We start from the raw sequence: 1,111,047 nt of genomic DNA, 5'->3' as shown, positions 1-1,111,047 counted from the left end.
CTTGTCTTAAAAAAAATCACCTATCACTGTATTTTCCCTATTGCTGCATAGTCTTCATGGCTGCCATTTTTGATGGCTGCCAATGGTTTCTTTGAGTGCATTTCTTGTTCTTTACTTATGCCTTAGGTTTGTTCCATTTTTTTTCCTGTAAGGAAAAATCATTATGCACATCGTTTCCTATAGTTTGGAATAGTCTCTTAAGACAGGTTCTGAAAAGAGAAATTATTGCACCAAAGGTCATGACTCCTGTCATGGGCTGAATTGTGTCCCTCCAAAATTCATATATTGAAGCCCTAGGTCCCAGTGAGATGGTATTGGAGATGGGGCCTTTGGGAGTTAATTAGGGTTAAGTGAGTCCACAAGGGTGGGGCCTTAAACCAATGGAACTGGTGACTTTATAAGAGGAGGTGGAGACACCCAAAAGCTCTCTGTCTCCAGCTGCCATGTGAGTACACAGCAAGAAGATGGCTGTCTGTGAGTCAAGAAAAGAGCCCTCACCAGAAATGGAATATGCTGGCATTTTGCTCTTAAACTTCTAGTTTCCAAAACGGTGAAAAAATAAACTTCTTTGTTTAAGCCACCCAGTCTGCAGTATTCTGTGTGAGTCCAAGCAAACAAATGCAACCCCTTTTATATGCATTACTTCTCAAAAAATGTATCAACCTGCCCTTGCCTATATTAACAGCCATCTGCCTTTTTTTTGACTGTTTATATAAACTTCTTTGTGTTAATCCCTTCTAAATTAAGTTTTCTGTCATCTGTAAATGACAATTCACATGCACTCCCTCATGAAAATAATTTACAAAGCTATATGTCAGATTCTAGCACTAATATCCAATAATTCAAAATCATACATTTTGTATCTTTAAGCCCATCAATAGCAAAGTAGTCCTTCTGATTCTGATATTTCTCTTTTTCTCTCTATTTCTTGGATAATCTTGTTGGTGTTCAAGGAAACACACACATAATAAAAATCATCTCCCTCCAAAAAACTCAAACAAACCCCAAACCCCAAATAAAAAAATCCTAAAGTCATACAAATTCATTCCTAACCCCTATAGGTATTTTAACATAAATATTTTTCTAAAGTATATTTATATGTATCTTAACACACAAAAAGTGTTAGTTAAATCCTTGTTGCTATGAAGTAATTTGTGTTAGTTTAAAAAATGGAGAGGAAAAGTTAAATGAAACATTTTTCTTTCATGTGAGTCAGCAAATACCATGAGTGAAAATTACACAGAAATTAAAAATGAATAGCCAAGGAGAGATTTACCATAGTTGAAAGATTTGACTTCTAAGATAAACCATGACTCTCGCTAGAAAATGGCCTCTCTGAGACTCCAGAAGGATCATGTCAATGGAAGGCCAAATTTTGTTCAGAACATTTATTTTATTATCTTTGATAGAAGCTACTTCAAAGTCAGGCAATAAACATTTATTAATCTCCAAGGTTTCTTAGGACATAAAGAATAAAGTGCTATCCTTATAGAATTTTCAAGTTATTGGTTTTGTCAAAGTGTTGTTTTAAGGTTGAATGATGATTGCAGTTTTCCCTGTGGACTTGCATTTGAGTTCTCACATGAGCTAATACTCTCTGAAAGAGAAAAATTTCTTTGCTTCTCAGGTCTATTTACTTTATATTTCTTCTCTATTTACTTTATATTTCTTGCAGCCAATGTACAGGTCAGGACTTTTTGAGGTATTAGTGAAATTTTCAGATGATCCAAAATTGTCACTGTCTTAGTTTGTTTTATGCTGCTATAACAGAATACCTGAGAATAGATAAGTTAGAAAGAACAGAAATTTATTTAGCTTATAGTTTTAAGGGCTGCAAAGTCCAAGAGCATAGTGCTGGCATCTGGTGAGGGCCTTTGTGCTGTGTCATCTCCTGGTGAAGGTGGAAGGAAAAGAGAGAAGGAGACAAAGCAAGAAAGCATGCTTGTGAGAGAGAGAGAGAGAGAAAGAGAGAGAGAGAGAGAGAGGAGGGGAGGGGAGGGGAGAGAAGAGAAGAGAAGGGAAAGGAAGGGAAGGGAAGGGAAAGGAAAGGAAGGGAAGGGAAGACAACTGAACTCATCCTTTTGTCAGGAACCTGCTCATGTGATAATACACTCCTGTGATATAATGGAATGAATCCACCTATGACAACAGAGCCCTCATGACCTAATCATCTTTTAAAGGTCTCACCTGTCAATGCTATTGCATTGGAGATTAAATTTCCAATATATGAACTTTTCAAACCATAGCAGTTACTTGGGATTAAAATCGACTCTTAAATTCAGTTTCCTTATCATTCAATTTCCTGACTAAACATGTGACCCAGTAGTAGCAAAACTGATGGAGAGGAGGATTTGTTTGAGTCTCCTCCCCCATCAAATAAGGTGATTCCAGAAAGCAGGAGTTAGAGAGTAGGGAGATTGACAGAGGGTTTGACAAATGAGGGTACCCTCATATGTTATCAATATAATACATAAAGCCAATAGGGGATGCTGCTGTAGTTGTTGAGGGTTCAAGCCCAGTGGAGCCCCTGTGAGGAGCATGGGATACCTCCCAGAAAGGTCTGCTTGAAGGACAGGAGGGTGCAGCACTTATTCATCTGTTCCCATTCCCATTGGTTGGGGATATTAATCTCCTCCTCCCTCCCTCCCAACTACGGAGAAGACCCCAGAGCAGGCAAGAGAGAAAGACCCAAGGTGGCCATCTGAGGTACGATGCTGCAAAATGCAAGATGGGTGATATGGTTTGGCTGTATCCCCACCCAAATCTCATCTTGAATTTTAGTTCCCATAATTCCTACATGTCATGGGAAAGACCCAGCCATGGGTGGCAATTGAATCACGGGGGAGAGTCTCTCCCATGCTGTTCTCATGATAGTGAATAAGTCTCATGAGATCTGATGGTTTTATAAATGGGAATTCCTCCTGCAAAAGCTCTCTTGCCTGTCACCATGTAAGAAGTCCCTTTGCTCTTCCTTTGTCTTCTGCCATGATTATGTAGAACTGAGTCAATTAACCTTCTTTCCTTTATAAATTACCTAGTCTTGGGTATGTTTTTATTAGCAAGCTGAGAACAGACTAATATAATGGGTTTGAGCTCACCCAAAACTCTTCATCCTATCTGGAGGCAGTGGGTCAAAGAGATGGGACTTGGAACACCAAAGGCATCTACTTCAGGAAATTTTGCCTCTTTTCCCTTTTTCTATTTGACTTCAGAATCAAATAAGCAAATATCAGGGGAAGAGTAGAAGCAGAGGATTTTAAAAAATCCCAGATTTGAATACTACAACTTCTGGCATCAAGAACTGACTTTTTAAGTCTTTCTGTTTTATTGGCAAACTGCTGAGAAATTGTACCATACTTGCAACTACTCTTTGATTATGATAATTGTAAGGAAACAAACAAATAAATCTGGTGGTATTAATGAACATTCTTCTGTTGTTCTTGATATGCAACTGGTTCTTCTTGTACAGATCTGTAGGAATAGCTAGACTTAAAATTAGTGCATGTGACATGCTTTAAACATATTTGCTTTTTCAGGGAAAATGTGGGATAGCAGCCTGCAAAAATGTAAAATTTAGGTATATTCTCTGGAAAATGCACAACCCTAACCTTCCAAGACATGGACAAATTGTAGTAAGAGCATTGACTATGGTCAGCCATGTTTAAGGATAACGCCAGAATACTCTTGACTTTTTATTCCATCATTAAGATAAAAATAATAACATGTGTCTGAGCGTGACGCTACATAAAATCAAGCTGTGATTTATGCCTTCTTAAAAGCTTAAAGTACTGAACGGATTACTGAGGTTAGAAATGAAATAATGTAGAGTCAACCAGGTGAACGCTTAAATGAATGTTTTAAAAAGCAGGCTGTTAACATCATTACCAAGTAGCAAGGTAGTTAGTATTGTTACGAGATTTCATGTTTCCTTTGGGGAGGGTGGGCTGGGAGATTTTCCCATCATTTTCACATAGTGGTAAGTTTTTTTTTGGAATAAATGGATTTCAAGGACTGCCTAAATTTAGGATGAGATAATAAGAGAGGAGATTGGAGATGAGTAGACTGGGATTCCAAAGATGACTTGAAGATGAAACTGTGGTCAGCAGTGCACTTAGTACATTTTCCAGAGAAGAACAGATACTTTAGCCATTTCCAGAAAAGAATACATACTTTAGGCAATCTAGCAAAAGTTGTTGCTGTTAATAACACTGAATTAATGGATAAAGAGAGATGTAGATGTGTAAAATGAAGAAGCCCAGTGAAGGTTGAAGAAATACATGGAGGTGATGGATTTTGTCCTTCACTATGAGGGGAAAGATGTTGGAGAGATCCAAGGGGAAAGAAGTGAGAGGAAGAGGAAGAGGAGGTCAGGGTATAGCCCAAGAGAAGCCAAGCAGCAGACACATGATCTAGTGAGAAACAGGCTTTAATGAAAAGCAGGGATGAACCAGAATCAAGAACATGGAAAATATTATTAAGGACCTATGCTAGGGCAAGGTCTTTGATAATTCATGGGTGATGGGTTACTGAGAATCTCCTGAGGAATTGAGTGGTTTTGAGTGGCCAGATTCTCCTCAGAGCACTTTTACCATAAATCATCTTCCATTGTGTAACTGAAGTCCCAGTTTCACTTCCCATTCTTTGGTTGTTAAGTCCACTCATTGATGACTTGAGGAGAGTCTGCATGGAAGCAGCTCTCCAGACAAGAATCTCTTCCGTGCTGCCAAGTGCATAGCTAGGGATTTCTCCTAGAAAGTCTGCCGATCTCTGGCACACCTCTCATGGAAGCATTTAAGGTAAGGGACACACAGGGCACAGTAATCCTTGCAAGACTTCTCCTTCCCCAGCCTCTCTACCTGTCTGAGGATATCATTAGGGCTACTTATCCACTGTCTCCTAAAAGACCATGAGAAATAATCTCATCACTCTGTATGTCTCAGTCTCCACCAGAATGTCAAGGCTTTGAGAAGACCCTTTCCCCCCAACCTGACTTGTGCCCTCAGGAGGTTCTTCATATTCCTTAAGAGGACTCAATCTTCCAGCCCTTCCTTACCAAGCAGATACTTCCACTGTGCCCTCTGGAATCAGCACTATCATCAGCAAAAACCCCTGTACTTCCAGTCTTTTCTCAGAAAGTTCTCTTCTCTGAGATCTGCTGTCTCCTGAGGACCCTGCTTTCTCCTGTAGTCTTCTTGAATGGTGGTTATTTCCTCTCCCATTCTGCATGGAGTACAGAGTTGGGAAGTATGGCAGGCTTTCTTTCTGATTTGCATGATCTCTTCTTGATCATTTTCTTCCCCCTTTCCTGAAAAATTCTGATCCTTTGAGGTAACTGCCATTACCATATGAATTAGTCTGGGTTCTCCAGAGAAACAGAACAAATAGGCTATCTATCTATCTATCTATCTATCTATCTATCTATCTATCTATCTATCTATCTATCTTCTAGCAAGTGATTTACTGTAATAAATTAGCTCATGCTATTATGGAGGCTGAGTTCAAGATCTGTGGTCAGCAAGCTGCAGAGAGTTAATGGTATAGTTCCTGCCCATCTTGGAAGGCCTGGGAACCAGGAGAGCCAATAGTGTAAGTTTCAGGCCAAGTCCAAGGGCATGACAACCAGGAGAGCTGATGATATAATTTTTAATCTGAGTTCAAGTTCAAAGGAAGGAGAAGACCAATGTCTCAGTTCACAGACAGTCAGGCAGAGAAAGAGTTCCTTCTTACTCAGCCTTTGGTTCTATTCATACCTTCAATGGATTGGATGAGGCCCACTCACATTAGGAAGGATTATCTACTTGACTCAGTCTACTAATTCAAGTGTTAATCTCATGCAGAAACACCTTCACACAGACACCTGAAATAGTATGCATTATTGTTTGGATAAGTGGAGTATTGGAACAATGGCTAAAATGAGAATAGAGAAGACAAATTTAATCAAATATCTGGTCACCGTGTGGCCCAGTCAAAATGACACATTAAAATTAACCATCACTCCGCACTTGTCACAGGCCTCAGCTCATCTTCTGGTTACTTCTCCTTGCTTACTAAAGGTTATTAACATTCATGTCATTCTTACTAGCTAGGGAACTATAGAGAAAATATTTCTGTGTTCCTGGAGTTAGAATTTTCTGGGCAAATTTTATTAAAATCTGGGACCTGGGCTAAAAGAATATGGCTTGAAAGCTAAAGAATGATTGGATACTGAGAGACTTTCCAGAGAGATTTATCCTCCCAAAGGTATGTGTTTACATTTCAAGGGGGATGAGACCTGGGACCGTGGGCGTATTCCCGGGATCCAAATCTGGAGACACTAGTCTTCTCTTCCTTTTAGAGACATTTATTTATATTCTGAAGTGTAAAATCCCTGGGTATTTTCTAAAGAGAATTTATTTAACTAGGGAGATTATTTCTTTTTCTCAGAGCAGAGGAGGGCTACTGTCTAAGTCAGCCTCAGTAACTACTCAGGTTTATGATGTCATTGCAGACCATGGTATACAGAGGGTGATGTCTGATCTGGCTTTCATTGCACCACCTTAGAGGTAAGAATGAGGCAAGGAGGGAAGAGTATGGTTATTATAAGTAAGAATTATTAATCTGCTTTTGCTCCAGAACTCATGTCTTTTCAACTTAATATGAACAAATACAAACATTAAACACTTCACTTTGTCTTCAAAACTGCTCCTAGCATTTTCCTAGCATTTTTGGTGATTCAACATTCAAGTCAAACCACCACACTTGGGTTCCTCAGTTTCTTCATTTCCTCATTGTTGCATGCATAAGTTTTTCTCTGCTCTATCTCAGCCACATCCTACCCCTTTGGTTATTCCTTAGACATCCACAATTTTAATTATAAGCATTTTCCTCCAAGATATCCCTCATTTCTTTACTTATCTTAGTCATTCTCTTCCAACAACACTTCATCTGTTTTGGGAACGCCAACGAACCTGATTTCTTTTTCACTGGTCATTACCCCTATGTCTGCTCTTTCTTTTATTGCTTTTTATTGACCCCATTTAGAGTTTACAGAGTCCTTAAATATAATCACTACTTTGCAAACATCCTCAGCTCTTTTGCTCCTCTTGACTTTGCTTGGCAAAACTCAGCCTTGGCTAAAACTTCTGGCCATTTCACACCTGCATCCAAGTAACTGAAGGTGACTAGAAACAATTGCTACCAGCATGGACTGGTTCCACTTTGAATTCATAGCACAACCTCCTGTAGCTCCTCAGCACTGCCTGACTAACCTATTACTTTCTCTTGTCAATTTTTTTTCCACACCCAGAAACAACTATTTCATACTTTCTTATCTCCCCTCAAAATGCCAATATCCTTCTGTATCAGTCAGTTTTTGCTGTGGAACAGGCAAGGACACAATCCCAGTGGCATACAGTGGGAAGAATTTGTAATCATTCTCACAGGTTTGTGCATCAGCTGGGGCTCCTTGTTTCATGTGTCTGTCATTATTTTGGTACTGCCTGCTTGCCAAGGGCATATTCTTCTCATGCCAGTGGCAAAAGCCCTCTGTTCACTTCATATTTACTCAAATTTCATTGGCCAAACTAAGTCACAAGGCTAAGTCCCATGTCAATGAGGTGGGAAAGTATATTCTTCAGATGGAGATGGCAGGGAAAGGGAGTGAATATTTGCTGAATAATAATCGCTCCCAATTGATGACCTTGCTTTATTTCATTGAGCAATCACCAGAGAACTACCTTATGTTTTCCCCACCAAATCTGCTAACCCAACAGCATTTGTCTGTCTCATGCATTCTGCCTTTGCTCCTCTGATATACGGCCTGCTGTGTCTAAGCCCAACCCATGCAATTGTGCCTTGGATACCATTGCTTCTGTCTATACAGGTGGCTTCCTTGGGTCATCCCTTTTCCCTTCTCTCATGGAAATATGCTGTATGATCTCCCATACCAAAATATTGTTCTTTGACTTCTCATCTGCTTCTAGTCACGAACTTAATTTGCTGATCTTTACAGCAAAACCTTCAAAAGAGTTACTTGCCCCAAATGAGTTTGCACTCTCTCATCTGCCAGGCTCCCTTCTTTCTATTCCTATGAAGGATTAATTCTCCACATTGCAATTACTTTTGTCAAAGTTGTCAATCACTTCCATCTTGTCAAATCCAAGGCACAATTTCTGGTCCTCATCTTGTGTGATGCACCAGCAACATTTGATGTACTTGATCACTTCCTTCTTGAAATCTCATTTGGTGTCTATAAACCTTGATTCTCCCCATCCCATGTCACTAGCTTCTCTTTTTATGCTTTTTCTTTTTAGGATTGTCCTCTTCTTGTGACCTCTGAATATTGGTTGAGACTAAGAGTCATTCTGGACTCAGTTTTTTGTTCTCTTCTCTTCTTTATCTACAATTCCTCCCTAGGTGGTTTCACTGTCTCATGGCATTAAAAACCATAAATATGATGATAGTTTCATGTTTTTTCTTTATCTTTGACCTCCTCACTAAACTCAATATTTGTCATCCAATTTGCTATTTGGCATCTCATGTGGATATTGAATGGACACCTCGGGATACATAGGAATATCAGATTTCTTCCCAAACTCACTGCCCCTCAAATCAGTATTTGGTGCTGCTAGAAGTCAGGCTACCTGGCTTTGGTTCTCTTCTTTACATATTTCATTCATTGTCTTGTTGGCAATATCCTTAAAATACATCTGGAATTCATCTATTTGTCATCCCTTCTGTGGTAGGCAGAATAATGGCCCCACAAAGATGTTCATGCTCTAATCCTTAGAACCTGTAACTATTACTTTACATGACAAAAGAGACTGTGCAGATGTGATTGTGGTAATAGACCTTGAGATAGGAGATTATCCTAGATTATCTGAGTAAGTCCAGCCTAATTCACATGAACCTCTAAAAGTAGAAGAGAAAGGCTGAAATGTGGGTCAGAGAGATATGACATTAGAAGGACTGAACTGCTGCTGCTGGCTTTGAAGGTGAAGAAAAAGGGATCACAACCAAGGAATGTGGCAGCCTCTAAAAACTGGAAACAGCTCTTATTTTACAGCTTGAAAGAAAACAGAGACCTTGGTCCTATGGCCAAAAAGGAACTAAATTCTCACAACTCAAATGAACAGGAAATAAGTTGTTCCCTAGAGCCTCCCAAAAGGAATGCAACCTCGCCCACACCTTGATTTTAGTCTCATGAGACCATATCAGCCTCTGATCTACAGAACTGTAGGATAATAAATCGTGTCATTTAAGGCATTAAGTGTGTGACAACTTGTCACAGCTGCAATAGACAACTAATATAACCTCAATTACTATCATCCCATCAAAGCCAGCGTATCTCTCCCCTGCAATAGTCAACTGATTGCTTCTACTCCATTAAATAATCAGAGTGATATTTATTTATTTATTTATTGAGACAGAGTCTCGCTCTGGCACCCAGTCTGCAGTGCAGTGGCGCTATCTCGGTTCGCTGCAACCTCCACTTCCCGGGTTCAAGTGATTCTCCTGTCTCAGCCTCCTGAGTAGCTGGGACTACAGGTGCCCACCACCACACCTGCCTAATTTTTGTATTTTTAGTAGAGGTGGGGTTTCACCATGTTGGAAAGGCTGGTCTTGAACTCCTGACCTCAAAGAATCCACCCACCTCAGCCTCCCAAAGTGCTAGGATTACAGGCGTGAGCCACAACACCTGGCCCAGAGTGATATTTTAAAACATAAATCAGATCATGCCCTTCTCCTACTCAGAAGCCTCCAAAAGTTTACCAATACATTTAAATAAAACCTAAGTTTTTGGCCACGACCCATAAATCTCTGCATGTCTGCGTGAATTAACATGATCTTGCATTCTTCTACTCTTTTCTCTTGTTTTACTCTAGCCAAACTGGTCTTCTTGCAAAATTCTCAAACACACCAAGCTCATCCCTGTCTCAAGGCTTTTGTCCTTTTAGTACCTTTTCCCTTGAATTTTCACTTCTTCCCCAGATACTCACCAGGTTTGTTTCCTCATTTTATTCAGGTCTGTACTTCCTTGGTTCCTCCACCAGGGGAACTCTGACAACTATATCTAAAATCACTCCATGTCCCACTCCTGCCACCTCTATTTCTTCACCTGCTGCATTGTTCTTGGTAGCATTTATTTGTATTTGAAATGAGTATCATGGATTCATTTCTTTACTAGTTTATTGTATGCCTTTGTTCCCGAAAGCTAGCTTCATGAGGGTCCCCCAAAACTCTGTTTTGTGCGTTGCTGTATTATGTTTTTCCGGCTAGACAGCTCCTGGTATATAAGAAGGGTTCAATATTGTTTTGTTGAATGAATAGGTAAAGGGCAGAGCGTGGCTAGGGCATCTGAGTCTTTGATTCAATGAATCCATCTCTTCCATGCCTCACATGTATGGCAGAGGGAGTGAAGAGAGACACTCTGAATTTTCTAAATGATTAATTTTTTATCAGACTGATCACCACATCAGTGAGTTCACTGGGTGCAGGTCTCTGTAGAGCTACAGAAGGCAGTGTTGCTGAATGGGTCTGCTGGCACATTGTGTATTTCCTACTACAGCAGAATCAGGGTCCCTGAGATAAGTCAAACGAGGAGCATTTGAAGGCCTGGTCAGCTGCTGCCTCAGGGCTTTGGGGCTCAGGCGTTTAAGAGTTCATGGCATTTTTCTTGCTTCTTTGGTTTTCTGCTGAACCTACATGCTTCTCAAATATAATGATTGCTGGAAGGAGATTCTCCCCTCTTTCCACTCACAAGATGAGCTGGTCCCATGCTGTCACCACCTGGGGCAGAAGTCACGGAACATGATCTTCTGATTAAGTCATGCATCTAGCATCTCTCATTTCTGATGACATCACTAAAATGTTGACAAGGGCAAATGATGCTAACAAATACTTATTCATAGAACAACCCCCTTTGTTTAGGGAGGTGAGTCTGGCAGGTGTGTCCTCAGGCCTGCATGACTATTATGGGAAGACTTTCCCATTTTGCCACTTACGTCTTCCCCCGCATGCTTCAGGACCCAGTTTGCACAGCAGAACTCCACCTTCTTTGTTCACATCATGAGTTTGTAAGTTTGACAAAATAGTGCTTTGTTCTGGTCAAGTGCCTCTGTTGGTGACCTTTTCCAGGATCAAGTAGCATCTTGTAGTGCACATTGATTTTAGGATTTCATATGTAGTGATCTACAACTCGGGGGCCATGCCGAGCTGCATTCAAGTGCCTTGTGATGGGTAACAATAAACCCTTGATATTTATTGGAGATGACTATGTGCCAGACTCTGTGTAAGAACAGCACTATATAGGCACAGTCCCTTCTCTTCTGTTCTCTTTCCACCAGCTTCATTCTGGCTTCTGGTCCCATCACAACACTGAATCAGCTAAGGTCAAGGTTACCCATGACCGTCATCTTGTCAAGATCCAAGAGAATCACATGTGTACTTACCCTAGTCCTTTCAGCATTTGATTCATTTGACCACTTGCTTCTTTTCTCCCCCCATTTTTTCTATTTCAATAGGTTTTGGAGGAACAGGTAGTGTTTGGTTACATGAATAAGTTCTTTTATGGTGATTTCTGAGATTTTGATGCATGCATCACCCAAGCAGTGTACACGGTACCCAATGTGTAGTCTTTTATCCCTTGTCATCCTCCATTGTTTCCCCCGAGTCCTCCAAGTCCAGCGTATCATTCTTATGCACTTGCATCCTCATAGGTTAGCTCCCACATGAGTGAGAACATATGATGTTTGGTTTTCCATTCCTGAGTGACATCGCTTAGAATAATGGTCTCAAATTCCATCCAGGTTGCTGCAAATGCCATTATTTTGTTCACTTTTGTGGTTGAGTAGTATTCCACGGTATGTGTATATATTTCTTTATCCACTTGTTGATCGATGAGCATTTGGGCCTGTTTCACATTTTTGCAATTGCAAATTGTGATGCTATAAACATGTGTGTGCAAGTATCTTTTTTGTATAATGACTTTTTTTCCTCTGGGTAGACACCTAGTAGTGGGATTGCTGAAGCAAATGGTAGATCTACTTTTAGTTCTTTAAGGAATCTTTACACTGTTTTTGACAGTGGTTGTTCTAGTTTACATTCCCACCAACAGTGTAAAAGTGTTCCCTTTTTACGGCATCCATGCCAACATCTATTGTTTTTTGATTTTTTGATTATGGCCATTCTTGCGGGAGTAAGGTGGTATTGCATTGTGGTTTTGGTATTGCATTGTGGTTTTGATTTGCATTTCCCTGACTATTAGTGATGTTCAGCATTTTTTCATATGTTTGTTGACCATTTGTATATCATCTTTTGAGAATTGTCTATTCATGTTCCTAGCCCACTTTTTGATGGGATCTTTTTTTTTTTCTTGCTGATTTGTTTGAGTTCTTTGTAGATTCTGGATATTAGTTGTTGTCAGAGGTATAGATCATGAAGATTTTCTCCCACTCTGTGGGTTGTCTATTAACTCTGCTGATTATTTATTTTGCTGTGCAGAAGCTTGTTAGTTTAACTAAGTCCCATCTATTTATCTTTGTTTTTGTTGCATTTGCTTTTGGGTTCCTGGTCATGGGGTCTTTGCCTAAGCCAACGTCTAGAAGAATTTTTCCAATGTTATCTTCTAGAATCATTATGGTTTTAGGTTTTAGATTTAAGTCTTTGATCCATCTTAAGTTGATTTTTGTATAATATGAGAGATGAAGATCCAGTTTCATGTCTCTGCATGTGGCCTGTGCATGCCTTTTGCCAATTATCCCAGCACCATTTATTGAATAGGGTGTCCTTTCCCCACTTTATGTTTTTGTTTGCTTTGTGGAAGATCAAAGTATTTAGGTTTATTTCTAGGTTCTCTATTCTATTCCGTTGGTCTATATGCCTATTTTTACACCAGTACCATGCTGTTTTTGTGACTATGGCTTTACAGTTTGAAGTCAGGTAATGTGATGCCTCCAGATTTGTTCTTTTTGCTTAGTCTTTCTTTGGTTATGTGGGCTCTTTTTTGGTTCCATATGAATGTTAGGATTCTTTTTTCTAGTTCTCTGAAGAATGATGGTGGTATTTGATGGGAATTGCAAAGAAGTTTTAGATTGCTTTTGGCAGTATGGTCATTTTCACAATATTGATTCTACCTATTTATGAGCACAGGATGTGTTTCCATTTGTTTGTGTCATCTATGATTTATTGCAGCAGTGTTTTGTAGTTTTACTTGTAGAGGTCTTTCACATCCTTAGGTATATTCCTAAGTATTTTATTTTATTTTATTTTTGCAGCTATTGTGAAATGAGTTGAGTTCTTAATTTGATTCTCAGCTTGGTCACTGTTGGTATATAGCAGAGCTACTGATTTGTGTACATTGGTTTTGTATCCTGAAACTTTGCTGAATTTGTTTACCAGTTCTAGGAGTTTCTTGGATGTGTCGTTAGGGTTTTCTAGGTATACGATCATATTATCAGCAAACAGTGACAGTTTGACTACCTGTTTACCAATTTGGATGCCCTTTATTTCTTTCTCTTGTCTGATTGCTCTGGCTGGGACTTCCAGTACTATGTTGAATAGAAGCAGTGAAAGTGGGCATCCTTGTCTTGTTCCAGTTCTCAGGGGGGAATGCTTTCAACTTTTGCTCATTCAGAATTACATTGACTGTGGGTTTGTCATAGATAGCTTTTATTACATTGAAATATGTCCTTTGTATGCCAATTTTGCTGAGGATTTTAATCAAAAAGAGATGTTGGATTTTGTCAGATGCTTTTTCTGGATCTATTGAGATGATCATGTGATTTTTATTTTAAATTCTGTTTGTGTGGTGTATCACATTTATTGACTTGTGTATGTTAAACCGTCCCTGCATCCCTGGTATGAAACCCACTTGATCATGATGGATTATCTTTTTGATATGCTGTTGGATTCTGTTCACTAGTATTTTGTTGAGGATTTTTGTATCTATGTTCATCAGGGACATTGGTCTGTAGTTTTTAAAAATTATGTCCTTCCCTGGTTTTGGGATTAGGGCGATACTGGCTTCATAGAATAATTAAGAAAGATTCCCTCTTTATCTTTTGGAATTCTGTCAATAGGATTGGTACCAATTCTTCTTTGAATGTCTGATAGAGTTCAGCCATGCATTTGTCTGTTCTTGGACTTTTTTCTTGGCAATTAAAAAATTACCATTTCAATCTCACTGCTTGTTATTGGTCACTGCTTGTTATTGGTCTCTGTTAAGAGATTCTATATCTTCCTGGTTTAATCTAGGAAGGTTGTGTATTTCCAGGAATTTATCCATCTCCTCTGGGTTTTCCAGTTTATGTGCATAAAGGTGCTCATAGTACCCTTGAATAATTTTTCTATTTCTATAATCTTTTCTATTTCTATTCTATATCAATTGTAATATCTCCCATTTCATTTCTAATTGAGCTTATTTGGATCTTTTCTTTTCTTGGTTAATCTTGCTAATGGTCTGTCAATTTTATTTATGTTTTCAAAGAACCAGCTTTCTGTTTCATTTATCTTTTGTATTTTTTTTTGTTTGTTTCTGCTAACTTGGTTCTACTCTGATCTTCATTATTTCTTTTCTGCTGCAGGGTTTGGGTTTGGATTTGGATTGTTCTTGTTTCTACAGTTCCATGAGGTGTGACCTTGAATTGTCTATTTGTGCTCTTTCAGACTTTTTGATGTAGGCATTTAATGCTATAAACTTTCCTCTTAGCACTGCTTTTGCTGTATCCCAGAAGTTTTGATAGGTTATGTCACTATTATTGTTCAATTCAAAGAATTTTTAAATTTCCATGGTTATTTCATTGTTAACCCAGTGATCATTCAGGAGCAGGCTATTTAATTTCCTTGTATTTGCATGGTTTTACGGGTTGCTTTTGGAATTAATTTCAAGTTTTATTCCACTGTGGTCTGAGAGAAAACTTGATATAATTTCAATTTTCTTAAATTTATTAAGCCTTGTTTTGTGGCCTATCATATGATCTAGCTTGGAGAATGCTCCATGTGCTGATGAGTAGAATGTTTATTTTGCAGTTGTTGGGTAGAATGTTCTTTAAATATCTGTCAAGTTCATTTGTTCTAGGGTATAGTTTAAGTCCATTGTTTCTTTGTTGACCTTCTGTCTTGATGACCTGTCTGGTGCTATCAGTGGAGTATTGAAGTCTCCCACTCTTATTATGTTGCTGTCTATCTCATTTCTTAGGTTTAGTAGTAATTGTTTTATAAATTTGGAGGCTCCAGTGTTGGGTGCATATAAATTTAGAATTGTGATATTTTTCTGTTGGACTAGTCCTTTTATCATTATATAATGTCCCCGTTTGTCTTTTTTAACTGCTGTTGCTTTAAAGTTTGTTTTGTCTGATACAAGAATAGCTACTTCTGCTTGCTTTTGGTGTCCATTTGCATGGAATATCTTTTTCCACTTCTTTATCTTAAGTTTATATGAATCCTTAAGTTCATATGAATCCTTATGTTCAGGTGAATCTCCTGAAGACAACAGAAACTTGGTTAGTGAATTCTTAACCATTCTGCCTTTCTGTATCTTTTAAATGGAGCATTTAGGCCATTTACATTCAATGTTAGTACTGCAATGTGAGGTACTGTTCTATTCATCATGCTTCATCATGCTATTTGTTGCCTGAATACCTTTTTTTTTTTCTCATTGTATTGTTATAAAGGGAGTAGCAAATTCTCTCAACATTTGTCTGGAGAAGACTGTAGAAGTCTTCTGGAGAAGACTTCTTGGAAACTTTGTTTTTTAAAACTTCCTTTTTCTTTGTCTCTGATGGATTGGATTAATTCAAAAACCTTGTCTTTGAGCTCTGAAGTTCTTTCTTCTTCTTGTTTGATTCTATTGCTGACATTCCAGTGCATTTTGCATTTCTCTAAGTGTGCCCTTGATTTCCAGAAGTTGTCATTGTTTTTTTATTTATGCTATCTATTTCACCAAAGACTTTTCCTTTCACATTTTGTATCATGTTTTTGATTTCTTTAAGTTTGACCACTAGCTTCTTCTGAGCCACCTTCTTTTTTGGCTCCTATGTTGCCTCATTTTCTTGATTTTTCCTGCTACTTCAAATTGCTTTCTTTAGTGCTTGTTTTTACAAGATTGCATGTTGGACGACCATTTCTCTTGTCCTTGTTTTCCTGTTTGTTTACAATGTCTCATTAGGTAATTTTTTTATGGTCCAGTGACTTTACATACCACTTATATGCTAACAGCTTCCAAGTTTATCTTAACCTTGTATATAAAATGCCCCCTTGACATCTCTACTTTGATGTCTACTAGGCTGCTCAAACCAAAATGTCCAAAATAGAACTTTTGATCCTGTATAAAATATGGAGAAAAATCTGGAAGTAGATCTTAATTCTTTTCTTTCCTTCATTGTGACATACAAATCCACAGCAAGTCTTGTCAACTCTACCTTCGTAATATATTTCCTCAACTCATCCACTAGGCTCATCCCCATGGCTCCCAGGCAGGTCCAAGCCACCATCACCTCTTGTCTAGAAAACTACCCTAGATTCTTCATGATCTCCTTGCTTTCACTCTATCTCCAGTATGTGTCATTCTCTTAGCAGCAAGAAGAGTCTTTAAAAATGTAAATCAGATAATATTATTTCCTTATTAAAACTATCCAGTGGCTCCCCATTATACATAAAGAAAAAAAATCCTCCAAGCTTTCTTAACCTGGGTGTGCCTAATTATTCTGACTTCAGTTATCCCCCAACCCCTGCCCACCCCACCAGCACACATATGCACTAGACGACCATGTTGCAGCTTCTCTGGTCTACCTGCCTTCCCCACATTGGTTGACCTTCTTTCCATCTCATGACCTTTGTATTTGCTGATCCTCTGCCTTCAGCACTGTTTCCACACATCTTCACACCATTCAGGTCTCAGATTTATGTCACCTCCTCAGAGAGAGCCTCTCTTCCTTGCCTGATAGGTAAACTGAGGCTCAGAGATGTCTAATAACTTGCATGAGGTTACCATGCTAGTAAGTAGCATATGTGTAATCTGAGCCTGGAGGGTCTGATGCTACATCCTGTGTCTTGACCACCATTTTATCTGTCTTTACTCACCCATAATAGGAGCAAGAGAATACAGCACAGTGCAGCGCTTGTTGAGGGCCACACTTGCAGAATATACAAAGAATGGAGGAAAGAAAAGGAGCAGAAGAAGGAGGAAGTGAGCCCATGAACATTTTTTGGCAGCAGTAGCAGAGCCCAGTAACAGAACAATTGGATGTTGAATAAAATGAAGAGTGAGCCATTAACGCCTCAGTACAGCCAAGGTTAAGATATCAGATCATGATCCAGAGATGAGAAGATCAGGACTGTGAAACGAACATGCTGTCCCAGCTGGATAAGTATTATTTATTTCCCGGGGAAGTAAAATAGGAATAAAAACCCAACTCGTACTTGTGTCCATAATTAGCATCTTATTCCTGATTTAACAACTCACTTGATATCCTCAGTAATTTATCACAGTGTGAGTGTTATTCTCAAGTGAGTCCTTTAGTTCACTATTACTATTAAAATAACTGCAATGGATATTGGTTGAAATAGAAATATCTGAAACTGGTGGATTGGCATTGAGCAGGAGAGAATGATGGAAATAAGAAGAAGAAGACGAGTGGACATCAACGTCCTTTTAGGTCATTTAGGTGTTCCTTTTGGGTACATCTCTACGCCAATCTTCTGGGGAGAAAGAAAGACAAGAGGCACCTATGATGGGGCCAGGGAAGAGGGTAGTAATTACATAAGCACATTGAGACACCGGCATAATCTTTAGTGCATATACTGACTTTCATACTGTCTTCCCAAATTCATGTTCATTCAGAATCTGTGAATGTGACTTTAGTTGGAAATAGGGTCTTTGCAGATGTAATCAAGTTAAGATGAAGTCATTGGGGGAACCCTAAATCCAACATGAATGGTGTCCTTAAAAAAGGAGAAATTTGGATGGAGAGACACATTATGCAGGGTCCATGCTGGGTAAAGACAGACAGAGGTGAAGATTGGAGTAATGCGTATACAAGCCAAGGAGCACCAAAGACTGCAGCCACCACCAGAAGCTGGAAGAGACAAGGAAGGATCCTGCCGTGGAGGCTTTGGAGAGAACATGTTCCTGCTGACACTCATTTCAGACTTCCGGCCTCCAAAACAGCGAGAGAATAAATGCCTATTTTTATAAAGCAGGCAGTTTGTGGTCATTTGTTGAGGCAGCCCTACGATTTAATACAGCAAATCTAAATAATTGGCTATCACAGATGATTACTCTAAGTAAAATTTCCACATAATTGCTTTTTCTTCTGTTGACATAGCTTATTTTTATTTTAAAAACTAGTTTTAAAGAATCTATATGAACAGACAGTACATTCACATGGTTCCCAAATTATAAATTAAGCAGGGAATGACATGAAAAGCCCCCCTCCTTCCCCGGCTCCTGTTTACCCTCTTCACAGACATTTAAAAAATTCATTTCTTGTGTATTCTTCCAGGAGAATCATGTGCATATACAAACAATTCAAGGACATATTCTTCCCTGTTTTTAAAACACAAATTATAGCATATCATACTCTGCTTTGCACCTTGCTTTTTTTCACTCAAGTATATATCCTGGTAAACTTTCCACGTAAGTCTATGCAGAGCATCTTGGTACATTTTTACAGCTGCAAAACTTTCCATTGTATGCTTAGAATGATGATACATCCAGTTGGTCCTCTCATGAAGGCAATTTAGATGGCTTCCAATATTTTGCTATTATATACAAAGCTGCAAGACATCACCTTATATATATAAATGCTTCTTGATTCATGATGGGGCTATGTCCTAATAAACCATCATAAGTCAAAAAATCCTAAGTCAAACCATGGCAAATCAGGGATGGTCCGTGTGTCATTTTATGTATTTGTGATTATGTATGTAGGAAAAAATTCCACAAAAGTGAAATAGAATCCTTAGGGCATATGCATTTGTTGTTTCTAAAAACATATTTATTTTATTGTGGTGAAATATACATAACAAAATTTGCCATTTTAATGATTTTTAAATGTACAGTTCAGTGGTATTAAATACATTGATACTGTTGTGCAACTATCACCAACCAACCTCCATCTCCAGAATGTTTTCATCTTCCCTAATTGAAACGCTGTACCCATTAAACACTAATTTCCCATTCCCCAGCACCTAGCAGCCATAATGCTACTATCCATCTCTATGAATTTGACCACTCTAGGTATCTTACGCAAGTGGAATCATACAATATATTCCTTTTGTGTCTGGCTTATTTCACTTTGTATATGTCTTCAAGGTTCATTCATGTAACATGTGTCAGAATTTCCTTCTTTTTAAAGACTGAACCATAGTCCATTGTTTGTATACACACATTTTGCTTAACCATTCATCCATCGATAGACATTTGAGTCATTTCCACCTTTCGATTATTGCGAATAATGCTGCTGTGAACATTAGTGTACAAACATTTGTTCTAGTCCATGCTTTCACTTCTTTTGGATATATTCCCAGGAGTGGAACTGCTGGATTGTATAGTAATTCTGTGCTTAATTTTTAAAAGAATCACCATATGGTTTCCACAGTGGCTACACCATTTTACATTCTCACCAGCAATGGTGGGAGTGCCAATTTCTCTACATCCTACATCCTTGCCAATACTTTTTAATTTATGGGTTTTTTTTTTTTTTTTGGATAACAGCTATCTTAATGGGTGTGAAGTGGTTTATTATCTTAGTCATCTTGAGCTGTTATAACAAATATATTACAGAAAGACTGACTTAAACAACAAACATTGCTTTGGTTCTGGAGGCTGGAAAGTCCAAGATCAAGTCATAGGGAGTCCCTTCTAACATCATTAAAGTCTTAGCTATTGAGACTTCAGTTCCAAAGAGGCAGTGAACTAAATATTTAGGAGAGCTCAGAATTGAAACTGATGGTCAGAGCTTAAGAAGCCTCCTGCTTCATAGTTATAACATTCAGATTAGTTTCCAATTCATAAAAAAAATAAATAGCCTTAATAATTTTCATTTTCTTCTGACTAGGTTTACAAATGGTTTAACTCAATCTGAACCCTCAGACCTTGGATTTTCAGCAATTCTATAAATACAGGGACCTCCTTCTATTCATTTTAAAGCTTTAATGTCTTCTTTTTTTTCATTTTATAAAATAATAGGCTGGATTCCAAATCTTGATAAGGCCCTGGAATTCTTATTCTATTCCAATGGATTTCCTTTGTTGAGTGTTTTCTTTTTATTAATCTCTCTCTCTCTTTCTCTCTCTCTCTCTTTCCAAAATACACAATTTAAACCCTAAAGAAAGTTAGAACCTTTCTTCTGTTTACTAACACATCCCATGAAGTATTTGGAAAGCATAGGTTTATCTTATAAAGGGGCTTGGTGCTATGGAGGAGGGGCCCTAAACCTTCTAAGCAGGACAATACAGCTCTGGGGCTTTTCCTATCTTCTCCATGGTGTACTATTTTTCTGAAACTATCCTCGATGGTGAAGGAGGGGTATAGAGTTTTTTCAGTGAAGGGTCAGGTCGATCAGGGAAGAGGAGTGCAGGCTGAAAGAAGTGAGGCTGGGACTTTGTGCAGCTCGGGGTTCCTTTTACTCTCCATGGGAGACGTGTGAGGATCCAGGTCTTGAGAGGAGGCTGTCACACTTAGAGTTTCCTCACCACGACCTGTGCTTCTTTCCCACCCTCCGCGCTTACAGCACAGCCTCTTTCAATGTCCTGAATTCACGGCACCCACGCTCCCTCGGAGGTCGCTGAGCTCCCCTACAAGGACTGAGTTGGTCCCTTCGTGGGTTCCCTTCATGAATCTTGATTTCTGAGTGCCTCCAGGCTGGGCTGGACTCGGATGGAGACTCTCACTGCTGCTGAGACCCAAGGGGGAAGGGTCCAGGCGGTTTCACAGTTAAGTGTGAAGCACCTCCAGTTCCATCTCACAAACAGCCTGATGGGCAGCTGCCAGCTTCCTCTCACCTGCAAAGCAGGCACACCTTGCCAGGGTGAGCACTGTTTCTTCCTGGAGGCAACACAGTCAGCCTCACACAATGAAAGAGGTATCACTCCTGCTATACGGCCTTGGCATCAACCCTTGCAAACCACAAGCCCTGCATCGTTCCCTGGAGCTTTTGGCACCTTCCCAGGACGGGCTTCCCTTACAAATGCCTCCTCACTGGCTGCAGATGAGCCTCTCTTTGCCACACAGGGAGGAGGACTCTGCTCTAAGATTATTTTACCTCCAAACCTCCCCCAGCAATTAGAGCAGTGGCAGTGTTTTCCAATTCAGACACTTCAATATATTAGAAGTTATCATAGAGCAAGACCCTTGCCCCACACTCAATCCTGTGCATGACTTTGTCTTTGTTTTCCCATTTTGGTTCCATGTTGATGTTTTGACTCTACTCTGGGTATGGAGAGATTCTCCTCTCCTCCCCGCTTGCATGGGTCAGTGGGGGAGGGGCAATGGGCACGCTGTTGTCTCTGTCATTCTGGGTACCAGTGATTGAATTATTTGAATATTTTGGCATTATATTATTAGTTTTTGAACAGGGAACACATTTGCATGATTTAAAATTGAAACAATATAAAAGGTGTACGACCTCAACGTCCATTCTCCGTGCTCATGCCCTGCTCGGCCCGGGAAGCTGCCCCCATACAGTGCACTGGCCCTGCTTCTTGGGCTTTGTTTAGCCAGTGGGAGATGCGGACAGGGCATGGGGTGGAGCCAGAGGAGGGAACTCAGCAGGTTCCATAACCTCCCCCTTCTGCTCAGTCTCTGCCTCACCATGGTTGGGGTCAGCTACATTCTCGCATGGCGGCAGGTTCTCTGGGGTTATCTCCTGGGTGAATCCCTTCTCATGGGACTCAGGTCACTGTTTCTGCCCCTCAGGCAAGGGGGCGATGGGAGGAGGAAGGGGTGATGGAAACGGCTTTCTGAAGCTGTTAGTCCCTGGCTGTTTAACTTCCTCTATGGTTGTCTTACTCCTGCCGGAAGACATGGTGTGTCATCTCTACACTGACTGGTATTGATTGGGTATATAATCTCTACGTTCAACTCTCCAGCTAAACCATCTGAGCCGCCCAACAGTTTGTAGTCAGGCCCTGAATGACACACTTATCACTCCTTATACTTTATAGGTAACTGCTGTTACTAGTTTTTCCTTATGTAAACATGAAACATTTGCATATATATTGTTTTTTTTTTTTCGGTGACAGGGCCTCACTCTGCTGCCAAGGCTGAGTGCAGTGGCACACTTGTGGCTCACTGCAGCCTTGACCTCTTGGGCTCAAGTGATCCTTCCACTTCAGCCTCCTGAGTAGCCAGGACTACAGGTGCACGACACCATGCCCGGTTAATTTTTGTATTTTTTGTAGAGACAGGGTTTTGCCATGCTGCCTGGGCTTGCATGCGAATTCTTATCTCCCCCTTTCTTACGTGAAATATAGCACCTTCTTCACTGAGCAATACATCCTGAAGGTATGTTCCTAATACTGCACAGAGTGCCTCACCTTTCTTTCCTCTCTCCCTCCTTCCTTCTCTCCCTTCTTTTTGATGTTTGCATAGTGTTCTGTTTTGCAGGTTTTCTATAGTTTGCTCAATAGGTCCTCTGTTGATGGACACTTTCTCCCTTTTTTTTAAACCAACATAGACAACGGCACAATGAGTACCCTTGTATAGATATGTTTCACTTCTGTGCAGGCATACATATAATGTCAATTCCTAGAAGTGGGGAAATGCATTTAAATTTTTTATCAATATTGCCAAGGGCTCATCATTCGCTGCTGACATCTCTCTTGTCCCCCTGAGCTCATCTTCTGAACTGTCAATAGAGTTCCTTCTTAGAGCACTTCAAAGCAATCTGTGGCTTCCTGTTACCCAAGCCGCCTTCCTAGAGAGGTATAGGTGGTGTTTTTCACTCTCTCGTTCCAAATTCTCTCTACAGCCTCAGCAGCTCCTGCCTCGTCTATGCACCACGCCCTCTGGCACAGAGCTGCTGGTGATAACAGAACACCAGGATTGTCAGTTTTCTGTATCTCAGCTCACTGTGGTCACCGAGTCTTCAATATCCCCTTCCCCATCACTCATCCTCATCCTTCACCCCATTCCTCCTATAGCTCTAGATGATGAAACGCAGTATAACATTATGTGTTACGCATATTAAACCATCGTGTAACTCTAGATGACGGTAAACCCCAGCTCACATGTGTTTCCCTGACCCTCGCAGGCCATCTGGCTGCCCCTTAGCTGCCTGTGTTATGAAGCCACAGCAGACCACACTTACTCATCCACACATGAATTGTCCTAAAAAGTCATGAGTCCTTAAGGAAAACAACTGAGGCTTACTCTCATTTTCTAGCAAGGAGCCTGGCACAGAGTGGATGTTCTAGAAATCGTTGTTGTTGTCATTGCTTACTTGCTTGTTTTAAAAATAGTGCTCTCTCCATTTCTTGCCTAACAGTTGTCTAACCCCTTATTTCCAGAAGCCTAGAGACCAAATAGATAAACAAACGATCTAATCAAGTTGAGAAAAATCACAAATTGGAGTGAAAGGCTGAGAAGAAAACCTGGTTCCTGTGTCCTCCGTCTGTGTGGAGGGCACTGTGATGCCCCAGGGGGCTTGCGGGTCTGGGTCTCAGTCTGGCTCCAGTCTTTTCTGAATTAAGGAAGTTTTCTGTTCTCACCAGCTCTCTGTGTGCATGGTCGTGTGTGTGTTTTGTCATCTGGAGCTGTAGGTGGCTTGTCCCCTGCTCAGCTAGTGTGGGCCCACTGAGTGGGAGAGGGAGTGTGTGATGGGGCTGTGGTATCCCCAAATCTCCCTTCTTGGGGGATTCAGTAGCAGGTGATTTGGGGTTTAGAGAGGAAAACAGGTTTAGAGAGTGGTAAGGAAGGAGGGAGTGCGAGAGACGATAACAGTGTAGGGGAGGGAAGAGGAAGGGACAAGGAGAAGGAGAGGGGCCTGTGGCTGATGCGGCCGCCACTCATCTGTGGTGTCATCCACACTTTTTGCATTTAGCAACTCAATTTGAGTGGTGCCACAACACAGGAATATCTAGAACGTGAGGTTCCCTATTAAGGGCCAGGGTAAGGTCCAAGAACATATTTTATTAACTTACCCGAGAGAATATTCCTTTTCGCTGGCTAAGAGACTTGTGCTCTATTCAGGAAGGGAAGTAACAATGTAAATCAGATATATGCTTGGGACTGGGCACCATGGCTCACATCTGTAATCCCAGCCCTTTCGGAGGCCTGGGCGAGTGCATCGCTTGAGGCTAGGAGTTTAAGACCAGCCTGGGCAACATAGTGAAATACTGTTTCATCAGTATCTCAGCTACTTGGGAGGCTGAGGTGATCCTAGGAGGTTGAGGCTTCAGTGAACCATGATCATGCCACTGCACTCCAGCCTGGGCAACAGAGTAGGACTGTGTCTCAAAAAATAAATAAATAAATAAATAAATAAATACAAATAAAAACATGTGCTTGGTGAGCCCAGAATCAAACAAAGTGAACTGCATCGTTTCATCCAATATTCTACCTGGGATTGTCTTTGTTATCTTGAGACTTTGGTGTCTAAGGTAAAAAAGGCTTTGGTGTCTGTGGGTTTGGGCAGCTTCATTGACTGTGTCTTTACTGAATATCTACCATGGATCTGGTCAGTGCTCGGTGCTGGGGACACAGAGGTGGAGCGAGCACAGCCTCAGGGCTGGTGGTGTGGTGTGGAAGGGGAACTGAGATGTGTTGACTCCACTCTGTGGAGGCTTCCTTGGTTCTCCCATGAGGTTGATGTTTCCAGTTCCCGTTGATTGGAGGGAGGGAGAGTGGGGAACAGGCCGGATGTGGTGGCTCATGCCCGTAATCCCAGCATTTTGGGAGGTTGAGGTGGGTGGATCACCTGAGGTCAGGAGTTCGAGACCAGCCTGATCAACATGGTGAAATCCCATCTCTAATAAAAATACAAAAATTAGCCAGGCATGGTGGCACACACCTGTAATCCCAGCCACTTGGGAGACTGAGGCAGGAGAACTGCTTGAGCGCGGGAGGCTTGCAGTGAACCAAGATCCTGCCACTGCATTCCCACCTGAGCAAAAAGAGTGAAACTCTGTCTCAAAGAAAAAAAAAAAACAAAAACAAAAAAAAAAAGAAAAAAGAAAAGAAAAAAAAAAAAAAAAGAGAGAGTGGGTGGGGATCAGAGAGGTCACACAGCTTTCTCAAAGTCACGCAGTCCCCAAAGCCCGGGAAGGTCTGTGAGTCTGACTGACTCTACTCTCTCCCTCTTCGTGAGGACGGCTTTGTGGTCAACCGTTGTGCAGGATAAGGCCTGCGATGGTCTCTAACCCAGGAGACACCCTCAGTCTGGTGCTGGGTCTGTGGAGATGTGAGTGCCTGGGAAAAGGTTGCAGCCCTTGCTTCTCTGAGGATGTAGTGATGGCGACGGAGGAGGAGAAGGAAGAGAGGACATTTGAGGACAGGAGGACAGGGCCAGGGACGGGATCTACGCTGAGGGCACCACTCACATACACAGAGACCCTGATCTGTTTGGAACTCTCGTCCACTCCTTCTGAGGAATCAGCATCTTTGACAATAGTGCATTGGTGTTGTCTTTTGCTTCACCTTTTGCAAAACTTGCTCCTCAACCCCTTGGCCTGCAAGGTTGAAGTCCTGGGGAGTTTTTGGTTCTCATACTACGAACAGTGTTTGTGGGCCCGCAGAGGAGCTGAAAGCTCAACCTACACTGGGGTCTTTCAAATGAATTTTTTTTCCTTTCTGTATTTGACCCAGGTTTTAATTTATTCATGGCAGATGACCTCACAGCATGTTGCCCATCTGGCAGAGCTATCTTGGAGCAATTTTAATCCGAAGAGCTTAAAGCCTTTTGATCTCCCTCGTACTTTCCATTCTCAGAGGCTGAGTAATTCAAGTAAGACATACCAGTTCAATTTTCCTTCCAGGGAAAGAAAGGAAGGGAGGAAAATGACCTTTCTGGGAAAAAGTAGGAGAATATCTCAGAAGGAAGTTTGGGGGAGAAAAAAAATCACAAGGTTACAAATAACTTAACAAGGGCAGTAGAAAATCATTGTCCTCCACCACGAAGCTCTGCCGATGTGATGACTGTAAAGTCACGATGGCAAGAGAACCCTTTCTTTCCCTTTCCTGGGAGCAATTTTATTTGACCTCTAGAAACTTTTTGCACGTGGCAAAAATCCATCTGGACTTAGAAGTGAGCAGCAGAAGCCATTTCTACCCGCACTCGAAAAGCCAAGCTCTAGGGGGACAGGACAGGAGCAAACCGAGAAAGACATTCCTGTGCAGAGTTCCAAAGTCTTCCAAAAATGACCAAGACCAACCAAGAGCCTGCAGACACCTGCCCCCTCTGCTGGGGTCTGATGCCATTCCTTTCAAAGATGTTGATAATTCAGTCCACAGACTGGCCACTGTCTTATGCCAAATCGCTTGCACTCCTTCAATCCAGAGCACTGGCTGGCAGGTGTTGTGTGTGGCTGTCCTAGCACCCAAGTTTTCCAAAATGAGAAGAAGAGTGTGGGCAAAGGTGTATTTTTATCTTCACCCCTTTTCTCAACTTCCAGAAATAATTATTGAGGCCTTTTAAAAACACATTAATTCCCTTGTCTGAATAGAGATTGAAATTTGTTAACTGATAATTAATGTCTCTTTACCTTTTAATTAAAAGTTAACTGCTAGTGGAAAGTGCCAAGGATAGTCTTTGGGCTGTGCCCAGGGGGTTCATGTGCTCCGTGTTTTGCTGGCCTGCTAGAGCTCAGACCTGGAGCCAGCGGAGGGTCTCACGGTGGTGTGTTTATGCATGGGACAGCTTAGGGACTGGTGGAGCTTGAAATAAAAGCCATTTCTTACATGCAAAATTCGAGGTAAGGCTGAAACAGTGAAATATGAATACCACCCCAAAGTCAACCACCCTGCCAATTACCAATCCCTGTCCCCTGCCTCTTGCTTGCTGGAGACCCAGGCTTTGTGTTGTCTTCAGGGGATGACAGCTGAAAATCGCTTTCTCCAGTGTCTTCTATAAGCAGAAGACGGCTTGGCCACCAGCTCTACAGCTCCACTGGGATGATGCCTCCTTTTGTCCTTCCTATTGTCACTTAACCAACTTTCTTTGAACTGTCACAGATGGTACTTAATTAAAATTTCCCCAAAGGATATATTCTTAGCGCTATCTTTTCTACCTTAGTTAATGCCATGTGCTCTATTCTGTCCAAAGTTGAGGTGGGGTGGGAATACAGTGCTCTTGGGTAGAAGTTATTTTTTCATTGTATTTTGCATAGTCTGCATTTAATTTGCATCCCTGTAGGATTCATATTTATTGAACACTTACTATGTGCTAGAGCCCTTGAGTGTTATGTGAGCCATATGAAAGAAGATATTCAACTGTTTGCCCTGCAAATCCAGACATTTCATATGGCTCCATCTAACATCTGATTTCACTTAATCCTTACAATCAGTCTATGGGAGAGGTGCCATCGAATTCATTTTTTGGATGGTGAGGAGCCGTGGTCCAGGAATGTGAAGGTATTTCTAAGGTTGCATGGTTAGGAGGCCGGCAGAGGCCACTGTCTCATGCTAAATTGCTTGCACTCTTTTGTATCTTCCTCTGGATCTCAGGACCCTCACTGTGAATTTCAAAACACTTGGACTAAAACCCACTGCTTTTCAATAGGATGCTGTGCTGTGCTCTGAGGAGGCACATGACACAAAGGTGGGTGGTTTAGTGTCATGAAGACTGGATAGAGGACGCTTTGGCTTATAGTAGGTGAGGTAGGGGTGTGAAGCCCTTGCAGTGTGGGTCAGGCTGACTGATGACAAAGCATTTTGCTCCACATGCCTTTTGCTTCCTGTTTAGAAACATGGGCCCACATGAGCCCCATGTCTCTTCAGACAGTGGAATCCAATCACTCAGCCTTCAATGAGCCCCAGCAGAAGAGGGGGGTACTTTGCTCGGATGGCTGCCTGGTGGGATGACCTGCCCCTTTTGGGAACATGCTGGCCCCGCCTGGCTTAGGACTGGTTCCTGGGCCATGATTCTGGATCAGGTGGGGGTGATCCAGCCGTGGGTGGCACCTGCCCTAGCTGGGCTATGGGAAATCTGTCCAACTGCTCACACGGGCCCTGCCACGTGTAAACTCAGGGGCTGTGGATGGTCATCTTCTACCTACCCTGTGGCCTTGAGGGACTGAGAAGACTGGTTTGCAAAGAGAGAGGGTGGAAGCTCACCATTGATGCCTCCTGGTTTCCCCGGGGCCTCCTCGTGGATCACCTGACTTCCTGTCCTTGGCTTCCATGAACTAGCCCTGTCTCCCTGCAACCCCTCCTCCTCTTTGGCTTAAGCCAGCTGGGAATGTTTGCTGGTTTTTGAAACTGGAATAAGCCTAAGCAAGATAACTCTATTGGGTCTACCCTTGCTCGAGTATAAGAGAAATGTGGAAAGTGAACCACACTTCAGAGCCCCTTTAGAAGATGAAAAGTGAAACTTAATGCAAATGTGAAGATGCTCATCTTAGACTCCACAGGAGATTAACATTTTTAGAGTAGAAAACTTTAGCTTTAGCTTTCATTGTGTAAGATGAATTTTCCATAATTATGAAGGCAAATTATCTGTGAATCTGGAAGCTATCATTATTTAAAACAAGTTCAATTAGAAAATTCCCTGGTTTCCCAACTGTAACGATTTTTTTCTTGCAAACCGTTTTTGAAATTGGCCTTGTCATTTGTCATGAAATGCAAACAATATTTACCTATTTGTTGTGCAGCTAATTTTAATAAAATGGAAATGCATTATCATACTGAACTTCATTTTGAAGTAAGAACCTGGGTGCTTTCTTACTTAATAGTTACACATCAGGTAACTATTACCTACGAATGCTTGTCAATTTTGTGTATTTTTCTTAGGCGAGAAGAGCAGCTGTTTTCCTTGTATGCGGATTATCATAGCTTAAATATTCCTGCTTAATTATCTTCAAGGCTTTATCTTTGGAAAAGTCACTGAACTACTTGGAAATAATGGTTTCAGCATCGACTAAGAAAATTATTCATGAAAAATTTATCTTCTGATGCTGAAAGGAATCATGACAGCATCAGACATTTACTCTACTCTTCTTTTATTTTTATAATTATAAGTATTAGATTCCATCATCTTGAAAAAGTAATACAGTTAATTTATGAGGACAAAAATGGACTGAGTCTGTTGCACAATGAGAACCAGATGAGCAACTCCTCAAACAAGTAGGAAAATTCTTTGAGATTTGAGAATTTCCTGAAATGTTTTTGCTAGAGTTGACTTTCAAGGTGAATCATCCATAGTCAGATAACTCAGAGTGCTTGGCAACCATAGCCCAGCCCCTGCAGAGCCCTGCTGTACCTCGGGTCTCGGTCTCAGCTCTTCATATCCAAGTCCACTTCATTCAGTCAGTCATTTGCTCACACCTCTGGGGGCCAAGGGAAAGGCTTGTTCAGTAGAGTCAGATTTCTTGTGGTCCAAAGCTTCATGTTGGCTGTGTGTGTGTGTGTGTGTGTGTGTGTGCATGCCTGTATGTGTGTGTCTGTGTATGTGTGCCTCTGTGTCTGTGTGTGTGCTTGTATGTGTGCCTCTGTGTGTGTGTGTGTGTGTATGTGTGTGTGTGTGTGAGAGAGAGAGAGAGAGAGAGACAGAGAGAGAGAGAGAGAGAGACAGAGAGAGAGAGAGAGAGAGAGAGGGAGAGACAGAGAGTTGGAAGGCAGGGGAATGGATGGGTTGGGAAATAGTCTGTGCCGGCGGCTCTGTGTGCCCAGACACCCCAATGCACCCATGTCTATGCAAAGACCATCTCTTGAGCACCAGGCCTTTTAACAGCTGCTATGGGAGCCTCACTCTCTCACTTCTGAGTTGTGAGGCTTGGGCAGTGTGCTCCCCACACGTGTCCATGTGCCGATCACTGGAACCTGAGGATGTGGAGCCTTACATGGTGAAAAGGGACTCTGCAGGTGTGATTAAGTTAGGGATTTTGTGATGAGAAGATTTTCTGAATTATCTCAGTGGGCACATTGTAGTTACAAGGGTCCTTAAGATAGAGGAGGGGACGGGAGAGTGAGAGAAGGGGTTGAGACAGCCGAGGCAGATATGGGAGTGACGCGGCGCACAAGCCCAAGAAAGACCAGGGACACGGGTTCTGTCCTGCAACCTCCACAAGGAATGCAGTCCACCTGACGTATTTTAGGCTGCTACCATCTGGAACTAAGGGATACGGGATTTGTGTTGTTTTAAGGCACGAAGTTTGTAGTGAATTGTTACAGTAACAATGGGAAGTCAATACAAACAGTCTGCTAAACCTCAGCTCATTTTGTATTTAAAAATGGGGTTAATGATGCCCAGATCACGATGGGACGAGGTGTCGTAAGGCTTGTGAATGTGCTTTAGAAACTGAAACGACATACTTGGCAGCGGAAACCTTTATCGTGTGATCTTTGATGCCAAGGGGCCATCAGGTGTAGCCCTGGAGCCAAATCATAGGGCGTTGATCACTTGTTTTGTGTTTTTTGTGCCAATGCCATCCCCTTGTTTAGTGGGGCTTACTGTATGTTCAGACAGCCAGCAGCCAAGGACGAGGGCAAACACACACACACACAAAGATGACAGAGGCTCAGACGGGCTGGCCAGGCAGAATCGCACCATGGGGAGCTGAGGCTTCGGAGCAGACTGCCTGGCCCTGCAGCTCAGCCTCTGGCTGCCAGCTTCAGCTCTGGGCAGTGCTTTCCAGTTGCCAGCCTCGGTTTCCTGCATAGGAAGTGCTGAGTGCAGTGGCTGCTCCGTGGGAACTGACAATTGTTATTACCCACTCTGCATACATCCCCTGCTCCAGGGCACGACCTGTCATTCCCACCCTGGTCCAAGGTTTTCAGCACCCGCCTTCTCCCAGTTCTGCTGAGCTTGAGGCTGTGGAGGTGGCTGGGTGGTGGGGGACGGAACAGTGCCACCAGCTTCTCCAGGGAAAATGTTATCCCCCTCATGCACATCGCAGATGTGAAAAAGAAATGCCATCTTCCCAAATAAAATTAAATACAACTCAGAGGCCCCAGGACTGACCCTGGAAGGAGAATTAAGCCTTGTTTCCTTTTCTGGAGGACTCCGTCTTCCCCTGAGGTCTCTGGCTGGAGCCCAGCTGCCCGTGTGGGCCTTTGGGCACACCATTCCCCCTCTGCCATTTGTAGAAAAAAATTCATCCTTTCCTGCAATCTCTGCTGCTTTGGCAGGAAATTCATGTGCAAAAGACAACTAAAATGGCTGGATGGCATCACAAGGAGAATAAATCCAGAAGGAACAGGACCCTAAACATCTGCATCTCAAGAGAGGGCTGGCAGTGGAGGCTCGCAGGGCCTGTCCTGTTTCCCAGGGGGTTTGACCTCATCTATTCTTGCTGCTAGACTGTGATGAAGACTCAGACACTCCAGGATTCGGCAGCCTGGGGCTTAAAAAATAGTGTCATGCTCCTTTGCAATGATCGGTTTTGGTCACTTCATCCCTCTTGGCCTCCGGGCTGGAAATGAAAAGCTGTCCAAGTGACCTCCAGGAATCCCTGGGAGTCTCAGAAGGGTACTCCTGGGCTCATGCATGAGTGAGGACGTGTGTCCGTTCTTTCTTTCCTCTCTGGCTCTGGCTCCCTCTTATCCACAGCTGCTGCCTGCCAGCCATGTGTCACAGGTTCACCACGGCCAGCTCCCACCATGAGACACAGCATCCAAGCTGAGCTCTCTTGGGATGTGCTCAGGGAATCAGACCCTCCAGGTGCTGCCTCTTTCCCTGGGCAGGAAGTGACCCTGCTGTGGTTCTGAGCCACTCCCTGCCAGCCAGCTCCCAAAGCAGCACTACTCTGCCTTCAACCTTGCCATGTCTCCTTCAGATGGGTGCACTACATACTGACTGACGATCATGCCTTGTCTAGGATCTCACCAAGGCAGTTCATGAAAGAGACAGTTCAGCTCATGGAGAAGATGGTGCAGCTCACGGAGAGGATGGTGCCATCATGGAAAGCATGGTGCCATCATGGAAAGCATGGTGCCGTCATGGAGAAGATGGTGCCATCATGGAAGGCATGGTGCAATCATGGAGTTGACAGTGCAGCTGGGCCAAGATTCTTCTTGAATAAACTCTTCTCAGGCACCTCTGAGCCGTCTTCTTAACGAGGCCTCAAGCTTGGCTTGTGAAAACTGCAGACTCTCAGCACAACTGATTTTATTTGCCTCCTACATTAAGAGACTTAAATAAACACTTGCATGGTTTTTCAAGGCTGTGTCCCTGGAGTGACAATGACTCCAGCCCCTAAAATTCCTGCTTGTGAAACCTCATCGCTGCCAGAAGAATCTACCGTTTGTTCCAGCCAACACCTGGTGACAGGCAGCTAGGCCCTGAGCCCCATTTAAGAGCAGTTCCTTTAGAAAGCTTGCAATTGTAAGTCCTTTCTCTGTCCCTTTGAGATGTAAATCTTCTACCACTTGGAACTGTCTTCTTAAGGACCTGCGAGCTGACTCACTGATTGCAAACGTTCAGGGAGATAACCCCACTCCTGTCCCCACGGGAGGGTGAGGTCCTGACTTTGGTGGGCACCTTGCTCTTATTTGCAGCACCGCCTCCTGTCCTAAAGACATGAGACGTTTGTCTCTCCTCTGGATAAGTGCCTATTAACCAACCCAGGTGTCCTGGTCACATGAACCAGCCCAGCCTAGCACCTGGCACTGCCTTTCCCTCAGCACACCCTAGTCTGTAAAAGTCTCCTTCTGGTTGTTTTGGCAAAGTGGAGCTTATTTCATGCTAGACCCCTTCTCTATTGCAATAGTTATTACTGAATAAAGTCTATCCTTACCACTTTAACTAGTGTTGGACTTTGTTTCTCTTCCATAAGCTCATGGAGAAGACAATGCAGTTCCATCCATTTCTGGCTCTTACATTGCTAACAATCAGCTCTGGGGGCCCTGAGAGGGACAGACCCACACCACCGGCTTCATCCAGGTGCTGTCATGGTTCCTGGTTCCTCTTTGGTTCTTCCTCACTGCAAGAAGTATCACTCCACCTGAAACCTCAAAGCAGAGCCCCTTCACATGTGGATATGGTGAACACATCTTAGCCATGGTGGGATCAGGGGCTCAGGAGTTTGAGATGAGACTGGACAACATAGTGAGACCTTATCTCACTATGTTCCTGAAGTCAGGGACTAGGGAGCCAGTCTTTTGTTCTCTCCTTGTTTCTCATGCTTCTGGGTCCAGACTGAGAGAGAGATTCCCTTTTGTCTGTTTTAGGAATATACAGTCTGGGTTTCCTGACTTCCCGGGCAAGTGACCCCAGAGCTATCCTGGCACAATACGATAACCATCCCCCAGAGAGATAGGATGGCTCCAGCCACAGATGGATGACTCATTCCTGGCAGGTGTCCCTGGGCCAGGGCTTAGGCAGCCAGTACCAGTGCTTGTGGATCCCCTCCCCACCGCCATTAACTTATTAGTTCAGCCCAGCTTTCTCCCATAAGAATCCTCCTTGCCTAGTAGGACGATCCAGGATGTCATAAGATGCAGCTCTTCTTCAGACTGAGGCCCCTGATTGCCACACTTCTCTACCTGCCGGTGCAACCTTGTCTCCTGCCTTGCAGGTACCGACCTAGCTGCCTCTTCCTAACTCCTGTCATCTGATGCGTGATTTGCTTACAATCTGAGATCTCCTCTGTAACTTGGCTCTGGGCCTCTTTCCCTCTTCTGCATTCAGTAATTCTTGGGGATTCAGTAATTTTGGGTAATCTCCCCTGACTCTTCCCCTCTATGTCTTTTTTTCTTTTCTTTTCTCTCTTTTTTTTATTTTTTGTCGAGACAGGGTCTTTCTGCGTAACCCAGGCTGAAGTGCAGTGGCATGATCATGGCTCACTGCAGCCTTGACCTCCCAGGCTCAAGAACTCCTCCTGCCTCAGCCTCCTGAGTAGCTGACAGGTGTGCACCACCACACCCGGCTAATTTTTAAAATTTTTAGTAGAGATAAGGTCTCACTATGTTGCCCAGGCTGGTCTCAAACTCCTGAGCTCGAGTGATCCTCCTGCCTTGGCCTCCCAAAGCCCTGGAATTACAGGCATGAGCCACTATGCCCAGCCCCGTTTCTGTGTCTTAACCCCACTCTCCCATCAGTCTCTTCTTGTCCCTGGTTCTCTCAGTGCAAATTTTCCATACAAAGAGTGCACTCACCTTCCACAGCCTCTCCCTCCCTCTCCACTGTAGAACCCTTCCCTTCACCTAAGGTTAAAGTCCCTTCCTGCAGCTATTTATCCATCCCTGGTCCTCTAGACTGGTGTTCTCGAATGTTTCTGCCCCACTCCTATGGTAGTTCTAGTTTTTTATGAAGTTTCAGGCATTTTTTTCTGTGATCCTAGAGATCAGGGATGCCAGGACCTGATATGTCCCTATGGACCATATTAAAGGCATGACTGTTACTGTTAAAGGATATGTGTTTAATGCAGAGTGGACAGTGAGCTCGTCCACACCTGAATGTCATGGGTAGGGATGGTGCTACAGATGACATTCTGGCTTTGGAATATTCAGGCCAAAGTAGGGTCATTGAATTAAATGTTAAAACCCCAAATATCTTTGGGTGAAATTCACAGGAACCTGGTTGCAAAAGCTATTTTTTTTTTAGAAGAGAAATAAAGGTGCTTTTTTGGCCAATTTCTCAATGAAAATGCTTTTGCCTTTTGGGATCTAAATATATGCTGACGTTTATGCATTTTTAAGCTTCGTTCTCCACAGCTGTGCCTTGTTTGAAACAGCTCGTGAGTGTGGCTGGTAACCCTGCCGCCGCCCTGCTGGGAACCTTGTTGCACAGTAGGACTCGTAGGTCCCCACCTCGCTGCAGCTTAATTAGGGAATTATATTTTTCTGAAGACTTTTGGTTCACTGAATTTAATAGACTGAGGAGTTTTTAAATGTTATTATATTGGTAATAAATTCTTCAGTATGATTTAGTATTTGAAATTATTTAAAGGAAGGATTCATATGAACTGGAATGAACTTATCACTTTTTATGCTAATGTTTTACAGTCTTGAAATAACTGAAATGATATGAATGTTTTGCAGGACATCAATTCTGGATATCATTTTTGCTTTCATTTGGAAAGATATTGGCATCGTTTCACAGTATTTTATTGACATAAGCACTAAGCCTACATAGGAGTAACTATTAATAGTTCTTCTTTTGTGACCCATTTAAATGCTGTACAATTTTACCCAGTAGCCACTGGGAGTGTGTTGTGGTGGGTTTACTTTTCATCTACCTCTTTCTCCAGCTTCCACCCCTACCACACACACATAGGCACACATACATACTTCTGTCTTGTTTGATTGCTTGACATAATCCTTAATACAGGAAAATGACCGTTTTTGAGTATGAAAGAGAAATGGTTTCTACCATATTGATATATCCAAGGCCAGGGAAAACCATGACGAAACTTATTTTTTTTCCTAGAGACAGGGTCTCACTCTGTCGCCCAGGCTGGAGTGTAGAGGCACGATCACAGCTCACTGCAGCCTCGAACTCCTAGGTTCAAGCCATCCTCCCACCTCAGCATCCTAAGTAGCTGGGACTACAGGCATGTGTCATCACACCCAGCTAAGTTTTTAACTTTTTATAGAGACCCATCTTGCTATGTTTCCCAGGCTGATCTTGAACTTCTAGACTCAAGTGATCTGCAGTGGCTCACACCCGTAATTCAAACCCTTTCAGCCTCCCGAAGTGTTGTGATCACAAAATGTTAGGATTACAGGTGTGAACCACTGTGCCTGGCCAAACTTTTTAATTTTAGTTTGAATTTAATTGAATTTAATTTTTTGAGATGGGGTCTCACTCTGTTGCCCAGGCTGTAGAGCAGTGTCAAGATCATAGGCTCCTGGGCTCAAAGGATCCTCCTGCCTAAGCCTCCCAAGTAACCGAGTCTACAGACACATGCCACTTTATGAATTTTATCACTGTATAAACAAATTTTCTTGGGGAAAATAGTTGGATTTTCTGAATTCAGGTGATCAGAAATTAATACTGTGTGTCAATGATAGGCTAGATCAAGAAAATGTGTCACATATATGCCATGGAATACTATGCATCCATAAAAAAGGATGAGTTCATGCAGGGACACAGATGAAGCTGGAAACCATCATTCTCAGCAAACTATCACAAGGACAGAAAACCAAACACCACATGTTCTCACTCATAGGTGGGAACTGAACAATGAGAACACTTGGACACAGGGTGGGGAACATCACACACCGGGGCCTGTCATGTGGTGGGAGCCTGGGGGAGGGATAGCATTAGAAGAAATACCTAATGTAAATGACGAGTTGATGGGTGCAGCAAACCAACATGGCACGTGTATACATATGTAACAAACTTGCACGTTGTGCACGTGTACCCCAGAACTTAAAGTATAATAAAAAAAAAAAAGAGAAACAAACAAACAAAACAAAAAACAGGTTGCAGTAAAGAAGCCGACCCAAACATATCAAAACCAAGGAAGGTGGCGATGAGAGTGACCTCTGGTCATCCTTACTGCTACGTTCCCACTAGCGTTATGACGCTTTACAAATGCCATGGAAACGTCAGGAAGTTACCCTATATGGTCTAAAAAGGGGAGGCATGAATAATCCACCCCTTGTTTAGCATATCATCAAGAAATAACCATAAAAATGGGCAACCAGCAGCCCTGGGGGCTGCTCTGTCTATAGAGTAGCCATTCCTTTATTCCTTTACGTTCTTAATAAACTTGCTTTCACTTTGAAAAAAAAAAGAAGTTAATATTGTGGGTAACAACAGCTAAGCCAGCTGTTTCTCTGTTGTTTTTGAGTCTCAGATCACTTGGGATCCTTCTGAGATGCAAGACTCCTTTCATCTCACTGACCTAAGTTGCTTTTCCCTGGAAGCCCTTGTAACCATGGACTGACCCTATAGTATTTATAAATCCTACTCATCTGTCTGTGGCCACTGCTTGGGCATTTCCAGGATCATAGAGCAGAGGCATAGGAGGGAGGGTCTAGTAATTACATCTTCTTTGCGATTAGTTTCTACGAAATAAATGGATTGTGGTTTTAACCTTTTTTTTTTTTTTTTTTTTTTTTTTGCATGCCTAGTAATTTTGGATGCCAGATGTGAATTTCATATTTTGGGGTACTAAATGTTATCATATTCCCTTAAAGGGTGTTGGATTACTTACTTTTCTCGCAGGCAATTAAGTAACCTTTGGACCAGTCTGATTCTGCTGAGACTCTGATCTGAGGCTTTGTCATGATGAGTCAAAGACTACGTTAATTCGGCCGGGCGCGGTGGCTCAAGCCTGTAATCCCAGCACTTTGGGAGGCCGAGACGGGCGGATCACGAGGTCAGGAGATCGAGACCATCCTGGCTAATATGGTGAAACCCTGTCTCTACTAAAAATACAAAAAACTAGCCGGGCGAGGTGGCTGGCGCCTGTAGTCCCAGCTACTCGGGAGGCTGAGGCAGGAGAATGGCGTAAACCCGGGAGGCGGAGCTTGCAGTGAGCTGAGATCCGGCCACTGCACTCCAGCCTGGGCGACAGAGCGAGACTCCGTCTCAAAAAAAAAAAAAAAAAAAAAAAAGACTACGTTAATTCTAATAAAAAGATGAGTGGAGCCTTTACCCCATGTCTGAGTGTTTTGAGGCTGCTTCATATTGGCTGGGGGGAAGGTGAGTGATTCCAATTCCATGGGAGCTCTGGGAATTATTCATGGAGCTTTCCCTTGAGCTTGGGTGGTTTCCTTCACTTTGGCTTCAGGGAATTTTCTCACACAGAGCTGTATTCAAAGGCTCAAGGAAATGCTCTGAAGACCTCTGCAGCTCTCTCTCCGCAGCTCCCTTCTTTTTGCTATGGAATCTTGCAAAATTAGTCTCCCTGGTGTCCCCTGGTGGAGGTGGTGACCTCACTGCCTTTTCCAGATTTACATGGTACACCCACTCTAACATGCCTCTGTCATACCTCTGTTGACATAGAGTGGGCCCTTGTTCCAGGTGATGCTACACAGTGTCCTGTGTCACTGGGTCACACACGGAGCCTCAGGTGGTGCTGCTGCACTTGGACTGATAGAGGCTTGTGGACTGGAAAGGAAACGCACACCAGAATATGTGTCAATTCCAGTCAAGGTGAATTATTGCCTCTTCTGTGGTAGAGGGAGTTTAATGACCTCAATTTGAAACCAAAAGCTGGTCTCCTTGAAAGCTGGTGCCATGTCAGGGGCTCAGACCTTCTGATCCTCCTTCCTGGCTGTGAAAGGAAGGGAGGTATTTTCTAGGTCACTGACCACATACCACGTACCTGGGGCCATGTTGCTCTCCTCTAACAAAGATGCAGCAGATGCAGTTGGGGCTGCCACTCGACTGAGTTTGAAGCACTCCACTGACATCCTCCAGGCTCTGTCTGGTTTCTGTAGAGACCACACTGGTGAAATAAATGAAGGTGGGGTTCGCCACCACCCCAGCTTCCTGTAGGTATATAAGAGTGGCCTTAATCTCTGCCATTTCACTGGGATGTGATATTACCTTTTTTTTTTTTTTTTTTTTTGAGACGGAGTCTGGCTCTGTCACCCAGGCTGGAGTGCAGTGGCACGATCTCGGCTCACTGCAAGCTCCACCTCCCGGGTTCACGCCATTCTCCTGCCTCAGCCTCCGAGTAGCTGGGACTACAGGCGCCTGCCACCACGCCCGGCTAATTTTTTTATATTTTTAGTAGAGATGGGGTTTCACCGGGTTAGCCAGGATGGTCTCAATCTCCTGACCTCGTGATCCACCTGCCTTGGCCTCCCAAAGTGCTGGAATTACAGGTGTAAGCCACCGCGCCCGGCCATACTTTTTATTTATTATTTTGGCTGGAGCAGGGGCAGTTCAGAGCTTCTACTTAGCCTTCCCAACTAAGAACACTCTTGCCACAAGCCATGAGTCTAATATGGATGTTCTGTCAACTGTCCAATGCACCTATTTCCAGTCCATCCACTTTGTACTTGTGCCAGGATCCCATCTATATTCGACCCCTGGATGCCCCTTCTCTAACAGGAAGGCCAACACTTTGGATCCCCCTTTCCACTTGGATTCTACAGTTAAAAATCTTCAAGATGTGTGAGTGTTCTCCTTTCCTGGTGCACTGTTACTCAAGGAAATGGCTATGGGTCCTTTTGAGGAAGAACTAGGAAAGTTATTACTACATACAGTAGCCTTGATGTTGGTAGATTCTTTCTCCTGGGGACTTGGCTTTCTGTCAATTGCTTCTGGACTGAAAATTGGCTCAGATCTAAAAATAGAGCAAGGAATCTTGACTTCTTATTGAGATGTCTGCTCTCAGCTCCTTGATTATCCACCTTTGGTTTCTTGTATAGATTTATAGATCTTTGTATAGGTGTGTTTGTAAAGCTCAGGTTTTCTCAATCTTGGCACCATTAACATTTTGAGCCAGATCATTCTTTGCTATCAGGAGCAGTCCTGAATACTGTAGGTGTATTAGTCCATTCTCATGCTGCTATAAAGAAATACCCGAGACTGTGTATTTTATAAAGAAAAGAGGTTTAATTGACTCACAGTTCTGAATGGTTTGGGAGGCCTCAGGAAACTTACAATCATGGTGGAAGGCACCTTTTCACAGGGCGGCAGGAGAGAGAACGAGTGCCAAGCAAAGAAGGAAAAGCCCCTTATAAAACCATCAGATTTCATGAAAACTCACTCATTCTCACAAGAACAGCATGGGGGTAACTGTCCCCAAGATTCAACTACCTCCCACCAGGTCCTTCCCATTACATGTGGGAATTATGGGAACTACAATTATGGGTGGGGAAACAGGCAAACCATATCATGCTACTCCTGGTCCCTCCCAACTCTTATGTCGTTACATTTGAAAACACAATCATGTCTTTCCATCAGTCCCCCAGAGTCTTAACTCATTCCAGCGTTAACCCAAAAGACTAAGTCCAAAGTCTTATCTGAGACAAGGCAAGTCCCTTCTGCCTAAGAGTCTGTAAAATCAAAAGCAAGTTAGTTACTTCCCAGATACAATGGGGGTACAGGCATTGGATAAATATACCTGTTCCAAATGGGAGAAATTGGCCAAAACAAAGGGGCTACAGGTCCCTTGCAAGTCTGAAATCCAATAGAGCAGTCATTAAACTTTAAAGTTCCAAAATAATTTTATTTGACTCTATGTCTCACATCCAGGTCACAGTGATACAAGAGGTGGACTCCCACAGCCTTGGGCAGCTCTATTGCTGTGGCTTTGCAGGGTACAGAACTTCCTCCCGGCTGCTTTCACAGACTGGGGTTGAGTGTCTACAGCTTTTCCAAGTGCACAGTGCAAGCTGTTGGTGAATCTACTATTCTGGGGTCTGGAGGACGGTGGCTCTCTTCTCATAGCTCCACCAGGCAGTGCCCCAGTGGGGACTCTGCATACAGGCTCTGACCCCACATTTCCCTTCCACACTGCCATAGCAGAGGTTCTCCATGAGGGCTCTGCCCCTGCAGTAAATTTCTGTCTGGACATCCAGGTGTTTCCATACATCTTCTGATATCTAGGCAGAGGTTCCCAAACCCCAATTCTTGTCTTCTGTGTATCTGCATGGCCAACACCAAGTGGAAGATGCCAAGGCTGGGGGCCTGTGCCTTTGAAGCAATGACCTGAGTTCTACCTTGGCCCCTTTTCACCATGGCTGGAGAGACTGGGACACAAGGCACCAAGTCTTGAGGCTGCACACAGCAGAGGGTGGCCCTGGACCCAGCCCACAAAACCATTTTTCCTTCCTAGGCCTCTGGACCTGTGATGGGAGGGGCTGCTGTGAGGGTCTCTGACATGCCCTAGAGACATTTTCCCCATTGTCTTGGCAATTAACATTTGGCTTCTCGTTATTTATGCAAATTTCTGCAGCCAGCTTGAATTTCTCTCCAGAAAATGGGTTTTTCTTTTCTATTACATCATCGGTCTGCAAATTTTCCAAACTTTTACGCTCTGCTGCTTCTTGAATGCTTTGCCACTTAGAATTTTTTTCTGCCAAATACCCTAAATCATCTCTCAAGTTCAAAGTTCCACAGATCTCTAGGGTATGGGTAAAATCCTGCCAGTCTCTTCACTAAAGCATGGCAAGAGTCACCTTAACTCCGGTTCCCAACAAGTTCCTCATCTCCATCTGAGAGCCTCAGCCTGGACTTCATTGTCCATATCACTATCAGCATTTTGGTCAAAGCCATTCAACAAGTCTCTAGGAAGTTCCAAATGTTCCCACATTTTCCTGTCTTCTTCTGAGCCCTCCAAACTGTTTCAACCTCTGCCTGTTACCCAGTTCCTAAGTTGCTCCCACATTTTCAGGTATCCTTATAGCAGCACTCCACTCCTGGTACCAAGTTACTGTATTAGTCCGTTTTTACCCTGCTATGAAGAAATATATCCAAGACTGGATATTTTATAAAGAAAAGAGGCTTAATTGATTCACAGTTCTGCATGACTGGGGAGTCCTCAGGAAACTTACAATCATGGTGAAGGCACCTCTTCACAGGGCAGCAGGAGAGAGAATGAGTGCCAAGCAAACGGGGAAGACCCCTTATAAAACTATCCGATCTTATGAGAACTCACTCACTATCATGAGAACAGCATAGGGGTAACCACTCCCAAGATTCAACTACCTCCCACTGGGTCCCTCCCATGACATATGGGAATTATGAGAACTACAATTTAAGATAAGATTTGGGTGAGGACACAGCCAAACCATATCAGTAGGATATTTAGCAGCATCCCTGGTCTCTACACACTAGATATCATTTACATCCTCCTAGTTCAGATTGTAATAACTGAAAATATTTTCCCCCAGCTGTGACAACAAAAATGTCTCCAGACATTGCCAGTGTCTCCCCAGGGAGGGAAGAGGAAATGCCCTGCTCCTCCTTTGGGAACCACAAGGGTAGACTGAGGGCTTTACTTGTTGGCTGCCCTCTGTCTTGTTGGTATGGGTGCTGTGTTCTATTAACATCTATTACTATAGCTTGGTGTAAGGCCAACCTGCTGCCTGCCCTTTTATGATTATTGCACCCACCGTGCTTTTGATGGGTGTATGTTGCCATCCAGCCTCTATTATTTCTAGATCCTGCCATGCATGTTGTTTTCAGGGAGCCTGGTTCTGTAGTGGTTTCCCTGATACCCAGTCCTGTCCTGCAGAGGATGGACACCACCATGCTACTCAGTACTTTTGGGGTCCCTCTCATTAGCATGTTCCTTATTGCTTTGGTAAAGGCAATGCCTTCATTGCACTTTTTCAGACTTGCAGGGTGTATCCGCTGTGGCATGCCCTCAACTCTAGCCCTTTGGTCCCCACATCCACTTTTTGTCATGGCGGGTCTGGCATTTTGGCCTCAGTCAGTATGAGCACCATCTTCTTCAAGGTTCCAAAAGCCATCCTAGCAGCTTTTAGGTATCATCTCCTGAGGTCTTTCCTAAAGTGTTAAGTCCTGTATCATAAGAGAGTTTTCTTGTATCAATGAGCTTTCTCTTGCCCAACTTCATTTTCTGCTCCTGCTCCTGCTGGTGCCTTCCTGCCTTGATCTGATGCTCAAATCCAGTCTCCTGCACATTATTTGTACATGTTGGCCAAGTCCTGCAGGTCCTTTGGGGAGAGCCCTTTCCTCCACTATAAGGCTTAGCACTCCTCCACACCAGCTTATGGGTGATTCTAGCTTAGTCATGAGTTTGGTGGGCATGAGGGAAGGTGGAAATTCTCTTGGGATAGGTGTGTATTATCCTACCAGACAGAGACTCTGCATCATCTTCAAGCACCAGGGGCACTAGCCTTCGACAGGGAGGAAAAGGCCAGTCTTGCAAGCCCAGAGGCATCAGAGGGATCTGAGAATTTGAGATCTTCAAGCACATCCACCCGTGACTCAGGATCCATTTCTATTTCAATCAGACCTTGGCCCAGCACACCTGCTGACACTGAGGATTTGGATTTGTGTGGGGTTCTGCTAGGCTCATGATAAGCCTTGGGCTTTCTTCAACCTCCTCTGCCTGTAGTCCATAGGAAATAAGAGTCTTCTTTACTTTTATAAAATAAACCAGAGCTTCCAAAACGGACCTGGGTTTCATACTTAGCCTTGAGGTCCTAATGAATAACCCCCAGCCTTGCTTTATTTCTGTCTATAGCCTTGATTTCCGCAGCATCAGCTATCTGATTTCATTGTCTTTATAACTAGTCTTTCCCACATATTTCTTGGCTGGCTGACTCAGTCTCTTCATGGTTCCCACATCGTGCATTCTTTCCACAGGTGTAGCACCCCACTTCCCCAGGGTGAGTGCCCTAACACCTGCACAATACTGCACTTCTGTGGGGCTCTATGCTGCACCTGCACGCTGCACTGAGGGTCCACACTGTCAGCTGGCTGGCAGGTGATCCAGCTCCAAACCCTGTGCCAAGGTCTGCTTTCCTCCCACTGCTCCTGATGTGACTGTCAGGTCAGTCTCCCAGAAGCTGCCTCTAAGGTGATGCTGAGAATGCGAGGTGACACTGAGCCGTGCCTTGTAATGCTGCTGTGTGGCAGTGAATGGGGCAGGATGTGGCAGAGAGAGAATTCAGGCCATGACTGAGGCAGAGCAATGCCTTAGTGGATCCTACAGCAAGCTTTGGAGATGGAATGGAAGATTCTGCAGAGTTGTCCTAAACTGGGACCAGGGGGCCAGGCCTTTTTTTTTTTTTTGGATATGTTCTGCCCCCTGCAAAGGGAGCCTGAGAGCAATCTTTTCAGGGACTCAGAATTGAGAGTTGGGTCCATCACCAACACTCTCAGCAGGTGCGCCAATGAGTACTTCAGTCCCCAGAGGGCAGGGGATTGGGGTGTGGTCCACTGTGGAGTCCAGCACAGAAACCAACCTTAGCTCTCGGCCAGAGGTCCTAGTCAATTCAGGATGCCTTAAAAGAATACCACAGCCGGGAGGGTCAGCAACAGAAAATTACATTCTAAAATTTCTGGAGGCTGGAAATCTGAGGTCAAGGTACCAGGGCTGGCTCCTTCTGAGGTCTCTCCCCTTGGCTTTTTCTCCCTGTGTCTCCACAGGGCCGCCCCCACCCCGTGCATGTCTGTGGCTCAATCTCTTCTTCTTATAAGGACACCAGTCATAATAGATTAGGGTCCAACACTTATATACCTCATTGAACCTTAAACCTCATTAGAGGTCCTATCTCCACATACAGTTGTGTTGGGGGCAGGCCTGCAGCATATGAATTTGGCAACGACATGATCTGGTCCATAGCTCTAGATGAGCAGGTTGGCTCTGCAGAAAGAATCACAGATCTGAAATTTCGGGAACAATCACTGAAAAGTGAATTGGAGGAGTTCACCTGTGTAGAGAGTGGAGACAGGGAAAATAATTAAGGACTCAACCAAGCCCAATTCTGAAAGCTGTCAGGCTGCTGAGTATCGGGAAGTCCTTTCAGCCAGCCCACAGTGCAGCCTTCAGAGCTGCAGTGGCTCTTTGAAGACAAACACCCACTGACCTTTTCATCAAAGAGAGGGGCCACGGAGGTGACACGCAGGCTCTGCAGGCCAGCCAGCCAGTGCTCATCAGCAGGACAGGCTTGGGCATTTAATTGAGCTGAAAGGAACTAGGAGTTATACAATGACCTTTTCAGCCATACATAGGGAATAATTTAAGCCTTAAGAATAGCAGCGGCTTCAGTTATGTTTGTAGCACTTGGAATTAGAAGATGTGATGAGACAGAGATCCATGGGAACATCACAGGTGGATTTTACCTGTCCCTGTCTGTCTCTCGTATTCTTCCTTTCTCTCCTGTTGGCTAGTGCCTCTTGGAAGAGCCACCTCACCTAGTGTCAAGATGGGATGGAAGGTTGCATGCATGAAACACAAATTATTTCAGATTAGAGGGAGACATAGAGGGTAAAGTTGAGAGAGAGAGAGAAAGAGAGAGAGAAAGAAAATATAAGTCATGCATACTAAGTTTTCAATAACTTCAAGAAATAATAAAACATACACACCTACTATATAGAGTGGCTAATTAAGAGTGACCAGTAGTGGGGAGAAGAGATGGGCTATGAAGCAGAGGCAGAATGATGTTTGTGCAATATTAGTTGCTAAAATCCTGGAAGACCATAGCCAAATATTTGTTAATTATTATTTTTTCTTCAAAAAGGCAGTAAAACTCAATTAGCTAGGTTTAAAACAGGTGTGTTTTGTGGGAAGATTTTTTAACATTCTAGAAAACTGGATTAAAATTTGACAGCAGACTTTTAAAATACCCTTTTTTTCTCATTTTCAAAAGAGAAAATTCTTACCTGTTGGCATGGGAAAGAGAATTTAATTTCACAGAACAAAAGAGCTTTCTTTCCTACAGCAACATTCACACTTAGTGACCACTGGGGTATTTATTTATTCAGAAGTGGTTTCAGGTGCCAACTCAGTGCTGGGTATCATGCCAGGCATGGCAATGAAAAAATAAGCAGCGTGGATGAGTTTATGTCCTTTGTAGGGACATGGATGCAGCTGGAAACCATCATTCTTAGCAAACTATCACAAGAACAGAAAACCAAACTCCGCATGTTCTCACTCATAGGTGGGAACTGAACAATGAGATCACTTGGACTCGGGAAGGGGAACATCACACACCGGGGCCTATCATGGGGAGGGGGGAGGGGGGAGGGATTGCATTGGGAGTTATACCTGATGTAAATGACGAGTTGATGGGTGCTGACGAGTTGATGGGTGCAGCACAGCAACATGGCACAAGTATACATATGTAACAAACCTGCACATTATGCACATGTACCCTAGAACTTAAAGTACAATAATAATAAAAAAATAAATAAATAAAAAAAAAAAAAAAATAAAAAAAAAAAAAAAAAAAAAAAAGCAGTGTGGTGTGGCCTGGCCTCTCTCTCTCAAGAGACTGAAAGCCCAGAAGGTGGGAGACAAGGCTTGAGTAAACAAGCACACACATTCATGCATCCTTACAGCAAGTACATCTTTCCAGGAGGGGTTTAAAGAATTAAGCTGTATGTCCATACCTATGGATAGAACCTCCAGGTTCAGGCATAGCCTCCAGGCTCAGGGCCACACCACATCCAGTGGTTGGGAGCAGGCTAGAGTCTGCTGGAAGATTCAAGCTCAGGGCAGCAGGGAAGGAGGTGAGGAGTCAAAGACAGGAGCCCCTGGGTTTGCCCGTCAGGCCAGGGATGCTGAGGCTCCCCATGTAGACACCCAGAGTGTACAGTAGGCATTGGGCTGGGAAGCAGTGAAGGCAGAAGAGGGGAGCCTCGCCATCAAGGCCAGGCTGTGCAGACTCCGTTCCAAGGAAGATGACCACCTTCTTCGTCTGTGCTGGATTAAAACAGCACTATGTCTGCAAAGGTGAGGAAATGAAGCAGAAGTTAGGTTCATTTTCAAAGTCCCCACACCCCCAGAAACTATACACAAATGATGCATTTCGTATGAAAGTCTGATGAAAAGCCCTAGGTCATTAATATATAGTGTCCCTATAAATAATCTCAAAGACAACTTGGGCCAACTCTGCCCCTTCAGGCACGCTTCCAAGAAGATGAAAATAATCTGTCCCTTATATATATATATATATAGCCATAAATTATAGAACCACATGTCTGTATTTTAATTCAGCCAGGCTGAAGTTTTCCCCAAGATCTAACATATGAAGCTGTAGATCTAATTCTTCTGAAGTTCCTTCAAAATTTATTTCCCAGCTCAATATATTTCACATATGTTTTTGCTTAGGTTGGCAGACACAAGGCTTGAATACTTCTATATTATCAGTGGAGAAAATCAGACACGGAGCAATGGAGCAACATCGCCAAGGTCAAGTAGAAAATGATTTCTCACGTCCAGGATCCAAGTTCTAAGCTTCTGGTTCAGAATCCCAATGGTCACCTACCAGTGTTTGGCTAACCTGAGAAAAGCTGAACGATGGGACACGTCGAAGCTGTTGACATACATGTGTAAAAGTAAACCACAGCCAAGCAGGCCTGAAAAGGAGATAGAAAGGGAGAGCGTGTCACTGTGTCAAGCAGCACTTCTCAAACCTGACTGCTCATCGGAACCACAGGAAAAGGCTGAAAGATTGCTCATTGACTGTCCTTGTCCCTGGATATGCTATGAAGAGGTCCAGGTAATCTTTGGTGTTCTTGATCTGACAACTGGTCTTGTTGGGGTAGTACTGTCCCCCCAGGATCAATGGGGCTAGGAGATGTCGTCCCAGGGCCCATCTGTGGGAGAGGATGCAATGTGTGTTCAGGCTGGGATGCCGCTTGACAGCCAACGTGCTGGCACTTGAGACCTGCTGGGTTGCACACTCAGACCTGTCTTGTGTCACTGGTGAGCACCGATTTCCCAGGGCAGCTTGACCCTCCCTTTGTGGCAATACTGAACATTTACTCTGTGTTCTCTATAACAGGACAACTCCACAGCTCATTAACAGGAGATAGTTATTTTGCCAAAGATATTCTGGGGAAATAAATAGGATGAAATTGCTTGCCACAAGGCAAGTCTTGAGAAAATCCCCCTTAAGGTACTTCTATCCTTTCCCTGAAATTTCTCCGCGTGCTTGCGATGGCATCTGTGTTTGTTTCCTTCGTTTCCTGTGGCTACGAGAACCAAGTACCAAGACCGCGTGGCTTAAACAACCGAAATGTATCCCCTGGCAGTTCTGGAGGCTGAAAGTGTGAGGTCAAGGGGCGGCAGGGCTGGTTCCTCGGAGACCTCTCTCCTTGGCTTGTAGATGCCGTCTTCTCCCTGTATCCTCACAGGGTCGTCCCTCTGCGAGTGCCTGTGCCCTAATTTATTCTTCTTATAAGGACACCAGTCCTATTGGATTAGGGCCCACCCTAGTGACCTTGTTTTAACTTAATCACCTCTTTAAAGACCTTATCTCCAAATAAGGTCACATTTTGAGATATTAAGGGTTAGGACTTGAATGTATGAATTCTGGAGGAAGGCAATCAGCTCAGACCATAACCCACCCTCTCGCCAGTAGCCTTTTTGGTCCCTTGGCTGCTTCCAAAGAATTGCTGAGTCTACCCAGCAAAGCCTTGGTCCAGCCCTGCACCTCCAATCCTGCCCCTCACTAACTGCTGTGTCTCCAAGCCCAGGCTGCTGCAGCCCTTGATGTGTCTTTGTGTTGTTAGAAAATGCAGGTCTGCTCCAGAGCCAGCCAGCGGAGCACAGGCTGATTCTCCACGTCCGCTCTGCACAGCCTGGAGGACCACAGCAGGGACCCCGTGGAGGCTGCCACTGGGAGGCCCCTTCTACACCTCCAGGCTGTGGGGGCTCCAGCCCCCAACAGGACAGGAGTGCCCTGGGGAGGGTGCAGTTTTGCCCCTGAGAAATCACAGGTGTCTCCTAGTATAGATAAGCAAGCCCCCTTCTTCCAATCTGTCGATCTGTCATACATCACAGATGACACTATGACTCCAGTTCCTCACCCCTGCCCTCCTTCTCCTCCTTTCCCACTACTAACCACCTGGGCAACCCTGAAGGCATCCCATGTGGGCCTTCCCAAGCATGGCACCGGGGGCGGGGGGGGCAAGAGGAGAAGGGGAGTGAGAGGAGAAGGAGGATGCTGCCTTTATTAGTTTGCAAATGATTTGTGTGGTCAGGATATGTAAATAAATAATTTATATACATATAAAAGTAAAAGAATATAACACACACACATATATATGTAAATAAAACGTTCATTTCTGTTGCTTTGTGAAATATGGGTTATTTTATAATAACTCATGTATCAAACTTCCCACTGGAGCAGGACTTGTCTACAGACAGGGCCCCATGTGAAGTGGCTGGAAGTTAAGGACACTGGTTCCCAGTAGAGTCTCTGTCTTGCTGCCTGGTGTTCCCACGGTGTGGATGAGAGGGTGCTGACCAGCTGGCGCTCCTGGCCAAGGCCTCTGAGGGTAGTCTGTGCTCGCCGGTGCCCATTTGGGGGCGCACGGCCTTCTGCTTGCTGTCCAAGGTGGACCTGAGGATGTGGTCGCATCGGTGACCTGGGCATGTAGCGAGGGTAGTCCAGGTCGGAGGGTGTGGGGATGCTGAGCTGAGGAGAGAGGATTGATGGGCTGGAGTCTGGTGGCCTGCTCTGCACAGGGAAATGAGGGGCGCTGGGGACCGGTCACACGACGCTTCAGTCTTCTCGCCAGACCCACTAAGTCCGGTACCAGGACTGGCAGAGTAACAGATGTGAATGTGCCTTCAGTCTGCACGACGCCTTTTTGGGACAGCTGAGGGCCCACTCTGACGTCTTGAAGACTCTTCAGAGTCTCACTATGTTGGGACTGAACCAAGGATGGAACCTCTTCCCAGAAAGGCTGAACAGGGCTGAGGCAAGGAGACCTTTAACCAGGCCAGGGCCAGTGCCCAGGCTCCTTCCTGGCCCCGCTGTGGTTGTGAGGAGTGCACATCAGTAAGGCTGCTGGAGCCACTCTCCTCCCTTGTAGAAGTCGTGGGGACGGACCCCCACATCCCAGTCCATCTGCTCTTGTCCTTCCAGCTCAGGGTACAAGCAGGGCCACAGATTTGGGATGAGGGTGAGAGAGCAGAGATATTAAAGTCCTTGGGCTGAGTTTTGTGTTATAAAGGGCAAGGGAAACACAACTCCTGGGAAAACCTGGAGGTGTGTGAGCCAGTGTTTGCAGCAGCAGAAAACACGCAGGTGTTTGCAGAACTCCTTTTCCCTTAGAAAAACAATCCTTCCCACTGACCTTTGAAAGGTATTTTTCATGCATGTAAATCTTGCACTCATTGAAAAACGCACAATGGCATCCCTGTGATGATCTTTGAAACTTTAGCTTTTACTTTTTTCTTTTTTTTTTTAAAGAGACAGAGTCTCTCTCTGCTGCCCAGCTGGAGTGCATTACTTTTTAAAGAACTCGAGCAATTCCTTCCATCCCTGGCGGAATTTGGAGCAGTGACCGAACGTGCCGTTCTCTTTTTCACCACTAGGTGGCCCTTGCTGCTCTCAGATGCCGGCCGGGCTTGCAGACAGGTGAACGCATTTCATTGGCTCCAGGGAGGCATGATGCCACCGGGCAGCTCTTTTTAAGAGAAAAGCCAGAACCGGTGGAGCAGCGACCCCTGAGCAGTGTTCTCTGTGCTGAGCTGCGGGACTGAGCTGTTGAGTTAGAGCCAACATGAGTGAGGTGAGTGATGCTTCGACCTGTAGAGGGAAACTTAGGAGTGAGAAGGGACCTCGGTTGAAGGATTAGTGTCAGGAAATGTGAGGGGCTTAGCAGTGCTGAGGAACAAATTAATCCTGCAATTCTTTGCTTGGAGGACTGACAGGATTGATCTCTTGGTTTGAATGGTCAGTACAGAAATTGGTTAAGTTTGCAACTTTTACAATTAACCTGAGGAAGAGAAAGGGATGCCTTGTTTGCTTCTGATTGAATTGTGACTTTGAAAAGTGCTTTGGGTTTTAGAGCTCAGAAGAGAAAGCCAATTGTTTTATTCTCTTATGAAGATGTGTATCTTTGCATGATTCCCGCGGTGGCACCTTCCAGAATGTGAGTGGGCAGGTGGTCTTCTGGTGAACACAAGCCTTGGAAGGGAAGGGACAAGGTGGGGAGAGGGCTGGCCGATGGGTAGCATTTCATGGCCCGGTTGTACGAACTATCTCTGCAGTTAATCAGAGCACCAGGGAAAGAAATGCAAACAGTAGTAGGAGCTGGGAAACATCCGTGTGTATAGATCTGTGGCTCTGAGACCGGAGGCGGCCCTGGCAGAAGGGGAGCTACAATTTTGCAAATCCAAAGTCACTTCTCTAAATATGTTTATACAGAATGTGTTTTGTTGGGGCCAACTGACAGCACGTTTGTTTTTTAAAAATCATCTTCTCCTTTTTTCTCGTCTATGAAGCAGATTAGTGGTGGTACAACACCATTCTCTAATTCAGCTCGATAACCGAGCCAAATGCATTTTCATTTCCTCTTGGTTGGCACTTAAATAATTACTTTTAAAGATCTTTTATCTTCTCTGTCTTTTTCTGACAGATGGATGATTCTTTTCTTGGAAGTCTAGGGTAAAATTAACAACTTCAGAAATAAAATGCCTCCTCCTTGCTTTTATCTCTCTGATGGGTGATTTTTGATGTAAACATGACAAGAAGAAGAGCAAAGCACTATAAAACTTAGAAATGGGGTTTGGGGCAGAGCCAAGGGTTTGAGGCAGGGAGAGACCGACTGTGGGGTGGAAGGTGGGAATTCTCCCACCACCACTACCAACGGTACCTATGACAGCAGCTAACACTTGCCTAACGGGCTGTGTGCCGACAGTGTCAGGCTCTCTCCACACCTGTCACCTTCTTTGAACCTCTCAACAATGCTGTGCAGTGGGCACCATTATTATTCCCAATTGACAGATGAGGACACTGAGGCACAGAGATGGGAACTAAGTGGCTCGAGGTTACCAGCTAATGAACAATAGAGCCAAGACTTGGGCTGATTCAATGCTCGGTGGTTGACCGCCAGGTGAATCTTGATGTCTAAATGTGTATGGAATTTGCTGAACAGCGGGGATGCCAGAGGTTGGAGGGGGAGAGGGGAGGCGAGGAGAAAGAAAGAAAGAAGTTGAGGCTCTGAAATAGAGATGGAATGATGAGGATGAGACCTCCATTTCCCACAGGCTAGGGGGAGGGGCTTTCTGCTGGACTCTACAGATATTTCAGAAGCTCTTATGTCCACATCGGCTCACCTTGCTTACAACAAGAAGGGATGGCTGCATGGAATGGCTTTTCTTCATATACAACTTATTCAATAAGAGTTTCCTATAGAAGAAGGACTTAGAAAGCAGCACAGCACTGAGGGGTGGCCTCTTGAATCAAGTCAGCTATCCTGGGATTCTGGCTCAGTCATGCCATCTCTTGCTGAGGCTCTTGGCCAGCAAAGTGCTCATGAACTCCCCAGGATGCTCAGCTCTGCTGGGCTCACTCAACAGTGCAGGTCTCCAGGGAGAAAGCGTGTGTTCCAGAGCTCACCTGTGATTAGGGTCTCAGCCTGGTTCTTGCTGAACATGTAATCAGGGCAGCTCTGCAGTCACCGCCCTGTTCTGGCACTTATCAGACACATGATAGGTTCTTACAGAGCTCTTGCCTTAGTTCCTTTCATGTGGATAAAAGCACACAAGAGGCGCATCCCACTTTTCTGCCTCCCCTTGCTGCTCACAAAACCCCTCCCAGCTCCCTGCGCCTCATCATCCCTCCTGCCCTCTTCTCCCCCTCACATCACATGAGGCCCCCTCCCTCTGACCACCAGGGTGGCCACCGCTCCTGGCTGATCTCCACGTTCCTGGGCGTGTGCTCCTTGGAGAGCAGGAATTTGTCCTTTGACTAAACCTCAAATCTGCTTAAAATATTTAATAAAGTGGAACAGAAGCTCCTTTCTGGGTAGAGAACTGGATCCCCCTTCACGGCGCCCCTCAAGGGGTTTCTTTGGTTGGATGAATTAAATGTGGCTTCTAGTTTTAATAACTCTCAGGTGGAAATAGCTTTCAGATCATCATTTACTTGTGGGTGTGACTAATTACCAAAGAAAGCCAGAGCAATGGAATTTGCCAGACTTTCCTTGACCTTAGGATTGATTGGGGTCTGGTGGGCAATAGTGCCTGCTGCCGCGCCAGGGCTGAGTGCCTGCTGTAGAGACTCCGGAGCTCATTAGCTGCTTACCCGGGCCAGTGGGTGAGCCTGCTGGGTGGAGAGGACCCCAAAGTGTCATATACTCCCCGGGGTCTGCTCTGCACTTCCAGGCCTCCCCGCCTTTAAGGGAAAGATGGAGCAACAAAGGGAGCCTCGAACTGGCTTTAAACTGGGCAGCTTTGCAACAGGACGTCTTCTTTACTTCCTGTAACAACACTTTTTAGGGAAAATGGCATGCGATAGAAAAGAACAGCTCAAGAAAGTAAAGTACAACGAGGAAAGTAAAGTCCAAATTTAGGGTAATGTGAGAGAGAGGAGGTGGTTAGTGGGGGTGTCTGATTTACATTTCAGTATTAAAATATGTCAGATGTGCCTGCAGCAATCTATGAGATGAATTGGAAGAGAATGTAGCAGGGATCAGAATGCAGGCTGAAGTCTATCAGCTGGATCAGAAATCCTAACCACCACAGCCTCAGTTTACAAGGTGCATGCTTTCTCCCTCATCGTACTCACCCAGGCACAGGAAAAATGATTACCTTTCTTTAGTCACTTAAAAGAGCTTTGAAAAAAGAGTTCCTGCAGTAATGACAGTCAGTCCCGTCTTCTCCTTTAGGTGTCTATTTTTAAGTTGCTTTTCAAAAGAACTCACTTAGGAGAGCCGGGGGCAAGGTTGGAAGGCATAAGGACGAACATCTGGAGCGTTTAAAACGTGACACCCTTGGCCTGTTTAGGGTGCGGGTTGGAGACGTTCCAGGTCACATAATCAAATGACAGCTATTAATTGGACTCGAGACCCCTTTGGGAAAAGCCTCTTTGTAACCCCGAGTTTCACGGTCACGGGCTGGGCTCTTTTCTTTCTTTGGCGTGGACAGGAAAGTGCAACTCAGTGCCAGGCCCGTGGCTCGCTCTTTCGTCCAGACATTGGCCGCAGCGAAAGACGATGCCCATCAAAGGCATGGTTTGAACAACACCAAGGACATTGAAGGGCAAATCTTTAGATACGCATGTCTGTTCTTAGCACCCAAACAGAATCAATGTCAAATTTAATGCATACGTTAAAACATACAATAATCTCTAAAGGAAGAAGAAAGCTGTAAATGGCATTTTTCTTGACAGATTGCAAACGGGAGGCTTACATGCAGTTAACTCGTGAGGTGAGGGCATAGAATAAGCCTGAATTTAAAAAAAAATGTTTTGCCACTGATTTAAAAGTATCATACAACAGTGGTTTGGGGCTTACATAGTTGACTATCATGGTTACCCAGTGGAGATACTAATGTTAAAAAGAAGCAGAGCCTAAGAAGAGAAAGATTACAGCTTTGAGCTTCTTATGATATAAGAGTAAACTCAAACAGATGCTAATGGGTGGGTGATTAGATTTGTAAGGAGCTGTGTGTTTTAGACCAGTTGTTAAGCACAGATTCTGAGGGTGACTGTGTAAAATGTGGGTTTTGCAAATGGTCTGGAAAACCCAGCAACAGAAGGTCAAATGACAATTCAACTTCTTAAGTAATTATAACCCCATTGGAGGGTGCACCAGCAGCAAACACTCTGACAGATCAAGCAAGATCGGTTTTGGTTTTGTTGGACAACACCATGAAAGATACTCTTTCCTCTAATTGGGGATATTAAGTCCACACAGTCACCAGTTACAATTTGGGTTTGAAGTTCAACTTTTCCTAATAGAGAAGGGGTCAAAATTAAGCAGGAACATGTGTTTCACGGGGCTGATGATTGTAAAGAGTTGCCGTAAAACTTGTTTCCCCAATCATGCATTTTATGAAGAAATGCTGTGGGGTTAAAAAGTCTCAGGTTTTCCCTTTTGAATTGTAAGAATGACACAATGCAAGATGTATATTTTTTTTCAAAAAGAAAATAAACGACTCACTATAGATTTTATTAAAGGTGTAGTGAAGTAGTGTGATCAAGATGAAAAGAAAACATGTGGTTTTGTAATGGAAATTTTCTTAAACTGATGCTGAACACATTCTTTGTGTTATTTATTTATTTATTTATTTAGTTAGTTAGTTATTTTTTTGAGACAGAGTCTCGCTCTGTAGCCCAGGCTGGAGTGCAGTGGTGTGATCTCTGCTTACTGCAAACTCCACCTGCCGGGTTCAAGCAATTCTCCTGTCTCAGCCTCCCGAGCAGCTGGGACTACAGGTGCCCACACCATGCCTAGTTAATTTTTATATTTTTAGTAGAGACGGGGTTTCACCATATTGGTCCGACTGGTCTCAAACTCCTGAGCTCAGGTGATCTGCCCACCTCGGCCTCCCAAAGTGCTGGGGTTACAGGTGTGAGCCACCGGGCCCGGCCTGTGTTATTTTAAAAATTTCTATTTTCTACTCTCAGTGCTTCATTAGAGATGTGATCGGGGGAAGGCATTCACAATTTGTCTGTGATCCTTCTGTTCTTAGACCACTGGTCATGTTGAACTATTTGGACACACAGATAATATCAGGACTAAGCCTGGGGCTTTTCATTAATTTAGAATGACTTTCTAGAAAGGTCTTCATACTGGGATAAAAGAAGAATTTTAGGGGATGCATGCATACAGGTTTATGTTATATTGAATGATATTTTTATGAAACAACATTAAAAACCATGCTGTTAAAGTATTATAGGCTGCATAGTATTGATTAGAAGCATCCTAGACTGTGAACTTCCCAACAGGGACAATTTTATGTCATTTACAAGCCTGACTGCTGATTTGGCACTTGGTAAATGTCCAGTTACTGAATGAATAAATAAGTTTTGGGATGTGGATTTATCAGTTGCTGTCATCAATAGGCCAGGCATTCTCTTTTCTAAATATTGAGGCTTGCGGTTGGGATACATTTGGAAAAGATGTATTCCGTCTTTTGTTCTTTACTCCTGGTTTGAAACCCGTGTTTGCTATTTAAATCCTTTAATGTGGGAAATGGGTGCATTGTTATATACACAACACAAGTGCTCTCGTGACAGTAAAAGAAAATGAGAAAAAGTAAGAAGAATCTCAACAGAAGGAACTCGTGGCATTTGGGGAAATGTCAGGGAAAATATGGGAACTGAGCGAGGGACGTACAATTCTAATATCTCATGTTTCTGTGTTGTCTCCGTTGAGACTAACTCACTTCAGATAAGCTCAATGAAATTCAAACAAAAGAGACTAGCCAGAGAGTCAGAGCCTGTGAATCCCTTGGAAAATGGTTTGCTGTATTGAAACAGAAAACCAATTTAACTGTGATTAGAAGAGAACAAGGGAGAGTTCTAAGCAGATGTGCAGTGATATAGGCCCTAGTGCCCAATCACCATCAGCCCAGTTGTAAACTCTGGCATATTGTTGAGGGTAAAATATATCTAGCACGTGGAAAGCAAGTTGCATATTATTGCAAGTAAATAGTTTAATTATCACCTAAAATTAATTCTTAATAGCATACTCATTAGTTAACATAAATAATTGATATTTGAATATTTAAATATTTTAGTAAATTTATATTTGAAACAGGAATATATGCAAATTTATATGCAAAAAGGGATGGATTCAAATTTCTCTTCTTGGGGAGTTCGAAACTGAATTGCACGTCCATATCCTTGGGTGATTAATCTGATAGGATCTCTGCTTTTCAAAATTCAAAAGGGAAAACCTGAGACTTTTTAACCCCACAGCATTTCTTCATAAAATGCATGATTGGGGAAACAAGTTTTACGGCAACTCTTTACAATCATCAGCCCTGGGAAACACATGTTCCTGCTTAATTTTGACCCCTTCTCTATTAGGAAAAGTTGAACTTCAAACCCAAATTGCAACTGGTGACTGTGTGGACTTAATATCCCCAATTAAAGGAAAGAGTATCTTTCATGGTGTTTTCCAATAAAACCAAAACCGATCTTGCTTGATCTGTCAGAGTCTTTGCTGCAGGTGCACCCTGTCATCCCCAGGAATAAACTATTTGCCATTCGTCTTCCCATCTTTCAAATGAGGTGCCATATGAACGATGAATACAGAAACGTTTTCCCATCACCTGGGCGCAGGTGCTTTTTGGGTATAGATATGGGAATGTTCGATAACGGATTGTTTTATGCCACAAACAAAGCAAGCTTGCCACAGTCATCAATGGCTCAAACCTATAAACGCCACATTCATGTTGGGGTCATTCTACATGAACAATTTAGCTTAAGCCACCCATTCCAGGCATGGGTCTGCTTGTATGTTGTTTATGCTTCATGAAGAGCTCTAAATTTATGCTTCAGAATCTCACTGAATTTACTGCTCGTTCCATTTCTAAAAGGGAAACACTTGGCCCATATTTATGACATTGCCGGTAGAAAAATCAATCACCCACTAAATGCCATTGTTTTATATTTTACTCTTAACCTGCCATTTTATAAATAAAAGGAAGACAAATTAGACTCATAAAGCAGGAAGAAGGTAATCATCCACAAATTGAACATTTAAGGGCAAGGAAGCAAAAGCTGTGAACTGTTCCAACCATTCAAATAAGGCAATTTTCCTCACAAAGGAGCTAGAATAGAGAGCAGAGGAGTCCCTCTCTTCAAGGTTTCTGCCCTCTATTTTAGGACAGTCTTGGACTTGGATGAGACTACACCATCTCTAGCCATACACGAGTCAGACCTCTGCCTCGTAGTTCGAAAGACAACTTTTGAATGTTAAATATTATTTATGACGATTTGATAGCAAATTGGGATCCAGATTGGCTTGAGATCACGCTATTCCTGGCATAACAATCCAGGTCTGTGGTATAGTGTCATGACAAAAGACACAGTCATCTGTTCCCATAGCACCACACCTGTGGTTTGGTCAATAATCGAATGAAGTAATGGTTATTCTAATTTTATACGACCTCTGAAAAAAGGACTCCAGAAGTTGACAAGACCCATTAACATGTGTCTTAACCAAATAAGAGTAAAAATATAACAAGGAAACACAAGAGGGAGAAATAATATAATTTCTTCCTTTTCTTCCAAGATCTTAAAATATGTATATATAAACATCTGTCCATCAGGTGCTAGTATTATAATATTTTAATACTAAAATACAAGTTCTAGTATTTTTTTTAAAAAGCTAGTTAAAAGATTACACCTGCTTTAAAATTTATGATTCTTATGTACAGTAGTTTCCCCTTGTCTTCAGACACTCAGTGGATGGCTGAAAGTGTGGGTGGTACCGAATCCTATGCATGCTATGCTTTTTCCGTATGATGATAACTAGAAGTGTTACTAAGTGGCTACGGGCAGGTAGTGTGGACAGTGTGGATACGCTGGACAAATGAATGTTTCATGTCCTCAGACAGCAAGCGGTTTCATAATGCTACTCAGTACAGAGTGCAATTTGCAACTTACGAATTGTTTATTTCTGGGATTTTCCATCCAATATTTTTGGACTGTGGTTAAGAGCAGGTAACTGAAACCTCAGAAAGTGAAACCAAGGAAGGTTGAGGAACTACTGTATGCAATTTCTTTATTAAATAATAGCCACTGTTTCATTAGGAGTTGTTAGAAAAATATCACTTTTTTTTTTCATGAGCTCAGCAAAATGACCAATTGTATTTAGCGTTTTCTTTTTCAAATTGTAAATTTTCTCACTTTTTTTTTTTTGGTATGCAGACAAATCTCTGATGCAATGAATGGGTCAAATTTCAAGCTGAGTGTGGTTGTGTGACAGCATTCTGGGTGCTCGTCTCCTCATCTCTGAAGGGTGACAGCATGCACACAGACACTGGCGCTGCCACAAACCTGCCCATGTTCAAGACGGGCGATGGTGTGGAGCCTTCCTTTACAGATCTTATCTCTGCATCTTCTAGAGAGTTTTAGATAGAAATAGCAAGAAGCAAAACTTCAAATCATTATGCCATAGTGACATCTTCTCCTTAAAACAATGAAGGGTGACTTGACGTAATTTTGTCCTCTTGCCTTCTATGACTTTCCACAACTGTCATTGCTCTAACAACTGTCTGTTTTAACATATCAATGTTCTGAGAACTATCTTCTCAATCTTCCTGAAGATCCATAACAGAACAATGGAATGGTGTCCACAATGATTATGCATATCAATATTCTGAAGTTTTTGATAGTGTACCCTAATAGGAAAAAAATTTGACCATGTATACACAACAAATATTTTTTGATTTTACAATTATGTATACATGCTAATATGCTAATATAGTAAGAGTTAATTGTTAAAGGAAGGGTATGGAAATCTAATTCCAATAGACTTTTTGGTAACTGAACTTCTTTTTGAGTCTAATTTGATGGCTGAGGTTTTTAAGCTTGTATTGATGCCCATGAAGACATCCTAAGAATAGAAGGTTTAGTTAGTGTTTCTATTGTTTCCTTGGTGTTTGTGCTGGTGGTGTTAGTATTATTTTCAGTCTATGATTTTATGCAGAATTTTTCAATTGTGGTAAAATACATATACAATTTACTATTTTAACCACTTTTAAGTGTACAGTTCAGCAGTATTAATTATATTAATTATGTTTACACTGCGAAACATGTCCACAGAACTTTTTCATCTTTCAAAGCCAAGACTCTGCATCCATTCAACAACCACTTTCCACTACCCCGCCCCTATCCCCTGGCAAACCCATTCTATTTCTTACCTCTATCAGTATGACTACTTTAGGTACCTCATATGCATGGAATCATACAGTATTTGTCTTTTTGAGACTGGCTTATTTTACTTAGTGTAATGTCTTCAAGGTTCATCTATGTTGCGGCCTGTGACTGTATAGGAAATTTTAAAAGCCACTTACCTACTGCAGGAAGATTAGTTTACTTAAAGGTAGATTGTATAACCTATAAATCCTCTTAACGGAACACAAGGAACTGCAATGCATCATGTGATGATATGCTGAGAGCAAGTCAACAGGCAGTGTGTCTGGGACAATCTCCAATTGTGGCACTCCTACTCTTTCCTACCCACCAAGTGATGTCAGTATCAATCCAGATATTAGCTATTAATGAAACCTAATTTTTAAATTGATCTTAGATCCTACACAAATATAAATAGAAATCCTAAAGAAATCTTCTTTACCATGAGTGTTTGTGACAGTGAAGCACCTTACAACCCCAGAGGTGCCGTTGACACTGTAGTCTGTGCCAACAGCACCTCTTGGAGTTGTGCTGTGAACAACCTATGCCACTGAAAATGGTGGTTCTGCCCTTCCTTGAGTTGGCATCAGCCTGCTTAAGGACTGTTGACCTTGAGAAAGACTGTCAATTTTTATAGTTCCACTTAGAATTCAGGGAATCAGAGAAGGGCATTGCTGCCATTTCATTCAAAGTGGTCATTTTAAAATAGGGGACTGAGTGTCCAACAATGAATCTTGTGCAAAATCACAGAGCTTCTTGAGAGAAAGCCTAAGTTTCCCTTCCACATTTTCCATCCTATTCCATTTGTCATTTTCTGGATACAACCCAATTTCTTTTAAACCTGTGGGAATTCCACTTAGGGTTTGCACAAGTAATTTATTAAATTAAAATTGTCCTGAATATTTTTATTAGCCTTGAGTAAAAAAAGAATAGCCGCAGAAATCTTGACAAAGCCATTTTTTTCTTCACCAGGTCTTCCACTCTATTTCTAGGGATTCCAGCTTCCACCCCGATATCCCCAGCCTCCCATCCCATCACACACGGAGAAGCTGAGAAATGTTCATAATGCTACCCTGTGGAATGTTTCATTAAGACCCTTATTGGACATGGTGGCTCACTCCTGTAATCCCAGCACTTTGGGAGACCCAGGCAGGAAGACTGATTAAGCCCAGGAGTTAGAGACCAGTCTGGGCAATATGGCAAAACCCCATCTCTACCAAAAATTAAAAAAAAAAAATAGCCGGGTGTGGTTGTACATTCCTGTAGTCCCAGCTACTCAGGAGGCTGAGATGGGAGGATGGTTTGAGCCCAGGGGGTGGAGGTTGCAGGGAGCCATGATCATGGACAACAGAGCCAGATCCTGCCTCAAAACAAAAACAAACACAAAAACAAAACAATCAAAGAAACAAGACCCTTGTTGGCAAAGTTTTCTTTTGTTTTGCCTGGTAGTGTTCTTGACTTCGAGGTTATACCAATCACCTTCAAGCCTTGCTTACTCTCTAGGGTTCTGTTTGAATGAGAAAGAGCATTCTGAACCCTAACATATACCATTTTTAGAAAACGTTTTTCCAGAAAATGGTGACCCTTTTTATGGCCAAAACTGTTGCATATATAATCAGTTATTACAAATTTTGTAGTCACATTTCTTTTTTTCTTCTAGATTGTGATGAGAGAGAGAGAGAGAGAGAGAGAGAATGAGAATGTCTTCTTCTATACCATTTCATCTTCCCAGCGTTGTATCATTGAACTCACATTGATGGAGAATCAATAAGACGTGGTCCTTACCCCTTAAAGAACTTGTAGGGGGAGACAGAATCACATAAAATTAACTCTACTCTGGTGTCCATGCAGAGCTACAGGCCTATCTCTGTATAAAGCAAGTGCCAGGATGCATGGGTTAATTTGCCATTTCTCACGGCTGGGAAGGAGAGGAAAGGAGTTGCCAGTGGTAACCTTTCCAAAGCAGCCAGGGCTTACACAAGTAGGGGCTCAGCACACATTGATTGAAGAATAGCACTATGACAGCACTCTGTGAGTCTTAGAAGTCATACATTTTAGAGCCATGTGAGAATTTAGCAATCTTCAAGCTCATTGTACAGATACATGTCCATTATGATACTGTAGTTAATTCTGAACTCCTGCCTGGTGATTAAAAATTGCTTTAAACATGTTGGACATTTTCTCACCCATGTCAATGAATATTCGGGCTGTATGGACTTGTTACATCTTTCTTTAAAAGTGAAAAGTCTTCTGTGTATTGGAAAGAGATTAATGAGGACAGTCAATTACATTTTTGAAAGTGCACATGTTGGTTGGTTATAAAATGTATATGTTCCTATTGTGAGAACTGTGTACATGGATTTAGGTATGTCTGTAATTTCCCTTTGTGAGAGTATCTATCCGTGCTCGCTCATGGTAGAGTATCATTGCACTCTGTATCTCAGAACTTCTAGCGGCTTATTAACCAATATATTATTGTCTTCTATTTGAAGCTTGTTCAGGGAGTGGGCTCAACCCTATATTTATAACTCTGTTCTCACATATGCTTAAGCCCTGTCAAAATATCTAGATAATACTGTGCCACATCTCAAATATCATTTCTGGAAATGTTCGACACCTCAGAAATGTGGGATATTTTACTTCTTCTTGAATACAATTTTCTTTTCTTTCCTTTCCTTTCCTTTCCTTTCCTTTCCTTTCCTTTCCTTTCCTTTCCTTTCCTTTCCTTTCCTTTCTTTCCTTTCTTTTCTTTTCTTTTCTTTTCTTTTCTTTTCTTTTCTTTTCTTTTCTTTTCTTTTCTTTTCTTTCTTTCTTTTTTTCTTTTTTTTTCTTTTTTTGCGACCGAGTTTCACTTTTTTTGCCCAGGCTGCAGTGCAATGGCATGATCTCAGCTCACTGCAAACTCCACCTCCTGGGTTCAAGTGATTCTCCTGTCTCAGCCTCCCGAGTAGCTGGGATTACAGGTGCCCACCACCACACCCAGTTAACTTTGTAATTTTAGTAGAGATGGGGTTTCACCATGTTGGCCAGGCTGGTCTCAAACTCCTGACCTCAAGTGATCTGCCTGCCTTGGCCTCCCAAAGAGCTGGGATTATAGGCATTAAGCCACCATGCCCGGCCAAGAAAATTTCTTAAAATAGATGTAGCAATTTGTCAAGCACCTCCACCAAATACCTCCTTCAAGTTCATAGTTATTTTTCATCCAGATTCCATCTTTGCCATCTTTAAAAATGATTCATTTCATTTTTCAGGCACTATTCTATGAACTTCCATGTCATCACTTTTTTGCTGAGTTCTTGTTGGGAGCCAGAATTGGCTGAAATTCCTATGAGAGTTCCCCCACAGTTGCATTTTGGATGAGGATTTCGAATTTTCACATGACAAAATATAAATGCCGCCAAATGTAACTCCAGAGGTACAAGCAGTGGTGTTGGAGGCCCCTTCTCTGGCTCCTTAATGTCCTATTAGTATTACAACAAGGAAAAGAGATACGGGCTGAAGAGTCAGGCAGATGCTGGCAGAAGTGAGGCCATTTAAAAACACACCACAGTTCTGTAACGCTCCCTCCTGGCCCCCTCTGCCTTCAGCCTCGTTTGAGGTAACGTAGCTCAGCATTGGGACATCCATAAAAGCCTGTGACAGGGAGTAGGGCAGGACCAGTGACACAATTTGTGGGCCCAATGAAAAATCGATATGATGCCCCTTGTTAAACATTGATTAGAATTTGAAGATGGGAACAGCAACATATCAGACCAAGCCGGGGCCCTTCTGAGAGTGGGCCCTTTGGACCACACGGGTCACTCTCCAGTGAGGCCAGTCCTGGGTCAAAATGAGAAGCATCCCAATTGCTTTTTAATGGAAAAAAAAAAAAAAAAAAAAGAGGCAGAGCTGAAGAAACATAATTCCATTATCTTTGCAATGTCTGAAGCCATACATATATGTATGTGTGTGTTTTTAAAAGCCATATAAATGCTAAACTCTGTGTGCACATGTCCTTGAGTTCTGATTCCAACTGTCTTTACTGAGTGTTGGTTGTTTATCCAGGTGAAAGCATCTGCTGGCCAGTTTTGTCCCAAGTATTTTTCTATCAAGTCTTTGGTCCTCACTTCCTCTTCTTGAGTATGTCCAGAGGGAACAGAATGCAGATGTACTAGGCTTTTTCAATTAAAGAAACAGTTTTGCAAACAGGGCTTTGGAAATAAAGAGATCTACCTTAGTAATTCCAGGATCAATATGTGCAGATAGGAAGTAATTTGGTGGTGTGAGCTTTGGCCATTTGTAAGTGCTTCGTCTCTGGAAAACAATGTTTAAATTGGAATTGGGTTTTATTTTACAGTCAATTAAATCCTTCTGGATTTCAAAGGAATTTGAAACAAAATATGGAACAAATATCTACTATGAAGGAGGCACAGCTGTTAGACTGAGTTGGTTGTTGGTAGTGTGCATTTTTTTTGTGGGGAAAGTAGAATTTTCACTTCTGCAGAGAGCAGCTGATCAAATGGCCCATATAACTTTTACCTGTCTTCTTATCTGAGTCTCCATCATTTCTTGGGCTGTGACAGCTGATTTAGGACAAAACATTCCCTTTTTCCAAAAGTATCCAACCTCAGGCTTCTACTGTTTTCTGAAGCTATTTTTGTTCTAGTTGAATGTTGAGGGGGAAAAAGCCTGGCTGTTTGTTTATTATTACACCAAAAAAGAAAATCTCCATCTTCTGAAGCTTGGGACACTCACTGTTGGAGAAACATGTTTAGCAGCACACAGTGCTGAATGAACTACACATGTGCATTCCATCGCAAGAAGTCATTGCAGGAACAGTGGCAGCAGCCTCCACAGGAAGAGGGTTTGCATGGGGGTCTAGGAAGCCAGTTAAACACCTGAAAAACACGTTGAGACACCTGGAGAGTGAATTATGAAGCAAGAACTGTTTTCACAGTCCCAGAGTCCTGTCCTCACAGATGCATGAAACGTACATCTGTGGTTCTGACATCACAGCAGACACGGCACCCTGAGTGATGCATTATTGAGTTCCCTGACAATGTGAAATGCATTTGTCCCGTCTTTTTCCTAAAATGGCCCACCTATTTTCAAATGCAGAGTCTTGTGCGATGTCATACATTTCCACAATGTTGCTTTAAAATAAGAAAGGGCAGGAAACATGGTTCCAACTCTGCAACCAGATGGACTGAGGCATAACACGTCTGCATTGTTGACAGCAGAAAGGGGGCGTCCAAGTCAGGTTTTCCATCTTCCAAGCCAATCTTTCCCCCTCTAGACCAGAAAGATGAAATGGCAAGTTCTCAGACTACCAAGTCGATCTGCTCAGACTCCAATTCCATTCCCTGACCCCCTCACGTAGCTGTAACAAGCTTGGGCATATTCCTAAGCCTCTCCGTGTCTCAAGTTTTCTCTCCATCCGGTCGGGATAAAGGTAGTAGCCACCTCATAGTAGGCTTGTTTCCATGAAAGTGTTTAGCTGTTGTTACTGTGACTGAAAAAACATAGCTGCTTGCATTTGCAGACAGAGCCTTGTGCCTTGGTGCAAAGAAAGCAAAACATCTTTACCGAACTTGGAGGTGTCATCTATTCGCTCAGCTCTAAATATGGGCTTCTCTTGGATAACAGTGGGTTTGGCCTGTGTCCTTTCTTTCTCACACCTTTTTGTTCACTTGATGAGGATGCTGAGTGCAGCAGTACATTATGCGTGGCTCAACCGTGGCAGAGCCAGTGTGGCCATGATGAGAGATCATTCAGGATGGATGACTGCTAAGGGACTGGCAGGGCAAGAGTCTCCCAGCTATTGCGACATTTCATTCTGTGGTCTTTGGTCATTCTTTGGCTTTTATCTGAGTACACCTGGCATGGCATTTTACCAGCTGTATTGGGGAGGACTGGGGGAATGGAAAGCTGGCATTACTGCTGAAAGCGAAGGAAAGATGTGTCTTTCTCTGTGGCCAGTTTTTGTAATCCAGGAAGACCCCATGTGAGTTTTCTGATTTCATGTCATCTTCCCTAGCCTTTGAAGTACAAAATTGCTAGAAGAACCACATCATCCTCGGAGGGACAGGCAGGCGTCCTTAGTGTTCTTGAAATGATTACATCGTCAGTTTCATTTAGTTCTAGAAGACTGGCCCTGCCTGTTGGTTTTCCCCCTTAATCATCTGTATAAGAAAGACTTGCCCTTAAATGGGTGAGTTACAGGCACAGCTCAGTTTCTGTCGTTACACTAATCTTTCATTGACAGTTTTCCACCCTCTGTTACTCTTGGCATCTGGCTGGTCAGCCATAACTTCTAGGGATGAGGAGAGAAATCGAATCTCTTCTATTCTCCTCTGGCACCTTCTACATAGACTGTGAGAATATAACCTTGTAATAAACATTGGGGTCTCTTTGCCTTTGTCCGAGAGCCCACTGTTGTTGTTGTTTTGTTGTTGTTGTTTCTAATGACAGCAGCTGCTCTGGCTAGCATCTGGCTCATATGCCAGCCGTCTTTATTCTGAGACTAATCTAAGGATTCAACACAAATTCAGGAAGGCAATAAAAGAAGTGGGGTGGATGGAGAAGCATTTCTTTTGGTGCAGTTCAGATGCAGAAGGTGGTAGACCCCCACATTTATGGATTGTCCTAGCACCCTACAGATCCATGGGGCTTCCAAGGGTGACTTGGTGGGGTGGGGTTGGGGGCATGTGAATTTGACTGTAGCTGGAATAAATGGAGGTGCTTATATGTTGATTCCTGTCCCCTTTGATCCAACCTCTGGCTTGGGGAGAGGCTGCTGATTGGGGCAGATGCACACACCTTGTAGCAGGGCCACTGGGTTCTCTTGGTCTTCCGTCCACATTTCTTCTTTGTCATCAGCGCACCCTCCTCCTGTATCTTCCCTTTCTGGAAAAAATATGAGCTGTGATTTGTATGAAACACACAAAATGCATCCGTTGGAATCAGAGATCCAGGAAACTTCAGCTGAAATGAACAACTTAATAACACGGGTAGAGCCTGCATCCTTTCATGAGAAAAATGACACAACTATGAGTATTCTTTGTTTGGAGTCTCTTAACATTCATATGAGGTACATATTTCTGTGTTTCATTTTATTTTAATTCACCGTGAAAAAGAAACTGGTCAGATAAAGAAACCGAGGCTTTGAGGAGCGGAATCATTTATTTGTGGTGATTCAGCCATATTTACTCCTAGTCTTTCAACTGTGAGCTCAATGCACTTTTTTCATTACCTTCACTATATTGCAAGTTGAATACAATGGGAAAAAAAAAGGAGAAACATCTCTTCTTAAGCCTGTTTTACCATTATTTTGCTCTGATTTTTCTTAGAGACCAGACCCATGCAACATGAGCATTTTAATCTCATTTAGTTCTCACACATTAAAGAGGTGGGTATACTGTTATTGTCATTTAATAAAAACAGACACTGAGGCTCAGAGAAGTCAAGTGACCTGAACTGGGCCACACAGCTGCTGGGGGCCAGGGCTGGGATTACCTGGGTAGTAGGATTCCAGCACACTTATTTTTGAGGTTAAGTTTATTAAGGTGTAATTTACATGTGGTAAAATCTACCCCTTTTAGTTGTATGTTTGGTGAGTTTTGACACATACGCAGGTTTTTTTTTTTTTTTTCTTGAGATGGAATTTCTCTCTTGTTACCCAGGCTGGAGTGTAATGGTGCGATCTCGGCTCACTGCAACCTCCGCCTCCCAGATTCAAGTGATTCTCCTGCCTCAGCCTCCCAAATAGCTGGGATTACAGGCGTGCACGATCACACCCAGCTAATTTTGTATTTTCAGTAGAGTCGGGGTTTCACCATGTTGGTCAGGCTGTTCTCAAACTCACCACCTCAAGTGATCCGCCTGCCTCGGTCTCCCAAAGCACTGGGATTACAGGAGTGAGCCACCACACCCAGCTGACACATATGCAGTCTTATAATTAAGATATAGACTATTCTGGCCAGGCATGGTGGCTCCTACCTGTAATCTCAGCACTTTGAAAAGCTGAGGCAGGCAGGTCACCTGAGGTCAGGAGTTCGAGACCAGCCTGGCCAACATGGCAAAACCTTGTCTCTACTAAAAATATGAAAGTTAGCTGGGTGTGGTGGCATGCGCCTGTAATCCCAGCTACTTGGGAGCCTGAGACAGGACAATCGCTTGAACCCAAGGAGGCAGAGGTTGCAGTGAGTGGAGATCGTGCCACTGCACTCCAGGCTGGGTGATAGAGGAGACTCTGTCTCAAAAAAAAAAAAAAAAAAAAAAAGAGAGAGAGAGAGAGATAGACTATTCTATCACCCAAAAAGTTTCTTTGTGTGCTTATGGTCAGTCCTTTCTTTCTACCCTTGGCCCTGGAGCCCACATTCTTCACCAGCACACCTTAAATAAAAATAAGCCCAATTACGACGCAAGGTATTTACACCGTTTTGAGAACAGCATGATCATATCGGCTTTTAAGTCAATTAAATCTCATAGTGCAACAGTTTATAAATGTTACTTTATAATGAATAGCTGAAGTATAGAAAAGTAACAAAATGACACCAGAGTGACCTGTGTTCCTGGTCCTTATAAATCTTGCCAGGATCTCTGACTGCAGGGAGGGCATTCAGTGAATGGGAGTGCTTTTGATTCTGAACAGCAGCCTCAGCCAGAGCCTTTAAATGAGTTTCTGTCCTGCTCCTTCTCAAACTGACACTCGGCAAGCACCACCTGCTCCTGCTCCAGGGGACTATTCAACCACGTAGTCCTGGGGGAGCCAGGGCTGTGGAAGGCGTTGGTTGCTAAGAAGCAATGAGCCTGAGGCCCAGCAGCAAGCCTGAGGCCCAGGAGCGAGCCTGTGGCCCAGTGGAGCTCCCAGCTGCCCTCCCTCTACTCCAACCACAGCTCGTCCCTCTGCCAGGTGCTGCCCTCACAAGGCGGCTGAGAAGGACATCACGTTGGCAGTTGGGGAAACCTCTGGCTTGGGGCTGGAGAAACAGTTCTGGGCATGCGGTTGAGGGAGGACACATCTCTTCTTTCTAAGCCCAGGGACAGTGTCCTACCTCCATGTGGTTTGCGGTTCAGGTGGGAATTCAGCCCATGCCCGTGGAGTCACACTCCCCCTGCAGAGGGCACACACCTAAGCAGCACTGAAGGAGATGCCTTCCCCTGTGCCCTGGGCTTCTCCCAAAGCCAGGCACCCTCCCCCTCCTCTGGGACAGGACGCCAGGACAGGCCTCAGAGCCTGCAGAGCCAGGCCTGTGCCCGGCTTTCTTTCCTGAGCGTCCTTCTATCAGCCCCTGTGGATAAGTCTGTTCTTTCCTATGTTGCTGTCTGAATGTATTAATTAGTCTGAGGGCAGCTTAAACCACAGAAATGTATTCTTTTATAGTTCTGGAGACCAGAAGTTTACAATCATAGTGTCTGCCGGGTTGGTTTCTTCTGAGCACCGTGAGGGAGGGTCTGCTCCAGGCCCCTCTCCTGGGCTTGTAGATGCCGTCTTCTCCCTGTGTGTCCACCCTATCTTCCCTCTGCATGTCTGTGTTCAAACTGTCCCTTTTAATAAGGACACAATCCTATTTGATTAGAGCCCATTCCAATGAACTCTTCTTTACTTGATTGCAAAGATGTTATCTTCCAATAGGATGACACTGTGGGGTACTTGGGGTTTAGGACTTCCTCATGTGAATTGCAGGTGGAGGTCCAAATTCAGCCCACCACACTGCAAAAGTTGTAGTAGCTCTGCCCAACATCAAGGACCATTCAGAACCTTCTATGATATTAATTTTCAGGAAACTGACAGCAACACACAAGTCGTCACCATGAGTCTTTGTTGAGCCAAGTTGAATAGACAAGTGGCTTTTTTGGCAGGTATGAAATACGTAAGATTTGAAAAGTCAGGGGGAATTCCAAATGAACTCAGCAGCGTGGGCTGGACATTTCACTGTGAAATCTGTGAAATTAGAAGAGTCCGCACAGAAGTCATTAAATAATGACTGTGCTTTTTAAGTTGCAATGTATACCTTTATGAAATTATACATATGACATGTGGTTGGTTTTATAAAAGAGAGACTATATATATGTCCACCTATAAGAAGATGGAAAGAAAATATTCTGAAGTATTAACATGGATTCACTCTGATTAGTTGGATTGTAGGTGTCTTTTTGCTTTCTTCCTTGCTCATTTACATTCCAAAAATTTTACAACGGCCATACCGTACTTTTGCAAATAGAAAACAGTATACTTCAACATGAAAATTGGCACAAAGAAGATATTTTTAAAGCAGAAAATGCTAATTTTAAAAATATAACTGTGAAAAAAGTATAAAATTAATTCCAATAAAATAAATCACGGATACCTGAAAATGGTGGTACCTTTATAAATGCTTTGCCTAAACAGCAGTGATGCTAATTAATTCTCTCGCCATAAAGGTCAGGATAAAAAATGATAGGAATACAACATAGTATTTGAGGCAGAATTTCAGCCTTTGGGTCTTCCAGAGGTGAGAATGAAAGAGAGGAGGAATTAGAAAGGTTAATGCATTTGTCATTGAAGATCCCATCACTTTTTTTTAACCAACTTTTTTTTTTTTTTTTTAAAACCTTCATCTGAAGTTTTCTTTTGACATTACTTTCTACACCTTTAGGGATTAAATTAATGCTCAATTTTTGGAATGTTATTAGGAGAATTACAGATGACTTAAAAATATCACCGGCGAGAAATTAAATCTTTTCCGTCTCTATCACAAAATGTAGGCATAAAAGTCTCTTTTGCTCTTTACACAAATTCAGCAACTTTAATTTTGAAGTTGCCTTTAATCATAGGTCTTTAATGTTCCTGAGAATCCATGTACTTAATGATCGAGGTGGTCCCAAGCAGTCATCAGCTACCTGCTTACCTGCCTGGCTGTTGACACCATTTCACTGTGCAATCTCTGTGGCTTTGCTCCTCTGTTCATTTAAAGACTGATCATCTAAGAGCCTGGTTAGCCTTTGTCAAAATAACACTAAATATAATACCATGGTAACAGGCCTTTTTGTTTCTTTATCAACGTGATGATTCAGAGGAAGGGGACAAGAAACCCTTAGAGGGGCTAACTGGGGTCACGGAGGCAGTCCTGCACATGTGTCTCTCCTGTGTGGGATATTAATTGTGCGAGGGATATGCAATATCTGAAACTTCATGGTCCTCATGTGCCATATATACCAAAGATATGCAGATTTGTGTTTTTCCCCTTTTTTATGATCCATCTAGGGAACTGCTTGTCGAGATGCTGCCATTCCAGGGGAGCTAAAAGCCCTGAAACCATTAGAAGTGTTGATATCAGGATGCTACAGCACAAAAAGAAGACAGCACTGTGGAGAAAAATAACTTAAGAGAAGATACATCACCGGGGGATAGACGGTGTTAAGTAGCACCTGCTAACAAGAGCTTTCAAGCCACCATGAGAAGAAGAAGGATTTACTTTCCTTCCTTTGCAGAATCGCAGCAGCTCCGTGGTAGACAGGGGCCAACAAAAGTCAGATGTTGGGAACAGGGGGCAAAATTTTAAAGAGGACTTAGGAACAAATACTTTCTCTCTTTTCATAGAGATAAACAACCCATTTAACATCACTCAACAATGGGTTTTGTGGTAAACGCTGTCATTGATGGACAGGTGGGGAGAGCATGGCTGCTGGGTCCAGGTCCCTTAGATATGGCCAGTAGGATGCATGGATTATCATTTTTCTTTTGCAGGGAGGGGACTGAGACTTCAATGAGCAATTTCTCCAGTGATATGCAGCTGGTGGGGACAATCAGTGGCTAGCACACCTCCCTCAAGACCTGACAGCAGTGTGAGTTAGGGGACTTCCCCACTGCCCGTGATGTCAATCATTCTTGGGTCTCAGCTCTCCTCCCCTCCACACTGAGATGGTTGCTTTATTCTCTGCCTGGCCCTCCAGGCTACGAGCCACCAAAGTGGGAGCATTGGGTCCCTTCTGCTTGGGACCCTCGGGCCTAGCCCAGGGCCTGACTCAGCAAAGGCAAACACGAACAGTCCAGGAGTTTGTCCCCTGCCCTGGCTGAGTTTGGGTACCTGTCTGACTCTATACCTGTGACTTTTTCTGCTGACAGCTTTGCACATTGGTAAATGTACCTAATTTCCGTTTCACTTTAAAAAATAATCTTTACTTCTTAGCCTGGGGAACACCGCAGTCCTTTAACTAGAGAAGTTTTCCTGGGCAGTAGCCGTGAGAGGCTGATAGCAGGACTGGGAGAGCCCGTTTCACTTCCATCCCTGCGTGGCTTGATCACAGAGCTGAGAGGGAACGCCTCTGTGAGCCAGGGTCCTCTGTGGGTCCAGTTGTCCCTTGTCCCCTGTGGACCTGGCTGCATGAAGATTGTCTGTTTCTAGTGTTGCCAAAGCCAGACTCATGTATAAAGCTCTTTCCAATATTTGGTGGCCACATAGGCGAGTCTACTGGGGATATGGGAAAGAAAGGGAGGGGTGTATGGCACCCTAAGAAATTAGGGGATGACCTGGACCCTGACAGCTTCAGAAGCCTCCTTGTTCCCTAACGCTTAGGGGTCTTCAAAAGTGGTGACCCCCAGTCCAACCATATCTCACCAAATTAAATATCAAACCAAGTTCTTAGAGTGAATACAGATTTACCTACTTTGAATGCTAGAGGCATATATTCAGAAAAAAACATTATTAGACTGCAGTTTGGACCCCAAATTTAACCAACTGGAATTTCACATTTCATATTCTTCAACCTCTGGAGTGAAAAATAAGTGTCTTTTAATGGGAACTTGTATTTTATCCTAAAGATGGAACAAAGTGTACTGGGCTGAATTATTTCCCAAATAGGCATGATCTGTCTCGTGTGCTGGGTTACGATGATGATAAAACAGGTTTAGGTGAGTTGGCTTCTTACTGACGTATGAATAGCACACTGATTTTATGGGTATGGACACCAAAGGTTGGAAGCGAGACCCTCCACTGAAGCATTCTAGAAGTCGTATTACAAACACTCTCCAAACCACAACAGGAGTCCTTCCGGCCCAGGCACGGCCCGTGATGGAATGAAAAGATTTCAATGACTATATTAGAATAATTTTCTGAAAGCTTGGAATTATTGGGTTTCTCCAATCTTTTCCTTACTTCAGGGAGACATGGTGACTACAGTTGGGTTGAGACACACTGAAGCCCGAGGCAGAAGGAAATATCAGTAATTCCGATCCTGTCTATTTCAAATTTTAATATTTATTTATTTATTTATTTGAGACAGTCTCGCTCTTGTTGCCCAGGCTGGAGTGCAATGGCACGACCTCGGCTCAGTGCAACCTCTGCCTCCCAGGTTCAAGCGATTCTCCTGTCCCAGCCTCCAGAGTGGCTGGGATTAAAGGTGTTCACCACCCTACCCAGCTCATTTTTTTTTTTTTTAATTTTTATTTTTAGTAAAGATGGGGTTTCACCATGTTGGTCAGACTGGTCTCAAACTCCTGACCCCAGGTGATCCATCCACCTCAGCCTCCCAAAGTGCTGGGATGACAGGTGTGAGCCACCGTGCTCTGCCAAAATTTTAATATTTTGTTCATCATGACTTTTTATTTGAAAAATATTGCATTAACCTATGATTTATTTTGATTACTGAGTTGCTTGGAGGCCTCTTAAATTTTGTGACCAGGGGAAATGCCTTGTTTGCCTTACCCAGTGGTGGTGATTTCAGGAACACTGTGATTTTGTAATATATTTCACAAGGAAGAATAGTAGACTGAGAAGTAATCGAGTTTTTTGTTTTCAAAAGAATTTGTTTGTGGGACTGTTAGTGATGTTCGGGATGCCAGCACATTTTCTATTCAAGCCCTGAACTGAAGACCTAGGTATTAATGATGTTGTGCAGCTCCTAACTGTAGCGTACATATGGTCAGACATATCTTTATGTCCATTCTAAGCGTAAAGTACAGAGAGAAATGGATCCAAGTCCAGTTATTCACCTGGAACTTGGTGTGGTCCATTCAACTAGCAGGGTATTGAATATGAAGGGATTGTTTGTGATTTTGCAACTTAGTGAAGAAAAAAAAAGTCACCCAGTCATGTCTATGTGCTGAGTCAGACACCTCTCATGTGTCACTAGGCCCTCTCTGAGGACCCCCGTGGGTGGCTGACTCAGCGTGGGCTCTGCAGACTTCAGGCAAGGTGCACAGTAACAGCATGTCATCTCCTGCCCACATCAATCACCTCCACCTCCACCCCTTGCCTTGGGGCTTCCTCATCAACCCAGGCAGATGCTAGGTGCAAGACCTTGCAGGGTCCAGATGTGTCGGGAACTGGTGCTCTGTGAAGCACCTTGGATCAATGAGAGACGGCAGCTGGTGGTGTAGGGCCCAGCCCTACGGGGCTTAGTGGGTATTCTCCCCGTGCGCGGAGATGGGAGATTGTAATAAATAAAGGCACAAGACAAAGAGATAAAGAGAAAACAGCTGGGCCCCGGGGACCACTACCATCGAGACGCGGAGACCGATAGTGGCCCCAAATAGCTGCGCTCGCTGATATTTATTGCATACAACACAAGGGGGCAGGGTAAGGAGGGTGAATCTTCTAAGTGATTGACAAGGTGAAGCAAGTCATGTGATTACAGGATAGGGGGCCCTTCCCTTTTAGGTACCGAAGCAGAGAGAGAAGGAAGCAGAGATCAGCATTTTCTTCTCTGCACTTATAAGAAAGATCAAAGACTTTAAGACTTTCACTGTTTCTTCTACTGCTATCTACTACGAACTTCAAAGAGGAACCAGGAGTACCAGAGGAGCATGAAAGTGGACAAGGAGTGTGACCATTGAAGCACAGCACCACAGGGAGGGGTTAAGGCCTCCGGATGACTGGCGGGCAGGCCTGGATAATATCCAACCTTCCACAAGAAGCTGGTGGAGCAGAGTGTTCCCTGACTTCTCCAAGGAAAGGAGACTCCCTTTCACGGTCTGCTAAGTAACGGGTGTCTTCCCAGACACTGGCGTTACCGCTTGACCAAGGAGCCCTCAAGGGGCCCTTATATGGGCGTAAGGACAGAAGGCTCACTTCTTGCCTTCTAGGTCACGTCTCACAATGTCCCTTCAGCACCTGACCCTATGCCCGTCGGTTATTCCTAGGTTATATTAGTAATGCAATAAAGAGTAATATTAAAAGCTAATGATTAATGTTTATAATAATGATTGATAATTGTTCATGATCATCTCTATATCTAATTTGTATTATGACTATTCTTATTCAAACTATTTTCTTTATTACACTGAAACAGTTTGTGCCTTCAGTCTCTTGCCTAGGCACCTGGGTAGTCCTCCACCCACGTGGTAGATCACTTTTTAGTCTTCTCCCTAGAGCTTCTGTCCTCAGACACAGTTCACACAGCTCTCGGGGCCACATTGCAAGATCAGCATTTAGAATTTTGTGTTTTAAAACTTTTTTAAATTTTAATTTTTGTGGGTACATAGTAGGTGTATATATTTATAGGGGACATGAGACATTTTGATATAGGCATGCAATGTGAAATAAAAACATCATGGAGAATGGGGTATCCACTTCCATAAGCATGTACTCTTTGAGTTACAAACAATTCAATTACACTCTTTAAGTTGTTTTAAAATGTATAGTTAAGTTATTGTTGACTATCGTCACCCTGTTGTGCTATCAAATAGTAGGTCTTACTTATTCTAACTATTTTTTTGTATGTATTAACCATCCCCACCTCCCGTATTCGGCCATAAAAAAGAATGAGATCTAGTCATTTGCAACAACATGGATGGAACTGGAGATTGTTATGTTAAGGGAAATAAGCCAGGTACAGAAAGACAAACATTGCGTATTCTTACTTGTCAGGTCTAAAAAGCAAAACAATTGAACTCGTAGACATAGAGAGTAGAAGGATGGTTACTCTCCGCGTCTGGGAGGATCAGCATTTGGTTATACCTCTCAATGGCCAGTCTGATGAAACATCCTCATAGCAGCTGCCTCTCCACTCCCCACCTTCCCATCCTCTCTCTTTCACTTCTGGCACTGCCTTCTCTAATAAAACCGTAGTGCAACTGGCATCTGCCTCATGCTCTGTTTTCTGGGAAACCCAGACTAATATATATTCTTCACTACTTTCCTGCAGACCTTGGTGCAACAGAACTGTCAGGAAAATTTACTTCAAAAAATTGTACCTTTAAACACCTCTCCTGCCTTTTTATGGATACCGGGCACGTATGAGATTATCAGAGGAAACATTTAGAGGCACAAGGATCTTCATATACCCATTTGTTATTTAGGTTCCCTTTAATTGGGGTTTTATTAGATTCTGAAGTGTTCTACTTTTGTTCATGAACGCTGCCAAGAATGGAAACCTCACTTTCTGAGGTTGTGTGAGTTGCTTGGCACGTGTTTAAGAACCCAGAGCATCTCACCTGCCTCCCTGGGTCTTCCTATGACTCCTCCTCAGAGTCCCAGCACACACACCACCTGCCTGGCACAGGGCTGAGGATGCAGGCTGTGATTTTGATTCTTGTGTTGAGCCTTAGATGGGCATGTAGCATGTTCTAATGGTGAAATAAAGACAATATTGAAGGAAGTCATTGTGAGGGAAATGTGTCTTTTGTTTGAAAGAGCCAAGTGGTGTTACTACTTGTGATCGTGAAGGTCAATCCGAGTGGAATACACTGACCCACAGAGGGCCACCTGTCTTTTGTGGAGGTCTCTGGGGATAACAATAGGGACATCGCTCTAACATGTTTAAAGAGGGAGGGCCAGTGTCCCTGATGATGTGGACAGACACAGAGCTGACTTGAGCACCAGGGATGCTGATTTCAGGTGGTTGAAGGAGGAAGGGGCTGTCCTTCTTCTAGACTCTTCCGTGAGCATCCAGGAAGATGCCATGTCTGCATGGGAACAAGGTGTTGCGGAGGGTCCCAAACAGGAGCATTTTATGAAAGAGAAGTCATTAGGGTGGGTGTCGGGCTGGAGATGATCAGGAGAAGAATGAGAACATCTGAGCTGAGTATTGTGATATAGACTGCAAGACTCATGGCGGCGTTCTCCTGGGAGTGGAATTATTAGACAATCTAATGGATTTGGTTTTGCTGTGGTTGAAGTTGATACTGACTTTTTCCTCTACTACCACCCTACTAACCCCTTCCCCAGAAGAAAAGATAAGCGAAATCCCACATGTATCAACCCCTGCTGTTCTTAGCAGTCATAACTGACTCACTCTCTAGATCCCTTGGAAAACATTGAAGAAAACACTGCTGACAAATTCGCAGATATCTGAATGCCACATTCATGAGCTCTCAAATACTCTAGTGCTTAGTTCTCTAGATAATTCCAATAGCATATTTTCTACACCTGCATTAAGTTGGTCATTGTGGCTATGCATATTTGTTTAAGGAGAACTTGTACTGCCTTCTGCATATCCTAACATATTAAGTTACATTGATATCTAAACTGAATGACACATTGGTGGTATTCATGATACCATTGGATCATTTCTGAGATTCCTAAGAAAGAGCTCAGGATTCCAGAATCTCATATCAGGGTTTGCTCTGAAGCCAATTTATTGTGCCCTGTTTCTTGAACACTTGATTTCATTTATTAGTTCAATTATAATAAATGATACTTTTGAACTATGACTACTTCTGTTCAGTGGGCAACATATGTTCTTAGGATGATGAACTTGTAGTTGGAGCTCATTTAGAACAGAGATAAGAGATCACATCTTCTCCTATTTGGGAATGAGAGTGGGGTGGAGAGAAAAGGCAGCCTCTTCCCGAAGATGCTAACTTCTGTCACCTCATGAAAAAGAATCTTTTCCCTAGTGGTTGCTTAGAGAATGACCTACCTCCATCTATCTGTTCATTTGACCATCCACCCATCTACCCATTTATCTACTCATCTATTCATCTATCCATCCATCTATCCATCCATCCATCCATCCATCCATCCATCCATCCATCCATCCATCCATTCATTCATTCATCCACCCACTCATCTATCCATCCACCCATTCATCCATCCATCTGTCCATCCGTCCATCCATCCATCCATCCACCTACCCACCCACCCATCCACCCATTCATCCACCTATCCATTCATCTATCCATCCATTCATTCTTTCAACTACTCATCCATTCATCTATCCATCCACACATCCATCCGCTATTTATTTTAGTAGAGCCTAGCTCTGGGTGCTTATATTATTTAAACATTAATAAAGATCTGATAGCATTTCTGGAATTGAACCCTTGGCTGCTGTTTGACTCTGCTTATTCCTAAAAGCCAAGAGTTCTCAAAACTCCAGCCTGTGGTGTAAATGAAGTCACATTTACCTTCAAACTCAAATCTCACTGCCTCCTAACTCCTCACCTGCTGACAGAGGCCCTCAGGAGAGATGCTGCACACAGTACTGAGAGATGCTTAAGTACAGTGGCTAAAAGGAAGGTTCCAGAGCCAGCTTCTTGGGGGCTGAATTCTGCCTCTGCCTCTTCCCCACTTTGTGGGCTTGAGCAAATTCCTCTCTGTACCTCAGGATATAATTGGTAAAGTGAGGCTGATGAGGACACTAAGGGCATCTACCCCATCAGGGATGCTGTCAGAACTCAATAAGTTGATGATGCTTGAGCACCCTTGAAGCCTGGCCCCAGCAGCATGAACTGTGATTACCCAACACCCAGCCTGGCAAAGACTCTCTCCACTATAAGTTCAGTGAAACTGCGACTGCCTGGCATTGTAAAGACCAGACCCTGGGAATAGGGTAGCTCTTGGAGAATTCCTCCTCTGCCCTAAGACCTCCATTGAAAATGTCAAAAGGTCTCAAAGAATTCTGAAATGAGATACTTTCAATAACAAGTTCTTTTTTGTCAGGATCATTTTTTGATGCGAGACACTGTCTCCTATGACATAAATCACCTTCATTGTGTCTCCATTAAATACAACCTGACATAAAAACCCCATCTTAGAAATCCCGAAAAAATGACTCCTTTTCTCCCCTGTGCACATTTCATTTCGGTTTTCTTTTGGTTTCTAAAAGTGATCTTTTATGGAACAAGTTATTCACGACATTTGAAAAGCATCCATGTTTAAGGCATTTAAAGACAGTGGGGTTGAGCATGCACCTATTTTGCACTTGCCTTCCATTTAATTTGACTTTATTCTACTCTAAAACACTGTTCTTTTATTCCATGAAATTTTCTTTTATTTGAGCCATCTATGAATTATGCAGGGAAAGATACTGGATTTGAATGCCAGAGTTTAATCACCTGAGGCTGCTGTTGCATCTTGGATTTGGTCCAACTCAATAGTAGTCAGATTTCACCCAGTGCAGCAAACGTACGAGCCTTGTGTTTAAAAAGAGGAGGCATCAACATAAGGACAGACAAAAAGAAGCAGGCATTTTCACTTGCAAATCTACTATATTTAAGAAATAGTCTTCCTGATTTAAATCATTTCACATTGACTCAGATGGAGGGTGAACAGTGTTGGTAATAAGTGGGAAGCTTTACTTTGCTTCTTTATGGGATTATTGTCTGCAATAAGCATATGTGAGGATGGTTTACTTTATTAATATAAATCTTGATCATTTATTCTATTTATTTATACTTCTCAGACTCTGAAAGCAAGGTTTTCCCAGATGATCCATTTACCATTAATTAAGGGTTGACAAATGACCTGAGAATTTCTTATGACAATGTTGAATGCCAAAGGGAACTGATTGTTACTTTTCTGATACTGTTTTTAGGCTAAAGACCTGGACCCAAATATGAATTTTGAGGGTACCTTATCCCTTAGTCACCCATCATGGTTTTCTCCTTGTTCACTGCTCTGCTGTTTTTTTCTAGGATCCCATTCAGATAGTGGCGTCACAGTAGCAATTCCTGAGGGCAAGGAAGTCTAGGGTCCAGTCTTTACTCTGTCACTCATTAGCTGCATGATCTAGGGCAAGTCATGCTCCTTCTACCTCCCTCATTTTCTTCCCCTGAAAGTTAGAGACTTGGCCAGGCACAGTGGCTCACGCCTGTAATCCCAGCACTTTTGGAGGCTGAGGCGGGTGGATCATGGGGTCAGGAGTCTAAGACCAGCCCGGCCAACATGGTGAAACCCCATCTCTACTAAAAATACAAAAATTAGCTGGGTGTGGTGGCATGTGCCTGTAATCCTAGCTACTCTGTAGGCTGAGGTAGGAGAATCACTTGAACCTGGGAGGCAGAGGTTTCAGTGAGCTGAGATCCAGCCGCTGCACTCCAGCCTGGGACAGAGTGAGACTCTGTCTCAGAAAAAAAAAAAAAAAAAAAAAAAAAAAAAAAAAAAGTTAGAGACTTTATAAGCTTTTCAGTCCTTTCCAACTCAAAGCATACTTTTTGATAACAACCAAAAAATGAGATTGACTAAATGCTTCTCTCTCCATCAACTAGAATCACGTTAAGCTTTGAGGAAACACTCTTTCTGTTTACATGTGTGGTGCATTTCACACGGCTCCCCAGACTTCACACCCAGAGAATCTTGCCCAAAGAGTTAAGTCTGACCTTAAAAGACTTCATACTTGTAGTTAACCTGGTAAAATGAAAATGCACAAGATAGGCATAAGCAATGGCAGAAAAAATAGTTTTTAAGTAGGAGGAAATATAAGAGTTTCTTAGTTGATTAAAATTTATTTAAAAAGAACACATTGGGCCAGGCGCAGTGGCTCACGCCTGTAATCCCAGCACTTTGGGAGGCTGAGGTGGGTGGATTATGACATCAGGAGATCGAGACCATCCTGGCTAACACAGTGAAACCCTGTCTCTATTAAAAACACAAAAAACTAGCCGGGTGTGGTGGTGGGCGCCTGTAGTCCCAGCTACTCGGGAGGCCGAGGGAGGAGAATGGTGTGAATCCGGGAGGTGGAGGTTGCAGTGAGCTGAGATCTCCCACCACTGCATTCCAGCCTGGGTGACAGAGCGAGACTCCGTTTCATTAAAAAAAAAAAAGACATTGGATATGGTGACTGGAATGAAAATACAGCAGCCTAATGAGCGATATTAACAAAAGTAATAATGCTGATCTTGTAGCTGATACAGAACATTGGCTGTTGCCTTCATATTTTCAGTGAAGTTATGCTTGATCTCCCTCCTGGTTTCTCTTGTTACTGGTGACCTGCATTCCCAGAGCAGTGGATGTGGATGAGAGGGTTGGTCTGTGCAGCTTCAGTACATCCTTGCTTGGTGGATCTATTCCTGGTCTCACTAGCACCGTGCTTTACCCATCTGAGCTAAAGTAACACAGAACTTGGTATAGTGCAAGAGACGTTTGGAACTATAAAAGAGGCAAAAGTAATCCCAAGTATATCTGATAACAATTTCTTTTTTCTTTTCTTTTTTGCCTTTAGCGACAAGGTGCTGGGGCAACCAATGGAAAAGACAAGACATCTGGTGAAAATGGTAAGAGGACATGAATAGTCCAAGTTCTTTCTCTTTTGCCATCTGCAGCCCTGGGTACGCAGCAGGTGTGGATCATGCATCCCATCCCAATCAGCTTACTATATGTGTCTGTGCTTCAGCTGACAGTGGATTTTAGCAATTCACAGTGAGCACTGAGGTCTGGTTTTACGAAGACAACTGAGCTAGCTAAATGCCGTAATAAGTTTCCTTCCCATAGGAGGACTCCCATTTTGGGCAACGTGGTAATTACAATGCAAATATAGTTCTCTGCTTTCTTCATTAGGGTGGGTGAGAATCATCCAAGTTGTTGTGAGGATAAAATGAGATCAAATGAGATAAGTGATTTGAAAACTGTGAAGTACACAACTTCTGAAATTATGTTTTAAAAGTTGCTTCAGCCCTCTGGAGCACACAGAATGCGGTGCTGGTCCACTGGAAGCTGCTGAGTCAGTGAATGTCACTGCAGCGAATCACCAGCAAATAAAAATGATAGCGGTGACAGGAACGTTGCATCCTGCCTCTCCATGGGCCCGTCTCAACCATGGTCCTAAACTGTAGGAATGATCATCACATTTTTATGGATCAGGAAACGGACGCTTGGCATTGGGGTGAGATTTAGCTAGAAATGGAAGGTCCATGGATCCTGAAGGAAATAGAGCCAGTTGGAACCCCAGGTCCCTAACTTTAGCAATTGACATAAGAACAAGCATAATAATAAAAAATACCCAGTGGTATGCACCAAGGGCCACAGCATAGTTCCGGTGAGGTGGACTCTGGGTGTTCTTCCTTTCTGTTAACTCAAGAGGAACTCTCCTTTTACGGAAAATGACTCTTGCTTCCAACTGGGTGAAATCGATGCTGGTGTCCACCAGTCAGATTGTGGATAATGCCAATCTCAAATACCACCTGTTAAAATTCCCTGGGGCCTGACAAGCCCTTTGGAGTCTCTGTGGTGGGTCTGAGCTGAGCAAGACTCAAGTACAAGAATGTTGCTCTGCGTCTGCAGGCTGCCAACGTGCCCACCCATTTAGGGCAGTCCTGTAGGGCAGGGTGAGTGCAGTGTCCCCTGGGTAAAGGGGTCATCATATCAGTAAGTAGAGAGGTGGGGACTCCACAATGTCCTAATTGGAGCGAGAGGGCTGGGAGAAGAAGGAAACAAGGTTTTCCATGAGGCTGATGGCTCTTCCTTTGCTGCCCGGGGCTTTCCCTGTCTCCTGTGTGTGAGTTGGGGTAGGTGTGTGGGGTCCTGGCAAGGAAGGCAGGAAGCAGAGGAGGGAGTAAAGGATGAGGCTTAAAAGGGAGGAGCAATAATACAGTTGCCTATATGAGGAAGGACCCACTGCCTGCCATAGGGGAGCATAGGGCGCTGTGAGCCTCCACTGATTTTCCTAATTCATACATTCATAGCCATCTGTTCATGCAAGTTCCTTTCCACTGACCCTCACAACCTTAGAATTACAGAGTTTTACAGTCAAAAGGCTTCTCAGAGATCCTCTATTGTAGTGATTCTCTTTTTTGAGATGGAGTTTTGCTCTTGTCGCCCAGGCTGGAGTGCAATGGGATGATCTCGGCTCACTGCAGCCTCCGCCTCCTGGGTTCAAGTGATTCTTCTGCCTCAGCCTCCTGAGTAGCTGGAATTACAGGCACCCATCACCACGCCTGGCTAATTTTTGTATTTTTAGTAGAGACAGGGTTTCACCATGTTGGCCAGGCTGGTCTCGAACTCCCGAACTCAGCTGATCCACCCGGCTTGGCCTCCCAAGTGCTGGGATTACAGGTGTGAGCCACCACACCCAGCCAACATTTTTGTTCTCACAACTTCTTTCCATTTTAAAGAATTCTTGAGGACCCCAAAGAACTTTTGTTTATGTTGGTGATATCTATTGATGTTTGTCATACTGGAACCCTACTGACTCCAACATAGATGGCACTGAAGAAAAGACCTGAAGCCAGTGAACGAGACATAGGATTTATTGAGGGGATTTACCTTATACGGCAGTCCAGTGGTGGGGGGCTGGATAAAAGAACCACAACTGCGTGTAACAAGCTTGCAGTTTACACAGTGTTTTCACTTAGCACCCTCCCTCTAGCAACTTCTACTTGGCAATCTACATTCATTCCAAAACAAAGGTCCCCAATTCCCTGTATGGCCTGCATCCCATGGGATGGGCTGGGAATTCAGATGTTCCTCACAGATAGGAATGAATCTCTAGATTGGCCACTCCCAGATTCCTTAGCTCGGAACTCAACTCTAAGCACACATTCTTCTTAGACCATAGGGTCATTCTCAGGATATGCTTAAGTTACGCTATTGATATCAGATGTATCCGCCATACACTGTCTCCTATGTTAGAAATTAAAACGGAGACAGTTTTCAATGGTTTTCTTATTAATTTATTAAAAATAAAATAATAAACCTACTACATGTTAATGTAAGTAACATTAAAAAAAATGAAAAGTCATTGTATTTTCCAAAATGGAAAAGGATATTTAGTAAAAAGTGGCAATTTTACATTTCTGCAACGCTCTTTAAAGTCTGGCTTGACAGAGGACAGCTGGATTTCCATACTGGCTTCTGCGTTCAACCTGTTATATCACATGATGTATAGCCTACGGAAAATTCCTCTGTTCACTTGGGAGAGTACGAGATTTAAAAAAGCAAATAATATCCTTTAAGATCAAACTCTTACCTTTGATAATAATAGTGTCTTTTATAAGACCAAAAATGTTTTTGATCTTTCGGGCTCCCTTCAAGGATGTAGGCACCCCCCAGGGTACCCGGTTCACACTTCGGGAACTACTGCTCAGCGTGTCTCATGTCATGCCTTGAGGAGCCTGAAGACCAGGCACATGGTGACGAAGCCAGGACTAGGTCTTGTGTGTTCGATGTCTCTGCCCCTTGGCTTTACGTTGCTATCCTATTGGTTCTTCAAAGCACGCTGACATGCTCAGTGCTTTGCACCAAAGGGAATTGCCGGCTACTATAGGTGATGCCACCTTCTGCCATTCAAAGACATGGAACTTCTTTTAGCTGAAAACTGGTCCACACCAGTGGAAACTGAGTGAGGTTTTTTATGGAGGTATGAAAATTAATTAAATAGAAATATTCCTGATGCTATGAATAAGGCTTTTCATTAGATAATTCTAGATATTAAATGACAGTCCTTTTGGGGTAGAAAAGGGAATTTGAGATTGTTTTACAATTACCAGATAATGGCAATGTATAAATGTAAATTATTATTAACAAGCTATAGTTTAATTTCAGCTAAAACTGCCTATATATGATATTTGTTCATGATACTTTATTATAATATAAAGTCTGTGCTTTTGCCTCTAAAAAGGAGCAAAGACAAAAACCGAAACAGCCCAAGAAAGATGAGGGTAAAAACTTCTAGAAGTGATCTAAAAAACATTTTCCTAAAGAATTGAAGTTACTTAATTTTTTTTTCTTAAATTCCTGATATGAGAAGATCATCTTGGAATTTCCGTTTTAACCTAGTATTACATTCCATTGAAATTCAAATGGTTTTATTCTGTCATTACAGGTATCTAGGGAGATCTATTATGTTAATGTATATTTCCTATTAATATCAAATGAAGCTGTCTACATGTCTTGAAGGAGCAAGGACCCTTGGGAATTGAAATATGAAGTATTTAAAAAACCATCAAAATGTTATGAGATTTGGATAGTAACACTTAATAATAAAAGGAACATTCTCAATTGTATTAATTGTCCATACAAGTCAGGGTGTTCTTAATCCACATATTGTAAATTTAGTTGAGGTCTCCATTTAACACATAAAGCAATAAAGACTGTGGGAGTAAACTATGGATGCCTTGAAATTATTTGAATCACAAAAGACCCAAGTCAGGTACGTTAAAACTTCAGAAGGTGTTTAGATTATTGGGCTTTCCTGCCATTTCATTACATGGAATATTATCTTGAAAGCACCATTTGCTGGGAACCAAATTTCTCATAAATTCAATATTTATTTTAGTTGTTGTTGTCATCACGGTATTTCTGATGTGAAATATGACCTACTGCATACTCTCCAGAATGTTTCAAAATCCTCCTCATTTTCCCAGGATGTTAGCCTCAGTACACACACTCAAATCCAATGTTTCTACTAGAACTAGATTTTGTGGTATCATCTGCAGTAGGAAGACAGGTTGTTCAGAAATATTAGGGTTACAATTATTTTTAAATGTAGAAAATAAATGTTTCAGGGCTTGGAGGTTCAGAGATTTTTCATTCCTATGTGAGCAAAGTGCCTTCATCATTTGATTAGTTAGGCCACAGATTTCATTTGTTTCTGGAAATAACTTTCTAGTTGAAAGAAACAATAGCTCATAGCTTCCATTATAAATCTTTTTGTCTCATATAAATGGCTAAATTAAATTCAAACATGTTTACACATACAGCCACAACCATCTGAATCTAGATTATTCACCACAAATTAGTAATTTGAACACAACCAAAAGATTTTTGGGGGAAACTCTAATATTGCTGGATTTCTTGATCCATCCCTTGATATTGGTTGTCCAGAGAGACTGCAAGAGTTAATTTTTTTTATTGACATACAAAAGCAGAAAAATACTGGAAAGAGAGTGGCTGCTGGGAGCCTTCCAACCTGAAAAAGAGATTTATGAATAATAAATCTCGTGATGGGGCTTACTTGCAGAGCCTGGAGGCTTACCCAAGCTAAATTGAATTTCTAAAACTGGAATGGATTTCTCTTGACTTAGTGAGCTGTGATGCATTTGTTTCCAAAAGGCTGTATTTCTGCCGGTGGAAGGTGTATGAACACACCTGATTTTAAGAAAAGAATCTCCTCACATCCAGGCTGTAGGTAAATGCTACAGATGAAAGTATTATTTTGAACTACCTTTGGGACTCACTGCAGTTGTGTTTGTTTGAGTGTGAGTAGCCTTGCACAAGCTCAGGCTCCATGCTTGAATACCTGTGCCCCTTTTTTGGGAGAGAGACTGTGGCCTGAGAAGTTTCTAGTAGGTGTGGGGATATTCTAGGAGTCCTTAAGACTTAGTTTGATTTGATATGATTATATGATTGCCAAGAATAAATAAGATGAAATGTTAATGTACTGGGTACTTTCCTTTCCCTATTTTAAATAAATCCCAAACCTTAGAAGTTTAAGTTTATCTCACCTTTGGATTTTGAGGAAACACGCATATGTGTACACACACAGAATCACTTTCTTATTTTACTGCTCTTAAGTAGGTAGAGAGACAGGTCCCAAGAAGGACTTGCATTTATACGCAGACAGATGTACATGCTACCATTAAATGAAGTATAATTTTTCAAATAAAAAATATGATTCAAAAATTTATTTCCAAAGAAATTTCATCAACCCCTACCCCTGGCCCTTTGTGGCTCCATATCTCCCAGTAGACATTCATCCCCCTCCCACTTGTGTCTGTGTTCTTGGTGCAAGATTATCTTTCAAGACCTATGTGCTGACTTAGGCAGATTTTGCTTAGGATATATTTTATCCATCACCTCTCCTGGGTATATTGAAGTGTGTGGAGTGAGGTTTTGTGTGCAAGGCTGGGCATCAGGTTGGAGTAATAAGAAACTGGTGTTGAGTCCAGAAACCAAAGATGATTGAGTGATTACTATCATGCCCAAGAGAAGAGGTCCGTTTTGGCAGAAGATGCTGCCTGGCTGATCTTGCTCCTGGGCACAGCGGGGCTGGGATGGAAGGCAAGAGGAAGAGATCCATTCTAGAAAGACTACAGAGGGAACACGCCCTTCCCCTGCCTGCAGCAGTGACTCAGCTCTGCTCTGATTCAGATGTGGGTTGTGGTCAGATCAGAATTTGAGGATGGATCAGGGAACACAGAAGACAGAGCTTGCGATTCAGAGTTTTGCTGTTCCTGTAGGCCAGTGGGTGCAGGTGTCTGGAATCCAGGGGGAGGTCAAGCTTGAGTCCACACTGAGGGTCTAATATGCCAATTCTGCACAAATCTCAGTAGTCTACATGGAAACTTACCAAGTCAAGATGAGCCTCTTTGAAAAGGAACAGAGACAACTTTGAGTATCCAGCTGCAACGTGTGTCAGAAATATGCTGTTTATAACTTTCACAGACAGCACTGGCTGTGAAAAAAACACCTCCCTAAAGTCATTAATGTCTAAGGTGTGCAACATGTCCCAGGCCAGAAAGCTCTCAATCTGTTTCCTGCTAGGACAGTGAAACCCTCAGCTGCCTAAAGCTCAGAGTCCACCATAGTGACAGATAGTGAGTGCTGCTATGAATACCAGAGGCACATGGGTGGTGGCGCCTTCAAGGTAAAAAATCAAACAGCTCTGGTCTCTTTCTGGGGGTTCTTGGCTCTTTATCTTCTTCCTTTTCCATATTTGAAGAAATCAGAAAAAAAAATCAAAACAATAATGGCTGATGTTCAAGAGATGGGGTCCTTTGTGCTTTTGGCTCCAAACACTCTAAAGAGTCTCTATTCCAGAAGGAAGAAATGGACACACAAAGCTGCTCTGATATTGATCCAGATGGGGAAAGAATGACGTTGGAATGGCTTATTAAGCCAGGCATTTAAAGCCATCGCAGTCTCCAGACAAACCCAGTCAATGGGTGATATTGCTCAACAAGTGAGCTGATTCTGTCTGAAGGTTACCGTAGGGGTTAGTGCTGAGAGGGAATTTATTAACATCCATCCCAGTTAAAAGAGTGACTTTTTGTTTGTTTTGCCCTTCAGAGTGAGCATTATAATAACTTCATTGAGCAAGGAAAACCTTGGATAAGGACGGTGCTTCTGATCAGTCTGGGGTGTGAAAGTGCTTGAAGCATTGTGGACAGAAGCGGAGATTCCTACCCACCCCTAGTTGCAATTCTTTACATCTCTATAGATTTGCATAGTTTTAAAAAATGCTCCCCCATGCTGTCTTCCCTTTGATTTCACCATGGCCTTGCAGGTGGGTTTGGAGAGGATCTCAGGCAAAGTTGCTGGTGAGCTCGGGATTGTCCCAAGGTCACATTAAATAAGAGGAGGAAAGTTTTGGTCATCAGACCCACAGTCCAAACACACCAGGTCGTCTCTATTTATACTTTCTCCTGACTTCCCTCTTGACCAGGGTCTTGTTTGTAAGTGGGGAACTTGGGTGGGCTGTGATCAAAGCCCCTTGGAACAGAATAAGGTTAACGGGCTTACATCTCAGCCAAACCAGAAACTATTGTCTCCATAGTACCATTATCTCATCAGTTTAGTTAACTAGCCTTTGACAAATAGGGGTGGTCTCAGACTAATCATAGAGACAGCCGTGATAATTTTCAAAATTAAAACATCAAAGCAACATGCTCATTTATAGCCTTTTCATATTTCACCTCCCCTCTTCCTCACCCTTTCTCTTTCTCTCTCTTTTCCTTCCCTTCCTTTCCTTTTTTTTCCTTCCTTCCCTCCCTCCTTCCTTCCTCTCCTCCATCTTCCTCTTCCCTCCCCCTTTCCTCCCCTTCCTCCATCTTTTCTTCCTACCTTTCATCCTTTTCTTCCTTCTTTCTTTTCGAGACTGAGCAGTGGACAGCTTTAGATGAGCTGAAATAGAATTTCACTCCACATCATACAGAGAAAGCCTATATACTTTGGTGAAAAAGTGAAGTTATAAATTATTCTAAATGAATTGCTCTTAAAGATCTTCTTCAAGATCTTGGACATGAAGTAGCTTTAGCCTGAACCAGGAACATGTGGATCTTTTTAGCCTTTGGAATCCTGCCCCAAGCAGGAGATATTCCAGGTTTCAAATGTTTCAGGTTCTGCTTGTCAATTACTTTTATGGAAACAGTATTTCTCGTGTGCTTGAAAACATTTTTGCTCTTTTAAGTAGGTGAAACACTCGGAATCTTATTTATAGAATTAATTTACACTGCAGGCAGTTTTTCAGAAGCAAAATCCAACCTAAATTTCAGGCTGGGCCAAATGATAAGATGGCTTAAATTTGTAGGTTTCATATTAGTTAGGTACATCTGGGATTACAAAAGCACAGAAAAATGCTAATATTTCCCCTTGGAAAAGAACTGTCAGTAGACGGAGTGGGCTGAATTGTCCTTAGAGAGTAGATCTCCCTCTCAAGCTAGATCTGTTCTCCCCTCCATATGAGGTAGGGAAGAGTCCACTTCGCAGCCCTGGGCGTGTCTCCAGGATACCCTTAGAGCAACCACAGAACATGCTTCAGACCCCGGGGCAGAAGTCCCCTGGTCACCCAAGAAAGCACTCTAGCAGCCAATCTAGAACGTAGCTCGGGGGAGATGCAGACCCGGAAAAGGAGAAACCAGAATCCCAGGGAGGCCTATCTGGAGGAGCAGACAGACAGGGGCTTTGGCCTGTTGAAAGGCACAGCTAAGCTGTGGCAACTTTGCAGAGACTAGTACGTTGCTAGAATTAAGAAATAAAGGCCCTGTGCGGTGGCTCCCAGCACTTTGGGAGGCCGAGGCAGGTGGATCACCTGAAGTCAGGAGTTTGAGGCCAGCCCGGCCAACATGGTGAAACTCCATCTCTACTAAAAAAACACAAAAATTATCTGGGCGTGGTGGCGGGCACCTGTAATCCCAGGTACTTGGGAGGCTGAGGTATGAGAATCACTTGAACCCAGAAGGCGGAGATTGAGGTGAGCAGAGATGGTGCCCCTGCACTCCAGCCTGGGCAACAGAATGAGACTCTGTCTCAAAAAAAGTGCCTCCTAATCACTTCTACCCGTTGGACTTCCCCAACCAAAACTACAGAGCAATGGTTAGGTGGAGCAGGGGAAGAGTGGAGAGTGAATCTGAGAAGCCAGAAATGCATCGTTCCACTGTATCAAGTGACTTTTTCCAGTTCTTGCCAATGCACTTCCCTCCCTGGCCTTTGGGCCAGGTCACCCTATTCCCTTCTCTGTCCCTACTAAGTAAAAAATCTAGCTTATTATATGATAAGTGATTGCAGCTTCCCAAAGACAAAGCAGGAATGATTTTTGTGTATGAATTCTGGATTGGTTTCAGAAAAAAAAGAATAGCAAGAAAAGTGGTTTATTGAAACCATGCTTTCATGTTAACTGTGTAGTGTAATTGGCTGGCTTAGTATTTCTAAAGGAAAGAAAACTGTCAGATCTCTCTCTCTCTTTTTTTTTTTTTTTTTTTTTTTGAGACGGAGTCTCACGCTGTTGCCCAGGCTGGAGTGCAGTGGCGCGATCTCGGCTCACTGCAAGCTCCGCCTCCTGGGTTCACGCCATTCTCCTGCCTCAGCCTCCTGAGTAGCTAGGACTACAGGCGCCCGCCACCGTGCCCGGCTAATTTTTTGTATTTTTAGTAGAGACGGGGTTTCACTGTGGTCTCGATCTCCTGACCTTGTGATCCGCCCGCCTCGGCCTCCCAAAGTGCTGGGATTACAGGCTTGAGCCACCGCGCCCGGCCTTGATCTCTCTCTTTTTTAAGGATGACATATTTGACATTCCTGGAGCGATGAGGCTGTCCTTGTGAAGATTAATGTGTGTTCTTCACAGTCGGTGTAAGCCCCTCATCCCTCCTCAGGTGTCATTAAGGGGACAAGGAGGTGGCCAAAGAGGAGATACAAGAGGAAGGTGGCTGGAAAGGGGGTGAGGGCGAATACAGAGCCGTGCACACCTCCACCCAGTCTGAAGGGAAGGCCCCGCTGGATAGCAGGCCAACTGGGAAATGGGGAGGGGACTGGGCAGGCACTGTTCTCACCAGTAAGCTGGGGTTTGTCAGAGCAGGAGGGAGGAGGAGAGTAGCTTCCAGCCACACACCCACAGACTATGGGCTTCTAGAAAGCTGCTTTCTCAGGGGCCTAGTGGGCGCCCCAGGCTCTGCTCCCACTCAGTGGAGCCTCTGGATGACTCCCCAGCTGCCTCTGCCCACAGGAAAGGTGGGGAGGAGGGTGGGAGCACTCGCGGCTCCAGGTGATCTCTGGGAGGCTGGAGTAGCTGCTGCTGTGCCTGGGGCTGTAGGTGTTGGTCTGGGTTGGGAGACAGCACTGAGGTCTCAGAGGAGAGGCTGAACTTTGCCTCCGTCCCCATGCAGAGGCATCAAGGAGCCAGTCTGCTTTCATTTAGGTCCCTCTTGGATTTCTTGGCTTCATCAGCTTGAATTAAACTTCAAATTTGTGATTGCAGGATCAGATGCTTAAAAATATGAGAAATGACCATCTCCTTATTTAAATTAAATGTATTTCCTTTTAAATTCTTCTCTCTCCTCCCCTGACACAGGGGAATTGCTCTTTTCTGCACCATGGTGAAGAAATGAGATCAGGGCCCCCTTTAATGTCAAGTACATTCTGGATGTTCAAGAAGGAAGAAGAATAACAAGTGCTGTGAGATCATTGAATTTAAAATGCAGCCATTTATAGACCTCACTATTTCCAGCACTAATTTGAAGGAGCAGATATTACAGTTATTATAATGACGATTTCTTGGGATATTGTGGCGTATTGATCTGTTCTTTTACTATCGCTTTTTCGCTGGGCAGATCCTGTATCTACTCAGGCTGAGCACACTCTTTTCTTACAGACTGTTGTTCCGTGTCGCTGCTCTGTTTTTCTGTCATGTTATTTCCCTCAGTCTCATCGTGAGCAAGAAGCCGAATTATTTGCATATCACTAGGTTTAACTTTAAAATTGTATTTCCTTTGAAGGTTACCCCCTTCTCCTGTTCACTAAGGAGTAGATGCTTTTTATTCACCTGCTGGGATCTCCTTGCGTTTTGGTCATGGTTTTTCTGTTTCAGCTGCCATTTCCTTTGTTCCTCTCGGGATGTGGAATGGTGTAGAACTGTGATCAGTGGAAATACGTATCGATTGGATAGACCCAGATATGGCTGGGGGTGCCGGGAGGAGGAACTGGGAAGTCAGCGACGTGGCCTCCATCACAATGTTTATGAAAACTCGCTTCAGGAATTTATGATTATGTGAAAAGGATGCTTGCTGCGATTTTGTGCTTGGCAAGCAGCTTCTTCGAAATTTCTTCCTCTCTTTCTTTTTTTTTTTGAGATGGAGTTTCGCTCTTGTTGCCCAGGCTGGAGTGCAATGGCGTGACCTTGGCTCACCACAACCTCTGCCTTGCGGGTTCAAGCAATTCTCCCGCCTCAGCCTCCCAAGTAGCTGGGATTACAGGCATGTGCCACCAAGTCTGGCTAACTTTTGTATTTTTAGTAGAGATGGGGTTTCTCCATGTTGGTCAGGCTGCTCTCGAACTCCCGATCTCAGGCAATCCACCCTCCTCGGCCTCCCAAGGCTTCTTCAATATTTCTAAGGTGCATTCTTCTCTCTCTACTATTCTACTATCCCAGACCCTGAAAACAATTGGAAATTGAATCGTGCTCTGGCGTTCATTCAGAAAGCAAAGTCTCCTCAGATGTCAGAGAGATGCTTTCGTGGCCGGCCACTGATGTGAGCGAAGCAATTCTCACTTCAGATTCCGGTTGCTACCAGTTCACCAAATCCAAATGCGATAGACCTGGCCTGTGTCGGAGGGCAGACCTCGCTTCCCACAGCAGTCATCGCGAACGGGGCTAATCACTGTGGGACAATGATCCTCCTCGCTCCCAACCTTTCTTGCACTTCGAGTTTTGCTGTTTCCATGCAAACATAAAGCTTTTGGCAGTTTGGATGGATGTACACTCACCAAAATCCAATTTCCCACCAGTCCATTAAAAAAAAAAAAAAGTGTTTTTATAGTGAGCTTTGAAAATGGGCCAGGCAATGAGAATTGGTCCATGCAGACATTTGCTTGTAGATTATAATGCATTTGCTGGTTGGGGAAAGTGCTTTGAAGGTTCCTCCCAGGTAGCTCTGAGCTCAATAATTGTTTCCCATAGAACTTTCAGAAGAAGATAGAGCAATGTTTAGCATCCAGTTTTGACTGAGGTTTTCCATGGATTAGCTGACACCAGGCTGCCTCCGTGCCAGCAGGAGTTGGGCATTTTTGCTGACTGTTTTTAGGGTCTTCCTCGCCCATTAGCCATTTCCCTGGTAGCAGTGCCCCTCAGCTGCTTGGCCTGAAGTCCTGCCAGGAAACCGCATCTGACTCTTGGTTTGCTCATGAGGGGTGGGGCTTGGGTGAATTCCCAAGTTTGTTCTGTCCCTGCCCTTCTGTGCTTTACTCATTTGTTCCTGGTTCACCTGCAGTGAATCATTTTCTCTCTTTGGGTTGCAGTATTGTATGATGACATTGTTTTTGGGCTCTTGTCAAATTCTGACTCTTTATGATTCTGTGGCTGTCTCTTTCCTAGGACAGTGTAGGACATTTGACTTCTTTTGATTTTATTTTCTGTAAGCCTCAAGGGGATATCGCCTATGAGTCCACAGGAGAAATACGAGAAATACGATGATTTTTCTTGGTGGAGGAAGTGGAGGGGAAAGTAAGGGCAATGGTTGGAATCTGAATGGGATGGTCACCGGCTGTGAACACAGGATAACAAGTCGTTATTTTTGTTGAAATAACTATTTCCACAAAATGGGTGAAAATGGGAAATTATAACCTTTCCTCTAGAAAAACTGCATTCCCAATATCTGACAGTAAAACAGGGAAACAGGGTTTATTTTCCTGGACCTTTCTGTAGTGTGAGTCCAGTTTTGCAAGGAGGCTGGCGCCCCAGTGACTGACCCCGAGGGGAGCACAGCTGTAGACAACAGTGGTCCACTCGACTCAGAAACACAAAAGAACTGGGTGCCTCTCTCTGGGGCAATTGGCATACATGAAATTAAAGTGTGACTGCGATCTTTCAGGCAGAAGGTAGCCAACATTCTTTAGAAACTTTATCGCCTTTTCACCTGTGGGCCTCGTCAGTGTCACCTGGTACCAACCAAACACTACGGGAAACCTCTGCCAGAGGTTGCCGGGATAGGTGCTCCTCAGCCCCGTGGCAATGGAATACTGAGTTATAGCGGTTCCTTGAAAACTCCTCACTTGTCTTTTCTATAAATCTAGCCTATTGTCACCTTAAATGATGGCTATGTGTGGAAGAGCTGAACTGTAATTTTGAAATTATAATCCAGACTTGTTTGTGGAAGAAGGAGATAGGGTTTCAGAAGACAAGATGAGCTACCTGCAGATAAAATGTTCATTTTTATTCTATTCACACATCTCACAGTTGAACTAAACTATCAAACGTTGCCAATTACCTATCTGGGCTAGAAACGGCCTATTAGGTCACCCCGGCCATTCACGGCTGGTGAAATATAACTCCCTGTTGTGTGTTTCCTCAGTTCAGCTTAAAATGACTTTAGCAAAAGGTCAGATGCTACTGCTCCTGGGAGATGCTCTCAGTCTCTAATAGTCTGATGTTAGACATTTTTTTTTTTTTCTAACATTCTATCTAAATTTGTTTCCCCCATCAGTTTCTTGACATCAGCCTCTGTTAATGCTCCCTTGAGCCATGGCAGCCCAAAATGGGTATTTTATCACTGATTAGATTTTTGGTTTAGACAGAAATGCTTCTACTACCTCTGCTGATAATTAGAATGTGTCAAGGGATGATATTTCATTGTTGGTCTTTGGAAGGGTTTGTTTTCTTTTTTAAACGATTTCCAAACTGATTAATTTTTGACCCTGTTGCCTTGATCCCAGAAAATTTCTTTCTGTCTTTGAAATTTCTTGAAAGGAATAAGAATAATCCACTTTATTTTGGGTTTGTAAAAGCTTTTTGGATGGAGATGCTCCGATGGCACCCACAAAGGGCAGGAGCCTCGCTCTCCTGCCAAGGTGCCACATAAAACAGGCCCTGGTTAAACGGTCACATTTCAACAGGCCCCATCTGAATTCTGCCTAGGTGTTCATCTACCTGAACCAGTATACAAAAAGTCTGGCGCTTCAGAACTTTTCACAACCCGGGAAGCACTTCCCAATGCCATTTTTCGGGGTGATTAGGTGTCAGAGCATTATTATTTTAATTAATTACTTAATTTTTTTAGAGACAAGGTCTTGCTCTGTCTCCCAGGCTGGAGTGCAGTAGTGAGATCTTAGCTCACTATAACCTTGAACTCCCAGCTCAAGCAATCCTCCCGCTTCAGCCTCCAGAGTAGCTGGGACTACAGGTGTGGGCCCCCCTCCGGGTAACTTATTTTTTGAAGAGATGAGGTCTCACTATGTTGTCCAGGCTAGTCTCAGACTCCTGGCCTCAAATGATCCTCTCACCTAGGCCTCCCAAAGGAGGACATTATTACTTGTTGCTTAAAACTAACACCAAAACTCTACTCTTAGTTAATCTTTTTGAGTCCAGGTTACTATATGTAGTTCAGCTACTTAGTCTAGAATGCCCCATAACTTTACTTCTGGGGTATTTAATTTTATTGTCTTTTTATAAATATGAGAACCCATCTTTCTGATAAGTAGAAAAAGGTACAAAGATTAAAATGACCCATCTTTAAAAAGCTATTTCCAAGAAATCAGCAAGTGCCTGGCTATGAGCTCTTAAGGATGCCAGATGCACACACACATTGTGGGAGAAAGGCATTTAAATCAGACAGCACCAAGAGAATAAAGAGTATTCTTATTCTTTAAGAGTATTCTTATTCTTTATTTAAATCAAACCGCACCAAAGAGAATAAGGAGTATTTGTAGGGAGAAAAGGCCCAGAGTACCCATTTTTGAAAGCAGCCTTGGTCCCTTTCTGATGTACATGTGATGATTTTTCAACCCGTGCTGCTCTTTGCTTTCCCCACCGTTCATGAAGCTCTCAGGGGCTCTTACCAGCCTTTCTCTTCCTTCTTCACCAAATCCTGGAACACACTCCGTTTGCCTTGGCTTCCACCTTTCCTTCTTAAAGTCAAAATCTTTGGCCAGACGTGGTGGCTCACATCTGTAATCCCAGCACTTTGGGAGGCTAAGCGGGTGGATTACCTGAGGTCAGGAGTTCGAGATCAGCCTGGCCAACATGGTGAAACTCCATCTCTACTAAAAACATACACACACAAAATTAGCTGTGTGTGGTGGCATATGCCTGTAATCTCAGCTACTCAGGAGGCTGAGGCAGGAGAATTGCTTGAATCCAGGAGGCAGAGGTTGCAGTGAGCAGAGACCGTGCCACTCCACTCCAGCCTGGGTGACAGAGCTGTCTAAAAAAAAAAAAAAAAAAAAAAAAAGTAAAATTCTTTGTAGAATTATGGGGCGAGGAGTATTAGAAGAAACTCAGTGGGTTCAAGTGAGGTATTCTTTTGAGACTACTTAAAAATGTCCTGTAATTATGATTGCATTTGACTTTTCTTTCTATTTAAAAACTGGGGAACTGTATGAAATTCTCTATGGTGATGAAATTTTTAGAGTGTAATGCTTTAAATCTGGTATTTGAAATTTTAGAAGCTGGGGCACATGTGAGTCCTAGAAGGTAGTGAGCACCCTTAGGAGAGTCAGCTGATACCTGGTAAAACCAGGGAATATAAAAGAAAAAGGAAAACTCCAATTATTCCAAAGCTGCGAAAGGAAGAAACAAATGGACCCAGTGCAGAATGAAGGGAGTGGCCTGAAACCTGACTAGGGAGGTCACCTTCCCTGTAACAGGATCTGCTCACATCAATTTCCTGTGTTTTCAGGCAACTGAAAAACTACACAGTTTCATCTACTGCAAAGGGAAGGGTGTGGAGGGAGAAGCAAATGTCCCAAAAGGAGAAAAAAAAATAACATGAAGCAGGGAAGCCTCAGAGGGAATGTTGCCAAAAGTTACTGCATATAAAGGAAGTATGTCTGCAAAAAACTGTCTCTGGGGTTTTTAAAGCATTAAATGCTATGAAGAAATGACCACCCATTTCAGAAACTGAATGAATGCACGTAAGCAAAAAACAAAATGTGCAGTTCAGGGAAGGAAATGAACCCATCCAATGCACAGTAAAATATATGTGAACTTCCATTATTAACTTGAAATAAAATGTTTCCTGATGAATTATACACTGATTATCACATATGTGTAGAAGATGAGGTTCATTTAAAAGAAGCTGAAACCCCAAGATAAAAACTGCTTAAACAGTAGAGAAGGTTATTTCTCTCTCATATAGAAGGAGTCTGGAGGTAGATGGTCAAGGGCAGTCTGTGTAGTTTCAAGGAGCATCAAGCATCTGTTACTGTTTGGCCGTATTTGGCATAAGACTTCCAACTTATGGTTGAATATGGCTGCGTGAGCACCAGCCATTGCACCTACCTTTCAGCCAATAGAAAACAGATATGAACAGAGTAGAAAAAATGGGCAAGGGGTGTCTGTCAACTTTATTGTAAGATTTCTTTTTTCCACTTATGTCATATTGATCAAATCCTAGTTGCAGGGCCACATCCGACAGTAAGGAGGCTGGAAACTGTTTTCTGGATAACGACGTGCTCAGCCCCAGATCAGGGGTTTTATAACTAAGAAAAAGGGGATAAACAAAGGCAATGAACAGACTCAGCCACAACCCCTTTCTGCTCCTGGAGTTTATTGGGTACTTACAAGCTGGTTAGCTTGCACAGAGGGGCTATCTGAATTGTCTGATGACTAATTTGTCCTCTATCCCTCCAATCAGCCTGAAGAGATTTTTTTCTTTTTTTCTATTTTTCCTAGTCAGAGTGTGAAGAAGGGCAAACTGTGGCTTTTCTGTGGTTTGCTGTTAGGGCAGCTAGCTGCTGATTCCTGGGAAGGAATTTCAATTCTTCCCATGTGCTCAGAGAGGAAGAAAGCATTTGGTATGTTATTCCCGCTCCCAAAAGAGTTCTCATTTACCCACTTTCCTTCAAGTTATTCTCAAGTAAATATTAAAGTATTTTCTATGTAAATAAACGAAAATCTTGCAATCTGATCTCTAAAAGCACAAGATTGCCGCTTTTCTTTGTATAGTTTTCTCTCCTCCCCTGGCCCCAGTGTCACTTGTTATGGCTATAGGAGGTGGTGGTGCAGACAACAGAACCTACTCTCGTTGGATCTGGAAGAAAGGGCTTTTATTACAGGGCCTTTAATAATTTCTGGCTTGGTAAATTTTCCTCCATCCCTTTGTTTTGAACCTATGTATGTCTTAGTTCAACCATTGTTCAACAATTGTGGAAGACAGTGTGGCGATTCCTCAAAGATCTAGAAGCAGAAATACCATTTGACCCAGCAATTCCATTATTTGGTGTATACCCAAAGGGATATAAATCATTCTGTTATAAAGACACAAGCATGCATACGTTCATTGCCGCACTATTCACAATAGCAGAAACATGGAATCAACCTAAATGCCCATCAAGAATAGACTGGATAAAGAAGATGTGGTACATATGCACCATGGAATACTATGCAGTTCTAAAAAAGGAATGAGATCATGTCCTTTGCAGGTTCATGAATGGAGCTGGAAGCCATTATCCTCAGCAAACTAACACAGGAATGGAAAAGGAAACACCACATGTTCTCACTTATAAGTGGGAGCTGAATGATGAGAACACACGAATGCATGGGGGAGAACAACACACGCTGGGGCTTATTGGGAGGGAAGCATCAAGAAGAATAGCTAATGGATGCTGGGCTTAATACCTAGGTGATGGGTTGATCTGTGAAGCAAATCGCCATGGCACACGTTTACCTATGTAAGAAACCTGTACATCCTGCACATGTACCCCGGAACTTAAAATGAAAGTTAAAGAAAAACAAATTTCTGGGAGGCAGAGAGCTCAGCCTAGATGGTATCCAGCCAGAAACAATTCATATGGAAGATATTTAGCTACACGATAGATCTTTCTAGCAGACGCTCGACTGCTCCTAATGTTGCCTGGCATGTGCCACCAGACAAAGGACCCTGGGATGTCCTCACAGCTGCCCAAGATAAACCCAGTGCCTCCGCCTCAGGGTTTGCCAGAAGTTGGGATCTTCCTGTGGTTGACTGCCCCCTGGTGCTCATTTCTGCCTCTCAGATCCTTCTAGTGCACCTGTCTGGCCAACCCTAACCTGCGCAGCAAACTTCCACCCCTGAGACATCTGGGAATGATTTCCTCCAGGTTCTCAGCCTGGTGGTAGATGGAGAAGCTGGAAGGAGGGTGCATTGGGCAAGCCTGGCTGCCAGCTGCCATCTTGGGCAATGCACCCCTGCATTGGGATGGCCCTCGACTCCTTACAAACTGTGTCCCTGCACATGCTCTCCAGAGAAAAACAAGCCTGGGCAAGGATTTGAACCTCAGGAAGGCAAATCTGACCACAGTCAAGAGTCATGACTTGAATTCAAGCTACCCCTAGTCAAGCTGTTTCTCATCATACCTCACCGATTGTCTCCATTTTTTTCTTGAAAGTGTAGGCATTTGGCTAGTGGTTCTGGGTGGAATTGTGTACTCCCTCCCTATCAAATTCAAGTGTCGAAGCCCTAATCTCCATGACCTCAGAATGTGACCTTATTTGGAGATAGGGTCTTTACAGAGGTAATTCAATTGAAATGAGGTCCTCAGGCTGGGTCCTCATCCAGTCTGGCTGCTGTCCCTATAAGAAGAAGAGATGAGGACACAGACACTCACAAAGGGATACTCCTATGAGGACACAGAGGGACGCCATCTGCAAGCCAGGAGAGAGGTCTTAGGAGGAACCTGGTCTGCCAACATCTTAATCTTGGACTCCAGCCTCCTGGATGTGAGAACATAAATTTCTGTTGCTTAAGTGACCCCGTGTATGGTACTTTGTCATGACAGCCTAAGCAATTCATACAAATAAGAATACATTTTGCTTTTTCAACAGAAAAATTAGTATTTCTTCAGTGATGATTATACCTTCTTTTTTGTGCTCTTCCTCGCTTAATAAATTTGGAGGAAGATCTGATCTCATTAGTTCTCATTCTGTGCAATCGATACTCACGGATCTGTGCTTATTTGATTATCTAGTACCACAGAGGGCATTTTATATAAGCCAGGGTGCTTCTGGATGGAAGCCCGAGAAACAGAATAATGAGAAATAGATGACTGAGAGGAGGCCAGAGTAAACTCTTACTTTTGGCTCCCAAGTTAGGCTTTGCATTAATCAGAACTTGATTTGAACAATCGAACACTGTGGGTTTCAGAATACTTCTATTTTAGGACAAAGGAGAATTGTTCGCTCTTGGAAAAAGCTTTAAGTTCGGTCTTGGAAAAAGCTTTAAGTACCAAAGAAGGCACTAACTTGGCAAATGGAAAGCTAGAAGAAATGAGAGTTGTGTTTTTATTTGATTTGGGGAATACAATAGATGCAGAAAAGTCCCCTTGCCTGGGACTGTTAATGCCTGAACTTGCTTATTAATCTCTGCCTCTTAGCACAGACCTGGAAAATTGCAATTCTCTGCACCAGCAGCCCCCGTTCATAAATACGGAGCCAGCAGGCAGAGCGAGAAGTGGCTCCGGGCTGTGGGGCTGGCTTGTTGGAGTCCCACACGCCCCAAGCCGCAGAGGGACTGCAACTCGGGAAGTCAGGCAGAAGGACACAGTGGCTCTCTGCATGCTTTGTTCTCAGCTTTTTAAAGAGCTTATGGTCTTTTGTTAAATTGACATTTCATAAAGTGTGATGCTGTATGCCAGCATTATTAGGTACTATGGGTATAAACTTATTGTTACAATTTTTTTTCCTCTGGAGGAATTGACCTTTTCTCTCACACTAGACACCTTATTCTCTGAGTATATCTTGATCCAATGTGAGGTGTAAAGGATAAAATTCCAATCCTTACTTGCTTTGTTACCTGTCTCTTTGGCTTTCTCTGCCTCAAGGGCAAGGGTTTGGGGTCCTTAGGAAGGAATCCCCACTCCTTCTCCTTGGCCAAGTGGCCTTGGTGTGGGGGAGGGGATCCCAGCTAAGAGGGCCTCAGCAGCATAGAACTCTGCATCAGTTAGCTTAATTATATCAAGGGCAACACAGCTGACAGATATTAATTCTTCCAAAGTTAATATCATACTTTGAAGGAAGATAGGACATTCTAAGAACCTTGGCATTAAAATACCCCAATTGCAAGGCATACTTAAGTTAAATGACTGTTATTTCTTTACAGCGTGCTAAAATTTAGGTCCTTTATAGTACGCTATGTGCTGCGACTCCTAATGAAGGCAGACTCCTACTCGGGACTATTACATCCAAATTTACTGCTTGGGCACAAATTTCTGATCTACAGGATTAGGCATTAAGAGGTCATTCGTTTCTATCAAATCAATCTTAAAATATGAAGAGTGATAAATATGAAAATTAAAACATTTACCTGTTTGTGTGGTGTGTATGAGTGTGTGTATGGTGTGACGTGTGTGGTCTAATGTGTGTATGTGTGTGGTGTGTGTGGTGTGTGTGTGTGGTGTGTATGTGTGTGTAGTGTGATGTGTGTAATGTGTTTTTGTGTATGTGTGGTATGTGTTTGTGTGTGTAATGTGATGTATTTGTGTGTGTGTGGTATGTTTGTGTGTGTTGTGTGTGTAGTGTGTGTTTGTGTGTGGTGTGTATCAATGTGTGTGGTGAGCGTTGTGTTTGTGTAGAAGTGTGTGTGGTGGTGTGTTTGTGTATGAGTGCGTGCATGTGGAGTGAGGTGTGTGTGTTGGTGTCTGTGGGGTGTGTGTTTGTGTGTGGGGTGTGTTTGATGTGTGATGTGTGTGGTGTGTGTGTGTAGGTATGTGTGCGTGGTGTGTGTGTGTAGGGTGTGTTTGTGTGTGTGATGTGTGTGATGTGTGTATGTGTTTGGTCTATGTGTGGGATGTTTGTGTGTGTGTGGTATAGTGTGTTTTATGTGTGATGTGGCGTGATGTGTGTGGTGTGTGTTTATGTGTGGTGTGTTTGTGTGTGATACGATATGTGTGGTTGGTGTGGTGTGTTTGTGTGTGGTGTGTGTAGTGTGTGTGTGCTATGTGTTTAGTGTGGTGTGAGTGTGTGGGGTATGGTGTGTGTGTGGTGTGTGTGTGTAGTGTGTATTTGATGTGTGATGTAGTGTGATGTGTGTGTGTAGGGTGTGTGTGTGTGATGTGTGTATGTGGTCTGTGTGTGGGATGTTTGTGTGTGTGTGGTGTGTGTGGTATAGTGTGTTTGATGTGTGATGTGGCGTGATGTGTGTGGGTGTGTGTTTATGTGTGGTGTGTTTGTGTGTGATACGATATGTGTGGTTGGTGTGGTGTGTGTGGTGTGTTTGTGTGTGATGTGTGTTTGTGTGCTATGTGTCTGGTGTGGTGTGAGTGTGTGGGGTATGGTGTGTGTGTGGTGTGTGTGTGGGGTATGTATTTGATGTGTGATGTGTGTGGTGTGTGTGTGTAGGTATGTGTGTGTGGTATGTGTGTGTAGGGTGTGTTTGTGTGTGTGATGTGTGTATGTGTTTGGTCTATGTGTGGGATGTTTGTGTGTGTGTGGTGTGTGTGGTATAGTGTGTTTGATGTGTGATGTGGCGTGATGTGTGTGGGTGTGTGTTTATGTGTGGTGTGTTTGTTGTTTGCGTGTGATACGATATGTGTGGTTGGTGTGTGTGTGGTGTGTTTGTGTGTGGTGTGTATGTTGTGTGTTTGTGTGCTATGTGTTTGGTGTGGTGTGAGTGTGTGGGGTATGGTGTGTGTGTGGTGTGTGTATGTGGTGTGTATTTGATGTGTGATGTGGTGTGATGTGTGTGTGTTGTATGTGTGTGGTGTGTGTGTGCAGTGTGTGGTGTGTTTGTGTATGTGGTATGATATGTGTGTTTGATGTGGTGTATGTGTGGTGTGTTTGTGTGTGTGTGGTGTGTGACTGTGTGATGGGTGTGGATGTGTGGGTCTGTGGTGTGTGTGTGTTATGTTGTATGTGTGCGTGTCCGTGTGTTAAAAGTAAAAGCTGCTGTCATGACTTATTGATGGTTCCTCCAATGACCTTACCATGATGACCTGAGAAATGATCTTTCATCATTGTCAACTGGGAAACAAATAGATTTGAGGGTTTCCTTTCCCAAGTTTAGGGGTTAATATATTTTTGAATTGCGCTGTGTTTCAAACTTTTTATCCTTTCTGGGACTGTTGCAGGATCCATGAATAGCTCTGTCATGCCCTAGGTGAATTTTCATGTTCGTTAATTTCCTAGGAATTTATGTTAATTATTTGAAGCCTGCCACTTAGATTGTGAACGCACAGATGAAGACCATTTTTCTGGAAGTGCTATTTCCCACCATCCGTGAGGAGCCCTGGTTGTCGCCCCCATCTTGGTTGGTGTCACTGTGGGGCTGTGCCCCTCCCAGGATGACTCCCTGGCAGAAGCCCCACCTGACAACCTTACCTCACACTCGCCAGCGGCCTGCTTTGCTCTTTGAATCTCTGAAATTCTATTACTGAGTTGTGCATTTACCTTTCCATTTGTTTTCCTGGGGAAGGAGGGGACTAGGTTTGTTCTCTGCTCTCTCCCAGCCCCCAGGACAGGGATGGCTCTCTCAGACCACTCGCCGAAAGCATGAATTTGCTATAGTTCCCCCAGACTGCCTGGTAAGCCAGCAGATTTTGCAAGCTGGTTGACTGTGTTATGTGTTTAGACTTGGACCATCCAAGAGATGCTTTTCCCCCAGAGCTGTATTAACTGGTCCATAAAGAAGTCTATCAACTTGGTCTACATCTAAGGAGATGAAGTAGCATAACACCATAGAATGAAAACAAGATTTGGAACAAGACCCGGATCCCAAGTCAGGCTTGGCCCAGTCTTCACAACGTGATCTTAAGCGAGGCCATTCTAGAATGAGGATGATGAATGTTTCCCTGCAGCTCTCGTAAATGACTACGTAAGTCCAAACTACAGACTACAGAAGCCCAAATTCTCCATGTAAAATAGAGAATCATGATATATAGATTCTTTATAATGTAAAGCTACTTTAAAACCTATGAAGCCCCCCAATTAGGTCAGGTGCTGTTATAGGCTGAATCGTGTCGTCTCCCCACCCAAATTAATATGTGGAAGCTCTAACCTCCAGTACTCCAGGGTGTCACTGCATTTGGAGATGGTTAAAGAGATGGTTAATTGATTAATGTTAAATTAATGTCCTCACATGGTGAGGACACAGCAAAAAACGTGGCCATCTGCAAGCCATGGAGAGAGGCCTCAGAAGACACCACACCTACCAACACCTTCATCTCCAACTTCTGGCCTCCAGAACTGTGGGAAAATAAATTCCTGTTGGTGAAGCCATCTAGTCTCTGGTATTTTGTTATGGCAGCCTGAGCAAACTAATACTCTTCTCGACAAGTATCTGCTGATGGACTATGGGACTGATGTGAGAACCTCTGCTGCAGCACCAAACTCTGTTTTATCAGAATAGATAAATGCAAGTGGAATTCTAGTTTATCAAAGCATTTTTCTGTTCTTTGGATTTTCATGACGATACCAGAGACTTAAAAAAATAGAGACAGGATCTCGTTATGTTGCCCAGGCTGGTATCAAACTCCTGGGCTCAAGTGACCCTCCTACCTTGGCCTCCCAAAGTACTGGAATTACAGGTGTGAGTCACCGTGCCTGGCCCAGAGACTCATAATATTCATTTGGGATTGTCTACAACTGGTAGTGTAATAGTTCCTAACCTTTATATTTATGATTCTCTATTTTACATTTGCCCATCAAATGATCTATAAAAGAAAATCTACTTGAGTATATGAGGGAGGATCTATTTAATGCTCAGGAAGGAGTGGTTTTTATTGCCATTCCATCTTTAAGAAGGGCTACCTGAGCTTTCTCTTATGACATAATAAAACATAATTGCACAGGCCACCTTCTATTCAGTTTCTGTGGGGAAAAGGCAGTATTTCAGGAAAGTAGCATAAGAAATGTCTATACTAGTGCAAAGTTTAAACTTGAATAGGACTGTTTTGCTTCCTAGTGGAGGTTGTGGCAGAACTGAATCAGGGGACGTTCCAAGCCTCAGGGAGCATCATTTCTTCATTATTCAATGACAATTGGCAGAGCTCTGTGTCAGGTCCTGGTGGTTTAATGAGGTTTCTGCTCAGAGGGAAAAGCCTCATTGCTTGGAGCCATTTTGCAGCTACACGCTTTGTTGAGAAAGGGCAATGTGACAGGTAGACAGGTAAAGGACAGGTAGCTACATAATGTAGCAGTTCATGTAACTGCCCAGCCTGATAGATTTTGATTGTCACTTCCTTTGAGGTGAGATCTTGCAGGTGATGGACTGGGCTGAAGTCTGAAGGGCTTGTGAGGAATAATGGCCCTCCAGGCACACAGGACGTTGAATCGTGGGGCCGTTTTTTTTTTTTTTTTTAAGCAAAAACTCTTTATTTTTAAGAAAAAGGTACGATTTCTCATTTTCTATTCTTGGCATACATTTTAACTGTTTCTGATGAAACCCAAACCTCCTGAACCCATTTCGGTGTTATTCAAAATTTAAACTTCTTCTATATTTGGATTAAAATATCTGTTCACAAATGAGCTGTGCAAATGGATCACTTTTTTTTTTTTACTTCAAACTTTCTTTGAATAAATTAAACAGCATAACACCAACATTTCCTCTATAATCAACTGTGATACTAGCTATACATTTTTTAAAATTATTTTTTATTATTATACTTTAAGTTCTAGGGTACATGTGCATAACGTGCAGGTTTGTTACATATGTATACTTGTGCCATGTTGCTGTGTTGCACCCATCAACTCGTCAGCACCCATCAACTCGTCATTTACATCAGGTATAACTCCCAATGCAATCCCTACCCCCTCCCCCCTCCCCATGATAGGCCCCGGTGTGTGATGTTCCCCTTCCCGAGTCCAAGTGATCTCATTGTTCAGTTCCCACCTATGAGTGAGAACATGCGGTGTTTGGTTTTCTGTTCTTGTGATAGTTTGCTAAGAATGATGGTTTCCAGCTGCATCCATGTCCCTACAAAGGACACAAACTCATCCTTTTTTATGGCTACATAGTATTCCATGGTGTATATGTGCCAGATTTTCTTAATCCAGTCTGTCACTGATGGACATTTGGGTTGATTCCAAGTCTTTGCTATTGTGAATAGTGCCGCAATAAACATACGTGTGCATGTGTCTTTATAGCAGCATGATTTATAATCCTTTGGGTATATACCCAGTAATGGGATGGCTGGGTCATATGGTACATCTAGTTCTAGATCCTTGAGGAATCGCCATACTGTTTTCCATAATGGTTGAACTAGTTTACAATCCCACCAACAGTGTAAAAGTGTTCCTATTTCTCCACATCCTCTCCAGCACCTGTTGTTTCCTGACTTTTTAATGATCGCCATTCTAACTGGTGTGAGATGGTATCTCATTGTGGTTTTGATTTGCATTTCTCTAATGGCCAGTCAATCTTCCTAGAGGAAGGCCGAGACGGGTGGATCACAAGGTCAGGAGATCAAGACCATCCTGGCTAACATGGTGAAACCCCATCTCTACTAAAAAATACAAAAAACTAGCCAGGCGAGGTGACGGGCGCCTGTAGTCCCAGCTACTCGGGAGGCTGAGGCAGGAGAATGGCATGAACCCGGGAGGCGGAGCTTGCAGTGAGCTGAGATCTGGCCACTGCACTCCAGCCTGGGCGACAGAGCAAGACTCCGTCTCAAAAAAAAAAAAAAAAAAAACCCTAGAGGAAAACCTAGGTAGTACCATTCAGGACATAGGCAGGGGCCGTTTTTTTGAGCTATAATGATCAGTAAGTCGGGTTTCCCCTCGCCTTCTGGTGGAGTTGGAATTGCTGTTCTCTTACATCAAATCTGCTAATTGGCATGAATATCCTCTTGACTGTTCTGTAATCAGCTTGAGAATTTCAGAATGTCTGGGCAGAGTGGGAAAAGGTCGAATTCCAGGACCTGAGGCAAATACAAGCAATGACAACTGTGAAGCCTTGGACGGCTTACAAGGTATTTTGGTGAAATACTTCTTAAAAGGAAAAGCCGTGGACAAATCAAATGTAGTGGAGTTAAACAAAAGAATGATTCCAGAATTAGGCGTCTCTCTGACCCAGAACAGGTTCTCAGAACTCCAGCCTGCCACGTGGTTAGGCAGCTTTCACGGGCAGAAAGCAGACAGGAGGCACCGAGGCAGTTTAATTGGTTACAGAGCAGCATTTTGCCCTGTTGGAGTAAGTTGCCCACCTGTGATTGACTGAAAATGGGCTGCTGTGATTGATGGAGACCTCACTGTTTGTTGACCAGAGCGCACCTGTACAGTACTCCTGAGTTAGACTTCTAGTTAGTTTTTGTACTAAGGAAGATTGTATTTTTATTTGAGGATCGGACTATGGAGGCATCCTCAGGCCAATTGTAATTTAGTCTAACCTGCTGCTTGCTCAGGCTGAAAAGCCACCATTGAGACTGGGTGTGGCCAAAGTGATGTTCCAGTACAGGTGGCAGAATCCTACGTGCAAATGTCAGGGAGAGGCCACCCAGTCCAGACCCAAGCCTTCAGACATCTGTGTGAAGGAGCAAGTGGAAATATGACGGAAATGATTGTACTGCAATCTGGACATGACAATGGCATTCATTTCGATCGTACCACTCATTTAGATGCCCTGCTCCCACCTGGACACAGAAGCTCTGAAAAGGCCTCTAGGCCACTAGGAGGGCATGGTGCGTGTCCTCGTAGCTAAGGAGAATGTCCTTCTGCATTGTCCAAGCTTTACAGTGACTTGACTTGTGAATTGTGGACTGTATGGGTTGGCAGAGGGAGGTCTCTATTTTGAACACATTCTTTTTTGAGACAGAGTCTTGCTCTGTCCCCCAGCCTGGAGTGCAGTGGTGTGATCTTGGCTCACTGCAAGCTCCGCCTCCCAGGTTCACGCCTTTCTCCTGCCTCAGCCTCCTGAGTAGTTGGGACTACAGGTGCCTGCCACCACGCCTGGCTAATTATTTGTATTTTTAGTAGAGACGGGGTTTCACCGTGTTAGCCAGGGTGGTCTTGATCTCCTGATCTTGTGATCCGCCCGCCTCAGCCTCCCAAAGTGCTGGGATTACAGGTGTGAGCCACCGCACACGGCCAAACAAATTTTAAGGATATTCTTTCTGCCTTGTATTTCTGGGCTGGGGCCATCTTGCAACAAGCCCAGCAAACAGCTGACCACGATGGCCCTGTGGGCATCCATGATGGAAAGTGCTCTCTTCCTCCCTGGATTAGGGCCTGAGTGATCCATGAATCACACCACTGAGCAGACACAGACACCCTGAGGCTGGAGAGCCACCTTACTGCCCACGTCCCCTTCACTGGCCTTTGCAGCTGTGGCCATGCCATGCCCAGTACAGTGTGGCCTGTTCTTTAAGGTACTATCGAGTGTTGATCTGAACATAAACCTAACACTGGGAGCCAGGTAGCACAGGCTTTTGTTTTCTAGATGAGAAAACTGAGCACCAGAGAAGCTAAGAACCTTTTCCAGAGTCACAGAGTAGTCAGAGGCAATTCCCAAATTCAGATTTTACCCGGACTCCACAGCCCTGCTTCTGCCGGGTACCTCACTCCGTGCGGGGAGTATCTAAGTGTGAGGAGAGAGGCAGCCTCTCATCCCCAAGGAGACTGAGGGCTTTGGCTGCTGGGACACGAGGCCTGTGCTTTTTGTTTTTGTTTTTGTTTGAGACAGGTCTCACTCTGTTGCCCAGGCTGGAGTGCCCGGGACTGATGGGGCTGGGGAGGCTCCTCACGGGGCCACCCTGCTCCTGTGGTCTTGTCACTATCACTGGGGTCATTCTTGGGGAACCTTGGCAGGCTCCAAGACCCTGAAGAGTGGTTCTGGGCCTGGCTGTGGTCCCTTCCCTTACTCTCCTCCCCAACCCTCGTGCCTTCTGAATCTGGGGTATTTAGAACTGCACTTTCCTGACTTCCAGAGCCACAGGCCATTTGTATTGAACCCTGTGCCTGTGCCACCGAGTCTAATTGGTTGTCCCTTCTCCACTGCAGTCGGGTGCCCCGTTCTCTTCCTTACACACTCCTGGCTGGCTCAGTGGAAGGAACTCCTGTCACTCCTCTAACAGCATCTGACCCTCCCCCGGGACTGGCCTATCTGAAGTACACACAGAAAGTAGCAATTCCTTAAATGTCAGTGGTTTCTTCATTAAACAATGTAATGTTTTTCAAAAGAGGAATCAGTCTATCATTTGTGGCTGAGATATTAGTTTAAGATATAAGTGCAAAATTGATTTTTGTGACCTGTCCTCACTGTTTCATTATGCATTTCCTTAATATACATACTTTTCGGAGTCTTCATTTGTCATTTGTCAAAAAATAATATTGCCACTTTCTTCCATTATTATAAAAGAGGAAAGATGAATCAGGCCCTTTTAAAACTTCAGATTGCAGCAGCATTTTACATTTGAAAGAGTAACTTCCCCTCCTCCTTGGAATCAGAGTGAATTTTTCCCCTTTGCACTCACTGTACAGTCGATGCAAGGATTCCTCTGGGAGTAGGAGGATTTGGGACTATAAACCATCTTATGAAAAATGACAATTCCTAGTGCTATAGATGCTTCCTAACCAAGGATGTTATTGGTACTAAAGGGTTTATTGCCATCAGCACAAACACTGAAGCCATTTGCATTTTGGGCTTGCTAGACACTTGCCCTCCAGTTCCGGGCTCATGTGATAACATTAATTAACCACTTTTAAAGCAGCTACTTGAGCCACAGGAAACTTTTACTTCCCCCAGTGATCCTACCCCTTATGGTTCTCCAAAGAAAGGGCCCTGGCAATGTAGAAGACAATGTGAATAGCTACCTGGAGTGTGAGAAACAGTTCCACTTGTCTCTCTATCATTTGGGCTGTCGTGGATTAAAAAGGAAGTGCCCCCCTCCCCTGCCTCTGAAATATTCTGAGGCATTGGTGCACTCAACATCTCTGCTTTTATGAGCATTGGCAGCAAGTTTGAAATAGAAGACAACAGTTCTCTGATTTGGGTCATGGCTGCATCAGTCCTACAAGGCTTCCAAAGCCAGAGCTGACATTCCCTCCTGTTAGGTGAGGGTATAATTGAAGGGCTCCTTCATATTATACCAGGTAGAAGCTGCTTAGGTGCTAGGAAAATTGAGAGGAGGCTGCTTACGGATCTGCAGAGGAAATGTTACCCAACCAGATGCATCTGAAATAAGTGCTGATTCTCATCTATCTATTACCTGTCTATCTGTATCTATCTATCATCTACTTATGTTTGTATGTATGTATGTATGTATGTATGTATGTATGTAGGTATCTATCTATCATCTACTTATGTATACATGTATGCATGTATCTAAGTATCCATCCATCCACCTATCTATCCATCTATATATGTTCATCTGTCTGTCTATGTATCTATCTATGTATCTATCTATGTATCTATGTATCTATCTATCTATCTATCTATCTAATCTATCCATCCATGTATGTATGTATGTATGTATGTATGTATCTATCTATCTATCTATCTATCTATCTATCTATCTATCTATCTATCTATCTATCTAATCTATCCATCCATGTATCTATCTATCTGTCTGTCTATCTATCTATCTATCTATCTATCTATCTATCTATCTATCTATCGATCCTATCTATCATTTTCTATATCTATCTATCTTTCTATCATCTTCTATATCTATCATCTACTTATGTATATATGTATGTGTCTAAGTATCTATCCATCCATCCACCTATTGATCCATCTATCTCTGTCTATCCATCTATCTATCTATCTATCTATCTATCTATCTATCTATCTATCTATCTTCTATCTATATCTATTTATCTATCTACTATCTATCTATCTATCTATCTATCTATCTATCTGTCTGTCTGTCTGTCTGTCTGTCTGTCTGTCTGTCTGTCTATTGCAAGCAGGAGAATAGGCAGGCCTTACCTGAAATCCTCAAGGAACCCCAGCTTCCTCCACCCTCTCCGATAGAGCTGGTGCCTGAACATTATTATGCAAAGTCCCTAAACAAGGTAGTGGATGATGAACTCAGGCTGCCTGCAGATAGTCAGGAATAGAGCCCGTGTCCTGCTCCCTGGCTAGGGCTTTTCCTCTGCCTCAGAATGCCCCCAGTTCTCCCATCTCCAAGCTGGTTGTGCTCCTCACAGGGTTGGCCTCCTCTGCTCTAGGTACAAGCCCAGGGTGGCAGCGAGGCTCTTGGTCCAAGTCCCAGGAGAGGTGAGTTCTGTCCCCAGTTCTGGCTCGAGGTAACTCCAAGGCCTCCTTTGTCCTTGGATCTCAATTCTGGCTACACCTGAGAGCCTTTTTAAAAAGTGTAGATGTCTGGCCTCCCCGCAGGGACACGGATTTCTCAACATCAATCTTGCTTTTAGGAGCACCCTTCCCACTGCAGCTGGGCAAAGAGGAAGCCTGGAGTTTGGGGTGGGACCCTCATGCCTGTATTTAAAAAAGAAAGAAAAAGAAAAAGGATGCCTTTGATGAATCTGATGTCTAGTCTTCATTAGACTACAGGCATTTATTATTTTATTTTAGTTTTTTATTTCCATAGGTGTTTGGGGAGCAGGTGGTGTTTGCTTACATGAGTAAGTTTTTCAGTGGTGCTTTGTAAGATTTTGATGCACCCATCACCCAAGCAGCATACACTATACACTCTACGTCCATACCACCCTGAACACGCCGGGTCTGATCAGACTGAAGGCCTTTGAAAGACATTTACCTTCCACGACTGAAGAATTTTATTGATTTATTTGTTTTTCCTTCTTGGCTGCACTGGCCCTGTGCTGTAGTAAGGTACACAGCACAGAGGCCCAAGCCTTTGCTCCCTCCTCCACCCCCTGCTTTATATCCTGTCACCGTGCAAATTGGTGAAATCCCTCCACCTTAGCAAGCCATTTGCCAAGCCTACCTCACAGGAACAAGAATGTAAGCTTTGTGAAAGTTCAGTCGAACTATGAAGATCAAATGGTGTCATCCCATCTTGACGATGATAAAAATGGAAGCCCTGATTGCAATAAGCAAATCTTCCCTGAGAATGACACATAGAATTACACATGGAAACTCAGTGTACGACTTTGCTAACTCAGTAGCTGTGAATATCAGCTACCATTGGGCCAATGTCTTAGCAATATTTAAATGGTACCTATGTAAGATAGCAGGTGAAAGTAACAGCACAGCCAATATTAAAACCATATATCAAGATGGTCATTGAGAACAGAAATCATGTGCAGAAAGTACATGAAGTGTTGAGACTGTGTCCTTGAGTTTTATTGTCCTGCTCAGGTGGTAGATTCTGAGCTCTGTCAAAACAGTCCACTGGATTTTACTTTGCAAATGAGCTCTTGTGCTGGGGTGTAAGTCAAGCCCCTGTGTGTGCCCCAAGGTGGACTCCCTGGCTTCACTTATCTAGTGGGGCTGTCTGCTTTCCTATTTTCAGCTCAGTGACTGCCTTCTGTTTGTGTTTGTCTTGCTACAGATGGACAGAAGAAAGTTCAAGAAGAATTTGACATTGACATGGATGCACCAGAGACAGAACGTGCAGCGGTGGCCATTCAGTCTCAGTTCAGAAAATTCCAGAAGAAGAAGGCTGGGTCTCAGTCCTAGCGGGAGAGCCCCCTCCTATTCCACCTGAAAACACCAAACTCAACCATTATCTGTCAAGAAATTAAACGAACAACACCCTAGAGAGAAGTCATCCACACACAATCCACACACGCACAGCAAACCTCCAATGCATGTACAGAAACCTGTGATATTTAGACCCTTGTAGGAAGGTATAGACAATGGAATTGTGAGTAGCTTAATCTCTATGTTTCTCTCCATTTTCATTCCTCCTGCAACTATTTTCCTTGATGTTGTAATAAAATGAAGTTAAGATGAGTGAATTCAAGTGTCTGCCTTTCTCTCTCTCTTTATTTTACCCGACGTTAGAGGTGACTGTGAGCCACGTGTCTATTTCCTCCTTCTCTTAGGAGTCAGAGACGTAACACGTTGTCTTCTGTTAGGAGCTTTTCTGCTGGGAGTGAGAGATCCATTTTCAGCCATGCCTGCCTCATTCGGAGAGTCCTAAGTGCTGGCTGGCGATGGCAATATATTTTCTTCTTATCATGGGAATAGAGCCCTGCATCCTCGGGTGCCGAAGACTCAGAAGTTTCCCTGGGGAATTATGACTGATCCAGGAGAATAAAACGGGAGAAGGTGATGCGTATGTGTTTGGAGCGTCCCCAGATTTACTCAGCAGACCCATTTCAGATCTCCAAAGGGGACATCCTAGCCTGTGAGAGGCCATTCTGCGGCTTACCTGCAGTACTCTGCACCTGTGTGACTCCAGGGTACTGGCACCTTCTCCAGACTCCCCAACTTCCTCCATGCTGTGATTTGCCACCTGGTAGGGTTATTTATTACAACCTGTAATTTAGAGAAGCTATCAGGCTTCTCTTCCACTCCATTTTCTCCCCCTGCAAACCTTGCAGGTAAACTGTTCTGCAAATCCCAAAGTGGTTTTGTAGGCACTGAGGAGAGGTCCATCACACGGAGAGGACCTCGCCGTCACTGATTCGGGAACCAGTTGGTTGGGTGGGTACCCGCCTTGGGAGGCACTTGTGGTTTTTGTTTGAACTTTTCCACATGATAACGTGATGTGTAAGTCACATCTCATCTTCAACTTCCTGAGATGCTTGAGATGCTCCATGACTGCTCTTGTATACTGTGGGACATTGCATGTCTTTCCTTTGCCAGCTCCTTAACCAAGGGTCAAGGTGGAGCATGAAGAATAATGGGAAAAGGGGCAAGGGATGACGCCATGTGTGTGCATGGGTGTGTGGATGTAAGGGATGGTGAGTGAGGCATGGGTAGGGCACTGACTGCAGGTGGACATGCTGCTGTTCCTGCAGCAGGGCCCCATTTATTGTCGGGAGGGCACAGGTTGAGAAACACTGGCATGCTTGGGTGTCTGTCTCAAAAATCCCTCTGAAAATGTGCATATTTTGTTGTGTAAGGAAATCTCTCCTGCCAGATAATTCCCTGTGGTTGTTAGAGACAGGGAAAACTCATAGACTCTGATCAATTTCCAATCATCAGAGAGCTAAATAGGATACTTTGGCCCTAACAACCAGTGAGGGCTCTGAGGGACTCCTGATGTTGGGGTCCCTACTGAAAAGAGGAACACAGGCTGAGGGGACACTCCAGGAAAAGCTTCCTGAGATACAGGGGTATGAATGCCAAAGAAATCAGATGAGTCTCGATGTAGTCTTCTTTGGCATTCCCTTAAGCTACCAATGTAAAGTAAGCCAGGAACAAAACAAACACTTACAAATTTTGGATCAATTTCACCACACCTTATACTTCAAGCACCCCCATCCTCTGAATATTTCACATAAAGGAAGCAGGGACGCTGTCTATACTGGCTGCACTCTGGCTGGTGCTCACCCCACACTGACCCCTCTGGAAGCTAATCTGGCTTATAATGAGGATGCTTTCTTTACAGGGGACTCTCTATGCAGAACAGAAAATTCCAATGGAGTGGTTCGTCCCTATGTCCCCAAAGGACTGGGAATATTCTTTCAGTAACAATGGCCCACTGGGGGAAGAAGGATGAAAGTGGGGTGAGAGACGTGAAATTTGGAGAGGTCCCTTAAAGACTGTGATGTGCCTCTCTTTTTCCCATCACAGGACAGGGTTATAACTGCTTTCCTCTGAGCCACAGGGATGAATTTAACTGTTCACTTCCCAGGTAGATTCATGAGGGTCTAGAGCTTCAGCTAACAGCATGGGGAATATTCCAAATGCGCCCCCGCTCAGCATAGGAACTGGGTATGTTGAGTCTATGGTCTCATAAAACCAGAAGAAGGACAAGGGATTGTGGCTGCAGGCTAGGGAGCACCTTTTCCTTACCATGGGCTGCAGTATTTATTTAGGGTAAAGGAAGGAAACTCCTGAGGTGCTACGGGCTGCCAGCAATTTGGAGCATCACTAATTCAATGTCCCTTCAGCCATGTGTATTCAACTCCTGCTGTGGGTGTGGACTTGGTGCAGTGGCTGCAAAGCAGGACAGTCCTTGTCAAGGTGCTGTTAGGCTGGTGGGGAAGGGACGAGGATAAGCAGATGCTGGAACAGAAGGAGGGGCACAGCAAGGCAGAGCATGGAGAATCAATCTCTCAAGTCTTCTCCAGGTACAGCCACACTTGGCAGAGAACTGAAGGCTGAGAGGAGTTCCTGGGTAAATAAGGGCGGTGGCTGGTGGAGAAGTGTCTGGGCAAAGTCCTTGAGAAGGAAGTGCCCAGTTTTGCTGTTCCAGAGGCTGAATTTATCAGTGCACGTCAGCCTGGGGGATGTAACTCTGCTCTCTGAACTTGGGGAGGCCAGGAGGCAAGAACCCAAGTATTTGAGACTTGAAACTGGATCCATCTTTGACTTACAGGTCAGTCAAGTGACACAGAGAAGTTACCTACCTCAAGTAGCCAGTTTCTTTAACAGCAAAGTGATGATAAAATCTTTGTGGTAAGGTGGTTGGCAAAGTATTAGGAATTTAGAATGAGGCAAAATGCATTAGTGTCTGGCTCAGTGTAGGTGTCCAATAAAGGTAAGCTATCATTATTGATAAACCCATGTGGTAAAGAGTCAACCATGGCTTCCCTTATCAACACGCAACACACAACACCTCACTCAACTGAAGCCACAAGACTCAGTTTCTCTTGGCTACAGCTAGTTGGATCAGTGGTGGGCACCTGACTCAAGGGGTGGGCTCAGCCTGTCTGAATATTTCTTTAGTGATTCTGAATTAACCATCATGGGAGCTGAGTCAGTTAAGATGAAGGAGATGTTGAGTTGGGACAAGGTTGGTGTTGTGACAGGTAAAAGCTGCAAAAAAGGTTTAAAAATATATATTTTTTTTGTTTTGCAAGGAGCTGCAAAAGCCCATGTGGGACAGGTGCAGAAAGAAGGAGAGGATTTGAGACTCAAGGTACACGAGCCCATGAGAGATGAAGAGGTAGCCCAGGTTGAGTTAGTCATTTGGTGGCAATGAATAGAAGCCCACTCATACTAGCTAAAAAAAGAGAGAATTATTCAGGTTTCATAGACATCCAAGAATAGAACATCCAAGACACCCAAGAAAAGAACAGAACACCATGGGCAGGCAGAATTATATTAGATTTATAAATAAACTGGGGCACAGTAGGGAAGAATTGATGTCTTTATATTATTGTTTTTATAGCATTTTGTGACGTTGGTGGTTTTATAGTTTTCTTCATATAGGTCTTGCACATTTCTTTTTGTTCTAAGTGTTTCATGGGTTTTGTTGCCCTTGTAAGCAGGATCTTTTTCCAAAGCATTCTCTAGTAGGTTTTGCTGTTATCTCAAAGAACTACTGATTTCTGTAGATTTAGCTCTGTAACTATTCATCTTACTGAACTACATTTCTGATCATTTTCCAGTGAATATTTTTGGATTTCCAGGTCCTATCACTTGCAAATAACAATAATTTTGTCTCTTCTTTCCAACAACTTTTAATTCCTTTCCTTTGTTCTGTCTCATCTTCCTTATAATTAATTCTTGTGTGTTGAGGGAGGCTTGGGCACGATTTCAGTCTCAACAGTTATAGTGATAGACCATCTCTTGGGGTTGTCATTTGCACCTATTTTGGGTTGATTAATTTTAACTTCATAGGATCATCTTTTCGCAAGTTTCATGAGTCTCTTATTGTACCTTTGAATGCACACATTTTATAGACTGTGGAGATTAACCTAAATAAATTAGTATAATTATAAGGGGAGATTGAACAGGAAGAGTTTAGGGTTAGAGCTTATTTAGGATTTGTATTTAAGATGAGGATTCACATAAATATCATGTCTAGGAGATTTCACTTGATTACAGCTCCAATCATGGACAATCAAGGTGGAGTCCCTTGGTCACACTTTTAGCTAGGGATGCTATAACAAAATACCACATAAGGGAAGCTTAAACAATAGACACTTATTTTTCACAGTTCTGGAGGCTAGGAAGTCCAAGATGAAGGTGCTGCTGGACTTGGTTCCTGGTGAGGTCTCTCTTCCTGGCTTTTAGACGGCCACCTTGCTCCATCCTCACGTGGTAACATGGTAGAGAGTGAGTGAGCTTGCTCTGATGTTTCTTTCTCTTCTTCTTCTTCTTCTTCTTCTTCTTCTTCTTCTTCTTCTTCTTCTTCTTCTTCTTCTTCTTCTTCTTCTTCTTCTTCTGCTTCTGCTTCTGCTTCTGCTTCTGCTTCTGCTTCTGCTTCTGCTTCTGCTTCTTCTGCTTCTGCTTCTGCTTCTGCTTCTGCTTCTGCTTCTGCTTCTGCTTCTGCTTCTGCTTCTTCTTCTTCTTCTTCTTTTTTTTTCTTTTGAGATGGTATCTTGCTATGTTACCCAGGCTGGAGTGGAGTGGTGGAATCTCGGCTCACTGCAACCTCTGACTCCTGGGTTCAAGTGATTCTCCTGCCTCAGCCTCCCGAGTAGCTGGGATTATAGGTTCGCACCACCACGCCCCACTAATTTTTGTATTATTAGTAGAGATGGGGTTTCATCATGTTAGTCACGCTGGTCTCAAACTTCTGACCTCAGGTGATCCACCCACCTCAGCCTCCCAAAGTGCTGGGATTACAACCAGGAGCCACCACGCCCACCTCTTTCTCTTCTTGTTAGGGTACTAATCCCATCATGGGGCCCAACCCTCTTGATTTCATCTAAGCCTAATAACCTTCCAAAGGTCTCACTTCAATATCATCATCTTGGGAGTTAGGGATTCGCCACGTGAATTTAAAGGGACTTAAACCTTCAGTCCATAACATTCAGCTCACCCTTGGTCTTCATTTTCTGTAATTTGATCAGACTGAACAGAAGATTGGACTTTATTTACTGCCCATCGATTTACTGCACAACGTGGATTTATGCTCACGTTGCCTGCCACTGTTCCCCACCGGCTGCTGCTTCAAGACTGGCTCCATTTTCCCTACAGCTGTGACAATGTACTCTGTTCAGTGCCCCATTGCCCTTTAGGAAGTCTTTTGCTCTTTTGCTAACGGTTGCTTAATTGAATAAGAATTAAGGGTAAGCAGAATGCTGCTATGCTTTATGTGCCCTCCATGGGAGTTAGGAGTCTGCAGAGAGGGGATGATGATGGGTTTGGACTGAGGCATGTGTTGGAGGGCACCTGCTGGAGGGCAAGGCTTGAATAAAATCACCAGAGGATTGTTAAAGTAGAGCCACTGGTTTTGCTCTCTGCCCTGTAGAGCTGATGTGAATATTAAATTTTTGAACCCCCCCCCCAAAAAAAAGCTAACCACTCATTATTTCTATATGCCCGTGCTTCAGGCTTTCTCTGGCACCTGCAGGTGTAAAGAGCTACCATCACATGGACCACGACAGTTCACAAAGGAGAGCGATGTGCTTGTCTGTTAGTGCTTCTGGGGCTTCTACTGTGGGTCTTTCTTAAAGCCCCCAAGCTAAGGAATAATTTTCTAGACTACCTACTGCATGAACTACATTGTTAGATGATTGTCTTGTTCAAAGCCAGGCTGAGTCTTTGATTTAGTGAGATGGATTCCTGCATACAAATGCCTAGACTCAGGCGAAATCCCATGGTATTCGATGAAACTAAGAGGAGTCCATGCCTTCCTGCTGTACTCTCATGTGAACCTTGCTGCCAAAAATATTAGGCTGGCTGCTTTCCTCCCTCTGCAGCAGCCAGGCCCCCAGTACCCAGGCCTTCCAACCAAGCACTGTGGTTTAGGAGTCACACATGGGGCATGTCTGGCCCTAGACAAAATAGCTTGTGGTTGACTCGCTAACTCTTGACAGGTACAGAGGCTTAGACAGTGCTAATCCTGAGAGCTAACGCTGTTCTATATCTGGATAATTTCAGTGACCATCCCTCCAATTTCACCACATAATTTCCTCTTTCTAGTATATTCTGTAGCAGCCAGAGTAATTTTTTAAAAATGCAAACCTGGTCCTATCATCTTTTCCATGCTTCCCTCCCCTCAAACTTCAACATTCTTCAATGTCTTAACTGTGCTCACAGGATAAAGCCGATTTCCTCTGTGTGGCACCCACACTGCCACCTCTCCTCTCGTTCTGGAGGCTTCTGATATTCCTGGGATGTGCTCTCCTGTCCCCCCAACATCAAGATGCTTGAGTCTGCTTCTCAGTCTCAGTCTGCCCCTCTTTCTCTGCATCTCATACTTCCCATCATCTTAGTTCTGAGCTGACCTGTTACTTTCTGGAGAACTAACTGATGGAAAGATAAACCCCCAAGTCCCGGTGCCTGCACCCGGTAGAACTTTATTTCTTGCTTACAGCAGAATCCAAGACTGGTGCTCCAGAGTCATCTGCATTCTCCATGCGGGAGGCTGTGTCAAAAGTTTCTGATGGGTCAGATCCAGAAGTGACTGATTGACATTGATTCCCCTGGCTGGGAGAAAACACCTGGTCTCACCTATGTGTGGGGGAGCGGGGAAATGCAGTCCACCTGTGTACCCAGGAAGTGGAGGAAGCAGGTTTGGGGCATCACTGCAGTTTCTGCCACAGCCCCCTCCCCTCACATCCCATCCATTCCCACACACCTACCCATCCCCCTCACCTAAGGTCCTGCTCCTGATGGCAGTTATTACAACTGCAATTCACAGGCATCACTGGGATTCTCCGATCAATACTTGTCTCCTCCATGCTGCTCCATGAGGTCAGGGACACCCGTTTTACCAGCTGTTCAGGTGCTCCATAAGAACTTGCAGCAAGAATGAACAAATACATCCATGCTCACATTTGGGGCATGCACTCTACAGAAATCATCTTTCCCAGTGTATTTGAGGGCAGAGGTACATAAAGGAATCCTAATGTTTTCATTCAGCAAACAGTCAAGGAAGACCTTGATCTGGTCAGAGTCCAAAGTCAGCTGGTATGCTTCAGCTTTTCCTTTTCCTCTCTAGGAGGGTGTTAGAAAGCCACTGTGCTGTAGATTTTCTTGTCATAGAGTGGAATTCAGGACAGACAGGCACCAAGACACGGTTACATTTCTAGGCCTTTGTTTATTCCCCCAAAAAGCTGAACAAATCCCCAAGCCTATGGTGGTCTTCAGGTCAATCAGGTCTTCAGGTCAAACTGCAGACTCAGGATCCTACTTTATTCCATGTTATTCTTTCTTTCACAGGCTCACTGCAACCTGCAACCTCCACCTCCTGGGTTCAAGCGATTCTCCTGTCTCAGCCTCCCAAGTAATTAGGATTACAGGTCCCCACCACCATGCCCAGCTAATTTTCTATTTTCAGTAGAGATGAGGTTTCACCATATTGGCCAGGCTGGTCTCAAACTCCTAACCTCAGGTGATCCATCCACCTCAGCCTCCCAGAATGCTGGGATTATAGGCGTGAGCCAACGCGCCTGGCCATGTCATTCTTTCTGTATAGAACAAATGCCTGCTGTTAGCCTGCCCTCACTGTGGGCAGTGGGCTGCCCTGGGCTTGTGGTCAGCCAGCCTAGTACTGGGGTTGTCCTGGGAAAGGAGCACAACTTCCTCTGGCCACAACCTACCCTTCTATAAAGTGGACATAACTCTCAGGATGGTAGGGAGAGATTAAAAACAACCTGTGTGGAGTTCTTCCTGTGTGTCGGGTTGTGGCAAGCTACTAAGGGCTTCACACATATTATTTCATTGAGTCTTAACAGTCTTAAAAAGGATGTACTTCATCCCCATTTTACAGATGAGAAAACTAAGGCTCAGAGAGGATGAGGGTCATGCAGCTATTGAGGGATGAGGTTGAATTCTGCATCTGGGTTTGACTTGAGAGCCTGAAGTCTTTGACACCCACTTCATCTAGTAGGAGGCATTGAACACCAATGTATTTTGTAACTTACGGTGCTTCCTATCCATGTGGGGCACCGTTTGGGTTCTGTAATCTCCAGTGCCCCCATGATGCCTCTCTCAATGATTCAGGTCCTTTGGGGATCCTCTGGCCTCTGCATTCCAATAGTGATGACCGTAGACAGAATAAGACCCCTAAAGATGTCCACGTCCAAAACCCAGAACACATGAATATGCCCAAAAGGACTTCATGGATGTGATTAAGTTAAAGATTTTGAGATGGGAAGATTGTACTGGATTGCCTGAGTGGGTTCAATGTAATCACAAGCATATTTCTAAGAAGGAGGCAAGAGAGGATCAGTGTTGGAAAAAGAAGGTGGGAGGAATGTGCTTTGAGGATGGAGGAAGGGGCCATGAGCCAAGGAATGCAGGTGGCCTCTAGAAAGGGAAGGAACAGATTCTCCCTAGGAACCTCCAGAAGGAACACAGCCCTGCCAAAACTTTGATTTTTACCTTATTATAATAGACTCATTTTGGACTTCTAAGCCCCAGAACTATAGCATAGTAAATTTGTGTTGTTTGAAGCTACTAGGTTTGTGGTAATTTGGAAATTATAATGCAATGGTAATTTCTGTGCCATGTCTCTTGTACCTTAACGCTTGTGTGGTCTCACAGCTCACCTGTTATGCATGCACTAATTATTATCACCCCAGCTCACACAGCATCCCTCGAGAGGGTCACCCAGTACATCCCTCTCTGTGAGGACACTGCAGATACAGAAGAGCCAAGGAAATGTTTTCTGGTCTTTAAAACTGTGGTACGGTGGTGAGGCTACTGAGATGGCTGTCAGATCACACTGTCCTCAGCCCTGGTCTCTGGGAATGGGTGGGATCTGCAGCAACATGATTATACCACAGACTCTGTAGGACCCCCTTGGACAGGGAGGTGCTGAGGGCTGAGGCAAGCCAGCAGCACTGTGGTTCATCAGCTGCTGTGGCCTGACAGCCGTGGGTGAGCTTTGGAGGCTGGCCTGTGGCCAGCACCGGCCACAGATTTTCTCCTTGTTCAGGTGTCGCTCAGGCTCTTTTGTGTGATTTGTTTGCAACCAAGCCAGCAGCCTCTGCAACCCCAGGCACGGAGCCAAGCCAATAAATCTGGCTGCCATGCAAATGACTCTGCCACTGCAGAGCTGCAGGCCGAGAGGGAGCCATGAAGACTCTGCGCCATTTGTATTCCTGCCTGAAATATCGTGCCATTCCCCGCATTCCCTGGACCCACTGCTGTCAAGCTCCCAGGGGACGAGCTGCCCATCCACCCAGTGTAAAGGACCAGTGGGGTGGTAAAGCAGGAAGTGGGTGTTTTATGACTTTGATAACCTCCTTGTGGGTGTGTGAAGGTGAGAGAACTCTGTTGGGTGGTGGTTGGAGTTGTTGGTCTCCCCTTTTTGATTGTTTGGGTCTCAATGAACGAAGGCATTCTGCAGCTCCCTTCTGAATGCCTGGCTCCCAATCCAGCTCTCATTTACTCAGTGCCTCTCACCCCCAACTACCGGCTCCCTGATGTGTCTTCATGCTTATAAATCAAAGAGCGTGAGTGCTGCTAACTACCTTAGGGACCTCACCCAGCCCTGTATTTTATAAACAAGTGAAGCGAAGCTCTGATAAATGGAGTGCTTGCCTGCAACCACAGGTGAGGCCCAGGCATAGCATCCTTCAGGGTCAGTGCGTATCCTGATGCAGCTGGACCCTCAGCAAGGCTGCAGCCACCCATCCGCAACTCTCCACCAGAGACAGGAGGCTGTGTTTTGCCCATTCAGGCCCCGAGAGGCCCCTTGCTGGCCAGGTTGCCCAATCACTTGCTTGAATTCCCTGGGAATAGACATGGAAGAAAGAGCAAAAATAAACAAGCAGTGGCGCACTCCATTGCTTTTTCAGTCCGAATTTCAGAAGAGTAGAGGGAAGGGATGTTGCCATCAGGATGGAATCTCAGCACTTTATTTGACATCCCCAGTGACAATGGCTTCAACGACCCGGTCTCATGTGTTTCATCTGTAAGAGCCTCGATGAACAGGAGCTTGCTGGTATCAGGACCAGAACTTCTACCTTGTCTGGCCATCTTTAGTGTACTGCCCTTTCTCTCATAGTTTGAGATGGATCACCACTACACTCATGTCCCGCCGCAGGAAGGGGGGGACAATCTGGTGGACAACTGGGAGGATGGACAGAGAAGAGCACAGTCTCTGCCTCATGGGCCATCTTTTGTGGCCTGAACTAGGTAGTTGGGCATGCATGTGGCTTGAGCTCCCCAGATGGTTGACACTTGTCCAATTCTCCTGGTGCTGTGCGGCCTGGAGATATGTGATTGGTATGGCAGAAGATGGTCTCCATCCATGCACGCATCTTGCCAGCACTCATCCTTCCAGTTAATGCTGATGCATCTCCTAGCCAGCACACAGGGCAGCTGGAAGTGATCGGCATTCCTGCCACTCAGCACCGTTCCTGGCCAATGCCTTGTACTTGCAGGATAAATATCTCAGCTAACTTGCTGTCTATGTGAAATCACTCTGAGGCTGTGCTGTTCTGCCTCCCAGAGTTCCCTTACAGGGGTGAGCCCCAGGTCACACATGCAGTAAACTGCCGGAGGGTGTACTTTGTATAGGCTTTTCTCCCTGTCTCACATACTCACTTCCCTCCTGATACTCCCCAGATAACCTCCCAAACAAACCACTTATATTTAAATGCTTGTCTCAAGGTTTGCATCTAGGAGAACCCAGCCCAAGACAGATGGCAAAGGAGACGTGTGGGCATTTTTAGCTAAAACTCCAGGTTCCAAGAATTCTGGACCATATGCACCATATGTTTTGTTTACATCTTATGTTTCACAACCTCTTTTTTTTTTTTTTTTTTATTAAGAAATCAGCCTCTTAAGATATAAACGGGCAGAAATTAACTTAGTTTTTGTCCATCAGGAGTTGTTTCCTTTCCTTGAAGGAAAAGCTTCCCTACAAGGGAAGGAAGGTGGAGTAGGAGGACCCATCTGCTCTGTGTTGGAATTCATCTAAGTCCTGGAAGTATGAAGATGAGAGAGACGTGGTCTCTACTCTCCCTGGAAGCTTCATTCAAATGGGAGATTTAAGAGACCTGTATATGAGAAGTCAGCTAAGAGCATGAGAGAGACATGCAAGACGTGTCGCAGCGAAGCTCACATTTATGAAAAAGCATAATGGATATGCTTTTTCCATTGGACTCCATGGATAGCTGGGAAGGCAGAAGCTTCTAGAAGAGGACCAGATAGGTGGGAGGAGGAGAAAGGACCCTCAGCCCAAGAGTGAGGGTCTCAGCGTCCATCACAAGATCACGTGGTGCTGCGTCAGCCTCGCCTATTTGATCACAGGCATTTCAGCCATGAGCCCCTCCCTTCTGCTTCCTTGGGAATTGTATACGAACTCCCTCTGCTTTTCTAGGCTGGTGGAACATGCATTTCGGTGGCTTCAGGGATGCTGCTTCCTTTACTGATTTGCGTGTGTGACTTGGTGCTCCACTCTCTGGGATACGCTGACATCTTGAATCTGCTTCTGCATCTCAGGTTAAAACAGGGATGTGTTCTGTGCACATGTTCATCCCCTCCCTTCCCCACGCTATGTTACCCATGGCCTGGCCCCTCTCTGTCTTCCTGATGCTTGCCTATTTGCTCTCTGTTGAAGAACTTTAGGTTCCAAGCATTCTGGACCATATGTACCATGGTTTGTTTCCGTCTTATTTTTCACAACCTTTTTTTTTTTAATTAAGATATCAGCACCTTAAGATAAAAATGGGCAGACATTAACTTAGTTTGTGTCTATCAAGAGTTATTTCCTTTCCTTGAAAGGAAGGAAGGTGGAGTAGGAGGCTGTGATCCAATTGCTTTGTGTGGGGATCCATCTAAGTCCTGAAGGTATGAAGATGAGGGAGATGTGGTCTCCATTTTTTCTGGAAGCTTCATCCCAGTGGGATGCCCCTTACCCTTAGACCATTCTTGGAATGGTCCTTACTCCCCGAGAACAATTCTGTGTTTGGTCGCCTCAGTCACCTTGAAGCTCTCTGTCCTTGGGATAGCTGCTTCCCAGGAGGATCCCTGACGCCTTGTGCCAGTGTTGTTTGGTGGACACAAGCTCTCAGCCACCCTGGCTGCAGAGAGGCGTGACTCTATAGCCTGAAAATAGCAGAGCCCACCTCCCAGCACCTGTCCTAATCTAAGACTGTGAAAAGCTATTCTAGCTAAAATCAATTCAGTTTGGGGTGAAACTGATCCCACTGTAGCCCCTTAGCATATTCCAGGGTCCTGTCTTTCCTCTTTTTCTATAGTTTCTAAGTCCCATGCTATGATTTTCCAGTTTCCTTTATGGGCAGTGTAACAAGCTGAGTTACCGTCTAGATAGATCACATCATCTTCAACTTGCTTTAAACTGGATGCTCATTCTGGATTGAATCAGTCCTGGGGTATTTCTCTTGGCTTCCTCTGGTCTGGAATCACACTCATTCCCAATCTGAGGTCTCCCCAGTGGCTTTCCATAGGGTTCATGGGCTCTAGCATTCTATTTGTAATAAGAAGTCTGACTTAGTCTCTGAGACAACAGTTAGTTCAGTAGGTTGTGGGGATAATGTGGGACTTAACATAACAGGACTGTGGGTCACTCTATCCTGAACCCATATCTACTAGAAAGGTCCAGAACTGGATATGCTGCTGAAGGTGAGGGGCTGGAACTGCTAAGTACAGTTACACAGTCACTGTAATTAGTTCTTCACCACCTTTCCTAATATCCAGGCTTCTTTTCCTCTCTATCTAGATCCCTACTATAGATCCCTTAAGAATAATAGTCGTATTGCTTGGGATAATCAATGCCAGATGCTGTAACAAACAACCCCATCGTTTAGTGATTTAATACACAGGAAGTATCGTTCTCACTCCTGTGAAGCCAGATGAGCTTTGCGCAGCTATGTAGGCAGCTCTCCATCCAGGCAGTGACTCAGGGATGCAGGCTCTGTCCCTTGGATGACTATGTCTTTGGGTCATTTGCTTCTGAGAGAAAGAGCTTGGATGATCACAAAATGTGTCAGTTTCTACGGCTGCCATAACACATTTCCACACTGGATAGCTTACAAAACAAAAATTTATTGTCTTATAGTTCTGGAGGCTGGAAGTCTGAAATCAAGGTGTTGGCAGGGGTGGTTCCTTCTGGAGACAGAGAGAGAATCTGTTCCATGGCTCTGTTAGCTTCTGGTGGCTGCCAGCAGTCCTTGGCATTCCTTGGAGTGTAGACACGGTACTCCAGTCTCTGCCTCCATCCTCACATCGCCCTTTGTGTCTGTGTGAATCTTCTTCTTCTTTTTTTCCTTTTTGCCTCTTGTAAGGACAGAAGTTGTTGGATTTAGGGCCTACCCTAAATCCAGGATGATCTCATCTTTTGATCTTTAACTTACATCTACAAAAATACGTTTTTTTTCAGGTAAGGTCTCCTTCATGAGTTCCATGAGTTAGGGCTTGGGTACATCGTTTAGGGGGATGCTATTCAACCCACTGCACATGTCTGTTTGCTTTATTATCATGCCTAGAAGTGGCACCCATGCCCACTCACATTCCATCGGTCAGCTCGAATCACACAGCACAGCCCTGGTTGCAAGGGAGGGTGGGAAGATTATCCTCCTGTTTGCCCAGATAAGCAGATGGAGGTGGTGAGCACCTAGCTAGTCTCAGACACATGGCCATGTTCAAAGAGCGCTTCCTCTGTGCCTGATGCCATGCTGAGGACTTTGCAAGGATTGTCTCCTTTTAATCCTCACGAGAAGCCTCTGAAGTGGACACTCTTAGTTATCCAATTTTCAGACAAATAAGCAGAGGCACAGAGTCCCTTGACAAATTTCCCAGGTCATTCATATATGGTAGAACCACTGATTCCATCTGAGCAGACTTTTCAGAGCCTGGGCCTTTTGCCCCATAGAATGCTGCTTCTAACTGTACTGACTCCTGGTCTTTTATCCTTGTGGGACAGTTGTCACAGCCCCATGCCTAGTCTCAGATTTCCTTTACTTATCCCTGGAGGCTGAGCTCACTGGAGCTAAGTGCTTAGAGCTAAGTGCTTACTGGGGACTGCCTTTCCTTGCAAAATTTCTTTCTTTCACCCTAGACACTGTCTCAGCTTTCTTGTTCCCACAGTGACTTGTTCAAGGACACATCAAAGACTGAAAACACAGCCAAAGTTTTCACTTTCTGGCCCAGAAACTGGATGACACCAATGGACAGAAGTGACAATGCAGATGTCTCAAGTTGATGGAAGCAAATGTTGACAAGTTCATCTGCCAAAGAAGAGATGGCTAGGTGGAACCTGATGTTTTATTCTTCAAGCACAGCTATCAACTTTGAGTGAGAGGATACAGAAAATTTATTTCTACTTTGGCTGCTTTCAGAACGGCATATCAGCAGCTCCAGCACAATCTACATCAAGCTGCAAAACGTAAGTTGGCAGCCTGTTTGAAGCAGATCCAGGCTACCTTGTCTGAATAGAGCCACACAGCATATTTGCAAGCAAGAAGGCTTAGGTTCTTGGCAGGTGGGGACAAGGGACCAGGGTCACTTTCCCATTCTACGCTACCCCTTCTGTTCTGGAAAATTTTCTGCTGGCTTGCAAAAGATCAAAGAGGGAAAAACAAGCTTATGTAATTTAGTACCTCATTACTGATTATTGATCCAGATCTGTCTTGTACACATAGCAGATAAAAAAGTAAATGCTGTTTTGAAAGAAATAAAGACCAAGAGAATAATGATGCTGGAGGAAGGGCAAAAAGAAGGAAGAAAAGAATCAAAGGAAGGAAGAGAGACTGAAAGGGAGGCGAGAAAAGAAACAAAGTCACTAGGTGGGAAAGAAAATAACTTCCCTGTAGTTTGGTTTTGAAGTAAGAGAAAACATGTTCTACCATACCTTTGACAAGTACATAGTTAGCAGATAACCCTGTCTGTCACAAATTCTGGCAAGCCCACTCTCCGTGTCTGCAGATGCAACAGATTTCATTCCAGGAGTTGGATAGCCATCGGCAGTTTGTGATTGGGGCAGGTGACACCAGAGAGCATGAGTTGGGCTCTAGTTCACTCTGCATCTACCATGCCCAAGGTATTGTACCGATTTCATGGGGACAGAGTGAAGGATGCAGTTAGGCACAGATAATGCTTATAGGTTTTCTTCAGTGAGGCACAATGACAAGACATGGCCATTTGTCTTCAAGAAGTTTGCTTTCTCATGGAACTGACAGACATGTTCCCCAATAAGGTAAAAGTGGTGAGTCCTTTGAGAGACAAACAGAGGAAGAATGGGAAGGGAGAGAGATCAATGTTGACTAGGAGAATGCTTGATAGAGAGATATAGGTCTTGAAGAAAGCATAGAAGTTGAACAGGTGGAGATAGGGAAAAGGACATTTTAGGAAGCGCACACACAGAGGCAAGAAAACACTTCTTTTGAGGAATAGCAACTCTTCCAGGCTGGGAAGTGCATAGGGAGCATGGAGGGGTTCAGTGGAATCCAAGTCTGGAGAGGTAGGTCAAGGCCAGGCTGGATGACAGATGGCCACTGTGGCCGAACTGGCTAACAGCTCACCAGCCTGTCTTCTCTTCATCTTGGGAACAGCCTGTCAACACTGGCCAGGCTTCCTGGCAGTGAAATGTGGCCATGTGCCTGAGTCCTGGCCAGTGAAACCACAGGGCAGAAGCCACATGAGTCACTTTCAAGCTAGGCACGTAGAAAATAAAAGTTCTATATGTGGTCTCCATTCTCTTTCTCCTTGTTTCCATGATGGGGAAAGAGACTGGAGGATCACACATAGCACTTTTATGTTTTCATGCCCATTAGGGTGACTTTGGAACTGGTTTAAGAGGGCTGCTAGTATTTGAATGTTTGTATTCCCCCAGGAATCCTATGTTGAAACCTAATCCTCAGTGTGACAGTGTTAAGAGGTGGGGTCTTGGATGGGGTAGGGGGTCATGAGGAGGAAGCCATTACGAATGGAATTTATGCCCTTATAAATGAGGCCTGAGAGAGCTCCCATGCCTCTTCCACCGCATAAGAACACTGCAAGAGGGCGCCCTCTATGAACCAGGAGACAGACCCTCACTGGATGCAGAATCTGCACCTAGACCTTGGACTTCCCAGCCTCTAGAACTGTGAAAAATAAATTCCTGTATGGAAGCCACCCATTTGATGGCAGTTTTGTTTTAGCAGTCTTAACAGATGGAGACAATAGCAGAGCCCCACAGGATGGAAAGCATCCAGGTCCCTGAATGGTCATGTAGAAGGCCACCCGATGTTCAAGAACACTTTTTTTGGATTTAACTTGAGCAATAAATGAACTACTATTGTGTGCATCCCAGAGATTTGGGGATTTACCTGTTATAGCAGCCAGCACCACTCTAACTCATAGAGTTGCAAATGAAAGTGAGGCACTTATGTTTTATTAACAGGCAGTGAGGAGCCAGGGGGTCTGTATCTTTCATCTATCAGGGAGCACAGCTGAGATGGAACAGTTGCCAACCCACATCCCATGGATAAAATAAAAGGAAAGTCCATAGGTTCCTTATTATGGAACCTCAGACAACAAATTCTCTGTCACCCTTTAGAGTGGATGAACATCGTTGAATGGTGGGTCATGCTCATTATTTCAAAAATTTCTTATTTCACTATAGGTGTTGAGCATCTATTATTTTCAAGTTCCCCTAACTCCAGCACGTTGAAAAATCATTGATACATGGGATAGAGTTCTTGCTTTTTGAAACATTTCAGCCTAACAAGGAAGAAAAGTCAGGATCAAACTAAAGTGCATTACAAGGCAGCTTATAAACTTGCCCCCAAAGAGGAGCAGACTGTATGTGCAGAGGGAAGGTGAGCTCGCATGGTGGTACCACACATGCTACCATGCCAGCTGCCACCAGCAACACCACCACCACCATGGCTGTGACTATGAACAGGTGTCCAGCTCACATGCCATGCCAGATGTCATTCTAAGTGCTCTGATTTTTTTTTTTTTTTTTCATTTAAACCTGACACTGACCCTATGGAGTGGGAACTCTTATCTCCATTTTGAAGATGTATATAATGGCATTGGTTGTATTTTGCATTTAGGGGCTTTAGCCTGTCTATGCTTTTAGAGTTCTTTGCAACCAATTCTTAAAAGCATGATATTCACGTCATGGTTTAGGCTTTGTTTTCTTAATCATGTTAATCATTTAGTTAATCTGGTAGATTAATCAGGGTATGTGAAGAGAAGCATATTCATCTGCCAAAGGCAGAATTTCCAGCAAAGTGTTACAGCATATAAATGTTTAGTGCATGTGTCCCTTGAAAACTTGGGCAGCGGCAGTACTGTCTTGATAACTGTTCTTCATTATTATGACTCTTACTTTATTGATAAAATGATTTAGAATAGAACAAAAGGGACATTTTGTTTGAGAAATGAAATGAAGTGCTTGAAGACCTGACCTGCAGATGAACAGAAAATTGATGAAGATGGTTTTCGAAACACGTTGTTCTGATCTGAATGCTGAATTCCACCCCTACCCTCCTGCTGCCTCCATTAATTCCCTCTGCATGTCTGCAACCACAGCCGTTTATTTACCTTGCTCTACAGCCCCACTATGACTGTGTCTCTGCCCTCTCCATTAATTTCTTCCAACCACTCCCATTTAAACTTCACTTTCATTTTAGCCTCTGCCTCTAACTCAGCCTAATTTTTTTAGCATACACATTCCCCTCCCCTCTTGGCCCATTGCCTCGTTTTTTTTCTTACTTTTGAAAATGTTACATGATTCTGCAAAGCTTATAAGAAAAACACAGTATTCTATGCCCCCAATTTTCTTTTTCTTTTTCTTTTTTTTTTTTTTTTACTATACTTTAAGTTCTAGGGTACATGTGCATAACGTGCAGGTTTGTTACATATGTATACTTGTGCCATGTTGGTGTGCTGCACCCATCAACTCGTCAGCACCCATCAACTCGTCATTTACATCAGGTATAACTCCCAGTGCCATCCCTCCCCCTTCCCCCCTCCCCGTGATAGGCCCCAGTGTGTGACGTTCCCCTTCCCGAGTCCAAGTGATCTCATTGTTCAGTTCCCACCTATGAGTGAGAACATGCGGTGTTTGGTTTTCTGTTCTTGCCATAGTTTGCTGAGAATGATGGTTTCCAGCTGCATCCATGTCCCTACAAAGGACACAAACTCATCCTTTTTTATGGCTGCATGCCATAGTTTGCTGAGAATGATGGTTTCCAGCTGCATTCATGTCCCTACAAAGGACACAAACTCATCCTTTTTTATGGCTGCATAGTATTCCATGGTGTATATGTGCCACATTTTCTTAATCCAGTCTGTCACTGATGGACATTTGGGTTGATTCCAAGTCTTTGCTATTGTGAATAGTGCCACAATAAACATACGTGTTATACCCCCAATTTTCCATTTCCGTGTCCTGTTTCCCCGCCAAAATGCTTTCAACTTTTTCAGCTGCTCCTTTGGGCACTTACTTCCATATTTCTAAAACATGCTTGTGTAGCTCTTTCCTAATTTTTCAGTTTCAGAGATTGCATGATAACTTCCTACGTGAAACATGAGGATTTGCCTCTCCTCCTGGTCTTTCCTTTCTCTTATTTTCTCAACACAATTGCCGTTTTGGTGTTTTCTTTATTATGTCTTTGTTAATGTAATCCACAGCTGAGTCATTTAATATACTGTCATTGCATTTTCTTTCCTGGAGTTAATCATTTTCTAACTTTTCCTTTGCTTAGTTTTCATGTACTTACCACTATTATAATGCTGGACTTTCCACCAAAAATATATTTTTCCTTAATATATTCAAAGGTCTCAAGAGTAACCTGTAGTTTCCTTTTTTCACATGTTTTTTTTTCATAGACTCTTCCTCCATCTTCACGCTCCAATAGGGCTATGGCACGGATTCCATTCTGGGGTGTCTGTTCATTATCCCTCAGGGAGTTGTTCAGTGTTTCTCTGGTCCTAGGTTGTCATATGTTCCTCTTTCATGGTTGTCTTTCTCATGTGGATGGTATATATCTTTAGGATCCTGTTAAGAAAGGGGACCTAGAATGTTTGAATTTCTGCATTTTTAAGATATATTTTTCTTAACCCTTTAATCCAATGATAGTTTGGCTAGGCATAAAATTTTAGGGGGTGAACAAATTTTTTTTTAATACTCTTTTTTATTAGCTTTACTAATACATAATTTACTAGCAATAATGATCAAAAATGTATATTAAAAAGGATACAGTTTTATGATTTTGGTAACTGTATACAACTGTGTAACAACTACTACTATCAAGATACAGAACAGTCCTATCACCCTAAAACAATTCCTCACGCCCCTCTATCTTTGAACCTCAGGCAGCCAGTGCTCTGCTTTGTGTCATTACAGTTTTGCCTTTTCCAGAACTTCATATGAAAGGAATCACACAGTACGTAGACTTTTGTGTTTAACTTCTTATTTAGTATGTTTTGTGATTCATCCATGTTGTCGTGTATGCTAATATTTCATTTCATTTTATGGCTGAGTAGTATTCCCTAGTATGGATATACTGCAACGTCCCTTCAACAACTGGTAGACAATTTATTTGCATCCATTTTGGGATTTTATTAATCATTCTGCAACAAATATTAGCATACAAGTCTTTGTGTGCACATATGTGTTTATTTCATTTCTTTTTCTATGAGTGGTATTGCTAGGTCATATGGTAAGTTTGTACTTAATTATATATACTGGTTTCCAAAGTGGCTGTGCCATTTTGCATTTGTGCCAGCAATGCATGAGATTTTTAGTACTTGCCCATCCTTGTCAATACTTGGCACTGTTTCTTAAGACTCTGAATTGTTCTTCTTTATTGTATAGCTTCCATTATTGCTGAAGAGGAATCCAACACCATTTTCATTTCCAATCCTTTGTGCCCTAGTTTTTGCTCTAAAAGCCTTAAGGTTCTTCTCTTTAGCCCCAGTTTTCTGATAATTTATATGGATTGCATTGAGGTAAGTGTCTTTCATCCATTTGTACTGGATGTTTAAAGGTAACTTTCCAACTGGGGTCTTGTGTCCTTCAGTTCCTGGAAATATTCCTAAATTATTTACTTGGTAATTTATTCCCCTCCATTGTTCTTTGAAGTTACTTTCTAGAATATCTGTTATGTGGATGTTGGCTTCCTGGAATGATCCTTTCATTTTGTTTATTATTCTTTCCCATTTTTCATCTCTCTGTCACTTTGTCTTACTAGCTGGAAGATTTGTTTTTTCAATTTTGCCTTTCAATGCATCTATTTTTCATTTTGACCTGATATTTTTAGTTTCCTATGTCTGTTTTTAGTTGCTTGAATCTAATTTTTTGTAATCACACTTTATTCTGATTTTATTTAAAAAGTATCTACTTATAGCTATTATGATATTAATTATGGTTTTTCCCCAAAAGATATATTACCCTCCTTACATCATCTCTTTTTTTCTATTTTTTATTTCTTAGAGTTTGTCTTTCCCTTCATGTTAGGTAAGTGATTCTCAACTGGTTTGGGAGTAGACAGATATTTCATCTTCAATAGATATTGGTCAATAGCTGGAAATAGTTTGAATTGTCACAACGGGCGTGGGTGCTGCTAGCATCTCGCGGGTGGAGGCCAGGCATGTTGCTGAGCATTTTACAATGCACAGAATAGCCTCCTGTGATGGTTAATACTGAGTGTCAACCTGTTTGGATTGATGGATGCAAAGTATTGATCCTGGGTGTGTCTGTAGGGGTGTTGCCAAAGGAGATTCACATTTGAGTCAGTGGATGGGGAGAGGCAGACCCAACCTCAATCTGGGTGGGCACAATCTAATCAGCTGCCAGTGCAGCTGGAATAAAGCAGGCAGAAGAACGTGGAGGAACTAGACTGGCTGAGTCTTCTGGCCTTCTTCTTTCTCCTGTGCTGGATGCTTCCTGCCCTCGAATATTGGACTCCAAGTTCTTCAGCTTTTGGGCTCTTCGACCTACACCAGTTGTTTGCCGGGGCCTCTCGGGGCTTTGGCCATAGACTGCAGGCTGCACTGTCTGCTTCCCTACTTTTGAGGTTTTGGGACTTGGAGTGGCTTTCTTGCTCCTCAGCTTGCAGAAGGCCCATCATGGGACTTCACCTTGTGATCATGTGAGTCAATGCTCCTTAATAAACTGCCTTTCATATATACATCTATCCTATTAGTTCTGTCCCTCTAGAGAACCCTGACTAATACACCTTGCCATAGCAAAGGATTTTCCAGTCCCAAATCACAGTAGTGCAGAGGTTGAGAAACCCTGTGCTTGTAGATGCTTTTGTGAAATGTCTGCTGATAGTTCACATTTAAACGGCAGTGCGCTCCAAAGTATCTGTGGGTGAGGCTTACTGACTGGTGGCTTCAAGGTAGGGAGGTTTGGCTGGGTCTTTCCATTGCTAAGTTTGGATCATTGTTAGGGCTCAGGAGCAATCCTCGAAGTCCTAGCGTGAAGTGTGTAGCAGGAAGAGTATAAGTCTGGCAGCGCATGCGCTCTGAACTGAAGGGGTTCAGGGGTCTTACCATTTAGTGTGTCCATTTTTATTGATTCTCTTCACCTCAGTGATGCCTCTGCTTCAGTCTCTCTAGAGAATGAACTTCAGTCTCATGCCGGGTGGAGGTGGACAGCTTGGGGGGTAACTGCCTTTACATAGACTTTCAATCAATGCTCCTGTTTTTGGGAACACCTGCTCCCCAGTGTCCCCCTGAGCTCTAACCTCTGTCCATCCTCTCTGCAGGTCATTCCTTCTTTCAGTGTTGGTTTTCCCCAGTAGCTGCCATATACCCTTTAAATTCTCTTTAGATGCTCATCCCACTGCCAGCTGCTCCCTAAAGTCTTAGCAGATGATCTCACCTCCCCTGTTACTGAGCAGACTGAAGCCATTCCAACATAAATCCTAATTTCACTCCTCTTATGGACAGTGTGGCTTAGCCTCATCTCTCTTCTCGCTCCTGTTTATGAAGAAATGTCTGTTCCCTTATAAAGGTACCCTGTTGCCCTCTGTGCTGGATCACTCTCCTCCCAGCTGTCCGGAAAAGCTACTCCACAGTTCTCCTCCTTTTAATGAGCATTCAGTTTCTTCCCCATTGTGGTCCCTGTTGTCCCTGTAAATATATGGTCAGGTCTACTCTGCCTTTAAAAACAAAGTCATTCCATTACTCTGGTATTTCCGAAGACTCCTGTCCTTCTCCTCACAGCCAATTTTCTTTAAAAAAGTTGTCTGCATTTCTGGAAAAAAATTACCCACCTGGCATTTGTGGGCTGGCCTTCCCTTCCTTCCCTCCAAATGTCACTGGTGATAATCCTGGCTGAGGATTGTCTGGAGGACAATCCTAGAGTTCCCTACCCTCTTGTCACTATGTTTCCTCTCTGCTGATTTCTTCTCTCCTCATTGTTGGGTGTTCCTTTCCTGCTGCGCACTAATAAATGGAAGAGTCGCTCGGGGCACCACATTCCCCTCATTCCTTCTCTGAGGGATAATCATAGGCAGACTCATGGTTTCTACGCAGTTGGCTCCCAGATCTCCATCAGCAGGTTCCTGGTTTGACACGCTCAGGTTCCCTATAAGGCATACCTGAGGGAAAGAGCCTTGTGATTTTAGATTGTGTGGGTATATTAATCATATGTGTATTTTTTTGCATTTTATGATGCTTTGCTGTTCTGGGGCCTGGAGAGGCGACTCCTTCCAGGGCTAGCGAATTCCCAACATAGCAAACATTTTCCCTGCAAACACGCCTGTCATGTGCAAAACAATAAAACCAAAGCCCAAATCACCAACCGCCTCTTTTATCAAACTCTGATATACCAAGCCAATATCTTCTCTGCCCTACATTGTCCCCAAGGTCAGGTACTGGACAACTAGAGACCACCTCTCTAGCCCAGAGCCTGCTGAAATTATTCAAACTATCCAGCCCTAAACTTGCTCAAACTTGTCTGCTCTGCTTCACCGTGGAAACCATCATGAGGGCTCTGGGCCAGGATTTCCCCAGCCTCCCGGCTGGTCCCGCATGGCATGGTGAACTCCCTTCTCTTAGAAACTGCGAGGAAATCCTGGCCATAGCTGAAGCAGTGGGGGGAAGAAAAAGGACAGAAGTCAAAATATTGCTGCAATGGCTACATGCATAAGGGCAGAGCGTGGCATGCCCTGTCAACCTGCTGTGGCTTCCTGGTGGGCTCACATTGCCAGGTGTGCAAAATAGCCTCTCACCTCCGAGAAAATATTCGGCGTTTCTGCCCTTCCTCCCCATCACACCTTCATTTTGTTCTGTCTTAATTTGGGAACTTTTTTTTTTTTTTTAACTCCTAAGCTATTCACATACTTCTGCTTGCCAAATTACTCTGAAATTACATTTTGTTGTCCATCTGTAGATGTAGACCAAAGCAATATGGTCTTTCATTGTTTTTAAGTTCAAAATAAAAGCCTAGTGTGTATTCCGTGATGTAGCACACAAAGGAGCAAGCGACCTCTTTGAAGCCCCCACACTCGCTCACATGCTCATTAAGCTGCGATTGGATGGAGTCTCGTGGCTTAGGTGCTGGGTCCTGCCACACATAATAGTCACCTGGGAAGCTCTGCAAAAGCACCATTGTTTGGGCTCCTCCTCTGGACCAATTATAGGGCTCGGGCATCAGCATTTTCAAAAGCTTTTCAAGGGATTCAAATGTGCTGCCAGCGCTGAGAACGAACGTTCCCGTTGGGTTTTGTTCTCTGCTTTTCTGTGCTTTTTTGGCCAAGACTTAAATCTTTCTCCAGAGGTTTTCAGACTTTAGTGCATATTGGAATCACCTGGAGGGATCTGGGAGGCTCACCCTCAGTATTTTTGATTCAGTAGGTCTGGGGTGGGGCCTAAGAATGTGCATTTCTAACAAATACCCAGTTGACGCTGATACTGCTGGTCCAGGGCCACACTTTGAGAACCACTGCCTAACTCTGCCTAAGGGTGTTTTTTCTTCTGGGATCTGTTTCTCTGAGTTAGGGTAATCAGTTAGTCTCCATTTCAGCAGTAAAAGTCCTATGTTCTGGGAAACCCCTCAGCCCCTGGAAAACTGGGATAGTTGATCCCCAAAAAGATATGTCCACATCCTAATCCCCAGAACCTGTCAATACGACCTTGCTTGGGAAAAGGCAGAGACCCCAGACCCTGTCTCTGCATATATAATGAAGTTAGGAATCTCGAGATGAGATTGTCCTGGCTTATCTGGGTAGGCCCTAAATCCAATGGCAGGTGTTCCTGTAAGAACGACACAGAGGAAGATTACGCAGACAGAAGAGAAGGCGACCACGTGACCACAGAGGCAGAGGGTGCGGAGAGACAGTCCCAAGCCAAGGAATATTCCCAGACCCAATCAAGGGTCAGGCTGCTTATTCTCGCAGCCTTGTAATGAGATGTAGATGAACTGGGAAAGAAGAAAGTTTATTTCTGTAACCAGGGACAGGGAGAAGGCCAGGAAAATATCGCCAGGTCAACTCAAAATTACAAAGTTTTCCGGAGCTTATATACCTTCTAAGCTATATGTCTATGTGTAAGTAGACATATAGCTTACACGTAGCATTCATCCAAAGACAAAAGTGATTAACTTCTAATCTATAACTAAAGTCTGAGTCCTAAAGACCTTCCTCTGGAGCCTCAGTAAATTTACTTAATGTTGATGGGTCCAGGTGCCAGGAGTGATTACCCTTATCTTGTCACCTGCTAAATCATGGAGGTTTGGGGAGTTCCTTTAGTCCCCCAATAAAAGTTGTTTGTGAAGGTTTGGAGAGATTCTTCAGACGCACAATAAAACTTGTGTAATCCTAAACAGGTCTTGTTAAGAATTCCTTCATTATCTTGTCATGCTTCAAGGCCCAGGAAAGCCCTGGGCAAAACTCTTGGTGGGTTTTTGTTACATTCAAGTCTTTGTACAAGGGTGCTGGCTCTTTCAGCCTTCTTTTCTTTTTTTTTTTTTTTTTTCTTGAGACAGAGTCTCGCTCTGTTGCCCAGGCTGGAGTGCAGTGACGCGATCTCGGCTCACTGCAATCTCTGCCTCCCAGGTTTAAGCAATTCTCCTGTCCCAACCTCCTGAGTAGCTGGGACTACAGGTGCCCACCACCACGCCCGGCTGATTTTTATATTTTTAGTAGAGATGGGGTTTCACCATATTAGTCAGGCTGGTCTCGAACTCCTGACCTCGTGATCCACCCGCCTTTGTCTCCCAAAGTGCTGGGATTATAGGTGTGAGCCACTATGAGCAACCTCTTTCACCTTTTAATATTTTTTTTTTTTTTTTTTGAGACGGAGTCTCGCTGTGTCGCCCAGGCTGGAGTGCAGTGGCCGGATCTCAGCTCACTGCAAGCTCTGCCTCCCGGGTTTTTATGCCATTCTCCTGCCTCAGCCTCCCGAGTAGCCGGGACTACAGGCGCCCGCCACCTCGCCCGGCTAGTTTTTTGTATTTTTTAGTAGAGACAGGGTTTCACCGTGTTAGCCAGGATGGTCTCGAACTCCTGACCTCATGATCCGCCCGTCTCGGCCTCCCAAAGTGCTGGGATTACAGGCTTGAGCCACCGCGCCCGGCAGCTTTTAGTATTTAACTTAACCACTCAGTCAGTGCTGGAACCATTGTCACGGAGGCCTGTTCAGCTGGTAGTGAAACCTGGCTTGCCACCGGAATGTGGGTGGCCACCAGAGGCTGGAAGAGACGAGAAATCCATTCTCCCCTAGATCGTTTGGAGAGAGCATGGTCTTGCTGATATCTTAACTTTGGATTTCTTCTGCAGAACTGTGAGAGAATACATCTCTGTTATTTTAAGCCACTGGTTTTGTGGTAATCTGTTATAGCAGCTCTAGGTAACTAATACCATCCCTCTAACTCACCACTACTATTCTAGAGGGATATTGGGGGCAGTTTCCACCTCTCCTGCCTATCAAAAGTGAGATGTTCTGAAATTGTGTGGCCTTCACAAAGACTAGCTGATTGACTAATGAGTCTATAAAAACACTTCCCAGAAAGAACAGTCTAGAAACCAATGAAGCACAGCTAATCTGATCTATTATGAGTACGGAAGACTATCTACAGTAGGTCATTAAGCAGCCAATGATGTAAATAAAAACTCTATTAATATTAAATGTGCCACTTTGGTTTGCAGGACGCAGCAGACCGACAATCGTGGGCGGCCTGTCGGAAGTGCTCTGGAGTGACTGTTCTCAGGGTGCAGAGAGAGACCTGGTGGCATTGTTGAGGAAGGACGGCAATGTTAGAGCCCAGTGTGGATGGCCTTTCCGTGTTCTGCGAAGGCGCTGGCAACTCCACAGAGCTGGAAAGGCTGGGCCATGGACAGGGCTCACCCTGTCAACTCCAGTTACCTCCAGGAACCGTGGCCAAAATGCTTGGAAGAGGAAGGGCCAGAAACACATGGAAAGCTCCAGAAGTGTCAGATTGGCCTCCTCAGCCCTGGGCTGGCTCCACTCTGGAAAACCAGGTGTGAGTCTATTTGGGGCCCCAGACTAGGGTGCTCTGTTTTCCCCATTTCTTCTGGCCGTTCAGCTGCTGCCTCTGAGGGGTTTCTGGCTCCTACACCTTTGCTGAAGTTTGAGTCATGATTTTCTCTTGATGCTCGTCTTTCGGACTGTTCACTGACGTCCCACTGTGTGAACGGTCTTCTTCAGGTTGCCCGTACTTAGTGCCCAGCATATGCTGTGATGTATTCTACTTATAAAAAGAAAGCTCATCCGTTGTCTGATAAGAATATATTTCTGCCTACAGAGATTACAAATTATTTTATTTTATTTTTTGAGACAGGGTCTAGCTCTGTTGCCCAGACTGGATTGCAATGATGAGATCTCAGCTCACTGCAAACCTGCAACCTCTGCCTCCTGGGCTCAAGCAATCCTCCCACCTCAGCCTCTGGAGTAGCTAGCACCACAGCTGCATGCTACTACACCAGTCTAATTTTTTTTTTTTTTTTTTAGAAACAGGGTCTCGCTGTATCGCCCAGGCTGGCCTCAAACTCCTGAGCTCAACCGATCTGCCTGCCTTGGCCTCCCAAAGGGCTGGGATTACAGCCATGAGCCACAATGCCTGGCCTAAAAATTGTTTTAGAAGTTTACTCTGCATATAATAAAGCAGTCTTGAACTAGGAGACTTCAAACCAAAAGTGCTAAGTAGCTCAGGTCATAGCATTTACAGTGCAGCTCATGAAGCACAAATGAAGAAGAACACTGATTTTATTGCGATGGGCTATTATAAACTCCCATTCCTTTTAGGCCAAGTAGAGCTGTATAAGCTGTTTTGTCTGTAGCTGATTAGTTCAGAATCATGATGACCAAATAAAATCTTAAGTTTTGTTTACAGTTAAAGCTAGCATTGCAAGGAAATCAGGATGGTTTAAGTGTTAGTTATGTGGCTGTGGGCAGTAGGCCCAAAGGTATAGCCAAATTGTGACCTCTGTTTTCTCTTTTTAAATATTCTCAATCTATGAATTTAAGGTTTACAACATGTTGCTTTGATGTCTGTGTTAATAGTGCAGTCATTACCACAGTTGTGTAAATCAACATATCCATCACCTTACATAGTTCTTTTTTTTTTTTTTGTAGTAAGAGTATCAAAAATGGACACTTTTTAGCAGTCCTCAAGTTGTATTAGATTTCTAGGGTAATTCACCCCAGCTAACTGCATCTTGATATGCTTCCACGTCTCCACATTCCTACCAAGCCCCCACTTCTGGTAATCAACTTTCTACTCTGTTTGTATGTATTTAATTATTATTTCTGTATTGCACGTATAAGTGAAATCAGGTGGTATTTTTTTTTCCCTGTCTGGCTTATTTTACTTAGCATAATGTCCTCTAGGTTCATCCATGTCGCTGCAAATGGCAGACTGTCTTACAAATTATTTAAGGGCAAGAGTCAGCCTATCTGCTTTTTCTCACTTTCAACACACCCAGGCCTCTCGTGTCCCCACACAGTGGGATCTTCACTGGCACAGGCTTATCCCGTCTCCCACCATTTAAAAATTATTCTCCAGTCTAAATATTATTGAAAACTTTCTGGTTCAGCTTTGAATTGAAAGGGGCCCCCAAATGGTAGCCACTGGCTACTAAATGTTCCAAAACACGAGGCGAGAGAATCCACACACCGTGCCTGGGAGAGGGTGCTGTGGTCACAGGAAAAGCTCAGTACCTGGCACCTCTGCAGACACTCAGTGACTTTGCTGAATGAACGCAGCCCGAGGGAATCAGCAGCACCTGGTAATAAAATACATAGAAGCATTTTGCATGACAGAGAGAATCCATTTGGAAACTCAACTTTTGCAGTGATGGTTGTTATCGGACTCAGTTTCGGAGACCAGAAAAGAGAAATTCTAAGTTGTGTTTAATGTCATGTCCAGCCCAGGACATGACCTGACCAAAGGCTTCAAATGTGTTTGAAATCTGGTGTTTCAGTCTAAAAATTCACATAAACATTGCATTCAATTCTCTAGGACTTGCACTTTACTCACCAGGGAATGAAATAGATTTTTCAGGAAGATCCGCATGCTTGCTTTGTGACTTTCTCACTCCTTCACTGCTGGGTACTCTAGAATTCAAGGTTCTCATGCATAGCTCTTCAATGTGACTGGCTCATAGAACAATTGTAGGTAATTTTGTTAAAACAGTAATTTTAAAGAGGGAGTGTGTTCAACATAGTTTATAAAATGTAAAAGATGTAAGATCCAGTACATAGTTCTGGCCATCTCTACAGCTAGCTATGAAGGATGATCTTAGAGAAAATTTAACGTGCTTATTGCTAAAAATAGAAGCAACCTGTCAAGATGCAATGGGCTATTGTAACAGGCTCTGCAACCTCTTCTCAAAAAAGTAGAATTGTTAGTAGGCTAAAATGCGGTGGGATTTTAATACACAGGTTTACCACTGAAGCTTTTAATTTGCGACAGCTAACATAAAAATGATTTGCTGTTGACGCTTTAGAGGATGGTTTCTTTGGGATTTATTTATAATTTTATTGAAAAGTTGCAGTATAGGGAAAAACAGTGACTGTTTCTGAATGTTGTTGAAATTACGCTATGCAAAGACCTTAAACTGGAGAAAGAAGAGGAGCTTAAAGAGAAAATAGAAAACCTCCCATCAATGGGATGATGATTTCGAAAACTAAAAAAATTTTGTATCAGTCACTTTGGTGCAAAATTACAAAGATTCTCTGTTGGTTCCTGATAAATTTCAATTGGATTTGTTTTGGCATTTTATTATTCAGTCCCAAATCCAAAGGGAATTTCATAAAATTAATTTGTTCCCTTCCCCACCATCCCACCAACAAAAGCGCCCAAACGCAATGTTGTATCCAAGGATAGTCAGGCTTCCTGCTGATAAAAGCTGATCATGTTCTTCTAGCTATTGTTCCAGGGAACTATTTCTAGAAGCTTGGGAACGTCTTTAAAACTTAGAGGCTCAAGCCAATGTCGTGTAAATGAAATTAAGCTTATGAAGAATTAGTTTCTTTCTACTTTTTGGCACCCTCAGTAAACACTGCAGCCCAGATTTTTTTTTTTTTTTTTCCACAATGTCTGACCTTGGGAAGTTATGGTATATGACAGAATAAAACAACATAGAAAGAGTATTTTAAAAAATATTATGTGAGCCTGCTAACTCTTGGTTTTAAATGTAGATGTTGGCTTCTAAGCAACTAATTTTAAAAAACTTAAAGATAGGAAACTAAGTTTTATGAAAAGAAGCGGTACTTCTGAGGTTATAAGACTTAAAATTATCTAAGGAGGAAGATATTTCTATGAATGTGTGGCTAAACTTTGAGGGGTATCTGATACACCTTTTGCGAACTGACTCTCAAAGTGACATACAACTGTACATCTGCTGAATACATTAAGCAAATATACAATTTTTTTTTTTTTTTTGAGACGGAGTTTCTCTCTTGTTGCCCAGGTTGGAATACAATGGTGCGATCTCGGCTCACCACAGACTGCCTCCCGGGTTCAAGCGGCTCTCCTTCCTCAGCCTCCCAAGTAGCTGGGATTACAGGCAAGCACCACCATGCCCAGCTAATTTTTGTATTTTTAGTAGAGATGGGGTTTCTCCATGTCGGTCAGGCTGGTCTCAAACTCCCAACCTCAGGTGATCCGCCTGCCTTGGCATCCCAAAGTGCTAGGATTACAGAGGCAAATATACAACATTTTTAACAGGTAAGGCAGGGTAGAAGTTTTCTCTAAGTTGTATCCAAAATATGTTTCTATCAGTGTTGGTGTTTATGAATAAGCCGAGCAGTCACATGAAATGGGAGGTTCTTTCTTGCTTCTTTTTTTGAAACTTGCTGACCTCATGTGTTTTCCACCTCAAATTTCAAGAGTCAGGTGGATTTTTCTTTCTTTCTTTCTTTTTTTTTTGAAGTTCACATTCTGCCAGTTTGTGTATTTTTGGCTGGGACTCAAAAATAAAATAGGCAGGCATTTATTAAATACAGTGACTTTTCAAAAACTGTTATTTCTGTATTTTTATTTTTAACAATTTGAATAGAAATTTTAAAAGAATGTTTCATGTTAGCAAGAAAGCTTACAGAATGAAACTTTTCCTAAAAATTTGAATTTAACAACCCCAGAAAACACTGCATTTTAGCTTAAGTCAGGGACCCAAGGAGAGGAGAGGAAATAGAGGGATGAGATAATGTGTCTGACTTGGGTCCTACCTCAGATGTAGGGAAACACGGTAACAGTTTTTCAACCCTTTTGGCATCAATAATCATCACTTGTATTTCAGTTCAGTTCAGAAACTGTCATTCATGCCCTTTTTCTGGGTCTTATAAGCACTCAGAGCTACTCTGCTTACAAGGAGGGCAAATTCCTCACCTGGGCTGTGACCTTTGGTCTCTTCCACTCCCTCACTCTCACTGCTTTTATTTTCATTTATTAAATTCACCTCTGTGTGTGTCCACATGCTTGTGCAGTTTTTTTTTTTTTCTAGTCTTGATGTTGAGCTTCTAGACGCTGCTAGAGAAAGATACTCAATAATGGTTATTTTGTGTGTTTGTTTGTTTTTGAGGCAGGGTCTTGCTCCGCCCCCCAAGTTGGAGTGCATTGGTACCATTTCAGCTCACTGTAGTCTCTGCCTCCTGGTTGCAGGTGATTCTCCCACCTCAGCCTCCTGAGTAGCTGGGACAACAGATGTGCACCACCATGCTGGGCTAATTTTTGTATTTTTAGTAGAGACAGGGTTTCACCATGTTGGCCAGGCTGGTCTTGAACTCCTGACCTCAAGTGATCTGCCCACCTTGGCCTCCCAAAGTGCTGGGATTACAGGCATGAGCCACTATGCCTGGCCAACAATACTCAATAATGTTTATTCCTCTCACTATGAAATTATTTCAGATAGCCTCAGTTGAGGCCTCCTTCCTATGTGACATTTCTCCTCATTTATCCTAGTTAATTCCCTAGTGAGTTGCTCACAAAGGCTAATCTGTCCCTTTTCTAGTCTCTCCAAGTTTCAAACTTACTTTCTTAAACCTCCTTACTCTCTAAAAATCAACTTGTGTTCTACTTCACTGAGAAGACATGACTATTTAAAATTTCCCTCTCTCTCAGCCTGTTTCACCTCACCAGTATCAGAATTCTCTACATCCCCTGTTCTCTTCTCTTTTAGTAGTATTTCAGAAGATGAAATATCTCTCTTCTTTTTTCATCACTGGAAAATTCTCAGCCATTATCTCTGTGAATATTACTTCTGTCCAATTTTCCCTCTTTCTTCTCCTTTTTGGGACACCAAATATATGTATGTTGGACCTTCTGTGAGTATCCCATATGTTATTTATGCTCTTAACCATTTTTCCCACTATTTTTTTCCCTCTCTGAAATTTGGGTGCTATTAGTTTTTCTTCCAGTTCACTAATACTGTATTCTGCTGTGTCTGATCTGCTGTTAAACCTATCCACTATTATCTAATATTTAGGCATTATTACATTTTCAATTCAGAGGTCCACTTGGTTATTTATAAACTAGCTATTTGGGAAAATTATCCTTCTTTTTATCTACCTTATGATTCTTTTTCTTCATTTAAATAAACATATTAATCAAATTAAAGAACTTGTTTGCTCTCTTTAGCTTATCTGTGATTTTACTTTGATTGAATTTTTTTTCTTCTGATTATTGGTCATGTGGTCTTCCCTCTTTGGATGTCCAATTCTCCTTTTCTTCATAGTCAGTAGAGACTGCAGTTGTTGTTCTCTTCCACCAAAGAGGTTGTTGCTTCCTTTGTTAGGCAGAGAGGGTAAGGACTAATCGGCTTAATACAGAGGTTGAGCTGAGCTGGGTGTTGAGCTGCAGTTTTTGTGAGACTCAGTCTACATCTAGTTCATGGCTCTTCCAGCCTTTTGACCCAAGCCCATTGGGTTTCTATCTCAGTCCTGAAAGACTGCAAAAGATTTAGTTCTGCCCTTCAGAGGTTTTTAGCTTAGCTCTCAAACTTCACACCTGTGTTGGTGTCTGTTTCTGCACAACAAATCACCTGAAGTTTAGAAGCTCAAAACAGCAAATACTCATTTTGTCATGGTTTCTGTGTGTCAAGAATTTGGGAATAGCTTAGGTGGGTGAATTTGGCTGTAGGTGTCTCATGAGGTTTCACTCAAGCTGTTGGCTGCAGATACCACAGAATGAAGACTGGACTGGGACTGGAAGACCTGTTTCCAAGTTTGGTCCTATCGTAGTGGGCTGGGGCCTTTTGTCTTTTTTTGCTGCTGGCCAAAGGCCTCATTTCCTCACCATGAGCTTCTCGGTGATTTCTTATGTGTCTTGATGACCTGGTGATTAATCATGAGTGATTCAAGCATGAGTGATTCGAGAGAGACAGCAAATCATAATGTGTTTATGACTTAGGTTCAGTGGTCACTGTCCATATTTTCTGCCATCAGAAATTCCTATTGATCAGAAGTGAGTCACTAAGTAGAGTCCACTCTCAAGGTGAGGGGAATTAGCTCTACTGAAGGGGAAAGTCTAAGCAAATTTGTGAACATACTTTAAAACCATCAAACCTCTTTATATGTCTTTCAAAATCTGACAGACATCTTCAGGGAAGACCTGCCTTGTGTTTGAGGTAAACCCCCGGTAGGTTTTATTTTTTAAGTACCGAGAAAATGCAGGAGAACTCACTTTATTGTTTAGAGACTGTGGCCTGGCTCCCCCATCTCCCACATAGTTCCAGAGCTCAGCAGATATACTGAGACCTCTCTCATTTCCAGTTGGTCACACCAGCCTTATTTGCTGCTAGAAGCTTTGCCGGTTCTCCGTTCTCCCAACAGGAGCCCTCTGCATGTTCTGATCCTTAGCCCTCACCCAGACATAGAACATGTCCCAGGGGAAAAACGGAGGCCACCATCATTTCAACTCAGAATGGTTTCCCTACATCTGAAATTTTGGTTCATCCATTTCCTATTGTCCCATAGTTCTGCTTTAAAAATACGATTTTATAATTTATTCACCTTTTTGTAGTTGTCATAATAGGGGCATTGCCCTACCGTGACTTGTACATCTTACCCTGAAGCAGAAGTTTCTCTGTCTTCCCTTTTAAGGAAAATGTCTCTATTCTTTGTCTTGTTTCTGAGTCCTCAAAGATCCTGCTCCACAAACCATATTTCTTTCCCTTGAATCTTCCTTTCTTCCTGTTCTTTTCCTTTGGCTTAAAAACATCTTTATGTATTTTCTCTCTTAAGTACTTTTTTCTTTTTTTTTTGAGACAGGGTCTCTTGCTCTGTTGCTTAGGCTGGAGTGAGTAGTGTGATCTCGGCTCACTGTAGCCTCAATCTCCCAGGCTCAGGCAATCCTCCTTCCTCAGCCTCCTGAGTAGCTGAGACTACAGGCATGCACCGCTGTGCCCAGCTAATTTTTGTATTTTTTTTGTAGAGATGGGGATTTACCATGTTGCCCAGGCTGGTCTCGAACTCTTGGATGCAAGCAATCCTCCCACCTCTGCCTCCCAAACTGCTGGGATTACAGGTATGAGTCATCTCACTCAACCTCTAAACACAGTTTTAAAACTCTGACGCCCCTTAACAGCACCCCCTTTCGCCCCCTCCCCTTTTACTCCGGTGTTTGGGCTGTCTTTTCCTCACCATCTCCTACTTATTACACCCCTTGGCACTTTGCTTCTGAGAGTTCTGGGTAAGGTCCTCAAATGTCCTCTACATGACAAAATCCAGAGGCTTCTTCTCAGTGTTTCTCACACCCAAACATCCAGCTGCTTTTACTGTTAAAATTCTCCCCCTCTGGCCTTTTCTTCAGCATTTCCCTTGATGTAACCTTTCTGGGTCTTTTCCATTTTCTCTTCTCTTTCCTCTTCTTACTGGACATTCTCTTCTAATTTCACTAAAACTCATGCCTTACACTTCCATTTCTGTTTGAATGGCTTCCAAATTTTCACTTGTAGTCTCTTACCTTCCTCTCTGGCAACAAACCAGATTTCAAGTGCTTATCAGACACCTGCATATAAGTGGCTCATTATTATGCTAAACACAATATGTTGACCTGAAATTTAAGTTGTATAACCTCCATTGAGCCTTCAAGACTCACATCATATTGCTCTTCCCTCTGGCATCCTCTGGGTCCTCAGGTTGCATGGGGTGGTTTGGAGTTGGGGTGGGGGGAAGCTTTTTCTCTGGGATCCCTGTTTTCCTCCATCAGGACAGTCATCACCGTGCATTGCATTTTTGTTGACTTCTCTCTTGTTTCCTAGAGCAGCAATTCTTAACTAGGGGAGATTTTGCTCTCTGAAGGACATTTGACAATGTATGGAGACATTTTCTGTTGTGACTATTTGGCAGCTTCCACTTGCATCTAATGAAAAGAGGCCAGATACATTGCTGAATATTGAATGATATGTTGCACAAGCCCCACAACAAGGAACGCCTCAGACCCAAGTGTCAGCAGTGCCAAGGTTGAGAAACCAATCTAGACTATGAACCTCTCACAAAATGGTGGCATGGTTTTCTGATCCATGGACTTGGCACATCAGATATACTGAGTAAGTGTCTATTAAATGGAAGACAAGAAACTCATTAAATACATTCTTCCCTTCTTTTCTACATGCTGTGCTATTTTTCCCTTTTTGCTCACTAAAATCTTATCCATTCTTTATGATTCAGCTCCAATGCCAGCACCTCCCTGAGGTCTGTCGTGTTTCCTCTGGAATTCCTGCCTCTGTCCTCTGTGTTCCGCAGCAACTTGGGGGGTAGCATTTATCATCTCTTCTGGAGTAATATGTTTACCTGCCTCCCTGGTCACCTGAGTAACTCATAAGTCCCTTGTAAGCACTGTTGGCTGACTGCTCTTTTTCAAATGCTTCTCTAGGCTGGCATGTGCCTCAGGATTGGAAATATTTATTTCATTGTTAATGAACGGACTCCTGTTACCAAATGGCCCTCAGTCTTCTCTCAATTCAGAGTCCTTTCCATATACCAGGCTCTTTCCCCTAAAATGGTGCACAGCCCAGTGGATCATTTGGGCCTCCTGTTTGGAGTCATTTGCAGTGTGACACAAAATGCCTGAGACCTTCCTGTGGGCTGGTAATGCCCCATAGAACTTGTTAAAAAAAAATCCCAACAAAATGATTTTCCAAACATCCTGTACAACAACAGCATCACTGGAATTAATGTATATCTTTCCATTTGGTGGAAAATTTTTATTTCAAACTATAAATATCTGCATTTTGTGAAAAAAATCAAGCGTTTTGCTAGTCACACTTGGCCTAAAGCGCACACCCAAACCATTATAAGCAAGTATGGCCATTTATTTAACAAATAATATGAGCTGGGCACTAGGCATATAGTGGTAAACAAAAACGTTCTTTCAAAGACAGGCACATTCTTCTCACTGCTGGCAAATTCCTGCTCTTTGAGGGTGAATTTGAGTTTTTGAAATTGTCCAAATCATTCAGTGGAGAACAAACAGTTCAGAGTTGAGAACAGAGTTGAGAATTGTCTGAAATCATTCAGAGTTGAACAAAGGGGGTTAGTCCTAGGCCTTTTCTGCTAGTTAAAGATAGGGTTTAAATAAATAATTAAGCCTGTATTTCTTATGACATTTTTTATAAAGCCTGGATTATTTATAAACAAGCTCAGAAAGCCATTTCAAAATGCCTTTATGTGTTTCAGCATCAGTGAGACATTACTTTCAGAGTCAAACTCATTTTGAGATACAGATTCTGTCATAGTCTCATTATCTCTCATTCATACATTGTTTTGAAACAAGTATGCTTAAATACCTTGTGAAGAAGGCAATGATTCCTACTCTATTAGCAAAGACTAGAATATTCACAAGATGGGGGGGAGGGGAGCTCATTCAACATCCTTCTTGCATGACTTCTTAAAGATTTCTATTGCTCTTAATGATGGGCCTCTTTTCTGCCTCTGGCTAGGAACCTTCCAGGCATTTTAGATGAGATTTTCTGTGCTTCCAACATGAACCCATCATTGGGGAGCTAAATTACATTTAGAAGCTGCATTTTTATTTTAATGATATATTGTTGATTGACTTTACACTCAATTTGATAGAGTAATCATCTTTTTCCCCAGTGGTTCTGACATGCTCAGTGCCCTAGGCCAGGAGCCAGAATCAAGATCCTGTAAGAACAGAGAAGAGAGAGAGAATCAGTTCTTCACTCCACACCCTCCATCCCCACCAGCTGCTTGAACTCATTTTCATTTGGATTCCTAAATTAATGAATTATCTTTTACAAAATAACAATCCCAGTTTATATAAACTGATTCATACGCAATGCACAAAATAGGTGGTGCTTGTTTGTTTTGCCAAAGGAAAGGAATGAACTTCCATGGTTATGGTTTTATTAGACACTGAGTTTCCTTTGACTTTTAAAAATCTGCACTCATACACAAGCACACACATGCACACACACACATGGCACATTGCAATTAAGAGCTCCAGAACATGTCATTCTGCAGTGCTGGGACTGGATTACAAGGGATGTTTACAATTCTACATAACCTCATAATTTACAGCACACATTGTATTTTATATTTTAATTTATTTAATATCCAAAATGATCACTAGAGGTAAAATAACCCACCAGAGGAGAGAATGATGGATCCAGGACTAGATCACGTTTTTAGACCCAGGTCTTCTACGCTCTTTATTACAAGAGGGTTTCTCAAACTCAAGTATTGTAGAAACGCCTTTGAAAGAGAAAAATCCCTCTTATGGATCCTTGAGGGAAACGATGCTGCCATTTTTGGCGGTCAGCTAGTCTCATAACATCAGAAATCCTGAGGTGAACATGAGCATCCAGCCATTCAGAATAAGCTCGGGCTTCAGAGAGTTGAAAAAACACGTGTTATAGAATATGCATGTTATCACAGGATTTGAAGGATCCCGCAAATTTATAGACTCCAGATTTAAAAACACATGACTTATGACAAAGACTATTTTATAACTATTCTGAGTGAAGATGGATGTATTAGTCTGTTTTCAGGCTGCTGATAAAGACATACCCGAGACTGGGCAATTTACGAAATAAAGAAGTAATTGCACTTACAGTTCCACATGGCAAAAATATTTTGTCCATTTCAGCTTGTGGATCAGGGACCACCACACTAAAAAAAGAAAGTTGAATGAAACTGAAGGAAATTTTCAAATTTTCCTCAAACCTGATGACTGGGACAAGATAAGGAATATCACAAGCATCAGTTTCTTCAACTAGGAACAGAAATTCTTGGTAATCTCTGGCTGGCACTGTTCTAGTTGAATGTTTTCTCATCTACTAAGGCCAGGGCTTAATGCATTCGTACCTCTCTATTCATAAGCCCTTTTCTGTGGTTTGATTATAAAGCCAAAACCCATCTATTTTGTCACTTAGATAAATTATTATAATTACGCTTTGAAAAATAAAACTTTTGAAGCCCAGACATAGAATGAGGATCTAGCTGCATCATAATTATAGTTAGTCCTGTGTGTCCCTGAATGAATTTTCCATTTGTCTCAGAAAAAGCTGGTTCTGTGAAATATGGCATATCTTTTAATTGCTGATTAAGACCTACACAAATCCTGGACCCTATTTCTTTGTTCAAAGACATACCATCTTAAATAACTAGTGTAGAGGCGGCTTCCTATAATATTTGTTGAATGAATGAATACTAGGTAAGAATACAGATGCTTATATAAAATGTAAAATGGTTGGGGAGCCTTCGGGGTGCACTTGTTCATGTGGCTTAAACCACTCGGCACTGCTGGCCCAGATATTACTATGTCCATCTGATTCCTGACCTCGGGGGCTGTTTTGTCAGCGGGTGTAGGGTGAATGCAAAACAGCCTCTGCCAACTGAAGCAGGGAGGAATGCACTGGAAGTTTCTAGAACCAAAGAGAAGGCTGGAGACTGTGGTGCAGAGGAAGGGCAGTGTCCAAGGCAGGTGCAGCACAGGGATAAAGCCCAGAACCTGCCAGCCTGGGCCTCGTTGTTGGCACTGTGCCTACCACTGGTTGCTTAATGCCCATGCTGATACATCCTGGGGTCAGAGGCCCTTAGATATCTGCCTCCATGTGGCAGCCACCACACTATCCCAGCATCTCTGGGTCACCCTCCTGAATGTGAAGCCTGGGGCGGAAGCTTCTCATTGGCAGAGTGGCAGTCCCAGGCCCACGCAGTAGCAGTCAGGGTGGCACTGCCGCTATGCCTTCCACTGGAAGTCACACAATGGGGTGACTCCCTCAAAGTGGGAACCATGTTCTGAATCTGAGTGAGCAAAACCCCCGCTGATTTTCACTGCTGTGTGCAACAGAGTCATGAAGAAATGTAGTTTTACTGAAAAGAAAGGAGCATTACACCAAGGCAAGCAAAATCACAGAACTGGCCCAGTTTTCCCATAGAATTGAAGCTTGAGCAACTCGCATTTGTTTCACCTGAGTTACTTTCTCAGGAAACTAACCATGAGGACTCTCAGATCATACCAAGGAACTGAAACTTCCCATATCACCACATTCGGACAATCAGACACACCTGCTACCTCTGGACCAACTCTTCTTCCTTACCCCTCCCTAATTCTCTGCTATACAAACCCCTAATTTTACTTGGGTATAGAGATGGATTTGAGACTTGAGACCCATCTTCTGGCTGCCATCACCTGCAATAAAGCCTTTCTTCCCTAGCAATACTTGTCTCAGTGACTGGCTTTCTGTGTGGTGAGCATCCAGACCTAGGCTGATAAAGAAGATAATTCAAGGAGCATTGAGGAGCTCTAATCTTCTAAGCTGCTTTGAGGGCAAGCACAGTGGTTCATACCTGTAATCCCAACACTTTGGGAGAATGAGGCTGGAAGATCACTTGAGACCAGGAGTTTGAGACGAGCCTGGGCAACATAGCGAGATCCCATCTACATAAAAAAATAAAAATGTTCGCTGGGCATGGTGGTATGCACCTGTAGTAGTAGCTACTTGAGAGGCTGAGGCAGGAGGATTGCTTGAGCCCAGGAATTTGAGGCTGCAGTGAGCTATGAATGTGCCACTGCACTCCAGCCTGGGAGACAGAGGAAGATCTTGTCTCTAAAATAAATAAATAAAAATAAAAAATTTTTAAAATGAAGTGCTTTGAACTCCTTGAGACCAAAGACTAATTTTTATTCTTAATTCTTTCTTTTTTTGTTATTTGCTAATGAACAGCTAGTTATGCTGAGTCGAATGACTCTGCACTAAACCGAACTTCAGCACATGGGGACAATTCCAGTGGTTTAATGAGGAATTATGTGCCTAAAATGCCCAGAGTAGAGCTGAAAGAATCTGGTTTCAAGTCTTGCATCTGCAACGAATTAAGTAAATAAATATCTCCAAGTCTTGTTGTTTTCTTTGTAGAATGGAGAAAGCAATGTCTATTTCCTAGGTTTGCTGTGAAGATTAGAGAGTACATAGGAAAAAAAATGATTGCTGTTATGTGAGGAGGAAACTGAAATAGATTTTCCTGGCCATGATCAAAGGTGGCAGCTTTTTACCAATCATGTCCCAAAGTGATTTAGGGAGAGGGTCCTCCCCAAATAACCATCATCAATTCAATTAGCCATTGAATTTTTGTGTGTGTGTGTGCAGTTTATCCAGGATGACTTCATTTAAAAGACACCCAGCATGCCTGCTTTTAAAAGATAAATCACGGAAACTCTGACCTTTGTGTTCTAAAGCAGCTTTTATCTGGTACAAACAAAATATTTGAAATGCTGAGAAAGCCTTTTAACTGGAGACCTTTGCTGCAGACTGGCACAATCAGGGCTGATGACCTTGTTAATTGATGTTGGACCAAGCTCCTCTGAAAAAAATTAAGCTTAAAGTTAGTTTGTTAAACAAATTTTCATTTAAAGAGTTGGAAGCTGTGGTTTCTTTCTTTCTAACAATGACAGAGGGATTTTCAAATTTTTTTTTTTTTTAGCAAAGCTTTTGCCCCATCTTTTAACATCTCTACCACTCCCAGCATCTCTGAGGCTTTGACATGGAAGTTAATTCTCTGTAGGTCAAGGCCTTTGCCCTGGGAGACAGATTAGCCTTCAGGAAGCACAAAGGCTAACAAAGAGTTCCCAGAGATGCAGAAGGATAACATTGGGTCCTACGTTGTCGGCCAGGGAAAATCCATTTTGCTATTGAGTCTTGATGCTGGAGTCTCCGTGCTGAGTCGTCATGGAAGTCGACAGTAAATGCAAGAGAACACTTGCCCTTTGGTCTTGCCAAGGCGAACAGAAGAATCATTGAGGAGGTGTGAACCTGCAGGTGTTTCATTGGACTCTAAGTAGGCCTCACCTGCACGGAAGCCTTTCATGTTGCAGACGCCCATCCAGTTCCCAACTTTCCTGGACATCACAGCTTCTCAGCAGCCATGTCTATGAGCTTATTTCCAAACATCTCTTTGGATGGGAGGTTTTCTGTTCCTTTCAGTCACCAATATCTATGCAAACATTGGATTTGTTTTTGTTCAGTGTGTCCATTTTTATCCAATAGTGTGTGGGGCTTCTAGAATGTTCCATTTGGTAATGGGTCTGTTACCCACCTCTGATTTCCTGGACTCCTGATTTGTCTTAAATATACCAGGCATACGCGAGTGCAGGTGGCCTGAGGTTTGCCCTGCAATCCCGTGTCCGGAAAAAGGCATGGACTACGGAATGTCTCCTGTTAATGGCCACCACCAGCCTGGAGCCATCCCAGCACATGTATCACTTCTCCCAGGAGAAGGTCAGCTTCTCCTCAGCCCTGCATCTCTCTTCCCTGACGTGGCCCACGGAGGCAGGTAGAGGAACTGCTCTTGGTGCTTGGCCCCCGCTCCCAAAGTTCTCCTGACGCACGAGTCCTTCCCTGCGGTCCTGCTGCTGCTCAAAAGCGTGCCCAGTCAACTTCAGACGGAAGGCACTCAGACTTCAGACTGCAGCCCAGCATATTTTTAGCTCAAGCTCGCTAAGAACCATGAAATGCTGATTTTTAGATTTTTTTTACTTTTTGCCAGAAGCATGTAACTGCCTCTTTAAATTATTTCAGCTAACTTCTGTTGATGGTCTGTGGATAAACAAAAGTGTCCGCTGAACTGAATTTGTGGGGTGATTTCACAGAAAGCAGGCATGCTGTAAGTAGGAAATCTGCATTCTGGAACATCTAATTAGGAAAACCTAACGGCGGCCTCCATAAATGTCTCCCAGGGAGTCTGCATCTGTGCTCAGTACGTCAGTTGCATATTAAAGATTCATAGTTTGTGTGAGTCATTAAAACTATGTAACAATCATCAAGGATGTTTGGCTCTTGGGGAAAATGGAAAGCATAGTTTTGATTTTAAAATAATTTGTTTTATTAAGAGTGTGTGTGTGTGTGTGTGTGTGTGTGTGATACAAAAATGTCCAGTAGGTGACCTTTGTTGATCTTTGTTCCTGCCTCTTCGGAGACCTGACCTCCACCTTGGACTCATCTCCCTTGTAGGCAACTAAATGAAATCTCATGACTATAGGTTCTTGATATTTTGCTCTCTACCAGGTTTAGAAGATTAATAACCAGATTAATAACCAGAAAATTAATAACCAGATTGGGATAAAAAGAAGAGAAAGAACACCAATATGGAACAGAGGGAATGGGCCCAACCAAGGTGGGGAATGGGCCCAAGCAAGGGGGAAAATAGAAGCTAAGACATAGATGAAGGCTCCGGAACAAAACACAAGGAAGAAGGCAAACTTGCCCTTGCCAGTACTGCCATTCAGAATTTTTCTATTAGTTGAAGTCAGTAAAGATGGTTGTCCAACTGGAAGTCATACTGGACTTCTGTGGTTCTGTAATTCTAACTGGGAATCTTCGGTTAGAACCTAGACTTGGCATAGGGAAGGGCCTACAAAGATCCAGCACAACCTGAAATCAAGGTTCCTATTTGTTTGTTTTCCTGTTTACTGACCCCGCTTACCAGAATGGAGGCTCCTTGTGGGCCAGGTACTTGCCTATCACGTTCATTGTTGGATCCCAGGTCCTATTCCCAGTGTTTGACAGATAGCAGGTGCCCAATAAATACGTGACATGTGAAGGAATGAATAGTGAGCATGAGGCTTTATTTATATGTATTTTGTTCAAATTTCAATCTCTGAGTTTTTGACTTTCACTCCCTGGTCCAGTCCTTCCCAGAGCTTATTTATTTATTTATTTATTTATTTATTTTTATTTTTTTGACAGGGCCTCACTTTGTCACCCAGGCCAGAGTTCAGTGATGCAATCTCAGCTCACTGCAGTTTCGACCTCCTGCGTTCGAGCAATCCTTCTGCCTCCACCCCCCAAGTAACTTGGGCTATAGGTATGCACCACCACGCCTGGCTAATATTTGCATTTTTTGTAGAGATGGGGTCTTGCCATGTTGCCCAGGTTGGTCTAGAACTCCTGAGCTCAAGTGATCCCCCGACGTCGGCCTCCTTAGAGCTTTAATTGCCTCCTGTTTACCCCGTTGGTGGGGGAGGGATTCCCTCCCTAGGGTTTGGAATGTGGCTGAACACACAACACCTGACAGTGGACAGATGCGATTGACACAGCAGCCTATTCCTAACATCTACCCACAGCCCAGGGAAGGAGGACACCATGCCATGCAGGCCACTTAAGGACAGAGTGAACAACCGGGGGCCGTGGGAGGCAGGCTTTGTAGTAACAAGAGACTGCAGTGTCTCCCAGGTCCCGTGGGAGGATGCGACTGGCTCGTTTGAGTAATTCCACAGGCTGGCAGGGAATGAAATTCACTACTCAAGGATAAGCAGGATCTGCCTGGTCCCTTGATAAGGAGGGTTGTTTGGCTGGGAGACCTTCTCTGCAGGAGCAGACTGAGGAGGGGAGCTTGTGGTTATGCCATCTGAGGCCCTCCTGATTTTGCCAGATGGAAGGAAATAAATAATACTTAGCTTTAATTTAAACCTTAGACTATACCGAGTAACAAGAACAGGCCACAGAGTCAGTCCTTATGAGGCCAAATCACCTACTAAGCTGTGTGTCTTGAAGTTATGTAGCCTCTCTCTGCCCTTCTCAACCTATTAATGAGGAATGATAATAACATTCACTTCATAAACTGCTGTCCAAAATAAGTTGATGCATAAAAGACACTTGCACCAGCCAGGCACAGTGGCTCACGCCTGTGATCCCGGCACTCTGGGAGGCCGAGGCTGGCAGATCACAAGGTCAGGAGATCGAGACCATCCTGGCCAACATGGTAAAACCCCAATACAAAAATCAGCCGTGTGTGGTGGCATATACCTGTAATCCCAGCGACTCAGGAGGCTGAGACAGGAGAACGTCTTGAACCCGGGAGGTGGAGATTGCAGTGAGCTGAGATTGCACCGCTGAACTCCAGGCTGGTGACAGAGTGAGAATCCGTCTCAAAAAAAAAAAGACACTTGCACCTTGCCTGGAATTAACACAATGTGGGTTGTCATGCTTAATGGAAGGAGCATAGATGTGGAAGTAGACAGACTCACATTTGAGGCTGTCTCTGCCATGAAGTAGATTTCACTTCTCTAAGCCTCAGTTTCTCCATTTGGCGATTTGCAAGTAATAGATGTAAAACACATAGCATGGTCCCTGGCCCCTGATAGCCATTCACTCACATCCACAGGGGTTATTCTATTCATGATACTATAGAAATAGCTTCCACTTACAGAATGCTTACTCTGTGCTGAGTGCTGACCCAGGCACTGGCTCAGGGGGTGTAAGGCCCTGGGAGGGTGGAGGATCCAGGGTGAAGGACGGATTGGGTCACAGTAGGAAGTATGTTGTAGACCGTGGTGAAGAATCTGGAACATGTGGCTGTCACCCTGGGGTCTGGAGTTATGAGATGGGAAAATAGTGTAGAAATTGTTGAGGGGGGGCATTTCAAAGTTCACACGACCGTGAGAGGTCTGGCCACTCCTTCCACTGGGAAACCTGCACATCCTTCTTCCCTTCTGCATGTACTGGCCTTGGCTTGATGAGCGTGGCTGCTGTGGGTGTGTCCCTCAGGCATGCTGGGACAGAGACAGTGTGGAGGGCTGCTGCAATGGAGGGACATGGAGACTCAGGAGGGTGTGAGCTGGGGAGGGTAGGTCAGGGTGTGGGTGGAGTGAACATTCAGGCTGCCCTGCAGAGGATAGACTGCAGCTGAGAAAGACCCGAGAAAGGGAGGGGGGGAGAGAGAGAGAGAGAGAGAGAGACAGAGAGAGACAGAGAGAGACAGAGAAAGCAAGGATGGTGTGCCCATGTCTGGAAGAGACAGCATGAGCAGGGCGGCCAAGGAGAGGATGAGAAGGATTTGTGACCACGGGGCTCTCTTTCCAACCAAGGGCGTCACACCAGTGCAGACACCTTTTCTTCTCAGTCTGGGAGAATTTCACTTCTGGTACCTGTAAAATAGGAGTTGCTCCTGCGAGTAATTTTTTGAAAACAAGGCAGAATAAAGAATACATATTTTTGCACTGAAAGCCTTGAGAGCTGGAAAGCATCTCGAATCTCAGGTCCTGAGGAAAGAGGGTACGGAGGTATAGGTGAGAGGGGTGGGGGCAGGGGCTGCAGCCTGAAAACATGGAGGGCTTGTGAAATGCCTGTTCTGCAGTCTTCAAGGAAATATTCCAATGTATCTCAAATACTCATGCCATATAGCCTCGCTGGGGCCACGGAGCCACATAGAGGTTAGCAACTCTATCCTGCAGTCAGAAAGTCCCGACAGAACATCAGATGCAGGGATGAACTGCAGTAAGCGGAGCTGCAGTCAAGCAAAATGAGGGTCAGAGCAGCTCACTGAGCCTGGGCAAGGTGGAGCGCTAGAGAATTCCCTAGCAAGCAAGGAAAATGCATGGAAATAAATCTCCCTGCAAACAACATTGCTAATTAAAAATGTATCCATGCCATTGATTATGTGGAGTTTTGTTGTTTTATGTTAGTGGCTATAAATGTATTTACATTGGCTTTCAAGCTTACTGCCCTTTGTAAGTTCTTAAATCCTTAATGTCAGATTCTACAGTCAAATTCAATGACCCATGGATTTAATCCTCCAGTGGAGGGAAATCTGTAGTATTTAAGTATTTAAGGGTCGGGATTCTCAGGACTCAGTGATGTACTTGGTGGAGTTAGGGCTAGAGGTGGCTGGGGCAGGAGTCAGGACCGGGCACAGGGAGGCAGCTATATGAGTGGTGGGGGTGGGGGCTTACAGGGCTCCTGTGGGACAGGCAGAGTCAGGTGACTTGGAGCTGGAGGCATGTAGACAGCAGGTCGGGCTCTCCCTGCAAATCCTTTCAGTTCACAGAATCCACCCGGTTCGTGTGTTAGATGTATACCCACATGGGTGCCACCTTTCCCAGTGGCAAGCAACCGAATGGCAATACGCTGATATCACTATCATTTTCTTTCTTTTTCGGGACAGTTGAAGATGTTTCCCAAGAAAAGAGATCTCTGTCTTTTAGAATGAGACTGGGCCATTTTGTGGACCTGGGGAAGTCGCTTACCTTTACTTAGCTTCAATTGCTCATTTCTTATGTGTGGAGAGTCACATCTGCGACGCGAAATAAATGTAAGGAAGTAACACGTACAATCTCCTAGCACGGTGTCTGGGACATACCAGACATTCCACAGTAGTAATGATCATCATCAAGATCACGTGGCTGGTTCTTTTGAAATACTTTGCATTAAACCATCTATAAGGTTCCTTCCGAAAAAATACTACTTGATTTGCATGTGCATTAGAAGAAAGGCCACTGGGGCTGGGGAAGGTGGAGACACGGCCACATTCTAAATGTTAATGGTATGCTCCTTTGAAAAAGAAGTTCCAGGCATGACTTCCTCCTTTGTGTTCATGTATACCTGCATGATTGCTTGAGGGTAAGACTAATGTCCCATACATTTTATTAGTTCATATATTGGCCATCAAGTGTGGGGCAAGTCCTTCTTACAGAGTGGCATTCCTTGTGGTGAACCTGTGTTCCTTCTCTGCTTGCCTCAGCTCCTTTTCTTTCTTCTTTCTCCCGACTTTTTCTTGGCTGGCTTCTCTGAGAACAAAGTAGAAAGATCACATAAGTCAGAGGAAAGATGAAAAGAAATTAGTGGTTACAGTCTTATAGCTCACTTGGGAAATCTGTGCCCTTTCTCTAGGGGTTTCCAAGTTTAATTTTCTTTTATTCAATTTTTTACAGTCTGAACCCGGTGGCAGGCAGTGAATTTCTTTTAAGACTGCTGCGGCGTGGAGCTTCTGTTGGCAGAAATAATTTTTTAGGGCTATAAAAATCTTGGCAGAGTTTGAGAAACATCCTGGTGGTCCCAGCCCATCTCCAAGTGACCACTCCATTAAATCCAGGAAACAAATCCTTCATCGACTGGTATCACAAAGTTGAAATTTATTATACAGTTCAGAAGTGTAACGATTCTGGGAAATCAAGGAGAAATAGAGACGAAATTCCCAGCTTCACAGCATAATTCTCTCAGTAAATGGATGCAATCCTGCCTCTTATTTTGAGCTCAAAAGACAGACTTTGAAGATCTGAAAGTGTCCATTATTGAAGCTACTTAAAAGAAGTTGGCTCCAAAATCATCAAGTACTCTGTTTGTGGAATAAATGGAGTTTTAATGGCCTGTGGTGCCATATGAATATTCATGCTAATAGGTATTTTCCATTTAGGATATTAACTACATAGTAACCAAGAATTAATTCTAATGGCTGGCCGTTGTTATAGGCAACTAATTTATGTTGATTCTTGACTAGAAAAAGCAAATTGCCACATCCATTAAGGAAATTAAAGGAAGCTATCTTTTTTCCTTCACCTGCACCAGCCCACAGGCAGCCTCCACCTACATCTGCTGAGCATCCAAATGTCTTCTAAATGTGTTTACCAGTTTTATTTCAACCAGTAAGTGCCCTGTTTTCCATTTGCTGTTACTCAGTTAACAAGAAAGGAACCCAATATGGAAAATTTAGATTAAGCGTCAAGAACTGAATACTTACAATCCGTTTAACTAGGCCCTTTACATCACAATGAGGTCTTGCAGAAGGCAAAAGAAATCTTCTTGGTCACTATTTTGTGCAGAGTGTCCCTAACCTCAAGTATTGTAGATGTCAAAGCTGATTGGGTGAGGAGGATAGCCTTTCTTTTTGCACTCTTAGATAAGGCAAAAGTAAAGGATTCTCAAGGAAGAAAAGAATGAACTATTTATTTTCCAGTCTTCAACCAAGATCATTAAGAAACTTGTTGTGATCATAAGAAACCAGCCTTCCCTCAAAATCAACATGTTAGATGTCAAGTCTCTGCTTACAGAGCCCAGCTGAAAAGAATAATTTTTCTGAGAGTCATTCATTGAGGGTTCTCTGCTTTTTTCCCCCCTTTCTAACCAAGAGTTACTATCTTCAATAAGACCACTTGGTTTGGTAGACCACCTACTACTACCAAGCTCGAAAATATACTTTAAGTTCTCTAACAGAAAAATAAAAAGAAAAAAGAGAAAAGCAAAATTCTAGGAGTTCAATGGGAAACCAGAATATCTTTGGCATGAAAATATTGGAAATATATTTTATATGCTGTAGCACAGTAACTTTCCTCCAACTCCTTTTCCTACGTAAAATTCAGCTATTATGTAGATCAACCTCTAGATGCCTTGCCTGCAAATGCACAACTTTGGAATCAGTACATGCACATTTCTTTAAAATGCTCTCATATTTTTTATGAGAAGTTCTCTTCATATAGAATAGATCAAGATTAGGACATAATTTGTCATATTTCAATTCTATGTCATAAATTTATCTTCTTTGTCATATTCTTGTGGTGTGCATAACCATTGCTCACTGTTTTACTCTCATGGCCCTGCCTATGGTAGGTGATCAATACATATTTATTAAATGTGTAAGTAAATAAATGAATATGATCTTTATGTAGACCACATGCTGTTGAGCATAAAATATTCAACAGTAATGCCTTGATCTGCTGTTACTGGAGAAGGAGAGCTCAGGAGAAGGACCAATCCTTACCGTGAGCCTCATTGTAATACCTTCACCCAGGGAGGGGCTTAGCTGCCATTTTCTGATCATGCAAAATATGTGTTAACATGATTTTTTACTGCATCTGCACACCCTGCACTCCACCCTGCACATGTAATGATCTTCACCTACCTCATGAGTCATGCATGTCACCCTTCCTAAGACACCACAATGCATTCCCCTGGGGAGTCAGCCAGAGGACCCTTCTTCCTGCGCTTTCTCCCAGTGTATGCCGTGTTTCAGGGAGAAGTCTTAATAAACCTTGTGTAGGAAACTTGCTTGGCCTAGTGACAATTTCTGTTGCATGGGGGCCTAAGAACTTGTGGTCAGTAACACAACCACCATGAAACTTGGTGAGAGGAGCCTTGCAAATCCCATCATCTAAGTGAGTAGAATCCTGGATCACCAGATGCCATCACCACAACTTTCCCTCCCTCCCTCCTTTCCTTTCCTTTCCTTCCTTCCTTCCTTCCTTCCTTCCTTCCTTCCTTCCTTCCTTCCTTTTCCTTCCTTCCTCCCTCCCTCCCTCCCTCCCTCCCTCCCTCCCTCCCTCCCTCCCTCCCTTCCTTCCTTCCTTCCTTCCTTCCTTCCTTCCTTCCTTCCTTCCTTCCTTCCTTCCTTCCTTCCTTCCTTCCTTCCTTCCTTCCCCATTGTCCTCTGAAGCTGAGGCTGAAAGGGAGTAGGAGAAACTAACAGGTATTGGGCCACTGCTCTCTGCCCACCAGTGGTACCCACTAGAATATCTCAAATCTGAGAATGGGATTTTCCAGAATCCCTGTGGTTTCATCTAATTTTGTTATTTTCAATAAATTTAATTTGTTGAACTTACATAACTAAATGTTACTTTTTGTATGCTTATAAAACCTCTCATAAATAAATCCATAAACCCTAAAAATACTCTTATTTCTAAATGTGTACTGTGGTTTTGATTTGGGAAATACAGTTTTACGCAAAGGGATAAATTTAAATTGAACAGCTGGAGAAACAAGCTTGAAAAAAAAATTCAGCCTCCAAATAAGACAGAAGGATTTGATGGTGAAATGTAGTTCAGTGAAATTTAAAATAATTGCCTGTGGGCTTTCGTTGTGGTGGTTTGTGTTCCTAAGACATTACCCAGCTGGAGTTAAAATGTCGGTGGTCCAGCATTGTTTGCAGCTCTCTGGTGTGGGGGCTTCTTCTTCAGTTTGCTGACACCTTCCCATTAGCGTGTGGACTGCATGAGGCCGTCCAAGTTCCCCACTCAGTCTCCCCACATCCCGCGGAAAGTCTTCAGGGTTCATGATCTTGGACAAACATGTGCTGGAGATTTCCAAGTTCACGTCTCTGGCTTTTGATTAGCCTCTGGAAATCCAGCCATATTTCCAAATATCTGCAGGACGCCTCTGTGGAGATTGGAACGATTTAGCCTGGATCCATGGGCATTTAACAAAATCCACCATGGCTACTGGGAGCCCACAGTTCTGAGGAAGTTGTATGCAAAATTGAGTGTGTGTGTGTGTGTGTGTGTGTCCGTGTGGTGTGCATACCTATGGATGTGGGGGTGTGGGGAGGGTGCGTTTGCACAGTGCATTTTTCTGGGAAGAGAGTACACAGATTTTTTTCAGATTTTCAAAGTGGTCTTTGGTGCTTCTCTTCTCCCACAGTAGCTAATGTTCTAGGAATGCTTATCTTGTGCCAGGCATCATACCAAGTGCTTTATTGGTATTGTTTATTTAATCATTTCAGTCATCTTTTGAGGTACGATCTGTTCATATTTGTCATTTTGGAAATGCGAAGCATAGTGACATTGGTAAACTCCAAAGTCATAGCTAATAGACATTGGAGGGAAGGTTCAAATCCTGCCCCTGCCCCAAGGCAAGATCCTGGCTCCTAATTCAAGTTCTCCACCAGCATTGCCTCACTGGGACCTACCTGTCTCCCCTACTTAGTCATGGATTTTGGTGTTTCTTTTTAAAACTCTATCTCCCAGACATTCTCACAGCCTCTCCTCTAGTTCAAACCCCAAATATGATGTTAGTTGGCCTATGGAGGCTCACCCATCTCCAGACTGGATTATTGGTACGCTGGTCTTCCCACCCCTTCCCCTCTCCCTCCACCCCTGCATCACCCAGGGCCCACAGGGTCTCTAAAACATCCGTGGGCTCACAACCTGCAGTCTAGCCTGTCAGCGGGAGGTCATGTTACTCCACGGTCATAGTCTCTCTGACCTTTCCAGACACAGTTCTGAAGGGCTCTTCAGGAGACACCACACATACACACCAAACACACACACACTGCCCAAATACATCAGACACCCCCACACTACACACACACACACGCACTCACATACAACACAAACACACTGAACACACACACACCACCACTCTCCACACTCCACACAAATATTCACACACTCACCAACCACACAAAACACATCACACACACCACACACACACCCACAAAACACACACATCAGACACCCCCACATTACACACACACATACAACACAAATACACACCAGATACTTTCCACACTACACACATGTACACACTCACCACCCACACAAAACACATCACACACACCACACAAACACATGCCATACACTGTGCACACACACATACCACACAACACCAAACACATAGACACCAGACACCCCCACACTACACACACTCACATATAACATAAACACACACCACACACACATACCAGACACTCTCCATACTATACACACAACTCAATATCCACACAAAACACATCACACACACCACACAAACACACACCATACACTGTGCACACACACTCACATACCACACAACACACCACATAGACACCAGACACCCCTCATACTACACACACACTCACATATAACACAAACACACACCAAACACACACAAACCACTCTCCATACTATACACACACACCCACTCAATATCCACACAAAACACATCACATACCACACACACCACACACTGCACACACACACAGACACCAGACACCGCCGTAGTAATCACACACACATCACACGTACACATGTATCACACATACAAAACACACACACCAGACACCCCCCCACACTACACACACACACCCCACACAAAATACACCAAACACACCAGACACACACACCAGACACACACACACCACACACCAAACAAAACACATCACATACACACACACTCACATGTCACACAAATACACATCACATACACATGTACTCATGTCACATAAACACACACCACACACCTACACACACACCAGACACACACACCACACAAAACACATCATACACATGCACTCACATGTCACACAAACACACACCACACACATACACACGTACCAGACACACACACACACCACACAAAACACATCACATACACACACACTCACATGTCACACAAATACACATCACATACACATGTACTCATGTCACATAAACACACACCACACACCTACACACACACCAGACACACACACCACACAAAACACATCATACACATGCACTCACATGTCACACAAACACACACCACACACATACACACGTACCAGACACACACACACACCACACAAAACACATCACATACACATACACTCACATGTCGCACAAACACACACATACACACCAGACACCCTCCGTACTATACACCACACAAAACACACATACACTCACATACACACACCAGACACTCTCCCACATACTATGTACATCACCACACACACAACTCACACAAACATACACACTACACAAAACACACCACACACACTCCCCAGACACTCCCCCCAACACCACACACACTGTGCACACACATACATTCATGCCACACACCATACATACCAAACACCACACACACACAAACACCAGACACCCGCACATATCTCTATGCACACCACACACAAACAGCACACCACACACTACACACACACTTCCACACACCACAGCCCCCCACCTTCCCACACACCCTGCTCCCCTACACCACACCCCACATACTACCTCCCACATCCCACACCACATCCCACCACACACACACCCCTTTGATGTCTCTGAGGCCTAGAACCTCTGCCATGTGAGGACACAGCATTCGCCCCCTCCTGAGGACACAGTGTTCAAGGCACTATCTTGGAAGCAGAGACCAGACTCTGATCAAGTGATGGACCTGCTGGCAACTTGATCACGGACTTCCCACTCTCCAGAACTATAAAAAATACATTTCTTTTCTTTATAAATTACATGACCTGTGGTGTTCTGTGATTGCAGCACAAAACAAAGATAATTGTCTTTCCTGAATGTGTATAACTGTTCCCAGATTTCTCCTTTCTATAAGGACACCACTCATATTGGATTAAAGTTCATGCTAAGCACCTCACTTGAGCTCAATTACCTCTGTCAAGACCCTATCTCACAATAAGGTCACATTTGGCACTGGGAGTTAGGAAGCCAACATACCTTTTCTGGGTAGTGGGGGACGTAATTTTACCCATCACAGCATTTGATCACTCTCTTGGTTTCTGTACTCATCTTAGGGTCAGCAATTAGCCCCCGAAGAGTGCTTCTTTCCACCACCTCTTCCTTCTTCAACATGGACAATTTACGTTTTCATCTGCGCTCTTATTACCCTTGGTCTCCTGTAGTTAAGAATCCTGAATCGGGCCGGACGCAGTGGCTCACGCCTGTAATCCCAGCACTTTGGGAGGCCGAGGCCGGCAGATCACAAGTTCAAGAGATCGAGACCGTTCTGACTAACATGGTGAAACCCCGTCTCTACTCAAAATAAAAAATTATCCAGGCATGGTGATGTGCGCCTATAGTCACAGCTACTGGGGAGGCTGAGGCAGGAGAATTGCTTGAACCCGGGAGGCGGAAGTTGCAGTGAACTGAGATCGCGCCACTGCACTCTAGGCTGGTGACAGAGCAAGACTTTGTCCCCGCCCCCACCTCCCCCCAAAAAAACATCCTGAATCGAATCAATGTCTTTTCACAGATTTTTTTACAGGACAGCTGTATTTTCAGCTTTGAGGTCACTGCAGGGTGGTTTTGTTTTAATTAATTTATATTTTTCTTTCCAGCCAGGCTGCAGCAAGTGCTTGGTTTTCTGGAAGAGGTTTTGGGATGCTCAGATGTACACAGCAGGCCAGAATTTGGCCATGCGAAGGGTCTTAGGGTTAGAGATGAAGCATGACTATTAATAATAACAATTATCACAGGGTGGCTGCTCAGAGTCAGTGTCATCTGCATAATCATCTTTCACCTCAGCATCTGCTCCCTTCAAATACAGGCGTGTGATTTTTAAAGAACCAAATATCCAGAATAGGCCTTTCTTCTCCCCCACTTCTGAGGCACTCAGATCACTTTGTTGTGAGATCTAAGGTGATTCCTTTGCTCTTCACAAGCACTTCATGATAAGGTGGTAATTTAATGCCTTGGGGAATTAGATGTAGTTATAGCTGTAGATGTACTTGGGTTACTGGAATCCAGACAGGCAAAGATGATTTACTGATAGATGCACCACAGCTCAGCAAGGAGAAAAAAATAGGGCCAATATTTCTGACTCTTGGCTTCCAACTTCTAACCATATTCTATCCAGGTTGACCAACTTTGAAGCACCTGCCATTGCAATTTCAGGGTATGTGCTCTGACGCACGTCTTCTGCAAAGGCTTCGAGTCATTTTGTTTGATGTGCTTTTTATTATCGATTGCATCCTGAAGCACTCACTGAGTGCAAAACTCTGACATTTTTGGAAAACTCTTGCCGTTGGCCAAGCAGATGTCAGGGATGCCCTGTGGACAGGATCCAGGTGTGTGATGGGCTTCATGGGTCTAGCTGCCCTTCCTCTTTCCAGATGAGTCCTGTCGCAGCCTCAAGCTGAAGAAGATACAACAAGGGGTGCGGGGAGGGGCTCATGAGGTTACATTTTCACTACGACTTGTGAGCTTCAGCAAAGGAGAAATGGAAATGTCAGTGAGGGTTGCCATCTTTAAAATATGTGCATTCTAAGGAGAAGAATTAAAAACAAACAAACAGAAAAACCTAGCATCTATGCAACTCTGGATTTCTTTGTTCCATATCACACACTGGGTAGCTTAAAATGGTAGAGCTTTATTCTCTCACAGTTCTGGAAGGTAGAAGTCAGAAGTCAAGGTATCAGTTAGAGACATACTTCACATTCACTTATCCACAAACGAGTGGATGCTACATTTTGGTCATTTGGAAGATCTTTATTATAGGAGTGTGTAGACTTTCCATACAGTGCTGTTGTGTGGCTTGAATTTTAGTTGTAGCCCTGCCTCTGGCTTCGTCAGTGATTTATCCTGGTTCCAGGAAATAAGAATAGCCTTTTCCTCATGATTGTCTTTGGTAGTTTTTAAAACATTTGTTTAACTCAACAGATGCACCATGTGCCTGACACTGCTCTACACCAGTGAACAATTTACACAGTAATGGGGGGAGGTAACTATAAAGATGATAAACATAATATCTTAATTGGAGTGAGTATGAAGGTGGTTGTTATCTTTTCCTAAAAGAAACAACAACAACAACAACAAAACAAAAAAAGAAGTCAAGGTATCAAGAGGGAGATGCTCCCTCTGAGACTCTGGAGAGAATCCTTCATTGCCTCCTCCTTGCTTCTGGGGGTGGCCATCAATTCGTGGTGTTTCCTGGTTTGCAGCTGTGTCACTCTCATCTTGGTCTCCATCTTCACATAATGTGCTCCCTGTGTATGTCTATGCTCAACTTTCTCTTTTCTTATAAAGACACCAGTCATCGGATTTAGGACCCACCCCAGTCCAATACCACTGCATCTTAATTTGCTTACATCTGCAAAATCCTATTTTCAAATAAGGTCCCCTTCACAGGTACAGGGGTTAAGGATGCCAGCATATCTTTCTGGGGGACACAGTTCAACCCAGGGCATGCTCCATTATCATCACATGGATGCATTTGTCTGCTTGGCTTGCAGGGGCTCTGTTATAAGAATGCAAAGTCTGATGAAATACTGAAAGTTGTCTGAACTTGGGGTTCTGAGGTTGTGTCTGCAGTCCTCAGATTTTTTTTTTTTTTGATAGGGATAAAGAAGTAAAAATTGGAATGGGTTTTGGTTTCTAGGAATCAGGTGAGTTGCCGAGAGAGAGCTACATGGGGTTGATCCCCAGCCGGTTGCCATCAGAACCCACAAACACCAGGTTCCTCAGTCCAGATCAATCCATACCCACAGCTCTGTTTCACATTAGTGTCACAGAAGATTTTCCTGTGCTTCTTTGTGTGGAATCAACATAGAAATTAAACAGTGCAGCAAATATCACTGACATTTTGTAATAACGTTCCTTGGATTTCACTGGGAATTGGCAAATCTCAGAAAGAAATAATTGAATAACTTGGGTGCTTGACTCGTGTCTATCACTCTTAGGAAGGGAGTGTCTGTGGTCCAGAGTCACAGCCTAAGGAGAGCCCATCTCTCCAAGGACCCTGTCCATGCGGCTTCTTTATGTTCCTGATATTGGAGGAATAAAGGGGATAGGTTGTCATTTTCCCACCATGTTAAGAAGCCATCTGTGTGGTCGTCGGTCTGGCAAAAAGACAGAGAATTTCCATTTCCATTTTTTTTTTTTTTTTTTTTTTGAGACGGAGTCTCGCTTTGTCACCCAGGCTGGGGTGCAGTGGCGATCTCAGCTCACTGCAAGCTCTGCCTCCCGGGTTCACTCCTGTGTCAGCCTCCCAAGTAGCTGGGACTACAGGCGCCCACCCTAACGCCCGACTAATTTTTTGTATTTTTTAGTAGAGACGGGGTTTCACCGTGTTAGCCAGGATGGTCTCGATCTCCTGACCTCGTGATCCGCCCGCTTCGGTCTCCCAAAGTGCTGGGATTACAGGCGTGAGCCACCGCGGCCGTCCCATTTCCATTTTTGATGCACTTGCTTCATGACCCTGGGCAGAGCCATTTGACTATTTTGGTTTTGCTTCTTTATTTGTGAAGATGATGAGAAGGAAGCTCACACCAGGAAGCCCACACCAGGAAGCCCAACTTTCCTGTATTCCAAATCCAGAAATAAATAAACGGGACCTTTAAGGCAGGTTTTTGAGGATTCTTGTGAATGATGCCATGGGTACCCCAAATCAGCCTTCAAACATGCTCGTTAATGTTTTCAGGGTGCCAGGGCATTATTGAGTAAATTGCAACTTTAGACATATAAAACAAAATATGACTGAAAAATAATTCTAAAAATCATGACAATTTTACATAAACTTAAAAAAACTAGGTCATTGGAAATTTCTGAATACTTAAGATCTCCCCCATTCAGGGACTTTCCCTACAGTCAAAGTAACCGAAATGCTTAGGTCCCGAAACCTACTTTGTAGCAAATGGTTTACTTTACTGGATGCTTCTTTATGTAAATATGACTTTTTGAATATATATGTAGTATTTCTTTGTAGGGTAAATGCAGTGCTCACCAAAACAACCACTGTCTGGGAATTTTCTGTCAACTAAAACTGAGGTTGTTGTGAATTAGGGGAAATAGCTTTTGTTGTCACTTTGAACTGCAGCAGGGCAAAAAAGAAAAAAAATAGCATTGCGAATTATGTCTTATGCTCCTATTACAAAGCTAATGATTTCCTACTTACTCTTTCTTATTCCTTGATAAGGTATTGACAAAACTTGAGCCATAGGTTTATGTACAAGCCCGAAACGCTAACTTTTAGAAACGTGAACATACTAATTTCTCACAAATACAAATGAACATTGGCTTCTTGTGAAGTGTCAGTTCACTGGCAGGATGCACAGGAAGTCCTGTAGTTTTATTTTTTCCAGTATTTACCCCTTCCAACTCTGTTAGGATAAACCCTCCCTTCTCCAGGCATCCTCAATGACTTTCTGCTGCAGCCTGTACTTCTTTCTCAGCCCCACTGATTCTTAGCACAGTTTCATCTTGCTACTCAGGATTCAGTGCTGTTCCCCTAAAAACATCTCTCTCGAGATGGGTTCAGATCTCTTGTCTCCTGCCCACAGAGCAAGTACACCTCAGCTGTTTCCTCCTCATGCCCCTCATCCTTGTCCTCCTCCTCCTCCTCCTTCTTCCCTTCCTCCCTATCTCTCTTCTAGGATCCTTTGAGGATAAGGTCAGGAAGTTGGCAAGAAAGTACAAGTGCCCCCCGAGTGACTGGGTGAGATGACAGTCTGCTTTGCTGTGTATTGTGGCCTCGGTGGCTGATGCTGGCCTTTGGTGCTCTTCCTAAGCTGGAAATCCAAGTGTCCGTCATTGGTGGACACCCATATGGTTCTTTGGAGACCATATGGAGATCTTCACCTCCTTAGCTCCCACTATAGGAAGTCATGCCCTCAGCTTCTGGCTTCATGCCTAAAAGATCCCTCTTGACTGGGTATCCACATGCCAGGACAACCTTCGGTATTCACTCAATCCACAGGGAACTCCTGGATTCTTGCAATGTCTCATGAGGAGGTTCAGGCTGCTTCGGGATGCCCAGTCTTGAAGACCTCTCCCTGGTCTTCGCAGAGGAGGAGTGCTGCTTTATCCCACTTTTCCTCTCCTCTGAGGAGAGCCATGGGGAGCAGCAGACAGAGCAGTAGGGTGGGGCCAGTGGTACCTTAGGAGGGAGAGAGGCTTATGGAGGAATTTTCTGATTGGCTACAGGGAGTCATTCTTCCAAGGACCCCATGGTTTCTAACTTCATCATCAGGCTTGAATTGAAACACACCAGCTACCTAAATTTCCTGCTCGGAGAAATCCAATAAGGCTGAAAAAGTTGATCCTTTTCTCCTTTTACAGGTGAGAAAACATCCCAGCCTATGTCGTCCCTACATTTCACATTTCTCCCTGACACACGTGGTCCTTGAGCATCTAGGTCTTTCCTCCATCATCCAAATCAGTCCTCCTTTTAATATGGAGATAACTATGTCCTTGAAGGCTCCTGTGATTACCCTGGCTTTATCTTTCTTCCTGAATGCATAATTCAGCACTAAATTTAATCTGTTTTGTCTTATTGTGTACGTGAAGTCTATTCATCTCACTTCTCTAACCAGATGATACAATTTTAAACGTGGGAATCATATTTTCCAGGACTTACAGTTGCCTCTTTATTGAGTAGAAAATACTGAACATTTGATAGAATGTTCTTCGTTGAGTAGAAAATGCTCTTTATTGAGTAGAAAATGCTGAACATTTGATTGGAAAGGGCAGCTCAAACTAGTAGTGGAAGTTTGAGTTATTCTGGTCTTTCCCTGAGTCCTTCTTTATTGGGAAACTGTGATGTGCTTGAAAAGATACATAATTGATAGATGCTCCCCTTTTCCCTTATTGAATTTTATGTACAAATGTATGACCTTGGGCAGACCCAACCAAGTGGGGGCCCCATTCACAGGTTCTGATGGAGGAGAATGCCGGTTCCAGTTATTCTGAGATCCAGAACCTTAACAGAGGATGGTAGGTGACTTCTCCTGTTCAGCTTCCTTCCCAGTCTCTCTAGAAGGGATCTCTCCACAGTGCCTTACAGAGGCAACCAAGGAAAAGTTTGGGAAGGATCAAAGTCATGCTAGGGAAGATAAATACACAGCTGGCTAGGCAGGAGACTTTGACTATAACATGTGCATAAGAAACCAATATTCCTATGTAATCTAAGAATAGCCCGGTTCTGGTACTGAGTGCAAATCCATTGCCCCCTAAGAGTTGGGGCCACTGAAGAGACCCTGTCTCTGCCGTCTTTTTTCCAGTAGTGTGGTTCCATGGTGTCCTTTTCTTTCTGGCTGGTCGCTGACTGCATTGGATGGACAACCACTTGTGTTCTGGCTGATTTAAAAATGGCAAGCCAGTCTCCAGCAATTATTTCTCAAAGTACTGACTCTGAAATATAGAAAGCTGTTCATGAACCGTACTCCCAGCTTCATTTGTGCTAAAGCAGAAGTCCCTTAGAGTAACTCAGAGGTGCTGTTTTCTTCCAGTGTGAGCTCCGCATAAGTCTCACTGCCACTCCTGACCTCTCCTCCCCAGGAATGGCTCTTGTTTCCTCCTGGTTATTTCAGTGGCTGGGTTGGTTTTAGAATCCACTCTGGTTTTTGAGTGGATGAAACCAGAAACGAGTCAGTGAAACACGGGTTCTGACCTCCACTTGGCTGCCCAGTGGAGGTGTGTGACTTTGGCGGACTCATCTGCAATCTCAGTATCTTCGTGATGACTTCTGCCTCTGATCTTTTTCATCTGTAGAGAGCAGAATATGGGTGTTACATTATCAAAGGTCCTGTGCCTGCAGCAGCTCAATAATGGGGTTGGGGACACGGACTGCTGTTGCTGCCAAAGGGCTTTGTGTCCACTTATGGTGGCTTACATTTGCATAATACACCAAAAATTGTGTTGCTTCAGATGCAGGTATCCAAATATTGATGCCAATGCTGAGGAAGCCTGACATCTGATCATACAGTATTTTTATATCTACCATGAACTGGGTTGTTTTTTATTATTCCTTTTTTTTTTTTTTTTTTTTTTTTTTGAGAAAATGTCATAAGGTTTCAATGAAGGCATTCTGGTTGACATCTATGAACTTATAATGCCCCCTCACTTGAGTTTGAGGAAGGAACAAGGATGTGGGATCCTGGCGAGCCCTCCTTAAATTCGAGAGGCCAGGAGCCCTGCCTCCGGCGAATCTGGTGTGGGGTACAAAGGTATCTTTGTATCTTGAATGCGAAGGACAAAGAGGAGTGGTTAGAAGAAGAAGCAGAAGGCATGCCAGCTTTGTAAGAGATAGTAATCAACCCAAGACCCAAGATAAACAAGAAAAAAAAAAAGTAAAAACATTTTTTAAAATTCTCATTAAACTGAAGGCATTTGGGTCAAGTAAGTAAGTCTAAGTCTTTCACTAATTGCTTATTTGGGCCTAAACCCAAGAGCACCCTTTGGCTGAAAATATCAACTTGAATAATTACTTGAAAACCATGAAACAGTAGCAGTGAAACTTTAATTAAAAATAGCCATTGCTTACCATGTGAGAGGACTTCCTGCTTAATGGGGACACGGTAGAGGATGTTTAAATTGTTTACAGCATAAAATTTGCTTTCATCCTAATAAGAAAACTCAAAAACCTTCAGAAAAATAACTAAAAAAGAAGACATAATGGTCTCACAGGGCTTGGGCCCACGAACAGCCTCTTCTGCAAGGGGCAGCTGGTCACCCCAAGAAGAAATAAACCCTCCTGAAGTGAACAGAGGGGCAGCATTTCCAATGTTTATCAGCCTGAAATTTTTGTTAGTATGAATGTCTTTTCTGTTCACCCTGGGACTCTCCGTTAAGCAGGTGTCTTTTTTCTTTTTTTTTTTTTCTTGTTTGTTAAGCTGTTGATTCTCTTTGAAGCTGAGGAGGGTCCCATGAGTTTTTAACTAGACCTGACCCCAGCTTGTTAATTCCTACAATCCAGACCCTGGGAAATGCTCCCTCATTAAACAACACCCTGCTCTCTCCTAAGGGCCCTACACAGCAGCAGAGTGTATTTTAGGTAAGTTAACCCTTGCTTTGCCATGGATCCCAGAGCACAGCTTCTCATCTGCCGAAGGTGCAGGCTGGGTGCTCAAAGCCTTGCATGGTCAGCCCTGGGAAATGCATGGTGATGGAATCGAAGCCATGGAGCCCCACGCCTGGCTCAGCCACTCATGAGTAGCATGGGGGAAGTTACTACTGCTCTCCAGCTCTGTGGCACTGTTTCAGCATCTGTAAAATGAAGATCGCTGTTCCATAAGGATATTGGGAAGATCACATGAGATAATGCCTGGGAAGGGCTTTCTAGTTTCCTGGCACGTGATAAGGACTCAATCAATGTGCAGTTGCTGTTTTATCACTGTTTTCATTCCAGAAAACTATAATGAGCCCCTACTGTTTACCAGGCACTGGGCTGCACAAGTGGGAGTGCCAAGATTCATAGAAGAACCCATTGGACCCAGAAGCTCCATCTGGTAAGAGAGAAGACAAGTAGGTAGTCATGAGAGTTCAGGGTGACCCTGGCTTTGATGGAGGCTTCCCAGGGTACTCAGGAGCATCTGTCCCAGATATGGGCTCAGGGACATTCTGAAGACTGGGTACACCTGTGACACCTGAAGGGACATTCTGAAGACTGCGTAGGATTTAGGCATGGAAAAGTGTTCCCAATAAAGGGATGCCCTTAAGCAAAAACTCAGAGGCATGTAGAGCCATGATGAGTTCTGGAGTTACTGCTGCAAGGCGCTGGGGAGTTGAGTCTACGTAGTAGGTAGAGCCAGACCAGGGGACTCTGAGTGTCGTGTCCTGAGGCAATGGAAAGTCACCAAAAATGTCAGTGGAGGAGTTATGTGATCAGATTCCCATTTCAGGAGAATGGATTTTCCAGGAATATGAAGGAGAGGATGGAGGGAGAAGGATTGGAGTCCAAGGGACTGGTTGGGAGAACATTGCATTGAGAGAAGGAGCACCTGGCCCCAGCAATGGCTGCAGAGATGGGCAAGAAAACACAGAAACAAGCGGGGGTTGAGGCACAGAGTAGACAACATTGGCAAGCACGGATGGTGGGAGCTGAGGCGTCTGGAGGGGAGAAGGGCATTGAGACATGTTAGAATCTGGCAGGTGGTACAAGGTGAAGCCTGCTCCCATCTGTGATGGGGATTAGGAGCAAGAGCAGCCCCTGAGACAGCAATAAGGAGTTCTGCATGCTTCAGATTCCAGTTTTTGTACTTCATAAGTCCATGACCTTGGGCAAGTGATTATTTGCAAGACTCATATTCCTCACTTATAAAATGGGGCTAGTAACACCTTCCTTGGGGGCTGTGATGTACCTCAAACAAAGGACCGTGTGCACTGAACACAGAGCCTGGAATCTGAGGCGTGGTCAGGGGGCCCAAGTCAAAAGCATGTCACCAGAAGTGTCATCATAATTGTTTGAGGACACAAAGACTGCGAGGGGCCAGTCCATATCAACTGCATGGTGATTTGAGGTTTGATCAATCGCAGTTGTGGTCTCCATAAAAATGGGTCCTTTGCTTTGCACACAGGAAAAGGATTTGAATGAATCCCAAGTGGGTTACTATTTTGTGCAAGCTACAGAAATAGTCAGCATGCAAGTGGTACAGATAAGGCACAGTCCCTTTCCCTTGGGGAGCTGAGAGCTGGTGAGCCGGCTGAGTGTCATCAGAGGGTCTAGGTTTCAGGCTCACATCACTGCCCTCTTTTACTGCCATCGTCTCAGGTGAGTTTCCCACATTCCCTGAGTAGTGTTCTCCACCTGGAAGCGGGGATCATCATGCTTGCTTTCTGGCTATTGGGAGACTTAGAGGAGGCACAGGGCAAGACCCAGCCCCTAGTGGTTTAATTCATTATTAGGGGAAATAAAATGTGATCACAAATGCTTATTATCTAGCACAAAGTGAAAAGTGCCATTAGAGAAGGATCAGGTATTATGGAAGTTCAGAGGAGAAAGGTGTCATATTCAGCTGAGATAATCAAGAGATGGAGCTTCCACTGAACGTGGAAGAAAGGCAGGGATTGTGGTGGCTTCACAGGTTGACTTGGCTATGCTGGAGTTACATTTCCCAGAATTCCGCTCCCCTTGGAGGGTGGGTTGGAGGTGGGTCACAGGGCATGTGCAGGAGGTTTTGAAGGTAAAGGAGAAGCAACAGCTGTGTTCCTTCAGCCCTTGGGGGCCAATTGAGGCCAAGGGCTGGGTTCTGAAACTGCTTGTGCACTTTGTCCTCACCTGTGGCTCACCTGGCTGCTCAGCCTCCAGCTCCTGCTGAATGCCCACTCTGTTCTCCAACTCCTGGGCCGCAGGCAGACTCAGCCTCACAACAAGGAAAGCCAGCTTCTCCTACAGAACCCTCAGTCCTGTCACTGAAGTCGAGGCCTAGAAGTGTGAGAGACTAGGGTATGAGGCCTAAAGCTACAGCCCAATATTATGTGTGTGCCTTCACATCTGGGGAACCCAGGAGGGCCTGGAATGGTCTAATGGCAAGTTCCCCATCCCACGGTGCTTCTGCGGAGAAGGTGTCGTGGCTAAGCCACTCTCCCTAACACCAGGGCCAGGCACAGTGCCTGCTATTGCTGGTAGGGGCTTCTGTTCGCTGCAGGAACCACATCCTCCTGCAGAAGCCAAGGGGCACCCTATTCCCTTGATACCACAGAGCCTGCCTCCCTTAGCCTTTTCTTCTTCACTCAGCTCCTAAGTGCAATCACTGTGTGGCCCTGAATGGTATATGGTGTCCTCCTCTCAACCTGTCAATTTCACCCGTTCAGTGTTGAGGTGTCCTATGTTTGACCAGACTCAAAATCCTGGGCAGGGAATCCCTCCTTCACCTACAAGGTGAAGAGATGATGTTCAGAACACAGCCCCCCGAGGTTCCAGTCTGTTCTCTTGGATTCTGGCTCCTGCCTGTGGGGTTTGCTCATCCTCACTCTCTCCCACTTCAAGTCCCCCCCGCTCTTCCTCACTGCCTCCCCTGTGGACTTTAAATGTCAGAACCAGACACAAAGACGACAGCCTTGCAGAGACCACATAACTAACTTCCATCATTATGTGGCATCAAATTCCTATAATCATATCATAAAGGATCAAATTCCTTATCATAAAGGATTTATTATAGTAATGTGACCCCACACAGGGATGGAAGTTGGTTAAACAGTCAAGGATGGAAGCTGGTTAAACAGTCAAGAATGGAAGCTGGTTAAATAGTCTGTCTCTCTCTCTGTCTCTATCACTCTGATGGTTTTATTGCTTGGATCTAACCTTGATTTTTACAGACTCTAACTGGTCAATCAGACTGAAGGAATAACAGGATCTGAAAAATCTAACAATGGTGAAGAAAAAGGTTGCTTCTGTGACGGCGGGAATTTCTCAATCCACCATCTTGGGTGTGCTAGAAATGTGACTGACTTTCTCTCTGGAGGTCCTTTTCTTGCAAGGAGCAGAAATAGAATTTCCCTAATTCACAGGAAGCACAATGACTATTCAGATTCCTCTCCCACGACCTTCATTTCAGAGGGGACACATTCCTTCCAGGGACTGACATGGCAGCGTCTCAGTCTCAGCAGGGGAGAGATGGGTCTTCCTTGGCCTCAGTAGGCATTGGCCTCCTCTGCAATGAGCATTGTCCCATTGGTGCTTATTGGTTCTACTGGCCAGTCCACCTTACCCGAGAACAGTGTCCTCTCCTCCATTGTCTGCTGCCGTATTTGATTCCTCTCTACTCTATTATGGGTCAGCAGGGGTGGGGGCCCACTGTGAGTCTTCCTCATGTCCTTGGCCTCAGCCTCCTGAGCAGACAATGTTGTCTTGGTGCCCAGGGCAGCCAGAGGCAAAGGGCACCTAGGATTCCTCAACTCTAGGACTGTCAAACAACAACAATCCCCTTGTGGCCAGGCATTGGGTGGGTTCATGGTTCCTTTTGAGAAACCCCATAGGCACTTCATTCTTTTCATTTTCTGTGCTCGCTCTTTCAGCCTGAAGAGAGTATGGTTCCTTAGAAGCAGCAAGTAGTTAAACAATATTTTCTTCTTTTCTTTGGCTTAGAGCTCAACAAAAGACAAAACTCAGATGATGAAGAACTTGACATCTTTCTTCTTTCTTTCCTGCTGACTTGATGACTCTGCTTTGGAGCAGTGGGGGCCTCAGGGTCCCAGCGGAGAAGGCCATAGGCCAGTGGGAGGTGAAAGGGAGCCAAAGGTGGGAGAGGGTTCGAGGGAAGAGGCCATGGATAAAGGGAACACCCTTTACACAGAGGTCAGGGAAAGATGGCTTTAGGGAAAGTCATTTGATTTGATATTTGAGAGATGTTTGGTGACCTTCAAGAGCATATTTTTGGGAGAATGCCAGAAAGAAAATAAGGTTGTAAAGAATGAAAAGGTCAGTAAGGACTGTAAGGATAGGCAATATGGAAAAACTCAGTGTTAGCCACTTACTTTTATGGGATCCTAGTAAATAAAGGGGGAGACAGGTGATGGAAACTTTAGGGCATGTAGGGGACATTTAGGTCCAAGCAGGGTGGAGGGAAAGATATTTTTAGGATGAGGGAGACTTGGGTATCATGGTTGACAGGAGAGAAAGAGCAAGAGGGCAGGAGAGACCAAACACGTAGTGAAAATGCTCAACCTCTTTTGGAATCTTGGCTGTACTTCCACTAGCTTGGTGACCCTGGAAAAGACAATAAGCCTCTCAGAGCCTGACATTCTTAATACATGTAACTTTTAGAGATGGCAAGCCTAAGTCAAAGGCTGGTTTTGTAATGTTATACCATCAGTATAACAACAAACATGCATAGTGTGCCTCTACTTGCATAAATACAGAACACATATATGGTTCTTACTATGTGTCAGGCCTTGTTCTCCATATTTACCGCATATGAACTCACTGAATTGCATGCAGTTAACATCTACTAACTCAATTCTCAAAGTAACCCTAGGAGTCCAATTTTTAAATTATCCTTGTCTTACAAATGAAGCAACTGAGGCACAGAGGGGTTAAATAACTCTCCCAAGAACACAGAGAAGGCAGTTGACAGGAAAATAGGCTTGATAACCTATGCTCTTAGTCACTGTACAACACTGTCTCATGCTGAATGAGTTTTCAGGATAAAAACTGATTGTTGATTGATAGATTGGCTGAGCAGAGAAAGATGAAAGAAATTGGTGGTAAACAACCACAGAGAAGGAACAAAAGTGTGGATCAATAGACCAAGTGAAAGGGTGGACCTGTGAAGAGCAAAGAACAAGCCCAAAAGAAAATACAGAGGTGCCGGGTAACAACAATGCTGTTTGAGCTCCTGGATCCAGCTGTGCCTGAAGCTGATAAAATCTATTTTCAGACCTTTGGCTAAGCCAACAAATTTCCTCTCTTCCTGAAACCAGGATGGGCTGGATGTCCACTCACTTTCATCTGAAAGATGATTCACTAATATGCCCATCTATTTTGAAGTCTGGTAGCAGAGAAGAGAGGTGGCATAGGCTAGCAATTCATGGTGTTACCAGCCTCTGGCTACCTCCTTCTATTAGTTTCCCAGGGCTGCCGTAGCAAGTGACCCCAACTGTGTGGCTTAAATCAGCAGACATTTATTCTCTTATAGTTGTGGAGGCCAGAAGTCTGAAATCAAGGTGTCAGGTCAGCAGAGCCATGCTCCCTCTGAAGGCTGTAGGTGAGAATAATTCCTTGCCTCTTCCTGACTTCCAATGTTGCCATGAATCCTTGGTGTTCCTTGGCTTGCAGATGCATTATCTTCCCTGCGTGGTCTGTCTGGGTTTTCCTTCTTCTTATGAAGACACAAGTTTTATTGAATTAGGGCCCACCCTAGTTGAAAACGACCTCGTCTTTATTTGATTGCAACTGCGAAGAGCCTATTTCCAGGTCACATTAGCAGGTACTGGAGTTAGAGCTTCAACGTGTCTTTTTGGGAGGCTCTCATGTCTATTGTACACGGCTGTGCGTGGCAAAGAATCATTTTGCTGTTTTCCCCTTATTCCCTCTACCTTCCTCCGGCATTCAGGCAGCTGTCTATCTCTCAGCTCTCAAAGGAAGGAATGATAAAGGCCAGATTTTTGATTTTTGAGTTCGGAAGCAGGCTCTTGAGATTCACTCTACAGATTACAGTCTAAAAACTAAAGGATATAGATGGACAAGTGCTGGAGTTTGTTGAGAGACAAAAGGATTTGTGGGTTTCAGCAAGAAAGCTCAGAGGCCTGAGCACGGAAAGCATAAAATAAGCCAGAAAGCTGGGGGCACACAGCGTAAGATGCAAATGCAGTGATATGGTTTGGCTCTGTCCACACCCAAGTCTCATCTTGAATTGTAGCTCCCATAATTCCCATTGACTTCAGCCATGACTGTCAGCCAAGAATTCTCAAAGACCATGAAGGGTGACTTCACTGAGGCAGAGGTAACTGCAAGAGCTGTAGGCAGCCCTTGTGCCAGGTACCCTGTCCTAAACTGAGTGTAAGTTTCCCTCTCCCCTGCTTTCCTGAGAACGTAGATTGTTGAAAAGACAAGGAGAAGAGAAAGGACAGGAGGGAGTGCTACATTTGGAAAAACCTGGACAAGCAGTACTCTGTAGTGATTGCTAGAAAGGATTGCTTCCATGTGGGTGAACTGCATTTTACACTTTCATATGCCACTAGAGACCAGCGGAATTGTTTCCTTTGCTTACTGAAGTTTTACTCAGTGTAATTTGGCTATGGCCAGGCATGGTGGCTCACGCGTGTAATCCCAGCACTTTGGGAGGTCAAGGAGGGTGAATCACTTGAGGTCAGGAGTTCGAGACTAGCTTGGCCAACATGGAGAAACCCCATCTCTACTAAAAATACAAAATTAGCTAGGTGTGGTGGTGTACTCCTATAGTCTCAGCTGCCTGGGAGGCTGAGGCAGGAGATTCACTTGAATCTGGGAGGCAGAGGTTGCAGTGAACCGAGATGGTGCCACTGCACTCTAGCCTGGGTGACAGAAATAGACTCTGTCTCAAATAATGATAATGATAATGATAATAATAATAATAATAATAATAATTTGGCTCTTGCAAAAGAGATAACATTTGAGAAACTCAAACTTGCTTTTATTACTTTTATTAAGTCTAATACATAAGAAATAAATGAGAGCATGTACCAACAGGAACAATGACTATTTAAAACTTTCAACATGTTTCTCTTAGACTGATAACAGAACAGTTTCATTTGAAGCTTAAACTGTACATGCTGTCATTTATACATATTGGTAGAAATACTTTAGAAGGTGGCTTTAATTAGCTGCTCTTCTTCTCTTCCCCCTCATTCTTAAATAGATGTCAATATAATTAACTTTGTTAATGAAACTGGCTGAAATGAGCTGAAGACATGGTATCAGATCGGCAAAGAACTGCACAATTAAGCATTTGAACATGAATAAACACACACATATATGCTGTTGGGCTAGGAATTGATTTCAGGATACATGGGCAGTCGCCCAGTTAAAAGTGCCGTGGGAGTGTGCCTTATGCTGATATGTACAAATATAACAGAATGACCCTTTTCGGCCCAAATGTTGAGACAGTGCTTGGGATGACTGAGTGGGATGTTTGTTGAGACATTCTCCATGGGCAGGTGTTACTAAGCATGCATGGTCTTATGTAAGTAGATTAAAAGAATGACTAATGATCATTATTAATGTTTATGAGAGAACTTGTTATGTGCCAGGGACTATTCTAAGCCCTTTAGATGTCGTAACTCATTTGATGACTCAAACTATCCCTAAATCGAGTGAGTTACTGTTATTTCTCATGCCTTAAAGATAAGAACATGGAGCCATGGTTAGTACCTCGTCCACGGTTAGAAGCTTATCTGTGGTACAACACGGTTCTGAACTCAACCTCTGGCTCCAGATTCCACTTTTTTTTTTTTTTTTTTAGAGACAGAGTCTCGCTCTGTCGCCCAGGCTGGAGTGCAGCGGCATGACCGGGGCTCACTGCAAGCTCCGCCTCCCGGATTCACACCATTCTCCTGCCTCAGCCTCCCAAGTAGCTACGACTACAGGCTCCCGCCACCAAGCCTGGCTAATTTTTTTGTATTTTTTTTAGTAGAGATGGGGTTTCACCGTGTTAGCCAGGATGGTCTCCATCTCCTGACCTTGTGCTCTGCCCGCCTCGGCCTCCCAAAATGCTGGGATTACAGGCGTGAGCCACCGCGCCTGGCCCTCCCACACTCTTAAGTACTGCATTTTAAGTTTCCTTCAGCGTTGGTGCATATGGGGAAGTCAGTGAGAAAGTCTTCAAGATGGTTAAAGAAAAGCAAATAAGCCCTCTTTGGGCTGTTCCGTGAAGTCTCAGGATTAACTGATGAAAAAATCCTGGTGTGGTGTGTGTTCAGGGTCTCAGAGTGGCTTCTATCTGTATGATAGGAAGGCTCCAATGAAGCTCATTCTCCTATATTTATTCTTTTTAGTCCAAAGACAAGCTCCTATTAACTTTGTGTGCAATGCCATTTATTTTTGGCCGTCTTTTGAAATACTGTGCTCAGCTCAAGTGAACAAGTTCTTGCCCCAGGTGTTAGAAACGTTGGCCACATCCTAGCAGGAAGCTGGGAGCGTGAATCAGCCACAAAGAAGGGCATCACAAAGGAACCTTAAAAGGAGGCCAAACTCAAATTTCTGGAAATGTGTTAAAGGTTCCACATGTATTCTGAGATCTATAAATATCTCATCTCCTATCTTTGAAAGGCCTTACTGCTAGTTCAAATGTAAATCCTCATTAGGTTATAAACCCTGAAAGGATTTTGTCATCAAAGATAGTGCTAAAATTAGATGCTTCCCGGCTGAGCCCAGCCTGCTTGCTTGAAGAAGCCAAATTATTTCCCCCTCTGTGAATTCAAAGCCCTGACAAATTCACCTCTCCCTCCAGGCTGTCAATCCAATTGGAAAAGTCCTTTGCTGAGTACCTGGGTATCAGTGTCCTCTCAGGTTATCCTTTGCAGGAGGGCTCACAAGGGAAGATTTGAACCCAGAGCAAGCCTGTTCTGACTGCTGTGGGATGCAGAGGCAGTGGCTACCATGCTGCTTTCCACTTCCTTCCCCTTAGCTCCTGGGCAGCTGCAGAGCAGACTCGGACTGGCTCATGTCTCCTTGAAAGCATAGCAGAGACGTTTGCATTTCAAGAAGATTTGATCTTATACTTTCTCCTTTACTTTTGGCCAAGATTTACTTGCACTATGCATTGAGAAGCTCAGATGGTATTCAGTAAGCATCGCCCTAGATAAATCTTTTTTTTTTTTTTTTTTTTTTTTTTTTTGAGACAGAGTTTCACTCTTATTGCCCAGGCTGGAGTGTAATGGTGCAATCTTGGCTCACTGCAACCTCCACCTTCCGGGTTCAAGCAAGTCTTCTGCCTCAGCTTTCCGAGTAGCTGGGACTACAAGTGCCCGTCACCACGCCCGGCCAATTTTTGTATTTTTAGTAGAGATGCGGTTTTGCCATGTTGGCCAGGCTGGTCTCAAACTCCTGACCTCAAGTGGTTAACGTGCCTTGGCCTCCCAAAATGTTAAGATTACAGGCGTGAGCCACTGCACCTGGCCCCTACAGAAATCTTAACTGGGGAGAATAAGGAAGGAGATATCACATTTACAATATCATCTACTCTCATTCATTCATTCATTCATTCATCTACTTATTTATTTATTGTCAAATATTTATTGAACATCGAATGTATACTAGGCACTAGGATAGGTACAGGGGTAGAATAAAGGATAAGAACTTGCATTAGGTAGAGCTCCCCAGAAATAGAACTCGAGATGTGAATTTACATGCAGTGATTTATTAAAGTGTTATCAAGATAAATCAGGAATAGGGTGGAGGAGGAAAGTCTGGAAAAATTCAGACTTTGTTCTACCTTGATGCCAGGGAGCTGGGTTTTCATGCACCTGCAGTTGTCAGTCAGTCTGAGTGGTATGGTAATGCCATCTATTGCAATACAGATTCAGGAAGAGGGGATCCAGGAGTTGTGGGGTCATATGTAGTTATGCGTGTTGATTAGGTTGAGTTTGAGCTTTACATGGATGGGCAAGTGGAGGTGTCTGGAGGCTATTGAATGTGGACTGGAAGCTCAGAGAAGTCAGGTTGAAGATTTAAATTTAGGAATCATCAGAATATAGATGGTAACTAAAGCTGTGATTGAAGACAAGATGCTAACATTGCCCAGGGTGAGTAATGCACAGGACTGAGGTTGCAACTCTGGGAACATACACCTTTGAAGGTACTTTGGAGAAAGAGGAACTTGCTAATGGCTCACGCCTGTAATCCCAGCACTTTGGGAGGCTGAGGTGGGTGGATCACGAGGTCAAGAGATCAGGACCATCCTGACTAGCATGGTGAAACCCCGTTTCTACTAAAAATACAAAAATTAGCTGGGTGTGTGGGTACGTACCTGTAGTCCCAGCTACTCGGGAGGCTGAGGCAGGAGAATTGCTTGAACCAGGGAGGTGGAGGTTGCAGTGAGCCAAGATTGCGCCATTACACTCCAGCCTGGGTGACAAGAGCGAGACTCCATCAAAAAAAAAAAAAAAAAAAAAAAAAAAAAAAAAGAAAAAAAAAAGAAGAGAGATCTGAGGTGATGCTCTGTTCTACCTCAAGACCCTTCAGAGAGTCCCCACCAGCAACATGGCTCTCACTGAATATTGCCGCTTGATCTTGGACTTCTCAGACTCTATAACTTTGAGAAATAAATTCCTTTTCTTCATAAACCAGTTTCAGGTATTCCGTTATGATCAACAGAAAATGGACTAAGACCGAAGGGGAGACATAGGACAGTATCTCCAGTGAGTGCAGGGAAAGTGGGGGGCTTTTGTACTGATGGGGGAGACTTGAATGTCTTCACACATGGGTATAAGATGAGATCCAGGTATAGAAAGGAGGGTGAGAGTTTTATAAAGTTGGGAGCAGCTGTGATCCAGAGTATGGATGGAGGGAGGGGTTATGGATGGAAGGAGGAGTTATGGATGAGAAGAGGCAGGGTCAGGAAGGAGATGGCTGTGAGGAGTTTGGTGGTGGGGGCAGAACAGGGAAGATACACTATGGCCTTTGATGTCAGGGGTGTCTGTCTGCTGAGAGTGAGGGAAGGAGATGGGCTGGGCACTTGGAAAGGTCCCTAAGGGTTTGCCTGGGTTGGCATCGGATGTGCTGGCTCCCCAGAAGACTCACCTGGCTCAGCAATGGTCACTTGGTTCACCTTTCCAAGGATGAGAAATGTGAGCAGCTACTGCCGGTGTACTATGGCAGGAGCAGGGTCTCGGAAGAGGGAGGGACTGGGGACATGCTCCCTACGGAGAGACCGTCAGACTTTTTACCAATGACGGCAACAACAGAAAACAGTTTTCTGCTGACTCTCATGCAGGGGCCACCAGCACAAATTTAGAAATCTACTCAAGAGGATGTTCAGGTAGAGCTTTGTCTAAAGAGAAGTTTTTATTTAGAAGGACCTGAGGGAAGGCCTATCTTTTCAACAGCAGCACGTGAGATTTTGTGCAACACACATGAAGCCTCCAGCATCTGAAACCTACACATGATCAGGTTGGTCTTTTAAACTTCCTTTTCCCTCTAGGATAAAATGCAAATACAAAAATAATTAGGTGAGTTTAGGAGTTTATTAAAAGCATAAAAGTCTGCCTTATACACTGAGCTCATAGACATGGAGAACATCCCTTTCTACATTCCACAACACATCTCTCCACACTGACTTTCATGTCACATTCTTCGTAAACATTCACCTTTTCACCGGTTTGGGCTGATACCTGTGCAGGGTGCTAGGAGTACAAAAAATAAATGAAAGGCAGGCTCAACTTACCCCCCACCACACACTTTTAAGGAGCTCAAATATTTGCCCAGTGATGTTGGTACTGAGAAAGGTCATCTCCTTGTTGGGCAAACAGGGCCTTAGAGGCCTCCTGGTCCACTCAGGTCTGGTTACTGATGCCCAACCAGATGGCCTTTTGTGAGACCTCCTGACTTGTTACTGAGAAGCTGGTGCTTAGAATAAGCCTCTCAGTGCAGTGTTCTTCCTATTAGGCTATGTTCCTTGCTCATCCCAAATTTTCCTGTGATCCTAGGTCATTGAATAAGCCAATTTCACATGCTGCAGAATGGACATGTGAGGCAGGTAACCAAACACAGCTGAGAATGGACCTTGACCAAGATGGACACTAGAAGCTTTTCCAGTTACTTCCATAGCAACAAGAATGTCCCCTTGCCAGGTGCTCTGTAACTCCATTTGGAAGCATCTTCATTATTCTTGGCTCCATGCAAAGAACTCCCAGTCCTCTTCCTGGAAATGTCAGCACCTTGGTGTTGAGGGTTAACTTTTGCTACAGAAGTGGACAGAATGCCATCTGCTAACTCGAAGATGATGAGAGGCCTGTCAAAGAGAATCAACTGGAGAAGAGAAGTAGAAGTTTCAATGAGACAGGAATGTTCTCTCATCACATGACTTAACAGAGGAATAGACACAGGATTCGGCTGATACTTGATTGAGGTAAAATCAGTTCTAGTGGCTGTATCTTTCTCTGGCTGTTGCTTCACTTGGCATGTGCAGAGTGTATCTCTTAGAACTGTCATTAGTCACCTTCCTGGGCTGTGACAGAACCACCTCTCACCCTGGATAGGGAAGCAGATGTTGAGGGGTTGTTGACGTGCTGCAAGAGTGTAGTAGATTTGTGTTTTACCAAGTGTTAGCAGTAGTTGCAGGGACGACTGTGCTTCCACTCAGGGTGAGAGGCCTGGTTTTCTGTGCCTGGGGGTTGGACCACGATACCACACCATCAGTTTGCCATCTAGGAAGCTGCACCTTTATAAGACACTTACACTTTCAGCTCTAGAAACAGGAAGCATCTTTTTAATAGACTGCTAAAACATTGCTTCACAGAGTAGCAAGGGGACAGTCCCCTCTATTTAGTGAGGTGGTCACCCTTAGGGCAATCTCAGAGAATGAAAGATTGAGGCAAACATTGAATTAATTGCTTGAGAATAAAACCCTTGCAGGTACACACAGCATGACTGGGAATGCCACCTCTGCTTTGGCTGTGATGCCCTCTGATGTCCAGTGGACATGGTGACCCACCTAGGTTGCAGTCTGGTCCAGCACTGCTGTCCTCAAGGACCCTTGGAGCACCCCTTGCCCCTGGTGCCACCACACATATGAATGTACGTGGCAGGTATTTTCTTCTCCATGGAAAGATGATCTCCTAGAGGCAGAGTCCAGCACTCTGGGAGATCCAGTGCTGAAGATGATAAACATTATCTTTTCTTCTTAGAGGGGGGTTGAAGTTTCTGGGACACAAAAGGCTTTCTGGCTTTGTCAAGCTGGTCTTGAGAGATGAAACAGGCGCCCCCCGCCATGTGCTGAAAGTCACTTTTACCAAGTTTTCCGTTTTTCTTTCTTTTTGATGGTGAGAGATTGAGAAGAGAAAGAAAAAAAAATACCACTCCCACCAAATCGCAAAAAGTTTGTGAGTCTAAGCTGTGACTTGTCCCTCTGGGGAGTGGGTGAGGGAGCTGGTGCTGCCCACGTCTGGTTTGTGCTTGTTGAGGATGGTAGAAAGCCTGGGACTTTTACCTTTCTTGTGAGTTACCAGGTTGGCTTGTCTCGGTTTCATAGATGCTGGCAGAAGGCACGAGACTCCTGGGTCAGAGATTGAGGATATCATTGCTCAAAGTATAGCAGTAAGTGTGAGAGCCATATTCTCACCAGCTCCCCATCCCTGCAGGGCCCATGGGGTGATTCAGAGACGTTCAGGTGGACGCTGTGCACGCAGTGGGTTTGTGTCATAGCTGAGGAGCTCTAAGCTTAGAGCTCAAACTTTTTTTTTCCCCCAGACAACAAATACTTGTAAGATGCCTATTGTGTGCCAGGGACGTTTCTAGGAACTGTGGAGACTGTAAACAAAACAAAGAATTCTATTCTTGTGAAGCTGACATTCTTGAGAGTAAAGACAGGTAACAAAGAATAACCATTATGAATAAATAAATTTCAGAGCAAGTTAGATGATAAGGGTATGGACAAGAGCTAAAGCAGATATGGGGGCAGGAATCCTGGGGGAACTGCGGCATTGAATAGGGTGCTCACGGAGGCCCTCGTTGAAAAGATGAACTTAGACCAAAGATGAAGGAACTGAGGGAGGCTGCCCCAGACCTGTCTAGAATCTCTAGACAGGGACCAGTGAGGCTGTGGCTCCTGATTGGCTGTGTCTAATGCCTAAAAAACTCTGGAAGGGGGCTGCTGGTACACCTGCCCAAATTTTGCCTCAGAAGGAGACATTGTTTTTATTATCTAGGTCAGCCAACAAATCTGCCATCTGTCTAGCAAGGACACACTATCTCTATCTTCCAAGGCTATCTGCTACGCAAGCATCCTTGCAAAAACAGTAGAGAACAGAAGCCATCAAAGCCTCTGCTCAAGAGACATGTACAAATGCAGTGACCCATGGGGGATGGTCTCACAACAGGTACACCCACTCCTATGCTTGATGGCACTCAGGTGACCCAAGTTATCATCAGGCCCATCCAGTCTTCAGTCCCTGCTTGCCAAGGGGTGAGGAGTTCAGTGAGGATCCTGTCCACAGCTCCATCTGACCCTGCTGTAGCTCTGGCTCGTCAGTGCCACATATTCTTCAGGCTACTCAGTGACCCTGCCATCACAAGTCTCCTCCTCAAGCTAACAAACATCCCACAGCAAACAGACACGGGTTTTATGCAGGTCTGAAGATTCCTTCCTGGCTTAAACTTTTGTTAGGGATTACAACAGCTTGGTTTCCAAGATCTGCAGAAAATCTTTCCTTCACTGCAGCCACACTCTACTGCCTCTCACGGACCATTTCGGAATAATGGGTGGAGAAGCAACATGGGCCTCGGGTGCCCTGGATATTAAACTGAGGATATTTAGTCTTTCCAGGTGGTCTTCAGAGAGCTGAGATACTCTCTACCACGTTCCTTAGAAATTTAAAAGAGGACGTTTATGGACAAACTGTTAGGTTCCTTTGAACCTTTGGTGAGTAGGTGGCCTCTAACACACTAGTCCTTTGGTCCCGTCTTATTCCAGTTCTAGAAGCCTGTGCGTCATTGCTGGAAATTGATTCATATAGTTCCAGAGCTTCTCTAGAAGGCCTCAGCCATGTCCTTAAAAGTTGCATAAACCTTTTGGCATATGAGTGATTCAGGGATCATGACACCAGACCAGAGGGACTTTACTGAGTGGTGATCTCCTGCTTATTTAAAGAGCAATGTAAGCAACAGTGTATTTTCTGCGTCGTAAGGTAGTATCAAGGGTCTCTGCAGCAAGGGCCCAAAGACGATGGGTGGAATAAAAGCTTATCCAGTGTAGCTGGTGACCAGCTTCATGTCATGGCACTGTTCCATCTTTTGCCATCTCAACTGTTCCCCTTCTTCTCTTCACGGGTAGACACGGTGGACATGGATGCAAGACAGCAGTCATCAGGCAGATGTGAATATGTAGCCAGTGGCTTACTGGCTACATATTAAGAGAAGGCCTTGCTTAGTCCAGGAGAGTGGGCATTTTTCAGGCTGTCAGCCAGATGGATGCTGAGGAGCAAACCCAGTCCACTGACCTAATAGCTATTGCCCATGTACCCTACAGATATTGACCAGAGGATACAGAATTTGAGTTTCACCATTCCAACACAGAATAATCTGTGTGCAGACTTGGGCTAATAGGATGACTTCCACAAAACAAATCAGACAAGTAGAGGTCCAGAGGAAAATCTATTATTATTACTGTCAATAACAGTCATTTTAGTATACACTACCCTTTAATCTGCAGCCCCTGGAAGACAATAATCATAGACCCCTATCTGAACTGGAAGGAGGTGATCTTTTGAGACAATTGTTTGTGTGTTGAACTGGTTTTAATGAGTACTTTTTAAGGCAGGAGTCTTGAAAGCAATCCATTCTAGAGGCAAATATAATGTAGAATTTTTTTTATTTTTGTACAGGTTGAGAGAAAAATGTTAAAAAGGTGAACTTCTATGTTTGGGGGATATAGAAGTTTTAGGTTGATGAAAGATAGACTTTTATTTTTTTTGCCCAGAAAGTAGCATTTCATTTCTTTTGCATAAAAAAAACCAGTCTGAGAATATGCAAACAGTACATGTCAACACGGATTAGATTCTGAAACCATGGATGCACACCTCACATTCATGGAGTCATCTAACACTAGCACCAGCAGGTGGTCCTGGACACATTCTGTGTCACTGAATCTAAGCAGGCAGATGGGCCTGCCTGGAAAATAAATAGAAGGAAGAAAGGATGGGAAAGGAGGGAGGGAGGGAAGGAAAGACATTTCTGAATGCGTTCCCAAGATGGTAATAACTGGCACCAGTCTATGTTGGTGGTCTTAATGGAAGCCTGTAGAGAATCTTCAGCCTGGGAGACTGAGCAGCCACGGACGTTTGATCATGTTTTCTGGTTAATGCCAAATCTCTGACATGAAGACCTGGTTATCTTTCACTTCTATGGAAGTGAGCCTGGAATGGAGTGTTGCAGCCAGGGGAGGATTACATCCTCTTTCAAAAGCAAACCGTGTGAGGGATGCGGGATAGAGAATGCAGTTCCAACTATTTATGAGTAAATTCTCTCTTAGGATGAGCCACATGGGAGATAAACTGGGGGAAGGGAAACTAAAAACTTAGATTTTAGAGGAACATCACTTTCCTCTGGTTACAGAGGATTGAGGCAATGTTTATTAAGATGGTCTATCACAAATTTGGATACCAGGCATAGTGGAGATAGGAAAAGTCATGCAGGGTAGGATGCATGATCGTGCCCAGGCTGGGGCTACATTTCAGACTCTAGAGCAAGGGTTTGGCAAATGTTTCCTGTAATGGGCCAGGTAATAAATATTTTAGGTTTCATAGGCTATACCATCTCTGTTACAACTATTCAGCTCTACCATTGTGCCATGAAAGTAGCCATAGACAATAGCAAATAGTGTATGTGGTCTTGTTTCAATAAAACTTTATTTAAAAAAACAGCAGGAGGCTGGATTTGGCCCATAGGTCACAGTCAGTTGAACCCTGGCCATGGGCAGGCAAGGGACAGAGCCTTGCGAGGGGCTTTGAATACTTGGGCTGGGCTCTGGTTTCGGTGGAGACCAGCCTGCATTTTGTCCTCTCCAGCTTGAGAGCAGGAGCTGCACCTTCTTTGTGCTTCCTGGAGATTCCTGAGGAGTTCAGGGTGTTACTATGGACTCTGGTTTATTAAATTGAGCTCTGGGTTCAGGCCTGGTGTTTCCAAACAGAAGTACCAATGGGAAGGAGGACCAGGCCATTGGTAGAAGACGAGAGAAGCAGACATGGAAATAAAGGCAGACAACCTTTTCTTTTTTATTTCGCTTAGACAAAATGCAAAGAGTGTCTCATTAAATTAAAAAAGAAACAAAAAAGAAAATCAAATTGATTCCCCCCCACCCCTTCACTGACGGCACTCATCCTAATTAACAAAAGAAGACCAAATTGAGAACCCGGTTTCTAATGGGAAAGAAAGGTGTGCAAACGTGACTGAAGTTTTCCCCTGCCCGCAAATCGGTGTTCCTTTTAAAATCACAAATAGGCTAATTTCCCCCCCACCCTGTTTTCTTTCTTGCCTCTTGTGTGATAGAACTTCCAGTCAGAAGGTTTAATTAATCCCCCCATGCACTTTTGTAGAAAATCAGTAAAAATGCAATAGCCTGTGAAGATCATAAAACTGGACTTCTTTCCCAAAAAATCAGACGCCCAGGCGGATGGAGCTCACACTCAGACAGAAGAAAAGCGGGAGAGTCTTTGCACTGTCTGTGGTTTCAGTATTTTCTCTCTCTCTTTTTTTTTTTTAATATATTTTGGCAATTTTCTTTAATTATAAATATTGGAATTCCGTAAAAAAAAGGTAGCTTTGATTGAATTGTTTGAATTGTATTTACAACCGCTGTCCAGTCATGCTGTCTGTTATACCAGGGTGTAAGATTTTGCGTAGGGATTGTTGCCTTTCAAATGGCCCCGGGAGTCGAGCAGTGATTCTTGGGAGCTGCTCATTTTAGCTGCCTGTCCCAGCTCTGCCCCCTCCCGCTGAGGTAATGTGGCCACGGCCCCCGGCTGCCACGACTGTCCTTCTCTCGTGGAGGAGGCGGAGGAGGCGGCTTCCATCGGGATGGGCTCCAGGACCGTGGGGCGCTTCAGGGTCCGGCTTTTCTGAGGTTCCAAGCATGCTTGTCCTAAGCTCAGGTCCCTGCTGGTGCCTGGACCACCTCGGTTTAACAAAAAGTCCATTCTAAGGTATGGAGGCAAATGTATGAGGTCACCTAGAAGGAAAGACAGGGTAGTTAGTTGGTGTCTTCATTTGGTAAACACCGGCAGAATCCCCTGTGTGCATGTGGGTGGCCATGCGGGTTTTAGAGACGAGAATGGCGCTGCACACAGGTGCTTTTCTCAAGATCCTCCATCAGCGCTCACCACAAAGACAGGTGGAATCGTCCTCCTACCTCTTCGCTGGGCACGGGAGGAGCTCATTTTCCGACAGTACTTACTTGTATTAACTTACTTGTACAGAAATGGAGGAATGGAGGTAACAGAATCCTTCAAAACACCATCGTTGAAAGAAAAACATACATCAAAGGCAACAGCATCCACTGGTTACAAACGGTGATAGACCAAATCCCGCATGTGATTGGAAGCGCGGGGAGAGCACAGGGTTGAAGGAGAGACCAGGGATGTCAAGGGAAGAATGATGGACAGCTGGCTCTCGTCTTGGCAATTCTATGAAACCTTGTGACCTTGGCCAGCCACTTCATTATGGGTCTTTATGATGGCTTTGGGTGAAAGTGCCACAGCTTATGGCCTCCTTACCAGGCCCTGCCTACCTGCTAACCTCTGCGTGGCTCTTCTGTTTCAGCCATGCTGTGTATAGAGATGACAGCAGCTTAGACCAGAGTTCTAGCATTTCTACTTCCTGCTCAAGGTCACTCTGGCTTCTGTGGTGCCATGTAAACATAACCTCAGGTCTCCTTCAAGAGCATCTGCTGGCTGGGCATGGTGGCTCATGCCTGTAATCCCAGAACTTTGGGAGGCTGTGGCGGGAGGATGACCTGAGGTCAGGAGTTCAAGACCAGCCAGGCCAATGCGGCGAAACCCTGTCTCTACTAAAAAACACAAAAACTAGCCAGGCATGGTGGTGGGCGCCTGTAGTTCCAGCTACCGGGGAGGCTGAGGCAGGAGAATTGCTTGAACCCAGGATGAGGAGGTTGCAGTGAGCCAAGAGTATGCCACTGCACTCCAGCCTGGGTGACAGAGCAAGACTCAAAAACAAAACAAAACAAAAACAAACCAAACAAAAAAACCCCAAACCAAAACAAAAAAACCAAGAGCATCTGCTGCAGGCAGGGAGGTACCAGTTCTCTGGGATGCTGCAAGCCAGTGACAAGCATGACAGGGCTTTCCTCATGGCCATCCCCGCCCAGTGCGGGATCTCCCTAACAGGCATCCTTTGCTCAGGGATGCCCCATCAGCCTCACTGCAGCCTTCTCAGAGGTGCACTGCAGCCTGAGGTGCCTCCAACCAATCCCTCCTTCCCCTTCTCCTCTCACAGGTGTCAGACCTCTGTTATGGTCCCTGGACTCTCCTTGCCACCTCCTGCTTCCTCTTGCTTCGTTCTTCACAAGAATTTCCCCAATAAATTCCTTGCCTGTCTAATCTGTCTTCATAGGTGCTTCTCAGAAAACCTGAACTGCCACAGCTTCTTTCACCACCAACTACTGAAAGGTCAACTCTGACCTCTCATTGCCAAATTCTCTGGTTTCCTCTTGGTCCTCTTCCTACCTGCATTACTATAGCAATTGATGCTGTTGATATTTTTATTGTTGGCCGCCTCAGCTGCCAGGGCACTGTGGTCTTCCAGATCTCTGCCTACATCTCTGGCCATCCCTTCTCACTTTCCTTGACTGGATCCTTTTCTCTGTCTTTCCTCTAAATGTTACAGAGTATTCCCAGTGGCCTGCTCTCAGCCCTCTCTCGAAAGGCTTGGCTGCTTTCCTCTTCTCTTTATAAATAGCTTTCCCATCTATCTTTTCCATTTTGCTCTTTCTCCTGAGCCCTAAATGTGACTTTCAGGTGCTTCGCTAGGCATTTCCACATGAGTGTCCGTCTGGAATTCTGAATAACACAGTCTACCAATTCAGTTAATGAAGGCCAACTCCATCCCCTCCCAATCCCAAATGCTGCTCTTCTCCCGTGTGCTCCATCTTGTGTAACATTATCACCATCCTTCCATCCTTGAAACCTCAGAGGCGACACTGACACCTTTCTCTCCAGGTTAATTCTACTGGCAAAATATCTCTTGACTCCTTATTTTTTTTTTAAAAAAACAAGAGATAAAGTCTTGCTCTGTTGCCCAGACTGGAGTGCAGTGGTGCATTCATGGCTCACTGCAGCCTCAAACTGCTGGGCTCAAGCAACCCTTCCACCTCAGCCTCCAGAATAGCTAGGGCTACAGGTACACATCGCCATGCCTGGATAATTATTATTATTTTTAAAATATTTTGGAGACACAAGGTCTTTCTTAGTTGCCTAGGCTGGTCTCAAACTCTTGGCCTCAAGCAATGCTCCTGCTTCAACTTCTCAAAGCACTGGGATTACAGACATTAGCCACCTGGCCTTGACTCCTTCTCATTCCCATCTTCAGGGCCCTGTTTCAAGGCTTTAAAACATCCCATCACCCCCTTGCAATGCATGAGCACAATTAGGGCCCAGCCACCAAGTCCACTTTGCCACCAACACTGCCTGGCTTGAGCTGGACTGACGCTGCGTCTGAGTTTCTGCTGTTTTGGTATAGGCAGTGTGCATTCTCCAGCCCAGTGCTTTCCACTTTTATCTTTTTGAGGTATAGGGAGACAAGGGGTATTTGTGCAGCAACACTGGGATGAGCCCAAGGAGTTGCTTCTGGCCACCTTGAGGTCTGAAGGACTCACCGTCTTGGCACACCTATAACTCATGTCATACCAGGTGCAAAACTCTGGCTAGAGAATGGGCTGGTGGTATGTGGTCCTGGAGCGAGGGCCCAGGGAAAAGGATGTGCAGGGAGAGAGAGATGATAATGGTCTGAGCTCAGGAGAAGCTGTGGGATGTGAGAGAGGGAATTAAATTGTGATACAAAGAGGGTCCAAGGAAGGCGGCTTCAGAGTCAATGACAAGTGGGAGTGGTGAGAGAGGGGAAGGGGTTAGGGGCGACTCCTTCCCAGGCTCTAAGCTCAGGAAACTCTGTGGACAGTGAAACCACTAACTGTGAAAGGGTGTATAGGGGAAAGATTGTACTTTGATGACAAAAGATGAAGGGTTTAGTTTCAGACCTGCTGAGTTTGATGCAGCTGGGGACATTCAAGACAAGGTATCTAGTAGGTATTTTTATCGTAGAAACGTAGCACTAGAATGACTCATTGCTCATTTTCTGAATCTAAAGTAACTGAATATTCTCGTTTCTTTTGCTTCAAAATATTCCCTGCTTTCCTTAGGTTACTGTATGTTAACAATAGTTAATTGAGCCTTCCTCATCCAGCCCCTTTGGGCCTGTAGGCCCTGTAGGTGCAGGCTGAGGGGATCTGAGACCACCTGAGCCAAGCGAGGGCTGTCATTAGCCAGCTGCCCTGCTAGCGGGGCAACGGAAGTGATGTGTGTTTAGATAGTGCTTAAAGCCTGAACCTTAGGAAACACTTCAAGTTTACCCACAGAAAAAGGATAACCAGCATAACAGAAGGAAAGGACTATTCAAGAGTATAAGGGAACTGGCCTGTAATCTCAGCACTTTGGGAGGCCGAGGCAATGGATCACCTGAGGTCAGGTGTTCGAGACCAGCCAGGCCAACATGGTGAAACCCTGTCTCTACTAAAAATAGAAAAATCAGCTGGACGTGGTGGTACATGCCTGTAATCCCAGCTACTCAGAAGGCTGAGGCAGGAGAATCGTTTGAACCCGGGCATCAGAGGTTGCTGCACCACTGCACTCTAGCCTGGGCAACAAGGATGAAACTCCATTTCAAAAAAAAAAAAAGAGTATAAGAGAACTAAAAATAAATATGGCCAAGTCAAGCCGTAAAAATGCATTTTATACAATGTAAATGAGCATACAAATTTTCAAAATGTTATTACCCTTCCTGAAAACCTTTTACCCCCAACAATAGGAGTAATGACCTTATTTTTGGGAAATCCACCAAATGATTTCTTTGTCCTTGTATTATTACATTGTTGCACCCCTTGGTATGTATGATTCAAAATTCCATTTAGCTTTTTCAGGATGTCTTTATTCTATTAAGTGATGATGAGTAATTATATGATTTCATTGGGAATGGCAGCATGTAATTCACTAAATGACCCGGCGACACTGGATTGGGCTCGCTGAAATTAAAGGCAATTCTAATTCAATGTTGGCTTCCTACTGTCAATTGGATCCAAGGGAAGCTCAGTAATAAATACCTAGACAATAAATGCGCCATAACATTCTTTTTTTTTTTTTGATGGAGTTTTGCTCTTGTTGCCCAGGCTGGGGTGCAATGGCGCGATCTTGGTTCACTGCAACCTCTACCTCCCACCTCCCGGTTCAAGCGATTCGTCCCCCTCAGCCTCCCAAGTAGCTGGGATTACAGGCATGCACCACCACACCTGGCTAATTTTTGTATTTTTAGTAGAGACGGGGTTTCTCCATGTTGGTCAGGCTGGTCTCATATTCCTGACCTCAGGTGATCCGCCCACCTCAGCCTCCTAAAGTGCTGGGATTACAGGCGCGAGCCACCGCACCTGGTCCATAACATTCTTATAGGAAGAAATTACATAATTTGGCATTCTTGTAAAAAGGGTTTTGGTAACTTGATGCATCTGAACTCTGGCTTATAAAAATATAATGGCATGAGGCCTACCCATTATAGACACTAATGAGGAGGGTTCAGGAATATCTTGCCATCTAGAATAGCTTTGTTCCTGAAAGATGAAATAATTTGATTTTTTAAAACTTTATGAAACTTCATGGCATTGAAAATTACTTATGTTCCTTTATGGTAGCTATTCTTCAGTCTTCTCTAACTAGGTGTTAATTATTTGCAAAAAAAAAAAAGTGATGAAAACATTAACAGAGTTGTCATTAAGAAATAAATTGAATAATTCTTTTGAAATGAGAACATCCTTTTGTATGTGAATCAATACATCTTAATTGACCAATCTTGCAATTTGTAGTTTTATATAATCAATCTCCAGAAGGTGATGTCTTTATTCCTAAGAATCTTATAAACAAATTGTTAATTTTCTTATTTATTTATTTTTAATTATTTTTATTAAATATTATTTTTCTCATGTTGTTCGTATATTTGAGGAAATGCAACAGACATTTACCTCCAGGGTTCTTTAAAAATATAGGTCAAGAATGCCTCATGCTGTTTCTGAGACCCGACTCAATCACGAACACTTGACATATTTGTAATGTGTTGCAACAGATTTGGGGATAAATCTCTATTCTAGTGACTCCCCACTGAATGCACAGGGCTTATTAAACCCCTACAAAGTAATAGCATCGTGGTCCCCGCTGGACTGCAGAACATTCGGGTCTTAGATTGGAAGGAAGAAACGTGTTTGAAATCAAAAGATAGGACTCATAATATCTGCATCCTGCCTGCAGGGGCTCCCACTTCAGATGTAGTGATCAAGAGGGCTCCAGTCACTGAAATGGACAGGTGAGAAGTAAAAATCCTTCATAATGGAAACAGCTCAGTGCTTACATGCAATGCCTACATGTGTTTGTTTACTGCAGGTCTGATAAGTATCTCTGAATATCCATTATCTCTGATTGATCCAGTCTTTCAGGTAAAACTCTATGTAAAGTTGTGCGATTCTCTAATTAGCTCCCTTCAAAAATGTGTATTTTCTGATTAGCACCCACAGCAGCCCTTTCAACTGTGTGCATGCTGCAAATGAGTTCTCTCAATAATTCATGCACTTACAGAGAAGAGAGCACCAGAGTAGTCAGCGGTAAGCTCTGTTATTATAGGCACTTATGTCCATTAAAACCCCAGCCCATGGGCTCATCAACAAAGCCTCTGAGGATGTGGACTCTCTAATAGTCATCCCATGTGCTTCAGATGCCTACACATACCAAGACAACTCACACAGTTATTGATCCAGAAAGAGACACGTGATGTGTGAGACTGTGTTGACCATGGGGACATTGGCACAGCATCCCCCACCCCCAGCACCCTGCCATCCGCCTGTGTCACATGGGAGAAACTAGCCCTTGGCTTTAATTGTGGTGATGAGGAGTAGAGGCCAGGATAACATTGCCTGCATTTATCTGACAGTTCTAGATCTGAGCTCAGTTTCCTCATCCATAAAATGGGAGTAATAGCAGAATCTAGCATAGAAGGCTGTGGTGAAGAGTAAATTAGATAATGCATGTGAACACCTTCCATGGATTAAGAAATCTGTTTCCACAGAGAGCAGGGCCTTCATGGGTGTGTTTGGCACTCCCCAGCTCACTTGCCCCATAGCTTATCAGTCAGGACCCTCTCCAGTTCTCCTATGCAGTGAAAAGTAGCAGGGATCCAGGAGAAGTCTGAGGATCTTTTGTGCTTTGAACTCCAAGGTCACCATATTGGGTCACCATGCCATGGGTACTCACCTCCACTGGGTGCAAATGCCCTCGGCGTCTCTGTGTGTAAATCTATCATTGCCATAAACACTGGCAAAGGCAAATGCCCGGTCTTAGTACTTGTTTCAGTAAAACCAGCTATGACAAAATTCACTTATATTCCTGGTAATGATTTCCAAACTCTATGGCGTCACTTCCTCTGCTTTGCTTCCCTCTACCTGTCTCCACATTTCCCCCTTCTCCTTCTCCCTCCTTCTTTCCCTTCCTTTTTCTTTCTCTCTTTCTCTCATTCTCTCCACTCTTTCCTTTATTTTCCTTCTACTATGGTTTGGCCGTGTCTCCACCCAAATCTCTTCTTGAATTGCAGCTCCCATAATTCCCATGTGTTGCAGGAGGGACCCAGTGGGAAGTAATTGAATCACGGCAGTGGTCTCCCTCCTACTGTTCTCATGGTACTGAATGAGTCTCATAAGGTCTGATGGCTTATAAGGGGTTTTCCCTTTCACTTGGCTCTCATTTCTCTCTTGCTGCCTCTATGTAAGATGTGCCTGTCACCTTCCACCATGATTGTGAGGCTTCCCCAGCCACATGGAACTGTGAGTCCATTAAATCTCTTTTTCTTTATAAATTATCCAGTCTCAGGTAACATGAAAACTAACTTCCTTCCTTCCTTCTTTTCCTTTTTTTGTTTCCCTTGTACTAAACCTTCATCCATGAAATCAAAGGCATAGAAAAGGGGTAAAAGCATGAAGCAGGGGAGGAACAAAGAGATGGCTGAGTGCAAAAAGACAGCAAACAGGGCATAAACATCAAGAAAAGTGTGGTGCGTGTGTGTGTGTGTGTGTGAGAGAGAGAGAGAGACAGAGAGACAGAGAGAGATAGAGAGGAGAGAGATATGGGAGGGAAAATCCAACTGGAAGAGCAGCATACTGAAAGGGGAAGTGGAGGCATGGAGAAGGAAAGGACTAGCACTGGCAGGAGGACCCGGCTCATGGTCTGACAGCAGGAGGGACTGAGCTTGAACTCACTTCCATGCCCTCCTTCTCCGCTGCTCACCTACCTGCCCACACTGCCGGTTCCTTCCCCTTCCCAGTGAGCTAAACCCAGTTAGTGTCTCCTGCCTAACCCCAGCATGAATACAAAGGCTAACAGAGTCCTGCCTGGGCCTTTGGGACAGGGTCCCCCCTGCTGACTTCTTTGGGCTGTAGTGGTGGATTTGCACACCACAAACCCACTGTGCTCTGCCTTGAGGCCAATACCCTTCCTGTCAGACTCTAACTGAGGGTGAGGGATGAAGCAGGTGGAGAAGGCCCAGCACAGAGAAGGGCTCTGGGAAACTGAGGGACTGAGATGCAGGAATATATCAGGGTCAGGGGAGGCTGAGATGAATGAGGTTGGGTGAGTGTGAGGGAGGATGGATGAGAGAGAGGGGGATGAGAGAGAGGGGGAAGAGACAGAGAGAGAGAGAGAGAGAGAGGGATCAGAGAGAGGGAAACACACACACAGAGGGAGGCAGAAAGAAAGAAATGTAGCTACACAGATCCGTAGACAGATAAAAATTAAGGGCAGAGTCACAAATAGAGAAGGGAAAAAGGGAACATGGTAACCAACTGGGACAGTGGTAAGGAGTAGTGGGGGAAGAGGGCACCAGAAAGGTGGGCGCTATGAGAATAAATGTGTATTACCCACAATTAACAGCCCTTGTGGAGCTTTAAAGATGTGTGTACCATACAATGACCACTGGCCCATCCATCACTGGGGCACCCATTTCTCATTCTCTCCTCATCAGCCTCACCAAAACCCAGTGCAGATCACAGGCTGCACCCATCACTGCCTTTCTGGAGGGAGCCCAGGCAGCTGCTTTGACTTCAGCCTTGAGGATGAGACGCTTTACCAATTATTGCAGCATAATGCTTTATTATTTGACATCATGCTTCATTTCTCATCCTTCTGTTGCTGCCCTCTGGGGACCTTCAGTGCCATTAACGTCTCCAAAAGTCCTGATTAAATAAGTCAGCATTGATTTCTCCTTCCTTCCCTAACCACTCTGCATACAGGTATCACAAGCACCACGTTGCCTTTGGTTCTGAAATGTACAGATTTCAGGCCCCACATCTATCATCAGATACACACTCAGAGCTTGTCCCCCTCCACTCTAGTGCACTCATGGTGCACTAGAGCCATGGTTGGCCTCACTGCGTGAAAACTGCTGAACTAAAGCTGCCTCCTTTTAGTTGAAACCCAGGAAAGCAAAACTTCCTGAACTTTCTCAATCTATTCGGACACACGCAAAGTTTGAATGTATTTCAGTTCTTGGAAGAAGGATGGCAAAATCAATACTGAAACAACAAGAATGAAGTGATTCACAAAATCTATAATGGATGTGCATTCCATTAATCCATCATCAAACAATGGCTCTTGCCATCTTGCAGGCACCACACTAGGGGAAAATATCTGAACACTAGATCAGAGGCTCTCCACTGAGGGCGGTTTTGTTCCCAGGGGACATGTGGCAAAGTCTGGAGACATTTTGGTTGTCACAACACAGGGGAGGGTGCCACTATTGGTACCTATTGGTCAGAGGCCAGGGGTGCTGCTCAACATCCTACAATGCTCAGGACGGCCCCTGCCACGAAGAATGATCTGGCTTCAAATACTAACGGTGCTGCTGTTGAGAAACTCTGCTTTAGATGATGAGAATTCATAATGCCAAGTGTTCCTTATTTCACTTTAATTCTACTTATAAAGCATTGAATTCAACCAGGATAAGCAGTTGTACCCCTCAGCCTCAGAATACTAGTCCACAAGGAGTGACGACCTCAGTTCTTCATGGAAGAAAATAAGAGATGGTCCAATGGAACTGTAATCAGAAGGCAAAATCCCCAGGTCTTTCTCCAGTGGCACCCGCTGAGGTGGGAGCTGACTCCAGTGGAAAGAACAGTAGTTACAGACTGCAGGGCTTCGTGTTGAAATACTGTCTCTGCCTCTGTTTCTGCCTCCAGGTAGTTTTGTGACCCTTTTGAGCCTCAGTGCTCTCGCCTTTAGTCAAATGAATGAGGCACACTAGTTTCTAAAGGCATCTTGAAGCCTAAAAGAGCCCTTCTTGTGCTCTGAGCTATCTCACCTCTGAAAACTGGTTATATACATCTGTACCGGGAATGTATGGATAAGGGTGGAACAAATGAAATGCATTTCTGGGGGCCAGATATTCCAAGGCACTTTGCGGTAGCCTTCTTCCTCCTCCTCTGCAACGCTTTGTTAGTTGGAGGCTGTGAACATGCAGATGCTTTCCCAAATTTGTGGGAATGAAGGTGAATCACAGTTTTTGGGGCTTCAATCTCCTCTGGGGACACATAAAAAGGAACTTTCATCAATTTCTAACAAGGTTTGAGGTCTGCCTGGATAGAGCTGGATATTGATGCAAAAGTAAGAAGCAAAGGATGATTTCCTTGAGTTCGAGCAATTTCAATAAAAAACACAGAGACCAGACTTGCAACAACACTACAGTGTCAAAGAGCTGGTTCCCAAAGGGGAGCATAGAGTCCACCCATACCAGAGGCAGAAGAGATCTAACACTTTTTGAGTTTAATATTAATGTTGCAGCATGGTAATGAAAACTAGTAAAATAATCTCTCTTGGTAAATGAATCTTCACTCCCAAATGGCAACCAGGAAAAACCCTAAATAAATAATGTGAGACTGATATCAGAGGCCCATGTACAGGGATTCGATTACAATTCTTGGCTTGTACTCAGGGGGCCCTCATGCATTTTTTAAGAGCTCATCGATATTGTGATCCTTCTGCTTGCTCGTGAACTTTAAAAGCTACACTGAGGTATAAAAGTAGGGCTTTGACTTTGTTGAGGCTCATGATTGTTCTCAAATAAAGTAGTTCTGAATAAAAGTGGGATTGGAAAATCTTCTCTGTCCTTTAGGCAAGCGCAGAACTTAGCAACGGTTTTGGAGCACCCACTGTGGAACGATTCATGAGATCCAAAGATGGATACAGTTCCCACATGAGAGCCACGAGGAAACACACATTGGGGACCACCTGACGCAGAACCCCGGCTGGGAGCTTGCCCTTGTTCTGCCACGAAGCTGACAGAGCTGTCTCTACAACAATGTGCATCTTCAATCATCCCACAGAAGGAGCTGAGTTAGCTGGAAATGAGAGAATTCCAGACAGAGTGAATGTGTATTTGTGGAGTTGTAGGAGGCCAGAAAGTTGAAGGCTGGAGAATAGGGGTCAAGGTTGAAGGCTGGAGACCAGGGGTCAAGGTTGGAGGCTGGAGACCAGGAGTCAAGGTTGAAGGCTGGAGACCAGGGGTCAAGGATGGAGGCTGGAGACCAGGGGTCAAGGTTGGATGCTGGAGACCAGGGGTCAAGGTTGGAGGCTAGAGACCAGGAGTCAAGGCAAGGAAGACATGGCTGACCCCTCAGACGCCATGAGAGCAGCAGGAAGCCATGGAAGGAGGTTAAACAGGAGAAGGTTGACTCTTACTGGAGTTGATGGCTTGTTTCCCCTTTCTGGTTTGGGATACAGGATGCCTTAGGCCTTGGTGCCAGCAGAGTGTACAGGCGGCCACACTGGAAAACGAAGACCACACTGGTCTTTGCTGTCTTCTTCTTACCTTTCTGTATGCCCCTGGGCCTTCATGGGGCTTTAGCTTCTCACGAGGCCTCACTGGGCTGTGTGTGTTTGTGTGTGTGTATGTGTGTGTGCGTGTGTATAGGTGGCGACTGCCCATCTTCTATGAGCTGGGCTCTGTATTACTTTTTGACCTTCTCAAGATTTGCCTGTCTCATGTCTTCAGAACCCATTGCCTGCAGTCTTTGATACACACTATTCTGATAAATGAATGAGACTGTGAGGCGTGTTAATTTAAGATATTAACCCTTTTATGCCTTAGGGTAATACCCAGTGTCTTTTTACTCAGGAGATATTCAATCAGTAGGTGTCCAATACACGAGTGTCGCATATTTGTGTTTTAACTGGGTCTGAGATGCCATGAATGTTCAGTTAGCCTGGGCAGCCTTCTCTCTTGTTGTCTGCAGCGCTGGAATCTGGGAGCTTCCTTCTGGTCACTCAGCAGGGACAACGAGGCCTCTACCCCCACATCACTGTTCTCTCAGGTACACTCCTCCCCCATCACTTTCCACCTCTCGAGGAACTGGCGCAGCCCAGGATTAGAACTGAACCCCAATAAGCTACCCAAGAAAAACAGTGAGGCTTTTAAGGGGCTCAGAAGTCACAGAAAAGGCAATCAGAACACAGGGAATGCATATTCTGGAACAAGAGGACACAGACACCAGCCCAGCACCCGCAGCAAATACAGTGAACCAGCCAGACCACCGGACAAGGTCAGAGGTACAGGGGACGGCCTCTTGAACACAATGGCAGGAGGCTGGGTGCGGAGTGGTGGCTGCAAAAGACCCAATGGACATATGTGCTACGCTTTTATTTCAGGCAATGGGCTTAGAGTTCTAAGCTTGGGAACCCCTCAGAGCAGGTGCTACTGTTACCTTCTGAGTCTGAGGGGGAGCTATTAAGAAGACACTGAAATTCTACAAGAGCCCTTAAGAAGCTAAAATTGCAAATACTCCTCAGAGAGACCTGGTTTTCCAGCAGAAATCAGGATTAGCACATGCCAATATTTAGGTCGACATAGAGTGCGCGTGAACAGCAGTATGTGGAGGCTTTGTTGGATGGCCCCAGGGTTCTTTTAACCTAAAATTCTACGGGAGTGTTTGAAAGGTCATGTATGTTTGGCAGTTCAGAGGGAACTCTTGATCCCTGTTGTGTACACCAAGCTCATTCCTTTCTCCTGGCCTTTATCTTTGCTCAGCTCTCTGGACCACCAGAAGGATCTTTGCAGGGGTCTTTCCATCCCATCATTTACATCTCATTGCCTCAGAGGCCTTTCTGGGCCATTCTTTCCAAAATACTCCTCTCCCACGTTTTATCCCCTTCCTGGATTTGCGTCTCTGCCCAGCACTCACCATGGTCGGGAACGATACTATTTGTTTACTTGATCAGTGTCTGTCTCCCTTCCAGCAACAGAAGTGTCTTCAATGTGGATCTCTGTGGGTCTTGTCTATCACTGCATCCTCAGTTCCCAAAACAGGACCAGTCATTTAGTGTCCACTCAACACATGCATGGCAAAGAAACACAGGGAAGCAGGGAGGCTGAGAGGGAGGGAGCAAGCCTTCCTCTAGAAAACCCAGAGCAGTGCAGTGAGAATGTGTGTGCGTCTGTGTGTATCCATGCATAGGAGCATGTGCTTATGTGCCCACATACATGTGCATGTGTGTGAACATATATGTGTGTCCATGCATATGTGCATATGTGTGCACAAGTACCTACGCATCTGTGCTTGTGTGTGAATGTGTATGTGTGCATGCCTGTGTGTGCCCATGCACACACGTGTAGGCATCAAAGAGATTTTCATTTGAAAGGAGACCTTTACTATAATATTTATGATAAACGTTTCAAAATTGAGTTTTAGTGATGTGCAAAACAGGAGGAAGATGCCGGTGCCGAGGCCTGGCACCCCAGCTGCCTGAGCCAAGTCCTCAGGCAGTGAGGGAGATGTAGGTAAGTGAAGCTGGGAGTGGGGGTTATTTAGCTCTGAAGATTGGATTGCTGGTATCTTGTTTTGATTTAAGAGCCAACAAGAGAGATACACAGACTTCAGAGAGGGAAAACAGCATGGTCAAAATGACAACTGAGAATAAGGTGGCCAGCCTTGGTCAGAATAGTGCTGACCTGTGCAGAGGTAGGCTCTTTCTTCAGGTAAGGGCTCCTCCAGGAGCTCCTGGCCTCAATGCATGCCTTGGGCCCCGCCTCTTACTCTCCACCCTCACACCCTCAGGAGAGAGTGATGCAAGATGAATGGATCCTAAATTTAAAATCCAGTAATTGTTTCGAATTACTGTCATTCAGTGAATTAACAAGTTGGCACCAGGCAGTGGCCCTTTCCCACTAAACAAAACAAAACTCAAATGCATTCCCCAAGGAAGGGGCTGAAACTCATAATGTTGTGTCTGGGGCCCAGAGGGCATGAGCACAGAGATCCCAAGGGGTTGATGCTTTTCCTACCGCTAGTGGGGCAGGCTGTGGTAGGGTGCACGTCTGAAGCTTGAAATTGAATTAAGTAGCTTCATGCAATGGCTTCTCTTGATGGCACAGGATAAACATCATGAATCAAGAAGCAGCAACAGTAATCCAAGAATGTTTGCAACAGGCTCAAAATGCTACCTGAAACCAAGAATGGGTACTGTAATCAAAGAATTGGAAGCCACCTTGACCCAGAGGAAAAAAGATGTTAAACTTTGCGGCTATTTCTCAGAGGAATAGAATTTTGTTTTCTGTTTGTAGAGATGGGAATAGTCATCCCTTATGGAAGAAGACAATAATTTGCTGCATTTTTAGGACTTGTACTTGTACAGGCAAATTCAAAATTCAGGTATCAGGAAAATTATAGCTAGATAATGCTGCCTCCTTTGTGGATAGCTAGCCTCACTTCATGGGAGGGCACCCCTTTATCTGTTGAAGAGATGTCTTTTTTATTTGCTAAGGGCAAGAACAGAAAATAAGTCACTTTGATTAAAGGTGCTGAAAGTTGGAGTAGATTTAAATGTCCTTTTGTATTTGACTATTTCCAGTAATTGAAATATTTTCATTTTCACCAATTGGTTTTGTTGTCACAACCATAATATATTCATTCATACAATAATGTTTATGAAGCACCTACTATGTACCAGACACAGTGCCATATATGTGTATATTATACACACACACACTGGAGATACATATATATATATATATATAGTTTTAAAAATGAATTAATACTATTGGATATTCAATAGTATTAATCCATTTATAAATATTTCTTGCATGATAGCTACTTGCCTATCAGGTATCTGCTAGACCTTGAGAAGGATGAAGATAATTCAGACATGTTTCCTATTTTTCTGAAGCCACAATCTGCTCAAATTCATGTAACTTGATCCCAATTTGCAGAGAATTTAAAAGTTTGGGGATCATAACTATTTGTACCGAAGACAGAAAAAATAAAAAGGGAAAGAGAACAAAAAGGACCATCAAAAAAGAAGCTCTAAGGCTGAGGAGAAATATATCAAGAGATTTGGAAGACTATAAACGGAAACAGATATATGACTGATATCACTTAGCGTGAAGAGGGCACATAGGAAAAGAATGTGATTTAAAAGCACAACTCAAGGAGCTGCTAATTGTATCACAGCCTCCAGTTAGCCGAAAAGTAAATAGGAACCTTGTATTTTGTGCCCAACGTTGAATTTAGTTGAATTATAAAGGAGCAATGGAAAGGCTTCCAAAGGCTGAAGTATTTTCTAAAGCATATCAGATGTTCAATAATAATGCAGTCATCTAGGGTAGATAAAACAAAGTTTGTGGACATTTGAACTTGCATTGATTTAAGAGATTATTCAAACCTGTATTTATAAAATCATGTTACTCTGAAAAGTATATTAAGACAATAGTAACTTAGCTATGATCTTCCATTGCTCTAATGGATCCAGGCAACAATGTCATGAGCAAAGGTCAAATTTTTAAGAGACAATCCAACAATATGAACAGCATGTCATCAAAAAGAAGCTTCAACCCTCTAATTATGTAAAGGCCTGCACAAATAGGACAGTCTTCTAACCTAGAAGCTCAGTCTGTGCCCTAAATCACACACAAAGGGAAAATGATGGCATGCTATCTCAGGTGGAAGCATAAAGTACTTAACTGGGTGGCACACAATTGAGGTGGGTGCCTGCTAGGACTTGAGTGGTCACTGGAGAAAAATAAAAGCAAGAAGGAAGAGGCGGCCAGCAGTACAACTGGAGTCACCATGGGGATTCTAACAACCACAGCCACCAGACAGCGCCAGAAACAACAGCTAATATGGCTGAGCGCCTCCTCTGCTGACCTCTTCACCTGTGTTATGCTACGTGCATCTAACAGAAGCCCAGTACACAGTCACCAATGCCATTCCCATTTTACAGATGCAGGAACTGAAGCTGAGAACGCCTATCCAATATGCCTACAGGCTCATTGGTCTTCTCTCTGGTCCTCCTCACATTCAGGCTGAACGGCTGCAGAAAGCCATGACATTTATCCTGCATTTTTCTCCATTTGCCTTGCAAATAAACGCCAACAATACCAAAAAAAAAAAAAAAAATAGTTGAAATAAAAACACCCACAAATAACAGCTCGTCTTTTCCCCTGAGGAGGTAGACAGAATGAAAATAAATGAAGCCATCATTCTTTATTGGATGCTGGCAAGAATCTTGAGCTGGTATGGAAGATTATTTGCTGGATAAACAATTCTTATTTTATATATTTTTATGCATCTCTAAAGCTCATTTCAGCTAGGCCTTATCCCATAAAACCCAAGGGAACTGCAGTCATTCAAAAGTGAAGATACGTTTTTGAAATGGAATCAGAACAGTGGTGTAGAAAATGGGTAAAATGGGAAATAAAACTGGATTCCATAAGAGTGGCTAGATAAGTCTGTGAAGGAAAGTCTACAGGCAGCTATTTCAGGGTGAAAAAGAAAACGTGGTTCTTCAGATGAGAACTACAATTGGCTGCCATACGTTGGATTCCATCTGAAGATGTGTTTTATTTGCCCTGTACAATGGTTTACAAATATCCAAGCCAACACTAAAAAAGCTGTGAATTTCCACAGAAAACCAAGATTTCTGGCTTCTCTTAAAACACAAGCCCACACTAAGGCCCCCATTTCCACTTGTGATCAGTTGGCAGGGTCCTGCTAGAGTCTTTTCCTTTAGACAGCAGTGAACTCTGAAATGGCCCATGTCCCCATCACTCCTCTGACCCGGTTCTTAGCCTCTGCATTCTATTATCCGCCAGGCCCTGCAGACCCCAGAATATGCAGCTTTCTTTCACAACCCAGATGATTCACAGGTGTTCAAGTTGAAGACCAAACTACTGGCTGACCTAATGTTAGCCAGTTACCATCACCTTGTGTAATTCAGTGAGGCCAAGTCCCAAACACTGGCTACAGTAACACCTCTCCCCTTTCAGAAGCCCTCAGTGTGGCCGTTTTAAAATTCAGCCTTCCCATGTTTAACAGTCTTCCCCTCAAGCAGTCGGGGGCCTCCTTCTCTGCAATCAGGGCTTCCTGGGCTCTGTGACTGCTTGCTTAATAGAATACAAGAGAAATGATAGCTGTGTGTTTCCAGGCCCAACCTAAGGAAACTGGCTATTTCCACAGACTGTGTCTTGGGCCATTTGCTGCTAGAACCCAGCCACCATGCTGTGAGGAAGCTAAAGCACCTTGTGGAGAGGCCGGCACAGGGAGAACACAGCCAGGCCAGTGAGCCACTTTGGAAGTAGATGCCCAGCCCCAGGAGAGCCTCTGCAGCATGGCACCCTCACTAGACCCCACCCACATTTCAGATTCATAAAACAAGTGACTGCTGTAGTTTTAATCCAATGAACTTTGGGATGGTTTGTTATGCAGCCATCAATAAACAGAGCACCCATTTGGTCTGAACACTGAGAAGGGCTTTCATAGCAGATAAGGGAGAACCAGGAAGGTGCACTTCCCTAAGCGACGGCCCCCACGTGGTCTTGCTCACCTGGCCGATGTGCCTTTGGAACTGCCATATTCATTACTCTTCCTCCATCCTGAGGTTTGGGGGGAGATGCAGTGAACCTGCAGATTCCCGATTCGGAAGGGGTGCTGGAGGTCAGACTGTCCGTGTACTCATTTGTCCCTGCCGTCAACTGTTCGGATGACGTGTCTGATATGAAGCACTCTGTGATGGTGAACTTGGCGTGCCTCAGTTGCTCTTCCATCTTGGCGTGTTCATAGGCCCTGGCCAGTTCTTCGTAAGTGGAGGAGGCACTTTCTGTGGAGACCATGCTGCTTCTTGCTCGATCTACACCATGAAAGAGAAAAACAAGACGGACGACTCACCATCAGAAGTCTGAACCAACGGCATGGCCCTTCCTGGCTTGGGACCGTTTTCTTCCAGATCATGGTGGGACCTGGTAGGAGTTCTGGTTCCTTGTCAGAGGCTCCTGAGGCCAGCTTCACAAGCCTCAGCAGATCTGGCTAAGGAAAACTTTGTTGCAACCAAATTGCTGTAGTCAGATGTTCCAGCTTGGGACATTTCCATAAATAAGTAATGCATTCCCTCTAAAAAAGTCCTGCTTTTAGTGAAAACAGCAGGACTGGCAGCACCCCTCTCTCTGCTCCAACCTGCAAATGGATCTGTGCCCTAGAGACTCTTTAACTGGCATGAATGATTTGAGCTGCAGTTCAGCTTCTGGGGCCTCAGCTCAGGAAGGAAGATGTGACGATATTTAGAAATAAAGACGTGACATTGCACGGAAATTGGACACAAGTGCAGAATGGTCCGCAACCCCTGGGATGCATCTTCTGTTGTGATTACCCTCTATGGGGACTAGAAAACCATCAGGACAAAAACCGGTGCCCACGTGCCTTTGAGCTGGGCCACATCATCTTGGTCAGGGAGATGCGTGCATTTCAAATGCACTAAAAAGTTTTAAGGTCACCTCTGCAGAACTCTGAGACTCTTCTAAGAGAAATCACAGCCATAAAAATAAATTCACATGGCGACGATCCACCTCTGGAACACTGTTTTTGAAGTATATCATCAAGAACAAAAGAAAAATGAGTATTAATATTTCCTACAGCTATTAGATTCAGATGTAATTTCTTTTCAAAATTTAAGGGGGAGTGGTGGGCAACCCACTGCTATTCTTAGGCCCTGTCTTCTCTCTGAAGTGAAAACTTGGTGGTTGATGGCATAGACCGAATGACTTACCTTATAAGCTACCCCTGTTTAATTGTCAAACAGATCAGCCTATGTTCCCTATAGAGGGTGCTGCGACCTCATCATGTAACTTCAAGTGCAGTGTCTTAATCCTGGAGAAGGTAGTGGGTCAGACGCCCTCAGAGTGTAATCAGCAATTATCGCAATCACGGGGGTGCAAATTTAAAAATGTCTCTATTTCTCCCAGTGGGGTAGGAACTAAATGGAGAAATAAGCTTGGGTCTAAGATTCAGGACACCTGCAGAAGAGATGCAGTTTGGCTCTGTGTTGCCTTGTGTGGAGTAAAGGCTATGCAGTTGTATCGGTAACTGTTAGATAAACCGCTTAACAATTTGAAAGTGACCTTCAAAAGAACATCAGTAGGAGGGAGGAAGCCCTCTCTCCCCTCCCCAAGGAGACCACGAAGCTCGAGGTGTGGGGGCTGTGCTGGTCTCCAGGGATGGAAGAGGCAGCGTCAGGGCCTACCTGTGTCTTGCGAAGGGCTGACGCTGTAACTGTCGCTCTCTTTGTCTACTGATCCTGTAGCCCTGGGTGTTGGTAGCCTCCAGTCTGTGGTGAGGGTGTGTGCTGAGATGGTGGGGTGGGGTCTGTTGAGGGTCCACTGGCTGGCATAGCGGTTTCTCGCTGTGGGCCCAGCCTTGGCATTCCTCCTGGTGGTGGGATCTGTGAAGAGCCAAGAATTGTGTCTGTCTTTGTCTGCAGAGGAGTGTGGTCAGCTGAGAGCAAGAGCGGAGGTCAGTGCCACCCACTCAGCCCTGCTGACTTGCCCACACCCTCCAGGAAAACTTCCTTGACTTCTCCTGTGCAGAGGATACTTTCCCTTTCCTTTGTGGCTTGAAACCTTCATCTGATACTTACGTGTTTAATCAGCCCTGAAAGGAAAAGAATACCCTACTTGGATTCAGAAGTTACATATTTGAGTCTTGTTCTTGGCCTTTAATAATGTTGTGATGCTTCTAAAAGCTAGAAATGGAATGAGGGGAGACTGACAATAATTACAGGACAAAACAAGAAAATTTCAGATAGTGATGAAGATTATAAAGAAAATACAACCAATTACTGTGCTAGAGAATGACTTGAGAGAGGTACTTCAGTTATGATGTTTGCAACCGTAATTAAATGAATGATGGTACAAAAAAAATAATGTTATGACCTGGGCATCATCATTTAACCTTCCTGGGCATCATCATCTTCTATAACACAAGGAAGTTCAGCCCAATGTGTTCTCACACGACCTCCTTTCTACAACCTTAGGTGTTGTTTTGAGTGAATCATGTTCCCCCAAAAGATATGTTCATGTGCTAACCCCCAGGACCTCAGAATGTGTGATCTGGTTCGGAAACAGGGTCATTACAGATGAAATTAGCTAAGATGAGGTCATACTGGAATGGGGTTGGCCCTTAATCCACTATGACTGGTGTCCTTATAAGAAGAGAACACAGACACAGGAGGGGAGAAGGCCATGGGATGATGGAGGTGGAGACTGGAGTGCTACAGCTGCAAGCAAATACATTTCTGTGCTGTGAAGCCACCCATTTGGTGGTACTACGTTAAAACAGCTCTAGGAAATTAATACAGATGTTGCCTGTATTTTTGTTTCTCATATTGCTACTCATTGTTTTAATGATGACTGTTTTATTCATTAAATTGAAAGCTCCTAGAGCAGAGGGACCATATTATTATGTCCCAACTCTCCTTAAGCTCCTTGTGTATGATAACACATCTCTTTAATGGAATTGTCCTAACTTTAACACAGACACCTTGGGTTATTTAATATGGAGAACAAAGGGTTAAGCTGGTGCCAGATGGGTTTCATTTTCTCTAAATCTGGAACCAAAGGCAGCAAGTCGATGGGGCTGGTGAGCTAAGAAGAAGGATGTTCCACCAGCAGAGACTGTCAGGTATCAGAGTGGGCTACGACATTGCCTTTTCCAGAATTCTGTGGAAAACGAGAGAGGTTCAGTTACCTGGAATGATTTTTTGGGGGCTCCAGCCTGGAGGCATTCTAAGGTCCTAGATGGGTCTTTTCTACCTTTGAATTCTCTGCTTCTCAAAGAGCAGTTTGGTGCAGTCATATTTCAGTATGGTCTGGCCACTTCTAAACCCAGCAGACTGTATTCACTGTTGGGCCCTCACAAAGTTTCAAAGGAGCAAAACTGACAGGGCCAGCCTGTAATGTTATTGCACTGATTTATTTATGTGCTTTCATGAGTCTGGCAGTGTCTCCAGGGCAGGGGCAATGGTATCTCTCTTTGGATCCATCCATAGAACCTACAATAATCCCTGACATACAGAGTTTTCTGAAGGAATTCATAGACCTAGGGTTACTTTATGAAGGCAATGGAAGCTCAGAGAGAAGTGACACAGCTGTTAAGTGATAAAACTATAACCCACACCTTCTGCCTTTTCAGTTCAGATAATGCCTGTTACTTGACCACATATGGCCAAATCCTGAGTGTCTAAGTTTCCTAGTACAGTGTCTACATGACCCTGGCTTGCTTATAATTCCATGTTGGAACCTGAAAGGCTAACACTGGGAAGGTGCAATGACTTTGTTTTTAAATGGAAGATTTCCTCATTGCAAGTTTCTAGTTAATTGGACTTTGAACCTAATCTATCATTCTGTGTTGCTGGAGAGGCACGTTAAGATGGCAGCCAAAGAGATAGATTTTAAGATTTCCTAAATCATCAGAATACTCAATCTTGGTGAATATTCTCTGGGGCATTGATTTTAAGACACATTTCATCCCTTACTTGCACAATTCCATGGAAGACTTCATTAGAAGATATTTTTTGGCCTTGATGAAAATGTAAATGAGTTATGCTGGAGCTCTACACAACCAGGTATGAATGATAATTGGGTTTCTTCACCGAAATGCTAGGAAAGAGGTCCTCAAAAAGACAGAAAAACATTATCATGGGTAAGAGGCTAAATGTCTTCCAGGCACTATCGACTTGATAAGTGGAGCTTAAATAACTGGAGCTTGTTATTTAAATGCTAATGAGTTTTTTCCAGAAAATTACCCAGTCCCTTACATAAGTTTTGAAAATTTTCATTTTTATTCTTCTTTAAGTTTCTTGCAACTACAACTGTTGCAGCTCATTCTGAGCAGGTTTACGTCTGGCATGGAAGTTGGAGGGTGGTTGGGGGGTATAGTTTGCTAGTCCCACTTCAAGGATACAATTATCTCCAATCCCCCAAACCTCGACCCTCGCTGCTTCTCCTTGAGCTCACTCCCCAATGGTGGGGCAAAGATCTTCACTGTCATAGCCCCTTTCCTCATTAAGATCACCCTATTTGGAAAATTCCATGGGAAAGTCGCACATGTCAGCCTTGATTCAAAGCCAGGTCTCTTTTTAAGTTAATTTTGTTCGTAATCTCTTTTTTCTAGATAAGAACAGTTTTACTGGTGGCCTGATAATGTTGAAAATATAGGTCAGGATATTAGTTTCCTTAAATCACAGCCCTCAGTTCTGTTCTGCGGGAGGCAGGCATCCTAGGATCAAAATTGTCTCAGTATGTAGAATACTGAAGTATTTGACACATTTATTTTTTAATAATTGGGTTTTTACAGCCATTGTTTTGTACCTGAACTGAACTCTGCTGTATGATAATGCCTAAGATAGCAGCTAAAATACAATTTTTACTTGGATTCCATGGGTAGCCTTTTTTGTATAACTTACTAGCTCATCTACTAAGCAAATAAACGCTGGGATTTACTGCCCCTTCATGGAAAGTATTTTGTTAGGCTCCCAGCATCCTAACATAAATAAAACTCGGTGATTAAGCATCACGCCTGCCCAGCAGCCCATGAGTTGGAGGGCATGGGATATAAATAGCTCATGGCCTTTCAACCTGGGGTCTGAACCCTAATTAAGCTTCTGCCCATTGAATCAGATTATTTTAATTATCCCGAATTTGGGATGACAGAGGATTTTGTAGATAATAGGGTTACAGAACGTGTCATGTGTACTGGGATCATGCTTTTAATCTGCTTTCGTCCGTGCCATTGGTTTCCATATCTTGTAGTTGTGGAGGTCCAGCTTTACATAACAAATTTATTAATTGTCTCATAGAGAGGATGAAACTGGGAGATCTGAACACTCCCTCATGTAACTAACAAATGTTTATCTAGCACTTATTACATCCTGGACCACTGGATGCACCTCACCCACCCCAGGTATTTCCCTCAGGGCCATTGCTAGTCCCATCCTAGGTGACAGAAGGCATTTTGTTTTGTTTTTTTTTTTCAGAGTCTCAACAGTAAAAATTCGAGTCCATGTTGTAAGCTTTTGTCATTGAATGTGCATATGTGTGAAGTCAATTCTTTAGTCTCTACATATCCTATATGTAGCATCTCTACCTAAAGGCAATGTAGAATGACTGAGAATGAGAGCTTTGGAATTAGGCTGCCTGGGCTGGAAGTTCATATTCACTACTCCCTGGCTGTGTCACTGGCCAAGTGACCTTGTCAGACCTGCCTAATCCCCTAGTCTCTGAGACTGGGTGATGTCATCACCCACCTTAAGAGCTGTCGTGAAGTTTGAATGAGATTAATGTGCCCAAGTGCTCTGGGCACAAGGGGCAGGCTCAGCCGGCCCCGCCTATGATTCCTGTGCAGCAAACATGACTCAACATCTTTTTTTTTTTCCATTCCCATTGTTGCGATCTCAGAACATGATGGCTGATTGGTATTTATCCACTACATGCCTGTGTCAGACACTGTGGCTGGTATGCAGATGAGGACATGAATAGAGTCCTAGTTTTCCAGTGTATTATAATCCACAGGAGAGTCAGAGAAGTAATCAGTGCAGCAGAACAGCCAAGGGACGTGTTTTCACACACTGACAGAGATAAATAGCAAATTGTTATGATTTCTCCCACCCTTATAAGAATCTGTTGCAACCCTCTGGCAAACTAATAAAATGCCTAGAAACGTAACTTCTACAATACAGTCATTCTGGTGTGCAAGCAACATGTTTTAGATGCTCTTCTTAAAAATAAAGAATGCTTGCAATGACAACACGGTCCTAACATATAAAATAGAATCATGATGTCTTTTCTAGCTGAGAAAATAGAGAATACAAATGAATCTCTGCAAATATGCCCAACTGCAGTGAGAAGAACCTGCTCCATGGAATTCACTGAGGTAGAAACACCTGGGCAGAGGTGAGAAGCTCTGGTGCAAGAAGCTAGTGGGGGAACTGTGCTTCAGAAAGTTCATGAGTTTCAGACTCTTGAACCCACTGTGGGGCCAGTCACCCATCATTTCTAATTCTAAATAAAACATAGAGTGTTGTCAGTCCCTCATACTGTGGTTTTTAAGGAACATTTAACAAAAAAATGATCCAGAAGATCTTTTCCTAACACAGAGGGTTCCGCAAGTGCTAAATGAATAAGCTCATTTTGGAGAGTGAGGGGGGAACCAGAGATTGATGCATGCATTTGAGTAGATTTGCTTGATGTTGGTAAACATCATTTAGTGAAATTCATCACAAAGGAAACAAACATTGTTCTATAAGCTGCAGTGTTTCCCTGTGATCATCAGGCTAAGCCCCAAGGACAGCATCTCAGCACTCTCAGAATGAAATACACCTGCCACACGCTGGCTTAGGGTAGGTGCCCTGCAAGATGAGGGCAGCTGTTTCTCTGTCTCACCTTTTCCTTGCCTTTCACTGTGCTCCAGTGCCAACTTCCATGCTCATCATGCGGGGAACCTTGGGAGCTTTTCCCTGCCGCCCCCTCTGCTCCCGCTGTGGCTCTGATCTTGTTTCATGTCTTCTCCTCACTGGAGGTCTTCTCGAATGACTTGGACCCAAGACAGCCCCTCCCACTGCTCCACATGCCCGCTGACTCACCATGGCTTCATTCTCTTTCTGTCTAGGACTTACTGAGACATGAGAAACACTTTAGCTCCATGTCTAACGTCTGCCCCCTGACTAGAATGAAATGAATGTCTTTTTGTGTCTTACTCATGGTGTATCTCCATCACACAGCACTGAGCCATATATGTAAAGTGAAACCTGAATAAATATTTTTGAAAGCTGAATGAATGCATTAACATTCCCAGCCCTGCTTCCAACTGTATAGCCATGAGATATACACACGTCTCTCCCATGTGCATCCTGCCTGCCACTCACTGACCACTGGTTTACAGTATCTGCTGTGACTCAGGTTCATGTCTCTGTTGATATTTTACATGCCAACAAATCAACTTCTCCATTATTCTGGGGCTGACCATGCAGCCGGAAGGTTGCCAGTGCTTTTGTTTTGGGCTGCTTCTTCTCCTGTCTTAACTATTTATGACTAGCTTTATGCATTCTCGGCTGCTAGCTGACCATTGAAAGGAAAGTAGAAATGCACGTTGCTTTTTACCTGGCAGGAAGAACTGATGTGCTGGAGGGGTCCTGCCCTGCTGCGTTACACACAGGAAACATTTCTAACCCTTGCGGCAGTGTTTCTCAATGTGGGGTCCAAACAGCCAGCATTAGAATCACCCAGGGTATCTGTCACCATGCAGATTCTTAGGCCAGAATCTCTTGGTGGAGGCCTGGAATTGATATTTTAAATAGGCACCAGGTGATTCTGATGCATGTAAAGGTGGAGAATGAGACCCAGGGCATCTGCTCTGTTGTCTCTTTTGCCTACTCTTCCGCTACCGTTTCTAACAGAATGCTGAAGCCAAGGCTGCATCGCTCTAAAAATCGAATCCTTTCAATATCTATAACTTTTTCTGATGTAGCAGCAAAAAAGTGGCTCTTAAACCCATTGGAGCAGTGTCTTGAAGTAGCAGCAAGCCACACCAGGCAGTTCACAGTGGAGAAGCCAATGGCTGAAGAGACGTCAAAGTCCTTGAATCTTTTTTTTTTTTTTTTGAGACAGAGTCTTGCTCTGTCACCCAGGCTGGAGTGCAGTGGTGCAATCTCGGCTCAATGCAAGCTCTGCCTTCCGGGTTCATGCCATTCTCCTGCCTCAGCCTTCTGAGTAGTTGGGACTACAGGCACCTGCCACCAGGCCGGCTACTATTTTGTATTTTTAGTAGAGACAGGGTTTTCTCCGTGTTAGCCAGGATGGTCTCGATCTCCTGACCTCGTGATCTGCCCGCCTCAGCCTCCCAAAGTGCTGGGATTACAGGCGTGAGCCACCGCGCCCGGCCTGAATCATTTTTTAAGAGCCAGGCTCTGGCACACACCCCTTTACAAAGCTAATTCCCACTCATATCCCGTTTATGTCTTCAGAATGTACTAATGTGATCAAAGAAAGGGGGGAAGAAGATTAGACAAAAGGAAGAGGTGAAAGACTTCTTTCGAATGTAGAATGTTCTTGAAAACATTTTTTAAATGAATTTCAATGCCTGCTGAAACTGTTTTCTGTATATTACAATGTTATTTTGTAGGCAACGGGTTTACTTCATAAAGCTCACTGCATTTTGCAAATGCTTCTCAAGCTAGGATTTATGAAGAATAGCTTTTAACATTATAATATTTATTTTTCTAATAATAACACACTAAGAATGTAAATTTTTGCAAAGAAATTGATTCGAGATTTGAAAGCTAGACATCAAAGCTTCCAAAATGATAATAATCAGGACATTAATTTCTCAGTCTGTAAAGAGATTTAGGAACGATTCCAATTATGAAGAAATAAGAATATGTAATTAATAAGCTCTACATACATATTAGGGGATTCACCTTCATTGCAGTAATTAATTTCCATATATTATGGATGCAAATATTAATAACAGAATCCAACATAATCTTCACATTAACCAGAACTATAATTTTTCTCAAACAGCATGTTCAGGGGGAAAAGCATAAGCTTTGGGGATAGACAGGTCTGTTGCTGAATCTTGGTTTTACTACTTATGTGTGCAACTTTATGCATTTGCATAATTTATCTGAGGCTACAGTTTTCTCATCTGCAGAATAGAGGCTATGATACCTACTTCATGAGTAGGTATCTTACAGGATTGTTGCAAAGATAACTTGCATGACATCATCTTTCTATCCCAATACTGGCACACGGCAGATACACACTAATGTGGATTACCTTCTTCCTTTTCTGTGTTGCCTAAATTAAAAAAAAAAATACATGTACCTGAAATTTCTAGAACTTTTTATAGTAAACCAATACTAACAGTAATTCAATTGACATGATAATAGCCAAGATCCATCCATAACAGCTCATTATCCCAACTAGAGATGTTGTTATACCCATTTGTTTCTCAGGCACAGGTATGAAAAGCCACACATTTTCATTTGAGAGAGAAAGAGCATTACTATGTTTTCAGCGTTGTTAACACCCACACATTTTAAGTGTTGTTGACCACTCACTCGTTCCCGGCCGAGCATCTGAAACATCCACTAAGGGCCCAGTGGCCTGAGACACCGATTGGTAATGGACCGTGTGAGTGACCGTCAGGGACTTCTGCTTCGCTGCCTCTCCAAAGTCAGCATCCGTCAACAGAACCGTGGAGCGATCATCTACAGAACGGCAGAACACAGACAGAAAGCCAAACACGTTTACCTCCCTTCCAACGACTCCCTGGCCTTTTCTCTCCTGAGGCACTTGTGTTACTGTTAATGACAACCACAAGAATAGCCTCATCTAAAGTGACAAAAATGATTGCAAATTCAAGCACTGAACCAGCATTACTCTAGAGTGCTAGGAATAGAAGCTTCTTCCTAGGGGTTGGTTTTGGGAGCACTGAGCTAAGAAGAACCATGACTATGCAGAGAAGGAGCTCTTCTTTCTCTTTGCGCTTGGTTTTTCATTAAGCTAACATTGATGTGAACTCTGGATTTATGTGTTTGTCAAAAGCTTCTCTGAGACATCATCTGCAGCGCCAGCCCCCTCACCAGTGATGAGGTTGTCAATGAAGATGGATCCCTTTGGCTGCTGGGAAGCTCTGTTTGCAGGACTAGAAAATCGCCACTGCAGTTCTCTCTACTGAGGCTTGCTCTTATTCTGAACTTGGCAAATGTTTGGAGGCGAAATAAAGAGAAGAAAACATGCCAGTCTTCAGAGCTTATTGATTCCTCTATTTTAAAGGACTCAAGGTATGTTCCTTTCCTTCCCACCTCCTGTAAGCTTTAATCACTCTAGAACATCCATTAACTGACTTCTCCTACGTGATTCACTTGTCAGACTTCCCAAGTCCTACTGCCGTGGGCACTTGAAGGTGAGCAAGGCAGGAGCCTGGGTTTGGATGGGTTCTGGGCATCTCAGTCTTTGGAGCAGGAGCCGCTGATTGAGCTGGGTCATTATTTGGTGGTCCAGGGTTCTCATTACTACCTCGTGATATGTTCCATACTTTTTAAAGAGCTTTTTTACTCCAAGGGAGACTTTGGCTAGGATATATAGATTTTTCATAAATTTTCAAAGACTGCAGCCCAGGATGCTGTTGCTGGGAGTTTATCAGTCAGCAGGGACCACGCTGCAGCCTGCCCTGACACTGCAACAGGGATGCGAAAGTCGTAAACAACACAGCTCGACGCCCATGCCCAAAAAAGGCTCTGAACAGAATGAACCTTACAAAATCCAATTACTCAGGCTCTGGCAGGAAAGGAAAGCCTCTCGAAGTTAGAATAAAATTTCTTGGCAGAGAAATAGAGGAAAGGCTGCCAAGATGTCTGTGAGTATCCCAGCGTGTGGTGCGGTGAGGGTGGCACCACAGCAGGAGCCAGGGCTTGGCCTGGAGGTCCGGCCCCGTGGCGGTCACTTGACTCCTCCAAGAGGGTGGCTCTTCCACAGAGACAGTGTCCTACAAGTGGACCCAGCACCAGAGGCTCCATGTCTACATTTGTTTTTCATTAATGATGGAAAGTATCACAGTTTCTAGCATGCAGGCCTTTTTAGATCACACCAGATGATCTGTGGGGCTAGGTTACACACTTTTCATGGAAAATTTTGGGCACCCATCTGATCATGAGGTTAACCATTCATACTAGTTGGAAATTAATGTCACTGTAATATTGGATTCTTGTAGTCAGAGCCTGGAGCATTTTAAAGCACCACAGTTCTACTTCCCAGTAATTAGAAAATGCCATCGACCAATTGTTAGACATCACAAGGAGGTCAAGGGCTCTCGCTGATAGATGATCCTGCATGGACTGGGATGGATCTCTGGCTAAGGGTCATATTTACAAATGGAAATGACTGGCAGAATTTCTCTGGTGTTAAGCCCCCAGTGACCAGCTCCTAGCAGGCCATAGACCACTCATGGCATCTGCCTATCTATTTTCATAGCCATATGTAGGATTATTAACTCTAGTGAGGCGCATTTAACAAATACTGTAACCGTGTTATATAACCATGGTGACCTCCACAAGCTATGTAACCTCTCTACGTCTCAGTTACAAAAGAACCTTTTCCTATGTTGGCTGGAAGGGTTAAATTAAACAATGCATATAAAGAGCTTATAAAATTACATGGTCAAAGGAATTACATTCTGATTTTTGAAATTTTTTCAAAGGAAATTTTTAGTTTTAATGCCCAATCTACTGGGTGAAACAAAAGAGATTCCAGGTCTACCTTTCCCTTTCCCAAAAAAAGATCATCAAAAGCAAAACATAGTAGCTTATCCCTTATCCTGATATAAGCAAGCTAATAAAATCTTGTGTACTTCAGGGCAGGTAGTGCCTCCTCATATACATGGTTTAACTGAAGCGTTTCACTGAAGTTAGCCCATCAAGAGCCACTTTGGACTTGACCAGTCTTGCTTTAAGTGCTGCTATGCCTGGACCAAATGCGACTCCAGCTAGGAGAACCCAGGCCTTAGAATTTAGGAGCCATTAGGTCAAGATGTCGCCAGTGGTGGGCGGGGCAGCAGAAGGGCAAGGGTTGATGGAGGAGGTGTGCTGCTCACGTGGCCTCTTACCACTGCCTTCCTGGCAGGAGGCAGCCGGGCTATGTGCTGAGAGTCAGGCAGTTTATCCAGACCACAAGGAAGGGTTGCCCTGGAACCCATGCCAGCCAACACCTTCCAAAACAAACATAGCCAGGTTTGAAAAGAGGCAGCCTTGGAGCCTGCCTCAGAGGGTTTCCACGGGCACTTGAAAGCTTGGGTAACTTCTGGCTGAGGCTTTCTTGGAAGCAGCCTGTTGGTGTGGAAGCAGGTGGCCTGCTGCTGTGCTAGCTGTCACTGGAGACAGACAGCACGGTGGTGAGTGTGGCCAGGTGGGGAACCTGGTTCTGCGCCTGTCTCTGTGACCTTGGAATGCTACACAGACCTCTCCACATCTTGGTTCCAAAAGCAAGACTTCTTTCATAGGTTGGCTGAAAGGTTAAACTAAGTAATGCACACGAAGTGCTTACAAAAACTGTGTGACATTTACAGAATTCTCAATACATGTTAGCTATTCTTCTCATTATTATTGGAAAGGAAATATAAGGTATTTCACTCCAGAATAAACAGAATAATCGAGGGAGGCAGTGTGGGGTAATGGACTTCAGGTGGAAAGAGGCTGGGAAGAGTGAAGACACCTGGGTTCTGGGTGAACAAGCCAGGAAACCTCCAGGTGGCTGTTCTGAAACCCTAAGACTAGGGCCCTGGTGTTTTTTTCCAAAGTGCTGCTGGGGAAACAGCTGCAGGATGTTTCTGGGGCATGGGTGTGGGGGAAGATGTCCTGTACAAAGACATGTGTTTGTTTAAGTGTTAAGTATAGTTTAAAAGTTTTCTTTAAGGACGGCTTGCGTTATCAGAGTTGATGAGGGGGGCACAGAGTGGATTTTCAACCTGGGGCTTTAGAGTGCAGGCCTTCTGGATTGATGTGTATTTGATTACAGATGTTTATTCCTTGGAGTGGCATCCATAGCCTCCCCTGGAAAGATCCCAAATGGATCAGAGCTGGGGGATTTCTGTCCCAAATGCCTGGAAATGAATGGCATATTGGCATATATGGTGGTAGATATAAGTCAAATTTTCTGCACATTTGCTGGTACTTACCCTTCTTCACAAGAACAATTCTCTGCTTTCTAGCTTTTGTACTCATGTAGCCTTCAAGACACTCTCCTGTCTAATATTTCCCACACCCTGGGGTTTGGATTGAGACGGCATGGCTGTGGCAGCCACTTTCTGTAAAATGGCAAATAGGGCACCTTACCGATGGTCTCCATTGTGTCTCTCTCTTCAATCAAAAGCTGAGCCCTGGGAATGTCGATGTGCATTCGCAGGGTTTGCTGCTGCTTGCTTAAGGTATCTGAAGTCCGGGTATTCTTACTGGGAATAAAATGGGGGAATGCATTAACAAATCCAGTTCAGTGTTAACATTCTACCAACATGGACCTGTATACCAACTTAGTTTATTGTCTAAATATACAATACCTTGTGGGGAGGGGAACAGAAAAAGTACATACTATGAAAATGTTTCCTTCATTCAAATGTTATTTATTAATATTAAATTTCAGCTGGCTGGGGAGTTTCAGAAAATAAAAATTGTCAGTAGAGACTGGCTCTACATCAATAGAATCTTTAGAAAGTTCTCATTTCTTGTGTAAATGCTAAATGAAACAAATGAAAAGCAATTAAAAACCAACAGCATTTTCATTTGTCACATATGAGATATTCCAGTGAGGGTGAGGAATAGAGCACCAGATATTCCAAAGATGGTGAGGGAAAAAGCACGTGCACCAGCTGTTTGTCGGATGGGAGTTTTACTAATGGATTTGTATTTATATCTGGTGTCATTTTATGTTTGTTCTAGAAGCAAATCACAAACCTTGTTAGCTTCCCTGACATTAGTTTTCCTAACTGATAGTACATTTTAGAATAGAAAAAAAGAAAAGCAATTACTATCATAATTTAATCTCAAAATTTGTGTTCCAGAAAATTACTCTTAGAGTGAGCTGTTCTCTAAAAGTAAATGAAAATAAGTAGTAAAACTGCATGGTAGAATTGTATTCAGTTATGGCCTGCAGTTAAAAAAAATCTCCACGTTGCACAAAAATCTAAGAAAGTCAATAAAGACCTTAATTAGCAATCCACATTAGAAGGGCGGTTGTTCAGTCTTTACAGAATAATAAGACTTTACTAGATGTTCAAATAGTATTTGCTAAAGCATCCTGTAAGAAGTAACAGTCCCTTGGATAATCCAATCAATGGCATAATCTATGGCATCCATCAGTCCAGCTCAATTGTTGTTAACACTGGTTTTGACAAAGATTTCCGGAGCCTAGTTAACTCAATAATAGTTTACCTCTGCGTTACTTTCAATGGAGACCGAAATAGGAATACTCACGCTACATTTTAAATGCTTTCCCCTCTAACCAAGCCATTCACCCCAAGTCCCAGGGCTCTGCCTCCACCGATCCTTCCTTGTTAATGAGGACTCATCCATTCTTGAACCAAGTGGTGGACAGAACCTTAATTATCCCAAAGTGAAGTTCACTCAAGTACCCCCTTAGATGTTTGCCTGATGAGATCCATGTATACTCCTCATTTGAGGAAAAGCAAATTATCCCATGAGAAAGACAACTTCTGAAAGGTGCAACATTTCTACTTAGGACTTGATCTTGAACCAGATTTCTTGCTCTGCAGATGAGGAAACTGGGTTATGTACCTACATCATGCTAATTATGCAGAGCCCAAATTCAAACGTTTTGTCCTGATTTTTCACATGGTCTCTGTGCTCTTTCAAATTACTTAACTCACTTCTCATTTATTGATTTTTTTAAAAAGAGAGTAACAAAAAAATTCAAATAATCATATAAAATGAAGAGCATTTTGGTTACTTGGGGGTGTGCACTTACGGCATGCTTAGACAAGCTATATTTCCACAAAAACATATGGGGAACTACTCCTCTGTGAATATCCCAAAGATCTGTTTAGAAACCTCACTAGAGACTTGAGCTTGTCCTTGCACCAAAAATAGAAGTGTGAGCTAGTTCCTTCTGCTCTTCATGAATAGTTATGAGGCAGTCAGCGGCTGCTCTATTAAATAGCGATGAACACCAAGTGCAGGCTATACTTAAACAACAATAAGGGGTCTGCTACCAGACTGCCACAGGAAGCAGGCTAAATAACGGCTGTGAACCGCCACGACTGGCTGGCATCAAGATTTAGAACATGATTCGACCCTGCGAGCCAGGACGACCAAGGCTGGAGGTAAATTCTTCCTCCTCAGAAGACTATAAGAAAATGGCCCAACAAACCTTGAGATTCAGAAGCTAATTGTTTTTTGTTGTTGTTGTGATTGTTGTTTTTTTTTAGAGACAGGGTCTTGCTCTGTCACCCAGGCTGGAGTGCAGTGGTGCAATCACAGTTCACTGCGGTCTTTTTTTTTTTTTTTGAGACGGAGTCGTGCACTGTTGCCCAGGCTGGAATGTAGTGGTGCGATCTCGGCTCACTGCAAGCTCTGCCTCCCAAGTTCACACCATTCTCCTGCCTCAGCCTCCTGAGTAGCTGGGACTACAGGTGCCTGCTACCACGTCTGGCTATTTTTTTTTTTTTTTGTATTTTTAGTAGAGACAGAGTTTCACCCTGTTAGCCAGGATGGTCTCTATCTCCTGACCTCATGATCAGCCCGCCTTGGCCTCCCAAAGTGCTGGGATTACAGGTGTGAGCCACTGCACTCAGTTGGACTCACAGTTCTTTCTCTTTGCACTTGGCTGCTCCCTTTGTTTAGAACACACTTCCCCTGCTACCCCCAAAACCCCCATAGCTGGCTCCCTCCTTGCAAAGCTCAACTCAGATGCCATCTTTCCAATGGAGCCAGGCTGGCCATGTGATGGGGATGTCTCATGAGTCCTCTCCCCATTCTCTGTTTAATTTTGTCTCCTTGGCACTTATTACTCTCTAGCATATACTTAACTGATTTATCTTATCCATTATCTGCCTCCCTCACTGGAAAATATGCTCCACCAGGGTTTTCTTCACCTGCTCTGTTTCCTGTGTCTCCCTAGGACTTAGAACAGTATATGGCCAAAGTAAGTGCTCAATAAATATCTATTAAGTAAATCCTCACACTGATTTATTTTGAGGGCACAATGTGAGCTGAGTGACTTTGTATTGAGGCAATAATATCCTTCTCATTCTAAAAGGGTCATTGGATTCCAACTAAGTTATTCCATTACTTAATATTTGCTGTCATTTTTGACAATCTATTGTTACATTTATATTTATCACTCTGTGTTCTGTGAACCTCAAAAATGATAACAATTGGTCATTAGAATGGCAGCAAACCTTAAAAAAGTGATTTGAACAAACCTCATTTGCAACCTGGAAAAAAGAGTCCAAATGTTTTCACTGTGGAAGCAAAAATTGCATCTTTTTGGCATGGCATAGGATCATGCTAAATATATTAGTTATTATTGAGCTATAATCTTCAACCATCCATTTATTTGCCATCTGGTTGTTTGATTAAAATGAGAAGAAGAGGAGAGCAGAGGGGGTTTCACAGGGCAGAGAATTTCCCGGCTTAGCCAATCAATTATTTGCAGCCACTGCCACTCTTCAAAGTCTTAATAGTCCATCATCCTCCCAAATATGACACAGAACACTCCTTAAATGTACAAATGACTATGGGACTGTTAAGAGCATAGCTCATTATAACACTAGGGTAGAGATTTTTTATGTGCACAAAAATACGAACATCAAAAAAGCTAAACTAATTTGACCATTCCATTTGAACCTTTTTCTACTTACACCCAACTCACTCACTAATACTGATTCCTGGACCTTAAACATTATACATGTTAGCTCTCTACAGTATACAGGTTAGCTCTTTAGAGCAAGCACCTCTTAGAAGGCTGTTTCTTTTTTTAAATCTTGCATAAAAATATAAAAGGACAACCTTTCTATCTGGGTGTGAGGGATGCAGTCTCTCTTCCCTGGGGTGATGTGCATGGGTAAAATAGGTGGGTATCTAGGAGCATGAAGCTCAGCAATGGGTGATGCTGCCATGCCAGGGATCCCTGGGGACCCAGGCTGAGTGGTATGTTCTGCTGTCTCACCTGCCTTCCTGGCCTGGCCCTCAGCTAATCTCCCTGAAATACGCAGATACTTCTTGGTAGAAAATGGTTGAAAAATAAATGTTACATTCACCTAGAACACAGAACATGGAGTGATAAAGCTAGAAACAATGTTGAATATTTTATTTTTATTTTTTAGGTAAGGAAATCAAGACACAAAGTGGTAAAATGACCTGCTAAGATCTGAAAACCAGCTTATGGCCACACGGGGCCTAGAACATAGACTTGTGGTTCATATTCTCACTGTACCAGGCTGCCAGCTCCTTTGACTTCCAGAGACAACAGCAGCACAGACCAGGGGTAGCTGTTCAGTATCCTCTCTGCCAATGGACACGATTTGTCTGGACCCCTTGGGACATGTCCAAAAATGGTTGATCCTAAATTGACCAGTTAGGTAACGAGGTCTTTGTGTGCTTGGCCCATTCACCTGCCAAACTTAGATTGAACGAACCTTTCATGGGTAAAAGCTTTGCTTTTACTTCTAAATTAATCCCATAAAAATCCACCTATTTGAGAAGCTTGAAAATTCTCTTCCTTTTCAATCACTTTGACCATTTGAAGGAAAACCACTGTAACTATCATAAGTGGTTGTGATTACTGGTTTTACTGTTCCTAATTCATCCTGGCAACTGGCAATAGGAAGACCATAATTAATTCCTCCTCTTATCAACAGATGGTCTTGCAACCACAGCACTACCCTGTTTATAGAGGATGCTTGCTAATGTCTTTCTCAGAGGCTAGGGAGAAGGAGTAGGAATACACTCTAGAACATCAGGAGAAGTGAAAAAGCAATCATCCTAACTGAACAAATGTTGAACATGTCAGAAAATATAGCCTGCAGTTTCACAGCCTCTGGACAAAGGCATGATTTACAGTTTGGAAGTAGATAGGGGAGGGGCCAGGGTAGGTTGTGCAGAGCACAGCTGAGGGGAGGAGAAGCTGTCTGGGGGGCTGCAGGAGTCGTGCTCAGTGTACGAACTGGTGAAGCAGACCAGGGGTGGGGGCTGCTGTGGTGAGCAAAAGTCACGCCATTCTAAAGGGGCACTGTGCCTACCTCCAGGCACCATTATGACCTCAGCGGTGTCCAGTATGGCCAGGGCATTTTCAAGAGAAATCAGAAAGCCAATTTTTTTTTTCTTTTTTTTGAGATGGAGTCTTGCTCTGTCGCCCAGGCTGGAGTGCAGTGGCGAGATCTCGGCTCACTGCAAGCTCCGCCTCCTGGGTTCACACCATTCTCCTGCCTCAGCCTCCCCAGCAGCTGGGACTGCAGGCACCCACCACCACGCCCAGCTAATTTTTTGTATTTTTAGTAGAGACGGGGTTTCACCCTGTTAGCCAGGATGGTCCCGATCTCCTGACCTCATGATCCGCCCGCCTCAGCCTCCCAAAGTGCTGGGATTACAGGTGTGAGCCACCGCGCCCGGCCCAGAAAGCCAAATTTTATATGAAATCTCTTCATTTTAAATGTCATCAACTAATTCATATTTTTAAAGTCTATCTTTGACAATTTCTTTTATTAGGTAGATTAGTTATTAAAAGTCAAGTGACTCTGACTTCTTTCTTTTCCATGTTTTATCAGATCTACTCAACACAAGTGCATGTGTGTTTGGATGTATTCCCTGTGACCCATAAATGTCACACAAACAAAGAGCACGGGCTGAAGGCATCGCATGCGATGTCTGTAATCTTCTCCCGGAAGTGTGATGAAGTACCCCTTGTGAAGGAGATACTGTAGAGAGAATTTGCATCTTTGCTTTTCCTCTGGGCTCCAGATTTCTGCTACCAGTTGTCTATTTGACACTTCCTCTGGATGCCTTAAAAATAATCCCAAATTCAACATGACCCAGACAGGTCTTTTCATTCCCATCAACACCTCCTCCCAACCTACCTTCCAAAAAAATCAAAAGTCCATAGCCTGCCTCTATCTTCCTCATCGTGGCAGATGGCACCAACGTTCATCAGATCAGTCACAACAAATGCATTTTAGAGTTATCCTTCCCTGGTGACTCAAGCCTGTAATCCCAGCGCTTTGGGAGGCCAAGGCGGGTGAATCACCGGAGGTCAGGAGTTCGAGACCAGCCTGGCCAACATGGTGAAACCCTGTCTCTATTAAAAATACAAAAATTAGCCAGGCATGATGGTAGGTGCCTGTAATCCCAGCTCTTTGGGAGGCTGAGGCAGGAGAATCACTTGACCCGGGAGCTGGAGGTTGCAGTGAGCCGAGACCACGCCATTGCACTCCAGCCTGGGCAACAAGAGCAAAACTCCAACAACAACAACAACAACAAAAGAGTTATCCTTCATACTATTGTTTTACCTACAACTCACGTTGTTTTAAAATACAGTATGGCCAAACAAAATGTCTGTAGGATGGAATCTGTGTGCCAACGGCATTCTACTACTACCTTCGGTCTTCAAAGATACTAGTGATATGGAACATGTGAAGTTTTTAAATAACAAAAAAGTACTAATTTTATATGTGTAGATGGAGAAGGAAGTCACAGCCAAATGTGTTGGTGATGGGAGTGGGAAGAGATCCTAGATCCACCCTCTTTCTCTCCCACATAAATCATCCTAAAGTGGCAATGTTGAGTTCACCATCAGAGTCCTTGCCATTTTCCCTACTTATTTTCTAGACTCTGATTTTCCTTTTTCACTTTTCATTTAATCATTGCAATATGAAAGGCCTAAAATGCAAATATCAGGCTGAGGTAACACATCAGGCAATTAATCCATACGTGTAAATGCTTCATATCAGAGTGTTCTGTTATTTACAGAGTAAAAAGGTGGGACAGCACAAGAAAACTGAACGTTTGAAGAGGGGGACTGGGTGGAAAATAGAGTTTGGGGACGTGAAAGCAACGTGCTTGTCACAGCTTTGCTGATCACAAGCCTGTGGACGTGTGAAAGGAAAGCTGTGAAGGATGCATTTCTGTCTTCCACAGTTGTGAACATTCTCGTACTTACTCAATAACCACTCTTCATTCATCCCCTCCACGGTTATGAATGAGGCAACTACTGTGCTGACTACTCCTAACATGAGGATGAACTATGAAGGCTATGACTTCCAGGACCAGAATAGACAGTGAATAGACAGTGGTAAGAGGAGCTGATGGGTGCCCTGGTGGAGGGTGTTGATGGAGACCCAGAGCCTTTGAAGAGCATGGGGCACAGCACACTCCTTTTGTGCTTTTCTTTTAACTTGGATGACTCTGTTAGAAAGACGGCTTGACCTCATGAGTAGTAAATTTAGGTGAAGGCAAAACTAAAGCTACTTCCTCTTTATGTGCCTCTGTTCCCCGGCTAATGGAAGCCTTCTATTGGTTGTGTCCAGCCAACAAGACATGTCTACAAATACATCATTTTCATCTACAACTTCAGCGAGGTATTACATAAATATTTTGGAATGTATAGGAAATTGCATTCTTTTCTAAAAAGAAAAGATATTATCCATTTCAGACTGCCATTATTAAAAAAGAAAAGAAATTATCAAGGCAAGTTGGAAATTGTTCTTTCAAACATGGTGTCTGGGGTCTTGTTCTTACCTCATGAGCATTTCAGCTAAACTCTTTGCATCTGGGGAAAGAAAGTTAACATTAGTACATGGTAAATAACTCATTAACATTCACTTAGGCATTTATGACAAATACTCTACAGTCAGATCACAACAGTCATTTTTAAACACAATCATATACCCAGATTACTACTAATGACCTCGAGTTTTATGGAGTCCTTATTTCTTCTAAATGAGACTTTTAAAATATATCTTATTTTAATTACAAAAAGATCAACATAACTATCCTATGATTATAACATTCTCAGACATCTACTAAATGTTTTATTCCAGCCTACAGTAACTTCTAGGAAATCCAATTTTATTTTCGGTAGTCAGAAAATTAACATTTTGAAAGTATATCATTTATGTTGAACAAACCCATGCTTTTTGTTATCAAAATATCAGAAGTAAGTGGCATTATTATAGAGCTCTGAGTTCCTCGGGTTGACCAAAGAATTGTATAAATGAAATATAAATGTTCCTGGAAACTTAGATGTTTATTTCGAATTCAGAAATAAAAAAAACTTCATTTTTTTTTTCTCTGAGGACATTGTTTACCAAGACCTGGTTATCACTCCTGACAGAAGGAATCCTGACTAAAAGTGTAGAAAAAAAAAATCCAATTTTTTTTGGTGGTGCTATTTTGAAATTCCCGTTTCCCTTAAAATATAATTTATTCTTTTTACACATTTGGTCCTGGCAAAAATGAATGTTTCCTTACTTAGAGCACAAAAACCTTCCTTTCTTTTTTATTTCATTGCTCTCTAAAAAGTCTTGATGCTAAGTATACTGTTCAATGAACAGAACTTTCCGGAAATGGACTCAACTGACGGTGTGACCAGCTCTGCAGTGAAAGAATACATATGTGGGAGCATTTCCATCTCATGCCTTTGGGGGCTGGCAAACGTGGTCAGTCTCTGCACAGTGAGCAGCATGCTATTTCTGAAAGACGTGGACAGTCACAGAATGACCACGTAGAGGCTGTCCTCGCCATGAGCCAAGCTTAGTTCGTTAAGTTGGCCAGTCCCAATGGTAACCCCAAGATGGGGCCTGGTTTTGTGCACAGATGGGTTCAGTCTGGGAAATGAAACAGGGCCCATCTACTCCACCCACACAGCAAAGAAAAGAAAGCAAAATAGCATTGGATTTCCCAGTTCATGTCTTTATACTTATCTGCAAAGACACAGCAAATATAATGAATTTCCTCTTTCCCCGAATGACTTAACACTTACAAAGTATATATATATATGTGCTTATATATACTTCATGTGTGTGTGTATACATATATATACACGCATACATACAATGCCGCCAGAAGCTTGGACTTAATTAGCTCCAGGGAACTACCAAGCAGTGGCTGGTACAATACTCTAAAAAGGGGGAAACAAATTCAAGGAGTAAACATCCCACTTCAGTTCACACTTGGAAGAGTTATCAGCCTCAATTGTCTTCAGAATCAACTGCTCTCCTCATTCTGCCCACCACAATAATTCTCCTTTTCCTATTCTCGGTCAGTCATCAAGCTCTCTCCTATGAGCTGGTCATGGCAACATACTAAGGAATTGCAGTGTCCAGCAGGGAGAAAAGAGCTCCCTGCAATGACTGCCATGCCAACAGCAGACCTCTCTTGGCTGCCACGTGCAGGCATCCTCCCCCAGGCTCAGGTCTTTCACAGGTCTAGATGCCCAAAGCCGTTTGGGTCAACCCTTCCCTCAACCTAACACTGACCCTACCTTAAAGGAGCATGGGACGTGGGGAGTTTTGACATGAACGGGCAGTGTGCTCCATGCAGAGAATTCACATGCATTGGAATTATGAGCCCATTTGAGAAGTAATGACTAGGTCAGTTTGACTGGACAGAGAAGTTGCCAGGATGGTGGTCTGGTGCACAGTCTAGACATTAAAGAGCTAAGATGTGACTTTGTATTACTGACCTGAAAGCTTCTACCTGGGCCAAGGGGAGAGAGGAAAAAGAACGGCAGAGGTGGGTGGTGGATGGGTGTGGGTACTGTGAACTAGCGTCCACCGGGCAATCCAGAATGCTCTGAATGGGGAGGTGGTGGCCTGGGACTTATTGAAAGCTTCTTAGTCCTTAGTCCAAGTGAGAGGCTCTGGGCATTGGAAGAGAGAGCAGCGGTTGTGTGGGTAACATTATAATGTGAAGATAGAGGAAATCTGTAAGAATCAGAGTCCTACCAGGTGTACAGTGGGACAAGGAGGAGTTGCAAGGAGTCCAGGAAAAGGGCAAGATTTGGGATATGCAGAGCTAGATGTAGTAACATGAGTGACAGGAATGGTCTAAAACAACATGGAAGCAGCAATTTGGGGAGAGACTCATCTAGTTTCAATATCGGGGGACATTAGGTGAGGCTGTTCAGAGGCAAATTTGGAATCAAGTTTGGAAAGATGCCACGGCTGAGATGAGGGTCTGGGTGTTTTTCATATCCCCATAGCGAGAGTGCAAAAAGAAGATGGCAGAGTCTCATCTGGGTCACACTTTCATTAAGGGTGAGAAGACAGTCTGAGACAAGCCAAGAAAAAATTTAAAGTCCCAGATTCACAGAATCTTAAGAGCAATAAAGACTTTTCAGACTGGCCTCCTAATGAATGTTGGAATCCCTTTCACAATGTCTTACACAAACGGGCACATATTCTCTGTCTACATGAATCTAGAGCTGGGGCCACTGCCACTCCAGCATTGGGGTCAGTGCTCCTGCTGCACACCTAGTGTCCTTCCTCTTCTCCCAGTACTCTCCTGCCTTCCAGGTCTGCAGGTCTCTCCCAGTCAGCATGTCCCCAGGTGAACCTTTGTTTCTTCTCTTCTCAGTCCTAATCTCACTTATTAGTCAGCATCATTACTGCTGGTGTGCCCAACACTGATATCCACACTGCAGGAAGGGTGAAGACTTGGAATCCATCTTACTGCATCACACCTGTGCTTTGAAACCTTCAAAAGGACCTTGTTGCAACAGCCCTCATCAGCACAGAGAACCACCTTCCATGCTGGTCCAAGCTGTCATCCGGCTCTGCTGCCGCTCACTTGTAACCTCCAACCTCTCTCTGAGTTTCCTGCACTTGCCACTTTCTGCAGAGAGCCCAAGGCTTTGCTAGTGCAAAGCCCTCCATTGTCCCCACCACCCCATGCGGATTCAACTTTCTCCATGCACCCTCCCATGCCCAGTAGGCAGGGTTGAAGCTTCAGTTCCCTCTGCTTCCCTGAACCTCTGCCTTATACCTCACACATCTCTTCTCAGCTCATACTGTGCCCACCTGTTTCTGGGTTGTCTTTCTCTTGGCCCCTTTGGGCACAGTCCTGTCCCTGATCCACAGTGAAGCTACACAAAGATTTACTGAAGACACATTTAACTGTGACAGACATCTTCCTTTTCTCGTGCAGAAATTCCTTGATGTAATTTTAACCTGAAGTCATTTGCAACCCGTTCAGATATTTCTATGGAGGTGCATTTCCCTTGCTTGGCCTTAGCTTTCTCTTTTCTGGGTTACATTCTCTAATTCTCTCAGCCACTCCTCATACGGAATGATTTCTAGGTAATTCCCCACTTGGGACTCTCCTCTTTGAAAGGCCTGAGATTTTTTTATTTCTTTATTAAATGAGGTTGAGAAAGATGCTGGTAATTCTTGATCTTCTAGCACACTAGGGAGAGCACAATGCTCATTATATGTGTTGCAAATGAATTTTTTTTACAACTTCTACAGAAGACTTCACAATTATTCCTATTAAACTGTATCTTCTTGGTTCCAGCCTTTCAAAATCTCTTAAAATGTGGATTCGTCCCTCTAATTCATTAGCTTCCCCACCAGGATATATGTGGCCTCCAAGATTGGATCAACCTGCCCATGCTTTCAGCAACATCCTGGTGTTCCCTTATTAATCAGCCCTGTCAAAATACAAATGGAGTTTGTCCTGGCCCCTGGTGGTCCCTTCTATTCCCTGATTGCGCACAAAACATCCTTTCTATAACCTCAACTAACTTATTTCAATCTATAATGTCCAGAATGAATCTACTATTGTTGAAAACGCATACAGGGTATATAGATGCTCTTTGACTTATGATTACCTCCTGATGAACCCATCATCAACTGAAAATATAACTAAGTCAAAAATGCATTTAATATGCCTGACCTACCAAACATCAGGGCTTAGCCTAGCCTATCTTCAACATGCTCAGAACACTTACTCTAGGCTACAGTTGGGCAAAACTAGCTAACACAGAGCTTATTTTATAATCAGGTGTTGAGTATCTCATGTAAAAGTGTTGGATCACATGTCACTAACCCAGACAAAGATCAGAGTTCAAAATATAGTTTCTACTGAATGCGTATCACTTTTGCACTATTGTAAAGTCAAAAACTCCTAAGTTGAACCACAGTAAGTCAGGGACCATCTGCATAATCATTTTCTAACACCTCTAATTTGCATTTGATTGTTCAAAGGTTATCCAGAAAGATCTTGGGGTTATGTCTGGAAAAATTTTGTTCAGAACCCTAAAATGTTGTCCTTCAGAATCATGGGACTGGAACCCCATGACAGCTTCCCCAAGTTTTTAGTGGTGGTGGAGATCTTCCCCTTCAGTGAAACAGCACAGCATTTATTGTGTCTGCATTAGGCTGCTTAAGCTTTGGAACTTGTGTAATAGTTCTTTGTAAACATTGTCTGCAAACAGCGACATCTACACCTCCACATAATGGCTAATACACAGTATGTTTTGAAAAAAATAAATCATTTTAAACTATCAGGGCGCTGATTATTTTCATAAGCATCCTGAGTCCCTCCCCTCCCCTCCCTCCTGCCTGCCTGCCTTCCTTCCTTCCTTCCTCCCTTCTTCCCTCCCGCCTTCCTCCCTTCCTTTCCTTCCTCCCTTCTTCCCTTCCTTTCCTTCCTCCCTTCCTCTCCTTCCTTTCCTTCCTCCCTTCCTCCCTTTCCTTCCTCCCTTCCTCCCTTTCCTTCCTCCCTTCCTCCCTTTCCTTCCTCCCTTCCTCCCTTCCTCCCTTCCTTTCCTTCCTTTCCTTCCTTCCCTTCCTCCCTTCCTTCTTTTTATAATTCCTGGTCCACATTTTCTGATTCAAATAGCATTTCTCCTGGTACACATCAAGCAAAGCAGATGCTGAGCAGCTCTCCTGTCTACCTGCCATCTGTTAGTATGAGAACATTGTTCACAGCCGTGTTCTTCTTGCACAAACACAGCTAAACAGTCCTTGCATTGCCTGTCACATTTTTTCCCACACATTTCAGATCAATCTGAGATTCAGACTTTGCGACATCTTTTCTAAAGCCCCTTGCTACTCCCACACATCCATCCTTGGCTCTGGGCTCCTCCCTTATCTGTTGGACTGGGAAATGATGGAGAAATGATAGCAGGCTAATCCAGTGATATTAAAATGTGGAATGAAGGCATTTCAAAAGACAACATTTGCTAACACTCTGAATGCTGCAAAGAGGGCTAAAAAATGATGGCTGAAAGGATAATGTGGAGATCAGAGAATAACTGGTCATCTGTCTTCAGGAAAGCAGTTACATTTGGGTGGCAAGTGGAAGGGGACTGTGAGAATTTGGGAGGAATTGAGAGGTAGTGTAGCTGACAGAATACTCTCAAGCATTCAGTGGAGAAAAGAATCAGAGAGGCAGTAGGTTGAAGATATGCAAGCTAGAAGGAATATGTATATGTCTCTCTCTCTATATATAATGTATATATATTTAAAATATAATTAGGGGAAGGGTGAAGGGCAGTGAATATTGAGATACAAAATCAATAGACCAAGTATTTTGATGGGCAAACAAAATTATATAGTAGCTATTGATACTGTGTTAATACATCTTCTAATTCCAGGTATAATTGATAAACCTTTAGAGCTTACTTAATGTTGATGAGAAAACCTGTTTCTTACTTGAATATTCAAAATCCTACAGAAGTTTCAAGGCAAGAGGAGTGGGGTAGGGAGAGTGATCTGAACTCCCTTCTAGCTCTGCCTAGACTCATATGTGATTCTGGATAATTCTATAGCTGGCCTTCAGTTTTCATGTCAGAAAATGGGGCATCATGACTGGATGCGGTAGCCCATGCCTGTAATCCCAGCACTTCGGGAGGCTGAGGCAGGCAGATCACCTCAGGTTGGGAGTTCAAGACCAGCCTGACCAACTTGGAGAAACCCCATCTCTACTAAAAATACCAAATTAACTGGGCACGGTGGTGCATGGCCATAATCCCAGCTACTCAGGAGGCTGAGGCAGGAAAATTGCTTGAACCTGGGAGGTGGAGACTGTGGTGAGCCAAGATCATACCACTGCAAGCCAGCCTGGGCAAAAAGAGCAAAACTCTGTCTCAGAGAAAAAAAAAAAAAAAAGAAAAGAAAGAAAATGGGGCATCATAATGGGCAGTTCATACTCAACCGTTTTGCACAGCTATTGAAAGACTAAGGCAAGATGGTGTATAGTGAAGTACTATGGAAAAGAAAGAGGAGCGAAACAATGGGAAACATTAGTAGCCTGTGGATTAGGACGTGGTTAGATCGAGTTTTGGGAAATGGCACCTCTGGTTGGATGTGGAGGCTCCCAGCTTGGCCTTGCCCAGTTCCTGTGTTCTGGTTGTAGACCACAGCTTGCATCCTGGTGACGTGCCTGGCATGAAGCTGCATATCAACGAGGCAGAGCATGCCACTGCATGGCATGGGAGAGTGCTCACCACGACCCCAGGTACTGCGACTGTGCAAAGCTTGAGAGGCTGAATTGCCTCACATTTTGCACACCCCAATTTTTCTTTAAAAAAGAGAAATTTTGTTTTATAGCCACAAGGCTATGTTTTAATGTCCAAAGTTCTAGTTACGTAAACTGGAAGATGCTTAGGTTAATATCTTTACTGGACAGTCACCTGCAGACACCCACAAAAAAACATTTGAGGGTAGCAGATTTTGACCTTATATTACCATCCATCAAAAGCTTTTATTTGTAGCCTCTCCCTCAACAGTCCCTGTCTTTCTGTGGAATTGAAATAGTCTCATAAAGTAGCTATTTTTGCAAGGGCTATAAACCTGCATTATGTTTTTACAAGATCCCAAATAGGACTTCCAATCATCACAATGCTCAGATGAAAGCTGATTTGAAAACTGTGGCAGACATATATTAAAAAAAGAAGGCCATATATACTGGTGATCTGAAAAAACTGCATGCACAGATACAGACAAAATAGAACACCCAGGCAAAGCGGAGCTCCAGGGCCCGGCTGAGACCCACAATCCCCTCCCGACTGCCCACTCCCTGGTCCCCCTCCACGGGCAGCCCTCGACTCCCCCTCACCCCCATGCTCTTTGCTTCCCGCTCTCAGATGCAGAGAGCCTTCTATTCAGTTTGCCATAACAAGTTTGATGTTTTCAAAGAATAATTCATTAAGAAACCAAGACAGAAAGAAAGAGAGAGAGAGAGAAAGAGAGGAAGAGAAAGAGAAAAAAGGAGAGAGAAAGGGAAAGGAAGGAAAGGATGCGAAAGGAAGGGAAGGGAAAGGAAAGGAAGGGAAAGAAAGAAAAAGAAAAAGAAAGACAGAAAGAAAGAAAGAAAGAGAGAGAGAGAAAGAAAGAAAGAAAGAGAAAGAAAGGAAGGAAGGAAGGAAGGAAGAAAGAAAGAAAGAAAGAAAGAGAAAGAAAACACAAAGCACAGAACTAAAGAGTTTCAGGGTACAGGCTTCTAATGCCATCTTAGCCACACTTGGCAATGAAATCTCTAGGGTGCATGTGTGCTACTAATTCATTAACAATGTGGGCTTCCCACATTTAGGGTGGCTTTATGCATTAGTGCTGGGGCATCTACTAAGACTTTGAGTCTGTCTCAAGTCTAAGTGTCACTGGGCTCCTGGATGCACATTCCTGCTTTAGATGAGCAAAGTTCAAGCTACCTTTTGGTTTTCCAAATGAGGGGAGCTTTGGGCTCATTTGCAGAGCAGATAAATGTCCTGTTAGAACTCAGAAAATAACAATGATTCCTCATAACCTACCCCTTAATCTGCCTGCATAGCACCATGAACCCAGATCCTCTTTGGGAACGGTCTTCTAGAATTGATCAGTTTTGTAACAATCCATTTCAAAGCATCTTTAAAATAATAAACACATTTCCATTCAAGAGAAGCAAGACGCTTTGCCACAAAAGCATGGTCAAATGTGACATCCCTCACTGATTTTTATCTTTAGCTTATTTGAAGTCCTGCAGGTTGACCCACGCTAACTGGTGCCGAGTTAGCTTGTGCTTTCTTGCATAAATGCATACCAAAGGAGGAGGCTTTTAGAAAGATTGGAGTTGATTACTTGACATGGGATCACATTTTATAAGGTTGGGGCTGCCTGCATCTCAGGCCCAACCAGTGACTCACTCTATAACCTTGCACTTCAAAGGATCTAGAAGTTGAAGAAAAACCAGGGCACCATTAAAAGCAAAATGCAGCTCCTGAACTCCTGGATAAGGTTATAGATTTTAAAAAAATGTGGGCACTTGCAGGCAATTTAGAGTTTAGGAGGTCGCTATGCTCTAAAATTAGTAAAGTACTCAGGAAGAGAGAATATAGGTTGACTACACTGCTAGAGTCCCATTTTCTTTCTTTCTTTCTAAAATTTTACATAAAATAACATCATATTATATTCATCTAACTAGGTTACTTGTCTATACAGTAAAACATACTCAGCCTATAAACATTTTTGTAGTTTCTAGCAATTGAAAAATGTGATCAATTTCAACCATATAAAATCGATCTCACCTAATCACTCTAATTCACTGGGGATCCCTATAATATTTTTCTATAATTCAAATCTCCTTATTTCCATTTCTGATCCTGATAGATGGTTGCTCAGGCAATGCTGACATGTCACTAGAAATGTTGTCCTTACTTTTGACAATCAAAATACTCTGTCTGTAGAGTCTGTAAATATATTTAAACTTATTCTTCCACAGGCACAAAGTCTGTACCTCATGTGGGTTCGCTTGAAATTGGGTGATTCGACTAATGCAATCTGGATATTTAATACATAGGCACCTATTCCTTTAAACTCGGCAGCTGCAATTTCCCTCCATGAGTGAGTTGAAAATACTTTGAATTAGTAATGAACATTTCAGGGCCCTGCAGGGCTAAGAAACAAAGGTCTTTCTGGGGCAAGGCCTGACTTTTCATCGATTCCCCTTTATGACCCTCACCTCTGGCGCTGTCCTTTTATGGCAGTGCTTTGCACAGGTATGGAGATGAGTCTGCCCCTTGCAAGTCTTGACCCACTGCCACTACAATGTCACCTTTTATAGTTCTCAGAGTCTTAGAAATCTCTTCTCTCTCTAGGACCTAGCTAAACTCTTGTGATCAAATAGAAATGGTCGACAAGCAAATGTTACCAATAGTTTAAAAAAAGGTTCCATCTTGCACCTGGTAGATAATCTACAGTGGTTTGTCAAATTGCATTTATTGCAGTGTGTCTACATTAAAACTTGCCACTCAGAAGTGGTGTGAAATTGTGTACCCAATCCTTGGCATCCTGACTGCCCTCTTGTCAGATTCTTGATTTGAGAGCCTTTGTTAGCCACGTACAAAATGCGGAACTGCAGATACCTCTGTGCCACGGCAAGCTATTTTCTGAACTCCTTTGCTCCTCAACCTCTCTTAGGAATCTTTGCCCCAGCACTTATTTTCTTCCTACTGAAACCTTTGTGTTGGATTTACCTTTTCCCCAGAACAAAGAAAACAAACTGTTTCTGGGGAATGAAAGGCCATGTTCTCTGAGGTGACGGACTGCTGTCTTTACCAAGCCCAACTGCAAAACACTAGTGTCTAGAAGCAGAGAGACCAAGAATTAAAACGCCAGCCCCAGGATGTTTTCTGGAGAGAGCCCTTATACAGCAATAATTAAATCACAAAGAACTACTAAGAATTCAAATACAGGATGCATGGGTCATCATTTCAACCCAAAGGCCTCACTCAGTTAGAGTCCACAGCACGTTTATCTGGAAGCACTCTCAGCGACAGGAAATGCACTGCTGGGGGTGCTCAAGTTCAAAGGTAAATAGGAAAAATAAAATAATAGCTGGGAAGGATGGAGAGCGATAGGAATCAGGGAAAAGAAGACAAGCTGAATTTGGCAGAGGGTGTAGACTGATGAGAAGCATTACCTAGATGCTTAACTCTTGTGATTAAATCGAAATCATTAATAAGAAATATTTACTATTGGTTTTTAGAAATGTCATACAGACAACGTATAGCCTTCTAAATGCAAGTAGTTAGACATAGTTATCCAATGGTAACAAGGACAGACACCCTTGGTATCTCATAACAATTCTTCTAAAGTCCAGGCCACCGTGAACAAGGTTATGAAAACATCCCTTTTGTATTTTAGTGATGAACACTCATGAACTGAACGGAATTCAACACGGTCCATGTTGTATGGAACTTCTCACCATAATGGGCTGTGTTATATACTTGTAGTTCTATTTTACTTAGCACTGAGGTGGCCTCCCTTTCCCTCTCCACCTGGGATTAATCTGTCCTTCTTTTTCACTGATGTAGGCCTTCTTTGAAGCCCTATTTCTGTATTCATGACAGTTTTGTTCTTTTACTGGTAGCTGCTATGGGTCTACCTCCTACCTTAAACCCAGAGTTCAGAAAGCTCTTTCTTTTCATCTTTGCATATTAAGCACCTAGCATTCACTCAAGTAATGTCTGCAAAATTAAAAGATAATTGGTTCGTACAATTGAGAAAACATTTCAAGGAGACTGATGTTTACCTGAATTAATTGGGCTGCAGGAGATTTACATGGACAGATTCTTAATTGTACAGATGAAGTACAATGTACTTCGAAACTGTAAGTTGTTGGCAGAGCAAAAGCAAGTTGATCGTAAAATGTACTAGAATTCCATAAAAAGGGGTGCTTTGGATAAGTGAAGACAGGTGAAAATATTACCACGTTCTCTGCTCTAAGTGGATTATGGTCAAATGAAGTATTTACAGAAGACGTCATTGTTTTCTAAATGTATCAGTAAAGTTTGGGATACGTTTTGAGGAGACAGTGCTTCCAGATTTGTATTTTGAACATAACTTTGAAACATACACAGGACGCTGCATAGAAGTATCCCACATTACACTGATATTAAAATGAAAATACCTTGTAATGCACTTTACTGAAAAAGCGGCTTGGTTAAATACCCTCACCGGTAAAGGGCAAAGGACCTGGGAACACTTCTGCACAGTTTCATATTTGAAATAACTCCTTGTCCTCACATTGCAGAGCAAGGGCAAGTAAGGGCTCTTGGCCAGAAGCTGAGAACAGCCTCATCACACAGAACGACATGGGGCTGGACATTATAATCATGGTGTCTGTTCACAATGGAGCTCATCTGGCCTGGCTTCTCCAGCCTTCATTATTTTTTTGCTTCATTAGAGTGAAACTCTTACACCAGGCTTCAGATCCCATTTCTAATTTGGGATGGCATGTGTCGTCTGCTTCACAATGCTTCACCAGTACCCTAAGCCCTCAATTTCTACTTCCAGTCAGTCAAATAATTCTCATTCCTGGAGCAAATCTGATAGATCTTTTCATAGAAAGCCATAATTGGTGGCTTTGCTGGACCCACTGAAAATTAAAGAGACTAGAGTTAAAAAATTAATTTTCCTTGCCGACCAACAGCTAGGATTTAGGGGACGGGCTGGTTTTCGCCTGATTTCTGACTGAGCTAGGAACATTCTTATTGTTCTTCCCTGAGGCTCTGCAGTGTCGCTGAAGGAACATCAGAGAACCAGGCAGTGGGGGGACCTGGGTCAGAGAAGGAAGAGTCACTCCCTTTTGAGGTTTGTTCTCCAGCTGGCATCTCTCCCGGTGGCTGCAGAGCAGCAGGGGACATGCGGAGGTGGACAGCAGGGTCTAGACCTACCTCGCAGCCTCTTCAGCCTCTGCTCCCGCCTCCTCCTCCGCACAACCAGCAGGAGCACGAACAGCAGCAAGACCCCCACCAGGATACAGGAGATGGTCACCAGCATCTTGAGCCCCTCGTTGGTCGTCAGCCCTTCTTCGCTTTGGACAACTGATTTAATGAGTGGAGGAATTGTACCTGAAAGCAGGGCCACGGTGTTAGATGGCTATTAATGAAGACGGCATGGTGGAGCTTTTAGGGATGATAGGTTATAAAAATCGTGGTGTGATCCTAGGGTGTCGGAGGTGATGAAAAATGAAAAGAACTCTTTTTCTAGGCCCTGGCTCACTTATTTTCGTATTTATTTCCCTCCCTCTGCCTGAATTTCCAACTTATTCTATAGCGCACATTTGAAAAGGACTTCCTTTTGCGACACACTACTGAGCGCAGGCACTTGAAAGCATGAGGCCCAGGCTCAGTGCTGACAAAAGCCACATGCATCTACCCAGAATTAAGTGTTCCCTTGACTGTCACCCACACTACAACTGATAGAGACTACTTGAAAAAACTGCACATCAAAGAATGAACAAAAGGTTGGGCAAATGGACAGAAGCACATGTGCAGGGAGAGGGTCCTAGATACATTCGCATAAAGCTCAAATCCCTTGTGATTAGGTTATTTGTGGGCTTTTGTCACAGGTGTAAGACCAAATCTACTTCAAGAGCTGCCATCTAAGAGTACGAGAGCTACAGACAACTTTTCAAAGGGGACCCATCCAGGTTTCTAAAGGAGCCTACTTTTGATCCGGCATTATTAAATAGTGCTACAAAATCCAGATTATTTCGAGTTACAAGGAAACACTGAAGGAAAATGAACTCTGAGCTATCTTAAGCTGCCTTCTATCTAGATGCTCAGTACAATGGATGCAGAGATCTAAACACAGGCATCCACCTTTTATGGGGTATGTATTTTGCTACCCTCCATTATGTAAGATGCTCCACCCCACTGCACTTTCCATATACAGCAAGGGCCAGAAAGTCAGCACTTCAGGAAAAGAGAATGCAAAAATAATATAATTTCTCTCCCAGCAAAATGGTCTTTATCCCACATTTAGTGAGCAGAGCAGGGATAATGGAATCCTCGTTCCTCTGAGATCTCCGCTAAAGCCAAGAAGACTGTTTTTCCAACTTCAAAGTGTTTTTGTGAAAACCCAAGTCTCCAAATGCTTAGAAATTCAGGGAAGAGGCACTTACAGGATGCCCATAAGGATGGGTCTGCAAAACCAAGACAACACAAGGACAAGCAGAAACATTTGGCTAAGGAAATGGCAGAAGAAAGAGTGAGATCAATAAATGGAGGACTCTGAAACCTGAGTGATATGAATGTAGGCTGTCCATCTTGGTTTTCTCAAGATAAAAAAGTTCTTCAGGCAGATGTGACAATAGAGATATTAAAGCTATCTATTCATAAGTTTGGTCCAAAGAAATCTGTAATCTCTTTCAAGGAAAATATAAATATGCAGTCTTATTTCTTACTGTCATAAAGTCATTTCATATTTCCAAAATGTAAAGGTAGCTTGCAGGATTTTTCAAAATTTGGGATCTTAAAGTGAGAAAATGATATGTTTTCTTAGAAGACAAACATTTAAAATCCGCAGAGCACTTTGTGAATTAGAATCACAGTTTCAAATTCTACATGAGTAGTTTTCTAATTAAATCATGAGCTGTGAGCATATCATCAGTGTGCACATTTAAGCTGGGTGCCCAGGCATCTGCACATATTATAGAGAATCTGGGGACCAGAAAGTGAATATTGTAAGACAATGATCTAAAGCAAAAAAGATACTTACTACTCAAATGTGTGCTGGTTAACAGAGGATTTTGATGAACCGTTAAATGCTAAGTAAAGTGTCTGGTAAGTGTCAAAGTTCTTTACTTTGTAAGATCAAATAATTCAGCCACATTATGGGGAGAGGCCAGCATGGAAGTTCTCCTCTCTCTGTGGGTGATGCTTTGTGATGGGGCCACCTTTGAATGAAGTCACTCGAGTGAGGGCTATGAAATTAGAGAGAGGCAGCCCATGAAAAGCATCAGCCCCTGAAGAGAAAAGTTGTTGTCTGGGAGGGCATAGGCTATTCTGGGGCCATAGGACAGAGCCGCTGCAGAGGCTAGGGACCCCGGCTGGTGTAACCAACACTAGAAGAGCTTTCTACAAGCTCAAGGTCTTCCTATAGCCCTGAGACCCAGGCCAGAAGTGCCAGGAAGACCCTGGGCTCTGGCGGAGGAGGGTGTTGTGGAAAAATGACCTTGGACAGGAGATTTGGGGTAGGTCTGCTCTGTGTGCGAAGCAGGAAGAGCCAGTTCTGCGCCATCCGGACATTATAGGAGAAATTGATCAGATGAAAATCCCAGGCAACTTCACCTCATTAGCTCCTTGTGGTCATTTCTGTGGGTCCTTAGTTTCACAGACACTCTTCTTAGGATGGCATAAACTGTGCTCCAAGGAGCTACTTGCTGGAGCTTTAATAAAGCGGCCTCCCGAATGCACGAAGTAGAGGAAGAATCACTCTTCCAGAGGGCAACCTTTCTCTTCAAGGGCTGATGCTTTTCATGGGTTGCCTCTGTCTAATTTCACAGCCCTTAGTTTTGAGTGACTTCATTGAAAGATGTCTCCTCACAAAGCATCACCCACAGGTAGAGGAGTACTTCCAACTTGGTCTTGGTTTGGCTAACTGTCAATAAAGGGTTTCGGTGTTTCTTGGTTAAGTCGTTCAACACTGTGGTCTAGCCTGACCAACAGAAGATGAACAGAAGGCTCTGAGGAGAGTTGCGCTGGAGTTCCAATTTATCCTGATGCATTGCTGCCATTTTTACCTTGCAATTAGAGCACCTAACTCAATCCTTGCTGTTCCCCTAGTGAGAAATCAGCATCAACGCGCTGCTACCGGGACCTTCTAAAGTTCTCCTACTAAGTTACAGTCAAGGACACACTCCCTTTCAGCTTCGCTGGGCTTAGCATTTGTTCAGTTAGCAATAAATGGCCCTTGATACCAGAAAAAATGAGTGAGATTTTCAACCATTTATTTTTGGTTAACTAATGTCAAGAGACACCTCACCTAGTTTTTGGAAAGTAAATGCAAGTGGCAAGTGTGTGTGAGTTTGTGTGTGTGCACGTGTTCACGGATTTCTATTATCCTATTTCCATCGGTGACCCTGCTCCTGCCCAGAGACTAACATAAGCTCCTTTACCATGGAAAATTGTTTTCGCACATGCAGTTTAAGGGCATAATGAGTGCAAAAAAGAAAGTTGTTATGTGGATTGGGATGAGGTGGGGAAAGGGGTGGGAGACAACAAAAGCAATGTTAGCTCATAGACGTCAACACAAGCACAGAACCACATGGTCAAGAGTCCTTCAGCCCTGAGAGAAATCACTCCTGCCCCATGACTCCCCACTGAGACTCCATCAGTGTCCATCAGTGTGGGCACACAGCTTACGACACTTCCTGATGATGGCAACGGCTTTGGCGACTGCTGTGTTTCAGGAATGCTGGGTTATCTTTGTCTTGGAAACTCTCCCTCACTAAAACTGGCTTCTCCCCGAGGACCCTGTGCTCTGACACCCTTCTTGTTCTATCTCTCCTATGCTCTCACACTTGCAGAATCCAAGCCTCATTTCATTTGAGTCTCTTATTTCTGGACACACAGTGATGGTCATCTGGATATAATGAACTAGGGAGCCCCAGACAGAGTTCACTGAATCCCCAAAGCCTAATGGGCTCCATGGGCACTGGTCACACTATGGCAAAGATGATGTTCGATGGGAAAGGGGCAGGGCCCACGTGCACATTCCCCAAGACACAAACAGGAGGGCCACGAAGCCAGCCAGCTTACTGCCGTCGTAGTTCAGCGTGGCGAAGTTGGCCTGCTTCTCTGCGCAGCCAGCGCTGTTGCACACCCGCATCTGCAGCTCATACCAGGTGGCTTCCTGCAGGTCATACAGGATGTAGGACTTGGAGAGAGAGGTCCTCTGAGCTGTGGTCCAAACCGTGGTCCCAAAGGGCCTGTACTCCAGTGTGAAGGAGGTGATGGGGCAGCCGCCGTCATTCCAGCCAATGAGGTTCAGCCTCACGCGCGTGGTGTTGATGCTGGCAAACAGCTCCTGCTCCTTTGAGAACTGGGGCTCTGCGGGAGAAGGCACATGGAGGTCAGCTCACAGGACACATGGGGAGGCCATCAGCGTCTTCACGCACTTCCCTGAGACTGCTTCCTCCAGCGAGGCCAGGAGCTCAGTTCAAGTCTGGCTCACAGGCACTGGCAACTTGTCCCATTAATAGAGATTTTATGGACCAACAGGCTTTCTCCAACTGTAATGACCTGGGTGTGTGAGGGAAAATTGCACAGGCGGAGGTTATTTGGGGGTATCTTAGAGTTCCCTAAAGAACAATGCGACGTTCACGTATGGGTTTCCTTCTGTGGTTTGCACTGCAGTGGGCTGGGCTGACCTTTTTCCATCCTCATGTGATGAACCTGACTCAAGAGAAGACAGAGTTGGATTTGGGAAGCACCAACAGATTTTCCTCCACAACTAAACACTTGGTCTTGGAGCCCAGGGACCTAATGGATATATTTCTGCATAAATCAATCCCAGATCATTTGACCTCTTACCACTTGTTACTCAAAACTGTGGCACCGGGCACAAATAATACCCTTGCCATCTCATTACTCGCTCTCCTGCCATCTGACCCCACCCCACCTGATAGGACTCCCATGGGAGGGAAGCCTGCAGAGACATCTCCTCACCTTCTCCCTTTGCTCACACAGAGCTGCATCACCCCTCCTTCCTTCTGGAGTTCCTGGGACAAAACCTCTTTCTCTGAATATCATTTCTTTGGGGTTCATCTCCTTGAAAGTCCACATTTTAGATTAAAAAAAAAAAGCAACTCATTTTGAAATGTTAACAATTTACCCATCATTTTCCCTCTGAAAAGCAGGGGCTATGTGGCAATGCGGAAATGATAGGAAGGTGGGGGTATGGGCTGGCTAAGGGAGAATGGGGCCTCAAAACGGCTGACAGGGCAAGTGTCACGCTTCATGGCTGTACAGCCTTGGCACCTCACGTTCACCACGCTCTTGATTTTCAAACGACATTCTTCTCTTTAACTGCAAATGAAACAATAAAAGAGAGGACCAGAACACTCTGGAAGGTCCAGCTGTCCCTCTCATTATGCTGTGGCACTGCTGAAGCCATCTGAGGAATGACAAAGTTCAAACACATAAACATAAAACATGATGGATCTTTTATGACTCCAATCTCCCCTTCTGGCTGGGAAAACGGAGGATATTTAGAAGCGACGAGAAGGCACACCTACCTTTTCCTAAGGTCTTTGCTTCTATGATTTCACTTATACGCCCTGGGCCCACTCCGTTTTGGGCTGTCAGTGTGAACTTATACCAAGTCCCACATTTGAGATTTTCCAAGCGGTAGGAACGTTCGCTGGGGCTGATTGGAAAACTCCCCCACTGCTCACTGTTGTCCTCAGAGTACTGCAGTATGTATCCTGCAGAGAATGAGAAAGATTCACATAGCACTGTTTGCTTTCTACGGGAAGTGGGTTGACGTTTGCATTTTGTGTGTGTAATAGAATGAACGTTCTCAGAACTGAAGAATCTTCAGAAGGAACATTTTCACTCTTTCTGACTCCAGGAAATTTAACCCAGCCTGGGAGAAGCGCCATGATGTATTGATTAGTGAGTCATTTGGGCCACACCAGACATTATCACTGCAAAGTATTGCTGGATAGTGTGGTCAAAATTAAACCACTTTTCTGCTCATTCTTTTCTAAAAGCCATATTGGGCAGCAGGGAATACTAAGTTGCTCAGTATCTGCCCCTCAGATCTTATGTGCCTGAATCCTTGAGTGCAGACGTAGGCTGAAGCTGAGTTATTTTTGCAAGACCTGAATCTCTGGGAAAGGGACATGTTATCAATGGGAGTAGAGATTTCCTCAACTGCCTCACTTCTCATGCACTCCTGGTCTCACAATCCATAGACACTAGGAGAAACAACTCCAAGTCTTGCAGCCATCCCAATATTCTGACAGTAACCTGGCTTCTCTTTAGTTTGAAAAATTCCTCCAACAATTCATTCCTCCACAGGACCACTGCCTCTACTTTTACAACTACTAACGATGACTGTCCACTCTTGAGCACTCACTCCATGCCAAGCCCTGTCCTAAGCCCTTTGCTTACAGGATTTCTGCAAGTCTATGGAACAGTGATGACTCTCCCACACTGAGATCCAGAGCAACTAAGTGGTGAGTCCCACGTGCAGAAAGGAGGACACAGACCCTTCAGTCAGCCTGAAGCCCATGCTCTTCACCCCCATGAATGCTGAAATATTCTTCCTGTTAGCTCCTTCATCCCTGTTATCTACAGCCGTGTTCCTTCTCCACCCTGGCTAGCTGGCCTGGAATATGGCGTCTTTGCAACAACGGGTTGGTACCTTCTATTCCTGTCCTGTGGAGCTCCATTTTAATTTAAAAAAAACCATTTTTTTCCCTGCACACTACAGTGTCTCCTAAACCCAAATGGGCAGGTTTGCTGATTTCCACACTCATCTCTGATGCCTCCTTCCGAGGTCACGGTCAGTGTCTTCCCTACTCCTTTCAGCCTTCCCTCCCCACTGGACTTCTGTAGCCGTAGGGTCCCTGCTCCTTCCTGAGCCTTTGTGTTCCTCATCTGACCTCCGCAAAGCTCCTTCAGTACCTGACAGGTGATATCTGTGCACCTGCTCCCAGCCACATCCCAGCCTGTATTCCAGCTGCCCTACACATTATAGGGATTCCGCTTTCCTCCCACTCTCCACCCTTGAAGTCACCTAAAAAAACTCCCCTAATCCTTGGTGATAGGCCTGTATAGTTCCCTGTCCCCTGCTATCATCCTCAGTGCCATCAGTGTCCATCAGTGTGGGCACACAACTTACGACACCTCCTGATGATGGCAACGGCTTTGGCCACTATGGTGTTTCAGGAATGTTGGGTTATCTTTGTCTTGGAAACTCTCCCTCACTAAAACTGGCTTCATCCTGAGGACCCTGTGCTCTGACACCCCTCTTATTCTACCTCTCCCATACTCTCACACTTGCAGAATCCAAGCCTCATTTCATTTGAGCCCATCCCCAGATGTCCCCCGTTTTTTTCCTATAAGAAGGTTCTCTAGTCAGCCTGGAACCTTTGGTAGGCCGTTTCAACAAGGAGCCTCGTTTCTCCCACTCTTTAGACTTCTGGTCATGCTTATGTTACTGGTAATCTGTGATCCACTTTTCTTCCCAGCTGTCCAGAATCATTTAAGAAAGTCATTAGGCCAAGTGTGGTGGCTCAGGACTGTAATCCCGGCACTTTGGGAGGCCAAGGCACGTGAATCACGAAGTCAGGAGATTGAGACCATCCTGGCTAACATGGTGAAACCCCGTCTCTACTAAAAATAAGAAAAATCAGCTGGATGTGGTGACGCATGCCTGTAGTCCCAGCTAGGTGGGAGGCTGAGGCAGGAGAATCACTTGAACCTAGGAGACAGAGGTTGCAGTGAGCCTAGATCACACCGCTGCACTCCAGCCTGGGCGACAGAGTGAGACTCCATCTCAAACAAAACAAAACAAAACAAAACAGAAGAGAAAGTCATTAAACTGTGATAATTGTGACTCCTACAATTTGTGCTGTGCATCTGCAGCTGGGTCCTTGTAGCTTCTTGGCAATGACTTTTTTCATCTATTAATGACTCCCTGTGCATTCCACAAGGCAGCTGTTACAAACCTATCCCATGATCCTCAAATCCACAGACATCCTCACCACTATTTAAAAAAAAATCACCTCACTTTTTCTTTCCTGAAAAAAAAAATGAAAAGAAAGAAAGATCTTCCCTTCACCCATTGGCATGCTGATAAAAGTCTAACAACTGGTCTTGGAGAGGAGAAAAAAGGCTCTTATTTGTAGCATTTCTGATTTCCATGGTGAGGGAATGTTCTTAGGATGGCTGTGGCTACTGAGTGCAAAGCTGGGAAGGTATAGGGCACTTCACTCTTGGAGCTGGAAGGAGCTGATCCAGCACACCACTGAAGTCACTCTGAATTGCTCCTGACTTCTGGTTTACTTCCCAGCCTTCCTTCTCTCTCAGAAGAAAGGGTGTTCTCTGCCTTAGGAAGTCTAAGCCCCTATTCTCTCTCCCCAGCCCTGGGACCTCTTTTATGGCTCAGGCCCTCTTTCCTGTGTATCTTCTGTCTCTAGCTTAACTCCACCTACACTAGAACGATCATGCTCACTCCTTCCATATAAACCTCATTTAGGCTGCGTGTGGCGGCTCACGCCTGTAAGCCCAGTACTTTGGGAGGCCGAGGTGGGCAGATCACCTGAGGTCAGGAGTTCGAGACCAGCCTGGCCAACGTGGCAAAACCCCATCTCTAGTAAAAATACAAAAAACTAGCTGGGCGCAGTGGTGCGTGTCTGTAATCCCAGCTACTTGGGAGGTTGAGGCAGAAGAATCCCTTGAACCGGAGAAGTGGAGGTTGCAGTGAGCCAAGATAGTGCCATTGCACTCCAGCCTGGGTGACAGAGTGAGACTCCATCTCAAAAAAACAAAACCTTGTTTATATACCTCAACTGTGAACTAATTGCAAAGGCTTTGTGCAAATAGATTGTTTTACATGTACACTTTAGGTCTTCTGTCTTTTATTACTTTCTAAGTCAGGACAGTACGTATGGTTACATAAATGAATGACATTGTGTTGACAAAATAAAAAAGAAACAGTATTTAGAATCTCAAAAAAGAGATGTCTAAATTTCTTTTTTCTTTCTTTCTTGCAACTGTTGATATTTCACTCTGTGAATAAGCATCCTTGGATGAATGATTTGAGTTTCAACAAATGTCCTAAAAATAGATGTATGGTTTCTGTCGTAGGTTATGGAGGGACTGTTTATAGTATTTTTGGGGGAGAATAAACTAACATCATTTGCTGAAGATGTGTCACTTATTGGCATGTGGATCACACAACTAATCAACTCTTGTGTACAATCTCTATCTTATTACCTCTGATGGAGCTGCCCCCGTTGTCTCCAGGGAGCCAAGAAAGGGTGATGGAGGAAGACGTGGTCTTGGAGACTGTAAGCCGAGGCTGATCTGGTGGAACTAGAGAGGAAACAGTTTTTAGAAAACAAGAATTAGTTTTTTTCACATCTTTAATTTTCCTGAACAGTCATTTACCAACTCATTTTTAACAGCCACTTATTAAATAAGTGTTTTAGATTGCCAAAATAAGCAATTCACTTCTGTCAAAATGTCTATTTAGTTGATATTCTGGGCTAAAGAGATAGAACAGAGTGAATCTATTATTTTTTTAAAAAATCAGCCACATTTCTTCTTGGATTCATATCTAACGCATCTCCTCACTAGTTCCTTGACTGTCTGAGTTATTCATCACTAATTGAAATCTTTAAACTTACTAAGTATACATGCCTCATTTTACTATGAATTTCTGCCATGAAATTTAAATGGAAAAGATAAATGGCATCCACTTAGCAGTTCTGTTCTTCTCAGGATGGGAAAGGGGAAGGAGGAAAAGTAGCTAGTGGGAAAAAGAACTGGAAAAATCTTCACTTTCTAAGCTATTCCTCCAAGATGCAACACACACACACACACACACACACACACACACACACACACACACGCACACACACACACACCCCTCTGAAAATCAAAAGCAGGCCTTTGAACTGCAGAACATGAACTGGTCTCTCTTACAAGGCTTGTAGAATACATACTGGTAAATAAGTCTGGACCGGTTCTGAGGACAGAAACACTAAATTCAGAATCAGGTTATCCAAATCATATAGAAAGCCTCATATAAAGCTTCATATAAAATTCCCTTCTCTTTTCCTCCGAGAGAAGCCTGATATATTGGCCTATCTCTTTAGAGTCATAATATAGTGCCTGTCTTCCAAAATGCCCTCGAATTATCCTGACTTCAATTAACTTGAAATTCAAGATCAATTTTGCAATATTTTTAGAAATATAGTCCTTTTCCTTTCCTTCCATCCCACTGAGAACAGTATTGATTTTACTTTTACTTGCTGTAATCTATTAATGCGACAACACCTAAATCCAAAGAGGCACACACTTTGATTTTTCTACTAATAAAATATTGCTGTGCATACAAATCTGAACTCAATCAGTTATTGATCGGGATTTACACAAAATTTTAATATGATAATCTTTTGAAGTTGTGCACATTTTGTGTATGATATCAAGAAAAATACTTAGTATTAAATACATAGCTAAATATTATAGAAATCTAGTTAGAGGTCCAGTCACTGTCATTTTATAAAATACACTGCATATAAAAATTGAGCTAATTAGCATACGAAAAAGACCACAATTCAGACTTGTTTTTTGTTTGTGTTTTCTGGGGATACACTTACACATATGTAAACAGTGTAATTAATGGAAATTAAGAAGGACTTTTTTAGACATGCACGCATAAAGAAAAAAGAGACTAGGCATTCTGTATGCAAAGATGTTTTGTATCTTGGTATTTCTGAGGCTGTGAATGCTTTTTATTTTCTTTGATTTGTTTAATTATATTTTGCAAAATGAACATGTGGTTGTTTTCTGTAATATGAAAACAGAGATTAGCTCTTTATAAGGGCTGATTTTAAAATGTGTTCAATGTTACCCTTTGCATACAAAGTGTACATGTAAAAGATATCATTAAAAAGAGTCCTCAGATGTTGTACCTTGTACTTGTAGGTTTAAAATAATTTCATCAGATCCCCAGTTGTTGTTGGCAATGCAGCTGTAATAGCCAGAGTCTTCTGCTTTCACCGTGCGAATAATGAAGCTTCCGTTGCTAAAGATGCTCCTCCGCCCATCAATCGTTACTAGACTGGGTGTCCCGTTACTGCCTCACAGGAAGAAAAATGCACAGATTAAAGAAATTACAATCCAAATTAGCTGAGGTTGGGGAAAAGCATAAAGACTCTCTGTGAAGCAAACAACACATTTGAAAGCTTCATATTTCTTGCATTATGAAAGAACTAAATATGATTACATAATGAAAACAATCAATAGCTGTGTAGCTGAAGGTTTCCTTTGTAAAAAATGTTATGTTGAAGACGAGATCTGCATCAAGGGCCCAGATTCTGGCTCAAGTCAATGGGCTCCTCATCCATGCCAGAGACAGATGGGTCCTTCTTTACTCCATTCTGTGGGCACTGGAGATCTCCTCATTTTGGCAATTCTGGGAATTTCTTCTGTAGGCAGAAGCGCCAGTTTGAACAAATCATATAGGTGAAACTAAACCTTGGGATCATTTTTAGATTCACTGCAAGTCACAATTATTCATGATTTTGGCATGAAAAATGACATGTGATATCTCAAGAGGGTGATGAGTTTACCCCAGTATAAAAAGAACTGCGTGGCCATCATAACCACTGCTCCGGTGGCAGATTGTACAGTCCTCTGGGGTCATTCGCACAATAGGCAGAATGCCAGCTTGACCTTGGGAGCTACATATTTCATTTGGATGAACCAACTTTAAATGCATGAGAAAAGTGGTCACTAAACCAAGCCATTATTATTTCTACAGTTTGGTCACTACACCAAGCCATTATTTCTATAGTTTATGCCTTCTAAGTGCTTTTGCTTGAAACTAGGCTTTCTCAGAAGAAAATAGAAATATCACATTTCTATGCTCATAAATGAATTTTCAACCCTTTACTTATGTCCTAATTTCTTCTCCTGAATAGAGATAAAGCACTTTAAAAAGTTATATGGACAGACCACATCTCACTCACTCTCTCCCTCTATCTTGGCTCCTATTATTTTAATAATTACTATTGAGTATGGAGAACCAGATTTTAAATGAGCAAAGTCCTAATGTACTCCATTTCTTAAAGTCCTTTCTCAGGGTATTTGAGTTATGGTTAGTTCGCTAACTTTAAAGAAGAAGAGATAGGTGTTAAGTCACACAATAACCTTGGGTACATTCATCTCAGTTACATGGACAATTTATCTGAGAGGGTACAGCAAACGTCCACAATAATTGAGTTGGTTCGACTATTTTCCTTGCAAGCATTCTTTCATGAATTAAAAGGCTCTGAATTAACAGAGGGTTGATACAATAAATCAGACCCTTTCAGTGCTAAAGCCGAGATTTCTTCCCTGCCCTCATCTCAGAAGAATTGGTAGGTTTCCTTGAGTTTTCACTAATATAAACAAACACAAAATTAGAAGACCACTAGACCCAACCTAAGAATGTCAGATGTAATCTCTTAAGAGTTTCACTGAAGGCATACATTGGGTTACTGGTTACCTGTCTTTCATCCATTTGACCGCAGGAGAAGGGTCCCCAACAGCCTTACAAGGCAAGACAATGTCTTTCATCCATGGAGTAGTCACTGTCCCACTGAAGGTCAGGATTCGCGCAGGAGCTGAGGAATCAAACGAAGTGGATGCTTGATTACTCCACAGACGCGTCTACACAGAGGCCAACGTGACCTACTCAATAAGGGCAATACCCAAAAATGGATGTGAAGCCAAGTCACATTACAACTGTCCATGCTACTCCCTGGTAGCTGGGTTATGAGGAATTGTCATTGTAAGAACACACAACTAGCAGAAAATTCCCATTGTAGCATTTTTTTCTTTTATTGACTAAACATGAGGAGTCCAAATTAAATATTTGGGGCTTCATAGGCCAAGCAGCTCCAAGCTGTGTTTTCTATGAGCCCAATTACTTCTCAAAGCACTTTATGAAGCAATTTATCTCAACACAAAAACTGTTCATTAAAATATACTTTAATATCAGAGGAAGTAGACAATACAAAACACAAAGGCCCCAAAGACAGGAAGGAGTAAAACTGGAACAAGTTCTACTTATCAATTTCCCGACTGTGTTATAGCAACTTGATCTCTAGGACACACATTAAGGAGAATGAACATTTCCAGAGCAGCCTGTCTCGAAGAACAACCGTTTGCTTGGGACAGTGATTCAGATGCCTAAACAGGAGCATCTGCCAGGGGCATCTGGTGCTGGCGCGGCCCCAAGGTAGCAGGAAGTCCCAGGAGACAAGGAAAAAAGCTCATGGTGAACTTGCCTTGAAGTCCAGTGTGGCCAGCAATGAGAGGTTCTAGTACTACCTCCATCAGTGAGTCACAAAAGCTGACAGGGACGCCACACGCAAGTCTTCTAGAGGAAAACAATCTGCTCAGTCTGTGTCATACATTGGGACATTACTTTCTGGGGCATAAACAGGAGCCAGGGGCTTCTCCTGTCCTTTGTTTTAGCCAGTATGTTTCAGACACTGTCATGGAGCTGGGGACATAGAGGAAACAGGTGCCCCTATGGGAGCTCACCCTCAATAGATGCACAGACCAAAAACCACAGGTGGCAGGCAGCCTTGATCTGATTCAGAGCCCATAAAAATGGGGCCAATGTGAGACCCCTGCACCATTTCTGGGTTGAGGGTTTGCATTGGCAAAGGAAGGTGAGAGGGCTCTCCCAGGGAAGCTCTAGAATCCCAGGAAGGGCAGAGTACCCGGAGCCAAGTCATTATGCAGCCATCCTAGTATAGAATACCCACATTAGCCACTAGGATCTACCAGATCAAATCAGACATTTATGCTTCCGGGCACTGTGGGCAAGAGTAGAGAGAAAAAGGAAATGCCAGAGGGCTTAGAAGCTAGACCTTGTTTTTTGTTGCAGCAAAACCCATGTTTCAAGCAGTTTCTGCAGACTGAGATGAAGTATTCTAAGGCAGGGCTCATTTCATCAGTCATTGACATTGCTGATTTTGCATCATGATAACAAAATGGTCCTGATTAGGCAGCATCAGATTTCCCGCACTGGTAGCTTTTGGCATTTTCTTTTTCACACTCTTCAGACAGTTCTTTAGAGAGTGGAGAATGTCCTCAACAGTAAAAGGGGGGTGGCTAGAGAAATTCAGCTAGAGTTATGGGCTTTCTGGCTTTTTAACAGTCAGCCACTTTAAGAAATATCTTTTACATCAAATTCCAGAAGCTACACAAGCATTGGGATGTTTGTGTGAGTGCACACAAAGTTGCCTGAATAAAGACTTCACTATATGTGATGCATTATGATGTTTTCTACCCTTTCTTAACCCTAGTTTAGTCTAGTCTAGTTGATTTGACTCTGTTCCATTCTATTCCATTGTTGTTCTTTAACATTCTGGGCATAACCCCTCAAATTAACTCCAGGACTTACAAATGCTTTTCCATTAGCAATTTTAAAACTACAAGCTAGAGCTACTTCATCTTCAAGCCCAACAACCTCCAATGCTATAGCCCAATGCCCATTTTAGACAGTTGAAATTTAAAGGGTCTCTAGCCAGAGATGTCATGACTGGGCAACTCAACACACTAGACCTGGGGCAGCCAAGAGAATCCCCTAGAATCTTTGTTTAAAATGCAGGTTCCCACCATGGCCTTGTGGATTCAGCAGCTCTTTCGTGTGCTTGGGACATCTGCCTTTTGACAAGTATCCCAGGTGATTCTGATGAGAAACTGAATCCCTTTGCAACCTGGTGTCCCCTCTGATTCGGGTCCTGTTTGTTCTTAGCCATGGGGCCAGATTCTCTGTGCCTCGTTCGTGTCCTATGAGGGGACACGAACTTCCTAGGAGGGGCTTCCCCCAGGACCAGTGCCATGGCCCCATTCTGCCACTCCCTCCATAAAAGCAGTGGTCCTCCTCTTCTTCAATCTATATCTGAATTTTGGACCCTGTTACCTGTCGCTAGACTGCTGCTGGTCTGCCTTGACTTCCAAACAAGTACAGAATAACCTGTCTCAGTCTCCTCTGCTGTGGACATCCCCACCCCTCTAGGATGGGCCTTTCAGCCTTAATGGTTTGCCAGTGTCTGGGCTTCTGGGTGGGGGCTGCCCAATTGATTATCTGCTCCATCCTGGGGCACTCCCTAGCTTATCCCCTTTCCAGAAAACTTACCTACAGGACCCTAACCCTGAGTCAACCTCCCTTAAGCATGAAAAGTTGAACCTTTCTGGAAAAAATCCATGCAATAGAGTACTTGGAGATTGACCACCATTTAGGATCACCAACCTCAACTGATCTGTCAGTACTTCCTGCCGGTCTCACTGTTTCTTTAGTAAATGTCCTCCCCGTTCCCTGCAACGATGGCTTCCTACTGTCCCTCCTCTTCTCACACTTCTGGGCTTCCCTCCACCATCCCCAAGTTGCCTAATGTTTCAGGGACACCATCCAGGAATCCTGCATTTCCAGTCACCAAATCTGTAAACCTACTGGCATTTCCTCCTCTAAACCTCAGAGCTGTGGTTATCGGCTCTTTCTTATGTATTGTTGACTTCTCCTTTCTCCCTCTCTACTGGGATCTTCCCATTACCATACAAATATGCTCTCATGGCAGGCCTCATGAAAAAACAATGAACCCAGAGCCTTTCCTCGAATGAGACCCTCCCACACCTCCAAGCTTCTTCTCTTGGTTGTCACTTCTTCTAAGTGATGTGTGTTGAAGGAATGTTCTGCCCAGTCAGCCTGTCCCTCACCTCCTACCCACTTTCTCACCTGACTCAGGCTCATTTCTGCATGCCCCTCCACACTCACTGACACCGCTCACAGAAAGGTCACCATGGTCCTCCACGTGGCCAAACTGAGGGGCATTTTTGCCTGGTTTCACCTGACTTTCCAGCAGCAGCAGCCTCAGCTGACCGCTCCCTCCTTTTGCAAGCATTTGTTTTGAATCTGCAGCCTAACACCCTGCTGTCTCCCCTGCCTCTCTGGCTTTTCCCCTTTTCCTTTAACTGCTCCCACTCCCTTTGAGAGGCCATCCTGTACCTTCATCTCTCTTCCATCTCTCAGCCAATCTCATTCTTATCCCAGGTGTAAGGGATACCCAGATGCTGACCCCCTGAATTTCTGCCTCCTTCCAGATGTCTCTCGAGAGCCAGGACACACCTCAATGCATAGACGCCTCTGAGTGAATGGCTCTTCGTCATGTTGGAACCCCTCCAAATGCCTGTGCCTCCTCTCACTGGCTTCAAAATCCACTTCTTCCATGGTCTTCTTCATCAATAAATCATGCCTCCACTTATGCTAACCCACATGAGAATTTGGGTTTTCATTCTTGCTATCTCCCTCTCCACCCTCTTCCATTTCTGCCACCAAGTCTCCTCTGCTCTGTGTCCACAACACAGCCCAGGCCCCTCGGCTTCTCCTCTCAATCCTCTTTGCTACTCTGCTACTCCAAGCCTCACTGGGTGACCCCTTGGCCTCCTTGCTGGGCATCTGCTTTTCTCACCCTTCCCCCTCTGCAGTCCATTCAGGACAGAGAGATCAGGGTGGTCTTAAAAAGCACATCCACTATTGACTGGGCGCAGTGGCTCACGTTTGTAATCCCAGTGCTTTGGGAGGCCAAGGCAGGCAGATCACGAGGTCAGGAGATCAGAACCATCCTGGCCAATGTGGTGAAACCCCATCTCTACTAAAAAGAAAAAAATGCAACAATTAGCTGGGTGTGATGGTACGTGCCTGTAGTCCCAGTTACTTGGGAGGCTGAGGCAGGAGAATCGCTTGAGCCTGGGAGGCAGAGGTTGCAGTGAGCCGAGATGGCACCACTTCACTCCAGCCTGGTGACAGAGCAAGACTCTGTCTAAAAAAACAAAACAAAACAAAAAAAGCACACCTGCCATTAACTATACGAAAGGCACCATTTAATTAGGATGTCTATAAAAAGGAAAACTAGGTGTGAGGTAAATGGCAACTCTGTATTCTATCATCACAATTTTTCTGTAAGTCTAAAACTGTTCTAAAAAATAAGGTTTATCACACACACAGAGACAGACAGACAGACACACACACACACACACACACACAAAGATCATGTGCCTCCTTTGCTTAAAACCCTACACTGTCTTCTTATCTCTCTTATGGGAAAATCTGAAATCCCTAACACAGTGTTGAAAACCTAGCATGATCAGGCCCCTGCCTTCCTTCCCAGCATCTCTGGGACCACTGTTCCTTCCCCGGCCCCAGCAGGGTCCAGTGTCCTGGACTTCCCCCTGCTAAATCTTTCTCTGAAGGAGCTTCTGACTGCTCACTTCTTCCCTCTTCACATAACTGCCTTTGCTTGTCCTCAGGGACCAAGTGTGTCTTCCATCTGACACTACGGGTGAGGTCCTCTCACGCCATTTCTTTATAGCACTGACTGCAGTTTGTCTTTATGCATATACTTTTGTGATGCTTTGTCTACTAACTGTATTAGTCTGTTCTCATGCTGCTAATAAAGGCATGCCTGAGACTGGGTAATTTATAAAGGAAAGAGGTTTAATGGACTCACAGTGCCACATGACTGGGGAGGCCTCACAATTATGGGAGAAGGCAAATGAGGAGCACAGGGCATATCTTAGGTGGCGGCAGGCAAGAGAGCATGTGCGGGGGATCTCCCCTTTACAAAACCATCAGATCTCATGAGACTTACTGTCATGAGAACAGCACAGGAAAGACCCGCTCCCATGACTCAATTACCTCCCATCGGATCCCTCCCATGACACGTGGAAATTATGGGAGCTACAATCCAAGATGAGATTTGGGTGGGGACACAGCCAAACCATATCACTGACTGGTTCCCCACCAGACTGTAAGATCAAGGGAGTCAGGGAGTGAACACATCTCTTAGATCATCTTAAGAGACTCCTCTGGGCTCTCCAAACCCTGCTTTCCTTTCCCTAGTGGGTCCATCCCTTTATTCTAGACAATAGGATATTAGTAAAAATAACATATATACTTCCATATCTGGCTCATGAAAACCTCTCATCAAACCCTCCATACTCCCTTCTTCCCCCATCAATGTAGCTTTAAATGAGGAGAAATCCAGGGTTGTAAATCATAAGGTGGAAGAGGCCTGGATCCCTGAAACACCATGTGGAACAGGCCACCCAAGAGAGCCCTGACCAAAAATATCTCTGTTGGACTATGTTATTATGTGAAGCTACTGAGATTTAGGGAACATTTGTTTCAGCAGTCAGCCTCCCTTGACCAAATCCTCTGTGTCCCCAGCACAGACCCTGACATGCAACAGGCACTCAAAATGACTTATTAAATGACTAGAGGACATTGAATTTCCCCAGGCAAGACGTGCTTCTATGGGAATTTTCAACTCTTCCCCCACTGAGTAAGTCATACCCCACTGCACTAGCCAGGCCTTTCTGACTGTGTCGAGAGATAGAACTTTGAAAGCACAAAGGAAAGGAAGAAATATTATTGCTAATTCTATGTGTTTTGTTGTAGTTTTTTTTTTTTTTTTGGTAAATCACACAGCTCAGTCCTTATGTCCAACATTTTCCTTGGTAATCATCATTTTCTCAATCTCAGGGAGTGGCTGAATATCATGACCAAAGAGGGTAACACAAAAAATAAGTCCCCCCAGTTTATTTCCCTTACCAACTTACTTATTTTCTATTTGTATTTGAGCTCAAAATGTGACACCCCTCTTTTTTCCCCTCACTGTTTTATTCTGCCTATTTCTTTTTTTTTATTTTTTATTTTTTATTTATTTTTTTAAATTTATTTATTATTAATACTTTAAGTTGTAGGGTACATGTGCATAACGTGCAGGTTTGTTACATATGTATACTTGTGCCATGTTGGTGTGCTGCACCCATCAACTCGTCATTTACATCAGGTATAACTCCCAATGCAATCCCTATCCCCTCCCCCCTCCCCATGATAGGCCCCTGTGTGTGATGTTCCCCTTCCTGAGTCCAAGTGATCTCATTGTTCAGTTCCCACCTGAGTGAGAACATGCAGTGTTTGGTTTTCTGTTCTTGTGATAGTTTGCTAAGAATGATGGTTTCCAGCTGCATCCATGTCCATACAAAGGACACAAACTCATCCTTTTTGATGGCTGCATAGTATTCCATGGTGTATATGTGCCACATTTTCTTAATCCAATCTGTCACTGATGGACATTTGGGTTGATTCCAAGTCTTTGCTATTGTGAATAGTGCTGCAATAAACATACGTGTGCATGTGTCTTTATAGCAGCATAATTTATAATCCTTTGGGTATATACCCAGTAATGGGATGGCTGGGTCATATGGTACATCTAGTTCTAGATCCTTGAGGAATCGCCATACTGTTTTCCATAATGGTTGAACTAGTTTACAATCCCACCAACAGTGTAAAAGTGTTCCTATTTCTCCACATCCTCTCCAGCACCTGTTGTTTCCTGACTTTTTAATGATCGCCATTCTAACTGGTGTGAGATGGTATCTCATTGTGGTTTTGATTTGCATTTCTCTGATGGCCAGTGATGATGAGCATTTTTTCATGTGTCTGTTGGCTGTATGAATGTCTTCTTTTGAGAAATGTCTGTTCATATCCTTTGCCCACTTTTTGATGGGGTTGTTTGTTTTTTTCTTGTCAATTTGTTTGAGTTCTTTGTAGGTTCTGGATATTAGCCCTTTGTCAGATGAGTAGATTGCAAAAATTTTCTCCCATTCTGTAGGTTGCCTGTTCACTCTGATGGTAGTTTCTTTTGCTGTGCAGAAGCTCTTTAGTTTAATGAGATCCCATTTGTCAATTTTGGCTTTTGCTGCCGTTGCTTTTGGTGTTTTAGACATGAAGTCTTTGCCCATGCCTATGTCCTGAATGGTACTACCTAGGTTTTCCTCTAGGATTTTTATGGTATTAGGTCTAACATTTAAGTCTCTAATCCATCTTGAATTAATTTTCGTATAAGGAGTAAGGAAAGGATCCAGTTTTAGCTTTCTACTTATGGCTAGCCAATTTTCCCAGCACCATTTATTAAATAGGGAATCCTTTCCCCATTTCTTGTTTCTCTCAGGTTTGTCAAAGATCAGATGGCTGTAGATGTGTGGTATTATTTCTGAGGACTCTGTTCTGTTCCATTGGTCTATATCTCTGTTTTGGTACCAGTACCATGCTGTTTTGGTTACTGTAGCCTTGTAGTATAGTTTGAAGTCAGGTAGCGTGATGCCTCCAGCTTTGTTCTTTTGACTTAGGATTGTCTTGGAGATGCGGGCTATTTTTTGGTTCCATATGAACTTTAAAGCAGTTTTTTCCAATTCTGTGAAGAAACTCATTGGTAGCTTGATGGGGATGGCATTGAATCTATAAATTACCTTGGGCAGTATGGCCATTTTCACGATATTGATTCTTCCTATCCATGAGCATGGTATGTTCTTCCATTTGTTTGTGTCCTCTTTTATTTCACTGAGCAGTGGTTTGTAGTTCTCCTTGAAGAGGTCCTTTACATCCCTTGTAAGTTGGATTCCTAGGTATTTTATTCTCTTTGAAGCAATTGTGAATGGAAGTTCATTCCTGATTTGGCTCTCTGTTTGTCTGTTACTGATGTATAAGAATGCTTGTGATTTTTGCACATTAATTTTGTATCCTGAGACTTTGCTGAAGTTGCTTATCAGCTTAAGGAGATTTTGGGCTGAGACAATGGGGTTTTCTAAATATACAATCATGTCATCTGCAAACAGGGACAGTTTGACTTCTTCTTTTCCTAACTGAATACCCTTGATTTCTTTCTCTTGCCTAATTGCCCTAGCCAGAACTTCCAGCACTATGTTGAATAGGAGTGGTGAGAGAGGGCATCCCTGTCTTGTGCCAGTTTTCAAAGGGAATTTTTCCAGTTTTTGCCCATTCAGTATGATATTGGCTGTGGGTTTGTCATAAATAGCTCTTATTATTTTGAGGTACGTTCCATCAATACCGAATTTATTGAGCGTTTTTAGCATGAAGGGCTGTTGAATTTTGTCAAAAGCTTTTTCTGCATCTATTGAGATAATCATGTGGTTCTTGTCTTTGGTTCTGTTTATATGCTGGATTATGTTTATTGATTTGCGAATGTTGAACCAGCCTTGCATCCCAGGGATGAAGCCCACTTGATCATGGTGGATAAGCTTTTTGATGTGTTGCTGAATCCGGTTTGCCAGTATTTTATTGAGGATTTTTGCATCGATGTTCATCAGGGATATTGGTCTAAAATTCTCTTTTTCTGTTGTGCCTCTGCCAGGCTTTGGTATCAGGATGATGTTGGCCTCATAAAATGAGTTAGGGAGGATTCCCTCTTTTTCTATTGATTGGAATAGTTTCAGAAGGAATGGTACCAACTCCTCCTTGTACCTCTGGTAGAATTCAGCTGTGAATCCATCTGGTCCTGGACTTTTTTTGGTTGGTAGGCTATTAATTATTGCCTCAATTTCAGAGCCTACTATTGGTCTATTCAGGGATTCAACTTCTTCCTGGTTTAGTCTTGGAAGAGTGTAAGTGTCCAGGAAATTATCCATTTCTTCTAGATTTTCCAGTTTATTTGCGTAGAGGTGTTTATAGTATTCTCTGATGGTAGTTTGTATTTCTGTGGGGTCGGTGGTGATATCCCCTTTATCATTTTTAATTGCGTCGATTTGATTCTTCTCTCTTTTCTTCTTTATTAGTCTTGCTAGTGGTCTGTCAATTTTGTTGATCTTTTCAAAAAACCAACTCCTGGATTCATTGATTTTTTGGAGAGTTTTTTGTGTCTCTATCTCCTTCAGTTCTGCTCTGATCTTAGTTATTTCTTGCCTTCTGCTAGCTTTCGAATGTGTTTGCTCTTGCTTCTCTAGTTCTTTTAATTGCGATGTTAGAGTGTCAATTTTAGATCTTTCCTGCTTTCTCTTGTGGGCATTTAGTGCTATAAATTTCCCTCTACACACTGCTTTAAATGTGTCCCAGAGATTCTGGTATGTTGTATCTTTGTTCTCATTGGTTTCAAAGAACATCTTTATTTCTGCCTTCATTTCATTATGTACCCAGTAGTCATTCAGGAGCAGGTTGTTCAGTTTCCATGTAGTTGAGCGGTTTTGATTGAGTTTCTTAGTCCTGAGTTCTAGTTTGATTGCACTGTGGTCTGAGAGACAGTTTGTTATAATTTCTGTTCTTGTACATTTGCTGAGGAGTGCTTTACTTCCAATTACGTGGTCGATTTTGGAGTAAGTACGATGTGGTGCTGAGAAGAATGTATATTCTGTTGATTTGGGGTGGAGAGTTCTATAGATGTCTATTAGGTCTGCTTGCTGCAGAGATGAGTTCAATTCCTGGATATCCTTGTTAACTTTCTGTCTCGTTGATCTGTCTAATGTTGACAGTGGAGTGTTGAAGTCTCCCATTATTATTGTATGGGAGTCTAAGTCTCTTTGTAAGTCTCTAAGGACTTGCTTTATGAATCTGGGTGCTCCTGTATTGGGTGCATATATATTTAGGATAGTTAGCTCTTCCTGTTGAATTGATCCCTTTACCATTATGTAATGGCCTTCTTTGTCTCTTTTGATCTTTGATGGTTTAAAGTCTGTTTTATCAGAGACTAGTATTGCAACCCCCGCTTTTTTTTGTTCTCCATTTGCTTGGTAAATCTTCCTCCATCCCTTTATTTTGAGCCTATGTATGTCTCTGCGTGTGAGATGGGTCTCCTGAATACAGCAGACTGATGGGTCTTGACTCTTTATCCAGTTTGCCAGTCTGTGTCTTTTAATTGGAGCATTTAGTCCATTTACATTTAAGGTTAAGATTGTTATGTGTGAACTTGAGCCTGCCATTATGATATTAACTGGTTATTTTGCTCGTTAGTTGATGCAGTTTCTTCCTTGCCTCGATGGTCTTTACATTTTGGCATGTTTTTGCAATGGCTGGTACCGGTTGTTCCTTTCCATGTTTAGTGCTTCCTTCAGGGTCTCTTATAAGGCAGGCCTAGCGGTGACAAAATCTCTAAGTATTTGCTTATCTGTAAAGGATTTTATTTCTCCTTCACTTATGAAACTTAGTTTGGCTGGATATGAAATTCTGGGTTGAAAATTCTTTTCTTTAAGAATGTTGAATATTGGCCCCCACTCTCTTCTGGCTTGGAGAGTTTCTGCCGAGAGATCTGCTGTTAGTCTGATGGGCTTCCCTTTGTGGGTAACCTGACCTTTCTCTCTGGCTGCCCTTAAGATTTTTTCCTTCATTTCAACTTTGGTGAATCTGGCAATTATGTGTCTTGGAGTTGCTCTTCTCGAGGAGTATCTTTGTGGCGTTCTCTGTATTTCCTGGATTTGAATGTTGGCCTGCCCTACTAGGTTGGGGAAGTTCTCCTGGATGATATCCTGTAGAGTGTTTTCCAACTTGGTTCCATTTTCCCCCTCACTTTCAGGCACCCCAATCAGACGTAGATTTGGTCTTTTTACATAATCCCATACTTCTTGCAGGCTTTCTTCATTTCTTTTTCTTCTTTTTTCTTTTGGTTTCTCTTCTCGCTTCATTTCATTCATTTGATCCTCAATCGCAGATACTCTTTCTTCCAGTTGATCGAGTCGGTTACTGAAGCTTGTGCATTTGTCACGTATTTCTCGTGTCATGGTTTTCATCTCTTTCATTTCATTTATGACCTTCTCTGCATTAATTACTCTAGCCATTAATTCTTCCACTTTTTTTTCAAGATTTTTAGTTTCTTTGCGCTGGGTACGTAATTCCTCCTTTAGCTCTGAGAAATTTGATGGACTGAAGCCTTCTTCTCTCATCTTGTCAAAGTCATTCTCTGTCCAGCTTTGATCTGTTGCTGGCGATGAGCTGCGCTCCTTTGCCGGGGGAGATGCGCTCTTATTTTTTGAATTTCCAGCTTTTCTGCCCTGCTTTTTCCCCATCTTTGTGGTTTTATCTGCCTCTGGTCTTGATGATGGTGATGTACTGATGGGGTTTTGGTGTAGGTGTCCTTCCTGTTTGATAGTTTTCCTTTTAACAGTCAGGACCCTCAGCTGTAGGTCTGTTGGAGATTGCTTGAGGTCCACTCCAGACCCTGTTTGCCTGGGTATCAGCAGCAGAGGCTGCAGAAGATAGAATATTTCTGAACAGCGAGTGTACCTGTCTGATTCTTGCTTTGGAAGCCTCCTCTCAGGGGTGTACTCCACCCTGTGAGGTGTGGGCTGTCAGACTGCCCCTAGTGGGGGATGTCTCCCAGTTAGGCTACTCAGGGGTCAGGGACCCACTTGAGCAGGGAGTCTGTCCCTTCTCAGATCTCAACCTCCGTGTTGGGGGATCCACTGCTCTCTTCAAAGCTGTCAGACAGAGTCCTTTGCGTCTGCAGAGGTTTCGGCTGTGTTTGTTATTGCCCTGTCCCCAGAAGTGGAGTCTACAGAGACAGGCAGGTTTCCTTGAGCTGCTGTGAGCTCCACCCAGTTCCAGCTTCCCAGCAGCTTTGTTTACCTACTTAAGCCTCAGCAATGGCGGGCGCCCCTCCCCCAGCCTCGCTGCTGCCTTGCCGGTAGATCACAGACTGCTGTGCTAGCAATGAGGGAGGCTCCGTGGGTGTGGGACCCTCCCGGCCAGGTGTGGGATATGATCTCCTGGTGTGCCTGTTTGCTTAAAGCGCAGTATTGGGGTGGGAGTTACCCGATTTTCCAGGTGTTGTGTGTCTCAGTTCCCCTGGCTAGGAAAAGGGATTCCCTTCCCCCTTGCGCTTCCCAGGTGAGGCAATGCCTCGCCCTGCTTCAGCTCTCGCTGGTCGGGCTGCAGCAGCTGACCAGCACCGATCGTCCGGCACTCCCCAGTGAGATGAACCCAGTATCTCAGTTGAAAATGCAGAAATCACCGGTCTTCTGTGTCGCTCGCGCTGGGAGTTGGAGACTGGAGCTGTTCCTATTCGGCCATCTTGCTCCGCCCCCCCAATTCTGCCTATTTCTTAACTATCTCATTGAAAAGCACATTATCAAGAGAATTCTTGGAGGTAAAATTGGAATCTTGGAATGTTTATTGTTCTCTTTCTGGCTCTCAGAGGACATATTAGTGGCAACATATAGTAATAAGTTGCCACTATTCTGTAGCCCCAAATCAGGGGCAACTCCTGCTGGCCCGGAATTGTGTTGTAAGGAAACTGACTTATCGTGAGTGCTAATTTAGGGGGTTCCTGGAAACACTGGATGGTAGTGACTACCAGAAGAGCAAGAATGCCCTGTGCCTGCACGTGCATTTTAAGGACCAGTCTAACAGAAAAATGTGAAGATATTATATTCACTTTCAGGAACTTTTTGTTCTTTGGTGACTCCTACTTCCTGCTGTTACTTCAAGTCTTTGCTTATAGCATTCTATCAACAGATAGTGAACGATTTTCAAATATTTTTTAGCTTGCAAATTCCACAGACTTTAAAATAGACATTTCTCATTAAGAAGTGTGATACCTGATTTTGGTGAAAGTAGAACATCCCTGGGAAAATGCCATGTAATGATTTTCAGCTACTCCAAGGGGTGAATGGGGTCTCCTTTCCTGATTTTCAGATACTTCCATCGTAAGGCCACTCATTCTTAGCTCTGTGTTTACCCCCATGGAATTCCTTTCCCACGGGACAGAAGCTCAGAGCTTGCTAGCCACAACCCTGTTTCTTGAGCTAAAATGTGATATTCTGGTTTATTTAATTTTTAGGGACGTGTAAGTTTTATTTCAGGTAAAATAGAGACTTAAAAACAGTCAAGTTACAACAGGAAATGAGGTCCTTACTGCCACTGCCTACCTTTCGCTAATGGCTCGACTGTGATGATTTCGCTGCTGTTGCCTCTTCCAGCTGAAGTCACAGCCACCACCCAGACGCTGTACTGACGATTCCTACTCAGGTTGGGAATTCTGTAGGAAAACGAGTCGGGAGAGGCCTCAAACTCGCTGATCACCTGTGAAAGGAGACATAAGTGTTCCCACATTCAAAGAAGCATGCGGCAAAAATGGATTTCCCGAGGGAATGGTCATGAACATATTAAATATCATAACAAACAAAACTCAAACTCACTCCCCTCTAAAAGGCTGGCTTTGCAATATAAAATATAACTGGTGAGTTTAACTGAGCCACCATCTACATTTTTCTCTGTAGCAGCTTTGATGGCCACCAATAAATAATTTATCCCTTTACATTACAGGCCACAGCACTTCTATATTTGGCTGAGATGGAGTAAGAAGAACCAGATTTACCCTCCTACCTGAGACAACTGAGGAACACACACCACATATAAAACAATGGTTCTAAAGGCATTGCACATCAGGTAATAAATGATAGTGATCGCTGAACAATGGGAAACAAATGAAGAAAACCCCACAATCGCAGAGTTTTTGCATTTTTTAGGGCAATGTGAATTTTATTTCTGATAAAATAGAGAGTTCTGCCTCCTCAACTCAGGAGCCTGGCAGCCTTTCCAAGCTGAGGAGGCAGAGCTGAGAGCCTGAAGGAAGCTAGAGTTCACAAGGAAGAGCACTGGAAAGAGAGCTACACACAAAGGACAAGCTCTGGAGATTGAAGAGGGTCTGACTTGGGTATTCAGCTGAGCAGATCCATGGATATGTGTGAGGAAACTACCTGAGGCCAGGGAAAGAACCACCTGAAAGAACTGGAGGTCACGGTGCCTGACACTCACACAGGGCTGGGAGTAGTGGCTGTTCCCACCAGTTGGGTTGGAAAACATCAAGATTCATCATGCTTTGGGTATAGTGCATAAGGGTCTTACCACAAAGGGGAAATAATTAGCCCCAGACTGAATACCACTCTAGTCTTTCCTAATTATTCTTAAAAGCAAGACTTAGAGAGAGCAAATTATTCCCAAGTAACTTAACTACACCCAAGAATAAAGGTCAAGAATATTTATAGAATTTATAGAAATTGAAACATCCAGTCCTCCAAAAGGTAAAGTTCACAAAGTTTAACACCTAATAAAATATTTTCACATACAAATAGCCCAAATATCTGTCAACTGATGACTGGATAAACAGAATATGTCATAGTGATACCATGGAGTCTATACTAGTCTGTTTTCACGCTGCTGATAAAGACATACCCGAGACTAGTTGATTTATAAAGAAAAAGAGGTTTAATGGACTCACAGTTCCACGTGGCTGGGGAGGCCTCACAATCACAGCAGAAGGTGAAAGGCATGTCTTACATGGCGACAGGCAAGAAAGAATAAGGCCAAGCAAAAGGGGTTCCCCCTTGTAAAACCATTGTATCTCCTGAGACTTATTCACTACCACGAGAATGGTATAGAGGAAACTGCCCTCATGATTCAGTTATCTCCCACTGGGTCTCTCCCACAACACATGGGAATTATGGGAGCTATAATTAAAGATGAGATTTGGGTAGGGACATGGAGCCAAGCCATATCAGAGTGTTATGAGATAATAGAAAAGAATGAAGTACTGATAAATGCTGTAACTTGGATAAATCTTGAAAACATTACACTAAGTGAAAGTAGCCAATTATAAGAAACCACACATTTATGATTCCCTTTATTTAAAATGTTCAGAATAGGCAGATTGATGGCAACATAAATTAGATTACTGGTTGTCAGGCGCAGGGTAGGGGAAGGGGAAAATTGGGAATGACTGCTAATGGGTGTGGATTTTCTTTTCAGGGTGATGAAAATGTTCTAAAATTAGATAGTGGTAAGGGTTGCATAACTCTGTGAATATACGAAGAGCCATTGAATTGTTGAATTTAAAAGTGATTGACATCTCAATAAAGCTGTCATAAAAATTTCCAGGAAAACATAATTCATAAAGAAGAAATCAATCAATCAATCAAAATTCACCATAATTGGCACAGACATTAGATTTATGCAAACAAGGGCAATAAAGTAGTTATAATTGTATTATAGCTGTATTATAACTGCATATGTTCAAAAATTTAAGTAGATATGATACAAAAAGACCTAAGTTAAACTTGAAATGAAACACAATGCATGAGATAAAAAATACATTGAACTTGATTAGCAGCAGAGTAGATATTGCAGAAAAAATGATTAGGGAACTTAAAGATGTGAAAGGAAAATAAATCTTGGGGCCCCCAAATCACTAAGCTAAAGGGAAAAGTCAAGCTGGGAACTGCTTAGGGCCAACTTGCCTCCCATTCTATTCAGTCATCCCTCTGCTCCCTGAGATAAATGCATATCTGATTGCCTCCTTTGGAAGGCTAATCAGAAACTCAAAAGAATGTAAGCATTTGTCTCTCATCTGCCTAGGACCTAGAAGCCCCCTCCCCACTTTAAGTTGTCCTGCCTTTGCTTCAAGTTGTCCTGCCTTTTCCAATGGAACCAATGTTAAAAAATTGATTGATGTCTCATGTCTTGCTAAAATGTGTAAAACCAAGCTGTGCCCGGACCACCTTGGGCACATATTGTCAGGACCTCCTAAGGCTGTGTGTCATGGGCACACATCCTTACTTTGGCAAAATAGACTTCCTAAATTGACTGAGACCTGTCTCAGATACTTGAGGTTCACAAAGACATATTAATAAATGACACATAGAAAACAGAATAAAAAAGTTAACAGGGCATTAGTGAGCTATGGAAAAATATCAGGATGCTTAACATACATGCAGTGAAATCACTAAATGAAGCGAGAGACGGGACCAAAAAAAGGTTGTAAAAAATTGTGGTTGAAAAATTTCCAAATTTGATGAAAACTGTAGCCCATAGAGCCAAGATACTCAGTGAATTCTAGCCACAAGAATATTAAAAAAAAAAAAAAAAAAAAAAACAAAAACTATACCCAGGAGCATCATAATCACACTACTCAAGAGTTTTAGTTTCAGTGCTAGAGAGAAAATCTTAAAAGTAGCCAGAGAAAGTACATGTTATATAAAGGGGAACAAAGATAAGCATGGCAGCCAATTTCATTTGAAAAACAATCGAGGTAAGAAGACAGTGGAATGATTTCTTTCAAGTACTAAAAGAAAAAAATCAACCTAGAATTCTATATTCAACAAATATATTTCAAAATGAAATTGAATAAAGACTTTTTTCAGATACATAAGAAGCTGAAAGAATTAATCACCAGTAGACCTACATTACAAGAAATGTTAAAGAAAGTCCTTCTAGCGGAAGGAAAATAATACCAGATAGAGACATAAATATACACAAATAAGTAGAAAAAAGAGGTAATTATATAGATAAATATATATGATCTTTCTTATTTAAATATTATTAAAATATGGTTGATAGTTAAAAACAATACCAGTGTAATGTGGATATATAATATAAATAAAAGTAAAATGTTTAACAATAGCACAAAGGTTGGGAGGACAAAATGGAAGTATATGATTATAAGTTTCTTATACTATATGCAAAGTGTGTAATACCACTTGAAAGTACACTACAATGTTAAAAGCATATGCTGTTAATCCTAAGGAAACTACTGAAATTACAAAATATAGCATAAAATAAAGCTAATGAACTAATAAGATAAATAAAATGGAATTACAAAAAGAAATCCAAAGGAGTCAGAAAAAGAGTGACAAGGGCAACAAGTAGCACAACAGCAGCAGAACTCAAATAGTACTACCACGGATTTAAACATAAACATATTAATAATAGTTTTAAGTGCAAATGATCTAAATATATTAAAGGCAAAGATTGTCAGACCTGATAGAAAAGCAATATCCAACTATATGCTGCTTACAAGAAACGTGCTTGAAATATAAAACACAAATAGGTTAAAAATAAAGGAACGGAAGTGATATCCTATGATAACACTAACCGAAAGAAATATGGAGTGGCTATAGTAATAAGAGAAAAAATAGATTTAAGAGCAAAGGATATTACCAGTAAGAAAGAGAGAAATTTCATAATGAGAACAGGGGTCAGTTCATCAAGAGAACATAACAATTCTAAACATTTATTCACCTAATATTCACCAATTATTCAAAGATATGAAGCTCGGTTATTAGATGAAAAAATGTTTAGGATTTATTATTACATGAAACAAAACTAATGGAACTTCAAGGAGACATAGACCTAGATAGGTCAGAATTGTTCCTTAAAAAGCCATATGGAGTAGGTAGAGCTGAATCCATTTTATAGATCAGGAAACTGAGGTTCAGAGAAAGCAAGTGACTCACTGATGTCACAAGGCCAGACAAGTGCAAAACAATGGTTCCAGCTCAGAGCCTCTGGTCCCAAGTCTGGTGCTGTTTCCTCACACTTTATGCTGTCAATTGTAAGTGACCAAAACAAGAAGGGCTTACTTTTACCCTTGCTAGCTTTTCAATAAACCTTACATGCTTCCGCAGGCTGCATAAGTTACAATACCAGCTATGCAGTTAAACAGGGGATTTAAATCTTCACTATATCTCTTAATTGTCATACAATCTCATGCTTCCTCTACAAAACATAATGTCAGATAATTACTTATTGTCAAAATTTTAATTTGCGGGTACACAGTGTCAGATGATTTGGAGAGACTCTTGCATGGATTCCTTAGACACATGCCTATAATCTAGCATGCATGTGCATGTGTATGCACTCATTTACACCTCACCTCCACCCTCCTCCCACTACAACACTCCAGTCATGTCTTAGAGTATTATGGGAAAATTAGTCCCTCTAGGAGTTCAGAGGGAATTTGGCCTGTTTCCTGATAAACCACAGAGGCAATCCTGAGACTGTATGCACTTGCACTGTATGATTCTCCAAGGCTATGTCATTGCCAAATTAATTTTACAAAGCTTAATGATGTGCAAATTATAACCATTGCTCTATTGAACATTAAGCATCAGGAAAGCATTAAGATATATTTATAAAATAAAGATCTTTTTCTATATAGACAACATAGCTTTTAGTTGAAACTCCATACTTTATCCTGTTGACAAAGTAAAATTTGTTCTTGATTACCTCCAAAACACACATTTTAATGTTTGCCTGTAACATAATGCGTGGCTAAAATCAACAATAAAATATGGTTTCTTATGCAACAAGATTTGTTTCATCATTTATATAGAAGACTAATCAAGAATTGAAGTAAAAAAGGTATATTAATAGAAACTTCCTTCATTTCTCTGTAGGTTAGGGTGAAAAAGAATAAAGTCAAGCTGTTAGTGGCTCCTATTGGTTATCTGGGCAAGTTAGTTGCACTGATGTCACCACCCTTTGATGCCACCGTGTATTCCTCTGAGGACTGCCATAATTAGGCACCATTTTCCTGGTCTTAGTAGCAGGGCAAGCAGAAAATTGATAACTGAACAATTTAAGCCATCAGAGTTGATTTATTTTTCTTTGGAATATATGTAACTGGATATTAAAGTTGACTCTTCCTGTTCTCTGGAAGTTTTAGCAATGATCTTAAAGTGTGAGAATGTTCCTAAAGATGCCAGTACCTTCTTTCCTAACAAGAGCTGTGAGGCCACCTGGGCAGGACTTGCTGGTTCTGATGTTTTGCCAATCACCCATTTCCAGGCTCCAAAAGAGGCTGGGGCAGGAACAAGGATTTTCTGTTGAGAGAGGTCTGTGAGCATTCCCTCTTATGAGTGGAAGAGGGCTTCGCGCTCTAGGGAATCTCTCGGAGAACCTGGAGTCTGAAGGACACAGAGCTTGGTAAGTGAGTCACCCCTGAGAAGGCTAATGGCAAGCCACAGTGGCAGAGGTTAGTCCTGCTCACAACAGGAGAGGAGGCTGGGCCAGACTGGCCACGCCTCCCAGAGTGAACTGGGGTAAAGATGCCTACTGGTGGACCCTAGAGGACAGAGCAAGCCTGGATGTCTTGAAAGAGAGATGCCTCTCTCAAGACATGAGATGCCTCCAACAGAGGGATGCAGTGTAAATTATATAGTATTTATTGCAAACAGAATCCTTAGCTATGGATGGTGCGTAACTTAACCATTGTTAACCATTTTAAGAGGAGGTAGGAGAAAAAAGAAAAAAAGAGCAAAATGGGAAGAAAATAACCAGAAGTTCTCTCAGTGTAGTGGAGCCAATCTAGTTGATTAAATCCTTTTTCTTAATACTCAGCCAAAAATGCTTGTTCTGAGAAGAAGGGATGATAAATATCATGTCCTTATTTTATATTTTTTAAAACAAATATATGAAGTTTCTATTTATTTTTTATGCATTTCCCTCCATATTTCCCTCCATATTTTAGTAAGTTAGGATAGCATGGACTATATTTACATTTCATTAATTTTCTTTTTATTGGATACCAGATTTTCCAACACAACAATCCAATAGTGTGTAAACTGACTTGCTACTTTCTACATGCGTATTTTATTATGTAGCACTCTCTTCCAAATACAGAGAATGTTCAATGAGAAGGGATCACTTTGATTTCCAGATTTCTCCTGATATATCAGCTGGGTTACTATTTCAGAGACTCTGAATCTTTTTTTTTTTTTAAAGGAACAACGCAAAGCTTCGCCATCAAGGACGACAGATAAACACTATGGTATAAAGAAGGGCAAACTCACAATGGAGTTTCTTAGGGATTAATGAACCAAATGTGGCAAAAGGAGAAATCTGTGGGGAAGCAACAAAGACACTTTTCTTAATATTTAATTATTTCCTTTTCTTCAGGTAGACTTTGAACTCTCCAATCTCATCTTCTTTAGAGTTAAGACAGACATGCCAGTCATCCTAGATTTTATTATGCCTAAAGTATGAATTAATTTTGAGTGGACTACAATAATTGTGCTAATCATTTGTTTGAAGAGAAGATATCAGAGTTCCTTTGTGGCCTGTGGAAATACAGAAACAGCCAACATTACGCAGGTGCAGCCAGGCATGGACTTGAGGGATCCCATCCCCCATGGCCCTGAACCAGAATGCCAGGGATTCTGTTCCACGGCTTATTTTTAATCCTGCTCTGTCCATGCCCAGCTTGAGGAAGTGGATGGGACATTTGTGGACTGGGCTTGCCAATTATTCTGCATCTGTCATAAATTCCTGTTGGCCAGCTGAGAAAAAAGCCTGTTATTCCTCATCTAAAATGTGTTTAAACACGTAGGCTCTATCCAAGTTGAGAAGCAACCTAACATTTATTATTAATTAATCATGTCTCAATTGAAATGGCCCTAAGTGGCTGCCAAGTTACTGATTTCTTGGTCCACCAGATAACGTGGTGGCATGAGAACACGGCTGTCTCTGGCTCAGCGGTCCCCGGCATCTTTGGCATCAGGGACAGGTTTCAAGGAAGACAGTTTTTTTCACAGATGGATGGACATGGTAGGATGGGATGGTCTCAGGATGAAATTGTTCCACCTCAGATCATCAGGCATTCGTTGGATTCCCATAAGAAGCATGCAGTATAGGTCCTAGTACTAGTCTGTGGCCCGGGGGTTGGGGAATCCTGCTCTATTGATGTCTTGTAACAGGGGCAATCCACAGTGTTCCCAAGGAAAGGTTTGGGTATTTGGTCTGAGGACACACACATAAAATGTAAAATATGCATGTTGCTTATGTAATGAACCATCTCAAATACTGTTCTTACAGTGGGCTGGTCATGGTATTTACCGTGGGAGGTGGTGGGGGGTCCAGGCAGACACCACTGCATTGAAAGTATGGAGGTCTGTGGATGAGGGATGACGGCAAGAGTTAGAGGACCCCATACGCCAGACATAGAAATTTGCTGGACTATAGTTCTCTCCTTTGGGCTGTGGGAAGGAAATCTAGGCAAAAGTTCTTAGCTTCATACCTCGTAATAGGAAGGGCTTGTAAATAATGACTGGGCTTTAATTCATGGTCATGCACTCAGTTCAGTTGCAGTGTGTAGACTATAAGGTAAGTTCCCGCCCCCAAGGAGTAAGAAATGATCACAACAAACAGAAGATTAAAATGAGGTACTGTAGAAGTCTGACCAGTTCCTAGTAAAATTTAGATATACACTCATTTGAATCTTTTTCTAAAACCAACCCTGTCATAGTTGAAGACATGGATGAATATTTAAAAGATGCGTGAAAAATGAATGGAAACTTCATATATTTGTTTTAAAAAATATTTATAGCAAGGTTTTACAAGACTTCTGACATGTTTGCCTCCCCAAAGCCGTATCCAGAGGGGAAAATGCAGTTAATGGGATAACTCTTGTGACACCCAAGCCAGATTGTTCACATTTCAAGCGTTTTGTCTTTGTGTGTTTTTGCTTTAGGTCTGCTGGGTAGAGTCGCGGGTTCCTAAAGAACTAAACGTGCACAGTTTACCCTTCCAGTCAAAAGAGTGTATGGGTTGTGAGAAGGTTAGTTTCCTCTGAGAGCTTCAGGGTCAACCCACGGAAAGACTGGGAACAGTGTTTTCTAGACCTACCTTCATTCCACAATTATTTTTGCCTTGTGGTGTTGATGTGATATTTTTCTTTTTATGTGTAAGATGCTTTTCACCAGTATATAAGATACAATTAGCCACAGTGAGGCGCTTTAAACACTCTTTGGTCATGTCTATAAAACTAGATGTTTGCCCAGGAATTGCCAAATTCATTTCCAAACCCCTCACATTATTTAGCTCATAGCTGCACCTGTCAGACCTTGCAGAGCCTTCTCTAGTCCTCTCAATCAGCGGCTAAGTCTGCCCTTTGTCTTTCATAGTGTTTGCCTTTATTCCACTGTGGGTTATGGTCTTGCATGTGCTTATTGCATCTACCTGGGGGTCAGGCTCCCTGACCCACCTTTCTACTCCCTCTACTGACCCATCCCCCTACTCACTCTGCAGGGAGCCTGGTTCAGAGCATTGCTTAGAGTTGGGACTCAATGACCAGTAACCGGAATAGACTGAAGAAATTCTTGTTGTATTAGGTGAATTTAGTAATGACCTAGAAATGATTTGAGTACAATAGAAAATAATGAGTATAAAATGACTACAGAGCCATAGGCTGTTCATGTCAAATTATTCAGCCTGTCTGATATAAAAGGAATTCTACTTTTAAAAATTTCAATTAGCTTTTTAATGAAAAACTAATTCTATCAAGGAAATGCGATGTTTTAAAAAGCTCTGATAGCTAATTATTAACATGCAATTAAAAAAACTTGAAGGTTGTGATTTCACAGATAGAATGTTCACAGCAGTGAAATAAAAACTCCCCCAAGGCAATAAACAAAGTTGATAGCTCTTTTACTTATAGGGTAAGGCACTTTCAGAATGCTTAACATCTTTCTGTTTAGTGGCAGAGAAATGGCCTGGATTCCATTAAGAATAAGCAGTTCACTGTATTAATTTAAGATTTTTAAAAATCTTATGTATAATATATTTTGATCTAATTTCCATTTTATTTCACAGTTCCCATCTATAAAAGAGGATGTCATGGCAGAAAGATCTTCCTAAAGGCACAGGTTGAGGGGCCAACACGGGTAGAAATGGGATAACAGCCAGGCAATTCTGGTAGTTTCCTCTGCCTTTTATTGAGATTACTATAGATACCATTATATATATGACTATATATATATTTTTATATATAATATATATATTTTATATATGTGACTATATATAAATATATACGACTATATATAAAATATATATTTATATATAATATATATTTTATATATAATACACATATAATATATAATATATTATATTATATAAAATATAATTTTTATATATTTATAATTATAATATATATTTATATTTATAAATATATTTATATATTATATATTATATGTATATTATATATAAAATATATATAATATATAAATATATATTATATATAGTCATATATATTTATATATAAATATATAGTCACTATATATTTATATATGTGACTATATATATATATAACTACATAGACTATTGGCTACTTTTAAAAAGCCTTTCAAATATAAAATATTTTATTTTTTGACCTAAATATAAAAGTTATTGCTATAATGTTTTGCAACTATATTAAAGTTGTTATCCAGAGAAAGCATGAGAAAAACTAGTTTCTTGATGTAATTGTTTAGAATTAGAAGCATCACCCAATTAGCCCAACTGGCATTACAGATACTTATGTTAACAGGCTCTTTCCAACCAATACACTCTTCCTTTGCTACAATTTTGCCTCATACCTTTTTCGTTGTCATACCACCTGCCACGAAAATTATCTGTCTGTCAAAGGTGCATTATTAATTTAACTTGATTGCTGTTACCTATTCAACAATTCTGTACAAAAATACTAGTTTATCATATGGTTTCTCACATACAAGAAAGAAGTTAATGAGAAACACAATTCTTAGTAATAAAAATAATACATGCAGAATTTACAATATTGAAAAAATAGCTGTTTCCACTAGTGTTAATTGAAAAATGATTTAAGACCAATTTATTTCCTTAAATCATACAATATGTCTGTGTCGGGCCAAGTCAAAAAGGTGAGATGTTTTCAGAGCTGGAATCTTCTAAAAGCTCCAAAAGCTGATTGATAAAAAGGGCATTTTAGCAAAACTTTGGAGACAGTAAAAAGATCAGAGGTTAAGAGGGTGAGGGGATGAATACGTGGGGCACAGAGGGCCTTTAGGGAAGTGAAACTTCTGCATGATGCTATAATGGTGGATCCATGTAATCGAACATTTGTCCAAACCTATAGTACGTACAACCCCAAGAGTAAGTCTTATGTAAACTATGAACACTGGCTAATAATGATGTGTCAATGCAGATTCCACCATCGTTACAAACGTACCACTTTGTTGGGGGATGTTGATAGCGGAGAAGGCTGTGCAGTAGGGGCAGGGGTATTTGGAAAATCTCTGTACCTTCTTCTCAATTTTTCTGTGAACCTAAAACTACTTAAACAAAGTCAAGTTTTTTAAAGAGCATTTTAGCCTATGGATAATCAGAAAGCTCTATGCAGCAATAGGGAAGTGCATTCAGGGTGACACATACTAGGCTACCTAGTCTGAATGAATGCTACCTCAAAGTCAAAATGCTTAGTGACAGGCTATCTGACAAATCGGGCAGGCAGTCTTCTGAGACTGACCTTCAAAAGAGATTTCCAGGGCCTCTTTCTGTGTGAAAATGTTAGTGGAATATATGCTTATGTTTTCCTTTGCTCTATAAATTACACGATTGGGCTCAGAATTTTAAAGGCCAAGATTTCTACCTTGAGTATAGGCCATCTGCATTTTACCAGTTATAGCAATTGAATGGCTTTACATAATGCCTAGCAGACCAATGACCACTGAGAACAATATGAGGAGAAAACTGAAATACAGCTTCAACAGAAAGATTGAGTAGTTATTGGCTGGGTCACTGTGTGATATGGGTTGGCTGTGTCCCCACCCAAATCTCATCTTGAATTGTAGTTCCCATAATCCTCATGTGCTGTGGGAGGGACCCAGTGAGAGGTAACTGAATCATAGGGGTAGTTACCCTCATGCTATTCTTGTGATAGTGAATGAGTTCTCATGAGACCTGGCTTTATAAGGGGCATTTCCCCCTTTCATTCTGCACTTCCTCTTGCTGCTGCCATGTGAAGAAGGACATGTTTGCTTCCCCTTCCACCATGATTGTAAGTTTCTTGAGGCCTCCCCAGCCATGCTGAACTGTGAGTCAATTAAACCTCTTTCCTTTGTAAGTCACTCAATCCTGAGTATGTCTTTATTAGCAGTATGAGAACAGACTAATACGCTGTGAATAGGATAACAGGGAAAAAAGACCACTATTAAAGGATAAACTTATAAAAAACAACATAGACTTCCCTTCCACTTTCTTAAAGAATAGACGTCAAACAAGTAGGCAAAAATTGCTGCACTAAACACTAAGAGAAGATTTAGAAACATATTCCATATCTATTGAGATAATCACGTAGTTTTTGTCTTTCCTTCTGTTTATGTGATGAATCATATTGATTGCATATGTTGAACCAACCTTGCATCTTGGGAATAAAGCCTACTTGATCAAGGTGGATAAGTGTATTAGCCCATTTTCATACTGCTATGAAGAAATATCAGAGACTGTGTAATTTATTAAGAAAAAGAAGTTTAATAGACTCACAGTTCCCCATGGCTGGGGAGGCTTTACAATCATGGCAGAAGGCAAAGGAGGAGTAAAGGCATGTCTTACATGGTGGCAGACAAGAGAGCATGTGCAGGGGAACTGCTCTTTATAAAACCATCAGAACTCATGAGACTTATTCACTATCATGAGAACAGCACAGGAAAATCCACCCCCATGATTCAATTACCTTCCACTGGTCTTTCCCATGACACATGGAGAAAATGTGAGCTACAATTCAAGAAGAGATTTGAGTGGGGACACAACCAAACCATATCAATAAGCTTTCTGACGTACTGCTGGATTCAGTTTTTCAGTATTTTGTTGAGGATTTTTGCACTGATGTTCATCAAGGATATTCACCTGAAGTTTTTTTTTTTGTCATCTCTGCCAGATTTGGGTATCAGGATGATGCTGGCCTCATAAAATGAGTTAGGGAGGAGTCCCCCCATCCTCATTTTTTTTTTGAATAGTTTCAATAGGAATGGTATGAGCTCTTCTTTGTACATCTGGTAGAATTCAGCCATGAATCCATCTAGTCCTGGACTTTTATTGTTTGGTAGGGTACTTATTGCTGCCTCAATTTCAGAATTCATTATTGGTCTGTTCAGGGATTCAATTTCTTCCTATTTCAGTCTTGGGAAAGTGTATGTGTCCAGGAATTTATCCATTTCTTCTAGATTTTCTAGTTTATGTGCATAGAGGTGTTCATAATATTCTCTGATGGTTGTTTGTATTTCTGTGAGGCCAGTGGTAATATCCCCCCTATTTATTCTGATTGTACTTGTTTGAATCTTCTCACTTTTCTTCCTTATTAGCCTAGCTATTTTATTAGCCTATCTATTTTATTAATTTTTTTTTCAAAAAACAAGTTCCTGGATTTGTTGATCCTTTAAATGGTTTTTCATGTCTCTATCTCTTTCAGTTCAGCTCTGATTTTAGTTATTTCTTATCTTTTGCTAGCTTTGGGATTTGTTTGTTCTTGGTTCTCTAGTTCTTTTAGTTGTGATGTTAGGTTGTTAACTTGAGACCTTTCTAACTTTTTGACATGGGCATTTAGTGCTATACATTTCTCTCTTAACACCACTTTAGCAGTGTCTCAGAGATTCTGGTATATTGTATCCTTGTTCTTATTAGTTTCAAAGAACTTCTTGATTTCTGTCTTAATGTCATTATTAATCCCCAAAGTCATTCAGGAGCAGGTCATTCAATCTCCATGTAATTTGTAGAGTTTTAAGTGAATTTCTTAATCTTGATTTTGAATTTGTGCTGTGGTCTGAGAGATTGTTCTGACTTCAGTTCTTTGGCATTTGCTGAAGAGTGTTTTACTTCTGATTAATAGGGTAAATTTTACAGTAAGTGCCATGTAGCAATGAGAAGAATGCATATTCTGTTGTTTAGGGGTGGAGAGTTCTGTAGATATCTTTCGGATCCATTTGAGTTCTGTAGATATTTATCAGATCCATCTAATTCAGGACCTGAGCTCAAGTCCTGAATATCTTCATTAATTTCTTGTCTCAATGATCTGTCTAATATTGTCAGTGGGGTGTTAAAGTCTCCCACTGTTACTGGGTGGGAGTCTAAGCCTCTTTGATGGTCTCTAAGAACTTGCTTTATGAATCTGAGTGCTCCTGTGTTGGGTGAATATATATTTAGGACAGCTAAATCTTCTTGAATTGCACCCTTTACCATTACATAAAATATAGGATTATGTACATTTAGGACAGTTAGATCTTTGTCTTTTTTGTTCTTTGTTGGTTGAAAGTCTGTTTTGTCAGAAACTAGGATTGCAACCCCTGCTTTTTTCTGTTTTTGATTTACTTACAGGATTTTCCTCCATCCCCTTATTTTGAACCAATGTGTTTATCTCAATTAGATGCAGAAAAGGCTCTTGATAAAATCCAACATCCATTCGTGTTAAAAACTCTGAATAAACTAGTTATTGAAGGAACATACCTCGAAATAATATGACCCATATATGACAAACCCACAGCCAACATCATACCCAATGAGCAAAAGCTGGAAGTATTTCCCTTGAAAACTGGCACAAGACAAGGATGCCCTCTCTCACCACTCCTACTCAACACAGTATTGGAAGTTCTGGCCAGGGCAATCAGGCAAGAGAAGAAATAAAAGGCATTCAAACAGGAAGAGAGGAAGTCAAACTATCCCTATTTGTAGATGGCATGATTCTATATCTAGAAAACCCCATCATCTCGGTCCAAAAGCTTCTTAAGCTGATAAACAACTTCAGTAAAGTCTCAGGATAGTGCAGAAATCACTAGCATTCCTGTCCTCCAACAACAGTCAAGCTGAGAGCCAAATCAGGAATAAACTCCCATTCACAATTACCACAAAAAGAATGAAATACCTGGGAATGTAGCTAACTAGGACGGTGAGAGATCTCTACAAGGAGAACTACAAACTACTGCTCAAATAAATCAGAGATGACACAAACAAATGGAAAAACATTTCATGCTCATGAATAGGAAAAATCAATATCTTAAAATGGCTATACTACCTAAAGCAATTTATAGATTCAATGCTATTCTCATTAAACTACCATTAACATTCTTCACAAAACTATTTTAAAATTCAATTGAAACCAAAAAGAGCCCAAATATCCAAGGCAATCCTAAGCAAACAGAACAAAGCTAGAGGCACCATGCTACTGGACTTCAAACTATACTACAGGGCTACAGTAACCAAAATGGCATAGTTCTGGTACAAGAACAGACACATAGACCAATGGAACAGAATAAAGAACCCAGAAATAAGACTGCACATCTACAACTATCTAATCTTTCACAAACCTGACAAAAACAAGCAATGGGGAAAGGATTCCCTATTCAATAAACGGTGCTGGGATAACTAGCTAGCCATATGCAGAAGATTGAAACTGGCCCCCTTCCTTACACCATATACAAAAATCAACTCAAGATGGATTTAAAAATGTAAATGTAAAACCTAAAGCTATAAACACCCTGAAAGACAGCCTAGGTAATACTACTATTCAGGACATAGGCATGGGCAAAGATTTCATGATGAAGACACCAAAAGCAATTTGCAACCACAACAAAAATGGACAAATGGGATCAAGTAAATGAAAGAACTTCTGTGCAGCAAAATAAATTATCAACAGAGTAAACAGCTCACAGAATGGGAAAAAAATTTTTGCAAACTATGTATCGGACAAAGGTCTAGTATTCAACCTTTATAAGAAACTTAAACAAATTTACAAGAAAAAAGCAATCCCATAAAACATGGGCAGAGGGCATGAACAGAGACTTTTCAAAAGAGAACATACAGGCAGCCAACAAGCATAGGAAAAGCTCAACATCACTGATCATCAGAGAACCGCAAATCAAAACCACGATGAGATACCATCTCACACCAGTCAAAATGACTATTATTAAAAAGTCAAAAAATAACAGATGCTGGTGAGGTTGTGGAGAAAAAGGGGTGCTTATACACTGTGGATGGGATTATAAATTAGTTCAGCCATTGTGAAAGACAGTGTGGCAACTCTGCTCAAAGACCTAAAGACAGAAATACCATTTGACCTGGCAATGCCATTACTGGGTATATACCTGAAGGAATATAAATCATTATGTTATAAAGACACATGCACACATATATTAATTGCAGCACTATTCACGATAGCAAAGATGTGAAATCAATCTAAATGTCCATCAATGATAGACTAGATAAAGAAAATGTGATAAATATATACCACAGAATACTATGCAATCATGAAAAAGAAAAAGATCATGTCCTTTGCAGAGATGGATGGAGCTGGATGCCATTATTCTTAACAAACTAACACAGAAATAGAAAAACGAATACCACATGTTCTCACTTGTATGTGGTAGCTAAATTATGAGAACATACGGACACATAGAGGGGAATAACACACAACACACACCTTTTGGAGGGTGGAGGGTGAGAGGAGGGGGAGGATCAGGAAAAACAACTAACGGATATTAGGATTAATACCTGGGTGATGAATAATCTGTAAAACAAACTCCTGTGACACAAGTTTACCTCTATAACAAACCTGCACGTTACCCCTGAACGTAAAATAAAAGTTAAAAAGTAAAGAACTGCATTCCATTAGAACCAGCCGTGAAATACAAAGATATTTCCAAGAAAGCTTCAAGAATAGACTTCTCAAGAAATTTTATAAAACCAGAATTGATTTTCATATGTCTGGGATGTTTAGATGTAGCCTTGCCTCAAAGAAACCCTTCTAGGTTTTTTTCCAGCCATATGATTCCATGACAGGATGCTGGGGCTTCAATAATGTTTGGATGATCCAAGAACATACAGAGCCTAGCATCTGCCTGCCATGTAGAAGCACTCCACAAAGGTCTCATGTACATGATTCATTACATGTGTGTAAATGGAACACACTTGTCTATTTTTAGGTTAACTTGTGGTATCTCCATAATTTTCAGATTTTCTATTATTAAAAAAAAAAAAAGAGAGAGATATTCAGCTGGGCGCGGTAGCTCATGCTTGTAATCCCAGCACTTTGGGAGGCCGAGGCGGGCAGATCACGAGGTCAGGAGATTGAGACCATCCTGGCTAACATGGTGAAACTCTGTCTCTACTAAAAATACAAAAAGTTAGCCGGGCATGGCCGTGTGCGCCTATAGTCCCAGCTACTCGGGAGGCTGAGGCAGGAGAATGGCGTGAACCCGGTAGGCAGAGCTTGCAGTGAGCCGAGATCACGCCACTGCCCTCCAGCCTGGGGAACAGAGTGAGATTCTGTCTCAAAAAAAAAAAAAAAAAAAAAAAAAAAAGATTTACCCTTAAGTCATTTAAATAAAATGATGGAAGAATGATTTCTATGTAAGTGATTTAAAAGCACAGGCACTCGATCCAAATCCTTCTGGGATACAAAGCATCCCAAAGTACATAACACAATTTCTTGCCTTATTAAGCTACAGCTTCATTACACAATTTAACCTCTTTTAGAAGACTCACAGTCATAATCTGTAAAATTTAATTCAACACACATTTGAGGAGCATCCACTGTTTCAGCACAGTAACAGGTTTGCCAGCTTATGCTCATGTCTAAGAACAACGCGAGAGATTGTGGTTATGTCAAAGTGAGGTTGAAATCAGTGCTGGGAACGCTGGGGCAGGATGGAGCTGACATCCCAGGGAAGGCAGGTAAGCATCAGGACAAAGAGCTGGGACTCTGAACTCAGCCCCCTGTGGGTTGCAGGTCCCGTCTTCCTTTGCTAACCTGCGTGGCTCTGGCCATATTGTACAGTCTTCCTTTCAGTATCGGTAAATGAAGATAACAATCACAATGCTTCCTGTGTAAGATAGTCACCAGAATTAACTGATGCAAAACAGTATTTTTAAAAATGTGAGTCACAGGAGCAATTTAGTGGAACATGACAACCACTTTAAAAACAAAATGAAATAGAATAGAAAAAAAATCAAATGGAACAGAAAATATCAGAGGGCATCACGTGTAGTAAATGCAAGTTTGTGGTGTGCGTGTACTTTCGTAGTGTGATTATAACTTACATTTTCTATTGCAGGTCACCATAGAACAAGTTCAAAAACCATAGGTATAAAGCTTTTGGCACCCAGTGCCTAACATGTAGCCAGTGCTAAGAAATGGTGAAATAAAAATATAGCATTTAAGTTCAACTTTAAACAATAAACATTTTTACCAAAGAGGATGAGATGGAAAAGGCAAGGAGAATCCAACACACACATACACACCCACAGACACACACACACGTACACAAATGCAGACACATATGAGACATGGTATTACTTAGACACCGGATGGAAGAAGGTTAGTAAAATATGAAACTAGACAGGAGCTGCAGCTGGATTCTGGAACTCTATCTAGGTCATATTGCGAATTTTCAATGTCTTTAGGTAAAAAATGAGAAGTCATCCAAGAAATTTGCACAAAGGAATAACATGCTCAGATTCAGGATTGGAAAAATGAATTGTGACAGGGATGTGGACAGCAGACCGGGAGTTGAGCCTGGCAGTGGGAAGGCTTCTGACTTGGTTTTGGTTCCCTGGGGGAGGACCTGAAGCAAGGCAAGGGCAGTGGGTGTGAAAGGAAAGGAGATTAAGAAGACCTTGCATTGGGAGGCAGAGGCGGGCGCATCACCTGAGGTCAGGAGTTCGAGACCAGCCCGGCCAACATGGTGAAACCCTGTCTCCACTAAAACCACAAAAATTAGCCTGGCGTGGTGGTGGGCGCCTGTAATCCCAGCTACTCAGGAGGTTGAGGCAGGAGAATCGTTTGAACCTGGGAAGCAGAGGTTGCAGTGAGCCAAGATTGTGCCACTACTCCAGCCTGGCAACAGAGTGAAACTCCGTCCCAAACAAACAAACATTGCAGAGGGCTCTTGTGACATGATGTCACTTTGCTCATTTATTTCCTCTGATCATATTACCCCTTCCTGCTTCTGATTCTTCAGGTAAGATTCTTCTCTTCCTGCAAGCCAGGACTAGCTGTGTGTTCCAAGCAACCGTCTCTGGCCCCGTGTTCGAGTGACCCCCCGTCCCCGTCCGCACCCCTGCACCGTGCTGTACACATCACTGCTGTGTCCTCCGTCACATCACACAGAAGGGTGACATTGTCCAGTGTTTCCTGCCTTTCCTAGAACTGCTGGGTATGGGTTTGGAGCATACGTCGTGGTTCCCTTGTGGTTAAGACATGGACCAGAATCTTATGACAGATTCTGGCCCATGATTTGTGCTGGAGCATTTACATGCCTGTGTCAGAGCCTCAGAGATTTCTTTCTCTTTGTCATGAAACCTGCCTGGGTCCTTCCTGGAGTGAAGATAACACGGCACGGACTGCCATACACTCACAATGAGCATGATCGTGAAAGAAAAATAAAACCGTTGGTTGTTGTAAATCACTGAGGATTCAGGCCTGTTTGTGATGCCCCCTAACTCAGCATCTCTTGAGTGATGTGATTCAGAACCTGGCTCAAAGCTTGGTGTAAGAGTAGTGCTCTATGTTTATTTGTGGTATAAATGAATGAATGATTAGGAGAGGAACTATAGGTAGCTCGGAGTTTCTGGTCAGAAAGCAGCAGATTTTGTTAGATCATCAGCTAAACTAGAACACAGGAAGAGAGGGAGAGACAAGTATAAATGTGTTTGTGGGCACACTGATGTGAAGTACCGGGGAGGTCTTCCTGAGTACGCAGATGGTGGTAAGTTGGAAATATAGGACTGATGGTTCTCTAAGATTGTCAGGATTAGAAATAAAAAATGTGAACTCTTTAATTTCAAATGATAGTTAAATTATAAGAGCAGATTCAATGATCCACGGAGATAGTGAAGAACATTAAAAGAGATAAAGGAAGAATATTGGAAAATGCCTACATTTAAGGGTGAGAAGCAGAGGGATGAGAAGCAACAAAGAATAAAAAACAAGATAATGGAAGCTAAGAAAAGGAGGATTTTAAAAGCAAACTGCTGTCTAGTAGTGTCACTATATGCTACAGTGACATGAAATAGGGAGGGTACTGGAAGGGAGGAATGACATTTTAATACAGCCGGGAGGTCCCTGTTTTGTGTGAAAGGGGAAGAATGAACACTGTGATGAGTATCATTGTAGATACACTTGAGCATGTTAGATGCTGCCTTCCGGATTCCACGTTATACCACTTTCCCACTCCTTGAGATTCCTGCACATTTCTGGTCCTCGGAAGTCCCCTTTCGCCCTCAGCCTGACTATGGCTTTATTCAATGCAGTCTGCAGCTGGTTGGGAGGCAAACACACACCTGTTGTCTGGGGTGGGAAGCTGTCTGGACCTGGTGAGCTACTTTGCCTCCCAGAAGACTTGTTTAATTCTAAGTTGTGGTCTACACTGTGGAGAGTTTAATTGCCCAGGTCTTCTGGGTAAGAAGAGTAGTGGTGTATTCTTACTGGTTCACTCAGTAACATTTATTGAGCACGTACTATGTATAGGAACTGAATAATATTATCATCTGAAACTGGAATAACCAATGTGAATCACAGCTCAGAAATATTTTATGCCTTCTGACTTTTAGTTTTCATTAATGAGAAGTCTGTGCTTCCTAATTTTACATTTCTAAGCTCTGTAAATGAGATTAGCATTGTGAAATAGACAATGTCTACATCATAATGCTTATTTAATGTGTATACAGTAAAAGCAGTCTGTATGTAAAATTTTTTCAGACTGCTTTTATGTAGACCGGAGCATCAGGGAGGAAATGAAGCTTGGCTGTTTCCTTCCTGAACCTTAAAAGGGCCGTCTCACGTCTTTGGACTTTCATTGCTTATAATAGATTGTTTGATCATTCAAACCATTATATATTAAAATTAATAGCCAGAATCTGCAAATTATGGGGATAAGGCTCTGAATCAAATGACTTGAGATTTTGCGGTTTGAATCTCTGATTGGGGAGTTTAATATCTCATTGCACTGCTGGACCCCCGAGGGAAGGTTCATGCTCAGTCAGCACCATCTTTAGACAACCTGTTTGCAGATTCCTTCTCAGTTACTCTAACTTGTCATCGGGCCACATGCAATGTTTCAAATTCTAATGGCTTTTTGTAAGCTAAACTGAGACAGCACCGTGAAATAAATGCCTATTAGCAGACATTATATGTCACATATTAGATAAAAAAGCTCTATTTTAACAAGGTCCTTTCCCAAGAAAGGGAGATGATTTGGGATCTTGAGAGAAATTGACATCAGCGAGGAGGTTATCTGAGGGACTCTTATAAAAAGGATCAAATTACAAGGCATATTGTGTCCTGATTTATCCCCCTATGTTCTACATTCAACTATGAAATCATTTCAAATAAAAAAATTCAGATTTGAGTAAGGAAAATATCTAGAGCTCATACTGCCCTCTGGTGGTCATTTGTACACATAGCCAGAAAGGCAAATACCTCAGAACACTTGACAGCATCCAGTTTACTGAAAGTCAAATTGCAGAAACTGACGGAAAAAAACAAAAAACAAAAAACAAAGAAACAAAATAAAACAAAAAACCACTCTTCTTTCCTGTACTTTAAAGTTTCTTGATCATTTCATATTTAAAACAGAATAATAGATACTCTTTGCAAATATTCACCTCTGAAGAGAAATAATTATCTCTGACCTTGACTCTCAACGATATTATTTGATGTAAAAAATAGGCCTCCTGGTCTTAAATGATGGTTAAGATAGATAGATAGGAATGTGGATATGGAGATGGAACTGTTTTTAGTTCACTTCACTTCGATGAGGGTGCTCTGGGGTTCTGGGACCTCCTTGTAACACTTTCTAGGTATCACCGCCTGGAAGAACACAGGCACCTGCTCATCATATTTCTATGTCTCTAGTCTTTTTAATATGGTCAAAAGGCAACACAGAGATACCCTGATAAAAATCTCAGCTGTTATTTCCCACCTTTTTCTGGTTGGTTTGTTCTCATTACTTTTTTTTTTTTTAACGGAGTCTTGCTGTGTTGCCCAGGCTGGAGTGCAGTGGTGTCATTTCGGCTCACTGCCACCTCCGCCTCCCAGGATCAAGAGTTTCTCCTGCCTCAGCCTCCTCCCAAGTACCTGGGATTACAGGCATGTGCCACCACGCCTGGCTAATTTTTGTAGTTTTTGTAGAGATGGAGTTTCATATGTTGGCCAGGCTGGTCTCAAACTCCTGGCCTCAAGTGATCCTCCTGCCTTGGCTTCCCAAAGTGCTGGGATTACAGGCGTGAGCCACCAGGCCTGGCTGGCCCTCATTACTGTCCCTTTTAAGAGTGTACTGTTAAGATCCTGGGCAGGTCAAATCCCATTGTTCTGTGGGCGAAGAGACAGGAGAAATCCCGGGGAAACGCATTTCTACCCCATCTAACAACATCTGTGTGACTTTATTTTCAGGATAGGATGTTTTTTCTTCCTCTTTTTATTGTATGTAATTCTCAGGCTGGGAGGACAGAGCCAGATACAGCCTGTATCATCCACAAAGAGGGGCTTCCTCGGCAAGCATCAGTCACTAAGGACTCATTTCAAATAAGCCAGGTAGGGATTTTTAGTTTACAGATAAATATCTGATTGAGAAGACAAAACGAGAGGAAGCTGCTGGTGTTTCTGTACCCTGCTAGGTGCTTTCTAGCCTGTTAGAGTCAAAACAGCAAACATGAATCCCGTAGCAAAGAGATCAATGAATGAATGAGCGAATACTAATACAGATACAATTCAAGTTCTAGTGGAAAATGAGTACGCTTTATTTCAGCAATAATTTTTGTCTCTCTTTGGTGAATACAGGGACATGTCAGTGTTAAGGAGAAAATCGGAGGCCACCCTGGGCAGGGTGGGGGGTCCTCGAAGAATTGCCACTCTAAGTAGAGGGCACAAAGGCTCAGTTTTTTTTTCTGTGTCTACGGTGCTCTACATCTCTGGGCTTTGATGGTAGGATTCAGCAAGTGAGGATTAACAGCATATTGAAAATGACATAAGAAGCCCATAAAAACACTGTGGAGCCTAACTCAGACCACTTATATTTATGTATTGACTTCAAGGACAGCGTACTGCCATGAATGCATAAGCAGTAGAGCACATACCTTTTTCAGCAGACAGACAGACCTTCATGGGCCAAGCAAGCCCACACACTCTCTCGCTCACACTCACTGTTGGGGTACACCAGGCCTCAAGGGCCCCTGTGGACTCTGAACTTGCACAAACACATCACCTTGATTATTAATCCATAAATTTGTTTGGGATTATTTTTCAGCCTTCACAAGGAAGGAGATTCCATCGCATGCTACCACATGGATGAATCTTGAGGATATCATGTCAAGTGAAACGAGCCGGTCACTAAGTGATAAATGCTGTATCATTCCACATGCATGAGGTCTCTAGAGGAGTCAAATCCAGAGACAGAAAGTAGAATGGTGGGTGCCAGGGTCTGGCTGGAGGGAGGATGGGGAATTCGTGTTTAATGGGGATAGAGTTTTGGTTTTGTAGAGTTCTGGAGATGGATGGTGGTGATGGTTTCACAACAATGTGAAGGTATTTAACATTGATAAACTCGATAATCAAAGTGGTTAAGATGGTAAGTTTTACATTATGTGTATTTTACCAGAAAATAAACAAAACCAGTGTGTATATTCACTCCACAGACGCTTAGTGAATGACTACATGTGTCAAGTTCTATACTGGAAGCTGGAGATGCAAAGATGGAAGAAACACGGCACCTGCCGCAGAAAATGTCATAATGTTTCTATGAAGACATCATCAATTTTGGTGGGTGATTTCAACATTTCTTTTTTTAATTTCCCTTTTTGATATGTTTTGGTGTGGTCTCAGAAGCAGTCTAATTTTATAATAATTATTCAGCAGGAATAATATGAATGATAACAAAAACCACACTTTGAAATAGTAAATAACTTTTAGTTCCTTCACAATGAACCAGGCTGACTGCTGTAACCGTAAGGGTAATAGATCTTCATGAAAATCCCTCATTTCTAGCACAATAGGGTTTTGCCTGCTATTCTTTTCCCAGTGTGAGACGGAGGAGGGAAAGAAGGGAGGGATGGGGTGGGAGGGAAGGAAGGAGGGAGGGAAGGCATGAAGTGCCCGTCATGATGAGTCCAACAGTAAAATCAATAGGTGTTGTCCACTGACTATCAATTAAGGCACAATTAAGGCCTCTGGGCTTTGATTTTGATCAGGTTGCTGGCAGTTTAGTAGGAACTCACCAAATAAACAATAATTCCAGACAATTGTCCCCCTTGTCATGATTCAGGAGCGTATTTTCATATGAGGTGTAAATGAGGACTTTGCTTTGTATGTGGAGACAGCAGGGGCAAAACAAAACCACTGGAAAGACCCAAGTAGGTGGGAAACAAAGGAATGAAACTGTCCAGCACGAGCACCTGCAGCTCGTCCCTGGCAGACGCTTGAAAGGCACTTGGTTATTTGCCAACTTACTGTGGGATAGGGGTGGGAGCAGAATACAGTGTACTTTCGGATGATGCCGTTCAGCTTGAGAGGGGGAAGCCAGGACACAAAGACCATGGAGGCTGAGGCCGCCGCTGCCTTCACGCCCGCGGGAGGACCTGGAACTGGAAGAGCCGTGCGTTTAGTCACAAGGTGGGGCCTCGACTTGGGCTTGCGGGCCCACGCCTCCCAACACGACCCCACTCCATGCTCACTGTTCAGCTCTTTGAGGACGAGCGTTACAGGTTCTGCTGTGTCCCCCCAAATGCAAACGTTGAAGTCCTAACCCCCAGGACCTCAGAATGACACTGTCATTGGAGGTAGGGTCTTTACAGAGGCAATCGAGTTAAAATGAGTTTGTTAGTGTGGCCTCTAATCCAGTACTTCTGGTGTCCTTATAAAAAGGCCAGTTTTGGCACAGAGACAGACATGTATAGAGGGAAGATGATGTGAAGACACAGGGAGAAGACGGCATCTATAAGCCAAGGAGAGAAGCCCAGAACAGATGCTTGTCTCAAAGCTCTCAGAGACAACCAGCCCTGCAGACACCTTGATTCTGGACTTCTGGCCTCCAGAACTCAGAGACAGCAAATACATTCCTAATGTTGGAGTCTGTGGTTCTTTGTAGCTCTAGGACCTAATACAGTCAGTTCTAGTCCCTGTTGTCCTGGGGAGCCTTCCCAGCCCATTTCAGTGCTTGGAGACTTCCTGCCTCTGGATAACTGGACAATTAACTTCTGGATCAGTCTTATTTCTGCTGCAGTTTTTGGCTTTGAATGTACTGGGGATGAACCTTTTGGATCCTGAATTTGAGAAGCATGAGGGTGAACTACCTCAGCCATGGAGACCCCACCCTCCCTCACCCCAGTCATTTTGTAATGGCACCACTTTGGGCTCAGGAGAAATGGAAATATTGTTGATGAATAGGGATTATTGTGTCAAAGATTCACAGTATCCATGTAAGACAAACTCTCCCCTGTAAACCAGCTAAGAAGGCAGAACATGGTGGCAGCAATATTAAGCATGATTTGGGAGTAAGATTGAAGGCATGCCCCACTCCTCTTGTTCTTTTATTTTCCAGGTTGAAGAGGTGAGGGATGGGGTGAGATGACCAAGACACAGAAGATGCCAAAATGTCATAGGTGCCAGTGAGAAAGGCATCAGAGCTCTTGCTTTGTTCCTCATTAACCTCACTGTCCACATGGAGGGCAAGCACATTGATGGAGGCACTGAAATTCAAGCCCATATAAGTCCCTTGCAAGCCCCTGGAGAAGGCTGTGAGTCTTTTACTGCTTTGACGGCAATGCAACTGCTCAGTAAATAGTTGTGGAGTTGAATGTGCATCTCATAATTGTCATCTTGACTCTTCTAAGTCTGCATAACAAAACCAAGAGCTCTGGTGAGAACTAACTTGGGTTGGACATAGTCACCATTTGAAAATATAAAATCTAGTTTTGGCAAGTCTTGCAGACAGTGGAAGGTCTAGAAAAGGTAACACACATAAGTGATAGATCCTGGATTAAGAAATCCCATGAGAACAAACCCCTATCAGGTGAGGGCAATGTCTAAGACATCCACAACCTAGTTCAGAGCTGCCAGGGCTCCTCCTGACAAGGGCAGAGTGAACGTTTCCTGAGGATTTTAATCCTGGTAGACACCTAGCTTAGCCAACACTCTCAGTCCTTTCCATAAAGCCCCTGGTTGGTGTTCACCACAGTGACCACTCTTGCTGGACATCTCCTCTTTAGGAGGCCAAGTAGTTTAGCACCAACCAGTTGAATGGCTGCTGAAGAGGAGTCAATTCTATTTGTTTCCAACCTGTTCGTGACAAATGTACCTGTCACGGGTAATACTGTAAGTTAATTCATTACATAAACCAATGAAATTCAAGTGCAAGAGAAAGCTGTTTCTATGACAGTTAATGGGACTGCTTTGGAAAGGCTTCCTTAGAGGTAAGTTAGAAAGAAATTAAAGAGAGAAAGAAATCAAGGAGGGAAGAACAAAAGGAATGAAGGAGGGAAGGAAGGAAGAAAGGAAGAGGGAAGAAAAAAGAAAGGAAGGAAGGAAGGAGGGAAGGAAGAAGGGAAGACAAAAGGAAGGAAGGATAAAAAAAGAAAAGAAGAAAAGAAGGAAGGAAGGAAGAAAGGAAGGGAGGAAGAAAGGAAGGAAGGAAGAAAGGAAGGAAGGAAGGAAGAAAGGAAGGAAGGAAGGAAGAAAGGAAGGAAGGAAGAAGGCTGATCTATGTTTGGTCAGGACCACTGAGAAGAATGGGACATGTGGATTTGTCTCCATTTGCAAATAGATCGTTGATAAATGGTCACATGCTCTTGAGACACCAGTTGAAAAATGCAGATGCTACACATTAAATACACAATTCATGGAGTAAAAGATGGCACAGAACTCCAATGTTTTCACCCAAAACTTGAAGTGATCCTAAGTCATGTGATTAGAGAATGATTAGGGAGTGAATACATATTTATATGTATTAAGCTAAAATGCAGCATTTCAGGTACTTCTTGGCCACTGTAAAGTTTGGCGATTCCTTGTTTCAACTGAGGATTTCCATGAGCACGCCTGTGTCACAGCCGATCAAGGGGCTTTGACTGCACCATCTAAACTCGCAGTTGACTCCTCCTACATGGATTCATGATCTATCTTGCACAGTCTTTCCTTGTATGGTTACCAGAACTTTGTACAATAAAATAACAACGTAGAAGATGTGAAGAACACGGCATTTTGGAAACGTTTTCTGGATGACTGAGCTAATCTTTTCAGAGCTAGAACTTAACATTTTCGTTCTGGTTTGGACAATATCATAAAGCTTAAAGGTGTGGGCCCTGGAGCCCCACTGCTGGTTTCATGTGGCTCTACCCCTTAGTTCCATGTCCTGAGCAAGTCGATTAACTACTCAAATAATCTTTAGTTCCCTCATTTATAAATCTACAATAATTGTGTTGGCTTATGTTTTTGCTGTTAGAATTACAAGAGATACTTCATGTAAATGATTTATTTATCGTTCTCTGTAGAGTAAGCGCTAAATAAGTTCTAGCTATCATCTCTAATAACCATCCTTATGTCCTTAGATTAAATGTCATTAAATGATAATACCCTTTACTTTGTGACTCATTGGTGAATGACAAACACCAGACACTGAGAGTTGCAGAAGACAGAGATGGCAGATGATGGAGTAAAAAATGGTATATGTCTGTCTGGGACATATTTTCTTGAAACACTCTTAGTGACCACACCCATTTTGGTAATCTGAGTTTTTCTTACGAAGGTCAAAACAAGCTTGGGAAGTTTTCATGAATTCCTGGGCATCGTAGAGAGAAGTTCTGCATACAAGTTTAATTGATTGCAGTAAAGAATGTGGCCTTCAGAGAATTCTCTCTTCTACATTCCTCCAATGCACCTGGACATCCCTTCTGAGCTGTAAATGCTTCTGTGTCTCATGTGTCCAGTTGGCTGAGACGTTTCCACCAGGGGTCACACAGGCACCTTAGGCCAACATAGTCACAACAGGGCTCACCATCTTCTATCCAAACCTGCGCTTCTCTTGCCCCATCTCAGGAAATGGGCTCCCCCCATCTTCTCAGTTGCAAGAACCAGAACCTGGAATTCCCTTCCCATTGTCACTTGACGAGCCCTTTGGAGGTCCACATGGACGTGACAGGTCAGCAGCTGGGCTCTCCCCCTGATTCGCTGGTGCTCCCCAACACTGAGCTCTGTTTCAGTTCCCTGAACGTGGTCTGCTTCTCCCACCCCGGGCCCTTGGGCTGCCATGATCCAGGGCCTTGGGATGCCTCTGTCTGGACTTTTCCCCACCCTCTGCCTTCTCCCTGGCAACTCCTACTCATCTCTCAGGGTCTAGCATGTGTCATTTCCTCCAGGAAGTCTTCCCAGATCACCAGCTTAGGTCAGGTCAGGGCTCCCATGTCTCTGTCAAGACTCTTCTTCATCATTGCACTTGACACAATCCACTCAGGGGTGATCTATCAACATCTGTCTCCCCCACTAGCTTGCAAACCCCACCACGCCCATCCTGTTTCTCTGCATCTTTAGTTCCTGGGCCAGTATCTGGAACATACTAGATCCTCAATACATATTTTTCAAGAGTGGAAAACTGATTTCATTCGTGTCTGTGTGGTAGGCAGGATTCTACGATGGGTCCCAAGATCCCTGCCCTCTAGTGTATGTGCCTTGGTGATTCCTTCCCCTTGAATGGCTGTGGCACCTGTTACTACGATGGACAGAACCCTCCCATGGGCAGGTTGTGCCATGTGGTAAAGGTGAAGGGCTTGTGCAGGTATCATTGAGGTCCTAATCACTTGACTTTCAGTTAATGAAAAGGAAAGTTTCCTGAGTGGGCTGGGTTTAATCAGATGCGCCCCTTTGAAGAGGAGATGGAGGTCAGAGGGAGACAGAAGAGGTCAGAGGGATTGGAAGCCACGTGAGGCTTTCCTATTGGCCTTGAAGGAGGAAGCTGCCATGTGGTAGGGGGTGTGACAGGGAGTAACAGGCAGCCTCTGGAAGCTGGTGACTCCAGCCCCATAGCCAAAAACAACAACAACAAAAAATCCCACCAATAACCTGTGAGCCTGGGAAACCCTGACCTCAGATAAGGGCACAGCCCCAGCTCACACCTTGATTCATCTGTGGGACCCTGAGCAGGGGACTCAGCTCAACCAGACCTGGATGCCTGACACTTGGAAAGGATGAGATAAGACATTTGTGTTGCTTTAAGGTGTTAAGGTTGTAGCAATCTGTTCCACAGCATAGAAAATAAATACAAATGGGTAAGCCCTCCTGTAACATACCTTAATGTAAAATACCAAAATCATTTTTCTGAAACTGCTTTGGTTTCAAGTATGAATATCAGATAGAAGTCTGACTAAACACCCACACAAACACTGCAGTCAGCTTCATTTTTTTTCACCATCATTTTTCTGCTCTTAGTAAACAGCCCACAGGCAGGTGTGTGTGTATGCGCATGTGCACACACAAACATGCATGTACATATGTGGTATACCATGGTAGCCAGATCCTTCTGAGCCCACAACTTTTCAGTGGCTTTTCCTGAGCCATGCCGTGCCGTGCAGATGCTACAATCCTGGAGGGACATGTCACGTTCACAGCTGTCATCTCACCAAGCAATGCACATATGTCCCTTTTCTCTTCCCATGTCCATAAGATTCTGGTATTTTTGGCCTTTCCTCTCACTAGAGCAGGAGTGTTCAAACATTCTTTAAATGTTTGACTGATCCTTTAACCAAACCATCATGTGGAAACCCAGCACATAACACAAGTAGAAGTGGGGTGGCTCTTGAAGCCAGGGTCAGGGAGAGAATGGAGACTCTCACTGGACCTCTTGCTTACCACTGGGGCCCACCCAATAACCCTCGGGCTATGTAAGAACCTAGTTTGAGAACCACTGCAGTGGAGGGAGTGTGGAAAGCCACGTGATAGAACCTCTTCTAGGACATCTTGTGTGTCGTGTTGCTGGTATACCTGCCACTGCACAGGGCACACTACCATAGGCTGTAGAGCCCCGGAATCCTAAGCAGTGTTGATTGGTTGTACTTCCCAGTGTCTACTGCGGGGCAGCACCGCTGGTGGCTATGCAAACACAACATGCAATCTACCCCCTTTCAGGTCCACTGAGGTGTGGTCATATAATCACCCCAGCACACGTCGCAGGCACATACTATCCACACCTTCACAAGTATGTATAGCTCAAGGTATGGGTGGTCGGAGGATTCAGAGGTATCTGGATGTCAGCTTATTTTTTTGCTTCCTCTTAGCTCTACTTTCAGGTCTCCTCCCAATAAGATTTGCTAATTGACGGTGGGGAGGGAGTAGAGATGACATATTACACCTGCTGCTGGCCCTCTCACATGTGCCTTCAGAGTTACGTGCATTAGTGATGTGTTCAGTCAATATTTGAACTTAACTATCTCTATTGATACATATGCAAAGTTTACTCTTGTGTAAAGGGATCAAGGCTGAAACTAGCTTTTGCCTTCAGAGTGAAAACAGCAATTGGAAGATTAATAGATTCATTTTGTTTGTGTTCTCTTTCCTTATGCCTTGGCTTATATTATAGTATTGGCAAATAAAATGGCATTAGGATTTCACAACTGTTTTAGAAGTCAGGATTAGTTGTTCTTGCGCTCAAAAACAGAAAGCCCGATCACCAAGTCATCCTTTGTGTTTCTGCAGCAATAATAGGGGTACAAGTTCTCATTGATAGAGCAGTACTGGAAAGAGAATGTGAACTGTGAACAGTTGTCACAGACCCCAAAAATATCTCCATGCACCTGAGTCTACATTTATGGATAAAAGACAATATCCATGGGCCCTGAGACTCTGACCACAGACATGAGAATATGTCCATGCACCTGAGACTATAGTTATGGATACGAGACTATGTCCATGGCCCCGAGATTATGACCAGAGACATGACAATATGTCCGTGGACCTGTGAATATGTCTACGAGCCCAAGAATCTTTACATAGAGGTAGAGAAACTACTTAAAGCACAGACTTGTTCTCTAAACTAATATTTCTATTGCAAATAATCTGCTGCAAAAGTAAAATTTTGCCTTTATTAGGGTTTTCTCTTTTTAGTATGATCAGTGACCTAATAACACAGTTTAAGCCTCCAGGCTCCCTAGATTAGGAAGACTGGTGCAGGACGTGTGTCTGGCATAGACAACTGAATTGGATGGCCCCTGTTAATGTAGCTGTCTGTCTTTGCTTGCAAGAATATTGATAAACACTGAAACTTCAACCTGAGCCTAAAATAGTGTCTTATTGAGAAAGAACTGAGTAAATGTTGGTAATTATCATTTTACTGGAAATCTATCTGTATTTTTACACAATTTAATTGAACTTGCAAGTGTAATCCAAACTTCAAAATTACAAAGCTTTCTCACTGAGGTATTAATAGGATCTGTGATCAGTTCGACTGGGCATTTGTTCTTTGAATTGGCCTTTGTCCCTTCTTCCAATCAGATAAATAAAATTGCATTTAATTCTGTAAACTGCTGGAATGCCTAATTATATTAGGTATTGAGTCTACAAAAGTGATTGACACAATTCTTCACCATTTCTAAATTATTGAATTTTTCATGTGAACCTGGGAGATAAAGTGATATTATTCTAGTTTTTCTCCTCTTCCACCCAATCTTCACTCCACCTCTTTTTTTTTTTTTTTTTTTTTTTTTTTTTTTTGAGATGGAGCCTCACTCTGTCACCCAGGCTTGAGTGTGGTTGCATGATCTCAGCTCACCGCAGCCTCTGCCTCCTGGGTTCAAATGATTCTCCTGCCTCAGCCTCCGGAGTAGCTGAGATTAGAGGCGCCCACCACCACACCCAGCTAATTTTGCATTTTTAGTAGAGACAGGGTTTCACCATGTTGGCCAGGCTGGTCTTGAACTCCTGGCCTCAAGTGATCCACTACTCCACTTCTTTTTGAAAATACACACTTATCCTAAAGAAATATTGACACTCAGTTCTGCATAGTCCTTGTCCCATACCACCAGCAAAAGTGGGATCCACGGCATCCTCCTTGGGGTAACTGGGGCACCCAAGGCAGGGTTTTCCATAGTCAATCCCAGCTCCACACACTATCAGCACTGGAGACAAAAGCAAGGCATAATTGATTGACAAATTAGACCTTGGGCCTTGGGGTCAAGTTTTGAAAGAGAACTCTATGATTCTTAAAACTAGAATATTAATTTAAAATTGATCTAAAATTGTGAAATTAATAAGGATCTGTGAAGAGCCTTCCCTTCTTATTGGATTTCTGTACATTCTTCTAAAAATGCAGATGCAAAACTTTTTGTGGATGATCAATTTGCTCTTTAAATAATTATTCCAGTGACATTTGCATTATTGCTTAGCAATGTAAAAAAGAGTATTTCACTCCTGCTCTGAAGGAGTGGAGAGCAAATAATCAAATATTGAGTGTCAGGAAGCATCCCACTTTGTGGCAAGCAGGTGTTTTCGGATATCACTTCAGCTCTCATACATTGGTTCTGTGCAGGCTGATTGCTACAGCAGATTATCCATGAGGACAATCCAGTCCAGAGAAGCTTAGGTAAGGTGCCCAAAGTCCCACAGGTAGCAGGTGACAGAGCCAGCATATGCACAGCTCTGTGTCTATTACATTTTTAAAAAATGAAATTATGGCTGTCTTTACTCAGGACTTAGCTTTCTAGATATCTCTATTGATGTGTGACTTCCTAATGGCATTACAGTTGAAACTTAGATTTCCCTAAATAATCCAATTTCTTACAGCAGAACTGGCTGACACCTGCACATTCCCTGGAAGAACTACCTGTGCATTATAGAAAAAAACTAAAGCAAACGAGGATTAGTTTGGGTGTAGACATCATAATGTGAGAAGGGCTACAGAAGCAGCAAAAACACCAGGTGACAGTGGATGCCTGGGGCAGCTCAGGAGAGCCAGGCCTGGCTTGCCAAGGTGAGAGCAGAGAGTGAGGTGGAAGATGGCAGGCTTAGAATAACAGAGAGTCATGGTCAGGGGCAGAAAGGCTGAGGAGAAGAGCGTATCGTGCCCCCTGAGCAGGTGTTCTTTGCTTCCATCAGAACAGATATGGGATGGAATAACAGCATTTTTGATACTCTAGTAGTTGGGGACATGGTATAGACATCAAACCTGCCCGTACATGGGAGGCGACCGGCAATGGCCAACAACTCTCCCGCCCCTATGCTGCCTGGGGAACAGAGTCCCGGCAAGATGACAAAAGTTGCAGAGACAATCCAACACAGCATTTAGGTCTGCTAATGTCTCATCTCAACGTATACATCCGTGCTGGAATATTTTGGGAAGGTTCTATGTGGGCATCAATTTGACATCAGTTGCTCCTTCCTTTACTAAGGTGGAGGCTACTTTTCTCACTACCACAGTAGTATTTATCAGAACTTATCTGTTCCTCAAACAGGCTTGGCTAATGCCCCTCAGAGTTTCCCTTAAAATAGTACAGAATCTTTGTTGTACGGTTTTTGTAGGTTTGGGTAATAGTCACATAACCCAATCCAAATTGTAAGGAACAGCAAGAATTATTGTTGTAGAACAAAATGAGCAGCAATTTAAATTTTTACTAAATCACCATGAATTCTTGCAAGAATTAAAAAAAAATTAACATGAAGTTCTCAAATTAAGGACTTATTCTAAAGTGTTTCAGCTGGCAAAGAATAATAGAACTTCAGCCTGTACATAATTTTCAAGAAGTGGAAGGATGGATTTAATCAGAGCTTACACTAATAACTGAAGAGCCACTAAAATTATTCTAACAAGATACAAAACATGTATGACAAGTATTACAGCTCCAGGATAAAATGAATTTCTGTTTACAATAATACTTGGCCAAAGGAAAAAAAAAAAGAAAGAAGAAAAAATAGAGAGGAAGAAGCAGCAATGGATTAGACACATCAAGCAAAGGCAAGAGAGGAAGCTAATGCTCTAAATTGCACTGGGATATTTTAGGAAGGCAGCAAAGCTTTGCACTGAGAATAGCCTGATGAACTGCAGGGTAAAGGCAAGTGAGCTCCCTCTGACCCAGCCCTTCCAGCAGTTGCCCACCCGTCTCTCACCATCCTCTTTGGTCCGGGTGAAGATCTGCTCACTCCTGACCCCGTCTCCTGCGCGGGTGAAGGCCAGCACCTGGATGCTGTAGTTGGTGTACTTTTCCAGCCCGTCCAGCTCCAGGGAAGGCTGTGTGGTGGTGATGTTTTTAATCTCACCCAGCTCTGGAGGACAAGAACAAGAAAACAAAATCCCACTTCTGAGCCTATTTCTGCTCATTTTCCCGTGCTGTCCCCACTGACTGTCCCTGTGCCATGCCATCACCCGTCCAGCCACCATCTGGACATGGGAATTCCTCAAAGGGACTGTGCACAGTCATCCGTGAGCTCATGGTGTCATGTGGCCCTTTGGAAAAGATCATTCACACCAAACTGCTCCAGAACACAAGGCAGAACGTTGGTCTGAAACATGAAGCAATTCGCTCCAAGTTAAGTGTTATCAACCCAAGGCCAGCACCAGGGCTGCCACTCAGCCTTCAGCAGGTGCTAATGAGCAATGTCTCCTGCACCTCGAGCAGCACACTTAGTACCACACACACACACTGCACACTCGGCGGCACACACACACTGCACACACGGCAGCACACACGCGCACTGCACACTCAGCGGCTCACACGCACTGCATACTCGGCGGCTCACATGCACTGCACACTCGGAGGCACACACGCACTGCACACACGGTGGCTCACACGCACTGCACACTCGGCGGCTCACAGGCACTGCACACTCGGTGGCTCACACGCACTTCACAGTCCGTGGCTCACACGCACTGCACACACAGCGGCTCACACGCACTGCACACTCGGCGGCACACACACACTGCACACATGGCGGCACACACGCGCACTGCACACTCAGCGGCACACACGCACTGCACACTCGGCAGCACACACGCACTGCACACACGGCAGCACATGCACTGCACACGCGGTGGCCCACAACGCACTGCACGCGCAGCGGCACACACGCACTGCACACTCGGCAGCACACACGCACTGCACACACGGCGGCACATGCACTGCACACGCGGTAGCCCACAACGCACTGCACGCGCGGCGGCACACACGCACTGCACACGTGGCAGCACACACGCACTGCACGCTCGGAGGCACACACGCACTGCACACGTGGCAGCACACACGCACTGCACGCTCGGAGGCACACACGCACTGCACACGTGGCGACCCACATGGACTGCACGAGCAGCAGCACACACGCACTGCACACGTGGCGGCTCACACACACTGCACACTCGGAGGCACACACGCACTGCACACTTGGCGGCTCACACACACTGCACATGCGGCACACCCACACTTCACATGTGGCGGCACACACGCACTGCACACTCGGAGGCCCACGTGCACTGCACACGCGGCAGTTCCACTGCTAACTATTCGTTAGGAAGCGTCTGCAAGCTGAGGGGTTTTACCGTTATTTTAAACAAACTCTACTTTAACATACATGTATTTTTAAGTACCTAACTTCATCTCAAATATCTGATTTACCCTCTTTAGCAAGTTTCCAGTCTACAATACAGTATCTTTTACTATAGTCACCACTTCCTACATCAGATCTCCAGAACTTACTCATCTTGTATAACTGAAACTTGGTATCATTTGGGGGTGGGGGAAGAAAAGGGCAACTATCTGAGGGGGTGGACCTGCTGTTAATTAGCTTGATTGTGGCGAGCATTTCACATGGGATACATACGTCAAAACAAGCTGCATGCTTGAAATATACACAATTTTTGTCAATTATACCTTTAAAAAGCTGAAAAGATAACATATTTAAATTAGAAAAAAATACACCTGCGCTAAACTGAGTGGCTCAGCAAACCCCTCTGTTTACCTGGAGTGAACTCTCAGCTTCAAGCCTGAAGGGACATGCGCATGTGTCAGAAATTTGCTGTCAGCTAAAAATGCTTCACTTTCAGGAGTGGGATCAACTAATAACGTTCACAGATGGAACACTATGCACTCTCGTCCCCAGCACATGCTACACGGCCATTTGAGAAAACTTACCAGGGATGTACTTCCTTGGGGTTTGGCTGATGGGTTTTGAAATGAGTCATCTTCAGAGCATGAGAAGGGTCTGAGAACTGTTTCCCTAGGGGAAGGGGCTGTCAGTGACACATTGGTACCCAGAGCAGGTCGGTTACCCCGAGAGACCAGCAGGTCCGGGGAGTACCTTGTGGAACAGGTCTGCTTTGGCTACCTTTAGAGGGCAATGCTAGCTGCCTGTCAATCTCTCTCACTTTCCCTGGCCTCCGTGTAGGGAGTGGACGTGACTTGCGTGCCTGCCTAGGTGCCAGCGCTATGCTATTCTAAGTACAGGTAGTAACTTATGCGACCAGCAGAGTTATTCCATTACTTTTGCAACTCATTCATTTTACAGACAAGGAAGTCGAGGGACAGAGAGGATCAAGGAGCCCAGCACAGTGACTGAGGGCACAGGCTGCAGATGTCAGCTGCTCTCCTCCGTCGCTCTGGGAAAAAGCAGAAAATAGGCTGAAAATAGAGGCACCCACGAGCCGTCGGGTCTGCCAGATTAAACGGGCTTTTGCTTTTTGCCTGCCCGGTTTTTCCTTCCTGTTCGTTGTTTTTCTTTTCTCTTGTGTGTCCAGGATATTTCACAGAAGTTCACAAATGAATAGCCCTGTATTTTGTGATGAGGATGACTGTGGAATGTCTTTTGTTCATTTTAATTTTTTGTCACCAAAACGATCAATGTGGAATGGATACAGCATTAAAGGAGAGTGGCAAATACTGCATGGGATGACTGAGGCCTGTCCCTCACATGCCAGAGAACCCCTGTGCCTTCTAGGAGTTGCAAGAAGAGGGGTAAAGGGGCTCCCTGTGGCTCCCACAGTCCACACCCCAGTGGGAGCCAAAGGCCTGGGACCACCAGAAGCAGTTCTGTAGGCTGGGGCTTTGCTGGGGAGAGAGCAGGGTGAGGATGGTCCAAAGACATGCCTTTGGACTCCTGTCTTCTAGGGAGGCCAGCAGGGTGCCAGCTGTTAGAGGTCACAATTTGGAAATCTCAACAGAGGGCTTATGAAAATGAGGAGAATGTCTGCACATGTGTGGTCACCAGGCAGTCAAAATATCAATACTTCGTTGCCCCAGATGGATTGGAAATTCTCATCCCTGAAGGAAGGGTCTTTCCATATTCAATTATATTCCTTTTCCTGAATGCATTTAATGTAAGTCTTTTGGATTAGGATAAAAAACCCAAATGTAACCAGACATGGTGGCTCATGTCTCTGGTCTCAGCTACATGGGAGGCCAAGGTGGGAGGATTGCTGGAGCCCAGGAACTGGAGGCTGCAGTGAGCTGTGATTGTACCACTGTCCTCCAGCCTGAGTGGCAGAGCCAGACCCTGCCTTTAAACAAACTAATTAAAAACTCAAATGCTAATAGACAAAGTTTAAATATAGAACTCATTGAGATCTTTTCAGATTTAGAAACTTCACTGTCAAAGATCACACACACACATTCCTACAGATATATACACACACAGTCAATAAAAATACAGCTGAGGGGAGGGGCTGGTCAGGGCAGGGTGCTGGGAGCTGGTAATGAGACTTTGATGAATGTTTTTTTTTTTTTTTTCTCAAGAGTGCAGGTGTCCACCTCACAGGGAAAGTAGGATCATTTCACAATATAGGAGAAAGCTGTGACCCTCCGGCCACGCAACAATTGAATCAGATAGAATGAGGAAGAGGAGCCTGGTGAGGAGCCAGAAGGGCAACCTGGCCTCTCTGATCTTCTTAAAGACAGCAAACACTTGGCCGGGCGCGGTGGCTCACGCCTGTAATCCCAGCACTTCAGGCGGCTGAGGCGGGCGGATCACGAGGTCAGGAGAACAAGATCATCCTGGCTAACACGGTGAAACCCCATCTCTAACAAAAATACAAAAAATTAGTCAGGCATGGTGGTGGGTGCTTGTAGTCCCAGCTACTCGGGAGGCTGAGGCAGGAGAATGGGCTGAACCCAGGAGGCGGAGCTTGCAGTGAGCCGAGATCGCGCCACTGCACTCCAGCCTGGGCAACAGAGCGAGACTCCGTCTCAAAAAAAAAAAAAAAAGGAAACACTTAAAACAAAATGATTAAAAATGCTAATAGTTAATATGCTAATTAGAATTAACATTTAGATGTTTACTCATTAGAGGGTTCAAGTCATTTTGATCAACTAATTTATCATGAACCGTGAAGACAAAAGCAGTCAAAACCCCAATTCTAAGATTTTGAAAACCACCTGAGCCAGAGTTGGCCCTATTTGCTAGAACGCCTCATAGACTCTGAAGGAAGGGTATTTTCCTGATGACAGATACTGGGTGACTAGCAGATATGGAAGAAATAAAAAGCAAAGGATGAAAAAAAAGAAAGCCAGATACAAAACTGAGTGTTTAGTTTGCCATTCTTTTTACTTCTTTTTCTTTTTAAACGTGAATTTCTACAGTCGATCTTCCACGCCCCTATAGAGCTGTTTAATACACACACACACACACACACACACACACACACACACACACACGTTAACTGAAGTGCACTGTTCAGTTGAGGCCATGAGGGGAATAAAATTAAAAATATATATAAAATAAATATAGATATCAGATTTTTTCTATTACAAATTTTGTTTTAAACAGTTTTGTGTATTTATTTATATCCTGCCTCATTCTCAGAGGGTTTTAAGGCAGAAAACAAAATAGGTGTGGGAATAGCTTCAGAAGCAACCCCCAGCTGCCTACATACACTAGTTGGCACCTAAATATTGCTTCCTTTCCGAGTTTACCATTTTTGTCATGAAGGAAGATGGATGAGATGGAAGGTAGCAAAAATTCAAAGGAAAACGCTAACTTTTCAAAGGATACAATTGTCCTAGCAATCTCAAATAAACTGTTTCTGTCAGGCCTCAACCATGATTTAACTTTCTGACCATGAAAAATAAAATCAGAAAATCCATCAAAGTATTGTTTATTTAACCTGCCCTATCAAATATACTAACCAGTTTTATCTCATCTGATCACATTAACAACAGAATTCTTTCTTAGACATATTTTGGAAAGTATTCGGGTTATTGCTAATTACAGTGGTAGTAATGATATTTGCCTCTCTCAGCCTGTGTGAATGTGTGGTGTGTGTGTGTGGTGTTTGTGGTATGTGATGTGAATGGTGTGTGTGCGCCTGTGTGTGTGGTGTGTGGGTGTATGGTGTATGTGCGTGGTATATGTTGTGAGTAGCATGAGGTGTGTGATGTGTGGTGTGGTGAGTGGTGTATGTGGGGTGTGTGTGGGGGGTATGTGTGGTGTGGTGTGTATGTGTGGTGTAGTGTGTGGTGTACTGGGGTGTGTGTGGTGTGGTGTGTGTGTGCATGTGTATGTGGAGTGTGTGTGGTGTGTGTGGGGGGTTTGTATGTGTGTGGTGTGGTGTGTCTCATATATGGGGTGTGTATGTGGTGTGGTATGTGTTGTATGTGAGGTGTGTGTGGTGAGTGTGTGGTGTGTGGTGTATGTGGGGTATGTGTATGTGGGGTGTGTGTGGTGTATGTGGGGTATGTGTATGTGGTGTGTGTGCATGTGTATGTGGGGTGTGTGTGGTGTATATGGGGTGTGTGTGTGGTGTGATATGTGGTGTATGTGTGGTGTGTATGTGTGGTATGGTGTGTGGTGTATGTGGAGTGTGTGTATGTGTGGTGTGTGTGGTGTGTACGTGTGGTGTGGTGTGCAGTATATGTGGGCTTTGTGTATGTGTTGTGTCTGTGGTCTGTATGTGTGTCATAGTGTGCCGTGTATGTGGGGTATGTGTATGTGTGGTGTGTATGTGTGATGTGGTATGTGGTGTATGCGTGGTGCGTGTGCATGTGTATGTGGGGTGTGCGGTGTGGTGCATGTGTGATGTGTCTGGGGGTGGTATGTGGTGTATATGGGGTGCGTGTATGTGTGTGGGGTGTGTGTGCTTTGGTGTGTGCTGCATGTGTGGTGTGTATATGTGTGGTGTCGGTGTAGTGTGTGTGGTGTGGTGTGTGGTGTGTATGGGGTGTGTGGGGTTGCTGTGTGGTGCATGTGGGTGTGTGGCATATGTGTCACATGGGTGCAGGTTACGTGCTGTGTGTTGTGATGAGCGTGTGTGTGTGTGTGTGTGTGTGTGTGTGTGTGGAGTGTGATGGTGACGTTTGCTCAAGGTGTGGCTTTACACAGTCACTCCATGCTCAATGTCTGTGGAAATCCAGCCAGCCCCGGAGGCCACAGAATGAGGAGTTTGTGCAAAAGTGTCCAGTAGCCCCATGAACTGACCTGCTTCATAAACGAAATCTCTCGGGTAGCAGGAAGAGTGACCATTCGCAGGCAGGTTCCTGTTTCTGAAGGTTTCTTGCTTATCTTTCGGAAATTACGTGCAGAACGTCTCCACTGTACATTTATCTCATCACTTTGATTTTAATTCCATGAGTGAAAGTGTCTTTAAAAAGCTGCATGCACTCCCAAGCATTTCTTTATTTAAAGAATTATGTTTTTGAATATTCAAGTTTTCACAGCTTTAAAGGTATGAAGCCACATCTTTCATTTTAGAATGGAGATGCCAGCAGGCAATGTTAGCAAATGTGAGTGATCTTAGAAAATATGGGTCATGTGGATGAAGTCGCCACTGAATTCTAGAAATATTTCCAACAAGAACAACAGAAGAGACACCTCAGCATAACACTGCCTTTAGAAGAAAGTTAGGGTATTTAATTTCACCCACTCAATGTAAGGAGTAGAAATTAGAAGGAACATGTGTAATGATGTCGTATGGCATTTTGTCCATAAAATAGATGACTTTGCAAATTTTCATCGCTCTCTACTCTGTGGTGTTTTAAAAGCTTGTCTTTAGGTGGGGGGGTGAAGGTGTTACAGAATCATCTACTTAAATCTGCCCTTCTTGGGTCTGTGGTTCCATATTCATTAGCATCTCCTTCGGTCCCTGGTCTGGAACGTCGACAGGGACAGACACAGCAACCTTGGTGTTTCCCATGAACTCAGTGCTGAGTGGGTGTTTAGCAAATGTGTCTGCTGCAGGACCAAGGGGGGTCATTCTAGATCGCCTCCCATGGCTGGTACTGCTCCAGGTACTACACGTGGCATCAAAGGCACAAGGTCTGGTCTCAGTCCTGAGAAACACATCCAGTTAGGGACAAGCAGAGCTAAGGCTCAAAGGCCTGCGCTCACTGAGCCAGTAATGCTTGCGCTGCTCATGTGTCTTCTTGCCTTATTGTTGCACCCACCGTGGAGGCTCCTGCCCCTTGTGGGGCCCTATGTTTACCTGCATGGGGACAGGGGTCTGCCTGGTAGAACAGATCCAGGAGGTCCTGAGCATGGAAGGGATAGGTCCTTGACTGCATTTGCCCAAAATTGGAGGTGAGCACTCATCAGGGATCACATCCAGTTGCAGGGGTTAAAAGAAGCCCCAGGCTAGGCACAGTGGGTCACACCTGTAATCCCAGCACTTTAGGAGGCCGAAGGGGGCAGGTCATTTGAGGCCAGGAGTTCAAGACCAGCCTGACCAAGCTGGCGAAACCCCATCTCTACTAAAAATACTGAAAATTAGCCAGGCATGGTGCACGCCTGTAATCCCATCTACTTGGGAGGCTGAGGCAGGAGAACTGCTTGAGCCCGGGAGGTGGAGGTTGCAGTGAGCTGAGATCCTGCATCCCAGCCTGGGTGACAGGGGGAGACCCTCTCTCAAAAAAAAGAAAAGAAGCCCCAAACAGGAGGAGAGGTACCGTCCAGGGACAGGGGGCGCAGGAGGGGGCTGCAAATGGAGGGCAGGGGAGGAGGCAGGTGTGGGCCCCCCAGGCTTGGGACACAGACAGTGAGCAGACTTCCAGAGGCCTCTCCTGTTGGGGGCTGCAGCCTCGCTCTGCCCCCAGGATACTCACACAACCCGGCCCAGCCTGGCAGGCACCACTCGCAGCCTGAGGGCAAAGACAATGAGGTGTGCTCCAAGAAACTTGTGGCCCCAATCTTATGGCCACTTGAGAAAGTCACTTTTTCAAAGTCTTGCCCTAAACAAACAGGAAAATTTTGTCCTACAACTTGAAACACACACACACACACACACACACACACACACACACACACACACACACACACACACACACGATAAAGAACAAGGAAAAGAGAGGAGGAGAAGGGGAAGGAAGAGGAGAAAGAGAAACAGGAGACAAAACGAGAGGGCCCTGAACGTCCTGGCCCCTCCTGAGTGCCCCCCTCCGTGTGCCTGGGCACTTTTCCCACACCCAATTACAGCACAACTACAGGAACTTTAATGTTTCCCCGCGGAGTTCTATCTGGGAAACAGGAAGGGGCCAACATTCTAGAATACATATCACATAGAATGATCTAGGTAGAGATGGAGGTTTTGGTGCTGCCTGCAGAGACTTGACGTAGACACTCATAATTAGGAAAATACATCAATGTTGAATTTCCCGAGTGCCACCCCCGCCTAGGCTTCAAATTGGGTTTAGAAGGTGTGTGATGTTTTAAACAGAGAGACCTGTTCAAATGTCGAATGAGAGATGACAGAAAAGGCGAAAGTGTCTATTGATAAAGAGGTACCCGCCGTATCCTGAGCCCCTTGTTAGGAGTTAGGAAGGGTCTGCAAATTCCATCATGCATTCTCTGGAGGCAAACCCAAAGTCCTAGTTTAGTCCTCTTACCTCCGTCCATGAGGTTGGCCCAGTAAATGACTCTGAACCCCTGGAGAATTCCATTCAAGGCTTCCTTGGAAAGTGTGGACCAGGATATTGATATGCTTTCTGGTGATGTTGCTATGGCTTGGACATTTTCAGGGGGGTAACTGGGCACTGAAATCAAATAATGAGAATCTGTAATAACCGTGGGTGGTTTATGAGCAAAGCAATACTGTAAAAGCAACATATTTTAATATTTCAATATGCAAGCAAAAAATGCACTCAACCCCAAAATGAAAGAAAAAATAACAAAGATCACTTCTCTATATAAATCTTATAACTCAGTAAAATATCATGAGTCAATGCATATATTCTAATGGATTCCATAGTCTCTCTTTCCAACTTAGTTTCTTTACTTTTAGGACAGCTTCTTAATTTTTTTTGCCTGAGTAGAAGATCATTGTTTGTCTGATTTATTTTCCCCTTACTCTTGGAAGTTACTTCTTTAAGTTGCATTTACTTTATAGAGTACAGTACCTCTGTATTTAGTAACATCTGGCATATAAATTGGAAGCTTAACCATTGTAAAGTGCTAAAAAGTAGAAATATAATCACAGATTTCCCGTCTCATCCTCATCCCTTTCCCCAGAGGGAAGAGAGACCACAGACGAGGAGACGGGTCAGAAGAATATTGAAAGCATTTTTACTATTGAGCTTTTGTACATCTTAACTGCTGACACTAGGAGGGGCTGCAAAATACTGGCTGAAACAAGCATCGTAATGAAAAATGAGCATTGAAGCAAAAACAAAGGCATATTTAACTACTATTGCAAAGATTTTGAAGATAGACAATTCCAGTGTTCAAGTTGCAAGTCACTGAAGACTCCTCTCCTTGCAAAACTTGTCAGATAGTACAGGTGCAAGTTATATTTGCTTCCTCAAACCTATGATCAAGGGTCGGGCGCCGTGGCTCACGCCTGTAATCCCAGCACTTTGGGAGGCTGAGGCGGGCGGATCATGAGGTCAGGAGATCGAGACCATCCTGGCTAACACGGTGAAACCCTGTCTCTACTAAAAATATTAGCCAGGCGTGGTGGCGGGCGCCAGTAGTCCCAGCTGCTTGGGAGGCTGAGGCAGGAGAATGGCGTGAACCTGGGAGGTGGAGCTATGATCAAATGGCTAACTGCACAAGAGGTAAATGCAGTTCCAGCTTGCTGCCTTGAAAGCTACCACTTATTGCTACAAATAACCCCATATCTTAACTTTCTGCCTAAAACACTATGCCTTTGGATACCAGGGTTCTTTATTTACAAACACTACTGGAAATTTGAGCTTCTGGGTTATTCTGTGTCACCGTGGAAGGGCTAATTAATTCATCTTGGCCGCTAGGGGGCGATCGATCACTGTGCGATCTGAAAATTCCTTTTCTCTGTGCTCAGAATGCTTGAAAATAGAAAGCAATTAAAAAAAAAATTTAAAAAACCTTCTTAACATTTGGGAGAAAGTTTTTAAGCAAATAGCATTTCTGCATTCTCGCGAGACTTCTGCAGTAATAGGGAGAGCCTTGCTTTCACTCCAGAAAAGCCCAATTCTTGTACCCGAAATGAATGAGGAAGAGTCTGAAAAGCGAGGGTCTTGCTGGCTTTGCAACCCAGCCCTAACCGAGGGGTGCGCATCAGCGAGGTGGGCGAGGTCACGAGGCAAGGCTTTCCCACCTGAGACCCCAGGCCCTGCAGGGCACTGCAAAGTCAGTGGGGGGAGGAGGGGGGGCGGCGAGGTTGGGGGAGCCGGGGAGACCCGAGGGAACCTTTGCGGAGGGGAAGTCATCACCAGGGCCCAGCCCAACCTACCATCCTCGAGAGTGGTTGTGATGATTTCCTGAGAAGAAGGCCCCGTGCCGGCCCGGTTACAGGCCTGCACCACCAGGCCGTACTGAGTGAACTTATTCAGGTTGTCCAGGGTGTAAACTTCACTGTCCCCGCTGGTGTCGACACTGATGATGTTGAATTGGAAGTTACCCCCAGTGCTGTACTCTCGGTAACCTATTTGGTAGCCACGGATAATCCCATTTTGCAAATGTTTCTTGGGAGCCTAAACAGGAGAGAAAAGAACACACTAAAGAAGTCTTGAGGTAGGACAAGAGCGACATCAATGCCCACACCCACGTAGGAAAGCAGAAATAAAGTGGAGTCATTGCCATGATGCTGGGGTGGTGGTCCAGTAGCAGCCGCAAAGCCACGTGCAGTGCTTGGTCTGTGCCAGGCACCCTTCCTTTACCTGTGAGTGCATCTGGCCCTCTCAGCCCCTCTGAGCCACTGGACCGTCAATGGACACTGGAGGTCACCTGAGTATACATGGCAGCAGGGGAATCTGAACCCAGGTGTCAGGCCCCAGAGCCTGCGCTCTCATTCTGTCCTTCATGCTGTCCTGGTTGACTTGTCTAATTGGCGAGAAAGTGTCAAAATACAGACCACATTTGTGGCATCTCCAGGTACACTTACGATGGGGTGTGACTGACCCTCAGGCCTGCACCCAGCAAGAACTCTTGGGCTCGCTGCTCTGTGCCAGGCCTTGTTCCAGGCACCAGGGAACAGAATTGAGTTTGGAAATGTAAGAAAACAAAAGACCCCTGTCCTCATGGAGCTTATATTCTAAGGAAATATCCCAGAATCACGGTGTTTCCAGGTTGAAAACTGGCATGGGAAGGTGAGTGCACACCCTACAGAAAGGTAATCTCTTTCATGAAGCCCTGAGTCATTCTGGAATCATTTGGGGGTGATTAAATTGGGGGCAAGAGAGAGGCTGGTGCTAACTCCACCCTGCTGATGCGAAGATGGTCCACCAGGTCAAAGTAGGATTTAGGCCGATGTGTAGGACTTTATTTAGAAACCGGAGCCTTTTCAAGAATGGTATAAGGCCGGGTGCGGTGGCTCATGCCTGTAATCCCACCACTTTGGGAGGCTGAGGCAGGTGGATCACCTGAGGTCAGGAGTTCAAGACCAGCCTGGCCAACATGGTGAAACCCTGTCTCTACTAAAAATACAAAAATTAGCCAGGTATGGTGGTGGGCGTCTGTAGTCCCAGTTACCTGGGAGGCTAAAATGGGAGAATCACTTGAATCTGGGAGGTGGAGGTTGCAGTGAGCTGAGATTGCACCACTGCACTCCAGCCTGGGTGACAGAACAAGACTCATTCTCAAAAAAAAAAAAAAAAGGTATACGAATGCCACCAAGATGAGGCTCTAGGAAATAAAGGTTTTGTAGACTTTCAGGCAGTCAACAGATATGTTTGTTTATGTGTATATATGTATACATACACACATACATGTGTATGTATATATGTATACATGTACACATGTATGCATATACATATACACCCATACATTTAAGTACAAACTACGGATCTAGATCTCTCAGGGCTCTGAAAGCTTTCTCCATCCTGAAAGTGCTTATAATTGACCTGGAGAGAGGAAATAAGCACTTAGGAATCTGTAGAGAACTATGAAGTGTGGACATGCATGGTAGGGAGGTAAAGGCCAGCAGGCATCCAGAAAGTGTTAGTGTGGGTGTTCTGAAGTGGTAGGAAGACTCAGAGCCCAGGTGGGCCTGGTGGGGCATGGCTCAGAGAAGTGGAAGGAGGATGGGGTGAGTGGAGCCTGCAGAGGGTGTGCACCCGCCCAGCGGTGAGTCAGGAGGGAACAGACAGAGTGGAGCAAGACCTTGAAAACCTGCCAAATGTGACCAGGGCAGGGCAGACAGGAAGAAATCAGAAGAAGGTTTTGAGCTGATGAGCAGCATTGATGGGTTCAGCAAACACTTATGGATTGCCTAATAGTAACTTCCCAGGGGATTCCATGCCTCAGACTGTCATTAGTAGTCATTCTGACTTACTCAAGAGCAGTAAAATCATTTTTATTGTTCACAGCAAGTTTCTCCATTTATGATTTTCTTGGACTCCACTTGCTTTTCCCAATAGCCAATCTAATGTAGTATATTCATGGTGCCAGCAGGTGTCAGTGAAACAGTCACGTAAACCATTTATTATTTGTATCTGTTGGCTCAGAGTTAGATCCTGGTAGAAGAGCTCATACCTTTTTTATTATAAACAAATGTCTATGCACCTCTGAATCCACAGATGTGCTGGCTTTTGCATTGATGGGCTATGGCTTTTCACACTGTTTAGAAATAGATATCAAGATTCTGTGTTTTGAAAATTCAACTACTCTACGTGAAAATTGTTCTGCTGCAACCACTGAATTGTATTTATGTAACCTAATTAATCAACCAAATTAATTTCTCTGCCAACATCACCTATAAGTCAAATTTACCAACAAGGAGATTTCCCCTATTTTACACAGTGTTTTAATGTTAGATATAGTGACCCAAATAAAATAATATTATTTTTAAATGAGGTTTACATCCATTAAATATTCTAATTGTTCAACTGGCTCCCAGTGAGGCTTGAAGGCTCCCTAAGACAGCAAGTTGGATTCACAGTATGGGGAATGTGGAGTCAGGTCAAGAAGTGTAGACAGTAGAGTCAAATGCCTGTGAGAAAATGTTTTCATAGAGTAACCAATTTAGCTAAATCCTCCACAAGAATGAAGGGACCTGCTTGCTGACATGTAGTTCCTCCAGTTTGGCGGGATTAATCTGTTTTGCAGGTAGAATGGAGAAATCTTCCCTTTTTTTCCTCCCCATGGGTGAAAACACATTCTAAGAAGCTTAAGTATAATAGACAACACAGGTATTTTTGTTCTGTTCCATTTCAATATTTTGTTAACAAGAAAAAGAAAATTCTTTACATTTTTCTTAGAAGAACTACATTTTAGTCCTGTGAGTTCCAAAATAAAGCTTATTTTTTCTTAGTTGATACTTCTGCAAAATATTGTGCAGAATAATTATCTCATTTTTATAATAAAAGTAAACCACCACCATTTCTATCCAATGCAACTCTATTCACATTTTGAAGCATTTCAGCCTATTCATCTAAAGTAAAGTGTTTTGCCCTACATAGCTGTGTTTGTAGCCTGTGCAACTTGGTGTCTGAATTTTTCTTCTTCATTTAATGTGCTATTATGATTATATTCCCATCTTTAATTCATAGTCTTTAAATATCATATTCCATCATAGTGATGTTTTATTTTATTTAACCATTTTTTTTTTTTTATTGTTGGGGATATTGTTCTTTCCGGGTTTATTTACTACCACAAATGCTATGTTAAACATCTTCACAATATAGTTTCTCTGTTTCTATTTATTGAACTCAAGTCCCACAAGTAGATGACTGTCTTATTTTTTAAGTCCATGCTTCAGTTGGCTGTTAATGAGATAGGGCTTTTTTGGTTACTATTCTTCCAGATGTGTAATATACTATGGTAAGTTAAGGGACTATATCACAAGGAACAAACAAGAGAGCTCTCCTCTATTTTTCTTAATATTCCAATTTTGAAATGAAATATATTGAGTAGAGTTATGAGTTATTTGATGGCAGTAGTGTTTTTACATCCTTTTGTAAAAGGGTGCTAATACGATCTACAGTTTTCATGCAGAATAAATTGTTGCACCTGAAGAAGTGAGATGTGTTTCCTATAAAGAACATATACTTTCAGTTTCATAGCTTGCAGTTTCCCAAACTATACGATTTAAAAACAGACTTAAAAGGTAGTGGGGGAGGATGGGAGCAGCTGCCAGTGGTTGCAAGCTTTCCCTGTGGGGTGATGAAAATGTTTACAATTATGGTTATGGCTGCATATCTCTGTAAACATATGAAATACCACTGAATCATACACTTAAAATAGGAATGCTACAGCATGCTAACTGTATCTCAATAAAGCTGTTTTTTTAAAAAAAGGTAGTGTGCTGACTCATCTCTAGGTTATCTTTCTATTTCAATTACAACACTAACTGGCACCTCCACCATGATGACCACCACCACCAATCAATGCATACCACCTCTGCAGGTCACTGTCACCACTGCCAACATCAGTGTCACTCCCTCAGGTCCCCCACACAGCCAAGCCACCACCATCACTACTACCATCTCTACCACCATCATCACCACCAGCTTCATCTCTGCCAAAAATACTGTGAACACGACCACCACCACCAATAGCATCTCCACCACTGACATCACCAACATTACAACCACCAGTATCAACGTCACCGCCATAGAAATAACCTAAAGGTAGAAGCACCTCTATCACTTCTTCCAACTTTACCACCATATTTATCACAAACTTCACCAACAAACCACACTTCAACCTCTACTACTTCCATTATCATCCTTGATGTTGCCATCACTATTACTAAAAAGATGCTTCACTTCATCACTATCCCAACACCAACATCATTATCACCACAACTATCCATCACTCCATTACTATCCCAATATTAACATCACTACCACCACAACTATCCATCACTCCATCTCTATTCCAACATCAACATTGCTATCACCACAACCATCCATCACTCTATCACTATCCCAACACCAACATCACTATCACCACAACCATCCATCTCCCCATCACTATCTCAACACCAACATCACTGTCACCACAACCATCCATCACTCTATCGCTATCCCAACACCAACATCACTATCACCACAACCATCCGTCACTCTATCACTATCCCAACACCAACATCACTATCACCACAACTATCCATCACTCCATTACCATCCCAATATTAACATCATTACCACCACAACTGTCTATCATTCCATCTCTTCCAACACCAACATTGCTATCACCACAACCATCCATCACTCTATCACTATCCCAACACCAACATCACTATCACCACAACTATCCATCTCCCCATCACTATCTGAACACCAACATCACCGTCACCACAACCATCCATCACTCCATCACTATCCCAACACCAACATCACTACCACCACAACTATCCATCACTTCATCTCTATTCGAACACCAACATTGCTATCACCACAACCATCCATCTCTCCATTACTATCCCAACACCAACATCACTATCACCACAACCATCCATCACTCTATCACAATCCCAATGCCAACATCACTGTCACCACAACCATTCATCAGTCCATCACTATCCCAACACCAATATCACTATCACTACAACCATCCATCACTCTATCACTATCCCAACGCCAACATCACTGTCACCACAACCATCCATCATTCCATCACTATCCCAACACCAACATCACTATCACCACAACCATCCATCACTCTATCACTATTCCAACACCAACATCACTATCACCACAACCATCCATCATTCCATCACTATCCCAACACCAACATGAATGCCACCACAATGACCACTACAACTACTACCACCTCTACCACCTCCACTTCCACTTACCGAACACTGTTTGCTTCCCATTGTAATTTGTGCTTTATGTATATTATTTCATTTTCTTTCCCACAAAAACCCCACAGAGTATAAGTATACTTCTTCACAGATGAAGAAACAAAAGGTCAAATATGTTAAAACAACTATCTCAAGGCAAGTATAGAGTAGGAATTCTCCAAAGTTGTATTTGGTATTAACCACTCATATAGCCTCAGAGAACTTTTCACCCTTTTGCAAAGTTTGCTAGTTTTGTAAAGTTATACTATACATAGCATTTCTAATCAGAGGAAAATTTAATGGATCACATGAAGAGAAAATTATATATTTTTGTGCATAAAAGCAAGCAAAAATTCTTACTCTACCAGGGAAAGTTTAAGTTACTTTATTAATTTGCAGATAGACTAGTCAGATTGAAATTTAGAAATGTATTTAAATTAAAGAAATCCTTGCGGATGTATTTTAAAACACCCTCTGAAAAAAATCCATAAATGTAGGGATTTTGTATATTAAGTATAAGAAATGTTAGGGCCTGTAGTTCAGGTTTTCAAAAATGACACTAGAGGCTCACGCTGAGTTATAGACAAGTCAGCAGGAGTGGAAGGTGTGTTTAGTGGAGACATTTTAATCCATTTGTCTGGCAGTGGGCTTCATATTCCCAAGAAAAATTAGTGCATAAGATCCTTTACTGGAAAATTGTTTTGAATGATGCTTTAGCCATTTTTGCTTGGAGCATGTGTCTACTTGGAACAAAGGGAGATGGTTTTCTGGGGTATAGAGAATACATCCTCATAGGGAAATGATCTTTAGAACACTGTATTAAGGTTGTTAATTAGCACTGTAGAACAATTGACACATGGGTAGAAATAATGATTCACTTTCATGAAACTCAGTGAATGAGGTTAATGGTGGGGTAAGAAGAAAAGGAAAAGAAGAAATCAGGTAGGGATCTGGAAACGTATTTTGAATCTGAGTTGCATAATATTGGAGAACACAAATTTCCTATGAAACCACTTTGACCATGCCTCTTTGATCTCTGTCTCCCGATCTCAGTTAGTACCTGTTGTGAGATCTGATCTCTGCCTCATCTTTCAAGAATAATGCCTCCTGGGTGTTCCTTGCTCACCTGGGTTCCTCTCTGACTGCCTGAAAGAGGGTGGGGATCCCAACTCTCTTACATATTCCCACCTTATAAAAGCTGTTGTCAAAAAATTTTCTTCTTTCAACGAATACCCCCTCTACTCCTTCTCTGCAGGCCAGCTCAGCTTCCAGCTCACCAGGGCTCTTCCCCAGACCACTCCCACCAAGGAGCCCTCTCCCTCCCTGGTCTCCATTGGCATTCACTCATCACTTCCACCTCCTCTGGTGGCCACCATTCTCGATGAAACATGTGGTTTCAAAGAATAGCATTGCAAGCTCTAGAATGCAAGGAACCCTACAGAATGTAATCTCACTTACTATTTCCCCCTGTCTAAATCAGGGCTTCAACACTGGGATGTTCTCAGAAGATGCTCTTGCAGATGGAGAAGAGAATGGTTTTGAACACACATGAGGTGCAAGAAAAGAGATGGGTAAGAATGATCGCAGATACAGGTTTATACTCTAACTGGGTAAAGGACTGATGGCAAAGGTATGAAGTCAGAAGGAATTCCTCGACTGCAGACACATGGTTTAGCTGTTGAAGAGAGACCTGGCTTAGCTGTTGAAGAGAAGCGGAGAACTCAGCAGTCCAATGTGAAAGCCGGGAAGTGTGGATTCCAGCTGAGGGTTGGCTTCCGTGCTGGGACTTAGCCTGCTGGCCTACACAGAAGGATGACAGGTTGAGGCAGGATTTGGAGGGGTTGAGCTTCATTGCCCAGGCCCCACCAGGGATGAAAATAGCTTCTGATGAGCCAATTTATTTGAACACTGTCATTCATTTTTGTCCTTCTTAAAAGAATGATTCCAGAAAGAGAATTTGCTCACTTATTCAGCCAGCCAGTGGGTTACATGTTTTTATGATGATGGACCTGCAGATTGACAGCAAATCTCACTTGGTAACCAGTCATCTTAAGACAAATTAAAGGAGTCCTTTGAAAAGTAAGTATATGAAAACAAAAACAAAAACAAAAAAAACCAAAAAAACAAAAACAAAAACAAAAAAACAACAAAAAAACCCCCAAAAAACCCCTAAGGGCTCCCTTCTACTCCTATTTAAGAACTCAATAAAATGAGGTCCTTTCCACAGGGGAAAATGTTGAAATTTAGAAATGTGCTTAAATTAAAGAAATCCTTGAGGATGTATTTACAAACAACAGACTGCTTTCCAAAGTGAGTGCTTTCTGTTTGCCTCTTCTCAAATCCTGTTGAATGCAGTGCAAATCCAAGAGAAGGTCATGCCTGCTCATTGTTAGGTTTCTCACACAAAGATTGTTTTTCCTGTGTTGAACTTTACTCCCCCATTCATTTGCCTTTGGATCCAGTAATGATCCTGATTTCTTCTCATTTCTTTCATTTATCTGCGGTGGCCTGGCAGGTTTTTTCCTCTCTCTCGCCTTTCCTGGCCTGGCAGGTTTTTTTCTCCTGTAGTCCTCCTAAACAGCCTCCTTTCATCCTCCCAGACGCCCTTTCTCCAGCTTCCAAATCCCTCCCAACCCCCTCTTCCTTTAAGAAACCTTCTCTTTTGATCTCCATGACAACAGTTGCACCGTGTCAATGTATTTGCACGGTGTGCAAGTGACTGTATTTTATACGTCCTTCCTAATCAGTCTGCTGCAAGCCGCCGGTGGCAGATGCTTCATCATTTAAAGGGACAGTAAAACAGTAGACGTGCAAATGCTCACCGTACCTTCCTGGATGTGGCTGATTAGAACAGGCATCTCTTGTGCTGAAGACCACCAGCCATATTCTGTTTCCCACATGCCTCCCGCCCCTTCCCATTGAAAGGAAATGACTTTTGCTGGATGTGCAGAATTCACCTGTTGGCCAGAGTCAGCTAAAAGCCTCACTGCAGAATTTCATGTTTGAAGAACCCTGTCTTTCTCAGGCATATTGAATAATTTAGTTGGGAAATGAATTGAACATTTTCTTTTTAGATTCCTCCAAATCCACTTAAAATGTAATCTGTCCTCGTTTCCCTTATGTGATAAGTTGGGCGGATGGTCTTTTTCATCTTTGTGCATTTTCTGCAGCCCCCCGCCCCCCGCCCTTACCTGCTTTCCAACATAAACAGTAGCTACTCCATAAGCTTGCTCAGTGAATGGGCGCATCACATTGAACAAACTTTAACTAGGCATCTATTCTACACAAGGCATGGCACACCAGGGACACCTATGAGTTAATCAGTGTTCAGAAAACTGCATGATACTTGCAGTGCTGCAGGTTTGCCCAGGGTACTATGGAGGGGCAAATTGGGGTCAGAAGGATTGCCAGAGAAGAGCACACCTCACCTGAGCTGAAGGGCGACTGGACGTTGCCTTGGAGGGTGCAATGCTGTCGGCAAAGCAATTGGCTAACACAGCTGCATCCAGGTGCAAGGACAGAAGACACCAAGGAATGCAGAGAGGCTCAAGTGACTCTGAGGTGAGGTATCCATGGTGATCACAGGGGTGGGGGATGGTACAAGCACAGATGAAGCTAGGGACATTCCTATGGGACAGAACCTATGGAGCCTGTATGTAGTAGCATCGTGGCTACCAGCAACATCCACATCACCTGGAAAACTGTTAGAGCTGCAAGAACTGGGGACCACTCAGACTTCCTGAATCTAGAATAAACCCTGGGGGTGGAGCCTGGTGAGGTGTGTTTTAAAAGGCCCTCCGGGATACTGGTGCTCCCTCAAGTCTGAGAATCACTGTTCTTATCACCGGGAGTCACTCAGTGATTTAGATTTGGCTTTGCTTGAAGAGACTATTTAGTTAAAAAGCAGTCACTGTGTATTCCCCCATTTCTCAGGTTAGCCAATAACCCATTTTCCTGGTTCTTTGCAGAACAAAAGGGAATACATGCACATAAAACTGTTAGACCTTCCTGGTCTTAGGAGCAATTTAAAGATCTACCTTACGCAGCCCTAAAGGGATTCTGCTTTACGATAAGTGTGTGGGTGGTGTGAGAACCAGCTGGCTATCTTGGTCCATGGACAATGGATTTTGAGGGAGTTACGTCAGAGAGAGGAGATTTTTTTACATTACTGCCTCAAATAATTCCTTTCCTTTCCTTTCTTTCCCCTTTCCTTTCCTTTTCTCTCCTTTCTTTCTTCTCCTTTCCTTTCTCCCTCCTCCCTCCCTTTTTTTCTTTTCTTTTCTTTTTTCTTTTCTCTTTTTCACAGGGTCTCACTCTGTCACCCATGCTGGAATGCAGTGGTGGGATCATGGCTCACTGCCGCCTCAACCTCCCCAAGCTCAAATAATCCTTCGACCTCAGCCTCCTGAGTACCTGGGATCACAAGCATTCCACCATACCAGGCGAATTTTTGTATTTTTTTGTAGAGATGGGTTTTTGCCACATTGCCCAGGCTGGTCTCCAACTCCTGAGCTTAAATAATCTGCCCAACTCAGCCTCCCAAAGTGCTGAGACTATAGGTGTGAGCCACTGCTTCTGGCCTTAAATGATATTTTTGTTCATATATCTCTCCTTAGAGTTGTACTGTATTAAAAACACTATCTGTGTCCTAGGTCTCATAATGGGGAGATATACAGGCACGTGACTGGCTCCCCCAAAGTCATTATCTTTTGAGGAGCTAGGAAAGGATGAGGTGTCCATATTTCATGAAGTAGAAAAGGGCCACATAACCTGATAATGAGACAGTGTTTAGAACTAAGGGGCTATGCAATTTCAGTTTGATAAATAAATGATAAATGACAGATTATTTGAAATAGGCGCTGTCTTGAGAGCCAAGAATGTTATTTGCAGGCTGCAGCAGCCATATTCTAGTCAGACTTGGCAGTTGAGGAGGAAAGGGTGGCCAAGGGTGTATGTGGGCTTTGCCTTGAGACATAAATGCTGAATGCTATAAATAGACTGATAATTTTACCATATGGAATTGAGGTTAACTACTGCAAAGCAAAACTCCATTTATTCCATTTCTAAAGAGTAGGACAGCTTCCACTGTATTCATCCAGCCAACAAACACCTGTGAAACAGCTCCTCTTGCTGGGACACTCCTTTTTCGAATTCTGTTGTTCTTCATACCTCATACCACCTGCTAGCCACAGTTAGTATTTCCTACCAGCCACAGAGGCCTATCAGTGCTCTCTGCCAAGGACCAAACAAGGGAATTCGGGCTTTGCTTTCTATGAATCAGCTCTGAGGGGTGGCCTCTGGAAATGCCCCCACCTATCTCCTGTGCCCGACAGTGGGGACTTAGAGGGTGTGCTCTGATGCCAAAGAGGGAGTATGCTAGTCTGTGAGCCTAAGGCTGGGCCCCAACTATTTAGCAGTGGCTGAGTGAACCCAAAGGGCTTTGGCCCACCACGCATGCCTGGAAGGCTCAACCCAGAGTAGACCCTCTGCAGGTAATGGAGGCCCTGTAATGGTAGTGTGGCCAAGGAGGGCAGGGCAGGGGCCCAAGAAAGGCCACAGGGATAAGGGAGGGAGGGTCTCCCTGACCCTAATCTGATAAACAAGCACAAGAGGCAGGATTTCAAAGGCATGGTCACGGGGCCATGGAAAATGCTCAGAAGTAGTTTTGTGGGGTGGGAGAAGACAGCGTCTGATTCTGGAAGTTTTGTAAGACAGCGCCAGTGGAGGGCCAGTCATGATCCAACATGGCTGGTAAGGAGGCCAGTTGGGCAGGGGTGGAGCTGAGTGAGATGAAGACATATCCACATCCACCTCTCACCCCAACAAACCACCGGGTCTGCATGCTCTGGAGGCAACCTGGATGTCTTGATGAGAAAAGAGAGGAAAGGAGGGTGAAGAAGAATCTTCCCTGGGACCAAACAGGCCCTTTCCACTGAGGAGGGCAGGGTTTGGGAAGCTGGAGGCCAGGGCAGGGAGCCAAGCCAGGAGTCGCCCTGACCAGTGCTCTGACAGGTGCACAGGGCAGACTCTGTCTACTTTGTAGGTTTTTAAACTGAAACTGCCTCCATTTCCCTCCCACTCTTCCATGTTTGTTAATAATATAAATTCAAGAATAACTAAGAGAACCCTTACGTGATATACGAGGAGAGGGTAAGTGTGGAGACAAACTGAGTCCTGGAATTCACAGGGATGAGGCTGAGAGCAGGTAGTGGGTGAGAGTGACCCTGGGCTGGAAGAGACATACAGATGGGAATGGCAGGGAATGGCACTGCCAGGAGGCAGGTGGAAGCTGTGACAGTCAAACTGAGACAGAGACAGAGAGAGAGAGAGAGCGAGAGCGAGAGAGAGAGAGAGAGAGAGAGAGAGAGCGCGCGCGCTTGTAAAGGAGTGAGCAGCATCAGTCACATGCATGGTTGTTGCAGCCTTTGTCATTTTTGCTAAGTATCTGTCCAGAAGAACCAGAGAAGATCCAGGTCTCAGAAGGAGCCTGCCTGCTGAAAGGTGAGCTTCAATTTTACAACTGGAAGGAATTCCTGAGTGCTTTACATCCATGCCAAAAGAACCAATGAACTGGAAACTATTTTTGAGTGGGGCACTGCTATAGAGCTACCTGAAAATATGGAAGTGACTTTGGAACTGGGTAATGGGCTGAGGTTAGAAGAGTGTTGAGGGCTCAGAAGAAGACAGGAAGATGAGGGAAAGTGCTAGGATTATAGGTATGAGCCACCACATGTAGCCTCTTATCTATTTTTGGGTAATGAAAGGTTTTAGCCTTGACTAAAGGGAATTTTAGACATCAACATGCAAGAATAGGTATTTGGGGGGAGAGTATTGAAAAAGTTGTCTAGGCTAGGCACAGTGACTCATGCCTGTAATCACAGCACATTAGGAGGCTGAGGCAGGAGGACCACTGCAGGCCAGGAATTTGAGACCAGCCTGGGCAAAATAGTGAGACCTTCTTTATAAAAAAAAAAAAAAAAAAAAAATCAAAAAGTTAACTGGGCATGGTGGTATGTACTTGTAGTCCCAGCTACTCAGGAGGCTGAGGTAGGAGGATCACATGAGCCTGGGAGGTCAAGGCTGCAGTGAGCCGAGATGGTGCCACTACACACCATCCAGCCTTGGTGATAGAGTGAGATGCTGTCTTAAAACAAAAACAAAAACAAAAACAAAAAACAAAAGAAAAGAAAGAGTTGTCCAATAGGCTACTGTATATTCCCTGTTAGGAACGCGCTAGAAGCATTCAGACCAAGGGCCCCTGTGAACACTCTGGCTTATGCTGGGGGGAAACACTCCACAAGTCCAGATGCAACACGTGCCACAGATACCACACAGGCCCACGGGAGCAACACAGGCACTCCCTGAATCACACTCTACTTCAGTGGGAAGTCTTGTTTCCTAAATTCACTGAGGATCTGCCACCTAAATTCTTCTGTTATTTACAGAAAAACAAACCTTGTTTCCAACTTTAAATTGTTACTGGTGGGGAAAACAGGAAGGTAAAATGGTTTTATGTCTTATACATCTATAATTACTCAAAGCACAAAGTACTTTCATTTTTGGTCTCAACTTAAATTTTTCAAAAGAACAGGAAGAGTTTATTATAGGAATTGAAAGAATTTAAAGGAGCTTTCAGAGTTTTTAATACAATGAAGAGTTTGGCTTTAAAAATGTTATGGGCTCTCTTGAAATAGAGTTAGTTACATCTTAATGTATTAACTTAAATGTATTTGAACTAGTGAAATACATTTGAAGGCACACATTGTGTTTTTCTGCCTTGCTTCATGCTACCTTGAAAATAGTCTGGAAATTACCTGTGCTGGGGCAGCTAATTCATGCTCTCCTGGCTGGGTTTCTTCCTATGATGGACCCTAACCAACTTTGTCCAACCGAGTTTTAAACAGTAAAACTAATGTCATGTTTCTTCCTTTGCCTTAGGAAAGGGGTCCATGACATAGCAGATGCCATTTGATGATGTCTATGTAATTCTTGATTGGATATACGTTTTCCTTTGATTTTTCATTCTAACATCTGTGCCCTGTTTACTAACTTATCTATCTCATTTGATTTCTCTGAAAAGATGGGAAATGTCATCAGCGAGATGACTTAAGAACTGCTGTCTGAGGACATTCAGCACATTAAACAGTGTATATCCACCTATGCTCTCCCTGTATGGCATCTGTGCATTCATAATGCTCAATGCCATATTCACTTTAGCTTGATTTTCTGATTTGTTCTCTATGAAAAGCAGAGTTAGTATTATATAAGAACCAATAAAACTGTCTAAGATGGTCTTCTGAATACTTTTATTAAATTACTACCTATTTTTAAAAATTAATTAATTAAAATTTTGAGACAAGTCTCACTCTGTCACCCAGGCTGGAGTGCAGTTGCGCAATCTTGCCTCACTGCAGCCTCTGCCTCCTAGGGTTCAAGGAATTCTCCTGCCTCAGCCTCACAAGTAGCTGGGACTATAGGCATGAGCCATCATGCCTGGCTAATTTTTGTATTTTTAATACAGATAGGGTTTCACCATGTTGGCCAGGCTGGTCTCGAACTCCTGATGTTAAGTGATCTGCCTGCCTTGGCTTCCCAAAATGCTGGGATTACAGGCATGTGCCACTGTGCCCAACCCCATCCATCTATTATTAGGTTATTGAAAATAAACTTCTTTTTTTTTGTTGGGAAAATTTCACAATATTTACATTTATTGGGAGATATCTGCCATCAGAAATGGCAGTGCTGTCCAGAGCCATTGGTGGGATGGGTGGAATCAGAATCTAGCATAGGGATCGAAATTGGGGTTGTTAATCGAGGGATCACCTTACGGATTCCAGAGTGGGCCCACATCCATTATCCTCTATGGCTATCAAGTCAGTGCTGGGAGGGGAAGAGGGAGGAGAATCTATCATTAAAATGCACTGCTACTTTCTTGGTTATGATATAATGAATAAAACACTCAACTTAGAACTAGAGAAAAGGGTTCAAGTTCCAATAATGACAAATTGAGTGACTTGCTTAAGGTCATTTTGGTTAGGTGTAGAGATGGGCGTTGTATCTAATTTTCTGAAATTTAATCCAGTACTTTTTATACTGTATTCTAATTATACATAATTTACTTGTTGGAAATGGATTTAACTTATGCTAAGGCTACTTTATATAAAATGTGATGAAATAATGTCAACTTATATTTTTACATGTACTCTTCAGTTTTCACTGTGAATATTACATGTTTGTACATATATGTTACTGTAAAGCTTCCTAGTGAATATCATGCATAGTGTGCTTATTAGACAATTTAAGTCATTTTCAATATTATTCTGACCATACACAATTTTTGACCTAGTGTCACAACTTCAGGACCTGGTCCTATTGTAAAACGTAATGTTGATGCACTAAGAAAAGACCTAAGGATGAGCATCAATAAATGACCAAAACACCCTTTAGTTGCAACCTTATTTGCATTTCTGATCATATGCTCTTTAAATCAAGACAAAATACAATACTTTCCTTCTAAAATTGTATTGCAACTTTACAGTTTATAACCTAACTGTTATAAAAAAAAAATCAAAGTGCCTACACTTAGATTTTTTTGTGTTCATCCAGACTTAATGTGAAGCTCTCAGAAGAAACCATCTAACAGGATTTCTGGCTTGATGACGACAGAAGGCCTTGGTTGTAAGCCCTAGGCCAAGTTTGATTTGTGTCCTGTCAAGGTCACTCTGCTGGAGAGGCACAGCTTTTTCAGTGGGGTTTTGAATCAAGAATTGCCTCTTAGCCTGACAGTCCCAGACAGCATCTCTTTCCAGCCTACCTGAGCATCAGACCCAGATTCCACCCCTGTGGCCGCCAGTAGCTCTCGCAAATGCAGCCAGCATCTTCCTGGCTGCACTCTGAAGCTAGAAACCAAGGGAACTGCCTGCTTAGGTCAGGAGACCTGCCAGACCCTTTGTGCATGCAGGCTGGCAGCTCTCTCCTGGGACAGAGAACTGGAGTCCTTGAAGAAGGCCCATCACATGGCTAAACTGAAAGGAATAACCCAATACGTAGATGGAAAGATGTAGAATACATTCCAAATGGTATAAATAAACATCATGGTTTCATTAAAGAAACACGCATATTTTATATATACAACAAAAATATGCAAATTTAGTCACCTATGGCTTTCTAGAAAGTCCACAGTTTTTTTTTTTTAAAGCACCACCTTTTGATAGGAACCTTTTATGATAAAAGGAAATAATGGTAAATGGTTTATGCATTAATTTAACAGAATTTATTGCACTCCTGCTGAGGCTACAGTGAACACACAAGACATGTCCTCAAACCTCATGGAACCTAGAGTCTAGTCCACCTAAAAAAGTTGAAGAAGAACAATCTTACTTCATACGGATGACCAGAGATTTTGAATTTTTTTTTCTTGTTATCAAGGAAGGAGGTTAGACTCGTTAATATGAGAAGGGCCAAAAATTATTTAAGTATTTGTAAGAAATGTTGATTTTCAGGAATTTCAATAAGGCTATATTATAAAACCAATGCTAGAGCCAATGGATTAGTTCATAAAAGCAAATACAAACTTTTGCCATTTTTCACAGCCTAAAGATTAAAGTGATAGTTGAAGAATTAAGTAAAGTTTATTTCAAGGCAACCTTTTTGAATTTCAATTGATATAGGAAAAAAGGGTGTCTACTCACTACTAAAGTTACTCTAAGGTTAAGTTTATAATTTGGAAAGAAAAGGATAGCAGGTAAGAATGTAAATTTCATATATCTTCTCTAATTTTTATGGGGTTGGGTATAATTTATAACATGAATTTGGAAGGAATAGTAAAGGTAGTTAATATTTATTGGGCATTACTAGGCATGAACTACAATCTTGGCACCTCATAGTCATCAACTTGTTGACTGTTCAGAAACCCAGGAGGCAGACCCAGGCAGCCTGGGTGGAAGTCTTCAATCTGACAGTCACCAGCCTTCAGAACTTGGGCAAGTTTCTTTGACTTCAGGATCTCCCTCTGCAGAAAACTGCCTGTTCCCAGCTCACAGATAAAATGAGATACTGTGTGCAGAAGTTGAGCATTGTGCCTGGCAGGCAGCAAACCCCCGGAAGGACAGCTGTCCCAGGAACCCCTGGCCAGGAAATACTAGTGCGGGAAGGTACCTTGTTCTTTCCCGGAGATAGAGGGATTTCAGTGCAGAAGGCAAGCGGAGCCCGCAGTTTATTTTATTAAACCATTACTGTCAAGGTCACTGGAAATATGGCAGTTTTGTTTTTAGATGACAGACTGAGCCATTTTCCTGTTGTAAGAGTTCAACTCTGAAATGTAATAGGTTGTAATGATGCCTCAATTAGCTGGAATTATTGGGGAGAGTGGAGACGTGATATTCTGGTTAAAAATATTCTTCGGATTACTGAAATTTAATTAAATCTCTAAATATTCAACTTTAATATTTTACAGAAGTCATAACTCTCTTTCTTAATTCTAAATGAGAATTTTGCTCATTTTAAGTAAAATTTTCACCCAGATGGTACAATACTGAGGGCCAAGAAAGTGGTAAAATTATTCTCAGATTTTTATTGCAAGTTATCACTTTGATCATTATTCTCAGCACAGGAATATTTAAGTAATTGACCATTTCATAGTTTTGGGACAGCCTGTGGTTCTGCAAAGGTTTCTCATTTAATGCAAAAATAAAACAACAACACATATTTTATATCAATAGGAAAAAAGCATCTGTCTTAAATTGTATTCTCTGGATAAATGTTTTGAGATGTATATAATCATTAAATATTCCAAATAATGAAAGTTTTATTTTAGGAGTGACCATGGCAAACACACACATACACACACGCAAGCATGCACACAAGTAGCTGGCAATCACATTGTCCTTAATTTGCATAAAAGGAGGGTAAGTTGATTCTGAGACTGATTACGAGAGAAGGTGACAGACACTGCTAAAAGAGACACTTTAGGAGATAAACTAAAAATTAGAATTTTCTGAAAAACCAAAGAATTCCTTAGTTGTACAATTTTCAGGTACTTTATCAAATATGTTATCAATTATTTATAGCTTTAAATATTCTTTCTGATTTTGAATCAGAAACAAAATCTGCCACAAATTAAATTGTATTTGCTTACACAAATCCTTTTGTTTTTCCAAGAATGTCAAATGAAACTTTATTGTCATTTATTTTAGTTTATTCAGAACCGCTTACATCGTCTCTTGAATTTCTGTCAAGGCCTCGGTTAGCACTTTAATTAACTTAATATTTGTAAAAGTATTTAAGAGCCCTTTCCAAGACTTTATCTTGCATAATATAGACATCAAATACGCTTGTGGTTCTTGAACATCTTTCTATGGGCTTACATTTGGGATGTAAAGATGTCCATTTCCCATGAAACTTATCACAAATTGGACCACTATTGCCCTTTACTTTTCAATGAACTATATTGAAAATTACTATAGTAGAAACTCATATGAAAAGTGGTTGGTCGCCTGGTGTATTGAGTGTGGTTCACATCTTTGGGTGCCTGCCATTGTACAGGCTGGGGCATTTCACTGTATCATGAGTTAGGCCTGAGCTCAGCATGTTTGCTGTCTGGAGATCCTAATAGCTGGGATGCCTTCTCCATGGCAGTCTCAGAAACACATAATGCTTCACAGGCAATTGTGATATGGAACACTTGTCTTCTAGGCCTCTTCCTTCCCAACTCACATATACACTCACCTCTCCTTCACTCAACCCATTCATTCATTCATGGAACACATGTCAGCCACGAGGGATTGGAGCTGAATAAGCCTCTCTTCCTGCCGCCAAGGAGCTCCCAGAACAGTGGAGGGGATGCACGTGAAACAGACTGCAGAAGCCATGGGGTGGGAACCTCCCTAAGCCATCACCAAGAGCGATGGGTAACACAGAGGGTGAAACTCTAATTGCACTTTGGAAATTCCCATTTTCACGGGGTCAGTCATGCACAATCTGAGCCTCAAATGAGCAGGAATGGACAGGAGAGGTGAGCGTGTTAGAAACGTTGGAACACTGACAAGAAAGACGATCATACTTGTGGACTGTTGCGTGGGTAGGAATCCCTGGGAAGGTGGGGCAAGGTAAGGGGCCTGAATCCGGGTGCTCTAGCTGATGTAGGATGGTTGCATTCACTAGGTCCTGAGCAACCTTTGCTGGACATGAAAGATTTCAAAATCAGAAGCTCTTCTTTGGTGAAAGAAATAACTAAGATAAAAGGGGTGCCGGGTGCACTGCCTCACACCTGTAATCCCAGCACTTTGGGAGGCTGAGGTGGGTGGATCACTTGAGGTCAGGAGTTCAAGACCAGCCTGGCCAACATGGTGAAAACCCCTGTTTCTACTAAAAATACAAAAAAATTAGCTGGGTGTGGTGGCACGTGCCTGTAATCCCAGCTACGTGGGAGGCTGAGGCAGGAGAATTGCTTGAACTTGGGAGACACAGGTTGCAGGGAGTGAAGATTGTGCCATCTGCACTCCAGCCTGGGCGACAGAGTGAGACTGTTTCAAAATAAATAATAAATAAATAAAATAAAATAAAAGGGGAAAATTGCTTATTTTGATCAATAGAGGGTGTTGTTACAGAAGCAGTGCTTGTTCAATGATAATTAAATAAATGTAATCTCTATCTCCAGTGTTAGAGAAAGGCCACCAAAGCGCCCCTTACCTTTAAAAGGCTTAGAGTCTAAATGGTTATTTTCCCACCAAAACCCCAGAGCTATTTCCTCATTTACCCTGTATCTATCTATTGAATGCATCTTTTACTTCCAATTCTCCCACCAAAACCCCAGAGCTATTTCCTCCTTTATACCCTGTATCTCTCTACTGAATGCATCTTTTACTTCCAATCAGCATCTGTGACCATGAATGAGCTCCCACCTTAGACTTCCCACGATTGCATATGTCCACTCTGACTGACAGATGTGGGGCTCCCTCTTTGGGGCTAACGCTATTTCTCCTTCCTTCTTTCTCCTTACACAAAACAGATATTCTGGATTTTATGCCATAAATAAAGGCATGTTGTATGTAACATATTGTCCTTTACACATACATTAGATTTCACGTAATAGCATCCAATTCGATTGAATCAGTGTTGTCCTTTAAAAGCTCATTATATAAACAGGCCAATATGAAATGACAAACTGGTAACAGGGCAGCCCCTACCTCATTAGTCAGTTAGATCACCGGCAAGTCCGCCTGCTGACAGGCCATGCCACAAAGGCCCACTACAGAGATAGATTGCACTCCTCCATGAACAATATATTACAGTCGATTCACAATCTAATGAAAGCCAGGCTTCCTTTTAATAGTCCCACAACATGTTCATCCTTTGGCACTAAAAAGAAATTTAACTGCAATGCACTGACTTTTGTGGCTGCTTTCTACAGAGAGAGAAAGGATACAATGCCTTTTAAAGCCTCAGAAGTTTCCATTTTTAGTTATAAGAGCTAGATCCTCTGTGGACAGACACCTCTCTCATGCAGGACCCAAAAGACCCAAAAAGCTTTTGAGGCCATAGTAATACCTGGTCTTTTTCAGGGAAAAACACAAGAGAATGTGTAAAGCTAGTGGGTAAAACTTCACAGTCTTCCATTCAAGACAGAGTGAGTCAGCATTCCATTTGTAGAGTGGCGGGAATGCATGTGGGGTTACGGCTTGCTGAGTGTCTTTATTCTACAATGTGTGTGATGCTCGCAGGTGGTGAATGTGCTCACAAAGACCAATGACACCGCCCCCCACACTCCTCGGCCTGCACTGTCTGTGCAGCTAAACAGTCACATCACACTGCCCACAGGAAACACAACTCATTGACTGCGGTTGAGAAACGCTGACACAAAGGGGCTGCATTAACGCATGTAATACCAAAAGTGGTATCCGCCCCAACGCTGAAAATCCATTTTTGTTACAGAGGCTGGTCATCTTATGAAAGAACCCACACTAGAGGGAACACAAACAAACAATCAAACAAAAAACAGATGCAATGGTTAGAAGAGGTGTGTGATGTGAAGACCACATTGTGGTTGTTGGCTGCCCTCTTCTCCCATTGACACCACAGGAAAAAAAAAAGGGTGAGGAAAGAGATAAGAAAAAAAAAATCACATGCAATGAGAGAAATTCAGAGCTGGGATAGTTAATGCAATCTTACAGAACTCTTGGTTCGATAATAACATTCTGGATGAAATGGAATTTGGCCTAAGACAGTCATCTCCAAGAGCACATTCAGGAGGATGACTAATACCATGGCCCACCAGGTCAGGGCCATGCTACTGACTTGAAGGTCATGGAACAGTGGTGGTTGGTGATGAGCTTGCTCCAGAATCAACACTGCTTCCTTACTTGAGGAAGTTTGCCATGGAAATCATGGCTGTTGAATGAAACAATGTGCTTAGTGATGCAATTGTTTACATTGTGGCTCAAGCTTTCTTTCTCTCCCAGCTACTTACAACAAACACTAAAGTAACCAGCAGCCAGTTGGCCTCTATGGGCCACACATGGGGTAGCACTGCCCTGGGAGTCAGTTGATTCAACAGCTCGCTTCACTGGCAAGAAAATGTAGGGGCTTTCTTGAGAACACATCAAGTTAGTGGCACAGTGAGGACCTGGCCTGTTTCCTGCCACCTCGGTGGACTGTCTGCCACCGCATGCTTTGTTATTTAAAAAAAAGCAATTTGAAAACATTTTTGCTGGGATGAAATGAGAGCAAGCAGTCAGGGACTTCAGTTTCACTATTTCTGTAGAGACCACTGCTTAGGACCTTGATTAAGATTCAAGCAAAAAAAAAAAAAAAAAAAAAGATAAAACCACTTTATTCTCTGTGATACAGAATTTGCTGTGACAGTATTCAAAATGTGCATACAAATACTGCATTTTAGGAAAAGGGCTTTCCAGTTAATTTTGAAAAACTAAGTTTTGTAAAATTTGAGAGTCTTGGTGTCGGAACACTGAACAGGAGTGAAGGGCTCGCCCTGGGGGGAAAGCACCGGGAATACAAGTGTTTGCTGGGTTTACCTTCCACGTGACCCTGATGCTCTGAGATGATATAGGCTCCAGGTGAACTTCCTGAGGTGGACCGTCAGGAGCTGTAAGGACCAAAAACCCACAGGCAGGTTAGAGAAGCGTGCCGGAGCAGATCGAAGCCTACACAGCCAAAGGCGGTCCCCGAAGTCATCCCATCCCCATGTTTGGCACAGAGAAAGAAGTTTTTAGTGGTCGTGGGAAACGTCAGTTTTGTAGAGTTACTGTGTCCAACTCTTGGCCTTTACTTGCTCTTTGGAAACGTGAATCTTGAGGACCTATCACGGTATTCCTTCTCACCATGTCTTAGACAACTTCGTGTATCAATCCCAAGTTTGAACAAGTTAAGGGGTACAACAGAAAGTTGCAAAACAAAATTTCCCTTATAAAATGCTGTCTATGGTGTGTACCGAAGGTCCTTCTCTCCCCGCTGGAAGCTTTGCTTAGTGATGTGGTATTGGGGTTTCTCAGTTGATTAGAACGACTTCGGGCAAAAATAATCAAGATTCTTCTGCCTTTGGGTGTCTTCCATGGCTTTTATTCTTCAATTAAAAACCCTTGTGGCCGGGCGTGGTGGCTCACGCCTGTAATCCCGGCACTTTGGGAGGCCAACACAGGCGGATCACAAGATCAGGAGATTGAGACCAGCCTGACTAACACGGTGAAACCCTGTCTCTACTAAAAATACAAAAAATTAGCCAGGTGTGGTGGTGGGCGCCTGTAGTCCCAGCTACTCGGGAGGCTGAGGCAGGAGAATCGCTTGAACCTGGGAGGCAGAGGTTGCAGTGAGCTAAGATTGCACCACTGCACTCCAGCCGGGGTGACAGCGAGACTCCATCTTAAAACAAACAAACAAACAAACAAACAACAACAACAAAAACCCTTGTGAACCGGGAGCTCTGGCCACAGAGGGCTGAAGCAATGTTGAAGAGGAAAACAAAGTATGCAGTTTAAAGCAACCTATTTCCGCTGAGTGTGCTGTAAGTCAGCGGGCCAATGAGAGACATCCCAATTACATCCCAGTTAGAGCTGATTGACATGTGTTGCAAATGTGCTATATACTAGGTACATGGTGTAGAACTAAGAGATGTAAACATTTTGCCAACCAAGAGTTCAGAATGTAATCAGAGCTATCAGATACACACACTGAAAGAAGGTTGCAATGCAAGGCAGCAGGTAAACAAGTGTCTTCTGAGAAGCAGAAGCAAATGACGACAGAGAGATCAGAGGGAAAGAGTCCTTTAGATTAAAACATGTTTTTGGATTGACATTTTTGAGATCACTGCAGAACTACAGAAAGCCAGTTCTGTGGACATTTGCAAAAGGTTGTATGGCACACGGGAGATAAGAAAGCAGAAGTAGTGAATATGAACTCATTTTGGAGAGTTTGGAAGTAACAGGAAAGTGAAAATACTTGAAAGATAAAGGGTAGATTGGGGAAGGGCATGACCAAGGAAAGCTGGCTTCCTTTTTTATAACAGAAGAGGAAGTTCTGAGTAGTATCATGATGTAGTTGCTAAGCTGATTGCCATTTGAGTTTTTTTTGTCCAAGTTCACATTCTGGTTGTATCACTTGTTAGCTGTGTGCTTTTTTTGAGGGTTACTTAGCTTGTTTGTGATTCCATTTTTCTCTCTATATAATGGACCAATAGAATTTGTATCACAGGGTTGTTATGAAAACAATATGTTCAGTAAATATAAGAAATTATAATCGTAATATAATTATCATTAAGTGTTTTTAAATGGGGGAAGCAAATGGGAGAAATTTAACAACAACAACGAAAGGTAAACTTGAAGAAATAATGAATGTCCTGGCAGAAACTGAAGAGGGCAGAAGATACAGGCTATGGAGTGAGTCCGGCATAGGAACAAACACCTCTGGGATGGGAGGAGGGCAGAGCTATGGAAGGCCTTAGGTAGGCTTACTGGTTGAGGGAAGCCAGGTGAGGGCAGACACAGGTAAACTTACTGGTTGAAAGAAACAGGTTGAAATCTGATTGCTGCTTTTCTCAACTATAGGACAATAAGCCAAGCAGGAAATCAGAATGGGAACATGAAGGAGAGAGTTATGGGCTTTAGGAACAAAACAAAGGCTTGGAAAATGGCTATGGTCCATAGAAAAGGGTGCACCCTGTGTCTTAGGGCACTAAGGCGCTCTATCAAAGTGGCCCTCCCCAGGAGTCAGTGCTCTAAGACGCAGGGATTGCTACTCCAAGAGGATAATGGGACTCCACAGCTCCGTCCGTGCACCGAGGACCAAGAAGGAAGCTGATTCCACAGGTTGGGGCTGGCAGGACTGGGAGAGAATGATGCTATAAGAATGCCAAGAAATGAAGCGGATTCTCCAGAATATATGGTTTGTATGGTTTAGAAATATGAGTTCGAAAGGAAACGGGGATATTGCGGCCTCAATTTTCCAGTTAAGATGTATTCATAATTAAAACAAAGGTGTTAAAAGGCAAGAGCTGGAGAGAGACAAGAGATGGGAGTTCGATCTCTGGGTTGCTTGTTCCCTGCACCCCTCATTCACACACTTGCTGATGCTGTCCCTGGCATCTGTTCCAAATGGCCCCTGTCCTGCTTTCTCCACCATCGCCCTTATGGGCATCCCTATGTCTCACTCTGCTGCCCCACTTCCACCCCACTTCTATGCCTGGTGACAGTTTCTATTTAGTTCCTAAACATTAATTCTGGTCTCTATTGTACTCTTTTAAAAGGGACATAGCCCCAGAGCACAATTCACACTGTTCACCCATCCTAGTAATTTTCTGCTCCCAGATGGCACCTCACTGTCCTCTCCATGCTTTTATTCTGCACACTCCTTATGAACCATGTCCCAGCCATGTTCAAAACACATGGGACCCCTGGGTAGATCCCAACCTTTTCCCTGAAGCTTTCTTCTCCCTCCATCAGGGTTTGCTGCTCATGTCTGTGGGCCTCCTGCTACAGTTTATCCCCGCCTGGGCCTGGGGACCTGTCCCTGTAGTGTGCATATACATTTGCGTGTCTGTCTTTGCATATCTCTGGTCACCCAGCAGATTCTACATGGCACCAGGAACTGAGCCCAGAGTGAGTCCTTACTTTGAACAGGTAAAGCAATTTGTAGATGCTGAAATGCTGAGCATGCATCCCTCTCCTCAGCAGGTCCGGGGACAACTAGCAGTCTGGAGTGCTGCAGCCTCTCAGATCTATTAATTCCAAAAGTGCAAAGGCTCTGCTAGAACTGAAGTTAAAGTCCAGCACAGGAACCGAGGGAGAGGCTGGCTTCCAGCTAATGGTGGTAATTATTGTTAAGGCTCTGTACCCAATTTCTTGCACATGGGGTCAAGCTCTTAGGCAGGAAACTTTGGACATCAAATTCAATACAAACTCATGGAATGGATTTCCCTCACACAGGGATAATTCTGTGCCCAATGAAAAGCACACCGTTTTCCATAAAAATCCTTGAAAAATGATTTTTGAGTCTGACAGCTATACTGAGGCTGCGTTACTTTAATTTAGCAACCCTTAACTGAATTTAACAAGAAGCCAGTTTGTTAGGAACTGGGGGCAATGTCAGGGGCACTGTCTCATCCTGAATCCTCCGGCTCCCTGGGGCGTGGCCTTTGGTTTGGTCCTCTCAGAAAGATGGCAGACAAGAGTTGCAGTCTTGATTTTCCAGTTGAGATATATTCATAATTACACCAAAGGTGCCACCATAGTGTTTACAAGAATGTCCTCAATTCTATCAGAAAGCACACATTCCATAATGTAATCATGAATTGGGAATAACTTGCTTTTCCAATCTGGTCTGGTATTTATGTTTCTTGAGATAGGGTCTCACTCTGTCGCCCAGGCTAGAATGCAGTGGTATGATCTCGGCTCACTGCAACCTCTACAGCCCAGGTTCAAGCGATTCTCCTGCTTCAGTCTCCCAAGTAGCTGGGATTACAGGTGTATGCCACCATACCTGGCTGACTTTTGTATTTTTAGTAGAGATGGGGTTTTGCCATGTTTCCCAGGCTGGTCTCGAACTCCTGGCCTCAAGTGATCCATGCGCCTCAGCCTCCCAAAGTGCTGGGATTACAGGTGTGAGCCACCATGCCAGGCCCAGGTCTGGTATTTTATGAAGGTCCCCGCTGAAGAGGAGAGGGGGTACAGTTCTTGTATCCAGGACAGACTTGATTGTTTTTAAGAATGTAACAGCTTAATTACTTAGCCTACCAATGCTGCCATGATTTGTCAGTAATGTATTTATTGTTCTGCCTGTTCCCTGAAGTGAGAGCATTTGGATCCCTCCTCTTAAAAAAAAGTGATGAAAATAGTCCAGACAAACCAAAAGAATTTAAGTTATACAAACACACATTATGGCTATGCCCAATATCGTTAGGAATGTTTTCTGTTTGCTTGTGTTTTAACAAAGGACACTAAGTTTTCTACTATGTCTCTAAAACATTACTTTAAATATGTTTTAAATTATATAAAATTTGCTTCCTTTAAGAATTTTATTGCTTTCTGTATAACTCCTGAGCTGTAATTTTTTCATAGGTTCTCATCTGATTGCCAATGATGCCTATAAAATTACAATCCAAAGCCAATTGGGTTTCCAATGCAAAATGTATTAAGCATCAATCATTAGGTATATCCATTTATTTAACTAAATTTGAAAAATGTGTTGACATTGGACATTTAAGAGCTTACTTACATGGTTTCAAATGTAATATATAGAGAAAGCAGAATTGGTTTCCCCACCCCCTAGCCCCATCCCGAATATTTAGCTTATTTCCTGGGGATGGAGAAGGCTAGAGGTGAAGGTGATTTTCCAAGGCTGGACACAGTGGCTCACACCTGTAATCCCAGAACTTTGGAAGGCCGGAGTGGGCAGATTACCTGAGGTCAGGAGCTCAAGACCAGCCTGGCCAACATGGTGAAACATGGTCTCTACTAAAAATACAAAAATAAGCTGGGTGCAGTGGTGCATGCCCACAATCCCAGCTACTGGAGAGGCTGAGGCAGGATAACTGCTTGAACCCAGGAGGCAGAGGTTGCAGTGAGCTGAGATTGTGCCATTGCACTTCAGCCTGGGCAACAGAGCAAGACTCCATTCCAAAATAAACTCTGCATTTCTATAAAAGTCAAAACTCTTCAATCTGTAAAGCAGTAATAAGCAAAGACTATCTTTATAATCTCTATTATGCTTGCAAAGGTAAAAGGCAGGGCAATTCATTCTGTGTGGCTGAAACGCAGGGATGACAGGTGCCTCCTGATTGCCAAACGCATGGATCTCTGCTTTGCTTCCCTGTCCTGATCCTTCCTGGCTACGCTGGCTCTGTCCCTGTCCCTCCCCAGCTGGACAGCCTCTGGCTGCCCAGCAGCTCCTGTATCCTTCCCAGATCTGAGACTCAAGCCTCGGTGCTCCATTCTGCTCCAAAATACTCTCCTCCCTGTCTCTATATCTTGGCTTTAACCAGCATCTTGGGGCCTCATCATTGGTTGATATGGGCTCAATCACCCCAGTGGGAACCACTCCCACGTTTTTGCCTCTGGTTTTGAATGGGAGATTTGCCTTCTATGTGCCAGGTCCTAAACTAGGCAAAGACCAGGATACAAAAGTAGAAAAAATATATAAATTTTTGAAAAGTAGTGAGGAGCAGCTGTACAATTCTACAAACACACATTTGTCTTCTACAGGAGTTGGGTGGGTGGGTGAGAGGCATGCTCTGTGTTGGACAAAGGGAACCAAGATGGTGTTTAGTAAAAATCAAAGTATGACAAAGAATAGCTGGTGCCCAGATGGGGAAAGGATGAAGTCATGTAATAACTATTTATTAAATAAATGGCTCATTTATTTAATTTGCTTATTTAATTAGCATATCCTACGTGCTAAACACCATTCCAGGTGCCTGGGATACAGCAGTGAGTGAGCAGAACAGACAACTCCACCTGTCCTGATGGGATGGGATCAAAACAGACTATAAGCAAAATAAGTCAACAACTTATACAGTATACCGGCTGGTGATACAAGCAACTGGTAGAAGGAGAGTGGTAAGGGAGGAAGGGGACCCAGCGGAGTGGGCAGCGGGATGAATTTTAATAGGGTGGCCAGGATCGGATTCTTGGAGAATAATGTTTGAAAGTGTTAAGGGAAGAAAGGAAGAACATTTCAGAACATTCCAGAACTGTTCCAGAACATTTCAGGATAGCAGACAGGGGTATACACAATGTGTATGAGGGATAGCAAGAAGGCCAATAACTTTCTTTAGGTTTAATTTCCAAAGTTTCTTCAAACCCAGGATGGACGAGAAAGACAAAAATCTACAGAAGCAGATCCCTGAGGGCCTGGTTGGGCATGGGGTGTGCTCAGCTCTTCTCGCTGAGTGAACGCCGTGCATTTGACTCTTACTGAAAAACACATTGATGCCACCCTCTGAGCTAATGAGAACAGCTAGCCCTATGTTTGTTTCACATGCTCCTGACTTTTATTCCTTCTGCCCTCATTCCATCCTCTCCCCTCCGCCCCAGCTCAGCGCATAGGAAACTCTTCTTCCAGATCACAGCTGCTGCCCTGGAATGGGAGGAAAGATGAGGCAAAGACTTAACGTAGTGCCAGATTCCTTGGAAACCCAGCGACTCTGCGTCGTGACCCTTCCATAATCCACACCTTCCATTCTCTGATGGTCTGTCAAATTCAGTGGCGTTTCAACGAGCGCCCACTAATTGAAGCTGCACGTTCTATGCATAGATTTATAGTGAAAATAATGAAGGGGGCAGCCACCCCAAACTCGGTCACAAGGCACTAAGTGACTCACGACCTGCAGGGGGCAGCTGCTAATGGAGAAGTTGGTCTGAAGCAAGGGTCAGCTGTGAAGGTCACGTGTCACGTGGCTGATCTGCATCAAAGAGACACACTTCGGGTCCATTAACAGCTGATCTTGTTAACTCCGACTGTGTTACTTACTCTCTTGACTGCTCCTTTGTTGTGGGGGCTGCTGGTGCTGGGGGGGTTGGGGAAACCGTGAAGACTGTGCTGAATGGTGTGGCCTTGGCTTCATGGCTATTCTCTGAGGTCAAGTGTATTAAAGTGGTGTGATAATGCTTCATGCACTTTCACATGCAAATAAACTCAGTAGTTTGGGGTTGGAGCAATGTGATTTCCCAACATTAGGTAGGGACACTATGCCAATGGCAGAAATCCCTTCCTCACTAAGCTTTGCAGTGGATACAGCAGAAATCTAAAACTCAAATTCCCATGGTGGCCAGACTTCATCAGAGATCCATAAACATTTCTATAAAGACTCAGATAGTACAAATTTTGGGCTTTATGGGCCCACGTTATTCTTTTTTTTTTTTTAAGATGTAAAAACTATGCTTAGTTCAAGGTCTGTAAGTGAAATCTAGCTCACCGACTGTAGTGTGCTGACCCTTCAATGAATGGAGGATGGGAACTATGGCTCACTGAGGGTGTATGGTCAGCCTCTGGGGTGGCCACTCCATGCTTAACTCCAGCTCATTGCTGCCAAGCAGGAACTCAAGAGCAACTCAAAATTTAGATTTTCAGCTGAAATTTCCAGATTTAAAAAATTAACACTGAATTAAAAAGTTTTGCACAACACTAAGCTGACTTATATCCACAGGCCTGGTTTGTCATGGGCTGCAGCTTATGGCCTGGAATATGCCCTATTCCATCAGGATTTGGGGAGAGCACCTTGAGCCCCAGATGCAGCTATTTCATGGTTGGTCACTGGAGCTCTGATGGGGGCTGTATTCATCCCCCGTCTTCTTTTGCCTCGGCCTTCCTCTTCTATCTTTCACCTTTCTCTACTTTTCTGCATGAAGTTCTTGCCTTAATCTTTTGGGGCTGCTATAACAAAGTACACTAACCTGCATGACTTACACACAACAGGAGTTTATTTCCTTTTCTTTTTTTTGACAAGGAGTCTCACTCTGTTGTCCAGGCTGAAGTGCAGTGGCACGACCTCAGCTCACTACAACCTCCCCCTCCAGGGTTTAAGCGATTCTCCTGCTTCAGCCTCCCAAGTACCTGGGATTACAGGCATGTGCCACAATGCATGGCTAATTTTTTTTTTTTTTTTTTGCATTTTTAGTAGAGATGTGGTTTGGCCATGTTGGCCAGGCTGGTCTCGAACTCCTGACCTCAAGTGATCCCCCTGCCTCAGCCTCCCAAAGTGCTGGGATTACAGGTGTGAACCACTGCACCTGGCTCAGAAGTTTATTTCTTACAGAAATTTATTTCTAGAGGTTAAGAATTCCAAGATCAAGATGCCAGATTTGGTATCTGGTGAAGGCTTATTCTTCTGGTTCATAGATGGTGCCTTCCTCCTGTGTCCTCCCAGGGCAGAAGGGGTAACTTCTGACCCACTTCTTAATATTATTGCATTAGGAATTAGGTTTCAAGATATTAATTTGAAAGGGAAGGCATGAACATTCAGACCAGGGCACCCTTCAGAATTTCACTGTGGGTTTAATCCAGGATATATTTTCTCAACACACACACACACACACACGTGCACACACACACACGCACACACACATACTCTGCTCATTGCGACACCCATTCTAAAGGCAATACTGTAAATAACGTTTATAAATGTTCATCTCATACGTTCATCTCCCTTATGCCAGACACACACAAGGGACAGAATTGTGGAGGGGGCCACAGCCCCTCCATATCAGGTGGCATATCATCATGGACAGCAGGGTCCATGAAGACATAATGATATACCTCAAAGGCTACTGTCAGCAAAATCCCTCTTCTATGCTGAACTGAGGAGTCCCAACTATACCTGGGAGATGGAAAAAGGCATTGCACCAGGGAGGAAGGCATCTTTGAACTAGGCTTTTCAAGGAAGAGCACAGAAAAGGGGACATGGAACCTGTAGTGCCTTCCACACAGGGGAAGAAGCACAACAATAGAGGTGTGGGAGCATGCAAAGGCAGGTCAGTGCTGGGCATGGGGCTCTGGGGAGTCACTGAGTGTCGTTGCAAAGCAGTAGCACTGGGGGGCCATCCTCGTGTGCCCAAGACTTGGGTACTACATTGCAGTAAAAGTGAGTGGGCAACAGCTTTTGGAGGCACCCACATGAGGAGTAAGGGAGCAGTGGGACAAGGTCATCTCAAGACAGCTACAGCTGCTAAAATGATGTGCCTTTGGGTTTGCCTGCTGGGAAGGGGCAGCAGTGTCTATAGCCCCTGCTGAACACTCTAATGGGATGCCTTTGGCCAGAGCACCCATTCTAGGTAAGTTACACACAGGAAATTGATTTTTTAATTTCAGTCATGCAAACCTATGAACCAAGACAAAGACAAGTTCTCTGCTGTAGCTTTCCATTTCTGGAACCTGCTCTTTCCCTTTCCTTCCCCTTAGCTCCTCTGAATATTAAAGGAGAGGGGCTGTGTGGGGCTGCCACAGCCAGCACCCAGATAGAATACAAAAGGTCAGCCCGGGAGCCAAAGAGGAGGAGTCTGCATCTGTCTGCAGACATGCCAGGCAGCTGCCCTGCAGACCAGCACCCCAGAGGCTGTTCACCTGGCCTTCTGGCAGGGAGAGAGCTGCTGCCATGGCAACTGCCAGCCGCAGCAGAGGTCACAGAGGAAACGAAGAAAAAAGCAACAACAGCAGCATTAATAATGGCAATCAGAAAAGCAGGTGCAAAATACATCACCGGAAAAATGCTGCTATCCTGAGGAGGTGGCTGGGATGGGGCAGGATTAGAAAAGCGCTTGAGAGGGATGGAGAAGATTGAGCAGGAAGTCAGAGATGACATTTTGGGCTGAAGGATGGGGACAGCTTATTTTCCCTAAGTACCCAGCGTAATGAAATTCCAGGGATCTGAGGAAGTTAGTGGGTTGTTTACATACATAATTAAATACAATTCTATTTTTGCAGGAGCAGATTAACACTTATTTCCCACTTATTTCTGAGACATGAAAAGTATTTTTAGAGCTTGAGATTTTTTTCAATGATAAGATACGTCTGTGTAAGGAGCAGAAAGGCATCATAATGTCCATCTTGCAGACGAGAAATCATACAGAGAATCCAAGTCTCAGAAATGGCTCACTCTCAGGCACTTCAGCATAAAGGTCTTCTGTCACTCACTCTTGAAAACAATGTTCAAGAACTGATGTCTTCCAACATTGAGAAATGGGCATTCCTCTGCAGTTCAGGAAGAGTTGTACATTTAAACCTATTCTCTTGAAGACAACATTGATTACAGATACCAGAAGAGTGAAAATGTTGCATTTTATTGATCCAACCATCTGACTTCTTAGGATTTAATCTAAGAAAATGATCTTGGAGATGGCAAAAGACATACCACCAGGATGTTCACTGTAGTGTTTATACTAATGAAAACTTGAAAATAATTGAGCCATTTGGCAATATGAGATTTGTTAAACGTGTGGTGACAGATATCACTACAAATTGTAGAGAAGTATTTAAGAGATACAGAAGCTTGAGTTCTATTTGGGATGCTGTTAATGGAGGTAGCAGACATGAGGTGGTGGGAAGGAAGCCAAGATCAATCTCTACTGAAAGTTGGAACAAACCTCCCTTCTTCTGTTAGCCATCTGGGTATGGCAATCACCTTAATCTTGGTGATGGAAAAATAGGGACCTGAGACTAAGCTGACATCTTCCATACAGTAGGGAGTGGCTGATTGCTCTGATGGTGGGCAGGAAAAGAATAGGCAGGTTTGGGGGCTGGACACTCTTTCCCTCCAATAAATGAGCCAGGCATGCACTCCTTATTTTTCATCCTGGGAGAAACCCAAGCACGGTGGCTTCCTCTCCTCCTGCCAGGAGGCAAGTTGACAATCAGCATTCACGGACCATTGCCTCATTGCTCAGTTCTCTGCACACCTGTTAATTTCATCCCCAGGAAACATGAGTGGCCCACAGTGTGTTAAGAGGTGTGTATACACTGGTGTGTGTCTGTGGGCATGTGCATGTGTGGGTGATGAAATTATTTAGCCAGTTATCACTGCCTGTTTCTGGGTTAGCTCTAGGTGGGAAAATGATGGAAGCCGTTTTGCCTTCTCCACAATGCTTATTTCTATCTTCTGAATTTGTAACACTAAATATAATGTTATTTGCAACAGAAAAAAGAGCAAAAACATTATTTTTAAATATTGATGTTTCTAGTCAATAAAATAATCTGTTCCCCTTCCCACATCTCCTGCACGGTAAGCACGCTTGCAGCTTCCTAGTTAAGCGTTACTGCTTCCTCCCACACCGGACTTCACAGGGTCTCAGGAAAGAAACACACTCACGGTTCTCCTATCAACCTGGATTCCATGTGTCCAAATAAAGGAATTGTAAAACTGCATGATTCTTTGAATCTCACCAGATTGTTAGCCTCATACGTCTTTCTTTTAAGTCTTGGATATGGGAAACTTGAACTAAATCCTATTTGAAGAGCAGTGCCTTCAAAGTAAGATGCAGAGCGCTGTCTGCGTTTTTTACAGGGCACAGAACTACGGAGAGCACGCATCAAAGACCTCCGCCTAGCACGGGCAAAGGTCTGCTTCCGCATTTAAGCATCTGAGCCCTCAAGAGTTAGCTCCCGGGCTCCTCTGGAGCAAGATTCCGCCCGGTCCCACGTACCTGCCTCGTCCGCCGTGATGGTGAGCTCGTTGCTGGGCTCGCTCTTGCCAATCCGGTTCTTGGCGTACATGCGGATGCTGTAGGTGGAGGAAGGGTGGATATCAATGATGGTGGCCGAGTTCAGCTGAGGGGAAACATCTTTGGTTCTCTGAGCAGAATCCCAGGAGTCTTTTGGGTTTTGTTTTTCAAAAAAGAAGAGATAGAGATGTGAGTTTTTTTCCTCTGCCTTTGAAAGTTCACAAGCAGGAATTAAAAAAAAAAAAAAAAAAAAAGACGGAAAGAAAGAAAAATTACACTCAAAGCGATTTCTCAATGCAATGTTCCCAGCTTTCTGGCAGAGTTGGCCATCAGAGGGGATGTGACATCCCACACTCATTATTCACGCTGCGAGGGACATGGGGCAACGAGCCAGCTGAGTTCAGGGAGGGGCGATGGAGGAAGCACAGAGCGGCCGACTGCGGGAGATCTCAGAAGGCAAATTCCAGTGGCAAAGCTCAGGTTAGTGAAATGGACAATGGTCACCGTAAGCACTAATTGTATGGGACAGTACAATGAACTATGGTTTGGATAGTACCCCTGGGTCCCCCCAAAATCCCTGGTTCTAAAAGGCATTTGAAAACCAGCAAAACTTCAAGCCATACCAGATCCTTTCCTCTCCAGTGTGTTAAAAATAAGATAATCCCATACAAACCAGTCTCCATTTCCAGAATAAATCCTGATTACCAAACATATTTTTTGATTCTATTTTTTGAAATCATTTAGTGCCAAATCCTTGGTTGTAGGAATTATTTTTCAACCACAGCTAATTATAACAGCAGCACCTGCTTCATGTGAAATGTTATCACTGAATCTATGACATTTTGTATCTGGTGATTTTCAGGTTTCAAGCAAGGATGGGAATGTCAATACATGGTTCTTATGTCAAAAGAGTGGGCAGTTGTTGATTGTAGGTGGGTGGTTGACAGCTGGTGTTGGCTGGGGGGATGAACAGAGGAGTCCCCAGGACAGGAGACAGAGATGGTACCTACATATTCCCACCCTCCTCAGGGTCTGCCTTGGTGGTGATGACCACACAAGTAAGTCTTCCATGGATAATCTGAATCTGTGTTCCCTGGTGGCCTTTGAACTCCAGGAGGGCAGAGGCCATGCTGGCCATACCCAGTCTTTTATCCCAAGTGCTAGCCCAGTGCCTGGCTCACAGTAGACAAACAGTACATGAATGTTCAATAGATGAACAAATAAACCACAAATACACAGACCTCTGAGTCTTGGGAATGGGGTCATTCATTTTGTCACACTAAGGGTGAGTATGGCAGTTTAGGGGACTTCTCTGTCCAGTTTTAAACATAAATGTGAGATATTTTCTGGAATTGAAGAAAAATATGTGGCTTAAAGACTGCTTTTGAATACTTTTTACTTCTGAGAGAATGGAGCCTAATGGAAGCTGACAATGAATATTGCAGTTGACAAGGAAAAAGCATATTTGGGGTCAAGAAGATTAGAGGTGGAAAAACATGAAATAGAAAGAGTTGGAAAAAAATTGATGAGGAGAAGAATGTGATTCAATAGAAGACAAATGAGGAGAGGAAATTTTACAGCAATGAAATGGCACACACCTATGAGCCTTGTCGCACAGAGTTTGAAAGCCCGGCTTCTGCAGAGATGTTTAGGAGGATGAGGAGGAATGCCAGGTGCCGCAAGATGCAGAGACATTTGCTAAGTAGCCCCGGGAGGAAGTAGGCAGTTGTGGCGGTTGATGCCTTTGCCCAGGCAACATGGAAGTTTCTGGAACTGATGGGGCCAATGAAGATACAGCCATCTTCACTGGAGGTTTTTGTCTGGGAGTTGGCGGGCAGCCTGGAGAGGCATATGAGTATCCATGACTGCAGTCCCTTACACCAATCCAAGGCATATGGTGGACCTGGGTAGGGACAGGACAGTCCCCTCTTGGTGGTCAATGGGCACCTCCACATCCATGCCCTATAGGTTCCTTTAGCTCAGCCCCTACCTCAGTGACACTCCCTTGTTCAACAGTCTCCCAGTGACTTACAAACCCTCTCTGATGCTGCATTTGCTCCCTGTCTGTAGAAACTACCCCTCACTCCCTCCAATGGGCTAGGGGACCCATTTCAAAGCCCATCCTCACCCTTCCTGTCCACGGCCTTCCCAGACTCTCCCCAGTCACACTTGCCCTTTTCAGATCTTGGATGTCCATTCATACATTTCTGTTTGTGATTTACTCCTAAGAACCTCTTTATTTGGTTAATGGTGCATTCTTTTTAGTTATATTTATATCTCAATTTTCGGTTTCATCCCCCCATCAGGGCAATGTGCTGGGCATTTTAAAATATGACTTCTGTGGCCCCCAAATCTGTGAGCACATTGGAAACACCTTGGGGCTTTTTGATAATTCTGCTTTCAGACCTACTAAACCAGAATCTCTGGGGAATGGTGCCCAGAAACCTGTGCTTTTAAAAAGACTCCCTATCTTGGTCATTCTGATGTATAGTTTGGACAGACTGTTTTATATGATTAAAATTGTACAACATCCTGCCAAGGTAAGGTTTTTATTTCCTTAGTAAAAGTCAAGAAACTCAAGCCCTGTTACAAAGCTGGTAAGAAGAAGGGCTGGGATTTGGCCTCATCTGTGTTATCTCCAAGCTCAAGGTCATTTTTCTATAATGTGTGACATCCACATAGTCTCTGAAAACACCTAATAAGACAGGATTTTGGTATTTCCAGGCACCTGCTGAAAATCTCATATGCTTAGAAGACCTTCTGGCAAGTTGACAATGCACAGAAATCATTTGGTCAAATGTAAGAGGAGAAAACTTTGGCCCAGAATTATTGTACCATCTGTGGGTTTGCAGGAAGACTGAGAGGGCTGTATAGGCTCAGAGTTGCAGCCTGGTTTAGGAAGAAGTTGTCAGAATCATTCATTGAAAGAGTGAGCAGGATGCCACGGCTTGGTGTAAGGGACTGCAGTCATGGACACTCATATGGCTCTCCAGGCTGTCCGCCAACTCCCAGACAAAACCTCCGGTGAAGATGGCTGTATCTTCATTGGCCCTGTCAGCTCCAGAAACTTCCATGTTGCCTGGGCAGAGGCATCAACCACCACAACTGCCTACTTCCTCCCAGGGAGACTGGTGGTGTAGGAGGATGGGGCAGTTCAGAGTCCCACTGCAGCCTCTGTGCAGTGAGGAAGGAGTGAGGAGCTGACAGGAGCCAGTGCAACACTGGGTGCTTGCTGGGGAGCTTGTCTTGGGGGTCAGATACCCCAAATCCAATGAATGCAGGAGCAACAAGGACTAATAAAAGAGTGTGGACTTGATATGAAGAAGTGCTGTTATAGGCTAAAGACCAGAACGAGTGAGGGTGACTGAAAGTTCTAGAGGTGAATTACATGAAAGGCTTAACAATGGAGTGGTAGCTGGGAGAAGGAGTGGGCCCTCCATGTTGGTGACTAGGAGGAGGTGTGGGGACACAGCAGAGCCCCTTGTTCTCTGTCTTATTCTTCTCAAGGATAACAGTTTTCAGGGTGAACTAGGGGTGGGAGCCCAAGAGAGGAGAGGGGCTGGGGGCGTGTACGTTCTGTGTCAGAGTCTGTGTTTCCTGTTACCTCCCAGGGTGTGATGGAGCTTGCCATGGTGCTGAAACCTGGCCCGAGACCTGTGAGGCACTATGGACAGGAGGGAGGGACAGGAGAAACTGTGGACAGGAGGGAGGCACCAGAGAAACCGTGGACAGGAGAGGCCAACAGAGAAAGGAGGGAGGTACCAGAGAAACTGTGGACAGCAGGGGCCACCAGAGAAACCGTGGACAGGAGGGGCCACCAGGGAAACTGTGCACAAGAGGGAGGCACCAGAGGAACTGTAGACAGGAGGGGCCACCGAGAAACTGTGGACAGGAGGGAGGCACCAGAGGAGTCGAGGACAGGAGGGGGGTACCAGAGGAACTGTGGACAGGAGGGGCCACCAGAGGAACTGTGGACAGGAGGGAGGCACCAGAGGAGCCGTGGACAGGAGGGGGGCACCAGAGAAACCGTGGACAGGAGGGGCCACCAGAGGAACCGTGGACAGGAGGGGCCACCAGAGAAACCGTGGACAGGAGGGGCAACAAGAGAACCTGTTGAGAGGAGATGGCCACCAGAGGAACAGACTCTGAAGGGCAGGCTGCCTTCCCAGGAAGGGAATAAAGGGAGGCAGCAAACTGCAGATGGATCTGCTGGAGGTCCCTGGACAATATGCTCAAAGGGTTGTTAAAGGTGGCCTTGGGTCCATGTAAAGGAGAAGCAGAAGTCCCTGGGAATCAGAAACTATGGCAACCAAAGCAACCTGTGTACTTGTCAGCTATGGGAGAAGAAGAATATTCTGGGTAAGGAAGGGACAGCTTCACTGTGCCTCTGCCTGGTCAGATGACGCCCTCTGGTGCTGCAACTGGGCATGACCAGAGTTGGCGGGGCCAGGAGATGATGACAGGAGATACAAGAACAAGGACTTGGGATGGTCAGTGTTTCCTGGAAAATAGTAAGCCAAGGAAAGTCATCTGTTGTCAAATCCTGGGAGGAGTGTTATTTGGCCAAAGGGTTAAGAGATGGGAAGAGAGCCGCTGGATCCAGGACGGTCTTTTTTGGTGCAATAAATGTAAGAACTTGTAGCAGTCACAGCTGACCAAAGACAGAACTGTGTTCCCTGGGTTAATGAGTTTCTGTTTCTAGGATTGTTCAAGCATAGAGTTAATGGTAACTTGCAGAAGTTCTTTCTGTTAAGAATGTGAAGTACTTTAATACATTGGTTATATGCTGCTTTCTTCAAAAATTAATGAAAATAAAGGAAAACTTTTGGGGGGATAATTTCACCATTGCCTGAAACAGGGGTTGAGACTCAACAATTCGACTAATGATTATCATGAATCTAGTATACCTGTCAGGCACTACAAGGGGTTCAGGGACATAGCATAAGGTTTGTCAGACACAATTCCAGCCCTCAGAGCTCACTATGGCCCATAGGGGGACAACTGTCCAGTGGGGTACAGATAGTAAATTAATAGTCACAAGTCCACCAAATGTTCCAAGACATGCTATGAATAGTGAAGGGGAATAGGTAGTCAGGGAAGGCTTCCTGGAAGAAGTGACATTTAGGCTGTTATTAATATTTGAAGGATCAGCTTTCTTTGTAATCAGTCTAAAACTACACTCACTTAAACTATGGTTGTAATTTTTATACACCAAAAATTTCTTGAGGAAGCAACTAATACATGAAAAATCTGACTAACACACCTCATACAGCAGTGAGTACAGGTGCTGTCTACTCTCAGCACAGCTCCTTCCTCCCAGGGCTTCCAAACTGAAAGTAATGGGAGTTCTGTAGGGTCCTGGTGGAGACCTTGGTCATGGACTTGGATCCGCTTGTCCCGTGGGCTTTTCCCCAGTGATTCTCCTGGGACCCATGCTGACTCTTAAAATGACTTGCTCCAGGGCTGCATAACATCTAAGCCACACCACTGGCCCTGGCCCTGTCTCTGGTTGAAGTAGAGCATGAAGGATGGAAAAAGTATCCCTCAATCCCTCCTGCACTCAGCTTTATAGACAAGGAGCTTTGCTGCTTTGGTTATATAAACCATGATCAATGTATACATTTAAAGATGCTATTGATAATAATGATTCTTAGATTTCAATTGCATGTAAATTAAATGCAATAAACATTTACAGTACACTTGTTCACTTGACAGACATTGTGCTGGGTGCTGGGGATCCCAGGACACAGAGAACCAGAGTCCCTGCCTTTGGGAAACCCCTGGGGGAGTAGGGAGATAGTGAGGACTCTTAGATGCTGAGCAAGTAGTTTAACACAGAGGGTTTTAGAGGCATTTTACTCGTATTTTCCTGCATGCTGGAGCAATCTACAAGCTACCACCTATTAGATGTTGAGTATGCTCCAGGCAACGAGGAAGGCATTTTCAACGTCTTCCCTTCTTAGAGTTTGCCAATATCCATTGAGTGTCTCCACATGTCAGGTGTGGTTCTGGGTGTTGGAGAAATGAGCTGGGTGAAAATAGACCTACTAGGTGCAGGGAGTCCCCAAGGAGCCTCTAGCGTGGTGGAGGTGAAATGCATTAATCAGTATATTTGTCAGTAATCACAGAGATACATATATGATGTCCCATAATGCCACGTGCTGAGATTGAAAGGGAGACTGAAAGGGAGATGGAGCTGGGCGAGCACCTGGGAACTGGGATCTAAGGAGGGGGTAGTAACTGGGTGGCCCAAGGAAGGGAGGACTCCAGGCAGAGGGCAGCTGGTGGCCTTTGTGGTCTCCTTGCCAGTCCTTTGAGGTGGATGCAGCAGTGCCCACTTCACAGGTGAGATGAGCAAGCGAAGGTGCAGAGCTGGTGCAACACAGGCCCAGCAGCAAATCCCATACAGGCTGGGTCCCAAACCACTGAGCCTAGGCCTGCCACCAGCATCCGGCAATGCCCGATCCTTTATGAGGACAGGGGAGGTCCTGAGCTGCTCCACTAGGAGTGGCCTCCTGTGTGCTCCGGCACCAGCAGCACGGGCAGCCTGCAGCCCCATAGCCAGTGCGCAGCCAGTAAGGTAAAGGGCTGTCCCTGTCCCCACAGTGCTCATTGCATCTGTCTGAGCTCTCATCACTGTCACCAGGTTCCAGGCCAGTTTCTGCTCAAATGTGCCTGCCTCACCTAAGAAGCATTTGCTTCACTTCAAGACCTGTATCTGTGAACTTGCAATCCCACTTCTTTAGAACAAAGGCAAGGTCAGCCTCTCCTCCCTGGGCCCTTGAGAAACCTGTTCATCCTAGTCCCCAAAAGACGCTTGTTTAGCTCAGCACTGTCTTGGGCGAGTTCCCCCCTCCCCCCAGGTCACTGTGCCTCACCCCTGAGCCCAGGGCCCTGGCTCTGCAGCATTTCTTGGCTATGGTGAGACTTGCAGTCCAATCAACCCCTGGAGGGCCCTTCCTCAGACTTTGTGTAAGTAGTATCACCTCACTTCTAGGTCCCTAGTTGCAACTCAGAGGCTGATGGCCTGAGCCATTCCATTTTTTCTTACATGCATTTCCAACCCAGCAAGTCATAGATACTACTTTTCAAAACACTATTTTTTGCTTTGATTCACCATCTTCTCAATCTTCAAATTCTGTTCTCCTGAATTCCTGAAGAGTCACCCCTTGGCTTTCCTTTGCAGTCACCATTTCCTGGCTCTGTTCCTGGCTTGCTGTTGCTGACACATTTCCTCACTCCTGACCTGTGGTTCCTAGCTGCCTTGAGCTTGATTTTTTACTACAGCTTTAGTGCCAAAGATACTGAATGGGTCACAACTGGGTAATCTGAAATAATGTGCCGTGTCCAGGAAGTGAAAAATAAAGCTGCTTTTGTGGCCTATAAGGATTTTATTAACCCTTCCTATGCTGGCGGTGCTCGAATTCCTCATATCTTTTATGAGACACAGTAAAAATTCTGACTGGAGGCCACAGTGGTGGTATTCTACCCTCGCCCCACGCATCATAAAGTTCAAAATGGCCCCGGCATTGTTCCTTGAAGGCAATGAACGGGCACACCTGCAGTGGCCCTGGCAGCAGGGTCGGTTTTATTTATGGGCTCTGGGCTGAGTGGTCCTGGGCGCAGCAGCCAGTGTTGCCGATGGTCCCTGAGCATTTCCAGGAGGTTGCTCCCGAGTGAATTTTCCTTTTTCTGCACCAACCACCACTGCACAGTTTATCCGACCAACACCAAGCACAGCTCGAGTTCAGCACTCTGGGTGCAGGACATGGGCTCAGGCTCTGCAAAAGTCACCCAACTGAGGAAATGGGAAACGAAGGGAGCAGGTGAGATAGAAAAGGTCATGGCAGGGGCCTGGCTCCATCAGCCACTGCCCACATGCCGACAGGCAGCTGCAGTATCAAGGAGTCCAGCAGAAAGCAAGACCGAAGTCTGGGGCTGGCTAAAAACGAAAAAGAAGCAGAGCTGAGCCTCAACACAAAACTCCACTCCCACAGCAGAAAGCTAGGATGCGCTTCCGGCCAGGAGGGAGACTGACGGGGAAATGGTGCCTCTGAGTGACGGTGAGCTGAGTTGTGCGCTTACAGGTAAAACACATTAATAAGGAGTAAAATAAAGGAACTTTCTGAGGTGGAAATGAAGCTGGAGGAAGTAAAGAACTTACCTGATTTATTTTTGCATTCAATATCGTAGCCCGTGATGGGGCTGTTTCCATCAAACCCCATGGTCCACCTGAGCGTAATTGTGCGTGCTTTGACATCTTTGATCTCAATTTCGGGAGGGTCTGGGGGCTCTGCGCCATCAACAGAAAGACTCCGAGTTAGTTCAAACGGAGCTCTGACATGAAATGCCAGTGGAAATGCTGAGCGTGACTCACAAATGATTTGTCTGCATTAGACAAGAACAGACGCTTTTTATTTGGAAACATTTTCTTTTTCCTAATCACATTTTAGGGAAGAGAAATTCCACTTTCCCAAGACTTCCAATTTTCATAGTCCTTAAGAACTGGACCAAGCCTGGAGGATATAAAATGTCACTATTCTAGTTTGGATCTCTAACTCAAAACATATTTTGGCCCCAAATGTTAAACTTCCCTTTTATTCTGGTCATCTAGTACATGGATTCCTAAAATTGAGCTAAGAAATTCCACCGCTGTACTTGTGTGCATGCGGCTTGACTGTGATGGGCTTGTCATGTTGACTGGCTCCTCTAAGGGCTTCGTTCCCTGTTTCAGGGCTTTACTTTGACATAATCACAGGCACTGCAAAATTCTGCTTTAGCACTGACATTATACATATTCAAAATTTCCTGGGAATTAGGAAGTGTTACAGGGCAAATTGAGGCCACACAGATGCCCAAGGCTGAGCATAGAGCTCCCGTCCTGAAACGACTGTGTTTATTCTCTTATGCTATCGTCTTCCTACCTTGCACTGTGAGCTGAATTATTCCACGGTCCTCCCCATAAGAATTAATAGCATGGCAGGAAAAGAAACCAGAATCTTCTCTCACAGTTGGCAAAATCTATGTGTGAAGCAGAAAGAAATTTATCTTTTTCAGCAGGCAAAATGACTTCGGGCCGTAAAGCTCTCTCTCCACTCTTTCAGTTCTCCTGCCATGCCCAGCACACACATATGTACACTGACACTCACACTCACTCACACAACTCCCATTCCTCCAGACACATACGCTAAATCACACACATGTACGTATCCCTCTGAGGACAAATTATTTCAGTGTAATTGTAAGTAGGTGGATGAATAGGATTCATGTACATTATCCATGTCAGTTGTAGCTCATTAAATTGGATGTGTAATTTATATAGAATGTCGTGGTCAGCTTGACATATATCCCACATATACATTTTTTTTTTCATGGTATCCAAAGCAACCATGCCTAAAGAGACAGATTAAATACGGCAGCCAGGGCTGGGGGCCAGCACGACTCACATCAGATTCCTTTTCCAGGAGGATTCCAGGAACGGAATGTCTGAGAGCCAATATAAGCATTTCGAACACAGGGCTTCCCCACCTCCCCACCTTGTGTGTGCTATAGTATCATCCTCTATCCCCACGATAACAGCGCAAGCCAGTTCACTACTCACAGTGCTTTTCTCTAGCTTTTGTGATCCTCTCTTGACAACAGCATTTTTTTTATTGTGGATTTTTCCAAAGAAGCAAGATAGTTTTTATAATATCTTTGTCCCAAAGCCCATCTCATTTTTCTTTTTGCAGGAAGTTAAAACATGCACACAGCATAGGCCGTCATTCCTCAAAGATTAACTGTCATTTAAAAACCTTATTTCTCACTTTTTTTTTATTACAGTTAGGTTCCCTGCTGCGTTCATAATGACACCATTCTTAACACTTAGGCTAAAGCACTATTTTTGAAGGCTACTTCAGTAATCTCGCTGTGTGAAAGGCGAGAGAAAGGGTGCTTCATAAATAAATTCCAAAAGATCATCTGCTACTTATCTGCACCCACTTGTGTGAAAGGAAAGACTTATTCGTCCAATAAAGTTCATTTCATTGAGTTGTATTTGCCATGCTTTTACCTGCAGAGTAGAAATCACCTCTTCTCCCACCTCCTTGGTGGACACAAGATAACGGGCCATCTCAGGGTTAATGATTCGGTCCTCCTTCTCCCAGCGGACTATAATGGGCTTCTCACCATGCGCCGTGCAGCTCATCTCCTTTTTCTGCCCCTGCGTAGCCAGGGTAGTATTTGGATATGATGTTATCATCGCAGGAACTGGAAAACCAAAAGGGACACAACTTGTTCAGCAAAGCAGGGTTCTTGATTTTTCCCTGGCAACACACTCAGGTAAATCATGCTTCAAGAGATATTTCTTTGAAATGAAATTTATTCAAGAAACTGCTGAGTGAGAATCACAGGCAAAATAAAGGAAAGGCAGCAGAAAAATGAAACTCGAGTAAGTGAGCCCTCAGCAGAAATTGTCATGCCGTTTCATATCCACGGCATGTTGCTCTCTTCCAATCCTGTTGAGGGCCATGGCCTATATCCCTTAGCACACCCAGAATGATTGGCATGGTTTGGCTATGTCCCCACCCAAGTCTCATCTTGAATTATATGCCCATAATTCCCATGTTTTATGTGAGGAACCTGGTGGGAGGTAATTGAATCACAGAGGTGGATCTTTCCTATGCTGTTCTCATGATAGTGAGTAAGTCTTACAAGATCTGATGGTTTTAAAAATGGGATTTTCACTGCACAAGCTCTCTCTGTTTGCCTGCTGCCATCCATGTAAGATGTGACTTGCTCCTCCTTGCCTTCCATCATGGTCATGAAGCCTCTCTAGCCACATGGAACTGTAAGTCCATTAAACTTCTTTCTTTTGTAAATAGCCCAGTCTTGGGTATGTCTTCATCAGCAGCATGAAAACGGACTAATACAATGATGTTACTGGTTGCTCTGTCTATTAAAAAAAAAAGTTCACAGGAAGGGTTATCCTCCTTTTTCTGGGATCATCTATGTTTCTAACTATCATTTTCAACAATGGAGATAAAACCTCCACTTTTAGTCAACTTTACGTGAATCCCTTATTGCTGCTAACCAGTGCTCGTAACCACTCTTCACAATGTCCATCTCCCACAGTTTTATAAACCTTGCAAACCTTTATCAGTCACTGGAGACCTGAATTCTGTCCTTCTTCCATAACTTGTATCAGAGAATCTCATCTCCAATTTACTGAGAAAAGGGAACTCTTTATTTGTGAAGCTTCTCAAGTTTTCTTTTCCCACATCAAAATTAGTCTAATATGTAGGCTTCTCTTCTTGGCAACAGATGACACAAGATCCCACCCCAATTCCACAAGCCACCTATAAATTGTAGACTGTATATAACAAACACCTTTTAAAATGCATACTAAGCTTATAAGAAGGTGAGAGAAAAACCAGAGACCAAAAACAAAAGCTGATGGTGAAAAGTCAGAGGTAATATAATGGTGGTGTTTTGACTACCTGAGAGGCATGACATTAAATGTGAGACCTCCAAAGCCAGGCTCCTCAAAGGGTTCTATCTTGACAGAAAGTATATAACCAAAATAATAATAATAATAAATAAAAATCCACAAAAGTAAAGAGAGAATAAAACTACCTCAGCTTGTGTTATATATGTAGAAAAACAATCTCTCCCCTGAGAATTTGCAAAACTGGCCTGACTCTACATAGGTCTGGAGTCAAATTCATGCTAAAGAATTAACATGAAGGTGACTGTAGTTTGATAATGGCCTGAGGAGACTAGCAAAAGCTAACATACTCTACAAGAATACGTTCTCTGTCCAGGCCCACTGAAATGCACCAAGATAAAGCTCTACTGGCCATGAGCTCACAAACTAAAACTAAAGAACACATGAGAAAACTAACACCATGACTGAGAACCAGCTTCCCAGGACTTCAGATGATAGAGTCATCAGATACAGACTGCAAAATAACTATGCACACATGTTTAAAGATATTTTAAAAATATGATAAAGGAATAAGATGTTAACAAAAAGGACTAGAAAGTTTAAAAATTCATCAAAACATAACTATATTTTTACTTGCTTTTAAATCTCATTTCCCCAATTACAGGAAGAAGCTCCCTTCCCCCATTTCTGAGGTCAAGCTCAGACTATGTACTTGATTGCTTGCCTCATAAGCCTTCCAAGGTACTTTACCATAGAAACATACTGGGTGGCTTCTTCTAAGACTGGCACATACTGGGTCATGCCTTGTCCCATAGCTTACCAGAGAGGTTTGAGACATATAATAAAACGTCAAAATACCAGCAGTTCTGTAGCCTGGACACTCACAGAAGAACCTACATTTGGGAGTTTCTCCAGAGTCAGCAGCCATGTGGCAGAGATGCGCCCCACAGCACTGACCGTGTAATAAGATGGGAAGTAGGCAAATTGGTGACTGAGGAAAGAGGCGCCAAGAGTCCTGCATATCAAAGAGAGCTGTTCACAACTGTTGTGAAACTCCTCTTCCGGCATTTCTGAGATGCAGCAAAACTGGCTATACTGTCCCCAGCCTTTGTTTCTGATCCCCCCTTTCCCCTAGCCTATCAAAGAAAAATGTTTATTTTTATTAACAGCTTTATTGTGGTACAATATTCATACCATAAAATTCACCTGTTTTAAGTGTGTGATTCAGTTGTACACTTAATGTTGCATTAGCTTCCTAGAGTGCCTGTAACAAATTACTAGAATCTGTGTGGCTTGTAATAACAGAAATTTCTTCTCTCACAGTTCTGGAGGCTGGAATTCCAAAATCAAGGTAGCAGCAGAGCCATGTTTTCTTTAAAGCCTCTAGGGGAAGCCCTTCCTTGCCTCTTCCAGCTTCTGGTGGCCACACGCATTCCTTGGCTTGTGGCAGCAGAACTTCAGCCTCTGCTTTATCTTTACATGATTTACATCCTTCTTTGAATGTTTCTGTGTCTTCTCATGGACTTCTTATGAGGATACCAGTCACTGGATTTAGAACCTACCCTAATGCAATATGATCTCTTCTTAACGAATTATATTTGCAAAGACTCTATTTCCATATGAGGTCATATTCCAAGGTTCTAAGGGGACATTAATTTTGGGGATACTATTCAATCCATTACAAATATATTTATATTATCTAATACATATGCATACATACCATTATAACCTGAATACAAATATACACAGTTGTATGATCATCACTGAATCAAACCTTAGAGCTTTTACATTACCCCAAAATATTTCTCCTGCCCATTTACAGTCATTTCTCTTTCCCCGCTCAAGTTCTAAGCAATCGCTAATCTACCTTCTCTCCCTGATACGGTTTGGCTGTGTCCCCACCGAACTCTCATCCTGAATTGTAGTTCCCATAATCCCCATGTGTCATGGGAGGGGCCTGGTGGGAGATAATTGAATCATAGGAGTGGTTACCTCCATGCTGTTCTCATGATAGTGATTGAGGTCTCACAAGAGCCTAATGGTTTTATGAGGGGCTTTCCGCCCTTTGCACTTCTCCTTCCTGCCGCCATGTGAAGAAGCACGTTTGCTTCCCCTTTCACCATGATTGTAAGTTTCCTAAGGCTTCCCTAGTCCTGTAGGACTGTGAGTCAGTTAAGCCTCTTTCCTTTATAAATTACCCAGTCTCATGTACGTCTTTAAAAGAACAGACTAACACAGTCCCTGTATTGCCTTTTTTGATCATTTTCTATACACAGAATCATATAGCATGTATTCTTTAATATCTAGTTTTCTGGATTTTTTTCACTAAGCATAGTGTTGTCAAGGTTCATCCATGTCATAGCAAGTATCAGTACTTTGTTCCTTTTTATTGCTAAATAATATTCCAGCTCATGGATATACTGCATTTCTTAAATCCACTCACCCACTGATGCACACTGGGGTTATTTCTACTTTGGGGCTATTATGAGTAATTATACTACAAATATTCCTGTATAAGCTGTTGTGTGAACAAATGTTTTCATGTTTTCCAGGAGAGATTCCTAGAAGTAGAACTACTGGGTTATATGGCAATTTCATGTTCAACATTTTGATAAACAGGCACATTGTTTGACCAAGTGGCAGCACCATTTTGCACTCTCGTGGCAGGAGATTGGAGAGAGAAGAGGGAATGAGAGGAGGTGTTAAGATTCAGCATTTATGGTGAGGGAACATTCCCTTTCAACCATTTGAGTTCAGCAATTTGAGTTTAACCATTTGAATTCAATGAGGGAACTGAAAGAGTAGAGATTGGGTGTACCTACAAAAAGGTAACCTGGCATGTTCCTCAACAGCTGGAGGCTTACTGGCTGTAGAAAGCCCAGGCTCACCATGGATCTGCTGTCACAGAGGAACTAAAGGTGGTGGCGCCTTCTGTTTGGCCTCAAATCCACTAATCAAGATTTTTTTCTCATAAGGGAAAAGGGCTAACTCATGATAATTAGAGATCTCAAAGCCAACAAAAGTAACCTAATGTATTACAGGCCTATGAACAAGAAAATATTTACTCCTCATTCTTTCTCTCACAGCTGGGGAATGTGAATCAGAAACCGTGACACCCACATATAATTTAGCTTTGAAAGGTGACCCCTGTCCACCACCATCATCCCCCATCCCCCAATTCCTGATGAGCGTCCTGATTCCTGCAACACCCTCGTCCTTAGAACAAAATATAGAAACTCTGGTTGCAAAACTGAAAATCAATCCATGTTTAATGCCTCCCAGTCTCCTGGGTATCTCAAGGCTATGGTCAGGATGTCCTATTGTGCAGTGTTTGTAAAAAGGAAATCTGTAAAATGGTAAGATGTAAAAAAAGACAGTTTTCCTGTGAGAACATGGTAAGTCACCATCATCACCTCTGAAATCCAGGGTAGTTTAACACTCACTGACTTTATTCCAATCAGAGTGAGCCAATTCTGAAGTAAGGGTTTCTGTCCTATTCCAGGAGCTCTGTGCAGGGGAGCAATGCATTGCAAAGGCTGGTGTTGACCCAGAACTTTAATTCCCTAGTACTTTAAAACAACCAACTGGAAGAACTGTTCTCCAAAAACTGCAGCACTGTTTTGAGGACTTGTTTGTTTTCTTCTATTTTCCTTTAAAAAAAAAATAATCGCAAGCTTTATTGCATTTGATGAGAGAAATACCTTGGCCAAACCACAGACCTCTGGTTTGTTTATGATTTGCCCATCTTAATCTGCAAATACTCCTCAGTTTTATTTAGATTTCTACTTTGAAAGAGTGCCCTACTAAAATGGGTATTTTTGTTCTGGTTATTAAATTCAGCACTTAGAGAGAAATGCTCTGACTAGACCATGTTCTTCTAACCAGCTCAAGTATTTTCACAGCCCTTTAAAGAAATGGTGGAAAGGATTTTTAAAAAGGAATCATTATCATGGCTTCTTTGCAATGCTAATGTTTGAAGGCATGACCTTTTCACTTGTCACAGTTATGGATGCCTAGAGATGACAACATGTCTGTACAGCAGCCCTTTCTGCAAGGATTTCTGAAGCATAACAAATGGATGGGGTAATTTAACAGGGACTGGTACCAAGGAGAGGCTGTGGGCAAATCCTGCTATCAGGGCCAAGGGAGATCCAGACCCAGGAAGCCTTTGTCCAAAGATTGTGCGCTGTGTGCTTCTCCTGCAAAATTACCCATTGAGGAAGGTGCTGTTTTACATCGTATCAATTGATAAATTTGCTTCATAAACTATAATATTATCTAACAGTACCCTTAATGCTCAACAAATCTGAGTTCTTATGATATAAGGGAGCATCTGTCTGACCTACTTTTTTGCAGCATAAAGATGCTGTGGTGTAGTGGAGCTGCTGTCATTGGCCAGGGAGATCGGATTGTGCACATCTCTGCCCAGCTTGGCAGTGCAGTCATCTCTCTCTCCCATTTAGCTTGAAATTGGTAATGGTGGTAGTATTTATGCCACTGAAATTGGCAAGTGCTAGAAATCAGGGCTTTCTCTATCCTCTCCCCATCAATAGCTAATTGATAAACATTTAGCAGAACGATACTTAGGAGAGTGTTTCACTGTATTAATAATTTTAAAGGGTGTTCCCATCGTACAAGAGATACTGAGAAGATGGAGAGATTAAGCTAAGAGCAATAATTAACTTTATCAATAAAAGTAAACCCCTATTACTTAATTATTAATTAAATAATTAAAATATGAACAGTATGTCACTGTATGTTTTGGCAAGTAATTCAGTGATACATTGATGCATATATTAAAATTTTAACCCAAGGATACAGAGAGAATGAAAAATTATATCAGTAAATCACTGATATTAAAGATTGGTTCCAAATTTTACTCTCAAGTCTTTTAATGACTCTACCAATAATGCAAAATTAATCCTTATACATTTTTATAGTTTTCGTTCCTACCTGGTTCTGCTGAAAAGAAAACAGATTGAAAAGAAAGCAATTGAAAAGAAAACAGGAGAAAGTACCAAACAGCCTGGATAATCCCGAACGAGACAAGATTCCTGTCACAAGCATCTGGCTCAATACTTTCATTTTATGGAGGAGAATGGCTGTCAAAAGCCCAAATACAGGAGTCCATCAGGATCAAATTTGATCGGTCCTATTCGAAAACCATCATTGTCATCATCACCCCCAACATAGGAGATGGCCAACTGTCCAGAGCGTCCAGGACTTCCGGTGTTTTAGCACAAGAAGTCTGTATCCTGGGGAGTTTCTCAGTCCCTCCAGGCATTCAGAGCAGATATGGCAGAGGAGGGTGTGGAGCCAAGAATGAGGCAGCATAAACCTGGCCCAATGCCCAAGATGGGAAACTGAGGCAGGAATTACAGGGTTCCCGGTGGGAGGTCAAAAGAGGGAGATGCTCTGGGACATAAATACATTTTAAAGCTATTTTTTTCAAGCCCTTTTTAAAACATTCCTCCCGAATTTTTATTATGAAAAAATTTCAAACATACAGGAAGCCAATCAGCCATGTATCTACCACCTGGATTCCACAGTTCACATTTTAATGGACAGTGTTGAATCAAAATGTGTTTTCTTTGTTATCAAAATTTACTGAATGCATTTTTGTATTATTCTATTTTAAAACTACCTTAGGTAAACACATACATCAGCGTGGGTCTCAAAGGTCAAGCTGTAAGATGGCAGCCACCTGCCTGGATTCTGCAGCTCGGGGTGGAGACACACTGGGCTCCTGGTGTCCCAGGTAAAGGAACCACCACCCCCTGGCCTGCAGAGGTGATGTGGGGTTAGGTGGCCCTTGGGGTAAAGTGGTGCCCCTCACATATGTCTCACCAAAAGGAAAGGTGAAGAAGGGGCCTGGAAGCAGAGAACCTGACACCGACCTCCTGCCGCTTGGACTGGGCGGGACCCTCGGTTGTGCTGGTTTTGGCTTTCTCACCTGAGTCATAGGAGAGCTGAATGGGATTGGGGCTCTCAACCTGGCCTGTGTCTCGGAATCACCTAGAAGCTTTTAAAATAGGTCAGTGCTCAGGCCCCACTGCAGATTGGCTTGGAGTCACTGGGGGCGGGGCTTATGCATGGATTTACTTAAGTTTCCCAGATGATCCTAAAATACATAGCCTGGATTGAAAGGGGCCTATCATGGGGAGGGGGGAGGGGGGAGGGATTGCACTGGGAGTTATACCTGATGTAAACGACAAGTTGATGGGTGCCGACGAGTTGATGGGTGCAGCACACCAACATGGCACAAGTATACATATGTAACAAACCTGCACGTTATGCATATGTACCCTAGAACTTAAAGTATAATAATAAAAAAATAAATAAATAAAGCAATAACTTCTCTCATGTTCACTTGACATTTTACTTATTCTTAAAAACTATATAAGACAAGGTAAATTACCTAAAAATTTAGTAGCTACATTTAGAACCGTAAATTATGTTCAGGAATAAGAAATTAAAAATCTTCAGAGCTGGAATACAGTTTAAATCTATGTATTTTGAGGATGTGTTATGTCTGGGGGATATGTAAAAACCTGTGAACAATTTACAAGACAGATCACTTGCACAGCAAACTCTTAATGAATGAGAACTTATGAGGATCTAGGAGGCATTGTCATGGAGGCAATTAGTCCTGCTTTAAAAGTGGTTAAGACTCCTAAATGTTTCAATCAATACTACATTTTCAGGCTTACTTAAATAATTATTGTGAATTTTCTATTTCAATAATCACAATTTTTAAATAGGATAGAATAATCCTAAATAGTTCCAAAGAATTGATCAGGGTTAGAGTGCCACAAAAGCTAAGAGAGAGGTGGCAGAAGATAAAATTTTCAAGGGAAGAGTTGTTCCAGTCAGCATATAAAGTACTAGGAAATCAAAAGCTAGAGTTTTAGCTCTTTCCATAAAAAAAAAAAAGAAAGAAAAAGAAACAACTCAGCCAGATGATCCCTAAGGTCTTTTCCCCCTTTAATTGCCATTTCCCCTCCTTTCCTTTTTTCTTTATTTCTTTCTCTCTATCCTTCTGTTCCTCCCTCCCTCCCAATTTTTTCTTCATTCTTCCCTTCCTTCTTCCTTTCCCCTCTCTTTCTTCTTCTGTTTTATTTTACCCTCCCTCATTTTCTGTCTCCTGCTGTTTTTGTTTTCTCTTTCACAGTGCCATAATAACAACAACAGCTAATTTTTACGAATGTTGACTGTGTGCTAAGAACTTTTCCATATACTGCATAAGTATTTAGGCCATATGACAACATGATGGAATAAAAACACTAGCCATGGAAATGACCCAAGACATATAAGTGCTATTTTAAGTCGATTCTAAATTATGCTATAAATAGAATTGAGACATGTAGACAAAACATTTCCAACAGATTCATTGGATTTGCATCTATATTAACAAATGTCTATGCAGTTGGTCAAATAGAAACCAGACACCAAACACCTGCTTTAAATGGGCAAAAATAAAGATTAGAATATAAGATAATTTTGGAATTAATTTCTACTTGACATCTTCTCCCTTTTCTCCTTAATTTCTAAGTAAGGAAACAGAGAACTAGGGGGTTTAAGACTGGAAGTGACTAGACCTATTCCCCTTGCCTCTCTCCTATCCCTACTGCAAAGTTCTATTTTGTTTAGTACGTTTATTAAAAAAAATTAATATTACCATAAAAGTAATACAGTAAAATGATCTTCATTAATCCCTAAAGTGATGAATCTTCCCATCCCCTCTCTTCCCTTCTCTTTCCTCCTTCCTTCCTCCAGGATCTGGAAAACTAAATTGTAGTAGCAGCACAGTTTGTTAATGCATCTGTCCTTCTGTCCTTTCATGTCTCAGATCACTTTCACATCATGAGCTTACAGCAACATACGTGTTCTCAGTAGAGAAGGGATTCTTAATTCCATTTACCTATAATTACACAGGGTGGGGAAATTAAGTAATTAGCCTAACGTCATACAACTAGTAAATGGAAGCTCTAGAAGGAGAATCCAGGTCTTCTGATTCCGAGTGCAAAGCCTTTTTGCCTTACAGTAGTGGAGGAGGCCAAGGCTGGCCCACAGGGTGCAGAGTGTCTGACCACAGAAGTGTCTGGCACCCTGACTGTCTTCAAGCCTGAACACCCTTGGAAGCCCCTCAATCTGGGGCCTGAGTCCATTTACAGGAGAATCCCCACAAAGTCCTTGAAATTTCCATTTTCTCAGCTGCAAGGCAAGACCCAAACATCTCCTGCAAGCCTACTGCATACTCGTAGAATTATGCAGATGAGACTGGCTACGTCATTTGCAGGACCCAGAGCAAAATGAAAAGATGGAGCCCTTTGTTCAAAAAGCAGGAAAAAGGTACCATTAAAGTTCTAAACTAGAAAGCTTTTTCCTTCCTTCTGTGGTCTCCCTCTCTCTTTCTGTCATGATGGCCTTTATTTTTTATTTAATATCCCACTTCCTCTGGCATGGTGATACTGACTGGTCAAGTGCTGACCCTCACTGACTCCCAGGAACAGCCTTGTGACTTGGCATGCACACTCATGTGCCCCCCCACATGCCTGGATTCCCACCATCATCATACCCAGGCCAGGTGGGGGGGACGTGTAGTCAGGCCTCTCTCAGTCGAATAGGTGACCCTCAGTGACCTGGAGACCCACCCTGCCCAGTCATCCTCTGTAAGCTCTATGGTACTGCCACCTAGAAGCAGGGAGGGGTGCCACACCCAGAAATGTTACAGGGGGCTGTCTCTGACCTTCTCCACATACTTACCCAGATCCCCATGGACTAGATGACCATAGCCATTGCTGGGCAGTTGCAGGAAAGGGGAGCCTAGGGCTCCAGAGGGCAGGAGAGTGGACAGCTGAAAATCTCTTCTGGAAAGGCAATGGGAGGTGGGATGACATGGGAGCTGTGGCTCCGCATACCCTGTTCATGCTCCACTGTCACACTGGACTTCACTTGCAAAACACAATTTCAAAGACAAAATTGTTAAGAATTCAAGATGGTGGCTACAGACAATCTTTGGCTTGTGGGACTGGACTGGTCATGTACCCATGATGCTGTCCCTGAATGTCAGGACAGTACTCCACTTCCTAGGCATCCTCTACTGCTTCCAGTAGAGAGAAACAGCCCAGCTACCCTGAGGAGGAGGGGAACAAGAAGAGCTGAGAGGGCAGTCTCTTGGGTAAGACTTATGACTAACCACAATCTGGAATCTGAAGTAGGGAGCCCACTCTTCCCATCATGAAGGCAATGGGTACAGAGGCAAGCCTTAATGAGGGAAGTGGCTAATCCCCTTGCAATCAACATCTTCCCAAGCCACTAAATGCATCACCATTATCTTTCATTAAATCTGTGGTTCCTATTCCTTACATCACCTTGGAGGCATAAAAACACCCACAGTATGCCAAGAATGATGACTTCCAGGTTCATCCTCTGGAAAGGACATGATCTCATTCTTTTTATGGCTGCATAGTATTCCATGGTGTATATGTGCCACATTTTCTTTATCCAGTCTATCATTGATGGGCATTTGGGTTGTTTCCAAGTCTCTGCTATGGTAAATACTGTGGCAGTAAACATAAGTGTGCATGTGTCTTTATAGTAGAATGAGTTATAATCCTTTGGGTATATACCCAGTAATGGAATTGCTGCGTCAAATGGTATTTCTGGTTTCAGATCCTTGAGGAATCACCACACTGTATTCCATAACGGTTGAACTAATTTACACTCCCATCCACAGTGTAAAAGCATTCCTATTTCTCCACAGCCTCACCAGCATCTGTTGTTTCCTGACTTTTTAATAATAGCCATTCTGACTATTCTCACTCATGAGTGGGAGCTGATCAATGAGAATACGTGGACACAGGGAGGGGAACAACACTCACCGGGGCCTGTCGGGGATGGGGGGCAAAGGGCGGGAGAGCATTAGGACAAATACCTAATGCATGCAGGGCTTAAAACCTAGAAGACAGGTTGATGGGTGCAGCAAACCACCATGGCACATGTATACCTATGTAACAAACCAGCACATTCTGCACATGTATCCCAGAACTTAAAGTAAAATTTAAAAAACAAAAAACAAAAAAAACACCCACAGTAGTATCTTCTCAGTCACAGCAAATACTTGCTCTCCTCAGGATTCTCCGTTTGTTTTTCTGTTTGTAAAATATACATAACCAAAAAATTGTCATTTTTGTCACTTTCAGTGGATTAAGTACATTCTTAGTCTGTCTTCAAGCCAGAACACCCTTGGAAGCCCCTCAATCTGGAGCCTGAGTCCATTTACTGGAGACTTCCCATAAAGTCCTTGAAATTTCCATTTTCTCAGCTGCAAGGCACATTGCTGTACAGCCTGCACTACAATTCATCCCCCAAACATTTTCACCCTCCCAAGCTGAAACTTGGCACCTCTTAAAGAATTCCTATTATCCCCTTTTCCCGGCACCCCAGGCCCTGGCAGCCACCATTCTACTTTCCGTGTCTATGAATTTGACTTCTCTGGGGACCTCCTATAAGAAGAATCATGCAGTATTTGTCTTTTTGTATCTGGCTTATTTTACTTAGCATAATGACCTCAAGGTTCAGCCAAGCTGTAGCCTGTGTCTGAATTTCCTTCTTTTTCAAGCCTGAATGATATTTCAAGATATGTGTACACAGCATTTTTTTAATCCAGTCATCTGTCAACGGACACTTGTGTTGCTTTCACCTTTTGGCTGTCATGAACACTGGTGTACAAAACATTATTTTATTTTTTTATTATACTTTAAGTTCTAGGGTACATGTGCACAACGTGTAGGTTTGTTACATATGTATACATGTGCCATGTTGGTGTGCTGCACCCATCAACTTGTCATTTACGTTAGGTTTATCTCCTAATGCTATCCCTCCCCGCCCCCCAAAAATAGGACCTGGTGTGTGATGTTCCCCTTCCTGTGTCCAAGTGATCTCATTGTTCAATTCCCACCTATGAGTGAGAACATGCGGTATTTGGTTTTCTGTTCTTGCGATAGTTTGCTGAGAATGATGGTTTCCAGCTGCATCCATGTCCCTACAAAGGACACGAACTCATCCTTTTTTATGGCTGCATAGTATTCCATGGTGTATATGTGCCACATTTTCTTAATCCAGTCTGTTGCTGATGGACATTTGGGTTGATTCCAAGTCTTTGCTATTGTGAATAGTGCTGCATTCAACAGCCCTTCATGCTAAAAACTCTCAATAAATTCGGTATAGATGGAACGTATCTCAAAATAATAAGAGCTATTTATGACAAACCCACAGCCAATATCATACTGAATGGGCAAAAACTGGAAAAATTCCCTTTGAAAACTGGCACAAGACAGGGATGCCCTCTCTCACCACTCCTATTCAACATAGTGTTGGAAGTTCTGGCTAGGGCAATCAGGCAAGAGAAAGAAATCAAGGGTATTCAGTTAGGAAAAGAAGAAGTCAAATTGTCCCTTTTTGCAGATGACATGATTGTATATTTAGAAAACCCCACTGTCTCAGTCCAAAATCTCCTTAAGCTGATAAGCAACTTCAGCAAAGTCTCAGGATACAAAATCAATGTGCAAAAATCACAAGCATTCTTATACACCAGTAACAGACAAACAGAGAACCAAATCATGAATGAACTCCCATTCACAATAGCTTCAAAGAGAATAAAATACCTAGGAATCCAACTTACAAGGGATGTAAAGGACCTCTTCAAGCAAAACATTATTTTTTAAAGAGTCTGTAGAACTTTGCTAGAGAAAATGGCTTGAGACTTTTTGCGTGTTTTTTTCTGAAGCCATTCAAAGGCCAAGCAGTATTTTCCCTGTTTGTGGTCTCTGCCTCTCAGTTTCATCTCCGTTTCCTCATCTGTAAGAACAATGAGACCTGCTGCCTCCTAAGGCTGTAATGAGGATTAATGAGATTATGTTAGTGGAACCCACCGAGGGTGTTGGAAGAATGGCCCCACAGAAACACCAAGTGTGATTATCCCTGCTGCAGAATCAAAAATTTCTCCCGTCCAAATACTTATTGCTCATAAAGTTTCAGCAAGTGAGGCTGCCTACTAGGCAGCTCTAATCCTTATAAAGAAAATGATTTCTCCAGCCAGGAATTAATAAATTCTTAGCACATACTAAAATATCTCCTCGCCTGGGTTATTATGCTGACATAATGAAGTTACTTAGATTATAACCATTAATCAAATTCATGTTTCCAAGCTGGAGTGGGTCATATTTGATGCTAAGCTTTAACAAGAATGACAACATCTCCACTTGCTGGCAGCTTTTCCAGGCCCTTATGACATGATTAAATGTGTCAGGGGAAAGACCAAGAGCATTTAGGGTTCATATTACATTCACTCTGAAGTTATTTCAAGTCACATTATTGGAAGAAAGTTGATTTATTTTTTAAGATGAGTATGAATATTAACCAAAAGATATCAAAAACAGTATTTTTTTTTCTGTCTGTCTGGTTATGTACATAGGTATTATATTTTGCCCAATAAGAAATCTTCTTTATTTTTTTATTATTATTTTTTTTGATGGAGTTTCACTCTTGTTGCCCAGGCTGGAGTGCAATGGCACAATCTCAGCTCACTGCAACCTCTGCCTCCCCAGTTCAAGTGATTCTCCTGCCTCAGCCTCCCAAGTAACTGGGATTACAGGCACGTGCCACCACGCCCAGCTAATTTTGTATTTTTAGTAGAGATGGGGTTTCTCCATGTTGGACAGGCTGGTCTCAAACTGCCAACCTCAGGTGATCCATCCGCCTCGGCCTCCCAAATTGCTGGGATTACAGGCATGAGCCATCATGCCCGGCAGGAAACTTCTTAATCATTATGTAGAAAAAGGAAAAGAGTAAACAGATTTTAATTTCCTACCATTGATGATAGTAAAAAAAATAAATGGAACAAGGAAGAAAACAGATCATGTCATCCTGAAAATTTGGGTAAGTGCTGTCCAGGATATTAATTGCAGCAAAAATATATTATGAGCCATGGGTTAGCCAGTTTTTAAGGTGACCTGTGGCAATCTCACCTCTTGGAATTCAAACTCTCCACATTTTATCACCCTGAGACCAGATTATAAAAGGACTGTGACTTCTACCTTCTACTTGGGGGCACCAGTTCTCTCTCTTTCTGTCTGATCACTTGCTCCAGCGAAGCCTGCCATGATGTCACCAGGATACCCATGCGGCCCAGGGAGAGGACCATGAGAAGGACAAGTCTTGGGTCAATAGTCTGCCAACTACCCTGTGTGGGAGCTTGGGGGTGGATTCCACCCCCGCCACCCTTCACTCTTATATTCAGATGCATTTCCCAGAAGGCAAGCAGTTTCCATAGGAACAGAACCAGCAGTTTCCACTTGGCTTGGGGACAGACACAGAGTCTTCATGTCTGAAGCCATGTTCTAACTTTTGAGCAGCTGCTTTATGTACAGCTGTTTTTCATGGAGAAACAGAGAAGATAAATCATCATCCCCATTAGCACTCAATGGGGTGGTGAATTCTACCATGTCTTGTCTCCATCACCCACTGCACAGCACACTGCCTGTGGCTCCTAGCAGTTTAGTGTGCTGTGTCTCCTGGAAGCTGGACTGGTTATCTCCTTGAACAAGTCCTTCTGCCTCTCTGTTCCTCAATTTCTGTACCCGTAATTACAGCACCCCCTCCTAGGGTTGCTGTAGAAATTAAAAGCTAAAAGCTCTTTAGGGTGTCCCAGGGATCTCCTCCACCTGAAGATTCTTGTCCAAAGTGGGCCAATGCCCTGGATTTTGATCCTTCCTTCAACTTTATAATCTCCACCATATTTCTAAAGTTTCACCTTTTCCTTGAAGCCACTCTGACCATGTGATCTTCATCTGTGTCAATATTCATTTTCCACTGGGCCCTCTTCATTCGAGCATTAGTGGTATGATTCCATTGGCTTGCATAAAATGCCCATATATATTTTTTTATTTGGTTATCTGGGTTATATCATTTTTTGCATTCCTTTTTCATTTGACTATGCTAGTATCAAGGATTTTTAAATGTCCTTTAAAAAACATCTGGTGTAATAATGAGGATGATAATCACAGCTAATATGCATTAAGCTCTATGCTGAGAAATGTATTAGCTTTTAGTATCTACAGCAATCCTAGGAAGGAGGTGTTGTAATTATGAGTATAAAAATTGAGGCACAGAGAGGCTGAATGACTTGTTCAAGGTCACACAGGTAGAGAGGAGTGGAGTCAGAATTTTAGCCCACGCAGCCTATCTGTTTCCCACCTGTGTGTGGATGCATGAACAACTTGGTATATCCTTGGCTGCTTTTGAACTGTATGTAAAATAGCATCAACCTTTCTGCATTCATTTGTGTCTGGCTTCTTTCCTTCCATCTTATGTTTGCATATCTACCATATATGTATAGTGCCTGTTGTTTCTTTCATTTTATAAAAGAGTTATTATACAGCCCTGAACCAGCATCATCTGGGAACATGCTATAAATGCACATTCTGGGACCACACAATCTGTCTGAATCATCCCCCACCTGGGGACTTCTTTACACCTGTTCTTTGCGACATTCCTCCCCGACCCGTCACCCAGAGCCTTGTTTTCTAGTACCCTGTGTGCATATTGCAGAAGCAGCTCAGGCTTTGGAATCCGCAGAGCTGACTCTGAGGTTTTTTGGCTCTGCCGACTGATAAGCTATAAAATTAGGTGGCTATTTATGTTCTGAATCATCTATCAAATGGGTGCAATGGTGATGCCCGCTTCAATAGAGAGAAGCAACACAATTCAATACACGCAAAGACCTTTGTAGACTATAAAGTGCTTATAAGGTTAGTTTTTTTTCTAGCTAATATTTGTATTCATGACTTGGTTTTCTAATTACATTGTACATTCCTCCATGGCTAAAGAGCTTTTCATATATATGTATAGGCAAGGATTGTAAGAAAAAAAAAGTGTTAAGATGATGGGATCATGCTGATTTAAAAAGGTTAAATATTTAGAGTGGTTTTTATAAAGGTTGAACAATAAATAAAATATGTTTAAAAGTAAATTTCACTCATGTAGATTTTAAATGAGATATTAATGAATTTGATAAATAATATAAGAGCTGTGTCTATCATATCACCTAGAATATTAACAACATAGGTAAAAGATAAAAGGAAAACAGGGGCGTTTTAAGTGCTACCTTTTGTTAACTTGTTTTGAAGAGAATGGGGTGATGGTCTGCTTACTTTCCAAGAATAGGGTTTCCAGCAGTGTTTTCAAAGAGATTTTTGCTACAGATTAACTGTAGGGCCCATATTTTTTTTTTTTTTTTTTTTTTTTTGAGACGGAGTCTCGCTCTGTCGCCCAGGCTGAAGTGCAGTGGCCGGATCTCAGCTCACTGCAAGCTCCGCCTCCCGGGTTCACGCCATTCTCCTGCCTCAGCCTCCCGAGTAGCTGGGACTACAGGCGCCCGCCACCTCGCCCGGCTAGTTTTTTTTTGTATTTTTAGTAGAGACGGGGTTTCACCGTGTTAGCCAGGATGGTCTCGATCTCCTGACCTCGTGATCCACCCGTCTCGGCCTCCCAAAGTGCTGGGATTACAGGCTTGAGCCACCGCGCCCGGCCAGGGCCCATATTTATGTGCATGTGTGCACACACGTACCCACGAATGTGCCTGTGTGAGCACATGTGCAATTGTATGCATGTACATCCATTATTTCCTGTGTGCCTGTGTACACGTTTGTGTGGATGTGGATGTGTGTTTATGTTCATACCTGCCTGGGTGTCTGCTGGAGGGACAGAGGGCAAAGGCCCCTAAAGCCTTTTAATTATCTTAAAACCTTTCTCCCAAATTTTATGTGAAAGCCAAGATGATGCATTTTTTATTACGTTCATTAGAAAATATACAACTATACATTTCTTTCTTATTTAAGACTTTCTCATAAAGGAAAACCTTAAAGTTCTCAGATGGTCTCTATAACCTTGGCCTATTTTATAGGTTTGTGGAGGGGACAACTGACTTAGAGAGGCTATGGAGATACAAAATAACACCAGTGGTTTTGCAGACAGAAAAGCACCTCTTCTGAAAGCACAAGGAATACACCCGGCCTGTGGAAGCCAGAACCGGCGCCTTTACTTTCCTAACTCAAAGTGGGGGCGAGATTCTTCTCATGTAACTGAATTGCAGTATTTTAATGATATTAAGAGATGGAGGTTGTGTCCTAGCTTTCGAGTAAATGCCAACACAAGCAAGTGTGTCTGCACGTGCACACACACACTCACACATGCAACTAAAACCAGTGCTTTTTCCTGCTTTGTGATGTGGGTCTATGAGCCCTGCATCCGGGAGTGAAGTGGGTAAACAGATGCATGGCACATTTGCAGGAATACATTCCATGTAACTGTTGGCAGGCTGCACCCCTTCTGTAGCTTCTGTTTATGTCGGTTGATACATCTTTAAAAAGGGGGGAATGGAAGGAGCAAGGAATTGTTGGCAAATAGCACTGTTAATCAGGAGGTATTTTATGACCCAGAAGCTCTCAGGGGGGTTTTAGAGTTCAGAGGCTCATGAAGCGACATGTGTAACGGTCCCTCCCAGGGGAGACGAACAGACACTAATTGAGGTATTGACGGCTCTAAATGAAGCAGAAACCTGCTAGGAAGATTCAGCTCCAAGGAAGATGAGTGCTGCCAAGCAGTGCATGCTGGGGCCTTCGCAGGTTTCATTCACTGCTCCTTCATGCAAGTAAGTGTACTCTTGGGCCGGGTGCGGCGGTTCATGCCTGTAATCCCAGCACTTTGGGAGGCCAAGGTAGGCAGATCATCTGAGGTCAGGAGTTCGAGACCAGCCTGGCCAACATGTCAAAACCCCGTCTCTACTAAAAATACAAAAATTAGCTGGGCGTGGTGATGGTAGCCTGTAATCCCAGCTACTCGGGAGGCTGAGGCAGGGAAATAGCTTGAACTGGGGGGGTGGAGGTTGCAGTGAGCTGAGATTGCACCATTGCACTCCAGCTTGGGTGACAGAGCAAGACTCTGTCTCGGAAAAAAAAAAAAAAAAAGTGTTCTCTTGAACACAGAAACTTGTGCCTCTCACAGCACAAGGTCCCAGGCTAAAGAGCCACAAAAAATGATCTGTTGAAGTATTAAAAATATCTCCTTGACAATATCCCCAATTCTTTGCCTGGGTGAATATTATATCATGTATTTCCCCCTATGTACATATAAAACAGGCATATACGATATTTAGGCATGTTTCAAAATATTCAAGGATAGTAAATAATGTTTAAAATCATCATCTATAGTTTCTCCTGAAGAAAAATTGTTGTTTTGTTCTCTCCATCCCATTTAGGGAGGATTTATGCAATAGGTATTGGAGGTTTTACCTCGTTTGGCCTTTTATATTTGACATGGAACCATCTCACCCACAGAGGCTTTTTGGCACTGGCGGCAGCACCTGCTTCCTCTCAGAGAGCCTGGGATGCCCAAAGCAGAGGGAATTGTGAAATCTGACACAATGTGTAACCTGTGCTCTAACTGTATCTCTCTGAACTCCACGCAGTTCTAAGGATAGTAATGTCAGTGCATCTAGGTAAAGAGAGCTTTGAACACCGGTGTGAGTCTGTGTGTGCCTGTGTGAATAGCAAATGAGCTGTCACCAGAATACCTTCATCCCAGTAGGTGTGTCCCTAATGACAAGAACAGGATGTGAGGATGAATCCACTGGAAACTGCTGGGGAAAAGCACCTGAGGCCAGGGGTCAGGGAGGCAGCTCGGGGTAGCCGAGCAGAGGCTGTGAGCATCCTCTGGAGGGCATGTTAGCACACAGGGGTAGGCCCAACCTGTGGGGCTGACTCAGTAGGTCTAGGGGGGACTCCAGAGGCTGCACATTCCACATGTTCCTGAGGGACAATGGTACATCTGGGTAGGTGGTGGAGGAGGGCACACATTGAGACCCAGTGAGAGGAATGGGTGCCTCCAGCATCAGCCATATTTCCTGGGCCACTTCCACACAGCTACTCAGATGTGTTTTGTCAAGTAAGTTAAAACTCTGTTTTTATTTTTAAAAAATCCCAATAATGTGGTAGCAAATATCTCTAACCCTTGCTTTTCCCCTGAGATTTGGGGGGGAAAAAAAAAAAAGTTCAAAAGAAGCCTGGGCAACACAGTAAGACACCATCTCTACAAAAAAAAAAAGAAAAAAAAAAAAAAAAAACAAAAAACGCTGGGCATGGTAGCATATGACTGCAGTCCCAGCTGGCAGTGGGACTAAGGTGGGAGGACCCCTCGGGTCCAACAGGTCGAGGCTGCGTGAACTCTGTTCATGCCACCGCATTCCAGCCTGGGCAGCAGAACAAGACTTTGTCTCAAAACAAAAACAAAAACAATTAAAGAAAATTTAGGTGATTTCTTTTCCATTTCAAGAAAAGAAAGACGTTGCATGCATGATACCCCACGATAGAAACTATAAAGATAATGCTTAGCAGATGTGATAACGCATCCTGTTAAAGATTCTGTATGGCAATAAACATGCAAACAAATAAATAAATAATAAACCAAACCAAATTTTAAAAACGTCAAACTGAAAAAAAAATTGTAACTACAGTAAAAAAGTATTATTATGCAATAACATAAATTTATAAATGCTAAAAACAATCCCAGAAAAAGGGAAAAAGGATAGAGAATTCATTAAACAAATGGAAATTTCAATATTAAAATACCAAGATATTCAACTTCTTTCTTTAATTTCTTCTTTAATTTCTGTGGAATTTGCTTGCTATTGCAGAGCAGATGACTGAAAGGGTCCAGGTTGGTAGGAGGTGGGGACTGGGGTGTTGGCACTCCAGTCTTGCAATGGAAATGTCAGGTGGTACAGTCTTTTGGGAAGCCAGTTTGGCCAGGTGTAAAAATACGTTGCATGAGCAGATCTTTTGACTCTGTAATTCCTTTTATTGTATTTTATCCTAGGAAATTAATTAGATAAATGTGCATGGTTTATGTATAAGGATGGTTCATTGCAACCTTATTGATTATAGGGGCCTCTAGGTACAACATAAATGTTCACAGTTACTTAAAAAGTAATTACACATCTATAAGTGGAATATTATTCAGCCCCTAAAACACTGAAAACTGTATGTAAAGTCTCAGAAAGACACCTGTGTTCGTTTGCTAGGCCTGCCATAATAAATTACCACAGATTGGCTGGCCTCAATAATAGGACTTTATTATCTCATAGTCCTGGAGGCTGGAAGTCCAAGACCAAGTTGTTGACAGGGTTGGTTCCTCCTGAGGCCTCTCTCCTTGGCTTGCAGATAACCATCTTCACCCTGGGTCCCCACACGGTTACTCTTCTGTTGTGTGTGGCTGCACGCTAACCTCTTCTTAGAAGGACACCAGTCAGATTAGGTGAGCACTTCCCTTAGGACCTAATTTTACCCTAATCACCTCTTTAAGGCACTATCTTCAAATACAGTCACATCGGGAGTTGGGGCTCCAACATGTGAATTTTAGGGGGAGACACAAGTTAGTTCCTAATAATACCTATGATACATTATAAATGGAATAAAAATGGAATTGATGAAGTAATAGATTCAGTGTATGTTCCCATCAACAAATATTTCTGGTTCAAATTTGAGCAGCACTGGCCAGGCGTGGCGGCTCATACCTGTAATCCCAGCACTTTGGGAGGCTGAGGTGGGTGGATCACCTGAGGTCAGGAGTTCAAGACCAGCCTGGACAACATGGTGAAACCCCATCTCTACTAAAAATACAAAAAAATTAGGTGGGTGTGGTGGCGGATGCTTGTAATCCCAGCTACTTGGGAGGCTGAGGCATGAGAATAGCTGGAACCGAGGAGGCAAACATTGCAGTGAGCTAAGATTGCACCATTGCACTCTAGCCTGGGCAACAAGAGCAAAATTCTGTCTCAAAAAAAAAAAAAAAAAAAAAAAAAAATTGAGTAGCAGTTCCTCCTGAAAAATGTGCATTGAAATGTCTTTCAGCATAGACTGAAGTCTTTCAGAGGCTACATTTCTGGGCTAAACCTGGCTACAGTTCCACTGTCACAGAAAATGGCAGTGAATCTCAAAGGGTCTTCGGTTGAGCATGGAGAATGGCTCACTGAGCTGTTGCTTTCATTGTTTTCCCCAAGGATCTTGGAGTACTGCATGCTCTCACATTCTCCCATGGTCAGGAATTCTTACTCACCAGGAAACAGCTGGGGAAAGAAGTAACATGTCCTCTCCGATTTATGTGTGAAGGAACATTTTGAGCATGACGAGAACATGCAGAAAAATCTCCTGACATAACTGTTCTCTGTAGGGGCCTCCATTTAGCCCTACACAAAATCCCCTTGGGTTGCGAGGCAGAAATATGGAGAGGCAGCTGCAGCTTTCACTGCCCCACTCCTCCCTCCTCTCAACCTCTCATTTAAAAATCTAAAACAGGCCAACCTGATTCTCTAAGGAGATTAAGAAATTTTTGCTGGCAATAGGAAGCATGTAACAAAGGAAAAAGCCCTCAAAACAAACAGCTTCCCAAAGATAAGGTCTGAGCTATTGTGATTTCTTTTCAGAAGCTCTAAGAGCAAGACAGCTGACAGCTAAATGAGGGGGCACTATTTTGAGAACTCACATTCAGGATTAATTGTAGGGGCGAGGTTCTGTGGGCTCCGAGAGGTTGCCTGTAGCCACCAGGACAATGAATGATTTTTCCCTCATTGTCTTCCACCGGGGACTCTCAGAGCTGGTTGCCATGGTTGATGAAGTGAAGTGCACATGCTTCTGCCTTGAGGACAGTGAGTGACAGGAAGTTGTTGAGGAAGCAGTGGGGGAGAATGAGTGAGAAGGTTATGCATGGTGTGTGGCCAACCCTGGACCTGCCCAGTATAATGCCAGGCTTTGAACAGAATGCCAAGAAGAAGACTGGATGAAGTGAGAAACTACTGATTTCATAGACATTGTATGGGGCACCTACATTTCTGTTCTTCCTCTTCTGCTCTCTTTTCCACTCTCACCCTTGCTGATCTGACTTGCTTGGGCTGCCTTGATTATTTCTTACAAAGCCCTGACCACTCTCTCCTGAGCTGCCATCTCCCATCTCTGGAGGTCAGCTGATGTCATTTGGAAGGCACACTGTCCCCTTACAATCAACATGAGACAGATGAAATGTGACACCTTTCCTTCCAAGCTTTCTCCCTGTCCCTATTCCTGTCCCAGGCTCCTCCTTGGATGGATTCCAGGTCCCCAAGGCAATCAGTGGCCTGGTCCTTTCTGGTCAAGGTTCATAGCATCATTTAAATTAGACTTGTCCCCTCTAGGCCTGTGACCATTAGTTTAGTGCAAGCCATAATCAGGATGCCTGTGCTGGGCTGTGAAATGGCATTATAACTCATCACTCATTTGCCTTCCTTTTCGTCCCCACTCCAGTCTATCCTAGGGCTCTGCCAGACTCAGTTTCCTTACATGCGACTTCCAGTACTGTATCCTCTCACTTGCAATTTACAACGTCTTCCTGCTATTTACAGATTAAGCTCAATTTTCACAGCTTAAAAGTTAAGACGTTTTATAATCTTGCTGTAATCTATACTTCCTGTTACCCACTAACTCCTTCTTTACCCAGACAATCTACCCCAGCATTCAAAAATACCTTGTATGTTTCTCTACCTCCCCCATTCCCTATTCTGTGGTCTGAGAACACAGTTTTCCTTTTCCAGGTATGACTGGCTGGCACTGTTTGGCCATTCCAAAAATTACCTCCAGTTCTTCAAGCTGCATTTCATTCCTCCTTCCACGTTACAGTCATGTCCTGTTTCCTCTATGGAGCCCTCCCTGACCTCACCCCTACAAGCGGCTCTCCCTTCTCCAAACTCCCACAACTTTTTAATGTATAGATCACATTTATTGCGTATATATATCTTTTGGCATTTACTTTTACAAAGCTAAAATTTTGCAATACAGACTCCTAGGAAGTTGCAAAAATAGTAAAGTTTTGTGTCCTTTGGCTTCTGGCCATGCTGTGATTTTCCACAGCTGTGGTGCAATATCAGAGCCAGGAAACCTACACAGGAACATTCCCAGTTAACATTATCCACTAGACTAGTTGCCTTCCTCTTTTATTCATTTATTTATTTTTTAAGATGGATTCTCACTCTGTCACCCAGGATGGAGTGCAGTGGTGCGATCTTGGCTCACTGCAACCTCTGTCTCCCGAGTTCAAATGATTCTCCTGCCTCAACCTCCCCAGTATCTGGGATTACAGGCGTGCACCACCACACCTGGCTAATTTTTGTATTTTTAGTAGAGATGGGGTTCCCCCATGTTGGCCAGGCTGATCTCGAACTCCTGACCTCAGGTGGTCCACCCGCCTCGGCCTCCCAAAGTGCTGGGATTACAGGCGTGAGCCACTGCGCCTGGCCACCTTCATTATTTTTAACCCACATTCATCTGTGTGCCTGTGCTTGTGTATATCTGTAGATATATACTTCCGTTTAACTTTATCCCATTATAGGTCCATGTACCCACCACCACCATCAAAGGTGGAACTGTTCCATACCACAGAAGAAATCCTTGTCCCTATCTCTCTGTGTTTGCAACTGGCCCCATCCTACCCATTGTCCCTGTCCACTAGTATCCACTAAGGTATTCTCCACCTCTGCTGTTTTATCATTTTGAGAATGTTTTATAAACATAACCTTTTGAAGTTGGCTTTTTTTTTCAGTAAGCACAATGCCCTTCAGACTCATCTAGGTTACTGCGCGTGTCAATAGTTCATTTCTTTTGATTGCTAAATAGTAGCATTCCAAACTATGGATGGACCATAGATTTTTCAACCATTCACCTGTGAGAAGCATTTACTTATTTATTTATTTTTGTCCAGAATCTAGCTACTATAAATAAAGCTGCTATGGACATTATATACATTTTTATATAAGTGTTTTTGTGAACATAAATTCATATTTCTTTGGGATAAATGCTTAAGAGAACAATTGCTGAACCACATGGTAAGTGCATGTTTAGTTTTATCAGAAACTGCCAAAGAGTTTTCCAGAATGGTTGCACCATATTACATCCCCAATAGCAATGCATGAGAGATCCAGTTTCTCCACATCTTTGCCAGCATGTGGCGTTATAATTTTTGAAAAAATTTGTTTTTCTCATAAGTGTGTAGCCAGGCGTGCATTTTTTGTGAAATAAATTTTTCTATACTGTTCAAAACTTTTACTTATTATTTCATGTTTTTAAACTTCATATTCCATGTTTTGCTTTATTTTGCGTATCAAGGCTTCTAGGGCATATTTTAATAACCCCAGAAGCGTGCACATAAGAAGACCTGGTTAAAGAGTGCACTGTGAGTGAGCCACGGGGTGAAGGACCTGCTGCTGCCTCATGGCCTCCTGCCCAACCCCATCCCCAACCATGCACATATAGGTTTACTGTCAGGACTGTAATGAGGTTTGCATGAATAAACAGCTTTAGAAACAGCTTTCAAGTTTCCACCACAATACCTGTTAGGAAGTCTTGTTTCCACCATAATTGCTAATTGCTTACCTACATGTGTCCATCCGGGTATCTATAATGTAGACGTGAGCAATACATGATTGTAGAAAATTCCAGTTTAAATTACTACATTTTTATTTGGGTTCCATGCAGAAGACATCTTAGGCAGCCACTGCAGATTATTTCTAGAAGTGAAGGGACACCTGGCTTGGAGATGGAGTGGGGAAGCTAGAAGGGAATCTGTTAAGGATGGCAGGGATGGAGGGGCTCCTTCTCCATGAAAATAAGCAGAGTCAAGGAGGAGTCCTTGAGGCAGCCTCTCCCAGACATGCAGGATTATGGGTTTTGACTTGGGGAATATATATACATATATAAAATGAAAGGCAACCCAGCCATATAAAAGAACAATATAATGCCTTTTATAGCAACTTGGATGAAACTGGGGGCCATTATTCTAAGTGAAGTAACACAGGAATTAAAAGCCAGGTACTCATGTTCTCACTTAAAAGAGGGAGCTAAGCTATAATTATGCAAAGGCATTCAGAGTGGTATAACGGACACTGGAGACTCAGAAGTGGGGAGGGAGGTGAGGAATGAAAAACTAGCAGTTGAGTATATGTATACTACTTGGGTGATGGGTGCACTAAAATCCTAGACTTCACCACTACACAATTCATCCATGTAACCAAAAACCACTTGTACCATTAAAACTAATGAAAGAAAAACATTAATTAATTTAAAAACCACACTGGGGAGTCCCTGCATGCTAAGTAGGTAGAACAAATCAATCATAAATGACTGCCATTTTGTTTACATGCTGTACAAAATGGGTGAAACTGCTCCTTTTCTTCTACTTTTTTTAAAAAAAGAAAAAACTTTGATATTTGTGCTCGAGACTACTATGGGAAGGACCCAGTTATAAACATGCATTTCAAGCCAATATTTCTTCTTCAGAGTAAGTGCTAAGCAAGTCAAGATATGCAATGATTTCTTCTGGCCTCCTATAAATGAGCCCTTTTTGTTTTGTTTTAGAGACTGGATCTCTCTGTCAACCACGCTGGTGTGCAATTGCAAGGCCATAGATCACTGCGACCTCAAACTCCTGGACTCAAGCGATCCTCCCGCCTCAGCCTTCTGCCCAAGTAGCTAAGACTACAGTCGTGTGTCAGCATGCCTGCCTAATTTTTTTTTTAAATTTTTTTAGAAACAGAGTTTCAATATGCTGCCCAGGCTGATCTTGAACTTATGGCCTCAAGTGATCCTCCCACCTCGGCCTCCCAAAGCTCCGGGATTTCAGGCATGAACAACTATATCCAGCCAATGATCCATTTTTTCATGAATTTATATTAAACCAGTTGCTTCCTAAAAAAAGCTTTTAAAAACACCTAGAGGCAAAGTCTCTCTATTTCAGAATCTTGGGAGAAGTCATAAGCTTATCTACATAGGTATCTGTAACCAACACCTATTAATGCATCATCAGTTACAAAACCAAAGTGAGAACTGTGAGTATAGAAAAATGTCAAGACTGTTTAGATTTATGTAACCACAGGCATATCACTTGAATAGTTCATCACAGAGCAGATTTTGCACCTGGCAGATGGGACTGCTGTCACAGCAGCACAGGTAACACTCAGCAGTAAGGCCAGGAGGCCCCTCCCACAGCCAACCAGTGCCCCCATAAGAAGGCAGCCACTGCCCTACCTCCCATCTGGAGTTGCTGCCCTGTTAGAACGTGATGGAAAAGACAGGACACCTTGGCAGGGCTAAGTGACCAATGTCTTTTCTTGGCCAAGAATTTGATGTCATTTGCATTATTTTTCAAAGTTGGTTACCCTAAGTGGAAAACAGAGATTGCTATGTCTGAAAAACTGAACACAACTAATGATTCCACTCCCCAGCCAAAAAAGGGACCAGTGGACAGGTTTCCCTTCTCCAACTCTGAAACACAACCTGACTTTCTAAAGAGAACATCTGTTATCCCTTTCTCAAAAATGCCATGACAAAGATTTTCGTCATTTCAAGATTATTTTATATTTGACATCTCAGAAGACTATGTATATTTCTTACTATGGTATTATATTTCTTGATTATGTTTTTGTGATTGCAAATGAATAGAAGCTTAAGGCAGAAGGTTTGAAAAATGCAGAAAAGTATAAAAAAGCAAAGAAAGACATCACTCCTAATTGTAATCCTGAGAGATGCAACCATTTTAACAAGCACATTTTCTTCTATCTAAAAATATACTATTTCTGAGCCTTGTCAAGTTAATACTATATATATGTATACATACACATTTCAAAAATCCTGCTTTTTTAACTTTTAATTTAGGTTTGGGGTGCACGTGAAAGTTTAGTTACATAGGTAAACTTGTGTTATGGGGGTTTGTTGTATAGATTATTTCACCGCTCAGGTATTAGGCCCAGTATCCAATAGTTGTCTTTTCTGCTTCTCTCCCTCCTCCCACTCTCCCCCTTCAAGTAGACCCCATTGCCTCCTCTTTCCTTCTTTGTGTTCATAAGTTCTCATCATTTAGCTCCTACTTACATGTGAGAACACCTGGTATTTGGTTTTCTGTTCCTGCGTTAGTCTGCTAAGGATAATAGCCTCAAGCTCCATGCAGGTTCCTGCAAAAGACATGATCTCATTCTTTTTTATGGCTGCATAGTATTCCATGGTGTATATGTACCACATTTTCTTTCTGCAGTCTGTCATTGATGGGCACTTAGGTCACTTCCCTGTCTTTGCTATCGTGAATAGTGCTGCAATGAACATATGCGTGTGTGTATCTTTACAATACAATAATTTATATTCTATTGGGTATATACTCAGTAATGGGATTGCCAGGTCAAATGGTATTTCTGTCTTTAGGTCTTTGAGGAATCCCCACACTGTCTTCCACAATGGCTGAACTAATTTACACTTCCACCAACAGTGTACAAGCACTCCTTTTTCTCTACAACCTCCCCAGCATCTGTTATTTTTTAACTTTTTAATAATAAAGTTATTAAAGTCATTCTGACTGGTGTGAAATGATATCTCATTGTGGTTTTGATTTGCATTTCTCTAATGATCAGAGATATTGAGCTTTTTTTATATGCTTTTTGGCCACATATGTCTTCTTTTGAGAAGTGTCTGTTCACATCCTTTGCCCACTTTTGAATGGGGTGGTTTTTTCCTTGTAAATTTGCTTAAGTTCCTGATTATTAGACTTTTATCAGATGCATAGTTTTCAAATATTTTCTCCCATTCTGTAGGTTGTTTACTCTGTTGATCATTGCTTTTGCTATGCAGAAGCTCTTAAGTTTAATTAGATTCCACTTGTGAAATTTTGCTTTTGTTGCGATTGCTTTTGGTATGTTTTTCATGAAATCTTTGCCTGTTCCTATGTCCAGGACGATATTGCCTAGGTTGTCTTCCAGGGTTTTTACAGTTTTGGGTTTTACATTTACATCTTTAGTCTTTCTTGATTTTTGTATATGTTGTAAGAAAGGCGTCCAGCTTCAGTATTCTGCATATGGTTAGCCAGTTATCCTAGCACCATTTCTTGAATAGGGAGTCTTTTCCCCACTGCTTGTTTTTGTCAGCTTTATCAAAGGTCAGATAATTGTAGATGTGTAACCTTATTTCTGGGCTCTCTATTGTGTTCTATTGGTCCATGAGCCTGTTTTTGTACCAGTACCATGGTATTTTGGTTACTGTAACCCTGTAGTAGAGTTTGAAGTTGGATAATGTGATGCTTCCAGCTTTTGTTCTTTTTGCTTAAGATTGCTTTGGCTTTCAGTACCTTTTTTTGATTCCATATGAATTTCAAAATTTTTTTTCTAGTTCTTTGAAGAATGTCATTTGTAGTTTGATAGTTATAGCACTGAATCTGTGAACTGATTTTGGCAGTACCATTTTAATGATATTGATCCTTCCTATACATGAGCATGGGAGTTTTTTTTTCTTTCATTTGTTTGTGTCTTCCCTGATTTGTTTGAGTAGTGTTCTTTATCTCTTGTTGTAGAGATGGATCTTTCACCTCCCTGGTTAGCTGGTATTTCAAGAAATGTTATTCTTTTTGTGGCTATGAATGGGATTGCCTTTTTGATTTGGCTCTTGGTATGGCTGTTGTTGGTGTATAGGAATTAGTGATTTTTGTACATTGATTTTGTATCCTGAAACTTTGCTGTTGTTGTTTATCAGCTGAAGAATCTTTTGGGCTAAGACTATGAAGTTCTCTACATATAGAATCATGTCATCTGGAAACAGAGATTGTTTGACGTCCTCTCTTCCTATTTGGATGCCCTTTATTTCCTTCTCTTTCCTGATTGCTCTAGCCAGAACTTCCAAGACTATGTTGAACAGGAGTGGCGAGAGAGGGCATCCTCTTCTTGTGCCGGTTTTTAAGGGGAGTGCTTCCAGCTTTTGCCCATTCAATATGATATTGGCTGTGGGTTTGTCATATATGGCTCTTATTATTTTAAGGTATGTTCCTTCAATACCTAGTTTATTGAGAGTTTTGAAATGGAATGAGTATTGAATTTTATCAAAAGCCTTTTCTGCATCTATTGAGATAATCCTGTGGTTTTTGTCTTCAGTTATGTTTATGTGATAAATCACATTTATTGATTTGTGTATGTTGAATCAACCTTGCATCCTGGGGATAAAGCCTATTTGATGATGGTGGTCAAATCCTGTTTTTTAAAAATTCAGCTATATCATATGACTGCCTCCTATATTAAGAAAACTTATTTAAACCCATAATTTAAAATTACTACATAATATTGAATTAGGCTGATACACCACCATTCCCAGAAGCAGTCACTTAATTAAGCTATTTAGAGAGAAACAATTTTTTATCATTATAAAGTTCTATCTTGACTCTTCTTACATAAATATTTGTCTATAACTTTTATTTCTTTGGTATAGATAATTAAGGGTGAAATTAATGAGTCAAAAGACATTAACTGTTTATGCTTTTGATATATTTTGTCAAATTGCTTTAAAAATTTTTCCTGCCAAATGATATATTAGAATGTAAATATTTGTGCATCTCTGCCAATTTTCCATATTATCATTTTTGTTTCTCCATGTGTTTATTAATAAAACCAATACGCAACAAGATAAATGAATTTTTTTTTGAGTAGCATTCTACTTCATAAATAATGTTTGTAAATTAATACTAATGCCAACAGGTCTAAATCTTACATGTTTAATTTTGTTATATATACACCAAATACCATCTTTGAAAATGTCTGGTGCAGTTCAGACATAAATATTCTATACTTCCATAAAAGATACTAAATAGCTGTGGACAAAAAGAAAACGGGAATCACTGCTATCCAAGGAGTTAATTGCTTAACTTTTTCTAATAAACAGCTGTAAACTGTTTTCAACGTTTTGCCAGGTTAGATTTGATCTTTGGTTTTAACTGTGCTATGGGAGCCTTAGCAATATAAATCTGCCTTTCAACCTGACATCCTGTCTCTCACATCCACTGTGGCCTGGGGTCCTGGAAGCAGGCTTTGGGAAGATGTGAACACCTTGTGCACACTTGAGGGAGAGTCACTGTCTGTGTGTGGTCAGCTACCTCTTTCTCCATGAACCAACCTCAAGTGGCTATTTCCAAACATAGCCAAGTCAAGCATCAGAAGAGCTTCATTTAAAGTGAATATACATGTCTGAGTTAATAAATAAAATGTAGAAGGAAAATGCAGAATGGACTGTACAACAAAATATTCACTGAATTCACTATTTTTTCTCCTCTGAAAACAGTCTGTGTTTGTAAGGATAACCTTAGCCTGGGTTTTGAGGTTAAGACATTTGGTATTCAAGAGATAAATTAGCTTATTCTACTTTTTAATTAAAATGGTTTTCCTCCATGGTACATAAATAGATTATAAAGAAATTTGATGCTATGCAAAATCTGCTATGATAAAGTCTAATATTTCATAATCTTTAATAAAAAGTCTCCACAATTTTGGTGCCGCAGTGATGAGGATATATTAGAATAGCTATATGAGACTCCCCAGGAGAGTTCACAGCTTAACTGTGACTGAAGAAACAGATGCAGGATGCAATTTCTTTCCTTGTATTCCAAAGTGGATAGAGGTATTGTGCACGTGTGAGAAGTGGCAGGAAATGCAGCAGGCTCACCCTAGCACCCAACCAAAAGGTGGTCACTTATCCTTCTGCGTTCATCACTGTGCTCACCGGGCCACAAGGCTGCACAAGCTTACTTTGACAACGTGTTGTCTGAAGTCACTCCATCAATGGAGGTTTTAACCTCATTAATCTCTGAACCATCCTAGGAGGTAGCTTTGTATTATCTCCATTTCACAAATGCGGAAACTGAGGCTGAGATGCTCAGAAACCTGCTACAATTCATATGGCTAGTGAGAAGCAATGTAAGGATTTAAATTCATTTTTGCCTACTATAGTATGTCTGTTAATTACTATGCAAGAGTTGTGGAGTGTCAAAAAGGATGAAAAAGAGTTGAGACCCTCAAAGAGTTGAGTAGGGTGAAACCATGAATAATAGATGGATCTCTCCCAGAACTACACTACCTGCCCCACGCATGCCATCACCACGCTACCCAACCTGCAGAAGGCATTACCAGACACCTGAGTGGATTACTCAGATCCAAGATCTAGATAACCTGAAAAATTATATATATATATTTATATATAATAATGCATACATGTATTACATATGTATAATATATAAATATACAATACACATATAATAGGATTATATGAATAATATAAAATATATAATATATGATATACATAATATAAAATATGTATTATATAATATACATATAAACAATAATAATAAGATTGTTTTATATCAAGTGATCTCAGGTACAGTCCAACAACACCTGGGATCCCTGACAATTTTTCAAAGGATCTGTGAGATCAGAGCTATTATCAGAATAACACTAAAAAATTATTTGCCTTTTTTAGACAACAGTACAAAAGCAATAGTGGGCAAATCTGCTGGGGTCTTAATAGGACTCAAGGCAACGGCACCAAACTGTCCTGATGGCCACTGTGATCTTCACTATGGTGCATCAACACTCGCAACAAAAACAAACGAGGCAGCTTCACTTCAGCGTGTCCTTGACTAAGCAGTGAAAATCGTTTCATTTCATTCCCTCTCAACCGTAGAGGGTGTGTGTTTTCAACATTCTGTGTGACGGAATGGCAGAAACATACAAAGCACCTGTGTGTTGGGTGCTCAAGAAAAGCCCCAGTGTGGCACTGAATGTGAGCTGATCAGCTGTGATTTTCATGGAAGACATTTCTGCTTGAAAGAAAAACTGATAAACTATTTTTGTCTGGGTATTTGACAAACATTTTCTCAAAAGGAATGAAGTGAACCTGTCGCTTCAAGGGAAACAACTGATAGTGTTTGTTGCCAATGGTAAAATTTGAGCTTTTAAAAAAGTCTTAATTAGATTTTAGAAAACTTGGATTCTTCGCCACATGCTTAACATACCTTCCCAATATTTAAAGATATTTTGGATGACATTAATAGTGATATTATAAATGTGATTTTCAGAATTATTGTATAATGGAGTGCATCAACATTTGGAATGTCTATGTTACTAAGTGAATAAATACTTTCCCAAAACCAATGCATCGTGTTATAAAATCATGCATGTGTAAAAGATCCAGAAACACTGATGTATTTTAATGCAATAGAGTAGAAAAAGGCTGTCGATATGGTTTTTGGTTCTGCATGGAAATTAATCTTTAAAAACTACCACTTGCCAAATTTTGGTGGAGTATCAAAGAGCAACAGCCACGACGATCTGAAAACACCGTTAAGCTTCCCCGTCCAACTACATCTCTGTGCGAATTGTATTTTCTTCATATGCTTCAACGAAAACAACACATCACAGTAGATTGAATGCAGAAGCAGCTACAAGCCAGACATTAGAGATTTGCAAAAAATGCAAAACAACGCATCCTCTTCTCACCAATTTCTAAAAATACATTTTATTAAGAAGTGTAGGCCGGGCGCGGTGGCTCAAGCCTGTAATCCCGGCACTTTGGGAGGCCGAGACAGGCGGATCACGAGGTCAGGAGATAGAGACCATCCTGGCTAACATGGTGAAACCTCGTCTCTACTAAAAAATACAAAAAACTAGTCCGGCGAGGTGGCGGGCGCCTGTAGTCCCAGCTACTCCGGAGGCTGAGGCAGGAGAATGGCGTGAACCCGGGAGGCGGAGCTTGCAGTGAGCTGAGATCCGGCCACTGCACACTCCAGCCTGGGCGACAGAGCGAGACTACGTCTCAAAAAAAAAAAAAAAAAAAAAAAAAAAGAAAGAAAAGAAAAGAAAAAGAAAAAGAAAAAGAAAGAAGTGTATTTATGATAATATGTCATAGTTGTCATTTAAAAAGTATCTCAGAGTAATCTCTAGTACAGTAAATATTGATAGATCCAACGTACAGTAGCAAAAGCCCTTTTGGATCTTTAATAATTTTTAGGATTATAAAGCGGTCCTACGGTCAAAAATCTTGAGAATGCTCATCATCACTGGCCATCAGAGAAATGCAAATCAAAACCACAATGAGATACCATCTCACACCAGTTAGAATGGCGATCATTAAAAAGTCAGGAAACAACAGGTGCTGGAGAGGATGTGGAGAAATAGGAACACTTTTACACTGTTGGTGGGATTGTAAACTAGTTCAACCATTATGGAAAACAGTATGGCGATTCCTCAAGGATCTAGAACTAGATGTACCATATGACCCAGCCATCCCATTACTGGGTATATACCCAAAGGATTATAAATTATGCTGCTATAAAGACACATGCACACGTATGTTTATTGCAGCACTATTCACAATAGCAAAGACTTGGAATCAACCCAAATGTCCATCAGTGACAGATTGGATTAAGAAAATGTGGCACATATACACCATGGAATACTATGCAGCCATCAAAAAGGATGAGTTCGTGTCCTTTGTAGGGACATGGATGCAGCTGGAAACCATCATTCTTAGCAAACTATCACAAGAACAGAAAACCAAACACCGCATGTTCTCACTCATAGGTGGGAACTGAACAATGAGATCACTTGGACTCAGGAAGGGGAACATCACACACCGGGGCCTATCATGGGGAGGGGAGTGGGGGGAGGGATTGCATTGGGAGTTATACCTGATGTAAATGACGAGTTGATGGGTGCAGCACACCAACATGGCACAAGTATACATATGTAACAAACCTGCACGTTATGCACATGTACCCTACAACTTAAAGTATAATAATAATAAATAAATTAAAAAAAAAATCTTGAGAAGTGTCCTTCTATATAATTGAGACAATTTTAAAGTTTGAAATCTATATTGATCTGCATTAAAGATCTAAAGTCTAATGGAAGTTTCTTAGAATAAGGGCCAAATCCGCAAATATAATAAACTTTAATCCCTGGAAATGTTCCTTGCTCAATATTCTTTTACCCATGACCATGCTCCCTTCCAGCATCTCTACCAGCCTTTGTTACCTTCTCAGGTGTGTCTGGTGTGGCCTCTTTCCCCTCCTGACAGGAGGAGACTTGCCCGGCAGCCTGCCCTCAGTCCCTGGTCCCAAAGTGGGAGCCAGGAAGAAGGTGCAGAATTGGAGTTACCCCCTGAGACTCACCCTCAGAGCAGCCTTGAGGAGGTCCCCAGGCTGCAGGGCACTGAACCCCAGGTAACACCTGAGCATGGTCATTAGACCTGTGACTCACAGCCCCGCCCATCACTTGATCCTGATAGCTCCCATTCAAGTCATTTCTGAGACACACTGAACTTGCCATCATCACCGCTTTCATTCCAGCTGCTACTGTCCTAAGGGAAATGCCATTTTCAGCTCTTAGACACATTCTTTTCCTGCAGCATGACATATGGGCTTCCTAAACACAGGTAAAAAATAGCTCCAACAGGACAGCTTTTCTCAGAACCAGAAGAGTATTTTTAAACATCTTTAATGAAAATCCAAGTTACCTTTTTTCCTACAGTCATATCATATACACACATTATAATTAGAAACACACATGCTCAGACACATCCATGTATCTATCTAGATTTTTTTTTGTCTTTTAAGCCATCAATAGTGGTTGTTAGCATGATCTAATAAAATGTCAATGCTATATTTCAATGTGAAATTGTTAAAAGTTAAAACATTAATAAAAAGTTGCTCTCATTCACTTATGAAGGTTAGAATGGTTTCTGAGGATGAGAATGACAACACCTATGTGAGCACATTTAAGGGACTCTCTAAAACAGGTGGTGCTCAAAAATGCCCTCTCATATTTCCCACCTGCTCAGATAGGCCCACGTGATGGTTGCCTCCATCAGGAAGGATGGAGAGCTTCTGGAAACCTCTACCCCACCCGACATGCTGGGGGTCCCTGGGGAATGCACTGGCATTTCCTAGATTTCAGAGAAGTGAAGAATGAATGAAATCAGGATGAAGTAAGAATGAATTTCTCAAAATAACTCACAGTGTCATAACAATATGTGTACTAGGGAACTGAGAAAACCTTTGGCTAAGTATAAAAATGGGGATTTTTTTTAACTGAGAAAGTATTTTTGAACTCTTTAAACATCCTGTGATTCAGTCTATTTTTCTCCTCCAAGAAATCAAAGCAGTATAATCCTTCATTAACTAGTTGATTATCACTGACACACCATTGAACACCAACACTATTTCAAACAAGATCTGGTTAAATTGCAAATGAGAATAACTCTGGTGATAAACGGATACCATATTTAATATCTAAATGTCTCTGGTATTTAAACATCTCCGGTAGTTTTCTTCTTAGTCAACTGTTTAAGTGAATGTTGAGAAGAAATGAAAGAAAGAGACTTGCCCCTCTTTGAAAACAATTACAGTTTCCTTGCAGGAATATGCTTATCATTCACATTTCATCAGAAACATACGAAGTCTGGCTGGAGGCAATGACACTGATGGGAAGAGCACTATGATGCGGAAAGATTGCTTGGAAAATGCAGCCTTCTACCATAAAAACTAACATTATCAATAACATTGCAAAAAAAAAAGAATTTAATTCCATAAACTAATATTGATGCACAAATGAGCAAAAAGCAATAATTGGCAATAGATGACATCTTGAATCTGCATTTGAAGATTTTACAATAGTCAAAAATAAACATAAAAATGTGCTTTCATATTTTCTAAAACGAGTATCCGAGACATTGCATCCTCTCAAGTGACAGCTATTAGGACAACCATCTCTCAGGCTACATCTTATGTTTCATATTTATATGCCGGTGAATTTTCATTGTGCCAAGCTGTAGCAAATGAACCTAAAGTCATTCTCTAATGTTTAGACACATCTTTGAAGCAGAGCAATATAGATCCTTTAACCAATCCAAAAGTCAATTTGCCATTTATGCTGTTCATACTTCAGCAATTATTTAAATTTTTAAAAAATTTTATTTTAAGTTCAGGGGTGCAAGTGTAGGTTTATTACATAGGTAAACTTGTGTTATGGGGGTTTGTTGTACAAATTATTTCATTATGCAGGTATTAAGCCTAGTACCCATTAGTTATTTTTCCCGATTCTCTCCTTCCTCCCACCATCTACCCTCCAAAAGGCTCCAGCGTGTGTTGTTACTCTCTCTGTTTCCATGTGTTCTCCTCATTTAGTTCCAACTTGTAAGTGAGAACATGTAGTATCTGTTTTCTGTCCCTCCGTTAGTTTGCTAAGAATAATGGTCTCCAGCTCCATCCATGTCCCTGCAAAGGACATGATCTCATTCTGTTTTACAGCTGCATAGTATTTCATGATATATGTACCCCATTTTTTTTTTAGTAGTTTCTTAGGCTCTAAGAAGAAAAAAAATCATTTAAGGATCAAAGCCTGATGCTGGGGTAAAATGTGTCATGGTTGACTCCGGCCCATTCTGAAGCCACATCCCTGAGAATTCAGCACTAAAGCATTTGGAAGCCTTCGAGCTTTTCCAGAAGACATTCTGCGAGAATCACAGCACAATGACTCAGCCTCCCAGCTCCCACTTCCCTGAAGATAGAGGAAGGCAGGCAGCTTAGGGCATGGTAACCAACGCTTTGGAAAAGGGTCATTTTTGTGGCCTGTCATAAGACTGAGGCTGATAGGAAATGCTACTTTACCAATACTAGACAACATTTGGGGTAAATTGTTTTCTAAATGCCTAGTAGCTATCTCCAGTTCTTCCCATGATATTTCTCAGAATTTGAAATGTGATGATTCTGTCTTAAGATCATATAGGTATTTTGAGGTCTGTAGCTACACAGTGCCACCCCTTTCCCCCACTGCTACACTTACTGGTACACCTGGGATGATACCTCCTCTTCTATTCAGTTTTTCAAAGTAATAAACAACATTTTAGAATACATTTAGATTTATAGAAAACTTGTGATAATAACACAGAAAGTCCCCATATACTTTACATCTCCACATCCAGTCCCTCCATTATTTACATCTTACATTAGTGTGTCAAGTTTGTTACAATTATTGAATGACTATTAATGCATTGTTAACTAAGTGCATACTTTGTTCAGATGTCCCTACCTGCTACCTAATGTCCCTGGTTTGTTTCGAGATCCCATCCAGGATTCCATACTATATTCTACAATCATGTCTTCTTAAGCTCCTCTGTGGCAGTTTCTCAGACTTTCTGTGTTCTTGATGACTGACAGTCTTGAGGAATGCTGGTCAGGTATCATGTAGAATACCTCTCAGTTGGGCCTTGTCTGTTGTTTTTCTCATTTTTAGGCTGAGGTTACGAGAGTTTTGAAGGGACAAACCATGGAGGTAGAGTGCCATTCTCACCACCTCATATCAAGGGTAAGTGCTATCAACAGGGCTTATCACTGTTGCTGTTGACCTTGGCCACCTGGCTAAGGTGGTGCTTGTCAGGTTTCTCCACTGGAAAGTTTCTCTTTCCGTGTTGTCCTTTCCAGAAGGAAGTCGCTCTACAAAGCCCACACATAAAGAGTGAGAGTTATGCTTCATCTTCTTGAGGTGGTATATCTACATAAATCACTTGGAATTCTTTTGTCAGGAAAATTTGGTTATTGTCACCATGTATTTATTCAATCATTTATTTATATCAGTGTGGGCTTATTTTACACTAATCACTGATTTTACACTGATACACTTATCAGTGTGCATTTACTTTAAACTTTGGGTTATAATCCAATACCGCCTTAGTTTTGTTGCGCAAATGATTCCAGATTTAACCACTGCGAACTCCTTCAGTTGGCTCCCACATCCCACTGATGCATCACCATCATTACGTGTTTCTTTTATCCTTTCTTTCTTTCCCCCTCCACCTCTTTCTCTATTTTTCTTTTCTTTTTTTTCTTGGTACTTCTTTATTTTCTGACTCTACAAGAAGTTCCAAGTGTTTGGAAATTCCAAGTTCTTTTATATTCCCTTACCAGTCTTAGAATTAGCATTCTCAAAGGAGTCCTGGTTAATTTTACTGGAAAATCCTGTTAGAAACCAAGATTTGGGGACAGTTGTGTATATTGCTACTGTGGCAATGTTCCTTGCTTCCAGGTCCTCTTAGCTGACAGGAAAAAAAATGTGTGTATACTAACTCATGTATATACACACACCTATGAATATTTCTATATGTATCCATTGTATGTCTATTCAGCTAAGCATGAGTTCATACTGATGTCTCTAAGTCTAATTAGGTACCACACAGCTCATTCTAGCCTCTTCCCTAGCTTGTTTGTAAACTCCCACTTCATGGTGAGAAACCTAACTCCCATGATCTGCCACCCAGGGCCCTAATTGTTTAATTACAGTATAGACATATAGTAGTTTCAGAAATAAGTCCCTGTTAGAAACAACTTTATCAACCAGAGTGCAGTGTTTACGTACAGTTCTTTGTGCCTTTAGTCATACAGCTTCCATTCATCTCCAGAGTTACTTAGGTCAGCACCCAATTAGTAATGTTATTTAACTCATTTGTAATACAGTTAGACTGATTTGCACAGTCTGCATTCCATCCTGGGGTCCCGTGACCTCTTAAATGCTTTTTTTTTTGAAAATTTTAATTACATTTTAATTCACCTACATTAAGATTCATTCTTTTTGCTGGAAGGCTCTGTGGTTTTAAAAAATACATGGCGTTGCATATTCATGGTTGCATTATACACAATATCCTCATCTCTCTAAAAATGTCCTGCATGCTTCACCTGTTCAGTCCTCTCCTTTCCCTAAATCCCTAGCAACCACTGATCTGTTTCCCAACTCTTGTTTTCCCTTTTTCAGAATGTCATAAAAATGGAGTCATAGAGTATCTAACCATCTTAGACTGGCTTCTTTCCCTTAATATGCACTTAATTTTAGTGGTTTGACTCATCATTCTATTTTATAGCTGAATAATATTCTATTGTCGAGAGATGTACCAAACAGAAGTTTGTGTATTTATTCATCGGTTGAAGGACAGCGTGGTTGGTTCCAAATTTTTGGCAATTATGAACAAAGCTGTTACAAACATTGACATGCAGATTTTTATGTGGACGTACATTTTTAAATCAGTTGGGCAAACACCCAGGTGTACAATTGCTGGATCCTAAGACAACACTGTGTTTAGCTTTGTAAGAAACTGTCAAGCTGGCTCTATACTTTGGCATGCCCACCAGCAATGAATGGGAGTTGCTATTAATTAATATCCTTGTCAGCAATTGATACTATCAGATCTTCGAATTAAAACATTCTAATAGATGCATAGTGCTATTGCAAGGTCATTTTAACTTGCATGTTCCTAATGATAAATAATAGCGAGCATCTTTTCTCTATACTTGTTTGTCATCATATATTCATGAGAAATAATGGTACAAAATTGTCTTTAATTGCAATGTTTTTATTTCTCATATTAGAATAATGCTAGACTAATGGAATGAGTTAGGAAGTGTTCTATCTGCTTTTGTTTTCTGTAAGCTTGTGGAGCACTGGTGTTAGTTCTTCTTTAAATGTTTGGTAGAATTACCAGTGAGGCAATCTGAACATTGTGCTTGTTTTTGTTTTTGAAAGATTTAAAATTATTTATTCAATTATTTTAATAGAAATAGGACTATTCAGTTTATCAGTTTCTCTTTGTTTAACTTCTGGAATTGGCCAATTTTATCTGAATAATCAAATCTGCGAGCACCGACCTTTTAAAGTCTATGGGACCAGTCATAGTGACCCCTCTTTCATTTCTTTCTCTAGTTTTCTAAGGTATAGAGTTAGGTTTTTGATCTGAGATCTTTCTTCTTTATGAATATATGGATTTACTGCTATAAATTCTACTCTAAACACTGCTTTTGCTGCAGCCCACACATTTCAATAAGTATTTTTATTTTTACTTAGTGAAAACTATTGTTTAATTTTGCTTGAGAATTCTGCTTTGACCCATGGGATAATTTAAGAGTGTTATATTGTTTAATTTCTAAATATTAGAATATTTTACAGCTATCTTTCTGCTATTGGTTGACAGTTTGATTTTTTTGTGGTCATAAGTTGTGAGGGTTGGGGAGTGTTTCATACTCATGGTTAAATCTCAGTGTTTTTTGGGCCAGTGTTTCAGGGCTGTGTCCTTCCAAGTGTCAGCCTCCCTCCAGGTACACAGATGTCCCCACAACCCCCACCCCGCATCCCTGCTCCATTCTCTGCATTCCCAATCCATTTCTCTGAAGCCTTGACTCCTAACTATGCTTTTTTTTTTTTTTTTTCCTCCCACCCCTTAGATCAGATATGTAGGCTGGAGAGGGCTGGAGAGGGAAGGAATTTATTTCCTTGCAGGTGGGACAAAATTTCAGAATGTGGTTCTGGAAAAGCTTTTGTTTTTTTGTTTTAATTTTCCTTGGAGAGTAGACCTTTGTTATGGAGAAGGTTTGATCATCGCTGTGAGAATCTGATAAGGTTCCTAGAGGGAAAGTCTGTGAAAGTGTGAGGATAACCCCAAGACAGTGGCCCTTAAGAGCTCCTCATTCTCACTCCAGCCCACACTCAGCCACCAGCAATGTACTAAAATTGTCATTTACTTGTTCTTGCTACTTCACTGGCCCAGCAGCTTCTGTTCCAGGTGGGCCGATCTCTGTTGTTGTATCTTGCTGTGTCATCTATCTCCCTAGATTTCCGGGTCAGAGTTTATCTGTGTCAATTCAGTTCTCTGTAAGAAAAGTTGTTGATTTTCAGTTTTTCCAGGCTTTTCTTTTCTTTTTTTCCCCTTTTTCTTTTTTTTTTCTTTCTTTCTTTCTTTTTTTTTTTTTTTTTTTTGACACAGGGTCTTGCTTTGTTGCTCAGGCTGGACTATAGTGGCATGTTCATGGCTCACTGCATCCTCTACCTCCTGCACTCAAGCAATCCTTCTACTTCAGCTTCCCAAGTAGCTGGGGCTATAGGCACACACGACCATGCCCAGCTGACTTTTGTATTTTTTGTAAAGACAAGGTCTTGCCATGTTGTCTAGGCTGGTCTGGAACTCCTGGGCTCAAGTGATCCTCCTGCCTTGGCCTCCCAAAGTGCTAGGATTACAGGTGTGAGCCACCGAGCCTGGACTCCAGCTTTTTCTTATTGTAAAGATGAGAATGATGCCCTACAAGCTCTTCATGTGTCCAGAGCTGAAACTAAAAGTTGATGCCTCCTCTTTTGTGATCAAATATTATATTTGCCAATCTGATATATATTTGAGTAGCACAATGAGAAATTGGTCTGGACACCACCCTTGGCATTTTAGTTGATTAATATTTATCTTACATTCTAGGAATCATCTAAATGTTCCCATATATCTGCTTGAAAAATATCATTTTTTACCCCAAAATGAATATAGTAATTTTTGGGGGACTTTATGAACAGTGCATGTTTACAGAATGGAATTCCACTACTTCGGCATTGGCAGACCTAGAACTGTAACTACAAGGCAGATGATGTCATTCATTACGCACTAGGATTGAATTCTATTTCTAGTTGCAGCCTTGAAGACAGGAGACACACGGGAAAAATTCAAATATGATGAAGCCAAAAATGGACTTGTTGAGTTAAATAAAGAGGCTTAGCCACCTGTTAAGGGGTAGCTGGCTTTTGTGAGTTGCCATAAGAGACAGATAATGAATGCATGAATCTGGGGAGCATGGGGTATGATAGACCCAAGGGAAAAGCTTTGATACAGCCCTTTGATACACCTTAGAACAGACTGGGATTGAATTTTACAAACAAGATGCTAGTCAGTGTCTCTACAAGGGTCTTCTCTGGTTATTAAGAAACCTCAGTTCACTAGGAAAATATCCCTAAAGGTGCCCAGGAAGCTACCGCCCAAGCTGCTTGGTATTTCACGATTTCTCAGTAGATAAGTGTCTTCTAGCTCCAGAAAGAGTTAGAATTCCATACTGAGATGTTTTAGAGAAGAAGCCCAAAGTATTACTATTTTTATGGTAAGACATCTGTGCAGTTTAACTGTAATTTTTATGAGATATAACATACTAGTATTTATCAGATGTGGAATTCTAATTTAAATGTATAATTAAGTAATTGATTTAGACAGGTGATATTAAGCAGGACTTTTACTGAGATTAAACATAGTAATGTGATATTTAAGAAGTCATAATAATACTAAATTATTTATGTTGTTTATTTATTTATAAGTTATTAAGATGCCCAGAAAAGTTTTGTTAGATAATTGGAGTACTTAAAAAGGAAATTAAATATGTGTAATTTATAAATATAGTTTAATGTACAAAGAAGAAAAATGAACTAAGTTTATAAATGGGTCTAAACATTAATCAAAAATCTCTTAACGTGAGATGAGGGAGAGGATCAGAAAAAACACCTGCTGGGTACTATGCTTATTATCTGGGTGATGAAGTAATCTGTACATCAAAACCCCATGACAGTTTACCTATATAACAAACCTGCACATGTACTCCTGAACCTGAAAGTTTTTTAAAAAATCTCTTAGGAGTACTTGTTTAAATTTACTAGATACACACATAGAATAATAAAATTTATAAGTTGAACTGAAAAAAGAGGGTTTTTGCATTTATAACTTTAATAAATGCAAGGTCCAAGTAATATTTTAAATATATTTTTTTCTTCACTCAAAAGCATCTGCAGGCTCCAAAAAGCTCACCTAAACAAATATACTTAAATTTGATGAAGAAAATAAAGGTCACCTAAAATTCAACCAACCAGTCTGAGGCAATTATGGTCAAATTTCTACTGACCATGCTTCAACATGTTTTTATGTATGATACACACACACACACAAACACGTAATTTTGCACAAGTGGAAGCACATTACATATGCAGTTGATGGAATTACAGACCTTTTGCCCCCATGTCCATCTCTTTGTCCTTCTCCTCCACATGGACACACTCCCTCATGCTCATCCCTGCTCTCCAGACAGCCTTTATTAATAACCTGGTGTATGCCCTTTCATGTTTTTCTCTGCAATCATACACACACGTACATGCATACACACATATGCAATTTTTTGGTTATAGTTCATTTGACAGAAGAGTATCTACTACACACAATTCTGCATTTACTTTCGCAAACAGCAATAACTCATAGCAATTCCACATGATCTGGTATCACTCTAATTCACTTTGTTTTCATGGCTCAGTAATAGTTCTTGCATGTTAAGATGGCTCCAGGCTGTACCAACATCTGACAGCCTCAGATGAGGTCTGCACACTCCTCCCTGCCTCGCCTTGGCTGTTGCATGACTCACTTCATTCAGCCAGTCTGTGCAATCTCAGTTCCCAGGCTAACGACGCCTGCAGTCCTTCTTAACCAGAAGGCCCATGCTGGGAATGTACAACAGCTCTTGTCAGAGAGTCAACCTGCAGAGCTGGCTAGCACGGGACATGGCTGTGTTCTCAGAATATTACATCGGTCTTAAAACAGTGATTTGGTTTTTACTTTACTCTTGAGACATGGAGTTACTTTTTGGATAACATGGTGTCTGGGTCAAGGCAAATTCAAGTAATTCTACTAAGACCATCTAAGTTGTGAAGATCTACACAGTGCAGAAGTCAACTCCAGTCTCAGGTACAGAACAGTTCTGCAACTTTGGACAAGTGGCTTCACATCTCTGAGCCACACAAGTTGCTTTGCCTGTAAAATGGAAATCGTGGTCATGTCCACCTCAGAGGCTGATGTAAGGATAAATGAGATTACATAAGCAAGGCAGTTCCCGCCGGGCCTGGCTCTTGTAAGAAAATGATACATGTAAGCTATTATGTGCTTTTCCATTCTTGGTAATGTTGACCCAAGATGTGACTGGTTCTTGAACTTTTGGGAAATAAGGAATATGAAAAATTCTGTGACCATTCTAACTCCTGTCTACTGTAGCCTCATCATTCTGTTTCCTGCTTCTTCTCTCTGTCCTTGGCTATTCTATGATGTTCTTGATCTAGTTCTCTCTTCTCTCACTTTTCTGCAGTCACATGGTCTCTGTCATTCCTTCCTGGTACATTTAAATGCATCCAGTTGCCAGTTCTTTGGGTGGATATATGTTTCTTTTTTTCTTATTCTTTTCTTTTTTTTTCTGATAGAACTTCATATACCCCGAATGATTCCCCTGGGTTGTTTTCCCTACAATATAATGTGAGTAAAATATGTATCCCTGAAGCCCAGGGTAGAAGCAGGTCACAAGAGGCTTGTCTCCATCTAGCTCCAGACCTTCATAAGCATATCAGGACGTTATGACTTAGTTGCTCTATGTCTGCAATGACAGTAGACCTTGTTAATAAAAATCACTATCACTATCAGCTCTTCCTCGTTTGTATGAGACTAGCCTCTTCAGAATGCAATAGTATTAGGAGTATTTTATTTGCCTGTATAATTAAAGAATTTACTACATTACATCCAAGAAACGAAAATTAGCAGAGCAAATGTTTGTATTATTCTACGGCAACAGTGATACATTACAATGGAGTTATCCACCATCAGCCCTACTGAGGCATTGGGATATGGTCAGGGGGCCAGATGGTGACCATAAAATACAAAGACGAGACTCAAAACAGACAGTGGTTTCATATCAGTTAACCGTATGGTCCAGAGGAACCATCTGTACTAGCCTCTAGAAGAAACACATTTTGCCTTATGAAGTAGGAAAACACAGGAGAGGAAGCTGTCGGGTTTTCAAAATATGGAGGCATTTATTTTCTTTCACTGTATATTTAATTTGAAGAATGTTACATAAAGGCCGATAATTAAGACTAAAAGAGCTGCTACTTTAGTCTGTGTAGGACTCTTTCTGAGCTCTTTCATAACCCTGGCCCTCTTCAGCAAGAAGCTCAGCTGAAATCATGGAAAATAGAGTTTAGTTCTCAAGGATCATTTGGAAGAAAGAAAATGGCACTGCACCTATGAGGGCCAAACACTGCCTTCCCTTCAAAATGTATCTTCTCCAGCCCTTAGGATCACCTGATTTGACACTTCTTCAACTGTATTCATCTGCAAGCAAATTTAGCCTCACACCCAAGGACATTGCAACTAGGAAGTTAATGATGATGCATCGCCAGGTTTGCATTCCTTTTCAGAAAAAAAAAATCCAGATCCCTTTACACTGCACCAAAAGCCATCATCATTACTGAGAGAGCTCTGTCACATTAGATGCAATAAACTTATGTTTGTATCATCAATGGGACTAAGAAAAAAACCTCACTATTGCATGGGTAATTTTTCTGTTATTCGAAAGTAAAGTTGTTTTGCTAAAATAAAAGTTTCCAAAGCCCCAGGTGATGAAGTACCATGTGGCTGTATTATCAAGTACCATACCGAGGGTGGAAACACTGTGGTTAACAACAAATGTCCTCTGAACACTTGCTTCCATCTGCACACTTAAATATATAAACAACTTGTTTCTGCCGATGCAGCTGCATATATTAAAGAAGAATTCTAAACCTTGAACTTAGCTGCCCATGTTTCTTGCCTGCACTCTAGAAACTGTTTTCTGTGTGTAGCCAGCAGGTTGCCCTGTTTTGTATGATATGCCATCACTGAGCTCAGGGTGTGGCCCAAAGAGGAAACTTAATCAATATTTGATTAATGAATAAGTCAAAATGTGCTTCTCAAAGTGCCCCTTCTGAAGAGCATCAGAGCTCTGGCTCACTCTCACCATGTTGTAGGGTCATCATAGCCCAGGGCTTCTGGCTCTTCTCTATCTGGTGGGTCTCCGTGGATATGGGCTAGTTTATCCTTCCAAAATTTGTACAGAACTTCCAGTTCTGTAGGGTGTTACTTCCAGGGTACAAATATGTGGGGTATAAGGAGCTAGATCTCAGGTGCTGTAACCAAAAGAAAGAAATATCCAGCCCTCAGACACAGAGCACAGGATAGGTTTTGAGTGACACCAGGGGCCAGGCTGCCCAGACTCACATCCTGGCTCTGCTTCATAGAAGCCTGGGATCAACTGTGCCCTAGGCATTAGTTCTCTCATCTTTAAAATGAGGTTAATAATAGTACCCAAGTCATTGTGGAGGAATAATTATTAAACAAGTTAATATGGATAAACAGCTTGGGACCATGACTGACCTACAGTAAGCAGTCAGTGTCTACCTAATTACATTCAGATAACCAAATCAAAGATGTTCCATCTTACTAATGTCTGACAGGAGGCTGCCATTGTCACCAGGCAAGGAATATGAGGAGAACAGTGTGGGAAGCCATGGGCAGCTTTATTACTTCTGACAATGACTGAACAACTGTTTTCCAACTCTCCCATCAACTCCTAAAAGGTAGGTGTCTAGTGCCCATCACACGTCCCAGGGCTAGCTCCTCAACCATTCCGTGGAGACTGTTCAGTCCAAGTTTGCTGAAAAAACACTGCAACAAAGCTAGGAGGTTGTAGACATTTCCTGTGGCTGCTGGAATAAGTTCTCACAAAGGTAGTGACTTAAAATAATGCACATTTATTCTCTTATAGTTTTGGAGATGAGAAATCTGAACTCAGAGCGTCAGCAGGGCTGTGTTCCTTCTGGAGGCACTAAAGAAGTTGTTTTTTTTTTTTTAAATTATACTTTAAGTTCTGGGGTACATGTGGAGAACGTGCTGGTTTGTTACATAGGTACACACGTGCCATGGTGATTTGCTGCACCCATCAACCCATCATTTACATTAGATATTTCTCCTAATGTTATCCCTCCCCAGCCCCCCACGCCCAACAGGCCCTGGTGTGTGATGTTCCCCTCCCTGTGTCCATGTGTTCTCGTTGTTCAACTCCCACTTATGAGTGAGAACATGCGGTGTTTGGTTTTCTGTTCTTGTGTTATTTGCTGAGAATGATGGTTTCCAGCTTCATCCATGTCCCTGCAAAGGATATGAACTCATCCTTCTTTATAGATGCATAGTATTCCATGGTGTATATGTGCCACATTTCCTTTATCCAGTGTATCATTGATGGGCAGTTGGGTTGGTTCCAAGTCTTTGCTATTTTGAACAGTGCTGCAATAAACACATGCGTGCATGTGTCTTTATAGTAGAATGATTTATAATCCTTTGGGTATATACCCAGTAATGGGATTGCTGGGTCAAATGGTACTTCTGGTTCTAGATCCTTGAGGAATCACCACATGTCTTCCAAGTCTCTTAAGGGCTGCCTAGATTCCTTGGTTCATGGCCTCTTGCCTCTCTGTTATGAAGATCCTGGTGATGACACTGGGCCCGCCTGGCTAATCCAGGGACATCTCTCCATCTCAAGATCCTTCCCTTAATCACATCTGCAAAGGCATTTTGCCATGTAAAGTAATACATTCACAGGTTCCATGGATTGGGCTATAGACATCCTGGGGAGGAGGTGCATATTTTTCTGTCTACCAAAGAGCTTGCAGAAGTTTGGGAGAAAAATTGCATCAGATATGGGGATGTGTGGGAGGAAATGAAGGAAAGATGACCCTCCCTGGGGTAGAATCTTTCTGAGGATTTTTTAAACCATAATACTCCAAAGAATCAGCTGCGTGCCTCCAAGAACAGAAACATAAAACTCCAGCCCCCAAGTCTGATTCTGTGGTCTGGAACGTGGAATTGGAGTCTGCATTCTTAGTTAGCTCTCTCATCCCCAGTGAACATGACCCTTGGACATATTTGGACAAGCACGCTCAGGATGTGGCAGTCCAAATGAAAATGGGCCAGACTTTGGCTCATGAGAATCTCCTCTTTATGCAATAATCCACAGCCAAAGGCTCTGTGCTTTAAAAGCAGGGAGGTGGTAGAGCTGGATAGCTTTTGGGGACATCTTGGCCTAACAGCAAGCAGGAGAGAGGATGGAGGTGTTCACCCCTCAACTCCACCTAGCAGGTGTCTTGGCCTAGCTGTCCCCTCGGAAGGAGGAAGACAGAGACAACCAAGCTCTCTGAGTGGAAAGTTTTCTGTCTTCTCTCACACGTGCCATAGCAGCTGGGGGAAAAGAAAATGACTAATTTGTGTATTGCCTAAATAAGCAACACCATCCAGAAGCTTCTCTTTCCTTTTCCATGCCTAAACTATGTCTAAGTACCAGCTTTACATGGCCTTAAATAACATGCAACTATTCTTTTCGGTGACAGCTCCCAGAGGTGACAGTGCAGTACTCAGGAGGAATTAAAAGACTTTCCGTAATTTTCTAGAATCCTACCACTTTCAGGGGAGAATGACTGTGCCCTTCTCACCTGAATCTGACAGTGATATAAGTCCCCATATAAGGTGATGTTCCTGCTTCCCTTTGCTTGGGAGGCAGTGGCAAAGATGCTCTGAAAAAAAGTAGATTCTAATTTGAGCATCATGTGTATCATTCACCGTCTAACTTAGGATCTTTTAAACTTTCCCTTGGAATGGCTTCAGAGATGGAGAACAGTTATGTGTCCAGAGTGGAATCAGGCCATTATGATGGATTACCATCATTTCTCCCCATCTCTAGAAAGTCTGCTCCAAAGGTCTTTTCTAAAGAGAAGAATGCACAATGTTTCAAGATATCAAAACCTTAAATACCCAGATACTTAAAGATGAATTGGGCCCTAGTAAAGAAAAGGAAAGGAAAATTAATTTTTCCTTTTTTTCAAAGTGAGAAGAAATAACGATAGTACATGCTGGAAATATAATTTTGATATCACAAGTTTCTTAGGAAAAGAAAATAATAATAACCTATAACAACATTGTTTTAGATCACAGAATAGAGAAGTGGGCCTGTTTCATATGTGCTATTTTTGGATAGCTGCCTTCTTAAATTTGAGTTAATCACTTTACTGTGCAAGAAGAAATCAACAAAAAGCAATGGTGAAAGAAGCAGCTCCTTCTAAGTTTTCAAGAGACAAAGGAAGTAATTCTATAAGAGAACAAATAAAATGTAATGCTTTTTCCAGCATAAGGTGAATTAGATCATCTGGGTTAGGAAGTTTTTCTATGCTGGGAAGATATGATGAAGTAATTGAGCATAAGTGCCTAGAATTTTATAGGAAACTTCCGAAGTTACTTGATTTAGAAAGACAGATGAGGCTCAATATGGCTTCTTCCCTCAGAAGTGGCACAGGTTACAGCAGTAGTAACTTAATCCAGCCTCAGAAAGAGTTCCCAAAGCACTCAAAAGTTGTATGAAAAAGACTTAGAAAACAGGACTGGAAATATTTTATACAGTAACCCTGAATGCTTTAGGATGTTACTTTTTAAGGTATTCCATGCTTGTCTAACACCTGTCCATTCCAGGGTGTACATATGCAGGGGCCTCTCCCGGCGAGCATCTCACTTACACTTCCATCGGGTCCTGGCGGGAACACTGGATAGGGAGGCTAGAGCCACTGCACATCGCCTCTACCATAGCTGCTCAGATCTTCATGTGCACAGAAAACACCCAGAGATCTTGTTGGAACACAAATTGCCAGGCTACAACCCAGGGAAATTTGCATTTCTAACAAGATCTGCCCCTTAGCCCCCTGCAATGCAGATGCTATGGGTCTCCAGACCCCGCTTTGGGCAGCACTGACCTACACAACCACAGGAGGGAGCCCTCCTGATTAACACTCAAGCCAGGCAGGTAAACGCTGGCCATGTCTACCTGCTTGTCCTACAGGGACCTCCACCTTTCCTTTCTATTCCCGTTCTACCTTTGTTGAGTAGGCCTTCATCCCCTCTTATCTAGCTACTGCAGTAGCTTCCTCACTGTTTTTTTTGCCTCCTTTCCTATTCTCACTCTACCCATTCTAATACATCTTGCATATAGATAGATAGATGTTCATTACTTTTCTGCAAATACATCTTGGATTATACTTTCTCTGCCTTTAACAGCATTCTGTGTCTTCCACAAGATGACAGTAAATTACATGTGAGCCTTTTCTAACTAAATTACCTTATATTTTCCAGACTCTACGTTTTTGTTCAGGTTGTTCCTAATGTCAGAAATTTCTTCCCCATTCCCCTCCTTTCCTCTGCTTACTGAAACTGCATAGCTTTGACTACATAGCTCCAATGCCCCCTCCTTTGTGCAGTATCCATTGATTGCCCTGTGTGAAAATATTGGATTCCTCCTCTACATTCCAACAACAAATTGCCTGGCAGGCATGTATGCCATTTGTGACAAGTGCCACTGATCCCCTTGTAACAGGTATTTGTAGCTTCCCCACCACATCTAAGCTTCTTGGGTGCAGAGATCCTGATGACTATATCAAGATCTATCATATTTACTCACAGAAAATGACTAACGGTAACGGTGCTGGGAGAACTGGCTAACCATATGCAGAAGATTGAAACTGGACCCCTTCCTTATACCATACACAAAAGTCAACTCCAGGTGGATTGAAGATTTAAATGTAAAACCCAAAACTGTTAAAACCCTGGAGGACAACCTAGGCAATACCATCCTGGACCTAGGAAGAGGCAAGTATTTCATGACAAAGACACTAAAAGCAATCACAACAAAAGCAAAAATAGACAAGTAGGATCTGATTAAACTGAAAAGCTTCTGCACAGCAAAAGAAACTTATCAACAGAGTAAAGAGACAACCTACAGAATGTGAGGAAATATTTGCAAACTATGCATCTGACAAAGGTCTAATATTCAGTATCTATAAGGAATGTAAACAAATTTACAAGGGAAAAACAAAAACCCCATTAAAAAGTGGGCAAAGGACATCAACAGATGCTTTTCAAAAGAAGACAAACATGTAGCCAACAAGTATATGAAAAAAACTCAATATCACCAATCACTAAAGAAATGCAAATCAAAACGACAATGATATACCAACTCATACCAGTCAGAACAGCTATTATTAAAAAGTTAAAAAAAAAAAAAAACAGATGCCAGTGAGGTTGCAGAGAAAAGGGAATATTCATACACTCTTGGTGGGAGTGTAAATGAGTTCAATCATTGTGGAAAGCTGTATGGTGATTCCTCAAAAAGCTAAAAGCAGAACTAACATTCAACCCAGCAATCCCATTACTGGGTATCTATCCAGAGGAATATAAATCATTTTACCATAAAGACACATGCAAACGAATGTTCACTGAAGCACTATTAACAATAGAAAAGATGTGGAATCAACCTAAATGCCCATCAATGACAGACTGAACAAAGGAACTGTGGTATATATACACCATGGAATACTATGCAGCCATAAAAAAGAATGAGATCACTTCTTTTGTAGGAACATCGATGGAGTTGAAGGTCATTATCTTTAGCACACCAATGCAAGAACAGAAAACAACATGCCACATGTTATCATTTATAAGTGGGAGATAAATGATGAGAACTTAAAAACACAAAGAAGGAAACAACAGACACTGGGGTCTACTTGAGTGGGAAGGGTGGGAGGAGGAGAGGAGCAGAAAAGACAACTACTGGGTACTGAGCTTAATCCCTGGGTGATAAAATAATCTGTACAACAAACCCCTGTGGCACGTGTTTACTTATATAACAAACCTTCACATGTATCTCTGAACCTAAAAGTTTTTTTTTTTTTTTTTTTTTTTAAAGAAAGAAAATGACTTTGTTAGATGGACTCCTAAAGGAATGAACGAACAAATGGATGAATGGTCAAAATAATCAAGAAAATAAAGTAACGTTTTAGGCTCTGTGGTGATCACGAGTGCTGTCTGTCACATGTTTCTGGTCATCCACCTTCTGAGCACCTGGGAAACTTGTTCTGCCTGGTCCCTTGTGGTTGGATGGGACCATATGACTGGCTCTAGCCAATGAGCTGTGAGAAGTGCCATGTGTATCTTCCAACCAATGAGCTGTGAACAGAAGTGCCATATGTGTCTTCCAACCAATGAAATGTGAGCAGAAGTACCATGTGGTACCATGTGTGTCTTCCAGCCAATGAGTTGTGAGCAGAAGTACTATATGTAGCTTCCAGCAAATAAGCTGTGAGCATGAGCACCATGTGTAGCCTTCAGTGAATGAGCTGTGAGCAGAAGTGCCAAGTGTGGCTTCCAGGCTGGAAGCCTTGTTACGATGGCACCATCCAGGACACTCCTATTGACATGGTGACACGCAACTTTGAGATGGTGCCTGTTTTATCAGTCTGGGATCCTGGGATAAGCAGATCTCTCTGCCCCCAATCCCATAGCGGGCATATTGTGTGAGTGATAAACAACTCTTTGTTTAAACAGCTAAGAAGCAGGTTGCTGCGTACTGAGCAGAACCCTCTGTCCTCACTGGCATAGGCCTCTTCTGGGTCTCTTTCCCACCACTCATTTCCACCTCATGCACAGCTCTTCCAGTCACAACCAGGTCCTTCTCTCAACAACTTCTGTCCTTGAAGGTGACCCCTTATTACCCATTTTATTCTAGTAACATAAGACTCCCTTGTGTCTGGGGCTTTGCTTCCTGTTTTCTATTTACAGCTAATGATATCTGAGTCTCCCACCTCACAGCCGAGTGATCTGGTCTGTGCTTTGGGACCACCCCTGGGCTTCTGTTACGGTGAATGTTCTCGTGTATTTAGAATGACATTGAAACACGAAAACTCAGGAGAGAAGCCTTCCCGTAAGACTCTTGTTACATTTCGTAATTTAGAATTAAAGCAAATGAACAATCATAAAGAAAAAGGAAAAAAAAAGTGATTTTTTAAAAATAAAATTTCAGTCTTTGTGGGGAGCGGATGGATTCAGCATTTCCTTGATGGGGTTGTTTTGCTTTGGTAAAAAAAGCACAGACTCTCTTCTTGAATGCATTTCTTTTTCAATAGTGAAAGGTAGTGAAAAAAGAAAAGAAATGAGCACTTTTAACTAGAAGATTTTCACGCATATTACCTGTACAGGAGACATAAATCAGTGCAAAATGGAAACGTGAAGCTTCTCGTTCAAAAACTAAGATTTGCAAGATGATGACAGCAGTACATAAATAAAAGCATGGTTTTTTTCTGAGTGTGGGACCCTGTGTGACTGCACAGTTTGCTCCCCAATAAAGCCAGCCCTGTGTGTGACATGGCAGCCTTCTGAAATTCTAGAAGATTTTTTGCTCCTCCACACATTGTTTCAGCACTGTATTCCATGACGTCAGAGAATGCCCAGGTGTGATCGCTGAATTCAGTGAGCATTTCTGGAGAAGAAAAGGATAATGCAAAGAAACAGAGGAACGGAACCCCCTTGCCAGCAGCCACCACTGCTTATCATCACATGAATTTCCCCCCAGTGTCATGCAGACGGTCTACCAGGACAGTGATCCACACAGGCATCAGAGGGAGGCACCTCGGCGGGGCTCCACCTTGCATTTCCCATCTGTGATGTTCATTTCAGTCCTGTCAACCCCGGAAGGCACAGCTAAAAACAAGTGGGAAATAAATGCACCTTGATGCCCAAATGGGTTGTTCCTTCCTCATTTAGACAACATAGGGAAGAGACTGTTCTGTCACAGTGAACTAATATCTTACATCTTTTATCATACTGACTGCAGTCAAATTGTTACTAAAAATTCAAAATTGTGGCCAGGAACAGTGGCTCATGCCTCTAATCCCAACACTTTGGGAGGCCAAGGCGGTGGATCACTTGAGGTTAGCAGTTCGAGACCAGCTTGGCCAACATGGTGAAACCCCGACTCTACTAAAAATATAAAAATTAATGGCGTGGTGGCGGACGTCTATAATTCCAACTATTTGGGAAGCTGAGGCAGGAGAATCGCTTGAATCCAGGAGGAGGAGGTTTCAGTGAGCTGAGATTGCGCCACTGCACTCTAGCCTGGGTGACAGAATGAGACTCCGTCTCCGGGGAAAAAAAAAAAATCATAATTGTGCAGCAGTAGACTATTCTCTGTTTAATCATTCATTTTCTTAAGTCCCTGTGCCTGGTTTGCATTTTGTTTTCTGTGATGCAGATCTAAGAGGTCTGAGATGAATCCTGAAGGAATGAGGAGCACGAGGAAAGCTGCTGAGGTGTTCTGTACTGAAGCTAAGTAGCACCTTCTGCTTCATGGCCCCTCACAGCACTGGTAGGTAGGTAGGTAGGAGCCCTGCTCAGGTTGGGGTGGCAGGGGTGGGAAAAGTGAGCCAGAAAAGCCCAGGAAGTAATCTGATGTGCAGTTTGTAACAGACCTCATTTTCCTCCAGAAGCCAGGGGGTGGGATGGATGAAAGAGGAGTTTTAGAAAGGAAGAAAGCTCAGTGCTGTTATGATTTGCATGCAGAAGTGCTTGAAAATCTGTACTGGCAATTAGCTAATGAGACAGTGCTCGTTTCCGCCGACTGCCAAGGGCTTGACTTCCTAGAGAGCTGAGTGAGGCACTGGGAACCTACAGGAAGAAAATCGAGGGAGGGAGGGAGGGATGCTCCTGCTTCCCCCAGTCACCTTGAACCCCTTGCTTACATGTGGCTACCATGTTGTTCCAATGCTGGCCCAAGTGTCACAGAATAGCTGTGAGAGAAAATAAACAAAGAATCGCTCCAGCAACTTTCAGCACAATTTACTGGCACTTGTGTCTTGCGGCTGCTGCCACCTGTCGGGGTAATGACACATGATGGGTGAGTAAAGTGCAAGTCCTTAAATCAAAGCTGTGCGGATGGTCTGGAGAGGCAGCCAGCAGCCCTCAGAGTGTGCTCATCCCTCCGAGTGGGAGGACCTCATTAGGACAAAAAGGGGCCTGTTAGCCTAACAAGGGCAAGTCCTTGTATCTGCGAACTGTTTCATGTTTTCAGGATTTACCCTAGCTCCTCTCTGACACATGAGAAAAAAGGAAAGCTGAGAGGGTAGCCCAGTCCATCATAGCTTGCTGGGCAATTCGCATGAGGCTCCTGGGGCTGGGATGGCCTCTGAAGATGCCTCCACCTGTACCTCTCCCCGAAGGGAGGCCTATCAAGCAGCAAGTCAGGGGAATTTTGCAAGTGTTTTGATGACCAGAATCTCTGCTTTTCACCCTTTCAGGATTGGTGCTGGTAGGGAGGCTCCTTTGGATGGGTGGAGCTCATAGTCTCCTTTCCCTTCATCCCAGGAATTAACAAATGAGCAAGAGATTGTGTGTGAGCCTCGCTGAGCCGTGGACAGTACACCTCTGGTCTTACGTGGGCTTTTATGCTTTTCATTATACTGAAACTGGACAAATCAATGATGCTTCACAGTTATCTAGCAGGAGTAGGAACAGGGATGGTAGATAAAGAACAGTCTTTGATTTCTGGTAAGATCCAGGTTCCTGTTCCTTAAGAATTAGGAGCTCCACAGCAATGGATCAGAAGGGGTCAAGCTTACCTAGGTTGGCAGGATAAGGAAGTTCCTTCTGTTTTAGTCCTTTAAGGACAGACACTTTTAAACCACCCACCGGATTTTTGTTCTCTGTATCTGCTTTCCTCAGCCATTTTCTCTCTATAAACCTCATCTCCTCTGCTTAGCTCATGGGAACTCATTCTGTGGCATCGAATGGGGTGTTGCCTGAATCTACGCTCTCAAATAAAAGCCAAAGAAGATTTAAAAAAATATCCTCAAGAAGCCTGTTCAGCGAGCCTGAGTGAACACAGGCAAGAATCCCATACTCACTTCCCACATGTCCAGAAAGAAGCAGAAAAGAGGCTCTGGCATGGTGGCTCATGCCTGCAATCCCAGCACTTTGGGAGGCCAAGGTGGGTGAATCACCTGAGGTCAAAAGTTCAAGACCAGCCTGGCCAACATGATGAAACCCTGTCTCTACTAAAATACTACTACTACTAATAATAATAAATACAAAAATTAGCTGGTGTGGTGGTGCATGCCTTTAGTCTCAGCTACTCATGAGGTTGAGGCAGGAGAATTGCTGGAACCCGGGAGGTAGAGGCTGCAGTGAGCTGAGATTGCGCCACTGCACTCCAGCCTGGGTGACAGAGAGAGATTCCATATCAAAGAAAAGAAAAAAGAGGCCCCAGGAGAGCAGTATCTTGGGGTGGGTAGATGTGCACTACTCATAACTAATATGGTGAAAAAGTACCCAACAGCAATGAAGATGAACTCCATACTACCCTAAAGAACAGTGCTAGAAATCAGGCAGAAGCCCACATTGGATAGCCTAGAGACAGCTGAAGTTTAAAGCTCAGCTTTTTAATTTCCTGCTGTGTGAGGAGTCCCCAGGATGCAGGACTTTCAATGTGGAGACTGAGAGAGTCCCAGGGAAACTGGGACAGCTCGTCACCTATATGTGGCCTTGGGTCAATCTTTAACCTTGATGAATGTATTAGTCCATTTTCACACTGCTGATAAAGACACACCTGAGGCTGGGAAGAAAAAGAGGTTGAACTGGATTTATAGCTCCATATGGCTGGTGAGGCCTCAGAATCATGGAGGGGCAGCAAAAGGCACTTCTTACATGAGAAGAGAAAAATGAAGAGAAAGAAAAAGCGGAAACCCCTGATAAACCCATCAGATCTTGTGAGACGAATTCACTATCATGAGAATAGCACGGGAAACACTGACCCCCATGATTTAATTATCTCCAGTTAAGTCCCTCCCACAACACATGGGAATTCTGGGAGATACAATTCAAGTTGAGATTTGGTAGGGGTGCACAGCCAAACCATATCATTCTACCATTGGCCCCTCCAAAACCTCATGTCCTCACATTTCAAAAACAATCATGCCTTCCCAACAATCCCCCAAAGTCTTAATTAATTTCAGCATTAACCCAAAAGTCCACAGTCCAAAGTCTCATCTGAGACAAGGCAAGTCCCTTCTGCCTATGAGCCTGTACAATTAAAACCTAGCTGGTTACTTCCTAGATACAATGGGGGTACAGGCATGGGGGAAATACTCCATTCCAAATGGGAGGAATTAGCCAAAACCAAGGGGCTACAGGCCTCATGAAAGTCCACAATCCAGCAGGAGAGTCAAATCTTAAAGTTCCAAAATGATCTCCTTTGACTCCATGTCTTGCATCTAGGTCACACTGACACAACAGATGCATTCCCATGGTCTTGGGCATTCCACCCCTGTGGCTTTCCCAGGTACAGCCTCCATTCCAGCTGCTTTCATGGACTGGTGTTGAATGTCTGTGGCTTTTCCAGGCACATGATGCAAACTGTCAGTGGATCTACCATTCTGGGGTCTGGAGGACAGTGGTCCTCTTCTCACAGTTCCACTGGGCGGTGCCCCAGTAGGGACTCTGTGTGGGGCTTCTGACCCCATATTTCCCTTTGACACCGCTCTAGCAGAGGTTCTCCATGAGGACATGCCCCTGCAGCAAACTTCTGCCTGGGCATCCAGGCATTTCCATACATCTTCTGAAATCTAGGTGGACATTCCCAAACCTCAATTCTTGACTTCTGTGCACCCACAGGCTTAACACCACGTGGAAGCTGCCAAGGCTTGGGACTTGCACCCTCTGAAGCCATGGCCTGAGCTGTACCTTGGCCCCTTTTAGTCATGGCTGGAGTGGCTGGGATGCAGGGCACCAAGTCCCTAGGCTGCACACAGCATGGGCACCCTTGTCTTGGCCCACAAAACCATTTTTTCCTCCTATGCCTCCAGGTCTGTGATGAGAAGGGCTGCTATGAAGACCTCTGACATGCCCTGGAGACATTTTCCCCATTATCCTGGGAATTAACATTTGGCTCCTCGTTACTTATGCAATTTTCTCCTCAGAAAATGGCATTTTCTTTTCTACCACATAGGCTGCAAATTTTCCAAACTTTTATGCTCTGCTTCCCTTATAAAATGAAATGCCTTTAACAGCACCCAAGTCATCCTTTGAATGCTTTGCTGCTTAGAAATTTCTTCCACCAGATACTCTAAACCATCTTTCTCAAGTTCAAAGTTCCACAAATCTCTAGGACAGGGGCAAAATGCTGCCAGTCTCTTTGCTAAAATATTACAAGTGTCACCTTTGCTCCAGTTCCCAACAACTTCCTCATTTCTATCTGAGACCACCTCAGCCTAGACATTATTGTCCATATCACTATCAGCATTTTGGGTAAAGCCATTCAAGTCTCTAGGAAGTTCCAAACTTTCCCACATTTTTCTGTACTCTTCTGAGCCCTTCAAACTGTTCCAACCTCTGCCTGTTACCCAGTTCCAAAGTCGCTTCCACATTTTTGGGTATTTTTTCAGCAATGCCCCACTCTACTGATACCAATTTACTGTATTAGTCTGTTTCCATACTGCTGATGAAGGCATACCTGAGACTGGGAAGAAAAAGAGGTTGGATTGGACTTATAGTTCTGCATGGCTGAGGAGGCCTTAGAATCATGGCAGGAGGTGAAAGGGACTTCTTAAATGGTGGTGGCAAGAGAAAAATAAGGAGAAAGTAAAAGCAGAAACCCCTGATAAACTCATCAGATCTCGTGAGACTTATTCACCATCACAAGAATAGCACAGGAAAGACCAACCCCCATGATTCAATTATCCCCCACTGGGTCCCTCCCACAGCATGTGGGAATTCTAGGAGATACCGTTCAAGTTTAGATTTGGATGGGGGCACAGCCAAACCCTATCAATGAACATTAGTTTCATCACCTGAAGCAGGGCAGATACAGTTATCCAAATTGCAGTATTGTTGGATATTAGCTGATATGGTTTGGCTCTGTGTCCTCACCCATATCACATCTTTTTTTTTTTTTTTTTTTTTTTTTTGAGACGGAGTCTGGCTCTGTCGCCCGGGCTAGAGTGCAGTGGCCGGATCTCAGCTCACTGCAAGCTCCGCCCCCCGGGTTTACGCCATTCTCCTGCCTCAGCCTCCCGAGTAGCTGGGACTACAGGCGCCCGCCGCCTCGCCCAGCTAGTTTTTTGTATTTTTTAGTAGAGACAGGGTTTCACCGTGTTCGCCAGGATGGTCTCGATCTCCTGACCTAGTGATCCGCCCGTCTCGGCCTCCCAAAGTGCTGGGATTACAGGCTTGAGCCACCGCGCCCGGCCTCCATATCTCATCTTAAATTGTACTCCCATAATTCCCACATGTTGTGGAAGGGACCTGGTGAGAGATAATCTGAATCATAGGGGTGGTTTCCCCCATACTGTTCTTGTAGCAGTGGATAAGTCTCATGAGATCTGATAGTTTTATCAGAGGTTTCTGCTTTTGCATCCTTCTCATTTTCTCTTGCCGCTGCCATGTAAGAAGTGCCTTTCGCCTCCCACCATGATTCTCAGGCTTCCACAGCAACGTGGAACTGTAAGTCCAATTAAACCTCTTTTTTCTTCCCAGTCTCATTTGTGTCTTTATCAGCAGCGTGAAAACAGACCAATACATTAGAGTAGAAATATATTCAAATCATGGGAATTGTGAAGGGTGAACAAACATGAGTATGGAAGCAACATTTCAGCAGGTTTGATAAAGTGGTTAGTGAAGGCAGCTGTCCCTCTGGAATGTGTGATGTGGTAGGTCTCAGGGTCAGAAGTGAGCTCTCTTTGCAACCTGGTATGCTGGGAGTTAAGCTTTAGGAAACACAGAGTTGAGGTGATCATGGCTTCATGGGGGAAAATGCAGGGATTCCTTGCAGCCAGAAGAGAAGAGAACCACCTCCAAGCTCCAAAGGTGGATGAAGGAGGTAGGTGTGTGGCCCCAGCTCCTAACCAGGAAGAGGCCTCAAGGTGTTTTGTCTGAGACCAAGGCCTCCTGGCACTGTTCCAAGTGGAAGGAAGCCCTAAGCTGACACACATCTGAGACCTGAGAGGAGCCATTTTAAAGGAAGCTGAGGTCCCTCTGTTGACTTTTAACCTTCAGAACATGGTCACTTTGTACTGTTTTTGCAGGTTCTACTCACATTGACCTTGACTCCATGACCTTGGAATTTAAACCTGAGACAGTGTTGTATCCTTGCCTGGGTTTGGCAATTGCAGGGTTCAGGCCAGTAGAATTACCTATGAAGGTTTGGGGATTCACAGACTCTGTTGTAAGCTTAATTCGTACGGCATCTGGGGACCCCAACACTCTTCCTGTGGTTTGTGACATCTCTGAAAAACTTCTACATGGTAAGGAATTTTGGTGTTTTTTAAAAAAAGTCAGGAGCCTCGATTAGAAACATGAATAAAGGGAGATGAATGCTACTTCCTTTAAGGATGTGTCAAGGCAGGAAGACATAAAGTAAGAGTATATATATGACACTACGTGGTAAGCTGCAGATAAAAATTTCAACTTAGCTTGATGCATCTTCTGTGGTTCTTTTATAATCATTTTAAAATTTCACACTTAGAGTGAACACTTGTAATAGATGGCCTGCTAATATAGTGCAAAATGTGGCCATTTTACATTTTCTCACAAAGAATTAACCCAGAATTTCTGAATCCCCAGATGGCTTTGCTGTCACCTCCTTTCATCCCCATTGCTAATCTGTGAAAAGGCAGCCTTCACATTAAGACACTTTCCTGAAGTGGCGGCGACAGCTCAGTGAGAGCTGCCGTGCTGCACTGGGTCAGGGCTGACATTCCCAACCTCATTGCTAATGAGAACATTTGAAAGATTCCTGACACGTTCATGTCCATGGAGGTGGCCGGAAGTAATTAAGCACTGCTTCAATAAAGGGCTACCTTGGCACGTTCAAGATTTTAATGGGAAAAGGGTGATGGCTGGGCTGTGTGCACATGTTGCCTGCATCTCCAAGACCCTGTCCTTCTTGGCATCTTTCCCTGCTTATCAGACCAGTTCTGGGCACTGATAAGACCACAGAGCATTTGCTCAATCTCTATCATCTGATATCCTGAAAAGGGGGTGGAGGCCTTTTTGCAGACTTCTGGGCTCCCACAGCCCTTGTTCTGCAGCATGCTGCCTGCCCTCTCTTCTGTCATCAATGAAATATGGTGGAGGGAGCTATGCTGCTGTGGCAGCTTGGAGACTGTAAGGGACCAGAGTCAAATGGGCCATTGAGGGCTGGCTACATAGTTACTGGGCTGGCCATGTGATACAGAGTATAGACCACTAAAAAGCACATAGCAGAAGAACACTGAATGACACAGAAAAAAATCAACCCATATAGATCAGAATAAAGGCTAAGTTATTAAACAGTGTATTCAGATGTTTCTAGTTATAGAAAAATGCTTCAACACATATTAGCATAGAGAAGAAAATAGCCACAAGGAGATTTATCACTATATTAATATTTTTTTTTTTTTTTGCGAAGGAGGGTGTTTCTCACCATTCCTGATGTTTCCTTCCACATGGATCAGTTCTGTTGATGTAACACTTCTCATATTTCCCTAGTCTTCCCTTGTTTTAACTCAGGGTAGAAGGAATGACTTACACTTGATAATGAGTTTGGAAGGGGGAACTAGGCATATACAGCTCTACATTTTCCTGTACTTTTTGTTGGAAGCTGACAGTTCATAAGAAACACTGTGTAGTGGACAGATTCCAAGATAGCCCCCAATGATCCTGTCCCCTGATATTCATGCTCTTGTGGAATCTCCTCTTCTTGAGTGTGGGTAGGTCCTGTGACTTTCTTCTAACCACTTAAATATGGCACAGATAATGGGATATCATTTCCATGATTAGCTCACATGATACTGTAACTTCAATCTTTCAACTCTCTCTGTTGCCTTCTCCACTCGCATGATTTTCCTTTCCTTTTTTGAAAAACAAACAAACAAAAAACACTTGAGAGCAAGCAGCCATGTTGCAGACATCCTCATGGCAAGGTACCAAGGGTGAACTTTACTTGGCCAACAGCCAAAGAGTAACTGAGGCCACAAGTTGACTCCTGACAACAATTACATGAACTTGGAAGCAGATCCCCACTTGAGCCGTCAGATGAGACCTAAGCCATGGCTAACACTTTGATTGCAGTCTTGAGGAAGACATTGAGAAGGCTGTTTGTTTGAGAAGGTTGAAGCCAGCACCTCAGTAAGCTGTGTCTGAACTCCTGGACCCACAAAAATTATAAGAATATAATTGTGTGCCATTTTAAGCTGCTGAGTCTGTGATAATTAGTTACAAAGACATAGATAATAAAGGCAGACCTTTATGCCATAAAGTATGCATGGGTGGCCCTAGTCTTTGGTAGGGCACAGAGGTGGTATTAGGGTCTTGTGATGCCTAGGACTGTCTGGGTAAGCCTATTGGATCCTTAGTTTACATTATGAGGATTATTTGCCTATAGATATAAACAGAATTGTCTCACATGAATTTTATCTGTGACAAATGAGATTTGGTTGTTTTCCTCCTTTGTTTCCCTCATAAATTTTAGATCTTGAGCAGGTAAAAGAGATACTTCTATCACCATCTTTTGAATATTGGGACAAGGAGAGATTTTTCTACCTTTCAATCTATTATTTTATTTTTAAAATATATGGGAACCTGTGTAATTGTTAAAATCAGAAAAAAAATACTAAGAAGGGCCAGCCAGGTGGCCAGGTACATGCAAGTGAGTTTTGATAAGGACTTTTTACTATTGCCCTAGATTTTGTTTCTGTGATTCAAGATTGAGGATTAAAGTATCATATCCTTAAGCTTTTTTCAAGACCATGGGGACCAGATTCCCATTAAAGGCTTAAGTTCTGCTACTCTCAATCATTACTCCAGTCCCCACAACTTCCCAATGTATAAAACAAAACTGCGGGAAGTGGGGAGAAAATTGTCCTGGGTTACTAGAGAGTGCTAAGGCTTGAGTTGTCTGTCCCTCCAGATCCAAGTAAGGGGGGCTAAAAAAGAATCACTCACAGGGGTTGGGAGTGCCTGTAAAAGTGGGAAAATGGAATTTATATTCTTCTGTTTGCTATTTCATTGGGAGGCGACATGTTTATCTGCCTTACACATACCTGAGCAGGAAGACATAAACCAGGAGAGAGATGCCAGGTGAAGTGTTAGCACGGGACAATGATGCATGAGTTTCCATGAACACTACAGAAACTATCTGGGCTTAGGATGGTTGGTCCACAGTGAGGGAATTCTGCAGCAAAAGTCTCTGGAAGGCATTGGGGAGCATAGTGGGAGGGAGGATGTTATTTACCTCTTTATCATTCTCCTAACTCAGGGACTGTATAGCAGGGAACCTGGAAATTCCCTGCCAAATAAATTGCATCTATTTGGTTACGTGATACAATGCAGAATATATCTGGTCTTTGTTCCTGGTTTCTGGATAGAGCTTCCAAACCTCTTGGAGTTTTCAGAGTGATAGGAGTGTCTTCAGTTACTCATAACAGGCCTTTTCTGTTTCTGTAGTACCTGAGTTTATGCTAATGAAGTGACTCATGGTGGGCTCTCAGATGATTACCAAGGAGGGGCTGGCCTTCCAGAAAGATCAAACATATGATGAGAGGAGGGAGACATTCAGCCCCACCCCCTGACCTCTGGGGAAGGAAGAGGGGCTAGAAATAGATCTCAGTCATGTGGCCAATGATTTAATCAATTACGCCTCAGGAATAAAACTTAGATAAAAACTCTGAACAATGCAACTCAGAGAGCTTCCTGGTTGGTGAATATATGAGTATATCCAGAGGGTGACACAACCCAGATCCACAAGGCTGGAAGCTCCTGTGCTCAGGACCCTTCCAGATCTTGCCACATGTACTTGTGCATCTGATTGTTCATTCATGTCCTTTTTGGTACAATGATAATTGTTAAGTGTAGCATTTTCCTGAATGCTGTAAGAGGTTCTAGCAGATTATCAAACCCAAGGAGGGTGTGCCATCTTGAATTTGCAGCTGTCCAGGCAGAAGCGTGGGAAGCCTGGGACCCTGCTCACTGCTGGTGTCTGACGTAAGAGCAGTCTTGCTGGGGATCTTGCCTTTTAACTCATGGGATCTGATACTAACTCCAGGTAATTAGTGCCTGAATCAAATTAAATTGTAGGATACCCAGTTGGTGTCAGACAATATTGAAGGAATGCAGGCTGTTTTTCATACAGAGTGAGTGCTCTGATGATCAGTAAATATTAGAGAAATAGTCACAGCCAAGATAAATGAGAGAGCCTTTGTTTTTCATGATCTCCTCATATCATATCACCCCATTATAATAGAAGCAAGTTACCCGGAATGAAAAGACCAAACACTACAGGCAGGGGAGGGTGGCATGTCACAGTTTAAGTTGAACTAGCTATGATGATATAAGGAAATAAGTAAAAAGCTCAGAACCCTGTGGAAGGTGGTGATGGGAGCAAATTTAAACTGATGCATTATGCTCCCTTATTCCTCTAAGCAAGAACAGGATTTTCTGATGCATACAAAATGGTAGAGTTGGCAATATTGAATGCATTTGATGCTTATAGTCATGAGCTTTTCCAACCATTCAAAACAGAGGTCTCACCTCCAGAAAACTGAAGTACATCATGACTTAACACACAGAATCAAGGTGATTGGTTCATGGGGGTGGATATAAAGCTCAGGCCCCCAGCCCCAGCCACCTTGGAAGGGCAACCCAGCTTCAGAGCTCTCTGCAGGATCAGCCGGGCCCTGCTTGCGTCTGCATCCCAGCCTCTTTCTCCGCCTCTCTGACTTCCTGTACTCCCACAAGGGAGCTGATCCCAAGTGCTTTCCAGCAGGCTTCCAGCACACAGATCCCTGCCAGAAGCCAGCCTAAGACAATCCACCTTTATCCAGCTTTCCACTAAAAAATCAGCCTCCTCAGAGTGGCTTTCCCTTATCTCTCACATGCCGTCTAGTAAGTCCCTTCATGATACTTGGTGCATGTTTTAACTATAGGATTATTCATCTGCTGGCATGATTAATGTCAGATTATAAGCTCTGTGTGGGTGAAGGCCCCCTGGTCTAATCACAATTGCATCACTAAGGCCCAGCACCAGACTTCCAATATATAAATATTGGAATAAACAGGTAAATAAAGGATGTTAAATCCCATTGAGGAGACAATTCCATTTTTTTAGTCTCCTACTCAGTTTTCCCCTATATCCATTCATCCCTTTAACCACTGAGTACCTGCTGTGTATACTACTGTGTGCTGGGTGTTCCATGCCAGATAACGGTGACTCAGACAGCTCCTGCTCCGTTTTTGCTGTGTGATTCATGAAGCTGGGTTCCACTCTGCAACCTCGTGTTATGGTTTGAGATAATGTTACCAATGATCTATTACATGCATGTGGTTCTTTTCCCCAGTCAGTCTGTAAAAGACTTAAAGGCAAGGACATTTGCAGTCCTTGCTCATAGCCGTACAGTAGGCAGAATAACGGTGCTTCAAAGACATCCCCAGCCTAATCTAGGGAACATGAGTATGTTACGTACATAGTGAAAGGTATTCTGCTGATGGAATGAAGGTTGCTGATTAACTGCCCTTAAAATAGGGAGAAGATCCTAAACTCTCCGGGTGGGTTCAGAGACATCGCATGGGACTTTAAATGCAGAATAAGAAAGCAGAAGAGTCAGTCCATGCAATGTGGCAGAAACAGAGGCAAAAGAAACGAAACAGAAGGAGAGTCAGAGATCTGATGTGTCAGAAGGACTCACCCCACACTCAGCTAATTCTGAGATGTAAGTGATTATATGCAAGGAATAAAAAGAGGCTTATAGGAGCTCAGGGCGACCCCCAGCTGACAGCTGGTAGGGAAGCAAGGATGTCTGTCTCAGCCACCGGGAGCAGAATTCTGCCCAGTGAGAAAGAGCCAGGAAGCAAATTCTCTCCCAGGTCCTCTGGTAAGAGGGGCACAGTGCTGTGGACACTCCAAGTTTGGCTTTGTGGTATGGGAAGCAGAGAAACCAGCCAAGCCACTGGATGCTCAACCTGCAAAACTCTGAGATAATAAAAGGGTGTTTTCCTTAAGTCGTTAAGTTTGTGGTAATCGGTAATGGCAACTTCAGAAAACTAATACAGTAGGTATCCAACGTATGTTTTGGACTTGAGTCTTTACAACTCTGTATTCCCAAATTAAAACGCAGCATACACTGAAGCATTGATAGAGTGCATTTGCAGTTTCAACTTTTTGTAAACAGCATGGAAGTTCATGGCATGTTAAAATATGCACACATTAACATGTGTCATTTTGCTGAGGGAGATACTTAGGTTGTGGATGATGCAAGGCATGTGTGTGGGAATATAATCCTGCCTGAACTTTTAGGCAACTAATATCAAAATGTGCATTAGTCAGGGCTTTCCAGAGAAACAGAACCAATAGGAGAGAGAGTGAGAGACAGACAGGCAGACAGAGAGAGAGACAGACAGACACACACAAAGAGACACAGAGATTTATGATAAGGAACTGCTCTATGAAATTGTGTGGGCTGGTAAGTCTAAAATTTGCTGGGCCAGCCTGCAGGCTGTACCCAGAAAAGAACTGATGTTGCAGCTTGGGTCCAAAGGAGGCAGCATCTCCTCTTCTTCCAGGGACTTCAGTCTGTTTTTCTAAGGACTTCAACTGATGAAGCCCACCTGCATTATGAAGGATAATCGACTTAACTCAAAATCTACAGATTTAAATGTTAATCACATTTAAGAAATACCTCCACAGTGACATCTAGGCTGGCTTTTGACCAAGCATCCGAGTACCATGCCTAACAAAATTGACACATAAAATTAACCATCACAAATCCACCCCTTGTCAACTGGGCATCCATGCACGTCTGCTTAAATCATAATCTTCAAATAAAGACAATAACAAGGTCATACGTCCACTTCACGTGATACCACTACCCTGAGCACAACTGAAAGCACACAAACCCTGTCCCTAAAAGAAAAGCAAAGTCTTCAGGCGATGTTCATGCCTCTCCTTAATGTCCCGTAACTTCACTTCTATGATGTAAACTTGACAATACTTAAATCCTGTGATATCAAATCAATATATCATATGTTATATGGTAAGGGGATAAGAAAGGAAAGAAAACAAAGATACAATTGTTCCTTGGTATCTCTGGCGAATTGGTTCCAGGAACCCCTCACACAAGCTACAAAACTGTGAGAGAGCTCAAGACATTTTATATGCAATGGCCTAGTGTTTGCATCTAAACTACACACATCCTCCTGTACACTTTAGGTGCCATGTAGACTACGTATGAAACCTAATAAAATGTAAGTGCTATGCAAATAGCTGTTGTATTGTACTGTTTTATATTTGTGTTTATGTTTATTTTTGTATTGTTATTTTTTTTTCCCTGAATATTTTTGATTTGAGGATGGTTGAATCTATGGCTGCGGAAGCTGCAGATTCAAAGGGCTAATTGTGTTTGCTGAACACACACACACACACACGCACACACACAATGCAAATGCACTCCCTGGCACTGCCTCTCCACATGGCTGTGCTATTCTCTCATAATACATCATCCTCAGCCTTTTACAGCAATTACCTTGGGGGACAGGATTGAATGAGCAGAATGGATTCAGTTAGCATTACTGCAATCCCAATTTTTACAGTTGTGGAAATAATTTTACAGTGGCACACGAGAAAAAGGGGCTTCTCAGAGATCTCAGAAAGTAAAAGAGACAACTCAGGACTTCCAAACATTAATTTTTTTTTTTTTAAATGCTCATGCACTTACCCTTGTTTTTTTCTCCTGCCTTCAATACATGCCCAAGGTAGCACAGAGGTGGCTGCATGGTGTGATGACAATGACAACACTCATGGTATTATGTGCCTATTAATGCAGTTTACGGCTACAGAAAGCCCCTTTCTCCTTATTCTTTTCACAGAGGAATGTACCTTCCCCTTGCTGCATTATCAATAGGGTTTTAAGCAAAAGTGCTCTTTTCTCCTCTTGCACATTTACAATCAATGGCTAAAGACTCAGAATTGTGAAGTGCTTTCTGACTGTTCTTTTCCCATTCTCTAGCAATGGGCCATTCTGTATCAATCTAAATGAGCCACAGAAGACATGGCATTTGACCTGCATCTCTGGGGAGAAAGTATTGTTCCCGGCAGCATTCAGCAGTACAGTATACAAAAAGGAGAAGCGAGGAAAACCTAAAAGCATGTCTTCCAAAAATTCTTCCTGGAGATCTTCTTCTTTGTTTGGCATCAGCTCTCCTGCTCTTTCCCTCTTGCATTTCTTCCTGCTGCAAACACTGGTTGAGAACCTACTACTTGCAAGGCCTAGAAATGTTATTCTCAAAGGACAGGAACACATGAAATAGTTTTCAAGCTGAATGTCCAACTAAGATAACAGTTACAAAATGATGCCGAACCATAAAGTGAAATATGAGCTACTCCTGAAACACAATAAAACGGAGCTATGTGTATTTATCTGTGTAAAAAGTAAAGTAGAGATTCCTCCTTAAACACTTTCCTCCCCATTTAATTAGGAATAAACAGTAACTTCTCTTAGAAGCGAAATTTATTCAAAGACCTGTGCTAACATTCTTAAATATCTGCTAGCCGCAATAAAGAAATCAATGTACTTCATGTTCTTAGCTCCCAGAATTTAGCTTAAATATTTGCCCTGGCATGCTTATACTGGTCCAAGCAAGCATTAAGTCATAGCCTGCTCCTCTTCTTTACTTGAAGGTGTTTTTACCTTTCTCAGCATTCCACAAGTTACTTCCTCCTCCTTTTGTTCTCCTCTGCCTTTGCCTCTTTTAAAAAATTCTAAGTTGCTAGCCAATCAAGACAAACACAGAAGGTGAGGTCCTGTTCCAGTGAATGGAAACTGGACACAGCAGTAGGCTGGACACGTCAGGTTATAAATGACCCTGTCTCCTTTGTTCGGTGTTTCGGTGTACTCTCATGGCAAAACTGCTAGCGAGTGTGCCCTTTCTGCAGAAAGTAAAAATGGCCTTGCTGAGGAAATTAAATGTATGTTCAAGTGTTATTTCTTTACAGCACTGAGGAACAAGCATTTCTAACATCTGGAAGGACAACTGTGATACACTGTCAACTTAAAAAGCAAATGCATACTAACATATACTGTGTGATTTCATTTTTTAAAAAGAGAAAGGGCTTACACATATGAATATGCCCACAGGAAAATGGAAAAATGAAGAGCCCGGCCATCCATCCAGAGTGCAATGCAAAGTTCTCACCACCTCAAAGGATTTGATCTCCTCTTTAAGGAACGATTTTTTTTTACCCCGGCAGCATCATGGAGGGAACACACCAAGCTTCCTCTTGCCACAGGGCCTTTTCTCTGGTTGTGTCATCTCCCTGGAATGCATATGGCTTCCCTCCTTCTCATTAAGAATAAAGACTCCACTCTGAACAAATACAGAAGCTAAGTAATAAGGGGCAAGAAACTAGACAGGGACTTCCCAGTAGGGAGCAGATCCCATAGCACCAACCAGAGATGAGAATCAGGCCACACCCATAAAGAAGCAATGCCTCTGGGCCCAGAATTAAAAGTTATCTCCATTTCCTTAGAGAGAAGGCTACAACTGGAATCAGTTGAATGCTGGTTATTGAATAGTTCTCCTTAGAGCGAATGAGAGTTTTGAGTCAGCCATTCTTTTTTATTTTTTTTTATTTTTTTTATTTTTTTTATTTTTATTTTTATTATTTAAGACCTTTATTAACAGGTGCTTGCAGTTTGTTGACTTTTTTGAAAAAATCAAGTTGTAAACTTTTATTACAAATTAAAAATGAAGTTCTTAAAAATCTCAACTTGACCAGATATGAAACAATTTAAAAACCTTTAAAGGCGTATTGAGAAAAACCAGGCTTTTTTAAAAAACACGTTTGTTATTACCAAAAAGAGACGTCTTTAGGTAAAAATAATAAAAACCCCATGCTGCATAGATAATGCAGATAGTTCTATTTATCTGGTCAACGGGCAAAAAGCAAGCACTTAAGGTCTTCAGCTCCAATCTTTTGTTCATTTCTTATTGCTGGAATTTCATATTTCTTCTTGTTGGATGACTAAACCGGATGATGGTAGAGATGGTAAGCCGGCATTTACTCAGCCCCGCCCTGCTCAGCCTCGGGAGCGGACGAATTCTCAGCTGGTGGATGGGCTGCTTTTGTCTCTTTGCCATCTTGTGGTTTAGGGTTTTCTGGGCGTCTGCGTCGGTAATTGAAGTTGCGGCGGTACCGACGTTGAGGTGGCTGCTGACCTTGGGTCTCATCTCCTTGATTTTCTTTATCTTCTTCATTGCCGTCCTCTCTAGGCTGTCTTTGGCGAGGAGGGCCCCTGCGGAATCGTGGTCTATATCCCCGATACATATTCTGCCTCACTGGTCTACCTTGTTCTCCTGCACCCTGGTTGTCAGCACCCTCCATCACTTCTCCCTGCACAGGAGGGTTGGAATACTGTGGTCGACGCCCATAGGGTCTCCGCATGTAGTAAGGTGGGAACCTTCGCCTGCGGTAGGGCCGGCGTTGTTGGGCCTGGCCTTCGGGAGCACTCTCCGATCCCTCGTTCTTTTCCCCACTCTCACTATTCTGGTAATTTTGCTGGTAATTGCGTGGAGGACCCCTACGACGTGGATAGCGTCTATAATGGTTATGGTCTGCTGCATATTTACTGCCTTGAACTGGACCACCACCAGGACCTGTAACATTTGCTGCCTCCGCACCCTTTTCTCCTTCAACAACATCAAACTCCACAGTCTCTCCATCTCCTACACTGCGAAGGTACTTCCTGGGGTTATTCTTCTTTATGGCAGTCTGGTGTACAAATACATCTTCCTTGGTGTCATTCCTGTTGATGAAACCATATCCGTTCCTTACATTGAACCATTTTACTGTTCCCAAAACCTTCGTTGCGATGACCTTCTTGTCCCCGCCGGCAGGCGCCGCCGATGTGAGGCCGCCCGGGCCACCGCTCCCTGCGCCGCTGCCCGTAGTGCCGGGCTTGGTGTCGGCGGCGCTGAGGGCGGGGGCGGCGGGGGGTGCGGCGGGCGGCTGCTGGGTCTCGGCCTCGCTGCTCATGGTTGCGGTGATGGTGACTGGGGCCGGCTGCGGCAGCTGCGGCTCCTCCCGGGGTGTGATGGTAACTAGGCCGGCGGCGGCGGTGGGGCTGCTCAGGGCTCTCTGGGGTCCGCTCTCCGCTCCCGCTACCGATCGAACTCGAGTCAGCCATTCTTAACTAACAATGCTTATCTTGTGTAGTCCTTCAGGTTTTATTACATAACGTGCTGATGATTAAAGTCACAGTTCCAGTGTTCAGAATGAGCTGAAAATCAGGTGCTCTTTTCTGCTCAAGCATCTTTGGAATGAGAAGGTCCTTACTTGCCTGTGTGTACATGGACTGTACACCTCTGCAATGTGTCTTACAATCAGTAGCCAAATGGACAGACACAAAAAAGTGAACATCAAACTTGAGGTTCTGGAATGAACTGGCTTAAGGGTGTGGAAATTGAAATAAATAGGTGGGAAAATAGTATATTCAAAAGTCTACCACCTCCAGCCCCATCTCTGCCTGCCCGCCTCAGCCACGGCTGAACTGCAAAGAGCAGATGGTGGGTCACTGCCCTGTGGCACGGGCACTTTTCACAACCTGCCACTGCATTACAAATGTGCATCAGTGACTGCTCCGTAGCTGTGGTCTTTGGCTATGTCCTAACATGAGGAGTGAGGATCGTCCCTGCAGAGGGTCACACCTGGGAGTCCTCAAGAGCAAAGTGAGCATCACATCCAGGCACTTGCATTCTACAAAGAATAAATCATCAGAGAAACATCTCCAAGTCTTGCCTGTTCATCAGCTTATTTCCATGTATCCATTCACAAGGCCCATTGCAGGTCAGGTGAGCCAAGAGCTTGTTTCGGCTGAGTTTGCAATAAGACTGGTCTAGTGGCCCTTGAGGAAAGCACTTATGTGTAATTTCTCTTCTTAATTAAGTCTAAACAAAACTATGCATTGTCTTCTGCATCCTTTTCAAGATGAATTATATTAAAAATGATTACATGATAATAATGAAACTAGAGATTGGAAAACAGCCCCCGACATCCAGGAGCTGGCTGGAAACTCCCACTTGGGCTTTGGTGTTCTCTTATTGAAGATAAACAATTTCACAAAACACTAACATCAGACAAAACAGCTCTGTGACCAAGATGGATCAAGACAAAAGAAGACCCCTCCGTTATCATGTCTGAACATAGACAATAGCATGAGCATTGTCCAAAGAAAGCACAGCAATGACCAAACACATCTGTTCTCCTATCCAACCTGACTGACCACTGCTTCTTTACTCATGACAGCGTTAGCCTGGCTTCATTTCTCTCATCTTATGAACAAGATTTATTAAATATCTGCTATGGTTTGAATGTTCGTCCCCTCTGAAACTCACACTGAAACTTAACCACAATTATAACCGTACCAAGGAGGTGAGAAATCTTGCCCACATATTTGGTCAAACATGATTCTATATGTGTCTGTGAGGGTGTTTCTGAACAAGATTAACAGCCAAACTGGTAGGCTGAGTCAAACAGACTGCCTTTTCTAGTGTGCATGGGCCTCATCCAATCCATTTAAGACATGAAAAGAACAAAAAGACTGAGTATGTAGAAACTCTGCCTGCCTGATGGCTGAGCTGGAACCTTGATCTTTTCCTGTCTTTGGACTTGGACTGAAACATCAGCTCTTCTTGGGCCTAGAGCTTCATGGCTTTCAGATTGGAATTACACATTCGCTTTCCTGGGACTTCTTAGCATCCATAATCACGTGAGCCAATTCCTTATAATAACTTATTCTCTCTCTCTCTCTCTCTCTACACGCATACACACACACACACACACACACACACTTATATAAGTATATACATATATACCAATATAAAGATATATAAATATGTATGCTAATAAACAGCACTATTTCTATATATATCTTATTGGCTTTGTTACTCTAGATAACTCTGATAAATAGAAATTTAATGTTATAGATGGAATAGCAGTGCCTCTCCAAAATTCAGATGTTGAAGTCCTAACCAATGTGATGGTATCTGGAGATGGGGAAGTAATTACTTTTGAGAGGTAATTAGAGTTGGATGAAGTCATGAGAGGGTCTAGTCAGATGAGAACAGTATCCTTTTAAGAAAAGGCACCTGAGAGTTAACTTGAGTGTTTTCTATCTCTCTCTCTCTCTCTCTCTCTCTCTCTCTCTCTCTCTCTCTCTCTCTCTCTCTCTCCCCTCTCATTCTCTTTCTCTCTGTCCATGTGTACATAAAGAAGAAGTAAGTGCACAGTGAGATGGCAGCCACCCACAAGCCAAGAAAAGAGACCTCAGAATAAAACTTACCTTGCTAGAATCTTGATCTTGGACTTTTCCGCCTCGATAACTGTGAGAAATAAGTTTCTGTTGTTTAAGCCCACCCCCCAAAAGAGGGTGGGAAGTCTAACCATGGTATTTCAGAGGCAGGATATTTAGGAGATAATTAGATTTAGATGAGGTCAGCTTCCTCACCATGTCATGCTTTATGCAGCAAAAAGACTCCGCAGAGAGTCCCCACCAGCATTAAGGTCTTTAGCAGTTGCAGCCTCTTCACCTTGAACTTGCCCAGCCTCCGAACTGTAAGAAATCAGTCTAGTTTCTTTTTAAAGTACCCAGGCTCAAGTAATCAGTTATAGCAACAGAAAACAAATCAAAACAATACCCAATCGTAGAATTACACCCACTTTCTGGAAGCATCACTCCAGAGTTAGGTGCTACTTACTTGAACCTTCCCCCAAATTACCTGCCCGAGTATATAACACATCCTTCCCAACACCCTCTTATGAAGGCATCTCATTGCTCCCCATGTTGTACGCTTTACCTCATGACAACAATAAACCCAACTTGTTACCCTACAAGTATGTAGCTGATGGGCTTTGGCTGGAGGGCATTGATAGAAACGAGGTACAAGGACAGCAGTTTGGGAATCCCAGCTCAGAGGCTTGGCTGACTGTGCCTAGTACTGTGCTTGGCACACGGTAAGAACTCAGCAAATATTTCTTGACTCAATGAAAAGAATCAGGCAGCTCCTGTTGAAACTAATGTGCATGCACCTTGGAGCTTTCTTGCCATTGGCCATCTCACCATGAGGCTGTTAATTTTGCAAAAACATTCAAACATAATTAAGAGTCCAATAGTATTAAATTAATAAGAACTTGTGCTTAGGTTATACAAATAAAAGAAAAAGGCAAGATATCTTTTTAAAATGCCATACAAAATTCAAAATTCTTCAGTAAAAATTAATAAAATATGTCTAAGTCCAAAATGGAGAAAACTGTGCCTCTTCATTAAGGAACCTAGCAGAAAACTAAAGAAAATGAAGAGAAGTTTCATTTCTGGATATGATGAGTCAATATGGTAAAAAAGTAGGTCCCTCACATCAAATTATTCTATAAATTAAACAAAGTTTTAATTACTTAATGGTTATTTTTGAAATAGACAAAATCATGTTTAGTTTTATCTGGGTGAATAAACATGTGACCAGAGCAAAGAAAATTTCAGTCATATCAAGTATTCCTCAGACGATAGTGGAATAAAACCAGAAATCAATTCCAAAAGGAACCCTCAAAACTATACAAATACATGGAAATTAAGCAATCTACTTCTGAATGATTTTGGGGTTAACCATCAAATCAAGATGGAAATTTAAATTTTTTTTTCAAAATGAATGATAACTGTGACACGAGCTATCAAAATCTCTGGGATACAGCAAAAGTATTGCTAAGAGGAAAGTTTATAGCACTAAATGCCTACATTAAAAGTCTGAAAGATCACAAGTTGACAACCTAACGTCACATTTCAAGGAATGAAAGAAGAACAAACCAAACCCAAAGCTAGCAGAAGAAAAGAAATAACAAAGATCAGAGCAGAACTAAATCAAGTTGAAACAAAAAAATTATAAAAGATCAATGAAACAACAAGGAGGTTATTTGAAGAGACAAACAAAATTGATAGGCCACTAGCTAGATTAACCAAGAAAAGAAGAAAGAAGATTCAGATAAGTTCAATTGGAAATGAAAATTGAGACATCACAACTGACACCACAGAAATGCAAAAGGATCATTTGAGACTACTATGAACACCACTATGTACACAAACTAGAAAATCTATAGGAAATGAATAAGTTCCTGGAAACATACAACCCCGTAGCTTAAATCAGGAAGACATAGAAATCCTGAAGAGACTAATAACAAGCAGTGAGATTGAATCAGCAATTAAAAAATAAATGCCAACAAAACAAAGCCCAGGGCCAGTTGGATTCACAGCCAAATTCTACCAGACATCCGAAAAAGAATTGGTATCAATCCTACTGAAATTATTCCAAAAGATTGAGGAGGGAATCCTGCCTAACTTATTCTACAAAGCCATTATCATCCTGATACCAAAGCCAGGAAAGGATATAACAAAATAAGAAAACTACAGACCAATATTCCTGATGAATATAGACGCAAAAATTCTCTACACAATACTAGCAAACCAAATCCAATAGCAAATCTAATCCAATAGCCCATTAAAAAAATAATTCACCGTAATAAATGAGTTTCATTCTAGGGATGCAGGGATGGTTCCACATATGCAAGTCAAGAAATGTGATTCATCACATAGACATAATTAAAAACAAAACCATATGATCATCTCAATAGAGGCAGAAAAAACATTTGCTAAAATCTAATATCCCTTTATGATAAAAACTCTCAACAAATTAGGCATAGAAGGAACATACCTCAAAATAAGAAAAGCCATGTGTAACAAACCCAGAGCCCACCTCATACTGAATTGAATGGGGGAAGAGTTGAAAGCATTCAACTGAAGCAAGACAACGACGCCCACTTTCACCACTTCTATTCATCATAATACTGGAAGTCCTAGCCAGAGAAATCAGGGAAGAGAAAGAAATCAAGGGCATCCAAATAGGAAAAGAGGAAGTAAAACTACCTCTGTTAGAAAACCCTAAAGACTCCTCCAAAAGACTCATACATCTGATAAATGAATTCAGTAAAGTCCTAGGGTACAACATCAATGTACACAAATCAGAAGCACTGCTATATACTAACAATGACCAAGCTGAGAATCAAATACAGAACACAATCTCAGGTCGGGTGTGGTGGGTCATGCCTGTAATTCCAGCACTTTGGGAGGCCAAGGCAGGCAGATCAACTGAGGTCAGGAGTTTGAGACGAGCTTGGCCAACATGGTGAACCCCCTCTCTACTGAAAAAAATATAAAAATTAGCCAGGTGTAGTGATGGGCATCTATAATCCCAGCTACTTGGGAAGCTGAGGCAGGAGAACCGCCTGAACCAGGAGGCAGAGGTTGCAGTGAGCTGAAATCATGCCACTTCATTCACTCCAGCATGGGTGACAGAGTAAAACTCCATCTCAAAGAAAAAAAAAAAAAAAAAAGAACTCAACCCCTTTAATAATAGCTACAAAGAAAATAAAACAATTTATTTTTAAAACACTTGGTAAATATACTTTACCAAGGAGGTGAAAGATCTCGACAAGAACTACAAAACACTGCTGAAAGTAATTGTAGATGACACAAACAAATGGAAATACATCCCATGTTCATAGATTGAAAGAATCAGTATTGTGGAAATGACCATACTGCTCAGCAATCTGCAGATTCAATGCAATTCCTATCAAAATACTAACATCATTTTTCACAAAATTAAAAAAAATCATAAAATTCATAGGGAACCAAAAAAGAGCTAGAATAGCCAAAGAAATTCTAATCAAAAAGATTTACTCTTAGAATCACATTACCCAACTTCAAATGATACTACAAGGCTATAGTAATTAAAAAAAAAACCACCATTGTAATGATATAAAAGTAGATGCATAGACAAACAGAACAGGATAGAGAACCCAAAAATAAAGCCAAATACTTACAACTGACTGATCTTTGACAACGCATACAAAAACACAACAGATTAGACACATAATATAAGGACAGTATAACTTACTCAATAAATGGTGCTGGGAAAATCGAATAGCCAGATATAGAAGAATGAAACCGGATTCCTATCTCTCACCAGATACAAAAATTAACTCAAGGTGGATTAAAGACTTAAATCTAAAACCTGAAACTATAAAAATTCTAGAAGAATACCTAGGAAAAACTCTTTTGGACATTGGCCTGGGAAAAGAATTATGTCTAGGACCCCAAAAGCAAATACAACAAAAACAAAAGTAAATACATGGGACCTAATTTAAAAGCTTCTGCACAGCAAAATAAATAATCGTCAAAGTAAACAGACAACCTACAGAATGGAAGTAAATATTTGAAAATTACGCATCTGACAAAGTACTAATACCTGCAATCTACAAACTCAAATCAGCAAGAAAAATAAATAATCCCATTAAAAAGTGGGCAAAGGACCTGAATGGATATTTCTCAAAAGAAGATATACAAATGGCCAAAACCATGTGAAAACCTGCTTAACATCACCAATCATTAGGGAAATGCCAATTAAAACCACAATGAGATACGACCTTACCCTAGCCAGAATAGCCATTACTAAAAAGTTAACAAACAATAGATGTTGGCATGGATGTATTGCAAAAGGAACACTTACACACTGCTGGTGGGAAAGTAAATTAGCACAATCTCTACAGAAAACAGTATGGAGGTTTCTCAAATAACTAAAAGTAGATCTACCATTTAATCCAGCAATCCCACTACTGGGTATCCATCCAAAGGAAAAGAAGTCACTATATCAAAAAGACACCTGCATGTCTATGTTTATCACAGCACAATTCACAATTGCAAAGATATGGAATCAACCTAAGTGTCCATTAACTGAGGAATGGATGAAGATTATACATATATTCTTGAAATTTTATATATAAAGATGTTATATATATCTTGTATATATATGTTACATATATGTCATCTTGAAATTTTCACACACACATATATACACACACATCATGAAGTACTACTGAACCATAAAAATAATGAAATAATGTCTTGTGCAGCAACTTAGATGGAACTAGAGGCCATTATTCTAAGTGAAGCAATTCAGGAATTGAAAAATCAAATAATTTACGTTCTCATTTATAAGTAGGAGCTAAGCTTTGGGCACACAAAGGCATACAGAGTGCTATAATGGACTCAGGAGACTTAGAAGTGGGGAGGGTGGGAGGGAGGTGAGGGATAGAAAACGATATATTGAGTACAATGTACACTACTCAGATGATGGGTGTATTAAAATCCTAGACTTTACCACTAAACAATTCATCTATGTCACCAAAGCCACTTGTACCCCTAAAGCTACTGAAACAGAAAAAATTTAAAAACAAAGAAAAAACAAGTAACAGTTAAGGGGAAAGGTTATAGGTGGAGGGAAAGGCAGATCTTTCCGTATCATAACCTTAACATATTATGAAGATACAATTTATTTAAATCACATGATGCTGGTGTGGACATTAAAGAAAAATAAATGCAAATGTATACCTGAGCATTTGGGATGTGAGCATGAAAGCTTCCACTAATTAAGAGCTTATATTTTTTCTTTGGCAAGGCACTCTGCTGTCAAAATATCTTATTTAATCCTCATAACTCCATTTTGCAGTTGAGGAACATGAAGCTTGGAAAGGTTCAAAAACTTCGCCCAAGTTTACATAACTAAGAGGCAGTGGAACTGGGATTTGAAAGCAGATTATCTGACTTCAAAGTTCAAACTGTTAACAACAGTTACACAACCCCATTAGAAGTTGCTAAACATTCTGGAATTATTTTTTTGTAATAGTTTTATCTAAGTATAATTCACATAGCATAAAATTTGTGTTCGTATGCTTACTACAGCTCAGTGGTTTTTAGTATATTCACAGAGTTGTACAACTATTACCAATGTCTAACTCCAGAACATTTTGATCACCCCAAATGGAACCTTATACTCATTGGCAATGACTACCATTGCCCTTCCTCCCAGTCCCCGGCAAACACTAATCTACTTTCTGCCTCTGTGAATATTCCTATTTGAGGCATTTCATATAAATTGAATTAAATAATACATGGTCATTTGCGCCTAGCTTTTTTCACTTAGCAGAATGTTTTCAAGGTTCATCTGTGTTGTAGCATGTATCTCTACCGCATTCATTTGTATGACTGAATAATATTCCATTATAGGACATACCACATTCTGTTATCCATTCACTAGTTGATGGGCATTTGGGTCATTTCCACTTTTTAGCAATTACGAATAACGTACCTATAAACATTCATATACCTGTTTCGTGTGGACAAATTTATCTTAGGTATATACCTAAGAGTAGAATTCACGGGTCATAAGACAACTCTATGTTTTTAGACTTTTTGAGAAATGGTCAAATTGCTGCTCAAGTGGCTGCCCCATTTTCTATTCCCATCTGCCATGTATGAGTGTCCCAATGTCTCCACAATCTCTTCAATAATGGCTATGTTTTTAAAAATATTTTAGCCATCCTAGTGAGTGTGAAGTGATATCTCATTGTGGTTTTGATTAGTAGTTTCCTCATCACTAATGATGTGGTGCATCTTTGACCGTTGGGATATCTTCTTCAGATAAATGTCCTTCCAAATCCTTTGTCCATTTTTTAAACTGGGTTGTTTTTCTATTGTTGGGTTGTAAGAGTTCTGGATATAATTTCCCTATCAGATATGTGATTTACAAATATTTTCTCCCATTCTCCAGATTGCCCTTTCATTTTACTGATGCATAGAATGCTTTAATATTTACAGAGTCCAAATCATGTAGTTTCCCTTTTGTTGCATATGCCTTTGGTGTGATAGCTAGGAAACCATTGCCTACCTCACAGACACAAAGATTTACTCCAGTATTTTCTTCTAAAGGTTCTATAGTTTTAGCTCAAATTCAGGCATACAATTTGTTTTTGATTAATTTTTGTAAGTGGTGTGAGGAGGGACCCAACTTCATTCCCTTGTTCCAGAAAATTTATATTTCTACATTTACTCATTTAAGCCTTGTAACAGTACTCTGAGGTAATCTGAGAATTAAATATCAAAGGCACAGAGAGATTAAGTAACTTGCCCATGGTACACAGCTACTATTTGGCAGAACTAACCAAGTTTTACTTGACTGCCCATTTTCTAAAATATCTTATCCTAAAACAAAACTGCCCTTTCAAAATATAAGGACTGGATGGGCTGTTCAACAAATTATGTTAGAACAATTAACTAACCATTTAAAGATATTAGCTCCTGCTCATAATTTGGAAAAGATATTAGTTCCTACTCATAATTTCCATCACAATAAATTCCTTAAGCATAGAGAGTTAAATGACAAATATAGAATATTCATACTCTTGGGAGAGATAATTATTTTGTAAGCATGCTATAAGAAAAACCTGTTACATTTATCTACCTAAGAAATTTTAACCTGTAGATCAAACTGTAAAGTAGAATTAAATGTTTCATCCTTGTTGTAATGGGAAAGAGTCAGGATAGACTAACCTTTCCACATACAGTTATGCCTTAACGACAGGAATGTGTACTAAGAAATATGTCCGTTAGGCAATTTCGTCCTTGTGTGAACAACATAGAGTGCACTTACACAAACATGGGATAGCTTGCTACACACCTAGGCTATATGGTACAGCCTATTGTTCCTAGACTACAAGCCTGTACAGCATGCTACCATACCAAATAGTGCAGGCAACTGTAATACGAGGGTGAGCATTTGTATATTTAAACATATCTAAGCATAGAAAAGGTACAGTAACAACATGGTATAAAAGATAAAAATGGTACACGTGTGTAGGGCACTTACTACGAATGGAGCTTGCAGAACGGGAGGTTTCTCTAAGTGAGTTAGGGAGTAAGTGGTGAGTGAATGGGAAGGTCTAGGAAATTACTACCCATTACTGCACACTTTATAAACACTGGACACTTCAGCTACCCTACATTTATAGAACACTGTCTTTATTCAATATTAAACTTAGCTTACTGCAACATTTTACCTTATAAGCTTTTAAATTGTTTTAATGTTTGACTGTTTTGTAACAACATGTAGCTTAAAACACAAACACCTTGTACAGCTGCACGACAATATTTATTTTCTTTCTTTAAATTCTTTTTCTATAAGGTTTTTTTTGTATTAAAAATGATTTTTTTTTTAGCTTTTTCGTTAGAAACTAAGACAGATGCACACATTAGGTTGAGCCTACACAGGTTCAGGGTCATCAGTATTACTGTCTACCACCTCCATGCTGGCTGTCTTCAGGGCAGTATCACACATGGAGCTGTCATCTCCTATGATAACAATGCCTTCTCTGAACACCTCCTGAAGGACCTGCCTGAGCTGTTTTACAGTTAACTTTTTTTTTATAAGTAGAAGGAGTAGACTAAAATAATTATAAACAAATAGTAAATACATAAACCACAAATAGTCATTTATTATTATTATCAAGTATTTTATAGTGTATATAATGTGTGCTCTGCTTTTGTACACTGGCAGGGCAGTAGGTTTGTTATGTAAGCATCACCACAAACAAGAGAGTCATGCATTAAGTAAGAATGTTAGGATGTTGTCCATTATAACATACATTAGATGGATGTTGTCCATTATAGCTCCATTATAATCTTAAGGGCCCTGTCATAGATGTGGTCCATCATTGACCAAAATATTGTTATGCAAAACATAACTATATAACATAAAATCTGGATTGTGGGCCAGGCATGGTGGGTTATTCCTGTAATCCCAACACTTTGGGAGGCTGAGGCAGGCAGATCATTGAGGTCAGGAGTTTGAGACCAGCCTGGCCAACATGGTGAAACCACATCTCTACTAAAATGCAAAAATTAGACGGGCATGGTGGTAGGTGCCTGAAGCCCAGCTACTTGGGAGGCTGAGGCAGGAAAATCACTTGAACCCAGGAGGTGGAGGTTACAGTGAGCTGAGATGGCACCGTTGCACTCCAGCCTGGGCAACAAGAGAGAAACTCCATCTCAAAAAAAAAAAAAAAAAAAAAAAAATCTGGATTGTGTGGGTCTATGTATACTGTATGTGTGCACACACATATGCATGTGTACATACACACATATGTACAAATACACACATACATACATTCCAAGCAAACAGGGTCCTTGCCACTCCACAGACATAACCAACTTCTCCCTTCAGCCTTTGCCCTTGCTATTTCATTTGCCTGGAATGCTTTCTCCAAGACATATGCGCACCTTGGTTTCTTTTATCACTCTACCCCTGCCAGGCATTCTGTTATGTACCCGTCTGCATGTCTTTCTCCTCAAGGGAGTATGTGCTCCATAACAGTGAACTAATACTTGGTCTTGTTCAGAGTGCACAGGATGTAGACCAATTCTTGACACTAGGGAGCGCTCAATGAACCCTGCTGATGGGCAAATGGGCAGATCTGGCCAGGGGCAGCCAGAAGACAGGAGGAGATGTGAAGGGAGCTAAGCAGGGACCCCACAGCCAAGGACCAAGTGGTGGTGCAGATGTCTCAGCAGATGCCAGTGTGGAAGGTCACGGCTGATTGAGGGCTCAGAACATTGTGGCCACAGGGGAAGGCCATGGAACAGAAGGACCTTAAATCAACTAAAAAACATTGAAATAGCCACAATTACCCCAAAGTTTAAAAATATATATAACATTTCAGTTGCCTGGTAGAGGAGAGCCTCAGAACAGAAGAATGAAGAGGAGGAGAGGCAAGAGGAGGAGGAGGAGGAGGACGGGAACAGTAAAAGGGAAAAATAAGATTTTTACTGGCCCCAGTAATTTTTTTAAAAGGCTGTTTATCCTTCTCCCTCACCAGGTACTGACCTCCCTGCTGTGAGCCAGCAGATGTGCCCAGGTCCAAGAGCTGCCATCCACCTTCAACTGTCCTCCCACGGAGTTGTTCTTCCCCAGCCCAAAGCATGCACTGCAAATCCTTATAGCTTCCCAATCCAGATCAAACTCCTTATTCCCCCAGAGCCATTTATTTCAGCACGATTACTGAGGGGAGCACTGTGGCTGAACTGCACTCCATGAATTGGTGATGCAGCTGTCTCCTTACCTAATTAGTTTGGATGCCTCCAGCTGCAAAGGCAAAAACCCTGACCCACGCTGGCCTACACAGCAAAGGCAATAAAGTCCCAGGTGATCTCATGTACTGCCAGACATCATGGGGTCAAGAATTAAATGAGATAAACCTCTCTTGCAGAGTCCCATATTAAGAATATGGAAACCTTCTCCAGAAACTCCTCAGAAGAATTGTTGTTACATTTCATAGTTCAAATCCTGGTTATCTGACCATCCTGAACTCAAAGGGAGCTGCTGCCTTTGAGGAGTCCTGGCCAGGGCTCACACCCAGTGGCTTTGATGGATTCGGACTCTCCCGCTTAGGCAGGCGATGTGGCTTGCATTGGGCTTCTCTCCAACACAAGACTGCAAAAGAGTTCTGTTGTCACTGAGTGTACAGTGTCCGGGGCTGCTGGAACAAAGTTACTGCACAAACTGGGGGACTTAAACAACAGCAATCTATTCTCACACCTTTCTGGGGGCTAAGTCCAAAATGACAGTTCCGGCAGGGCTGGAGTCCCTCTGAAGCTTCTACAGGAGACCCTTTCGTTGCCTGGCCCAGTGTCTCGTGGCCTGTGGCAGCATAACTCCAGTCTCTGTCTTTGCCCAGCTATGTTTTCCATTTGTGTCTGCATCCACATTGTCCCCTTTTTATAAGGACACCGGTCACATGGGATTAGGGATCCAGCCTACTTCAGTAGAACCTCATCTTCACTAATTACATCTGCTAGGTGCAAGGACACTATTTCCAAATGTGGTCACATAAGGTACTGGAGGTTAGGAATTCAACATATAAATCTAGTGGGTGGACGAGAAATAATTCAACTTTCAGCACAGAGAAAGGAGGGAAATTGAAATCGGAGCAGGGAACAAACTGCATCTGCTATAGGAACCCTCCTGTTTTACAAATTCCTTTTTCACTCCAGGCAATCTTTAGCCAGTGCAATTTCAGGCAGACTTGGGAAGTGAAATGCTTCTGTTTGGGTGGAGCTCAGGAGGCCCTACCAAGGGCGTGGTAGCTGCTGAGGGATTTCCTTCACTAAGCGATGTCCCCTCCACCACACTTACTTTCTCTGGATTTCTCCCATTCTCTGCTTCCGCCTCCAGAAATTTATTCTCAAACAGTTCTGGGGGCCAGAAGTGCAAAATCAAAGTGCTGGCACAGCTGCAGTCCCTCTGAAGCTTCTGCGGGAGACCCTTCCTTGGAAAAATTCCCAGCAAAGTTGCAGATGTATCTGGCAACTGGAATTGAGAGGGAAGCAGGAGGGATTGAGTGTTGCATATGCACAGGATAAATTGTTGGGGGGCTCCTGGAGGGGCTGGTGACTGTGAATTTAGGAAAATGCATAAGCTGGGTGTTCGTAAATCTGGGACGCCTCATATTCTATTTCAGGCACTAATTTGTCGTGTTTGGGAAGGACTTAAACTATAATTCAGAAATGATGATTGATACGGTTTAGACCTGTGTTCCTACCCAAATCTCCTGTTCAATTGTAATTCCAGTGTTGGAGGAGGGGTCTGCTGGGAGGTGGTTGGCTCAGCAGCCTGAGTGATGATAAGGAGCCTGGGAAACATGTAGGGTTGATTCAAGGTGGCGGAAGCTTCACCATGGGGTGCAGCTTGGGGCTGGGCTGCTTCCTCCTCCAGAGCAATGCTACAGGGACTGGAGATTTCCATTTAGCTAACTAGGGGTTAGGGTAAAGATCTGTGCATACTGGTGGCAGCAGGTGAGAGCAGAAAGCAAAAGACGTTGACTGGATTATCCAGGCCTAGATACGGATTCTTTTGACAGGAAAGGAGATGGGTTATTATATGTCAGGCTCCATATATCTGCCCTGGCAATGGCAGGGCTTGAGAGTGGCCTGAGGTCAAATCAGAACATGGAGATCTGTCCAGAAATAGCAGAAATAGCCAAGACCCTGTGGACGGTCAGGTCAGAGCTGAGTGAGTTGGTGCTTGCACATGTATGTGTACACACACATGCACTTGCATTCTGACAGTACAGAAATCTGATGGGCATAGCGACCCACAGACCTTCCCGGATTCAGCATGGAGGAGGAAGACCACATTACCTAGGCTGGACTGGAGCCCACGGGCTAACTGTGGGAGCTTGGGGGTTCATTAGATTCCAAGAGTAACTGACTCTCCAGGGAAGCGCCTGCTCCTGTTTGATAAGCGGTGCTCTTTTGTCCTGCATGCGGGGATCAGAAAGGACCGATGCAGAGCAGCCCACAAAAGCAGAGCTGCTTGTTCACTGTGGGCCACAGGTTCATGCTGAAATCAGTGTTCCTGGAAACACGAGGCTTCAGATCGGCCAGTGGCAGAAAGTTGGGAGCAGGGAGGATGTAATTTGGGCATCTGAGACAAACCTTAGCGATGGCTATCAATTTAAGAGATTCAGTGGTTTTCAGAGCTGTGAAAGGAAATTAAATTTTGGGACCCTAAACTCAATTTAGCTGAAGAGAAAAGCCAAGCTGGGAACTGGGTCACAGAAACCTGCCTCCACCTTTTAGTTCCTAAACAAGATGGCTACAAGATGAAAAGCTACACGCTTCCCTCATATTTTGCCCACAAGGAAATTCCTGGTGAGCTGTTAAAACTTCACCATGGCAATGCAACTTGATAGTTTATCTTTACAGATGCAGTAGCCCCGCCCACCAGACACAAACGCGTAACTGAATGTTCCCTCCCCGTTTTGTCTGTGTCATGTAAAATGCACATTCCCCAGTTTTCCTCTGCCCCTTTTGTTTATGTGAAAACTGTGTGCTTCTCAATAGCTCGTCCTTTCCCCTTTAAATTTGGAGCCCTCAAAATCACCTTTGGAGAAAGGAATAGACCTGTCTCCCGGGCACATCCTTAACTTTGGCAAATAAATATCCTAAAATGATTAAGACTTGTCTCGTTATTTTCCTCGATTGGCAGAGCTATTTTTTTCTTTTTTCTTTTTCTTTTTTTTTTTTAACATAAAGGCATTCCCTGGGCCTCAAACAGTTCCTGGTTGGGGGAAGGAGCACATATGTGGTATAGTTTCTGCAGCCCCTGACTGGCCTGGAGCATAGAGCAGGATGTCATCACCAGAGGCCAAATTTGATTGCAAGCAGGGCCTACTCCCTCTGCCTTTTCTGCCAAGGCTCCTAATCGTTATCTCACATGATAATTATTTTGGTAAAACATAAACCAGCATTGTGATGACAGTGTAGACTCACAGGCAGGAACCCCGACAGAGCTGGACAGATTTGCATGCAGTAACCTTCCATCCCACTGATTGCTTTCCATGACAATTCCATACACCCTTGCCGGCTTTCTTCTTTGCCTGTGGCTTCCTTATGCTTGATTCAATAACAACAACAAAAAGATGTGTGCGTGTGTGTGTGTGGTGGGTGTTTATTGTTAAAATGCTTTATTTTTGGAGTGCTGTTTCTTGAAAGCAGTAAGAAAATTTCCCATACAGAAGACTCATCCGTGCTGGGTTCGCAGGATCCCACAGTATGAGTCCCCAGAAGCAGGTCCCATCAGGAGAGTCTGGGTCTTTAAATTATGTTTACAGCCAGCACCAGGCCATCCTGGGAGTCCAGACTTCCTGCAGGAGCAGCTGTCTTAATTTCCTGACGTCATCCAATTAGACAGCAAGGTCTTCCCTATTGAATTTAGAAATATTTGCAGCTCATTTTTAAAAATGACTTATAGAAAGGGGAAAGTACTTAATGTGTTTATTTAGACCAGTAAACTCTCCTTTATATCTAATTTTTTTTTTTTTTCAGTTTGAGATCCTCAAACACTTTACTGATTGTTATTAAACAACCAGGGTTAGGAAAAAGACATTGGCCATTAGAGTTTCTAAAGACACCACTCCAGGGCTGAGCTTTGGCTGACTATTACACAAGGATGAAAATACCTCCCCATGGGCCATGGAGGTCCTCTTTCTTTTTCCCCTTTCCTAGCCTGTGGCCTTTTAAACTTTTTTCAGAACAACTTTCTGGAAATGCTCCTATGCATGGCACCATCAATATATTTTCTCTTTCTTTCCAACCAAAGAATCACTTACTCTAGGTATGTATTGGAATACTTATTTAGAACATCTTACATCATACAATGTGTTTTCACATGTGTTACTCTGTTTAATTTTCATCACTCTATGAAGATGGCATAGTTCTTCCTATTTACTAGGCCCAGAGAGGTAAACTAAAACAAACAGCCACGGAGAGGTGCATTTAACTTATTTAAATCCACCTCTCCGTGATTAGCTCGTATTAGGTTAAGAATCTAAAATGTGGCCAACTCCATCATCTCTCTTTGAACTGTGTTCACTTTGAACGTTCTCCTCTCCCATCTCCTCCATGCACCGCAGAACATTCGAACAGAGTTACTCTTGCCTGGCATCTTTCAGTTTCTCGTACCTGCTTTCTCTGCCTCCTCTCCCCGGAACACCCTCTCTAGCCTCAACAGTGCTGCCTTTTGAAGCCCCTTGTGTCTTTAAGACTGAATTCAGATGCTGCAGCTTTTCATTCCATAGTTTCTTAGTCAACTGAGGCTGCTGTAACAAAGCGCCACACGTTGGTGGCTTCCCAACAACGGAAATGTATTCCTCACAGTTCTAAGGCCGGAAGTCTGAGATGGGGTTACCAGCAGGGGCAGGTTCTAGCATCCTCCTCTAGGTCGCCACCTTCCTGTGTATCCTTGCATGGTTGAAACAGAGAACAGGAGGGCTCTCTGGGGTCCCTTCAATAAGGACACTAATTCCATCCCTGAGGGCTCCCCCTTTGTGACCCAATCACTTCTCAAAGGCCTCAGCTTCTAATATCATCACATTGGGGATAAGATTTCAACATACGGACATTGAAGGGTCACAGACATTCAGTTCATTGCACATGGTCACTGATTCTACAAACAGAAGCAAATCACACCCTCTTCCGTGCACGCTGGTGTTCTGGGCTCTGTTCTACCAATTGTGTATTCTGCCAGACAGGAACTGGACATATACCCACCCAATTATCCCCAGAGAGCAAAAGCTCCCAGAGGGCAGGGGCCAGCTCATCTCCTTAGTCCTCCCTGATGCTGTACAACTACCACTGAGTACAGAGATCTGGAGAGAGGACATGTGGGGGCATCTTCTATTCTTGAAGCCTATTTTCCATGAAGCTTTCTTTAATTCCCCCAAGCTGACATTTCCTTAATTCCCCCATCCTCCTCTGAATGTCACAGACATGATCCATGTGACTCTTCACCCTGCATTATAATCAGTGGCTTCTACCTTCTTCCTGGTTATCTCCCCTTCCAAAACACAAGGCCTGTCACTCATGAGGGTAAGGTCCATGGTTGATTGTACTTGTATCCTTCATAGGGTTTTATATATATTAGGTCCTAGATATGTGTTTACGGATTAGAAAATTATCTTATACATTTAAAATCTATTAAAATAACTGCAAAATACACCCCTTTCATTGGGGAAAGATGGACCAACTCTGGTCAACACTGCTCCTCCAATTTTAGGTTTCCATATTATTTCATCAATTTATAACTTTTAAAAATTACCATTTCAGCTCTGGATTTAAATGATATCACAATTTGCTATCAAATTCTTGCACATCATTTCCTCCAGAGCATATGATTTAAAAGTCAAAAACTAGGTATTGAGTATGTGCAAAATATATTCCAAAACAACCCCATTTCATAATTATAATATATTTCACAATATAAAAGTTTAATAAATAAACACTTGGATGTTTTTATTGTTCTGTCAGAAATAGTGGACTAACTAAAATAAATTCAGTGAGTGAGGATGGATACTTGTCTGTTTAGCTAGCCTTTCACTATCATACACACACAAATACACACACCTCTGAATGTCACTTTTAAATCCCGTCCTTCTAATAAATCATATGGTAGAGACTTTTCCAAACTATTCATAGCAGAATTAAAGTTAAAAAAAAGAGGAAATCCGAGGGCCAGGCATGGTGGCTCATGCCTGTAATCCCAGTGCTCTGGGAGGCCAAGAGGGGAGGATCACTTGAGGCAAGGAGTTTGAGACCAGCCTGGGCAACAAAGTGAGACCCTCATCTTTACAAAACATGTAAAAAAAAAAAAACAAAAACAGTTGGACTCAGTGGCATACACCAGTAGTCTTAGCTACTAAGAAATCTGAGGTAGGAGAATCCCTTGAGTTTAGGAGTTCAAGGCTGCAGTGAGCTTTGATGGCACCACTGCACTCCAGCCTGGGCAACAGAGTGAACCTCTGCCTCAGAAAAAAAAAAAAAAATGAGAGGGGCGTCTGAATAAAGCCTTGTAATCAAGAAGAAATCACAGTTCATTCAATGGAAAATTACACAAATGGGCATAAGCCATTCACTGTAAACTAAGATGCACCATCTTAATAAGCATGACTCAGTAAAACTGGTTCACTTTATATCCTTTCCTTGGTTGCCAGTGACCAATGTATGAAAATAATTTCATTATAAAGCACCTTTTTGTATATATTGGGCCAGTAGCGCCAGCATTAAGCCTAGTCCTAGACATTTCTGTTGTGTAGTTGTTTACTAGTCACTTGATTTTAAAATGGTCCTTAAAAGGAAATCCATGGACAAGCCAGCTTGCAAATAACAAAAAGCATGACCAAAGGCTTTGTAAAGAGCACATCTGAGACCACATATTAGGTTTTTCCACAGGAAAATCAACAGGGTAGCAATGTGGGTGTTAAAGGCAAAGACCTACTCATCTGCTAGGTTGCCCAGAGCCCATACCAATGGCTGTGAGAACCAAAGGGAGAGAAGAATGTGGCTCATGCTCCACACACAAGGGGCCCTGGGCATGCTGTCAACAATTGGCTGGACGTTTACCATCTTCTTCAATCATGTTTCCAGAACAACAAAACTTTAAACCCAGATATATCACACCAATGGGTCTCCTTTTGTGTTGATTTTAAACAGGTATGCATGGAGACAATTGAAAATGGCAGCCCCCAAAGACCTATGCATTTAAACTAGGTAAAACGAAGCATTTCTTCTCTCTTACTTTTAACCGTGAGGTACATGGACTTGCTGACGTCTGCGCCCACATCGTTGCTGACCTTGCAGAGGTAGTAGCCACTGTCTTCCTCCACGACATGCTTGATCAGCAACGACCCATTGCTGAGAACTTGGATTCGGCCATTTAGGGCAATTGGCTGGAACTGGGGAACCCCAGCACCTGAGACAGAAAAAGAAAGAGGAGCAATGATGCAAACGTGAGTACGTATGGGAAGACAATGAGTTCAAGTACACCCAGACTCATAAAGAGAAGCACCAGACACTTCACACAGATCCCATAAGGCAGTCACGGGATACACCAGGTTTTTCTTTCTTTCCTCCAATATTAAAATTCTTGTTTAGAGAGAAAAGCATTTATTTGGAATGACAGTATTTCAGACTCTGAGATAAAAAACTAACAGAACTTACAGATAGTTTCTACATAAAAAGCCAAATTTGATGAGTGTTAAGTAGCTGATAAATTATTCAAAGAAATCACAGTAGAACAACCACAGAAGCAGACAACTCTCACGGTGCTAAATAAATTCCTTGTGTTCCCAGGGACTTAATATGAATGTAAACAAGGAGTGCTCCAGGGACATGGCATTTGAAGTCTTTGCTCACTGCACATGTCTGAGGCTACAAAGAGAATAGGAATACTGCAGGTTTTTCTTTAAGGGTGGTTATATTCTGGTCCAGAAACACAACACACTGTTAATATCGTTTAATGTTATTTAAATAAATACATCAGGTTAGTGCAGTAAGACAGCACAGAATTAAAATGCCACTCTCCTCAGAGGGTTTCCACGCAAGGAGGAAATGGCACAGATATGATATGCTGTTATAATGACTGTGATACAATTCATATGAAGGATTTATACACAAGGATTTATATGTAAAAAAAAGGATTTTAGCAATAATGAAACCGACTACGAAGGTCCTAGAAGAGTTCTGGGAAGATGGTGATTTGGATGAACCTGCCATGCTGCCTGCTTCTGGCCTGGAGGAGTTGGGTGGGATGGAAGAATGGGATTCAGGCCCTGAAAGATTCTCCCAGGGCATTTTTCTTCTCTGGCCTGAGTGTCTGGGGACTTGAGGGGAAAGCTCTGGGGTGAGCATCTTCCTGGAGGAAGCTCAACATTTGGGCCAAGGATGTGTTCTAGAGAGAAGCTGCTAACTCCCTGACCCAAGAACCTACATGGGAGCTGAACAGGTCAGCCATCTCCGCAGGCCTTAAGCAGGAAACTTCAGAATTTGCATCTGAGGACAGGAGAAGGGAAGATACTTTCTCCTGCTGTCTCCACACCCTAATGACAGCTTGTATATTGGTCTCATTGAGCTCACAATGGCAGAGACTGTGGCTGTGCCTTCCTTTCCCATGTTTCTGGTTTAGATTTCTCAGCAACTGGTCTCTAGCCCCACTGAAGAGACGAGAGAAACTGATAATGTTCCTAAGGGGACCTTTCACACTGAATAAGGAGATCAAGTAGAATCCCTGCAACAGGTGGTTCCCATCAAAATGGAACTGCTAGAGGGGACATATGATAACCTGAAAATTTTTTTTTTTTTTTTGAGATGGAGTCTTGCTCTCTCACCCAGGCTGGAGTGCAGTGGCACAATCTTAGCTCACTGCAACCTCCACCTCCTGGGTTCAAGGGACTCTCCTGCTAATCCCAGCTACTTGAGAGGCTGAGGCAGAGAACTGCTTGAGCTTGAACCTGGGAGGCAGAGGATGCAGTGAGCCGAGATCGTGCCACTGCACTCCAGCCTAGGCAATAGAGCGAGACTCCGTTTCAAAAAAAAAAAAAAAAAAAAGAAAAATGAAATTACATGAATGTAGACTGATAAGAATATCAATTTTACTGACAGATAACATTATTTTCTACATAATCAAAAAGTGTAAACAAAAAAGTTGCTATAACTATGAGTTTAGCAAAGTCATGGGACACAACGTCGATATACAAAAATTAATGTCAATTTCATTTACATATAATAGTAACAACCAATTGGGAATAAAAATTAAAAAGAAAATATATTGGCAAAAAACATGAAATATTTAGAATAAATTTAACAAAATATGTACAAGACCAACCCACTGAAAATTGTAAAAGTCGATATACAAAAATTAATGTCAATTTCATTTACATATAATAGTAACAACCAATTGGGAATAAAAATTAAAAAGAAAATATATTGGCAAAAAACATGAAATATTTAGACTAAATTTAACAAAATATGTGCAAGACCAACCCACTGAAAATTGTAAAAGTCATTGAGAACCAAATAAGACCGAAATAATTAGAGAGTTATACCATGTTCATGAATAAAAATGCTTAACATTTTCAGAAAGAGGTTGGTAATCTTTTTCTGTGAAGGCCAGAGAGTAAATATTTTAAACTCAGCAGGTCATACAGTCTCTATCGCAAGTACTCATCTCTGCCACTGAATCATGAAAGTAGCCATAGAAAATACAGAAACGAAATAGCATGATTGTGCTTCATAACAACTTATTGGCAGGCCATGATAGCTCACACCTGTAATCCCAGCACTCTGGGAGACCAGAGTGGGGGCATGGCTTGAGACTAGGAGTTTGAGACCAGCCAGAGTCATGGGGTGAGACCCCATTTCTATAAAAAATATTAAAAATTAGCTGGACATGTTAGGTCATGCCTGTAGTCTCAGCTACTCCCAATGCACTGGGAGGCTGAGGTGGGTTTGAGGTTACAGTGAGCTCCACTGTACTCTATCTAGCCTGGGTGACAGTGAGACTTTGTCTCTAAAACAAGTGGAAGAGGAAGAGGAAAGGGAGGAGAAGGAGGAAGGGAAGGAGGAAGAGATGAAGGAGTCTTCAAAAATACTGAATCTGAGAAGAATTGATCTTTGTCCTAGCATATAGCGATAAATGTTGGTGATCATTATGAGGAAATAAGATAGTCTAAAATACTTACTTACAAAAGCAAAAACAGGTTGTGGGCCGAATTTGAATTGTGGCCCACAGTTTTCTGATATCTGATTTAAAGGTAATTGAGAGAAATGTAAATATAGGATAATTGTACATTTAGAAGGTGGAGCATCTACTAACAAAACTCACATGTTTGCATTAGTTCTTTATTACATACATAAAATATGAATTTTCATAAAATGGTTATAAGTAGAAAATATTCTTAAAATTCTTCTTTTCATAAGGAATTCAAAGTCAGGGACAAAAACATTTTTAAAACATAACAGTATTTTATTATCTCTTCAATATGTTGCTTTCCTCACTTGAGCTAATGAATATTTTATAAAGTGAGACTAAAAGGACAACCATTTTTATCCCTAAATCTGCTCCCTCCTTGGAAATAAATTACCAAATGTACAAAATTCAGAATTATACCAGCAACTTGTATAATATAATTTAAAACTTAATTCATGTGAGACATTTACACGGCAAAGAAATATGAAAAAAAGCTCATCATCACTGGTCATTAGAGAAATGCAAATCAAAACTAGAATGAGATACCATCTCATGCCGGTTATAATGGTGATCATCAAAAAGTGAGGAAACAATAGATGCTGGAAAGGATGTGGAGAAATAGGAATGCTTTCACACTGTTAGTGGGAGTGTAAATTAGTTCGACCATTGTGGAAGACAATGGGGCGATTCCTCAAGGATCTAGAACCAGGAATACCATTTGACCCAGCAATCCCATTACTGGGTATATACCCAAAGGATTATAAATCATTTTACTATAAAGACACATGCACATGTATGTTTATTGCTGCACTATTTACAATAGCAAAGACTTGGAACCAACCCAAATGCCCATCAATGATAAACTGGATAAAGAAAATGTGGCACATATATACCATGGAATACTATACAGCCATAAAATAGAATGAGTTCATGTCCTTTGCAGGGATATGGATGAAGCTGGAAACCATCATTCTCAGCAAACTAACACAGGAACAGAAAACCAAACACTGCATGTTCTCACTCATAAGTGGGTGTTGAACAATGAGAACACATGGACACAGGGAAGGGAACATCACATACTGGGCTCTGTGAGGGAGTGGGGCAAAGGGAGGGAGAGCATTAGGACAAATACCTAATGTATCCAGGGCTTAAAACCTACATGACAGGTTGATGGGTACAGCAAACCACCATGGCACATGTAACAAACCTGCACGTTCTGCACATGTATCCCAGAACTTAAAGTATAATAATTAAAAAAAAAAAAAAAAAAAAAACTTAATTCATATGAAAGTTCACAGAAGATTTTGGTGCCTTTTTTTGTTTTTTTTTTTTGAGACAGGGTCTTGCTCTATTGCCCAGGTTGGAGGGCAGTGATAGCATCATAGCTCACTGTGGCCTCAAACTCCTGGGTTCAAGCAATCTTCCCACCTCAGCTTCCCAAGTAGCTGGGACTACAATACAGGCAGACATCACCACACCCTGCTAAGCTTTTAAAATTTTTTTGTAAAGATGGGGTCTTGCTATGTTGCTCAGACTGTCTGAAACTCTTGGCCACAATTGATCCTTCCACTTTAGCCTCCCAAAGTGTTGGGATAACAGGCATGAGCCATTGTGCTTGGCCTCAAATGCTTGAGAAAAAATAAATACATCAGTATATGACTGGTTGATTTTGAAAAATAATTAACAAAAGCTATTTAATAGTTTACTTATTGAGATTTAAAGCATGAGAATTTTAGATTAGGGAATCTGATTTTTTTTTGTCAAAAATTCAAACAGTAAAAAAGTAAATGCCTTCGGAGGGATTATGGACTTTCTAATATTTTCTCAACATAAAATAATGTATCTTTTGTTTTTATGCAAATTGATTTTATTGATTACTGAGCACCTGTACTGTGACAGATACTGGGTGAGGATCTATGGCTAAAAAGATCAATGGAAAGATCTTTTTCTCCTTCCTTTCTCCCTCCCCTTCAGTCCTAACTCTGGGGAATTCCAGCTGCCATGTTGTGAGCTGCTCCGTGGAGAGGCTCCCATGGGAAGGAACTGGGGGTGGTCGAGAAACTAAAGCGTATCAACCATCACAAGAGTGAGCTTGGGACAAGATCCTCCCACAGCTAAGCTCTGAAATGACCGCATCCCAGCCAATCCCTTGGCTTCAGTGTTGGGGAGACCAGGAACCAGAGGTCTCAGCTAAGCCACACATGCATTCCAGACCTACAGAAATGGGAAGCTATTAAATGTGTATCATCTTAAACCACTAAATTGGGATAATTTGTTACACAGTCATAGATTCCTAACATACATGTAAAATTAGGTAAGTTACATTTCAGCTTCTTAACTTGTAAAATGGAAATAATAATAAAATCTTCATCGTAGGATGGTAGAAAGACTAAAGTTCTTGAACTATGTATTGGTAAGGCTCATAGTAAGCAAACAACTTTGTGCTTTTTAACATTCTGTTTTTAATTATTTAATAATTTTAAGATTATATAGCTCTCTGTCTTTCCCATTCCACAAGAATAGGGACCATGTTGCAGTGAATGTCTCCATTCATCAATCAGTCCATCAGTAGAGAGAAATATATAGTGGTAGGCAATCTGTATGCCTAACTCAGGGAGAAGAATTTTGGACCAAAGGTGATGCATCTTCAAATCTTAAAATATATTGCCGTATTTACAATAAACTGCCTTAAAACCGTACTGTTACCTCATTCAGTGCTAGCTGAGGGTTAATTTTTTCCTCAAACATGTATGCTATTAATCTTTTAAATCTTCATCAATACTATACATCACTATTTCAATTTGCACATTTTAACATATTTTTTGTATTTTTTTGTTTGTTTTTCTTTATAGATAATTTTGAACATCATGAATGTATTGGTCATCTGTATTTTTCTTTGGTAAACAGCCTATTTATATCCCTTACCCATTTTTCTACTGAGCTTTTGTCTTTTTCTTCATTTTCCAAAGCACGTTAGGTTATAAGGAAGTGTTTCTATGTAATTATTTTACAAAACTCTTTTTTTGTTCTTGTTGCTTTAATCACAATAGGATGTTGAATATTATTAGCTACCTTTTAATCATATATTGAGATAATTATATGCTTTTTTCTCCTGTAAAATTACACTGCATTTTTAAAGAATTTGGTTTTTATAAATTATCAAATTACTTCTTGTAGATATTGTGTTCATTAGTGTAAGGATAATAGATTTATTGGAAGTTAAAATTAAGGAAAAAGCCTTCAACTTCTATTTAAGTGCTTAAATTTGTAACACACTTTGAAAATCAGTAAAGGCTACTGATGTCTTTCTCAAAGTTGACTGTAAATTGAGAGTAGATGCAGTCCAATACAAACAACCTGAAAATTCAACCAAATATAGGATTGAAAAAATATAACCATAAGATAGGTAATCTAAAAATTTTAAATTATATAAAACTGTATTTAAGAAACTGAAAATCAAACAAAGTGCTGGTATGGTTTGAAAAATTTACATGAATATCTATGTCAACAACACATTTTTTTCCTTTTCTTAAATAATTTTCACCTGAAAAATGCTTGTAATAGTTGAAACATTTATATTAAAGAATCACAACATAAAATTAACTACAATGCTAAGTTGTCTCAATTAAATAGCAGAAAAGGATGATCTGTTAATTCTTAGCTAGACTGAGGTAAGCCTCTTTATTACTAAAAGGTCCTAAAGAAGGCAGAAATAAAGTCTCAAATGCATTTAAGAAAACATTAAATCTTTTCTTCATCAGAAAAATGAACCTAAGTTGAAGGGTTATTGCATCTAAAGATCTAATTGTGGTTACTAAACGGAATAATAGTGAACACACTGCCAACCAATTCATCTACTATGAGGACTGCAGTTCCAAGGGTTAGCGTTTGTTTAATTTGAGGGAAGTGGACTGGGGGTTTGACAGAATAACCTATCAGTCATCTACTTCAGATTCATCTTTATTCTAAAGAGCAAAATTTAACCCACTGCATCAATATGTAAAATCCTGCAATCTTCTTAGGACAAGGTAAGCACTTTAGGTAATTAGCTAGAAGATACAATGCCGCAACCAGCAGTCATTAATTAAAACACTGTCAATTTTCTGTGACTAGCAGGGGTCAAGTGGGGACAATTTCAATGCTCCGTTACATGAAAATAAAATGCTAAAGCAATATGTAAGGCACATGCTGAATTGCTAGTTACATTAACAGTGGGTCACCTTTCTTATTTAATTGCAAAGGTATGCCTAGCTGTGTTCCCAGGGACTGATGCTATGGGGACAGTGGAAAAAGATTGGCTGATTGTCACCAAATGAGCTCAATTTGAAGGCAGCAGCAAATAAGAAAATTGTTTCATTTTTTAAAAAATTTTATTTCACTGTTAGGTCTTTGCTGGTCTGTAGAGAAGGCACTTGGCTAAAAGCCAAAAGGGTTGGGTTCTCATGCTCTCTAAAACTACCCGTGCCTTAAAGCAAGTGGCTTTTCTCTGCATCCTTAATTTCATCATATATGAATGAGGAGAATAATCCCTTTACATATGATGTAGGATTGTTGTGCACATAAAGCAAAACAAGATTGTAAGAATGTGGGTATAAACCCCTGCATAAAAGGACCATGAGAGCTTGGTTAATTAGCTCATCCAGAGAGGTCCTCTTAGGACTCTTCAGTCGCAGGACCTAAAGGAGGTCTCTTTAGACTATGATTTGCACACCAATGGTCAGGCTGTAAGCTGTTCTTTCTTCTCACCAAGGAGTCAAACAAAATCCCTTTCATCCTTATGGAGAGAGTGGTGTTTTCCTCAAGAATGAATTTGTTTTTCTCCTTTAGGAAGGGGGGCTTCCTTCTCTGAGAAGAGTTGGGGGATTGTAGGAAGTCATTGGGTAAAAAGATAGAGGTCGCAATGGAAAGAGAATTCAGTGGAGGAGTGCTGAAGAGTTCCGTTACAAAGAAGAATCCAGAAGTGAACAGAGGCACAGTCCTGAGACACTACTGGCTTGTTTTCAGGCTGGAGAGATGTTTCCAATCCCTGAGAAAGCAGCTTCCACAACCGTGCAGGTAATATTTATGTCACTGAAAGTTTGTGTCAGATGGTGTATGCTGATCTTTAGAACTACCACTTTCCCTCTAATCTCTACCCTAAATTGCAGGGTTTGAAAGCCTGAAGACCACATTCCCTGGCTCCTTTGTTACTAGATTCCGGTTTACATTTTACCAGTGAGAGGCACTTAAAAACAATTTGGAAGGTGCAAGGGTGGAAAAGCCATTATTTTGCTTTAGAAGCAGCAAATTGATACATGGGTCAACCCCAAACATTAGGTTTATGGCTGCCTGTGGGATAACTTCTACAAATCACTGCTTGAGCACTAGAGGCAGCTGTTAGCAGTGATGGGAGGAGCATCTCATAGTTCCTACACTGCTCAAGTGCTTAAAGGGCCAGTCAGTTTGTCCAATGATTCAACAGATTTTGCACGCCTCTAATTCCCGTTATTAAATCCCTTCTTGATAACACACCACACCCTAACTGAGACACCATCCAGGTTACTTCTTTTGTAAATGTGCACATAATTGTGTCCACTGTGCGATCCAGTTATCTTTCCTTAATGCCTTCATTTCTATGTTGAGGCTATCTGCTGAAAACAATGGAAATGTCATGGTCTAGATTAGTGCGTAATCAGGATTTGTTACAACTTGCTAGTCCACTAGCACTTCAATGTCTAATTCTGTAACTAATAAGGAATTATGTAACTAATACGCAAGAATCCTTTTTTATCAGCCAGATGAAACATTGACCCTTCATTCACTTATCAGAAAACTGAGCTGTGAACTGAACAGGATTCAGCACTCGTCAAGGGGTCACATGATATTGGAGGTGGTTGAGGTAGCTCAATTACGCAGATGCCACCAGGGCTTTGCCTTGCTCCTGGGAGGAGCCCTGCAGCTGTGTCTACCATTCAAGGTCTCCAGCCACCATTTCCCTGGAGCAAGAGCTCCCCGAGCATTTGTCCTCACTATGGCTGCCTATACCCAGAAGAAGGCTTCTAGAAAGTTTCCTGGGATATAAATAAGGAAGAAAGATGGAGGAGTGCTGAAAAAATAAAGGAGGAGCAAGATGGGCCTTGGGGTTGACAGTCCTGGTGGCTCCACCAAGACTTAGGGGAATTACACTTCCTTAGGTGAGGATCCTGCAGAGGTCCTGCAGCAGCTCCCGGCACCACTGAGATGCTGATTAGGGTAGCACAGAGGGAGGCAGAAGGTTTTCTGCTCTGCTAAGTGTTTCCCTACCATCAAAGGAAGAAAATAAAACAATACGTGGAACACTCACTTTCTCTGTTCAGCTTACAACCCGTTTTTAAAACTCATTATTTCTTTGTGAGGCCCCTTGTCTCTTCTTGGGGAACACATAAGCAGAGCTCCTTTTGTTGTGCATGAGGGATCCACACTGGAGTTTGAACTTGGCTTTATTTTTACCATGTGTGCCATAGAAAGATATTGCCTCCTTCTCCTTTTTAGATTATTTGAATTATTTCCCCATATTAATTGAATATATGCATCTTACCACATAATTGGAAATAGGGGGCACTAGGTGAGAGCCGGGACCTGATAGTCTGGATCAGAAGAATGCACTGGTGTAGAACAGGCAGTCACTGCTGTTCCAGGAAACGAAGGACATGGAAGAGGTCAAAACCATGGATGTGGAGGCTTGGGGTGCTCTAAACAGTACAGAGCAGGACAAATGGTGAGTCTAGGAGTGGGCATGGTGAGAGCACTGAATGGTCTGCAGATGCACAGGCATGGGTGGGACAGTGGGAGGGCAGCAGCCTCCACCAGGTCAGGCTTGTGGTCAGAAGTTTTATTCTGCTGATCCACACTAAGAGGATTAACATAGGGTCAGGATTATAGGGACTGGTCCCAAGGAGATGAACAAGACAAGGGTCAGAGACAATGCAGAGACCCAATTTCCCAGAACAGGAATGCAAAAGAGACATTTGTCTGAGCAAAGCCTGTGGAACTGGCATTCAAGGTCAGAGTGAGTGGCAGCAAGGGCAAAAAAAGAATGAGACGAAGCACCTTGGACACTGAACCCAAGGGCACTCAGGCACAAGGGTGGGGCAGAGTGAAACATGCAGGGGCATATAGAGCAGGGCAAATGGACCAGAACTTGGGGAGGAGCCTTGGAGGACCTAAGAACCCAGTAGCATCCCAACTGGGCTCTATGAACATACCCCCCCAATGAGCTATTTTAATATAAATCCCCTGCTCTCCCAGAGGAAAAACAAAAGAGAATTTTATTTAAGAAAATTTCTGTCTCTTGATAATTTTCTCCTTTCCAGACTTATCTTTGGAATGTGTGATCTCCAGTGTGTTCCACAGTGTCATCTGCAGTGTGATCCACAGTGTAATCCACAGTGTGATCTGCAGTGTGATCCACAGTGTGATCTGCAGTGTGATCTGCAGGTGATCCTCAGTGTAATCCACAGTGTGATCTGCAGTGTGATCCTCAGTGTAATCCACAGTGTGATCTGCAGTGTGATCCTCAGTGTAATCCACAGTGTGATCTGCAGTGTGATCCACAGTGTACTCCACAGTATCATCTGCAGTGTGATCCTCAGTGTAATCCACAGTGTCATCTGCAGTGTGATCCTCAGTGTACTCCACAGTGTGATCTGCAGTGTGATCCTCAGTGTAATCCACAGTGTCATCTGCAGTGTGAGCCTCAGTGTACTCCACAGTGTGATCTGCAGTGTGATCCGCAGTGTGTTCTGCAGCATGATCCGCAGTGTGATCAGCAGGTAATGTGCAGTGTGATCCACAGTGTGACCTGCAGTGTGATCTGCAGTGTGGTCCATGGTGTGATCTGCAGGTGATCCGCAGTGTGACCTGCAGTGCGATCTGCTGTGTGATCTGAAGGTATCTGCAGTCAGATCTGCAGCATGATCCACAGTGTGATCCACAGGTAATCTGCAGTATCATCCTCAGTGTGATCTGCAGTGTGACCTGCAGTGTGATCCACAGTGTGATCCGCGGTGTGATCTACAGTGTGACCTGAAGGTATCTGCGGTGAGATCTGCAGTCTGGTCTGCAGTGTCATCCACAGTGCGATCTACGGTGTGATCTGCAGTGTGACCTGAAGGTATCTGCAGTGAGATCTGCAGTCTGGTCTGCAGTATGATCTGCAGTGTCATCCACAGTATGATCTATGGTGTGATCTGCAGTGTGATCTGAAGGTATCTGCAGTGAGATATGTAGTCTGGTCTGCAGTGTGATCTGCAGTCTGATCTGCAGTGTCATCCACAGTGTGATCCATGGTGTGATCTGCAATGTGATCTACAGTGTGATCTTCAGGTGATCCACAGGTGATCTGCAGTGTGATCCGCAGTGTGATCCATAGGTGATCTGCAGTGTGATCTGCAGTGTCATCCTCAGTGTGATCTGCAGTGTGATCTGCAGTGTGAGCCCTCTCTTGACTGCTAAGGAAGAGATTGCCTTGTTCATCTCACCGAGGAGGTCTGAAACTGGTGTTGACAGAAAACCTGCTCTAGAATTAACCTGCTTGAGCTTGTCCTTTCCCTCATATTTCTCATGGTCTTCTGAGACATAGGTCTTGAGGGCTACAGAAGGTCCCAGGGATGTCCCCTAGACCTTGGGAGGGAAGTTGTGGGCAGGATCAAGGTGAGCCATTCCAGGGCACCCCTCTGAAGTAGGAGGGGACTCCAGAGAGGGTCACTTGAGCAGTCTGGCCAGTATTGAGCACAGCATGTGTTTCCCCCTCCATCTTGCATGGAAACATTTAGTTAACTGTCTGGAATGCCTAGTTTTATTGCTATGAATCTCTCAACAAAATAATCAAGTTCCTTTGGCCCCCTTTGATTAGAGATTATAACCACAGGGGAAGATTTCTGCAGGTGGGTTGACATCGAGCAGAAGAGGGTACTTTTAGGGCCTTAGTGGTAAGGGATAGCCAGACCCTCTGGGGGACTGTGTTTAGTGAGTGCAGAAGTGACAGCCTCCAGCAGCTTGTCTGGGGACAGTAGGAGAAGGAGTAGCAAAAGTAAAACTGTGCGTGCACCAACTAGCGGTGGATTCTCTGGAGCCTCCAGGGAAATATGGAGTTGGAGAAACTACGGTGAGCAGAAAGGTCACAGGAAAAGGGGCGGGGGGGGGAAGCCAGTCTTGAGAAAGACAGGAAGAAATAGGGTCACACTCCCATTGCAGCCCTGTGTATGAGCTACAGAGTGGGGAAATAGAAACTCCTCTAGATTCAGAACAGCATCACCCTTGCTGGGAGAAGAGCGAGCTGTGGACAGCTACATAAGGACAAGCTCAACAAAGACTGGCTGTAGACAGACCTTGACCCCTTTCCACCCAGAAAACCAAGGAGGACTAAAGAAAACCAGATGCTGTAGCTTATAAAAAATTCACTACTACTGACAAATGGAAAGAATGCAATAAAATTATTAATGTTCATAAAAGAAAAACTTGGATACATGAAAGGACTATCCATGGTATTGGCTGGGAAGACTCAATATTCTAATGACATCAACATTCTTCATGTTAAGCTTTAAATTTATGATCCTCCAAATTTTCCAGATGTTTTTGAAACTTGACAAAGTTATCTTAATATTCATCTAGAAGGAACAAGCAAACAAAAATGCATGCCAAAAAAGCAAGGACACTTTTGAAAAATAAAAGTCACAAGGGGAGTAGTGTCAAAACAGATATTAAAATAGAAAGAGATAAACTTCTAATACGTGTGGTGCTGAACAGGCAGTTCAGTGTAACAGAGAAAAGGCTGAAACACAGACTCCAGTATTCACATTTGCCCCTTAGACAATAAAGCATCACAAATGAAAAAGTTTGAGCTCTTCAACAAATGGTTTTAGGACAAATGGCTAACCATGTAAGTTCATGATAATGACAATAATGATATTAATAATAGCTAATACGTATTGACTAATGGCTATGTGCCAGAAGCCATAATAAATGCTTTCTATGAGTCACCTTACTAAATCATCACATTTATCCCCTTATTGTATCTGTTTCAGATGCAAGGATGCTGTGGTTCATATGGGGTAGGTAATTTACATGCAGTCACGCAACCAGACAGTGTTGTGTTGTGGCTGGGGTTTGAACTTATAGCCCAGTCTCCTAACTGATGATTTCTACTCCTCCTCCTAGATTCCTACTTTACTTATTTTACTAAAATCAAGTCCAAATTCAATGAACCTTTGTATATAAACAATAGAATTTCATATTTGAAGATGGAGGCATAAACCAGCATTTCTTCTTCTCTTCCTGGGAACAACATGAAAGCAAATGGGAGAGCAAAGTCTAGACAAATACAACCTCTATTTCCTATGAAATTAGAAAATAGCTCAACTTCCAACTACAGAATGGGTAAATGGGTAACGAACAGGGTAACTGAGCAGAAGAGCATGCAGGAAGACGATGGAACCAGGGCCACCACTGTCAACTTCAGCAAGCCCCAGCAGAGTGGGTCACAGGTGAGGGCAAAGCCTCCATCAGTGAAAACAGTGTGCACAGGCCGGGTGTGGGTGGGCGCTTCCCCAGGCCTGATGTGGCTTAGAATCTTAGAAGTAGGGTGAGCTGAGGAATCAGGCATTTGCCCAAAACAATCTTTTTCTGGGGACACGGATTTTCTTCAAATGTAAGTACAGTGGTTTCCCCTCATCCGCATTTTCACTTTCCATGGTTTAAGCTACCTGAGGTCAACTACAGTCTGAAAATAGATGAGTATAGCCTCATAAGATATTTTAAGAGAGAGAGCGAGCGAGCACATTCACATAGCTTTTATTACAGGACATTGTAATAATAATGTTATTCTAGTACTCATGATTTTTGTTAATCTCTTACTGTGCCTGATTTATAAATTAAACTTTATCAGGGGTATGCATGTGTAGGAAAGCACACAGTATATGTAGGGTTTGGTGCTCCCCATGGTTCAGTCATCCCCTGGGGGTCTTGGGGCTACTGTATTCAAAAGGAAGCCAAGATCTAGCAAAGAAAACAATAAGCAAAACAGAAGAAAGAAACAGAACAAGAAACCAGGTGTCATGACTTAGATGAAGACTGTGAATAAAACAGTCACTTGTCTATTAAGCCATGGCTGAAGAAGGGTAAACTGTGAGCTGGCAGAGCTGGAGAGAAAGAAGGAGAAAAGATATAAATTCACAGCAGTGAAGGCAGAACCAGAGCGGTCACAAAGAACAGACCTTGCTGGGGAAAAGACACGGAGAATAGAAATGGAAAAATATAGAACAAATTAAAATGGAAATCAATGAGTTAAAAAAGCAGAGAGAAAATGACAGCTACAGAGAATAGGTGGCAATCATATGGAACCACAATCAGAGACTCTGAAGAAGAAAATGAAAGCAGGGAAGAGAACAAATACTTAGATATACAATTCATGGGAAAAATATTTTAAAAAATAACCTGAATTTACATATTAAATAGATGTACCACATCTATGGGAAAATTCACCCCAAATGGAAAACACCAAAATATAGGCTAAAAATTTACCAGACTTTGGGGCAGGTGCGGTGGCTCACGAATGTAATCCCAGCACTTTAGGAGGCCAAGGTGGGTGAATCATGAGGTCAGGAGTTCGAGACCAGCCTGACCAATATGGTGAAACCCTGTCTCTACTAAAAATACAAAAATTAGCTGGGCGTGGTGGTGCATGGCTGTAGTCCCTGCTGCTAGGTAGGCTGAGGCAGAAGAATCACTTGAACCCAGAGGTGGAGGTTGTAACGAGCCAAGATCGTGCCACGGCACTCCAGCCTGGGTGACACAGCGAGACTCCATCACAAAATAATAATAATAATAATAATAATAATAATAATAATAATTTACCAGACTTCAAAGTCAGCTCTTTGGTGCACAGAATCAAAAAGATTAAGTTCCTTCTACAGGGAAATCAGGCAGTCTGTGGTCCCTCCAAGGAGACAGTGTAAGCTACCAATATCCTACCAGATACTCTGTCCTTTGGGTGTAAAAAGGCAACAAACCATTGCAAGGAACAAACTTGCAAACCAGAAAGAGGAACAAACCATTGCAAACCAGAAAGAGGTTGGAATGTTCTTCACTATGGCCAAATAACTCATACTGAGCACAAAATCAATCTAACATAGAACTGGCAATTGCAAAAGTTGGGCATATGGCTGCAGAATAGAACATAGAGGGTCTAAGCCCTGATGATGTAGAAAATATTCAGTGAAAACTAGGATATTTAGAAAATTTATCATTGCTTATACTGGAAATTGACAGCTGTGTCTGCAAAGAGAGGAGCCCAAAACGCTGATCTTATCCCAGCCCCAGAGCTGCCCTCCTGGAGTTGTCCTGTCTGTCACAGGCATTTCCACTCTCCTGATCGCCTGGCATTCCCCGCTTTCTGTCACACCCATAGTAAATCTGTCACTCAAAGACATTCAGAATCCAACTATTTGTCCCTCCTCCACTGCCATCACCCTGGTCCTGGCCACATCCCAGCCAAGGCCTTGGAACAGCTCTCCAGTTGAAATTCCTGTCCTCTACACAGTCTGCTTTCAAAACAGCATGCTAGTGTGATCCTTTTAAAGCATGAAGCAGATCACACCATCTCTCCCTGATTACCCAGCTAGCCTCCTAGCTTCTGGCTTCAGCACAGCAGCAGCTGAAGAGAGTGTATCACCATCACAACTCTCATGCTCACCATACCCACTCCCGACTTGGGCAGAGCCAGGTCCCTGCAATGACTGATGGGGACCCAGTGCAGGAGTCTCCTCTCCCAGAACTCCCTTTCACTAACTCTGCCACAGCTGCAATGACCTCCTTGGTGTTTCTGGATCGTTCCAGGCATCACCCTCCCGGCCTCACCCCCCACCCCCAACTTGGGAACTAGCTGGCCCCAACTACTCTCTCTCTGAGGACAGGAGCACAGGACTCATCTGTCTTTCAAGTTTTTCCTCAGACTCCCTACTCCTGGGGTATGCTGACAATGCTATTTTAAATGCAGACTACTCCCCATTGTCCTGAGGCATCACCCCCAGGCATCCTCTGACTCTTGTCTTTGGACATTCCCAGACCAAGATTCCCTGGAGGTCAGAGATTCTATGGGCAGCCAGAGAGAGCAAAGGAGGCCCAGGCCAGGCCCCAGGCTGATGCATCCTCTATTCTCTTGTATCTGCAGTCCCTCTTTGCTTCTCAGCAGGTAACAAGGAGATGGCCCTGGTCCTCAGGACAACCACTGAAACTATTTTCCCTCCAGTATAAATGACATACACGCAAGAGAATGGCATTAAGCCATGGACTTCTGGGAGTACAGGTGAGACCCACCTCAGAATGAAGCCCTGACTTTTTTTAAAAAAATCTCTTTTAAACAAGAGGCCTCATTTGTTCATGTAAATAAATAAATCCAAAAAGAGAACTGAATGTTTTAGACTTTGTGTATCTAGACCCAAGGTCAAAAATGTAATGACATTATGTTTTTTTTGTTTTGTTTTGTTTTTTATTTAGCAAAGATTGTTTCATTTCTACAATAGCTACCTTTAAACTGTAGTGATTTACCTGGAATTCTGCCTCCCCTGAATTAAACTGTTGCATCTCTCAAGGAAACAAGCTGAATCCGTTTTGTTTATACAGTTTTGTCATTTATAAGGGAGCTGCACTTGAGCTCTTAGTGATCATTGCAATGAAAGAAAACATGTTCCATAAGCAAGGCTAAATTGTTCTTAAGAAAGAGATTTATTGTTTGAATAATTAAAATAACAATATACAATGTTTCTCTATCAGATTGGAAAATGTCAAAAAAAAGCCTAATATCCAGTATTAGTTTGGTTATAAGAGACAGAAACTACTGCAAACTGACGTGAGATGTGTAAATGAATAAAATGCTGGCAAATTGTCAATACATATTAAAAGTTATAAAAATTATTTACTCCTTGAGTCAGCAACTTGACTTATAGAAATTTATTCCCAGGGATAAATGAACACATATACAAAGATAAATGTGATAGAAGTCATTATGATATTTTTCTAAGAGAAAAACTGGCAAAAACCAAAAATATGACATTCAATAATCGTGTTGGAGATATCTAGTTGCTAAGTATCCAACACCCCCTCTAACTTAAGAAAATAACACACATTATGTCCATGATGGCTTACAGATGCTTCATCGCTAGGGGCGACCCGGCCAGTGATCCAGGGAGATGCTGATAAAACTGATCTGTGATGCACTTCTGGAAAGGACCTTAAAGGGAGGTGACTCATGAGGGAGGGGCAGTCATCTCCCTTTGCTCTTCCTTATCCAGGGAAATGTGAAAGGAAGTTGACACTAGAGCTTGGTGGCCATGATTTGGGGATGAAGAATGCTGCTAGGAGAGGCAGAAATCTTCCTAACACATAAGGAGTTTGGGTGCCTGATGACTTAGTCAAGCCAACTAGTCCTGAGCTGTCTACATCCAGAGTCCTCTTACGAGAAAAATAAACTCTTGTGAGTTTAAGTGGCTGAACTCAATCTTAACTAATTAGATAAATGTAATTATTGATGTATTAAAATAAACATTACACAGACATTAAAAAGTCATGGAGTTCAAGACCAGCCTGGCCAACGTGGTGAAACCTCATCTCCACTAAAAATACAAAAAATTAGCTGGGCGTGGTGGCGCGCACCTGTAATCCCAGCTGCTTGGGAGGCTGAGGCGGGATAATTGCTTGAACCCAGGCGGCGGAGGCTGCAGTGAGCTGAGATTGCACCACTGCACTCTAGCCTGGGCGACAGAGCAAGACTCCATCTCCAGAAAAAAAAAGTCATATTAAGCACCATATTTGTTGTTATGGCAAGATATACATAGCATATTGTTAACTGAAGAAAGAAGATTATAAGCCAGCAACAATCATATGATCAAAAATTTTAAAAATGTATAATGTGCATCTACGGGTATACAATTGCTTGGGAACAGGACTGACAGGCTAGAGACAAAACATGTTTGCAGCAGTTATCTTTGGTTATCTTTGAGTGATGTTATTTGGGGGGGGAATTTAACTTTTTAAAAAATTGCAATTTCTAATTTTTTTCTTTGATGACTTGATATTGCATATGAAATTTAAAGACAAAAAAGCTACTACTACAACTTAATTTTTAAATTAGTGGTAAGAAGGGATAAAACGTCAGTAACATCCAAGACAGACAAAGCATTATTTCATCTATGTAGAAACACTTCCAAATAAATAAGACACAGAGATAAGTGTGCAAGTAACCTGAATAATAAATTTCCCAAAGGAGAAGTAGAAGTGGTCTGTTAACATAAGATAAAACATTTTAAACAACGTTAACAATCTAAGTATGCAAATTAAAATGGCATTTTCAACCATCAGGTTGTAAAGACTATTTAAAAAAAACTGTTATCTAGTTGGTGAGGATGCTGGGCCACATACACCCACCCCTACTGTTGGTGGCCTAAGTGCCCTTGGGCAGTACAGAGTAAGAGCCTTCTATATGGCTGGTGCCATTTCACTTCACTCACATGTATGCACATTGAATTAACATACAGGACTGTTCATTTGCTATAGCGTTTATGAGAGTGAAAACTGTAAACACCCTCAGGGAGAGAGAGAACGCCTGCATAATGACAAGCATTAAAAATAATGTCAAAGAGGCAAATGTCATGGAAAATGTCCATAATATCAAATACGTACCTCAATAGAAACTAAATTAAATTTATGATATTTATCTGTTTCCATGTAATAATGCACAATGGAGCTTCAAATATGGCAGGAAATAAAAAGTCATGGGAGCAGAAACTCCGAATAACAGGCTTTTATTTTTGAAGAAGTCCTTTGCACATGGACAGTGGATGTGGTGTGTGACAGGGAAGGTGCCTCAGGGACTTTTAAAAATTTAGTTGTTCTCCCAGACAGTGTCTAGCACCCTCTTCCCCACTTCTTTACCTTCCTTCTCAAAAGAGAGTTGGCAGGAGGGTTGCAACCAATGTACCATTTGTTTTTCCTTTGGTCATAGTTGTTTCCGTAATGAGAAAATGCAACATTCTGTTTTAAAAAGAAACATCTAGAGTATAAACGATGATTAAGTCTACACAAAAACAAATACCTCACAATAATTAAACCTAGATACTAGGTCTTAGGTTATTGGGGAAAAAAGGTCATGACTGACTGACTGATTATTTGATCTCACCAGTACATATTTGGCCCTCAACTATTTTGTATTAACATAGTGCTGAATTCAAGTGTCTAAATGACAAAAGAAAGAGAACTTCCAATATGTTTGCAAGTACAGTTAAGGAAGCATTCTGAAGAAGCTACCCTAATGAACAGAAATTGTTTTTCCAAAGTCTAACATGATTCCACCCTTTGTTTCCATATCATACATTTCTACTTGTGTAATGTCTACAATGTCACCTAAAACCCACGAGCTACTGCTCTGCATTAGAAGAGGGAACATGATTAGGGGTGCGAGCGGGGAACATGAGACAATCATGATGGGACATTGGGCGTGTTTGTTTTTAAAAAGAGCATGCCAAGGAGATGAGGTGTAATGTGTATATTCTAAGGTAATCAGGTGAATAAAACAATCAATGATATTATCTGTCATTTTCTAAACCCACTCATCTATCTAAATACTGGGGAAATAATTTTCCAGCTATGAGTAGTTCTGACAATTTAAACTCACATGTCTTCATGGACAAGCATGCAGTGATCTCTAAGCAGACCATGGTTATGTAATATAGCCGGGCAAGGTAGGACTTCCTAAGTGCTGAAACAATCTATCGGAAAACCTTCCATCCCTTTGTGGCCTTTCCAAGGGCATGTTATATAGAACAGACACACTGTGGGTCTGAATAAAAACACCTAGGTGGATGACTAGGAATGTCTATGAAAGAATGATAGGCTTGGTGGAAACAGAGATACATATCTATTCGCAAGAAGCTTCTCTGGAAATCTAGAAATGTTCATCTATCTAATCCTTTAGAACATAGCAAATGTTTGACAGGTAACAAGCAGATCAAGTAACTCCATACCTTTAGAGAATTTCCACACGATGGTAGGTACAGGGTAACCCTCAGCAGAACAATTGAGGATGACAGCTTTGCCATAAATCCCATCCTGGTCCCGCGGCTGAACTACAAACTTGGGAGGAACTGAAAAGAGAGAAATGTCACCAGTAATTAACACTAGACCAGAAACTGAGTAAAGGTGTGATTTTAAGAAACTGAATCATTTTAACGAACATTAAAAATAAGACTGTTCCATATACATGGGACAATAAAAATACTACTGGCAGTTTGGGACAAATTAAGAGAGTAATCTCAGTGCTGAAAAATTTTCTGATTCATATCAATGAGCTTTTGTCACAGGTAAAAGCCCTTTGCACTAGGGAAAACTGGCCTCGAAGGAGGAAGTTTGACTAAATCAAAGGAATGGAACATTTTGCTTTTGCTTGTGTTATCAAAAATATTCAGAAATTCCCTCAATGGAAAATTGAATCAGAATCACCATTTAAAGAACAGATCAGGCTGGGCATGGTGGCTCACGCCTGTAATCCCAACCCTTTGGGAGGCTGAGGCGGGCAGATCACCTGAGGTTCGGAGTTTGAGACCAGTCTGACCAACACAGAGAAACCCCATCTCTACTAAAAACACAAAATTAGCTGGGTGTGGTGGCGCATGCCTGTAATCCTAGCTACTCAGGAGGCTGAGGCTGGAGAATCGGTTGGACCCGGGAAGCGGAGGTTGCAGTGAGCTGAGATGGCACCACTGCACTCCAGCCTGGGCAACAAGAGTGAAACTCCATCTCAAAAAAAAAAAAAGCAGATCAAATATATATTTGTGCCTCCAATAGTAATTATCAAATATAAGTATTCATCTTGGATGTGAACTGGTCAAAGCATTTGATGTTGATTTTTCCTCTAACAGGAGATAAAGTGAGAAACAATAGGCACCTCCTAAAGGCAATCAAGAATACAATGTGGGCGTGAACCCAGGAGGCGGAGCTTGCAGTGAGCCGAGAGCACTCCAGTCTGGGGGACAGAGCAAGACTCCGTCTAAAAAAAAAAAAAAAAAAAAAAAAAAAGAATACAATGTGGGGCTGAACTTTTCCCAAAATTCTGGTGAGGACATAGTGCGTTATGCCTGATGTCAGCACCAGGGCGGGCCAAAGGCGGACTCTGAAGAGCAGTTGCAGTGAGGTACCATAAAGCTTTTCTAGTGTGCCTATAAAAAACAAGATAATAAGTGACTGCTTATCTGGTGAATGTTGTGAGGTGCTGTAAACACCCATCCCTACCTAAAACATACATATGACTTCACTTAAAACATATCTCCCAAAAGAAAGCATATTATTTGAGACAAGCCATTAGGATTTTAATATGTATCATACCTCTTAGAGAGAAGAACACACACATTCTCCTAGGAAAGGTAGCATCTGAAGGTATTCTAATCCCCTAATCTTTCCCAGCAGATCAGGGATTCACTACAGGGTAGACTTTCAATGAGGCAGTCATAAACTATGTGAGAGGAGATGAATTATCTACACCATAGAGTAAATACTTGGAAATTCCTGGTAAGGCTAATCTCTTCAGCCTTGCAAAATCCAGAATTCTTAATTTTGAGACATAAATGTGAGCCTACATGTTATAAGTAGATAGGAACTCCAGCTACCACATATGATAGACTGAGAAGATGGTTAGGGCCTAAGTTAGCAAGGGGCTTAGAAGCATGTTACAATGATCTGAGCCAAGCTGAAGATCACTTTGGCCTTAAAATAACCAAGGAGGAAGGGAAAATGTCAAGACACAAGAAGCAGCCAGAGATGGAATTAACCACAGTGTTTCTGGAAAATCATTGCTTTTAATTTTCTAGCCTTACTTTCTGTAGAAAGATTTACACATGAAGAAGCACCAGACTACCAGCATAAAGCCAACTGTTAAACATACTGGCTTGGTGTCCAGCTCTGCTATTTCCTATTGGGCAATTTTGTGCAAAGTATAAAATGGCTCTTGGTCTCAATTTTCTTATCTGAAAATTGGAGATAATTATGGAACTCATTTTTAAGGACTGTTAAAAAGATCGAACAAATTAAGATTAGAAAAGTTCTCAGAACTGTGGAGATACTGCTATAAGAGTGCTGGTTAATTTAGTAAATGCAGGTATGTTTGGCTTTGACTTTTTTTTTTTTTTTTTTGAGACGGAGTCTCACTCTGTTGTCTAGGCTGGAGTGCATTGGTGTGATCTCCACTCACTGCAACTTCTGCCTCCCAGGTTCAAGCAATTCTCTGCCTCAGCCTCCTGAGTAGCTGGGATTACAGGCGCCTGCCACCACACCCAGCTAATTTTTTTGTATTTTTAGTAGAGACAGAGTTTTATCATCTTGGCCAGGCTGGTCTTGAACTCCTGACCTCCTGATCCACCCGCCTCGGCCTCTCAAAGTGCTGGGATTACAGGCGTGAGCCACTGCACATGGCCTGACATATTCTTAACGAGCAAAGTTCCCAACTTGCAAATGAAATAAATAATTTGCACAGCCAATGGGTCTCTGAGATATTGCTTAACTAATAAGCAATGTTACTTCATGTAGAATACTTCATGGTATTCGGAGACAAAATGTAATTAAGAAAATGAAAATATATTTAAAATAAGATAATAAGGAATGACTGTCTCTAGGGGAGTAAATTATCTCTAAGAAATATGGTAGAGATTATATAGAGCTAAGTTTTCTAGTAAAAGTAACCAATCAACCTCAAGAGTAGGTGACAAAGTTGAAGACATTGTGCCAAATTATTCTCCCCAGGTGGAAGGGAAATCTGCAGCCATCCACATTCTATGCTCCATTTGGCTCAAGTTCTGCCAAGAGCAAGAAATTGCTCATCAATGGACAGGGTAGAAAATCTCTTGCATTCCCTCTGGTAGCATGTCTAATTATAATTGATCCATTACCCCTCCCAGTTTGATTCTAATCCAACAAAATGTTCCTTAAAATCTCATCAAAGAAGTTTATATGAGAAACAACTATTGAAATATTGTAAGCATAAGGCAGTTACAGATGAAAATGTTCCCTAAATTACTAGAATAATTACCCTATATCATTGAAAACTGTTTCTGACCCTGGAGTAGCCAGGGGATTTCCCATGTGCACCTCTTTCCTCATAGACTGGAATTCTCTCTTCAGATACCCCAGTGATTTACAGTCACATGAAGACCTAAGAAAGAAGCTTCTGCAGTCAGTGAACTTCTTAATTTTTACAGCAAAGAGAATAATTAATAGCTCAGATATTTGATGTTTGGCTGATAGACCATGCAACTTGAGACCACCTTGAGGAAAATGCTATATTTTACTAAGTGCATGAATAAGCCAAATCATATACATTTCCTTCAAATTTTGACAGAAGACTGTCATGAATTTAAATATTCAATCCCTAAGTGATTTCTTATCATGTACCAGTGAATATGTAGGTCCCTTTCATGAAAATGAACTTGTGAGTTACAATAAGAATTCTAAGACTGGGAACATCCATGTACTTACACCAAGAAGAACTGAGGCCATACTCCTCAGATCTGACACCTTAAGAGTATGCTTGGCAGTGGTTTGTAGTTCTCCTTGAAGAGGTCCTTTACATCCCTTGTAAGTTGGATTCCTAGGTATTTTATTCTCTTTGAAGCAATTGTGAATGGAAGTTCATTCATGATTTGGCTCTCTGTTTGTCTGTTACTGGTGTATAAGAATGCTTGTGATTTTTGCACATTAATTTTGTATCCTGAGACTTTGCTGAAGTTGCTTATCAGCTTAAGGAGATTTTGGGCTGAGACAATGGGATTTTCTAAATATACAATCATGTCATCTGCAAAAAGGGACAATTTGACTTCTTCTTTTCCTAACTGAATACCCTTGATTTCTTTCTCTTGCCTGATTGCCCTAGCCAGAACTTCCAACACTATGTTGAATAGGAGTGGTGAGAGAGGGCATCCCTGTCTTGTGCCAGTTTTCAAAGGGAATTTTTCCAGTTTTTGCCCATTCAGTATGATATTGGCTGTGGGTTTGTCATAAATAGCTCTTATTATTTTGAGGTACGTTCCATCAATACTGAATTTATTGAGCGTTTTTAGCATGAAGGGCTGTTGAATTTTGTCAAAAGCCTTTTCTGCATCTATTGAGATAATCATGTGGTTCTTGTCTTTGGTTCTGTTTATATGCTGGATTATGTTTATTGATTTGCGAATGTTGAACCAGCCTTGCATCCCAGGGATGAATCCCACTTGATCATGGTGGATAAGCTTTTTGATGTGCTGCTGAATCCGGTTTGCCAGTATTTTATTGAGGATTTTTGCATCGATGTTCATCAGGGATATTGGTCTAAAATTCTCTTTTTTTGTTGTGTCTCTGCCAGGCTTTGGTATCAGGATGATGTTGGCCTCATAAAATGAGTTAGGGAGGATTCCCTCTTTTTCTATTGATTGGAAGAGTTTCAGAAGGAATGGTACCAGCCATCCCATTACTGGGTATATACCCAAAGGATTATAAATCATGCTGCTATAAAGACACATGCACACATATGTTTATTGCGGCACTATTCACAATAGCAAAGACTTGGAATCAACCCAAATGTCCATCAGTGACAGATTGGATTAAGAAAATGTGGCACATATACACCATGGAATACTATGCAGCCATCAAAAAGGATGAGTTTGTGTCCTTTGTAGGGACATGGATGCAGCTGGAAACCATCATTCTTAGCAAACTATCACAAGAACAGAAAACCAAACACCGCATGTTCTTACTCACAGGTGGGAACTGAACAATGAGATCACTTGACTCGGGAAGGGGAACATCACACACGGGGGCCTATCATGGGGAGGGGGGAGGGGCGAGGGATTGCACTGGGAGTTATACCTGATGTAAATGACGAGTTGATGGGTGCTGACGAGTTGATGGGTGCAGCACAGCAACAGGGCACAAGTATACATATGTAACAAATCTGCACGTTATGCACATGTACCCTAGAACTTAAAGTATAATAATAAAAAATAATTTAAAAAAAAAAGAGTATGCTTGGGTTGAGTTCTGCCTGGCAAAATTAGAGGTGATGGATTCCTGGGAAAAGTTGTAATAAGTTTCTAAACAAATTTCTTTGCCTGCCCAGAGCCTAATGGGAAGACAACAGGCATACAGTCCCTTGGGGGTTGCCATCACTTTGAGACAGCTGCATCACCAGCTAAGAATAAAATTCCAGGGCAGGGGAGTGTCTGAATGAGGACCCAGTGTTTAACATGTAATTAATGACATCATCCTCGTATGCTCTAAGCACTGGGAATGACCATTATCCCTAGGGACAACAGAGTTACCAATTTTTTAAAGTAAGCAGCAGTTTATTTTTTTAAAAGTAGAGATTTTTTTAAAGAAATTATTAATATTTGACCCACATATTTTTTTCTACAAAATGGCAGCCTAAGAAATTGTCCTAAAGGAATCAGGAGCCCCCCCAGGAGTCACTTAGTAATAAAAGTGAGCATTTCCTGAGGACTCAGTGGGTTTCAAGTACTCCTAGTTCCATCCTTTGACCCCTCCCAGAATTGCCCTCAAGACAATTCTTATTTTACTTGCTTATTAAAGAGAGGGTCCTCTACTATGGCCCTCTCCTGCTTCTCAGGGTGTTGTCTTCAATCTTCTCCACATCTTACTCAACAAACCTCCTGAGCTATTTCACCCACTCCCATAATGATGATTGCCTTCATCTTCTCTTGGTGTGTAGACCACCATATCCCCCCACCATTAACTTATATCACACGTACCTCTAACTCAAGTTTCCAAAATGGTACCTGTTCCTGTCCACCATCCATTAAGGTCCTCAAGCAAGAAAAATGGAATTTCCTTTCATATCCTCTTCTTTTATTTCTTTTTTTTTTAATCAGATACTGATAATTATTTCTTGAAAATGTAGCTTCAAATTCTCTTCGTCTCCACTGCCACACCCCAGTCATAGTGAGTAGTCTGGTTATGTGGGAAAGGGGCACAGCCCCTCTGTCCACCCGGTTTCAGCACCTCTGGGTGGACAGCTCCACCTCCACACACTTTGCCAGGACACTGCACTAAGGGGATGGGTCCCTCTCTTTGCTGTCTCAGGCCTTCTCAGAAGTCATGAGCCTTTACCCACCTTACTGGTGCAACCCTGAGATGTGAAAAACAATTGTCCATCACTGAGGGACAGGAGTCAGGGTATAAATTCTCTGCCTCACTTTCCTCCGATCCAGTGGGGGCAATTATGAGGCCTGCTCTATGCCTACGCTTCTCAAATATTAGAGGGCATCAGAATCACCTGAAGAGCTGATTAAACCACACATTGCTGAACCCTGTCTCCACTGATTCTGACTCAGTAGGTCTGGGGTGGAATCCAGGATTTTGCCTTTCTAATGAGCTCCCAGGTGATGCTGAGGCTGCTGGTACAGAGATCACACTTCAAGAACCACTGTTCTATGTGATTCCTTAGAGGGCTCCCAGTAGGAATGAGCTCCAGTTGCCCATAGCAGCAACCAGCTCATTAAAGTAACTTTTATTGATTTTTTTTCTTCCTTTCTGATCTCATTCTTTCCATTCTGGGATCCAGGAATGACATCCCAAATAAATAACCTGCCAGCCAATTCTGTACCTCACATTCTACTTTCAAGGGAACCCAACCTAGGACAAGGCCCATATGTCTCTTATTTAGATTTCTCAGCCCCCTAACTGGTCTACCTGCCACCAACTGTCCCACTTGAATTCATTCTTCACACAGCAACCTAAAGGATCTAAGACACAAATTGGATGATGTGACTTCCTTGCTTCAAAGCATCCCATATTCCCATGGCCCTTTGGTATAATCCAGACTCTTGGGATATTTTAAAGGATTTTTATGACTTGAGCCCTTGGTCTCCAGTTGCATTCTGTGACATTCTCCTCTTGCAGACTTTGCCCCAACCATTCTAAAACCCTGTCTATTATCCAGTCCCCAAGACCGATGTTGCTACCGAGTCTTCACACAGACTTCTTCATATCTTTGTTTAACAAGTTCCCAATTACTATTTGCATCTTAGCTTAGCGCTCACTTAGGCACATTTTTTTTTCTGATGCTGTGGATAAGATTAAGTGCTTCTTTGAGCCCTTAATCACTTACCATAACCTTTACTACACTCATTTGGTATTTCTGTTTAATAGTCTGTCTCCCACACTAGGCTGTGCACGCTATGAGAATAAGAACCATTCATTTCTCATAGACCATGGTATGCCCAGCCCACAGCACAGATCTGGAGTACAGAAAGCACTCTGTAACTACGTGTTGAAAGGACACATGAATAAATGAATGTTATTACTTCAGTTTTATAGACTAGGGAAATGGAGCATGGCTAAGTTAATAACTCAGATCAGGGTGACCCCCAAAGCCCGAGGTCTTTGAGAAGAGTGGACCCAACGGAAGTGCCATCTGAGGGACAGCAGAAGACAGCCTCATAGGAGGACTCTGGCCAACAAGATACAAAGCCTGAGATGGAAGGATTGAAGCCTTTGGGACTGCTGCCATTTGGGCCAAAACTTATGATAGAACAAAAACACCACCAGTACTCTATAGTGTCTGGGTGTATAATTCCCCAAACTTGTTGGTTTCCTTTTTTAAAGATGATATTTTGATTTCCTTTTATTAGTATAACACATTATTTGGTATATTGTGGTGAGCCTGCTTGCCAATATAGTTGGTTTTCCAATAGAGCATGACATGGTTTGGTGGTGTCCTCACCCAAATCTCATCTTGAATTGTAGCTCCCACAATTCCTTCATATTGCGGGAGGGATACAGTGGGAGGTAATTTAACCATGGGGGGCGGATCTTTCCCATGCTGTTCTTGTGATAGTGAATAAGTCTCATGAGATCTGATGGTTTTATAAAGGGGATTTCCCCTGCACAAGCTCTCTCTTGCCTGCCACCATGTAAGACGTGCCTTTCACCTCCCAGCCACGTGGAACTGTGAGTCCATTAATCCTCTTTTTCTTTACAAATTAGCCAGTCTTGGGTATGTCTTTATCAACAGCATAAAAATGGACTAATACAGAGCGGTTTTTCTGGTGGGGAGGAGGAGTAATTAAAGAGACGAATAGGTTCAGCTACATAATTATATCATATCTCCAAGAGGCAATATGGCTAACTTTGCCAACACTTCTGTGAATCATAATTCCATGCACATAACCAGCACTCCTGTCTCTCCAAAAAGAACAATTTGATATATATTCCAAAATACCAATATCTTGTCATGGGATCCACATAGGCTGAGAGTATCTGAAGTTTCAAATAGGTTTCTTTGAGGAAGTTTATTCCTGGTGTTGCCTAAAATGAGGGTTGTTTAAAATATAGAGGTCTTTGGCTTGATCTGTTTATTTTGTGTGTGTTGGAGGGGGGATTACTTCTGTTGTTGCTTTATTTTTAAATAAAGAATATTATGGTTATAATAAGACAGGCATTTTTCTAGTTTTAAATGTAGTCCAGCGTCTTACGTGTGGAAGCCATGGCTTCTAAGTTGCTATATATTTCCAAAGAATTAATTTAGGTTTCCCTAGCTGTAAACGTGGGCAGAAATTCAGTTTTAATGAATGCCATTTGGTGGAGGTGGGAGGGAGTGCATGGATAAATACCGCCATTCTCTACTCGGTGACATTTAGTTGAGATGGGACTTGGCCAAAGTCTAGGTAAGATTTAATTTACGACACTGAAAATTAAATCGATGTTTTCCCATCATTCTGAGAATAGATGGCCTGGCCCCTGCTTATCTCTCTGCCTTAAACTTTCTGTCCTCTCTTACTGAACAGGAAGCACCTTGGGCCTCTTGCTGTGCTGTGAACACACAAAACTCACTCCACACTCTGTCTTCAGACTTGTTGGTCTCTCTGCTTAAAACTCGCTTCCTACAATTCCCTGGGTCGTACGCCTTCACTTCAGTCAAGTCTCTGCCCAAAGATCTCTCCAGAAAGCCTTCCCCTGTCCAGCCTACCTAAAACACTATTTTCATCCCCATCTTTCTCAATCCATGTACCACATGTTTATTTTTCATAGTCCTTGTAGATAACTGACATTGTTTGTTCATTATCTCTTCCCTTCACTAGAATTTGAGCCTTATGGGGCAGAGACTTGCTGTCTTTATTTTAATCACCATGGTATCCTCGACACTCAAAATAATACCGATTATAAAACAGATATTTAAGAAATATTTTGGGTAAGGATGAATGAATGAAGTAAAATCATAGCATGAGAATTCTATCAAAAATTGGATCAATAGATGACAATAAAATAGAAACCTTCTATAATTTTCATTTTTCCTGTCAACTGACAGTCAACTACTATTTTAGCCAATGTGTTTGTTTCTCTATGTGGCAGTTCACCATTAAAAGTCAGAAACCATGGACTCATCAGAAGATATAAAAAAGGGTGAGAAAATGAACCTCCTTTGGAATCACAAATAGGAACTCTTGTGTTGGTACTTTCCTGTGAGTGGTGCAAAGACCACAACAGGAAGCAAAGGGCAGAAGTGCTCTGTCATGAAGCCTAATGCTTTATTTCTAACAGCTTCATCAATGCTAAGGTCACTCCACTGAGCAGGATATCAGGGAAACCATCAGTCCACTGTCATAAGAGCTATGAGATTTGGCTCTTATTGACTCATACATAACAGCTAAGAGGTTTTTGCTTTTGGGATTTTGTTTTTGTTTTCTTATATTTTCCTCAAGACAACAGCTAATTTATTTTAGATCAAGTCTTTACAAATCTTCCTAGTAACCCAGACTACCAAACAATGTGCTAAGTTTTACAATCACCCCAGGTCAAACTTTTCTTCCGCAGCTTCCTCACATCACTCAGCCTTTATAGAAAAGAAGAGTGTTAGGGACTTGCCCTGGATCAAGCTTTAACTTAAGGGAATGTGGTGGCTGGTTTGTATTTTATCTTCCACACCATTTAAACGTTCTCCATATTAGCAATGAGGCTGTTTCACTTTACCATTTGTGTGTTCACTGGAGTAGCATTTTTCATTTCCTTCAAGAACTTTTCCTTTGTGTTTACAATGTGACTAACAGTTTGGCATAGGAAGCCTAGCTTTCAGCCTATCTTGGCTTTCAAATGCCTTCCTCACCGAATGTAATCATTTCTAGCTTTTGATTTAAAGTGAGAGATGTGTAATGACTCTCCCTTTCACTCTAACACTGGAGACCATTTCATTTCAATATTGTTATGTCTTAGGAAATAGGGAAGTTAAGAAATGGAGACTGGGAAATGGTTGGCTGGTAGAGTGGTCAGAACACACCCAACATTTATTGATTAAGTTTGCCATCTCATATGGCTACTAAACAATTATAATAGTAACATTGTAACAGTAACACTAGGGATTACTGATTACTAATCACCGTAACAGACATAACAATAATAAAAGTTTGAAATGTGGTAAGAATTACCAAAATGTGACATACAGACACGAAGTGAGCACATACTGTTGGAACAAATGGTCCCCAAAGACTTGCTCGATGCAGGATTGCCACGAACCTTCAATTTGTAAAAAATGCAGTATCTGGGAAGCGCAATAAAGCAAAGTGTGGCTGGGCATGGTGGCTCACTCCTGTAATCTCAGCACTTTCAGAGGTCGAATGGAGTGCATCACCTGAGGCCAGGAGTTCAAGACCAGCCTGGCCAATATGGTGAAACCTTATCTCTACTAAAAATACAAAAATTAGCTGGGCGTGGTGGCACATGCCTGTAATCCCAGCTATTCAGGAAGCTGAGGCAGGAGAATTGCTTGAACTCAGGAGGCCGATGTTGCAGTGAGTGAAGATCGGCCCATTGCACTCCAGCCTGGGTGACAAAGTGAGATCCGTCTCAAAAAAGAAAAAGAAAAGTGCAATAAAATGAGGTGTGCCTGTGTTTACTGAATGCAGTACATTGTGGATATGCTGTGCTGTTGGGGGTCTGGATTTTGTTGTCTTCCTTTTTAGTGTCAAATGTTGTACGTGCACACAATTAACTTACTAGTGGAGAAGTTTTATCTTGTCAAGAATCTTCTTAGGCTTTTCAGGGCTGGCCTAGAGTAACCCTTATTCTGGGGCTAGATTAGTTCTACTCCTAGTGGGTGGCCTTTCTGAGATTTCAACTGAATTCCCCTATTCTGGCTAGTTAGAACTCCAGCATTCCCAAGCAGTGTGCAACTTCTGCTAGCACCCTTTGCATGTGAAGAACAGTATTCAGCTGAAACTGCAAAGGAGCCCTGTACAGATTTCTAGAGATCTTTCTTTGAATAGCTCCCTAATCTCCAGTAGTTTGTCCTTCAATACCCAGTAATCATCTCAGTATCTTTCAATTTCTCTCTCTGTTTTCTCCACCTGCCAAGATCACTGTGATCTATTTGGGCTCTGCACTCCCTTGTCATGTGCACAAAGTACCCCAAGCAGCCATCTGGGGTGAATTTGGAGCTCACTGCATGAATTTGTTTATGCATATCAGTCCAATTTATAGTTAGTTTGCAGTAGGAGGATAAATGTGTTACCTGTTACTCTGTGATGGTCCCATTAGATAATTTTTGTTTTTCTACTTCTTTGACCCAAAACATTCCTCCTCCCTATAATTTTCAGTCATTTCTGTTGGTGCTACCTACTGGAGCTTCACACCGTGGTTATTATACTACTTTGAACATACTACTGCACTGGTACAAAGAATTCTGGTTGCATTCACTAACTCAAGGACTTTGACCCTGTAATAACCTCCTTTTTATCTTGCCACATATTTTTTTCCCCTCTACTGGCTCATTCTCATAAGCATATAAGCATGCTGTAAAGTATCCAGTCTTAAAAATAACTCCTGCTCTTGCCCTATGTCCATTTCCAACTTTGTCTCCATTTTACTGCCTCCTGTGATGGCAAAATTCCTAAAAATATAAAAATAGTTGTGTTTTCTGAGTTCCTGCACATTGGCCTTCTTTCTTTTCTGAAGCTCCTCTAATCAGGCCCTTGCTGCAATGACACCAGGTCATAAACAATAGCCATCAAGGTCATAAACAATAGCCATCAAGGTCATAAACAATATCCATCTTCCTAAACTAGTGACCAACTCTTGGTTTTCCTCTTTGTCTACTTTCAGCAGGATTCAATACTGTTTAATATCCTCTTTCTCAATTTAGTTCCGATTTTGCTTCCAGAGTGTCACAGTTCACTAGATTTTCTCCTCCTTTACAAGCTGCTCCTTTTCCCTCTTCGTCTCTTCTGCTGATTCTTCCTCCTCTTATTCCAGGGCCTTAAATGTTGGAGTGCTCTAGTGACTGCTAGGACAGGTGCTTCTTCCATATCATTGACCATCATTCCCCTTGTCAAAACCATTCTTCATCATTTCTTCTCTGCTTCTGCTAAAGACACTTTCGTTCACCTTGTTATTAGGCAAAGCATGATTCCACTAAAGGTTCTTTTTTATCTCATTTGCAACATTCACTCCACAAGCATGTTTTGTTTGCTTTACCACCAAAATAGATTGTGAATTCCACTGCTTCTCATAACCTTAACATTACCATCTTCATCCAAGGCATTTTTATCTTGCCTGAAAGTCTGAAATAGCCTGTTAACTACTCTTCTTGCTTTCTAACCCAGTCCATTCTTCAGACAGCTACTAGTGTGATAACTAAAAAGATAAATCAGGCCAGGGTGCTGCGGTGGTTACAGTCAACAGTGCCAAATCTTTAATCTAGAAAAAAAAATCCACACTTCTAAAATGGCTGCATGTTCTAATGACTCAGGGGGCTGGGACTGAGACTTGGCTACATATTAGAATAAACTTGTGGATTTTACAAATTGTTGATGTGTGGGTTCCACCTCCAAAGATGGTTCTTTAATTGGTGGGAGCTTCATCCTGAACATCAGGGCCTTTTTAGAGCTTCTTATGCAATCTGAATGTACAAGAAAGTTTCAGAATCACTAACTAGTGATTTTTGGGAAAAAAAGAACAATTCCCCAGAGATCTGGAAGATGGATTTACCCCTAAAGATTATGATTTAATTGGTGTAGTTTGGGACCAAAAAATGCACATCAGTGTTTTCTTAAATCTCCCAGGAAATTCTACAGAACTGTCTGGATTGAGAACCACAGTCCCACACCACCTTGTCCCTGTCTGTTTCTCCAGTCACACTGACCTGTTTGTGAAGCACATTTTCTTCCTCTAGGCTGCATTATCTCACTGGTGATTTAATATTAATTTAACTAAATCTTATTTAACATATTTGAAGAACAACCACATGGAGACATTAATCATGTCATGATCAGCTACATTATCCCAAATAGCTAGGCTCAGTTTCAGCTCATCTGACCTTTGTCTTGGTTAAAAACTTCTGGTTGCCTTTTCTGCAAGGGCAAGTGGTACAAAAAGCATCCCTGCACATTTTTATCTGACATTTCAGATTCCTGACCTGGATCCTTCAGAGCAGATTACATAGAAAGTAGGCTGATGTACTATTTTGCCCTTCACAAACCCAAGACTCAACTCTGCTTATAAGAAAACACTTGGGAAACAGATACTACCTTGGCTCCCTTTTTTTATTTATCTTTCAAATTTTGGGAAAAAATCAAGTATCCTAATTCTTCCACTCCAAAGAGCAAGGTGGAAATGAGAAAAATGTCATGAGGATGTTAAGTTTGTGTCTAATTGAATATATATTTTCTAAATTACTCACCTGGGGCATTTTTTTTTTCCGGAAATACAAAGTTAGCTTCTTCCTATGACTTCTAAGTCTGTGTCACTTCCTTTTGCTGGCAAGTAGATAAAAAGTGTATTTCTCCCCAGTCGGAAAGGCAGAAGAGTTATCAAGGGGACAAGGATTAAGGACTGAGGAAGGACATGAGAATCTCCTGTTCAAGAAAGAGCTATCTCCACTCTCTGGGAAATTACAGAAATCCTCCCGCTCCTAACAACTACTCTGAGACCACAATTTGGGGAATTTTAAAATGCAAATAATCATTGTTAATATAAATCTTTAACTTCATACAGTTACTTTTGCAATATTGTAATGGTAGATTAATGTATAGTACTCTTGGAGAATCTTAAAAATCACAGAATGTCTGTGTTTGATACACATTAGAGAACACTAGCAGCTTATTTCATAGATGAAGAGTGTGAGCCTTAATGGGAATTTGGTGACTTGAATAGAAGTTCAAAATAAGACTGATGTTTACAGTTTAGATGTAATGAGATTACTGCCAATGTTTTCTGAATGTTAGCCTATGCTATTTTAATTCTTTTGAATAAATACGACCATACTCTGCTTAATTTTAAAATGTTGCAATGGCTTTCCAAAATAATGATATATTTAATGCTAAATAGAATAAATGGGCAAAGAAAACCACATTTCTAAAACTCAAACAAACATTATGAAAAGCTATTTTATGGCTCTTTGGAAAAACTTTGATATATAGCTTTGACACATATTTTTAAAAAGCCATTTATTGAAATAAGAAATATTATTAAAATATGATATGAATACAATAAAGCAAAAGCTCATCAACGTTAGTCCTCAAAACTCATTGGGTTAGCATACGGAAGCCTTAGTTCATGAGTTAAACCTTATGGCTCCCACCTTCTTAGCTATTAATTATTTAAAACATATTTTAAGTAAATAAAGCCTTATCTTGGAGTTTAGGGGAATTCATGGCTGTGTTCCAGAGTTGTATTTTTTTACTGAAACAAGACTGAATTTCAAAGTTCTAGTTATTTTCACAATATTTCAAGCCACATCATCCTAAACCATTGTTAAATCAACTCTATGGATGCCACGTGGCTCACGTTCCTCTGCTTACCTCTCACAATCAACTGGCTTTGGTGTTCCACGGCGGCGGCCTCATTCCGGGCGATGCAGGTGTAATTCCCATTGTGCATCAGGGAGAGATTGGAAATCCTCAAGGAGCTTGTGAAGTCAATATTGTCAATGGTCACCCCAAGGCTCCCAGGGATTGGCCGGCCATCCTTCTGCCAAGTGATGGTGATGGGTAAGTCCCCTGAGACCACGACACACGGGATGAAGACCCGCTGCCCAATGGAGAATCTTGGAAACTCAAAGGGTTGTATGAAAGGTGGAACTGCAAGAAAAAAGAAAGTAACAGAGGGAAGATAATAACCAACCATGCTTATTCTACATTTCTTTTCCTTTAACCCTGTACATGGCACTGAAGGAGTAGTACAGACAATCATAGATACAGCATAGAAATACAGGAAGTGTAGCCAATTTGAAATTATGCTTCTATTATTTGAATTTTCTCATCATTTTAAATAAAAAGCGTCGTTCAATTTGTACTTCAGCAAGTTACTTAACCTAATTTTGTTCAACAGACTTTTTAAATTTAATAATTATTTTTGAATGAAAATGTTTCAGACTATATTCTGTAGTGTAAATAGTGCGAAAGGGGGATTTAGGTTTGCTTTTCCTTCAAAGCCTTTTAAAATGATGTATACAAGAGGAGGTTTCTTTCCTGCTTTGTGACTATGACGCTGCAATTACTGTTGCCCCTTCTAATTGTTTCCTGCCTTGTAAATAGGAATATTCTAAACCCACTGAAGAAGCAGAGATTCCAATTTTGGCTGGATGTGGTGGCTCACACCTGTAATCCCAGCACTTTGGGAGGCCGAGGCAGGAGGAACACTTGAGGCTAGGAGTTCAAGACCAGCCTGGGTAACATAACGGGACCCCCATCTCTACAAAATTTTTTAAAAAAATTAGCCATCTGTGGTGGTGTGCACCTCTAGTCCTAGCTACTGAGGAGGCCAAGGCATGAGGATCCCTCGAGCCCAGGAGTTCGAGGCTGCAGTAAGCTATGAGGGCACCACTGCACTCCAGCCTGGGTGACTCCAGCCTGTCTCTAAAAAACCAAAAAATAAAAAATAAAAGTAAAATAAATATTCCAATTTTATCGTTAAAGTTCTTTTTTATGTCCAACTAATAACAACCATTAACTATAAATTCTTATTTCATATTAGAAAAACTACATCTTTACCTTGCGTCTCTTAGTTTTTCACACTTTATGTGTGAAACTTTTAATTATGAACTGGTCCATGGCAGGTTATTTGAGTTGATATGTTGCTAAGGAGGTCAGGTTATAGCCTTCAGCCTGGCCTACCACGGACACTGCAGGCAAACTCAGCCTGGAAAGCTCTTTCCTGATTCAGTTTTGCTGAGTGACGCCTATTTGTCCATCTTGCCTCAGGAACTCTCTTCCTCGGTGCCCTCCTAGATGATGTCATAGGGTATTAGCATTCTGAAATACTTAAAATGGAGTCAGATGAACCACATTTGAACCCTATCTGTTACTTGTTAAGTTACAGATCATGAGCAAAGTAACATGCTCTTTCATCAGCCTAAAAGATTAGTTATTTATTGCCTTATTTTGCAAATGGGAAGAGTGATACTCAAAGATGTTACGTTGCCCTTTCGATCTCAGAACTAGTTAACTGTTATCGGAGGGCTTAAATCATGTCAATATGGCTAATATCAGAGGCTGTAATGTAAGCCTTTTTTCGTGTTTTTGCATACATTCTTTGAAAGAAAAAGGTTTATTTGTATGCAGGGGCATGGAAATGACTAAGAGTACAAACTAAGATGATTAATCATGTGATAATCTAATATAAACCAATTATTATACTAGGAGTTTTTGCTAATGAAGTTGTTAAAGGTGTCTGCAGTTTATTCAACAATTGTAAGTCCATTTCTACTATCAGCTTGAGGAAGAGGTAAGGGATCTGGCTGATAAATTTTAATAGAAAACCATTCACTTATTTGTTCATTCAATCAAGTCATGTTTATTGAGCACCTGGGATGTGTGTGGCAGCAGTGAATGTGCTGGGCACACAGCAATGAGCATAACCCATCAGCCTCTGCCAGTGGAGCTTCCATACATAGCCATAGGCAGCAGACAGCAAGGAAATGCAGCCATGGCGCTTCTCTTATTTTGTATTATCACTATGACTGCTGTCTGCTTTCAAAAGCAGTTGGGAGTTAGAACTCAAAATTTCAAATACAGCCAGAGGTAGAAGAACTAGGTGGCTCAAGTTAGGTCTTACTAGGGGAATTAATTTTTTTAAATGGCCAAAGGTACCAACAAGCATATTCAACATCAATCCTGCTGTGGATTCTCAATGTAAAGTTAGAGCTTTGGGATTGAAAAGGGCTGATCTGATGCTAAGAGAAAAGGTCTCAGGATGAGGTTCTATCCAGTGCTGGAGGAGAGAATCGGGTCAGATTAAGGTGTGAATGTTCTCAGTTGGAATGTGTTGGAGAAAATGTCATGTTGTACCAAAGGTGCTTGTATTTCTTTAAATCTTGCCCCCAAGTGGCATAAATGTTCACTACACATGTAAATATTATTAATACTAAATTGCCATACTTTATTAAAGAAAATAATGACATTTCCTCCCCTTTGATTTCTTGGACACAAAAACCTTGTTGTCAGCATATTCAGACAAACCTTGGCTTGGTGCTTGCCATCTGAATAATAGACAATTTTTCTAAGATAAAACTTTGGAGCCAGACTAGTTTGGTTTAAGATCAGCTACGCTGCTTACTATAGTTACTGAACCCTCTCAGGGTCTCAGCTTCCTTATTTATGAAATAGAGTGCTGCCTTGAGTTCTGAATGAATTAACACAGTAATTCACAAACTTGGTCATACATCTGAATCAGTTTCTTAGCATTTGTTCTATTTCACAAGGCTTTAAGATGAGGAAAAAACAGGTAAGTTGAAAGGTTATTGGTCTAATTTTCTCTATCAGTCACAACAGGGAGAAGGAATACATAAGGATTTACTTTCTCCAATCAAGAAAGAAAGGTATGACGTAGCATATTTTTAAATCTAGTTATTTAATAAGAAAGCCAGGCATGGTGGCTCATGCCTGCAATCCCAGCACTTTGGGAGGCTCAGGCGGGCAAATTACCTGAGGTCAGGAGTTCATGAGCAGCCTGGCCAACACGGCAAAACCTTGTCTGTACTAAAAATACAAAAAAATTAGCTGGGCATGGTGGTGCGCACCTGTAGTCCCAGCTGCTAGGGAGGCGAGGCAGGAGAATTGCTTGAACCCGGGAGGCAGAGGTTGCAGTGAGCCGAGGTCATGTCACTGCACTCCAGCATGGGAGATAGAGGGAAACCCTGTCTCAAAAAATAAATAAATAAAAAAGGAAAACACGATACAGTGTAGGTTGTAAATAGTTGTAAAGTAGTAGAATGTCCCTTTAGAACGTAAGAGAGTTATAGAATACAGGAAATGTATGTGCATACAATTTTTCAAGAACAGAAGTAACAGGTAGCTATAGAAGAATCAGCATTAAAACCAAAATGAAAACCAAAACCCTATGCTTTCTATATTCAAAATATTTGTAATTCATCAATTTATGGTATTTAAGGAATATTTTTTATCATTACTTTAGTACAAAGCAACGGGGCTGAAAATCAGGAAGTACACTTCCACAGCACTGCAAAACCAGTGTCAGAAAGCTAATGCACTAAATCTCATACACATTATTCCAAGGATAATCCTTTGCTTTGAACATCTTATTTTAAATCATTACAACACTCTCAGTTATCTCATATCTTGGCCTAAATCAGATTCTAGGAGTTCAGGCATATTGAAGAGGGCTTAGTAAGAAGCCACAATTGGCAAGCAAAAGGAGGAGAGTGAGAAGCTAAAAGTAAATTATAAAGAACAGACACAAAAATGCAACACACACTGTAGCTGGATGACATTTTGTTTGGAAGCGCATTGCCCTTAGTAGTCAGCTTTTTTGTAACTAATATAAAATTGTAATAATTAATATTCCAAATTATAAGTCATGGTTAACATATTAAATAAAAAAGATACATTTAAAATATTTTAAAATATATCTACAAAAAAAAAAGTCCTTTCCAAAAGGTTTAAAATAAAAATCAAAGAAAAGTTTAGAGGGAAAAGTCCTTTTCCCAGAAGAATGTCAAAATTAGGTTTGCTATGTGTTGTTCTGCTTGCCACATTATGTAAGGACACATTAAGTCAATATGCACATTACATCATTGTTAATGTAAATTAAATCACAAGACCTATTTGTCAATCATGTTAATTATTTCTTCACTGCTTAAGTTGCCTTGCTTGCATCAGCTGTGAGTTGCAAGTCTGCTGCATACAAATGCAAACAATTTTTAAAGCATCTGAAGTCTTATATTTTACATTCTTAAGACATAAAATCGATGGCACAAAGTAACCCCAGTGATTAGAAAACTTTTGTCATGATTTTGGGAAAGTTGAACCTCCTATTTGAGACACACTGATTACTGGATTAACGATATTGCCTAAATAAGGTAAATTATCTGAATCTTCTTGATGGTGAAAGCTTATATATCATAGGAGCAGAAATCCTGAATATGACATGCACCGCTTTTGACATACCCTTTTTACAAGAAGTATGTAAATATCTGATAAAGGTCATTTATTACCAGGCTTGTGTATTTCACTCTAACATAATGGCGGGGGTCCTTTTTCTAGGCAGCTCAGATCATTGAATACTGTCAACTGTCAATTTTGACTCTTATTCTATCTAAACCCTTAACAAGAATATCAGATCAGACTAATATATTTCTGTGTCTTGTCTCTTAAAATTAATTGTATATTCTTTTTCATGGGGGAAAATATTTTGATTTCTCCTAGAGGAATATACTATATTGATAAAATCATGGGTGGGGCGCTCATCAATTTTGGGTGATAAGCAGTGTTATCTTCATCCAGTTTCTTTAACTCTGTGATTCTATCTCTTCATGTGTAACAAGGTGATCATGAAACGCAGTTCATTACCAGCTTGCATTGAACTGGACAGTAAGTAGCTTTTCTGCACGGCCATAGGGCTATTCACTGTACATTTCAGTGCAAGCTGTGACTCCAAAACGAGGAGGCTGTGAGCAGGCGGGATTTTCTAGTCCAGGATATGCCTTCATGATCTCCTCACCCATAAGACTGGTTATTTGGTCCATTCCGATACTTTATATCATTCAGCTTTCCTAAATTTTAGATTACCCACCCAGTCTGATATAGTTCTCCACAATGTACACACAACACAAGTAAACGGTTCCTCTACTCACTCTTGTTCAAAACTCTTGTATGGAATTTATCACATTTATGACTCAAGTGAGTATAGTGATTTGTGGACACACCCATTTCCTTAAATAGAGCGACCCAGGAGGGCAGGAGATGTATCAAGTTTATAATTTTTATTTCCCACAACTAGTGGGATAAATAGTGCCTTGTTCTTCCTTTTATTTCTTTTCTTCTCTTTTCTTTTTTTAAACGAAGTTTTCACTCTTCCTGCCTAGGCGGGAGTGCAGTGGCATGATCTCACCTCACTGCAATCTCTGCCTCCCGGGTTCAAGTGATTCTCCTGCCTCAGCCTCCCAAGTAGCTGGGATTACAGGCACATGCCACCATGCTCAGCTAATTTTTTTTTTGTATTTTTAGTAGAGACAGGGTTTCACCATGTTGGCCAGGCTAGTCTCAAACTCCTGACCTCAGGTGATCCACCTGCCTCGGCCTCCCAAAATGCTGGGATTATAGGTGTGAGCCACCGAGCCCGGCCGCCTTGTTCATTTTGATTGAATAATGTTTTTTAGAAAAAAAACTTTCAGAGGTGATGATGAACGTATGTTTACACTCTGAACTTTAGACAATCCTGAAGTCATTAAGAATGACTTAGAAAAGAGGATTGGGCAGACACATCCAGGAATTAACAATGATGACATGGCAGGAACAAGAGAGAAGCTCCTCTTCATAGTCTTATTAGCCTAGGGGGCAAGGACTTCTTCTTCTTCTTTTTTAATACTTTAAGTTCTAGGGTACATGTGCACAATGTGCAGGCTTCTAACTACTGCACCAACTCTCCCCTCTGCCGGCAGGGCCAGCTTGAGTCAATATCTGGCCTCGTTTATTTAGGTATGGTCCTTGTGCCAACTCTGAATTGCTATGGGAGTTGGTTTCCCTGAGATCAGTGACTTCCAACCAGTAGCAGCCAGAGATGCACCTAGCTCACCATGACTTAGACTGCTGGTCCTGTGACCTGCACCTGTTTTAGCAGGAAGGGCAGGAGGCCAAGATGCAGAGACATATGATGAGCGTGTAATAAGATATTGCTGGAGCCGGTGGGTGCTAAAAGAAACCAGAGGCTGCATGGGTCACATCAACTTACATTCCACTAGTTTCCCTTAGCCTCTCACTCCAAGCTCCCCGGGGGGTTCAATATGAGCTGATACTAACTGACATTGACGTAGGCAAAAAAGGCAAGAGTGAGCCAGCAGGGAATTCTTTGGCCCTGACTTCTGGGTGGGAAGGACAGGGAAGGACAAGGCATTGTCCTTGCAGTGTGGTGGAGATGACTTTTAGGATCTATTTTTAAGATTTCCTTAAAGAACTGTGTCTTGGGCATATTTGTAACAGCCCAAATCATAAAAAACTTTAAAAAATGTTTCAGGTATATATTTTTCTCTAGACATAGATTTGAAATACCGCATTTGAATTTCTGTGGATCAATGAAGTAGGAGTTTTGGGTGTATTTTGATACATTTACATCTTTTGAATTATTTAAGGAGTACTGAAATGAGAAGTATACTCATTTAGGGGAGGAGTTACAAGTAAAACCAGTAGACCAAAGTTTGCTCTGGCCACATTCTCCATTTTAAGAAAACATGTTCCCCATGGACAGAAAAAAATAGCTGGACCCAATCATCCACGTCTTCCTTATTTTCAGAAAGTGTAGGGTCACTGAACCTGCTGTGACTTGGAGAAAACAAACAAGAAAGGCTAAATAATGTTCATGCGTGTGTATATGTCACATTTTCTTTATCCATTCATCTACCAGTGGAAACTTAGGGTGTTTCCATGTCTTGGCTGTTGTGAATAGTGCTGCAGTGAATGTGGGAGCGCAGGTACCCCCTGAACATACTGATTTCATTTCCTTTGGATATATACCCACTAGTGGAATTACTGGATCATATGATTTTTTTTTAGGAAACTTCCTATTGTTTCTCATCATGGCTATACCAATTTACATTCCCACCAACAGTGTACAGGGTTCCATTTTCTCCATACAGCCTTGCCAACACTTGTTATCTTTTGACTTTTTGACCACATAGCCATACTAAGAACTAAATCATGCAGGCCAAGTTTCACAATTCTCACTCAGGGTGGGCACCAAGAGATTAAAGGTGGTACCAATACCCCATGGAATATTTTGCAGCCATAGAAAGGAATGAGATCATGCCTTGCAGGGACATGGATGGAGCTGGAAGCCATTATCCTCCACAAACTAATGCAGGAAGAGGAAACCAAACACTGCATTTTCTCACTTATAAGCGGGAGCTGAACAATGAGAACACATGGACACAGGGAGAGGAAGAACACACAATGGGGCCTGCCTGTGAAAGCATGGGTAGGGGGAGGGAGAGTATCAGGAAAAATAGCTAATGCATGCTGGGCTTAATACCCAGGTGATGAATGAAATGAAATCACCTTAATACATAGGTGATGGGTTGACAGGTGCAGCATACCACCATGGCACACATTTACCTATGCAACAAACTTGTACACCGTGCACATGTATCTTGGAACTGAGAATTAAATGAAATAAAATAGAAGAACATTATGTCTGCTATAGTTACTGCTGTGATGAAAATCTTTCCTCATATTATATTGTAATTTTTAACAATGGATTGAATTATTTTATTTCCTGGTATTATTTCATAATGCATATGGTTCTTCCCATGTAGAATTATTCTTTATTTTACACAATAAAGATTCTAATATGGAAAATGCAGTATTAGTTTTGTTCAATTATTAGAACTACATATTTTTATAGTAAATGTGATTTGAAATTATTTCTAAGTTAATTAAATGGGCAAGTAATATATTCTCTAAAATAATCAATTTTGTCACTGTGTTAGTCTGTTTTCACGCTGTGGATAAAGACATACCCAAGACTGGGCCATTTACAAAAGAAAGAGTTTAATTGGACTTACAGTTCCACATGGCTTGGGGAGCCTCACAATCATGGTGGGAAGCAAGGAGAAGCAAGTCCCATCTTACATGGATGGCAGCAGGCAAAGAGAGAATGACGGAGACGCAAAAGCAGAATCCCCCGATAAAACGATCAGATCTCATAAGACTTACTCACTACCATGAGAACAGTATAGGGGAAACTGCTCCCATGATTCAATTATCTCCGACCAGGTCCCTCTCACAACACGTGGGAATTATGGGAGTAAAATTCAAGATGAGATTTGGGTGAAGACACAGCCAAACCCTATCAGTCACCATCTCTGTTCGTTTATGTGTATTTACTTTAAATGTCTAAAACATAGACAAGTACCCTATAAGAGTTTATGAGAATTCATAGACCCCATGGCAAAAGTTAATGAGGGTGGATATCACATTCACTTGAAGAATCATACCACACATGACAAAATTGGATTATGAAATTGAAAACCGTAAATAAATAGTTCAACAATTCAGATGGAAAGGAATGTCTCTTACTAAACATACACTAATGGAACAATTGTTCCTCAGTGTCCTGACCTGGCCTTGTTCTTCCTTCTCTCTCCCTGATGGTCTCAGCACCTCCTTGGCCCCAGCTGTCAGCTCAATGCCATTGACTCCTCATCTAAGTTTTCAAACAAAAACTTCTTCTCAAGATTCATGCCTGCTTGTTCAATAGTATGCCCATATCTTCATCTTGATGTCTCAGAAGCATCTCAAATCCCAAACCACACATAGCAAGTTTCCCTTTAAGCTTCTTCAATTCTCTGTTCTTAGCAGTGATAGCAAAATCTTCTGGTTGCAAGAAGCTTCGAATAATAAAAGTGTTCCTAGTTGTGCGTTTCTTTTCGTGTCCAGCTGCTGAGAGTGGGCTGCTATGTATTGTCTACTCCAATTCTCAACATGTCTTGTGTGTGGTTTCTCTTTTTCCAAACACAGTACTATCACCTTTTTAATTACAACTCTCAATTGTGTCCTAACTGGTCATTCTTTTTTTCTTTTTTTAATCTTTCTACATTGTGATATATCTTACACACCCCAACCAGATTAATGTTTCTAAAACATTGCTGCGAGCATTTCCCTCTGCTCCGCCACCTTTAGGATCCAGTAGGATGTGCTAACTCTCCAAGGCCTGGTCCTCTCTGTGCAGATGCAGACCTTCGCTTACTGGGAGTATCCTTTGTGTCAGCCATATGGGCTCTTTCATGTGAGCAGCTGCACCTGACTCATCTCTGTCCCCATGCCCTGTCTGAGCCCCATTCTCACTCCGATCATCTTATAATGGCAAAACTACACTAAATTGTTCCCTGTGTTTGGAAACCGCTTCAGGCTCTTGACCCTTTTGAGATTCAACTCAGCCTTTCTTGGACATTTTTTTTGGCTCCTTAAGACTTCTCAGCCTACCCTATGCCCAGAATTGGCTAAATGTCCACTTCCTCTGCTCCGAAAACACATACTGCATAATCTCTGATGGTATTGTGTTGATGTCCGCATTTCTCTTCTTTGTCTCCCTGCTGTTCTCCTGCGCCAGGTGTCATGGCTGCTGCTTCGAACTCTCTGCTGCCCCTCACCCAGGACATTTGCTGCTTCCCGCCATGTGTTGCCATCATTTGTCTGTGGGGTCTCCCACAGACCCCAATACCTTGCTGGCAGTGACCATCCTATTATTACTTGATCTTATTAACAGCAGATGCACAAGTATTACCTGAACAAATTTTAAAAACATCTTAGGACTCACAAAACTAAAGAGATTTTTTGAGGTGAAATTTGTTCTGATGACAAAGGTCCAGTTGAGCTATGAACTACACCACAATACACTATGACATACTGTAACATTTCTCATTTCTAATTTGAAATATTAGACTCATGTCATTATAGAAAGTGGGAGCAATTTTTTTTTTTTTTTTTTTTTTTTTGGAGACAGAATTGGTTCAAGCAATTCTCTTGCCTTGGACTCCTGAGTAGCTGGGACTACAGGTGCCCGCCACCACACCTGGCTAAGTTTTGTATTTTTGGTAGAGACAAGATTTCACCATGTTGGCCAGGCTGGTCTCAAACTCCTAACCTTAGTTGATCCACCCACCTCGGCCTCCCAAAGTGCTGGGATTACAGGCGTGAGCTACCGTACCCAGCCAGTGGGAGCAATTTAATGAAAAAAAGTATTTGGGAAAAGGTGTTTAAGATGCACATCTATAGCCATTTGACATCTACGTAAGTGGGAGGAGTTGCACTGACCAGATTGCTTTCAAGAAAGGACATGTTACCACCAATTCAGGGGGTGATGTCATTTGGAAGTTATTGGCCACCTCAGAGATTGTCTCAGCTGCAGAGGCCCACTTCACCCAAGGACAGGCTCTTTTTGGAGTGTCCTCAATCCAGTGACTGATTGAGGAGCAATTCTGCCCAAACTCAGGACAATCCTGAAGGACTGTTCTTGCTCCAGAGTTCACTGTCATTCACCTGCACCCCAGCTCACTCTTTCTTGACCCAGTCCTTCTTCCTGTCCTTCCCTCCTTGGGTATTGGTCATAAGGTACTCCCTGATAAACATCCTGCACACTAGCATCTATCTCAGAGTCGGCTTCTTGAAGAACCCAACCACAACTGTTTGTTTCATCTACAGCAAAAATGCATGCACCATTAATGACAAAATCGGGTCTGTGTGTGACACTGCCTCCATATACTTCAATCATCCATTCATATTACTTTAACTCATCTGAGACTGTGACTAGAACAGAATTAGTGCTGAGTTCTCTTTCAATTATACCCCTCTATACATGATGAACAATATCTTGTTATTTTCCCTCAGAGAAAGCAAAAGATAGAAGAATAAAAAAGAAGCAAGGGAAAAAGTTAAAAAGATTAATTTTAAAATAGTTGCTCACAAACTTAAAAACATAAGCTGTGTTTGTTTGGTTGTTTTTGCTCATTCAGCTGGCCCAAGTTCAGCTAGTGTTCTGAGCAAAAATTCAGTTGTTATCTCTAATATTTGGAATATATCGGGGATAAGAGTAGCTAACTTTTCTACAATGATTTTAACAAAGTAGTTCTTCTACAGGATGCTTATTTTAGACTGCTAGATTGTGAAAAGAGGTAAAGAGTCATAAATATAACAACATAAACAGTAAGGGGGCTGGGTGCAGTGGCTCACGCCTATAATCCCAGCACTTTGGGAGGCTGAGGTGGGAAGATCGCCTGAGGTCAGGAGTTTGAGACCAGCCTGGCCAACACAGCGAAACCCTATCTCTGCTAAAAATACAAAAATTAGCTGGGCATGGTGGCTCACCCCTGTAATCCCAGTTACTTGGGAGGCTGAGGTGGGAGAATTGCTTGAACCCAGGAAGCAGAGGTTGCAGTGAGCTGAGATTATGCCATTATATTCCAGCCTGGGCAACAACAGCAAAACTCTGTCTTAAAAAAATAAAAATAAAAAGGAGAGAGAGAGAGAGAAGGAAATAAAAGGAAGGCAAATAACTTTTTTCCTAAAAATTGTTTAAAATTATTAAGTAAGTCCAAGTGAGAAAAAAGAGAAAAACCAAAATGTTTTAGGAACAAGAAAAAGACATCCCAAGGCATAAAGTAGCATTATAATGAAGACAAACACAAAAGATGCAAGTTGGATACCAAAAAGGCAAAAATAAACTACTTGAAATTTGGGGGTGTAAAAGAGTAAAACAAGCTCTGAGAAGCATGGCAGTGTCTCCTTCCAAAGGACTTTCTAGAAAAATGGATGCCCTGCAATATTGTCAACCAGATACCTGAAGGGGAATGTGGTGGAAAGAACTGGATAATTTCTTGGGGTCATTTTAGTCTTGAGTCATATGAAATGTCTCTTTAAACTTATTTTTATGGAGTGTATTGTAAAGTCATAATCATATTATGTTGAGATAGTTTCTTTAAAAGATTAAAATGACCAAGAACTTAAAAACTCATGACAATTTCTATACGTAAACAACTGGAGTCACCATGGCCCAAGGAGGATGATAGGTTATGTTTCCCCTGGTTGAGAGCAATAATAGCTTCATACAGGAGACTGTAATAAAACTGTGTTACTTTTCTGCATCTTTCATATGAAAAGAAAAGCCATTTGAATCATCATGGCATCAAGGAAATGAAACATATCTCATGTTTTACTTATTCAGTTAGAGGAAAGTATCATCTAGATGAGGTGCAATTATTTCATTTTTGTTTATATGGACTTTTGATGGAAGTAAAGCCATGTGACCCCAACCAGAGGTGATGACAACCAGGCTTAACAACAGAGGTAACCAAGATTCATAAAATCACTGGTATTCATTTTAAAACTTAGCTTATTTTTCCAATAGTTTCTTTATGAGGATTGTTAGTAATAGCAGATTATTTACTTGAGAAGTATTTTTCATGACTTTGGCTTAGAAAAGGTCATTGCTCTTGAGAAGGTTGGTTATTAATAATAACTGACTTGAAGAGGCCGCATTTTTTTTAGTAAAGTGCGGAAATATGTTACAGTGAGACAAGGGTATAAAAAGGTAGTTAATACATTTCACAGAATGAAGACTGCCTCTGACAACACCATCATGGTATCTTGGTAGATGGAGAGAAGAAGAAAACATGGGTCACTTAATAAATATTGAGATAACTGACTCAATATAGATAGAAAATAAATTGGACCCCACCTTAATTATATCTGTGAACCTCAGTGGGGGTTGAGGGCCTAAATGCAAACAGTAAAAATATAGACATAAAACAAATACAGAAAAAAATAGGAACGCATCTTCATGAGCTCGTAAATTTCTTAAACAAGGTCCAAATGAAGATAAGGGCAAAGTTAGGAGACAAGAACACACAATGGGTCTTTTCAGTAAATGGTGTTGGGAAAACTAGATATCCACAAGCAGAAAAATGGAATTAGGTCATTATCTCTAATTTATGGTGTCTCTAATGCCATATACGCAATTAAACTCAAACTGGATTAAAGACTTAATGGAAGGGCCTAAACTATGAAATTAGTAGGAGAAAACATAGGAGAAAATCTCCCTAACATTGCTTTAGGCAATGACTTTTGGTTATTACCCCAAAAGCATGGACAACAAATACAAAAATAGAACAATGGGATTACATCAAACTAAAAAAAACTTCTGCACGGCAAAGGAAATCAATCACCAGAGTGAATGAAGTGACAACCTATATATAGAAGGAGAGAATATATTTGCAAACCATACATCCGATAAAAGGTTACTATCCAAAATATATGAAGGATTCAAACAATGCAATAGCAAGAAAACAATCTGATTTGAAAATAGGCAAATTCAATGAAGCTATTAAAAAATGGGCAATGAACCTGAATAAACATTTCTCAAAAGAAGAGGTACAAATGGCTAACAGGTATATAAAAAAATGCTCAACATCACTAGTTATCAGGGAAATGCAAACTAAAAAACCAAAATGAGGTATCATCTCACACATGTTAGAATGGCTATTATCAAAAACATGAAAAAAAAACAAGCACTGGTGAGCATATGGAGAAAAGAGAAGCTTTGTACTGCATTGATAGAAAAGGAAGTTACTATACTCACTATAGAAAACAATATGGAGCCTCCTCAAAAAAATTAAAAATAGAACCACCATATTTTCTAGCAATGCCATTACTGGGTATATATGAAAAGGATATGAAATCAGTATGTTGAAGAGATAGCTACACTTCCATGTTCATTGTGGCATTGTTTACAATAGCCAAGATATGGAATCAAGTGGCTAAGTGGTCACCAGCAGATGAATGGATGAAAAAATATGTGGTATACATATACAATGGTTACCAAAAAAAGGGACGAGTTAAAATAAAATAACTGTAATCCCAGCACTTTGGGAGGCCAAGGCGGGCAGATCACCAGGTCAAGAGATTGAGACCATCCTGGTCAACATGGTGAAACCTCATCTCTACTAAAAATACACAAATTAGCTATGGGTAGTGGTGCACGCCTGTAGTCCCAGCTACTCGGGAGGCTGAGGCAGGAGAATTGCTTGAACCCAGGAGGCAGAGGATGCAGTGAGCCGAGATCGCGCCACTACACTCCAGTCTGATGACAGAGCAAGACTGTCTCAAAATAAATAAATAAATAATAAAAATAAAAAATAAAATAAGGACCTTCAGCCTTAAGACTATTCAGCCTTAAGAAAGAGTGAACTATAGCCCTTTGTGACAATACGGATGAACTGGAGAACATTATATTAAGTGAAATAAGCCAGGCACATAAAGGCAAATACCACATCATCTAACTCGTATGTGCAATCTAACAAGGTTGATCTTATAGAATGGAGAATGGTTGTGGTTCTCAAGGGCTGGAGTTACTGGCGAGATGTGTGTCAAAGGACACAAAATTTCAGGAGGAAAAGTCCAAGAGATCTATTGTACAACATGGTGACTATAGCTAATAATTTACTGTATTCTTGAAAAATGCTGACAGTGAATGTAAAGTGTTCTCAACACAAACATGATAACTGTGTGAGGCAACCTATATGTCAATTGATCAGATTTAGTCATTCCACAATGGATATATATTTCAAAACATTATACTATACACAGGAAATACATATCATCTTATTTAAAATGTAAATAAATACATATCATTTTATTTATAATGTAAAAAATCATATATATGCATTTAAAATCAATATATAATATATGCAATATATAAAATATATTGCATATATTTATATAATAATCAAATATATATATTTATTATATGAATATATTTTATATAATAAATTGTATATATTTATTATAGGCATATATATAATAAATATATATTACACATATATATAGCATTCTTTGATATTGAAACCAATCTTACACACTGTACCTGCTTTGATTTCCAGAATAGAGGAATTTTAAGTCATTCTACCTCGAGGACAAACCTATCTGAAGGAAACCATAGAAGCTGAGTTCTGTGCTCAGATATCCTACCTTTCTCTTCTGCAGACACTTGAGAGCATAAATCCCCAGGGTAGCTGAGTAAATGCATGCATTTAAGCGCAATGAAGCATGAGTGCTTTCTTGCATCATTTAAAAAGGGAGGACAGTGAAAGTTCCCACTTCACTAGTTTTCTTTTCTCGCATTAGGGTAGTAAATTAAAAAGAGAATTTAAATTCTCATTTTAAATAATAAATTAACATAAAAGGATTACACATTTAATACATTACCATTCTATTTTTCCCCAGGTCTATATTTCTCCTGTATTATTCATAACAGAAGCTCTGCAATTCCCAAGTCGTTGTTGAAAAATAAATACGAAAAAGTTGTGGATGGCTGCAGTGTATGGCCACACACAAAAGACCCCAGCAAACTGGAGCCTAAGTTAACCATTGCTCCACTTTAATGAGGAACTAAAATAGAAAAATAACCTCAAAATGTTGTCCTTTCCATAAACAATATTGTAACTAACTCCAGTATCTGAAGAGATAGCAGGAGAAAGTGGAAAAAAGCGACATATTAACAATGAAAGACCTTTCCTTGCTGACAGAGTCGGGTTTGGAATTCGGTGCAAGTTGATAGTGCCAAGGTTGGAACAGCTAATGAGCAAATGTCTGAAAGCGGGAGTAGGGGAACTGCCAAGGCTATTTCTGTGCACAAAGCTGTCCCTTCCCTAGGCCAGATGACATTTGTTGTCAGCCCTTGAAGAATGATGCCATTAGAAGACGGCATCCCCAGCCGCTCACCTCGAGTGGAAGGCGAGCGGACAAACTCACAGCATGAGTTTGTCTCCCGGGTTTACGCCATTCTCCTGCCTCAGCCTCCCGAGTAGCTGGGACTACAGGCGCCCGCCACCTCGCCCGGCTAGTTTTTGTATTTTTTAGTAGAGACGGGGTTTCACCGTGTTAGCCAGGATGGTCTTGATCTCCTGACCTCGTGATCCGCCCGTCTCAGCCTCCCAAAGTGCTGGGATTACAGGCTTGAGCCACCGCGCCTTAACTCAGCATTCATTTCCCCACTTGCACCAACAGCAATCCAGTAAGACGTTATAGTGACAGACGAGACGCAGCATAGGACAAAAAGCTGCATGGAAGCAGGATTTTAACATCAAAATGTGCAGAACAGTGTTCCTGTTGGGCTACGGTACACAAAGTGCCACCAACACAAGAGCTGGAAACCCTGGCAGTGACATCTAATTCTTTCAATTTGAAGGAGGACAGGGTAAAAAAAAAAAATTGTGGTACATTAAAATGGGAAATTGCCACAAATATAGACAGTGAATGAAACATGTAAAAGTGGATGTTTCTGGTTGTTCTCTGCATTCCTAGCATGGCCATTTCATCTCACTACCGGCAAATATTAACTTTTAAAAATCCTTATAAAATATAACTCTGAAAGCTTGGTGCTTCTTAGACATTTATTTACCTGTAATTTTAACTATCTTTCTCTATGAATTTTAGTCTGCTTTCCTGTCTATTTTTTTTAAATCCCCATGGTCTGAAGCCAGAACGGTGATACACAGGCATTTTAGACCAATCCCGTCACCCAAAGGCTTTCGCCAAGGCACTCAGGTGCCACATCACTCCTCTCAGCCCCTCCATCTCCTAAGCAAAAGCTTCTGGAGTCATTTCTCATTCTGACCTGCCCTCTTTCACCAAATCCATTCTCTGCTTTTCCTCTCTCCAATTCAACAAATTCTCTCTCTCTTAAATCAGTCCCTCAATATCTTTTGCCCTACATTTTAACATGTTGTTTGTCTTGACTTTTAAAATAGCTTTATTCCAGGGTCCTTTGTATTCATCTCTCTCCACTCCTACCCCGGGTTCCCACTGCAATATGAATTATTCTTCTGGGAGTCACCATGGGGTTGTGTTGGAATCAAAACATCTGCGTTTGAGTCTTGAATGTATTACTGGAAGACTGCGCAGCCTCATCCCTCTTCTATTCTTTCCCTGATTACGCTTTATCTACATTACAGAGTCACTGTATTAATTAAGGTGACACAGATGAAAGTGTTTTGTAAACTACAAAGTTTTATATAAATATAAATAGAAGGTGACATTTTTATCCCGCAGTCAATTAACTTTCCTGGCAGTGTTGATTCCCAGCAATTAGAACACTCAATTAAGCACTGTTCAAGTTCAATGTGGCACCTAAAATGGGAAAGACAAAGCTTGAAAATGTGTTAAATATAAATCTGCTTGTTAAATTGAAATGAAGTGAAAGAGGAGATTTGGACTTTTACTTCTGCCTATATGTTTGAAGGCAGCAAACTTGCACTTCTGGATAGTTACATATATTTCAGAACTGCTTAAGCTTCAACCACCATCAATAATAAGCATGTTATTTATATCAATCTTTGAAATTTAAAAAATTTATTGCAGGCATATGCTCTAAAATAAGCAAAGGGTTATGACTACTATCAAAAAAAGACATGATGAAAAAATAGTATTGTTTCCAAATATCATCTAAACACATATGCACATACTCTCCGCTATATCCAGTATTTAAAATAAACCTCCTGGAGGCAAGATAACAGTAATTTGGTTTCACTGTTGGCAGCAATATTGCTGGGATCAACTGGGTCACTTCTACTTCCCAAGGAAGCCAATTTTTAAGGCTTCAGGTTTGCTCTTCCAAAATTAGCTGGGTGAAAGAGTCACTGTGTGGTCTCCCAGGAAAGGCAGTGGAGCTGCATTTACATGAAAAGACTAAGAAAGTCTCTTTCAAGCCTAACCCACAGGGAGAGCCAAAATTCTAAGTCCTTTCCTAAAATTCAGCTGATTTCTTATTTTCCTCCCCTAATACTCGGTTGTTAATTTTTAAAAAGCCTTGATGAACTACAATCCTGACCGTTGGAGTATAATTTCATTTACATATTAATAATTAATATTTTTTTAAAAACATTTTATTTGTTGATTTATTATTATTATTATTATTATTATTATTATTTTGAGACAGAATCTTGCTCTGTCACCCAGTCTGGAGTGCAGTGGTGCTATCTTGGCTCACTGCAACCTCCACCTCCTAGGTTCAAGATATCCTCCCTCCTCAGCCACCCGAGTAGCTAGGATTACAGGTGTGTGCCACCATGCCTGGCTACTTTTTGTATTCTTAGTAGAGACTGGGTTTTGCTATGGTGGCCAGGCTGATCTTGAACTCCCGGCCTCAAGTGATCCTCCTGCCTCGGTCTCCCAAAGTGCTGAGATTAAAACATTTTAAAACGTAAATTTAAATGTTCAGAAGTCAATTTGTTTAAGACCCTTCTAAGTTCTGAGTAAAGGCTAAGATTGTGAATGGGGTATAATTGTTACTGTGTTTTGGAAGTAGTTCACCGCAGCCTTGCACTCCTGGCCTCAAGCCATTCTCCTGTCTCAGTCTCCGGAGTAGCTGGAACTACAGTTGCGTACCACATCACACCTAGGCCTCCCAAGTAGCTGGGATTACAGCAGTGTGCCTCTGCACTTGGCTGTTGAAGCAAAGGTAATTTGGGTTCTTGCATCTTGCAACCAATAGGGTCATAGTCAATACATGGATCTGTGCCAATCTAGGAAATCTAAAAAGAGATAAACTTACATTTCAAACAATCCTTGTTTGAATTTTTGTCAGACTTTATCTTCAGATATTTGGTGAAAGGTTCTAATGTGAGCCTGACTGGGGGCTGGGGCAGCCTGTCCATACGAAGTCAAAACCTGCGATGTGGTGCATGAAGTCCCGTGAGGGTCCCACCCACGCTGTGGTGTTGAGCATCATCTGTTCACTGATGTCCCCAGGTCTGCAGCCTGGATTCCTGAACTCTACTCTCCCATATCTAATTTCCTACTGAGAGCATCCACTTACTTGTTTAGTGTGTATTTCAATCTCAACACATCGATAACTAGACTCCTCATCGCCTTCCTTAAACCGGTCCACTGCATCTTCTGCTCACTCAGTAGAAAGCAATGCCATTCTTCCTGACACTCAGGTCAGAAGCCTGACCTGATCCTTGATGTCTTTATGTTCCTCACACCTGTATCCAACCACTAGGAAAACCGATTGAATAGACCTTCAAAACAGATCCAGAGTCTGTCTTCTACCCATCACCTCCTCTACTCTCCCCCACCACCATCTCTCACTTGGATTCACTTTCCAACAGGCCATTCTACTTGCTCCCTTTCCCTGCATAGACCATTCTCAGCACAGGAATAAGATGCATCCTTATTCTTTTTTTTTTAGAGATGGGGTCTCACTATGTTGCCCAGGCTGGAGTGCAGTGGCTGTTCACAGGTGCAAATACAGTGCACCACAACCTCAAACTACTGGACTTGAAGTATTCTCCTGTCTCAGCCTCTGGAGTAGCTGGGACTACAGGCTCGTCCTACCATACCTGGCTAAAAGCATCCTTTTAAAACCTTAGTCTGGCCATGTGACTTTTCTTTTTAAAGTCATACAACAAAGCCCCCATCTCACTCAGCAGAAAACCCCATGTCCTGAAAACCGAAGTCCTGATCTAGTAAGTCCCCCATGAAAAGGTTCTGCTCCTTCTGACTCAGGACCTCTTAATGTTTTCTTGTTCACTTGGCTCCTGCCACACCAGCCTTTCTGTTATTCCTCAAGCTTGCCGGGCAAACTCTAAACATCGTGGTTCTATCTCTTCCCTTTACCTATGAACTGTCTCAAACCCCTCCACATCTTTGCTCAAAGTCTCACTTTTTCAAGGCAGCTTTTCCTGACTATTCTGATAAATTTTGCAAGCCTCAAATCCCAACAACTTCCGTTTCTTTCCAAGCAATAAAATACCACACAAAATAATATTTTCCTTCCTTTGTTTGCAAGTACTTGCAAAGGAGCTGACAAGTTTTATACTATATGATATGTGTTTAGAAGAAAAGAAGCTGCTGAAGACAAAATTATTCAATAGAATTACTTCCTAAAATCACAAATATATTGTTTCTAAGAGACGACAAATTATTCTTTTGGCCATAAGCTAGTTTGAATTGGTTTCTGTCACTTCAAAAGGATCAAGATGAATACACTGATTTATAATGATCTGGCAAATTTAAAGAGCAAAAGTTAATGATTCAAAGAGCTTTTGTTTAAATTTATGTCTCCTAAAAATTACATTAAAATATTATACCTATTTATTCAATGGACATACTTCTGGAAATTTTTCTTGAAAAAAATGATCTTAAAATCAGACAAAGGCCAATGCATAAAGAAGTTCATTTAATTTGTAATGGTCAAACATTAGAAATAAACTCAAATTTTAGCACTGTATTAGATGTTTTCAAAATGTAGCTCACAGACCTGTAGGGATCCCTGAGACCATTTTAGGTGATTTCTAAGAAGAAAATCTTTTTCATGACAATGCTGAGGTGCTGTTTGCCTTTCTCATGGTGTCGATATTTGCACCGTTGGAGCAAAAGCCATGGTGGGTGGGACTGCTGAGCCTTACCATGAATCCCAGCAGTGACACTAACAGGATGACTGTTCATTGTACTGTTTACCAATGCATAGTCTGAGTTGGATTTTTAAAAATGCCAGATTCATTTACAGACACTTAATGAAGCAAGAAAAAGAACAGTTTTATTACATTTTTACCCTAAAGCTCATGTTATTTTTAATGTTGTATGTCCTGTGTAATAAATGGGAAGAAGGCAGTGTGTCCTCTGCCTCCTGAGCAGCATGGGGCTGTCTTCTTCATGTCAGAGTATGTCTGACGTGAATGTCATACTTCATGTCAGAGTATGTCTGTGCTTGCTTAAATTGCAAATTTGAGCAGCTGCTTTTTTTTTTTTTCATGGAATTCCATTTCTTTCTTAAAAGAATGGCTACCTAAAATCAATGGTTATGCAGTCTTTTCTATTTGTCAAACAATTTCTTACAGAGAAATGAGCCTATCACTCCTACGATTACAATTGATGGTGTTTATTATAAATAATAAAATTGAGTCTTTCAAGAAAGAATAGAATTTTAGAAAACTTGTGTCCATCAGCATGAACTTGACAGTTTACTTGAAGACTTTCTGATGAGATCATGGTAATGTTCGTAGTTGTGATATTTTGATATTGTATAACAAATTGTATCAACATTGGGAAGATCTGCATAACACGGTGAACCAATCACTTCCAAATGATCAACTTTTTATATTATAAAATCATGTGTGGGTAAAACGTTCCTTCCAAGGGTATGACAGACCAGTGAATTTTAAGATGGCAGAGTACAGCAAATGTGTTGATATGGCATCTGACTATGGCAATGAACCATTAAGATACTGCCATGTTTTAATTCTCTGCATGGTAGGGAGCACCATTAGGTGTTTTCTGGTTTATTCACTTGCTTTATTTGTTTATTGTTTCTCTCTCCTGACTGAGAAGAGAGTCAATGAGGGGAAGGACTTGGCAGACCTTTTTCATTATTGCATTCCTCCGTGTCTAGAGTAGTGCCTGGCATGAAGCAGATGTTCTGTAAATGAGGATTAAAGAATAAACACAACCACAAAACGAATCTTTATGCAGCTATTACCAGCCTGGTTTACCAAGAATATCTAGTGATTTGAGGAAATTCTCAAGATACATGGTTATTATATGTGCGGTCATATCTAATATACAGTACACAATACATATTCTACAATATATAATGTGTGTAATATATATATGCCCCATAATAATAATATACATATATTATTATTTTCGGGTGTGTGTGTGTGTGTGTGTTTGTAGGTGTTCTCAATAAAGTAAAACTCACAGGGTCGGTAGGAAAAGAAGGTTGGGGAAGACCACAGGAAACCCATGCAACTTTGTAACAAGGGCAACTAAAAGCCAATTATTGGTACTTGGGGAGATACATTGGACATCTCAGAAAGGCAGCTCAGCGCGGCTAGAAGCAACACCCACAGGTTTTAGAAACAGTTTTATAACATATTAGTTCTATTCCTAGGACCTACCTCAGGTAGATTATTTACATAATTAAAACAATTTTATTTCATATTCAGCTCAGGAAACTGACTTGGAGAATAGAAGAAACGAGCCTATCTAAGGTTCTGCCACTACAAAGCTGTGTATCCTTGGATGAGTCTGATCACCTTATTGTTTTTTCTGGTAAGGAAATTGTAGTTGAAATGCAGGATCTCTAAAGATCATCCTGACAGGTAGATTCCACGACAGTCCATGCCATGATGCAAATAATTTAATGAGAAAAACGCTCTGTGGAATCCTTTAAACATATAATTTCTATGTTGTTGCTTTGACCTGCTCATCTACAGAAGATAAGACATTTGTTTGAAATCCTCATCCAGTACAGAAAATCCCTTCCAGTTACATTCTAAGAGACCTTGCTTTTAGGAGGTTTGAGGAAAAGAAAGTTATCTATTTAAAAATTATCTGAAAGACGACTAGATAACCAAGCCAATGATGTGCTTCTTCTTTTTTTTTTTTTTTTTCCTGTTGTAATGTTAACACCACATGCCCTCTGGAAAACCCAGCCAAAATTCCACCTGGAGAGAAAATTAGATCAACTAAAGGTCCTGTGAAGATTCAGTCAGTAGTAAAGAGGATATCTCATGTTCTCTGTCATTCTTCACCCTGTACAATTATCCTGCTCTAAATAAGCAGATCTTAGATTACCTGACTTCAAATCATTGGTCTGGGAAGTAGTCGGGCTTTGGAATGAGATGTGTGGGAACCGGAAGAACAGGGCTTACCTTTCACGGTCACGTGGACGCTCTGGCTGGTGGAGAGTTGTGGTTGAACCAACACGTTGCACGTGTACTCCCCCTCGTCCACTTCCTTTTGCACATCCGAAAGTTTAAGAGTTCCATTGTTTTCAAATGCCACTTGGCGGTGGTTGAAAGGAAGCAGGTTAGAGTTCTTGTACCATTTAATGGAGTAATACGGGTAGCCAATCACACGACAGTGAATATATGTGTCCCGTCCCGCTATTGCTGTGATGTTTTTCATTGGTCGAATGCTTGCAGGCCCTGGAGAGACACAAAGAAACTCTTGAAAATAATTTAAGGGTACATCTCATGTGGGGAGATGGGGACGCTTTTCCTTGAGTTAAAAATGTAGATTCTATTCATGTAAGCACATCTTTTTCGGTTAAACAAATATTTTTGCATGTGGCATTTTCTACAAAGAAGGTTTTTCTTTCCTTTTCTTAAATTCAAATGAATTAAGTGTTAAATACTTTATCTGCTACTTCTATGAAAATGTTTTGAATTAAAAATTACAAGATAAAAGGCAATTTAATTAATAGAAAGCAACTAGTCTACACTGGACAATCATGCACTTTTGGTGAAAACACTGGCAGCCATTGATCAATTGTTTAACTCTCTCTGTAAAATCCAGGATGACGATGGAGGTTACGCCACGTTGCAGCATGAATGTAAGTTTAATACCATGTACATGAAGGTTTACCATGAATGTGGAAGAACCGAAGAGGAGGAGAAGGGAAAGGGCATGCAGAGCATAAACCAGGAAAGGAAACATCAGGTGAACGGATCTAGAGTAAAAAAGAACAAGCTGACTACAGAAACCAAAATGCCATTTCCAACATTAACCCAGTCAGTGCCATTCCTGAGTAGGAAGGAGAGGGCAGGAAATGGAAAGCAACAGTTAATCCGCTCTGGCATTCCAAGACCCAGCTCGGTGCATGCAGAAATCTTCTTCTCCACTACAATGAGTTATGTGTGTTTTTTTGAGGAGCTGATTTGACAAGCACCTCTTACGTTTATTCGAGCCTGGTACAGGACGACTCCCGCCGAGTTGTTGGCAGTGCAGCGGTAGACTCCCCCGTCCCGGACCTGGGAGCTGGAGATGTTCAGGTAGCTGACCACGTTCCCCTCCGACGTGATCATCTGGCTGATGCGGTGACTGCCACCCTTGAGAATGGGGTCGTCGTCCAGCGTCCACGTGATCGTGGGCAAAGGTGTTCCCTTCACGTTGCACATAAGGGAAACCGGCTCTGCCGGACTCACCACCTTTTCACTAAAGGCAGAAATAATTTTGGGAGTTCCATCTGCAGGAAAACAAATTATGGAAGAAAGTGGCACATACAAATAATTAAAGAACTTCCAAGTACATTTCTTTAATGTCTAGGAGGTAGATGTCGTAGTTGTTCAACATTACCAAAAAGGTCTGGTTTTATTGATAAGGCAAAACGTTAATCAGAACAAGAGTTCACTATTTTCAAAACAGGTAAGCACAGCATTAGCAAGCTTTCATAAACTGTTTCTGTATTTCCTGACTGACTTAAGAGGAATGGTAATACAACTTAGATGTTCGGGTTAAACAATCACAGCTCCCAAGAAGTCCCTAGTTTAAAACTGGTGTTTCCTCACACAAAGTTATAAATAGAGGGAAAATTCACATCCGCTCACCCCCACAGTCACTTTATCTGTTAGGCTGATGCAAGAGTGATTGCAAAAAGTAATGGCCAAAACAGCAAATACTTTTGCACCAACCTAATACTTCCTCAAGTTATTTGGGGTTTTCTCACTAGGGAATTGTTTACAGGAATAAAGGAGACTACTGAGAGATTGATGATCTCATCTTCATCATTTTCTCATAAGAATTCCTCTTTTACAGCTTTAATTACAAATGGTAACTGCATGCAAACTTCCATGAAGTGTCTGAGGATGGGCAGAAGCTAAATAAAGTTTGCATTAAATGCCGTGTATTAAAAACCTCTAAAGATCCCTTAAGTAGGGTGGGTACTTAAGCATGTTTTAAATATCTCTAAAAGTAACTTAAGTAGGCCGGTCATATAATTTAACATCCAACGTGGGACACTTTTGAGGCTGAAACAGAAATGACTGCTAATTATGCCAAGAGAACAGGCACGACCCAGAACTGTTGCAGGCAAACTAGGATCTTAATCTTAGAGAAGTTTCCACAGAAATGTTCAGTATGTTTACATAGATCAAATTTTCATATTCCATTATTTTTCTATCATCCATATGGGTTTTTTCTCTTATTATAGTTACAAATGCATGTTTCTTTTATATATGTTTTTCCATTTATAAAAAGCAATACATGCATATTAAAGGAAATGTATGAAAATCAGAAGAAAAGTTACCAATAGGTCAGCCAGCCTCAGGCATACAAATCAACACTGTGACACATTTTTTCTAGGCATAAGTGGGTCATTTTGACATAATTGTAATCACATGCCACAGGATTTCTGAGTCTGGTAAGAGACCTTGCTGGAGGGGACATTTTTTATTTTTTAAAATAATTTTTGTGTTCAATTAAAGGGTTGTCCCATAATGAAAGATAAGAATGACTAGATTTTTTTTTTTAGTTTTTAATTTTTATTATAAAAAATATATCTCCATTTCTGAATATCTTTCTTCTTGAAAATTGGAAAGTATTATCAACAAAAACAAAGGAGGCAAGCAAAATTTAGGATAGCTTGCAATTCCATCAGGGAAAGGCAACAGTGAATGGTTAATAGGTCCAAACATCCTTGAGGAAAGTGCCACTCATTCCCCCAAAACCTTGCGGCCTAGTTCTTGGCCGGGGAGGCCAGTTATGTAGGGCCTTCATGATGGTGGGGCTGTGCTGCAGCTCTTCCCTCCACCCCTCTACCATCTATTCCTTCCCAAATTCCTGAATCTCACTTATTCATTCCAGCTCATGTTTCAGGTGGCTGGAGAAGGCCCTGGAGTTTGTTTTCTCCAAGATATGCTCATAAGTAGCATATTGCAGTGTCCTTGGGTTGTAAGCATTTTGTCTCTTACTGTCAGAGATGAAAAAGAAAACTTTAAAATATTAACATGCAAAATCGATGCTTTTGTGTTTAACACACTGCAGACGTTGCCTCATCACGTCCTGTGTTTAATTTTATGGAGAAGTTAGATGTCATCATGATTGCTATTCATTGTCCGTGATCAGTCGTTAATGTTTAGGAGTACTGGAGTTATTTCACGTGTCCTTCATAATTCCGTGGTTTTTGTAAAGTGTGTTTAGCTGTAGATTTCTTTTCACTCGTTTTTACATTAAGCTCTGAAAACTCATGGGTTTAGCAAAGTGTTCTTCGGTTATACTTCTCTTTTTGTAGGTAAATTTTACATACAGTGAAATATACAGATCTTAAGTGTACAGCTTAGTTTTGCTAAATATACACACCAGAATAACCACCAAAATGATCAAGACATAAAACATTTCCATCACCAAAATTCCCTAAGGGCTCCTTTCAATAAACCCCCATCCAACATAGATCACTGCTATGATTCCTCTTAGGATGTGCTGGTTTTGCCTGTGCTTGAGCTTAGAAGAAACATAATAATAGAGTACGCATGCTTTATACGTGCATATATTTCATCACAACCAGAGTACACTTAGAATATAATTAGAAGATGTGACTTTGGAACAGTACTATTATCTAACACACTGTCCACAGCAAAATTCTGTCTGTTGACCACTAATATCTTTCATCACTGTTTTTTTCCAGTGGAGTCTGTGTCACCCATTATTTATGTTTCATGTCATTTCAGTCTCTTTTCATCTGGAATATTCTTCAGCCTCTTTTGTGTTTCTTGACTTTTATATTTTTGAAGAGTAATTTTGTAGTCAGTTGCTGAAATTGGGTTTGTCTCATATTTCCTCATGACTAAATGCAGGTTGTATATTTTTCCCAGAAATACCATGGAAGGTACGTGTTTTATGTGCCTATTGGCCAGCCGTGTGTTTCCTTTAGTGAGTATCTGCTCAAATCTTTGGCCATTGTTCTATTAGACTGTTTGCCTTTTTGTTCTTGATTTGTTGTGGAATACAACAAATTTAAATCTTTATGTATTTGAAATACAAGGAAATATATATATAGAGAGTATCTATGTCAGATATCTTATAATGATCTGATACATTTGTCAGATATCCTATAGAGATTATATATATCTGTCAACATATATATAGCACATATATTTGTGTGTGTATAAAATATTTTATCCCAGTCTGTGGTTGCCTTTATCTTTTCTTAATAATGTACTTGTGTTGACATTTAATGCTTTCTGTGTCCTAAGAAATTGTTACCTATTTGCAAATCATGAAGAATTATTCTATGTTTTCTTTTGGAGACTGTATTGCTTTATACTTTATATTCAATTCTATATGGATAGCAACTTAATTCTGTGTGGATATGAAGTGTGATGTAGGGATTAATACTCATTCTTTGCCATACATTTATTGAGTTGTTTCTGTGTTAATTTGTTGAAAAGGTACATATGTATGTGTGTGTATGTTTTTTGTTTTTTTTTGTTTTTTGTTTTTGTTTTTTTGGAGACAGTGTCTTCCTCTGTTGTCCTTGGTGTGGCACAATCTTCTAAGTAGCTGGGACTGCAGGTGCACACCACTACACCTATTTTCTTTCTTTCTTTTTTTTTTATAGAGATGAACTTTTGCCATGTTTCCCAGGCCAGCCTCAAACTCCTGGGCTAATGGGATCTCCCTGCCTCAGCCTCCCAAAATACTAGGATTACAGGCACAAGCCACCATGCCCTGGTTTTGCTTGAAATCACATTTATCATTTTATAGAGATTGTTAACTTAAGAATGTTTAGTTTTCTAATCCTTGAATATGGTATATCTTTTCAATTATTTAGGTTATTTCAATTTTATATTGGCAGAGTTTTGTATTTTTGTATGTTGAAATCTTTCATATTTGTTTTAAATATATTCCTATGTTTTATGTTATTGTAAATGAAAGTTTCAAAATACTAGTTTCCAATTGTTTGTTCTCAGTATACAGAAATAAAATTGCATTTTGTATATCATTCTTATATCCAATGACTTTTTAAACTCACTTTTAGAAATTGCTTTATTGTTTCCTTGTCATATTCTTTGTAAACAACAATGCCTGTAATTAAGACAGCTGCAAATTTTCCCTTTCCAAACTCCATGTATTTTATTTCTACTCAAGTTTAACTAGGGTTGCTAGTATAATGTTGAATAGAAATGGTGGATGTGGGCATCCTTGCCTTGGTCTCAATCTTAAATGAAAAACATTTAGTGTTTAACCAGTAAGTATGATTTTAGCTGTAGATTGTTCACAGATGCCACTTATCTGGTCAAGGATGCTCTCCAGAGTCTCCAGTTTGCTGGAGATTCTTTATGCTGAATGGATTCAAGTTTCATCAAATGATTTTTTCTGTCTATATTGAGATAATCAATTGGATTTGCTCCCTTACTCTATTAATATAGTCACTTACACAGATTAGATTTTTAATGTTCTTCCAGTCTTGCATTTACAAGATAAGTTCCATTTACACACACACACCCCTATATGTATATCTATGTGGGTGTATATGTTTTAAATTACGTCTACTAAAAGTTAAGATTGCAGTACTTTATGTGAAATGTAAGACCCTTGCAACAAATAATTCTTCCCTTTTTGTTATTACATCTATTTATTATATTAATTCTATAATAAAGTGTTGGTATTGTATTGTATTGTATTGTATTGTACTTTTAGAGATGGAGTCTCACTCTGTCGCCCAGGCTGGAGTGCAGTAGCAGGATCTCGGCTCACTGCAACCTCCACCTCCTGGGTTCAAGCTATTCTCCTGCTTCTGCCTGTAGTTGGGATTATAGGCACGTGCCACCACACCTGGCTAGTTTTTGTATTTTTAATAGAGACGGGATTTTGCCATGTTGGCCAGGCTGGTCTCAAACTCCTGACCTCAAGTGAGCCGCCTATCTCTGCTTCCTAAAATGCTGGGATTACAGGTGTGAACCACAGCACATGGCCAAGTGTGGTAATTTTATTAATGTTATAATCATCAATTGTTTAAAGAAATTAAAAAATAAAACACAATTTTGCTAAATATTTATGAATATGTTTACCATTTCTCATGGTATTTGTTCCTATAGATATGTTTCCATTTTATGTTCCGTTTCTGTTCCATGTTATCTATATCCTATAGATGTAAGTGTCCATTCTCTATATCCGGCATGACTTCATTTATCATTTCCTAATGTGCAGGGCTGCTGACATCATATTCTTTCACCTTTTTATTACTGAAAATATCTTTATTTTGCCTTCATTTTTAAAGCTGGTTGTTGTTGGTTTTTTTGCTATAGAAGTCTACGTTGGCAGGGCTTGTGTCTTTGTTTTTCATTTTCTCTTCAATATTTTAAAAATGTTGCTCCGTTGTCTCCTGTCCTCCAAAATATCTGATGAATCATCCACCATTTGTTCTTGATGTCCCCTTTATGTAATATTTTTCCTCCCTCAGATTTTTAAGTTTTTCTCTTTATCTTTGGTTTTTAGCAGCTTAACTCTGATGTACTGACATAGAATTTTCTTTGTGTTTATTTTTGGAGTGTGCTGAGTTTCTTAGATCTGCAACCTTACTTTTATGCCAAAGTTGATAAAACTAAGGTCATTATCTCTTTGAATACTTTTTTCTTCCGCATTCCCTCTCTCCTATTTTTCTGGGCCTCTAATCATATGTGTCTGTCAGGTTATCTGATGATGTCCTACTTGTCACTGAAGCTCTAATCATTTTCTTTGTAGTCTTCTTTCTCCCCATGCTTCAGATTGGATAATTTTCTAAGATTTATCTTCGAGTTCACTGATACTTTCTTCTTCCTTCTCTAATCTTGTATTAAAGCAAATATGGTGATTTTTTTCATTTCTATGGATTCTTTTCTACAGTTTCAGTTTCTCTGTTAGTCTTTCCCATACGTTCACTCTTTCAGTCCATATTTTCCTGTAAGTTACTGAACATATTTTAAATAGCAGCTGTAAAGTCCTTGTCTGCCAGTTCTAACGTCTGGGTCCTCTCATGATTTGTTTCTACTGCTTGCTTTGTCTTGTGTCCTTCGGTTGCAGAGTTCTGTGTTTTGTATGTCTAATTATTTTTTTTATTGCACACTTGCATTCTCCCCCCGATTTTTGGAGTTCAGCTGTGTCCTCAGTGGAAGAGGATACTCTCCAATTTGCTTTTGGTGTCTCTCAAGTGTCTATATATACTTTTGCTTTTCCCAAAGTTTCTTGTGTTTTATCATCTTGGGACTTAGTCTGATATATGCTATTTTACCATTCCCAGAACTGGAAACCTTTATTATTCTTTTTAAAAAATCATTCCATTTTCAAGGTATTATGGTTTTATCCTGAACCTATAGTTATTAAATTCCACTTTATAGCCTCATAGGAAATATTCCCAGATTCTCCATTGTATCTATGGTCAGTCCTAGTTCACAGTATTACAAATTTTTATAGTTTTACTTTAATCCATCGCTATTTCAGTGAGAATAATTGGAGTATTTTTGTTTTCCACAGGAAATTAGCCAGACATTCTTTTAAAGCAGGTACTAGATATGTATTTGTAATTCCATTTCTGCGTTCTTTTGCTACATTAGCACTGTCATCTCTCAGAAGAGAAAAAAAAATAAAGTGAAGCTTCTTGTCCTGAATGGAAGCTGACATGCGACAAATAAATCTGCGAGTGTGCTGGCGGTGCTCCTCGGCCCCCTTTTTAGTTCAAGTGACAGGCTCTTTTGGAGATGAAAGCAGACATTATTTTCCCAGGGAGACCTGAGTGTCTTTGAAATCTTTCTTGCTGTCACTCTGATAACCTGAACTCTTCTGACATCATTATGGATTATCAATATGGTCTTTAGGTTTTCTTAGTTGCACGAAATGGTTGCCGAGGTAACTGGGCCTAGACAGGTAATCTCTCCTTTTTCTACAAAGAATCTAAAAATAGTGACTATGTGAGGACTAGAGTGCATCATCATTAGCAAACTGGTTCTGCACAAATTGATTACTTTCTTCACTTAATTATTATACGGAACACAGTGTCAGGCATTTAATATGAATACCATGCTTTCAGCTAATTTCACCTCTGCTTTAAAAATCTCACTGTCTGCAATGAAACGACTGAATCAAAATAGGAATCTCATTGCTAAACCTGCTACTTCTTAAAAAATTAGCTAAGGTTTAAAAAAGAATAACAGAAATATGGTCTTATAATCAAGATATATTTAAACTTATTTTCATATATCAATGTGTTTTATTCATTCTCCCTTTAGGCTATATCAAAATCATTTTATTATTTTAATCAATTGATATCAGATGAATTTTAAATTATATAGAAGGACATAATTTCCAACGAGACACACAAATACATAGATAGAAGCTAGTTCAATCATGTAGTGATAAACATATGTTGCCTGTGATAGCTTCTTTCTCTGGCTGACTGATCAGCTTGAAGATTTAGTATGCAGTAACCAGTTAAAAAAAAAAAAAAGCAAACTGTACCACATACCTAAAACCTGTTATTATACCACAAAATAATTCCTCACAAATTTCATTTACTTAAATCTGTGAACATTTGGATGGATCTAGGGACAACTGCAGCAAACAGATGCCATTTTTTCACTCCACCAACCGCTGCATTGACATCTCGCTCTGCATTTTGAATCTGAAGTTGTACTTCTCCACTGGAGGCTATTGCCCACACCCCACCCAGCGAACACCTGGCAATGTCTGGAGACATTTTTGGTTGTAACAACTTGGAGGAAGGTGCTCCTAGCATACATCTAGTGGAAAAGGGCCAAAGACGCTGCTAAAGATCCCACAACACATAAAAAAGTTTCCCAAGATGCCTGTTATCCCAGCACTTTGGGAGGCTGAGGCAGGGGTATCACCTGATCAGAAATTCGGGACCAGCCTGACCAACATGGAGAAGCCCCATCTCTACTAAAAATACAAACTTAGCCAGGTGTGGTGACTCATGCCTGTAATCCCAGCTACTTGGGAGGCTGAGGCAGGAGAATGGGTTGAACTGAGGAGCTGGAGGTTGCGATGAGCTGAGATTGCGCCATTGCACTCCAGCCTGGGCAACAAGAGTGAAACTCCATCTCAAGAAAAAAAAAACAAGAAAAAAGTTCCCCAAGCAAGGTATTCTTGAAAGACCCTGGTCTAGAGATGAATGATCAACAAAAACTGTGGTTAATTGTGGTTTCTTCTAAGATTTCATTCTTGGCAAATAACTTACAACTAACGAGTGGGTAACATTTATGTTACTTTACATTACTTCTAATATGAAACAATTTCATTCTCATCAGAACTTTCTCTCCCATTTGCCTGATTTAGCTTGAAAAATTAGGGTAGAGTAGTAGCTGGTGAGACAGACAGAGAGCCCAGAACTGAGTGATCAGCACTGCTTTGCCCTGTCTTCTTCTTTTCTGAGGGCTCTGGGTTTGGGTTCTTTTTCAGCCATACCCTGTAACGAGGCCCACTGACCTTCAAGGACCACCTGCACATAGTCTTGAGCGGACAGCTTGTCCTTGCGCACAAAGCACTGGTATGCGCCCCCGTCACTTTTGACCATGTGATCCATAATAAGGTTTTCGTGGTTGATCCCTGTGATCCTCACATTTTTTCCAGGGTTGAGGATTTCACCATTGCGGTACCAGGAGAGTTCCTGGTCCTCAGTTCCTGTCACGGTGCAGGACAAGGAAACTTGGCTACCCACGCTGCTTTTAACCTTCCTGGGACTGATGGTGGCTTTCAGTGGCTCTGGAGGTTTTAGTAAGAGAGAGAGAAAAAAAGGTAAAAACATCACTAGATAGCATTTGGACAACAGGCTGGACTTTCAACAAAGCAAGTGCATCACTGCAGTCATACTCCATACAGTTCCTACGCGCCATATTATTTCACAGAGGAACATTTTGTTTGGGAACATCCTCTTCGCTATTTTTTATTTCTGGCTTTATTTCTCTATGCAACAAATGGAATAATGTTGGTCAAACTGCCTTCTCACTGAGTCTATGTGAGGATGTTGATATAAATCCACTGACAGTAAGAAATGCAGGCCGGGCACAGTGACTCACACCTGTAATCCCAACACTTTGGGAGGTCAAGGCGGGCAGATCATGATATCAGGAAATCGAGACCATCCTGGCTAACATGGTGAAATCCCATCTCTACTAAAAATACAAAAAATTAGCCGGGCATGGTGGGGGGGCACCTGTAGTCCCAGGTACTTGGGAGGCTGAGGCAGGAGAATGGCATGAACCTGGGAGGTGGAGCTTGCAGTGAGCCAAGATCGTGCCACTGCACTCCAGCCTGGGTGACCAGAGTGAGACTCTGTCTTAAAAAAAAAAAAAAATGCAATGTGCTGGCTACCAATAGTGACATAAGTATTGAACATTGAACATATAAATCCTAATTTGCCTTGTCCCAAGGTGGCACTGGTGGGTTTACCCTGGGCCATTCTCACACACACGTATACTCACTCATATGCCATATGTGGTTTACCAAGGGCCAATAACACACAATTGTGGGGAAAAAACAAACAAACAAACCGACTAACAAATGGGTTGGTATTAGAATTTGTGACCATGAAACAGAGATTTTCTTTAAAATGAGGCTGAGTGATTTAGACAGGGATGAAACTTTCATCCTCACCTTCCCATGTTTTCAATTCAACAAACCCTAATCCAATGTAGAAGCATTCACTGAGCATCTGTCATGTGCCAAGGATGAGGTTAAACTCACAGGCAAGAAAAATGGAATAATACTTATGGTGCAACTAGCATGTGCTATAAAATTATTGACTATCTTTCATAGGTCATTGAAGTCACTCTTCTCCTAATCCTGTAATTTTTGTGTTATCTCCATTTTACAAAACAGAAAATGGTTATTCAGAGAGCTTAAGTAACTCAGCCAAATCTAATCAACAGGTAAATGGCAAAACAAAACGAAACAAAATTTTTAGTGAAAGACATATAGTTACAGATTTTTAAACGTCAGAAAGTGCCGAGCAGGAAAAATCTGATGAAAATCCTGTCTAGTCATATTACAAATTATAGAAAACCAAAAGTAAAGAGAAATTCTTTAAGGCAGATAGCAAAAATGGCAAATGACATATAGAGAAACAAAAATCTTAATGACCTCTGATTGCTTAACAGAAGCACATGGAGGACAGAAGACATATAAATACATCTTTTAAATTAACAAACATCTCTTGTAGATGGCAGATGGCTAAGATTTGCTTTTTAATCCATTCTGGTAATCTTCTCCTTTTGCTATTGTTATTATTTCACTTTAAGTTCTGGGATACATGTGCTGAACGTACAGGTTTGTTTACACCTTATACAAAAATTAACTGAAGGTGGATTAAAGATTTAAATGTAAAACCTAAAACCATAAAAATGCTAGAAAAAAACCTAGGCAATACCATTCAGGACATATGCATGGACAAAGACTTCATGACTACAACACCAAAAGCAACTGCAACAAAAGCCAAAATTGACAAATGGGATCTAATTAAACTAATACGCTTCTACTCAGCAAAAGAAACTATCATCAGAGTGAACAGGCAACCTACAGAATGGGAGAGAATTTTTGCAATCTATCCATCTGACTGAGGTCTAATATCCAGAATTCTCAAGGAACTTAAACAAATTTATAAGAAAACAACAACCCCATCAAAAAGTGGGTGAAAAAAGTTTTTTACTCCAGTTGTTCCTAACTTTTCATCTCACCACACTTTGTTTTCAAGGAGCTCAGTCTTCTAGGTTGGTAAGAAAAGGCAATAAATGGCTATAATAACCAACCAGAGTGATGCAAGGGCCATTAGAGAGATAGCACATGTGGAGAAGGGTGGTTGGGAAGAGCAGGAAATCCAGATATCAAGGATGGATAGAACTGAGACCAGTCAGAATGGAAAGAAGGAATCACAGAGATTGGGAACCACATGAATTAAGTCAGGGAGCAGGGGCATGTCTTAGAGTTTCTGATTCATTTTGGATGCAACAGAGAATCCCTAAGATTTTGGAATTAAACAAAGATAACTAAAGAAGGCATTCAAAAATGCTTAGCAAATAAGTCTTTTTTTTTTCCCCCCCGGAAACGGGGCCTTGCTCTGTCACCTAGGTTGGAGTGCAGTGGCACAATCATAGCTCACTGTAGCCTGAAACTCCTCCTCCTTTGTGCCTCAGCCTCCTGGGTAGCTGGGACTACAGGCACAAGCCATTGCACCCAGCTCAAACATACTTTTAATGGAATCACTAAGTCAAAGGTCTTTTGACAAATGAGGGTGAGGAAAACCGGTCAGTGAAGACATTACACATGTCTAGTGTAGGTACAATTAAGATCCAATCTAAGGCAGGACAGAAGTTGAGAACAGAGCTGAGTAACTGTGAGATTCAGTTTGTATCACTTGGCAGGACTCGGCAGGACATGGCAGGACTTGGCAGGATGTAGAAAGGAAAGGCTTAAAGAGCACCCAAGATTTCATGTTTGCATCTGATGGATGACAGGGAGGAAGATGTTGGTAATAATAACAAGAGCCACTTGGAAGGAAGAGGTGGTGGAGAGTTTAGTTTGGTATCCGACACTGTTGTTTTGAAGTGCCAGCGAAATTTCTGAAAGAAAGCTGGTTGACACACTTGTCTGACACTCATGAAGGAAGCCAAGGCTACAAGTACAGATTCAGAGCTTATTTTCAGAGGCAAGGAATTTGAAGCTCTACAAATGAAACAGAGCCTAAGGAAAAGGGAAGAGCTTGACAAGAAGACAGTTCTGAATTTGGAGTCCAAGAGAATGCTTTCCAATAGAGAAGAGAGACGGGAACGAGGAAGCTGTTTTCTTCTGCAGCTAGAAGAAGCAGTCAGAAGGGAGGCAGAGAACATTCCAGAAGCATTGGAGAATCACCTAGATGTGGAAGAAGAGAACAATGATAAAAATAAGCACATTAATAATAAAGGCTTTTAAAATACATGTAGTGATAAACGCCTTTAGAGAGAGAGCAGTAACATACTCTGAGTTGAGGAGACAGGAGGAGAATGGGGAACAATACATCTTTGCAGATGGAGGCTAAGAGAGATGGGAAGTGTTAGATAACGGAGTATTAGGAAATAATCTTTTATGTGGAGGAAGCAACATTAGTAATATGACTTGCAATAAGGAAAGGAATGGTTTGTGCAGGAATTAGGAAGAAGTTAGATTTAGCAGGAATAGGTTTTTATTATTCCATTTATGCCTGAGGTTGCAATTTTTTTTTTTTTTTTTTTGGGGACGGAATCTTGCTCTGTTGCCCAGGCTGGAGTGCGGTGGTGAGATCTCGGCTCACTGCAAGCTCCGCCTCCCAGGTTCATGCCATTCTCCTGCCTCAGCCTCCCAAGTAGCTGGGATTACAGGCGCCCGCCACTACAGTCAGCCAAATTTTTGGTATTTTTAGTAGAGACGGGGTTTTACCATGTTAGCCAGGATGGTCTCGATCTCCTGACCTTGTGATCCACCTGCCTCAGCCTCCCAAAGTGCTGGGATTACAGGCGCGAGCCACCGCGCCCAGCCAAAAGTGGATTTTAATGCAAAACAAGGGGAAATACGACCAGACAGATTTGCTTGAGATGCCTTCAGTGCTATCCTAAGGTATCAACTTTATTCAGCAGAGAACAGGGAGCTAGGAGAGGTGTTTTAATGTAGAAGAGACTTTGAGCCTGTGGCTGGCTGTCCAATGCTGCATGTTTTATCCACATGATTCTTCAGCATAGAAGTGTAACTGTGGATTTTATCATCCATTTCTTTCTAATCCCAGACTAAATATGTTCAAATATTTTGCAGGACTCAGGCTAGACAGCCTGTTCCAGATAGTCATTTGGATATTTAATGTAAATATATTCTCTTAGGCTGGTATTATGCCAAGGGAGTCTACACACAGGTTGACATTGAGAGAAAGTTCCATAAACAGGGTTAGGGCTGGGCGGGGAGGTGGAGGGGGAAGTAAGAAAAACACTTCTATTTTCAGTGTGAGATTCCTGTGGTTAAATCTGTTCAATTTAGTTCATCAAGTAAAAATATATTTTCAAAAAAGGAGTATTATATTGGCAACTAAGACCTCCTCTCTGACCAAGGCTCTGCCTTCCTTTTCTGGCCATGTGATCTTGAGTAATTCACTTTAATTTGGTTTCTGCATGAGCAAAATTGAGGGTGTTTGAGTAGATTAGATTGTGACCCTGCAATCATATCCCTCCTTCCTCCAAATCTGCCTTCAGTATCCTTCTCAACACATTCCTCAAGGCAGCCAAGGCAATCAATAATCAATGGAAGATCAAATACATCCATCATATTTGGAGTAGATGATCTAAAATATCAGGCACGAGTCTAATATTTGGGTATGTTTGAGCCTCATACTTTGGCTAATAGCCTTATTTAGAAATTAAATGCAGAAATGGTCTGGAAACAGACAAAGGACAACTGCTTTGATTGGCTATCATCACTTGTGCTGAAAGAACAATCCTACCCTCTCACTCTGTTCATTTTTAGAGAGACTGGCTGTTGTGAATTCATCAGCTAGGAAGTGTTATCTTGAAATCGTGTCTTGGAAATGTAATAGTCTGTGGCCTAATGGAACTCACAGAGGTTTGGGAATCAGACAGTCTTCAAATCAAATCTGACACCCAAGACTCTCCAGTTGTGTAACCTTGGGGAATTCATCTGAGCATTAATTTTCACATCTGTAAAATGAGGTTTCTGTTGATCTCAGCTGGATTCTTTTGGGAGTTAATGGAAAGCTACAGAGAAAACATGGAGATTCGCTTATAACAGGAGCTCCATCGATGGAAGCCAACACCACCTTTGCAAGTTACCGTCCAACTTACGTTTCACGTACAGGCGGCCTATCACCTTAGCCGTTCCGTATCTGTTGGACACTTCACACACATAGCTGCCTGAGTCCGAGGGGCGAATGTTCTCAATGAGCAGCCCCGTCACGGTCTTCTGGAACCTCCCTGAAAGTTCCAGGGGCATGTTGTCCTTCAGCCAGCGGTAATCTGGCTCAGGGTGCCCAAGTGCTTTGCAAGGCAGCTCCACACGCTGCCCAGCCATGGCTTTGCGATGGTCAAATCCATCCAGTATGGATGGGGCCGAGTTCGCTGGGTCTGTAGAAGAAATAAAAACTCTTAGAGACAGTGAATGAGGAGTTGAAGTGGTCATTTAGAATTATAGGACTTCATGTATAATTTAAACTGGTGCATCATACCAACTATTGATACAGATCTGTAAGATTTTATAAGTGAACAGAAAAAGAAATGCCCTATTCATACAATTTATTTTCTGCTCAGAATTTGCAAAAGGTTGAACACTGGTCAGAGCTTCTGTTGGTCATTCCCCAGTAAATGAATAACAGATCCAGAATGAGCAGGCTTCAACAAGAGCTGTCAGCTCAGGCTAAGAATCAGATTGTCTTTTCATAACCGGGAATGTCAGAATTCTCTTAAAAGATGCTTAATGGGTATAAATATGCAATTTGAGAGAAGAAATAAGACATAGTGGTAGATAGATCAGTGGAACGACTATGGTTTGCAATTATCTATTGTGTATTTCAAAATAGCTAGAACAGAAGAATTGAAATAATTACAGTTTAAAGAAAAGCCAAACGTATAATGTGATGAATATCCCAAGTACACTGATTTGATTTTAATTATACGAATACATTATCACATGTACCCCAAACTATGTGTATCTATTATGCATCAATAAAATATCATAAAAATTAATAAAATAAATAATTTTTTAAGACAGTGGCTCACATTGTAGCTCAGGTTGGAGTGCAGTGGTGCAATGATTGCTCACCACAGTCTCAAACTCCTGGGTTCAAGTGATCCTCCTGCCTGGGCCTCCCAACATGCTGGGATTACAGGCATGCACCACCACACCCAGCCTAAATAAATTTAAACAGAAAAAAAGAGCAACACTAGCAGAAATAGCTGTTTACCTTTAGTAAAATTTATTGCACAAGAGAAAGAGTTTTACACATAGATTTTGAATTTTAAAGCATTTTATTTATTCATTTCCCAAATATGTTTTGATCCTCCAGTGTAGACCAGCACAGAGTTAGGCACTAATGGGAGAGTGGTGGATGACACAGGTGTCTTCTTGGAGCTCATGTTCTGTTGGGTGGGTGGGTGTTAGGGAGCAAGCAACACATTAGCAAGCAAATAAAGATAATTTGTAATAAGTATAATTAAAGAAAGAAAAAGAGGGCAGAACACAGAGTGAATTCCACATGTTATAGGTGTGGAGGCAGCCAGGAGGCCTTAAGATAGGGTCCTCAGGGACAGACTCTCTGAGAAGATGGTATTTGAGGTCAGGTGAATAAGCACTATCAACAACATGCGGCATAGCAAGACAATGGATTAGAAAGAAGCAGCTTGCAAATGATGACTTATGACTTATGACATGGCCTTCTAAAATTTGCCTGTTCTATTACATCATCTTGAACCAGGTGAGGAATTTGATAAAATATTCTCAAGAACTGGGTCTGTGGAAACCACGCAGCTCAATGTCCTTCAAGTTTGTTTGAATGCAGTGATGTTCCCAAGGTCATAATCTGCATGACTACGAAGAATATAAAATATAGCACCTGATCAGATGCTAAACGTAAAACTCAGTGTTCTCTCCCTGCTGTCTCTTCTAATTCATCCTGTTTAGAACTTGCATGAACCAACACCCTGGCATTCCACATGGAGAGAAGAGTTATAGACTCCTGCCTCCTGAAATTTTCTTGTCTTTGCCTCAGTAAGAAAAATGCCATGACTTTTTTGATCTACCTGCAATAAATCTGATGGCCAAGGAATGGAATCCACTGTCCTATCAAATGAGAGCCATCTGGAACTTTGTATTTTTTGACGAACACCTCGCTATTTGTCCCATCCCCTAGTCCCTGGCAACCCCCATTCTATTCCCTGCTTCTCTGAGTTTGACTTTTTTAGATTTCACATGTATGTGAGTAAAGACAATGTTTGTCTTTCTGTGCATGGCTTACTTCACTTAGCATAATGCCTTCAGGTTCATCGATGTCATTGCAAATAGAAAGATTTCCTTCTTTTTTTAAGGCTGAATAATATTCCTTTGTGTATATAGGAATAATATTCCTATGCGTGTGTGTATATGTAAATGAACACTTAAGTTTTTTTCATATTCTGACTGTTGTGAATGATTCTGCAATAAACATGGGAGTGCAGATACCTAATTTCATTTCCTTTGGATATATACCCAGAGTGGGATTGCTAGATCATATGGTAGGTAAAAGGGTATAAAGTTTCAGTTATGCCAGATGAATAGGTTCTGGAGGTTTAATATGCAGCACAGTGACTATAGTTAATAACACTATCTTATATACTTGAAATTTTCAAAGACAGTTGATTTTAAATGTCATCACACACATACATACATACACATACAAATGTAACTATGTGAGGCAATAGATATGTTATTTTGCTTGATAGTGGTGTATATATATATATATATACACATAGTATATATACACACACATATATATACATGCATATATATATATGCATAGTGAACATCACATTGTATACCTTAAATATATTCAATTTTCATTTTTCAATACCTCAATTAACCTGGAGGAAAAATAAACTCTAGCCAAGGAGATGTAAGAGGTGAAAATGTGTGGATTTGTAGGAAATTCTGCTTAAAGGTGACTTAGCTGAGAGGGGTGTTTTTATGCATTTTTCCTTTGCTTCTTTATATCACCTGGAATGTGGATATAAAGGCAGGAGCTGCAGCACTCACTTTGGACTTTGAAATCATATTGAGAATGGAATCTCACATGAGGATAATGGATCACAAAGATAAAAGCCTGGTCCCTGGTGACACTGGAGCTGGCAAACCAGCTTCTGGACTTATATACAAGAGAGTAAACTTCTGTTTTAATAAACAATAACATCAAAAAATCATTTATTAATAGAAAGACTTCTTTAAGAGGCTGTGATTCCGTAGTCAGCCACTGGGGGCAGTCAGCAGGCACTGTTGAAAATAGAACAAAAGCATTTAGCTGAAATGTCTTGGCTTTCCATTTCTTTTATAATCATCAGAGAGAGATAAAACTTCATTATGAACTTGCTGCTCTTTTAACTTCACTGGTGTCTTATGAGAACAATGTGACAGTGATATGATGAGGGAACCTAAATACTCTTTTAAAGAATACCTGATGAGCTTCCAGGACTCCTCTAATTCTTCATTAACTGAAGGATTCTATATTCCAGAATTATACTCATTCACATGCATGACTATGGGGCTCCAGGAGGCGAGAGAGATATAAAAGTTTCACACTACCCAAGTACAGAACCTGTGCCAGCAAAAACTTCACCGCTTCATTTACCTGCTTCTAAAGGAAATTACAAACGGACTTTGAAAAGTATTGGTTTGAAGATCAAGTTATGTTCTTAGAGACTGAATAATTAAGAAGACAGGCCTAACCAATGATGTCTCACCGATCTCTGGCATCTTCTAGCATCAACGAAGCATCTAGAAAAATGGTTAGCTCTCTGCATCCATGTTACTGGAAGTATCATCACCTGCACACCCAATGGGTTCCGTGAACGAGAAGACACAAAGATGTGCCTAAAGCCAACTCCAGAAATGGTCTTGGACATCCTCAACCGCACGTGATTTATTACCTCCTACTACACTAACTTGCAGGCCATATAAACACCGCAATATTGTTTAGTAAGTAGAAATCATATCCAAGATAATATGTATTACCTGGGGTAAGCTTCTCTATTATTCTGAACTGTCTTCATTTATTTAAGAAATATGAGAATATAATGATAGCTCTTGTTCTTCAGTAATACAGATTTTAGTTACACTAGAGTGGAATATTGAAGATATTATAAAGTACTATGAAAAAATAGTTGCGAAATCTGTCATTTTATTTAGAATAGGAAGTAGAAGTAGAGTTGGAGAAGGTGGTACAAAGATGTCACCCCTTTGGCAGGGGTGGCTGACAACAAACACCACAGTGCGCACCTCTGACTTTCTTTGCAGAACAATCCCACCATCTCTGAAAACGAAATGCACCAACTTCTAATGCTATTCATAAAAAATCAACTCTCAATGACTGCACTTAAAAAGTTTTATTCTAACTGAAACTATTGGCAGAAATTTCTCAAATATGCTTAAGACAGTGCTATGTAATTCTAATGACATTTTTAAAAATGGCTGAGACAATTGGATATCCACAAGGAAAATAAATTAGAACTTTGCCTCACACTACCTACAAAAACTAACTCAAAATGGATTATTGATCTAAATATTACAACTAAAACTATAAAAGCTTTTAGAAGAAAACATCAGGAAAATATCTTCATGACCTTGAGAAGTTCTTAGACATAACACTAAAAAAACAAGCAACAACAGAAAAAATCAACATAATAAACTTCTTCAAAATTAAAAAAACTGGCCCATCCTGGTGACTCATGCCTATAATTCCAGCACTTTGGGAGGCCGAGGTGGGCAGATGACATGAGATGAAGACTTCAAGATGAGCCTGGTCAACATGGTGAAACCCCGTCTCTACTAAAAACACAAAAATTAGCCAGGTGTGGTGGCATGCACCTGTAGTCCCAGCTACAGACAGAGGCAGGAGAATGGCGGGAACCCAGGAGGCGGAGCTTGCAGTGAGCCGAGATCGCGCCACTGCACTCCAGCCTGGGCAACAGCGTGAGACTCCGTCTCAAAAAAAAAAAAAAAAAAAAAAAAAAAAAAAAAAAAAAAATTAAGAACTGTAGCATTCTCAAAGGCATCATTAAGTGAAAAAAAATTTGAAAATCATATTTCTAATCAAGAACTCAAATCCAAAAAATATTAAAAATGCTTACATCTCTATAATGAGAAGAAACAACCCAAAAATGGGCAAAATCGTTGATATTTTACATCACCAAAGAAGATATACAAATAACTAATCAGTACACAAAAAGATGCTCAATATCACTAGGCATTACAGTAATATGAATTAAAATCACAGTGAGACATGACTTCACACCCACTAGGATGACTGCAATAAAATCACAAACAATGCTGGTAAAGATGTAGGGACCTGGAATCTTCACCCATTGTTGGTGGAAGGTAAATATAGACTTACATAGGCACACATATAGATTTCACATAAAAATGGCGGCTGGAGTGTCAGCCTTCACATCCACATCACAGGTGGTATAAAGAAGGAAAGCAAAAATGCGTAAGAATGCCCCCTCAGTGAAGTCACTTTTAAGCAGGATTTCCTACAAACCCACACATTTTTCTCCTCTTACATCACATTGGCTAGAGTTTATTTTTTCCCCAGGTGTATTGTGATATACTTGCCAAATAAAAGCAGCCAGAACAGGTTGGCATTTTCTCAAAATGTTTAAACTTCAATTTGCCATGAGGCCCCAACTTCTAGGTACCTACCCTAAATGAATGAAAACATGTTCACTCAAAGACTTAGGTACAAATGTTCGTAGCAGGATTATTCATCATCAAAGAGTGGAAACAACCCAAATGTCCATAATTTAGTGAACTAATAACCAAATGCAGTATTTACAGATGATCACATGCTCTTCAGCAACAAGAAAGAGTGAATGACTAACACATTACAACATGGGTGCTACATGAAAGAAGGCAGACACAAAATCCACATCTTGTATCATTCCATTTATGTGAAATATCCAGAAAATGCAACTTTACAGAGACAGACAATAGATTAGTGGTTGTCTGGGACTGGGGATGGACATTGAAATTGGCTTCAAATGGGTAGGAGGAATCTTTTGGGTGGTGAAAATATTCTAAAATTAGATTGGTGCAGTTGTGGCACAACTCTACGCATTTACTAAAATTAGTGAATAAACTGAATGGAGTTTATATGAAAGTAAATTGCATCTCAATAAAACTGTTTTATGAAACTGGAATGACGTATTTCTTTTTTTATTTCAACTTTTATTTTAGATACAGGTGGTATATGTAGATTTGTTACTTGGGAATATTACGTGCTGCTGAGGTTTGGAGTAGAGATCCTGTTCCTCAGATAGTGAGCATGGTACTTGATAGGTAGGTTTTTAACCCAAACTCCCTGCCCTCCACAGTCTAGTATCCACAGTGTCTGTTGTTCCCATATTTGTGTCCACGTGTGGTCAATATTTAGCTCTCACTTATAAGTGAGAACATGAGGTACTTGGTTTTCTATTCCTGTGTTAATTTACTAAGAATTATGGCCTCCAGCTCCATCCTCATTGCTTCAAAGAACAAGATTTCATTCTTTTTTATGGCTTTCCAGTATACTACAGTTTATATGTACCACATCTTATTTATCCAATCTACCATTGAAGGACACCTGGGCTGATTTCACACCTTTTTTTTTTTTTTTTTTTTTTTTTTTTTTTTTTGAGACGGAGTCTCGCTCTGTCGCCCAGGCTGGAGTGCAGTGGCGCGATCTCGGCTCACTGCAAGCTCCGCCTCCTGGGTTCACGCCATTCTCCTGCCTCAGCCTCCTGAGTAGCTGGGACTACAGGCGCCCGCCACCGCGCCCGGCTAATTTTTTGTATTTTTAGTAGAGACGGGGTTTCACCGTGGTCTCGATCTCCTGACCTTGTGATCCGCCCGCCTCGGCCTCCCAAAGTGCTGGGATTACAGGCGTGAGCCACCGCGCCCGGCTACATCTTTATTATTGTGAATAGCCCAGTGATGAACATACAAGCGTATACGTCTTTTTGGAAGAGTGATTTATTTTCTTTTGGATATATTACTCTGTAATGGGATTGCTGGGTCAAACGGTAGCTCTATTTTAAGTTCTTTGAGAAATCTCCAGTCTGCTTTCGATAATGGCAGGACTAAGTTACATTGCCACCAGTAGCGTATAAGGGTTCCCTTTTCTCTGCACCCTCACCAGCATCCAATGTTTTATATTTTAAGTGCATGATTGAGGCAATGCTTGAGACAGGCTCTTGTGGGGATATTTGGTCATATGTCAAATCTAAATAACCAAACAGCACTGTCTTTCCTTTTCATCCCCTTCAGTATCTTTTTTGTCTTTGTCTCAGTCTTCAAACTTTTTAATATATATTTACAAAAGTTATTTTTATCCCAAACGTTTGAAAACTTACACAAAAATAGACAAAAATAGTATGATGCATCCCATATATTCATCATATTAATGGCTCTGACACCAAAACTTTTCTATTCTTAATCATGTTTATTTCTTGATAGTTTTACTTTGTTTTTGGTGGTAAAGAACATGCAACAAAAGGGAAGCTATAGGCCAGGCGCAGTGGCTCACGCCTGTAATCCCATCACTTCGGGAGGCCAAGACAGGTGGATCACGAGGTCAGGAGATCGGACCATCCTGAACAACATGGTGAATCCCTGTCTCTACCAAAACACAAAAAATTAGCTGGGCGTGGTGGTGCACGCCTGTAGTTCCAGCTACTGAGGAGGCTGAGGAAGGGGAATCACTTGAACCCAGGAGGCAGAGATCGCATTGAGCCAAGGTCGTGCCACTGCACTCCAGCATGGCAACAGAGCGAGACTCCACCTCAAAACAAAAACAGCAACAAAAAAGGGAAGCTATGTCATTTTATCATCACATCACTAGCATGCTTCTCTAATAAAAATAGAGTTTTGTTACATAACCACAGTCTGTATTACACAATATCAAGTAGTATATACACTGCAAATTCATTTTTCCTCATCAGCTCAAAAGTGGCTAGCTTTTAAACAATTGAATTAATTAAATCAAGATCCTTCTCCTATTCACATGCAGTTGTTACATCTCTTGAGTCTTTCTTAATGCAGAGCCAGCCCTCCTTTCTCCCATGTATTTGACTTGACTTCCTAAAGAAACCAGGTAGTTACCATGCTGAATTTGCTTGTCTATGACATCATTTAATTTGTGCCGTTATTGCCACAGGCATTTTTCTTATGAACTGGAATTTATTTCAGTGGGTTGGTTAGATAAGTGTTCAACCTCTTTCTCTTTGAGAGAGGGGTGCTGTGCACTTCACATTGCATCCACATAATGTGTGGTTTTCCCGTTCTTAGTGACACTCAATTGATCAGTGAGGTCAGATGTTAAAATTTATCTGAGTTATTTTATTAAGATTGAAAATGAAATTTTCTAATTTTGTCATTTCTGTCGCATTCAGTAGACACAATTATTCTGCAAAATGAACTTTCCCTTCTGAACTAAGGTTAGCTGGTTACCTAAAAATACAGTAGCTACAGGAAAGACAGAATACATTGAGTTGTTGTTGTCTTTAATCACCTGTTATCAGAATGAAGAGTTAGTGTCCTGGTTACTACTATGCAGACCAATGAGATTCTTATTTCTTTCTTTATATGAAATATATATTCATGTGTTCACATTGAAGTATATATGCACATGTATGTGTATATATACATATAGGTATAAAATTGTAATGAACTCAAATGTTTTCACAGTATTTAATGTTTATCAATCATGTGCAAGCATCACTGCTGATACTCAGTTAATTCCCCTTGACTGATGAGAGCCCCTTTATGTTGGCTCCTGTGTCGTTTTATCAAGGACAAAAAGTGGGTGCTCAGGCAGTGATGTTTTAAATTATCCCAATGTTCAACAAGTTCCCTTCACTTCTTCCCATAAAGCATTATTACAAATAAGGTACTTCTTAAATATTGAGAGCAAGCAACCTTTGGTCACTTCCATCTCACTATTACAACCTTACAGGATATTTACCACAGGGAGCAATTTTATATTCTTTAGCCACAAAGGCAAAGGTTGGGTATTTTGTATTTGATTTTCTAATCAAATCAAATGCAATTTGACTGCATTTGAGATGGATATTTGAGATGGAGATGGATCTTTCACTCCTAATGTGCTCCCTGAAATGCTAACACGTCATCATGTGAATGGGTCAATTACTGGTTTGACAAATGTGAAATCTGTATTTCTATGAAATTGTATTCATATTCATTTAAAAGAGTTTTAAAATTGCTAAACTATTTTGGAAAAGGAATTGAAGGCTCCATTTTAATGGCAACACTCCACAATTTTGATTGAGTCGTCTCAGGATACTAACAAAGAAACAGCAGACATGGCAGACAGAGTCTGATGAGTTTTTACCTGATACAAAAAGTCTGGCGCTGTTGCTCTGCCTCGTCTCTCCGGTGTATCGATGCCGCGTGATGCAGCGGTAGTTATACAATCCATCTTCATTCTGTACATCTTTAATATACAAGGCTCCCGTGGATGTGATGAGAAATCTAGATCCTGAAATACAGGAAAACAATGACTTGGTTAAAACACAATGAAAGCAACCCAACCACATAGACAAAGTCCTTAAACAGTTTTTTTTTCCACCTGAAGAAACTTAATGAAAAGGCTAAGAATGGGTGTGTGTGTGTGTGTGTGTCAAATATGGGTCCAAGCTGTGTTAACTTTTTGACTAGCCTACATTAAGGGTTTTTAGTACTTATGCTATACAATATACACTTAGCAAATCTAACCTCAAACTGTTTTTTAGGTCATGCATTTATCTTACAGCAATGAAGTTGTCATATAATTGGTATATAGTGAACATAGAGTATTTTCTTGGATCACTGCATTTCTCTTAGCATGTGACAAATTAAGGGAGTATTAACTTTTTGTTGCATATTTCTAGCTTATAAAAGTATAAACTTTTTTCTCAGTTTAAAATATTTCAATAAAAGCACAAAAATATCAGACTACAAAGTAACAAAATATTCTACAAACTTTCCCCAAAAAGGCTGTCTTATTTCCTCCCAATAATAACCAATATTTATCACTATATTCTACTACACACATCAATTCTTCCCAGATTCAGAGTTTTAGAATACTGTTATTTCTTAATCACTAACTTTTAAAGGGACTATTCAAATCATTGACAATAACAATTTTTACCTCAAGAAAAAAATTCATGATCAGTCATTGCCCATATGTCAGCACAAAACAGTGTCCTATCGGTAACCTGTGATTTTTACCAGTAAAGCTTCAGTTGTACAGAAAGGGCCAACACTGAGATCAAATATCAGTGTTAATTTAAGAAGGGCAACCATGTTTTTTTTCCCTTTGAAAACGTAACTTTTAAATATATTTTTCACTGTTCAATTTTAATTGGGTGATAAAACAAGTTGGAGCATAAAAGTAGGGCTGAGAGTGCCTCACTGCACCTTCGTGGTGGGTAACTCAGTACACCTGCCACCGTTAGACTCTTCTATGGGCTGTTTCTGCATGTGATGTGATTCCACGGGAAAGAATGTGATTTTTCTCTTTGAAAAAAGACTAAAATGCCAAAGAATCAGGTTTTATTGCTTGTTTTTCTCAGGTTCAGTTGAAACGTCCTTTAGTTTATTTCAGTCTGAATTTCCAGGAGTCTTAGATTCATTGCTTTTGAGCTTTACATATTTAAATTGTAAACATAATTTCTTGGTCATTTTCTGCAATAACTACACATCATGCATAGGTCAGTTGCTCTGATAAATTAATTTTTTTTTTTTTTTTTTTTTTGAGACTAGGTCTGGCTGTATTATCCAGGCTGTAGTGTATAGTGGTGTCATCTAAGCTCACTGCAACCTTCACCTCCTGAGCTCAAGCAATCCTTCCACCTCAGCCTCCCGAGTAGCTGGAACTATGGGAGTGGGCCATCACACCTGGCTAATTTTGTATTTTTTCATAGAGACGAGATTTCACCATGTTGCCCAGGCTGGTCTTGAACTCATGAACTCAAGTGATCCACCTGTCTCAGCCTCCCAAAGTGCTAGGGAGTGTAATCCCTCCCAAAGTGGGATTACAGGCATGAGCCACCATGCCCAGCCCAAAAATGATTTATGAAATCTCATGAGTTAGGAGTAATTACAAAGAACACAGATGTGAAAAAGATCATAAAATAACAGAGCAAATACTGACCTTGTATAAGCTTTTCAAATGAGTACAAATTAATTATTAAAGCTAGTATAACATATATTTAAACTAATATCTACATTAACTTTCAAAACAATTCCAGTTAGATATTTAGTTTAAAATATGCCACAAATAATGCTAGCTATTAGAGAAATTGAAAAATCTCCTAATGCTGTATATCCCAGATAATTTTTCTTTATTACTCCCCAAAATGAAAGCAACTAAAAATACCTTTTACCACTTGTCATATGTCATCACACTCAGCCTTTCTTATGATACACATTGTGTATAATGGAAATATTATTTCTCTTTCAATATCGTTTGCATACTTACATAATGCTTTAATAATTAGTTCCTTTAAAGTACAGTTTGATAGACAGAAAGGAAACTAAAAAAAAGATGATGTATGTAATTCCTGTCACCTTCTTAGCATGGAGTATTTTCATTAGAATTGACAGGCCATGAGTGGTGGCAAAATATCAGTGGAAAGGATTTTGCGTGCCATTTTCCAGAACGGTTGAGAAATGCACACAGATAGCAGCAGCCTGCATTATTACCGACTCCAGAGAGGGCTCTATTCTCTAGGAACATTTTGTTCTTGCAATATCTAACATTATTTTTTTGTTTACTCACTTATGTTAAATAAGGCTTTAGGGCATATCATTTCAGAAGAACTTGAACCTTTGATTGTCTTAAGCATTTTCTGAGATGTTTATAAGAATGAAGGAGTTGACATTGACTGAGTTTCTGTACGTAAACCCATTTATGCCTAGCGTTTCATTATTGGAACGCTAAGCATGTGGCAGTTATTTATCTCCTATTGCTCAAGGTCATGCCAAGGCCTGATTGCAAAAATTCAAAAAATTGCAACCTCAGGCATAAATGGGTTAATCTGACCTCCTCTGCCTAGTCCTTCATTTCTCAATTTATGTCATCTTGAAATTGATCAACATTTTAAAACATAAAATAAGGTTAAAGAGTAGGATCTTTTAATTATGAGAGGAACAGGTAAGTCCAGGGTCCTCGGGTACAGTCTCAACTTGGGAGTCCTGTGGAACTATCAAGGGACAATAAGGGCACAGCTATGTCATTAGAGCACCAAATATGTCAGCTCTGTGGTAATAAGGAATCATTTTAACTATTCTCTATCTTGCCCCTGTACCCCACTAGACACTTTAATGCCACCAAAGGTTTCCATGTCATATGGAATAAATGATTTGTTCATGTCCTTCAATGGGATTAATGAATGTGCTTCTGCTAAAATAGGTAAACGTTTAAATACAATTTATTGGTATAAAAAAGTGCAAACACACAATTCTGTCTGGTTCTCTCTCTCTTTGTGTGTCTTTCTCTATCACACATACTCAAGCACACACACATCCTTGACTATTCAGAACTGTCTTATAACATACAACTGTGCAAAGCAAAAATTTTATGAGTAACTTTATTTTCCTTGGAATACTATTAGCATTTAAGTGGACACATTTCTAAAACATAGTTCATACTTTTTGTCATGTTAAACACACTGCAATTCAGAGCCAACTGAACAGTGAATGATTTTTGGATTTTGAGTCATCATTTTGGACATCGATTACTGAGCCATGCTGCTCAGTTACTAATATCTCAGAAGCTATCTGGCATCTCAAGATGCATGGAATGGTCCCAGACTGCCAGATGTTCAAGTCTCTGAGCTTGTCTTTAATAGCTTTTCTGCTTCCTCCTTTACTATGCAGTTGTTACATGCTACTTCCCTTTGTTATCAGTATCTTTGTCAATGCACAATGTGATGCATTCAGTATGCTCAGAGTTAGAAAACAGACATACCAAGGCTGTTAGGACTTTGTATAAACGAAGAGTAAATAGGTTATGAGCAAGTCAAAGACTGGTTTTCCAATGTCAGTTAACATGAGCTTGCATGTTAGTGCCACTAAAATAAATCTACCGCATGGTGCCAGTTCAGTCAGCGTGGTTAAGATTAGCATAGGGTCCAGTGGGATATTTCTATGTAGGGACACAAAACTACCAAAGAAAATGGGGCATTAGCCCAATAGGAAAATGTTGCAGAAACCCTCAGGGTTGGAGTTCTATGGCCACGTTCTTCCCATTGTCATAGTGCTGGGCCGCCCAGAGAGCAGTGGGTTCTGAAGCTCTAGCACGACACCATTTTGGGTTTTCTATACGATTGCTTCAAAGGTAGATATTAAAATAGCAGCAGTTCTAGAAATCTATTTTGCTGAACTATGGGTTGTTAAAGCAGAAAGCCAGATCTTTAAGATCTGAGCTGCAGAAAGCAGGCATGCATGATCTCCAGAAAGATGCGCATCAGAGTTGATTCTAGAAACTAGCATGTGTTATAAGTGGGCAGGAAACAGAGCCAAGCGATGCACCCATTCGTTGGGCCAGCACTGTCCTAGGCTCCGAAAATGCAAAAATGAGAGAGACAGCCCCTATCTCTAGGGAGCTTGTAATCTAAACAGATTTGAGCCTTTGGGTTTAGGAGCATTCCAAGAAGTTGAGGAAAAAGGATAGTAGGGAAGAACCTGGAGAGCAGTCATGGAAGAGGCATTGTCTTTGTCTCACCAGGATGAAGGGGCTACTGATACCCAAGGAGAAAAACTGGTATTTATCCCCACACCTGCTTTTATCCTTGTGTGTTATTCAAATGAAGTAATTAACTTTATATGTTAAAGTCCTCTTCATTAATGTGCTTATTCAATCTACTCAGCTAACTTTTTCTTTGTTCTTATAAAGAATCAAATTAAAAGATCTTTCCCTGGTTTCAGGTGCAATAAGCTCATCCACTTTGAGAGATTTCTCCGTGTGGAAGAAAAAACCTGGGCTTTGGAAGCCAGTGGATCTGAACTACAAAATGGTCATTGTCCCTTTCCAGCTGTGTGGCCTCAGTCTAGTCATTCAACTCTAAACTTTGCTTTCTTCATCTAGAAAGAAGAGAGATGATGAGTAATCTGTGTTCTGCTGTTGAAGATCAAATTAAAATGCATTTATGTCATCTAGCAGATAGTCACGCATCCATTGCACAGCAGAGTGACTAAGCTCAATAATAATGTATTCTGTATTTCAAAATAGCTCAGAGAGTAAATTTCAAATATCTCATCACAAAAAAGGGATAAGCAAGGTGGTAGATATGTTCATCATCTTGATGTAATCATTTCATACTGTGTATATACCTAGGTGTGCATATATAGACACATACAAAATCAACACATTGTACCCAATAAAAGTATGTAATTATAACTTTCCAATTGAAAAAATATTAACCATAAATAAAAATTAAAATGGTATCTATCCTACTAAATGCCATGTTTGTTATTCTGCTGTTCTGGCCAATCCACAGGTGTATAAAATGTAGCCTGTGTGAGCCAGACAGGGAAGATCCCACTGACATAAGCATAGCAGGGCCCCCTCTCAATTGTTCGTTTGCTTACTTACGAAAGGCAACCTCATATATTAAAGAATCTGAGTGGTAATGACATAGATGAATTTTACATCACAATTCTGCCATTTGGAGCTATGTCAACCACAGGCAAAATATTTACCGAACCTCTGAGCCACTGTCACATGACAGAGCATTGGTAAACAGAAAGATATACTGAGTCTATGGAGTATTTTTGTATATCCCAGTGAAAGGCTTGGGGAAAGGAGGATCACAGACATCTGCCATGAACTAAATGTTTGCATCTGCACAAAATTTATATGACGAATTCTTAATCCCCAATATGACAGTATTTGGAAATAAAGCTTTTGGGAAGTAATTAGGTATAGATGTGATTATAAGGGTAGGACCAGACCTCACGTTCTCTCTCTGCCCTGTGGGATCAGTGAGAAGGCGGCTGTCTGCAATCCAGGAAGGGGGCCCCCATCTGGCACCAAATCTGCCAATACCTTGATCTTGGACTTCCCAGCCTCCACAACAGTGAGAGATAAATTTTTGTGGTTTAAGCCACCCAGTCCATGATATTTGTTATAGCAGCCCAAGCTGACCAAGATATTGTCTCCAGAAGTCTTTTCCACAGTAGAAATGGATATTCACAGAAACTTAGGGACTTTCCCCCAAATCATTATCATGTTACTTGAAAAATTCTCCCTGGCATATCTGTTAGTATCTGAACATAAAAAAAAAAAAAAAAAAACAAACCATATCCTGAAGTTCTCAAAATTAATCATTCTTGTCCATCATATTTTATCTAACACGAAGGCCTTCTGCTTCTACCTCCAAAATATATCCTGAATCCATCCACTTTCCTCCCTCAAAACTGTCACACACATCTAAGGATTGTAGCTTTCAATCTCTTTTCAAACTCTCTGTGTCCACTTCTTCTTCTCTACAATGTATTCTCTACTCATCATCCACGAGCATTTAGCAATATACCTCATTTAGTGCCTTGATGGAATCCCACTAGACCTAACCACTTATGATGGTCTATGATGGTTTGGGCTTTGACCATATCTCCAAAACCTTCCCTTCTACTCTCTCCTTCTTCCACCATGCCCAGGCTATGCTGTCCTTCTTTTAATTGCTCTGACTGGAGGCTCTGAGCCCAGATCTCTCCCTGGCTGAGTTCTTCTTGTCATCCCGGCCTCAGTTTTTAAGTCAAATTTCCAGCAAAGTCAGTCCACATGATCATGCTCACTCATGATCAGAGACTTGGTTTTATTATACCTGTATCTCATACATGTGCAAGAGGTTGGTTTAACATTTCCCTCCTTCATCTAGAAGAGCAAGAACTCATTTTGTCTTGTTCAACATTTCATCTCCATTACATAGAACAGGACTTGGCTATGATATCCTAAAATATTTGTTGAATGCATGGGCTGATTACATAGTCTATTATTGCTTGTATTCAAAACATCCTTTCCTAGGTCTCAGTAAAAAGAAAGCTAAAGTAGCTTTTTTTAGATTTCAGCACATTTCCTCATGTAGACTACATAAAAAGAGTTTGTTCCCCTCCAGAGATGAATATATTCTTACATGAAAATGAGCATATTTTAAGATTGTGATGAATTATTCTTTCATTATGTTCCCTGGCTTTTTACTATGTGGCTAAGCTGTTAGATCTTCAATAAAGGCAATACTATTTGGGGGAAGATTTTAAAAGCATATGTCATTTTTCACTTAGAGAAACATATCTTAGAACTCTTGTTTGTTTTGTTTTTCCTATTGAAATCTATGTGAATTGAGTTAATAGCAATTAAAAGAACAGATGGCTCTGCTAATAAGATGCCAAATGGTAGCACGACCACGATGAAACTTTTATTAGCTGTGCCCGCCGTCTCCAACTGACGGCCACACTGTGTCATGAAACTGAGCTTTCTCCAAAGCCATTTCAATAACAGTTTCTGAAATACCAGAGGAACATAAGAATTAAATCTACATTCTAAGTGTATAGCATTAGAAACGACATGAGCCTCTTAGCATTAACTAAAATGGAAGTGTTTGAAATAGAAGATATATATAAATATCTATATATATATCATACATATCTTATAAATAGATATATAAAAACATATATAAAGGAGTAGATGCAGGCATGAATGAGCTACAGATATTTCCTGAGCAATTGAGTTGCCTGACAAAAATACGCGCATGTTGAAAGTTGCATATAAGAGAAAAGAAGAGCCCCCTAAAGAGAAGACATCTAACCTGATGTTATGAGCTGAATTTCCCCCTTCCTCAAAAATTTATGTTAATGTCCTAACCTTCAGTACCTCGAGATGTGACTTTATTTGGAAATAGGGTCGGTCACTGCAGATGTAATATGTTAGGATGAACTCATACTTGGATAGTGTATGCCCCTAATCCAATGTGACCAGTGTCCTTATAAAAAGGGGACATTTAGATAGAGGCATGGATATTAACATGAATCCTAATCAGAGCCAACAGGTTCTAGGTGGAGGCCACCACTGCTTTCGGCATTATTTATGTTATGACACATTTAGTTCTTAAAATGACCCCAAGAGGAAGATACTGTTATTTCCATTTCTCAGATGAGAAAATTGAGAAACAGAGAAGTTCAAGGACTTGCCCCAGTTTATACAACTAGAAGTACCTGTGCCAGGATAGTGCCCTGGCACGCTGGCTCATGCCCTCATGCAAATCGCTCCCCTGGGTTTGCATCGCGACACAAGTGTGAGACGGCAAGGCATGGGCAAGCAGAGGTACAAGCAGAGTGGGGCAGAAGCCATGAGCATGTAAAGATATTTAACCTAAACATTCAACGGAGCTCAGGTGAGGAGCAGAAGATGCCAGGTATTAAGTCTGAGGGATCTATGGGGTTGGAGTGGCATTGGTAGAGCAAAGGATTTGGGGTAGGGGAGATTCTGTTTCAGAAAAGATAAGAGCTCAGCTGTGAGCATGCTGAGTCAGTTAAAATCAGCGACTAAAGTCAAGCTGGAGACAGGGCGTTGGAGACCACACTTTGCTTGTTGAGGAGGAGCCCTTCATGAGAACTGAAGTTTAGTAACTCCCCAGGAAGAGGAGTGAAGGAAGAAGGCCAAGAAAAGACCCAGGAAAGGAGTGAGAGGAGGCTTGGAGGACCCAAGCCAGCATGGTGCTAAGAAAGCCAGGTGGGAGAGGACTTCTAAAGGATGGTGCAAATGGCCTCAGCTCTGTGCCTTCCTATTGCCATAGCCTTGAGTACATATATAACCTGTACAAAGGGGCAATATTGCCTTTTTGGGAAAATCATGATATTAAATAAGAACATCTGTGTAAGTTCCTGACAGAGAAAAGCACTTTAGAATAGCTCTAATCTGTAATAAAATATGATAAAATATTCTTGCTGAACCAATAAAAATATTAAATGTCTAAGAGTTGGAAATGCACAAAATTGAGTTAAAGAACACTCCACGTCACTACCAAATGACAAAATAGAAGACCTGGGCCGGGCGCGGTGGCTCAAGCCTGTAATCCCAGCACTTTGGGAGGCCGAGACCGGCGGATCACAAGGTCAGGAGATTGAGACCATCCTGGCTAACACGGTGAAACCCTGTCTCTACTAAAAAATACAAAAAACTAGCCGGGCGAGGTGGCGGGCGCCTGTAGTCCCAGCTACTCGGGAGGCTGAGGCAGGAGAACGGCATTAACCCGGGAGGCGGAGCTTGCAGTGAGCTGAGATCCGGCCACTGCACTCCAGCCTGGGTGACAGAGTGAGACTCCGTCTCAAAAAAAAAAAAAAAAAAAAGAAAAAAATAAAAATAAAGACCTGGATAAATTAAGAGGCATATCCAATTCTAGGATTAGACAACTTGATATTGCAAAAATGTCAGCTTTTCACAAGTTAAATGAATTACATTTTACTTAATTGCAGAACAAAATTTACTTAGAACTTGACCAAATCAACATAAATTAAAATGAGAGATTCTTTTCATCCAGGAGATTAGAACAAAAAAATAAAATGTTTGAAAATAAGTGGTCTTGACAAAGGGTGTGGGAAATAAAAACCTCTACAGGTGGGCATGTAAATTGGTGAAGCCTTTTGATTTTCGAAAGGCAACTTGCAAGTATGAGACGTGCATACTTTTCAATCCATCTTGCAACGTCAAAGACTATCCTATGGAAAAACTCAGATGTGCACACTTTGATGTTCACCCCAAAATGCACTGACGCATAATTTAACAATGAAAAGTTATACATAAACCTGAATGCCAATCAAGAGATAAGTAAGTAAATAAATTAGGGTACATCTATGCTCTGCAGTTACTTAATAGACAGCAAGGTATATGTACACATATCCTGCAGAAAAATATCCACTAGATAGTCTAAAGTGGTTACATAACCATCTGTAATGTTACGTACCAAAGGCAGTGGTATACGAATAAATTTGTGTATGCAAATGAACAGAGAGGCCTGGATCAGCAGGTATCTGCCCAAATGTTAACTGTAGTTTTCTCTGAAATCATGAGTGGATTAGGGGAAGGGGAGGGGAAATTATGTTTCATTTTACACTGTCATGTATTTGAGTATCTTAAAAGAAGACTCTATTAATGTGCTTCTTGGGTAGTTAAAATTTATTTTGGAAAAAGATGTCAGTGGGTGGTGAGCATATGGACACAGTAGACATAAACCAAACCCATGTAACACACAACATAGAAGGAGATGAATTTAGGATGATATTGCTGTCGGGAGTAGATGCGTCAAAGACGGCTTTTATTATGCTTGCTTTTCAAGCTGGTCGCTACCCGGACATGCCTAAAAGCAGAAGGGAAGTCTTTCAATGTTCACCCTGGTCTTTGTATTCTCTCCCCTCCAAACACCTCACACAAAAGTTGAAACTGCCATGTAGTTGATCAACAAAAGTTGAAACTGCCATGCTTATCTCCCTGAACTTCTGCGATAATTCTCCATTTCACACATAATTGCATCAATCCAGTTGATACGGGTGTTAGTGCTGCCCCCTCAAAATGGCAGTTTCCTCTCTGAAGACAAAGGGATCCTCTTGTTTGCCCCACTTACCTGCTGCCCCCAAAGGTTTGCACAGTGCTAAATTAAGTGATTCTCTAGAAGATATATGTACTTCGAGTTTTTTCTAAAAATAGAATCAGTAAAATAAGGGATCATATTGAGGGGGCAGAGCCCTCACCATATCATTTTATTTAACCTTTGTTGGAGCCTATTACGTTTATGAGAGTATCTTCAAGATATCCAAGAAATAATGAAGCCCCAGCATGGATCTTGAGCCGCCTGGAAGAAATCATTTGGCTAGAAATAACACCATCATACCGGGCACGAGGAATAAACTTACAACTCAGCTGGATCCAGTATGTAAGGAGAGATTTGGTGTACATATTTTAAATTCTCTCAAAGCAATTTCACTAAGACATTTCTTTTATGTAAATAAAATTCTCTCAGTGAAATTCTCCTGCAGTTAAATGAGGCCCAATTATACACTACTAATTTAAGCCTGCACACTGCATTCCAACTGTATACCTAATTACCCTATTTAGTTTGTTAATGATCAGATCTTTGTGAAGATATTCGCGTCTATCATTAATCTTTGCTCTAGTTAGATTTCTAGTTGTTTAAAAGAATGAATCCTTAGAAAGAATATACTTGTATAATTTCTTTAAAAGTAAAGGGATTTTTTATTAAAGAACCAAAGAAGCTCACAAAACTTATATATTGTATTTATTTATTTATATGATGAACAAGATGGTTTTGGCCACTGACATTTGAAAACAAATATTTCAGTTGGGAACACAGACAAAAAGAGTACACTGACAAAGAAAATAAGTCCACTCTCATAAGTGCATTTATGTGAATTGTGAAACGGAAGCTGACTCTAGTAAAGAGTAGAGCTGTTTCGATGGTGGGGGTTTGGAGTGGGGTGTGAATGTAAGGATTTCTGAGGAGGTTGCACTTCAGCGGAAGGTAGGAAGATGAGAAGGGCTTATTCATGGATAAGTGCAGCTAAGAACAAGGTTAAAGGAAAAGTATATATGAGGTGGGAAAAACTGTGGCAAATCCAAGAAACTGACACAAGATATAGTTTGAAAGTAGAATTGATAAGACATAGAATTGGCCTGAATGCCAGGATGAGGCAAAGGCGATGAGGACCAAGGTGGTTGCTAGGTCTTGGTGAGGAGCCCTGAACAGGTGAAGAGTCCTCCTGCCGGGAATAAGAACCAGGGGGTGTGGCACTGGCTGTCCATGGCTGACCTATTTTGGATTTTGGGGAATTGAAACTAGCCCCATTATAGAGATAAGGAAAGGGGAAGGAAGAGAATGCTATTGAATGTGCTTGTTGTATCAGGCGGACTCACATTTAGAAGAGGTACATCAGCGTTATTTCCTGTCCCCCAAGATTTCTGCATTTTGGGGCTGGAAGGGAGTGTGTATTTCAGGTTGATTGTCTGTTCCAGTTGTGGCTGCACAATACAGTGCTGATTAAAAGGCAATATGTGCAAGAAGGAAAAATTAAGTGAAGGAAGGTCAGAGCATGGCGCTTCAACCCACAATGACTGCTGACCTGGTCTGTGTTAGCAGCCCAAAAGGAATTTAAGACACTGGGTTTATTGGCAAAACACATTTAAAATTAACTGTAAAGTCTGTTTACCTGATACAGATGACATAGGATTATGGGAAAGAATCTGGAGAAACAGGAACCATAAAGAATGAAAATAGACACTATGTTGTGGCCACTTAATATTATGGGACAATGGTTTTTCACACTTTGGGTTCACATATTAATAGGTTGTGAAATCAGTTTCATGGATTGTAGCTTTATTTTTTTAAAAAATGAAATAGAAGAGCATAGAATGTATCAGTATGTATCAGTGATGATAAATATTCTGCAGTCTTGTTTCAGTACACCTGTGTGTACATAAGATTATGGGTGTGTTTGTATATTTATGTGTGTGCATTACTGAGTTCTAAGATAAAATGTCTTTTTTCTATGCATTTCTTACCGAGAGTCAGAGCAAAAAATGTTTGAAGAGCCTTTCTCGACATCTTAGAGATGGAATTGTTACTTTTCTGACTAGGCTTCCGTTTCAAAGCAAGGCTAATCGTCTTTAAGCTTCAGCTGGTATATCTGGGATTCTTAAAGTTCTCTCTTTAAACATTTCTGTATTTTAAATTAAAGATGTCTGCATTAGTAAGTCCCTTAGTTCTTATTCCTGGCAGGGGGACTCTTCACCTGTTCAGGGCTCCTCACCAAGACCTAGCAGCCACCTTGGTCTTCAACACCTTTGCCTCATCCTGGCGTTCAGACCAATTCTATGTCCTATCAATTCTATTTCCAAAATATATATTGTATCATTTTCTTGGACATGCCACAATTTTTCCCACCTCAAACACATGCTTCAAGACTAGCAAGTCTATAAGGTCACAGGCTTGGTTGCATTTATAATGGGAATAGCAGAGAAAGCAGTTTATTTTTTTTAAATGCAACATCGTTTGAAGGTTTTGGATTATGTTTGTTTCCCGATGACACGCGATAATGTCAAAGGAAACTGCAATGAGTTTACTGAGCCGTCCATACAAATATACATGCAAATATATGTACCTACGAGAACACCCAAGGGTAGAAACCATGTCAGATGGGGTCCCCCATGCCACTCCCACTCCACAGCCTTTTGGTTTTAAATAGTCTGACCCCATGAGAATCTTTGAGGCTGGCTTCCATGTCACAGAGCCTTGCACTGTGAGAGTAACTCAATTCCCTAAATGACTTTCCCAGATCTAGCTTATCACAAACTCCATTGCCTTGCAATATCCTTTGTAACGAAATGGTATTAATAAAATCATAGAGCAACTGCCCACCATATGCAGACCTAGTAATGGAATTAAAGGTATCTAAAAGGCTAATTCCTAATGAGAAGGAAAGGAAACATACCTTAAAGTAAAAGTGCAAACAACTGCAGAACAGAGGTAAACACTGTCAGTTGGATATACGTAAGCGCTGATGTAAAGAGAGATAGAAAATGATATATCTGGCCAGGCAGGTGGTTCACGCCTGTAATCCCAGCACTTTGGGAGGCCTAGGCGGGCAGATGACCTGAGGCCAGGAGTTCGAGACCAGCCTGGCCAATGTGGTGAAACCCTGTCTCTACTAAAAATTCAAAAATTAGCCAGGCGTGGTGGCGTGCACCTGGAATCCCAGCTACCCAGGAGACTGAGGCAGGAGAATTGCTGGAACCCAGGAGGCAGAGGCTTTGAGCTGAGATCACGCCACTACTGCACTCCAGCCTGGGTGACAGAGCAAGACTCCCTCTAAAAAGAGAAAAAAAGAAAAGAAAAGAAAAGGATATATCTATGATGAATTCAGATGGAGTGGAACCCACTGATGGTATGCAGCAGATAAGATGCTACAGAGAAATGATATCCGGACACACGGTGAGAATTTTTCCCCTCTGTAAATCATAATTCTTGTGATTCTTTCAAACGGAAAGCCACAGAAGGTACCAGTTATCCACCCACCTACTTAGGCGCCTCCACTAGAATTCTCAGCATGTTTCTGCAGAAGTAAGATATCTTCACAACTGCTCTGACACTTCTTAATCTCCTTTTTCTTTTCTTTTTTTTTGACAAAGGAAAAGTAAACTACTGGCTTAGAGTCTTTGGAAGAAAATTGTATATGACTAGAATTTAATATTATTGTTTTTCTTTCATTGTATTGCATTTATCTATATGGCTAGTTAAACTGATCTTCCATTTAAAAGTAGTAATGTAATGCTTTTTTCTTTTTTTTTTTTTTTTTACAATTACGTTGTTTTAAGTAAACAAGAATTATTCAAAACACAAAAATACTAGCACAGATGGTATTCAGTGATTGCAGATATCATAAAGACAGTTCATGAATCACCAACATTTGAGAAGCACTGTGTTCATGATGTTTCCTGGAAGAGGTGGGTTATACAATGTTTCTTGGAGAAAGGGATAGCAGTCTACTGCTAGGAGGGAGAAACGAAGCTACTAAGGTGGACAAGGAGACGGGCAGTTGGCTTTTCCTCTTCTTGGAGATCACAGCCAAGGAAGCACAGGAGAGGCACCCCCTGGAGGCGCTCCATGGCTGCAGGGCTGACATGGCCCAGGTAAGTGGGAGTTCTGGGAGGCTCAGGCGCTGGTGCCAGGATAGTGGTAGATGATTTTCATTTTCAGACTGTGAGATAAAAGATAGACGTAAGGGAGGCAAAGGTGAAATCGGGATGGTTAAAGCAGGGAATGCTGAGGGCAGAGCAAGGCAGGTGCTAAAGCTGTTACTAAAACTGGACAGCAGAAGGCCTGGCATGGTGGCTCACACATGTAATCCCAGCACTGTGGGAGGCCTAGGTGGGTGGATCACCTCAGGTCGGGAATTAGAGACTAACCTGACCAACATGGTGAAAACCCATCTCTACTAAAGATACAAAGTTAGCCGGGCATGGTGGAAAAATGCCTGTAATCCCAGCTACTCGGGAGGCTGAGGCAGGATAACTGCTTGAATCTGGGAGGCAGAGGTTGCGGTGAGCTGAGATCGCGCCATTGCACTCCAGCCTGGGCAACAAGAGTGAAACCCCATCTCAAAACAAAATGATGACGACAACAACAGGACAGCAGAGATGGACGATGGGTCGGGAAAGCTAACCAGGCAGCGTGAGGCCAGGACGGAAAGAGCCACAGGGAGCTCCGCTCAGTTTTGCTACCGGGGATCTCTCAGGCTCACAACGGGTCAGTCCTCTAGGGAAGTTCTGGCCTCATCATGATCCTTCTTTCATCTCATTCCCCATGTCCTTCCTCTGTCCCTCCTCCCACTGCCATTTATTTATTTAACTGAAAAAGTACCAATCACCCACATATGCATAAAATACTCATCCATGTACTTATTTCTTAAAATTGATCATTGTTAACATTTGGTGTCATTTGCTTTATTTTTAATGAACGAAATAAAACTTTACAGAAAATGCTTTTTCTTTCTTCCCTCCCTATCCTATCTTTTTCTCCTAAAAAGCCCTATTATCAGAAATATTAGTGTGTATTCCCAGTTTTGATTTTTTATTTTATTACACACACACTCCCACACATAGATGTGGCAATGAACTTCACATAGTATGATTCTGTATTTTCTCTTTGTTTTTCAAACTTACAAAAGTATTTTACTATTTCTCATGGAAAAACTCACTTTTCCCATCCAACATTGTGTTCTCTTAAGATCTATGTTGATATAAAGAAATCTAGTTCATTCTTTTTAATGAAAATTAAGTATTATATTTTATGAATGTAACTCATGCTAACCATGGCAATAAAAGCTCCATCAAGCATCGTTTAGTTCTGTATTTTGTTCAATGCTGTATTCCCAGCCCCTAGAACACATACAGAGTAGTTGCTCATTAAATGTTTGTCAAATGAACGAATCAATGAATCCACTCATTCCACTGCTGACAGGCAGTAAAACCGATGGCAACTTTTCACAAACCTTTACAAGATTCCTTGGCACCCACATAAGAGTCGTGCTAATATGTCTACCTAGAAATGTATGTATTGCGTTGACAGCTTTTGTGTTTTTGGTTTTGTAGGATTCTCTGAAATGTTGTGTGACTTCTTAAGGGCTTGGCACATGCTGTGGGTTGTTGATGTGGCTGAGGGGTTGGCTCTCACGTGACCACTGCAGAGAGGCTGTGGGCTGCCTGTGCACTTCATAAGCTCCTCGTCCCCCTCTGACAGCTCTTTGCAATGCTTTGTCTTTTCTTCAAAACTTTATATATATATATATATATATATATTTATCTATTTATATCTATATATTTATATATAGATATAAAGATATATTTATATCTTTGTCTTTATATATTATATATAATATATAAAAATATATAATATATATTTATATTTATATATAAATATATTATATATAAACTTTATATAAACTATATGATATATAAAATTTATATAACATATATAATATATATTTTATATATAAATTAATTCATTTATATAATATATATAAAATTTATATATATACACATACATATATATTTTCAAAAACCTGATAAGCCTTTATCAGAAAAAGTGGGTGAATTCTTCCAAGTAATGAAATAACGCAAAGTATAAAATAAAGAGGATAAACAGATCCACAGCTAGGAACACAAGGTATCTTTGGCCCAATGGGATTTTGCCTTCGTGCTTTAAAGCACAGTCACTTTCTGTGCAAGGTTGTAAGTGTTCACCACGAGCTTTAGGTGGATCTAGCCCTGTATAAACAAATCACTAGTGTCACTGGATCAACGTTAATGTACATTTCTGTGTTCAAGCAATATCATGGTCCATTAATTACGTGCACTGCAATTTAATGGCCTTGCAGATCTTAACACTGTGCTTTTATTTTATTTTTGTCTAGGCCCACCTCACCGCTAAATATAAATGGAATAAAGCATTTGAAAAAAAAGTCTAAAAATGTGTATGTTCATCATTGCAAAGCAATTCTTAGTGGATTTTGTAAACGTTGCAAAATTAAAAGGAAAATACAGTCTGGACATTAAGCCTCCTTCCAGGTTTTCAGATTCCAAAGCTTTAGCTGAAGGCAGTTGAAGAACGTACAAGGCTGTTCTAGAGACTTCTGTGAATGTGAATGAATGTCATTTGCTACAAAGGCACCTGCCTGGTGCTGAGGAATTGACCTTGGAGCCGCAGCCCATGCAGAGCGGCTGCAGGAGAACACTCCGCGCCCCCTGCTGGTCAGACGGAGGTCCCGCAGCGTGGCACAGAGGGCTCCACGGCACACATGGTGTGGGAACCGCAGGCTGAAAAACACTCCCAGAAATGAAATAGTGAATGCCTGTGGATCTGGCTGCACCTTTACACTTCCTCGTTAATAACACATGATTTTTTGCTTTATTAACCTATAAGCACGTCCTATGTTTACACTTCTTGGGCTTTGATAGAAACTCGAGATCAGCAAAATTCTTTCAATGAAAACTTGTCAAACGATTTCTCCACTTAAAGTGGAAACAGTGATGTTTTTCTTGAACTCCACTCCACGTTTATTTATATTATTTTTAAATTTTATTTTTGCTTTAAAACCACCTAATTAATTTTCTTTTATACTATTAAGGTAAGTTTTGGTCATTTCTGTCATGAAATGTACGTCAGAGTACATTATTTGGAATCTTATTTTTCCATTTTTTTCAGGTAGTTTAATATAGTCAGTGAATCAGAAGTGAGATGTAGCAACTTCCATTTCTGACTATGCAAAAAACTAATTATTTTGAAAACTCCAGGTATAAGACACTTAGACATGCTACATAAATATAATATTGACTTAAACGAACAGCAGGTTTCTCAAGTAAGAAAAGTCCTCTGGGCTCTATAAAGGAAGAGGGAGGTGAGTACCTAACAGCAAAGATCTTGTTGATACTATCTATAAGTTCCCTGTGGCATTTGCACATTTAAGGGAAAAAAACATAGTTTAACAGCAATGAGGAAATGGGAAGCTGTTAGTCCTATACAAGTCCTACACAAGAGAAGTCTGCAGAAAGCTACAACTTCACTAAAAGATTGGACCTGAAAAAAAAAGAGCCTTTGCAAATACCCTTGCCTTCCTAGCCCAAGCTTTATGTAGGGATTATGTCTAACCATAGTACTCGCCTTGCTCTGGTTTGGGATTTGTATTCTCACTGTCTGCAGCGTCCAATAGACCTCACTCTAGAAAGTAACACATAGTGACTCCGCTTCTAAGGACATCTGGCAAAAGCAAAGACAAATCTTCCCTGGAGGAAGGAGCACTGAGAGAAATGTTTACAGATGAAGCTTGATTCCTCCCTTCCAATCTTGAGCTTCCAATACCAAACCTCTAACACATTAGAGAACAATTTATCATAAAAAAATGGTCAGAAGAAGCAACAGAGTCCTCAAATAATGAAATAACTCAATATTGTTTACACAATAAGTATTTTAAATGTTGTAAAACTATAGAATTGGATTAAAAACAAGATACATGAACAAAAGTATATCATAAAATATAAAAATATTAAACAGTAAAATATGTGCAGAACGGACAGAAATAAAACACATAACCCTTGACATAAATATTTATATTAGATACAGTTGGGAAAAGCTAGTGAACAAGAAAATAAACTCACAGAAATTACTCAGAATATTTCCTAGAGAGAATAAAAAGCATATAAAAGAAAGATACATATGAAAGAAAGGTTAAGAGACTTGAATAAGAGATGGAGGAAATCCACATGGCTGATTACAGTTCAAGAAAGAGAGAGTAGAAAAAAATGGCAGAAAGCAATATTTGGGAAAACAATTTGGAAATTTCCCAGGATTGATAAGAACTAAGAAAGTTTGCCAATAGCAGGCTTGCACCTGGAACTAAAGAATGTTCTCTCAGAAAGGAAATTGTACTCAAGAAAGAGATGCAAAAAGAAGGGTGGAGAAAGAACTAGGTATGCATGAGTAACCCTTAACAAATAATGAGTGTATAAAGTGATAATAATGGCAAATATGATTGATATAAAAATCTAGATGCATCTAGAACACTGGAAGACAATCACATTTCAGATGGGAGGGAGGTCACAAGACAGGGTATCATGAAGTCATGTGTTCCTCGGTATGAGGTAGGTCAGCGTGCTGTATTTGTGGGTGAAGAAAATCAATCTCTTTAGTGCTTTTGACACTTTTCCACAAATTCCGTTTCACCAACATCTTAACCCGGCAGGCATCTCTTTACTGTTTGAGGAACCAGACCTTGTTCTTTACAGTTTCCATAAGGCTCTCGTGGTCATTACTCTAATTAATCTTCATAGGAAAATCACAGGAGTTAAGGCCATTTTAAACCCCCCTCCTCCACTGATAGACCAGCTGTGTTCTTTGAAAATATTTGATAAAACTCTAAGCATTGAAAACTTTACATTTTGGAAAGTGTGTTCAATCCTACTAAAACCTATTACAATCCATTCAAATGCACATACCCTATTGGAGTAGGGTGGTATCAATTCACCACTCTAGGTAAGCCAATTTTGCCTTTTAATTTCATTCCCTATATTTTCTCCTCACATTTTACCACTTAGCAATTGTTTACAAATTCCATGTAGAACATGCTTATTGCATGTTGGCTTTTCTTAGCAATTCTTACAGTAGATATAGTGTACAGTATAAATACCCTGTGCCATTTAGAAATGGGAGGGATACAAGATGGTAAGTTTACTCTTTCCTTCAATGTAATTCAACACGTATTTAATAAAAGATATTCCTGCATAAAAGATGAATAAAAATCCCCAGTGTTTCAAGATAATTTGCTCTCTTCTTGAGAGTATAAAACGGTTTTCTCCAATGTACATTTTACTCATTTTGATATCTTCTGATAAATTAGTCTCATGTCATGCTGAGAAAACTTCACTTGTCATTTGAGCAAGGATATCATAAAGTCATTATAAATGTCTAGCATTGAAACCATCTTTCTTTCATTTCCTGGTATTAAATTTTAATTAGAGAATATTCTTTTAAGTAGCCAATATTTTATGAAGAGAAATAACAAAAATGAGGACCATTAAAGAAACAGCTAATGTTCTAAAAAAGACATCTGATTAGTGGGCACCACTTCTTTCTGGTACATTCCAAAGATATCCACTGTATTTGGCCAAACCACAATACATTATAGAAAATCTATGCTGAATTACCATCATAGGATTTTTCTCATTAATACTGTCCAGGGATATCGACTAAATTATTTGCTAAATTCTCCAAATCATTTTAACCATATGGACCAAGTTGACAAAGAGATTACCATGTGAACCATAAAGTACATCAGAATCTGGATTTATCTGACCCAGGTTAATGAAAAGAGTGATAAACCACACCCTAAACTCTCATTTTTGAAAGAAGATATAGCCTGTTACCATCACAGAATGGACAAGTACTCTCGAGAAATCTTCCTGTACACTGGCTGACTTGTTTGCCTGCACTGCTCCCTACCCAATGGCCATGGCACGTGTTCATGCATCATGTAAGAGAAAAGAACAGAGATTTGGGGAGGATGCAAAAGTGAGAGAACAGGTGTGGACATGAGGACATGGGGAATAAATGAGAATGAATATATCCTAAGAGGACATATTGTGTGGCCAGAGCTAGAAGTCTGGGTGTTTATTCTCTTGGGGATCACCATCAGGCATCATTGAGAATAAATGTCCTTGGTCACCTGTTCATCTGTGACTACCCATCCCCCCCTCACTCCACCCCATCCCTTTCAAGTCTCCTGGAGCGGGAGTTGCACGCATGGACAGGATGGGGCAAGGGAGAGACTAGGGCTGTCTCAGCTTCGTTTTGCTTAATCAGGCCGCCTTTGACTACGCTTGCCCAGTTGCATGTACAGTGGTATTCACACCTGCTCAGCGGGTGGATGAGTCTGACCTTAATATTCAATCAAAAGCTACATTTTTGTTCTTTTTACTCTTCTTCACTGCACAGGGGTAAAAGGTGTGGAGTCTATCACTCAGCTTTTGGACAGCAACCATTTTAGAAGAATCTGTAATAGCCAATCAAGAGATGACAATCTCCCTTTACAAACTGACAGGTATAAAAAGAAGACCTGAATAATTCATGAAGTGAAGGTAGACAGCCTTGGGTCAGCTGATTGCCAGTGCGCCTTGTTCTGTGCTGTGCTCTTGGCTTCACCTTTCGACGTGGCATCCAAATTATTTTCCCAGGGCTGCTGGAACAAATTACTGCAAACTGGGTGGTTTAAATGATAGCAATGTATTCTTTTCCATTTCTGGAGGCCAGAAGTATTATTAGCAGGTCCATACCTGCTCCAACGCCTCAAGGGAAGATCTTCCCTTATCTCTCCCAGCTTCTGGTTGGCCTCAGTGATCCTGGATTGTGGCAGCGTAATTCCAGTCTCCACCCCATCTTCACATGGCCATGTTCCCTCTGCGTTTAAGTTTTCCCTCTTCTTACAAAAACACCAGTCATATTGGATTAAGGGCCCATCCCACTCCAATACAACTTCATCTTAACTAACTGTATCTACAACGACCCTGTTTCCAAATAAGGTCACATTCTAAGCCGCTGGGGCATGAGAGCTTCAACATCATTTTGGGGGACACAATTTAATCTATTCTAACATCTCGAAGCAGCTCATTCCTTGCCTACCTCAGGTAGCAGCAAGCTTAAAATAAAAGCAAGAAAACTGTATCTATGGTTCTTTGCAAATGTGGGGAGTGGAGGGAGACCTTCTCATCATGGAAAAAATATTTCAAGGTATATAACATTTCATATTGGATGATGCAGACTGCATGAAACCATTGTGCTCCTTAAACAATCCCTGAAGTTCCAACCATACCAGCAAATGCTGCCATATAAATAATATTCACAAACACAGGTGACAGCTATTGCCTTACCAGGGGTTGGGCTCATGGCTGTTAGAATAAGCAGCAATATGTATTCTATTCACTCACATTGGCTTTGAATAAGAAGCCATTTTTACGCTTAAAAATCTCTGCGTAAACACAAACATACAGAAATCTTGAGGGAGGCTAAATTTTGCACAATCTACCCACCTCCTGTTTGAAATAAGAGTGCCATAGTTCTTAATGTAAATTACAAGCAAAGAAAGCAGATCAATGAGAAGATTACCGAACCATCAACTTGGTTTGATCAAATGATACAATGTGCTTGAAAGTAATTTAAAAATACAACCATAAAGCACTTCAGTGTTTCTTTCTTTGGAAGGGGACGTTTTTTAATTTTGTCAGTTTCATGCTATGATTTATCCTTCTCTCCAGGGTTGTTCATACTGTGGAGTTTTTCTACAGGTTAGTGTAAGCTTGAGCAGTGTCAGTGACAGGATATCTCCCCACCGGCACATGTTGATTTCTCCTGCAGTGTCCCACATAGCATCAGGTATGTTCACTCAATACATACTTGCTCACTGCAAATATTTAGAGAAGTGTATTACCACATTGCTGTTATCAGGAATTTCTTGTTGCAAAAATTGGAAGATTGTGAACTATAAAAATCTCATTTTGAGTATGGTATGTTGCTACAATTTGCATAGACTAGGCACTAGAATGTGACTCTGGGTGATCTCACATGCCAGGAAGTTTGGCTAGTCCCCTCATTCTTCCCAGAGAGAAAGTACCTCTCCAAGGGAGAAGCAGATGTACAAAGGAGCACGGAGTTTGGGCTGTGGGAACCACACCTGTGAAATATCCACCTGAGGCTGAGTCTTCATAAGGTAGTTGCCTTGATCGGTCTTTTCAAAAGTCATTTCTTATTTCCTCCATTATCTCCATGGTTATTCTACATATCCTTGTCTGATATCCAACACACATCTTAAATCTCATATTCAAATATTGGGTAAATGAGAGGAATTCCTTAATTTTAATCCTTAGTACTTCTTGAGCATGCAATCCTATTAGCACTATAAAAATTAATGCCTATAAGTGATATTTATGTACAGGTATTAAGACTAATAATCACATCTAGAATAATCTAGTAATAATCTAATAATCTAATCTAATAATCTAGTAATAAACTAATAATCACGAATAATTATTCTAGTGTGAGTTAAAGACAAATGATGTTTGATAAATATTTGGAAAAATCTAACAGCAATAAAACCACCCTCAGATGGTTAGATCAGATGTTCATCTGTAGGCCACACCCTTCCTAAAATGAAATATATTTTTAAAATAGTTATAGGATGAGAGTGGATTAGAAAATGGTACTCCTTTAAAACATAAACTTTCAACGATTTTCTAAGAAACTAACCAATACAACTTAGAAAGCAATAATCACACGAATTTATTATAAGTATCCTTCGAGGTCACAAAGAAGGGTAGAACACAAGTTCTTGTAACACTGGAATTGGAATTCCAGGATGGGGAATGTGTTATTCATCTAGGACGTGGAAGGAAAAGAAAGCCACCAGGTACAGAACAGTGAAGCCTCTGAGCTGACTCCCAAACACAAGCTTCTCCCCCTGGTCCTGCCAAACTCTGCGAGATGCTATTGAAGAGATGCTTCCCATAAAGGACCAAACAGCAGCAGTATAGTGAATATAACCCCAGAAGCAATGTCCACAACTCAGTGAAATTTTTCAAAGCGTGACACAGCCTGGCCAGAGCTTCTTAGGAAGCCACCAGGTCAATTGTCAATCATGAAAAAGAATGTAACACATTCAAAAGACATAATAAAATTTACAATTCAACCCCCAAACCAAGTACTAAAAAGATCAATGAGCTGATACACATGTACAGAGGTATTAGTGCATGTTAGATATCCGTCAAATTTTGCTTCCTTGACATCAAGTGTAAGCCCATATTTAATGCACACAGCTCCAAAGGCTGGTTCCCTAATATCGGCTCCAGATTGAGACCACAAAGCCTTCTTGGATGAAAGATTTAGAATGCCCTCAAATCTAAAGAGTGCAAACTTAAAGGTATACTGCCAAAGAAAGGTAATGATTTCTCGGTCTCTCCCACTTCAAAACCATACCCAAAGAATGTGGCACCTTCCCCTTTATCATCCAGGAATCTCCAGACCCAGGTGCATGACCTCTGAATCGGAGCAGCACTCAATCCATATCAGCTCCACAAACAGGAAATACATGGATGAGTCTTCATTAAGATATAAACATGAAAAGACATGTTCCCGGCCCTTTTGGGAGCTTATGCTTTGGAGGAGAAAATACAACGAAAATTCTATAAAGCCACTTTACTAAATTTATATGTTTTTATAGGCATATTTTTTTAAAATCAAGGTAATAGGAAATCCATATTATCATTTTATAAAACTTTAACTTACATTTTTTTCTGACTACAAGTATAGGCACAGTGTGAAAAATCTGAAAAATAAAAAAAAAAACCTTTAAAGAATAAAATATAAATCCCACATAATTCCATTACCAAGGATGAACAGCTGAACATCAGAGTTGACCATTATTAACATGTTTGCATAACCCTTCTATGCTTTTTCTACAGATATGTGTGTATTTAGATAATTGAGATTAAATTGTCATTTAAATAGCTTTGCATTCAGCTTATTTTACTTGATTCTTTTATGAGATTCATGTGCTTAGTGATTATTGTTTGAATGTTGCTAAATGAGGAGCGGCTACCTGTCATTTGAATGCTTTAATGCATCATTTTAATACTGTGTAATAATCCATTGGATGGGTATATAATAATTGGATTGGCCTATCTGTTCTTGAGTGTTTCTAATATTTCACCATTATAATTAAAATAAGAGTTTCTAAATAGATCTTTTTCTGCATTTCTAACTATTTCCTTAATATAGTTCCCTAAAGGAAAGTTTCTGTGGTCAAATCTATACTTTTTTTTTTTCTAAAAGAAAGGCATCAAACTGATGAATTCATGGAGTAGTCAAGGAATCAATTTTTGGAACAGTCAAGGCATAAATTCTACCCTGCATTTGTTGGGTGGTTTGATGCAATGATAATCTTGTTGGGGTCTAAATATAGCAGTGAATTCACACTTATCTACTTCACCTAGACTATGAATAGGAGGCGACATAAAGATAAGAACAATGATCTCTATTGCTTACTACAGTCCAGGCATTTTGCATATTACTTCATTTCATTCCCCTAACCCTTTTCATGAGTTGAATGAGAGGTCTGAGTTTCAGCAAGATCGCATAGTTTGAGGACCAAGGTCATACAACCTAGGCTTGCCTGACTCCCAATACCACACTCTTTCCTCCACATCAGATGGCTTTTATACAGCCAGGATGAAAAATAATAGAATATGAACCTGCACTCAGCAGGCTCTCAAGTCTCCATATATATACAACGCATCTGACTGCATTTTAACCACTTCCAGAACCCTGGCAGCTATGTCTGGGAACGTAGCTTTTTGCTTCCCCGAGTCTTCAGCCAAGGTAGGTAAACCAGAAAGAAGTGGAAATGCAATACTGAGCCACACAGACCCTGCACAGAAGTATTTACAGAAGAGTAAGAAAACTCTTCCTGGCAGGGCCAAGCTATCTTTTCCCTAGAGGAGGAGAGGATGGAGGAGCCTTGATCTTGGGCTGAGGTTTTGGATAATGGCTGAATTTCACCTGGAGGACTGGGGAGAGGGGGATTTTCAACCCTGAGAACTGTAGAACTGAGTTCAGACTTGGATTCTTTGTGTGTAACTGGGGAGTACTAGGAGGGATTAGGTTAGAAATACAGACAATCTTGGATGGCAGAGGGGTTTAAAACTTAAGTTAATCCCAGGATCTTTAAAGTATGTTAAATATTTCCCAAGGGGACTCTAAGATAAATTTATAAGGAAGTAAAGGTAGAATTAGGTTATTTTTACATGGTTAATTTGAGTGGCCAAATAATGTCGTTTGATACAAATATACTGTGTTCAGTTAGTGTAATTTATAAAAAACATTTGCAAGATTGTTATGAAAATTCTAACTTCAATAAGAAATGATAGCATTGCATTTGAACTTCCTCCTCCCTTTCCTCTCTTGGCTGGTTCCAAAAATAATTTGATGTGGTGCAGTATTTTTAACTTGAGAAGAGACTATTAGGGGGCATTCTTTATTTTATTTTATTTTTATTTTAATGAAAGAAAATGAAAGTCAAATTTAAAGACAAGAAATTTCTGCCTTCAAAGGTCAGGTCTATTTTTACTTTCCTTCTGTATTTTTTTTCTTTTGGATCAAAAAATTGAGTCTCTTTGGTATCCAGCTTAAAATGACGCATTTTTTTTTTCTACCTGGAGACTGTAACATTTTCCTCTATTTTAGACTAAAAGGGTTGAGAGCAATTTGTAAATAGAAACACTAAAATTAGTTACAATTGACTTAAGAATACAATTTGGAGATTTGGGTGTAGATTCCACAGTTCCCTTTGCAAGGAATGTATCTTTGAATTCTTTTTTTTCTTAAATCACAAAACTTAAAAAAAAAAAAAACCAGAAATACTGAGACCTTGCTATTGGTTTTGTTTTCTCTTTATATTTATGAACACAAAGAAAATAGGCATTAAAGCAATTTTATAAAAGAATCACTTTCCATGGACAAAGTCTATTAAAATTTTTTTTTCTGTTTACAGTTCATTTTAAATTTATTTTATTTTCTATTTGGTCCTGGAGTCCTCTCAGGGAGTGGATGGGGGAGGAAGACATTGGCATTCACACTGTGAACAGTGTGACCTGATCATTTATTTGCCAAGCCTTATTAAAGCCCCTGAAATCACTCCCTGCCACGCCTCTCACAGCCCATCAGCCATCAGTTCGGAATGTCAAATCTGATAACAGTGTTCTCCTGCAGCCTCTTCCAAGCCTTCAGCAAGAGGAAAGCTGACTTTATGCCTGTACCTACAGAAGCTGGTCCTGCGGAGGCTCCAACTCAGGGCAGCTCATTTTGCTTGTGAACCGCCAACAGGTTCCTAAATCGAGATGACATTTACCATTGTACATTTTAATTCATTAGAGAGATTTTGTTTACTTCCTCTTCCTTGCCACTACGTCTCACCAAAAGATAAATTCAAATTCCAAAATAGTACATTTAGTTCACAAAAATATGCTAAAACAATGTTTAAATGGCAAGCAACTGCACAAGAAAACTTCACTGATTGTCAACCATAACGGGTACCAGAGAAAAGGGATTCTTCACCATCATGCCAACTTCCCAGAAAATCCTAACTTTGGGAATTAGCCAAATTCACTTAGATGGGATTTAGGGCTCCTTAATATCCACTGTAACGAGAACAGTTTCCCAAAACAATGAAGCTGTTGGTTTGTTGCGGAAGTTGCAGCTCAGTAATGGGGGGTGAGCAGGTGAAGAATATTCCGGATGGGAGCAGCTCACAGTCCACATGCGCAGTGTTCCCGAGCTGGGTGCCCACCGGGAACACAACACTTAACTTGAAATGGTTGTGGCCCCGGGTCTGTGAGGAAAATACTGGAGAATGCAGGCCCCTAAAATACTGCTACCACTACTACTACCATTATTACTCCTACTACTACCATTATTACTCCTACTACTACCATTACACCACCCCCACTGCTACCACCTCACCACAACTACTACTACCCTTACGACTACCACTATTACCCCTATGACTGCCACTATTACCCCTACAACTGCCACTATTACCACTACTACTATTATCACTACCATTACTATTACCATGGTTACCCCTACTACTACCACTACACCACTTCCACTACTACCACCTCACCACCACTACTAGTACCACTACTACTAGTGCTGTTACTACCAGTATTACTCCTACGACTGCCACTATTACCACTACTACTACCACTAATACCACTACCACTACTGCTACCATGATTACCCCTACTACCACTACTACTATCATTACTACCACTACTACTTCCACTATTGCTAATATTACCACTACTACTATCACTACCACTATTACTACTACTACCACTGTTACTAATACCACTACTGTAACTACCATTACTACTACCATGATTACTCCACCACTGCTACCACTACTATTACTATTGCTAATATTACCACTACTACTATTATCACTACCACTACTACTACCACTATTGCTAATATTACCACTACTACTAATATTACCACTACTACTATTATCACTACCACCACTACCACTATTGTCATGACTACCACTACTACCACTACCACTATGACCACTATTACTTCTACCACCACTATTAACACTAATACTACTACTCCTACCACTATGATCACTACTACTACCACTGTCAACAGTACTACTATCACTGATACTACTACTATTACCCCTACTACTGCCACTGCCACCACTACTCCTACTACTCTCACTACTGCTACTACCACAACTACTACCACTACCACAACTACTACCACTACCACCATCCATCACAACTACTACAACTGATGCTGACTCAATTGTCCTACAGAATTAATGTTTATGGTTTCTTTTGAATAAACATAGAAATTGACCCTCCCAGTCTTAAAACTTGACAAAATTTTTTTGACAAAATTACATTTGTCTTATCTAAGTTATTTTCTTAGGAAAGTAACCATGAGGCCTCCCAGATAACATCAAATAACTGAAAATTTCCAGATCACCACATCTAGAAAATGAGGTGCCAGACCCTTACCTATCATGATTGCCTAACTGACCACCTGCTTCCTATTGACAAAGTCCTTTTCCTTACCCTTCCCTAATTCCTGTTTTCCCACACATGGTTACATTGCTTCCATCCTATTTAAAAAAACCCAATTTTAATCAGTCTGAGAGATGGATTTGAGACTGATCTTTTATCTCCTTGGCTGCAGTGCCAGAATAGTCTTTTTCACTGGCAATAGTCATTGTCTCAGTGATATAGTTTGGATCTGTGTACCTGACAAATCTCACGTTGTGATATGATCTCCAGTGTTGGAGGTGGGGCTTGGTGGGAGGTGATTGGATCATGAGGGCCACTCCCTCATGAAGGGCTTGGGCCATCTCCTTGGTGATGAGTGTGCTCTTGCTCTAGGTTCACACAAGATCTGGTCATTTAAAAGTGTGTGGCACCTCCCTCTCACTCTCTCCCTTGCTCCTGCTTTCACCATGTGACATGCCTCCTCCCCCTTTGCCTTCTACCATGATTAGAAGCTTCCTGAGGCCTCCCAGAAGCTGAGCAGATGCCCAATGCCATGTTTCCTGTACAGCCTGCAGAACCGTGAGCCAATTAAACCTCTTTTCTTTATAAATTACCCAGTCTCAGGTATTTCTTTATAGCAATTCAACCACAGTCTAAAACACTCAGTGATTGGCATTCGTGTGGTGAGCAGTAGGACCTAGACTGAACCACTAGTGTTTTGGCAATGCTACCAATACTATTGTTACCACTAGTACCATCACTATTACCATTAGTACTACTACTACTAGTACTATCACTACTACTACCACCACTACTATGCTACTATTACCAATACTGCTACCACCAATACTATCATCACTACTAATACCACTAACACTACCACCACCACTACTACCACTACCACTACTACTACTGCCACTACTCTTACTATTACTGCTATACCATTATTACCACCACTACTACTGCTACAACTATTACCACCACCACCACTACTGCCATTAGTTCTATCACTACTCTAAGAGCACTGGGAGCATTACTACTTGTCAACTTACAATTTGGAGAATAAGTTGTAGTTTAGGAGGCTGTGTTGCACACAATATCTCATTGAGGATGTTTGGATTCTGCTGGCTGTTGCTGAAAAACTTACCTAAACTCCCCGGTCCTAGAACTATCTACAAACTACAGAATCTTTATGCTCTGGGCACTTATACACTCTTAGGGGACATGTCACCTTGATTCAGACATGTTAAGAAGTGACCCAATGTTAATGGTTCCTCAGTGATTCTGAGTATCCTGAAGTTCAAGTCTCCTTAAACACGACCTTGTCCCAGATTCTAACCTACAGCCTGGATCCATTTTGCAGTTGACTACAAATGGTTTGCAACACACCTTGTACTTTTCTCCCCTGTGCTCACTCACTCACACCATTCATTTCCTCTTCCTAAAATGTCAACATACCCCCAATTCCCCATCCCATGTTTAAAATAATAAATAACTTGCTCGCTGTCACACAGCTACAAAATGATTGGAGCTGGACTTAAAATTAGCCTCTAGGGCTCTAGAGTCCCAACACCCTTGCTCTGTCTGCTCCGCTGACTTTTGAATTATGCATACACATTGAAATCTCCACTGTGAAATTAGAAGTTTCTTTTCTCTCTCTCTTTTTTTTTTTTTTGAGATGCAGTCTCACTCTGTCACCAGGCTGGAGTGCAGTGGCGTGACCTCGGCTCACTGCAACCTCCACCTCCTGGGTTCAAGCGATTCTCCTGCCTCAACCTCCCGAGTAGCTGGGACTACAGGTGTGCAACACCATGCCCAGCTAATTTTTGTATTTTTAGTAGGGACAGAGTTTCACCATGTTGGCCAAGATGGTCTCAATCTCTTGACCTCGTGATCTGCCCACCTCTGCCTCCCAAAATGCTGGGATTACAGGTGTCAGCAAGTGCACCTAGCCTAGGAGTTTCTTTCTAAGAAGAGGCAATATCATTTTCTTTGTATCTCCCATGTAAGCACTTGTTGCTTGAGGAATGATTGATTCAGCCAAATAGGGGTCCAGACCAGGTGCAGTCACTTACACCTGTAATCCCAGCATTTTAGTAGGCTAAGGCGGGCATGAGAGTTTGAGTTTGAGCCTGGGAGTTTGAGACCAGCCTGAGCAACATAGCCACACCTTGTCGCTACAAAAATAGAAAAACTTAGCTGGGCATGGTGGCACATGCCTGTGGTCTCAGCTACTTGGGAGGCTGAGGCAGGAAGACTGCTTGAGACTGGGAGGTCAAGGCTGCAGTGAGCTACGACTGTGCCATTGTACTGCAGCCTGGGTGACAGAGGAAGACCCTCTCTCACAAAACAAAACAAAACAAAACAAAAAATAGGGGTACAAAGATTCCATCTACAAATAGCTATTTCACATGGATTTTGGGTGTATGGATGGAAAAGTGTTTCTATTTTGGAAGCTGAGTCACTTCTAGTTCCTAAATAGCTTTAGAGTTCTTTAGGAAATCCACCTACTTAAACTGGAGAGCCTGGATTGTCAATTCCTGTGTGCATGCTATCTGATTTTATAAAAGTCTTTATATTTCACTGTGTTTCAGAAAGATATTTAGAGATAATGTCCGTTGAAATTCAGAAATCCAAAGTTATCTTCTCTGCATGTGCCTAGATTGAATCAACTTCCTAAATCTCTGAGGTCAAGTGTCATATTAATTTAGTTACTGCCTAGCAATGTGCTCAGCAAAAAAAAATGCTGCCACTGTTCCTGTTAGAAGCTGCTTATTTATTAATTCATTTTTATTTAACAAGCATTTATATAAACTTAGTAGTGACAAGTATGCTCTAAGTACATTATAAACCTTGACTCACCTAAACCTCACACTGCCCTTAAGAGGTATGTAAAATAATTATATCCATTCCTTTTTGTTTGTTTTTGTCTGATGTAGCAAGTAACACAAAGTAACAAAGCAATGTTGCTGCTTTTTTCTCCTGTCTCTGGATTTCCCAGTTCCAGGGAACATATTTCTAAATTTTACTCATATGTGGAATGGATTCTTCAGTGGGATTTTTAACAGAATCCTAGAGGAAAAAGAGCCACAGGGAATCTGTGTCTGAAGCAGGTGTCATGGTCAGCATTCCCCAGACTCACCCCTTCTCCCTGTTCTGGGAGCACCTTCCTCCCAAGCAGCAGGTCTCAGGGCCCCTTTAACTTTTCCAAATTATTGGAGACCATAAAGAGGTTTCATTATGTGATTTGTAGCTATTTATGTTTAGTGTGGTAGAAATCTTAAACAATTTTAAAATATGTATTTATTATTTTTAAAATGAAATAGTAACCCCACTACATGTTACTAAAATATTTTAATGAAAAATTATATTTTCTAAAACAACAAAACAGCTAGAAGAGTGATATTGTTTATATTTTCATAAATCTTTTTAACGTCTACCCTAATGGAATGCTCTATTCTCGTATCTGCATCTGCATTCGGGCTTTACACAGATATGTAGTTGGATAATAAAGGAGTGTTTTAATAGTCTTTGTAAGTAATGATGGATATTCTACTGAGGTAGGTTTTTATTTTCTTTCTTTTCAGACAGGGTCTGGGTCCGTTGCCTAGGCTGGAAGGCAGTGGCATGAGCACCCAGCTAATTTTAAAAAAACGTTTTTTGTAGAGACAAGGTTTTGCTATGTTGCCCAGGCTGGTCTTGGGAACTCCTAGCCTCGAGCAACCTTCTGCCTTGGCCTCCCAAAGCACTGGGATTACAGGCATGAGCTGTTGTGCCTGGTCTTCTGGGGTAATTTCTTAAAGGTTAGTTGGAATGGTATTTTCATACTCTGTTATATTAAAATTGATTGCCCTATCTTGAGCTTTAAATGGATCTATTACTAATGCATGACTTTTGTAACATCATGCATTAGTCATTTATAAAATATAGTTCACTGAGTTATGCAGCTCTTTCAAATGCTGACAGGTTTCAATATATAATACCAAAAAATCATATTTGTTAATATAATCACTGATCTCATCACAAAAGTTCTTTAAATATTGGGAGTCTGTCAAACACACAATGGTGGATACAGTTTTTCCAAAATTTGAATTTTTGCTTGAAAGTTAAAATTTTACCATTGAATCGAATACTGTTGGTTATTTTCCTTCAAGTAACAGGATCACCTTGGTTCATATTTTGAGAAAATATTTGTTATCTGTAGTCCAAATCACCATGGTTTTCTGTCCCTTGTTCTGCTAAGTAAAAGTAACAGTAACAGGAAAAGTAACGTTTTTTAAGTTCTATTAAGAAAAGGATTATTTCAGCTTGCAGCTCAACCACTCAAATGTGTTTCCTCAAAATAACCACACTTTACGGGAATACATTTCCTGTTTCCTCACAGAGGCTATTAAAAAGTCATATACTCAAGCGTTGAGATTCAGTAAAACTAATAATTATATGACTGGATAAAGGATATTCTCAATAAAATTGGATTTTTTTCTGTTAGTGTGTAGCAGTGAAGAATATAGTACACTATTTACACAAAACAAGTATAATTGGGTCCCGCAGCCTTGACACCTGCTGAGACACCAGCGATTTTATCCACCATTGCGGATGCCAGAACAACAAAGAAAGTGAATGATATCTCAATATTATCTTGAAAGTAGTTTTGACCTTACAAATCCCTCAAGGGTCTTGGAGACCATCAGGCATGCAGGGACCACTCCTTGAAAACTGTTGCAGTTTGGCATTGTGACTTAAAATGTACCATAGATGGGATAATCATATGTTTACAAAGGATACAAGGAGAGTAGACAGGATGGTATTCTAACAGCCATGTTCCCACCAGGGTCAAGAGAACAGCACGAAGCCCAGCCCAAGCCAGGGTCGTGCCTTCCAAATGGGCCCCATGTCCCCCTCTGGAGGCTGCTGACCTGGAGACCTGCAATGGGCCTGTCTTGCCAGTTCTCCTTCCTCTTTCTCCAGAAGTCTGCCCAGCCTTGCTAGCTATATTTTACACCCAACAGAGCAGAGCAACACTGGAAAATAATCAAATGTTTCCCCCTTTTAAATCCCCCATGTGGTTGACAGGGAACATTTATGATTTCTAAATGGTCAAGTAAAATATATTCTTTTTAAGACAAATGGTATTTGATTCCTAAGAAGAAGTTAAGGGTTTTTTACCTATCTCAGATCACTAGAACAAGTGTCTGCCTAGGGGAAAAGTAAACTTCTAGAGATCTGAAATGTGAAATTATTTCTAAATGGAGAAAAAATGATTTTTTCCAGGGGGAGTAAAATATCTATGTATTTCCAAATGATATTGCTTTTCTTTACCTAAAGTTAGGCAGATTGTGGCCCCTTGTAGATAAACAGGATTTAAAAAAAATGGCACTTAGCTCAAAATTGATATTGTCTTTTTTTGTTTTTTAAAACAATTTATTGAGAGGAAGGTTTAATAACAATTTCTTGAAGGAAAAATTCAATTGATTCTGATATACATTTTAATTTTTTTTTTTTTTTTTTTGAGATGGAGTCTCGCTCTGTCTCCCAGGCTGGAGTGCAGTGGCACAATCTTGGCTCACTGCAAGCTCTGCCTCCCAGGTTCACACCATTCTCCTCCCTCAGCCTCCCGAGTAGCTGGGACTACAGGCGCCTGCCACCATGCCTGGCTAATTTTTTTGTATTATTAGTAGAGACGGGGTTTCACCGTGTTAGCCAGGATGGTCTTCATCTCCTGACCTCGTGATCTGCCTGCCTCGGCCTCCCAAAGTGCTGGGATTACAGGTGTGAGCCACTGCGCCCAGCTTACATTTTAATTTTAGGTTTAGAAAGTCAGGTCCTCACTATACTAACCATTTTTTGACCTTTCAAAACACAAAGTTTGTTTTTTGTTTTTTTTTTGAGACCGAGTCTCGCTCTGTCGCCCAGGCTGGAGTGCAGTGGCACAATCTCGGCTCACTGCAAGCTCCGCCTCCCAGGTTCACGCCATTCTCCTGCCTCAGCCTCCCGAGTAGCTGGGACTACAGGCGCCCACCACCTCGCCTGGCTAGTTTTTTGTATTTTTTTATTAGAGACGGGGTTTCACCGTGTTAGCCAGGATGGTCTCGATCTCCTGACCTTGTGATCCGCCCGTCTCTGCCTCCCAAAGTGCTGGGACACAAAGTTTTAAGGCTTAATTTTAATGAACTATCAAAACTCAGAGTAAGGCAATAGCTATCAATAAATTATTTCTTTGTATTACTTAAGAGAGACAAGTACAGGAAAAAATGAATTAACACAATTGAGAAAATTTGGAAGCCAGATTTTACCCCCCTCCCCGAAAATTCATACTAATTCCCTATCCTGGCTCATTTAACTATTTCCCCATATCCTCCACTAGACACTGAAAGCAGGCACTTCCAACAACATGCCAACCTGGTATCATTTCTATCAAGCACCACACCTGACATCGTGTGTGCTTAATATGCTCAATGATGTGGAATGATCAGAATGGACATAATCATTAAAAGCATCACTATATATTTCCAATGATCCCTTGAAATATTAAAAAGGAAAAGGTATCAATGAACTAGCATACTTTAATAGAGAATGTATATTTAAAAAGAACAATTTTTTAATGTCCAAGTGATTAGTTAATCTTTTTTTTTTTTTTTTTTTTTTTTTTTTTTTTAAGACGAGGTCTCACTCTGTCACCCAGGCTGGAGTGCAGTGATGCAATCTAAGCTCACTGCAACCTCTGCCTCCCGGGCTCAAGTGATCCTCCCACCTCAGCCTCCCGTGTAGCTGGGACTACAGAGTAAATCTATTTTACAAAGAATAAATTAAAGACAATGCCCAGTGGAATTTTCTTTGGAAACCTTAAAATCAGACTTGTAGTTTAACATACTATGCCTTATACAGCCGACTTCTTACATGGGTGGTTAGGCTGACCACTGTCATCAACACACATGCTTATATACATGTATGCAAGTGTGCGTGCGCGCGCGCGCACACACACACACACACACAAATACACATGCCCTTCTCTTTCTAGAGCCATAAACTTCACTGTGAAAGTACCAAAGGCAAAATCACAAAAGAAGCCAGTTGAACCTAAAATGTGACAGACGGCCCTAGACTTGAATGGCTGATGAGGACATTATACCTTTATCATCAATAAAGCTTGAGTATTGAATGTGCCTGTGAACAGTTTTCAAGCATACAGCAGTTAAGTTTTAAGTGTTCAGAACATTTGATGAAGAAAATATCATAGAAAATAATATGAAAATCAGGCATGTCTGTTTCCAAATCATTCATCATCATCATCATCATCGTCATCATTATCATCATCATGGCTACAACTTATTGAACTACTTGTTCAGCATTGTGCCAAGAAACTGACATAGATTATCTACTTTAATTCCCTTTTAACATAAGTGAGAAAGCCCTGAGATGGACTGCTGTGTCCTTTGCTGACTCTCTTATTTCTCTCTTATTTCAGACCTATAGCTTACACTTTTCCTGTCTTCTGTGAACATAAGTTTAGGACACAGCATTTAACAATTGCCCCAATAAAGGTTAACTTCAAAGGGATTTGTCTATGGCACACACAAAATGCTGCTGCGAGGCACTTTATATTTGCAAAATGTTCTGGAAATGTACATGAACAGCAAAGTGAAATGGTTAAGACGCTGTTTCAGATTCTGTGAACCAAGAGGAGGTTGGAGATCTCTTAGATCAAGGATTTTAGAGGAAGTTTGGGACATAGGAGTCCAATTTTGCAAATGATTTCCTAAGATCCAGTCTCTTGACTAGTTATAAACAATTGTTTGCTCACTGGGCCTCTTGAGGACAGAAGATCAAACATTAAGCACAAGGCTAAAGGGTTTCCTTGGAAACCTGGTGCTTCTTTAATATAGCCCAAGTCCCTTAACACGTCACAGATTTCCCAGGCTCCTCCTGTGTGTCTCTGAAAACCTGCTCTTTGAATTGCACTTAAATAAACACAGGGAATAATGCCACTTTTAGATATCCTCTCTGGAAAGTTCTACCATTACCAACACTCCATTTAACACATAGGGCTTGTCATACACCAGGCTCCAGGCCAGGGGTTGGATATAGGATAGTGAGTGGAGGAAGGCGGGGTCCCTCCTTGACTGGCGCTCACTGTGCTGTCATCCTCTAGGAAAGTCTCCTCCGTTTGCACTTCTGGGCATTGTTTGCTTTGAATTCATTTCCATTTTGATTCAACGAATGGATCATCTTTCCTAGAATGACTGATATTCATGAGGTCAGCAGGCACACCCAGCAACAGACCTAGGCAATAGATTCTAGGATCTCAGAGACATATGAAATAATTCAGTGTGGTTACAGCAAGGCTTTTAATTTGGTTCAGTACAAAATATATATTATTCAAGTTGAGCTATTTAGGTTTTTTCGCTGGACAGCTGGCTCCCATATAGCAGAAGCCATGAAGTATGGGAGATCCAAAGGTGAATCGGACATGGCCCATGGCCCCCAGGAACTGAGAATCTAGTGAAGGATATTGTCCAGTAAAAAGATAATTTTCATACTGAGTGATGCTTATATTCTGAGAGCACTGAGCAGAGGTAGACCCTGGGAAAATGGGACAGGGGCCTTTTATGCATTAAACTGGGATCAGAGCAGCCATCTTACCATATTATCCCTCTGAGACCTTGTGTATATAATATCTATGTATGCACTTAGAAGTTGAGCAATTTATCAAGACCTAGCATTATATCCACTGGTGCAATTTTGGGGGTAAGCATTAGTGATATATGCTAAAAGTGGTCCCCAGTAGAAAAGCTACATGGCATTGGTCTGGGCAAATAATTTTTGCATATTTGACCTGAAAAGCACAGGCAATAAAGCGAACATAGTCAAATGGATTACATCAAACTAAAAAGCTTCTGCACAGCAAAGGACATAACCAACAGCATGAAGAGACAACCTACAAAATGAAAGGAAATATTTGCAAATCATATATCTGATAATATCCAAAATACATAAGAGACTCAATGCAATAACAAGAAAGCAAATAACCTAATTAAAAAATGGGGACTGGACTTGAATAAACGTTTTATAAAAGATTATATGTAGCTGGGAACGGTGGCTCATGCCTGTAATCCCAGCACTTTGGGAGGCCAAGACAGGTGGATCACTTGAGGTCAGGAGTTCAAGAACAGCCTGGCCAACACAGTGAAATCCCGCCTCTACTAAAAATACAAAATTTAGCTGGATATGGTGGTGTGCACCTGTAATCGCAGTTACTCAGGAGGCTGAGGCATGAGAATCGCCTGAGGCCGGGAGGCAGCAGTTGCAGTGAGCCAAGATTGCACCACTGTACCCCAGCCTGTGCAACAGAGTGAGACTCTGCTACAACAACAACAACAACAACAACAGATGATATATAAATGGCCAAGGGGTATATTATAAAATGCTCAACACTGCTAATCATCAGGGAAATGCATTTTAAAACCACAATAAGATATCACCTCATACCTGTTATAATGGCTATTATCAATAAGATGAAAGACAATAAGAGTTGGTAAGAATGTACAGAAAAGGGAAACCTTGTGTACTGTTGTTGGGAATATACGCTAGGACAATCATATGGAAAATGGTATGGAAGCTCCTCAAAAAACTAAAAATACAACCACCATATGATCCAGCAGTCCCACTAGGTGGTATATATCCAAAGGAAATGAGATCAATATTTGAAGGGACAGCTGCACTCCCATATTCACTGCAGCATTATTCACAATAGCCGAGATATAGAATCAACCTGTGTTCACCAATGCATTAATGGATAAAGAAAATGTATATAAATGATGAAATACAACTCAGCCTTAAAAAAGCAATGAAATCATGCCATTTAAACCAATCTGGATAAACCTGAAGGACATTATGCTAAGTGAAACAAGCCAGGCACGGAAAGCCTACCACATGATCTCACTCATATGTAAAACGTTTTTGTTTGTTTTTTTGTTTGTTTTTGAGACAGGGTCTCGCTGTGTCACCCAGGCTGGAGTGCAGTGGCACAATCTCAGCTTGCTGCAACCTCCGCCTTCCAGGTTCAAGTGATTCTCCCACCTCAGCCTCCCAGGTAGCTGGGACTACAGGTGTGTGCCACCACACATAGCTGATTTGTCTGGTTTTTTTTTGTTGTTGTTGTTGTTAATTTTTAGTAGAGACAGGGTTTCCCCATGTTGGCCAGGCTGGTCTGGTACTCCTGACCTCAAGTGATCCACTTGCCTCGACCTCCCAGAATTCTGGAATTACAGATGTAAGCCACTGCATCCAGCCTCATATGTAGAATCTAAAAAGTTGAACTCATAAAAGCAGAGTAGAATGATGGTTACCTGGGGCTGAGAGGTAGGTGGATTGGAGAGATAAGGGCTAAAGAATATAAAATTTCAGTTAAACAGGTAGAATAAATTCAAGAAATACATTGTACAACATAGCAACTATAGCTAATAGCAATGTATTGTATACCTGAAAATCATTATAAGTGTAGATTTTAAATGTTCACACCACAAAAAATGATGAGTCTGCAGTAATATACATTTTAATTAGCTTTATCTAATTTAGCTCAATTAGAATAAATTGTATACATTTCCACATTGTATACATATTTCAGAACAGCACGTTGTACACCATAAGTATATACAATTTTTATTTGTCCACTAAAACTAAATTTAAAAAAGAGAAGGTTTCCAATAAGTCAGTCCTCTCCATGTCAACAATCCATTTGTGAGACAACTTTGCCTTAACTCCCAGATTCAAGAGTGGGGACTCTTCCCCCGCCCCTTGAATCTGGGATGATCTTGTGACTTGCTTTGACCAGTAGAGAGCAATGCAGGTGATATCCTGGGAGATTCAAGGTGACCCTTTGGAGGTCTTTCAGCTTCTAATTTTGCTCAGACGGAACCCAGCACATAGAAGAAGGAGTCCAAACTTCCCAATATAAAGAGGTAGGTCACATGGAGGGGAGACCCTGGAGGATGAGACACTCTATATAAAGAGAAGGGTCATGTGGAGGAGTAGCGAGGCTCCAGAGGTCTGTGAGCCCGCTCATTTGGGCTATTTCAGCTGAGGTTCTAGACAAGTGGGAGGCCACTTTCGATGCTTCATACCCAGTCCAGGTGACAGCATGTGGAGCAGGGGCAAGCTGCCCTCCAGAACCCTGCTCCGTTTCCTATCCCAAAGACTTATTAATATAAGCTGTACAATGATGTTTATCTTAAGTACTAACTTTCTGGGTGATTTGTTATGCATCTATTAATAACTGGTTATAACCTTTCTGGGTGTGAACCAGATCCAAAGGAATATCTCAATGGCTCCTTATCTTTCAAGGAGCCCATCAAAGGAACTCAGCTCTTTATAAGGCTCGCTGGCTACCTGGTGGGTTTACAGGGCACGACAGGGCTGTGCTCACTGTGTTTTAACAACAGAAGATATCACCCATCTTTGCCTGAAAGTAGGTTTGTGCTGCTACAAGGAGGCACAGAATTATTTAAGCCCTGGGTCATCTCAGTGCCCAACATGAAAATAAAGAATATATTAAATAAAAGAAAGAATGAAGTACACTAAGCCTAAATTCAGAGCTAGCATGGACAATTTTCATTGATGCTGTGGATGATGAGAAAGAAAGAACGGTTACTAAGTTGGAAGATCTGTGATAGGGTGGGTGGACAGGACACTGAAAAATGAGCTGGAATTGGAGTTAACTTATTAAAATAGATTATCATTAGAATGGGAAACCATATACTCTGGAAATGTTGAGATTTCAGGGATTAAAAGGCTATTTACAAACAATGTGAAGGGACATGCTGGTTACGAGATATTTGCTGGAAATTGCTCTAGGAGATCATTTGGGCATCACATTCGGTCTGGGGAACACATTTAGGGAGGAACATTGATAACCTGAAAATTGAATATCTTTTATTTCTGACACAGCAACAGATATGCATCAGTCGTAAGTTGGCATTGGTTCCTGTAGGATTCTTCTATCCTAAGATGTAGTTACACCATTTACGGATATTTAGTACTCTTTGTTTTTGTCTGTCAGTGTGCCCTGCACTTTCCTTCCCTGAGCCCGCTCATTCCTACAGGAGGGATGATGCAGGATCCCTGTCTGACACACAGCCGGAGCGACATGTTTATTCACGCGTGCGGTGCAGTCACTGCATACCCTGTGATGCCAGTCATAATTTCAAATGACATAACTAGAGTTCTTAGGCTAGTGTGATTCTGATCAATGAGACATTTATTCTCTAATAGGTAGCAATCTCAAAATACTCCATTTTTAGTACATTATGAATGAAACTAAAATATTATCATCTGACTTCTCCAGGTGTTTAGGTAATGTCTGGTTACTTTTTCTCTGAGAAATCACTATTTATTTGGATAACAATTATAGCCCAATATTAATGCTTACAAAGAAAGAAAGAAAACCATTAAGCCTAAAGAATAATTTAAATACCTAAGGGTGTATTTTCAAAACTGCTCCCCAATATATGGTCTTAAAAATGTCATAGTAAATACTGGAAATACCTTTAGCTTCTGAGTATTGAGAGCTTTGACATTAAAAAATTCCACCAGAATATAATTTGTATTTTTAAATGTGATATTACACGATAATCACTTCCACATTCAGCCTTGATTAACAAAGTCCCTATTTTCCCTTTTATCTTATGCAACTTGAGTAATGGTCAAAATATATGAAATGGTGATTTATAAATTTGGAGAACATGCAGGGAAGCCTGAAACAAGCAAAGCAAACAAAGTGAAATCTGTTTTTCCTAGTCTAGCCCCTGGAGAGAGCCTAGCCTAGCTCTACATACACACACACACACACACACACACACACACACACACTAAAGAAAGTGAAATCTCTGCTTTTCCTAGCCTAACCCCTGGAGAGAGGTCACACCCCCACCCCCACACACATACACAATAAAGAAAGTGAAATTTCTGCTTTTCCTAGCCTAGGCCCTACACACACACACACACACACACACACACACACACACACAAAATAAAGAAAGTGAAATCTCTGCTTTTCCTAGCCTAGCCCCTACACACACACACACACACACACACACACACACACACACACACACTAAAGAAAGTGAAATCTCTGCTTTTCCTAGCCTAGCCCCTGGAGGGAGGTCACCCCCCACTACACACACATACACACACACACACACACATATGCACCAAAGAAAGTGAAATCTCTGCTTTTCCTAGCCCAGACCCTGGAGAGAGGTCACCCCCCCAACATACACACACACACACACACACACACACTAAAGAAAGTGAAATCTCTGCTTTTCCTAGCCTAGCCCCTGGAGGGAGGTCACCCCCCACTACACACACACACACACACACACACACAATAAAGGGAGGAATAACCCAACCAGCCTGATGGTCTCTTCTCTGAGTTGAGAGCACAGTTTCAACGTTGAAGAGGCCACAGAGCTAGAATGTAGGGAAAAGTACTAGAGGAATACCAGTGAGAGGGGAACAGATCCTGAGTTTTATAGAGGGCCCACCCCTGTCTTTTATTGAGTTATTCTGATAATGCATGTGGGAAAATTAGCCAAGGCTAGGGCAAGAAAAGAATCACTGGAGCTCATACAGAGGTGGGAATAGTTTGTATCCCTGCGAGTCAGTGAAACTACGTCTGAATATTTGAGAAATCAAGTAGAGACCACAGAAGTGTATTAATATTACCTTAGTAAGGGAGCCAATCAGTTCTAGACTGGAACCATGCAAACAAGAACTGTGCAAACAAGGCTTAAAGCAAGGCTTGATTGGATCATATTGATCTCAAGTAACTCAATGGCATCCCAGTAAACGGTCCAACAATATTGAAAGAAAACTAAAAAATCCAGCATCCAACAACATAAAATTCAAAATGGCTGGTATCCACTAAAAAATTGCAAAACATGCCTAAAGCAGAAATATGCATATATTATATAAAGAAAAATTATATATGAGAAAAATCAATCCATTTTAACAGTCCAAAAAATAAAGAAATGACACAGATGATAAAATTAACAGGCAAGGAAATTAAAACACTGATCATACATATATGCCATTTTCAAGAAGGCAGAAAAAGGATAGTATAGATGGAAATAGAATATAAAAATTAAACCCAAGACTTTAGAAGATAAGAAATTTAATACCTGAAATGAAAAATTATCATTGGTTGGGATTAACAGGAAGTTGGGCAATGCAGAAGAAATCACCAGTGAACTCATAAACAACAACAGGAACTACACAAAATGAAATACGGATAGAAAAAGAACCAGATACAAATGAACAAAGCATCAATGACTCGAAGTGTAATATCAAGCAGCATAGAACATGTGCAATTAGAGATGTAGAGGAGGCAGAGATAGTACTCCTATCAGAGGAAAGCAGAGATAGAACAGAAAAAATATTTGAGAAAATAATATTTGAAGGGAGTATTAAAAGAAGTAGTTTCAAATTTGATGAAACTATAAAGCCACAGATGCAAGAAGTACCATTAATATCAAGCCAAGGACATGTGAAGAAAACAACACCAAGATGCTGCATCATTTCCAAACTGTTGAAAGCCAGCGATGAAGGAAAAAAATGTCTAAAGGGGCCAGGGTTAAATTATAAACAAATGAAGACAAGAAAGACAAGATTTTGCCATGCAAACCAGAGACAATGGGGTGACACTTGTAAGGTTTTCAAAGAAAAACTATTGATATAGAATTCCCCATCCAGTCCAAAAAAAGTTCAAAAAAGTAAGTAAAATCGAGTCTTGCTAAAACTAACCAAAGTAGAAAGAACTCATTGCCCATAGACCTGCACTAAACTGCTCACGGGAGCCTTTCTGGCAGAAAGAAAAGAACATCGGAAAAAATTCAACCTATGTAAATGAGTGAAGAGCATAAGAGACAGAAAATAGGTGGTTAAATGTAACATCTTTTATTATTAGTTTTAAAATATCTTTAAAAGATAATTAAACATTTAAAAGATAATTAACTATATTTTGTGATGTTTACATCATATGTAGAAATAAAATACACACAAAAATAGTAGCAAGTCTAGCAGGGGAGTAACGGAAATACGCTGTTACAAGATTTCAACAATATATGTGACCAGACTCAATATTACTTGAAGATAGTAATTACATATATACAATATAGACATATCTATATATACACACACTATATACATATACTGAATTGTAGGGGAAAAACAAACAAGCAGACAGCAATAAAAGAGAGGTAGAATAAACCAAGAATGGAGACAAAATAATGTATACAATTAATACAATGAAATATGGACTTAATCCAAAAGAAGGCAAGAAAGGGGGAACGATAGAACAAAGGATAGATAGCATAAGCAGAAAAAAAATAGCAAGATTTAAAACCAATATTGTCAATAATCACACTGAATTTAGATAGTGCAAGTATTTCAACTAAAAAGCAAATATTATCAGATTTTATAAAATGCAAGACCCAATTATATGCTGTTTAAAAGAAACATACTTTAAGTCAAGTCACAGAAAGGTTAAAGCAGAAAGATATAAAAAATAAGGCAGACAAAAAATCTCACATAAACACTACTCAACATAAGTTATAATAGTTAAAACCATTGATATGAAATAGATATCAAATAAAAGTGATAACAAACAGAAAGACTGAAGAAGTGAAAATGAGAGAAGACACAAATTACCAATAAAAGTAATGAAATAGGAGATGTCACTGAAGATCTCCCAGATATTAGAATAATAAGAGAATAATATGGACAATTCTATACACATAAATTAAACACCTTAGACTAGTTTCTCATAAAACCACAAACGACCAATACTCACTGATGTGGTTTGGTTCTGTGTCCTCACCCAAATCTCATCTTGTAGCTCCCATAATTCCCACGTGTTGTGGGAGGGACCTGGTAGGAGATGTTTGGATTACGGGGTTGGGTCTTTCCCTTTACTGTTCTCCTGGTAACGAATAAGTCTCACAAGATCGGATGGTTTGATAAGGGGAAACCCATTTCATTTGGCATTCATTCTCTCCTTGCCTGCTGCCATCCATGTAAGATGTGACTTGCTCTTCCTTGCTTTCTGCCGTGATTGTGAGGCTCCCCCAGCCATGTGGAACTGTAAGTCCAGTTAAACCTCTTTCTTTTGTAAATTGCTCAGTCTTGTGTATATCTTTATCAGTGGCATGAAAATGGACAAATACAATAAATTGGTACAGTCCAGTGGGGTACTGATGAAAAGATACCTGAAAATGTGGAAGTGACTTTGAAAATGTGGAACTTTTCAAAGTAACAAGTAGAGGTTGGGACAGTTTGGAGGGCTCAGAAGAAGACAGAAAAATGTGGGAAAGTTTGGAACTCCCTAGAGCCTAGTTGAATGGCTTTAACAAAAATGCTGATAATGATATGGACAATGAAATCCAGACTGAGGTGGTCTCAGATAGAGATGAGGAACTTGTTGGGAACTGGAGCAAAGGTGACTCTTGTTATGTTTTAACAAAGAGACTGGGTGGCATTCTGCCCCTGCCCTAGAGATCTGTAGAACTTTGAACTTCAGAGAGATGATTTAGGGTGTCTGGTGGAAGGAATTTCTAAGTAGCAAAGCATTCAAGATGTGACTTGGGTGCTGTTAAAGGCATTCAGTTTTAAAAGGGAAACAGCATTTAAGGTTGGGAAAATTTGCAGCCTCACCACGCGATGGAAAAGAAAATATCATATTCTGAGGAAAAATCCAAGTTCGCTGCAGAAATTTGAATAAGTAACTAGGAGCCAAATGTTAATCCCCAAGACAATGGGGAAAATGTTTCCAGGGCATGTCAGAGACCTTTGTAGCCCCTTCCATCACAGACCTAGAGGTTAAGGGGAAAAAGCGTTTTCATGGGCCAGGCCCAGGGTCTCTGTGTACAGCCTAGGGACTTGGTGCCCTGAATCTCAGCTGCTCCAGCTGTGGCTGAAAGGGACCAACACAGAGTTCAGGCTGTGGCTTCAGAGGGTATAAGCATCAAGTCTTGGCAGCTTCCACGTGGTGTTGAGCCTGCGAGTGCACAGAAGTGAAGAACTGAGATTTGGGAACCTCCACTTAGATTTTAAAACATGAATGGAAATGCCTGGATGTCCAGGCAGAAGTTTGCTGCAGGGAGAGGGCCCTCATGGAGAACCTCTGCTACGGCAATGCAGAAGGGAAATGTGGGGTCAGAGCCCCCACACAGAGTACCTACTGGGGCACCACCTAGTAGAGCCGTGAGAAGGGGGCCACTGTCCTCCAGACCCCAGAAAGGTAGATCCACTGACAGTTTGCATCATACGTCTGGAAAAGCTGCAGACCCTCAACACCAGCCCCTGAATCTAGCTGGGAGGGAGGCTGTACCTTGCAAAGCCACAGAAGTAGAGCTGCCCAAGACCATGGGAACCCACCTCTTGCATCTGCATGACCTGGATGCAAGACATGGAGTCAAAGGAGATCATTTTGGAGCTTTAAGATTTGACTGCCCTACTGGATTTGGGACTTATATAGGGCCTGTAGCCCCTTTGTTTTTGCCAATTTCTCCTATTTGGAATGGCTATATTTACCCAATGCCTGTACTCCCACTGTAGCTAGGAACTAACTAACTTTCTTTTGATTTTACAGGCTCATAGGTGGAACGGTCTTGCCTTGTCTTGGATGAGACTTTGGACTGTGGACTTTTGAATTAATGTTGACATGAGTTAAGACTTTGGGGAACTGGTGGGAAGGCATGACTGGTTGTGAAATGTGAAGGTGTGATATTTGGGAGGGGCCAGGGGCAGAATGATGTGATTTGGCTCTGTGTCCCCACTCAAATTTCATCTTGTAGCTCCTATAATTCCCATGTGTTATGGGAGGGACCTGGTGGGAGATATATGAATTATGGGGGTGTGTCTTTCCCATACTGTTCTTATGGTAGTGAATAAGTCTCATGAGATCTGACAGTTTGATAAGGCAAAACCTGTTTCACTTGGCATTCATTCTCTTTGCCTGTTGCCATCCATGTAAGACATGATTTGCTCTTCCTTGCCTTCTGCCATGATTGTGAGGCTTCCCCAGCCATGCGGAACTGTAATTCCAATTAAACATCTTTCTTTTGTAAATTGCCCAGTTTTAGGTATGTCTTTATCAGCAGTATGAAAATGGACTAATACACTCACCCAACACAAAACAGATTACCTGAATAGTCCTATAACTATTCAAGTAATTTGAACTTATAGTTAAAAACCTTCACCAAAAATGCCCAGGCAAAGGTGATTTTACTAGTGAATTCTACCAAGCATTTAGGAAAAAACAATACAATTCCATATCCTGTCTTCCCGTAAATAGAAGGGGAGGAAACACTTCCTAATTCATTTTATGAGGTTACTATTAATCTTGTTGCAAAACCAAAGTCATTATAGGAAATAAAATCTTGAACAAAATATTAGCAAAGTAGATCCAGTGATTATACACACACACACATATACACACATCATGACTGTAGATATGTATTTATATTAACTACATAAGATGGGTTTAACATCTGAGAACCAACTGGTGCCATTTGTTAGGTTGGCAAACTCTGGCTCCCATAAAGGTGTGCCAATCAAATTTCCCTTCAGGAGCACCTCCTGAGGGTATGTAGTTGGCTCACTGCCACCAGCTGACACACTCCAGGCTCACAACAGCATTGATGCTGGCACACCCCAGGCTCACTACAGCATTGATGCTGCCACCACACTGTATCCAGACTACTCTCGGCATGTGACTATCACTCAGTATTAGAATGGTACTAGAATGGGCCATTACTGCCAGATGCAGGACACTTCTCACAAGCCATGCCTGTGCTGGGGTTTCCTCTCGCCTAGCTGACAATTTCTCAGACACACGCTGCAGTCTAAGGTTTTTCTGCTGTGTCTTTCCTTCCCTCCATCTTTTCATAGTTGTCAGACTTGTGCTGTGGTCTGAAGGCTTTCCCCACCTATCCCTGTTTCTATGGCTCCTTATCTTTAATAAACATTTTCCCAAATAAATTTGTTGCACATCTCTTCTGTCTTGGCAGCTTTCTCAGAAGACTCTAAGTGGTACATAATCTTAAAAAGAAAAACCATATTATCATCTAATTATATGCAAAAAAGAAAGCATTTGATAAAATTCAATGATTAATGATATAGAGCTAGGAATAAAAGGTAACTTCCTCAACATGAGACGGGCCATTCATGAAAAACTCACAGCTAGTATCATCCCTAATATTGAAAGACTGAATGCTTTCCTCCTAAGGTCAGGAGCAAGGCAAGGATGGCTGCTCTCAGCACTTTATCCAACATTGAAATACAGGTCCTGGCCAGTGCAAGAAGGGAAGAAAAGTAATTCAAATACATGCAGATTGAAAAGCAAGAATGAAACTGTATTTATAGGTGATGTGCTCATATACATGAAAAAATCTTAAATGCTTTACCAGAGAAAATACCAGAACTAACAAGAGAAGTTAGCAAGCTTACCGAATCAATATACCAAAAAATTAAAATGTATTTATGTATTTCTCTGTATTAGCAACCAACAACTGGAAAGTAACAGTTAAAAACAAGGCCATTTATAATTGGACAAATACGACATACTTAGGCAAAAATATTTTTAGTGCACATGACTATTGACTAATATCTATAAAGTGTTAAAAAGAGAAATGAAGGAATACGTCAATAAATGGAGGAATAAGTCATGATCGTGGATTAGAAAACCCAATATTGTTAAGGGATCAAGTCTTCCTAAGTTTATCTCTTGATTCAATGCAATCCCAATCATCATCCCAGCAGGATATACACAAACTAATTCTAAAGTCTGTAAGGAAATTCAAAAGATACAGGATGACTGAAACAATGTGAATAAGAACAAAGTGAAAGGATTTAGACTACCTGGTTTTAAGACTCATTATAGAGTTACATAATCAAGACTGTATGTTATTCACATGAGGATAAACATATGGACCTAAGGAACTGATTAGATTCTGAAAACAGACCCACACAGATAGAGTTAATTGGTTTTCAGCAAATGTGCATAGGTAATTCAGTGGAGAAAGAAAAAATTCAAAAAGTAGTACTGGAACATGTGAATATACACAGGGGAAAAAAAAACTAAGAAATCTGTATGGACAAAATGGACCTCAATTATCACTTCCAACCACATACAGAACTTAACTTGAAGTAGCTCATAGACCTAAGTGTAAGAGCTAAAACTGTAACATTTCAGGAAGAAAACATTTAAGAAAATGGAAGTGACCTTAGGCTAAGCAAAGATGTTTTATATGGGACAAAATTAATTTGAGCTATAAAAGAAAAAATATTTATAAAACAAGTTTCATCACAGCCGAAAATCATTGCTCTTCCAAAAACACGTTTAAGAAAATAAAAAGTCCAACTGCAGATTAAGAGAAAATATTTATAAAACATATATATGATAAGGGACTGGTATCTAGCACATATAAGAATTCTTAGAACTCGACTATAGGAAAACAAAAGTCTTCTTTGCCATTTACAATGTGCAAAATATTTGAACAGATATTTAATCAAAGGATATATATGAACAATTAGCATGTTTTAAATGTTTAATATCATTTTCAGGGAAATGTAAAGTAAAACCACAATTAGATACCAATACATACCTCCTAGAACAGCTAAAACTAAAATGTATTGTGAAGAAGTGAGACAACTAAACTTTTCATCTATTACTTGTGGGAATGCAAAATATTCATAAATAATTTACACTTTTTATGTGAGATACATTTTTACATTGCTTAGTTCATATTTTTCTCTATCTTTTTCTTTAATGTTGGCCTTACAATATTAAATTTATTTCAGATCCTAACAATGAGTTACAACCTGCAGTGTGAAATACACTGATCCAGTTAGCTATATAGGCATGTCTTGAAAATCAGATTATTATTATCAAAGTGCAGAGAATATCTCGAGTGAGTCATTCACCTGCCGACATGAACCTGCCTAAGGCAACAAAGTGTTCTGATAAAGCACAAGGTAAGTCATCAGGTCTAAAAGCTAAAAAGATAATTTATCAAGACATGGGACAAAGGAAGGAAGAGCTATTTATTCGTCTCAGCTTTATTCAGCATATAGATATTCACAAGTTACCAAGAGACAATTTTCTCACCCTCAATAAAATATATCCAAAGTTACATATAGCAGGATTTATAATATATGCCTACAAAATTTTCCAGGATCAAAGCTACAGAAAGAAGGTGTGATTCCATGGAAACAAAGGAAGAAAGAGCCCAAGAAAAAAAAGACTTAGAATTTGATTTGGACGTTTTTCATATGTGAGGTACTCAATAGAATGTATTTCTTGATATTAAAAGTAAAGATTATCGTCAAACGAGACTGAATTTTTCCAACAAAACTCTGTATTTATAACTAAATGGGGGAGACATGATTTTTTTATGGTTATAAAAAAAGAAAAGACAGATGGAATTTAACTGGCTCAATTTCTAGGACAAAATAGCAGTGCAATATGGCTGAATATAAAAGGGCATTGTCATCTAGGATCTCTTTAATAGAACGTGCCAAAAGTTGGTAGCACCATTGTTAGACTGTTCGAACAACAAACAGAGCTAATATACTGAGTTACAGATATATTTCAAAGATAAATGAATATGAGTTAGGCAAACTAAAGAATGACCCAGGTCTGGATGGTCACTGTGCAAGATGCTGAGGAGTAAGACCAAATGTTTGCAAAGAGCACAGTCGCTTACATTGTGATAATACTGGAAGAGAAATCTAGAATCTTGAAAGGACAAGAGAACTGGCCTAGGTCTGGAAGTTGCCCTGGCCCTGGAGAAATCTGATCTGCAGAACTGCACAAATGCCTGTATCCCTCTAAGGGAGATCTCACACCCTGGCAAGGTAATCACGGTGAGGCACCATTTGCACAGGCTCCCCAGGGGCCCAGTGGGACCCACTTGGAGGGTCTTCTCATCCTTATACACTGCTTCCCCTCTCTAAACTCTCCCAGCCCCTGTCGCAATCCCTATACACACCTTCCCCCAGCTCTCAGGACAACACGATCATGTCACACATCGCTGTCATCACTATCCATTTTAATTAATGACACATATGTTTTATAGCTCAGATTTTCTATTTTTAGGCAGAAAAATAGGTTGGGAACTACTGGCACACAGGAGTACTTCAAACTTCTAAAATAGGCACAAGAGGCTATTTACAATCCAGACTTCATCAGTTTTTCTGTGCAAACATATTTTTTCAACAAAATGACCTGCACACTTGCACAGCATATGAAAAGCCCTGCCTTGGCTGGACGTGAGGGGATCCCCTTTTTCTGGATTGGGCACATTTGATTTAATGCACTGCTTCGTACCTGTCCTTCAAGGCTCTGCTCCTGCCCACTCCTGTATTTCTTTGTGGCGTTTTTCTGACAGCCCATCCTGCACTGGTTTCTCCCCTTTCTTATCTCCTTCATTTCCCTTATTTGTACTGATCACTTGACCCACTGTGCTCACACACAGGTTATGTCTTCATCTGTGTGTTTTATCAACAAAGGAAGGAAAAGCCTCATAATTATTTGTAGAAATACCCTTGGTTGCACTCTGTGCCTGGCAAGTTTTTGGTGTTTAATAGATGCTTGTTGAAGTCATCTAATAAGGAAAATGGACATTCCTCTTGCCATCTCTTGCGTAAATGTTGCCATTTTGCCAAAATAAGCAGACAAAGAGTTTGGAGACAAGAATAGTCACTGTATTTCAAGACAAAGCAAGAACAAAATGAAAAATGACAGGTTTGTAGTTTCAGCAATTTGGGGAAAAAGTGAGCTATTTGCAAAAAAAAAAATGCAGGGATTGATATAAACTTCAATTGAATTGATAGAATTATTAAACTAAAAGAAAATAAGGATACTATAATAAAAACTTTAATAAAATTTCATGAATGATGTGTCTAGGAGAGGTATTATACTACTCTCTAGTGGTTGGATTATAGAGCAAGATGATTTCAGAATTAATTTAGGATTTTTTAGAAAGAGAAAAACAGAAATGTAAATAAAATTTAAAATCTCATTCTTTCATGAACATTTCATGCCCCCCGCCAAAATGCTTTATAATTTCAAAATTCAAGAACATCTCATGTTAGTAGTGATCATTGCAGGTGAAAATCAAGGGACTCTGGAATATGCAATGCTCTTTCAAATTTCGTCATCTGGAAAGGTGACATTGGTCTGATCTGGTTGAGGCATCTGACTATATCTACAACTCTGACGTCCATATTTGCATTTCCAATATGACAACTCCCAATTGAATAGGAAATTTCCTAAAATTTTATTTTAATAGCATTGGAAAGTCAAGGTTGCATGAACATCTATTTTTATCTCATTTATTTTCATTTTTTATTGCCAATATATAATATTTCATACAGATTTAATTCTTTTTGATCAGAAACCATTTTTCGAGATAATAAAAGTGACGAAATAAGGTAATCTTTAAATAATCATTGTAAAGATCTTGCAAATTGATGGTAAGTTTCTGAGTACAATAGAAAATACATTAGAATTCATTTCAGAAACATGAACACAAGTTAATTGTTGTATCTGACGTGTAATATTGGATTTGATATTTGATGAAGACAAGAAAAATAAAGAGATATATGGAGCCATGTATACGTCCATATTAGACAGTAAATAACTCATATTTTATCTTATTGCTATAGTATGGAATTTAGCTATAATAACCACCCAGATATTTCTGGTCTGGGTCTAGGTATATAAGGCAATTTAATTCAGTTTAACTTAGCAAATTATAATCATTGTGCTTAGTCGATATTAATCACAAGAAAATACTTTTTCAAGTAAAATCCCTTCCACATAAGTAAATCACTTGAGATAATAGACGTGAAGAAAGGATCACAATAACAAAATACACAAAAAAAGTTGTTTAGACAAATTATCTCATTTATTCCGAAGAGAAACGCCTGTCCAGTATCATGAACCTCATGTACAAATGGGGAAAGTGAGGCTCCGAATTATGAAGCCCCTTGCCTAGAGTTACTCAGTAACTTTAAGGTAGCCTCAAACCTAGACCTAGTGCTTGGATACACCTGCCCTTTCTTCTATGCAAAAAGTTCCTCAATAAAAGGCAGATCGGAGAACTTCCTTGGAAGTAACCATTGAAGTACTATAGGGGATTAGGGGGGTATAAAGAACTTTCATGAACATGAAGCCAGAGTATCAATTGTGTTGGGCAGGAGATTTCAATGCTATCCACCTCAGATTGTGGAAAACTGTTAGGGTGGGAAGACAGGAAAGTAAGGTTGGCCAGAAGAAAGGATTCAGTGAAAGTCCTCTAAACTTTAACATGGTATCTGAACAAAACATCCTGTAAGAGTTTAAGTTTTAACCAACCAATAAGTTTTAATTGAAACTCAAGTTAAAGATGAGGATGCTGGAACAAAGTATGATATCTGTAAATCTAATTCATATAGTCCCGCAGCTGGGAATAGGAGAATTTTGTAATATTCCAGGAAAGGTGTTTAAGTTAGGTGAGGTGAAGATTATGGCCACAAGAACATGATTTTTGCTTTATTTTGTTGTTGTTGTTGTTGTTGTTTTTGGCGGAGTCTCGCTCTGTCACCCAGGCTGGAGTGCAGTGGCACAATCTCAGCTTACTGAAAACTCTGCCTCCCAGGTTCACGCCATTCTCCTGCCTCAGCCTCCTGAGTAGCTGGGACTACAGGTGCCCGCCACCATGCCTGGCTAATTTTTTAATATTTTTAGTAGAGACAGGGTTTCACTGTGTTAGCCAGGATAGTCTCAATCTCCTGACCTCGTGATCCGCCCACCTTGGCCTCCCAGACCATGGATGTTATTGGCAATCAAAGCAAGCCTTATTTTGCTCAGGATTGCCAGTATTGAAAGGCAAAAGTAAGACTGTTTAGCAAACAGTAAAAATTAGGGTTTTAGAAACCATCTAATTAATTATCACAACATAAATCAAAAAGGAATTTTGTATGTGAAACTAGAACAATCTGCTAAAATGAAGGGACAAGTTAGGATGTGAACAAACCGGATAGATATGAAAAAACATGATAATTGAATTAAGGATTGAAAATAGAAGACAGAATAATGCATAAAACTGAATTCGTGTGGTAAAATACAAATACAAACTCTAAATGTTTCACAATAATTTAGAGTAAAAAAATAAAACACTGATAGAACAATTTAAAAACCTATGAACTGGACATTAATATCCAACCTATTTTTTTCCAAAAATTCCAGGAATCAGGACACAAAAAAGGAAATAAGTAAAGAAAATATTTTAAAAATGTATTAAAGAGTTCATAAAATCCTGTATTTTCAGACAGAAAAATTCACGAAGTATCAGAAATATTATTTAAAAGAGAAATAATTCTGAAACATGTATCAAAGACATTTTGAAATATAGGGGTAAAGAAAGTCTTTTAACTGTGCAGGCTGATAAAACAGGTAATTTATACATGAAAAATCTTGGTTTCATCATCCAAGGACAATGGAACAAAATATGCACCTCTCTGAGCAAACTCCTATACCTAGCCATCTTATCTTTCATATATGAGGGCAAAGAAAGAGATTCACCCAGATTCAAGGTCTTACCAACTATACCACTCACATATAGTTTCTGGGAAAAATTACTCAGATACATCTTCCAGCCTATCAAAAGAACTCAAGAATGTATTGCATAACTTAATCTCAGCTAAATACAAATTATGTCAAAAGATATGTTATTGATATGGTCATGAAACCTAATAAAATCAATTCTATCACTGTCAGCATCATCACCATGTATAAAGTCTCACATTATTGTTATTGGAACAAGGAACTGGCTAGAAAGAATAAAAAATTAAAATCATATAAAATTACCCACTTTATACCCAAGAAACATGTAGATAATTTTTAACCCTGGCTTTTATACCTATAAAAAGTTTGCGTAGGTATACATAAAATTTAAGAGTAATCACTAGAACAAATACTGAAGGAATGCCTTTGAGCCATTAGAGAAAAAGTGGTTATGAAAATGACATATTAAGGGAATGATAATATAATAAAACAAAAAAGTAGGCACAAAACAAAATACAGTAACAGGATACCAACTGTGATAGCTTTGTAGCTCAAGAACACTCATATTTTCAAGAATATTGAATAATTTGATGAGATAATCACAATATAACACTGGTAAAATAAGCCCGGTGAGAAATTATATATAAACAATCCCAATTTTCATTTTTAAAGTAAGTCTACAGATGTATGTGAAAGACTAAAAGGAAACAGGTCCACATGAATCTGCACTTGACTGTATGACTCAAGATCTACGACTTGGGTTCTTGGATTTCGTTTATCTTTTCCTTATCCATATCAAAAGCCTCTACATTGGCTAAAATCAGAATGCCTGGTATTTGTAATTCAGAAAATCAGCTTTTGTTTTCAAAAGGTGGAAGCAACTGAAATCCTGAGGAGAACTGAAGGAATTAAGTCAAACTTTATGGAGCAAGCAGGAAGGTCACGATTCAGGAGAGTTGGGAGGACAGACAGAAGTACACTGTTTGAAACAAGTGTCTACTTCCCCAAAATTTATACGTTCATGTCCTACCACCAGTATCTCAGAACATGAACTTACTGGAGAATACTGTCCTTGCAGACGAAATGAGCTCAGATGAGGTCATTAGAGTGAGCACTAATCCAGTATGCTGGGTATCTTTATACAAAGGGGGAGTTTGGACACAAACAGACACACAGGAAGAATGCCATGTGAACATGAAGGCAGAGATCAGATGATGTTTCTACAAGCCAACAACATGCCAAAGATTACCAGCAAATGACCAGAGCTATGATCGAGGAATGGAACAGATTCTCTCTCAGAGTCCTCAGAAGGAAGAACCCTGCTGATTGTTGATCTGACTTCTAGCCTCCAAAACTGGGAGACAATGCATTTCTTTCATTGTAAGCCATTTGCTGTGTGTGCTTTGAGATGGCAGACCCAGCATACTAAACTAATATTAAACTAATACAGAAGCTTAATAAGGAGAGTGGGAGCAGCTACAGCCTCAGGCATAGGCTTAAAAGTTTCGCCTTCTCACCAATTTTTACCATAATATGTTAACCTGACAACTGCTTCAGCCATGAAGAAAGACAGAGGAATTGATGTGTTCAAGACTTGAGAGCCTTGGAGAGGAGCTGGTATCACCATTGCCTGCAGCTCAGGCCCATCACTGCATCCTTTCCTCCACCATTCCTCACCTGGATTCACTTCACCCCTGATGTTAGAACCTGAACACGTCTCCGAAACTGGTGAGACAGAGGAGAGAAACTAAGCATACAGTACCTGTCCTCTCTTGTCAAAGGGAAGCCTGACCTTCGGTAAGCGTAGTCATAGGCAAGGGGAGCCCAGCCTGCTCAGAAAGTGCTGCATGAGTTCATTCTGCAAACTTCAGGGCACTTCTCAGCATGCTCCTTTTTGAGGAATTACATTTGTGCTTATGGGATTGGTATGGGACACTAGGCTGGAAAAATTTGGGTATCAAATACATGTGCTCTCATAGGAGCTGCCAGCGCTGTGTAATTTCAGGTGTATGTTGAAAAACAACCCTGTCCCAGAGCCTTTCTTCTACTGCCTCTCACAGTCTTTGAATTTCCGCCATCAAGGGGCATATCTTTGGCTCTCAGGAGTGATAAACAACAGTATCAATCACCGTTTTAGCAGAATTAACACGTGAGAGGGGGAAACCAAAATGGAAAAAGGAAACAAAAAGTACGCGGATTTTAAGATAAGTATCTCCATGACTTTCCCTCTGACAGTGTTGAGACAAACAGCTCCTTGGGAGAGGGCTTTTCTCAGGTCCCCTGCAAGGGAGGGTGCTTAGGTCTGCAGAGCCAACCTTGAGAAATGTCCTATAGGGCTGTGGTTTCTCTGCCTAAGAAAAACGGAGAATGAGGAGGCTCTGAGCATGCGATGCACGTGGAAGAGAGACAAAAGGCTCTTCTAAAAACACTGAATGCCTCGTTGACACAATTGCTATCTTTCTACAATCTTAGACAAGGGATGGCAATTATGAGCATGTCCACTGATGCATGTCCTGCTCATGCCCATGGCAGACATTGCTAAGCAATTACTACACTCTTTTCTAGTGAGCACAGATAAGACTTCAGAATCCTTCTCAGTTCTGCGTTCCAGGCAGTCACTACCAATCAGATGGAACTGACATTCAAAGTGTAATTTATTTCCAGTCTTGGCCTTCAAGAGCATATACCCTAAAAGTCTAAAAGGTTTGTTGAAATATTTGGGTATTTTAATTTCATGTGCCTGGATAGAAAGCTTTATTTTAAAAGGTGGTGACTGGGCTCAGTGGCTCATGCCTATAACCCCAGCACTGTGGGAGGCGGAGGTGAGCAGATCACTTGAGGTCAGGAGTTTGAGACCAAACTGGCCAACATGGTGAAACCCCATCTCTACTAAAAAAAAAAAAAAAATACAAAAATTAGCCAGACGTGGTGGTGCATGCCTATAATTCCAGCTACTCAGGAGGCTGAGGCAGGAGAATCACTTGAATTCGGAAAGCGGAGGCTGCAGTGAGCCAACATTGCGCCACTGCCCTCCAGCCTGGGTGACAGAGTGAGACTCCATCTCAACAACAACAATAAAAGTTGGCACGTAAAGTCTAATTTTTTAAAAATTTATATGTTGTTTTTCTGGATTTTCAATAACAACTTGCAGAAAGCACATTTTTAAACTTCCTCAAAATGAGGCAGCCACAAAACCAAAATATCTTTGCTGCAGGTTTTTCCAATACGTAAAGGTCTGGCAGAAAATCATACATTCAAATATTCCATCAATGTAGTATGTAATCAACCTCAATAAGATGTTCGTCTATCCACATAGAATACTGTTGCCTAATAAGGTCTTTTACTAAGTAATTATAACGACACAATTTTATCAGTAAAGGTTAAGTATCTTTATCTGAGCAGAATCCGATGAAATTAGTCCTGATGTAATAAGTACCATTTGTCACTATTAGAGCTAGAGGAGTTGACAGGCTTGGATGTCTCCCTGGCAACCCGAGTGTTCCATTTCTTTTTTCTGTAACCTTAGACACTAACAAGGCATAGAAGTCCAGAGGGCATAGAAGGTATCGCTTGGATAATTTATTTACCCTCTCTGACTTTGCCAGGCAGTGGCATATGTGAGCATCTAGAAGCATTTTAACAGCAAATAGATATTTACTCCTAAAATTTTGAGTCTTGATGAACATTTTGAACAGAAGTAGTGTATTATTGTATGTAGGTTTTCATTAACAAGGACAGTTACTAATTTTTAACTGACTCATTATCCATGAGAGAGAGAGAGACCATATATGTAAATAGTGTTACAACTTCCTAAACCTACTGCGCATGCTCAACTCCGAATGGTAAGGAGGGCACTGCGCATGCGGGCAGCCCGCCCTGAGGGAAGAGTCATGCGAAAGGGGTGCAAGACACCGGAAGTGGGCCAGCCTACAAAGTACTAGGATCAAGGTTAAAGATCGTACTTGTCCTTCAAGTTGCCTGCTTGGGTCTCTTCCAAACCCACTCTCCTTTCTTTCCTGTTCTAAAGCTGTCTAAAATAAACTTCCGCTCCTCCTGTGAAACTTGCCTCAGTCTCTTTTTCTGCCTTATACCCCTTGGTCGAAGTCTTTCTTCTGAGGAGGCAAAAATTGGTGTTGCTGCAAAGCCATATGGATTCCCTGCCGGTAACTCAGATACCGTCCACCAGTAACACATGTGGGCCATGATCAGCGACGTAACAAAATTATGAACGGCATTTCATAGATATTCCTGTTATCAGTCTTAATGGGCAGAAATTCAAGAGTGGAGGCTGTGGGGGTGTGGGGAAGAGGGAGATGCTAGATAAACATTTAGAGAAATATTATAAACAAAATTTTATATTTCCTCATGTCCCTGTTATCCTTTCTCTTTTTATATATATATAATATCAGTTTTCCACTTTAATAAATAAGCTAATATAAAAATATGATTTATTTCTAACAACAGGAAGGTAAAATTTGAATTGTCCTATTTTTAAATTTTGCAAACATGAGTACCCAGATTTGGAACACTGTTAATTTGCAGATAACCTAGCAGCATGACATATCTTTTAAAATACATTTCTTTTGTTTTCTAATTTAGAAGTCATGGGATACATTGTGTCCCCCCAAAATTCATGGCAGAGTACTAACCTGCAGTATCTCAAAACATGGATTTACTTGGAAATAAGGTCTTTATAGTGATAATCAAATTTAAATGAGGCCATTAGGATGGGTGCCAGTTCAATATAAGTGGTGTCCTTATAGAGTGGAGAAATATGGAGACAGACACTGACACCCATAGAGGGAAAATGAGGCAAAAACACTGGAAGAAGCCGACTGTATGACTGGCATGATGTCTATAATACAAACCAAGCAACAGCAAGGCTTGCCGGCCAGTGCCAGGTGCTGCAGGAGGTGAGCAAGGACCTCTCCAGAACTGTCAGGGAGAACATGGCCCTGCGGACACCTGAATTTTGTAGGTGTAAGCTCCAGAACCATGGGAGAATCAACTTCTGTTGTGGTCATATGTTATGGAATCCCCAGGAAGCTCACACAATTTACTTCAGATTAAAGGTAAAAATTCTATTTCCAGAATATAGTCAAGGGTTCCACAATGATATGCCTGAGGGCATGACATTCTGGGAATAGATTACATATCGGGAATAGTTTTCTTATCTTTAATGTAAATAAGCTGTGTGAGTTTCCTGGGGGTTCCATAAAAAGTTATCACAACAGGCTGGGCACACATGTAATCCCAGCACTTTGGGAGGCCAAGGTGGGCAGGTCACTTAAGGTCAGGAGTTTGAGATCAGCCTGGCCAACATGGTGAATCCCCCCATCTCTATTAAAAATACAAAAAAATTAGCTGGGTGTGGGGATGGTTACCTGCAATCCCAGCTACTCTGGAGGCTGAGGCACACGGATCGCTTGAACTGGGAGATGGAGGTTGCAGTGAGCCAAGATTGCACCACTGCACTCCCTGTGACAAGACTGAAACTCCATCTTGAAAAACAAACAAACACAAATTATCACAACAGAAGTTTAATCTTTTATAGTTATGGAGGCTACAACTCCAAAACAGAACCAAGGTTTGGGTTACATAAAGGAATGCTGGGATCAAAAAGTTAATGATGTTGCTGAGATTAAAATTCTCTTCCCAGCTGGGCATGGTGGCTTATGCCTGTAATCCCAGCACTTTGGGAGGCCAAGGCAGGTGGATCACCTGAGGTCAGGAGTTCAAGACCAGCCCGGCCAACATGGTGAAACCCCGTCTCTACTAAAAATACAAAAATTAGCCAGGCATGGTGGTGGGTGCCTGTAATCCCAGTTGTTCGGGAGGCTGATACAGGAGAATCACTTGAACTCCAGCCTGAGCAACAAAGAGTGAAACTCTGTGTCAAAAAAAGAAAAAAAAAAAAACAACTTCCCATGATTTTTTTCTGTTTTGGTATAATTCTAAAGAATATATTTACTTCTAATCTTATAGTTTCTAATCAACTTTCAGCATGTATATACACACACATGCATGTGTATTCATAAACATATATAAACATATACATGTTAACTATATATTAACTATATATGTTATATATGTGAACATGAATAAACTATGTATATATGGATATCCATATATAATATCCTTTTGTGTGGGGGCAAAATAAAGGACAATGAAGATAAACTTTTTGGTAAGTTTCACTTTGTTTGCTAGTCAATCAAGGGCTTCTCCATATCTCATGTTTGATTGTTAAATTTGCACCTGTGAACACACATGGATTGAGGTCAGATGGTGTGGCTGGCCCCACACTACTCCACTGGTAGCACTGGAAGAAAAGACTGACTCTGGACTGTATTCAGCAAAGCCAGGCACAATTGTCAGGGGCTTGTGCCCTGGGGCTAGCTGAGCAGGAGGCAGACTTCCTAAACTAGCCCGACTGCAGTCACAGTTAACAGAAGCTGCATAGATGGGTCTACCTACAACAGTCACAAATGTTGTCACTTTATAAGATCCACGGACAGTTTATTGGAAAACCTGTGCTGCTTCCTTTTCTCTCCATTCGTCCTTTCATTGGCCATTCAGTGATTTGGCAAGGTGGTCTATGTGCATTTTCGTGAGTGGACGTTGCCTGCTGTGGGAACAGATCACGGCATCTATGTGTCTATACTACTTGGGAGGTCTATAGTCTATACTATTATGCATCTGTGACTACTTTCAGAAATAGGAAATTTGTCATCTTGTTATACATTCTAAATCATCAAAGGTTCATAATATAAATAGCAATATTAAAGTTGTCAAAGGCCACATTTCACTATTTATTTTGTTTTTAAATGTCAAGGTCATCAAAGATAAATGTTCTAGAGAGTACTATGACATGAGAGATGAAGAAAAGTACCAGATACGTTCCCAGAGGCATAACTCAAAGGGCTGGGGCCCAGGGAAGAGGCCCAGCGAGCTTTGTTGTGTGCTTCCTAGGAGCACCAGCTAGTGACCACAGCCAATGTGACAATGGGAATGGTGTCATTTGGGCTGGGGGGTTGAAGCAGCACACACAGGACAATGTCCACAGTCCTTCTCCTCACCCAAACCCAAACTGTCATCTTGGCTCACATTTGCTCTTCACTGGTCCTTGGCTAACGCTTTGAAAAAGAAATCTAGTGTGCAAGGGTACTACCCCTATTTGTGGGAATACTTATTACAGGGGGTATAGTAAGCAGGTACCTAAGGTGTCAGCCCTGGGACCTGATGCTGTCAGCCACCTGAGATATGAGAAGCTTGAGTGTTCTGATTCCAGGCTCACTAAGCAACCTCCTGACCATAGGGCTCTCTGCAATGAGCCTTGAAGACAGCGGGCAGGGCAGACAGGAGAGGGGCCTGTGTGGCCCAGCTGACTCCTGCACTGACCATGGACCTGTCTGTCCCAGCTGACCCAACCTCTGTCATTGGAATGGACCTGTCTGTCCCAGTTGATCGCTGTCCTGGGCATGAACCCGTGTGTCTCAGCTGACCATGGCCCTGGGCATGAACCCGTGTGTCCCAGCTGACCATTGCCCTGGGCATGGGCCATTCATATACTGACAAACTCAATTGTTCAATAGGTTAATGGGAGCTTTGTTACGATGAACCAGAATTACCAAACCCCTTCCAATCTGGGTCAGCATCAGGATCGTTACTCTGAGTCTAGAAGGCTAAGGTCAGACCTCAAGTAGAAGAGATTTGCCAAACACAATGCCCACCTGCAGTCAACAGTCAGAATCCCTGGCCCTCCTTCTGTGAATAAAACCCCAGCTCCCCTATTGCTGCCCACTTTGCAGCACTTTATGCAAAATCTCTACAGCACAGTAAATACAGGGGAAGAGTTAGGGAGAGGATAAACTGACCTATCAGCTTTGTCATTGGAAGAATGCTGCAGATTCTCATCCTGATGCATCAAACCAAACCAGACACAAGCTAGGGAGGCTATGCTCATGGCTGCCTGCTGCGTGTTGCCTGGTGCTGCTATTTCTTCCTGTGAGCTTTGATTGGAGATGTCATCCAATTGAGGTCAGTTAAGCATTGTGTTCTGGGTTAATAACAACACTGAGGCAGAAAGCCCATTTTTTTTAAAGGGAATTCCCCAAATGATACTGATTAATCAGCTGAATTTTGATCCTAAATTCTTCCAGCCCTTGACCCATTATACGTTGTCCTACATTGCACAATTTTCGCTCCAGGAGAGCTCCATCTTTCTTGTCTGTCCTCACAGTCCAGGTCCAGTTTGATCTACTATGAAAGGGCATCTGCCTTTAGGTTTCTGAAATTTAGGCTTGGCATGTTCAACATCAAAGCTCATCTGTCTTAACCCCAATATTTTACCCAAGACTGACTTACTCTCCATTCTCCCAACAAAGGCGCTGGCCTTCAGCTGTGTGACCATGAGGGCAAATACTGTGTGTGTGTGTGTGGGATGGAGTTTTGCTCTTGGTGTCCAGGCTGGAGTGCAGTGGTGCGATCTCAGCTCACCGCAACCTCTGCCTCCTGTGTTCAAGCAATTATCTGGCCTCAGCCTCCCGAGTAGCTGGGATTATAGGCATGCGCCATCACGCCTGGCTAAGTTTTTGTATTTTTAGTACAGATGGAGTTTCTCCATGTTGGTCAGGCTGGTCTCAAACTCCTGACCTCAGGTGATCCGCCTGCCTCCGTCTCCCAAAGTGCTGGAATTACAGGTGTGAGCCACAATGCCCAGCCTGCATCAAGTTTTAAAGTGTGAACTGTGGACCCAGATGGCCTGGGCTCCCAGCTCAGGGCTGCCACTTGTAGTTTAGAAAGTTGTTAAACGCCTTTGTTCTTCAGGCTCTTATAATGTCAGTGAGAGAATGAAATGAGTTAATAGAAACAAACAGCACCTAGATTACTGCCTGGCACAGAGTAAGCGCTGGTTATTATTAAGTCCTCCAGAATATGTTACTTATTTTACTTACTTGATAAACACTTTCTGGATTTTTTCTATGCTGGGTGCTATTCAAGATAGTGAGATGCAAAATATTAGAAGACATGACCTCTTAATGCAATTTCAGGCCACAGGAATTAAAGTTACTAATATCTCCTTAAAAACGACCAAGAAAAGAGCCTTCAGAACAACTCTAACAAAAGTCATTAAGACCTTGTGTAAAATACAAATGAACAAAAAACACTTTTTCCTAATATCCAGTAATCTAAAGAATACCCTCACACACATGCAGGGGGCTGGTCGCTGCTTGCCACCTCTTACCAAAATCCAGCTCTCTGCACATGCATTTGATGGAGAATTAATCTTCATACCTTCCCTCACAGCCTAGCTCAGTGGTACAGTTTTAGCAAGACAATGTTTTCTAAAAGTTGATGTAGAGACAGCTGTGATGGTTAATACTGAGTGTCAACTTGATTGAAGGATGCAAAGTACTGATCCTGGGTGTGTCTGTGAGGGTGTTGCCAAGAGATTAACATTTGAGTCAGTGGGCCGGGGAAGGCAGACCCACCCTTAATTTGGTGGGCACCATCTAATCAGCTGCCAGCGAACATTAAGCAGGCAGAAAAACGTGAAAACGAGGACCGGCCTAGCCTCTCAGCCTATGTCTTTCTCCTGGGCTGGATGCTTCCTCCTCTCGAACATCAGACTCCAAGTTCTTCAGTTTTGGGACTCAAACTGGCTCTCCTTGCTCCTTAGCTTGCAGACAGCCTATTGTGAGATCCTACGATTGTGTAAGTTATACGTAATAAACTCCCCTTTATATATATACACATATCTATCCTATTAGTTCTGTCCTCTAGAGAACCCCAACTAATACAGCAGTGAAGAGTGGTTTTCAGGGCCCTGGCTCTGCCGCTGGACTCCTATCTATCTTCCTCCTGTGTAGCTTTACTGCCGGCTTCACCTCTGGGCCTCATTGTCACAATCTGTAAACAGGGGTTTGGGGAAAGTCAAATGAGATACCGTGTGCAACACACTTGAGGCTGAACACACAGCGCATGCTTCACACGTCTTTACTGGCATTCTTCTTCTCTAGCTGTACAAGTAGAAGGTGATACGGGTGGAGGCAGCAGTGACAGAGAAGCCGGTACTGGGACAGCTGGAAAGGGGGAAAAACAACTGCAAAATCTTCCAAATGAAAACCAACAACTCAAAAAGCAAAGGAGTCCGAGAATACGGAGCATCTCTCTGTTATACAGCACCTGTGTGAAAATATATGGAACAGAAATAGTTATCCTGCCACATCTTCATTTTCTTTCGTGTAAAAGGAAGGGCTGATGTTAGGCAAAAATTTTCGGAAAAACTTCCATCTAAACTAGTTGAAATCTCATGTCATGGCGTGTACAATTGGCTCCTGAACAACCCAAGTTTCTGCACAGTTTCATCGATACGCAGTTTCTTCTGCCTCTGCCTCTGCCCCTCCTGAGACGAACCCCTCCTGCCCTTCCTCCTCCTCAGCCTACTCAGTGTGAAGACGATGAAGACAAAGACCTTTATGACGAAACACTTCTACCTAATGAATAGTAAGCATATTTTTTATTCCTTATGATTTTCTTAATAACATTTTCTTTTCTCAAGATTATTGTAAGAATACAGTATCTAAAATATATAATACAAAAAATATGTGTCAATCAACTGTTTATCTGTAAGGCTTCCAGTCAGCAATAGGCTACTGTATTGAAGTTTTGGAGAGTACAAAGTTATAAACAGATTTCCAACTGCCTGAGCAGTCAGTGCCCAACTCCTGCATTTTTCTAGAGTCAACCATACTAGTTTCCTGTGGCTGTTGTAATGGATTGTCACAAACTTAGCGACTTAAAGCAATACAAACTGATTCTCTTATAAATGTATTATTCTGGCCGGGTACAGTGGCTCATGCCTGTAACCCCAGTACTTTGGGAGGCCAAGGCAGGTGGGTCACTTGAAGTCAGGAGTTTGAGACCAGCCTGGCCAACATAGTGAAACCCTGTCTCTACTAAAAAATACAAAAAATTCGCCGGGCGTGGTGGTGGGCGCCTGTAATTTCAGCTACTCAGGAGGCTGAGGCAGGAGAATTGCTTGAACCTGGAGGTTGCAGTGATCCGAGATCGTGCCATGGCACTCCAGTCCTGGCAACAGCATGCTCAAAAATAATAATAAAAAATTAAAAAATTAAAAAATCAATAAATGTATTCTTTTCCTGATAGTCAAAAGGCTAAAATCAAGGTGTTGGCAAGGCTGTTTTTTCCAGAGGCTCCAATGGAGAATCTGTTCCTTACCTCTTCCACCTTCCAGAGGCTACGGTATTTCTCAGCTCCTGGCCATCATTCGCATCTCCATTTCCTTCCTCACATCACCTCCTCCCACATCGGCCCTCCAGGCTCCGTCTCATGAGGACCCTTGGGATTACCTTTAGATGCCACTCAAACAATCTAGGATAACCTCCCCACTTCTCAAGATCCTCAGCTTAATCACATCTGTAAAGTCCTTTTTTGCCACGTAAAGTAACCTTCACAGGTTCCTAGTGCTTCAGATTCAACATCTTTGGGGAATGGGGCCTTATTCAACCTATCATACAGGATACAGCTAATTATCTTGCCCTAAAATAGATGCCCCTTTTCATCAATGAAGCCAGAAGATGAGCTATGAATAGATACAGTAAAGGGAAAAAGTAGTCAGTGCCCTTCATTTTGACATGCATCAACTTACTAAATCTCAAAGCAATTATATGGCTTAGATGAGATAATGTCTGTCATACAGGTGAGGAAACTGAAGCCCAGAGGGTGAAGTCGTGTGCCCAGGTTCCACGGCAGCTGAGCTGGGTTTGCACTTGGGGAAGTCGGAGCCTGAAACCTACTCTCTTAAGCAGGGTGACCCATCGCCTCTCATTTGTTCTTTCCTGGCTGTGAAAGCCAACATTTCTGCTGTTAACTGCTACCCATTTTCTATTTGTTTCAAGTTATAAGCAATTTACAGATACAACAAAAATCAGTCACATTTCTTCTTCATTAATACACCTGTCAAAATGAGCTGGGCATGGTAGCTCACACCTGTAATCCCAGCACTTTGGGAGGCCGAGGCGGGCGGATCATGAGGTCAGAAGACCGAGACCATCTTGGCCAACATGATGAAACCCCATCTCTACTAAAAATACAAAAAATTAGCCGGGCATGGTAGGTAGTCCCAGCTACGTGGGAGGCTGAGGCAGGAGAATTGCTTGAACCTGGGAGGTGGAGGTTGCAGTAAGCCAAGATTGTGCCACTGCACTCCAGCCTGGGTGACAGAGCAAGATTCCATCTAAAAAAAAAAAAAAAAAAAAAAAAAGGAGCCACCTACAGCAGGCAGGCACCAGTTGCACGGGACCAACAGAGAGAGCATGACATCTGCCTGTTCATATGGGCTCCTTCTGCTTTGACTGGCCCTATCTCCAACCCCTGTATGGGACTGCATTTTTTTTTTTTAATGATTTTCCCACTACCCAATTATTAAGGAATGAAAACAAAAGCTTGGAGAGAGTTGAATTTGTTCACACTGTTGGCGGATGGCAGAGGCAGGATTTATTTTTTCTACCTCTCCTTCAGTTTAGGGAAATCATTAGCAAGAGACTGGATAATGTCACCTGAAGTAGATGACATCACTTGAAGTAGATGACATCATCTGAGGTGGATGGCATTACCTGAAGTGGACGATGTCACCTGAGTTGGATGAGGTCACCTGAGGTGATGACATCATCTGAGGTAGAAGATATCACCTGAGGTGGTTAATGTCACCTGAGGTGGATGATGTTACATGAGGTAGATGATTTCACCTGAAGTGGACGATGTCATCTGAAGTGGACAATATCACCTGAAGTGGGCAATATCACCTGAAGTGGACAATATCACCTGAAGTGGGCAATATCACCTGTGTTGGGCGATGTCACCTGAGGCAGCTGGAGTTACACCACATGGTTTCATCTGGAAAGGGTCAAACTGGGTCTTTCATTCTGGCCCTTGCATGGCTGCCTATTCTAATGCAGTTCCACAACTTTCCTTACCAGCCTTGTCATCAGCATTCTCCTTTTAATCATGTTTACACACACATGATCACGTGGTGGCAGAGCACACTTATTCTCAAACCTTAATGCCACACAAAGTCCACCAGGAGAGGATACATTTACAGTCACACTGATGGGAGTGTGCAGGAGGAAATCTCCACCCTTTCAGCTTGTACAGCCAGAGCAGGTGTGAACACACAACATTGAGGCAGAGAGCGGTGTGCTCATGCCCAACACATAGAAGCCAATGACAGCAAAACATCGGCAAATGGGAAATCATACATCACCTTTCCAGTGTCTTAGAGCTAAACAAAACCCTTTCTTGAAAAACAGATTATTTGAATTTAGGCTTAGAATCAAATGGCTAAATTCAAACCCTATCTGGACGTTGGCAAGGCCATGTTCACTATGGGATGGTAGCTCAGCCTGGGGGCTGGGGACACAGGCTGCAGTAATTGCTTCTCATAATGGTGCATTATGCTAGGAAAACAAGGTGAGCAATTTTCCTAATCAGGCCATCGGGTGGAAATAATTAAACAAAATAATGCGGCAGCACCTCAATTATAATTGCAAAAAGCAGTCCTGATATGCCCTGTGTATAATGAAGGAAAATAACTTTTGAATTTGTATAATTATTTGTTATTCTCAATAAACCTATATTGATCATTATCAATACACCATATGTCACAAAAAACACCCGATTAGATACTAAATCCAGATATTGGGGAGAGTATATAATCACTGATATCTGTAAGACCCACTCAGCTATGAATGATTAATTTATTTCCTCACAGCCTTGAGAGGTAGCCACAGTTAACCTTGCTTGTTGAGCGGGACAAGTAGGAAATGGAGAAAGAACTTGGCCCTAGGATGACCTTTTGAGACAGGCCATCCTATCTTGAAAGACCTACATTCCCCCCACAAGTGCTCTAGAAAGTTTTCCAATAATGGAATCGATTGGTGATAGACAAATGGTAGGGCATGGACAAGATCTCCTCTTAGGCAGGAGGTCAGGGAGATTACCTCGGAATCACTCTTTTCTGGTTCTGAAGTCTGGTGGCTGTGATGCGAGGTGGCATGGCACACCAGTGGCCTTGCCGTGCAGCTGCCAAGCTGAATCCTCTTGGCTTATGGGAAAATCCTGTGAGCCCGCAGCTGCTGGAAGGGCAGCCTCGTTGCTAGATGACGCATTAAATCCTTGCATTCTTTCAAATTCTCTAATGTTTGTTTTAGTTGGCATTATGCATCAAACAAAACAACAAATTTTATGGTTTTACATTTCAGATTTAAGTCTGGCATCCATTCTGAGTGAATTTTTGTATTACCTTTATGTCGAACCCTGGTGACACAAGTTTACCTGTGTAACAAACCTGAACATGTACTCCTGAACCGAAAAGTTTAAAAATCAATAAATAATAAATACAAATTTAAAAACCTTACCTACTCAAAAAAAGGTATGAGATTTAGGTGAAGGTACATTTCTTTTTTTTTTTTTTCTTTTTTGAACACACATTTATTGAGCATTGGTTATATGCCAGCTACCATGCTTGACATTGGAAGTGAAAAGGGAACTAAGGCACCTTCCTCATTATCAAGGATACGGGGTCTTCTAGTGGGCAAGATTGACCTATATGCAGATAATCAAAACATTAGTGCACAGATAAGACTTAGTTGCCAATAGTATCTGCTCCATCATATCCCTCTATATGCAGTCTTAGAAGAGTATATGTATTAAATGAAAACACTTAAGGTACAAAAGCAATTCAAAGGAAGAATGATAGTCTTATTTCCATCAAACAGTGCAAGAGCAATTGGACATGCATAGGCAAAGAAATGAACCTTCACTCTGCATTGACGGGAAGGTTCATTTCTTTGCCTATGCATGTCCAATTGCTCTTGTACTGTTTGATGGAAACAAGACTATCATCCCTCCTTTGAATTGCTTTTGTACCTTTGTCAAAAATCAGCTGAGCATATTTGTGTGGGTCTATTTCTGGGTTCTCTATTCGGTTTCATTGATGTCCATGTCTATCCCTTTGCCTATACAGACGGTTCCTGTCCGATGGTTTGACTTATGATTTTTTGCACTTTACAATGGTGTAAAAGTGATACCCATTCAATAGAAACCATACTTTGAATTTTGATCTTTTCCCAGGCTAGCAATGTGTGATATGATACTCTCTCATGATGCTGAGCAGCAGCAGGGTGCCACGGCTCCCACTCAGCCACGAAATCAAGAAAAACAACCATGAGACATTCAACACTTTATACAAGACGGACTAGTGTTAGATGATTTTTGCCCAACTGTAGGCTAATGTGGGCATTCTGAGTGTTTGAGGTAGGCTAAGTATGATGTTTGATAGGTTAGGTGTGTTAAAAGCATTTTCAGCTTAAGATATTTTCAATTTAGGATGGGTTTATCAGGACATAACCCCATCATAAGTCAGGGAGCATCTGTACTGTGGAATATTTTTAACATACTTTTGTGCCAAATTAAAGTGTCTCTGTATCAATTGTAATGATGTATTTCTTCATCTAAAAATAGTTTTATAATTCATAAATTATATAAAGATTAATGTGGAAAAATTTCCCTTTGAGATGCTTAGTTTACACAAATTACACTTGAACAATATTTTCTGGTTTAAGTTGCCCCATCATAATCCTTTGGGGGAAGAACCTAGAGCTTCCCCAAACAAGGCTTAGCTGAATTCTCTGACCAGGAATTCGGCAGCTCAGGTTCATGCTGGCATCTAGTGGTGTGTGCATACACATTTAGATTAGGAAATCTGGTGCATATTTTTATCAAGATAGATTCTTAACTCTCCACTGAGTTTGTCTCTTACTGACCCAGATGACAGAAAACAGACAAAAGGGGTCTCACCCGAGGCTTGTTTGGCAGAACACCAGTTCTGTGGGATATGATGAGGGGTGCCAGGAACAAGCTACAAAACTTGAAGGACCCATAAAGTGAAACTGGGCAGCCCTCATTAAAAAATGGTGAAGAATTTCAAGACAGAAACAGCAGCGCATTAAGTCAAGCACTGGGTCCTCCTAAGAGCACAGTCCTTTGTGGTGAGAGAGTTCCTGCATGCATGAAGCCAGCTTGGAAGCCTGTTTCTTGCTGAAACAATTGGTAGAATTTAGATTTTATTACCTCAGTACCCTCCAGAGTGTTTAATAAGTTATTTTAATTTGGTGTTTCTGGGAAAGGCCTATATTGTTTTCCAAAAGGATTTGGTTCTGTGTGTGAGTTATGGCTGTATTTTGGGAAACAGTGTGTTACACTTATTGCAGCTATGGCATGTACCTATAATCAGATGTGGTGGCTGAAAACACAGGAAATAAATTACATTCGGCTGAAAAGGTAGGAATTCCCTTTCAGGATTCCTGAAAAGGATCAAAATCAGGAATGTGAAATTAAATGATTATTTTGATGGATGATCCACAGGAGGCTTTCTTCAGAAGGGGTGTAGACAGGCTTTGTGACACATTCACTGTTTTGCTCACATTCAGGGCCATTTATAAGCAAGGGGAGACCTGTGATGGGAACTTCCACTCTAAGAATCACAAGGTGGATTCAAGAACCTAAGTTCGGGGCTGCACCAAGGTGTCCAGAGTCACAGAGGTAATACTACTACTGACAATAGTAATAACAATAGCCAAGCTTCACCAAGCACCTACCATGGGAGAAGCCATGAAGATTCCCATGAGCAATTCCATAATCTTAGTGAAAACCCTGTGAGACCAGCTTTATGATTATCTCTATTTTGCAAGGGAGGCACCGAGGAACAGAGAGGTTAAATAACTTACTCAAGTTCACACACCTAAAAAGAAGAGCTGACTGGGCGTGGTGGCTCACATCTGTAATCCCAGCACTCTGGGAGGCCAAGAGAGGCAGATCACCCGAGGTTGGGAGTTTGAGACTAGCCTGGCCAACATGGTGAAACGCCGTCACTACTAAAAATACAAAAACTAGCCAGGTGTGGTGGTGGGCACCTGTAATCCCAGCTACTCGGGAGGCTGAGGCAGAGAATCACTTGGACCTGGGAGGCAGAGATTGCAGTGAGCCGAGATCGCCCCATTGCACTCCACTCTGGGCAAAAAGAGTGAAACTCTGTCTCAAAAAAAAAAAAAAAAAAAAGAAGAAGAAGAAGAAGAAGAAGAAAGAAAGAAGAAAGAAAAAAGAAGAAGAAGAGCCAGAACTGGAGTTCTGGCAGTCAGGCCCTTGAGGCCAAGCTCTCAGACTTGGCTTGCAGCAATGTTCATCTCATAGCGTCACGGGTCTCAGTCTGACCCTATGTCCTGCCCTGTATTGACCTTGAAGCTGCCTTCTTGCTCGCTTGTCTCTATGCTAACACCAGCACCTGATTAAAATGAAGTTTCTGGCAGTAGCAGCAGACCCAGGACCAGGAGCCTGGGTAACAGCATCAAGTCTGTGTTCTGCCATAGACTGTGTGACCTTGAGGATGCCACTTGTCATTGAGCTTAAAATGAAGGGGATGAGACAGTTTTTGAGATCCTTTTCAACCCTAAGATCCGGTATCCTAATTTAATGATCACACTCAATAAAATAGAGCTTGTGATATTGTCCAAAGTAAAATCATTCTAGAATATAAACTCCATAGACGCAAAGATCATGTGTTATGTTAATCTTGGTATTTTGGAGGTCTAGAACAGTTCCTGATATACAGTAGGCTTTCAAACAATGAATGGTTTGATGAATGAATGAATAAGTGGCAAGTGAAGGAGTTAAATAAATGAGAAAGTGCAATAATCCAACAGAAAGCAAATGAATATTTTACATTTTTGTAAGCCTCACAAACCATGGCACCAAATTGAATCTTGCAATCATAGCGTGGCCTTGGCCAACCTCAAGGTCCAAGGTCTCATCAACATTTAGTTATTGGACCTATCATTGCTGGTAATAGGCACACAGTGTCTCTGAGTAAAAGCTATCATGTTGGCCTGAGAAAAAGCTTTCTTTTGATTCTAACAACATAAGGAATGAGGACTGATTGAGATGACTTATTTTTGCTCTCCCAAATGAGTGTGTCTTCTGGTACCTTTTGAGAAACAGCAGACCTTTCATCTCTCACGAGGCACTGTAACATACATGCTGAGAGCATGGTTGCTGGAGTTGGATTCACGGATTTCACCCCTGCACACTCTAGGGGGTGCCAAGCACACTGCCAATATCGACATCTTAGATTTACATATTTTACAATTTTTTTTTTTTTTCTGGAAGGTGGCCATAGAGCGGCATGTTCTTAAAAAAACAGTATATTTCAAGAATTTGCCAGCAGATGAAAGTGAGGTATCAGGAAGCAGAAATATCATTTTCTATTGCACCACTGTCATACATGCAAGCAACATCCCCGCTTACCACCCATTAGTTGTGCATATTTAGGCAAATTGCTGAACCTCTCTGGGTCCTAGTTGACTCATTTCCAAAATGGGAAATATTAATAGTACCTCCTGTATCATGGAGCTGTTGTGAGGATTAAAGGAGAAACTAGACATAAAGCAGCTATGATCGTTCCTGAAAATAGTACTCAATAAATTAGTTAATATTAGTTCTACAACATATACACAGGCAAAACAGTAAAACAGAATCAGAACTTCAATCACTTTCAAAAGATCCCTGCACGAAAATGTTATTCCAGTGCAGATCAGGCCTGGATCCCACTGTTCAGTTATTAATACAGTGGAACTGGAGTGAAGTCAGAAAGTCAAGTTAAAGGTAGAACAGATTTAAGTGAAACATAGTTCTATAAAGGTAGGACTAGCAACACTTCAGATGTTTGAACAGAAAGAATTCAGCACTGAGTACTTAGGAAGCATGTGTTGGGAAGCTCAGAGAGAAGTGGCTGAGATCTGAGTCCCGTGCACACATTGGAGCCGCCTAGCCATGCTAAAGCCCAATGCTTCCTTCTGTATTAGTCCATTTTTACAATGCTGATAAAGATATACTCAAGACTGGGAAGAAAAAGAGATTTAATTTACTCACAGTTCCACGTGGCTGGGGAAGCCTCACAATTATGATGGCAGGCAAGGAGGAGCAAGTCATGTCTTACATGGATGGCAGCAGGCAAAGAGAGCTTGTGTAGGGAAACACCCCCTTATAAAACCATCAGATCTCATAAGACTTATTCACTATTATGAGATCACGAGAACAGCACAGGAAAGACGTGCCTCCATGATTCAATTACCTCCCACAACACGTGGGAATTCATGAGATTTGGGTGTGAACATAGCCAAACCATATCACCTTCTGGACCCCATCCCAATGCTCTGTGCCTCATTCCAAGTCAGGGAGGATCAATGTCCTCAACCATTAGCTCTCCCTTGTGGCTGAGTCCTTACAGAAGGTCTCTTATCTACAAATCCTTCAGGGTCTTCTCTGATGAGCTAGTAACAGAAGCTAAGAGGAGGGAGGTTCTGAAGCTGGCACTGGGAAGGAGGCCTGCCCTGTGTGGTCTAGGAAGGGTCTTTCATACAGTTGCTTTCTGTGACATTGTGGGTTCCCAGCAAATCCTACCTCATTCCCAAGCTTAAAGCTTAGGAAATACAGGTGGGATGAGCATTAACAAAATAGATTTCTTGTTTAAGGAAAACTGTATTAAATATGGAGAGAGAAGTATTTTGTGACTGTAAAGCAACCTGGGGTCTTCTGAATAATATGAGTTGTAGGAACATGTATCTGCACATTAATGATGTCAGTGGCCATGGTGAGATAGCATTTGGGTGATTGGCATCCACGATGCTAGACCTTTGAACATTTGACTCATTGTTCAACATAGTGGCAGTTATCCAGAGAGACACATGGAAGGAGACAGCATAGAAGAAGGGTAATCACAAATGTTAAAGGCTCCAAAGTCCAAAGGCCCAGGTCTGAGTCTTGGCTGTGTGTGACCCTGAGCAATGTAGCCTCAGGGCTACACTGTATGGCAGGACCTATACCACATGAGGTGGCTGAGTGGATGGAATGAGTTAACATGTGTAAATTGAACAGCACTTAAACAGTATGTATTGACTAGTCCTATTATTAATACAGTTATCATCAATGTTATTAGAATGGACCACCTGGAGCTTTGAGGACACGCTCCTAATGGACTTCAGGCAAGTTCAGGGTCTGTACTGGAGGCAGGCTATGGGACCTATTCGACCCTTCTTTCCCCCAACCCCAAGCTTACTTACTTGGATGTCCAGTTTCTACCAGTCTGTGGACAAGAAATGGTAAACCCTGAGGCAAACACATAGGAATAGGAAGGAAAAGGGAGTATCTGTCTCCCTTTTTTTTTTGTCTGTCTCCCAAGTAGACCAGATCTAGACCCTAGAGCCCAGGTTTCAAGAAGGAGGAAGTGCCAAGACCATCTTTCTTGAGAGCCGATCAAGGAAGCCATGACCCAAGAAGACAGAGCCTTGTTGTCTATTCAGACCGCTGAAATTCACCCCGCAACCCCATCCTGTAGTCTTCTTGTCAGTCTTTCCTTTGGTCTAGTTCCCTGGAGGCCAAATAAGCATAGGGCCTTGACCATGTGTGAACTGTCATGTGCCTCTAACAAGCAGGATTATTCATTGTGACTTAACTATCCAAGATATAGATGTTTACCATTGTTCTTTTCAGTTTTGTTTTGGTTCCAAAGAAAACAGATGCTAAATATTCCACAATATGGGAAGGATTAAGTAAATAATGGCAGATCCCTCACCATAATTTATGAAACCATTCACCTTTCAAATTGGCTGCCCCTCTTCTACTTCTCCTAAGCATCCTTTTGCCAAAATCTTCAATGAACTTCTGGTTCCAAACATAGATCATTTCCTTCTCTGGCCTAAAAGATATTCATGAACTTTAGGACAAAATTTAAACTCCCTGACCTGCCCTGCCAAGCCCTGGGTGAACCCCAGACCTACTTTTCTGGTTCCTCCTTAGCTCACTGAGTTTCTGTGCATGAATCTTTTTCCATCTGCTCGCTGACCAGTGCCCTCTGCTCAGGATCCTTGTGCCATGGGACCCCATGATGGAATCATTTCTGAGTTTGTTGACAATTCATCTCCATTTCCTCCTCATGCTTCTATCCTTCCATTGCTCTCTTTCATTGCACACTGTTTATTTTGCTTTCAGAATATTTCTTACAATTTGTAAGAAATCCACTTGTTTGTTTACTTAACTAATGTTTATCTTCTCTTCTAGATTGTGGATCCAGAGGGTAGAGGTTATGAAGACAACCAAACAATCACAACTCCATCAGAGGGGGTATATTGAAAGAAACCAAGCATATCTGCTAAAAGAATGAGTTGTCCTAAAAATGTTTCTTGGTACAGAAAGTGATTCATCATATATTGTTGAATCAAAGAGTACATTACAAAATGTTAGGCACTCCATAATCCTGCTTAAGTATATATATGTCAAATGTCTATGTATATAACTTATATATACATTTATATGCATATGTGTAGAGAAAAGTCTGGATATTGAGGTCAAAATGGTCACAGTATCCATTTTAGTATGTTGACACCAGAATGATTTTTTTAATTTACTAATCTGTATCTGCTACCTATTAACAATAAACATGTACTACTAAAGTATTTAATAATTTGTGAAAATAATATGATACAAATTAAGACCCCTGAGTTAATTTGTGTGTGTGTGTGTGTGATGGGGTCTCGCTCTGTTGCCCTGGCTGGAGTGCAGTGGCATGATCTCAGCTCACTGCAAACCTCTGCCTCCCGGGTTCAAGCAATTCTTCTGCCTTAGCCTCCTGAGTAGCTGGGATTACAGACGTACACCACCACACCCAGCCAATTTTTGCATTTTTAGTAAAGATGGGGTTTTACCATATTGGCCAGGTTGGTCCCGAACTCCTGACCTCGTGATCTGCCCGCCTCGGTCTCCCAAAGTGCTGGGATTGCAGGCGTGAGCCACCATGCCTGGCTGAGGTAATTTTTTATTAATGTCTAGACTCTCCAACTGGAATATGCCCCCTTAATGAAGGAAATAATACAGGATACATCTGTGAACCTCGTCCCTCTTCCCCTGGCACATGTGTTCATGTGTGTGCATGTGTGGGTGGACATGAAACAAAAGCATACAAAATAATAGAGGAGAAAGTATAACTGTTCTTGTTATAAAGTATTAGATGATAAGTTCCTGAGATGCAGAAATCACCACTACAGATTTCTTAGTTATTTCCTTTGTTACGTTTGCTCTCACACCTGTGGTTCATATCGTGTTGATGAAAATCTGTATTAGTGACAGGAAGGCTATGTGGATCTTCTGGGTATTGGCTAATTTATGTAATTCGCTTAATCAACTTCTTTTACCAGCATGAAATGCTAACTCATTCCAAAATAAAAATCTTAAACAAGGTTTTAATTAACATTTATATTGCTGTGGGCATGTATCTGCATAATGTACCCTACTTGGTAGATGCATTTATGCTGCAGAAGAGTGTCAATAAAGACGTTGAAATCCTTCTTTATTTCAGTAGTATTTTGTATCTCGCAAAACTATAACATCTCCTAATTAAAGAGAATGTTCATATGGCTTCATTGTGAGTTAAAGAGTTGAAGCTGCAGATGGATTACAGGATTCCATTCATGGTGGTCTGTGTTCCCGTCTGTGTTCCTGCTGGGGAAGCCAGGTTTCCACAGTTCTACTCCTGATGACTAGGTTATTTCATGATCAAAATAAAATCTAGATTTATATCATCACTTGTTATGTCCAATATGAGTTCAACATTATTTTTAAATATTAAATTCACATTAGTAATCTATGAGTTTTCATTTCATCAATATAATTTCACTGGTGAAATTTTAAAAAAAGGAAAGGTAATGTCCTCATAACAAATACTAGCAGATGTAAGATGGGTCCTATTTTCTCTGCTTTACATCATATCTATAGTTGTAGTGATTACAGGTGACATGAAATATTTTAAAGTTTTAATTAGTCTACCAGATTTACAGCAGCTCTATATCATATTTGTATTCCCATCCACTCGACAAAGTTGACAAACAGGCATTTATGTCAAGCTTTCTGACTGTGAACTTAGTATTTTCACCGATAATTTAGAAGAAAGTAGGTGAAGGAAAAACACTTAAATACCCTCATCTTATGCAAAATGGGAATTTCCTTAAGACAAGGAATGAGGTACAATAATAGAGAAAAACTGCTGCTTTTACTTTTCTTTCTTGTCTTTCCAGTGTTAACAGGTGCTACTCATTCCTTTCTCGACTTTGAAATATTCTAAAACATGTTCAAGGGAGGCTTCATAACTAAAACTGGAGACTCAGGATACTAGATTGTGGTCAATCTATCATTTTTCCCATCCTTTGCCGCTCCCCGCGGGTATGAGGTGTACACTTATCAAGGCTGTTGACTTTAGACTCTGACACGTAACTGGAAGCCAAGGCCATGATAGTACAATGTCTGGAGCAGAGGTTTTAAATGTTCTTGTGTGGCTTGGCTTGCCTCTGACACTGCTGTGATCTGCCTGAGAAAAGAAAACCCCACATACTTATTGGTATAAGGGAGAGGAGCATCAAGTAGAGTCAAGCTGGCCCAATCTGGTACCTGGAGACAAGTCCAACCTAACCTGGTTGAGTGTAGCCAATATCCAGCCACCTGGCAAACCCATGAACAAGAGAGATAGATGCTTTTAGATTCATGGGGCTATTTGTTACACTGCATTATTGTAGTAATGGCTGACTAATACACATTCTATTTTTAAAAACTGGGGGATAGCATAAAATATTTACAAAATGGGTAAGAACTGACACAATTATCTGGGCCTGATCCTCTTATTTGGTAGATGAGAATACTGAGGCCCATGATGTTGTAACTTGCTCCAAAGTAGAGAAGAGAATAGGATCAAGGTCTTCTGATGCTCGGTGACTGTTCACACTGAAAAATGGCAGATTACATATGATGGTGGGATTTGTAATGTACCCTAGATGATGCCGTCTACCTCCATTCCCTACATGTGCCTCCCTCACTGTCCATCCCACGTTCTTCCTTGCTGCTTCAAAGCTTCTCTATCACTGACCTATGCTTGCCCTACATTGTCTATGTTTCCTGTTTAGCCCATTTGGGCTGCTACAACAAAACATGGTTCTGGAGGCTGAGGAGTCTAAGAACAAGACCCCAGGTGATTCTGTGCCTGGTGAGGGCATATTTTCTGCTTCCAAGATGGTACTTTCTCCCTGTATCCTCACATGGTGGGAGAGACAAGGCAGCCCCTTCAACATTGTTATGAGGGCACTAATCCCATTCATGAGAGTGGAGTTCTTATATCTTAATCGCGTCCTAAAAGGCTCTACCTCTTCATATTACCATATTGGGTATTAGATTTCAACATACGAATTCCGGGGTGACACCAGCATTCAGATCACACCACCTCAGAAGCTTTAACTGCACGCTGGCCTCTGGGCTGTGAGGTGACTCAGTTCACTCTGGGGTAACGCAACATTGGTTCTGTTCTGCTGGAGACTGGTGACTTGAGTGAATGGTCTCTTTAAATCACATTCTGTTTCTATGTGTTTGTTTTATTATCCCAAATCACTTTCCAAATCTCAGATTGGCAGGAAATCCTAAGTAAACCCTTTGTGGTATCTCAGCTATGCAGCCTGCAGTTGATCACATGTTATCATTAGTTAGCTAGTTTCATATTTGAATGGAGATTACAATTTAGTATAAAGTTCCCTTCTTATGCCTCCCCTTGCCCATCAACTCACTTTCAGGTAAATAAGGGAGAACATAAATGAAACATCTGGCACACAAGGTCACAGACAGAATCTACTACCCTCAGAATGGCCTCTGAAAATCCAGTTAGGATTCAGAATTAAGATTGGTCCTTTCCAGATGCAGTTAACTGAACCCTTGCTCTGAAAAATCCTCATCTCCTTCAGAAAACCTTCACTACACAGTAACTACGGAACTTTGCAACTAAGACTATATAAAACATGCTTGATGTTCTTTGAAAGAGAAGTATATTCTTGTTTTCTCTAATGACCTGGATTTTACAGTTCACATTGAATGCAAATAATAAGACTCTATTACCTACAATGCAAGGATCTTCAATTAGTCCAGGAAATCGGTTTCTGTATTAGAAAAATATGTACATATCTGTTAAGATGAACACATTGCTTAACGAGGGATCCACTTGCCTGTATATTAGAGTTTCAGTAAAATGCTCTTGGCTTTGGAAACAAAGATTAAAGATGATACGTTAGCTTTACATTCTTACGTGGGAACTTATTACCTGACAGACACTGAGAAGTGATGCCAAGAATACCTAAAAGCTATTTAAGTTTAAATGGTAATTTAGGTTTATTAAAACCTTATTAGTTATTTAGGTCTAATACCACTGTTTACAGTGTTCCTGAAAGATTATTCCATAGTCCAAATAATGGACACTGATGGTCACTGCATGCTGAAATGACATGCCAGCTTTTCTGCTTGACTTTGCCATCAATCAAGGCAACTGTGGACTCTGCTAAGGCCGTGTCATGTAATCCAGTGGAAAGGTTCAGTCCTATGGCCACTGGGCACAAAGAATGTCAGCCAATCTTGGATGTTGTCAGTGGAAATCTTTACTGCATACAGTGCTTTGCTGGTCGGAACCCACTCAGTATCCTGCCAGTTTATCTTCCGTTAAGCACCCAGGGCCCCCTCTGCAAAAAAAGTGAATGATCAACTGCATTAAGGAAGAACGATTCTCAGTCAGTGTTTCTGTCAATATGAAAACCAGCAAAAAAGCAAATGTGTTTAGTGTGTGGTTTACAATGGCCAGAATGGGCTCTGGCCATGTCTCAAAGGGAATTTCATTTAAGAATCACTTTCAGCAGCTCAAGTTTATGGCTCTTCCCTCAAAGGAAATAATTCTTCTGACTACCATTAAATAAACAATGTTTCTAACTTAAAGTAGAGCAACCACATGTTCCCTAAGAAACTTAGAAGTCTTTTATTGGAAATAGTACTTAAGAGTGAAAATACACATCCCTATGACTTCCAAAGTCCTGTTGGGGAACTACCAATGACAGGGCCAGCCCCAAGTGCAGCAAAGATGACACGGAACATTCGCGAATAGAGACAGGACTGAGTGATGCTGAAGACCCCAGTGCCTCCTCCCCTACTAATGAGGTAGCCTGTCTGCCGAGGTGCCCTTCTGCTTGGTCACCTCCTTGTGTTCCTCTGTTGTGCTTATTCTGTCATGCTCTGGCAGAGATGGTGCAAGATGCAGATGAGATCTCTTCCCTAACAGCACAGGGGTCACTGTAGGGAACCCACTGATGAACATTTCTTCCTCAGGGTGGAGGATTTACTCATCAGGCTAAGGTTTGGCATATAGGTGAGTGCAACTCGACTCCTTACAGTCTCACACCCAAGCAGGGGCTGCATCATGGAAGATGGAGATTGCTGCATGACCATCACAAAACCTAACACTGACAATTTCCTTCTAAAAGTCCTATGACTCTTTTTGGTTGTAAAAGGTCTAGGATAAGTAAAGACCATGAACAAACTAAAATGTATTTATTGTATTTTTCACAGACCTCTGAAATATTTATTCTGTACTGGGTACCATTACTGTTCGTGTACTTCATGGTTTGACAATGATGAACCACCTCTATCCAAGGCTGTAGTGAGTAAGAGTAACCTATGATCACAAAACATTACTCAAATTGGGAAAAAAAGTATTTGAGACATTCCAGACCCAATGGAAAGACTGATCCTAATTTACACAGCCAAATGCTATGGCAAATTTTCCTTTTCTTTGTTTTTCTAATAAAAAACACATTCATCATACAGCATAACTTCTTACTGTGGTTACGGCAACTCTGAATACAATATGTTTGTACTTTCAGCAGCAATAATCATCTTGAAAGAATAAGCACATTTCTGTTGGTGGGGAATGACGTTAATTTTTTTGTCCTAAATTAGACAGCTTATCTGTGATAGGCGTTCCACAAAATATAGCAGCGTAACAAGGAGGAATGTGATGCTTATATAACCAACTTCAAATTTACTTGGAATTTTTGAGGAAAATAAGTAAAAGTTCTATTTTCATGTGATTGTTCTATTCTTCCAGACCTATTTACTTTGCTAAAGGGCATTTTTGATCAATTAGATCTTTATTCCTACAGTTGTTATAATATTAGCCTAATAAAATTAAGCATTTCTTGTATATGTTGAATAAAATTCAATATGAAGCCTAACTTCCTTCAATAGGTCAACATGGAAATCAACTGTGGTTTATAGTCTGTTTCTTGTGTGTGATGATTTTGTATGTGTCAACCTGACTGGCTAAGGGATGCCCAGATAGCTGGTGAAACATTATTTCTGGGAGTGTGTCTGTGAAGTGAGGGTGTTTCTGGAAGAAACCAGCATTTAAATCAGTAGGCTGAGTAAACAAGATGGCCCTCAGCAATGCAGGCACACACCATCCAATCCATTGAAGGCCCAAATAGAACAAAAATATAGAGGAAGGGCGAGTTCATTCCCTCTTCTTGAGTGGGAAAGTCTTTCTTCTCCTGCAATGGACATCACAGCTCCTGGTTCTCTGACATTTGGACTCTAGGACATACACTAGTGGCCCCCCAGTTCTCAGGCACTGGCACTTGGACTGGGAATTACACCACTGGGTCTCCTAGTTCTCAAATATTGAGACTCAGGCTAAATTGCACCACCAGCTTTCCTGGTTCAGCCTGGAGGAAAAAGATCATGGGACTCCTTGACCTTCCTAATTATGTAAGTCAATACTCATAATAAATCAATCTATTTATCTATCTATCTATCTATCTATCTATCTATCTATCTACCTACCTACCTACCTACCTACCTACCTACCTACCTACCTACTTTATCTGATCTTCTACTGGCTCTCTGATTTCTCTGGAGTACTTTAATATATGCTGTAAACATAAAATCTATTTCTTTTGTTCTTAGGAGTATATTCTCACAAAATCAACTCAAAAATATAATTATGACAGTTTTGTCTCTGAATGGAGGGCGATAATGCTAAATCTTGTTCATATTTATTTTGTTTTCTTGTTGCTGCTATAACAAACTGCCACAAACTTAGTGGTTTAAAACAACACACATGTATATCTTATACTTCTGGTGGTTAGGAGTTGAACTTGAGTCTCACGGAACTAAATGAAGGTGGGCAGGACTGCATTTATTCAGAAGCCTCTGAAGAGAAAATTATTATTATTATTCCTTTTCCAGCTTTTAGAGGCTGCTAAAATTTCTTGGCTGTGGCCCTTTTCCCCATCTTCAAGTTCAGCACCATGGAGTCTCTCTGGCCATCGTCTGTAGTCATGCTTCCCTTTGACTATATCCGAAAAAGGTCTTCTGCCTTTGAGGATGCATATGATTAGACTGGACCCACCTGGATAACAGAGGATAAACTCTCCACCTCAAGGTCATTTAATTGCAGCTGCACCCTTACTTCCCTTTTCCCATGGAATGTAACATAACACAAGTTTTGGGAATTAGGATGTAGGCATCTTTGGTGGGGGAGCATCATTCTGTCTATCACAATATTTTTATATACATGACTATCTCTCAAGAATTCTCCTCACCTATAAGAACTGTACATCCCACAATGTGAAATTGTAAATGAATTACACTAATCTATATCCTTGTATTCTCAGAAATGAAAGATACGAAAGAAACCATCCAGTTATTACATTCACTTCTTGGAAATCAAAATAAACTTGCACCTACCACAGATGTTCATGTGTGATCAAAAAAGTGATTTCAGGAGTCATCTATGATGCATTGTTTAATGCTATATTCTAAACAGTAATCAAGCAGACATTTGAAAAGCTGGTTTTGCTGCATCATATGACTTATGCCTATGTTCTTCTGGTGGCAGTTTTTGTTGAAGGTAAAGGCATGAAAACACTGAGCCAAGGTAATCAGAAGAGCTAACATCTATATATCTTTTTTCCTATCTAAATTTCTTCCAAGTTTCTTTGATGAAACAGTCTTAAATTTCTTAATAAAGACTAGGCATACTTTACCTCATAGGAATTTTCACAATTACATTAATATATTTGATTTAAGCCTATTTTTAATTAATTCTGTACATTATAATAGTTGATGGCCAAATCCACAATACATAAGCCAACTAAAATATTTTTTCAAAGGCAGAAATAAAATTTAATATATTAAGTTTGATTTTTTGTGTTTAAGTAGGTTCTGCCTTGGGATACACAGGAGGAAAACTCAATGAAATATTCAGTGACACTTCTCCATATACATCAACATAGATGTCAATATGCAGTGAAAAGTCTTAGAAAGCTATAAAGGAAATGGTTAACAAGTTACTCTGGTATTCTTTTAAAAAAAACTTTTTCACACCATGGTACGACAGCACCTTTATAAACCAAACCAAACAACATCACATAAAATAATATATCTGAAGATTCCTGCTTGCTTTGATACTGGGAAAACCAGCAGAACAAACCACTTTTAGTTTGCTGAAGAGGCCATCGAGCACAGATTTTTTAAAAGTTATACTCCTGACTGACGCTTGAAAATAGATCCCAAATGTTTTTGATGTACCACTGTTTGCCTTCTTCTGGCCACAATCTTATTAATTCATTCACAACTACATGAAACTCAGCACTTTGCTTTTGGTAATGAAAAAAACATGTTATTTACTCAGAAACACAAGCTTGATGGCCTTGGAAAAAAATATTAACAGGGATAAAGCCTTTGATTTAGGATTCATGGGCAATGACTTCAAAACATTTGATGAATTGCCCATATTCACAGCCTACGACATAGGTTTTAATTCAGAAATAAAATTTGCTTGCAAATGTTTGAGATTTTATCTTTCATAGGTATTAAGTTTATCTAAGCCATCAGGGCTCACAAGGTCTATGTTATACATGATTGTTATTGAATATAGTGAGACTTTACCAAAGGTAAATTTTGTTGTTGTTGCTGCTTTTTAATGACAGACATTACTATATCTCTGAAAAGAAATGTTTAAGATGCTTCTTACTAAGGAATTCATATGTAAAATTTCCAGTAATGATTGAATAGTACTATTTGTTTCTCTTTTGCATCTTAGGATTTCAATCTTACTTTATAAACGTGTGAATCTCTGCTGGTCACCTACCTCTTGCTCAAGATATGTTCTGTTGGTGGGCATTATGGCCAGTTGGCTGGACCATTCTAGGATGGATGAAAATCTGTATGCCTTGTCCTTCAAGGGCAGGCCTATAAATAAGCATGCATGCGCTCTCCACAGCTCAGTGGAGTTGGGAGCAGGAAGGTCAAAGATTTCCAAGATGCTTAGCAAGTCATCTCTGAGCATTCAGCCCATCATCCAGAGGCTCTGCCCCATTAGAATTTGGATCTCCTGTCAATGGCTGAGGTTAAGTTGTTCAGACTCCAAAGGGCCACAGTGTAAGAGAAGGCCAGTCTCCAGCATTTATAAAAAAGAGCAGGTGGGATTTTAATGAAAGGAGAGCACTTACTATTATAGCCCAGCTCCCCATGGCGGTTTCTACTGGCTTAGACATCCCTTCTTTTTGAACAAAACATAAATCTTTATAAAAAGATTAGTGGGGCTGCTTTAATGGTTGTGAAAGGTAACAGACTTGGGGTAGCAAGGAAATTTCCACATCAAACACATGAGATAATTGAGTGTTTCTTGGTTTTGTATCCATGTGATGTATTCATAAGAATCCTACACGAGTATGCGTGTGGGGCTCGTATCATGTCATATTAAGTCTGCACCAGGTATATATAGCTGTCAGAATAAATTACATTAAAATTGCTTTCTCAGTTGCATCAAACATCCGTGTGCCAAAGCACAACAATGATAGTAACTTAGCCACAACTGTTTCCAGAACACATGGTGGACTGCATAGAAGTGTACAAATAAATCAAATCACTAGGGTTAGGATTTGAGGGTGGCTGCAGGATGTGTGCACGCCAGAAACTATTTGGATTAACATAAATGTAATATTCAAGTGTTCCATTATTGGAACACTAAGTACGTGGGATTTATTTATATCCTACTGCTCAAGGTCATCGCCAAAGTCTGATTTTTCACCGATGCAAAAATTCAAAAAAATTGCAACCTCCAGCATAAGTGGGTTTAAGGAGGAATTCCCACTTCACTGTGGATACTGGTTATGACAGAAGGGTACCTCAGCAGTCAGTGCCGCTGCTGAAAGATTCCAATTGATTACCTCCCTGCGACTATGAAGTACCGATAGGCCCCTCAACCAGGTGAATTTCAAAAATAAGTTTTTTTGCCCATTATACACAAAATCAAGATGATTAAATACGGAGAAAAATACATCCAATGAAAAATACAGAACACTGTGTAGATACACAGACTGTATATACTATATATAGATATAGAGCACTATATAATATCTATAATAGTATATACATACTGTATATGCACTATATTACACACACATACGCACACATATCCTGGAGGTATCCTGGAAAATACTCTGGAAATGCGTCGGTCTAAGTTGTGAAATAAAAAGCTGAGTATTCAAATCTGATTTCTGAACAATTACACCTTTTACAAGCTGGTTCAGGAAATGTGTGCATCGGGACACAAAGAAGTTTATGATATTTAGTGAAGTTAAGAAATTAAAGAGTGATATCGTATGCAATTCTTGTTTTGCTTGTAAACATTTTTAAATTGAAAGTTTAGTTTCAACAGTTACTCTAGTAACTTATTAGCATTATACAAAGTATAAAATATATTACCTGCCTACCAGTATCAAGCAAACTTCTATATTCTATTTCATAAAGCATACAATACAGCACTCATGCTCTAGCAAGCAGGATGCTACTAGGTTATGTGATATCAATGTCTGTGAGAGTTCCCTACCAATAGAAAAACAGAAACTCAAAATGCTAGGATTTAGTTTCTTTTTTTTTAGTGCATGATGCAAACCATTCTCTATCAAGACTCATAGAGCCTTGGTAATAGCTGCAAAGAAGATTTGATCTAGGATTTGTGCCAAGTGTTATATTCTATACAGGAAAATGAGGAAATCTGTAAAATTCTGGCTTGGGATGAAATTAGTAGTTGATGCTTCAGTTGTTGAATTAGACATAATTAAGTAATTCCATATTAAGTTCAGAATGGCATTTAAAATGAGTTTGGATATTTCCAGTCTTTCTTTTCCTGCTGCTAGCCAGAAACATGGCTGCCTCTCTAGTTCCTGAACTTTAAAGACTGTGTGTGTGTGTGTGTGTGTGTGAGATATATGTATATCTATACATACATGCAAACACATATTAGTAACATCACACACTTATGTGAATTACTGTATAAAATCAAGCTTAATGTATAACCTTTTTATCTGCTTTCTGACCTTATAGGATTAATATGTGATAAGCATACTCCCTTATCTCTTTCAGAATGTATTCTTTCTTGAGAAGATAAGGATGGAGAGATATACTGAAAAAGCAATGCACAGTCCTGTCATATTGTCCTAGCATGACATAAAATTCCAAGGTATGTCACACTGGGAAAGGTCACACTGACAAGCTGACAACTGCAATCCTGACAGATTCTGCACTATGACTGGCAAATGACTTTACGTCCTCAATGCACAAAATGCCTGCAACAACAAAATGTATGTTTTCCTTTGCATTTTCAAAATACCCCAGAAAGCTTCAATTACCCTCAACCATTTTCCTGCCATCCTTGGGGACCACTGCCCATGTCCTGATCCAGCACCTTAGGAGGACAATTCCACCATCCATCTGAGCATTGCTTAGTCCTAATGCCAATAAACATTTGCTGCTGTTGATGATGACGAGAGATAAACAAAAGTAGGACATCAAAAGTGCTACAACTCTTCCTTTAAGAACAGATAATATTCAATTAAGAAACATTTATACAGCAACTTGAAATGCTTGAAGCACTGAGGTTATATAAAGTACCAACAGTCCCTGCCCTCCTATAAAATTATTGTAACTGAAAAGCTCAGGAGATGAACTGATCACTCACTAACAAGACTAAAAGGAAGTAAGAGCCTTGGCCTTTGAATCAGCAAAGGCATGCATTGTGTATAAGTACATCGAAGCAGGGGATATGTCCTTGGCTGGGCCTATGCCTGGCACATGAAACTATTCTACTCTCCAACAGGGCCCCAACATGGGAACAAGGTTCACGAGTACACCCCAAATCCCTGCCTAGGTAGGATAAAGAAAAGCACATCCTAATGAGCAAAATTACGGACTGAAACAGAAAGATATATATAAACCAATTAGACAGTCTGTCACCATGGCAAAGTCTGCTCATGATGAATCAGGGCAATTTTCTCTTTTCTCCAATCTATATCAAACGTCTAAACTCTCACCATGTTCAGCGGACTGAACAGGTTTCATTCCCAGTTATGAAAGGTGGCATACTGAAACAACGAAAGTGTTGGAAACTCAGCCCAGTCACGTGTCCGTATGTGGCTTGAGCCGTATCGTGTGCTCTGAGTTTCTTTTGTTCTTCTGTGAAATGAAGTTTACAATGCCCGAACGGAAGGATTGTCAAAAGCACGAAATGAAACTATATCTGTGAAAGTTTTCTGTGAAGACCCCTCTGAAACACTCGATTTTCAATTACCCAATTTTCCCACTTTATTTAAAAAATGTATGACTAAAGCAGAAAAGGCAATATAACAATGTAAAGGCATTATATAGAACAGAAAGGAATCCTTCTAGAATGAAGAGGAGGGATGGGCAAACAGTTCACACGGGCAAGTGTTCAATAGCTGCAGAGTTTATACAATTCATCTTTGAAAAAAACTAAGCGATTTCTGTACATGTAAATCACCTTCCCAAATCAAGGGACATCAAATGAAAATATAGAAGTCATCACAAGAAGGTGTCTCAGGCAGAAGCACTCTTCTCAAAGTAGGGTGAATACACAGAGAGGAAACACTACCAACGGCTTACTCACAGACTTTGGTGATGACTATGGCAATGGGTACCTCCCCAGAGAGTGTGTGGCTCCATAAAATAGTAGGAGAGGCAGGGCTAGATAAATTCTATCTTGACGTCCACAAAAATGGGTGAGGTAGAGATCCTCAGAATTACAAACTTCCCATAACCTGCTAACCTAGGTAGGCTGGAAAGAAGTGAAGGGGAACAACTCATACAGAAATGTAACCTGATTTCAGAGGTACTTCCCTGTAAATGGGGCATGACTCCTACTAATCTGGTTATGCTTTCCCCCCTCCAAATAAACCTTTTGCAAGTACCTGATCTAGGAAGACCTTCCACCAAAAAGCGACACATACATCAAGAAGCTCCCAGCATGGGATTGATATCAATGTGATGTAAGACCAGGTTCAGAGAAGCACTGGAAAAACAAGTGGAACGTAACGCTCCACCAGAAAGAGTACTTATTGAGCTGATGAATCGTTTGAACACAATATATGGCCATAAATGAAAAGAACTGAATGAAGCAATCAAATAGCTCAAAGCAGAGGTAAAAGATGAAGTTCAGACAAGAGAAAGATGGAATATAAGTTATCAGAATACTTGAAAAAGGGAATTAAAAAATATAAAACTGATTGCCATATTGTAATCAACCCAAAGAAACTAGACACTGTCCAGAAAAGGGAGAATTGCATTAGAAAAATAAACCAAGCCGGGCACGATGGCTCACACCTATAATCCCTTTGGGAGGCTGAGGCTGGTGAATCACTAGAAGTCAGGAGTTCAAGACCAGCCTGGCCAACATAGCAAAACCCTGTCTCTACTGCAAATATACAAACATTAGCTGGGCGTGGTGGCGTGCGCCTATAATCCCAGCTACTGCGGAGGCTGAGGCAGGAGAATCGGTTGAATCCAGGAGGTGGAGGTTGCGGTGAGCCGAAATTGCCCCACTGCATTCCAGCTTGGGCAACAAAGTAAGACTCTGTCTCAAAAAACAAACAAAACAAAACAAAACAAAAAACTACATGGATGATAGATTAATTGATTGATTGGCAGATGATAGATGATAAATAGATAGACAGGAAAAATATTCGAGGAAGAGAGACAGGGAAGAAGACAAGGAGATTCAAAATCTGCATAACTGATGTGCTTGGGGAAGAGAAGCATATAAATGAGCTGAAACGTATTAAATATATTATTTTTTAAAATAATAGAGAAGCATCATTACAAGAAGGCTTGAATATACAGATGAAAATGATCACAATGTCCTAAGAATAGTTGATATTAAAAATTTAGCAAGACCTTTATCTAAATGAGTATTTCATTAATTGGACTTTTGTAGATAAATAATAATTAGAAAAAAATTGTTTTAAAGTACACTTAAAAAAAGTAAATTAAAATCACACCAATCTCAGATTTTCTCATAGTAACAACCTACTTATGAAAATAGTGGGATAACACCTATGAAATTCTCAAGAAAATAATGTTATACCCAGGCAGAATAACATTTAATTATATGATTACAGGTCACATTTTCAAATGGTAAAACAGGAATTGCAGGTGCCGTAAAATCTTCCTGACAAGTAGAAAAAAAAAATAGCTAATGAGAAAATGAATAAAGACCACTAATACTGAACTCTAGCTAATGATACGTGTGCTAACATGTTCAAGGGTAAAGTCGATTGCTATCTGAAAATTATTGTGAAGTGCATCCAGAAAAACAATGGAATGATGAGTATCAATAAATGGATAGCTAATAGGTAAAGCAACTATCACAAATATTGATTGTACAACCCAGGTAATGGTTAATGGGTTGTCACAATACAATTATTTTCATATTTCTATATATTTATGACTTTTCACAATAAAACAATGAAAAATGAATCACAAAACCATAGCAAAGTATGTCTCGCTGCATTTATTCTATTTAACTATGGTATTAGGAGTAAAATATCTTGGAAATTACAGTACAGAAATCAACTGTAAATCACGGCAATTTAGAGTTACTGCAACAAAAGTCCATAGGACAAGGAAGATAAGAGATAAGGGATAGAGGGATATTTATACAGGAATCAAATAGATTATTTAATGGTGATAAGTCAATTAATCAAGATATAAATATAAATACTGGAAAAACCAATAAAAACATAACCAAGTAAATTTGGGGAGTGGCATACTTAGAATACTTTATAATTTCGTCTCTGGCCATAGTGGGAAGTTGACACTGTCTTTAGAAAAAGAATAAGGCCGTCTGGGCATGGCAGCTCACACCTGTAACCTCAGCACTTTGGAAAGCCAAGGCGGGAGGATTGCTTGAGCCCAGGAGTTCGAGACCAGCCTGGGCAATATGGCGAAACTCCATCTCTACCAAAATAAACAAAGTTAAGTTAGTCAGGTGTGGTGGCACATGCCTGTGGTCCCAGCTACTCAGAAGGCTGAAGCGGGAGGATTGCTTGAGCCCGGGAGTTTGAGGCTGTAGTGAGCCACAACTGCACCACCGCACCCCAGCCTGGGGGACAGAGCAAGACCCTGTCTCCAAAAAACAAACAAACAACAACAACAACCAAAAAAACACTGTATTATATCAATTTGTAATTACAGAATTAGCCATTAAAAAACTAAAAACAGCCCACAGTTTTCATATTATGAGAAGAAATATTGCATGCACACAGAAAAAAAGAGAGGAAAAATGCAAAATAAAGATATAAAGAGAAAGAATAACATCGAATATGTTATTCACAATGTGAATGTTCTATATATGCTTCCTTTTGGACCACAAACTTAACTATACATTGTTGTGGTGAAGTTTAAAGTGTTTAAAAATATCAGATATTAATAATGTGGAAAGGCAAATCAGGCGAACTGGAAAGGAAAGCCATGGCCATGTTCTTAAGTAGCAGACACAGTTAAAACAGCGTGGAGAGCATTCCTGTGACAAAGAATGGCGTTTTATGATGACTAAGCATATACTCAGCAATAAACATATAAGACGTATGAACATTTGCACATGATGAAAATATCACATCAAATTTAATAAAGTGAAACCTCCAAGAATTTTTTTAATAGGCAGAAGTACGTCAATAGTGGGGGACTTTAATTCACATCTCTCAGTCCATGATGGACCCAGTATACACCGAAAGCAAAAATAATGAAGATTTAAACAACCTAGTTAGATTCATTTGTACTTTACCTAATTCTATAACCTAAGGACAGATAATTCATCTTCCCTCCCAGCAATCGAGAAAAAAAAAATGCCAATCTTGAAGACATGTTAGGTCACAAAGAGAAGTTCATTAAATATTTCCCCACAAAGTTATAACTTATCAGGATTTATGACCAAGAATTTACTCTTGAATCACAAAGGAAACAAATCCAGAGATTGGAGAACATCTACAGAAGTTGTATATGAGAGTAGAACCGAGGTAATATTCTAAAAGCAATGCTCAGGAGACATTTTAAGTCTTGTACACATATGTATAAAAATAACAAGAAAGGATGAAAATAAATGACATAAGCATCCAACTGAAAGAACTAGAAAAAAGCCAATAAAATATGCCTGAGGAAAGCAAAAGGAACAAGTTAATAAAAGCATAAATACAAGAATTAATGCATTTGAAAACAGGAGGATATTAGAGTTATTAAGTAAATCTAAAGTTTTAAGATAAAAAAATAGATTGCTGATTAAACATCAAAAGCAAAAATAATGAAGATTTAAACAGCATAGTTAGATCTATTTGTACTTTACCTAATTCTATAACCTAAGGACAATCATCTTCCTTCCCAGCAACCAAGGAAAAAATTGCCAATCTTGAAGACATGTTAGGTCACAAAGAGAAGTTCATTAAATATTTCCCCACAGTTATAACTTATCAGGATTTATGACCAAGAATTCACTCTTGAATCACAAAGGAAACCAAAACGGAGATTGGAGAACAACTACAAAAGTTGTATATGAGAGTAGAACCGAGGTAATATGCTAAAAGCAATGCTCAGGAGACATTTTAAGTCCTGTACACATACGTATGTAAATAACAAGAAAGGATGAAAATAAAGGACATAAGCGTCCAACTGAAAAAACTAGAAAAAAATCCATAAAACATGCACAAAGAAAGCAAAAGGAACAAGTTAATAAAATCATAAAAACAAGAATTAATGCATTTGAAAACAGAATGATTTTAGAGCTGTTAAATAAATCTAAAGTTTTGAAATAAAAAATTAGATTGTTGATTAAACTAAGCAAGAAAAGAAGAACAAAACACAAAATTAGAAATGAGAACAAGGAACGAATAAGATAGTGACGAAATTAAATGCTAGAACATACCATTCGATAAGAGAAGGAAATTAAAACTCTGCATATTAAAAAAGAAAGGAAATTACCATTATTTGCACAAAATATAACTGCATAAGTAAAAAGTTCATGAGAACCAACTGGAAAATTCTCAGACATGGTAAAGATAATTCAGTGAAATGACTGAGTAAAAAGTAAAAGGTAAAAATAGGTTGCCTACGTGTATACAAACAAACAATGCTTTTGGAGCCAAGACCCATGCACAATAGAAACAAAAGGAATAAATATAAAAAATGTGTACGAATTATACGAACAGCATGTTGAAATGTTTCTTTACTACACAAAATGTCAATTGAATAAGTGGAATGCAGACTCTACTTAAGATGGGAATGCAATATCCTAAAGAAAGCAATGCATGAATTAATCTATACATTTCAAACAACTCTAGCAAAATACGAATGAGACTTTTTTTCTCCAGCAAAGTAATCCAATTTTAAAGTAAACATGCAAAAACAACCAGATTTTAAAGAAAACCTGCCAAAAAAAAAAAAAAAGAATAAATAAGGTAGCAATCAGTAGGAAAAACAGAATCAATTATGGAATAAATGGTGTTGAGGCAACTGGCAACTGGAACTTGTGGAAAAAACCAAAACTGCATTCCTATCTAATTCATCAGATGAAAGCAAGTTTCACAAGATCATGTCCTTTGCAGGAACACAGATGGAACTAGAAGCCATTATCCTCAGCAAACTAACACAGGAGCAGGAAACCAAACACCACATAATCTCGCTTATAAGTGGGAGCTGAACAATGAAAACACATGGACACAAGGAGGGGAACAACACACACTGGGACCTGTTGGTGGCATTGGGGAAAGGAGAGCATCAGGATAAATAGCTAATGCATGCTGGGCTTAATACCTAGGTGATGGGTTGATAGGTGCAGCAAACTACCATGGCACATATTTACTTATGTAACAAACCTGCACATCCTGCACAGGTACCTGAGAACTTAAAATAGAATATAATTAAATTTTTTAAAAAGTTGGAAGAAAAAAATAAAACTAAAAAATAAAAACAAGTTCCAGAGATATAAATGACAAACATAAAATAATGTCATTATTAAACAAAAACACAGGAAATTTTGTTTATATGGTCTAAGATAGCAAAGATCTGAGTATGATACAAAATTATAATTCCATAAACAACTTAGAAATTTAACTACATAAAAAATAATTATTTACAGCAAAAGCAAAAGTAAACAAAGTGGGAAAATGTTTTGTAATTTAGATCACAGAAAATAGATCTTTCCTTAAGCTGTGAGTAAATCCTATTAATTATTCATTAAAGAAAAAAACCACCCAAAAGAATGATGGATAAGGGACATAAATGGGTAGTTAATTGAAAAGGAAATATGATTGCTAAGAAATGTATGAAAAGATGCTGTTTTTCTTCAAAACAGAGATGCAAATCAAAAACATGAAATGCTGTTCTCAAATGTCAGAATGGCAGAAATAAGAACGCTGGGTGACATGAATCAGCCAAAGAGATACGGAAATACACAGTCTCATAGTACTGATGGAAATGAAAATCTATAAAAGATATACAGAGACAAATTTGGCAACATCTATCAAACGTTTAAAATGTATATAACCTTTGATTCAGAAGGCTCATTTCTAGGAATTTATACAACAGATATACAGGTGCATATGCAAATGTATTGATTTATACAACTATCAGTTACAGCCCTGTTCATAGTTGCAAAATAATTAAACACAAAATATTCATCAATAAAGGCTAGCTAAGTAAATGAAGTACATTCATAAAATAGGAACAATGCAGCTGTTCAACAGACAGAAAAAACATGAATTAAAGTATTATTCACATAGGCGTAATACTTTATCACTTCTGCAAATAAATTCTATATTTACATATGCTTATACATGCATAGAGTAGCTCTGAAAGGATACCCAAGAAACTGGTGTTTGCCTATGAAATGAGAAACTGTGTGACTATCAGCAGAAACTCTTAATACAATTGCAAATGATGAACATTATAAAAATAACATTTTCTAAAATCCCTTTTCCAGGACCTGGCACACATACACATGATTCATTACCCACAGGATGTAGCCCTACCACAAATACTGTGAGGTAGGTACTTTATTTCCCTGGGCTCCAGCAGTTTAGAGAAGTTAAATGACCTGCTCCAGGTAACCCAGCTCTGAGAGGTAGAGCTGGTTTCACACTCAAGCATTCCAGCTCTGGGGTCTGGAGGGAGGCAGGTGTGACAGGTAGAATAATGTCCCAATCCCCCAACAAACGTTTGCATCCCAATCCGCAGAACCTGTGAATGTGTTAGGTTTCATGGCAAAGGGGAATTAAGATTGCTCCTCAGCTGACCTTAACGTAGGGAGATTAGGCTGGATTATCCAGTTACGTCCAAGGTAATTGTGAGTTCTTAAAAGTGGAAGCAAGCATCAGAGCGGGCGATGCAATATGAGCCAGACTTGAACAGCCACTGCTGGCTTTGCAGAGAGAGGGGACTAAGGGATTGTAAGCCAAGAGCTGCAGGTTGTCTCAAAAAGCTGGGAAATGCAAGCAGAACTGCTCTAGAGCCCCCAGAAAGGGACCTAGCCCTGCCAACACCTTAATTTTACACCAGTGAGACCATTTAGCACCCTGGACTTCTGACATTCACAATAGTATGACAATAAACTTTGTCTTAAGCCACTTAAGCAGCAGGAAATGACTATGGTAGAAAAGAATGGAAGAATGACCACAGGAAGATAAGGAGGCAGTAGGGAGCAGATGGGATTTTAAATCCACGTCTTTCCTCTTGGAACTCCTTCCTGCAAGTTCAGATAAGAAAATTTCATGCAGGGAATATAGGAGATCCGAGACATATCACCTACTAACAGGAACCCAAGAGTACATCTATCAGAGCCTGGCACAGTGGCTCTCATGATGTGGCAACAAGACCAGTAGCAGAAGTGTCACCTGAGAATGGGTTAGCAAATCAAATTCTTGGACCCATCTTCTGGCAGCTGGAATCAAAAACTCAGAGCCATGGCCAACACTCTGGTTTGACAAGCCCTCCAAGAAAAGCCTGATGTGATGCATGCCTGAGAACCGCTGGCTTAATGGAGCTCTTGGTTTAGACTCAGCAGAGCATCCAAAGTGTTACTGCACGTCGGAATCACTTGGGGATCTTTAAAAACTCTTCACATTGTTGCACCCAAGACCCTTGGAATTAGAATGCTTAGGCAGGGGAGGTGGCAATAAAGATCCCCAAGTGAACCATATGCGTGACAGTTTGAAAGCACTGGTTTAGAACAACAGTTCTCAAACTTGATACACTGAAACCACTCAGGGTCAATTAAAATGTACAGATACCTGGGTTCCACCCCTAGGTGATCTAATTGATTGGTTTACAGCTTGAGTGTCAGGATTCTTAATCTCTAGATGATGCTAATGCACCCCTAAGGTGAAAGCCAGAGCAGAATTCCCACTTGTAGCACCTGATCAGGGTTAGGTGCCACGTGGTAAAGGTGGGGCTCAGGAGAAAAGTCATTCCCCAACCCCCACTCATTTCTGAAAAGTCAACTGATATTCAACTTTGCAAAACAGAAATGTTAAAGTCATTTTTATTCCATATAGTTCAAAGAATGTTCAAGAGTTCATTTATTGTATCACTGCAATTGTTGCTACTATTTCCTCTTTGACTTACTTTCTGCTATAAAGAGTGCTAGGTTGAACCATCTGAAATTGCTTGATTGGTCCACATTTGACATATAAAACAGCAATTTCATATTATTCAGCCTAATAATGAGCATTGTAATATACTTCCTTAGGATACTAAAATGATGGCATTGAGAATCTCATTATTATTGCAAACCTACTAGATAATGGCTTGCAAGCAAGGAGTTATCTGGGAATTTCTATAATGCACTTAAAAACCCAAATGCCTAGTTAAAATCACATGTGGTGAGCTGGACATAGCTGAACATCCAATAACAACTATGCCCAGTGCCCTGATATTCTTCTGTCCATCTCAATCAGCATCAGAAATGCAAGCCCCACTGCTCATACCAAGATTGCCCCGTATTGCACTGAATATCTGCTCATTTGTCCAATGAGCAGTTCTTCCAGTGTGTTCTCTAAAATTTCCCTCCAAGATCAGCAGCATAGGCTCTGATCATCCCCACTTTCCCCAGGTCTTAACTGAAACTTGGGCATCCTCTATAGGCCCACTCTCATCCCATCCTTTGCAACATAGGCTGCTGTGCTTCCTGACCTTCATCAGGACTAGATAGAGAGAAGGTCCATCCTTGGTCCCCATGCTGGCTTTCAAATCACAGATTGGCACCACCCATACACATGCAGGTCCAGACCCCTGCTCCTTAAAGGCTGGTACCAGAAGGTTGCACCATCGTTAACATCTGCTTCCAGCCTCTTTGGTATCCTTCTTGTTCCCTGAGCTCCATCATTTGTCTTCTCATCCCTAGACACCCATCCTGCAACTGTTGGCCTTACCTCATACTTCACTAGAAAGCACCTCTGAAGGTGAGCACCTCCTTTTCTGAAAGTCCTCTCTTTCTGGCTTCTAGGACAATCCCCCTCTAACCTCTCACCTGATAAAATGGCCACTGCTGGTTCTGCTTTGCCATCTCATCCTTCCCCTCCAAACATCAACTAGAAATTTTCCAGCTTCTTCCTGGACCATCTGCATACTGCTTCCTGAGGTAACCATATCCATTTTCATGATTTTACCATACACATATGAATTCCTCCCACATTTCTATCTCCCAAGTCTCTCTTTTGAACTCTGTAGACTGACTGCTTCCTGCACATCTCTACGAACGTTCTCTGAATGCCTTTGAAGCTCCAGGACCGTTCTGGGCACATCAATAAAAGTAAATAAGTAAATCGCTGCCCACATGGATCTTCCTTTCAATGGAGGAGCAGGGAGCAGGTGGAGCAGGGAGATTGACAAGAAACAATAAACAAGATAAATAAACTAGGTAGCATGTTAGAAAGTGACGAGTACAATAGGGAAAAATAGAGAGCAGGCTCAGAGGAAGGCAGAAACTGTTCAGTCACTGAAATGTAAGACTCCCAAAGCTGAGCCTCAGTTCATGACTCCCTCACTCTAGAACCGCCATACACACAAAGGCATTGCTTCTCATTCTATCTACAAGCACTGTCTAAGCAAAAAGAAAACAGGAGTCAGTGCGACTCTTCAGTTTTCCTCACTTGCAACATCAGGGTACTCCTGTCCACCCCACTTTCAAAATACATCTGACTTCTACCCACTTTTCTCCATCTTCGAAAGAGCCACCCTGTGCAGTCCCAAGTTCACCTGGATTCTCCGCATCTGCTCTTGTTCCTTCACTAATTCATTCTCCCCAGAATCATCTTTTTTTTTTTTTTTTTTTGGAGACAGAGTTTTGCTCTTGTTGTCCACTGCAACCTCTGCCTACCAGGTTCATGCAATTCTCCATCCCCAGCCTCCCGAATAGCTGGGACTACAGGCACGCACCACCGTGCCCAGTTAATTTTTGTATTTTTGGCAGAGATGTGGTTTCACCATGTTGGCCAGTATGGTCTCGATCTCTTTACCTCATGATCTGCCTGCCTTGGCCTCCCAAAGTGCTGGGATTACAGGCATGAGCCACTGCGTCCAGCCCAGAACCATCTTTGAACCATGTAAATAAAATTGTTTTCCTCTGCTTACAATGCTTTAAAGTGGCTCCTCTTTGCACTAAAATAAGATCCCAATTCCCTTCATGTACATATAAGATCTTGAAAGATCTCGCATCAGTGTGCCTCTTCAACATCTTTTCTCATCAATCTATCCTTCTACTACTTGGCTTGGGATGTGTTGTCCTTTTGCTGCACGAAACACATGAAATGCTTCTCGGCCTCCTTTGCACCTGCTTTTCTCTTTCCCCACAATGCTGTTATTCCAGTTCTTCTCATGAGCGGCTCTTTCTCTTCCTTCAGGTCTGAGCTTAAATGTCTTCCAAAAGCTCTGTTTGAACATTTGATATAGAACTGCATGTGAAAAAGTACCTTCAATGATGAGTAAACTGAGGCACCCAAGTGGGTTAAATCACCTGTTCAAATGGATCCAGATCAACGATAGAAACTCTGTTCCATTAAAAATAATGAGATGAGCCATTCATCTCATTTCCTCTAGAGCACACATGTCCAACCCGTGGTATGCAGGCCACCCGCGGCCCAGGATGGCTTTGAATATGGTTCAACACTAATGTGTAAACTTTCCCAAAACATGAGACATTTTTGCAATTTATTTCAGTTCATCAGCTATCATTAGTGTATTTCATGTGTGTGGCCCAAGACAATTCTTCTTCTTCCAAAGTTCCCCAGGGAAGCCAAAGACTGGACACCCCTGTTCTAGAGAATAAAATTACATTCTCTCTCCAAATGCCATTACAGCTAACTCTTGAGATACTTGAGAAAGCAACAATGACCCCTTGTTCTGACAACTTGTTTGATTATAAACATGTTTGGTTAAAAAAAAATATTTTCAGCAAGGTTGTCAAATCTTCAGATCTGTTTGTTTTTGAAGGCATAGAAATAAGAGGAGCACATCCTTGCTGTTTTGGGTGACGGTATCATGCGTGCAAAAATCTCAAAAAGACTGTGAAACATGCAGATGTGGTCACAAGGAGTGCAATAAAAACGGAACTGTTGTTCAGAAAGAAATGCCAGCATCCCACAGACATATGCGTGGTACCATCTGTGATTCTAAATCCATTGCTTCTGAACAACTAAGGAGTTGCTGGAGATCAGAAGCCACCTCTGCTTTTATCCTTTCAGAAGTAAGGCAGCATGCAGCCTGGGTACATCTACCCTTCCTGGAACTTGAGACAAATGACACTCACTCCTGTCCAGACCCAAGACCTCTCATGCCAATAACACTCTTCATTCCTGAAACTCTGATTGAAAGAGACAGGCTCTGAGGCCATCAGCAGTTCCTACCTGACGGTTGATTGTGGATCCACATACCCCCAGGGTTACAGCGTTGGAAGAGACCATGTACTTTAGACCCAAGCTTGAGAGCCTGAATCCCCTCCACGGCAGTTCTGATGAGTGGGTTTCCATCTTCCTGTTTGGGTCCCCACAGTGATGGGCAACTCACTACTTATCAAGGCAGTCAATTTTTGAAAATATTGTTTTTAATAATAATTTATTTCTTAAATGGGCTTGAAACTGGTTTTTTTATTATTTTTTTCAGCTTCTGTTTCTCCCTGCACCATCCAGGTAAGGAATGTGATCCTATGACAAAGATTCCCTTCTGACCGCTGAAGACACAGCTAACACAACTCTTTTTTTTTTTTCCTCCAATTTAAATGCCTTCACTTCATTGAGGGTAACATGTTATACATTTCTATGGGACCACATCAAAGGGCTTTTGCATTGCTGAGAGTGGACAACAAGGTTCCAAGGATACTGAGGCTTCTCCTGGACAAATATATGCATTTGATTTTTGCTGGTTTCCAAAAACACTTACGAGAACTGAGTTGAACTTAGCCATCACTTTCAAAATTTACATTGTCTTCCTAATGCAATTACATGTGTTTTTCTTGTTTATTTCACTTTGTTCATCTGTTGATTCTTTTTAAAAGCCTATATTTTCAAGAAGTTTAAAATAACCAGATCTTGAGAATCTAGAATATAAGCCAAAGATACACATCTGTAGTTAAAGATATTTTGGCCACCAGAGGGCTCCCAGATTTTGATCATTATTACTCTACCTGTATTTAAACAATCAAGACAATTAAGTGGACTTATAGAAACAACAAATTTAAATATAAGCTGTTTCCGACACAAAGATGTGTCACAAATTTTTTAGAAACAATTTTATTTGCCTTTGCCTCTTAATTGCAATACACTATCTTCTTAAACACTATGCATATACACAATGATTTAATCCCCACATATTATCTTCTTAAACACATGCTGTGGACGCGCGCGCATGCACACACACGATTTAATCTACAAAATAATTAGTCTTGATCTTTATAAAAGGATTTAAAAGTTTTATGACTTGTCTATACCTGCAGAAGTTTTCAAATAACTATTGTGTGTGAAAGAATAAATACTCTATTTTCAGGAATATGTAGCTTTCTAAAGGTAGGTATTTAGAAGTATGAATGGTGGCATAAAATTGACTTGTATATGAAATTGATTTAAAAATAATGCTTAATGTCAGGAAGTGTAAGAGAAGAATCAACACTTTTATACATATTTTCTAGAAATGAAACTTAATAATTTGATGTTTTTGAGGGTAATTTGTTAAAATATGGACTATTGTAAAATGTACATGAATTTATAATAAGCAGTAACTTATCTAAGAATTGATTAAAGAAAAATACACTATTGTTGGGATTTTATCAGCAATTTTAAAAATAGTAAAAGTAAAAGAATAAGGACGAAAATGTCATCAATTATGTGAAGGGAAAATAAATCCTGGGACCCCCAAATCACTAAGCCCAAGGAAAAAGTCAAGCTGGGAACTGTATCAGACAAGCTTGCCTCCCATTTTATTCCAAAATAAGACAGCTACAAATATTTAAAAAAAACCTACATAGCTCCCTCACAATTTGCCCACTAGGAAATTCCTTGCGGGCCCCAAGATCTTTACCCTAAAATAGTTCTGTTGCATTTCACTCCGACAAGATAAATTGATAGCTTATCTTCACAGCTGTGGGACAAAGGACAGAATTCAGTCATTCCTCTGCTCATCTGAGACAAATGCATATCTGATTTGCTTCCTCTGCCCTATGTTTATTTTATCTTATGTAAAAATGCAGATACACTGAAATTTAAAATTCTCCTTCTCTTTCCCCAATATCTGCCCTTTCTCCTTTAAATCCCAAAGCCCTCAAAATCATCTTTGGAGGAAGGCACAGACCTGTCTCCTGGGTGCACATCCTCAGTCAACTGAGACCTGTCTGAGATACTTTTTGGTTTGCAATGAGAAACTAGTTAATTTCATAGCAGAGACAGAGAGAGGAGGAAGAGAAGGAGGGAGAAGAGAAAGGAAGAGAAATACACTATTTCAGAGACTTAGAATATTTCAGGGTTACTACGAAATGTCCATGAACTCAAGCTCAACAATCTGAAGTTAGGGAGTAGATGGAAAAACAGAAAATATTGCACCCAGGATTCTGGAGGGGGAGGCCCCAAAGGCTTTGGGGTTTGGAGTGGGGCAAGGGCTGAACAAGGAGGGGTCTCCTGAAATCCTGGGTCCTTGTGCCCCGCCTGCACATTCAGGTGCACATTATGCCGCCTCCAGAAGCATCTCGATAGCCTAAGGGGTTTATTCTCTGGCTAAACTGAAACAGATTATTGGGTATTTAAGATGGAAGTGTAGGTATTTTCTGAAAGTTAGTATAAAGACAAGAACCAGAAGTCAAAAATTTCTGAAGTGTCAAAAAGGACAAGACTTGTACAACAAAATAATAAAGTTTTTTTTTTTTTTTTTTTTTTTTTTTTTTTTTTTTTTTTTTTTTAAATTATCTCCATCCAGGAGGTCTAACCTTCGAACAGTAGGAATTCCAGCAGGAGAAAAGGGTGGAAAGAGTAGGAATGGAATCGTCCACAAAGAAATACAGGGAAATCACCCTACCTTGAGGAGCAGGAGTGTTTGCACTCCAAGATCCCACTCAGTGACCAGCACGCTACAGCCAGACACATCTTCATAAAGTTACGGGACTTCAGGACTAAAGAGAACGGCCTCGACGTTGCCCACCCAAAAGGAGAAAGTGAACTTACACCCAAAGATCAGCAATCAGAACTACAGCAACCCTGGTAGCTAAGACAATGGAAGGCCGGGCGCGGTGGCTCACACCTGTAATCCCAGCACTTTGGGAGGCCGAGACGGGCGGATCATGAGGTCAGGAAATCGAGACCATCCTGGCCAACAAGGTGAAACCCCGTCCCTACTCAAAAAAAAAAAAAAAAAAAAAAAAAAAAAAAAAAAACTAGCCGGGCAAGGTGGCGGCGCCTGTAGTCCCAGCTACTCGGGAGGCTGAGGCAGGAGAATGGCGGGAACCCGGGAGGTGGAGCTTGCAGTAAGCCGAGATTGCACCACTGCACTCCAGCCTGGGCGACAGAGCGAGACTCCGTCTCAAAGAAAAAAAAAAAAAAAAGAAAGACAATGGAAAAATCATTCTCTTTGCAGTTTTTAAAATTTCTAAGATAAAAATTACTTCCAAACGTATATTCTTTTTGCAAACACAAGTTCTTAAAAATGTACTTCTCGGCCGGGCACCGTGGCTCAAGCCTGTAATCCCAGCACTTTGGGAGGCCGAGACGGGCGGATCACGAGGTCAGGAGATCGAGACCATCCTGGCTAACACGGTGAAACCCCGTCTCTACTAAAAAATACAAAAAAAAAACTAGCCGGGCAAGGTGGCAGGCGCCTGTAGTCCCAGCTACTCAGGAGGCTGAGGCAGGAGAATGGCGTGAACCCAGGAGGCGGAGCTTGCAATGAGCCGAGATCGGGCCACTGCACTCCAGTATGGGCAAGAGTGCCAGACTCCGCCTCAAAAAAAAAAAAAAAAAAAATGTACTTCTCAGGCATCCTTTCTCAGAAATGATGGATGGAATGTCCCACTGAAAGGAGGGAGAAAAAAAGACACAGGAAAGCACACGATTTAGGAAATAGGAAATCCAGCATAAGGGAGACGTGGAAAGAATACTTAAGGTGGCAGCCCCTTTAGATTGGAGGCTGGTTGAGGGGCTCCTGGAGCTGTCTCTGCTGGAAAAACAAAATAGAACTAATAAATCCTCTGACAAAGTTGAACATGTGGAAAATCATTTTGTGCTTTGAAGTGTGGAAATGTTAGATGTTTAAAGCAAAAAGGAAAAATGTAATCATAGCACACAACTTGGCTTGACACTTAATATTCATATGATTGTAATACATTTAACTAAAATGTAAGACATACTGGGAGGATGGGAATACGGGCAAAGTGACCTAAATTTCTGAACCATCATAATATGATAGTCAATAAATACATGAATAAGATTTAAAAAAATTAAATACCAGAAACTTAGTTAAAAAATAATGAGAGCAATTGCTTCTAGGGAGGGAAATGGGGAATGCATTATCAGTTTTTTATTGTTATAACTTCTCTATAACCATGTGACATTAAAATTATTTGCATGTAGTGTTTGACTAAAAAATGTAACAATGAGGCATATATACTCCGTGGAAAAGTGTTGTAATAGGTTCAGTGGAAAAAAGGGTTTTAGAATAATGCAATCCCATATATTGTCACTGGAAAATAATGGGAGAAATCTATTCCAACATGTTTAAAATGTTCATCTCTGGGGCACAGAATTACAGGGGCCTCTTATATCTTAATAATCATTACTGTTTTCTGAACATAGCACATCTATCAATTTTTAATCTCAATAAACCACAATGATGTGATTCATGTTATAATTAATATAAAGTAACCTAATTGGTGTGTTGTATTTATTTCAAGTTTGGATGCAAAAGAAAAAAAATTGTAACTTAATACAATACACAAAGCTTTTCAACCAATGGGGATTCAGTAACTACGACTAAAATCAAGAGTTCTGTGAGGTCATTAATGTTGTGTGTCTGCCTTAAATGAAAAAGCTATGGAAACACAATATTAAAGAGCCTTGGATTCTAAAATGTATACCACGGAAACGTGGTAGGCTTACAATAACGTCATGCCAAAACCACCTGTGCCATTTGGTGCCTCCCTCATTGGAGCAAGGTTTGCTTATGTGAGGCCGTCCGAGAGCCCAAGAGCTTTCTGCCCCCTCTTCTCCAGTGCCTTCAACTGAACAGCATTTCCAGCCCAACACTAAGCTTACTCTTAGTCATGCACCTGAAGTGTCTCATTTGTTTATTAGGTTTTCAAGACAAAGTCTTCTCTGTTACCCAGGCTGAAGTGCAAAGTGGTGTGATGATTTTGATGGCTCAATGCAGCCTTGACCTCCCCGGCTCAAGAGATCCTCCCACCTCAGCCTCCCAAGAAGCTGGAACTACAGGTTTGCACCATCATGTCTGGCTAATCTTTGTAGAGAGAGGGTTTTGCCATGGTGCCTAGGCTGTTCTTGAACTCCAGGGCTCAAGGGACCTGTCTGGACCTCCCAAAGTGCTGGGATTACAAGTGTGAGCCACCCCACCTCACCATTTATTAAAAATTACTATTATTAAGGCTAACAAAAGACTTGGAATCTTGATTCAGTAGTCTTGGAATGCCATATATACAAGGCAAATTATTAATTATTTTTGTTTTGTCTAGAAACTTTCTTTTTATTACAGACATTTTCACGGTTTTCCTCCCTAGACTCTGGCAGTCATATTTGATTTTCTCTAGCCATTTCTTTACTGGTATTTTTCTCCCTTTAATGTGTCAGAAGGGATAAAACATAAATGATAAAGATTCAGAAATGGTAGCTTGCTTCCTCTGAGGTTTAGCATAACCAACATGAACTTCAAGCAATTAGCCGCAAATTATCTCATCAACTGGAACACTTTACTTCTAAAGTTCTGACCAAACCTGCAGAAAAAGTCATCTGTTTGTGTGTCAGAGAAATATGCTTATGTCAACTATAAGAAAGCACATTAGGGAAGCAAACAGGGGAGGTGGACTTCACAGGTAGAGGCCTTTGGGGCCACTCCTTCATTTCACAACTATGGGGCTCTATGCCTCCAGTCACCACAGCTAGGTAGTGGCAGGGCAGGATCTAGATCTTAGATGCAGGGATTTTTAACCCCATGCTTTTAAAGCAACATCAGCAACTGACTATGCATGAAACAGTACTAGGGTTAGAGCCTGCTCCAAGCGCTTAGCCAGGATTTAATAAAGTAATCCTCCACAACAACCTGATCAGCTGGCTATGATTTTTTTCTTATTTTATTGCTGGAGAAACTGAGGCAACAGAGTGTAAACCACCTGCCCAAGGACATGCAGCTGGGAAGTTCTGGAGCCAGCACTGGCTCCCAAGTAGCCTGGCTTCACCCTCCCAGGCAGCTGTTACACAAGCTCTGACTTAGGGGTGACCTGCTCCACCATTTCATCAGTGGGGAGAGCAAACAGGAGCAGATTTTCTGAACACCATATTACTTGCCCAGTGACAGAGCTGTCCAGAGGTCAGCTTTCCAACCCTCCTCTCTTTGTGGCAGTTTTAGTTCTATTACGTCACTTGAATGTGTCAGTGGAATAAGCACGTGTCTGTGCATAAATATGGTGAATGTGGACACTTCATTCTTCAGCGCTTAGATTCCGAAGAGATGACATCACATTTTAAAATACGTGTTCTGGAGAAGATGGGTGTATATTATCTTCATATTGAATCAAATTTTAAATTCACTAACAACTATTGAAAGCAATTCTGAAGCAAATCTGTAAAACTAAAGAAAACTTTTAGGAAATAATCATATTTTAATCTATCATATGTAAATTCTAATTTTCTTAACTTAAAATTTTAATGGAGGTTCAAGCATCTTGTTGTATTGGATATACTGTTTCCTAAATGGGGAAAAAAAAATAGTAAAACTTCATTTTGAAACCATGTTATTTTGGATTTGTAATGACCAAAATCACTGTAGGAGCTTAGAGCTTTAAGGTGATCTTGCAGATGGTTCAAAATTAAATGCATGGATAGTTGATTTGGTTTGTTTCACTGTGTGTCTGTTTTGGAGGAGTGGTTTCTTTTAAATGGTTTGTGTGTTTAAATGCTGTATAGTTTTTTTTTAAAAGACCTCATACTCATTTCTCAGACCAATTATCTGAGGTGTCTCCCCCTCCGTCCCCTTCTAGAATAATAGCTCTCCCAATATGTGTGTGTGACGCAGACACTGGGTGCCGGTTAATGCGCATCACTGTGTGAAGAGAAATGAGAAGAGAAAGTGCGTTTGTCCATGCTGATGAGTGCAAACACAGTTGTGCACTTCATATTTTTGTTGCTGAGGTCATATGTGTCAGCCGTCTCAGTGGGCTACAAACCCATTTCCCTGCCAAAGCAGACGGTCCATATGGGGCATGGATTTATTTGAGTAGAAGTATCTATGTTGTTCTGTGGGAATAAAGGGGCTGTTCACCAACCAGGCAGAGACCTTCCTAAAAAGCAGCCACAGCAACTCAGTTTACCTGCCAGGAAGAATTGCCAGCTACAGCTAAGTAATGGCTCTGAACTTTTTAAAAACTAAAGAAGAGCAGAATGAATTAGAAAAGCAGAATGTGCTGCAGGCACAGAGTGGCACCAAGAGTGGTACATTCATTTTGGACCTGGAGGTGGTTAAGGTATGTTGCATGTACAATTTGAATAGACTAACTCAAGTTCTGGAATTAATTATGAAGCTTATTGGGAATCCACCAGTGAAACAGGCAGTAACTAAATCAAGAGGGGGCTGAGAAGCCATCTGACAATAACGGCCAACCTAATGGCTGCCATGCTTTCCAATATGATAGACGGTGGATGCCGACCACCCTTAGGTAACGGCCTGGTGTTAATATGACCAAAATATGCAAACATGACCAAAACTAAGGGCTCTGAAATTGGGCAGCGGTCACCTGTCAGGTAGATCATATAGGTTCTATGTGTTACAAAATGTGCATATACAACTATTTCCAGATTTTGTTATGGGCTCCATCACGTCCCTCTAAAATTCATGTTGAAGTCCCAACCCCCAGTATCTCGGGATAAGGTATTTGGAGATAGGGCCTATAAAGGGGTGATTAAGGTAAAATGAGGTCAAGATGAGCCCTAATGTAGTATGACTGGTGTCACTGGAAGAGGCGAAAGTGAGAACACAGACACACACGGAGGACAACTACGTTAGGACACAGAGAGGAGGCGCCACCTACAGCGTTGGAAGGAACCACCCTGCTGACAGCTTCATCTTGGACTTAGAGCCTCCAAAACTACGATAAAACAAGTTTTGCTGTTCAAACCCTCGGTCAGCGGCATTTTGTTGTGGCAGCCCTAGCAGATGATTATCAAAACGAAGGCACAGGCCAGGTACAGTGGCTCACGCCTGTAACCCTAGCACTTTGGGAGGCTGAGGCGGGCAGATGACCTGAGGTCAGGAGTTTAAGACCAGCCTAGCCAACATGGTGAAACCATGTCTCTACTAAAAATACAAAAATTAGCTGGGTGTGGTGGCAGGCGCCTGTAATCCCAGCTACTTGGGAGGCTGAGGCAGGAGAATCACTTTAACCCGGGAGGTGGAGGTTGCAGTGAGCAGAGATTGCATCACTGCATTCCAGCCTGGGTGACAGGCTGAGACTCCATCTCAAAAAAAAAAAAAAAACACCAAAAAACCAAAGGCATATACACTACTGGAAAATTCCAGAAAATGGTCCAAGGACCCCTTGGCATGTTCCTTTGTAGCATATAATATTCCATTTGATTGTTTTCTTTCTTTTATTGTAGGCAATACTTTTCTTTGTCCATCCAGAATCTTAACAAGAATTGTAAACAAATAAACACATAAAATAGCTAAAAATGGAGCAGCAGTAGCGGTAGCTGCCGCCCTCCCCTTCCACCCTGAGCTGGAACAGCCCCTGGGGCACTGGCAGAGCAGAGTTTGAAAAATGCCGCTTCCATTCTGGTGCCTCACAAAGATCTAATATGTCAGCAAATTACCTCAGGTTTGCACATTATCATTAATCACGGGCATCACAGGGGATGGCAGCATCCCCCAGACATAATAAATAATGGTGACCTCAAGGTTTGTGAAGGCGAGTGCGTGCGTTCTGCCTGGGAAGGGCAGTCCGTGTCCATTAGAGACAGAGGGGGACGTTGTTCTTGCCGCGTCCCCTGAGGGTTCCCACAACCAGAACCGCCAGGGAGCCCTGCTAGTTCAGAGGCCCAGTGCAGGCAGACCCACAGCTGGGCACCTGGGCCAGTGACCTTCCGTGGAGCTCTGCAGGTTCTCAGGGCTTCTGAAGATTGGCATCTCTCCAGAAAAAAAAAAAAAAAGCCCATCATCCCAAACAGTCAGTAGGCTTGCTGCTGTCTCACCTACCCTGGATGCTGAAGTTGAAGAGCACTTAAGGTTTCCAGAAGTTTCTCCAGCCAGCAAGATGCTCCACCCTCCTCCTTCAGCCTGTCGTGCACAATTAATGCCAAGCTTTCAAACCTTTGATTCTGAAGGTACATTAGCACTTCAGCCGGCTCCTCTGGGTCACCCCTGGGTTTATTCCACATTTAAGCCCTCAAAATCTGCTTTTATTTAGGTCTCAGCATTCAGGCCAGTGCCCTTCAGAAGGACACGAGGATGGTGCATCTTCCAGGACGGGACATGGCCCGCCTAACTGGCTCAGCAAGATCCCTGCTGTTGTGAAACTCGTCACTGGATGAGGCAGGGAGGCTTCTCCTAACACTGGACTGGAGCCCCCTTTGTCATGACTGTAGATTAGAGTCAAGGATTCTTTGTGTGACCTTCGTCCTGGCCTCCTTATGATTTGAATCACGTTTTCCTCAGTGGCTTGATCAATGTGTTCATTCACGAAAGTGCTGACTTTTCCATACAACACGGTCAGGCTGGCCTGGCACAGTGGCTGAACTTTGGGAGGCTGAGGCTGGCAGATCATGAGGTCAGGAGTTCGAGACCAGCCTGACCAACATGGTGAAAGTCCATCTCTACTAAAAATACAAAAATTAGCTGGGCTTGGTGGCATGTACCTGTAATCCCAGCTACTCAGGAAGCTGAGGCAGGAGAATCGCTTGAACCCGGTTGCAGTGAACCGAGATCATGCCATTGCACTCCAGCCTGAGCAACAGAGCCAGACTCTGTCTTAAAAAAAGACAACAAAATAAAAAAGTAACCCATCAGCCTATTCCATTTGAGTGGTTTCAAGTTTCTCTTGTGTGTAAGTTGGTATTTCATTCCATTTTTCATTTTGTAAGATATTCAACTATTTGTCAGGTTATCCAATCCTATTAGGCTTCTTTCCTCCACAAGTGTTTCATCTTTGGATGGGTGCTTCACTCCCATGCTATACTAATGACCTCATAGAGAAATGGGCTATGCCAGAAATGTCCTTGTATTTCTATAGGAGGGTCCCATTTGAAGGCCCTTAGTGAAGGTATATTGATAATTTTAGAGAGAGAATATGGCATGAGAAAGGGCAGTCAACTCTGAGTCTGAGCTACAGCTTAGCCATTCATCATGGATATGAACCTAGACCATTTCTTAATTTTCCTGAGCCTCAGTTTAGAGGCTAATATAACCCATTGAGTTTATATAAGGCTTAAATTTTTAGATAACATTAATATGTACATATTGCATGCAAAATGCACAGGTAAGTGCCTGGCACATAGTAATCAATTTATCATAATAATATTGATGATGATAGTGACAATCACAAACATTTAATAAGAGGTATGTTTAAAACAGAGTTTGCTCACAACCTTATCAGCTGAAACTAAACAATGAGCTTTTGGATGTGCTTAAGGTGAGGACAGAAGGGACTCTAGAAATTTCAGAAGACTATAACTGGGGAGTTTTAGAGGAAAGAATTTATTCTTTGCTGACTAACCATTGTGTTAGGTGGTGGGCAGGGCAGGCCATAGGGAACGCTTTGATGGGAAGGGCTCAAAAATCAGTCACTGTAGGCTGTTACACAGTGTTCCCTGCTGAGGCCTCGATAAGAATGGGTGGAAAGTTCTCTACATGATCAATCCAATTAACCATGAACTGCCAAAAACCTTGAGGGGAAATTCAGAGGGAGTAGGAAAAAGGTTTACTTTCTCACCTTAGTCCTGTGACCATAATTTTGCAAGCCAAGACCTGATAAAAATAATGTTCATTTTAAAATTTAAGTTACAAATAAGTATATTTTATTGCATGAAATTTGGAATATTTGGGAAGAGCTCAAAGAAAACAAAAGTTATATAACTTCCTAAAGTATTTAAGGAAGACTGCAGACAGCCCACATGCATTTAGGATCTCAATGTGGAAAAGTATAAAATGTATTTTAATTTATAAAGAAATATTCAAAATATATCTGTTCAAACCTCATTCACACAATATTCACAAATAAAGAGGAATATGAATTCTTTTTCACTGAATAGTCTAGAAAAATAAAACCAGCTCTCTACCTGCCACAGAAAATCAGAAATTGATGTAACAAAAGATAAGAACCAGAAGAAAATGAAAAGAAATAGGAAAAAGGAGATACCATGCTTAACATAAAAAAGGAGAAAGTTAAAAAAAAAAATGATAACGGCAAAAAAAAAAAACCTGATATTTTTTCTGATAGTCTTTTCTATAGTAGAAATTTGCAGTTTCTCAGATGTTCAGTACTGAAGTTCCAAAGGACATGTACATTTCCATTGATAGACATGAATAATCTATAATTACTTCCACCATATGTACTTACATCCTTTCCAAAGAACCCGCCAATTAAAATAGCATATGAAACTTAGTAAGTTTCACTTTTTATGTTTTGGAAGAAAGTGATGAAACCCACACTACTTGAGGTACTAAATTACATGCAGTGTTTATCAACACTCAGAGGTCTGCTTTTCATTTGAGCACAAATTTGTAAATATTTTAGAATATTATCAAAATGATATATTTAATTTAAAATCCAATCACGAATTTTCATTTAAATTGTTAACATTTTATTCAGTATTTTAAAAGATAAAAGAACGACATTGTCTCCATTGACATTTTTTTCTGCCTTACTTTTAAAAAACTTGTCAGTAAAGTGTAATATACCTAGAGAAGAGTACATTTAAGTGAATAGCCTAATTGAATCATCACCAACTGATCCCACCCATGTAGCCCACATTTAGGTAGACAAAAAAAAAATTACCAGCACCCCTGAGCCCCATCCCCCATGCCTCTTTATAGTCATTACTCTTCTTCCAAAGCCAGCCAGCATCTTGATTTCTAACAGGATAGCTTTGTCTTGCCTGTTTTGGAAGTTTATGTAAATAGAACCACACAGAATATATTCTCTTGTGTTTGTCTCTCTTCCTTTAACATTACCTTTGCAAGATTTATCTACCTGGTTGTGTGTAGTTGTTGACTATTCATTCTCATTTCTTAGCAGTATTATATTGAACGAATATAACTCCATTTATCTATCCATTTAGCCGTTTGGGGGAATTTGCATAGTTTTTTAATTGGAGCTATTATGAAAAGTGCCGCCAAGAACACTGTATATGTCTGTGTGTACCTGGGAACCTGTAGTACCTATGGACATAGGTAAATATTTTTTTCTTTTGGGGACACAGCTGGGAGTGGAATGGCTTTGCCATAGGGTAGGCATAGAACCAGATTTTAAAAAGATTGGTCATTTTCCAAAGTGATTGCATTGCCATTACTTTCTATGCACCAAATAAAATAGCAAATTGTAAAAATGTTATATTGTACTAAAATTATAGCCACTTTTTGTTTATATAATCTTCAAAATATATGGACCATCCTAAAAAATCAGTTCTTGGTCAATAGGGAGGATTTTTAATTTCAGGTGTTGAATCGAGATTTTGAGCAAAGAACTGTAAATCTAACAATGATCACTACTGTTATCACTGCTACTACCACAACTACAACTAATGACAACAACTGCAACAAAATAAATACAGTAGCCCTGCCTTATACACAGGAGATACCTTCCAAGACCCCCAATGGATGCCTGAAACCTCAGACAGTACCGAATCCTTTATACACTTTGCTTTTTCATATACATCCATACCTACGACAAAGTTTAATTTATAAAATTAGACATAGTAAGATATTAACAATAACTTTAATAAATAGAACAATTAAAACAATGTACTGTATTCTGAGTTATGTGAATGTGGTCTCTCTCTCTCTAAACACCTTATTGTACTGTATGTACTCAACTATTTTCGGACCATGGTTGATCAAGGAAAACTGAAACTGCAGATAAGGGGGAGAATGCTGTAAGAATGGAAGCCTTGAGAACACTTGGACACAGAGTGGGGAACATCACACACCGGGGCCTATCGTGGGGTGGGGGGAGGGGGAAGGGATAGCATTAGGAGATATACATAATGTAAATGATGAGTTAACGGGCACAGCATACCAACAGGGAACATGTATACATATATAACAAACCTGGACATTGTGCACATATACCCTAGAACTTAAAGTATAATAATAATAATAAAAAATTTTTTAAAAGTAGTTCACAATAAAAAAAAAAAAAAAAAAGAACAGAAGCCCTCTTATGTGCCAGGTACTGTGCTAAGTGCTTCATTGCAATGAGGCATTTCATCCTTTAAGTAATCCTATAAATTATATTATTGTGTTCAATTAAATGTGATGAAACCAGAGACATGGCCATGAGTAATTTAACCACAATCAAAAAGCTACTCACCACTCAGGTCCATTGGACATGAAACTTAGCTCCTACTGCCCTATATAGCCCGATGCTCCCATCTGCTCAGGGAAGTACACGATCATTATCATCATTAATGGTGCAAGGGTAACATCTGCTCATCTGTGTTTTCTGATGTGCTTAATTCCTTAGTCCCCTTAGAAATATCTCACATATATATTAGTCCATTTTCATACTCCTATGAAGAAATACCCAAGATTGGGTAATTTATAAAGAGTTTTAATTGACTCAGTTCCACATGGCTGGGGAAGCCTCACAATCATGGCAGAAGGCAAAGGAGAAGCAAAGGCATGTCTTACATGGCAGCAGGCAAGAGAACGTGTGCAGGGGAACTTCTCTTTATAAAACTATCAGATCTCATGACACTTATTCACTATCACAAGAACAGCATGGGTAAATCTGCCCCCATGATTCAATTACCTCCCACTGGGTTCCTCCCACAACACGTGGGGATTATGGGAGCTACAATTCAAGATGAGATTTGGGTAGGGACACAGCCAGACCATATCACATGGGATTCTCCACATCGACTATCATGATTTTTTAAAATCTCTCAGCGGTAAAAATGAATATCCTAGCAGTGAAGAAAAATAAGTTATAAATATTTTTTAATCTTATTTTCAGACATATGTGTGTGCATGCGCATGCGCGCACACACACACACACACAGCTACTGGTCTTTTGTGCCAAGTAAATGATAGCAACATGTATGAGACTTGTTTACCATGTCATTTATTTAACTAAACAAAACTAAATATTGTGCAACAATATTTTACCCCCAAACTCAGTCAGCTGCGAAACTGCCTGCACCCAACATTAAGAAACAAGAACACCAGAAATGACGCAGAGGAAGGTCAAACGCCATTTCTCTGGGAGTCCTTGTTCAAAGGCTGCTCCAGCCTCTCAGTCCAGAGGCAGTTCCTTGTGCCCTGACTTAGGCTCCTGTTAGAAAAGGAAATAGTCTCTTTATAGATGTGGCTCTATATACAAAAGTTAAAGAGTCACTAACACGTGAGATAAAGCATTTCTCAAAGCCTTTTAGGGAGGAGAGAGTATCGCTCATTCCCTCCTGGTATTCCTGCCTTTAAAAATCTAAAGTCAGCGTGAACAAATAACAGGTCAGAGACTGAGACAGTCTTGCTCATAGCCTCACACACATTTAGTTCTATGCATAACACATTGAAGCTACACTTTGGCAAATATCATACTTCATTTTCTAAATACCTGAAACATAGTCAAGAGGAATTTTTAATGTTTGTAGACATGACTTATCTCTCACATACATTCTGTATTGAAACCTGTCTTCATGTGACATGTTTACATGCTACAATTTTGATGACAGAAATTTGACACTGTTGCTACTGAAGGTTGTGAACGTAAGGCCTCATGCTGGACTGTCATATTAAACAGCGACGTGCCGCATGGATTTGAGTGCAGAAAGTTTATGTGACAGTATATTGAAGTATGTACATTAGGAAGGCCATTATCACTGACGCTTTGAATTTCACATAACTGGATCTTAAAGATGATACTGCCTCAAGGGCAAAAGGCACTCTAAATATTAATATTTATGTATCTTTTCTCTGACACAATCAGAAAACATTTTAGTCAACCTACCAAAATGACTGATTTGGGAAAGAATTAACAATTTATTCTCATCTAGGGGGAAAAAAAAATCTATTTTAGGCCATGCCTTTGCCCTCTGGGCCTGGGACGCCCTCCACCCTGCGGTGATGCAGCTAGAAGGCACCAGATGCTGCCCTTTGACCTTGGACTTCCCAGCCTCCAAAACTGTGAGTCAAATAAACTTATGTATAAATTGTTTAAAACCCACTATTTTAAAACTCTTAAATTCATTTTTCCCCCAACAGAAGCTCCCTGCAGCAGAAGTCACTTCCTGTAGAAAGATCACAAGAGCAGGCCAGGCGCAGTGGCTCACGCCTGTAATCCCAGCACTTTGGGAGGCCGAGGCAGGTGAATCACAAGATCAGGAGATCGAGACCATCCTGGCTAACACGGTGAAACCCCGTCTCTACTAAGAACACAAAAAAATTTGCCAGGCATGGTGGCGGGCGCTTGTAGTCCCAGCTACTTGGAAGGCTGAGGCAGGAGAATGGCGTGAACCCGGGAGGCGGAGCTTGCGGTGAGCCGAGATCGCGCCACTGCACCCCAGCCTGGGCGACAGAGACAGAGCAAGACTCTGTCTCCAAAAAAACAAACAAACGAACAAACAAAAAACTCACAAGAGCAAAGGAAAGCCTTGCTCCAGAACAATGAAATGGACTCAAATATCCAGCATTTTTCAGTATGAGTGGAAATGACCAAAAATAATCCAACAATGCTACAAAAGTGTGATTTTCTTCTTCTGATTTTTAAAGTGTATAATAAAGCCAGAACTATATTCAATTGTGGAAACAACCAATTATGAGAATAAAATTTGCCATCCTAACTCACATGCACTGCCTAGTAACTTCTTGAGCAGTTGGGTTTTGGCTCCCCATCCATAACAACCTGGAGAGGCAGACAGGACCCATGTCACACATGAGGGAGGGACAGAGCAATTTATGAAGCTACAGCAAATGAATGGCAGAGCAAGACCCGGAACACACGTGCACTGCTTACTGAAGTGGATCCTGTCACCCACAGAGGCGATTCACTGTTCCCAGTTGAGTGTGAAACCAGAAATCTCACACGTGGCCGAAGTCGCTATAATTACATGGCAACACCACTCCAAGGCAAGTGCAGCCTCTCACCTCCTTGTGAGCTTGTTTCTCATTTATTTGTCCATGAAAATGGCTCCATGTCACATTTTTTGTGGTCATCCTTGCATAGAAATGAAGACCATTTCCAGCCTCTTTATTCACATAATTGGATTTCTTCCCTACATTTCATAATTTTAAAATATGACCACATTGAACAGTATTCTAAGCATAGCTACTGTACACTTATGTACTGTCAGAAGCACTTTTCCTAACAGATATGTAGTTTTATGCCCTTACAGCTGTGGGAGAGTATAACTAAACTGGGTATGTTTTCTTTGAACAAATTTAAAACACATGCTTAGCACCCAAAATAATAAAGCTAATGATTGTCTTTGTCACCTGTAGACATTTCATACTGTTGTTTCCTCTTCTGCCCCTGCTAGGCTCAACTGTTTTATTTTTATTTTTATTTTTATTTTTATTTTTTTGAGATGGAGTCTCGCTCTGTCGCCCAGGCTGGAGTGCAGTGGCCGGATCTCAGCTCACTGCAAGCTCCGCCTCCCGGGTTTACGCCATTCTCCTGCCTCAGCCTCCCCAGTAGTTGGGACTACAGGCGCCCGCCACCGCGCCCGGCTAGTTTTTTGTATTTTTTAGTAGAGACGGGGTTTCACCGTGTTAGCCAGGATGGTCTCGATCTCCTGACCTTGTGATCCGCCCGTCTCGGCCTCCCAAAGTGCTGGGATTACAGGCTTGAGCCACCGCGCCCGGCCTATTTTTATTTTTTAATATAGAGAATTGTTCAGAATTTTTACTCACTACAACATGGGTATCCTTTGAAAACATTATGTTTTAAAAATTGGACTAAAAGAAAAACTTTATTGGTTTTGAAAATCAAAACCAGAGAAATCACTACCTTGTCACACTCTGTGGAGACATTTCAGAAAGAATTAGAGCAAAAGGTAACACACATTCCCAGGAGGTGGACCCTGACAGCAGACGCAGATGGCAATAAATGTTTGATTCTAGAATTTTGGAGTCTCATTGTTTATTTTCTATGGAAGCCCCCTGTTTTTTCCCAAAGAATTTCAGCAAGACAATTTATAACTCTTAGCACACTACCTCCACACTTTCAGAGGTGTAAAATAGAGAAGGTGGAATGAGGTGGCAAAGTGTCTTGTTGCCAACAGATGTGTGCTTGAAAATGAGGTGACAATACACAGAACACTATCAGGGAGACTAATGACACACAGCCTACCTAATTGTGAAATTTTAATTAAGGTAGAGTTGTGGTGCTGTGGATGTAATTATTTTTAAAGTATATTTGACTTGCTTTTTATATACTGATGATCTATGTCAGTGAAAGATCTCACAACATTTGATGACAAATCAGTTGTGACTAATTTTTAAAAATATCCCAGACAATTCTTCTGAATCTCTAGAAGATTAGAAACAGAAGAAATGTCATTTAATGGGAAAGGAAGCATGCAGGTACATCTGCAGAAAAGCACAAATTCCTCACGATCTTGCATGACTTACAAATGAGCAAATATCTGTTTTAAAATTTCCAAGTGTCTCACCATTGTGAGATTTTACTTTCATTTCATGTTGAATCTATCTGAATAGCAAGGAGGAAAAAATGGCTACCTATTATGGATAAGTATGGTTTTAGGCCTTTACGATATTATTGTGGGTTATTTTTAATTTTAAGTGAAATTAACTTCAATGGGCAATATATTTATTTACATTGGCTTGGTTTTACTGTCACTGGCCAAATATTTCAACAAGACATTACCATGGGAATTATATCTTTAGTAGTTATTTTTCCTAACAATATTATTGTGAGGATCAACAAGCCATAACGTTTTTGCCTGATTACATAATGATAATTTTTTTCTCTTTATTTTCCTGTATAACAGAGGCATGTTATAATTAAACATAAGTTAAAATTTCTTAAGCTGTTTATTGGAAATTATTTCTATATAATTCTTTAACAACTATGAATACCCATTAATAAACCTGGATTACTAACTGTCCATTTCAAGCATCCTATCCCTGGAATAGATTAGTGTGCCTAGTTCTTCTTAACATCCACCCTCCAAAAATAGAACACAATCAGCCACTCTACATATTCCAATATCAAGTCAACTTTCTACCAGACACAGAAGGAACTAATACAGAAGGCTAATCATCAGTAGGTTTTGAATCCACCAGTAACAAATAAATAAATAAAATGTATTTAACATTATTTTATTTTATAAAATAAATTACATACTTAAATAGAACAATTTACATGTTACTTACATGCATATATTATTTCTATTTGTTATTTAACTTTAAAATATTTTAAACCTGTATACTTAAATTGTGCATCAAATGTATATTTTATATTATAGGTTATATTTATATACACACATATATACATACACATACATACACACTGACTTTTCACACATATACACACAGTCTTAAATGTACCTTTTGAGTACCAACACAATTATTACACCATTACTTTTATTAAATGTTTTTAAATAGGACCCTCATTGAAATCTATTGCATATTCTTTTAACTTGCTTGTGTATAAAAGTTTTTAAGGCAGCTTACAAAACTATGTACTATAAACTGAGGGCAGCAAAAATAAAGTCTGAGATGTGGTTAATATTCAAATTACACATCAAAAGATCCTCCCTGATTCCTAGAGGTCAGCCATAGATGGCTAATGGTTCACCCACCTATAAGGACAGACCACTATCCACTCAGTTGTCAGTGATAGTAACACAGTCAATAAAGCACATGGAATGCATTCACCAGGACTTGGGATAATCATCCGGCATGGTTTATCCTGGGCTTCTCTTTCCACTACTCTCTCTATGACTTTCAACTCACAGCCTTTATGCTGGCTGGTCCTTTCCCTCTTGACTGTCCTAACTTTTTCAGGTGACTCCAGACGGTCCATCCTAGCCACGAACCATTGTAAACTCAGATCCTGGCATGGAGTATTTACTCATCAACAAATGTCAAGTAAAAGAGGCAGGCAGGCAGGCAGGAAGGAATGAATGAAGAAAAAGAGAAAAGAAAGAAAGAAAGAAAGAAAGAAAGAGAGAGAGAGAGAGAGAGAGAGAGAAAGAAAGAAAGAAAGAGGGAGGGAGGGAGGAAGAGAAGGAGGAAGAGAGAGAGAGAGAAAGAAAGAAAGGAAAGAAAGAAAGAGAGAAAGGAAGGAAGGAAGGAAGGAAGGAAGGAAGGAAGGAAGGAAGGAAGGAAGGAAGGAAGGAAGGAAAGGGAGAAGAGAGGGGAGGAGAGGAGGGCATGGCAGGGGAGGGAGGGGGAGGGAGTAGGGAGGGATGAGAAGGCCCTCAGGGGGTCTGGGGTTGTAGCATAAAAGGGCCCATAACTATACAAAATGATATTTTACAGTTCAGGTTTTAACCCTGAAGTGCACACAGACCTTAATACAGCAGTGTTTAAGCATTAGGACTAGTGCTTGAATTTTCACGGAGTAAACTGATATTCGAGGAAGCTATGCCATATTTCCTTTCTAGCTTCTAATGTTCCCTGAATGGCTCAAGCTTGAAATACTGGGATCAACATCTGTCATCAAACAGAGTTTGAAATCAGCTACTATCGGAGCTGACATTTGTAGGGCACCTGCCCCCACCCTGGGTTCCGCTGAGCTCCTGCTTGTCTCCCTAGAGTACTTCTGCTCCTTCCTGGGTGCCTGTCCCACTGGCATGGGGTCATCAGTGCCTGCCTTTAGCAACTCTGCTTGGTCTCACTTTCTGCTTCTAATAGTCTGGGAGCACCAGGTAAGCAGGTGGTAACAACAACGTGCAGACTCAGAGAATAAGACCATGAGGAACTCCACGTGTTTGAAGAAGGGTCTTTAGTACAAAGGTTTGATCTTTTAAATTTAACCTTTCATGGGCCTTTTATTTAATTCCTGGTTCTGACTTATCTATGGGTTCGTGGAATAATTTCAGGGTAAGAAAGCACTTTCTCCATCTCTCTATAACCTATAACTCTCTCTGTTTCTCTCCCTCTGTCTCTTTCTCTCTCCCCCACGCTTTCTCTCTCTCTCTCTCTCTCTGTGTGTGTGTGTGTGTGTGTGTGTGACAGAGAGAGAGAGAGAGAGAGAGAGACTGCCTGCTCACAGGTGTAAGGTAAGCATGTCAGATAGCTATAAAACATTTCACCAGTGAAGCACACTGCCATTGTCTCTCAGGCAGGCTTGGGTGTTGCATGAGGTGAGGCTGGAGGGGCTGCTGCAGCCACAGCCACATCCTTAGGGAGGTAGAAGTCATACCAAGCCACGTGGGTTCATGCTGAGAGAATCAGAGCTACTCAACCATTTCCAGCAGAGGGAAACATGAGAAGATTTGAATTTTAGCAAAATCAGCATAACTGCAGGGTGGGGAATCCACTGGAAGGGCTGAGGGTGAAGGTAAAGAAGCCCGTGAGAAAGTTAATAATCTCAGAGATGGAACCAGGGGAGAGGCAGTGAAGATGGACAGCTTCTAGAAACGTTCTAGAGAGAACCTATGAAGCTGCTTGAGGGTGAAGTGGGGGCTGTTTCCAGGGAGACATCCAGGTTTCCGGCATGAGTTTTCATAGATGGTTCTGCTATTCACTGAGTGAAGGAGCACAGGAGAGAGAAGAGAGTTGTAGCCAGCATAGTGAAGAGGCCATTGACAGTTAGTTAGAGCCAGATTCATGTACGTTCTAGTTCTTATACACTCTAGACGGCACTTCGCAAACTAAGGCACATTCAAATCCCTGGGACATCTTATACAAACACAGGCTCTGGTTCAGGAGATCCAGAGTGGGGTTGATGTTTTTGTCTTTCTAACAGATGATGCTAATATTGCTGCTCAGGGACCACATTTTGAATTAAGGCTCCACATTAATCAAAACCTTTCCTGTTATGCACCCATTCTCAGTGAACTTATCAACTCCATGAGAGGGTCACCCTCTCTGTCCTCCGCACCTGCAACGGTGGCTGGCTGGAGACGGACACCCTTGTTGAGCCCCCGCAGCAAAGCCCTTCCTCTCTGAGTTCCTGCTTCTGCAGTGAGGGCTGCTCTGCTGAAGTCATGCCAGACAGCCTTGAAGTCTCCGTGGAGATCACAGCTTCTCTCCATCCTGGGGATCCAGGAAAACAGACTTTTGGTCTCTGGAAACTTCTATTTGAAGGCTCACTCATGTCTGAGGTTGTCTTTCTGCATGAGATTGCCTGATAGTTTCAATGAGAAACTGCTGAACTCTGAAGTTTGACTCTGCTGCATTTCAGGGGGAGACATAAGCTTTTTATTCTTTTCTGTCTCTGTGGGCACAGAGTGACACATGCATAGTCAAGAAGAGGAGAAAGGCATCCACCCAGAGGAAAAAAGGGTAAAAATCAAATCATCCCACTAAAGACGCCACTGTGACAAGAGTTCCCTTAGGAATTATAGCCAGAATACCTCTCACCTAGGAGGGATATTAGAGCTTGAACAGTGAAAAGGAAAAGCTTTATTTCACTATTGTCTGTTCCAATTCTTGTGCCCCTTGAAATATTAGTTGAATGGTTTATTTTTCCTTAGTTTCATTTCCAGAATCATCTTTACCAGACACAATTTAAATTCTAGTTATTTCCCCACCAAAAGGCAACAAAAATGAGTTCCAGAGAGTTCACAGAGATTTCAAAGAGAATTCACAGAGATTCTGCAGCCATGTGGAAAGAACATTATAGGAGATTCTACTGTACTATGCAATCCTCATGTGTAGTAGGACAGTCAGAGGTCATGGGCACTGTTCTCTAGGTCTATGCTGCTAAAAAACCATAATGCAAAAGTAATGCTATAAAATTTGCATCCAGAAAAAAAATCTTGTGATGGTTAATTTTATATGTCAAATCGGCTAGGCCACAGGGGGCCCAGATATTTAGTCAAGCATTATTCTGGGTATTTCTCTGAGGGTGTGTTTGGATGAGCCTAATATTTTAGTCAGTGGACTCTGAGCAAAGCAGATTGCCCTCCCTAATGCGGGTGACCTCATCCAATCAGTTAAAGGCCTAAATGGAAGAAGAAACTGAACTCCTTCAAGCAAAATAATTCTTCTGCTGATGGCCTTTGAACTGGAACATCAGTTCCTTCCTGGGTCCCCTGCTGACTTTAAACTTAAACTGCAACATTTGCTCTTCTCAGGGTCTCCAACCTCTTGGCCCACCCTGCAGATTCTGGATTTATCAGCCTCCATTATCATGTTGGCCAATTCCTTAAAATAAATATCTTCTATATACAAACAAGTACTATTGGTTCTGTTTCTCCAGAGAACCCTAAGACATCTTCTATCCTCTAAAGTTTGGAAATGGAAATAAAAATGAAAGATATATTGTTCAGTCAGGATACAATGTTAAGATTTTGTAGGTGTGTTAATCTGTTCTTATGCTGCTAATAAAGACATACCAGAGACCGGGTAATTTATAAAGGAAAGAGGTTTAATTGATTCACTGTTCCACATGACTAGGGAGGCCTCACAATCATGGCAGAAGGTGGATGAGGAGCAGAGTCAGGTCCTACATGGCAGGAGGCAAGAGAGTGTGTGCAGGGGGACTCCCCTTTATAAAACCATCAGATTCCCTGAGACTTATTCATTATCATGAGAAGAGCCCGGGAAAGACTCACCCCCATGATTCAATTACCACCTGCCGGGCTCCTCCCATGACACGTGGGAATTATGGGAGCTACAATGCAAAATGAGATTTGGGCAGGGACACAGTCAAACCATATCAGTAGGTCTATGTGATTTGCTAAGAACAGGGTTATCCACAATAAATGCAGTTTATTTTTTTTAATTGAATCTATAATTGGAGTCCAGACATTTTTATTTCTTTTACTTACTATGTAGGTTCACATAGTATATTTTCATTACATGGATGTTGAAATATTACTTTCCCACTGTGTGGCTGATGGATCACACACCATCCTCCTCTCCATGCAGGAATCAGGAAGGGTATGTGAGAGGAAGGAGGTTAGGGGTGGGAAGTCTTTGTTTAACTTCCACCTCATTTTTGAGAAAGGATTTGACAGAGGCCTGGCTGGAGTACCCAACCTTGATGTCACTAAGAAGTTGTCTAGAGTTATTTAGCAGCGCAGGCAGGAGCTTCTGGCACTCGGTAGGACGAGAACCAGTTGTTATGTGCTTTCTTTGCTTAGCTTTTATCCCCACTCTCTCCCACTGTCCCGCAAGGTTTCTGTCTCATGGACATGAAAATGTGTCAGTATAAACACCAGCATTCTCTATTCACACAAGGATTCCTTGTCACTGGGGATTTTTGCTGACTTCTATTCGTGTAAAAATCATTCTTTACCTTTCTCTAAAATTGCCAAACTTTGGGAAAAGAATTAATTAAAACAGATTTAAGGTCATTTTTTAAACTACAGATGACATAGATGAGCTCCATTATTCTTTTATGTGACTTGGGGACACAAGGAAGTCAAACATAAAAGTTTACCAGCTTATAAAATCTGGGAGTCTCTGCCCCTGTTTTTTAAGAGGTTTGTAAAATTTCAAAGTATTTTGTCTTACAATATCAACAAAGAAAGTGCAAGTTTAGAGTCTAAAATTAATTTAATTATGAACACTTCAAATGTGTTCTCTTATTCTCTTTTTTAAAAATAAATGCTTTCTAGTGAAAAATCTATTTTTCTCTTTGACAGGTAATAAGGCAAAATGCTGGGAGGTTATTAGTAATTGCTCTATTTTTTTTCCTCATATCTCCTGTTCACATTGTCAACAAATCCTATTCATTCTACCTGCAAAATATGACCAGACAGTGATTGTTTCTGCCTAACTTTTCTGCCATGATTCTTTTATTGTCAAGTATTGCTGGCACTCTGGAAATTTCCCTCACAGGTCTCCCTCTTTCTAGTGTTGCCCCCACCCAGTCACCTCTGTCTTTTCTCAGTTCAGCAACTACTGCAGTTGCTAAAACAGAAATTAGATTCTCTGCTCAAATCCCTGCAAAAGTACCCTGTACCATTCAAGGGTATTCCAAGGGCTGTAATACCCCAGGTAACCTGGCTCCCATTTCCTCTCTGTCCTCCTAACCTCCTTCTATAACCACCCCATCCCCAATTCATTCAACCCAGGCACATTGGCGTTTGTGCTGTTTCTCAACATGCTAGTCACACACCTGCCCTAAGACCTTTGCCTAGCTTCTCTCTCAGCCTGAAAATCTCTTCCTCTAAATACATTTCAACAGCAACTTTTCTTCCTTTAAGCATTTCCTCAAATGCCACTTTCTCAGCAGGCCCTGATTTAAGCACTTTGCCCCCAGTGACTGTTGCCACCCCCTATGCCATCACTCCCAACCCCCTTTCCGGGGTCTCATTTCTTTCACCCATGCTACACATAACCTTTGATCATACTATGTAATTTACATATTTCTTAGGTTTGATGTAGTACCCTTCTCCCCACAACAGAAATCCCATGAAGGAAAACTTTTGTCTGTTTTGTTCACTCAAATATCTAAGACACCTAGAATAATGACCAGAGTATAATAAGTAACCAAAAAATATCTTTCAAATAAATCAAGTGATTTTTCCATTGCTTTAGAAAAAAAAATCCTATTCTAGTGCTTCAGAGACTTTGATAAATTCTACTTTATAATGCATGTGTTATTAGGTATAGATTATAGATAATGAGGATAAGTTCCACTTCAATTAAGAAATTGGCTTGCTTTGTATATGAATATAGGTCATTGGTGACCAGTTATATAAAAATAAGAAAAAAGAAGTAATTGAGAACAGGCTGACTTCCCACCACACTCCCAGAGCAGATTCCACGACCAAAGAAATAAAGTAAAACTCTAAAGCAACTGGAAATTGATGATCTTTCTCATAAATAATTCAAAAAATTTTAAGAAACCCCAGAACTCTTCAAAAATACAGAGAAACAATTCATTGAAATCAGGAAACAATAAATGATCAATATTAGATATTCAGCAGTGAGACTGAAATTTTTTCTTAAAAAAAAAGCAAATACTGGAGCTAGAAAATACAATGGATGAGCAGAAAAATGCAATAGAAGTCATCAACAGTAGTGCTGATAAAGCAGAAAGAATCTGTGAACTTAAAGGCAGAAATTATATAAATAGAGCAGAAAAAAAGAAAGAAAGAATGAGAAAAATTGAAGGAAGTATACATGGAATTACATGACCAATTCAAGAAAGCAAATATTTGCATTATAGGAGTTTGAGGAGAAGAAGAGGAAGACTAAGAGGTAGAACACTTAGTTAAAAAACTAATAGAAACTTTCCAAATCTAGGGAAAGATATAAATACACAGGTACAGAAAGGTTCAATCAGATTCAATGCAAGCAAGACCACACCAACACATATTATAATCAAACCATTAAAAATCACAGACAGAGAGGAGCCTGAAAACAGCAAGAGAAAATAAGCAAATCAAAAATAAGTTCCAATAAAGCTAGCAGCAGATTCCTCAGCAGAAACCTTACAAGCCAGGAGGAGGTGGGATAATATATGCAGAATGCTATAAGAAAAAACTGCCAATTCAACAAAGTTGTCCTTCAGAAAAGGACATAACTTTAATTGTATACAAAATCTCTACACTTTTACTCTTGCCAACACTTATATTTTTCATGTCAAAATTTTACATTTTTAAATATTGGCTTATTATTAGGAGAAATAAAGGAAGAATAAAGATTGTCCCAGGAAAACATCAAGCTGACACAGCTCATCACCACTAGACCCCTTTTAGAAGAAATAATAAGGGAGTTCTACAGGCTGAAAGAACAAGACAAAAATATATGAAAGTTAAAACTCAGTATAAGTAAATGGTAAAATTAAGTATACTCTAATACTGTAATGGTAGTATGTAAATTGCTTACATCTTTAGTATGAACGTTAAAAGACAAAACCATTAAAAATAATATTAGCTACAACAATTTATTAAGAAATATGCAATATTAAAAGATACAAATTGTGTGACATCAAAAATAGAATATATATATATATATGTATAAACTGTTGGGCAAAGTGAAAAGTGTAGCTTTTGTATGCTATTAAAGTTTTGTCATTAGTTGCTTAAAATAGCCTGTTTAACTATAAGCCACCTATGTAATCCTCACAGTAATCATAAAGCAAAAACCTATAGTAGACACACAAAGATAAAAAGTAAAGGATCAAAGCATACCACTAAAGAAAAATCACCTAATCACAAAGGAAGATAGCAAGAGATGAAGAAAGAAACAAAGGATCTACAAAACAACCAGAAAGCCAGTAACAAAGTGACACTAGGCTGGGTGTGGTGGCTCATGCCTATAATCCTAGCACTTTGGGAGGCCGAGGCAGGTGGATCACAAGGTCAGGAGATCAAGACCATTCTGGCTAACATGGTGAAACCCCATCTCTACTAAAAATACAAAAAATTAGCCAGGCATGGTGGTGGATGCCTTTAGTACCAGCTACTCAGGAGGCTGAGGCAGAAGAATGGTGTGAACCCAGGAAGTGGAGCTTGCAGTGAGCCGAGATCGTGCCACTGCACTCCAGCCTGGGCGACAGAGCGAGACTCCATCTCAAAAAAAAAAAAAAAAAAAAAGGGGGGGGCACTATTTACAATTTACCTATTTACAATTACCTTGAATGTAAATGGACTAAATTTTACAACAAAAAGACACAGAGTGGCTAAGTGGATTTAAAAAGAAACACAACATGACCCAACTATCTGCTGCTTGTAAGACACTCACTTCACATTTAAGGACATGCATAGACTGAAAGGCCATATTTCTTAACAAATATAGGGAGATTGAAATCACATCAGATATCTTTTCCAACCACAATGGTATGAAACTAGAAATCAGTAACAGGAGAAATTCTGGAAGATTCACACATACATGGAAATTAAACAACATGCTCCTGAACGATCAATGGGTCAAAGAAGAAATTAATAGGACATTTTTTAAGTCTAAATTTTAAGTACTAAAATATCATTGAGACTAATGAAAACAGAGACAGTGTATCAAAACTTATAGGATGTAGCAAAAGTAGTTCTCAGAAAGAAGCTTTTAGCAAAAAACTTTTAAATTAAAAAAAGAAAAGATGATTTCAAATAACCTAAAGTTACACTTCAAGGAACAAGAAAAAGGAAAACAAACTAAGCTCAAAATTGGTAGAAGGGAGGAAATAATAAAGGTCAGAACCAACACAAATAAAATAGAACTAGAAAAACAATAGAAAAGATCAACAAAACTAAAGTTGGTTTTTTTTTCAAAAATACAATCAACAAACCATTAGCTAGACTAAGAAAAAAAGAAGACAAAATCAGAAATAAAAGGAGAAACATCACACCTGATACAACAGAAATATGAAGGATTATAAAAAGCTAATATGAACAGTTATACACCAACAAATTGGATAATATAAAAGAAACAGACAAATTTCTAGACACATACAACTTACCAAGACTGAATCATGAATAAAACAATCTGAACAGATCACAGATGAGTAACAAGATTGAGTCCACAGTAAAAAGACTCTAATCTCTAATCAAGGAAAACCAAGGACCTGATGGCTTCACTGATAAATTCTATGAAACATTGAAGAACTAATCCTAATCTTCCCCAAATTCTTTCAAAAAGTTTAAGAGGTGAAACTTGCAACTCATTTAACAAGGCCGGCATTACCCTGATACCAAAGTCAGACAGAAAAGAAAATTGCAGGCCCGTATCCTAGCAAACCAAATGCAACAGCACACTAAAAAGGCTATTCACCATGATCAGTACAATTGGTCCCTAGGATGGAAGAATGGTTCAATATATGCAAATCAATACACGTGATGCACCACATTACCAGAATGAAGGGAAAACCCACGTGCATCTCAATAGATGCAGAAAAGGCTTTTGACGAAATTCAAAATTCTTTCATGATAAAAATTCTCAACAAATTAGGTATAGAAAGAATGTCGCTCAATACACTAAAGGGCGTATGTGACAAACCCAAAGCTAACATTGTACACGATGATGAAAAATTGAAAGTTTTCCTCTAACATCAGGAAGAAAATAACTACGCCCACTCTTGTCCCTTCTGTTCAACTTCTCTGGAAGTCCTAACCAGAGAAATTAGGAAAAAGAAAGGAATTAAAAACATCCAAATTGGAAAAAAAAAGAAGTTAAATTGTCACTGTTTGCAGGCTACGTATCTTTTATGTAGAAAATTCTAAATACTCTACCACAAAACTGTTAGAACTAATAAATAAATACAATAAAATTGCAGAATACAAAATCAACACATAAAATTAGTAGCATATTTATACTCTAACAATGAACTATCCAAAAAAGTTACCAAGATAATAGTCCCACTTTTTACAGCTGCCAAAAATTAGTAAAATATCTGGGAATAAGTTTAACCAAGGAGGTGAAAAATCTGTACACTAAAAACTATGATACTGTTAAAAGAAATGTAAGAAAATACAAATAAATTGAAAAATATTCTATGTTTATGGATTAGAATAATTAATGTTGTTATGATGTCCATATTACCCAAAGTGATCTACAGATTCAATGCACTCCTTATCAAAATGGCATTTTTCAAAGAAATAGAAAAAAAAATCATAAAATGTATATGGAACCCCATAAGACCCCCAAATAGCAAAGCAATCTTGAGCAAAAGAACAAGCTGGAAGCATCACACTTCTTGCCTCCAAAATATATACAAAGCTACAGTAACCAAAACAGATGGTACTGGCATAGAAACAGATACACAGACCAGTTGAACAGAATACAGAATAGAGAGCCCAGAAACAAATCCACACATTTACAGTCAATAGATTTTCAACAAAGGTGCCAGGAACACACATTAAGGAAAGAAGAGTCTTAAACAAATGATTCTGGGAAAACAATATCCACATGCAGAAGAATGAAATTAGATCCTTATCTCACACCATATACAAAAATCAACTCAAAATGGATTATGCACTTAAACATAAGACTTGAAGTAAATACAGAGGAAAGACTCCATAATATTGATCTTGGCAGTGAATCTAGGATATGACCCTAAAAGCACAGGCAACAAACATAGACAACTAGATTTTATCAACCTAAAAAGCTTCTGCACAGCAATGAAGACAATCAGCAAAGAGAACCTAAGGAACAAGAGAATATATTTTCAAGCCATATGTCTGATAAGGGATTAATATCTAAAAGATATAAGGAATGCAAACAGCTCAATAGCAAGGAAACAAATAGCCTAATTTAAAAAATGGGCAAAGAACCTGAATAGACATTTCTCAAAATAGGACATTCAAAAGGTCAATCGATTGGGAGGCCGAGACGGACAGATCACGAGGTCAGGAGATCGAGACCATCCTGGCTAACACGGTGAAACCCCGTCTCTACTAAAAAAATACAAAAAACTAGCCAGGCGAGGTGGCAGGCGCCTGTAGTCCCAGCTACTCGGGAGGCTGAGGCAGGAGAATGGCGGGAACCCGGGAGGCGGAGCTTGCAATGAGCTGAGATCCGGCCACTGCACTCCAGCCTGGGCCACAGAGCGAGACTCCATCTCAAAAAAAAAAAAAAAAAAAAAAAATACAAAAAACTAGCCGGGCGTAGTGGCGGATGCCTGTAGTCCCAGCTACTCCGGAGGCTGAGGCAGGAGAATGGCGTGAACCTGGGAGGCGGAGCTTGCAGTGAGCTGAGATCCGGCCACTGCACTCCAGCCTGGGCGACAGAGCGAGACTCCGTCTCAAAAAAAAAAAAAAAAAAAAGTCAATCGATACATGAAAAAATGCTCAACATCATTCATCACCAGGAAAACGGAAATTCAAACCACAATGAGATGTCACCTCATACTTATTAGGATGGCTGTGATCAAAAAGACAAAAGATAATAAGTATTGGTGAGGATGTGTATCAAAGGGAACCCTAGCACTCTGTTGGTGGGAATTTACATTGGTACAGCCATTTGGGGAAACATTATAGAGGTTCCTCAAAAAATCAGCGATAGAACTACCCTATTATCCAGTAATTCCACTACTGGATATATATCAAAAGGCTATGAATTAAATCAGTATATGGAAGACATATCTCCTCCCCCATGTTCATTGCAGCATTAGTCACAATAGACAAAAATTAGAATCAACCTAAATGTCAACAGAAGAATAAAGAAAATGTGATATATATACACAAGTAAATACTATTCAGCTTTACAAAAAAGGAAATTCTGTCATTTGAAACATGGCTAAGCTTGGAGGACATTATGTTAAGTAAAATAAGCCAGACACAGAATGACAAATACTGCTTGATCTCATATGTGAAATCTAAAAGAATTAAATTCATAGAAGTAGTGAGTAGAATGGTGGTTTCCAGGGGTTGGGGACAGGGGTGGGGGAGTTGGGGAGATGTTGGTCAAAGGAGACAAAATTTCAGTTAGACAGAAGGAATAAGTTCAAGAGATCTATCCTACAAAATGATGACTACAATTAATAGCAATGTATTGTATTCCTGAAAAGCCCTGAGACTAAATTTGAAGTGCTCTGAGCATAAAAGTAAGTATATTCAGTAATGTATAGGTTAATTAGCTCAATTTAGCCATTTCCCAATGTATACATATAAGAAAACATCCTGTTGTACATAATAAATATATATATGTCAATATACAAATAAATTAATTAGTTTAAAAATAAAGTTAATTGGGATTGCTTTTCATAAAGATCAGTTTGCATACATTTGCCTGTGCAGAGTTTTGCATCACTAAATGGAAGCTGATTTCTAACTTGTATTTCCAGCTATGAGAACTGCTATGTTGGGATCGGTCAAGATAACATGGATTTTGAAACCACTAAAATTATGAAATATGAAGCACTGGATTTCCAAAGAGGAGTATAATCCAACATATTCATCAAAGTCTAGCACACGGTATGTTGCAAAATAAAGTGTTAAGAGTATGGATTTTGGCATTAGACAGATCTGGGTTTCAAATTCTGCATAGGTCATAACCTTTCTGTGTCTTGGTTTTCCTCATTTATAAAATGGGAATAATAACTCAGTGTCATTGGGCTGCTTAAATGTTTGACACAGTGCCTCCTTCAAAATGGGAGTTCAGGACACATCTCATTTTGTTACCAGGAGGAATTACTATTGTCATTTGTATATGAAGGCAACAGTGACCCACCATTACCAGCTGAGCTGAGTAACCTTAAACAGCTCACTGGATTGCAGTGAGCTTTAGTTTCTCTAAAAATGGGAATACTCCCCGCCTGCTCTGCAGGACTGAGGACTAAACAAAGCAATGCATATTAAAAAAACACACAATGGCTGGCCCATAGGCTTCCCTTTCTGCTGTAGATGGGTATTTTAGACACAACTTCCCTAGGACCGGAAGAAAGGTGGTAGAAACTGACTTCTGCATAAACCAGCAAGATTATCAAAACAGCTGCCTGGCATTGTTCAGGATTTATAAGCACATCTATTTCACATATACCTATGTAAATATGGATATATATAGAGAGTATGTATATATAATATGTATATATGCACTATGTATGCATAATGTATGTGTGTATGTATATGTGTGTGTGTATATATACACCACTGACAGATATATGAGAGAAAAAATATGGCACATATTAAAAGAGAGTAATAAAACATTCTTACAATTCTCAAATAGAATTTTAGAATCTACAGAATTTCTCAATGCTAAGAGGGGAGATTAAACACAAGAGAATTTCTCATTACAGCAACGTAATATGCAGTTCATTCTTTATCATGTAAGATAGTTGGAGCTATAAATAATGCCTTGTAGTATGAGTAATAATTCCTGAAAAAAATTAACTGGAATGAAGCAGGTTTTTAATACAGTATTCAATGAAACTATCTAAATTTACCTAAGCTAGAAACAGACTACTTTGAAATAAGTGTATGAATACTCATGGACTATAAAAGATTGAAAAGATTACTATTTTATCTGTTTATGTGGTCATATACCACAATAGAGTAAAACACAATATGTCAAATATCTAGACAGCTATTGAGGAACCTAGCTCAATAATACAAGTGATCCGAGCCACAAGATTAAACCGTTCTGACACAAATAGTCCATCTCTTCACAGGTTTCTCTCTTGCTCTTTGAATACCTCAATCAGACATTCAGATTAAAGCAAACAAAAAAAACCGAAACTCTACTACATATAGGATGATAGCAGCCAGAACCTTCCAATCTGTGCCAGCCTCTAGATGAAAGATCTCAGTTCTTATCTAAGAAGGCACTCAGCAGCAATGCATGTGTCCCATTTACCATGTGGGACAAACCACGACCCAACGTGCCCGTTAAGTTTCTGGGGAAAGTTTAAGAAATAATTAGGGAATTTAACTTTACTTTTCTCTTGCTCTTTTCCAAACCATATCTAAGACAGCTGGGTTAAAGAAGCAGAAATGCAATTAAATTTAGCAAATATTTTTTGAGAACTTTTTAGATGCATAGAAGGAAGTCATCCAAGTGTCTGCTGGAGGTGAAGATCTGAGCACCCTTTTTTTTTTTGGAGACAGAGTCTCACTCTGTCACCCAGGATGGAGTGCAGTGATGCAATCTCGGCTCCCTGCAACCCCCGCCTCCCGGATTCAGTGATTCTCCTGCCTCAGCCTCCTGAGTAGATGGGACTACAGGCACCCACCATCCTGCCCAGCTCATTTTTTGTATTTTTAGTCGAGTCGGGGTTTCACCATGTTGGCTAGGATGGTCTAGACCTCCTGACCTTGCGATCCACCCGCCTCAGCCTCCCAAAGTGCTGGGATTACAGGCGTGAGCCACTGTGCCCAGCCAAGCACCCTTAGGAAGAAAACTCCAGCAGCACTGGGAGGGAGGAGGAGAAAGGGGAGATTGCAGGAAGAAAGTCTCAGGACAACACATGATTTGCGTGTTTTTGCCTTTTTCCTAAATATTTATGAAATACTTTCTAAATATTTTGTTAAGTTTTCTGAAGAAAGGCCTTTTAATACATATTTTATAAATACAGGATTTATGTCTTGTTTTATGAGGAACATGGACATTCTAGTAATAAATTGCTCATTTCTGCAGTCTATGTCTTTTGTCTTTCAACTAATTAACACTCCTGTTTCTATTAATTTTTCTAGAAACCTTCCAGGAATAAATATCTGTTTTAAAAGAGAGGTTAAGTGACCAGCAAGACCTCACTATTGAATGACACAGCAAAATGTCAATTTAACCATTTTCTTTCCAAATCTTACTTTTCTTTTTCTAATTCACATCTTCGTGGATGCAGATTGTACTCTTGACCTTAGAGATCTACATCATATTCTCTAGCATATTAGAGCTCTAGAAGGGAAGAGATGGCACCTTCAAGCTCAATCATTGGAGGAGAATCTAATAAAGGGGTAATTTACAAAGCCAGTGCAGTACCCAGGGGCTAATAGCAGCTCGAAACTGTGATCTTCCCTAGGCATGGAGGGTTAGTGGGCGGAAGTGATTTCAGAGCAACCTGAATGGGAAAGAGCAGGTGAAACAAAATCAACTCTCTAACAATACTGCTCTTCTCCCCTGTAGTCTCCTGCTGATGCCTCCCATTGTGGAACCCAGTTGGAAGCCCATGACCAGGGAGCCCATTGAGGCGGCCAGCCTCCTGGGGCTCAGAGCAGGGTGAACACAGGGGATGAGTGGGCTTGGAGAGGCACATGGTAGGTATGCAGCACAAGGCTTCTCTTCTTAAAAAGAGCAAGCTCAAAGATAATTTCATTTGCAGAGATACTCCACACAATATCTATTACTGCAAATATTACTTCATACAGCCTAAAGGTAGAATTAGTAGTCTCTTCTCAGTAGGGTTACCATATTTAGCTAATACAGGACACCACTTAAATCTAAATTTTAGTTACATAATGCCTAATTTTTAGTATAAGTATGCTCCACACAATATTTGGGATATGCTCACACTAAACATTATGTTTTGTTTATCAGGAATTCAAATTGAACTGGGCATCCTGTATTTTATGTGACAACCCCACCTCTTTGTATATTAAAATATATATTCTTCAAATCATATTTGAAGTATTGTTATTACTTCTGTCCCAAAGACCATAGAAGATGAGCTTCTACCCAGGTGTGTTATATTTAGTATTATTTCTGTGAGTTTCATATTTGTGCTCCCCTTTTCAATCTATGTCTTGAGTCCTCCATTTTTAAAAATCATGCTCCCTATTTTTATTCATTGTGAATAATGAACAAAGACTGTCTCCACAGAGAATGTACTGATTTTACTGAGGTCATTCATGAGCTGCCTCTTTTCTCATGAGAATACATTTTTAAAGGCATTAATCTTAGTTCTCATTTATTTTTTGTTTTGAGACAGAGTTTTGCTCTTGTTGCCCAGGTTGGAGTGCAGTGGCGCGATCTCAGCTCACAGCAACCTCCACCTCCCGGGTACAAGCGATTCTCCTGTCTCAGCCTCCCGAGTAGCTGAGATTACAGGCATGCACCACCACGCCCAGCTAATTTTTGTATTTTTAGTAGAGACAGGGTTTCACCATGTTGGTCAGGCTGGTCCCAAACTCCCGACCTCAGGTGATCCGCCCGCCTCAGCCTCCCAAAGTGCTGGGATTACAGGTGTGAGCCACCGTGCCCGGCCTAAGCTTAACATTCTGTTGCAAGGCTGTGAAGTTTTCTCATGTACCTTTTGTGTATAAATGGGAAGAACGAATTTTTCAAATGAATCTTGATTTATGAATCTTCAGCATATTTCTAAGGCTAAGAAACATATGAATCTGTAGAAACCAATACAAGTACAAATAAGACGGTGGCTCCATCGCTTCAAAGGATTCTAGGGGGTTACTGAAGGAAAGGTAATTTCTTGGATGGATTAGCGTGGAGCATTTAAAATGCTGGCACCCTTCCTCACCTGGTCCAGAGTGGGGCTGCTGAGAGGGAAGCAGCTGTCCGCATGGCCAGGGCTGGACGGAGCAGAAAGGAGCTGGGAGGATGTAAGGGTGCAGAGATGCTGTCCGCTTCTCCCTGCTGTTTACTTTCTTGCAGCTCCTCAGTTGATTCCTATCTCACTCAAAAGAAAGCCCAGAATCCTTACAGGACTTTTCATGGCCTGGCCTCTCAGATCCCCTCTCCTCCCCTTCTTATCTGCTTTCAGAAATTCCAGCACCCCTGACCTTCTCACTGGTCCTGAATTTCCCAGCCATGACAGAGTTTGTGCACTAACTCTTCCTTCTGTTTCCCCATTTTCACCAGCCTCAGCCACTCACTTCCCTGTAACCTATGGGCTCTCTATGTCTAGCACCACCCTCGTCATCCTTCGATGTTTAACCTACTTTATTTTTCTTCTGGGCATTGATAACTGCTTCCTGAATACAGTTATTTGTCTTTCTTCCTTGCTATAGAATATAAGTTTCATGAGAACAGCAATTTTTGTCTTTTTGGTTTTTGCCTGTTGTTGTATAGCTAGTGCCTATAGTACAGTCCCCAGCACAGGATAGATACCCCCAAAATAGATGTAAAGTATTCATCCTCCTGTGATATCACACTATGGATTTATTCTACAGATATACGTGGTGTATTCACCAGACAGTTTTGCAAATGGCTAGTACTTGAGGTTCACTTCCATCTTATTGAGAAAACTAGACCTTTCATTTCTTTTCTTTTATTTAAAAAAAATAGCTAAAATCTAATTGTGTTGAAGTTGGGTGCTGTCACCATCAAAGTCTAGTATCTTGCCATGTTGATGGGCAGCCAGTCCATCCCATCTTTTTGCTCATTTGATTTCACCCCTAATATATATTACCACTTTGGAGTTTTACAGATGGTCTTGCCGGTTCTCCAACAATTCAAACTCACTGCATTTTTCGAAGATGATTGATTAGTCTTTGCTCCCTACATTGAAAAGGGTATTTGACATCTGCTGACCCTTTTATCTACATGCCACTATACTCCTTCAGTCTTGTCATATCATTTCTACTCTTATTTTTTATAAAAATGTTTGCATTAATTGAAGCCTTGAGAATCTTGTTCTCAATATGTCACCCTCTTAGTTTATGTGCATCATAAACCAAACTGGGCTGGGTGTGGTGGCTCATGTCTATAATGCTAGAACTTTTGGGAGGCCAAGGCAGGAGGATCACATGAGCCCAGGAGTTCGAAACCAGCCTGGGCAACATAGTGAAACCCTGGCTCTACAAAAAATAGAAAAATTAGCAAGCCATGGTGGTGTGTGCCTGTAGTCCCAGCTACTCAGGAAGCTGAGGTGGGAAGACCACTTGAGCCTTGGAGGCTTAAGCCTGGGAGGTGGAAGTTGCAGTAAGCTATGAATATGCCACTGTACTCCAGTCTGGGCTGCAAAGCAAGACTTTGTAACACACACACACACACACTCCAAACTGGCCCCAAGCACAAGGCAGATCAGTCCTATCAGTAGCTCAATCAACGCCTTTTAGATCTACTTAGAAATGTACCAAATATTCATCCCTAATGCCCCTACAGCATTTTATAATTTATAAGAAATATTTGCTATATGTTATTTAGTCTTCACAGTAGACCTATGACAGATCGTTTTTCCAATTTTCCAGATAAGGAAACTTGTCAGGTTGATAGGGGTTTAGGCAAAGCTGAGGGCACTACCAAACTCCAGGGGCAGCTATTCCCTCCCTTGCTATTCGGAGGCTGTGCATGATGTCCCTGGTTTTAAGTGACTCGGTCATGAATTACTTCAGTGGGAAGGCAGTGGTGTAGGACCCAGAATCTAAGTCATTTTTCTTGACTGTCACCGGTTCTTTTACACAAGATGAAAGGATCCCGTAAACAAACTTTCCAAGATCAAGGTATCCTGCTCGGGACCTGCCCCACCGACCCAGGTACCCCTTATGACATTCTATTTTCCATATCGTCCAGCAAAACTGGTTCCATGAGTATTTTAATGTTATGCTAACTCATTCCAGAAATTTTCTGGGGGACTTGTGCACACAGACACAGTGTGGGCTTTGTGATATAACCTATCTACGAGACGCCCTAGGATCGTGCAGTGTTAGGGCTGGCAGGAACCACACGGCTGTCAAGGACCAAATGGGTTCCAAGTATATGGGGTATGGGGTGATATCTCAGAGACTAGGAATTCATTGGGTAAGTATAGTTCATGTTACAGACACTTCAAGATTATATAACAATGGGCCATTTAAAATATTATTTCATATTAAACTAAACACATATAATGTGGCAAAGGATAAAATATCCACATGACTTTTCAAGACAACCCAAGTTTAACAGACAGGTTAAGCTGGCAATGGGCTGCTTTGGGCAAATCCCAAACCCTCTGGGGTTTTATGTTACGCTCTCCTTAGGCACAGGTAGATTGAAAGATTTAAGAAAAACTCAAACTCATCAATTAGCAGGTGAATAAAGCTTAGGGCCCAGACAAGATAAATGACTCATAAAGTTGTTAGAATTATTTGGAGAACTAGGCAGCCATGTCTCACATGCTTTCTATAAGATAATATGCCCAGTGTCTGAATTGGATAAGTGCCTGGGGGTGAATTGGCTGGAGCATGTGAAAAGGTGGTATTAGTGACTAGGAATGCCATAACAAGACACTGCAAACTGAGTGGTTTGAACAACATTTCTGGGGGCTAGGATTCTGAGACCAAGGTACCTGCAGGGCCTTGCTTTCTTTGAAGATGCTGGGGAAAGATGTGACCCAGACTTCTCTCCCAGCTTCAGGTAGTTTTTGACTTGCGGCAGCATAACTCCAGTCTTCACAGAGTGTTGCCAGTATGTGTGCATCTGTGTCTATGTCCACATTTCCCCTCTTTATAAGGGAACAAGTCATATTGGATTAAGGGCTCACCCTTCTACAGTATGACCTAATCATAACTAATTATATCAGCAACAACCCTATTTCCAAATAAGGTCACTTTCAGAGACATGGGAGGGGGGTTAGGACTTCACATACATAAATTTTGAGTGGGACAACATTTAACCCATAACAAAGGTCAACTCTATATTGACCTAAATTCAATGACCCAGGGGGTTCTGAGCATTGATAACATATTTCAAAGACCAAGATGAGCCTGTTTGGTGCCTTTTAAAGTTCAAAATTAGCAACTTACTATAACTTCAAAATTTACTGCAACCACATAGTCTAAGACTTTAACTTGATATCTGTGCAAAAAATTTTAAGAGTATACTTTTTGAAAATTTGCCAGTCCTCGGTTAAAATAAACAGGAACAAAAGCAATGCAGGTTTGATCTAACTGCCCCTAACAGAGGAGAGATCCATTTGCTAGTGCTGCATTATCAAAGAAGACCTTTTAGAGATTCCTAAATATTAATTAAGTGATAAGCAAAACATAGAAAAATCTCAGTCTTTGTTGAGTTAACTCATTTCTTATTTTAGGGCTCAGGAGTTAGATTTACTTTCATCATACGTTCCTACGTTAGGGTTGAAGGGGTTTGTTACAACTGAATACTTAGGACCTGGTCTGTAGAAGGCATTTAGAGACTGTGCTCCTTGTCTGGCTTCAGTGATATTTCATTTTCTGCTCATGTCCATGCATGCAGATGACACCTGGCACCCCTCCATGGCCTACAGCAACCATCTTCCAGCAGTAGAGTAATGAGGTATGTCTGTGAATTACTTCTTTTGAATTGTTTGTGGACCTTTTCTTATTTTATTGAAAACAGAAGTTCATAATGAGCAGACTGTTGAAAATGCTGCTTCATCTTCTAAGCACTATTAGCACATCTTCCCTCACAGTAAGCATGCCACCAAGAAATCAGTTGTAATTTCAAAGGAATAACTTATACCAATCAAACGCAAACTCAGTTTTCATATTTCTGTGATTCTGAGAAAAAAAAGGACTTTGAAAAATTATCTCTCAAAATAAATTTTGTCACACTGGAGTATTTAAATGAACAAAGATTTAACAAGGACTCATTATTCGGAGTAAAACTGATTCTCAGCAAAATGGCCATATTCATAGACTCTCAAATTCTACCTAAATTGACAGAATTATGGAATGCTACAGTGCATGGACTAGACAACAACAATCAGACTGCATGTGCTGCAGAGGAATAGATTGAGAGTGGGAGAAGTCCTACGTTTTGTCCAAGTCTATATAGAGATTAAGGCCCATGCTGAGGGAAAGCCAGACTTCCTGAGAACTAGGTTGGGAAAGTAAGACCGTGAAAGATCAAAAACATGAGGTCAGGAGATCAAGACCACCCTGGCTAACATGGTGAAATCCCATCTGTACTAAAAATACAAAAATTAGCTGGGCATGGCAGCAGGCGCCTGTAGTTCCAGCTACTCAGGAGGCTGAGGCAGGAGAATTGCTTGAACCTGGGAGGCAGAGCTTGCAGTGAGCTGAGATCGCGCCACTGCACTCCAGCCTGGGCAACAGAGCAAGACTCTGTCTCTCTCTATATATATGTTTTTATGACATACATTTGCTTTTATATTAACTTGTGTTAAAAAAAATGTATACTAGGGACTATGTATGTGTTTCTCTTCCTTTTAGCTATGTATGGTGGCTTAGTTTAAACTGAAAACACTAGGATATGACAAAACAGAAAAAAAAGACTTATTAATATTAGCAACTGCTATTTGCATTTAGAGAGCTGAGATGTAAAACTGCCTGTCTTGACCTTACTTTAGTCTTCAGTGTGTTTCCTAAAGGAGGATTTTGCTTGGAAAATGAGGTACTGTACACCAAGGTAGTGGGAATCAATTGTTTGTTTGTTTATTTCTGTTGCCCACGCTAGAGTGCAGTGGCGCGATCTCGGTTCACTGCAAGCTCCGCCTCCTGGGTTCACGCCATTCTCCTGCTTCAGCCTCCTGAGAAGCTGGGATTACAAGTGCCCACCACCACGCCCAGCTAGTTTTTTTTGTATTTTTTTTTTTTAGTAGAGATGGGGTTTCACTTGTTAGCCAGGCTGGTCTCGATCTGCTGACCTTGTGATCCACCCACCTCAGCCTCCCAAAGTGCTGGGATTACAGACATGAGCCACAGTGCCTGGCCGGCTAATGGATTATCAATCTTCTTTCCAGTTGCAGTGATTTTCTGATTTTGCTTTTGAATTGTATATATCTTGAAGAACTTAGAAAGTTTCTCATTCTTTCATATATCTAAGCCAGGGACTCTTAATCTGGGGCCTGTGTACTCTCTATGCATAAAATTCAGGAAGCTCCATGAAGCTGGGTGTAGGAAAAAATCCTTTCACTAACCTCTAACTGAAATTTAAAATTTAAAATTATTAATATAGGCAACAAACCATAGTAGTATTATTACTGTGACTTCATCATCAATAAAAATTACTAATATTTGCAAAATCACATTTCAGATATAGCTCTCTATACATTTTTATTGACACTAATAGCTTCTTAAAATTTGCTATAGACACAAATGTAGCATGTAATTTAATACATTAATCAAGAAGAACATTTCATACATCATGGATTTTATCTAATTTAATAACTATATTAGTTTATTATTGCTGCAGTAACAAATCACCGCAAACATGATGACATAAAAGAATACAAATGTATTGTCTACAGTTCTGTAGGCCATAAATCCAAAATGGTTCATGCTGGGCTAAAAGCAAGGGGTTTGGCAGCCTGTCTTCTTTCTAAAGACTCAAGGGGAGAATCTATTTCCTTATTTTTTCCAACTTCTAGAGTCTGCCCACATCCCTTAGTTCATGGTCTCCTTCCATCTTCAAAGCCAGCAATGGCCCCTTGAGCTTCCCATTGCATCACTCTGACACGGATCCTCCTGTCTCTTCCTTCTACTTTTAAGGACATTGGGTTCACCCAGATAATCCACAATAATTTCCTTATGTCAAAGACAGCTGGGTAGCAAACTTAATTCTATCTCCACCTTTAACTTCCCCTTGCCATGGAACACAACATATTCACAAGTCTGGCAACTAAAACAAGGGCATTTTTGGGGAGTCATAATTCTGCCTAACATATATATTAATAATAATTTGCTAAATTATTTCCTTTATAATATTATGTATATATATTTTTTTATTTAACAAAACTATCCTGAGGTGAGTTCCATGGGCTCCATGAGTTTGCCAGAGAGCTCTACGGCACACAGCCGGTTAAGAACCTCTCATTTGCGACAGTGATGCTGACAGCTAGAACCATAGCATTCTTCTAAGGAAACATCTGCCACAAAGTCACTTGCACATATTCTCTTTAATTCCTACTTCCCAATAATGTTACACAATAAAAAGATCTATTATGCTACTTTTACAGAAGAAGAAACCAGGTTTTGGTGAGTGATTTGCCAAAGGCCACACTGCTGATGGGCTGCAGGGCTAAATTCAAAGAGCACTCCACCGACCTTGGAGCTGAGACTCCCATTCTTCAAGTCTGCGGGCATTGCCCAGTATTCACTCACCGCCTGATATGCTTCGACCAAGAGGAAATTAGTACTGGATGAGTATCAGCCTACACTGTTTATTTCCCCTCTTATGGATGATCTGACCAGACTAGAAACGCTATCTTTGAAAAATGAACTCTAGCCACCTCTGTCCCCAGCTTTCCTGCATTATCAGAGAAAATCTTATTAACATGCACTTATAACAAGACTAGCACACGTCTCTCCCACCAACTGTTGCAGCTAGAATGAGCAAGTGAGCAGGTGCCAGTGCTATCAACGGGCTGTCGGATGCCAACTTCACGCTGTAGATCCGCTGATTTTTGGTGGGTTACCTACCACAGATAGCTACAAGAACTCTCAAACAAAAGTACACTGAAGATCTGGAACACAAATCTTTAAGTCATCGACATTAGTCTCTTTAATTGTAGGGCTTACTCAGGGTCCTATTTTCTCTGAATTTCTCAAGCCACAAAGACTAAGATCTAGCTCTGATTTTCACGTATTTGTTTGATTTGGTTTTGGTTTTAGTTGTAGCTGGATAGTATCTTCACTGTGCAACTTGGAACCGTATTTGACCTGGTAAAATTCAGGTCTGAATTGGCATTGATTTACTGCCATTGTGAATGGATGGTCATGGGTTATCATTGTAGTTGATCATTGCTGCTAGTTCACTGACTAGTGGAACATCTCTTCTAGGCTTTCAAAGGAAAGATGATATTGGATATTTCAAAAGAGCACCAGAACTCCCCAAACAGTGGCTCATAAACATTTCTGGTTGAACAAACCCATGGGACAAAATATCTCACCGTGACTCACTGTTCTATCTGGCCAGCCCTAGAAATGAACAGTCTGAGGCTTAGAACAGTGAGGGAAAGGGAAGAGAAGAGAAGAGGAAAGAGGAAGAGAGGATAAAAGAGTGAGGAATGAGCAGGGCGAGGAGAGAGGAGAAAGAGGATTTGTTTTTCACTCAGTAACACCAAGTCTGTACCAGGGATGTTGGCCGACTCCTCAGCCAGGAGGGCATCAAGAATCAGGTCCTAGCAATGGTGATGGTCACAGGGCACAGAGCTGTCCCCGCCTTCCCTGTTCTCCACTCCTTCTTTAAGTCTGGGCACTTCCTCCTGCCTCAGCCCTCCCTCAGGAGAACAGTGCACCTCTCACTGAGAATAGAATTCTTGATGTGGAATACTGTGGTTACTGGGCATTACATTAAGACATATAGGATAAAACAAGCTTTAAACTGTCAGCATGGCATGATACTAATTTTAGAAAGCAAAATTAAAAAAGAACAACAACAAAAGAACTACACACGCGATGCGAAAGACTCAAATAACTGATGACATGAGATGTTAACAGCTGTTTAAGCCCCAAGCTGTGCAACTTCTGGGGCTGCCATCCATGCTGTGTTCCAATGGAACCTGGACTCCCCCCTTGAACTGTTCAATACAGAGGCCCTGATTACGTATCTCTGGGGGTGAAACTGTAAGTGGATTTTATTTTTTTCTCTTAGTAACTATTTGTAGTTTTAAAACTATCCAGTGGAAACATGCATTATTTTATTATCAGAAAAAAATCTTATTATTTGTATTTGTTCCCTTATTTGTATAGTATATGAATAAGATACAGTAAAAGTTGACTATCATACCAGCTCTCATGTCTGCCTCTGAGGCTGGAAATCAAGGGCTGTTTATAGGGTTCTCTGGTGCTATGTTACTCAGAAGATTCAAAGGAAGACTGAGGCCCCCACCAGGTGGAAGGTAAGAGCCTATCAATGACTTGGTTTTGTGATACTGTGTCCCATGTCCTCATTGCCCATTTCACAGGTAACAGGAAATATGGGAAAGTCTTGCAGCAACTTTGAGAAGAATGAGTTAGAAAAACCAGTGGAAGTGGATCTAGCCTACCATCCCTCACACAGTACAGAGACCCAAACCATGACAGGCAGCTGGGTTCAAAACCTGCCAGAGATTCAGCACAGTTTGAAATGACTTTTTTTTTTCTTTTTTGCAATTTTACAAAAGAAAACAGGACAGAGCTATTTCCATGTAGCTGAGTATTCTCTTACATGCTAAAAGATTTCTTCCAGTTATTTTTAGCCAGTTTATTTGCTATTTGATAAGAATAGGAAAGTCTAGGGAAAGTCTATGATTTATTCATAGCATTCTGAGAAAAAAAGAGTCTGGTAAATTCTAAGAAGTCTATTAGTCAGAGCTTTCTCATTCCCTTTACAACAGCTGGTGGCTTGCTTAAACTGCCTTATGGAATTTCAGAGAATACCTCTAAAAGGTAAATACTATAATGAATGTTCTACACTTGATAAACATTTGGAGTGCCTTAATTTTCCCACCTGTTTACAGGGACTCTTACTAAGAGAACAGGCTGTTGCTAAGGTCTGGGGTGGCTGTCAGAAACTTCTAGCTTCAAATATGCCAATTAAATTGCTCTTTGGGGAAGCTCGGCTCATCACGTGAAATCACTCAGGGAGTTGCTCTATGATTATGATATGCAGTGCTTCTCATTTAAAATCCCACTATGCTCCCCATATCCAGTCCCTCTACGTGTGGTGATAACAACATTCTTGACTTTTAACACTTCACCAACAACTCTATTAATCAAAGTGTGTGTCTATAGGAGATGAGCAAAGTAGCTGTATCTGACTCATTTTCATTCAAGAAGATGTTCAAAGTGATGCAAAGAACCACACACGCACAAAACAAGATATAAAGACACTGCTGCAAAGTGAACCATGGGTAGAATACTCTTGAACTGACTTGTGCTTTTTTTTCCCCAGATTCTTAAAGATTTACTGAAGGAGATTTGTTACTAATGTACTTCATGCTTGCATTTCAAAAATACGTAATGCATTTTATAAGCTGCTCTGTTAATCTCAAAGACGAATAAGCATCAGCAAGGCTTAGCTACCAACTGATCTCAAGCTCATGCGCGAGGGGACAGTAACGACGCTCATCCCACCTGACTTTGAGATAAGCAAGAAAGAATGAATATTCTAGCAAATAAAATCTTCAATTTGAAAGGTTAGATACCATTTCTCAGAACTTGCTACTGCCTGGGACGTCCATGATAAACATGAAAAATACCAGTGGGAGTCCCAGACTCACTTCATGGAGGAAAAATAAAACAAGCCAACATTGTTTTTACCACTTATTTGCTCCTCCTTGCTTCATTGGAAAAATCAAGTGGCTCAAACAAAATCGGCTTCATTCAGCTATAAAGTGCTTAAATGGTGTTTGATAACCAATGACAGCAGATTCAGGAGAGTTAGCAGCCCTTTCACGTTTCCAACACCATACTGTCGAGTTTGTATATATGGCCAAAGAAAATGTGGATCTGTGATGAGGACTATGTGTCAAGATTATTTAAAGCAAAGAGCCAGTAACAGTGGGTAAGCTATAGTAAGAAAATTCAGGAATCACTAGGTATATCCAGGAAAAAACTGCTACATGGGAAACATCAGATTGGTGGTTATAAAGGGAAAAAGATATATTTTCTTATTCTCTTACTAAAATATCAACTTTAACCATAATACAAAAAATATTGGCCTAGTGGTAATCAAAAAAGGGAAAAAATTATTTGTCCTATATTACTAAAACATTAATCACAAATACAAAGCATATTATTAGAGAAGTTACACTTTGATTGGGAAATAGACTTTCTATGTTAAAATAACAGCCACAACTTGGCCGGGCACGGTGACTCATGCCTGTAATACCAGCACCTTGGGAGGCTGAGGTGGGCGGATCATGAGGTCAGGAGTTCGACACCAGCCTGACCAACATGGTGAAACCTTGTCTCTACTAAAAATACAAAAATTAGCCAGGCATAGTGGTGCACGCCTGTAATCCCAGCTGAGGCAGGAGAATTGCTTGAACCCTGGAGGGGGAGGTTGCAGTGAGCCGAGATCACGTCACTGCATTCTGGCCTAGTGGCAGAGCTAGACTATGTCTCAAATGATGATGATGATGATGATAATAATAATAAATAAATAAATAAATAACAGCCACAACCATTCAATACCAGTAGCAGATTTCAGAAAATAGTCCTATGCATCATTAAAGCATATAGCTCTTCTATTTGTCTTATGGGTAAAAAATACAGCATTTACATTTTCACATACACGCTGCTGTATTTCTATAGCAGGCAAATCATGTACTCTAACGTCTGTCTTACATTTGTGAATATAACTTACATTTACAGCTGGATGTGGTGACTCACATCTGTAATCTCAGCTCTTTGGGAGGCTGAGGTGGGTGGATCACTCGAGCTCATTAGTTTGGGACCACCCTGGGGAACATAGTGAAACTCCTTCTCTACAAAAAATACAAAAGTTAGATGGGCATGGTGTTGTGCAACTGTAGTCCCAGCTACTCGGGAGGCTGAGGCAGGAGGATCTCTTGAGCCTGGAAGGTGGAGATTGCAGTGATCATGCCACTGCACTACAGCCTGGGTGACAGAGCACAGCAAGACCCTGTCTCAAAAAAAAAAAAATGTATAAATAAAAATAAATTGCATTCACAGGAGACTGCTGGAGCTGCCCTGTGGACAGACCATCATAGAGCAGCTTTCTCTGTATACCCTTGCCCCTCCGTTCCTGCATACAGGCCCTTTTCCTGAACTGCTCTCCAAGAGCACCAATCCCTGGAGCTTTGCAACCAAAAGCCACCAGTATTTGCTAAATGCACCTGTGGGAAAATGGGTAGAGTTGAGTCACTTTTATTTTGCTAAGTGGAACCACCCTACTTGGAGAGAGTATGTTTAATTTGGTTGTAGAGGAGAGAATGGAGTGTGGACACAGTGTGGGTCCCAGCAGATTCCATTCTAGGAATTTCATCACCGATTTATTTAATTTCTGACTCACACTGTCAGGCAGGGAAGAAAACATGAACTGTAAGTATTTACCATTCTGAGTCACTTCTATTTGCGAAAGCAAATAACCATTGCTTTTGTAACTTTTACAAAAGAAATAAATCAATAGTGAAATTACTAAAATGGAATATGCTGACAGCCACGCTGCATCCACACTTTAAATGGGAATTAATATGCTATTTATAAATCAAAAAAAGAAGGGAAAGATCTAAAAAGTCAATTTTTGGATTATTAGAATAACTCTATTATGTATTTCAAATGCAAATTGGTAACGGTAAAAGATCCCAAGCACAGGTTAATTTAAATCAAATTAAAAATGCTAACTAGTTTGGCATTTAAACATGGAGATAAACAACATTTTAAAATTAGTATTGTTGTTGTTGTTATCATTATTACTATTATTTAAAGACAGAATCTTGCCCTGTCGACCAGACTGGAATGCAGTGGTGCAGTCATAGCTCACAGTAACTTCAAACTCCTGGGCTCAAGGGAAGCACCTGCCTAAGCCTCTTGAGTCACTCAGACCACAGGTGCAAACCACCACAGCGGGCTAATTTATTTATTTATTTATTTATTTATTTATTTTTAAATTTTTATTTATTTATGTTTTTTTTTTCACTTTTTTATAAAGACAAGGTCTTTTTCTATTGCCCAGGCTGGTCTCAAACTTCTGGTCTCAAGTAATCCTCTTGCCTCAGCCTCCCAAAGTGCTAGGATTACAGGCATAAGCCGTTGTGTCCAGCCAGAAAAACAATATTTTGACAAAAGGAATGATGGCTAAATACTACATTTCTAAGGTAAATTTTTGGTTATTAAAAATTTTTTGGCCGGGCGCAGTGGCTCAAGCCTGTAATCCCAGCACTTTGGGAGGCCGAGACGGGCGGATCATGAGGTCAGGAGATCGAGACCATCCTGGCTAACACGGTGAAACCCCGTCTCTACTAAAAAATACAGAAAAACTAGCCGGGCGAGGTGGCGGGCACCTGTAGTCCCAGCTACTTGGGAGGCTGAGGCAGGAGAACGGCGTAGACCCGGGAGGTGGAGCTTGCAGTGAGCTGAGATCCGGCCACTGCACTCCAGCCTGGGCGACAGAGCGAGACTCCGTCTCAGAAAAAAAAAAAAAATTTAAATTTGGTAAAATGACCTGAACGTGGGTAAGCTCCCTAATACCTAAAACACAAAGTTATTGTTGTTTCCTCTGTGTACAAAATTGCAACTTGTCCTCATTGAAGAGTGGTTTTTTTCTCTAAAATTCTTCATATTTTTGGAAGTTGATGTCAGTCCGTGAGTGTCACTTGTTACATACGCAAGGGAAGAACTTTCATCAGGCCCTCAGTTGCCAAAAGCACAGTCATTTGCAGCCATAAATTCCAAGAAAATAAAACAGAAAGTAGAATTCAAAAGGAGTTCAGGCCGTGAACCCTAATGCCCAAGATGTCACACCTCTCTCCTCTTTCCTACTTGTATATTGATTAGCAAAGGGTCTTTTTCCAAGACTCTTTTCTTTCACACTGGAGAAATAACTGCTAGATCCTTGCCAAGTATCCAAAGGAGATTTCATTTTCTATTTTTCACTGGGAGGAGGTGAGGGAATGACATCTCCCCTTTGTTCCTCTGACTCAGAGCCTGGGGCCTGAGCCTGGTTTCCCAAAAGGCCTGTGTACGTTCACCCCAATGGCAAATGCCAATATGCAGTGGGTTCAGAATGATGAGGAAAACCAGACACAGACATGAACCCAGTGAATAAGCAGCATTTCACACACAGTGACCACTACTTAGTAAAATTTCTATGAAAGAGCTCATATGTAATCACACTGAAAAACAGAAACGAGGCCCGAGCACAACGCCTTCATACTCTGTGAAGTTATAAAAATTTTATACATGCATTCTGAAGCCAAACAAAACTAGAACAGAAAGCAAACTTTATTAGAAATGCTAGAACAGAAAGCAAACTTTATTAGAAATGCTTTGATTTTTCTCTAAAAGAATCTAGGCTGGGTGAGGTGGCTCACACCTGTAACCCCAGCACTGTGGGAGGCCGAAGTGGGCGGATCACGAGGTCAAGAGATCGAGATCATCCTAGCTAACACGGTGAAACCCCGTTTCTACTAAATATACAAAAAATTAGCCAGGCATGGCGGCATGCACCTGTAGTCCCAGCTACTCAGGAGGCTGAGGCAGGAGAATCGCTTGAACCCAGGAGGCAGAGGTTGCAGTCAGCTGAGATGGGCCCACTGCACTGCAGCCTGATGACAGAGCGAGACTCCGTCTCAAACAAACAAAAAAAAAGAATCTAAAACTGCCCCCTGCACTCTAAAATAACAAAGAAAGCACTATGAAATCACTAATGAGTATAGCCAGGTTCAATATAGAAATAAACGCTATATAGGCTATGCTTCTAAAAAAAAAGACTATGAAATTGAAGGGAGAATTTATTAATTCAACAGAGATAGTAGTTTTATGAGGAATATTCTAGTGGCATTTTATACATGACTGGTTGTTACACTGTAATAAGTCCTCCTTTTAGGAATTAATATATATCAATTTTTAAATAATAAGTTGCTCAAAATGTTAGTATTGTTGACCAAAACTAAGACTGTCGAGGCCTGATACCGGTTTGATAAACATTTGTTGGAAATCAAACGTGACGATTGACAAAGGTTTATTGGAAACTAAATGTGAGGACTGACTCAGGAAGTCAACAAAAGTCGGGTATGTTCCAGAGGTGGAAGGCCTTTATAAGAAAGTTTAGAAGGAAGGGAACTCCTCACACCAGAGCTGTCGTTTTTCACTGGCGGGTACGTTACAGAAGTTACAATCATTGGCTACAGACTGCAACATACAGGTTAAAGGGTCTGTGTGCAAGACCATCAGCCAGACTTCCTGATTCTGAAACAAATCAGGATACTTTTCAGTGTAAGTTACATAGTAAACAGTATGTCAACAATCTGAGGAACTCCTGATAAGACCCCACCCAGGGACCGGATGTTGCCATGGATCACAAGACCTCTGCCAGATGGGTTAATTTGGAAGCCTGCCAAATCTGACCCATAGGTTATCAGTATGGTGCTTATTCATGTATTCTAATAAAAGCAAGAAATTTATGTTTGAGAAAATCATGTCATGTTTCTTTTATAGTTTAAAAAATCTACAAAATTCCTGACCTTTAAAAAATGTATCAGACTTGTTTTTGCACTGTTCCCATAGGTGTTAATAATAAAGGTTGGATTTATTTGGGAGAATAATAAAATTATATTCATTTGTGTCATTCTCTTCATGGTATATTGCTTTATAGTTCATAAAGTGCTTTCACATTTTCTGACTCACTTTTGAGAAAAGAGGAAAGCAGAACAGATATGATATAATCTTTATTTTATAGATAAATAGGAATTTTCCCACAGCCCTCAAGTTAAAAGGGCTGATAAAAAGTGACATTAAAAATACATTCACATATAGATAAAATTTTAAATGCAAGAAATTCAGCTTAATGTAAGTTATTACATTAATTTCTTGATTAGAGTATCAATGTCACAGCTCTTATTGAAAAATAAATGTCATAAATTTAGCGTATGTTACTTAATAACAAAAATATTCAAAATGAATGTGATTATGGTTAACTTTACCATTTCTCCAAAGAAAAGGCTTCCTCAACTAAAAACATGGAAAAGATGAAACTAGAATCACTAATGTTATTTTCAGTTCTAATATTCCATGAGTCTACAAACTTTATAATTCTTTATAAAGTTACAATCCTGCACTTCCAGTAAAACAGTCTCTTTGCACCTCTGCCTATACATAAGTCACTCTTTCACCAACCTACAAAACGTATTCTATTTGAGTTCTTGCTTTTGGGGGAAACACCTGCATGCAAAAAGCTTTCTCCAATGAGAAAGGCAAGGGAGACAGGTTGCACTGTTTTGCAAGAAGAGACTGTGTGTGTTTGCAGGAGGAAATTAACAAAGCAGTGATCTTTCCCTCCCAATTATACAATTCAGTTATCACACACAAGAAGAAACTCCCTTGTTCGTTATGTCGAGTGAACCTTGTTCTTTCTTACAAAACTGAGTCTATTTTCTTTCATATCTGTTATTCCACAAACACTGACTTCACACCGACTCTGGGAAATCACCCCACTGCACACTGGGGATACAACAGCAAGCAGAGAGGTAGGTTTACTCTCCTACTAAATCTCATCTCTATTACTTCACGTCATGGGAAATTATGGGTATCTTGTGATGTTCCGGACTCTCAAACGTCAGAGACCTGTGAATGAAGGAGTGAAACCTGGTGATCCTCAAAGCCTGTAGGAGAAGGGGGAGAGGAGAGAGTGGGAGGCTGTCTTCACATTGATGGCATTGTTCTGTCTCCATCTATTGCCGAGGGCCAGTAGAGGTCAGAATATTCTTAGCAGATTATCGACTTCTGACTATTTGATTAATCAATGATAGAAATTGTTGTCCATTTGTCGATTTGTACCTTTGCTCAGTGAAGTTATCACAGTGAATTTATACTACCGTACAGTTAGATGCCATAAAAGTAATAGTGCGCTAACCTCCCTTGTTCACACCTGGGCAAGGCCTCTCCTGAGACCCATTAACAGCACAACTGCGTCCCTAGTGGCCACTCCCAGAACTGCAGGGAAGGGAAGGGACCGTAGAAAATTCTCAGCTTCAATGCTTGCCCATTTCCTCCACTATTTTTTTGTTTTTATTTTTTTGAGACGGAGTTTCACTCTTGTTGCCCAGGCGGCAGTGCAATGGTGCAGTCTCGGCTCACCGCAACCTCTGCCTCCCAGGTTCAAGCAATTCTCCTACCTCAGCCTCCCGATTAGCTGGTATTACAGGTATGTGCCACCATGCCCTGCTAATTTTTTGTATTTTTAGTAGAGACGGTGTTTCTCCATGTTGGTCAGGCTGGTCTTGAACTCCCGATGTCGGGTGATCCACCCGCCTTGGCCTCCCAAAGTGCTGGGATTCTTACATTGACTGCATAGAAAGAGGAGAGAAAGTAACCTACCTATCCCATACATACTTCAGCCCAGGTCCTGTGCCTGATCTGTAATGTGAATGAAGAGTCATGGATAAAGGAAAAGAAAAAAAGAAAGGAAGAACTATCTTGGGAACAACAAAATTTAAGAACACAACTATGCATATATGTCTTAGTCTGTTTGGTGCTGCTATAAGGGAATACATGAGGATGGGTAATTTACAAAGAAAAGATTGATTTGGCTTATGGTTCTGCAGGTTGTGCAAGAAGCACGGCACCAACATGTGCTTCTGGTGAGGGCCTCAGGGAGTTTCAAATCATGGTGGAAGGTGAAGAGGGAGCAGGCAGGTCACCCGACCAGAGAAGGAGCAAGAGTGATGGTGGGAAGTGTCAGTCTCTCTAAAACAGCCAGCTCTTGCATAAACTAATAGGAAAATAACTCACTCATTATCACAGGGATGCCACCAAGCTATACATGAGGCATCTGTCCCTATGACCTAAACACCTTCCACTATGCCCCACCTTCATCATCAGGGGCCAAATTTCAATATGAGATTTGGAGGGACAAATATCCAAACTATGTCAACATGGATGTTGAATGAATGGACAGAATAAAAGAAAAATAACATATTAGACATAAAATTTAAAAATAAAAAACTTTATGTAACAACAACAACAACAAAACATAAGTGAAGTCAAAAATAGTCAAAATATCCTCCAGGCACCAGATCACAGACTGGAACAGAAAATAGAAAGGCACTTCATTAATTTTCAAGGCTTTGCACTCAAAACTGCTAGGTAAGCAATGCAGTGAGAGATTGCACACAGATTTCATAAGAAACCTCCAAGGCCATTTGTGTGATCAGGACAGACAACCTGGGCATGAACTTGGAGGCACACATTTTTCTTCAAAAAATGTGCCAAAATGAAAGCAACCCCCCAAAATAATTTAAGAGTAACAGTGGCAAGTGCAAAGAAAACTGGACAAGTATGGTGAACCCTACTCCTTATTCCCAAAGAGATACAGGACAGCTGTTGCAGAGCCCCGCATGCTCAATTTACAATTCCTGGATCGTTTTTCCACCCTGTTTTCACTGAGCCAGGGAGCCACGCAATGCTTCATCATCCCAGGGAAAATGAACAAGGCCGTCTTATTAACTGGGCTACATCACCCTTTTTCCTCTTAAAACAGAGCTCACTGTTAGAAACTCACACTGGATTAGCGAGAAAATGCTCCAGGCTTCAACTTAACACATCAGAAAATCAGAGTTTATCTCCTAATTTAAAATAAACCATGTATTTTTGGTTCTTTGTTTTCCTTTTTGACAATGCATAAAATGGACAGAGATTTCAGTGAACAGCAGACAGACAATTCAGGTTGCACCAATGCATATTCCAATGTTCTGTGGCAACATCTAATAGTGTAAATAAGATGAAAAAACTAATGATCCTTTATGAAAGATTTTGTTTTCTTTATGGGGCACGATAATGGCATGCACAAATGGACCCTGCAGAACAATTTGCTTTCATTCCTTAGTTTTGCTCTTATGCTAGTAAATGTGGGATTAATGTATAATGTCTGTGAAACATTCATAATTATTAAACCATCAACAGAGCTTATCAAATCCCACATATTCCTCTCCAGTGAGCTTTTTAAAGGGAACAACTTTGATTTCGAGTATAAAGATGTGGAGTGGGTCAGTTGATGATTCTGTCCCCAAATTGCGGCAAGGGTGTTGTCTTGGAAGGAAAATGAAAAGCTAAACTAATGCAGCCTATAGCTTTTGATGAAAGGACATTTTTCAAATTTTCGGAAGCAAAGTTAAGAAAAGATTACTTAGAAATTGGCACTGCTTAAAAATATTGGTATATCCATAAAGGCAACTTCTTATTTCAGAATATTAGTAGGGTAACTCCTACTATAATCTGAAAACTAAAGAAGTATATATTTACAAGTGTTGTCGTAGATTTTTAAAAAGTCTTGGAATTCATTTAAGAAAAAATTAAAATAAATTTTGCACACTGTTCCTTTTTCTTGAAAAAGAGTTTTTGCCTAAAGCTATAGACTGCATTAACTTATTGTTTTGAAAAAAATATATACAAATGAAGGAAGAATTACAAGAATAGTACAATAAACTGTAGCATACCTTCCTCTTCCACTCACCACTTGATGACAAGTTGCCTCATTTTCTCCATTGCTTTCCCTTTTTCTCATTCTAATGAAAACAATTATTGTTGCTGCTGAACAATTGGAGAGTAAGTTGCATACATGACGTATCTTTCTCCCCAAAGGTTTCAACATTATCCTCTGAGAACAAGGAGGGTCTTTTATACAACCACGGAACGGTGATCAATTTCAGAAAAAAATTAAAATTTAACTGTGATGGTCTTTGATTTGAAAGACTTAGAGGAGTATTGTAAAACTCCAATTGAAGGTAAAAATACTTTTAAAAATTACAATCTTTTCTGACTCCTCACTCACAACAAAGTAAAAGCTTCACAAGGGCAAATATTCGACTTCATTCCCGGGTGCGCAAGCCCTCCCAGGAGAGCTTCACACTCAGTACACTCATAGGCAATGTTAACTGATTTCAAAAATTATTCCTCAGACAATATTTAATTATTATTAAGTATCTCATGTGTCTAGTATAGTATATTAAATCATTCTTGACTATGTTTAACATCAAGAAGGTTGCTATGACCCATATTCTTGGGAACATGATATACTTTTTAAAGGATACTACAAAACTTTCTTTTTCTTCATAGATAACCCTCAAAGACTCACCTAACTCTTGACTTCTTTTGAAATATGTTCTGCATGTGTGCTGCTGATTTGGATTTTAACATTTTAACATTTGGATTTTAACATCTAGTGGTAGCATCTAATAAGGTGGTTCACATTTCAGGTTGATTAAAGGATCATTTAATAATTTTATTTTTTATCTCCCCCACCACACACACACACACACACACACACACACACACAGATCTTTCAAAAGAAAACCAAGTACTCGCTCCAAACTGACCTCTATTAAAATTAATTTTTTAATAACTGCTTGGTTTTATCACTACTTCCCCAAATGCTAATTAATTCTAACTCTAAACTATGTAATTATAATACTTCTGATGAAATACAAATTATCTGGTGCCCCCGGGGTGAACAAGTTAGAATGTATTTCATGTTCCATTCAACAGAGGAAAGGGATATTTCTCAGACCATGGGAACAACGTAGCAGCCTCACTGGCTCCCCTCCCCCAAACACTGGCAGTTCCTGTTTCTTCCTCTTTAGCAGGAAGACGGGAACAGAGTTGACAGTTGGCATCCAGTCAGTTTAATGCCTCTCTCCATGGGGCTGTGAGGAACGGTGGCATGCCAAGTTATTTTTGGCCAGGCACGGCAACACACAGAGCCTTCAGGAGCCTTCATTTAGGCAGTGGCGGCCAATGTACCTGCAGAATGTGAATTGACGTTGCCATGGAGATAGAACAACTCTTCCCGGTTCTGTCAAAATCCATCTCTATCTGCAACTAGGCAGAGGTCAGCAAGGAAAGAAACACAAGTGCCAGGGAGAACATTCGAGAAGGGAAGGACTCTGCAGTGCCCCAGTGTGGGAGAAATTTGATGGGCTTTTTCTGCTAGCGTTCATATACACCATTGTGTTTCAAATCCAGATCTGTTTATTCATTAGACAGTAGCAAATCCGGATACACACACACGCACATGCACCATATACATATACACACACACACCTTATATATTTATATAATATATATTCACTGTACTCTTTGTGTAAATATACATATATATACACACATACATATATACCATATATTAACATATGTATATATACCTAATATACTCTGTGTATGCATATATATGTATTAAATATATGCACACACATATATACCCCCACACACCTTACGTATATATACACTGTATATATTTACATATAAATACTAATGTACCTATTCACTTTGTATACTCTCTCTCTGCATATACATATATATGCACCCCCACACACATACACTTTGTGTATATATATATGTTTATGTATTTAAATACTTATATATAAATGCAAATGTACATATTCACCTTATATAGTCTCTGTATATACATATATCTACACATACACATATACCAACATACACACATCTATACACACACACACAAACAACACACACATACACACATTTTCTTCTGGAACCCAAAGCCAGCCTTTGCAGGCTGCCATATAACATTGTTAGGGTCTCATTTTTAGCAAGTTTTTGCACAAGGTTGACTCAGATAATCTCTAAGCCGTCCTTTTCTGATATGTCTATGACGCCATTTAACATTCTGCTTTCAGTCTTAATGTGCATTAGCCTGTTCTACCTGGAACTTCAACAAAACCATGAAAACAGGACAGTGCATGCCATAAGAACACAAAAATAAGAGCTGTGAAAAAAACCAAAGTGCTTCCTCTCTGATCCCCTCTTTGGGATGCAGTTCAGGGCGCTGCTGTGGGCACTGAGACCTGCCTAGGCTTAACTCCCGAGGTGGCAGGAGGAAAGTGACAGTGCTGTGTCTCTGGCAGACTCTCATTACTGGAAATGTGTTGCTGCTGCCTGTTTCTGAGTTCAGCCTGGGTCCAGCCCAGTGCTCTCATTTTTAATCACCTGTTTGGTCCTGCACATGGCTCTGAGTGTGAGCTTCAGCCCGAGTGCCAGCCTCTGGGTCCTATGCTTTCCTGGACTCGGCAGACTCTTGCTTCACAGAGATCTGGGTGCTTCATGCAGAGGGCAGGCACACCTTGGGTCCAGGGACACAGGGGACCAAGGAGGGCACATAGAACCTCTGTGATGGGTATTAGTGAACCTCAGTGCTGAGTATTCTTAAACACAGAGTGAATAGCCGATATTCCAATTCAATAGGAATCTGTGTGTGCATTCCAATGGACCCTTGAGTTCTGACCATTTGCAAGACTCTGAAGGCCTGAGATGTGTCCTGTCTTGCTGGGTGAGGCACAAGCCCAGTCCTCTGCTGACATGTGGCAGCCAGTCTGTCAAAGAGCCTCGCAGACCATCTGCACATATTTTCAATGCAGTTTGCCCTTATATACATATATTCACCACCTAATACCTTAAAATTGTACTTCATTGAATTATAGGAAGAATATTCATCCATCATGATAAAACTGTGCATGGTTTAACAGTGGGATATGTTCTGATAAGTACGTCATTAGGCAATTTCATTATCATGCAAATATCATAGAATGTGCTTATGCAAACCTAGATGGCATAACCTACTACATGCTTAGGCTTTATTGTGTAGTCTGTTGCTCCTAAGCTACTAGCCCGTATAGCATGTTACTGCATAAATATTGTAGGCAATGGGAACACAATGTTAAGTACTTCATTTCTAAACATACCCAAGCATAAAAGTGTTACAATAAAATGCAGTATTATAATCTTATGGGACTATTGTCATACATGTAGTCCGATGTTGACTGAAATGTCATTATGTGGTACATACCTGTATTTATGAATCTGGTAATTCAAGAAAATGTCCAGATAGCCCTTTATTTTACTCTTCCTAGGTGTGTATAAATATATGATGATGAGTGTTATGTGTGAGCTTGGCTAGGCTGCAGCAATACCTACTTATTTCATCAAACACTAATCTGGGTATTGCTGTGAAGGTATATTGTAGATATGCTTAACATCTACAATCCAGTCAGTTGAGAACCTTATGGAAAAAAAAAAAATCTCAGTGCTATGGTCTGAATGACTGTATCTGCCCAAAATTTGTGTATTGAAATTCTTACCTGCAAGGTGATGGTATTAGGAGGTGGGGATTTGAGAGCCCTCATGAGTGGTTTTGTGCCCTCTTAAAAGACACCTGAGAGAGACCCCTCGCCCCTTTGGCCATCTGAGGATAAAGCAGGAAGGCGCTGTCTATGAACCAGTGAGTGGGTCCTCCTCATCAGATACTGGATGTGCTGGTGCCTTGTTCTTGGATTTCTCAGCCTCCAGTACTGTGAGGAAGAAATTTCTATTGTTTACAAGCCACCCAGTTTATGGTATTTTGCTGTGACAGCCCAAATAGACTACGATACCCAGAGGAGAAATTCTGACTCAAGACTGTAACATAAAAATAGAAATCCTTCCTGAGCTTCCAGCCTCTTGCTCTGCCCTATAGATTACAGACATGCCAACCCTACAATTGTGTGGGCCAATTCCTTAAAGTCTCTGTCTGTCTCTGTGTGTGTGTGTGTGTGTGTGTGTGTGTGTGTGTGTGTGTACATACACATATAAAATACCCTGTTGATTATTGGTTCTAGGTAACTTGAATCACTAGGGTAGTTTAAATCAAATCATAAAATACATGACCTTCCTTCATACATCATTCTAGACTCCAAACTTTGTTGCCCCTGACTCCTAATATAAGCATATATTTATATTATTTGAGATCTTGCATCTATCAGAAGGCATTTAACGACTCTAAATGAGTATGTTTCCTTAATGACATTATTCATTTGCCCTAAATTATATGTGAAGTAGATTAGCTTGCAATCGTGGAATAAATTTCTCCTGGAATAAATTCTAGGAGCCATAAAACTACAAACTTCCAGTTGAATTTTGGCAGTATACTTACTTGCTCCCATTCTAAAGGCACACAGGTCAGTAGTTATACCTTACTTTAAATACTATCTTTCTGCAAGAGAAAATAATTCTCTGCAATAAGTATAGCAAGTCAATTAAGAGGAGCAGGATTCAATGCAATGCTATTATCTTCCAGAAAATATGCTTTTCACGAAAGTATTTCAAAATCAAAGATTGCTGTCAACAATTTAAATGCATTAAATATTTTTATATTTGATAGGTTCTTGAGGAGGAAATAAAACACAAACACTAATGTGAGAATGGATGAAAATATATGTAGTGTGTGGCCGGGCACAGCAGCTCACACCTGTAATCCTAGGACTTTGGGAAGCCAAGGCGGGCGGATCATGGGGTCAGGAGTTTGAGACCAGCCTAGCCAATATGGTGAAACCCCATCTCTACTAAAAATACAAAAATTAGCCAGGCGTGGTGGTGCACGCCTGTAGTCCCAGCTACCTGGGAGGCTGAGACTGGAGAATTGCTTGAACCTGGGAGGTGGAGGTTGCAGTGAGCCGAGATTGTGCCACTGCACTCCAGCCTGGGCAACAGAGTAAGACTCTCTCTCTCTAAAAATAAATAAATAAATAAATAAACAAATAAATAAATAAATAAGTAAATAAAGATACGTAGTGTGACATAGTGTATATATAAGGAATTGCAAATAATTGTGTTTGAGTTAGCACAAGAGAACTGAGCTTAAATGGCCTCTGCTTGTTTGCTTAAAAATATCACATGTACCCCATAAGTATGTACAAATATTATGTATCACTAAAAATTTAAAAAGACTTTCATAGATTCTAATAAAATAAAATTTCAAACAACTTAAAAGCACTCTTTCTGTGTTTTACAATAATTCAAGAATCCCTACTGTACGCAGAACAGAGGTTCTCCACCGGGGTCATTTTTGACCTTCTGAGGACATTTGGGAATGCCTGGAGACATTCTTGGTTGTCACAACTGGGAGTGAGAGGGTGGGTGGTACTGACATCTTGTGAGTAGAGGCCAGGGATACTGCTCAACATCTTAAAATACACAAGACATTTCCTTTGGACGTATATTCAGGAGTGAAAGTACTGGATCATATGGTAGGTCCACTTGTAGTTTTTTGAGGAACCTCTATACTTTTTTCCATAATGGCTTTACTAATTTATATTTCCACTCACAGTGTGTAAGGGTTTCCTTTCTCCACATCCTCAGAAATCCTTGTTATCTCACCATGTCTTTTTGATAACAGCCATTCTAACTGAAGTGAGGTGATACCTCACTGTGGTTTAGACTTGTATTTCTCTGATGATTAGTGATGCTGAGAATGTTTTCATATACCTGCTGTCCATTTGTATGTCTTTTTTTTTTTTGCTTATTGTTTTTTGCTGTTGATTTGAGTTCCTTATGTATTCTGAATATTAATCCCTCAAATATCACGTTTTCGCTCATATGTGAAATCTAAAATCGATCTTATAAAACTAGGGAATAGAACAGGGTAAGGAATAGGAATAGGGAGATGGGGAGTGGAGGGTCAATGGGTACAAACTTAACGATGAGAAAGGAGAAGTTCTGGTGTCCTGTTGTATGGTCTGGCAACTACAGTCAACAAAAAGGTATTGCACATTTTAAAATAGCTGTCATAGAGGATTTTGTGTGTTCCCCACAAAGAAATGATAATGTTTGAGGTGATGGATATGCTAATTATCCTGCTTTGATCATTAAACAACGTATACACATTTCAAAACATTACATTGTGCCCTATAAAAAGGTACAATAATTGTGTGTCAATTAAAATTTTTTTTAAATATATTTTTAAATGCACAGGGCAGTCCGCCACTCCCTCCCCAGGAAAAAGAATTATTTTGTTCAAAATGTCAATGAGCTGAGGTTGAGAAACTCTGCTACAGAACAAAGCTAGGCATAAGGTATGTGTTTCCCATTGGCGTATGCTGTATTAAGGAGTGAGACAGAACTCTTTATTAAAGTAAGGCCAGTATAAGCAGTCAGTAGATAGAAACCCAGTACAAACTCACAGTAAATGGCACACTGTTCTCCTTAGGAGAAGAGCTAAGCAAACAAAGCCCATTTCAGCTCAGTTACCATGAGCTGACACAAATCAACAAGAAGGGATAATAGCAATGCAATTCGTTCCACTTGATTATAGTTCATTTTGCTCAACAGGGAAGTCAAATTTGATGTTCATGATCATCAGGCATAAATCCTACAGAATGTATTTAATAAGAATGAAATGTATTTTTAACTGCCTTCATTAATTTGATTGTCCCCCCTTTAAAACAATAAATGATAACTAAATCTAGGTCACGTTTTCTCTTTGGGCCTTGGCTCCTCAGTTTCAAAAGTGGAGAGTTCTACTCTGTGAGTCCTTTAGTTCATGAATCCTTGCTGATGCAGGATACATAATTTTTCTTGAAAACGAAACAGAATTGATCAGCAGATAGGTACGGTTGCCATGAGCAAAACAAACTTCACTTTAAGAAGTTATCAAATCTCTATATCGAAAGAGGATTTTAGTCAAGAGTTTTCAAGATTCAGATGTCAAATCTTCCTGTTTCCATTCGCAACTCCATCAACTGTATCTTGCCACCTTGGTGCCCAGAGTTGAGAGGAGTCTGGTACTCAGGGCAGGGAAGGCAGAAGCACATATCTGCCTGCCACATGTAATTGTCACATGTGGTAGGAAGTCAATAATCGACAACATAATGACATTCAATGAACAATGTACACGGAAGGTAAATAAATTGTTGGTTTCATGTTTCAATTACACATAGTGCAAAGAGCTCTTCACCACGACTCTGGTGATGAAGGCTTTGCATTTATTAATTTTGTTGACCTTGGAGAAATAACTTTACTCCTCTATTGGAGTTTCCTATTGAGTAATGCTGCCAGATACCTAGACACTTTATAATTTTTAAAAAATGCATACTTTCTAATTAATGAAGGAATAGTGATACAGAAGGGGGCAGGGAAGTGTTGGGTAGAGAAGGGTGTGGTCCCTGACTAGGGCTCTACTCCCAGGCCTGTGCCCATGGACCTAGGTGAGTGCAGACATTTCTGTTTTTGTGCCCAAATGTTGCAATTCCAAAGACCACCCTGGTCCGCCACGCCCCCAACCTGTGCCTATAAAAACCCCGAGACTCTAGTAGGCACGCACACAGCAGCTGGATGTTGAGAGGAAGACATCAGTGGAAAAAGACACAAGTGGCTGGACTTCAGGAGGGATGCACCAGTGTAAGAGCACACCGACAGAAGCCAGCAGGCCATTGACCTGTGAATGCTGAGTTTGGCTGGGACAGTGGGAGGAGAGCCCCAGTGGCTGCGCGGCCCAACTCCAGGGGAAAACCACCTTCCCACTCCGACTCCCTTCTGGCTCCCCCATCTGCTGAGAGCTGCTTCCACTCAACATTCTCCAAGCCCAGGTGTGATCCGATTCTTCTGGTACACCAAGGCAAGAAATCCCGGGATACAGAAAAGCCCTCTGTCCTTGTAATAAGGCAGGAGTCTAATTAATCTGTTGCACACAAGCCACCTGCAGATGCTAAACGAATAGGGTACATGGTAACACACACACACTGGGGCCTCAGGAGCTGTGAACATTCACCTCTAGATGCTGCCATGGGGTCGGAGCCCCACAGCCTGCCCGTCTGTATGCCCTCCCCTAGAAGTTTGAGCAGTGAGGCACCAAAAAAGCCAGCCACACCCCCGTCACACGCCCTGAGAGGGAGACAAAGGGACTTTTCCCGTTTCAACAGTATCTTAAGAACTTGAGTGAATGTGTGAGCTTGATTTGATGAAAGAAATTTGGCTTATAACAAAAAATGCCAGTAGCTACCATTTAAAAAATCTTAGTGGCAGTTGGGTCCCTAAGAAAATTTATTATTTATTTTAAACAACCAGATCTCATGAGAGCTAAGAAAATTTAGATCATGAGCAAACTTGTTAGAATTTTCATGAACAAATTTTTCAAAATTTTAATCTGTCATTTTTGAATATAATAGCACAAAAAATCTAAAATTTGGAAAATTAACAGATTTTCTGAAACCTTGATTTTTAGTTAATGAGAGAATACCACAGGATAATTCTTTTTTTCCTTTTCTATGTTTTTATTTTTAAACTTGTCCGTTTTGTTTCTTTGCTTGATAAAGTAATTTAAAATATTAGATATTCCTTAAAAGGTTGAATAGAAAAAGTTACATTACATAAAATCTTAAGTGTTTATATACATAAACACTTTACACAGAGTTAAGATTTTTCAGTGCTATCTGTGTCATCATGTAGTAACAATACAAACTCTTGGTACACATGTCTGCTAAACATAGAATCTGGACAAGTCATCTAATTCATTTGTTTTTTGTTTGAGTTTTCTGGTCAAGAATGACTTTATAATAGACTCGGAAAACTTTTTTTTTTTAAAAAAGAGAGAAAGACAAATTCTTTTTGGGAAATGCAGTATTAAAAAATTCACAGGGCCAGGCGTGGTGGCTCACAGCTGTAATCCCAGCACTTTGGGAGGCTGAGGTGGGTGGATCATGAGGTCAGCGGTTCAAGACCAGCCTGACCAACATGGTGAAACCCCGTCTCTACTAAAAATACAAAAATTAGCCAGGTGTGGTGGCATGCACCTGTAATCCCAGCTACTCTGGAGACTGAGGCAGGACAATTGCTTGAACCCGAGAGGCAGAGGTTGCAGTGAGCCAAGATCACACCACTGCATTCCAGCCTGGGCAACAGAGAGAGACTCAGTCTCAAAAAAAAAAAAAAAAAAAAAAAAAAATTCATTCACAGAAGACTGTGAAATTCAAATACATTATTTTCAATTCCCATGACATTTACACCAGTGATATGCTAGAAAGATCTCAGAAAAGCTCATCATAACTTTATAAATAAATCTGTTCATACGGCTTGTGTTTTTATATACTGTTGAGTCCCAAAAGTGGATTTTATTTGTGATGTATTTAATTCATGGCAAGTATATACATGTAATCCAGCATTACATAAATATACTTAGAAACCATAAAAACTAAACTTGAAAATGACGCAGTTCCTCCAGTTTTTGGAGAATGAAGCATGCCTTCCTCTTTTCTGTCTAGCGGTGGACAGTGGTAGAGTTAGAACCAGGTCAAAACAGATGTGGTCAGGGACCAGGAGTGTGTGTGTGAGGGCCCTATAACAGCTTCACCACGGGGGTTCATCACACAAAGTAGGTCTTTGTGTTATAGATCTCCAATGTCATGAAACAAACATTCTTCAAGTGAGAAGAACAATTATACATTGCTGATAAACACTTCCCTGAATGTATCGAATGATTTGCTAAGACATTAAAACAAGTAAGTTTTCAGAGTAATTTGGTTTCCATCAAGAAGCCTTCTGTGCAAGGAGGAAACAGCCACTCTCAATGTCTTGGATCCAAGAAACTACTTGTTTGTCACCATTTCCTCTTTCCTCCTGCTAAAGAACAAGGACTTTACAATTAGATAGACTCAGCTCCCGGCTATATGGACTCAGAAAATTCACTTAATGTTTTGAGGTATCCTCATTTCAGTTTCAGCCAAGAGGGCTCCTACTGAAAACCCCTGTGGCCTTCCATCTGAGAACCTTCTCTTGGCCAGCAAACAAGACAGGGCATGAACAGACCTCAGCAACAGATATGGTGGGCTCCTGGTACCTCAGGCATTATCATTTGAAGTGTGCCGTACCAAGCCTCTCGGGGGCCCCAGGCGGGACTGAACCCCAGTTTCCCACATTAGTAAACTGCTGGACAACACCCTCTCTACTGACTTCTTTTCTTTCCCATGTCCCTTCCCCAATTTCCTAGGATACTTTTTGGGCCTGCCCCTGAAAGAAGTTCCGTACACTCCAATTCTTTTCTAGGATCTTGCTTCTGGGGAGCCCAAACTCGGAGGCTCCCATCAACCTCCCAGCTGGAGCTGGCCCCCAGAGGCAGAGCTATAACTCTGCCTCCAGCTGGGTGGCTCACACCTAAATCCTCTGAGCACTTTGCAGAACTTAGTTTTTTTCAGGGCAAGAACTTAGCAGAGAGGAGAAGGTGGGAATATTGTTCACACCTTGTTTGTGACTTACCACAAGGCCAAGCCTTGCACGGACCTGTCACTGCCTCGAATTATACCCACTTTTATTTGACTTCTTCAGGGAGAAGGGGGTGGAAGCTACTCAGAGGGATCCATCCAAGCCTTAACTGACACTGGACCTGCAACAAGAACGTGAAACTGGATGCCTTCCCCTTTTCAGGTGTGTAGAAGACAAGGACATCTGCCAAGAGAGGATGGCGTGAGAGATGGCACGGTATGTGTGGCCAGTGGGTTGGATTTAGGGAGATAATGAGAGCCCTCGAGGTATCTTCTGGCTGGCCAGGAACTTTACTTATCAGATTTTTGCAGCAGTTTGAAGAGAACCATTAGGGCACTTCAATAGAGGCCTGAAAACATTAGTTAGCTTGATTGTGGCAATCACTTCACAGTATACACATATATCAAAACATTGCATTGTATAATTTAAATACAGACCACTTTTATTTGTCAAAACCAATTAGTTAATTAAGAAAACAAAACAGAGCTCTGGATTTTATCCTGAGTCACTTTCTTAGTGGTACAAAATATGCTGGCAGGGGAACTATTTCTAAGAACGATGCTCAGAGCTTTGGAGCCAGGAGTCAAGGTGCTTCCCTGGCCTGTGTTCCTGAGCCCCTGTGAAGTCAGCATCATTTGCACTGCCTAGTGTGGCTTAAAGTCCCTGCCCTGCTGTTCCATCCCTCTGATCTTTCCAAGCAGGTGGCTCTGGCCTCTGTGTCTCTTTAAGGCATTTGCTCTGTTAAGCTCCCTTTTTCTCTGACCTTCCTATTCCTGGTAGTGTCCTACATGAACATACAGGTGAAGCTCTCACTTCCTAAATGCGTCCAGCCACACTGCCTTCAGACACAAACTACCCCATGTATGGTAGATGCCAAAACTGGCCATAATCCTCCATGTCTCCAAGTACCATAGCCTTTACAATGATCTTCACAGCTCCTCCTGTCAAGGGCCGTAGTCTTATTTTCCACTGTAGCCACATCGGGTGTCTTTGTATTTCACATTGGCCCCTAGAATGTGAAAGAAGTTGCTGTGTACCAGCACTGAGTCTAAGCTTCTGCACTCTCTCTCTGAAACCCGCTGAGCTACCATGTGGGCCAGTCTAGGGTTGCCTGCTGGACAACAGGAAACAATTATCCAGTTCCCCTCATCTCCCTAACACACAGCTGGCAACCAACCCCAGGAGAAGAGTCACCTCCCTGACAGGCAGCTGAACCTAGCTGAGAGCAGAAGAACCACCCAACTGAGCTCAGCCTAAATTGCCAATTCACACAATCATGAACTAGGCAAACAGCTATTGTTCTAAGCCACTAAGTTTTGGGGTAGTTTGTTATGTAGTAATAAGTAACAGATACACCCTGCAATAAATCCAGTGTAATTATAATGCAGTGCCTGTTTCTGCTGTCTTTGCTACTGGTGCAAAGGAAACATGAAGCTCACCTTTGCCTCTGAAGGAAGAACTGTGAGTGAAATCCTGAGACAGAAACCCTTTGTGTGGGTTTCTATGGCTCTCCTTTTTTCCTGAAGACCACCCTCCTCATAGCTGTGGAAACAGGGCAGATGATCTAATCATGCCTCTAGTCATCTCCAGGAGTTCTGCCATGTAAGGTAACATGGTCTGGCTGCCATCCATCATCTCTGTGTCTCAAAATATCACAGCTCCTTTTTAAATCTCAAAGCCAAAAAGCAAACCTTTCAACACTAGGGTTCTTCAGTGCCCAAAACCATAGTATTTCTACAATGTTCTGATGACAACTTTATAAATTATCACTGATTTAATTTCACAAAGCTCTCCATGACATAAGCACAACCACAGCCACAGTCCTGAGCCATATTTAATGGTGAAATTCAAGAATTTATTATGTGTTGGGATTTTCCTCTTTCCTCCTCTGTGTGGCTCAAATAAGGCATAAGAAAGAGACACAAAGTGAGATTCATCATATTAACTTAAGGAATAAAGTGGCTTCCTCTGAGAACTTGGCCTCCAGTTCTCATATTATATCATATTATACCCCATTATAGTAATTACTGGCCTGTTATTTTGTTAGACATTATTATACATATTTAGAGTATGTAGAAATGTTTTATAAATAGAATATGCATACCCATTGCCCCAAATTTTCTAGAACAGCATTGATTTAAAATATTCCTTCCAGTAAATACTGGATAGTGCTCTTCCTTGAACCAAGAATTTCTTCTACTTCAATCGTCATGTCTGTGACATTGCTGGCACCATAGTTTCATACTGTGGCTAAATTTTGCACATGTGCATCTTGTCTTTCTAACTAACTGGTCTATTCCTTAAGGTCACAAGCCTTGAAGGATGGTTTTATACATCTCTACTCCACTGCCAGGTACTCCATCTGTCCTTTGCTTTTGCTCAGTTGGCCTCAATAACTCACCTGCTAAGTCAATGTCTCCAGTTGCAGAGTCCTAGAGGATAAAGGGCAGAGCAGCAGCCAGCGAGGGTGAGCAGCAGTCAGAGCCTCCTCATGGACAGGATGAAAGACACATTTTGTCTTTGGCAATGTCCAGGTTTTCCTTTTTTTTTTTCTTGAGTTGGAATCTCGCTCTGTCGCCCAGGCTGGAGTACAGTGGTGCAATCTCGGCTCGCTGCAACCTCTGCCTCCTGGGTTCAAACAATTCTCCTGCCTCAGCCTCCCGAGTAGCTGGGACTACAGGTGTTTGCCACCATGCCCAGCTAATTTTTTGTATTTTTAGTAGAGACGGGGTTTCACTGTGTTAGCCAGGATGGTCTCGATCTCCTGACCTCGTGATCCGCTCGACTCGGCCTCCCAAAATTACAGGCACAAGCCACTGCTCCTGGCCCAGGCTTTCCATTTTTGGCCCCTCCTCTTCCTCAAAGCATTCCATGGCTCTCACCTCTGGGAAGGTTCTCCAGTAAGGAAGTGATCACTGTGCTCTCCAGTGCTAAGAGGTGCTAGCATGCATCTGCCATTGGTTTTGCATGTTACTATTACAAAACATGGTGCTGTTTCTTGGTGGCTGTTAAATAGTTTTACCTTTGCATATCTGCACTATCAGCTTGCGTTTATTAGGAGCAACCTTAACTATAAAGTCTTGGATCCTTACAATGCATTTCAAAAGCACATGGGCCTCCTTAATAGTTGTATGGAGCAGACCAAAGGTCTGCATCCCATCCTCAGAGACTCGCAGTACCTTCTGCTTGTCAAAGGATAGTGCACCACATATCCTTCATATCAGTACCTGCCTGGACCATAATATGATTGCAGGAGAAATGTTCAAGGTAAATTTTTAAGTATTTTTAGCTCTTTCCATATAAGAATGTTCCAGACATGACTTTGAGTTTGGAAGAATGTACATAACCACGTTCAGAACCTCCTTTTCTTTTTAGAGGAACTCTCTTTTATTATAAAACATCAGAGGATTAGCATAACTCTTGGCTATCTATCCCTCTGGTACCACTCTATCTTTCCTTTCTGCAAGAAAAGCAAAACTAAGAACCTTTATTTACTTAGAAAGTCAGTTACAGGAGGCAATAAAGTTTATGGGAACAGGCTTGTCGCTGCTTATTTACCATCGACCCCAGCAATACTTTGGAGAAACAATTTTTATATCAGAGATATATTACTTTAACTCTAAGGGTGCTGTTTATTTCAAGAGATGCCTTAACATGATGAAATAATAAGAACTGAACACCCTTATACAATCGCCCTGGGCTCACATCTCAGTTGCTCTCTGCTCTAGCTCCATACTGCCCCCAGAAGTGGCTTGTCCAAACCAAATGCACCATTCCATGGTCATTGTATGACAGACACAAACTCAGTGCAAAGAAAGCAGCATTGACTCCTCCTGATTTCACTTTCTTTTTAGAATAATTTTTCTTACCCTGGAACTGAAACTCCATTCATTGTTTAAGTCACATACAGATTTGATGAGCTCTCTTTTCTCAATTTGACTTTTGTTGATAAACAAAACTAGAGGTTAAAAAAAGTTTTTAAATGTTCACAAAAAATAATTTTGAGCCCTTTAGTTGACTGTTTTGTCTACAAGTTGTCTTTTGGGAGCTCTGATTCCAGGTGGTGTCTTGAACTGAGTTTACACTGAAATTAAATCCTCTATCTCATTCTGTGTCATGATAAGAAAATCCTGAGCCATCGCATATCCACCATATAGAAATTCAAGTGCTTGGCTAATTTAAAATGACAAATAACTTAAAATAAGTTCCATTTGACATTAAAATTCTCTAAGAAAATATTTTTTTCTCATCTATACAGTTTCCCTCTCAATTGGAAATCCCAGGACGCTTCAGAATCCACCTATGGAATACCAGACCACCCTTTCTCCACCCTAAACCCACATTTCCTCAGGCCCCTCCTAGAGTCAACAGTTTCCACCACCCACCCCATCACCTGATAAGGGAGTCACCACATCCTCCCTGTTTTCTTCACTGTCTCCACATCCGTGGTGTTCACCAAAGCTACATGACTCTTTGCCATAACATCTCTCAGCCCTCCTGTCCATCCATTCAGGCTTCCCCGGACTCCCCTTGGACTGAACTATGGACAAGGCGTGCCCTGCTTCTGGTGTTGGTCAGCCTCATTCCCACAACTGTTTTCCACACCTCGGGCAGAATAACAGTTTACAATGAAAACGTGATTGTCTCTCTCCAGCTACAATCTCCCTCTTGGCGTCTCGTTAACACCAGCAGAGCCAAAACCACCAAGGCTTGCAGGACATGGTGGTTTACAGTTCCTGCTGGCACCTGCAGCTTGCCTTTTGTCTGGAATCTGCCTCCCTCTCCCCAAGGCTGCTGCCGGTTGCAGGCGCATTACGCACCCTCTGGGTTCAGGTTCCCTCTGCCGGGTACCCTGTTCCAGCCACCACACCTGTGTCGTTCTTCATTCACTCCTGTCTCAGTTTACCTGTCCTTTCTTATAGCCACGTGCCCAAGCTCCTGTACAGTCCTTCTGCAGCACCCAGCACACCTCACGGTCCCACGTTGGCCTTATGTGTGTCCCCGCTGCACTGCAGACTGATGGGTAGGGACCACATCAGTGCTTCCACCACTGGGCCCCTGTGCCTGGCCCAGCTCCCGGCTCAGAGAGGCAGTTGCTCAGTGAGCTTGCTCAGGGCAAGGGTGAAGGAAGAACAGAGCAGATCCCACCAGGAAATTCCAACCCAGAGCCCTCAGCTCAGCCTTAAGGAAGGAGGAGAGATGGGCACAAAGGTTTGGTCCCCATTCCTGAGTGGTTGCATCACAGGCAGGTGGCGTGCAGCACATTCCCTGTCATTAGAACACAAATGTTGCCATGGAAAATGCAGGTCTTGCCCCCATTCCTTTCCTTCTTTTCCAGCAGAAATTCAATTAAACTGATAAATCAGCAACCAGTGATGTTTGGCAGGTTCTGCACCTGGCATCCCACTAGATGCTCTGCACAGCTGGCTAATGTGGGTGTCACTTTGAAGATGACGTGCTGGGCTTAGGAAGGACACACTATGGGTCCGGGAACATGTAGGTGGCCTCAAGGAGGCAGAGCTGGGGTCTGACCACCTCCCAGATTCCAAAGCCTCATCATTTAAGGAACTGCAATCTGTTCAAAGTAAATATTTTCAAAAGACTCAAGAGTTCTTACTTTTTGCTTTGATACACAGTTCTTTTATGCTCTCACAGCTGCTTAAGAGGTCATATAAATTAAATGGCTTTAAATCAATGTTATGATTTAATACTTTATATAAAAGAGGGTGTTTAAAATACTTTATGCAAAGAAATTCCTTTAAAATTCAAACCACTGGGGAAAACCAAAAATGAACAATGAATCTGAAATACTAATAAATATCAGATAGGATAGTTGCTGACGTCAAGTTAGAAAAATAAATAAAAGATTCATCTTTTTCCTTCTTGCAAACTGATTTCCCTGAACTATTTTGTGACAGAATCACTGTATGTCTAGGTGTCTGAGATGCCTCACTAAACGAGCAGACAACATGCATGTTCTAGACACATGGGAGACAGGCAACAAACAACATGTAAATAAGCGAGCATGGCGTATGTGCAGTGGTACTGAAAGCTATAGGGAAACATAAAGGAAAGGTGGTCATGCAGGTCATGATTTATATGTAGTGTTCAGACAGATCTTGTCGAGGGCTTTAGCTCAGTGGTCTGGACCAAGAAAGCAAGCAGGGAAAGAAGATCATAGGTGACGGGGGCGTGCTACTGATAAAAGATGGCCAAGGGCATCCTGATGAAGGGACATAAGTACAGAGACTCAAAGAAAAGAGCAAGAGAGCCTTGGGTGGCCTGGGGGAGAGAGAGCCTGAGGTGACCTGGAGAAGAGAGCCTGGAGTTAGAGAAACCTGCAAATGGAATGGCCCTGAGTAGGACTTTGGCGGAGGTGGTATTTCAAAACAGCCAGAAGGCGCTGTGTGTGTGTGTGTGTGTGTGTGTGTGTGTGTGTGTGTGTGTGCGCGCGCGTGTGCGCGCGCGCTTTGGGGCATTTCACAGGGCCCAGGGACCACCGCGAGAGCCTCAGTGAGTGATGGCACAGTCATCTGAAGCCTGGACAGATGTGTGTTAAAAGAAAGTCACTTAATTGAATTAACTTTACAAGTTCAATGGAAAAATGTTTCACTTGCAGTTGGTCAGCAAGAGCAGGGAATCTGAGTGGAAAGGGATTCTTTAGGTCCTAAGATTGTTTCAGGAGATTGTAAAGAGAATAAATGCTACCTCACTGTCTTGGCTTAATAATGATCAAAAATGCCCTCACCTCCTGCCAATGTATGTGTGTGATGGATCCAGACATGTGTGAATGTATGCAAGAATAATTTCCTTTTCTTTGCTCTATATATGTACAGATACAAAATATTTTGCATATTCCAGGATATATTTGAAAATTATTTCTTTCTCTGATTTCCTAATTAAAGATCTGATGCACAAAACCAACATATAAGCATTGTTAAAGGCAATGAATCCACCTATCTCTCTATTTCCCCATCCATCCATCTATCCATCCATCCATCCATCCATCCATCCAACCATCCATCCATCCCTCCCTCCCTCCCTCCCTCTGTTTTTCCATCTCTTCCTCCTTCCACTTAGGTTTGAAAATGAAGCTTCAAAACCTATTTAAGTGATTGGAACATGTCATCACTCTCAATATTCTAGCTTCTTAGAAGTTAACTTCTTCAAGTGGTTTCCCTGAAAGGAAATCCATTTGATTTTTTAAAAAATAAATCTTCTGTTACTAATACCTGATGTGCTGCAAGGATGATCTCATCTTAAAATGGCTACATATTTTAAAATTTACTTGAGTAAATCTGCATCTACTTTATTCCTATGGAATAACAGAATTTTATAAAACAGAAGGTAAAAGCTAAATACCACCGTTCTGCATTAAAAGTCGAAATTTAAACAGGCAGCCGCATGCTTTTTATTCATTGAAATTAGGATATTCCCAGGTTATAGTATGTGAAATTTTTTTATGAAAATTGACTTTCATAACTAGAAGAGAACATTTGACCCCAGGTGGCAAAATCAATTCAGATTCCTTTTGACATTTTCTAACCTTGGAATTTCTCTAGGAGTAAAGTAGTTGTATAAAGATTATATTCTTGGATATTAATTATTTCAAGTAGTTTCCACAGGGAAGAAAGTAAATGTCATTTGTGACAGTTCAGAAGCAAGTCAAGGTTTCACTTCCTCTCGTCTGTAAGAAAGGCAAAAATAGGAAATTCGACTAGAAAATGTGCACGTCTCCAGGGTAGCTGAAGGGAGTTTTCCTGCACAAAGGGTAGACGTGGGGTGATCCGTGTGTGCAGCCCATCTTGATGTGGACGTGGAGGCTCCATAGACATGTCCCCAGAACCCTCAACTCTCGTTTCACTCTGCAGGATGATGGCATTTATCACCGAGTGCTCATTTTATGAACGTATTTCTTGAGCTCTGCCTTGAACAACATTCTTTACATTTGAAGAGCAGGTATCTTGCTTGCTATCCAGGGCAATGATATAGAGTGATATATTTTTAAAAAGTAACCTATTATGTTACTCAGTACTTTTATGTAAGGTAAGTACCCCCAAATAATTTTCTGTATTATTTACTTTAATTTAATCTATTATCAAGGATCCTCTGATTTAGAAATACATTACAGTATGACATCAAATTATGGGTGGTTGTAATGATTTCTCCTAATATTACCTCTGTAATCTCTAAACTTATGTGGTATCATCTAGTAGCGAATAAGAAAAATAAGGGGTTCCAGCTTGGGGCAAGAGGACTTTTCTGATAGGCATACCTGGGTTTGACTTGGTTCCCCAAGAGGTGGTCACAGTTAAGATTGTAACTTTTGATACCAAGTCCCTAGGTTTTCATGCTGGCTGGCTACCTGCTCCCTATCTGATCTGCATTTTACTTACATTCTCTGTGTCTAAGTATCCTCATTCTTAAAATGGATGCAATGACACTCTCTGTCTTAACGGTTTAGGGGACAATCAAGTAAGATAATACATATTTAAAATCTTAGAACAGTGCTTCATGTGTGTAAGCACTGAAAACAAAACATTCATTTTCTCCTTATCATAACATATAATAACTTGAACAAATAATTTCCCTCGACTTATATCCTCATCCGTAATGTTAGACAAAAATGCAGACAGAGTTAGGGTGTGGTTTAAATGTGACAGCATATGTTGAGTTCTTGGCAAATGCCTGCCACATTGTATCTAATTTAACTAAGCCTTAGTTTCCTCAACTTTCATTCAGCTTTTACCAGTCAGGATGTGAGAGTAATGATGTTTAGTGAAGTTAAAAAATAAATTATCAGCATCATTCATACTGTAGAGACTCAACTAACTTTAGATACGCAAAATGTTTTTCAAAAACATATTCATCTCGTTTCTTAACGTGCATTATTAGTTAAGCATCAGCTATGTAGCAGGCACTGTGCTACGTGCAGAGGAGACAGGATGGATAAGAGCCAATCCTTGCCCTTGAGAAGCTCAAAGTCTGGTGGGAATGATAGGCAGATAAATAGATAACATGCTAAAGGTTGGTGGGTGTGAGACTATAGAGAGATGCAGCACTCCAGGTAAACCTAAATGAAGCAAGGTGGCCAACCGGTTCTAAGATAGTGAGAGATGTCCAGGTCCAACCACATCCGAAAGTATTTAAAGCAGGACTTTGTCTCCTTGCAAGGTCAACATGGATCATGATTTGGGAGAAAAAAATACCTATTCAGTTCAGAAGTATTTATAGGCAAGAAGCTGGAGGTAAGTGCTGTGGCTAATTCTCAAGGCAAATGAAGAAGCCCCTACAAGGCCACCCCCTGCAGTACAGTGGTGAGCCTGAGACATTACTTTACATCACATCTCTGAATGGTAAACCTCATGCCATTAATAAACATAAGTGTCCAACATTCAGCCAGCAAAATGCACAAAAAACAATGAAAGTGGGCATCAGCATGTTCGATTTTTATGGATGGAGAAGCAGCAGAAACTGATTTGCTGTGATGCCGACTGGGACACTGTTAAGGGTTGTGACCCCCTAAATTCCTATGTTGAAGTCCTAACCCCAAGAACCTCAGAATGTGACCTTATACTTAGAGGTCAGGTAATTATAGAGGTGATGTGAAACCATCTAAGATTCAAAGGTTTCCAATACTCTACCAATGGATTTTGAAAACCAAAGCTGACTGGTAGATTCTAATTCAGAGGGAAGATTTGATCTTATTAATTTTTGTAAGGACATAATATAATGGCTGACATAGAAATACAGTTTTGGGATGCGTAAAGAGGGCATAGAAAAATTTGGCAATAATTTCTGAACTTGATTTAAAGCTCTCAAATTTTAAAAACAAGTCCAGCAGTGACAGCTTTGAAGGCCAGAGGCATGATGCCTCCTTGTGCATCCCCAAAACAGGACGGCCTCACTTAGGATATGCCCCTTAATAAATGCTCCCAGAACTGCAAAACACCTAACTCATTCCAAACATTTTGGATGAAAAGGCAGAGTATTTTCTACTCCCATTTTAGGTCTCAGACTCCAGCTCATGACTGGAGAAACATCTTTTTCTCTCCCTGGCTTTCCAGAACATTCTCATGGGCCACAGAGATACCCATGAAAGTCCCTTAGTATTGAACAATTTGATTAATTTATTATTTAACAACTTATCAAACCTTCTATTCACTGAACAAAGTTCCTAGAGGCCTACTGAAATATCGTATCACTCAGTATAATGTATTCAACATGTGTTGAGGAAGGGAGGTAGGTCGAGAGAGACAGACAGACAGCAGGCTGATTTATGACATAGATCTGTGCTGCCTTTACCTCTTGCAAACACTTCCACATACGGACAGCACTCTTGAGTAACTAATTGAGAAAACTAAAGTTGTTCATTTGTGACATCGAACGCCTCAAGAAGAAATTACTGGGAGAGAATGCTACCTTTTATAGGCATTATATCCCCCACCCCCACCAAAAAACACACATGCTGAGGTCCTAACCCCCGGTACCTCTGTCCTTATTTGGAAATAGGTTTGTCACAGATGTAATTAAACAAAACAAAATTATAGTAGAGTAGGATGCGTCCTTAATCCTATAGTCTCGTGTCTTTATAAACAGGGAAAATTTGGACACAGACAGACACAGAGGGAGAGTACCCTGAGACGGTGAAGGCACATCCTGTATGTCTCGTGTCTTTATAAACAGGGAAAATTTGGACACAGACAGACACAGAGGGAGAGTACCCTGAGACGGTGAAGCCACAGATGAAATCAGCAAACACCAAAGACTTTCAGAAGCTGGGAGAGACCTGGAACAGACGCCCTCACAGCCTCAGAGGGAACCAACCCTGCTGACTCTTTGATCTCAGAATTGCAGCCTCCAGAGCTGTGCGACGATACATTTCTGTCACTGGCTGTACTTCCTTACAGCAGCCCCAACAAACCCACGCTTCCCAAGCACCTTTCGCATTATATGAAGTAGTCGTCCTTCCATGTGGTTTTGGAGGGCCTTGAAGTGGGACCCAGGTGGAATTCATTTCTGGATGTCAGACAGAGCGCTCAATAAATGCTAAGTGGTAGGTGAGTGAGTGAGCAGTGGAGCACAGAAAGAGTCAAGGGATGGATGTAGTGTTTGACACAGAGGCAGAGCAGGGGCCACCCAGTTGGGTAAAGGTCTGCTTGACAGCCAAAGAATTTGGGGATAGCCTCTCCCCCCACTCCGGTCACTCACTCCTGAGAGCCCTTCTGCCGTCTCCACTCAGAGGCCACGTGTTTGATAAAGAGAGGGGGTGTTAGTGCTTCTTCATTTCCAGTTGAAAGAGAGGACAGCATCTGTATGAATACAAAGCAAACCACAAGGAATGCTGCACAGCGGGGCGCTGAGCCGAGCAGGGAGCTAAGCAGACCCATCACACTGTCCTGTAGAACCCTGAGCTGTTGGCTTCAACCAAAATGCGCCACTCCCCCAAGTACTTTCCTGTAACAACCACAAAACCATTAAATGTACAAGTTTTAAACTATTCTTGGGAAATATTTCATCTTTTGAAAACAATTCTGGTTTCCCCATTTTGACGCTAAGCAGAATTTGGCCCAAAACTAAAAGCGAGCAACTTTTAAGTATGAAATCAAAATTTGCCTTGATATTGTGCTTTCTGTGTTCGCCATACAATGAATTCTGGAGCAATGGTATTACTTTATTTTAATTTTCTGTTGTGTTTTGTTTTTTATTTTTCCTCCCAGTGTGGTCCTTGAACCACCTGCTAATAAAGTCATCAAGGCTGTGGTGTTCAAATCAGATCTTAAGGCCTCTCAGGTCGAACTGCTCGATGAGACTGGGGAACATGGAGCACAGGGGAGGGGAAGGAGGAGATGATACATTTCTGTTCTAATTTACTATTCAGGGTCTCAGACACAATGAAGGGCAATATCTAGTTCTCTGGATTTCATCTTTCCTTCACGAGGTCAAGTAGTAGAGGATGAAACAGCACAAAGGAAAATCAACTCATAAAATGAAGAGAAAAATGTGTCCTTTAGAGGATGAAAAGAAACACAGAGACTTTTATAGAACAAAATTTGGGACTAGGATGGAACCTCGCTGACCACACCACAGTCATTGCTTAAGGGAGTTTACAGGGAAGCTTTAGGGGTCTTCATGGGACAAGCTTGTGGTTGGGGAGGCCGAGAGGGCCCAGACCCCAGATGTCCACACCGGGTCCACCACAGCATCACTGAGATGTGTTAGGAAAACTGGGATTTCCAGTGAGATTTTATTTGACAAAAGGAGTTTATTTCTTAAAAACAAGTGTGAAAGCCTGTTTGCAAACAGAATCAGTGAAATGAAATACAGCTAAAATCACTTATAATTAGGGACAGATCAAGAGCAAGGATGTTTTTTGTTGTTGGTCCTGTGTATCTCTGTTTTTTATAAGATGAGAAGGGATACTATGATATGTTATCAATTGAAAAAAAGACAATTCCTGAGATTTTTGAAAAGGGAAAATATGGACCAGATATCTTAAGATGAAGGCATAGTCTCTATACGCAGATAAGACCCACGGCATTCCTGGTGTGTCTCGTTTCACCTAATGGCTTTATTAAAATAAAATCATTTTCCCATGTACTCACAACTATTTTCATGATTCTATTTTTTCCTAGATGCTATGGAAACACATGGCCAAAAAACCTGTCCTTACTTGTATAGTACTATAATGTTAGCGTTGATAGCCTTCACTAGTTTGATTCTATTGAGTTGCATTATGCATTTAGGGGTGCTCTATTTTCATGTATGATACATCTCCAATATCCTTATTAGAATTAATGAGCTCTTAACATACACTAACTAATTATCAACTATCATGCTTCGGGGCCGTTCCTCCTACATTTGATGCCCGCTCACCTCCCCTTCACACACACAACCCAAAAGCAGAAAGCAAAAAATACTCTATTCATTAATTCACTCACTAAACATTAATTAAGGTCCATCTAGATTCTGAAGGCAAAAGTTCAGATCAAACAAAAATTCCTCTAAGAATCCACCACTGATTTCCCAGAGAGAACCAATTCCTGTCTCCCCTCCACTCCCACAGGACTCAGAGATTCTGTTTTCACACACAGCGTAATCTTCTGTCTATGTTAATTACCCACGTCTACGTCCCTCCATGCCCCTCCTCACGCTGCGCTGCGAGTCTCTGGAGGATGAGAACCAGGTTTTATTTGCTTCACGTGTTCTAATGTCACTAAATAGGGCCTTAATTCTTCCACATTATAGGAAGCTTAGTGAAGGAGGCAACAAATAAAACTTCCTAGGATATAAGAGCTTTAAAAATATAAATCAGAAAAAGATTGGTAATAAACAAACATTAACAAAAGAACGGGTCTGCTGCTCAGGCACCAGGGTCCTGGATCTCCTTTGCTTTCCACCAGAAGGCCCTAAAAGGGCTCCCCATCCCTCCCAGCCTTTCTGTGCAAACCTGATCCCTCTTGGATCAACTTCAATCAGTTTTTAATGCCATTATTCCACCAACAAATATTGAGCCAACGGACTAACAACTGAGAGAAAATATTTTATTAAAAGGAATCCCATATATATTATTTTTAAAGGTTTTTTGTTTTGGGCATTTTTTTTTAAGAGATGGGATTTCGCTGTGTGGTCCAGGCAGGTCTCAAACTTAATGAGCTCAAGTGATTCCCCTGTCTCATCCTCCCGAATAGCTGGGACTACAGGTGCATATTACAAAACTAAATGTTATAAATAAAACAATAAAAGTGCTAGAAGAAAATCCAGTTGCATATCAATATAATCTTGATACAGGGGAGGTCTTTTTATACATTAAAATATTAATGAATGTCATTATTTTGCAGGTCATTGTTATTTTTATTTTTGTCCATTTGTTTTCTGCATATTAGACAACAAGCATAGAAATTTGCAATAAGAAAGCATTCACATTACCATAACTAGTCCAGAAGTTTCTGCAATTGACTCTATTTCAATACTTATTTTATGCCAGCCTTTAGTAACAGACTACATTTAAATGCTTCTCTGAAACACAACCTATGTGGAAAGTAAATTTATAAATAAAATAAAGTACCACGCTAGTAAGCATCAGATAAAACATATTTGAAATACACGAGAATAAACTGCAAAGCTTAAATTTAAGTATTTTAAGAGAAGAATTCTAAACATAATACACTTCATAAATTGTCTGTACCATTTATTCTGGTTTAGTTTACTTCATAAATTGAATGTTATTTTCTTATTAAAAGAATAGAGGCCTTTCTCAGAGCCAAGAATTTTAAAATGTTTAATATATCACATATATATGTATATTTGTGTGTGTGTCTGTATACACACACATAAATGCATATAAGTGCATAAGTATATATAAGACCTAAGGTCAAAGGTCAACATTTTACAAGTTGTGATGTTATTACATGTATTAAAATGAACTTTAATAAAGTAATAATATTATACTTAAGGAAGAATGATTTTTCAGTACATTGATGTTTAGGAAGACTTGGAATAAATCCATTCAAATTCAGCAAAATTTACTGCACTGAAAGTAGTAGAAGGCAAGTATTCGGAATAAACTTAAATTTATATTTGTTGTGGACCTGGGTAGATGTGGCAATGCCTCTAAAAACAAAAGGCATTCTTTTGGGATAACTTTGCAGTCCTGATGATCAAAAAGATTGTCACCTACATAGATCAGTGGCTGAAAGCAAAGAAAGAACCAAGCAAAATACACAAAAGAGCATGGAAAAAAAGAAATAGGAACTCAAAGTTTTAACAAAAGAAACTTCTTTTCTGAAAACACATGGCATTTTTGCTCCATTCTTCATTGAGACTATCTGCCTACATGTTCTCTAATTGACTGATTTCAGAAGATTATTCAAAATATACAGAATGTTTCAAAAAATAAATATTCAATCTCAAAAAAATGAATGTTCAATGCTATCTACACATATTTTTGGAAATGACCTATTCAACATGAATTTTAAACTGTAGTAAGAGAACATTTTTAGGGGTAAGAATGTCACAAGAAACACATTTGGATGTCCAGCATCTACTCTCAAATGTTGTGGAAGTTAGATTAATGGTTTTCAAATTGTTCTAATTGCTCATTGCTATGGACTGAAAGTTTGTGCCCCCCCCAAATTCATATGTTGAAATCTTAACTTCCACTGTGATTAGGAAGTGGGGCCTTTGGAAGGTAGTGAGGTCGTGAGGGTGGGACTCTCAAGAATTGGATTAGTGCCCTTAGAAAAGACCCAAGAGTTAGCTGCTTCTTCAGCTCTGCTTTCTGCCATCTGAGGAGTCAAAGAGAAGGCACTGTCTGGGAAGCAGGAAGCAAGGCTTCCCCAGATGACAGATCTGCTGACACCCTGATCTCAGACTTCCAGCCCCCAAAACAGTGAGGAATAATTATCTTCTGTTTCTAAGTCACCCAGTCTTTTCTACTTTATCACTGCAACCCAAAATGGGCTAAGGTGCTCATTTTGTCAACAAGGAAATGAAGGCTTAGAGCAAATTGCTTAAAATCCTAGTTATTAAATATCTGCACCATTAACCAGACTCCAGGTCTTCCCAGCCCAGCATCATGTCACAACATTCTGTGGCTATACCTTTACCCAGAAACGACCCCAGGAAAGAGCCCCAGGTAGGTGATCTCTTCTGAATCCTGGCCCCTCACCTGGGCCTCTGGAGTGGTGCTGATCACACCGTGTGGCATTTCCCTTAAGACATGATATACTCCTTGAGATACTTACCTGATTCATTTTTAAAGGGAAACAATGCATTAAATAAAATGTATCTGGCTCATTTGAAAAAAGAATGAAGAATACATACTTCTTGCATACAAAATATGTTTAAGTATTTAAAATATTTGATAGACTGGAAAGGTCAGACAGGTAAGATTCCTCTTCCTTCTGAGAGTGTGTGTCTAAATGCCATAAATTTTAAAACCTGATGTATTCACCTCCAACACCCCAAAGCCCTGAACATCTTAGTACCAAGAAGTCCTGCCATTTCCCTAATTCCAGCAATGAATTATAGGGATGGGGCAAGAAAAGTGATCATGGCCACTGGGATCCACCATTTGGCATCCAGGTGGCTTTTAGTTAAGTGATGAAGAGGACACGGGCAGCCAGAACACAGAGCGTTGGCCTCATGGCCCAGAACCAGAATCTGGGGTAGGTCATGTCCTATCACAAGGGACCCTCTGGGGGAATGCATTAAGCAGAATGTCAGGTTGAGTGGAAATCACACATCCCTTCTTCACACCTTTATTCAGACCTCATGGGAAGGGGGAGCCACAGTGAGTCTGTGGAGGCCAGGAAGTGGGGGGGGGGCAGGGACTCCAAATCTACAAGGGAAACTAAGTCCCAGCTTGAGGAAGCCTCCCAACCCTGTCTACTTGGCATCATTCTTCTACCTCTACCTCTAAAGGGATATCAAACTAGTACTTCTCATGAGTCTCAGAGGGTCACCTAGCCACCCAGCATTACTTTAGTAGTTTTAGGACTGTCCCAAGGCAATCAAAGTATTAAATGACAACTTCTGTTATTATTCATAATCTCCTGTTTAAAAGTTTTATTTCATATAAATTTACATAATTAAAAATAATCGTAAATAAGATGTTGCTACTCTCGGTTGTGTTCATTACTTTGTCTCATCTACCTGCCCAAGGAGAACATTTCTTTGTTTTTTCCAAAGCTTAACTTTTTATCTTCGAAAATGCCTGTTCTATAGACAGTAAGTGCCAAGTTGAACTCTCAGTGAGTGTGGGTTGGGTTTAACAAAGAGGATACCTGGAAGTGAGGGGTGAGCCATCGCACTGGTGAAACTTCCTGCAGCACCTGCAGGAGGTAGGTGTACCTGGAACCATGAGGAGGGGGAGAATCTTCATAAGGCAGGCAGGGGGGCTGAAAATAACTCACCTCACAGGATTCTAGAAATTGAGGAATCAGCCTTGGTCACGGAGTGGAACAGGAATTATGGGAGGCACTCTATGCAAAGTAAATGCAAATCACTTGGAAGAGTCTGTCACATTGGAAACTTCACATGAACAGCAGCTATACTAAGTTGAATGGTGTCATCCCAAAATTAAGAAAGTCCACTGGAACCTCAGAACGTGACCTTATTTGAAAACAAGGTATTTGCAGATGTAATGAGTTAAGGACCTTCAGATGAAATCATCCTGGATTTAGGGTGACCCCTAAATCCAATAATTAGTGTCTTTGTAAGAAGAGGAGAGGCCACACAGAGACACAGAGAAGAACCCCTGGGAAGATGAAGGCACAGATTCGAGCGATACGGCCACAAGCCAAGGAATGCTGAAGAATGCCTGGAGCCACCGGAAACTGGAAAAGGCAAGAGATAATCCTCCTCTAGAACTTTCAGAAAGAGCTCGACCCTGCTGACACACCTTGATTTTGAACCACTGTGAGAATACAATTTTTTTAAGCCACACAGTTTATGTCAATGGGTTATGACAACCCTAGGAAATGTACTGTAGCCATTTTTATTGTCCTTATATGTTTATCAATTGAACCTTTCCAAAAGAAAATTATCTGTCGATTTGCATTTGATAGTCAAATTGAACTTGCATCACTTTTTTCCAAATAAGAAAACTGGGTCATGTATTCACTTTTATTTAATTAAAAGTTTCTTAAAAAAAAAGGTAGAATAGGGGCCAGAATTCAAAATTTAAGAACCTATTGTTTGTGTTTCTCCAACATTCATTTGTTGAAATTATAACCCCCAGTAGGTGAGGGTATTAGGAGGTGGGACTTTTGAGAGGTAATCAGGTCATGAGGATGAAGCCCTCAAGAATGAGATTAGTGCCTTTATGAAAAGACATGAGAGCTTGTGTTCTGTCTTTCTGCTCTCTGCCATGTGGCGACACAAGGACACAGTGAGAAGGCCACCAGCTGAAAGCCACATGGACATCGACAGACACAGCATCTGCTGGTGCCTTGATTGTGGATGTCCAGCCCCTAAAATTGAGAAATAAATGTCTGTCATTTAAGCCTCCCAGACTATGGCATTCTGTGACAGCAGCCTAAGTTGACCAAGAGACCTACAAAATATTTATTAATCTTCACAAATCAAGAAAATCATTTCTGCCCAGACAACCTCTACTGGGGGTAGGCAGCCCTGTAATATCCAAAATTTCACATATATTCACTCCCCCAGCAAGTTAAACAGCCTCACCTGCAAAGTCCCACTTGTTCTTTCAGTCTTTGCTTTAATATTTTATAAATGCCAGAAATGTCATGGGAAACCAGACAGATCACAGGGAAGTCACACAAAGGATAACCTTTGCACCTGCCACTGACTTTCTGGGAATCTCAGTTTCCTCATCTGTAAAACGGGTGTCCTGGGACACTTGGCAGGCATAAGAATTGTGTGAGATGATGCGTGAAATATGCACACCATCCCAGCACACTGCAGGAGTTGAGCTGGCACCAGTAACAGTCTGGCTATGGCTCCAAGCACCAGTTTTCAACATTTACTGAATGACGGGGAGAATGAAGAGGCACCTCAGAAAGTGGCCTCAGCCCCCAGCCCCCTTGTATGTGGCCCAGCCAGTCTGTCACTGATAAAAACAGTGATTGGAGTGGCCACATGTCAACGGCTTTGGGAACAGAGTCAGGTCCAGTCTGGGCTTTTGCTGACAGTGGGAAACCTTGGTGGGTTTCCAGCCTTGGCGAGCCTTTGTTCCCTCCTCCACAAAAGAAGATCCAAATAATCCCTAGTAACCTGGTCATAATACTTAAATGATGTGATCTGGTACCAGGGCCTGGCCATGGATAGGCACTCATTCTGTCTTCCCTGACAAGACTCCTGCATGAAACTCAGTGGGTACATTCTCCCCTCGTAGGACACAAGCATTTTTAAAGAGGGTCAAGGTGTAGAGAAGTCCTTTTCTTGGGAAAATGATTTACAAGGCATCTATGGGGAGATATTTTCAGTAGGAAGCCATGCAGGAGAGCTGGGAGTCCGCATACTCAGGGTAGCTGTGGGTAGCATTTCCTTGGGTCATGGGGATGTGTATCTGGAAAAGGACCACCGCCCAGTCAGTGACATCTCTGCCAGGGCCTCGAGCAGACTCTGGCCCAAAGCAAAAGCCCAAGTGGCCAACAGATCATGGGCTTCGGGTCTGACAGATCTGGATTCAAATAACAGCCACTTCCCCGTCTTTTGACCTTTGGCAAATCACGTAGACTTCTCGGAGCCACCTCAGTCTCCATGTGAGGAGTAGGAGATGATAATACCTATGCCACCAGTTGTAGCTTCCCCCAAGCACAGCTCCTGGCACAGATCTGGCAGTAAATACATGGGGTTTTCCTCCCTAGTCCATGCATAGACCTCAATGGCCTTTGGTTTGTAAGTTTTTTATATTCCTTTGAGATGCAGTTCATCCATTTAAAAAAAAATAAAATAAAAATAAGTTTGATTTAGTAGAAGTCTGTGGATGAAATTTGCTAAAGTTGGATTTATGTCTCATTTAATATTTATTGGGATCAAGTCACTGCTGGCCTCACCCCAAAACTCACAGAAAAAGAGAAGCTCAGATCTTTCTAATGGAAGTCACGTCTTACACTTCCCCTTTTCAGGAGAGGCCTAGTGAGAACGTGGTTTTGCTCCAGGGGCTTGGGCTGGAGTGGGAGCTTGGAGGATCCTTTCTGAAGGTTGACACCACCCAGTTAGTGGGGGGAAGGAGACTGAGAAGCATTTCTTCTTGAGGCCCATGTCAACCCCATCCAAATTCCCTCATAACATCAAGCAGAGCAACTAAGACAGAGCCAAGAGCAGCCCAACCTTGGTCATGGGGAATCTTCACCGTCCTCTCTGTCCCCAACCCTGTCTATCCTGGGGAAGACAGCCCAGAGGCAGACATGACCCCACTGTCCCCTGGTGTAGACACAATAGCAGCAAGGAAGACAGCCTGCTTCCCTTTCTAGAATCCATTTTTCTCCCCAATCCCACACCACGGCCTTCCTTTCTTGCTTCTTATGTGCCTGCTGTTAGAAAGGTCTTAATTCTGGTGACTGAGGGAAACATGAAATGGTGGCTTATAATCAAACTGGCCCAGAAGCCACCCTGCACCCAAACCTATCACCCAGAGGGACCTGAAAGCCAATTCTTCAAAAGCCAAACACCGTCGTCTCCTTTTCCAAGACCTGAGATTCGGCTATCAGGCCTCATGAAAACCATTCTCCTCAAGGTTAAAACCGTAATGCACTGCCTACACATTGAAGCAAAAGAGGTTTGCATAATTAATGGAGCACAGAAAAATCGAGAGACAGAACGCAAAGTAGGTTTTAGGAGAAATAAAAGGTTTGCAGGAGGAAGGCGTGCCCTCCCGAGTTATCCTGCACAAGTACAAAGACACCAGTGGAATCAAAAGGCAGGTGATGAGAGCCAGTCAGAGGGGACCCTCTTCCAGCCTTTGGCACAGGGAGGAGAGGAAACAAGATGTCTGGCCACTTGGTTTCTGGAGCAATGCTTCCACTGTCCTTCAAATGTACCTCAAATTGTTCAAGCAAACTCAGACCGTCTCTGCCACGTTCCCTGGAACAATGGGATGTCCTTGCTGAGAAAGGCAGGGAGGAAGACGAAGGCAGGCAGGCAGCATTTCCTCTACAGGCAGACACTGCGCAGTGTCCTGCAGCCCCCAAGCTGGGGAGGGATTCCTCGCATGTCATCAGTCAGGGGCGCTCAGCAGAGGCAGCCTGGCATATGGTGTCTCCAATTTTTTAGTGACAAGTGGCATGTTAGCAGAGCTGCAGAGGAGCGGGGAGAGAGCCGGTTGGTTAATCACTCCCCATTGCCTGTACCCTCAGGCAAAATCATATTGCTTTATGCAGATGAGTTCATAACAGTTTCTTCAATTTGGCTTTTATAGAAAAAAGCGCCAGCTCCTCGCACTGTGTCAACAGCCACCCGAGGGCCTAGCGCTTTACAAGGCAAGTGTATTACTATTTAAAGACCAGCTTTTAGCTGAACATCAGGGCTGCCTTCAGAGTTTAATTACCGCCCGCCCCATGGGGCCCAATGAGCCATCGACTCCTCCCAAGGGGGTTCTGCTTGGTGATGATCTTTAAGTAAGTAAACACTAAACCAGCTCATCTTAAAGCGCCCACGTCTGATTTCCTGCTCTGCTGCAAGACAGTAGGTGACTAGTAATGGCCCAGGAGCAATTTAGAATCCTGGGTGTAATTAATCTTCAATTGAAAATAAACCAGTAAAATATATATATGTACTATATTTTTTTTTATGCTGTACATATATATGTGTATCTGAAATATATATATGTGTGTGTATCTGGAATATATATACATATATACACACATATATACACATATGTATACACACACACATATATATACACACACACACATATATATGTATCTGGAAGAGGGCTGCCACCCAGTGACATCTGTATGTCGTGTGTGTGTGTGTGTGTGTGTGTGTATATGAATTTGAATTTCCTTTTCTAAATTATCAGAGAAAGATCTCAACAGCACGTGCAATTTCCTGAAACCATTTCCAATTTTATTAAAGCAGCATTTTTTTTTCTTTCTCCTCTTACTTTCCTTCTCACTTTGCAAAATTTAATAGAATGTGTTTGAAAGGCTAAGGTCACAGTTCTTCTATGTCCTAAACAGTGATCATCAAACTAGCCCTTCTAAAGTACCATTAGGTAGGCATGACTTTGGGATATATAATTGTTCTTTAGAAGACAAATTAACCTGTCAATAGTAGTACACATTGATATATTATCTGAGAGTGGCCCAAATAATTAAAAATCTAGCGCATTTTCCAAAAGCCACGGAAGAATCAGAATAGGATAAAACAAGGCCAGGCACGGTGGCTCATGCCTGTAATCCCAGGACTTTGGGAGACCAAGATGGGCAAACCGCTTAAGCTCAGGAGTTTGAGACCAGCCTGAGCACCATGGTGAAACCCCATCTCTACCAAAAATACAAAAAATTAACTGGGTGTGGTGGTGTGCACCCAAGGTCCCAGCTACTCAGGAGGCTGAGGCAGGAGGATCACCTGAGCCTGTGAGCTGAGATCACACCATGGTACTTCAGCTCGGGCAACACAGTGGGACTTCGTCTCAAAAAAAAGGTAAAACATTAAAAATGCCATTTATCTTCTTGTTTTGAGAGAATACCAAAACAAAAAAAGTAAAGATGCATACATTCAATTTGTAACATAAACATGCTTGGCAGAACATTCCTAAGGTGTTGACTGAGCTCCAAACAGACCAAGGTACTACATTTTCATTCTGGAAAACTCCTGCCGATTCTTCAGTCATTTACTTTGAGATTGAAAAAAAAAAATGCACCCAGGGCTGTGAGGGTCCCACTACTTGTGCTTAGGAAGAGAACAGCTGAGAAGGGTGAGTGGTGGTCATGACACTGCTTCTCTCGGCACCCATATGACCAAACGAAATAAAACAAAGTTCCCTGCTGTGTACATTCGTGACCTGGAGCTGAATCAGTTATGTCGTTGTTTTAATAGGCTGCCAACCACACAGAGATACTGAGGCAGCATGAAAGGGTATGGAAGACCTAGGTTCTAGGCCTGTCTCATAGGGTGTTACATTTTGGGACAAGTCATACTTCCACTCACACACCTTCATATTTAACAAAGAAATTTAATCTGTTGTATTGACTTTTGGAAACCCCAGCTAAGCGAATAAGGAGAAGGGCTGTGGTGAAATGGTGGCAATGAACAAACCTCTTGGACGTACATCATGCAAGACGAGGTAAATAATACTGATAACTACCAATCTCTAAGGTGACAAAATGTGCTGGCTAAGTCAATATTTTGCTGTATCCTTTACACACTGACATAAATGCTGAAATGAATGAAATAATGAACAGTTAAGTGAAGAGTCTTGCTTTATTGAGGATCTATGAAGCATCAAGCCCTATGCTTGGTCTTTTGAGTTCTTGATATTATTTACAAATGAAAAAAACCCTACCAAAACACTAGTCCTGTCTAAGGGAAATGTCTGATATCACCCAGGTAGTCACTGGTATCTGGATCCCAGATCCACACCAACACCAAATCCCAGGCTTGACACTCAATTCAACTAATATCCTTTCTCTGGGCTGCCCTGCCTCCCAGGGTTTCTGCTGTTCAGCCATCTACTATTTTACTAGCTGGGCACAGTGGCTCACGCCTGTAATCCTAGCATTTTGGGAGGCCGAGGTGGGCGGATCACCTGAGGTCAGAAGTTGGAGACCAAACTGACAAATATGGCAAAACCCCGTCTCTCCTAAAAATACAAAACTTAAGCAGCCATGGTTGGCACGTGCCTGTAATCCCAGCTACGCAGGTGGCTGAGGCAGGAGAATCGCTGGAACCTGGAAGGCGGGGGCTGCAGTGAGCCGAGATCGTGCCATTGCACTCCAGCCTGGGTGACAGAGCGAGAATCCATCTCAAAAAAACTTGCTTTTTCTTCAAAATTGCCACCAAGTGTCTCAATCCTTGCAACTGTCCCTTAGGATAGACCCTTCTTCCCATTCAACAAGGTATTCCGAACAAACCCATTAGGCTCTCTGTGGATATTTCTCTAGAGTAGTAGTAGCTATTAAAAGAAAAACTTTAGGCAAATTTAAGAGTTTAATTGAGCAAAGAATGATTTGAGAATTGGGCAGCCTCCAGAACCATAGTATGTTCAGAGTCACTGCGGGACTGTCACATGGTTGGGATAACATTTATGGACAGAAAAAGGAAAGTGAGGGAGAGAAAAGGGAGGAGAGGCAGAGAAACAGCTGGGCTGCTTAAAGGCTTATTCCAGCTCAGTTTGAATAGTTGGATGCAAGTGATTGGCTGAAACTGGGATGCTGTGATTGGCTGAAACCGGGATGCTGTGATTGGCTGAGACTCAGCTGCTAGTTGCAAGAGTAGATTACAATCCCTTTACACATCCAGTTAGATGACAGTTCACTATGTGCCGAGAAACATTTAGGCCAAACTTAAAAAATGCAGTGTTAATGAAAAAAGCCAAACTCTGTGAAATACTTAAAGAGGTTTATTCTGAGCCAAATACCAGTGACCACGGCCTGAGGTATAGTCTCAAGAAGTCCTGAGTACATGTGCTGTAGGTGGTTGGGTTACATCTTGGTTTCAAACATCTTAAGGAGACATAAGACATTAATCAATACATGTGAGGTATACATTGATTCAGTCCAGAAAGGACAACTTGATGTGGGTGAGGATGTTGCTTACAGGTTATAGGCAGATTCAAAGAGTTTCTGATTGGCAATTGGTTGGAAAGTTAAATTATTATCTAAAGACCTAGAATCAACAGAAAGAAAGTGTCTGGGTTAAGATAAGGGGTTGTGGAGACTGAGGTTCTTATTATGTAGATGAAGTCTCATAGTTGGCTACCCTTAGAGACAATAGATAGCAGACTTTTAAAAGCTGCTAGACTCTCTGTTAATCTCTTCAGGATGGGGAGGGCCTGGAAGATGAAAGATCTAGTTATGTTAATAGAGATTAACAGATGCAAATTTTCCCCCACAAAAGACAGCTTTGCAGAACCATTTCCAAAATTTGGCAAAGAAAAATATTTTGGGGTAAAATATTTTGATTTCCTTCTTTATCTGTCGTGTGATATTATTCTAAAGTTAGGTTGGCATTTGGTATCTTACTGCTACAAAAAATATTTCTGTCCATCTCTATTTCAACGTTAATGCTGCTCAGTTGTGTCTAAACTCCAAAAGGGAGAGGGTATAATGAGACATGTCTGATGGCCCCTCCTCCTGTCATGGCCTGAACTACTTTTTCAGGTTTCCTTGGGTCCCTTTGGCCAAGAGGGTGGGTCCATTCAATCAGTTGGGAATTTAGACTTGTATTTTTGGTTTACAGTAAGGAGGCAGCTGATGTAAAGAGATAAACTCAGAAAAATTGTAAGAGTCCTATTTCTGGCCGGGCATGGTGGCTCACACCTGTAATCCCAGTGCTTTGGGAGGCCGAGGCAGGAGGATCATGAGGTCAGGAGTTCAAGACTAGCCTGGCCAACATAGTGAAACCCCGTCTCTACTAAAAATACAAAAGTTAGCTGGGCATAGTGGCGTGTGCCTATAGTCCCAGCTACTCAGGAGGCTGAGGCAGGAGAATCACTTGAACCCGGGAGTTGGAGGTTGCAGTGAGCTGAGATCGCACCACTGCACTCCAGCTTGGGAAACAGAGTGACACTTCATCTCAAAAAAAAAAAAAAAAAAAAAGAAAAGAGTTATCTTTCTTTCCTAGACCCTTCCAATGAATGAGACAGATTCCTCGGGTTCATAGAGGGAGTTAAGAAGAGCTGCCTTTTAGCATACTGCATTTCTCAAATCTGGAAACTCACATAATCTAGAAATAGGGGTTTACTGAGGAATATCTGTATATCTCTTATTGTTCCAGTGTGGGAAACATCTAGAATGTGCCACACTCACTGTCCTGAAATCTTCTATGTGTTAGCAAGGCTTCTATCTTCTTCAGCAATCACCTATTCTACCTCAGCTACTCCACCTGTGTGCTGCTGCCAAATGTTGGCAGCCTCATCTACTTTCCATCTGAACCAGATCTGAAACTACATTTAAATCTAACACAGCTGATGAAATCTACATGAAAATTCTTATTTAGATGAATTAGCATATACACAATGTTTATGTATTTTCACCTACCTTCACGAACTAATTTCATCATAACTGATGCCATATAAATAGTTTTGAGACTACAATTACATGTTTTACTCTTAAAACGCTTTGTTTTCACCCAATATAATAATGGGCATTATTTTCTAAGCTTAAGGACCAAAGTATTACAGCAATTGTAGTAAAAAAGTAAAACATTATACAGCTCATCTGGAAACAGCTTTCTAATTTTTTAAGACTAAGATTAGGATGCAAATCCAACCCGGAAATTGAACCATCACTAAGCATCTTTGTTCATCTGATCACTGCTCAAAACCATCTGCACTGAATTGTAGGATATTAATAACAAACTGTTTAACGAACAGCTAGGATTAAAGGACTAAGCCTCTTAGGGACAGTTTCTATTAGTGGATTTAAAAAATAATAGAAGAAACAGCACAAGTCACCTTTCTTTCTAGACTGTAGAACTCCAGAAAATGTTTTTGTTGATATATTTGAGTGGTGCTTTCATGAAAGTACTGCTGGACTTACCTTTTATGTCTTGGAAAGGGCATATGTAGTATCTGAGGATCAAGTTCTTTCTTCTGAAAATTTCCAGCAACTTTTAGAGATCAACTCAATGACAGTAGGTCATTTAAATCAGCATTTTATATTGAAGGGCCTGTGGTGATAATGTGGAAATCTACCAGGATTCCCCTGATGCAAGGTTTCAGGAGGTATCAATTATTTTGTGTACAAGACACATCCTGAGGCCCTGCAAGAAGGCCCCCGGCATTACTATGTATAATGTAAGAAAATTCAGGTATGTCTTAACTCTTCGCAAAGAAATAAGATTTTTACATATATATCATTAACCAAATATACATTTAACTTTTTTAACCAATCCTTCCTCTTCTAGCCAAGAACTGTGATATCGAAATGCTTTTCTCACTCTTCATTCCCAAGATAACACATCAGTTTGCACCCAAAAGTATATTGCAAACACCTGCCAGCAATTCATGTTTCAATTCTCAAATCCATTTCAACCTGTAAATTTTTCTGCTGAATTTTTTTTAACATTCTGAGACAGAGTCATCGTGTCAGTAAAACAAGGCTGTTAAAAATAAAAGGTTCCTGAAAGATCCCCTAGTTCCATTTTCTCATTTATCATATGACAAAACTGAGGCCCAGCAGGTTACCTGACTTATCCTCCTCAGAGCAAAGCCAAGCAAAGGAGGAAACAAAAAAATCCCAGATCTTGAATCAGGGTGCTTCTCATTGTTGTCATTTGGAGAGGTATTGTTTGTTTGTCTAAGACAGGGTCTTGCTATGATGTCCAGATTGGAATGCAGTGGCTATTTACAGATGTCATAATGCTCACCACAATCTCAAACTCCTGGGCTTAAACAATCCTCCTGCTTCAGTGTCCCTAGTAGCTAGTAGCTGGGACTACAGGCATGCATCACCATGCCTGGCTGTTTGTTTTGATTGATAGTTTTTTTTTTAATGCTACAAATTGTTGGATTAAATGAAATTAAAAACATTTTAGAACATGATTGCAAACAATTAAATTAGGCTGTTTCTGGTAAGTCTTACTTAGGTGCAAGATCCAGGGGAAAGGGCAGCTATCATTCTTACAAAAATGAAAAGATAGTTTAAATCTTGGAAATAACTGTCTCTGACTAGGAATTTTTTCCCCTGGCCAGTTCCATGGGGCAAGTTCTTCTGTGGACCTAGCCTTTCAGGGACTCCTCAAGTTTTTCACCTTGCGGACAATTTTGGGGAAATAAGCCAATTTCAACAGTCATCTAGTCAACAGTAACAGGAATTTCATTGTGTACTGAATACAGTATTGAGTAAAGAATATGAGTTACAATTCCCAGAAAATTTTATATTACAGAGATGGTTATCCACTCACATAGTGGGAGAGATACTCTCCTCCTATGCTGTATTGCACTAAATTATTTTTTAAAATTATAGAAGTAATTCCTATTTTTAGGTGTTCTTAGAAGATGGCAGAACAAACTATATGTAAAATATAAAATGGATTTTGGTAACCTTCTGGAGGATACTAAGTGTAATCTCTGTTCCTATAATATTTCGTTTTTGTTTTTGTGTTTTTGTAACCATTAACGTGGTGTACTGGAATTTAACACTTAACACATTGTATTGAAATGGTATATTTTCTTGGTGATTTCCCCCATGACATTGTGAGCCCCTTAAAGACAATGTTTTATTAATTTTCTAGCACCTAGCACCAAGCCCAGTATCTAGTGCATAGAAGGCATTGAGTAAATGGTGGATGAATTAACAAATCAAAGAATGAGTGAGTGAAATGAACACCTTATATTTCAAAAACCTTTATAGTTTATACACTATTAACTTGAATAATTTAAATTCAATATTCAGGCATTCCTATCCTCACTTTCCAGAAAGCCTTGATGATGTTAATTAACTAGCTCAGGGTCTCACATCCATTACATGAGAAAGCCAAATCTAGAATCCAGATGGCATTCCATTTGCTTGGGGGAACACAGGGAAGGAAAAAGCACACGTGATCTTGAGCATTTAAAACACAGCTCTTTAATCAGGCAGATATTTTACAGATGCCTATAAAAATGTTTTGATAGTAACACCCAAAGAAAAATAGTCATTCCTCATTACCAGAACCCACTGATATGTCATTTACACAGTACTGAGTTACTGAGGCACTAGTAATTGGCTTCTGAAACCTTCTAAATATCAAGATCCAGTAGTACTTTTTAATGATGCCAAAATAAGAATCAGAATGAAATTTTAAACCCACATTATATTGTATTTAATTACAGAAAATGACACATTCAGTTCCTCCTATAAAACATTTATTCTAAATATGAATGCAGAACATTTTGTCAAATTTCAAATCAATGTTTTTTGTTGTTGTTTGTTTTTTAAGACACAGCATTTGATTCTGTCACCCAGGTTCGAGTTCATTACTGCAATCACAGCTCACTATAACCTCAAATTTCTGCTCCCAAGTGATCATCTTGCCTCAGCCTTCTGAGTAGCTGGCACTACAGGTGCACACCACCATGCTTGGCTAATATTTTTTAAATTTTTTTGCAGCGATGGGGTCTTGCTATGTTGTCCTGACTGGTCTTGAAGTCTTATCCTCAAGTAATCCCCCTTCCTCAGCCTCCCAAAGTGCTGGGATCACAGGTGTGTGAGCCACCATACACAGCTCAACTGAGGTAGGGGAATTACTTGAGGACAAGTTGAGTAAGAGAGGTACCTGTTAGAAGATAATGTTAAATGTTCCAGAAAAATTCTGTCAGTAAGAAAAATAGAATGTACAGAAGAAAAAGTGATGTTTAATATTTGCTTAAATTTTCTCTGTATTTTTCCACCTCCAAACCAAATCACTATATAGAATAATCACCTTTGAGGAAAGACATATCTAATAATAGTTATAATATTCAGAAGATGAGATTCTATGTATTCAGTTTACTTTTGAACAAAGTCACAGTGCCTACTCCCCACACAGTTAAAAATATACGTATAAATTTTGACTCCCTCAAAACTTAACTACTAATAGTTTGCTATTGATTGGAAGCCTAACTGATAACAAAAACAGTCAATTAACACATATTTTGTATGTTATCTGTATTATATACAGTGTTCTTACAATAAAGGAAGCTAGAGAAAAAATGTTCTTAAGAAAATTGTAAGGAAGAGAAAATATACTACGATATGTCTTAGTCCATTTTGTGTTGCTATGACAGCATACAGAGGTCTGGGTAATAATTCATAAAGAAAAAAAGTTTATTTGGCTCACAATTCTGACAGCTGGAAGGTTCAAGACTGGGCATCTGGTGAGAACCCCAGACAGCTTCCACTCATGGTGGAAGGCAAAGGGGAACCAACTGTGTGAAGACCACATGGAGACAGAGGAAGTCAGAGAGACAGGGAAGGTGCCAGACTCTTTTTAAATATCAGCTCTGGAGGGAGCTCACAGAGTGAGAACTCACTCACCCCTGAGGGATGGCATTAACCTATTCATGAGGGATCCACCCCCAAGACTCAAATACCTCCTACTAGGCCCCACCTCCAACATCAGGATCAAATCTCAACGTGGGGTTTGAAGGGAACAAATATCCATATCATAGCACTACTCATTAAATGGACGTGGATCATCACAAAGGTCTTCATCCTCATAATCTTCCCATTGAGTAGACTGAGGAAGAGGAGGAGAAAGAGGAGGGGTTGTTCTTGCTGTCTCAGGGGTGGAGAAGGTGGAAGGGGAGGCAGGAGAGGCAGGCACACCCAGTGTAAGTTTCACTGAAAAATATCCACATATAAGTGGACCTGCACAGTTCAAACCGATGTCGTTGAAGGGTCAACTGTATATCAATATGTACTGCTATGGTTTGGATATGGTTTGTCCCTGCAAAACTCATATTGAAATTTGATCCCCAATGTGGCAGTGCTGGGAGGTGGGGCCAAGTGGAAGTTGTGCTGGTTATGGGGTAAAATCCTTCATGAATAGATTAATGCCCTCCCTCAGGTGTGCATTCCCCTTCTCTTGGGAATTAATTCCTGAGACAGTATGCTGTTAAAAAGAGTCTGACTTATTTGGCTTCTCTCTCTTGCTTCCTTTTTTCACCATGTGATCTCTCTGTACATGCCCACTTCTCTTCTGCTTTTCGTCATGAGTGGAAGCAACTGGAGGCCCTCACTAGATACAGATGCCCAATCTTAAACTTTCCAGCCATCAGAATTGGGAGCCAAGCAAACATCTCTCCTTCATTTGTCAGCCTCAGGTATTACATTATAGCAACACAAAATGAACTAAGATGCACTGACACATATATACACACGCACTGATATCTCACCATGCCAAGAAAGACCCAACCATATGGATCAACAGGGTTTTGCTACAAATGTTACCAATACCTGTTTACTGATCTACAGTATCTTCATTTAATATATTTGATCTTGGGCATGTAAAAGGTTTTCAAAAGACCTTGTATATTTGCATAGATAATATAAGTATACCTGCATGACTAGTATCCAAGGATCCTCGGTAAATTAGTTCCCATCTCTTTCGTTTGTCTCAAATACTTTCCATCACATATTTCTATCACTGAGAAAAATATGTCATCATTTGATTGTCTCTTTATCAGTTGTTATTAAAATGACCTAAGTTAACTTTACTTATAAAGCACAGACTCCTATCTAGTAAGTCGGTCTACAGAATGAGAGACCAGAATATGTTTTAAACAAACAGAGCAGTCTGCAAACTGATAATCAAATAATCTTGGGTCTCACCAGTCATATCTCATTTATAGCAAGACAGAAACATTGATAGTTCTCTTCATAGCTTATGCATCAATAAAGTACTAGAACTTTTCTTTACATTTATCTTCAAAGAGATGGTTCACTTTCTCTCTGTGTATTATAAGTCCTTCAATGTTATTTTTACCAAGTTTCTGTCCCTTTTCACAAACCATCCTCGTTATTTTTATCACCATTGGAACTGATTTTAAAACTCTGATTATTCTTGACAGGGCATGGAGGAATGTCCTTCACTAGGTGTGCCAGGATGAAGTGAATTTATGAGTCCACATGTACATCTGATAAGCATGAAGAAATCATTTTTATTATGTGCATAAAACAGTGCCCAATTAAAGGACAGTCACATTTTCTTCTGACAAAATGTCTGTGGCACTTCAGAAAACAGGCTTTATTTTTTAAGGTCAACTTTCTAATGAAACAAAATTTGAAGTGGAAACTCTTAAAATGTACAGGTAGGAGATGCAATGGAGCAATGCGATGTAATGCAATAAAATTAAACCATGAATAAGCATATTTGGAAGAATGAACTCTCCCAATTAAAGATAGTATAAGTGAAGACAAATGATTTTAAGCAGAATAGAAGGTTAAGAGAAACATCCTCTCATATCTGAGCACCTCTCATGATCCACATAGGTATAGAAATAGAGTTCATTAGAAGTTTATGTTGTAGTTCTGGGATCTCATTTACACAAAAGACACAAATTTGCAAACATAAATATCAATGATTCAGGACCTACAAATCATAAAAAAGCCAGCTTATTGTAGTATCTATTGAAATGAAGCAGTTCTAAGATACTTAATAACATTTTTTTCACTCTGTAACGGTTGTTTTGGTGCTTTTAAATTTTTATGTCTTTTGAACTCAACACTTGTACCCAAATTCCCACCCACTATGGCTCTTCGTACACTAAGATGTGAAGATGCAGGAGACAGGGCAGCATTTGCAGGGAGGTCATGCATGTTGTCTCAACACAAGGAAGGCTCTTCTGTTGCTCCAGGAAATTAGTTGCCCTGGATGCAGGAGCTACCTAAAGAAGCTCAGACAGAGGCTGGAAGATAAGCAGTCAGGTAGGCAGGTGGCTCCAGGGGGACCCCCTGTTTGGGGCAGAAAGCTGGAGGGAATGATCCCAAAATTCCTGGTCAGCTCCAGATTTCACAACATCACATTCCCCACGTTCCCAGGGCATATTCACAAGAACCCTGATGCTGATGTCCACCCCATCCGTACTGAATCAGGTGTGCACGTCAGTGTTTTCAGTCTACCCATTGTTAATACAGAGACTCCTCGACTTACAGTGGGATTATGTCTGGAGAAACTCATTGTAACTTGAAAATATCATAAGCCAAAAAGGCATTTAATACGCCTAACATACCGAACATCGTAGCTTAGCCTAGCCTACTTTAAATGTGCTCAGAACACTCACACTAGCCTACAGTTGGGCAAAATCACATCCAAAAAAAGCTGGCAACACAGTGCATCATAGAGAATGGTTTTTTGCCCCCGTGACAGTGTAGCTGACTGGGGATTGCAGCTCGCTGCCTCTGCCCAGCATCAAAAGAGAGTATGGAACAACATACTGCTAGCCCGGGGAAAGATCTAAGTTCTAAATCTGAAGTATGGTTTCTACTGAATGCATATCACTTTTACACCATAGTAAAGTCAAATATTGTCACAGTAAAGTCAAACCATCATTGCTCAAGGACCATATGTTTATGTAAAAATCCCAGAAAACAGAACTTGAGGATGTCCACTTTGTTTATGAGGATTACACTAAGTGTCGTACATTAACAAACATTGACAAATGATGCTTTGGGGAAAGAAGGAAAACTCTGAAATGGCTAAATTGGACTAATATTACCAACATTAAATTAAATAGTATAGTGTATTTGGTAAGGGCATAGGCTTTGGATTGATAAGGAGCCAGGCTTCATTTCCACACCTATCTAATGACCTAAACTATAGGTGTGTTAACAGTTTAAAATGGCAACCCAGTAGTTCAGAATCAATGTGCCTGCATCTAGCACCCTCTGGTTTTAACTTACCCTACAGACAACAGTTCTTTTCAGGGTACATGAATCCTCTGAAGTGTAACCTACAAAATATAGATTCCTGTGTGTATGCCGACTACACATTGTTCCATTATTTTCTCACTGGCAGAAAGTTCTTAGGAATAATGTAAACTCACTTAGGTTCATTTGTCTATTTCCCCTAACTTTGTTTTCATGGTGACAAGCCACTGCTTCCTGACCTGCTATTTGAGATAATTTATATGATCACCCTTTAGCTTCTGCTTCATTGAATGATACCTCATTTCCTCTGTTTTCCTCTGGATTTTCTTCAAGTGGTTTATATTTTAATAAAATGTGGGATTTGTGAAGGTTTTTGAAAACGAGATGGTTTTCTCATCTTTCTCTTTCCTTTATTGTTTCAATCTTAGTTCTGATCCCAGATCTCCCAATGACACGTTTTCATGAAACAATAATGACAAGACTGAGTGAACTAAGCTGTCTTCGGTTTTGGAGATGCAGAGGGAACACTGGCAGTTACTGATGTCACTTAAGGGAAAACAAAGCTAGGGGCAAAAATACTAAGGCAGCCTAGATTTGGGGGCCCTGTGTGTACATTCCAATTTTTTAAATAACATCTGGGCATACTTCTCTTTTAAACTCTTCAATTCACATATTTTTCATTATTAAAAAGTGACTTCAGTGGCATTTTCAAACACTAAACAAACCTAGCCATATGTCCATGTTACTGACTTTCCCCACATCGTGGCCTCTCCTTATAAGGGATGTGTTCCACTCTTGTGCTATCATTTTTTTTGCTTTTCTGTGTCTGCTCAACTAACACACCCCTCCTGATATGGTTAGGCTTTGTGTCCCCACCCAAATCTCATCTTGATTGTAATCCCCAGGTGTTGAGGGATAGAGCTGGTGGGAGGTGATTGGATCAAGGCGGTGGTTTCCCCCATGCTGTTCTCATGATAGTGAGTGAATTCTCACGAGATCTGATGGTTTTATAAATGGTAGTTTTTCCCAGACTCTCACATGCTCTCTCACCTGCTCTCTCAGGCCATGTAAGACATGCCTGCTTCTTCTTCCGCGATGATCTAGGTTTCCTGAGGCCCCCCTAGCCATGTGGAACTGTGAGCTAATTAAAACTCTTCTCTTTATTAATTACCCAGTCTCAGGCAGTTCTCTATAGCAATGTGAAAATGGACTAATACACCTCCCTAGACGCAGCGCTCACTTGGAGAAAGCTCAGCATCATGTTTACTGTGTAATTTCTCCTCACTAGTCATTTGCTATTTATTTCTCTCACATCATCATCTCTTCCTGAACTGATTTTTCTACTACCTCTGAAAATAACAGCTCATTAGAAAGTGATCAGAGATTGAGTGAGCAATTGAATATAATTACAGAAAATTATACAGATCTTAAACCAGACGCTCTGCTACGTCTATGAGACTCGGAAAGCCAGAGCCCTGTATTTCAGTACCCAGTGCTGCTGGAGGTCAGTATTAGAGCCCTAAAAGGGAAAGAGGAAATGATCCCTGGCTGCAATGCTCACAAAAACTACTTGGATCCTGCCCTAGAAAAAGGACCAGAGACAGAAAGGGCAGGGAGATGTTTGTCACCTGCACAACACACACTAAAAGTCAACAGCTAGGAGAGAGAGATGCAAAAACAAAGCATCTTATTTTCTTTTATTTCAATTTTTATTTTAGGTTCAGAGGGTACACGTGCAGAATTTGGCTGATAGAGACAATGGCCCGGGTTTGCTGAAGCAGACTGAGTTATCCCTGAGAAAAGCCTGCACAGAAGTGGAAGAGAGTTTACTATCTAGGAGAGCCACCACATCTCAAAATGTCTAAACTGCCAGTGTGCTCTTGCAAACTGAAACCACTCACAGGTCGACCATTTGTCTTGGTTTGTCCAGGACTCTCTCACTTTGTTCATCAAAAGTTATGCAACTGGTTAACTTCTCTGTCCTTGCTAAACAAAGACAGTTTGTCCCCCAGCTTGAAGTCACCTGAGATCAAGAGATCTACTAACACATTATAGAGAAGCAGCAGAAACACTACTATATTTTGAAATATACGTAGTATTATCATTGATCTGGTGGAACTCTGAGAATTTCTGGATTGAAGTTCCAGAATATATTGTGAAATATGTATATATTTGTTTATATATGTATAAATCTATTTGTTTGTATATAAAACAAAATATATCTGTTTATAGTTATATATGTTTATATAGTTATATATTTGTTTATATATAGTTATATATGTGTATATATAGTTTTATATACGTATATATGTATAAAACAAAATTTCTTGGTGAATGAAGAATTCTAGCTGATTTAGTAACTTGTAACTTTCAATTGCATGTTTAGAAGCAAAGCCATAAAAACCGGAAAACCAGAACAGAGAGAACCTCCTATGAAAAGCACATTTCAGGTGAGAAGGGAGGCAGAGTGAGAGCAGAGCTGTGAGCAAGGCCAGCCATGTAGAAGGCATGTGGCTGAAACCTCCTGGTTCTCAGGCTTCCCATCCATCTGAGAGATGCCTGCTCTGTGCCCTGCTGTTCATAAATGTCAAATATTTAATGATAACCACAATAAATGTGCTTGGTCAGCAGTCCTAAATACGGAAAAAGAAATCACCATAAAACATCTTTGGTAGTTTCTTTCCCTTAAAATCTTGTGTTAGAGGGAAGTACACAGTTACCACTGGAAACAAAGTGCTTAGGGAACTCTTCAAAACGACCATCTGCAGGGGAAAAAACAATGATTTTAGAATATGAATTTTCCTGCGAGGAACAAAAATGAAAACAATGGTACGTTTGTCTCTTCCAAATTCTTCACAGATGCCAGAAAGTATTTGGAGAAACTGTTCTGATTATGCACACAAAGAAGCTAGAGGGAAGAGGCAGTGTTGCTTTATTTACTCAGCGTTGCCCTCCTACCACCCAATTCCTTCCTCCACTTTTCTATCAATACTTCTGGCCTTCCTTTGACCTGTTTTGGGGCATGGACTAAGGGCTGAGGACAGCACCAACTACCTCGCCTGCATCCTGCCAACCCTGCCTCCACTTTGTTCCTCTCTCTAAGTCTGCCTCTACTCATGGGATTGTTTTCAAGACTAAATGGAATGAGCTTGCGAAACGGGAACCTGCCAAGGCTAGACCCTTCTGTGTCCTATCCTGTCAGTCAAGAAATAAAATTTCCTAAAATTTTGTGTCTTGCCTTAAAAACACATTCTATCCATAACAAATGCAACTTTATTTTAATACCTAATTAGGGTGAGAAGCTGCTTGGCAAAAGGAGAATCGGTGTCCCAGCAAGGTGTGCTGCATGAACCTAGTTGCTCCCTGTGCCTCCCAGGTGGGCACCTGGAGACTGGAGGGGAAGAGACCCAGGTGAGATGGGCAGAGCTGGAGGGGAGGGTGCTGCTCCCCTGACACACGTGACCCAACACGGTGCTGTTTCCAAAATGCTTTAAGGTCATGTTGTAAAGACAACAAAGTAAAGACATAAGACAGGAACCAAGAAGTGCAGCCTTTGTACACCTGCTGCCTTCCACTAGCCGAGGTACCGGCTTCTTCTCTCCAGCCAGACCTGCTCTGCTACCCGCCGTGGCTACTGGGTGTCTACGGCTGAATGGCCAATGCGGCTAATAGGGCTTACATCTCTTGACAGTTGAGAAACCATTTAGGGAAATTATACAGAGACAGCACCAAGTATCTCGAAGAAGACCATGAAGAGGAAGTCCTACTCTTATAGAACAGGGAAGCCACCTGTGACTACATAATAAACTCTCAGGGATCAGGATACGTGATTGGGGTCTTTGAGATGACTCCAGCCTATCCACAGCTTCTGACTGATGCTAATCTCAACCAAAGAATGCCAAGATATTAATGTGTTCACGGAGAAGCCTCATGCCACTGATGTCACAGAAATAGGTCACACATAAGGAACACCCTTGGATAAGTGACATATCACACTTACATTGGAATTAATTTCTGCAAAACTGCATTGCTGTCCCTACCTTTTAAATAGCTTCTGAATTATCATCAGCACCCAAATATTCACACTCAGTGCCTCGGGGGCTTCAAGATGTTCCAGAACAGCAGCCAGCAGCCCAGAGTGTCTTATCTGAAGAAGGGCCATGTTGCCTGTCCACACGCATCCTTAACATCACATGGAAAGGGGGATTCGACTTCAAGAGAGGGAAAATACTGCCAGGTGAATCACTTTCATCTACACGGAGGGAATCACAAATGTCTGCTACCAAAACTTCAGGGTCCCAGGTTATTTGTAAAATTAGACTGTTGTTACTCCTGTCATTTCCACACATGCAGGTCTCCCGGCACTGATGCATGAACCAACATGTGCCCATTGATATCAACTTTACACCCCAGCCAAGAGAAGCTTCATGAGAAAGGGCACATAAGGATAACTAAAACATGAATTCTCAAACCACAAGAGTAGGTGTTTAAGTCTAGATTTAAGCCAAGCTCTAGCTACCCTCTCCACTAAATCAATAATTCAGATGTCATCTTTTTCCCTCTTTCATATATGTTATTATTGTCCTACACTTCATGTTCAGGGCTTTCTCCTTAGCCTGCTGTAAGCACATGCTTTGGGAGACAGGGCAGGTTTGGCACTGTTGACACTCAGAAACGGCCATCCTACACGGCCAGTGATGCCGGGGAGTCCCTCCTGGGACGTCATAGTAAGAATGCCATGGCCTGAAACATGCTTATCAGCCATTATCCAGAGAAGACAAGACATTGAAAGTAATATCATAAAATCTTAATAACATAATCAAGGGAATCCCACGTGAGCTACTCTGCCAGACATCGCTGAACTTTTGACCTTCAACTGCACCTAAGTAGTTTAAGACTCTCCAGACGCTCACTGACTCTTGCAAGCTTGGGTTTATCACAATTTAGCTTTTCACACTGCTCCTCACCACCCAACGCATTATTCATTATGCAAAAGTAATTTGAATTTATCATGCATTGGATTTAGCAAACTTATATTTAACTGAGTTTCAGATTATTTATAATTCTCCCTTTAGTTCAGAGCAGTATGGGCTTTGTGACACAGAATGCTTTGAAAATAATTTCATTGGCTGGAACATTCAGTGGGTTGATGCCACATTTCTTTGAAAGAAAGTCTGCTAGGAAGACAAGTAAATATCCCCACCACCACCACTACTGGTATTGCCAGGTTCCTCCACTCATGTATTCATGTATTTGCTCATTCATTCACTCATTGAACAAATACGTGTTGTACCCTACCAAATGCTGAGCATCATACTTGGTGACAACCTTGGCTTCACTGGCCCTCTGTGAGACACAGGAAAGTGGGGATGGACACAGGTTGAAGATGATCCAAGTCCATAAGCACAAGCATCCTTTCAGTGTGAAGAAGAAATGCCAAGAAATAACAAGCAGAAGGGGTGTAGGCAACAGAATTATGAAAGACACATGAGCAGGGCCATATTAAGATGTTCAGGGGTCCTTCCTCCATAAAAATCCGTGAGGACTACATTTTATGACTCTGTAAGTATAAAGACACATACAGTCAGGTTGGATTAGGTATGTTTTTCCGATTTTAAAAGAAATTAAAACATTTTCATGGGCTCCAAAACATATCCTGGTTTCAGATACTGAACTTACTGTGCCTAGCGAATAGTTGGTCCTGGCTTTGGGGCCTCCCGGTCTTCCACCACCCATTAATTGAATGACCTTCGTTCAAGGTAGCTAGCTGCTTAATGCCCCCTTGTCTTCCTTGCTAAGATGAGGGAAATGGAAATGAAAGCGGCTGGTTTAGTGCTCAGGACACAGCCAGAGCTCTGCGTTTCTGCATCTCCTCTCCGCACCAAATAATAACAATTCACTCTGGAAGACGATGGACATCCAGGTGAAATAAGGCTCAAGGGACTGCAGCCTTTCTTGTTAGTTATCCACTAGTAAATGCACTAAACCAAAGAAGCCCCACTTCAAGGAACACAGACAAACATCTGTCTCGATAATTATCCATACACACCAAACGCCCCTCCTCATCTCATTCCCGCTACTTACCACTCTGAACATATTCTACAACGGACTCACTCATTAGGCCCATCATCTGTCTCCCCTCACGGGAATGCCAGCTCCACAAAGTCCCAAGGGTTGGGATGTTTTGTTTGCTAATGCGTTAGCATTCCCAAACTCAGATGAGCGTCAGGCATAACATAAGCACTCAGTGACTGTTTCTCGTTAAATTTAATGGACTTGAAAATTACCAGAAACACTAGTTTGAAAAACATTAAAATTCACTCTTTAGGATTTTCCTTTCTATAAGAATTTATTCTCTACAAAACTACCACTCTTGATCTAGTATATTTTTGTTTGTTTCGTTGGCTTTTTTTTGAGACTGAGTCTCATTCTGTCGCCCAGGCAGGAGTTGCAGGGGTGCGATCTCCGCTCACTGCAACCTCTGCCTCTACTGTTCTTGATAGTGTAGACTGATAAGTATGTTTTCCTGTCTTTCCATTTCTGATATGTAAACTATGTTTGATTGAAGCATTCAGCAATGGATAGGGAATACATGTGTACCACCCCCCTTCTTCCCGTATCAAATTCTTTTCTAAGTCAGAACATCGTACTCTAAACTTTATACCATTCTGACAGTTTCCCAAGAAGCAAGAAGAAAGAGAGCATATTAGAAAAGTTACTTGCCTATCCTTATTAAAGCACAGTGTCTTAGTATGGTTCAAATATATATATATATTTTTCTTTAAGATTGCCGGTCTAGTTGAAAAAAGACAATGAATTTAGATTAATCATTTCCAATATTCTGATTATACAAACTACCCCATTGCCTCCAAAAAGGAATTCCCCCAGGTCTTAGGGTGTTTTTTGTCCTTCCCAAAGACCACTGCAGCCACAGAAACACTCCAGGCTGTACATTTAAGGAGATGCTTAAGGTATTTATATGTGGAGACTTATGGAAACTACAAAATATTAAAAATGATATTTTCTTCCTTAGGGAATATAAACGTCTCCATTTTTATTTAAAATGCTGGAAGTTATATTTTTATTATAGAATTAATATATTCACATTGTAAAAGTTTTAGTAAATACAGATGGGTAGAAAGGCAAAATAAAAATAAATAATAATCTTACACTTTGAGAATAAAATACCAGCATTTTGATGTCTGCCCTATAAGCAGACAATTTTGTGCGGTGGGCAGAATGATATGAGAGTGGCCCCAGGAGCTCACTCAGGGCAGGCTAGACAACGAGCCAACTGGAGGAAGGGGGTCCTCCTTTCCGCTACCACGAGGGCTGCAGCGCGAGGGCCTCTTCCCTTGGCAGCAGGGCCTGCATATTCCCACAGGCCTCAGCGTCTCCAGGTGCTGGGCAGCTGGCTGTTCCAGGCAACTCCAGTAACAGCTGATCCCTAATCCCAGATAGGCTGTTTATCCCCCTGCCTAGTAGCATTTCTTTGGGGCTAACAAGAAGGGAGAGTCACAGGGTGCAGGAGGGTCCCTCAACTGGACACAGACATACCCACTGTGCAGGAGAGCTGGCCCCGGGGTGCCTCGCTGTTGGATGATGTCAGGATTCAGAGCCCTTTCATTTTCTTGCTTCCATTTATTTTCTTCCTTAGAGTTTATTCTTTTTTGAGACGGAGTCTCACTCTGTCGCCCGGGCTGGAGTACAGTGGCCGGATCTCAGCTCACTGCAAGCTCCGCCTCCCGGGTTTAGCCATTCTCCTGCCTCAGCCTCCCGAGTAGCTGGGACTACAGGCGCCTGCCACCTCGCCCGGCTAGTTTTTTGTATTTTTTTAGTAGAGACGGGGTTTCACTGTGTTAGCCAGGATGGTCTCGATCTCCTGGCCTCGTGATCCGCCCATCTCGGCCTCCCAAAGTGCTGGGATTACAGGCTTGAGCTTTAACACATACTGTGCCACATTGTGGAATAGACCCTTACTCATTGTGGTAACAGTTTTATGTATCAACCAGGTCAGGCTATAGTTTCCAATTATTCGATAAAACGCTTATCTAGGTGTTGCTATGAAGGTTATTGTGTAGGTGTGGTTAACAGCTATAATCAATTTACTTTAAGTAAAGGAGATTGTCTTTGATAGTTTGTGTGGCCCTCATTCAATCAGTTGAAAAGATTTAAGAGCAAAACTGAAGCTTCCCTGAGAAAGAAGAAATTGCTCCTGTGGAGTGTGCCATCAGCTCCCGCCTGGGAGTTCTAGCCTGTCCTTTCTGACAGCCCACCCTACGGATTTCAGACACTCTCAGCCCGGCCCCACAGTTGCTACACCAATTGCCAATAGCTAAAAACACTTCCCACACTTCCTCTTCAGATCTCGATCTGTCCTCTATATAATTTACTGGTTCTGTGTCTGTAGTGGACCCTGACTGACATACCTCCCTTGTACCAGAGCTGTATCAGACCTTTCAAAAGCTTCAACTATGTATAAATTAGAAATGACTTCCTTAGTTAAGGTTTAGGGAACTTGGGGTTTTTCCTACTTATTTATTTTTTCTGTGTTTACACTGGATTTCAGATGTCAAGAGAGCAAGATACAAATTTAAAATATAAAAATAATATAGAGAACATAGAATTAGCAAACAGAAAAAAAAAAAGTTGATGGTATGAATGTAAAGAGGCAAGGACAAATGTAGTGAACAAAATGAATGCCAAAAGCTGGGATAAGGGCAGAGAACTGAGATGGGTCTCTTCATTCCCCAAGTACTCCTGCAGTGGCCTTCAAAGGCTGAGGGCAGTGCATTGATGCAAAAAAGATCTCCCCCGGTACAGAAAGTCAAGAACAGGTCTAGAGAACAAAGAGAATGCCCCAGAAACTCAAAGAGCTGGCAGGCAAGCTGTAAAGCAGAAAGAGATGTCCCACAGTTTGGAAAGCTGGTTACTGGTCAGTAAAGCACAAAGATCCAAAGAGTCTGGCTGGTGCTCAGATCCCAAGCCCTTCTGAAGGCAAAGCTGTGACCCCACCTTCACACCATCTGAACCCAAGGTAAAGAGACTCTAGCTCAGGACCTTAACTCTGCAGCAGAGCCCAACCACCTGTCAGACTGACTCAGCCCCACATTATCAGCCCAACCAAAGGAGCATGTCCTTCCTGCAAGGACAAGGTAAATATTTCTTTCTTCAATCTGGACACAATGTTTAGCATAAAGTAGAAAGTCACAAGACACACAAAGAAACAAGAAAACAAGGCCCATGTTTAAAAGATAAATCATTAACAGAAACAAATATGGAAATGGCCCAGATGTTTGAATTATCACTCAGGAACTTTGTAGCTATGATGAAGGCTCTAGAGGAAAATACTGACATGTGTGAACAGATGAAGAACTACAGCATGGGATGCAAACAGTGAAAGCAAAACTCAAATGGAAATATCAGGATGTAACTGTATGATATTGGGCAGGAAGAATTCATCTGATGGGCTTAATAGCAGACTGGACAAAGAAGGAAAAAGAATCAAAGGCAGGCCAATAAACAATATCTAAAATAAAACGCAAAGAAATTAAACATTGAAAAATAAAACAAAGCGTCCACGACCTGTGTAAAAATATCAAGCAATATAAACAATTGGAATCCCAGAAGAAGAAGAGAGATACAGGAGAAAAAATATTTTAAGAGATAAGAGCCAATATTTTTTAAGTTAACGAAATACGACAACATACATACCCAAGAAGATTAGCGAACCACAACCTGATAAGTTTTCAAAAAGTTATTTAAAAATCACACCTAGGTACATCAGACGTAAACCTTAAAATTAAAAAACAATTGAAAAGAAACCTTAAAAATAGCAAGAAAAGGCCGGGCATGGTGGCTCAAGCCTGTAATCCCAGCACTTTGGGAGGCCGAGACGGGCGGATCGCGAGGTCAGGAGATCGAGACCATCCTGGCTAACACGGTGAAACCCCATCTGTACTAAAAAAGGCAAAAAACTAGCCAGGCAGGTGGCGGGCGCTGGTAATCCCAGCTACTCGGGAGGCTGAGGCAGGAGAATGGCGTGAACCTGGGAGGCAGAGCTTGCAGTGAGTGGAGATTCGGCCACTGCACTCCAGCCTGGGGGACAGAGCGAGACTCCGTCTCAAAAAAAAAAAAAAAAAAAAAAAAAAAAAAAGCAAGAAGACATAGCCCATGTTATATTTAGGGGAAGTATGAAAAGAATGATGGCTGAGTTTCTCACAATGGAAAAAAAATTCAAAACGCTGAAAAAAAAAACTATCAATATAGAATTCTATATTGAATTCTATATTTAGTCAAAGTATCAATAAAAAAAGCTATAGAAGACAGCAATTCAAATATTCTTCTTATAAATATGAATATTCAAGGTGATAGATATCCCAATTACCTTGATTTGATCTTTACACTTGATATGAATGCTTCAAAAAGTAACATGCATCCTGAAGGTACGGACATCTAATATGTATCAATTTAAAAAAATGAAAGCTAAGTAAAGACATTTTCAGCTAGAGAAGAACTCAGAGATTTTTCTGGCCAAAAAACCTGTGCTCCAAGAAATGCTTCAAGAAATGCAGGCTGAAAGAATATGATACATGATAGAAGCTCAGATCTGCAGGAAAGAATGAAAACCATAGGTAGTATAACATAAAGGTAAAAATAAAGGACCTATTTATTATATTTAATGTGTGTGTGTGTATACAGACATACGTGTTTGCATAATACATTAAACATATATTAAAGCTTGAGCATCCGCAGTCCAAATATCCAAAATCTGAAATATTCTCATTTTAGTAAAGACAAGGTTTTGCCATGTTGGCCAGGCTGGTCTCAAACTCCTGACCTCAGGTGATCCGCCCACCTCAGCCTCCCAAAATGCTGGGATTACAGGTGTAAGCCACCGCACCTGGCCCAAAATCTGAAGCTTTCTGAGATCCAACATGGCATTCAAAAGAAATCCTCATTGGAGAATTTCACATTTCTGGATTAGGGATGCTCAACTAGGAAGTATATAATGCAAACATTTCAAAATCCTAAAAAATCTGAAATCTAAAACACTTCTGGTACCAAGCATTTGGGATAAGGGATACTCAACCTATATGTGTGGTGTGTGTGTATATATGTGTTTGTGTGTGTGTACATATATATACACACACACACACACATTTCAGCACAACCAGTAGCAATGTGTTATAAGTTTTATAGAATACAGTAAAACAAAAGAATACAAAGAATGAGACAACAGAATTATGTAATTGTGATAGTCTTAGATTTTTTTTAAAGTTTAATTGAAAATTAGACTATGATAGTTAAGTATACATACTGTAATTTCTAGCAAACTCCTGAAAAATAACACAAAGTGTATTTAAAAAGTTAATTACTGGATAATGCAAAATAAGGTGGGAAGTAAGAAAGAGGAACAAATACTGATAAAATACTTAAATACAATTGTATTGATAATTACATTAAATATAAATGAACTAAACACCACCTACTAGATTAAAAATAAGTTTCAAATAAATGACTCTTACAAGAAACACTTAGAGCATAAAGAGACACATATTTGAAAATAAAATGTTGAAAACTGATGTACTATCCAACCACTATGCATCATAAATCTCGACGGCTATGTTTGTATCTGACCGAGTACAAATCAAGACAAATAGTAACCCAAAGAGTAAAAGGAGTATATTATAATGCTAAGAGTCACTCCATCAAGAATTAGTAATGATCTTAAATGTGTATGAGCCTAATAGAGAGATTCAAAATGAAAGATAAAAAACTTGACAGCACTAAAGGAAGAATGTTGCTTTTTAAAAGCTCACATTCACCATGGAAGATTTTAACATGACTCTCATTATAACTGATAAAACAAGTAGATCAAAAATCAAAGAACATAGGAGATTTTAATACTGTCAACAAAATTTACATAATTATCTCTAATAGAATACTCCACTCAACAACTGTACCCTACAATTTCCTGACAAGATCACATGCAACACTTTCTCAGATGAATCACATTTTACAACATGAAAAATTCCTCAGCAAATCATAATGATAAAATTCATACGAAGCATGATATCTGAAAACAACAATACTAAAATTGATCCCAGCACTTTGGGAGGCTGAGGCAGGTGGATCATGAGGTCAGGAGATCCAGACCATCCTGGCTAACATGGTGAAACCCAGTCCCTGCTAAAAATATAAAAAATTAGCCAGGCGCAGTAGCGTGCGCCTGTAATCCCAGCACTTTGGGAGGCCGAGGTGGGTGGATCACGAGGTCAGGAGATCGAGACCATCCTGGCTAACATGGGAAACCTTGTCTCTGCTAAATATATAAAAATTAGCCGGGTGTGGTGGCGGGCGCCTGTAGTCCCAGCTACTTGGGAGGCTGAGGCAGGAGAATGACGTGAACCCGGGAGGTGGAGCTTGCAGTGAGGTGAGATGGCACCACTGCACTCCAGCCTGGGCGACAGAGCAAGACTCCGTCTCAAATAAATAAATAAATAAACAAACAAACAAACAAATATTGAAATAAATGAAAATAAATAGCTTTAAAACTACTCAAATATTTGAAAATTAAACAACATGTTTCCAAACAGATGATGACCTACAGAAAAACCACATGGAAAAATTAAATAAATTTTGAATTGAATGAAAATGAAAACACAACATATCAAAATGTGAAAGGCAGTGAAGGTAGTGCATGTAAGGAGATTCGTAGCTGTAATTCCCTACTTGAATTGAAAATAATTAGTTGTAAAATACAAAAATTTAGATTTTAATAAACTAAGAAAAACAACTAAAATATAAGAAAGGAAATAATAAAAAGCAGAAATAAAATGAAAACACATAAAAGAAAATTAACAATGTGACAAGTTGTTTTAAGAAAGTTTAATAAAATTGGTATATTTCTAGAAAATTGTTCAAGAAAAAAGGAAAAATGAGAAGAATTCATATTAATAATAAAAGTAGTAGCATCTCTCCAGATTCCACAGATATTAAAGATAAAGGAATATCATAAACAACTTCATGCCAATGAAGATCTAACCACTTATATAAAACAGATTCCTTTAAAAATACATTTTATCACAACTGATGCAAGAAAAAAATAGAACATCTAAAGAGCCTAATACCTGTTACAGAAATGGAATTTGTAATCAGAAGCCTTCCCATAAAATAAAACAAAAACATAAAAGAAAAAATTCCAGACCAGATGTCAATAAGGAAGGCATAGTAACAATTACCAATCCTTCATAATTTTTTTTAATAGAGGAGGAGGGAACACTTCCCAAATGATTTTCTGAGACTGCACAACCCAGATATTAAACCTACAAAAGGCATTATAAGTTTAAGGAAAAAGAAAAATATCTCTTATGGTCCAATATACAAAGATCTATTAAAATATTAGCAACTGGATGCTATAAACTTAAAAAGAAAAACAGGTCATGACCATATCAAGTTTATTTTCGCATACAAAATTGGTTTAACATTAACAATCAGTCAAAATAATTCATTTCTTAACAGATTAAAGAAGAAAAATTATATAATTATCTCAATACATACAGAAAAAGCATTTGACAACATTTAGCTCCTTTTATGAGAAATCCTCAGAAAACTAAGAATAAAAGAGAACTTTCACAATCCAATAAAGGGCATTTACAGAAGATATATAAATAACATGATATCTAACACTGAATTGTTGCAGACATTCCCCTTAGGGTTAGGAACAAGGCAAAGGTATTCACTCATCACTTTTAGTCACTTCTAATCAATATTCGACATTGTACAAGAAGTCTTAGGTAGTGCAGCATGGCAAGATAATACATTTCAAAAGTCAAACAATGTTAAAAAGAGAATCACATAAGGTGCCTGATTTTTTATTATTTATTTATTTATTTTTTTTGAGATGGCATCTTGCTCTGTCGCCCAGGCTGGAGTGCAATGGCATGGTCTTGGCTCACTGCAACCTCCACTTCCCGGGTTCAAGTGATTCTCCTGTCTCAGCCTCCTGAGTAGCTGGGATTACAGGCACCCACCACCGTGCCTGGCTAAGGTACCTCATTTTTAAGACTGCAATAAAACATTAGCAATCACTACCATCTCAAAACAATTATATAATTTGATTTCTAGAACAACCATATATAATTAAGACAGTGTAGTTTTGGCATAAGACAGACAATTAGATTAAGGGAATAGACTAGAGATCTACACATACATGACTATTTTTAAGAACCAAGGTGCAAAGCCAATTAGATGAGGGGGATGAAACCCTTTTTCATAAATAATATTGTAAGAATCAGATAAATAGACAGAGGAAAATAAACCTTGAGTCTGACTCCACTCCTTATGTTAAAATTCACCAGAGATGGATCTTAAGACCTAAATATAAAAGCTGCAACCATACATTTTCTTAAAGAAAGTCTAGGAGAGTATCTTTGAGGTCTTGGGATAGACAAAAATTTTGCAAACAGATAAAAAGGCACTGATCATAAAGTAATTAAAAGAATTAGGCTTCATCAGTTTTTTAAATTTGCTAATTGAAAGGCATCACTAATAAAATAAATAGGTAGGCAGGCTGCAAATTAAAAACAAAATATTATACCTGACAAAAGATTCATACTCAAATACACAAAAAAAGAAAAAAAAAACTCTTGCAACTCAGTGGTAAGAAGGCAACCCAAGAACAATTAGGCAAATGATCTGAGTTGTCACTTCAGAAGAAGATATATCATGTCCAATGAGCACATGGAACAGCATCATTAGTAATTAAAGACAAATTTAAACAATAATACAATACCGTTTCATATACACTATATTGGTTAAAACTTAAAATGCTGTTAGAATGAAAAGTTGGAGAGAATATGGAGCAACAAGAGCTATTGTTGGCAAGAGTTTAAGTGGTATCTTTTAGAAGTTTTATAAAGTTAAACATGCCATCCCACTCTTAGTATTTACCCAAGAGAAATACTAACATATGTTCACAAAAAGGCTTCTACAAAAATACTCATAAGAGCCTTTCTCCTATTAGTCAAACCCTGGAAACAGCCCAAAAGCCTGGCAACAGAATAGGGAAAAAATGTTTAGAGAAAGAAACAAATTTCTGAAACCAACAACAACATGTGTGAATTTCAGAAGTATTATAATTTAAACGAATAAACCAGATACCTAAGAATATATACTGCTTACTTCTATTTACATAACAGGTAAAACCAATTTGTGTTGAAATCAGAAAGGATTGCATCTGGGTTGGGTGCAGGCCAGGACACTGATAATTACGGGAGCAAGGGAACCTTCTTTGGGGACAGTTAACTGAATGTTCTACATCTTGTTTTAGGTGGTGTCAACATGGGTGTGTTCAAATGACAAAACATATTAAGCTAAAAACTTATCAGTGTCTTTGATTGTATATAAATTATAATTCAAAAAATCATTTAAGAAAAACCATGGGCTTCTGTTTAACACAGGAGAACAGAGACAAGTTAACATAGTGATAGAATAGGAGAGGATATCTACAATATCTAAAATCAACAAAATTTAATACTTACAATATATATAGAACTCCTGAAAATCAAACAGAAGACAGGAAGTCCCACAGGAATGCAATCAAAAGATTGGGCAATTTTTACATAAGGTTCAATAAATTATTTCAAAAATCCTAGAATTAACTAATAATCATAAAAAGGGCTAAGATAATGAGATATCTTTTTATAGCTTTGCATCTATCAACAATTAGAAAACCAGGTATTTGCAAGGGTAGGTGACTATATTAGGAACAGAGGAACCCTCATGCACTGAGAAAAAGAGAGTGCAGGCTAACACAGCCACAGCGTAGCGCTATCTGGCAGTATCTAGTTAAATCCTTCTGTGAATCTCCCAGAGAAACTCTGACACAGGTTCAGAAAGGGACAAGTTCAAGGATGTTCACTGTAGCAATAAGAGGTGAAGTCAGCAGGGCTTCTGGGTCAGGTGGGGACTTGGAGAACTTTTGTGTCTAGCTAAAGGATGGTAAACGCACCAATCAGCACTCTGTAAAATGGACCAATCAGTGCTCTGTAAAATGGACCAATCAGCAGGATGTGGGCAGGGCCAAATAAGGGAATAAAAGCTGGCCACCTGAGCCAGCAGCAGCAACCTGCTCCGGTCCCCTTCCACGCTGTGGTAGCTTAGTTCTTTCACTCTTCACAACAAATCTTGCTGCTGCTCACTCTTTGGGTCCGCACTACCTTTATGAGCTGTAACACCCACCACAAGGGTCTGCGGCTTCACACCTGAAGTCAGAGAGACCAAGAACCCACAAAAAGTAATAAATTCCGGACACAGCAAGATGTGTGGCAGGGGTTGTTGGTCAATTTTAGAATCATCTCTGGGAAGGGGATACATAAAATGTGCTGTACAGAGACCACAGAGTACAGTGCAGTGGTTAGGTGTCGGGAATTTAATTTTCAAGAAGTGATGTGTAAGAGTTCCAGAAACATAGTATGGATGAAGATGGATAATACAACTTGATGATGTAAACTGAAACCCACATGCAAACAAAACAACAATATGCATTGTACGAAAACACAGAAAGATGCACGTTAGCACATTTCTAATGATGGAGGAAGGTAGAGGGAGTGGGCTATGGGGATCAGAGGAAATCAATGTAACCAAAGGGGAACGTTCCTCACACAGACCAGAGCCCACCACAGAAAGGAAGCAAAAGAGCTGATGGGTTTGTGTTTTTTTTGGATCATCTGAAAGCAACAATACATATGAATTTCAGAGGTATATAATTAAATTATAATAAATTTGTATTCTGAAAGCAGATCCAAAAAAAAAAAAAACAAAACAAAACTTCAGAGTAGACACAGAAGAAAAAGGAGCAGTGAAGAAAAAAAGCTGATTTGATGAAATCACCCAAAGCATAACACAGAGGGGTAGAGGTGGGCAATATGAAAGAAAAGTTAGGAGATACAGAGAAAAGAATGATAAATTCCAATGTCTCTTTAATAGGAGACTTGGAAGAAGATAACAGAAGAGACAATATTTGAAGGGATAAAACCTGAAGGAAATTCTAGAACTGACAAACAGCCAAGAATCCTTGGATTCTAGAAAGATTACAGGTCAAGCAGGAAAGAAACCCATGTCTTGCCTATACGAAATTATAGATTATCACAGAGCCAGAGAAATATATTCAAACCTAACAGAGAGAAAATGATTACTGGCAAAGTTAAGATCGTCACAAGAAAATCATTATAAAAATTCTGAAGGAAAATAAATGTCAATATAGGATTCTATCTCCATTTATGTTTTTCGTCAAAAATTAAGCAAAACGAAGATGTTTTCAGACATAAAAAGTATAAAAGAACGTACTACTATCAGACCTTCACTAAAAAAAAGTGAAGATTCCTCTTTGGTACTAAGGAAGAGAGTGTCACGCTCACATGTGGGATGCCACGTGGAAGGTGGGCATTCAGCCAATGGGAGCCACTTGGTGGCCCAGGGTATACAGCTGATGGTGTGGTCTCTCTTCCAATTGGCTAGGGTCCATGCCACACAGATCTTCACTTCAGATCATCCACCAGAAGCAATGGCGAATAACAGATTCTAGATCTACCTTGGATAATCTAACTTAACCATCTTTAAATTAACTGGGGTTTTTTTTTTCTTTTTTTTTTTCTTTTTTTTTTTTTGAGATGGAGTCTCACTCTGTCGCCCAGGCTGGAGTGCGGTGGCGCCATCTCAGCTCCTCCCGGGTTCATGCCATTCTCCTGCCTCAGCCTCTGAGTAGCTGGGACTACCTTAAATTAACTTTTAAAGACTACTGAGGCCCGGGCGGTGTGGCTCACGTCTGTAATCCCAGCACTTTGGGAGGCCGAGGTGGGTGGATCACCTGAGGTCATGAGTTTAAGACCAGTCTGGCCAACATGGCAAAACCCCATCTCTACTAAAAATACAAAAATTAGCAGGGCGTGGTGCAGGGACGCCTGTAATCCCAGCCACTTGGGAGGCTGAGGCAGAGGAATCGCTTGAACTCAAGAGGTGGAGGTTGCAGCGAGCCAAGATCATGCCACTTTACTACAGTCTGGGTGACAGAGCAAGACTCTGTCTATAAAAAAATAAAATAAAAAAATAAAAAAAAGGACTACTGAGAGCGTTAAAAAGAAGGTAAATTTTAAAATTGTAATCAAAAGAGCGTGGAAAGTAGAAAAAAGTCAATAGAATTTATATAAACTTCCACACCAGTAGAAGAAATAAAGGAAACAGAGAATCATCTAATGGGAACAGGAAAGGCAGGTGAGCTGGAAGACAATCCAAGACCAAATGCGGTCAGTGGAAAACACCCAATGTACCGGAAGCCAAAGGAAAAATATATGTACCTACATGACTGACTAAAGATAAACAACAACAGATTTTGAAAAGTATCTTGTGGAGCATAGCTACAGTGTTATTATTAGAAAGAAGTGTGTACTTTTAAATGCATTTTTTTTAAAGAGACTGGAAACAAATTAGCTTAATATTCAATTTAAGAAGCAAGAAGAATGCAGTAAACTCAAACGACTTAGAAGGAAGATGATAAAATACAAAACAACAAGGAATTGAAAGTTGTGTTTTTAAAAAGATGAATAATACAGTGTAGAAAAAAATCTCAGCAAGACACAAATGACCAATAGGAATGAAAAAGAAGACAGGACTCCGGATAAAGCAGGTCCTTTTAAATCATAAGAGAACCCTTTATTTAAAGGAAGAAGCAAGCACGTGTGGTCCTCTGGCAGAAGCTGGAGAATGCGCTGCAACCTCAAGGAGGTGGCAGGAAACCTAGTTTGAGTCCTCTCCCTCAGGACTGAGACCACCTTTTGCTAGTTTGATGGGCTGAGCAGCTGTGTATGGCGCTTTGTGTCAATCTCTGAGCCAGAAGTGTGCACCTAGGACCTTTTATAAATCTTTTCTCTGAAACCAGTGAGGTATACATTCTCATCCCTGTTTTGCAGGTGAAGAAAAAGGGGCTCAGGAATGTCAAACAGCAGAGCCAGGTTTGCTCAGCCAGTTAGTGGGCAAGCCAGGTTTCAAACCCAGGTTTGTCTTACTCCAAAACTCATAATCCTAAACTGTAGCGACTTCCTTGCTTCCTCCCAGGTGTGAGAGGAGGGGAGTGGGGATGGGGACAGAAACTGGGAGAAAGTGTGAGGTCAGCATTGACGTTTTTCTTTACTCTTTCCAAAATATGACTTTCTGCTTTGGCCAGCCCAGCGCAAGCTATTTTCCCACTGTTAGATGGGCACATTTGGTACCCAAGCCTTCCAGGGGACACAGATCTTAGCTGGAAACAGATGAGAAGTCATTGAATTTGGTAATTCGTGGCTACCACAAATTTATTCTCACTGCCTTTAAAGCTACACAGTAACATTTTCATATAGAAGAATTTATTTCTTTTAATTTTTCCTTGTAAAAACATAACAAAGTAACTCAAATATCTTTTCAATTCCAAAGTCAAATTGTATCCTCTAAGGATGCTATAAAATGTAATTTATTTGATCTGCTTCTTGTTTTTAATTCCCGGATCCCATATGCTAGGGAGATTAGCAAATACTAGTGAAATGTGGTTGAGTCACAAGGTAATTACTTTAGATAAATATCATTCTGCCGTTTAGGATTATGGTCCTAAAGCCCAGTATTTAACGGTACCTGATTAAGCCCTACTGGGATTGGCTGTATAGTCCTGGGGACTGTATATAATAAAACTCTACAAAATAACTCATCCATAAATCAGTTCTTCTGCATATATTCCAGTGGCTGATTTCAGGTCTAAATCTGAATCTTGCTGAACGGTTACAATAGTGTTTAAATAATGGGAATACTTATTATTTTAAAAATGCATCATAAAACACCTATATCAGATATTTTCACTGTGAGTTTCGGTTTGCAGGTTTTTAATTTTCTGTGAGTCCAAAGATGGGACAAAATATACAAAAAAACACATACTCACAACACAGAAACCAGATTCAGAAGCCAAGATGATAGCTAACAGTCCCAGCCAAAAGGATCTAGAGGAACACATTCTTAGGTTATAGAGCTTTTGTAACAATTCCCAAAAAGTGTTTTTAAAGTTCAACATTAAGCATACAAGGAGAGATAGCAAATTAGAGACATAAACACACATAACACATACTCCAGGAATTTGCAGTTACTGGGATTCTGTATATATACTATGTACATAAAGATAAGACCTGGAGAAAATGAGCTCAGAGCTCATTTTCAGAGAGCATGTGGTTTTTACTAATAAGTACTTCCTAGAAGTTGAGATGATATTTTGAACATTGCCTTACCAGAAGCAAAAAAGTGTCTAGAACAGAGTGCCTTATATTTGGAAACACTAAGTGAACGGAACCCATCCCCTCGGCCAGATGGAGCAATAGATTTAACCTAGTGGGACTGTCCTTTGGTAAATAAAGGGATTGCCTTTATATGTACTGCACACTGATATTTGAGCAAGGGAAAAGCAATCCGATATTTGCAACAGACTATTAAAGTCATTACTAGATGAGAGATGAATTACTCTTACCAAAACATTTTAGGAATCAGTAAAATATATATATAGATCAGGGATGACTGACTATGAATGAACTATTGAAGAAAGATCACTTCAGAATTCAGGCAAGTACAAAGTAGAATCATATAGGATATTTAGAAAACCAGTACTGAAGTTTCCAAGAGATCCATTTTATAAATGTAAGACAAAAGCAATAAACGTCCTGGGTACAGCCAGCAACGCAAAGGTTACCAGGGGCCAGTACCCATTGTACATCTGAAGCACTCACTGGTTTTTCTGGGTTGAGGACAGATTGTATTAGCAATTCCAGGCTGGGTTTGATTTCCATTGATTTCGTATCTGGCTGTTCAATTCCCAGAGAGTTGTATTTGTGGCATATCGACTTTCAGAACTATAAGCCACAAATGAACCCACAGACACAAACATGCTTCTTGGCCTGGTGCATGGAACATGAGCTGGTCCTCTGCCCTCCCTTCTTCCACCACACCTGACTCCGCTGTCCTCACCTATCTCTTCCCACCCTCACCTCAACTGTAAGGGAACTCAGACCTACCAGGGGAGTGGGAAGGAAAAAAGAGAAGAGGATAAAGGGAAACACAGTGTCCTAGTTTAAAAAAAAATGCCAGTTTCCTCTTGGCTGGCAAACTGGTTCAGAAAGAAATTCCTTGAGTCTTTCAAACTTTTCAAGGAAACTCATAAACACCCAGAGTGAACCTTAATATACACTGTGTCCACTGGGTAATAATGATCTTTCAAGGTGGGTTCATTGATAACAAATGTACCACTCTGCGGGGGGCGGGAGGAGGTGCTGATAATGAGGGAGGTTGTGCATGTGTGGGATCAGGGGTGTACAGGAAATCTCTGTACCTTCCACTCAGTTTTGCTGTGAACCTAAACCTGCTTTAAAAATAAAGTCTATTAAAAACAAACAAACAAACAAACAAAAAAGCCCAGACAGTAAAGGATCAAAGTGAGTAAAATTCAGTGGCATTTTTCTGTATTTTGAAAAGCATGATACTGCTGCATTAAGGAATGAGGCAAAATTGCCAGTGTGCTTGGAACTATGCCCCCAAAAACCTGTAGAGGAAAATGGTTCTGTATCAGTCAGAAAATACTTCACTTGATCCCCACTTCCTATATGCGCCATGGAAAAATCCATAAGAAAAGAAGCACAGAGAATCTGATACTGCTCCCATGAACTTGCCTGCTGGGGTCAGATTCCGCTCCTTGGTGTTACACAGGGGCATAGGCATAGTTTACGTGAAGCACAGGTAACTCCAGTTTCAGAACCCTAGTTACCTCATGGTAGAAGTAACCAGGTCAAGCCTGGGTGATAAATGAATTACATATATTTTGCAAATCCATCTGCAAGTCAGATAAAAGAAACCTCGGAATTAGCTCAAAATGGGAAGCTGGAATGCTATCAGAATGACAAGGATTGAGATCAACTCTCATATCAGAAGCGTCGGCAGCAGGACAGCGAGGTGCTGGAAAAAGTACAGAAATCAGGAAGAATTGCAGAATGGAAGAATGAAAGCAGAGGGTGCCCAGGGAGATGTGCGGAGTGCTGCAGTCTGCAAAGTGCTTTTACATTCATCAACATCACTGCTCTCATCACGCCTCCCTCCCTCAGAGAAGAAGCAGGGACTCTGCAAAGTCAGGTCAGCAGGGCCCAAACACAGCAGCTCCCTGGAAGCCCTGAAGAGCTCTGCACAGTTACCAGGTCCTGGGGGTTCTCTCGGCCCAGGAAGCACTGGAGGTGGGAGCTACGAACCTGAAATTGTCAAAAATCCATCTTGGTGATTCTGACGACCCACAGATACAAGAACAATGATACAGTCTGGATGTCTGTCCTCGCCAAATCTCACGTTGAAATGTGACCCTCAGTGTTGAAAGTGGGGCCTAGTGGGAGGTGTTTTCGTTGTGGGATTAGATCCCTCATGAATGGCTTGGTGGTGTTTTTGTAGTAAAGAATGAATTATTTCTCTACTAGTTCCCAAGAGAGTGCCCCTGAGAGTTGGTTGTTAAAAGGAGCCTGGCATCTTCCCCATGTTTTTTTGTTTTTTGTTTTTTGAGACAGAATTTTGCTCTTGTCGCCCAGGCTGGAGTGCAATGGCACTATCTCGGCTCACCGCACCCTCTGCCTCCCAAGTTCAAGTGATTTGCCTGCCTCAGCCTCCTGAGGAGCTGGGATTACAGGTGTCCACCACCACACAAAGCTAATTTTTGTATTTTCAGTAGAAACAGGGTTTCACCATGTTGGCCAGGCTAGTCTCAAACTCCTGACCTCTGGTGATCCATCCACCTCAGCCTCCCAAACTGTTGGGATTAGAAGCATCAGCCAATGCACCCAGCCCATGCTCTTTTGTTCTGTTCTTGCCATGGGATCTCCGTGCAGTGACTTCCCTTTGCCTTCCACTGTGAGCAGAAGCAGCCTGAAGCTTGCACCAAAAGCAGATGCTGGCACCATGCTTCTTATACGACCTGCAGAACCATGAGCCAGATGAATCTATTTCTTTATAAATTACCCAGTCTCACATAATCCTTTACAGCAACGTAAGAGCAGACTAAGACAAAAGATCTTGTTTGACTGTTCTGTGTCCCAGAGACAGAGTTGATTAAGGAGAATGACAACACTGCATCTTGGGAAAGAGTGTTTGGAAGCACCTCACCCAAAGCTGTTATGAAGGAGAAAGGTGTTTCAGCCTAGTGCTCCTCCAACTTCAATTGCATAATAATCACTAGAGGATTTGTTAAAGTTCAATTCTGATTCAGGAGGTCTGGGCAAGGCCTGAGATTTTGCATTCCTGACCAGCTTCCAAGTGATGCTGACAGCGGCAGACAGCCTTAAGGTGCAAGATATTTCTGGTGACACAGCTGTGTATATTTCCAAGAAGGTGGGAGAGGTTTGGACAAAGATCCATCCTTGAAACTCGACTTGCCTAAGAAACCCACGGAACACTACCCTGCCATGTCAATACTTATGCAATCCTCAATTTGTTTCTAAAGCAAATTTCTGTACCTAATAACACAATATGACAATCTCAATAGCATATAATTAGACTACAGAAGAAGGCTGGACTCTAAGTGGTAGCAAATATGAACATTTGGGGCAGTAACCACATCAAATAGCATCTAAAAAGGAAAACAAGACACTAATTCCATGATTCAAAAATAAAGAAAGCAGATGAGTGATTCAAGGAGTACATTAGAGGACACAACCTTTTCGAAAATCATTTTTAAATCTACCAAAATTATTTTACTTAAAAAAATCTCGCTATCAACAAACATACATAAAAAGCTTTGGGAGGAAATTAATAAAATACGTGTAATAATCTCATCAACGAAACAAGGGTCCATTGGAGAGGATATGAAAAAGGATACGTATCAGAGATTTTTAACTGAAAATTACCTCAAAATCATCTAATTTGTATCTACCCATATTTCTGATGAGAACACCAGGGTCATGTCTTAGCTTTAAGCATCTAATTTTCATGACAAAATCTGGGTTATAACTCACATAATTACATATATTTCCCAATACAATGCTAATCTACACACTGATTTTAGTGAGTATAGGTTAATTACAGCCCCCATTCATGTTGGAAAATGTTTATTAAGTTTTATACAATTTTTTATCACATCAGTTAAAGAAAAAAGATGGTGTGTACCCTGTTAACTAGCTGCATTACCAAATAAGTGAGAATGCATGGTCTTTATCACAAAATATTAAGTTTATCATGTGATAAATCCTTCTCAAATTTTAAGAATGCCTTTCAATAAATATCATCTCTACTTAGCATCTCTGTCATTGAAATCTTATGAAAACTATTATTTAAATAATGAGTAATTTTTTTCAATGACGCTGCAGCTCAAGTTTTAGCCCATTCAAATAAAATATTTTGTAAAAATCATTTTCTGATGTACAAGCCAGATATTATCTTTTCAAGCTCTTGCAAAGCCTTTCGGCGTGAGCTGGAGTTGAAAGTTAAACATCAATTTGCATTTGGTTTAGGAAATCCTTGCCACCTTTCCATGAAATTTCAGCTGTCTCAGTGGATTTGGCTAAGATCAAAGCCCCAGCAGTCAGTCAGTCCTGGTTTTAATCCCTGCCAACAGTCATCATTTGATTCTTGAGCACAAAGAGCTACTCCTGGTACATTGCTGCCTACAGGGCTATGACGTCATGTGGCCTTGTTTTCACCTGCTTCCATTCAACTGGCTGCATGGCTTCCAATATTGCAGAGATTTGCAAAATTGGTACAAGAAGAATCTAAACTGCAGATGCCTTCAGCTGCCAGGCATGGAATTAAAGGCGTTCCTGATCCACAGGACTCAGGATTACAGCCACAGACCTTGGCGGGCCCCTCAGTTGCTCTGAGAAGAGGCAGGATCTACCTGGCTCCAAAGAACATTCATTTATAATTGCATCGCCCATCCCTCTGATATTATTAGGTTGGCACAAAATTATGGATTTTGGCATTAAAAGGTAATGGCAAACATCACAATTACTTTTGCACCAACCTAATATATACTGTCATATATTCAAGAAAAAATTACTTTGTGAATGTCACATGGTTAATATCAACATCAGTCAGAACATCTAACGGGGGAATACCCTTGTGATTAATCTTAAATACTGAACAGGATGGTAAAAGCCTTTATAATAAACATCAACAAATGCAGTAAGTTTCAGCAAGTGGTGATGAGGAAAAACTGTGGTGAAATGGACATATTTAGAGCAACAGACTCTCCTTGTTGAAAGCATGGAGGCTGTTTATTTTTGTTTTACTATAGATTCATTAAAAGTGATGGGTAAAAATGGTTGTTTAGCAAAGTAATAAATAATGATAATCTAATACAAATATTTATAGTATGGGATGCTCATGAAGATTTTAGCTTTTCATTCTCCCATGACCTAGATGAAAGAAAAAAAGACAAGGATGTTGTTTTTTTTTTCTGTATTATTCAATTTCTACTATTTTACGTGTGGAAAAACACTTAACAAGAAAACTGAATAAGAACAAAGGGAATTATGCTGGCAGACGAAGAAAAAGAAAAACTTTATTCTCATAGAAAAGAAAATGAAACCATTTATGTAAAGCAAAATAAATCACAATCAAAGATCAGCATTCTGTAGTCATATTTTCAGGAGCTGGAATTTTCAACTTATTAATTTGGAACCTAAACTGCATTTGTATGAAAAAAAGTAGACTGGGGCAAGTTATTTCCTGTGACAATCCCAGCCCTGCTACCATATCCCTCTCCACTTCTCTGTCTTGTTTTTCAAAGACCATGAAAATAACTATTATTCACAACGAAACTGCAATCTATCAACAAGTCACTTTTTTCCCATGGGAATAATCAATGAAGAAACAGCAACCTACCCTGCAGCTCTCACCTCCAAAATACAATTTCTATGCTTTGGCAGCCAATACAGTACAATTAATGTTTAACTTCATGCTTTCTATCTAAATAAGATGAAACAATAAAAACTAATATATTAGTTTGGGCGCAGTGGCTCATGCCTGTAATCCCAGCACTTTGGGAGGCCAAAGTAGGTGGATCACGAGGTTAGGAATTTCAGACCAGCCTGGCCAACATGGTGAAACCCCGTCCCTACTAAAAATACAAACATTAGCTGGGTGTGGTGGCAGGTGCCTGTAACCCCAGCTACTTGGGAGGCTGAGGCAGGAGAATCGCTTGAACCTGGGAAGCGAAAATTGCAGTGAGGCAAGATCACGCCACTGCACTCCATCCTCGGCGACAGAGCGAGACTCCATTTCAAAACGTTTCAAATAAACACCCACACAAAACAAAAAACCAACTAATAAATTACCACTCTTTTAAGATATAAGGTATCACAGCTAAGGAAAGTGAGAATAGAAGCTTGCCATTTTTGAAATCGTCTTTGGCAACGTATATGACATTACTGAATGTACTCAAATAGTGAACGATGGAGTTTGCAGTCTAGCACATGCAGTCATTACAAAACCATCCTCACTGTTAAACTTCTGCACACAAACTATTTGAAAATATTAGATTTATTACACTGTTTTGTCCTCTGGTAGCTTATGTCTGGATAATGTAGCCCAAAATTATGTACAAATGAACTGGCTCACTTTTTTTAATCCACCACTCCAAGTTAACACTCTCCTCTCCTCTCACTCAGCAGTGCCTTTTAAGATGTAAAAATAAATTTAAACCTAACAACTCCTCTTCCTGGGAACTTAATTGGTAGATGTTGTGTCTTCAATGGATGGGAATTAGTAGGCAGTTTGTCATTTTGTAAGAAATTCCAAACACTGAATATGAATCTCCAATGTAACTAAGAAATAGACCCAAAGTGAAACAGGATTTTTACTCACAGGGAAGACCAAGCCTAGGCTCAAAGGATTAGATTCACATCCCGAGTCTGCGACTTACATGAAAGTATGTAAATATAAAATATTAACATGATATGGACAATAGCACCTTGATAAATGCATGATTCAAATATTCCCTATTTAGTGTTCTATCATTAGGTCCACTTTCTTAACCCATGCTTGGGCCAGAGGGACATATTCATCATTCATGGAGCCTCTGCAGGGGTTCTGCTCCATGCATTTAAAGCTGGAATTAAATCCGGGTTCCACCACTTTGTTCACCATGTGAACATGGGGAAAGTTGATTAAAGTCTCTGACTTCAGATTCCTCGTATAAAATGTGGGGAAACAGCCTTGACTTAATGGTGTCACTGTGAGGAGTAAGTGAGGTAATATATTTAAAGGATTTTGTATAGTGCTGGTGACAATAACCAGCCAATAGGTGTACAGCTAGTAATAGCAAATAATAATGTCACTTACTATTACTTTAAAAAATAAATTGGCCAGGCCCGGTGGCTCACGCCTGTAATCCCAGCATTTTGGGAGGCTGAGGCAGGCAGATCATGAAGTCAGGAGATTGAGACCATCCTGGCTAACACAGTGAAACCCGTCCCTACTAAAAATACAAAAAAATTAGCCGGGCGTGGTGGTGGGCACCTGTAGTCCCAGCTACTCAGCAGGCTGAGGCAGGAGAATGGCATGGAACCGGGAGGCGGAGCTTGCAGTGAGCCGAGATGGAACCACTGCACTCCAGCCTGAGCAACAGAGCAAGACTCCGTCTCAAAAATACATACATACATACATACATGCATACATACATACATCTATCTCAAAGTCAAATGTACGAAGAAACAAGAGACCACACTTGGGTCCCCCTTTTGTAACTTTTGAACATTATCTCACTTCTGAAAGTCCTGTACCAATATTATCCTTCTCATTTCTCAGGTGAAGCAGCATCTTAGAGGGGTATTGCTCTGTCTAAACCATCTGGTTATCAGGGCGAGGTTCAGGATTCTTCTCTTTCCTCATCTTTTCCTTAAAATCATGTATTCTAACCAACTGCCTTAGTTCATCCAGGTTGCTATAACAAAATGCCAGGGCTTATTGATATGGTTTGGCCATGTCCCCACACAAAATCTCATCTTGAATTGTAATCCCTATTATCTCCATAATCCCCGTGTGTCAAGGGAGAGACCAGATGGAGATAACAGAATCATGGGGGCGGTTCCCCCATGCCGTTCTTGTGATAGTGAGGGAGTTCTCACGAGATCTGATTTTTTTTTTTTTTTTCGGTGTTTGGTAGAACCTCCTGCATTCAATCTCCTTCCTGCTTCCTTGTGAAGAAGGTGCTTTACGTCCCCTTTGCCTTCCATCATGATTGTAAGTTTCCTGGGGCTTCCCTAGCCATGAAGAACTGTGAGTCAATTAGACTTTTTCCTTTATTAATTACCCAGTCTGGAAACAGAATAATGCACTTATAAACAACAGAATTATTTTTCCTCATAGTTCAGGAGGCTGGGAATTCCAAGATCAAAACTCCCTCATCACCATTGCCAATAAAGAACTGAGTACCCACCTGTTACCTAAACACACAATACTAGTTGTTATATAAAGCCATTTGTTAAAAGCCCCCTTACCATTTGATGCAAGTAAGGCTGAAAAATAGTATGCTAACCCATTTTCTATCCCCGTATGACAGACATTTGAAACAGATAAAAGGAGTGTACTTGTGAGTGTATGTTATATTGTGTGGAATACAAAGTGTCCACTAGGGTTACATTTCTTGGAATAATTCTATTAAAAATGAGTTTGGAAAGAACAAAGTGAGGTAACAAGGTCTAAATATACATAAACTCTAGGGTTGTTCCCAAGAAGTGGTCATAGTTAAATAGGGACATACTGAATTCTAATTTAATATTTTTCACTTCAATCCCTTAACCATATGCCAAGTATATGTTGGCAATACAAATGGCCCAGGCTATTTGGAGAAAATGCATTAGATTTCTAATAGCTTACCAATAATACGTATTAGCTTGTTGGACCCATTTTACAAATGAAGGAATTACGTGTCATAGAAACTACATTATCTGCCCAAGAATTAAACAGCAAGAAAGGGACAGGGTCGTACTTTGACCTGACTCAGGACTTTCCCCCATGGCCCAGCTGCCTTCTGGCATTCAGAATTGCTAAATATGTCACATTTAAGAAGGTGGTCTACAACATCCAGGAAGGCAGTAATACTCCATTAAAGTTTTAGAGCTAAGTGGAATTTTGTTTTCTTTTTTGATCTGACTTTTGCATACCTGAAATGTTATATTTTTCAGGTGAGAAATTACTCTGATAATGCAATTATTCTGTAAATAGTTTAGGTAGTTATACTAAGGCAAGGTAACCGTAAGGATATTTCAAAGACTTGAAATATCTAATGAACTACATTAACTAAATATCAAATATTACAGTCATAGGGGCTTGTGTATCTTACTTTTAATAAGTTAAAGAGACTCAAATAGGCAGCAAAAGGTCAAGTTATTATTTGGGTTTGGACAATGGCTTCCTGCTCCAATTAAACTAAAATGTAAAGACCTTGCTACCATTTTTAAAGTGTAGTGGTTTCACCCCTGCCTGCCTCTCCCACTTCACTGTCCAATTCCTTAACTGTCCACTCTGAAACACCCTTCTTCCTGTTCTTCCAATACACCAAACTCCTTCTTGCCTCTGTGTGCTTGCCCATGCTGTTCCTTCTGCCTGGCTTCTTCCTTTGAATTCAAGTCTTGACTTAAATGTCACTTGCCAAGGGAGACCTTGGAGATCCCTTCCTGACCATCTCATCCATCACCCTCACCCCTGTCACCTCTACAGCATCACTCTGGGTTATTTCCTTCACCACACATGTATCACCATGGATCATATGTTTATTGTCTTTCCCTCTCACAGAATATAAGCCCCATGAAGACACAGATTGAATTCTAACGTGTTGCTGTCCCCAGCCCTTAAACGAGTTCAGAAGAACTCACAAGCACGCAAATATTTGTTGAGCAAATGAATTGCAGATATTGTACCAGTGATTAAATGGAAACAAGGTTTTAAAACACGCAAAACAAAATACATTAGACTAAGTTAAATGTTTGAAGAGCCAAAATGGTTTCTGGATTAGAGTTCAAAATTAGTGCTAAACGTATTTTCTGCCCTAAACCGAAGTGTGGTACTGCCTTAGAAACCTGTTAACTTAAACTACACTATTTATACTTTACACACAGGAAATGTAGGTTGAATTTCCAAGTGACCAAGTGATCCATTTCTGATGTTCATCAGTAAGTCAGATTTACATCTTAAATAGCTGCTAACATTTGCTACCTATCTACAGACGTCTTCACTGAATCTCATGTTCCAAAATAGAAGCTTTAATCCGCTCCTATGAACACAGGTTGAACAGCATGAATTTTGTTGTTGTTGTTCTTGTGTTTTTGCTTTTTCAGAAAGTTACTTGGGTCCATTCATTTATCCCACTATATTTGAAATGAAATTCTGCTTTCTTACAAGTTCCTTTTCAGTTGATTTCAGAGGCTACCATACTTAAATTTGTGGAGAATCATTTTCATCCATAAGGCCTGTAGGAAGATGCCCCTACCTCAAAACTTAATGGGATGAAGTCAAAAAAGGGTCACTCTCTTAAAGGTAAAACAGGAAAATATTAATCAATCCTAGATTTGTAACAATAATACACTGTGCAATAGAGTCTGGAAATGTGTGGCTGGTAGGTAGAGATTCTGCAAAGCCATGAGTCCCTGGAAGGTAACCAGCAGATTAATTTTACAGTGTGACACAGATTATCACAATAGCGGACAGGAGTCGGGGTTTAAAGAGGACTCACTTGGGCAGTAATCCTGGCCTGTCCTATCAGGAGTATGACCTTGGGCAAGATACTTATATTCTTTGAATCTCACTCTTATCATCTGAAAAATAAAAACACTAACGACTGTCTCAAGATTGCTATGAGTATTCAATAAAATAACATCTGTCAGGCCATTAGTTAGCATAATATTTGGCACAGGGTAGGGGGTGATAAAGAATAGCCACGGAGATCATGTTGGGATGATGGCCTAAAGAGGATGCTGGAGCAGTTAGGTGTGAACAGAGGGTCGCATGCCATAATCATAATCAATAATTTGTATGTAGATAATCAAAACTTGATTGTCTACAGTAACAGATGTGGGCTCTCAACTGGGTCCAGCAATGGAAACAAATGATTGTGTTGTTGGTGCTGCTCAGGGGAAGAGGAGGCGGATGCCAAGACGGCAGTCTCAGTCTTTGTAAAGGGAACCCCATATGCTAAAGAGGTATCACTTAAGAACGTTTCATGCTCTTGAGCCCAATTCTGTGTGCTCCCTGATGGAAGGACAGGTAGGTATTTGGTGAGGTGAGCAACTAACACTTACTGGGTACAACTTCAAACAGGACACCTTCTGAAGTACCCCCAGCCCAGGCAGCACAGGGCAGGCCTTCTTTGGTTCCATCTAGTGCCATTGTGTTTCTTTCTTATTTTACCACCCGCTATGCATTTCTTTCCATATCCACACCTATAATTCCATGAGTTTGGAAGACTGAGGCAGGTGAATTTCTTGAGCCCAGGAGTTTGAGACCAGCCTAGGTAACATGGTGAAACTCCATCTCTCCAAAAAATACAAAAATTAGCCAGGCATGGTGGTGCACACCTGCAGTCCCAGCTCCTCAGGAGGCTGAGGTGGGAGGATCACTTGGACCCAGGAGGTCAAGGCTGCAGTGAACCATGATCACACCATTGCACTCCAGCCTGGGTGACAAAGTGAGATCCTGTCCGAAAAGGAAAGGAAAAGGAGAAGGGACTGAAAAGAAGAGAAGAGAAAAAAGAAAAGAAAAAAAAATGCTAGGGAAAGGGACATACTGGGTTTCCACAGAGCCATCTCCATTCAGAGGTATGCAAAAGACTCCCACTGCTTAATGGCACAGCCAAGCTCTGCCCAGAAGGCCAGGGTGCTATTTGCCTCAGGAATAGGAACACAACCTTTGTAGCTGAAAGTCAGCTCTTCTGAACCTCCTCACATAAAACACTTATCAATACGAAAGATGAGACACAACCTAACCACATACTCTGGTTCCAATTTATAAGAGGATCAGATCCAAATATAGTTTAATACTATATTGAAAGGGATGTTCTGATGACATCCCATTTTTAAAAGAAAGGAAAATAGCAAAGAAGCGAGCAAGCTGTAACATTACTACAGTCTTTGGATCCAAACATCACGAATGAGAAATGCTTTAGGCAAAGTAAAATTTTTGACCTGAATGAAACAGAGTATCCTGGCACCTAACGTCATCCCTGTTGGTAATGGGATCCACGTGCGGCAAACTGTGCCCTCTGTGCTCTGTGGGAGTGCATGTGGGTGTCTGGTCTGATTCTTAGTCCCTGCTGGCCTGTGGTTTTCCTTTGCACAAGAACTAGCACAAGGCAGAGCACTAGGACCAGCTTGTTTTCTCTGCAGTGGTTTGCTGAGCCCATTCCCTGGGGGTAAGCCTTAAAATGGCACATGAGTGTGTAGCAAGAAGGACCCTAACATCGTTACATCAACATGGCTGACTCACTTGTCCCATGGTAACAGACAGCTACTACCTAGAAAAGTAGATGTTTTAGAAAAACGCTCAAGATATTTTTATATCTGCAGGATTGGTACCACTGTCCAGCTTTCTGATACTTGCTTTCAAATATAAGAGTGCTTCCCCTGAATGACATCTTTTTAAGGAAGGACTAATTTTAAAGCCTATTAGAGCGCATATTCTGATATTCATTGATGGGTGGGAGTTGATGAACATAAGGTGACTCAGAGGCCCTCGATGGCCATTTTTGTCAAAGAGCTTATTGAATTTTGTGGGTATTAGTTTATTCAGTTAGATAAAAGAAGAAACCTCTCATCTATTCAGAGTTCCACAGCACAAAGAACCAAAAGTTCTTTCTTAATTAGAGAGGTTGGAAAGTGTAATTATGCTGTAGGCTTGGCAGGTAAATATCTTAAAAATAACAACAGAACACAGAATTGTGGTAATTTCTTGCAACAAGAAAATATCTTGAAGATAACCTACCCCTGCACCCCTGACCATACTGGGTGATCCTAAATGTGCACATTAAGAAAAACCACTGAACTCTATTTAGATAATTTTAAGGGAAACACAGAATGATTTTTATGTGATCTACAACCTGGTCACATTACAGTTTTATAGCTGAAAATCACTCTTGTGGAAAAATAAAATAGCTCCCACATTCCTCATTTTACATACATATATATATATATATATACACACATACATATATATGTGTATATATATGTGTGTGTATATATATATATTCATGTTCCTCAGTATTCCAGAATTCATCACAAGATAAATAGGTAAGGCAATGTGATGTTATATTAAAAATAAAATAAACAGCATCATCTTCCACACTTGTCTTTTCCCTTAAAATGAAAAAATGAGTTTATAATCTCATTTGCAATTAAGATTATAGCTTTTTACAATTGTTTTTGCTAATTTTATCAACCCAATTAATTTATCACATTTTCAGAAAACCAAATCTAATAAAACACGCTCTCAATAAATAGTAAGCACTCACCACATAATGCATATATTTAACCGTTATTTCTAAGCCTGGTTGGCTGTTACTGGCCTAAGCTAGCTTTTGCCTGATTGGAGGGCACTGTTGCATCCCGAGAGCAATATTCACAGGGTAAAGAAGAATAATCTGCTTTTCTAACATGACCTTGTATATTTCATAGTTATGTTGTATTTCCTGGAAAAATATCTTCTTCAAACAAATGTCTCCTTTGTTGGTTTAATTACAGAAATGGGGTACCAAGCATTTCATAGAGTCCTTTGTATAGGTTCATGGTTCTAAATCAAAGTTTGCAAGTTGTTGTTGTTGTTGTTTTTAACCTATCATTTTTACAGTAATAGGCTTCATTTATTTTTTCTTTTCTTTCTTTTTTTTTTTCCTGAGACAGAGTTTTACTCTGCCTCCCAGCCTGGAATGCAGTGACACGACCTCGGCTCACTGCAGCCTCCACCTCCTGGATTCTAGTGATTCTCCCACCTCAGCCTCCCGAGTAGCTGGGACTACAGGCACCTGCCACTATGCCCGGCTAATTTTTTTGTGTTTTTAATAGAGATAGAGTTTTGCCATGATGACCAGGCTGGTCTTGAACTCCTGACCTCAGGTGATCTGCCTGCCTCGGCCTCCTAAAGTGCTGGGATTACAGGAGTGAGCCACAGTGCCCAGCCTGTTTCTTAGAACAGTTGCAGATGTATAGAAAAATTGAGGCGATAGGCGATAGTAGAGAGAGATCTCATGCACTGTCCCCTGCCACTCCCCCATACTCAGTTTCCTATATTATGAACATCTTGCAACAGTGTGGTAAGTTTGCTATTATCTAAAGGCCACGATTTACACTAAGCTGCAGTCTATGTTTTGTACATTCTTTGCCTTCTGACAAACGTATAATGTCATGTATTCACCATGCCAGTGCCATGCAGAATAGTTTTACTGCAGCACAAATCCCTGGGGTTTGTCCTGTTCATCTTTCCCCACCTCCCACCTTCACATCCCTGGCAGTCACTGACATTTTCCAGAATGTCATACGGTTGGATCCACACACTAGTGGCTTTTTCAGACTGGCTTTCCTCGTGTGGCTGTATGCATTTAAGGTGCTTCCTTGTCTTTTTGTAGCTTGATGGCTCATTCTTTTCATCACTGAGTAAAATTCCATCGTACAGATGTCCACAGTTCACTTACTCAATCGCTGAAGAACACTTCGGTTGATTTTAGTTTGGTTGCCTTTAGTAAACATTCCTGTGAGGATTTTTATGGGGAAATAAGTTTTCAAATTATTTGAATGAATGCCAAGAAGCATGATTGCTGAAGCCTATGGTAAGACTATGTTTAGTTTGTAAGAAACTGCTAAACTTTTTTTTTTTTTTTTGAGATGGAGTCTCACTCTGTCACCCAGGCTAGAGTGCAATGGTGCGATCTTGGCTCACTGCAACCTTCGCCTCCCGGGTTCAAGTGATTCTCCTGCCTCAGCCTCCCAGGTAGCTGGGATTACAGGTGCACGCCACCACACCCAGCTAATTTTTGTATTTTTAGTTGAGACAGGGTTTCACCATATTGGCCAGGCTGGTCTTGATCCGCCCACCTCGGCCTCCTAAAGTGCTGGGATTACAGGCGTGGGCCACCGCGACTGGCCCCAATTGTCTTTTAAATTGACTCTGCCGTCTCTGTTACTCCACATCTCATCAGCATTTGGTATTGTAAGTTTTTTTAATTTTAGCCATTTTAGTAGCTATAGAGTAGTATCTCATTATTGTTTTAATTTAAAATTATTTAACAATATATAATGTTGATCATCTTTTCATATGCTTATCTTCCACTTCTGGTCTTCGTAGGTCAGGTGCTCTTACAGATCTTTTGTTCTTTTTAAACATTGGATCATTTGTTTTCATATTGTTGAGCTTTAAGGCTGCTTTATATATTTGGATACGAATCTTTTTCTGGTATGTGTTTCGCAAAGATTTTCTCTCCATCTTTGGCTTCTCTCTTAATGTTCTCAATTGTTCAACTGTGTCTTTTGCTGAGCAGAAGCCTTTTTAAAAATTATTATTTTACTTTAAGTTCTGGGATACAAGTGTAGAACAGGAAGGCTTGTTACACAGGTGTACATGTACCATGGTGGTTTGCTGTACCTATCAACCTGTCATCTAGGTTTTAAGCCCCACATGCATTAGCTATTTGTCCTAATGCTCTCCCTCCCCTTGGCCCCCAACCTCCTGGCTGGCCTCAGCCTGTGTTGTTCCTCTCCCTGTGTCCATGTGTTCCCATTGTTCTGGGACACAGCTAAAGCAGTGTTAAGAGGGAAATTTATAGCACTAAATGCCCACATTGGAAAGCTAGAAAGATCTCAAATTGACACCCTATCACAATTAAAAGAGCTAGAGAAACAAGAGCAAACAAATCCAAAAGCTAGCAGAAGACAAGAAATAACTAAGATCAGAGCAGAACTGAAGGAGATAGAGATATGAAAAATGCTTCAAAAAATCAATGAATCCAGGAGCTGGTTTTTCGAAAAAGCTAACAAAATAGATAGATTGCTAGCTACACTAATAAAGAAGAAAAGAGAGAAGAATTAAATAGACACAAGAAAACATGATCAAGGGGATATCACCACTGACCCCACAGAAATACAAACTACCATCAGAAAGTACTATAAATACCTCTATGCAAATAACCTAGAAAATCTAGAAGAAATGGATAAATTCCTGGACACATAACAGCCTCCCAAGACTAAACCAGGAAGAAGTCAAATCTCTGGATAGACCAATAACAAATTCTGAAATTGAGGCAGTAATTAATAGTCTACCAACCAAAAAAGCCCAGGACCAGACGGATTCACAGCCGAATTCTACTGAGATATAAAGAGGAGCTGGTACCATCCTTCTGAAACTATTCTAAATAATTGAAAAGTAGGGACTCCTCCCTAACTCATTTTATGAGGCCATCATCATCTCCTGATACCAAAACCTGGCAGAGATACAACAATAAAAAGAACAGAAGTTTTTAAATTGAAGGAAGTCAAACTATCTTAGCGAGCTTGGGCTGCTATAAGAAAATACCATCAAATGGGTAATTTATGAACAACTGACATTTATTTCTCACAGTTCTGGAGACTGGAAAGTCCAAGATCAGGGCACCAGCAGATTTGCTGTCTTGTGCAGAGCTACTTTCTGGTTCATAGATGGTGCTTCTTGCTGTGTCCTCACATTGCAGAAGGGACAAGGCAGCTCTCTGGGGTCTTTATTATAAGGGCACTAATCTCATTCACAAGGGCAGAGACCTCATGATCTAATTGCCTCTCAAAGGCCCCACCTCCTAAGACTATCACAGCATACAAATTTTGGGGAGACACATACATTCAGACCATAGCACCAACTTATTAATTAGTCCTTTCATTCATCATACTTTTGTGGTTGTATCTAAAAAGTCAAAACCAAACCCAAGGTTACCTAGACTTTCTCCTATATTATCTTTTAGCAGTTGTATTGTTTTGCACTTTATATGTAGGTCTCTAATCCATTTTGAGTTTTTTGTTGTTGTTAAAGCATGTATTGTAAAATATTTGCTAAATTTTGTGTCTAGTTTCTTTTACACATGAATTTTCAGGTGTTCCAGCATTATTTGTTGAAAAGACTATCCTTTCCCTATTGAATTGTCTTTGTTTCTTTGTCAATATTCAGTTGAATATATTTGTGCGCATCTGTTTCTGAGCCCTCATTCTGTTCCATTGACCTACTTGCCTGTTCTTTCACCAACACCAGAAGGCAATGAATACCGAAAGTCTTGAAGTCAGGTAATGTCAGTTCTCTCGTGCTTCTTCGACAGTATCTCTTTGCCTATTCTAGGTCTTTTAGCTTTCCACGTAAGCTTTAGAATCAGTTTTTCAATATGTAAAAATTGACTTGCTGAGATTTTGATTGGGATTACACTGAATCTATAAATCGAGAAAAACTGACATCGTAACAAAATTGAGTCTTCCTGTCCATGAAAATAGAATAACTCTCCATTTCTGTAGATCTTATTTAATTAAAATTTTGTAGTTTTCTTCATGTAAATACTGCACATATGTATTTAGATTAATACTTAAGCGGGTTTTTTGGTGCTAATAGAAATTGTATTGGTTTTTCATTTCAAATTCCAATTGTTTATTACTGGTACATTGGAAAGCAATTGACTTTTATATATTAGTCTTGTATCCTGCAACCCTCTATGACTACTTATTAATTCCAGAAACTTTTTTGTTAACTCTTTCAGATTTTCCACATAGACTACCATGTCACCTGTGAACAAAGAAAATTTTATTTATTTCTTCTCAATCTGTACATCTTTTATTTCTTTTTCTTGCCTTCCTGGATTAGCCCAGACTTCCAGCACAATGTTGAAAAGGAGTGACGAAAGGGAAAATCTTTGTCTTGGTCCAATCTTAGAGGGAAGAAACTCAGTTTCTCACTATTAAGTATGATGTTTGTTATAGGTTTTATGTAGATTTTTTTTCCAAGATGAGTAAGTTCCCCTCTATTCCTAGTTTGCTGAGACATTTTTATCACAAATAAGTATTGGTTTTACCAAATTCTTTTTTGCATCTGTTGTTATGATCATATGATTTTCATTCTTCAGTCTATTATAATGTGATAGGTACATTCCCTCATTTTCTAATGTTTTTTATTTTATTTATTTATTTATTTATTTTTGAGATGGAGTCTCGCTCTGTTGCTCAGGCTGGAGTGCAGTGGCGCGATCTTGGCTCACTGCAAGCTCCGCCTCCCGGGTTCATGCCGTTCTCCTGCCTCAGCCTCCTGAGTAGCTGGAACTACAGGTGCCCGCCACCACACCTGGCTAATTTTTTATATTTTTAGTAGACATGGGGTTTCACCATGTTAGCCAGGATGGTCTTGATCTCCTGACCACGCGATCTGCCCACCTCGGCCTCCCAAAGTGCTGGGATTACAGGCATGAGACACCGTGCCTGGCCACTAATGTTAAAGCATCCTTCAATACCTGGAATAAATCCAACTACATCATGGTGCATTATTCTTTTTATACATCGTTGGATTTAAACTGCTAGTATTTTATTGAATAATTTTGTATCTAAGTTCATGAGAGTTATTGATCTGTAGTTTTCTTTTTTTTGTGATGTCTTTACCTGTTTTGGTTTTAGGATAATACTGGCCTCATCAAATGAGTCAGGAAATAGTCCTTCTGCTTCTACCTTTTAATTATTATTATTATTATTATTTTTTGAGATAGGGTCTCACTCTGTCACCCAGTTTGGAGTGCAGTGGCTAGATCTCTGCTCACTACAACCTGTCTCCCAGATGGAAGTGATCCTCCCACCTCAGCCTCCCAAGTAGCTGGGACTATAGCCACGTGCCACCACACCCAGATAATTATTTGTATTTTTTGTAGAGGCAAGGTTTTGACATGTTGCCCAGGCTGGTCTGGAAATCCTGAGCTCAAGCAATCCACCCGCTGCGGCTTCTCAAAATGCTGAGATTACAGGCATGAGCCATAATGTCAGGTCAGCTTTTATTTTTAGGAAGAGATTGTAAAGAATTGGCATCACTATTTTCTTTAAGAGTTGATAGATTTCACTAGTACAAACACTAGTGCCTGATGCTGTCTTTTTCAGAAGGGTATTAATTATTGAGTCAATTTCTTTCATTGATATAGGCCCATTCAGAATATCTATTTCTCCTTATAAAAATCTTGATAGTTAGCATCATCCAAGAAATTAGTTTATTTCATCCAAGTATTCAAATGTATGGGTATAGGGCTTTTCATAACCCTATTGTCCTTTTAATTATTATCCTTTTAACATCTATGAAAGCATTCCTGATGAACTCTCTTTTATTTCCAATATTAATAAACCATGTCTTCTCTCTTTCTGCTTGATAGCCAGGTTAGAGATTTACCAATTTTATTGATCTTTTTAAAGAACCAGATTTTAGTTTTGCTGATTTTCTCTATTGGTTTCCTGGTCTCAATGTAATTGATTTCTAACTAAGTTTTGATATTTTCTTTCTTCTGCTTGTTTTAGGCTCATATTGCAATTCTTACTCCAGTTTTCTAAGGTGGAAGCTGAGACTATTGATTTCAAATCTTTCTTCCTTTCTAATGTATGCAATCAATGTTATAAGCTTCTGTGAAGCAGTGATTTCATTGCATCCCACATTTTGATAGGTTGTATTTTTGTTTAGTTGCAAATAATTTAAATTTCCCTTGAGATTTCTGCTTTGACTTATGTATTATTTGGAAGTGTATTTTTATTCTCCAGATATTTAAGAGATTTGCAGCTGTCTTTATGTTATTAAATTCCATTGAAGTTTAATTTCATTATAATCAAGACCATATTTTATATGATGTCTGTTTTTAATTTTCTTGAGATGTCTTTTATAGTCCAGAATATAGTCTTGGTGAACAGACCATGTGAATTTGTAAAGAATATGCATTCTGCTGTTGTTGATGAAGTGTTCTAAGAATGTCAATTAGATTCAGTTGTTTGATGGCATTGTTACATAGGTCTACTATAACCTTACTGATTATCTGTCTGCTGGCTCTGTCAACTACTGACAGAGGGGTGCTGAAGCCCCTAACTATAACAGCAAGTTTTTCTAATTCTGCTTACGCATTTTATTTTACTGTAATTTATTCCTATGAAGATCCTCCTTTTGTTATGTAAATCTGAATTTCTGACCTATGCCATTTTCTTCTTTCTGAATAAATTCTTTTAACCTTTCTTAAATGTTAAAGGCAGGTTTACTGGTAACAAATTCCTCCATTTTTTTTGTCTGATAAAAATCTTTATTTCTCCTTCGCTTTTGGAGAAACATTATGTAGACAGAGAATTCTATCTTGGTGGGTTTTTTTGGTGCTGTTGTTATTGTTGTTGTTCAACACTGTACATTGCACTCCACTTTGCACATTACTTATGTACCTTGTGGCAAAGAGTCCAGTATAATTCTTAGCTCTGTCGCTCTACAGGTAAAGTGTTTTCCTTCTCTGGCTTGTTTCAAAATTTTCTCTTTTTCTTTAGATTTCTGCAGTTTGGATATGACATGCCTACATGTAGAATTTTTTTGCATTTCTTCTGTTTTGTCTTTTCTGAGCCTCTTGGATCTGTGGTTAGTGTCTATCATTAATTTTGGAAAACTGTCAGCAATTGTTATTTCAAATATATCTTCTGCTCCCTTTTCTCCTTTTTCTGGGATTCTCATTCTGCATATGTTATACCTTTTGTAATTGTCCCAGAGTACTTGAACAGTCTTATTTTTGCATTCATTTTTTTTTCTCTTTGCATTTTGGTTTAAAAAGTTTCTCCTGACTTATCTTCAAGCTCATTGATTCTTTCTTGTCTGTATCTAGTCTATTAATGAGCTCATCAAAGGCATTTTTAAATTTCCATTACATTGCTTTTGACTTCTAGCACCTCCTTTAAATTCTTCCTTAGCGTTTCCATCTCTGTGCTGACATTATCCATCTGTTCTTGCTTGTCATCTACTTTTCCTATTAGGGCCCTAATTCTGTTAATCATAGTTAAATTCCATATCTAATAATTCCAAAATCCCTGCCATATATGAGTCTGGTTCTAATGCTTATTCTATCTCTTCATATGTATTTTTTCTTGCCTTTCATTTCTTATTATTATTTGTTGAGAGTCAGACACAATATTTGGGTAATGAAAGCTAATATCATTAGACTTTTAGTATGAGGTTTTGTGTGAACCTGAGCTGTATTTAATGCTTGATGTAGCTGCAGGTGACACAGCCTTTAGTTTCTTTATCTCACATTTCTCTCTTGTTGTCTTTGTGTTTCCCTAGGAACTCATTCTTGAATACAGGCTGCATCTTGCAGCTCTCTTAGCTGTAATTCACTGGTATTATTTCAGAGTCTTGTTGATGTGATGCTGAGTTGTTAGCAAGAGGAAGTTCTCTATACTCATAATAAAATTTCAGCTTGCAGTATACCTGAGTCTCTGGACTGTGACTTTCAGATGTGATTTGTGGTTGTGTGGGTTTTTGTTTGTTTGTTTGTTTTGTTTTTTAGCTTTTCTTCCTTCTCCTATGTGAGGCAGGTAGGATAGAGGGGGGCACTAGTGGCTAATTTTCCTTTCCTCAAGTCAGACAAGGCTCTGGTAAGGTAGCTTTCCTTGGAGGACATGATTTTCTTATGGAGAATGCAATGGCTTGCTTCAAATACTTACCTTCTCACTTCTCATGCTCAGAACTTGAGGGGATTTTTCTCTGACCTTCATGTGAGAATCTGGTGAGCTTCCTGGAGGAAAAACTCAAGAAAACCGTAGGGGCTCCTAGGAAATATTAACTCTCAATCCTCACACACTTAGTCTCCAGCAATTCATTGAACTTACCATTTACATGTTCCTACCAATCACTGGCTCTGCAAGCTTCTAGAGGCCTCCAGTAAGCTGACCTTTGCTGTCTTTCTCTGTGTTGACCTGTCTCTCCAGATTGCAGACCAGTGGTTTGCCCTGTGACCTCAATCCTCTGATGAATCAAGAAAAATCATTGATTTTCATTCTGTTCAGCTTTTTTTCTTGTTGTGAACCCAGGAGTAATCACTTCCAAGTTCTCTGTGTGTCCTAGCTGAAAATCAAAGTCAGCAAACTATTTCTAACAAAGGGCCAAATGATAAATATTTTTGGCTCTGAGAGATACACAGTCTCTATTGCAGTTACTCGAGTGTCCTACTGCAATATGAAAGTAGCCATAAACAATATGCGAATGAGTGAACATGGCTGTGCCCCAATACAGCTTTGTTTACAAAAAAAGGAGGTGGGCCACATTTGGCCTGTGAGCCACATTTTGCCAATCCCTGCTCTACACCAAAGGCTATGGAGTGAAAGGCTATCAGGGGCCAAGACATTAGTAAACATGAGCAAAGACAAATGGGTTTTAAATAAAAAATAAGATGTTCTTCACTTATATATGTGCTTAATGCACATTCCTTTTTTTTTTTTTTTTTTGAGATGGAGTCTCACTCTGTCACCCAGGCTGGAGTGCAGTGACACAATCATGGCTCGCTTCAACCTCTGCCTCCCGGGTTTAAGCTATTATCTTGCCTCAGGCTCCTGAGTAGCTGGGATTACAGGCGTGTGCCAACACGCCCGGCTAATTTTTGTATTCTTAGTAGAGACAGGGTTTCACCATGTTGGCCAGGCTGGGGTCCCACTGCTGAACTCAGGTGATCCACCCACCCTGGCCTCCCAAAGTGCTGGGATTACAGATGTGAGCCACTGTGCCCAGCCAATGCACATTCTTATTTCTACAAAAATGCTATATTTCATTTTTCTTGAAACAAATACTCTACTTTAGAAAGGAATATGAATATCATTAGTCATTTCATGCTTCTGAATTATAATGAGACAGTCACACAAATAGCAGCTGGTACTTTGTCTCAGTGTTGGGGTTACAAGGGGGTGATGGGGACATTGATGAGCTGGAGTGCAGAGCATCAAAGCCACTGCCAAAGCTGCCAGGTGGGAATTAGAGCCTGTATTGCCAGATTTACAATTCTTCCAGAGGAGCTGGACATCCAGAGTTTATGTTACCTTTAAAATATTTAATGTTGGCAACTCTTCAAAATAAATTTGTAAACACTGCACAGGTCAACAGTCAAACACAAATATTTGTCAAGTACAAATCTTCTAGTTGGCTGACATGGGCTAGCTTGTGGTTAAATTTAGCCTCCAACCCAGGCCGGCCCCAAGTTTTACCAAACAGGTACACAGGAGTTAAAGAAGGTGCTCAAGGTCACACAGCCAGGAGACAGCAGACTGTGACCTGGGCTGTAGCAGCTGAGCAGCCCACTTCTCCACGTGAACTCACAGCTCAGAGCAAATGCACATTTTAGCTTCCATGGAATGAACATCTCTCCACTCTGTATTCAGTCGGATATGGTTTGGCTGTGTCCTCATCCAAAACTTGTCTTGAATTCCCTTATATTGTGGGATAGGCCCACTGGGAGGTAACTGAATCATGGGGGCAGGTCTTTCCTGTGCTGTTCTTGTGATAGTGAGTAAGTCTCACAAGATCTGATGGTTTTATAAAGGGGCAGTTTCCCTGCACAAGCTCTCTGTCTTGGCCTGCTGCCGTCCCTGTAAGACATGACTTGCTCCTCCTTGCCTTCCACCATGATTGCAAGGCCTTGCCAGCCATGTGGAACGTGAGTCCATTAAACCTTTTTCCTGTATAAATTACCCAGTCTTGGGTATGTCTTTATTAGCAGTGTCCAAACACAGTCCCACCACTGAGTCATTTTCTTGCACTGATATTAAGAATCCCTGTGTTTACATTCTTACATACTTTTTAAGAAATCAACTAACTTCATACTCTTTTTTCAAAGAGCACAATTACGTTTCACTTAATCAGCAAAGAACTAATAAAACAATCACAATTATGCCTGTGCTGTGAAATCACAGCCAAGATAAATGGTTCCAATCAGTCAAAGGAAGTCTACAAAGATCATCATATATAAGAAATGTGCTTCAAGTTATTTGGATCCAAATTTCCTATGCTTCATTCTCCCTTTAATTCTGATTTTTTTTTTTTAAGGAAATAAATTCCATCTTTTCAGGGATTTTATCTTTGTAGAAATCAATATTCTTTCTTTAGGGGAAAAATGAAAAGAAGTATGATATGGTTTGGCTGTGTCCCCACCCAAATCTCATCTTGAATTGTAGCTGCAGTAATCCCCACGTGTCATGGCAGGGGCCCAGTGGGAGGTAATGGAAACATGGGCGGGCGGTAGGAGGGAGATTCCCCCACATTGTTCTCATGCTATTGAATCAGTCTCATGAGATCTGATATTTTTATAAGGGGTTTCCCCTTTCACTTGGCTCTCATTCTCTCTTGCCTGCTGCCATGTAAGATGTGCCTTTTGCCTTCTGCCATGATTGTGAGGCCTCCTCAGCCACGCGGAACTGTGAGTCCATTAAACCTCTTTTTCTTTATGAATTACCCTGTCTTGGATATGTCTTTATCAGCAGCAAGAAAACGGACAAATACAAAGCGATTGGTTAGCATATTCCCAAGCTGAGATGCCCCATTCCATAGATGCCATCCTGGATGGAGAAGGAAGTTGGTGCAGGGCCAAGGTCCCTTCTCAGAGGCTGCAGTGAAGAGTGAGTGAGGAAGGGGGGAGTTTCAGGAGGGCCCTGGCTTCCTCTTGGTGTTGCCCTCACTCTTGTTCCTGTGATCCAGAGATCTTCAAAAGACAGAATTATCACCTATAAAGAGCACCATAAATGGTAGGAGGAAATTGACTGTGACATGTACATAATCATCATGAATTCCACTGAAATATTTTTCTACTGGCAGTGAGAAATTATCCTAAAAACTTGATGACATCACATCCCATTCTATTTCCTGGCTACAATTTTGAAATGCCATAGGAGTTTTTTTATGGAGTTAGGGATAAAAATGGATATTTTGAACATATGTTTAAAAGTGGAAAGAACAGCAAAATATCCTCTGATTATATGCAAAATTAAAATTGGGGAGAAATGGTTAGGTGTGCTGAACAGAGTAACAAAAAGAAACCATGCCATTGTATACCAGGCATCATTGTATATTTTCACATTCCTTAAACTGGTGTTCTAAGGAAAAATAAGAGATGCAGCTCAAAATAAACTGTTTTGTGCCCAAATAAGCTTTGGAAAAGAAGGTTAGCTGAAGTGAAACAGGTGTGTTGACAACAGAATATCTCAGCACTTTTACTGTACTTGTGTGCATTGTATTCTTAGTAGATCTCTACTATGAGGTACTTTTCAAATCTATTGACCATCAAAGCCCATATTCAAATGCAGAAATGTCAAACTCTCCCTGAGAAGTTTTAATGGAACACAATTCGGGAAACATTGATTCAGTCTACTTGTTGGGAAATTTAAATAAATTCACATATTTAGAAAGTTAAGTTTGCAATACTCTTAAAGGATACAACAATTTTGGTTTGAAGTGTACCAGGCACCTCTTCTCTTCTTTAAATTTAAGGTTATTAATTCTAGGAGCTACCACTGGTTTTCACCCTGGGTAATTTGCAAGTTGTTTCTGGATAAAGTATCTTGAATAAGTTGAATTGCTTCAGATTGTTATTAATTTATTTATTTATTTATTTTGGGACAGAATCTCACTCTGTCACCCAGGCTGGAGTGCAGTGGTGCAATCACGGCTCACTGCCACCTCGAGCTCCTGGGTTCAAGCAATCCTCCATCCTCAGGCCCCTGAGTAGCTTGGACTACAGGTATGTGACACCATGCCCAGTTATTTTTTGTATTTTTAGTAAAGATGGGATTTCGCCATGTTGCCCAGGCTGGACATGAACTCCTGGATTCAAGCCATCTGCCTGCCTTGGCCTCCCAAAGTGCTGGTACTACTACAGGCAGTAGCCACAGTTCCCAGCCTGCTTCTGATTTTTAAATCACTATTTTGTTCTTGTTTCCCCAGATGGGTTTAGAAAGAGTTAAAATATGCACATCATATGAAATTTTCAATGCCAGAAGCAGCAATTCAACAAAATCGTTGCCATAAAATTTATACTGGAGCAAGATAGAACACCTGTTTAGTTATCAATTAATACCTTTTCATTATGTTTTGCCTGGCTTTGTCTCCTTATGTGCAATGATACCTAGGCTAGGGTTATTTATGATTTGTAGCAAGAATAGCAATTAAGATTTATGCTTGTGGGGAAATGCTTGGCATCGCTGCTCTGCAAGAATAACACAAGGTAGTGTTCTTTCTAATCCCACAGTATGGAAGGGATGAACTTCAGTGAGAAAAGGAAAGATGACTCAGGAAGGGGAGAGCATTGTTAGGACCGAATTGTTGGGGAAGAGGGTAAAAAAGACGTTGGGAAGTATCAACTGGAGGAGAAGTAAGGGGATAAAATAGACACTCTTGTTAGAATTAGGAGCTTACGGGAGGCCAGCATTTGCTTTGACAGAGGACAGGCAGGCCTTGCCTAGGGAAGTCTAGATCCAGGATGAGCAGATGGTGGTGAGCCTACCAAAGCTGCCTCAAGCTCTGGTTAGATTCTTATTACTCAGTGCTCTTATATCAAGATGATTCTGGTGATAGTCCAACAAAGAGGTCACAGTTCACATGGGATTAATTTAAAAGAGGCCACATTCCTGCCTCATAGGGAGATGGACTATTTCTTAGGTTCACAGAATACCTTTCTTGACAACCAAACACCTTTAAAACAAACACGGGGCTCGGGACTCAGTCCACACGAACATCTCAAGGATTCTGTGCTGAGAAACAGCACTTTTAAATCTCTCATCTTTCCCATCAAAAATGAAATTCAGAAAGCCCAGTGAGACAATATCCACTCTTTACCGTAGAAAGAAAAAAAATGCCCACATTTCTGGGAGGAAATCGCAAGACAACCTGGGGCCTTGACGGCCACTCAGTTTACATTTCTTCCCTCTGTCTCGGACACTGCACCCAGTCACGTTGTGGACCTGAAGTCGTGTCCCACCTTTGGTTTGCCCCTTCAGCAAACCGAGCAAACTAGAGAAATAAGGCAAACCAATGAACAGCCCCAGAGGTCTGTAAAGAGCTCAGAGTGGGCTGCCCATGACCCTGGGTCTGGCGAGGCCCTGCCCCTCCATCAGAGTAGATGCGGCTTCCAGCTTCCGGTGGGAACATATGTGTTTATATGACTTTATGTGTGGGGCTGTGTGATTCTGCCAAAGTCCTTGAATTTGGCACTTCTCCTGTATCTGATTCCATCCCCTTCCCTCCCCCAATAAAAATGTGCTTCAATAGGCTCTGCTTCTAATCTAATCTCCCTAATAAGATTCACTATTACATGTACCATGTCCATGACCTCAGGGCCAGGCATCAGGGTGGCCATTACCTAATCATATTTCCCTAAGTGTGTTTCAAGAGAGGTGAATATCCAAGGTCTTAAAAAGATGAGACCTACGCAAGGTCCAATCAGCTTTGAAACACACTGGCTTAAAGTTAACAGCAGTTTTGCTGCAGGACTTCTCAGGGCCTTTGATATGTTCATTGCAAACATTCTAAAGAGTGAGAGTGCTCGCAGAGTTTCTCCAAGTACATTTCACCCTAGAACCTTCTCTTTAGAGCAGCTTTGTCCTGCAAAATATAACATGCAAACTGCATATGTGGTTTCAGATTTTCAAAAAGTCATATAAAAATGTAAAAAAAAGAAACAGGTGAAATTACTTTTTTTTTTTTTTTTTTTTTTTGAGATGGAGACTCGCTGTGTCACCCAGGCTGGAGTAGTGGCGCAATCTTGACTCACTGCAACCTCTGCCTCCCAGGTTCAAGCGATTCTCCTGCCTCAGCCTCCTAAGTAGCTGGAACCACAGGTGCACACCTCCACGCACAGCTAATTTTTGTATTTTTAATAGAAACACGGTTTTACCATGCTGGCCAGGATGGCCTCAATCTCTTGACCTCATGATTCGCCGGCCTCAGCCTCACAAAGTGCTGGGGTTACAGGCTTCAGCCACCGTGCCCGGCCTAGTTTTCAATTTTAATAATATTGTTAGGTAACACAGTGTATTAAAACTATTATCATGCCCACATGTAATTCATATGAAATATCAATGCCACAATTGATACCCTTTGTGGTTACACCATGTTTTTGAAAAAGGGTATGTATTTTACGGCACCCTCAATTCAGACCGACCATGCTCTGCCCAATCCTGTGTGTGGCCATGGCTACCCTACTGTATGCTGCAGATCCAGCATGTCTCAGGAATTTCACAGAGTCGGTGTCATTTGAGATGCACAGGTAAGCACTCTTTCCTAAGGTTGGTTAATGTAATGTTGACTCATTAGTAAATATTTATTAAGTGCCAACTGTGTGCAGGACAGTTTTCTAGGTGCTATGCAAATAGCTCTGAACCACATACTATGTCCTTGCCCACATGGGACTTCACTGAAGCATGTACTAAATCACACAACTAATTATTTGATAATTCTGGATGCTAAGACAGGATATGACAGGGAAGCCTGACTGCACCCACGGGTCAGTAGAGGTCGCCCCTACTAAACAGAGACTTGGAAGATAGTTTGGCTTTAGCTTAAACAGTGCGCAAAGAGAGGAGCATGAGGTGGGACAACCACCATAGTGAGGGAAATAAAGGATCGGTCGATTTGAAATACACAGAGCAGGACTCAGCACACTCTGAGACGAGGCTGGTCAGCAGCAACATGCAGGCTGTTTGCGGTGAGTGCTGGATTCTATCTGAAAAGCAATGGGAAGCCTTTGAATGTTATACGCTTAGAGGGTGACATGATCCAACATGTTTTTATAGAAATTAAATGTCTTCAAGTTCTTTGCTGCTCTGCTCATTGAGATTTGGAATCTAATTCCTCTCTCTCTTTGAATTCTGACTGGTCCTAGTGACCTGCTTGACCAAGAGAATCTGGTGGATGTGAGGTCCTGAGATCTCCAAGTTCAGGTCATTAGAAGCCTTGCAGTCCACCCCAGTCTTTGGGGAAACATTCTCTTGAAGCCCTGAAGTCTGACTCCCCAGAGAGTACCATGCTAGAAACAGCATGTGGATGGGACACTTGGCGATGAGCTGAAGAGAAGCAAGTATCAGCTTATGAATGACAATGGCCTCTACAAATCCCTAAGTCAGATTTGCCCCAAGGAGAAAGAGATTTCTGTCTACTGGCCATTGGTGTCTACCCGGCAGAGTTCCTAGGCATCCTGGAGCAGAGGGGAGTTGCTCCACTGAGTCCTGTCCAAATCTCATGTTTATGAACATAGCCAACGGCAGTTTTTAGGGGATGTTTGTTACACAGCATGAGGATGTCTGTTACACATTATCAAAGGGTTTTGATAATTCCTTTGGCTGAAATGTGGAGATGGACAAGGGAAGATGGACATGTGTGGACAACAGTAACTGAACCAGAATGTGGCAGTAATATGGAAGGCAGTGGCTGAGTGAAGACACACTGAGAGGTCACACAGAAAACCCTCCCTGTCTTGGTAGGAAAGGGAGATTGTTGTTTTCTCCATTTCTGTTTTCGCCGCCTTCATTTTTCCTTTCCATGTTCAAGAATTAAGACAGGAATCCTTGTTCCTTTATTGTCTTTCCCATATGGTTTCAAGTTGGCTCAAGAGTATTGGCGGCCACTTGACTGAGAGAATAACAGATAGATGGCTGTGACAGATTGTGTGTAGTATGTGATAATGAAAATGTCTATTGATTTAGCCTCAGAAAGAATATTTGGGTTTATCTGAAAACTGCACATCATGGTCAAGTGGCTTAAAAATAAAATTAAGTTAGATAAAAATTAAAACATGCACTCTCACCTCACTGTAGCTAATTAAAAGTCACTAAAATGTTTTAAGTAGGAACAAATATTATTAATGGCAAATAGGGAAAAGTGTTCCCAATAACCTAAGTGACATTCCATTGGGTACATTTGTCTAGGGTTTGTGCACCAAAGCAAAGCCACATCCTAGCACCACTTTGGAAAATACATATTATGGAATGTTGTTTCACTGGTTCATTTAACAGTGATATTTTCATTTGTGTTTATCTACAGTGGTTTTATATTCCTAATTCTTAAAAAAAGATTTTTTTTAAAATTGTAACTTCCAAGGCAAAATTAAACAAGAGATTTCTCAGAAGTCTCTAAGAAAACCTTCTGTACTGTGCCTCATTAATTCATCAATATAATGCAAATTAATTGCCATTGCATTTTTAAAAAATGGTTAGAATAGAGATCCGGATGTAAAACGTGCCCTAGCATGCAGCACTGCTGAGAAGAGCTATTACAGCCCACTTTTCCACTTCACATTCGGGGAATATGTAGCTACTATTTCTTCTTTAGGAAGTAAAATTGGCTGCACCTGGGCATATTATTAGCTGCTCACCACAGGGAATCTCATGCTGATGGGCTATAATTTAGCAGAGAAGGAAAAAAAAGGCAAGCCAATTAAAATGAAGCACATCACTTGGTGCCCATTTGCTGATTGCTTGTCAGAATCTATTATCTTGTATTTAACAAATACGGGATAATTAGGAAAGGAGTGAGTATGAGATAATCAAAATCTGGGGACCAAATTGTTATCCTTGCACAAGAAGAAAAACTCTGAGTCCTCCTAATCCGTCCTGCCAAAGGAAAAAAGCACACCCACATATATTCCCCTGTGAGATTCTCAGATAATTCGAGAAGACTCCTGTCAACCAGCTCCATCCCAGTCCCAATCCTGGCATGGCCCCCAGGGGCCCAGCCTAAGGTGGCCTGTCCTGCTGAGTGCAGACCCAGGCCTCAGTCATGGAAGTCGGAGAGATGCAGGCTGTAGACCACCCTAAGGGTCTTTTAGAGTCAAGAAATGTTTGTTTTGTTTTCCTTTTCATGTACTTGGTCAATTTAAACAGGCTGACATCCTGATTTAAAACAAACAAAAAATGCCAGTGAGGTTCGGTTTAAAGGGCTTCTGGCTACTCCTTAATAATCAAGGTTGTTTTAATTATAATGAAAAGCTACTTACAAACTAAAGAATTTTTTAAAAATTACAAACCATCAAGATCGGCAAGTTCGTGGGAAAAAAGGCCCATTGTGTGAAATTTGGAACAACTTTTATGGAGGATAACTGGCCATGAGTTTCAATTGTTTGAAAAATGTGCTCACTCTTTGGTTCAGAAATTCCACCACCAAGATATAGTCTGGAGGGAAAATTATACGTGCACATAGATTTGATTAAAGATGTTTATCACAGCCTGACATGTGACTGCAAATAAATGGAAACAGTTGTACGTCCAATAACAGAAGTGCTAACTATAGTGTGAGATGAGATGGAATACCATGAGGACATTCTACATTCTTCCAGGATGCAGAAGAATATTGCAGGTCAATGTGGTGTCAATGAAACAAGCACATGTTTCAGAAGAACATCAACAGGATTAAATGATATACATTATGCATAAATTGCTGCATAAATTATGACTACCTGTGCATGCATTTCTATATACACACATACTTCTGCCACATATATACATATGTATATTATATATTTTATATACATTAGGCATATATGTATGTATGTGCACACACACACACGTCTTAAAAGCAGATGGGGGCCGGGCGTGGTGGCTCACGCCTGTAACCCCAGCACTTTGGGAGGCTGAGGTGGGCAGATCACCTGAGGTCAAGAGTTCGAGACCAGCCTGATCAACATGGCGAAACCCCGTCTCTACTAAAAATACAAAAATTAGCTGGGCATGGTGGCACGCACCTGTAAACCCAGGAGAATCACTTGAACCCAGGAGGTGGAGGTTGCAGTGAGCCGAGATCATGCTATTGCACTCCAGTCTGGGTGATAGAGCGAGACTCCGTGTCAGAAAAGAAAAGAAAAGAAAAGAAAAGAAAATTGATGGGAACATTATATACCAAAATATTAACAATTTTCTCTAAATGACGACTCTATGAATAATTTTTGTCAGCTTTATATATTTTTTTAAAAATTCTGCTTTCTAATAAATCTGAAAAGTAAAAAACGAGCACTTTAAGAGTGATCTCTTCATCATTATCTTTAATTGCTTTGAAAAACAAAACATGTGGTGGGTAAGAAAGCCAGACAACATGGCTAAATACTCCCCAACAAATTCGTACCGTTTCTTTCTGAGATCTTTCTTTATTTTGAGTGGCGATATTGCTTCCTAAGAGACTACAACACATCTTACTTGCATGAGCTACATTCATTTCAAACCTAAGAAAAGCAGGGTACTTCAGACTACAGCTAAGCTGGATGTATTAAGTGGCCTGGAATGTGTAATAACAGGCAGACAGATGGAGCTAAAGTCTTTCCTGGGCAGTCAGCTCTATACCAACCAACAAAGGTGAAACATGTGATATGGGTAGTCTTTGCATGTGTCCTGGGTCTTTGGCGCTATTAAAAAAAGAAAAAATATTTAAAATGCATATCATTAAACGCCACAGGCAGACAATGTGCTTCCCTACCACACCAGCCCATGGACTCATGCGTGGCTGTCATGAAGTCTTCAAGAAAGCCCACTTTCTGATAGAAATGATAATGTTCTGAAATCAAATCAAACACACACACACGCATGCATACAAGATCAATGCAAACACCATAAGTGGCCTCGGTTATTATTTTTGAATTACATTGTGTATGAGTCAGCTCCTCTTCTTGGTTGGAAGCAGAAATAACTGAATTTGTCTGACTTTAGCAGAAAGGGCTTCACTGAAAGGTTACTAAAGAAAGCACAGAATGACTGGGAAGGTCTTGACAACTGCAGTGTGCAGGAAAGAGCTAGCTGCCTGACAGTGCCAGTCTCACATCTCTTCAGGAAGGCCTAACTGACCCTTGGTCAGTTCCTGAAAACTTTGGCCCTGCAATACTCCCTGTGCTGCTAATGAATACGTTTGTTTTATACACCCGGGGTCCTGACACCTGCTGCCCAAGCTTATCTAGGTGGTTCGTACCAAGTCAACAGCATGATTTATGGTGGTCACCAGCTTTCCTCCTGGAAATAGGTGCCTATGTGACCAGCCCCTGATAAAAGCTCTAGCCTCTGAGACCCAAGCTGCCCTCCCTGGGCTTAGACACTCAGCTTACATCACTGAAGTTCATTGCTGGAGGAATGAATGTCTTGTGCAAATGCACAGGAAGATTTTGGAGGCCACTGCCTGGTGCATTTGTTTTCCTTGTTGATGCCACTGCATGTTTTTTCACTGTGATGAACCATAGTCCTGAGTCTCAATGAGCCCTGTGAGCCCTTCTAGTGAGTCACAGAATTTAAGAATGGTCTCAGGCACCAGAAATACATTCTAAGACAGCCAGGCAGAAGCCAACACCCAGAACAAAGGCCAGGCACAGAACCAGTCTTGAGTGGATGTTGCTGCTGCCATCACAGAACACCAGAGGCCACAGCCTGCCCCCTCCCAGCTCTTTCAAGACCAACGCAGGACACTGGAGATCCACTGGCTCCAGGTACTGTAACTGAAACTAGGGTTTCTCAGGCTTGGTGCTGTAGACATTTGGAGCCAGAGAATTGTTTTTCATGGGAACATTCTATGCATCAGAGTATGTTTAGCAGCACCTCTGGTCCTTACACACTAGATGCCAGCAGCTCCCTCCCAGTCGTTATGGTTGAAACTGTCTGCTGACATTGCCATATGACTTCTGGGGTCAAATCTGTGCTCAGTTAAGGAGCATTGACTTAGAAGAAGCTAGGTCAGGTGTCCACAGAGTAGCTACAAGCTACAATCTGACTCAGATTCTGCAACTTCTCCTTTCCCCCCAAAATTCCTATTGCAGAGCAATGCCAGACAGAGGACGGGTGTTCCAATGTGAGGCAGGCAAAACACCGGCACCCGTCTGCTTTGCAACACACTTGGGACTTTTGTCAATATGGCTGCCTTGGTGAAGGTGAAGCCTCACGAACAATAGGAATTGTCAGGTCTGCTTTCTAAGGAGAACTTTGTTTACTGACAGTCTCGCTCCTGAATTAAGAGCTGTGCGGGACTGATTAAAAAGGTGGCATTGCATTAAGAAATGAAAGGCTCATGTTTCAATAAGCATCTCTGATAAGAAGAAAATTGCTAGTTAGTGCACATGAAATCAACAGGCTGCTTGATGACTATCGAAATGTGTACTCCGTTTGCAGAAAATCCAAACGAAGAGTGAATAAATACATTTTAAAACGTTACCGGCTAAAATCATTGATGAACTCTCCATGGTCTTTGCCTTTATGGAACTTCCACATGATATCCTCTAAAGGGGGAGGGCAGGAGGGCAGGAGGGCAGGAGGGGTGCTTGTTGCCGTGGCAGTGGGTGCGATGTGTGGAATGGCCTCTAGTGCTGCATGACAGTGCTGTCCTCACAGCAGCTGCCTCCCTGCTTTCACCCTGATGGCCTGGGGAGTTTCATGAGAGAGAAGTGTGAATCTGCACCTGGAACATCTGGGCTTATTAGGCCTAGGATTTTTCTGCACATTTGTGCTTTGTCAAATAATATAAATAAGTTCCTAAAAGACAGAGGGTAGATATAAATTAATTGAAAGAAGAGAGCACAATCCAAAACATGCTTTTACAGAGAGCTCAGAGGAAAAAAAAAAAAAAGTGGAGAAACAAAAGAGGCTCTCCAAGCTTCCAGACTGTGAGCTAGTGCAGAGACAATGATCAGAGAGATGACTGGGAGAATGGAGAGGTGGCAGCTGGTCAGTTTGCTGCATCCCCACCCCCAGTCCCCATTCATCCCTCTTATAGCAATCACAGGGCACTTGGCTGCAGAACACAGGCAGGAAAAGCACCTGGAGGTGGAAGGGACAACACGGCAGAAACTCAAGTGTCTACCAAGACCCAGGAAAAAGGGGAGAGACTTTGCAGCCACTGGCATGTCAGCCCTCGCAATCTGTCCTGCTTCTACCTCAGAATTACTCAAAACAGGCTGAAGCAAGCAGTATGCCACTTAAACCCACAGGGTAAAAGGAAATCTCAAATGTAAAGATAAGCAATTTTTTTAAAAAAACAAAAGCAACACCATTAAAGTGAGACATACACATTTTTAAAAAGTAGAATAAATAGCATCTCATGAAGTGGGGTTAATATAACAAAAGGAGGTAAACTCTAAGTGAAGTATAGCATTCTGAGATGAATGTCAGAGGATCCTTCTCCCATGAAACTATAACAGATTTATCATAATATGTAATATTTCTAAAATAAGAATAAAATATACACATTTAATAATATTTATAAAACTATTATTGACTTAATTGGAATGTTTTTGATGATTACATTATTTTGAATTTAATTACTAAGGAATATTCCTCCAGCTTGACAGATTCAAAAAGATTAATATGTTGGGGTAATAGTTTTTCAACAAAATATAATTTACTTATTGTTACATAGTTCATATTTCTCCATTTTGTTCACAAGCATGAAATAAAATATATCCATTAAACTATTCTAATATAAAATTAAGTTAATTCATGAAAAAGAAAGGAAATGGGTCCCTTTACATTATTTATTCTTAGTGAATCCACTATGGCTTGAGTTGATTACTGCTTTCTTTAATGTCTACATATTAAGGAACTACAAAATAATCTATTCTAGGAGTTTGTTTTGCCATTGCATCCACAGGCACTGTAAATATGCCCATCGATACTTTCTAGACTTAATGAATTCATATTTTTGGAAAGATGGAATTTGAATTGGAAAGCTTTTGAAAGACAGCCCAGTCAAAAGATTTGAACAGATACTTGGAGAGAAGATTTTAAGCATGTAAAAAAAAGCTCAACATATTAATAATTAAGGTAATCTCATTTGAACCATATGAGATAACACTATGAAATCTAGTAGAATGGGAGGAAAGAAAGATAAATAAAAAGAAGGAAAGGAGGAAAAAAGAAAGAGGAAGGAAGGAAGAGGAAAAGAAGAAAGGAGGGAGGGGGAGGGGGGAGGAGGGAGGGAAAGGAAAGGAAAATAAAAGGAAGGAAGGAAAAAGGGAAGGGAAGGGAAGGGAGAGAGAGGAAGGGAGGGGAGGAAGGCAGGCAAGCAGGCAGGCAGGCAATACCAAATAATGATGAGAATATAATGGAAAAAGAGAAGAGCAAGCGAAGAAGGGAGGGAGGCAATACCGAATGATGGTGAGAATATGATGGAACAACTGGAACTCTGATATACTGCTAGTGAGAATTCCAAATGGATTAGCTATTTTGGAAAACAATTTGACAGCTTTTTATAAAGTTAAACATTTGTTTGCCATTCAACTCAGAAACACTACACTGTGTTCACATACAAAATCTGTAAATTAATGTTTCTACTGGTTGTATTCATGATGTCCCGTAACTAAAAACAACCCAACAACCTCACTTTCAGTAGATGAGAAAATAAACCGTGGTGCATTTATACTAGAGAATATGACTCAGTGTGCACTGATGCGAGTGACGACATTGATGGATCTCAGATGCATTATAAGTGAAAGAAGCCAGACTCAAAAGGTTGCATTTCTAGGATTCCATTTATATGACATTCTAGAAAAAGCAAAATATAGAGATAGAAATCACAACAGTGGTTACTAAAGTTGGGAGACTGGGGATAAAAATGACAAAAAAGGGTCACCAGGGAAGTTTGGGGGTCCCACAGAAATGTTATCTGATTGTGGTATAACTCTAAGCATATGTTCAAAAGAAGAAATACATGTTAAAAATAATACATTTTATTACATGTAAATTACATCTTTATAAATAGAAAAACAAAAACAAGAAAACTGCCATGGGATAAGTGGAGCCCAAGATTTTGAGGTGAGCTCATTAAGAGTGATTTGGGGTGCTCTCCTCATACCAGGCATTCTCGTGAACTCCTCTCCACATTGTGCCTTTGGGTTTCATGACTACTGTTACATGAGGTGAGATTTCATTCTGAGACAGTGAGAAAATGGGCATTCTAGGAAAGTATAAATTCCCAGTGACCTGACCGGAGAGGCTTGAGGATCACTGGTTCAAACCTCCAGCCAGGCCAGGCCATGGCTGCTAAGTACCCTCTGACTTCCACTTGGGGACAAGATGGGATGGCACCCAGAAAAGAGCGGTGTTTGCCGAAGTCATGTAGTGCTTTCGGGACATTGTTCCACCAGACCCAGGTGTCCCCATTCCTCTCTTAGGTAGCACCCATTCATCTATATCTCAATTTTGCACCAAAAGGACTTGGTAAATTTATTTAGAGGCCATGCACAGAGATGGCCCCAAATGGCAAATCCAATTGAGCAGTTAGGAATTGCTGTTTTTGAGAGTCCAATGAGCAAAGGGATGGATCAAAACAAAAATGTGGACTGGCACTGAAGGAGGTCATGGAAGGGGAGGGGGAGGAGAGGGGGAGGGGAGGGAGAAAGAAAGTAAAGAAAGGAAAGAAAGGAAAGAAGACGGGAAGGGAAGGGAAGGAAGAAAGAAAAAGAGAAAGAAAAAGGAAGGGAAAAAGGAAGAAAGGAAGGAAGGAAGGAAGGAAGGAAGGAAGGAAGGAAGGAAGGAAGGAAGGAAGGAAGGAAGGAAGGAAGGAAGGAAGGAAGGAAGGCAGGCAGGCAGGAAGGCAGGAAGGCAGGAAGGCAGGCAGGCAGGCAGGCAGGCAGGCAGGCAGGGAGGAAAAAATAGAAAGAGAAAATAAAAGATAAAATTCAGGAAAGGGGAAAACTACTTTTTATATCAACTACCACCACAATGACAAAATTTCTAAAAAAGACAAAAGACTTTTAAATACTCAATTGATGCATTGCTATTTTAGGTCGTGTTTCCTTTACACTTACCAAAATATTACTAGAAGCCCACAATTATCACCTGCCTCCTATTTTCTTACCCCTTGACTTTCACCTGACCCCTGAAGTCAGTTACTTTCCTGACTTTAAAGACAAAAAGAAAAGGATTTGAGTGTCTGCCCCACTGTTGGAGGTGTACAAAAAAAGGTGTGCTTCAATGGGAAATAACACAATTTCTAGACTTTAGAGGTTATCACATTCTAAGTTTTCACTGTCTTTGAGCTATTTTACAAACCTGTAGGTTGTAAGTAACTGATGAACACCACAAATTCCGCCCCTCTCACAGGGGTTTAACTGGTTTCCCTCCCCACTGACACCATTCCCATGGAAAAACCAGTTTTGACTACATTTGCATATTCATTTCACTATTGCTGACAAATAAATGTTGGTTTGGATCCCCATTTCAACTGGTTATAACATTTTCCTAGCTCCCTCACGGAATGAGTTAAATAAAATCTTTAATGCATGTTCTTTTGTCCATCTGCAGGAGGTACAGCCCACCCGAATACTACCAGCACGAGGGGTCTAGTTGGAGGCTAGAATGGACAGCTCCTTTGGGCAGCCCACACTTGACCACAGTCAGCGCTTTTGGCTTGAGACCAAAAGTGGAGCAAACTCAGCTCTGTCTTCCCAGTCATGCTTTCCTCTGAGCTGGCTCCAAGTCTGCCCCCAGGAAATATCTGTTCAGAATTAAAAGCACTTAACACTGATTTGTATGTACACGATACAAAAAAAAAAAAATCAGCATTAAAGGTTATAATGTGCTCATTCTTTGTCATGTAATTGGACCTAATAAAGAAACATCACATTAGTTACCTAGTAAATTTCTACTTATTACTAAATTAATAGCTATCCTCACATACATCAAATATTGTCAACACTTTCCTGGAAGCTACTGCCACCGCAAATTGAGTCAATCAAATAATTAATTGAAGTAAAATGACTCCTGTCCAGCAGAATGGATGTGAGATGCATTTACTCGTTCTATCAAATCCTTCCTTTTCCAGAATGTATCATTTTCAAAGGAGATCTGAAGCGGGGCCCTGGCTTACTCATTGAAGACTGCATAAAATATTTTGAAGCTATTCAGAAAAAAAAAAAAAAAAAGCATTAAAAACAATTTTCATATTGGAGGTTAAGTGGCAGAAATCTTTTTAGAGCAAAGTTCCTTTGTTTTGTATGCTATTTCCTGAGTGCAGTGAACTTACTAAGCACTTTGATGTAGCAAAAATTGTGATGTGCATATGTACAAATGATCCAAACACAGCAAAAAGCAGCTAAAAAAAATCAATAAAGCAGCTTTTTAACAAATGCATTCCGAACTGGATCAAAGAGATAGCCTGGCAGCTACATGCTACTGATCTAACACTCATTACATTTTCATTTCAAGGAAACATCTTTTGCAACAGAAAGGTGAAGTCTGTCTGAGGCAGGAGGAAAGCTTCTTTTTAAATAGGAACTAAATAAATATAGGGCCTGTGTGGGTCTCTGCAAACAAATCAGTGCGGAGGGGCTCGCCTTTGAAAGAAAGGTCTCTACAAATTCCAAGAGGGAGCTTTTCATTGATTTTTCCATCTTCCTCACTGTCCTTCCCCAGAATAGACTTTCATATGTAAATATGTGGTCAAGAGCAAACACTTGCCTACGGATAGTGGTATTTTTGTTTTGTTTTGTTCTTTAAGGTATAGTCACCGGGAACTGGGAGCTGTGAAGGCTTACCCATATCTGATTTGATAATGATATTCACCATTGATCTTATAGCCCAAGGGAGGGGCCCCTTTCAGAATGTTTCCAGGCACACAAGATTTTTTTCAATGAGTTCACTCAGGTTTGTTTGTCCTTCAATCTTCAGGTGGCGATAAGCCTTGAGAACGGTTTTTTGCCCTGTGTTCTGATCATATACACGCATTCCAGGTTATCTTACCCAGGGCTTCCTGCCTAACAGGGACATTCTTGCCTCTCGCAAAATGCTGTGTCAATCAGATTTTTGTGCCGATTCTCATTTTGCCCCTCAGCCTCTCCACATCTCATTTTCCCACTTTACTAACATGAAAATTCATCATTGCTTGTATCACTGGGTTAAAATAAAACATAACTGACTCTCAATTAGCTTCTGGCAATATGACAGAAGGAGGAAATAGATGAAAAAAGCTCAGAGACAGAAAAATCTGTTTTTAAATTTTTTTTAAGAACTCCCTCATGCAAACATCCATCTAGAATAAAATGTCACCAGCACTGTTGTAAGATCGGATTTAAAAAAAAAGGTAAGACTTTCTGTGTTTTGGCCAGGCCCTTAGAACAGAGGCGGGGATTACCAAAGTAGGAAAACAGAACAGCCTCATCTCCAGGTGGGGTGAGAGGCACCTGGACAGCATGACCACGTGAATGATGCTTGGGAGGAGAGTCTTCTGGAATGCATAACATTCCCCCCAAAGAAAAGAATGAAGCCTGACAGGAGATGAAAGCCATTGCCCAACACTTTTGAGTTCCTAAATAACCTACCAGAAGAGCTAAGAAAATTGTGTATAGAAGTCAGGCCAAAAAAGAAAGAAAGACAGATTAGATTAGGGAAGAGGAAACCTTTGTGTGCATACACATCCAAGCACACGTCCACACAAACACACACTCATCACTCCAACCTTCCAGGCACCTGCAAATTGGGAAATATCTCCAATACATTTTGAAAGAAATGAGGTGTAAGTAATTGAGTGATATTCCAAATAGCTTATTCATACCAGTTATTTTATAAGAAACATGGAGAAAATACTCTGATTATATAAAGTGAGCTTTTATAATCTAAGAGTGTATTTATTATGTTAGTTGCTGTGTTGACATAAATAGGTATTATACAAATATATTCTCACCATAAAAAGGCAAATAGTATATACATTTTGAAGTTAAACGTTTAGTTTAAATCATTGTTATTTAGGTGTCTGAATGTGAAAATAATGAACATTTATGAACGATTTCTGAAACAGGAATGAGGAACCTGAAAAAATGAGAGATGATTATGAAGTTCAATTGATACTCAGCTCAAAACAAAATTAATATAAGAGTCAGAAACCATGGGCCAGGCGCAGTGGCTCACGCCTGTAATCCCAGCACTCTGGGAGGCTGAGGCGAACAGATCATGAGGTCAGGAGTTCAAGACCAGCCTTGCCAATACGGTGAAACCCCGTCTCTACTGAAAATACAAAAAAAAAAAAAAATTGCCGGGCGTGGTGGCACATGCCTGTAATCTCAGCTACTTGGAAGGCTGAGGCAGGAGAATCACTTGAACCCAGGAGGCAGAGGTTGCGGTGAGCGGAGATCACACCATGACAATCCAACCTGGGCGACAGAGCAAGACTCTGTCTCAAAAACAAAAGCAAAAAGCTCTTAGAAAGAGCTAGAAACCACAGAGATATACATGGAGACTGACTGTCCACATTTTCCAAAAGAAAATGAAATATCTTGGGGAATAAGAGAAAAACATTATATAAAGATGCATTATAATGTATAATACAGTAATACTTAAATTCTCCAGAAACCAGCTATCCAGGCACTTTCCTCATATGGAAGAGTCACTCAACAAAGGCCCACCATCCTGTGTCTAGCAGGCTCCTTTTTCACTGCCTCAGATGAGATTCTACATTTCTCATCTCTGGCTTCCCTCCTAACAGCTCTCTCAGGGCCTTCTCTAGTCTTTTCTGGAGTGAAAGTCCTCATCCTAAACTTGCTCAGTGAGAACCTCTCTCTGCCCTGCACCCACCCCAGTCACCCACTCAAGGCAGATCCTGCTGCAGGAGCTGGGAGTCCCCACCCTATGGCCTTCTCAAGGATGTCATTCCTTCTGTTCTTTTATCTTTCTTGTATCTGCACCACGATATCTTATTCTCCATTGAATCACTGTACTCAGTGTGCAGACATGCTTGACTGTATCTCATCTTTATAAAAAACACATAAATAACAGCAACAAAACCAAATTCCCTTTAGCTGGCATTCTCCTTTACTGCTGCCCCATCTTCCTCTCAATTTTCCCCACGCAATCTTTCTCACCTCTTCCTCCTCTCAGGAAATGGGAAACCCTATTCACCTACGTCTAGTAGTCTCTTTTTGAAATTAAGTACATGTTTATTAGTAGTTTAAATCTTTAGTATTTACAGGTCCAAATTTGAAAAAATATGGACTTTACACAATTTCTGATAGATGAATGAGTAACCAGAAAAAAATGAGAGATGTTTATGGAATTCAACAGATACAGAACCCAAAATAAAATTAATATAAGACTGATTCCTGAGGGCCGGGCACGGTGGCTCACGCCTGTAATCCCAGCACTTTGGGAGGCCGAGGCGGGCAGATCATGAGGTCAGGAGATCGAGACCATCCTGGCTAACATGGTGAAATCCCATCTCTACTAAAAACACAAAAAATTAGCCAGGCATGGTGGCGGGAGCCTGTAGTCCTAGCTACTTAGGAGGCTGAGGCAGGGGAATGGTATGAACCCAGGAGGTGGAGCTTGCAGTGAGCTGAGATCGTGCCACTGCACTCCAGCCTGGGCGACAGAAGACTCTGTCTCAAAAAAAAAAAAATTACTGATTCATGATTTTTAGGAGGGAAGGCAGAGTTGAGAAATGCCAAATTGCATCACAGGGAGTGGACAGTGGAGTGTTGCTCAACCCAGGAATATTCTTGATTTTACCATCTTCCTGCCTCATCCCTGCCCTCAGCCCATGTCAACACACCCATCAGCAGGTCCTGTTCCTACTATCTGAAAATGTATCTCACATCTCTCCACTCAGCTCTACTTCCAGTTGAGGTCACCATCATCCCTTATGTAGACACCTGAAATAACCCCCTATCTGATCCCATACTTTCCCCTCTACAGTGTACTCCTCATCTCTAGTAGCAAGTGTGATCTTCTTCACCCACTGTGTCAAACCCTATGTTATACTCCTTCGTACAATTCTTTGGTGACTTTCCATTGAACTTAGAATAAAATCAAAATGCTCTCCATTGTCTCCCAGCCTCTGGTGATCTGAATCACATCTCTTGTCAACCTTGTCTTCTTTTTAGTTTCACTCAGCTCCAGCCATGCTGTCTTTTTGCATTCCTCTTTGACACCACTTATGTGGCTCGTTCTTTCTCATTCTGTTGGACATAGAGAGAGACCTTCCTGCTTCCCTAATCTAAAATAGAATATAAGCTCCTTAAAGGCAGGGGGTTCATTGCTACCAAGTTTTCCATAGTATTTCCAAAGCATCAGTCGCATAGTGGATGCTAAGTGCATATTTGCTGCTAAAATGGTAAAGAATCAGAACAGAAGAAATAAAACTTCTCAATGGGGTCAAAACAAGTAGTACAAAGCAAATGCTATAAAACTTGAAAACTTGATTCATAAGAAAGCTTCTTGAGTTTATGGATGTTTTCTTTAAACATCAAGAAAACAACTTAAATTAACTGGGGACCTGGTTTCCATATTCTCAGCCTAGTAGGAAGGGAGAAAGAGCTCCAGTTGCCCCCCAAGTAACAGATTCTAACTGAGAGATACACCAACTGAGGACAGAAGCCGTATCTACTTCATGAGCTTTGTGTCCCTAACATCTAGTACACTGCCTCTCCACAACAGACAGCCACATGTTAGTTGAATGTATGGACAAGTAACTCTAATAACCTGTGCCAAACAGAAATGAATGCAAAGAACTAGGAAAGGACACAAAAAATCGATAACAGATGTAGGTTGGGAGATCATGATAGCTGAGTGAGCCAAATCTTAAAAATTATGTAGCATTAGAACATGTGGAATAGGCAAGAAAAACTGTCCAGTCTATGAAAACCACAAGTGCAAATCCAACTTCTTCCACCCCAACTATATGAGTAAATATGTTGCAGAAAGCCTGAACAATTCTGTGAGTCTTCTCTAAAATCACTTGGGATTTTAAAAGCTAGTCATTTTCTTTAAATATGCAATTTAAAGACTCAATTACAGTCAGTATAGGTTTGGATTCTTCCTTTTCTATATGCAGTCAACCACACTTAAGTCACCTTGAAATACAACAAAAGCAAAACCCTTACTCTGAGGACAACAGTAATAGCGACAACTTTACATATGTCTATAAGATGTTGTAATTTAGCCAACACTTGTGCTTAAACTACTTTATCATCCACCGTGCATCTGTAAGTAGATACACTGTCTCCATGATTCAGACCTGAAAGCTCGGATTTGGAGAAGCACAGGTATTTATGCATGGTTGCATAGAGAAATTGAACCATTATTTGGATTCAGATTTACTAACTTTAAATCAGCTGCTGCCCACCACCTCAGCATGCCATGACTACTCTTCCCCATTCTTGGACAGATTTTCTCTGCTATGTTTTTGTCTTCTTTTCTACCCTGCTGGGGAGGCACCAGAAGGAAACTTGAAGACCCCCAAAGTTGTGTGTCAGTGTATGCCAAGAATGATTCAGATGGTGCATTTTACCACTTTGTATACCATCTTGTGTATTTAGTGTGGCCCAGTAAATCACACAACCCCAGCACAATGAAACCACAAATAATTTGTGTCTTTTGTCTTTGTTTAGACAGAAAAGATCATCCATAAAATGACCAAATATCTTGGAAGCCCAACCCTCTTTTTCTGATCCATACTTCGATAGCTTAACTGAATTCAGCAGAGTAGCATTATTAGAGAAGTAATGAATCGTAACAGTTGGGATCATGAACCCTGGAGCCAACTTGCCTTTGTCAAAGCCTGGCTCCCCGACTTACCAGATGAGAGAACTTTGACAAATGATTGCACCTCTACAAGCCTCAACTGCACTTCTACAAATTACTGTACGTCTACAGGCCTCTTTATCTATGAAATGGAGATAACAGTAGGGTTGTCATCAGAATAAACTAAGTTAAAACAAAGGTCAAACCAGCTCACTGTTTGTTTTTATAAATAAATTTGTATTGGAACACAGCCAAAATCATTTGTTTATGTATTGTCTGTGGCCACTTTTGCACTGCAGTGGCAGAGTTACGTAGTAATAACCTAGATCTCATGGCCCACAAAACCTAAAATATATAGTATCTGTTCCTTTACAGAAAAAGTTTGTTGACTCTTGAGTTAATACATGAAAAACATTTAGAATGGTCCATGGAATAAGCGCTTAGCATCTTTTCTTTTCTTTCTTCCTCTTTTTTTCTTTCCTTTCTTCCTCTATGTATCTATCTACCTATCTTTCTATTTATCTATCTTTTGTTTTATGAGACAGGGTCTTGATCTGTCACCCAGGCTAGAGAGCAGTGGTGCGATCTCGGCTCACTGCAACCTCCGCCTCCTGGGCTCAAGTGATCCTCTCAACTCAGCCTACTGAGTAGCTGCAACTACAGGCATGCACCACCATGTGGCTAATTGTTGTATTTCTTATTTATTTTTTTATTTTATTTATTTTTTTTGTAGAGACGGGATTTTGACATGTTGCCCAGGTTGGTCTCAAACTCCTGGCCTCAAGCGATCCGCCGGCCTTGGCCTCCCTGGCCACTGCACCCAGTCCTATATATCTATCTTTGTGTGTGTATGTGTGTGTAGTAGTGTGTGTGTGTGTGTGTGTGTGTGTGTGTGTGTGTGTGTTGTGTGTGATATTACTTAGTCTATGGCAAGTACTTAGGATGTTTTTTCTACTTCCTGTAATGTAAAATAATTTAATCTCTACTCTTATGCAAAGGCCCAGAGATTGAGAGTCACGGGTCAAACAATTTGGGATTGGACAAGATTATCCTTATACATTCCTTTGAACCCTTCAATTTCAGAAAATTCAAAACCAAATTCAAATAGAAGTAACAGAATTTACTTTGAAAGGGTTTTGAGTCTCATAAAAACGTGTAATTGTGCATTTGAGTGTATAGCCTGTATATCCAGTTAAATGATACCCAAACTCCTTAGGGGAAGATCACACATCCATCAACTATTGAAGTCAGAACTGGCCGTGTCACTTGTTTTTGCCAACAAAACAAGAGAAGAAGTGAGGAAAGAGTTTTAAGAGCTAGTTTGGGACTTACTGTGTTCTCTTTTTCTCAGTGCTCCTGAGATCCAAAATTCCCCAGATGCAGCCTGCTCCCTCAGTGTGGAGGGTCCACGAGTAAGGACCATGAAAGTCCCAGCTGAGCCACCAGGGCAAATGGAGTAAGCGAGAAATTAATTAGCCTTTGTTGTTTGAAGGTGCTGAAGGTTGTTAGCCTACTACAACATAGCCTATTCTGATTGACACAGTGTTCAATGTCTGCCCTTTGTCCAGAGTATAAAATTTCCCAGGAGAAAAGGAGACAAATCATATTTAATATTAATAATCATATTCATATTTACTATCAGAGACCTGGCATCTACTATAGAACTTGACATATACATAGAGATTAATAAAAGAAGTCATCTGGTAGCATGTGAATAGTTAATAGAAGAGGTAAATGACAATATAGACAATATAGATGTTATAATTACTATTAAGTGCTATAAACAAAAAGGGTGCCCTTTATGACCTAGATTCCCTGGGAGGCAAGGAGTAAATGCTAATGGGTGTCTACCATGGAGCCCAACAGGAAGGTGTGTTGGCCGGGAAAGCAGAAGTGAAAAGGAAAGAGAAGGGCTGTACAAACAATTAATTAAGCAGGAAAGCACAAAGTATGTCCAAAATTAGGGAACAGACACATCTGACAGAAGCAGAGGCAGAAAGTTCATAGAGAGGTGGGGTAAGAATAAAATCTACATGATATGCATGCATTGTTGGATAAAACCCAAATTTGCAAACATTTTTGTTGGTTTAAATGGTGTATAGTCAACACTTAAAAATGGTTCAAATTGTGGATTTTATGTTATGTATATTTTACCACAACAAAGCAATATATTCTTTTTTTTTTTTTTTTTTTTTTTTTTTTTTTTTTTAAGATACAGAGTCTCACTCCATTGCCCAGGCTGGAGTACAGTGGTGTGATCTCAGCTCACTGTAGTCTCCACCTCCCAGCTTCAAGCGATTCTCATGCCTCAGCCTCCTGAGTAGCTGGGATGACAGGTGCACGAGACCATGACCAGTTACTTTTTGTATTTTTAGTAAAGACAGGGTTTTACCATGTTGGCCAGGCTGGTCTTGAACTCCTGACCTCAACTGATTCTTCCCTCCTAGGCCTTCCAATGTGCTGGGATTACAGGCGTGAGCCACTGCACCCAGCCAAAGTAATATATTCTTAAAAAAAAAAAGAAAAGTTCAGTGTTGATCCATCACCCACCTAGACATAAGGCAGAGAGTTACTGTTCACTGAGCATTTGGCCTTCACTATACTTGTCATTGGGGGGATATAAAAAGTGCATCTAGACCCCATCAGCTTTCCTGGAAGACTGGACACAAACAAAAACGCTGGAGTCTCAGATGAACATGGTAGAATGTCACCCAAAGGTGGACAGATCATTACAATGTAATTTGATTTTTGAGGGAGTTGGGGGAAGAAAGAATGGGCTCAGAGGTTGGCTATGAAACAAAGTCCCCACTTGAAGAACGTTGGTCAAGGCGCCAAGGAGAGGAAGACCCTGGGGGTTGGAACATCTATGTTGTCAATCTGGAGAATAAAAGTATTATCATTTTCCAAATTAGATAATATCCACTTTCTCTCTGTGCTTTTCAGCAGTTATGGCCATTAAGGACACCATGTTATGTAGCAGAAATTGTGTATGCCAACGTCGAACCTTCTGTGCTTACACAATTTGGCCAAGTCACTTCGTATTATCTTATACGTGGCCCCTCCACACAGCTCAACAGCTCCCCTCCTCTGCTCCACCAATCTGCAGGTCAGCTCAGCCACAGTGGAGCTCTCTCTGTCCCATGTCATTTGTCTTCTTGTTCCTTATTTGACTCTTGCCAGCAAATCTCACCGCTTGATAATTGAGCCAGCTGCTGAACTGCTCTACCAGCTCACATTCCCTTCCCTAGCTTTCACCATCAGGTCCAGTCTTTCACTCCCACATCTTGCCTCATGCAACCACTTTTGTTATTTCTTTAAAATAAAATATGTCTGATTTACGGGCATGGTTTTGGGTGGGATTCTGGGCTTGCATGGGTGATTCACCGTTTTCTTCCCGCTGACTCAGAGCACTCCTGCAACCCAATATAACTTCCTAGTATTGGGTCTACTCTTTTGTACTGTCCCTGACGCCCCACAGTCATGGAACTGGTGAGAAGGAGTTAAGACACTGAAATCAGTCATGGAAACAGACAACTACTCCGTTTACTCCAGCACATTTAGGTGGTGTTCCATGTTTACTGAAATGAATCTGGATGATAGAATTTCAGGACTGGGAGGGCCAAAAAAGTCATCAACTTTATCTCCGTCCCAAACTAGGAAGTTATACAGCAACACACATGATCTCTGTGGGGCACCCCACTCCCCGAGAGGCTTCCCAGTCATATCAGGAGACTTGGGCTTGTAGTGTAGAAGGAAAAATAAAGGGTGATGGCGACAGAGGCCATGGCTTTGACTCTATCCTTGCCACCATGGGCAGGTTCTTCACACTCTCTGCATCTTGGTACTTTCCTAGTAAAATGTGGGTACAATTCTGACAAAGTCTGCCTCCCGGCGCTACTACACAGGTTCTGTGAGAAGGTGTGTTTGAACAGCACGAGTTCACGCAGCTGAAGAGGGCATCGCTTTACAGGTCTGAGTTTGCAAGGGTAGTGCCCTGGGCATGGGGCCTCCAAAGAGCTGTGCTGGCTTCCAAGGCTGCTGACGCCTGTGCTGACCCCAGAGCTCAGGGGTTCACGAGCCTGTCAGAAATAGGAGGGCAAAGTAATAAATAAAACTTCCCCCAAGATGAATCCAGTTATTGTAGCCAACTGATAGAATTTGCCTATACCTGGCTTTATGAATACTTGTCATTCTGTAAATAAATGAAGAGGTAGAGAAAGTCGTTTACAAGAATAAAAGGAAATTGGGTTGGATGGGGGGGTGAGAGGACAGTTATACACACACACACACACACATATATACACACACACATACATACACACACACACACGTATTAAAAGACACCCAACTATGACATATATTGGGGAGTTGTTCTGTTCACATAATAAAGAGCTGTTTTACATGTATACACTCAGTAAGGAGGTAAAACATATAAAGTGCGCAACAGTTCCTGGGACACAGTATGTGCTCCATAGTAACTGCTGGTTATCATCATTGTTTTCAGTATATCCAACACTGAGCCCAGGATAAAATAACACATTTTGCTTACTGGGAAAACAAGATCATATGACAGCACTGAAACTGCTGAGCTGGAAAATGCAAGAGGTCTTCATTCACTCTTCATTCCTAAGCCGGTGGCTTTCATTCCACCTTGATTGAAAAGCACCTGTGCGGTGCTTTTAGAAAGAACACTACACTTAACGGTGCTGCATCCACAGGAAGCCCAGTGCCACCAGAATGGAAAGACGGACGTGGCCACGCGTGAATCCCTTCAAGAGGCTGTGGGTTCCATTTGCACACTATGATACCACAAATACTCCATTACTTTAAGCACCAACACACAATCATTTCCTTAAGGTTTTCATTGGCATCACTTTTCCTCTGTATCTGTCCTAAGGGACTTTATTCTCAGAGATTTTGCAAAAGAGCATGGAAGGAACTTAATTATCCATTTCCTGGTAATTTTCTACATCCATTGTTCCACATTGATTTGCTATCTAAAACCCCCTTTAGGTTGTTTACTGATGTCTTCTCAGCCTGTGGTTTTTCCCTATTTAATACATCATCACCAAAGGACACAAAGGCTGGGTGACACTTACTTTCATCGATTCCAACCAATGCGATACTTGGGTTTTGGAAGCAGACAGTGGCAGTCTGAAATGCCTTTTTCTATTGCATCTGGCACGTGGTCACGTGAAGGAATGCACATACCGTATAATCGAATGGCGGTGGTCCTGAGAGGAAGGTGGTGACTTCACAAGGTCTCACAGCAAGACCCACTTTCACATCTCTCGGCGAGTGTGGGGACCCACAGCTCAGATAAAACAAGATGCCTATACTCTTCATTCCCAATATGTCCTAGAAATGGCTGCTCTCAGTAAACAGCATCTTAATAAATAAGCTATCAGTAAAACAAAGCATGTACACATTTAAAAAGAAGTATTTGGGACTCCCACATTAAAGAAATGTGTGAACTTCAATGTATCCATTTGAAGCCCGTGTATCTACAGCCACGTACGGTACATGCACATGGCGATTTTTCTACTTTGGCAATAACTGAGTGAGAAGAAAGGAGGGGTTAGCTAGACATTGAGAATAAGATGGCAGGTCAGATGGGCCTCCATTAGGACTATAGGCTAAGAACCATTTGATGGGGATGCATGGAGCCAAAACACAAATGCCTGCAGTGAATTGTGGGAGCGTGTTCAATGGTGTAAGATGCTTGGATGTGTGTAACTTGGAATGAACCATACACAGAAAACACAAGGCTGTCTTTTCCCAAAGGGAGGGAGTCTCCTGTTAGATTGGGAAGCCTCCCAGGGAATGATGGGCCCCACAGAGACCACGTGTTGTTGCTGTATAAGGTGGTCTTTCTTCTCCCAGAGGGAGGACACAAAGGATTTACTATTTCTTATTCTCGACCCAGGAACATAGCCTAATAAATAGAAAGAAAAAGAAAGCCTAGCAGCTATTTATTCCTAAGTACAGTAGGATATGCTTCTTTATATCCCAATATAAAGGAATCTCAAAGACACAAAACTTAAGTATCTCTATTGAAAGATGATTTGATGAATGGTTAATGGAGGAGTGAAAGCACAAGAGTTACATTTCAGAACTTTCAAAACACAGAAAGTTTGAAAACAATAAGAGGAAAGATGTTTGAGGAATGAGATTCAGACCAGCTCTGTGGCTTTTGTTCCTCTTGTTCTGTCCACGACTGTTGGTGGCAGTGGTTGGCAGTAGGCATAGAGCTGGCATCAGCCTCTACCTGCACACAGAGGGACTTTGTGATGGAACCGTGTTTCCCCACTCAGGTCTTCACTACCATGGCTTCTATCAGCATGCAGTGGTACTATGCTTCCACTTGTGCACTTACGGTTCTGTTTGCCTACAACACCCTCCCTCCCTCCATTTATCCTTCTCCCTCATCTCTTCACATCTCACTGAGAGCATGGGGACCCACAGCTCAGATGCAATAGGATGGCCATACTCTTCCTTCCCAATACGCCCTAGAAATTCCTGTTCTCTGTAATAGTATCTTAATGTATCAAATAAGCTATCAGTAAAACAAAATATGTACAAATCTAAAAAGAAATATTTGGGACATCCCAGGTTAAAGAAATGTGTGAACTTCAATGTATGCATTTGAAGCCCGTGTATCTACAGCACTGTCTTCAGCACGGGCATGTGGTGATTTCTCTGTTTCGGTAATAACTGAGTGAGAAGAAAGGGTGTCTTTGCACCCAGGTCCACCTCTCAGAGACCTTCACCAACCATCCTGTTTAAAGCATTAAACGGCCTCAACTTTCTATCACCCTTCCTTGAGTTATTTTTCTCTACAACATTTTTCATCAAACATAGCATGTTACATGTTTATTTTAGTAGTTGTCTGCCTGCTCCCACTGGAATGTAAGTTTCACCAAGATAGGAATTTTGTCTTTTTAAAATTTTCTGTTGTCTTCCAGCCCCTGGAATAAGCACCAGGCACAGATGAACTCTTAGTACTTCAGTGTTGAATCAAAGAACGACAGCATCTGGGAACAGTCTGTAGAGAGGTCACCATTCAAGGAAGAAGGGACACAGAGAGGGGGCAGACAAGCAAAAAGAAAGAAGGGAGATCCCATCAAGGGGAGAGAAAGGGGAAAATAAAGAAGAGAGCTTGGAGGGAGGGATGTCAGGAGGAAGGAAAAGGACAGGACAGCAGGATCAAATACTGGTGTGCGGGCCAAACACTGGAAACTACTGGATTTCAAAACTCAGTGCCTGCTGGGGAACTTCAGGAAACATGTGTCAGTACATGATGCAGCTGCAAATTGCTACAGAGGTAAAGAAAGATTTAGAAAGTAGAGTTAATGAAAATAATCTAGTTAAGAAAGAAAGAGACAGGGAGGCAAGGCAGTGTGGCCAGCCAGCCTCGGCAGCACAGGCCTGGAGAGAAGGCTTGTTACTTTAGCAGTATACGCTGGTGTGTGCGTGGGCAGGTGTGTGTGCGTGTGTGTGTGTCTGATTCGTGACTGTGGATTGAGAAAGTGTGGACAGTTATTTCAAGTACACAAGATCTGCACCATGTTTTCTTTTATAAGCAAATGGGAGAAATTAACACTGAATTAAAATGTAATGTGTATTTTAGTTTCTCTCTGTATTTCAATTCCAGGAAATAAATTATCACAATTTTCACAACTTCAATTCATTTAGGGTCTTTTCAGATAAAAATTTTATAATCGCTCAGAACTGCACTTCCAAGTCAAAAGAATTGATCTAAATATGTGCTGCTGACTCAAATAGAGAAGAGTAGGAACAAAGTAAACTCCTAAAAAAAAGTCTTAAGGCATTTAAAAAAACTAAAACAAATGAAAAGCCCTATAGGACCCAAAGACGCAGGCAAAATGAATTATCTGAAGAGAAAAATGCATTTTGTTCTAATATTCGCTTAATAGATTTTTTAAAAACGTGATAAGAAGATTGAAAGAAACCTGGGTAACTTGAGATAGATTATGCAAATGCTCATTTCATTTTCCTACTTCTGAGTGAGGCCTGGGCACAGTTTTAAAGCTGCAAGCCCCCAGCACTGCCTATCTCTGCTGCCCAGCTGGCGTGCACAACCAAAGGATTATGCATAATATGCACGTAGTTCGTGAAGCAAAGACATTTATGCGGAGCTCAAAGGAATCTGGGATACTGTGGTTCTCGGGGGCTTAGAATAAAGATTTTTAAAATACATTTCCACGATTTTCACCAGCTTATCTCAACCAAGAGGTTAAATATTAGAGAGAGAGAGAGAAAAAAAAAGAGAGAGGGAGGAAGGAAGGGGGTGGTTCACTGCTTCTGCAGCAAGGAATGGAAATAACTTTGATTCTTAGGTTATATTTAATAATCACTAAGGCCCTTCCTCATCTCCTCTTTTTCTGAAAGTGTGAGATTCATATCAGTGAATATTCCATACCAAATTTTACCGTAACCATTCCTTTTTCCAGGGTAGTCCCTCTAACATAGAAAAATATGCCTTGGCATCACTGGGGCTCAGAGGAAGGAAATGAATATACTATGCTATATTTTCATTGTCTCCACTTCTATATCTGTAACTTAAATGACATAACTGGCTAGGAAAAAAAAAATACCACGCTAGTCTGAGTATTTTGGACAGGGTCTCATGACTTTTGTTTCACAACATCTCATTCAACAACCACTCCATAGCTTGAGGATACACCCCTCAAAATAAATGTACCTGTCATCAGGGTTCCCGGATCAGAGACAGGCAGCAAATCAAAGGTTCATTAGGAATGGCTGAGAACCCAGGGAGCCACACAGAATGAAGCCCAGCTTTGTCATCTCAGCCCTTTCTCTGTCTGTGGTGAGTTACAGTTCCGTGTATAGACCAAAGACAGGACTCCAAAGAGAAGTAACCCAGAAAATCTACTCTTGCTAGAATGTGAAAATATGAAAAACATAAAGGTTGGGTACTTTTCAAAAATACAAGGAGGCCCTTTTCATTCATACATACATACAGATATAGATTTTTTTTTTCTTTTTCTTTTTTGGAGACAGAGTCTCACTCTGTCACCCAGGCTGGAGTGCAATGGCATGATCTTGGCTCACTGCAACCTTTGCGTCCCAGGTTCCGGCAATTCTCCTGTCTCAGCCTCTCAAGTAGGTGCACACCACCACGCCTGGCTAGTTTTTGTATTTTTACAAAAAACCCCTTACAGACAGGGTTTCACCATGTTGGTCAGGCAGGTCTCGAATCCCTGACCTCAGGTGATCCACCCACCTCGACCTCCCAAAGTGCTGGATTACAGGCATGAGTAACCACGCCTGGCTCCTGTTTTATATTGATAGAATTCTCATTTTAGATCCTATTAAAGTGATATCAGCAAAAGTAGCTATAGTCTTTATTTTCCTGGTGAGAACATTATAGAACTTAGTCTTTCTTCGGTGAATCCCAGAGATAAAACAGCATACTGGAAGGAGAAATAAATCACAGCTCTAGTTGCCTTAATCTTTGATATGTAATAAACAAGCAATCAAGGGAGATTCTTTTTTTCTATATTTGCCCTGCTGTGTATGTCAGGTGTTGACTACCCAGGTGTAATCCTGAACTTTCAAATGCAATTTCCCTGATAGTGAGATGTTAACATTAACAGACCCCTGCATATCAATGGACCACGCATAACTTGAACAAATACAATGCAAAGGGTGGTGGTCTGCATGGATTATTTCTATCAAAAATGAACCTATGCGTTCACCATTAGAAGCAGATGCAAGACTATAGCTTAAAAACAAATTATAATTCAAGCTGGAGTTACAAACATTCTGGTTTAACATTTGGATAGCAAAGGAACTCAGAGTTTATAAAATTCAAATTAAATAGACAGTCACAATTCTTTGCAAGCAGTCAGGGTTAATTCAGATCGTTTCCTCGGCTCTTGCATTCCCTGATTTCAAGCACGGCGAGGCTGGGACTGTAATTACGGAATGGGTAGTACTCACTGTTCACCAGTTGTGTGTAAGCTTTAAACTAATAACTCAGCAATTACGAGAAAAATGAGCAGTAATTACACCCATTTTACTCGCGGCTAGACAGATGGGACATTTTCTCCTCGTTATTGGCAAACTGTCACCACATTTATTTCATTTTTACTGTTTACTATTTGTTGTGCTTTGATTAAGAGTAATTATAGGCTAGAAAAATATGAAAAACATGAATGTTGGGTATTTTTTAAAAATAGAAGGAGGCCCTTCTCCCCATTTTATATTGATAGAATTCTCATTTTAGATCCTATTAAAATGATATCAGCATTCTCAAGATATTTCCAGACAGGCTTCAGTTCTGTGACAGCTTTTCAGCAGGGGATTCCCATGTTTGCTCATTATTTGGGTCATCACAGACCCATAAATATCCTGCATTTTTTTTTTTTACAGCAGCCTCTGTGTCCCTCACACTTGTCCATTTTAGTCCATTTTGTGTCTGGTGATAAAGTGCAGCAGAAATCCACCCGCCCCTGGGATCCACAGGAGAATCATGCCAAACCACAGCACTGCTACTGTCTTCACGGCTTTTAGGACTAGGAGCCTATTTCTCTCCCATCACTGTAAAATAATTTTATGTACGTTGTCCAGTAGAACAATGGTGTCGAGAGTTCTTTCTACAATTTCCCTCGGAAGCTTTTTAGTATGTGACATTAGTTTTAAGATCATGTGACACTTAATTTTAGTTCCTGACAAAGTGTGAGCAGTCTTGTTAACACCAGTGGGAAAAATAGACTTGGATTTTGTGCAATCATGTTTGTAGATAGTACTATTAATATTTAATTGCTGTGGGCTAGAAATTTGAATGATTTTGAAAGAAATGTGAATGACAAATCAGTACATATAGAATGATGAGACAATGAGCACAGGTTTTAGTTAATATTAAAAGTGGTATCTCTTTTAGAGTGAGCCCTCATGTGTAAAATGATGTGTGATTTATATGATTCTTCCTGACACTTTGTGTGTGTGTGTGTGTGTTTGTGTGTATGTGCATGTGTGAGTATGTGTATGTGTATGTCATGATTAGCTAGGCTGTGGTTCCAAATTCTAAACCCTTAAAGTTACAGCTCCAAGAGAAATAAAAACCATCACAGTTCACAACTGTCCTGCATTGAAGCATGATTTCGCAAACAAAAATGCTTTTTCCTTTCATAAAAGTCATACTTGCAAATATATGAGTTGTTTTTGGCATCAGTTTTTCTTAATGGGAGGAGGAAAAAAAACATGTCTTGTTCTACACGGGCTCCATATTGATTCATGGAAGTGCCATGTGTTAAGCACCGACTTGCTAATAGCACTGCCTGTGTGGTGATCTGCTGAGCTAGCGCGATGCACAGAATTGATTCATTCCCTTAATGAGCTTTAGATTGTGCTTCTACCAGAATGAGGATGCAAAGCAGGGGCAAGTGTGCAGCTGGAAAAAAGCCATCTCAAAGCAGCTGCAGAGAGGAAAGTCGAGAAGTGGCAGAAAACTATGGGAAGGTGGGACTTGAGGGGAGAGCTGGAGACAAGGCCACCTTTTCTTTTTCAAAAGATGCTGCAGCTTGCTCCATCCCTGCCTTTCTCCTCAGTGGAGGCAGAACAGGGCAGAGTGATGTGCAAACCTCAGTCCCCAGCAATGACCATGTGCAGCATGGAAAACTGGGGTCCCCTCTTGTCTCTGCCCTTACCACGTGGGTAACCCTGACACCACCCCCCGATCCGCAGCTTCCTGTAAACGAGGGGAAGAGATGGAGGATGCAGCCATCTGTGTCTTCATTTGTGTGCAACTGCATTATAAAATTTTAACTAAAAATGTTCCAGAGAAAGCAAACAGTGTAAAGCTATTAAGAAAGGCAGCTTAGCTAATGGATAACTGATGACTGATGTGTGTATAAGTGAGAGATGGGGATGGAGATTCTGGAATGCTAGTGAAGGCTCTGGGAGCACAGGAAAACAGGCCCAAGAGATATGGATAGTGGAAGCTGTCACAGACACATTTCATCTGCATAGGGCTCAATCTGTCGTTAGTAATTTGGATAAATATCCAACATTTACAGAGAAAGGAAGAAGGCAGAAAAGGAATTACAGAATCAAATAGCTCCCCTTTCCTCTCTGCCACACTCACACTCCACACACACAAAAACACCACACACATACACAACACACGCACGCACACACGCACCAGGGGAGAATGAGATGTCAGATAAGCCTCAGAACTTCTACAATGTTTTACACAGTACGTGAAAGCAATTTAGGAAAGCATTCCTACTTTCAGAAAGAAATATAAACAGACAATATTACCTAGTCTATTGTGTTCATTTTGAAAGAGAACAACTGCGTAGGAGCCCTACTGTTTGTGTAAAAAGAGACTCTATCATCATGTAAAATGCCCAAACCTAGTAATACATAGGAGAATGATGCTGCATGAAATTTTACATATGTAACTCAGAGTTTATTTTGCCTCTTGCCTTTAGTAAATATGCAAGGGTTTTTTCTAATGACATAAACAGAGTGCATGGCAGTGTGGATGAGATGCACAGAGCAAGCCGCTCTAGAATGTTGGTGGCCCCATGGGTGTGGTCTGCCTGACGGACGTTTAAATTTACATCACGGCAGCAGCTACACATATCTTAGACAAGGAAAAGGGAGACAGAAAACAGACATGACCCGGCCTCCACTAATCGTAGAAAAAGGTATCTTGATTAAGTATTCAGGGTGCTTTATCTTTCTCTAGAAGCTCAAAAGAAGCCTTTCGTTTCTTGTAGTCATGCCCATTTGCCAGATCACATTTAAGTCAAGCAGTTACTTGAGTGAAAACTAACCAATTTGCCTTTGCTGGTTCCAGTTCTTTCTTTTGGTAACTGGCTTTCAAAAGAAGCTTTCTTTTCTCCTTCTCTTAAATATGTAACACAAGAGATTCAACGTGATTGAAAATATCTAAAAGAGAAGTTCTAGAATATGCTAACCTTAGGGCTTGGATTTTCAGATAAGAATTTATTTGACTCCTATTTGGTGGATTTATTTACTCTGACATGGAGAGCCTTACTACACACTGATAAAAGCCAAGTTAATATGTATTTTAAGGATTACACTCATCACGCCTGTAATCCCAGCACTATTAGGAGGCTGAGGCTGGTGAATCACGAGGTCAGGAGTTCGAGACAACCCTGGCCAATATGGTTAAACCCCGTCTCTATTAAAAATACAAAAATTACCTGGGCATGGTTGCCAGTATCTGTAATCCCAGCTACTCGGGAGACCAAGGCAGGAGAATCATTTGAACCCGGGAGGCAGAGGTTGCAGTGAGCCAAGATCGCACCATTGCACTCCTGCCTGGGTGACAGAGCGAGACTCCGTCTCAAAAAAAAGAAAGATTATACTCATGTATTCCTGTTGTGGGTTTGGGATGGGAAAATCAAGGCTCAGAGAGGGGAAATATTTGTACAGGGTGATACATCTTGTATTGGCACAGCTGGACCCTGACTGTTGGACTCCACAGCCCTGAAGGAATACAGAGATGAAGACTTCAGTATTGGTGTTCCTCATGATGTAGGCTTCCTTGATGAAGAAGGGCAGGTGCTAGTCTAAAGAATGAAGAAACATTGGAAGAGGAGAGCATAGCAGGGTGACATGGCTGGAACAGAGGCAGGAGGGTCATATCCAGCACAACCAAGAGGGAGCAGCTGACCCAGGTCATAGTTAAAAGCACCCATTAGAAGCAGCGAGAAATTACACTGGAAAGAGCCACGGTTTAGAACTCCAGCTGCCAGTCTACCTGCCTCAGAATCACCTGGAGTGCTTCCAAAAAGAGAAATCTTTCTGCCCCCACTCACAGTTTTCGGTTCCAGAGGTGAGGAATGAAGCCCAGGGATCTGCCTCTTCACAAGCTCTCCTGTAATTCTATTTTCATTTTTAAAAATTATTTTATTTTTGAGACAAGGTCTTGCTCTGTCACCCAGACTTGAGTGCAGTGGTGTGATTTCAACTCACTGCAACCTTTACCTCCCAGGCTCAAGCCATCCTCCCACCTTAGCCTCCCAGGTAGCTGGGAACACAGGTGCTTGCCACCATGCCCAGCTAATTTTTATTTTTTTTAAAGTAGAGTTGGGGTTCCGCCATATTGCCCAGGCTGTCTCGAACTCCTAGGTTCAAGCAATTGGCTTGCCTTGGCCTCTCAAATATTACAGTCTCCTGTGATTCTGATGTGTGATGAGAATGAGAATCACCAGGGCAGAGGGCCTCCCAGGAGACCCAGTGATGGGATCTGTATTTGCTTTGATAAGAGCATGGAGCCTGGACTCGGGGCTCTGGGATGCAGAGGCTGGGGCTACTGTGTGTTTCAGGTTCTTGGCACCTGGTGCAGTCTCTAGAGTAAAATAAAAACATCTTCTAGTAGAGGGATGAGTGGCAGGGTGGGTAGATGAAGAAACTGTAGAGAGTAATATGATAAAATTTCAAAGTGCAGCTCAGATCTATAGGAATAAGATCTGCCTGATGGCTACTGCCTGTAAATACACAATGTTTTTCCTACTGTCTTGAACTGAGTAAGAGAGATTAATATCTCAGCTCTAAGTCACACTTGGGTGGCCTTCAGTAAGGGGCCTGACTTCTCCTTGTTTTATTTTCTCTAGCTTGGAGAAGCAATATATTTTACAAGTGAGCAACCTGTTTGAGAATAGGAATTTTGCAAACATCAGAGGATCATGGTCAAATTATTGTAGAAAACCCTGGTTTAAATTCAGTTTCACGAGCTGCTCAGGAGGACTTCAGAGCATTAACTGTGCACTGAGAAGCTCTGAGGGGAGAAATTACCTCCACAGGTCACCCACCAGCATTTCAGAGTGGACTACAAAGTCCTGGCTTGGGATGGCAGAGGTTCAACTAATTTGGTGTGACAGCCAAGAGTAGACGTTTCTGCTTTGCTGTTGGATGAACGGTGTCTCACCAACAAAATTCATATATGGAAGCCCTTAGTCTCAGTAGAGTTAGATTTGAAGACAGAGTCTTCAAGTTAGAATGAGGCTGTTCAAGTGAGCCCGAATCCAATGACTGGTGTCCTTATAAGAAGGTTGGTCACACAGAGAGATACCAGGGATGTGTGCACAGAGGAAACACCAAGTGAGCACACAATGCGTACACAGCTATCTGCAAGCCTTGGAGAAGCCAAACATGCCAACACTTAGTCTTGGACTTCCAGCCTCCAGAATGTGTGAAAATACATTTATGTTGTTTTTGTCACCCAATCTGTGGTATTTTGTTATGGCAGCGTGAGCAGACTAATCCATACTCCATTCCATCCACATTTGCTCAACTGAGACCAGTAGGCTCACCACGCATAAAAATCATGGTACACCTTGTTAAACTTCCAACTTCCCAAGCCTCAGCCCAGACATTCTAATTCAGTTGGTCCAAGACTTGGATTCAGAATGTAGGTGACTTCAGAACTCCGCCTAGAGAAACACTGATTTCACAGCTTGGCAGAGTGAGCAGAGCCAGAACACAACAGGTGCTTAATAAATGCTTTCTGAATGGATGGGTTGATGGGTGAACAAGCTTTTCCAAATAAAAGAGTACAAAGCCAAACTCAGATAACTTTATGATGTTTCTCACTTCAGCAAGCAGTGTTTGGTGAGTCAAGTGGTTTATCTGTAGTTGGGACCCTCATCAGAGTAAGTGAAAATAGAAAATGGATAGCTAACCAATGGTGAGGCAGGAGAACAGGGTTTAGGGTAACCAAGGGTTAAGGCATAAGCAAGAAAACAGCAGGTTCAGCCAGTTCTAGGAACAATTAGACAACACTCAGGCCACATCTACACTCCTGTGATGACAAGACAGAAGTTTCCACCTCAGCCTCTGGTCCACTATGGGCCAAGTCTTCACTTCAGCCTCTGATTGGTTGTGGGCCAATCTTTCATAGAGGGTGACTAACTGGAGGCCTCGAAAGGGCACCTAGGGGTGTTACCAAATTCTTTTAGCTTCACAGAAACCCTAAAGAACATTGCATTCAGGGATCTTGAGCTGCTTGCTTGAGCCTGCTCCCACTCTGAGGAGTGTACTTTCACTTCAATAAATCTGGACTTATGCTACTACTTTCGTTGCTTCATTCTCTTGTTGCATTGTTTGTGGATTTTGTTCAGTTCTTTGCTCAATGCACCAAGAACCTAGACAACTCACAGTCAAAACCTTCCATCCTTAAAATCTGAGGAGACATATAGTCGTTCTTTTTAAAATACAGTTTTAAAATAGAGTTGCCAAATTTTAAAAATTGTTTTCAAGTAATGAACGCCAAGCACTCATACTCTTCTATCAAATTTTGCAAGTAAAGATTCAAGAAAAAAAAAGCTTTATTTTATTCCAGCTTCAGGTTTTGGCCACAGAATACACATACTGGGGACTGTCAATCAAGGACACTTTCCTAGCACAGCCTAGAAAGCGCACAATGGGCTCTTTCAAGAATAATTAATGTACCCTCTCCTTGCATCCTTTCTCCCTAATATTTCGTTTCCCTTCTTTCTGTGGTGGTAGTCTGATGTCCTGAAAACCACAGCAATTACAGAAAATGTTCTTGAGCATAGAAATAACAATCAGCCCTGTTTCTTATGGTTTTGATGACTGAATATGCTACACAGGCATTCAAAACCACAGAAATGCAGTCACTGAATGTAAAGTCTCCGATAAAGAGCAGTGTAAATCATGAACCAAGAGTAAAAATATTTTATTAGACATGATGATACATAAAGATGAAATTCTGGATTGTAGAAGGCTGTTAATTGAGTTAGCATAAAGGAGTGAAATTTGGAACTGATCCATATTTGTAGAATCATGTGATGCTTTAATTCAGTTTTTTTTAAAAGGCATTCACTATTTGCTAAAGACTTATATCTATCAGTAGTATGAGAAGAATATGTAGGAAGATTCCTAAATCTCATAGCAATCAGGCAGGCATACATGGTGCCCTTCTTCATGTTTTATATTAGAAATGCACTATCCAATTATCTATCTGAGGTAAATACTCCAGTAACTCACAAAACACTGTGATGTGTTTTAATGGTATTGGGTCATGGGTCTAAAAAATCAGGTGGTTTTTTAGACCCACATTATACAATTATTTTACCATATTCACTTCTAAATTCATTTCAATTTAGAAAAATGGAAAAATTGAGCAAAAAGTATTTTGTTGTGTCCAGGGAATATTCCAAAACAATAAATTATTTAAATTGTCTTGGGACATTAAAAATATTTCCTCCATAAAATATAACAGGTACAGAGTGAAAAACAACACAAGTATTAGAACCCTAGAGCCTTCAGCCTATAAAATTAACTGCATTAAATGAAAAGATATCGTTCTTGGAGGCGGTGGGAGCAGATAAAGTGCCACCGTGCAGTTTGAGCCAATGAAGGGAACAGGCCGTGAAACTAGGTTTGAAAAGAAAGACACAAGGTGGAACATAAGGCCTAGAACTTAATCCTGAAAATCACTGAAAGAAGTGGCTTTTGGCTGTAATCCCAGCACCTTGGGAGGCCAAGGTGGGTGATCACAAGGTCAAGAGATTGAGACCATCCTGGCCAACATGGTGAAACCCTGTCTCTACTAAAAATTCAAAAATTAGTTGGATGTGGTGGTGGGCACCTGTGGTCCCAGCTACTCGGGAGGCTGAGGCAGGAGGCTTGAACCTGGGAGATGGAGGTTGCAGTCAGCCAAGAGCTCGCCACTGCACTCCAGCCTGGCAAGAGAGTGAGACTCCGTCTAAAACAAAAAGAAGTGGCCGTTCACCTGATACCACGAATGCTGATTTCTTTTTAGCAAAGAGAACATGCCATTGATCAATCTGGAGTCCATCATGTTGCCCACCGAACTTCCTGCAAACTTAGTTTCTGTTCTCTAGGAATATTCTAGCTTTTCTCTCTTGGATGAAATATAATATTTAGAGATGACAGAAATAATGACTTCCAACATGAAGTATGTAAAAGCAGAGTGGCTGGCAGAAAGGATTGCAGCAGAAAATGTAACACGAAATTAACATATTAAGTAGAAAGCTGGTGTGTAGTTGAATTTCAGTGAGGCTGACTGGCCTTGCTCAGCTGCCAGGGAATACTCTCAACTCTTCTCTCCTGTCTCTTCCAGGTCCTCTAGGGGCCCTGGACCATCTCCCGGGTCCCATCAGAGCTGAGAGCCTCCATGCCCCACATGCACGACTGCATCCACTTGCACACATAGCTCCGGTCCAGTCTCCAAGGGTTTCTATCAATATTCTCTTCCAAAGTTTTGGTTTGCTCTCTGCTATCATTCTATACATTCTTGCCAAGAATTTATAACTTCATAAGGATACAAACTTGTTTAAATTTTGCTCTGGGATTTTGGAGGAGGAAAAGTTCAAGCCACAAATATGCATGGGGCTATGCAAATTATTGTGAGAACAAGTTTTTCAGTCCTATTATCATCACTTTATTGGTGGCTGAATTGGAGGAGTTGTTAAAGTTCAGAAGACTGGCATTCACCGCGTGCTGTTATAAGGATGTCTATGCTAATCATAGCTTACAAAGACCAATCAATTTGCTCCTAAATTATAACAGCAACAATCTTTGCCTTAGTTCCTGTGTGGGTGAGCACTGTTTCGATATTTATATCTTTACTTCTGGAACGTTTAAAACTCTTCTGTAATATATTTTTCCATCAGATATGGTTGAGAAAATAATTATAAATAGCCTATTAAATGTTACAAAACAGTAAAAAATCTGATTAAACATCAATCCCAGATTAAGAATATAATGTAAGATTTGATGGATTACGGCTAATTTTATGCAAGTTTTTATGATTCTTAAATAATGGACCACTCAGAAATTCCATTACAGAAACCATAGTCCAAAGTCAGGTTCTCTTGTCTAAAATAGCAAAATATCTAGGGATAGACAAAAATTTAATAGTGCTACCACAGTTATAAGACAAAATCTTTGGTATAGGTTAGGATAAAAACTATGTATTATTTGAGAAATTATGTCCATTCAAAATATTTCTTCTAGAACTTCATACCTTCAAAACTCATCAGATAATAGTAGCTGATGGCAATTTTTCATTTCATAATGCAGAAACCCTAGGACCTTTCAACATTAATACAAATGTGGCTGCTTTATATAATGCCTCACATCTGCAGGAAAAATAAGACACCCAACAGCATCCAGCTGTCTCTAAATGTCCAGATGCTGAGAGTGACTCACCCATGTGTCTTCCACATTGAATGTGCCAAACAGTGACGCTGAGTGGGCAATGATGTGCTGCGCAGGAGGAGGGAGAGATATTCACATTCATTAGGGAGATAAAATGAATTAACTTGGTGCATGCAACAGCACATGCACCGAGTGACAAGAAAACAAATAAATAGAGAAAGAAAGCAGTTGTAGTTCACATACTTGCAGCATTTTGAAAAAGAATAAACGATTCAGTAACTGAAAAGATTCAATAACTGCTGTGCTGCACGTATTCCCAGGGTGATACTAAAATAATTCAACAATCTGCACAAATACATTAATTAGTAATAAAAAATGTTCTGTTAATTTCATACATATCCCTGTACACACACACACACACACACACACACACACACACGCACACACACTGCTCAGCAAGTTTCTGAAGCTATAGCATCAACTGTTTATCCAACTGTCCCCACACTTCTGATGTTAGGAATTGCCAGGGTGATCCCTCGTTTGGGCAGATGTCCGAAGCTGAAGTCCCCGGCTGAGCTGTTGATAGTGGCAGGAGACAGACAAATCCCTAGGCAGACAGTGGTGAGTCCCCGGTGAAACCCAACCTTCAAGCTGAAGACAGTTTAAAGCCTAGCTACAAGTCCTGGGTACATCCACAGACTGGATTGAGAACCTGTCTTTCCATTTTGATGCACTTTTCTCTGACTGATCTCCACCCTTCACCTGTTTTACATATACCTTCCCTTTCCTAATTAGTTTTCTACACTGTTGTGCCTACCTTTGAGTGGTGTCTTCATTTTAACCTTTTTTGCACACTCATAAACCAATCAGCACACACTCTCCATTCCAAGTCCATAAAAAGCCCCAGACCCAGCCACATCGGGAGAGAAATCACCCGACTGAGGGGCTAGGGGACCACCCCATGTCCCCTCTCCACTGATAGCTGTTCCATCACTCAATACAATTCTTCTCTGCCTATCCTCACCCTTCGAATTGTCAGTGTATCTTCATTCTTCTTGGACATGGGAGAAGAGTTCGGGAACCACCAAACGTGGGTACAAGCTATAGGACAGCAAGCTGAGTGGGTGGGGGTGCCTCCAGGGGCAGGCCCAGGAATGAGCGAGGCCCAGGCAAGGGGATATCACCAGCCATGGAGGTCTCTGGTTGGCAAAGTGGCTGAGAAAAATCCTTTGTCACTGTGATTTAGTCTCACACACTTTATTAACCTCCTATTAAGCTAACGGTCATCGGGACAGCCCACTGCATCTGGTTACAAAAGAGGGTGTCTGGGCTGGGCATCACCCAGAAGCCAGCACTTTGCAGCAAGGTTGAACTTAAAAGAACATTGTCTTGGCCCCAGCCCCCATTCCCGATGGCTACCCTCAGCCCCCCCCTCTGTTGGGTTGTCCCTGCCACCTCCGGCCCACTCCATAGCAGTAGGAGGCATTGTACATATCCCACCTGGGACCTCCACCTCTGTCCACCTCCAAGACAGCCCCACTTCCAAGACTACACCACCACCACAGCCTCCATGGGCCAGCACAGTTAGATAATGTATGGTCTCAAGGAGTAGACTATTTCTGCTTACCAACTACCAAAGAAGAATTTAAAATATATATATTTTAGCAACAGATGATGCCACATTGTTTTATGTTGGCTGCATACCTATTCTGGATATGTCACTTTATGTGCTCTGACAAAGAAATCCCAATGTAATGCCCTGGCAATGAGAACAGTGACACACAATCAATAATATGCAGGGGTGGAAAAAGGAAAAACACGTGCCAAGATAGTTCACATTAGGGGAGGTCTTAGAAGCACTTTGAGAGGTGAGTGTGCCACAGTGAGGTCACAAAATAGAGACATTGTGCAGGAAAGGTTCAGTTGAGCCCAGCTGTGCCAGTAAACCCAGGGCACTGCAGGACAGGTAGTTGTCTCTCTGGATTGGATGGCACCAGCTCCTCTTTGCACTACACTTTGTCTCACCTATTCTGTCAGCAGTGTCTTCTGCAAGGAAACTTGAAGAGAAAGAGAGAGTAGAGTTTGCTTCAGGTACAGACCTGGAGATTGCAGAAGGTTAGTGGCCTTGAGTCCCACTTCCAGGGTGCTCCACGCTCTCGGTGAGATGAGCAGCACAGAGGAGGTCATGAGACTATATAACCAGACAACAAAGCTTATTGCAGGGGTGGAGGAGCAGGGGAGAAGTGAGCAATGACATGCAATTTTACCAGGTGCTACAAAATCACTGACAGGGACTTTTTGTTTGTTTTGCTTTTTTTTTTTTCTTTTTTTAATTGAACTGCTTCCCAAGGTCAAATGCCCAAAACAAAAACCTCTTCATTTGGAGAACACTTTATTTCATCTAAGCATCTCTAAGCATTTACTACCGGTCACATTTTGCATGACACTAGAGGCAACATTTCCACTTATCATTAACTAAGTGGTTAGACAAGATAGTTATCAATTTGACAAGGATGGAGGTATTTAGGCAATTTTCATCAATGACATTGTGATGGGTTAATTTTATGTGTCATCTTGACTGGATTAAGAGATGCCCAGATAACCAGTTCAACATTATTTCCGGGTGTGTCTGTGAAAGTGTTTTCAGAAGAGATTAACATTTGAATCAGTAAACCGAGTAAAGAAGATTGTCTTCAGCAACGTGGGCTGGTGTCATCCAGTTCTTTCAGAGCCCAGATAGAACAGAAAAGCAGAAGGAGGAGGAGTTTTCCCTTTCTCTCTTGAGCCAGAACATCTGTCTTCATTAATAAAGAAGCGGGGAGGCCGGGCTCACGCCTGTGATCTCAGCACTTTGGGAGGCCAAGACGGGCGGATCATGAGGTCAGGAGTTCGAGACCAGCCTGGCCAATATGGTGAAACCCTGTCTCTACTAAAATACAAAAAAAATTAGCGGCGTGGTGGTGTGCGCCTTTAGTCCCAGCTACCCTGGAGTATAGCTATTGCCACTTTATCACTCTCTGACCTCTTGGAAACTCACTTGCACCGCAGCTTAACAAGGCTGCAGAGTCTTATCTCTTACATGCATAGTATAGCCAATACCATTGATCGATTGCTCAAGAAATATCTTAGTTTTGTTCTGATGGATATATACTCAGTTTTAGGGAATATATTATGTTTGCTTTAAGTCAAATACACCAAAACCAGTTTCTTTTGCCAGGAATTAGTCTAAGTGGGACCCAACTTCAATGAGATAAAGGCATTTTTAAAAATCTGTTGGTGACTTCTGGGAAAGGATTTCCTCCTTAACAAGGGGCAAGCACAAAAGAGGACAGCCCCGTACCTTTTTTTTCTGCTGGCCCCACCTGCTGACCTCAGCACTGTTCTTTAGGGCCATACTTCCCCATTTAGTTGGTAGTATTCTTTTCTCAGGGGAAAAGGTAAAATATTATAAAGGAATGAGAAAGTCAAGTTACTTTTAGCTGGTGAGTACACATGGACACATGGAGGGGAACACCACACACTGGGGGCCTGTTGAAGGGTGGGGGTGGAGGGAAGGAGAGGATCAGGAAGAAGAGCTGGTGGATGCGGGGCTTAATACCTGGGTGATGGAATGATCGGTGCAGCAAACCACCATGGTACATGTTTACCTATGTAACAAACCTGCACATCCTGCACATGTGCCCCTGAAGTTAAAATTAAAGTTGGAAATTAAAAAAAAAAAAACAAAAACTTTTAGCTATAAGAATCCTGCTTTGAGCTTCAAAAGCCTAATCTCTGTGTTCATTAGGATATTTAGTCGATGATATGAACAACAGATGCCAAAAGCTATGTGATCAGCCAGAACCAATTTTTTCCACCCAGACTGAATAATGAGCCCATGGCTAACAGCAGAGAAGCCCTGAGTCAAGGACCTGTCCAGAGGAGGCACATCCGATGGGAGGAGACACAGTGGAAACCACACATGACTTTAGGCTTAGCTGAGAGCCCAGGGAATCTAGGCCTGTGTGCAGAAAAGGGTTAATCCAGCAGGCTTAGGGGGTCCAAATCCCACACATTCTAAAGAAAGAACTTGTCTTTGACTCCTAGGAAGTAACCTCTAAGCCCTTGAAATTTCCAGCCTGATAAAAGTGTCGTTGCAGACCTGAGGCTTGGGGCCAGGCAAGATTGTTTATGCCAACAATTGGATTATGACGAGTGTCTATTTTTATTCTTCTGGGACTCTGGGCCACGCTGTGTCAGTTCAACCCCTGGAGGAGCGGGTTGGAGACTCAAGAGTTAAGGTAAGTCATCTGAGCACTCTATGTGACTAACCCTAATGAAAACCCTGGACATCAAGGCTTGCATGAGCTCCCTGGTTGACGATACTCTGTATGTGTTGTCACAGCTTCTCACTGGGAGAGTTAAGCCCTGTCCCTATAAGTCTCCAGGAAGACAACTGGAAGCCTGTGCCTGGTCTCTCCTGGGCTCCTTCCTATGCACATTTTTCCTTTGCTGATTTTAACCTGTCTCCTTTCACTGTCATAAACTATAACCTTAACAACGATAGCTTTTCAGAGTTCTGTGAGTCCCTCCAGCAAATCATCAACCCAAGAGGTGGTCTCAGGAAACCCCAACATAGTCCAACATTTCCACATGGGTTCCTGTTAACAACATGGTCTTGGAGCAGTAGAAAAAGACCGCTGCTTCGATGTGTCCAGGTAGACGGTCCTACAACAGCCTCAGACAGTTCCTCCAACTCTGGAGAGGTGTGGTCCACAGCCAGGCATTTTCAGGGTGTCTCATAAGGCCACAGACGTTGTTGAAAGAGCCTTTTGTGGAGAGGCTTCATATTAATAATTAAGACCACAAGAGGTCAGAGGCAATCTGACTCAATGATAGAAACTTGGTGGATGCACATGCTGGCTGTGAATTGGTATCTGTGATGGAAAGAAGGCCATACCCTCTCTACTTGGTCTGCTGAGATCGTTCCCCAGGTTAGACTCCTGAACACAGAGGAAGGTGCCCAGACACAGAGTGGAGAAGACCCTGCATTGACTGTGATCACCATGAATTAAATGAAATTAAGATTCTGCCACCTGGCATCACACAGTATATGCTACAAATTAAGTTGAGCTATACAAAAATAAAATTTTAATTCTAACCATGCCATCTTTGTGGATTAAAACTCATACCTGACTGGGTGCAGTGGCTCATGCCTGTAATCCCAGCACTCTGGGAGGCCGAGGCGGGCAGATCATGAGGTCAGGAGTTCAAGACCAGCCTGGGCAACATGGTGAAACCCCATCTCTACCAAAACTACAAAAATTAGCCAGGCCTGGTGGCAGGTGCCTATAATTCCAGCTACTTGGGAGGGTGAGGCAGGAGAATCGCTTGAACCTGGGAGGTGGAGGTTGTAGTGAGCCGAGACCATGCCACTGCTCTCCAACCTGGGCGACAGAGTGAGACCCCATCTCAAAAAAAAAAAAAAAAAAAAAAAAAAAACAAACAAACCTCATACCCATTACACACATAAAAAACTGTTAGCTTTAGCTTTTTAACCCAATCACCAATACAATATTCCTGTTCGGTAAAAATATTTTTGTTTTTCTTTACAAATCATATTGATTATCAGGGAAATGGACCCAAATATGCAGATGGAAGTCATTTATCAAGAGCATAGAAATGGATTTTTAGCTTGAGTCCTAGAAGCATGCTCTGCACTTTCTGGTGCTGCTGCAAAATCAATAGCGGCAGTTTCTCAGCACCTCTTTGATCTCAGCACATGGCACGTGTGAAGCAAGAAGCTGTTCCATTTTGATTGTTTGCTGCATTAAATTTTTACAGCTGCAGTAACAAATCACTGCAAACCTGGTGGCATAAAATAACACAAATTTGTTACCTTATGGTTTGGAGATCAAAATCCTAAATGAGTCTCACTGGACCCAAATCAAGGTGTTGGCAGGACTGTGCTCCTTCTGAAGCCTCGAGGGGAAAGTGTCTTTTGCACCTTCCAGCTCTTACAGGCCATCCCTGTTCCTTGGTTCATGGCTGCTTCCTCCATCCTGAAAGTCAGCAGTGCCCGGCGGAGTTTTCCTCACATCTCATCATGCTGAACTTGACTCTCCTGACTCTGACTTTCACTTATAATGACCCTTGAACTACACTGGGCCCATCCAGGTGATTCGTGGTAATCACATCTCCAGATCCTTAATCACATCTGCAAAATCCTTTTTGCCATGTAAGGTGAAATATTCACATTCCAGAAATTAGGACATGCACATCTTTAGGGGTCATTACTCTGCCTGCCACACTTACTAACTACCAGGTTCTCCACCAGGGGTTAAGGATACACCCTCAGCTGGGGAGATGCTCTGTCTAGACAGGGAGATATGCCTGGAAATGGGTGTTTGTACTAGGTACTCACTAGCTTAGGGAGGTTCCAAAGCAGCCATAGGAGAGAGAAAATGGAGCCTGCTTTCTTGCAGTGCACAGTCCGCGGGTGCGCCACACTCATGCACCCATCTTGACAGCAACTAGACATACTAGGATTCTGACTTTCTTCTCTACCCTGCTTAAGGAACCTAAAATATCATGCTTGTCTTAGTCCACATGTGCTGCTATAAAATACCAGAGACCAGGTGATTTACAAATAACAGAAAATTATTTCTCTCAGTTCTAAAGGCTGGGATGTCCAAGATAAAGGCACAGGAAGATTTGGTGTCCAGGGAAGTCTTCCTCTCTGCTTCCACAATGTCACCCCATAGCTGCACCCTCACATGGGAGAAGGGCAAAAGGCACTATTGTGCTCCTTTCAATCTCTCTCTCTTTTTTTTTTTTTTTTTTTTGAGACAGGGTCTCACTCTTGTCACCCAGGCTGGAGCACAGTGGCACAATCATGGCTCATTACAGCCTCAACCTCCTGGGATCAAGCCATCCTACCACCTGAGCCTCCCAAGTGGCTAGGACTACAGGTGTACGGCACCACATATGGCTAATTTTTTTTTTTTTTTTTTTTAGTTTTTGTAGAGACAGGATTTTGCCATGTTGCCAATACTGGTCATGAACTCCTGGGTGCAAGTGATTCTCCTGCTTTGACTTTCCAAAGTGCTATGATTACAGGTATGAGCCACCATTCAACCTCTTTTATAAGACCACTAATCCACCTGGCATGGTAGGTCATGCCTGTAATCCTAGCACTTTGGAAGGCCAAGGTGGGGGGATCCCTTGAATCCAGGAGCTCCAGGCCAGCGTGGGCAGCATAAAAAGACCCTATCTCTATGAAAAATACAAAAATTAGCCAGGTGTTGTGGTACATACCTGCAGTCACAGCTACCTGGGAGGCTGAGGCTGGAGGATTACTTGAGCCCTGGAGATGGAGGTTGCAGTGAGCCATGACTGCACCACTGCACTCCAGGTTGGGTGACAGAGCGAGACCCTGTCTCAAAACAAAAAAAGCACTAATCCCACCCATGGAAGCAGAGTGCTCATGATGTAATCATTTCCTCAGTGGCCCCACCACTCAATCCTATAACACTGGGTTTTAGGTTCCACCATATGAATTTGGGGGGCATACATACATTCAAACCATAGCAACTCTCATTTCATTTTGTTCTTTCTACCCCCTTTTGAAGGCTACATTCAATCTTTCTTAGAGTTTCCATTTTATTTTCACATGCAAATGCTGATGATCTTTAGTTTCCTCACCAGCCCCTTCAAAATCCTAATGTGAAAATGTTCATCCCTTTTTGCAAACCGCACAGCCAAGCCCTGTTGTGCATGAGTGAAAGCTATTGTCTCTTGCTTCGTTAATAGCTGCGCTTTCAAACAAGCTGTGTGTGTTATTTCTTCACTCCAGCCTCAAGTTGACAAGAAAAAAGCTTAAATGCACTAGAAGATGCTTCAATACAAAAAAAAAAGTTATGTCTGCACAATTCTGGTATGTTCTTCTCTCTTAAAAGAGGAAGATGGATCATTTTTGTGCCTTCTCCATCATGCTTCTGTGTCACCATTGCAGAAGCTTCTACCTTAGGACAATGAATTGCAATAATAAAATGTTTCTTCCTCGTTGTCTTTGATGGTGGCAGTGTAAAGGCTGGAGTTTAATTACATATGACATAGGGATAAAAATGGTCATGCCTACTCATTTCAGGCCAATGGTGAGGAAAGCAAGAAATAGAAATCAAGACAATCAGCTCAGTTTAAGTAAGGGCGTGATGCTGGAATATATCTTATTTTATCTCATTTTAAGCTAAAGGAGATCAAAGTTGAGAAGGTTTTCTTTTCTTCACTGGACAAAAAATATGAAATGCCAACTGCGCATGAATCCATGTTCTACCTTAACTCTTTAATGCAAGTATGGGACTCAAACCATAGTATGTCTATCAAAAATATGTTAAAAAATCAAAATCTGTGCTCAATAAAGATTTTTTTTTTTTTTTTTTTTTTTTGAGATGGAGTCTCACTCTGTCGCCCAGGCTGGAGTGCAGTGGCCGGATCTCGGCTCACTGCAAGCTCCGCCTCCCGGGTTCCCGCCATTCTCCTGCCTCAGCCTCCTGAGTAGCTGGGACTATAGGCGCCGCCACCTCGCCCGGCTAGTTTTTGTATTTTTTAGTAGAGACGGGGTTTCACCGTGTTAGCCAGGATGGTCTCGATCTCCTAAACTTGTTAAAGTATTTCAGATTTTCCATTACAGAAAGGTTTGCATGTTTGAAAGGATGAGCCGCTGGGCATAAGAGTGAGTTGATAGATGTGATATTTACACTCTACTCCTGGGTGGATATCTTTCTGGACCCTAAGAGGGTAGGTAAGGTTGCCTTACATGACCTTGTGTGTGTTGAAGCCTAGAGAGGCATCGACAGTGTATATTCACAGGCAGGCATACTCTGTCTAATCTTCTATCCCCAGAGGTTACTTTTGAGCTGACACAAGGAATATATCAATAATTAGCTCTTAAGATGCGATTCTCCATTGGTCTAATTACCCAAGCCATTTTCACAGGCAATAAAAGCAAATAAACCAGGGTACAACTCCTTTTAAAATGTAAAAGGAGTAAAAAGCAACATTAGGGGGCTAGTTCAAGTGCCTTTCAAACTGCAAGAAAAAGAAAAAGTGAAGTGGACCAATTCCAGGGCTGTATTTTCAGCTGAGAACAGGATACCAGAGGGCTGCACAGACACAGGTGCAGCTACACCCCTTGGCGACTTACCCTAAAGCAACATCACCACTATTTTTTAGAAATAAAATTGACTGGCAGAAAGGTATCTTCCACAATGTGGCAATTTGATCAGGGAGTACCCAGCAGGAGTACCCACGCTGAACTGATTTCTAAAGTACTGGTGGTACAAAGTGATACATTTTTATTTGTTTGTGTATACACAGGGAATTTCTGGAAGGATGGATACTGATGAGTAACTATCAGTACCTGAGGGTGGGGGAGGCACACCAGGGAATGGAGAGTAAGGGACTGGAGTGAGACTACAATTTTTTCTATATGCTTTTTGAGTTTTGAATTATAAATGATAACCCATTTATAAAAGTAAATAAAATAAGAATGAGCCAACCAGCAATCAGTAATCTCCAGAAAATGCTCCTTTGTGGAAAGAAATTGGCCAGGTAAAGTTTCCCTTGGGTATCTTTTAAGTGATATGGAGGATTAATACAGCTGAGAATTAACATTTGTATTGCAGACATAGGAGTCTAGGAAAGGTCCCACTGAGAACAAGGGTTCCAAGGGATCTCCTGCCATAAGCTGTCACAAACAGATTTTAAGATGAAGCAGCACCATTTCAGTTAGAGGCTGGCTCATTCTGAGATTCTGCAGAGACGAGGAAACCAAACACAGCAGAAGAAAACATATCAAAGGCAACTGCACAAATGTCACTTCCTGCCTGGTTTACAAAATTATCATTTAATTTCTGAACCTCGATGGATCTGTGAAGACACTGACCTTCTAGCTTTTTGTCAAGCCCTCTGGACACATATGCCTCTCAGGCTGCTTCTGCCATGGCTTAAAAATTAGCTAATATGTGGTTTGCACTTCCTAAGAGTAAACACCATGTTGAAACTGAGCCAGACTGACACTCTAATAGGTCACAGTGAGCTGAGAAGAAATTTCATTGCAAATCCTCACCATGGAGCATCCTGGGAATTCTACAAGAATCTTCATATTCATGAAGCTTAATTATAGCAAAATTTCCAATCTGTAAAATATGGCTGCATTTGAATACGACTTTCAAGTCTGAAACATGAACAAGACGACTACGGTCCCCTTGGGATGCCCACGGTATGTGCAGAGAAACACAAGGGAAAGAAAATTGATGGGGGGAGTGGGGGTAGGAAGAAAAATAAAAACAGATCAAGAGGCACTTTATTTACCCAGAAAAATGAAAATGTCAATCACAGAAAGGCTCTTATTATATACTTGTAATCAACCACAATATTCAAATTGCTGAATAAAGAATCAAATAAAATCATAAATTTAAGACATTAGTCTTAATACGCATTTTAGTTCCTGAGATGAATGGAAAGTTGCAAAGGCTGTGTGCACACCTCATCTGTTCTGATAATCGGGCAAATGAGGCTTCGTCTTCAAGCCCCTGCAGTAATCAACTTGAGCTCCTAAGTGCTCCTTTGGAAGAGGAGAAGCATCTTGGGATAACCAGGATTGCAAGGTTCAGCAACATACAGATGGACAATCATCAGTAACTCTGCCCCCGCAGATGTCACCAATGTGCCTCCGAGGGTCAAAAAACCAGTCGTGTTTCTAACTATTTGATAAAAATGGAGGCAACTAAACTCTGGCAAGGCTATGATTTCTTAGCAAAGAAACAACCTTGGCCCCATGCATTCTTCCCTTCCTCCTCTAGGATTGTCTGATGTACTCCTGTTCACAGCAAAGACAGAATCCCACATTTCAGAGCATCCTCTGTTCACAGCTGCTTGGTGATCAGATGAGTATCTGTCATCTCTCTCATTTCTCTCTCTCTCGCTCTAGTTATCTATCATCTCTCTCTATTCTCTGTTTTCTGTTTATCTATTATCTATCTACTATCTATCATCTGTGTTCTATCAATTATCTGTCCATCTATGTATATGCCTGTTCATCTATGTATATGCCTGTTTATCTATGTATCTTTCATCTATCTGCCTATCTTTCTATTATCTATCATCCATTTTTCTTCTGTGTATCTATCAATTATCTATCTATCTATGTATATGCTTATCTATCATCTATCTGCCTGTCTAACTATCTTCCTATCTGTCTATTATCTATCTATGTATCTATCGATCGATCCATCCATCCACCCCTATTAGGCTGTACCTGATGGGAACAGCATCATGTTCCGCACATGGTCAAGCATAGCTGTGTTCCAGGGGCCTTCAAGCAACATTTAAAGCTAAAGCCGATGATAGCAACCATAATGAATAATATTTTCAGACAGGTTGCCAAATGACATACTTGTAAGCAAAGACCAGATGCATTTCAAAAATGTTAAAGAAATTGAGTATGAATAAATTCATTGCTTAAAAGAGAATAGCCAATGCCGCGTGTTGTATATGATAACAGCAGCAGCAATAATAGCAGTGGGCATCTATCGAGTGCCAGTTATATGCTAAGGACTGTGTTAAATGTTTTGACATCCATCACCTTACTGTATCTTCCCCAAACCACAGGAGGTAGATATGATTATCTCAGGAAACTGAAACTCCTGAAGTTACACAGAACAATGGCCACACAGTTAATGAGCAACAGAAAGATAATCTGGCCACAGATATGCTTAACTTGAAAATCTGAGTCCTTAAAGATCATATGCTGTGCCCTATCTTCAAATCCTAAAGAAATGACCAAACAGAGAAAGAAAGAAAGGAAAGAAGAAATCAAAGAAGGAGGGAAAGAGGTAGGGAGGGATAGAAGTCAACATTGAAAAACAAGGGATAATTCTATCAACTGGCCAGAAGTTATAGAAATTTATATTGTAACAACAACGACACCCATCTACAATCCCTTTTCTGCAATCCCACAATCCAAAAATACCTCAAAAATGAAAAAGTATTTTCATGATTCACCTGCTGCCAAAACATGGCCCAAATGGACATGAGGTTCTCTCCGAGCCTTGTTCATTCCACCCACAATAAAAATTCCACAGTCCTGCTGCAGAAATCTTGAAGCTTCACTGCCCCACATTCCACCGGAAGGGTGCAGAAAACATGCAGAGTATGCTAACGCTTACTTTTAGATAGCTATCTAAAATGTGAGCAATTCTGAAACACATACAGCGCCTGAGGCTTGCCTAAGCTGAGAGCATGTACTGTCTGTGGACCTAAGAATCCCTCTGCCATTACATGTCCTTGACAGTCAAGGCAACAAGAAAACAACTTGTGGTCAAAATCAACCAACAGTAACAGAAACTTAGTGAAAAAAGAAACATACATCTCAATAACTGCTGAAGAAAAGCAGCCTCCTCTGCTGCAAGGAGAACTCATGGCAATGTTATCCTATTAAGATCTGACATCACCTTCTCTCCCTTCCAGGCTAATTTCTTAACTCAGTTTAGTTTGAGCCCAAGCAAGGGCCTGTTTCGGACTCTGACGACGTTTGAACACCCCAGGCTCCCTAACCCTTGGTCTTGAGGCTTCTGGAAATCAAGCATTTTGTTACATAGTTTCCACAGAAAGTAGGGAGATTTTGATTGAAATGATTTACAGGCAATCTCAGAAAAATCTCAGCATGCACGATATCATTTATATGCATTTAAAAAATACACTGTGATAGTTTCTATGGTTTACAGATTCACAAATACATTGCAAAGGTTTCAAGATGTTCATAACACTCATATTTATGAAGAAATGAATGAATGAAATGTGGCAAAACATAAACATCTGACTCTACCTTGGGCCTAAGTACCTGGTTTTTGTTTTCTTTTGTGTTTTTTGTTTTTGTAATTCTCTGTCCTTTTCTGGGTATTTGAAATGCAATTATTCAACAACAAAAATACCCCTCACAAAATATCTGCTCTGTACCAGGCACAAGAATGAGAGTAAGGATAAGAGAGACAACATTCCTATTTGCAAGGTTTTATAATTAAAATAAAAAATGTAGGTTAATTTATTACGTCTTCTTAGGATTAGAAAACAAGCAGACTTTATTAGCATTGTGTTGATTTGCTTCTTTATTTTTAGCGGAGTTTAGATTGATAAAATCATTAACGAGAACAGATCACCCTAACAAAATGAACACATTTCCAAATTCTAGAAAGACTTCAGGCAGGGAGAGAAGGAGGGAGGCCATTAAGCTCTGTTTTATAAGCAGAATGTCTGCTTTGGGGCCTGCCCAAAGGGGACAAAAGGCAATATGAAAATAGAGAGGTGTTTAACTTCAGCTTCTAAAACTGCTCCTGTTTCTTGGAACAAAAGTTCCCTGCTTGGCAAATAAGTGAAAATAATATAGTAAATTAATATTTGAAGGAAGAAAACCCTGAAAGTGAGATTTTTATTACTTAAAATATGCCTAGCAAGATATTCTTATTTTTTTTAAAGTACTTATTGAACACATAGGGTTAGAGCATAAAGTAACATGCCCAGCCTCGTGGCAGCCCCTGGGCATCAGCACTGGGTGTTACAGAGGTACCCTGAAGACCTGAAGTCTGAGGAATAAGCACATTACATTGAAAACAAAACAAAACAAAACAGACAACAACAACAACAACAAAAAAAAAACACTGTGAAAAGACAAAAACACTAGAATTTATAAGCATTGATGATTATGTAAGAAATATGTAAAGAAAGTTCACTGTTAATATTGAAAGGTCTAATCCTGGCTATCTTTCACCTTCAGTTCTGTACATTTTTTTCCTTTTTTTAATCCCCTATCAAAATTATTATCATGACAGACATGTCAGTCTTAATATGTGCTCTTTCTTAAACAGCAGGAGTTCCATGCTTCACATTGAGAGTGGTATATTTAAATGTAAGAGCAGACATACAGGAGTGTCCTATTTTGGCCATAAGTGATGCAAACTCCAAATCTTAACACTCTTCTCCCAACAAGCGTGCATTGAAGAGCAGATATCAGATGTAGTCTTCTCAAAGTTTTGCTTTATCCCGAAGTTACCATTAGGATTAGCTTAGCTCTCTTTGAAGGCAATTAATGAGAATGGAAGTGTTAGGGGCTGAATGTTTGTGCCCCATAAAATCATATGCTGGAACCCTGCTCCCCAAACATGGTGCTATGGGAGATGGGGCAGAATGGAATCAGTGCCCTCGGGGAGCCACGAGACCACTCACTTCCTTCCCTGCTCCCTGCCAGGCGAGGAAAGAAGGAGAAGTCAGCTTCTGCCACCAGGAACAGGGCCCTCACCAGCACCCTGTGGCCATCTTGATCTCAGACTTCCAGCCTCCACAGCCATGAGAAATGAGCTGTTGTAGTTTAAGCAACGCAGTCTATCGAACTTTATTACAGCAGCCTGAACAGAGTAAGGTAGGAAGTAAATGGGAAACAAAATAAAAAGGGGAGAGTATCTGAGGTATCATCATAAGCCCAGCTTGAGGGGCTCTGGGGTATGCAGGGGCTTTTCATAGTTGTCAATGATATGTGTGTGTGTGTGTGCATATGAGTGTGTGTATGCTAGTATGTGTAATGCATATGTGTGTGGTGTGTGAGTGTATGTCATGTGGTGTGTGTGGTATGTATGCATATAAGTGTATGTCAGTGTGTGGCGTGTGTGTGCCATATGTGCATGTGAGTGTATGTCTGCATGGTGTGGGGGGACATATGAGCATGTGAGTGTATGTCAATGTGTGTGCGTGTGTGTGGTGTATATGTATGCATGTGTGGTGTGTGTGTACACGTATGTGTGTAAGAGAGTATGTGTGTGTCCTGTTAGCAGGAGTGTCTAGGGCCAGGTCACTGAATACCTCCATATGCACAGGCCAGTCGCACACAATGTGAAATTGCCCATGTTGCCGGCACTCTCCTCCCACCACTTCAACACTGGATCATGCAAATCTATAGCCTTTGTCTCTGGGTATCCAATTCTCCCTCTTAGAGCACTTGTGTTTTCCTTCGAGGAGCCATCCATTATGGGCATGGGACCAACAAATGGTACACAGGTGATAAGGCTTGTTTGTCCCCTCCAAATCTCATCTCTATGTCCCTAGACATGGTGACTTGTTCACAGGTGGGCGTATGACATGACCCTTCTCAGGGATTTTGGAGAAAGAAGACTCTTCCCTTCTGCTGTACTGAGCTACTGTCACTGGGGTGGTGTGCAATGTGCTGTGCTAGGTATGCCAAGGAGCCAATCTAAACCAGAGTACTCCAAGAGCAGTAAGACTGACAGCAAGGGGGAGAGGTGCTCCTGTCAGTTTTTGGACATGCTTCTGGGCCTGAAAGCAGTTACTCCTGGAGTTTTCAGTTCCATGAGCCAATAAGATTTTTTTTTTTCGTTCCTCCTTGTCACTTGCAGTCAAGAGTTCTGAATAATACAAATTATTGCACAAATTCAAAACTCAGTTTATAGATGCAAAATAAAATACAATATTTTAGGGTTATGAGTTTATAACATGCTTGTAAATATGTTTTCAGATATCAGTCTGCTCAAAGTCTGGTCAAGCTACAACATATGCATAAATAACATATTTCTATTCACAAAGCCAGTCTTTTCTTCCTAAGTGTCTCCCCTCTCCTACAAATGTCCCCTTATCCATAGCCTGGGATAAATGAAATGGATTATTCTAACAGCTGAGAAATACCTTCCCACTGGCATCACATATATATAGAACCAGTGGTAAAGTCTGTGGGGAGATCTGTATTGGCATGGAAGGAGTAAGTGATGACTCTCCACCGGGACTCCCGTTGTATTTTCTCATCATATTTGTAAAGATCTGGTCACTCTTCATTTGTTGTTATCAAGGCCCATGTGAGTTTGCTACCTTGCAAAATCAGAAATTGAGGAAGAAGGTCTCTGCCCTGTTTCCCCCCAGGATGAAGTTGCAGATCACTTGGAGAGAACAGAGAGGAGAGGAAAGAGGAGGCCCCTGCTCCTGATGGCACAGCACCCCAGGGAAAGTGACCAAAACCAGCAGAAGCAACAAGGAAAGTCAGCTGTGCCGAGAATTGCATTGCAAAATCATTCCACGCATTTGACCTGTGAGAGGAAGTGTTTCATGCTTTTATGTTAGGGAAATCTGGCCAGACTGGGAACCACTGTCCATTGCTCCACAGATGTGGAATGCCCACTACTTACTTGTCAGACACTGAAAATAAGGGACAACAGTGGATGTGACGAAGAACCTATTTTGAAGACTTCTGTTCAGAGGAGGAGCAACAAATTGGTACACAGGTGATAAGGCTTGGATGTTTGTCCCCTCCAAATCTCATGTGGAAATGTGATTCCCATTGTTGGAGGTGGGGTCTGGTGGGAGGTGACTAGGTCCTGGAGGTGGACCTCCCATCCCTTGGTGATAAATGAGTTCTCACTCAGTTCACAGGAGAACTGGTTAAGAGTCTGGAAACTCCTCTTCTCTCTCTCTGTTGTTCCTGCTTTCCCCATGTGGTGTGTGTGCTCCGCCATGATTGCAAGCTTCCTGAGACCCTCACCAGAAGCTGAGCAGATGTTGGTGCTGAGTTTGTACAGCATGCAGAAGTGTGAGCCAATTAAACCTCTTTTCTTTATAAATAGCATGCAAAGGAATAAAGGAACAGGAGAATTTCAAAGAAAACACAGAGAGAGGCTGGGTGTGGGGAGGTGGCAAATTCAGAGTGAGTGGTCAAAAGCAGCCTTCTGGGTACGTCCTTCCTGAACTACAACTTGAATGACAAGAAGAGACCAGCCAGGCACTGTCAATACCTGTGGACAGAATGCTCTGCTGGGAGACAGTATGTGAAAAATCTCCAATCAGGAGCAAGGAGCAAACTGGACTCTGAGCAGGCTGTTGTGGAACAGGGCTGTCCCCTTGGCCTTCTGTGAGTGCCCACTGCACCTGTTCCCCTTGCCTGGAATGTCCTCTCCACACTTCTTTTCTTTAACCAATCTAAAGGACAACTTGTCATTGTCCAGGGGATAAATTCCCTGAACTCTGACATGCCGGGTCCCCTGAAATTCCCTGTACAGCCCCCACTCCTGTTGTTCATTTCCAGTGGGTCTCACAATTGTAAGCAGATCATTATTTACATGATTACCTGAGGTCTTGCCCAAGACTATAGGCCCAGGAGCACAGACACAGCTGGCACTACTGCTCACTGTTCCACCCTGAGCACCCCATCTGTGCCGGGTCTGGTCCATGGCAATGCCCAATCCATCCACTTTGAATGAATCAGTGAATGAATGCCCACGGACAGATACACCCCCATCTTACCCAGAAGACAGAAATTGTCGGCTGCCATGACCTTGGGTGTGAAGATTACAGAACCATGGTTAGGCACACTGCCACAATATTCCCTGAGTATCTCATGCCACCTGCTCTTTGGGCCCTAAGGTGACTTAGAGTGTGGAATCAGCTCAGGCTTTTCCCCACCTTCAGTTTGGCAGAGGTCTCTCCTGGCTCACATCTGCTAGAGGGACAACTCCTCAGGTGCCTGTGGAGTTGGCTGCCTCCCTCCTCTCAGTGGGGACTGCCAACAATTTAATGGCAACCTGAGAAGACCAAACCACATCTCCAAAATGACGGGAAGGGAGCAAGGAGCTTCTGTCCTCTTCACTGCTGATGAAGATATACACATACTGATGATGGGTGTCCACAGAAAAGCATTCTAAGTATTGAGAGGTGACAAAGTGCTGGCGGCCCTCGCTCCCTCTCAGCACCTCCTCGGCCTCGGTGTCAGCTCTGGCCACGCTTGAGGAGCCCTTTAGTCTGCTGCTGCACTGTGGGAGCCCCTCCCTGGCCTGGCCAAGGCCAGAGCCGGCTCCCTCTGCTTGTGGGAGGTGTGGCGGGACAGGCACCTGCGGGGAACCAGGGCTGCAAGCCGCGCTCACGGGGCAGCGCAAGTTCCGGGTGGGCGGCCAGCCGGCGCTGCCGGTCCGGGCGGTGAGGGGCTTAGCACCCTGGCCAGCAGCTGCAGAGGGGGTGCCGGATCCCCCAGCATTGCCTGCCCTCACAGCGCTGGAATTCTCACCAAGCCTCAGTGCCTCCCGGCGGGGCAGGGCTCAGGACCTGCAGCTCACCATGCTGGATCTCCCCCACAGTGGGCTTCCAAGCAGCCTGAGCCTCCCCCAGGCGCACGCTACTCCCTGCTCCGCACCTGGTCCCATCCACAGCCCAAACTCTGAGGAGTGCAGGTGTGGGGCTGGGGACTGGCGGGCAGCTCCCTCAGAGGCCCTGACACAGCATCCACTAGGGGAAGCCAGCTGGGCTCCTGAGTCAGGTAGGGACTTGAAGAACTTTTATGTCTAGCTAGAGGATTGTAAATGCACCAATCAGCACTCTGTGTCTAGCTCAGGGATTGTAAATGCACCAATTGCCACCCTATCAAAACGGACCAATCAGCTCTCTGTAAAATGGACCAATCAGCAGGATATGGGTGGGGTCAGATAAGGGAATAAAAGCAGGCTGCCTGAGCCAGCAGCAGCAACCCACTCTGGTTCCCTTCCAGAAGGTGGAAGCTTTGTGTTTTTGCTCTTTGCAGTAAATCTTGCTGCTGCTCACTCTTTAGGTCTGCACTGCCTTTGTGAGCTGTAACACTCACCGTGAAGGTCTGCAGCTTCACTCCTGAAGCCAGCGAGACCAAGAACCCCCCAGAAGGAAGAAACTGTCAACACGCCTGAACATCAGAAGGAACAAACTGCAGACACACAATCTTTAAGAACTGTAATACTGCGAGGGTCCACGGCTTCATTCTTGAAGTCAGTAAGACCAAAAACCCACCAATTCTGGACACAGTATGATGAGGACAATGATAGCTACACCCATGCACTGTGCATGCCCTGCCCTGAGATGAGTATTTTCTATGGAGTACCTCATTTAACCTTTAAAACCACCCTATGAGCAGAGTGGTATCATCCTCATTTTCCAGAGGAGAAAACCAAGGAACAGAAGGGCTAAGTAACTTACCCAAGATCACACAGCAAGAAAGTGGCAGAGCTTGGGTTCCAGGTGGTCCCATTGCTGACAGTTTCATCCCTGATAGAATTTTGCCTCACCAATGATGACCTGAGTCCACTCTGTTCATCAACACCTGTTCTTCCTCACCTTGCATGGGCAATGGCTGCTTCTGCCTACAGTCAGGCTGGAGGCTTCCAGAGGGAAGGATTTGTTTTTGTAAGTATGGTAAAGCCCCAGTGGTTGTTGTCATGGGTGCTGTTTTCCTGGGTGGTTGTTTCCCCCTTTGCACTTCTCTCTCCTGCCGCCATGTGAAGAAGGACGTGTTTGGTTTGCCTTCTGCCATGATTCTCTGTTTCCTGAGGCCTCCGCAGCCTTTGAAATTGTGAGTCAATTAAACCTCTTTTCTGTATAAATTACCCAGTCTCAGGCATTTCTTCATAGCAGTATGAGAAGAGACTAATACACCTCTCCACTCTGAATTGAATTTCTTTGGTTTGGTTTTTGACTATCTTATCTCTCTATCATAGATCAAAACTTATTTCCCCAGTACCTTCTTTTTAATACCTTTCTAAATTTTTATCTGGAAGTAGAAGGCCCCAGTCTCCTTCTATTAACTCTGCTATCCCATAGTCAGCATGTTTAGAAATACAAAATACCATTGCTAGAGCTCCAGGGAACAGGACTGGGATCCAGTCAGTAGCCATCATCTACAGTGTCTGAAAACGACTGGTTGCCTCACTCACTTATTCAGCAAACACACTGCTGCACACTAGTCTCCACAATGGGTGTTGTCATATGACAATTTCCCCAGCCTTCCTTCCATTTATAAAAGATACTGATATGTACCAAATCACATCAGTAGATTCAGTTACACACAATGACAGGCAGCACCAGTTGCTTGTGTGCAGGGAAGTGGTCTTCAGTGCTGGTAGAACATAAAACTCACTTGGAAAGCTTTTCAAAATATGAATGCTGGAGTCCAAGCCCAGACCAATCAAAGCGAATCTCGAAGGGCATTGGTATTTGTAAAAATCCACCCAGGGGACTGTAATGAACAACCAGGGCTAAGAACCTCCGCCCTTGTCGCTGACAATACCACTCCTGGACCAGCAGATTCAGCAACAACTGGGAGCTCATTAGAAATGCAGAATCCTAGGCCCCACACCAAGCTACCGAATCAGAATTTGCTTTCTTTAACAAGATTCCCAGGTGATTCATGTGCACTAAACTGTTTAAGTACTATTCTGGGAGATTAGAAGATAAAACTTTATCTGTTGAATTAATAAATTGTATTTCAGTGAGCTGCATGTCGTATCATTTTCAGAAACTAACGACTGTGTAACAGTTTTCCTGGAAGATGAGATCACTCCAGACCACCCAGAGATGCCAAAGGACTCCACTTCCTTTCCATAGTATAGTCCAGTCAAAAGATAGTGATTGGGAAAAAATAAAGAAAAGATACAGAAATTGGGGCTAAAACCAGGCTCTGTAATGAAAAGATTGTATTGAGTTCAGGAAGCAGTTATATCACTTCCCTGCCAAGCACACATACACACACACCAGATTATAAATTCCTTGAGTGCAGGGATTGTATATTTCTCTTATTCATAGCTATATTCACAAAGCCAAGCTCAAGGCCTTCACAGAGTAGGTGGTCACTAAATATTTCTTGCATCACTTAGCGTCCTGAACAGAGAACAATTCTGTTAGTGATTTATTCTGAGACCCTGGACGAATCTCTCCACCTCTCAGTGGAGAGATTTTCAGTGTCTTATCTATATGATCTATTTAAATTATTTACCCTGAGATACAAAAGCAACAAAGAGCTCACTGATGAATAATTATGTGATCAAGAGACACAGGGAAAGCTCCTTATATCTAGGAGAACTGTGGACTGGTCTCTACACTTCCACAATCCATGTGCCCAAAGAGTAATTAGTACTTCAATACCCTCAACATGAACGCATTAAATGAACAGTCATGGAGTTCCTGCTATGTGCCAGCTACCAGGCTAGAAATTAACAGAACAGACCAAAATCTCTGCTTTCCTGTAGCTTATGTACTAGTTGTCTATTGTTCAGTCACCTAAGTGTTAAAGAATATAAAGACTAATAAAATTACTATCATTCTATTTTCCCAAATGTTGTTACAATTTTTGTTTTGTTTTGCTTTGTTTTTTAAGACAGTCTCGCTCTGTCAGAGTGCAGCAGTTCGATCTCGGCTCACTGCAACCTCCATCTCCTGGATTCAAGCAATTCTCCTGCCTCAGCCTCCCAAGTAGCTGGGATTACAGGCACGCGCCACCACGCCTGGCTAATTTTTGTATTTTTAGTAGAGACAGGGTTTCACCATGTTGGCCAGACTTGTCTCGAACTCCTGATCTCAGGTAATCTGCCCGCCGCAGCTCCCAAAGTGCTGGGATTACAGGCGTGAGCCACTACGCCCGGCCATGTTGTTATAATTTTTAAGCCTACAATATACTTGTTTTTCATTTTCTAAGGTTTGCCTTTTTTCAACATATGACTATCATAAAAAATTAGAAATTCAATACCATCAAACACATCCTTTAAAAAAAAACAGGATAAAATAATTATGATTATGATTTTGGAAGTTGTTTATAAAATATAACGCCATAATATAGTACTATTTCAAGTTAATTCATCTAGGTCTTTACTTACAAATAAAATCAATTTTCCCATGCAGCTATTTTAAGAGCAGAGGTGCAATATGTTTTTTAAGTTATTTGTGGTAAAGTACACGTGACATAAAACTTACTATCTTACCCATTTTTAGAGAACAGTTCAGTAGTGTTAACTCAGTACTTATTAAACAATTTCTCAATTTCTCTTTCCCTCCAGCCCCTGGTAACCACCATTCTAACTTTCTGCCTCTATAAATTTGACTACTTATCAAGACCATCCTGGCCAACATGGTGAAGTCCCATCACTACTAAAATACAAAAAATTAGCTGGGTGTGGTGGCAGGCACCTGTAGTCCCAGCTACTCAGGAGGCTGAGGCAGGGGAATCGCTTGAACCCAGGAGGCAGAGCTTGCAGTGAGCCGAGATTGCTCCATTGCACTCCAGCCTGGCGACAGAGTGAGACTCCGTCTCAAAAAAAAAAAAAAAAAATTGACTACTTTACATACCTCATATAAGTGGAATCACACAGTATTTGTCTTTTTGTGACACGCTTATTTCACTTAGCGTAATATCCTCAAGATTGTTGTGGCATATGTCAGAATTCCCTTTCTTTTCAAGACTGACAAATCCTCCAGGGAATGTATGTACTACATTTACATTACTCATTCATTGGGTGATGGATATTTGGGCTGTTCCTATCTTTTGATGATTGCAAATGCTGCTGCTATGAACATGGGTGTACAAATATTTCCCCAATAATTAATGTTTTTAAGTTAGTTCTCAGTTGCTTTTGCATAGGTGACTTAGCATTCCTAATCAGAACACAATCAACTCAAACAGAAAAGCCAAATTGACATTGGCCATGTAACTTGTACAACAGAAAATAGTCTCCATTAAAAAATATCTTTATCAGATTATGAGAAAATGAATCCTAAGGTAAAGGTAGGACCTAAAAAGAACTTAAAAATACTACTTTGCCATATGAAAGCCTGAGACAAGCTTAAAAAGACACCATTCACATCCACATTCTAGTCACATACATGAGTGTCTAAAGTTTCTCCAAACTGTAGTCTTTGACCAGGTTTACTTTCCTGAAGAAATGTAAAAAGTTCATTTTCCTCACCATATGATTTTAGGGAAAATTTATGCACAGTTTTAAATAAAGGGATATTTAGAAAGAGATCAAAGAGAGAAAAAGACATGATCCAAAGTTTGAACATTGTAAAACTTACAACGAGAACAGAGAATTTCTTCTAAGGAAGAAAAGGTGAACAGACTAGCCTGAAAAAATAAAAAAGTCTTCATAGACTAACATGAATAAAGAGGCTTGGCACAGTGGCTCATGCCTGTAATCCCAACACTTTGGGAGGCTGAGGCAGGTGGATCACGAGGTCAGGAGTTCACGACCAGCCTGGCCAACAGAGTGAAACTCACCCTGGTCTCTACTAAAAATACAAAAATTAGCCAGGTGTGGTGGCGTGCACCTGTAGTCCCACCTACTCAGGAGGCTGAGGCAGAAGAATTGTGTGAACCCGGGAGGCAGAGGTTGCAGTGAGCCAAGATTGCACTACTTCACTCCAGCCTAGGCAACAGAGCAAGATTCCTTTAAAAAAAAAAAAAAAAAAAAAAAAAGGATGACTATGGGCAAAATGGAAAAATAGTTTAAATTTATAAAGATGAATTGACATTAGACTACATGGAAACTGCATGGAAACTGAATGACCACTGGAAGTAAGAAGAACATAAGACAGCAGTTCTCCAAGAAACCACAGTCAGACAAAAGAGCAAAAGGGTGCTATATTAAGTCATCTTAGGCTGCTGCAACAAAATACCACAGAGAGGATGGCTTAGACAACAGAAAGTTATATTTTCACAGTTCCAGAGGCCAGAGTCCGAAATCAAGTTTCCAGCCACTGTGTTTCTGGTGAAGGCTCTCTTCCAAATGTGCAGACAGCCACCTTCTCACTGTGTCCTCACATGGCAGCGAGAGAAAGAGCAAGCTCTCTGGTGTCTCTCCCACTTCTTATAAGGCCACCAGTCCTATTGGGTTAGGGACTGCCCTGATACCCTCATTTAATCTTAATTACTTCTTGAAGTGCCTCACTTCCAAATACAGTCACACTGCGGATTAGGACTTCAGTGTATGATTTTAGAGAGGGACACAATATCAGCCCGTAGAAGGTGCTCTTGATGGTCTTTAGTTTAGCTTAAGTAAATTTAGCAAAATTATAGTGCCTAATAATTACTGTGAGAAATCGACCATCAACTGCTCTATCCAGAGTTTATAAAGCCATGAAGCTGGAAAGAGAGGTCCCTGTGTCCCTTTTTGCTTCAAAGGCCAAAACTATTCGCTTCCTTTTATTTTGACTAACTGGAAATCAGCCAACAAAAAAATGTGTGAAGTCAGTGATGAGTCTGACTTAGCATGAGTAAGATGAAGCTGAAGGCGAAACAAACAAGAAAACAGCTTGAGCAAAGGTAGGAGGCCAGAATAGTACATTCAATGAAGGCTTCAGAAAGATATTTATAGTGAGCTTAAGTGGCTCATAGGACATCCCCCACACACACCCATACACCAAGAACAGAGTGCCTATAGGGCTTTGCCTATTATTAACGCTATTCAATTTCTGATTGATAACCTTAAATAATAGAGTCTCTACACCTATTGATGGTACCAACATGCACTAAATTCCTTAAAAAACCTGAATCATCCTTGATGACTGTCTTTCTCCACCCCCACATCTAATCTCTCAGCCAACATATCAAAGCTTCCCCAAACATCTCTCGCATCTGTCCTCTTTTTCTCTGACCTCATGTCTACCACTCAAGTCAGTCTCCACCAGCCTCCTACTACTCATCTAATGGTATGTTTGCTCTCCACCCCGTACTGTTCTCCACACAGCAACAGTGGTCACATCAATCCCCAGCCCAGAATTCAACAGTTTGCCATTATTCCTGCATAAAAATCCAAAGCCGTTGCCTTAGTCAAGAAGGCCTTTCATATGCAGGCTGGCCCTGTCCCATCCCTTCCCTTGTCCGGCTACCTATCCAAGCTCACTCCACTTAGGGGTCTTCCACCAACCACAGTTCCCTCTACCTGAGCACCTACACACGGTTGGTTCCCTCTTGTTCCATCTTTCCTTCCACTTCACACCTGGCCATTTGGAGTTGGCTGTGATGGTGTCTTGTTTTATGGTAGTAAAGATAAAAATGATGCCCCCCACCAAAATACAAAAAATAGAATTAGAATCCAATGAAACCCAGTGTATCTACATATGACTTTATAAAAGTAGAAATTTCAGATTTATTCAAGACCTATAAATGGTGTTTGGTCCTGTGAAAACATCTAACTCATATTTAACCTTGAATTGTTGAACCCAAGGCTTAAAACAACCCCAATTTTATGCAAATCGCCTCTAGTGGCCTTACCTTGGAAAGTAGTTTTTTCTAAATTATATTCTATAGAATATCATGGGTGGTCTGGTGATATGGTTTGGATCTGTCTCACTGCCCAAATGTCATGTAGAGTTGTAACTCCTAATGTTGGAGGTGGGGTCTGGGGATGTGATTAGATCATGGAGGAGGATTTCTCATGAATGATTTAGCACTATCCACAATTATTTTTGCGGATGGTAAGTTCTCATGAGACCTGGTTGTTTAAAAGTGTGCAGCTCCTCCCTCACTCTCTCTTGCTCCTGTTTTTACCATGTGAACTTTCTGCTCCAACTTTGACTTCCACCATGAGTAAAGGCTCCCTGAGGCCTCCCCAGAAGCAGATGCTGGCACCATGCTTCCTCCATAGACTGCAGAACCGTGAGCCAGTTAAATTTCTTTTCCTTATAAATTACCCAGCCTCAGGTATTTCTTTGCAGCAATGTGAGAATGGACTAATACATCTAAAAAGAGAAAATAAAAATAAAAATTAACTGATTCAATTGGTTTAAAAAAATGTCCACAATCACTTTGACATTCGTGCTGCATGGAACTGGGCTGCTATTGTTTAATGTATTATTTCCTAAAATTTTTTGAACCAGAATCCACATAATCTTTTCCCTATCCTCCTAATCTCTCCATGGACACAATTTGAGAAATGCTGGTCAAAAATATCTCATTTTATTAGCTGAGAAGGAATACACTCAACTTGGAGATGATTCACTGGTCTTAAAGGACCATTTTATTTGTGATTCTAGTCTTTGGGCAGAATTTAGAGCTCATAACTAACAGGAAAATGCTTCAGTTATTGTAGCATTAATTTTTAAAATATGACATTTATAATCTGCCTATTCCTGGCTCAGTGATGTGCCAATTGCTCATGTTTAAACATGTAATCTGAAGTTTCAGATAAAAAAAAATGATTTGTCTTATAGGTGTTTTTCCTCAACTTTTCATTATAGAATATTTTAAACACACATGAAGGATACAACGAGTATAATAAACCTCCATGTACCATCACCCAGCTTCAGAAATTATCAATTCAGGCTACACCTTCACTCCTAGCAATGGATTGTTTTGAAGCAAATCTCAGGTATCATAAAGGTTTTTGTTTTGTTTTGTTTTCTGAGATGGAGTCTCGTTCTGTCGCCCAGGCAGGAGTGCAGTGGTGTGATCTCGGCTCACTGCAAGTCCCGCCGCCCGGGTTCACGCCATTCTCCTGCCTCAGTCTCCCGAGTAGCTGGGACTACAGGCGCCCGCTACCACCACGCCTGGCTAATTTTTCGTATTTTTAGTAGAGACGGGGTTTCACCGTGTTAGTCAGGATGGTCTCGATCTCCTGACCTCGTGATTCACCCACCTCGGCCTCCCAAAGTGCTGGGATTACAGGCGTGAGCCACAGCGCCAGGCCCATAAAGGTATTTTTAAAAGCTAACTGTCAGTTAATATTTGTTACTAAGAATAAAAATGCCATAACTTCCCCACTGCCACCTCACCATACACACACACGCACACACACACACACACAATGCACGTTCATTAAAACGAATAATCCCAGCTGCTTCTGCTGTTGGGCTGGCATCCCTGAGTCTATTTCATGGCATGGCATGGGAAGGAGTGTTGACGGATGCCTCACATGTGTTCGGTTACTGTTGATAAAGACACGGTATAAAATATTTGTTCCAGACCACGGGGACTAATATGGTAGCACACTTTCATCTGTCAGATTGGCTTGATCCACACAAACCTGTCAACAAAACCAGGTCAGCAGGCTAGAGTAGAGAAGGGAAAAATCAATAAATCTTTGAATTAATCATGCAGCCATCAGAGAGAATTATGGGTTCACACAGTGAAATGTATACTTAGGCCTATTTGTTTCTCCTTTCTTCTTCCAGTTATTCCTTCATTTCCATCCAATGTAGAGTCCCCTCCTACAGAATCCCCACGCCAATAACTTCGTTTCTGTAACTAGGTTCAAATAACTGTCCCTCATTTATAGTTTCTGCTCCACCATAATTCTTCTAAGAAAGAGTTGGAGACTAAAGAAAAATAAGTCCAATTTAAATCACAAGAAAAGCTGCGTTCTAAATTGTTATGAGTGTGTCCTACAGTTTTTAAATCCGGATCACATATGAGAGTTATGAATTAACAAATAAATCTTGCCATAAAACTGGATTTTTACATCCTATATAATAACCTGATGTGCACAAATAATTTTACTGAACCTTCACAGAGGTTCTGATCCCTGTCACCTTGAATATCCTCTCTTTACACACAGAGTTTACAATGTTTGACCCTTGTGCTGCCTCCTAAATTTAACCCTTCAAAACAGAAATATCTTAAATCACATATCTATAGTCCTTCCTATTCTCCTTCTGCACAACCATTTTACAAGGGTACCTATACTGTATAGCCACTATTAGTAAAAAGCAGCTTCACCTTAGATCCAGAATTTAAAATAGAAGTCACTATGAATATATTTTCCCACAAACTGATCAATGATAACTATGCAACAAATGTGTATTTTAAATACGTGAAATTAGTTTTCCAGTTTCACCATTTTTCTTGACAAGAAAGTAATTATCCATATCCTTACCAGCAAGAAAAGCTTTGTTTTTAAAATCTCAATATAAAACTAAAGACACTTAAACATTTTGATAAAACAAGAGAGAAACATATGTGGATTCATCTTACATCAACAAGTCAAAGCCAGTAAACAGAGAACAAGACATTCAGGAAAATACACATGTTCCGGACCATAAACTAAGCATATGCAGAGTCCTATCAAAGTCATGCATCAGGCCTCATGGATCCCAGAGGTTCTGCATGTTTTGAATCAAAAATGGACTTCAGGCTTTCATGGAAAACGTTTACTGGAGAACCCTGGGAGGCATGGCCAGCAATAGGATGTTCAGGTTTTCTTCACTTAGCAATGGAATGGTGTCGAATTCAGTAAAAGAGGAAATGCTTAAGACTTCGATTGCCATATTGTTCTTTCCTTTGCTTGTTTTTTGTTTTTTGTTTTTGTTTTTTTGTTTTTTTTTACTTAGAGGCAAGGAATAGAGTAGATTTAGCATCAGAGGAATTGACTTGATGGGGACACAGTGTGGGGCACAGACTGACATAGAAAGTGCCAACACAGAATTTACTGACCTTGAATAAATCCTTGTGGATCATTTCAAAATTACCTGCAAGGCTGAGATATACCTTTCTTCAATATTTTGGCATGCATGGTAAGCATTTGGCAATACAGATTTTTTTTTTTTTTAATCTTGAATCCCAGAATAATTTTTTAAAAGAACAAATTACTTCGCTTGGAAATCAGAACTGTGGAAACGAGTCACGTGCATCCGGGCCTCCTGCACCCTGGCTCTCCACCGAGGGATTCAGCCTGGCTGCGTTCCCTTTTGGGAAATGGCCCTCCTCAATTTCAAGTTCATTTGGCTTTTTCAATGATAGGGTTTCAATTCAAACAGATAACAATGCTGAGAACTAAAAATTTCACTATCTAATTAGCGGGGGGGAATCTCAGTATGGCCTTTCTTTCCTAGTATCATCTGCAGTTTGAAAATGACTTGATGAAGGCTTTTTATAAAAACCCTTTACTTTTCCTGGTACAAGAACAATTGTAGTGAAAGATACTGGTACAATGCAATGGGCATAGGAGGAAAAAAAAATGTGTGCATAAAAAGCAGCAGAGGAAACCAGGACAAATAAGGGATCCGAGAAAAGAGTGTGGCTGAAGGTTTCAAAATGCAATTTAGGTTGAAAAAAAGAAAGACATGATCCAACATCTATATCAGGCATTTTAATGGAGTACGAATCCCTGGTTAATCTGGGTAAGGACAAGTGGGAACGGGGGGTGAGGGAATGCGGATAGTCACTAGGTTGAAGGGAAGCAAAAAAGGCCTGGACTCTTGCAGCTTTCAGCACTGGCGTGTTCTTCTGAAGATCCACTGCCCCATAGTTTTTATTACTTACTCAACATGTACATGATCCCCCCAAAATGTCAAGAAACATTGGTCTAAGGATATTTCCATCTATAAAAAAAATATATATATATATATAGACTGAAGATCTATTTCCCCACCTCCCAAAATTCCTATGTTGAAACCTAAACCTGAATGTGATACTATGGGGAGGCAGACCCTTTGGAAGGTGACTAGGTCAGCAGGGTGGAGCCCTCATGAATGAGGTTAGGGCCCTTATAAAAAGAGACCCCAGAGACACCATTCACCTCTTCTACCACGTGAGAAAATGAGAAGACAGCTGTCTATGAACCAGGAAGAGAACCCTCACGAGACACCAAATCTACCTACCTCCTTGATCTTAGAATTCCCAGCCTCCAGAGCTATGAGAAATACATTTCTGTGGTTTATAATCCACCCAGTCCATGGTAACTTATTAATGCAGCCCAAACAGACTAAGACAATATTTATATAGAAATATGGTTTGGTTTTTTTTTTTGGAAACTACAGGTAAGCATTTCCAGATATACAACATATTATTTGCATTATATTTTAAATATTTGATATTGAAGTAAAGCTCAGTTACATTTTGAGAAGTACAGTTTTCAATGAACTTCTTTCAGATAAATAATTAAAAGAACCCCATTAGTCTTTGTAATTCCTTCAGTATAATAAGCCTACTGATTATAATTTAAGATATATCTGGTGTGTCTCTATCTCTTTTGTGCCTTTTTAAAACAGGTCACATACTTTTTAAAATGCAACTTTAAAAGCATTGCTTCACCGGGTATAAGTGCTTCAATGACAGTAATGGAGAAATTTTCAACTGAACACAGGACTAGCGCAGACACAGTCACCACAAAATCCCAGGTTGGAGTGTCTGCACCACCATTCCCTGCTCAGGTGACTTTTCACACCTGGGTGCTTTCTTCATCTATAAAATAATTCTCCAATGAGAAATCGGAGCCAGTGATAGAGATGGGAGGCCGATCTAGGTGATATTTGCATCCTCATGTGGACACGTGTGGGTGATCTGATTGGCTCAGCAACCGTCATTCCTGCTGTCCCTTCCCCCCATGTAACCTTTCCAGGGTGTCTTTTTGAGCATCCAGCTTCTCCACACAGAAATTCTACTGTTTTTAGATCCATCATCATAAATTGGTGAAGCATACCGATTACTGTTTGAAACAACATGCCCTCACACACAAAAGCTATCCATGACAGGCTGGCACTCTGTGCTCACCAAATGCGTATGTCCCTTTAGATAAAAAACTGAAAGTAAAGTCTGAGGATCATGGCGTGGCTATGGATTCAGGGCATCAGGAAAGGCTGTAACGCGCCTCTCAAGGGCTCGGCGTGTCAGCATCGCCATGACTTGCATTGTCCTGCTTTTTAACAAATGCTGCAGTGTAAAGCTGTAGGTGGTTGCCACAATAAAATCATTTCATGAAAATAAAAGAAGGCAGCTTTTGTTTTGGGAATAATAAATACTGGGAATTTGAAATTTCGATTTCCCTCAGAACAGCATCACGTAGGAGATGTCAGCTGTGAAATCCCAGGCTGCCCCTGATTGGCCAACACAGGCACTCTTTGCATTGGGAGGAGAGGCTGATGTGAAATTGTATTTTAAAGTGGTAGAAAAAAATATAGAAAAGCAAAAGGTCTTATTAAAGCATTAAGAAGAATGTAAAAGGAAGTACCACCACCACTCTGATGGAAAAGTTGCTCATTCAAGATTCACTCCATAAACATGTGTTAAGCTTCTATTATGTGTCTGGAATGGAAATGTTATCCTTGAGGTTGGTGGGAAGGGATTATGTTAAGTAAAATTAAAATTAAGAAATTATTTTTGTCCCTGACAATTTCATCTATTTGGGTTTTTTTCTAGTTATACAATATTGTTTCAAAAAACAAAGCATATTGCCCTCAAATCACAATAAAATGTCCTAAATATGTCAAATATTCAGAAGGTTAAGTCGTGGATCATATTATTTGAAAAAAAATTTTTTTTTTTTTGCTTAAATAAATCCCTAGTTTCAAGGGTTCTGACTGTTATAAGTGGTGTATCATTCAGTTGACAGTATTTGTTGGCTCTTATGCATGTACGTACTATAGGAAACTGAAAGAAAGTTTAAGAAAAGGCAAAATCTCTACCTTCTAGAGAGGGAGAATTTTAAGAAAGGACCTTGGGTCACTTACTGAAGCTCTCTCTGCCTCAGGGTTCTGATCTGTAAAGTGGGGCCAACAAAAGTCAATACTTAATAGGGTTGTCGAGAAGTTTTTAGGTATAACCTGACATGTGCATACCATAGAATTGTTAGCTATTCAATAATTGAAATGTGCTACAAGTATTTTAATGTAAATACTAACTTTTTTTTTTTGCCATTTTTTTGGCAAAAAAAAAAAGCTTTTTTTTTTTTTTCTGGGGATATTTGGTTTTTTCCCATAGGTCTCAACTGGCTCCCAAATGTCCCTTTGCAGATCCTCTAAAACTGCAAATACATGCTCTGATTTAGCTGTGATGGTTAAGGCAAAAAATAAGATCCTTTCATTCTGCTTTATTGTCATTTTATATCATACTTTTGCTATTTAATAAAAATAAACATTTTAATAAAATAAGTAAAGAGTTGTTTCTTTTAAAATCCTACAGATTATTGGTTCAATAGCATTCTAATGCTTTTATGTTGAAATTGAAGGATTTTGGATTATTTCCCCATGACTTCTTCAGCACACCATGCATTTCAGCAATTCTTAAATAGAATTACTTTTCTTTTACTTCCTAACAAGCATCACACAAACAACGGCCTATTTGTTTTGAAGTCACGGTATCCTGACCTTCTGGTTTCTGGGATACAAACACTTTAGACAGAAGATAATAATAATAAGCAGCAGCAGCAGCAGAAGGACAATGGCAAACATTAATGTCAAGCACTGTGCTAAGAACTTTATATTCATTCATTTAATTCTCATAACAATCTTACTATGTTATTTTTATTCCTATTTCCATTTTACAGTTGAGGAAACTGAGGCGCAGCACGGTTATATGACTGACTTAAGGTTACATAACTTGGTCCAGGTTGAATATGGGGTATGGACCTGGACACTGGCTTCAGACTCCACGCTATCTACAGGCTTTATAGAGAAATGCACACCTAGAGAGGTCCGGAATTGCTTAGCTATGTTCAAATTCATGGAGCACCTCACTTGGCCTGGAACTGCAGTTATGGCATTCTTCATCTTTATAAAAACACAGTATCCAGGTCCACAGAGAGGTCTTTAACTATGGAAGTTCTCACAGCTGTGCAGTAGGGACCCAAAGCCAGGCTCCTCTGAGTGCAAACCCGAGCCCTGCTGTGCACTGCTGGCAAAATGAAAGACGTGCAGAACCCTGAAACCATCCCTAAGAGCACACAGGATCCGTGCATTTTTGCTTATTTAGTGTATCTGCTTATAGCTTCTTTTCAAAGCACATTTTGACTCTGCTCAACTGCAGAGCAGTGTGTGCTGTGGATTTTCTGTAGCTCATAGAGCCCAATTCTGGACAGCCAATATTTTCAGCATCAGCATTGTATTTTCAGGAACTACACACACTGAAATATTCTGTAAATACTCTCATTACCTCCCCCATACATGAGCCTTGGATAGTCAATACAACTTTGCAAATAGAATCTAGTTGTTGAAGTTTCAACCATAGGTGACAGTTTATCCAATAAAAATTCAGTTAGTTTGGAATTAATGTTGTAATCAGGGGTAACTTTTGAGACAATTTTTTCATGCACATGTTTTCAGACTACTAATCATTTGGGAAATTGATGAGTCGTTTGTCCATTAACAAATTTCCCCCTTTCCGTTTTGAGGAAGGAAACACAGGACTTGAAGATGCCCAATACGCCATGGCACCCGAATGTGAGGATCTGAAATGCAGGTGAAGGAGCTTGCCTGCTGCTCTGTGCTTGGTCCAGGACTGCCTGGATCCTCTCCTCTACTGGCCCCCAGCCCGGTCTGACACAGACCAGGCTACTTGCAGCTGGGACCACAGCAGCTGGTGGTGTAGCTGCCAGCTGGACGCTGGCGTCACCCTGGACAGGGATGCAGGGATGCACAGGGCCTGGAGAACCGGCACTCCTGGCTACCCTGATGGGACTGTCTGCTTTTTGTTTCCTTCCTTTACAAACGCTTTTTTTTTTTTTTTTAAGAATCTTATTGTGTATATATTTATCAGTTGTCTACTGTGCGTCAAGCAGGAGATGGAAAGATATAAAAATTTGTAATCATAGTGGGTTAAATAGCTTCCCCCCAAAATGTCCTTTCTGGAGCTTCAGAATGTGACCTTGTTTGCAAACAGGGTTGTGGTAGATGTAAGCATTTAAGTTACCACGCAGCCATACTGAAATAAAGTGGGCCCTTCATCCAATAGGACTGTTGTCTTTATTAGAAAAGGAGAAGAAATGCAAAGACACACACAGGGTCAAAGTCACATGTCGGTAGAGGGAGGGACTGGATGGAGTGAGACTTCTGCAAGTGAAGGATGCCAAGGAGCCAAGGACCTCAGGCAACACCAGGTGCTGGGAGGCCTGACAGGAACCCTCCCCACAGCCCTCTGAGTCAGCACAGCCCTGCTGACGCTGTGACTTTGGACTTCTGGACTTCAGATCTGTGAGGAAATAAATTTCTATTGTTTGAAACTACCCAGTTCCTGGTATTTTTTTTTTTTTTGTAGTCCTAGGAAACTAATACAGTCACTGTATTAAATAATAAATGAGTAAAGCAAAGGGAAATTTCTTTGTGGTCATGGGGAAGGTTTCCTCTGTTGGAGGTGGCCGGAGGAATGCAGGGGGAGTGAATAAGCAGGACCAGGAGAGAAGGCAGGTCTGAAGTTAGGGTCACATAGGTACAAGTCATGGATGAAGCCCTGGGAGATGATGAAATGACCAATACAGAAAGTGGCTGGGACTGGACTTTTAGATTGACATACATTTCTGAGTGGAGAAGGTGTAAACTCAAGGAAAGAGATAGCACAGAAAGCATTGGAGAGAAGATCAACCAGTCAGTGTAGTTTGATACAAACCAAAGGAGGGCAACTGCTATGAACTGCCTTGTGTCCCCTGAAATTGTAGATGATGAAGCCCTGACCCCAAAGAAAGAATGAAAGAGAGAGAGAGAGAAAAAAAAAGAAAAAAGTAAGAAAGAAAAAAGAAGTAAAGGCAGAGAAAAAAAGAGAGAGAAAGAGAGAGGAGAAGAGAGACAGAGAAAGAGAGAGAGAGAGAGAGAAAGTCTGAAAGAGTGAAAGAAAGAAAGAAAGAGAGGAAGGAAGGGAAAGGAAGGGGAGTTAGTTGACAAAGGAAAAGGGGAAAGTTTCTTTAAATTTGGGGGACCTGAGCACCTGTTTCACAAGAAATACAGTAATTACTAAGTAATTTGGAGTATGGAAGTAATTAAGGTTAAATGGGGTCATAAGGGTGGGCCCCTAATCAGACAGAATTAGTGTCCTTGCAAGAAGAAACATGAGAGAGTCAGTCAAGCAAGGACAACAGGAAGGTGTCCATCTGCACGCCAGGACAAGGCTCCCATCAGAACCTAACCATGTTGGCAGCCTGATCTCAAACTTCTAGCCTCCAGGACCATAAGGAAATAATTTGATGTTGTTTAAGCCACCCGGTGTGTGATATTTTGTTTTGGCAGCCAGCGTTGCCAAATACAGGAACCAACAGAGGAAGTAGGTCAACTGTGTACATCTAACAGGGAGGTCAGAGAGAAACTGGACCAGGAGACAGCCTTGGGATTTAACATTTGGAAGTCACGGGTGATCCTGAAGTAGTGAATTTCAGTAGAGTGTAACAGGCAGAGCCCAAGATACTCACTAGGATAAACTATTCTCTCAAAACAGTTTGCCAGAAGAAAGAGAAAGAATGAAAGGAGTGAGAGAGAGAAAGAAAGAGAAAGAAAGGAAGGAAGGAAGAAAGTAAAGATAGAGAAAGAAAGAAGTATGAAAGTCGGCAAAGGGAAAGGTTTCTTTAAAACTGGGGGACCTGAGCACCTGTGTCACAAGAAATACGGTAATGACTAAAGAGAAGCTGTCCGAAGCAACAGAGGGCACAGCTGACGAAAAGAGGTCCTAGAATGTTGGAGCATGGAAAGGGACCAGGAGGGCAGCACGGTGGGAGGCTAAGCTGGAAGGAAAGAGGAAAGCTCTTCCTGTGGGAGAGAACTTGGGGTTGAGCCATGCTGGAGGTAGAAAGGGTCGTCTGAGAGAGCTGTTCTCAGCCCCTGCAGAGTGAAAAGTTACGATCTTTTGAAAGCTGGAGAGTAGGTGCAGCAGAGTTGAGAATGGGGTGCTCCAGGACGCTGAGAAAAAGCTCGGGAAAGACCTCTTCAGCTATACAGACGCAGGCAGCAAAAAACACCTGAGCATCTGGACAAGAAGTGAAGAGCCGGTTAAAACCAGGCCGGGCACGGTGGCTCATGCCTATAATCCCAGCACTTCGGGAGGCCGAGGCAGGCAGATTACGAGGTCAGGAGATCGAGACCATCCTGGCTAACACGGTGTAACCCCGTCTCTACTAAAAAAAAAAAATAGCCAGGTGTGGCAGAATGTGCCTATAGTCCCAGCTACTCGGGAGGCTGAGGCAGGAGAATCGCTTGAACCTGGGAGGCAGAGCTTGCAGTGAGCCGAGATCGCGGACTGGCATAAATGCTCAGAGTGCCCAGACTGCAGGAACGCTCTGCAGGCTGACGGTGGAGCAGGGAAAGGGGGTGGCTCCTAGATTGGGGATTCCACAGGTGATGCAGTTGCTGAGGAAAGAGGAAGTCTGGGCTGCTGGACAGTTTACTGTCCTGTCCCATCTGCTCAGAAGGAGAGCCACAAAGGGCTTACAGCCATGGTGGCTCCGCCTGATGGATTTCTGGAGGCCAACCAACCCACCTGCTGAGGAGACCTTCCTCCACCCGGTCCAGCCCAGCACAAAGGACACAGCACCATAAGCCTCGTCCAACCCACCTTTATCTCTGCTCTTGACAATACCTTGAGTTCACGCTGACTTCTTGAGTAGCTAGTAAGTTATTCTGAGTCAAAATTACATTTCTCAATCTCAAATCCTGTTTTCTTATACTGTGGCACATTGTCTAAGCAAATCTTGATTTGTGACATCTATTTTAGTTTGTTGATAATAATAATAATCTAACAGCATTTGGTTATCACTGCATGACATTGTTTTCTAAATGATCCTGTTATTCTCTTGAACTTCCCTGAAATGAAAACTCCTAGATGAACAACAGACCAGAGAATATGCTTGTGTCCAAATTACATCTGATTGACTTAGCTGGCCATCTGTTTCCTATGTCTAGAAAGAACCAAACATCACAGGGAGAGAGAGAGAAGGCAGAAGATCCTTAATGTCAGAATATAAAATGAACTCCATTTACACTTAGGTGGAGCAAGGGAAGAGTATGAGTCAATGTGTTTTCGGACCTTAAAATAATTTGAGATGAGACCTTTCTTAAGGCTTGAAATACTTGGGTACAAGGCAATAAAGTACACAAAATAGAGATTTTCTTCATTTGCTTTCTCCAGCATTTCATGATGAGCATATGCAAAGTGATTGTTGAATGTATGAAAATGAAGATGAGCCAACATCATTTAAAAAGTTGCATGGCACAGAGAAGAGTTAACACAGTAGGTCTGAGACTATCACTCTTATGAAGGGCTGCTTGCAAGACTGACCCTTGGCTGGTATCTGGGAACTGGGATATTGGAAGGGTTCCCACCACCCTAAGAGAGGCTCGCTGCCTAAACTGCATAAGCAAGACAGTTCATGATGAGCACCTGCCTTCCTTCTACAGTCTGGAACTTTGGTACATGCCAAACATACCAGGGTGCCCACGTGACCTGTCCCCAAAGAAAACCTTGGCCACTGAGTCTCCAGGAGCTCCCCTGGTAGACGACATTGCACCTCTTATCACGACTCATTGCTGGGGAAATTAAGTGCATGCTGAGTGATTCCACAGGGAGAAGACTCTTGAGAGCTGGGGCCCGCTTTCCCCTGAACGTCACCTCATGTGCCTTTTCCCTTTGCTGCTTTTGCTCCATAGCCTTCTCCTGTATTAAGTCACAGTCATGGATGCAGCTACATGCTGAGTGTTCCCAGCAAATCACCAAACCTGAGGGTGGGCTTGGGGACCTTTGACATGCGCATATAACATCCTGCAAGATTAAATCTAAGAAAGTGAAAAAATAACTTAGACAGTAGTTGGTTAATAGGTGGAATATTCAATTCGGAATTTTAATATCCTGACATTGTGTTATGAGAGAGGACCACAGAAATCACTGTATACCCACGGGAGGAAGCTGAGGCAAAAAAAAAAAAAAAAAAAAACCTGAGAGAGATAGAAATGCCTTTCCCTAGGTCACCCAGCTAACCTGAGTCAGCGTTGCACTCAAGTCATATTCCAGAAACTTAAAATAGAAAATCAAGGGGCATTTTAGTGTGACTTAGTGGTCCAACAAATGAGGTTTTACACACACATACACAACACACAGATGCAGAGTACACACATCACACACACACCCTCCACACACATACAGAGCTCACACACCACACACAGCACACACTCCACACACACACCCCACACACATACGGAGCTCACACACCATACATGGCACAAACACCACATACACACAGAGTACACACCCCACATGCCATGCACACACCACACATGCTACACACACACATCATGCACCACACACACATATGCACACACCACACCGAACACCACACACATAAGTGGACACTCACATCACACACATGTACACACACCCCTCCTGAGATCCTCTGAGCTAAATTTGCCCCAATGCTTTCTTTTCTTGCTTTCTTTTTTAAAGAAAAAGTATTAACATACCTATCTCTATGTGTCTGTCTACTTGTTTCGGTAGTTCAAAAGTCAAACGCGTACTTCTCTGTGTTGGGTTGTACTCCACAAAACACAGTTTGCAGCTTTCAGAATGGGCGCAGGTCTCCCGCTGGCAGGCTGAGGCCCTGCAGACTAGCTGCTATTGCGGCTGCTTCGGAGCCTTGCTAGCAGCTGTTTGCAGACTCAGGCTGTGCCCCTCACCTCGCATGACCCCCATTCTTAGTGTCACGCAGGGGCTCTCCAGAGCTGTAAACAACCAGCTTTTAATTACTTTCAGGTGACAGCGGGGTAACATGCAAAAACTAATTTAGTGAGCGACAGACTTAAATAGCAAAAGTATAACATAATTAATGATTTTAAAAAAGAAAGAGACCAGGGCCTTCTCTTCCTATTTCTTGGTTACTTCACTCCCAAAAATATAGCATGGTGAAAGCATGACATCTCTGTGCCTTTCTAATTCCAGTCTGCTGTGCACGTTCTGAGCTAGGAATACTTTCCAGTGTTTAAAATGTGGTTCTTATTTACTAAAAGCTATATAAATAAAAGATTAGATGATACATACAAAGACAGATAGCTAGGTAGATGATAACAGATAGAAAAATGTTCCTTTTATACTTTCCATTTGGTCCTACGAATTTCTTTTCAGTGAATGTTAAAGAAATGCTTCTTTAATTCTGCAACTCTCCGGCACTTTTAAAATCAAAGATGAGGCTTTCAGATGACTCTAGGTTTTTGGTTTTTTTTTTTAACTTTACATCATTTTAATGTTGATCTCATTTCTTTTACTTATAAGCTCTCTGAGGGCAGACTCAGGTCTCCACAAGGTAGCAGCCACAGCATAGCGGATGTCTGGAAAATGCTCAGTGAGGAGCAGTAAAATCACAATAGAAGTGCCGTAGAAAGGGAAGGTTAACTTCTATAGTCAAGAGTGCACAAAGTGGAGGCCCCCCACAGCGTGACCCTCAGGTCCCCCGACAGCTGTGCTGCTCTCCCTTCCTTTCCACATGAGAATATACGGCATCCAATCTGGTTTGCCGAAACGTGCTTAAGGGCAGCCTTGTCTAATTTGGTTGGCTGCACCTATAATTTGTTTTCCCCTGTCTAAAATGCAAAGGTTTTCTTAAATCACAACCTCCTTTCTGAAACCTTCTCTACTTCTCCAGGCAAAACCATGTGTGTAGCTGCAGCCTTAGCCCCTAAGCGCCCACTGCAGCACTAACACCCCAAGAGGGACAGTGCAGGAACCTCCCCCAGCATCTCAACTGCAGAAACCATCTCTGCAGAGACCTGGGGAGGGAGTGCTTCTTAAAGCCCAAGTCTTGGGTTATCTATGATGCCCAGACCCAACTGTGGCAGTGAAGAATTACAGCAAATGTTTCATGTAAAGTGGTTGGTTTATGTCCTTTGATATTTCATGTGGGCAGAAAATTGTTCATGTTTACCCAAAACACAGAAAGAAGATAATCATCCTTGGACCTGAACTCAGTGATCCTAAGAGATAAAATTCTCCTTGAATCATCACTAATAGAAGTATTCAGATAGGAACTATGACAGCAGAAAATTGGGCCACTGCTAAAGAGGGAGGCAGCTTCTCTGGGAATAGTAAAATGTTTGCTTTTTCCGTTTTCCAAATCCAGTTACCCTTGGGCTGTGTCTTTGATGTTAATGTGGCTAAACCTCTGGTGAGATTCTCACAATTTTATCAGAAGAAACAGAAACGGAAGGCTGGGCTCTCTTATTGCTGGCCTCCCTAATCAGGAGGAAATTCACAACAGGCTTGTCAAGGGAAACCCAAATATAAAGCCAGTGATATTGTTTTTTTCCAGGATGGTGTCTTATGTATCTCCACATCAGCAACACCTCCAAAAGCACGTCGCTGTTCAAGCTACTATATTTTTACTGGGCTACATTAATATTATGGCATTTAAAAGGATTTCATTGCAGCTTAGGATAAGTGATAAGGATGTCTAAAAAAATCCACATGGACATCATGACTCTTGTTTTTCCTGGCTCATTTTAGAGAGGTAAGAAGACAATAGGTCAGGATCTGTCATATTAACTGAGGTTACCTGATGGCACCTTGTGTGCCTGTCCCTGAAATGTTTTTCCTCTGCACATTTACGACCCCACCCCCATCCATCATACCAGAGGGAAGGGCCACCCTGTGAGGCCTCAGCGCCCAGGGAAGAGCCCAGGCAGGCAGAAAAACAACATCAGATATTATGAATCTTTCCTCCATTTAGTGGAATTATGGGATTTCTACTTTTCGGCTGTTGGGGTATTCTTTCCAAAGGTCACTCAAAATCAATGAACTCATTAATGTCCTTGATATTGGTAGCCTCATGGCCTCATATGATGAAGAGGCATAACTGGATTCCTGCGTCTACCTTCAGGCCAACCGAAGCCTGCCCTGGAAAGAAATCAATGCAGGCCCTCATGTGCAGTAAAGCTCCCGAAAGCAACCGTGACAATGGACGACACTCATTAAACCCTGACAAACACTGCATTTGTGCTTCTCAAGAAAATAACTTACTCATTTGTTTTCTTAACCAAAATAAAGGGCAAAACCTAGTGAGACACACTAATAGAAACCAATTTGTTTCTTTTTAGGGAAATACACCAACATAATTAATTTTGCTTTTCCTTAAAAAGAATTTGTAGAAGACAAACACCCATTTACCTTCATCAGGATTTCCAAAGGTCCCCTGGCCTAGAGATTCACATAAACCCCAAGCTCATCTGTTCAAAGCAGGTCTTTGCTGCTCTGACCTTCCCAGGGGATCTCCCAATAGTCAAGGCTGAGCACCTAAGTATCCCCCAGGCTGACAAGTCACACTCTTCCTGGGAGCCCAGCAGGGCACCTTGGGCCTTGGCCTGTGAATCATGTTTCTGGACCCTCTCTTGACTGCCATCAGCTCCCAGCTTTCCTAGGTCAGCTCTCTGGCACTCCTATACCTGCTCCTAACTCAGTCACTAAGATACTTGCACAGGCTTATTTCCATGGCTGATTCAATCGCTTTTCTCCACGGAGAGAATCAACCACCAAAGGAAGTGATCTGTGCAGAGTAGGAATCCTTCCTGGGACAAATTTCCCAGCCAGATCCCAGCAGGCTGGGATGACTTGATAATCCGGGAAGAGGGATAATCCTGGGAGACAGCCATACCAAGGAATAAATCCAAACTAGTTCAGCAGGAGTTACAGCTTATATACAAAACAGAGACAAATTAACCTTTTACAGATCATCTGCTGTGCATATGGCATTCAGGACAGCTTCCCTGAAGGTCAGGACTAATTTAGAAAAAGTCCCTCTGTTCCTGGGGTTTTCTGTGCCATGCAAGGTCATTCCGTGAAGCCAAGAATCCCGGTGCTTCCCCAGAGTGACTCAGCCCCGGCCAGCGTGGAGGAGGGAGGGTCCTCCTTTTAGCGCCCTCCACCCCTGGCATAGCCTGGGTGATGGGGGAGGGAGGTTGTCCTCTGTCCTTATCTGTGCCTTGTCTTGGTAACCAGAGAGAAATATAACCCTTCTCCACCTAAACCTCCTGAGCATGGTTTATTTATTAAGATCTCCAATGTTTTAAACCATGTGTCACCTCCAGTGACTTCATGACCTCCTTTTCTGGGCCTTGTTGATGGGTGGAGCTCAGACATTGGGAACAGGGTCTGACTGCAGCAGTGAGCAAGAGAAGTCAGGTAAAATGCTCAATTTCCAGACTTTCTATAAGCAGATCATGCCACTGCTTTGGGGCCTTGTTGTCATTTACAAGGTCATTTTTAGTGACAAGTCTATTCGACTCAGGTTGAACGACCTGATATGAAGTCTCTCTCTCTCTTTCTTTCAATGACTTACTTACAAACAAACCAAAGCTTCTTACTGATGATGTATTCCTCAATAAGATAAACACCTGTGTTGTATTTATTTTCTAGATGCTGTTGTGAAGTAAAAGCCAAGTGCTTCTCCAAAACTTTTGCGTTTAAAATTGTATGAAAGGATGAAGCTCCAATATCTGACTGAGGAGAGGACATGGGCTTTAACAGTTCCTATCAGAGACATAAACTCTATATTCTGTATGCCAGCATCATCCCCTCACTAGATATACCTTTCCTTTTTTTATTTAATTAGGTTCACATTTGAAGGAAAATAAAGTCTGTTCACAGAGATTGCAAAAAGGTGAAACATGAACATGAGGATGCTGCTAATTAAAGACGTCTAGGAAACAAAAGAACAAACATATTATGCATAACCACATATATTTAAAAATCCTCCTGGTAGAACATGTTCTCACTTATGAGTGGGAGCTAAATGATGAGAACACATGGACACATAGAGAGGAACAACACACACTAGGGCCTACTTCAGGGTGGAGGGTGGGAGGAGGAAGAGGATCAGGAAAATTAACTAATGGGTTCTAGGCTTAATACCCAGGTGACGAAATAATCTGTACAACAAACTCCCATGACACAAGTTTACCTGTGTAAAAAATCTGCACATGTACCCCTGAACTTAAAATAAAGGTTTAAAAATCCTCCTGGTAGATATTTCAATTTCTCACCCAGATTTCAGTTCTTCTCTTCCTTTAGGCACATGCCCCATTGAGGTCAGGCATGGCCATGAGACTTGCTTTGTCCAATTAAACATGAGCAGAGATAACATGTGTCACCTCCAAGTGGAAGCACTAAGAAGGTGTTTGTAATTCTCCCATGGTCTCTTCCTCTGCCAGAGCAGACCCTGAAGCCACAAATTTGGATGATAGGGTTAAACAATGATGAGGTCTCCATTCTAGGTCCCTGAGTCTGGACGACTGAAAAGACAGACCCCAATTCTTCCCCTCCCTGAATCTATACTCCCTTGCCATATAAATTTGAGGGCCTCTCCCGTCTGACTCCGAACTTAGTCAGATGACTGTCATCAAATCCTTCCATTTGCCATTAAGAAAAATAACATGACCCCTAAGGAGAGAAGATGAAGATGTTTCAACATAGAAAATTAGCAAATAAAAGTGTATAAGTGAGTCTCTATTCTGATTATCACAATCACATTTCAGCTATTAAGCTTAGTATTTTTCAACACCCTAAGTTAAATTATGATGATTAATCAACATAACAGCAAGGAATGTATTGTTCATTGAAGCATGAGGGGTTTTGAATTCACTGTAAAGACAATTTTTTTTGATAAAAACTAAGAATTCCATTATATCCTAGATTCCTGTAATGTGCTATGATGGCAATGTATTTCAATTTTGATTTGGATCTTTTAAATGCCTTCTGGTCATTGGTGTAGAGTAATCGACCTCTCTAGCTAATCAATAGGCTGAAAAACAAAAATGGTGTGTCAGCATGAGGGTTTAGTTCCAAATTCTTCTCTCTATAAATTGATAAAATGTTGCTTAGTCAAGAGGTGTGTTAACATGTGTTGTGTGTGTGTGTGCATCTGCATGTGAGGTCATAAAGACATGTTTAAAAAAGGCAACTATTTATAATCCACGTCGGAACACAGACTACGCTCCTCACAATTCTTTTCCGAAAGCAGCCAACACACATTTCGAGATATGCCAACAGTCATTACCCAGGGATGTACCGAACAGGAACACCACGCATCACGCGGACAGGAGCCTTTTCAGGTAAATAACACAGAGCAAGAAATCAATAGCGCAGAGCAAGAATTCAACACCGTTAGAAATAAAGAACTGAAGCTTCTTGGAGGCTAAATTTAAAATCTTTTCTAGATACCAAACATAAGCCAACAAATTATTCATATGCAAATATACATTTCAGGGCTACATATATATTCTTAGTAGAATCTTCAATAAATAGGTCAGAGATACAACATAACTCTCAAGACACTGGAAAACACCCAAAGGGCATGAAAACAGGGTCTCCACTTTCCAGGTTTTAGTTTCAGAATATCAGCTATATGTGCAATGCTGAGGTTTCTCACAGATGCAAAATACTACTACCTTGTTTTTAGAAGCAAACATAAAACCACAATTTTCTCAAAAAAGTTAACATAATGGCTACAGTTACAGTGCCGGTAACTAATTTCTCTTCATCAGTCAACTCACCAAAGGATGTCTGAATCAAGCATTATAAGCCAAACACTTATTTCAGGTTTACTTACAAAATAGCATCAACCTTAAGAATACTAATTCTGAATTATAATGAACACATAAATGGAGACCCGATTCCATCTCCGAAATAACCTTTTCAGAAGGTAAGCATGGAGTCCTGCACCCTGGAGATGCAAAGCCTACCTGAGACAAGTGAAACAGTGTCTTTCTCCCATGAGACGACAGTGATGTACGCCTCCACCGAGGAGGGGATAATGCACTTGAAGACCGCAACATTGCCTCTCATGGTTTTCTGGTCCTCCACACGGACTGTATAGGGCTCCCGTAAAACTGGAAGGCAGAAAGAGGACCTCAGTAAGGCACACAGTCCACAGGTTCATTCTGAGAGTATCTCATTGTAATATATACATTGCAGCACACACACACATCAATTGCATAACATATCTTTCTGGAACACAGTTAAGATACCTACATTTCATGTCTTTCATCACCTGACTTAAGAACATTCATTCCTTTAACAATACATAGCTGGGTAAGGTGTCTCATGCCTGTAATCCCACCACTTTGGGAGGACCAGATGGGTGGATCACTTGTGCCCAGGAGTTCAAGACCAGCCTGGGCAACATGGCAACACCCTGTCTCTACTAAAAATACAAAAAAAAATAGCTGGGCATGGTGGTGTGTGATTGTAGTCCCATCTACTTGGGAGGCTGAGATGAGATTACCTGAGCCTGGGAGGTTGAGGCTGCAGTGAGCTATAATCATACCACTGCACTCCAGCCTGGGTGAAGAAAAAAAAAAAATACACTACACTCTATACCAAGAGGCCGGAGTACAATCTAAAACAGTTAATAGACCCCTTGAAGGTATCAAGAGATAGGAAATAGCTTCATGAAAGAAAAGTTGCTGGCTCTGCAGAGTTATGATGATAGCAAACTGCTCCTGGTCCTCTAAGGGCTGAGGAAGAATGGTGTTTTTTTTTTTTTTTCTGACTGCAAAAAATGAATAAAAAATTCGAGCAAGGCTTTTTTTTTTTTTTTCTGGAAAGCCTTGAAAACTCAGAGACAATTAAAATAACTTTTCATCAGTAAATTTTTAAATGACAGTTTCAAAGCAGTTTGGGAAACATTGATCCTGTTTTCCGTTGTTTAGGGAAGGATGTTGATTAGACAGCCTGCTCAAACACTTCCAATGATAGCAGCATCCCAGAAAGAGTGCAGAGTGCACGTCCACGTCCTTGATGTCTGGGCTCACAGGCAGGGTGGTACTGGTGTTGAGAGCCTACCTAGCAGGCCCAACTCCCTGGGTTCAAATCCAAGCTCAGCCGCTCCCTGATGGTGAGGCAGTGAGCACATCCTCTCACCATCTATACCAAGGGGATGGTGTTGGTAACACCTGCCCCCCAGGGTGACTGTGGTGAATCAGTTAATGTTGGTGAAAATTCAACAGTGTCTGCTAGAAGCAGGTTGGGTAAGGCCACATTTACCAATAGCCAGAGATGGATTCCCAGGGTTGGGGAAGATCTGTCTCCAGGGAAATAAGACATGATGAATCTAGTCCCAATTAGATGTGCCAGCCTCACTTCTTTAGAGCTTTGTTTTCCTCAAATTTAAAATGAGGGCATTGTGGTGGGAACCTCTTCAAAGTCTAAATCCTGTAAGTCTACGATTTTCTAAGATATCTACAGAGAAAATCTATTGTCTATCATATACCAGCTCACTTAAAGAACTAATCACTTACTGGACAAGTATGTGCCATGAAACCTGGCCATGAACATGGTTTCAAAAGGTACTAACACACCAACAAAGTTAAAGGTGAATTTCTCAAGGGAAATCCCCCAGCAGGCAGAGGTGAGTGCTTTAGAAGAGGATTGTTAAGGCTTGGCTAACCCTGTGATACGCTGAGCATTTTCATAGTAAAGCATGTCTTTCATGAGAGCCTTCCTCTCCAGTTTCCATTTTTAACGTTAACCTTTTTTCCCCAACTTGGAGAATTCCTTCATTCTGGTCTCTAACCAGAGAGATTTTTCCAAGTATTGAAATCTCTGCGACCCCCACCACTGTAATCCCCATGCAGCATGAGGTGAGGGTCCAGGCAGCAATTCCACACCTCCTGCAGGAAGTCCACTAGGCAAAAATTCAGGGCGTCCAAGAGGCCGACCTCAGCAACAACCTTACACCCAGAGGAGGGAACTGACTTTGTACAGGAAGGCTCCTGCGTAAGTAAATCTTTGCTGAGAACTGAGGTCTACAATCATAGAATAGAAAGAGATTACAAAGATACAGGCAAACTAATCAAACTCATCAGTAAGTGAGAATCTGGGCATGGTGAGAAGCAGAAGACAGAGAAGAGAAGAGGAGGATGGAGGACAGAGGAGAAAGAGGGACTGGCCAACAGAGAGAGAGTCTACTGTCACAGGGATGGGGCCCCTAAGCAGGGGTATGATTTCAATGTAAGCTCCTTTGTGTGATGCTTGTTTCTTGGCAATAAAATCACTCTGTCTTCCCAAACCTTCCGCAGACTCTGCTTCAAACATTAATGACATAAGTAGGATAATTTTTAATAGAAATCAAGGAAAGGGGTCAAGTTTCATGTATCATACAGGCAAGTGAAAAGATAAGATGTTCACCTGTTTACTGGGAGATACAGGAAATGCCTTCCCACCAGGTGTACAGCCCCACAGTAGACGGGATCACAGGAGCCATAAAAATATGGGGTGACTGACGGGGGACATTTCCAGTGTTACTACCCAATGTCCAATATTCTAGGAAACCCCTCAGTCCCAGCACTTACCCACATATCATGGAGTTTTCTCCTCTCTAGCTACCCACTGCCCTCACCAGTACCAGGGCACCTCATCAGTCACAATTTTAAACCTGTGTGACTTTTGCTTCTCCAACCTCCAGGTCAGCCCTAAGAAGCCCAGATCTTCTCAAAGCAGAGACAGCACTGTGGTGCTCTGAACCCCAGCTCACTCAGAGAGAATGGGAATCAGAAGAAAACTGCACACTCCCTGTCCCTTCTCCTTATTCAATTACTCATTCCACAAAGACAGCCCATGTAGCGAGTCTTTAAAAAATTATCTTAGAAAATACTTGGCGCACAGGAGGTATTCAATACATATTTTGAGACTGAATATATAGAAAGATCTTCCATTCTGGGAGAACTTCTAATCCTTTTACAGAATATACATGTATGCACATTTGAATTTATAGCCACTATCTATAGTTTTTTTAAAAAATGCAAATCAGGGTTTTATTAAAGCTCCCGATCTTTGTAACAGAGCATTGTTTGTTCCTGAGGCCCCCATAACTTAAGACACCAACATTGCTGTCTATGGGGATATACCTCTCAGAGGGCCCTATGAGTTTCCTGAGCCCACAGTCAGCCCGAAGACATGGGTGCAGCTTTGATCTTCATTCTACATCTGACTGCTGCTAACTTTGTCACAGAGACTGGGCTAGAAACCTGAGATGCTGGCAAAAAAATACACTTTGTTTTAAATGTGACTGACATCTGCATTAGAAGACAAGAGTATTATCTAAGTACTGTGCTTGGTGTCCTAAGTAAGGCTCTCCCCTGAAAGCCCAGATCTTCTCAAAGCAGGGACAGCACTGTGGTGCTCTGAACCCCAGCTCGCTCAGAGAGAACAGAGGTCAGAAGAAAATGGCACACTCCCCATCCCTTCTCCTTATGCGACCCCAAGAGGAGGAGCTGGGTTCAAGTGACTGAGCAGGGACACAATCCTGAGAGGCAGGGAGAGAATGAGTAGGGCAGGGAGGGAAGCAGCAAAGCACAAGTGTGGTTTCAGGTGAAGTCCCAGCCACGCCTGACACGCATGGCCATGCAGAGGAGCCAGGATTCCCTGTTGTTGAGCTGTCTGTCATCGGCTTAGGGCTGGCCTCAGGAGGTTGGAACTCCCAGGTGTTTCCCACTCTTGTTTCTGTCAACGGCTCCAGTGCCCAAGCAATCTTCTGAAGGCTTCAGGTTCACGTTCTTGGCAACCAGCGCACAGACCTCGGGGGATCTGATTCAGGGATGCCAGCAGGGTCCACTGTAATCATTTGAGCCTTCATTCAGCAAAATTTGTCATCTTTTTAGATCAGAAAAAAAATCCCTGGTAATATGACTTTGAAATAAAATCAGGCCTATTTATTTTTTAATCAAATATTTTCATTGTGATATAAGAGTCGTACATATTTTGGGGGTACATGTGATGTTTTGATACCTGTATAAAATATATAATCATAAAATCAGGGTAACTGGAATATCAGTCACTTCAATCTTTTCCCTGTGTTGGGAACACTGTAAATTTTTTTTCTTCTAGCAATTTAAAAATATACAATTATTAACTATAATTTCCCCATTGTGGAAGCAAATGTTAGAACATATTCCTTCTATTTAACTGCATTTTTATACCCCTCAATCAACTACTCTTTATCCCCTCTCCTCATCCCCTTGCTTCCCAGCCTCTGGTGTCCACCATTCCACTCTCTACCTCCATAAGATCCATGTTTCCAGATCCCATATATGAGTGAGAACATGTAACATGTGTCTGTCTGAGCCTGGCTTATTTCACTTAGCACAGTAACCTCCAGTTTCATCCATCATTATATTCTTATTGGATGGATAGTTTGCAAATATTAATAGTCTCCCCATTCTGCATGCTATGTCTTCAACTTTGCTGACTATTTTCTTTGCTGTGCAGAGCTTTTCTGCTTGGTGTAATCCTATTTGTCTATTTTTGCTTTTGTTGCCTGTGCTTTTGAGGCCTTACCCCAAGAATCTTTACCCAGACTAATTTCCTATAGTGTTTCCCTAGTGTTTTCTTTTAGTAGTTTCATAGTTTCAAGACTTAATTTAAGTCTTTAATCCATTTTGAGTTGATTTTCATACATGGTTAAAGATAGGGATCTAGCTTCATTCTTTTGCTTATAGATACCCAGTTTTCCCGGCACTAATTTTTAAAGAGCTTGTCCTTTCCTGAATGTGCGTTCATGGTACCTTTGTCAAAAATGATATGGGAGTAAGTGCATGGACTTACATATGGATTCTCTATTCTATCCCAGTGGTCTGTGTGTCTGTTTCACGTCAGTACTATGCTATAGTATACCAGTACTACACCTGTGTAGTATTCTTTGAAATTAGACTGTGTGATACCTCCAGTTTTGTTCTTTTTGCTCAGGATTGCTTTAGCATTTCAGAGTCTTGTGGTTTCATACAAAGTTAAGGATTTTTTTTTTTTTTCTATTTCTGTGAAGCATGTCATTGGTAGGGATGGCCCTGAATCTGTAGATCACTTTGGGTAGTATAGATATTTTAACAATATTAATTCTTCCAATCAATGAGCATGAAATATCTTTCCATTTTGCGTGTGTGTATCCTCTTCAGTTTCTTTCATACTTCTTCATATTTTTAGCATATCTAATATAGGTTTTTACTTTGTGGTTACCATGAAGCTTACAAAAAGCATCTTATAGTTATAAGAAGTTATGTAAAACTGAAATCAACTTTACTTTGATTACACACACACAGCTTATTTATTAAGAGATCACACAGTTGGTGTACATTGAGAGCACTGAATGTGAGAAAACATTTTAAATGGCCCATTTTCAAGGCATAATAAATCTAAGTACTGGCATCCAGCCTGCAGATGTAACAAACTGCATGGCTCATGCACCTAGAAGGTCACAATAAGCAAACAGAATGTAGAGGAGGGGTCAGCCCACAAAAGGGAAGAAAGTCTTGTTATTGGGAAATCAAAACTTAAGTGAGGAAGGGGATTGGGTTATAACCTTATAAGGTGGATAATAAAACTTAGGCGATGTCCAGGAATATCATAACTCCATAGTACTCAACCAATGAGGAACTGGGGGAAGGACTTGCTTGCTAGGCAATAAATTACCTGCTCTAACTGCCCTGGGTGTGCCTGCCTACCAGGCTCCGGATCTTGCAAGACCATCATTAAAAGTTTTGCTCTGGCTGGCTGAGTGCGGTGGCTCACGCCTGTAATCCCAGCACTTTGGGAGGCCGAGGTGGGTGGATCACCTGAGGTCAGGAGTTCAACACCAACTGGCCAACATGGTGAAACCCCATCTCTAATAAAAATACAAAAATTAGCCAGGCGTGGTGACGCATGCCTGTAATCCCAGCTACTCATGAGGCTGAGGCAGGAGAATCACTTGAACCTAGGAGGCGGAGGTTGCAGTGAGCCGAGATCGCACCACTGCACTCCAGCCTGGGCCACAGAGCGAGACTCCATCTAAAAAAACAAAAACAAAAGAGTCGCTTCTGCTGCTGTGTGTCTCTGAGTCCATTCTTTGCATCTGGATGGGTGTATGTGTGTTTCTCACATGAAATACTCACTTTATTGTACTTCAGAAAGATTATATTTTTTATAATTTGAAGATGTGTGGAAACCCTGCATCATGCAAGTCTATCAGCACAATTTTCCCAACAGCATGAACTCACTTTGTGTCTCTGCGTCACATTTTGGTAATGCTTACAATATTTCAAACTTTTAAAAATATTTTTATATCTGTTATGGTGATCATTGATCAGTGATCTTTGATATTACTATTGTAATTGTTTTGCGGAGCCACAAACCACATTTACAGAAGATAGCAAACTTAATCAATACATGTTATATGTGCTCTGCCCACCTCACTGACAGGCCATTTTCCATCTTTCTCGCTGTCCTCAAGCACCCCTTTTTTTGAGACACAACAATACTGAAATTAAACCAATGAATAACCCTACAGTAGTGGCCTTTAAGTATTCATGTGAAAGAAATAGTCTCATATATCTTACTTTAAATCAAAATCTAGAAATGATTAAACTTAGTGATGAAGGCATACCAAAAGCTAAGACAGGTTGAAAGGTAGGCCTTTTGTGCAGTTAGTCAATTTGTAAATGCATAGGAAAAGTTCTTGAAGGAAATGAAAAGTCCTACTTCAGCGAACAAATAAGAAAGTGAAACTACTTTATTGGTGATATGGAGAAAATTTGAGTAGATAGAAGATCTGGATACATGATCAAACCAGCCACAACACTGCCTTAAGCCAAAGCCTAAATCAAACTAAGTCCTTAGCTCTCTTCAATTCCAGGGAGGCTTAGAGGGGTCAGAAAGCTGCAGAAGAAACACTGGAAGCTAGCAGAGGTTGGCTACTGAGATTTAAGGAAAGCAGCAATCTTTATAACATACAAATGCAAGGTAAAGGAGCAAGTGCTGATGGAGAAACTGCAGCAGGTTATCTAGAAGCTCTAGCTAAGGTCATTGATGAGGGTGGCTGCCCTAAACAATACATTTTCAATGCACAGAAGATAGCCTTCTATTAAAAGAAAACGCCATCCAGGATTTTCATAGCTAGAGAGGAGAAGTCAATGCCTAGCCTCAATGCTTCAAAAAACAAGCTGACTCTTCTTAAGGGTTAATGCAACTGATGAATAAGATGAAGTCAATGCTCATTTACCATTTCAATAATTCTAAAATTATTTCTTAGAATTATGACAAATCTACTTAAAAATTATGACAAATCTACTTTAAAATTATGACAAAACTACTTTGCCTATGCTCTAGAAATAAAACAAGAAGGTCTGGGTCACAGCACATCTGTTTACATCACGTCATAGTGCACTGGATAGAACCTCCAGTACGATGTAGAATAGAAGTGGTGAGAGTGTACACTTTGGTATTGTTCATTTGGGGGTGAAAACATTTACTCTTTGACAAGTATGATGTTCGCTATAGCAGGATTTTTTGTAGTTGCTTTTTATCAGATTGAGGAAGTTCCTTTCTACTGCTGGTTTTCTGAGAGTTTTTTTAATCAGTGGATGTTGGATTTCATCAATGCTTTTCTGTGTCTGCTGAAATGATCACATGGTTTTTACATTTAATATGTTAATATGATAATTTACACTAATTTTCAAATGTGTAACTCACCTTGCATTATGGATATAAGCCCTTTGTGGTCATAATGTATTATTCTTTTTATATGTTGTTGGATTCAATTTGTTAAATTTTTAGAACTTTTACATTTATAGTCAGAAGAGATACTTGTCTTTAGTTTTCTTATGTCTTGTTTATGTATTAGGGTAATGCTAACCTCATAAAATGATTTGGGAAATACTCTCTCCTCAATTTTCTGGAAGAATTTGTTTATAATTTTTATTTTTATTTTTATTTTTATTTTTTTTGAGATGGAGTCTCACTCACTTTGTCACACAGGCTGGACTGCAGTGGCACAATCCTGGCTCACTGTAACCTCTGCCTCCTGGGTTCAAGCAATTCTCCTGTCTCAGTCTCCCAAGCAGCTGGGACTAAAGGCATGTGTCACCACACCTGACTAATTTTTGTGTTTTTAGTAGAGATGGATTTTCACCATGTTGGTCAGGCTGGTCTTGAACTCCTGACTCCAAGTGATCCTCCTGCCTTAGCCTCCCAAAGTGCTGGGATTACAGGCATGAGCCACTGTGCCAGGCCAAAATTATTTCTTTCTTAAAGGATTAGTAGAACTCAGTAGTGAAGCCATTTGAGCCAGGAATTTTACTGTAGAAAAGTTTTTACCAATAAATTTAAATTCTCTAACAGATATAGGGCTATTCAGTTTATCTGTTTTTCCTTGAGTGAGTCTTGATAGCTTGTGTTTCTCAAAAATTTTATTTCATCAACTTGTTCTTAATGTTCTCTTAGTACCATTTTAATACCTGTAGAAGATATAGGGATGTTACCTCCCTCATTCTTGGTATTAGTCATTTACCTATTCTCTCACTTTTCTGGCCAAAAACACACCAATTTTACCAATTTTTTTAAAAATAAATTTTAGTTTCATAATTTCCCCTATTGTTTCTGTTTTACAATTTGTTGATCTCCACTCTGATCTTCATTGTTTGCCTTCTGCTTGTATTTTTAGTTTTATCCTCTTTTTTAGTTTAAAATGGATGCTGAGACCACTATTTAAGACATTTTTAAAAATTACTAAGTTTTTTAGAGCAATAAAATCTCCCTAATTATTATTTTAGTGGCATCCCCAAAATTCATATATATGGTGTGTTCATTTTTATTCAGTTGAAAAAACTTTCTAATTTCTTTCTTCAAATGTTTTCCTGATTTTTTTTTTTTGACAGATCATTTAAAAGTGTGCTATTTAGCATTCAAATGCTTGGTTATTTCTCAGAGATGTTATTGTTAGTAATTATTTAATTTCATTATGATCAAACAACATTTTATACAACTTGAATTTAAAACAAATTTATCTGAGATTTGTTTTATTGCTCTGAGTATGGTCTATATTAGTAAATGTCTGTGTGTCTCAGAAGAGAATTTATATTGTACTGTTGGATAGAATGTTCTTTATTTAAAGGTCAATTACATGAAATTGATTGATAGTGTCATTCAAGTGTTCTTTTATTCTTACTGATTTTCTGTCTACTTCTACCAATTCTTGAACTAGGAGTATTGAAATCTCTGGCTATAATTTTTGATATGTCTGATTCTCATTGCAGTTCTATCTGTTTTTACTTTATGTATTTTGAAGTTTTATTGTTGGGTACATAAACATTTACAATAGTCATATCCTCTTAACCACCCCCCTTTACATTATGAAATGAACTGCTTTAACTCTAGTAATAGTCTTGGTTTGGAAATACACTTTGCTTGATATTAATGTGGCTATTCTAGCTTTCTTTCAATGTTTTATTTTAACTAGTTTGATTTGATTTGATGAGGATGGTATATCATTTTTATCCTTTTACTTTAAAGCTATTTATGCCTTGTATTTACAGAATGTTTCTTTTTTTAATGCTATTGTAAATAGTGGGCTTTAATTTTTAATTTTCCAACTTTTGTTACAAGACATAAAAATTCAGTGAGTGGCTTTGTTAAATTTACTTCTCAATTTAAAACGTTTATCATTAGTTTGACTTTTTTTTTTTTTTAATTATACTTTATGTTCTAGGGTACATGTGCACAATGTGCAGGTTTGTTACATATGTATACATGTGCCATGTTGGTGTGCTGCACCCATTAATTCGTCATTTACATTAGGTATATCTCCTAATGCTATCCCTCACCTCTCCGCCACGCCACCCCACAATAGGCCCTGGTGTGTGATATTTCCCTTCCTGTGTCCAAGTGATCTCATTGTTCAAGTCTCACCTATGAGTGAGAACATGCGGTGTTTGGTTTTCTGTTCTCACGATAGTTTGCTGAGAATGACAGTTTTCAGCTGCATCCATGTCCCTACAAAGGACACGAATTTACCCTTTTTTTAATGGCTGCAGAGTATTCCATGGTGCATATGTGCCACATTTTTTTAATCCAGTCTATCACTGATGGACATTTGGGTTGATTCCAAGTCTTTGCTATTGTGAATAGTGCTGCAGTAGACATACGTGTGCATGTGTCTTTATAGCAGCATGATTTATAATCCTTTGGATATATACCCAGTAATGGGATGGCTGGATCAAATGGTATTTCTAGTTCTAGGTCCTTGAGGAATCGCCACAGTTTTCCACAATGGTTGAACTAGTTTACAGTCCCACCAACAGTGTAAAAGTGTTCCTATTTCTCCACATCCTCTCCAGCACCTGTTGTTTCCTGACTTTTTAATTATCGCGAGTCTAACTGCTGTGAGATGGTATCTCATTGTGGTTTTGATTTGCATTTCTCTGATGGTGAGTGATAAGGAGCATTTTTTCATGTTTTTGTTGGCTGCATAAATGTCTTCTTTTGTGAAGTGTCTGTTCATATCCTTTGCCCACTTTTTGATGGGGTCGTTTTTTTCTTGTAAATTTGTTTGAGTTCTCTGTAGGTTCTGGAAATTAGCCCTTTGTCAGATGAGTAGATTGCAAAACTCTTCTCCCATTCTGTAGGTTACTTGTTCACTCTGATGGTAGTTTCTTCTGTTGTGCAGAAGCTCTTTAGTTTAATTAGATCCATTTGTCAATTTTAGCTTTTGTTGCCATTGCTTTTGGTGTTTTAGACATGAAGTCCTTGCCCATGCCTAAGTCCTGAATGGTATTGCCTAGGTTTTCTTCTAGGATTTTTATGGTTTTAGGTCTAACATTTAAGTCTCTAATCCATCTTGAATTAATTTTTGTATAAGGTGTAAGGAAGGGATCCAGTTTTAGCTTTCTACATATGACTAGCCAGTTTTCCCAGCACCATTTATTAAATAGGGAATCCTTTCCCCCATTTCTTGTTTTTGTCAGGTTTGTCAAAGATCAGATGGTTGTAGATGTGTGGTATTATTTCTGAGGGCTCTTTTCTGTTCCATTTTGTCTATATGTCTGTTTTGGTACCAGTACCATGCCGTTTTGGTTACTGTAGCCTTGTAGTATAGTTTGAAATCAGGTAGCATGATGCCTCCAGCTTTGTTCTTTTGACTTAGGATTGTCTTGGCAATGCGGGCTCTTTTTTGGTTCCATATGAACTTTAAAATAGTTTTTTCCAATTCTGTGAACAAAGTCATTGGTAGCTTAATGGGGATGGCATTGAATCTATAAATTACCTTGAGCAGTATGGCCATTTTCACAATATTGATCCTTCTTATCCATGAGCATGGAATGTTCTTCCATTTGTTTGTGTCCTCTTTTATTTCATTGAGCAGTGGTTTGTAGTTCTCCTTGAAGAGGTTCTTCATAACCCTTGTAAGTTGGATTCCTATGTATTTTATTCTCTTTGAAGCAATTGTGAATGGGATACAATCATGTCATCTGCAAACAGGGACAATCTGGCTTCCTCTTTTCCTAATTGAATACACTTTATTTCTTTCTCATGCCTGATTGCCCTGGCCAGAACTTCCAACACTATGTTGAATAGGAGTGGTGAGAGGGGGCATCCCTGTCTTGTCCGAGTTTTCAAAGGGAATGCTTCCAGTTTTTGCCCATTCAGTATGATATTGGCTGTGGGTTTGTCATAAATAGCTCTTATTATTTTGAAATACTTTCCATCAATACTTAATTTATTGAGAATGTTTAGCATGAAGAGCTGTTGAATTTTGTCAAAGGCCTTTTCTGCATCTATTGAGATAATCATGTGGTTTTTGTCTTTGGTTCTGTTTATATGCTGGATTATGTTTATTGATTTGCATATGTTGAACCAGCTTTGCATCTCAGGGATGAAGCCCACTTGATCATGGCAGATAAGCTTTTTGATGTGCTGCTGGATTCAGTTTGCCAGTATTTTATTGAGGATTTTTGCATCAATGTTCATCAGGGATATTGGTCTAAAATTCTCTTTTTTTGTTGTGTCTCTGCCAGGCTTTGGTATCAGGATGATGTTGGCCTCATAAAATGAGTTAGGGAGGATTCCCTCTTTTTCCATTGATTGGAATAGTTTCAGAAGGAATGGTACCAGCTCCTCCTTGTACCTCTGGTAGAATTCAGCTGTGAATCCATCTGGTCCTGAACTTTTTTTTTTGTTGCTAGGTTATTAATTATTGCCTCAATTTCAGAGCCTGCTATTGGTCTATTCAGGGATTCAACTTCTTCCTGGTTTAGTCTTGGGAGAGTGTAAGTGTCCAGGAAATTATCCATTTCTTCTAGGTTTTCTAGTTTATTTGCATAGAGGTGTTTATAGTATTCTCTGATGGTAGTTTGTATTTCTGTGGGGTCGGTGGTGATATCCCCTTTAGCATTTTTTATTGCATCTATTTGATTCTTCTCTCTTTTCTTATTAGTCTTGCTAGCAGTCTATTAATTTTGTTGATCTTTTCAAAAAACCAGCTCCTGGATTCATTGATTTTTTTAAGGGTTTTTTGTGTCTCTATCTCCTTCAGTTCTGCTCTAATCTTAGTTATTATTGCCTTCTGCTAGCTTTTGAATGTGTTTGCTCTTGCTTCTCTAGTTCTTTTAATTGTGATGTTAGAGTGTCAATTTTAGATCTTTCCAGCTTTCTCTTGTGGGCATTTAGTGCTATAAATTTCCCTCTACACACTGCTTTAAATGTGTCCCAAAGATTCTGGTGTGTTGTATCTTTGTTCTCATTGGTTTCAAAGAACACCTTTATTTCTGCCTTCATTTCGTTATGTACCCAGTCGTCATTCAGGAGCAGGTTGTTCAGTTTCCATGTAGTTGAGCGGTTTTGATTGAGTTCCTTAATCCTGAGTTCTAGTTTGATTGCACTGTGGTCTGAGAGACAGTTTGTTATAATTTCTGTTCTTTTACATTTGCTGAGGAGTGCTTTACTTCCAACTATGTGGTCAATTTTGGCATAAGTGCAATGTAGTGCTAAGAAGAATGTATATTCTGTTGATTTGGGGTGGAGAGTTCTGTAGATGTCCATTAGGTCCACTTGGTGCAGAGTTGAGTTCAATTCCTGGATATCCTTGTTAACTTTCTGTCTCGTTGATCTGTCTAATGTTGACAGTGGGGTGTTAAAGTCTCCCATTATTATTGTGTGGGAGTCTGAGTCTCTTTGTAAGTCTCTAAGGACTTGCTTTATGAATCTAGGTGCTCCTGTATTGGATGCATATATATTTAGGATAGTTAGCTCTTCCTGTTGAATTGATCTCTTTACCATTATGTAATGGCCTTCTTTGTCTCTTTTGATCTTTGTTGGTTTAAAGTCTGTTTTATCAGAGACTAGGATTGCAACCCCTGCCTTTTTTCTCCATTTTCTTGGTAGATCTTCCTCCATCCCTTTATTTTGAGCCTATGTGTGTCTCTGTATGTGAGATGGGTCTCCTGAATACAGCAAACTGATGGGTCTTGACTCTTTATCCAATTTGCCAGTCTGTGTCTTTTAATTGGACCATTTAGCCCACTTACATTTAAGGTTAATATTGTTATGTGTGAACTTGATCCTGTCATTATGATGTTAGCTGGTTATTTTGCTCGTTAGTTGATGCAGTTTCTTCCTAGCATCGGTGGTCTTTATAGTTTGGCATGTTTTTGCAATGGCTGGTACTGGTTGTTCCTTTCCATGTTTAGTGCTTCCTTCAGGATCTCTAGTAGGGCAGGCCTGGTGGTGACAAAATCTCTAAGCATTTGCTTATCTGTAAAGGATTTTATTTCTCCTTCACTTATGAAATTTAGCTTGGCTGGATATGAAATTCTGGGTTTAAAATTCTTTTCTTTAAGAATGTTGAATATTGGCCCCCACTCTCTTCTGGCTTGGAGAGTTTCTGCTGAGAAATCTGCTGTTAGTCTTATGGGCTTCCCTTTGTGGGTAACCTGACCTTTCTCTCTGCTGCCCTTAACATTTTTTCCTTCATTTCAACTTTGGTGAATCTGACAATTATGTGTCTTGGAGTTGCTCTTCTTGAGGAGTATCTTTGTGGCGTTCTCTGTATTTCCTGAATTTGAATGTTGGCCTGCCTTGCTAGGTTGGGGAAGTTCTCCTGGATAATATCCTGCAGAGCGTTTTCCAACTTGGTTGCATTCTTCCCGTCACTTTCAGGTACACCAATCAGACGTAGGTTTGGTCTTTTCACAAAATCCCGTATGTCTTGGAGGCTTTGTTCATTTCTTTTTCCTCTTTTTTCTCTAAACTTCTCTTCTCACTTCATTTAATTCATTTGATCTTCAATTGCTGATACTCTTTCTTCCAGTTGATCGAGTCGGTTACTGAAGCTTGTGCATTTGTCAAGTAGTTCTCGTGTCATGGTTTTCATCTCTATCAGGTCATTTATGGACTTCTCTGCATTGGTTATTCTAGTTATCCATTCGTCAAATCTTTTTTCAAGGTTTTAAGTTTTTTTGCACTGGGTTTGTAGTTCTTCCTTTAGCTCTGAGAAGTTTGATCAACTGAAGCCTTCTTCTCTCAACTCATCAAAGTCATTCTCTGTCTAGCTTTGCTCCATTGCTGGTGAGGAGCTGCATTCCTTTGGAGGGGGAGAGGTGCTCTGAATTTTTGAATTTCCAGCTTTTCTGCACTGCTTTTTCCCCATCTTTGTGGTTTTATCTACCTTTGGTCTTTGATGATGGTGACGTACAGATGGGGTTTTGGTGTGGATGTCCTTTCTGTTTGTTAGCTTTCCTTCTAACAGTCAGGACCCTCAGCTGCAGGTCTGTTCGTGTTTTCTTGAGGTCCACTCCAGATCCTGTTTGCCTGGGTATCAGCAGCGGAGGCTGCAGAAGAGGGAATATTACTGAACAGCAAGTGTTGCTGTCTGATTGCTCTGCAAGTTTCATCTCAGAGGTGTACCCAGCTGTGTGAGGTGTGAGGTGTCAGTCTGCACCTAGTGGGGGATGTCTCCCAGTTAGGCTACTCCGGGGTCAGGGACCCACTTGAGCAGGCAGTCTGTCCATTCTCAGATCTCAACCTCCATGCTGGGAGAATCACTACTCTCTTCAAAGCTGTCAGATAGGGACATTTACATCTGCAGAGGTTTCTGCTGCTTTTTATTTAGCTATGGCCTGTCCCCAGAGGTGGAGTCTACAAAGGCAGGCAGGCCTCCTTGAGCTGTGGTGGGCTCCACCCAGTTCGAGCTTCCCTGCCACTTTGTTTACATACTTGAGCCTCAGCAATGGTGGGCGCCCCTCCCCCAGCCTCACTGCCACCTTGCAGTTAGATCTCAGACTGCTGTGCTAACAATGAGGGAGGCTCCGTGGGCATGGGACCCTCCAAGCCAGGCACGGGATACAATCTCCTGCTGTACCATTTGCTAAGACCCTTGGTAAAGCGCAGTATTGCAGGGAGTGACCTGATTTTCCAAGTGTTGTGTGTCATGGCTTCCCTTGGCTAGGAAAAGGAATTCCCTTCTCCCTTGTGCTTCCTGGGTCAGGCAATGCCTCATCCTGCTTCGGCTCTCACTGAAGTTGGGCTGCACCCACTGTCCTGCACCAACTGTCTGACATGCCCCAGTGAGATGAACCCAGTACCTCAGTTGGAAATGCAGAAATCACCTGTCTTCTGTGTCGCTCACGCTGGGAGCTGGAGGCTGGAGCTGTTCCTATTTGGCCATGTTGGGCGCCCCTCTAAGAATGTTTCTTTTAAGCAGTGTTAAATCCAATCTGGCAATCTCTGCCTTATAATTCAGATTACTGGAACATTTAAATTTAATGTGGATAATGATATGATTAAGTTTATCATTTTGCTATTTGAGATATATATATATATACACACACACACATATGTGTATATATATACATATACATATATATGTGTATATATATACATAAATATGTGTGTATATATATACACACACACTTTTTTTTTTTTTTTTTACCATCTTTCCTTTTTCTTATCATTTTCTTCTTTGTTTTGGATTGAGGATTTTTAAATGATTCTATTTTTTTCTCCCTTGTGGGCTTATTAGCTATAACTCTGTTTTGTTATTTTAAAGGTTGCTTTAGGTTTTTTAGTATACATCTGTAACTTATCACCGCCTATATTCAGGTGCCATTACACAACTTCACATACAGCAAAACAACCTCTAATATTATACTCCTATGTCTTTATTGTAGGCCTTAATGCTATTGTTGTCATACATTTTACTTCTATGTTACAAACTTCATAAGACATTGTTATTATTTGTGTTTAGCCAATTATTTTTTAAAAGATTACAATTTTTTTAAAAATCTGATTTAGATACTCATGTAGTTACCATTTTCATTGCAGTTCTTTCCTTTAAGTAGATCTAAGATTTGATCAGGTGTTATTTTTTCTTCCGATTCTAGAACTTCTTTTAAGGTATCTTGTACTGGGATTCAGCTGATGATAAATTTTCTGCTATTGTGTGTCTAAGAACGCCTTCATTTCACCCTTACTTTAGAAATGTACTTCCATTCTTGCCTATAAATCCCAGCACTTTGGGAGGCCAAGACGGGGCAACTTCTTGAGCCCAGGAGTTAAGAGACCAGCCTGGGCAACATAGCAAGACTCTGTCTCTACAAAAAAAAAAAAAAAAAATCAGCCTGATGTGGTGGCATGCACCTGTGGTCCCAGCTACTTGGGAGGCTGAGATGGGAGGATCACTTGAGCCAGGGAAGTTGAGGCTGCAGTGAGCAATGATCACCTCACTGCACCCTGGCCTGGTTGACAGAGCAGAGCAAGGCCCTGTCTCATAAACACACACACACACAAAACATTAACAACAACAACAACAAAAAACCCGTCTGCTGTCATTCTTTATCTTTGTTCCTTTGTGTGTAATATGCCTTTCTTCTGTAGGTGTTTTTGATATTTTATCTTTATCATTGCTCTGAACAATTTTATTGTATTTTAATGTGCCTTTGTGCATTTTTTCTTCACATGTCTTGAACTTGGGGTTTGTTGAGCTCCTTGGATCTGCAGGTTTATAGTTTTCATCAAATTTGGAAAATTTTGGCCTGCATTTTTCCACTTCTTTTTAAATCTCACCATCCCTTCCCTTGGGGCTTACTTTGTCATTAAGCTACTTGAAGTATGTTTTAATTTTTTGGAATAAACTTGATTTTTTTAGAGCAATTGTAGGTTTAGAGAAAAAAATTCACAGCAAGTTGCCATATTCTCCCTCTAACCACCTTCTTCAATTTGTCTCATTATTAGCATCTTACATTAGTGTGATACATTTGTGACAATTAATAAACTGATATTTATACATTATTATTATTAACTAAAGTCCGTAGTTCACATTACGTTTCACTGTATGTTGTAAGTTCTTTGCATAATGGCAGGTATCCGCCATTATAGTATCGTATCATACAGAGCAGTTTCACTGCCTTAAAAATCCCTTGTGCTCCATCTGTTCAATCCTCCCTCCCTCCTGACTATCCCCTGGAAACTCCTGATCTTTCTACTGTCTCTCTAGTTTATCTCTTCCAGAATGTCAAGTAGGTAAGAGGGTGTACTATGTCACTTTTTCAGATTGCCTTCTTTCACTTAGTAACAGGTATTTACCCCCATATCTTTTCATAGCTTGATAGTTCATTTTTTCTATTGCTGGCCAATACTTCATTTTATACTATAATTTGTATAATGTTAAAGAAAAACTGTAGGTGGACCCTGTGGCTCATTCCTGTAATCCCAACACTTTGGGAGGCCAAGGCAGGCAGATGGCTTGAGCCCAGAAATTTGAGACCAGTCTGAGCAACATAGTGAGACTCCTCTCTACACAAATTTTTTTTAAAAAATTAGCCAGGTGTGGTGGCTCATGCCTGTAGCCCCAGCTACTTGGGAGGCTGAGGTGAGAGAATCACCTGAGCCCAGGAAGTTGAGGCTGCAGTGAGCCATGATCCCATCACTGCACTCCGACATGGACAAGAGAGGGAGAAGTCCTCTCAAAAAAAAAAAAAAAATTAAAAAACAGAAAAAATGTTCTAACACTTATTAGAAAGATAAGGAAGATTATCTTCAAGTCTATTCTGGTGGGAGTCATCTATGATCACTGCAATAGGGAAGGGTAATTTGACTTCATATTCAACCAGGATAAGTGAGGGTTTATATAGCCAGTGAACACAGTGAGGGGACCAGTGGGTGGAAAATTAGAAAGAGGAGATATCAAAGGTATGAGGATTCTTGCTAAACTGGCCTAACAGATTCTTGCTAAAGTCAGGTCAAACATGTATACATCAAAGATGGGACAGGAAGAACTTGCTCAGATATCAAGAGTGATCAAGTATCAAGAGTAAGGGGATGATTTAGCAGGATTCTTGCTAAAGTTGGGAACCATAGACCAGACATGAAAAGCTAAGGTCAAGGACTCGTTGAGAGGAGGGCTCAGAGGAGCTTTTCCAAAGTTAGTCAAGGAGAGATTCTTTACCCCATCCACTCACATACTGAAGAACATCTTTCTTGCTTCCATTTTTTGACAATGATGAATAAAGTTGCTATGCAAATTTCTGTGCAGATTTGGATATTCTTTATCCTGAAGCATAAGGCAATCATAGGACACAACTTATTTCCAGCTCCTTAAGGCTTGCTTTCCTCTCCTGCCTGAGGTCCAGTCTTGAAAATGGTTGCTTCAGATATTTTGTCTGCTTTGTTTGTTGTTTGTTTTTTTTAGCTGGTTGTATTAGTCCGTTCTCACACTGCTATGAAGAAATACCCAAGACTGGGTAATTTATAAAGAAAAGAGGTTTAATTAACTCATAGTTCTGAATGTCTGGGGAGGCCTCAGGAAACGTACAATCATGGCATAAGGCACTCTTCACAGGTGGCAGGAGAATGAGTGTCAGCAAGGGAAATGTCAGGTGCTTATAAAACCATCAGATCTCATGAGACTCACTCACTCTCACGAGAACAGAAAGGGGGAACCTACCCCATGATTCAATGACCTTCCACTGGGTCCCTCCCAGGACCCATAGGGATTATGCAGATTATCTTCCAAGATGAGATTTGGGTGCAGACACAGAGCCAAACCATATCAGCCTCAGGACACTGGTTTTTGGTTGTTTCAGATAAAAGTTACGGTAAGTGTGGCTCCTGCACCTCCATCTCGGCCACAAGCAAAAGTTCTAGTCAAATGTTAGAAAGCACCGTTTGCAGCCGGGCATGGTGGCTCACACCTGTAATCCCAGCACTTTGGGAGGCTGAGGCGGGCAGATCATGAGGTCAGGAGATCGAGACCATCCTGGCTAACGTGGTGAAACCCGTCTCTACTAAAAATACAAATCATTAGCCGGGTGTGGTGGCGGGCGCCTGTAGTCCCAGCTACTCGGGAGGCGGAGTCAGGAGAATGGTGTGAACCTGGGAGGCGGAGCTTGCAGTGAGCCGAGATCGTGCCACTGCACTCCAACCCGGGCAACAGAGTGAGACTCCATCTCAAAAAAAAAAAAAAAAAAGAAAAGAAAAAGAAAGAAAGAAAGAAAGAAAAGAAAAGAAAAAAAGAAAGCACAGTTTGCTAAGGAGAAAACAATCATAAGAAATCCACTGACTTGCCCAGGATCATGCGGCTGATTGCTACTTGCTATGTAGCAAAGGCAGCCTGGGTAAGGAGCAATACTGTCTCAAGTGGCCCACCTGCATTCCAGCCCTTAGAATAAGCAAGAAAATATCTTACGTTAGAACTAGGATTGATGATTAATGACACATGATGAGTAAACCTTCCTTCAATTGCTAGCACCCAGACCTAGGTCAAAGTTTCTGAAAATTAAGAATGAGAATCCCTTGTGCTGCCAAAGGAAAGATTATGACATCATTCAACCTAAAAACTTATTCCGGGAAAATCCAAACACCAATCTACAGGGATATTTAGACATTTAGGATGACCTGATACAGAACAGGATGCCCCATGAGTGAGCAGTCATTGCCTTCAAACTTACCCTTCAGCTGTCAAAAAAAAGGTAGCATTTATGCTCTTCATCTGCCTTTTTGTACAAGCTTCCAGTTCTGTACCCACATTTATATAAACAGGGTGAAAAAAGATTTTCAAGTATCCAGTGTGACAACCTAAAGATTATTATAACCATTATGTGTTCATAATAAAAAGCAAAATGAAATCAGGAGAGAAATTTGATTTGGGTAATATGACTGCCCATCTTATACGTTCAAACTCATACAGGAGTCATCTATATTCTGGATTCATCGTCCATAGGGTTTCAGATGTCAAGAACACCAGCACATAAAGACTGAAAGCACAACTGGGTAGGAAGAGGCAGGTAGCACAGATGCCAGACAAGATGATGCAATTTCCATGCTCTAAAACTTTCAGTGTCATGCAAAAAACAATGAATTCTATGACTAATTTAGAAGACGATAGTTAAAACAGGAGTAAGCATTTCATTTCTTTATCTGACAGAAAATCCAAGGCAGACATAATGGATTAATACATACAGATATAGTTTTTTGAAATTCCAGGTTTCCCTATAAGTGGTGTTTTGTAGATTATAAATATGCTTTTATAACACATCATTAAAATGTGCAGTCTTCCCAGTAAAAGTCATTCACTATATCTCCCTGTTTGTCAGGTTTAGAGGTCCCTTTACAAATTGCATTTGCTTTATTGTAATTATTTGACACATCAAATTTTCATATATCTTGATTAAAGACCATCTTTTTTTGTTCTTCCTTATGTGAATCCTCATGCAGGTTTTGGAATTCATGAGCGTGTCACAGAGATCAAAATATAGTTGGGAAAATGACTAGCTAGCAGCATGAGTCATAGTCTAATGTTTGATGGCTTACATCAAAGAGATCATATGCAGGAATTCAGAAACACCTCATATTTTTCTCATGTTGTGATGTCTTCTACCAGCACCTACTCACTTACTGAAGAAATTATTGCAAAGCTCCCCCAGCTACCTGGTGTATAAGAAAAAAATCAAAGTCACATTCTCTTTGCCCTGCTATTATATTATGTCAGTCTACACAAGTATTTCAGAGCTAGACTTAAAAAAATTAAAATGCTGTTTGCTAACAGGAGTCTAGCTGTGAGTTTGTTTTGCAGGGCTTTGTTAAATCTATAGAACCACACAATCTGTCCTGTATATATAGCCTTTGATGTCTGTGTATCTCAGGCAGTATTCTTTCCTGGGTTGACTTGTAGCATTGGTGATTAAAAAAAGACACAATATGTTGTTAAAAGGAACATAGCCCATTCAGGATTTATGCACCAACAACATTTCAGCAACATGTGATACAGTCAAAAATGTTAAAATAGCCTTTCTATTTCACAAGGAAAGCAAGGATATTAGATTGATTCTGTTTCCATAACAGTACATTTTGATGCTATGGTTTTATTCCAGCTCAACCATTTGTCATATTTTTTCTCTCTTTCTCCTCCCCCAGGATGGGGTAGGAGAAGGGCAAGGGGGAAAAAGGAGGGGTGGAAGCAAATGCATTGGATTTGAGACGCTGAAAACTTGAATTAGAGTATCAAATTAGACAAAATATAAGGAGGGTGGGATGTTAGAACTTGCCAACTTGCTAATTGCTGCTTTCAAGGTTTAGTTCCAACAATGTAAGGCACTCTGAAATCTAAACAAGGAGATCTTAAAGAAGTCATCAGCAAGGTCAGAATGAACTGATGATGGGGTTTTCATTAGTCCTCTGCTGCAATGGCATTTTGCTATTTGTCATTGTCATTGTCCTCCCACCCCAAGCAGGCACAGAAAAAACAAAGCCCAGAGCTGTACTCACCAGCCTTGATGTGGACATCCTGACTTCTAATTTTCCCTGAAGGATTTTCAGCTGTGCAATAATAAGTATTATCATGGATTAAGGTACTGAAGCTTGAAGGAGGGAAGGGGAAAATTTGGAGAGTGCCGTTGGGGTGGACGTGGCGGATCCCGGGGACATCGTAGATCTCCTCGCCCGTGGCTAGGTACCATCTGAGAGTCACAGGAGGGATGCCTGCTGCGGGGCAGGGCACCAGAGTCCCCGTGGTGCTGGCAAACACTACCTCTTGCAGAGATGCATTGACAAAGTAGAGGCTGGAGTGTAGGTCTTCACTGAAAACTGCAAGAAGACAACACGGGGATCCATGGGTAAGTAAAACATGCCTTTGACATTTGCAGTTCAATGTCTGGCCTCAGAAAGTTATCTTGAAAATTAATCATGAGGCTCAGGCTCAAATAAAACCAAATAACTCAAATTTTCTCAAAATGCTATGAGCAGACAGGCTGATACTAAAAAATAAGGTGCCATCCTAATTTCACATTTTGTGCACAAACTGTTAAGTTACCCTGGATGCTAATTTTTAAATAGATTGTTTTTTTGCCTCATGCTCCAAGCCCTGTTTAATAGATTGGTTTTTTGCCTCATGCTCCAAGCCCTGTTTTGTCCCCACACTGGCCATGATCGGACTGTGTATTATATAGCTTGTATTCACTTATTGTCTATCTTCTGCCACTAGAGATAAGCCTCATGAGGACAAGGTCTTGATTTACTCCCACTATTACCTGGAGCATAGCGCCCAGCTCTCACTGGGCTCTCAGTAAAGGGAAGCTGAATGTGTGAATGCCTAGATCTTGTTGCTGGGATCAAATTGCTCTCATTACTAGGTACACTGAGGGTTATTATGAAATAAAATTAGTCACATTTTTAATTAAAATTGAAAATCACATGTAAAGCATTTTATTATTTTTTATTATACTTTAAGTTGTGGGATACATGTGTAGTTTTGTTACATAGGTATACATGTGCCATGGTGGTTTGCTGCACCCATCGACCCATCATCTAGGTATTTCTCCTAATGCTATCCCTCCCCCAGCCCCCTACCCCCAACAAGCCCTGGTGTGTGATGTTCCCTTCCCTGTGTCCATGTGTTCTCATTCTTCAACTCTTACTTATGAGTGAGAACATGCGGTGTTCGGTTTTCTGTTCTTGTGTTAGTTTGCTGAGAATGATGGTTTCTAGCTCGATCCATGTCCCTGCAAAGGACATGAACTCATCCTTTTTATGGGTGCACAGTATTCCATGGTGCATATGTGCCACATTTTATTTATCCAGTCTATCATTGATGGGCATTCGGGTTGGTTCCACGTGCTATTGTGAATAGTGCCGCAATAAATATACACATGCATGTGTCTTTATAGAATAATTTATGATCCTTTGGGTATATACCCAGTAATGGGATTGCTGGGTCAAATGGTATTTCTGGTTCTAGATCCTTGAGGAATCGCCACACTGTCTTCCACAATGGTTGAACTAATTTACACTCCCACCAACAGTGTTAAAGCATTCCTATTTCTCCACATCCTCTCCAGCATCTGTTGTTTCCAGACTTTTTAACGATAGCCATTTTAACTGGCAGGAGATGGTATCTCATTGTGGCTTTGATTTGCATTTCTCTAATGACCAGTGATGACGAGCTTTTTTTCATGTTTCTTGGCTGTGTAAATGTCTTCTTTTGAGAAGTTTCTCTTTGCCCACTTTTTGATGGGGTTGTCTTTTTCTTGTAAATTTGGGTTCTTTGTAGAGTAAACCATGTTAAAAAAAAAAAACACCATTATCAGAAAATAGAATGTCAAATCAACAATGCACTTTTATTTAAAATAGGACATAACAATAAAGAGAATTCTGACAAAAGCATGACTCAACTCCACCAGCCTACAGTGTCTGTTTTGAGTTTTACATTTCCCTTCTGGTCCACCTGCCTCCATGCCTTATCTATATAATTATATCATGTTAAAGTGTACATACATAAAAGGTCCCATTTTTATAACTGTTTCATTCTCTTATACATCATCTACATAATTCCATGGTTCTATACAGACTTCACAAGTAAGTATCAGTGAATGTACAATTTATGCATATTCTTGTTTTTTTTTTTTTTTTTTTTTTTTGAGACAGAGTCTTGCTCTGTCGCCCAGGCTGGAGTGCAGTGGCTGGATCTCAGCTCACCGCAAGCTCCACCTCCCGGGTTTACGCCATTCTCCCGCCTCAGCCTCCTGAGTAGCTGGGACTACAGGTGCCCACCACCTCGACTGGCTAGCTTTTTGTTTTTTTTAGTAGAGACGGGGTTTCATCGTGTTTGCCAGGATGGTCTCGATCTCCTGACCTCGTGATCCACCCGCCTCGGCCTTCCAAAGTGCTGGGATTACAGGCGTGAGCCACCACTCCCTGCCCAATTTATGCATATTCTTATGAACTGTTTTCCTGCTCTTTTCATTTACATTGTTTCTCCTTTCACTTCTACAAGTAAATATCAGCAAAAGTGTTCATACACATTTAGCTTTTTAATTCATTTAAGGGCCTAAACAAGGGTTTTCTGGAGTGTTGGTTATGTGAACAAATAAAACGTTACTTCCAGAATTTACAAGTTAAACAAAAGATTTATAAACATAATGAAGGCCTACTTGTCGCCCATCTGAGCTTCTCTGTGACTTTCTAAAGCAAGTATATAACTAGTTACATATTTGTAAGAGAGAGGAGAAGCCCCAGATATTTCAAATGAACTTCACTGGTCAGAGGTGAGAATAACATTTATTGGATGCTTCACAGTACTCCATACCAGACAATCTTATAACACTCGAGATGAACAACAGCTCTGCTAGGTAAACAAAGGCTCCACTTTGCAGACAATGACATGCAGATTCACAGGGCTGTCACTTGACCAAGGACACAGGATACAGTCACTTGAGCGAGACGCAGGGCTAGAAGGTGGCAGAACTAGATTCAGTCTTTCTGATGAAGGCTTCTGTGATTTATGTTTCCTCATCTTAGAACCAAATGTGGCATAACAGTCCCCCTCATTTGGGTGGGGATTAGAGGCAGCTCTCTATAGAGTGGGTCTGTGGCCTGTGCTTCCAGACCTAGTCTTTCTCCACGGTATGGGGCTGAGGGGTTACAGGCTCCTGCTATATGCTGGGGTTGCTACTAAGTCTGTGAGATAAGATACATGTGGCCCTCACTTTGCCTGTAGTTAATTGATATGATTTGGTAAGAAAGAGATGAAGAAATTAACACTATTTACAAAGGTGATTGGACTCACCCTCTAATAATAAGATTTAGCCTGCTCACTAAATGTGAGGGTAGCAGGTAGTCCCCACCCTGCTGTTAGGAAGCACAGCATCCAAGCATTGGCACAAGGCTGGATAGATGTGGTTGACTACTCACAGCACGTACTTTCCTGCTGCCACTTGAAGTGGACACTGTGGGGCTCTCTCCATATTTCCCGTTTAGGGCCAATGCACCCTGCCCCACAGCAGGTCCTCTCTTGAGTCCCACACTGGGAACCAGCCCCACTTACAGGGAACTGCCTTGTCTGAGGCCTGCAGGGAATGACTGGTCAAAGGTGGCTCCACAGGCCTGGCCCCCTCATGTTAAGGTGCAACAATGCTGAAGGTGCATCCCAGCTGAGACCGCTATTGACAGAGGTTTGCAGAGGAGCTTCTCCCTCCACTCATTCTGCCTTCCTCACATCCTTGCTGATGTGTCTCTTGAGAATACACTCCCAAGAGGCCTTCTGCGTGCCAACTCTTCCTCTGAGCATCTCCCTTCAGATAACTCAACATGAGACAACAACTGAGGCTCTGCTAGTTACCCTCTACAACCGTGTCTTTCTGAGATGTTTTTCTATTTTAAATAAAATAATCAGAAAGTGCCAACTAACATCCCATATGAGCTCCCCAATACAGCATGAGCAATAAATAAAATACACCAAGATGGAAGAAAGTACTACATCTAGATTATCACTGGATTAAAACATTTTTACAAGCAATAATTATTACATTGAATAAGGCAATGACACAACTAAGACTTTCAGGCTGTTATGTTTTTGGGAACCCATTGAATCTGGACAGTGACAATGTGTAGTTTGTTTTATGAAAACATACTCATGTAAGAATCTAACATTTATCTATTATATAAACATTTTGATTTTTAAACTTCACATATTCAATGAGCTCACAGGCCTAAACCTAATGCCTAGCAAGCTGTGTGTGATTCGTAATTGTTAGTTGGTGCATTCACTGTCCCCATTTTTTCATTTTCCATCTCATAATTCACGAAGTATATCAAACTTCTGTTGATAATATAATGTAACCTTTTGAAGTATTTTTGGAATTTCTATTTCACAAAATTACATCTCTTTTAAGTAGACTGGAGTTAGTTTAGGAACTGACTGTTAGAAGTTGAGACAGAGAGAAAGAGAGAAGGTGGGAGGTACAGACGAAAGCCTTTAGCAGAGGTCCTGATATAGATGCTTACAAATTGTGGCCCCCTTCCATTATGAACAGGAAAGCCTACATACTGATGTGAATTCTGCTCCCCTGTGAGAGCCACAGAGTATAGATGTCCCCAAAGTAGAGGGGCCCCTGAAAAGACCCTCTTTCTCCTTGATCAGGGCAAGTATCAAAAGCTATTGTCAATCTGTGCATCTCAAGAAGTGTCTTGTTCAACAATGCTAGAAATAACAACGTGGATGATATCACACTCGAAGACCAACACCTCCCTGGGGATGTTGGCCGATGATATCTACCTAAGAGGTCCACCACTGGGATGAGATCTGAGGATCACTCTGGCTGTTAGGCCATATATGGCACCAATGAAAACTCTTTCTTTTCTTTTCTTTTTTTTTTCATTTATTTATTTATTTATTTTATTATTATTATACTTTAAGTTCTAGGGTACATGTGCATAACGTGCAGGTTTGTTACATATGTATACTTGTGCCATGTTGGCGTGCTGCACCCATCAACTCGTCAGCACCCATCAATTCATCATTTACATCAGGTATAACTCCCAATGCAATCCCTCCCCCCTCCCCCCTCCCCATGATAGGCCCCAGTGTGTGATGTTCCCCTTCCCGAGTCCAAGTGATCTCATTGTTCAGTTCCCACCTGTGAGTGAGAACATGCGGTGTTTGGTTTTCTGTTCTTGTGATAGTTTGCTAAGAATGATGGTTTCCAGCTGCATCCATGTCCCTACAAAGGACACAAACTCATCCTTTTTTATGGCTGCATAGTATTCCATGGTGTATATGTGCCACATTTTCTTAATCCAGTCTGTCACTGATGGACATTTGGGTTGATTCCAAGTCTTTGCTATTGTGAATAGTGCCGCAATAAACATACGTGTGCATGTGTCTTTATAGCAGCATGATTTATAATACTTTGGGTATATACCCAGTAATGGGATGGCTGGGTCATATGGTACATCTAGTTCTAGATCCTTGAGGAATCGCCATACTGTTTTCTTTTCATTGGTGTCATATAGGATGGAAATATCACCAGGGCCAAAGGTTTCAATTATAGAAAAGTTTATCAGTATAAACACAGTGGTCAATGACACAGAATCCTGCAGGGCCTTGAGATGTGTGTTGAGTCATAGTTACATTAGGAAAACTTGCTTTCGTGTGCCTATATGGAATGCAGACTTCTATTTAGTAAAACCAAGAAGGTTAACCCCTAACCTCACTAAAGAGAGATGGGAGGGATTGCTCTCTCTCCTTGCACAAATACACCTTACAGTGCACGTGGCACAACTTCATTCTTTAAGTTTAGTAAATATATCAATAAGTATGTTGGTGTGGGGATGAGGTGGGGCAAGTGTAATGAGATTCCTGGGCTACTATAGCCTAGAAAGAACTTCATTAGAAAGAACTGTTGGAAAGTTATGAGAATGGCATGCGGTGGTCAAGAATTGGTATGGTGAAATGAGCTCATGCATTTTAGCACTATGTCTTGTTAAGCAACTAAATGGTCATGTAACCAGTCATTTAAACACTAAGCACCAACTTTAGATTGTCCCAATAAAGGAAGAAGTAGGGGGAGGCAGAGGAGACATTAATCTAATAACTAGATGATCTAATAACTACGCCTGGGCACTCTCCATGGCTTGCTACCCGAGCTGTGTTGGGACCTGTCCCCTGCATTGTAACAAAGTATTCCTCAGCTGCCCCAGCCATGACTCAGGTGGTCCCAGGCCTGGTTTAACCTGCTTCTCTGGAAGATACTAGTCGTAAACTTTGGTGGCATCCACGTTGTGTTAATTCTGCAGGTGCACAGAATGCAAAAGCTGTGGGGCATGGGTTCCTCCACCTAAACTTCAAAGACCTCCCAGAAAGCCTGGAGCCCTGGGCAGAGACTTGTTTTAGAGGAGGAACTGGCACAAACAGTCCCCATTAGGGCGGTGCTGAGAAGAACTAATGGGCCAGAGCTGCTGCAGAGACTGTCCACTAGAGTAATGCCTAGTGGAGTCATGGAAGTGGGGCTGGCCCTGAGACCCCAGAATTGTAGAGCTACCAGCACATAACATCAGCCTGGGAGAGCTGAAGGCACAAGACTCCAACCCATGAGAGCTTCTGGGTGAACTGAGCCCAAGAGCCCAACAAAGCCATCAAGGCAGCTTTTCCTGAGGCCCTGGGGACCCAACACCCATCCCAGTGTGCCCCAGGTGAGGGAAATGCAATTAAAGGGGATTATTATCCAGCTTTAAACTTAAGGTTGTTTTCTCTGTTGGGTTTTAGATTTCCTTGGAGCCTGTCACCTCTTCCTGCCTCTTTCTCCTTTTTGGAATGGGAATGTCCATCCTGTGCCTGTCTCACCATTAAGTTTTGGAATTAGATAGCTTGCTTTGATTCATAGCTCATGGCTGGAGGGAATCTGCCTCTAGATGAATCATGCCTAAGTCTCATTCATATCTGATTTAGATGAGACTTTGGACTTTCAAATTGATGCTGGAATTAGTTAAGACTTTTGGGGTACCAGGATGAAATGAATGCATTTTGTATGTTAGAAGTTTCAGGAGGCCAGGGCAGAATACCACGATTTGAATGTTCCTGCCAAAACTCATGTTGAAATTTAACTGCCAGGGTAATGGTATTGGGAGGTGGGACCTCAAAAAGGTGACTCATAAGAGGCAGAGCCCTCATAAATGGATTAATGTCATGATCACAGGAGTCAGCTCCTTATACAATAATACATTCTGCCCCCATTTTCTTTCTATCCTGAGCACTTGCTTCTGTCTTCCATCCTTCCACCCAGGATGACCCTCACCTGATGGCCTTGGACTTCTCAGCCTCCAGAGCCATGAGCCAAATAAACTTCTGTTGTTTATAATTTACTCAGTTTGTGTATTCTGTTATAGTAGCAGAAAATGAACCAAGACAACAATTCGCGAAAGTTTCACTCTTCACACTCATACAAGAATAGGTGAGGCCTCTTCACATCACTATGCTAGTTTCATTATATGCCTGCCTGTATTCTGGAAAGTCAGATCCAGGGGAAGCTGTGTCCATGAGATTTAGCATCCTCCAGGTATCTTACTTGAATCATCCATCTTTTTTCTCTTGGTCTCCATCGCTGGCAGAAACCAAGAGTTTGCCCTCCAGGGCCAGTGGGGGCTATGGCTAAGCTGGGAAACACAGTGAACACCATTCGTCAAAAGGTGGCAGAGAAAAATACATTTTGTACAAGTGATAGATCTTACCCACAGAGAAGAGAGGCAGGGGTGTTCATCAAGTCATAAGTGTTTTATAGTTTTCTCTCCCAACCATAACTAAAGTCTTTAGCAATGCTTCATAAGTCAGAATATGAAAATTATTGCTAACTAAGAAATCGGTTCAGATCAGAAGCATAGTTAATAGTTCAACATGGCAGTTTTCAACTCAAATAAAAATGCTGATAGTAGCACTGTAATTTTACATTTGAGCTTTCTAAGAAACTGACAATACCCCAAACATATTGTTAGGAATGAGGTAACTGTCACTCTTCAAGGCTAATTAATTCCACCAGGATTCTTTTATTTTTTTTTCCCCCTACATTATTCTTCTATCAACCCGACTGCGGGTAATTTGAACTAAGCAAAATTTGGTCATATTTGAATTTATCCTCTTGTATCCTAAAAGCAGTCTTGTTAAGAATAGCAAGACTTTAAAAATGTAAATGTATACAAGAAACATTGCTTAATTAAATGTATAGTTTCTTATTGAAAATCACATTCCACAAGCCAGCCTGTGAAGTTATTTAAATGACTGCAGGAAAAAAAATGATAAATAAATGTTTAATCCTTGTAGTTAAAGAGATAAGCGACCTACGGGGGATTACTGTCACTTCTCCTTATATTTTTAAAGAATCTTACATTAGTCTTTCTCCTTCATGCCACTGGGTTTAATAATGTAACATAAACTCATTCTCTAAGAGACACATCATATGGCCACAGGCAAAAGAAAACCCAAACTATATTCCAACAGCTTTTGTTTCTTCCATCTAAGGGACCATCCATCTGCCTAAATAATAGCACTTCTTTTTATAGAGTGCCTCCTGCTCTTTAATACAGTAACATTTGCTTCCTCCAGTAAGGGCAGAGGCAACCTTAATGTGAATCGTGTGTGTGTGTGTGTGTGTGTGTGTGTGTGTGTGTGTGTGTGTGTGTGTGTGTGTGTGTGAAAGTTCCTAAAAAATAATCGTGGGTTCAGAACAGAAAGCTAAATGAAACATTCGGCACAATCTTGTGAAATTCAGGGTTGAAAATCCTGGGGTACCAACACTAACGGAGCTAAGGGGAGGGACCTTGGAGAACTGTTTCTTCAGTTGCAGACTTCTCAATATTTTACATCGCTGTAACAGATGGCATAACCAAGGCTCCAGTGACAAACATAGAGAAGAATGTTACACCAAAAAGAAAATAAGTCAATATTTTAGCTTTTCTTAAGATTCACACAGGGTAGGGTGAAAAGAGGAGATGTGGGAGGAATTTGCAGTAGGCAATGACACAAGCATTCACTGATGTAATAATATTTATTGAGCACCTACTAGGTACCAGGTCTTGTGGAAGCACCCAGTAATGTAAGACAGAACAAGTCCTGGTACTACTGTCCAGGAAATTTTAGTCTGAAAGGTACTATAGTTCATGTAGGGAGGTAAATTATAACTCTATTTGCTGAACGTTGTGACAGAAACATTCACAAAATGCAACAGGAGCATAAGTGATAGAGAAACTAACCTGACCTAGGAAAAATGGAAACAACTTTCCAGGGGAGGAAAGAAAAGTACATTCTAGGCAGAAGTCTTAAAAAATATTAGGACATTAAGTTGTCCCAGTCAGGAGAGAAATAAAAAGGTGCTGGGAAGCAGGAAATTCAATGCACAGTTAAAAGTGTTGCATGATTTGAAGAGGGAGCTACAGGTTCCTCAGATTCATTTATCTTGAAAACACTCTTCAGCACCTATCATGTACCTGGCACTATGCCAAGACCAGCAGACACACTAATAACCAAGGTGTGGAAGGGCACTGACCTGCAAGAGGTTACCTTCCAGGTGCTGATTATAAAGTCAAGATTGTAAAGAGTGTCGGTTGCCAAGCTAAAAAGCATGAGCTTAACCCTGCAGACAATAAGGACAATTAGGCACATACCCAAGAGAAATGAAAACATATGTCCACACAAAACTGTGTGCAAATGTTTAAAGCAGCATTATGTATAATAGCCAATGGTGGAAACAGCCTATGTGTCTATCCCCTGAAGAATAGGTAAGCAAAATGTGGCTTAGCCGTACAATGGGATATCACTCAGCAATAAAATGGAGTGAAGCACTGGCACAAGCTACAATGGGGATGACCCTAGATTACAGCAACAAAAGGCCACATACTATATGATTCCATTCATATGAAATGTCCAGAAGAGGGAGCTCTGTAGAGACATAAAGTCAATCAGTGGTTTACCTATGGTTAGGACTGGGGTAATGGGACAGGATAGGAGGGTGATAGCTAAAGGGTGCAGGGTTTCTTTTGAAGTGATGAAAATCTGCTAAAATTGACTGTGGTGAAGGCACCATATCTGTGAATATACTAAAAACCATTAAACGGAATGCTTTAAGTGGATTCTTTTTATGGTATATAAATTATATTTTAATAAGCTATTTTAAAAAGTAGGGAGTCATTGAAAGTCCTGACAAAGAACAATCAATTTCCCAGACTGAAGTTGGAGAAAGTAAACTCTGAGTAGACAGGAAGAGAAGACTGCAGGCAGAAAGTCTGGCTAGACTGCTCTGCTGGAGGTCTAGGCCAGCTGGGCACTGGTGGTGTGAAGGGAGAAAAAAGGCCTAATTATAGATATGTCTGATATGATCCTACCAGCATTGGTGGGCAGGGATGTGGGAGCAATAAGAGTGAAGAAAATAAAAAAGTCAATACGAGGCACATGTAATTGCTTGCATGCCCAGTTGCAGTTACACCATTACAAAGAGAGCCTACAAGACAGAGCTGGTTGGTAAAGGAAACGACATGTCAGTTTCACTAAGGTAAAGAGGGCACTGCCCTTGGGCCACCCAATAGCAAATTGGAAATAGGAGTCCAAGACCCTAGAGGCAGATTTGGCAGCCAGGGAAATGGAAGTCTATCACTGGGTGAGATATTCCAAGAAAAGTGTTGTCTTAGTTTGTTTTCACACTGCTAATAAAGGCATACCCAAGACTGGGCAATTTACAAGAGAAAGGGATTTAATTGAACTTATAGTTCCACACGGCTGGGAAAGCCTCACAATCCTGGTGGAAGGCAAGGAGGAGCAAGTCACGTCTTACGTGGTTGGCAGCAGGCAAAGAGAGAGAACTTGTGCAGGAAAACTTCCCCTTATAATAACCATCAGATCTCATGACACTTACTATCATGAGAACAGCACAGGAATGACCTACCCCCCCCATGATTCAATTACCTCTCACTGGGTCCCTCCCAAAACATGTGGGAATTCAAGATGAGATTTGGGTGGGGACACAGCCAAACCATATCAGGTGTAAAGAACAAGAAGAGACAAAAACCAGAAGTAAATCCTCAGGGATAGGTAGTACTTTATAAGGTAGGAAAATAATATTTGACCAAAGATTTGTACCCAAAATACATAATGAACTCCTACACACTAATATAAAAAAATAGTCCAACAAAAATGGACAAAAGTGCTGGGTGCAGTAGCTCATGCCTGTAATCCCAGCACTTTTGCAGGCCGAGGTAGGTGGATCTCTTGAGCCCAGGAATTCAAGACCAGCCTGGGCAACATAGCAAGACCTCTCTCAACCAAAAATTAGCTGGGCGTGGTGGCATGCTCCTGTAGTCCCAGCTATTCAGGAGGCAGGGGTGGGAGGATTGCTTGAGCCTGGGAATCAGAAGTTGCAGTGAGCCGAGATCGTACCACTGCACTCCAGCCTGAGCAACACAGTGAGACCTTGTCTCCAAAAAGGAAAAGAAAAGAAAACAACACACACACACACACACACACACGCACAAAAGGTGTGAACAGTCACTTCACAAAGGCCAATATATAAATGGCCAATAAGCACATTAAAAAGTGCTTCAGTGCCATTGGTCATCAAGAAAAAGCAAATTAAAAGTACAATGGGGTACTACTATACATCCACCAGAATAACTACAATGGAAAAGACAGAATATATTCAGAGTCTTAAGACTGTGGAGCAACAAGACCCTCAAACAATGCAGGTAGGAATGTAAATCAGTAAAGTTATTGTGGAAAATTATCAGTCTCTACTAAAGCGAGCACATGTGTGCACTGTGACTCAATAATTTCATTCCTAAGCATTTATATGACAAAAGCACATGCATATGTTCACCAAAAAAATCCATGCTGGAATATCTACAGCAGCAACTAGTTTTAAGAGTCACAAACTGAAAAGTTCCCAAATACCAATCAATAACAAAACTGATATATTGTGATATATTGGCACGTTGAATCCCTATATACCAATAACAATGAATAATCTGCACATAAATTATAAATCACACAGCTATAATGGTGAAGAAAAGCAAAAAGACACCAAAGAGATTTACACTGTATTGTTCCATTTATATCAAACATCAAAATAGGAAAAACTAATCTATGATGTTGAGAGTGAGAATAAAGGTTGCCCATGGGGGTGGGGTCAGGTGTAGAGAATGGAAAGGGGCATGAGGTGGTGTACAAGGTGCAGGCTATGTTCTTTTTCTTGATCTGGGTGCTGGGCACACTGCATGTGTACACAGTGATTTGTGTGTATTTAACATTTCAATTAAAAATTTAAAGAGTTTAAAGAAATTGGAAAAGAATCATGAAGGAGATAAATAGGAAATTAGGAGATCAGTAGCTCAAACCCTAGAGAGTAATGTCTTAGAAACAAAAAGACATTTTGGGACGTTAACCAACAGTTTTCAACACTGTCAATTGCTTCAGAGAGGTCAGAAAACATGAGAACTAAAACAGGCTATCGAATTTGCAAATTGGATACATTCATTTTGAATGGAAATGCCATTTGGGTTCAAATTACCTTTATTGATTGCATAGGAATATGTGAGTGGGTATGCTTACTAAAATGAACTGGTTATGTAAAGGTCTTCCAAAATGAAAGGGAATATAACTTAGCCTCAGGTAAACATATCTAGAAAGCATAACATTTAGCTGATTCTGAGGCTCCAAAATGGTTTTTTATTTGGATAAATGCTTAGAAATTCAGTGTCATCTGGATCAGACAATCACAAATCAGTTAAATGATGGGCTCATAATGACTTGGAAAGCATTCCAGGCTTCTACGAAGTGGTTCCAAGTCAGGTTATAAAAATGTGCTCATATGTTATAGCAATTTTTCCTTTAACTTTAATATATTTCAATTATTCTATCTACTCCCAAGCCCTGAAATGATGTTGCAACTGTCATCACTTAGAAATATGAAATTCTGTCTCTATCCATCATAAAACAACGAACAAACAAAAACACAGAAACAAGAACTGGATTTACCCAATGTCTTAACTAAACTCTCAGGCAGTACAGAACAACAACAACAACAACAAAAACATGAAACAAGGAAACAAATAAAGTGGACCTTATGAGTGCCCCAGCTTACTTCCTGAGTTTCTAAGATAATTCCAAAAGGAGGAAATTTAAATAAAACTTGGTTATATTGTGGGGTTAGGGGGACGAAGTGTGACACTTGAGGGGACTAAGGTTGCTAGAATTTACAAAGCGGAAAGAAGGAAGTTATATAGAGAGGGAGCTCCAGAGAGCCGAAGAAGCTTCCCATTGATGAGCCCTTAACTGTGTGCTGATATTTGCATGTGTGTAAGAAAACTACCAAGGTTGGATAAGGAACACCAGAAAGAAGCGGGTGAAAATCTGTGAAGCTCACATAGGGGAGAAAATAGTTCATGTTTCAACCAGGAAAAGAAGAAAGAACTTCTAATAAATGGAATATCAGATCGAGTACTCAGAAGTGCATCACACAGCCGCAAGGGCCAAATTAATCATAACAAAATTTAAAAGTGATCCTAGAAGGGAACAAACTGAGTCTAAGTAATTTAACTGCACAACAAAACTTTGATAATAATAGAAAACAATCAATCAATAATATAAAATTTACAATGTCATTCAATAAAAATTGGGCACAATAAGGGAAATATGGTGTATTATTAGGAGTAAACTATTGCATAGAAAGACACAGAAATGAAAGATGATAGAATTTGCAGGCATGGATATTAACATCACTTTTATAAATATTCCGTCAATACATACAAGACAGTAGGAAAAAGGAAGAGCTCACTGATGAGAGAAATGGAGAAAATACAAACAGCCAAGCTGCAAATAAAAGTCAAATGGAACTTCTAGAAATTCAAAATGTAAAATATGAAACGAAAATTAGACAAACAGGATTAATGGCAGATTACACCCTTCAGAAGAAACTGTCAATGAACCAGAAAACAGAGCAATTAAAACTACCCAAGTAGAAAAACAAATTGTAAAAAGGCTTAAAAACAATAAACACAAAACTGGTGAGATGTGGGCCAATATCATTTGGCCTAACATACATATAGTTGGAGTTCTAGGAGGAAAATGAGACACAGAAAAAAAATCAAACAATTAATATACAGAAGTTTCAAACTTTAATGAACACTAGAATCTCAACTATCCATCAAATTCAACAAACACCAAACAGAAGCACGTAGAAAATCACAACATGACACGATTAAATTGTTCAAATTCAGCATAAAGAAAAAAACTTAAAGACAACCAGATTAAAAAATAAATACATGTAACATTTAGAGAAATAAAGAGAAGAATGACAGCAGACTTCTCATCAGAAACAATGCAAACCAGCAGACAAGGAGAGAGAAATATGAAGCATATTTTTTTTAAAAAAAGAAAGTAAAGAAAAACTGTCAACCTAAAGCTCTATATGCAGAAAAAAATTTCATAAAGACAAAATAACTTTCTAGACATTCCAAAGCTGAGAATTCATTGTCAGAAGACTAGCAATACAAAAAATGTTAAAATATTTCAGGAAGAAAAGAAATAGTATCAGATAGAAATTTGTGACTTCATAAAGAAACGAAGAGTGATAAAAATGTTAAGCATGTGGGTGAATATAAAATCATATTTTCTCACTTTAAAAAATCATCAAAAGATACACTACTGTTAAAGCAATAATAATGCATTATGCGGTTTGTAACATATAGACAAAAATGAATAACAATATTAGCACAAAGGCAGGAGGAAGGAGGAAATAAAAATGTATTGTTGTAAGGTCCTTCTACTATAAAGTAAGTGATATAATATTATTTTAAAGTAAGCCATGTTACTTTGAAGATGGACATTGTAAACTCTAAAAGCAACCACTTACAAAGCAAAATAAAAACAAAACTTATATGTTAATCCTTTAATGCAGATAAAATTGATCATTTAAAAAATACTCCACTAATCCAAAAGAAGGCAAGAAAGAGAAAAATAAAGGAACAGAGGATAGAAAAAAGGAGCAATTAGCAAGATGATAGATTTATATTAAACCAAATTGACAATCACATTAAATATAAATTTCCTAAACACTCTAATTAAAAGTAAAACATTGTCAGATTAAATAAAAAATCAAGACCTAACTATACGCTATCCAGGAGAAGTTCTATTATAGATATAAAGAAACTGCTAGACTAAAAGTGAAAAAACAATAGAAAAAATATAAGTTAACACTACTCCAAAGAAAGTTGGAGTGATTATATTAATATCAAAGTAGATTTCAGGATAAGAAATATTACTAGGGACAGATGGTTATTCCTTAATGATAAAGTGGTCAATTCATCAAGATGACATAACAATCCTAAATGTCTATGTACCTAATAAAAGAGCTTCAAAGGACATGAAGCAAATCTGCTGGAATTAAAGTGAAAAACATAAAATCCAAAAGGAGAACTGAACGCTGGGTCTTTTTTTTTTTTTTTTTTTTTTTTTAGTGGTAATTACCATTAGGGTAACATATCAGTGCTTTTTGTTGAGATTTAAGTTGCATTCAAGCATATTGGAGGTTAATAAACTGTGAGTAGAAAAAATTCAATGTCATCTCACACCTTTCATACACCAGCATCTGGCCATGCTGGTCTCCTCAAGTCTCCTAGGTCCCCAGTCCCCTTTCCAACTCAGGGCCTGCGCCGGTACTAGGCTCATTGCTGGAACACTTCACCTTCTTTATCCAACTAGCTCCTATTCATTCTTTGAATGTCAGTTAAACACCAATTCCTTAGAATTTATTCCTGGTCTTCTACCTTTCATACTAGACACGACGTCCTACCTTTCAGCTTTTTGCATCACATTGTCATCGCTGTTATCGTAGCTATTTTGCATGTGCACTCCACTACAACGCAATCTAGAAGACGGGCAGCACACTTCATACGAGATGATGCAATCTTACTCTTAGAGACAGCTGGTGTGCTGGCTAATACATAAGAGAAGCCCTCAGATTTTTTATTGAATGCATAAATAAATGTTTAAAAGAAAAATATTATGCTTTTCATACTATATATAACTAAAGAGATTCCTTTTAAGAAGTAACATTTGATCTGCATTTTATATACATCATCTATTATAATCTAAATTCCATTATATAGATATCAAGGGACCACAAGGATGAGTGGCTGACAAAAAGAATTTCTGAGGTGCTATAAGAACATACTTCTGAGATTTTAGCTACTTTGTATAAGAATGTTCTTTTTATCCAATATTTGTACTTATTTTGCAACAAGAAGGAAAAAGCCTGATTTTTGCTATGGGTTTTACAAAGCTCTGGAGAACAAAAGTAAAAATAAGTTAGCATTTTACCCAGAAAATGTCTGAGTATTGTTTGCAATCCCCTTCTAGAGAATTATTTCCATACGTGTATAGGGAATTCGTTTTAGAGATAAAAGTCTCTCCATCCCTTCGGATGGATGAAAGTCACTCTCATTAACATTGCTAGGGGTTAAGCGTACATTTTCAGAGAGGAATACAGACTCTGTAATGAATAATATGTATGTGGTTTGCTACGTTCCAGCATTTACATTTTAAGCTCAAGGGTTTCAAAAGGCATGAAAGTGGCTAGTGATTTGGAAGAAGCAGAAGACACAGTGAGCATTATGATCACAGGCAGTAAAGCACATGAAGAAACCAAAATGATGTAAATCGCTCCTTAGGATTCGGAAGCATAAAAATTAGGGAACAAGAATAGAACCAATTAATGAAGAAAGAGTGCAGAGTTATGTAAAGAATTACAAATGAAGAAAATCAGCAGAAATAACAGAGAAATAAAGATAACATCACAATAATGTTAACAGAATTGCTTTCTGCAGATTAAGAGGCAAAGATCTGGAGAGAGAGGAAAAAAATTACAAAATTGAATGTGCAAAAACATGGCAATGTGAAATAGCAACAAACAAAGCAGTGAAGCAACAATAAAATAAGATTATAAAGGGAAGGGGAGGAGGACGATAACCAAAGTCAACTGAATCATTTCTCCTATGATTAAAGAAGAAAATGAATTATAACCAGAGACTGCAGTGATACCTCAGCATAAACACGTAAAATCCAAGTTCAGTAATTAAACCTTTCACTCCAGCATTAAGTGAAAGCACGGAAGTGAAATGATAAAAATACACAAATTCTTCTTAGTCTCATTGACTAATATATGGTTGAGCATTATTTTCTTTTGCTAGAACTTCACTATGTTCAGAAGTGCTTCATTTTTCATTTTGCTCTGGCCTAAGGACTTGCAAAAATCTAATGTTTTAAGTAATTTCTTTCTTCATGTAATGCACAGATTTAAGTTTCAGAAACGAAATAAATGACCATTCTCATAAATGCAAATACACCTTAAGTCATGAGTGATGATCATTTAAAAAAAAAAAAAAATGGAAAGACTCTTTGAGGATTGACTCCAGTCTAATCTGGTCCCTCGAATTTGCCAGCCTTTCCAGGGCTTGTTCTGAATGAGAGACTGGCTCACTGGCTTCCTCTAGTACGAATTCTTTTGGCTTTCTCCACAATGTTAAATCCAATGTCATTGGCATCTCATGACTGCCAGCATCTCACCTCTCTTCCCCTTTGTTCTTAGAGTGTGTGTAAATTCCTTTATTTCCATTTTAATGAAGCTTCTATGGCAGGATGAGGGAGCAGTGACAAAGTGTAGATGTCCAATTGCCTTTTCTTATCAGCAATGCCTACTGTCTCCAAAGCAGTGATGGAAAAAAAACCTGTCTGGGCTCCAAGTAAGAGGTTCTCCTCTATCTTTCCAGAGGACATTGGGGAATACTGCACGAATGAAACTCACCCGACTTTACCATCCCCTGTATTCATACCACCTGATCCACTTTTGTATTTGTGTCCTTGCATATCAAAAGACTGTTTGTGTATGTGACTTTATTCATTGCTAAAACATTTGTACCTTGAATGCAGCAAAGGGGGCATTGCCATCCTTGTACACCGTGTGCTCACACAGCACTGAGTGCATGGACAATGCAATCAACACTTAAATGTTAACTGGAGGCAGACCTCTGTGGAGGTGGAGAAAGCATTTCTTTGTGAGAAAAGGTGCCATCATTGCTGGGGTTCTCTGTAGTTGGAACCTGCTGTCAGGTTCTGACCTAGGAGTGTGGAGACCAAGGGCCTGCCTTTTCTGGACCTCAGTGCAGCCATTTATAAAGCAAGGCATGACTGACCTAGAATTTCATACTCAAAGTATCAAACAAGTAAACGAAGACAACTTTAGATAATGCAAAGTCAAAATTTTGACCTCTCATGTACCCTTCTTCAAAAAGCAATTAAAAATGAATTAAAAGGTTGTAAACTAAGAAAGAACATATGATATTCAGAAAACAGAGGGCACAACATAAGTGAGAAACAGAAAGAATTTCCAGAATGACTGTGAAAGATAACAAAACAACAAACATACAGCAGACATCAGTCCAGATTAAAGCAGAAAGAAGGCTCCTGGAGAGATGTTTCCAGGAAAAAATAAACAATCAAACACGCTAATGCATCGAATGTATTAAGAGGAGTATTTAGTCCTGTTGGAGAATTTGGGGAATGAATTAGTAACACATGCAGTGAAAACTAAGTAAACAAAGAAGCAAGTGATTATTAATCGTAGGGAAAACACAAAGCTATAATAGAAAGAAAAAGTGTTCATAATATACTATGCAGCTCAGCTGTAGCTAATATTTACATAGTCATAATAAGGTAAATCATAAATATTGATCTAACTCCAAATGGTAGTATCATTATATAGATAAAATAGAAGAAGATAAGAGAAGAGGGCATTCATAGTCCATAAAATCAAGGTAAATCCATATCTAAACTTGGAAGATTAAGAATTTCGGTGTAAAAAGATAACTTAAAAATATGAGTCTGAACACTAGAAGAGACAGTTTTAACAGGAAAATAAAATACTCACAGAAAGCAAAGTCTGTAAGTGAATGTGTTTCTAGAGAGTTCGTCTGATTCCAATCATGATCGGAAGGAGCCCAAACCAACCCCAGGCAGAACAGTGCCTTCCAAGTGGACGCAGCACAAATTGTCGGTTCTCTGCTGTGGTTTGAATATTTGCCCCCAACTCAAACTCATGTTGAAATTGAATCCCCAATGTGGCAGTACTGAGAGGTTACTGGGTCATGCAGGCTCTGCCCTCATGAATAGATCAATCCATGAATGGATTGATAGAGTAATGGGTTAATTGATTAGTGGTGGGTTGTCATGGAAGTGGGAGTGGTGACTGTATAAGAGGAGGAGGAGACATCTGAGCTGGCATACCCAGTTCCCTCTTCTCTGAGTCCCCAAATGTGGCCCTTCCATCTTGGACTTCTTAGCCTCCATAACTGTAGGAAACAAATATATCATTTCTCTATAATACCAGTGTCAGGTATTCTGTTATCAACAATGAAAAACAAAGTAAGACATTCTCACCTACATCAGTCAGCTGGAGACTAATGACACTCCACAGGCTCTCAATGATGGAAAACATACAACGCGGAAATCCTGCCTACAGAAGCTTACTTAGGAGTCTCAAACACGCAAGACTTTAAAAAAATCTGTTGATTGGAACCCCGGTTAAATAATTGTCCTAATTTCCTTGTCCACTCAGCTACACCCCTGTTCTGGGAACCAGTATTCTTAAAACTTCAAGAAGTTTTCTTGCCTTCCTCCTCATGTATGTGATTCTTCTGAACATTTGTTAGTACTTCAGAAAAAATTAACAAGAGTCCATAAGGTACACTAAAAAATATCCTTAAAATATGAGAGTTTTAATCAAAGAAGTAAAGAGCATCATTCTTAACAGTTGCTCAACCCAAGCATGTGGGTGCCTGTAGAGGTCCCTGCTTTCCTGATATCTTACATTCACAGCATCAAGAAGCCCCTTATCTATACCCTCCGAATACACCCCGCACCTGCCTCGTGCCATCTCCTCTGCCACCTCCCTGGTCCAATCCACCATCACCTCTCCCCAGTGCCCAGTGGGTCTCTCTGCTTCTACCCTGGCCCCCTACACACACACTCACCCATCAGCTCCATCAGCGAGAGTGATCCAGTTAAGACAGCTCAGGACATCTCTGGCTCTGTTCTGAGCTTTCAAGGGCCCCATTCTCCAGGTAAAAGCCTATCTTCCTACAGGATACATCCTCACTGTTCCTTGTTCCTCCTCTGATGTCACCTCCTACCACCCTCCCCTGGGGATCCCACCCCAGCCACACTGGCCTCCTCTCTAGACCACCCCTGCAGGCTCCCACCTCTGGGTCTCTGCTCTCCCTCCACCGGGGATGCTCTACTCACAGAAACTCCCGGGCTCACTCCCTCACCTTTTCCAGCCCTGGCTGTGCCATCTCCCCCTCAGGGATGCTTGCTCTGCCTGCCTGGTAAAGGTGTGGCACCTCCACTACTGCAGCGCCCTCTCCGCCCCACACCTGCACTTTCTCCCCATGGCCTTCGGCGTCTTTAGTGCACCGGATCATTTACCTATTTGTTATACTTGCTTGGACTGTCTGCCTCTAAACCTATCCTAAAATTTTGGTCCCTAAAAAGTAGATATTTTGGTTGATTTTATTCCCTGATGTATCCCCAATACCTACAACAGTTTCTAGCATGTAGCAAAGAGTCTCAACAAATATTTAATACTTCTTGAATACAAGACTGTTAGGCTAAATTCAATTAAATATCAATAAATAAATCTCAATGACAGATAGTGTTTTAAAATTAAACATTCATTATAAATGATTTTTTTTTTTTTTTTTTTTTTTTTTTTTTTTTTTTTTGAGACGAAGTTTTGCTCTTGTAGCCCAGGCTGGAGTGCAGTAGTGCAATCTTGACTCACTGCAACCTCCACCTCCCGGGTTTAAGCAATTCTCCTGCCTCAGCTCCCTAGTAGCTGGGATTACAGGCACCCACCACCACACCCAGCTAATTTTTTGTATTTTTAGTAGAGACAGAGTTTTACTACGTTGGCCAGGCTGGTCTCGAACTCCTGACCTCAGATGATCCACCTGCCTCGGCCTGCCCAGCCCACTATAAATGATTCTTAATGCCGCCTTCCATTTGCACAGCACCTTAGGCCCTTCCCAAGCATTTTCACCCATTATTGTCACATTTAATCCTATAGATGTTTATTTTCACAGACTGCGCTAGGTGAGAAGTCAGAGCTCTAGAGAAGAGAAGGAAATTAGTTATCCAGAATTCCATATTGTGGGTCAGCAAAGCACCAAGATGCCCAAGGGTGCTCCCTCACTTAGCTGTGGTTCGTCCACACGTGGCAATATTTCAGTCTCCACTGACATGGGTTGCTAGCCCCATGTCTACCAAGAAAATACCACCAAGTGCATTATCAAACTTTATATTTAGTTTAAAGCTGTAGCTATTGCTTCTGTTCTTGGTATGATTGAATAATCGGCTTTTATGGAATATACATTATGCGCTAGGATTATGCTAAGTACTCTAAATACAAAACCTTATTTTAATCCTCAAAATACACCTCACAGGCTGCTGTTACTGCTATTTTTATATCAGAGATGAGAAACCATACAAACGTGAACTCTGTCGTGAGGAACAGAGCTGGGATTTGGTGCTAGGCTGTCAGTTAAGCAGTGACTGTGTCTGGGCTCAGACCCCTTGGAGAATGAGAAGAAAGTCTTGCCCTCTCTCATGAACAAAAAGGACAGTCACACACAGTTCTGTTTCCAGCTCCTTAAAGGTCCACATCCCCCCTTAAAACACCATTTAGCTAAACGCTGCTGCAGAATAATTATTTAAAATTCTCATAATAAGATGTGCTTGGGTTAGGTATGGCTGTGTAGTCCTTGGAGCTCACTTTACAGCCTTATAAATGGAATCATGTTCCTTTATAATCACTTAACATTTAGATAGAGGTTCAGTAATGAGATCCTTAAGTCAGAGTCACACAAAAACAAAACAAACTGCTAATATGTCTTTCGTTATAACATTTATTTCCTGTTTCTTTTTTGTTGTGTTCTAGAAAATCTTAATGACCTACTTTCATATACTTCTTCCAGAGTTAAAACTATGATCAAAAATGGAAAAAAACCAAACCAGAAAACATGATTTTTAGAACGACTTCCTCCAAAGACGTCCTCTAGGCTAGATCCATGGTGAAAATGTAGCACATTCAACATACACTGTGGTATCAATGCTAATTTACAACTGCACTACAATCAAATCTCAGTTGGAATTCATTAATTTTGACAGTTTGCCTATCACACTAGAATGAATTCGCCGAGTCACAGAAACCTCTCTGAAAAGAGAAGAATCCCATTCTCCTTGCTATTAAGTATTCATAACAGACTGGAGTTGAACATTCTCAAGACAACTAGACACACCATTAATAAGCCCAGAACCTATGAAATGTGGCTTGGGCTTCACCGAGCAGAACCCCCTAGCCGCTCAGGTCTCTTTCCTTATATACCTATTATGTACCAGCTGTGGAATGGGCCCTAAACACCCCCCAGGGCACAGGAGGTTATAAAATAGAGTCCATTATTCCACATTGGAAATTTGACTTGATTTGGACTTGACACTTCATTTGCAGAAATGTCCTGGAGGCATATTTTTTCTGGAAGGTTGGGGTTGGGGTGGGTGGCTGGCTTTTAATCTTAGACGAATGAGACTTCTTAAATATTTCCTTCATGATGACTTCTGAAAATAAAATTGAGTTGTAACGTCTGAAAGTTATTACTGGAATGTTTTAAATTAAACCGACCCAGGATCACATATTTCCAAGAGAGAGTGTGAAGACAGTGCCAGTCACAGCATTTTCCCCTGTTTGATAAAAATCAAATCTTATCTGTAAAAACATAACTGTTCTCATCTAAGATTTGATAAGCAGGAAATAATGCCCATACCATCTATCAAGGATGCCCCAGGACAAGCCTGGCACGCTGTCCAGCCGAGGATGCTGTCTCTATAAGAGGCCACCTGATGTGATGTGCTGGTAAGACTGTTGCCAAGGCAACACAAACTGCAAGAGAGGACGGGGTGGGAGCAAGACCCCGGACTCACAGTACTCCAGATTTCAAATCAGTAGATTTAGAGTATTTGCATATTTTGGGAAAACTACAGTACAATATTAACAATATAGCACATGCAACTTGCTCAATGATTACTAAAACCCAAAACAGAAATTGTGACAAAATATTATGGAATGATCCTGTTACCATCAGAAAAAATGTTTAGCCCATAGAAAGTAAACCTATGACCCCAAGTCACTACTATTTTTATGCTTGCATATTTGGACCAATTCTATGCATTTAAAAACAAAATAATTTACATATTTGTTCATTGTTTCTCTCATGCTTTTAAAGGATGAGGTCAGTAAACCAGAATGTCAGAGGCAACAAATCTGAGCTTCATAAGGAAGGTTTGGTAATAGGGATGTGAGCCATAAGCATGACTGTTCTGAAGAAGTATTTAGGAATGGGTCAAAGTCAACCTTACAGATTCTGAAGTAACACAAAATTAGGCTAGTATTAACTCTGCTGTATTTAATGTTTTTATTAGTCACTTAAACACAGATAGTCTGATAGGAGTGATAAGGAGAATGATGTTAACAAGAAGCACTTTCACTAAATACCAGGCCACACACTGCATGATCTCATGGAATTCCCCATCAACCCACAAGGCAGGTGCAATGATGGTCCTCATGATAAGGAGGGGAAAGTCGAGGCTATAGCTCATGGGGCAGTGAGAGTATTAGTTTGCTAGGGCTGCTGTAACAAAATACCATAAGCCAGGTGGCTTAAACAACAGAAATATATTTTTTCATGGTTCTGGAGGTTAGAAGTTCAAGTTCGCAGTATCCACAGGGTTGGTTTGTTCTGAGGCTTCTCTCCTTGGCTTGTAGAAAGTGTCTTCTCGATGTATGTTTATATTCCCCTTTTTGTGTGTGTCCTAATTTCCTCTTCTTATAAGGATATCCATCATATTTAATTAAGGTCCATCCTAGAGGCCACATTTTAACTTAATTACCTCTTTTTCCGCCCCCCAAGATGGAGTCTTGCTCTTTCACCCAGGCTGCAGTGCAATGGTGTGATCTTGGCTCACTGCAACCTCTGCCTCTTGGGTTCAAGCGCTTCTCCTGCCTCAGCCTCCTGAGCAGCTGGGATTACAGGTGTACACCACCACATCTGGCCAATTTTTTGTATTTTTAGTAGAGACGGGGTTTCATCATGTTGGCCAGGCTGGTCTCAAACTCCTGACCTCGTGATACCCCTGCTTTGGCCTCCCAAAGTGCTGGGATTACAGGCGTGAACCACTGCACCTGGCCTACTTAATTACCTCCTTAAAAGCCCCGTCTCCACATATAGTCACCTTCTGAGGTCAGGGTGTTAAGGCTTCAACATAAGAGTTTTGGGGGGACATCATTCAGCCCCTAACAGAGGGAAACAAGGATGGTGGAGGAACCAGGGACCATAATATGGGACATATATGATAGAATTCTGAAGATTCTGCAATGACTGCTGTGGGCAGGAGAATGAAATCTATTATATGGCCCTAGGACCCTCCCTTCCTTTAAGAATGAAGTTAAAGAGAGGCAGATGCTGCCACCATGTAAAGTAGAACATTCTAACAATTAGAACTGCCCAACATTGAACGTATTGAAATGTTTTCGAGGAGTGTTAGAGATGTGTGTTGGAGATGCCAAGAACCTTGAAGGTTGACTCAGCAACATCTAGTCTAACTCATTCCAATTAAGAATCATGAAATCATGAGAAGAATGCGTATTTCTCTGACTTAGAGTAGATACATTGATTCAACAACTTCATCTCCTTGGAGGCTCCTTGCCTGACTGATGTGGACAAGGGTCCTCTAATTAATCATACATTAGCTCTGATTCCTAAAATAGCTCATGCAATTATTGAGGCAATTTCAAGGAGCATGCTTTGCAAAATAAGTTACTTTTGCCCCTATACTAGTCCTAATTAGCTACTTGTATCATAAAACTAGAAAAGTGTAGCCTGAATCCAAGACAAATGCATACAAATGATGAATATGAAACACTTTTTGAGAGGACTCAAAATGTGAAGAAAGCAATATATGTGACTATTATCACCATTTAATGGTACTTTGTGCGAGTCCCGGGCGTGGAGCCAGCACCACAGATATGATGATCACTTGCTATTTTTTCTACTATTTCAGAGTGTCTGCTTTTCTGTGCTGGGTAAGATCCATGTGATTGGCAGGTCAGATGATGCACAAAGTGATCTGAGGCAATTACAGTGACAGTTAAAGATTAATATGGGAAAATACTCTCATCCATTTTTTCTTCCAATATCTGAGAAACTTTCTCTAAAATCATTACCTTTCTGACCTATACAAAAGAGGCCACAGGTATGGCAAACTGTGCCAGGCAGTGGGAGGGTGCGCCATGCACGCAGGCACTGGAGGGGCAAAAGGCCAGGTAGTTGCTGCACTTGTAATAACCCACTGGAGAGGCACTTACAGGAAGGAAGGCTGGAGACAAGGGCCAGGGGACGTACGAACCGGGAGCTTGGAAAGAACAGAGGAGCCTGCTGGATACTGACTGATGGGACTGAGGAGGTTGCTGCCTGCAGTTTCTTTTGCAGTTTCAATTCCCTACTCCCAGTCTTTACTTTTTGGAGAGACTTTATGTTGAAGAAGTGGAATTACTCCACTGGGGTAATTTTGCTCCCCCACTCCACCCTAGGGAACATTGGCAATGTTTGGAGATACTGTTGATTGTCATGAGGGAGGTTTGGGGAGTGCTATGCCATCTAATGAATAGAGGTCAGGGATGTGGCCAAACATCCTACAGTGTGCGGGACAGTCCCTCCCAATGAAGAGCCATCCAACCCAAAACGTCAATAGCGCTGCTGCTGAGAAACGTTGCATCCGAACATAGCACCAACAGACTGTGGGTCCTTCTCTCCCTCTGGCCCACGAGTGACTTATCAGAGAGGTGAGTTTGGGAAGAGAAAGTGACCCACCTCCTTTTCTTCTCCCCTCTAGCCTCCTTAACCACAGAGGCCATGCCCACTGCTCTGCTCTGCTCTGCTCCACTCTCCCTGGGTTAAGTTGCAGCAAGACCCTGCCTGTGGCTGAGGGAAGGGCTCCAGGGGCCTGGCTTGGTTCTGGGGTTTAGGATTAGCAAGGCCATTGCTGTCACCCATCAGCACCACATTGTCAAGCTCAGACTTTGTCATAGAGACGGTATTTGATCTCCACCTGACCCCTCTCTGTATCTTTCTCTCTCTGTTAATTGATTCCAGATATAGGCAGGGGGCTGGGGTGTCTTGGCATCTCTAAAACCCCAACATCACCCACTCTTGAATCTTAAATAGATGATGGGCCCTAACTTAATTATACAAATGTCAGTCCTTAATAATAAGCAAGGTAAGCCCTGTGAGGATTAAATTAGATGTGCATTAGATGCGACATGGGGTCATCTGGAAATCCAAGTCACCCCAAGAAATGCTAAATGTTGTCAAAAGATGACATTGAGGATCTCCAATCCAAGGGAATTTTCACCTGAAGCTTTCCACTTTAACAGCATCTACAGAGATCAAGCTGTGGGGCTACTCTACAAGAGGCGAGCAGGAGGAGAAGACAAGGGGCACGCTGCTACCTCTTCCCAAACTCATCTCTCAGATAAGTTACTCGTGGGCCAGAGGGAGAGAAGGACCCACAGCATATGGGTGCCATGCTTGGATGCAGGGAGCCTTGAAAAATACTTTTAAAAATATTCAAGAGCCACCTTGAGAAAGGCCTCTTTAAGAGACAACACGGCCAGAGCTTAGAGTCAAGCCATGCATACAAAAAGGACACAAAGGCCTTCCATCCAACCTGTGTAAATCACCGCACTTTCTTCTCACAGTGTGAGCCTCAATCTGCTTCTTTGAATGTAAATCCAATTGTTGGAGAGATCTACAGATGATGTTTACCAAGCAGCCTTTTAGGAAAAATTCAACTGGGACCTCCATCCCACCGTTCCAGCCAGAGTTTCAATACGGCTGGCTCACACTTGATTTCCACACCCTTCTTTTCAGTTAATACCCTTTTTCCCTACCAGTGGTGTATGAAAATGTAGACTCTGAGTGTTGTTTTCCTGCTTAATACGTGCAGTCTCTACCGAGTCTCAGCTTTGTCAATCCACCTTCTTGGGTTCTGAATGTTCTCATATATTTAGGTAGACAAATGTGAATGTGCTTTTGCAAGAAAAGAAGAGTAGACAAAGTAGGAAGAGAATCTTGGATTTTGACTTGTTATTGTCACAAAACAGAAAGGCTGGTTGGTTTGACATTTAAATTGGTCAACTACTCGCAAATGAATTTTAAAAAATTGCTAAAGCGTTGATAGATAGATTAGCAAAGGAATTCATTACTCTCTGCTCTCTTCGCCTGTACATATGTGTTATTTGCATGTATCACACTGAGGGTACTGATCCACGTGTTTTTCTCCCCCAGTTGATTTAAAGTTCCAAACAGGTAAGTACTGCATCCTATTATCCTTGCATTTCTAACACCTAGTATGGCACTGATACAAGCTAGATGACTATTTGTGTTTACTGAATTAAATTCCATTCAAAGGATACATGAGTAGGCAAGCAGCAAGGAGGAAATACAACTAGTTAAGGAACATATACAATTTACAGCAATTAAGGAACCGTTACAAACTGCCACAGTGTTTAAAACGCACTTGCTTTCATCTGAAATGAGTGTGTGCATGTTTTAGAAAGCAAGTCGGCCATAGGTATCAAGATCCCAAGAAAAGGCTGTAAACTCTTGCCCAGTATTTCCACTTTCGGGGCCCTATTTTATATTACAAATATTTACCATTTGTGCAGTACTTACCGACATTCCAGACACATTGTGCTAAGAGACTTGAAATGTCATTGCATCCTTTAACCCTCAAAGAGCAACCACCAGCACCTTATAGGGTAGAAATTAGTCCTATTTTCAGGAGGAGGACAGATATTAACCAATGTATCAAAGACCACAAAGGTCACATGGCTAGAAAGTGACAGAGTCATGATTCAAACCCAAATCTGTTGCATTGTGCACTATTTTTTATTTACAGCGTTTCTGATCCCAAATTAGCAGACTTTTTTCTCACACCAACCAATTATCTCTGGAAGAGCAAATGCATATCCTACATTTCAGATCAATTCTGACACTCACTACCTAGAGGTAGTGCAGACCCCGCCATCCCCGGCTTAAGGGCTCCATCCCCCGAGATTTCCCTCCCTTCTGATGCCAGGTGCAAGTAGCTGGTCCCCAGGCTACCCACACTTCAGTCCAACTTGGATACAAAGTCAAGGGGATCCTATGAATCTCCCCTTTCAGTTTTCATAATTTGCTAGAACTGCTCACAAAACTCAGGAAAGCACTTTACTTAGTAGTATTGGTTTCAAATAAAGGATGTCACTCAGAAATAGCCAAATGAGAGGAGAGATGCATAGGGCAAGGTATAGAGGGAGGACAAAGAGCCCCCACTCCCTGCCTGGATCCATCACCCTCTCTTCACTCAAGGGTGTTTACCCACCCAGAAGCTCTCCTCTGCAGCCCATCATTTAGGGGGCTTTATGGTGGTTTCATTACGTAAGCATGATTGATTACATCATTGGTCATTGGTCACTGAACTCAACCTCCAGCCCCTCTTCTCTCTCCAAAAGTCAGGGGGTGAGCTCATGGGGGCGGTGGGTATATTAGTTTGCTAGGGCTGTAACAAAATATCACAGGATGGGCAGCTTAAACAACAGAAATATATGTTGTCATGGTTCCGGGGGTTAAAAGTTCAAGATCACAGTATCCACAGGGTTGATTTCTTCTGAGTCTTCTCCAATTGTGACCAATTCTCTAATTTTGGCTTGGTCTTTTTGGTGAGCAGCCCCCATCCTGAAGGGATCTAAGGCCTCCAACCACCTCATTAGAACACAAGAGGCTTCCTTCACATTTACCATTCAGGACATCTCAAGGGTTTTAGGAGCTCGTGTGTCAAGAACCAGGGACAAAGACCAAATATCTTTCTGTGATGTCACATAATGTCAAGCCCAAGCTTCTTTCTTCTATAACATATACGGAAGTTACAATCTTAAATAGCATAGTTGGTTTTTTTTTTGCACCGTTATTCTTTTTAATTTTACTTAAAAACCCCTTATAAAATTGAAAATTATATAACTGACTCCACAAGAAGAAGATAATTTATTGTGGAACATTAGTTTTATGGAATATTATGGATCAAAAATTACATTTAAAAGGACTATGAAATACTACAGAAAGTACTTAAGATAAAATGTTAAGCAGGAAGCAAAATTACAGTTACGTCGTGATTTCAATCAGAAAGCAAGTTTATGCTACGGAATAAATACTGTAAGGAAGACTCTAGAATTATGGGAGTTAGGACAATAGACAGTATTTTCCTTTATTCTAATTTCTTATTTTTACTAATGGATTGCTTTACTAGTGAATTTCTTGAATTCTGACTGTTAGTTACAAAATAAAAGACAGGTTTTAATTTCACTGTAAGGCAGAAATGATGTATATTATAGGATCACAAGCATGTAAAAAAAAATAGAGACACACAGCTTTATAAGGAAATACATCAACATTTTACCCAGCTACTGGAGAGGTTTGCTTTTAAAAACTCAGCAACTGGCCAGGCAGTGGCTCATGCCTGTAATCCCAGCACTTTGGGAGGCTGAAGCAGGTGGATCACCTGAGGACAGGAATTCGATACCAGCCTGGCCAACATGGTGAAACCCCATCTCTACTACAAAAATACAAAAATTAGCTGGGCATAGTGGCAAGCACCTATAATTCCAGCTACTAGGGAGGCTGAGGCAGGAGAATCACTTGAACCCAGGGGGCAGAGGTTGCAGTGAGCCGAGATTGCACCACTTAACTCCAGCCTAGGTGAAAGAGCAAAACTCCATCTCGAAAAAACTCAGCAACCTCTCTGGGTTCATGTGTCCTGACTATCAAGTGATGATAGGGCTGATGGCACTAAGCCACAAGGGAGAGGGACACAATCTCTGCAGGCAGCAGGAGCATCTCACTCTCTGCTGACTTTCCAGAGCCTGGCCACATCCAGCATCTGGCTGACCTCAGAAGGGGCTCTTGAGTGGGTTCAGGCTCCCAGTCTTCCAGTCCATAAAAGGTGAGGTGCAGCCTTACCTCCTGTCATGCAGAAACCACCTTCCTTTTCTGAAGGCAGAGTCAATAAAACGATCCTCCCATCCAAGTCTCCCTTTCTGACTGCACTTTAGTCTGAGAGGTAGCTCTCATTCCAGGGGAGTGATAGCCTTCAAGGGATGCTGTGGCTCCTACTAATAGGAGGCGTATGTTTCATTCACGTTAAATGCACTTCACAACACAGTCATGGCACAGAGAAGGGTCTGCTCTGATATGTACACCCTCACCATAAGTAGCAATGGTTGACTGTATTTGCTTGATATTTTACATCAGAAAAACAATTAGCTTCTCGCTTCTGAGGAGTTACCGAACAAGGTTTTAAAATTTTTACCAAGTAACTAAATTAAAATGCACAACAGGTTGCAGGTAGACCACGTCAATGCATGAAGTTCTAACTCTTGCTCTTTTCCTAAAGCAAAGGGTGGGAAAGAGCTGCATCAGGGACCCAGAGCTGGTTCTGTCATCTTAATTTTAATCGCATCTTCTTCTGCCCTTCATTAAGGTCAATCCTAACTGTTGTAATAAATAAACCCCAGAATTGCAGTGGTCCAAGCTAACAGGCATTTACATCCTGCTTAGGAGTCACATGTAGGTGACCCTGGCAGTGTTCTTGATTGGTGGCTGCCCTTCCTCTACACAGCGATTTGGGAACCTTGGTTCTTGCCTTTTGGAGACCTCTCATGTCTTCTATCCCAGTGTTTCTCAAAGTGGAGGTCAATTAGATTCACCTAGAGTGATGGTTCAAAGACAGATTGCGGGGGCCCCACCCCAGATAATCTGATTCAGTTTAGGTCAGGAATGGGCCCCAGGTTTTGTGCATCTCACAAATCAAATGATGCTGATGCTGCCAGTCAGGGGACCACACTTGGAGAAGCAAAGTCCTAGAATCAGACAGCAGCGAATGCAGAGAAACACACTTCCTGCCTCACTACCAAGGCCTGGAAGGGGCATCACTTCAACTGCCCACCCCTCAGCAGGGATCGGTCACATGGACAATCCCCCATAAGGGGTGAGAGGATGGAAACCACAGCCTGTGTCTGGGCAGCTGCTTCTCAGCTCCAATCCTGTAGGAAGAAGGGGGAGCATGAGTTCTGGTAGGAAGTGCGCTGTTTCTGTTAGCATCCAGTGATGCTTTCACAGAGCACTGTTCCTGCTAGCATCCAGTGATGCTTTCAGAGGGCACTGTTTCCGCTAGCATCCAGTGATGCTTTCACAAAGCACTGTTTCCGCTAGCGTCCAGTGATGCGTTCACAGAGCACTATTCCCACTAGCGTCCAGTGATGCTTTCACAGAGCACTATTCCTGCTAGCGTCCAGTGATGCTTTCAGAGAGCACTGTTTCCACTAGCATCCAGTGATGCTTTCACAGAGCTGGCTGTCCTTCCCATATATCATCATGTTTCTTTTCTCCAGATTTTAATGTTGTGTCATTTGCACTCTGAGGCTAAAGGAGAGGATTATAGTCTTGTCTCTGTCACCATTCTTAATTTCAGCCATACGCAAAGAGGAAAGAGCAAGGACAACCAAACCTAGACAGGTGACAAGAGGACGATGGCAGGAGCACTTTCTGCAGCAATGCTGGGAGGGTAGAGGTGGCAGTCGTGCCCTTGAGGACTTGGACAGAGAAATCCACCTGTTCAGGGAAGGGGCAGCCCTAGAGAGGCTGGTCCAGGAAAAGGATGTATTCTTTGACAACAACTTTCTTGTTATGAATTTAATCTGAATGTGTTCATTTGCTGGGGCTGCCATAACAAAGCACCACAGATGAGTGGCTTAAACAACTAAAATTTAGTTCTCACAGTCCTAGACGCTGGAAGTCCAGGACCAAGGTGTCTGTAGGATTGGTTCTTCCTGGGGCCTCTCTCTTTCCTGTGTCTTCACAGGGCTGTCCTTCTGTATGCGTCTTCGTCTTAATCTCCTCTTAAGGATGCCAGTCAGACTGCATTAGAGCCAACCTTAATGACGGTATTTTAACTTCATCACCTCATGAAAGGCTCTATCTCCAAATCTAGTCACATTCGGAGGTCCTGGGAGTTAGGACTTCAACATATAATTTTTTTAAAAGGTGCAGTTCAGCCCATAACCCTGGGGATAAACTGTAGTTTTAAATTCCCCAAATCAGTTAAAACTTACAGAATTAGTTTTTGTTCCCCCCCCCCAACCCCCACCCCAAGCAAAGAAAATCTCCTGATTCTGGCAGGCACTTTAGTGCCAGTGCCTTCTTTCACTTCACAGTTTCCAGAAATGATTTTCAATATTCAGTCCATCATCACAAGTGGAAATGTCCCTTGGGAAAGGCCACCTCTAGATGATGTAGGTGTTTTTTTGTTTTGTTTTGTTTTTGCCAATATTCAAACCAAGAGCTACAGCAAAACCTTGCTAACTCCTCACCTGGGAACGCGCGACAACACCTGTATGTGGGCAGAGAGAATGCCTGGAGCCGACAACCCTTTAAAGCAACTGCTAGAAAGCGCCTAAGACAGTGCTCTGCAAATTTTGACACAAATGAAATGTACTCTAAATTTAGTACAGAATTCTTCTTTGAGATTTGAAATGTGAAGTTTCAAATACAGTTAGCTTTGAGCTGTGCCAATCCAAGTATGGCAGATTTCACTGCAGCCACTTTGCAAAGCTAAGGGGAGATGAGGAGACAGTTTGGCCAGAATCTTCAAGCCATATATTCAGTCTGTGCCAGACAAACTAAGGGCAGCCCAGGTAAAGAGGGCAGAGAATCGTCCACAGCATTTGCTGACCCCAGGTGCCCCCTCCCCCAATATGTTTCCCGCACATTAGGGCCATTGGGAATTAAAAGCTCCTCTTTAAAATTCAAAACTTCCACAGAGCATCAAGCCTCATTTACATTTCAGTGCAAATTACTTTAATCATATAATTTTCAGCATTCGTTGAGTGCCGCTGTGTATTTCAAGAATGTACAATTTCAGTTTAGATAAAGTGGATGGAAGGGAAGTTTAGGATCCATCTGGAAGGAGTCAAGGTCTTTGACCCAAGCAAGGCAGGCTAACAACCATAGGCTTTGAGGTGGTAGCGACACTGGGGCTGAGAGGAGGACTCAGAAGGACAGGGAGGATGGCAAGTGTGAAATGACTACTTTGAAATGCCTGGAGGCATTGAGATAAGTGGCACAGTTCTGAAATATATCTGCCGTGATTTACAAAGGTTTTAGTGGAAGTAAAAGAAGTTGATAATGATGCTAAGCTCAGAAGATCTCAGACTGGTGTTATCCTCCAACTCTAGGTTAGGCAGCTTACAATCTCTCAAGCTGACTGACGATATCTTAGCTAGGTAACTACTGTGTGGCATGCAGAAGGACAAAGGCTGCTACACAGAATTTAGTGGGGGCATAGGAAAAAGATGAGAACTCCAAGGCCCTCTTATGAAAGATTCATCTAAAGTCAGTGCAGAAACTGAATAGAAATGTAGAAAAAGGAGGAACACAAAATAGTGAAGGTGGTCTCCGATTTTCTAAAGCATGAGACTCTGACATGCTGAAAAGACCAAGTCTGGCTTGGACAATGATTTACCTCCTTGGTATTCTAGTTTTTCAGCTAGAACACTAACACTTAAAAATGTCTACAGTGAAATGCTGTTGGACAGAAGGGATACAATGATATATTTAAAATGCACAAATGGGTGCTTAATATCTTTCATAGCCACATATTAATAAAACATGTAAATAAACACGCATGTGCTCCTCCAGAATCACTCTACCAACTGTTTTCCACGTATGCACACTGAGGGAACTTATCTTCTCTGCTGTCTTCCCGAACAGCAGTTCTCAAAACATGGTTCCCCATACCAACAGCATCAACCTTACCTGAGTGATTACTAGAAAAGGAATATCTCAGCCCCCAACCTCAGAGTGACAGAGTAAGGAAAGTCACCTGAGTGTTTAACAAGTCCACTGGGTAAATTTAATGCATGAATTCTGAGAACCACTCTTCTAGACGAGCAGGTTCTAGCTACCTGGCTGCACAGTAGATTCACCTGGATAGTTCTTTAAAAAGGAGTAATACTGCAGCCCCATCCAGACGAAATAAATCAGAATGTCTGTCAATAGAATCTGGGCTGAGATTTTTATTTTTTAAAATCTCCTCCAGGTGATTCTAATGTGCAGCTGGGTATACCAATGTGAGTAACACCAGATGAGGCGTTACTTAGTGGTTCTTGTATTAACGATCCCCATATGTTCATTCCTTCATTTCCTTAAATGAGAATGTCTACTGTATGCCAAGAACTGCAGTAGGTGCTGAGAATATAAGATAGATATGGATCACACATTTCTAGAGTTTTTAGTCTGGTGGGTATCAGAAAAAGCCCACCATGTACAGTCACACAAGTTGTGCACTGGCCAACTTCAATGGGCACTCTTATCTTTATGTACAACCTGGACAGTCACATGTGACATCTCAGGTTGAAGTCCAAGGTAATCTTGGCATTTTAAGGTGGAGAATATAAAATTCCAAGCAGCTTTAGCTTCTGTCACTGGTACTGCCAAATCCTTAACAGGAGGTCCCATCAGGACTAAGGACAGTGAATTGATTTCTGATTACTTCACTATGCATAACCACTACATGTATTAATTAATGAGGGATAGTATTTGGAATATGACCTTGCTGAGCCTGTTATCTTTTTTATAATGAACTGTTACCAATATAATGTGTTTGCATTTTAATGTAGTCCCATTTGTCTATTTTTGATTTTGTTGTCTGTGCTTTTGGTCTCATATCTGTGAAGTTATTGCTAAGATCAATATCATGAAGTTTTTCCTCTGTATTTTCTTCTAGGAAATTTACAGTTTCAGGTCTTACATTTAGATCTAATCTATTTTGTGTTTATTTTTGAGAATGAGGTAAGACAAGGTGCTATTGTTTGGATATGGTTTGTCCCCACCAAAGTTCATGGTCAAATGTGATCCTCAGTGTGGTGGTGCTGGGAGGTGAACCCTACTGGTGGTCTCAGGGGTTTGGGTTATGGGGGCAGATTTCTCATGAATGGCTTGGTGCTATTCTTGCAGTATTGAGTTCTCACTCTTGTGAGATTAAATTAGTGCTCATGAGACTGAATTAACTCTCACAAGACTGGATTAGTTCCCATAAGAGTGGGTTGTTATAAAGCCAGGATGCTCCTCAGTTTCCCCTTCTTCATATGTGTTCACTTGCCATTTGACCTTCTCTGCCATGTTGTGATGAGGCACAAATACCCTCACCAGAAGCCACAGCCATGCACTTGAACTTCTCAGCCTGCAGAACCATAAGCTAAATAAACCCCTTTTCTTTATAAGTTATTCAGTCTCACGTATTCCTTTATAGCAGCACAAAATGGACTTAGATACAAGGGTCTAATTTCATTTTTTGCATGTGGATATCCAATTTTCCCAGAACAATTTGTTGAAGAGATTGTGTTTTCTCTAGTGTGCATTCTTGGCATGCTTGCCAAAGAGCAACTGACCATACAGGCGTGGGTTTATTTCTGAGCTCTCTATTCTGTTCCATTGGTCTGTACATCTGTCTTTATGCCAGTAGCATACTGTTTTCATTACTATAGCTTTGTAATATATTTTTAAATCAGTAAGTAGGATGCCCCCTACTTTTTCCTTCATTCTCAAGATTGATTTGGCTACCCAGGGTCCTTTGTGGTTCTATGTGAGTCTTAAAAGTATTTTTTCTATTTCTGTGGGAAACATCAATGGAATTTTGATAGATATATTAGCAAATTTTTGCTGCTGTAACAAAATACTATAGATTGAATAATTTATAACGATAGAAATTTATTTTCTCACAGGTCTAGATCTGGGAAGTTCAACATCAAGTTGCCAGCAGGTTTGGTTGTCTGGTGAGGGCTGCTGTTTCCATAATGGCGTCTTGTTGCTGCATCTGCTGGAAGGGAGAAATGTATCCTCACCTGGCAGAAGGTGGAAGTGACAGTGAGCTGAATGCTGCTTAAAGTCTCTTTCATTTTATTATTTTTGAAACAGGATCTTACTGTCACCCAGGCTTGAGTATGGTGGCATGATCTTAGCTCACTGCAGCCTTGACCACTTGGGCTCAAGCCATCCTCCTACCTCAGCCTCCCTAGTAGCTGGAACTATAGTTGTGCACGAATACACCTGGCTAAATTTTGTTGATTTTTTATGGAGATGATGTCTCATTATGTTGCCTTGGCTGGTCTTGAACTCCTAGAGTCAAGCAATCCTCCTACCTTGGTCTCCCAAAATGCTGGGATTAAAGACACGAGCCACTGCACCCAGCCTGAAATCTCTTTTATAAGAGTCTTAATCCCATTCACAAGGGGAGGAGCCCTTATGACCTAATCAGCTCTTAAATGCCCCACATCTTAATACTATCACATTGACCATTAGGTTTCAACACCTGAATTTTGGAAGGGACACCATAGCAATAGGGATTGCATGAATTTGTATATCATCCTAGATTGTATGGACCTTTTAACAATATTAAGTCTTTCAATTCATGAACACAGGATGTCTTTATAATTGGTTGTATCTTCTTTAATTTCTGTCATCAATATTTTGTATTTTTCAGTATACTATTCTTTGGTCTCTAGTTAAGGTTATTCCTAAGCATTTTATTCTTTTTGATGCTATTGTAAATGGGATTGTTTTCCTAACTTCTTTTTCAGGAAGCTCATTATTGGTGGAGTTCATTGAAATGTAGCTCATTTCCTAATTTCTTCTTCTGGTAGCTCATTATTGGTGTAGCTCACAGAAATGCAACTAATTTTTGTATGTTGATTTTTGTATCCTGCAACTTTACTGAATTTCTTTAAAGATGGAGAAAGGGGCCAGGAGCCAAGGAATATGAGGAGCACCACTGTAGAGCTGAAGAAGCCAAGGGAATGGGTTCTCTCCTACAGACTCTGAAAGGACATGGTCCTACTGACACACTGATCTTCATCCAGTGAAACTGATTTTGGACTTCTGACCTTCAGAGGTATAAGAGAATAAATATATGTTGTTTTGAGCCACCACATTTGTGATGATTTGTTATAGCAGCAATATAAAACTAATACACTTACATACACACAAAGAAAATCCAGAAAACAGAGTAGAGGTTTGAGAAAGCAGTGAAGGGCAGCTGAAATTTAACAATCTTCCTTTAGTGGGCCAGGGTCTGTGCTGGCTACTTCACATGCATTAGGTCCTATCCTTACAACAGTTATGTGAGACTGTCATCATCATCACCAGATTCATTGTTACTATTATTGCCATCTTCATTGTCGTGATCATCCTTGCCATTATTGTCAATATCATCATCCTTTTAATTGACATTTTCATCATTATTTTTAAAGATGAGGAAATAAAATTATCAAAAAAGCAGTATCCCCTAAATCACCCACCTAGTAAGCAATAGTCAGAGTTTGAACGCCTCTGTCTCAAAAGTACAATTTCTAAAAGGTACTTTTCACTAAACAAATTTACACTTACACTTACTTTACTGAAGAAGGCTTCTGCGTTGAGATATAACATTCTACTCTAATTGGAGCTCAGAAGGCTTTCATTTCATGATCTTTATGGCCTGAATAGAGAGTGGCTGAAGCAACCACTTTGAAGAGCTACAGAACAGATTTTATTGATGGCAACTAGCAAAAAGCAGTCCATCCCACAAATAAATGCAGCAGTGCTCCCACAGACACGGTTCATATAGAAATTCACATGGTAAAATACCACTAATAGACTCCCCATTCAATACCATCTTGCCCAAAATAAATTGTTTCTGCATCATCAACTCCTGGCAACAACTTTGCTATATCTGAGTTGTCGTTTCTCACAATAATGGCCTTTTATCCCACTTGGGGCCTGTCACCTGGAACAAATAGGGTCTTTACAAGGTCCCAGAAAATGAGAAAATGTTCTCCATAAATTACATTTTTCTGTGCTTATTTCCCACTCTGACATAATACAAGAGGTTAACATGCTAGAGATGTCAAATTTCACGCCCCCAAAACATGCAGCGAGGATCTCCTTATACTAGAAGGAAAAACAAATGTATATTTTAAAAAATTAAAATTTGAGATAAAGAAAATATATTTTTAAAAAACTTTTTGTGATACAAGAGAGTTATTCAGATACCATGTTTCTATCTGGTCAACAGTTCTCAGGATCCTTCACAAGTCCTTGATCTAAGGAATTCTCCCTATCGTGTCTCAAAATTTTTCTTTGTTCTCATGAGGTAAATAGGTTAAAATTTCTTATAATCAAATCTACTGACCAATAGATCTAAATACAATTCTGTAAAAAGTAACAGTAATTATGAAGGAGTAACATGAGCAAGACTGCAGAATAGAAGACACCCTGGCATTATTTCCTCCACAAACATACAACTGGAAACTATTAAAAGACAAGAATACCACCGGGAATTCACCAGAACTTGGGGAAAAGTGGAGAAACCCACTAGACCATAATAACTAAAAAACATGGTCATTTCAGATTGTGCCACTCTCTTCTCTAGGCTTGTAGAATGCCACTCACAGAGAATTGCCACAGACTCATGGTTTCTAAGGTGGAAAAATGGAATTGGAGGTGGATGTTTGATCCCCGTAACAGTCTGGGAATCTTCATGGGAAGCCCACTCAGGTCTCATCCCACAGGAACCACTGGGAGAGCTAGGAAGACTGAACTACCTGGGGTGAATTGGAGACAAAAAGTGGGGGTGCTGATCACTTGATGCTGGAATCTTGGAGCTCCAATCAGCAGGGATGCAGGTGCCATACTGAGGAGACTGGCCAGCACTATAGTGCTGCAGGAAGCATGATCTGCAGGAAGGTCTGAATCCCTGGCCAGACTTCCCACGAAGCTCAGGTGCTCATGTGGAGTTTTCCCCTGACCTGGAAAAAACTGAGTTTGGAAATTAAGTTCCAGTACTTATTCAAGTCTTTCCCAGACCAGGAAACAAGAGTAGGGCAGCAATTTAGTTCTAGTCCAGTGTTTCAGTTCCAGAGCTCACTATAAGTGTTTCCTAGGCTGGCAAACAATGGCAGGGCACTGATTAAGTCCCAATATCAAGTAGTAGAGGTCTAATACTAACACCACCAGCAAAAGCTGGAAGAGTGGCTGTTTCTTCAGATGTGCAGGCATCATCATAAAACATGCAAAAATTGTTAAATAAAAACAACACCACCAAAAACAATCTCAAGGAAATATTATGACACCAAAAGAAACCAACAAAACTCCAATAACGGACCCAGAAGAATTAAATATCTATCAAATGTCTGACAAAGAATTCAGAATAATCCTCTAATTTCAGGGACTTACAAGGAAATATGGATAGAAAATGCAGTGAAATTTTGAAAAAATTTGAGAAACTTAACAAGTAAATAGAAACAATTTTTTAAAAATTCAAATAGAAATTCTAGGAATAAAGAATAACTGAACTTATTGAAATTTATGAAAAGCTTATTAGAAATCTTCAATAGCAGACTTAAAGAACCTGCAACCTCAAAGACAGAACATATAAAATTACCCAACCAGAGGAGAAAAATAAAAAAGTAAAAAAGATTGCAGAAGGCCTATGAGAATTATGAAATACTATCAAGCAAACTAACCTCTACATAATAATAGTTCCCCGGGAGATAAGAGAGAAAAAGTTCTAGAAAGCATGTTTAAGGAAATAATGTCTAAGATATTCCTAAATCTGGAGAAAAAGGACAGTATCCAGGTATAAAAAGCTCAGAGATCACCAATCAAATTCAACCCAAAGAGAAATTAACCAAGGCACATCATCATCAAATTATCAAAAATCAAAGATATAGAATACTCAAAGCAGCAAGAGAAAGAAAACATATCACATTCACTTGAGCCCCAATGCAACTTTCAGCAGATTTCTCAACAGATACACTGCAGGCCAGAAGAGATCGGGATGACATATTCAAATTGCTGAAGGGAAAGAAACTTGCAGCCAAGAATAGTCACATGGAAAATGTATCCTTCAAACACAATGGAGAGATAAAGACTTTCCCAGACAAGGAAAAGCTAAGGAAATTCATCAGTATCAGATCTGTCTTAAAAAAATGCTAACGAGAGCTCTTCATCTGAAAGAAAAGGATGTTAATTTGTAACAAGAAAAGATCTAAAGGCATAAAATTCATTGGTAAAAGAATACAGACAAATTTAGAATACTACAATACTGTAATTGTGGAACATATACCACTTGGATCTTAAGTATGAAGACTAAAGAAACAATTATTAAAGACAGTAATTACAACAATTAGTTAAGAGTTAATATAAAAAGATGTAAATTGAAACATCAAAAATCAAAATGCATGTGTGTGGGATGGTGTTAAATGTGGTTTGTTTTTCTTGCTTTTATTTGCAGTCAAAGTTAAGTTGTTACCAGTTTAAGATAACTTGTTTTAACTATAGCATGATTTTAAGCATCATGGTATTTACAAAGCAAACACTTATAATAGATACACTAAAAATAAAGAGCATTAAATCAAAATATGCTACTAGAAAAAAAATCACTTAAGGAAGACAATAAGAGATGAAACAAGGTAGAAAGGGTCTATAAAACAACCAGAAAACAAGTAACAAAATGGTAGCAGTAAAGCCCCACCTAACAATAATAACCTTGAATGCAAATGAATTAAATCTCCAATTAAAAGACACAGAGTGACTGAACAGATTTTTTTAAATGCCCAATTATATGCTGTCTACAAGAGATCCTTCATCTATAAAAACCTGCACAGACTAAAAGCGAAGACATGGAAAAAGACATTCCAAACAAATTGAAGCAAAAAAAAAAAAAAAAAAAAAAAGGAATAGCTATGTTTATATCAGATAAAATAGACTTTAGGTCAAGAATGGTAAAAATAAACAAAAAGACCATTATATAATGACAAAGGGATCAATACAGAAACAGAACATTACAATTGTAAATATATGTGCACCCAACACTGGGACTCTCAAATACATAAGGAAAACATTAATAGATCTAAAAGGTTTTAGATTGACTATTATATGGTAAGAGTAGGGAATTTTAATAACCCCACTTTTTGCAATGGAAAGGTTATCCAGACAGAAAACCAACAAAGAAACACTGGAGTTAAACAGCCCTCCAGATCAAATGAATCTAACATTTACAGAACTTTCCACCCAATAGATTCAGAATACACATTTTTCTCAACAAGACATGGTATTCTCTCCAGGATAGATAATGAAAGTCACAAAACAAATCTTAAAAATGTTTTAAAAATCAAAATCGTATGTATCTTTTCTGACCACCATGGAATAAAACTAAAAATCAGTAACAGAAGAAATATTGGAAACTCAAAGTTCATGGAAATTAACTAACATGCTCCTCAGCAACAAAAGGGTCAATGAAGAAATTAAAGATAAAATTTAAAAATGTCTTGATGCAAATGAAAATATGCACACAATATACCAAAACCTATGGGATATAGCAAAAGCAGTTCTAAGAGGGAATTTTATTGTGATAAATGCCTACATCAAAAATGTAGAAAGATCTCAAATAAATAATCCAATGTCGCAACTCCAGAATTTAGAAAAACAAGGACAAACTGAACCCCAAATTAGAAGGGAGAAAATAACAAAAATCAGAGCAGAAACAAACAAAATAGACATTTTTAAAACAATACAAAAGATCAAGAAAACAAGGAGGGATTTTTGTTTAAATAAGAAAACAACAAATCTTAAGCTAGACTAAGGAAAAAGAGAGCACTCAAATAAAATCAGAGATGGAAATGAAACATTACAACTGATACTACAAAAATGTAAAGGACCATAAGAGACTATTATAAATGTCTTTATGCCAAGAGATTGGAAAATCTAGAAGAAATTAATAAATTTTGGACACACACAACCTACCAGGATTAAATCATGAAGAAATAGTAAACCTTAATAGACCAATAATGAATGACCAGATTGAAGCAATACTAAAGAATCTCCCATTCAAAAAAACTCCCAGGACTTAATGGTTTCACTAATAAATTCTACCAAACATTTAAAGAAGGTCTACGACTAATCTTTCTCACAAGAATTCTACCAATACTTCCAAAAAATTGACAAGGAGGGAACACTTCCAAACTCATTCTATGAGGCCAGCACTACCCTGATCCAAAAATCGGAAAACAACAAAAAAGGAAACTATAGGCCAATATTCCTGATGAACACAGATGCAAAAAAAGTCTTCAAGAAAATACTAGCAAACCAAATTCAATAATACAGTTAAAAAGATAATTCACCATGATCAAGTGGGATTCATCACAGAGATGAAAGAATGATTCAATGATATGCAAATCAATAAACATAATATTACCACATTAACGGAATCAAGGCCAAATCCATATGATAATTCAATCGATGCTGGAAAAAAATTTTTGATAAAATTCAATCCCTTCATGATAAAAATCCTCCAGAAATTGGGTATAAAAAACAACATACCTCAATTTAATAAAGGCCCTATAGGACAAATCCACAGAGAACATCATACTGAGCAGGAAAAAGTTGAAAACTTTATTTCTAAGATGTAGAACAAGACAAAAATGCCCACTTTCACCACTTTTGTCCAACATAGCACTGAAGATTCATTCCAGAGTAATTAGGCAAGGGAAAGAAAGAAAAGGCATCCAAATTAAGAAAACAGGGAGTCAAATTTTCCCTGTTTGCAGACATCATCATCATAGTTAGATAGATAGGTATAGAAAAGCCTAAAGACTCTACCAAAAAAAAATTAGAATAAATGAATTTGGCAAAGTTGCAGGATACCAAATTAACATATAAAAATCTGTAGTGTTTGCTATATGCCAATAGCAAACTATTTGAAATTGAAATCGAAAAAGTAATTCCATGTACAACAGTTACAAGATATAAATAAAATACCTATAAATAAACTTAACTAAGGAGGTGAAAATCCCTACAATGAAAACTATAAAACACTGATGAAAGAAATCAAAGAGGACAAAAAAAAAATAAGAAATATATTCCATGTTCATGGATTGAAATAATTAATGGTGTAAAAATATACATATTATCCAAAGTGATCTACAGATTTAATGCAATCTCTATCAAAATCTCAATGACATTCTTCACTGCAATAGAAAAAACAATCCTAAAATTCATATGGAAATGCAAAAGATCCTGGATAGCTAAAGCAATCCTCAGGAAAGAGAACAAAGCTGCAGGCATCACTCTATCTGATGAAAATATACTGCAGAGCTATAGTAACCAAAACAGGATGACACTGGCATAAAAACAGATACATGGATGAATGTGACAAAATAGAGAACCTAGAAATAAATATATGTATTTATATCCAAATGATTTTCAACAAAGGTGCCAAAAGTACTCACTGGGGAAGGACAGTATCCTCAATAAATGGTTCTCGGAAACTGGATAGCCACATGCAGAACAATGTAACTAGATCACTATCTCCATATTTGAAAATCAACTCAAAAAAGATTAGAAGCTTAAGTGTTAGGACCCTAACTATGAAACTACTAGAAGAAAACATAGAGGAAATGCTTCATGGAATGGGGCAAGGATTTTTTAAATAAAACCTCAAAAGCACAGACAACAAGAGCAAAAATAGACAAATGGAATTATATAGAATTAAAAATCTTTTGCACAGCAAAGGAAACAATCAACAGATTGAAGAGACAACTTACAGAATGGGAAAAAAAAAACTATTTGTGCACTATGCATCTGACAAGGGATTAATATCTAGAATATATAAGGAACCCAATATCAAAAAAGCAAATAATTAAATTTAAAAATGGACAAAAGACCTGAATATTTTTCAAAAGAAGACATACAAATGGCCAACAAGTATATGAAAAAATGCTCAACATCACTAATCATTGGGGAAATGCAAAACAAAACCACAATGAGATATCACTTCACCTCAGTTAGAATGGTTATCAAAAATACAAAAAAAAAAAAAAAAATTAACAAATGTTGGTGAGGATGTGGAGAAAAGAGAGCTCTTACACACTGCTGGTGAGAATGTAAGTATGCCCATTATGGAAAGCGGCATGAAAGATCCTCAAAAATGTAAAAATAGAAATACCATATGATCCAGCAGTCCCATTACTGGATATATTAAAGGAAATGAAATCAGTGTGTTGAAGGGATGTTTGCACTCGATGTTTACTCCAGCGCTATTCACAGTAGCTGAGAGATGGAATTGACTTAAATGTGCATCTACAGAGGAATGAATAAAGGGCAGCATGTAACTGTCTGAAACCTTGTTATTTCTCCCACCTAGCCTCTCCCCTCTAATCCTTCATTGGATACACATTTTTTTTTTTTTTTTTTTTGAGACATGTCGCCCAGGCTAGAGTGCAGTGGTGTGATCTCAGCTCACTGGAACCTCCACCTCCTGGGTTCAAGTGATTCTCCTGCCTCAGCTTCCCGAATAGCTGGGATTACAGGTACCTGCCACCACACCCAGCTAATTTTTATATTTTCAGTAGAGATGGGATTTCACCATGTTGGCCAGGCTGGTCTCAAACTCCCAACCTCAGGTGATCCACCCGTCTCAGCCTCCCAAAGTGCTGGGATTACAGGCATGAGCCACCATGCCTGACCTCATTGGCTCCACTTTCTGTCTCAGCCTCCTAGTCTCTCATTTTAAGCTGGCTTTTGTCCCCTCCACTCCACTGAACATGCTCTTGTAGTCACCAGTGGCCTGTGTTTTGCTGTAGCAGTGATAACTGACACTATTGATCATGCCTGGTTTCCCTCTGATAGGAAGTTTCTTGCTGCTTTTTCTAAGTCTCTGTTGCTGGTTCCTACTTCCCGATTTCTACGTTTTGAAGTATCCCAGCACACAGTCCCTGGACCTTCTTTCTCTCCCAGTCTCTTTGTACTCACTCCCTTTCTCCCTTTGATCTCACCCATTCTGAAGGCTTTTGGTATTATCTCCAGGCTGGCAGCTCCAAAACTTCCATTGCTCACCCAGACCTCTTATCTAAACTCCAAACTTCTACACCCAACTGCCTGCTCACATCTGCACCAGGATGTGGAATTTGCATCAGAAACCGAACACTCTTCTTACTGAGCCCCTGATCTTCCTTCCCTGCCTTCTCTGTTTCCCTATCTCAATGAGCAGTCCCTCTGCCATTCTAACTACTCAGGCTACAGTCCTTGATTCTCACTTTTTCTGTCACCACAAATCCAACCCATCAGAAAATCCTACACCCAGCCTTTATGATGTACCCAGCATGCTGCCCCTTTCCCCATGTCCACACCATCTCTCGTTAGAATGACTAAAATGACTCCCACCTGGAGCCCTCGCTCCAGTCCCCATTCCCCTTCAGCTCTACGCTCAACACAATAGCCAGATAAATCTTGTTAAAGCGTAAGTCATACTGCACCATCCTGTTCAAAAACCTCCGACATCCTCTCTGTCCCCATCTCCCCTTCCTATGCCTCCCTTGCTAACCCTGCTCTTGTCACACAGGCTGCTGCAGGCCTTGGTGTTTGCCATTTGCTCTGCCTGAAAAACCTTCTTCCACCCCCGCTGACATCCCTAAGACTCTATCACTTCATTTAGGTTTTCACTCAAGTGCCCCTTCTCAGCGAGACCCACTCTAACCTATCTGAAACTCCACGTCTCCCTTAAAATTACTCTTCTTCACTGCTTCAGTTTTGTTCTTTGCACTAATTACGATCCACTAGTCTACATATTCATTTATCTGATGCATTGCTCTCCCGCACCCACTAGAATAAAGCTACCTTAAGATGAAGGCTTCTGTTTTGTTCACGCTGTATCCCTAGCAGCCAGAAACCATGTGTGGCACTCAGTATTTGCCTCGAAAATTTATTTGTTGAATAAATGAACAAACTACACACATCATCATGGATAAATCTCAAAGCAATAATGTTGAGAACAAAGCTAGTCCCAGAAGAACTCTTCCTCTGTGATTCTAATTACATAAAGTTCAAGAGCATGCACATCTTAGCAAAATATTACTTAAGGCTACAAACATGTGGTACAACTACAAAGAACACTGAGGATCAGTTAACAAGGAGTTCAGGAAAGGGGTTCCTCCTGTGGGATGGGGTGGAGACGTGACTGGAGAGGAGCACACAGGGGCCTTTTCAAGGACACTCTTCTGTTTCTTAAGTGGGGTTCTATTCATGTTTATATTTTGTTTGTGTAAAAAAAATTTAAGTTGCATTTTTAAAAGACAAAAAAGACAAAGTGACATTTAAAAAAATCATTGAAGCATAGCAGAGTGCATCACCTCCTTGTAATCCAATATTCATGATATAAATGACCCCATCCCCATCTCCTCTGCCACTGATCTGATGCCTCTGTTCTGTTTATCTGCTGCATTACCAGCTCACTGTGCAGGAAATTCACACTATTCGTTGTTAGCTCTATAGCCCAACTGGATGGCAAAACTCATCCCAATGGACAAAATTCCAAGAAGAGTCAAAACAAGAATAAAGTGCAGGTCATCTCTTCTTTTGCATTCCTGACAGCACTTTGTACATGGTAATAATAATCTACCAATTAACTGCATAAGCCACATGGTTTTATTCTAGTGTGAAGGTTTGTATCCAGAAAGCCGAGAAGGCTCCCTAAGACTCTGCCAAGAGTGGATGTTTCCTTTCTGCTGTACCCTCTCCTTTTCTCCAAAGCCACCTCAGCTCTTCCTCCTGACCGAGCACAGCTGGGGCCCTCTCCTAGGTTGGCTTAATGAGGTGGGGCCCTCCCTGTGGCATGGAATCCACACATATTCCTGCAGCCAAATGCTGCATCAAGAGGCAGGGACCACGTTTAATGTTTTTCCTTAAGAAATTGACCTGTGTCTCCACCAATATTTGACAATTTAGCAACAGGACCAACAAGATTTGAGGCAGTATGTGACAAAATATGCAGTTATTTTTAAAATACTTTTACAGATTGGGTGCAGGGACTCGTGTTTGTAATTCTAGATACTGAGAAGGCTGAGGCAGGAGGAGCACCTGAGCTCAGGAGTTTGAGGTCACTGTGAGCCATGATTGCATCACTGTACTCCAGCCTGGGCATCAGAGCAAGACCCCGTCCAACAAGAATAACAACACCACAAATAGTGTTCTAAAACTGGATAAGAATGCAGATGTTCAAAGGAAGCCCTGAAAATAAAGCTCAATTTTAAAAAGCTGGAAGTAAGGAATTACAAAAGGAAGGAAAGAAGGAGAGAAGGAGAGAAGGAAAGAAGGAAAGAGGGAAGCAAGGAGGAAAGGCAAGTGTTTTGTTCACTAGTATATCCCTAGAAACGTTTACATAATAGACACTAAATAAGCATTTGTTGAATGAATGAATAGATGAAATAGATGTGAATTAATGGGAGAAAATATGGACTTACATCTCTAACACCCTGTCATGTGGCCTGCCCCTGACTCCACACAACAGGCCCCTCAGCCTCCACCACGTGACAGAGCTCACGGAGCCCAGCCTTTTTCTTCTATCACCTCAATGCCAGACTTGCTCCATTTTGGACACCAGCTTATCTGTGCTTCTGGTACCCCAGAGGTGCTTCATGAACATACTGTTTTATTTACTTAATATGTGTTTGAGGAGAGTATCTGCAAGGATTCCTCCAATTTAGTATATCAGGAGGTATTCCTTGGTCTGTTAATTCCCAGAAAAGGACTTCATTCCATGGAAAATCTGGTTGTCCATGGTTAGTCCAATGTGGTGACACAAAATGGAAATCCTTAAAACTAAAGAAAGAATTACAATCATTTAACAAAGACAATGAAACTGAAACATCATCAATCATAGTTTAGGAAATCAATTTGTAATGAAAAAACATTTAGTATGGGAGAAGGCAGTGAGCATTTTATCTATGGAAAGATGAAGCAACACATCTTTACAAAGGGTCAACAGATAAAATGGACACATCTTTAGACCTGTATTATACTGAATTTAAACCACACACATTGGTAAGAAATAGACAAATCCATTTCCAAACTAATTGGATTGTTGGGTGCACATTACTCTCAGAGTAGCCAGAGGTAGCACTTCAAACTAATGGTAGTAATTGCTTTTAAACAACCTTTAGATAAGTACAGTCATCTTAAATGTCCTATTTAGCTCCCTTTCCTATTATAGAAATTATGCTATAGATCAGCCTAACGGGGAACCCACACCTAACAGACATACAAAGGACAATTAGAAGAGTCGAGAAGTAAAAAGGAAAAACTGAAGTTTCATAGAACAAATGAAGAGAAACAAAAATCTGAACTGCACCTGGAATGGAGCTAGTGGCTTTGTCACCGTTACAGTGCAAGGTTCTGCAGCTGGCTGGCTTTATGACCTTGAGCTTCCACTTAACCTGTCCACACTTCCAGTTTTCATCTACAAATTGAAGGGGGTTGTGCAAGCGTTTGGCATTTCTTTCAGTTGCTACGGGCAGTGAACCTATGAACACGACAGTGGCAAAAATGGCAAGAAACAGCGGTGAGGTCTTCTTGTCATCAGGCCAGCTCCTCCTCTCGTGCTCAGACTCCACAGGAGAAAAGGGGGAGCAACAGCCCACCAGACCCTCGGACCCATCCTCCGTGTTTCTGCCAGCTCTGCCACTATTCGAGTCCTCCTGATTTTACCAGCACCTGCTCTTCTTCCCCCATGCCCAGTACCACTATGACAGCCTCCTTTCTGTTTTCTGCTCATCATTATTCCCCTAAAACACACAACAGGTGCAATACTTTTGACATATTGAATGTCTCTACCTTCAGAATCCCCCAGAAGAAGACTGAGACAGGGATTCGAGCGAAAGTAGTTTATTTGAAGTAGCTGGTTTCAAGAAACACAGGCAGGAAAGGAGGCAAGTGAACAATAAGAGGAAGATGGTCAATGAAGCGCACATTATAGCAAGTCGCCACTATGAGAAACGGCAGCTTCATCTCTTGGAGACACTGAGAACCAGAGCAGGACCCTGCCTCAGTTACTCTTCCTGAAAGCCTAGCTAGCTGAGGTTTATATCACCAACTCCGGCTGTCACTGGCCATGGCTGCTCTCAGGAGTCCATCTCAGGCACTTTCACCTGCCAAAGAGAGTCCTTAAGTGAAGTGTTGCTACTGGGCAGCTGGAAGTGCTGCCAGGAAATGGCAAGGAGGTGAGAGGATCCAGGCAGGCACCAACAGCACCTGCGACACCACCAGTCATTTTTGTTCCTTAATTGTCCTGTGTCTCCTTCACACACCGAGTTGATGGCAACCATTGCTTCAAAGACAGACGCAGCCTAAAATAGACTTGGTTTTGCTCTGAGTTTCTGATTTGTTTCTCGAGTCTGTGGTAAGCATTCAATTTGTAAGTCTGGATTTATAGGACAATTGAGAGGGAAAAGGGTTTTCTAAATTCCCGAAGCCTCCTTCTGTATTAAGGGAGAGCAAGGCTTGGAGGTCTGATGGAGTTTTGCCACAAGACATGGTGTGGAGAAGACTCAGAATATGACTCAGGACAGAGTTTCTACAACATGCAAGAGGAAGAGAGATGACACAGTGGGCAGGACATGTAGAGATTTAGGGGATAAGGATGAGGTTAAGATGTTGCCTGGGGGCCAGTCATGGTGGCTCAGGCCTGTAATCCCAGCACTTTGGGAGGTGGGTGGATCACAAGGTCAGGAGTTCAAGACCAGCCTGGCCAACATGGTGAAACACTGTCTCTACTAAAAATACAAAAATTAGCTGGGCATGGTGTTGCATGCTTATAAACCCAGTTACTTGGGAGACTGAGGCAGTAGAATCACTTGAACCCAGGAGGCAGAGGGTGCAGCGAGCTGAGATCACGCCATTGCACTCCAGCCTGGGTGACATAGCAAGACTCTGTCCCCACCTGCCAAAAATAAAATAAACATTTAAAAAAATTTTTAAAAAGACGTTGCCTAGGTTCTTGAGAGGCATCTTAGCTTTGAGGGTGGTTGTGGTTTGAGGTGATAGAAACTCTGGATTGACAGGCGTGGAGAAAAGGAAAGGGAAGGTCTCCCCTACCCTGAGAGGCCACAGCAGAGTGAAAATGGTGGAATAAAAAGATAAGGCAGAGAGCAGGACTGAGATAGCACCCCGGCCTCCCACACTGTAGGTGAGTTGTGTAGGGGATTCCAAAGTTTCTTGATGTGAATTTAAGAGCAAAATGAGATATTCGTTTTGAAACGAGTTTATTTGAAAGTTTGTGGCACCTCCCCCCTCTCCTCCTCCTGCTCTGGCCATAGGAGCTGCCTGCTCCCTCTTTGCCTTCTGCCATGATTCTAAGCTTCCTGCGGCCTCCCCAGAAGCTGAGCAGATGCCAGTATCATGCTTCTCGTACAGCCTACAGAACCATGAGCCAATTAAACCCTTTTTCTTTATAAATTACCCAGTCTCTTTTGTTTGTTTGAGTTGGAGTCTTGCTCTGCCGCCTTGGATGGAGTGCAATGTCATGATCTCAGTTCACTGCAATCTCTGCCTCTCAGGGGCAAGTGATTCTCCTGCCTCAGCCTCCTGAGTAGCTGGGATTACAGGCTCCTGCCACAATGCCCAGCTAATTTTTGTATTTTTAGTACAGACGGGATTTCATCATGTTGGTCAGGCTTGTCTTGAGTTTCTGACCTCAAGTGATCCACCCATCTCGGCCTCCCAAAGCGCTGGGATTACAGGCATGAGCCACCACGCCCGGCCCACGTGTTTCTTTATGGCAATGCAAGAATAAACTAATACACTGTACTAAACACTTCATATTTTACTTCTTATATCCTACAACTCACAGCCATAGGAGGGAGGTATTATTAATCTTATTTTATAAATGAGGAAGCTGAGGCACAGAAAGGTTGGTCAAAGGTCATACGGTTTGCATGTCTTGGAGGTAGTATTGCAAGCCAGGCAATATAACTCCCAAGTCTGCAATTTATCTCTAGAATATTTCCAATTTAGTCTGTAAGGAAGACTGCCCATCAAATGCTCATGTGTATATATTGTTACTCTTCTGCATGTATGAAAGGTCATGTCACTCAGCTTCCATGGTAGACTATTTGCAAAAATGGCTTCAATAAATTCTCTCATTCCTCACGCATGTCCTGTGCAATGTGACTTGCCTGCTCCCCCGACTTCTCTACTCCTTGAATCTGGAATTGGCCATGCAACTTGCTTTAGTCACAGGAATATTGCCAGATGTGATGCAAGCAGTTGGGAAGGGCATGAGCACTGTGGCTTGCTGGGACATGGGTCCACCACCCAAGTACTAGGCTGGGCTAGTCCACCAGAGGGTAAAGAGCATGTGCTGAAGCCCAGTCATGCCTGCCATCCCATTTGAGGCCTAGACACATAAGAGAGTCAAGAGAGAACCTCTCCTTACTAGAAGAGCTGCACAGCTGCCCCCACAGAATCATGAGAAATCATAAATGTTTGCCACTTTGGGCCACTAAGTTTCGGCATCAAATCTTGATTGAATCCTATGTATGGAATACTGTTTCATGTGGGAGAAAACACATATATCCATCACAGTGGACAGAATTTTGTCCCCCTAAAAGATAAGTTCAAGTCCTAACACCCAGTACCCATGGATGTGACCTTATTTGGAAATAAGAAATTTGTGGATGCCATCAAATTAAGATGAGGTCCTACTGGATTACAATGATCTCTAATTCAATGGCTGGTACCCTTATAAGCTGCTATAAAGACACATGCACACTTATGTTTATTGTGGCACTATTCACAATAGCAAAGACTTGGAACCAACCCAAATGTCCATCAATGACAGACTGGATTAAGAAAATGTGGCATATATACACCATGGAATACTATGCAGCCATAAAAAAGGATGAGTTAATGTCCTTTGTAGGGACATTGATGCAGCTGGAAACCATCATTCTCAGCAAACTATCGCAAGAACAGAAAACCAAACACCGCATGTTGTCACTCATAGGTGGGATTTAAACAATGAGAACACTTGGACACAGGAAGGGGGACATCACACACCGGGGCCTGTTGTGGGGTGGGGGGAGAGGGGAGGGATGGCATTAGGAGATATATCTAAGGTAAATGACGAGTTAATGGGTGCAGCACACCAACATGGCACATGTATACGTATGTAACAAACCTGCCCATTGTGCAGATGTACCCTAGAACTTAAAGTATAATAAAAAATTAAAAATAAATAAATAAATAAAGAGGAGGAAAATCTGGACAAAGACCCAGAGAGGCAGACACAGACCCACAGGGAGAACTTGGTATGATGGATACGATGACAGGGACTGAGAAGGCAGCCACAGACAGATGTGAAGCAGAGCCTCAGAGGGAGATCACCGTGCCCACACCTTGACTTCAGACTTCTGGCCTCTAGAACTATGACACAATAAATTCCTTCTGTTTCAGGCCACCCAATGTCTGGCACTTTGTTATGGCTGTCCTAGGACATTAATATATATCCTGAGAAATGCAGAAAAAGGGACTGGGAAAAAGAAAGAGGAACACAAAATAAAGACCTAAAACTGAGATACAGAGGACAGGAGATGTGGTGATTTCTGGCACAAAGTGGAAAGAATTTTAGTTACATTTTCTTATTTTGAGGGTCTATTTATGGTTTTCCTTTGAATCCCTCAGGCCAACTCTGGTTTTGTCATCAGCTGCTTGCTTAGGCGAGGATGAGGGGAGGCAGCTTGGTTCCTTGGGGAAGCTGGAAGCTAACCTGGCTCCTAAAAGGGCCTCTACCCCAAAACTTCACACCCCAAATGGTCTTGTCTTCCTCCCAATCAAGACACTCTTGGTTCAAGAGAAATGGGATTCTTTAGTGGGCCTAATGAAGACCCTCGTGCCCTGACAGATGATACACTGTAGCATCTTAAAGATGTTAAGGATAACTTTTGATTTTTAGCCCTTTATCTGACCCACAACTAAACATTTATTCTCGTTAATAGATCATCATAAACAAAGAACGTAAGTGCGCTTGTGACAATCCTTAGAGTAGAGGGATCTAGATTGCACAAGGCTGCCTGGAAGGGGTGTGAAATGGGGTAGCGAGGAGGGGCAAAGAGAAGAGGGAGAGAAGGGTAGAGAGAAGGGACACACAGTTCCTCCCAGCCTGGGGCCTTTGCTCTTAGCCATATCCTGTCCCATCTCTTGGCATTGAGTCTCCCAGACCATCCAAGAGGATTCCAGGTTGGATTCCACAGTCCCCAGGCTCCCAGCCTCCCAGCTCCAAGACTATCCTGAGTGCCCATCCCACTCCCGCCACTCTCCATGACCCCATGCATCGCGACTCTTCTCTGCCCCCAAATGCTCCAAGCATCGTGGTCACCTGGTAGCCGGCTCTACTTTGAATTCCTCATTGCCCCTGGAATCTTTTCAGGTTGGATTACATCTTTTTAAGCCTGAATAAAAAAAACAACTGAATGATCTTTAAAGTGCACATGACTCCCTTGTGCCCTTCTGATCATGGATAAATACCCATATCCCTGCGGGCAGCCTGCCGGCTGACCTGCCTATCTCTCTGCCCCCCAGTCAAGGTGCACCTGTAGGCTGATAATGCATATAGATATGGCAGGGAGTGGGCTGTCCAGACTCTTCTGTGCTGCCCTCAATTTGTTGGGTTGGTGGCTGGGGCTAGCCTCAGAGCACTTGCTAAAGGAGCATGAGAACCACTCTGGCATCAGTCCAGGACTTCAAAGCCAGCTCCCCATCCCTCCTGCCATCATCCCATGAGCCTGCCCCTGGCAGCAGTCATTACACAGCCTGGGGTGCCAGTCTTTGCTTCCCTCCTTTTCCTTCCTCACTGCCACCTTCTATCTCCATCACTGTCCCAGATGAAAATCCAGCCATTGCCCTCCACACATCAAAAGGGGGAAGCAACGAGAAGGGCATTCATTTTCCTGCCTCCATGAGGAATCAGGAGCTGAATTGGATACGTTCACGTTTATTTATTTATGAGACGGAGTCTCACTCTGTCACCAGGCTGGAATGCAGTGGCACGATCTTGGCTCACTGCAATCTTCACCCCCCAGGTTCAAGCAATTCTTCAGCCTCAGCCTCCCGAGTAGCTGGGACTACAGGTGCATGCCACCACACCCAGCTAATTTTTGAAATTTTATTTTTATTTTTTTTTTAGTAGAGACAGACAGGGTTTCGCCATGTTGGCCAGGATTGTCTCAATCTCTTGACCTCATGATCTGCCCACTTCGGCCTCCCAAAGTGCTGGGATTAAAGATGTGAGCCACCGTGCCCGGCCACATTCACATTTATTGATTCAGTTGGCCCTTGCTTCACACCTGCTTCAAATATTTCAGAATTCCTCCTGTTTTTTACATTATGAAACTGAGGCTGAGACAGGTGACGTTAGTGTGCACGGGAGCCACAGGTCATACAGAGTGGAATTTGTGTTTGATTCTCACCTGCCTTACTCTAGAGACACTGTTTTCTTTCTTTCTGTCCAACTGCAGAGGTCCTGGGCACAGGCCAGTCAAGGAGTAAGAATGGGCCATTTAACAAGCACTCATAGCCACCAGCAGTCACTGCTTTGCCACTTTCAAGCAGGCAAGAGTCAAGGAAGCCTCAGCAGCTGTGGCATTTTGCCACCCAGGTAGAGGAATTTTGCTTTTCTGCAAATCTCTCCTCCTGTGATCATTGACTGATGCCTGGCTTGGCTGTCCTGTTTTTCTGGGAAGTTAGATATGATTCTCATGCCAGGTCTCTGGCTACAGCTCATGGACTGTGCCTGGCCTCCAGAATCTTCCCGCTTCTGCACCTGGCCCCAAGCCTTCTTTCTAATACATCCCTTCACCTTCCCAGCTGGGACAGGATCCCCAAGACACCTCACTGAGATTCAACACGATCAGTCCCCATAGTGTGTGCATGTGACACTGTGGAGCCTGGAGCTGATGCACTTACTTATAATCACAACATTCCCAAAGCACAACTTGAGTTTGGCTCTTTGCCTGCTTTCTCCTGGAATGCAAGAGTCACTGTTGAATTTCTACCCCCACCTAACCAGGCAAGTCCTTATGGAAAGAGCCAGTCTGGCATCTGAACTCAGTGAATGACTTCAAGTTAAACCCGAGGCTGCATCCATGGTCCTTCCAAGTAGTGGACTTTATCATTCTTGAGTCTGGCTCATCACGAAGACGCAGTTTTGCTAAACCTAAGTACAGCTCTTGTCTGCTCCAAGTCTCCCAGCTTGGTACCTGTTATCAAATGTTTTTAGGAGACAGTCTGTTTCCTTATTTTTTCTGGCTTCTAGAATCTACATGTATTCCCTGGTTCATGGCCCCCCCCCCACCCCTCTATTTTCAAAGCCAACAACATAGCATCTCTGTCTCTGTCTCTCTCTCTCTCTCTCTCTCTCTCTCTCTCCCCCCCCCAACTCCCCGCTCTTTTTCTCTCTCCTCCACCCCTCCCTCTCTCATCTTATATTTGAACACAGATGTGCACTACAGGGAGAACATCATGTGATCATGAATACAGACATCCACCAGCCAAGGAGAGAGGCCTGGAACAGATCCTTCCCTCATAGCTCTCAGAAAAAAAAAGAAAAAAGAAAAAAAAAAAAACCTGTTGACACCTTAGATCTTGAACTTGGAGCCTTCAGAACTGCAAGTCACAGCAAACTTCTCTTGTTCAAGCCTCTCAGTTTGTGATGCTTTATTAATAGCCCTAACAAACTAACACAGAGAGGAAACCTCCCAATTAGAGAGTGTTCTGCTACATTTACTTTTTTAAAAAAAGGACTTATCAGAAGAATTCTTTCAGGGATCATTTCTATAGTTCATTACTAGAGAAGTTTCTCTAAACATGCAGAGCATCAAAACCACACAACTACACACAAACCGAACAAGCTGCTCCTGAATGACTACTGGGTAAATAAAAAAATTAAGGCAGAAATAACCAAGTTATTTGAAACCCATGAGAACAAAGATACAATGTACCAGAATCTCAGGAACACAGCTAAGGCAGTATTTAGAGGGAAATTTATAGCATTAAATGCCCACATCAGTAAGTGGGAAAGATGTAAAATCGACACCCCAACGTCATAATTTTAAAAACTAGAGAAGCAAGAGCAAATAAATTCAAAACTTAGCAGAAGACAAGAAATAACTAAGATCAGAGCAGAACGGAAGGAGATAGACACATGAAAACACCTTCAAAATATTAATGAATCCAGGAGCTGGTTTTTTGAAAAGATTAACAAAATAGACCACTAGATAGACTAATAAAGAAGAGAGGAGGATCAAACAGACACAATAAAAATGATAAAGGGGATATCACCACTGATCCCACAGAAATACAAACTACCATCAGAGAATATTATAAAAACCTCTACACATATAAACTAGAAAGTCTAGAAGAAATGGATAAATTCCTGGACACATACACCCTCCCAAGACTAAACCAGGAAGAAGGTGAATCCCTGAATAGACCAATAACAAGTTCTGAAATTGAGGCAGTAATCAATAGTCTACCAACCAAAAAAAGCCCAGGACCAGACGGATTCACAGCCAAATTCTACCAGAGGTACAAAGAGGAGCTGATACCATTCCTTCTGAAACTATTCCAAACAATAGAAAAAGAGGGACTCCTCCCTAACTCACTTTGTGAGGCCAGCATCATCCTGATACCAAACCCTGATAGAGACACAACAAGAAAAGAAAATTTCAGGCCAATATCCCTGATGAACATCGATGCAAAAATCCCCAGTAAAATACTGGTAAGTCGAATCCAGTAGCACATCAGAATCCTTATCCACCATGATCAAGTCGGCCTCATCCCTGGGATGCAAAGCTGATTCAACATACGCAAATTAATAAATGTAATCCATTCCATAAACAGAATCAATGACAAAAACCACATGATTATCTCAATAGATGCAGAAAAGGACTTTGATAAAATTCAAAACACCTTCATGCTAAAATCTCTCAATAAACTAGGCCTTGATGGAACATATCTCCAAATAATAAGAGCTATTTATGACAAACCCATAGCCAATATCATACTGAATGGGCAAAAGCTGTAAGCATTCCCTTTGAAAACTGGCACAAGGATGCCCTCTCTCACCACTGCTATTCAATATAGTATTGGAAGTTCTGGCCCGAGCAGTCAAGCAAGAGAAATAAATAAAGGGCATTCAAATAGGAAGAGAGGAAGTCAGATTGTTTCTGTTTGCAGACTACATGATTGTATATTTAGAAAACCCCATCGTCTCAGCCCAAAAACTCCTTAAGTTGATAAACAACTTCAACAAAGTCTCAGGATACAAAACCAATGTGCAAAAATCACAAGCACTCCTATACACCAATAATAGACAAGCAGAGAGATAAATCATGAGTAAACTCCCATTCACAATTGCTACAAAGAGAATAAAATACCTGGGAATACAACTTACAAGAGAGGCGATAAGACCTCTTCAAGGAGAACTACAAACCACTGCTCAAAGAAGTAAGAGAGGACACAAACAAATGGAAGAACATTCCATGCTCATGGATTGGAAGAATCAATATCGTGAAAATGGCAATACTGCCCAAAGTAATTTATAGATTCAATGCTATTCCCATCAAGCTAACATTGACTTTCTTCACCGAACTAGAGAAAACTACTTTAAATTTCATATGGAACCAAAAAAGAGCCTATATAGCCAATAGAACTCTAAGCAAAAAGAACAAAGCTGGAGGCATCATGCTACCTGACTTCAAAATATACTACAAGGCTACTGTAACAAAAACAGCATGGTTCTGGTACCAAAACAGATATACAGACCAATGGAACAGAACAGAGGCCTCAGAAATAACACCACACATCTACAACCATCTGATCTTTGGAAAACCTGGCAAGAAAAAGCAATGGGGAAAGGATTCCCTATTTAATAAATGGTGCTGGGAAAACTGGCTAGCCATATGCAGAAAACTGAAACTGGACACCTTCCTTACACCTTATATAAAAATTAACTCAAGATGGATTAAAGACTTAAACATAAAACCTAAAACCATAAAAACCCTAGAAGAAAACCTAGGCAATACCATTCAGGACATAGGCATGGGCAAAGACTTCATGACTAAAACACCAAAAGCAATGGCAACAAAAGCCAAAATTGACAAATGGAATCTAATTAAACTAAAGAGCTTCAGCTCTATAAAAGAAACTATTATCAGAGTGAACAGGCAACCTACAGAATGGGAGAAATTTTTTGCAATCTATCCATCTAACAAAGGGCTAATATCCAGGATCTACAAAGAACTTAAACAAATTTACAAGAAAAAAAAACTCCATCAAAAGGTGGGTGAAGGATATGAATAGACACTTCTCAAAAGAAGATATTTATGCAGCCAAAAAACATGAAGAAAAGCTCATCACTGGTCATTAGAGAAATGCAAATCAAAACCTCAGTGAGATGCCATCTCAAGCCAGTTAGAATGATGATCATTAAAAAGTCTGGAAACAACAGATGCTGGTGAGGATGCAGAGAAATAGGAATGCTTTCACACTGTTGGTGGGAGTGTAAATTAGTTCAACCATTACGGAAGACAGTGTGGCGATTCCTCAAGGACCTAGAACCAGAAATACCATTTGACCCAGCAATCTCATTAATGGGTATATACCCAAAGGATTAGAAATTCTGCTATAAAGACACATGCACATGTATGTTTACTGCTGTACTATTTACATTAGCAAAGACTTGGAACCAACCCAAATGCCCATCAATGATAGACTGGATAAAGAAAATGTGGCACATATACACCATGGAATACTATGCAGCCATAAAAATGAATGAGTTTGTATCCTTTGCAAGGACATGGATGAAGTTGGAAACCATCATCCTCAGCAAACTAACACAGGAACAGAAAACCAAACACCACATGTCCTCACTCTAAGTGGGAGTCGAACAATGAGAACACAGGGGCACAGAGAGGGGAACATCACACACCGGGGCCTGTCAGGGGATTCGGGGGCAAAGGGAGGGAGAGCATTAGGAAAAATGCCCAATGCATGCAGGGCTTAAAAACGAGATGATGGGTTGATAGGTGCAACAAACCACCATGGCACATGTATATCTATGTAACAAACCTGCATTCTGCACATGTATCACAGAAAAAGAAAAAGAACTTGTCAGAAAGATCTGTGGAACCAGCAGTATTTACTATAATTCTTTGGAGGGGCAGAGGAGGTAGGAGAGGGTGCTGAGGGCATACTTTCCTAACAAATGTCATTGCCATAAAGATTTATGGGGTCCCTTCTCTCTTCTCTCATGCCTAATTACTGCCCACTTGGAGGCAGATCATGAAGGCACTGCCTGGCCCAGACCCTGGCCCTGGTCTTGCCCACTTCCTCCTCCTCCTCCTACTCCTCTGCTTCCGTGGGACCTCCTGGTCTCCATCATGCCAGATTTAGCTTTTCTTCCAGTCCAGCATCTAATGTGGGTGATCTGTACCTTTATTATGAATTGTTTATTCTCCAGAGTATCTATGACCATGGTGTGCAAGTGATATTCCCATTCAAGGACTAAAAAAAAAAAAAATTTTAACTTTGTTTCCTGAGATACACATTCCAGGCATCATAGAAGCAACGGGGGAAGGATAGGGGCACAGTGAGTCACTGCAGGTAGGCTACGACCCCAGGAAGAACATCCTTCACACCTGGTAACATTTGTGAGAAGGTGTTTCCTCCAGAAGAAATTAGTTCAGGGACATTTTGCTAGGAAGAGGCCAATTATCTGTTTGAGGCCACCAACAGAATGGGTGTTTATTCATTTTAATTTCCATACCCAAAGCTGACCTCTCATTGCATGATCAGTGATCAGTGCCTGTTATTAACAGCCACAAAGGGCCTTATTCTAGGGCTCTGATGCCCGCTCCAGATCCCCTGGATTCTCGTCTCACCCGTGGCTGGTCAGCTGCAGGGGAATGAGGAGCTCACCTCCGCCCTGTACTGCTGACGGGAGCAGAATTTCCCCAGCCTGTGCAGCTCTGGCAGCCTCCCTCCTACCCCTGCTATCACAGCCGTGGAGGCAGGCAGGGAGCTCGTGACAGCTGGCAAGCCAGCCTCTGGGAATAAAACATTTTAGCACTTCATAAATTTCTAACAAGGTTTCAAATTGCGGCCGTTTCCCTCCTCTCAGCTCCGTCAACTAGCAAAAGGGGTGGGGGTGGAAGAAAGACTAATTAAATCTATGGTGGGAAAGCACTGCTGGTAAGATTGCTACTTATTAAAAATAATGAACTGTTAGGACCCGATTACAAAATAAATTTAAATTCTCCCTATTTTCCCCATATATAAAAACACAAAACAGAGCCTTTCAATTTTGTATGTATTCAGTATACATATTTTTTTTCAAAGAATTAAATATACATCCTTAACAGAATAGCTGATATATGACACTCTTAAACCTAAGGGACGATCACACATAACTAACTAAAATGCTGAGAGACATTCAGTATCAATACTGAACATTAACACTTAGGTTTGGTATCATTTACAAAGTAATTATTTCACATTATTTTCCCCTGAGATTTTTACTGAAAGAAAGTGATTGCTGGAAGAGCATCAAATGGAGAAAACACAGCCTGGAAAGCCTCACCCAACTGACAATTTCACCATCACTAATGTTTTTAAAAAGACAAAACAATACCAAAAAATAATAACTTTTTTTTTTAGGCAGGGTCTCTCTGTTGTTCAGTTTGGACCACAGCGGCACAGTCTTGATTCACTGCAACCTCTACCTCCTGGGTTCAAGTGATTCTCCTGCCTCAGCTTCCCAAGTAGCTGGAATTACAGGTACACGTCACCATGCCTGGCTAATTTTTGTATTTTTAGTAGAGACGGGGTTTCACCATGTTGGCCAGGCTGATCTCGAACTCCCGACCTCAGGTGATCCACCCGCCTTGGCCTCCCAAAATGGTGGGATTACAGGCATGAGTTACCACGTCCACCCAAAAAAAACCTTTCTTAATTTCATGGTCTTTGTTTTAAAAGAAAAGTACTTTGCTTTACGGGAAATACATAAGCCTTATGGGTAGGGGAAATGTGAAACAGGGAACAAAAAAACTAATTCACAGAGACATTTAATTGTCAACTAAAACATGTTAGGAGCACTGTGGGAGGGATGTGTTTGCAAAAATAAGAGGTAAGATTTTAAATAGTTTCACTCTAAGAAAACCAGCCTTTCTTTTCCTACTAGAGTAAGTAAGCACGGCTGCCTTCCTCCAGTAGTGGGTCTCACATGAAAAACTATTCAGCCTGAAATAAGGGTCGTAGAATTGGTGATGTGAGAATTGGGCAAAACTAGGGCACAGACAGATCCTGGCAGTAACTTTGGGCCCACATCCCTTTGGGCAAAACACACAGACAAGCACGAAGCAGTTACAGGACAACCACCAGCTGCTGTACTGAGCATCCTCAATGCTCCCTGCACCTTTGCCTGATGCCCATTTTCTTTTTTAGCGTGAGAAGGTTGACCTTTAGGATAACATACAAAATAAGCTTCTCCAGCTAGAATGGGAGGCAAAATGCAAAGACCATGTGTGCTATTTATATTTAAGAATGAACCTTCCTGCAAAGTATTTAGAACAGAGACCCCAGGATGGGAGCATCTCACAGCAGTTCCCAGTTGAATGCCAGACGCAAATGATCACTTGCTATTAATCCCAGCCTTGCTAACATTTGGTCCTGGGCATCACAGCTAGTTGACAGGATGAATTACCATTTCCATGGATGGTGTCACCTCTGACATTCAGGATCTTTGAGAGGTAGAACCCACAGTAGTTTGACATTGCCAGTTTAGTCAGACTAATTATCATCATTGGTACGCAGCTCACCATCCTCTCTGTCTTTCTGTATGTGTGCATGTGTGCGTGTTACACGGTTTCACTATGAGATATACAGCATTTTATTTTGTCTACATATGTGAAAGTTCAGTGACAGGGACAAAAAGAAAAAATCAAGAATAATGAATGTGATTAACTGGAAAACTACTTATAAAACACTCTAAAGCTGATTAATACAGGCAAACAACGTTAAAGTCAATTTTAGGGAACCATCCAGGCTTTTCACATAGCATAGGCTATAACTTCACTAAAGGAAACATGGTCACCCGCTGCCTGAAGTGCACCCAGATTGCACCCCAGTGGCTCTGAGCCAGGACAGGTGGTCAGTCACCCCCCTGCCTGAATTGCACCCAGATGGCACCCCAGTGACTCTGAGCCAAGACAGGTGGCCTTCCCACCTGCCTCATTACCTTATGGTGACACCCCCCCCCCACCCTGAAGGGCTGCAGTGTGATAATTCTGGGAAAAGCACCAGAACCTATCTGTCCTGCCTGCTAATGCAAGTTTCCAAGTGATTTTAAGTGCATTTTCTCATCCAATGCTCCCCACAATTTACAGCTTGTGTTTCACTAACGGAAAGCATTCTTCTCTAACCCTCCCAGTAATTCCTGCAGGCCATAACCTGTGAGGAAAAGACTAGAGATGGCTAATATTTTGGGCATAATGAATAAAACCGGCTTGTTTATTTTCATTAAACACAACTTCCCTTTCCAGGTGTTTGTTAGTTTTGGTGAACATCACAGGATGGCCTTTCCCTGGTAGTGCAGCAATCCATCTGCTGTAAGGAGCACCTCTGGGCTCGGACCTCCTGATGTGGAAGTGCTTCAGGGTAAAAGCAGGCTTCCCAAAGCTTGCGATGATTGTAATTGTAGTGAAAGTCAGAAACAAAAGCCAGTTGTTACTGGGAACAGAAGTTGAGTACCAAACCCTGGATATAGCATAGGGGCATGGAAGATCTTATAGAAGAAGAGGAAAAAACAAACTACTTTCTTTGAAAAGGAAGGTGGAGGCCCACTTGAGAGGCTGAAATTCACCCAAGAGGGGAGATTATCAAAGAGATGCATATTGAAGACATCCTTTGATGTCAGGGTGAAGTAGTTTGGTGACTAAACTATTAGAACTGTCTCTAGAGGGTGGCTGGGGATGTCTGCTCCTATTAATCCACTACAGTCTAGACCTGAAAGGCTCACCAGGGCCCTTCCCCAGGCCTCTGCTCTCACTCCCAAGGCTATAAGTGGCCATGATCTGTGCTGAATCCCCACTGCAGGGAACATTCCAGAACAAGGATTGACACATCTCTGTGATACACTTATTTGTTCTCTCATTACGTATTCTTAATAGTTGGTCCTGAGTCAAGTATTCTAGCAAAGATGGTGCAGCACAGAAAATTCTCAGACTTCATTTTCCACTTAGGGAATGTGGGATCTCTGGCCAGAGACTCATAGATGACCTCAACCTCAAAGCTGGCCAGCCATGCTGCACCCATGGGGAGAAGGAGATGAGGCCTGCATGCTGTGGCAGACCCAGGTGGGTGTTGTCAGTATCCTGCTGTCTTCCCGGTGAGAGCCCTTTCAGAGAGTCCCAAATCCAAACCAGCCCTCTATTAACCATCCCTGGAGAGGTGGATCTCATAGCATCCCCCAAGAGTCTTGTGCTCAACTGTGTATCATGATGGACTCTCCCTGACCAGACTGTAGGCAGGCCCCTCTCTAAGCTCTTCTCAACTAAGCCCTGACTTTGGAGCATTTTTTGTCTCTGCATTCTCCAGTTTTAGCAGGAATCCTGCTTAGTTTGGCCATCCTGGGTATCTGATCAGGTTTCTCCTCCTCCACCATCCCCCAGGTGGTTATGTCTGATCACCCTGGCCTGTGTTCAGCAAGAATCTTGTTCAGGTGATGTAGCCAGAATGCCCCTTACCCTTGATGTCTCCTGTAAGTAATATTCCATCCACTGATCTCCACCTCACTATTTGGCTATAAACTCCCATTTGTTCTTGTTATATTTGGAATTGAACCCAATCTCTCTCACCTACTTCAAAATCCCACTGCAGGATCTCCATGGCTCTGAAAAAAAGTCTACCTTACTGCCTTATCAAAGGTCATCTTTTTTCTTTAACAATAACACGGAACTCTTCCCCAAGATAAAACCAACGAACATTCTCAAAATTATATCCAGTTATCTTCCTAAAAACAAAAGGGAGTTGCTGTATAACCGGTCTTCATTTCTTCCCTAGACAAAAAAGTTGACTTGAACATTTCTTAAAAGACTGGTCTCCTTAAATTCTTTTCGTTTCTCTTCATTTTTATCAAAATATAAAAACCAAATTCAGAATCAGTTTCTCAACTTTTCAGTATTTTCTCTATTGACATCTTAGGATCAAAGTCTTGAAGTAGTGCCACGAGACTCACACCTCCAATGGCTACGAAATAGGCCAACTTAGGCACCAATACTCCACCCAAGTCTGGAACTGTAGAGTACTGTAGTGATCTTGTGTTGACTTTGAAACTCATCTGTAAGAGTTATTTGAGTTTTTTCCATGGAATCAGAATGCAGTGTTGTCAAATTGCTGCTACGGCCAAGTCAGGGCTCACAGCCCTTGCCGTCTTTTCAGAACAGTTGGGGGTGTAGAAAAAGAAATTACAGCTAACACTCAGCACCTGCAAATGGCCAGTGCGGCTCTAAACCTTTTGTGTGCGAAAACTCACTTAATTCTCACAACAACCCTACAGGAGGTGAATGTTATTATGGGATCCTTATCTTCCAGATGAAAAAGACTGAGGCACACAAAAATTAGTTAGGCAGCCCTAACCATGTGGCTGGTAAGAAGAACAGAGCATCAAACCCTAAGACAGTCATAACCTAATTAGCAAAACTTTTTAGTTGTTACTAAATGGATGCAGAGGCACGTTGAAAGTAAAAGTAAAATGCAAAAACAGAAGAAGTAGAAAGGGTGCCAAGGTGAGGAGAAGTTGGGCAGTCTTTTCTTCTGGAAACTTCCAGGAAATTTAGAATAAAAGGAAGAAAGCAGCCAAGGGGATCATGGTAAACACGAGGCAGCATGGACACGGCATAGCAACCCCAGGCTGGCGGACTCCAGGACATGCCCAAGAGCAGCTGCAGAGTCAAACTCAACCAAGAAACAGGGCTGGGCAGGGTGGAGAGGTGTAGGCTTCGTATAGTGGGAGAGAGGCCACCCAGCCCACACGAGGAACAGAAAGCCGCTCGGGGGCACGAGATTTCATTAGCATAGAACCACGTTGCTCATTTTACCAAGCATTTTCATTGAGCAGGCTACGGGCTGGGTGTCCTACAAGGCAGGCCTGGGTTCCTCTTCAGGCTGCTGTCATAACGCAGTTCTGAGCTGTGATGAGTGAAACAGACAGAGGAGGGAGTATTGGGAATAAACACGAGCGAAGGTTATCTCAAAGCACCTTTTACATTTTTCCCAAAATGTGCAGTTTTGAAAGCAGAACCCCTTGAAAATGTGTTCTCATGTATGCTGTTCCTCGGCCTGTGAGCAATTTCTCCTCTCCGCACCTACATGGGGGAAGGCTTCCGGCCCAGGTTTCTGCAAGGAGCACTTGTGTGGTTCATAAAAGCAACACCAGAACTCACTCACTCTGCCTTCTCCATCCCTCTGGGCATGGCTCATTTCCATCTTAACTGCATCTCTAAGTAAATCAAGAGCCAGCGAAAGGAAGTATGAAGATATAATGGGGAACCTTGAACAATTCCTTTTTTACTCCCAATTACTTCAGGTAAAACTCTGAATCCAATTTATCTGTGATGCTATTGTTACAGCCTCAAAACCTGTTTTTGACTTGGAAAGGCATTCCAAATAGGTACACTGGGACCTCAACCTAAAATAGCCAGTTAATTTAATTTAATACGCACGTTTTATTTTCAGGGAACATGCATATGTTGCATACAGTGGAGGGGGGAAATGGAGACTGGAGTTTATGATATAATCTTTACGTGAATTTTATTTCATAAAATGTGACTATGTTCATGGGAAAGAGGCCATGAAACATATTCACTTTTGCTACACATGCTGATAACTTCAAGGAGAGATGGGAATTGACACAGAAATTTCATAATAAAGACTGGTAAAATGTGCTATTGTGTCAACATAAATTATATTTCTAGCTTCTGTTTTTAAATGTTTTGCTAGTAATAGTTTTTAAAAAGTGATTTTTTTTTTCTTTTTGAGATGGAGTTTTGCTCTTTCCCCCCAGGCTGGAGTGTAATGGTGTGATCTTGGCTCATTGCAACCTCCACCTCCCAGGTTCAAGCGATTCTCCTGCCTCAACTTCCTGAGTATCTGGGATTATAGGCGCCCACCACCATGACTGGCTAATTTTTGCACTTTTAGTAGAGACGGGGTTTCACCATGTTGGCCAGGCTGGTCTCAAACTCTTGACCTCAGGTGATCCACTTGTCTTGGCCTCCCAAAGTGCTGGGATTATAGGCATAAGCCACTGTGCCCAGCCTGATTTAAAGGCTATTGCCTATCTCTTTCAGTTACAGGCATGTCAGACCTGTGTCCTGTACCCCCTGCTGTGGGTGGTGCTGCATAGAGCTCAGGCAGTTTTAGGAACTGTCTTAGTCCCCTCAGCAGGAGCCCTGCCCACGTCCAACTGCCTCTCTTGGTTCGGTGGCCTACCCAGCCAAATTCCCTGTTCCTCTCTGTATCATACAACCTCCCCCTTCCCAAATGCAGATAACTGTCAGAATGGTGGGCATCTGCTGTACTGTGCAACGCAGTTCCCTCTGTGGGTGTTACTTACGCAAAGCACATCCTCTCGTGGCTGCCACCATCATGGACCAGGGCCCGTAATGAATTCCGTAACTTCACAGGATGTGCCTTAAGAAGTAACACTTGCCATGATCGCGGCGGTGGTGGACCCTGGCCCGGAGAGCTGTCTTCTGTCAAATAAAAAGCAGCTCCTGCTGGAGGCATTGCTCACTCCTGGCAGCACACAGTCAGTAACTGGCTGACCAGGTCAAAGCATTGGCCCTATTGCCACAGGTGGATCACATCCTGCAGGGCGCTCTGTGCACGAGAGCCAGCCTGTGAGGTCAGAGGCCAGTCCCCAGCTGAAACCACATCCCTGACTTACGCAACTCCCCACCCAACCCTTGTTCACCAATCCTTCATCAGTCCCTTGCACGAGAACCCCCTTCTCAGGTTCTGCTTCTGTGAAACCCAGCTGTTTACATTTCTGAGGGCTGCCATAACAAACTTCCACACGTCTTGTTGCTTTAAACAATAGAAATTTGGTCCAAAATTGAGACGTAGGCAGTGTTAATTCCCATGCCTCTCTTAGCTTCTGGTATCTGCCAGCAATCTTTGGCATACTTTGGCTTGTACACACACAACTCCAATTTCTACCTCCGTCTTCACATGGCCTTCTTCTCCCTGTGTCTTCATGTCTAAATTTCCATCTTTTCTCTCAGAAGGACATCAGTCCTTGGATTTGGGGCTTATCCTAAGTTCAGGCTGATCTCATCTCCAGATCCTAACTTAATTACATCCGCAAACACTCTACTTCAAAATAAGGGTCAGACTCTGAGGTACCAGGAGAACAGGAATGTTTGGGAAACACTGTTCAACCCACTACACCAACATTTCAGCAAAGTGCCCACAAGTCAAGGTAAGCAAAAGAAAGCCTAATTTTCCCTCTGACGCCATAGAAACGCATTTGGGTAGAGATACTGTGATGGGCTATGAATTCTAGGGGAAGTTCCCCTCTGCTAGGCTGCCTGCCCTTTAAACAAGGCAAGTGTGAGAGCAATCTTGTAAGCAAGGGAATAATCCAGCTACTGGGGCACCAGGCAGGATGAGTTTAGATGACAGCTATTTGAAGCAGCTGTTTGGAAAGTCCAGATCCCCAGAATATGGGAGCCTTGAAGACACAATAGAAGCTGGGTTCAGAAGCATCCCCCCAACCGTGAAGAAGGAAGATATTGGTCTCACGGGAAGCTGAAATTGGGTTGAAGCTTCCCCACTGAGAACAAGGGGAAGTGCCAGCTGAGATGCTGTCCGACAGTCAGAAGGGAGCTTCCAGAGCACTTTAAGACAACAGTGCTTTGCACACCGCATCATACAGGACGGGTGGCCTGTGACTTGGTTACTGTGAGAGCTTTGCCCTAAGACCAATCTTTTTCTTTTTTCCTGAGATTTTAATAAAAGATGTAGAGTGAAAGAGCATAGAAGTGACAGAGGGGAAGAATAAGTATAATTCGTAGTGGAAAGTGAAGTGACAGAGACATAGACAGAGGCTGGTGTGCTGGGAATCGAACTGAGTGAAGTTAATAGTCGAGTGAAGCTCCATGGATTGTACGTGAAGGAGCAATGGGACAGCATGGGCTCCAGACTGCCTGGGAGCCCCAACAGCCTTCTAGGCTCCACTTGCCAAAAGGTACACATGAGTGACAGTTCCTTTTCTTCTTTGATGCCTGGCCATGTGGCTGATGATCCTAGCATCCTCATTTCTAGATGCATCTCATAACCTGCAGAGACGTGAGTCAGTCTTATTCCAATTCATCAAAATGAACCAACAAAATGTCCCATAAAAATATGAAGACAAAATTCATCTGAATATGTGAAACTATATTAAAAAGCCTAAAGTTCTTTACAAATGTAAAACATTATTAGACAGAAATAAGTCATGTTCATACTGGAAGCCACATTCATCATCACTTAGTCTTACTTCTATCTCGGTGAGTCTGAGATTCAGCTTAAACATCTTACCATAATCATGGAACAGATTCAACAAAGATCTCCTGAATATCCTCAAAAAATAGCCTGAGATAGACCATCCAAGGTCCTTTATTGCTATTATTCATCTCTCATTCAATTATGCATTCATTCCCTACCTAGAGACTAGAGAATGAAAATGAGCAAAATTATTATGTAATAATTATATATCATATAATTATAATTAATTTTTACATAATAATTTTGCTCATTTTCAAATCCAATCTGACCCCTTGTTGGGTTTGGATCATAATCCCAAAAGACACAATCACAAATGCCATGATCCCAAAAATTGAAATCCTGAAAGACTGAAATCCCTAAAGACCAAAAACCTCAAAGTTCAAACCCCTAAAGCCTAAAATCCCTAATATCTAAAATCTTGAAAATCACTATCACAAGAGAGTTGCATCATGTTAGGCAGAATTAGCCATCTTGTTACTAAGCATTGTTTAAGGAGAGGAATATGGGTGCCAAGTTACCCACGCTGACCAGTGGTGACTTAATGTGGTGACCAGTGGACTTAATGTTAGGTGTTAAGAAATTAAGGAACACCTAGAAACCTGGTAAAGTATTATTTTGGGTGTGTCTGTGAGGGGTATTTCCAGAGGAGGTTACCGTATGAATCTGGGTGACTAAGTGAGGAAGATTTGCCTTCCATGTTGTCAGGTGCACCATCCAATTGGCTGGGCACCAGGAAAGAACAAAAGCAGAAGGCAAACTGGAAAAAGCTGTCAGGAAAAAAAAAGATTACAACAGATTCTGAAGCACAGATCCCTCTCTCTGAGAGTTGGGACAGATGTTTCTTCTGCTGCCTTGGACATCAGAACTCTAGGTTCTCCAACCTTTGGACTCCGGGAACTTATACCAGCAGCTCCCAGGGTCCTGAGGTTTTCAACCTTGGAATAAGAGACACATCGTCAGCATCCCTGGTTCTCAAAGTATAAACATTGGAACTTCCTCAGTAAATGAAGAGACGTCCTTTTTGTACATTTGTATTTGTGAAAGATGCAATTTCTGGAGATCTTGGCTCTTTGGACAACTGCATATGCAGTGGCGAACCTTTGCAGTTTTTGATTGACTCGTCAAAAGACTAAGGTTGTTCATCATGGTATTTCAGATGACTGTAGTTAGAAAGCTGGGTGCACACAATTACCAACCATAGTGATGTGAATTTATACATTTCCCTTTTTAGCCTGTTTCTTCATGAATATGTGTTGTCTGTTCCTAACTGTTATGCTCATGTGACTATCATTAGTATACCTGAATGTTTATGCTTGCAAAAATATCTATGTTACTACTGCCTATTTTGCTGTGTAAAGTGGCCTAGGATGTTTCTCTATGATGTTTTTATGTTTCCCAAATAAGTCCCCCTTTAAAAATATAAATAAATGTCTCTAACATAATTTTTATATCATTTTTTTCCAGAATTATAATTTTGGGATTTGATCTTTTGGTGTTGTGATTTTCAGGATTTTAGACTTTGTAAATTTTGACTTTCTAGGATTTCAACATTTGAGATTATGGTATTCTAGACTGTGTCTTTCGAGACTATAATCAGCTGCCCACTTCTATTTGTGGATGAGACAGATTTAATCGAATAGTCATAGAAATGAAAGAAAAATCACAACTTTGATAAGTACTACAAAGAAGATCTGTGATGCTGTGAGATAATACAAGAGGGTAAATTGATCTATTATGAGGTTGGAGTTGTGGAGCAGAGGTTGAGAGGGCCAGAGGAAGGAGAAAGGCCCTGCAGACAGAGAGCGTATGATGTGTGCACGTCCTTAGACAGGAGGAATCACTGTGCACTAGCAGAAGAGAAAAGAGCACAGAAAGCCAGATGGAGCATGATTTAAGGTGAAGGTGGAAATTCTCTGGGGAGAAGGCTGTTCAGGGCCTTGGGGACCAACGTAAGGATCCTGGTCTTTGTTCTATGAGCAATGGGCAGCAATGAGCATACTTCAAGCTAGAGATTACTATAATGAGAGTGTTCTTAAAAAATTACATGTGGCTTTTAATTCAAGATGGTAGAATGAGCTATTGATATTCCCTTTAAGCTTCCTTAAAGTAAGAGTAATGAGCTAAGAAAAGAGTAAAAATCATTATGGCAAAGAAAACAGAAAAAGCTGTCAGCAACCAAAACATGTCAGCAGATTCTGAAGCACAGCTCTCTCTCACCATATCTTAGTCTGCTGGGCTGCTTTCATAAAAATACCATAGACTGGATGACTTACAAACAACATGTACTCTTCACAGTTCCGGAGGCCGAGAAGTCTAAGATCAAGGCACTGGCAGGTTCAGTGTCTGGTGAGGGTTCATTGCTCATAGTTAGTGCCTACATGCTGTGTCCCTAGATGATGGAAGGGACCAATGAGCTCCCTTGAGCTTCTTTTATAAGGGCTTGAATTCCACTGATGAGAGCTCCACACTTACGACCTAATCACCTCTCAAAGATTGCACCTTTTACTACCATCACATTGGGGATTAGGTTACAACATATAAATTTGGTGGGAGCTGCAAACCTTCAGACAACAGCACATCATAAAGCAACAAAGACTATTCCATAAGCCCTGCCTACTTTCATAAGTTTCCTTCCTATCTGCTCAATCTTTAATATAAATGGAAATCAACATCCATCTGATATTCAAGGAATGTTTGCATCATGAAGGAGGAAGACCAAGGCAACAAATACAAAAATACAAACTTTGGATGAAACACAATTCAGAAAATGGGAGAAAACCAAAATAATCATCATCATCATCATTAAGAATTCCAGGAGATAATCTATTTGTAAGACAAAAATAGAATAGTGATGAAGAATGTGAAAGAGACACTAAGATAAATAAAAAATAGAATGAGAAGACTAAATATATAACTAACTGGAATCTCAGGAACATAAAAGAGAATCATTTAAAAAACATACAATTTTAGAACTATCAGAAAATATGTATTAAAAATCCCAAAAGTACAATATACTAACATAAATAAAATCAGAATACATAAAAAGAAATTTGTGTCTAAACACACTTTGATAAAATTACAGAACATCAAAAACAAAGAGGAGATCTTAAAGGGGCCTACAAAAAGGAAATAATTTAAATGACTTCAGACTTTCCAGCAGCACTAATGAAAGCTAGAAGATAACAATATTTAACCTTCAAAGTACAAAGGGAAAATATACAGTCAGTACAGAATTGTGTGCCCAGCCAAATACTCTTTTACGAATAAGATAAAACAAGGACGGCTAAAGATAACAAAACCTGAGAGGGTATACCACAAAGAACCCTGAAATAAAGGAAATTCTAAAGGATATACTTCAAGAAAAAGGAACATGACCTTAAAAACATGGTTGGGGATCCAAGTAAGAATGAACAAATGAAATTATAAAACTGTAAGGAAATCCAAAGAAATAACATCTGAATAAGCTAATAATAAAATAATACCTAGTATCTGGGTTAAAAAATAAAATATAGAAGTAAAGAAAATAACAGGAGCATGCAAGTTTTGTTTGTTTGTTTGTTTTTGAGACAGAGTCTTGCTCTGTCACCCAGGCTGGAGTGCAAGTGGCACAATCTCAGCTCACTGCAACCTCCGCCTCCCAGGTTCAAGCGATTCTCCAGTCTCAGCCTCCCAAGTAGCTGGGATCGAGAGAGGCAAAGCTGCTGTCCTCATGGATCTGCCGTTCCAGTGGGGAAAGGGGAGGAAGACAAATGGTATAAAAAGCAAATCAACAAATAATTTTATATGATAAAAAGTTAAGAGGAAAATAAAATACGTGAGTTGATGGGAAGTGACTTCAGAATACATAGTCAGTGAAGGGCCCTTAGCCAGGACTTGAGTGACCTGGAGGGACAGCCTCCCTGGCAAACGGATGGCAATGTAAAGAGCCTGAAGTGGAATTACCTGGGTATCACCAAGGAATAGAAAAATGCCATGTGGTTGCTGTATAGTGAGAGAGGGCTGGGTGGGGTAAGGAAGGTGTGCAGAAACCAGATGGTAAGGAGCTTAGGTTTTCTTTAAAAAAGATAACTAAGATTTATATATACACCTATATCATGGGAAGGAAGAAACAGACACCTGATGTACAGATCAAACTTAGAAGCGTGTCCTCATTCACACCATGTAGGATCTCACCTTTATAAGCAGAGTTAGGAGCCTAGGGCTTTCTACATGCATCTTCTCAATTATAACAACCGCAGATGTAGATGTCATCGTCTCCATTTGAATGTCAAGGAAGCACAGCCAGACAAGTCACACAGCTTGTGAGTAGCAGAATCTGGCTTTAAACGCAAGTTGTGCTGAAGCTCGTGTTCTTTCCAAAGTTCCAGAGCCCATGTTCTTTCTACCAGAAGTTAAGGGACCACCACCTGCCTACTGGCATGATGAAGCTCTAGAAACTGACATGCAACCTCTTGGCCACCTAGACTTAGTAAAGGTGACTTGGGTTTCAGTATTTTACTTACCATTTATAATTTTGTGCCTCACCTATTTCCAAATGTGTGTGTGTGTATGTATGTGTGTGTATATCCCGTTATCCTATTTATGAACTAAAAATATTATAAGAAACTAGGGAGTAGAGAAAAATAAGCATGCAGTGGCATGCTAGGATGAATCAATCGTAACAAGCAGGAATTAATTTTGTTCTAATTAATCCTTGCCACAACTGCTCAAACTAAAAATTGTCATCTGATAGACTTTCTACCTCGTGTAATACTAAATTTCGACTCTACTGATTACTAACTCATTCTTATTTTGGGAATAACAATACTGGTAGTGACTAGCTCATAATTTTTTTTTTTTTTTTTTTTTTCTGAGACAGAGTCTGGCTCTGTTGCCCAGGCTGGAGTACAGTGGCGTGATCTTGGCTCTCTGCAACCTCCACCTCCCAGGTTCAAGTGATTCTCCTGTCTCAGCCTCCCAGGCAGCTGGGATTACAGGCATGTGCCACTACGCCCAGCTAATTTTTGTATTTTTAGTAGAGATGACGTTTTGCCACATTGGCCAGGTTGGTTTCGAACTCCTGACCTCAAGTGATTTGCCCGCCTCAGCCTCCCAAAGTGCTGGGATTACATACAGGTGTGACACACCAGACCCCGACAGCTCATAGTAATTTTTAACAAGGAAAATTGTACTTACACAAACTGGGCACTTGAATCTCTTAAGTCTCCCTCTTGACCCTCTTCCAAGGGTACTTCCTTTCATTACTGCACTAAAACTTTATAATAACCTTTCACTCCAGCTGTAAAACTTGCCTCAGTCTCTCATTCAGCACTTCAGCGTCTGGGATATGTGAGCCAATACTGAATGGCTGCAATGGCTTTTAGACATTGTCAAGTGGGATAGAAGAGGCCACTGGTGCACACAAATCTGAAGGTTCTTCATCCAAGCTAGAGCTGCAATATGAGGTGAAAATTTGAGAAAATCTTTGACAGAAAACTCCATCAAACTTATGGCTCTATGGTATGAGGACACTCAAGAGCTTCCATTCAGACACAGGGTTGACTACATGTTGAGATAATATTGAAGGGATAATGTCTGCACAATCAAGTGGGGGAAGTTCAACAAAGATGTGGGCCCATCATTCAAAAGAAAACTTAGAGCATCCTAGTGAAATGAAATCTCCTGAGTCCTTGTCTTCAGCTACAGGAGAGGGATGTAACTTTTAGACTCCACAGCATCACTGAAGCACTATTGGGGAGAATTCTAAAGAGAATTAACAAAGAAACAGAGCCTTTAAGAGACACATGCTTTCTTACCCAGGCATCCCAGACACCTAGGAATGTCTTCCTCCCAGAAGCTATTTATTCTAGGCTAGTGTTGTCCTAAACATGCCTAAACTTATTAGCAGCTATTACAATTTATTTACTCAATTTCTAGAAACTAATGATTTAGTTTTTCAGTGCTCATAGTAAAACATTTTCAGTTTTTTTTAGAATTTGTGTTTATTGTTATTTAGAGACAGGGTCTTGTTATGTTGCCCAGGCTGGCCTTGAACTCCTGAACTCCAGCAATTCCACCTCAGCCTCCTGGGTACCTAGGACTATAGGCATGCACCACTATGATGGTTCCTAGTAAAATGCTCTTAGAAGTACAGAAAAGGGGCCGGGCACGGTGGCTCCCAGCACTTTGGGAGGCCGAGGCAGGCGGATCACGAGGTCAGGAGATCGAGACCATCCTGGCTAACACGGTGAAACCCCGTCTCTACTAAAAATACAAAAAATTAGCTGGGCATGGTAGCAGGCACCTGTAGTCCCAGCTACTTGGGACACTGAGGCAGGAGAATGGCATGAACCCAGGAGGCGGAGCTTGCAGTGAGCCAAGATCGCACCACTGCACTCCAGCCTGGGCGACAAAGTGAGACTCTGTCTCAAAAAAAAAAAAAAGAAGAAATACAGAAAGTACAGAAAGGGATAAAGTAAAAATGTTATTTTTACGCTCTCAACTTCAAGTACAAGCGGAAGAAATCAAAGGTAACAGTTTAATATGAATTCTTCCAGATGAAAAATATGTATGTACATAAACATATATAATGTATATTATATACATTAGAGGTGCACAAATAAGATTAAAATATGTAGGATGCTATGCACCTCATTTTTGCCATTTGATAATCTATTGTTTCATGTCAATGCACATAGATCTAACCATTCATTCTAATGGCAGTGTGATATTATCTTTTATGGGAGTTATCATACACTTAATTCCTCTTTTTTAGCATTATTAATACTGCTACAATATATCTTGTGTGAGAATATCACAGAGGAAATTCCAAGCAGAGGACGTGGGGGGTCTTTCCATTTTGAATTTTGACAGATGTCACCTCTTTCAAGGTTGCTCCAATCATCATTGCCACCAGAAGCGGGAAGGGACAAGCCTGTTCCTATATCCACACAAATACAGTTCCTAATTCCCATTTTCGCCAGTTTGGTAGATGAAACATGGCATGGCATTGTTCTTATGATTTGCAATTATTTGACCATGAGACAAATCAAGCACATTTGTAAATAGCAACTGGACATTTCATTTTAAGTATCCACCTGTTTATACGTTTTGCTCATTTTACTACTGGGTTATTCATTGTTATCTTATTCACTTTAAGTGTTCTTTAAAAGAGAAGAAAATTAGTTATTTAGTATATGTAATGATATATTATTAAAACCATCCAAAATTCTGCATTTTTGACTTTATATTATATACAATTATAAATGTTACTACCAGAAAACTCTATCTAAATAAAAATTATCAGAAAACTATATCTAAATAAAAATTACCAGAAAGCTATATCTAAATAAAAACTTCAGCATTTATTTATTAAATGATGGGTAGTCTTCGAGACTTTTGTCATGTCTAAGGAGACCTTCCCTACTGCAATATTTTTTTTTAAATTTAAACATTTTTTCTACTTTTTTGGTCCACATTTTAAATATAAATATTTATTTCTTCATAGTTCATTTCGCAGTAGGAAGTAAGGTGGAGATTTAGCTTCATTTTTTTTTCTAAACAATAATTAGTTGCCCCAGCTGTATTCCTGGAAGATTTACCTCTCCCTCACCTAACTGAGCTACCTTCATCAGGTAATAAATCCCCACATATATTTGAATGTACTTCTAGACTTTCTCCTATGCTATTCAACTGGCTCTGCATCTAAGATAATTTGAATAATAGGCATGAATCAGCCTAATCCCCACTTGATTTTTTTTAAATAAAATTCTCCTGCCTTCTCCCAAATGGACTGGATAATGGCTCACATCTCAACTCTTCCACCTACTGGATGTTTCCAATTAAACCTAAGTTTACCTTTCTTCATCTCATAAAATACTGATATGGATAGAATAATGTTGTTCTATTTTCATTTTAGGAATTTTGAAGTTTTTGGTTAGATTTAGTTTTTCTGGTAGTATATATACAATTGTATATAATAATTAAAATTTCATTGCTTTGTTTAGTGATTTCCAGCCATATTTCTTTACTCTAGTATCTACCTTTCTTCATTCCTCCTCATCCCCAGTTTAATACATATTATTCCACATTTCTGTGTTTAATAGCATCTATATTTTATAATCATAAGTCTGCATCTGTGTAGCTTTGAAAGCTTACCAGCAGTTTGTTTTTGTTGTTTTATTCTTGCTGCTCCATTCCTGAGTTCCTTTAGATTATATCTTGGTTGGCTGGATTTTACCACCTCTTATGAGCTGAACTTGACCCCATTCTCAGTATTCATATGTTGAAGCTCTGAACTTGACCCCATTCTCAGTATTCATACGTTGAAGTCCTAATTCCCCAGTACTTCAGAATGTTACTGTATTTAGAGATAGAACTTTTAATTAAAGTAAAGTGAGGTCACATGAGTGGGACCTAATTCAACCTGACTGATGTCCTTATAAGAAGAGGACAGGAGGACACAGACCCATGCAGAGGGATGAGCTTGTGAGGACACAGGGAGGAGAAGCCATTTACAAGACAAGGAGAGAGGTCTCAGGAGAAACAAAATCCCTGACACTTTGACCTTGGACTTTGAGCCCGTGTAACTGTAAGACAATAAATGCTGATTAAGCCACACGTCTGTGGCACTTTGTCATAGCGGCACAGGAAACTAATACAACATCCCATGTAATATTTGGAAAATACTTTTAAAGAGAAAAGAAGGATTCATTGCTTATCTGAAATTCAAATGTATTGTGGCATTCTGTGTTTTTATTTGTTGTGTCTGGTACTTCTACCCTCCATCAGTCTGCCTCTCTCTAAATTTAGCAGGGTGGGGGCAGTTCCTAAAGTTTTTAAAAACTTTGTTCATTCAAATTACCTGGCCCTACTGCTTGGGGCAGGAGAGAAGACTGGGGTCAGGAGTTATATCCTGAGATTGCCTGCTTCTCCTTGGGGTTCTACTGAAGACCCACTTTTTTAGGACCATTATCTCCTGCCTGGTTGTTAGTTTCTGCCCATGTACATTTTGATGTGGTTTTTTTCTTCAAACATTAATATGTACGGACAGGGTGTTCTGTGACCCAGCCTTACTCTGCCATCATACCCCAGATCTCATCTTCAAGTTAATTACTCTGAAATGTTAGCTAAACTTAATAAGCACATGAATATTCACACAAAGTGAGAACTGAGCTCTGACTGCATTATTTTAATTTTTAAAACATCTCCCCTGCCATGTTTATTCCAACAAAGGCTAAAGATGCCAATCTCCAAAGTGCAGACTCAGTCGAGTAGACTGGTGACAAAGATGCATTAGCTGTAGGGCATAAAATCTCAAAAGGTGGTCCTCACAGGTCAAGAAACATTGATAGGAATCAACCTAGTCCATGCTACACATGTGAGCACTGGAATATTCTAGAAGGTCTGAAGCATCAAGGTGAGGCATTATGCCAACAGACATCCATAATAACAGCCAACATTTATGTAGCTCTTACAGTGTGCCAAGTCCTGTTTTAAGCATTTTATGTACTCATTTAATCATCATGATAGCCCCATAACAGTATTTTTATTAAAAACTTCATTTTACAGATGGAGGACCTGATGCAGAGAGATCCTGAAACTTCCCCAAAGTCACCCAGCTCCTCAGTGATAGCACCAGGATTTGCACACAGACATGTTGGCTGCACGGTCTCTGCTGTCTGTCACCATGCTGCAATGTCTACTGAGTAATTTTGGATGGTCATTATTGCAGTGACTCTTATATTTGAACACAGAATGATCTAAGCATGTTCTGGTCACAGCTGCTACCTGTCATCCACCTCCAGTCCAGCTTGGGCCCGTTCATTGCATAATTATGGAATACTGTTTAATTCTCCACAGAGTGAGGCCTGGGAGGACATCCAAATGTCTTCCATCATCCCTCTGCATTTATTATGTAAGAAGTCAGAGGCCTTGGTTCACATTTGCATTATGCATCATTTATATCAAATACACTCATTCACCCAACAGAGTTGTAGAAATAGCAAAGTAGTAGATGAAATGACCAGATTTTCTACCAATTTCCTGTGTGAGTGTGGGCAAGTGATTTATCTTCCCTCTGTCACCATTTGGGTTGCTTAGAGGAAACAAAGCAATATGATTTAGCTGTGTCCCTACCCAAATCTCATCTTGAATTGTAGCTCCCATAAGCCCTACGTGTCATGGAAGGGACTCAATGGGAGGTAACTGAATCACAGGGGCAGGTTTTTCCCATGCTGTTCTTGTGATAGTGAATAAGTCTCAGGAGATCTGATGGTTTTATAAAGGGCAGTTCCCCTGCATACTCTCTTGTGCCTGCTGCCATGTAAGACATACCTTTGCTCCTCCTTCACCTTCCACCATGATTGTGAGGCCTCCCCAGCCATGTGGAATCTATTAAACCTCTTTTCTTTATAAATTACCCAGTTTCAGGTATTTCTTCATGGCAGTATGAAATAGACTACCACGGTAAATTGGTACCAGTAGAGTGGGCTACTGCTATAAAGATACCTGGAAATGTGAAAGTGCCTTCGGAATTGGGTAACAGGCCTTTATAAAATACCCAGTCTTGGGTATACCCTGATAGCAGCATGAGACTGGACTAACACAAACTGTAACAAAGAGTAGAGTGTTCTATTTTACAATCCTTTGGGTGGATGGCTTTCCTTCCTGGAAAATACTGAGCTCAGAAAATGCTCCTTTACCCTTGCAAAAAGCAAAACATTGGCTTCCACCTTCAAACATTAATGTGCAGGGGTAAACAAGAGATACACAGTGGATCTCTCTCTCTCTCTCTCTCTCTCTCTCTGAAGGAAGATTAAAGAGCAGAGAGGACTTGAAGAAAAGGAGAAGGAAGAAACATCCAAACACATGACTTGAGTTTATAACAACTTGGTTTGACTATGTACAGTATTCACAAAAGACTCTTCAGTAAGGAACCGGCTTCCCCAGAGTAACCACAAGGAAATAGTTGGTAGCAATTAATCACTACCAAATGGTCGATCCAAAGCAGGCTGGAGATGGATAACCAGGCCAGGACCTCTGATGGGGACCAAAAGGAGACTGATTTGTTCCTTATAGCCTGTGGCCCTGTAAGAGTTCCATCAAAGGAGAAAATACTAATTGACAAGTAAAGGGATCCCTTCCATGATTCCAAAAAAGGGAGCAAACGTGTTGCCTTAAAGTAGAGAATAAATTCCAGATACTCATATTCAGACTATGGCTTCCACAGAAAATATTTTACCCCAAAATGATTGTTTCGAACTCAACAAACACAGTTCAAAGTAATAATATTTAAGATCCATTAGTCTAATTGCTTCCTCATAACAATGATTAATTTTTCTCTCTTAACATTTCAGGCAATGAAAAGTCAAATGTGTGGAGTGTTACTGGCTGAAATGTGTCCCCACAAAATTCATGTGTTGAATTTCTAATCCCCAGTTGCTCAGAATGTGACTGTGTTTGGAGATAGGGTCTTTACAGAGGTATTTAAGGTTAAACGAAGTCATATGGATGGGTCCTGGTCCAATCTGACTGGTGTCCTCACAAAAAGAGGAAATGAGGATGCAGGAACATGCAGAGGGGTGGGCCTATAAAGACACACAGAGAGAGGCCTCAGGAGAAACCAGCTCTGCTGACACCTTGATGTCAGAAATCCAGCTTCCAGATTTGTGAGAAAATAAATTTCTGTTGTTGAAGCCACCTAGGCTGAGGTACTTTGTTATGGGACCCTAGCAGACTAGTACTTGAATTGTTCATGTACACTAAATACAGTATAATGCTAGAATATTTCTGTGGCCATACTTCAGGCAATTGATTTAGTTAAATTCTACAAAATCAAAACAAGATGTTTAACATGTATCTCTTGAATTATTATTAGTGTGTTAAAAATAACTCAATAGTAACATTTTGTACTTTTTTTTTTTTTTTTTTGAGATGGAGTCTCACTCTGTCTCCCAGGTTGGAGTGCAGTGGCACAATCTCGGCTGACTGAAACCTCCGCCTTCCGGGATCAAACAATTCTCCCACCTCAGCCTCCAGAGCAGCTGGGATTACAGGCAGGTGCCACCATGGCTGGCTAATTTTTGTATTTTTAGTAGAGATGGGGTTTCACCATGTTGTCCAGGCTGATCTCGAACTCCTGGCCTCAAGTGATCTGCCCACCTTGGCCTCCCAAAGTGCTGGGATTACAGGCATGAGCCACCGCGCCTGGCCCATTTTGTACATTTTTAATTTTACCCTGTGTTTACTTTCCAACATACAGAATAGCAGAACGTCAGATTAGTAGATAGCATTAATTACTGCAATCACTCTTCCAATGTACATACAACTGACTCCCTGAACAATGTGGATTTGAAGTGCATGAGTCACTTAGACACAGATTTGTTTTCAAACAAATGCAGCTTGAAAATGCAGTATTTGAGGGATGGAAAACTGAAGTACACAACGTTTTTTATATGCAGGTTCTATAGGGCTGACTTCTGAACTTGAGTATGCCTGGATTTTGGTATAGTTGGGGGTCCTGAAACCAAGCCCCAAAATATACAGAGAGATGCATGTACTAAGCTCACATTGTGAGCTAATTAACTTTTCTTTGCATTTCCATAGAAACCACCCTAACCCAGGCCATTATTGCTTCTCAACAGATCTCAGCTATGTCCTACTTACATTCTGTAGCCAAACTGCACCAGGTTTCATTATTAAATGGTCAAGCTACTGCATCCTCTTCCCATTTTCCTCTACTTGAAATACCTTCTCTTCCAGTCCCGCCAGAAATTAAGCCCCTCTCCAAGCCCAACTCCAATGGTACCACGTCCAGCAACTATTTTCTAACCAACTGACCAGAAGTGGCCTCTGCCTTTTTTTTTTTTTTTTTTTTTTTTTTTTTTTTTTTTTTTTTTTGAGATGGAGTCTCGCTCTGTCGCCCAGGCTGGAGGGCAGTGGCCAAATCTCAGCTCACTGCAAGCTCCGCCTCCCCGGTTCACGCCATTCTCCTGCCTCAGCCTCCCGCGTAGCTGGGACTACAGACGCCCGCCACCTCGCCCGGCTAGTTTTTTGTATTTTTTAGTAGAGACGGGGTTTCACCGTGTTAGCCAGGATGGTCTCGATCTCCTGACCTCGTGATCCACCCGTCTCGGCCTCCCAAAGCGCTGGGATTACAGGCTTCAGCCACCGCGCCCGGCCGCCTCTGTCTTTCTTAACTTCTGTTTTACTTTGAATCAGTAATGGGCTTTCATTTTAATTATTAGCCTAAGTATCTTAGTTTTCATCCTAAATCATAAACTTCTCACAGAAAGGAAGTGTGACTTGTGAGTTTTAAAATTACCTCCTGGTTGGGCACAGTGGCTCACGCCTGAAATCTCAGCACGTTGGGAGGCCGAGGCGGGAGGATCACTTGAGCACAGAAGTTTGAGACTAGCCTGGGCGGTGAAGTCCCATCTATACAAAGAATGCAAAAAACTAGCCAGGGCATGGTGGCATGCGCCTGTAGACTCAGCTACTCGGGAGGCTGACGTGGAAGGATCATTTGAGTACAGGAGGTCGAGGTTGCAGGAAGGCATGATCACAGCACTGCACTCCAGCCTGGTCCACAGAGTGAGACCCTGTCTCAAAAATAAATAAATAAAATATAAAACAAATAATAAAAACACTTTCTGCTTCATACATAGCTGGGATTCAGTCTGTACTTATTAAATAAATAATGTCTTATTAAGAATTGCTTCTCCATCATGCAAGTGACCTTCCACTTATTTTTGTATGGTAAATTTTAGTTGAGAATTCAGGTAAGTCACACTTTAACATGACTGCCCTGAGGCTGATCACATAGGGATTACATCCTCTACCTTCAGGAAACATAGGAGGGAAGTTCAGATTATGGAGCCATGTCCTGAACCGCCAAGGAGGTTGCTGGTGGTATTTATTGGTATTTTTCTTCACCCCTGAGACAAACAATGCAACCAAATTCTTTATAATGCTTTCTAGCATTATATTCTAGCAAATTCTTTGTAATGCTTCTAATTCTTTCCCTTCTCTCTTTATAATGCTAGAATATTTCTGTGGCCATATTTCAGGCAATTGATTTAGTTAAATTCTGCAAAATCAAAACAAGATGTTTAACATGTATCTCTTGAATTATTATTAGTGTTTTAAAAATAACTAAATAGTAACATTTTGTACCTTTTTTTTTTTTTTTTTTTTTTGAGATGGAGTCTCACCCTGTCACCCAGGCTGGAGTGTAGTGGCACAATCTCGGCTAGCAAATATTCTAGCATTATAAAGAGAGAAGGGAAAGAAAAGAGAGAAGGGAGGCTGTAAAAGTGGACATTGGATAATGCCAATTCAATAGCAACATTCCAAAGAGTCAGACATTGCCGAGACTGTTACATAGCAACATTAGCAGGTTCCGGTTCTCATTCCGGAAAGGCAGTTTACCCTAAAGCCGGCACTGATTTTTACAATAGATGAGGTGTGGGCACTGCTGTTCAGTGTTGACCAGCACCAGCACATGGCACTGCAGCAATAACCTGCAGTAACACAGGCAGCAATGCCAAACCATGCACTTGGAAGTCAGAGGTGGGGAGAAATTGATGTGGAATGTATAGCTTTAAACCTACTACTATCTGCATGTGTGTGTGCACGCATGTGTGTGTGTGCATGTACATGTACGTGTGTGTCAGAAATAACAACAAATCACTAAAAGGCCTCAGTTCCACTTTTGGAGAAAAGTCATTCTTTAAAAGGACTTTAATTGGGAAAGTAATATCTGCCATGGGTGACACAGGAAAGGCATCTGTGGAGTCATGTGACACATAAAGACGAAAAAGCCCACACCTCTCAAAAATCGCTGCACCGAATCCCGAGCAACAGAGTGGACAGCACCAGTGTGGTGAAACTCTTGGAAGACACTTGTAACTTGTCACATGTGAAACTGCATTAAAATGTCTTTCATATGTCCATGAGCACTGCGTTGTTGAAGGCAAATGACTGTGATGCTTTAAGGATGCTCAATTTGAAGAATCCATTGCTTCCTAAAGAACTCTAGGAGCATATCTCACAGTAGCCTAAAAAATCTCATTCTTCTCTTTCTTCACATACAGACCTTTAAAAAATTGGAAAGGTCAAATTTGCTTCTGTATATAATCTAATAAGTATGCAATGTTTTTGGAGAAAAGAAAATATTTTAAAAGAAAAAAATTTTTTAAAGCAAATTTTTAAAGTAACTCATCTTTTATTATTTTATTTATATATACAAAACTATATATAATTTTTATGTATTGATAAGTATTTATTATTCATTTATTAGAGAATATACAAAAACATGTGATATGGTTCTGCTCTGTGTCCCCACCCAAATCTCACCTTGAATTGTAATAATCCCCACGTGTTATGGGAGAAACCCAGTGGGAGGTAACTGAAACATGGGGGCGGTTTCCCCTATACTGTTCTCATGGTGGTGAATAAGTCTCACAAGATCTGATGGCTTTATAAGGGGTTTCCCCTTTCGCTAGGCTCTGATTCTTTCTTGCCTGCTGCCATGTAAGACGTGCCTTTCAACTTCCACCAAGATTGTGAGGCCTCCCCAGCCACATGGAACTATGAGTCTATTAAACCTCTTTTTCCTTATAAATTACCCAGTCTCAGGTATGTCTTTATCAGCAGCGTGAAAACAGACTAATACAACATGCTTTGGATTAATATGTAGAAACAAATCAACATTTATTAGAATCACCTTTGCACAAATACATTTGTTATGGGCTGAATATCTGTGCCTCCCCAAAGTTCACTGTTGATGTCCTAACCCCCAATGCGATATTATTCAGAGGTGGAGCCTTTGGGAGGTGATTAATTCATGGAAGCCCTCAGGAATGGGATTAGTACCCTGATAGAATAGACTCCAGAGAGTGCTCTTGTTTCCTTTCCACCATGAGAAAATACAGGGAGAGGATGACCATCTACGAACCAGGAAGCAGGCCCTAACCAGATGCGGAACCTTCTGGTGCTTTGGACTTTCAGCCTCCAGTACTGTGGTGGGGAAATGTTGGTTTTGAAAACCACACAGGACTTATATTCTGTTACAGTAGCCCAAATGAACTGAGACAATATTCATTCTAAACAAAGCCAAATCATGGCCTATTTTATTAATTTGATTTTCATATCCATTTAAAATATACCATTTAGCCTTCTAATTCATAAAGTCTACATGCACGGAAAGATAACTTTCAAGTCAACTAGACGATTCTGCACTAAAAGCTTTTTAGAACTAGAGACCAATACAAATAAAATGGAAATAAATTTAGATGTGAACAAAGCAATTTGCATTGAGCCACAAACATAAATTATTTTTGGTGAGATTCAAAGCTACGAACCTGTACCACACTGATGAACAAATCTGTGAGAAATCTCATTTGAGGACATACTCAGTTGACTGTCTATCGTCCTTCAGGAGCTGTGATAACACTAATGAGAAAATATTCCCTTGTAGAGAGCTTCAGGGGCTGTAAGAAAAGTTACTGAATCCATCCTTGCACCCTTCCTTGAGCTCACTGTGGAATTATTGTGATGGAAAACTGCCTTTGTGGTCCCACCACGGAACAGGTGCTCCTGAAGTTTCCTAAAATAAGGGCAAGAAGGCCTCGCTGACCAGTACACTTATCAGAAGAATAGTAGTACAGACTTTTAACAAAAAATAGAGAATACTGTCAATAAAGCATAAAAGTAAGGCTTTCATATGCTGCCTAAATCCTAATCTTGTACATATCTTTCAGTTACTACAGTATGGCTTCCCATCAACCTCTGGGATGTGGCAGGTAATGAGACTCCTAGGACGAAAAGACTCAGTGTCCTGTCCTTCATTCATTTATTCATTCAGTCAGTCATTAAATATGTATTGATCTGTCTATGCAATGCCAAGAAAAACCATGGGCATTGGGATATAGTGAGGAAACCAACACATGTGCCTCCTCAGAAAATTTACAGTCCAGAGGGGTAGAGATAGACCCACATAAAATGGTAGACTGCTAGTTTCTTTCCTTTCCACATATTCCTATCATCATCTTCCATTGAGATGGTATTTTGTCCCTAATGCTGATACGCAATTATCTCATCGAAAATAAATCATCTGGCCGGGCACGGTGGCTCATGCCTGTAATCCCAGCACTTTGGGAGGCCGAGGCAGGCGGATCACCTGAGGTTGGGAGTTCAAGACCAGCCTGACCAACATGCAGAAACCCCGTCTCTACTAAAAATACAAAATTAGCCAGGCGTGGTGGCTCATGCCTGTAATCTCAGCTACTCGGGAGGCTGAGGCAGGAGAATTGCTTGAGCCCAGGAGGCAGAGGTTGTGATGAGCTGAGATCGTGCCATTGCACTCCAGCCTGGACAACAAGAGTGAAACTCCATCTCAAAAACAAAAAGAAATCATCCACATATAAACTTCAGGCATGCAGATACCATAGTCATGGGCTCCCAGTCCTTGCTACCTATAATGAGGTCCATGAACCAGGAGTATCAGCAGCACATGAGAGCTTTTTAGAAACAGTCTTGAGCCCACCTGGACCTAATCAATCAGAATCTTCAGTTTAACAAGACACCCAGGAGACGTGTAAGGACACTGAATTTTAAAAAGTAGTGCACTTACATGTTTTCTCAAAGGGTGCTGCAGGGGACATGGCATCTTCATGCTAAGTGAAAAAGCAAGACCTTCGGTCAAATAGAGTGAGAAACTGCTGGTTAAAGCAAGTCAGCGACTTCTTCACCATGGGATTCTTCAGAGTTTCTTATGTCTATTTTAAATACCCAAGAGAAAGAAACCAATACTAATTATAATAATGGTAGTAATCACTAATATTTGTAGTATAGTTACTACAGGCTACACACTAAAATTGCTTAAATATCAATATGGACATGGAATCCTATTTAATCATCAGACACCAAAATTAGGTGTTATTGTTCCTGTTTTTCATGTTACGAATCTGAAACTCAGAGAGACTGAATTACTCTCCCAAGATGACACAGTTTGCAAATTTGCCAACTGGAAACCCGGCCCTGCCTGATTCCAAAGCCCAAGGGCTCAATTTGAAACTTATGGCAATTTTCTAAATACATTGAATCACTGAACATGGACACAGCTTTTTTTCTGTTTTGCGAAGATCACCTAGGACTAGTCCATGAAATACAGGCTGGGAGAGTATTTCACAAAAACACAAAATTTGCCACAATGGGTTAGGCCCCTACTCAGGGGCAGAAACACCCTCAAAAGTGATGTCAATCTTAAATGTGTGGCTTGCATACTGGCCACTCAGAAGAGCACAAAACAGTTTAAGGTTTTTTTCCAGACCTGAGATATCAGTTACATCTTGCCAAATGATGGGTCCCAATTGGCATGCCACTATCAGATTTACCATAAAAATCACATGTGGCCTAGTCTAGACACACTGGACTTCTGTAATCTCTTATTGTCACTCAACAGCTGGTACAAATGAATCTACCACTTCCTCATATCAGGCCCCTGACTTAATGTCTCACACCATTTCTCAAGAAAAGATGCACCTCCCTCATAATGTCAAAACGCTTGGGTTATCTTGCATTGTTTACAGTAGAACAGTGGTTCATCTTAGCAGTCGTGATTTATTTATACTCACTTTTATTCATCCATTCCACTCATATATGTTGAGTTCCTACTTTGCGCTAAGAAGCAGTTCGGTGTAATACCAGGCCCTTCACATTTACAATCGTGAAGTCAATTAATTATAAGCTCAACCCATAATTAATATGCACTCAATAATGGCCACCATTGTAAGTACATTCTAATACAACATTCTATCCATGTATAAACTTAAGAGAGTATAAGGATCAGAATTCGAGGTCAGACCCGCAAAATATAGGGATAAAATGAGACTGTGACATAAATCTTCTCTACTCCTCCCCCAATTGTATACCGAGGAAATGAGTTTCAAATCATCATTAATAGCAAACTTGAAGTACTAAGAGAGACCACAGAGAAACAGACACTATGATAGATAAAGAGGATTGAAGGTATCTGCTGGGTGTCAAAGTTGGCCCCGGGTTAAGAATGTTTCTCTGACCTACAAAAAGCCTGGACAGTCTATGGAACATCCAAGCAAATCAACATCGGAATAAAACATGCTGTCCACTTCCTTGCCCTCTTCCAAGAATTACTTCAATATTCCCAATAAACTAAATGCATTTAGTTCTGAAATGAATGCATGTTATTCAATAAGAAAACATTATGACTCAAGTAGATCTACACTTCTTTTCTGAAACTAGATATCTGTGTTCTGAATAAAAATGAACAATTCATCAGCACACATTTCTTTTTAATCTAAAAGTACATTATACAAATTCAGGCCATGGGGATGTGACCCTGTCTAACCTTATTTGTTTTGTTTGTAAGTAAATTTGGTTCCCCTTTGGGTTAAAGTGTAACTTTTTTTTTTTTTTTTAAGTGAGAAAAATAACTTTTGTTTTATAGCTTCACTAGAGGAAGCACTGTATCTCAGCAGTCCCCGTCACAATGGGAACATAAGCATGGCCTCCTCAGTAGAAACTCATGCATCTCTTATCCATGTAGGTCCCTTTCTTCCATCTGCTTTTGATTTGGAATCACTCATTCTTATCTCCAACTTCCCCGGCCTCAAGGTAGTAATGTTAAGTAACTTGCAGGGATAGCTATTTTTGACCACTTTCTCCAAGTTCCAGCATCCTGTAAATTCATCCATTTAGACCCACACAATATATCTACCTCCCTAGAGAATGTTCCATGTGAATTTCTTTTAAAATATCATAATCTCTTTTCTGTAAAAGCACATGGAAGGGATTCTGTGATTATTTAAAACTAAAGGCACAGTGCAACTTCTAACTTAAACCAGATTGTTGCAAGGACAGCAATAATCAATCACAAAGATTAATTTAACAATTGACCCTTTTTACACTGTTTTATGGATTTCAGCAACCACAATTTAAGAGGAAGCCTTTAAAAGAATTGTTTTCTACTTAGCAATCGGAATCTAATTTTAGAATTTCTACTAGAAATAAATATGCATTTTTTATCTCATTGCCTGGTACATAGTTGGTACTCATTATGCTTGGAAAAAAAGTATTACTAGGGGTCTGTGGAAAGCATTTTACTATAAATGATTCATCTTATCCTCTGGGAGAATCAGAGAATATTGCACACTCACCTGTTGGAAGGGTGCTGATAGAGCAGAGTCTGATAACACCAAAAAGACAGAGAATGAAAACCAGAAGTTATCATCCTTTCATGGGCTTGAAATTTAAAGAACCCTTCAAGACGACAAGGAAAGATAGCTGATAGCCAGAAGAAGACAACCAAGATTAAAAATAAAATCACACTTTTAGAGAATAACTTAAATTTTAATCTTTTGGCTCCAAAGCAAAAGTGACAGCCATGGAATAATTTTCTGAGTTGGCCAATAAATCAGGCTTAACACCTGCTCTAGAACCTAAGCATGCTAGATATGACAATGAGACATTTCAGTAGCTGAGTAACTTTGTAAATAATTGGGACAAAATTATATAATCATAGCAGCTGCTTCATTATGTCCTGATACACTGCCTAGGTAATTAAAATGTCACACATGACACAAGGAGTAGATTGATTTTTCTGCTGTATTTCTTAAAGTTAGATGTTCATTCTCAGCCTCTCAGGACAGAATTCTACCATTAGGAGTCATGAAGTCAGTGGTGGGAAGCCTGACCACACACAAACACACAGTCTATATGGCTCTGATTGGTGGCTTCACCAATTTAGCAGAAATAGGTCTTGTTTACATTTCCTAACTAGGGTTGAGTCTTCTTTTTTAAGGCTCAGTACAGAAACGGATGATTTCTTATCCTTTCTAATATCAGAGGTTTACAAGCCACTATCCGGAGCTCACAGGAGCTGGACACCTTTTGGCCCCTAGGATGCAAACATTTATCTTTCTTTCTTTTCGTTTTTGGGGTTTTTTTTTTTTCTTTTTTTTTTTCTTTTTTTTTTCCTGAGATGGAGTCTTGCCCTGTCTCCCAGGCTGGAGTGCAGTGGCACAATCTCAGCTCACTGCAACCTCTACCTCACAGGTTCAAACAATTCTACCTCAGCCTCCCGAGTAGCTGGGATTACAGGCGCACTCCATCACACCCAGTTAATTTTTGTATTTTTAGTGGAGATGGGGTTTCGCCATGTTGGCCAGGCAAACGTTTATCTTTCTCAAGCTTCTCACAGTTAGCTTTTCCTTTTAGGCCCTGAGTAGAGTTTACTTTATCTTAACCTTAATAGAACCTATACTCATTCTAACAGCTTGTTTTGCCCTCTGCAAGGAAATTGCTTTGAGAAGTTATCATCCTTTCATGGGCTTGAAATTTAAAGAACCCTCTATGGGATGAAGTTGTATAAATGATTGGCTGATTGGCTTTTGGAGGGAGTAATTGTGTGTATGAGGGTGTGTGTGTGCATGTGTATGTGTGAGTGTGCATGCAAGCGTGAGAATGTTGTCTCTAGTGTAACACAGCATCACAGATGTTTGGGATGCTATAGCATACAGCACAACAAATAAATAAGAATTTGTAACATGTTCTAGGAACCATATAACAAATAAATAATAAGTATTCCACTCAGTTTTGTTATCCCACCCAGAATGCACAGTTGATACTTCATGGAACAGGGAAAATGTCTTCATAGAAATACGCTCAATAGGCCGGGTGTGGTAGCTCACACTTATAATCCTAGCACTTTGGGAAGCCGAGGCGGGTGGTTCACCTGAGGTCAGGAGTTCAAGACGAGCCTGGCCAACATGCTGAAACCCCATCTCTACTAAAAAAAAAAAAAAAAAAAGAAAAAAAAAATTAGCCAGGCAAGGTGGCACCTGCCTGTAATCCCAGCTACTCAGAAGGCTGAAGCAGGAGAATCGCTTGAACCCGGGAGATGGAGGTACTCCAGCCTGGGAGACAGAGCAAGACTTCGTCTCAAAAAAAAAAAGAAAGAAAAGAAAAGGAAAATAAATACACTCGGTACTGACTGGCTGCTGAAGCAAAAACCTCTCCAAGCCCTCATGTGGACACAGCTGGATGGCAGGATGTGTTTACGTCTATCTTCCAAGAAGCTCTAATAAAGCATGCAACACTGATAATATTCACTTACATTGTCTTAGTATTGCTAGTTATATTGTAAATAGAATAATGGAATTTTAAAAGATGTCATTATAGTTCTTAGAGTCAAGATACCGTCAAATACTCTCTTGTCCTGTTCCTAAGAGGCTTCGTAATTGTTGGAACAATAAATCAAAGCGACTCTCCTCATTGTCTTCATCCCAACGTTGGGACCCAGGCCATGAATCACAGCATTGCAGTCTATTTCCCCGCAGCTCACTGACTGTAGATTGACTTAGGGAGTGCTGCTTCCTCACGATTTCAGGACTAGAGATGGGGTCTTAGTTGGTCTGGGCTGCCACAGCGAAAGACCACAGACTCCGGATCTTAGCAACAGAAATCTGCTTTCACAGTTCTGGAGGCTAGAAGTTAGAGATCATGTTGTTTGGAGGGTAGGTTTTTTCCTGAGATTTACATACGGTCATCTTCCTCCCCACATCTCCACATGGCTATCCCTCTTTGTATCCCAGGGTCCTAATCTCCTCTTCTTTTCTTTTTTTTTTTTTTTTTTTTTTTGAGACAGAGTCTCGCTCCGTTGCCTGGGCTGGAGTGCAGTGGCACCATCTCGGCTCACTGCAACCTCAACTTCCCAGGTTCAAGCAATTCTCCTGCCTCAGCCTCCTGAGTAGGTGGGACTACAGGCATGCACCACCACACCTGGCTAACTTTTTGTATTTTTAGTAGAGATGGGGTTTCACCGTGTTGGCCAGGCTGATCTTGAACTCCTGACCTCAGGTGATCCACCCGCCTCAGCCTCCCGAAGTGCTGGGATTACAGGCATGAGCCACCATGCCCAGCCATCTCCTCTTCTTAAATACCAGTCTTACATGGAATTAGGGGCCACCCCAATATCCCCGTTTTAACTTAGACACTTCTCTAAAGACCCTATCTCCAAATACAGTCACGTTAGGAGTTTACAGCTTCAGCATATGAATTCTGGAGGAGCATGATTCAGTCTATAAAAGAGTGATGAACAGATATGTGACTGCAAATGAGGAAAGACAGAATTCAGTCATCAGGAATCACAAAGTCAGGGGTCTTCAGATGTCACTGGGATAAAGAGATTGGGGCAGTACAGAAGCCTATGATACCTGGAGAGGAGGGGACCCACATAGGGCCAGAATAAAGAAATAAAACTCCTTCTGGCCAAGCAAGACATCTGTGGGCTGAGACCATCCGTTTTCTACCCCTGCTGTAGAGTTTCTGACAGCTCTGAATGTTAATTGAAAGCTGCCTGGACTGGCATTTGTGGCCCAGCTGGTGTTTTCTTATTTTGTGTTTGCTTTTTGATGGATGATGAGTGTTCAATTTGTTATGGATTTGAGGTGGGGGAGGGGAGCTGATTCTCAGGCCACATTTAGTTCTTAGGTGTATATTTAGGTCCAAAAGGTAAAATGCACAGGCCACATAATTTCCTGAGACATTTGCTTTTTTTCTATACATAATAGAAAGAACTCATTTCTGCAGACTAAACTAAAACATAAGGTTATAGATGTTTGCATGTAGTTAAGAAATCAGGCAAATTGTTAATGTGCCAGATAAAATGTTATCGAACTCTTAGTCCTTCAGCTGCTGGGACAGATGGGCAGTAGGTTTCATACCACGTGCCAAGAAGTGGCTGGCTGGAGGCCTGTGATGGGAGGGATTCTGAGGTTTAGACTGGACATACAAAAGATCATGATCTCATTAATTAGCCATATCTGCCAAGAATGGGGAGGGAGGGTTTTGCAGCATTAGAACATGATGGCATAGGAATCAAAGCAACTTTCCAGGATACTCTTGTCTTGGTTAAGGTCCATTGTGACTTCAGATACATAAATCCCTTGCTTTTTAGGTACAAAAAATACGAAATTGTTCTGGTATTTTTTTTTTTTTTATTTTTTGAGACAGACTCTCACTCTGTCCCCCAGGCTAGACTACAGTGGTGTGATCTCGGCTCACTGCAGCCTCTGCCTCCTGAGTTCCAGCAATTCTCCTGCCTCAGCCTCCCAGGTAGCTGGGATTACAGGCCTGTACCACCAGGCCTGGCTAATTTTTGTATTTTTAGTAGAGATGGGGTTCTACTATGTTGGCCAGGCTGGTCTCAATCTCTCGATCTCCTGACCTCAGGTGATTCACCCGCCTCAATCTCCCAAAGTGCTGGGATTACAGGCATAAGCCACCATGCCCAGCCTGTTCTGCTATTTTTTATGATGCCAACAAACTCAAAGAGAGAATGAAGCATTTCATTGGGCTTAGACAAAAATTAAAATCATGTGAAATAGAAGCACACAAACCTACTCCATGATTTTAATATGAAATCCAGAGAAACAAATGCTTATTAGTTTTGTTGTTTGTGGGGTTGGTGGTTAGTATTTTGCATTTTTGATTTTTTAAAAAATTATCTCTATAATAAGCCTATTGATTTTTCCTCTTAAAAAGCAATATTCTGTGGGAAAAGGCCAACCTTTCCTGGCACTGCCTTCTTTTTCTAGAGATTATTAATTTCTTTTTAATAGAGCTCATACTGCAAAATCAAATTTTTATATCACAAAGGGATTTACATTTATCTTGAGCTGCACACTCTTCGTCATCTATCAAATTGAGTTTAAGTTTCTAATTGAAACAATTTTTCAACTGTTAAGCAATAAAGAAGCAATAAGTGATATATTTAAATTATTTATTCATCTTATTTATAATTAATTCATTTTTTTTCCTTGCTGTACAGTGAGGCTAACCCGATGCATTTGATTTTTCAAATCTTTTCTATCATTTGGCAACAACAGAAGTGGCTGCTTTTTCCATCCCACTTGTGTTTCATTGGTCTTTGGAGACTCAGGTAACATCAGTTTAAATCACAGTTAAATTTAACACAGTAACTTTGTTTTGCAATATACTGCACCAAAAACAAGTGTGTCACACTGCTCCAAAAACAAGTGTGTTATGAGTAGAGCATTCCTGTTCTTAGTCAAATTGAAAAAAAAAAATGTACCTCTTAATAAAGTGAACCATTGCATTAACAAAGATCTCAACCTTCAGCATTTAGTGACTACGTATCCCTTGGTCTACATTCCTTTTACACAATAAGATTGATAGGCCTTTAACATGCACTGTGTCATGGATCATCAACCAGTTGACCTGGATAACTGGTCTGAAAATTATTTGAACCCCTTTTTCCAATATCTCTCTCTTGTTATACCATTCAAAACACAAACTCTTGGCCCCAGTGGAATGCATTACCTCCTCCCTCGCATAAACTCATTGCCTGTCCACAATTGCTTGGACTGATAATCTTCAGAGCTATGCAGCCACTGGTTATTTTCCTCTCACACATACATGCATATCCCATTCACTACACCATGCTCTGGCTCTATCATCTCACTCCACCAAGTGCCCAATGGCAGAGGCTCCAACAACTTACACATACTACCCACAATTTTTTTTTCCAAATCCAAGGTCATATTCCTGCACTATTCATAAGCTATAATGATTCCCTTTGGCTGACTAAATATGCTCAAGCTTCCCAGACTCCTATTAATTTAGGCTGGATTTCACCTTTGTACCCTCATCCAGCTCTGCCTGGCAATTAGATAACAGTGAATGAGGGCTTCTATGTAGAATGTACTCACGAATTTTCACTCAATAGTAACCACACTTTATGGGAATCTTTGCTCCTCACACGACAGCTGACTTTCACTGGATGCTCAGTACACATCTGTAGAATAAAGAACCCAAGAACAGGCCATAAAACAAATTCAGAGAATAATCAGGGGAAATCAAGTGATCTGAAACTCAAGTCAAAAACTCAGAAAATATGATGGCCAGGAAGAAGTCACTCAATGCCTAAAATTATTTGGAAATAACTCATCGTGTAGTAATCCAGTTTTCTTTAACTGTGGGTGCCTCAGGTGATCTGATTGTTTGGTATTTAGTGGGCCTCAGTATGTTTCATGTATCATGAAAGGCAGGGAGAAGGACTTTTCTCAACCTCAAAGGCACAGCAACTGTGCAGTGAGGACTAGGCTGAAGTATGAGAACAAAAACAAAAGCAATTATAATTACAGGCATTTATTGAGCTTCTCCTAAGTGTCATGTAGGTACAATGTACTATCCATTTTGGTTTATTCAAGCCTCAAAACAATCCTGTGAAAATAACAAGAATACATAGCTACTAAGCCACAATGGAAGTGTGTTCTTGTCCCAACTGTTCACTCCCTTTCCTGCAGGGGGCCGTGTGTCTATACACGCTGTGCGTGGAAGGAGTCTACTTCCCTGCCTCACTGACACAGGCTTGGCCATGTTCCTCACTCAGGCCAATAGCATGTGAGTGGACATGACATAGGCAGATCCGAGCAGAAGTTTTAGTCATTGTAGGTTCCTGACAGATGAGGGTAAAATGTCACGTTCCAGAGAAGGCTGTCTGTAAAGTGGTTCCCAGAATTTGCAGACTTGTGGACAACTGTCAGTCTAACATGTAATGTGAGCACAAAATAAATCTTTGCTGTCATTGATTGCAGAGACTATTGGGTTGACTGGCACTACACAAAGCTTAGCAAAAGTGAGGTACAATTCACACCCAGAACCTGCACGTTTATCCATGTTACTCTCCTGCCTCACTAAGCACACATGCACTATTATGAGACAAGGTTCTAACCCTATGTAGGCAGGTTCTGCTGTCTCTATCCTACAAGTTGGAATCAGTCAGCTACTCAAAGTATGGTCCATGGACCAGAAACAGTATGAGCAACACTTGGCAGCTGGTTAGAAATGCAGACTCTCAGCTCCCACCCAAGAATCTGCATTTTAATAAAATTCCCAGGAATGAATGTCACAATAAAGTATGATAAGTGCTGATTTAACACATGGTCATGGACCCATATGCTTCATGAATAATCAAGATCAAAGAGCTATGAATTAGAAATGAAAAAAAAAGCATCCACTTCCAATTCTAATTTCCAGATTGGAAAGACAAGAGTATCCACTTATTTTCCTTGTCTCTTGGAGATCAGAGGGGTAGAAACGGTGTGTTGTAACTATGATGGTTTGCTGTAAAACATTCTAGGACTTGCTCTAGTCACTAAATATCGCCCTTTGATAGAGCAGCTTACACTTCATTGCTAGCCATGCTGACCTCTTGTTCACAATCCAATGGCTTGTTCATTGAACAAATAAACATTAGGGCCTATTAGTCCTCATTAAGGACTGTACGCATGTAGGGAAAAAATGACACATTGTGCTTATCTTGACTTCCCTGTTCCAAGATCCCATTATTGGCTTATCACCCTTTTGATGAGTGACATTGACCATTAACCATAACAGTAAACATCACAACTTCCTAAACACAAGTTATCATCATAATTAAGGGAAGAATATAGCACTTATGGATGCTGCTTAGCTGGTAACTCAATGTCATGGTCTCTTCTCCACACTGTCCTGAAACCCAGTAGCAGTGAACCAGAACATCCAAGAAGTAATGGAAATGAATAATGATATTTCAAGATGGTGGATGATGTAGGTAGAACAACCACTCATGCATTTGAGACACATTCTCCCCAGTGAACACTAAGGTTTTTGACAGGCTTGTTTATGAATAAATTCATGACATGAGACGTTTCCAAAATGTCTGTTAAGAGCTGCTTCAAAATGAAGTCATCAAAATTACTGCAAAATGTACATTTTAAATGCAAACAGCCAGGGGAAAGAGTGTAACTTGTTATGTAGAATTCATTATCAGTATTTCAGACTGCAGCCACTATAAACATTTGTTTGGGATTGCTTTTATGCAATTGTTTGGAACATAAGCAGAGAAAGAGCTGAATGGAGACATTCCAGAAGTCCAGAGCTTATTCAGCTTCTTTTTTCTCTACCTTGATAGAAAGAAATCTTTTTTTTTTTTTTTTTTTTTTTTTTTAGGTATTTAACTCACAATGTAAGTATGTGCATATTTACAGAATCACATAGTAATACTATCCTGATGTTTATAATTGAATTCAGCCTGGAGCTGCTTTAAGATGAATCAGACTATCAAGTTAGCCAGTAGATTGAGGGTCAAAAATACACTAAGTGGGAAAAAAATGTTCTTAATACAGAATAAACTAGGTGGTTAGTTAAGGACTAAAAACACCACTGCTCCACCACAAAGAAGGAAATATGCATTTGATCTAAAAGAAGAAAAGAGTTAAAATCCAGTATACCATCAAGATGAAAGAAAATCTATCTGTAAAAAAAAGAAGAATACAAATCATCACAGACATACCCAAAATGAAAATGCCAAGTAGTTCAGATTACATGAAATTGATTAATGCTTTTATATCAACAAAGCTCACCATAAACAAAATTAAAAGGCAAATAATGACCTTTGAAGATTATACATATCTTTTAAAAATTAATAAGCCAAGCATTTATAAAAGCTTGCAAACCTATTTTTCAAATAACACACCAAGAAAGAAATGGGCAAAGCACATGAATAGGCAATAATAATATTTAAGGAATAACCTGAATCTACAGTAGAGGATCAGCTAATAGTAGCAGATACATATGATAAACTAGGATGTTGTCATTATAAGTGTAATAGGGAAGAAGATCTACTGATGTGAAGAAAATGTTCATGAAGCAGTAAAAAAAGAATAAAACAATCGCCTAATTGTAAATGTTTAATAAAAGACATACCAGACTTTTAACGGTATCTCTCTACCTTGTAGAACTACAAGAGTTGCTTTGTTGTGTGTTTCAAGTGTTTTACAAACTTTACTCATTCAGTATATATTGCTCTTCAATTAAAAATAAAATAAAGATCATACAAAATTAAAAATATATTAAAATTAGAGCAATTCAGATAAATAAATTTACCATAAAAACAGGAAAATTCCATCCCCAATACTATAACACTATAGCCTAAGCCATTAAAATGTTTTACTTCTAAAATAAAGCTATTGACTTTTGTAAAAATGTTATTATCCTACAAAGACATTTTTAGATATCAACAGTTACGTTTGTGGGCAAAGGACGGTGTTGAGGCATGTAAAGAGAGAGCTTGGACCAAAAAGAAAATTTTATTTTTTTAATTGAGAGCCTGTGTTTGTAAGTAACATCAGTGATTCTCTTACCAAAATACCTGGGAGTGAAATGAGTTAAAAGAACCAGATTGCTGGGGCTTTGGGGTAGATGATGCTTCCTCTCTAATTCGAATCTATATTGCCAATAGGTAAATTGAGAGCTAACACATTAAGTCAAATTTATTGCTCCCATTACCTTCCCTATGCAGGAAAAGCAATAATGAAAATACATTGGAAGAGCTGATTGGTGGAACTCAGAGAAAAAAAATCACAGCAAATTATTCTACAGTATTAGATTCTTATTGTCACTATAACAAATTACCCCAAGTCTGGTGGCTTTAAACAATGTAGATTTATTTTCTTACAATTCTGGAGGACAGAAGTTCAAGTTCAATTTCACAGAACTAAAGTCAAGATACAAACAGGGCTGCACTCCCTTTGAAGGAACATGGGGAATATCTGATTTCCCTTTTTCAGCTTGTAAAGCTTTTTCCAGCTTGTAAAGTCTTTTTCGGCTTGTAAAGACCTCTTGAATTCCTTGGCTTATGAGAGACACATCATTCCAACCTCTTATTCTATCATCATATCTTTTACTATCCTTCTGATCTCCTGCCTTTCTCTTTTAAAGATACCTGTGATTACATTAGGCTTAATAGTTAATCCAAAATAATCTTCCAATCTCAAGAGCCTAAATTTAAATACACTTGCAAAATTCATTTTGCCATATCAGGTAGCATTTACAGATTTTGGAGATAGTACACTGCTTTGATTTGAATGTTTGTCCCCTCTGAAACTCATGTTGAAACTTAATCCCCAACGTGGCAATATTGAAATGTGGACTTTTAACAGGTAATCCATTTATTGATTAATAGATTAACAAGTCAATGGATTAATAAATTATCACAGGAGTGACATTAGTGGATTTATAAGAGGAAAAAGGGAGACTTGAACAATAACTCAGCTTCCTCACCATGTAATTCCCTGCACCACCTCAGGACTTCACAGAGTCCCCCATTAGCAAAAGGACCTCCCCAAAATGTGGCCTCTTGACCTTGGACTTTGCAACCTCCATAACTGTAAGAAATAAATTATTTATCTTTATATATTATCCAGTTTCAGGCATTCTGTTATAAGTAATATGAACTAAGACAGAAAATTGGTACCAGTAGTGGGGTGTTGATGATAATGGACACCTAAAAATGTGGAAGTGGCTTTGGAACTGGGTAATGGGCAGAGTATAGAAGCCGAGGGAGGAGGCTAGAAAAAGCCTGGATTCTGGTGAGGGCTTAGAAGGCAGGAAAACTAAGGGAAGTTTGTAACTTCCTTAGGAATTGGTTAAATGGTGGTGACCAGAATGCTAATAGAGATATGGACAGTAAAGGCTGTTCTGATGAGATCTCAGATAGAACTGAGAAACAAGGTATTGAAACTTTGAGTAAAGGTCATTCTTCCTATAAATTGGCAAATAATTTCGTTGAAGCATGTCCCTGTCCAAGGGCTTTATGGAAGGCCAAACTTAAGAATGATGAACTAGGATATCTCACACAAGGCATGTCTTTTCTTTTTTCTTTTCTTTTCTTTCTTATTCCTTCCTTCCTTTCTTTCTTTTTTCTCTTCTTTTTTATTTTTCCCCAAGTCTTACTATGTTGCCTAGGCTGTAGAACAGTGGGGCACAATCTCGGCTCACTTCCACCTCCCAGGTTCAAGTGATTCTCCTGCCTTGCTTCCTGAGTAGCTGGGATTACAGGCACACACCACCACACCCAGCTAATTTTTGTATTTTTAGTAGAGACGGGGTTTCACCATGTTGGTCAGGCTGATCTCGAACTCCTCTTTCTTTCTTTCTTCTTCTTGTTTTTTGTTTGTTTGTTTTGTTTTTTAAGATGGAGTTTCTTTCGCCCAGGCTGGAGTGCAGTGGCATGATCTCGGCTCACTGCAACCTCTGCCTTCTGGTTTCAAGTGATGCTCCTGCCTCAGCCTCCCGAGTAGCTGGAATTATAGGTGCCCGCCACTATGCCTGGCTAATTTTCTGTATCTTTAGTAGAGACAGGGTTTCACCACGTTGGCCAGGCTGGTCTCGAACTCCTGACCTTGTGATCCCCATGCCTTGGTCTGACACAAGGCATTTCTAAGGAAAATACAAAAGGAGCCACGTGGTTACTTTTGGCTGCTTATGCTGATATTTGGGACCAAAGGAATAATTTAAAAACATAATTTATAATTAAAAGAGAAACAGACCAGAAAAATTTGAAAAGCTCTCATCCTGGCCAAGTGAAAAGTGATTAAGTGCGTTCAGGAGAGAAAAATCAAGGGTGTAGCTCAGAGACCATTTGCTAAACATATTAGTATGAATAGAAGGGAGCCAGGTACTTTTCCTCAAGATAGCAGAAAAAAGAGATCCTGAAGGCATTTTAAAGATCTTGAGGCTGCCTCTCTCATCATAGGCCCAGAAGCCTAAGAGGGCAGAATGCTTTCAGGAGATAGACCAAGGGCACCTTCCATAGGCTCGGTGCCCTCGGCCACCACAGGACTCTGTTTCCTGCACCCCAGAACAGTGCTCCACAGCTGCCCTAGTTAGGCTTAAGAGGCCCTAGGTATGGCTTGTGGCACAGCTCTGGAAGGTATACACGTGTCAGTATACACGTAGCGCTAATTCTGCAGGCTCTTGGCAGCACACATGTGGTGCTAATTCTGCAACTTTGAAGAAAGCAAGAGTTGTAGAGGATTGGCAGCTTCCACCCAGATTTCCAAGGATGTCATCAAAAGCCTGGGGGCCCAGGCAGGGACCTGTCACAGCAGGGTTGCCACCACAAAGAGCTTCCACTAGAGCAATGCTGTGTGTAACTGTAGGGTCACAGCTGTTGCAGAGTCCTTACCAGGGTAATGTCTAATGGAACCATGGAGGCAGGACTTTCGCCAGGATCCCAAAACTGTGGAGTCACCAGTAGCACGCAACGCCCACCTTGGACAGCTTCAGGCACCAGACTCCAGCACATAGAAGTAGCTGCATGAGCTACACCAAGCAAAGCCACAGGGACAGGACTGCTTGAGGCCTTGGGGGCCCAACTTCCACCCCATTGTCTCGGAGGCTAAGGTGGAGTCAAAGGAGATCACTCTCAAGCTTTACAATTAATGTATGCCCTGCTAGGTTTCAGACTTGGTTGGGACTAGTGCCTTTCTTTTTGCCTATTTATCACTTTGAAAATAGAAACCTGCAAGTCTTTCTACGTACCTTGAAAGTAGATAACCCATTTTGATTTCACAGACTCACAGATGAGACTCTGGACTTTAGACTTTTGAGTTGGTGTGGGAATAAGTTAAGACTTTGGGATTATGGGGATGGCTTGCATATATTTGTATGTGAGAAGGACATGCATTTTGGGGGCCAGGGGCAAAAGTCTATGATATCAATGTTTACTCCCTCTGAAACTAATGTTGAAACTTAATCCCCAATGTGGCAGTATTGAGAGGTGGGGCCTTTAAAAGGTGATTTGGTCACGAGGGCATAGCCCTCACAATTGGACTAATCCATTCATGGATTCATGGGTTATCACAGCAGTGGCATTCGTGGCTTCATAAGAGGAGAAAGAGACAAACCTCAGCAGCACACTTAGCCTTTCACCATGCAATGGCCCGGGCCTGGGTCTCAGAGGACCCTCTGCAAAGGGTCCTCACCAGCAAGGAGACCTTCATCAGATGTGGCCCCTTGACTCTGGACTTGTTAGCCTCCGTAACAGTAAGAACTATATTCCTTTTCTTTACCAATTACACATTTCTAGAATTCTGTTACAAGCAACAGAAAGCAGACTAAGACAGACATGGACATCCTGGGGAAGTGACAGCATTGCAGCTGACCACACCTCAGAACTAGACAAGTAAGGTACCACTGACAGAATTCCTTTCCTTACGGCAGCACTTTGGTCTGTTTTTGCTGATATTTTACAATGATGAAAATCTATTATTCTCTTTAGAAGTACTAAATTTAGGGTAAGTCAGAGAAGTCAGTTTCCAAGAGGAAAATAATACTCGTCCCTAAATTTCCTGCCCCTTAATTTCTTTCCTCAAGTCTCCAATAAGTGCTGCACAGCTGAAATCTCGTATGTTTTTCAAAATAATTATGGAACATCTGCCATATGGTAGATACAGATGTGATCACTGACTTTTGCTTTACAAATGCAAACGATGCCTTTGACGTTCTCATTGCCTCCCTCTGCCAAGAAGGCAGTGAAATGATGAGAACTCCACTCTGCCGTGTGAGCACATATATGCCACCCCGTCACCCACCTCAAGTCTGAGAAAACACCTAGGGAAGGACCACTAAAACCACCTATGGGGTGACTCAAATTCTGTTAAAACAAAACAAAATGTTCATGAAAGTGAAAGAGCCATAATAGGTCTGATCAATCGTGTGATGTTTTAGCACTGCAAAACCCTCTAGTCATTGATCTCAGGCCCCCAGACTCCCTCTTCTCTTTCTCTTCTCAAGTTAATAATTTAGAAAGGTGACATATTTGTGATTCTATTACTGTTAAACCTCGTAGTAGGTTGGTGAGTTAGGAATTACTAGACTCTACAGACTTTAGTATATATAGAATATACTGACACTTATGTATAGAATCTGTGGGTAATGAACTCCAATTTGGATAGATTAGAAAGGAAGGAAAAGAGGAAGGGAAGAACGGGAAAAATACACCTTTATACCTGTATCTGGACTGTTGAGTGTTGTTGGGGAAAATCCCACAGCTGGGAAGATTTTCATCACAATAAATTTGCAGTCACCAGCCTAAATGGTCCTTCAATGTCTCTAAGGAGCATCCCCTCTCCTGCTCTACAAAATACCATTTCACCTTCTCTAACCTACTCAAGCCTCAGACTCTTTACTCTCAGGAGCCAATCTTCCCTTTTGCTTAATAAAGAAAGGGGGGAAATAGCTAAAACTCCTTTAAACCACCCCTCCATCACCACCAACTCTGTAAACACTCCAGGGTCCAATCCACTCTTCCCTCACTTAGGTTAGAATGGAGACAGTGACCTGTTCAGTATAAGGCCACTCCTCCAGTCCTGTCTACAGGGATAGGGGAGGCTTCCTGGAGCTCTGAATGTGGACATGGCCTTGCCGATGGACTGTGGTTTAGAATCAGGGGAGCCCAGAGTCCATGCACCTTCCTTTAAATTGAAGCACAGAAGGATGTTTTTCCAGAGGTTCATAGAAACCCAAAATGCATGCTCTGCAGGATGCTAGGCTTGGCTTCCGCATTCCAACCTGATGATTACGCTGTTCCACCTGAACCCTTGTCCTCTCAATCACCATTGCCTCTCCACTGACTCTGGTCACCATTTAGATAGGCTCAAGTCCTCCCTTCCCAGCAGGGCTCTCTCTGCTCCTACCACCCTCTGCCTGCTGGCCTCTCTCCTGACTCCCCATTCCCAGCACACCTTCCTGGAGAAGATGAGAGCCCCTAGGTTTCCATTTTCTCATTTCTGAGCCACTTTGCAACTCACTCTAACCTGCCTCCCATCCTGCCCACTTGGTTTTCAACTATTTATCTGTTCCTTCTCAGTCTTCTTTACTCAGTCATCTGTCTCTGCACAATCCTGAAATGTTGGCATTTTTAGGGATTCCGTCCTAGGCCTTTGGTATCTTTTCATGCTATCTGTGCTCTTTAGAGACCTCTACCACATCCATTGCTCAAATTCCCATCTATAAGTCAACACTCCCCTCCATCCAGGACTATCTACTGAGCTCCAGACTTAACTTCCTGCTGCTACACAGTACCCACCCAACAGTATTCAGAGGCATTTAAACAGAGGCATTTATACTGACCATGATCACACCTGCATTTAAGCTTTCTCCTTCCCCACCCCCATAACTGGTCTAATGCTAATGTTTCCTAAATCAGTGGAAGGCACATCCACTCAGCCATCTGCACGAGACTCTTCTAATATTCTCGAATTGGCTCACTTTCCCCCAACTCCTAGGGAGCTGTCATGACCTCCCAAATGGCCTTCTAGAATCCACCCTTGCTCCTCTCAAATCCACCCTCCATTCTGCTACTTCTCTTCTTAATAATAATCTGATCATACTGATGACTGCCCAATGACTTCCAAGTAAACCTTAATCCTTAGTATGAGCCAAGTAGCTCTTAAAATCTGGCCACTGCCAACTTTCTTACTTCTCTCTTGTATGTCTGTCTCTCTTTCCCCCTCCCTCTCTCTCTTTGTAAGGGTCCTTCTGTTTGTTCACTCCCCCTCCACCCTGCCTTCTGGCCCATGCAGCTGAACAGTAATCACGACATCAGTGAGATTCCATGCCCTCTGACTTTTGGTGTGTTCAGGGCCACAGGGGTCCCGACAGGAGACTGGAGGGCAGTAGGAAAGTAAACTCGGTGATTCATTCCCTTGGCTCGCTCCCCAGTGAATCTACTTAGCTTGTTCCATCTGTCAACCAAAGTTTCCTTCCCCTTCCAGGTTCTGGGAATTGTGCCATGATCCCTTGACCCCTCCAGGCCTAAGGATGGTGGCAAGTCCGTCATCACAGAGCTCAGCCCTATACCATCTAGCCTGTTGTCCTGACACTCAGCCCATACCATAGTAAATGGTCCCTTTATTAAACACAATGTTTTCTTTCTCTTTTTTTTTTTTTTTTTGAGACAGAGTCTTGCTCTGTTGCCCAGGCTAGAGTGCAGTGGTGCAATTTTGGCTCACTGCAAGCTCTGCCTCCCGGATTCACGCCATTCTCCTGCCTCAGCCTCCCAAGTAGCTGGGACTACAGGAGCCTGCCACCATGCCTGGCTAACTTTTTGTATTTTTAGTAGAGACGGGGTTTCACCATGTTAGCCAGGATGGTCTCGATCTCCTCACCTTGTGATCTGCCTGCCTCGGCCTCCCAAAGTGCTGGGATTACAGATGTGAGCCACTGAGCCCATCCTAAACACAATGTTTTCTAAGATTAGCCTGCCATCTGTTTCCTGTTGGGGATTTACTGCAATACCCTTGCCCGCTACACCTCAGCCCTGCTGGACTCTTCTCAGATCCTTCAGCACATCATGATTTACTATCCCTGGAAGCCTTCTCACTATGATGCTAGCCCTTCTTTCCTGCCTGGCCCACAAGCTAGATTAAGTCCCCACTATGGCCTTCCAAAGTGCTTTCTACTTTGCTGTTGTGCATTCTACTTTGCTGTTGCATTCTACTATGCTATAAAATGCTGCCATTATTGACGTGATTGCTTTACTATCAGCTCCACCAGAGGGGGAGCCAGGTCTGTGGTGCCCTGATTCTCCCAGCGTCTGTACCCCTGTAGATGCAAAACAAGGCATGTGTTGACCAATAAGCTCATTTATGTGAAGTTACCTGACAGAGATCTGATGATATTTTAAAGTTCCATTCTAGTTCTTACATTACAAATGTAGAGTTGCTACACAAGCATCTTTGAATGACCGTAGGTAAAAAGTGACATAATTTATTTCCAAATCCTAGAGGTACTCAAAATTCACCCTTCATTTTGACAGTTATGAGGTCTGAAAAAATTGTGAATGCTACAATATGTACAAATATATTCAATGGCTGTATTTCTATTAGTTTCATCACCCTAAGAAATTAGTGTCTCCGTATGTTTACTGAGGCACTGTTCACAATAGCAAAGACTTGGAACCCACCCATATGCCCATCAATGATAGACTGGATAAAGGAAATGTGGCACATATATACCATGGAATACTATGCAGCCATATAAAAGGATGAGTTCATGTCCTTTGCAGGGACATGGATGAAGCTGGAAACCATCATTCTCAGCAAACTAACACAAGAACAGAAAACCAAACACCACATGTTCTCACTCATAGGTGGCAGTTGAACAATGAGAACACACGGACATGGGAAGGGGAACATCACACACCGGGGTCTATCAGGGGGTGAGGGGCTAGGGGAGGTGTAACATTAGGAGAAATACCTAATGTAGACGATGGGTTGATGGGTGCAGCAAACCACCATGGCATGTGTATACCTATGTAGCAACCCTGCACGTTCTGCACATGTACCCTAGAACTTAAAGTAGAATGAATAAATAAATGAGTGTTTCATAGGAGAAAGGTAATATGAGGAAAAACATTATAAATATTTTATTAGGGGTTTATTGTTATTGAACTCTGTTGCTGGCTGACCACCTAACTATATGGTGTTCAAATTCTGTTTCTGTAAGGAAAACATCTATGTCCTTAAACTTGTGATTCACACATGGCTTCTCACACTGCATCCTTCCAGGTCAGCCTCTTGGGGCTTTGGATGGACACTAAGGAACCAGTTCCCATGCCTGGCCTTTTGATTGCCCCTTAACTGCCATCAGCCAAACTGCAGGTTCATGGTCCTCCTGCCTTCGCAGGAAGTGGGGCGGGATGGGGGTGGGGGGTGACGGGGAGGACAGGCTTCCTGTCCACTCCTCTTGGAAAGCTTCTATGCACTCCCTAGACCTGTTCCCTCCTGATCAGTGAGTGCAATACTCCTAGTTCTTCACCAACACACTAAGAAGGAAAAAGCCTTTATTCATTTATAGCAACTGACAATATAAAGACCCAAAGGTCACAACAACATAAAAAGAAGCCATCTTTCAAGTGGGACAGAGAAGTAATAAAAGTGCAGTTAGAACCAGAGAGTGGTCAAGCTCTGACAGGAGACAAGAGAAGAGAGAAAAAGGGAAGAGGGTTGGGAAGTGGTGAAAAGGGACGAAAGCCTGAATTTCTATCCACCTTCTTCTCTTATCTATCCAAGGGGTATTTTTACATATTATAGCATATTATTGGGAGGTATATTATAGTTCATGAACCATAGTGCCTTTTGGCTCATTCACTGTGTGGCTTTTGTTGTCTATAGTAGAAACTGTGGTCTGCTGCCCAGATTCCTACTTTTGGGCCTAGGTACACATCTTCTCATTTGCTGAGTGTGTTGCTTGCAAAGAATTCAGAGCTGAGTCCTTCTATGACGTCAACCAAAGAAGCCTCCTCCCCAGAGACATCACTCATCCAATGACTGGTCAATGGGTGTTGCTGGAACCCAACTCAATTTGGGACAAGTCTGAATGACCATCCAGCTTCAATGTTCCTCAAAGAGCCAGCTAAGGCCCTGACAACAGCTTCCTCTCAGTGAAACTTCTCCTCTCTTCTAATTCTTATTGCTTCATTTCCTCACAAGCATTGTTTATGGGAGCATTCTCTCCCAAATGTTCTGCATGCAAATAATCTCAGCATTTGTCTCCCTGGAATTAACCTAAGACATTAATCCTCCCTATTAAAGTTATTGAAGTAATGAGGGGACTCCACTGTCCTTGTATCAGTCAACATCTCTACTCACTGGACCTCAAGAAAACCAATAGGCCCAAAAATGCCCACTGAAGATTGCTGACAACATACAGACGCAAAGGTCACAAAAAAAAATGAAAAGAAGCCATCTTGCAAGTAGAACAGAGAAGTAATAAAAGTGCAGAGTGGTCAAGCTCTGGCAGGAGATGAGGAGAGAGAGAAAGGTCCTTGAGATTCTAAGTAGGCCTCAGGTTAATACAACCATCCTTTTGTTTTGTTTTGTTTTGTTTTTTGAGATATAGTCTCTCTCTGTGACCCGGGCTGCAGTGCAGTGGCATGATCACAGCACACTGCAGCCTCGATCTCCTGGGCTCAAGTGTTCCTCTTGCCTTAGCCTCCCCAGCTGCTGAGACTACAGGTGCACCACCACCATACCTACCTAATTTTTTTTACTTTTTGTAGAGACAGGATTTTACCATGTCACTCAGGCGGGTCTCGAACTCTGGGCTCAAGCAATCCTCCCACCTTGCCCTCCTAAAGTGCTGTGCTTACAGGCATGTGCCACCATGCCCAGGCCCATTCTCATAATGTTAAAGTTGAAGAAGACTTTGGAGATCACACATGGACCTGCTATTCAGTGTGGGCTGGAATCATCCCAAAGGCAAATGCCATTTGGAGATGAGCTGACACTCTCTGCCTTGTAAGGTGACATAACCCTCCTGGACCATCAGTTACAGGCTCCTCAACCTGCGTCTAGCCTCTAACTTCTACCCCAGAGACTATCCTACATGCTCAGCACTGACCCATTCCCATGGTCAATCTGATTGTTCTTGAACAATCTTTAATGCCCCTCCTCATTGGATTAGACCCTCGTCCTGACTGTTAGGGCAGGACAAGGGTCTAATCCAATGAGATGAGACCAGAACATCCATCTGGCTCTGACCTGCTGGGATTGATAGCAGAATTTCCAGGGTTCCCCAGGGCAGCACAGCCACCACCACGATAAAGGCAAGACAGCAGCTGCTACCATGTCCCAGGACAGACTGGTAGCTCATAAGACTGGACAAGGGGCAATGTCTTGGTGTGAGTTCTCCAGAAGCAGATCCTAATTTGAGGAAAAGCCAGTCTATAAAGTAGAGAGAAACTGTTGACTGCGGCTGGGGCTTAAGAACAGGGATGCGAAGTGACTTCCAATAGGCATGAGAGATATTTTGGGGGTAGTTCTAACTCTGTGAACTTGTTAAGAATCAGAGAATCATACAGTTAAAGTAAGTGAATCCTATGCTATGTAAATTGTCACTCAATAAAGACGTTAAAAATATAAGAATGCATTTCAAAAGTAGGTAAGTGGCTAAGAAACTGAGCCTTGTAAACTGTCAGCGTAGACCTTGCCCTTCCTTGGACTGAAGTTGCTTCACTTGGATCTGGGTCCTCTAGGAGACGTCATGCTTCTGTCAACTGGCATTTTCATCTTTGTTATATTCACAGCAAGCCCCCTGCCTACGATGATCATTTAATAATTATTTGGTGAACTGAACTCCAGTGGGTAGGTGCATTTCCCAGGACATCAAAATGATGCTTTAAATAAAGGTTTAACAGAACCCTTCCTCCCAGATGGCCTTTGCACGTGACTCACTCACAGCACTAAGAAAAGGGCGATGACATGGCTGTGAAAATGAGACAAGACATTTAGCTACAGACCCAGCAAGTGAGTCTTCAGGAGAAAAATATCAGCAGTGCATTGCCCCATTCCCTCCTGATTTCCGGCGAGATGATAGAGCTGCTGCAGAAGGAACATCCATCCCCACCACCTGCTGCCCAGTAAGGCCAGAGGCAGCAGGCCCCTCTGCTGAAACTGTGAGATGACAGCCCACATGGCTGAACTTGCAGACAAAGAAGAGGGCTGGAGCTTCTTTTCTTTGTAGCCTAAATGTTACTGTGCATCTCCTTGTAGAACAACATTGTTCAAACATAGCCTTCACCCTGATCCAAATCTGCTAGTCACCCTCTCAGAAGTTCCCGAGGAGCGAGAACGTTGCACCCTGAGGTCTGCACAGGAAGGAGCATGCAGTAATCTTCAGGGGAAAGAAAATTATCTTAGAAGAATGCAAATTGCTTCTACTCCAGAAATTTGCTGAAAAGGGGGAGACAAGTCATATAAAAAGAGATGAATTTATTAGTTCTCCTTAACCCAGTAGGTTCCCAGTCTGTTCCTGATGGGTGGTTTGGTAAACCAGGAACATGAGAAGGTTGGGTAGAGCATTTAGGCTTTGGAGTCAGAGAGATCTGGGTTGGGATCCTGGCCCCATCAGTAATTAGCTGCCCCACCTCTAACCTCCCTGGATTTCAGTTTTCCCACTTGCACAGCTGAGATAATAATGAAAATTTTCTTAGCTGGATGCAGTGGCACACACCTGTAGTGCCAGCTACCCAAGAGGCTAAGGCAGGAGGATTGCTTGAGCCTGAGAGTTAAAGAGCAGTCTGGGAAGCATAGCAAGATCCTATCTCTACAAAATAAAAATTTTAAAACTATCCAGGCATGGTGGTGTGTGCCTGTACTCCCAGCTACTTAGGAGGCTGAGGATGGAGGATTGTTTGAGCCTGGGAGTTCAAGGCTGCAATGAACCATGATAGTGCCACTGTACTCCAGCCTGGAGAACAGAGCAAGACCCTGTCTCTTTAAAAAAATATATTATAGTTATAAAAATAATTTTTTTCACTTGGGGTCATTGTAAGCTTGCAATGAGAGGCTATACCATGATGGGGACATTGTATAGGAGACACTCAGTGAAGTGCTATTGAAACCCCAGATAGGGATGTTTCATTCGGTTAAATTAATGGAGGCCCTGGCACAGACTGTCATCAAATAATATGGGAAGGCTCAGTGTGTCCCTAGTCAGGGATTCCCATGTCCTTTCCAGTGGGCTTCTACCAGAGAAGACAGAGAGTTCAATGTCATCACTTTCATGCTACAGCGTGCAGAGTCAAGGAGGAAGAAACAGAGCCTCCATGTGATATTTAAATACAAACAGACTTTTGGAGGGTATTACATATTAGCCAGAACCCCCAAATTAGTATCTGTGGCTCTACATTTCAAACATTAATTCAAATGATTGCTTCCTTTTTAAGCTTTTACCTGTCGAGATTAAATCCTGACTTGACTCAGTCAAGTACTTGATAACCTACCAAATACTCGATGCTTGTTGAATTTTAATTGATTTAATAATTCTCACAAGTTCACCAACATGAATTCTTGAAAAGAAAGTGTCTTATAAAGAGTTTTAACGTTCACCCGTCAATGGGCAGACGTGGAGTCAGATTCTTTCCACCGGAAATTGGGAAGGGGGCCCTGGAGCAGCAGAACCAGGTGGTCCATGCTGGAGAAGCAGATAAAGGCAGTCTGCAGAGAGAGAACAAAGGCTGATGCAGACAGAAAGGAGAAATCCTCATGGGTGACCTGGAGGCTGAGAGAACAGTTAGCTCAGCTTTGGGTCACTTTCCAGGCCTGGCCTTTCTTTCTCATTTTGGTTTTCTGAGAAATCTTTATCTCCCACAGAACCTCTCTGTGGGCTGAGCCAGGATGAGCAGATTGTGTTGAAGACCCGTGGGGTTCCATATGGGATAGGCACCTGGGACCACTGGAAGTCAACTTTAGTGTCTGTTCTGGCCTTTCTCACTTCTTGGTGTCTTTAGATTGTGATTCACTCTATATTCTCCAATTGAGGCATCCTTTCTTCAGCAAAAAGAGGATGTTTCTTCTTCATCTCCCATCTTCCTGGTATTGGAGAGTAGAAGAGTTTGCTTACAAGGAGATAAATAATAGATCAGGAAAAGGCTTTGAGATTTACAGGGAAAATACCACTGAGTAAGTGAAGAGTGAAGTATTCCTTAGATGTAAGGAAACAACCAAGCTGAAGAAGAGCAGGAATATAACAGATATAACCAGAGAAACAGAATCGAATCAGAGACATACAGCAAATCAACTGAGAGACAGAAATCGTTACCATCTGACCTCACAAACTGCCACATCTCAAATACCCAGTCTTAGCAAAAATACATTCTCCCCTTCCATGCAGGTACTCAGGTCAATGACAGCACCATCACACCAGTGTCTGAAGGAAGTCTTCCCAGATAACCCAGCACTCGTACCTTCAGCTTGGGAGTCCATGAATTCTACTGTCACACTGTGCCCGGCACGCAGACAATGACCCCTGAGCCACAGCTCTCACCAAGCAATCACACCGTGGCTCCCAAGACACCTAAATTCCCTTCCATTACCTGTGCTCTCTTTTTGGATACATGTGAACCATGACTACTCACACTCTCATGGTATGGCCATTTGTGGGCCACAGAGGGAGAAGATGGAACTTGGTTAGGATTATTAGCTTCAGAAGCAACTTTGAGAGTTCAAAGTGGGTATGTCCAGACAATTCAACATATAGGTCTGAAGTTCAAAGTAGAGTAGGAAACAGAAAGTTACAGGCATGCATTTATCATTCTAGAAGATGGTATAGAGTAAAGATGGAGGAGAGCCTTGGTTTGAACTTTAAGGAATTCACTTAAAAGTCATGCATGACCCAGTTGATACAGAGACTAGAAAAATAAAAGAAGGGAGGAAAAAGTGAGAAGTTGGAAGCCAAAGCACGAGATTGTTTCAACAAAGAGATTTTGGTCACCAGTGTTGGAAACTGCTGTGAGGATTGAAAATTGCCTGCTGAATTCAACAATACGGATGTCACTGGTGATCTTGGAGTAAACTGTTTTAGTGAAAGGAATGGCAGATTGAAATTCACCAGGTGTTGAGTGAGTATAGGCAGGGACATGAGTAAGTGGGTTTCGACATGTCCTCAGAGAACTCTGGCTTTGAAATATGAGGAGAAATACAAAATGTTTATGTGCATAAAAATGCAGCCTAATATATCCTAAAGACTATAATAGAGATGATGATTGAGAACAGCACAAATCAAACACCATTTCATTCCATAAAAGGCTAGGGAAGAGTTGACTGGATTTGAACCCACATCTCTTTGACCTAAAAACCATGGTTGGGCAAGAGAACCTATGAGACCACACATACGTTCATTAATCTAAATAACTGTGGTATACGAAGACAGGGGTATTATTTGGGTTTGATTTGTTCTTGTTTCTCTAGTTCCTTGAGGTCTGACCTTAGATTGCCTATTTGGCTCTTTCAGGCTTTGGGATGTCAGCATTTAATGCTGTGAACTTCCCTCTTCGCACCGCTTTTGCTCTATCTCAGTGGTTTTGGTAAGTTGTGTCACTATCATCATTCAGTTCAAAGAATTTTTAAATTTCCGTCTTGATTTCATTGTTAACCTAATGATTATTCAAGAGCAGATTATTTAATTTCCATATATTTGTATAGTTTTGAGGGTTTATTTATTTATTTAGTTTTGGTTGAGATGGAGTCTCGCTCTGTCACCCAGGTTGGAGTGCAGTGGCACAATCTCGGCTCACTGCAACCTCCACCTCCCAAGTTCAAGCAATTCTCTGCCTCAGCCTCCTGAGTAGCAGGGATTACAGGTGCCCAGCACCACACCCGGCTAATTTTTGTATTTTTAGTAGAGACGGAGTTTCACCATCTTGGCCAGGCTGGTTTTGAACTTCTGACCTAGTGATCCACCCGTCTCAACCTCTCAAAGTGCTGGGATTATAGGTGTGAGCCACTGTGCCCGGTCAGTTTTGAGGGTTTCTTTTGGAGTTAATTTCCAGCTTTAAGAGGGGTATGAGGCAAGCTTGATTCCCTGAATCTTTTGATCTCTTGCAGTTTTCCAGTGGTCATCAATGCAGCTGGAATTCACTGCTGCAGCCAAGCAACCACATAATAACCAAGAGGAAGCAGAAAGCAAAGGCATTAATATAAGCACACGTGACCAAAATGCAACTGGAGCATACTAAACAACAGCTTTATTTGTGGCCTCCAGCATGGGCTGGGATGTGCCAACTGTGTAATTCCCCTGTGCATGAAGAACTGCAGAACCATGCAGACTCTCTGGCTCTGCACAGGTCCAGTTGCACCTTTTGTAAACCTTTTAGTGATGTTTTTCAATATTTAATATCAAACTAACATTCTTAATTGCTTACTATTGTTGTCATTAAAAATGTAAGAACAATCTGTGTGGATGTCCCACACCTTAGCGTACTAGAGAAAGGACCAAAGTGAGAAGTGCAAAATCTCTCTTGAAAAGATGTCCTGTGACAAAAGAAATACTGCTTTGTCTAAGTTACATCTAATAGCTATTTTAAATGCCCACATAAACACATGGATTGATGAGGAAGGGAGCTGTCTGTCTCTATTGTGGCGATGTTAAAGCCTTAGCAGCAACACTGACAAATACATAGATCATTGATGTCAAGGGATTTTAGTTAATCATGAAGAAGAGCGGGAAAAGGATATAATGGAAAACGAAGATGAGAGGCTGACCTGCAGATGTGATTGACTTGGAACCACGCCCTGACAATTGTAGATGCAGAAATAAAAACACTAGGACCAACCACAAGAGGCAAGTAGGTAATCCAGTTAACAGGAGGTAGACCAGATAACCGAAATGTCAGGAGCTTTATGTACTGACCTTCGATTACCTCACGGTAAAGGAAAATATTGAGAAGGCTATTGATCTCGTATTCTTATTCACAAAAAACAGCAATTTGTGAGGTGACTGCGGTGTTTGAAAATGTGACGGCAATTTATAAGTTCAAAATAAAAACAAGTGGAGAAAAGAGCCTGAGAAGAGCCACCCATCAAATCTTCTAGGCAGAATCCGATCTGCTTCAGAAAGAGATGCGGAAATGCTGCAGCCCGGAGATGCAGGCAGTGACAGCTGACATTACAGGGGCTGAATGAGAGGTCATTCTCAACCTTCAGGTCACTGCCATTTTGTTATTTCCAGTTGCCAAAAAAAAAAAAGAAAAAAAAGTAACCCCAACCTAAACAGTGTTTGTACATGATGAAGGGCCTATCACTTGGTCATTTTCTCAGAACAAATAGGAAGGGACAGAGTGCCACAAGATAAGGCTATTTTCCCCCTAAACAAAGCTCATTTGTTTCTACCGGCAGCCTCCATCCCTAAGGCCACAGCCTGGGCTGACACAGATAATGCCTCAAAGGCAGGCTGCCCCTCACATAGACACAAGAACCTAGCCAGCAAATATAAGCAAATGTAGGTCCCTTTATCTCCCAGGATAAAGCTGGCACCAACCCTCTGCTGGAAAAATTAAAAGACAAAATTTTCCACCACTAATCAAATCTCTTCCACCTAACGAGCACCACTTTCTTCTAAGGCAACTGTGATTATGCCCGTTTTCCAAATGACATCCTGAGAAAGTGATAATAATAGAAGCGTCACACACACCCAGGGTGTGTTTCCTTGTTTTCAAAGTATTTTCCCTAAGTTATGGCCATTTGCTTTGTTGTTTACGATAACTTCGTGAGGTAGACAGGATAGGAAATACGAGTTTAGGGACTTGGGTTATCATACTGTTCTTGAAGTCAGGTGATCTGTATCCAAACTGAACACACACCTCTAGTGACCTTCAGCAATGTTCTCAACCTTTCTGTGACTCAGTTCCCTCATCTGTAAAGGGTGAAAGGACTACAGTGAGAATGAAATGTGATGATGAAAGATCCTACACAGTGCCTGGCATTTAGAAAGTGCTCAATAAGTTTGCAGCCATCATCATCCCACCTGTCACCATTGTGGCTGTCACCATAGATAAGGCAATGTGGCTGACATCCCTGAGATCCCAAAGTCAGAGATGCAACCACAGGCAGAATCCACAGTTCCTGATTCCAATCTATTGCCCTTCCCTGTCTGCTACAGAAACAATGTCAAAACAGCAAAAGGAGTTTCTAAAAAGTGGGGATAACATGTTAAATGTGTTTTTTAAATAAATGAAAGTCAGAGTGTTGCACAAAAGAGAAGTGTGATTTGAAGCTTGAGCGAAGGCTCAGAAAGGGTACTGATTTGTCCTTAGTTCTGTCCTGCACCATGTGATAATGAATTTGAGAGGTCGGGATGCTAGATGCCCTTCCTATCCCCAAATAAAAAGAGAGGGTGACCTTGGGAGGTCGAGGCAGGCTGATCACGAGGTCAGGAGTTCGAGACCACCCTGGCCAATACAGTGACACCCCATCTCTACTAAAAATACAAAAATTAACCAGGTGTGGTGGCGTGCGCCTGTAGTCCCAGCTACTCAGGAGGCTGAAGCAGGAGAACTGCTTGAATCCAGGAGGTGGAGGCTGCAGTGAGCCGAGATCGCGCCACTGCACTCCAGCCTGGGTGACAAGAGCAAGACTCTGTCTCAATTAAAAAAATAAAATAAATAAAAAGGGGGTGGTTGATCCTCTGCATCAAAAGGTACAATAACAGGAGGAAGCAACAGTGCTGTGATCTGCAATAGAGATCCTTCACATCCTCCCAGGAACTAAAGTCCTCGCCTTAGGGGATACATTTTTTTCTTATTAAGCAAAACTGTTGGCTTGTCTTCAAAATGAATCTATTTTCTGTTGAGTCTTGAGACTATATGCCCATATTTATTTTTTAGAGACCCAAGTAATATTTCTAAGGGTCTCAATAGACTAAAATTTTCCCAAAATAAAACTAGAATACACCTAGGAGAAAAAAAAATAAAAAACATTCTACACATAGCTTCAAGCTCACTCTTTCTTGAAATTCTCTAGAGCTGATGCTGAACTTTGGAGGTGAATTTCATAGCCTTTAAAATCACGCCATTCACCTCTTCAATAGGTAAGGATTGAATTCTCATTCAACCAAATAATGGGTTATTCTTATTTAAAGATATGCAGTAAATTAGATTTTTTTTTTTTTTAGTGCCAACAATTAGGAATACATACTTCCTGTTTCTAAGCAATTTCAGGTTTAATTAGGATTCTCTAAGCCCCATTTGTCTTAACAATTTGACAGCTCCGGCTTCCCCTTCCACACCCACACTTTTCCTTTTTTTACACTCTCCCCGTTTGTAGTATTTTATTCCACAGAAATGCCAGGAGGGAAAGGGAAGCAAGCTTAAGTGCAAATCAGATCGCTTGTTTCTTCTCTGGAACACGCCACTTTCAAGGCACCTATGATAAAAGGTTATTTTCCCTTGACTGACAATTATCTCTAAGCTAATTATTAAAGTGTCTTATTAAAATGTGCATGTCTGGGGGACTTCCAAGGGAAGCAGCGATGAAATCCCCTGGAAGAATATGACATCACAGGAGTAATGTGCAGGAGAGCGCCCTGTTTGTCCATTTAAATTAGTTTCATCATCCATAACAAGTGTTTAAAAAGCAGAAAAGCAAGCGTGATGCATAATGCATTGTGTCATGATGCATAGTAATTAGGCCTGCTCCCCACCGTCCCGTCTCCCAAGACTTAAAAATCTCTCCGAGTAAGCATTTTGTTCTAAAGGCTTTGACAAAAATGCCATTTAGGGACTTTCAAATTTACAGCTAGGCAATTTGTCATCATTTATATGAGAGAGTAGAAGGTAAAAGGAATATAACACTGCATGGTTCATCACTTCAAGAAGCTCCCGGTGATGAAAGCTCCTTGGGCCTCGATGTGGTAAAGGGACATTCACCTGTCCCTGCAACACTGGCTGGATGGAGGCACCCCCGCCATGGCCCCGCGATGTGTTGTTTTCCTTTTTTAAAAAAAAAAATGACAAAGCTGGCCAGGAATCCCAGCACTTTGGGAGGCCGAGGCAGACAGATCACGAGGTCAGGAGATCGAGACCACCCTGGCTAACACGGTGAAACCCCATCTCTACTAAAAATACAAAAAATTAGCCGGGCATGGTGGCGGGCGCCTGTAGTCCCAGCTACTTGGGAGGCTGAGGCAGGAGAATGATGTGAACCTGGTAGGCGGAGCTTGCAGTGAGCCGAGATTGCGCCACTGCACTCCAGCCTGGGTGACACAGTGAGACTCCGTCTCAAAAAAAAAAAAAAAGGAACAAAACAAAAAAAAGACAAAGTCACATAAGATAGTTATCCCATGCTTAAACATTTGCTTTTGGGAAGCCAAAGTTAATTGAAGGTTTAGAAATCAATTTTCAGCTTCATGTATGTTGCTTCTTCTCCAAACCTCCGTGGACACTGAGGTTAAGAACAAGAGAACAATTAAAAATACTCTTTACTCTAAAATAGCATTTTTTGAAGATGTGATAAAATCTAAGAGAACGACTAAATTTAGATAATATCTAAAACACAGCTGAACCAAAAAAGGAAAGAGATGGTCTTTGGAATGAGACATTGTTACCTTAAAATAACCACATAATTATTTTATATAAAAAGAGCTTTTTCTGGATTTAAAATAAAATTTAGATCTGAAGTACAAATGTAGCATTTCCTGTTAAAGTATGACAAGAAACCAGGATTTGAGGTCTAATAAGCCCTACACGGAGCCCATTTACGCAACAGCCATCCACCCCTTTGCTCAACACTGAGCACCTAAGGCATGCTGGATTCTTCACTGGGGCCCAGGGCTATTTGCCCAAGAAAACCCAACTGAGGAATAACACGGAACAGAAAGCTGATTATTTTAGGACTGGTTAGAAGGGGTTAATTTAAATGATTTAATGATTGAATGATTAATGGAGTCCAAAAGGCAGACTCAAGTGACCAGAAAAATTCTCTTTCAGCTAATTTAACATTTTACCATAATTGAACACAGACTGCCTCAAACCAGAGCACTGTGCTGGGCTGCACCCGGGCAGGGGAGCTTTTCGGCCCCATGTGAACCTTCCCCAGACAGTGGGGGCAGTCTGTGTCATCAAAACACATTATTGGATTTTCACCCTATAAGATGTTGAGTCTCAGAGAAAACAACAAGGGCCAAACACATAATGGTTGTGTATACGCTCCCAATTGCATACTAGCATTCGTCGAGCCATAAATTTAGGAACATAGTGCTAATGCCATGTAATTACTAATCCTCACAAATTTCTAGTGTAAAAAAAGCCCATCTCAGTCAACCAACGAGATCATGGTCCAAGCTGTTGTGACAGATCATACAATCTAGCATGGATATATTGATCTGCATTGGCTTATATGTGAATTTCTCATTTCTTCCAACATTCTTCTCATTAATATGTTGGCCATGATGGAAACTATCTAGAGCTGAGAGATAGGCCGGCTTGGTTTGCATTCCAGCTCCATCCAACTCATATTGTGCCTCATTAAAGAAGTCAGTTTACATCTTTGATCCTCACTCCCCTCTTATCTTTCAAATAGAAGATTTTGACAGGTGATTAACAAAGGTCCTTCCATGTCTAACTGATGATGGTTCTAGGGCTCTGGGGCCTTAAGTCTCAAGAGCAGGATATCATCATCAGGAATGGGATAAGGCAGGAAGTTGACAATTTATGGAGAAAAATACTGTATGTAGGGATATATAAATAAAGGCCCCCTGCATGTGACAAGAACTATAAAAAGCTCTTGGGTAAAAAAATTAGGGTCAGGCCCAGCAATCCCATTACTGGGTATAGATCCAGAGGATTGTAAATAATTCTGCTATAAAGACACATGTACACATATGTTTATTACAGCACTATTCAAAATAGCAAAGACTCGGAAACAACCCAAATGCCCATCAATGATAGACTGGGTAAAGAAAATGTGGCACATATATACCACGGAATACTATGCAGCCGTAAAAAAAGAATGAGTTCATGTCCTTTGCAGGGACGTGGATGAAGCTGGAAACCATCATTCTCAGGAAACTAACCCAGGAACAGAAAACCAAACACTGCAAGTTCTCACTCATAAGTGGAAGTTGAACAACGAGAACACATGGACACAGGGAGGGGAACATCACACACCAGCACCTGTCAGGGGGTGGGGGCAAGGTGGGGAAGAGCATTAGGACAAAGACCTAATGCATATGAGACTTACAACCTAGATGATGGGTTGATAAGTGCAGCAAACCACCATGGCACATGTATACCTATGTAACAAACCTGCACATTCTACACATGTATCCCAGAACTTAAAGTAAAATAAAATATTTTTTAATTAGGGTCATAAATATATATCACAGAAAAAAATTTCTTATGGTTGAATTCTATAGCCATGTAAAAATTCAAAGAAAAAAAAAAACAAAAACAAAATCAAGAGTGAGTGAATCTGGATGAATCACCCAGCATGGCCCTGAGCCTAACTCCATTCAAGATTTATGCCCACTTAAACATCAGAACCTCACAGACTTGAATGTTAACCTTAATTTCCTCATTAAGCAATAACTTCTGTAGAGCACAATAATAGATTATAGTTTATTATGCTTTTAACTTAGTAAAGTGCCTTAAAATATATTATGAATAATCTACTACAGTAGGTTTTTTGTACCCAAACCAGACACCAGATATCCAGACATATATATATACATATATATATACACACACACACACATGAACTGTAGTTGGGGAGGGTTTCACAGATATACATATATATATATATCTCTTCACATATATATACACATCTCTCTTCATAGATATATATACACACACACTCTAATTTCTTGAATCATCTTCACTGCTTTGAGTTTGTCAAATTGTCTTTTTTGACTTTTCATAACTTAAGAGTCAGGACATTTTTCATTTTATCTTTTGGCTCTGTTGCACACAGCTTTGCTCTGAGAGTCCTTGAAAGCTTCTCACTGCAGCCTGGAGTTTGCTCTTCAGCCTCCTTCAGATCCATCCAATCTCTAGATTTATGTGCACGCACGCATAGGCACACACACACACCCCCCACAGCAGTGGTGTCAACGCCTAGCCCATTTCTCAAACTGCTGGACAGCACTGATCCATGTTCCCTAGGATTCTGTGGCAACAGCTTCCCTTCCGTGAAGCCCTCCCCAACTACAGTTCACAAAGCTTCCTCCCTCCTCTGTGTTTATATTTAACATTTTTAGCTCCATCCATGTCCCTGAAAAGAATATGATCTTGTTCCTTTTTATGGTTGCATAGTATTCCACGGTATGTATGTACCACATTTTTCTTTATCTAGTCTATCACTGGTGGGCATTTAGGTTGTTTCCATGTCTTTGGAGCTGGAGACCATGATCCTTAGCAAACCAGTGCAGGAACAGAAAACCAAATACCTACTACATGTCATCACTTTCAAATGGGAGCTAAATGATGAGAACACATACACATAGAGAGGAACAACACACACTGGGGCCTATCGAAGGGTGGAAAGTGGGAGGAGGGAGAGGATCAGGAAAAATAACTAATGTATACTAGCTTAACACCTGGATGATGAAATAATCTGTACAACAAACCTCCATGACACAAATTTATCCGTGCAACAAATCTGCACATGTATCCCTGAACTTAAAATAAAAGTTAAAAAAAAAAAAAAGACCAGGCACAGTGGCTCATGCCTGTAATCCCAGCACTTTGGGAGGCCGAGGAGGGCAGATCACTTGAGGTCAGGAGTTTGACACCAGCCTAGCCAACATGGTGAAACCCTGTCTCTATTAAAAATACAAAAATAAGCTGGTGGCACACACCTGTAGTCCCAGCTACTTGGGAGGCTGAGGTGGGAGAATCACTTGAACCCGCGAGGCAGGGGTTGCAGTGAGCCAAGATGTGCCACTGCACTCTAGCCTTGCTGACAGAGTGAGACCTTGTCTCAAGAAAAAACAAAAAAAGTATTTTTTGAATGACCAGCAGCTCATTTTATAATCTAACTAAATTGGATTACTCAGTTTTTCTCCTTGTTTTACTAGCTTATATTACCTCTGTTTTTTTTTTAAAGATTTTGTTACTTTGTACTTATCTATGTCATAATTTCCTAATGAAATGGCCAACTAAGAAACATATTTATACTGTTCTTATTTTATTCCATATTCCCAATGGACATAAAATAAGCACAATAAATATTTTCAGGTTTATTAATGCTCTCCTTCTAAGAAAGGCCATTGGTGAGTTTACACGGATTTCATGTTCGGTCATTAATAACATTAGTAGCATTCTATACCATGATTGGCCTGCTTAGATAGTGCCAATTCCTCACAATCTGTATCATGCTGAGATGGGTCTATACAATATGTAAACCCTACTTCTCTTTATTTTCAGTTTTTAACTACAACTTTTTCCATAAGTAGAAAAGCAAAGAATTTAAACATAAACTTCTTATAAGAAATAATACTTCGGCCTGGCTCAGTGGCTCACGCCTGCAATCTCAGCACTTTGGGAGGCCGATGCGGGCGGATCACTTGAGGTCGAGAGTTTGAGACCAGCTTGACCAACATGGCAAAACCCCATCTCTACTACAAATACAAAAATTAGCCGGGCTTGGTGGTTCATGCTTGTAATTCCAGCAACTTGGGAGGCTGAGACAGGAGAATCGCTTGAACCTGGGAGGCAGAGGTTGCAGTGAGCTGAAATTGCGCCATTGCACTCCAGCCAGGGTGACAGAGCGAGACACCAACATCCCCAGCACTACCCCCCAAAAAAGAAAGAATGCTTAATCTTAGCATACATACATTCAGTGTGTGTGTGTGTGTGTATAAGTGTGCAAGATGAAGAGAGAAGGGAAGAGAGACAAGGAGGTCGGAAAAAGATAAACCATAAAAGAAACCCAGTAAGTTGCTCAACCAAAAAGCAAGGCCACAGATGTGAAATATGAAATGAATTGTAAATTATTCTGAAGCTAAAGTTATACTAAGTTGAATCCTATAAATCTCAAGTCAACTTGTTCAAGACTTTCAAAACTCACAACATGGAACACATTTTTAAACTTAAAATTTTTCAGTGTATGAATGAGGGAAAATGGATATACGGGTGATACTAAGTTATACCACGTAACAAAAAATGTAAGTATTTATACCTGTCCTGAACCCTTCATTTTCTGGTTATTATAGAACGCAAATAGCTTTATACTAACAGGAACCAAAATTGAGCCCAGTGATCTGTAAAATAATAGACGGTGACTGCCACAGTGAAACCTCACCCAAATTCACTCTGTCAAGATTACATTTTTGTGTACTTTAATTTCAAGAGAAATACAAAAGCAAGAAGCAATGAAACTTGTCAGTTATTAGTTCATTTAAGCTGATTTACCCCTTCAGGATGTGCCCTCTGATCCGCACGTATTGCAATGCAGTCATATTTCAGCATCTCTTGGGTTACTATGTGATAAAATTATAGAATAATTCTCATCAGGTGTTTTAAAATCCCTGTCAGTGACTCCATTCTGGCACATAGTTTGCAGACAGGCAAATTTCATAGAATCTCAAAAGAAACAAAAAATCAACTAGGTAGTATTGGCAGTAAACACACAAGGCTATAAAACCTATCCACACCTTTAGTTTAACAGTAAACTCACATTGTGAGGCACTGCCATGGGGATAATCTAGACCTGACTTTATCAGCAGTCATGCTTGGATCATCCCCTTTGGGCTCCCTCTCCCCCTGCAGCCTCCCACCTTGGTCAGTACCCAGCCAGTCCTAGGGGCAGATCATCTCACTCCAGCACTGTGGAAGTAGGCTTTGCTTGGCCACCCTTCCACCAATCATCTCTGCTCTCCAATGTCTCCTCTGTGCTGCAACCAAAATAATGCACTGATTGCTCAAATGGAGATGATCATTTTAACACACGAATCTTCAATTCAATTCCATCTAAATTTGAATTCAAATCCTTCCACAATCTGCTCCCTATCCCATTTTTATTATTGATTTTTATTATTATTATTATTTTTTTTTTTTTGAGACAGGACCTCGCTTCTGTCACCCAGGCTGGAGTGCAGTGGCACAAACATGGTTCTCTGCAACCTCAACCTCCCAGGTTCAAGCAGTTCTCCCACCTCAGCCTCCTCAGTAGCTGGGACCACAAAGGCATGCCACCATCCCCAGCTAACTTTTTTAAAAGTATTTTTGCAGAGATTGGGTCTGACCACATTGTCCAGGCTGGTCTCAAACTCCTGGGCTCAAGCAATCTTCCCGCCTTGGCCGCGTCAAAGTGCTGGGATTACAGGCATGAAACACCTTGCCCAGCCCCTATCCCATTGTTAGATGTGTCTTCCACCATGACTTTGCACAGAAACTTAATGGAATTCAGTGTCTCTCTCTCCACACCCAGGGACATCCATCCTTTTCCTCTTTTCTCCTGCCAATCTTTTCACTGCCCCCCTTTCCCAGTCAAAAGCATAAACAACCTTAAAAGTGAAGTTTTGAAATCCCCTTCTTTTTGAAGCCCTTTTTAAATAGGCCAATCAGAAGTTGTTTTCTGTTTCCATAAGCACGGCAGTGCTTTCTCTGTATGTCCGACATGGCGGTCACGATTGTGTACAAGCTTTTTGAAGTTCTGAGCATGTCCTATTGTCCTGGAGACTTTGCCATGACCCAGAAAAGAGGAAGTTGTTTTGTTTCTTGCACAGTCCTTAACACAGTGTTTTTTTCTCATTTATTTATTCAACAAATATGGAGGGAGCAATGTATGTGTCAGTCCTTGTTCTAAGAACTGAAGATACTACAATGGGCAAAACAAAATCCCTGCTTTCTTGGATATTACAGTTAAGTATACATAGGTGTTCAGTAAACATTCCCTCCTCTCCCCTCCCCTTTCCCCTCCCCTCCCTCCCCTCTCCTCCCCTCTCCCCACCCTTCTTTCTTTCTTTCTCTCTCTCTCTCTCTCTCTTTCTTTCTATGGAGTCTCGCTCTGTTGCCCAGGCTGGACTGCAATCACATAATCTCAGCTCACTGCAACCTCCGCTTCCCGGGTTCAAGTGATTCTCCTACCTCAGTTTCCTGAGCAGCTGGAATTACAGGTGCCTGCCACCACGCCTGACTAATTTTTGTATTTTTAGTAGAGATGGGGTTTTACCATGCTGGCCAGGCCGGTCTCGAACTCTCCACCTCAGGCAATGCACCCACCTTGGCCTCCCAAAGTGCTGGGATTACAGGCATGAGAGACCGTGCCCGGCCTCAGTAAACATTTTCAGTAAATTTTGAACCAAACAACTTTGTTTTCCTCAAAGTATATACAACATATCAGAAACTACATTGGTAGTCAACAAAGTTTTTTTTTAAGGGGTTTTATTGTTATATCCTTATATGGGTGCGTGAGAGTTGAGAATTCTAGGGCATAATGTTTGTGGATCTTTTAATTAAAATACAAATGCAGATCTTTCAAATGCAGAAACTATTGTCACACAGAGATATACTGTCATTCCATCAGAAAGACAAATAAATAAAGTAGAATTGAAGAGACAGCAATGACATCAAGTCCTTAAGAGCTATACATTGGTTTAGACAACATTCATTGGTTTAATTATTCAATCAGTAACTACTTACTGGGCACCTGCAGCCTGTCAGTCACTCTTCTAGGTGAGCACAGTAGACAAATATGGGCTTCCCCAGTTGGGAGAGACAGATGATAAACTTTTAAGTATATGATTTTAAGTACTCTGACTTCTACAAAGAAACCTGAAGCATGGCAAGGAGAAACTGAGCAATCAAGGAGGCCGCTTTGTTTTAGATCAGGTGATCGGGGAGGCCTCTCTTAGGTGGTGATATTTGGACAGAGAACTGATGGAAGTGAAGAAGTGGGGCAGGAAAAGGCCCAGGGTAGAGCATTCCAGGCAGAACACGCAGCCAGTGCAAGGCTGCTGAGGAGAGGACCAGCTCAGAAAGCTGGAGAAACGTCCAGGTGGCCAGCGTGGCTCTGTGGAGGGGGTGTGGTGGGCCAGCCCAAGCCAGGCCGTGGAAAGGCTTTTAGGTGTAGGCAATGCTGTATTTCTTTTAGGGATGAAGGGAGAGGCTTTGGAAGGAGGAGTGATGTGATCTGCTTTGTATTTTGAGGAGATCCCTTGGCTACTGGGTGGAAGTTCAGCTGTGAGTTGGCAGATTATCGTAATAGTCCAGGCAAAAAGGAGAACACAGCATGAAGGGAAGTAAAGGTAGAAGAAATGGTCAGATTCTTAAAGTAGCATCACTAGGACATGCCGGTGGTTTGAATATAAGATGTGAAGGACAGAGAGGAATCAAGGATGACTCTGAGATTTCTGTTCTGTGCAGTGAGTGATGCTCAATTTGAATGACCAAAATGTGAGATAGAAGCGGGTACAGGGAGAAAAATCCAGAAGTTCTGCTTCAGAGAGTTTAAATGTTGAGATGCCTGTGATTTTGTAAAGGGATGTTGAGTAGGCAGCTGGATTTCAGGATCTGGATTTGAGCTCAGAGAAGAAATCACGGATAGAGATATGAATATGAAAGTCATCAGCATATGGAGGGCATTTAATGCTTCGACCTAAATTAAATTATATAGAGAGGAAGTATAGAGAGGAAGGGAAGGGAAAGGAAGCAGAGAGGAAAGGAGAAGAGAGGGGTAAGAATTAATCCCTGGAATGGGCTGAAACATTTAGTCTGATTAGAGGGAAGAAGCTCGCCAAAGACACTGAGAAGGAGAAGCCAGTGAGGCAGAAGGAAACCCAGAGAGTGTGGTGTGCATGGTCCAGGTGACGGTGTTTCAGGAAGGGAAGTGTGATCTGTTGTGTCACAGCTGCTGAGAGAGTGAACATGAGGAAATCTAGAAACGTGGGCCATGTGTGGTGACTCACGCCTGCAATCTTAGCACTTTTGGAGGCCAAGGCAGGAAGATTGCTTTATTCAAGGAGTTTGAGACCAGCCTGGACAACATAAACAGACCCCCATCTCTGCAAAAATTAAAAAATTAGCTGGGCATGGTGGTGCAGCAACTGTAGTCCAGCTTCTTGGGAGACTGAGGTAGGAGGATCACTTGAGCCCAGGAGTTTGAGGTCATGGTGAACTGTGATTGCACCACTGCATGCCAGCCTGGGTCACAGAGTCAGACCATGTCGAAAGAAAAGAAAAGAAAAGAAAAGAGAAGAGAAGAGAAGAGAAGAGAAGAGAAGAGAAGAGAAGAGAAGAGAAGGGAGGGAGGGAGGGAGGGAGGGGAAGGGGAAGGAAGGGGAAGGAAGGGGAAGGAAGGGGAAGGAAGAAAGGAGAAGGGAAGGAGAAGGGAAGGGGAAGGGAAGGAGAAGGGAAGGGAAGGGAAGAAGGGAGGAGGGAGGAAGGAGGAAAGAAAGAAAGAAAGAAAGAAAGAAAGAAAGAAAGAAAGAAAGAAAGAAAGAAAGAAAGAAAGAAAGAAACAAACAAAGAAAGAAAGAAAGAAAGAAAGAAAGAAAGGAAAGAAAGAAAGAAAGAAAGAAAGGGGGGGGAGGGGGGGGAGGGAGGGAGGGAGGGAGGAAGGGAAGGAGGGAGGGAGGGAGGGAAGGAGGGAAGGAGGGAAAGAAAGACTAGAAATGTGGAAGTCATTGGCTTCATTGACAAAAGCAGATTCAATGGAGTGGTGAAGAAGACACTGACCAGTGTGTGACAACAGAGACTGAAAGATGAGGGTGTCAGGTGAGTTGAAACAGCTCTACCCGAAGTGTGCATGCACAGACTAGCTGCTTTTATCTCATCTGCAGTGAGACAAGCACAGAAACTGAGATATTGCTGCAACATTCAAGGGTGTGATCAGTGGGCTCCATTCTGAGGAAGGGAGGTACAGACAACTTTGCGTATTGTTGAACTCATGTGGTAAGAAGCATGCGCAATAAGCTGTGTTTGAGGCAAGTCCTGTAAGGACCTCACATCAATCTGCAACAGATTGGAAAATGAAAAACTGATCCTTCAGCACAGTTAGTTTGAGCAGCACTATTATACTCAACTCTTTCCAGTAGTTTTACTATTAAAAAGTATCAGAGGAATTGGATGGGAGAAGGGAGTGGTGACGAGATGGGAGGTGGTGGTTGTAAGAATGTTTTATAGCAGTAGAGGCAACAGAGAGATAACAGAATGTTGTTTGCTGAGCTGGAAGAAGTGGAAGTTGAGGGTGAGATAAATGTAAGGGCAGGACTGATGCGGTGGCTCACACCTATAACTGCAGCACTTTGGGAGGCTGAGGCAGGAGGATTGCTTGAGCCCAGGAGTTCAAGACCAGCCTGGGCAACATAGTGAGACCCTGTTTCTATAAAAATAAATAAATAAAAATAAATGCACGGACAAAGTCTTTAAACAGTTGGGAGATGTGGAATTCTGGACATGAATGGAGGTTTCAGCTTTCAACAGGAGCAAGGCCAGGGCTTCCATGGCTACAGGAGGGAAGGTCATGTATACGGGTCTGGTATGGGACCCGAAATTAAGGTTCCGTGAACTGGGTAAATTCAGAAGAGCCTCAAAGGGCTTACCTGCTAGTTCTCCCCGACCCATGTGCTCTCAGGGATAAAGTCCCCTAGCCAAATGGCACTCCACTCATAGGGACCAGGCACAGTGCCTGCTTATCCATGAGTAGTGGGCTTCAGTTTCCCATCAGCCTGTGGAATCAGCCAAATAAGCCAATCACATTCTCCCTCAGGAACCGGGGGACACCCCACCCTCTTCTTTTTTTTTTGAGACAGTCTCACTCTGTCACCCTGGCTGGGATGCAGTGGCACAATCTTGGCTCACTGCAACCTCTGCCTCCTGAGTTCAAGCGATTCTCCTGCCTCAGCCTCCCAAGTAGCTGGGACTACAGGCACGTGCTACCACGCCTAGCTAATTTTTGTATATTTTTAGTATACACGGGGTTTCACCATGTTGGCCAGGCTGGTCTCAAACTCCTGACCTCAGGTGATCCACCTGCCTCGGCCTCCCGAAGTGCTGGGATTACAGGTGTGAGCACCTAGCCACCACCCCTTCTTGTTACCACAAGGCCTGCTTCCCGCAGCCCCTGCTAGCTCACTCTGTATGGCCTGCCCTGTCCTCCTCCCCTGGGCTGTGGGAATACTTGAATGAAACACTGCTGTCAATTTTATCTGCCCAGGGTCATGTGTTCAACCACCGCTGTAACTGACTCCCCCCTCATCAGTGAGGTGAGAGGGAGGCAATAAAAACAGGAGTGGACACTGAGCGCATGAAAAACTGAGTGTGTGGGTGTGTGTTGGAGAGCAGGGACTGGTCCAAGTATTCACTTGATTCTTCTGATTTCTCAGTATGATTTTTTTCTGGTTTTGTCATATGATTTAATATGAAGTTATTGACTCAGAGTCTGGGAAAGGAAGGAGAGTTTGAGGTTTGGGGAGGTGAGAAAGGTGTGAAGTAGTCTTCCCACAGACACAGAAAGCAACTACGGCAGTGAAGTGAGATTGAGGGCAGAGCTAAGAGCCCACTCGAGGTTTGTGGTCATGCATAATGAGACCTATCAGAGCACAGTGTGTGCGGCGAGAGCCCCTTGGTCAGGTGCAGCTGCTCTGATGCAGTGGCAGACAGGCGGGGCGGTGTAATCAGGTATATCACAATAGTCTCTGAGACACGGGAATTCAGAGTAGGTGTGAGCACCTGATGAAATAGGTCAGAGGAAAAGCCAGGTGGAGTTGCAGTCAGCTGTCAAGAGACAGAGCCACGATGGTATCGAGATCACTACAGACAGGTGGTGGTCACCTAGTGTTGTTCGCTGAAATTTGGAGGGTTTAATTTTTTATCCAAATACCATAGAAATGGGTATGAAAAGATGGGTAACACATGCTGCATGTTGGGAAGTGGAGGTGACCAGGTGCTCAGTTGCATGGGAGAGGCCACGAGTGCTTGGCAATGTTGGATGATTGAGATGATGAATGAGCAGAGATTCCGGAAATGCTGGGATGCAAACAAACCAACCCTGAGACTTCAAAATTATTCCCATATTGCCACATTTTTTCCTGCATCTTCCTTCAGAAAAACTTAAGAAAGCCAGGTTTGCTATCCGGCTCATCTTAACTCTCCACATAACTTACATTTCCAGTTTTCCAGATAAGCATGGCCATTTGTGTTAGGCTATAAAGAAATACCAGAGACAGGGTAATTTGTAAAGAAAGAGGCTTCACTGGCTCACAGTTCTACAGGCATTACAGGAAGCCCGGTGCTGGCATCTTCCCAGCTTCTACGGAAGCCTTAGGAAGCTTACACTCATGGGGGAAGGTGAGAGGGGAGCAGGCAGGTCACAGGGTGAAAGCAGGAACAAGACAGACAGGGAGTAGGTGGGGAAGGTGCCACATACTTTTAGATGATCAGATCTTCAGAGAACTCCCTACCATGAAGACAGCACCAAGTCATGAAGGATCTGTCCTTAGGGATGGTGCAAAGCCATGATCCAAACACCTCCCACCAGGCCCCACCTCCAGCACTGGGAATACAATTGGACATGAGATTTGGGCAGGGAAAAATATCCAAACTATATCACCACTCTAAATACTACGTGCACTCAGAAACCAGCTGACCTATCTGGGGCTCATTCATCCAGGAAGACAGCCTGGAAGTCAAGTGCAGGAGTTGTGGAATTAGACTGCCCAGGTTCAAATCCTGCTTCCACCCCTGGCTGGATGTATGCCTTCTTTAGGAAAGGCATTCACCTTTGTAAGCCTTGAATTTCCGCAAGTGTAAAGTGGAAATAATACCAATAAGCACCTCAAAGACTTGTTTGTCAATTAAATGGGATGGTAAAATAAAGCACTTAGCACAGTTCCTGGCACACAATAAGAGCTCAATAAATATTAGCAATTATTATAAATAAGTTCATTCACCACTCAAAAAAAAGGTGATTCTATGAGTATTGTCATAGTATGAAATTCAGGTCGCTTAGGCCACAGACAAGAAACCAAATATCTTTAAATTTCTCTGTAGTCAGACTCTCCATGGGATCCCTGGCCAAGGTTTGTGAGGTGGCTGATTGGACAGGATGAAGGCAATCGTCACGATAGGGGACCAACTGGTGGACCCAGGTGGTGGCTTCATTAGAGCAGTGTTCCAACCAGCACCATGCAGTGTATCCTGCAGAGGGGCCACCCAGGCAATAAACCGAGTTCCACCACCTTGCAGCCAGCAGCCGAGGGAAGCTCTGAGCTCTGAGAGAACTGGGGTATTTTCATCACATTTAGACAATGGACACACTCCACAGAAGGCAAATTTCCTTTCTCAGGGGACATATATCACATATGAGTAGCTGGTTTGAACCTTAACTCAGTGTGCAAGAGCAATATCACCATAGCATGGCACAGGTATGTACACACACACAGGCATATCTTATTCTTATCTATCACTCAGCTTTCAGTCAAGCTGAATATGTGAGAATGTCTAGGCAGTATTTTCTAAACTCTTTAAGACGCATGTCCCGTGGACACTTCCGGTAAAATGATTCAGCTTCAATAAGATTCAGACTCTTACTAACAAAACGAATTTGGGTGTTTTTGCGGAAAAGCCCAAACTGATACAAAACTCACAATTTCAGCCTCTAATTAGCAATTTCAAAAATATTTTGATTCTGATATTTTGGCACTGAGAAAACTGGTAGTCAGTTCAGGACAAATGAAATACGATGTACTTAAAAACAGATGCATGATTTAAACTTGAGAGTTGGCGAAAGATCCTATCCTGTAATACGAATGTAATATAACTGTCATCTGGTCTCCAATTTTACTCTTCCCAACAGAATGCAATCTCATGAAATAGTTGCACCTCTGAAGTGGGTAAAAGTTAATTAACCTGTCTCTTACATACCTAACTTAAGGAAGCGAATTGGCTGACATGGAAAAGTAAATGAATTTTCCATTTATACACCGATTTTTTAAAAACCGATCTTTCACTTTCCCAAAACAACTCTTCAAAGAAAATTTAACATAATCATTTTCAGCTTGAAAACTTCAAATGAAGGAATGGGGCTTTATTTGGGAGAAGATTTAAAGACTGTGACACCAGACAACCTGGGCTGAAAGTGCTGTTCTCAAATCACAGTTCCCACCTGACCAGGGCCTGACAGTCAACATTTCCAAACCCTGGTTTCACAGTCTGTAAAACTGAAATTAAAAATACCCATTTGACTGAGAATGAACAGAGGCGTAGGCCTCATTCTGTCATTCAACAAGTGTGTGACCATGAGCACACTAACCCTGCCTTCTTTACGATGGTGATAACAACAATACTCACATCTAGTAACAAATCATAAATTCAAGCTATTGTTTTTATGATCATTACTATTGTAGCTAATAAACATAATGAGTGCAAATCATATGGTTAGCTCAAGCATCCACACACTTTAGATGCCCAGTACATACGTGTTTCCTTTGACCCTCATTCTTTTTTAGGGAAATAATTACAAGGAGAATTTCTTTCTTCAAAGAAAACCAAGAGATTTTAATTTCTATGAAGGAGATTACACAATATTTGAAGGGGTATGTGACAATCTATGCAGATATTTACTCTCTCTCTGAGTAATTCTTGTGGCCCAGGGGTTGGAATGGTGATATATGGTATCATCGTGTGGCCTGCTCTTGAATGCAAGAGGATATGAGTTCCAGCCAGATCAAAACACATGCAAATTTTGATTTTAAAAAACTATACATATTCTACATGCTCCTATTTCTTGTATCCAGACTACTCCGTTATGCTAATATAAAGGGAGAAAAAGTGATAGGGCGCAAGGAAAAATTCAATCACTGCTAAGCTCATCAAACTACACAATGAGCCATGGTAATCTGCAGCCTTAGAGGAGAAACCCATCGATGGCAACACTACCATCGATATTTTCTACTCACATTCTTTCCTACACAGTCCCAGTTTTATTACATTAGGAAGCATTTCGTCAACATTGTAAATTAACAAGCCTCAAAAAATCACCCAAAGTACACAGCATGCGAAAGCAAACCTAAGCCGTGTTATCAGAAAACAAAACCAAATGATGGCATGCCTTTTTAAGGAAATATAAACCTGAAATAAACAGAGAACACCCCTCCCAGAGCCACCACATACACAAGAGGCAGAGACTCAGGCGACACTCAGGAGGGAAAGGAAGGCAAACAGCAAAAACTCTCTCAGAGAAAAAGACTTCATGGACTTTGGAGCCACTACAGCTGTCTGTGCACACAGACGCTCTCTCCTCTTCAAGCGTTTCTCCACATCTAATATCTTCAGATCATTAGTGCTTTCTAACTAGGGTTTCAATATTTCCCAGAGGCCTCTCCAGTCCAGCCTTTGCCTGAGAGAACAGGTTACAAAAATATCCCCTCTCCCTTTTACCAGGCAACAAAGAGAATTTGCAGTGCTTTGAAAACAGAAATCCACATCCACGGGAAAAACAGGCCTCCGCCAGCCACAGCAAAGGGTGCTTCGGGCACAGGGCAACCAAGCGAGAGAAAATGCATTCAGAGTGGTTAGCACACAGGATTAATCACATTATAATTTAATCATCTGATCAAACACTAATTAGCATAATTGCTTGAGGGAGAAATGGCTGGAGGAACCCAGGAACACCCTAAGCATCCATGTTCTTAATGACAAAAGAGGCAACACAGATTTGGCTTCCCTTTCTTCATTAAAAAAAGGAAGAAAATAGCAAATAAAGTTAATCAATGACAAGCATCACCAGCTATGGTTTTAGCAGCCAAAGGAATTGCAACTGAGATTCACATTTTCCTTCCTCCTCTCTCTCCAGGACTGCTCTAAAATCCATGGAGAAAATGCAGTACTGATGTTACAGTAACTAGACTCTGAGCTATTTAAGTCAGGGTTCTCAACCTTGGCACAATTAATATGTTGAACTGGATCATTCTCTGTCGTGGGGAGCTGTCCTGTGCATTGCAGGGTGTTGAGCATCTTACAGTGAGTGTCCCCTCCAGATGCCAGTAGCAACCTGCAACCAGAGGTGTGACAACCAAAAATGTCTCCAGACATTGCTCACTGTCCTCTGTGGGTGCAAAATTGCCCTCCGTTAAGAACCACTGAAGAACACAATTTGTCCGGCGCATACTTCTTGTAAAAGTAACCAAGTCATAAAAATAGGGGGAGGAGTCTTTTTATTTCCATCTGCCAAAAAACAATGAGCCTAAAATAATAGTTGCCCAGTTTGGGAGGCCGAGGTGGGCGGATCACGAGGTCAGGAGATCGAGACCATCCTGGCTAACACAGTGAAACCCTGTCTCTACTAAAAATACAAAAAATTAGCCAGGCATGGTGGCGGCGCCTGTAGTCCCAGCTACTGGGGAGGCTGAGGCAGGAGAATGGCGGGAACCCGGGAGGCGGAGCTTGCAGTGAGCCAAGATTGCGCCACTGCACTCCAGCCTGGGCGACAGAACGAGACTCCATCTCAAAGTAGTAGTAGTAACAATAATAATAATAATAATAGTTGCCCAGTTCCATGGATTTACCTTATTTCTCATGGATCTATTTAAAGCTCTACAATAACCCTTAATGCCTATGCCTCTGCACTTCAGAAAAAAATAATTAAATACCAGCCTCCTCCATCAAAGATCTTGAGAGAGACACTTCCAGGAGCACCTCTGAATGGGGAAACTCACAGGCTCAATGAACTCTAACCCTTAGTTCCATACTTCAATGTGCCCTGAGCAGGCGTGAGTTCACAGCAGTGTCTTCCACCTACCCATGAGGGAGCAAACCACCAGTGACTTTGGAAACGAATAAATCCAGAGAAGGCCTCCAGACGCCCCAGGGAAATACAGCTTTCTCCCTCCACTCTCACTGAGCACATGGACGCTCCGATATTTGCTCCCAGTTTCTAAAGAGGGAGAGAGAAAGGTGAACAAGGCAGAGAGAGGCGAAATGCAGACTGCTCCTCCATTTCTTGCAAATGGATCTCCACGATAATCAATTCATTGCACAACCTTAACCTGCCTTGGCCACCAGTCAGGCTGGACCTAATCATATTTATTCTTATCAAGAGATGCTAGAAACCCCAGGGAAAAATACTCAACACTTATTACTGTACGAAAGAAATATTTTCTATGGATTAAGGTGATTTGTTCTAATAATAACACTGAGTCACACTATCTCTCATTTTTACTTTTTTTAATAAAGAAAGTGTTTCACCACTTACAATTACTCATGAGTCTAATGCAGGTTATTAAATCTGATGATGGAAATATTTATGCCCTTTTTGTGGCAGAGAGATGGGAAAAGATTGACCTACTCTACTACAAAATTTAAAAGAGAACGTCTGTGCTATACCATGTAGGTTGTGAAAACTCCAAATCAGAGAGGAATTGTGAGCTACTTTAAACTGAAATCTTCCTCTGCAATTCCCCTGTCAGAGCTTGTGACTTCTTAATATAATGCGCCCACCCCCTTTTAAAGGAACATGAGTATAGGAAACTATTATTGCAAAGAAACAGTCTACCCCAATTCCTGTAGTGATGAGTAAGCAGAATTCACATTTATTCAGCCTACAATGGCTTTTATACCATTTCCTTCTAAAGCTAAATTTCAAAACAGCCACTCTAAAAGGTAATTTCTATAGTGAAACACAATAAAATCGCCAAAGGATTATAACATCAAACTTAAGATGCCTAGAAGGGGAAGTTATTTTTAATATTATCTAAAATAAGATCTCAGGACACAAAAAGATATTTTTAAGGTTCTGAATTTAGGCCTCTCTCCAGCACACATTTGAGTCTATTTTAGTGCAAAAATCAAGGACACAATGTTTTGAAAAAATTAATCTGCCACCAATAACTGCCCTCAATTTTGTCATATATGTAACAAGGTCTAAAATGCACATATGCCCTTATATGCCAGTTTCTCTCTTTTTTCTGACAACTTAGCATAATGACATATGCTTTGTATGATAAATACAGTCAACTTGTGATTATTTACCTAAAAGAAAGCCAAGAAAATCCAACAGAGCAAATGACCCAGAGCCCTTTAGATCTGGCTCTGGAATGAGCTTGTGCCCTGGACAAAGGCATGTGCAGCATCCCAGGGCGGCATCAAAGCGAAACCTCTAGCTGCAAACAGATCCACTCTCCTGCCCTGTCTCACCTCATCCTAGCTCATCCCTTAAACTTGTTCAGTAGAGTCACCCAAATGGTTTCCCACTATGGATCTCTTGCTTGGAGCCTCATGGTTACACGTAGGTTTCAAAGGGCTTCTCTGCTAGGACTCCAGCTGCTATTGAAGAAGGTACCAATGTGAGAAGTACAATGGAATCAACACCATAAGCAAAGCACAAGCATTTATAAACCTGAATATCAAATACGCTAAAACTGGAAGAAAAAATGATGGCACTAAGAGATAGATATTAATACACAGATGATTCGCAAGCTGCTAGCATCCACCTTGGGAGTGCCTCTGGCAGGATCACATACACCTCTACTCAAGAGTCTTTCTTGTTACTAACCCCCAGCACCGATTATCCTGAAACATTCCCAGATTCTTATGGTGGTCAGTGAAGCCCTAACCCTGTATACAGACATTTCCAATAAATTACCACGCAATACAGAGTTCTCCAACAGTTCATCGAGATGTACTTGGAACTTTACTGGGTCAACGTCCTAGCTACTGTTTGGGTAGCTTCTTTGCAAGTGTGTGTTTTGCAAAGGTGAATTATGGTTCATGTGGATCAGAACAGGCAAAGGTATGTGTTCATAATGCAAATTCATAGGCCATGCATACACCAAGGCTACAGAATCAAATTCTCTGGTATCAGAGCTGGAAGACGACATAATAAACATGTAAACTATAACTTGGGAGACCCTAGTGGTGGTGGGAAAAAGATGACAAAGTCACATGGGATTAGAAACACCTGAGGAGTTTCCAAACTACGGCCCATTCCCCAGAATGCTGGCATCAGAATTTCCAATAGGAGGCTAATGAGAGGAAATGCATTTCAGGAAACTTCCATATCTTCTTTCTCCATTCTCCCAGACCCAGAACTCCAGGGTGTTGAGAACTGGTGTCCTCGATCCCTACCTGGGAAGGCCCAGATAGAGAGATACTAACTAATATTCAGCTTCAAGTGTCAGCAGACTGTGGTCTTCCTCTTATCCTGATGTAGGGATGGAGGGGATGTGTGGCTATGAGGCTGGCACAGCCTGTTCCTCCATATTCAATCTTCCTATAAACATTTGCCTCCACTGCCTCCAAGCATCTAATCCCACAGAAGCCTACAGCATATTCTTACCCTCCCATCCTCAGCAACGGGACGGTAGAGGTATAGGGGAGAATGTGGGGCCTCTCGTGCCTGTGAATAATAAAGGCTGATAATGTGAGATCCCCCAAGACACAGATAAACCACCCATGGATGAGAGTTCCTTACCCAAAACAAATACCTAGATCACCTCCAGGTCAAAATGGTTCTACCCAGATTTCTACACAAATATTCAATCAAGCCTATTCTAAAACAGTAGCCACCAAGGATTTAATAGCTATTGATTTGCGTGAGTCGTAATAGGTACACACACGCATCTGGTAATTAATCATCCTACCCACATTCTGCTGTTACTTCAAGGCCCCAGATAGAGGTTGCTAACTTGGGCTGCCAACTCAAACAACTTGTGAAGGGAGGATTCTGTCCCTTAGACAGCATTCCACATTTCTTGTGCATTTCCTTTCCACTAGCCAACGAAATAGACAAATGACTAGCCTTTGCAGGAACTGACAAGAACTACAGCTGGCAGGAGTGATAAGTAGCCATGGTACCTTCTCTATGGTGCCTGTGTTGCTGGTAGAGGTCATTGTTGTTATTGTTGGGTGTCTTCAGCTCATTCCTAAAATCTCACAAGTAATATTCCAAAGCATTGTTATTTCTACCCTGCTAGCTATGTATCAGTTATTAAAAATGCTCTACAGCCAAGATTAAAAAATAAACATGGCAATTAAGCAGATCAGGACTTGGATTTTCCGTATCTCTATGGAACCCAAGATCAAATCACACCATAGTGGGGCTACTGTGAAAATAATTGAATCTTGAGTTTCTCTCATGAGAAAGTGTATTTCCTGAAAGTAAGAAGTTTCCTTATTATATAGGAAATATAGCTCAGTCTTTTGTATTTAAAATAAGAAATAAAATGAAAATACAGATAGAATTGCAGCAGTTCTAATTATCTTTCTACTTTGTCTTTCTCTTATGATACAATCATAGAAATGTTCCCATCGTCCAGCAGTTCATGCTCATGAGAAGAATCAATGCTTTACTCAATATGAGCATGAGTAATCAATGGTATAAGAGTCCACTGCAATCACCCACCTGAAGTGGCATGGATGGATCTTCAGTGCACAGCATGGGCTACCTCCCAACAGCTCCCCTCTGCCCCTGTGACCTACTCACACTGGTCCTAACACCAGCTTCAACCTGATCATTGTGGTGACTCCATGATAAAGCTGAAGCCACTTTGGGACCCTAAGGTCATCAAGGTCATCACTTGGGGGGGTATCACCATACTGTTGTTTTGCAGAAGCATCCAATAATGAGAAAGGGTATTTAGAAAGAACTATACACTTGCTTTTACTGTATTATTTTCAGTGGGAAAAAAATGCAGATTTTGTGTAAAACCAGACTTAAAACTGTTTCCTGTTTCTTCCTTTTAATATTAAAGAGTCAAGACTTGTATGAATCAAAATCAGTAATTAAATAGTTCAAATTTCTTTCCATCACCTTATCAAAATGCCAATCTCATAGTCTGGAGAGACTAGCGACAAAATGATCCATTTTACAGATGGTTCTTTATAAGACAAAAGGCAAACACTTTCCACAGCATCATCTTCTAGGGCAGGTCAGGACCTGACTTTTGTCCAGATTTCCAACCTGCAAATCAGCAGTATTTGCATACAAATTCAACGATTCTACTATTAATAAAACCTAAAGCCCACTTGGAACCAGTAAACCCAGAATGCTATAAGGAACAAATACAGTCCTAGAAAGGAAGACTATTTCATTTCTTTTTTTTATGTTAAATTGTATATACTTAAGGAAGCTGGGAGACATTAGCTAAGTGATATATGCCAGACACACACACAAAATCCATGATCTCACTTATATATGGAATCTTAAAAAGACTATTTCATTTCTCAGAGCATGTGGCATTCTTTTTCCCTTGTCCAATAACATTTGTGTCAATCACAATGCCTGGGGTGATATTGTCTGCCCCATACAGACTGACAAATAAGGACTTCATATCTTGCAATTTAAAACCCAAGAGTTTGAGAACAGGTTAACAAGAAGGGACTTGTGATAATCACAGGATCCTACATTTGAACTCTTCCCTCAGTAATTGCTTTACTCTAAACATGTATGCAGATTTCACCCTCCTACTATCCTGCTGTGAAACATCTTTAAGAAAGGCAAGACTTATTACAGACGAAATATTTGTAGCAGTGCTGCAAGTTTGATGTCCTCCCTTCACCTCCAGTCTTTTGTTCAGATCTAAAGCTGTTTCCAGATAATATATATATTGCTTCCTCACCCCCAGCTTCCCAAGCCTAACGTAGATTTAAAGACTGAGAGCATTTCTAGAATATTCTGCAGAGAGTCCAAAGAGATTTCATAATATTTCTGCAAGGGTTGGTATGCTTTTTTTTTTTTTTTCTCTCCTACAAAATGCTGTACAGAGCTGGGACGTTAGGGGAAGCTAGCATTTAGTATGGAGGTGATCTCTTGCATTTTCAATTCTTTCTTTCACTGTCTTTGCGGCCGCACTTAAAAACAGCTTTCTATAAATAGGACTGCTTGCTCACTCTTAAATCTTACTCACTGTCTTCTCAGTAAAAAAAAAATAACTAGGGATACAGGCAAGATTCATTAATCCCTGTCATTCCATCCCTCTGTGTAGTAGCCTCTTTCCTTCTTCTTATCTTGACGTATATCTTCTCAATCCCATTCATCCCTCTCTGTTAAACCATAATATACATTTACATAATCCAGGGGGCTTAAAGACCAAAAATTAATCCAGTTGCATGATTTTTTAAAAATTCAGCGTTGATCACATAGAACAAATAGAGATCTCCAAAAATCAAAAGCTGATAAATACTGTAAGCTATAAGACACTTAATTTGATTTTTATATTTGGACAAAAATCAACCTTAACAATGATTAAAACCTATCCTTTCATGTTACTTTCATGAAGATACCAACTGTCATATTTGAATCTGCAAAATAAGAATAAAGATAATGACAAAAAACCATAAATCCATGAGATGCTTAAGAAAACAGCAGTATGACTTTTTAAAGATGATTAAGGCCTGAGAAACTAAGCTCGTTTTGATGTCCTGCGTGGCTCTTTGATGAAGAAATGAATTCCCAGGAGCTGAGGCGGGGGGAACCTAAATGTCGGTTCGATGTTTCTGGCTGGCTTTCAAAATGCGACAGGGCAATAAACATTGTATAGGAATTTTAAATCATGCCATTTAGCAGCATACACTTGAGAACAAGGGGTCCAGCACATGGATGAAATTATTGTCCGTGACACTTGACCCACTGCACGGCAGGAAGAGCACCTAAAGCAATTATATAGCTGTTGTGCAACAGTGATCAAGTCCCATCAGATACTCGAAACATGAATCTGTTTTTGAAAAGAGAAGAAAATGCCCCAAGCCACAGGCATTTCTGGAAAATAAACATTTTTCACCGTGATTGAGTCACTACGACAGTAAAAGGTGGGTAGCAAAAGAGTCCAATGGTTTAGCCATCAGATTTCAAGATGGGGACCAGAAGGGCAAGGCCAGCAAAGAAAACTAGGATGGGAAGCCAATCAGCTAGAGGCAGAAGAGAGAGGTGGATGGGAGGGAGGCAGGTGAGTTAAGGAGGGGAGAAAGGCTCTGCCTGTCACTTCATCCTTTCATTCCATAAGGAACATCATCTATTTCCACCACTCCATACCATGTGCTGTGCTCTTTGCTAAGGACATGCTCAAGCTTCACACCCATCTCAGACTGTGGAGGCTCCTGTCTATCTAGTGAGAGAGGTAGTCACTAGTGAAATCAGCATTACCTAAATGCAGGGTTAACGATTACCATAGACACCATCAAGGCAACAGCCAAGATTTTAAGAAAAAGGATAATATCGAGGGAATGGATTTTTCAGGGGTAGATCTCTGAAACTCAACCCTTTTGAATGTCCTGGTCAGAAGCTGTCTGACCTCCAAACCAAAATCCTGTCCCTGCTTCCCTCCTGCCACCTTGACAGACCTTGCGTCACCTGCAGAAAACATCCGTGTGCTCCACCCTTTGAATTCAGAACGACATAGTGGATACTCCGTGGGGCTGCTGGAATCTTCCACTCCCACTGCCTTATCTTAACCCATAGATTCGGTAAGGGAAATGCAACTTTGAATTTTCTTGCATTTTCACAACATTGAAGAAAAGAACATAAATATAGTTGGGGGGGAGGGGCGGGGAGAGATAAGATGAGCATTTTTGTGCCCAGGTCTTTGGAACATGAAGCATTAACCCCCCGGTCCAGGGGAACAGGTGTTTTCCAGTGGGCCTGGGGGAGAGGGAAGGGGGCTCCCGGTCCCAGAGCCTTGCCTGCGGAGATTGATGGACTGCGGAGGAGCGGGCACGTCAGCATCACCCCTGTCACCATCAGCAGGAGAAGCGGCGGCTCCTGGAATGACATTGGAAGGTCAGCCAATCAGGCGCAGAGCTGCTCCCGGAGCTGCCACCTCCGAGGCGCGCGCCACGCCGGGGCTCCCTTGCGGCTTTGGAAAGCGGGTGCAAATGCACCCTTCTGCGGGCCCGCTACCCACTGCAACACCTCTGTTTCCTTTCTGGGCACCTTCCGGGTTTCTAGATATTGCTGTGAACATGTTTCTCCGCTGCACAGTTGAAAACAAAGGCTGCCGGACTCCGCCTGGCCTGCGGTTGCCTTTGCACAGTTCCTGTTAGACGAACTCTACGACACGCGAGTTTGGGCGCCCTGAACTTGAGACAGCGTGGGATGGCGTCTTCAGAAGAAAGCCCCTGACCATCTGCATGGAGCAGTCCTCCCTCGGCGGCTGCTGGGTTTGCTGGCTCTGCTGAAGGCTGGCTGCAAGAGTCTTGTGAGGTTTGCCGCCCACTAGTGTCCTATGGCGGGGACACAATCGGCATGCAGGTAGCACCACCTCCCTATCTCCCAGGCCGAGGGTGCGGGCACCAAGGCCCAGCGTGCACTTCAGTGCAGCAGCCAAGAAATGCCCAGACGTGCTCGTTTGTGTGGGCACACCCCTGGGTGCCTGCCCTGCTCTGGTGAGGTGGGCCACGCATGGAAACCAGGGAAATCGAAGTGCTCGTTTCTGAAATACTATGGAATGCAATGCCTAATGCAAAATGCATTCTTTTTCACTACCTAGTAATTATTTATGAGTCACATTCATAATCTTGCCCGTAGAATTCAGCTAATTTTATGAAACCTGGATGCCACAGATTTTGTAAATGCACCCACTTGAGAAACCCATCATTTTCTTTTGCAAACATAAATTTCCAATCTAGTGTTCACAGGTCTTTCTTTATAAAGTGACCTCCTCCCTCTCTTTCTCTCTCTCTCTCAATCAAGTTTTAATACGCATCGAATTGAGTCTCTTGTCAAAATACTCCATGCCCCTTACCCCAGACACATCTAAGATAAAATACCTTGCCAGCTACCTGGAGGTCCAGGAATTGGGGATTAAAATTGGCGAATATTTTAGTCAAAATTAGTTCTCCTACCAAAATGCCTTATTGCGTGGGTTCAGCCCCCGTGACTCACTGATCCCCTGAGGCAGCAAACCATGGTCACACCAAAGTGACAAAGGAGAGAGTCAAAAAGTGGAAAAGGATCCACTGGCATTTATTAAAGGTCTGCATGGCGTTTTGTTTTCCTACAGAGGGCATCTTGGAGGGGCATGCAGCTTAAGTTAAAAGGCCTAGGAATTTTAGGTAAACCCTGAGATTATGGATAGATTTTTAATCTGCTTAATAAAGATGGGGTAGAAAGGGAAGGGGAGGCAGCCCTGAAATTGTTCACCTGATAACATTTTTTCCTTACACACATTTATGTGAATTAAATAAAAATCACCTTCAAAGTCCTTAAGGTGCATTTGTATTTACAAAGGTCTGCTTCTAATTAAATAAAATAGCAAGTGTGTGCTCTGTAATTTCCTATCAAGTGAATGGATGAAGCTCAAAGGTGCTGCATACTCACCTTCTCTTTAATGAGCACCTTCTTACTCCCATCACCCCACCCTCTCTAATCTCCACGATGCTCAGGTCCCATGAAAGCGGATGCAGTAGAGCTCAAAATCCCACGGCTCAGGAAAAGATGATGTCAGGAATGCATGTGTGTGAGTGTGTGTGTGTGTGTGTGTGTGTAAAAACAGAGATGCCAGGATACTAGCAAAAATATATTATATATAATAAATCTGATTCTTTATCATTCTGCTTGTCTGAAGGCCCGGCTCTGCTTTTAGCAATAATTTTAAACTAGAATGTGCTCTGGGGTTAAAACCAGAAGAAATGGTGATGAAACACAATGCAGTAGGAAGCTTTGCTGAGAAGACACTGAGGGACGTGTGTGGGTGAGTGTCTGCACATACGTGTACCTTGGCGTCTTGCACTGTAACAGAAGCTCGCGTGTATTTCCAGAACATGGCAGAACAAATTGCTTTAAAACACGATTACTGCACCTTATCAGGTGAGGTCATTCATTTAAGGGTTTAACCCATTAAAGGCCTGGTCAATGACTTCTTCTTTTTTTTTTTTTTTCCCAAAAATACTGTCTGCAGCCTGTCTAGCAATCATACTTTTACTAAGAAATAACTGTACTTCCGACACATCAATAAGAAAAATGTTGTCATCTACTGTTAAAATGCAGATGTATTGTGGGCTTTTTCTAACAGTCCCAAATATTAAACTGCATAATCTTTTACAAATGAAAAAAAAAAGTTATCATGTCAGGTATTTTGATGCCTGAGGCCTAGCAATAATCAGTTTAGGTATTAGAATTCATCAATCTTTAACCACACACATTCAGAAATTTTTCAAAATTGAGGTATAACAAAATATGACAGTTGTTGACAAAAATACTTCTCCATTTTTTAAAATTTAATTCAGATAGGTAGAAAGCATTCACTCTTATATTTTTGAAATATGGTCTTACGAACAGGCATAGTTCCAAACTGGACTCTTATTTCAACATGTCTATATATTTTATGATCCTTTCCCCAGTACGTAATGAACACCATGCCTTAGAAAACTGTTTAAAGCTGATTTCCCCTCCCCCTTCAAAGATCCTAAAGCTTTACAGTCAGGCTTTTTATTTTTTCATGCTTGATCATATAAAGAGAGGGGCATTTTTATACAAGATAGTTCCATAGCGTTCTGCTAGATTGGATCAGAATACATAATACAGTAATGTAAAATATTCATTTGTGTTTGCTGTTTATGTCTAATAGTGTGGCATCTACCTATATTTATTACAGTAATAATAATGGTGATTATCAGTTGATTTTAAAAGTCTTGAAATAATACAGAACTCACTATATGAGCACCTACATAATTTTTGCATGTATTTTTCATATTGAAGAATATTTGAGGTTTTCTATAATTGTATTACCATATACAATTATTTCTATGATTGTTTATTTTAGTTATGAAATGCTAATTCAGAAAAAAGTCACACACATATACAGCATCTGTGTATCAGAGGCTAATACTCTGTATCAGTATCATAAATTCTTCCATACCATTTTGTCATACAAAATGCTTACACTGTAAATAAATACTGGCTGATGACAACCAGCACAGCCTCTTTCGTCATCCTGAAACACACACTTCCCAGTGGGGTGCAAATTTTGTTTCACCTTATAACCCAGGCCTTTCCAAGGAGTTCAGAAAGGTCCTCCCTGACAGGTGAAACAGGCTGTCAAGGCTCTGTGTCTTTGGAACACCTCTGTAGGCATCTGTACATTTCTTAGCAGGTTGCATTAACGGAAGAGCAGAAAGGGCTGACTTCCCCAACACATCTCCACATGTTCCCTAAGCAGATCTGTCCCCGAAGGGAAATTCCCAGGAGGACACAGGACAGGTACAGTGCCCTCTGGGAAAGATGGGTGTCTTGTCAGAACTTGTTGCAATTCTTTCCTGCTAGGAAATCTCAAAATGAAAGTTTCAAACACTTTGCTTTAGGTTATATTGGAGAGAAAGTATCATCTTCATGTTCATTTTGATACCACCTTCTTTCAACTCCACCTTTTCGTAGTCACCATTTTTTAAAAAAAATTGACAATGTTCATGCATTTCTTCTGGCCTGTTGGTATGTTGATTCTTTAGGTACTGTCTAGGTAGGTAAAGAAAATGCACTGCCTTGCAGCCAACATGCAGAGCTTCCCTGTGTATCTTCCAGGAAAATCTCAGAGCCTCCCCTTTGCTTCTCGTATTTTCTCACAAGGGCCAGATTTCCTCTCTTCTCTTCCTTTACCTTCTCTTCTTCTTTTCCCTCCCTCTCTCTCTCCCTTCCTCCCTCCCTCCTCTCTCTCTCTCTCTCTCTCTCTCTCTCTCTCTCTCCTCTCTTCTGGCTAGGGGATTCTGCTTAATGGTTTAATTTCAACTGTCAGCAGGTTATACATTTTATGCAGATGTGTGTTTCAAAATTTGAAATGGGAATTTAAGCTGTAGCTACTCCCAGGCGATGTCAAATGATGACAATTTCCTCTGGTTCCCACAAGAGAGGAAGCCATTCATACATGTAAGTTCATATTTACGCGGTGACAGACAGCCTAAGGTGCAGTCACACTTACTAATTGGGTCTGACTCAGTCAAGAGCAATAGCTTTCTAAATACCCAGGAAGAAATCATTTCAAAATATAATATTGGCTGGGCATGAGGAAAGAAATGCTATTTACAATATTCACTGATTTCATTTTTACTACTATACAGGTGTTTCTTTTTTTTTTTTTTTAATTTGTCAACATTTCAGATGATGTAATGCTTATCAGTGCATATTTTTACATAAACGACTGTGAGGAGCATGAAGCAGCACGGGGTGCACAGAAGGACAGATCTTTCTTAAAGCCCTCCTTGGTGCTGGAGATACATTGTACTAGCATGAAATTACGTGTTTGAAAAATCTCAAAAAGCACTGAATCTGAAGGGAGATGTTCCTCATTGACCCCTCCACCTGCGTGCACTTGGAATGTCATATCCCTTTCCCAGGTTGTAATATTCAAAGTGGCGATCTTCCTGTCTCTCCTTCTGTCACCAGACCTGGTTTATTCTGAATGAGGCAGCTCTCTAGTATTGGAGTTAGGCTCTGAGCTGTCACTTGGCTAGGTAAGCGCCTTCCAATGATTACAGAGCAATTTCTCCCCGGCCTCTCCATTGCCACCTCTCCTCCCCGAAAAAACAAATATAATATTTAAAAAATAAATAAAAGCACGAAAATTTAAACACAGATGAAGAGGAAAAAGAAAGAAGACTTTACCCATGCATCCAATGCCATCCCCCGCCCCCCGGGTCAATGATAAGGAATGAAATTCATCACAAACCGAAAGGCTCACCATTCGCGAAGCTCTGGAACAAGGAGAGAGCCAGTATCCACATGCCCCTGCCGCTCCCCGGCCTCCCGCGAGCGACGCGCCGGCCTTGCCCCCTGCGCTCCGCCCGGCCCGGCTCCGCTCGCCGCTCGGCACCTGCCCGGGGGCCGCCGCCCGCCCGCCGCCCGCCGCCTGCCGAGGACGCGCCGCCGGCGCCGCCGCCGCTGCCGCTGCCTAGCCGCCCGGGCACGCGGCGCGGCCGGGCTCCGGAGCGAGGGCTGCGCTCGCCGCGCGCTGCGCTCCTGCACACCTGCTCCCGGGCGCCGCGCCCCACGCTGCGGCCGGAGCCCAGGTGCGCCGTCAGCTCAGTGGGCCCCCGGCAGGTCGGCAGGTGGAGAGAGCCGCAGACGCGGGCGTGAGCTCATCCCGGGCACCCGGTGCCCAGAATGCGCAGCCAGCGGCCTCCCGTGCGCCAGCCCTCACCCTCCGCATCCAGGCAGCAGGCGGGCGGGCAGGCTCATCTTTGCCGTGCTCCGGCCTCAGTCACATGGATCCCTCTGCCAACCTTCCCTGCCTGCGAGCCGGGCGAGTGAAGCCGAGCGCGGAGGCGAGCAAGGACCCCTCCCCTGCCTCTGGCCGCTGGGGCGCTCTGCAGTCTTAAAGCAGCAGCAGAGACGTGCAGCCGAACTGAGACAGGACCGGGGAGAGCGCAGCCACCGCACAGTCACGCACAGTCATCAGGAGGAATTTCTTAGAGGCTTAAATAATCATTTCTACAGCTGCTTATTTTTAGTTATTTTCCTGCAGGTTGCTAATAAGAGATGGCCAGGGTGACTATTGCGGAAGGTGGCCAGCCACAGAGAGGTGAACATGAAATGCTCGTAGTTTTAATAAGATGTGCTGCTGGATTCCGATTCCGTATTTACTCTCAGAAAAGTCCAGTTCATTTGCCTAGTGGGAAATGTTCCTTCCAAATCCTTGCTGCTACTGTAAAGATCTCTATGATTTCACAGGCTAATTTTTAATTATCTTGAATACATTGTAGAATGCAAACACAAGCACTTCTAATTTTGCTCTCTGAATGGCGCATAAAAAAGCTGATTGAAATTGCTGATAATTTGAGTAATCCCAAACATATAACCCCTTTCACGTTTCTGTGAAAAGTCAATATGTTAACATTTCCTGAATGTCCTGTATGATTCCTGAAGTCATGATAATAAATTAAAGCTCTCAAAAGGGCGTACATCCATCCATCACTTTGCAATATAATGACCGACAGGGCTGGAATGCACCCCAGTGTAGAACCCAGGATGAAATGCTCAGAGGCAGGACAATCAGGACTGAGAAAAAGCATTCGGTGGGGGTCAAGGGAGATATTTTCAAGGGAAATTGAGTAGGCTTTTTCCTAGGCACCAGGTATCTTCTAACTGGGCTCCATGTCCCCCTCCAAATACAGAAGAACGATGCACATCTCAGACAGCTCACAAAACAACACAGGAGAAGCAAATGGTGAGGCAGAAACAAAATGGTGCTTTACCAGGGTTGGGCACAAGATGGCCAGGCCCTGTGTACCGGGAAGGGTCAGCTGAGCCGGTGATGCTGCCTGGCTCACCACTGCTCTGCAGCTGCAGGTGATCACGTGCTGCCGCCCACTCAGGCTGCGCAGGCCCAGCCCCCAGTACCACGCACCAGAACCAGTGTCCTCCGGCTTTGCAAATGCTGGGTGCTCAGTCCCTGGTCCTTCCCAAATGCAGCCCAGGAAGGCAGAGGATGGGCCCGATTCTGTCCCTGCATCCAGCTGGTTGACCTATTCATTAATTCTTACTTGCACACTAGCCACCTGCAAGGGTGCCCAGGCACTGGGGTCAGGCAAACCCGGGGTCAAATTGCAGCTCCTCCACTACCCCGATGTGGGGCTTCTGCATGTGACTCGAGCCTCACTTTCCTCATACACAGACTGGAAATTACCACAGTTCTTAACTCACAGGGCTGTGAAGATCTTTCCATCCGTTGACAGCACATGGTCACTATAGTTAGCGATGGCTGTGGTTAACTGTTACTGAGTTTTGGAGCAGGGCTGGAAACATGATTTGCAGGGTCCACTGCAAAATGAAAATTTTCTCAAAATGAAAAAAACGAAAAGGAAGCACCATGACAAGTATAAAACAGAACACTTTCTCCTTTCTTTCTTCCTGCCTCTCTCAACCAGTCATGGTGTCTTCTTCATGCTGCTCTTCCTCAGGCATGGGAATGCAGCCCTGCACAGACCCCACAGCGCTTCCAGGTGACTCGGTGCAGTACAAGAGGCTTGTACTTACCAGTTGCTTCCCGGCGCTTGGCTGCACCCACATGCTGTGACCAGCCACGGTTAGAGGGTGGGGAAGCCACTGTCTCTCTCCCACAGCCCACTGTCCCAATGTACAGTGGACATGAGATCCCTCAGGGATTGCAACCTCCCTGCTGGGAAGCTCTGGGTACCTGGACTGGAGGTGGGTGCGAGGCTCTGGAATGTGCCCTGGCACTGCCAGCCTGCTGAGGGGACGGTCACTGCCGGGCCTCACAGTGAACCCCTACACAGTGCTTGTCCTACACATATGCCCAGACACCCACCACAGATGGCAGGTGGTGGCAGAACACAGGCTTGCTGTTCCAAAATGATGCAGTTGCCACCCTATTGGGGGGCAGCAACAATTGCAGGGGCAGAGGCTGCTCAAGAGTTGGGGGAACATGAGGTTGGGAAGTGGACAGCTGAGAACCTCTCCCAAAGGAGAGGTGGCAGGTGGCAGGATGGTACAGGAGCCAAGGCTACAAGCCCCCGTCATACTCCACTGTCCCACTGGATTTAGAAAAGGTAAAACAGAGATGATATCATTAAACATTTCAAGATGGTGACTACAGAGAATTCAACCTCAAGTGCAGGCCCTTCTTTGCTTGGGACCAGATGGGACCCCATGTGAGTGCGACCCTATGTGGTTGTCTATTAACGCATCTGCCACAGGCTGAATGGGTGAAGGATCTTGAATGCGCCTAACACATGCACCAGAGTCTTTTCAAATGTATTTACATAATAGACTTCAGTAAGAAACACACTTATTTCTCACTAAACTGTGAGTTCCATGAGACCAGACACTCTTTCCTATTCAGGGCAGTATCCTCATGGCCTGGCCCAAGTACATGCTGGGTAAGTATTTGTGGGCTGGAATGGAGATCTCTAATGCAGGTAGAAGGTGGAACCTGTCCTCAGATACGCACACGTGTACACATAAAGTACCGTGGAAATTTAAGAGGGAAAGTGAGTACTGTACTTCATACAGAAGTCTCAGAGGAAATGGCAAGAAAGTTGAGCTTTCAAATTCAGTTAAGATGTCAATATGCAAAACTGAGTCAAGGACGGGGGCATTCTGCCCTGAGAGTAGAGACATCTGGAAAAGACAGCTTTATAAAATAGCTTAGGTTTACAGCGATTCCTCCTTTTGTATTGCTAATCAGTGTAGCCTCTGGAAGACCACTTTTGACCTGAAACAATTCCATCCAGACTTGTCCCTTCCCCGGTTCTGTCTTCCTACAGCTCTTGGTCAGCCATCCAAGTGGAAGAAAGGTGAAGTCAAAGAGGCCACCTTGGTGCCCACTTGACTGATGCTAAATAAGAAACAATGCACATTTGAGGAGTTACATCATCCAAGTTACATCATCCACGTATAGCATCTGTTACTCCTCTGTTTTCTGTTGGAGAACCGGGAGAGCATATACGAAGCTATGGCCTTTGAGCCTTGTGCTAAAGGAAGGGTTGGGGTTGAATGTTGCCAGGGATGAGCGAGGAGGGCATTTTAGGCAGGAAGGTCTCCACCGTGAAGCCTCACTCCTATTGGACCTGTGGGGTTCATTCTGATCAAGGCATTAAGGAGTTTCCCATGGGGGACCTGTATTAGTTGCCTAGGGCTGCTGAAACAAAGGTCCCCAAACTGGGTCACTTAAAACAACAGGAATGTATTGTCTTAGAATTTGGAATGCTAAAAGTCCAAAATCAAGGTGTTGGTAGGACCCTCCGCGTTCTGCAACCTGCAGGGAAGAGCTTCCCCTTTTCTCATCCAGCCTCTAGTGGTTGCTGCCATCCTTGGCACTCTTTGACTTGCAGCTGCACCTTTCTGATCTCAGCCTGTCTTCACATGGCCTTCTTTCTCTCTGTAAGTGTCTGGGCCTCTCTTCTCCTCTTCTTACAAGAACGGTGGTTATGTTAGAGACTCACCCTACTCCAGTATGATCTCATTTCAACTTATTACCTTTGCAACCTTTGATGTCCCTACTCTCAAATAGGGTCCCACTCTGAGGTACTGTGGGTTAGGATTGCACCGTATGTTTTGGAGAGAAGGGAACGCAGTTAAACCCCAACAGGATCAAGATGCCTGAAGTCAAAAGGCAAGAGGCAGGGAAGGGTTTCCGTAGATTTGGGTGAGGACACCAGCATCTTGCTTTGTAACTCACTTGAGCCACGTGCATCAGGGGCCATCACAGTGCTCCCCTGTGCAGAGAAGGAGCTCGGACTTTACCTGGAGTCTCAGTTTCTTCTCGTGGAAAATTGAGTAATCATACCCACCCTTCCTATTTTAGAAGATTGTTGAGAGGATTCAATGAGATATGGGAGTTGGCTCTGAGAAGGTTACACAGATAACCACTACATGATGTCATCACAGCCTACAACTGGACCTACAGAAACATTTTGAGGAAACACATTACTTGGCAAAGCCTCAATCTGGCTGTAGGGTGTTTTGATTCATTGACGCCAGACACAGCCACACCTCTGGTCTCAGAACTGCAAAGGGCAGAGATGACCAAAAATGTCAGCAGCGACCCACCCATTTCTTCCTCCAGTGAACTGACTGAGTCCTTCAACAAATACATGGTGTAAGTCTGTTATCTAGAGGCTGTTATAACAGTCCCTGTGGGGTTAAAGATGGATGAGGATGAACTGGGATGGGCACCGGGGAGCCTGTGGACTGCTTGAAATGTTCTCCATATGCGTGTGGGTGAACACCACACAGGAGCATACACATGGAAAATTTGCCACGCTGCATGCTTAAGCCTTATGTACTTTACATGCCTTACTGTGTGTAAAAAAATAAAGACCAAAACACAGTATCTACTAACCTCAATTAAGCAAGAAATTCAAATAATAGTGACAACAATTTGATAAGATAAATTATATAATCAGGAGTTGACACATCTAATTCAACTAGCTGGTGTGGTGTATGTGTGCCTGTGTGTGTGCTGTCCATGTGTGTCTTTCTGTGTGTGCTGTTTGTGTGGTATCTGTGTTTGTGTGTTTGTGAAAGTGTGTTGTGTGTCTATGTGTTTCTGTGGTGTGTGTTTTTATTTTAGTGTGTGTGTGTATTCTGTGTGCTTGCATATGTGGTGTGTGTTTATGTGCATTGTTTTATGTGTGTGTGCGTGTGTGTGTGTGTGTGTATGTGTGTGGTGGAAACAGGTGTGGCAGAGACAGTGAGCAGGAAAGGCTTCCCTGCAGATACCGGAGCTGAGTCCTGAACACTCTATTGGCTTCAGCCTTGTACACGAAGGAACAGTTGCTCCCCACCCCCACCCAGCAGAGGGAGCTGAATGTACAGAGACACAGACTGGAAGGACACAGCACAGTCATGGAAGGCCCCTTGCAAGGAGGAGCTGGGCTCCATCCTGAAGGCAAGAGGAAACCACTGATGTATGGTCAGTAAGGAAGTGACACAATGAGGAGTATGCCTTGGAAACATTCCCTTCTGGGGACACACTGGATAATGGCCTGAGGAATGTGAGAAAGATGCAGGGAGGACTTTCTAGGAAATGAGTAAGACCTGACCAACGCAGTAGGACTGGAATAAAGGCACTTGCTGCAGATAATAGTGAAAGACATTTAAAAGGTGAGATGATCAGGAGTTGAAAATACTTTAATAGTACTTTAAATAACAGTTGCATCATTCTCAATACATGAGGTCGTTAGCCTGTCACTGATACTCATTCAGCGCCTGTATGTTCAGTTTTAGGCCACGTGCTGCCTGTGCTCACGAAATCAACTCTTTCCTGAGAGGCGAGCACTACTGCTCTCCTCCCTGTCCACCAGATGCAGAATCCTCGGCTCAGAGTGGTCCAGAACCTTGCACTCTATCACCAGTCAGTGAGGGGCAGAGCTTGGCCTGAACCCAAGCACAACACCCAGAGGTCCAGTAATGATCAGTCGAAGAGGGAAGAGATAGGGCATGTGGGGAGGGATGGAGAGGATGGCAAGGTGACTCCAAAAGATCCATGGTGGATACTTGTGTAGACAGAGCCGCCTCTGACCAAGAACAGGAACCCCATCTTCTCCCATGGGCTTTTATGTTTCTCCCCACTTCTATTCTCTCACATACAGCCTGGTCTCTGTAAAGCAGCCAGCTTGATCCTGCAATGCCCACATACACACACACACACACACACACACACACACACACACGATGATTGGAAGCCCTGGTCAAACTCTCCATTGCCTCCCTGTATCAGTGATTTCATACAAGGTGAAATCCGACGTCCTCACCAAGGCCATGAGCCCTGTGTTATCCAGCACCAGCTCCAGATCCCCTGCTCCTGCCACCTTCCTGCTCATACATTCAGCGCTGGCTTCCTGCATTTTGCTCAGGCACACTCAGCACAGGCGCACACTCTTCCCTCAGCCACCCCAGGGGCCGCCCTCCCACTGCCATCACTGCTAACGTAAACACCTCTTCCGAGAGCCTTTCCCTGACAAACCCCCACACCAACAGCATTCTCTACCCTACCACCTTGTATCCACTCAGCTTCATTTTCTCTGTATTGATGTATAAATGTATGCAATTATCTACAGGCTTATCCTTAGATGAAAGCTGAGACTGTGTCTTTCTGTTCACTTCTACACTCACCACACCTAGAATAATGCTCAGCATATAGTAAATGCTCAATGAATATCTGCTGAATTAAGAGACACTCGATTAAAAAAAAAAAAAAAAAAGTGTTGCATGAGGCAAGGCACAGAGACCCTTAGTGACATCTCCTGCATTTCACACCTTGGGAGACACAGAGTTGTGACAGAAAAAAAAAAAACCCAGATGGAAAGGAATTAAAAAAAAATTCTTAGATGTCAAGTCAGCTTATCAACTTGCATAAACATTTCATCAAAATAAATATTTCTTTACTCTGCACTGGGCAGGTGGCTTGCTCACAGGCACTCTAACAAGGTGTTTTTTTAAATGAAGACAGGTAGTGAGTCTAGGGATTTGAATTATAAGAAAAGGTCAAGGCGGGGTTTGTATCAAATAGGTTTTAGAAGCAGAGAACACTTCAAAGCCAAACATAAGCCTGTGTGCAGAGTACTGATCATGGCGGCCCACTGGGATTCGGTTGAGGGGAAGGACGACGCTGAGGGAAGAGGCTGGGGGGAGAGCTGCAGATGGGGGTGCGAGCCTGGATCTGCCTGAGGGACCTGAGTTCCCACCAGCCCCGGGACTCCTGTGGAGGGGTGCAGCGGCCCCCTCTTGAAAGAACAGCGTTCACACAGAGTTCCTGGAGGCGCCAGGCGTGCCAGGCAGCTGTCCCGGGGGCCTCGTTATGCTAGGGGCCTCCAGATGAGATAACGCGGAGAAATCCTGGTTTCAGCACGGGGCTTTCAATGTCTGGGGAATGATCCAGCGTGGCCCCGAGGACAGCAGAATGAGGAAGCAGCTCAGGGATCCTCGTATGACCCCTGTAGCCCCAGTCACAGCTCAGCTCTGTGGCTTCGTGGGCAGCTTTTCAGACACCAGGGAAGACAGCCTTGATGAAATGCCCCAGGGTCTCTAAAGGAGTTCCGTCCTCACTGGGAAGGCGCTCAACACGGAGGGGCAGAGGTCCCAAAACACCACGTGGAGAAAGGCGAGGGGCCAGCCTTGGGTTCCCCGCAGGACTGATGTGGTTCTGGAGTCCAGTGGTTAAGACCCGGCTTGGGGTCAGACCCCGTCAGGGCTGCTGAGCCTGAGCCAGAGCGAGGTGACCTGTGCAGGTGGCTTTACCTCTGCCCTCCAAAGACTGGTCTGTTAACACTACCTATGCCACAGAGCTGCTGTGACAATCAAATGACTTAAAACCTGCCAAGCGCCTAGAATAGTGCCCAGCATGCAGAGAGCAAAAGATCCTATAAATGTAAGTATTTACTATCGTTACTGCTGCTACAGCTTTGCTGTGTTTTTAGTGAGGTTCTATGCCTTGACGCAAGAGCAGAAGAAAGGGAACAGTGTCAAAGACAGGTCAAGAATGAGGAAAAGACAGGAAGGCAGGCAATGTAGAATGCAGAAGTTGGAAAGAAAGAAGAAAACTATACAGGCATTTCCTTTTCATTGACATAAACCAAATTTTAGTGGCTCGAGAGAAGTGTAAGAAATTGGGGATAAGATGAAATTGGACTCTTCATTTCAGACACATTAAAAATGCTAATTAAAAATATACAGAAGAAAAATACTTGAATCATAAGCAAAATTTAAGACCAAGCAATTCAGATAGAAGAATGTTCTGGAGACAGTATGTTCATGTATAACCCAGGGGCCAGGGATACATCTTTTTTTTTTTCAGATGGAGTCACACTCTGTCACCCAGGCTGGAGTGCGGTGGCACGATCTTGGCTCACTGCAACCTCTGCCTCCCACATTCAAGCGATTCTCCTGTCTCAGCCTCCTGAGTAGCTGGGACTACAGGCGCGTACCACCATGCCTGGCTAATTTTTTTGTATTTTAGTAGAGACAGGGTTTCATCATGTTGGCCCAGATGGTCTCGATCTCCTGACCTCATGATCTGCCCACCTCAGCCTCCCAGCGTGCTGGGATTACAGGTGTGAGCCACTGTGCCCGGCCAGGATACATCTTTAAACATTGACAGAAGCCCAGAAGCTTATAAAATAAAAGACAAATAACTGCAATATTCTTTTAATGACAAACTTCTGACCAAAACAAAGTCAGAAGACAAGTAATGGGTGGACTAAGGGGCACACTCACCACCTGCAAGATAGATAGAGGCCTAATGTCAATATGAGGTTGAACATTTAACAATTGACAACAAAAAGCAATTAATAGGCATGTGATCGTTTAGAGGAAAAGAAAACAAAACAGCCAATAAAGCTGAGCAGAAGCTGAACCACATTAATAGGCAGGGGACTGTACATTTAAATAACAATTGGACATTGCTTCTCATCCACCAAACGGAAAGGACCTAAATGACAAGGAAACTAATGTTGGTGGGACACAGGGGAAAAGGATACTTGTGGACATTGTTGGTGGCAATTTGATACTTTTGTAGCTGTCTTTAATTTTAATGGATTCTGGCAATATCTATTTACAAACAAAACAAAAATCACCTACCCTTCAACTTTGCAATTTTAGTCTTAGGCATCTGTTCCACTGAGATAAAACATCAGCAGAACTTAAAGCTGTATTGGCAATGAATGCTATCTGCTGCCGAACAGTTTGCTGAAACAAGGGAAAAAAGCGAGAGAGAGAAGAAAAAGAAAGGAAAGAGAGAAAGGGAGGAAGCCATCCAAATACCTATCCTTGAGGAATGTTGAATTAAATATAGTCTTAAAAAATCAGGGATGTGTAGACATTTCCACCACATTTAATTAAGTGAAAAAAGCAAGATACAGAAGAAGATATAAAAAAAAGCAAGATACAGAAGAAGATATAAAATATGTCACTTTTGTAAAACAGACAACACACACCTGTGTGTGTGTGAGAGACAGAAAGAGAGATCTTGTAAGGGTGAAAACATGTTGCACAGCAAATATTAACATTGGTTACCTGATTTTATTGAGGTGAAGAGAAGAGGAGAAAGAAAAGAGAAAAACAAACAAAAAGGGGTTAATTTAGAAAATCAACACATATAACATGACCACACTTATGTAAAATATAACCGCTAAAATAAAATGGCAATGGTAGTTATCTAAGTAGTGGGATGCCAGTTCTTTCTCTGTCTATTATAATTTTCTGGGTTATCTGATTATTTTTATTTTCTTTAAAAAATCTAAAATTATGTTGAAAGGCAATAAAGAAACAAAATTAAGTATATTATGAAACCTAACAAGATTTGTGTAGCATAATACAGCAAACAGGTTCTTAGGCACACACTGGAACTAACTTTCTTGTCTCCTTTTCTTCTGATCTTTCTGGTCCTGCCTAGTTGAAACCCAGCAGCATCTTTAGGGAGGGGTGTGAACCCACTTTCCATCACAGTCATGCATCCACAGGCCCATTCTTCCCATATCACTTGTCACTTCCCCCTCTTGTCATCCATATCCTCCTGAGAGTTCATAAGGACCCTTGAAGGTATGTTTCATTCTGCAGCGTCCACTACACTGGACGTGTGTTGGATGAGAGGCCATTTTGACCTTTTCTCATTGTTAAAATCTCTAAACAAAGTAACTTGTTTATATTAGCCAGGGTTCTTAAGAGAAAACAGAGCAAATTGGATAAATATATTATAGACTACATTTGTGAAACTTGATGTGTGTGTGCATGTATATGTGTATATATGTATGTGTGTGTGTATATATATACACACACACACACATGCCTATACATATATGTGTGTGTAGAGAGCATTTTACTGTAAGGTACTGGTTCACACGGCGATGGAGGCTGAGAAGTCCCATGCCTTGCCATTTGCAAGCATGATGCAGATGAGACCCGGGAAAGTCAGTGGTGTAGTTCAAAGGCCTGAGAGCTGCAGAGCCAGTGGTACACATTCCAGTCTGCGTCTGAAGGCCTGATAACCAGGAACTCTGGGGGAAGAAAACATGCCCCAGCTCAAGGGATCAGGCAGAGGATAAATTCAACCTTCCTTCTTCTTTTTGTTCTACTCAGGCTCTCAACAGATTGGATGAGGCCCACCCACAATGGAGAGGGCCATCTACTTCACTCAGTCCACCAATGCAAATGTGAGTCTCTTGCAGAAACACTCTCACAGACACATCCAGAAATAATGTTTCACCAGCTATCTGGGCACCCCATGGCCCAGTCAAGTTGACAAATACAATTAACCATCACAGTACCCCATCAGGTTCACTTCCTCATTCTCCTCCAGAAGGCCGGGCCACAGGGCAGGGAGAAGTCAGAAACAAAACTCCATGGAAACAGCAGTTGAGAGTAAAGGAAGTGACAGGGGAGACGGAACCCGTTTTCTGCACTTACACAGAGCAAGTCCTTGCAGAAGTGAACGTTTTTCGGGAATGGGAGGGACGGTGAGCGGTTTACAGAAAAAAAGACATGGAGTATTTATGGAGATCTGTGATTGGAGAGTAAGGAGGGGGCCAGATTCAAGTCCACTTGACCGCCTGGCTCACAGTGTCTAGCCTTTGCCTTGCAGAGGTATGGCATGTGCCAGGGTGGCTGAGGGCAGTGCCCTCTCAGCTGAGGAAGGCCCACTGAGAGCAACTAGAAGCAGCACCTGCAGTCCAGAGCATAGCCAATGACATCTGTCTGCCAATGCCTATATGATTTCATCACATTTTAAGAAAAGTCTTGAAAAGCAACTCTCAGTATCTGTAAGGTATTTTAACTTTTTCATAACTATTTCTCTAGGAATAGTAATGGATATTACTCCAAGGATGGGTGAGGAGCAACTGAAAACTAAATAATATGTGACTGTGAGAGATATTAATAGCTTTTGTTATTTAAGACAAATGTAACCTCTTCGGTCTCTGGCAGATGCTTTCCAAAGCAAGTGAAAGACTCAGAATGTGATCCACAACCAGGACATCGACCTATTCATTGAGCAAAGATTTATTGAGCCCCTGCTACTGGCTAGCATTGTGAACACATAGGATATACCAGTGGACAAAATAGACAGCAACTGTTTCTCACACGATGCTTACAGTCAACATTATGCTCACTGTATGAAAATTATACTCATGCTTGTTTGTTTCTGAGAGCATTTCAAGGACAAAAACTTATTAAATCCTGAATGACTTGCATCCTGGTGTTGTCTTTGAGATTTCTCTTCTCATGCAATTTACTGTCATTGAAAATACCAACCACACATGCATATGCAAAAATATAACTGGATGAATGGTCAGTTCTGTGATTATACCATAGCAACTGGATGGGGAAAAAAACAAGCATCCACCATTAGAGACCAATTAAATAATCATTCATCTAGATTATGGAATATTATGCAGCTATTAAAATGACAAGGCAGCTTTAGGGCTCATATAACAGATCTCCAGATATTTTGAAGCTGAAGAAGTAGTGAAATAAAATTAGTGGATACTGTATGTTTCCACTCCTGTAAAGAAATGTGTACTCATTTCTATGTTTATGCATGCATACAAAGCTCTTGGAGAGATCTATAAGAAGCTGTTATCCATAGCTGCATCTCAAAAGACAGACTGGAGTAGGACAGAGAAGGAATATATAATTTCATGAAATCACCTTCTTGATTAAATAGATGTGTTCTTACTAATTTTGTTTTATTTTAGCATGCACAAGTCTACTTCTTAATTATAAAAAGATACCAATGAACTTTAAGAGGTTATTATATACAGTTCTACAACTGTCAAATATGCCAGCTGCTAGCTACATGACTATTTCAATTTAAAGGTAAATTAATTGAAGTTAAAAAAAAATGAGATCCTCAGCTGCACTCACCATATTTCAAGTGCTCAGTAGCCACATGGCGAGTGGCTGGCACATTAAACAGTGCTGACATATGGAACATTTCCATTATTGCAGACAGTTATATTGGACAGTGCTGCATACTCTATGAACCTAGAGCCAGTGAACTTTTTCATGAGATATCTAAGCCTTCGTTCTTCACACTAGAGTTGACTCAAAAGAAAATTACCCAGGAGAGCTGTATAGTATAGAAAAAGACAGAAGTTTCCTCAAAATTAACACACATCTCCCCTTCTATCTCCACTCATCAACAAGCAGCAAAGTTAGAAAGTCATTCCTTCAACCTTTTTACAGTGTCATGATCAAGACTTTAAGTTATTTTGCATATATTTTAAGTGTTACAAGGTCTGGGAACTTTTCCCCTGCAGCAACACAGATTGATCACTATTTATTGGTGTTATTTATTAGCATAAAGTAATAAAAAATAAGTACAAACCAACCCTAATCTGATTTTTTAATTACTGTGTAAGTGCTGGTAATTCCTCACTTTTTTAGATTCCTCACATTCAAACGTGTTTAGCCTTCTGAGGTCCCTTCCAACACTGAGAAGCCACAAGCATAATCCCAAGTGAGACTTGAGTTTGGATAACCGTGGATGACTAAAAGTTATCAGTGTATTTGGCTCAATAAGCTAAAAAGTACCAATGAATTATTTAGGGATTGCCCATTCATTTCTACTCTGAAAGTTTTACTGGTGTTTCTTAATGAGTCTAATATGAATTTAAATCTCCAGCCACCAAAACTACAGTCTTAGTCAAATGCCAACAAAGTAAACTTTTAGACTTAGAAGTCGTCTTCTTCCAATTAGGAAGAGATAAATGCAGAAGTACCTCTTACCCTTGCCCTTCAGAGTGAAAGTAACTGGTTTTAAAATTCTCTCCTTTTCACACCAAGCTAATAGAGTATTGGACCATTATCTGGCTGGAGAGCTGCCCTCCTGAGACGTCTCTGTGGCGGACACATGCATTTCATCTGTTAATAATAGTATCTTCAACAAAGAGCCCCGCACCAAGCCATCTGTTAGGTTGGGGGTTTTCATAATCAATCAACAGAGGAGGAAGTGTGTGCGAATACAAAACGCCCTTTCACTCTAGTTCTCTTTTTCCCTGTTTGGACTCCCTTGAAGAAACTGCAACAATCCATTTTAGAGGAGAGACCTTAGAACCTGCGGAGAAAGCACAAACTGCATATTTCCCTGCAAACAAATATTCAGAATGACCTTCTTGCTACCAGGAGAGGAATGTAAATCTCCCAGTGCTACAAGCTCTCCTTTTTCTTATTCACAGACTTTTATGAGAATCAGCTTATAATAGCAACCTGATCTGAACCCACCATGCAGGAAAGTGAGGCAAAGATGGGGTCTGGACCAGCCCACAAAGAACATCCTGTCTTAGGCCAGACATTTTACCAAGAGAGCCTCAAAGCAGGCCAGAAAAGGGAAGATGAGGTAAAAGAGCACATTTCTGCTATTAACTGTTAATCAGATGGGAAAACCCAGCAAATATAACTCAGCAAACCACCTGCTTCTCTTCAGAAGGTGCAAAGGAGTAAAACACAATAGAATCACTTCTAGTTTTCTTTTTATCTACCAAAGTGGTCTGAATAAAAATTAAATAATTTTTGAAAGTTTCACATTTGTCAACCATTATCCACATCATTCTTGTGTGCAATTTTTAAGTAAACACACCATTAATATGGTGTTGGTGGGTCACTGACACTGGTAGTGTCATTAACATGGCACTGGTAGGCAACGCCATCATAAATGAATTTTCACAAAAATAATTGTCTTTTATGGGAACAAAAGGAACTTGCTCAAAAAACACTTATATTACCAACTTTCAAGTTGGACAGATGAAGATCTGAGTTTGTCCCTCCCATTACTAGTAATGCGACCTTGAACAACTCACTGGCTCTCTCTAGTCCTCAGTTTCCTCATCTGAAAAATGGGAATGTCAACAGAACATAACCTATAAGGTTCTTGTAAGGTTTAAATCAAACATCATCTCTGCTCAGAGCTGTGCCTGGGACATAGATAAGCTCAGTGTGGTAGTGTTAGCGATTTATCATTTTCCACCTTGTTAAGGAACGCACATGGAGCGTAACTAAAGTTTTCTTATTTACTGAAGCCCATCATTGTGAACATTACAGTGTAGGTCAGAGGCCCAGCTGTCACTCTACTTAGTGTTCCCATTGATTTGGCGGAACTCAATTGTTTGGTGTTTGGGACAGTTTCTGATACCTAGCCCCCATATTCATTTCTGGTTTTTAATCAGCTATGAACTAGGAATACAAGTGACCAAATAAATTACTACTGTACTCAAGATAGATGTAAATGGGCTCAAATTCAGCGATTCTCATATTAGAATCACCTAGAGAGCCTGAGCTGCTGTGAAGACAAGGCATCTGCATTTTATAAGCCCCAGGTGAGTCCCATGTCCCGGGGGAGGCCACAGCTGGAAGTGTAGGTGAGTTCCCTCATTCCCTGACAGCAGCCCAGGAAGGGCAGTAAGTGGGCAGCCTGCAGTAAGTACAGCTGGGGGCAGGCCTGGAGCTTCCTTTCTAGTAGGAGGGCCAAGGTCACAGATTACTTTATATGTCTAAAACTAATGCGACCCTCAAGGAGAGGGAGAGGGAAGAAATCAAAGAAAATTAAATCCTTCGACCAGTGCTAACCAAAGTCGCTATGTTCCAAGTCTTGTGCTACACAGTTGGAGTATGTTGGTAAATAAGACAGACATGACCCTAACCCCTACGTGCACAGAGGACTGACAAGAAGACTAATGGGGGCAAATAAACCAATAATTGCACAAGTAGCTACACATCTGAATAATTAAAGAAATTGCAATTACATAATTGTACTACGGAAAGTACTTGGATGAAAAAGTGTAAGGTGTGGGGAGATACAGCAAAGAGGTGCTAACCAAGGATGAGTGATCAGACAGCATCATGAGGAGGACCAGAGAGGGTGGTGACTTACTTTTCTGGGACTGCCATAACAAAGCGCCACATGCTAGGGTCGTTTCAAAACAGAAATACATTTTCTGATGATTCTGGAGGCCAGAAGTGCAAGATCCAGTTGTCAGCAGGGTTGGTTCCTTCTGAGGCTCTGAGAAAGGGATCTTTTCCAGGCCTACCCTCAGTGTCTAGTGATTTGCTGGCAATCTTGGGTGTGCCTCGGCTTCTGCTGCATGTTTGCATGGCGTTCTCTGCCTTGGGGTTCACACAGTGTTCTCCTAGTGCACCTGTCTGTGTCCAAGCTTCTCCTTTTTATAAGGACATCGGGCTTATTGGATTAGAAACCACTGTAATGAGTGCATCTTAACTTGATCATCTCTAATAAGGTCATATTCACAGGTACTGGGGGTTAGAACTTCAACATCTTTTAGAGAAACACATTTCAGCCATTAACAGGTAGCAAAGATTTAGACTGGGTGAAGGAGGATGGAAGAAGAAAGCATTGCTAGAGAAAAAAGCACATGCTGAGGCCCTCAGCAAAGAGGGCTGCTGCAGTGACCAGGAATGGCTGGGAGGTTGGTCCGCCGGAGTGTGGGAAGCAAGAGGAGAGTCAGGAGGCACGGGCAGCGGCTGATCCTGCAGAGCTCTGGGGGCTCTGTGTGGAATGTGGGAGCCAACATGGGAGATGATGAAACCAAGACAACTGAAGGTGAGATGTAGCAGAACCAGCAAGAGGGACAAAAGGGAACTGCCCCTCAGTCATCTGACTGAAGACCCAAGGTCTAATTCCAGAGAGGGATAAACAGTCTCTGGACTGAATGACAGCAGACAAAGCTGAAAATGAAATTCAATTTGAAAACAGGAGGTTAAAGAAATGTTCATATACTGAAGGTTGAGATTCCCCACCTTCTTTCTCTAGTAGGCTCTTAGGAGTCTGGCAGCCAGAGATGACGCTGTGATACCTGGTTAGTCCAAAAGAAGAGGCACAAAGATACTGCCATGCAGATCCCCTCATTGAAGCCACCGAAGCAGACCACCCTTAACTTTTCAGTACTTCTCCAACTGTAGCATGAATAACAATTATGGTGGGAGGGAGGCATTAAAATGCAGATTGCTGGGCCCCACTCTAGATTCTGATTCAGAAGGTCTGGGAGGAGCTCAAGAACATGCACGTCTAACAAGCACCTCGGGAAGGCTGAAACTGCTGCTCCATGGACCACACTTTGAGAACCACTGCTCTAGAGAGTCAATGAATACATGGGTGTCAATGAGCTTCCAACCAGCATTTTACAATTCTTAAGTGCAAGCACAGATTAAATATTCAAAGGAGCCAAGACATTTGAAAAAAAAAAAAATCTATTCTAAAAGACAGTGACGAAGACAAACAAAAAGGAAAAAATAGTGACATAGAGGAAAAAGACTCTTTGGCAAGAAGACAATGACATGAAATCAACCATTATTCTCAGAGAGAGAAGATAAAAAATATTGCATCTGTAATAATAGAATACATGTTATTTTTCCAAAAGGAACATTCAAAGATCAAAAGTAAAGTTCTTAGAAATTGAAAACATGGGCCGGGCGCGATGGCTCAAGCCTGTAATCCCAGCACTTTGGAAGGCCGAGACAGGCGGATCACGAGGTCAGGAGATCGAGACCATCCTGGCTAACACGGTGAAACCCCGTCTCTACTAAAAAAAAATACAAAAAACTAGCCAGGCAAGGTGGCGGGCACCTGTAGTCCCAGCTACTCAGGAGGCTGAGGCAGGAGAATGGCATAAACCCGGGAGGCGGAGCTTGCAGTGAGCTGAGATCCAGCCACTGCATTCCAGCCTGGGTGACAGAGCGAGACTCCGTCTCAAAAAAAAAAAAAAAAGAAAGAAAGAAATTAAAAACATGATAGCAGAATTGAAAAATTCAGTAGAAAGGCTGGAAACCATTATCTAGAAATTAAAGCAAAAATTTAAAGAGAGAGCAGGAGGGGCTTGTCCAGGCTCACCAAGGAGTCTGGAATGGGTAATGTGTACTGAACACTTAGCGTACGCCGGGCTCCAGACTCCATGCCAGGATGCAGGAATGCACAAGGTCCTGCCATGGGAGAGTACTCAAGGAGCTCTTGAAAGATCTGTTGCCAGGATCAGTGACCTGGTGATGGAATGCTTAGAAGAGCGGGACAAGTACCTGAACCCCTTTGCTCCTCTTGTAGGCATTTGGATTCCTCATCATGCCTTTATGCAAGACTTGGCCTAGGTGTTTGGGGAACCTGTTGTTCTCACCAGTGCCAGCCTCAGCTCCCAGGCCAATTCTCTGAATGTCAAGGAGTCTCAAGACCTCTTGCTTCGATTGTCCTTGGTCATTGATGGGGGACACATCAGGGATGGCCAGAACCCTGAATGTTGCCTGGGCTCCACTGCAGTTGACTTATCTGTGCCTGGAAAGTTTGTTATCATCTGTCCAGGCTATACCATGAAGAGTACTACAGCCATCCTTCAATAGAAGTATGGCTACTCCCCTCACACACATCCTGCTTGTGTGTGCTGGATCCTATTTGTCTGTCCTCTGCTGACTGGCAAGCCCTCATTGGCAGAGGCCACCGGATCTACACACTAGCTTGACTCTAGGCAGTGTGTCTTTCTGAACACTGGAGGTCAAGTACCAGAAGCTGTTGCTTAGCTGTGCACCTGGAGGAAAAGTTGTATTTATTATGTGTAGTTTCATATATCCACCAAAAGCTGAATGGAGAGGTTAAGAACATTCCTAGGTGGCCTTATTCCAGTAAGTTTCTTCTCTGTCTCTCCTTTTTTAAATTGAAAAGTAATTTAAATAACAGATTTAGAATCTAGTGAGAACCTTGTCTCTGATGGGTGGTGGTATTTAAGGTTCCAACCAGAGAGAAGTATTGGTGCTGTTTAAGAAGTCTCAGGTGATCAGAGGCGTCTGTTAGGCTCTTGAAGCTGGAACAAGATTGCAGAGTCGCAGGCCAAATGCAGTATTTCCCTGATCCAGTGGGGCAGTGATGTTGTGTACTATAACTGCTGGGGGGTGAGAGTGAGTAGTCATTTTGAGTTAATAGTGGGAAGTCTGCTCAGTTGGCAGGGGGTAGAGGTGGGGAGAGGCAGTCCAGATAAATGAATTTTGGAAAATACATCTCTAATAATCCTTTGCAGCCAGTGACTTTTTTCTTACTTATTCAAAAAATAAGTTACAGTTAATTATACCTACAACACCTCTATTTAAATTCAGATTGGCTCAGCAGCCTTTTGTCTTTATTTGCATGCACACCAAGTGTTTAACATAATTATGGTTAGGCATTTGAACTTTGTTTTTCTTTAACATAAAGAAATGCTACTATTAAACAATTTTGTCAATAGAAAATAATTAAAGAAAGAAAATTAGAGATACAGGAAATTTTTTAAATTAGAGGACTAGCCCATGGAGTCTAGTATCTGGCTTAAAGTAGCTCCAGAAGGAGGCGAGATCACATGGAGGGAAGAGTATCCTCAAAGAATCCAAGGAGCCTTCTCAGATTCAAAGGACATGATTTTCAAACCGAAAGGGCCCATCAAATACCTAGCACAACAGAAGAATGTAGACCTACACCTCAGCACACGTATGTGACACTTTAGGATACAGCAGCAACCCATCCTGTAAACTCTTAGTGGAAAAAATAGTTACATTTAATACAAAGGATTGAGAATCAGTATAGCATTGGATTTCTTAAAAATGGTACTAGAAGTTAGAGAACAGATGACCAAGTCATTCAAAACCATAGGTAAAATTATTTCCAACCTAGAATTTAATGCCTAAGCAACCTATTAGTAAGTAGAATAAATACACTTTCATAAAACAAGGTCTGAAAATCTTCACCTCCCCGATGTGCTTTACCAGGGAGTTACTGAAGGATGGGCTCCACTAAAACAAAAGGAGAAACCAAAAAAGAAGACCTGAGGTACAGAAAACAGAAAGTCTAAAACAAGACAGGGATGAAGGGACTGTCCAAGAGGATGGTGAGGGTCCTAAGATGCAGCTGTATCCAAAGCCCAGAGAGCAACAAACTCAGGCAGAATCTGGTCAGAAGCTCTCCGGAGATGTCTTTAAATGTCTGGGTCCTTGAACACAGTAAGAGGAAAATTACATAAATGACAGAGAGTTTGGAATTGGTAATAATGACATGGGAAACCAAGCAAATAAGAGAGCCCGACAAATATTAACTTTAGGAAAAAATAAATTTTTAAAAATGAGAAGGGGAAGAAAGCACTACTCTGTGTAGCTCAGCTATGAACATTGGACTACTCAGAAACACTGGATACTGAAAATATGAACATGTAGTATGGATCTAGATTAATTTGACAACTATCTTGAGAGATTCATGATGGAAGCAAATGTCAAAGATATGGTAGAGTGAAATAGAACTCAGTATTCATCTGCTATCATGGGAAGTTAATAAAACTGAAATTATTATTATTATTATTTTGAGATGGAGTCTTGCTCTGTCACCCAGGCTAGAGTACAGTGGCTCAATCTTAGCTCACTGAAACCTCCAATTCTTGGGTTCAAGAGATTCTTCTGCCTGCTGTATAGAAATGCTACTGATTTGCACATTGATTTTGTATCCTGGAACCTTGTAAAAAAATTTTATCAGTTCTCATTGTCTTTTGGTGGAGTCTTTAGGGTTTTCTAGGTATGGGATCATATTGTTAGTGAAGAGAGATAGTTTGACTTCTTCCTTTCCTATTTGGATGCCTTTTATTTTTGTCTCTTGCCTGATAGTTCTGGTTAAGACTTCCACTGCTATGTTGATTAGAAGTGGTGACAGTGGGCATCTTTGTCCTGTTCTAGTTCTCAAGAGGAATGATTCCAGCTTGTGCTCATTCAGTATGAGGTTGGTGGTGGGTTTGCCATAGACGGCTCTTATTATTTTGAAAGCTACACACCTACAACTATCTGATCTTTGACAAGGCTGACTAAAACAAGCAATGGGGAAAGAACTCCTTGTTCAATAAATGGTGCTGGGATAACTAGCTAGCCATAAGCCAAAGAATGAAATTATACTCTTGCCTTTCACCATTTATAAAAATTAACTCAAGACAGATTAAAGATTTACATGTATGACCTCAAATTACAAAAATCTTAGAAGAAAACCTAGGAAATACCCTTCTTAACATGGGCCTTAGCAAATAATTTTTGGCTAAGTCTTCAAAAGCAATTACAAAAAAAATTAACAAGTGGGACCTAATTAAACTAAAGAATTTCTGCACAGCAAAAGAAACTATCATCAGAGTAAGCAGACAACCTATAGAATGGGAGAAAATTTTTGCAAACTGTACATCTGACAAAGGTCTAATATCCGGCATCTATAAGGAAATTAAACAAATTGACAAGAGAAAACAAACAACCCCATTAAAAAGTGGGCAAAAGACGTGCGGAGACACTTCTTAAGAGAAGACATACAAGCGGCCAACAAACATGAAAAAATGCACAGCACAGTCATCAGAGAAATGCAAATCAAAAGCACAATAAGATACCATCTCACACCAGTCAGAATGGCTATCATCAAAACATAAAAAAACAACAGACGCTGACAAAGATGCAGAGAAAAGAGAATGCCTATATAGTGTTGGTGGGAGTGTAAATTAGTTCAGCCACTGTGGAAAGCAGTTTGGAGATTTCTCAAAGAACTTAAAACAGAGCTACCATTCGGCCCAGCAATCCCATTACTGGGTATATACCCAAAGGGAAACAGTTATAACAAAAAGACACATGCATTCATAAGTTTATCACCACTCTACTCACAATAACAAAGACATGGAATCAACCTAGGTGCCCATCAATGGTGAACTGGATAAAGCAAATGTGGTATATATATATACCATGAATACTATGCAGCCATAAAAAAGAATGAAATCATGTCCTTTGTAGCAGCATGGATGGAGACGAAGGACATAATCCTAAGTGAAATAACACAGAAACAGAAACCAAATACCACATGTTCTCACTTATGTGTGGGAGCTAAATATTGAGCACACGTGGACATTAACATAGGAACAACAGCCACTGCAGGCTACTTGAAGAGGGAGGGAGGGAGTGCACATGGGTTGAAAAACTTCCTATTAGATGCTATGTTCACTATGCATGGTCGACGTACCCATGTAAGAAACCTACACATGTACCCCCTGTATCTAAAAGAGAAGTTGAAAGAGAATTGAAATCTCTTCCCAAGGGAGAGACAGGCTATGAAAAGAGAGAACTCTGTAGCTGTCCCTAACAGGACTGACTTTATTTGGAACAGAGCATAGGAAAGTCCAAGCCAAAGGGCATTGTCAAAAACAATGGAGACTGTGGTGGTAAACAATTAAGAGAAGGCTTATAGCTTCATGATATCAATAAGTGAAATAGGAGACCAGCTAGAAGTTTAACAGAAAGAACCATGGGGAGAATCAGTTAAGATGAGTCATCTGGAGTCAGAGAAAGCCTCAAAAACTACCTCTGAAAAGGGGCCTGATTTTAATTGGATTAGAAGGTGGAGCAATGTATGCCCCAGGGCAGTGCAAAAAACAATAGTGCAATCAGCTAGCAATAGGTAGAGGCTAATAGTTGAGTGTGATCTCAACACAGTGAAAACAGCCCAAAGCTTAATGGGGAAATCACACAAAGAGATTGGTCACAGAAAGCCTGGCTAAAACTGTTGTCATGCATGTCCAAGTCTGTACCCTGTGAGAAGCAATATCAAAGTTGACACACTGCAGAGGAAACAGACTTCACTAAACTGGTCCAGTCAAGTCACTAGTCATTAAACAGATAAAAAAACAAATAACACCAGCAAGCCTCGGGGGAGGGAGGTTAGTATCCAAAGTTGCTACAATATATTATCTAAAATGTCCATGTTTTAGTGAGAGAGACAGAGAGAGAAACAGAGATGGAGAGGGGGGGAAAGAGAGAGAGAGAGAGAAAGAGATCATTCAAAAACAAAAATAGGAAAGAATGACACATACAGAGGAAAAAAAAAAAAAAAAAAAACCAGGCAACAGAAAGCACCTTTAAGAGACTCAAATTTTGGACTTAGATGAAAACATCAAAGATTCTCTTACAAATATTTCCAAAGAGCTAAAGAAACTATGTTTAAAAAAGTAAAGGTCTATATGTTTACAATGTCTCATCACATAGAGAATACCAACAAAGAGATATAAATTATTAAAACAAACCAAATGAAATTTCTAGAGTTGAAAATTACACTAACCAAAATGAAAAATTTACTAGAGGGGCTCAAAAGTCAATACGAGCTAGTAGAAGAAAGAATTAGCAAACTTGAAGATAAGTAGATAGAGATTATGCAATTGGAGGAACAGAAAAAAAGAATAAAGAAAAATTCCCAGAGTCTCAGCAAATGTCGGGAACCATCACTTCAAGCAGTGAAGTGCGACGAGCGTATCAAAGAAGCAAAGAGAGAAAAGAGTATGAAAAATTTTTAAAGAAATAATGGCTAAAAACTGAGCAAATATAATAAAAATCTTTAATCTACAAATCCAAATATCTCAATAAATTCTAAGTCAGGTAAATGTAAGAGATCCAAACCCAGACACATTATAGACAAAACGTTGAGTGCCAAAGACAAAGAAAAATCTTACAAACAGCAAGACTAAAACAACTTGACTCATACAAGAAAACTGCAATAATTTCAACAGCTGACTTTTCATCAGAATTAATGGAGGCTAAAGCAGTGGATGACATTAAAAATGCTAAAAGAGAAAGAGAGAACCAAGAGTTTTATATTCAGCAAGACAATCTTTCTAATGTGAAAGCAAAAAAGGCAGAGAATTTATGGCACACAGACCTGCCTTATTAGCAATACTAAAGAAATATCTTCAAACTGAATGCAAGTGACAGCAGAGTAATTCAAATTTATGAAACAAAAAAGGTCCCAATAAATTATATAGTTAATTGTAAAAGATAGAATAATTGAATATTTCTTCTTCTTTCTTCTCTCAATTGATTTAAAAGACAAGTGCATAAGATAATATGTATGGAATTATATTATTGGGCCCATAACTTACAAAATTGTAATATATTTGACAATAATAGCACAAAGGAGGCAGGTAGAAGCAAAATTATGTCAGAGAAAGAAAACGACACAAGTTGATAACTAAAATCTACAAGAAGAAATAAAGAGAAACAGAAATGTAAAATAGGAAATATTATTATAACATATAACAAACATTATAATTACATTAAAAAAAGAATGAAGGAATGGAGTTATATAAGAATAATGTTTCTATAATTCACTTGAATTAAGTTAGCCTAAATCTAAAGTAGAATCTGATACATTATATGTATATTGTAAATCCCAGAGAAACCAGAAAAAAGAAAACTGGAAAATATATAGTAAAAAATTGACTAAATAAATCAAAATGCTGCATTAGAAAATATTCACTTAATGCAAAATAAAGTAGTAAATGAGAAATAGAGAAACAGAAAATACATGTGACATATTTTTTAAAAAACCAAAAAGTAAAATAATAGACAAATCCAAACATATCAATAACAATATTAAATGTGGATGAATTAAGCTACCTGACCAAAGGCAAAGATTGTCAGATTGGACAAAGTAAAAACAAGATCCAACTATATGATATCTACAAAAGACACCCTTTAAATTCAAAGATATACATAGGTTTAAAGTAAGAGAATACAAAATTGTATATAGGAATAAAAGACTTGGAGTAGCTATATAAATATCAGATGACATGAACTTTAAAACAAAAATAATTATAAAGAGGGAAATTTTATAAAGACAAAAACAAATTTGTCAAGAATATATAGCAATTATAAATGTATATACAACAAACAACAGAGTCCCCAAAACAGGTAAAGCAAACCTGACAATGCAAAAATAATAGTTTCATATCTCACTTTCAATAATAAATACAAAAATTAGGCAAAGAGTCAACAAAGATAAAGACTTGAATAATGCCATAAACAACCAGACCTAACAGACATCCGTAGCAGCAATCCTCAACCTTTCTGGCACCAGGGACCACTCTAAGGGAAGACAATTTTTCCACAGTCGGGAGTGGAGGGTGGGCAGGGGCTGGTTTCAGGATGATTCGAGTACATTACAGTTATTGTACACTCTATTTCTATTATTATTACATTGTACTATATAATAGGATAATTATACAACTCATCATAATGTAGAATCAGTGGGAGTTCTGCGCTTGTTTTCCTGCAACTAGATGGTCTCATTTGAGGGTGACTGGAGACAGTGACAGAACATCAGGCATTAGGTTCTCATAAGGAGCACACAACCTCGATCCCTCACATACACAGTTCACAATAGGGTTTGTGCTCCTGTGAGAACATAACACTGCTGCTGATGTGACAGGAAATGGAGCTCAGGCAGTAATGTAAGTGATGGGGACTGGCTGTAAACACAGATAAAGCTTCGCTAGCTTGCCCGCTGCTAACCTCCTGCTGGTTCCTAATAGGCCATGGACTGGTATCAATCCATGGCCCAGGGTTTGAGATCTCTGATCTATAGAGCACTTCAACCAGTAAGAGCAAAATGCACAATCTTCTCAAGCACACATGGAACATTCTCTGCATAGACCATCAAAAAAAGCCCAAACAAATTTAAAAGAATTGAACTCATACTAACTGTGTTCACTCACCGTAGTGAAATAAATTAGAAATCAGTAACAATACAAAATTTGTGAAAGTTGTAAAATTTGGAAATTAAACAACATGCTCCTAAATAAGTAAAATGTCAAAGAAGAAACCAAAGGAATATTAGAAAATATTTTGAGATGAATGTAAATGAAGACATAACACCAAAATGTATGTGATGCAGATTAAGCAGTGAGAGGGAATTTTTTAACTACAATTGACTTTATTAAAAAATAAGAAAGATCTAAAATTAGTAACCTACTATGTGAAGACACTAGGGAAGAAAAACAAAAAGCAAATTAAACCTAAAGCAAGTAGATAAAATAAAATAATAAATATTAGAGATGAAATTAAGGATAGAAAAACAATGGAAAATCAATAAAATTAAAAGTTGTTTCTTTGAAAAGATCAACAAAATTAAGAAATCTTTATTTAGCTTGACTAAGAAAAAGAAAGATTCAAATTACTGAAGTTAGGAAAGAATCAGGAAATATTATTGTTGATCTACTAAATTAGATTATAAGGAAGTACTATGAGCAATTATATGGAAATAAATTATATAATTTAGATGAAATGGACAAATTGCTAGAAAATCACAAATTTCTGGAACCAACTAAAAAAGAAGTAGAAAATCTGACTAGGCATATAGTAAGTAAGAAGATTGGATTATTTATCAAGAAACTACCCACATACAGTGTGGCAATTCCTCAAGGATCTAAAACTAGAAATACCATTTGATTCAGCAATCCCACTACTGGGTATATACCCAAAGGATTATAAATCATGCTGCTATAAAGAAATGTGCACATGTATGCTTACTGCAGCACTACCTACAATAGCAAAGACTTAGAACCAGCCCAAATGCCCATCAATCATAGACTAGATAAAGAAAATGTGGCATATATATAGCATAGAATACTATGCAGCCATAAAAAAGAATAAGTTCGTTTCCTTTGCAGGGACATGGATGAAGCTGGAAACCATCATTCTCAGCAAACTAACACGGGAACAGAAAACCAAACACTGCATGTTCTCACTCATAAGTGGGAGCTGAACATTGAGAACACATGGACACAGGAGGGGAACATCACACACTGGGCACTATTTGCAGGGAAAGGGAAAAGGATAAAGGGAAGCGAGAGCATTAGGACAAATACCTAATGCATGTGGAGCTTAAAACCTAAATGATGGGTTGATAGGTGCAACAAACCACCATGGCACATGTGTATCTATGTGACAAACCTGCACCTTCAGCGCATGTATCCCAGAACTTAAAACAAAATAAAAAATAAAATAAATAAAAAATAATTACTTCCACTTCCATAGTAATCACACTAATTAGAATTTTCCAAGCAGAAAAAAAAGAAACTACCTATAAAAATTGCCCAGGCACTGACACTGATGGCCTTATTGGTTAATTCTACCAAACAGTTGAAAAACCAGTAAGGCCAATTCTTCATAAACTCTTCCAAAAATTAGAAGAGGAAGGATTGTTTCCCAAGTCATTCCACAGGCCAGTATTAACCCAATACCAAAACTAGACAAAGATATCACAAGAAAACTACAGACAGAATCTGTAGTGGATGAATTTCATAATATGCCTTATAAAAGTAGATTTAAAAATTCTCATCTAAATACTAGAAACCCAATTCAGCAATACACAAAAGAACTGTACATCATGACCAAATAGCATTTATCCTAGGAATGCAAGGTTGTTTAACATCTGAAAAATCAATGCTTATAACACATATGAATACAATAAAGAATACAATTTTTGAGATTATTTCAATAGATGCAGACAAAACATTTGACAAAGCCAATGCCCTTTTACGATAAGACTACTCAGCAAATGAGGAATAGAAAGGAATTTTCTCAATGTGATAAAGGAAATCTACAAAACCCCACAGCTAACATAATATTTAATAGTGAAAGACTGAATATTTTCCCCTCAAGATCAAGAACACAGTAAGGATGTCTGCTCTTATCACTTCTAGTCAATATTGTTTAATAAAAAAAAAAAAGTTATCCAGGTAATTGGGCAAGAAAAGAAATAAAAGACATTCAGATTGAAAAGGAAGAAGTAGAACTATTTATTGGCAAATGAAATGATCTTGTATATAGAAAACACTGAGGAACCCACTAAAAACTATTAAAACTAATAATTTGAGCAAGATTGCAGGATACAAGATCAATTTACAAATTTCAGCTATATTTCTATACCATTTCAATTAACAACCTAAAAATCAAATCTAGAAATCAATTCCATTTACAATAGCATTAAAAAATAAAATGTTTAGAAATATATTTAGAAATATATTTAACAAAAGAAACATAAAACATGTATTCAGAAAATGGAAACACAACCCACCAAACTGAAGAAAATATTTCCAAGTCATAAATCTGATAAGGGATTTGTATTCAAACTATAAAAAGAACTCTTACAACTCAGTGATTAAAAATAAATAAGCTAATTAAAAATGGGCAAAGGATGTGATTAGGCTTTTTCCCCCAAGGAACATGGGCAAATGACCACAACACATGGAAAGACACTCAATATCATTAGTTATCAAGGAAATACAAATCAAAACCACAATGAGATACCACTTCACTAAGGATCAAAAGGAGAGACAGTAACAAATCTTTGCAAGGTTGTAAAGAAATGGAAACTCTCATTCATTGCTGCTGGAAATGAGATACGCACAGCTACTTTGGAAACCAGCTTGGCAGTTCCTTAAAAAGTTAAACATAGAGATACCACGTGACCCAGCAATTCAACTCCCAGGTATCAACTCAAGGGAAATGAGAACATATATCCACAAAATACCTCTACATGAATATTTTAGCAGCATTATTAATAATAGCTAAAAATTGAAACAACTCAAATGTCTATTAACTGATGAATAGGTAAATAAAATGTGGTATATCCATATAATGAAATATTATTGAGCAATAGAAAAGAATGAAGTAATTACTATAGTGTGGATGAACTTAAAAGCACTAAGTTAAGTGAAAGAAACCAGTCACTTTGGGAGGCCGAGACGGGCGGATCACGAGGTCAGGAGATTGAGACCATTCTGGCTAACACTGTGAAACCCCATCTCTACTAAAAATACAAAAAATTAGCCGGGCGCAGTGGCGGGCACCTGTAGTCCCAGCTACATGGGAGGCTGAGGCAGGAGAATGGTGTGAACCCAGGGGACGGAGCTTGCAGTGAGTGGAGATCGTGCCACTGCACTCCAGCCTGGGCAACAGAGCGAGACTCCGTGTCAAAAAAAAAAAAAAAAGAAAGAAAGAAAGAAAGAAAGAAGCCAGTCACAAAGGACCCCATGTGGCATAATTCCAAGTCTATGAAATGTCCAGACTAGGCAAATTTATAGAAATAGAAAATAGATTACTGGTTGTCTAGGGCTAGAGCAGGTGGAGTAGAAAGAGAACAGAAGAATGGGAAAAGGCGAATTGGAGTAGGTAAAGAGTTCTATGTTAGACCATATTTGTGTTTCTATAAATAGCTGAGACTAGGCAATTAATAAAGAAAAGAAGTTTAATTGGCTTACGGTTCTGCAGGCTGTACAAACAGGGTACCAACATCTGCTCAGCTTCTGCCAAGAGTCTCAGGAAGCTGACAACCATGGTGGAAGGTGAAAAGGGAGCTGGCATGTCACATGGCTAGAGCAGGAACAAGAGACAGAGCAAGAGAGTGAGGGGGGAGGGCCACACATTTTCAGACAATCAGATTTCCCCCTCCTGACCCAAACACCTCCCACCAGGCCTCACTTCCAACACTGGGGATTACATTTCAGTATGAGATTTGGACAGAACAACCAACCAAACTCTATCAGGTTCCATTTTGTGGTGACAATAAGGATCTACAGTCAGATTTGACCATGGTTGTATAACTCTGTAAATGCACTGAAAACCATTGAATTGCACTCGTTAAATGGGTAAATTATATGGTATATGAAATACGTCTCCATATAGCTGTTTTAGAAACACATGAGCAAGAGACAGAAAGTTACAGACTATATTTGCCAACATTTCTGAGTAAGCATGGAGACTGTTTACTAAATGTCTTTGTCACCTTAAAGCCATGCTATTCTTCATGTGAGATCCTGCTTCACAGCAATAGCTCATGAACTCTTTACAGGTATAGAAATACAATAAAAATGTAGATTCAACTAATTGTTGTTTATAACATTAACACTATAATAAGGATGTAGTTTTGACTACTGTATCCCAGGTATTATGAGTACTGGCTGGTCTCTATACCCCTCCACCTTTCTCTGCTCTCTCTGTGCCCTAAGCAGCTGATTTCTGTGGACTGCATCAACTTGGCTCTCTCACTGCAAAGGTTTAAATGCTTGGGTCCTCTCATTAGGCTGTATTCCTAATGACCACAAGCCCTGTCTGCAACCCCCTCCCACAATTCTTCTGACCATAATGAGGGTCCTATAATACCCTTTGCTCCCCTTGCCCTTTCACTCTTAGGAGTGGAGAAGCTTTGTGCTGGGGCCTAATGTGATGCTATTAGGTGGTTTTGGAAGGTAATTAGGTCTTGAGGGTGGAACCCTGATGAATGGTATGACTGTCCTTGTCTAAGGACTCCGAGGAATTTTTTTACCCTCTTTCCACCTTGTGAAGATGCAGTGAGAAATCAGCAGTCTGCAATCTGAAAGAGGGCCCTCACCAGAACCCAAACGTCCTGGCACCCTGATCTTGGACTTTCAGCCTCCAGAACTATGAGAAATACATTTCTGTTATGTATAAGCCACGAATCTATGGTACTTTTATTATCACAAGTCAAATGAACTAAGACACTGATTCCACTGGGTTTGACCAACAGAAACATGGATAGGAACCCAGAGAGCAGAAAGAGAGCAGTCTAATTACATAGCCTTCCTCCCTCCCTCTCCTACTGGGGTTTTGTGGGTGGCTGTATTCCTAATGACCACAGGCCCTGTCTACAACCCGCTTCTACAGTTCTTCTGACCATGATGAGGGTCCTATAACTCCCTTCGCTCCCATCACCCTTTCACTCTTAGGAGTGGAGCAGCTTTGTGCTGGGGCCTAATGTGATGCTATCAGGAGGTCTTTGGAAGGTAATTAGGTCATGAGAGTGGAACCTTCAGAGCAGTATTACTGTCCCTGTCCAAGAGACTCCAAGGAATTATTTCACCCTCTTTCCACCTTGTGAAGATGCAATGAGAAATCAGCAGTCTGCAATCTGCCCTCACCAGATTGCCCTGAAAGAGGGCCCTCACCAGAACCCAAACGTGCTGGCACCCTGATCTTGGACTTCCAGCCTCCAGAACTATGAGAAAAACATTTCTGTTATGTATAAGCCACTGATCTATGGTACTTTTATTACCACAGATCAAATGAATTAAGACACTGATTCCATTGGGTTTGGCCAACAGAGACCTGGACAGGAACCCAAAGCACAGAAAGAGAGAGGCTTGCTCCACAAGCCCTGTCTGCAACCTGCTTCTATGGTTCTTCTGACCATGATGAGGGTCCTATAACACCCTTCGCTCCCCTTGCTTGCCATTTCACTCTAAGGAGTGCAGAAGCTTTGTGCTGGGGCCATTCCTGAGTCATGTCATCCTCTCTTACTTGGTGCCCACACCTCGGTTCACAGTCGCTCACTGCTCCTGCCATCTGTTTCCAGCTGGGAAGTTGGTAGAGACAGGGCAAGCACACCAATTCCTTACCTAACAGGAACCCTCTAGGGTCAAAGAGAAGAATTAGTTCCACTGTTCAGACTCATCACATCATGTTCTGCCTACCTTGGCCTTGAAGACCCACATCTGCACCAAAGGACATGTTATAACGATGCTCTATTGGGTGGCCTTTTGCTTTTAGTTTTCTGTGACACTAGAGATACTCTTGCAAGCAACAGAGTTTAACTTTAGAAGCTGAATCTTTAGCCTACAAAAATGAGCTTACCATAAATACGGTCAGTGTGCCTATTTTATAATGTATCAAATAGAATAGTAAGAATCAAAACAATCTTAAAAGTAAATTGTGTTACACAAATTTGATATCCAAATAATATTTTAAGCTTACTGGATATGCATTTTGAAGTGGAAACCTGAATTCCTGGCTTCCAGGCCCGGTTACTGCCTCCACCTGTGTCTCATCTGCCTTTGTCTGGGAAGCAGTTTTCAGACCCAGCTGAGCCTGACCCAGCGGAATCTTCGGTGCTTAGCACAGCCAGGCTGATAAGAGTTTGTCTTCCTTCAGAATGCAAAACAATTCATCCAGAACTAGCAAGTCCACACATAAGGGATATTTATGCTTATTGTGCCAGATCTCTGAATGGCTGATTTAAAAAATTACATAAAATAAAATCTTGTGTGTCTCTTGTGGGTTAAGAAGTGCATTGCACTATTTTTTTCATGGCTACTTTAACCATGGGTGGCCTACATTTCTTTCCTTCCTTCAGGTCATGTAACATCAGATCTTTTTATCAGTATGATAGCTGGAGATGTATTTATAAGCTTTTTTCTATAGCAACATACAAAACATTTACAGTATTTCATTTATCAAGAACCTTTCTCTTTGTGGCAGACACAAAACCTGACTTGAAGTCAGTTAAGGAGTGATGTGACTTGGGAAATCTTCAGAAAAAGTCTTTGACTGAGAATGTCACCTCTGCTGCCAGTCACCTTACTGTGATAGGGTTTTCCCTTTAAGCCAGGATTTCCCAAAGTGTGTGGAGAAAGACACAACCAAGGTATTACCTTTGGTTAGGTCAGGGGATGGGACTGGAAGGCAATTCGGTAGGAGAGAGACTATTAACATTTTATACATTTTATCATTTCACTCATTGCAACAAGTGTATATTCCTAAGGCAATTTGTTTACAGAAATCAGATACTAAGCATTTTTAAGGTAAAAAGTAATAGAGTTAGGGGAATGGGAATACATTCTGGGAACTCTGCTTTAAAGTAGGTTCTCACTGATAAACAACCTCTATCCCATGCCACAGAGGGCCCTTCAAAGCCACATCCAAGACCTGGTACAGTGGCTTGCACCTGTAATTCCAACACTTCGCCATTACAAGGTGCCAGGATTGCTTGAGCCCAGGAGTTCAAGACCTGCTTCGGCAATATAGTGAGACTCTGTCTCTACAAAGAAATATTTTTTAAAACTTAGCGGCGTGTGGTGGCATGAACTTGTAATCCCAGCTACTCAGGAGGCTTAGGCAGGAGGATTGCTTGAGCCCAAGAGTGAGAGGCTGCAGTGAACCATGATCATACCACTGCACTCTAGCCTGGGTGATAGAGCAAGACTCTATCTCTAAAAAAAAAAAAAAAAGGAAATAAAACACATCCCACCCTGAAAACTCACCTTCCCCCACGCCACCCAATGCACAGGCACCCTAAGTCCCAGAACCACTGAGAGGTGACAACGTGGTGCTAGCAGCCCTCACTCGCTCTCGGCGCCTCCTCGCCCTCGGCGTCCACTCTGGTCGAACTTGAGGAGCCCTTCAGCCCGCCGCTGCACTGCGGCGGCCTCTCCCTGGGCTGGCCTAGGCCGGAGTAGGCTCCCCCTGCTTGTGGGGAGGTGTGGAGAGAGAGGCGCGGGCGGCAACGCGGGCTGCACGCGGCGTTCGCGGGCCAGGGCGAGTTCCAGGTGGGCGCGGGCTCGACCGGCCCCGCACTCGGAGTGGCCGGCCTGCGCCGCCACCTCTGGGCAGTGAGGGGGCTTAGCACCCAGGCCAGCAGCTACTGAGGGTGCGCCGGGTCCCCCAGCACTGCCGGCCCGCCCGCGCCGCGCTCGAATTCTCAGCTGGCCTCAGCTGCCTCCCCGCGGGCCAGGGCTCGGGACCTGCAGCCCGCCTTGCCCGAGCCCCTCCCCCGTGGGCTCCCCCGTGGGCTCCCGCGCGGCCCGAGCCTCCCCGACAGGCGCCGCCCCCTGCTCCGCGGCGCCTGGTCCCATCACCGCCCAAGGGCTGAGGAGGGCGGGCGGCCGGGCGCACAGTGCGGGACTGGCGGGCAGCTCCACCCGCTGCCCCGGCCAAGAAACGACTAGAAGCCAGCTGGCCTCCTGAGTTGGGTGGGGACTGGGAGAACTTTTATGTCTAACTAAAGGATTGTAAATGCACCAATCAGCACTCTGTGTCTAGCTCACGGTTTGTAAACGCACCAATCAGTGCTCTGTGTCTAGCTAATCTAGCGGGGACTTGGAGAACTTTTGTGTGTAGCACCAATCAGCACTCTGTCAAAACGGACCAATCAGCTATCTGCAAAATGGACCAATCAGCAGGATGTGGGTGGGGTCAGATAAGGGAATAAAAGCAGGCTGCCGGAGCCAGCAATGGCAACCCTCTGGAGTCTATCTGGAGGTCTGTTATTTTGTTTTGTAATTAAATGTTGCTGCTGTTCGTGGTTTGAGTCTGCATTGTGCTTATGAGCTGTAACAGTCACCGGGAAGGTTTGCAGCTTCACTCCTGAGGCGAGCGTAGGCCACGACTCCAGACATGCTGCTTTAAGAGCTGTAATGCTCACTGCCAAGGTGTGCAGCTTCACTCTTGAAGCTAGCGAGACTGCGAACCAGCCAGAAGGAAGAAAGTCCAAACACGTCTGAACATCAGAAGGAACAAACTCTGGATGTACCATGTTTAAGAACTGTAACACTCACCGCAAGGGTCCGTGGCTTCGTTCTTGAAGTCAGTGAGACCTAGAACCCACCGATTCCGAACACACCACCAGATACCCACAGCTCCAAAACACACCAAATATGTCATGCCAGAAATTTGCTCCTTTCTCTTTGCCAGGGGAGAGCCCACCCCTTACCCATCTGGAGCCAGTTTTATATATCATCTCCTGTAACCCAGGCTGTGATCTAGCACCCTCTTTCGGGTTTCCCGCAATATTCCCCACAGGCTGTTTACGCACCTCACATTACGGGGGGCTATTGAGGGCTCGAGCATACGCTTGAATGGAGCTCAGTATCGGGTCTTCACTGAGAACTACTTGCTCCTCCGATGCGGACCTCTTTATAATCATTCACAGATCATCCTATGAGCCAGAGAGGATTATTTTCTATGTTTTGCTAACAAGGAACCTAAAATTTGGAAAAGTTGCAAAACTAGCCCAAAGTTGCATGTTTAGTGACTAATGTAGCCATAATGCTGCTGCTGCCAGGCCTGCTGTGGCTGCCCACCCTCTCCCTGGGGGCTTTGACAATAAGTTAGCTCCTTGTGAGGCTGGCAGTGAGTCCACCTTCTTAACCCACAGGAGCTGGCAGGATGACCAATTGGTAGACATTTAATAAATGATTGTTGAGCAAATGAAGAAATGCTGGGGTGAATAAAAAAATTTGATTACTTTTAACTTCTCACTATTAAAACATAACTTCTGGGCAGGGTTCCATCTTAATCCCTTATCAGACTACCTGATGTAGCCTCTGTAATGAACACCTTAGCAGAGTTACCACATATAAACATTCCTGATAGAGTGCCTGAAACTCAATTGACTCAGCAAATGCTTGGCTCCTTGCCTTCTTTCCTCCAAGAGCCAGAAGGAGGAAGATCGGATGTGTGAGGTTTGGGAAAGGCACTACATGCTGAGAGGACATTAATTCAGGGACTGAGAAGACATCAAAGACAAATTTCTCACACTTGTATACAAAAGAACCCCAAGGTTCATACACTTGGCGAAGAGAGCTTAATCTCTTATGAAGGGTTGCAGCCTCTGGCCACCCTGAAAGACTGGGAAGCATAGCCTTCGGCAGAGACTGAAAGCAGCTACTGCGAAGGAGGGTGGGTGAGACAGGAATTTATGCTGAATGGGTTGGCTAAATATATATATTTAAGAAGCTATAGGAGGGGCTGTGAATATTTATGAGGGGTGTATGTGCATGCATGGTAAGCAAACCTGCGTGTAATATGCATCCCAGGTTCAGTTTGGGGTGGAGACGTAATATTTAAATGCATTAAAGTTAGCCTCTGTACATAAAAAGATGAAGCAGAGGACAGGAAGGTCCTCAATGTGCAGCCTCTGTGGACCTGCCAGACCACCAGTCTGTGGTTGCTGGTCTCTTATCAGGAGAAAGTTACTAACATTAGTCTGTTTTCCAATCAAAGCTGTAGTATGCTTTGTGGGATTGGGTGAGGTGAGGAGGTCAGTTAGTATCTGTCTATCGGTGAGCTCCAATTGTTTCAATATTGCTTATCGCCAGGCCAGTGCTCATTTACCTGGAGAAAAAGAAAAACCTTGTAGCAGAACATAGTGGACTCTTTAAGTGCAGAGGTGTATAACCTAACTCCTCCTCACATGGCCTGAAGTCTTGTTTATAATTTGGTGTCTTATTGCCACAAGGAGTCTGTTCTGTCAGTCTTAACGTTCTCTATTTTAACTCACTTCATCATCTTGATTAGCACCAGGCTGGTGCACTTTATTAAAAAATCAAGGAAACTGCCCAGTCTGACTCAATTCACTAAAACGTCCATTAGGCATGGCCATAAATACTCAACTCTAGAGGTAACAAACCGCCTTCATGGATGCTGTTTCACATAAAATTCTCAGCAACCCAGTTCTTGGATTATAGGTGAAATAATCAAAACTTCAGAGCGTCCAGTCAAGATGACTTTGCTATGTCACAATGGAGCTAAAGGTCGAATGCAGGGCTCGTGAATCGACTCCAATCCAAGCCTCCATCTCTCCGTGTGGCACCCCTCTCTGGATGTGGTTGTCATCTCCTCTCTTCTCTTCTTGTGGCCTCATCTCCAGAGTTGAATAAGTAATGGGTGGAATAGTCTGGCTTTGTTCTTTCCCTTTTCCAGCCCTCCAGCCGCCTACTTAGTCAGTTAAAGCACCAGGTAAAGAAATAAAAGAGGCCACACAATGAGCCTCCGAAAGAAAAGCATCATCCTTGGTCTTTCAAGAGGGTTTGCCACTGGGCGTGGCGGCTCACACCTGTAATCCCAGCACTTCGGGAGGCTGAGGCAGGTGGATCATGAGGTCGAGAGATCGAGACCATCCCGGCCAACATGGTGAAAACGTGTATCTAGTAATAATATAAAAATTAAGTGGGCATGGGGGCGGGTGCCTGTAGTCCCAGCTACTAGGGAGGCTGAGGCAGGAGAATCACTTGAACCTGAGAGATGGAGGTTGTAGTGAGCCAAGATCACGCCACTGCACTCCAGCCTGGTGACAGAACGAGACTCCATCTCAAAAAAAAGAAAAAGAGGGAAAGAAGGAAAGAGAGAGAGAGAGAGAAAGAGAAAGAGAGGAAGAAAGGAAGGAAAGGAAAGGGAGGGGACGAGAAGGGAGGGGACAGGAGGGGAGGGGAGGGAAGGGAAGGGCAGGACAGGGCAGGGCAGGGAAGGGTAGGGTAGGGTAGGGTAGGGTAGGATAGGGTTTGCCTCCTCAAAAAGGTGACATGTGCTTCCAGGCCTGTTTGCTCTCCAGGTTCTTAACTGGAGCAGGACAAGGGAGTTCCACGGGAAGTAACTGTATCCAGGAGGAAATGTTTACGTTTCCGTAAAATCTTTCTGTTCTGGAGGCATGACTACGTATAGAAGTTGAAAACTATAATTAGAGAAAGAATTTTAATTTTATAATCTCTGTATGTATGTGTCTCTCACTGGGCATGACGGTAGGGGAAGGAAGTTACTATTTTTGGGTTAAAATGGAGCAGTCAGTATGAGAAAGTGTCTTGAGACTTGGATTTTAGTGAATTGTATGATTAAGCACAAAATCCTTAACCACTCTAATGCTTGATACTAACTACCTATAAAATGTGAATAGGTAGGGAGCGCTGTCTCATGCCTGTAATCCCAGCACTTTGGGAGGCTGAGGTGGGCAAATCACCTGAGATCGGGAGTTTGAGACCAGCCAGACCAACGTGGAGAAACCTCATCTCTACTAAAAATACAAAATTAGTCAGATGTGGTGGCGCATGCCTGTAATCCTAGCTACCTCGGAGGCTGAGGCAGGAGAATTGCTTCAACCCGGGAGGCGAAAGTCGCGGTGAGCCAAGATCACGCCATTGCACTCCAGCCTGGGCAACAAGAGTGAAACTCCATCTCAAAAAATATATATATAAATAAATGTGAATAACATTGCTATTCTTCTCACACAGATATTGCTAAAGTTAAAAAAGAGTGCTTATGTTATTAAGAATATGTAAAAGCCTATAAAGTGTCAGATTATTGTTATTAATTCTTTGTTTTCATTACCATAAAATAAGAAATTGGAAGAAGAAACTATGCTTTTTATGTATTCCTATTTAAACTCTGAGGGGGGGTTAAAGTTTTTCCAGTAATGAAACAGTTGTTCATTCCACGTTGCTCTGGGAGCAATTATTTGTTTCCTCAGTGAATCAAATGAAAAAAGAACTGATGTGGGTTGATCCTCTATCATCTGTATTTGCTTGTGCAGATACCGATTACTATTTTCCATCAGAAGAGAATGGTTAAAATTTTTCAAAGCTCTATTCCTATGTGTCAATAATTCCACAAAAATAATAATAGCTCTGAGCACTCAAGTGGGTAAACTCTTCCTGCTCCCTCCGTAACCACCAAACTTTGACTGTGAGGACCAAGTTTTTTCTCTCTGCCTCTAACTTATATCCAATATACCCAAGTAATTATGACCTACAAAGCTAATGTTTTTAAAAAAATAATAGCATTGCTGAGAGAGAACTCATATCCCCTACAGCTGACCTATTTAAACTGTACAAGCCAGCCGGGTATGGTGGCTCAAGCCTGCAACCACAGCACTTTAGGAGGCCGAGGTGGGCAGGTAACCTGAGGTCAGGAGTTCGAGACCAGCCTAGCCAACATAGTGAAACCCCATCTCCACTAAAAATACAAAAAAATTAGCTGGGCGTGGTAGCAGGCACCTGTAACCGCAGCTACTCAGGAGTCTGAGGCAGGAGAATCGCATGAACCCAGGAAGCAGAGTTTGCAGTGAGCCGAGACTGTGCCACTGCATTGCATCATGGGTGGCAGAGTGAGAGTCCATCTCAAAAACAAACAAACAGATAAATGAATAAATAAATAAATAAACTGTAAAAGCCGAAGACCATCACTAAGTCTAATTTTAGAATACTTCACCTCGCAAAGAAATCTTCTATCCATTAACAGTTTGTTCCCATTACCCCATCCAACCCTGACGCCCCAGGCAAGCACCGTTCTACTCTGTCTTCACAGATTTGCCTGTTCTGGACATTTTATACAAATGGAATCACACAATGTGTAGTCTTTTGTGATTGGCCTCTTTGACTTAACATGTTTTCAAGGCTCGCCATGTTGTGGCATGTATTTGTACTTCATACTTTTATGGCTGAATAATATTCCATTGTATTGATATCCTACATTTTCTTTATCAATTTTTCAGTTTATGGGCATTTGAATTGTTTCCACTTTTTTGCTATTGTGAAGAGTGTCACAATGAATATTCAAGTGCAGGTTTTTGTGGACATTTCTTTTCATTTCTCTTGGGTATGTACCTAGGAGTGGAATTGCTGAGTCATGTGTTAGCTTTATTTTTAGCTTTTTGAGAAACTGGCAAACTGTTTTCCAAGGTGGTTACACACTTTTGCCTCCCTACCGCCAATGTGTGAAGTTCGGGACTTATTTTTGAAGATTGATTTCTAAGCCACCCTCTTAGATGACGGTGTTCAGATCCCACTGGTGGGTGACCCTGGGCACATTACCTACAAATAAGAGCAGCTGTACCTTGGGGAGAATGGCCTCGGCCTCTGTATTAGCTCATTCTTGCACTGCTATAAAGACATACTTGAAACTTTAGAATACTTCACCTCGCAAAGAAATCTTCTATCCATTTATAATTTATAAGGGTAATTTGTAAGGAAAAGATGTTTAATTGGCCACAGTTCCACAGGCTGTAAAGGAAGTATGGTGGCATCAGCTTCTGGGGAGGCCTCAGGAAACTTACAATCATGGCAGAAGGCAAAGCTGGAGCTGACACTTCACATGACCCCAAGCAGAAACAAGAGAGAGTAAGAAGGGAGGTGCTAAACACTTTTAAACAATTAGATCTCATGAGAACTCACTTACTATTATGAGAACAGCACCCAAAGAGGTGCTATTAAACCATTATAAACTGCCCCCATGATCTAATCCCCTCCCACCAGGCCCGACCTCCAACATTGAGAATTATAGTTGAATATGAGATTTGCATAGGGATACAGATCCAAACCAAATCAACCTCTTAAGGTCCATGTGTGGATGGAGCGAATTGATATCCACAGGGTATACAGCAGGTACTCAAGCAGTGCTGGAGACCCACCTTGGCTGATGGTCAGCAGGAAAACAACAAGGGTGATAGAGACATACGGGTTACAAAACAATTTTTATTATCTAATTCCAAAAGTCTCAGTGAAGACAGGAACAAGTTTCCAGGTGAGGACAAACAGCTACTTCTCTTATTTGCCCTAGGCTCACACAGGAAACAGGTTGAGTCACTCAGCAGGTTTGTACCTGCAAATTAGGAGAGAGAGCATTGGGAAGACTGTCCACATAGGTGACCAGGCCAGCCCAGCAGTGCAAATGACAGCCCAGGTTCACCGGCAGTGCAAAGGGTAGTGTTCTGCCAGAACTTGAAATAACTGGTTCATTTGGGTGTGCTTCCTTACATTGCCTTAAGACACAGAGGAGCTCAAACCTGTGCACATCCTGTGTTCCATAAAAGACTAACGTTAGGGGAAAATGATGAGAAAGAGTTCATTTTACTTTCTGTGCCTCCTGACCAGGAAAGACTCACTGCTGAAGCCAACTTCAAAAGCAAAACCAGGCCAGGCACAGTGGCTCACTCCTGCAATCCCAGCACTTTGGGAGACCAAGGAGGGAGGATCACTTGAGCTCAGGAGTTCAAGACCAGCCTGGGCAACATAGGGAGACCCTGTCTCTACAAAAATAAATAAATAAATAAATAAATAATATATGTGGTGGCACATGACTGTAATCTCAGCTACTTGGGAGGCTGAGATGAGAGAATCTCTTGAGCCTGGGAAGTGGAGGTTGCAGTGAGCTGTGATTGCACCACTGCACTCCAGCCTGGACAACAGAACAAGAGTCTGTCTCTAATAATAATTATAATAGTAATAAATTAATAAGCAAAACCAAGCAAACAAAGCCAAAATGTAGGTTAAGGTGGCAACCAGGTAGGTGTCAGCTCTGATTTAAGACCAGCTCCTTACCTGACTCTACCCCAAGCTTTGCCAACTGCACACATTTGAGTCTTCTGTTTAGCACAGTCCCAGGAATCTGTCGCTCTTGAACCACTGCGAAGAGGAACCTGGTGGGTAACTGAGAATCTTCTGAAATTTTCGGAGTAGAGCGTGGACAGGTGTAATAGAGGAATAGAGGGAGAGGACTATTGAGAATATATAAAGGCCATGTATGGAAAGTTACAGCAGGGCTGTGGCCTTGCCAGAGAATTGATTTTGAAAGGTGGCATAGTTATCCACTTGCAGCATAAAAATAGGGCAAATCACTGAAATCTTTCTTAGAGGGTTAATGTTCATTTTATGACACCCTTCAATGAGCAGAAACATAAAAGCCACCATCACACCACCAGCAGCAGTGCCACTGCCATGCACGAAGCTCTGGGACAACCAGGGGTTACTCCTGAAAGGCTAAGGAATGAACAAGGCGAGCTTGCCTGTCCAGGGGGCGGGCACCCCCTGCTGGCCAGTGTCGCACAGGCTTTCCTTTGGGTAGGGATGGCTTGGGACATGTGGCTGCCTGGGATGCCCAGAAAAGTGTCAGCAATTCCTGGATTCCCCTGGTGACTGGGCACAATATGTTTGGTGGGATTGGATCTGAGGAAAGTGAACTGGGAGAAAACTGGCAACAGGAGGACTCACTCTTTGTCTTCCCACTTTTTGAAATGGGGTCTCCTGACATTTTCTTCCTCGTCTCAACTTTCTCTCCAAGTCTTTCCTCTCCCCTGGGCAGAGAATCAGAGCTGACCACCAATTATGTTATACCCAAATTTTATAGAATCACTTTTTATTGCTAGCATATCATGGGGGGATCCCTGTTTTATTTTATTTTAAACTATTCATAATACCTGTATTACTTCTAAAAATAATAAACCAAGAGATGAGACTCTCCTAAGCCAGGAGCAATGTCCAAATATCTGAGGAAAAGGAATTGCCAACCTAATTCAGCCTAACCACCAATCTTGCAGGGAAAGGGTAGAAAAAGAAATAAGATCTTCAAAGGGTCACTTTCCATCAACTCTTTCTTAATTTTCTTTGCTACTTTCTAGTAGTTTTTAGCTAAACTTCATGGGTTAAAAAAAAATGTTCATAATGTATTTCTTTAGGAGCCTGATGTCAATTGTGTGATTTTTTTTTTTTTTTTGCGATCAATTCACTGCTTAAAAAACTTTTCCTTATAGAAAAAAATTGTCCTTTAAATCTTCCTGGCTTATTGTTATTACAGTTTGCATCCATTCAATGAAATTCTAGAACAGGCATCATTTTCCTCTCGATAACCTGAAGGATGTTGTTAAAGTCACATCTTATCCCTCTGTTCTCCTCCAGTGTCTCGTTCCACAAGTTCTTTCCTCTGGGATCCTCTTGGGATTTTAGGCATTTGGGCCAGACTCTGAGGCTTTCCTTGCCCTCTTGGACTGCATATCCCAATGTGTTCTTGGAAGGATCTGCCTACTTTGGAAAAGGATGGCTTGTCATGCCCATGCCTTGGGCTCATGCGTGCTGGGGGCCTCCCTGGATGCAGTAACCAGCACCTGTGCAGGTTCAGGTTTGTCCAGTGACTGCCTGGGCCCCTGTCTGCCACTCCAGGCCTTTACCCATGTTGCATCTTCAATACTAGTACTGTCAAGTTACAAAATAAAAAATTTAACCAAACAGAGTTTATGACAATGTTACTGAATTTAACTTTTTATTTTCTTTTCTTTTTAACATTTATTTTAAGTTTAGAGGTACAGTTCAGGTTTGTTAAACAGGTAAACTTGTGTCATGGGAGTTTGTTGTACAGAGCCTTTTATCACTCAGGTATTAAGCCTAATATCAACTAGTTTTTTTTCCTGATCTTCTCTCTTCTCCCACTGTCTACCCCTCCGAAAAGCCCCATGGAATTAACTTTTTCTTATTAGTCCAGTCAAATTATTTTGTATGGGTGAACACAGTAACCATATAGTTTTTTGTTTTATTATTGATGAAAATCAGTATTTTTGAAGTCAGGCTCTTTCCTGTGTTTGGGTTTTTTTCGGTTTTTTTTTTGTTTGTTTGTTTTTCATTTCTTTTAAATATATCTATGTCACTTCTTCCACTTCTTTTGAAGACCTTATTTAGTTCTATTCAATTTGTAAAGTACTTCACACATTACAGTTTTTTGAAAGTCATATAATTCATACCTGAGAGAGATTTTGGGGAGTCTCTGGCTCAGCATGGTCACTGGAGGCCCAGGGAGGTCCTTGGTTTGCTGGAAATTGGAGCACAGTTAGTTCAAAGCCTGGCCGGAGCCCACTGCTCCTAATTTTCCATCCATTTCTCTCTCCAGCCCTGTGCAGCACTGCGTTTCCCAGGAAACGTGTGTGCGCCATCTTGTTCTCTGATGTCACCAGCACTGCACACCAGGATGCCAGGAGCCCAGGTGTGGGGTAAGGAGAGCTGGGCTTGAATCTCACTCTACCACTCATTAGCTATGTGGTAGACTTTGACCACCACATTCCTTAGCTTCTTAGTGTGTTAGTTTCCTCATCTACAGAATAGAGACAATAGTATAGTACTGACTGTTTGATTCAAACCACATGTCCCGGATTCAAGACCATATTCCTATGTCCCTCCAACAACTCTTCCAGCAGTTCCGTGGTGCCTGGAATTTCTTAATGAACATTTCAGTTCTGCAGCTTGAAGTTCACTGCTGGTAGATTGCCATCATCCCTGGAAAGGGTTGCACATTACACCTCCTTAAGCACGTGCACTGATTGATATAAAAGCAGGTCTCTACTTGGAAAGGAAAAAAGACTTTAAATTCTGAGGGAAACGAAAAGTAAAAATAAAATAGCAGCAACAGCAGCAGCAACAGCAGCAGCGGAGGAAAACACCATTCAGGGATAAACGTCCAGAGTGTTAGGCTAAGGATCTCAAAGTCAGACATGACCAGCCTCACCCTCCTTGTTCAGCTCCATGATTATTATTTTAAACATCAATTCTCGTAGTAGAAAGATCTAAAAAAAAAAAATGCTAACAGTGGGCCAGGTGCGGTGCCTGTAATCCCAGCAGTTTGGGAGGCCGAGGTGGGCAGATCACCTGAGGTCAGGAGTTCGAGACCAGCCTGGCCAACATGCTAAAACCCCATGTCAACTAAAAATACAAAAATTAGCCAGGCATGGTGATGTGTGCCTGTAATCCCAGCTACTCCAGAAGCTGAGGCAGGAGACTCGCTTAAACCCAGGAGGCGGAGGTTGCAGTAAGTCAAGGATCACGCCACTGCACTCCAACCTGGGAGAAAGAGCAAGACTCCGTCTCAAAAAAATAAATAAATAAGCTAACAGTGAGTTATAGCCAGAAGAATCTTGAATGGTAGCCTTGTTGTGTTCAAAACACACGCACACTTTATAAAATCAGGGCTGAAGAGGTTGGTGTACTATAACACAGATTAACATCCTATCTAAATTATTTGAGGTGATGGATTCATTATTCATGATTTTCATACCCAAAAATATTTACTTCATAGTATTCATATTTGGACATGTCATTGAGATTATTCCATTGTATTTTAAATAATGCAACAAAATATTTTAGACATCTGATTTATATAATAGCAATACCAAGGAGTTGCACCCTGTTTCTACCTAAGTTGATTCTGAAAACCATCTTATAACTCATCCATTGCCAAGTAATTACGATCTTAACTGTATCTTGAAAACAGTAGGTTTCAGCTTTTTATTATCCCAGTTATTGCTCTGGAATCATTGTGGTGCACCTTCTTCATGACCCCATTCATTCAGGTCACCAGCTCACTCTATGTTTAAGAGGCCTGTCTCTGGAAGGAAGGAGAAGAGGGACTACGTGAAGAATTGAAAACAGTTTCTATTTGATTCAGTAGCACAGTGCACTAAAACCCATAAGCCACAACAATCAACAAAGTGTGGAATTCACACTGTTCTACTCAATTCCATCGCTTGTATTTTTTACAGCAATGTCTTTATTGTGCTGAAAGTTATCACATGTACGCTGGAGTTTCTAACAAATCTTTATGTTTTACCTTTGAAAATGACTTCTAAGCCGCTATTTCTGCTTGGAATTTTATGTCAAATGTAAAGACAATTGAATCAGGCAGTCATCCGTGGACACCACCTTCCACAGTCTTAACTCCCCAGAGCTCTGAAGAATCCAGGTCCAGGCAAACAAACACAGGAACAGAAAACCAAATACCACATGTTCTCCCTTATAAGTGGAAGCTAAATGATGAGAACACGTGGATACATAGAGGGGAGCAACATATACCAGGGCCTTTCAGAGGTTGGAGGGTGGGAGGAGGGGGAGGGACAGGGAAAGCAGCTATTGGATACTAGACTTAACAGTTGGGTGATGGAGTGGTCTGTACGAATGAGCCCCATGACACAAGTTTACTTGTGTAGCAAATCCGCCCTTGTACCCTTCAACACAAAATAAAAGTTAAAAAAGAGACATTGTCAGAAAATACACAGTGAAGTTAATAAACAGTTTTCTTTCAACAGTAACAACAAAATCAATGAAGTTGGTTGCCCGATGTAAGAATTAAATGTCCAATAAAAATTTTTAGGTAAATTTTGATTTCTGAGCTTATAACTGAGTTGCTGTAAAATTGCTGGGATTCTTACACAAAGAAGAAAACCTTTTTGATGAAAATTTTAAAAGAATTTTATTTCAATTATGGAAGTGTTAGTTGAAAATTATTAAGAAAAAATAAAAGAAATATTTTACAAAAAAAAAAAAAAGAAACTTGACTCATACCTGGCTGCTGTGACACTAGTGTGTTATGAGCACGCCTTGCTGTTGTAGGTTAGAGTCCTGGAAGATGCTCTTTTGATAATATCTTAAAACTTTTTTTAAGGCCTGAGTATGAAATAATTAATCATTAGTACATTTTTATTTGATGCAGTGGGAATTTTTAATAATTTCACTCTACGTAGTTCCCTTCAAATACATGAGCTTTTATTTTATATCTTTTTAGTAGGCATAATTCAAGTATATAAGGTAGAGTTTTAAAAAGACATCGTATGGTATCTTAAAGTTAGCATTCAGTTTTCTACCATACTATTTCACTAAATTTTTCAATACTTCATTTTTAGAGATTTTCAATCCCTGCTACCTTATATTATACTCTATTATGCTTTCTTATACATTTAATTTGAAGGCTTTTCAGAACTTTGGCATGGCTACTGGGCTTAGGGATTGTAGGCATTTTCCATGAGACAAAAATATGTGACTTCCAGCATTGTTTTAATTTGATTACAAAAAAGTACACAAATATTTGTGGAGGAAAAAGGACCTACAATATAGTGATGATGGTGGCGACAGTGGCGATGATGACAAGAATAATAACACAAGGTATGATTGTAAGGGCAAGTAAATACGCAAATAGGCTTAATCCTGAACACAGTGAAAGAAAAATAAGGCATTTCAGGCATAAATATTTCAAAGCTAGGGGCAAACACTACAACTGGACCAGAACCAAATTGTTCTGACTGCTGGGGGTGGCTTTACCAGATCCAAGATGGTGCTAGAGTTAGTAAACCTTCAGCTGTGAGAAAGCTCATGCAGTGTTCTGGCTCCTAGTAATTGCAAGAACAGTGTTTGTTACAATCTCCTTTCTTCAACTCCGAGCACCAGAATGCCAGCTGCAGAGGATTCTGAGTTGGGCCACTATCCTGGGTCGAATTCAGTCTGGAACAATAGTTCTTTGACTTCTATCTTTTTCACAATTTCTCATTTCCCCAAATGATCATTAATCCACAAGGGATTATTGATCTCCTAGTCAGTCTGTCCTCTCTCCTGCCAAGTAATAAAATACTACCTTTAATGCTAATCTATACAAATCAATGTCAGGTTCAAACATTAACAGTGCTGTAGACTTGGATTCTTTACCAAATATCACAATCAGTGGATGCTTCACTTGAATATTAATGATTCATTAACTACACACCAGTTTCTCATTAAGTGTTGATATAATCTCTCCATCAGAACTTATTACAGTACCATAGCCAAGTGTTCAACATCTAGACAGGAACAAACTCTCTAAGGAGAAATCATAAAACACATACAAAGTCTGGCAGTCTTCATCCAACGTAACCGTGTTAATTCAGTGAAGTGAGTGTGTCTGATTATTTTTGAGATTTATCACCTCAAATCAGGCAAATCAGTTAACTCTCTAAGCTTTAGTGTGCTCATTTATAAAATAGATACAGTGGCCTCACCTCAGACTACTTTGAGAAAATCAAGGATGATGATGTCTTTGTAACCAGCTTATGGAAGGGGCTGAACTTGGGAGGTAGTAATCAGGAAATAGTTTTCCTTTTAACCCACCACCATCTTCAAACCTACTTTTCAATTTTCTATTCTGCAGTGTTGGGTGATGTCTCAGGGAAGGTAGCTTTTCTAGTCAGTTTCAGGTATTTGTAAAGTCTCAATTTTGAATATAAAAATGCCGGTCTAGTCTAATTCCAAAATGTTAATATCTTTTGGATTTTCCTGCAGTTCAGCTGTGATTTAGGCTGGAAAATCTGCAAGGATAATGTCTGGGCGTCATTTCATCCTTCCTTGATCCGCTTCCTTGCTGCTTCCTTGCTGTAGTCTTCAGTATTGAATAGGAAGGAAGCATGAACCTGAAGATGCAAAAGTTTATCTTGACTTGGCAGGTGCTGTCTGCTTCTTCACCAAGGAAGATGCTCAAATGCCAGCTCCTTTTCTCCCAGGGCTCTTTTACGGATTTCTCAGGAGCCTACCTCACACCCTCCACCACTGCCACCAGCCAAGAGATTTCCATGATGAGCATATGCTGTGGCTCACTTTCAGGTGTCCCTTTGCTAATGGACACCCTTTCTTGACATCCCTGGCCTGGCCACCTTCTGTGGAGTAGCTCAGAGGGAAGAACAATGTGGTCAGCTCCCCCTTTTGCTGTTACAGAAGCTGCCACAGGTTCCACACCTCTGAGCATCCTTTCTTATCTGCACACAATGGGATAATGACAGTCTCAAGGATTAAAGGAGGTGGCCCAGCCTAAGCACACTTACCACAGCACCTGCCCATGCCACACCTAGCAGGAAGGTAGCATGATCAAAGTGGTTAGAACCATGAACTACAAAACGGTTTGCCTGGGTTTGTATTTAAAATCCACCACTCAGTAATTGTAAGATCTTGGACACGTCAATGGTTAGTTGATGTCTCTACGCCATAATTTTCTTTCTGTATAATTGAAATAAGAGCAGTTTCTCTATGTCTCAGATGCTGTGTGTGGACATTCAGTGGGGTATCTGCCTTCAAAATGCTCCCCTAATCCACAGGGTAAGGCCTGGGGACTCATACCCCATCTTTCTGTACCAGTAAGTTCCAGGGAAATTCTGCCAAAGAGAGATTGTCATGGGCTCTCTGGAGCTGGCCTGGAGATCAGTGAAAGGTAGCTGTTTGAGCATCAGCACCAGACAGATGTGGAAATTTGCAGCAGTTTCCAAGCAACCTTCTGAAAATTGTGCACTTTGGAGCTCCAAGCATATGTGACCTCCCATCATCCTAAGCAACCCCCACTGAGCCCTAACTGATACCTGGCTTCATAGAGTGGCTGAGAAAATAAAGTAAGTTTGTACATAAAAAGTGCTCAGAACAGTTCCAACAACATTGTAAGCATTCAATAAATGTCAGCTACTATGATCATTCAGTATTATTCCCAATACTATGAATTCATCTATGCATATCAGTTGACCAAAGCTTCAAAATTACAGAAAGATGGAAATGGCAAGAGAGCTCAGCACTTCCCCTACAGACCTTGTATTAGTCCATTTCCATGCTGCTGATTAAGACATATCCAAGAGTGGGCAATTTACAAAAGAAAGAGGTTTAATGGACTTGCAGTTCCACATGGCTGAGGAGGCATCACAATCATGGTGGAAGGCAAGGAAGAGCAAGTCACATCTTACATGGATGGCAGCAGGCAAAGAGAGAGCTTGTACGGGGAAACCCCCATTTTTGAAACTATCAGATCTCATGAGACTTATTCACTATCACGAGAACATCATGGGAAAGACCTATACCCATGTTTTAATTATCTCCTACAGGGTTCTTCCCACAACACATGGGAATTATGGGAGTTACAATTTAAGATGAGGTTTGGGGAGGGACACAACCAAACCATTACAGACCTGAAAGAGGCTGTTGTACACACTGATTCATATAGTTTGGATGTGTGCCCTCTCTAAATCACATGTTGAATTGTAATCCCCAGCACTGGACATGGGGCCTGGTTCGAGGTGATTGGATCATGGGGGTGAATTTCTCATGCATGATTTAGTATCATCCTCTTGATGCTATTCTTGTGACAGTGAGTTCTCATGAGATCTGGCTGTTTAATAGTGTGTGGCACCTCCTCCCACTCTCTCTTGCTCTTGCTTTCACCATGTGATATGCTGGCTTCTTTTGTATCTTCCTCCATGATTACAAGCTCCCTGAAGACTCACAAGAAGCTGAGTAGATGGCCAGTATCATGCCTCCTGTACAACCTGCAAAACCATGAGTCAGCTAAACCTCTTTTCTTTATAAATTATTTAGTCTTAGGTATTCCTTTATAGCAATGCAAGAACTACATAACACAGAAAATTGTTATCAGGAGTGAGATATTACTGTAAAGATACATGAAAATGTAGAAGTGACTTTGGAACTGGATACAGGCAGAGGTTAGAAGATTTTGGAGGGCTCAGCGGAAGATAGGAAGATGAGGGAAAGTTTAGAACTTCTTAGAGACTTGTTAGATGATTGTGACCAAAATGCTGATAGTGATATGAACAGTGAAGTTCAGCCTGCTGAGGTCTCAGATGGAAATGAAGAATGTATTAGGAACTAGAGCAAAAGTCACCCATGTTATGCTTTAGCAAAGACATTGGTTGCATTGTATTCATGCCCTAGAGATCTGTGGAAATTTGAACTTAAGAGGAATGACTTAGGGTAACTGGTAGAAAAAAAAGAAAAATTCTAAGCTACAAAGCATTTGAGATGTGGCTTGGCTGCTTCTAACAACCTACTCTCAGATATAGGAGGAAAGAAATGACTTAAACTTGAAAGTTATATTTAAAGGGGAAGCATATCAGAAACGTTTGGAAAATTTGCACCCTGGCCATGTGGTAGAAAAGAAAAGCCCAATTTCAGAGGAAGAATATAAGTGAGCTACAGAACAACCATTTATTAGAGAGATTTGCATAACTAAAAGGGATCCAAGTGCTGATAGCCAAAACAAGGGGGAAAAAGGTCTCAAAGGCAGTTCAGAGATCTCTGAGGCAGCCCCTCCCATCACAGGCCATGGGGTCTAGGAGCAAATAATGTTTTGGGAGGCCAGGCCCAGGGCCACACACCCCTGCACAGTCATAGGACTTTGCTTCCCGCATTCCAGTCACTCCAGCTTCAGCTGGAGGGACCAACTTACAGCTTAGGCCTCCACTCCAGAGGGTGAAAGCCATCATCCTCAGTGGCTTCCATATAGTGTTAAGTCTGTAGGTTCACAACATATGAGAGCAGCTGTGGGGACTGAACCATGCAAAGCCTCAGAAGCAGAGCTGCCATGGCCTTGGGAGCCCAACCCTTGCACCTGTGAGCCCTGGATGCAAGACATGGAGTTGAAGGAGATTGTTTTGCAACTTGAAGATTTAATGACTGCCCTGCTTGGTTTTGCACTTGTGTGGGGGCTGCATGTAGCCCTTGTCTTTTTGGCTGATTTATCCCTTTTGGAATGGGAATGTTTACCCAATACCTGTACACCCATTGTATCTTAAAAGTAAATAATTTGTTCTGATTTTCCAGGCTCATAAGTGGTAGGCACTCATCTCCAGATGGGACTTTGGACTTGGGGCTTTGGACCTGTGAGTGATGCTAAATGAATTCAGACTTTTGGGAAACCATTGGCTGGGGATGATTATGTATACGATTATATTTCTCAGTGGCAGAAGAATATGAGATTTGAGAGGCCAGGAGTGGAATGATGTAGTTTAGATGTTGTTCCCTCTGAATCTCATGTTGAATTGAGTCCCCATTGTTGGAGGTGGGGCCTGGTGAAAGATGATGGGATCATGAAGGCAGATTTCAGATGAATGGTTTAATGCCAACCCCTTGGTGCTGTCCTTGATAGTGAACATGTTCTCACAAGATCTGGTTGTTTAAAAATCTGTGGCACCTACTCCTTCTCTCTTGCTCCCACTCTCACCATGTGATATGCTGGCTTCCCCTTGGCCTTCTACCATGACTGCAAGCTCCCTGAGGCCTCACCAGAAGCAGAGCAGATGCTGATGCCATACTTCCTATACAGCCTTCAGAAACATGAGCTAATTAAACTTCTTTTATTTATAAATTAACCAGTCTCAGATACTCCTTTATAGCAAAGCAAGAACAGCCTAACACACTGCCGCTCAAGAACAAGAAGATACTGTGAGAGTCCACCCAAGGGGAGCATGTTTAGAAGTATGGCAGGAATATAAATGATATCAACAGACAACATCCGCAGAAGAATTAACAGAAATGTACCTTGTTGATCACTCACTTCAGCTGCTCCAGAGGAGTTCATTTACCAAATGCAAAGGGCCAGCCTAAAAGATATCTCACTATTCAGTACAGAAATGGGGCACACACATGGAGGCAAGGAGAAAAATCTGCATGTTGTCAAACCACTTTTTAGATTTAATTTGAAGTGACCTTATATGAACAAAAACAGATCAGGGAATTCTAAGCTATATCATAGGCAAAGTAGCATCATGCTATGAGAGCTGCTGTAAACATCAACTCCTCCGCGCTAAGTGGTTCAGCTGTATCAGCTTTGTAGTCAAGAGATGACTCCAGGGTGTTTGCAATCTGCATCCCTTGCAAAAAAAGGCTGTGTTAACTTCAGCTCTGCAGGGGGTTGTGATGGATGCATTTTGAGTATTGTGGTGAATATATTTTTGTTTGCACCTCTCACAGGACAAACACACAAAGGCCTAGAATATACGGGAGAGCAAACAATAAAACATAAAGCCACTTATGGCACTTGGATTCTTTTGCTTGCAGATGAAGAAATGGCTCTTTTCAGTCAAGCTTGGCTAGTATACGTCTTTGTCTAAGTCTGTTTGTGCTGCCATCACAAAATGCCTGAGAGTGGGTAATTTATAAACAATAGAGATTTATTTCTCACAGTTATGGAGCTGGAAAACCCAGGATGATGGTGCTGCCAGGTTTGGTGTCTGGTGGAGAGTCTAGTCTTTGCTCCCAAGATGGTGCCTGGAACGCTGCATCCTCCAGAGAATGGAATGCTGCCTCCCCACATAGTGGAAGGGATGGAAGGGCAAAAAGAAGCCAAAGTTCTCCATCAAGCCCTTTGACAATGACATATAAATCTATTTATGAGAATGGAGTCACCATGACGTAATTCCTCCCCAAAGGCGCACCTTCTGACACTGTTGCATTACAGATTACATTTCCAACACATGAATTTTGGGGGACACATGCCAACCATAGCAACCCCCAAAACTCTTAGTCCCAAAGACCTATCACAGCTGTATTTTTAAACCCTATAAGCATATGTCATTTATGCCTAATCTTTCTAATGATTTCTATTGATTGTTATGGCTGCTTACCCCACTTCATCTCCAAAACCAGAATAAAAATAAAACTTTTTATTTTCCTGCAGTCTTATTATCCTTCAAATGATCTTTCTGTGTTAAAAAGGGTCAAATCATGACAGTCTTGATTCTACTGAACCCTGAGGATGAAATGGGCTCATAGCGACTGAAGCTTTCATTCCTTTTCTAGAATTATCACTGTCAAAAACAATTGCTTCCTTGGTCATTTAAAACATGTGTACGAAGTGTCTCATATTTATCCCAAATTAAAACATTCAGGTAAAGAGGCATGGCAGGTTTTTGAGAGCAGTTCTACTTTGCCCCTCTCTTCATCTCTCTGGTTTTATATGACATTATAAAAAATGAACTTACTCTTTGGGATCCTATTTGAATGCTTAAGATAGTTAACATAAAATGCAAAATGTTGAAAAAATAGTGTTTCATATGAGGAAAAATAGTGTTTCACTTGTATTCATATGAATGCACACACATATGAACGCCAGGGGAAGAAAGATAATTAACGCTTGTAAGTTCGGAGTTGGAATGGACTTTTGTAACAAAAGACAGATTAATGAGAGAAAAACAAATGGAAGTTTATTAACGTGTATATTTCATAGATACGTGAAAGACGCTAAGGGAATGAGTAGTTCTCAAAGGGGTGGCTTTGAATTCTGGCTTGTATAGCATTTTTAACAAAGAACAGTACGTTGTTAAGGAAGTAACAAGACAAGGAAAAGGACTTGGATTCTCCAGGGCAGTAGCTTGCAGGAAGACACATAATGGCAAATAAAGGCGAGTTAGGGAAGCTTGCTCATGGAGATGCTTCTGGTATCATCTCCAGGGTCATCAGTGTCCAAGGTGGTCTTCCGTGGTTAATCTTTGTTCTCCCATAGGCGAAGAAGGCAGAGCAGGATTCCTTTTGTCCTTATAAACCTGTGTCCTACTTTTAGACAAATAAAGGGAGAGGAGAGCGCTTTCCTGTACCTACTTCTTCTTAATTGCCTTCAGCTCAACAGTCATTTATATTTTGGGGTGGTATATTCTGGTCCCCACAATATACATGTAGATGCACGCATACACACAGAGGAAGATATTATTTTCTTTTAAGAGGTGTATCTTGGCACAGGGATTTCCATTCCACTGTGCAGCCAAACTGCATTCAAAATGCAGGCGATGAAGGAGGCTACTTGGTACATCTCATTCTGGGAGAGAAAACCAAGCCTTGAGCAGACATAAAAGATTTAAATTTCAGACTTTCAAATTTGAGGGCTGGACCAGAAACAGGCTCCCACCATGCCCCCCCCCCCCCCCCCCCGCAACACACACACAGGAGTGAAGACACTAAAATGATTTGTTTTCTAATTTACATGTTAATCTTGGTGAAGTAACAGATCCCTCCTGCATTCTTTCAGGGACATTGCTGTGCCTACCGCTAACTAACAATTATTTCAACAAGTATGCATGCAGTCTCTGCTAGATCCTGGGAAGGCAACAGACAACTAGAGAAATGTGGTTACTGCCTTTATGGTTATTTCTTGATATTGGAGAAGAGACAGTTACATAAACAGATAAGTATTCAAAATGAATGTGTAATACAGCAACTGAGGAAGACTTCCGGCTTTCATGAGAATCTACAATTGTGAGGCCTAGCCAGTTCAAACCAGGTGAGAAACAGAAGGGTTGGAGGGTTTTATATAAGACAGAATGATAGGGATAGTGGTAAACCACTGAAGCTATGAGCTGACAAAAAGTACAACAATTCAAAAACATCCACATTGTGTTGGCCAAAACTCCAAGAGTTCCAGCAACTTCACCTGCCAAGTATTTGCCTCTGATATTACTGATCAGTCCACTAGCATTTGGGAATCATTGTAACTCCATGGTTGCCCCACAAAATGTGCAGTCCATTGCACTGGACTGTCTATGAATGATGATAGGAAGCTTTTGGTTTTACTCAAATAGGTGTTTTTCCACAGTGCAGTTCATCATGAGATTGGAGGTAGTGTTTCCAGGGAGTGCTTGTGAAGATAGCAGAGGAAAGGTGCCAAGCTGGAACTGAGCCTGCACGTCGCCCTACTGGGACATGGCTTGTTTATCTCCTACTGCCAGTGGGTCCAGGGGAGAACCTTCCAAACCACGTGAGCATTGCCAAGATCGGTAGCAACAGACCATTCACTATTAACCAAATCTGAAAAACAAGAAGGCAAAGTCAACAACTCTCTTACTCACACATTGTACAAAAAATCATGACTTCTGGGTGGTTACTAGGAATACCTCAAATATGAGTTTTGAAAATTTGCCTGTTTTACCTGAATCACACAGTATTGTGTGATGTATATAGTGATTAAAATAGAAAATGTTTGATATAAACAAAAGACAACACAGTGAGGGATGGGGTGAGAAAAAATACTTCTGACCCATCCATACTTATGGCTACAGGCTTGGTGTTAGAATGTGCATGTCATCTTGATAGTTCTCCATCCACATGGCTTCTGCCTCATTTCTCACCATTTTCCTTCCGTTTCCTGGTGTTGTCTCCACTCCAGCCAACTGCTCGTGCTTTGGCGTCTGCGCTTGCTTTTGTGGCATGTTGGCAAAATGCCACCTTGACAGTGTTTGGTCTCCCAGCTTGGTCTTTGTGTTTTCCCTTTCTCTCTTCTACCTGAAAGGAAAACAGCCTTTGCTTTTCACTGATGAGTGACTGGCAGCACCCAGGGCTAGCTCAGTGCCACTGCTGGCAGGCATCTCACGCCTGTCAGCAGTCCAGTTACTAAAGGCAGCATTCAGAGACAGGGGATCTGGGAAGAGAGTCATCACCTCGGGGGGTCAGAGCTGATATCTCCAACCTTCCCACAACTCAACTTTTGTTAGAAACTCTCCCCACACTGGGTACAGTGGCTCACAACTGTAATCCTAGCACTTTGGGAGGCCAAGGCTGGAGCATTGTTTGAGCTCAGGAGTTTGAGACCAGCCTGGGAAACACAGTGAGATCCTGTCTCTACAAAAAGTTTAAAAATTAGCTGGGCATGATGTACTGGTTTGTTCTCACACTGCTATGAAGAAATACCCGAGACTAGGTAATTCATTTAAAAAAGAGATTTGATTGACTCAGATTTCTGCATAGCTGGGGAAGCCTCAGGAAACTTACAATCATGGCTGAAGGCACCACTTCACAGGGTAACAGGAGACAGAATGAGTGCCAAGTGAAGGGGGAAATGGCAGACGCTTATACAACCATCAGATCTCATGAGACGTACTCACTATCATGAAAACAGCATGGGGGAACCACCCCCATGATTCAATTACCTCCCACAGAGGCCCCCCCCCCCCCCACAACATGTGGGGATTACAGAGATTACAACTCAAGATCAGATTTGGGTGGAGACACAGTCAAACCATATCACATGTTGATGTGTGCCTATTGTCCCAGCTACTCTGGAGGCTGAGGTGGGAACACTTGAGCCCCAGATGTCAAGGCTTCAGTGAGCCATGTTTGTGCCACTCCACTCCAGCCTGGGTGACAGACTGAGACCCTGTTCTCTACTCCCAAAAAAAAACCCTCCCCATGAGGAATCAGTCCTAGTGGTCATGGCCCAGACACACCTGGACCATAGGCTCCATCTTCCATAGTGACAGCCTCGTCACTCCCATCTAATCCCTGGCCATCTTCCAGGCTCAGCCCTGTGCCAGCTCCTCCCAGTGCCTTTCCAATTCTCTCCAGCCTGACCATTGCTCCTCTCTCAGACCCAGAGCCCTTGTGGTCCAACCTGGCACAGTGACAGCCCTGATGCTGAGGAAGCCACACCGTGTTTCCTTGGCCAAGCTTGGCGGCCCTTAGAGCCAGCTCTGCACAAAACATGGTGTGTATCCCCCATAGACCTTAACCTAATGATGTCCATATGGTAGGGACTCCATTGGAAGCATGTTTAATAATCGCCGGCCACGTGGCAAGGACCAAGGAAGAAAGAAATGACGGGCATGCTCTTGCTTCTCAAGGAACTCTCTGTCCAGTAAAGAAACTCACAGCATCCCAGGCATTTGTAACCAGGCCTTAAGGAAACATGTTGGCTGTTTTGGGAGTCAAACCACACAATTACGCGACTTCGCTTCTGAAAGCCTCAAGTCTAAATTTCTGAGACAAACCAAATTAAACATGTCAACCCAGAGGCAGCAAAGAGGTTTTGCCACATGGTACATATGGATATTTTCCATTCTAAGAGCTTAGAATCATACATCATCTACAGATCATTGATTGAAACTGCCAGTAACATAAGGGGGAAAAAAAAGTCTGATAAGACAATATGATTTATCCAAAGTGTAACAAGAGCCCTTCCTTTTCTAGTACGACCTCAACCTCCTAAAAAGCTTTACTATATAAACCCCTACATCTCACTCCCAAAAGACGACTGTGACTCTACGGTCTTAGTTTCTGAATTTGCGAAGTGGGCATGGTTATAGTACGTCCCAGGACTGCTGGGAGGATTCAGTGAGACAGTGGAATTAGTAAACTTTATAATTCATAAAGCTCTGTTGGAGAATAATTTATTCTATTCCAGGAATTCTATGATGGGGGGATGGCCAAAGTCAGGTAAATGTCACTGAAGAAAGATCCATTATTACAAAACTTACAAAAAGGAAACCAGAAGGGCTACAAAATTTTAACAGTAACTTCTGGGAGCACAAACATGAGTAATAAAAAACTTTAAATTGTTCATGGTACAAATACAGGAAATACCTTATTATTAAGAAGTGTCTTTGTGGTTACCTGAAGCTTTGAGTTTTAATGCATGCTTTCTCAGAGCCAAAGCTGTAGGACTTAAGAGAGGTTTTTAAACTTCACTAACTTCTTTGAGCTCACTCAAAATGTCTCTGGATTGTTTTATTTATACAGTAAATATGGACTTCATTCCTTTTTTTAATCTGAAATTACTTCTAAAGGGGAAATGGATTTAAGTGCCTGTTTGAATTAAGCAGCTATATTATTTTATTTGAGGAGAAAAATAAATTATTTAGAGAATGTACCTGCTGTATTTAGCTAAAATTGTCTTTTGAATAATTTCGAGGGGGAAGGTAGAAAGCAATTACTATGCCTCAGCTGTTGATATAGTTTTGTGAATTAGTTGCTGTTTATTGATTACTTGTACAACAATTTTATGAGCTAGCTATGGATAATACCCCATTTCAGAGATGAGAAGAGCAAGGCAGAAAGAAAGAAGATGGGCTAGGCCTTCTATAAAGAACACTAACAATTTTAGACCAAAGATAAGAACACTTTTTCCTTGGGACTTGCAACACTTACCTTGCTTTATTCCTCTCATAATTAAATGTTTAATTGAAGAGACGAAGTTGTGACACTCTGTGTTCAGAGGACACTGGACTACATGAAAGTCCACAGAGTGTGATTATGCAGTGAAGAGCTTGTGTGTAAGGGGAAAAGAAGGGGCTCCCCTATAACGGGCCTTAGGAAAACACCATCTGCATCTTTCTGGGGCCAGAATGGTGGGGGTTTCCAGCCTAGGAGGTCTAAGGGAAGTCTCATTCATCTTAGTGAGAACATCTAATGCATTATTGGCTTACCAGTAATGCTAAAAATTGTATCCCAAGAAAAAACAAGGGGACATTTAATATAACTGCCAAGAAAGAGCTGGTTTGTTCTGGAGACACAGCACACAGAGAATACAGGGCTAGCAGCCTGGACTCTGGGGCCAGATAGCCTCACATGGCTGCAGGGCTTGGGAAGCTGCTTAACCTTTTCATACCCATCTTGCCTCTGAAACTGGAGGCAATAAACAGTACTTAGCTGAAAGGATTGTCACGAGGGTTAAAAGAGAACAACGTCTGGCAAGTGCTAGGTGGTGTTGAATAAACATTTCCTAAAGTAAATTTCCAGAAATCTTGGGACAAAGTGAATGTGGTCTCTTGATGACCATAATAGCAAGGAGAAGGAATTCAGGACAAATCAGACACACAAAGCTGGTTTAGAAAAGATGGATTTGAGCTTACTAGAAAATTCAGAAGGGATGCTATTGTAAAAGAACTGCGGGAGATGTGACACCTGGGAGGGCTCAGGGTCACTTAATTGTCTGGTAGGCAGCCCAAGGAGTACTAGGCAGTGCCAAGATGTGGAGGAGGTGATAGGTTGCCAAAGTGGAGGGCATGTGTGCCACCTGGGACCAGGGTATGGCATGGCCAGGCCAGGCAGTGAGCAGCCACCTAAGAGGTACCTCCTGCTTGCACTGCTGTCGCTCTCACTTTGCAGTATGAACAAGGAGGCACCCTGGCTAATCCTCCTGATGAAAACAACTGAACATGCTGGACACCTGTTGGCCTTGCAGATGCGTTCATGAGCAAAACACAGCAATTAAGAGCGAGCATGGGGTCACTAAGAGGATGTCCTGATAAAGTACCATTTTTCTCTTTCTGGCAAGAGTACTGATCTGTTAGATTGGGATGATCTGTTAGATCTCATCTCAAAGATTAAGACCCCAGGAGAAAGCTGGCTTGAGTTCAGGGAGTCCTTTGACAAAGACTTTCCTACATTCTGTGAATGCAATGGAGACTGATGAGGAAAACTTGGAATAATTAGAACTGTAAGCCAGTTGGACAATTGCTTCCAGAGTGCTGACTAATGAGTTGTTATAGAGATCAATGGATTCTGTATTGGCATGTAGAAGGATTATAATCTTGACTTCTGGCATTCATATTTTATCAGCAATTGGATGGTGGCCATAGGGTTATCAGTTGTTCACGTGACACTAGCTAGCTGTAACAGGTAGACAATATACTGAGTGCTGAGTCAAGCTTCAAAAACCTTGATATAATGAGTACGGAGCTTCCATCTGGGAAAATGAAATAGTTTTGGAGACATTTGAACAAAAACGTGAATGTGCTTAATGCCACTGAACTGTTCACTACAAAGACTGAAAATAGTAAATTTTTGGTTATGTATATTTTACCACAATGAAAAAAAAAAACATGAAAGAGAAAAGATTGTTACAGCTGAGAGAGACAGGCTTATAATATCTGAATTATTTTTTAGAGGAGGGGCTAAAAGTCAAAGTGTCTTGTGTGTCTTATCTCTTGTAACAAATTTTTGGTGATAAGTTTTGGTTCACTCATGATGGGTTTGGAGCCAGGAATGCATTTAGAAACTATGTCAGAGATTCCATTTCATGCTTATGTGGGTTTTAGTATACACACCATTTGAAATTCAGCAATGGTAACTCATGAAAAGGGAACTTCAAACCATCATTTCAACGTAAATAACAATTTCAAATAAGAGCCCTGTATTAAAAACAGTTATGTTTAACTAATTTATCTATAAATAAAAATTTTAACAAATTACACTAAGAAAGCATACAGGTAAAGTCTGCTTGTAAGTTTAATCACATATATGGCATATTATGAATATATTTTATTTAATATTATATTTTCATTCTATTTAGTTTGCTCCTCATAACTACTTTTAACCGAGTGTCTCTATGAGAAATGTAACCTCACTATTCATCGGCAATGTAATTGAACTAAGTCCAGCATATACTAGTTCCACTACAGTGAAAAATGAAGTCAAGACATTTGGACTATTAAACAAATATTAAGAATAGAATTGAAAAAGTCCAAATTAGATCAGTGACACAACGTTTTGTATGTTTTAATAACCTAAAATGGGAAAAAAATATTTTATCATACCTCAATATTTGAAAATAATATCAATTTTAGCTATTGATCTATAGAAAATTCTGAAAAATTTTACTGAGGAAATCAAAGAAAAATCAGGAAATGAAATACTTATCAAGAAGAAAACATACATACGGTTGGATGTGAACTATAAAGTCAAAGACCTTGGGTTTGATCTCAGGTTCTAGCATGCATTAGCTGCATGGTTGTCTAATCTTTGTGCCTCAGTCTCCTCCTCTGTAAAATGGCCTCAGTACCCAATGGGATGGGAAGGAAATAAGGCAATACGTGTAATAGCTAAGTGTTTACTGCTTAGTACCTGGTCCATGGTACATAGATAGGATTAGCTCTTCTCCTTGGAAGTGTCCCTTCCATCACCAAGATTAAAAGGAGAAATGCCTTCATCCTCTTCTCATATACTTCTTGGAAGATGCTGCCTACATCACACACAGAATGAGGTACTGTGGTGCCATCAAAGACCTGGCAAGAATGAGAGAGCACCCACAAAGAGTTCAATGGAAGACCCAAGTCTTCAAACACAGGCACAAGAAAGGATGCACAGTACCCAGGGACTAAAGTGGGAAGCCATCTCTACCCCTGGACATAATTCCTCTCTCCCTTTCCCCCTCAAATCTCCCTCCCCTGCCTCTCATTGGGGAAGCTATGAGAGGCCAGAAAGTAAGGGGCCTCAGGATGTGTTCATCAGGGTCAGCCTCCAGGCTCAGCAGAGGCAGAGACACCCCCACCAGGGCTCATCTGCACATAACCAGCTCTGTGAGTACGTGGGGCTCTCTCTTTCTCCCCAGTGGGGCTCAAAGTGGCAAGTGCCACATCTGAGTATCCATTGTTCTTATTTCTTCATTAAATTGTCATGAAGCAAGGTATCACAGGGAACGCAACCTGCTTATCTTTCTTACAAATGAAATAGTTTCACTAGCTTGGCGGAAAACAGCATGAGTTTTTCAGCAATAACAGTAAACTCCACCCTTTGAGGATTCTTATAAAGTGGGAGCTCACTTCCCACCATGCTAAGTGTGGGGAATCCTCAGTGTCCTGGGCTCAGGGTTTCCACACCTAACGCATGCACTATTTCTCCTTATGCACAACCCCCCTGTTTGGGCTGACGCCTCCATCGTTGTAACCCCGAATCAATGAATCAGTGGGCACACTGGATTACATCTTTTGAAATAAAGTGATGGCTGAGATGCTGAGGAACTACGGGCTGCAGGTGGGCTGGCCATCTGTGCTCGAATCCGCGTGCTGCATGGGAGAAGATACTTAGGGTTCATCTTGGAATTCACAATTTCGAGGTGTCTCACTTAATTTCCAGTTTCATTTCTCACCACCCCCACTTTAATGAACCATTCATTCTAATCAAGTAGGTCTGAGCCTAGTCCTCAAGTCTCCTGGAACCAATCCATGGTTCCATGCTGGTCCCTGCCCAGAGCACCTGCCTGGCTCCCCATCACTTTCCCATTTCCCCCTTCAGTGGGGCACACTCAACCCCAGTGCTCCTGGCAGACACCATCACAGTAATTAAATATTATTAGTGCATTTTTATTGCATGCAGACAGCCACAAGCTAAATGTGACATTGCCATAGAGCTCTCTCTCTTTTCTCCATGGAATTTAATGTCACTGTCCCTCACTTAGCACCTATTTAGTGTCTACACTTGGTAAGAAATTTTTGTGTCTTTTCTCTTGAATCAGGCTGTCAGCAACTTGAGGATGAAAATCTTCTTAAATGTGTACACGTCACATCTGTTATCCATGACAGAGCCTTAGTGTAGAGGCGTTTCACCTGTGGCCCTTCTCATGATGAAACCCCTGTAATGTGACTTTGAGAAATGTGTATGATATCAGAAGTCACTGTGATAAACAGCTTTACTTCTACCACATGGGAAAGATCGTATGCCATAATTAGGTGATGAAATTTGCCAAGGCACATTTCAGTTGTAGGACCATTCCAAAGTCAAACCACATAGCCATCATAGGAAGTGTTCAGTGGCCCATCAGGAAAACTGATATGTTCAAAACATTTCCAGACAATGGTAAATATGTTTTAAAGTGGAAATGTGTTTTGAATGTAAAAAGTAAACATTTTGAGCTAAAGAAACACACATTTTAGGTCATACACATATATATGTTTTAATCCTGATATATAGATATATATAAAATTTATGTTAAAATACAAATATATATATTTATCCCAGGGTATATATAAATACATATTAATTATCTACAGCAAATGACGGATAAACCTCTTGACTGAGCAAAGTGCTAAGCAGAGACGTCCACAGGTGAGGGTGGGCCAGGGTGTTTCATGAACCAGGGCAGAGTCAGATGCAAAGGTGGGAGGAAAAGGGTCAGATGGAACATAGGAAGGTCAATGCCAGGTTGAGCCTCACAGTAACAACCACAGACCTGGAGCAGATGAGGAAGCAGAGAGTCTCGCTTACTCAGGAGATAAGAATGAGCCAAGAGAAGAGGAAAGGCCCTCAGAACACAAGTGTGGCAGGTTCACCTGCCTGGAGCTCCCACACCTTTTCTGGAAAGAAAGAGCGGCCACAATGGCTCTCAGCACGTATCTGCATCTTCTGAGCTAAAAGCTGCCACCATCGTGACAACCATCCTGCTCAGCTCAGGCCTGAGCTGGCCAACGGCTGAAGAGCAGCCACTGCATTAAACTAGTGGCCATGCCTAGCAGGCCAGCCATGGCCAGCTTCAGAACAATTGCTCTTCTGTACGAGAAAATAAAAATTTACAAATGACTGAGGAGCAGGCACTGCCTAAACTCGTGGCCATTCCTAGCAGCCCAGCCACTGCCAGCTTCAGAACAATTGCTCCTCTGTACAAGAAAATATAAATTTACTCAGTGTCCACTGAAAAAGAAAACAAAAGGAATCTATGAGCTGTGTGTTGTGGCACATGTGGTGGTGGATTTCCACTTACGTGGTGCTACCCACCTGGGGCTTCGTGGTCCTTCTCCCCAGGTTTCTTTGGCCAACTCAGCTCTAGCTTCCATGTCAAAGGTCTCACCTTCCCTGGATCCCTCAGTGTTGCAGCTATAGTTTGTGTCTTCTTTCTTGGTAACTGTGGTATTGGAAAATGAAGTCAGGGCCATGTGTTTTCCTGCCTGGTACCCTCTTGATGACTCTACTTCTCCATCAGCTGTTTCCTCCTTCACACCATGGTGGCCCTTTTCTGATCTCGACCAGCATTCCTGGGAGAGGAATTCCTGTGCACAGCCAGGTCCAGGGGAATGAGGACAGTTCGGGATGAGCTGAGAAGGGAGAAGGGGACCACCCATGACAGTCCACCTTCCCCAGGGCCCCTCCACCTATGTGGGTGGACCTGCACCACGGGGCAGCTGTGGGTATGGGCATCTCAGCCCACCCTTTGAGAAAAGGCTGCAGCCAGGAGTGTAGTTTGTGGACAGCACCCATCTGCCACACCTTCCAGATCTGCTGCAGTGTTTACGCTGAGGCCACTGTCTCCCCAGGCAGCTCTGATACAGTACAAGAGCCAGGCCGTTTCTGCCAACGCAGGCCACCTCTAAGGCAGTCTTGGGGTCCCTGTGAGCCTGCTCAAGACTCTCTGGGGACTGTACTTCAGAGTGAGGCTCTTTCTACCCAACCCTACCTCCTCCTCCTTTCTTTGCATGTGTCAGACCCCATGATGCCCTGAAGCCCTCCCTGCCCACCTGCACTATGGACAGCCCCCCAGGAAGGCTCCTGCACATCGAATTCTGCTAGGTACAGCTTCCTGGAGGACCCCAAGCCACATGCACAGTGTCAGAAATTTTGTGTACAGAGTGCCCAGCAGGTGGGATCCCCTCCTCACCTAAAATAAAGGGACCCCTTTTCTTTATTTATAACTGAGCTTCCAGAAGCCAGCCCTGTCCCCAAGCAATGTTTGGACTCAGGCCAAATGCTCTTCCTTTTTGGCTGCTGCCCTTCTCCAGGGCTAATAAATGCTCTTTCTTTAGAAATGTTAATAAAATCATTCAAGTCCCTGTTACCTTAAAAATTGCAGCAAATGTCTCTGTGTATCTGAAAAACAGTGATGAAAATGGCATCAAACCAAGTCCTGAGCCCATCCACAGGCACCTGTCGTTTTCTGGCCCCCACACAGTAGCTCTACAGGCCACAGGCTTGTCATTAGTGGGCTGAAACATCCCTCAGACGTAGAAAATACACCCATGTGCTAACAAACTTCGTTGTTCGTTGTTTTACACAGCATGGGTAAACATCTCTTTGCTAACTGTACTATTCACAAATGCTCATTGGTCATTATGGGCCAACATCAGATTAGAGGCTGCACCACAGCAGCAGTGGGTGCGGGGAGAAAGAAACCACTAAGAGCAGGTGCAATCTTAAGACCCCAGCAAAGGTCCCTGCTGCAGGAGTGGCCATCTGCCTGCTTGCCACTGGGGAACATGCAGGGAAGGATGAGAGCTGGGGAGGATCATCCTGGGTCCTGGAGAAAAGGAAGAGGCAGATTCACTTTGCAGAATCAGACGCCGGTTGCTTGTCTCACCACCTTCATTTATTCTGGACATTAACAAGCATTTGTTCAGGGTCTGATCATAGGTCAGAGCCCTGGGGATGCTGTGAACACCCCTGCTCCAGGGGAGCTGAATGTTAGCATCATTTCTATCAAAAATGTGTAACGTTTTCCAAGGTAATGGCTTCTGTTACTTGGAAAATGTGCTTCAGCAGTGTGTGTCTCTCAAAGATGCTCGCAGATCAGTGATACTGGCATGCTGAGATGGAAAGTCTGGGAACGGGGCAGTGGTAGAATAGAAGCTCTCTGTTTCCTGCAAAGGTTATTCCACAGCCTCATAAATCCGCTGCTTGGTGGGGACCATCAGGCGATTCACTCCCGGCATGGGGTGGGTGAGTCACACCTGTGTGTTCACTGCATATTAAGCAAATGAGGTTGTTCTTGACTGTAGTGTCATTGGATGATGATGGAAACCCATGCTTGGATTCAGATGTAAAAACATCACGAATATATAAATACAAGAAAGCCATTAGTGATGTCAGCCAAAGCCTCACTCTCCTAACCCAATCCCGGGGAACCACAGCAGCGAGGTTAGTGCGGCCACAGCTGAGCTGTCACCATAAGGCTTCACGGAAGCGGCCAGCAGATGGAAAGGATTCCTCATGGTGAAAACACAGAACAACCTCAGTGTTCAACAATCAGAGCAGGTCATATTCACGGTGAGACATCCATAGGATGAGATGCCGTGAAGCCACTAAAATCAAATTTTTTTGTCTTTTATTGAGATGGAGTCTTGCTCTGTCGCCCAAGCTGGAGTGCAGTGGCATGATCTCGGCTCACTGTAAGCTTCATCTCCTGGGTTCACACTATTCTCCCACCTCAGCCTCCTGAGTAGCTGGGGCTACAGGTGCGCGCCACCATGACCTGCTAATTTTGTTTTTGTATTTTTAGTAGAGACAGGGTTTCACCATGTTAGCCAGGATGTTCCCGATCTCCTGACGCCTGCCTCGGCCTCCCAAAGTGTTGGGATTACAGACGTGAGCCACTATGCCCGGCCTAATATCATGTCTTAAAAGCACTTAATGACATGAGAAAATGTAAGGTATGTAATATTTTATGAAGTACGTTACTTAAAAACAAAGCAGCAATCTATAATATGGCCCAGAATTTGCCTATAGACACACACACACACACACACACAGAGAGAGAGAGAGAGAGAGACAGAGACAGAGAAAGAAAAAGGAAAACAAAATCTCACAAAGAAGAGAAAAATAGCCACTGGTTATCTCTAAATCACACATCTTATTTTTATTTTATTTTCACATAGTGTTTAAGAGCACAGACTCTGGAGGCAGATTCAGGTTTAAACCCCACCTCTTCTTCCCCTGAAAGCTGTGTGACCTCAGGCAAAATACTTAACCTTTGTGTGTCAGCTTCCTCATCTATAAAAGAAGATAATAATAGTACCTACCTGACAGAGTTGTTGTGAAGAGTGTCTAGCACTGGATAAGCATTCTACATGGGCATATCAAAATTAATCAATCAATAAAACTAAGTTTCTATAGTTTTCAAATTCTCTACCATATATATGCTGCCATAGTAAAAAAATAAAGTATTTTTTAAATAAATGCTTAGAGTTGAAGCCCGGATGAATTACAAAATTCTTCCTTTCTCATCTCATTCCCACTCCCACTTTGGGCAATGACTTGGAGTTCCTGATGTGGGGACGGAAATCTTATCTGACTGGGGCAAATGAGCCTGTGTCCATGCCATTCCCAAATCAAGAAGATAAATGCTGACCCCATGTGTGTTATGCCACCAAGGGACACTGTCTCTAAGAGGTACTGAGTCGTGGGGTGTGGCTGGGTGGAAGGAATTGAAGAAGGAAGGGGAGGAAAGAAAGCATTTTGTTTTCCGGAATGAAATGATTTTTCTTTCTTTTGTAAAAAAATGCAAGTTTTAAGAACTCTTATTTGTACATCAGAAGGGAAAAGGAGACTTTGGGAGTGAATTCATTTCTTCAATAAATATGTACTGAGTGCCTGCTATGTGCCGGGTCCTGTTTTAAATAAAGGGCCATGATAGTGAATGAAACAGGCACATGTCCATGGTAGTGAAAGAAACAGGAGGAGAAAAGCAATAAACAAGTAAAAAGGAAATGTGAAATATCATGGCAAATGATGATATTAGTCCATTCTCATGCTGCTAATAAGGACATACCCAAGACTGGGTAATTGATAAAGGAAAGAGGTTTAATTGGCTCACAGTTCAGCATGGCTAGGGAAGCCTCAGGAAACAATTATGGCAGGAGGAAAAGCAAACACGTCCTTCTTCACATGGTGGCAGGAAGATATGTGAGCACCAAGTGAAAAGGGAAGCCCCTTACAAAACCATCGGATCTTGTGAGAACTCACTCACTATCATAAGAAGAGCATAGTGGAAATGGTCCCCTGATTCAATAATCTCCATCTCTCTTCCACGACGTGTTGGGATTATGGGAACTGCAATTCAAGATGAGATTTGGGTGGGGACACAGCCAAACCATATCAACTAAGAAGGAAAATAAAGCAAGGTAAGAGGATAGAAAACGGCCAGCGTGTCCCTTTCCAGAGGGTGGTTCTCAGAGAGGTGTCCCAAGGATGATGAAATGTGGGCAGAGAATGAAAGAAGGCAGATGCTGGGCCATGCAAGTGTCAGAAGAATGTCCCTGATAGAAGAAACAGAGGAAGAATCTGAGACGGGTTTGTGTGTGTCCAAACTGAATAAGAAGAGTTGGAGGCCAGATGGGTCTGAAGAGCACGTTGCTCAGGAACTGGAGATTGAGTGGTCTGCAAGAAGATAAAAGATGAGGAAAGAACATGAGGCCAGGAAAGGGACATTGGACAGGAAGCATGGTGAGGAGGTGCCCAGCATGGCACACATTGATTCCAGTTGGCCTGGCCAAAAGGGTAGAGTCAGCTGCAGTGGAGCTGTGAGATGATTAATTTTAGGTGACCACTTGGCTGAGTTGAGGGATGCTTAGATGGCTGGTGAAGCATCGTTTCTGGGTGTGTCTGTGGGATGTTTCCAGAGGAGACTGGTGTGTGAGTCAGTGGATTGAGGAGGGAGATCCACCCTCCATGTGAGTTTGCAGCATCCAATTGGGTGAGGGCCTGACTGAAACAAAACGGGCAGAAGAAGCGGGATTGAGCACTGTCTCTGCTTTCTCTCTCCCTTGTGGAGCAGGATGCTTTTTCTCCTCCTGCCTTTGAACATCGGACACCAGGTTCTTCGGCTTTTGGCCTCTGAGACTTGCACCACAGCCTCCTGGGGCGTTTAGGCCTGATGGAGGGCTACCCTAGGGGATTCCCAGTTCTGAGGCTTTGGATTGGGACTGAGCCACATGAATGGCTTCTCTGCTTCTCCAGCCTGCAGTGGGTCTATCATGGGACTTTGCATCTGTGATCATGTGAGCCAATTCCCCCTAATAAATCCCCTTCCATACATCTCACTGATTCAGTCAGTGAGATTCAATCAGTAATTCAATCTCTAATACAGATTTTGCCACCAAAAGTGATTCTAAAGAGACGGAATTTTAAGAATGAATTTTCTTAATTGGTTCTGGAGTTTCTCAACTTTGCTCTCTAATCTGATTAGACCTAAAAATACGAAAGATTGTACTAATAGTACAGACAGCACTGATAGTCCATGGCATGAACTGTTAATAGAGATACACAAAATAAATAATTTTAATATTCCTAATTCACCACTTTATGAAGCAAAGAACTCATTGACTCTGTAGATGACACTTTTGAGCATTTGTGGGAAACCACACAATACAATAACAACAGTTGGTTGCTCCTAACATCACTGGACAAAGTGATGAAAGAAGGATGAGCTCAGGGATTCCAACTCCCTGCTCCAGATGCACATCAATAGCCCAAAATCTTCTAAATGTGCCCTGAAGGAGAATCTCCTCTTCTGTAGCCACAGGGTTAACATTGCTGAAAAGCAAACACAAGCCCTCATCCTGAGATTGGCTGACTTACAATGAAAAAGGGAACTCCCAGTCTTGCCAGGGGTCTCCTATTAAAATCATGGCATTGATTGGGAAAGAATGGGACCCTGTGAGCTGGTATGGGGCCATGCGGGAAGACCCTGATAAAGCGCGGGACACTGATGTCCTAAATTCTGATGAATCTTGTTTTCCCAGAAAAGCGGCCTCTTCACCCTCAATGGCAGTGGCATCCTGGGTGATGTAGCCCTCTCCACCTGTTTGAGAGGCATAACCCTGCATTGCCCGAGGAAATGGTAATGGCCTCCCCTCAGGCAGTTGCCAGGCAAGACAATGCTGATTCTCCTCAGGACCCAGCCCCACCATCCCTCTGCTTCCAGACCTGTAACTATGCTGAAGTTCCAGCTGGACGCTAATGGTCAGATACACAGGGTGAACCATGAGGAGGTGTGGTACAGTCAAAAACATGACTTGAGTTTTCTAATTTATACAAGCAGAAATCTGGAAAACCTGTGGGAATGCATATTAAGAATGTTAGAAAATGATGGAAGGAACATAAAGTTAGATCAGGAAAATTGTGTTAATAGGGGCTCACTAAGCAGGGATTCTGTGTTTAATGTTGCAGCTCAGGGAGTTTAAACAGGCAACAATTGTTTGGTTGGTTGGCTGAAACATGGACCAAAAGATGGTGTGCTATGAGTGAGTTGCAGACACCTGATCTCCCTTGGGCTAATATAGAGGCAGGGACTCAAAGGCTTAGGCAGACTGGAACGCTAATGTGAATTTATCACTTAAAAGCCACTCACCCACACTGGTGGATCCAGAAAACAGATGTTTCACCAACTCCTTGAGAAACAGGTTCGTATGGAAGCCCCAGCATCCCTGGAGATCTCTGTGATTGCTGTTCCTTATATGCCAGATCCTACAGTGGGAACCGTGATTACTCAATTGGAAAACTGAAATGCAATGGGGATAATTGGATCCTGGTGTGGCAGGAGTCAAGTGGCAGCATCAATCCCCAAAGACAAGGTGGGTGCAGTTACTATAATGGACAGCAGAGGCAATTCAGCAATCAGAAGTCTGACTCATGTTGGCCTGTGACATTGGAGTTAATCATGGTGTTCCTAGAAATGAAATAAATGGGAAGTCTACTACATTCTTACTTGGTCTGTATAAGGTCAGGTGAACAAAAGTCTAACTCAAATCATAAAAACCGAATCATGAGCCCTCAACCAATTTCTGGACATGAGCCAGTTTACAGATACAGCCCCTTGCATGAAAGGGAGACCAGGTCTCCCTGAGGAAGGACACTGGTACACTACTGAAAATGTATACTGTTAAACTTTCTCTGATGCTTTCCCAAAGGGACCTCTGGCATTTAGCCATAGTGACTGTGCATTGTGGGAAAGGAAATAACCAGATTTTTCAAGGACCTGCTAGACACTGCCTCTGAACCTAAAACATCACTGGGGCCATTCAATTAGGGTAGGGTTTATTGAGATCAAGTCATTAATGGAGTGTTGGCTCAGTTCTGACTTACAGTAGGCCCAGGAGGTTTCCAGACCCACGTGTGGTCATTTCCCCAGTGCTGGATGCATAATTAGAATAGACGCACACTTAGCAGATGGCAGAATCCCCTCATTGGTTACCTGACCTGTGAGATCAGGGTTGCTATGGCAGGAAAGGCCAAATGGAAGCTGTTAGAGTTGCCTCTACATAGGAAAATAGTAAATCAAAAACAATATTGCACCCCTGAAGGTGTTGTAGAGATTAGCGCCACCATTAAGGACTTGAAAGATGCACAGGTGGTCATTTCCATCAAATCCCCATTCAACCCTTCTGCTTGGCCTGTGCAGAACACAGATTTTGGAGAATGACAGTGGATTTTCATAAGCTTAACCAGGTGGTGACTCCAATTGCAGCAGATGTACCAAATGTAGTTTCATTGCTTGAGAAAATTAACACATCTCCTGGTACCTGGTATGCAGCTATTGATCTGGCAAATGCCTTTGTTGCCATCCTGTCCATAAGGCTCACAGGAGGCAGTTTTCTTTCAGCTGGCAGGGCCAGCAATACACCTTCACTGTCCTACCTCAGGGGCCTATCATCTCGCTAGTCCTATCCACCTCTCTAGTCACAAGTTTGTTTGCAGGGAACTTGATCACCTTTCCTTCCACAAGATGTCATACTGGTGTGTTGCATTGATGACATATGCTGATTGGACCTAGTGAGCAAGAAGTAGCAATCACTCTGGAATTATTGGTAAGACATTTGCATGTCAGAGGGTGAGAGTGAAATCCATTTAAGATTCATGGGCCTTCTACCTTAGTGAAATTTTCAGGGATCCAGTGGTATGGGGCCTGTTGAAACATCCCTTCTAACGTGAAGGATAAGTTGCTGCAGCTGGCCCCTCCTACAACCAAAAGAGAAGGACGACACCTAGCAGGACCATTTGGATTTTGGCGGGAACACATTTGGTTGTTACTCCAGTTCATTTATCAAGTGATCCAAAAAGCTGTTAGTTTTGAGTGGGGAGCAGAAAAGAAGAACGCTCTGCAACAGGCCCAGGCTGCTGTTCAAACTGCCCTGCCACCTGGACAATATGACCCAGCAGTTCCAATGGTGCTGGAGGTGTCAGTGGCAGAGAGGAATGCAGTGTGGAGCTTTAGGCAGTTCCTATAGGTGAATCGCAGTGGAGACCTCTAGGATTTTGGAGGAAGGCTCTGCTATCCTCCACAAACAACCACTCTCCTTTTGAGACAGGCTCTTGGCCTGCAACTGGGCCTTGACAGAAACTAAACACTTTGCCATGGGCTACCAGGTTCCCATGTGACCTGAGGTCCCCATCATGGACTGGGTCATAAAGTTGGGCATGCACATGACCCACCACGCCATAAAGTTGGGCATGCACAGGAGCAGTCCATCATCAGACAGGAGTGGTCTGTACGTGACTGGACCCAAGCAGGCCCTGAAAACATGAGTAAGTTACACGAAGAAGTGACCCCAATGGCCATGGTCCCCACTCCTGCTACACTGCCTTCTCTCTGCCAGCCTGCGCTGTGGCCTCATGGGAAGTTCCCTATGATCAGGTGACAGAGGAAGGGAAGACTTGAGCTTGGTTTACAGATGGTTCTGCACCATGTGTGGGCACCACCCAGAAGTGGACAGCTGCAGTACCCCAGCCCCTTGCTGGGACACCCCTGAAGGATAGTGGTGAAAGGAAATCTTCCCAGTGGGAAATTATTGTTACCAGAAGCTAGGAAAGGAGCGGGTGGGGAGAAGGGATGAAGAGAAGTTGGTTGAGGGGTACAAAAATACAGTTAGATAAAAGGAATAAGCTCTAAAGTTCAATAGCAATAGCAGAGTAGGATGGCTATAGCTAATAATATTTTATTGTGTACTTCAAAATACCTAGAAAAGAAGATTTGTAATGGTCCTAACACAAAAACAATATATGTTGGAGGTGATTTATATCCCTATTTCTGATATCAAAATATCACATGCACCTCCAAAATAGGCACATTTATATACCAACAAAAATAATTAATTAAAAATTAAATGAAAAAGGATATCAAAATGCATGTATGCTATGCTTGCAAATATGAAAAGAATTATACAAATATGGTAACAGTAAAAGGTGATGAGATTAAAATTGATTTTTAAACTTAAAAAAGACAAACTCAGGATTTGAGGTTTAATAAAATTAATTATTTCAGATTATTTCATCAAGAAGAATTCAATGACTCCTATTAAGTTTGAATCCACGGCCTTCATTTATCCTAAAGAACCAGCAGTTTTACTTACTGTGATGGTTAATTCTATGTCAACTTGAGTACACAGTGGTGCTCAATTGTTTGATCAAATGCTCATCTAGATATTTCTGCATGGGTACTTTTAAAATGAGATTAGGGCTGGACGTGGTGGCTCACGCCTGTAATCCCAGCACTTTGGAAGGTCAAGGTGAGTGAATCACCTGAGGTCAGGAGTTTGAGACCAGCCTGGCCAACATGGTGAAACCCCATCTCTACTAAAAATACAAAAAATTAGCCAGGCATGATGGTGGGTGCCTGTAATCACAGCTACTCCAAAGGCTGAGGCAGCAGTATCACTTGAACCCAGGAGGCAGAGGTTGCAGTGAGCCGAGGTCGTGCCATTGAACTCTAGCCTGGACAATAAGAGGGAAACTCCATCTCAAAAAAAAAAAAAAAAAAAAAAAAAAAGGATGAGATTAACATTTAAATCCATAGATTTTAAGTAAAGCAGATTATTCTTCACAGTGTGGGTGGGTCTTATCCAATCAGTTGAAGGTCTTAAAAGAAAAAAACTAAACTCTCTGAAGGAAGAGGAAATTCAGTCTGCAGACCGCCTTTGGGATCCAGACTAAAACATCAACTTTTCCCTAAGTCTCTAACCTGACAGCATACCCTGCAGATTTCAGATTCGTTAATTCCCACAAGTGCATAGCTGATTCCTTAAAATATCTATCTATCTATCTATCTATCTATCTATCTATCTATCTATCTTGTATATATGTATTATCCCACTCTTCTCTCTCTCCATCCTATTGTTTCTCTCTGGAGGACTCTGACTGATACACTTAACATCACTTTTGCATTATCAGTGCAAATGTCTACACAGTGAAAAAAAAAAAAAAAGGGCAAATAGCACCATAGTATTACATTAAGAAAATCTTTTTGATTATATGATGTAAGTGCTTTTGACCTCATGGTCCACAGAAAGGGTCTCAGAGATTCCACAGCCCACACGTGGAGAACCTCTGCCCTAACCCTTTTTTTCCTCCTGACATCTCTGCAATCTCAAACCTTCAAATAGACAAATAATTGGACTCTGTATCAAACCTGATTAAAGAGGAGCTTAGAGTCTCTGAGAAGAAGACAACAGGACCATCCCGGAGGGCCCTCCGAGTGCTTTGATTCCTGGGAAAAGCAATTCCCTGAGCCTTGCTGTGCTGCACAACCAAGATGGCCTTCCTGACATCATTTCCCCAAGTGCCCTTGATTCAAAAGGTTTTTGTTTTTGTTTTTGTTTTATGATTCTATTTGACACAAAGTCCTAAGAGTTCCTGTTCCCGCGCTTCGAGTGTAGCCATCATGCATATTTTATTTCTATAAATTATGAGAAATTGAGCCGTCATGGGGTGGGAACAAAACAGGACATGTTCTTTATTTCCCCTTTTGTCCCCTCGAGGCACAGCATGGGCGGGTGGAACTGGGAAGAGGTGAGCAGGTACTCCTGTTGGCTGAGAGCTCAGGAAGTTTTGGACCAAAGCCAGACCACCTCAAGCAAAAGGAGAAAGGGAAAGAAAATTCCACAGTTGGTGGTAGAACTGTCTCCTTGCCTGGGGGAACTTTAGCATTCAAGTTATTAAATAAAGCAGCCCATCTGGCAGTTGGCTATGAGAAGCAATTCATACCATTGTAAATGGATTAGTGAAATGTAATTCCTTTCACATTTCAGTTTCAATTATTCCAAATGGGTGCATGATTCTTAATGTTCAGAAATTGTTTTGAATGTCTGCAGAAATGCAAAAAGTAAATGTGTTTCCTGTTTGGGGGCTCCAAAGAATGTTTCCCATTCTCGCTCTTGCCCTTTTTGCCTTAGTCCACCTTTTTAGTGCCAGGTCGATCAGCTGCCTCATTTAGGTATGAAGAAGGGAATTCATTTGTGTTCACTGAGAAGACGCGAAATGCCCCTGGGGAAGACCTGAGGACGGGCTATTATAGTCCTTACCCAGTGCTCTCAAATGGTGATTCTGTCAGAGCCTGGAGTTGGCAGAGTGAGAGTTCTTACCCCTGGAGCCTGGCTCTGCTGAATTCCTAGGAGAAGAAGAGTAATTAACATGGACTGCAGCAATGGCTTCTGAGGGTGTTTGCATCTACCTGAACTCTGCAATTACATGGCACAGCGTGGTGTGGAATCCAAAGAGCAGCCCTCGGGATGATCATGAATTTGGATGCTACCTCAAGTTGGGAGCAGCCGAGCCCTGCTCATCACTCAAGGGTGGAATCATCTCAGGGCAGCCCTGCACACACAATGGGCTGTTTTGCTGGTCAGTATTGATGCCCTTTATACAAGTGGTCCTGAGTTCAGTGAGCACTCAGGTGGCCAGCCCTTGTTGCCCCTTTATACCAGGAAGCTTTGAACGGCTGCAGAGAGACGGGCCATAAAAGTCAAGTCCAAATACAGAAATTCTATGGATTGTAGCTGGGGGAAAAAAAAAAATCCCTTTCAAATGTGGTGCTAGGGCGTGGGGAGTGGGGGAGGAATGTTGTTTCCCCTGGGAAATCATGACTCCACGAATTTCATTCACAGAGGTGATAGGAAAATACAAAAGCTGGGCCAAGTGGAGAAAAAGGAAGGCAACAAGAAATACAGCCTGTTTGATCACAAAATCAAGGAGGAGCAGCTTCAGGCACGGGTTGGGTGGCATCCCGCGTGAAGCCAGGGAATGCAACATGGATCTCGTAGAGAAGGACCCAGGCAGAGGCAGGGGAAAGGACAGCTGTGGAGGAAGTGACCAGGCCCAAAGCAAGTGACAGTGCAGGACACATGCAAATTCCACAACCACTGGCTGCTGGCACAAATAACTGCACGAAACACACTTCCAGCTGGGGTGTGAGTGCCTGACACCCACAAACGAACCTCTGTCCTGCCTGCATTTATGTATCCCTATTGCTTTCGAGTTGCTAGTACTCACCACCAAATACATCTACAATGCCCAATTTAAACCAATGTACTGGAAATGTCATTGAGTGCCAGGGGTTCCACAGAACTTGGAGCCTAAATCTCTCCGGGCTCCTTAAGGAAATATCTGGCTCCAAGCTTTCTTTTAATTACTGAAAATCCCAGATGCTCCACATATAAAGAGATTAACACATGCTCCAGGGGACAAGGTCTATGAACATGCAATTACCCTACAAATTCATAGTATTAGTTCTTGGTTTAGACAGATTTCCTTCTTCTCTCCAGTTGAAAAGAATCTCTGGAAGTCAGAAGTAGTAACTAGGTGTATTCCCTCCATTTCATCTCTGCCCCCTAAATAAAGAAAAAAAAAAAGTCTCTCTGATTTATTTTCTAGCTCCAGGTCAAAGGACAAAATGGAAAGAATATTTTGAAGCTATATTTTCTCATTTAGAACCTTCTTACCCCTTCTTGAATGAGCATCACGTTGGATAATAAAAGGGTTTCCCTCACCTGCGTTCACAGGTAGGGCCGACCTTTTCTTTCCTGCACGTGGGGTCACGCAGAAGATTCTCAAGTGGGACTTCTTCTACTTGCATTTCAGGGTTGGACAGGGCTGGAAGAATGGTGATACATGCCTGACCAATTTTATTGTCATCTGTCAAAGAGCCCACTAGCCCTGTAAGAAGGACACAGGTGATGGGAATAAAGAAGCTGGAATTTCAGGGCTGCCATCGCAATCTGGGGTTTGATTGTAATATTCTGTGATTTTTATAAGAATGCAAATAATGGATACAAAGGAAGACAGAGAATGAGAGACCTGCAGAAGCAAGAGTAACTCATCTAAAGACAGAAAGAGGCCAAGGCCCAGACTATTTTATGATTTCTTATCAACTTTTATTTTTATATTCCAATCGTAGCTGCCAGTGGGATTAATTTTAAGTGTATATTTAACTCCTAACAGAATGGAGCTTGCCACAGTCTCTACCATAATGAGATAATTATAAATTACTCATACAGGAATAAAAATGATGCAGTTAAATGATGTAGATTATCCATCTAAACTGTCCAAACTCACTTTCTTTCCCCCTTTGGTATACAGTGAGTCTTTGTGTGTGTGCACCAGTATGTGTGTGTGTGTGCACAAGCATGTATATTTTTGTGTTTTTGTGAGTGCTTCTCTGAGCAGTAATTCCACCCCAGGAGTCTGCACTGTGCTAAAACCAGTGGGTGCTTTAAAAAAGAGAGAGAAAGGTGTTTTAGGGATCTCTGAAATTTTTTTCATGGTATTAAGAAATACAACTATTCCTCAAAATTGAAAAAAAAATCTAGAATAAATCTATTATCTAATAGAGTAGGAGAGGGAATTTGTTGAGTCAAGCGTTGTGATTAAAGCTGAATCATCAGATTTACATCCTATACAAATTGTCAACTTCTAGAAAGGTCACATGAAGATGTTTCCAACAGAGCAAGTACATTGAAGCTCAGCTTCAATGTTGAACTTTGCACTAGATCTAAATTTTCCACAATGTTCTAGAGGAAAAAATATAAACTCCTGTTTGTTTCTTCCTGCCCTTACTGAACTCATGGTCTCAGCCCTACTTGGATCCGGGGGCCATTTAAACATCTGATAGAAACTATAGACTTTCTCCCCCAACAGACCCCATTTAGATGCAAATTTCAAGAGTTTATGTATCTCTTGAACAAGACATATTGACGATTTAGAAAGTTGGGAACTCTAGACTCATTCTTTAAACAAATATGTACCAGCATCGACTATGTGCCAGTCCATTACTAGGTACCAAGTATGCAGAGATCTCAGAAAAAGTGGTCTCTGTTCTCAGGAAGGAGAACAAGGGCAATATGCAGATAAGAAAATAGTATATAATAATATAAGCAGCAGATAAACAAATAATAAATAAGATAGTTGCTAATCATAATGACTGCTAGGAAGAAAGTAATCTGGAGTGGCTCTTACTGCCCCAGGAACAGGATTACGAGATCACATTTGTCTAAAATTTATACATAATAGAGTTTTGTTGGTAGAAAGCAGCTCTTAAATACTAGAATTGACTACACAGTATCATATTATTATTCTGGATCAATAGACTCTTAGGATCCAGAGTCTCCTACAAGGGAAGGAATCTCTCATTTAGTTTCTCTCCATTACTCACAGATAATCCCACCATCTTGAACTCTTTCCGGAAAGAACCAACAGGATGCAACTCCACAGGGCACCCTGCTCCATTTGAACACTCCCAGTTGTTAGATGGGTATCTTTTACTTATAACGACTTGAAATCTGACTTTTTATAACTTCCAAACAAGTACATTATATTTATTCCTAAATTATCAAATAAACTGAGTCTCACCCATCCTTTTGTAGATCCTTCCATAGGCTTCTTTTTCCTAGGTTGGACATTCAGTTTCCATAGTAATTCCTGAATAATTGATTCACCATTCTTCTCATTCCAATCTTTTAAAGCCCTGGAGCTGAACTGAGTAATGCAGAATATTCTGTAGCCATCACCATCTTTGGCATAAAGCGTTTTATTTATATTAAGCCTCAGACTGCATTTATTTTCTTTCTTTCTTTTTTTTTTTTTTAAGACGGATTCTTGCTCTGTCGCCCAGGCTGGAGTGCAGTGGCTGGATCTCGGCTCACTGCAAGCTCCGCCTCCCGGGTTCATGCCATTCTCCTGCCTCAGCCTCCCGAGTAGCTGGGACTACAGGCACCCGCCACCTCGCCCGGCTAGTTTTTCTGTATTTTTTAGTAGAGACGGGGTTTCACCATGTTAGCCAGGATGGTCTTGATCTCCTGACCTCGTGATCCGCCCGTCTCGGCCTCCCACAGTGCTGGGACCACAGGCTTGAGCCACCGCGCCCGGCCTTTATTTTCTTAAGTCAGTACCCCATTGATGCTATTGAGCTTCTCAGTAATTAAAACCACCTCAGCCTTTCTGTTAACTATTCTTAATCCAAGTCGTCTCCTTTCTACTGTTTTTCAACCTACCTTTTTGAATTGAACGCTTAACTAATTTACTTGTCTTCTTTAAATATTTAAGTACTTATTATGTAAGTCTATTATTTAGTAAGACTAAATATTAAATATAATTTTATTTGTTCAAATTAAATAAAACCATTTAAGGCTATAAATGTACCAGTAAGTGCTGCTTTAGCAGCATCCCACCAGATTCTTAAGCAGAGTTTCACTGTTGTTCTAACTACTTCTTAATTTGCATTGCAAATTTTCTGCTACCTAAAGAGCTATTTAGAAAAAAACATAATGTGCATTTGCTGTATTATCTGAGAATATTAAATTCTGCTATAAGACAAAGACAAAAACAGGATGGATGACACCCCATGTGTGTTAGTCTTCTCACGCTACTAATAAAGACATACCCAAGACTGGGTAATTTATAAAGGAACGAGGTTTAATGGACTCACAGTTCCACATGGCTGGGGAGGCCTCACAATCATGGTGGAAGGCAAGGAGGAGCAATGTCATGTCTTACATGGTGGCAGGCGAGAGCATGTGTGCAGGGGAACTCCCCTTTATAAAACCATCATATCTCATGAGACTTATCTACTATTATGACAACAGCGTGGGAAAGACCTGGTCCCATGATTCAATTCCCTCCCACTGGGTCCCTCCCATGACACATAGGAATTATGGGAGCTACAATTCAAGATGAGATTTGGGTAGGGAGACAGTCAAACCATGTCATTCTTTCCCTGGCCCATCCCAAATCTCATGTTTTCACGTTTCAAAACCAATCATGCCTTCCCAACAGTCTCCCAAAGTCTTAACTAATTCCAATATTAACTTGAAAGTCCACAGTCCAAAGTCTCATCTGAGACAAGGCAAGTCCAAAGTCTCATCTGAGACAAGGCAATTTCCTTGTGCCTATGAGCCTGTAAAATCAAAAGCAAGTTAGTTACTTCTTAGATACAATGGGGATACAGACATTGAATAAATACACCCATTCCAAATGGGAGAAATTGTCCAAAACAAAAGGGCTACAGGCCCCATGCAAGTCCAAACTTCAGCAGGGCAGTCAAATCTTAAAGTTCCAAAATGATCTCCTTTGACTCCATGTCTCACATCCAGGTCATGCTGATGCAAGAGGTGGGCTCCCAAGGTCTTGGGCAGCTCCGTCCCTGTGGCTTTGCAGGGTACAGCACCCAGATGGCTGTTTCATGGGCTAGTATTGAGTGTCTGTGGCTTTTCTAGGTATATGGTACAAGCTGTCCATGGTCAGATCTACCATTCTGGGGTCTGGAGGATGGTGGCCATCTTCTCACAGCTCCATTAGGCAATGCCCTTGTAGGGACTCTGTGTGGGGGCTCCGATCCCACATTTCCCTTCTGCATTGCCCTAGCAGAGGTTCCCATAAGGGCTCCACCCCTGCAGCAAACTTTTGCCTGGACAACCAGGCATTCCCATACATTCTCTGAAATCTAGGTGGAGGTTCCCAAACCTCAATTCTTGGCTTCTGTGCACTGGCAGGCTCAGCACAACATGGAAGCTACTGAGGGTTGGAGCTTTCACCCTCCAAAACCACAGCCTAAGCTGTACCTTGGCCCCTTTTAGCCATGGCTGGGGCAGCTTGTATACAGGGCACCAAGACCCTAGACTGCACATAGCAGGGGCACCTGGGCCCTGCCAGGAAACCATTTTTCCCTCCTAGGCCTCCAGGACTGTGATGGAAGGGGCTGCCGTGAAGGTCTCTGACATGTCCTGGGGACATTTTCTTCCTTATCTTGGTGATTAACATTTGACTTCTTCTTTCTTATGCAAATTTCTATGACTGGTTTGAATTTCTCCCCAGAAAATGGGGTTTGCTTTTCTATCACATCATCAGGCTGAAAATTTTCCAAACCTTTATCCTCTGCTTCCTATTGAATTCTTTGACACTTAGAAAGTTCTTCCCCAGATACCCTAAATCATCTCTCTCAAATTCAAAGTTCCACAGATCTCTAGGGCAGAGGCAAAATGCCACCAGTCGGTTTGCAGAGCAAGCATGACTTTTACTCCAGTTTCCAACAAGTTCCTCCTCTCCATCTGAGACCACCTCAGACTAGACTTTATTGTCCATATCACTATCAGCATTTTGGTCAAAGCTATTCAGCGAGTCTCTAGGAAGTTCCAAACTTTCCCACATCTTTCTACCTTCTGAGCCCTCAAGTCTCTAGGAAGTTCCAAATTTTCCACATTTTCCTGCCTTCTTCTGAGTCCTCCAAACTATTCCAATATCTGCCTGTTACTCAGTCCCAAAGTTGCTTCCACATTTTTGCATATCTTTACAGAAGCACCCTACTCCTAGCACCAGTTTACTGTATTAGCCTGTTCTCAAGCTACTAATAAAGACATACCCAAGACCGGGTAATGTGTAAAGGAAAGAGGTTTAATGGCTGGGGAGGCCTCACAATCATGGTGGAAGGCAAGGAGGAGCAAAGTCAGGTCTTACACAGTGGCAGCCAAGAGCACGTGTGCAGGGAACCCTTTTATAAAACCATCGGATCTTGTGAAACTTATTTATTATCATGAGAACAGCATGGGAAAGACCCGGTCCCATGATGCAATTACCTCCTATTGGATCCCTTCCACAACACATGGGAATTATGGGAACTACACTTCAATATGACATTTGGGTGGGGACACGGCCAAACCATATCTTCATGGTAGAGATGGAAAGTCTGGGCTTAAACAAGTGGCTTCCCTGGGATCACAAAGCTGGTAAGCAGTTCAACAAGATTAGACTCTAAATCTCCTTTGACCTTTTCTCTTCACTATAATGGGAATGGAAAGTATCATCAGAAATGATAGAAAGTGTCTATAAAAGGAACACTGGCATGGGGCTTGGGACACTCACTGCCTGCGTCTGCTCATCCCTCACTGAGTTAAATCACCTTAAGTGAGTCATCTGATCTCTCTGAATCCACATGCTCTTACCTATAGAGGGCAAAGTAGTTGAACCTAGGTGATAGCTAAGGCCCTTTTCAGCATTGACATTTTTGATATCTCCCAAAATACAAATTGGCAAATTTCACTGGGATTTGCTTTTAGAAGTGGCTTCTGTTAGTCAATCCCCCCACAGATGGTCAAGTCCATGCTGCACTGCACAGGGCTTTGATGTAAAGGAGCACAAATTTCCTGTCATTTATGTAAAATATATCTTCTTGGCTTGGAAATCAAAGAGCTTTTTTAACTGCCAATTCTACCCTGTCCATTTGGGAACTGATGAGTATTTGACATGTTCCCCTCATTTAGGGAATTGCCTGGCCTCTCCTAGTGCTCAGTGTAGGGGACTATCTGCTGGCCCTGCATTCCTGCATCCTGAGGTGTCAAGAGAGGGGACACCTGGATTCTGTCCTAAGTGGAGAGAATTGGAGGATGGGGGGGTAGATAATTATAGAAAGATAATTTCAATATTCAGCTTTTCACTTGCTTTCTCTGTTTCATGCTTCATGCTTCATGCTTCCTTAGCATGAGACAAGTAAGCATTGGCTAGGTGAAGAGGTATGGAGGGAGTTTTTCTGTTGGATGAAAGCTTTGCGGGACAAGAAGCAGCATAGTTAGGGGTCAGAAATGTGTGTGGTACAGTACTTGAGATAGTGCATGTAAGGCAATATATATGTTGCATGATAGGAATAGAAACAAGCTGGGTCCAGCCCTGCAGGGCCAGGTCAGCAGCATGAGAAGCCAGTCTGTGCTGGAGGCAATTGGAGGCATGGAGAGGTTTCAAGCAGGAGAGCCATATGACTAGATTCCCATTCATGAAAGAGCTCTGTGGCTGCTATAAGCATTTTACAGTACCTAGACCGACAGCCTGGGAATCATTTAGGAGATGGTTGCAGCAATTTTAGTGAAAGATAGTGCAATTATGCAGAGTTAGGGATATTGCAGGAGTGAGAATAAGGTGTTGAGGTTGACTTTAGAGCTCTGGTTTGGGAGCTAGGGCAGTAGTAAGGCTATTCATTGCTCTCACAGAGGACTCAAAAATGGAGAAGTGAATAACTGGGTTTCGGAGAAGTTGAGTTGCAGATAGGGGTGTGGCAGCTAAGTGACACTATTTGGCAGAGTGAAGCATCTTCTGCAGGTAGAAGGAAAGATGGTGGCTGATAGCAGAGGGAGCAGATGAGAGTAATGGGAACAGAATGCAGATTTCAGTGAGTGGTGGAATAGATGCAAGGTATAGAGTGGGGACAGCAAGGGTAGACAAGTTGGTTTCTAAAAGGAAGAGAGTCAGAGGGATTCATGGGGTTGGGAAAGTTGCTGTTTTGTTTTTCTTTTTGTTAATAAAGGAGACTGGGGTTGGTTTAAATGCTCATGACAGTGTAACAGTAGAGGAGATGCTCCTCATGTCATTCCCCAGCTAACATAACAGCCTAGCACCAAACACATGTCTGAGCATGGTATTTGGGGCTCTTCATAAACCAGCCTATTATCAGAAGAATTATGACCCCAACAAACATATGTCCAAGTCCTAACCCCGGTACCTGCAAACATCACTTCTCATCTAACTGGAAATAGGGTCTTTGCAGATGTAATCAAGATGAGGTCAGACTCGATTTGGGTGGAGTCTGTCCTAAGGGGAGAGAATTGGAGGGTGGGTGAATAGATAATCATAGAAAGATAATTGCAATACTCAGCTCTTCACTGTCTTTCTCTGCTTACTGTTTTTTTAGCATGAGACAAGTAAGCATTGGCTAGGTGAAGATGTAGGGAGGGAGTTTTTCTGTTGGACAGAGGTGTCCTAAATCCAAGGAGTCCTAAATCCAACAACTGGTGTTCTTACAAGAGGGAAATTTGGACACTAAGACACACACAGGAAACAGACCATGGACAACAGAGGCGGGGATTTGGGTGATGCTTCCACAAGCCAGGGACACCAAAGATAACTGGCCACCCCCAGAAACTGGAAGATTTTTCAGGGAGAGCATGGTCCTACAGCTCATGAATATGGGACTTCAATGACTTCCAGAGACTCCCAGCTTCTACAACTGCAAAAGAGTGGATTTCTGTTGTTTTAAGCCAGCTGGTGTACATTAGTTTGTTCCAGTGGCCCTAGGACACTCTCTCTCACCCCTCCCGGGTGTGTGAACTTGGCCCCGCAGCCACACCTGGTACTCTTCATTCCCAAGGGCTCCCTGCAGGGTCCTGCCTCAGTGTCTACCGATTCTTCTCTCCCCCTGAGATGTCCTTTCCCCACCTTTTTGCCTTGAAATTCTTTCTGTCCTTCCAAACCAGATGTTAGGCTTAACATCTCTCTGGAGAACCTGTCTGCAGCCCCCACGGCATCCTGCTGACGGGCACCTGTCACCCTTATCTCATTGTGTTTCGCACAACACTGCTCTGATGTGTCCTCAGCCACACTGTTAACCTCTGAGAGAAGAAGGCTAAGCCATTTTTATCTCTACCTCTCCACTGCTGCTGAAATGGCAGGTATGTCGGGGTCTAGCCAGGAAAACAAAATCCCCATCAGATAATTTAATAGGGAAATATAACTGGGAGAATTAAATGAAAAGGTGTTTAGAAGAATTGAAAGCACACACAGTAGAAAGGGAGGCAACTCAGAGATTAGCAGCACAAGGAGACTGGAGGAACAAATGGAGAGGACAAGGGGAGGAATGGAACCACCAGCAGGAGGGGAAACCACAGAGAACAAGCAGCTGGGGCTAGGAGCTCCACCCAGCACAGAGGGAAGCAGAGGAAAGTCCCAGCTTCTCCTTTCCCCTGACTTCCCCAACGCAACCCAAAACCAGCAGATGGGGGCTGCAGGCCTGGTTTGGGGGCCAGTCCCACTATGTTAAGGAAGAGAGCATAGAACAGCCCAGAAATAGATCCAAGGGCAAGCAAGTGGACCACACAGATGGCAAGGGCTGGGATTTCTCAGGCAAATGAGTGAATTTTTAGCAAATAGCTGAAAATGTTGTAACATGGTTGCTGTCATAGGAGCCAGACAGCACAGAGGATGCCGTAGACACACGGTGGAGCATTTGGTGAGGGCCTGTAGTTGGCAGAATAATCCACCCCATCAAATGCCCTCATCCCAATCCCCTGTGGATATGTCACGTCATACAGTGAAAAGGACTGGCTGATGTGACTACATTAAGGATCTGGTGTTGGTGAGATGTTACGCAGGGAAGCCTCATGTAATCACCAGGGTCTTTATAAAACAGATGCAAGAGGTCGGTAGGAGATGTGGCCAGAGAAGCAGAGCTCAGAGTGATGCAAAGGGGCCCCAAGCCCAGGAATGCAGGCAGTAGTCTCCAGAAGTTGAAAAAGGCAAGGTGGTGGGTTTCCCCAGAGCTCCGGAAGGGACCACCCCTGCCTACTCCTTGATCTCAGCCTCGTAAGATTCACTTTAGACTTCTGATCTCCAAAAACTATGAGAGAAGAAACTTGTGTTGTTTTAAGCCACAAAGTTTGTGGTGATTTGTGGCAGCAGCAACAAGAAACTAGTTAGTACACACCCTTCATGAGGAGTCAGACTTGAGGAGACAGGGGTTTCCAGGTTCAGTAGGAACCAAGGGCTTGTGGTCCTGGTGAAGGTGGTGGGTGCTCAGGTGAGAGAAGAAATGGAAAGGAAAAAGGAAGGAGAGGAAAGGGCCAGGAAGGAGACTTACCTGCTGGTGCATGGGCATCCCAGCGGTAGAAAGGATTGGGTGGGCAATTGTGAGGCTCGACTGGGGAGCCTTCAAACTCCTAGCTGAAGAATGTCTGTTCTACGTGGCTGTTAGAGAAGTGTTAAACTCTGAGACTGAACTGTGGTAGAAATCTGGCCTTGTATGAAGATCCACCTGCGGCTGCCTGGAACAGAGTAATCGCCCAGCGATGCTGGTGTATGTTAATCTGAATTATTTGGGCAAAGGGATACTGTTTTTGTTTTGCAGATTTTTTGTTTTATTTCTTCCTGACCTGTATTGTTCAACACTTGCTTTGATTTGCCACTAGAAGACCTGACGCAAATTTGGATTTCTTTTATTTTCTTCTCTTTCTTTCTTTTTTTTTTTTTTTTTTTTACTAATATAAGGTAATTTCAGTCAAGAAACACTAAATGCCGATAAAAACTCTAGGTGAACTCTGTATCTTTTGATTCCTTTTAGCCTAATAGCCACTGATTACTGTGCTGAGCTAGGAAGCTGCTTATTGCTTTTGCCACCAGGCAGCCACCATGGAATTCCATTGCATTGGTGTGCTTTGTTTAACTTCTTAAAACTCCTCATGCGAAGTCTCCTGAAACTAACCTTATTTTGTCTAAAATTACAGTTAAATCCATTTAATCCACATGGTTCTGTAAAACCATTGTCTGTAAGTTATTTTGATTTTCTTAAGTGCATTTGCTTTATTTTGAAAGCACAGGTCTAACCAAATATTTGTCTAAGAGTTCAATTTGGAATCAGGGCTAACAGAGCTGACTGGAGGATAATTTTCACATCACAACCTTCTGAGTTCTGGGAACACACAATGTCACCATTGTCAACATTGACTGGTGCATTTGTGATGGGCAACAGTTTGGTTCATTACTGCAAACAGGCCCCAATTAGTTTGCTAAATGTATTGTTATACCTGCATATGTTTTTTTAAAATGTCTTTCTCCAACCACTCATTTCACCCTTTCAAAATGTAAAAGATTTTATAACAGGTTCCCAAGGTCATTGATGGACACAGTGCACCTAAGTTTCCTATCCCTCTTTTTAAATTTTTCTTGTCTCCTATAACCATTTATATTAGTGATTTAAAGTATGTTGGCATTGAAATTGGTTAGCAAGTTGATCTTTTAATATATTAAATCAGCTTGACATCTTATGATTATAGTAACTATTATTACTATTGCTTTAGAAACATATAAGTGAATTCAGATTTTAACAATACACTTTGTGATAAAGAGAAAACTAAATGAGACAATCTACTGAAACAGGCAAAGAGAACTAGAAAGTACTAAATTACAGAGTCCATGGCCAAAAGCATGAGATGGTATATTCTCCATCAACCAACCCAGTCGAACTTGGCACATAGTAAGAACTCAATAAATATTTGTGTAATGAATAAATTAATGAATGAAAATGAATTAAATAAAAATTAATTGCGATGTGGAAGGAATAATTTATCCATGATGTAAAATTGTAGCTCATATTCTTCTTGGCAATATTTGTGTTTATGGAGAAAAAAATAAAATAAAATAAGGAATCCTCAATAAATTGTGGAATGTTCCAGCTCCAGATATGACGTGTTGTGACCTTTCCATTGCTTTTAACTTGGGCACATCATCTGCGGTGCAGCTGAGGTGCTCTGAGATCAGCTTTCTCTTCTGCTAAGCGAGTCACAGTCAATGGCGACAGGCAGGAGCTCTCAGATCTGCCATGAACAAGATCAACGGAAGTACAGTTCCAAAAGAGAATTGGAGATCACCAAACATACATGTTTTTTAGAAGAAAGCAGAGAAGTGGGGGAAACCTTGGAAAACCTGTTTTTACATCTGAAGAGAAACTAACAGGAGTAGCATGACAAGGAGTGCTGAGATGGACAGAGGTAAATAATAGCATCAGGGCCTCATCATATTAGCTAAAGCTTTATGATCCAAATTCTCCAGGAATTGGGCTCCACTTTTTGACTCCTTTGGCTTTGTTTGTTTGGTTGGTTGGTTTTGGAGTTCGTTTGTTTGTTTTTTTGAGATGGAGTTTCGCTCTTGTTGCCCAGGCTGGAGTGCAATGGTGTGATCTCAGCTCACTGCAACCTCCACTTCCCAGGTTTAAGTGATTCTCCTGACTCAGCCTCCCAAGTAGCTGGGATTACAGGTGTGTGCCACCATGTCCAGCAAATTTTGTGTTTTTAGTAGAGATGGGGTTTCACGATGTTGGTCAGGCTGGTCTTGAACTCCTGATCTCAAGCGATCCACCTGCCTCGGCCTCCCAAAATGCTGGGATTACAAGTGTGAGCCACTGTGCCTGGCCCTTTTGACTCCTTTCAACTCTTGCTGGCCAGCAAGGAAAATACACATAAATTAGTGAAAGGTTTATTGAATACTTCCCTGCTTGGAGAAAAAGTTGTTCCAGGTTTGCTCCAAAAGCAATTGAATGTACCCCATGTAAAACCATATAAAATCTTCTTGCCTGAAGGACCATCTTTACATGGTTATAATGTCAAAGAATTGCCACTCACTCCCAGATAACTACTGAAATGCAATTTAAAAGACTTTAAGGAAGTCTTTTAAAACTGCCAAAGGGGGATTCCATTCATGAAACACAGTGTGCAATAAAGCTTCTTCGAAATTCCTCTTCTCTGAGTCTCTTTCTTTATCTTGCATCCCAAATCCCTCCTTTCTTTGCTCCAAACACCTCAAAACTCTGAAACCCAGCACAGCACGACTTTTCCTGCTCTCATTCCCACCCCTTCCAGATCTATCCTGTTCACTTCTCAGAGACAACCTCTGTCCTCCTAACTTTAATCAATCCTTTAATCAATTCCATCCTCCTAGACTCCTGCAGTTCTCATTTCATCCATTGCCAAAATTCTGAAAAAAAGACCCAAAACTGAGTGGTCCAAGCCAGAATAGTGCTTAATGAGGCAGAGGGGACAGAGCTGAGGCCACATGGGGCTGACACCCTTTGTTCTGTGGCTGCTTTCAGGGGAAGCCTTGCTGGTCCCCAACAGGACAGCATGGCCTCTGCCCATGTGCAGTCTCCATTCCCTTCCTCTCATGAGAACGGAACCTTGGTCATCACCACCACATGGTCCACGAATGCCCAGTTTCAGAGTGGTAAAGCAAAGAGTGATGTGTCCACCCTGAGTTCCCCGCTCTCCCAGGCCCTGACTCAAGGACCCACTTTGCATGTCCCCACACTCTGAGAGGCACTGCGCTGGCTCCTGCCAAGGTACTTCTTGTTCACCATGGGTGTTTTCCTGGGGCTCCATTGCACTGTAACCACCCAATGGGTTCATTGTACCCACTGTTCAAATAAAGCCAATTTATCATGACAGAGGAACTGCAGTAGAGAAAGAGTTTAATGTACACAGAGCCAGCTAAATGGGAGACCAGCGTTTTATTATTACTTAAATCAGCCTCCCTAAAAAGTCAGAAGCTGGAGTTTTTCAAGCATAGTTTGGCAGGCAGATGGCTAGAGAACGGGCGCTGCTGATTGGTTGGGGATATAACCATCGGGATGAGGAAAAGAGTTCCTATGTGCTGAGTCTGCTTCTGGGTGGGATCACAGGAGCAATTGAACCAAAAGTTGTGGGCCTGGGTGGGGATCTGGTTTTCAGAAACACCAAAGCCTGAAAGGGCATCTCAAAAAGCAAATCTCAGGTTCTGCCATAGTGATGTTATCTGCAGTAGTAACTGGGGAGATTCCAAATCTTGTGACCTCCAGAATAAAGACTGGTAATGGTTTATCCCTACATGTTAGCAGAATTCAGGCTCCTCTCATCCTCCTAACCTGATGGCCTTGCATTAGTTTTACAAAGGTGGTTTAGTTTTGGAGAAGGGCTCTTATCATTTAAACTCTAAATTAAATTTCTGCCAGAGTTAGCTTGGCCCCAGCCCAGGAGCGACCAAGGGCAGTTTGGAGGTTAAAGGCAAGATGGGGATTGGTTAGATCGGATCTCTTTCATTGTCACTTTCTCACTATTTTGACTTTTGCAAAGGACGTTTCACCACTGTCTCCTTGTAACCGTGTGGCAAGTTCCACTCTCAATGCCATCACCAAACACCTGTGCCCCTGCCCCTGCTAGCATTGGAGAAAGCTGGCTCAGTTCTGTCCCTTCTGATAGACTAGACACCCTGGAAACTTCTGGCTTGCAGGGGCTTTGTGGAGCCAACACCCTCACAACTCATTCGCTGGGGCCTGACTGACAGATTACACATCTGTACCTGATTTAGACGACAGGATTTGGTGTACTTAAAAAAACATTTTTTTGAGACAGGGTCTTACTGTGTTGCCCAGGCTGGAGTGTAGTGGCATGATCATGGCTCATTGCAGCATTAAACTAATTTTTCTATTTTTGTTGACCTGTTTTCAAGGGGTTCTCCTGCCTTGTCCTTCAAAGTTCTGGGGCTATGTACTTGAGCCACCACACCTGGCTTCTGATTTGGTATACTTTTGAACTGATGAGATTTTGATGAAATTTTGCACCCTGGGTTGATGCTGTAATTGGATGAGGTATGTTTTGAGGATGTTAGGAGGTATGAGAGATGGATCTGGATCACATAGATATGAGGGAAGACTGTGGGAGACAGAATATTGGCCCCCATCACTTTGACCACTGATGTTATGCCCAGGAATGTTACATTTCAGATGTAATTAAGTTACTAATAAATGACCTTAAGATGGCAGGATTATACTGGATTATCCTGGTGGCATCAATGTGTTCACCAGAGGCCTCAAAAGTAACAGAAGAGGAAAGCAAAAGAGAAAGTCAGATTTGAAGTGTGAGAAGTACCTGATGGCCACTGCTAACTTTGATGGCGGAGAGGGCATGAGTCAAAGAATGTAGAGGCTTCCAGAGAGCGAGAGTGAACCTGGCTAACGGTCAGAAGGAAAACAGGGACTTCCGTCCTATGGCCACATGGAACTATACTCTTCTAACACCTGAGTGAGCCTGGAGGGAAATTCTTCCCTACAGCCTCTAAATAAGAGCCCAGGCTGGACAGTACCTTGATTTTGGCCTTGTGAGGCCCTGAGCAGAGAATCTGGCCATGCCATGCTGGGCTTGGGACTCTACTGATACACAGAACTGGGAGATAATAAATGTTTGCAGTAAGTGATTAAGTCGGTGGTAACTTGTTACAGCAGCAATCGAAAACTAAAATACCGTCTCAGCCATTGTGAAGGAAAAGGCCCTTCTCACCGGCCAAGACAATTCCATTGCTGATCCACCGAGAGCAGGAAGAGTAGCTTATAAAGACTGGTTTGCACAAGTCGTAACCCTTTTAACACAGTCATCATGCAGTGCAAAGTATCTCCACCTCCTTTGTTTAAAATATATGCACTCTCAATGACATTTTAGTTCATGCTTGACATTTCCCCTCTAGCATTCACTGTTGGGTAACAAATTTTACTTGAAATAAGAATAAAGCTCCAGATTTTTATTCAAATTATTTTCTCAAGCAATCTATAAGCCTGAGGCTTTCACCCAGCCTGGGGTCTACGTGGCTCAGTGGAAACTGGGATGAGGAAAGAGGGAAATTGACGTCGGGTAGGGCTTGGGAGACCTAAGACCATGGTCAAGCAGGATGGAATAGCTGGGTTTAAGTTGACACTAGGAGGTAGAGCCAGAACCCAGTCCCTGGGGCAGTAATATGTGGCTGTACTGTTGTGCAATTTTTATGATTATTACAACTTTGTTACCCACCCTTGCTAGCCCCAATCCTTGCTCCATTTCATTTTGTGGCACTTATTAATTTCTAATTCTCCAGAGTGTAAACGCCACAAAGACAGAGATTTCTGTGTGTTTTATGCATTGCTGTTTATAACCAGCCTCTAGAGTAGGATATACAGCCAGTCCTTCATAAAATATTCATTAAAAAGAAAAGATGAATGATCACATTTGAAGTTCAAAAAGACTGGAGGGAGGAAGATAGATTTGAGGGGCTACTTAGGGGTCTGGCATTTGGGAGATGGTCATAATTAGACTAAGTTAGAGGAGATAGGTATGGTTGAGAGGTATGCAGGATGTACGAACAACAGGTCTTGGTAATAAATAGAGTGGGCTGTGAGCAATGGTGTCATGGTAAAATTGTAAAAACCGACTATCAAAGACTAAAGATGTATGTGTGTGACATCTGTCTCCATATATTATACATACAGTTTATTGTGAACTTTACTCTTATAAATGACGGTAGCACACAATTTACAAATAATAATAATATAAGCAGTATTCTTTATTATAAATTTCACATATCAAACTGATTTTCACTATTCTAATGTTCTAATTCAGATTGGCAGAATTCATATCTATAGAGACTCCATGTTGCAACTAATGAAGTTTAGTTCTGACATGAATACTAGTTGATATTTTTGTTTGCTTTAAAAAGGGAGACAAAAGTGAAATCTGAAGACCCACATCAGAACTTCACTTATTGGTCAACGACAGGATCTATTTTCTTGCTGAATGGGTTAATAATTTTTGAATTATAGAAGTCCATTTCCTCAACTTTTTGTGCTATTCTCATCATAATGGCTAAAGGCATGACACACTTACAAGTTTAATCTACATTTTTAACATTTTCTCCAATGCTTTCTTAAGTTGAGACAAGTAACAAAGCAATAAATAAAGCTCTGGTTGGTAACATTTGCCAATTTTCATGGTGAAAATACTTCCTCCATGGTAAATTTCAAGTTATCAATGCAAAGTCGCAGAGGGCAGAGTAGGGAAGAGACGCACAGCAGCACTGTTAACATCTCTACATATGAACACCATAGATATGAATAATCTCAAGCACATAGACTATAGGAAAATGTAGCAAAATAATTATGAAGTGATGTTTCTTCATATATATTATCTTTGCTTTAGTATAATTTACTTAATTGTAAGTTAATAACATTTAACTTTTATAATTAAATTCGTATAATTTGTTATTTAACAATAAGCTCACAAAATGCCAGAAGGTGTAACAATCGGCTATCATGAGCCAATACAAGCCAGCTCCAGCTCATGACTATCACAGAAAGGGAGGTTCTAAAACAGATGCCAGAAGCTTGGCTTGCATAACTGTAAAGAGGCTTCTGTCACTTTGAGAAGGAACAGAGGAGAGAACCACATCAGCATGGGGTTGGGGGTGGGGGAGGCATTTAGATCATGAATTTAGGATCAGACATGTCAAGTCTGACATGTCAACAAAACTTCCAAGAGGAGAAGCCAAGTTCAAATTGGATATATGAGTCTGGAGCTCAGAGGAAAGACCATGGGTGGAGACACAGAGTAATGAGTCATCAGTTTACATGTGGTAAATGAAGCTGTGGGCATGGGAGACAGTCCCTGGGGAAAGAGAACACAGTAAAAGAAGAGAAGCTTGGTCCGGGTTTCACGTCCAATAAGTGAAGTTCTGATGTGGGTCTTCAGATTTCACTTTTGTCTCCCTTCTTAATGCAAACAAAAATATCAATTAGTATTCACGTCAGAACTAAACTTCATTAGTTGTAACATGGGGTCTCTATAGATATGAATTCTGTCAGCCTGAATTAGAGCATTAGAATAGTGGCAATCAACTTTAGAAACTACAGTTAATGGCCAGCTAAGGACAAGACTACAAATGAAGTAGAGGTCAGTCCACCCAAGGCATAAGAGGAAACCCATGACCTCTACAATGAGATCTACAAACCACTGCTCAAAGAAAGCAGAGATGATGCAAACAAAAGGAAAAACATTCCATGTTCATGGATAGGAAGAATCAATATCATGAAAATGGTCATACTTCTCAAAGTCAAAGCAATTTATAGATTCAATGCTATTCCCATTAAACTACCACTGAGACTCTTCACAAAACGAGAAAAAAAAACTATTTTAAAATTCATATGAGGCCAAAAAGGAGCCCAAATGGCCAAGGCAATCCTAAGTAAAAAGAACAAAGCTTCAGGCATCACACTACCTGACTTCAAACTATACTACAAGGTTACAGTAACCAAAACAGCATGGTGCCAGTACAAGATCAGAGATATAGATTGATGGAACAAAATAGAGAGCCCAGAAATAAGACCACACACCTACAACTATCTGATCTTCAACAAACCTGACAAAAACAGACAATGGGGAAAGGATTCTATATTTAATAAATAGTGCTGGAATAACTGGCTTGCCATAGGCAGAAAATTGAAACTGGATCTCTTTCTTATACCATGTATAAAAATCAACTCAAGATAGATTAAATACTTAAATCTAAAACCCAAAACCATAAAGACCCTAGAAGAAAACTTAAGGAATTCAGGACATAGGCATGGGCAAAGATTTCATGATGTAGACACCAAAAGCAATTGCAACAAAAGCAAAAATTGACAATGGGATTTAATTAAACTACAGAGCTTCTGCACAGCAAAAGAAACTATCATCAGAATAAACAGACAGCCTATAGAATGGGAGAAAATTTTTGCAAGCTGTTCATCTGTCAAAGGTCTAATATCCAGCATCTGTAAGGAACTCAAACAAACCGACAAGCAAAAAAAAAAAAACGATCCCATTAAAAATTGGGTAAAGGACATGAACAGACACTTCTCAAAAGAAGACATACATGCACCAATAATCATACAGGAAAAAGCTCAACATCACTGATCATCAGAGAAATGCAAATCAAAACGACAATGAGATATCATCTCATTCCAGTCAATGGTTATTATTAAAAAGTCAAAAAATAACATATGCTGGTGAGGTTGTGGAGAAAAAGAAACACACTGTTGGTGGGAGTGTAAATTAGGTCAACCATTGTGAAAAACAGTGTGGTGATTCCTCAAAAACCTAGAGGCAGAAATATCATTTGATCCAGCAATCCCATTACTTGGTATATACCTATAAGAATATCGATCATTGCATTATAAAGATACATGCATGCTCATGTTCACGCGGCACTATTCACAATAGCAAAGACATGGAATCAGCCCATCAGTGATAGACTGGATAAAGAAAATGTGGTACATATACACCATGGAATACGAGGCAGCCATAAAAAAGAACAAGATCAGGTCCTTTGCAGAGACATGGATGGAGCTGGAGACCATTATCCTTAGCAAACTAACACGGGAACAGAAAACCAAATACTACA

The 1,111,047-nt window shown here is 41.6% G+C and overlaps 2 protein-coding genes, 1 long non-coding RNA gene, 1 other non-coding gene and 1 pseudogene across 13 annotated transcripts; 3 read left to right on the top strand and 2 right to left on the bottom strand.

Annotated features, from left to right (window-relative positions):
- Positions 1-50,134: 50,134 nt before the first annotated feature.
- Positions 50,135-112,345, top strand: PCP4 (Purkinje cell protein 4). The gene is made up of 3 exons (XM_005548657.3): positions 50,135-50,207; positions 80,639-80,690; positions 111,937-112,345. The coding sequence occupies exons 1-3, from the start codon at positions 50,199-50,201 to the stop codon at positions 112,062-112,064; spliced, it is 189 nt and encodes a 62-aa protein (XP_005548714.1). The 5' UTR covers positions 50,135-50,198; the 3' UTR covers positions 112,065-112,345.
- A 78,236-nt stretch (positions 112,346-190,581) lies between these two features.
- Positions 190,582-1,046,289, bottom strand: DSCAM (DS cell adhesion molecule). Of its 10 annotated transcripts, none has more exons than XM_065541361.2 (33): positions 1,046,182-1,046,289; positions 871,896-872,213; positions 850,076-850,222; positions 525,979-526,125; positions 516,698-516,976; positions 511,332-511,607; positions 502,804-503,100; positions 501,785-502,060; positions 478,926-479,204; positions 464,124-464,243; positions 444,142-444,315; positions 354,200-354,396; positions 353,073-353,169; positions 352,313-352,441; positions 344,131-344,298; positions 332,524-332,594; positions 310,997-311,237; positions 309,174-309,320; positions 300,487-300,642; positions 290,857-290,990; positions 266,729-266,882; positions 253,506-253,623; positions 251,929-252,092; positions 250,226-250,324; positions 246,514-246,702; positions 245,036-245,326; positions 241,166-241,342; positions 229,249-229,279; positions 221,839-221,954; positions 218,041-218,217; positions 210,199-210,396; positions 208,510-208,812; positions 190,582-191,558 (listed from the first exon to the last, which is right to left on the bottom strand). In XM_065541361.2, exons 1-33 carry the CDS (start codon positions 1,046,282-1,046,284, stop codon positions 191,206-191,208), a joined length of 6,126 nt encoding a protein of 2,041 aa, XP_065397433.1. In that variant the 5' UTR covers positions 1,046,285-1,046,289; the 3' UTR covers positions 190,582-191,205. The 10 variants fall into 10 exon arrangements, with proteins under 10 accessions (XP_065397433.1, XP_065397434.1, XP_045245254.2 ...); XM_065541362.2 differs by having other exon boundaries at positions 218,068-218,217; XM_045389319.3 differs by lacking the exon at positions 1,046,182-1,046,289 and adding an exon at positions 1,017,339-1,017,534.
- Positions 424,082-425,249, bottom strand: LOC123570281 (Y-box-binding protein 1 pseudogene; annotated as a pseudogene).
- Positions 540,178-541,531, top strand: LOC141409990 (uncharacterized). Its single transcript, XR_012433161.1, has 2 exons — positions 540,178-540,327; positions 540,639-541,531. It is a non-coding gene; the product is annotated as an uncharacterized lncRNA (long non-coding RNA).
- On the top strand, positions 676,444-676,579 carry LOC123572656 (small nucleolar RNA SNORA51). The gene has a single exon (XR_006697209.1). It is a non-coding gene; the product is annotated as a small nucleolar RNA SNORA51 (small nucleolar RNA).
- Positions 1,046,290-1,111,047: the final 64,758 nt, after the last annotated feature.

Source organism: Macaca fascicularis, chromosome 3, assembly GCF_037993035.2.
Source record: "Macaca fascicularis isolate 582-1 chromosome 3, T2T-MFA8v1.1".
Lineage (NCBI taxonomy): Eukaryota > Metazoa > Chordata > Mammalia > Primates > Cercopithecidae > Macaca > Macaca fascicularis.
The sequence above is the reverse complement of the archived record's forward strand: the minus strand, read 5'-3'. Positions and strand labels throughout refer to the sequence as shown.

Excerpts from the sequence above, each read along its gene's own strand:
- PCP4 (XM_005548657.3), top strand. Across the intron at positions 80,691-111,936 it reads CAAGACATCTGGTGAAAATG|ATGGACAGAAGAAAGTTCAA; the intron begins GTAAGAGGACAT and ends GTCTTGCTACAG.
- DSCAM (XM_065541361.2), bottom strand. The coding sequence starts at position 1,046,284 with ATGCCAGCTCCCTTTTCACCTTCCACCATGGTTGTCAGCTTCCTGAGA. Across the intron at positions 502,061-502,803 it reads GGCTCGAATAAACGTAAGAG|GGCCTGCAAGCATTCGACCA; the intron begins GTGCTTGTCAAA and ends GTGTCTCTCCAG. Across the intron at positions 444,316-464,123 it reads CGTGTGGAAATTCTCTAAAG|GTGCTGGGGTTCCCCAGTTC; the intron begins GTATGGAGTTAC and ends TTTCTGTCTCAG.